Raw genomic sequence first — 901,499 nt, 5'->3', positions numbered from 1 at the left:
AGGAATCTGTAGAGATCAACCATGGATAGTCTAAGGGTAAATTGTTGGGGGTTAGGGGATGATGCTACGGAGTCTGGTAATGAGTTCCATGCTTCGACAACTTGATTACTAAGGTCATATTTTTTATAGTCAAGTTTGGAACAGTTAATATTAAGTTTGAATCTGTTGTGTTCTCTTGTGTTGTTGTGGTTGAAGCTGAAGTAGTTGTTGACAGGCAGGACATTGCAGCATATGATCTTGTGGGCAATACTTAGATCATGTTTAAGGTGTCGTAGTTCTAAGCTTTCTAGATCCAGAATTGTAAATCTAGTTTTGTAAGGTATTCTGTTTCGAGTGGAGGAGTGAAGGGCTCTTGTGGTGAAGTATCTTTGGACATTTTTGAGGGTGTTAATGTCCAAGATGGGTATGGGTTCCAAACAGATGAGCTGTATTCGAGGATGGGTCTGGTGAAAGTTTTGTAAGCAATCTCACACTCGATAAGTAGTGTGAGATTGCCAGAGCAGAAGCTATGTAGGATTAAGTTAACAACTCTTGAAGCCTTCTTGGCGATGTTGTTGCAATGGGCTTTGGCACTTCTGTCTTTTGTTATTAGTACTACAAGGTCCTTAACCGAGTGGGGGTTATCTGTGATAATTTGTTTATTCAGTTTGTTTTTGGAGTTCTGATTCTTTTTGCCGATGTGTAGGACAGAACATTTGCTGGTTGAGATTTGGAGTTGTCATGTGTTAGACCAATCAGAAACAGAGTATAGTAATACCCCGGTTATTGCGTCCCCGACCATTGCGAACAGGGTAATTTGCGATTTTTCAACCCGGAAGTCAAAACACCATCTGCGCATGTGTGCCCTTTTTTTCTATGGGCACGCATGCGTAGATGGCGCCCGGCAGATCAGCTGCTGGGCGGCTTCCCTGGGTCTTCCCCCTCTTGCTGGCGGGAGGGCGAGCAGCGGGCATCAGCAAGGAGTTTCCCCACCGCCCACGCAAACTCCTCGCTGCCGCCCGCCCTTCGCCCGCCCACGCCGTTCATTCTCGCCGCTTTCGAGCTGAGTCCTGAAGCGAATTCGCTCCAGGACTCAGCTCGAAAGCGGCGACAGCCAGCGCGGAGAAGCCGTTCGCTGGCGCTGGCTGTCGGCGCTTTTGAGCTGAGTCCCGGAGCGAATTAGCTCCGGGACTCAGCTCGAAAGCGCCGACAGCCAGCGCGGACAAGCCGTTCGCTGGCGCTGGCTGTCGGCGCTTTTGAGCTGAGTCCCGGAGCGAATTAGCTCCGGGACTCAGCTCGAAAGCGCCGACAGCCAGCGCGGCGCGGCTGTTTTAAAATGTCGCCGCCGGCATGGGGGGCTTGCCAGCACCCCCCGGACCCCCAACCCGGGTTTGGGGGGCTGCTAGGAAGCCCCCCATGCCAGCGGTGACATTTTAAAACAGCCGCGCCGCCCCCAATCTTCGGCTCCTCGCTAGCGCTGCGGGAGTAAAAACACCATCTGCACATGCGCAGATGGTGTTTTTACTTCCGCAGCGCTACTTCGCGAAAACCCGCTCGTTGCGGGGGGTCCTGGAATGGAACCCTCGCAACGAGCGGGGGATCACTGTATAGGTCTTTTTGGAAAGTAGTTGTGTTATCGGTGGTGTTGAACAGTTTTACATCATCTGCGAAGAGAACACAGTTGCTTGTGATGTGATCGCAAAGGTCATTGATATAGAGAATGAAGAACATTGTTCCCAGTACACTACCTTGGGAACACCGCTTTTAACAGGGACAGGGGTGGATATGGTACTTCCAGTTTTAACCACTTGTTGTCTGTTTGACAGGAATGCTGTGATCCAGCTGTGGAGGGATCCTGAGATGCCATAGGATTTGAGTTTTAGGAGTAGTTTGTCGTGGACCACTGAATCAAAGGCTTTGCAGAAGTCGATATAAATTGCATCTATAGATTTTCCTTGATCAGGATGAGTTGTCCATATGTTTTGCAGTGGAGGAGCTGCAGGGTGCAGGGTAGATTTTTTCTGAATCCAAATTGTTAGCAGATTATTAGTTTCTAGGTGGAGAGTAATCGATTGGCTTATAATTGATTCCATGACTTTGCACAGGACACAGCATAGTGATATTGGTCTGTAGTTATCAACGAGAGGGGTCTCCTTTTTTGAAGATGGGGATGACCATTGCTTTCAACCATAGCTTAGGAAGTGTGCTGGTTCTGAAGGATTTTTCAAAAATTATGCTTAGTGGTTCAGCTATAGCAGCTTTTATGTATATTTATGTATAAGAGAGCTTTTTATCTATATCTAGGCCTCCCATAAGTCTTCGGAGAGGGGTGGCATACAAGTCCAACTAATAAATAAATAAATAAATAAATAATTTGATGCAGCTATAGTCAGTCAAGCACTTATTTTGTGCCATTTATTAAAACAATTATCCTTTACTCTTTTTTTTTTTACTACTACAGGGTTGAATTTGCTTAGGTTCCCCATACTATACGATGTAACATGTTAAAAAGGGAAACTATAGCCATTTATTTAAAAACAGTTTTCAGAACAGGATTGCCTCTTCTGCCTTATCCCAATTCCTGGTGAAATTCCCAAGGGATCTTCCCATTTAAATCAGATGGTGGCAGCTTAAGTAACTGCCCCAGGCAATTCCTGGAGGAACAGTTATACCCAGCCACTCCAGAACTCAGGGCCAGAGGCTGTGAGTGTAGAAATCCCAGGACAGGATATAGCAGTCCTGTGGACAGTGTTCATTACCAGACATCCTGCTACAATTACTTGTAAAAATCATGTAAAGAAAAAGCCAGAGTTGTGGGAAGGACGTGGCAAAGCAGACCATGAAAGCTTCATGTTAATGCATACATACAGTATATTGCTAACATTAATAGGCCATCAACTGAGGTTATCGTTTCCTGAACAGCTTTGTTCCCTATGCTGCCCGTCTGATAAACTCGCAATATTCATTTCTCTCACCATACACATGTATATATCCAAACTAGACTATGTTGTTTCTCTCTGTCATATATGTGAGCATATACTTAATGTATTTATTTATTTTGTCATGTTTATGTGTTAGTGTATATTGAAGTTGGAGACCCTTTGAGAACTGCATGCAACAAAATTTATTTTTAATGTATGCCAATCAGTGTACATTTAAATCAACAATAAAGTTATTCTAACTCTTCCAACTAACTAGCATATTGTGGAAATAATCTGAGGTAGTGACACTTTTTTTAGTCTCTGTTGGTGTGCTGCATGTTATTGAGTATTTATCTCCGCATTACAGTGTTTCCTCGTCTCTTTGCAGTTCACCTTTCAGGAACTCAGTGCATCATGGTTTTTGCTGCAGTTTTCAGGCTGATTTAGTTGCTCCAGAGAAGAGGAGAAGCAACAGTATTAGCAGTACCTGGTCTGCGCGGGAGGAGAGGAAAGCCACCCTTGAAAAATAAAGGAGTGCCTAAGCCATCTTCCTACAGCCAACGCTTCATATCATCCAACCACTCTCACCTGGAGCAGATCTGGAGCGCCCACCCTGCTCTCTTCCCACCCCCATCAAGTCCGTGGATTGCAAGGTGGAAGCAGGATGCTGGGAGCTTTCCATGCTTTCCGTGCTGCCCTCAAATTCTTACGGGTCTCGACCGCCCTGCTGTAGCTACGGAAGAATCTCAGTGTTCCCTGTACGCTACTTCATGGATTTTCATTTATCACGGGTGGTCCTGGAACATAACACCCCCGATAAACGAGGGAACACTGTATTCATATTCAAAGTAGATGTTTTTGTTTAGGTAAGGAGATATTTCTGGAAAAAATGGCACAACAGATGACAAATTGTCTAGTCTATTCTAAAAGTTGTGACTGAATTGTAGTTTATGATGTGACAAATTAATTTGTGCAACATATAATTGTGTCTACTTTTATATGAAATGTTTGTTAATTATTTCACTTCTCAATGTGCTAGCCTTGAGGAATGCATGGGAGTTTCCATTTGTGTAAAATGCAGTAAGCAGCAGCTAATTTGTCCATAATACTAGGACTAACTTAAATTCAACTTGCAGGACCAGCATTGTTTGACAGCTGTTTCTCGTGCAGAATTTTAGATGTTTAAAAGCTTGGAGGTTGAGTATGTAAAGAATTGAATGACCCAATATGAACTTATCAGGATTTTAACTTACTTTTGGGGATCACTTTATTGTGCCACAAGAAAATGCTTTTGGTGTGATACTTTCAGTGGAATTACCTCAACTATTATTCTGCTTTAAGGGGAATTCATAACCAAATCTTACAGCAGCACCAGTAATGGTGCAGCAACTTACACCATACATTGCAGTAGCTGACTAGATTAGGAGAAGTAGAGGATGCCACATGGAACAAATGTCCCATTCTCTGAAACATCTGCTGTTTCCTGCTCCCATCATTTGCTTCCAAAGTTGGCCTCATACACTGACCAAGCTGGTTAGAAAACCTTTTTTAAAAAAACCATATCCAAACTATCCACAATCATGCATCAGTATAAAAAAAGCCCATTTAGGTTTATTCAGGACACTCAGTAGGAAAAAAAATGCAAACTACTCTGTCTCCATCTCTTGTTGAACCATGTTAAAAACTCCCTATGAATTGCTGTGTTTGGATTTTTGAAAGGGTCACTTACGGATCCACATTTCCTCTCCTATTAAAGACTTAATTGTTCCAAGAAATATGTAACTTTTAGTGAACTGTGAGAAGATACAGAGTTAATTTCAAGCCACCATTATTCCATTAAACAAGTTGAGGCCTTGTATTTTTCAGAAATGTAAAAATAAACTGCAGGAGTGATAATGATTTTGTTTTTGTCTATGAATGCTCATTAAAGATATGAAAGAGCTTTTTCTCAAGCAAAAAGAAAAATGAACATTTTATCAACACAGTCTTGCCTTGCTCCAAAAATCTTGCCCTCAAAATCTAACCGCAATCTATTTCTGGAATTCATAATTGTAGACCAGAACACAGAAAAACAAAATAAGCACACATACATACAATATATATAAATAAAAATCATAACAATAAAAGAAAAACCCTGTCTAAAAATGTTGAGAGTTTGTGTGAGGATCTGTGTAAGTCTTTCCTTTTTGACATTGCAATTTACTTCACAAAATTAAGCTACATTTGGGCAAAGTTTAAAATTTGGATGAAAAGTAAGATAGAAACAAGTGACATTTCAAAGTCACTCAAATAAAATAGTAAAACAGAAACAATGGGGGAACTGTTAATATCTTGAATGAAAGTCACGCCTGCACAGCATGCAACAGGGAGCAATTTATGCTATCAAGAAACCAGACATTTTATTAGTGTTCCATATCGCTGACTCTTACTTTAATTTCTGCTTTTGCATGATCTGGCTTTAAAGTCGAATGATCACATTGAAAAGCTATATAAGCCGAATGTAACCTCCATAAGGTATCACCTTGAAGATTGCTAGATATCATTCAATACTAAACAGGCAAGTTAGACTGAACTTTAATCAAATATTATTTGTAGCGACTAATATCCTGATTTTCAAATGGCAGCTGCCCAGTCTTAAGTATTAAAAAATATTTGGAATACATTTGAGAAATTGGACATTAGATATTACCATTTTATATTCAGTTATTTCCAGAATAGGAAGATTCGATTATAATGAAGACAGGTTCCAAACCGTAATTGAGCTTTATCTTTTGGGTAGTTACAACAAAATAGTGGTACTTGTATTTCCTTAGGCATTTTCAGATATAGCATATTTGGGGGTGGGAAGAATTTTAAGATGTCAAAAATCAACCAATCACAGATGTTTGAAATTTTGGGCCTATCGACCATGATGATTTTTAGATCTCTTCACAAAAATGAGTGTTATTTAGATTGTTGATCATTAATCTCCATCTCATTATCAGTGTTCCATTGTGCAGGAACATTTAATGCTCCTTAAACCAGTTTCTATTCTACAACAGATGGCAGCTTCATACAGCTTACTAAAAGTGTTCAAAAGGCTAAAAGGGCAATAGTTATTTTGGTCAATTTGGTTGCTTTTCATGAACACAGGGATGATAGTTACAATTACCCAGTCTCTTGGGTCTCGTATTGTACTATCTCGATAGGGAAATAAAGAGGGCAACCATCCTAAGATAGATTTTTAACATTCCAGTTGGATAAAAACCCTGATCCAGGGCCATGCCTCCGCTAAGTTGTAAAATAAACCTCTTTATCTTGTTAAATAATATTGACAACAATTGGATATTAGCATTCACTGGTTTTGGTTTTGTATTCACTTGCAGTATATGTAAGCACAATACAAGACCTACCCCCCCCCCCCCCATGATATGCTCCCCATGTCAACAAGTCAGTGAAGTAGGATGGATCAAATGTATTACTAGTCCAGTGTTATTCAGTGAGCTTCTATGTTTGACTACACTGGTATATAATATGTAAATAAATGTTTATCCCATTCTATTGGTATAATTAGCTTAGAAAGATGCTTATTTACACCAACAATAACAATTCACTAGAACATTTTTTTTTGCTTCCCACTATTTAGTCTTTTAGTTTCTGACAAAACAAAAACTGATCCTTGAATTGATTAAGATCGCTACAATTTATTTTCCTGTAGAGTGAGAATTGCCTTAGGAAATTTTTTATTTGGTTTCAGTCTTTATCAAGTCAAGGTTATAAAATTACAGTATAGATATTAGTTTTCCTAATTTTCATTCTTATCAAGTCATGCAGCTTGTGTAAAGATATGAGAAGAGCTAAATAATTAATGATAAAAGGTTAAATGCTTGAAGATTCATACAGAAATCTGAATATAGTAATTTCTTTATATTTTCCTCCATTGGAGGATACCAGTTGAATCATAAGAAATAGATGGCCACGTTTATATTAGAAAAGGATGTGACTTTGTTTTCCACTGAACCTAAAAACATCTAGTACAAAAACAAGAAAATTATATGTGTAGTACCACATCTATTTTGAAACCTGAAATTTGCTTTAAGAGGTCATGCGATATTGGTAGTCCTCAACTTACAACAGTTTGTTTGGTAACCATTCAAAGTTACAACATCAATGAAAAATGTGGTTAATGGATAAAGATTCCAGAGTCACCTTAGAGGTGAGGTAGGTGGTGTAAAAATAAAATAATAAAAATAATAAATAACAAAGTAAAGATGCATTGTTCTTTCAGCCATTTTTCATGTAATTTAGCTTCTTAAAACCATTTCATTTAGCAAGCCACCTTTTTTCAGTTCATTTGGGTTAACCGAACAACATGTGAGCAAATTCAAGAAGGTTTTAATATATTTATTTTGATTAATCTCATTTGATGCTATCAATAGCACTATAGTATATTTCTGAAATAATTACAGGTTACCAGAAGTGCCCTAATGTCTCTGTCAATCATTTCATTTGGTAAGCTGAAATACCAAATCAATAAATATAGAATTTTTTTTTCTGCCTTTGACCAGCATGGAGGCCAAATCTGATAAGGCAAGTCTGTGCAGAGGTTGAATTGTTTTATTCTTTTTCCAATGGGTTTTCTTTCCCCCCCTCACCAATTTAACTAGAATGATCTCTTTGTCATTCAACCCTCTAATATCATAATTCATACTTATTTTTCCAGTAATACTTTCATATGCAAAATAAAATTAATGTCAATTAAGCGCGTGTAAAATGAAGGTTCACCTGACAGAATAATTTTAATCTATTATTATTATTATTTTAAAAAATGAAGGTGGAAAATTGTGATAAGATTTAATATTCTCAGATGCACACATTCTTTTGAAATACTGTATATTGCTATTGATGAAAAATGCTACCTGGACAAATGAAAGTTGATTTTCAGTGACCTACTTAGAGACGATAAGCTTATTCAGCACTTATCTGTAAAGATAAATATATGACCCCAACTACTCTGTGGTTCACAAAATTGATGTTTTAGCAACTTTAAACAATTCACTTATTAATATAGATTAGATTTGATTATAATGAAATATGACTATTCATTGCATCTATTGCTCTTGTAGTTGATTATGGCTATTCACTGAAATGCTTACCAAAAACTTTTTATGTGTACATGAATCTGTTAATATATTTCTTGCCCGTTCCTTTTTTATATTAATTTTGTTGTTGTTTTTCTCTTTTAAATAACTTTCTATTACGCATATACACGCATGTGCACATACACACACACACTCAATAGATAGATGGATGGATAGATAGATAGATAGATAGATAGATAGATAGATAGATGAGGTGGGAGGGAGGGAGAGATGAAATGAGATGGCCAAGCAGACCCCAGGAGATAAAGAAGTTATGCATTCTAAGGTTATGGTACATGAGACTTTAGTAAGTTAAATAAGTATTGCAGAGGGAAGAGTTTAATTATATCCATGCCTAAGGCTAAAAAAAAGTCCTTCCCTAATTTACTGAGAATTATTTCAAGAGGGAATATAAGGTAAAAGAACCATGCTGTTTGCAGATAGAAACATAGAAACATAGAAGGCAGAAAAAGACCTCATGATCCATCTAGTCTGCCCTTACACTATTTTCTGTATTTTATCTTAGGATGGATATATGTTTATCCCAGGCATGTTTAAATTCAATTACTTTGGTTTTACTGACCACGTCTGCTGGAAGTTTGTTCCAAGGATCTACAGTACTACTCTTTCAGTAAAATAATATTTTCTCATGTTGCTTTTGATCTTTCCCCCAACTAACTTCAGATTGTGTCCCCTTGGCCTTGTGTTCACTTTCCTATTAAAAACACTTCCCTCCTGGACCTTATTTAACCCTTTAACATATTTAAATGTTTCGATCATGTCCCCCCTTTTCCTTCTGTCCTCCAGACTGTACAGATTGAGTTCATTAAGTCTTTCCTGATAATGGAATTTTATAGTTGTTTATGAAGAAGTCAGACCTCATCAATATTATTGATGCTTATATATTGTGGTCTATAAAGTTAATGTATTATTTTACAATTCAAATTATGGTTCAATACTTCCCCTTGGAAGTCCACATTCTACTGGAAAAACTAGGAATCATGAATGGAAAGAAAGTGTTTGGACAAAGGTTTGCTCTCAATCTAGTAAACCCTAGATCTTAATTCATAATTTTTATGTCTGAGCCAAACCATTACATTGCCACATCATTACACTGAGCCTAGAAAATTTCTAGAAGATTCCTATCAAGCCATACATTAATTTTTTTAGACTAATGACAACTTGACCAATAAGCCTTATTTGACTCTACATGAATATTTATTAAGATGTTCTCTTTGTAGATAAATGGAGCTGTGCCTATATAATGCTAGATCATGCATGCTATAAAGATAGAAATGTAAATTGGCTGCAATCTTACATTCAGCTAGCATCAATAGTATTGATGAGGTCTGACTTCTTCATAAACAACTATAAAATTCCATTATCAATAATAAAAGCAATTGTTTTATATCTCAGCAAGGATGATTCATGTTCTGGAATGACAGCGGTTTGGAAGTTTTGTAGGGATATTTTGCCAAACCATTGTTTCAGATTAGAATAATAAAGCAGTGTAAAATTTTGTATAAATATATAAAAGTAACAGCTCTGCTATGAAACATTATGAAAAAAAGATTATGCATTTATAGTCTTTTCTGAAAATAAAGTCTTTCTGAAAATAAAATCACATTTGAAATGAATGTTAAAAATCATTAAGTAGAACTCTCAGAATGTGACCAAGCATAATTTAAATTATTCAGTTAAGAAAGGGAATATCACATACATTGTAAAAATGTCATTTTCAACACCTCTACTGCTAAGCAACTTGTTTCATTGAAAATCTGTATTTTAGGTACAAGTTTTTGTTGGTGGTGGTGGTTTTTTTCCTATATTACTTCAGATTGGAATGGAGTTTGTCCAAATTAACATTTTTCTTAATATTTTAGGGCACATTTTTATTTCTGTATATATAAAGGGGCAGGGATGGACCACTTGATGATCTCCAGATGTTATGGATTGCAGCTTTCACAATTCATTGCCATTGGCCACGCAAGGTAGAATTGATGAGATATGATATCCAAAACATCTGGAGGATACCCATGAGTAAAGATAATTTAAAATGTTTTTTTCGATAGTTACTCTCTTCCCCCAAAAAAGTTTCAGTACAGGTAGTTTACTGATCCACATCTGTTTACATTCAACAATCATCATGGTTTAAAAGTCTGTGTTCCCTTATATCCATTTTTAGCATACAGTGGTACCTCGAGATACGAGTTTAATTCGTTCCGGACCTGGGCTCTTAAGTCGAGCAGCTCTTATCTCGAACGACTTTTCCCCATAGGAATTAATGTAAATAATTTTAATTGGTTCCAGCCCTCAAAAAACTCACAAAGTTAGTCTAAATTATGCAGAAAGACATGTTTTTAATGAAGAAATGTACATGTACATATAAATGAATAATGAAGTTTCTTTCACTTAACTTGTAAACTTTCTTAAACTTTTAAATTTACATATGTTCAACTTCTCTGCCACCCAATCCTGTAGGACAGAGGTCCCCAACCCTTTTTGCACCAGGGACCGGCTTTAAGCGATCAAGAGAGGAATGGGTGAATGAATGGACGGAGGGTGGGAAGGAAGGAAGGAAAGAGGGAAGGGACAGGAACAGAGGAAGGAAGCAAGGAAACTTATGAAAGGGGAGAGTAAGAGAGGAATGAGTGAAGGGAGGGAGGGAGGGAAGAAGGTGGGAAGGAGAAAGAAAAGAAGAAATAGAGGAAGGGAAGGTAAAAGAGAGAAAGAAAAAGAGCAAGAAAGAAAGCAAGAAAGAAAGAAAGAAAGAAAGAAAGAAAGAAAGAAAGAAAGGGGGAAGGGACAGGAACAGAGGAAGGAAGCAAGGAAACTTATGAAAGGGGAGAGTAAGAGAGGAATGAGTGAAGGGAGGGAGGGAGGGAAGAAGGTGGGAAGGAGAAAGAAAAGAAGAAATAGAGGAAGGGAAGGTAAAAGAGAGAAAGAAAAAGAGCAAGAAAGAAAGCTGCAAGCACCCCCCCGAGCCCCCCAGGCCGGCTGCAACCTTTTAAAACACGCGCGCCGCTTCGCAGCTGTCTCCTGAAGCCGAACGCGGAAGTTAGCGTTTGGCTTCAGGAGACAGCTCCTTGGCGCTTGTATCTCGAATTTGGGCTTGTAAGTAGAACAAAAATATCTCTCCCCTCCCAGCTCTTATCTCGAGTTGCTCTTAAGTAGAGCAGCTCTTATGTCGGGGTTCCACTGTATTTAATTATTTTCTTGACAACCTCAGCATATGTTTTCAAGATTATAGGCACAAACTCATATCTTATCATCTCTTTATTCAAAGGTAGGCTCAATGGTCAAAAGAAAGATTATCTCTCACCGAATCCCTGGGTTGGAATGGGAAAGCCGCCCTACAATTAACTAATAATAGCATGCTTTTCCATTCTCTCCTGGCGATTCTGAGTAGGTTAAAACTATATGTCATGATATACTTGTTCTGTAAAATAGCTTATAACCTAACATAATAACATAACAAAAACAACCCTTTTGGACTTCAGTCGGATCCTTTTTTTAATTGCTTGCAGAACCCCTTATTTTGTATTTGTATGCTTCTGAAATATTGCAGGTTCCTGTTTGTTCGCTGTCTGTTCCTTGCCACACTTTGTTTCCATCACCCACATACTTTCTTGAGTGTGTCGAAAAATTTCTTGGGTAGCTTTATGGGTATTGTTTGAAAGAAAAAAAGAATCTTAGGTAACACATTCATCTTTATCACTGCAATTTTACCTACAAATGAGAGTTGGAGTTTGGACCATTTGTCTAAGTTTATTTTTGTTGTCTGTAAAAGTTTTTCATAATTATCTTTGAATATGGTACTGCATTTGGCCGAAAACGTTATTCCTAAGTATTTTACTTTTGGGACTATATTGAATTCTAGTTTATTTTCTAATTCTAAATTTTGTTTTAAAGTCATATTCTTAGATATTATTTTAGTCTTGTTTTTGTTTATTTTTAATCCTGCAATAGCTCCAAAATCTTCTATTTCCTTTAACAAATATTTGCCTGATATTAGTGGGTCTTCCAAAATGAATACCATATCGTCGGCGTAGGCTTGAAGTTTAAATTCTTCATTTTTAGCTTTTAGTCCTGTTATATTTGGATTGTTTCTTATTTTAATTAGTAAGGTTTTTAGAGCCATTATGAAGATTAATGGTGCTAGTGGACATCCTTACCTTACGCCTTTTTTGATTTCTATCTCCTCTGTCATTTCTTTATTAATTATCACCTTTGCGTTGATTAGACCTATTAATTTGTCACCAAAGTTCATTTTTTGGAATTGTAGGATAAAGTATCTCCAATTCACTTTATCAAAGGCTTTTTCTGCATCTACAAATACTAGAGCTGCCTGTTTTCAAACCTGTACGTCATAATATTCAATTGTGTTTAATTGATCAATTGTGTTATTTTTGATCTGTCTATACGGTAAGAATCCACTTTGGTCTGGGTGAATAATTTGATTTAATATTAATTTTAATCTTTCTGCAATAACCGCCGCTAGTATTTTATAATCTGTGTTGAGGAGGGTAATTGGTCTATAATTTTGAATTAAATATTTTTCTGATTCATTTTTGGGGATTAGACTTATATATGCATGTTTCCAGGATTCTGGTAGTTTCCCTCCCGTCATAATATCGTTGAATAAATCTAGCATATATACTTCTAGTGTATCTTGTAGTGCCTTATATAGTTCAGATGGGATTCCATCAGGTCCCGGAGATTTATTGTTTTTCTGCCTGCCCAAGATTAGTCTTAATTCAGTTATTGTAATATTTGCGTTTAATTTTTTTTTTTTTTGCTCCTCTGTAATTTTTGGTAAGTCTATTTGTTCTAAATATTCATTAATTTTGCTTTCCTCCTCCTTTTCCTGATCATATAGACTGGAGTAAAATTGTTCTGCTATTTTTTTTTTCACTTGTTTGTCTTTCTCCTGATATGTCAATTAGCGCTTCAATATATCTTTCTGATTGTTGGTTTGCTAATTTCCAAGCTAGCCATCTTCCAGGCTTGTTTGCATTTTCAAAATTTTTTTGTTTTTGGCTCTTTATATTTTGTGCTAATTCCTCTTGGTTATATAAATTCACTTTATGTTTTGTCAAATTTAGTTCTTCCAATGTTGTTTTGTCTAATGGGTTTTCTTGTGAAATGATTGCTCAGTTTTGCTTCACGCTCAAATATAAATTATTTTCTAATATTTACTTTCTAACTGCAAAACAGTTGTATTAACAAATATTTCTAGGTAAGTCGTTATACTTTTACGGTATGAAATACAACTTGAATAACTTTATTTCAAGAAGGGATTGAGATATTGAGGCTGTAGTAAAGCTGCCAACTCAGTTTATTATGAAACACGTAAAACATAGCAATAGAATATAATGAAGATTTCCAAACCGGAAAGCTCCTTAGAAAAGTGGCCATAAGGAATATTCTAGTTGACTCTCAGTTACAGGATTCTGTCATGCCTTAAGGTTGTTTCGCTTTTTTTTTTGTCTGATTAGATTTCACAGCATGAATGTTTGCTGGTCTACCGTATGTTGAGTCTCTGTGCAAAATGTGCTAAAATTACAGTTTTGTTGCAATGAACTTTCATGGCTATCATATTCAGAAGAAGCTCAAATAGACATATCACTAATTTATTAATGGGTGTAATGAGTCTCTTTTATTATAAATCTTCTGCAAATGGACTTTGGACATAACACTTTTAAAAAAATATTTCCCATAAATATGTGTGTTCAAAATCTTTGAATTTCCAATTGAAAATATGAAGGAATGTATGAAATGGTTCTATAAAACATCAAGAAGCACATTTACCATCTGTTCTGAACAGAGGGTTTCTTTAAGAGGGGCATTATGGGAACACTACCAATAACACTGCTATCCCCCCAAAAGACCTTGACTTTGTGTCAGAATGGTCAAATATCTGGCAACTCCCCCAATCTCAACCAACAAATGCTCTGTCCTACATATTGGCAAAAAGAATCAGAATGCCAAATACAAGCTGAACAGACAAGAGCTTGCAGACAATCCTCACTCTGTAAAAGACCTTGGAATACTCATATCAAATGATCTAAGTGCCAAAGCTGACTGCAACATCATCACGAAAAAGGCTTCAAGAATTGTTAACCTAATCTTATATAGATTCTTCTCTGGTAATAACACACTACTAACCAGAGCATACAAAACTTTCACCAGACCAATCCTGGAATACAGCTCATCTGTCTGGAACTCACACCACATTTAGGACATAAATTCATTAGAGATACTTTTAAAGAAGAGCCCTCCACTCTTCTATTCGCAACAGAATATCTTACTCAACCAGACTTGAAATCCTAAGCTTAGAAAACTTAGAACTATGACGCCTTCGACATGATCTAAGCATAGCTCATAAAATCATCTGCTGCAATGTCCTTCCTGTCAATGATTACTTCAGCTTCAATCGTAACAACACACAAGCACGAAACAAATATAAACTTAAAGTAAACTGCTCCAAACTTGACTGTAGAAAATATGACTTCAGCAACCGAGTAGTTAATGCCTGGAACTCACAACCTGAATCCGTAGTTTCATCACCAAACCGCCAAAAACATTATCCTTAGACTATCCACTGTTGACATTGCCCGATAAGAGGTTAGTAAGGAGTGTGCATGTGTACTAGCATGCCTACTGTCCCTGTCCTAATGTTTCACTTTTAGGTACAAATCTATTTTTAACATTCTCAGACGTTTAGGAAGATATACAGTAACCATTACTCATAGGATCAGGTGGCGCCCAAAGGCAGGGTCAGATGCATCATCAGTTTGGAGTTGCTGCACCTCCACAAGAGTCCAGCCTCTGTTAGTTCTATTGACCCTTATCTAGTGCTAATTTGCCATGACCATTAATAGGTCAGAGGTAGCATGCAATAAGCCTCTTTTGAATTTAAGTCCTGTTCCTGGTTACTTGCATCTGACATTACTAAGGGAAAAAAGGGTTGAAACATTTTTTTTAAGAACAGAAAAAAATAATATTTAGAAGTGGCTTAGGCAGACACTTTTCTAGTTCACAATTGCGAAAAGGGGGAAAGTGTATAGTACAATATATGCTTATTAAGGTCAATCTCAATACAAGTAGTTTGAACCTTCCTGTGGTGTTGAATTCCTGGTCTGATCTACTTAATGGGGCTGAACATATGACCAGGGGCTGACTGGCTTAACAGATTGCAAACTGTTCATGTGCAGGTTCTAAATCAATGTAAAATAGATTATGATTTTAAGCATGCACCCACCATTTAAAATGAGAATACCAGGAATTTCAAGTTCTAAACTTTATAGAAAGAGAAGGAGAGGAACTACGGATTGAAATTGAAGCAGCTGTTAAAGATGAATGTATATTGTCAAGAAACAGAAGATCCATTACAAAAAAGAAAGCAACATGTGCTTATTGATTATTGAAAGGCCTTTGATTTAGTTAGCCATGTCATGCTGTCAAAATGTTCTTAGGAAAATGAGAACCCAGAACATCTCAGTGTAAAATCTATATACATCTTAATGCAAAATCTAGGTAGGACAGGAAATTACAGTCCAGAAAGAACATAGTGGGAAAGATCGGCAGCAACTCAGCAACTAGGTGAGAGAAAGCTCTTTACTGGCTCCAGATTTATTTATGCTGAATATTTGTTGAACAAAATTAGACTGAAAGAACATCGCTGGTGGTCTTCATCCTCCGGCGCTTTTGCATGAGGTACGGGGGACACGGCTACCAGCATAGCCGCCATCTTGGAGGAAGGCCGAGATCTCGCGAGACTTTGCGAGATCTCGGCCGAAGTCTCGGGTGGCTTGGCCACCCGATGACGAGTCCGGGGAGGAGCCAGCTAGCCCTATAAAAGGGCTGGCTGGCTCAAAATTCTCCCTTTTCGCCCCGGACTCGATGAAGCAAACACCCACCCGCCCTCCCTATCTTGCAGTGTGCCTCCGGGGTCGCCCTAGGGGGCCGAATAGGAATTTTTTGTGGTCTTGGCACTTGCCACGATCGTTTTTTCACCTATTCCACACTGGGGAGTTGGATAAGTGGTTAGGGGGTGCTTTGCCCCTGTTCAGGTTAATTGGCTTACCTTTGGTCATTTGGGTAGGCAGGTTAGGGGCGGAAAACTGGGTGGTGGTTTAGCAACTGCCTGTTCACTGTTGGGCATCTTTGTGGATGATTGACAGGTTCTCTCCAAAGGCTTGTGGTTTTGGCAACCTGAGCAATTGGGGGGAACCTGTCTTTGGGTCCCGCCCATTTAATTCCCCGTGCAGGGGTTAGCCAGTGGGACTTCCCACATGCAAGTGCATGGCAATGTCTCAGGTGAGGGAGGGGTCCCTCACCTGGATTAGCATGTAGCTACGCCCATAAGTTGCCCCGGAAGTTTATCTGACGTCATTTTCCGCCCCGGAAGCAATTGTTGACCCTGCGGGTCCATTTCAGGGTTATAGTTAATTATGCTAATTTATGCTAATTTATTTAAATAAATTGTGCAAATTTAATTAATAAAAATGACCCAGTTTTAAATCCAGCTCTTGTGTCCGTGTCTTTACTCCGCCTCTCTTGCAAAATGAGCATGGTTTTTTGGGAGGAGTTGGAGGAAGAAACATCATAACCTATGCTAAGCCTCTATTCTAAAAGCTGAAAATTCAAATGATCTGCAAGTATTAATAATGAAAGCCAAGAAGTATAAAAGAAACTATGATTAAATGTAAAATATACCTAACTAATGACAATTGACTTAGAAAACAGCCTTAAAATTAACAATGAAGAAACTGAAGTAGTGTATAGCTCCCATTTTTTGGGATGGCCTTTCAATAGTTAAAGAACCAGCAGTCAAGAAATACACTACAGAACAGCAATACGTGTAATTAAGGCCTTGAAAAAGATATATTTAACATATATAGAGATCAGAACTGTACAGGTTGCTTTTACTGTGACATTCTATGCAAGGCAGACAAATTCAATTATAGTATTGATGGGCTCACTATTGGAAAACCTGAAGAGCATATATAGAGGAAAGATTATCCTGGAACAGTGGTAACAGAGAATCAATACCAGCTTGATGGTATATAATTAATCAATAGTGCTTTGCATGTGTAATTCCAAAGACTTCCTTCAAATAGGAAGAAATAGTTTTATGCTATGGTTGGAAGATTGCAATAACTCTAAAGCTCAGAAGCAGATGAAATCTTGACAGTAGCATCCACACTTTCCTCTAATTTTGTACTCGGATGTTGTGTTTATTCTTTTGCTTTCTATTTTCCATTTCTAGAGTACCAGCCTATGAAATACTGAAACAATTTCACACAAACCATAATCTATTTTACTATACACAAGAAATAAAATGGGTTTTGCCCCTTTCAGCCTACCTTTTACTAGAAAACGTATTATTTTATGATCATTTGAAGCATGTGTTTGTTTAGTAGTTTTGGACTCATCTGTGTGTTTATTCTCAAATACTTTTTGAGATCTTTAATTGCCTTTAGTTTTATCCTTTTAAAGGACTGCTTCCTGTGCTATTCCTAATCAAAAATGATGTTGCCAATTACTGCGTGTTTGTATGTTGCAATTCCAGCAGCTTTTGTAAAGATATGAATGTTAGAAAAATAAATTAGCATTAGAATTTTAAAAAGCCGAAAACTCCTATCTATGCTTTTTAATTGAGAAGAAAATTTGAAAACATCACCATGCAGCTAATGCCATTTAAATATTTGCTTTAACATATAGAATGGGCTTTATTTTTCATGAAATTTAGAATTTTTTACTTTTAATGCTGAAGTTGGGGCTGGAATGTTCCAATATCAGGGGAGCCGGAGTGGCGCAGCAGATAGAGTGCTGTACAGCAAGCCACTGAAGCTGACTGTAGATCTGTAGGTCAGTGGTTCAAATCTCATCCTGGCTCAAGGTTGACGCAGCCTTCCATTCTTCTGAGGTGGGTAACATGAGGACCCAGATTGTGGGGGCAATATGCTGGCTCTGTTAAAAAGTGCTATTGCTAACATGTTGTAAGCCGCCCTGAGTCTAAGGAGAAGGGTGCCGTAAAAATTGAATGAATGAATGAATGAATGAATGAATGAATAAATAAATAAATAAATAAAATGGATAATGTATAAACAACGTGGCTGTGGAATGCTTCAGATTCAGTTAAAAGATGTTATTTTAGAGCAAGACAACTCATTAAAGCAGCTGTGTCAATTTCGAATATTGTTCCCCATAGCATTAACATGTTTAATGCAAACACACAGGTAGTCCTTGATTTAAAACAATTCATTTAGGGATCGTTCAAAGTTACAATGCCACTGAAAATTTAGGACCATTTTTCATACCTACAACCCAAGCGGGGGTTGCTACTTATTGCCGCTACTAGAACAATTTGTGTGCAGCTCTGTGTCGCTGGCATGCACACGCACCTACCCCAGTGAGATTTTGCTTCTGTGCATGCGAGATGACATGCGTGCATGTGAGATTTGGGTAATCTTTTTGCTTCCTTGCAGGCCGAAATCTCGTGTGTGCACGTCCTCTCACAGGATTTTGCAGAAGCAAAATCTCATGGGGCGTCCATGCACACACATTGTTGGCAACACAGAGCTGCAAGTGTTGCTCCATTTTCACTACCAATACGCAGTGTGGCCTGTGCCAGCTATCAACCGTTGCAGCATCCCCATGATCATGTGATGAAAATTCAGATGTTTGGCAACTGGTTCATATTTATGATGGCTGCAGTGTCCCAGGGTCGTATGATCACGTGCTCACAAGCAAAACCAATGGGAATTCCAGATTCACTTAACAATCATGCTACTTAACAAATGCAATGATTCACTTAACAACTGTGGCAAGAAAAGTCGTAAAATGGGGCAAACTCACTTAAGAAATGTTTCACTTAGCAACATAAATTTTGGGCTCAATTGTGGAAGTAATTCGAGGACTACATGTATATTGAAGCTTCAATGAGTTGCTTACTTAGGTACTGCTGCACCTAAGTTTCCACGCTCAGTAAATCACCTTTTTGGGAATTAAATCTAAAACACAGTACAATTTCCAATAAAAAAGAAAATCTGCAAAAGAAAGCGACATACCTGAAAGTTTTGCTGGATTTAGATAGGGAAAGGTTATGCCAGTCTTGCAAAAGAACTACAGATAAACTTACATTCAGTGACTGTTAAAAGTTACAATGGCACTGAAAAAAGTGAGTTATGACTGTTTTTCACAGTTACCTTTGCAGCCTCCCCATGATCATGAGATCAAAATTTAGATGCTGACTCCCATTTATGACCATTGCCGTGTCCCAAGGGTATGTGATCAACCTTGATGACCTTCTGACAGTGAAGGGCCACCAAACATTTTACTACCACACTGTGGACATGGCTTCTGCAGGACGCCCTGCATTTTCTTTCAACATCTTTCAGTGCAAATTGGATACTCTGGGGTGGAACTGCATTTTTGCTACCCCACTGCGTCATTCCCCCCCCCCCCCGATCTGGGCAGTAGCCCACTCCTGCCTTCTGATGAGCAAAGTCAATGGAGAAGCCAGATTCACTTCTTAATTTTTAAACTGCAATGACTTACTTAACTGAGGCAAGAAATGTTGTAAAATGGGGCAAAACTTAATTTAAAAAATGTCTCATTTAAACAACAGAAACCTTGGGCTCAATTGTGGCCATAAATCGAGGACTACCTATAATTTTAAATTATTTTAAGATTACATTAACATAAGTCTGAAAGTATATTTCTCCCTTGTTGCATTTGAAAAGCAATACAAAAACAATCTAACTTGTTTAATTTAGCTTAAAGAAATTTGCTTTGTCTTATGTTTTCGTATATGCTACAAAGAATGATTTGATTAGCTATTACTAATTATTTGATATTTTTTAAAAAATATATAAGAAACGAAGACACAATTTTAAATAATTGGTTTATTGTTCAAAATTAGTTTTAACCCTCTTCTGCTATAGTAAATAGAAACCAGATAATAAATTATCAAAGATAAATAGTACCAAATGCTACTATTCAGTATTTTAAAATACCAGATACAAATTTCAATTAAGGTGCAGCTCTGAAAGGCAAAAAATAAAATTCTGGATAGTTAAGATGGGCAGCATATAAATTTAATAAATAAATAAAAGATATATCTAGGGAACTGTTTCAACCAACCTGAAATATTTATTTTGAATATTTCTGCATCAATGTAAAAAAAAATATCTTGAATGACTTGTCTCTCTGCCTGTCTCTCGTGATTAGAGTTCCTTACTTTACTGTTTTTTATTTGAGACTTTACACTATGACCATGAAATAATCCAGTTGTTTATTATACTTAGCAAAATATCAGATACAATAATGAATATGTAGCTGCTGTAAAATGTTCTAAATAAACTTGTTACGAAAAAGCTAATAAAGTTCTCTTAATAATAGAGCAATAAATCCATTTTGAGATGTTAATCAATCAGCATTATTGGCTCTATTAAGGAAATGGGGCTATTTTTCTCAGTTATTGATGACACTTCCCTACTTCTTAACCTTGGACCTCTTCTCTATATAATTGCTTACACTATCATCTGTATGAGAATTTTTTCTCCATGCCAGTTTTGCATCTGGTAGACAGATGATATTCTTTGCTATCCAACTTCATAAGTCACTGAAGATGGTTATTGAACCATTTTCCCTCCTACAGTTTTGGTAAAATGCCAAACCCAGTTAGGAAAGAAGAAATATTTCAATTTGTTATCCAAGCTTTAAAAAATATATAGAAGTTTTAATACTTGCTAAATGTGTTAATCTTTCAAAAGTGTAATTTTTTAAAAAAGAACTTCCAAACACTATAATTTTTTCAATAAATAATATGGGAAGGAGGCATGGTAATTAACCTCAAAATATATTAAATGTAATTTAAAGGGCTGCATTATGATTCATTTCAAAGCCTGAATTGATTAAGGAAATATAGGGCAGATGTTTACTTTCAGGAAGCAAATGGGCAGTTCAAATTTGTTCCAATAAAAAAAAGGAATGTAAAGGGAGTTTTTTCTTTCAAAATGCTGTTCAAATGCACTGAAAAAAAATCATGCTGCAAGAGTTGCACCAGGATAAATTTAAATCAAATGTTTTGATGCTGCTTGCCTAAAATATTTTACTGGAAAAGAAGACTCAATGATCAACATGTCACAACAATATCAATATGAATTTTTGACATTAACTACTATCAGTAATGGGGTTAGCAAGAGAGAGTACTTTTTGGTTTTCTATAGGTTGTGAGTCTTATATAATATTTCAGAGTTCTCACATGTATTAGCAGATGATTGTCCCCATTTCTAGCCAGATATTTAGGAAATAATGAAAATAAGTTATAAAACATTAATGATATCTATCATCTTTCATACACTCTTCCCCACCCCCATCCCCACTTCTATAAGTATGGTCCCAATTATTCCCATTTGCTTCTCTTGCTTCTGGGATAGGTCACATTTCCAGACTAAACCATTGGTTGTCAATTATTTAAATTTTTCTATGAAAGCTTAAGGGGTCCAGCTAGGGCCTAGAATTAGGGCAAAAAAATATGATTCTGGGGACTGAAGCTGTCTTTTATGTCTTATTTTAGAAAACTGAAAGCATGTTTTTCAAAATGTAGTCAGGTGCAGCTAGAAATTAGTGAATGCCAAGAGACCAATTTTAAATGAGAAATATAATGGGAGAGAGACTGAGTCAACAATATTAGCCATAGATTTGTCATCTGTGGAAGGCTGGAAGCAACATAAAAAGTCAGAGGGGAAAAAAATAAAACACAAATAGATATCCAATTTACCAGTTTATGGCAAAATACAAATGCTTTGACAATGGTGCCCACACATGTCTACTCAACATATGGCAGAACATTTTGTGCCCATATAGGCCTTACCATCCACCTGTGGACACATTGTGTACAGCCAGGGGTGGGCCTGAACAAAGGGGAATGCGATTCCGGTGGTGGCAATGTAGCACGCAGCTTAGCTCTGGTGGCACCGCCAGGCATGCAAGTGTGTGCACAGGCATGTACGTGCCACTGGCGCTTCCCCAGACCTCCGCCTGATCTTCCCTCACCGCGAGCCCTTCCTTCCCCCACCGTTTGCCCCTTGCTCATCTCTCATGCCAGCTCCCTCCACCGCCTGCACTTGTGCTGGCTCCCCCCCAACACCCATGCTGCCAGCATTTGCCCCTCACTCGCTTCTCGCGCCGGCTCCCCACCACTACCTGGGCTCGTGCCAGCTCCCCCCAATGCCTGTGCTTGCGCTAGCTCCTTCTCACCGCCCATGCTGCTGCTGTTCGCCCCAAGAGCGAGAGGCGAGCAGGGTGAACAGAGGTGAATGACAGCAGCGCGGGCGGCCACTTACCTTATTTTTGCCTGTTTCTGGGGCTTTTTTTTTTTGGAAAACCAGGAATCTTGTGTGCAAGCATCCTTGTGTGAGATTTGCCTTCTGCACATGCACAGAAGCTGAACTCCACATGGGTACGCACATGCAGGGCACGCTTGCATGGTCCCGGCCCATTCTGGTAGGGCTGGGAATGGTGGCCCACCCCTGTGTACAGCCCACAACCATTAGATATCATGGTCCTCCTTGAACACGATGGACGAACATCGTTGTTATGGTAAATCTTCTTAAGCCTCAACTTCCATTTAATGTTAAGGGTTATGTATTAGTTGTTTGTGCCAACCCAGTTACAACAAATTGGGGTGGGAGGGAGGGGGAAATATTGCAATCCCCTTTGTTTATGTCCAAGACATTTAAAGTAAAGTTCAGATTCTGAATTAAAAATCTGTTTGGGAACCTGTTTCTAATCAAGGGCCACCAAATAATTCTAGGAAAATCTTGGATATTAAAATAAAATATTGGATATTATTCAAATCATTAAATCAAAAGCTAAATAAAGTCTTGTAATAAGAGCATACAATATTTTAAAATCATATGGGTCATGTCTCAACTGTTATATTAAAAATATTTTTATAAACAAGCAGTTCTATATGTACAATATCTATAAAGGAAGCACTAAAATGCAATATTACAATAGTTGCAATGAAAAATCAGTTCCTCATCTCACACTGAATAGGAATGCAATTACATTTTATATTCTTTGTTGATCTTCGGAAAATGTTATTAATATCACAATATAGTACTAAGGTTATGAAACTTGGAACTTTGAAATAATATCATGTGAACAGGTATTCTGGAATTGTAGCTGAAATAATATTTAATTACTTACTTCCTAACCTTTGTTTTTTTAAAACAAAAATTAATTTAAAAAAAATAAGAAATGCAGAAGTATTCAAAGACTTCATAAACATCCAGATTTTCCACAAAGATTGTCACTCTTCCACCCACAACAGCATGAAGCAATAGAGCGTGTGTCTCTGTGTAACTGAACAGGCAACAGCCATCACGATCACTGGAATGTTTAAAATTTATTTAAAACTACTAAAAGTACAGTACTACAATTCCTGGCATCAGACCGCTAATTTATATTCATGCACACTAGTTTTTAATTGTTTTGCCCTTTCTCCTATGTAGTAGCTTGCACAATTGCTACAATTTATACGGTAAATGAAGTTTCCTCCTTCAGTAAAGTTTCTTTTGGGCGAATTATTCTCTTCCTCATGTATGAATATTATTTTGAATTTTAATGATAGTTTGGAGATGAATAAAATTAATAGAGCTTGGTCTGTTTTATTTATTTAAATGAAGTTGAGCTTGCTTTATTATGGAATATGCAAATAATAATTTGAAACATTTGTGGAGCATACATTTGTTGTTTTGAATTGTATAATCTTTTATGCTGACTGATCAAAATAACCAAGTTTTAAATACAGTATATCACTTCTAATAAATATAGGACAAGGCAAAATTACATAGTTTAGCAAATAACATGTTTGATTATAATAACTAGATATTAAATATTATTTTAAACTGGTATCCTATTCATTATATGAAACAGAAATACAGTTCTATGTAGATTAAAATATTTGCCCCTTCTATTAGCCATTAATTTAAATATGAAGTTCAAATAAATAGTCATCTTTGCTATTAAAGGTTTGTTTCTAACCATAATAGCAACTATATTCATTTCCCCTTTTATTTAAAAGTTATAAACTTGATGCAATGTATAAATGGAATGCATACATTAGGGTTTATTGTATATAAGCATAAATATCCTGCAGTCATAATTTAAAAGTTGTCTTTGTGGTTTAAAAGACAGAAAATAAATAATGTGTTTACTTTAACAATTTTAAAGCTTTCTTCACTGGAAACTAATCTAGTAACTTTACAGAATTATTTTTTAAGAAACATATTTTTTGTCCATAAACAAATAAGGCTGCTTTGTGATTAAAGGTCATACTAGATTTATATTGCTTTTTAATTTTCAAAGGCCTTGGAGTTCCAAGAAGAATGATGTGTTGTATCCAGGAATCTTTATTCATTCTGTATTTCTTTGAAGAAGTTGGTCCAATAATTGCTGAAGGAAAACAAACATAAATGCAAACATAAAAGCTTGCAGCACTAAGCATTTTAAGGACAAAGGCATCTTAGAATCATAATACTGTATAAGCAATTAAATGTACAATGTAAAAATAATGATGCATAATACAATTACAGTGGAATAGAACAGAACAGAATAGAATAAAAGAGATGGAAAGGACCTTGGAGGTCTTCTAGTCCAGCCCCCTGCTTAGGTAGAAAACCCTACACCACCTCAGACAAAGAGTTATCCAACATCTTCTTTAAAAATTCCAGTGTTGAAGCATTCACAACTTCTGGAGATAAAATGTCCCACAGATTAATTGTTCTAACTGTCAGGAAATTTCTCCTTAGTTCTAAGTTCCTTATCTTCTTTCACCCATTGCTTCTTGACCTACCCCCAGGTGCTTTGGAGAATAGTTTGACTCCCTCTTTGTGGCAAACCCTAAGATATTGGAACACTGCTATCATGTCTCCTATAGTCTTTCTTATTATTTTCATTAAATTACACATATTCAGTTCCTGCAACCGTTCTTCGTATGTATTACTACTAATTAGCCAGGTACCACATATACTGTACGTGCGCATTTTGTTTTTCTTGTCTAAATGTAGATCTTTACTTTTTTCACCATTGAAATATAATAATATTTACAATAGAAACCATGTACAGTGGTACCTCTACTTAAGAATTTAATTTGTTCTGAGATCAGGTTCTTAAATAGAAAAGTTTGTAAGTACAGTAAAAGCAATTTTTCCCATAGGAATCAATGTAAAAGCAAATAATGCATGCAAACCCATTAGGAAAGAAACAAAAGCTTGGAATTTGGGTGGGAGCAGGAGGAGGAAGAAGAGGAGGAGGACAGTCGCTGCCGAAGGAAGAAGGTGAAGTGAAGGGAATAAAAAAATATCCAAAACTTTAAGGCTTAAAAAAAAAGAGGGACTCTGAGGCGGCAAGGAGGGGCACATGCCTCTCACACACCTGGCGTGAGGCTGCCTCCCATACACTGCACAAGAGAAACCCAGGTGGGTGAGAGGGGGGAACCTCCTGCTCCATTGACCAAAAGGCTGCTGCTGCTACCTGTTTTCTCTTCCTTCCCATGCTGAAGAGCTCGCCTCTCCTCTCGCTCGCTCGCTTTGTAGCCGACACCTTTCCTTCACTGTGGTGACTCCTCAGTTTGGCTGAAGCTGAGTTGATCTGGCCAGGCCAAAGCGCCCTCTTTTGCCTTTCCATGCCCAGACGCTCCGGGAGGCAACCTCGCGCCAAGTGTATGGGAGGCAGCGCGAGGGAATCATCACAGCAAAGTGGTTTATTTATTTATTTATTAAATTTGTATGCCGCCCCTCTTCAAACACTCGGAGTGGCTCACAACAGCAAAACAATACAAATCCAATAATTAAAACAATTTAAAACCCTTAATATAAAAAACAATCATACATCTCATATAAACCATACATAAAGCAGAAATGGTCCAGGGGAATCAATTTCCCCATGCCTGATGACAGAGGTGGGTTTTAAGGAGTTTGTGAAAGGCAAGGAGGGTGGGGGTAATCCTAATCTCTGGGGGGAGTTGATTCCAGAGGGTCGGGGCTGCCACAGAGAAGGCTCTTCCCCTTGGTCCCGCCAGACTACATTGTTTCATCAACAGAGAAGGCCAACTCTGTGGGACCTGACTGGTCGCTGGGATTCGTGCAGCAGAAGGCGGTCTTGGAGATATTGTGGTCCAATGCCATGAAGGGCGTTATAGGTCATAACCAACACTTTGAATTGTGACCGGAAATTGATCGGCAACCAATGGAGATGCGGAGTGGTGATGTAACATGGGCATACCTGGGGAAGCCCTTTTTATTCCCTTTTCAGGTGCCCAGAGAAAGGAAAACACTCCATTTGCTCTGTGCTGCTCAGAGTGAAGGAAGCGTTTTTCTCTGGGCACTGGGGGAGATTTATTCCCTCTCCAAGTGCCCACAAAGGAAAATGCTTCATTCGCTCTGGACTGCCAAAGTCTCCTTAAGCGCCACCAAAAGGCTTCTCTGGCAGCCCAGTAAGGCCCGAGATGGCCAGAATTAAAGGGGGAATGGCAGGAAACTGGCCGGACCCTTGTGCTGCTCTCAAATTTCCTGGGAAATTTTTCTGGACTTGGATTCTTAAGTAGAAAATGGTTCTTGAGAGGAGGCAAAAAAACCTTGAACACCCAATTCTTACCTAAAAAAATGATTAAGTAGAGGCGTTCTTAGGTAGAGGTACCACTATATTCTTATTACAAACATTTTTTCTTCACTGTGACAAGAACTTACTTTCTAAGAGATACAATTCCTCATAAATGAATTTATAAAGCTGGCCAATTGTCCAGCTCTACAAATCTCACAAGTGGATCTAACATAATTCTGTTACATATAATTATTTAGCCCATTATTACATTTGAGCATGTCCTTATGGACAATAAGATTTTACACTTATAGGAAAAATATCAGTATAATTTCATGATCTTATTTACACTCCCCATTGATGTTCAAAGCACAAATAGTGGAATGTAGGATATGAAATTTCTGCTTTTGTATACTAAAGCTGTAGGTCAGCTATGAGAAAAAAATAGAATGAGAATGTTGATCATTTAGCTTCCTGCTTTGCTGTATAATAAGTGGGGTGGGTTTGTATTTTAACAATTGGAAATCTTTTACCTTTTTAAATATTTCAACCCGCTTTTTATTGCTCTGTATGATTATCCGTTTCTGTTTCTCTTCTTGTTTCTTCTTCACTTCAGGAAGATTGTTATAAATTCTGCAACAATTAAACATAGTGTAGTTATTTTTAATCATTCTAGAATGCAGCTCTCAATAGGCTCTTGACACAATGCATTTCAAAATGTGCTTTAATTATTTTTTTAATATATCTAATATCCCGCATATTAAGACTAGCATGGCAGGTAAAAACTGTTCAAAACTATAACACAAATTAAGTAAACCTACAGTATTTTAAAAATATTTACATTATACCGGTATCATTTCAGTTACTTACTATATATTGTTCAACTAAAACAACAATGTCCTCTATTATAGTTTATGTTATGATATCTATTGTGAATATGTCAACATTTAGAATCAGCTCCTCTCAGAGATCCACACTGCCCCAACCCTCCTTGCCTTCTGCAAGAGTCTCAAGACTCACCTATGTCGCCAGGCCTAGGGCAATTAGATCTAGACCCCCTGACCAATAAATGTGATGCATGGTGTGATTGGATTGGTTGATTGATGAATATATTGGGTTTTTAGCTGTAGTTTTTTAATATATTAGATTTGTTTTATACGCTTTGTTTTTACACTGTATTCTATGAGCCACCCTGAGGTTTTGGAGAAGGGCGGCATACAAATCAAATCAAATCAAATCAGTCAATCAAACAATAAATAAATAAATTTACAAATGTAACTGTGAATTGTGCCTTTTTAATGATTTTTAGGGTGAACCATAGATAGATAGATAGATAGATAGATAGATAGATAGATAGATAGATAGATAGATAGATAGATAGAGTTATAGTTATAGTTGTATAGTAGCTGTAGTCATAGTTATAGTCATATATATATATATGTGTGTGTGTGTGTGTGTGTGTGTGTGTGTGTGTGTGTGTGTACCTTTCCTGGTTCAAAGCTGACGGGATTAGATACTGTAGCCTAGAGGTTAATTCTCTGCCTTACAAGGCAAAGGCTGCAAGTTCAAATCCCAATGAGAGAGTATGCCTAGCTGATGAGGCCAGAATAAGGCCAAAATAGATCTATCCTAGTCTTCCTTAACTTTTAAATTCAGCAAAAACATATCACACACATGCATGTACACACATACGCACAAACACACACACACACACACACACACACACACACACACACACACACACACAGAGAAAGGATCCAGCTCTTCTCATCTTATTTTTTGTAAAAGATAATTCTCACGCATGTCTCATCTAAGAAGAATCTCTTGTACACATCTATCCCACCTTGAGATACAAATGTAGAGAAACATACCTCCCAGAAACACACACCTGCCCATGAAAATATTTAGAAACTGGCTATTATTAAATAATATATTTGCTCTGGGTATGCTAGCTGCTGTTTGCACTTTGATAGAAGGTGCCTAAAGGAATCCTCTCAGCCAGTGGCTAACATGATCTCCCAATCAGTCTAAGAATGCACTCAAGAACATTCTGATTCCCATCAGTTGCTCAACAAAAGGCAAAATAACGTAGATGTGATACACATTCAAATAAAACTAAGAAAATACAAACTGTGTCCCTAGGAATTAATATTGTTTATTGCGCTGTCCCATGATTATATTCAATATGCTATACAATAAAAGGATGGATTTAATTTGCATCGAGCTATAAAGTAGATAAAATCAAACCTGGGGATTCATGATTGCTTATGAAGAAAGGAGAAGATGAAGGGAAAAGATCAAGTTCATGATGGAAAAATTTCAATATCCTTTAGGAGGCTCCTACCTTTTTGATCGCATATGCATTTCCTTTTCTGAAATGTACCGTTCCTTTGGTTTGAACAGGTTATCTAATAATTAGAAACACAAGTTACTTTGTACTAGTAACATTAGCAAACTTCAATGAGACAATTAGCTGTTTTGGTTTTTCTTTTAGAATACATCAAGAGCTTTCATGGTAATTTTTATTTCAGTGTCACACAAATTCTAGCTGCTTCCTTGAAGAGGGAAGTGGGTGGTTATAGACAATATAACCTTGCTTTGCTTCCCATTTTTCCTAATTCAAGTTAAGTTTTTCTAGGTAGACTGGTGTATTTAACCACTATTTTATATCAACATACATTTTACAATAACATTAGGCCTTGCAAAATTAGGATGATTAGGAATAGCAAGATGTTTTATTTTTATTTACCTATTTATATTGCCTTTATTATTTTTAGTAATAACTTGGGGCAATGAACATATCTAACACATTTTCTATTCTCCCCACAACTTGTGAAGTAAGTTGGGATGACAGTGAGTGATTGGCCCAAGGTCATCCAGTTGTCTTTCATGCCTAATGTGGGACTTGAACTCATTGTCTCTTGTGTTCTAACCTGGTGTCTTAACCCCTAGACCACGGGTAGGCAAAGTTAGCTCTTCTATGACTTGTGGTCTTCGACTCCCAGAATTCCTGAGCCAATCATGGTAGCTCAGGAATTCTGGGTGTTGAAGTCCACATGTCCTAAAAGTGCCAACTGTGCCTACCCCTGCCATAGACCAAGGGCAGGCAAAGTTGGCTTTTCTATGACTTGTGGACTTCAACTCCCAGAATTCCTGAGCCAATCATACTAGTTCAGGAATTACAACATCTTACAGGTGTTGTCTGAGAATTCTTTAAATATTTGAATGATATTATGGTGCTCTAGCAAAATGGCTACCATGCTGGGCATGAGAAGTTGTAAAGCATTGACATGCCAGAAGGCCAACTTGTAAGGATACTGTTCAACATGGTTTCAATTCCTCCTTACAAGTGTTTCCTACTGTCAATCCTCTTAACTATAGTAGACAATCAAGGAAGCAAAATTCATACAGATTAATTCTGTATGGAATTAATGAATTCTAATTCCAGGAGTTAGGTTTTAGAATACTTATTCTGGAGAACTGAAATAGTATAATCCTGTCCTCCTTGGTTAATATGTTCTGAATCACCTTTCTCTGAATGTTGCATGATAAAGTAAATATCTACTTATTTGATAATCTGATTGCACAACCTATCTGCTGATCATTTGTGTTTAGAGACAGACCTCCCTCTTTCTCCAAGGCAATCTTACATATAAATCACAGTTTACTTCCAAAGCACCAAGATACATCTACCTGGATGTTCATACACTGTACATATACATAGACAATCATAGGCATATCTAATTAACTCAACTATCCACTCTACACTGACAAATATGTTTAATTCTGCAAGAGCAAATTGTGGTCCCTCACAGTTCCTTCTTCATTTCTAGACTTGCACAGAATATTGGTTTGTATATCCATAAGAGGTCTGCCTAATAATTGAGGCAGCATCCGTTTCAGCTTTGTTTTGAGTGGTTGCGATCAACAATCACATTTGTAAAGGTAGGTAGGCAGGAGGAAGTGGTAAGCTCCCCATCTTAAGATATTCTTGCTGTACCCAGAGATATTGGACAATTGTTGCACAGTCTCCAAACTTCTCCTTTTTAGTGAAGATTGTTTTGCAATCAGAGTTCATCCCTTTTTCTATTCTGAAGACCCGTTTAGTTATATCAGTGGATGATCTTAGAATCTGGATGATCTTTTTTGGAAAAGTTTTAATCCCATTGATTGTATCCTATTTAGCAAATATCCTATTTAGCAAACCTTAGGAAATGGGAGGGGACCACTATTTTACAGTGACGCCATCGCTAGTTTGGTTGGTGCTCTTTTATAGGGTGCCAAAGGGTTGATTTTGGCAGGAAAAGCAGCTGGTGATTCCCCTGCTTTGGAAAAATATGATAAGCCAAGGCACAGAGATCCTACTTCTCTATAATAGTGTTATACCTCTGCAAATGCCTTCTACTGGAAATGGGATTATGCTTAACTTTAGCCACCTTTCAAGAGAAGTGAAAGATGAAGCTCTTCTTTTCAAAGAGCCATCCCAGTCTTTTCTGGATTGTTTTTCCTGGATTTTTTTTAAAAAATGTCCTGGCCTCTGCATGATGCACTTGCATTGTATTGAATTGTGAATTCTTAAATGTTTGTATTTAAGTGCACTGGCGTGCCTTTCTTCCCCTGTCCAATTGTCTCTCCTTTCTTTCACCTATCATATATATTCTCTCCTTTCATATATCCTCTCCTCTAAGTTCACTTTTACCCTTATATATATTACCACATGTCTATTTTTCTTCCTATGTATTTGTGTATTGGACAAATGAATTAAAAAAAAAAATCCTATGGAATGGGATGGGCTTCTTGCTTTTTATCATTAATCAAGCTAAAAAGTTTGGGGCTTTACAGAAATGACTCCAAGACTGTGAGATGAACTTTCCTGTTTGAGGTATCCAATTCTAGCACAACTTTCCCCTACATACTTGCCTACATTCTGTTCCATTGAATCTAGAGGAAAGAAATCTATACCACACACTAATATTAAAATACATTTATCTCAAGGTGTGACTCCTATCCCTGTCTCTGAAATTCTGTGCTGATTCTCAGGGATCCGGAGGAAATGCTCCAATGAATCTTTTGATCTCTTGATTACACAGGTACCATAGGACTGCAGCCTTAAAATCTAATGAAATCAATTTATTCCCAAGCTTTTTTTACTTATTCTGCCAGTTGCAGTCTAATCCGAAATACACTTTTGGCTCTGAAAAACAATGACATGAAGCAGAGACTCAATTTTTGATGCTCTTTCAAAACAAGAGCCAGGGAGATAACCTTTGGGACTTATTTACTATTACATGTAATTAGATTTGACTTGTAAATCTGTCACATGTTGCCTTCTTTTGATGCACCATACTGACTTGAAATATTGTATATTATAAGCAGCATATATCATAATTTGGCTAAGTATGATATAGGTACATGATAACCATTTCCCAGTCCTCTGGAACATTATTTTCCCCATTCACATTCTATTCTTATATTTAAAGGTGTGATGTGTATTTTATAGATATTTATGTAAGTGTCTTCAGGCAATTCATGGACCCAAGGTTTGTTTAAGAGGGAAAAATGTTTTTAGTTTTAAAGTGATACCATTTACTGGGTCAATCAGCAATTGTTCTTTATATTTTGATGCTCTGGGAGTGGGAAAAAGAAGAAATCCCAGTGGCTTTGACATGTGGAGCATTACATGGGAACCCCTCTGTCCCCTGCCTCTTAGTAGCTAATGTGACTGGGTGAAGTGATCTTTGTGGTACATTAATCATCAATACTGCACCCAGTTTTATATTGCCATCCCTGGCCTTTGGAAAGTTGCTACTGGTGACACATCCAACAGCTTGCAAGCTATCTAAATGGAAGAGAACAGATTAAATCTGAAACCTAATAGTAATAGAATTACTGTTTACATACTGGGATTATCTGTCAATGGCAGTGTTATCTCTATTGACAAGCATCACCCTTGAACAAGTAGGTTCATAATCCATGGCTCCTCCTGACTCTTAGCTTCCTTTAAAAAGCAAATAGAAGCCATAACCAGGTTATCCCAATTGGTGCACCAATTCTGACCCAGTCTGATGCAAAGGACACAACTACATCTGGACGACCAGATGCACGACCTCATCACCACTTTATTGTATTATCGCAACATGCTTACTGTGGAAACTGCCTTTGAAACCTACAACTAACCCAGGATGTTACTGCTTGCATATGTTGTATATTTTGACTCGTGAAATAAACAGCAACAAAAATGTGGCCCCTGCAGTATCTTACTGATAAATTTAAAATGCTGGGATTAATTTATAATGCTCTTCGCAGCTTTGCCCCTGAGAATTTACAGGACCACCTTTTCCCAGTTCTATGGGCCCAATCTCTCAGATTTTGCAGGGAACAGCTGCAAGTGAGAAGAAGTTCTGGATTTTAAGTGGAAGTTTTTGAAACCCAGGCAAGGGATTCAAAATTGATATCTGCATAAGGAAATGTTAGCAACTTGAGGAATAGACTTGAATGAGCGCCCAAGTGGATGAATCTGAAGTGCAACACAAGGAAAACATTCCCTTAGAAAAAAATGTCACAAAAACATTGCCCTTCAGCAATGAAAATATGTTACGATGAATTCGGATGCACAAATAGCAGCATGAATAGGACAATTTTTGGGGTGGAGGAAAGCTTTTTGCAATATAAATACTGAGCTCTATACTGAAGAATATTGGTATCATCGGGACAATTATTATATTTTGTGTAAATGGAGCATTCTTAATACAATATCAAAATATAACAACTCTAAGAAAAAAAGAGAATTCATAAGCCATAAAGCAAAACAGGAAACAATACCGCAGATGCAGTAGTGGGTCCTAAAACAATTTACTACCAGTTTGTGCGCATGTATGACACTTCTGTGCTTGAGCAGAAGGGTGGATGGTCGGGGCCTTCTACCATTGGCGCTATTGGTTCTAAGAACCAGGCCAGACTGGGAGTAACCTACCGCTGCACAGATGAAATAAATATCTAAAGTCGTTGTGCAAAACCCTTAATCCCAGATCCTGATGTTAGCATTTACAACCTTCCTAAAGCATTAAAAAATTGGAAAGAGATGGAAAATTCTTTTTGCTAAAAAGAATGCATTCGTAAGCTCTAAACAATTATTAGTCCACTGAAGGGTGTCTCTGAATGTCTTCCAAACCAGCACAGAAGTAATTACTTGAAAACACTAAGGGAGACTGTCAATTTTCTTATTTCTAAGTACTTCTGAAAATATGGATTTCAGAAGCCCTCTGTAACATAAATCTATAAAATGCCAACAGAAACAAACAAGTGTTAGATGCAGAGATGGACATCGGCTTTACAATTCTCTAAGCTGTGATTTTGGGGAAAAATTACTTTAGAAGGGAGAGGGAATTTACATTAATATATAAAATAACAAAGACATATCCTTTTGCACATTACAAAATCTCTCTCTCTCTCTTTCTCTTTCACACACACACACACACACACACATAACATTAAGGCCCCAGGATTGTTCATTATGTAAAACTATCTGGTATCCTTAAAATAACTACATCATAGTTTTTGAGATTTAAATTGTTATTTCAACGTCATTTTTATTCAGTTCATCACAGTGAGATCTCTAATTTATCCAGTACTGTCTATAGCAAGTGATCTGTCTTATATTAATTAGTTTCCTTGAAATGAAACATTAAAATTATACAACACAAGGGTTAATAAATGAGTTTCATATTGTTTGGCATAAAGGTGGTTTGATGATAGCTTCAGCTATATAACATTCCTTTCTAAAAAAAACCTTGGCTTCTGTTGCATATAATACAACTATAATTAATAAGCATCTCAGGGGTGAAATATGTAAATAGGAACTCCACCAATAATTAACGAAGGGTCTAATGCTCTTCTATTCTCAGTCAAGATCCTATTTCACATATATGGAATAATTTTCATTGTTCTTTGTTTTGGTATCATGGCAACTCTGGAATTATAGCTAAGACAGTATTATCATGAAAAATGTTCATCTGAATCCAGTTGTATTTATGCTTAGAAAAAGCAGTCATCACCTTTACTGCAGTATCAAGAACACTTCAGTATATCCTCACTTGCCAAGAGGTCTCCGAAGGCTGACTATGTGCATCAATTATAATGAGACAGTGGATGAGGATTAAAGCCAGGAAACATTAAATAAGTTAGTCAAAGTGATGGAAATCTAAGCCCATCTTGAATTTCTAGCTCCCTTTGGTTTCCGGAGAGCAATTAACATGGTTGACCAGGCCTTTGCATGGAGTCAGACTAGCAGCTGTGGAGGAGAAGGATTCTGTGGAGGGGGCTGCATATTGTTTGACCTGCACTCTCAGTTGACCTATAACTTCAGACTTGATCAAGTATGCTGTCTCTTCACCACTGCTGAAGAATAAAAGGGGACATTTCCCCCTTCACCTCAGGCAGTGCAATGTCTTAAGCTGTCAGTCCCGACAATTGAAGAACTCAACCAACCCAGAAGCAAAGAAGGGGATGTGTGAAAATTGTTTTGTCAAGGGGAACAGGTTGCAGTTGAATTGAGATGCACCATTTATCAATTTAACCGCTTCCAAGTTGCCACTGAACTGTCGTTTTTAATATGATAGAAGAGAAAATTATTAAATACATGAGGTGTGATCAAAGTAATTGTTTCATTAATGTAACCATAATTAGATTGAAACCCACATTAAATTAAATTTTTGCCCTGTCCCTTATGGTTTATAGAATATAGATAGTCCTCGGTTTACGAATACAAATGGGGCCAGAATTTCCATCGTTAACATTACATGATGTGACTATAAAGTATAACATCATGTGATTGTATTGCTTAGCAACAGGAATCCTGGCACTCCCCATTTCTGTTGCAATTCCAGATGCATGGATTGTTAAACTGGAAGTGGAAGGCATCGCAGGTAAGAAGTGTAATGGGTGTAGGGAGATGCTGCGATGCAAATTGGGGAGTGCTGCTGTGTGGCACAAGCTCAAGGAGTCAAGAAAAAAAACAGCGTGAGAACAGGCAAATTGTTTGAGATTCGCAGATACCTCACTTTCATGATGCTCCAGAAAACCTCAGAATCTTTCTAAAGATCTTCAGAAGCATCCCAAGTGTGAGTGTTCTATTTGCAGAATATCTATGGAGATTCTCAGTCATCCAGGTCTTGGCTGTTTCAAAGATGTTTTTTTCAAGAGGCAACTGGACTTTCTTTGTTTTTTCCTTGAAAACATTTCATTTCTCATCCAAGAAGCCTCTTCAACTCTTACCGGATTCCATTCTCCACCATTCAGTCAGCACTGAAGAAGCTTCTTGGATGAGAAGCGAAATGCCTTCAAACCAAACCAGAAAGCCCAGCTGCCTCTTGAAAAAAACTGCCTAGCATAGAGTCAAGCCAGGTGCACCTCACCAATAGCAGGAGGAAAGAGACACTGAAGATCACTGGCTTGGCAGGGCCTATGGTTTTGCCGGCAACTGAGTCAATTGGGGCTTTGTGCTGGGGTGGTTGGTTGTGATGTAGGGCTTGTGGAAACATTTGTCAGTGGCAGCGCAGAGGCTGAATTCGAAGCCTGGGAGCAGTTGTAGCTGGCTGAGAGCACTGGAGACTCCAGGTATTCAATCATAACCCTATCACTAAGGGATGCAGCTGGGCTGGGCAACCAAAAGCACATAAATTGGGAAGAAGATAGGTAGGTGGGGGCAGATGAAACACCCCCATGGTCATAAGCATGGGCAACTGCCAAGCACCCAAAATTTGATTGCATGACTACCAGGGTACTGCAATGGCTGTAACTTCAGGGACTAGTCATATTTCATTTTTTTCAATGCTGTCATAACTTTGAACCACAAATTGTTGTAAGTCAAGGATTAGCTATATAACATAACCTCACCAAAGGGTATAACTTTTGTGTAAGAAAGATTAGATTATTACAATGGAAGTTAAGAAGGAAATGAATTTTGTATTGTACTATACATAGTTAAGGAGCATAATGAAAAGATGGGACTAAAATAAAGAAGGTATATAGATATAAATGACAGTAGGTACAAGAACCAGTTTAGAATTGATAATGTAGTGCTGATGCTATAGATAATGTGTGCCTTTTAGAATTAACCATCAACAATAAAAGAACAAGTAGTCATGAAATCTGTTGCTTGGTAGACCAGCTATGAAGGCTTAAAAGATATTCAGATTTATTTGATTTCTATAGCCACCTATCTCAGCAATGACGCTGGATGGCTCACAGTTCAGGTGCTTTGTGTCTATACTTTTAAAGAATTGTAACAGTATTCTCAGGGACACATTATGGAAGGGAAAATTAGACTTTGAAGAAGCAAGATAAGAAGTAAACCATTGTCAGCCAAGAAAATAAATCAAAGAATCAATGAATCATTGAACAAAACCCCCCAGAATTCTGATTGAGGCATAGATTACAAAATCCAATTATCCTATGGACAGATTATGAAAATATCTAGCTTTCTAGAGAAATCTCTAATGCTGGGAATGGTGGAAAGAAAGAAGAGAAAAAGAATTTAATTAATTATAGGGAAGAATATTATAGGGAAAAACATGACATGACATGACATAACATAACATAAAATAGGAACATAACATGATAGGGAAGATATACCTAAGAATATTCCAAAAGAACATAACAAAAATTCCTAATTGTAAGAGCTTTTTGACCTTGAACCAATTATGTAAGGAGCTCCTGAGCTCTTCTTTTGTTGGATATTTTCAAGCAAACACTGCAATAACAACTTGGAATCAGAAATATGGATTTCTATATTAACTAAGGGGACTAGATTCAGTTTGTCTACAATGGCTTCTTCAAACTATTATTCTATTCATTTTATCATATATAAATTGATGTACATAGTGACAAAGATTCAATGCTGAAACTCTTATAGGTTTGTTTTCATTTTGTTAAACAAATGTTCAGTATATGCAATGTGCCAATTTCTATCACCATTATATCCTCTATGATTTTCTGTTTTTCACATTTAAATAAACATATAACTCACCGTAGATCAAGAAACTTGCAGACAAATCATTTTTTGGCCCTCTTATAGTTTTTCTAAGTTGTAATCAAAATTGATACAAGAAAAAGAATAGCTAGAGAATTCACATTATCTCTATTTCCTAAATGGTTAATCTCACCCATGATTGAATCTCAGTGTTTGAGTGCCTTCACCTTCATGATCCACATTTTTAAAACTAAAACTTTGCTACTAAAGTTTAAAATTTCTGCAACAGTATATTTGTTTCCAAGATAACTCTGATAGAAGAGGTGCTTTCAAGGTTATTTTTTTCCTGCTCAGCAGGCATAGAAGAAGTCAAATCATGAAACCATTGGTTCTTGTCTGCCAGCTGAGCATCTAAACTGAATATAAAAAAGAATAACCTAAAGGAGGCTTTGGGAAGAAAAAAATGACAAGGACAAATATGTGTATGTTTTTAAAATCAGTCAAAATCTCAGTTGTATTTAGTTCATAATTTGGCCTTTAAAAGTCAGGTTAGAAAATGGAAAAATGGAAGACATGATCATGAGATAAGAAGTTAAATTCATTAAGTTGCATCTGAAAGAGTTCAAATCATATCAACATGAGTCTCTTTACCTAGATGAGAAAATCTGATGCATAATATTCAGCTATAGTTTAATGTTACTTGCACAAGCAGAATTGTTTCTGAGTGAACTTCAAGCTTCCATGTTGGTTTCTTAGTCTCTCCAGGAATCAGTTTTACTCTGCCTACTTTTGACTTGTTGTTGCACTACACTGCAAGGAATCATATGAACTGTAACTGCTAAAAAAAGCCACCTAGAAAGCATGAGTTTTGAAGATTAGAAAAGCATTATAAAATCTGATTGTTTCTATACTCTCTAGAATATTTTAAATCCACACAAATAAGATGACAACCATTGAAGTATGGGCAAAAGTTAATGTAAAGGTATTTATAATTCAGGAGAGACGGTAGGCTATTGTTCTTTGGCTATTATTCTTTGACTGGTTAATAAAGGTATTCCGTGACAGAAATATTATCTTCAGTAATAGTGCAGGAAAATTAGCACTTTTAAAAAGACTTTAAAAAATGTGGATTTGCTGGCTTTGTGGTTAATCTAAGGACAATTCATTTTGTGACAATAATCAAACAACCGACTTGATGGGACCTGTATATCCTGGTGTCCACAGGTCTGCTGACAAAACAGTGCTTTCAGGTTCTTTCCAAAGGGTATCAAGACAAGAGTCAATCTTATCTCTGTAGAGATGATGTTCCACAGGGAGGGACACACTAGAAAAGACCCTTCTTCTTGGTCCCACTAGATGAACCTCCTTAAGAAAGGGGACCCATAACATATCCTGCCTTCTCATTCAGGGGTTCAGATAGATGCAACTGAGAAAGGAAGGCTCTTCAAGTAACCTGGGCCCAAGCCATATAAGGCTTTAAATGATGGGTTTTCATTGATAAAATGTAGTTGCTAAACATTGAACACAACTTGATGGCACATAATCAACCAACCAACCAACCAACCAACCAACCAACCAACCAACCGAGACTGAATCCTAGCATATGTGTAGACTTTATCTATAGAACCTTTAGGGACAAAGGCAAGGACAACACTTAAAATTCCTATGACAATATTTCCCCCGCTTAAGATCCAAGCCATTATTCCTCGCATCATTTTCTTTACACTCTGCTTACAATAGTAGCAGGATAAACAATAACATTTTTCCCAAATAAACTCTCCATATTTTGAGGATTAGCTGACTGCTGGAATAAAGGGGACAAAGAAGTGACTTGTATCTGCCTTTGCTTAATCAAAGAGTTAGCAATAGACTCTTTGAAACAGAAGGTGAATCATCTCTAGAATTCTGTCAATTTGTAACTATAGCAGGGGCACCTTGAAACTCTTTCCTGTAGGGATTTCTCCTGCCACATTCCATCAGCGGAGAAATAAAGATTCAGTGACTACTCCTCTCCTTTCTGCTGAATTACAAATGAACAAGGATTTACTGAAGTTACAAAGTCAAGCACAGCAAAATAGGTTTTCTTTCCTTTTAATGTAAGAACTATGGGGGTTTGCATTAAAAATATTTCAAAATTGTGTCATTTACTCTTCTTTCCTCAAATGTTTTTTCAATGACAGATTATTTATTTATTTATTTATTTATTATTTATTTATTTTGTCCAATAAATGAGGGTTTTAGTGGGTATATATCTATATACACATAGTAAAATACATGATGGTTATAGAGGAGATACTCATAGTAAAATATATCTAAGAAATAATAGAAAAGAAGGTATAGTAATAGAACATATCAATGAAAGAATAGAAGAAGAGATATAGGACTAGAAGAAAGGTATATGAGATATAGGAGAGCAATAGGACAGGGGACGGAAGGCACTCTTGTGCACTTGTACTCGCCCCTTACTGACCTCTTAGGAATCTGGATAGGTCAACCGTAGATAATCTAAGGGTAAAGTGTTGGGGGTTTGCAGATGACAGTATGGAATCCAGTAATGAGTTCCACGCTTCGACAACTCAGTTACTGAAGTCATATTATATTTATCCTTTCTGGAGAATGAGTAAAATTATAGCAAGCAGGTTGGAAATATCTTAAGGACTGTCACAGAAGAAGAAATAGACATATTCTCTGTTCTCCAGAAGACACAATCAGGCCAATGGATTAAAATTATCAGGAAGCAGGTAAATACTATAGATTAGTAGAATGTCTAGATAGGACTGACAAACTCCCGGCCCACAGGCCAAATGTGTCACACACTGACTACTACCATGCCTGTTTTAGCAAAGAGGGAAAGCACCCTGATATCTCACGTGATATTGATGTGACAACATGAGTTTGACACCCATAGTCTAGATTGTATGCACTGTCAGCCAGTGGAGCACACTACCATATTATTATCTTCATTAAAGATCTTCAAACAGAGTTTAGTCAGCTGACAAAGAAATGTTAATCATGCACTGAAAAGAGGTTTGAACTAGATGACCTCTATAGTCTCTTTCAACTCTATAATTCTGTGAAAATAGTCTGTACTTGTATTTAAACCTGAAGGCAGTACTGTGTCCAGGCCATAAAAAGCCACAATGGAACAGCTGAATTGGATTGGATAAGGGAGACCTCAATTTCCCCACTCCGGTATGAAACTACATGAACATTTTGATCCAGTCATGATTCTTCAGTCCAGCATGCCCCACATGGTTGGGTGCTCTGTCTTGCATTTCAATCAAGGCAGAATTGCAATAAACAAACTAAAGTTTAAATATGAATTCAGAAAAGGTCTTAGACTTGCTCACTGACCCCTCACGTCCTGAACATAAACTGTTTCAACTCCTACCCTCAAACGTTGCTACAGAGCACTGCACACCAAAATAACTAGATACAAGAACAGTTTTTTCCCGAACGCCATCACTCTACTAAACAAATAATTTCCTCAACACCATCAAACTTTTTACTAAGTCTGCACTTCTATTTCTACTAGTTTTTTCCTCATCATTTCTATCACCCATTTCCTTCTACTTAGGACTGTATGACTGTAACTTGTTGCTTGCATCCTAAGATTTTTATTAATATTGTTTTTTCATTGCTTATTTGACCCCTATGACAATCTTTGTTGTACCACATAATTCTTGACAAATCTATATTTTCTTTTATGTACACTGAGAGCATATGCACCAAGACCAATTCCTTGTGTGTCCAATCTCACTTGGCCAATTAAAGAATTCTATTCTATTATTAGGTCTTACAATTAATCAGTTAAGGTTTATATGTATACATATTATGTTCATAAAATAAATTTTATAAATGAAAATACATTTTACAACATTTTATTAAAACTTTTTATTAAAATATTTGATTTAAAATAAATATTTGATTAAGGGAATTGCATGCAGCAGTTATGAAGAGCCCATAAATTTTGGATATAAATAAATAATTTTATTGCGCATTTACTAGCTTTGAGTTGAGCTTGGATGTTTGGAAAACTAAACAATATCAAACTTTGTCAGTACATATATGGGAAATACAACAAATATTAGAGGCCTAAACTACAGTAAAAAAGAGACCCAATGGCAAGCCAATACCATGTTACTGCAAATAAACTATAAGGACATGTTCATGCAGTCATTGGAGTTATGTGCAAATAAATGGCCACTTTACTTCTTGATTCCTGATTCCTTATTCCTTATACAAATATCAGCTTGCTATCCATTTCAAGACCATTATTAATTGGATTTCCAAGGACCATAGTTGGCAAGTGGCTTTAAATTTAATAGAACAGTCCTTTCGGACAACTGCTCAGAATTTTTCCCCAAATAATTATACAAGCACACTCAACAAGAAGTGAAAATGTGGGGGCAAGGCTGTATGTGGAAGATGCTTCTAATATATTTATATTCGTTTTCTATGAAATGTGATAGAGATATCTGTGGCTCCAGAAACTGAAATATCTCACGGATTGTGGCACTGACTGAATTAAATTTTGGAGTATTCTATTACCGGCTAGCTGGGCATGATCATTGGTTGGATTATGTTGTTCCCTGAACATTCTGTGTTTTGCAGTCAGAAGAAGTGAAAATTAGATTTAAATTGCTTTATGAAGAACTGGTTGGTGAAAAAAACTATGTAATGTGGAAGTACATAGAAGTGAGCTGACCTCATTATGCTGAAACCAAATTCAACACCTATTTCCCTTAACTTCCCCCTCCCCCGGCCCATTTCAGCAGTCTAGTTTAATGGGAAAAGTTAAAACATTTCCCCTACTGCTAGAATGATCTTGTATTCAAGAGATCTTGAATCATCTTCTGTTAATTTCTTCCTTTAGACATCCTGTCTCCATGCATTCAAACAAATCTGTGTTTTAACCTCCACATGATACTGTGCAAACCCAGAAATTGCCACAAAGGTTTCTTTTGTTAGGTTTAGATGTGGGGTTATACTTTTTAATGGGTTTTATTTCTTACTTTGTATAAACGTTAGTTTCAGAAATCATGAGCACTGTAAACAGACTAAAAGGCACAAAGACAATCTAACGAAATATATAAATACAAAGATAATCTAACCAAACATACACCAATTCTTCATAAGGCAATTTGAATCTAACTAAATATATAAACCAGAAAATTTATTTTGTAAAAGACATTTCCGTTAATGCAAATACACATACAAGAGGGAGAGAGAAAGAGAGAGAGGGAAGGAGGGAGGGAATGAGAATTCTATGTTTGTCAAACTCACAGTGTCATGCTTCATAATGTTTCATAATGTGACGTATCGTGACTTTTTCCCCTTCACAAAATCGGCGGTGGGGTGGACAGCACATGATGTCAGAATACCTGCGGGACCACCTTCTTCCACATGAATCTCAATAACCGGTTAGTTCCCACAGAGTCGGCCTTCTCCAGGTCCTATCAACTAGATAATTTGGCGGGACCTAGGGGAAGAGTCTTCTCTGTGTGAGCCCCAACTCTCTGGAATCAGCTCCACCCCCCCGAGATTCATACTGACCCCACCCTCCTCACCTTCTGTAAAAGCTTAAAGACCTATCTGGGCCGTCAGGCTTAGGGCCATTAGACCCTTGCCCCCTGGCCGACAAATGTAGTATGTTTTGTGATGTGAGTGGGAATGAATGATTTTAAATGTTAGTAGAGTTTTAAAGTTTTTCTAGTAAAATTAATTGGATTTTTAGATTTGTACATTGTATATTGTTTGCTATGTTGAGAGCCACCCCACATCTTGAAGAGGGGCAGCATACAAATCGAATTAATATAATATAATATAATAATAATATAATAATAATATAATATAATATAATATAATATAATATAATATAATATAATATAATATAATATAATATAATATAATATAATATAATATAATATAATATAATATAATATAATATAATATAATATAATATAATATAATATAATATAATATAATATAATATAATATAATATAATATAATATAATATAATATAATATAATATAATATAATATAATATAATATAATATAATATAATATAATATAATATAATATAATATAATATAATATATGATGCATCTGGCCCATGGGCTGCGAGTTTGACACCCCTGTTATAGAGGAACAAATATCCTACTGAGTTTTTCTTCAAGTCTTAGGCTTTCATTCCATATTGGTTTGAAAATCACACATAGGACTCCCAATTTTTATAGAAATGTAGCATGATTTGTTAAATTACTATTATTTGAGTTACAGAAAGTCATCTTTTAGCCTACAACCAAAGTCCAAGTGCAAAGTACAACATATTTGGTTGTAGGCTAAAATATTACAAAAAATATTACACTGCTAACCAGAGTCTACAAAACATTTGTTAGACCAATTCTGGAATATAGCTCACTTGTCTGCATATTAGACATTAATATGTGACAATTGAGAGAGTCCAGAAATATTTCACAAGAAGAGTCCTTCACTCCTCCGCTCGCAACAAAATACCTTATTCCACCAGACTTGAAATACTGGGATTAGATAATTTACAAATATGTTGCATCTGATCTGATCTAAAGTTCATAAAATCATATACCAAAATGTCCTTCCTGTTAATGATTATTTTACCTTCAATCGCAACAATATACAAGCATGTAATAGATTCATACTAAATGTAAACCACTCCAAACTCGACTTCAGAATATAGGACTTCAGCAATAGAGTGATCAATGCCTAGAATGCACTAACCGACTCTGTAATTTCTTCCCAAACCCTAAAAACTTTAACCTTAGATTGTCTACAGTGGACCTCTCTGTTTCTAAGATATCTGTAAGGGGTATGCTTAAGCACACCGCTTTGCCTACCGACCCTGTCCTACTCTTCTATTGTCCTCTTTTATTGTTATTTTTTACTTATGTTATGTTTATACAAACTACTACTATCCTATACATGTTTGACAAATAAATAAAATAAAATAAATAAACATGAACCAAAAAAATGTGTTCTGTCTGATCTTATGCTTAAATCTAAATTACATGGCCTTGCTTCCATGCAGCTGAATCCCATACTGCATTTATGAATGGATTGGGAGGATCAGTCAACTGACATGATTGGTTTTTAAACTAATTAATCTGACAAGATTAATTTTACACAAATAAATCTGAGAGATTAATTCATATATTAATGTTGCCCTTTCCTGCCCGAACAGATTTCTTCTGACAGATATTATTAGTGAAGCAAAAAATAGTTTGTGATGCTATGTGGAAGATGGTACCATGATTTAAATATTTCCTTTATGATATAGTCTAGTGCTATGCAAAATCATTTTTAATTTAAAAGTGTTTGCTTGTCATCATAAATTATTTAAAACATGTTGCTACTTCCCAGTATTTTCAGGAACTTAATACTTAAGGGACAAACACTTGGATATCTAGTTTAGATATCTCTGCTACAACATTAGCACCATCAAAAACATTTGCAAATCAAACTAAAAATGTATGTTTAAAATTGTTATCATGAACATGAATTTTACTTAGCAAAACTGATGTACCTGAGACATGTAGCAGTTGAATGCAAACTTGCACATCCTGTACAGTATATCCTGTACAGTATATGTACAGAGAAAATCCTGAAGTTACCGAGAAAATCTTAATGAAAGTATTCACTTTGTTTATTATTCAGCGGTCTTCATACTTTTTGGTTATGTTTTAGGCTTCTTCCAAAACTGCTCATTTTCTTGTTTGAATTATCTTTTATCTGCCTGCAGGACATCATCACATACTTAAATCTAATTTGCATCACTACACTGTGACATTATATTGTGATATAATCATGACAACTGAGCGAGATCACCCATGTTATTCATCCATGAAGTAGTTTCCTATAATGTTGGGAAAACCACAACAGATCCAGCAATCCAGAAAAATAGGGCCAAGCAAGACTTTCTCTTTTTAAAGAACAATTTAAGTATTTGCTCATTTAATATTTTAGCCAAATACATTTCTATTTCTCTAAGAACAATAGCTCTTGTTATGGAATAAATGGCAGAGAATAACCAATCTACTCCTTAAATGTAAGGGGCATTTAAATATTACAGATTTCCTGAAGATGGTTTGTCTATCTCTAGAGGACACCCAGTAACGGTTTTCTGATATAAAAATAATGTCTCAATGATCCTCCTCTAGGAAACAGATTATCTGAATGTTCTGTTTAGATGAGAGATGAGCTTTTAGATGAGCCAATCTACTTGAAACTGGAAGAAAAATGCTGAAGCAAGATTCCTAGGGATTTTTTACTTTATTGCCAATTCCATTCCCCTATTCTTAAAAACAGTTTGAGAATAATTTTCTGAAAACAAGGAACAAAAAATAACTGCCTTGCTCTCAGTTGTTTCAGATCCTGCAACAATTAAATCCCCTCCCTAAGACATAGAAGAAGAAAGTCTCAAAAAGTCCATTTTGTTTAGTAAACATGCCTATCAGAATTAATATGTTCATTATTTTTATGAAATAGATCTACTGGATTTGATCCAGCTGGAATCTGCTCTGAAGGACCCACCATGTACTTCTCCTCTTTATTATCTAGTTTCTTTATTGTTACAAAACATTTTACAGAACTCGAAGATTTCCTGAGCTCATGAAATATTTTATTTGAATCTATACTGGGCCATATCCAATCAATCACATATACAATTCAAATAGGCCCACACCTGCCACATAACACCCCAGATTCAACAATTGATAAGAAAGACAAAAAAAATTGGATATCGGATGTTCTGCTGGAGACAGCAGAAGTCAAGAGAAAGAACTGGAGAAAAATCACAAAGATCTGCAAATATAATGGCTGTGGCAAAAGAAAGCGAACACAGTAGCAATAGTAATGAGCGCCTTGGGTGCAATCATAAAACGTCTGGTGCACCACTTGAACACCACTGGCATTGACAAAATCACCATCAGTCAATTGCAAAAGGCATCTTTAGTTGGAACAGCTTACATCCTGCAGCAATACCTTTAACATTATCAAACGACAACATCAGTCTCTCTTAGGTCCTTGGGAAAGACTTGATAGGTAGATAAAGGTACCAAACCCAGTCTTAGTCTCAATATCTGACTAATAGTGTGACCAACCATAACAATAGAAAAAGCCTTGATTTACATAAAACTGTTTCCCCGCAATAGAGAAAGAGAATACTGGCAATTTCTCATATGCTGGATTGGCTAAGACTGCTGAGGAGAAAATGGAATATTGACAAGTCAGCATGCACCTTGCAGGACAAGAGAAGCAGAATCAGGAACAGGAAGGAGCAATGAAATAAGAGTTTCTTCCTATGGGGAAGCAGCGTGCCCACTAAAACCACAAAGCTCCAGCATTTCCAGCTGAAAATCAGCCTTCAGAGTATTTCAACTTGAACAGCATCTAAGGCAGAAACATATTGGTTCAGCTGCTGAACAGAGACAAGATGTCCTTATAAGGTGATTTCTAGCTAATCCATCAACAGCTTGACCTGATATGGCTTCAACGTCCATTACCTCCAGCCAGCATGTGGTTTATTCTCAACTGAACAATCTATCCATTTAAATAACTTTCAAAACAAAAGCTTTCAGAAACAACAGTTACAATTTAAAGCAACAAGATAAATTTATCTAAAACTTCTCACAACTCACCAGATGAAACCATAAATATCAGAGCCTCTGGAAACAAATACTCAATATTCAAGCATTCTTGGCATCCTTTTATCCATGATTTTTGTCTTTTTTTACCAAGAAACAACAGAATTTCAGGAGTTACAACTACAAGTCACACCAGTGAATATTTACCCAGAATGAAATGAAAGGCTGTTCTTCTACTTTGCTTTAAAATAAGTACTTTCAAAACATCTTTCTAGCACTTTAATGAATGTACAAATTATAAGACAGCTTCCAGATAGCAATAATTAACAATCATGTCAACCAGTAAGGAGTTCCAAATCCCATTGCTAGGACTTCACATGCATCCTTGCATGCACATGCAATGTTTCTGCACATGTGCAGAAGCATCCAGGGCAGGTGGTCGGAGCTAGCAGTTTGAAGATCCGAGCCATATCCGTTAGCAACCCACCACTGATGTCAATACACAAGAGCAAGGTAGGTAAAAAATAGTTAATTTGTCTAAATATGCTAGGGACTATCAATTTTAATGGGCCATGCAGGTATCTGGAATTTTAGAAGAATGTTATAGACACTCTCACAAAATGGTTGCTCGAGGAATGAGGCTAATCACAGTATAATAATTGACCTGAAGGAGATTTACTTGATGTAATGTTATGTAGGAAGGATCTTAAGAGGCAAGAGGAAGGTCTGCAGCCTAGGTAATGGTCCAATAGCAGGTAGATCAGTCCCTATAGGAAGTGTTTTAGAAGAGACCATCCCTAGTATATCAGAGTATTTCTACTTGAAATGCATTTACAACAGACTAAAATGAGAGGAGGGGAGAAATATTTGTAAGATGGATGGTAGCTTTCAGGATAGTCCAGACAACAAGCAAAACTGGGAACCTTTTATTTTAAGGTTACATTAAACAGAATCTCGCAAGACTGAAAATATTTAGCTCTTTTTAGTTTCTAGAAAATCAGGAAGAGTGTCTTCCAGAACATTTCCCTATACTTTTTCCCAAGGACTGAACCGCCTCTTATCCAACCACTGGTAGGCTTCCTCCTATCTCCCAGGATTATCCCTGTATATTATCACATCTAATAAGAGTCCTTGTCAGTCTATTGAGCTCCTTCTCACTCTCACTATTTTAATTTATTTATTATTTATTTGTCAAGCATATATAAGATAACACAAAAGTACAAACATGATTATAAATACCATACATGAAAAGGATATGAACAAAAAAAGGGGTGATAGAACAGGGATGGTAGGCATATTGGTGCACTTATGCATGCCCTTACAGATCTCTGAGGAATCAGATGAGGTCAACAATTAAGGTTAGAATTTTGAATGTTAGGTGAAGAAACCACAGAGTCAGGTAGTGCATCCCAACCACTGAAGTCATATTTTCTGCAATCGAGTTTGGAGCGGTTTAGCTTAAGTTTGTATCTGTTGTTTGCTCATGTACTGTTGTGGTTGAAGCTGAAGTAGTCATTTACAGGTCGGACATTATAGCAGATAATTTTATGTACTACGCTTAGGTCAGACCTAAGACTTATGCACTATAGACTTGATTGCCCTGCTTGCCTTTGTCTGTTTCCCCCCAGGACCTATTCCTAAACATGTCTGGACTACAACAATCAATCATTTCCATTCAAGTAATGTTTATGGGACTTACAATATGTGTGTACAGCTGTATCCCAGCAATATTTTTGTCAATATAGATAATGCTACAGACTTGTGCTCTACTTCAATTTCCTCCTCTATTTAATCAGACAAATTCTAATTAAAATGGGTGTGGAGAAGGAAATATCCTTGAGCACCTGAAACCTAAAGGTACTATATTGCCTATAAACAAAATATACTGCAAGGGAAAATAGTTATTTATTTATTTATTGGATTTGTATGCCGCCCCGAGTCCACAGAGAGGGGCGGCATACAAATCCAATAAATAAATAAATAAATAAAATAGTGGGTGGGAAAAGGAGAGCAGAATCAATTTGTGGCAAAGAATTGGAGATTGTAGATTAATACATTAATACAAGCCAACAACTCCCTTGTTTTATTTTTTTTTAAACTGGTTTTTTTTTAACACTACATTTATTACATTGGAAGCTGCAACCGTTTAAATTTGCCAATACATAAAAGAGCAAATAACAAAATAAACATGAACATGATATTTAGCCATATCACCAATAGTGAAAGCAATGATGCAATTTCAAAAATGCGACAAAGAGTAGCATGTATGCATAAGTGAAAAAACAAATTTTGCAGCAGGCTGAATGGAGCTTACATAATTGAACTTACCACTCAGTGGATGAGGAACAGTGTATTGTTTCTTCTTGTTTGTAATGGAAATTGAGGAAATCTTGCAGGGTAGAGCAGTTCCTTGCTTTCCCCCCAAATCCTCACTCTGTTGTGCTTTCCTCAGTTGTACTATGTGTTCAAGTTTTTTTAATCGTTCTTGTGAGCGGGAAATAAAGTGAGGCTTATGAACTTCCAGTGCCTCCTGAAATAAGCAGAGATAAAAAGGACATCGTTCAGTCACCCTTAGTGATATTTTTCTATTCTTCGAGGAAAGGATGAGAAAGTTTTATTTTCAAATCAGTCATCTAAAACTCTAGATTTAATGGTTGTAATGTAGACTGTGCAACTTCATAGAAAAAATGGGTACTGGCCAGGGGCGAAATTCAAAATTTCCCCCTACCAGTTCTGTGGGCGTGGCTTGGTCGGCATGGCAGGGGAAAGATACTGCAAAATCTGCATTCCCACCCCACTCTGGGGCCAGACAGAGGAAGTATTTGCCAGTTCTCTAAACTATTCAAAATTTCAGTTTACCGATTCTCCAGAATTTGTCAGACCCTGCTGAATTCCACACCTGGTACTAGCTTTTACCACATGTATGAGAGAAGATAACAAGTACTGTGCATATATTTCTTAATCAAATTTATTCGTTTTGTTCTAGTAGGGTATTTTATTTATTTGTTTGTTTATTAATTTTGTATGCTTCCCATCTCATTATCCAAAGCAATTCCAGCTGGCTTACAATAAAATAAGAATGCAATAATAAAGAATTAAAGATCATGTGAAATGTCTTCAATTTTCTATATTCCAATATTACTTAAATTGGGAATTTGAATAGAAGCCTAGGTATAAACAACATGGTTTTCCTGAAGTAAATGCAAGTAAAAACTCATTGCAGAAATCAAAAAATGGTAGATTGGGTGAGAGCCCACTATATGTAAAGAAATAAGGAACAAGTGGGTATACAAGGCGTGATCCCTTTATTCAATCTTGCATATCTTATGCAAGTCTAATACTTAAATGAACCATATTTTGCATGTGCCATTTCAAACCAGGATGCACAGCTCAAATTCCCAGGACCATACATAAAATAATTCCCTGAGCCTGCTTCAGTCACTATTACTGGAAATAAGTTGGCTTTCTGCTATTTTAAGGGTTTAAAAATACCCAGGAATTATAATGTAAATACTAAAATATACTAAAATTCAAGTATATAATTCAAAAGCCAAAGAAACCCTCCGAGCCCAAACTCAGAGGGGGCATATTATGGCTGCAACCAGAGGTAGGCTCCTCCTGGTTTGGACCGGTTCACCCAAACCAGTAGCGGCCCAGTGGTGACATCACAATAATGTCAGTGCAGTCCATGGGCGCTGCCATCTTTTTTTCAATTGTTTTTTAGATTTTTTTTTTTAAAATTCCTTCTGAACATGCTCATAAGCCGAGTTCCCGCCCTGTGCATGCAGTCACTATACTTTTTTTTTGTTTTGGCGAGAGATTTTTTGTTATTGCATATGCATTATTAATTAGATTATTTATTTATTTGATTTCTATGCTGCCCTTCTTGAGGCACCCATGAGGCACACCCACGTGGCGCAGGAGGGAGTGAACTGGCAGCAAGCTAAGTTGGAACCCACCCCTGGCTGCAACCATATGTGCAGCCATCTTTTTTACATAATTGCTCTGTCTTTTGAAAAATATTCAGTATTCTGAATTTGAGGAAGAAAGATATTTTCCCAGAGCTAATTGTATAGAAACCCTAGGACAGTGATAGCGAACCTATGGCACGGGTGGCACAGGTGGCATGTGGAGCCATATCTGCTGGCATGTGAGCCGTTGCCAGCAGATATGGCTCTGCGTGCTACCTGTGCCACCCGTGCCATAGGTTCACCATTATTGTCCTAGGGTTTCTATACAATTCTATATGGCACACGAGCCGTTGCTTAAGCTCAGCTCCAACATGCATGGATGTGCCGGCCGGCTGATTTTTGTCTTGCACAGAGGCTCTGGGAGGGCATTTTTGGCTTCCAGAGAACCTCCCAGAGGAGTGGGGAGAGTGTTTTACCCTCCCCCGGCTGCCAAGCAGCCTTTGGAGCCTGGGGAGGGTGAAACACAAGCCTACTGGGCCCACCAGAAGTTGGAAAACAGGTTGTTTCCAGCCGCCAGAGGGCTTCTGGGTGGTGGGGGAAGCTGTTTTCAACCTCCCAATGCATTGAACTATGGGTGTGAGCACTCACGCATGCATGATAGCACGTGCACATGCTCTTTCAGCACCGAGGAAAAAAAGATTCACCATCACTGCCCTAGGATATGAATTCACCTAATCTTGTGCAGTTAAGGGGAATTATCATATTAGCAATAATATAGTATAGGGAGATAGTAAGAAAAGGTATACAATCTACACAAATATTAGCATGGGTAAACCAGGATACTAGATAAGTCACTTCCAAATTCAGCTCTCATTGTATCATGTAAGCAAATTGCTTCTCAGCAATAAGAGCACGTTCATAAAACTATTGTTTTGCTGGGGGTTTTTCTTAAATAGGAGCAATAAATGTCTTTTTACCCCTATTGGATTTCCAAAGGAATAACTATATCAATAACCATATGAAGAGTTAGTAGGGAATGTGGATATTTTACCCTGAGAGTCAGTGGGCTTGCAGGAATTTTCTCAGGCTCAAAGCAGACTTCTGAATGTTGGAAAGCTTCATATTTCTCACAAGGAACATCTGGTTCATGGGCTGCAGAGTTGGTTAACCTATTGACCATCTCTTTTTTCACATTTATCTTATGTTCTTTGGACTGGCTGGCTGACCCATATAATTTGTAATCACCTAAGAAAGACAGAAAGGCTTATTTATCGAGGGATGATAGCCAATTTGGTTTTTGATTCTTCTAGATATTTTCAAACCCAGGATGCATCTATAAAAGAAATATATACTTGAAGTTGTTGAATAAATGTAGAATTTTGTGCTTGTTTAACCCTGGAAGTCAAGCCATGCAAAGTTTCATAAATAAGCAAAAAGTATTACGAAAGTTTTCTTTCAGCTGGAGATCCACTAATTCTGGGTGTATACCAGGGCTATTGTATTTAACTAATTATGCACCAGGAGAAAATGAAAAGACAGAATCTATATATTGTATATTTCAAAATCCTTTCAGTTTATTTCTGAGTGGGGAAGGACAGGCAATAGAAGAAGTGCCAGTAGTTTTCCATCTGCTTGATGAGACTAACTTCTACTAGTCTCCCTTCAATGCATTCACTCAGACCTATTGACTTGTTTCCATCAAGCCATTATAAGAATTGTAATTTTCATTTGTCTTTTTTATTGTTTCCTTCCTCCCCAATACTTGGTTTTTGTACGCTGCATATTACCACTTTTAAATAGCAAGTCTAAAGGCAGCTGCTATCATGTTACTTTATTGATCTCTAAGCCTCTCCAGAATAGCTGTGGGAAGACCTCTTTAAACTGGATGAACAGTCACCCTGATGGCAGATGCTGTCCTGTTCAAGTAGGTCTAAAGTGAAACAGATTAGGGCAAAAAAACTCTAGCTTCTCAGACATCTGTAACTAACCAGGAAAAAAAATTGTGTGTTATGGTGACTAGCACCCTTGAGATGCCAATTCTATATGCAGCAGCTGTGAAAAAGGCAAACTGCATGCTATGGCTCATTAGGAAAGCGACTGAAAATAAAAATGCTAACACTGTAATGTCCTTATGATATGTTCATATATAAATTGCTGTATACAATTTGGGTCTCCAGATTAAAAAAAAACAAAGACACATTAAGTGCCTTCTCTACGCTACTGTCTAGCCTGAAAGAAAGATATCAGGTGGGAGTATGGTACATGATCAAGATGTATAAAACCATGCATCAACAGAGACAGCGAAGAGGGAGAAGTTCTCCTTTGTTCTTCAAAACATTTGGATTGAAGAATTATTGTCCAATGAACCTTTTTAGAAGGAGATACAGGGCAGGCAAAGAAAGCACTTCTTCAGGTAGCAAATAGTTAACTTGCAGAATTCAGGTATAAATTGCTGGAGGATAATAACATCAGAACAGTGATGGGCTCTTGCGGATACGGTCAGGTACGCAGAACCAGTAGAAAAATTTGGGTCAGGTGTGCAGAACCGGTAGAAAATTTTTGATCCCCTCTCCCTTCTGGGTTCTGAGTATGTTTTTCCTATCACAGTAAATGAGGTTTAATATGTATAATTTTAGAAGAGCTGGGCATGAGTGTGTGTGTGTGTGTGTGTGTGTGTGTGTACATACACATACAATTTATATAGTAGATAATGTATATTTTTGTGTACATGTGGTGTAATATGTATGTACACATATGGCATATATACATAGAATTAAATAGTATACTTTGGATATTCAGTAATAATAAATAAATAGAGAAATTGTATCTCTGGGGCGAGGAGAGGCCAGCCACCCTAACCCTAACCCAAATCCTTGATGTGAGTGACGTCAAGTTGGCTACCTTTAAGCCAGTCACATGACCTTTAAGTCACCCCCGGTCACATGATCATCAAGCCACTCCCACCTGGTCACATGGCTGGCAAACCATGCCCACAAAATAAGCCATAGCCACAGTGTGGTACTAAAAAATTTTCAGCCCTTCACTGCATCAGAGGTATATATGTTATATCTGCTCAGTTACAGCCGCAGATTAGAGCCGGGCAATAGGCGTCCCTATCCAGGGTGCTGATTGGCCGCCAGCCCGTAGTTACAATGTAAGCGGGAAGTTTCTCTCTGCGGGGATTGGGTGCTGCCTCAGGCAGCTTGTTATATATAAGCCTGTGTGTATGTTATTGCTTAAGTCTGTACCTGCCAGGCCTGGCATGAGATCTGTAATAAACTTCTGAGTTTACTGTGGCCTCTATTACATTGGCGACGAGGTAGCGAGCCTATGCGGAAGATTGCCAGTTTTGACAGTAAGTCAGGATGTCTGTACAATTAACATTCGCCCCCTTTGATCCTCAAGGGGAGACGTGGGACTCCTATGTCGCCCGTTTTGATTGTTTCCTGATCTCAAATGGATACCAGGACATTTTGGGGGATAGGAAGAGGTCCTATTTCTTGGGGTTTTGTGGCCCCGATATGTTTGAAACAGCTCATGCCCTGTTTGCCCCAGTGTCCATCCATGATGTGTCTTGGGAGGATTTCTTGAAAACGTTACAAGATCATTATGCCCCTGCCCCTTCGAGGTGTGCTCGTCGCTACACTTTTTATCAGTGAAATCAAGCCGAAGGGGAGTCTATTAATGACTTTCTGGCTGCTCTCCGTAGAGCGGTGTTATATTGTGAGTTTGGGGACCTAAATGACTACCTTTTGGATAGATTAGTTTTCGGGGTCAGAGACGGTCACCTCAAGCGGCGCCTCCTGGCAATCCGGGATTTAACCTTTCAAGCAGCGGTGGCGGAGGCTCGTGCTTTCGAGTTATCTACACAATCCTTGGCTTCTATGGACAGCTCGGTTAATGTCACACAAAAGGCAGCCACTGTTTTGGATAAACCCAAGCTGGCCCCGGAGGAGGAGGGCGATTTAGGGGGCGAAGATGAAGAGGTCTGCAGATTGGCTACGAATCGGGCTAGAGAAGCACCGACGGGACGTCTTCGTCCTCCTTTGTCGCCATGCCGTGGTTGTGGGGGGGGGGGGGTCATTTTCGCACAAATTTCCCATCCCGAGATGTGGCATGTTGGCGATGTGGTGCTAAAGGTCACCTCGCCAGAGTCTGCCGTTCTCGTAGATCCCCGGCTGCCCCATTCCGGGAGCAGCGTGAGTTTTCTGGCTTCAATTCTCGGCGACAAAGAAGATTTCCCCCCACTAGAAGAGATGACTGCAACGCGGTGTACAGCTACCCTCGTCCTGTTTCTTCTTATGTCAGGAAGACCGCCGGCTCGGCTGAGAAAATTTCTGTGGTAGTTCAATTGGGGGGTTCTCGGTGTAACATGCAGGTGGACACCGGCTCTGCTCATTCCTTAATTTCTTGGGCCACCCTCAAGCGTTGTTTCCCTGCTTGGAAGAAGAGTCGCCTGCTGCCCTGCGCTTTGAGCCTGAGGGATTACCAAGGAGCTGCAATCCCTATCATCGGAGAAGGCCGTTTTGCAGTCCGCTTTAAAACTTTCGCCAGCAGACTGCCTCTCGTAGTGGTGGATGGACCCTTTGCAAGCCTACTCGGACTGGACTGGTTCTCTTCTCTGGGACTCTCTTTGGAGGGGGTTAATGCAATTGTGGGGGAGTCGGGATTTGAACAGCTGGAACGGGAGTTCCCTGCCGTTTTTGACAGTAATTTGGGTCGTTATACTGGCACCCCCATCTCGTTCAATTTAGATCCTAAAGTCCCTGCAGTTCGCTTAAAGGCCCGCCGTGTCCCTATTCCCCTCCGTCCTAAGGTAGATGCAGAATTGGACAGATTAATTGCCCAGGGGGTTTTAGAGCCGGTAGATCAGGCTGCATGGGAGACCCCTGTGGTGATTGCTTTCAAGGGGGATGGGGGAATCAGATTGTGTGGGGATTATAAGTGCTCTGTGAACCGTGCATTGGCCCACCATTCATACCCCTTGCCAGTAGTGCAACAGCTGCTACACACTCTGGGGGAGGGTCGGGTGTTTGCCAAGCTCGACCTATCCCAAGCTTACCAGCAGCTCCCTGTAGACTCTTTGACAGCCGAGGCCCAGGCAATCATCACCCATAGGGGGGTATTTAAATGCCACAGGCTGCAGTTCGGGGTTTCCATCGCCCCAGGGATTTTCCAAGGTTTGATGGAGCGTCTGTTATATGGACTTGAAGGAACTGTGCCGTATTTCGATGATGTTCTAGTGTCGGGGAGTTCCACAGACGAATTAATGGCACGAGTGAGGAAGGTTTTGGTTAAATTCAGGGAGGCTGGGCTTAAACTGAAAGCCAAGAAATGCGTGTTCGGTGTGCCCCAGGTCGAGTTTCTAGGCTTCACGGTGGATGGACAGGGAATACATCCGACCCCTGAAAAGATTCGTGCCATCAGGGATGCCCCCAGGCCACAATCCAAGGGGGAGCTCCAAGCGTTCCTGGGTTTACTAAATTTTTATGCGGTCTTCATCCCGCATAAGGCATCGGTAGCTGAGCCTTTACACAGACTTCTCGACAAGCAGTCCCTTTGGCATTGGGGAAAGAGGGAGGAAGCCGCGTTCTTGGGGGTTAAGGAGCTACTTACTTCTAACAACATCCTGGCTCAATACTCACCTGGGTTGCCTCTGGTACTCACCTGCGACGCTTCTCAATATGGGGTGGGCGCAGTCTTAAGCCACAGACTGCCAAATGGTACAGAAGCTCCCCTGGCTTTCTTCTCCCGCACGTTGGCTAAAGCGGAACGTAATTACGGCCACATTGACAAGGAGGCGCTGGCTCTGATTGCGGGAGTCCGAAGATTCCACGAGTACCTTTATGGCCGTCACTTCGAACTGGTGACTGACCACCAGCCGTTATTGGGGTTATTGTCTGGTTCCCGTCAAAGCCCTGTAGTAATATCCCCCAGGATGTCACGTTGGATCATTTTCCTTGCCAACTATAATTACACCTTATTATACAAACCGGGGCGCCATATCTCTCATGCAGATGCCCTTAGCAGATGCCCCCTGGCCGAAGTTTTAGTGGACCCCGCACCTGCATGTTCAGTATTTACGTTGTCAGAAGGGGGTCTTATCTTATCTGCAGCCGAGGTAGCTTGGGAAACGGGGCGGGATTTCATCTTGTCCCAAGTAAGGCAATGGGTGTTAAGGGGGTGGCCTGTCTCAGCCCCTGCCGAGGAGTATGTGCCTTTCTTCAGGTGTCGAACCGAGTTCTCTGTGGAAAGAGGAATCCTGCTGAGAGGTTGCAGGGTGGTAATTCCGAGTAGACAGCGCAGCCAGGTATTAGCTCTTTTGCATGATGGCCATCCAGGCATTGTGCGCATGAAAAGCCTGGCGAGGGCTTACGTGTGGTGGCCAGGGCTGGATAAGGGGGTAGAGCAAAGAGTGGCAGAGTGTAGGACATGCCAAGAGCACCGGCCTTTCCCTCCCCGGGGGGAGCCATTGGCATGGGAGCCGCCTGCGGGCCCTTGGGCCCGGATACATATTGATTTGGCCGGCCCCTTCATGGGGCAATCCTTCCTGGTGATTGTGGACGCACACTCTAAGTGGGTGGAGGTGGTGCACCTAAAATCCACACAGTCACAAACGATTATAGAGGCATTGATGACAGTATTTGCCACACAGGGTTTCCCAGACCTCCTGGTTTCGGACAACGGCCCGCAATTCACAGCGGTGCTGTTCGAGTCGTTCTTGGCATCGGTGGGCATCCGCCACGCGCTGACCTCGCCTTGGCATCCGGCCAGTAATGGCGAGGCGGAACAGGCCGTTAGGTCAGTCAAGGAGTCCTTGAAGAAGATGACTGGGGGTTCATGGCAGAAGAGGTTGGCAGATTTGTTATTAGCACAGCACACTACCCCCTGCGTGGCCACTGGTAAGACCCCTGCAGAACTATTAATGGGTCGCAAACTTCGAATAGTTTTAGACAGGCTTCATCTGTGGTATTCACAGTCGGTGCCTTGGCCAGAAGCCCCGGTCAGGAAGGTGAAAGTGGGAGACAGGGTGTTTGCGCGCTCGTATTCAGGAGAGCAGAACTGGGCAGAAGGTAAAATAAGCAGGGAGCTGGGTCCCAGGTCATTTGAGGTCATGTTAAGGGATGGCTGAGTGTGGAGGAGACATTTGGACCAGATTCGGTTAGACAAGGGAATGAATACTGGTGAGGAAAGGGGTCACGGCCACCCCGGGAATGCCCTGGAGGAAAGCCTAAACCGTGGCGGAAACAATGTGGGAACTGACAGCTCGGAAGAAGCCTCGCCGTTTGTAAGCGAGGAAAGCAGAGAGGCGAGTCCGGAGACCAGGGAGGAACAAGTAATAGAGCCACGGAGATCTGGACGTCTGTGTAAGAGACCGGAATATTTGAAAGATTACGTGTGTGCTAACGAAAGGGATAGGAGTGTTATATCTGCTCAGTTACAGCCGCAGATTAGAGCCGGGCGATAGGCGTCCCTATCCAGGGTGCTGATTGGCCGCCAGCCCGTAGTTACAATGTAAGCGGGAAGTTTCTCTCTGCGGGGATTGGGTGCTGCCTCAGGCAGCTTGTTATATATAAGCCTGTGTGTATGTTATTGCTTAAGTCTGTACCTGCCAGGCCTGGCATGAGATCTGTAATAAACTTCTGAGTTTACTGTGGCCTCTATTACAATATACTTCTATCTTAGGTCCACTGCAGAGGCATCCTAACTACAATGATGGGACTTAACCCAGCAGGGACAATTTTAGATTCTTCTATCCTTATATTTTTGGATCCCTTGGGGCTGAAATCCTCTCACCAACCTAAGAAGGAAGAAGTAATAATGCAAGGTCCCCTCAGAAAATTCTTGGAGGAAAAGATGTGAATCAGCAAGTTCAGCCTGCAGTTCATATTCTTGGCAGCTCCTTTTAATCATTTCTAAATGAAAAATGTGAGAATTGCTAAAAATCCTATTTATTTTACTACCAATTTCACCTTAGTTGGGCGATATTCTAGACTAGCAGTTCTCATTTGTTTTGAACTGTAAATTGTCCTAATGTTTTATGTTTGCAAATACTTATAACTTAAAGACTTTGTATCCAACCTCTATTTTATGTAACAACTAATGAAAATTGCAACAACTTATTCTGATGCAGACAATTTTACTTTTAATCCTTTGACATACAGCATTTTAGCTAGCTTTTAAAATGTGAATTCCTCTGATGGAAGATCATTTAAAAAGCAATTGCATGCAACATTCACCAGCCAACTTTCAAAAACTGGACTTAATACTAATGTTCATCTACTACAAAGTCAGCGAGGTGGTCAGTAGGGTGCAGCATTCTCAAAGTCCTCAAAGAATTCAAATACTTCTATACCAATTACACATTTCTACTCATAACATCATATATGGAATGTTTTGATCTAACTTTAGTTGCTTCACTAATGATGGATAGAATATGTTTATATTCTGGACTATTCTTTCTCTGGCAATTATACCCCCTAAAGTGCTATTACTAATAGATGAGATAGTAATAAAATAAATATTAAAACATGATACCAATTCATTATAAATTAATCTAGTCAGATTTTTAAATTGTTTTCATTATTTATTATCCTGATTAACTGTTCTTTTATGAATATTTTTTTTCAATTTATTAATTCAGAGGGGAAGTTATATCTGAAATTCAAATAGCCATTAACAAAATGCCGTTGTCAACCTCTCACTAAAAATGCAGGTTTAATTAGAGTAACAAATAAAGCATCATTGATGTCCCTTTCTTTGCCATGCTGACAATAAACCTGGCTTCATTGTTTCAAAGAGTCAGTTGCAGCAAAGAAATTATTTTGTACATGCTTTTTCAGAGCAGCAAATAAGCAAACTATGTGTCCTGTACCTTGTTTGTAACAATACCAAATACTTTATTGATTATTGCTTGGAGTATTTTGTGGTCCTACTAGTTATTGCTTGCAGGAAAATTGTATTTCTTGCAGTTGTTCCAGTGCACCATTTATTACTTCATCATGCCACTGTTTGTAATTAGTCTGTTCACTCTTCTTGCAGTAGCTAACTATATGGTCAACTGTTTCTTCAGCTTCTTTGCAGAGGCTGCGTTTATTGTCTGCTGTGGCCTTCTTAATTCTGGGATGCATTTTTTGTATGCTTTTGTTCTTAAGGCTTGGTTTATATAGGCAGAATTAGTCCTCAGGCTCTTTCTTAAACTTTCATGCCCTTACCCATTGCCAGACCTTATTTGCTTTGTCTGCTATTTGTTTTTAATATACTGGCCTTGTAATGTTTTGTTTGCCATATCTATTTTCCATTCTTCACTTCGTCTTTATTCTAGGCCAGTTTGGTCTCTCCAGTACTCAATCAACCTTCATGATACACTAGCTTCAATACAGCTTCTTCACAAGATATTCTTCCAATATCTTGCAAATATTTTATTTATTTATTCATTCATTCATTCATTCATTCATTCATTTATCCTTCAATTGCTAATGCACTTGTAACATTCCATGCTCACCTATTTTCCTTGATAAGTAAGAGTCTGCCAACATTGCTACAGGGATGAAAGGCATGGTTCATTGTAATTATTTTTTCTGGTCTTCCTATCCAGGGCTTTTAGTTCTGCTTGAGTCCAGTCCACAACTCCAGCTGTGTATCTAATGAATTGAATTGCCTAGGTGTTAATTGCTTGATAGTATTTCCTCCACTGAGTTTGGACTTTAATATCTTCTTTACTCTCATGATATATTCACTACTAACCTTCCCCACTTCAGTATCCTTGATGTTATCAGCCTGACGAAGGGTCAGTTATTTGTAGTTTCTTCATCCAGGCTGAGGATATTATTTTCATAACACATCTTGATTCCAGATTTCTGTGTTTACCTGGTTGATGGTAAGGATGACATATTTGTTCAATCCAAACTCCATTGCAATATTTTTGCATTTCATAAAACATTTGTTATTTCTACTGTTATTTTAGGTACTTGAGTATCCAGTCGTGTCACAGGGAGTCAAATGTTTGTTATAATTAGTCCAAGCTACATTTAAGTTGGTCTCATTCCTGTTGCAATTTTCCAGAATCATGTTATCAATTAGGAATTGATATTTTGTTCCTCTGCTCTTTGGGCAATTTCTATTCTGCTCAGGTGGAAAAACCTTATTTACAATTCAATGCCCAATCTCCCATGTTTGTGTGGTTCTTCTTTTTGATTTTTGATTTTGCATCTAAGTTATTCCATTATAACAGAAGCTGTGCTATACATTACTTGGGTTCTTCTTTGCAGTGAGCTAATTCTTATATTTGGTATTAAGGTATTGGCAACGTTTAATACTTGTGCTATTTCTTTGAAACAGACTTCAGTGCAGGCAACCTCATTCTGTCTGTTTGTGCTGCTCTAGATCAGAGATTCCCAAATTAAGCCATGGCTCACTATTGGTCCATGAGTTGTTCAGAACTAGGCCATCTGAAGTGGTGGGTGAGTGCATGCATGCACTCTCACTTGCACGAGTAGTGGGCAACTTTCAAATGCTCCATTTGTGCAGGCAATGCACATGCAAGCATGCCACTCATATAAACTTTCTGCTTGCCTGGTGCCATCCACTCTCCCTCCAATTCTATTTCAATGAATACTTTATTTTGTATAAATCAGTTTGATCCAATATCCTTCTTCTAATTTCTGATTCTGGATGTTGTTATTTTCAGAACTGGTACATTTTTTTGAGATATCCTCTTACTTAGGAGTGGGTTCCACCTACCTTCCTCATTGGTTCACATCACGATGTTTTGTGTGCTCACATTTGCTCCGCATGTGCTTCCCCTCATACAATTTGGTTTCCACGCATGCTCAATAGCAGAAATCAGCCTAAAACACAGCTGAGGAGGTGATCAGCTGTACTTCAGGCAAAGAAATAAAGTTCAGTATTAACCTGGAGGCAGGCAGGAAGGTCTTTTTTCAAGCAGCAAAAGAGGAGAACCATCCAAACATGGAAAAATTCACAAACAATTCAAACAAAAAGATGGTGGCGCACACAGGCCAGCACTGACAGTGATGTCACCAGTGGGTTGCTACCAGTTCGGGCAATCTGATCTAGACTGGGAGGAACCCACCTTTGCTCTGTTATAGTTGGCTTGTGATAAGATATGATTATTTCTTTGTTTACAACCTTTGTATATTTCTGTATTTGCAATAGGTAAACAATGTTTGTTTCAATAGTACTGCAGCTGCTGACCCTGGTTGCTCAGCCAATACTCCTGAGATTTGTAGACTATTTGTGACCAGATGAACATAGAATCCAACATCTAGCAAGGTCCTTGCTGACTTATGCAATGGCTGATTCAGTATGAGTTACTATAAATTTCCTTTCATCATATTGTTTATAAGATGTACATTCTTTGTATGGCTTCTCTGAAGGGACCTCTGATGAGACCTGTCCAGTATGGCTGAACTTCTCATGTCAAGGTAGTGGAAGGGACTTTGGAGGTTTTCTAGTCTAACCCGATAGTATTTTTGACAAATGGTTATCCAATTTCTTCTTAACAACCTCCATTGTTGGAGCACCCACAGTTTTTGGAGACAAATTTCTTAGTTCTAGGTTGGTTCTCTCCTTGATTAGTTTCCACCCATTGCTTTTTTTTCTGCCTTCAGATACTTTGAGAATAGGTTGACCCCCTTCTCTTCTTTGTATTAGTGCCTTAGACATTGGAACACTGTTATCCTATCACTCCTAGACCTTCTTTCCATTAGACTAGACATACCCAATTCCTTCTGCCATTCTTCATATATTTTCGCCTCCAATCCCTGAATCATCTTTGCTGCTTTTCTCTGCACTCTTCTAGAATCTTGATGTATTATATTACTGTATTATTATTATTATTATTATTGTTGTTGTTGTTGTTGTTGTTGTAGTAGTAGTAGTAGTTAAAATAGCATTTATTAATAAATGTTTCTGAATTGATGAACAAAGTGAAACTTTTTGAAGGGGTTGATGAAAGTTTGGGGACTTTTGTTAAAGACCATTGACAACATTTTGGTTTTATATAAATATATGGGAATCCATTGCATTCCAATGCAAACATTTCAAAGCAGATAGTTGCAGAGAAACCTCCTAGTAAAATACCATGCCATTTAACTATAATGTAAAATTTTACTGAAGCTATGCTTACCTTTGGAGCATGGAATCTTCTTGTTACAATCATTTTCATCCAATAATTTCATCCACTTTTGGTTCTGGAAAGCTTGAATTTTTCTGTCTTTGGACTCTGATGTAGCTTTGGGTAGATGTTTGTCTTTCAAAGAAATCCTACCGTCTATTATTAATTCTTCTTTAGATGATTGCTCCAGAAAGGAAGCAGATGCAAGTTCATGGTATTTGTCTCTCCTGCTTTGCTTTCTGTTGCTTCCCGAGAATCCATGTGCATCTATTAAAAATTAAGAAAAGCGAAATCAATTGCAAACCATGCATGATATACCATTTCACACTCCTTGTGTCATCTACAAAACAGCAATTTTTTTTAAATTGAAGGATCTAATTCATTAATATACTTTTACATTTCAAAGAAGTAGTGCTGTCTCACCATGACTAAAAAACTGTGTATGATCATTAGCCTCTTCACTTGCTTGCTCCCCAAACTGCTTTTAATCATGTTATTTTTTTTTTCTAACAAGACTACCTGTGATTAGAAATTAATGCCTTCCTAAGCAGCACAGACATTTCATTTCTATTTCCACAGTACAAGATTGTACATGCTACAACTTTAAGAAAGCCACTGGGGAAATAATTGTCAAGAATTAAGGTACGCTTCATAAAAGATACATTATTGGTGTAATTTATTTTATAAACATATTGCAGTGGCTCACTGTTTGATTCAGACATTTGACTCCAGGTAGGCTTTCTCTATTTTGGGGGCAGAAATTTATCGCAATTTATGTAGCTTTCTGTTAAGCTTCTTGGAGTGGAAATGTGAGAATATTGGTTAATGGTGTAATTGGTTCAGAACAAAAGACAAATTAGTAAATGGCCATTAGGCCAATTGACTGATTATTGAGATCCAAATGCAAAATGGATGAATAAACCTAGATCCTTGGAACTGAGACCCTTCTGTAGGGTTTACCCACAAAAAAAGCAACTGGCCTTCTTTGTCAAAAGGTAAGTATTTTGCCATAATTCCCAACCAATCCCAGAACTGGCTTCATGCTTCTTAGAAACACAAGGAGCTGAAGGTGATACTGGTGGCAATCTTAGACCATTTTAATATGTAATTTAATTATATCTTGCCAAAGTCATATATTTAAGTTTGAAAATATTTTTTTTAAAACTATTTAACCAATATTACTTACGAAGAAATATCAATCACCCAAAACTGTCTGGCTTGTGACTTCCCTTTTCTATCATAAACTTTGAAGTTCACTTGTATAGTACTTTTCTAAGTAAATTGGAATAATCAGATTTAATTTCCCTGCTCTAACCTTATGTTAGCACTTATGCATGTTTATTTTTGTCTACCTTTGAAAAGATATGGGAATCAAGGAATTATTTGATTATGCTGTTTTGGTGTGCTGAATTGCTAACCCAAAAGACCTGAAAATCCATCAACATGGTGTCTTTCCTATTGACCAAAGAAACCCAAAGGCATTTTGAAAAGAACCAAGGCACAGTGGTTAGAGTATAGCACTGCAGGTTACTTCAGCTGACTGTTAGCTGCAGCTCGGCAGTTCATATCTCACCGGTTCAAGGTTGACTCAACTTTCCATCCTCTGAGGTCGGTAAAATGAGGACCGAGATTGTTGTGGGGTAATATGCTGGCTCTGTAAACAGCTTAGAAAGGGCTGTAAAAGCACTATGAAGTGGTATGTAAGTCTAAATGCTTTACTATTGCTATTTTGCCAGACAAGCAGGTGTGGGTTACTGGCCGAACCGGGGCCCGGGGTAGCAAAAATGGAACTCCACCCCAGAGCACCCAATTTGCACTGAAAGATGTTGAAAGAAAATGCAGGGCATCCTGCATAAGCCACGCCCACAGTGTGGTAGTAAGTTTTGGTAGCCCTTCACTGCAGCCAAGTTATTTTAATATATTGTAGACAGAAAATGATCGCTCCTCCTTAATTTGATAATAAAAAATATACAAATTATAAGAATAACTTTCCAAAACTATAATATAGTGCTAATGGTGCTCATTTGGGTTTATAAGGATTGGAGCTCAAATAACATTTGCTATTATTAACTGTGATGAATGGACAGGAAAAAAAATTGGATCCACTGTTATAACATATTAACTTTCTCTCACACCAATAACATAACACTCAAGCTGCTAAAATGAAGGTGGATGAGAAAAAAAATAGCATGTGTTTTTATGTGTAAAGACATAAGCAGATATCTATTCTAGAATTCAAAATACATTCTTAGGCTGAACTCAAGTTCAGATATCTTCCTTTTCACAATTTCAATTGTCTATTTCCAGAATGATTAATTTGCACTTGTTTCTGGTAATGAATCTCAGGACTGTTGGAAAATAGATCCCACATCTCGATCTGCTCATTATGATATAAAATACTAAGATGATTGTATCTCAGTTGACACCAGGAAGGTGTCTTAAATTGCTACAACATTGCTCCTGTAATAGAGATTGGTTTCTTCCCTTTCACACATTTTCTCTTTTCCCTATCCCATCTCTCCTAATTTCTTAAACATACTTAATATATTGTTTCTTTCATACAGTCCCAGTGGGAGCTACAAGGAGACTCTAGCTAGTTCAATGACCTTTTTGGTAATGGAATTAGAGTCAGCTGCCCCTTAATTACAGAAGTGAAGCTAAAATAAAACAATTTTTTGCAAGGGAAAAAAGTGAAGACACTCATCCTATTTGGCTAGAAGATTTCTCTCCAGCTGTGATTTCTATTAAACTTTGATGGTTTCACTACAGACTCTTTCGACAATCCGAATGGGTTCAAGTTTTCTGGGCCCACTCAGCTGGAACCCTCATTCTAAATAATCATTCACTTTCCTGTCCCCTATGTAAGACAAGTTTAAAATTAAGACTGCATAATCCATATAGTTTGCAGAGCTATAAAAGATAATGTATTTTGGACACCAATGCATAGAGGCCTGGTAGAGAGGCTTTATCTGAGAAATAAACAGACAATAGAAGAAAACGGTATGCTGTAGGGAGGGGCAGAAAACAATGAACAGACACAAAATGCCATGGAAACAATAATATAACCTAATCAATAATGTAGTGCCAAATTGGAAAAATTCATTTGAAATGAGAGAGGTAGAGAGGGTGCTTTGAGAGAATGTCATGATCTGGCATTGTGTATTTCCCTGCATTCCACTCAGAACATTTCCACCCAAAGTGTTTGTGCCACTCCCATATCGGCTTCTCTTCTTACAATCCCCAAATGTTGCTTTGTTTGGGGGGGGGGGGGGGGGTTGGTTGCAGGTTTTTTTTTTTCCTGGTTTCTTCACTCCTGGTTAGCTGGTAAACCCTAGAACTCTGTGGAAGCTAGTCAGTGGAAACAGTGGAAACATGATTTCCTCACCCTTTCTCGTGAGTCCTGAATTTTAGCTGTACTGGCATGTCCTTTCAAGGCCTTAAGACCCAAATAAACACATCAAATTAAAAGTGACAAGATTCCTGCAAAATTTATCCTACTATGCAGCAGGGGACCTATCCCAAATTCCTTGGGTTTTTATTTTTCCCCTTTTGAGTAAAACCTTTTTGAGTAAAATCTTATCCTTTTGAGAAAGGACTTTTATTACTAGAGGACCTGTGTTACCTCAAGTATTTTAATATTTTGTGCTTGGTGCTGCAAAGTACTCTAATTCTGGGCCATTTGCACTCTCTTATTAAGGAACTGTGGGAGTAGAAATTATTATAGAATAGATGTACCATGAAATAGGAGGTAAATACTCTTATGTGAGCATTTATTAGCCTAACAAAATTTGCAGGTAGTTTACCATACTTAGATAATATTCTATGTTAACACAGCAATTTAAGTTACAATATATGAGGGTCACCCAGAAAGCATTGCACCACATTTTTTTTCTTAGCCTACAGTAATGGTATGAATTCGAAACTTTAGATATACATTATTTGAATTGTCAGGAGTGCATGTGTATATTTTGCGTTTCTTCAGACAGATAGTGTAGCTGCAGCAGTGTTTCAAAATGGCGTCTGTAAATGATGTATGTTACAAGCAGGGTGTCATCGTTGAATTTCTCACTGCTGAGAAAGAAACTGTTGGGAACATTCACAAACATTTGTTAAAGTTTATGGAGAATCTGCAGTCGACAGAAGTATGGTTAGTGCGGACGACATTTTGAGGATGATGAAGAGGTGATTCACACAGTGCAGAAATGGCTTCGTGATCAGAACAAGGAGTGATACCGACAGGGCATACACGCCCTTGTGTCTCACTGGAGGAAGGCCATAGAACGGGATGAAGATTATGTGGAAAAATAGGGAGTGTAGAAGAAACATCATTCTTTCTTGTGTGTAAGTTTCATTGTGTTCAATAAATAATTGTTGAAGAAAAAAATGTGGTGCATTACTTTCTGGACGACCCTCATATAAATCTCATGTGTGAGAATGATAGGGTTTCCGCAATCTGTAGTGCCATTCTGGCAGATACAAAGATTTAAAAAATGAAAAATAAAATTTAAAACATACCATAGAAACTATCTGGCTCTGTATCATGGAGGTGTTTTCTAGAGATTTTAGCTATTTTTCTTCACTCCTTTTTGAAAACAAACAAGCTCATAAGAAATGAACAAAATCAAGCTTAATTTTAAAAAACTCTAAAAGATATATTAAACTTGGTTTGAAAATATTGGTATATGCCATGTTCTCATAAGACCACAAGAAGTGGAATTCTAGGAGTGCATTCAAACTCAGAAACTCTTTAATCTCGGAAAGCTGTAGTACTACATTTAAAAAAAAAAAAACTAGTGAAGGGCGAACCGAACCCGCACAATTCGGGTCTGTACCGAATTTTGCAGTGTTCAGTATGCCGAACACGAACCTGAAATTTTTTGAAACTTCAGGCAAATTTCAGGGTTGCGTTCGGCGTTCAGAGCTTTGACGTCACCGGCAGGTTGCTAAGGACACCAAGGTGATCACTTCCTGGATTCCATAGAATCCAGGAAGTGATCACCTTGGCATTCTTAGCAACCTGCCAGTGACATCAAGGCTCCGCCCACGGAATCTCTTCCTGGGAGGGATTCCCCAGCTCCTTCAAAGGGAGGTCTTCATGTAAAAATAAACATTGTTATTTTTACGTGAAAGGACACCGCAGCGGTGCTGCAAGCAAAGGGCGGTCCTTTCACGTAAAAATAAACATGTTTATTTTTACGTGAAAGGACCGCCCTTTGCTTGCAGCGCTGCTGCAGTGTCCTTTCACATAAAAATAAACATTGATATTTTTACGAAAAAGGGCGCTGCAGCGGCGCTGCAAGAAAAGGGTGGTCCTTTCACATAAAAATCCAGGAAGTGATCACCTTGGCGTCCTTAGCAACCTGCCGGTATATGTGATGTCAAAGCTCCGCCCCCAGAATCTCTTGGTGGGATTCCCCGTTCAGGTTTGGGTTCGGGTTCAGTTTGGGTTCGGCCGAATTTTGCGTAAAGTTCATCCGAACTTGCCGAACCCGAACACTGTTGGATTCGCCCATCACTATTAATAACATTTTAGATAAGAATTCAAAATGACAAATAAGAATTAAGGATGCTTAGTTCCACCTGAGTCAAAATTCAGCTTTTTGATCTTTCTAAATTATAACTGTTTCTAAAAAAGCAGCCTCTAGCTTTTGATGACCTTGTCTGTTTCAATCTGTGGCTTCCTCCTCTTCTCACCCTCACTCCACTATCCATTTCCCATGAGTTTTGCCTGCTGCTTATTACAAACACTACAAAAGTGGAAATACTGATAGCCAAGAAACAACAATCTAAATAACTAACACAACCAAGTGGCTCCATGCAAATGCTGTACTTACCAGTCAGGTATATAATGATCATTCACCACTGTGGATAAAAACACTTAAATGTGGGGATTTTTAATACCATTTGATGCAGACTACCTCAAATCCTTTGAGTTTTGCTAGTTCTGATAGCAGTAAATTAGAGAAGTATAGAAAACCAATATTTCTGTACTGTACAGGTATATTTTTCTATCTCTTTTGTTGTTACTTTTATTCCATTGTACTATATTAAGTTTTGTTTCTTAATTTTATATATACTGCTCAAAAAAATAAAGGGAACACTCAAATAACACAACCTAGATCTAAATGAATGAAATAATCTCATTGAATACTTTGTTCTGGACAAAGTTGAATGTGCACAACAGCATGTAAAATTGATTGTCATCAGTGTTGCTTCCTAAGTGAACAGATTGATTTCACAGAAACTTAATTTACTTGAAGTTATATTGTGTTGTTTAAGTGTTCCCTTTATTTTTTTGAGCAGTGTATATTCCCTGTAAAAGCAAGGATGAAGCACAATATATATATATACAATATAAAGAGCATATTTGTAGCTCAGGGTGAAATGGTGGTGGTGATTGGGGCTTGTTGGTTCTCTGAGCTTGGTTTTTTTCTTGTAGATGTTTCATAACCCAAACCACTTGGACTAACACTGATGGTGTTATCTAGCTTGGGTAATGAAACATCTGCAAGAAAACAACTAAGCTCAGAGAGCACCTCACAATAAAAAGTACTAAATATGATTGTATCTAAATCAGATTGTGATATACAGTAGTACCTCTACCTACAAACATCTCTACTTACGAACTTTTCTAGATAAGAACCGGGTGTTCAAGATTTTTTTGCCTCTTCTCAAGAACCATTTTCCACTTATAAATCTGAGCCTCCGAAACTGTAACCTGAAAAGGCAGGAAGAAGCCTCCGTGGGGTCTCTCTAGGAATCTCCTGGGAAGAAACAGGGCCTCCACCCTCCCTGTGGTTTCCCCAATCGCACACATTATTTGCTTTTATATTGATTCCTATGGGAAAAAATTGCTTCTTCTTACAAACTTTTCTTCTTAGAACCTGGTCGAATTAAGTTCGTAAGCAGAGGTACCACTGTATTCTGGTTTTTCAAAAAATGACGTACTACTTATAAAGTTTAAATTACTAATCTTGGGGGGGGAGGGCATTAGACACAAAAGTAGACAAAGAAGGTGCATCATGGTGAGTTTGAGTGTGGATGCATTTTTAATCTTTCTGCTTTCTACAATGTTTTAAGAGAGAGAATAGGAGAGGTGATAGCCTTCCCTTTTTCTTTGAGTTTCTCACCATAAAGCTGTAAAAGCTCAGATTGCAGGTTGAAACCAATTTAGCACTATGCAGCACAGCAGGGGAAAGCTAATTTACAGATAAGTGGGGAGAAGAACAAAACTACGCTTTCCTTTTCCCATGAGATCTGAACAATATAGTCAAACCCCCCTCCCTCCTATTCTGACTGGTTGCTGTGGCCCTGAATAAAGTAATTGTTTTAAAGGAGTGAGGATCAGGGCCTAATGAGATGTTTGCCTCAGCTGTCGGTTGTGTGGGAGGAACAGCAGTAACTGAACCAGAGCTGTTCCTTTGCTTCAGGACAGAACTGTAGCTTCTACACAGCATGCTCTGCACGCCCTATGCTAACCTGCTGCCCTCATCTGAAATGAAGCACATTTTTCCACTCTGCAGTATTGAAGAAAATTTCATTTATCAATCTGGTCAGTTACTGACTATGGAAATAGGGAAAGTCTATTTTGTCTTACACTGCAAAAGTTCTTGGGCTGGCTCTGATGACGAGGCATTAGCAATATTCTAAGGGTATATTTGTATTTTGCGGAAGGTTACCCCAAAATGTTCCTTGCATTCTGTGTAAGGATAGGATTCTCTCACATATTATGAAATACTGCATCCAGAGCTAAATAAATGGATAATCCAGATTTCCTCAACATTAAATGCATAAGACAAATCTAGCTGTGCTGCTAATTGGAACTGACTTTAAAATATTTAAATCAAAATCAAAATTAAATTGAAGCAGTATCTTTTAAAAAAGTGGCCTAATGGTAAACACATATACTGTATTTTTCTGAGTATAAGGTTCACTGGAGTATAAGATGCACGTTAGTTTTGGGGGAGAAAATAGGGTAAAGAATCTGCTTACCAGATACTTATCTGGCTAGTGTCCTTAATCTGGTCAGATTTAGCACATTATTTTATCCACTGGATAGGGCTTTTTATAAAAGCCTTATTCAGGGAGAGTGACCATGAAAGAGCTTCTGCAAGCCAGTAAGAGCTAGGAAAATCATTAGCACCTGGTTAGGGCTGGAAAGAAACATTTGGAACAAGTAGAATGAAAATGAAAACAACCCTCCAAAGACTGGGATTGGAAAACATTCTTCACAGAGAGTAACAATGAAAGAGCTTGCAAGCAGGTAAGAGCTGGGAACATTGTTAGCACCTGGTTTGGGCTGGAAAGAAATATTTGGAGCAAGTTAGAGCTGCTGTGTTTGCTTAGAAACAGCCGGCCGGTTAGAGCCGTGCGATTGGCGTCCCTATCCAAGGTTCTGATAGGGCGCTTTCCATAGTTACTTTGTAAGCGGGAAAGCTACTGTGTATTTGATTGGTTCCTGCCCCAGCCAGGGCTTGCTATATAACACTGTGTGCGTTGTTTGTTTCTCTAAGCCTGTACCTGCCTGCCTGGCATGCATTCCGTATTAAAGCCATCTGTTAAATAAGGCCTCCTCTGTTTTACTGGCGACGAGGATTCTCGCCATTTCTTCAAGAATTCTATGCTTGGACTCTGTACGTAAGTGAAAATGTCAGTGCAGCTTACTTTCGCCCCTTTCAATCCCCAAGGGGAGACATGGGAGTCCTATGTTGCCCGTTTCGATTGCTTCTTAATCTCCAACGGGTACACGGAAATTTCCGGAGACAGGAAAAGATCTTATTTCCTGGGGTTTTGTGGCCCCGAGATGTTCGAAACTGCCCGAGCATTGTTTGCCCCTACTTCAATCCACGATGTATCTTGGGAAGACTTTTTAAAAACCTTGCAGGATCATTATGCCCCGGCTCCATCTCGGTGTGCGAGGCGCTATAAATTTTACCAGCGGAACCAAGCAGAGGGGGAGTCTATAAATGACTATGTGGCCGCCCTGCGCCGTGCGGCACTGTATTGCGAGTTTGCTGACCTGAATGACTACCTCCTAGACAGGCTTGTAATTGGGGTGAGAGACGGTCGGCTTAAGCGGCGTCTCCTGGCCATTCGGGATTTGACATTTCAAGCGGCGTTAGCGGAGGCTTGTGCATTTGAGCTGTCAACGCAGTCGCTGGCAGCCATGGACAGCACCGTTAATATCACCCGAAAGACTACAGTTTCCACTGATAGGGCCACCGTTCTTCCTGAGGAGGATGGCAGTCATGAAGCAGTGGAGGAGGAGGTGTGCAAATTGGCAGTGAATAGGAACCGAGACGCTCCTGTTACCCGTCCCAGGCCACCCCAGTCACCTTGTCAGGGCTGTGGGGGCAATCATCTGAGGTCCTCCTGCCCTTCCCGTGATGCCGTGTGTTGGCATTGTGGTGCCAAAGGGCACCTTTCCAGAGTTTGCCGTTCCCGCAGAGTTTCCACAGCCGCTGCCCGTGAGCAACGGGAGCCCCAGAGCTTCATTCCCCGATGGCAGAAGAAATTCCCTTCAAACCGGCGTGAGGATTGCAATGCTATCTATAGTCGGCCACGTTTGGCTACCACTTTTGTGAAAGAGATGTCTAGTTCAGCGGAAAAGATCTCGTTGGAGGTCCAGTTGGGCACTTCGAGGTGCCCTATGCAAGTGGACACGGGATCTGCCCATTCCTTAATTTCGTGGGCGACATTGAAGCGCTGTTTTCCAGCTATCAGCAGAGGTCGCCTGTCTCCGTGCGCTGTGCAACTGAAAGACTATCAAGGAACACCAATTCCTATTTTGGGGGAGGGTCGTTTCCCAGTCCGTTTCAAAACTTTTGCGGGCAATTTGCCTCTTATTGTAATTAATGGGCCCTTCTCTAATCTTTTAGGATTGGACTGGTTCAAGGCTTTGGGACTCTCAGTGACTGGGGTAAATACTGTCAGTGATATGGGAAGGTTTGAGGTCCTGGCGCGGGAGTTTCCAACAGTATTTGATGGTCAGTTGGGCTGTTATACGGGAACCCCGATTTCATTCGGTTTGAATCCGCAAGAACCAGCGGTTCGTTTAAAAGCCCGCCGGGTGCCCATTCCCCTCCGGGCGAAAGTGGATGAGGAACTGGACAGACTGATTGCCCAGGGGGTGCTAGAACCGGTGGATCAGGCAAAATGGGAAACCCCGGTGGTCATTGCTTTCAAGGGGGATGGGGGAATTAGGCTGTGTGGGGACTATAAATGTTCCATTAACAAAGCGTTGGCACACCACTCATATCCGTTGCCAGTGGTGCAACAGCTGCTGCACACCTTGGGAAAAGGTAGGGTGTTCGCGAAGCTTGACCTATCTCAGGCTTATCAGCAGCTTCCCGTTGACCCCCTAGCTACAGAAGCGCAGTCAATCATCACCCATCGGGGGGGTATTCAAGTGTCACCGCTTACAATTTGGGGTCTCCATTGCCCCAGGATTATTCCAGGGCCTGATGGAAAGGTTGCTATATGGGCTCGAAGGAACTGTGCCATATTTTGATGACGTCCTAGTGTCGGGGAGTTCCACAGACGAGTTGATGGCACGAGTAAGAAAGGTTTTGTCCAAGTTCAGGGACGCGGGGCTTAAACTAAAAGAAAAGAAGTGTGTTTTTGGTGTCCCGAGGATGGAATTCCTGGGCTTTATTGTAGATGGGGAGGGAATTCACCCCACCCCTGAAAAGACTCGGGTGATTAGGGATGCCCCCAGGCCACGTTCCAAAGCTGAGCTGCAAGCCTTTTTGGGACTCTTAAATTTTTACTCGGTTTTTATTCCGCATAAGGCATCGGTGGCCGAGCCTTTACACCGGCTTTTGGACAAGCACTCAAACTGGCACTGGGGAAGAAGGGAGGAATTGGCATTCAACGGGGTCAAGGAAATACTCTTGTCCAACAATGTGCTGGCCCAATACTCACCTGGTTTACCTTTAATTTTAACTTGTGACGCTTCACAACACGGGGTGGGCGCTGTCCTCAGTCACAGACTGCCAAGTGGAGCCGAAGCCCCTCTGGCATTTTTCTCTCGCACATTGGCTTCGGCGGAGAGAAATTATGGACATATCGACAAGGAGGCGCTGGCACTAATTGCGGGGGTCAAGCGGTTCCACGATTACTTATATGGGAGGCATTTCGAATTAGTTACAGACCACCAACCATTGCTGGGGCTTTTATCAGGCAGCCGTCAAAGTCCGGTAGTCCTTTCACCCAGGATGTCACGTTGGATCGTCTTCCTAGCGAACTACAATTATACGTTATCCTATAAGCCAGGACGCCACATAGCACACGCTGATGCCCTGAGCAGATGCCCGCTGCCAGATGTTCTCATCGACCCTGCTCCGGCGTGCTCCGTGTTTGCTCTATCTGAGAGCACTATTCCTATTTCTGCAACCGAAGTAGCGGGAGTAACTGGTCAGGATGCCATTCTGTCCCAAGTAAGGCAATGGGTGTTAAGAGGATGGCCAGTTACAGCCCCCGCAGATGTTTTTGTCCCATTTTTCAGGTGTCAATCAGAGTTCTCTGTAGAGAAGGGGGTGGTGCTGCGAGGAAGTAGGGTGGTTATTCCAGAAGCCTTGTGCAGCCCGGTGCTGGCATTATTACATAGGGGTCACCCTGGCATAGTGCGCATGAAGAGCTTAGCTAGGGACTATGTTTGGTGGCCGGGGTTGGACAAGGCGGTAGAGCTAAGAGTAGCTGGATGTGCAACGTGCCAGGAAAGTCGCCCTTTCCCTCCTCGAGCCGAGCCGCTGGTATGGGAGCCGCCAGCTGGACCTTGGGCTCGTATTCACATTGACTTAGCCAGTCCCTTTATGGGACAGACCTTCCTGATAGTCGTGGATGCCCATTCGAAATGGGTAGAGGTGGTCCTGCTCAGATCTACCTGCGCTCAGGCTATCATAGACGCCCTACTGACTTTATTTGCCACGCATGGGTTCCCCGACCTTCTCGTTTCGGACAACGGTCCCCAGTTCACAGCGGTGCAGTTTGAGTCATTCTTAGCATCTGCTGGCATCAGACATGCGTTAAGCTCGCCTTGGCATCCGGCCAGTAATGGCCAGGCGGAACGGGCAGTTAGGTCTGTAAAAGACGCCCTTAAGAGGATGCCACAAGGTTCTTGGCAGGAAAGGCTAGCAGATTTGTTGCTAGCGCAACATTCCACCCCCTGTGTGGCCACGGGTAAGACCCCAGCCGAACTTTTGATGGGTCGCAAGCTCCGCATCATTCTTGATAGACTGCACCCATGGTACTCTCAAACAGTGCAGTGGCCAGTAACCCCGACCCGGCAGGTAAAAATTGGAAACACTGTTTTTGTCAGGTCTTACTCAGGAGGACGGACTTGGGAAAGGGGAACAGTAAGCAGAGAGCTGGGGCCTCGATCTTTTGAAATCGAACTGGCAGACGGAAGGGTTTGGAAGAGGCATTTAGACCAGATCCGGATCGACAGGGCGAGCGATCTCCAAAGGGAAGGAGATGGTGAGCAGGCGGGATCGGCTCACAGTCAGTTTCAGCTGCCCGTAAGACTGTCAGGGGAAAACGCCTCCTCAGAGTCACTAAGGGGAGAGGAAGTTCGGGATTCAGAAGAGGGAGTGCAAGAATCAAATTCGGAGAGGATTTCCGAGCAGGCGGTCATGCCTCGGCGCTCCGAGAAAGTGCGCTACAAACCGGCATATTTAAAGGACTATGTATGTGTCAATCAAGGGGTTAGGAGTGCTGTGTTTGCTTAGAAACAGCCGGCCGGTTAGAGCCGTGCGATTGGCATCCCTATCCAAGGTTCTGATAGGGCGCTTTCCATAGTTACTTTGTAAGCGGGAAAGCTACTGTGTATTTGATTGGTTCCTGCCCCAGCCAGGGCTTGCTATATAACACTGTGTGCGTTGTTTGTTTCTCTAAGCCTGTACCTGCCTGCCTGGCATGCATTCCGTATTAAAGCCATCTGTTAAATAAGTCCTCCTCTGTTTTAAGAGCAATGAAAACAAAACCCCTGCAAAGATTTAAGGCTTAGAAAACATTCTTCACAAAGAGTAACAATGAAAGAACCAGCAAAGTAAGAGCTGGGAAGATTGTTAGCACGTAGTTAGGGCTGGGGGAAAAAAGCTTTGAAAAAAGCTACATTCATGGTACAAGACACACCTGAATTTTCAGCCTACTTTGGGGAGAAAAAAAGGTATGTCTTATACTCCAAAAAATACGGTATATGTTTTTCAATGAACAAAAAGAGAAGACTTTATTATATTAAATATATACAGGTAATCTTCAACATAAGACCACAACTGAGATCAGAATTTACATTGATAAGCAAGATGGTGGTTAAGGGAGTCTCATCCTATTTTACAACCTTTTTGCCACATTTGTTAATAAAAATTGAAATAAGCAAGAAACTGGTAAGAGAACACCTGGCTGATTTTGATGAATATAAGTCACTGGGACCTGATGGATTACATCCTAGAGTTCTGAAGATGCTGGCAGGTGTTATCTCAGTTAAAAATTATTGGAGCACTGGGGAACTAGCAGAGGATTAGAAAAGAGCTGATATGATTCCCATCTTCAAAAAAAAAAGAAGGGGGGAGGTGTAAACAGAAACTACAGACCAATCAGCCTAAAATTAATACCTGTGAAGCTAGAAAAATGTGGGATAGACAGCATCATCTATTCAATGAGTAAAGTCCTTAAGGGTACTGCATCTACATGGAGGGAAGTAAGCAATGGGGTACCACAAGGCTCCCTCTTAGGCCCAGCACTCTTCAATATCTTCATAATGACTTAGATGAGGGAACAGAGGAGGAACACATCAAATTTGCAGATAACACTAAACTGGCAGGAATAGTCAAACACCCCAGAAGACAAACCAAGGATCCAAAAATATCTTGACAGACTTGAAAAATGGGCCCAATCCAACAAAATGAAATTTAATGTGGAGAACAAGATTTTACTCCTGGACAAAAAAAATCAAAAGTACAAGTACAGATTAGGGGAACCCTGGCTCACATATAGTAACTTTGAGAGGCACCTTAGAGCCCTTGTGGACAATCTTAAATATGTGGTAGCAGTCAAAAATGCTAATATAATCCTTGGTTATAAAGAAGCATAGAATCAAAATCACATGAAGTATTAGTACCACTTTATAAAGCCTTAGAAAGATCACATCTGGAAAACTACATCCAATTTTGGTCACATTACAAAAAAGATGTTGAGACTTTGGAAAAAGTACAAAGAAGAGCAACTAAGATGATTAAAGGCTTGGAGACTAAAACATATAAAGAATGGCTGTAGGATTTGAGTTTGGCTAGCATAGAGAAAAGAAGAATTAGGGGGACATGATAGTAGCATTCCATTATTTGACAGGGTGCCACAAAGAGGAGGGTGGAATTTATTTTGCAAAGCACCAGAGGGCAGCACAAGAAACAATGGATGGAAAATAATCAAGGAGAGAACCAAGCTAGAATAGAAGAGAAACTTCCTAACCGTGAAGAAAATTAACCAGTGAAACAGTTTGCTTTTAGACATTGTGGGTGCTTCATCACTGAAGGTTTTAAATAAGAGACTGAACAGTCACTTGTCTGAAATGGCATAGAATCTCCTGCTTGAGTAGAATAGAAGACCTCCAAGATCCCTTCCAGCTCTGTTCTGATTCTGAAATCTGCCTTCCCCCTTCAACTTTGCTTGCCAAGAGGTCAACTGGGAAGGTTAAAAACGGCAATCACATAATCCTGGAATGCTGCGACAATTGTAAAAACATGCTGACTACCAATTTTGATCATGTGAAGGGAATGCTGCAACGGCTATGTGAGGACTGGTTGTAAGTCACTTTTGTAAAGTTGCTGTATGAGTAGTTGTATGTCAAGGATTACCTTTCCATAAAGAGAATTGCTAGCATATATTTGATTTATGTCTCACCCTCTCTAGCAACTTATTAAAACACAGGAATGCAACTTCCCAGATTTACAAGGCATAATTTCAGGTAGAACAAATATACAACTTTCACTCATGACTAGCAACAAAGCAGCATTTATATTCCTTGATTGCTTAGACACTGAGCAATAATAGAAAACTGGTGAATTACCTTTAAAAAAATCAATTGTAATGTGGATGTAGACACAACTGTAGCAATTTTAAGCATAACTTGGAAACAAAATCTAAAATCAGACCCTTGGCATGTGATGCCATTTAGTTGCCAAATATATGAAAGTATTAAATAATCTCTGGAATTGTATTTGGTAAACATTTTCTTTTAGCATTACACAATCAATCTTTCCAAAGGCTGCCTCATGTTTTTCTACAAGGAATCGTAGATGGGCCAAAATAAAATACAAACAGCTGTCAATTATTTCTTATGGGGTATGTAGAAGCAAGTACTGGACAAGAGACAAAACAAGAGAAAAGCACTTTAAAAGATGAGATAATGCAAGCCACTTTCATATTCTGGGAACATTTTCAGAGTATTGTTTGGAGATTCAGGCATGTATCTCTCATTAAAGATATCTAGAATAGTATTTCTAGCTTTCCAAACAACAAACTGAAAATATATGCAACCCACAGAGAACAGCTAGAATAGCAATTGGCTAGAAATAGTGTTTGGCTATTATCCTAGTTGAAAAAAAGACTTAAAAGCTAATGAAAAAAGACATGAAAATCTAATGCAGTAGGGAACACAAGAGAACAAATAGCTAAGAAAGAAAGAAAGCAAGATACTTCCATTAGTAACATTCACATAGACACTCCCTCTGTACGCTGTACAAATTATGATGAGTTGATAGAGTGAGTTAGTTTTCCAACTTAAACTTAACATTCATTCTGTTTAACTTTTCATTCAAATGTTACTTCCCCTTTTGATCAAGATAAACTAACCATACCTTGAACCATCTTTGTTGCCTTTCCCTAGATGGCTTTTTTGTTCATTCTGTGGAAAAGCAATCCCTTTTATAAAGCAACAGTATCAATCAGCTGGTGGATAGTCTGGATAGGTTTCTGTTAAATTTTTTGAAGGAAAATACTTGGTTAAGGACAAAGCATACACTGAGACAATCACTAATGAATCTAAATCCCCAAAGTTCCCGATCCTCAAGTTTAGATATGAACGCATATAAAAGTGTGCATAAAAAGGAGATGCTGTACTGTGGCAGTAGCAACACCCAGTCCCATTATATGTCTTGCATGTTGGGAGAACTCTACTCCCAATCCATAAGCTCTTTTCAGACCTTCCAGTATAGAGCTGTAAGTCGGGGTAGTACCTTTCCAATGTATGCAACTGTCCAAAAGAAAACCATAGAGCAGTGATGGCGAACCTGTGGCATGGGTGTCACATGGAGCCATATCTGCTGGCATGCAAGCCATTGCCCTAGCTCAGCTCCAACGTACATGTGTGTGCACGCCATCTGATTTTTGGCTCACACAGAGGGTCTGGGAGGGCATTTTTGGCTTCCAGAGAACCTCCAGAAGGATGGAAGAGGGTGTTTTACCCTCCCCTGGCTCCAGGGAAGCCTTTGGAGTCTGAGGAGGGCAAAGAATGAGCCTACTGGGCCCACTAGAAGTTGGGAAGCAGGCTGTTTCTGGCCTCCAGAGGGCCTCCAGGGAGTGGGGGGAAGTTGTTTTAACCCTCCCCAGGCATTGAATTATGCAGGGGTGGGCAGCAGGCAGGACAGGGTGGAACAGAGTTCCACTGGCGGAAATGAAGATGTGTGCGTAAGCTCCAGCTGAACGGTGGCTGTCACTTCCTGGATTACTGGCCTCTCCTTTTTTCCGCTGCTGCTCGTGCTGCATCTGCGCTCCTTGCTTTTTTCCTCTTTCCTCCTTCCTGGCCTCAGATGAGCTTCCCTCTCTCCTGCCTGGCTCCTCTTCAGCCTCATGTGGCCACCTCCCACCTGAGATGCAAGCAGAAGGCGTGGGTGGAAGCGGAGCTGGCAGCATTTCTGCTTCTGGCAGCACCCATTTGCCTAGCTACCCAGCCTGAGGTGTGGGGGAACCCAGGAAGGAGAGCGCAGGAAATACGAAGCAAATTGTCACCCCAGCAAGCAATACTGGTAAGGTTGTAAGTCAAGGACTTAACAGTTCTCTTGAATGATGATGATCATTCAAGCCACTCCCACTTGATCACATGACTGACAAGCCACTCCTACCCAGTCACATGACCATTAAGCCACACCCACAAAATAAGCCACACCCACAGCATGGCAGTAAAAAAATTGGCTTCTCATTACTGGAATTATGGGTGTGGGCACTCGCACATGCACGATAGTGCGCGCCCACGCTCTTTCGGCACCCAAGGAAAGAAAGGTTCGCCACCACTGCCATAGAGTAAGAGAATAATATTGCTGCATCATTTCATTTTCTTCTAAATCACCTGCACACTCAATGAAGCCAGGACTGCAAGAAAGTTAAATACCACAGCCAGCATGACAGTACTAATGCTGATCCTAAAGTAATATTTCATTTACAAATGCAGATGAGTTATGCATGCTGAAACAGCTGGAAAAATAAAACCGTCTGCTTTTATAATCTTATCTAAATTAATTCATCCTGAAACTGAATATCCTAAACTATTGTGAATTAAGTCAGAAATTAATAAAATATACTTTAGATGTTAGAACTGAAACAATAATTCTGTACCAGAAATGTTTCAATCACTATGATTGCATGCTATCCACTCAAGTGAACAGTTTTATACAACTTAAAATACCTAAGTACACCTTGCAGATATTATATATAGATTCTCCCTAGATGTCTTACCTTGGGGTAAAATTTTAAATTTTTTTTTTAGATTTAATATGGCTGATTTTGTGGCTAAGATGCCTACAGAGAAGAAGAAAATTTACTGCTTTTGTTTTATCATACAGGAAAAAACAAATCCATTTTCTCAAAATATTACTAAAACTGATATCCATGTATAAAAGAACATTAGCCTGAAACAGTGATACAATTCAACCTTACATTAGGCCTTGCATTGATGGCAGACCACAATAAAAGGATCTTCCTGCTGTGTTAAGAATCCCATATATTGATTGTGAGTGTAGCCACATTAGTAACAGAAGGCTGAAGCATTCAAGAACAACATTTGGAGAAGTAAAGCCAAAAAAAACCTAATGGGAAAAAATGTCTATGGAGATTCTCAGTCATACAGGTCGCAAAGGTGCTTTTTCGAAGGGCAACTGGCCTTTGTTTTTCCTTGGAGACTAAATCCCCATCTCATCTAAGAAGCAGCTAAAGAAACGTCTTGGATGAGAAGCAAAACATCTCTGAGGAAAATCGAAGTCCAGATGCATTTTGAAAAAGCACCTCTGGGTCTGGCATTTAAAATTGAAAATATCCTCCCACAGACCAAATATACACAGAAAGTTACATGACCAAATATACATAGCAAGTCACATGGCTAGGTGTCTTCATTTATCTTTAGTGCAAAGAGGACAAGCAGATTAAAGTATCTCAACGACTTGTTCAAATCTTGAACCTCAGTATTCCAGGCTGCATATTTTGTTTAGGGATATTCTTGTTTTTAAACTGCAATATCCAAGATAGGGTTTGGGGTGGGGTGGGTTTTTTGTTTTTTGTTTTGTAACTCCCATCTTTTACATTTCAAGGTGTCTTTCTAACAAATTATCTATTTAGTCTCTTGTAAACACCAGAATTTGCTTTGCATTTCTGTCACTCTTTCCATTCAATGAGCTGAGGTGGCACAGTGGGTAGAGTGCAGTACTGCTTGCCACTAAAGCTGACTGCTAGATCTGCAGGTCAGCGGTTCAAATCTCATCACTGGCTCAAGGTTGACTCAGCCTTCCATCCTTCTGAGCTGGGTAAAATGAGGACCCGGATTGTGGGGGCAATATGCTGGCTCTGTTAAAAAATGCTATTGCTAACATGTTGTAAGCCACCCTGAGTCTAAGGAGAAGGGCGGCATAAAAAATTGAATGGATGAACGAACGAACGAACAAACAAACAAATAAATACATTATATATCTGATATCTTTGGGTAGCAACGAATGAGAGACAATAAAGCAGTTAACCGCACCACATTTCAGACATAAACACTTTAGAAAATGTCTAGAAGAACCCTCCACTTCTCCACTACGCAACTAGACTTACAATCCTAGGTTTAGAAAGCTTAGAACTATGTCATCTTAAATATGACCTAAGCATAGCCCATAAAATCTTCTGCTCCACCGTTCCTATCATTGTCTAGTTTAGCTTCAACCACAACACATGAGCACACAACAGATACAAACTTAAAGTAAACTGCTCTAAACTCGACTGCAGAAAATATGACTTTAGTAACCAAGTAGTTGATGCATGGAACTCACTACCAGACTCTGTAGTATCATCACCTAACTCACAAAACTTTACCTTTAGATTATCCACTGTTGACCTCTCCTGATTCCTAAGAGGTCAGTAAAGGGCGTGCATAAGTGCACCAGAGTACCTTCCGTCCCCTGTCCTAATGTTTCTCTTTTACTAGTATCATGTATATAAATATCTTTGTATACCACCAATACATATGTGACAAAACAAATAAATAAAATACATAAATAACCAGATGCTATTCAGCAATAATATAGATGTTGCTGATATGAATAAGCTTCTTATTTATAGCAGATCTTAATTAAAAACAAGTTAGCTGCAACTATGTAATTCTATTTGCACCCTAAAAGGGAGAGATTAGATGGGGAGTATTAACAGGTATTATTTCATTTACTGTAGTCCTATTACACTGAAGGCTGATCTATTTATCCTGCCTCTATAAGCCAATGCATTTTACAAGAAACTTGTAGAAGAAATAGTTGAATCTCTTCGAAGGTACTATACTCTCTGTGTGACCTTTATTTGACATTTGTTGACATAGTCATATCTCATGGTGCAATTCCTTCTCAAATAAAGGAAGGTTGCACAAATATGGCAGCATAAGTAGGTTACTCTCTCTATATATGGCCAAGGCATTGGTTTGAAAAAGCTTGAATGTTCGGTTTATATTCACTTTTGCTACTGTTCCTTCTAAGGTATTTCTTAGGTTGATCCACTTTTCATGGATAGTTATGAAGACATCCAGGAACCAAAATCTTTTCATCCTCTGTCCTCATAACAAACCTATCAGACAATTTCAGCTAAGATGTAGCCGGGGTGGTGCAGCAGGTAGAATGCTGTACTGCAGGCCACTGAAGCTGACTGAAGATCTGTAGGTCAGCGTTTCAGATCTCATCACCGGCTCAAGGTTGACTCAGCCATCCATCCTTCTGAGGTGGGTAAAATGAGGACCTGGATTGTGGGGGCAATATGGCGGCTCTGTCAAAAAGTGCTATTCCAACATGTTGTAAGCCGCCCTGAGTCTAAGGAGAAGGGCGGCATAAAAATTGAATGAATGAATGAATGAATGAATGAATGAATGAATGAATAAATAAATAAATAAATAAATAAACAAACAAACAAATAAATAAATAAATAAATAAATAAATAAATTTGTTCCTAAATGGAGATGTCCAACCTTGGCAACTTTGACTCGAGAACTTCAAGTCCCAAAATTCCCTAGCCAACATAGCTAGTTGGGGGGATTCTGGGAACTGAAGTCCACAAGCCTTAAAGTTGTCAAAGTATATATATAATAATATTTATAATTTTTATTTATGTATATTTTGTCAAACAATTATAGGATGGTAGTTTGTATAAACATGAAATTAGAAAAAGTAATGATAAAAAGTAATGATAAAAGACAATAGGACAGGGACAGTAGGCAAAATGATGCACTTATGCATGGCCCTTACAGAACTCTTAGAAAGGGGGAGAGGTCAATTGTATATAATCTAAGGTTAAAGATTTTGGGGTTAGGAGTAGAAACCACAGAGTCAGGTAGTGCATTCCATTAAACAAATTTCTCACTTAGCAACATGCATGTTTGGCTCAATTTTGGTTGTAAGTCGAAGACTACCTGTACTTGAGATACCTGGGTTTTATTTCATTGTACAAATTAGGAAATTGTTTTTTTACGACAGCCTTATAAGATATCTCAGTGCGCATGTGTGGGTATTTTCTGCTTCAGATCTTCTGTGATGTATAATATTAATCTGGAATTCTGTCATGAGTCTCTTGGAATCTGGGTGATCATTACATTTGTAAATTTTCTTTTTTAACCATTTGAACAGCTATGTAATTGATTTTCATCATTTTCTTTTCTTTCTTTTAGATGACATTTCATTTTATTTAACTCTTTTCATATCGATCTGTCTCCCAAGCTGTGAAAGGAGGATTTGGGGAATAGAGGAAAAAACAACTGAATACTTTTATCCAGGAAATTGTGCTATAGAAATTTCCTTCCTTCCTTCCTTCCTTCCCTTCCCTTCCCTTCCCTTCCCTTCCCTTCCCTTCCCTCCTTTTCTCTTTTTTACTCTTTGGAATTTTAATCACCAGAAAGGCAGCATATGCCTCTAACATATCAGGATGACAAGGGGATAACAGATTAAGTGTAGAATGGAAGACTGCTGGTGACAAGGAGAATTACGAAGCCATTATCTCAATGCCAGAGGTCGGTTCTGAATGTGAAGATCTATAGGACTTCCAGGAAAGAGATTGTCAACCTTCCAAATGTGTAAAACTCAGTTTGAACCTCCTGTGAAATCTGCATATGTGACAAGCTTCTGTGTTTATGTTTTCTGTATTGTATTTCACGTGCTATAAAAGTAGTAAATGACATTTGTGCTGAGAAGAGCAAAATAAGTATCCCCAAAACATCTGCAAGCTCAGGCTCATCATGACCTTGGTTACTGGCCATGGTTGTGAAAAGAACCAGACCAATGTGGAGAACTAGGACTGGTTTATGAGTCCAAGTTCAAATTTTGATGATGAAGTAAGAATGGACTAATTTCAGTTTGAGTAGCACACACACAACTTTTTTTAGTCCAATGTCATGTCAAATACACATTTCAAATGTCCCCTCAAATGGATTAAGTTTGCTGTTAATCTTGTTTTTCTCTCCATACATAATGAAAAAGTTATTTAACAGCCCTATTAATTGTTTGCACACCTAATATAAATTTGTGTCAAGAGTGTGAGTCAACAGCTTTGTGTTAAACAGTGGATTAAATTATTAATTATAATTATTCTTGATTTGATCCATGCCTGTGTTCTAGATGTCCAGATTTCATTGTTAGGTAAAAGGAAATTACAAACACTGATTCAAATCTAAAGCATATTAAAATAATAGCCTGCTAATGTGAAATATCTAAATACATAATAAATGAGCTGTTAGGCAGATGGGGTAAAGATGAAGATGAAGAATGAAAAGGAAAGGAAAGGAGAGGGGAGAGTAGGGGAATGGAAGGGAGGGGAAGGAGGGAAGGGCAAGCAGGGAGGGAGGAAGGAAAAAAGGCAAAAAGGAAAGAAGGAAGGAAATTTCTATAGCACCATTTCCTGGATAAAAGTATTTATTTATTTATTATTAGAGTTAGAAGGGACCTTGCAGGTCATCTAGTCCAACCACCTGCTAGTGCAGGAGACTCTACATTACACTAATCCAGGGGTAGGCAAAGTTGGCTCTTCTATGATTTGTGGACTTGAACTCCCAGAATTCTGAGCCAATCATGCTAGCTGAGGAATTCCAGGAGTTGAAGTCCACATATCAAAGAAGACCCAACTTTACCTACCCTTGCACTAGTCCAACAGCAGTCCACTCTTTTCTTGAAAGTCACTAGTGTTGGAGTGTTCACCACCTCTGCAGGCAAGACTGGTTGATCCTTCTCACAGTCAGAAAGTTCCTCCTTATTTCAAGGTTGAATTTCTCCTTGGACAGCTTCCAACCATTGCTCCTTGTCTGTCTCTCTGGTGCTTTGGAAAATAATGTGTTCCCCTCCTCCCTGTGGCAGCCTCTCAAGTATTTGTAGACTACTATCATGTCCCCCCTGGACCTCCTTTTTGCTAGACCAAACCTGGGCAAGATGCGGCCTGAGGACCGGATGCGGCCTGCCCACTGTCTGTGACTGGCCCGCGGAGGTCGGTCCAACTTTTCTAGATAAGAACTGGATGGTCAAGATATAATATATAATATATAATTATATAATTATATAAAATATAATTATATAATATTATAATATATTAAAATATATTATAATATAATATAATAAATATAATATAATATAATAAATATAATATGATATGATATGATATGATATAATATAATATAATAAATAATAAATAATAAATATATAATTTATAATTATAATTTATAATTATAATATAATTAACTTAGTTCTACCCAATAATATACAGTATTGGGTAGAACTGAGTTAATTATATTAGTTCAGCCCTCTAAAACCATCCCAATTTTTCATGCGGCCCTATGGCAAAATTAATTGACCACCTCTGTGCTAGACTATCCATGCCCAATTCCTGCAACCTTTCCTCATATGTTTTAGTTTCTAGTCCCTTTATCATTTTGGTTGTTCTTTTCTGCACTTTTTCTAGAGTATCAATGTCTCTTTGGTAGTGTGGTGACCAAAACTGAATGCATCCAGTTGTTTCTTCCTCTATTCCCCAAATAAAAACCCCAGGTATCTCAAGTACAGGTAGTCTTTGATTTACAACCAAATTGAGCCAAAAATGTATATTGCTAAGTAAGAAATTTTGTTAAATGAGTTTTGCTCCATTTTATGACTTTTCTTGCCATGTTTGTTAAGTGAATCTCTGCAGTAGTTAAATTAATAACATAACTATTAAGCAAATCTGGCTTCCGCAATGACTTTGTTTATCAGAAGATCACAAAAGAGAATCACCTGACTGGGCTACTTCATCTTCTACTTCTGGGGAATCCATGGTGCTTCGAGACTGAAGGATGCCAATGCAAAAGGCAGATGACCCTATTTTTGAGTAGCCCAGTTGCAATTATAAGAACCATATTGCCAAGTTCATAGTCATGCAGTCCAGATTCACTTCACTTCATCTCCTGAACTAGAATCCCACTGGGAAATCCAATCCCACAAAAAAACTGGGATACAAGAATTTTCACTCAATTCAACTTTACGGTAGATTAGCATACATAATTTGGGGGCTCTCCAGAGTAAATTCATGTTAGAGAATTGCATGGTATTTTTTATTTGGTTTTGCATTGGGGAATATGTATTCAAGTATATGTATATTCAAATAAGTAGGAGCATATTACTATAGCTATACCCTACTTCAATTTGGTTGGCTATTGCAAGAACAGAATGTTGTACTACCCAGGCTGTTCACATAATTCAACAATTTTGTAAGTTGAAGGTAAGCTGAAGTTTGATTATAAATATATCTAGTCTTTTCGCAACAGATATTTCTAATAGTGTAGATTTTTAGTCTCAAACTACTAAGACCTTTTCCATAGTAGCTCAAAAGTTGTTCTCTCGTTTGGGGGATTATCTCCATTATTAATTTTTTACTATTTTAAAATATGAATGTTACAAACAGATTGTGTGCCTCTTAGATATTGACAAATAGCAGCAGAAAAATAAAGGCAAATGTTGAAGCAGAAAGCAAAGCGCAAAAAAGGGTTGAAGCCAAGAGTGGATGATTTAAGATCAACTCTGATATCTGGATTAATAAATATTCTGCCAGCATACCATAATCATGGATCAAATATCTATATTCTCTTCCGTTTCCATATTCTGAATTAATTGTAGCTCCAGTAATGATATTATGATAGCTCTAGACTGGGAAATCCCAGAATTTATTTGGTTTTGCCAAAGTGCTTGTTGTAAAATGTTTATATCTCTCAGAATATGTGAATCAGTCAGTATATAAATAACTATGGTAAGTAAATAAATAAATAAATTTCACAACAACCAATATTTTCTTTTATATGAATTCTATTTGCATCCCTTTATACTTCTTATGCCTGCCAACATTTTCATCACTGCTGGTATCTGCCAACCTTAATTAAAAGCAGATTGGTTCACATTCTTTAAAGGACAATATTTCTGTTTTCCTTGCCTGCTGAATTATGTTAATTCTGAGTTATCTACATTGCACTCATGGACCTTAGCCTAACTAGGGGCAACTCATTTGGTGTCTGCTGAGCCCCAAGCCTCTCTACAGTTTCAACATTTTTAATGATTATTTTAATATTAAACAAAATAGAATTAGCATACTGCAAAGGAGAGTGTTGACTACAGAATTGTATTATTTTATTGAATGTCATAAGCTAACACATACACTTTAAAAACATTGTAGGATATATGTTGCTGGGGAAAAACAGGTTTACCTGGAGTCTATTGTGCATGATATGGAACAGATTATCAAGTCAAATTTCTCATAATTTTATTACTTCTGTTTTATTGCTGGTCACACTTGATATTGCAGGAACTTTGTGAATGAGCAAATGGCTGTTATTTTCTCTAATTGCCCATGTCTAGAGATCAGTTTTGATAATTCTGTTCTTCTACCATTAAATGTTTGAACTAGAACAAAATAGCATCAAAAGCAAAATAAATATATATTTATGTCAAATAGAGCTTTCCAAGAAGGCTGCAATTATCTGCCCCAAATTTCCTTGAACTTAAAAATAACCCTAATGTTATGATAGATTCAGACAATTAGTTTGGTGATAGCGTAAGCTGAGTTCCCACATATGGCTTAAATAATAATTATATATATATTCTATTTGTAATATCCAAAATAATTTCTGAAAGGGAAACTGTTTCATAGGATTATTTTTATTACAGTTCTGAAACATATCTGTAATAAAACAGGCTTTAATATCCAATTATAACAAGATCTACCCCATCCTTATAAGACAAGAGTTAACCTCAAAAGTAATAAAGCTGCAAATGAAATATTCACAACCTTTTTGCAAATGCCAAATTAAATTATCTGTTATAAAGTCTTCAAAATTGTGTTTCAGTGAAAATAAATAAACCTTATTTTAAAGGCTCCAAGATTTTAAAACTTTAGCTATAGCTAGCAATTATATTTTTAGGGAAAAAAATATTTATTAGTTGATTAAAAGATACTTAAACAAAATATTATGACTTGCGATTCTATTGCTGAGATAGTATTTAATATAAATAAAGTATAATGCCTCAAGTAATCTACCATGATTTAAACAAAATTATTCTAAAAATATGAAGCAGGAAAGTTTTAGAGAAGATACAGCTTACCCAATATTTATAAGACATCTGATTAATATAATTACAGATGGCAAACATCACACTGCTAAATAAGGGTAGGTTAATGAAAGACACTGATACATTTTTAAAAACTGAGTATTACCCATTTGAAGCAAGATTATGGCATAAAGGATGATGATGTCAATATAGTATCCAGGAGAATATGGCTAAAAGAGTTTGTGATGTCACACACAAAATGCATCTTAATAATGAAAGACCAAAGTCCTGTAAGCATTTGGCAGAAATATTAGTCAAGTCAAAGTTCTTTACAATATTACTGTTATAGTCTTGAGATAATTAAAAAGGTCAACAAATTTTTATATATTTATATTGCATCACTTAGATATAAATATATTTTAGTAACTGAAAAATTGCCTTTTTGTATTACTCTAATCCTGAATACAAAGCAAAGGTGAAACTGATAAATGGTAGAAAACATATTTTTTTTCTACTAAACTGTGAGTAAACTGATTAGGATTAAATAAAAAGACTTCACTACAATATCTAGCATTAGTTAATAATTTTTCCAATGGGACTGAAAAAATTAAAATAATGAGATGGGAATGTACACTAGTTTTAAATGTAATCTCAAACTATTCTAAATTATGTTATTTAATAGTTATTTTTAAATTATGTAAAGTTTGTACAAAGTCACATTCACACTTTAAAATTAATCTTTCTCAGATAGCAGCATAACATTTAAAAAAAAATTAAAAATTGAGGAATTTTTCAAGGCCATTATAAATACATTTTAGGTAGCTATGTTGTCAAATATTCAAAGAAAAATATTAAAACTTAGTGTTTTTTAAACTGTTAATGTTTACTGTTTTCAATCTGGAGGCTGACTTTAATCTGAGCTCTCAATTTCATAAGAACATATAAGAACATAAGAGCCATGCTGAATCAGGCCCAAGCCCATCGAGTCCAGCATTCTGTGTCACACAGTGGCTCACCAATTGTACATGGGGATCTCGAGCAGAAAGAGAAGGCAAAACCCTCCTCCCTTTCCCTTGACCCCCAACAAATAGTACTCAAGAGAAGCCTGCCTACATCAACCAACATAGAGGCGGCACATGGACATCCATTTCAATAACCACCAATACACTTGGCATCCATGAATCTGTCTAATCCTGCCTTGAAGCTATCAAGGGCTGACAGCTGGCACAGATTTTAGGATTTAAAACACAATTAATATGCTTTGGTTTTTGATCCTATTTCCATCTGAAGGAGAACTACAGCTCTTTTAGATTATGAAATCTACATCTTCAATTTTAAAAAAGGTGTTGACCATTTTGAGACATCAGACTAATCCCTGTGAAGGGAAACAATTTTTTTGTGCTCGTGTGCAAATTCAATTCAAAAGTGACTACCATATAACAAAAGCACTGCATTTTCTAATAGAATTATATAGACCTCTGGAATCTCCCTCTAAAGTATGCTAGTGAAAAACATGGAAGACAATATCAAACCAGTGACCATGCTGCGTTTGAAATCTATTACTATAAGCAGTCTGGAATTGTGTACCCAAGAAGTGAAGGGCAGACAATATATTGCATTTTCTACTAGACTTTCTGCTCATTCTGGAATTTCCTCTAGTTCATTAGGAAATAACAAGACAGATACTATATCCTCTTTGGAGTCTATCATGTCTATACATGTCCTCGGAGTCCTTGGAGAAGGGCAGCATACAAATATATAAATAAAATAAATAAATACAGTAGAGGATAGCTAACCTGTGAAGCATCATACTGTATGATGGATGAGAATTAACAGAAGAAAAATAAACACTAAGAAATAGACAGTGAGTCTACCGATATCTTAATTCATAAAGCAAGTCCAAGAGACCTGGGAAATACATTAATCTTTCAGATCATTTGAAGAAACTTTGCCTTAACAGACTCACCAGTATAAATAGAAGTTGATAATTCTTCTTTGAACTAGTAATACAGTAATACCTCGTCTTACGAACCTAATTGGTTCCCAGGGGAGGTTCGTAAGACGAAAAGTTCGTAAGACGAAACATTGTTTCCCATAGGAAACAATGTAAAATCAATTAATCCATGCAATGAAAAAAAAATGCAAAAAACCGCCGCCGCCCGGCTGTCACCTTTTGAAACAGCCGGAAGGCTTTTCAGCATCCTCCCAAACCCGAACTTTTGCCGAACTTCCGGGTTTGGCATTCGGGAGGCCGCCGAGAAGCCCCCCGGCTGTTTCAAAAGGTGACAGCCGGGCGGCGGGGCTTCTCAGCGGCTTCCCGAATGCTGAACCGGAAGTTTGGCAAAAGTTTGGGTTCGGCAGGCCACTGAGAAGCCCCGCCGCCCAGCTGTCACCTTTTAAAATAGCCGGGGGGCTTCTCGGCGGCCTCCCGAACGCCAAACCCGGAAGTTCGGCAAAAGTTCGGGTTCGGGAGGCTGCTGAGAAGCCCTGCCGCCCAGCTGTCGTCTTTTGAAACAGCCGGGGGGCTTCTTGGCGGCCTCCTGAATGCCGAACCCGGAAGTTCGGGTTTGGCGTTCGGGTTCAGAAGGACGCTGAGAAGCCCCTCAGCTGTTTCAAAAAGCGACAGCCGAGCGGCGGGGCTTCTCGGCGGCGGCGGCGGCAGGTTCGTAAGAAGGAAAAAGTTCGTAAGAAGAGGCAAAAAATTTCTGAACCCCAGGTTCGTATCTTGGGTTGTTCGTAAGACGAGGGGTTTGTATCATGAGGTACCACTGTATAAAGATACCTTAGAAATGTCTGTGTAAATCTTGCTTCCTGATCTTGTCCAGCTACTGCTTATTGGGTAGCAGTTGATCCTAGCCATCAAGTTGATGACAAACATTCCAACATAATATTGTACTACAATAGTGGGCTTTAAATCCCATCGCTACCAGTTCGCGTGCATGCACAGAAGCTTCTGGAATGCGCAGAAGCATCATGGGCAGGTGGGTGGAATCTCCTGCTGCCACCGCTACCGGTTCGCTGAACCAGGCTGAACTGGGAGCAACTACTACTGTTGTTGTAGTAGTCAATCAAGGATCTGAGCAAACAGAAATACTGTAATCCATATGGCTTCTAGTGGAAGCTATATGGGTTTGAAACCATTCTTTATCAGTTCACATTATGGCCAAGTACTAATTTAATAGAAAAATCAGCAATCATCTTATTTATTTATTTTATTTATTAGATTTGTATGCCGCCCCTCTTCCCCAAGATTTGAGACAAATGGATGCGCTCTAGGAACGATCAGCTTCAAATAATCTTGAATCATGCACAATTTTAGCAGATGAAGGAATTACCTAGATTGTACATTTCATTAAATCAGATTACCAGAAAGTCCTTGATGTTTTTCTATGATAACTCAGGGGAAAAGGAATAGTTGCTTTGGAGAAAAAATATCTTGCATGATGCTGGGCTTATATTATATGGTAGTCTAAGGATAACTTGGATTTTTAAAATATATATATTGTATATTGTTTTGATATGTTGTGAGCCGCCTGAGTCCTTGGAGAGGGGCGGCATACAAATCCAAAAAATAAACAAACAAACAAACATCCTACATTTGAAATCTAATTAATATCCAAATATTTCATCCAAAGAGGCTGTTTGAAATACATTTTCCAATAAATGATAGATGTTAAAAGAGAGGCCTCTTCTCTGTAACTTTATGAAATTGCATCTCAGAAAAATGCACCTCCCAATGTTGCTTTAGACCAGGGATATCAAACTGGTGGCCCGCAGGCAGGATGTGGCACACATGGGCCACACCCACCCCAGCTCTGCAAAGGTAAAAAATGTCGAGAAACATCGCTTTAAAGCAATGTGATGCCATAAGTTTGACACCAATGCTCTAGACCAGGGGTCTTCAACCTTGGCATTTTTGGCAAAGTTTAGCATTTAACGTTTAGACTTAAATACCACTTCATAGTGCTTTTACTGCCGTCTCTGAGTGGTTTACAGAATCAGCATATTGCCCCAATAATCTGGGTCCTCATTTTACCTACCTCGGAAGGATGGAAGGTTGAGTCAACCTTGAGCCGGTGGTGAGATTTGAACTGCTGGACTACAGCTAGCAGCTAGCTGAAGTAGCCTGCAGTGCTGCACTCTAACCATTGTGCCACCCTGACTCTTTGAAGAAAAGCCAACTTTGCCTTATTCCTGCTCTAGACAATGTTGAAATTGTATCTTATACATCAATCCAAGGGTTAATAAAGACTTTGGTATGACACCAATGTTCCCTCTAATTTTTTTTCAGTGTGGGCGGAAAAGTATAGTGTCTGAGCGGCAGTTCCCTTGGGACTGGGCAGAATATAAATAAATAAATGAATGAATGAATGAACGAACGAACGAACGAACAAACAAACAAACAAACAAACAAACAAACAATAAATAAATAAATCCCTTCTTTTTTATTAAAAGAAATTAATAATTTAAAAAAACCAAAATCCATTACTATTAAAACTAAATCAACCAGCAAAACCAAAAACATAACTATTAATAAAAACAGGTGAGGGCTGGGGGTTTTTTCTCTGTTATTATTTAAGTGTTTTTACCATATGCTTTAAATCAAAAGTCACTTCTCTCTCTGTTTCTCTCTCTTTCCTGTCATTCTCTGCCTCAATCATTTTCTCATTTCTTTTTTCTCCCCTTTTTTCTATCATTTCTCTCTATCTCTTCCTTCCACTCTTCTCTCTCTCTCTTGCTTTCTCTGTCTCTCTCTCTCTTGCTTCCTTCCTCTCTCATCTCTCTCTCTCTTTCTTTCTTTCTTTCTCTTTCTCTCTCTCCCCCTCTTGCTCTCTCTCTTTCTCACTTTCTCTCTCTTGTTTTCTTTCTCTCTTGCTTTCTCTCTCTCTCATTCTTTCTCTCTTGTTCACTCTCTTGCTATCTCTTTCTCTCCCGCCTTTCTCTCTCTCTCTCTTTCTCACTTTCTCTCTATCTTGCTGTCTGTTGCTCTCACTCTCTCTCGTTATCTCTCTGTTCTTCTCATAGCAGAGGCTGGCGAAGGTGATATTCAATGTCGGGGGCGCGCGGATGGTTGCGCGCGCTCCCCATCCCCCTGCCAGCCTGCCCGGAACATTCAAAATAAGAAAACGCCCGCACACCTCCGACATTGAATGTCACCTTCGCCAGCCTCCACTGTGAGAATTCCTGCCCCATCTCTCCTGCAACCCCCTTGCTGAGAGCCTGGGACAAAAGTGCTCTTGGCAAAGGGACTGTGAGACGGGCAGGGCATGCGTTCCTGGTGCGGGAGGAGCCGCGCCCCAAGGCAGGAGGCGGCGGAGGAGCAGAGGGGGCGGATCGGGCGGGCGGGGGGCAGCGCCGAAAGGCCGAGGGGGCCGGAGGCACCGTGAGGAAGCAGCGGCGGCCGCGGCTCCCTTCCCTTCTACTGCCAGCGCCTTCCTGCCCCCCCCCCCTCAGGCTGGCAGGGGGATGGGGAGCGTGCGCCTGTGAAAAAGGGTGCGCGGGGAGTATTTTGGGGTGCGCGCATGCTCACGTGCACAGCTTACGGGGAACGCTGTATGACACTACAAGAAAAAGGAGCAGACTATCAAACATGTGATATTTTCTAGTAGCATCAAAACTCATGGTTGAAATATGGATAATCATTTTTTTAAAAATTAAGTGTTTCAAATTTCAAGCAATCTTTCAATCCTCAAAAGAAAATAAAAACCCTCTCAACTGAAAAATGCTTCCTTTCTAGCCCAAAAGAGTACACCAGTAATTTTAATTATCTGCTGGTAATGTAAATATATTCCTGCTTCAATTTAGTTATTTTCTGCAAAAACAGTTGCTCAGCTCTGGTGGACTGCAATCGGATAGCCCTTTCCCACCCCTTCCAACTTATGCAAGAACACAGATTTCCTTTTTGAGATCCAGTTGTGACAAGGTTAAGAAGGTGATTAAGCAGATTGGAAACACTGGGTAGAACATGAATTCAGTCAGGCTATTACAGCAGCCTGAAACAGTCTGGGGATTATCTGAAATCACTATCCCTGGGCCTTCTCCAGAACCTGTTTTCATGTTTTTCCTTCAGCTGTTTTCAAAGACAGATTTTACAGTCCTTTGAGGACCAAGAGACTTTGCCATGCACATCTAGGGAGGTTGAAATGCTAGAGTCCATTTTATTACCATGTAGGTTTTTATACTGATATCTAGTTAAGGTTTCTACAGGAAATAAAATCTCTGGTCACCCAGATGATATGCTGTGTGTATGTGTGTATTTGGCTGACAGAATCGTAAAGGTGAAATGGGGGCAAATTTTTGCTCTCCAGGATCTAGGACCTGTTGTTTTATGGTATTTCCCGTCGGGTCCATTTGTTTATTACAGTACAAGTGTATCACATGCAATTTAGTTTAAAGTTATGTCTTATGTATTCCTGAATTCTAAAACCATAATAAAGTACTGAGGAAATCTTTGATGGGAGACATTAAAGTTGGAATCCAAGGACATACAACTAAGACACAGAATTTAAAATAATTAACATTCTTTATGTATAAGTATGTTTGTTACATTACCTTTGTTTACTTGAAAGTAGGGCAGGGGTGGTCTACTGCCAGGATGTAGGGGGAATGTAGTGGGGTAGCAAAAATGAAGCTCCACCCCAGAACACCCAATTTGCACTGAATGATGTTGAAAGAAAATGCAGGGTGTCCTGCATAAGCCATGCCCACAGCATGGTAGTAGAAATTTTGGTAGCCCTTCACTGAACGAGGGCCACAGTTGGTTTAAAAACTGAGAGAAATGAAATAATATTCTTTCCAAATATTTGTAATATTTTCATCAATAGCATTGAAGAACATTGACCTACATACTACTGAAACTTTCAGTAACCTTTAATTGGATGAAAATTTATTTATTTATTTGTTTGTTTGTTTGATTTGTATGCCGCCCCTCTCCGTAGACTCGGGGCGGCTAACAACAGTAATAAAAACAACATGTAACAATCCAATACTAAAACAACTAAAAAACACTTATTGTAAAACCAAACATGCATACAAACATACCATGCATAAATTGTAAAGGACTAGGGGGAAAGAATATCTCAGTTCCCACATGCCTGACGGCAGAGGTGGGTTTTAAGGAGCTTATGAAAGGCGAGGAGGGTGGGGGCAATTCTAATCTCTGGGGGGAGTTGGTTCCAGAGGGCCGGGGCTGCCACAGAGGAGGCTCTTCCCCTGGGCCCCGCCAAACGACCCTAACCGGTCGCTGGGATTCATGCAGCAGAAGGCGGTCCCTGAGATAATCTGGTCCGGTGTCATGAAGGGCTTTATAGGTCATAACCAACACTTTGAACTGTGACCGGAAACTGATTGGCAACCAATGCAGACTGCGGAGTGTTGGTGTTACATGGGCATATTTGGGAAAGCCCATGATTGCTCTCGCAGCTGAAAATGTTCTAAACATTTTGAAACAAGGTACCTAAAATGAGCTAACTTACAGAATGTGTCCAAAATTAGGAATCCATGACTGTGCTATTGAAATTCAAACAAACAGTCTGCTCTTTACAAAGCAAATATAACCACTGAGGTACCTTAGCATTCCTGGTAAATGTAGCTCTGGAAGACATTAAAGACTTTGGTCACCATGGCTCAAGTTGAAGGGCCATTTCTGCCTCTGCAGAGCAGCAAATAAAGTGCTAAGGGTAGCCTGGAGCAAAATAAAGTGCACTAGTCAAAACGGACAAGACTGCTCGAGGCAACATAAGAGGGGGAAAGTACTTCAAAATTGCAACAAGAAAATGTGCTCAATTTTCAGAGAGGCATTTACAAAAGGGGAAGAAACTGAGTATAAAGTGATATCATTTACTCCTGCCTTTTAAAAGTGGTCTGGGAGGGGTGATAGAGCAGGGCAGAAAAGCCCTTAGAGACATGCTGTATATGATACACTATATTATATCTGCTGCATCTGGGCAAAGAGGTTCTCAATACCTCTTTGCTGCCATTAGTGGTCATTTGAAATTTTGCAGTACATTTATAGTCATTTATATAAATAAAAATCTAAATATTTGTTTATTCAACATTTTAAATCTCCAAAAGTTCTTCACCGATTGCTTTGAAATTTTGACACAACGTTGCATTTGAATATGCAAGTTTTTATATACCTATATTATATAGATGTCACACCTGTGATACGAAAAAACCATGCTTTTTTGGAAAACCCAGACTGAACCACATCAATGAGTGGCCGGGTACAGTTAGTCCTAAAGAAAATGAAAATGTTGTTGAAGATTAATCTGAGAGTCCAAATTGACTGGCCTTTAATAGTTTCAGAGTAACTTACTATTGTAGGCATCTAAATTGTTTTTGACTATTTTTCTTAATTTGACAGATATAGACTACTGCGGCCTTCTGGATATTGTAGAACTGTAACCCCTAATGTTGCTTTTTCCCATCACAAGCAATAAGGAACAATGTTGGGGATATTCATGTTTACCCACAGTTACATGCCCTCCAATATCTACTGCAGGTTTTCTTTAAACATTTTCCAAGACTAAAGCAATTTTATTTCAATATCTGATAATTTTTAATACTTAACCTTCTATGATTAAAAAATGAACTTCTTAATTTGAGAAAATAAAGAATTACTCATTCTGGGCGTTTATTTATGAAACATCCTTACAGTGTCATGATCAACAATTGACTCAGTTTCTAGAAATCTAATTGCTTTGGAGTTACCAGTTGGTGCAATATCTAGGGAATCTTGATTACTGTTATTATTACAGAAACAGCCAAGCCCTGAGGGATGCTGAAGTTTTAGATATTTAGTTGCTAACAAACTGGGATCTCCTGAATCAGCAACAAAAGTGCTGCAACAATATGTAGTGAAATTCAGTTCTTGCTGTGGCAATAGAAAGAGCTGCTAGCATAATGATATCTTAAAACGATTCTGTTAGCTCTCTTAAATGTTTTGCAGCTATCAAGTATGCTGCAGTTTGGGAAATGGCAAAATAAAGCCAAATTTATAGTTGGGGCAAGACAATGTCAGTGTTAAGGATACAGAGGGGGGAAAGTTAGATATCATGCTGTGAAAAAAAAAATTTAAAGAAGAAAAGCTGCCTGATTCTAGATTAAGTAGGTAGCTACTTATCCATATGAAGAATCATAAGCAGGTGAAAAGAAATTTGATTTATTGGTTCTCAAAGATAATTTCAGACAGTGATTATCAAGGACAGTGATACTGTAATATCTGCAGGGAAGACTGACATTTCAGTTTAATTCATTGTGTCTTAAAACATTGACAGTTTTGGTTTAAATGCTATATTTACAGCCTTATAACAAAATAACAATAAACATACACAGAAAGAAATAGTTGCATACTTATGGCATTGGTATCTCAAAAAGCAGATGTTGATCCTTACACACATAAAAAACTTCAGCTAAATAATTTCAAAAATAGTGTCAGATAGATCCATTCAAACAAAAGGGTAAACAATCCTATCAGTTTCCCAGCTTAGCCTACTGAAAGAAAAAGTCAGCAATTGAGAAAACACAAATGAAATGTCATGATGGCTATAATACACTGAAGTGATTTTAAAGGCATTAACAGCTGTTTGTTTGCAGATCAGAGGAATTCCACATCTTGGGCTAGAATATGAAAATTGGAAGAGACACTGACTTAAATGGATTTATTAAAATTTGCAGAAAATAGGTTTGTTTATGTAACAATGATTATAGACAGAATAAACAAGTTAGATCAGGACAGGCTTATAAGAGTATTCAGGACACAATGGTTAGTTAGCACACTAACAAAATCAATATGTTAATTTTTATTTTTACAGTGGAACCCCGACATACGAGCTGCTCCACTTGCGAGCAACTCGAGATAAGAGCTTGGGAGGGAGCGTCATTTCCGTTCGCCTCCCGAGCTCACATCCGGGATACGAGCCACGCCTCCCTGACTCTTTCGGCGAAGGAAGGAAGGCAAGGAAGCGCCCGGCTCCTCTCTGCTCGTAGTATCCCACTTGGTAAGCATTCGCTTGGCTTCTGCTTGGGGGTGGGGGGGGTCCTTGGCTTCTGCTTGGGGGTGGGGGGGGGCGTCCCCGCTTTAGGAGCAGCAAAGAAGCCACGCGCCGGTTTTGAAAGATCGGAGCCAGCATGGAAAGCTTCCCCATGCCGGCTCCGATGTTTTAAAACACACGCGCGGCTTCTTTGCTGACTCCTAAAGCGGGGAAGTTCGCCAGGAGTCAGCAAAGAAGCCGCGCGTGTGTTTTAAAACATCGGAGCCGGCATGGGGAGGCTTTCAATCAGCCCCCGAGCCCCCAACCCGGACTCGGGGGTTGATTGAAAGCCTCCCCATGCCGGCTCCGATCTTTTAAAACACACGCGCGGCTTCTTTGCTGACTCCTAAAGCGGGGAAGTTCGCCAGGAGTCAGCAAAGAAGCCGCGCGTGTGTTTTAAAAGATCGGAGCCGGCATGGGGAGGCTTTCAATCAGCCCCCGAGTCCGGGTTGGGGGCTCGGGGGCTGATTGAAAGCCTCCCCATGCCGGCTCCGATGTTTTAAAACACACGCGCGGCTTCTTTGCTGACTCCTAAAGCGGGGAAGTTCGCCAGGAGTCAGCAAAGAAGCCACGCATGTGTTTTAAAACATCGGAGCCGGCATGGGGAGGCTTTCAATCAGCCCCCGAGCCCCCAACCCGGACTCGGGGGTTGATTGAAAGCCTCCCCATGCCGGCTCTGATCTTTTAAAACACACGCGCGGCTTCTTCGCTGACTCCTAAAGCGGGGAAGTTCGCCAGGAGTCAGCAAAGAAGCCGCGCGTGTGTTTTAAAAGATCGGAGCCGGCATGGGGAGGCTTTCAATCAGCCCCCGAGTCCGGGTTGGGGGCTCGGGGGCTGATTGAAAGCCTCCCCATGCCAGCTCCGATGTTTTAAAACACACGCGTGGCTTCTTTGCTGACTCCTAAAGCGGGGAAGTTCGCCAGGAGTCAGCAAAGAAGCCGCACGTGTGTTTTAAAACATCGGAGCCGGCATGGGGAGGCTTTCAATCAGCCCCCGAGTCCGGGTTGGGGGCTCGGGGGCTGATTGAAAGCCTCCCCATGCCGGCTCCGATGTTTTAAAACACACGCGCGGCTTCTTTGCTGACTCCTAAAGCGGGGAAGTTCGCCAGGAGTCAGCAAAGAAGCCGCGCGTGTGTTTTAAAACATCGGAGCCGGCATGGGGAGGCTTTCAATCAACCCCCGAGTCCGGGTTGGGGGCTCGGGGGCTGATTGAAAGCCTCCCCATGCCGGCTCCGATGTTTTAAAACACACACGCGGCTTCTTTGCTGACTCCTGGCGAACTTCCCCGCTTCAGCCGACGTCTTTTCCCCTCAGCCCTCGGGCTTGCACGCATTAATCGCTTTTACATTGTTTCCTATGGGAAACAATGTTTCGACATACGAGCTTTTCGACGTGCGAGCCTCCTTCCGGAACCAATTAATTTCGTAAGTCGGGGTTCCACTGTATTTTGTCTGTAATCACTACAGTCTCTGCAAAGAATGTGATATAGAAATTAAAGAAATCTATGCATTACAGTAAGCAGCAAGATGGGTGGCATATAAATTTAATAAACAAACAAAGCATTACTCCACAAACCAGAAAACAATGCCTAATTAAATATCTTGCTCTATGTAATAGTAACATGCAAGATACTGTGTTTCTCTGAAAACAAGACCCAACTAGAAATTAGGGTCCATAATTAGATGTCCGTAATATGAGCCCTATCCCACAAAGTCTTTCACCTTTTTACTCCATCCTGAGAAAGAAAAAAGCATGAGAAAGAAACTCAAAACAAGCCTATCTTGATTCTGTTTGGTATCAGTGCAGAAAAAATGGGGCAGGCTTTATTCTATTCTATAACAATAAAAACATTCCTAGACTTGCCATGCCTATTTCTTAACATATGGCATGACTAATGTGTATTGCATAATTTACATTGTTTGCATGAGGGCAATATGATGTCTATGGATATCTCCTTATTTTGTCTGAAAAAGAAAAATGGTATTGGCATTGAGAAATGTTTTTTCTTTTTCTTTTGTTATTTTGAATTTGCAGAACTGACAAATTTGGAGACAAATACAGCCCCAGATTAACTATAGAGTTCAATTCTCTAAAAGACCATAACAGCTTCTTTTAATAAATTGTATTGTGAATAAAGCTTAGTAGAACTATCTTTTAATTCATTCCATTATGGAATTAGTTTTTTAAGCAGCAAACATTTCTTGAAGAATTAAAACTCCTGTCTTTAATTATTGTTTCATTACTGCTTGTTTTTAATGGCAACCTCCCAAATAAAGTAAGATTTTACAAAAGGAAAAGGAAAAAAAGGAAAAAGGAAAATCTTTTTAAAAACTTCTAAAACTGTGCTTACGGGTAAGAAATAGTTCTGCAGTCACAAGATTTCTTTTAGCAATGTTTAACATTTAGAGCCAAAGGGAACAACCACTGAGATATAAGTTCAGCAGTTATATGATGGGCTGAAGCAAGGATTTATAGTTACAACATTGTGTCAACATTGTTAAAACAAATAATAAACATATGGTTCTTTCAAACACAGCTACAAACAAAAGAATTACAGGGTAGACAAACTGATACTGATCACTGTAGGGAACCTATAAATAATATAGCTGACCAATCATCCTATTCAGACTGTTTCTAACTCAGGAAAGAAAGAACATGACTGGCCTTATGATTTCCCTTGCACATTTTTTTACTTCCTGTGAAAGTCAATGCTAAATTAATTCTGCATGTTGTATTTTTCTATCAAACTATTTTTATAGTTTTACTTTATACCTCATTTTTCAAAAGCTGGTTGAACTGTTGTAAGTAACACAAAGATAACCGAAAGTAGTGAGATAGCTACTCGATGTGATCCCTTTTGGTTTGTTTCATAGGCATGTTGTGGGTTAGTCCCTATGGACACATTTCCAAATGCCTGGTAAGCATTGTACTAAGAGCAATACTCTGACTTTCATTTTTAAACATAATAGACAAACAATGTTGGGTCATTATTTCAGAGAGACTTCCTTACCAGATTCCTCAATGTCTTGACCAATTGCAGAGCTCCTAAGTATATTTGGAAAGGTCTTAAAATTCAGGAAGATACTCAGCCCATGTTGAATTATATAGCATAGTCCAACATCAGGAGCTGATCACAGGATATGCTTTATGACATTTTGTATTATGTCATAAAGCATATGTCATTTTTTGCTGTCATAAAATGGTTTACAACATTTGCCAAATTTCAATCCATTGAAGATCTGAGACACAGATTTTGGATGGATTATGTAAATTAGTCTATTTGAGGTACCTTAATTTTGCCCTACAAGCACCATTTTGTATAGTTAAAGGTTACAGACACAAGTGTTTTAGTAGTACATAGACAGAAGTACCAGAGCCACAAGGAAAGTCAGGCAAATTTGGCTAATTTTGGCTTTCAGATGTGAAAATAGCTAAAGGGAGCATGAGCTGATGTAAAATTTCCTGCTTAAGCAGGGGCTTGGACTTGATGACCTGCAAGATCCCTTTCAACTCTAATTAATAAATAAATAAATAAGCAAGCAAGCAAGCAAGCAAGCAAGCAAGCAAGCAAGCAAGCAAGCAAGCAAGCAAGCAAGCAAGCAAGCAAGCAAGCAAGCAAGCAAGCAAGCAAGCAAGCAAGCAAGCAAGCATGTAAATACATAAAATAGTGCTTCAGCCTGGATCGTGATATTAACTAGAGTACCCAAAATATTGAAATCCCCATTTCCACACTAAATATGGCCCTCTAATGCTCTGTGACACATTTTGTTGAATGGTATTAAAAGTTCATTTATTTTTGTATACAATTATGCATCTCTGTTGAATTCCCCAACATTTTAGAGTCTATTTTGAGCAGGCAGGAACAATGCAAGGGGTTATTCTTCTGCCCAAGTGTAGTAGTATTTGGGAATGACCTTGGAAGGAAAAAACCCCATAGACTAGAAAACCATCGTGCAAGTGGTATCTCAGTCCGCAGAAGCAGATGGGGGTATGGGAAGTGTTTAAGAAGGAACCCTGTCTAGTTTTCTGCAGAGTGAAGGGTAAAAAAGGAGAAGAGTTGAAAGACTCTGTTAATTTATACTTACAATAAAAATAGAACTAATATTCATTGGTGTGTTTCTTTTCTGGACTATTTCAAAGAGCTAATATCAATTTTGCAAGCCTCTTTCATTTAAACTTACTCTCCAGAAAATGTTTCCCTCTGCTTCTGTGGATTGGGATAGCTTTTGCAAGATGGTTGGCTGATCTGAAGCTCTTCTTCCTGTCTCCCATGATCATTCCCACATACAATTATATAAAACATTTTCCAGGCATGGGAACATTCGCTATCTTTAAATTTTAAAGTGATTATTCCTTAATAGTTGCTGCTTTAGCAGCTGTGGCTACATAACAAAGTATTTGCATCAACAGACCTTGCATTAGGACTACTTATATTAAAATTTATATTTTAGTGGTTTGATTCTGGGAATCTACTTCCTTATACAGATAATCCCTGACTTACAACAATTTGTTGGGTGTCTGTTCAAAGTTATAGCAGCACTGAAAAAAGAAACTTCGCCTTTTCACAATTGCAATTATTGCAGCATCCACATGGTTATGTGATCAACATTTGGATGCTTGGATGTTTTGGATATTGATGATGGTTGCAGAGTCCGGGGGTCATGTGATCAGCTTTTGTGATCTTCTGACAAGCAAAGCCAATGGGGAAGCTAGAATATTATTATTCTATATTATTAACAACTGCAGTAATTCATAGATGTTAGGAAAGGTCATAAAATGGGACTCACTTAACAAATGTTTCACAGCAACAGAAATTTTGGGCTCAATTGTGGTTTCAAGTCGAGGATTACCTGTACAGTTGGACATCCCAGTATTTGCAGATAGAAAAGAAATTCTCAAATAAAGGTAATGTTGGAATACTAATGAATCAATAATAGCAAATGTAAGATTTCCTGAATGGGTCTCAGATTCATAATATCCAAGCAAATAAAACCAGTGGGCTGCATTAACAAAAAGCAATTGGTTCTTTGTACTCTGCATGTATTATACCCCATGTAGAGTAGTATTTCCAATTCTGGGCACTGCATTTTAAAAAGAACAATGGAAAGCTAGAGAGAGTTTGAAAGAGAGCTTCCAGGATGATAAGAAATCTAGATTCCAAAGGGGAATCAATTAAGTTGAAATTAAAAGAAAAGAGATTCAAGATGAACATTAGAAATAATTTCCAGATGCCTTTTCAAGTGCCTTGATCAATAATGAATTCTATTTTCCTGGAGGTTATCGGATAAGGGAGAACCATCTGTCATAGATGTTTATTTTTGCATGGAACATTAGGATGAACAAGATACAAAAAAAATCTTTGTACCTTTCATAACTCTGTAATGTTTATTTCCTTGTGAGAAACTGTAGGAAAAAAATTAGATTCTGCCAAAATAAACCCATAATAAATGAATGTTTAGACAGCCTTTGATATATCATATGTTATGTTAGGATCCCTTTAAGCTACTTACCTTCATAGTAAGTCCAATGAGGAACGTAGCCAGATAATATCATAGGATCATCACTTGAAGGTATATCGTTGTTCTTTATTTGTCTTAAATTATCAACTTCCTGAGGGCTGGTCAGAACTGACAGAGTTTCAGATGGAAGGGCCTTTTTCCAGAAATCTTCATTTCCCAAAGATTCAATTTCCAGTCTCTGTTTTTTATCCAAGTAGATATCTTGGAGTTCTGCATTCCAAATTGCTTTGAATGATGTCTTCTGATCCTCTGGGAACTTAAGTACTTTTGTGATTAACTTCCCATTAGCTAAACTATCCACTCCATCTGGTGTTGTATTTTGAGAACTGCAATTTATATGAAAAGACACTACTGACCGATACATTTTTTTAGTATTACTCTGAAGTTGATCAATAGGTACCAATAGAGACTTGATTACATAATATATTGTTTTTGGACACTGTTGGGAAATAGTGAGGTGAACAGTTGACGTGAAAGAAAGAGGTGCCTGCTTCTTATGGGTGTTATCTGAGGGTATCATTGGTGGGCTAGAAATCCAGTCAGATTGCTTCTTGCAGCTTTGTAGACAAGACTTAGAATCCATTATTTCACTGACACTTAGATTTTGGTCATTTGTTTGACAATGCAGAGATTTGGAGAGTTTATGTAAGCCAGTTACATCTGAAGTGGGAACTGTTGTTATTAGCCGCTTATTTTCCTGGCATTCCAAGCAAGAAGGGTCAAAAGTATTTGCCTGAATTTTTTTGTTTGAAGATGGAATAACTCGCTTAGCAGTGATTGTAATGGAAGAAAAACCTTTCTTCTGGTTATGCCATGGTTTCCCTTCTTTGCTATTAAATACATTGTCCTCTGAACTTTTCTGAAATCCTAATTTTCTTGGAAGAAATATGAATGCTGTATTAATATTGACTGAGTTATGATTAGTCAAAGATTGGTTCGTGTGATAAACATCTGATTGGGTGATTACAGACTGCATAGGGAAAGCAGACTTATTTTCTCTTGATCTATTTTCATCAATCGTCTGTGAAATGAGAATAGGTGAAATCATTTTTGCATTTTGTAATGGAAGGGAGCCCTGCAGAGAAAAAGATCCAAATAAGTAACATGCTGTAAACTGGAAACAGAGAGGCGAAAATGTACATAGAAAAAAAATATGATAAATTCTACATTAGTTTTACATTGAGCCTTCTTATATATTTCTTCCCCCAGTTCATTTTATATAATTTCTGAAACAGAAATGTGCAAAACGTACAAAAGTTTGTGAAAGGAAGAATGAAAATACAATTTTTGTGCAAATTACACATTTCAGAGAACTGTTATTTTGAATGATTAATTGATCTGTTTAGTTGGATATGCAGTCCTGTGTTTGTTTAACAATGTAAATGCCAATACTAACTGTCAATTGCAGATTATAATCTATACCACCCTGTGTTTTCATGCCAATGTACTGAAATATTAAAGCACTTTAAGCACTTACAGCTCCAAGTGCCTTGCAAAATGAATTACGTACGTAGGTGGGCTGCTGTTTTCTATGCAGCATTTTTGTGGAAGCTAGTTCAATGGAGTTGCATAAAAGCATCAAGAATGACTTGCAGAGGAAAAAAGAGATACAATTCTTCTATTGTGCTTGTAAAAATATATAGATCCTTCACTGTTTATCACATCTTGGTGACACAAATGATATATGCAGGTTGATATATGCCCCAAACCTTTTCAACATGATTTAAAATAAGTTTTCCAGCTATGACAACCATCATGCTTAATCTAAACGAAGCAAATTACTTTAAAATATTTTCTGTATTTTTCTATATTTTCATATCCTGCATACACTTGTCCTTTGATAGAAAATAAAGTTAACAGGCTACAACATAAAATTTCATCCAGCTAGGATTAATATTAACTCAAATTGAATCATTCTTTTTATGGAGCTTAAATTAAAACTTATAAAACAGCAATCCTCAAGGTACCTTTTTTGAGAGGCAACTGGACTTTCTGGTTTTTCTTTGAATACGTTTCACTTCTATTCCAAGAAGCTTCTTCAGCTGTTGGATGAGAAGTGAAATGTGTTCACAGAAAAACCAGAAAGTCCAGTTGCCTCTTGAAAAAGCACCTCTGGGATAACCATGACCTGGATGAATGAGAATCTCCATAGCATGTCAGCCCCTTGGCCACCAGCTGCGCTGGGCCTGCCATGTCAGTTTCCGGTCACAATTCAAAGTGTTGGTTATGACCTATAAAGCCCTACATGGCATCGGACCAGAATACCTTCGGGATCGCCTTCTGCTGCATAAATCCCAGCGACCAATTAGGTCCCACAGAGTTGGCCTTCACCGGGTTCTGTCGACAAAACAATGTCGTCTGGCGGAACCCAGGGGAAGAGTCTTCTCTGTGGAGGCCCCGACCCTCTGGAATCAACTCCTCCCGGAGATTAGGACTGCCCCTACCCTCCCTGCCTTTCATAAACTCCTGAAAACCCACCTAGGTCGCCAGGAATGGGGAAATTGATATACCCCTCGGTTGTTCCGCTTTATGTATGATTTGTTTGGATTGCATGATTGTTCTTAATAAGGGTTTTAAATATTGTTTTTAATATTGGATTTGTATATCGTATTGTTTGTTGTGAGCCGCTCCAAGTCCTCGGAGAGGGGCGGCATACAAATCTAATAAATAATAATAATAATAATTATTATTATTATTATTATTATTATTATTGTTGTTGTTGTTATTATTATTATTATTATTATTATTATTATTATTATTATTATTATTATTATTATTATGGAAGGAAATGAGAGCCAGCAGTTGGGATATGTATTCACGCCTGCCGAAGACCACATCCACCAAGCACCCGCTGACAGCCTACAAGCCAGATAGATGAGCTGTGCAGAAGGTGTCCCCCAGCCGAGCTTCAGGGAGGGCAGACACATCCCCGAACAGCATGATACATCTACAGAGCCAGAAGAAGGCCAGCTCGGCTACGGGCTTTTTAAACAGGTGATGCACAGCCGAACAGAAGGCCGGTAGAGCAGATGCAGGCGCAGGAAGCCTGGAATGCCAGAAACAAGCATGGCATGCTGGATTAAAAGCTCTGCAGCTGCAAGGATGCTGGCAAAGTGGGGGCACATGAGGAGTGGGAATCATATGGGGCAGGGCCCAGAGGATGGAACTGCAGGGGTGGGTAAAGGACATTTAAGGGGTGGAGGGTTAAACCAGAGTAGCACCGACTTTGTTTTCCTTATTGTTTGTTATTCTTTGCCAGGTTTCCAGATTGCCAGATAAAAAGTACTCAATTAACTTTCTTGTCTGCTAAATGCTGGAATGTGATATAGACATCTATAACAGGAACAGAGTCTATTATCAGAATATTAACCTTTATTTATATGTACAGTATATTGTTCAGGTTGTTATGCTTATTTGTGTCATGCCAATTTTCAATTTCTGTGGGTCAGTTAGCACTAACTATTTATATATCCCCCCATCCTATAACCAGCAGACTTTGGGCTAATCTAAGAACAAAGCAATAATTTTTTTTTAAATTGGGAAAATGAGTTTTTAGGAGCCGTTCACTGTTTTCTATGCAGATTTAAAATTCAGCAATGCTTTGTTTAAAATATCTGTGCGCCCTAGAATAAAATGTACGTGAAAACGTTTTTGGTTCTTTTAAAACTCTTTCAGATAAATGCTTCAGCTCCCATATAAGTTCAGAACTTCTCTTCTAATTTTTTTAATAATCTAATGTTTTTGAGTCATGAATCATAGAATCTGCCAATTAAAGATGAAATAACATGCTTAGTTAGAACAACTTTTGGAACAAACATTTGGATTGTTGGTAAGATGTGATTGCCTGTTTAATAGACTATCTAGTTCAATAGCTATAGGTAGTTAGAATGGCACTGGGGGGAAAAAAAGACATGATTGTTTTTCACACTTATTACCATTACATGACCATGTAATCAAAATTCAGATGATTGGCAACTGACTCATATTTATGATGGTGGCATCTCCTGGTGTCATGTGATCCCCTTTTGTGACCTTCTGATAAGCAAAGTGAATGGAGCAGTGTGATTCACTTAACAATTATGATATGAACAACTGTTTTGATTCACTTAACAACCATGGCAAGAATGTTGCAACATGGGGCAAAATTCACTTAACTGTCTTGCATAGCATCAGAAATTTTGAGTTCAGAAAATAATTTAGCTAACACATCAAGAGAGCACCACAGCACAACCATTAAAAATAAAAGTGTGAAAACCATAGAATTACATACAGTTATAAGAAAAAGGCCAAATCCAATGAAATATCACTATGTGACAAGTACAACTGATAAAAACCTGACTGAAATTTGCTGGAGAATAATCAACATCAAAATTGGTTGCAAAAAATGAATAAGAAATCTAAGATTGAGCTTCCAAAAATATTTCAAACTTCATCATATAGGCTCTCCAGGTCATTCTTTCTGAGTCGAAGAATTCAGGTGGCTGGACTACCGATGGAGTAGCCATGATAGCACACAGAGGGTCAGTCTCCTCGTCACCAATGTAATAACTCTCCAAGCAAGGTTGAATCAAGCAAGGTTTATTTCGCTAACAGGACAAGGAAGTCAATTCAGTCAAGAAGCAATGGAGTATTGAGAGCGCTATACGATGACAGCTCTCCTATTTATACAATCTAGCCCAGCAACAGGCAGTTTTACAAAGATACATTTTAAGCGCCAAAAAGAAGGCAACCAATCAACATGCAATAAACAAATCTGAACTTTTGACTTTTACCCTGTCTGGGTAGGTCACCCAGGCAAATATCTAACAGTAACAGTCAGATAAAGTGAGGAAAATATAACCCTCATGTTAAATTATACAGCTCCAATTTTCTCCCATATATTACAATCCAGTGAAAAAATGAGGTCACCCCAATTTCCTCTGTTAAGACTTGTTCTTGAGAATTCCTCAGTGGGTTATGCCCAGGGGCTATGGTCCCTAGAGAACTAAAGTGAGGAAAAACGTATTCAACAGGGGATTTATTTCTCCTTCATGAATATTACCATCTTTTCCTTAGCAAATTGTAGAGATTCTTCTAAACTTACCTGATCAAAGAAATCAGCATGCAACACAGCATTTAAAAGTGATGCAGTGCAATCAAGGAAAAAGACATATGGAAAAAGGCAGCAGCAAATCCTGCTGCGTATGCGTAGAAGTATACACCTGAATAAGAAGGCTCATTGATTATGAGTTCATTGTGATTTTTTTTTCTGTTACTCACTATGGACAAGAAATGTCATTATGGCATAGCAAACTTTTAAAAGTGAGAATACTGCTTTCCAAAGCAAGCAGGATTCCTATGGGGGAAAAAAATTAGAACTGTTAGAACCCTATACAGGTTTACTACAGGTTTGCTTGCAGAATAGCACAAGCTACCTCTGTAAAAAAAAATTAAGTTTTTCTGCAAAGTTAACCAATATGGAAGGTAGATTACTTAATCTGACTGTCCTGCAATAAAAGTGTAATAATTCAGTTGACAAATTATTTCCCATTTGTTCATCATTGGGTAAGCATTGTTAATCACCTGTCAGAAATGGGCTAATTTGAGCTTTGTCATTTGTGCTTCAGGTGGGAACTCTGGATTGGTTTGTTCAATGATCCATCAGTTTCCTTGCCTGTCCACTGTATTCTAAGAAATCTCCCCCAACATCAAAGTTCAAAGGAACCAATTCTCTTCCTAGTCTGCTTATTTACCTTAACTTGGACCTGGCACATGAGCAGCTTACTGATTTGTTTCACAGTCATCACTTACCCATGGCTTTGAATTTACTTACTTACTTACGCTTGTGGGACTCAGGGCAGCTTACAACAATAAATACAGTAGTGTTACAAAACGTCAAATATAAAAAACCCATTATACTAAAGATAAAAACCCCAGCAAACTATCCAATCAAACACACATACATACTTAGTCGATCATAATTCAGCCATGCCTAGATGGTAAGACTCACGGCCCCCAGACCTGCCGGCAGAGTCAGGTCTTCACGGCCTTTCGGAAGACCAATAGGGTAGGAGAAGTACAGACATTGGGGGGCAGTTGCTTCCTTAGGGCCAGGGCAGCTACAGAGAAGGCCCTTCCCTTTGGGCCTGCCAACCTGCATTGTTTAGTTGATGCGACCAGAAGAAGCCAATCCTACGTGATCTAATTGGTCTCTGGGAGATATGTGGCAGGATAGGGTGCTGTAGATAGTTAGTGACCGTGTGCAGAGCCTCCTGGTCCAAATATGAATAGAAACTATGGCATTTCAGAGACATCCCTCTGACTGACATTTGAATATATGCTCTAAAATAGCCTGTACAGCATTTTCTTATATACATACAATTTTTTTTATTATCACACATCATTCAGTAGGCTTCAACATCGACATTCTAAATAAGAATATCATCACAAAATGGTGAAAGGCTAATAGGGGATGCCTACCTCCCACATCAGAATTTAAATGCTATCACTGAGAATTCTCTAGATTCCATCAGTCAGATATTCATGAAAGCTAAAACAATAACAAAAAGGGTGTGCTCAAGCATTCTTCTGTTTTCCTAGACTATAATTCAGTTTCTCCATCTTCTTTTAACAATCATAGTTATTTTTTTTTTGTATATAGTCGTGATTTTTATATGCAGAGGAATTATTTTATATTCTATACCCAGAACATGTATGTGCCTCTGTACAGGTAGCTTCTAACATGTTCCCCATTTAAGAAAAGAAATATGGAGCCTCTTAAAAATAGAACCCTATATAGGTTTGCTTGCAGAATAGCACAATGTTGTCACAAAGGTACCTCTGTAAAAAAAAAACTTTAAAAAGCTGAATTTTGCATCACATTGGCCGGATACCTGCCTCTCAAGCTTAAAAATCAGAAAGGTTAAGCTGGGTGCTGCTGGGGCCTGAAGTAACAGGCTGTGTCCCACAAGTCTCAGTGTGGTTGAATGGCTGAGTGCGAAGTAGGCCCATAGCATGCCAGCTGCAGCAGCCTTGTGTGTGGTGGGTAGCTTTTGTAAATAGCTTGAGGCTGCAGAGTGGCTAGGTGGGAAGCAAATTCAAAGCCTATGGGATGGGGAGGGGATGAAGTAGGCCCAAGGCCTGTTGAGACCTCGAGGGATGGGAAACAGAGAATAGGGTGCCTCAGGTAAATTGACCAGATTTTAAGATTGGGAAAGAGGGATACCATTGAGCGGGGGCGGGGGGAGCTAAAAAAAGTTTTTTAAAAGTTAGCAAAAAAATCTCTATCTCTATCTCTTTTCCTCCCTCCCTTTCTCTCTCTTTCTCTCTCCCTACCTCTTTATCTCTCTCTCTCCATCCCTCTTCCTTCCTTCCTCCCTCTATCTGTCTTTCTCTCTCCCTCCTTCCCCCTCTCTCTCTTTCTCTCTCTCTCTTCCATTCTCTTTCTCTCTCACTCCCTTTCTTTCTCTCTCTTCCTCTCTTTTCTCTTTCTCTTCCTCTCTCTTCCCTGTCCCAATGGTGTCCCGGTGGAGGCAAAGACGGGAGAGGAGGCAGAGGGGTGAAGTGGGTCCAAAGGCTCAGCAGGTGCTTCCCTTTTTCCACGGAGTGTCTGCTCAGCAGACCCGGACAGCTCCCTGACGTGCCCTCCAGGTTCCTCTGCTGCTCTTTCACACACCACACCTGGCTCAAGACTGCCATAGAAGGCCAGCTGCGGGGGAGGGGGAAGGGAAGGATGACCCCCCTCCCAGTTCCGCTGCCCCATTACTCACTGACGCAGCTGGCCTTCCTCTTTGGAACGGAGAGCTGGGAAGGAAGAACAGCCAGCAGAGGCCTGGCCAGCCCTTAAGCTCCTCCTGGGTTGCGGCAAATCCTCCTGCCTGACGTTCTCTCTTCCGCAGGGTTGCAGCACCAGTATACAACTGGGCCCATCTGGGGGCAGGGCAGGGGAAACAGGCAAGCAAAGGCCCTGCACAGCTGACCTGAAGTTCATGCAGAGACCTCCAGCCAAGCTGGGTTAGGGGTGACAGCAGAGAGCCTGGAATCCCCTCCTTCCAGCTTCTTCCCAAGGGGGCTGGTTGGGAGGAAAAAAATGGGACATTTTTCAAAGGGTGCGGGACACGGGACAAATGATGAAAAAATGTAACTGTCCTGCTGAAAGCGGGATGTCTGCTCACTTTAGCCTAGGGGAGGACTTGGGAACCTAGGGGCAGGGGAGACTGGATCTATTCTTGATTTCCCAGGGTCTGCCCTACCCCTGAGAATAACCCAAGCTTTTCTTAATTATTAATGCAGTCACTTAATATCTGCATAGGGAGATTGGAGAATGGAGTCATTAAGTGAGATGACCACACAAATGCCCCACTTAATAACCACCATGTAGCCCTAAAGATAAGGCCCTCTAATGGTCATAACTTGAGGACTACCTTTATACAGCCCAACAATGCTAGATTTTAGGAAAGCAATTAAAAGTTTATTTTTTTCAAAATACCATGAAGGTAAGCATGTTATAATTTTCCCCCTTCTTCTAGTTTAGAATTTTACTTGAGTTTTTAAATTGTCACTGGGGGTGGGGAGAGGTGTAGGGTGATGTGTTTAGGTATTTTTAAAACTTAGTTATCAAATAAAATATGTAAATGGTCAGAAGCAGGAATAATTGAAATGGCATATAAGCCCAGAAAGCACATACAGAAATAATGCATTACTTACAAGAAGTTTCAATGATTAACCTGCATCACAAAATATTTTCATGCACCCATAGATTTACAATTCATTTCGAGATCTAATATTGGAGGTAAAGAATTCCCAACAGAGTAAAATAACCCAGAGTACCAGTGGCAAAAATTTGAATTGCCATGGGTTGTTCTTTTTGGGGGGGTTGATGTGCCATCTATGTGGCCCATAATAAGATATAGTATTTCCATGTACTGGGTCACGATGCAGGATGACAATAGACTTATAGACAAAGGTTACAAAATAGCAGTAAAAGATAATACAGTGGTATCTCTACTTATGAACTTAATTAGTTCTGTGACCAGGTTCTTAAGTAGAAAAGTTTGTAAGAAGAAGCAATTTTTCCCGTAGGAATCAATGTAAAAGCAAATAATGTGTGTGATTGGGGAAACCATAGGGAGGGTGGAGGCCCTGTTTCCTCCCAGAAGATTCCTAGAGAAGCGCCACAGAGGCTTCTCCATGCCTTTTGCGGCCCTGTTTCCTCCAAGGAGATTCCTAGAGCGTCCTCACAGAGGCTTCTCCACGTCTTTTCCGGCCCTGTTTCCTCCCAGGAGATTCCTAGAGAGGCTCATGGAGGCTTCTCCCTGCCTTTTCTGGCTACAGTTTCAGAGGCTCGGGTTTGTAAGTAGAAAATGGTTCTTGAGAAGAGGCAAAAAAATCTTGAACACCCGGTTCTTATCTAGAAAAGTTCGTAAGTAGAGGCGTTTGTAGGTAGAGGTACCATTGTAGTTTCAGTCTCTGTGCCATTCAGTTATTGAATCAACATCATGCAGAAACGACCCATCGCTATCATATTTTCTATCTTATTCAGAAAGCAATCTTATTAGCAATGACCTCAGCAAGTAACTAATTTCATCCTGGCTCAAAAACCAACGGGCTTTGTTAAAATATAAATAGGAATTCCAGGAACACAGGCTAGATTGAAAAGTATTTTTTATTATCTTTCTCTTCAATTCCTGGAAGAAGGCAATGGCAACCTATTTTGTACTTTTGCCAAGAAAATTGTGTGGGTGTTTTACTGTCTGCTCTGAGAAGGCCAGCAAATCACTGCTTCAAACTCACACACTCAGCACAAGGTGACAAAACAAGTAAATAAAACAAATTTTGCCATTCAGCTATGATTCTTAGAAATTATTACTTGAAGAACACAAGAGTAAAAAGCTGATGACTTGTCCCCACATGTTTAGTTACTTTATTTGGTCAAACTATTTATATTGCCTGCTGCCTGTCAGGGTTTTTACAATAAACAATAGTTGTTTTGGCCATTAGGTTAAGAGTGGGCCCATAAACATTCCCATCCTGGAAGGCTTTGAGACAAAAAAAGAGAACAGAATCATGATAGCATAATCCCTCACTACTTGGTAGCTTTTAAAAAAGTGTAGTAGTTGCCCTACTACAAATTATTTCATCGGAGTAGTGTTTTAAAGCCACTATTCCCAGTTTTTAGGGAATATGTTTGTGCCAGCAGCTTACATGCGAGCAGTAATAAGAGTAAGATGGTGGGGCAGAAAAAAAATCAAGTAAACTAGTGGTAATAGCACCTTTAATCTTCTTCCTCTCCTTATAAAAGTCTACAGAGATTCTCAGTCATCCAAGTCATGGTTGTCCTAAAGCTGGTCTTTCAGGAGGCAACTGGACTTTCTTGTTTATTCTTTTGAAGACGTTTCCTTTCTCATCCAAGAAGCTTCTTCAGATTAGGAGGGAATGGAAGGATTTTTATTTCTGGCAGACAGCTGGTAATCTGCATCCTTTTAAAGGGTTATTGAAGCACTCTCTATTATCTTGTCAGAGCTGAAGAAGCTTCTTGGACGAGAAGCAAAACGCTTTCAAAAAGCAAGAAAGCCCAGTTTGGAAGGAGAAAATCACACTTACACATGAAGACGCAATGTTGGTTGGTTGGTTCTGTTGTTTCATTGGTTCTGTTAGTTTAAGGTGACCAGATTTTAACATTAATAGAGTAGAACACCATTGATGGGGGGGGGGGGGATGTCTTGATTAAAAATTTGGTCTATGAAATAAATAAATGAATGAATGAATGAATGAATGAATAAATAAATAAATAAATAAATAACTTAAAAAGAGGGGCCTTTGTTCAGTGGTGAAATCCATTTTTTACTATCTGTTTTGTGGGCATGGCTTGGTGGGCATGGAGTGGCTTGGTGGACGTGGCAGGAGTAGGATACTTCAAAATCCTCATTCCCACCTCATTCTAGGGCCAGACAAAAGAGATATTCGGGCGCTCACCAAACTATTCAAAATTTCCACTAGCAGTTCTACAGAATCTGTCAGAACTTGTTAGATTTCACCCCTGCTTTTGTTCCTTTTTTGCTCTCCAGTGAGTTTAAATAAATGGCCATTTATTTCATCTGTCACGATCTCATAACCAAATAGGGTTAGGGTTAGTGGTTGATAAATAGAAGTTTTGGTACCTGTGCTGTAGTTACAATAACATCATTCCAATTGCGGCGGAGGCGGAGTAACACTTGGACACAGATAGTGGGTATAAAGGGTCACTTTATTGAAATTTGATTAATTAATTAATTAATTATTCATGACCTGCAGAGGTGAATACTATCAATGGGGCGGAATACATATCCCAAACATTTCTAAGCAACTATAGGGCGAAAGCTCCTTGCCTGGGTGAAGGGGAGTGGCTTTACTTACACCTGCCCCCTTCCCGGGATCACGCCGCCTGGTGGGTAGGACGGCTCGCTCCTAGTCTCTGGGAAGCCCTGGCTAGTGAGCCCCAAGGGTGGCCTCCCTCCTTAACCCAGGCTGGCCGACCCCTGTAGTTCAGGCGAGAGGTCGTTGAGCAAACCCGCCACAAACGCCACTGGTTGGGTAAGCCACCAACGGTCCCTTGTGTCCACTTCAACAATTATATAAGACATGATATTCTGCTCTTCATTGGGTGTATTTAAGCAAAGGCCAATTGTCTGGGATGCTTTAGGAATTTGGATTCCCAAACTAGTGGACTTCACTTCTTAAACCGTCTTGCTTGTAAGATTCTAAGTTTCCTACTTTGTCTTATTGAAAATCCAGCAATTGTTGGAAAAGTATATGAGTAACACTCTGACATCTTCCATCACCCATATCACCCATTTCCCAGATAAAGTTTTAAAACAAAACAGCATCTTATTTGTCTTTTGGCCCTATTCATGATGTGATTGTGCATTTCAATCTTCTACCCAGTGGGTTCCAAATAGGCTGAGATAAAATCCCGGTCACCACAATTCAGCTTTTTGAACAGTTTGTTATGATCCAACATAGTTATAAGGAATCTGACTGGGAAAAAACATGCAGAACTAAAATTAAGTCCCTACGCCTTTAAGAAACAGATGCAGCCTGACTTTCTCTATTACAGCTCATTGCAGAGCATTCTGGTAGCTGTAGTTTCTTGTCAACTCAAAACAATTAGTGCCTTAGGACATTCAAACTACAATTCCTAGAATGCTAGGCGCCCGAGGGGCACTGGCTCCTTGGAAGGCCACTCTCTCTGCAGGACAGCTAGTTCAAGTTGCCATAGCAGCAGTGGTGCCAAGAAAGCATCTTTGTAGTATCTGGACAAAAGAAACTTTGCAATGGGTAACAGTTATGCAGCCTGATTATGTGCATCAAAAGTAAAGGTGATTCTTTCCAAAAATTGGGAGTTTTTAAAAATGCAGCGGGAAGCGGGACAGATAGTCACCTTATGTTAGTTCCTATTACCTCCATGAGGAAAGGAGAGGCCTAATTCCACCAGGTGGATTTTATGCACTTTTTATTATACTATTATAGGAGTTTTATTACATTATATAGTATCATATAGGCCACTATAGTATATAATGAGAGTGTTTTATCCTGCATAATACAGGTTCTTGGCCATGGGATTTAGCTTTAAAATTACATCATAAAAAGCCTTGAGACATTAGTAACATTCTAAGGTCAAATAAAATATTTTACATTTATTAGGTGAACTACAGCAAATTCTATGAAATATGCTAAGTCCCATAGACTTATGTTTTCTGAAATGTAATCTACATTCTGAAAAAAACCTGTCAAATCTCCTGACATCTAACTTTGGACCAACTTTGAATTCAAGAAAGCATTTATCTTTAAAGATGCGTAAGACTTTTCTAAGTATATGAATTAACAAATAAGTTGCAAGCAATAATAATATCTTAGCCATCAATTTATATGAATATTATGCTAAGTGAATTTTGAATAAACACAAAGCAAAGAGTAGCATGCTAGACATATAAATATCCATTTTCAAAATATTCACTAATTAAAGATTGAATTGAAACAGCATTTTGTACCTGTATCAAAGTGGATTCTTTATTTGTAGCTTTATTAAATTGAATAGCTTTGCATTTTCTCCCATTTTTAGCTCCATAGCAATTTTCTCTTATTTCTAGAGAAAACGATAAAAGATAAAAGGTTACTTACAATCAGATGATCCTACAGTAAAGTTCATTTATATACATCAAAGAACTACTATTAAAGATATCAAGGCCTAAAACATTAAATATTATCTTTGTTTACATATACAATAATTAAAAATGAAAGCAAATGTGCTTTCTATCAAATTAATCTGCAATTTTGTATGATTTTCCTGAGACAAATGGGAGCAGTTTAACCTTGGGAAACTTTCAACTCACATTCCTATCCTTAAAACCCCAAAACACCCAGTCTCTAATAGCATTACCAATGGCCTCCTGCAGCCTTTTGTAAGGTTAGGATTATCAGTTGCTGGTTTCAAATTTTAAATTTTACCCATCCCATATATTAAAGTCAAAAGTATCAATCATCACACCATGTCAACAAGCATAATAAAGAGAAGGGAAGAATCTGTGCTTAAGCATTACAGAAAGGGTCAAAAATCACAAGAAAGCTATCCTTAGAAGAATAGTCTTTGGGCAGTGGGATCCATGTTGTTTAGCTGAGGTGGGTTATTCTCAGTTGTGTGCAGTTTTTCTTATTCAGCTGTCCTCAATAGCATCATCTATGTACTTATCAGTTATCCATTTGGTTTACAAGACTATTTTTCTGCATTTGTGTCAATAAAATTATTTGTTTTATTAAATAAATACAGTGATACCTCGTCTTACAAACCTTTTGAGATACAAACCCGGGGTTTAAGATTTTTTTGCCTCTTCTTCCAAACTATTTTCACCTTATAAACCCAAGCTGCCACCACTGGGATGCCCTGCCTTTGGACTTCTGTTGCCAGTGAAGGGCCCATTTTTGCGCTGCTGGGATTCCCCTGAGGCTCCCCTCCATGGGAAACACCACCTCTGGACTGCTGTGTTTTTGCGATGCTGCAGGGGAATCCTAGCAGCACAAAAATGGGTGCTTCACTGGCAATGGAAGTCCAGAGGTGGGGCTTCCCAGCGAGGGGAGGCTCAGCAAAATCGCAGCATCACAAAAACACGGAAGTCCAGAGGTAGGGTTTTGAGGACTTCCTTATTTTTGCAATGCTGCAATTCTGCTGAGGCTCCCCTTGCTGGGAAACCCCACCTCTGGACTTCCGTTGCCAGCGAAGCACCCATTTTTGTGCTGCTGGGATTCCCCTGCAGCATCACAAAAACACAGAAGTCCAGAGGTGGGTTTCCCATGGAGGGGAGCCTCAGGGGAAACCCAGCAGTGCAAAAACAGGCGCTTCGGCTAGCAAAAGGGGTGAGCTTTGGGCTTGCACACATTAATTGCTTTTCCATTGATTCCTATGGGAAACATTGTTTCGTCTTACAAACTTCACCTTACAAACCTCGTCCCGGAACCAATTAAGTTCGTAAGACGAGGTATCACTGTACTTTTAAAAATCTGAGATATAGATAAAATTTAAAAATAAATTAAATTAAAAGTATAAGAAAATTACTATGGGAAGTGATGCTATACATAATATTTATATACTTCTTATATTTTCTGCAAAGTACAAAAAGCTAAATAATTTACCTTATCAATTTACCTGTTTTTTATTGTCTGCCCAAACCATCTTATTTAATGTCGAAACTGCAAATATTTAAGGATAGTGACCAATACTCCAAGAGTATAACATTTATTTTCCAGATTGTGATGTAATTTTGAACAGCTTGGGTCAGCAACGAGGTTGCATGCATATGGGTAAGTTTCTAACTATATGCTCTGATCACTATTTTTTTACCTTAGCCTCCATGGACATAACTAGTTTATATGTCTTCTACATAAGAGAAACAAGAAAACAAAATAAGACAAAAAGTCTTACCATAAGCAAATGTCATGAATCAGATTTCATTAAGATTTAGGTGCCATACAAGATAAATCATTTGTGCTTTCAAAGAAAGCTGGGTTCACTGGTAAAAATCTTAATCTTTCTAAGCAGGCAAAACTGATTTTTACTCTTTTACTACAATGCCAGAAACTGTCATCAAAGCCTAACAGAAGATGGAATGTTTATATGTTACTATGACACTTGTGATACAGTTCTAATCTGAACAACAAGGGACAACTATTTTGTTCTGATTTATGTCAGGAAACTTTTAAAGCAGATGATCCTGCAAGTATGGAAATAAAACTGAAACAGAACCAATATCTGACCTATCTTTTCCTTCAGGACCAAAATATTTAGTAGTGTAATATATTAATTGAATTAATTAGTAGATTAAGGTTATCTCATAAATTAAAGTACTATGCTATATTTTATCCATATTTAGGATTAAATGCCATTATTTCCAAATAATTATATAAAGAATTGCAGGGCAAGGTAAGTCTAATGATATTGATCAGTGCTTTACTTTCAATTTAAACTCCATTAAGGTGTTTCCACCTAGACTTGCCTTTGAAAAGTATTCTAAAGCTTCAATTAATGAATACTACTACAGACTTGTAAAATTCTAGATAGCACAAAGTAGCATACTGATTATGTAAATAACCCCAGGAAAAGGTTTCAGTATTCATTAATGAAGATCATTTGCTAGTTGGCTAAGAAAATGAAGCCTATTTCTGCTATCCTTTGCTTTACAGTTCTGCAAAGGTCATAAACTTGAGGACTGATTGCAATTACTTTTTCATCACCAGCTTAGCTCTGAAGCTACTAAACAAGGCAATGATTAACAAAAACCTGAAAAGAGAATTTCTTGCCAAAGTTTTACCATCTAGAATTAGGGGTACAACTCTTTTTCAAAGTTGGGATTGGTATTTCCCTTTAATGCATTTTTTCTCTCTTACTATTTTTGTAGTAAGAAAGAAGCAATGAAATATGAGCTTTAAATACAGAAATGTCTGGCTCAACTTTAGAATAGAATAGAATAGAATTCTTTTATTGGCCAGGTGTGATTGGACACACAAGGAACCTGTCTTGATGCATATGCTCTCAGTGTACATAAAAGAAAAAGATACATTTGTCAAGAATCATGTGGTACAGCACTTAATGATTGTCATAGGGTCACATTGGGAAGAAGAATCTGAACTCCAAATACGAACTGAATAATCAAATTATCACAAATTATCACAAATTATACCAAGGTCTTTAACCCCTCGGTTAAAGACCTTGGTATACTAATAACAAAAGATTTAAGTGCCAAAGCCCACTGCAACAATATAGCCAAGAAGGTTTCAAGAGTTGTAAACCTAATCCTACGTAGCTTCTGCTCTGGCAATCTCACACTACTTACCAGAACTTACAAAACCTTTGCCAGACCCATCCTCGAATACAGCTCATCTGTTTGGAACCCATATAGCATCTCAGACATTAACACCCTTGAAAATGTCGAAAGATACTTCACCAGAAGAGCCCTTCACTCCACCACTCGAAATAGAATACCCTACGAGACTAGACTTTCAATCCTGGGCCTAGAAAGTTTAGAACTAAGACGCCTTAAACAAGATCTAAGTATTGCCCACAAGATCATATGCTGCAACGTCCTGCCTGTCGGCGACTACTTCAGCTTCAACCACAACAACACAAGAGCACACAACAGATTTAAACTTAATATTAACCGCTCCAAACTTGACTGTAAAAAATATGACTTCAGTAACCAAGTTGTCGAAGCGTGGAACTCATTACCGGACTCCATAGTGTCATCCCCAAACCCCCAACACTTTACCCTTAGATTATCTACGGTTGATCTATCCAGATTCCTAAGAGGTCAGTAAGGGGCGAGTTCAAGTGCACTAGAGTGCCTTCCGTCCCCTGTCGTATTGCTCTCCTATATCTCCTATACCTTTCTTCTATTCCTACATCTCTTCTTCTACTCTTTCATTGATATGTTCTATTACTATATCTTCTTTTCTATTATTTCTTACATATATTTTACTATGAGTATCTCCTCTCTAACCTTCATCATGTATTTTACTATGTGTATATAGATATATACCCACTAAAACCCTCATTGTGTATTGGACAAAATAAAAAATAAATAAATAAATAAATGAAGAAACAATCAATATTAATACAAGCAACAAATTACAGTCATACAGTCCTAAGTGGGAGGGAAAGGATGATAGGAATGATGAGAAAAAACTAGTAGAAATAGAAGTGCAGACTTAGTAAAAGGTTTGACAGTGTTGAGGGAATTATTTGTTTAGTAGAGTGATGGTGTTTGGGGAAAAAACTGTTCTTGTGTCTAGTTGTCTTGGTGTGCAATGCTGTAGTGACGTTTTGAGGGTTGGAGTTGAAACAATTTGGGTCCAGGATGTGAGGGGTCAGTAAATATTTTCACCCCCCTCTTTTTGACTGGTGCAGTATACAGGTTCTCAATGGAAGAAGGCAGATTAGCAGCAATTGTTTTTTCTGCCATTCTGATTATTCTCTGAAGTCTGTGTCGGTCTTGTTGGGTTGCAGAACCAAACCACAGTTATAGAAGTGCAGATGAGACTCAACGATTCCTCTGTATCAGCAGCTCCTTGAGCAGTTTGAGCTTCCTGAGTTGGCACAGAAAGAAGTTTTTGATGTTAGGTGACCACTTTAGGCCTTGAGATATGATAGAACCTAGAAATTTGAAGGTCTCTACTGTTGATACTGTGTTGTTTAGTATTGTGAGAGGTGGAAGGATGGAAGGGTTTCTCCTAATGTCTACCACCATTTCTACAGTTTTCAGTGTGTTCAGTTTTGATTGTTCCGGTTACACCACAAGGTTAGTTGTTCAACCTCCCATCTGTACGCAGATTCATCATTGTCTCAAATGAGTCCAATTACTGTTGTATCGTCTGCAAACTTCAGTAGTTTAACAGATGAATCATTTGAGATACAGTCATTGGTAGAGAGAAGAGAAGTGGTGAGAGTACACAGCCTTGGGGGGGGGCTGTGCTAATTGTACACGTGATTTTACCTAGCTTCACCTGCTGCTTCCAGTCTGTTAGGAAGCTTTTGATCCACTTACAAGTGTGTTCAGGTACCGCTAGCTGATTTAGTTTGGTTAAGAGAGTGTCCAGTGTGATGGTGTTGAATGCTGAACTGAAGTCTACAAAGAGGGCCCTAGCATAGGTCATTGGAGATTCAAGATGTTCTAGGATGTAGTGTAGAGCCATATTAACAGCATCATCTGTTGATCTATTTGGTCGGTATGCAAATTGCAGGGGGTCTAACAGTGGATTCGTGATGGTTTTCAAATGGAACCTTTCTAGCTTTTCCAAGATTTTCATAACTACAGATGTTAGAGCAACTGGTCTGTAGTCATTCAGTCCCTTGATGGAGGGCTTCATCAGCACTGGGATGATAGTAGAGTGTTTGAAGCAGGAAGGAACATAGTACAACACTAGTGATTTGTTGAAAATTTGGGTGAAGATGGGGGCTAATTGGTCAGCCCAGACTTTTAAACAAGAAGGAGTTATCTTGTCTGGGTCTGGTGCCTTTCCAGGCTTCTGTCTGTGAAATAGATCTTTCACTGCCTTTTCTGTGATCTCTAGGGGTTGTAAACCCAATGGGATGGGTTCAGTTGTAGAAGATTTGGCTGCTATTGGTGTGTCTGGGATGGAGGTTGTGCAGACAGGTGGTTGTGGTTTCTTTTCAAACCTGCAGTAGAACACATTTTGTTTCATTCTGGAACTCATTAGAATATGACAAACCTTTAGCACAGTTTGGCACATAAAGCAGTCCTCTTTATTTAATAAGATGAGTGCTTCTTCAGAAATACTATAATATTTATTTTAATAATTAGCAATTAATTATAATTTCTACAGTACCTAGAAAATTTATTTTTCATGGTTGTATTTGAAATCCGTAATGTTCTTAATGTTGCAACTACTCTTTTTTACTCATTCCTTAAATTAGTCAGAAAATAGTGTAATCTTGATGAGCCTAAAAATTAAATATAATTTGGAGCAAGTTAGATTTCAAGGAAGAAATGGGTTTCAAGGAAGAAACGGGTTAAGAGTCTTAGTGGTACAGTATTTAGAGTGCAGTACTGCAAACTACTTCTGCTGATCACCAGCTGCCAGCAGTTTGGCAGATCGAATCTCAGTAGGCTCACTAGACTCAGCCTTCCATCCTTCCAAGGTTGGTAAAAGGAGGACCCAGATTGTTGGAGGCAATATGCTTACTCTGTAAACTGCTTAGAGAGGGCTGTAAAGCACTAAGCGGTCTACATGCTACTTGTTCAGTAGCAAAATTTAGTAATTCTCTAGCTCATGAGAAATACCGTGTTTCCCCGATAGTAAGACCCCCCCGATTGTAAGACATATGGGGGGTTTCAGGGGGGTCGGCTAATATAAGCCATACCCCGAAAGTAAGACATATGTCTTACTTTCGGGGAAACACGGTACTAAAAGCGAGGGAGGCGTTGGAGCAGTTCGCAGCGCCCTGGCGGCCGTTCCCTCCGCTTTGACGGCGCTTGTCCGCTCGCTCGTCCCCGCAACCGACCCGTTTCCCCGACACGCGTCTGGAGGGGAGGAGCCGCTCTGCGCAGTTGGGCAGTCCTGCCTGCCAGAAAGGAGGCGGGCGAAGGAGGGCGCAGCTCCGGCCGCCCGCTCGGCTCGCTTCTACAACTTCGGACCAGTGCCGTCCTTCGCCTCGCATTTCCGGGTTGGCGAGCCTGGATTGTTTTTCCTGCGAGCGCTGGTCCTCGCTAAGCCTTCTGTGCCTGACTCGGCGAGGCGAGAGGGAAGAAGGAGAAGCACAAGTGGATGCGGAGCAAAGGACAGATAAATGCCTCCCGGGCGCTCCGCATCCACTTGCGCTTCTCCAACTGCGCAGAGCGGCTCCTCCCATCCAGACGCGTGTCGGGGAAACGGGTCGGTTGAGGGGACGAGCGAGCGGACCAGCGCCGTCAAAGCGGAGGGAACCACCACCAGGGCTGCTGCCGCGCTGCTGCTGGGCGGCCGAAGAAACCTTCCCTGGGTCTTCCCGACTTCACCCTGTCAATTTGGTGAGTGGAGGCGGGAAACGGCGGGGGGGGGTATGTAAGACATACCCCGAAAGTAAGACCTAGTGGGGCTTTTGGGGGTAAAAAGAAAGTAAGACACTGTCTTACTATCGGGGAAACACGGTAGGGATGAACTAGAAGTCAAATTACAAATTATAGGAAAAAAACCCTTTGTTTCCTTTTGCTTATTTCAAAAAAAGATAACAAAGAATACAAAGAACAATGGAAACAAGGATTAGTTATTTTCCTATTTCTGTCATTCTGCAAGCACCTTTTTAAAGAAGAAAATGTATGTGGGGGAAAAGATTTTAAGGTTGGATAAGTCTGTTTAGTTTACTATAAAATGCATTCTTTTCAGACAAAGGCTTATTCTTCCTATTTGCACATGAGTTTATAAATGTCTTTTTTAAAAGCCAACATAAAATTAATATTTGTTCAAGTATGCAGTTTCCCATAAATATTCTATACCATTTGGGGTGGGGGGAATCCTTCCATGAGATATGGTTTTGTGTGCACAGACATTTTCCTAACATACTTTTGCTATACGTTTTCTTATATAAAGCTCTGTGTTGCCAAATTCAGAGATACGTTAAAAAATAAAAAGTAATTATGTTCTGATTTAGCTACTAGGAAAATATGCCTTATATTACTTTGTAATAAAGGAAATGCAAATAAAGATTGTCTTCTGCACTGATTTATATCCATTTTATATTCCAAAAATATTTTTAAAGTAAAGGTGAACACAACTAATAAATAGTTTGGGCACAAAGATATGCAGAATAGGATACATTATGGCAATCTGTTATAGACCGCTATCCCACACAAGCATATTAAGAAAGTGAAGGTGAAGGTTTGTTTTCTGAGCTTGTGGGCTAGTTCCCGAATGTTTCTTTACCAGGCTAGGTAACATCTTTTTTATCCCCCAAAAGAGGGTAAAAACATGGGTGCATCTTATACCCCTAATGTAGCTCCACCCAGCCACCCCCACCCTTTGGTCTCTGTCTCCAAGCAATTTACCTCCTTGCAGCAAGCAGCCCAGAGACTGACAAGACACTGGATTATATGCCTCCCGACGCTCAACTGATTTTATCTATCTATCTATCTATCTATCTATCTATCTATCTATCTATCTATCTATCTATCTATCTATCTATCCATCCATCCATCCATCCATCCATCCATCCATCCATCCATCCATCTATCTATCTATCTATCTATCTATCTATCTATCTATCTATCTATCTATCTATCTATTGTTTATTTGATTTTTATTCCGCCCTTCTCCTTAGACTCAGGGCGGCTTACAATATGTTAGCAATAGCACTTTTTAACATTTTTAACATGATTGAAGCTGCAGGCAAGCCAACATGCTAAAATGAAAGTGAAACTAAAGCTGCATGGAGGCATATTGCTGGCAGAGAGAGGCAATGCAAAATTTTATTTTCTTGTGCTAATCAGACTGCTGAAACTGGCTGTTTGTTGTTTGCTGCAAGTAGGTAAGTCAATAATATAAATGCCTATAGAATGTTCAAATTATTAGACTTATTTTTTAAAGACTGGTTTATTATTACTCTTAATTGACAACTTAATAAAATGAAGAAGCTTTTTAAAATAAATTCTTGATCTGAAGAGACCCAGTGCTTTTGTATCTTCTTTAACATACAGTGGTACCTCAACCTACAAACTCCTCTACTTACACACTTTTATAGATAAGAAATGAGTGTTCAAGATTTTTTTGCCTCTTCTCAAGAACCATTTTCCACTTACAAACCTGAGCCTCCAAAACTATAACTGGAAAAGGCAGGGAGAAGCCTCTGAGGTCTCTCTAGGAATCTCCTGGGAGAAAACAGGGCTGGAAAAGGTGGGGAGAAGCCACAATGGGACCCCTGTAGGAATCTCCTTGAGGAAACAGGGCCTCCACCCTCCCTGTAGTTTCCCGAATCGCACGGATTTACTTCTTCTTACAAACTTTTCTATTTAAGAACCTGGTCATGGAACAAATTAAGTTCGTAAGTAGAGGTACCACTGTAGTAGAGAATAACTATACTTCCAGAAAGCCACATCAATTTTAACAGCATTTGTAAAAGTATAAACTGAAATCTAGCAATGGTCCTGTTTAATATTAAGATAAGGCAACCAAGTTAAACCCTGACTTAGTTATGTTTGGAGTAGATCTATTTAAATAGTTAGTGTGACTACATTTTAAAAAATTTGCTGGTCTTAATATTCTGCCATTAAGTACATTTCTCCAATTCTTTGCTATTTCCATAGGTCAGATACACATGCACAGAGATACACAGCAAACAGTATACAGTGATCCCTTGTTTTTCGTGGGGGATGCGTTCCATGACCATCCATTAAAAACGAATTTTCATGAAGTAGAGGAAAGATATTTTTTAATGTATTTAATGAGTTTTTGGACTTTTAAAACCCACCCTTTGCATTAAACAGTCATTATATAATGTTTCTCAGCTGGAACTACATGTGATATCCTACCAGTTTATTTAATAGAGTGCAGTAGTACTGTAGAAGAATTTTATGAATTTTTAATGGATTTAAAATTTTCAATGGATTTAAGCCCCCTTTGAAAACCCATGAAGTAGAGAATCTGCGAAAGATGAACCGTGAAGTAGCTGGTTGCTGGGAGGCAAATTGTTGGGAGACAGAGGTAGATTTGTTTTTTTCCTTGTTTTCCTCCCCCCAAACTAAGATGCGTCTTATACTGCGGTGCATCTAATATTCAGAAAAATACGGTATTCTTCACTGTTGCAAATATTAAGGCAGTACTGAATGCCTCCATGTAAAGGTAAAGACTTCCCAAATCAGTTCTGGCTCTAAAGGGTAGTGCTCATCTCCATTTCTTGGCTGAAGGAGCCGGTGTTGTCTCATAACATTTTCCATGGTTATGTGGCCAGCATCTCTATATTTCAAAGGCGCACAGAAATGATGTTACCTTCCCACTGAAGTGGTAACTATTAATCTGCTCACATTTGTATGCTTTCAAACTGGTTGGCAGGGGCTGGGGCAGGAATGGGCGTTCACTTTGTTCCACTGTGCTTAGGTCTCAAATCCAGATAAATGAATGGTGAATTATTTAATATCTAACATATAATTATTCACTTGACAGACGTGTCCAGCATTTGCAAGATACTTATTTGTATTTATTTATGCATTTTTACTGGCTTTTATAAGTTACTCAAGATGATGAACATACCTAATACTCCTTGCTCTTACTATGTTCCTTACAACCATCCTGTGAATTTTGCTTTCAACATGCAAAACACAATTGTAGATTGATTTTATAAGTATGGACAAACCACAGTTGTGTGGCAAGAAAATAAATAGTAAGCAGATGTTGTGTCTATTATTAATTTCAACAGAAGATGACTTGTAACTTTTTTATATAAATTGAATTTTACATTTAGATTTAAAGAGGGCAGAAAAACTTAGCCTTAAAGCTAAAATAATAAATTGTATTTTTATTCCCTTTTTATTCACTTTTCTATATGTATTTATATGTATACACATAGCACAATTCAGAGACAAGATTCATAAAATAATAATGGAAGCAGCAAATACAAAACCATACCTGGTTCATTATCTGCAAATATAATCAAAATAAATAAAAGTAGTGAAAATGTTTATGTATTCTATCTATGGACAGAGTAGGCTAGGCAGATACTCTACTTTATTCAAGAAGCCAGAAACCTGTTGCCTAGCAACAAAATAACCCTCACAATTGTGTATTCACTCTCATATGCAAGAGAAACACAGAGAGAGAGAGGGAGGGAGGGAGGGAGGGAGAAAAAGGGAAAAACTACCATCATATTAAGATACAGACTGTGTGTAATGGAATTAGCTTCTGTTCTACACAGAACCTAAGGAAGGAGTAGTAAAATTTGGGGAGCTAATAATACAGAAAGGACCAACCCAAGCTATAACCCCATTAACATATAGAACACAACTGAATCTAAATTAGATTGTATAGGGCAATTTATTTTCAATTTCACAGAAATTAATTCATAAATCTTTTTCATTGAGTTTTATCCCAATCTATTTTTTAAGAATGTCAAGTTGCATTTTTAAAATATTTTTTCATAATGTCCACCATAATACACTTGTACTAGAATGAGTATCACATAATTTGAAGCTGGGTGACCTTATATAAATATACTTTCAAGTGTGAACCCAGTTAATTCACTGTTGAATGCAGACCAACTCTTCAATCATCTTTAAATTATTGCAAATCTTCGTTGAGCACATTTTTGAAAATTTATTCTATCTTAATAAAGAGATTTGTTGGAGTCACTAGGGAAGGGAAAGGGAAAGCCAAGTCAAGCCGAGCTGAGCCGAGCCGAGACGAGACGAGACGAGACAAGACAAGACAAGAACAAATAACATTCAAATCATGGTTTAGAGCAGGGGTCACCAACCTTTTGGACCTCAGTGATCATTAAATTCATAATTTTAAACCCCACTGACTATTAATATGATCTGCTTAATGACCAGCTAGATGGGCATCATTAGGTGACTGGGTGGGCATGGCCAACTCAATATCACACATGTCAAAGGTGCTTCACCCGCCTCTACGCGCCCCTCCCTTCCCAGCCACTCCTCGCCTGCCCACGTTATTGGAGCTAAGTAGCCACCATGAGAAAGAATTGCAAAACAGTTGGGTCAGTTCAAATTGGATCTGACTGTTCTGCTGCAGCTATGGCCCACAAAGAATGCAGCACACACAAATTCTTTCCAAATTCTTTGTTTACTAAATTAAAAACTACTAATGAACTATTTAGAGTCGTCAAATAAAAATATAGTTTTCATTGAACCCTGGCTGTCCATTCAACTTCACTAACAGACAGCATGAGTCCATGAAACAGTAAATCAAGTCTGAGCAAACAGTCTGGGAGATATCAGGAAGCTTACAATGTTTGGCAAAATGCCTAAAGGTACTTTGTAAGAAGAATGCCAAGAACAAGAACATGAGCTGAACAGACATTTCAGAAGTCCAGACATCAAGCCATATAAACAAACATTGTTTCCTGCAAAGTGCTGCCTGCATCACCATCCCTAAATAGGCTAGGCTAGGGGAGTGGTCAATTATCCCCAAGCCTACTCTTCCTCCTGAGGAATCATTTCTTTTGGCAGCTCTGTATGCCAATACATTATGAATAGGCCCTGCTTGTCTTTGCAGCAGAGGCGGAGTAACGACACGGACACAAGAGCTGGATTTAAAATGGGTCATTTTATTTATTAAATTTGCATAATTTATTTAAATAAATTTGCATAAATAAACTATAACCCTAAACAAGCACCCGCAGGGTCAAACAATTGCTTCCGGGACGGAAAATGACGTCAGAAATACTTCCGGGGCAACATATGGGCGTAGCTCCATGCTGATCCAGGTGAGGGGCCACACCCTCACCTGAATCTCTGCCATGCACCTGCATGTGGGAGGTCCCGCCGTCTATCCCATACAAGGGGAAAGAAATGGGCGGGACCCAAAGACAGGTTCCCCCCAATTGCTCAGGTCGTTTCCACCACAAGCCTTTGGAGAGAACCTGTCAATCATCCCCAAAGATGCCCAACGAAGAACACGCAGTTGCTAAACCACCACCCAGTTTTCTGCCCCTAACCTGCCTACCCAAATGACCAAAGGTATGCTAATTAGCCTAAATAGGGGCGAAGCACCCCCTAACCGCCTATCCGTCACTGCAGTGTGGAATAGGCGAAAAAACACTCGCAGAAAAAATACCGCAACCTCCAAAAATTCCTATTTGGCCCCCTAGGGGCGACCCCCACTGGCACACTGAAAGATACGGAGGGCGGGTGGGTCTTCGCTTCTTCGTCATCCAGGGCGAAAAGGAGGCCCTGGAGCCTGTCCGGCCCTTTTATAGGGCTGCAGGCTCCGCCCCTGGATGACGTCACTGTGAAGGCCTAAGCCTCCCAGGAGCTGGCTGAGATCTCGCGAGATCTTGGCCGAAAACAAGATGGTGGCTGCGCCGAAGGCCGTGTCTCCCTGGCCCTGCAGCAAAACGGGCTGGGGATCAGTCACCGGCCAGGTATTCTCTTCAACCCTGGCTGAATCTCTGCCTCTAACACTTAGTCATCGCCAGCCTCCTTACTGTCTGACTTGGGTGTCAGCTGCACAGGCCACTGGTGCATCATCATATCAGCCTCTACCAGCTGCACGGGCTGCTGGTGGACCGTAACACTGACCGAGAAGGGGGCTTACCACCTCACTGAGGACTATGAGCCTAGGCTTTCCAAGCAGAGAGAATACTTGGGGGAGTACAAGGCTGGGTAATGGTGACTGGAGGTTCAATGGGCTGAGATGGTCAACCAGTTCCAGGCCAGGATGCAGTCCTGCTGGAACAAGGCCCTCCAGCTCTTCACCACTAGCAGCACTTCCCTCCAGCCTTCTCCTGAAGCCCCACACCAGGAGGCTGAAGCAGACCCCTAGTCAGAATTTATCTCCCCCTTTGACCCACATAAAAACACCAGGAGACTCTCTGCAGCAATGCAAATGTTTATTGCATGTATATGGCCCAGGGGCGGTAGCTTGAGGACCCCTTATTTAGTGCAGTATAAAAAATGCAAATAATTTTTCTGCGGACCACCAAAATTTTCTCACCGACCACCAGCTGGTGCCCGCTGGTTAAGGGGATCAGCTTTTTTCTGATCAAATGCAAGAGCAATAAACAGATGGAAAATAAAAGGTATTTATGAATGTTCAGGACTATATTTACATATCCTAAATATAGCAGTGGCACAGGTTTTTGAGGGTTTCTTGTGAAATATTACATAAAAAAACAAGTTAAAAGCCTAAATCTCTTTATCAGGTTTATTAAATTAAACTTTAAAAATTGACTATACGTACTTCTTACTCATTAGATCACTCTTTACTGCAAAAACACATTAACTCATTTGTATTAAAATGAAATAGAAAACATTTCCATCTATTGTTATTAGCGCATGGTGTTGTTATATTAGACAGGAGACCCCAATGCTTCTTGCAGAGTAGCAGTTTGGCTGCCACTTCAACAATTCTGTTGTAGGACACGCTTGGGCACTTCTCAAGGTGCAGCTCAGAAGGGTGAGCTGGCTTCTCACCAGAAAGAAAGATGAGCATCTTTTCCTGAAGCATCATCCTAGGCCTCCTCCCTTCCCAGGAGCAGCCTCATAAATGGGCACCACAACCAGGAAGGTTCAGAGCTGGCAGGAATCTGACTGCCTGCATGGAGCACCAAATCACCTTCCCACCGAAGTGGTACCTATTCATCTATTTGATTAGATTAGATTAGATTTATTGGATTTATATGTTTATGTTTATGTTTATTTAGATTTGTATGCCGCCCCTCTCCGCAGACTCGGGGCGGCTCACAACAAAGTGCAAAAGACAATTCACAACAAATCTAAATTTCTACTAAAAACATTTAAAAACCCCATTTCTAAACACACATACATACACACATACCATTCATAAATTGTATATGCCCGGGGGAGATGTCTCAGTTCCCCCATGCCTGGCGACACAGGTGGGTCTTAAGGAGCTTGCAAAAGGCAAGGAGAGTAGGGGCAGTTCTAATCTCCGGGGGGAGTTGGTTCCAAACTCGGGGCGGGTCACAACAATAATAAAGAACAGCACAGTACATTTGCATAGAACATGCTTGGGTTGACAGAAATTGAGGTGAGTGGTCTCACCTCAAGATATAGTGCTAGAACTTGAACCATTGGAGCTTCATTAAGCCACTGAGCTACTGCCGCTCTATTGTACTTTATGAGCCTAGATTGAGATTTTGTATTTGGCATATTTTTTCTATTATTTGTGTATGGATATTACTGTTTTTCTACTTATTAGCTACCTAGTCCACTAGATGTAACTATAAGATAAAGAATGTTATTTATTTCTAGGGAAGTCCTTTCTTTCTCTTTCCAGTATATGTTCCCAGTTTATCAGCATTCCTTAACCTTCTAAATGACCTTATGGTTGAGCTGACAATTTTAGTTTCTCTGGCAAAATATTTTTGTAATGATACTATTGTTGCACACTATGACATCTTACAGTCAGTGTTTTATTTCCCCTAGTAAGATATATTTGGGTTACAAGCTTTTAAGTTTGTCCTCAAAATTCACCTTCAAGATACAGAATGCAGATAATCAAACAATAAAAGAACCATTTGGCTTCTATTTTTTAGTGAAGTATCTACAGATTTATGGATTTGTTACTAACTTCTATATTTTAATTAAAATGACAGGCATTCTATCATGGAGTAGGACTAATTATACCTACATTTTTCAATGAAATATTAACTGAATTTCAATGTTTAGAATTAAAAACTTGATGCAAAGATGTCTGGCTATCTACCAGTAAATTAATATTCATAATACAGTAAGTGTATAGACGGTTGAATATCAGTTTTGACTAATATTCATAGGACTTTGTTTGACTTTATTCTTTCCTTTTAAATATTTTTATTGAAAATTTTCTCTAGAATAGTAAAAGGAAATACTGACTAAACTGAAGAGAGGGAAAAAGAGAGGGAAAAAAGTATAAAGCCCTTCATGGCATCGGACCAGAATATCTCCGGGACCGCCTTCTGCCGCACGAATCCCAGCGACTGATTAGGTCCCACAGAGTTGGTCTTCTAAACAATGTCGTCTGGCGGGTCCCAGGGGAAGAGCCTTTTCTGTGGCAGCCCCAACTCTCTGGAACCAGCTCCCCCTGGAGATTAGAACTGCCCCCACCCTCCTTGCCTTTTGTAAACTCCTTAAAACCCACCTCTGCCATCAGGCATGGGGGAATTGAACCCCCCACCCTCCCTGGCCTATACAATTTATGTATGGTATGTTTGTGTGTATGTCTACAGAGAGGGGCGGCATACAAATCAAATCAAATAAATGAATGAATGAATGAATAAATAAATAAATATTGGGAGAAAACAAAAAAGTTACAGAATTGATAAATTGATAAACTATGAAGTTCAGCATGTTAGTCTAAGGGAAAGGGAAAAAGTAGAACAGAAGAAAAAATTGTTAAGATCTTTCAGGTGTCTTACTATGTGTAGACTCTCTTAGTCTTTCATAAATCTCTGAACGACAGGGACAGATGGAGTATCATGATGTGTGGGACCCTACAGAATGGTCCAACCCAGAGCACAAAATGTAGAATCTCTTTTGTTATTCCGCATTTTATAGGCATGTTCCCCTCAAGTCTGATTTGAAGGCACACACGCATACACACAAAGTGAATTTTCAAGTTCTTAAAGTTTAAATGTTTTATTGGTTACTTTTTCCAAATATTTATTCAGTACTCCACAATTTCTAAGAAATGCTGGCTTAAAATTGTGGGAGAACCAGTTCATAACCATTTTCAAAATGGTGACCAACCACAATGTCTATCTCCATTAAGAGTACTGTACTGCAAATCACTCAAATAGTAGAGTCTTGTGGTGCATTAGCAGTTAACAAATTAATTATGCTATAAATGTTAGTGGGCTATAAACTACTTCATTTATTGCCCGTATTTAATTGTTGGGGTACCACTGAAGACATTTCAAGTTTTATGGACAGAAAATAACAAAACTAGCCCTTGAGAAATAATAGTGGGTTTGCAATGGGCAATTAATATTTCCCTGCAATGATTTTACAATAACTGATTTGATGATTGCAAGTAAGGACAATTATTCTAGTGTAATGGTTAAAAATTCCAGTGTTGAAACTAGGAGGCTCAAAAGGTCTACAACTACCTTAGATATGAAGACTGCTGGTGATTCTAACCAGTCATTTTTTCTTAGCCTTAAGAAAATAAAGTCAAACCACTTCTGAATATATTGCCAAGAAAAATAAATGCATGGACTGATTCAAAGATATGCACATAAAATAAAATTGAAGAGGAAAAATATGATTTTTAATTTAATAACAAGTCTCCTTATTGTATAGTCTTTGAGCACTGATAAATCTAGTAGAAGGAATGAATTGTCATGAATTACAGATCTATTGTACAAGCTAATATTTTCAAAATTTATTTATTTATTTATTTATTATTTGGATTTGTATGCCGCCCCTCTCTGCTAATGACTACCAGTATCCAATTAGAAATATTTTGATAATGTCTTTTGAGCTTCTAGTCATTTCTTTGCTTCTGTTTTTATTTTTTATTTTGCTAATGTAGATGGAACCTAACTTTATATAAATGTACTACTAAAAGGCAATTTTAAATATATTAAAAATATTAGTATCTCATTAATGCTTCCTAACCTTTCAAAATTCTAATCGTGGGAAGAATTCCAATACTTTATGACATAATTTAGATTGGAATGCATAACTATTTTTATTGCAGATGTTTCTTAGAATTACCAGGAATCATTACTTTTAGTTGTCTATATCTCATAAAATTTTCATTGTGTCAAATAGTAAGCAAGTACTATGACACTAACAGAATGGTTAGGAATTTTCCTTTGTTTACATTTTTTTTAAGCTGTGAATTTACATTTTTTACATATTCATTATTTCTTGTTGCTTAATATACTTCTGTCCTGGCATTTAGAAGAAATCTCACAACTTATATTTTTAATGAAATGGAAATGGCAAAATATTATCATTTCACATTTTCCAGGAAAGCTATAGTCATAATTAATTTATTCAATTTTATATGGCCAGAAGCCCAATAGTTGCTTACTTACTAGTCTAGAAAACTGGATTAGATAAAAGAAGGCAAAGAAACAAAGAGTGAAAAACAGAATTATTCTGTTTCATTTGAAAAACAAAAGTGACTAAGAGGAGTTTTTGGATTACACAACATTCATAGAAAGTATGGGGCCATCACTGAAAAATCTATAATCTGAATTGGGAGCTGATCTATAGTCTTGTTTAAAGTCAAATCTTGTTCTTCTTTAGGTATTAGTGCTATATTGGCCTTTTCTCAACTCTCTGGCTTCCCTCTAAAATAAAGTTCATTATATTTTATAAAGGTTATAAAAAATTCATCCTTAACAACATTTTTAATAGAAACCTGATAATCTGCCTTGTCCAGGCATTTTTCTGGTTTTAATTTTTTTTATAGCTTTCCTTATTGGTATAGGTCTATTTATAATCTATTTCTGTTCCTCTGTAATCCTTGGTAAGTTTTATTTTTGTAGGTATTCATCTATTTTCTCTGGAGAGATGTAACTTCCTTTATATATGTTGGAATAATGTTGATAAAATGCTTTTTGCATAGCCACACTGTCAACAGACTACCTGTCTCTTGTAATTTCAATATCATTTTATTTTATTTTCCTTTTCATAATATTATACGCCAACCACTTCTTTAGTTTGTTTGCAAATTCAAAGATTTTTACTTCACACAGTTCATTTTTGTTTCCTTTTTTTTACTCTTAACATAGATAACTGCTGCTGGAGAAGCTTAATTTGTTGAAAAATGCTTATTTTCTCTGAAAATGTCTTTATTTCTTGCCTTTTTATCTTATCCACAATAGCTTGTCTTTTTCTCCTGACTTCTTTTTTAAGTTCACTATTTTTTTGCATGAAATAACCTGTAATAAAAGCTTTACTTGTGTTCCAAACTATTCGTAAAGCAGTATCTTTATTTACATTATTTTCAAAAAAATATTGTAATTTCTTTTTACAATCATTCACTACTGATTCTTTTTACAGCAAATATTTCATTTATTCTCCATCTAAATGAACAGTATTTTCCTCTATAAGTGAAACTTACAAGATTACGATCCAAAAAAGTATTTGATGATAAAGTCTACTTTAGAAAACTTAGTACAGTAGTTAAATTCTATTCTTGAAAAGAATATGTCTGAGAAAAGTATGTGTAATCTCTTGAATTGCCTTTTTTTCTGCCTCCATTTATCAACAAGCCATAAATTGTCCATCAAATCAAAGAAAACTTTTCACATTGTAACATTTTTCTCATCAAATATTGCGGAAAATTACGGTTCAAGTGACAAAATACATAAATTGTAGCAAGTTCCAATATTTAAAAATATTAAAATATTTTTTCAGAAGATCCCTCCATTTCAATCCCCAAATACCAATGCTCCTATGAAAAAGCCATTATTCTCTCGATAAGTCCTTTATACTGTATATCAGTACTTTATCTTTATTTGAGGCATAAATTCCCAATATCAGAGTTTAAGTCTCATGCAAATTAACTTCCAGTCCAGCAAATCTATCAGTGTATAAAAGGCCGCAAGAGATCAAGGAGAACTAGGATGGATGCATGCCTTCATTCTTCAAAGATCATCAACAAGCACAACAAATGCAATTTTCAGTCTTGAACCCTGATTCCCAACAGTTCAAATAACCTACTTCCTCTAGAGCTCTCTGATTCATTTTCTCTATAGCCTTTCCTAAAAACAGATGGTGAGAGACAGTTCCAAAATTGTATAAGATTGTTGGATTCAGTGAAAGCTTCACTCAGCCAAATTCCATAGCAATCAGAGAGTGATCTGACAAGACCTGACAAAGGGTGAAATTCAATGCCCACTGCTTTTGGATGATGTTCCATCTGTTCCCAAACTGAAAGCAAATCTACTGCATCACTTTTCAATTGAGTTGGCCCCTCCAAAAATTGGAACATGTCCACGGTTGTCATGAGGGTCATTAATACCTTCTGCTCAAGTGAAAGCAGGATGAAGTCCCCCAAGTACATCATTCAGGGAAGGTCCACCACCAACCCAACAATCAGGTCTAAATGTATAAATAATATATCTTGATATTTAGAGGGTAGCATTTCTGAATGCCAGCAGATGATGAGATCTCCTGTCCCCTATCCAGGAAGCATAGCTGGAAATAAATTCAAAATCTAGTTGGGGAAATTTGCAAGAGGGGAATGCTATTCTCCCCACTCATTTTTGCCTCAGTAACACATGTCAGGTCTGCTCCTCCTACAACATTAAATCATGGATGAGGAAGAGGCATTTTGCAAAGGGGTGTTTTGGCAGGCTGTGGCTCAGCAGTTTTATTTGGAAAGATCTGAGTGCTAGATTTTATTAGTATGTGTTGGGAGTATATTCAGGGTGGGTGTATGACCTTTGTTTTGGGGTCCTGGGCTGTTCCTGGAGGTTGGGAAATGGTTGACACACCCTGTTGAGAGAAAACAACGCTAATGGGTCTCAATGTTGGAAAGCAGCTATGGAATAAAATGGTGCAATTTAAAATACAGTATGTTTTGACTCAAATTTATGGCTCAATCTTCATCATCTGTGATACCATATGGTTCATAGTAAGCATAGTTCCAGATACCAATTTTGCTACTTTGTAAATAATGTTTGGATTTACTGGAGTATTTTTAAAGACATAAAATGAATTAGATCTGTCTGGGAAGTTACTTAAAAGAAATGTTATTACTAGATGCTGGGCATCTTTACAGAAGGAACAAACTAATAAAATGTGCACTACTGACTCAACAGATCTTGAGAGACAAGCGTATAGCCCTTCTGAGTGGGTGATATTTACAAATCTTATCTTACATAATTGCAGAAAATATACTGCTGAAAAAAAAAACCCATTTAGACAACAGAATATAATTCCAAGTAAATCAAACTTCTGTGAAAACTGTCCACTTAGGAAGCAACACTGATTGAGAATCAATTTCATTTTGTTGTCAGCACATTCAACTTTGTACAGAACAAAGTATTCAATGAGAATGTTTCATTCATTTAGATCTAGGATGTATTATTTAAATATTCCCTTTATTTTTTGAGCCGTGTATAGTGTGCTTGGTTAGTAAAGTTACACTTTGGTACATAGGAGGGGAGTCTTTGAAAAGATAAGAAACTAGAGCAAAAATGTTGATGACTTTTGCACCACATAAAAATAGGCTATTTTGCTAAAATTGTTTTATTTATCAGTGACCCAAATATAATTTTATACCTTATTTGATCTTTAGTGTCACAGAAGACAATGAGAATCAATGTTCCATTAGTTTTGTTTCCAAAGAGTTTATCAACAAGGTTAAAGGCTCAAGCAAGAGCACTATAATAGATTTGATCTTTATTTCATCTTTTCAGGTTCTATGGAAATTAGACCAGATTCAGTACATAGAACAATATTTGAGAGACAACAAGAAGTCCCTCTCAGAAAACCGTCTCAAAATGATAGAAATCATTACAGGTACATATCTGCATGCCATATGAAAACTGTACAATTGTTTTTCCCTGAATATCTCAAGAGACCAAGGGTATAGTTTGGCTTTTCATTCAATAGAGCAGTGTTTCCCAACCTTTTTTGAGCCGCGGCACATTATTCACATTTACAAAATCCTGGGGAACATTGAGCGGGGGGGGGGGGGGCTAAAAAAGTTTGGACAAAAAAAACCCCTCTCTTCCTCCCTTTCACCCTATTTCTCTCTCCCTCCCTCTTTCTTTCCCTCTCTCTCTCCATCCCTCTTTCTTTCTTCCTTCCTTCCTCTCTTTTTTGCTCTTTCTCTCTCCCTCCTCCCCTTCCTCTTTGTCTCTTTCTTGCTTTCTCTCTCCCTTTCTCTCTCTCTCTTGCTATCTCTCTTTCATTTTCTCTCTTTCTCTCTCCCTTGCTTTCTCTCTCTCTTTCTCTCTTGCTTTCTTTCTCTCTCTCTCCCTCTTTCTTTCTCTATTTCTTGCTTTCTTTCTCTCTCTCACACACTCTCTCCCTTGCTTTCTCTCTCTCTCTTTCTTTCTTTCTCTCTTTCTTTCCTTCTCTCTTTCTCTCTTGCTTTCTTTCTCTCTCTCTCTTGCTTTCTTTCTTTCTCTCTCCCTTCCTCTCTTTCTTGCTTTCTCTCTCTCTCACACACACTTTCTCTCTCTCTCTCCCTTGCTTTCTCTCTCTCTCTCTTGATTTCTTTCTCTCTCTCTCTCTCTTTCTCTCTCGTGCACCATGCCGGCAACAGAGAGAGAGAGCGGAGAGAGAGTGGAGGGCGGTTTGCCGGTCCGCGGCGCCCTGGATCAGTGGCCCCACATGGCCCCAGCGCGGACTCCGACGTTGCCTTCGCCTCCGCCTAAGAGGCAGCGGCCACATTCACCCCTTTGCCCTCCCAGGCATCCATGGCGCTCAGCGCCCAGCCACGCACCGCCTCCACCTCCCGGTACCCCGCCCGACTTCTACCTAGAGGAACGGGTGGTGGGGCACCACGAAGGGCGGCGCTTGAAGGCCACCACGGCGCCATTGTCATCACGGCGCAAAGCCATGCAGTCCTGGATCGCTCGCTTCTCCAGCCAGCAAGCCGGCTGCCTGGGAAAGCAGCGCGATTTTTAAATGTGCACTTTTAAAACGCGGCGCTTTCCTGGGCAGCCGACTTGCTGGCCGGAGAAGCGAGTGATCCAGGACTGCGTGGCTTTGTGCCACTTCAAAAATTTCTGCGGGGGGTTTTGCTAATGGCTGTGCAGGCGCCCATCACTGCCAAGGAAGTTCCAGCCAGGCCGGGCTCGCGGCACACCTGACCATGTCCCGCGGCACACTAGTGTGCCACGGCACACTGGTTGGGAAACACTGCAATAGAGAAAGCTTAAAATGATAGATGATGACTTCTGGCCATTTTTTATAGCATGATCTGTGAGCTTATGTCCTGAAATTGTATGCTCATTTATTTGTATTGCCTCATTTGTTTCTCATTTAAACATTAATGTGTCCAATAATCTGCCACTTGAAATTAATATTTCTTTTGAGGAGACTTAACTTTGATGTTGTAGAGCTTATGGTAATTCTTTCTTCTCCTCGCAAGCCTTCAAATATTTCTTGATCCCACAGAAAAAAAGGAAAAATTCTAGCACCAGGGATGTAAAGAGAGCAATACATTGTCTATTGCCCCTAGTAGGGAGAATAAATCAAGAGTTTAAAGTTAGAACTTTAAAGTGTCTGAATTACACAATGTAAATAGAAGTTTAAAATTGACATTGAAGGTTAAGAATATTTTCCACATAACATGGAACTGAAAAAGACAGGTTAGGCTAGGTTAGGTTTAGAGATTGTCCTTAGTTCTGGAAGCAATTACTTGAGCTGTTCATCATATTTGACAAAGACGAAAGAACAGACAGAAATGAATATTTGTGGCTCAAGAATGAACTGTGGGGTCGCTGATACTCTCTAAGCTTGGGTGTTTTCTTGCAGATGTTTCATTACCAAACTAGGTAACATCATCTAGAGCCAGGGGTGGGCTGCTGCCCAGACCTGGGGGGAGGGGAACGCAGTGGGGTAGTGAAAAGGGAGCTCCATCCCAGAGCACCCAATTTACATTGAAAAATGTTGAAAGAAATTGCAGAGCATTTTCTTTGGGTGGCCTCTGCGTTCTTCCCAAAAGCGTTTAAAAAACCCCAAGCCAGCGATTCCGCTACAAACAAAAGTGTCTAGGATGTGGGTGAATTCGATGACCTGCTTGTTTTGAGTCCATTGATATGGGTATTGTTTTGAGGTTCTTGGAAAATCCTTGGTCAAGTCCCATTATTGTCAAGCCACTCCCATCTGGTCACATGGCTGGTAAGCCACACCCACAAAACAAGTCACACCTAGAGTGTGGTAGTAAAAATTTTGGTAGCCCTTCACTGTCTAGCACTTATGATGTTACCTAGCCTGGTAATGACATGTCTGCAAAAAAACAACCAAGCTCAGAGAGTTCCAAGGGCCATAAAGAGGAAAGAATATAATGTGATGCTGCACATACACTAAAATATACATTTAACTACATATAAAATTGCATTATGATTGGTTTGCAATGTAGATTGAATGTCAGAGATACATATCGGTGTTAATCAAAAATAGTTGTGGCCCAATACTTCTCTTTTGGTATATGACTGTGAACCATGGATGATAAGTAAATATTCCTTTCTATTACATTATGAATGATTGTAATGAACACTTAACAAAAGCTTAAAGCAAATGAAGGGTATGGAAAAATTGTAGCAATTACTAATAAATTACATTTATTACAGTTGATTACTTCATAAGCCTTAGAATTTAGCCCTGACATTCAAAAGGCTTATTACTGCTAAATAACTAAATAAATATGGGTAGGATAAGCCATCATTGCATTTTACCTCATGCTGCAGATTTTATAAAGTATATATCTAGTTTCATACATTGTATTCTTGATGAATTCTAGATGGCAGCATCCTCCAACTTCACAAAGGATTTGAATAAAATGGATAATATAAGTTAATATAAGGATAATATAAGACAGATTATTTGTGTCCCATTGGATTGCATGTTGTCTTAGCTGTGGTGAAATATATTCTTAGTTCTGTAACTGTTATGCAACAACAACAATAACATTGACAAGAACAACAACAATAACAGCAGCAACAGCAACAATTCTGCAACACTGATCTTTATTAATATGGACTTGCTTTAAAAAAACCTGGACATCAAGCTTTGGGTTCTACAGTGACAATATTTATTGCAAACTAGATTGCAAATTAAATTCCTACTAATTAATGCCATCTTAAGGAGATTAACCTAAAGTCCAGGCATTACTTGAATTTTAATTAAACATAAGGGCAAGTTCAAATAATGTGACTGTCCTACTGGAGTAAGAACAGGGAAGTCTTAGCACTTAACTGGCTATTTTTCAAGTGTTATCACAATCAACTATGACTGGTTCTGAGAATGCATAATTTCATACCAGAATAACATATTATTTGGCAAAAACTGTAATAAATAAACATAATAGGAAAATTGAACTTCAGCTGTAATAGCATTTGTCTATGGTTGAAGTTCCATCAATAACTTATTTGTTAATACGAGCAAGTTTAACAGGCAGAGATGGCTACCAAATGGCATAGCATTCATGCACTTTTACTCAGAGAATATCTTCACACAGGGCATTATTAAAGATCAAAACAGCAGCAAATTTTGATACTATTGGCCAAAATTTGCACTGATGTAAACAGCATGGTTAAGGGCTCCTTGACTTTCAAGGTTTTACCAAAAATATACATGTAGTCCTCAACTTACAACTACAACTGAGCCCAACATTTATGTTATTAAAGTTGATAATTGTTAAATGAGTTTTGCCCCATTTTATGACTTCTTGCCACAGTTCTTAAGTGAATACCCGCACCTATTAAATTAGTAACATGGTTGTTAATTGAATGTGACTTCCCCACTGACTTTGCTTATCAGAAGATTGCAAAAAGGGATCACATGATCCTGGGGCATGGCAACTGTCCTAAATATGAACCAGTTTCCAAGCATCTGAATTTTGATCACATGACCATGTAATTAATGAGAAAAACAACCATAATTCACTTTATTCAGTACTGTTGTAACTTTCAAAAATCACTAAATGAACTGCTGTAAGTTGAGGACTACCTGTAGCTGAAATACAAAGTCTGGATCTCTAATGGAATCTTGCTTCAATGAGATGCCTATAATTGCTCTCCACATGTGACCAGATCTCAGAACTGGACTCCATATCCGATAACTGGTGAGTATAATATATTGTTGTCTGTCTGTCTGTCTGTCTGTCTGTCTGTCTGTCTGTCTGTCTGTCTGTCTGTCTGTCTGTCTATCTATCTATTTATTTGTTTATTTATTTATTGGACTTATATACATTTATGTTATAGGCATTCAGGCAGAAAAAAATATTTGTTCCTTGATGGAGGTTTGCCTGCATGCAAATATCCTCCATTTGAATGTTTTCTGAAGGTTTGATAGCCATATGTGGTTCCATAGAAGAGAATATACTGTCTCTACTCAGGGCAGATGGGTGAAGTCCTTGTTGCTTTCTGACCTTGGATAGTGCAAATACTGTATTCTCTTCTTTTGGAATCACACAATACACTTCCCCTGTAGTAAGCAATTTCTTTTTTTAATTTTAAAAAGCTTTATAAATGAGTCATTAGTATTTCTTGAAATCACTGGATACAAAATTTGTGCAGTACATCCTTTCTTGTTTATCTGCAGTCCTGATTCAATCGTATATTGTGCAATGTTTTTGTTTATAAGGACCCACATGAATATATTGGTTTCAAACTGAATACAGCTTGATTATAGCAATCTCCATTATTTACATTAGACGAAATTGCCTACCAACTTAATACCAAAATATGATTATTATTCAAAACTATGTCTAGCAAACAATTTGCTTTCATAGATATTTAATTCTATCTTCTCCCAAGTACATAACATTTTTCAGTTCTTGGTCTAATGGCTGATAACAGTGCCAAAATTTAAGTAAACAAGGTAATTGCTTTCTTCTCTGTATGGCAAAATGTACTATAGTAATTGGGAAAAGAATGAAACATAATCTATACTCTAGTATTTGTAATAGACATATTGCAGAGTGACCCACATTTGTGTCCTGTACACTTAATAGCTGCCATTGAACTTTGATGTTCACCAAAGATTTTCAGTGTCAAAGTAATTTAGTTATTTTTTATGATTGGTTAGATAGGAAGTTTATTTAGAAAAGGAAATAACTAAGAAGAAAGGAAAAAGGAGAAACTGGAAATAGCATGGACAATCCAGATGACGAAACTAGATAAGGAGGCAGCATTAGATAAATGACATTTACCTTTAAATACAAGGTTAGGAAATAATAATATAATAATGGCTTGGAAAAATTAGAGATGTAAAAAAATAATCTGCCAGTCTGTAACAGAGTTATCTCACTTAGGGAAGGGATAAGGAAGAGGAAGTAAGAAGGGAAGAGGGAGAGAGATGGTGGAGAGGAGAGGTAGTGGAGAGGAGAGGGAAGGAAGGAAGGAGGAGAGAAGGTATAAGTAAGTAGATGGGAGAAGAGGTGAGAAGTAGGGTGTAAAGAGATAATGAAAAAACAGACTGGCAGACAATAATCGTCAGACCTTGAAGCCAAAGCACTGAATGTTTGTTTAGATGTTTTATTATGGTATATGTACTGTGTTGTAAATATAAGATATGTGAATAATTTTTTTAAAAAAGCAAAGTAATCTAATTAGTCTCTGCTATCCTGAAGAAGCTACATTGCTTTGAAGTTCTCAGAGATACTAAAAATGGAATCTGAGAAATTCTTTCTATTGTTTCTAACTCTGTTGCCAAATTTTCTACAGTATGCCGTTTGATGAGCATACAAGGAATTGGGGTAAAACAGATATTAATACAGAATAATAGTCTAAAAATAAAACTTTATTTTGAATAATCTGTACAGAGATGGTGTATTTATTTATTGATTTGATTTTTATGCCGCCCTTCTCCTAAGACTCAGGGAGGGCTTACAACGTGTAAGCAATAGCACTTTTTAACAGAGCCAGCATATTGCCCCCACAATCTGGGTCCTCATTTTATCCACCTCGGAAGAATGGAAGGCTGAGTCAATCTTGAGCCGATGATGAGATTTGAACTGCTGCCCTACAGATCTATAATCAGCTTCAGTGGCCTGCAGTACAGCACTCTACCTGCTGTGCCACCTCAACTCTGATTGAAATAGGAGAACTTGAGTTTTCCTGATATCCAAATAGCCAGACCTTAATTAGTGTGAATACTGAGTCATTTAGACACAGAGATGTTCTCATCTTTGTAACCAAAAGTCTTTGGAATATCTGAATGGACTGATAAATATTAGATCTAATTATTCAGAACTACAGATAAGGGCTATATCACATTGCTTAAACAAAACTTTTATTAATGCTACTCAAAATGTCAATAAACAATAGGATGGGTAGGCTAGCTAAACACAGTCCCTTCCAAACTCTGAACTATTCAGGGTTTTTTTTTAAAATATCTCACTTCTAAGTACAGTTATGGATAGAGAAAATGTTCTTGAACAATCCTGGATTGTAGTATATTCTAAACCACTTTAGGTATAACTGACCATCCATTTGGATAGCTGAATTTTACTTTATTTATACAATAACTCTGGAAACTAATTGTCTTGGGTTTTGGGTCATGCTGGAGAGTGTTCAACTTAAAGCAAAATAGCAATAGCATTTAGATTTATATACCACTTCACAGTGCTTTACAACCCTCTCTAAGCGGTTTACATAGAGTAAGCATATTGCCCCCAAAAATCTGGATGCTCATTTTACCGACCTTGTAAGGATGGATGACTTGAGCCTACTGAGATTCAATCTGCCAAACTGCTGGCAGCCAGTGATCAGCAGAAGCAGCTTGCAGTACTGAACTCTAACCACTGTGTCACTAAGGTCTGTGGAAAAATCACTACAGTGTAAAATCACAGATGTTGATAATTCTTATTATAAATCCCCAAAAGAGTGAATTTGATAGAGTAATTGATTATATTCTATCCTGTTTGACAGTGGATTAGATTCTCTTTGTTTGAAACTCTTTCAGCTTAATGTGGTAAAGGAATGTCATATTGACTGAATCAATGTCAGATAATAATGATAGTGACGATTATACAAATTTAAAGAGCCACCTGTCTAACAAAAGTACCTCTGGATTGTAAACAAAATAAAAAGCAATTAAGGTAAAAGCAATCATATAAAACAATAATTAAGGTAAAAGCAATCATATAAAACAGACCCCAAGAAAAATTGACATCTATGAATCAACCATCCTGTGACTGCTTTATCAACATCCTGGTCCCAGTGCCTAGGGGAAAACTGTATTCCTGAAGGGTCATGGCCTTTTGTATTTCTGGGGGGAGGCTGTTCCATCAGGCAGCCATAAAACACTGCCAAGGTAACACTCCACCAGGTAACACTGTTTTCACCAACAAGATATGAAGTAGGTTCATTCTGACCAATCTAGAAAAATGGGCAGAAATCATGTGGATTGGTGGTCCCTCAAGTAATCCACCCCAGGTCATGTAAGGATTTAAAGATGATAACAAGCACTTTCAATTGCACCCAGAAGCCTACTGGCAGCCAGCCCAGCCTATGTAGCAGTAGTGTTACATAGATATATCATGGTGCACCTATTACCGCCTGTGCCACCGTTACAATTTCCAAATGCTCTTCAGGGGCAGCCCATTGCAGTAATCCATTTGGGAGATGGCTAAGGGATGAGGGATGTGAGCAGAGACCGTATATCTAGGAAAAGGTACAACTGGTACACAGGATCTATGGACTCAGGATATATGGATATATAGGATATATGCACAAATGGGGGCTCCTGCTCTTTGAGTAGGAATGCAGAATCCAGGAAAACCTCCAGGCCATGCACCAGCTCTGATTGAGGGATGTCATCCCAGCTAGAGTTAAAGACGTCAAATCATGGTGGACAGGTCTTAAATCTGGACTGTCTGCTTTCTAGCTGACAAGCTCGGCATCTGTAACTACTGAGACATCATACTCTTTTGGATAAATGTGTGTATGTACATACACACACACACATTTACACACCTTGTACACACACACACACACACACACACACATACACAATTTATCCAAGTTTTGAGAAGATTACTATTTCCTATTTTGGCTCTAAAATGCTTGCAAAGTACATTATATTAAGATTTCTATGAAAAAAATAAATAAATGTATATACAGGATATCCATACGAGTTAACAAATATGGATGTAAATATAGCATCATACAAAACGCCATATATAGCACACTCTGACTGGCAGCACTTCCATAGCCCGCAAATATCACATATCAAGTCTGTTAACTCACTCACCTGCTTTCTGCAGTAACAATTCTCCCTGCCAAGACATTTTAAAGACAATATTTGTGTCATATAATTAACAAGACATCCTCTGTTCCAAGTGAAATGTTTCAAATTACTCCACAAACATAGCTGGAAACTAAGTTAAATGAGACACAGAGCAGTGCTTTTCACATTATTTCAAGAACATTTTAGCAGCAAGGCAAAGCATAAAACTGTTTCACCAATAAGGCGTAGCAAGAGACATCTAAAGTAATCTGTCTTTGTATTTGTTTTTTTCAGACTTTCAGGAGGATCAAAGCCACAACTGTACGTGCCACTTTATCTTTTTCCAAGATACTGATGTAAAAGGACTGCTAGCTCCTGCTGTTCCTCAGGAGTATAATCATGTACTCTGGTTTGTGAAAGTAAATTCTTAGCTCACTGAAAGTTTTTCCTACCATTACAGGGGAAATATTGCTTTCAAGCTCAGTACTTGCTGGCATGGCTTCCAAATATAGGAATATAGGGGATGAAAGAAATAAACACAGTGGGAAAAGAAATAGAGGCAGAAATGAAAAAGAAAATACAGAACACAATTCAAAAAGGCAACAGTGGAGTTATATTAGTAAAGGGCTAGACCCAACCATGGTTAAATGTAGACATGGCACATAGGAAGACATTTGGAGACTCCCAACATATATGTCTATGTCTTATGCTGAGTTCAAACTCTTCCAGAAGTAAAAAAAATAGAAGTCTACAGATGAAACTCAGAAAATTAGAATATGTTTGTGAGTGACATAGGGGAAAGTTTGGTAGGGAAGGTTTGCCTATTTGCTGATGACTCTAAAGTGTGCAATAGGGTTGATATTCCTGGAGGGGTCTGTAAATGATTTAGCTTTACTAGATAAATGGTCAAAGCAATGGAAACTGCAGTTTAATGTTTCCAAATGTAAAATAATGCACTTGGGGAAAAGGAATCCTCAATCGGAGTATTGCATTGGCAGTTCTGTGATAGCAAAAACTTCAGAAGAGAAGGATTTAGGGGTCACTGTTTCCTGAAAGCTGCGCACGTGCGCGCGCCCCCCAAAATACCCCCACACGCACCGTTTTTCATGGCCGCGCGCTCCCCATCCCCCTGCCAGCCCACGTGGGGGGGCGGGGGCAGGGAGACGCTGGCAGCAGAAGGGAAGGGAGTCGCGGCTGCTTGGAACAGTCCGCGGAACTCGCCCAGGAAAGCCTCCAGGAAGCGGCGGTAGGAGCGCTCCTCCGCTCGCTCACCCGACCCACCGCAGCCCCAGCCACCCAGCCAGCCCTGAGAGCGTGCCGCGCGCCCCCGCCCGGGATCCCCGCGCCCCGCCTCTGCCCCCTGTGCGCGCTCGAGAGGCAGGGAGGGTGGGTCAGGGAGGAGGGAGCAGGCGCGCGCCCCCGCTTTGCTTTCCACTGACACCGGGAGTTTCTTTTCCTTCTCTTTGCAAGCGGGGAGTGAGCATGCAATGCCCCTCTCCCTCCCTCTCTTCCCCCATTTTCTGCAAAAAGGGAGAGAGACAACCCCCCCTTTTAAGAAGGGGCGAAGGGGATGCAATCCCCCTCCTCTCTTCCCAGATTTTGGAAAAAGGAAAGAGACCCCCCATTCCTTTAACAAGGGGCAAGGGGGGGCGTGGGTGCAATCCCCCTCCCTTCCTGGATTCTGCAAAAAGGGAAAGACCCCTCCCCTCTCCTTTAACAAGGGCTAGGAGGCCTTGAATGCAATCCTTCTTCTCCCCCACCCCCCCGGATTCTGCAAAAAAAAAATGGGGAGGGGCGTGCAACCCCCCCTTCACTTCCCTCTGTCCTCCCGGACTCTGAAAATGGGAGATTCCCCCTGTTTCCCAGCCCGGGAAAGGGCGTGCAATCCTTCTCCTCCCTCCCGGGACTCCAAAGAGAGAGACTGCCGCCTATCCAAGCGTGGACAGGGGGGAGAGGCATGCAATCCCCCTCCCTCCCCATGGAGAGGGACCCCCCCTTTTTTCAAACAAGGCGGGGACGTTGAACTCCCCTCTTCTACTCTAGAAGCAAGCGGAGAAAGAGAGCTTAGAGCGCCCATGCATGCGCACACAGCCACACAATCGCACAAACCCCCGATGGGCAGATTGGGGGACTCTGATTCCCATCATCCGTGGGCCACAGCAACGTTTCCTTCTCATCCTTGGCAAGGGTGCCGGTTTGGAGAAACGGATGATGGCTTAAGTCTGGATGCCGGCGAAGGCTTTTCTTATTTTGAATATTCTGAGCAGGCTAGCAGGGGGATAGGGAGCGCGCGCAACCGCCCGTGCACCCCCGACATTGAATATCACCTTTGCCAGCCTCCGCTGAGAAGAAGAGAGAGAGAACGAGAGTAAGTGAGAGCAACAGACAGTAAGATAGAGAGAAAGTGAGAAAGAGAGAGAGAAAGGGGGGAGAGAAAGAGATAGCAAGAGAGAGAACAAGAGAAAGAAAGAGTGTGAGAAAGAAAACAAGAGAGAAAGAGAGAGAGAGAGAAAGCAAGAGAGAGAGAGAAAAAACAAGAGAGAGAAAGTGAGAAAAAGAGAGAGAAAGAGGGGGAGAGAGAGAGAAAGCAAGAGAGATGAGAGAGGAAGGAAGAGAGTGAGAGAGAGGAAGAAAGCAAGAGAGAGAGAGACAGAGAAAGCAAGAGAGAGAGAGAAGAGTGGAAGGGAGAGAGAGAGAAATGATAGAAAAAAGGGGAGAAAAGAGAAATGAGAAAATGATTGAGGTGGAGAATGACAGGAAAGAGAGAGAAACAGAGAGAGAAGTGACTCTTGATTTAAAGCATATGGTAAAAGCACTTAAATAATAACAGAGAAAAAACCCCCAGCCCTCACCTGTTTTTATTAATAGTTATGTTTTTGGTTTTGCTGGTTGATTTAGTTTTAATAGTAATGGATTTTGGTTTTTTTAAATTATTAATTTCTTTTAATAAAAAAGGGTTTTTTTCTTATTTATTAATTAATTTATTATTTATTTATTTATTTATTTATTCTTCTATGCCACCCAATCCCAAAGGGACTGTCGCTCAGACACTATACTTTTCCGCCCACACTGAAAAAAAATTAGAGGGTACATTGTTAGGGGTAGTGATTTCTGAACAGTCTCAAAATGGGTGAGCAGTGTGGTCAGGCAGTAGAAAAAGCAAGTAGGATGCTTGGCTGCATACCTAGAGGTATAACAAGCAGGAAGAGGGAGATTGTGATCCCCTTATATAGAGCGCTGGTGAGACCACATTTGGAATACTGTGTTCAGTTCTGGAGACCTCACCTATAAAAAGATATTGACAAAATTGAATGGGTCCAAAGACGGGCTACAAGAATGGTGGAAGGTCTTAAGCATAAAATGTATCAGGAAAGACTTAATGAACTCAATCTGTATAGTCTGGAGGACAGAAGGTAAAGGGGGGACATGATCGAAACATTTAAATATGTTAAAGGATTAAATAAGGTTCAGGAGGGAAGTGTTTTTAATAGGAAAGTGAACACAAGAACAAGGGGACACAATCTGAAGTTAGTTGGGGGAAAGATCAAAAGCAACGTGAGGAAATATTATTTCACTGAAAGAGTAGTAGATCCTTGGAACAAACTTCCAGCAGACGTGGTTGGTAAATCCACAGTAACTGAATTTAAACATGCCTGGGATAAACATATATCCATTGTAAGATAAAATACAGGAAATAGTATAAGGGCAGACTAGATGGACCATGAGGTATTTTTCTGCCGTCAGTCTTCTATGTTTATATGTTTCTATCATGCAAAAGTTGATTTATTTCAGTAATGCAACTTAAAAGGTGAAACTAATGTATGAGACAGAGTCATTATATGCAAAGCAAGAAATTTCAAGCCTTGATTTGTCCTAATTGTGATGATTATGGAGCACAGCTCACGAAAATCCCATATCCAATGTCAGAAAATTGAAATATTGCATGCAATCAATAAAACAAGGATTGTACATAGAACAATATCAGACCTCTGAAAATTATAAGCATGCATATGTGCTTCATATCATATTCTTCATTTTCCAGATTCTTGAAGAAGGCAAAGAGGGTGGGGGCAGTACGAATCTCTGGGAGAGCTGATTACAGAGCCCCCCCCCCCCCACAGAGAAGGCTCTTCCCTAGGCCCCGCCAAGTGACATTGTCTAGTTGACGGGACCTGGAGAAGTCTGACTCTGTGGGACCTAACCAGATGCTGGGATTCATGCAGCAGAAGGCGGTCCCGTAAGTAATATGGTCTGATGCCATGAAGACCTCCAAGGTCCCTTCCAACTTTATTATTATTACACTTGAAATGGCATTAGGTTGGACAAAACCATTCTGTAAAATATATTGGATCAATTGAAAATAAAATGAAGACATCTTGATTATTCTGGTGTTTTATATCTACATGTCTAATTTCTCATATATGTATTTATATATCTATATTTCTCTCTATACACTATGCATTTATAACTCAAGTATATACTTTTACAGATTACGCATGCATCACAAACATTTCTAGATGCACCTATGCGAGCTCTGATATGAAAAATTGAAAAAAGTGGAAAATCTCCCTCAAAACATCATAAATCTCTCTTGAAGATAAGCAGAGCCATAGAGCAATTACAGAAGTTCAAAGAGAATCTAAGATTTGCGGTTTTAAGGGAAGACGGATCTTCTTTTGCTATCACGAAGTGAGTACAATAAATCTTAATAAAATGGCTGAAGGGGCTGACCCTAGCCTTGGGAAAATTGAAACGAAACTGGATAAATTACTTCAGATTGTTGGCGGCTTTGAACAAAGATTCCAGCAAGTCGAAGGTGTATTGGAAAATCTTTCCCTAGATATTAAAATAGTTAAAAAGGGAGTAGATGAGTCAGCTGAAAAAATTCGGAACTTAGACCAACAAGTTAAAAGCCAAGCTGAGGTTTGTAAGCAATATAATTATAGGTTTGCCAATTTGGGGGATCATCAAAGGAGAAGAAATTTATATCTGTGTGTTTTTAGACCAGATTTTGCTCCAGGCTTGAAATTAGCTGAAGCACTTTTTGCTTGGATGAAAGCTCAGGGCGCTCAAGTTATTTAAGCTTGTTGACACTCATCCAGACCCCAACAGCCTCCAGGCACCGGCACATTACTTCCACTGCTTTGCTCACTGGACATGGGGTGGAGATGTATAACTGAGTATCATCAGCCTACCGATGATACCTCACCCCATGCCCTTGGATGATCTCATCCAGTGGTTTTATGTATATATTAAATAGCAGGAGGGAGTGGACTGACCCCTGAGGCACCCCACAAGGGAGAGGCCTAGAGGTCGACCTTTTACTCCCCCACTAACACTGACTGCAACCAACCGGAGAGATAGGAGAACCACTGAAGAACAGTGCCTCCCACTCCCAACCCCTCCAGCCACCGCAGAAGGATACCATGGTCGATGGTATCGGAAGCCGCTGAGAGGTCAAGAAGCACCAGGATGTGATGCACCATGCTACTGTTACTAAAAGGAAATTGGGAATTTTGAAATTATGTTTATAAAGCTTTTGATAAAGTTAACCATAGCCATTTATACAAATTATGTAAGGAATTAAATATGGGGGACAAATTTTGTGGAATTATAAAAGAGATTTATAAAGGGAATGAAGCGTATATAAGGGTGAATGGACAAAGAACACAGAGAATTAAAATACAAAATGGCACCAAGCAGGGATGCCCTTTATCTCCAATGTTATTTGTAATAGCAATAGCATTGGAAAGTGCTCAAGCAGTAATTGTATTGGGTTGGAAAGAAGCAGCAAAATGGACAATACAGAACTGGTATCGGTACATGGTGGATCACATTCACTTTGAAATTATGGAGGTAAGGATGAACATGTACAATGAAAATAAATTGAAGAAACTGATGGATCGATGGGACATGGTGAGAGGTTATATGACAAGTAGTATTTGTGATCTAGCCATAAAGAATAAATTAGAATCACTCTTTGATATGTAAATAAAATGCAGATCCAGGCTTAGAAGAATGTCAAAGATGTTTGTACAGACTTTCCAAATTTGTGGTGGGGTATGTACGTTGTTAGGTGGTGGGTGCACCTTCACAGGGCACTGTTTTATGTTGTGTGATGTGCAGTCTCTGTGTGTAACATTTAAAAAACCAATAAAAATATATTTTAAAAAAGAGAGAATTAAAATACAAAATGGCACCAAGCAGGGATGCCCTTTATCTCCAATGTTATTTGTAATAGCAATAGCAACATTAGCTAATAAGATAAGACAAGATAATACTTGGGTAGGATATAAAATAGGGGAATTATAAATGAAATTAAACCTATTTGCAGATGTTGTAATTATACTGACCCACACCCTGATGGAGATGATTAAAGGTATAAGAAATATTTTGCAAGAGTTTAAACAGAAATCAGGATTGTCGGTCAATATGGAAAAATCAGAGATTATGTGTTTAAATACAGGCCCGAGAGAGCAGATAGAAATTAGGAAAGAATCAGGGTTGAAGTTAGGATTAAATAAAATTAAATATTTGGTTATTTGGTTATTGAGAAACCCAGCGAAAATCGAGGAGGTGAATTATAGACAAATGTGCAGGAAAATGTTGAAACAGATGAGGAGCTGGAAAGAGAAAAAGCTAAGGAGAATGGCTAAAATAAGAGTATTAAAAATGATGATAGTTCCCAAAATGATGTACCTGTTTCAGGTATTGCCATGGGGGTTATCAGCATCAAAGTTTAGGGAGTGGGATAAAAAACTTAATTATTGGGTAGAAGAAGAAAAGAGACTGAGAATAAGGAAAAAGTGGTTAATAGCGAATGAAAAAGAGGGCGGAATTCCTTGTTTGGAGTTGTGTAGAGAAGCATTTCAAATTGAAAGATTAATAGAGTTGCAATTATTTGAAAATAAATGGGTGAAATTGGAAAAAGAGATAAATGGGATGAAGAATAGAGAATTAATTTTTATGAAGTGGAATAGGAGCGATTTAGATAAATTAATAGGTCCCATGAAATTTGGAAAAAATGGCAAGGGAAAATAGGATTATATAAATCAAAACTGTCATTGTTATATTAATAAATAGAGATAATGAAACAAATCTAAATAGGTTGTAGGAGAGTTGAAGGGAAGAGGGATAATTAAGTTAGAACAGTTATATGAGAAGGATGCTGCGATTTCACTGAGGCTTCCCTCGCTGGGAAACTCCACCTCTAGACTTCCGTTGCCAGCCAAAGCACCCATTTTTGCACTGGTGAGATTCCCCTGCTGGGATTCCCCTGCAGCATCGCAAAAATACGGAAGTCTGGAGGTGGGGTTTTCCATGGAGGGGAGCCTCATGGGAATCCCACCAGCAGGAAAACGGGCGCTTCAGCTGGCAAAAGGGGTGGATTTTGTGCTTGCACGCATTAATTGCTTTTCCATTGATTCCTATGGGAAACATTGTTTCGTCTTACGAACTTTTCACCTTATGAACCTCGTCCTGGAACTAATTAAGTTCGTAAGACAAGGTATCACTGTACTTTTACATTAAGTTGCATTAAAAGCTTGATTGCTGCTTTGAGAGAAGAATTCTATGATAATGAAACTGTGAAATGTCCAGAATAAGAGGAATTTTGAAGTCAATTAAAGATATTGTGGGTGTGAAATTGTAGGCAATTATTTTTGATTACTGTGTCAGACACTGGTGCTGAACTTATTCTAATTTTATAAAGAAAATATTCTGAAGTATTTTAAATCCCCAAGGCAAGGGCCCTGATTAAAGCAAATTGTGTCTATAATATGCAGGGTACAGAAAAGAAACCTAATGCAATGAAACTTGTACAATGTCAAACACCAGAGCAGCAAAATCTTTAAAGAAATTCTTTGAAATTCTTGCTTCTGCTAGGTTCAAGGTCCTCCAGCAGCCAATAGAAATAACAGAGACATAAAAACAAGAGGACAAAAATGAAAACCCAGAGAAGTATCTGAAATTAATTACAAGGAATAAACTATTTAGAAAAATACCCACAAAACTATTTACATACAGTGCTGATGAATTTAAACCATTTTCACCAAAGTTACATATTGTTCTTTTTAAATAAAATCTCCAATAAGTAGTCTGAGAAAGAAAAACACTACTTAACAGAAAAAAAGAGATGAGTAAGAGATAACCAGTAATCTTATATCATCATAATTACACAAGCAGCATTTTCAACTTTAGATGCAGCAATATTGTAATGTTTCAAGAATGCATATTTCAATTTTTACGACTCCCATCTCTTCTCATTGATTCTACCCATCTTATTGTCTCCTCAGCACAAACTGGCTGCCAAAAGACTAAATAATGCTCTAGATAGACTCAACTGTAATGAAAAACAAATAATTTGCCTGTCTATATTTGTCTCATCACAAAGTTCTTCTGAAAGCTTCCTTTTTGCACCGTCTCTACTACCAACTCTACATAATGAGCAAACAATTCAAATTAGGAAAGTGGTCAGGCTTATTATTCCAGCACCAAGCAGGGCCAATTCCAACCTTTCACAAGCTAAGCCTTGCTCATGCTGCCTGAAAAATCATATCTTATTTTTCTGAAAGGGATTGTGATATACTGTATTTTTATTTTCTACTTAATTCAGAAGCAGCATGAATAGATTTTTCCATACAATAAAGCCTTAAGGCCTCTGGGTCATACTTCTAGTTGAAATAGCAACAATGTACTAAATTCTAACAGTATTAGCTATTAGTTACATCACAGATCAGGAGAAGGCAATGTACAACATCCAAATATGCAACTCCTATCATCTATCATATAAGTTACATTTGTTAAGTTCCAGAATGCTGCACTTGTCCAAACAAACCACTTCAGGCAAAATATAGCAAAAAAAAACAAACCCCAAACAAAATAATAATTCTCCCTCCCCAAGTTTTAACAAATTGTGAAGGATTTGCAATTGATAAGTGAATCCATAAATCATTTGTATATTATTTATGTAGTGCTGCCTCCGAAAAGGGCTGCTAGAAATTGGGTCCTTCCATCCCTTTAACACCTTGGAAGGAATTATAGACTTTAATTAAAAATTCCTCATTAAGATAAAATCATATTAATCAACACAATAATATAAAACATTAAATCTGATGGTGAGCAATATTGCTCAACCCAAAAAATGTCTCAGACTGTCCTTTTTGGGCAAATGGCTTCTCACCAAACCTGTTGCCTCCTAAACACAGCCTCCGCAGGCCACGGGTAAGATCCTGTTTTCTTTGCTGCTGGTTTGTTCCTTTACCTACGGGTACACACTTTGTGCATATGCATGCATGCTCAGTCTCAAGAAAATCCTGAACTAGTGATAGACTTCGATTGCTTATACCGCTGAATAGTCTCTCTCCTGATCTTTCAACAATATTGATGTTTTTAATTGTGAAATGTTGTATGGATTGTTTTTATTGTATGCCACTCAGAGTCATGTTTTTCTATATAGATGTGATTAAATAAATAAATAAAAATTAGTTCAACTACTTGCTGTCTGTAGAAGAGTAAAAAGCTGACCTTCCAAAAGAATTCACAACCTTTAATGTGAACCTCAGCTAAGTTGTGATAAACAGGAGAAGGTGAAGAAATTACTCAAGCTTGTCCAGAGAAAAATGAGCTAAAGTCAGGCATTCAAGATTCTATGATTTAAAAAGTACCATTGTACAGTAGTTTCTAGTGGTGTCCTTTTCCTGACTAAGGTCTATTTTGAAGAGTTGGCATCTCTAATAAAACGGGGTCAGGGATATATCATGCAGTAATCATTTTCCATCTTATCTATGAGAAGTAATTTTCTCACATTTTCAATAACCATCCTATTCACTAATGATATATAAAATAATTTGAATTGTAAATGTTTCAAGCTCAAAATGTTAAACTGAAAACAGTTATTCCTGGGAGTGTTTCAAGATTTAAATAACCATCCAAAGTAATCAAAACAATCCAATGAAGCTCAAATTAATTGTTTGAAAAAGTGTTGCCAGATTTAAACATTTGAAACCGTTTGCACATTCTTCTTAGCCTATTTGTAATTGCTAATAATAAAACTTGTTTCCTGTGTTCCAGATATTGTCTGCCTTATGTTTTACTGTATACTTTTTCTCTGTTATCCTGGAGGAAGTAAACTAGGCACTTGACCAATAATAACTAAATATATTCAAATATTTCAGTTGTAGGACTCTATTAAGTATAATCTTTCCATATTATCCATGATGTATCACAAACATGTTCAAAATTTGTTCAATACATATAAACATAGACACCAATAACATGCAAGACATATATACAGTAATTTTGTTTATGATTGCTTTGTGTTCCCATTCCTTCATCCCTAAAGTGACCAGATTTTAACATTGCTAAAGAGGAACACCATTGACCGGGGTGGGGCGTGGGAGGGGGAGCCAGCAATCCAGATTAATCAGATCGCTTAAGTTTTGAGAAGACAAACTCACCACCGCTGAGTTGGTACTTATTTGCTGCTGCTTGCACAACACACACACACACAGAGTGAAAAATACCAACCTAAACTTCTCTGCACTCTTTCCTTCTGTCTGGAGCCATTCAGAGCCTGCCCACATGGCCGAGGGCCCTCCCCCTGATGTTAATTGCAAAGCCTGTGGGGTGTCAGCTGCCTGTTGTTAACACTTTCCTGCCCTTTTCATGGCAGGTCAAAGGGGAAAGCGAAAGAGACTGCCGGCCCCATCCTTCGGGAGCCACTTCCAAGCCACTGCCTTCCTCCTCGCTGGCCCTGCGCTTGGGTTCAACCCAGGGAAAAAAGGGAAGGGGCGGGGAGAGGCTGGAGAAGGGAGCCATCCACTTCTCTTTTCCCCTGACAGCGGTTTTGGGTGGGGCTGCCTCCAAGGCTCCCAAGTTCCAAAAGGGGGGAATGGGAGGAAGCTGCACCTGGGACATTTCAGATGGAGGGCGGGGAAGTACGCATGGACTTTGCCAAAGCATCGCCAAAAAGGAAGGATGGGCTCCCTTTGAGTTTGCTCTGCCTCGGGATTCACTTGCTCTCACTCTCACTTTCCCAGTTACACAGGTTTCATTTCCCGCTACGTTGTCTTCCTCCCATTCCCACCTCATGGAGCAGCAAGCCCATAATGCCTTTCTCCTGCTGTTCCCTAACTTGTAAAAATCAGGACTTTTAAAAAACGTTGCGGGATGCGGGATAAATTATTAAAAATCGGGGCTGTCCTGCCAAAAGCGGGACGTTGGCTCATCTTATTCACCCCCCAGAATCTAGTCAGAATTAGGAGAATTCCCATTCTCCAGGTACAGCCATCCATCTAAAACAAATGGTGTTTTCTTTACATGAATAAGTTTGTCATAGATCATAAAGACTGAGTGAAAATAAGCAAATTTTAAGCATGCTGCATGGTAAGGGTGTTATCACAAAAGATAATTAGGCCTGTTTCCATTTATCTTCTTATTTGGGAAGTTATTTATTTCAGTCTTTTCCTTTTAATGGGGTGAAATCTATTTTGCAAGTTGGCATGTGAGTTATACTAAATTAATGCAAAGCCATTATTTACATTTTGAGATCACTGTCTATGCTGTACCAAGGCATATGGAAAATGTTAACCATTTATCTAATGTTGACTAACAAGTCAAAACTTTCAGGATTTTTCCCCACTCTGACTAATGGAGATGGATGCTTAGTATTGCTCTTTCCTACTGTTTTGTGTCTCACAGCCCCAGCATCTGTCTTTTTTGCCACTGGAAAAACAAAATTCATGAATAACATTGTTTTCCAAAAAATGCATAGCAGATCCTGTGTCCTGCAGACAATTCTTCTAGAAAGCAATAATTGGACTGCATAAAAACATCATTACAAATACTGAAAAAAAATTGAATAACATTGAATTTCTACTTCTAGCATTTAATATAAATACATGTTAAGCTGCAAGTAGCATGAATATGTATAATACATACACATATCAACATACATCTATAAGAGAAAATAATCAAATCCATTTAAAATAATACAGTATATCTGAATTAATATGGTTTCTATGTGTACAAGATTTTGCTATATTTTGGTATGACATATATTTTCTGTTATTTGTATTTTTAATAGTACACCAATTTATACCATTTTATTTCAAAGAAGATGAGACTAAACTGAATTATTTTAAAAAAGACCAAAACAAAACTCATAAGATCCAAAAACCTACTCCCAAAATGTAAGCAGCTGCATTTGTGAGCTTTTGATATCAGGAGGAAAAATAATTTATAAATATGTTTTAATTCAAGCTACATTTAAGAAACAATGGTCGTTGCAATGACAAGAATGAATCTTATCTCTGCTTACTTGCTTATACCAAGTCTCATTGAATTAGTATAAGCTTACTTATAAGTTAAAATTTACATCGTTAGATAATCTAGGCATAGAAAGTAGCCATACCTTCCATTGGCCCACTGTCTTTTCAAACATTTTCCAACTATACAAACAGCACAAAATACCCACCCATGCATATCAACTACTGCTAGACAAAGTGTTGAAAAACGTCCATAACACTTACCAAGACAACATGGTGTCACCCATGAGGAATGGTTAATTTGAGATATACAGGCTGTTCTTTCTGGCTTCCATGCTACAGTAGGGGTCTCCATCTGGTTGTATGCCATGCATCTAAAGAACATTGCTTTCTTTTCCTGGGAAGGCATCTTTCTTTTTCTTTTCAGTTGCAAAATATTCCCTTGCTTTGCCCTTACTAGGCTGCCGGTCACTTGTTGCAGTAGTAACAGGGAAAGTCAGGAACTGCCTTCTTTTCAGCTGCCCGGCACAAATAATATTTCTCCCTACCTCCTTTCATTAGCATTCCATTCAAGCAGCACAAATGAATCCATTCATTTCCTTCTTTCTATTTTTTTTTTTTGTCCTCAGAAACTCACAGGATGAATGAGGGTTATCTAGGAAGATAAGGCCTGGGCCTGAGAATTTCATTTAGCCTGATTGCTTACAATCTGTGCCTCTAAATGCAGGGGCCTTCAATGCTGCATATCAATTTTGACTGCTTCCTTTTTCCTATTCCATCCCTTCTTCTCCTCTGCCAGCAGGAGATTGTACATTCAGCCATCAAGAATACCCATCAGGGTGAAAACTGTAAGACTCTTTCATGCCTGCATTTGAAATATTTAAGTAGAGGATCTTCTCTGCTATTAGGAGCTTTGTTAGGGCTCTATTAGAGAGAGAAAAAATTCTAGCCCCAAAATGTCTGTCATGCTTTGTAACGCTACAGCCTCTTGGCCAAAAAAGATTGATCTACACAGATGACACAGTCTCTCAGAAATTTCTGCATCATGTCAGGTTAATGAATAGGGGACTGCTCAAGGCAATATTGATGTTTCTGTAAAGGCACAGCGGATCTGCTGATGACTTCATGAAGTTGGCAAGATCAGAAGCAAAAAGCCTGAGACTAGACAGGGCCATTATCAAAGCATAAGACAAGCAGCAAGAAGGCTATTACCACATACAGCTGAGAGAAAGAAATGTACACTTTAAACCATGTATCAATAGAGGACTTGATTCCAGAGTAGCTGACTTTTGTAAAAGAGACAGCACAAGTAGTAAAAGTAATGTATTTATCAGAGATTTGTCCTTGATCTTGTTACCTCTCCAATGCTGGCTAAGTTTTTAGAATTTTTTTTTTGCCCTGGGTAAAGTTCTAACATATTTTAGAATATTTAGAACAGTTTAAGATGTTAGAACGGGGCCTAGGGGAAGAGCCTTCTCTGTCGGGCCCCCGGCTCTCTGGAATCAGCTCCCCCTGGAGATTCGCACCACACCACCCTCCTTACCTTTCGCAAGAATCTTAAGACTCGTTTATTCCTCCAGGTTTGAGGCAATTAGATTTCAGCCCTCATAGATCTCATAGATCGATAAATAGATTGATAGATAGATAGATAGATAGATAGATAGATAGATAGATAGATAGATAGATATTTGATTTCATTGCTATATTAGAAAAGGACAAGAACATTTGTTGAGAACTAGAAGAGTACCCAACCATCAATAGGTACACTTGGAGAATGAACACAAATTTGGAGATATTCATATATTATGATGGAATAACATCAGGGGAGAACTGAGTGGATCGACAGTGAAAGCTGTGCAGAATCCAGGAGATTAGGGTCAAATCCTAGCAAAATCTTGTTTTCACAGAGAATGACACAATTTTCTAGGCTGACTTTTTAAAAATAGCTGTGTCACAATGTTTGCATTTCAAGAAGATATATAGAGAAAAGGAAGTTTTAACAAGATTTTTAGTTTTATTAATATACCTATCATTCATTTATCATCATTTTAGCCATTGCCTATCACTGCAGGAGGAAGGCCTCTTCCCATTATTTCCAATCCATATGGTTCTGAGCTTTCTTTTGCCAATACTGCCCACAATGCTTGATGATGTCATCAATCTCTCTTGTTCAGTAGTGGGTTCTAAATCCCATTGCTACCTGTTCATTTGTATGCACGTGTAAATGCTTCTGCGCATGCACAGAAGTCTTCAAAAAGGGTGGGTGGAGCCTCCCCCACCTCCCCTACTGGTTCGCTGAACTGGGCCAAAACGGGACAACCACCACTGATCTTATTTTAGGTCACTGTTGTGGACACTTTGTCAAGTGAAATTCATTCTAAGACTTTGTTGGTCCACCTGCCGCCAGCTCTTCTTGCTATGTGACCAGTCCATTTCCATTTTTTTAAACTCATGATTGCATCATACACTTTCATTTGTTCTATAATCCATGTGCAGTTCTTTATATTTTGTCTTGTAATGCCAAGCATGTGTCTTTCCATAGCTCTTAGTGCCACTTGTTCAATTTCTTTATTGTATCACCTTCCATTGAGATTTATTGGCCAAGTGTGCTGTTGAGTGGTGTTGCTGGTTCCTTTAGTCTACAATTGTTTCCCTCTTTGTGCAGCTCTAGTATGTGTTTCTTCAGGATCTTATGAGAACAGAACATCATCTGCAATTATTAAGTGGTTTAAATAAGTACCATTGATTTTTATTCCATCTTTTGCCCAAACTAGTTTGCGAAATAGTTCTTCAAGACAGGCTGAGAAAAGAATAGGTGATATTGTATCACCTTGCCATACACCTCTTTCTTTGTTGATTTCCACCTTTCAAATACACACACACACACACACACACATACTTCTTTTCAAGGTTCCTAGTTATTAAGACTGCAAAAAAAATACATGAAATGTGATTTTGCCTACTGATATTGCCTACAGTAATAAAAGCCAAATATACAAGAAGAAGGAAAAATAATTCCATGACTCAGAAAATCAAGCTTTAGCACTTTAGTACTTTAGCTGATTGCAGAATTTGATACAAAATTCCCATCAAGCATGTGCATGCATGTGTTTTCTTAATATAAATATATTAATATAATACAGTGGTACCTCTTCTTACGAACGCCTCTTCATATGAACTTTTCGAGAAACGAACTGGGTGTTCAAGATTTTCTTGCCTCTTCTTACGAACCATTTTCGTCTTACGAACCCTCGCGTTTCTCTTGGCTGCTGCTGCTGCTGCAAGTAGCGGCCAAAACAAGCGATTTTAGGTTTGAAGGCTCTGAGGATTGCAAGGGAACTGCAGCCAGGCTTTGCTGTGCAGGGTCTCTAGCCCCCAGCCCTTCTGCTACCATCACCGCAAAGCACGAAGGCGGTGTCCAAGGAGCTCTCCGCAGCTGCCCCATTTCACTGCCAGTTTCCCCCTCTCGCCTGCCGATTCCTGTGCTCAAAGGTGAGTGGAGGAAGCGGCAGGCGAGAGGGGATTTCCCCCATCTCCCTGCAAAAATGTGTCAGTGGGAGCCCTGGCTATCCATCATCCACCTCCCCCTCCTGCCAGAAGTCCATGGGGGCCAAAGCCCTATGTGGGGAAGTGTGGAACCTTCGGCTCCTGGACAGGCAGGACAGCATGGAGCCACTGCCTTCCCGCCCAGCTACCTTGCCTGTTTCCCCCGCACACACCCTCGGCCAATGGCGCCTGCCCTGCCTGCTCCAAAAGACACACCGAGGCTGCCCGGGAGTCCCTGCTGCCAGGATGGTTGGGGGGGGCAAGCCGCTGCCAAGACGGGTTGGCAGGGGGGGGAGAGCTTTGCCTCAGCCGTTTCTTCTGAGGGTGGCCCACTGTCTTCTTTCCTGGGTGCGGAGATGACGCCCTCCCCTGCCTCCTCTCTGCTGGGCTCTACCAGCTTTCCTCCCATCCGCCCCTGTCTCCTTCAAAGAAGGCGAGGGGAGATTTGACGGGACGCCTGGCAGCTTTATTTCAATTCTTCCGTCCGGAAGATCCCAGGTGCCTCCTTCCCTGTGCGGGAGGGGCTTGAGCAGAGAGGGACACTGGTGGGGGAGTCATCTTCCTAAATGGAGGGGTGTGAGATTCGTGGCACTGAAACCTCAGGATCCACAGCGGGGAAGAGCCCATTGAAGTTTTGGCTGCTCCCCTTTCCTTTTTCTCTTCCACCTCCTCCCCATTCCTTTTTCTTCTCCCTCTCCCCCTTCCTTCTCCTCCTTCCCCTTTTTTATATCCTGCCTTTATCCCCTCTTCCTCCTCATTCCTCCTCCTACTCCTCCTCTCTTTCTTTCTCCTCGCCTTCCTCTTCCTCCCTTCCTTTCTTCCCCTCCCCTTCCCCCTCCTCTTCCTTTCCTTCCTCTTCCCCCTTCTTTCTATCCTGCCTTTCTATCCCCTTCCTTCCTTCCCTTCTTCCCCCTCCCCCTCCATGTGAGAATGCCCTCTCCCCCTCCCTCCCCACCAAGGGCTGAGCCAGGGTTGCCGGGCGATGCCTGGACCACACTCCCTCCTTGTAGCAAAAGGCTTACGGTAATGTGATTCCTGCTGAAAAGCTCTCTTCTATGAGAAAAAACTTTTCTCTTTCTCTCTCTCTCTCACACACAATTCCTGCCTGGGTATGAAAGGGTGCAGGAGGGGAGAAAGGGACCACAGAGCCCATCATCCCCTCCACACAGCTTCCACCCCAGCAGCAGAACCTCCCTCAGCCAGCACAGTCTACCTGTCTCTCACACACACTCCTACCTGGGTATCAAAGGAGTGGGGGGTCTTGTTGGAAAGGGTGCTTCTAGACTCTTCCTGGATTGAACCACCCCCCTTTGTAGACTTTCTGCACCCCCTCTCCACCTCAAAAAAAAGGAAGGGGGAGAGGGAGAGGGAGAAGGAAAGAGGAGAAAAAGAGAGGCAGAGGAAGGAGGAGGAGGAGAAAGAGGGAAGAGGAGACAAGAGGAGGGAAACAGACCCTCATGGGACCCTCCGTTCTTTTGCTGCAATGGCCACTGACTACAAGATACAAGGCGGCTCCATCCTTCACTTGGTCCTAGCCCTGCGTGCAGGTCTGCGATGATGACATCCCCTGACACACTTCCCCCCCTTTCCCAAAGCCCCCAGATGTGGGTGAGCCTCACCCTCCCCTTGAGGCATTGTGGTTAGCCCGTTAGGTTCAAACCCATCCCACCACTTTTCCCATTTGCCCAAACTGAAGCCTCGGTTCAAGCTCTTCGCCGGCCTCCTATCCAAATGAATCCCGCCCCCAAAAAAACCCTCACACCTTGGGTGGGTGGCATTGCAGCAAAAGAGCAGAGGTTCTGCTGCCAGGGTGGAAGCTGTGTGTGGGTGGGGTGGGTGCCATTGGCCACGGGTGTATGTGGGGGGGAGACGGGCAAGGCAGCTGGGTGAGAAGGCAGTGGTTCTGGGCTCTCCTGCCTGTCCAGGAGCTGAAAGGTCTCCCTTTCCCCACACAGGGTTTTGGCCCCTGTGGGCTTCTGGCAGGAAGGGGCGGCAGGTGATGGATGACCGGGGCTCCCACTGACACATTTTGGCAGGGTGATGGGGGAAATCCCGTCTCGCCCACTGCTTCCTCGGTTCGCCCCCTTTTTTTTAATGCGTTAAATGTTTGGATTTCCTAATGGGTTTGCACGCATTATTCGCTTTTACATTGATTTCTATGAAAACATTGTTTCTTCTTACTAACTTTTCTACTTACGAACCTGGTCACGAAATGAATTAAGTTCGTAAGAAAAGGTACCACTGTATTAATATATTAATATTAATAAATACTGAATTCTAATGAAAGGGGAAATGTGGATCATTGTGAATCTCTAAAAGATACAATTATCCTCCAGTCCAGACAGTGTTTCTGTCCAAGAGTAGAAAAGGTAACCCAAAAGACGCAAACTTCCCAAGTTTAGGTAGTCTATGTCAGGCACAAGTAACCAGGAACAGGAGTTTACTTCAAAGCACTTCAAGTTCATTACATGCTATCTATACACAAGAGCCTGATCTTCAAACGGTCAAGGAAAAATTGGTGCTAGATAATGTTCTGCTTGGGCCTAATCAGATCAGAATAAAGGACCACCCACTCGCAGAAAATTCAAACCAAACATATCTATATTTAAAAATGATTTGTACAAAACAAGGTCAGGCTTTTAGTCCATGTTGGCAGTGTTTTTGGGCAAATTGTCTAATAGATAAGAAGTGGGCTGTGGCCAGGAGCCAAATCCAATTTAGATATTCCTCAATGTTCCAATGTCCTTCAAACACACACACTCATGAATCTTCATGTTTCCCTCAGACTGCTGCGTCTCTGCACAATGAACTTAAAGGGATAACAGCAGTTTGCCAGCAAAGCATTTCTGGAACCCCTGATCTAGGACCTCCATCATTGCAAGTGTTGAATCTCCACGCCTCTTTTCCCATAAATCCTCACTGTCTGGGTGTGGTCAACTGTTTCCTAGAGATATTCACTCTCTATACTTTCTTCCATAGATTCACCTTCTAGAACTTTTCCCATAAAGATACTCCTACCTGCTTCATGACCTTCTGACCCTGGCATCTAATAGGGGCTCCTGGTCCCCAATGTCCCCCTCCTACCCTGAGTCAGACATTGCCATACAATCTCTGGTGGTTCCCCAGGTTTCTCAGGTTCCAATTCTCCCTCACTTTCACTCTGACTCAGCTGTCAAGATCATTGCCCTAGGGTATCAAGATGGACCCGGTTCATCCTTCTCAGTGACTAACTGAGTGACTATCTGTGACTAACTCAGTGACTATCTGTGACTAACTGAGCTGGTTGTGGACCACTCACAACAGATAAAAGTCAACAGAATTCACAGGAGGCTGGATTCTCTTGTGTGACCATAGTGACTCCAAACTGATGTGTTTGACCCAGGCTCTGCCTAGTTATGTCCTACAGTCTAATTTAAAAATCAATTAAATGTTAATGGTGAAGAAAACTGAAGGAAAGTGATTTGGAAGCTTTAAACTGGAGAGCAAAACACAGCACGAAAATAGTACAAATCATCAAAACATTATTTAGCTCTAATATCTATTTACATACACATCATGAGATATGCTAAAATAGCTTACCCAATGCTACTTTTCTTGGTTTATTTTTGTTTTTCAGTATAGTATTAGTATAAATGATGAGTGAGAAAACAAAATCAATATTAATATTTTGGGTTATATTGCTGAACACGAGAGCTCTTGCTGAGCAGTGTTCATGCCTGGGAAAGTTTTAAGATACAAACATTTGCAACCTGTTAAAAATCTTTCCCTAAATATAAATAATTAAGCAAGCTGCAATCTTCCAGAAGTCTAACAAGCTATTGGCCATATAGAATGTTTTTACAAAGAGATGCCTAACTAAAAATTAATGATTATGCTCTTAGACTGTTTGTACAAAAGAAGGTTATTTATGACTAAATTCACTTTAGTCTTATAGTCCTACATAATAAATGTGACCAAAAAAAAATAGTCAGCATTTATTGTCAGAAAAGATAATGGACCTAAAATAGTTATCATTTATTATGTTTTTTCCTCAAAGCTGCTGAATTGAAGATCAGATATTTAAGTGTCTAATAAACATTCTCTCTCTATTTTGGTCACAGAAATTTATCAAAAAAGATATGTCTCACATAAAAACTAAAATGAATGCTAGAATTCATTTATAGCATGGATATATTTAGGCATGAAAAGGATCACATTCTATTACATAACGAAATAAATCTTTTATAGATGACATATATTTAGACACCACAGCACTCAGAAAATCATTTTCATATGTTATAACAGAAAAATTCATGTACATAATTGCCAGTCATGACTCACTAGAGGTTATATGTATAAACGGCTAGGCTACTGTTCCAAATTTTATCCCTTGCTTCATAGGTACAATGCAAGCCAATATAGAATGTTTTTTTAATGATGTTATGTCTGATACACTTATTAAAATTGGATTCATATGGTGACCAGGAACAAAGTAAAAGGTTCCCAAGGAACACAAATATATATGAGGGAAGAAGTTCAAGAGTTGTCATATTCCATCACTACTCTTACTACCCCAAGTATTTTTTGTTAGAAGCAAAATGCCAGTTCAGTGAAGTGGTAGGCATGATGTGCTGGTGCCTGGAGGCTGTGAGGGTCTAGATGGGAGTTAACAGACTCAAACTCAACCCCGACAAGATCGAGTGACTGTGGGTAATGCCTCCAAAGGACTACACCAACTGTCCATCTTTGGTCCAGCAGGGATGGGACAATACCTCCTCTGATAGGGTGTGCAATCTAGCTGTCCTCCTAGATCCACAGCTGAGGCCAAATCATCATCTCTCGGCTGTGGCTAGGAGGACCCTTGCAGAGGTTCACCTTGTGCACCAGTTGCAGCCCTATCTGAACCAGGAGACCCTTCGCACAGTCACTCATGCCCTTATCACCTCTTGACTCAATTACTACAATGTACTCTACATGGAGCTACGCTTGAAAAGCATTTGGAGATTTCAACTGGTGCAAAATGCAGCCGCATGAGCAATTATGGGAGTACCAATCTGCTGGTTGGTCTCCGAACACAATTCAAGGTGTTATCACTTATAAAGCCCTACAACTATCTTTGGGACCACCTTATGCCACATACCTCCCAGCGACCAATAAGAACCCATAGGGATGGCCTTCTCCGGATCCCATCAGCCAAACAATGTCGGCTAGTGGCCCCTGTGTGAGAGCCTTCTCTGTGGCGGTTCCAATCCCATGGAACTAACAGCCTCCAAAAATTTGCATTCTCCCCACCTTACCAGCCTTGCACAAAGCTGTAAAGACCTGGTTGTTCCAGCAGGCCTGGGACTGTTGATGCTTGAATCATCCAGACATGAATGGGGAATATTAGCGCGAGTATGTGCCTTTTAAGGGGTTTTATTAATGAATGTTTTTTACTGGTTTAAAATTTGTTTTTATGTGTTAGAAGCCGCCCAGAATCTTTTGGGAGTTGGGCGGCATATAAGTATATTTAATTAATAAATAATAAATTAAAATGTATAGAAGGTTTAAGCACTTCCTCTCAGGTTGGTTCACGATTGTTCTAAAAATGACAGACATTTCAGCACTTTCTCAATTCTGGCAGCCAGTCAACTGATAAAGAATTCACAGTGAGGCAAACAAAGAAGATGGGAGTTCTTCCTAGAAACTATCTCTTTCTCTCCCTCCCTCTCTCAGTTTGTAGGTCTCTTTGTCTCTCTGTGTGGCAGAGTGTGGGGGTACAGAAACATAGAAACATAGAAGATTGATGGCAGAAAAAGACCTCATGCTCCATCTAGTCTGCCCTTACACTATTTCCTGTATTTTATCCTAGGATGGATATATTTAGGATGGATATTTATTTAGGATGGCTATATATTTATCTCAGGCATTTTTACATTATAGATTTATCAGAAGGAAGAAAGAAGATTCAAGTTAAAGGTGGAAGATAACAAGAAATGTGACAGTGAAGAAGAGGAGTATCTGAAATTTCAGGACAATAAGAAGAAGACAGGCGGTGATCTTGTGACAAAACAAAGCTGTAAAGAAGCAACAGTCAGTCCAAGAATGTCCAAGACACAGCAAAACAGAGCAGTGGAAAAGAACTGTTAGGGTAAATGGTAGGAGAATGAATAGGATACCTGAAGTGAATGCAGCAGGCCTAACAGCAGAATCTGTTACCAGTTTGGTCAAAGTAGTAGCTTAAGTGAATGGTGGCTGCATCTCCTGTCCACCTCAAAGAGAAATCTGAATAAGCAAGGGCCATTTGTAATTCAAAGCAGAAAACTGATAAGTGGGAATAAACCTAGAGACTGGGAAATAAAACAAGTTATTTATAACACAGGGAATACAGTGGTGCCTCTACCTACTAATGCCTCTATTTATGAACTTTTCTAGATAAGAACTGGGTGTTCAAGATTTTTTCTTTTTCTGCTGTCGGTCTTCTATGTTTCTATGCTTTTGCCTCTTCTCAAAAACCATTTTCCACTTACAAACCCGAGCCTCCAAAACTGTAATAAGAAAAGGCAGGGAAAAGCCTCCATGGGCCTCTCTAGGAATCTCCTGGGAGGAAACAGGGCCTCCACCTCCCTGTGGTTTCCCCAATCACATGCATTATTTGCTTTTACATTGATTCCTATGGGAAAAATTGCTTCTTCTTACAAACTTTTCTATTTAAGAACCTGGTCACAGAACTAATTAAGTTCGTAAGTAGAGGTACCACTGTATAATAAAATGTAAGCATAAAACGTATCAGGAAAGACTTAATGAACTCAATCTGCATAGTCTGGAGGACAGAAGGAAAAGGGGGGACATGATCGAAACATTTAAATATGTTAAAGGGTTAAATAAGGTTCAGGAGGGAAGTGGTTTTTTTATAGGAAAGTGAACACAAGAACAAGGGGACACAATCTGAAGTTAGTTGGGGGAAAGATCAAAAGCAACGTGAGAAAATATTATTTCACTGAAAGAGTAGTAGATCCTTGGAACAAACTTCCAGCAGACATGGTTGGTAAATCCACAGTAACTGAATTTAAACATGCCTGGGATAAACATATATCCATTGTAAGATAAAATACAGGAAATAGTATAAGGGCAGACTAGATGGACAAGGAGGTCTTTTTCTGCCGTCAGTCTTCTATGTTTCTGTTTCTATAATAGGTTTAGAATTTTATCATAGTAAAACTAAAACTTTATTTCTGTAACTATTAAGCAGAAAATAAGCTCCCTAAGGGTGAAATAGTACATTCCTCATCAGTCTGCTATTATTTGTATTATCCACAAATGAGCCTATGACTCATTTATTGTTAGTCTCATTCTGTCTCTTACACACAACCACATATTTAAAACAGATTATATTAAGATACAATCCAACAAGTTATTTTTAAAAAGTATGGTTACATGTTATTACCGTGCAAAATCCTGAGTGATGCTGGCAAAATAAGGAGATGCTTTATTAAATAGGATGATGTCATACTTTTTAATATAGAATTAAGAGAGTCTATTGTCTTAACCTCAAACACATGGATCTGGCCATCTGTTATCATTTTCAATTCAAAAATTTGCTGTAACTTAGAATAAATGCTTTGCATGCAGCAGGTCCTAAATCAAATCCTCAACATATCTATATTGGATTAGAGAAATCCTTGTCTCAAAACTTGAACTGAAGCCAGTTTTGTTGACCCAGTTGTGTTAGATGTACATAGTGTGACTCTAGATTTTGCCGTTTCCTATGTAAACAAGTAGTTTTGCAATTTGGCATGGCTGGTTAAAGCACCAGGCAAGAAGCCAGGAGACTGTGAGTTCGACTCCTGTTTTAGGCCCAAAGCTAGCTGGATGATCTTGGGCCAATTACTATCTTTTTTTGGGTGTGGGGGGGATATACATTTTTATTATTTTTCCACACCTTACAGAGATTCAAATTCACATACCTCAAATTAGAATACAATACAATATAATATCAAATGTCAAATTCTTAATCCAAATTTCCTAATTATTTATCCATTTTTTTCTGGTACATATCATTCATCCGGTGCTACCCCCTTTTCAAATCCTATCATCTGGATTTCAGATATTCTCCTTCACCCTGATTTGAATTCAAAATACCTTTAGCTATCTCAATTTCTCGTTGCTATTTGCTGTTTATCTAGCAAAACTGTGCCGTCGTGCTACAATCGATTTCTTATATTCTTAAACTCATTCTTACCTTTTAAAACCCTCATTTTATCGTAACTGCCCTTAATAAAAGTCATTTCCAAATTTACTTCTCTTTATATCCCAGGAAGGAAAGAAAAGATAACCATTCATATCAAATCTTAATCGAATTATAACAATATCAATATGCATAGGAAGAAGGGTTGTGTTTTAAAAATTTAAAAATGTATTTCCCATTCGTTCCATTGCTTTCATTTCTTTCATTATACCAGTATATCATTTCTACTTTAACAAGTCATAATCATTATATATCATATTATTGTATTATTTTTCCAGAAAAGTATTGAAAATCCCAAAAAAGAAAATAGTAATATTTTTCTCTAATCTATATATCTTCCACTGTTGATCTTAGTGTAATAATCTTCCCTAATCTATAAATTCCACTGCCAAGCGCCGGTGTAATTATCTTCCCTATTCTATGTGTCACTGTCATAGCAGTGCAATAATCTTCTCTATTCTAATTGCTTTCACTGCCAATTGCAGTGCGATAATCTTCCCTAATCTATATATTTCTCTAATCTATGTATTTTCCCTATTCTATATACCTTCCACTATCGAACTCAGTGTAATAATCTTCCCTAATCTATTTGATTCAGCTTTTCCTTACTCCATCCATTTTTTATTGTCATACCCAACATAATCAATACTAATTATTATCCCATATTAATCCTCCTTTAATAATCCTTTTTTCCTTTCCTCCTACTGTTTATCAGTGTCAATCACATAATAAATTTATAATTCAAATACTCAATAAATGATCAATTTATAATTCAAATAATCAATAAAACTATTAAAATGGCAATCGTCCAAAATAACCATAACCATGATCACAACCATTTTTTATTTTCTCATCCATAATAATCATAATCATAACCTTTTTCAATTTTCTTATTCATAACCATTTCAATTTCCTCTCCTTATTCCATCATTTCATTTTAACTTTTTATCTCTAATTTTCTTTTCAATAATGAACTCCAATAAAATTAAATAATTAATAATTTCAATTCATTTAGTTTCATAGTCAATTCCCTTTATAATTTATAGGAAAAAAACTCAGTCCCTTCCTCTTCTTTGAAGTGCTGCTATATTTTGCTGTTTTCTGGGTTTTCAATGTCAATGTTCTTAAAATGTCTCAAACCTCTTTTCAAATTGCATTATCCAATATGTTTTCAAACAATTCAGTCAGTTCCATCTTGAATAATTTCTTCCTTCCAGGCCACAGCTGTCAACCTCCTTTTTCATTAAAAAAACAAACAAATGTGAAGGCCACATTTATGTTATCCAAGCCATGTACACAGATTGGCTGCTATATTTCCTCCGACCATTAGATGGTGGTAAATAACAAGTTTGTTAAAATCTTCCAGTATTTATAGAATTCCTCTTCCTCTTTAATACATGTAAATGAGAGAAAAGAAAAAAAGAATAGCTTCCACAGCGAAAATTTATACAATAGGTCCCAATTTAAAAAGACAAATTTAAAAATAGTTAAGAATCTTAAAAGTCCAATCTTGGGCAATTGCTACTTTTAAAAGCCTTTACAATTTGCCTCATTGCAAGGACAGCTGCTTCCTGTCTCCATTTCCGGCTGTTTTTGCTCTGTTGAATCAAATCAAGCAGGAAAAAAAATCCAAAAATACCTTTCGTCCGCTTCAACTCACCAGCACCAACTATAAATCTCTCTTTCCTCTGTAAGTAACTCCTCCAGCTCTTTCCAGATGTTACCAATCATCTTTCCATCCCGACATTGCATTGTCTCCATGGCTGTGTCAGCTTAGGCATGGCTGCCTGGCTGGCTTCACACTACAGCTGGTGCGAAATGGCCAATCACTATCTTTCAGTCCTAGTAAGAAGCCAATGGCAACCACTTCTGATAACCCTTCCTAAGAAAATTGCAAGGACTTTATCTAGGCAATATTTGAGAATCAGACACAAAGGAATGTTTTGTATTTAAATACAGAATATTCATTTATTTTTCTCCCTAGTCATTACGCCAATAGAAACAGGTTATTTTATCTTGCTGAAAAAAATTATTATAAACAAAGTGGCTAAGCATGAAAGCAAAAAAAGATAATATAATTTAGTGCAAATCACACTTTGATTTCAGCAATACCTCCAATGCGTGAGTGTTAAATTAGGATATTTATTTCCATTTTGTGCAAATATCACTTTTATTTCAATCCTATGACTCGTACAGCTACTATATAAGAGTTAAATTAGAGTATTAATTTCCACTTATGATACCTGTGGCTCAACAAATAGGACAAAAATATGGCCCAAAGTGCTAATTTCTCATTTCTTTCATTTCTAACCTTAGTATTATTAATGAGGTGTCCACTGTGATTTAATTCAAAGACCTCCATGAATTATTTTGTTATTTACATGTATCTCAGAGATGTTATTTACATCTATTTCAGAATCAACTTCACATACATATATACATACATACATACATACATACATACATACATACATACATACATATATGCATACATACAGGGTGCATTCCAGAAGTAATGCAATTGTTTTTTTAAAAAGTAATTTATTGAACAGATTTGCACAAACACTTAAAATTCTTCAAAGTACTGTCCTTGGGCCTCTACACATTTTTTCAGTGACTCTGCCATAACCCGTGCGCGCCCTGGAAGGCATCTTTGGGGACCTCTCGCAAGATCTTCATCACGGCTGATTTGATCTCTTCTATGGATGAAAAACGTGTTCCTTTCAGGGCTGGGAACAAAAAGAAGTCTGCTGAGGCAATGTCAGAATTATATGGGAGTGGGGCAGTGCTGGCATCTGGTGTTTGGCCAGGAACTCGCGGACTCGTAGCACGTTGTGGCAAGATGTGTTTTTCATCCATAGAAGAGATCCAATCAGCCATGCCGAAGACCTTGCGAGAAGTCCCCAAAGACGCTTTCCAAGGCACGTACCTGTCATGGCAGAGTCGCTGGAAAAATGTGTAGAGACTCAAAGACAGTACTTTGAAGAATTTTAAGTGTTTGTGCAAATCTGTTCAATAAATTACTTTTTAAAAAAATAATTACAAAATAATTGCATTACTTTTGGAACGCACCCTGTACATACATACATACATTACATTAAGTTTCTGGAATTGTGCTCAGGCCATTAAGAGATAGCCCAGGTTTCTTTAGTCTGGTGTTACATTTTTAAACTTGAAATGTTATTCCAGTATTCATTAGAAATTGAATTGCTGCTGCAGGACAGAATCCACTACACTAATTAAGGTTCATCGGTGACCAAAACAAAATACTTGGATTTTGACACTCTGCTACCGGTAGCTTTTCTCAATCCATAATTCCCAGAAAACTCAAAGAAATCTCTTTAGAGAATCCCAGACTGAAGAAGGCTGTGATATACTTTGCACACTGGAAGGATTTTTAAAAAATGTGCGTATTAACAGAACTAATTGTCCCAAAGTCCTGAGAGCTACGAGTTTCACTATGATGATGATATTTTGTTTTCTCACATTGTTCAATAAAACCAATTTGCTTTTGATGGTTAGAGCATCCCCTACTTACTAAAATAACAGGTAAGATAAACAATTCAATTCCTGTCATTGATCCAAATACAGACTCATCAGTATAATTTAATATCTGTCCTGGATGCAAATCAGAAAATTATCAGGCAATTAAATCCACCTTTCTTATGACTCACAGTTAAATAATGATTTATGATTTATTAGACTTGTATGCCGCCCCTCTCCGGAGGTACAGATAAGTTTTTAATCTATTAAAAGTATTGCATAAAAAGATTTGCGTGGAAAAAAATATTTTTTTAAGAAACCAACACTGGATTTTATCTGTTAGAGGTGTAGGACCTCTAGGGGGACAAATAAAGGAAGTAGACATGCCTATGCAAAATGATGAATTATGTTTGGGTTTCAGTGCTCTTGACTATGTATTCCTTGCCAGTAACAAGCTATAGAACACATTAAGAGCTCTATAGCCTTTGCCTTTGGATAAATTATCAAAGTAGCATAAATAAAGATAGCATTTTGAAAATCATTCTCTCAATCTTCTAAAATGTTGACATTTAATTTTTCATATGCATTGGCGAGGGAAAATCAGTTTTATCAGTTTTATCTAGATTAGAAGTAAGTTCCTCTTAGTTCGGACTGGTTCACCCGAACTAGTAGCAAATTGCTGGTGATGTCATGACGATGTCACAGAACCTATTTGGTTGGTGACGGTCCGTGGGCACTGCCATGTTTTTTAAAAAAAATTAATTTAAAAAAACTGGGGTTTTTTTTCTTCTGCACATGCACAGAAGCCGAGTTTCCAGCACTTTGCATGCATTGCCATCTTGTTTTCAGCTTTTTTGGGGTGGGGGGTAATTTTGGGGGGCAGTGTTCATGTGTGCATGCGGACCCATTGCAAGAGTAAGCAAACCAGCAGTGAGGTAAGTTAGAACCCACTCCTAATGTAAATCTGAAACCACTGAAAAGCTAAGTGATCAAGCAGCCATTGAATACAAAGTTTCAATCAACACTTTTTGATAGCTTGAGTTAATTTCAAGTTGTCTTTTTCTGTGGTGACTAATGCAAAAAGAGCAGCCAGCATGTGTCTATCACATACTGTGCAAAAATATTTCATATGGAGATTCCCTCATAAAAACAAAATAAAACTAGGTTAAGCTTCTCAGATTCAGACAAGTATTTGGCAGTTGGAAAGTTTTGGGTTATGGCCTATGGAACTTATCCCCTTCTGACATCCCATTCTGTGGAGTGCAACTTACAGGCTACATAATATTTTTGAGGAAGAAAAGAGGCTACACTATTCAGTATGCCAGCTTAGTCCTATTTCCATTTTGACTGAAGACCTACTTCTTGACATTGTTACATTATATTCATAGAATTCTGAAAGGACTGTGGGCAGATCTCTGTTGGCATTAGATGCCTTGCAGTTTGACCTCTGAAACAGTTAACTGGGGGGGGAGGAGGGAAGAAAGTAAGAGAGATTACAAAGGCACAGCTGTTGCCATCAATGTTGCTAGGTAGAGAACAGGTTTCATTGGAGTTTGGATAGCTGGAAGGCATGTTCTAAAAAATTTTGAAATTAAAAAAATAAAGAAGTAGGTCAATTAGCCTGAGTGATAAGATTTTGTGCTGAGGAGTAGAAAAACAAAACAGCAGTTTAGAGGATAATACATGATTGTGATTACCACCACTACAGCTAGTTAATTTGAATTTCAACTCATTTTTCTTTCATAACAGTATGTACTCTAAAAATCAAGTACATATATGCCTTTATACAAGTTGCTGATGGTGTACAGAATAGCAGAAGGACAAAATCCTCCTTACTGATGTGCAGATAATAAAAACATTTTCTCCATTTTTTCTTTAAGGCTACATCTCTTATATGTCTATTATACTAAGTAATAGTATACAAGTAATAAGTAATACTAAGTATACTAATTTTTTGCATATTCATAACTCGTCATGTTGTCCCAAAGGTACTTTTTCAAGAGGCAACTAGACTTTCTTCGTTTTTACTTGAAGATGTTTTGTTTCTCATCCAAGAAACTTCTTTGGTTCTGCCATGGATAGAACCGAAAAAGCTTCTTGAATGAGAAGCAAAACGTCTTCAAGGGAAAAACAAAGGAAACTTAATTACTGAGACACCTGTCCCAATTGTGGTCACTGAAGAAGTACTATATGTATTGTTATTGGCACTAAGTTACATGCTCTGCGATTAACTACAAAAGCAAGACATAAGCTATGAGTATATATTGAGGTATATATGACAAAAATAAATTTATTATTTGCCAACACAAACAAAAAACACATATTAATGGTTTTATTAAAAGGAAGACAAGAGTAACAACCTTATTTTCCATATAGACAAAATTACTATTAGAATTTTGTCTCTGCCTCTGATTATCAAAAAATAATTTTTTTCTAAACTGGAGGAATAAACTGGTCTCAAATAAAATTTGTGAAAGTAGTGATGAGTCTTCAGAGTAATCTTTATACTCAGCAATGATAGGTCATAAAGCATGGACAGTGCAGTGGTTGTATTTTTCCACAATTTGTTATATTTTGTTTTGTTCAGGGGGTTATAAGTGCTTGTTTCTGCCTGAAGTAGCAGCAGCTGGAACATTTTGTTTGAAAATCATTTTTGGTTTTGTTTGTTTGTTGGATTTGATAGATTTATAACCCCATCCAACTCAAACAATGTTTATTCTGGCACACAGCAGCAACAAACCATAAACAAAAATTACTATTCATTTTTTAAAAAAAGAACTACCCTGTGCTTAAAATGCTGATCAAATAAGATAATTGGAGAAGCAAAGGAGAACTGGACCTAAACATCTGGAGGAAAAGCCAAGTCTTAAAAGCCAGAGATGGGAGGGTTACATATTGGAGTGGGCAGATCATTCCAGAGCACACGATCAGTCACTTAAAAGACACATGTCCCAGGGCAGTAATGGCTAACCTTTTTTTCCAGGGGTGCTGAAAGAGCATGAACACACGCTATTGTGCATGTGCAAGTGCCCACACCCTCATTCAATGCCTGGGTAGGGTAAAAACAGCTTCCCCCACCATTCTGGAGCTCTCTGGAGGTCAGAAATGGCCTGTTTCCCAACTTCTGGTGGGCCCAGTAGGCTCATGTTTTGCCCTCCTCAGGCTCCAAAGGCTTTATTGGAGCCGGGAGAGGGTAAAAACACCCTCCCCATCCCTCAGAGGCTCTCTGGAAGCCAGAAATATCCTCCCAGAGCCTCTGTGTTGAGCCAAAAATCAGCTGGCCCACATAAATATGAACGTTGGAGTTGAGCTATGGCAACGACTCATATACCAGCAGATAAGACTCTGCGTGCCACTTGTGGCATCTGTGCCATAGGTTCGCCATCACTGTCCTAAGGCCAATAAGGAAGGAACTGAAGTAAGCCTCCCCTATGGGAGTGTATAGGACAAGCAGATGTTTTTTGAGAAAAGGTGGTACTCCAAACACCCCAGTTTTATGCCATGGAGAGTTCTAAAGGTGCTAACCAACACTTTTAATTATATCCAGAAGCTTATTAGAAGTCAGTGAAGCTCATGGAGTAGCAGTTTCACATGGATGTAATATGTTGCTTCCATAACTACCCACACCTTATCTCACTTGGGAAGGTTAGAGACTAGATTAAAGTTATACAGATCACCCAAATTCAAGGAGTATTTGTATAAAATATGCATAAACATCTGTATAAAAGATCCTGCTTTGATATCCTTTGGGGTTTCAGCCCCATTAGGGTTAGGATCTTTTTACTAGAGTATTTCAATAAAAGTTTATTCCAATTGGCTATCCGTATTCAGACAACACAAGGTTAGATGTGGCCTAGGGCCCATAAAATGCTCATGTCCTATCTAACATTTTAAAATTATAAACTGCCAATTATAAAAGTATTCTGTGGTAAGATGGGTGACCAATAAATTGAATGAATGAATGATTGAATGAATGAATGAATGAATGAATGAATGAATGAATGAAATACAGATGGGTATATCCACAGGTTCGAGAATTCTGTCCACTGCTTTAGGACGGATAGGCCTTGACTCATCTTAGGCAGCACCATAAGACTATGCCTCAATCATATCAATAGATTGCAACTGGAGTCCAAAGCTGAACAAACACAAGCAATTTGTTCCCCCAGGTATCAAGAACCATCCTCCTAGCATCCCTTCAGATGATCCAATGATCCCTCCTGTCTTAGAAAGGGTGGGGTCATTTTAAAAGGGCCTACTCTTTGTTCTGCTGGCATGTTTCAACCACCTGTAATTACAGGGTAATTAGTCCAGGAAGACACACACCACATGATAAAAGGAAAACCCAAAAGTTTTTATAAACAGACAAACAGAAACAGCTCCCTTTTTAAATGTCAAAGGGATTTTCTGGTACACACAAGGCACAGGTTAAATGCAATCCAATTGCTCACCGAATAACTGGGAAATTGAGTCCAATTCTAAAGTCCAGAGAGTCCACGCACAATCTTGAACAGCACAAAAACCACGATCTTGACGAAACAATGAATCAGATAAACTGCCATGAGACTAAAACACCAAGCTACACTTTTATCTGTAGCACTAATTACAGCAGCCCCACCCAACCACAGGTGGCCTCATTTTCTCTTGTAATAATCCTTCAGTTGTTGTCTCCTATGCATTACTCTACACATGCGTGGATGTGTCATTAATTCTTGTTCAGAATCCAGGGATGATACAGATGATTGATCTCCTCCTGGGCTGTCTGCCAAACTCCCCTCTTCCCTGTCACTCACACTTCCTTGGGCAGAAGAGGCTTCATCGGCAGATTCCATCGGGAGCAAAACAGGCCTGTGGCATGTGAATGTTTCCCCCACATCCACCTGCACATTCCTTGGGGCAGGAGCTGGGCCAGAGCTAACCACAACACTCTTTAGCTCTTGAACCTTAATATACATAATAAAGATTTGAATTTTCACTGAAGCAGGGAGTCTCATTTTGAAAGGATTTTTAATTTTGGTTAAAGTACATAAAGGAAGTTGAACAGAGGAAAAGGTTACCATTTTATGCATTCTAATGTTATTTGAATGCCAGTGAGAATTTCTATGGGGAAAACTGGATAGTTGAAAATTTACAAAATAACATCTTTCTGGGAGTGTGTGATGTCCAGTAGGAATTGTGGGGGAAGGATACTTGCTCATAGGAGTGAGAAGGCCAACCCACTATAATCCATACATGTATGCATTCATCTCTTTAATTATCTTATTTCACCTAATTTTAGTTAGATTTTGGGATGTTAATGAGTAGTTTACATGTGGATAATGTCCTAACAAATTAAGTAGTTTCTAATGTTTTTCCATGCATAATTCCCATACTGGAAATTGTTTCTTTAGCTCTAAATGAATGAGATTTATTTTATGTGCACCAGAGGTGGGTTCTGACCAGTTCGCCCCAACCGGTAGCAAACTGCTGGTGACGTCATGATGATGTCACAGAACCAGTTTGCTCAGTGCCAGTCACTGGGCGCTATCACCTTTTTTTAAAAAAATGGATTTTAAAATATTTTTTCCCCAAACCTTTTCCTGAATTTTTTCCCCCAATGCTTTTATTTATTTATTTATTTTATTTATTTATTCATTGAATTTGTATGCCACCCCTTTCCATAGACTCGGGGCGGCTAACAACAGTAGTACAAAACAGCATGTAAATCCAATACTAAAACTAATACTAAAACAATTTTAAAACCCTTATTTGTAAAACCAAACATACATAAAAACAAACATACCATGCATAAATTGTAAAGGCCTAGGGGGAAAGAATATCTCAGTTCCCCCATGCCTGATGGCAGAGGTGGGTTTTAAGGAGCTTACGAAAGGCAAGGAGGGTGGGGGCAATTCTAATCTCCGGGGGGAGTTGGTTCCAGAGGGCCGGGGCCGCCACAGAGAAGGCTCTTCCCCTGGGGCTCGCCAAACGACATTGTTTTGTTGATGGGACCTGGAGAAAGACCACTCTGTGGGACCTAACCGGTCGCTGGGATTCGTGTGGCAGAAGGCGGTCTCGTGGATACCCTGGTCCGGTGTCATGAAGGGCTTTATAGGTGATGACCAACACTTTGAATTGTGACCGGAAATTGATCAGCAACTAATGCAGACTGCGGAGTGTTGGTGTTACATGGGCATTTTTGGGAAAGCCCATGATTGGTCTCGTAGCTGCATTCTGCACAATCTGAAGTTTCCAAACACTTTTCAAAGGTAGCACCATGTAGAGAGCATTACAGTAGTCGAGCTTTTTCCATGCATGCTCAGAAGTCGAGTTTCTGGCACTGTGCGTGCATCATAATCATCTGATTTTGGCCTTTTTTCTTGAATTTTTTCCATATTTTTTTGCACTGCACATGTGCAGATGCACTTTGTGTGCATGTGCTCGTGAGGCACATCCATACGGCATGGAAGGAAACCAACCGGCAGCGAGGTAACTTAGAACTCATGTCTGATATGCACCAATGTGAGATAAGCTTTTCTCCAGGCTCAAGCTAGGGCTATAGTGAGCTGTTTTTCAAATCATTTTATAATACCTTTCAATACTTTTCTGCTTTCAGAAGGTGAGGCTCCTGTCATCATGCTGCTGCTACTAGGTGATTGAGATGAGCATCTGGAAACCAAGATATTGTCCTAGTTTGGGAAGTTAGCCTCCCTAGACCGGCAGAACAGAGACATCTGATAAACCAAATATGAGCAAAAACAGGACCAGACTGTAGAAGATCTAGAAGAGTCAGAATATCAGCTTGATTTGGAAATTCCATTATCCTCTGGATGATTTTAGTACTTCAAAATCACAGTAAATCTGGGGTTTTTGGGTTCCTTGTAGGTCTATGGAAGATTGAAATGAGTTTGGCTTCATCATTAGCAAGGAAGTTGTCAATTTCACCCTTGACTGTGTACTTTTCATCCCCATTCATACATTTTTAAACACTACTTTTATATGATCACTCATTTAAACATCCTTTTGATTTCTGAAGAAGTGATTACTGTTTAAACATAGATTCACATCACCTTTCAACCAGTTATTTAATTAAGTGCTTCCTTTTGGTGTTCTGTTTCAGTTAGAACTGGCACATCAGACCGTGAGTTTGAAGAGAGCAATCATAAATGCAAAGATGTGTTTATTCAGCTGTGTCATTTCTAAGCTGAAGAAGTTATAAGTTATATGTCAAAAATGAGTGAAAATTAATTACTTTGCTACATCTTCTAACATTCAGAAATGTTACAAAGCAGTGAAATCTTATCTCTGTAATCAGCTCTCTTTTCAATCTCCAAACCAATAATAGTTTAATTATAATTTATATTGAGAATTAACTCATTATGATGCTTATAATTTACATTTAGATTTGGTTAACACGGTGTACAAAGTCATCACATGGTTTGCTTGTTCCTAATTTAGTGTGATACCTAAATCCAAAAAATTATTGCTCTACCATTTCAGATTTAGCATACATATGTACTGCCAAAGTGAGCAGAATAGAATAGAATAGAATAGAATTTTATTGGTCAAGTGTGATTGGACACACAAGGAATTTGTCTTGGTGCATATGCTCTCAACGTACATAAAAGAAAAAGATACATTTTTCAAGAATCATGCGGTAAAACACTTAATGATTGTCATAGGGGTTAAATAAGCAATGAAGAAACAATCAATATTAATAAAAATCTTAGGATACAAGCAACAAGTTACAGTCATACAGTCCTAAGTGGGAGGAAAAGGATGATAGCAATGATGAGAAAAACTAATAGAAATAGAAGTGCAGATTTAGTAAAAAGTCTGACAGTGTTGAGGGAATTATTTGTTTAGTAGAATGATGGGGTTCGGGAAAAACTGTTCTTGTGTCTACTTGTCTTGGTGTGCAGTGCTCTGTAGCGATGTTTTGAGGGTAGGAGTTGGCACAGATTGTGTCCAGGATGTGAGGGGTCAGTAAATATTTTCTCCACCCTCTTTTTGACTCATGCAGTACACAGGTCCTCAATGAAAGGCAGGTTGGCAGCAATTGTTTTTCTGCAGTTCTGATTATCCTCTGAAGTCTTTGTCGGTCCTGTTGGGATGCAGCACCAAACCAGACAGTTATATAGGTGCAGATGAGAGTCAAACCAAGGTTGATATAGTTGTGTTTTACAATAATGTATGAACCAAACATGCTTCTCTCCTTCCACTTTCTTGAATACACAATTTACCATGTAGTCTTCAACTCTTGTTAAAAAAATAAAACTAAAATCAGCATTATGCTTTAAGCAAAAGCAACATGCAATCATTCTTTTATACTTCTATGCTTTTTAATATAAGAACATGTAAATTTAAGTTTTGAATATACTTCTTAAATCATGCATTGTATATGTAAAAATAGAAAAAAACACAGCTTTAACAAAGATAACAAGTAGATGTTCCTTGCAGCTTTCATATGCAGATGGCATAAATTATTACCCATTACTTTTTGTACTTTTCATGCCAGTGCATGACATCCAAAGATATTATGACATTTTGTAAAGGTTATCAACAGTCTGTTTCTTTTGAACTGGTTAACTATTTATATTGCTTTACTGTCTATCTTCTAAATGTTGAAGGCAGGGGGCTACACAGCAGTCTTTCTCTACTTCTGTTTAAGTACTATCTAATCATACTTTAGTTAGCAGAAATTTATCTATCTATACAATTAAAAAAAAAACACCTCTCCAGTGAAGGCAAGAGATTAGAAGCTCTGCCCTTTTTGAAGGCAATGCCAAATTATGCATCTATTGTTTCTGTGGTTTTTTTAAACTTGCTGTTGACTGGTGATATGGTCCAGTCACATGATCAAGATGTGTTGAGACAACTGAATAGTGAAATCTTGCCATCCTGTATTTTGTACCTTTTCTGATTTTGATGCAAAATAGGGCTTGGAGATTGTGGCAGGTAGTTATCAAAAGTGAGAGAGATGGTAATCAAGCAGAACTGATTTTCTGAAAACCTACAGCAGGAATTACCACCTTTTGTGAGGGTCACCTCTCCTGCTTTATCAAGCAGTTCCTGATCAGCCATCTAAATGATTATTGTGACACTACAAAACACAGGCTCAAAATAAGCATGCAAAAAACCTGACTTTCCCCAGCTGCAGGTCACTATCCAGAGACTATGTTGTAAGTACAGAAATACTTCTTCTTCTTCTGAAGCATTTAAATAAGTTGCCAACAGAAGAAGAAGAAGAAGAAGAAGAAGAAGAAGAAGAAGAAGAAGAAGAAGAAGAAGAAGAAGAAGAAGAGGAGGAGGAGGAGGAGGAGGAGGAGAGGAAGAGGAAAAGGAAGAGGAGGAGGAAGAGGAGGAGGAGGAGAAGAAGAACAAGAAGAACAACAAGAAGAAGAACAACAAGAAGAACAACAAGAAGAAATGACAGATTATCTAGAGCAGGGAGGTCAAACTCACAATGACATGTTCTCATCATGTCACATATTGCAATTTTTTCCCTTTGCTAAACTAGGGTTGGGTATGGGCAGTGCATGATGCATCCAGTCCATGGGTCATGAGTTTGATCTAGAGATATTACCCCTGATCTAGAGATATCACCAGGTATCTCAGCTCCATGACCGTTTCGACACCTGACGCTTGCGGTGACTCTGCATATTGCGCAACGGACTCGGACTTATCCAGCGTTGGCCCTCGTGGATTCGGGGGCGACGACGAATTTCTTGGATGAAGCCTTTGCCCAACGCCATTCCTTGCCCCTTTGTCCTGTCATCCCGCCGTTAACTGTGGAGACCATCGATGGGCTGGTATTGGTGGCTGGTCCCATCCGTTTCCAGACCCTGCCGGTGCGCTCCGTCCCAATGTTCCCGTGTTTCCTGCCCCGTGTGTTCGTGACCACCTCCCTGAAGCTATGGTACATGACATTTTGGATTCCCGTTGGGTGGACGGTTGCTTCCAGTACAAGGTGCAATGGGTGGAGGGGGACCCTGATGATTGCTCCTGGGTGGAAGCGGTGTTGTTGGACGCTCCCGACCTTATTCGGGATTTTCACGCCCAGTTCCCTCAGAAACCACGTCCTCTCCGCTGGCAGATGGGGAGGGGCCTTCCGCGGGGGGATGGTGTTGTGATTCCGTCTGAGGCCCCTCAGGGAACGGCTGATCCTCTGCCGGCTTTCTGCTCAGAGGGGGAGGATGAGGAACAGGAGGTTCAGGCAGACGGGGAGGAGGAATCTCAGGCTGAGGGAGAGGGAGGACAGCCAGAGTCCCCCGAGAGGGAGCTCTCCCCAGCAAGCAGCCTGGATTCCTTAGATGAAAATGCACAAGCAATCATCGATCTCCGGCAGAGAAGAGCAACACAACGAAGGGGACAATTAGCCAGGTACTTTCAGCACTAAAGAGGCAACAGCTGGGTTTGGGTGTGGTGCTCTCTGGAAAGGCTGAAAAGGCAGACCCACCCTTCCTGGCTTGTGGAGTATTATCTTTGGGAGTCCTGGGACCTGGCTGTGATCTTTGGCGTCTTGGAATTCTGGTTTGTGACTTTGAATACTGAAACCTTGGGGGAAAAAGGTGTGGGTCTTATTCTCTACAGTGGTGGGTGTGTCAGCAAGAAGTCTGCTGTATTGTCTGGCCATCAGGACTCTGCTGTGAAGTCTCATAGCCTGCCTGTTGGGAAGAACAGGTTTTTCTCTGTGTTTATTTTTCAAACTATAAAGTGCTTTTGCTTTTACCAGCATGTCTGGCTGCTTTTTCCAGTTGGTGTTGAAGTCTGGGGGCACCCAGACAGAACAGATGGAAGCTGGAAAAGGTGTGTTGTCTTTTCACTTAACAACACTAATTATTGAACAGATTGATTTCAACCACAAAGTAGCTGTAATTGCTCTCTTAAAATTGGGATACTTTGCATAGCAAGTACAGTTTGAGTTTTACTTCAGATTTTATGGTTTGAGATAATAAATTCCAAATAATATGAGTTATGTTACAGAATAAAAAGCTAGGCTGGTTGAAGTCCTGGTCATTTTCCATAGATTCAAATTAAGGCATTTGTTTTCTGGCTCCCACTGAGGTTTCTGAAGATTTGAATGCTTGGTACACAATTATAGGCAGATTAGGAAAACTGCTAATAAGGGATTTTGTTTCTTAAATTGTTAATATTAATTAAAATGAACCTGTCCACTTCATTTTCCAAAAGCTTAAACAAATTATTAAAAAGGATAATTTAACTTCACATAGTTTATGTATAAGATATATAAATATATACTGTGTTTCCCCCAAAATAAGCCCATGTGTTATAAGGTTTTGAACCCTGAAATAAGCACTTGTCCTCATTGCCATGCACTCAAAAGCTCAGTTGGGTTTATTATTAGGGGATGTCTTATTTGGGGGAAAACAGGGTGTATGTGTGTTTGTGCAATGGATTTTAACAAACACATTATGTGTAAGATCTTGCCTCTCCTTCCTGTTCAAGAAAATAGAACTCTCGAAAAACAGCATATTTCAAAAGGATTCTTTTATTGAGTAGAAAGTGATAGCAGAACAAAGGCAAATCCCCTAAAATCCCCTTAGAAATAAGGCATTAGAAAACCCTACTTCCAGTCATGTGGATTTCAACCAATCCACAGGTGTGAAGGTTATCCTCTGAAGTCTGTGTCATTCTTCTACAACTCAACAAGACCGACACAGACTTCAGAGGATAATCAGAACTGCAGAAAAAACAATTGCTGCCAACCTGCCTTCCATCGCGGACCTGTATACTGCAAAAAGAGGGCGGTGAAAATATTTACTGACCCCTCGCATCCTGGACATAAACTGTTTCAACTCCTACCCTCAAAACGTTGCTACAGAGCACTGCACACCAAGACAATTAGACATTAGAAAAGTTTTTCCCTGAATGCCATCACTCTACTAAACAAATAATTCCCTCAACACTGACAAACATTTTACTAAGTCTGCACATCTATTTCTACTAGTTTTTCTCATCTTTCCTATCATCCTTTTCCTCCCACTTAGGACTTTATGACTGTAACTTGTTGTTTGTATCCAATGATTTTTATTAATATTGATTGTTTCTTCATTGCTTATTTGACCCTATGACAATCATTAAGTGTTGTACCACATGATTCTTGACAAATGTATCCTTTTCTTTTATGTACATAGAGCGTGTATGCACCATGACAAATTCCTTGTGTGTCCAATCACACTTGGCCAATAAAGAATTCTATTCTATGTTGTAACAGCCTTCCTGAGAAATAGATAAGGCAATGTTCCCAGGATCATCTTCTGCTGGCTTTCAGAGTGAAATATGTCCCTCCCTGCTTAATACATTCCATAAAAGGTGAGAGAAACCCAAGGGGCTCAGGTGCCAGGATAAAGGTAATAAAATAGCAGTTGTCAAAGGAAATAGGAAGAGGATATATTCAGGGGTCTCCCTCCAACACCCCAATTGTATGGCAGTATCACTTTAGGGATCAGACATTATGCTTTAATCCGAGCCCACATAGAATAGTGGGAAGTTTTAGAGGACCAGTCAGTGTTCGATAGAAAACAACAACAACAAAATAAGTTTTATTACTATGTAGAATTATTGTATTTACATGAAACGTCTTGAAATAAAGTTTATTTCACTGAGATTATCATTCCTGAATTCAATTTCACCTTCAGTTTATCTGTGAACAAAAAGTTAAATCAAGATAATCAGCAACTCCTAACTATAGGGATAACCCAGTGGTGAAATCTATGTTTTTTTACTATTGGTTTTGTGGGTGTGGCTTGGTGAGTGTGGTGTGTCCTGGTGGGCATGGCTTGATGGGTGTGGCAGGGGAAGAATACTGCACAATCTCCATTCCCATCCCACTCCTGGGGGGGGGGGGTGTTATTGCAAAATCTCCATATCCACCCCACTGTGGGGTCAGCCAGAAATGTGTTTGTTGGCTGTCTGAACTACTCAAAATTTTCACTACTGGTTCTCCAGAACCTGCTGGATTTTCACCCCTGGGGTAACCCTTCAAGAGAAGAGCTCCAGAATTCTACTTAACACAAATTATCTCAAAACAAGCAGTATCTATATGCCTTCATGTTATCCACCTCATAGAAACTAGAGTCCTTCCCTAGGTGAACAGTTCAGGAAGGATGATACTGGGTGGCAAAAGCATTCTAGAGATACTTTAGTGCAAAGGCATATAGGATGGTGGAGAATTCCATTGCCATACATCCATTCCCTACCACATAGTCAGAGCTGAAAATGCTTCTTGGATGAGAAGGGAAACATCTTCAAAGAAAAACCAGAAAGTACAGTTGCCTCTTGAAAAAGCACCTTTGGGACAACCATGACCTGGATGACTGAGAATCTCCATAGACATTTAAGCCATATAGGAGTTCCTACATAATAAGCAGCCCTCTGATGTAGAAATATATTTATTCTCTCTTATCAGTCAAGTATAGATTTAAATGCTTTATCAGATTTGAGGTTTAGCATTTCCTAGCTGTTGTTTGGCCACAGTTCGTAACATGGTTCTTGACTTCATTAAAAACTCTTGTGATACACTGCATTCTTGTCAAAAATGTTGGCAACTTGTTTGTAAAAGAAAGAGGAACATTTCAGGACCATAACAATATCCCAAGTAGTGCTTGGGATGATTATCAACAAGAACTGGAAAACTGGTCTTGGATTCAATGAAAATTGACCTGAATAGGACTATCATTTGCTATTTTACCGCAGACAACAAAATATCAAGGAGCTAGAACAGTTGTATAAGAGACGCAGATCTTTCTTCCTTCTCGCTAAACAATATATTGCTTTTATTCTGACTCATCACAGCTTTTCAGTTATATCCCCTAAGGAGGTATGTAACATTCATAAATTCTTTTAAACATGTATCTGTGGCTTTTTCAATAAAAACCAAATTTTGGACTGAATTGTATAAACATGTTCATACTTGATTAAAAATATAGATTTTGCCTTCTGGCAGATAAAAATTATAACTACACACACACAAACACACATACATACAGAGGGAGGGAGAGAGAGAGATATATTCTGAAACAAATAAAATCCATAGCATATGATATTTTCCTATCTGGTAATCCCATGTACAATCATTTGGAATCAAAATTACATTCTTTGATGTGTTGTAGACAATATTTTATGCTTTAGGTCTGGCAGCATATTTCTAATATTATAATTCCATTCAAATCCTAAGAGAAACTTCAGAAAGAGGGTCCAAGTAGAAGTTGCATGCAGTTCTCAAGAAATATGTCTTTTGCTCATAAATTGAAAGCATAAAACCCCACACACTCAAAATGATATAGGCCATGCAAAACAATTTAATGTGCTTTTGAAAAAAGTTGTGCATTACTTCAGATTCAAAGGAAAAAAGTGCTTTGGAGCACAGCGGGTCACAGATATAATCCTTTTTTAACATGGCTGAAACTTTTCTTTTTTATATTCTGAAACACTGCAGGGACCTATTTCATATATATTGTCTGAATAATGTTACAATAACTTAACGTTATAAAATAAAGCCATGGTAGTGAAGTGGTAAAAATGCAGCATTGCAGGCTAACTCTGCCCACTGCCAGAGGTTCGATCCTCATCAGGCTCAAGGTTGATTCAGCCTCCCATCTTTCCGAGGTTGATAAAATGAGGACCCAGATTGTTGGGGGCATTATGCTGACTCTATGAACAGCTTAGAGAGGACTGTAAAATACCGTGAAGTGGTATATAAGTTTAAGTGCTATTGCTAAAATAAATAATTGTTTTATACTAACAAATTGAGACACAAACTTATCTTTACCCACAGAACAGGTCTGTGGCAGAGAAACCAAGCATAGTAGAATTGCTGTGCTTTTCAGATCAACATAATATAAAGTACCACATTTTTCAGATTATAAAATAACATCCCCCCCAAAAAAGAGGGTGAACATCTGGGTGCATCTTATACTCTGAATGTAGCCCCTCCCAGCCTCTCAAACGTGTTGTGATTCAGCCTGAGGCTCCTCAGGGAACGGCTGGAACTCTGCCGGATCCATGCTCAGAGGGGGAGGACGATGAACAGGAGGGGAGGATCAGGCAGAAGAGGAAGAGGAGGAGGGAGAGCAGCCTTAGACCCCCGGGGGGGGCTCTCCCCAGCGAGTAGCCTGTATTCATTAGATGAAGATGCCCAGGCTATCATAGATATGAGGCAGAGACGGGCAGCCCAAAGAAGGGGCCAATTAGCAAGGTATTTCCATCCCTGAATTGCTAACAGCTGGGTTTGGGTGTGGTTCTCCTCAGCAGGGTTGAAAAGGCAGGCCCGCCCTTACTGTATTGTGGAGAGTTATCTTTTGGGAGTCCTGTGACCTTGCTTCGATTCTTGGCGTCTCTGATCCTGGCTCGTGGCTTCGAAGGCTGAAGACTTGGGGGTGGCGTGGGTTTTATTACCTCCAGTGTTGTTTTTTGCCAGCAAGAATCCTGTTTTATTGCCTGGCCGTCATGAAACCTCTGTGAAGCTTCATAACGTTCCTGTCTGTAAGAACAGTTTTTGTTACCTGTGTTTGCTTTCAAATATATAAACTGCCTTTGCTTTTTACCAGTGTGTCTGGATACTCTTTTTAGTTGGTGTTGGCATCTGGGGGGACCCAGACAGAACAAAATGGAGGTTTCAAAGACTGAAAAAAGCCACAGAAATGGAGCTTCCAAAAAGAAGCCTCAGAAATGGAGCTTCAGAAAAAAAGCCTGTGAAACAGAGGCTTCAGAGGCAGAAGAAAATGCAAGGCTGAGCTCACAACCAATAAACATTTTGCTAATATTCACTTCTGCAAACAGATGATGGGGTATTCTGGGAGGCCAATTCACCCGCCAATCAGGTTTTTTTGTTATTTTCCTCCCCAAAATCTAAGATGCGTCTTATATTCTGGTACATCTTATAGTCTAAAAAATACGGTACTAGTGTTTCCTGAGCAATATGTCTTCTTCAGATAGCTGTGCAAGTATTACTATTTTAAAAAAAATACATTCTCCTATAATGCACATGCACATCAATGAATTATAAAACACATTTAAGTCTAAAATATTATTCTTACCTTCTTATACAGCTACTGACATATAAGCATTAAAATCCCCTTTTTAGACAAATACGCTACTTCTTTGTATCGAGGTCAATTCTGCTACATGGAGCCTCCCTTTATTATGAGAATAATTAAAATTGGATTCGTGGAGAATTGCATTCTGGAAGGTAAATGACAGAAAGCTAATATACAAAGTACAACACTGCATAAAGATAGCCTTCCAGGGGCTGATTGTCATAAATAAAATATGCTGATTCATATTCTAAATTAACTGCATGAGATTCAAGGTATCTAGAAGAACTTGGAGTTATGAGTTTATTTATTGTAATTATTATGAAAAAAGCTATTTCAAAAGGGAAGATTTTGGGAAATCTCTAAGCAACTGGCTATTTCTACCCTCACTTTTCGGCTCTGTGCACAATGTCCTTGAACTTTAGCCTTACTGATATGCATCTTGAAATGCCATGGCAACATCCTAGCTCTGGATAAAAGATCACCTGTCTATCTCTATGAAAAGAAATTCCATATGCAGCCATTTAAAAGAGAGTCAGGGAAAGCTCAATAATGCCAATTTGAAAGAAGAAAAAGGAGTGAGATTGAGATTATAAAAACGCTGAGGAAATTAAAAGTTATTTGCACTTTGGTTGATTTCAAATAAGGATAATAAGGACAAAGCATTAAGTCATATATGAGAAAGATTGCTTGAGAGAAACCAACTTGGCTCTTGCAAAGATCAGTCTTGGTTTTATTAAGAAAATTAGCAGGTCTGACAGAAAGGGCAATTAAGCTTTATTTCAGATTCCAGAATTGGGGAAAATATAAGGCAGGCCTCTCTCTCTCCCTTTACCTTGCTACATTTCTCTACTTTTGTACATTATTTAAGATTATGCAAAGGAGAAGAAAACATAGAAATAATGGTGTAGAGACCATCTTCACGAGCCTAAGTAGTTATTGAGCTGAGCTTTAAATACACAAACATTTTGAAAGGGGGTAAACAGAAAGAATTAAGCAATGTTGTTTGTGGCCAGTCTTAGCTAAGCATCATCAGAGAGTCTTCATTTCCTCAGTGATGGGAGAAAGATCTAGTAATAGATGCAATGGAAGAACAGTAGAAAAGCAAGGAGGGAGTTTCAAAGGCAGAGGAAGGAAAAGAGAGAACATATGAAAATAGAGAGGTACTATTTTCTAAAATCCATGAAAAAAGCAAGGGAATATAATTAGAGGCTTACTTCCCCCTACCTAAAGCCATGGTAGCACAAATAAAATTCAGTAAAGTGCAACAAAATTTAACACATTAAAGGATATAAAAAATTGACAATTTATTAACCTTTGAGGTACATTAATAGTGCATTCTCCATCATCTGGAAGGAGCACTGAGTACGTCATGGTGTTTTCTGTCTGCTCACAGTATGATGCGATTAGCAGGAATGATTGTTGTAGGCTGTCAATTTCCATGAGATGGATAAATTTGAAAAAACAAACAAACAGGTAAATAAATAAATAAATAAATAAATAAATAGGAAGTTTGGGCAATTTAAAATGAATATAAACATTTATTGTAAGCTCATGCTCTCGACAAGAATCTGAACTACTAAAAAGGCAAACTGGAGGTAGATAAGAGTCAATGAAATTCAAGGCTGGACTTAGATGTCTTGTGGGCATGACGGTTCTTGAGACTGATGATCCATTTGACTCCTCTTTAGGGGTCAGGCTCTCATCTCCTACAATAAATGAAGAAAGGATCTGAATTGGGATTTGTTTTCAAAATGCTATAAAACGTTTTGGGAAAGAAAAAGGCGATATGAAAGTGCCCCGAATCTTTCACTTACAATTCTTGAGCAGACTTAACCACTCATGAGGTTAAAGAAGAAGACTTCTTTTTAATTAACATATGTTCAAATACTAAAAAGCAAAGACTAGAAATGATTGGGCAGTTTTGGCAACTAAAATTATGCAAATAGAAAGTCACTGAGCATCATTATTGGAACAAGCTTTTTACTTTGGACAGAAATGAACTGAAGTTAGAGATAAGCCAGGTCTCTTGACATAAGTAAATTAAATAATAAGGTACAGCCAAGTCCTGAAAAATCATTCTAGAAGGACTGTGCATTGCCCCAGGAAGAGATGAATTTGATGTAAGAAGATGCTTGCAGGTAGTATGTACATACATATGTATAGTTCAAACCACCTTCCCCTCTTCAAATGTGGGTTGCGACATAGTCCTACATAAATCAGGAAGAATTGGCATTAAAATTCAAATGTGATTACAATATAAGTGCATATGTACATGTACATTGGGGCAAAAATTCCTAATTCCAAATATAAATTGCTAAAAGGCTGGTAAATTAGCTTCATTCTGGGTCCAATTCCAGTTTCTCAGATCACCTACCATGCCAAGCAATATTATGGGATACAGTTAACAACCTCCTCCTTTCCCAAAGATGAACAATATCATCCTCTAAATAAAATCTGCATTTCCCAAATCTGGTAAGCTGCAGTTTCAAGGAAGAGCATTAGTTCAAAGTGTTGTATCCTTGTAAATAGTTTGTTCCTTTTGAAAACGCTGTCTGAGCTGGAAACAGGAAGTCGCTCCTGATTGGCTCAGATGCGGGCTGCTCTCTTTTGGCGGGAGCCGCAAATGTATAAAAAGAGCGGTTTCTCCCCAGGTAGAGCAGACGTGTTCCGCTGATTGTCACTTCCCCTTTTAAGAGCTGAATAAAGGAACCGTCTTTACTTAGCCTGTCTCTGGACTCTTCACTGGCGACGACGGACGGAAGAACCACGCGTGCAAAATGAACAACCTTCAAATCGGCCGGGCTCCTGAGTTCTTCGATCCGGAGAAATCCTCCTGGGACGCCTACATAGCCAAGTTCGAGATCTTCCTCGAAGCCGCGGGAATAAGGGACGCCGACGCCGAACAAAAGCGGGCAATCTTCCTGAACTACTGCGGCCCAGAAATATTCAATCTCGCCCAGACTCTCACCGATCCGCTCCCAGCCAAATCCGTCGCTTGGGACGTCCTGCAAATCAAGCTCGCGAGACATTTCAAGCCTATGAAACCAGCCGTCGTTTTCCGGCACCAGTTTTCAAGAATGGCCCAGCTCGAATCCGAATCCATTAATCAGTTCGCTACGCGTCTTCGAACGGTGCTTTCAAAATGCAAGTTTGATAGCCCGGAAGCTCGCCTCACTGATGCCTTAATTTTCGGCATGAGAAATGCCATGGTCTGGAACAAACTCCTCACCGAAGACGAGCCATCTCTCCAGGCAGTAATCAAGCTGGCACAAACTGCAGAGGTCGCCGACGCTGCTGCCAAAGAGCTAAAGGAGCATGACAAGCGAGAAGTCATCGCCAAGGTCGACTCCATGTTTTCCCGCGCTGAGGCACCAGACGACCTCAGCCCACCAGCCCTCAACGAGGACAGCTGTTTCCTGCTGCAACAGGACCAACCGAGACAACCCAGATACCCTCGCCCCATCGCCCCCTGTGCCGGCTGCCGAGGAAACCATCCGCGCCAACGCTGCCCCTTCCGGGACGCCATTTGCCGCCGCTGCAACCGACGTGGCCATATCGCCGAAGCCTGCAGAGCACCTTTACCCGAGGAATCTTTCTCCACTCCTCGTCCTCCTCGTTTCCAGACTCAAACACCTCAACCGCGCGAAAACCGGTTTCCCCGGTTTTCCGGCCGCAAGAACTACTCAACCGCTAACCGCGACTACTCAAGAGGTAACAATCAATTTTCCGTGAATAGCACGGCAACAAAAATGGGGGCAAGATTGTAATATCACTGCTCCTAAACAACAAGCCATGCTCTATGGAACTTGATACGGGGTCTAAATACACCATTATGCCGTGGGAAAAGCTTATAATGCACATGCCTAGCCTCTCAAAGTCTGACCTTTTACAAACCTCATTGGTAATTAGAGATTTTCAAGGGGGAATAATACCTGTTCTAGGCCAAGTGAATGTACCTATTATGTTTAAGACTGTTAAATGTACCCTTCCTATGATTGTTGTTACAGGGGCTAGACACTCTCTCCTGGGTTTGGCTTGGATGGAACCATTGAGAATTGAAATTTCTGGTATATGTACTGTTAACTCTGATAGCATGCCTAACTTCTTACAGGAATTCCCAGAAGTGTTTAGCCCCACCTTGGGATCGTATAAAGGGCCCCCTATCTCCTTTTCTATTGACCCCAAGGTCCCTCCTGTCCGGCTCAAACCTCGCAGGGTACCCCTCCCGCTCCTTCCCAAGCTTGACCTACAGCTCGACAAGCTCATAAGCCAGGGCATTTTAGTTCCTGTAGAGCAGGGGCCATGGGAAACACCCATAGTTACGCCTCTTAAACTGGATGACTCTTTGAGGGTTTGCGCTGACTATAAGTCTACGCTCAACAAAGCCCTCCAACATCACCCTTACCCCATTCCAGTGGTACAACAGCTCCTTCACTCCCTGGGGGAAGGGAAAGTGTTCGCAAAAATCGATTTAGCCCAAGCTTACCAGCAACTCCCTGTCGATGAACCCACAGCACTCGCACAGACAATTGTCACCCACAGGCATGCATTTAAATGTACCAGATTACAATTTGGGGTAAGCATAGCTCCCGGGATTTTTCAAAGCATAATGGAACGTTTGTTGTCAGGAATTAAAGGGACCATTCCCTATTTTGATGACATTTTAATTTCAGGAGAAAACCAATCTCAACTCAACAGAAGAATAAGAGAAGTATTATATAGACTACAAGATAAAGGGTTAAGAATCAAACCTGACAAATGTGTGTGGGGAACCAACAGTGTAGAATTCTTAGGATATAGAATCGATGGGGAAGGCATACACCCCACTACTGAAAAATTAAAAGCCATCAGGGAAGCCCCAGAGCCACAGAATAAAACAGAATTGCAGGCATTTTTAGGCCTCCTAAACTTTTACTCTGTCTTTTTAAAACAGAAGGCAACAGCAGCAGAGCCTCTACACCGACTACTTCAGAAAGGAACCCTTTGGACATGGGGGAGAACTGAGCACGAAGCCTTTTTACAAATAAAGCAGTTGTTAACTTCCGCAAGTGTAGTAGTCCAGTATAGCACTTTATTACCCGTCAGGCTTACGTGCGATGCATCCCCATATGGCATGGGAGGGGTCTTGGCACATGTGTTGCCTAATAATACAGAGGCCCCAATTGCCTTCTTTTCAAGGACAATGACCAATACGGAGAGAAATTACAGCCAACTAGATAAGGAGGCTCTAGCGTTAGTGGCTGGGGTGAAGAAATTTCATAATTATCTCTTTGGCAGGAGTTTTGAATTGGTTACTGACCACAAGCCTTTATTAGGCCTCTTAGCCCCCAACAAACCAATTCCCCCATTTATGTCTCCAAGATTAATCAGGTGGGCCTTGTTCCTCTCAGGATACCAGTACGAGCTCATTCACAAAGGGGGTAAAACCATCAACCACGCAGATGGTCTCAGTAGGTGCCCAATGGCAGAGTTAGTAGAGGACCCTGCCCCATCTGCTGATGTTTTAATGATAGAGCTCGAAGATAACCCACTAACAACAGCAAGGGAGGTGGCTGCGCACACGCAGCAAGATCCAATTTTGAAAAAGGTGGTAAACTGTGTACTTAAGGGGTGGCAGAATGACTCTGTAGAATCTGACTTAAGTGATTTTAAAACCAAAAGATTGGAATTGTCATATGTTAAAGGTTGCCTGTTGTGGGGTGATCGAGTAATCATTCCTGAGAGTCTAAAGACCAAAGTACTCACAATGTTACATGTGGGCCATCCTGGTATTGTCAGGATGAAGGGCCTAGCTAGGGGGCACTTATGGTGGCCAGGTCTGGATACTGATATTGAAAAGTGGGTAGCCAAGTGTGATCCATGCCAAGAGTCTCGGCCTAACCCCACCCCCCAAAACAACTCCAGCAGAGTGGGAACAACCTGCAGGGACTTGGTCCAGGGTCCATATTGATTTTGCAGGGCCAGTGGGGTCACAATATTTCTTAATAGTGGTAGATGCATTTTCCAAGTGGGTGGAAATCATTGCAATGAATAATATAACCACGAGTGCCACAATTAAGGTTCTGCACCATTTGTTTGCCACCCGCGGCTGTCCTGACATCTTAGTGTCAGACAATGGACCCCAATTGACAGCCAGGCAATTTGAATTATTTTTAGATAACTTGGGGGTCAGACATGCTCTCATCTCGCCTTACTCGCCCTGGGCTAATGGTTTGGCAGAACGATACGTTCGGGTGGCAAAAGAGGCATTGTGCAGGTCAGGCCCTGGAGATGTACAACAGCATCTGGACCAATTTTTGTTAACACAACATATTACACCAAATTCCCACACACACATAAGCCCTGCTGAAATACTAATGGGAAGGAAACTTAGGTCCCCACTGGATAGGTTACACCCAAGGTTTTGTACTCATAATCCTATGTATGTGAACCCTGAAAGACAATTGTATTTGGGTCAAAGTGTTTTTGCAAAGAATTTTGATGGGGGTTTGAATTGGATGAAGGGAATAATTGTACAACAAACTGCTCCTAAAACATACATTGTAAAATTGGATGATGGTCGAATGTGGAAGTGGCACATTGACCATGTACAAAAGCGCATTGAAACCTCCCCTGAACAAACCGCTAAAACAGACTCTCCCACTCTAATAGACTGTAATGCGCAACCCGCATTAATGGACATTCAAATGGACTTATCCAGTCAGGAAGGGTCCTCCAGCGACGCCGAGCCGTCTTCATCCTCAGAGGTCGGTGTTGTGCCTGCCCAATCGACTCAGCGGGCCGGAGCCCAAACTAGGCCCCAGCCGCACTGGGGAAGTACAGGCGAACCGACCTCCACCGTTGGAAGCGAGGACTCAAATGAACTGCGCAGGTCGGAGTGAGCCCTGCGAAGACCGAGCAGATTGGAGGACTTCGTCACATGGCTTTCTTGAGTGATGTATTCTGACTAAGGAGGGAGGGGTGTTGTATCCTTGTAAATAGTTTGTTCCTTTTGAAAACACTGTCTGAGCTGGAAACAGGAAGTCGCTCCTGATTGGCTCAGACGCGGGCTGCTCTCTTTTGGCGGGAGCCGCAAATGTATAAAAAAAGCGGTTTCTCCCCAGGTAGAGAAGATGTGTTCCGCTGATTGTCACTTCCCCTTTTAAGAGCTGAATAAAGGAACCGTCTTTACTTAGCCTGTCTTTGGACTCTTCACAAAGCACCAGACAGGGCAAGATTTCTCCATTCCCTACCATAAATCATTCGCTTAAATCACAATATCTAAATTCATCCAATTTGTTAAATTAAAACCAAACCAACCTCATTATCATTTAGCATAATGTGTAAAGTCAACCCTTCATGCAGCACCAGAGTTAAACAATAAAGTCTGCTTAAAGTAATTACAAGAAATGATACAGAAGATAAGATAGCGAGCATCTACTATCCTGGGTACTACACCTACAAAAAAGTTATTTCTATGCTGAGAACAGATTCCAGAACAGTCTGGGAGCTTACTGTCATAATTCAATGTACTGTATTGTTTTCCCTCTCTCTTTCTGTTTAGCTCAATCTTCTATTTGATCCATTAAAATGTAGGCAATGAGAGTAGAGTAGAATGGAATGGAATGGAATAGAATACTTCATTGGCCAAGAGTAATAAATAAAAAATACACAGAAAAAGCCATTTCAGATAGATCTGTTTATTTGTTTGTGTCCTGCCTTTATTATTTTTACAAATAACTCAAGGCAGCGAACCTATCCAGCACACTTTCCTCCTCCTACTTTTTCCCACAACAACCCTGTAAGGTGAGTTGGTCTGAATGAGATTGACTGTCCCAAGGTCACCAGCTGCTTTCATGGCTAAGGCATGATTAAGAATTAGAACTCATGGTCCCCCACTTTCTAGCTTGGTGACATTGGCAAAAATATGTTGAACAGCAGATTTTTCAATACATAAATATATGCTTATGGATATGTGGTCTATTAATACAGTTGATGCTTTTAACACTAGTCTTAATTACATATGTTCTTGTAGAATTTGGATAGTTCAAGCCATGATTTGCCATAAATGTGATGATTACGCAATTAATGAATACAGCTCATGAAAACCCCAAATCCACAATCTCAGAAAATTAAAATATTGCATGCACTCAATAAAACAAGGATTGCACATAGAATACTATCAAATCTCTGAAAAGTATAAATATGCATATGTACTCAGTAATTGGTTTGGGCCCCTTTGCAGCAATTATTGCCTCAATGCAACGTGGCATGGAAGCTATCAGCCTGCAGCACTGCTGAGGTGCTATGGAAAACTAGGGTGCTTCAATGGCGTCCTTCATCTCTTCTGCATTGTTAGTCTCATGTCCCTCATCTTACTCTTGGCAGTGCCCAATAGATTTTCTATGGAGTTCAAATCAGGTGAGTTTGCTGCCCAATCAAGCACAATCCCACAGTAATTGAACCAGATTTTGGTGCTTTTGGCCATTTGGGCAGGTGCCAAGTCCTGCTGGAAAATAAAGTCAGCATCCCTATAAAGCTCTGCAGAAAGGAGCATGAAGTGCTCCAAAATCCCCTGGTAGAGGGCTGCATTGACCCTGGACTTAAAGAAGCACAGTGGACCAACACCAGCAGAAGACATGGCTCCCCAAATCTTCACAGATTGTAGAAACTTCACACTGGATTTCAAGCATTTGCACTATGTGCCTCTCCATTCTTCCTGCATACTCTGGGTTCTTGATTTCCAAATTAGATGCAAAGTTGCTCTCATCAGAAAAGAAGACTTTGGACCAATGAGCAACAGACCAGGTCTATTTTTCTTTAGCCCAGGTAAGAGGTTTCTTACGTTGTTTGTTGTTCAGGAGTGGCTTGACAAGATGAATACAACATTTGAAGCCCATGCCCAGGGTCCATCTGTGTGTGGTGGCTCTTGATGCATTGACTCCAGCCTCAGTCCACTCCTAATGAAAATCCTGACAATTTTCTACAGGCTGTGGTCATCCCTGCTGCTTCTGCACCTTTTTCTTCTACACTTTTCCCTTCCTCATAACTTTCTCTTAATGTGCTTTGGTATAACATTTTGGGAACATCCAACTTTGTTTTCAATTATCTTTTGAGGCTTTCCCTCTTTATGGAGGGTGTCAATGGTGGTTTTCTGCACAACTGTCCGGTCAGCAGTTTTTCCCATGATTCCTACTGAACCAGATTGAGAGACCATTTAAATGCTCGGGAACATTTTGCAATGTTATGGCTTAATTAGCTGATTAGAGTGGGACACTTTGAGCCTGGAATATGGCACCTTTTCACAATATTCTAATTTTCTTTTTCTTTTTTTGAATTTTTAAAATTTTTCCTCAACGTTGCAAGAATATACATGACAACACATACACATTTGATACCAATCCATCAATTATATAATCTCTTATAATAAACTAATAATATAGCCTAAATCACATTTCAAATTCCCAGTAGGTCAGTCTGTCCAAAAATGTATTTAGAATAGTTAATTTTAATTATATAGAAAGCTTTTCTCATTTTTCTTTTCTTGTGATCACAATCTTAAGTATTTATTTCTATTTTCATTCTATTCTAATTGAACTTTCAGTATATGTGTTCTGTCTGGGTCACTCCGGAAGCTAGGACCAACCCAAAAAGATAAGCCAGACACACCGGTTGAATCCAAACACAGTTTTATAATGGTAAAGAGAAAAGAAGCCAACAGAAAATGTCCTTACAGATCAGGAAAACACTGGAACTCCAAATAGATACACGAAGGCAATTGTTCATACAGAAACACAGGATCCTTAATGCAGATGAGGCTGTTGAGCTAACAGACACACCCCTCCCACCAGTCTTCAAGGCTGCTGGGCCACGAGCCAGGAACAAAAACGCTGAGAGAAAATGCAGATAACACCAACTCCCCTTTGATAACACTCCACGCTGCCGGAATGGTTCTCATGCCTTATAAACCCTTCCCTGCTAATGAGGACCACACCCAACCCCCTGGTGTTTCTCATTCAATGCTGATAATATCTACGCAGTTGATTCCTCCTTTGAACTATGCGTCTCTGCCGCATACTAATGATAACTTGTGTGTCATCATCCAGGGACTCCAGGGAATCAAAGCTACTTGCTGGAGAGAGCCCTTCCCCAGGGCTCCCAGGCCTTGCATCACCTTCACTTTCGTGACTGCTGTGTGCACTATTGGACTGCCAAGAACTCTCCTCTCTGCTCTCAGCCTCCCCCGGGCATGGAGCCAGCAGAGACACAGCTGGTCTTTGATCTGGCTCAGGCTGAACCACAACACCATGTTACTTATTTATCTAATGCTGCCTCCTTATCTATTTTTGTCATCCGGGTTATAACAATCAGATTTTCATTTTCTTTTCTCCCATTTATATTAAATTAATATTAAAAACTTTATCTATATTCTTTTTCAAACCATTCATAAAATTTCACCCAAACTTTGAAAAACTGCGAGTCCTCCTTGTATTTAATTTTCATTGTCAATCTATTCCTCTCCGCACAGACCATTGAGTACTTCTCTCTCGGTCAGTATTCTTTTCAATTTCCAGTTTTGTGCAAATGTTATTCTGGTGGCTGTTACTATGTGTACAATTAGATGTGTTTCTTCTTTATTGAATGTCTCTGGCAATATGCCTATCTCCGGTTTAAGTTCAACACTTTGTTTCAAAATCTTGCATGTTTGAATCTCTATCCGGTATTTTTTAGCTTCCATGTATGTCCACCAAATATGATAAAACAGCCAGCCAATGTACCTGATTACATTTCCAACACTTCATTGCTTTATACGTAAACATTTTTGCTATTCTCTCTGGGGACATATGCCATCTATAAAACATCTTGTACATAATTCTTTAAATGCTGTTGCCATTGTCATTTTATAATTACGTCCCCATATTTATTGCCACTTATTTAATTCTATTGTGTATCCGATGTGTATCATCCATTTTATCATCATCTCTTTCACTTGTTCAAATTCTAATTATGTGGAAAGCAAATAGTTATAAAATTTCTTTATCAGCTTTTCAACTTTCCTGTCAGTATTTCATCTAACTCTATCATTTCCAAATTAATTCCTTCTATTTTACAGTCTTTTTCATATCTTGCTTGTAATTGCATCCTCATATACCAGTCCATTTTTATATCCTGTTTCTCAAATTCTGATGCAGACTTTAATTTGCCTTATTTTGTCAAGACATCACTATATCGCACTATATTGTCCCAATTCATTCTACTTGGGTGTGTCAGTGCCTCCATTATGGATATCCAACCAGGTATTTTTAAATAATGTTTAGCTTTTATTTTTTTCCCAAACTAAGAATAACAAGTTTCTTATACTATGTCCCTGGAAATAGCTATGTATTTTACTTCCTCCATACCAAATGAATGCATGCCATCCAACCTGTAAGTCATGTCCTTCTAATATTAAAAGTCTCTTGTTTCTGAGCAAAATCCATCCTTTATCCATGTCATTTCTGTTGCCTGATAATACAGCTCCCAGTTAGGGAAACCAAAGCCGCCTCCGGTTCTTGCATCTTGTAACATCTTCAAGCTTATCTTCAGTCTTTTCCCAATATTCTAATTTTCTAAGATTGTGGATTTGGAGTTTTTATGAGCTGTATCCCATAATCATCACAATTATGACAAATCATGGCTTGAACTATCTTGATTTGCATGTAATGAGTCTCCCTCATATATTAGTTTTACCTTTCAAGTTGCGTTACTGAAATAAATGAACTTTTGCACAATATTCTAATTTTTCGTGTTTCACCTGTATCCTATCACTGGTAGCCTGTAAGATCTGAATAGGTAGATCTGAATATGACCTTTCAAACAGCCTGAAAGAAAATGATTTTGTTGTAGCTTTTTGCTGGCAGTTTTTGCAATGAGACTGATTGGGCCTCTCCAACTGACCTAAGTGTTTGGATTTTCACAATTTTAATGCGATTGACAGGCTATGGCAGAGATAAGACATATTCCCCTCCATTCAAAAGCATTTCAAAACATTTAGACTTCAGAATATATTTTTTTCCTTTATATTTCTATACACAAAAAAACTCTAACTGTATAGTCAATGGAGAAACAGCCTCTGTACCTCCATTCTTCCTTCTAGCAGAAAAGAATACCTCTTCAGGAGAAAGTAAACTAATTATATTTTCTCTCCCACCTCATCCCCCTCCCATTTTTTTCTGTTTATTCCTTTCATCAATCATTGCAATTGTGCCAGTCAACCCCTTCTTATTGTGCTACTGCTTTCGTTTTTTAGTACACCTTTACCTTTCAAGTTTCCTGACCCTCTGTCAGATAGCACCTGTGCGCAGCATGACCTCATTTCACTGCTGCACTGACACAAGATCACCTAATATAGCCTGATGTTGTTGAAACAACCACTGCAAGGAATGAGCCTTTTGTCTTTTTCGCTTGGCTGTCAAACCCATCCTAATCTATGGCGCTTCTTGTATACTTCTTAAATGCACCGAACATAGCTCCATCTCAAATTTATGATTAAAAAGCAAGCTTGGAGTTTTGCAAAAGGGCATAGTTTGTGCTTAGAAATTATGATATTTAAGATTTACCTGTCCAGTCATGCCTGAATCTAGGGCCCAGTGCTCATGTCGTTTCTTGGCCAAGGGAGTCAGCATTGTCCGAAGACAATTTTTGTGCTCATGTGGACAGCATGGCTATGTACCAAGAGTGCATGGAACATTGTTACCTTCCCAGTAAAGGGGAACCTATTAATATACTTGCATTTGCATGCTTTCAAACTGCTAGGTTGGCAGGAACTGGAGCAAGTGATGAGCATTCATCCATTGCAAGGAACTTGGATGTCAAATCTGGGCTATAGCTCTCCAGCTAACAAGCTTGGCATCTTTACCTGCTGAGCCATCACTCTTACAATGTTATCTAAAATCTATGGCCTAGCATTTTAACAATTTTAGAAATCTAAGGTTGCCAACTTCTGCTAAAACCCATCCCAAAGACCCCCCCCCCAAAAAAAATACAGTACATGCTAGTAATACATCGGTAGATAGGTTTATATATAGGAATGTGTTTATATATACCCACCATCCAAAAGTTACATTCCAAAAAAAGAGCATGGAAGGAATAATTCCCTTACATAAAGAAGCACTTTTTGTACTCTTTTCTTCCTTCTAACATGAAAGAGAAAGATCTGTATTCAATTGCAAATATCTATGAAGCTGATAATGATGTAAATCATTTAAATATCCAGGAGGCTTCTTAACAAACAAACAAAACAAAATCAGGATCTGATTCTCTGTTTAGATTATTCTTTAGTTCTTTCAATCAAATGACTGCAGTTTACATTCTACACAAGACTTACCTACTGTTGTGATTCCGTCTGAGGCCCCTCAGGGAATGGCTGATCCTCTGCCGGCTTCCTGCTCAGAGGGGGAGGATGAGGAACAGGAGGTTCAGGCAGATGGGGAGGAGGAATCTCAGGCTGAGGGAGAGGGAGGACAGCCAGAGTCCCCCGAGGGGGAGCTCTCCCCAGCAAGCAGCCTGGATTCCTTAGATGAAAATGCACAAGCAATCATCGATCTCCGGCAGAGAAGAGCAACACAACGAAGGGGACAATTAGCCAGGTACTTTCAGCACTAAAGAGGCAACAGCTGGGTTTGGGTGTGGTGCTCTCTGGAAAGGCTGAAAAGGCAGACCCACCCTTCCTGGCTTGTGGAGTATTATCTTTGGGAGTCCTGGGACCTGGCTGTGATCTTTGGCGTCTTGGAATTCTGGTTTGTGACTTTGAATACTGAAACCTTGGGGGGGAAAGGTGTGGGTCTTATTCTCTACAGTGGTGGGTGTGCCAGCAAGAAGTCTGCTGTATTGTCTGGCCGTCAGGACTCTGCTGTGAAGTCTCATAGCCTGCCTGTTGGGAAGAACAGGTTTTTCTTTGTGTTTATTTTTCAAACTATAAAGTGCCTTTGTTTTTACCAGCGTGTCTGGCTGTTTTTTCCAGTTGGTGTTGAAGTCTGGGGGCACCCAGACAGAACACCTACTGTCATGCATAAGACACAGTATGTAGGACATCTTTCAAAATCATAATTTATGATTAAAATATAGGACCGGAAACCCCTTTCACTTTTCCTCAGTAACCCTGGCTTGGCATGAGTGAGACATGTGGCCTGCCAGAGAAGAAGTGGGCTGATGGGGTGGGAGAGAAGATCTCTGGGAGGTGGGAGAGCTTACAGTCATAACCAGAAGAGCCCTTCACTCCTCCACTCGAAACAGAATACCCTATGACACTAGACTTTCAATCCTGGGCCTAGAAAGTTTAGAACTAAGACGCCTTAAACAAGATCTAAGTATTGCCCACAAAGTCATATGCTGCAATGTCCTGCCTGTCGGCAACTACTTCAGCTTCAACCACAACAACACAAGAGCACACAACAGATTTAAACTTAATATTAACCACTCCAAACTTGACTGTAAAAAATATGACTTCAGTAACCGAGTTGTCGAAGCGTGGAACTCATTACCGGACTCCATAGTGTCATCCCCAAACCCCCAACACTTTACCCTTAGATTATCCACGGTTGACCTATCCAGATTCCTAAGAGGTCAGTAAGGGGCGAGTACAAGTGCACTAGAGTGCCTTCCGTCCCCTGTCCTATTGCTCTCCTATATCTCCTATACCTTTCTTCTATTCCTATATCTCTTCTTCTATTCTTTCATTGATATGTTCTATTACTATACCTTCTTTTCTATTATTTCTTAGATATATTTTACTATGAGTATCTCCTCTATAACCTTCATCATGTATTTTACTATGTGTATATAGATATATACCCACTAAAACCCTCACTGTGTATTGGACAAAATAAATAAATAAATATAAATAAAACTCGGAGAAGTAGACATGGTGGGAACTGAGGGGTAAGGCAGCTCATGAAGAACTAGGATTCACTGTTTCAAAGTGATTATATGTTCCAGCCCCTCTGGGTCAGCTCGTACACCTAGTGACTTGGGATGTCAGGACCCTGGGCTCAAGCTGCTGCTGTTTAATTCCAGGTCCATTGTCAGAAAAGCTCTCCTCATTTGAGACTTAATCTTGGAGGAGGGAGCTGACCTAGCATGTATAACTGAGACGTGGCTGTGCCAGGAAGGGGATGTCCCCCTCTCAGAGATGTGTCCAGACAGGTTTCAAGTATGGCATCAGCCACAACCCCAGGGAAGGGATGGAGGAATGGCAATTATATCATGCAAAAAGTCTTCTTCCTCGCAGGATCCCTGCCCTAGAGATTGTTGGGGGGGGTGTCTCTCCTCCTGAAGTTGGACTCAGGGATTCAGTTGGGTCTTTTGCTGATGTACCTGCCTCCTAGCTGCATTACAATGGCCCTGCTGGCACTGCTGGAGTTCCCCAGGCTCATGGTGCTAGGGGACTTTAACTTGCTATTGCTCGGTGAATCCTCTTATGCAGCTCAGGAGTTCATGGCTTCCATGACAAACATGGACCTGACCCAAGTAGTTCAGGGCCTGACTCATAAGGGGGGGGGGGGGGTCACAGACTTGACCTAGCATTTCTCTCAGGGCAGTGGAGAGATGATCTGAGAGTAAGGGGCATAGTCGTTTCTCCTTTGTCATGGCTATTTCCTGCTGAAGTTAGACTTTAAGGCACCACTCCTCCATTGCAGGGAGGCAGAACCAATTAAGTAGTTCCACCCCAAACACCTAATGAACCTGGAAGGATTCCAGAAGGAGCTTGGGATCCAGAAAAGCTCCCTGGTTTACTGAGGAGCTCTGGGAAATGAAACACCAAAAGAGACATCTAGAGTGATGCTGGAGATCCAGTAATTCTGAATCTGACTATTTAGTGGCAAAATGGGTGGCAAAATGTTCTCATTTTTCCGCACTTTTTGCATCTGCTGATTTGCGCCCAGACATCCTTTTTAGGGTGACTCATTCTCTCCTTCAAGTAGAAGGAAGGGGGGGGTCTCTTGCAGGGCAGAGGTATACCCCTAGACCCCTTGTTTGCAGAATGCCTTAGGGCTCAGTCCTCTCTCCCCTACTATTTAACATCTACATGAAACTACTGGGTGAGATCAACCAATGACATTAGGTGAGGTTTCAGCAATATGCTGATGACACCCAGCTATATATCTCTACCCCATGTCAGTTCAGTAAAGCAGTGGATGTGATGTGCCGGTGCGTGGATGAGGTGAGGGTCTGGATGTGAGTCAACAGACTCAAACTTAACCTTGACAAGACCAAGTGGCTGTAGATACTGCTTCTGAAGGACTATGTTAATTGTCCTTCCTTGGTTGTGGGGGAGAGAAATTAACCCCCTCAGAATGGGTTCGCAATTTGGGTCTCCTCTTAGACTTACAGCAAAGATTAGATGACATCTCTAGCTAGGCGGACCTTTGCACAGATTTGACTAGTGCACCAATTGCTATTCTACTTGGATCAAGAGGCTCTTCTCAGAATCATTCATGCCCTCATCACCTTATGGCTAGATTATTGCAATTGGCTCTACATGGGGCTACCCCTCAAGATTGTTCGGAGACTACAGTTGGTCCAGAATGCAACTGCATAAGCTGTTGTGGGTGCACCCAGATACACTCACACTAAATCAATTCTTTGCGAGCTGTACTAGCTTCCTATCAATCTCTGGTCACAATTCAAGTTGTTGGTTATTACGTTTAAAGCCCTACATGGCTCAGAGCCAGAGTATCTTCAAGACCGCCTTCTACTATATATCTCTCAGCAACTGGTAAGATCCCACAGGGCTGGTCTTCTTCGGGTCTGGTCAGCTAAACAGTGTCAGTGGCGGGTCCACGGGAGAGAGCCTTCTCTGTGGTTGCCCCGACTCTCTGGAATCAGCAACCTCCTATGATCCGCACTTATTGGCCTTGTAGAAAGCCACAAATACCTGGTTTTTCCAACAGGCTTGGGGATCTCGGGGCAATGACTAGTGAGGTCAGCCCATGAATGTATGGATGGCTGCAATTATCTTAAATTGAAATGTTTTTATACCAATCCATGTTCATTTTTGTTGTGAGCCACCTGGGGAGATGAGTGGCATAGAAAGAAAGAAAGAAAGAAAGAAAGAAAGAAAGAAAGAAAGAAAGAAAGAAAGAAAGAAAGAAAGAAAGAAAAAGAAAGGTAGGTTGGCAGGCAGGCAGGCAGACAAATAAACATGCCTTAGGTATGGCAAGTGAATGGGAAACAAATATGGAGAAAATTATAATATCCCAAGGCAAAAGTCCAAGATGAATATTAAAATCTAATATGAAGCAAGGAAAGATACCAAGATCTAGATGCAAAATCTGGAAAGGTTGTCAACTGTTGAATTTAGGGAAGTGTAGCTTCTGGCTAATAAAACTGCAGACAAAACTGTGATGGGACAATAGAATAGAATAGAATAGAATAGAATAGAATAGAATGGAATGGAATGGAATGGAATGGAATAGAATAGAATTTTATTAGCCAAGTGTGATTGGACACACAAGGAATTTGTCTTGGTGCATATGCTCTTAGCATACATAAAAGAAAAAGATACATTTGTCAAGAATCATGTGGTACAACACTTAATGATTGTCATAGGGGTCAAATAAGCAATGAAGAAACAATCAATATTAATAAAAATCTTAGGGTACAAGCAACATGTTACAGTCATACAGTTCTAAGTGGGAGGAAAAGGATGATAGGAATGATGAGAAAATTAGTAGAATAGAAGTGCAGATTTAGTAAAAAGTCTGACAGTGTTGAGGGAATTATTTGTTTAGTAGAGTGGTGGCATTCGGGGGGAAAACTTCTTGTGTCTAGTTGTCTTAGTGTGCAGTGCTCTGTAGCGATGTTTTGAAGGTAGGAATTGAAACAGTTTATTTCCCTGCCCTCTTTTTGACTCATGCAGTATACAGGTCCTCAATGGAAGGCAGATTTGCAGCAATTGTTTTTTCTGCAGTTCTGATGTTATCCTCTGAAGTCTGTGTCGGTCCTGTTGGGTTGCAGCACCAAACCAGACAGTTATAGAGGTGCAGATGACAGACTCAATGATTCCTCTGTAGAACTGTATTAGCAGCTCCTTCGACAGTTTGAGCTTTTTGGGTTGGAGCAGAAAAAACATTCTTTGTTGTGCTTTTTTGATGACATTTTTAATGTTAGGTGTTCATTTAGATCTTGTTAGATGGTAGAACCTAGAAATCTGAAGGTCTCTACTGTTGATACTGTGTTGTCTAATATTTAAGAGGTGGAAGTATGGATGGGTTTCTCCTAAAGTCTTACCACCATTTCTACAGTTTTGAATTTATTCAGTTCCAGATTGTTCTGGTCCCAACACATGGTTAGTTGTTCAACCTTCCATCTGTATGCAGATTCACGATTGTCTCAAATGATGCCAATCACTGTTGTGTATTGAACTTCAGTAGTTTAATGGATGGATCTTTAGAGATGCAGTCATTGGTATAGAGAGAGAAATGGAGAGAGTCCACAGCCTTGAGGAAGCCCTGTGCTAATTGTACTGGTATCTGATGTGATTCTGCTTAGCTTTACCTGCTGCTTCCTGTTTGCTAGAAAGCTTATGATCCACTTAAAAGTGTGTTCAAGTACCACTAGCTGATTTAATTTAGTTGATGGTATTGAATATTGAATAAAGTCTACAAAGAGGACCTTGTGTAGGTCTTTGGAGATTCAAGATGTTGTAGGATGTAATGCAAAGCCATATTAAAAGCATCATCTATTGATCTGTTTGCTCAGTATATAAATTGCAGGATCCGTGGATGGTTTTCAAGTGGGACAGCATTAGCCTTTCATAACTACAGATGTTAGAGCAACTGTATTTGTTCAGTTCCTTGATGGTGTGCTTTTTCAGCACTGGGATGATAGTAGAGTGTTTGAAGCAAGAAGGAACATAGCACTTCTATTGTGATTTATTGAAGATTCGTGTGAAGATTTGGGCTAAACGGTCAGCACAGACTTTTAAGCACCTTGTCTGGGCCTAGAACTTTTCCTGGTTCTTGTCTGTGAAATAGCTCTTGCACTTCCTTTTTTGTGATCACTAGGGGTTGTGAACCCAGTGGTACAAGGTCAGTTGTAGAAGGCTTGGTTATTGTTGGTGTGTCTGAGATGGGGGATGTGGAGATAGGTGGTTGTAGTTTCCTTTCAAACCTCTAGTAAAACACATTCAGGTCATCTGCCGATTGTTGATTTCCTTAAGCCTGGGAAGATGGTTTGTCATAACCAGTGATATTTTTAAGAGTTCTCCACATGTTTGCTGCTTTATTTCTTGAAACTGATTCCTTAGCTTTTCACAGTAGCTTCTTTTTGCTGCTCTGATCTTTCTTGTTAAGTACAGTTGTGAAGAGTCTTGAGACACAGCTACGAGACGGTTCTTTATTAAGCTCTTTTTGCAAGTGACAATCAGCTGGAACGCGTCTCAGCTGGGCAATGGAAAACCGGCTGTATTTATACTATTTTTTCTCCCGCCCAAAACAAGCTGTCAGCGCCTTAACCAATCAGGCGCTGGCTATTAGCATAACTTCCCTAGTAACAGTTACCTCAGGCATAAACAGAGTATTTAACACCCCTCCCTTTTCAGATAAAAAAAACATACAATTACACAGAGAGCCATGTGACATAGTCAGCCAATCGCTGCGGTCTTTGTATTGTCCTGGCTGACCTGCGCAGTTCATTTGGATCTCCGCTGTTGGCGAGGAAGGATGTCGGATCGTTGGTTCCTTCTGGGACCTCCAGTGGGCCTAGCTGAGCTACGGTGTCTGGAACAGAACAAGTGGGCACCACATCGGTCTCGGCTGTCGTAGGGAAGGTCGATGGGCTGGGCGAGCCGCAACGAAGTGGTGAGTCCATTTTTAATTCGATTTCGGCTGGTGTTGCGTTGTTTCCTGTTGAAATTTCTGCAGTCCTATCCAGTTCGGATTCAAGGCATTTACGTAGATGGTCGATGTGCCTAGGCCATACTCGGCCATCGAGTAACAATATTTCAAAAGTTTTAGGAGCTTTTTGTTGCAGTACAGTCCCTTTGAGCCAATTAAGGCCTTTGTCAAAATTCTTAGCAAATACACACTGCCCAATAAACAAGTGTCTCTCAGAATCAACAGGCATAACATTAGTTGTACAGTACATGGGGTGCAATCTATCTAAAGTAGACCTGAGTTTCCTGCCCATAAGAATTTCAGCAGGGCTTCTTCGGCTTGTGGCATTTGGGGTTATATGTTGGGCCAATAGGAATTCATCTAAGTGCTCTTGCACTTCCCCTGGGCCAGCCCTTCTTAAAGCCTCCTTGGCAACACGCACATACCTCTCAGCCAATCCATTAGCCCACGGGGAAAAAGGAGATATGAGCGCATGCCTGATTCCTAATTGGTCCAGGAACATTTCAAATTGCCTGGAAGTCAGCTGGGGCCCATTGTCAGAAACTAATACATCTGGGCAACCATGTGTGGCAAACAAATGGCGTAAAGCTCTTATGGTAGCACATGTTGTAATGTTTGGCAGGACAATAATCTCAACCCATTTAGACAATGCATCAACCACTACTAGGAAATACTTAGTTTGAATGGGGCCAGCAAAATCTATGTGAATACGGGACCAAGGCCCTTTTGGTTGGTCCCAATCCATTGGAGTGGTTTTAGGGAGTTTTGGCCTAGACTCCTGACAGGGGTCACACCTTGCCACCCATCTCTCAATTTCAGAATCAAGTCCTGGCCACCAAAAATGGCCCCTTGCCAAGCCCTTCATCCTTATAATACCAGGATGTCCGACATGCAGCATTTTTAACACTTTTTGTCTCAATGTTTTGGGAATGATGACCCGGTCACCCCATAATAAACAACCTTTAACAATTGATAATTCCAACCTTTTGTTTTTGAAATCCACAATATCTGGCCCATTACAATCAGCATCCCACCCCCGTAGCACACAATTTATTACTCTCATAAGAATAGGGTCCTGTTTGGTATGTTCTGCCACTTCCGTGGCAGTAGTCAGGGGTTTATCCTCTAACTCAATGAGTAATACGTCTGCAGAGGGGGCAGGGTCTTGTACTAACTCAGAAATAGGACATCTGCTAAGGCCATCCGCATGGTTAATACTAGTCCCTCCCCTGTGAGTTAAGGTATAATCATAGGCAGATTAAAAAATGGCCCATCTTATCAATCGTGGGGACATGAAGGGTGGAGTTGGCTTGTCTGGGGCTAGGAGTCCTAATAACGGCTTATGATCTGTAATCAATTCAAAATGTCTACCAAAAATATAATGATGGAATTTTTTAACCCCTGCGACCAATGCCAGAGCTTCCCTGTCAAGTTGACTATAATTCCTCTCTGCGCTTGACAGAGTTTTAGAGAAAAACGCTATAGGGGCCTCAGTGCCGTTAGGCAGCACATGAGCCAAAACACTACCCACTCCATAAGGTGAAGCATCACAGGTGAGGCGTAAGGGAAGTGAAGTACTGTATTGTACCACTACACTTTTGGATGTTAAAAGGTTTTTTATTTGAGAAAAGGCTTTACTTTCACTGTTCCCCCAACTCCATGGGACTTCTTTCTGCAATAGACGGTGTAGTGGTTCTGCCGCTGTGGCCTTCTGTTTTAAAAAAACAGAGTAGAAGTTAAGGAGGCCTAAGAAAGCCTGCAGTTCTGTCTTATTTTTAGGCTCTGGGGCCTCTTGTATTGCCTTGACTTTATCGCATGTAGGATGGATTCCTTCGCCATCTATATTATATCCCAAAAATTGGATACACTTTGTACCCCAAACACATTTACCAGGTTTAACCTTAAGCCCCTTGTCTCTTAGCCTAGTTAACACCTCCCGTATTCTTGAGTTTAGCTGGGCCTGATCCTTTCCTGAAATAAGAATATCATCAAAATAAGGCAAGGTTCCCTTAATTCCTATTAATAAGCGCTCCATAAAACTCTGAAAAATTCCTGGTGCCACACTGACCCCGAACTGTAAGCGGGTGCATCTGAAAGCTCCCCTATGGGTAACAATAGTCTGGGCTAAAGAGGTAGGCTCGTCTACGGGGAGCTGCTGGTAAGCTTGCGCGAGGTCAATCTTTGCAAACAGGGTACCCTCCCCAAGGGAATGAAGTAAATGTTGCACTACAGGTATTGGGTAGGGATGATGTTTTAAAGCCTTATTTAGAGTGGACTTATAGTCTGCACAGACTCGCAGGGAGCCATCCTGCTTAAGAGGAGTCACAATTGGGGTTTCCCATGGAGCTTGGTCTACAGGGGCCAAAATACCTTGATGAATGAGCTTATCAAGTTCTGCGTCAAGTTTAGGAAGCAAAGGCAAGGGAACCCTACGTGGTTTTAGTCGGATAGGAGGAACACTAGGATCAATAGAGAATGAAATAGGGGGCCCTTTATAAGACCCTAAAGCTGGACTAAAAACGTCAGGAAATTCCTTGACGAAATCTGGAACCATAGTATTAGATATTCTGTGAACGCCAGATATCTCTATTCCCAGGGGAGACATCCAGTCTAATCCCAAAAGTGAGTGGGTGGGTCCAGACACTACTAGTAAAGGTAGGGTAGCTGCAAATTTTTTGTTTACAATTGGGACAGTTAACAGGCCTAAAACAGGTATAATTTTCCCTTGAAAATCCTTAATAAGTACATCAGAATACAATAAATCACTTTTGTTAACATGAGGCATATACAATTTGACCTTAGACCATGGCATAATGCTATAACTAGAGCCAGTGTCTAGTTCCATCTGGCAAGGTTGAGAATTTAAAAGTAAAGAAATGTTAATTTTAGATCTGTTAGCAGTTACAGTGTTATTAATGGAAATTCCCCTGTTACCTCCTAAGTAGTCGCGGTTAGAGTTGGAGTAATTGTAGCGACTAGAAGATTTGAATGCCTTGTTTTCGCGCAGTTGATTTTGGAAACGTGGAGCCCGTGGAGTTGAGAAAGCTTCCTCCGGTAGGGAGGCTCGGCAAGCCTCAGCGATATGCCCTCGGCGACCACAACGGTGGCAATTTGAATCTCGGAATGGGCAACGGTGACGGGAATGGTTGCCACGGCAGCCAGAACAAGGAAGAGATTGTTGTGATTGCTTGAAGGGTCGAGGAAAAGCTTGCCGGATAAAACAGCAGTCGTTTTCAGAGCTGGTAGATGGTTTGATTGCATTTGCAGAGTCGGTCTGTGGATTAGGAGAGGAGATGTGGGCTACGACTTCCTGCTTGTCGTTCTGTTTCAGCTCTTTTGCCGCAGAGTCAGCCACCTCGGCTGTTTGAGCGAGTTTGATGACTTGTTGCAGGGAAGGTTCTTCCTCAGTAAGGAGTTTGTTTCTAACGGTTGCATTCCGCATGCCGAAGATAAGAGCATCTATTAGGCGTGCTTCCGGGTTCTCGAAGCGGCATTTTGACAGCACGGTTCTTAGGCGCGTAGCAAATTGGTTGATGCTCTCGGATTCCATCTGGCCCATTCTGGAGAATTGGTGCCTGTAGACGATCGCCGGCTTTGTTGGCTTGAAGTGAGCCGAAAGCTTCGTTTTCAAAGCATCCCAGGAAACCGAATTCGCTGGCGCTGGGTCGGTGAGTGTCTGTGCGAGGTCGAACATCTCCGCTCCACAGTAATTCAGGAAAATCGCTCTTTTCTGATCGTCGATAGCGTCTCTCATGCCGGCAGCCTCGAGGAAAACGTCGAATTTAGCGAGGTAGGCATCCCAAGTAGACTTCTCCGGGTCGAAGTATTCCGGCGCTCTCCCGACGGCCAGGGATTCCATTTCAGCAGGCGTAGGTTCGTTCTTCTCTCGTCGCCAGGTGAAGAGTCTTGAGACACAGCTACAAGACGGTTCTTTATTAAGCTCTTTTTGCAAGTGACAATCAGCTGGAACGCGTCTCAGCTGGGCAATGGAAAACCGGCTGTATTTATACTATTTTTTCTCCCGCCCAAAACAAGCTGTCAGCGCCTTAACCAATCAGGCGCTGGCTATTAGCATAACTTCCCTAGTAACAGTTACCTCAGGCATAAACAGAGTATTTAACAAGTTGCTCCTTGAAAAAAGACCTTTGGGACTTGGAGATTTTATATTCTTAAAAAATATGGAACACTGCTGCTAAGAAACAGTCTTTCAAGTTGATAACAGTTCTGCAATAAAATAGTATGAAGATTTAAATTGAAGAATACTTAAGTGTGACATGTGATCTAAGCCAAAAGGCCAGGGTTTGTATCACATCTGGGCTAATTTATTAGATTAATACCAGCAGAACAAAATGGAAATTGCGAAATTAAATCACCTATTTTGAGTTTTGTTCTGCTCTGGAGACAGCATGCTATCTTATTCTCAAATGCTGCCAAAATGTGAGTGGGGGTGGGTGGACTGAAGTTTAGAGGGCAAACTTCCTTTTAGTTATCGAATTGCTTCTAATGCAAGTGTTTAAACTGATCTAGTATTACAGTAGCTGCTTATTTTTAGGGCCCTTTATGGGATTAGAGCAGAGTTTACTCATCCTTGATATCTGCATGTCAAAGCACCTCGGCATTTTATCACGCAATGTCAACCTAGCTTTATATCTTCTTTACTTATGTGAGGATTATTCTAGCTTTGATATTCCAATTCAAATGGATTAAGCGGAAGAAAGGTTGGTTGATTCTTGAACCACTGGGCTGAACCGTTAAGGGAACAAACTGATGGCTGAAAGCAAAAAAAAAAAAAGATTCACCAAAATCAATAAACATATTATTTGAAGCTATGCAACAGCTGCGTACGAGCAATTAAAGAAACTGGTCGGCTCTACATCGCTTTGAGCAGAAATCCTGTTCTGGTAATGGCTTATTGCAGGGGAAATATACGAGTGCCTTTAGACACTTCTTAAAACTTGCCTTCTGCGAGTACATACATTAAACGGTTAAAATGGTAGCAATGTTTACTCAGTATTCGTAACATGTTTCAAAGCAAACAGCATTTTTCAAGTTGTGATTTCAGATTCTATTTTCATGGGGGGAGGTAAGTCTTCCTACAGTTTCCACAAGTGCAGAGAGGAATATTGGATTAAAACGGGTGATATAAATGATCACATAGAACTTACCTGAAGATGAAAGGCAGTATATGCAGCAAATAAGGTGGTTTAACATTGCTGTTAAAAAGATTGGATACATGATACATTTAACAGAAAATATTTATTTGAAATAATTATTCATAACTAGTGTTGGGCGAACCGAACTTGCACAGTTCGGGTTCGTACCGAACTTCGCAGTGTTTGGAATGCCGAACCCGAACCCGAATTTTTTTAAAAATGCAGGCTGTCATCTGCTGAGAAGAGGAGAAAGAGCCGGGCACCAGTGGCGGCAGAGGTGAACGCTGGGGAGCTGTCGGCCAGTCAGGAGGCTGGGAGGGAGGCACAAAAGGAGGCGGGGAATCCCACAATGGGATTCTGGGGGTGGAGCTTTGATGTCATGGAGACTCCTTCCTGGCCGGCCGAAACAGGGAGTTGAGGAGGAAATAAAGCCACGCACTAGGAAGGAGTCTCCATGACATCAAAGCCCCACCCCCGAAATCCCATCGTGGGATTCCCCACCTTCTTTTCTGTAAAAATAAAAATAAAAATTTAAATAAAAATAAAAATAAAAAATATTTTTATATTAAAATGTCCGAGGAGCTCTCCACAGTTGTCCCATCTCACTGCCAATTTCCCTTCTCACCTGCCTATTCCTCTGCTTGAAGGTGAGCGGAGGAAGCGGCAGGCGAGAGGGGATTTCCCCCATCTCTCTGCCAAAATGTGTTGGTGGGAGCCCCGGCCATCCATCGCCTGCCGCCCCCCTCCTGCCAGAAGCCCACGGGGACCAAAGCCCTGTGTGGGGAAGGGCAGAACTTTCAGCTCCTGGACAGGCAGGAGAGCCCAGAGTTGCTGCCCTCCCACCTGGCTGCCTTGCCCATCTTCCCCCGCACACATGCCAAGGCCGCCCGGGAGCCCCCGCTGCCAGAATTGTGGGGTGGGGTGGGGGATTAAGTTGCTGCCAAGATGGGTTATTGAGGTGGGGGGGCGGCCTCCAGGTGCCTTCCCTGTGCAGCCCGGGTCTGCCAGTGAGAGCTTCGCCTCGGCCGTTTCTTCTGAGGGTGGCCCGCTGTCTTCTTTCCTAGGTGCAGAGATGATTCCCCCGCCATGGCTCCAGGCTCTCCTGCCTGTCCAGAAGCCGAAGTTCCACCCTTCCCCACACAGGGCTTTGGTCCCCGTGGGCTTCTGGCAGGAGAAGGCAGAGGGCGATGGATGGCCGGGGCTCCCACTGACACATTTTGGCAGGGAGATGGGGGAAATCCCCTCTCGCCCACCACTTCCTCCGCTCACCTTCAAGCGGAGGAATCGGCAGGTGAGAGGGGAAACTGGCAGCGAGATGGGGCAACTGTGGAGAGCTCCTCGAGTCTACAGAGAGGGGTGGCATACAAATCCAATAAATATATTTTAATATAAAAATATTCTTTATTTTTTATTTAAATTTAAATTTTTATTTTTACAGAAAAGGAGGTGGGGAATCCCACGATGAGATTCCGGGGATGGGGCTTTGACATCACAGAGACTTCTTCCTGGCGTGTGGCTTTATTTCCAGAAGTGTTCAGGTTCGGGTTTGGGTTTGGGTTTGGCGAACTTACCCAAACTCCGCCACCAAGTTTTTTCAAAAGAAAATAAGACCTGGTCATATTTTCGAGGGAACATGGTGTGTGCGTGCATGTGTGAAAGAGAGAGGGGAGGGAGAGGGGGAGGAAAAGAGAGAATGAAACATTTTGTAATTTCTCATTTTGATTTATAATTCTTACTTGGCTACTGTTGTTAAAGAAATAATCGAAACCAAATAGGAATAGGAATTCGTAGAAAAAATGCAGAAATTATTCTGCCTAGAAAATTATTTTTCCTTTATGGCAGGGGTGTCAAACTGGTGGCCCGCATGCCAGATGTGTCATGCACAGGCTATGCCCATCCCAGTTCCGCAAAGGGGAAAAACATTGTGAAACATCACATGACCACAACGTGATGTGCTGAGTTTGATACCTATGCTTTGGGGTGTATGAGTATTTATTTTGTATGCCAAACAGCTTGTTTTTCCATGCAACAGTGTCAATATTTATGCTATATAAACATATACTAAAAGAAGGGGAAAGCTCTAAGTTGGAATGAATGTAGTATCACTGTTCAGTAGAAATTTTCATTAGTCTAAGAACGCAATTCCTTTTCCCCAGCTCTCATCATTTTCCCTGGGGGAAAAAAAAATCTAAAGAGTTTGGGAGCTTCTGGAGCAAAATTGTTGGACTGAAGGAAGGGAGAGAAGGAAAAGGTCTGTTTTTTTTAACAAAAAGCTCATTTGTGAAACATTTCATGTAGGTAGAACTATTTTTCAGAAGCAACAGTTTTTTAGTCCAGTGGCTTGTGTTATAAGAAACTGATAGGATGATGCTTGTTTTAGAATAATCACTCATGAAATGAGCATTTTGCCATGCTAGTGCCTAAAAAACACAACATCAGCTCATCAGCATCTCTTTTCAAGCAGCTCAATATTATTAACATGTCATTAAAACAAGCAATCAAACTCTGAATAATGGGAGATTTTAATGACTTGGGTAGAATAATTCCCTTCTCAAAAATATTTCTAGGAATAAATCAGTCATTTCCGATAATCGCCTTGAATTAGATTTTTCAAACCTCGAGGCCAGGCCTCTACATGTACTTTTAAGCACATCTTACCATAAACCATTAAGCCCAAAAGGATTTAGAATATTTTACATAAAGTTTAAAAGATCAGTTATATATCCTGGTAATGGATGTCTTACACTGAGCCCAAAATACCTACACCCTTTAAATTAGACACTATAATATTCTGGAGAAATTGGGATGTTAGTATCTGCAAAAGAGTAAAAATAGACTCCAAAAATTAAGGCTTTAATTTTAAAGTGAATTAGACAACTCATGATCCATTATTTCAGAGATATTTCCTTAACAGATTTCTCAATGCCTTCAACAATGGCAGAGCTTCTAGTGTCGGGGTGAGGGTGGGGCGATCTTTAAAATTCAAGGAGAATCCAGAGGTTATTCTGCTGTAGAATAATCAACTATCAGGAGCTGATCACAGGAAATATTTTATGACATTTAGGTTATAAAATGTTTTGTGACAATTTTTATGTCATAAATTGTTTTATAAAATTTGCCAAATTTCAATTCCACTGGCGTCATGTAGCCTGGATTTTGGACTCATTCTGAGGTACCCTAGTTCAAAAAATGTTGCCTTATGATGCAGTGTTTCACCCAATTAAAGACTGTGGGAATAAGAGTTTAGTAATACAGTATACAGATTCTTCATTGGCAACTATTAAGTTTTATTAATGATCATCATGGGACACTGGTTAGCAAGCTACTTATGCTGACTGTCGGCTGCCTGCAATTTGGCAGTTCGAATTTCACCAAGCTCAAGGTCCATCCTTCTGAGGTTGGTAAAATGAGCACCCAGATTGTTGGGGGAAATATGCCAACTGTGTAAACAGCTTAAAGAGGCTGTAAAGCACTGTGAAGCATATATAAGTCTAAGTGCTATTGCTATCATACTGTCTTTCAAGTTAGCCTTCTGAGGCAAACAAAGCCAAGGAACAGGCAATGCAAAAGCTACTGCAATTCTACTGCAATTCTATCATTATAAGTCACTCATGTTCTGGTCATCTCTTGGTTGGATTACTGCAATATATTCTACATGGGTTTACCCGTGAAGATTATTTGAAAGTTACAAGTATGGAACGCAGTGATATGGAAAGTTCTGGAGCATCCTAGGGCATGTATCACTGTTGTGTGAGTTGCATTGGTTGCCAATTTCCTTCCTGGTCCAACTCACGCAGAGGTGGGTTCCTCCCAGTTTGGATCAGTAATAACTTGGCAGCCTGGGTCGCTAGAACCGGCAGTGACGCAGGCCTGCCATGCCCCCAAACTGGCTCTCTTGGCAGCGTCATAGGTGCTGCCATCTTGTTTTTTGCTTCTGCAAATGCCATCTTGTTTTTAAGCATTGAGCATGCACCCATGTGCACATCAAGGAGCAAACCAGCAGCGAGGTAATCCAGAACCCATCCCTGAACTCAAGGTGTTTGGTTGCAGAAGCTCACTTCAGATCCCATCTGCCAAAGAATTTCAACCGGCGGGAACCAGGAGAAGAGTCTTTTCTGCTACCGTCCCCAACTTTAGAATATTTTCTTGCTGGAAGTGAAATCAGCTCCTATATTCATGGCCATCTGGAAGAGTCTTAAAATCTGGCTCTGTTGGCTGGCTTGGGCCCCTGATAGGAACACTCTAAGCCAGGGGTCCTCAAACTTGGCAACTTTAAGACTTGTGGACTTTAACTCCTAGAATTCTCCAGCCAGCATAGCTGGCTGGAGAATTCTGGGAGTTGAAGTCCACAAGTCTTAAAGTTGCCAAGTTTGAAGACCTCTGCTCTAAGCTGAGGGTAGCTGATAGAGTAGAAAGAAGATCCTCACCTCCATTTTGCTTGTCTTCTTGGTTTTCAGTCTTGTATTTAATCTTCTTAATTTTGATTATTTTGATTATTCTTTAAACCTTTTTATCATTTTGTAAGATGCCCAGAGTCACTGCAATAGTGAAATGGGCATCACATATTCTAAATGCTTGATTCAATTTTTGAAGACTAGATTGTAGGCATGAGCTATGGAAGGATGGACGAATTATTCCAAGTAGTCTGTACCTTGTTCTTCATCTCATGAAGCTTCTTCTATTTTTGTGATGGAAGTTTGGTACAGGGTTTTTCTTCCCTGTTGATAGACAGGGAAGAAACATTTATCTCTGAAACTTTTGTTTTAGTGCTTTTGCTTTTATTGGTATAGCCTATATCTCTTCTCCTCAGCAAAAAAATCCATAACAGTTCATAATATTTCTTGAGTTCATCCTTGATGTTTTCATTAGCTTTCTCTTAATGGGTGTGCACAGACTCCTCCTAGATATCCACATGCACTTTGTCATAATTGCAAAACATTAATACAGTAATCTTATCCCAGAATCCACTCACATAATAAATGGTTCGAGTAGCATACTGATAATACGTGTTAAACCATTTACAGTGTTAGTAATCCTTTTTTTCCATTATGCCAAAACAGTCTATTAAAAATGATAATACAGATTGGCCAGAAGTCAGATTAGAAGTCTAATGCCAGAAACCGCAAGTATAATTCGAATACCTAGACATTTTCTTTAAATATCTAACTAACTATGTCATTCTATACTTTGGGGTAAAAGATATTAATATATTGTAACTTTTCCTCAAATAGGGAAAAGTTATTTGATCTTGTTAATTTATGTAACTCTGCAAAAGTTCTCTAACACAATTATTATCTTAGTATTTAAAAGTTTGTGTTCCCCCATTATGACTGTATGGTCACATCAATTTCTCTGGAGATGAGTATAGTAGGAGAAGTCATTGGATGGAGCCTCTTCCACTTTAGCAATTGTAACAAAAGAACATCCAGATATTATTCTGAATTTGTACTAGAATGACATATCCTTTTATTGGCAAACTATGTACAAGGTTTTGCTTACATGCTGGATGAATGCCAAAAATATGTTCCGATTTACTATTTAAGGAAACACTCAGGGACTCAAACAAGCTTTGCTGCGCCCTGGAAAAGAAAGTACTAATTATGTTCACCAAATGTCTTAATATGGGACAAAATTAATTCCTGGTGTCAAATGAGATAAGTCATTGCTGTTGACTGGTTAAATAGGAATTATGTAAATAATTCCCACTACTGTTTTCAAAAATAAATGGTAAACCTGATAATCTGGGAAGTTGCCAGCTATTAAATCTGATTAAATATTAAATATGATGTTATTAAATATTAAAACAGCTATTAAAGAGAGCTATTATAGTAGATTATTAAAGTTGGATTAGGAGCAGGGAGATTCTCTATTGTCAGTCATAGGATAAACTCATTAGATGACATTGAGCTAGTCATACACTTATAGGGCATCCAAAGCAAAGACTTGTTATTAGGTGGAACAACAAGAGAGGAGAGCATTATGTATGCCATTTACAGCTTCTGAATTAAAGGGAAAGTATAACTATAGAACACAAATAAGTACATAAATATAACTGCTGTTGGGTTTCAATAGATTTAAGGAACTTTAAGGAATACAGACTATAAAATATGTGATGGTATCTGGAAAAGACCTTGAGATGGGGGACAAGGGATGCTCCTTAGGCAGGGATGGGCCACTGCCCGGACGGGGGTGGGGGAGATAACGCAGTGGGGTAGCAAATTGGCTGTCCCCAACCCAATTTGCACTGAAAGATGTTGAAAGAAAATGCAGGGTGTCCTGCATAAGCCATGCCCACAGTGTGGTAGTAAAAATTTTGGTAGCCCTTCATTGTCCTTAGGGAATGATCAGAAAAGGGACAGCTGCAAGAGGTTTAGAAGAAACTCTTAGTTTCTCAGGCTGTAAAGGTGACAGTGGGATAATAGCACTTACAGACTTATTTTTACAATAAAGTAGAATTAATTTATTTGGTCATGTTTGGTCATGTTTCAGGCTGAAAATTGCCCATACAGGCTGTTGGGACCTAGTACCTATTTAATGGTTACTTTGTTTTCTGAATATGTAAATAATACAGATGGAACTAACTTAATAACTGCTCTGTTTAGTGACTGTTTTAAGTTACAATGATGTGAAAAGAATAATTTTATAAGCAGTCCTTGAATTTATAAACATTGCAGTGATCCTATGGTCATGTGATTGATAGTTTTGGAACTGGTAGGCATTTACAACCATCATAATGTCCTGCAGTTACATAATTACAATTTGAAGACTTCACAACATGCCCTGCCAATGTATTATTTTCTGCCAGTGATATTGCTATCACATCCCTGGTCCATGAATGAGACAGTTTTAAATCAACCTTAATTGTACTGGGGCTAAAATACTGTATTTTCCTTACTGGTGTTTATCTAATCCCCCCCCCCCCAACAGTATCCAAGCAGAGTTATAGCCTGCATGCACTATTGTGGGAATTAGACGTCTGCATCACTGCATATCAGAGAAAGTATGTACGTATCATTCGGAGACGGTTGCATAGCATTGCATTCATACTTCTGTGAATGTTAATACTCTGGAGGGGGAATGGGACATGTTAAAACACTGAAGCACAGAAAACTTCCCAACAGAAAGTCAGATCCACCAATTAGCATGCAGGACACACATCTCCGCACAACATGTAATTCAGATTTTGGAGGTGTGCACATCAGCCCACCTGTAATCATCTGCCAATTTATGCTTACCCATCTATTCCTTCACAGTGTCAGTGTATATTCACACCTATGTTATGCTATGGATTCACAGCAGTGCATACTGGTTGCTTCAGACTAATGAAGGCATCTGCCCTCCTGTCCAGTTTCAGATAAGCCTCTTTTGCCTCAATTTATATAAACACCATGATACAACAATGCTGTGCCATGCTGTGTCATGCCATATTAGTGGTCTTTCAGAATTATGCAATAGCATTATGCTCGTCAGTCTGCAGGACTTTAAACTCTACAGCACTTAACCAATAAGCAAAAGGCTGAAATAACAGGGAACTATCAGGGCCAATCATTCCTTGCCATTAATGCCTCCTGTGTAGATTATAGAGAAATCTGCAATGTCGATGGGATGGGATGGGATGGGAAGGGAATGTATGAGGTTGTAACATTAATAACATCACATGATTCATTTAATGACAGCAACTGAAAGTGCTGGAACTACCAGCATTAAGCAGTGCCATCCAGGTTTAGATGGTGCCATCCTGGTTTAGATGGAATAGGTGATCTGGTAGCAGTCATTGATGGGTTACAGAGGCCAGCCAGGTCGCACGCACATTTGACATGTGTGAGTGCACCTCTGAGTGAGATTTTGCTTCTGCGCACAAGAATTTTGCTTTTGCCCATGTGAGGAAGCAAAAAAAGGACAAAAATTGCCAAAATCTCAGCTGTATGAGCTTCCTTACATGAGATATCACTTCGGGCGCATGCGCAGAAGCAAAATCTTACATGGGGGTGCACGCACACATGTCGGGCATGCATGCGTGCGAGCCTCAGGATCCCATACCAGTAGAGAAAAGTAAGCGGAGCCCTTCACTGGTGCCATAATGTGACTGCATTGTCTAACCACATCGCTTAGCAATAGAAATTCCTATCCCAACTGCCATCCTTAAATTGGAACTTCTTCTCCTTTGTAATGCAACCCCTTAGGTCAGGGGTAGGCAAAGTTGGCTCTTCTATGATATGTGGACTTCAACTCCCAGAATTCCTGAGCTAACATGATTGGCTCAGTAATTTTGGGAGTTGAAGTCCAGAAGTCATAGAAGAACCAACTTTGTCTACCCCTGCCCTAGGGGGATAACACTCTGGAGAATAGTGTGAGACATATTACATATTTTTATTTATTTGTCTGTCTGTCTGTCTGTCTGTCTGTCTGTCTATCTATCTATCTATCTATCTATCTATCTATCTATCTATCTATCTATTTTGTCCAATGTATAATAATACACAATGAAGGTTATAGAGGTTATACTCAAGTAAAATATATTAGAGAAAGAATAAAAGTGAAAATTTAGGAATAGAATATATCAAGTCGAGAATAGAAGGATATTATGAGAGTAGTAGTAGAAGAATAAGAACAGTAGTATAAGAAGAATAGAATAGAAGAATAGTAGATATGATACATCTACTAGAAGAATAGTAGATATGATATATGAGATATATGAGAGATATATTACATTACTCTCATCTGAATGAAGTTAATGTTCAGATAGGTGCCTTGCTAGCATAGTATTAGGAGAGTGTTTTTCAGAGAATGTGTCTCATTATTAATAGTGTATAAGAAGAGAGATAAAAAATGTTAAGATTCCTTCCCCATCGCCAAGATTAAAAATGATTACTTTACCTGGATTAGAAAGTCTTTCTTCTTCTCTCCAGAGAAAATGATCTTCTGATAATGAAAAAAAACTATTACAAATCTGTAAACAAAACAAAATGACATGGGGTTTTTTTATTTAGCAGTAGCTTAGTTATCAAATCTGTTCACATTCGGGGGGGGGGGAGTATGTAACACCAGTCCCAAAACACATTACTGTTTGGAAGCTTTTAAGCATTAAACACAACAGGATGAGACCCAAAAAAGCATGTGGCTGAGAAATAAAATGAGAGAAGTATTCCTTCCCCCCCCCCCCAAAGCCAATTTTGTCAGAAAAGAAAATTTGGATAGTGATGACTTCAAAGGAAATGTAAAGACTAAATAACATACTGCTAAATAACATCAAGCAATAAGTTTAAACACCCTGAAATGGAAACGTTTCCACTGTAATAAAGGCAAAATCTTTTAAATAAGGAAGTATAATGAAGTTTGTAACTACATGTGGATGCAGCTCATACTGTAACAGTGGGAATATCAATATGGCACATTAATTTATTCCCATTTCTCACTCGATACAATGAACATAAAATTTGCTATGCTAACCAAGTACTGTATCTCCCTCAGTAATATGTACTGAGAGAGATACTAAGTTACTAAATTAACATGGATCACGGTTTAGGTAAATTTTAAATTGAAGATAATCAAAGCCTTTGGACTATACAGATAGAAAACATTGCTTTCGCTGTAAGAATCTGTAAAGTAATTGCTATTCAGAAAAAAAAATCAGACAGTATTGAGCTACATGGACTTGCTATCTGACTTGACCAAGTCATATCTTTATTGTGAAATGCTAAATTTAATATTATTGAACTGGAATGCACAAGCAACCCCAAACCACCTGGTTATATTTATCAGCAAGGCAGGAAATATTATTTTATCTGCTTATGTATTGTAATATTTATATTCTGTGAGCAAGTATTGAGTACGAATAAAATCAAATAAAATATAAGGATGCTTTTGTTAAAATTTATTAGCACAATGCTAACATGGCAGTCATACTGTTGCCATGACAATGAACCTTCAAACTGACTTTAAAAAAAACTGAATAGGTTTATTGTTGATTGTAGAATGACTAATGTTGGTTGCTGAGGGAGCAAAATACAGAATGCAGTAAGGGTTTCAGTTCAAGAAAACACTGATAGAAGATCTAAAGATCAGGGCCTGTGGTGAAGAAAAGAGAACTGCTGGTAGTGTGGCAGCTTCAAGCAGGCATCAGAAAGCTTCAATCAATGTCTGCCCGTATTAAGTATCCCTGAAGCTATAAAATAATCCATCTAGAGAAAAAAGTTATTGAGAGTTATTTAGCCGGGAAATTGTTGAAAGAGATCTATATTAGTTTATGGTGGCAAAAAAAAATACAAAACAGAAGTCAGGTAGTGCTTTTTCGAATCAAGACATTTTATTAAAAGGCATAAGCTTCTGTGAGTTGCACCTTACTTCATAAAACAGATAAAATAGCTAGGCTGATGTACAGTAGGATTTAAATTGGGGGAGAGGGGATTGGAAAGAGAAGGGAAGATAGGCTGGTTATTTAGATTCAGGTTACATATTGAAGCAAATATAATACCAGCTCATTTTTTATTAGCTGGAAAGACTTTCCCACATATTGAAATAGAACAACTTTATTGCAGTCATTAACAAGAACAAGAAAATAGGTAGGCAAATATCCAAAACTGAATTGGCAATATTAGCGTAATTAAGAAAAATACATGCAACAAAATGTGGGTAAAAATAACATTGAAAGCAAAAAATGCTAAGATAATTGATTAGACTACATACAATAGGTAGCATAAACTTCAAAATGGTAACCTAAAAAGCTCACCTATAAACTTCAAATGGTCACCTATAAAGACTACATGGCTAGGACCAGATTACTTATGGGACCGTCTACTGCCTCCTGTATTCATTGACAGGCCACCATTTCTGATGCTACCGGAACAGGCTGAGAGCATGTGCACATGTACGTGTGCGTGAGCGGCATAGGATTCAGCTTCTGTGCATGTGCAGAAGCTAAATCTTGCACGAGGACACGCAAGAGAGAGATTTCCAGCTTTTTTGCTTCTGCGCATGTGCAGGAGCAAAAAAGCCCCCAAATCAGTGAAAATAAGGTAATTGATTGCCGCGCTGCCTCTCGCCGTGCACCTCGTGGCAGCTCTGCTGGGAGCAGCCCACTTTGTCACCCGCCCGCCGCCTGCTCCGCTGCCTGCCATGAGTGGCGACTGCACTGCAAGCAGCCCATTTGCTTGCCTGCTGGCCACTCCGCCGCTCTGCAGTCTGCCCACCACCTGCTGTGCCACTAGCGGTGGCTCCGCTGAAAGTGGGCCATTTGCCTGCCTTCCACCTGCTCCACTGTCCATCTCCGACTGCTACGTCATGAGCGGTGGATCCGCCGCGAGAGGCCCAACCTTACCTTAAATTTGGGATCTTGCTTCAGTGCTTGCGCAACGGCTTCTCCCTCACTGCGGCATGTCATGTGGCATGGGGCACAGGCCTGGCGGTCTCAAGCTTTAGCTGTGCGGCCTGTTCTCTGCTCTTTCCCTCATGCTGGTTGCATGTGCACAGTGCGTGCATGGCCAGCCGTAATGGAGTGCGTGCACAGCTCCATTTCCATTACTGGAATAGCATTCCTCCCTGCATGTATCCCAGCAGCTGATTAGAGCCCCAGAGTTGGCCTTCTCCAGGTCCCATTAGCCAAGCAATGTCGCCTGGTGGGGCCTATGAGAAGGGCCTTCTCTGTGGCAGGTCTGGTGCTTTAGAATCAACTCCCTCCAGAGATTTGCACTGCCCCAACCTTCTTGGCCTTTCGTAAGGCTCTAAAAACACACCTTTGCTGGCAGGCCTGCTGGGGCCATTGAGTGTTGTCACCTGCTCTGGCTGACAGGATAAGTGAACGAGTGTGATTGGATTTTAGTTGAATGGTTTGGGGCTTTAGACTAGGTTTTATATTGTGTATCTTACATTTTGTACTTTTGTATTGATTTTATTATGTAAGCCTCCCTGAGTCCACTGGAGAAGGGCGGCCTAGAAATCCAATTAAATATATGAAATAAAATAAAAAAACAAAACACAAAAAACCTCGGCTTCTAGTTGCAATTCAAGATGCTGCTTTTCATCTATAAAACCACCTGGCACAGATCCAGGCTTTTTCCAGGATCGCATGTCAGCATGGTCTGCTCATCATAAAAAATCTTGCAGAGAAAGTGTCAGATTGGGAAAGACAAGTAGAAATTCTACTAAGTACGGTAGTTTTACTTTATTGCTCCTCACCTATAGAAGAATTCTTGCCGAACTAAAGCAGTCTGCTTGCACCATTAAACAAATATACTGAGAACTCTTAAGGATGAACTTCCTCCCACATGAACTATCTAAACTTTGCTGTCTTTTGCTCCTCTGGAATGTACACCATCCCTCCTGAAAATCCATATGATGTTCTACCACATTGGCATACTCCAGGTACTTTTTTTATTAAGCATTGCCATCCTGTTGGAACAAGGAATTGTGCCTTCTCTGTCATAGTGGCTACCCTTCAAATCGTATCCCTTCACTCTGAAGCTTGACACCTTTTAAGGTGTGCATCTCTCAATATTCCCCAGCCACCACCCCATTCCACATATCATAAAGTTTCAAAAAAACATTGCATTTGCCTTTCTCAAGGAACTGAAGACTTGGTGTGTCTCCAGGTTATGGGGGGTCTGGAGATTCATCATGTTCTGCATGTTAGGGTGGTTTTTGTTTATTAACCCCAAATGTATAATTTGGATTGTTGGATTTAATTGTTGTTTGCTTACAAAAATAAAATGTTAAAACAATCCAGATAATAAATATATGTTCTCCTCCGCTTTGACTAGGCTAGGGAGATCCCAGACGCTCTGCCACCCACTGGAAAGGGTGAAATTGGCAGGGTCAGGGAGAACCAGTGGAGAAAAGGCTGTGGGAAGTTTTGGGGAGGGGGTTGCATCTTTTCCCTGGATTCTCTGAGCTTCGTTCTCCAATTCAGATTGAGCAGCCCCATGACAGCTCAGCATGCTTCTTATAATAATTATAATTATAATTTATTAGATTTGTAAGCCGCCCCTCTCCAAGGACTCTGCCCCCCTCCACATTCTGAGGAAGAGAAATGGGAGGGAGAGAAGAAGTGTGATATATCCAGGCACCAGCTCTGCTGCTGCTACTACTGAGTAGGAAAAGCCGGGGGAACACAGGGGAGGCATCCAGCCATGGCAATCCATCTTGCTTTCTGAGTCCAGTCCTCTTACCCAATGCAAAGGCAGACGGATAGAGAGAAAGGGAGAAGGGAGGGAGGGCAGCCGATGCCTCAAGCAACAAGAGGACCTTAGCAGGACCAGAAAACAATGTATCCTACCTAGCTGTGCACTCCCCATGCTGGCGAGCACAGACTTTTGCCTTCTTCCTGAGGCAGGCAGGTGAGCCTTCTCCGCTCCCGGCTGCCCCCAAACTCCCTGATGTCTCATCTTGCTTAAAGGCAGTGGCAGTGGGCAACTCTGCCAGCACCGGTCCCATTTACCTTGGCTGGCCAGATCCTGCCAAAGGATTCTTATTGCACACACACACACAGTCACACACACACCAGCTTAGACAATTCTTCCAAACCGCATGTTCTGGGCAACTGGCAAGTGGCTGCGCCGGCTCTCAACAAAGCCCTTGCGACTCTTCTGCCTCAGGGGGAAACGTGTGGCAGGAGTTATCTCCATTTCTTACCTCTTCAGCAGGGGGAACAGGCATCTTACTGGAGTTTAACAGCTCTATGTGTCTGTTAGCTGTTATCTTTAGGAGAGAAAAGTTTGCAAACTACAGCAACTCTTCTCATGAGGGCACTTCTCGCAGTGAGAAGAGTTTGCAAGCTTTTCTTCCTGGAGAGCGAAACAGCCTTTCGGAAGGCCGAAAATCAGCTGGCAGTGCACGCATGCGCGCTGGAGCTGACATAGGGCAATGCCTCGTGTGTCCTGCCATAGGTTCGCCATCACGGCTCTTAGCACTATCTATGAAGTATCTTTTAGAATGAGCTCCTTGCCTGTCCTATGGTCATTAGTAGCAATCGTATCTATCTTCAAAAAAGGTGACCCTGGCCATGTTGAGAATTATAGACCAATCTTCTTTTCTGCATCACTTGTAAAGTTATGGTAGCCATCATAAACCAATCCATCACCCTCCACTTAGTGACAAATACCCTCTAATAAGCAATTAGGTTTCAAGGAAAATTTGTCATTTAATCTGCAACTCATACATTGCAAAAACATTTGGACCTCTCAACTTGACCAGGGTAAAGCAATAGATGCAATCTACATAGACTTCTGGATCCTTGCACAAATGGATAGCTGCATTCCTATCAAGCAAGCAACAAATAATTAACACTGGAAACACTATATCAAACCTAGCACCAGTAAATAATGGGGTTCCCCAAGGCAGTATTCTAGGACCAACGGTCTTTCTGCTATATATAAACAACCTTCGTGATCATATTATAAGCAGTTGCATCCTCTTTGCTGGTGATGTAAAACTATTTAACGCCACAGACAATTCTACTAACCTACAAAATTACCTAGATTACTGTATGTATCTGAATGATCAAACAATTGGCATCACCAAATATCTGCTAACAAATGCTCAGTCTTGCACATTGGCAATAAATATCAGAATTTCAATTACAAGCTGGACAGAAACAATCTAAAAGATGACCCACATTCTGTCAAGGATCTTGGTGTACTCATTTCAAAAGATCTAAGCCCCAGAGCTCACTGTAACAACATTGCTAAAAAGGCATTAAGAGTTGTCAACCTTATTTTTCAAAGTTTTCTCTCTGGTAACATTAAACTTCTAATTAGGGAATACAAAATCTTTGCCCGGCCTATCCTTGAAAACTGCTCATCTGCCTGGAATCCACAGTGTATTTCAGACTTTAATACATTAGAGAAGGTCCAGAGATATTTTACAAGAAGAATACTCAACTCTTCTGCTCATAATAAAATTCCTTATTCCAGTAGACTTGAAATTTTAGGCCTGTATAACTTTGAACTATGCCATCTAGTTCTGACCTAAGTTTAGTACACAAAATCATCTACCTTAACGTCCTACCTGTTACCAACTACTTTAATTTCAACTGCAATAATACTAGGGCTATCAATAGATACAAACTAAATGTTATCTGCTCTAACATCGATCTGCAATAGAGTAGTAAATGTCTGGAACACTTTACCTGATTCTTTTGTTAGTTTCTCTAAGTCCCATACCTCTTACATTAAACTGTCTACCATGTACCTTACACGTTTCTTAAAAGGTCCCTGAGGGGGAATGCATAAGTGCCCCAGCATGTCTTCTGTCCCTATCCTACTGTACCCATTTGTATGTACTTATTTTGTGTATTTATGTTTTGCTTCTTTATATCCTAAAGTGACCAGATTATTACCTCAGTAAAGCAGGACACCATCCCCGGGGGGGGGGGGAGAGAACACAGACGGACAGATGGCAGTGTAAGCCCAAACTCATGCAGGCTTCAATCGGGGCATGAAACCAGTTTGCAAAAAGAACCGATGCTTAGGTGAAACACTCGCTGGGAGAGAGGGGAAAAAAACAACTTGGAGGTCGGATCGGTTGTTCCCTGAATTGAGAGATTGGCAATCATTTAGTGGACCTTCCCCTGCTTTCCCGAGATCGGTGCCGGCGGAGGAGGCAGGAATCAGAGCCGCCAGCCCACACAACTCCATCTGTGGCACTGGGAAGAGTTGCTCGGCATCAGTCCTTTTTACGGTCCAGCCCCCCTCGCTCGGGGAGCATGCTCAGAGCCCGGAGCTGCCTCCTCGCAGCCAGACCTCTGGTCATCAGACGTCAGAGATGGTGCTCCTCCCAGCCAACGTCTCCAAGCCTGAGACCGTCACGGATTGGCCCAACCCTTCCTTTCAGTTAAGGTGACCAGATGTCCCGTTTTATAAAAAATTGGGACTTTTTGAAAACACTGCAAGACGTGGGACAAATTGCACAAAAGTGGGACTGTCCTGCCAAAAGCGGGATGCCTGGTCACCTTATTATATGCATTTATTTGTGCCATTTTTTCATGTGTCCCATTCCCTTGTACTTGTTGACAAATAAAATAAATAAATAAATAAATATTAATTGTTTAGAATTAATTGGGATGTTTTAAAACATTTTAATTTACTTAAAGTATTTTTTATTCATCTAAAGAACTCCCACTAAGCTAGATCACCTGATCTGGCTTGCAAAATGGCAGCAAAGTAATACAGAAAACAATGGCTATTTGCTGCCATCTACTAGTTGTGCATATTTTTGCAGTGTAACTCTTGTAGTTCTACTACTGTACTGTAGGCTCTGAAATTAACCCAACTCCAGAGTACATAGAGGAGGATTAGGACTACCCTTCAATGCTTTGCTTTGTTTAGTTAGCAATAGGCTGAAATAAATTATGGAAATGATTGCAGCTTAATTTTGTGTTGTGCAAATGGTACAGAATACACTTGGAGGCTTTTAAACCCCTCTTTTATGAAATAATCCTTTAACCATAAGCAACAATTCCCTGCATTAAAAAAAGATCTCAACTTGTATATGTGTCTAAACAAAACTAACATAAAGATTATGCATTTTAAAATTCAGATAGATCTATTATTTTATATAATGCAAGGAAAATGTATTTCTCTTCTTTTAAAATAATAAGTGTGCCTTATCACCAACTGATGCGTATTAAAAGAAATTGAAAAAAGAATTATATTCATCAACATTAATTTTATAAGATACCTCATTCTTGCTCTAGAATTTGGGATGGGAAAGTGATCTAGTGATGTTTTCCTTCTTTCTTAGCAATAATTAAACAATATGCAAAGTCACCCTTTAGGCATCAAATATAAAGCCAGTATGCATGAAATTAATTATTCTCATTAAGTGCTTAGAGCTCTAGCATATGCTCCATAGGGGGCAGATCTACAAGCACAATGAAATGTATATGAGGAGCATGCTACTTCTGTTAGGTAGCTTTGGAATACAGAGGTCCACAGAATAATAAGTAACTGCTTAGTTAAGAGAAAACTTTATTTTATAATTTCTAAAGAGACATAAATATAGTTAGAGTGCAACTGCATTTCTGAAATAGTTAAAAGATGAGAAGAGCACCTTTGATACATAAGCATGCACCTTTACTGCATAAGCATGTTTAACGTTTAAATTACAGAATCATAGGGCTTGAAAGTTTGCAGATAAAGACCTTGGAGGTTTGCAGATAAAAGTTTGCAGATAAAGACAGTTGAATAAGATTTTTAATTACTTGAATAATTATTTTCATTCCTGCTAAAAATAATCATTTTTAAAAATAGATTATCTTCTTTCAAACATTATTATACACAATACTTATTGATGGCTGTAGAGGAAGAAGTAGTTATATTCCTAAAGATTCGGACTGGATTAATAGCTCAGAGAATTTTCACAATTTCATAAAGTAATTTAGCAAATAATTTCAGATAGCTGTTAGAAGTGATAAGAAGGATACATCTGTAAAGACAATTAAGATGGAAGCAAACAGAATAACAAGGAAAGTCTTCTAAAACAGAGGTCTGCAACCCCAGGTGTGTGGACCGACACTGGCCCATGGCAAGCCAGAAACCAGGCTGCACAAACAAGTGAAGTCCCCTCTGCTGGATGCAGGCAGCATTAAAACCATGCCCTCACCCCTGATCCACTGAAAAACCTCTCTCCACAGATCTGGTCCCTGGTGGCCAAAAGTTTGGGGTGCGCTGTTCTAAAAGATATCTGACTTCAAAGAGAAGTGCTAATCTCAATTTGATTTGCTAAAGGATTCTAATTGACAAATGGTGAGTGATTCCAAGAAGATAAATGAAGATGAATGCTTTATAGTAAAGATTACAATAAAGAAACTGAAGAAGTAGATAGCTTTTGCCTTCAGTAGTAAAGGAATCAGCAGCCAAGAAATATGCTGCTGACTAGCACTTGTTAGAGTGGTAATGAAGGGTTAGAAAAGATATTCCAATGCCAGGATGTCGCTCTATCTGTAAAAATCAGAATCACGCAGGCAATAAACTTTCCCTGAGACACGCTATGGAAGTAAAAGTTGGATTATGAAGAAGCAGAAGAGAAATATTGTTGATGCTTTGAATTTTGATGTTGGAGAAGATTACTGAGAATATCATCAATAACTGAGGGGGAAAAAGCTCATCAGTCTAATAATAATAATAATAATTGTTGTTGTTGTTATTATTATTATTATTATTATTATTATTATTATTATTATTAATTAGATTTGTATGCTGCCCCTCTCCGGAGACTCGGGGCAACTCTAACAACCTATACAATATTTCCTATTTGAAGTACAAATCTCCAGGCTGAAATGATCATACTTCAAACAAATATGCAAACACCTAACACTTTGGAGAAATCTATAATGCTGGAGAAGAAGAAGATGACCAGCAATGGATGAACTCAATTACTGATGGGATTGGTGCAGGGGTGGGCTACTGCCCGGACGGGTGGGGAACACAGTGGGGTAGCGAAAATGGAGCTCCACCCCAGAGTACCCAATTTGCACTGAGAGATGTTGAAAGAAAATGCAGGGCATCCTGCATAAGCCACGCCCACAGTGTGGTAGTAAAAATTTTGGTAGCCCTTCACTGGATTGGTGTATTGTTGAAAGAACTGAAGATTCAGACTGGGACATTTATATGGTTGCTAAAAAGTCAACATTGACTTAATGACACATCACCATCAGTCAATCAATCAGTCAATCAATCAATCACTAAATTCCAAGTAGAGTATGCTCCCTATTGTTTCCTGTTGTCACTATCACAAAGAGATAAAAGACTTAGTACTTTTACCTCCTGCATGACTGCTGTAGCTAAGTTATTTATGAGGACCAATGTAAGGATGGCACAATCCAAGTAAGTTGCATAGGTATGATTGGGATAGTCAAATTATGCATAGACCACCTTCCTCAAAGAAATTCTGTTATGCTGATGTAAATTTCATGGTAAATTTCAGAGGTCTTCAGCTAGGTTTCCAACTAATAGTGTCTGTTACAAGAAGCCACAAAGCTTCTGGACTTGGATCAGATTTGTCTCCCATTCCCCCACCCCCGCCAAGGTGAATATTAAAATCCACATTTATGGCAGATTAAGGGGGAAAGAGATTGTACTTTAATATGTTAAACATTGAAAGGAAATTACAGTGGTACCTCAAGATACGAACCCCTCGTCTTACGAACAACTCGTGATACAAACCCGGGGTTCAGAAAAATTTTGCCTCTTCTTACGAACTTTTTTCGAGTTATGAACTGGCATTTGGAGACTGCTGGGAAGCCGCGCGGCTGTTTTAAAAGGTGACAGCCGGGCGGTGGGGCTTCCCAGAAGCCTCCCAAACGCCGGTTCGTAACTCGAACAAAGTTCGTAAGAAGAGGCAAAATTTTTCTGAACCCCGGGTTCGGGGTTCGGGGGTGCTGGGAAGCCCCCCAGGCCAGCTGCGACCTTTTAAAACAGCCGCGCCGCTTCCCAGCTGTCTCCTGAAGCCGAACGCGGAAGTTCAGCTTTAGCGTTTGGCTTCAGGAGACAGCTGCGAAGCGGCGCGGCTGTTTTAAAAGGTTGCAGCCAGCCTGGGGGGCTTGCCAGCACGCCCCGAACCCCGAACCCAGGTTCGGAGGGGTGCTGGGAAGCCCCCCAGGCCGGCTGTCACCTTTTAAAACAGCCGTGCGGCTTCCCAGCAGTCGCCGAAAGCCGTTTTTTTGCGGGGGGGGGGGTTTTGGTTGCACGGATTAATTGACTTTACATTGTTTCCTATGGGAAACAATGTTTCGTCTTACGAACCTTTCGTCTTACGAACCTCCTCCTTGCACCAATTAAGTTTGTATCATGAGGTATTACTGTATAAGCATGTGCTTAAAACGCTTAAGCAAATAAGAGCGTAAAAAAGGGTGATGTAAATAAGGATCATCTTCAACAAAGAGTACAAAGCAGTGATAGGCTACCAACATTTTTACTACCACACTTTGGGTGTGGCTTATGCATTTTGTTTCAAAATCTTTCAGTGTAAATTGAGTGTTCTGGGGTGAAGCTCCATTTTTGCTACCCTACTGTATTTCCCCCCCCCATCTGGGCAGTATCCCACCTCTGATTATCTAAAGTGTATGTACACGCACACACGCACAGCTCTTCTAAAATTATACACATTCAACCTCATTTACTGCCATAGGAAAAACATACCCAGAGCCCAGAAGGGGAAAAAAAATCAAAATTTTACTACCGGTACTGCGTACATGACCGTGCCAGTAGGAGCCCATCAGTGTTACAAAGCTACCATATTTTTCAGAGTATAAGATACGCCTCTCCCTCCAAAAAAGTGGGTGTAAATTTTGGTGTGTCTTATACACTAAATATAGGCCTGTTTTTGGCCTTCCGAACTCTCTGTGCATCATGTTTCAACCTTCACAGCTCCCAAAAGCACTCTGAGGGCCAAGAACAGGCATGTTTTTGGCAAAAATGGGACATGGGGAGCATTGTAGAGTGCTTCTGGGGGCCGGAAAGGGCAAGAATATGACCCGCAGAGCAGTAAAGGACTGCTGTCTTTGATGCTAGCAGTGTGCCCTCTGAGGCCATTGCTTCTGCGCATGCACAGCAAATGAACTCTCACACGAGGACACATGGGCAAATGAGATTTCGGTGATTTTCGCTGATATTTTTGCTTCCGCACATGAGTCAAAGCAAAAAATCAGCAAAAATTGCTTAAATCGCGTGAGAAATTGGGATGGTTTTCGAGGGCCGGACTAATATAATTAACTCAGTTCTACCCAATAAATAAATACCCAGACCCTGGCCTGACCTAAACACCCAGACCCACTCTACAGACCCCTAATTGTTTTATCTTATAGTCTGGTGCATTTCATAATCCAAAAAATACAGTATTTGATTGCTGTTTTAAAGCGTTCTGGCTCAACTCCACATTTTTAAGATGACAAGCAAGCTCTGCCATGGATAATCAGCTATAGTCCTTAGTTAAGGGCAATAACCCTTAACAACAGCAAGAAAAAAAAACCACCCCAGAATCTTACACTACAGACAGAAGGGAGCATTTCAGCCCTGTCCTTTGATCAATATTACAAACAAGGAAGTTGGCCCCAGGCACCAACTAAAATCATCTGGGAGGCAAAAGTGCCAGCTGGGGTTCCTGTACTTGCATAGTGTGCTGTGTTTTTCAGGGATCAGAATATAAGCTGTCATCCGCAGTGATTTATCTCTCAGGACACAAGATGCGAACTTATCTGTCAGTTGTACTAAGTTGCAACTCCATCTACATTCATTTAACCTTCCGTAAGAGTCTTAAGATTCACCTATGTCGCCAGGCTTGGGGCAATTAGGTCTCAGCCCCCTGGCCTATGTTGTGTGATTGAACTGATTGATTGTTTTTAAATATTGGATTTTTAGATTGTAATTTTAAACTTAATTAGATTTGCCATTGTACTGTATTGTTATATTATATGCTGTTAGCCACCCCGAGTCCTCGGAGAAGGGCGGCATACAAATCTAATAAATAAGTAAATAAATAAAGGAGTCCCTGTGGATTTTTATTCTGCTGGTTGTTGATGAATATGTGTGTATGTGTGTGAGAGGTGCTCTTCTCTGTTTTAAAGCCATTGAGCCAGCACTGTGCGAAGACATCTCTGCAGTCTTATGGCCAACATGATGCCATGGAGGCCTGTTATCTTCCCACCAAAGCATTACCTATTTATCTATTCTCATTTGCATGCCTTCAAACTGCTAGCTTGGCAGGAACTGGAGCAAGGACAGGCTACTCACCCCATCACATGACACTTGGGTCTCTAACCTGGGCTGCCAGCTTTCCAGCTGAAAAGTCCAGCATTTTAACTACTGAGCCACCACACTGCCCAGTTGAATATAACTGTACATTTTTCATAATTCTTGGCGCTAAGAATTATTTAGAATAAATATATGAAAAATACAAATGGTGTGTTGCTAAATTAAAATTCCTTAATAAATCAGGTGGCTTATAATAGAATTTGGCTTTTATATTTGGCTTCTCCACTTCCTATTCTAAAATATTCATTTTATAAGACCAGCTCTATATCTGTGGGATAGAAAATTAATTTAATAAGAGCAAGGTGTTCCCCACCCTCTAACTATATAAGCAAGCTGATAAATACATTCTTAGTTCCATTTTCTCATGAGAAGATACAATCTGATGTGTTTTGTTCCTTTTGCACAATGAACACCTCTGTCATCCCTGAATATATCTCACATGTCCTACATAATCAACATCCTACAAACAAAAGTAGAGGATATTAAGTTAATTATATAATATCCTGAAATATTGTCAGTGGTATGTAATACATTTATAATGCCATGGCATAGTGATAATATTTTGCTTGGTGCCCTATATTTGTGAGATTGGATATACAAGTAAAATTCAAAAAATTAGAATATCGTGCAAAAGTGATTTATTTCAGTAATACAACTTAAAAGGTGAAGTGTAATATATGAGGGAGACTCGTTACATGCAAAGCAAGATAGTTCAAGCCATGATTTGTCATGGTTTGAAGCACAGTGGATCAACACCAGTAGATGACATGGCTCCCTAAAATCAACACAGACTGTGGAAATTTCACACTGGACTTCAATCATCTTGCAGTGTGTGCCTCTCCCTTCTTCCTCCATACTCTGGGACCTTGGTTTCCAAGTGAGATGCGAAAGTTTCCAAAACCTAATGTGCATCTTATACTCTGGTGCGTCTTATAGTTTGAAAAATGTTGTAGATTTGTCTGAGCCATGTTTAAACATTTGAGCCCTTATTATTGCATTATTTCAGTACATTATTGTTATAACTAAATGAATGCTAAATATTATAACATTAGTCAGTGTTACATAATTCCTGTCCTGTTTCTAAACTTTTAGACTTCCCCCCAAACCCTGAAAGAAGTGTTCTTGATTGCCTCTTAAATTCTACAGCCAGAGTGTCAACTGGCTGTTATGTGTTTCAAAAAATGCCAGCATTCTGCAAGTAGCATTGACCAGGAAAAAATGGAGAATGGCTAAATAAGAACCTTATCCAATGTCTTGAATAATTTACTGCCTGTGTCATGACAAACTGTTCAAATTTCACGAGAATTTACTTTATAAAAGACTACTGCCTCCCTGTTTGAGTGACCTGCAGATTACAAATACAGTACAGTTCAGAATAATGTGTTTATCTACTTGACATTTTAATCTTTAAATCTCCTTTTCTTCTAACCTTTACAAAGCAGATTGGATTTGGAAGATAATAACTTCATTTGAACATGAGGTGAAATGTAGTACTTAAGAGTATTGTGTATATTAAACACACTTTACATAAGATTAAAACTTCCACATAAATTCTAGTACCATTAGGACAACAGCAAAAGAAAGCATGGCAATTCCAGATTCTTAGGCATTAGGCTTCATATATTTATTACATTTCTGATGCCTCAGAATGTTCCTTTCTGGTCTTATACATCTAGACTTATAATTTTGATCAGTTAATTTAATCAGTAAGCCGGAATAGATATTTCTCCTGATTTTAAATGGCTTAAAGCATCAATAGATATTGAACAGTGGTATTCACTTTTAATTTCTCACAGGTAGATGTGACTCATAAAGAACTCTACTAAATGGTAAAAGTACTGTGGGTGGAGGTGGGGCTAGGAAGTTACAGAATTGGGGTTAAAGAGGGTTAGGAAGGTCATTGCTTCCCTAAAGCAACGCAACATTTTTCACAGGGAATATTGTCACTGTTAAAGAATGCCATGTGTTTCTCCCATAAGCTCACATACTATAAAAAGAACTAGTATAGTGTAGTGATTTAGGTGCTCAACTAGCATTCAGGAGACCAGGTTGAAGTTCAGCAGAAGCTCCCTGGGTGACCCTGGGTCAGTCCTTTTTTCTTAGCCGCGCTTATCTTTAAAGTTGCTTTAAAACTGGGGAAAATGCCAAGTAGGAGTATGAATGTATGCTGCCTTGCACTTCTGAATGTAAAGAGAGAGATAAATCTAACAAGCTGATAAAGAGGAGAAACCTGAAACAGTTCTGCTTTGCAGAGAGTAAAGAAAGGTTCAGAAAGAATAGCCCTTTTCTCCCCTTAAGCATATTGGATCCATATTATTTAGAGCATTATGATCAGTGCCAGTAAGCTGAGTTGTGCCTGGAAGCTGACTGATAAAAGATTCATTGGGTGAGTGGTGACATTTGTTCCCTGTGTCTAGTACTTGAATATTGTTCCCATTCTTACAGCTATATAGCTTTGGGAAGTTTTAAAGCATTCTATTATGATCTAATAGAGCACCTAGTATTTAAAATAAGAGATAAGCTCCTTGTTTTGCAAGATATCATATGAAACCAGACAGACAGAAATGATGGAAGAGGAGGAGCAGGAGGAGGGGGAGAAGGAGGAGGAGAAAAGGAAGGAGGAAGAGGAGGAGGAGGAGGAGGGGGAGGAGGGGGAGGATTATTCCTGGGTATAACAAGACTTATCTATCAGGAAATAAAGTTGCACTCAATATTTATTTATTCAACTTCTATGCCACCCAATCCCGTAGGACTCAGGGCGGCACAACCACAATATAAATAGATACAAAACGATAGAAAGAAATCGAACATTATCTAAGACTAAAACATTATCTAAAACTAAAACCCCATGAAAAAAATTGTTATAAAAAGGACAGTAACAATCATATACATTCTTCATATTCAAATATTCTAAACAAGGCAAGCACACTTATGCAGAATCAGCTGATTCTTAATATGTATTCATAGATTGTTAGCAGCCCATAGTCTTGAACCTGTGATATAGGACTGCATAACTTTAGCCATTGTAAGCAGTGACATTTTAAATCTTTTAGTTATAGAAAAAAAACTATATTAATATTTAAATGAGTTTGGGGGCACCCAAGTTATTACTATTTCAAGGATTGGGAACTCAAAACAACAACAACAAAAAGAGTCATTTCAGATTTATTCTGAGAAACACTGGCCTCTTTACCATTCCTAATCCTGTGTCTTGTATTAGGACAATCCAATAGCGGTTATTGGGTAATCCTAGAACCAATCTCACTCATTCTGCTGCCTGAAATTCTTATTTTTTGGTTTTGAAACCATTTTACCTGTCAACTTCAGGCCCAGTTTGGGGAAAACTATAAGATGACCAGGTTCATCTCTCTCTCCCACCAGAAATTTTCCACCAACTGAACACTATTCCTAAAAGCAGACCTTACAGCCAAATGCTGATGTGGTACTTACCCGATATTGCCTATTTAGGTGCTTTTCCTTCTCCCCTTTGCAAATTAAGATGAAGCATCGCTGGGCTATGTTTTGTGTGGGAAGCCAGTTCCTTCCCACGATATCCTTTATTATCACATGCTCTCTAGTTCCAGCACAGAAGTTCTTTATCTGACAGTTTTTGACCGTATGTCGTGCAAGGTATTTCTTGCCATTGGCATTGTTTCCTGGATAGCGCATAGCACTATGGATCTTGTTATTAAAAGGGCAGCTGTTTGAACAGACGCTTCTTTGTTCTCACTTTGGGGGCTGAAAGCTATTTAAAAAGCTGCTGCTGTTCAAACTTTCATCTCTCACGAAAAATGTCAGACTGTGATGTCCTTTGCTCTGTTAAATCCAAAAACTATATGAAAGTGAATATTCAATACAAAAAGTCTCAGCGGCAACATTATTAAGGTATTCTACGAAGTCCTTCGGAACAGGATATGTTCTCATTTAATATGATCCTTTTCAGTCAAGTCTCATTGTTGCCAGGCTATCAAGTAACTGGAAATTTAATCTCTGATTTCAAAGTGCTTCAGAACCGAATAAAAAGGCAGTGCTGATTTCAAGTCCTTTGAAATCAGCACTCTGAACAATTGGATTCAAATCATTTTAAAAGACATTTATAACTGAATTCTGAATTTTTCATGAGCAAGTAGAACAAAAGGGAGTGGGTGAAAGTCACTTATACATTACTTTGTAGGATGACCATAATAAAATATTCCAGGATAAGTACCGGTAATTCCTGATAATAGAGGCCTGCAGAATTGTACACATGGTATACAGGTCTGGCATGGTCAGCTATCTGCAGGGGTGGGCAGCAGACAGGACGGGGTGGAACACAGTTCCACTGGCGGAAATGAAGCTGTGTGCCCAGCTCCAGCTGACTATCCCCCCTTCTATCCTCTTCCTCCTTCTCCATGGAAAGCTGCAGGGAGACCAGCACCGGCAGGAGTTGCAGTGGGCCCATTTCCTCCCCCCTCTTTTCCCAACAGCTGATCAGCACCCATTCGCCTAGCTATCCAGCCTGAGGCAGGGGGCGACCCAGGAAGGAGAGAGCAGGAAACATGAAGCAAATTATCACCCTAGAGAGCTACACTGGTAAGGTTGTAAGTCAAGGACTTAACAGTTCACTTGAACCATGATGATTGTTCAAGCCACTCCTACCTGGTCACATGGCCAGCAAACCACTCCCACCCAGTCACATGAGCATCAAGCTACACCCACAAAATAAGCCACACCCACAGTATGGCAGTAAAAAATTTGGCTGCCCATTACTGGCTATCTGGGAGCTACATCTGCCAAGGGCATGAGTGACAGGATTCTCCCTCCATGTGCTTCCTGGCTGGAACTTGGAAGTGGAGTCAATAAAGTAGATCTGGCTTTCAAAAAGGAGGACAATTTCATTCATTGCCAGGTCAAGGTCAGTGATGTTTTGCCTTCATCGCAGTCTAGAATCTTCTCTCAGATTTTCTACAATGTGAAAGAAAATTATACTTCAAAGGACTGAGAACTCTTTCAGCCCAATCCACTTCACAGGGTTGCTATTGTCAAGAAAACTGGAAAGAGTATTAGGTACGTTAAAACTATTTCACACTCATTATTCAAGTGAATATGATTGCTTTTCCATATAACTTTGTGAACTTGAAAAAAGAAAAGTGTTGGGTATAGTAATAGCTATTTCCTATCTTACCAATTAGACGCCCGGTTTCTGAACTCATGTTTGCATCTTCCTAACAAAATAACTTTTTCTGCCATGTATTCATATCATTTTCATTTCTTCCTCAGGCCATAGCTGAGAAAGCTTAAAGTCATCTTTTAACAGTTTCACTTTTAAACCAGTTTTCTTCTCTCATCATGTTGTCGTTGTTTTGACCATGAATACAATTTAGCTTCCTTCACTGATTAAATTGTTATTGTTTCAATCAGAAATTGAGATATTCCTGACTATTACTGGCAAGTTTAGGCTTGCTTAAACTTGGGCATTCTCTTTTCTGTCCTATTACTGAGAAATGTTCTCCATGGCCATTTTATTTGAGGTTGCAATACCTGGTTTTTGAAGAAGCAATTGTCCAACATAATGCTTCCAACAGTCAGTGTTCTCTCTAAATTTTTTTGGGGGTGGGCGGAAAAGTATAGTGTCTGAGCGACAGTCCCTTCAGGACTGGGCGACACAGAAATAATAATAAAATTTCCCTCTCGGCTTCTGGGCAGGTTTGGAAAACTCTGAGTTGATGATGATTTTTAAGTGAGCGATTGCTCACTGCTCAGCTTAGAGGGAACAGTATTTGTTAGAGTCTTAAACTTCTTGTAAACAAAGTATGACACTCTTTTAAGAACTAGATTAACTTTTTTTCCTGATGGCACTCATTCTGAACTAAACAAAAGATCAACTTAAATTAGGAAAGATATCCAAGTTCTATGATCTGTCGACATTAGTTGCTTTAATTTACCTTGTCTCTACTAACATGAGTTTTGTGTGGCTAAACATTTGACTCTCCAGACAGTCCTTTGAATCAATAGACTTGCTTATCATGTTGGATGTGAAATCCAAAGGTAAATTTCATCCAGTACATTCAAGTACATTAAATGAGATAGAAACATAGGAAGGTATTAAAGATCTAATTGTAACTTATTCCTGTTGTCCTTTTTTGTGACTTTGGAGCATTGAGCAGCAACTGTTGAGCCAGATATTAGATTGTTCTAACATGATCACACAAACCACATATTATGCATCACAATTTTATTATGAAATCACTGTCTCCGACTTCAGCCATTTTTCAACAAGAATTGAGAGATGCATGGAAATGATAAGATAATATTAATTGAATACTATTGAGTATGAATACAATACAATGAATATGTTATGAATGAATGAATATGCTGATATGAATATGTTGATAATAAAATAAAATTGATCCCAGAAACATTTATATAAGAGTAAGTTACATTGATCCCAGAGTTTTAAAACATGCATACTCCAACTTGTAGCCGGAAATCTTTCATTTTTTGGCATTAGTTTCATTGGGATCATAAGAAAACTGCCTGCATTTCTTATCCATGGCCAGTCAATTTGTGAAATGAATCATCTTCAGAAAAAATATTGTGAGAAAAATCTGGAAGGGCAGTTCTAGGACATATAAGCAGGGAGAACGCAGAGAAAACATTGGCATATTATTACTTCTGCCTGGCTGAGTTCTAAATTTCCTAGGAACTGGAGGTTGAATGCTATCATAAAACAATTGTATTGTTAGTAATTGTAGCTGTTAGGTAGATAATTAACATAAATGAGCTCCAATCACTCTCTTTTAATGTCCAAGGAATTGATTTTTCTGGTGCACAATGCATTTAGATATGCTGTTGATGATATGCAGTTATGTGTTTATGAACTCTCAAAAGAAAAGGAACCAGGGGTACAAGATGCTTGTATTTCATGTGTGTTAATTCTTAATATGCTTTATAATGAGATTAATATTTACAGCTATGAAAGATGTTCCATTGTAGGTTACACAGTGTTTTTGAATTTATCTTCAGAGGGCTGCACAGATCCAATAAAGCATTCAGTAGCAATAAAATAGATTACAATGAATTCATGAACCTATTTTCCCTTGAGAGATGATATATTGTTTTCTTTTTCTTATGGGTTCTGCTTTTTAAGTATGTATCAAATGTGAATCTTTAGCTCCCTGTACCCAAGGATCCAAAATTGCCCTTTTTAAAAGCAGCAGTAGAAGAATTGATGTGCTGAGTTTCTTTGTGCCTTATAGTTTTGTTAAGCCAAAAGAGAATTTGAGGATTGAGAGCTCCTTGTAGATTTAAAACAATCACAATGCAGATTTCAAAGATTAACATTTCTTCATCTCCCCCTTCTCTCTCTTCTCTCTCTCTCTCTCTCTCTCTGTGTGTGTGTCTATTGGAATAATGATTCAGGGAATGGATCACTGGTCCATTTCAATTACCTTTATTGTGTTTTTAGATGCTTGATTAAATCAGGGTAGGGTTGACTTTAAGCCTATAAGGGTGTACTTTATTTTTTATTGTGATCCTGAGATGAATTAATTACAGCCAGATATAAAATTAAAACTGGGGCTGGCACTGGCCCGCTGGCTGGCCAGGGACGGAGGTGCCAGCCCCACACCCATGCCCAGTGCAGCGCCAGCATGTATGGCATCCAGCAACACGTCCAGCTGCCACCATCGGTGCCTCTGCCCTGGAGCTCCCGCTTGCAGCCGACTGCCCTGCCGCCACCCCATGGCTACTGCCCAATGCTGCTGTTGCCGGCGTGGTGTACGAGAGAAAGAGACAGAGAAAGAGTGAGATAGCATGAGAGAGAGAGAGAAGGAGAGCAGGAGAGAGGGGGGAGGAGAGAGAAAGAGAGAGAAAAAGAAAGAGAAAGGAAGCAAGAGAGAGGGAGAAAGAGTGAGAAAGAAAGCAAGAGAGAGAGAGAGAGAAAGGGAGAGAAAGAAAGAGAGAGAGAGAAAGGGAGAGAGAAAGAGAGAGAAAAAGAGAGAGAAATGTTTTTTTAAATGACCCTACACCAAATAAATGTCTACAAGGCCAGCTCTTTGATATTGGATTTTCTCAATATTTTTAACAAGTCTGTCAAGGTTTTGTGACTAGTATCCTAGCGTGGTGATAAGCCCATCTAATGTGTTTAGCAGAATAAATCTAGCTTTTTTATGATTAGGTCTGTCCCTAGTAAAAATATCTATTATCCGGAATATAATCTTGAATGAAAATATTGATTGGGCATCTGATGCAGTTGGATTGCAGATGAAAGAACTCTTTGGATGAATAGGATTGAACAGAGAGTGGGTCTTTTTTTTTAAAGCCAATCTAAAATCTGTTAGTGGCTCTACAAGCAGTAAAGAGAGTTTAATTTCCTGTTGCACTGTGAGTAGACAGTGCTAGCAATGCTTTTTAGTAGTGTACAATATGTCTCCCCCTCCCCCATAAAGATATTTGTGCAATGGAACAGTCAAGGCTAGGTGCAGTGTTCATTATTCTGACCAATAACAGATTCGATTAGATTCACTTCAGTTTGGACGTCAAGATTGGGGCAGGTCATAGAAAGTAACATGGCAATTGTTTGAGGGGGTTCATATGGATTCTTTTCAGTGAGGGTTACAGTATATACATTTATGTAACTAGGGCTAGTTGCCAGCAACAGCTCTTCTCTCCATTAGATGTTGTTCTTTTAAAACATGGTGTCAGCGAACCAAATAGCAATTGAGAAATAAATTACATTCCACTCCTGTGTTCTCACACAAGATTGGATTTATTAACATGGCCAGTTTGGATTCGTGGCATGTTTATTCCAACACTGTATTACCCTTCAGTTCCCATCCAGGTCAAAGTTCATTTTATATCCCCACACCCACAAATGGAATCATGTGGACCAATCCGGTGCAGGGATCACTGTCTCCCTTATTCTTAGAGAGGATGTTCTTGAAGAGGAGTTCTTGGAGAGGGGTGGCATACAAATCTAATTTTATTATTATTATTATTATTATTATTATTATTATTATTATTATTATTATTATTTATTCAGTTGACCTCAGACTCTGCATAAAGGAATGTGTGTGTGCATCAATCTCTCTCTCTCTCTCTCTCTCACTCCCTCCCTCACGTTTTCCTTATCGCTGCTAATTGTGTCAGGCCAAAAACCTCTAACTTGGGTATTGGACAAAATAAATACATAAATAACTGTTGTGGTTAGCTCTGGCCCAGCTCCTGCCCCAAGGACTGTGGATGTGGGGCAGACATCCACATGCTGCAGGCCTGTTTTGCCCCCGGTGGAATCTGCTTATGAAGGCTCCTCTGACCAAGAAGACATGAGTGACGGAGGAGAAGAGTGGGGCAGACAGCTCAGAAGGAGATCAATTATCCAGCTCCTCCTTGGATTCAGAACAAGAGTTAATGATACAGTAACACATGTGGAGAGCGATGCATAGGCAACAACAACTGAGAGATTATTATCAAAGAAAATGAGGCCACCTGTGGTTGGGTGGGGCTTTGGTAATTAGTGAGGCTGCTATAAATAGCAGCCTGTGGGTTTGGCCATTGTGGAGGATTATCTGATCGTTGTGTTTCGTGCCTGCTTTGCTGACTTTGACCTTTTGTGTGCTGATTTTTCCCCACTTTGAAACTAAACCAGAGCAAAGTGTGTTTCACTTTGTGAAAGAAGAAGGACTGTGAATTGCCTCACAGCTGCAAGCTAAATATCACAGAACTGATAAGGGACTTGTACAAATTACCAGTTTGTTTGGAGACAAGTGCTCTTTGCTCTACAAAAAGAGTGCTTCGTTTATTTGCATTTTCATTATAAAGAACATAGTTTTGAATTTTCAAATGTGTGTGTGTCTGAAATTTGTACCTGTGAATTTTCGGGAGGAGTCTACCAGAGAGCCCGACATAACAATAACTAACTAAATAAATAAATAACTTCACATAATACTTTGGGTCTGACACATGGTCTTAATGGGTACTGAAGACAAGAGGTTAAGCCTAGGTACAAACAGTGCTTAATTAGTTTGTTAGCCAATGATATTTAAGTATTGGGCTGTCTGACTTATTTGTTTTTACCTGTTTTTTGTTTTTCTAGTTTGTGTACACCTCCCAGAATCCATCCACTTCACTGAGTGGCTAGTACATTCAAATAAATAAAACAAATAAATATGTCAAAATTCATCCCAAACTCATTCCCATTCCACATTAAGAAAAGGATTGATGGATGCTTTCCTAACAACTGGTGATGTTTGGTGAGAAAGAAGTGGCAAAAACTGGGACAATGATTTCCTTAATATGTTTTGGACACCTACATTTAGATCCATTTTGTAATTTGTATCATATTATGGCAGAATAGTGATTGCCATAATATGAGGTCAGCCATTATTGTCATAGTTTTCTGCCAGTTCAGAGACTATTATATTTTTGTACTTTGCCTTAGACATGAAAAAGAACCCAAAATGTAGCATACATAGTAATGGATTGTATTCAGTCTTTACTATCAAAGAGATAAATTATTGAAATGGTTTAACATGAAGAGTAGTAAGCACTGGGCACAAGTAGCATTAATTTATTTCACACAAGACAATAATGATTAAGGATACCTTTTTCAAGTATACAAGTGATTTATACTATGTGGCTTCAGTTACCCGTGTTATTATTTCAGAAGCAGTCCCACTGATTTTAAGAAGATTACTTCAGAATATAATGTCTGAGAAGTATGTTATAAGGGCTTGTTCATATGCTTCCACTTGTGGTAATAAGAAGATATTTCTGAAGCTGTGGATTCATCCCCTGATCTTCTTTGCAAAGCTGGAATCAGTGAAATCGCTCATCTGTAAAAAGATTACAGAACAGAAATGATAGATTACAGTTTGTGAAACAACTCCAGTAAGTAATTTAACAAGTGTTAAACATATGTAGATAGTATGAAACCTTTCAAACATACCTTTATAATTATTTGACATACATATCTGTATAATTATTTCAGATTTATAGAAGTTCTGCATAGGCCTTATACTATCAGAGAAAATACATGGAAGAGGAGGCTACCTAGCAAAATTTCTTGAATAAGTAGACTGTATTATGCTCTAGAATGAGTCTACTACTATGAATCCTATGAGGATTGCCATAGTGGCATCTGCAAATATTTTTCTTGGTTCGATTCTGTTCTGTTTGTTCTGTTATATACTATCCTACCCTATCATACTGTACCCTATTTATTTTATTTCAATGTAAGTAAAATTAAATAAAAATATATTGTGCTACTGAAGAAAACATAAAGTATAAACTTTATTTTAAAGGGTGTTTCTGGATCTCACATTTACCCAATGAGCACTCTTAGAAAATTACTGTGACAGTAGTCAGCAGCTTAGAGCTGTCTGTAGTGAGTCTATGTGCCCAGAAAGAAACTGGAGAAAGGTAAATGGTAGAGAACATCCTGAGAGATTAGAAAGGATAGTGAGAAACAGCATCAATTCATCTTTAAACAACATATAATGGCTGTTATATGATGTGTCATGCCTAGAACAGAAGCTATGTTATGAAAATGTCCATGATATGCTCTCGGAATTCTAAAAGTGTTCATCAGCTTTAAAATATTGATTTGAAACTTTATACTAAAATAGATTTTCTTAAACCATGACTTTCAGGTGCATTGGGATAATTACTCCAGAAATATCAAATACCATAGCCCATAGGCAATATGGCCACACATTGTTTTATTTTATTTTTTACTGGTATGAAATCTCTCAAAGAAGCCACAGATTATAATAATGCTTCACATTATAATTATTATAATGTGAACTATAATGGTAAAGAAAAACAGGGAGAAAGGGAAAAGGGATATAATAAAGCTATGATTATTAAAGGAGAATTAATATGGGAAAATAAATAGTACTGATTATGATTAATATATATATATATATATATTGGGAAGTATCTGGGACTTCAACTGAACATATTAGGGAAGATTGTTATTTTCAGAAATATGGTGAAAACAAATAGTTGAAAGATTATTACACTGAGATGTTTAGTGAAAATCAGATTAGGGATTAGGGTTTATTATTATATTGGGCATGATAGTGAAAGATATATAGAGTAGGGAAAAGTATTACATTGAGAATGACAGTGAAATTAAATAGATTAGGGAAGATTATCACACTGAGTTTGATAGTGGAAGATATATAGACTAGGGAAGATACATAGATTAGGTAAGATTATCACACTGTGAATGGCAGTGAAACCAAATAGATTAAGGAAGATTATTACACTGGGAATGACAGTGATATACAGACTAGGGAAGATTATTACACTGGATTTGACAGTGGAAGTTATAGATTAGGGAAGATTATTACACTGGGAATTACAGTGGAAAACATATAGATTAGGGGAAATTATTATTGTACTGGGATTGATAATGGAAGATACTTTCAGTGAAAAATAAATAGAAAAATATGTTACATTATAATTATGATTTGCTAAATTAGAAATGATATATTTGTAAAATGAAAGGAATTATATAATGTTTAAGCATAGAAAGAAGATAATATAATTTAAACTCTTAATAATAACCTCCCCCCCCCGTATTGCTATTGTTATAATTAGATTTAAGGTATGATATGAACCAATATTTTTTTCCTTGTTGTATGAGGAGAGGTAAATTTGGAACTTTCCTTGTAAAGGGAAATTATATTAAAATGAGGGATTAAAAAACATGAATGAGATAAGTAAGAATATAAGAAATGGACTGAAGCACTATGGCATAGTTTTAGTAGAAAAAAGCAAATAGCCAAGGGAAATTCTTGATAGCTTATAGCAGTGACGGTGAGTCTTTTTTCCCTTGGATGCCAAAACAGTGCATGCGTGAGTGCCCACACCCAATATTCAATGCCTGAGGAGGGCAAAAACAGTTTCCCCCGCACCCCTCCCCAGAGGCCCTCTGGAGGCCAGAAATTGCCTGTTTCCCAACTTCTGGTGGACCCAGTAGGCTCGTGTTTCACCCTCCCCAGGCTCCAAAGACTTCCCTGGAGCCGGTTGAGGGTAAAAATGCCCTCCCTCATCCCCCTGGAGGCTCTCTGAAAGCCAAAAATTCCCTCCCAGAGCCTCTGTGTGAGCCAAAAATCAGCTGGCTTGCACACACATACATGTTGGAGTTAAGCTAGGCAACAGCTTGCGTGCCAGCAGATATGGCTCCGCATGCCACTTGCGGCACCCATGCCATAGGTTCACAATCACTGGCTTATAGCATTTTGAACCCAAATGAGAATAGAAAACATTGAAATCCGGATGACAAAATTTGAAAAGGAGGTAGCACAAGATCAATGATGTATACCAAACAAAATAGATAAAAAATTAAGAATTTTGATTTTGATACTATATTGTATTGTATTCTAATTTGAAGATATGTGAATTTGTATTTCTGTAAGGTGTGGAGGGAAAAATAAATTTAAAAAATCTAACACACACACCCAAAAAGAATCCAGAATGCTTGATACAGTCTTTGCTGCAAATTCTTTTTGCTTACTGTTGACCACCCAGAACATCTACACATACCACTATCTTAGAACAGTAACTCAAAATGAGATAATACAGTAATTAACAATGAAAGTCCAACAAAGTTTTGCAGTGCATCTGAAGCCAGCAAAATATTAGTGCTAATCTTGACTGCCTACCTGAACACAAGAACAAGGGGACATAATCTGAAGTTAGTTGGGGGAAAGATCAAAAGCAACATGAGAAAATATTATTTTACTGAAAGAGTAGTAGATCCTTGGAACAAACTTCCAGCAGATGTGGTTGGTAAATCCACAGTTACTGAATTTAAACATGCATGGGATAAACATAGATCCATCTTAAGATAAAATACAAAAATAGTATAAGGGCAGACTAGATGGATCATGAGGTCTTTTTCTGCTGTCAGTCTTCTATGTTTCTATGCTTCTTGGCTTCATGCTGTCCGCTGCCAACATTTTTAGACACAGTAAACATACCAGTCTTTCCTCGTTTCCCACCATAGTCACAGTGAAGCTAAGCTCTCCAGACACTTCGTCATATTTCCTCATCTTAGCCTTTGGGAGACTTATGTTTGTCTCATTAACTCTGTCTCTCTCCTCTTTGTTTTCATCTCTGTTAAATATTTTTCAATGGTGTCTCTTAAGGGTTTGTTATCTGCATTTCATATCCCCCTACTCCCTGCGGCAAAAAGAGCATATTCTCTGGGATCATATGCCCCCTTTGGCATTGCTTCGTACCCCATCCCCAGTGGGCCTGCCCCACTATTTGAGAAACAGTGCATTGTTGTAAGTAAGCCATTGCTTTAATGGTGCATTTATAATCTAGTGCATTATTAACCTTTAAGAGAAGCCAGTGAAAATATAACTACAATGGAGACTGGCTATCAGATACCATTTTATAAATTATTATTTTTTTAATTGGTAAGACGGTTTATGTCATGTCATACTTTTCACTCTACAGTATTCTGCTGCTATTTTGTACATCACTGGTGTCAAACTCACTGCGTCACATTGCCATCACATGACTTTTTTCCCTTCACGGAATGTGTAGCCTGTGTATGACTCATCCAAACCACGAGCCACCAGTTTGATGTCCCTGTTGTATATAAAGGGATTAAAGCGGGATTGTAAGGATTGCAAACTTAACTGGAAATTATCTACAGTAATTTTTCAACAGTAATGGATCGACTGACTTGTTTAATTTAATCAAAGCATCCATGTTTCCTCCATATTGACCTATCAGTAGTATATTTATGGCAAAGAAAATCTTCCATCATAGATAGAAAATAATGGAGTAGCAACAGTCTCCATCTTTATTCTCAGGAGTATTTTTATTTTCCAGATATCTTTGTTGCCAGAGAAATTGGTTTCCCTCATGAGTGGCCAGACTCAATAATAAGCTGGAAAGAAGAGACTTAGAAAATCAGTGTATGTACACTCAGCTGTAATAACACTACAAAATTCAAAATGATGCCTAAAATTAAGTTAAAATGTGGAATGTCTTAGATCTTCAAACATATTTTTCTTTCAAATACAAATGTGGGGATTTTATGATTCTCAATTAAAATTAAATAGGCTGCTAAGGACCACCTAAAATTGCTTCTTGTCTCAGAATACATCACTTCAATCAATTGTATGAAATATCATGTTAAACATCAGATTTACAGATACAGGATAACCCCATGTCACATGGATAATGAATCAGAAATGAAGGATTTCTTTTTTTAAAAAAAGCCACACTTTTCTATAACATTCATGGGTATCTCACAATTACACAGCAGTTAAATGTACTGGTCCATTTACTGGATAAATAAAATATGCTTTACTATCCTCATTGATGCAATCTTTGTCAAATCAAGACTTGATAAGTTCTGACTTTGGCAGTCAGCGAAGTTTGTCGTTAGACTTAATTAGTGTTGCTCCATTATTATTATTGTTGTTGTTGTTGTTGTTGTTATTGTTATTGTTGTTGTTGTTGTTATTTATACAAACATAACAATGAGAAAACAATGAGAAAAAACCATAAAACATAAATTTGGGAAATTTACATTCTCTGCTCTTTCAGAAATTCAATCTGAGAATTTTCAATTTTTTCCTTATTTTTTGTTAACGCACTGCTTTGCATTTTCACATATTTATATACTTATCTTTGAATTTTATTTATTAATTTCTTGGATTATTTTTCTATGTAATTCCTTTTTTTTTTTTGTCCTTTCTTTCCAGGCAATTATAAAAATTTTCCCATATCTTAGAATATTCTGAGTCTTCTTTCCCTTCTAGCTTCTTTGACACTGTAAAATACTAGATTACAACGTTCTAATGAATCTCTGTTTATTTGCAATAGGAAATAACAGGCGGCTGTAACACTTTCTCTCAGCCGCTTTCACTGACAAGAAGACGCGTAAGACAGGGAGCCGAGCTATTTATATAGCTCGCCCAGCAACAGCGGCGGCTGACAGCCCCTTAATATTGGCGCCTAAAGTCAACAGCCAATCAGCAAACGGTAAGCTTTTAACAGTACTTCTGCTTAACAACAAAAAGCATACTTTACCTAGAAACAATCCCTAATACATATATTTCTAATACATAACACCCCTCCCCTTTTTAGTTAGTTTATTATACCATAATTTATTCAGACAAGTATGTGATATAATCATTTAACCGCGCAGGTCTTCTGGGTGTCCTGTCAGATCGACGCTGCTCCTGGAAGACCTGGGAATCAACGGAAGAGGAAGGTTCTTCCTGTCCAGAGGAATATGAATCTCCACGGCTGGCATGCTGTATGGAAGGTGCAGCGCTGGAGGGGGCAGTCTGTCCAGGTAAGTCCCAATCAATTTGTTCGGTTTCTGCCCGATTCCTGCTCAGCCTGTTATAACTCCCTGCAGGGAGTGAACGAGTAGAGATGCCAGTATTATTATTATTATTATTACCCATTTGTGTTCTTCCCGGTGTCTCTTGCCTGCTTCTAATGTGGTCTATATGCCTTTGCCAAAGGCGACCATCTAATAAGGTGATTTTGTAAGTTTTTGGTCCAGTTTTATCAGTTATTATGCCACGTTCCCATTGCTTCCCCCTGTCAAAATTTTTGACAAATACATGCTGACCAATAAATACTTCTCTTTCTGGGATAGAGATATTAAGATTCTTATGTTGCACAAAAGAGGGGTGCAGTCTGTCCAGAGGAGACCTCAACCTCCTCCCCATCAATAGCTCAGCTGGACTCTTGTTTGTGGATACACTTGGTGTAATGTGTTGAGCGAGGAGGAAAGTGTCCAGTCTCTCTTGTATCTCCCCTGGGGAAGACCTCTTAATGGCCTCTTTGGCCACTCGGACATATCTTTCAGCCATTCCGTTAGCCCACGCTGCGTGGACTGATGTCAATGCGTGTCTGATTCCTAAGTGTGCTAGGAAGCTCCTGAATTGAGAGGATGTGAATTGGGGGCCATTGTCCGATACCAGGACGTCTGGGCACCCATGAATAGCAAACAGTTTCCTTAAAGCCATTATAATAGTAGTTGATGTAGTGGACCCCAATACCAAAACTTCCAACCATTTAGAGTACGCATCTATTACAATGAGGAACATATTATTTCCCACTGGCCCTGCTAGATCTATATGTACTCTGGACCAAGGGCTCTTGGGCAAGTCCCACTCTGCAGGGGAGGTTTTGGGAGGATTTGGCCGAGATTCTTGGCACTGTGGGCACGTGGCCACCCAATCTTCAATAGCTTTATCCATACCAGGCCACCATACATATCCTCTGGCCAGGGCCTTCATCCTGACCACACCTGGATGACCTTTGTGTAATAATTTTATTACCTGTAACCTGAGGGTGGGGGGAATGACTACCCTGTCTCCCCATAGAACACAATCATGCATGACAGAGAGTTCCAAGCGTTTGGTCTTATACTCTTGCACACTATGGTCCTCTCCATTTGGTGGCCAACCTTTTAAAATAAATTGCAAGACAGAATGTAATAAGGGGTCTTTCTTGGTTTCTATGGCCACTTCATGGGCAGTAACTAAAGGGTCATTTTGCAAATCAATAAGTAAGACATCAGATGCCGGGGCGGGGTCTTCCACCTTGAGTCCTAAAGGGCAACGGCTAAGCCCATCAGCATGGTTGATCAACGACCCCCCTCTATGAATAAGTACATAATCATAGCCTGCAAGGAAGATTGCCCACCTGGACATTCTAGGGGACATGAATGGGGGGGTAGGGCGCCCAGTGGCTATTAGACCCAATAGAGGCTTGTGGTCTGTAATTAATTGGAAGGGGCGGCCTAATAAATAATGGTGAAATTTTTTCACCCCAGCCACCAGAGATAGAGCCTCTCTATCTATTTGGGCATAGTTCCTTTCAGCTGATGATAAAGTTCTTGAAAAATAAGCCACAGGGGCTTCTTGCCCATTAGGTAATATGTGGGCTAAAACACTTCCCACGCCGTAGGGTGAAGCATCGCAGGTGAGCCTAAGTGGAAGGGTTGAGCTGTATTGGATGACAACACTGTTGGAAGACAGGAGATTTTTTATAGTTTGGAATGCTTGTTGTTCCCTATCTCCCCATGTCCACACTGCCCCCTTGTGGAGAAGGCGATGAAGCGGCTCAGCTGCAGAAGCCTTTTGACGTAAAAATACGGAATAAAAATTTAAAAGTCCCAAAAAGGCTTGTAACTCAGCCTTACAAGTGGGTGCAGGTGCCTCCTTGATGGCCCTGACTTTATCCTCTGTGGGGTGAATACCCTGGGCATCTATCCGGAATCCTAAAAACTCAATCGAAGATGTTTCCCATACACATTTCTCAGGTTTTAAACGTAAACCCTTATCTTCCAAACGTGAGAGCACTTGCCTAATGCGGCTATACAGTTGGCTAGGGTTGTCCCCACAAATTAAAATGTCGTCAAAATACGGGACCACCCCCGTGAGGCCCATGAGAAGACGTTCCATCAAACGCTGAAAAATACCTGGGGCCACACTAACCCCAAACTGCAGACGAGTACACTTGAATGCCCCTCGATGGGTTACAATAGTCTGGGCCAAGGCTGTGGCATCATCTACGGTGAGTTGCTGATATGCCTGCGCCAAATCCAAGCGGGCAAATAGAGACCCCGATCCTAAGGTGTGTAGCAGCTGTTGCACCACAGGTATGGGGTAGGAATTATGCTGCAGCGCTTTGTTTAAAGTGGATTTATAGTCTGCACACACTCTGAGTGTGCCATCTGGTTTCAAAGGTGTCACTATAGGAGTCTCCCAGGGTGCTTGTTCAACGGGCACTAGAATGCCTTGATGCTGCAGCTTTTGTAATTGTTCATCTAATTTCTCAAGTAATGGAAGTGGCACTCGTCGAGGTTTAAGTCTAAGGGGGGGGACGTTAGGATCCAACGAAAACGAGATAGGGGGACCTTTGTATGTGCCCAAACCCTCTTTAAACACCTCAGGAAATTCATGGACAAAATCAGGCACTCCATTTTTCCCTAGTGCAGTAATCTTGTGGAGGCCAGTGACAGCTAATCCTAACGGAGCCATCCACTCTAAACCTAACAATGAATGGTTTGCCCCTTCCACAACAAGTAATGGCAGAATAAGATGTACATTCTTAAAAGTGACTGGCACATTAACTCTACCCAATACCCTAATAGGGTGTCCTTGGAAGTCATTTATAGAAATGTCCAGCGGTTGCAAGGTGTCCCGAGAGAGAGATGGCACATAAAGGTGCAACTTGTGCCACGGCATTAAAGTATATTTGGAGCCAGTGTCAAGCTCCATGGGACATGGCTGGTGATTGAGTAGGATGGGGACAATAATTTTATTCACTGGGGGGGAAAAAGGAGATTTAAGTTTGGGCCAACAAGAGTTACCTCGGGGGATCCACGGACGTCGATTCCCTCTGTTAAACTGCCCTGGGGAGCGAGGAAAACGCTGGGCAGGAAAAGGAGGCAGGAGATGAGGAGAAGCAGAGAAGTCATCTGAAATGATGGCCCGGCAGGCAGGGGCGATGTGTCCTCGCTTGTCACAGCGTCGGCAGATGGAGTCTTTGAACGGGCAGCGGGATCGTGGATGTTGTCCTCGGCATCCGGCACAGGGCTGGTAAGCTGGACGGAGCTGTCTCGATGTTTGTCCCCTAATTTGGCAGCAGTAGTCATCAAACTGATCTTGCTCTTGCAGTTGGTAATCGTAGGGCCGAGTCATTAGGGAACGGTGGCCGTCCGAGATTTTAGACACAGTGGGAAGCTTGTCATTAGACTTAAGATCGGCTGCTGCGGCTTCAGCCACCTCAGCCGTTTGTGCTGCCTTAATAACGTCTTGAAGGGTTGACTCTTCAGCAGCTAGTAACTTATTTCGAATGGTGACATTTCGCATGCCAAAAATAATGGCATCAGTCAACCTTGCCTCAGGATTTTCGAACTGACATTTTGCTAAAATAGTTCTGAGGCGAGTCGCAAATTGGTTAATAGACTCGCCTTCAGCCTGAGCTGTGCGCGAGAATTGATGCCGATACACTCTAGCAGGCTTCGTTGGTTTGAAATGTGAAGCCAGTTTCTCCTTTAAAGTGTCCCACGGAACCGAGTTGGCGGGCTCCGGATCAGTCAAGGTGCCGGCTAATTCAAAAATTTGGGACCCACAATAATTCAAAAAGAGAGCCCTCTTTCTGCTGTCTTCAGCATCATGCATGCCTGCAGCTTCCAAAAAAATGTCAAATTTCGCCATATACGCTGTCCAAGTAGACCTCTCAGGGTCAAATAGTTCAGGAGGCTGGATAATCGAAGGGGTCGACATTCTGGATTTTTATAAATTTTTGTGATAAAAATAAATGTCCTCTAGACCCTCGTCGCCAATGTAAAATACTAGATTACAACGTTCTAATGAATCTCTGTTTATTTGCAATAGGAAATAACAGGCGGCTGTAACACTTTCTCTCAGCCGCTTTCACTGACAAGAAGACGCGTAAGACAGGGAGCCGAGCTATTTATATAGCTCGCCCAGCAACAGCGGCGGCTGACAGCCCCTTAATATTGGCGCCTAAAGTCAACAGCCAATCAGCAAACGGTAAGCTTTTAACAGTACTTCTGCTTAACAACAAAAAGCATACTTTACCTAGAAACAATCCCTAATACATATATTTCTAATACATAACAGACACCATATCCATCTCTGCACAATCCATCACATTTGTTTGTTTGTTTGTTTGTTTGTTTACTTACTTACTTACTTACTTACTTACTTACTTACTTACTTACTTACTTACTTACTTACTTACTTACTTACTTACTTACTTACATATTTACTTACTTACTTGATTTCTATGCTGCCCCTCTCCCTTCTTCTGGTATTCTATCGGATTTTCACTGTTGAGCATATATTATCCTTGCAGCTGTTAAAATGTGAATAATCAAATATCGAACTTCTTTCTTTAATTTCTTTTAAAAATATCCAGTAAATATAATTCTGGGTTTTTTTCCACTTCTTTGTTTGTTATTTCTTTTATCCATTCCCCCACCTTGTTCCAATAATTTTTGACTGCTGGACAGGTCCCCCATTGATGATAAAATGTTCCTTTTTCTTTTTTATACTTCCAACACAATGGAGAAACATTTGGGAACATTTTAGATAATCTTTCTGGTGGCAAGTGCCAACAATAGAACATCTTGTACTGGTTTTCCTTGAATGCATTAGATCTGGTTGTCTGCCAATTAAAAGTCCAAAGTCTTTCCCATTTTTCTAATTTTCTAATTCAATTGAATACCCAACCCCCCCCCCCCCCAACTTATGTAGTGTTGCTTCTAATGTGAATTGGGCTGGCACACTGCATAGGAATTGAGAGGATTCTCCATTCAGTCTTCCTGCTGCAATCTCTCACACTCTTTGGGATCAGAATGGGCCGATTCTTCTTGCCCTACTCACTACAGGCAACTTGACACAGGACAACTCACTGCAAGATGATTAAAAGTTGAATAAATTTCAATGGAACTATGGTGAATAATAATAAAATAAAGTCAATCCAAAAATACAAGTGCTGCAATAATTTGACGAAAACGTGGTGATCAAAGCAACTGAATGAAATCATTAATATAGCATTGAATTGTCCTGCAGTGAGTTGTCCTATGGCAAGTTGGCCATGATGAATTGTCCGTGATGAGTTGTTCCATGATGAGTTGGTCATGGCAAGTTTGCCATGGTGAGTTGTCCATAGCGAGTTGTCCATAGCGAGTTGTGCTAAACCCTTTTGGGAAAGCCCTTTTGGTATGCTACCATAGTTCAATCTATTCAGTCTCTCCCAGTGATGGCGAACCCATGGCATGGGTGCCACAGGTGGCACACAGAGCCATATCTGCTGGCACACGAGCCGTTGTCTTAGCTCAGCTTCAGCATGCATATGTGTGCCAGCCAGCTGATTTTTGGCAAGCACACATGTGTTTTTGGCTTCCAGAGAGCGTCTTGGCAGATGGGGAGGGTGTTTTAACCTCTCCCAGCTCCAGGAAAGCATTTGGAGCCTGGGGAGGGGAAAACACAAGCCTACTGGGCCCACCAGTAGTTGAGAAACAGGCCATTTACAGCCTCCATAGGGCCTCCAGGGGGAGTGGGGGAGGCTGTTTTTGCACTTTCCAGCAATGAATTATGGGTGTGGGCACTTGCGTGCATGCAATAGCATGTGCGCACACTCTTTCAGCACCCAAGGAAAAAAAGGTTCGTCCTTACTGGTCTATCCCATTCCTCTTTTCACAGGTTTAATGTGTCAGTGCCAACACTGAAGTGTATTGAAGTCCTTTCAGAATGCATGGGCTTAATATAATATATATTGCAGTTAATATAACACACACACACCTATACACACATACAACAAAAACACCCCCACCAAGAGGCAAGGTCCTGGGTTTTGATTTATCACATACATCGTAGCAGAATATTTACAGTATGTAAATTCCATAAAGCTCAATATTTTTTTAAAAAAGAAAGCTGCATAAAAAGAATTGAAAACTTAAGAGCTGTTTTTAGATGCCAACTTACCCAGAGGGAAATCAAGTGAAAGTTTACAGAGGTAATATAGGTGATTGATGGTGACAAGGAAGTGAGAAAAGCAAAAACACCTCACTCACTGCTTGCACAGCAGGAGAACAACTGCTGGAAGCAAGGCAGCAACTTGTCAATCTCTTCAGGCCTGAAGATCCTCAGCTGAGAAGATAAGGCTCTGCACACTGGTAGGACAGCCTGAGAAGCTGCTGCATTTCTAGCCCTCCACTGAGGCATTATAATAAGCTGGATTTTAGACCCCTGATCTGGATTGACAGGTCCAGATTCAACAGACAGTTCAGAGTTATATTTCCCCTAACTCTTCCATATCTGCTGTGGTTGGCTTCAGACCAGCTCCTTTGGCTGCTGATTTTGATGCAGAGGAGTGGGAGCAACCCTTGCTTTATTTTTACAAGCCTACGTGTGTGTGTTTGATTAATTACTTCGTTCCTGGGTGGCCCGCGGCCAGGCAGAACACATATCTGAGTCGGGTGGGATGAGAAATCATTTTTTTTATTTGTTTGTTTGTTTGTTTGTTTGTTTATTTATTAGATTTGTATGCTGCCCCTCTCCGCAGACTCGGGGCGGCTAACAACAATAAAAAGACAACGTAAACAAATCTAATATTTAAAAAATATAAAAAACCCAATTTAAGAGATCAGTCATACATACAGTCATACCATACATAAATTTTATAAGCCTAGGGGAAGGGAATATTTCAATTCCCCCATGCCTGACGACAGAGGTGGGTTTTTAAGAGCTTACGAAAGGCAAGGAGGGTGGGGGCAACTCTGATATCTGGGGAGAGTTGGTTCCATAGGGTCAGGGCCGCCACAGACAAGGCTCTTCCCCTGGGTCCTGCCAAATGACATTGTTTAGTCAATGGGACCCGGAGAAGGCCAATTCTGTGGGACCTAACTGGTCACTGGGATTCGTGCGGCAGAAAGCGGTCCCAGAGATATTCTGGTCCAATGCCATGAAGGACTTTATAGGTCATAACCAATACTTTGAATTGTGACCGGAAACCGATCGGCAACCAATGCAGATTGCGGAGTGTTGGTGTTACAGGGGCATACTTAGGAAAGCCCATGATTGCCCTCGCAGCTGCATTCTGCACGACCTGGAGTTTCCGAACACTTTTCAAAGGTAGCCCCATGTAGAAAGCGTTTTGTTCCGTACAAGGCTCTTTGAATCTGGGTTCCTCGCAGATGACCGACCTTCTACTTCTAAAATTTCCTAAATAGCCATGCACAATGGACAGCAGATGGCCTCAGGTGTGCAAGGATGTCATCGTGCAAATGACATGAGACACATACTGTACGTTACATAATTTGCATCATTTGAAGCCCTGTTGCCATGATGTACCTGACCTCATCATGGCTTCTATCAGATATCTATGCAACCCAGTGCAACTATTGCTGAGAATTCTGGGTGTTGGGGAAGGTTGTCCTAGTACAGTGATGGCGAACCTATGCCACGGGTGCCACAGGTGGCACATGGAGCCGTATCTGCTAGCACGCGAGCCATTGCACTAGCTCAGCTTCAGTGTGCATGTGTGTGCCAGCCAGCTGATTTTTGGCTCACACAGAGGCTCTGGGAGGGTGTTTTTAGCTTCCAGAGAGCCTCCATGGGGGTGGGGAGGGCATTTTTACCCTCCCCCAGATCCAGGGAAGCCTTTGGAGCCTGGGGAGGGTGAAACACAAGCCTACTGGGCCCACCGGAAGTTGAGAAACAGGCCCTTTCTGGCCTCCAGAGGGCCTCCAGGGGGTGGGGGGGTAAGCTGTTTTCCCCAGGCATTGAATTATGGGTACGGGCACTTGGGCATATGTGATAGTGCGCACGCATGCTCTTTTGGCACCCGAGGAAAAAAAGGTTCGCTATCACTGTCCTACTAGAATAAATATGTTAGCTAGCTGGTAAGGGGAAAGGATGCCTGAACTTTTAAGAATTTGGCAGAAGAACCCATTTTTTAAAAGTGCATTTTGTTACAAGTCAAACCATATCTGCTAAGTTGATCTTTCTGCCCAGTTATGACAGAAGCCCTGTCAATTTTTATAAAATGCACTAAAGAATGCACAAATATATTACAGTGGTGTTTTTCTTTAATACAGCTTTTCTTGAATAAAACAACTTTATACATGTTTTAATAGAGTAGCATGGTAGCCTAGTGCTCACCTTCCATTCAGAAGGTTGAGTTCAGTCCTTAGATAGAGGCAGATGTTTATCTTTTAGGGCTCAGAAGAAGAAAAAATCTGCTGCAAACTCCACATGGCATCAGGAAGGGCATCTAGCCAGTAAATGCTCAATTCCATCCAGTTCCCTAACTCTACACAGATGTCAACTCTGAAGCTAACATGGCTGGGGCCATTTTGGAGGCTTTAGAGCTGCCACAATGCGAAGAATGTATAGGGAAGGGGAACATAATTAGATGGGGGTTTGTAGCTTTCTGTAGGAACCAAGGACATTCTGACAGATGGCTGGAGAAGGAGGGGTGAAGTAACTAGGCAACCAACCAGCCCCTTGATTGGAAAATGCAAATTATTGTTTGGAGGAAGGGAGAATTTACAGTTTTTTAATCAGGTGAAAACCATGGGAACCTTCAGAGTTAGTTTTCACCAGATTGTGACAATATGATATCTCCAATAAAACTGTTCTTTGGGGAATCTATCAGCCTCTGAGTTCTGTTTTCTATGGGGCTATTACTTAGAACCCTGAGACCTGAATTAAAAGATTATTGGGTCGTAAAATGGGAGGGTATTTTATAACTTTTTAAAATAATTTTTGGTTGCATCTAAAATTTTGAGGATAACAATGATTCCTCGTTGACTTAGTTTATGACAAGATAATGAATACAGCTTGTTCCTTTGATTGGTTAAGAGGTAAGACTGAGTATGCACTTCTTATTGGTGCATATTTTGAAGTAGGTACTCTAAGGAGTCTGAAATTCTTCCAAACATTTAAAACTGGTCACTTAGTGATAGAACAGAGATGGATGCCAAGGAATATACCTATCCAAGTAGTGGGAACAGTAGCTTACTAAGCAGAAAGTCCTCAGTTCAGAGAAAGTTTAGGATGAACTTTTAATCAAATACTGGCTCTGCATCATGAAAAAGATCTTGAAATTCTATCCCAGTTTTAGCATTTTCTACCTAATACCATCTCTAAGACTTTCATATATTTATTTTATCTTTCCTGATTGGGATTCTACTATACAGATAAAAGGTCAAGACATGCTAAATATTTTATACTATAAAACCAAATATGCAGTCTTTTCATGTCACCTTTGGAAAAAAAAGTGTTATTATGGATGAAAGAAACTATATAAATTAATAAAGGTTAGTATCAGAGAGTTATCTCTTTAAAGGCTTCAATAATACATTATTTCTGTAGATGTACAGAAAACTCAGATTTTTCTATAAAGGAAAATTGAATCACATCCAGTAATACAATCCATAAAAGAATTGTAACAGATTCGTTTCATTTTGACTGATTGTTTCTTTTAATTGCCATTGAAAAGAAATTTGAAAGGGAACAATAGCTGAACAATATTGCCAAAAAAAATTAAAGAATCAAAATTTAAGCTCTCTGGAACCATAGCTTACAGGGTATGTTCCAAAAGTAATGCAACTGAATTTCCTGCGCTGCTCTTATTGGTTGGAGTGGGACTGAAGCACTTGGAGTAGGTGGGAGGGATGCTAAGCTCTGCCATGAAACCGGTCTCAGTGCTTTCCAAGCTGTGAAAGCGGCAGGATGTCAGTTATTGTAAGCCTCTGCAAACCAACCGTGCCACAAAAAAAATTGAATCGACGATCTAGCAACATTATATGGTTAAGTTTTGTGCTAAACTGAAATTGAACCTGATTATTTGGACAACGTCATCACTGGTGATGAAACCTGGATTTTTGAATACGACCCAGAAACAAAACACCAAAGCTCTGAGTGGCACACCAACCAGTCCCCCAAGCCCAAAAAGTCAAGAGTGAGCAAATCAAAAGTGAAAACAATGCTCATTGTCTTTTTTGACAGTAAGGGAGTGGTCCATAAGGAGTTTGTTCCTCAAGGACAGATAGTTAATGCTGCCTACTACGTGGATGTGCTGGAAAGACTCCGAAAAAGGGTCATCAGGATGAGAAAAGACATCTCCGATACCTGGTAACTCCATCATGACAATGCACCTTGCCACAACGCAATATGAGTCTGCAAGTTCCTGGCCAAACACCAGGTGCCAACGCTGCCCCCCTATAGTCCTAATGTCGCCCCAGCAGAATTCTTTTTGTTCCCTCGGATTAAGGCAGCCCTGAAAGGAACCCGTTTTTCGTCCATAGAAGAGATCCAATCAGCCGTGACGAAGACCTTGCGAGAGGTCCCCGAAGACGCCTTCCAGGCCGCGTACCAGTCATGGCAGAGTTGCTGGAAAAAATATGTAGAGGCCCAAGGACAGCACTTTGAAGAATTTTAAGTGTTTGTGCAAATCTGTTCAATAAATTACTTTTTTAAAATAATTGCATTACTTTTGGAACGCACCCTGTATGTGTATGCTGCTAATTTTTCATAGGAGAAAAAAAGACGAAACAAGTATTTACTTGTATTCTAGTGACGTGACACAAAACATGCTAAAGAGAACCAGTTTGTCTAGTGGTTAAGACACCAGGATAGTAACCAGGAAACAGTGAGATTTAGACCCACACTTGTCTGTAATGAAATTAAGAGTGATAAATGTCCCCCTCTTTTCAATCTTTCTCCAGGCACCTGCTTTGGTTTCCTTATCCCTGCATATATGCCCATTTTTCCTCATTGCTCCTCTCCATCTTATAGATAAAATACACTGTTCAAAAAAAAATAAAGGGAACACTTAAACAACACAATATAACTCCAAGTAAATCAAACTTCTGTGAAATCAAACTGTCCACTTAGGAAGCAACATTGATTGACAATCAAATTCACATGCTGTTGTGCACATTCAACTTTGTACAGAACAAAGTATTCAATGAGAATATTTCATTCATTCAGATCTAGGATGTGTTATTTGAGTGCTCCCTTTATTATTTTGAGCAGTATATTATTTTTTTATCAAATTATTTTTAATAGGAAGTTCTGAAAATTCTCTCAAATGTAACCATGAGCCTCAATCAACACACTTGGGAATCTAATAGTTCTATATTTCCAAGTTGCAATATTGAATTACACTCCTCTTATCTGAAATTAGAAAAATGCAGCTTCATTACTGTGTCAGGCCTGATATTTCAGTTGGTTGCAGGAATATCAGAACAAAACAAAGAAAATCCAACTCCAACTTTGAAAGTTACTAAATTCTTTATAACTAGTTGCTAGTATACTACTGTAATTGTGCCAATAAACTTCTTAAAACATGTTTTTTTGTATCACAAATCACTTTATATCCTGCTTTTAATTACATTCATTATTCCTTTGAAAATATTCTTCCTATTTTTATAGGTCACATTGACCTATATATCATCTTCCTCATTTTCTCCTTTTTCAAGGAATGAATTCGTAAAGGAATCTAAGTCTTGTTATATTAATTTGGCCTCTCATTAGTGTCAGAAATTCTTCCACATGTACACATTTATTTCTAAAAAAATATTTTCTTCTTTTTCCTCCACATTTCTGTATAGACGTTTTGAGAAGAAAGCAGCTGTTTTAAACTTTCGCAGTTTACATGCAGTGATCCTGATTTTCATTCTGATTTAGAATGAGCAAAACCAGCCTTAAACTGTTGTAGCAATAACAGTTTCACTGGAAGATTGGCATGGTGTTGTATACCTTTCACTAAGGTTGCATGGCACATAAAATCTTCTAGTCTGGTGTAATATACACCAGACTAGATGGTTAAATAGATTGCACAGACATAAGCAAGCATTTATTTTAATTACCAAAATGGTTATACTTCATTGTGGCTATTCTTGAATTGAGGTAATTGTGTAAACTTTCTCATCTTCAGTTTAAAGCAGTGATGGCAAACCTTTTTTCCCTCAGGTGCCAAAAGAGTGTGGGCATGGGCTATTGTGGATGCACAAGTGCCCACACTCACAATTCAATGCCTGGGATGGCGATAACAGCTTCCCCCATCCACCGGAGGCCCTCTGGAGGCAGGAAACCACCTGTTTCCCAACTTCTGGTGGGCCCAGTAGGGTCGTATTTTGCCCTTCCTAGGCTCCATAGGCTTCCCTGGAGCCAGGAGAGGAAAAAAACACCCTCCCCTATTCTCCTGGAGGCTCTCTGGAAGCCAATAACCTCCTCCCAGAGCCTCTGTGCAAGTCAAAAATCAGTTGACTGGCACATACATGCACATTAGAGCTGAGCTAGGGCAACAACTCATGTGCAAGCAGATAATGCTCCGCGTGCCACCTCTGGCACCCATGCCATAGGTTTGCCATCACTGGTCTAAAACCTTTAAGATGACTTCATCCTCTTTTGATATAAAGAAACTCTCTTTGATTTTGGGAAAAATAGACAAAGTGAATAGAGCAAGAAAAACTTACTGTATTTTCTTTCTGCTTGGCAAAGTCCAGTGGAGTGAGGCCATGGAAAATAAGTGATTAATTATAATTTGGATCCTATGTATAGTTTCATGGCTGTCTTTTGTTATTATGGCAATATCCTGCCTTAGATAAAGCCTTAAATACTCAATTTGCTGTGGTCATTACTTCTGAATTCAAACATGCCTTAATCTGTGGCATGTGTTCACTAAAAGACAACAAAACAAAAAACAAATCAATAAAGCATTATAAATCCTTAGCATCATTATTATGAATTAAGGCAGGCTTTCCTCAAATAATAATCCTAATTATTCCCATTTTGGCTAGAGTTGATTGAAATTGTAACCTAATGGTTTTGGAAGGTACAGGGAACCAATTTACCCAAAATTTTGTCCTGCAATGTGATATCTGACTTGGAAGGAACATGGTATATAATCCCCAATCATTCCTCTGATTCTATTTCCCTTCAATATTTGAGGTTTCCCCAATAATCTTTATTACATTCATTTTGAGTAACTATGCCTTCTGTGCACTTCTACAAAGAGCACTTCAGTACTGAGGCACTACAGTATAATTTTCCAACTGGTGGAAGTTAGAACTTCAAAGTATGGCTGCATAGAAGCTCAATGGAGCTGCCTATCTGCCCTCTCCCTGTGCAGAAGTAGTTTGAAACTTGTGGCAGTTTCATCTTCTTTGAGTGCCAAAAAGGAGCAGGACATTATAAGGAGTGAAAGAAAATATGAAACAATGATTTACTGGGCTTGGAATGTTCATAACCTCAGAATCAATCGTTTTGATAATACATTGTCTAGTTCAGCACATTAAAATTCATTAAAAGCCATAAACAGTGAGGAAATGTTATTAAATTCATAAGAGTCTGTTTAAGATTATATACCATTTTCAGTCTTAAAGATGCATGACATATATATAGGTTTAGATATTTATGTCATTGAGCTCAGCAGAATCAAACTACTCTAGATCTTAAAGCTGTATAATCCTGTATATATTTTAGAGCAAATATATTACCTGTATAATGTTCAACATTATTTTTCTGTCTTCACAAGTTATGAGTGCTCTTCCACATCCCATGCTGGGCTTTAAGTCCTTTAATCTACATGGAAACTGGTATGATTCCACTGGAGCCAAGAGCCCATGTTGCCTAAGTCACTTTCTGTCTTCAACTTTTGTTTTTTAAAAGGTCATTGGACCCATTAATTTATCTTTAAGGGCATTTCATCAAAATGGAATGAATGAATGTAGATAACCTGTGTTGCTGGACCTGTGTTTCTGTATCTACCATAGTTTTTCCTGCTCTTAGTTTTAATGACAGGTAAGCCTGAAATCCATCAAAAACTTTGATATCACACAGCAGAGAAATAGGGGCACTCTAGACCACCTTCATGATGGGTTTCAACTGAAAATCTTTTAGAACCACAAGTTACTTATTTAACTAATTATGGTACTTATTGCAGAGGCTTTTCTTTAGCTTTTTCCAATGTCTCACCCTCTACACTATTAAGTGGCAGGTCCAGTAAGATTCCATTCACCAAGAGATGCTGTCCTTGTGATCAGATTTAACCTGAGATCCTTTAACTTATATTTCCCACTGCTCTTTCTGTGCCAATTTACATGCAAGCATATTCTTACCACTTAACAAACACCCAATCTATAATGAAGCCGATTTATTACTTTTGGGACAGAACCCTACAATTTTCAATAGAATTGTTAAGTTAATATCTACCAAAAGTTCACTAAGAACACGTAAAATATCCTAACTTCAGAGTTATAACCTTATAAAGGCATTTTCTTCCTGTTTCATTTTAATGTAATCTAAGTTCAATATATTTCTTGTTTTTCTTATGCTTGACTGTATATTGCTTGACTACTTTATTCAATGTTCTTTGTTCTCAGGTTTTTAAATCTTAATTTGTTAGGTTTTTAATATAACTGTTATATTTTCTTCCTTGCTTTTGAGTTTAAAATAAAACTTGCTGGAGTTTGATCATAATTAAACAAACTTGTAAGCAAACTATATTCAACTGCTGGTGTCTACAATAATGATAGTGCCAATACAAATATATATAAATATATATTACAAATGTAAATTCATTAAGCTTCATCAAGAATAGAAATATTTAACAGGTTTCTAAGAAGCATATTTGTATTACTTATGACAAATCCTTATTATCTCTTTTTACCCTGGGATGAATCACAACCCAAGCATACAATTGTCAATCAGCCTCATAAAAGAAGGTTTAAAAAAAACCCAAGAATCTAATTCATAAATTTATTCAATCTGAATATACCTACAAGACATGTGTTAAATAACTTTTTATATAGCATCATAAGTGTGTAGGATAAAAAGTATTAGAAAGGAACAGGTTAAACAAGGAATGTATGATAAAATTGTATAATTTTTTGGCCAAGGAACCTTGGTATGATAAATTTGTTTCATATACATACAGTAGTGTTGGTTAAGTGAAGTGTAGTAACCAGGGAAATCTAACCTCAAGTCCTTTCTCAGCCATAGGTTAATTTACTGAGTCAATTGGTCTCATACATTGTATCTGCCTGACCTATGTAATTGGACTGTTGTGAGGCAAAATGAAAAGCTGTAGTGAGTCACTACTAGTGACTTCTAAAACTGCTATGAGCTCCTGAAGGAATGTCAGGATAGAAATGCAAATAAATTTGTGTTTTGAGGTAGACCAAACTTCTACATTACTCAGGCTTAAAATTATCATGATTCTCTACTCAGGCATAATTGTTATGTAAATATCTTTATTATGTATCTCCTTCTTATGGCCATCAAGGAATCAACAAAATATCCAGTATCTCAGAAAGATACTGGAAGGAAAATGTCCCTGGTAACTGCCTAGCCTAGGGATGTGAAATTCGCAGCCCCTGGGCAAGATTCATCATATTAGATCCTTGCCCCCTGGCCAATGAATGTGTTGAGAGAATGTTGAGTGAATTGAATGTTTGTTTCTTATGCCTTTGGAGGTGATTAGATTCTTAATTAATTAATTGGATTCAAGGGCTGGCATAGAAATCCAATTAATAAATAATAAATTAATAATATGCTGGCCATGTCCACCTCCGTATCAGCAAAAAGGGCAAATTTTATTTTATTTTATTTTTATTTTTATTTTTATTTTTATTTTTATTTTTATTTTTATTTTTATTTTTATTTTTATTTTTATTTTTATTTTTATTTTTATTTTTATTTTTATTTTTATTTTTATTTTTATTTTTATTTTTATTTTTATTTTTATTTTTATTTTTATTTTTATTTTATTTTTTTATTTTTTTTTATTTTATTTTATTTTATTTTTTTTTATTTTATTTTATTTTATTTTATTTTATTTTATTTTATTTTATTTTATTTTATTTCATTTTATTTCATTTTATTTCATTTTATTTTATTTTATTTTATTTTATTTTATTTTATTTCATTTCATTTCATTTTATTTTATTTTATTTTATTTTATTTTATTTTATTTTATTTTACAGTATTTTATTTTATTTTATTATTGTTTGTTCATTTGCTTGTCAAACAAATATAGAATTATAGTTTGTATTTGTTGTGGTTAGCTCTGGCCCAGCTACTGCCCCAAGGACTGTGGATGTGGGGGGAGACATCCAGATGCCGTAGGCCTGTTTTGCTCCCGGTGGAATCTGCTGATGAACGCTCCTCTGACTAAGAAGACATGAGTGACAGGGAGGAGGAGAGTTTGGCAGACAGTTCAAAAGGAGATCAATTATCTATCTCCTCCATGGATTCGGAACAAGAGTTAATGATACAGCCACGCATGCGGAGAGCAATGCATAGGAAGCAACAACTGAGAGATTATTATCAAAGAAAATGAGGCCACCTGTGGTTGGGTGGGGCTGTTGTAATGAGTGAGGCTGCTATAAATAGCAGTGTGTGGTTTTGGCCATTGTGGAGGATTATCTGATCATTGTGTTTCGTGCCTGTCTTGCTGACTTTGACCTTTGTGTGTTGATTTTTCCCCGCTTTGAAACTAAAGCAGAGCAAAGTGTGTTTCACTTTGTGAAAGAAGAAGGACTGAATTGACTCACAGCTGCAAGCTAAGTATCTAAGAACTGATAAGGGACTTGTACAAATTACCAGGTTGTTTGGAGATGAGTGCTCTTTACTATACAAAAAGAGTGCTTAGTTTATTTGAATTTCCGTTATAAAGAACATTGTTTTGAATTTTCAAACGTGTGTGTGTCTGAAATTTGTACCTTTGAATTTTCGGGAGGATTCTACCAGAGAGCCTGACAGAACAGTATTAACATAACATAAGTAGAAAGTAGTGATAGATAGGATAAAAAGACAGTAGGACAAGGATGGGTGCTTATGCACGCCCCTTACAGACCTCTTAGAAAAGGGGATAGGTCTACTGTAGATAACTTAAGGTTGAAGATTTTGGAGTTAGGGGAAGAAACGACAGAGTCGGATAGTGAATTCCAGGCATTGACCATTCTATTGCAGAAGTCGTATTTTCGGCAGTCTAGTTTGGAGTGATTTACATTTAGTTTGTATCTCTTACATGCTCTTGTGTTGTTGTTGTTGAAGGTGAAGTAGTCAATAACAGGAAGGACATTATAGTGCAGCAGTCCCCAAACTACGGCCCGGGGGCCGGATGCGGCCCACTGAAGCCATTTATCTGGCCCGCGGATGACTTCCAGCGCCATTAACCATCTGTTGCTGGGGGGCGGGGACCACGGCGGTCGGGAGATTGCTGTCGGGGCAGTAGGGGCCCGCTGACATCAAGCCCTGCGCCTGCCAGCAAAGCTGCCCACCTAGGGAAGCAGCGCGCTTTTCAAACACCCTGCTTCCCCAGGCAGCAAGCTTTGCTCAGCGCTGCCGGGCTTGACATCAGTGGGCCCCTGCTGCCACAACAGCAACCCCCTAACCGCCGCTCACCTTGTGCCACGGGGGGGGGGGGCGCCGCTTGCAAGCCCGGGGACGGTGACACACGGTGTTGGGGCTGCTTCTTGGCTGGTCCCTCCGGTTAATTGAAACAAAACAAGCCAGCAGGGGGATGGGACGGATGCCGGGGAAGCTTTTCCTCCACTCCCCCTTCATGCCTTTTTGGCTGGAAAGCGAGAGAAGCAGAGACGGGCAAAAGTTGGATGCGCATGCTCAGTTCCCTTTGGAAGCTAATGTGCTTCCAGGGCAGTGCCGCCTGCGGAGGGAGCCCCCTGGTGGTCAGCCATGGTCACAGCAGCCCCCTTGTGAGCCGGAGGCAAGAGAGACGCGCCTTTTCCCCTTCCTGACGAGAGGGAAAGTGAACGGCTCTGCTGTGTCGAGAAAGGGAGGGAGGGAGGAAATGAGAGAGAAAGAGAGGGGGGGAGAAAGAGGGAGAGAGAAAGGGAGGGAAGGAAGGAAGGGAAAGAGAGAGAGAGAGAAGTGACTCTTGATTTAAGCATATGGTAAAAAGCACCCAAGTAATAACAGAAAAAAAAAACCAGCCCTCACCTGGTTTTGTAAATGGTTCAAGAGTTCAGACACACACAGAGACACACACACGCACACACACACACAGGGAAGGAGACAGGGGTGGAAAAGAAAAGAAAAGTGAGAGGGAAGGAATGAAAGAAAAAGGGAGGAAGAGGGAGAAATGAGAAACAAATGAGAGAGAAAAGGGGGAGAGACAGGAGAGGTACCCAGAAATGAGAACATTGCTAGAAATTTGAGGAGGGATGATTGATTATTAAATATGGATTGACTATGGAATACAGTGGTACCTCGAGATACGAGTTTAATTCGTTCCGGACCTGGACTCTTAAGTCGAGCAGCTCTTATCTCGAACGACTTTTCCCCATAGGAATTAATGTAAATAATTTTAATTGGTTCCAGCCCTCAAAAAACTCACAAAGTTAGTCTAAATTATGCAGAAAGACATGTTTTTAATGAAGAAATGTACATGTACATATAAATGAATAATGAAGTTTCTTTCACTTAACTTGTAAACTTTCTTAAACTTTTAAATTTACATATGTTCAACTTCTCTGCCACCCAATCCTGTAGGACAGAGGTCCCCAACCCTTTTTGCACCAGGGACCGGCTTTAAGCGATCAAGAGAGGAATGGGTGAATGAATGGACGGAGGGTGGGAAGGAAGGAAGGAAAGAGGGAAGGGACAGGAACAGAGGAAGGAAGCAAGGAAACTTATGAAAGGGGAGAGTAAGAGAGGAATGAGTGAAGGGAGGGAGGGAGGGAAGAAGGTGGGAAGGAGAAAGAAAAGAAGAAATAGAGGAAGGGAAGGTAAAAGAGAGAAAGAAAAAGAGCAAGAAAGAAAGAAAGAAAGAAAGAAAGAAAGAAAGAAAGAAAGAAAGAAAGAAAGAAAGAAAGGGGGAAGGGACAGGAACAGAGGAAGGAAGAAAGGAAACTTATGAAAGGGGAGAGTAAGAGAGGAATGAGTGAAGGGAGGGAGGGAGGGAAGAAGGTGGGAAGGAGAAAGAAAAGAAGAAATACAGGAAGGGAAGGTAAAAGAGAGAAAGAAAAAGAGCAAGAAAGAAAGCTGCAAGCACCCCCCCGAGCCCCCCAGGCCGGCTGCAACCTTTTAAAACACGCGCGCCGCTTCGCAGCTGTCTCCTGAAGCCGAACGCGGAAGTTAGCGTTTGGCTTCAGGAGACAGCTCCTTGGCGCTTGTATCTCGAATTTGGGCTTGTAAGTAGAACAAAAATATCTCTCCCCTCCCAGCTCTTATCTCGAGTTGCTCTTAAGTAGAGCAGCTCTTATGTCGGGGTTCCACTGTATTGGTAAAAGATATATTTAAGTGTTATTTAATATTAGGATGTATTAATTCGTAAAATTGGATTAGAATTTTAGAACTATAGAATTACATAGGTAAAATTAAGGGAAGATACATATGATAAACAAGGGGTTTATAATATGTACTGTATGATTTTATGAGTTTGCATTATGCATTTAAAATATACTTGGAAATGTAGAAGATTGATGAAAGTTAATAATAGTAAATGCTAAGTGTCTGAAAATTAATTGAGCTTGGAAATATTGAATGAAATTATAGAAAAGTATAATTTATGGAAATATATTAATTGATGCATTATTTTTCTATTGGCATTTTACTTTTTCATAGGTTTTTTTTAATAGTCTGGCCCTCCAACAATCTGATGGACAGTGAACTGGCCCCCTGTGTAAAAAGTTTGGGGATCCCTGTTATAGTGTATGATTTTATGAACAACAGTTAAATCAGTTCGGAGGCGACATAGTTGTAAATTGTCTAATCGTAATATTTGAAGTCTGTAGGAGTAAGGTAATTTATTGGGATTAAAAAAAAGTTGTGATACTTCACATGACAATAACATGTCATCATGAGTTTGTCTAACCAATATAACTCAATAGGGTTGGCATACTTAATTGAGTCCTTTATTAAATAGTTTCATCTCTCTATGTCTTAGAGTGGTGTCTGATAAGACTGATGTGTTGTACAAAGAGTTAATAGTACTTTTCCCCCATAGGATTTAATATTAATTAATTGTTGTTTCTTTTTGTAAGAAGCTCATGCAGTAATTCAGCTTTGAACAATGGGTTGAGCTGTTCCAATATGCGACGTTTCGGTGAAATCACATTCACCATCATCAGGCTGAAGTTCCAAGCTTCGTGTTGTTGTAAAATGGAATGTTTGCAACTGTCATTTCTTCCTAGTATATAGTGTGGGGGTGGAGTTTTGGTTTGAATGTAGCAAATAGATTGGGTGATTATGTTTTAGTGATCTGATTGGTTGGTGTAATCATAATTATTAGAAGGATTGACATGGTGATTTTTATGAAGTGTTTTTTGTTTAAGGCTGGTTTTCAAATTTCAAAATTCCAAAATCATAATTATTAGAAGGATTGACATGGTGATTTTTATGAAGTGTTTTTTTTGTTTAAGGCTGGTTTCCAAATTTCTGGTAGGCGGGACGTGTCATCTCTTTTATTTATGCAAAGGGGGCTCCTCTCAATTTCTATGGCTTCCAGAGCAATTTATATTCCCAGTGGGTATGGTTAGCTGATGAGGCCAAAATAAGGCCGAAATAGATCTATCCTAGTCTCCCTTAATTTTCAAATTCAGCTTAAACATGTGACACATACAGATAGAATTGTCGGCTATCAATAAAATTAACTGCCTTGGAAATGGCCCTGGGTTGGGCCGAGAGGCAAAAAAAGGAGCTGTGATGTTCCTTCAATATACCAGGGTGATTCGACACAAAATGTAACCCTTCCCTGGTACAGAGCTGAAGGGATTGGATACTGTAGCCTAGAGGATAATTCTCTGCCTTACAAGGCAAAGGTTGCAGGTTCAATTCCCAGTGGGTATGGCTAACTGATGAGGCCAAAATAAGGCCGAAATAGATCTATCCTAGTCTCCCTTAATTTTCAAATTCAGCTTAAACATGTGACACATACAGATAGAATTGTCGGCTATCAATAAAATTAACTGCCTTGGAAATGGCCCTGGGTTGGGCCGAGAGGCAAAAAAAGGAGCTGTGATGTTCCTTCAATATACCAGGGTGATTCGACACAAAATGTAACCCTTCCCTGGTACAGAGCTGAAGGGATTGGATACTGTAGCCTAGAGGATAATTCTCTGCCTTACAAGGCAAAGGTTGCAGGTTCAATTCCCAGTGGGTATGGCTAGCTGATGAGGCCAAAATAAGGCCGAAATAGATCTATCCTAGTCTCCCTTAATTTTCAAATTCAGCTTAAACATGTGACATATATATATATATATATATATATATATATATATATATATATATATATATTTGTTTTCGTAAATTTTCACGGGTATATGTATGTAGATTGTTCTGAGTTCGGGTTTTGCCCTGTGTAATGTTTTGCATGTCTATGCGACGTTTCGGTAAAATCACATTTACCATCATCAGGCTGGAGTTCCAATCTCTGTGTTTTTGCAAAAACACAGAGATTGGAACTCCAGCCTGATGATGGTAAATGTGATTTTACCGAAACGTCGCATAGACATGCAAAACATTACACAGGGCAAAACCCGAACTCAGAACAATCTACATATATATATATATATATATATACACACACACACACACACACATATTTAATTTGCTGTCAAATAAAAGAGTCACCATGTGTGTGTTGGGTGGTGAAGGAAGGAAGGAAGGAAGGAAGATCATAGGTCCACGGAATAATATTGTAAGTGCATGTTTTAAAGTTAGATACCAAGAAATAAGACATCAGAAAAGAATCTAATTGAAAACTGTTTCTATGAACAGAAGAAAGGAAAGCAAATTTACGTTGGGGAGTGTAGTTCAGGAAAATAGCGCACTTCCTGTCATCGGATGCATCTTGGAGGTTGCTTGCTTGGAGAAATATTCTGAATTTGGACATGTAAGCTGTCCAAATATCTTGATCGGGGTTGAAAAAGGCCGGTGCCTGTGCCATGGAGGAGGCCATCGGGAACGCGGAGGTTGGGCACCCTCGTCGTCACTGTTAAATCAGAGGCTGGAGACCATGAGTTGATAACAGCTCTTTTTATTGCAGAGAACGATCAGGAGTGTTCAGCTCTGTTAACAGTCTCCAACTGAGAACAACGGCAAAGGCCGCATCTATTTATACCTTTTAAAAGTGCGGGAAAACCTTTTGACAGTTATTTGTTTTTGGCGGCAAGTCTATTTGACTTGCCGCATCTTAACCAATCAGCGATCAGCTTTTAAACAACATAGCAAGACATAACAGGGAGGATTAATATACCACTACAGCAAATTAAGTTCATAAATTAAACATTAATTCAAAAATGTAATCTTGCAAAAAATTAAACATCAGGATATATACTGTGAGAACAACTAGGTTGTTCTAGCTATAAAAGGATCCAAGATTGGATTTAGAGCCTCTACTATTGTATGGTTCACTGATTAATGTACAACTGCTGCAAGTAATTATGTATTTGTTCTGAGCAATATAATAAGGATCACCCAATCCTGACAAACAATTTTTAAAATCAGCTGTCTCCATCTGTTTTCTTCTCCAATAATTATCACAGAAAATACGTTAATCAAAGTTGTAACATTCTTGCACATTTAAAATGCTAAAATTAAATATTGACTCTGTGCCTCCCATTCCGGGGTACCCAAACATTGACAAAAGATGGTAATCCCAATTCATATTCATAAAATAATAATGGTGAGTAATATTGTTAATATACTGTAGGTAGTCTTCATTTACTGACCACTTTTCAATCAAAATTGTGATGGGATAGAGCAAGTATTACTTATGTACTGGTCCTTAAAGTTCCAGCTATTGTAGCACTGTTACAATTTTGGCACTTAACAGCCAGCTCACACTTACAATTGTAACAATATTCTGTGATCATATGATCGCCACTTGGATTTCCTCCCTAACAACCTACACATTTTAGGATTATGATGGCAACTAGGACTACCCTTCCTAAGCAAGGCAGTCGCATGGTATTGTGTTTTATGATCAGATTACTTACCAATGATAATTGTTGATAAGGAACTACTAAAACATACAAGTTAATAATTAACACAGCCTAATCAAGGAAACCATCAAGGACACTACCACCAACATTGATAGGGCAAGCCAGTAGAGCAGCGGTCCCCAAACTACGGCCCGCGGGCCACATGCGGTCCACTGAAGTCATTTATCCGCCCCGCCAGTGAGTGACAAGAACACAGGGAAAAGAGAGAGAGAAAGAAAGAAAAGGGAAAGAGAGGGAGGGAAGGAGAAGTGGAGAGGAATGAAGGAGGGAAGGAAGGAAGGAGAAATGAAGGGAACAAGGAAGAAAGGAAGGAAGGGAGGAAGGAAGGAAGGAAGAATGAAATGAATGGAGGGACAAAGGAATGAAGGACTGTTTTGGGGGGGGTTTACATTTTTCTCTCAACATACATTCAAACAACACAGTGTACCATCTAATTTTCCATGAATAAAATGCAGTATTTTGTTAGTAACTAATATCAATCATCAAAAAGTTGCAAAAGTTTTTTTTCTAATTTTGTCATCCAGTTACATTCATTTTCTTTTAATTAAATTCCCTCCTTAATGTTCCTTCAAAAAGTGCAACACCAATTATATTTCTAACTTATTAACCATTATGCCAAAGTGCTTCCTTCTTTCTTTATACATTTTTCATAAGCCAAGAAAACCTTATATAGCCAATCAGATGTCAACAAAAGAAAATTAAAAACAAAACATAAACATATATGAATTTCAGACCTTCTCTCCCCTCTAAATAGTACATTCCCATTTTGTTTTTTACTTTAAAACAAGGTATGTCCAGTGTGCATAGGAATTTGTTCATAGTTTTTTTTTATAGTCCAGCCCTCCAACAGTCCGAGGGACAGTGAACTGGCCCCCTGTGTAAAAAGTTTGGGGACCCCTGCAGTAGAGGAACAGAGAGGTAATGCCATCTGCCAAGAAAACAACCAAGCATGCACAAGGAACCTCACAGCTCAACCTTCTACAAATATTATCTTATAAATATACCCATAAACTTCTCAAAGTCTCCCAACTAACATACTCTATTCTAAGTCATCTCCAATCTGGTACTTATAACATTAGCACTGTCTTTAATAACTTCTGCATTCTTTCCCATTTCCAAAGCAATGGCCATTTTGTTTTAAAGAATTTATGTAGAAAATTTGGCAGCTATGTGGAGTATGAACTCATTCCCTGAGTGAACAGGGAAAACTAACTGGAGTTTGTTGATAAAACGAGTTTAAGGGAATATCTTAATAAATCTTCCAGACTACACAGTGGCTAAGAGTTTACAAAGGGTACAAGAAGAATTTTTTTTCTACCTATAATGCCTTAAAAAACAAAAATTAAGCTTAAGTAGGTGCTGCCTGTGTAATGCTACCTACTAGGGGTCTAATATTTCTCTTGGTTTTTGGAAACCCTAAGCATGCAGCTGTTTCTTTCCTTTCTTTTGGCCCATTAGACATAGCTGGCGGACTGCACTTTGCTGAAATGAATGAATTATATGCATCCTGGATAATTTAGCTTATATGATATATTATGCTGAACATATTTTAGCACTTAAAAAAGAGCATTTCATGTAATGGCTTCATCTTCACAGTGTAGGAGTATGAAGAACTATAATTTCATTTTCTTTTTGCAGGATATTAAATCTGATGCACTAATGGGAACATAGCTGCATAAAATTATGCACTATCTTTATCTTCATTTCTGTCTGCTCATTGATATTATGACATGGGGATTCTTAATGATTTTAAAACAGTGATCTTTCTTTTAATTGCCCATTGAGTCTTCTTCCTTATCTTAGTGAAGGCAATATTAGTAAATCCACATACTATGTATGTGTTTTACTATCCCCATTAGCTGGTATTACTTTATTTTAAATTATTTAATCTGATTAATTAGTGGTTTATAGAGTTACATTTATCTGTTACAAATAAAAAGGGGAGTCTTATATTTTATTTTTTCATTGATGCCTTTGTTAATATTATAAAGAAGCTAGTAACACACTTTTAATTTTATATGTAAAAATCAATGAACACTAATTTAACAGGAAATATAAAGGTGCTTTGCTTTTATACATCTAATTCAAATTGTTCTGCAATGAAGGGAAAGAAATATTATCTATAAATTTTAAAAATGATGTTATTGAAGTGGTATTGTGACTAACATGTTCCGCTAGAACAGTGATGGCGAACCTTGTTTTGCTCAGGTGCCAAAAGGGTCTGTGCATGGCTAATAGTGTGTGCATGTGTGTCCACACCCATAATGCAATGCCCTTTCACCACACATGCATGCACAACCCCCCTGGGTTGCTTTCCCTCCCAGTGCATGAGTTCAAGCCTCACTGAAGTCTCCAGACTTCCGGTAGGCCCATTGGGTGGAAGTTTTAGTTGGCCTGTTGGACCATTTTTCACCATCCACCGGCTCCAGAGGCTTTCCTGATAAATAAATAAATAAATACCTAAATTATCTGAGCCAAGAGGACCATGTATATGTAATGGAAGAGAACCGGCTGGTGCTTTTCACTGGGCTGAGTCATCGTCCTTCCCTTTCTTTCTTTTGTTCATTCTTTTGTTTCCCTCTTTTCCATCTCTCATTATCTCTCTCCATCATTTTCTCATTTCTCATCATTTCCCCTTTATCTCTCTCGTCTCTCTCTCCCTCTTTCCCCCTTCTCACTTTCTTTCTTTATCTCCCTTCCTTCCTCTCTCTTTTCTCTTTTTCTTCCTTCCTCTCTCTTTCTCTTTCTCTCTCTCCCTCCTTCCCTCGCTCTCTCTCTTTCTTTCTTTCTTTCTTTCTTTCTCTCTCTTTCCCCTCCCTCTCTCCATTTCTCTTTCTTTCTTTCTTTTTCTTTCTTGTCCTTCCTTCCACTCTCTTTTCTCTCTTTCTCTTCCTCCCTCCCTCTCTTTCTCTTTCTTTCTCTCTCACCCTTGTTCCCTCTCTCTTGCTCGCTCTCTCTTTTTTCCTCACTACCTCAATTTCTCTCTATTTCTCTCTCCCCCCTCTTTCTTTCTTTCTTTCTTTCTTTCCTTTCTTTCCTTTCTTTCCTTTCTTTCTCTCTCTCTCATCCTTCCTTCCTCTCTCTTTTTTTCTTTCTCTCTCTCTCCCTCCTTGCCTCCGTCTTGTTCTTTTTCTTTCTCTTTCTGAAAGGGCAAGAGTTGCCCTGGTCATCACCAGGCTACTTTCTCCTGCCAGGGTGCCCGGCTTTGCCTATAGATTCTTCCAATCACAGGCCAGTTCCAAACCTGAACTAGACAGGCAATCAGGCACCACATGGCCTTCCTTCCTTCCTTCCTTCCTTCCTTCCTTCCTTCCTTCCTTCTTTTCTTCCTTCCTTTTCTCCTTTCTTCTGTCCTCTCTCCCTCCCTCCCATCTCCTTCTCTCCTTCTTTCTGTCCTCCCTCCCATCTCCTTCCTTCCTTTCTTGCTTTCTTCCTTCATTCCCTCCTTTTTTCCATCCTCCCTCCCTCCCATCTCCTTCCTTCATCCCCCCCTCCCTCCCTCATCTGCTTTGCAGATCCAGCAAAGGCCGAGCTCCTGGCCTGCAGATCCTTATTCCTGGGGCACGCGCTGAAGTCCTGGCCGGACCCTCACTGAGGGCTCCTCTCAGGCTGTCCCTGCTTGCCCTTCCCACTGCCCTTTTTCTCAGTCTCCGGTCAGGGGAGTTCAGGGGTGGAGGGGTGCGTGCTGAGCCTGGCTGAGGGAGGGGGAGGGGGCCCTCTGCACTCGAGCAAGGAGGCATGTGGCTGAGCCTAAGCCGGCAGTTGGAATGTAAATGTGAGAAAGTCAGACAGGCGAAGGAAGAGAGGAGAAAGGGCTCCAGGCAGCTGCACTCACTCTCAGCTGTCTAAAGCCAGTTGGAGCACAACAGCCAGCCGAGTACCTGGATTGTGCAGCCTTCCGATGGGGGAAATGGCACCAGGCTCCACTGCAGTTCGTTGCTGGGTGTGCAGGGGTGAAGTGAAGAGAAGGGGAGGGCGGAGAGAAGGCCAGGGGCTAGCCACATGGCCGCCGAAAACAAATCAGGACTTTTTAAAAATTCTATGGGACATGGGACAAATTATTTAAAAATTGGACATCTGGTCACCTTATGGTTGACACACTAGTCATGAAAGCCTTTAGCAGTACTGAATAAAAATGATTTATTTGTTTACATCTTCTCAATCCTTCCCAACACAGTCATCTTTTTAAAAATAATTTTCAGCTCTCATTTTTCCTGAAGTAGCTTTGAGGTAATGCTGTTCACTGTTGTTTCTATCTTTCTGTTCATGTGACAAAAAGAATCTGCATCTGTTCATTCTCTGTTTAAAATATGAACTGAGGTGAACTGGATTGTATAACTTTAACACATAGAGCATTAACTTGGATGCATCTAACATTTGAACCTTCTGAGTTCCTAGCTTTCTATGAAAGTATCAGTCTTTGAATTGCAGGAAGAATTAATAGAGTCAGTAGGAATATTTATCAGACTGAACAGAGAAGCCAGAAGAGAGGTTAGTTTAGTGGTGAAGGCACCAGACCAGAAACCAGGAAACTGAGTTCTAATCCTACCTTAGTCATGAAAGCCAGCTAGGTGACTTTGGATCAGTTACATAATGATCAAATGACAAGCCAATTGATCAATTACTGTCATAACCAATGCACAAACACTTGATGAATTTGAAAACAAAAAAACAAACACCAGACCATGTACTTGTGAGGAAAATGCTAGAAAAGGAAAAAAATTGAACAGATCCATATCCCCTATATTATTTTCCTATAATGAGAGATCAGCATGTTCAACTTTAAATTTCAACCAAGCACTAATACAATTTGCTGCTAATATTTCCTAAGAACCTAGATATAACATACACAAAAATGATTTATGTAATTATAAATGCAAAATTGAGCAAGACATATAGCAAATTCTCTCTCCAATTGTCTTTCCGTTCGTGCTCAACATATGAGCATTACAAAACAAGATTAATCAGATATAAAAATGAGAGAAGTAGAGCAAAAGTATTTTGTCTATTCTCCCTATATCCAGTTGTCCTGTATGTAAGTTTATTGTTTCCTGTCCAGAGTTGCCTTGTAATCAGTTGCCTTGGAGTAAGGCAGAATGAAATCAACCAACCAACCAAGCAATATTAACCTTTCACTTATGTACTACTGTCCTGAAAAGAATCCTCTTCTATATCTATTATTTGCTTTGAAGAGTGCATTTCCTCTCAATTCAAAGGGCATCACTGGAAATGAAGTTTTCTCCAGAGCTATAGGAATAAAGAAAATGTTACATTTCACCCTCTAATTATTTCCACGTGGAAACATATATCAACCAGATGCTGTATATATTTTTTTTAAAAATCTGCATGTTAATTGCAAAGTGGCTCTACAGTATATAAAGCCTGAGTGAATTGCTTTGAGAAAGAGAAAGATAATCCGAAACATTCAAAGTTATTATTCATCACCTTGAATAGAAAGTAGAATAAGTAAAAATTAATTAACCTTATGATGTTCCCTGCTGGGTCTAATGATGTGTTATACCCATTAGCAACCTGGAAGGTTAAGCAATCCTGCTGCAACTGAAAGCCTCAAAGATGGCCTGATTAAAGATTTTTCCCCATTGACTCTTTCCCATGGACAGAATCCTCCAATTACAGTATGCCTACTGCATATGAATCAAGCATATATTTGCTTTTTCTGCCAGATGCTGGAAGATGATATATATGCTTCATCTATTTCTCACAAAAATTACAATGTTGAAATATTCTGTTGCACATTGTTATAGGATAGAGTTTTCAGGCCCAACTTTGTATGTGGGAATTAAAGGACATTGGGGCAGAAAATAGTAAGCCCCAAATTATATTTGGCTTAATAGAATGCTTAGTTTCATTCTTGAATTCCTAAACACTCTGAAATTATATATAGTTGTACTTATAGCTGTTGTGGTTCAGCCTGAGCCAGATCAAAGACCAGCTGCGTCTCTGCTGGCTCCATGCCCGGGGGAGTCTGAGAGCGGAGGGGAGGGTTCTTTGCAGCCGGACAGTGGAGACAGCAGTCAAGAAAGTGAAGATGAAGCAAGGCCTGGGAGCCCTGGGGAAGGGCTATCTCAAGCCAGTAGCTTGGATTCCCTGGAGTCCCTGGATGACGAAGCACAAGCTATCATTAGTATGCGGCAGAGACGCATAGCTCAAAGGAGAACTCAACTGCGTAGATATTATCAGCGCTGAAGGAGAAGCACCTGGGGGTTGGGTGTGGTCCTCATTAGCAGGTAAGGGTTTATAAGGCATGAGAACCAGTTCGGAAGCGTGGAGTGTTATCAAAGAGGAGTTAGTGTTATCTGCATGTTCTCTCAGTGTTTTTGTTCCTGGCTCGTGGCCCAGCAGTCTTGCAGACCGGTGGGAGGTTTGTGTCTGTTAGCTCAACAGCCTCGTTATAAAACTGTGTTTGGATTCAACCGGTGTGTCTGGCTTATCTTTTTGGGTTGGTCCTAGTTTCTGGCGTGACCAAGACAGAACAATAACCAGGGGTGGGCTACTGCCTGGATGGGGGGGACGCAGTGGGGTAGCAAAAATGGAGTTCCATCCCAGAGCACTCAATTTGCGCTAAAAGATGTTGAAAGAAAATGCAGGATGTCCTGCATAAGCCACGCCCACAGTGTGGTAGTAAAAATTTTGCAGCCCTTCACTGCTTATAACCCTCCTGCATCAGGCCAAGCATTTCTTTCAATGATCAAGATGATGATCCTAGTCCAAATTTTACTAGGATTTGTTGATTATGTGTGAAGAAATTAGTATAAGCTCTTAGTGACATTGATATATTTTTTTTCCACTTGGTCTTTCAGGTCTTCCAATAGTGTCCAAGGTTGCTGGGTTGTTGTTTTTTCTAAGATAGCAAAGATGGATTCCATTTGGAATCTAACTTGGACATTCATTACGTTTTGTTATTATTCATGTTTATTGTTTCATTTTGAAGTTATTTTCATTTTAACATACTGTGATGAGTATTTTAATTTTGGGAAATATTTTTGACTGCTCTTGGTTGACTTTGGAAATTAGGTTTACATTAAAAAAAACCAGGAAAGTTACATAGAAAGTGATTACATAAATGAAAAATATGCAAAAATAAATTTGGTAGTTTTTCTATCAATATTTTGAGGGAAATTTGATACAGAGCAAAGTTAGAATTATTTATGTGCGTTCCTGTAGTAAGTAAGAAGGGGAACTGATGACTTTCAAAATTAGAGTGCTATTTTTACAAAGCATGTTATTCATGATGAATGAGAAGACAGCAGTATCACACCAATAAATAAGAAACCCAAAGATGAAGGTGAAACTACCGACATCAACTGCTTGACCATTGGTTTTTTTATGTTGTTATTTTAAAAACATTTAGTGGATTTTTTTTCTCATGCATTGTCCAGAATCATTGAAAGTTGGACAGTGCAAAAATTTAATTAATTAAATAAATAAATAAATAATGGGCAATTTGTGCCCCCTTTCTGTATCATACATTTAATGAATGCAAAACCAGGTTTTGTGAAGAGAACTAATTATGAACCAGTTTGGCATAATATTTCAAACTACAGAATAATGGAAAATTCTAGGAGTACAAAAAATGACAGTAGTTGTATGCATCTTGCTTAATAATTATCAGGCATTCCATTCATAAGTGTCCCTTATGTGCCATATTCGCTTTCCCTTAGAAATCAACCATTCTAAAAGATCGTGAAAAGAGGTCACAACTTTATGTTTGCTGAAGCACACAGTCATGAGTGCAAACACACATTTGCAGAAGAATTCTTTTTTCATTCTTTAATATGTGAGAGCCATAATGTTTTTAGATACCCAGCTTGCAAATATATAAATATTAGATCTCCAGTACTCACATTACATAAGTCTTTTCTTATGCCAGCTGTGAAATCTAGTGCAGGTGGCCTATTTTAATTTTATTCCATCACATCTAGCTTATATCTGATTTCCATTTTCCATTACCTCATATATGCAATATGTGAAAACATCATTATACACAAGTGATAGCAATAACTAAACTGGGCAGAAAATACTTTTGGTAAATGAGGCTCCCTGGGGACAATAAGGTTGTCTCATGAAGACCACTTGAAACTGCATCTGTCTTTATAGTGAATTGCACAAATGTTCTAATTACCATATGAATCAACCACTATGTTTTCTTCAATGCAGAAAATAGCAGTTGTATGCATGCAGTGTTTAATCTGAAAAATACACAGGAAAGCATGTTCATGTTATACTTCAGATTTTATATTGCAGCTGTTCGCTTTAAAAAAACAATAACACATGGCTAATTCTGAACACTATACTATCTAGCTCAATTCAGGCATTACATGAAATATAAAAACTTATCATGTGAGAGACCCCTCCCCTATAAAGTCATCTTGGTTGCAGAGGTACGAGTGACATGGATGCCTTTGCAGATTAGATGTTCACAGCATGATTTTGTAATGAGTGGATAATTCCAAATATTTGCATCATGATTTCCTTCCTTCCTTCCTTCCCTCCCTCCTTCCTTCCTTCCTTCCTTCCCTCTGTCCTCCATCATGATTTTCTTCCTTCCTCCCTCCTTCCCTCCCCCCCTCTGTCCCACCTAACAGATTTTTGTCATTCTGAATTTGATTCTATGATGCATACAAAAATAAGAACTGACATATTTACAAAAATTCTATTCTATTCTATTCACACACATATAATGCCTGAAAGAAATCTTGTCATTGTTCATTCCATGATCAATGTCAGCTCAATATGTGAACTGTCATTTTGCAAAATTTAACTAATGTCACCAAGAGGCTAGATTTTCAGACAATATGATAAGCTGCCATCATCCATAACCAATTCTGATTAATATGTTCTCCAGCAAAAGACAGTACATACAATATCCAATTAATCTACTGTATTTTTCCCATCTTGGTGTTCCAAAAATACATTTGTCTAAGGTATCAACTATATTTAGACCATTTGTCCATTAACCATAATGTCTAGGATTTAAGAAAGTGATAAATTAACATATCTGAAGAAAATCAGATCTAGGAAAAAATAATCTTATGCATCCAATAATTTTTTAATAATTTTGAGACTAGATTGGTAGCGCTGGAATATCATCTCCCCTTCTGACCCCTCTGCTAGAAATCAGGCCAGATTTAATTAGCCATTCTAATACATTCAGCATAAGATTCTGGTGACCTCTGGTGGTATGTAATTCTTCATTCAACTCATTTTAAGAAAAAGGCTGCTTGCCCAACTTGGTGCTCTCCTTATTTATGGACTGCCACTCCATGTAATCCAATGCACCTGAATGTGCTAAATAAATAAAATACCTCTAAAAGCACCAGGCTGAGAACACTGAATTAATTATACATTTTACAATAAATTACAGAGGGTTTTTTAGGTTTATACGGTAATTTGCTTTGGAAACCAATAGATGACACAGAACATTTATTTCTCTAATCAGCATTCTGCAAAAGTACAATGGTACCTCTACTTACGAACTTAATTCATTCCGTGACGGGGTTCTTAAGTAGAAAACTTTGTAAGAGGAAGCAATTTTTCCCATAGGAATCAATGTAAAAGCAAATAATGTGTGTGCTTGGGGAAACCACAGGGAGAGTAGAGGCCCTGTTTCCTCCCAGGAGATTCCTAGAGAGGCCCCACAGAGGCTTCTTGCTGCCTTTTCCGGTTACAGTTTCGGAGGCTCGGGTGTATAAGTGGAAAATGGTTCTTGAGAAGAGGCAAAAAAAATCTTGAACACCCAGTTCTTATCTAGAAAAGTTCGTAAGTAGAGTCTTTTGTAGGTACAAGTGCTACTTTATTATCCTTGTTTTGCCTATAATTCTGTGACAACCTTCATTGTAGTGGCTGCTAATCTTTTGGGCACCAGGGATCAGTTCAGTGGAGATAACTTTTTCTGTGGACCAGAGTGGCTTGGTACTGCCCACCGATGGGTTTTGCTTGTTTGCACGGCCCAGTTTCTGGCATGCCACAGACTGAGGGCTATGAATCTCTGCTTCATTGTATGCCCACATGACTTTCCTTGATTGCATTAGGAAAATTATATACAAGGCCATACAACAGGACATCTGATCTATCTTGTTATCCCAACAATTTGAATAGAGTCATTAGATATATTATCTACCGTAGGTCTAGAATATTTTTTTAAAACTGTCCTTGGTGTTAGTAGTGATGGCCTGGATTTTTGCAAACTAGTTGATAATTCTGCTCAGTTCTGGATTAGGGAGGAGTTACAGAAGCAGAATAGAATTCAATATAAAATCAAGCAGACTCACATTTCAATTAGCCTCAGAAATAACAGTGAACCTGGACATGCACGTGGATTCATACTATTCAAGTTTCATGCTGTGGTGTAATCTTAAGAAAGTCTGAGGGACATATTAGTAAAAAAATATTTTACTATAAAGAGTGTTTGACATGCAGTCAATTTGAACATTGCCCCAAATAATATGAAAAAATAAGCATTCAATGATACATTTGAAAACGAAATGCAGTTATGATATCAACCGTGTCTTTCTTATTAAAAAATGATTCCTAAGAAGTGAAAAATCTATCCTAATAGACACCTACTCCAGTTGGGTTGAAATAGATATCCTTAGGTCCACCACTTCTGAGTGTATTATCAATACCTTGTCTAAGTATTTTGCAACCCATGGGCCCTCCGACACATTGGTGAGCAACAACCATTCACAATTCACATCATCTCAATTTCAATTATTTTTGGCATCAAATGGCATCAGGCAAATATTAAAAGTCCCTTCGCACCCCAGCAGCAATGGCTGGGGGGAAAGGGCAGTAAAGTCAGCCAAAGAGGCCCTAGGCCGATTGAAGGAAGAGTAAAGTCAATCTTTACCTGCTCGCCCAACACTCAACTCCCCGTCCAAGTACAAACAAAAGCCCCGCAGAGACTCTTATGGGCCAATGCATCTGCACAAAGTTAGACAATATCCATCCCTCGTATGCTCCTAGTCATGAAGCAGACAGTTATAATCCCATGCGAGGTTTCACTCAGAGAGATCTAGTTTATGCCCGAAATTATCAGGTTGGAGACCTGCCTTGGGAACCAGGTTGGATCTCTGAGATAACTGGACCTTGTTCTTACAGTGTCCAGTTAAGCGATAGGTGGACCTGGTGCTAGCACATGGACCAATTGACCACAGGATAGTTTGCACTTCCATACCAACATTAAATATACCATTCATTCCAGGTTCCAGACATTTCGGCACCAGACATCGTTGACTCTAGGCTATTTCCGCAATCTTCACACAATGAGCCGGAAACATCTGGAAAAAGAGTTCCTTCCACGGAACCACTTTTGGAGGACTGTCATCTTCCATCCTCCAATGAGACTCCAATTTCATTACAAACACCCCCATCACCACCAGAACCTGAACCATGCCTTTCCACCCGGATGCACAAGTGTCCATCATATTTGGGAGACTATGTGTGTTCAAATCTGGTGTGGGGGGTATTATGTCTCAGCAGCAGTATTATGTCCCAGTGTCCTGGCCGGTCAAGGATTTGTTGTCAGTGCAGGCAATCCTTATCGCCAGTGTTACATCCTTACAATAAAGAGACGGGCCAGGCAGGGAACTAAGAAGAACCTTTATCGTAGAACAGCAACAACCAACCAATTAGAATTAACTGTAACTGAACAACTCATAGCGACGCCTAGCAGCTATATATATATATTCCCCATTGCTGGGCTCAGCTAGCCAATAGCCACTCAGGAATTTTCCGCCAAGGAGTGGGAACGCCCAGAAACCCCAGTTGCTGCTGGGACATTGTCTGACAATGGTTCTTTGTAAAGATGTATGTTCAGCTGTATGCATTCCAGAATCTATGTAAGAAAATGATTATGTTCTTACAGAGTAATAATTAACTGATTAAGCTGGGATTAAATATTATTTCTGCAACTACATTTAGACTTATTTGAGTCTTTTACAACATAGAAATGCCACACAAGACTAGTAAATAGCTGCATCTCACATGCAAAGCACAGAATAGTACTAGAGATGGTTGACAACTCAGTAGATAATGCTGTATGCTGAGCTGTCAGTGATAAAAGGCAATCATATGCTTGACACAAATGAGGTAAGGCACTGAAAAGCAATTTCTAAATGCACATGAATCTCCATATTGACAACAGCAGTTAGTTGTTACAAACACGCTGTAAAGATAAGGCTTCTCATTTCATAGTATAACTGTGGCACTATCAGTCTTACCAGGTAGATTAGATAGCAAACAAAGCCAGGTAAGTTAATTCTACCTTATGGTAAAGCTATGTTAACAGAATCTTGCAAGTCTGAAAATATAATTCTCCTACCACTTCCTTTACATCCTGAGAAAGTAGGGAGGTTCACCTATGAACCTCTTGATCTACCCAATATCCAGCTGTAGGCTAGGCTATCTCTTCTCTGGCCATTTCCTGTGTGGTATTTCTTCTCCCTGTGTCCCAAGATCTTTCCAATTTACCGTTTTACAGATTCAGGAAACCCTAACCCTAACCCTAAACTCTCTATAATGTTTATCAAAGCTAAGTTGGACATTAACTCTAAAAACTGTTACCAATTTGAGCAGTGTTCACGTTTTCTGGAATAATTTGCAAGATTACAGTGATATACAATGGAATTGTATTCTGGGGCAATCATAGTGAAACTGAAATATGCTTTTCAGTGAAAATATTAATACTTCAATTGTTGCTATTTTTTTTAAAAAAATCATATCTTCTGCTTATCATGATGATGCATAATTCAGTCTTATTCTAAAAGCTTCATAAATAACCAAGAAAAAAATCTACAAAGATCCATGCCGTGAATTTTAAATAAAATGTTATATCATAATATCTATGGAACCCCCCCCCCCGGTGTCTGTACTGTTCCCACCCTACTGGCCTTCCACAAGGCCACGAAGACCTGGCTTTTTCAGCAGCCCTGTGGGCCATGAATTAATATCTAAATTGTGTGAATGGCATGCATGTATTTTGATTGGATAGTCAAACTGTGGGTTTTTAACTGGGGTTTTATAGTTTTTAGACTTTTATATTTGACTTCTTTTTTTATTGTATTTATATTTTTTATGTTATTGTAAGCCACCCTGAATCCTTCGGGATTGGGTGGCATAGAAGTCTAAACAAACAAACAAACAAACAAACAAACAAACAAACAAACAATAAATAAATAAATAAATAAATAAATAAATAAATAAAATACTGTACTGTACTGTTTTCTAATATTTGACAAGGATGGGGTCATAAAATCATAAAGTTGACCATGAATTCTGGGAGCTGAACTCCACATACCTTAAAGATGCCAAGTTTGAGAAATACTAGCATTCTGAATACTGTTAACATTTACTGGTAGTTAGAATCTGCCTTTCTCTAACTAAAGAACAATATAACAAGTTCTAACTATAGATAGTTGAAAATTACTGTCATATTTTCTCCCAGGCTTTTCTTAAGACTAACATGCCTTGTTTTCTCAATCTTTCCTTCTAGGATAAGTCTAACCTGTATTATACTTGCCAGCAACTCTTTTGAGTACTCCAAAGGACCTCTAAAGTATATGGGACTATGTTTTGGGCTTTTTATTATATTTTTTACATCCAATCTATCAGCTTTTATATAGCAAAATGAGTGCTTCAAGCTCTGCAGTGTCAAAGATCCTGACCCCACCTTTCTATCCACTTTTGGAATGTAGTATTTGATTTGCTATGCAAATCTGATACAACAAGAACAGCAATTATTGTAGGATTTAATTTCCCATATCCATTTTCTTACTTTCTATTGCATTTGTCTCAGATGATGTTTCTTAAAGATACACATGATCAAATCTTTTTTTAATCCTAGAAAATTTAAATTCCTCTCTTTCCTATGATGAATTATCAAAACTATTTCCACTTTCTTAGTGAGAACAGTGCATTAATTCTACTAATAAGAATCGGAACTCTTGTTTACCATCTTGAGAAGAATTAGTACACTATGTTAGCATTAGAGACATAGATTTGTAATATTCTTTCACACGGTTTCTGGTAGTTGGATTATACTTTTCATGTTTTACTAACTGTTATGTCTGTCAAATACATTTTTTGAATAATTAAATCATCAGGAAAGCCTATGGATTCTTTGTCAGACCAAAATATGTATAAAGGAAACTATAATCAATAATAATAAAAAATAGTCACTTATTTTCACAGTATGATCATGTATCAGGGATATTTTGTCACTGTTGTAACTTGTACATAGTTGGAATAGTTTATATTTCCTATCACTTATAGACAATTTGGACTTTCCTGAATCTACTGTAGACAGTATGTTGTCTAACTTTATTATATACATGGACTTACACTGGACAGCTATTGAACCACTTAGCTGGTGAATTAAGTCTCCAGAGAGCCAAAGGCTGTAAATAATAATAATTCCTTGTCCATAAATAGAACTATAAGTTAAAAACATTTTCCTGAACATTCATCTGTACATATTAGATTATCTATTCTACAATCAAATTAATGAGGTTTGTAATAACAATTTTTTCCTGCCTCACCTCACCCAATGCATATTCAGTTCTAGATTTTTGACTTCTGAAAATCACTATGGCTTAAAATTATTCCCATAATGCAAGAGGGAAAGAGACTTTACAAATACTATATTGGGCTTATAATGGATCTTATGTCAATTCTTAAATTGAACAAGATTACTACTATAAATATGATAGAAAGATTAGCTTCTGAAATAAATACAAGGAGTAAATAACTCTCTTGGTGAATTAGCAAGAAATGCAAGGTATGTGTTTTTCCTGAATGATGGTTCCCTAAAGTGCAATCTTAGAAACTTTGAAGAACAATATTACTTATGAAAGAAGATCCAAATTAGGTTATCTGCAATTTCAAATGGTTTCTAGCAAGTTTCCCATTATTGTAGACCTGGGACCAATAACAGGCTCCTAATATATAAGCCAGCATATTTAAATATTGATTTACAATTGAAAGCATTAAATAATTCATGAGGTTTTCCAATTAAAAAACTGCTTGTTTTCAACCTGGTCTCTTTTGGCTCACTTTAATCTCTGAGTCACCTCTTGAATATGTAAAGAAGATAGTGGCTGGAGCTATTCTGGAATTATTACCTCCAGGTCTCACCTTATACAATGAGATACCAGGGGAAAGACATCAGTGAATAATGGGAAGAGTCACATATAGCTGAATGTCTTCTGAGAATGAAAATCTCAGCTTGTGCTGGTTTATTACTAACACAATTTATTAATAATTCCTCTACTACCTAGCTATCTATAAATTAATTGGGCAAGAAAAAAGACTAAATGTACCTAAGAGGGGCAAATTTGATAACACTCTTCATATATCTTAAAAGATTGCACACAGAATAAGGTTAAGACCTCAATTGTTTCAGAGGAGAGGATTCAAAATAATGGATTTAAGTTGCAGGGAGGCACATTCCAATGAGTGCTGAGAAAAAAACAACTAATGATAATAAAACTCAATGGTGGAACCAATTAACTAGATAAAGGTGGTAGGCTCACATTCACTAACTGTGTTCATGCAGACATTAGACAGCAATCTGTCAGGGATGTTTTAATCTGGATTCCTGTACTAAGAAGGGCATTAGATGCCATAGCCAAAATGCCACTTCTAACCTTGTTCTATGCAATACTTCTCTTTTCTTATGTGCTATTACAAATACTTTATCCCAATATATTATAAATAGTCCTCAACTTATGACCGGTCACTTAGCAACCATCTGAAGTTCTGAAGAACCTTCCCAAGGGTATTTATGTCTTCCAAAGTTTGAATGGCTGCTCCTTTTCAGTCATGTGACTGTACAATGGGCGTTCAGCAACCAACTTACTTTTACAACATTTTACAGCATCCTACTGTCATGTGATCATGTTTTAAGACTTCTTACCAAAGCCCAGCATTTTCTTCTGATTTTTGGCAAAAACAGCTTTACAACTGTAACATGTGCTTTACAGACGCAGTGTTTGTTTGGCAAACATGGTGTTCGCTTTATGACCATGACCATCGCAAGAAAGGTTGTAAAAATGGAAGCTGTCACACTTTTGGGGCAGGTTCCATTATGGTTGTAAACCAAGGACTACTGTAGTAGAAGGGGAGAGCTGATAATAACATCAGAGCTATCCATGTATGTTAAACATTCATGAGTCTCATTATCAAAACTTAATCTACAGTATGCCCTGGAACTTCTTAAAGATTTCTCACTGCACACACGAGGAAATAGAACACCTTTTCTGCTCTATGTTGTTCCATGCATTTGCCATGATTGCAAAGAAAATAGACAATATTGGGTAAACGATATTCCATTATATTTTCATTCCCCTTGCAAGTGCTAGCTGTAGTTGCAGGGAATGAAGGAGGAGAATTTTCTTCTCTTTTTCTCTTCCTTTTCTTTTTATTTTTTTCTGCATCCTTTTTAAAACAATCTACAAACTCTCTCACACACACACACACACACTCACTCACACACACATTTTAATGTCTCCTTTTGTTCCATAGTTGCAAAAAAATTTACTTGCATAACATTTAATAAAATTATTGAAAAAAGGTATACCTTGGGAGACTACCATTTGTCTTTCATACCAATTGCTGTTGAAAGGGATGTTAAGTGAATCACTGCACCTGTCAAGTTAGTAACATGGTTGTTAAATGAATCTGACTTCCGTTGCTTGTCAAAGGGTCACAAAAGAGGATTACATGGCCCCATGATTTGATTTGATTGGATTGGATTGGATTGGATTGGATTTGAATGCTGCCCTTCTCCGAGGACTTGAGGTGGCTCACAGCATATAATATAACAATACAGTACAACAGCAAATCTAATTAAATTTGAAATTACAATCTAAAAATCCAATATTTAAAAATCATTTCAATCATACAACATACAGTATATCTCATTTTGTTGGCCTGGGGGCTAAGACCAAATTGGCCCAAGCCTGGCGACATAATTGAGTCTTAAGACTCTTACGGAAGGCAAGGAGGGTGAGGGCAGTACAAATCTCCAAGAGGAGCTGATTCCAGAGGGATGGGCCCCCTACAGAGAAGGCTCTTCCCCTAGGCCCCATCAAGCAACATTGTCTGGCTGATGGGACCTGGAGAAGGCCAACTCTGTGGGACCTAATCAGTCACAGGGACTCATATGGCAGAAAGTGGTCCCACAAGTAATCTGGCCTGATGTCATATTGCGACTATCATAAATCAGAGTCAGCTGCCAAGCATCCAAATTTTGATCATGTGACCATGGGCATGCTGATAGGTCATAAGTGTAAGAAACAGTCATAAGCCCCTTTTTTCAGTGCCACTGTAACTTTGAATGGTCACTAAATGAACTGGTGCAAGTCGAGGGCTACCTGTACATGTAAAACATCATTAATGTGCTTCTAATAGAAAAACACAGCATTGAATCAGATTTTCATTCTTCTGATTTCGATTTACCTGGACTTTATTGTTTTTTGAGATACTTCCAGCTCTTAATTGGGAGCAAAAGTCATCTTTGCTCTCTTCTCTTGGAGCCAGCACACTGAAGAACAGACCATATATTTGCCACAAAATTATCATTTAATTATCATTCTTCCTTAAGGCTACACATAATAAAAACAAAGAGATGTGTCCTAACTCTCCTTTTTCTCTGCAAAACATTTTACCATGCCTTATTTTTTAGGGTTACCTTGAGGTCGGCAGCAGGGAAACTTTTCTGCTCATGAAGATTTTCTTAATTCAAAACTTTTTCAGACTGATGTCTTCATAGATCGGCTGTTTTTAGAATAAAATCTATGGATTTGCTCAATTATGTTAATTAACAAAAGGTAGAAAACAGCAAAATAATTTTGACTTTTGTTTCCTGAAATTCCTATTGTGTTCAATATTAGGAAGCCTACACTTTCAAAATAAAGTTTTATGTATCTACAGTATATTGTAGCTGTTTTTTTAAAAAAGCCTTTTTGCTACATATGTTACATAAGGATACATACATATAACTGCCTTTGTTCTCAAAGAATATGAAGGTGTGATAAAAGAAGGAAGAGCTTTAAATGTTTCTTCAAAATGAAAGGATGAAGTAAATGCAACAACTGCGCACAATCTTTAGAAGCTATCTAGGTGGTTTCCTCAAGATATAACCCACTGTGTTGGTCTGAGCAAATATCAAAGCAAAAAACAAGTTATTGTTATTTTAAGATGAAAAGCAAAATATCATATTTTCCTAGTGGGCTGCTCGTGGCTTTTCGAAATGAACAATGAGCCATGGAAAAATTACATCTATTGCTGTCATGCATATTCATGAAGCCATGCCAAAGATATTAGTATAAAAAAGATTTAATTAAAAAAATCAATTCGTGAAAAGAGTGTTTTATTTTCCTGCAGCAGTTGGAAAAGAGAATGACCTACTAAAAAGACTGTTTTGCTTTTTTGAAAAAAAACCCTTCAATTTCTGCTAGAGAATAAAGATCTGCCAGAGAAAATAGAGAGAAAATATGCCTATCAAACTCCATTTCCCAAAGCAGAGTTCAACAGAAATCCAGATTACTTCATTTGACCATACTACTTATCCAGGGAAGAAGTACTGAAACTTCCAATAAACATACTTGAGGCATCAACATTCAGTCAGTTGCCATTTCAGTGAAACAAGAGACTTTCTTGTTAAAATCTAGTGATCTCTCTTAGAGATGAGGGGAAACCTATTCAGAAATGTGGAACATAGGCCATTTCTAATAGAGCTTGTGGTCTATTCTGAGTTTACAACAGAGTACTCTTTCTACTGTGAGAGTTCCTTCCTTCCTTCCTGCCTGCCTGCCTCCGGGAAGGGGTGGCAGGGTAGGCAATTTTCACCCTCCCCAGGCACTGGATTATGGGTATGGGCACTCGTGCAGGCGTGATAGTGTGCGTGCACACACTTTTGGCACCTGAGGGAAAAAAATTCACCATCACTGTGCTAGGAGGTACTGTCTCTCAATAATATAATTATTTTGGCTGACTACAGCTCTAATATTTGCGGCTAACAGCAGAATTTCTCATTTTTTACAGCTTCTTTATTAAAAATAGTTTGATTGGCCTATGTGTTTTATTTTTGTTTTTCCTATTAGGGCATTATGTCAACAGAAACTTAGGAGATAGTTGCATCTTCCAAAGTAGAGTTCCTGCCCAAATATCTTTACAAATTAAATTCAGTGACAAGAGATAGATCAGTTAAAAAAAATAGGGAAAATGTATTGCAGCAGTTTCAAAAGGGTGCTCACCTCAATTTTAGCTGGAATGTTTTCTGTATTGTGAAGTCTAGAGGAGAATCAGGAACCATTGTGCTCAGCTAGCTAAGCAAGATCAGTATTTGCAGAGAGAGGAATATTTTCTCTTAAGATATTAATAGACCATGCATAATTTTTTTTCATAGCTAAACATATCAATAGACATTAGTTATTTATCTGAACAAATGTCCACAATTATAATTAATTGTTGTTACATAACTGACAAAAATAAAATTATTTACCAATCTAAAATGATGTCTGGCTTGACCCAAAGGTGCTTTCTCAAGAGGCAACTGGATTTTCCATAAAGTCTAGTTGCCTCTTGAAAAAGCATCTTTGGGACAAACCAGTGACTTAGGACTTAGATTTTGAGTTTGAAACTGACTCTGAAGAAGCAGCTCCAATTGAATGTGTGATATGTCAACCTTAGCAGGAAACACAAGAGGATGATCAAACATAGGAGAAACACCAGAGCAATTGGAAGAGTCAGAGGATGACATCCTAAAACCTCCCAGCCCACACAAATGACAAGTAGAAAGGATAGCCCCGAGTCTTTGGAGAGAGGCGGCATACAAATCTAATAAATACAAATAGCAAAATAAAGAGGATCTATTAAACTCCTCACCAAGCAAAAAAATAAACCTTTTGGAAAATGTCAGCTGGCTGCGGAATCTGTTCTACCTTTTTTCTTTGCTGGAAACACCTGATAGCCAGCTTGTGTGTGGCATTCATGTGTGAATTCTGCTTCTTGGAGCTGTTGGCTGACAACCTTGACTCTGCTCTGAAACATTGGACTGACTCTGAAGAATTCAGTGTGCACTCATTCTCAAACACAGGGGTGGGCAGCGGGCAGGAAGGGGTGGAACATAGTTCCACCAGCAGAAATGAAGCTGCATGCCCAGCTCCAGCTGACCGGAAGCAGTCACTTCTGGGATTACCAGTCTTTGCAAGGCTCTCCTTTTTTCTCCTCTGCTGCTGCGTCTGTGCTCCTTGCTTTTTTCTTCTTTCCTCCTTCCTGGCCTTGGATGAGCTTCCCTATCTCCTGCCCGGCTCTCCACTAGCCTTACGTGACCACCTCCTGAGGCCAGGAAAGAGAAAAGAGGAAAAAATGAGGAGCACGCAGAAGCAGCAGCAGCAGGGGAAAAAAGGAGAGCTGAGCTGAGCCGAGACATGCAGAAGCGGTCTGGGCTGTGATCTTTTTCCCCTTGCAATGCCCTCACTCCGCCCGCAGCTGAGATGAAAGGCATTGTGCGGCAATAATAATCTTGTAACTGTCCCTCAGCTTTCCAATATTTTTAAATTCTTCCTCCTATCCTCATCCTCCTTGGGAAGTGACAGGGAGATCAGCACTGGCAGGAGTTGCAGGGGGCCATTTTCCTCCCCCCTCTTTTCTCAACAGCTGATCGGCATCTGTTTGCCTAGCTAGCCAGCCTGAGGCAGGGGGCAACCCAGGAAGGAGAGTGCAGGAAACACAAAGCAAATGGTCACCCCAGCGGGCGACACTGGTGAGGTTGTAAGTTGAGGACTTAACAGTTCACTTGAATGATGATGATCGTTCAAGCCACTCTCACCTGGTCACATGGCCAAGAAGCCACTCCTACCCAGTCAAATGACCATCTAGCCACACCCACAAAATAAGCCACACCCACAGTGTGGCAGTAAAAATTTTGGCTGCCCAAACCCAACTTTGCAGGCAAGCCTTAGCTTTGTTTACATTCCTGTGCTTCATTAACATTCCTTTGTTTCACTATAAATTCGTTGGCTTCGTAGTAAAAATGAAAATAATCTGATAAACTCTATATGCATATATGTGGCTGAAGACTGCAGTGGGACAAGTGCCTCCATAGTTTATTTTTGCATACTATTTTTTAACAGAGTGGATAGTGCACATTTAATTTTTCGCAATGAATTTTTAATAGGCTGCGCTGTTGTTGACTTAAAAATGTTTTCAGCAATCATACAAGACTGCAAATATCTCTACAGAGGGCAGTTTATCAGAAAGGTGAAAGATAAGTAACCACTGCAGTGAGAATAATAGATCCTAATCAACACAAAGCAATATATAAATGGCAAAAATATCTTAGAAGAATTTTAAAAAGCTTGATTACATATGCTGCATTTATCAGCAACAAAATTTGCTGTTAATAAGAAGAATCACACTGCAATACAAATTGTGTTGCCTTGAGCACCTGAATGAAAGTCAAATATGAATGTGACAAAATTTGCTTCTAGCACAATATTTCTATTTCTACATAACTATATTGGTGTGTATGTGTGTTACACATGTCCTCACAGGTTCATGATATCTGTGAGACTCATGAGGTTTCACTGGCCATGCCTCAATGTCAGTAACAATCATCAGTCAAGAAATCAATATTTGGACAGATATACAGTGATCCCCCGCTCGTTGCGAGGGTTCCGTTCCAGGACCCCCCGCAACGAGCGGGTTTTCGCGAAGTAGCGCTGCGGAAGTAAAAACACCATCTGCGCATGTGCAGATGGTGTTTTTAACTTCCGCAGCGCTAGCGAGGAGCCGAAGATTGGGGGCGGCGCGGCTGTTTTAAAACGTCGCCGCCGGCATGGGGGGCTTCCTAGCAGCCCCCCAAACACGGGTTGGGGGTCCGGGGGGTGCTGGCAAGCCCCCCATGCCGGCGGCAACGTTTTAAAACAGCCGCGCCGCCCCCAATCTTCGGCTCCTCGCTAGCGGGCTTTCGAGATGAGTCCTGAAGCGAATTTGCTTCAGGACTCAGCTCGAAAGCGGCGAGAGCTAGCGCCCAGCCCCGTGACATTCGCTTTCCTGCCGCCGGCAGCCGAGTGATCCTGGGCTCCTTCGCAACCTCGGAGAGCTTCCTGGGCATGAAAGCTCACGAAAACCATGAAGCTCTCTGAGGTTGCGAAGGAGCCCACGATCACTCGGCTGCAGGCGGGAGGAAGGCGAATCCCACGGGGCTGGGCTCGGTTATCCCCTCGGCTCCCCTCCTACCAGCCCCGCCGCGGAAGGCTCCATTCTGTTCCCTGAATGGAGACCGCCGGCCGCTCAATCGGGCCGGCAGGGAACAGAATGGAGCGTTCCGCGGCGGGGCTGCTAAGGGGGGGGAGACGAGCCCAGCCCCGTGACATTCGCTTTCCTGCCGCCGGCAGCCGAGTGATCCTGGGCTCCTTCGCAACCTCGGAGAGCTTCCTGGGCATGAAAGCTCACGAAAACCAGGAAGCTCTCTGAGGTTGCGAAGGAGCCCACGATCACTCGGCTGCAAGCGGGAGGAAGGCGAATCCCACGGGGCTGGGCTCGGTTATCCCCTCGGCTCCCCTCCTACCAGCCCCGCCGCGGAAGGCTCCATTCTGTTCCCTGAATGGAGACCGCCGGCCGCTCAATCGGGCCGGCAGGGAACAGAATGGAGCGTTCCGCGGCGGGGTTGCTAAGGGGGGGGAGACGAGCCCAGCCCCGTGACATTCGTTTTCCTGCCGCCGGCAGCCGAGTGATCCTGGGCTCCTTCGCAACCTCGGAGAGCTTCCTGGGCATGAAAGCTCACGAAAACCAGGAAGCTCTCTGAGGTTGCGAAGGAGCCCACGATCACTCGGCTGCAAGCGGGAGGAAGGCGAATCCCACGGGGCTGGGCTCGGTTATCCCCTCGGCTCCCCTCCTACCAGCCCCGCCGCGGAAGGCTCCATTCTGTTCCCTGAATGGAGACCGCCGGCCGCTCAATCGGGCCGGCAGGGAACAGAATGGAGCGTTCCGCGGCGGGGTTGCTAAGGGGGGGGAGACGAGCCCAGCCCCGTGACATTCGTTTTCCTGCCGCCGGCAGCCGAGTGATCCTGGGCTCCTTCGCAACCTCGGAGAGCTTCCTGGGCATGAAAGCTCACGAAAACCAGGAAGCTCTCTGAGGTTGCGAAGGAGCCCACGATCACTCGGCTGCAAGTGGGAGGAAGGCGAATCCCACGGGGCTGGGCTCAGTTATCCCCTCGGCTCCCCTCCTACCAGCCCCGCCGCGGAAGGCTCCATTCTGTTCCCTGAATCACTTTGAATCCAGCAGCTTCTGCTGGATACGGGCGGTGGGTGGGACGAGCGGTGAGGAAGCCAGGGGCTGTGGCAGCTCGCCCCCCCATCGCCCGTATCCAACAGAAGCGGCGGGATTCAAAGTGCTGGGGTGGGGGGGGTGTCCCGACAGCCCCCCACCCCAGCACTTTGAATCCAGCAGCTTCTGCTGGATACGGGCGGTGGGTGGGACGAGCGGTGCGGAAGCCAGGGGTGTGGCAGCTCGCCCCCCCCATCGCCCGTATCCAGCAGAAGCGGCGGGATTCAAAGGGATTCAAGGCTAACTTCTGCGCTTGGCTTGAGGACTCAGCTGGGAAGCGGCACGGGTGTTTTAAAAGGTCTCCGCCGGCATGGGGGGCTTCCTACCCCCCCCGAACCCCCAACCCGGGTTTGGGGGGGTGCTAAGAAGCCCCCCATGCCGGCGGAGACCTTTTAAAACACCCGTGCCGCTTCCCAACTGAGTCCTGAAGCCAAACGAACCCGGGTGGCCGGGCGAGCAGCGAGCAAATGGCGGGTGGCCGGGCGAAGGGCGGGCGAACGGAGGGCGAGCGGGTGCTGGGGGGGCTTCTCGCCCTCCCGCCAGCAAGAGGGGAAAGACCCAGGGAAGCCGCCCAGCAGCTGATCTGCCCGGCGGGGAATACCATCTACGCATGTGTGGCCATAGGAAAAAAGGGCGCACATGCGCAGATGGTGTTTTTACTTCCGGGTTGAAAAATCGCGATGTAGCCCATTCGCAATGGTCGGGGACGCAATAACCGGGGGATCACTGTATGTAAGCACATCTCTAATATACAATAAGAATTTGGGCCTAATCTATTTAAAAGAGATTAGATTGGATACAGACAGTTACTATCCATTATTTAAATCACGTAAGCTAACTTCAAGGAAGTCTAGGAACTGTAATTGTATTAGGAAGTTGCAAACTTTACACACAGATATAACAAAAACAGCTTTCTCACATGAGTGAAATTAGAAACTACTGCATAATAAATGTAAAATGTGAAGCTATTCATAGTAATTGTTCTCATTTCAACATGTTAATATGACTTGATTCTTCTAGATTTAGTGAAAATGTTATCATCCGGTATCTCCTTCCTACTGATAATGAGCCTCAAGATAAATAGAATTAAATACAAAACAATGGGTCAAAATGAAAAGGCCATATCAAATCATTGGAGTTAGGCTTGTTCATAACTGCTATGTCAAAAACAAATTTTGCACCAATGTCTGGAATTTGGAATTTGTATATTTTAAAAATAAGAAAAATTAAGAAATTGAGAGTAAAATGTGCGTGTGTATATATGTGTGTGCCTGTGTGTGTGTGTGTGTATATGCATACATACATACACACTTTACAGACTCAGTACCAATTAACATACATAGCCTGGTCAAGATGCAAAAAAAAAAAGTACTGTATTTCGGGAAGAAGTTAATGGTCTAGCTAAAATGTCAGACCACTGACACTTTTATATTTGAGAAACCTTACAATATTGCTAAAATGCTAGATGGTGGGAAAATAGCAAATATTATCTCTATTTCCTGAAAGAAGAGAAAGGAAAATTATAGATCTAAAGACCAGTGAATCCGACAGTAATAGGATGGGAGATTATAAAGCTTATTCTAAAAGATTGATCCCTTAAAACCCTTTCTAAAATAACCTTAAAAACAATGAAGTAATTATCATAAATCAGCATGGATTTTCCAAAAACAGGCCTAGGTAAACTAATGTTACTTCATGTTTTGATCTGGTAATTTCTTTTAGCAAACTAATTAAAATGGGGACAGAATGGCATCATAGTTAAATAGTGTAAGTACTAGCTGAAAAGATTTACAGGTAGTTCTTCGTTTACAACAGCAATTGGGACTGGGATAGTCATGGCTAAATAATGTGACCATAAAGTGAGACATTGTGTGATGTTTTGTGACCACATTGCTTAATGATGACAATCTGAGCTCTGCCAGTTATAACCCTAAGACGGGTGAGTCTTTAAGTCAGAAAAGATGGGAGTCTTCCTGGTAGGTGCAAGTGTCATATAAGTGCAAGAAGGCAGGGGATGGAGGCTACAGCAGGGTATGAGTGCAAGAAAGATAAGGAAATGATGATGAGGACAGTGCAATGACTGCAAGGCAGGGGGATGGAGATGTATGGTGCAGCATGGCCTGCATACAGGAAGGCTAAGGGAGCTTCCCCCAGCTTCCCCATTGACTTTGACTATGCAAGTGCGAATTGGATTCCATATGTCCAAATTTGATCTTGGGGATTCTGCAACAGTAAAAACATCAAGGACTAGTCATAGGTAACTATCTGAACTGTGCTGAACAACTGGCTGACGAGAACCATCTGTGAGGCTATTTAGCTGTCAAATTAGAAATAGTGAGTAAAGGAGTACAATAGCAAAGCAGATTAATACATGTAGTAGGGGAAACATAGGACCATGCCAGGGATGGGTTCTAACTTGCCTCGCTGCTGGTTCGCTTCCTCCTGCACTGCGTGGGCATGCACAATGCCAATTTTTTAAAAAAATCCAAAAAAACCAAACCAAAAACAAGATGGCTTCTGCATATGCATAGAAAGGGGGAAGGGGGAACGCAGAAAAAAATTCAACCCCGCCCCTCCAAAAAAAATATCCAAAAAAAGATGGTGGTGTCCAGGGACTGGCACCAACAGAACTGGTTCTGTGACATCATTGTGATATCACCAATTGGTTGTTAATGGTTTGAGTGAATTAGTCCGAACCAGGTGGAACCTACCTTTGGGCCATGCTTTAGGCCAGCATTTCCCAAGTTGGTATTTTCAACATGATCTGGACTAGTCATTTTCCATAACAGATGCCCTAACTGGAAAATCAGATTTACAATTGACTGGCAGCATTCTCCTCCTCTTCCTCTAATAAAATCACTCTTCTCTTTTAATTTTGTAAGAGAATCTGGACTAACCCAATTACAAACTTTAAAAAGACTATGAATCCAGGCAGTTCAAGAGTTCAGTTTAGTTCTTAAACAGAATTCTTTAATAAGTATGTATATGTTTTTCATCAGGCACAGGTTGGTTAATAACAATATAGTACAGATAGTCATCAACTTACAAGCACAATTGAGCCAAAAAAAATTGTTGTTAAATGAGACATTTGTTAAATTAATTTTGCCCATTTTATGATATTTCTTGCCACAGTTAACTGAGTTGATACAGCTTGAAGTTAGTAACACTGCTATTAAGTGAATCTGTCTTTTCCATTGACTTTGATTGCCAGAAAGTTGCAAAAATTGATCACATGACCTCAGGACATTGCAACAATCATCATTGTGAATCAGTTCCCAAGTGTCTTAATTTGGATCATGTGACAATGGGGATGCCGCAATGATCACAAGTATGAAAAAGTGTTGTTGTAGCTATGAATAGTCATTAAATGAATGGTTATAACAGGGGTCCCCAAACTTTTTACACAGGGGGCCAGTTCACTGTCCGTCAGACTGTTGGAGAGCCAGACTATAAAAAAACCCCTATGAAACAGTAAAATACCAATAGAAAAATAATGCATCAATTAATATATTTCCATAAATTATACTTTTCTATAATTTCATTCAATATTTCCAAGTTCAATTAATTTTCAGGCACTTAGCATTTACTATTATTAACTTCCATCAATCTTCTACATTTCCAAGTATATTTTAAATGCATAATGCAAACTCATAAAATCATACAGTACATATCAAAAAACCCTTGTTTATCATATGAATCTTCCATTAATTTTACCTATGTAATTCTATAGTTCTAAAATTCTAATCCAATTTTACGAATTAATACATCCTAATATTAAACAACACTTAAATATATCTTTTACCAATATTCCATAGTCAATCCATATTTAATAATCAATCATCCTTCCTCAAATTTCGACCACTGTTCTCATTTCTGGGTACCTCTCCTGTCTCTCCCCCTTTTCTCTCTCATTTGTTTCTCATTTCTCCCTCTTCCTCCTTTTTTCTCTCATTCCTTCCCTCTCTCACTTCTCCTTTCTTTTTCCATCCCTGTCTCCTTCCCCATGTGAGTGTGTGTGTGTGTGTGTGTGTGTGTGTGTGTGTGTGAACTCTTGAACCATTTACAAAAACAGGTGAGGGCTGGGTTTTTTTTCCTGTTATTACTTGGTGCTTTTTACCATATGCTTAAATCAAGAGCCACTTCTCTCTCTCTCTCTTTCCCTTCCTTCCTTCCCTCCCTCCCTCCCTTTCTTTCTCCCTCTTTCTTCCCCCTCTCTTTCTCTCCAATTTCCTCCCTCCCTCCCTTTCTCGACACAGCAGAGCCGTTCGCTTTCCCTCTTGGCAGGAAGGGGAACAGGCGCGTCTCTCTTGCCTCCGGCTCGCAAGGGGGCTGCTGTGGCCATGGCTGACCACCAGGGGGCTCCCTTCGCAGGTGGCGCTGCCCTGGCAGCTCATTAGCTTTCAAAGGGAACTGAGCATGCACGTCCAACTTTTGCCCATCTCCGCTTCTCTCGCTCCCCAGCCGAAAAGGCATAAAGGGGGGCTTCCCCAGTGTCCGTCCCCTTCCCCTGCCGGCTTGTTTTGTTTTAATTAACTGGAGGGACCAGCCTAGAAGCAGCCCCAACACCGCGTGTCACCCTCCCTGGGCTTGCAAACGGCGCCCCCCCCCGCCCCTGTGGCACAAGGTGAACACGGTGGTAAGGGGGTTGCTGTCATGGCAGCAGGGGCTCACTGATGTCAAGCCCGGTGGCACCGAGCAAAGCTGGCTGCCCGGGGAAGCAGCGTGTTTGGAAAGCGCGCTGCTTTCCAGGGTGGGCGGCTTTGCTGGCAAGTGCAGGGCTTGATGTCAGCGGGCCCCTGCTGCTCCGACAGCAATCTCCCGACTGCCGTGGTCCCCGCCCCCCAGCAACAGATGGTTAATGGCACTGGAAGTCATCCGCGGGCCGGATAAATGGCCTCAGTGGGCCGCATCCGGCCCCCGGGCCGTAGCTTGGGGACCGCTGGGTTATAAGTTAAAGACTACCTGTAGATCATGCAAACAAAATATTTTCTCTGACTCAGGAAACGCTATATTAAGGGACGAACAATTATATCAAGGACTTTCAAATTTAATCCCAGTTCATTTCCCAAGCAAGATTCCATGTGACATTGTGTGAAAAACTATATTCGTTTATACATTTGACTGGCAGACCATTTATTCCATTGGCTAATCATATAATTCAGTTTAAAAAGCAATTAATTTTGTCCGGCATGATTTCTTTATAAGTCTACATAGAATTATTACTTTTCAAATTAGCACTTTTGAAATCTGTCACAGTTTGCTGTTGCTGTCTCTAAAGTGACCTTATATAGTAAATAGCTATATTTACTCAGAGACAGAATGACTTTTTAGATTATTTGAAATAGCTTTCTTTCACAGGGGAAAATGGCACTTCAACCATCTCCAAAGGAAATTTGCATTACAGCTTGTTTCACCCACAGTAACTTGGGAAGGCCTTTTTTTCTTCCATATGTGAGGAAACCTAAAATCAGGATCTCTGTTCGAATAGTCACAAGCAACAGATAAAAATCTTGATTGACTGGTGCGTTAAGTAACAGGGAGGCATGGTGTTCCATCAACTTTGCAGCTGTGATGCAGCCTAAATATATGGATGTAGAACCAATCTTCCTTGTTTCTAATGTACTTTTCAGATTGTAATTTCTTCTTCAGTTGAAGAGAGTCTTTTTTCAGATACAGATAAATGTGTCTTTTTGGTGACTTCAGCAAGTTGTTTGAAGTTATAAGAAAGGCAAGATGATATCCACAAATCAAGCCTCAGGGACTTGTTTTATAAATGGTTGATAGTAGAGTTAGAAATTAGTAGGAAAAGTATTACTATATATGTTGTGATTCAGCCTGAGGCTCCTCAGGGAACGGCTGGAACTCTGCCGGATCCATGCTCAGAGGGGGAGGACGATGAACAGGAGGGGGAGGATCAGGCAGAAGATGAAGAGGAGGAGGGAGAGCAGTCTGAGACCCCCGGGGGGGCTCTCCCCAGCGAGTAGCCTGGATTCATTAGATGAAGACGCCCAGGCTATCATACCCTGTTTCCCCGATAGTAAGACACCCCCAATTGTAAGACGTATCGGAGGTTTCAGGGGGGTCGGCTAATATAAGCCGTACCCCGAAAGTAAGACATATGTCTTGCTTTCGGGGAAACACGGGGGTATTGCCGCCTCCCTCTCATCTAGCTGCGCGCCGCCTCCTGCCCACGTCCGCACCGTCCCCCTCTCCATACGTCGCCACGTCTGCCACCTCCCTCTGATCTTAATGAGCGCCGCCTCCTGCCCACTTCCGCGCCGCCCCCCCTCCATACATCACCACGTCTAAATGTTAATTTTATGGTTAAAACAAAAAATTCAACAATTTTTTTCCAATATAAGACATACCCCGAAAGTAAGACATAGTGGGGCTTTTGGGGATAAAAAGAAAGTAAGACACTGTCTTACTTTCGGGGAAACACGGTAGATATGAGGCAGAGACGGGCAGCCCAAAGAAGGGGCCAATTAGCAAGGTATTTCCATACCTGAACTGGTAACAGCTGGGTTTGGGTGTGGTTCTCCTCAGCAGGGTTGAAAAGGCAGGCCCGCCCTTACTGTATTGTGGAGAGTTATCAATTGGGAGTCCTGTGACCTTGCTTCGATTCTTGGCATCTCTGATCCTGGCTTGTGGCTTCGAAGGCTGAAGACTTGGGGGAGGCGTGGGTTTTATTACCTCCAGTGTTGTTTTTGCCAGCAAGAATCCTGTTTTATTGCCTGGCCATCGTGAAACCTCTGTGAAGCTTCATAACGTTCCTGTCTGTAAGAACAGTTTTTGTTACCTGTGTTTGCTTTCAAATATATAAACTGCCTTTGCTTTTTACCAGTGTGTTTGGATACTCTTTTTAGTTGGTGTTGGCATCTGGGGGGACCCAGACAGAACAATATATAAATAAATTGACCCAGACATTACATTTTTCACTAAGCACTTATGTATGTAATGTAAAAATAGATAAATAAACTGTTTTTAAAAATTAAGCCTCAAGGACATAATCTAAATTATTCCCCCTTTTAATTATTTATTGTTTAATGTATTTATTAAATTTATTTGCCCCCCTACCTTGCCACAAGGTGACTCTGAATGGTTTACATATTAAAAAATGATGTGTTTTATATGGTTGTGATTATTGTCTTTTTACCTTTTTGCTGATACCACATTGAGTTGCTATAAACAGCAAGCATTACTTGGTTTCATTTCATTTGCCTTGTTAAGAATGGAAGTGTGGTTTTTCAAATTACTCATATCAAAAGAGAAGCTGATATGAAACCTGGTAACACTTACTGTAATGTACTGTGATGGAGCTAGTGCTATAGGCAATTCAATTAAACAAGCATTTAAGATTAGAAAGTTTTCCATTTTAAAAAATAAGTTAGCATTATTTTTAAACAAAAATGTTTTTATGCCATGCTACTGGGTATATATCCTCTGACTACTAGAAAGAAGAACTAGGGGTGACATGATAGCAATGTCACAGTATCTGGGGTAGAATAGGAAGTTAAGTTATTCTCCAAAGCACCTGAAGGCAGGACAAGAAGCAATGAATAGAAAATAATTGAGGATCTAGAACCAAGGAGAAATTTCCCGACAGTTAGAACAATTAATCAGTAGAATGACTGGCCTCCAGAAGTTGTGAACGCTTCAACACCGGAACTTTTTAAGACGAAATTGGACAACCATTTGTATGAAATGGTGTAGGGTTTTCTGCCTGAATAGGGGATTGAACTAAAAGACCTCTAAGTGCCCAAATTTGAACTTCCAACTTTGTTATTTCGTTCTGTTATTCTCGAACGGAGAATAGCTTAATTCAGAGTTACTCCACAAGCACTGCTTACCTACAATCAGCATTTATTTCACGGAGGCCCAGTAGACTGAACAGCAGCTGTTTGGGTTGATTGCATTCTGTGGCTCCAATCCATTTTTACAAAATAGCAGAAAACTGCTACGCATACTTCCTCATCCAGCAGCAAACATCCCATTCAGATCACTTATCATCTATTTGAGGACAGAGAAATTGAAGATAATTAATCCAATCCCTCTCTTTTTCTGCTACTCATAAACAGAACTAAATAAAGTTCCTTCTCCAGAAAGTGTAATGGATTTTTTTCCTTATTGAATGAAAAATTCATGTGCATTACAAACTAATAAAATACAGTTGTGCAAGACAAACAGCAATCTATTAAAATACCATAAACTTTTATGTTCTAATATTTCCACCAGCAATAATTTAAGCATCTGCCGGACAATATTATTTGGAGAAATTAGCATCAAATTTAAAACCACGCACACACCTCTAAGAGGAATGCTACACCCCCCCTCCAAAATCAGAATATTCAAATTAAACAGAAGCTGTCAGCTTTGATACATGATTGAGGTGATACAATATATTAAAATGTGTCTATCCCAGGATTTTTCTATGACTCGGTAATAGCCTCACATTAGCAGAAAGCCGATTTCATTTCAATAGGTTTAAATATTTTCAAGTTAATGATTCTATTTCCTAAGCAGTGTTGTCCCGTTTGTATATTGGGCTATGTAACAAAGAATGGAAGAAGACAGCCAGCAAGTTTTTCCATGATTGACATCTTTTATGTAGGACACTGTCAGTTCTATATATTTGTGCACTGGAGAAATAAATATATCCTGGTGAGGCCCTAAAACTGGTGATGGAGACCTATTACATAGAGTCAAAATAAGATGACTGAAGTTGTAAAGTTCCCAAGGGACAGCAGAGTTTACTGGAGAAGTATATTCTCCCAAGGCTGATTGTCAGTGTTGCCCTAGGATTATACACCTGCAAATTAAAGGTGGCAGGCCAAGTGACAGATATTTTGTGCTAATCTAGGCACTGTTTTAGTTTAATTTTGTTTTAAAATGTTCAGCTGCTGAAATTAGTTTTAGAGGGCTGGATCTTTCTTGTTCTGGCACTTTTTATTCCCATATTGTCCTTATTACAGAAAATTTGGAGCTCTCCATTCATTAAGTCCTCGAAGAGAGGCGCCATACAAATCTAATAAATTATTATTAAATTATTATTCTTAAGATCCCTGAGTTTCATGGAATCAGATTCACCATTATAGGAATCATGTAGCTCAGTTCTTTCTAATAAAACTGGCAGGTTATCTGTATTTTGTGGTTCTAGCAGTTCCAAGATTGAAAACGTTGATAAGGTCATTAAGTCAAAGAAACCACAGTGAAATTGTTCTCCAAAAAGGAAGTAGATTTTTTTTTGCTTTACTAAAAACTGTAACTAGAAACTAAAAGAAAAATTGTGAGAAATATTGCTCCCTCCCGCCTTTTTTAGAAAATGAACAAATGTGCCCTAAACATGCATTGATGGATTTTTAACTGCTGAATAATTTGTGATTTCTAGGAAGATAAGTAATTTCATGTAAATATATAAAGGCTGATACTGGATTTATAAAAGCAGCTCTGTGATCATCCCTCAAGAAAGAGGAAAAAACCCTGTCTAGGCTTGTGGTAATGTCCTGACCTCTTGAACATCCTGCTCAGCATGGGAAGATGTTAGTTGTGAGATGATGACACAATGTTCTTTGACTCTTGTGTATAAAACGGAGCCTTAATCAAGCATGTCAACAAATGAATTTTGCACGGAGCCTAAGAATATATAATTTATTTATTTTTTGCCCAGAATCTAAGAATAAGCAATGGAGTTGTTTACTGCAGAATCCAAATTGGCTTTATGTATGCAATTTGCATGCATACATGTAAGTAACCTATTCTCTTGGATAACAATGAAAGTACAAAGATATAAGGATTAATTTGCTTTTTCTTTGCTGCATTTTCAAATATAATTTCAAATATTGTAAAAAAAAGAAATTACAGAAGCATATGCATTCCTTGCCCTTAATGGCTTAATAATTTCTGTTAAAAACTTTAAAATTATGATTCACAAATACTGCATGTCACCACCAGGACTTCTTTTTCTTAAATGGATGTGAGTTGACACAGCAACAATTTCAATTCTACGGCATGTAAGGTTTTTTCCCCCCAGGCCCAATTTTACTTTTAAAAGTCTTTTGTCTTATAATGCAAATGAACAAAACCAATATAGAGAAAGAGCAGAAATCTTGGCACCTCAAACACTCTAGATAATATTTACTTATAATTCAAAGGAACACTTTTCTACAATCAAGAGACAAAAAGCCACAGCATGAAGAAAAAATTAATACCACCTTTTTGACTATTGCCTTCCAGCGAACTTCTTATTCCAGAAAAAATACAGTTTCTCAAAGGACTCCGTAGGTTAGTTATTCTAAAATATATAACATGTTTGTGTGAGTGCATTTAGAAAGGGAGAGAGAAGGGCACACAAACAATTTTGAAGATTTTTTTTTCTGAATAGGACTTTGAATCACACATTATTGTATGACTATAATTTCCATAGCAACAGATACAAAAGGGGCAGGTGAGAGGATGCTAAATAAAGGGACAATTTATGCCATAAAATGCTGATTTAGTTTGATGGATCAGGCAGCATCTGTTTCATTGTAATAAGTATGTATTGAATATTATCAGTATAATACATCCTTCTGAATAAACATACATAAAAATAGGCTGTAAAGAAAGGCATTATCTATTTGTGTATGTATAAATCCCATTATATTAGTTTGGGTCACAGTAAAATATAACTGTTCCCAAGGTCTCTGTAAGTAGTAGCCATTTTCTAGAAGCTTATAAAATTGGTACTATTCAACCATGCTGCATGCTTGTATCTGTCAAGCAATTTTTTTCATTTAGTTAAGCATCCTGATCAGATTGTATGTTTCAATTAATCCTCAAGGAAACACATGGTGCAACAAACTCATGTACAATATTAAACATGGTATTTTTCTGCAAACCTGAATGCATAGTAGCAGATACAATTGTCAAAATTATAAAACAGTTATGGTAAGTAAAGAAGTTTGGACACTACTCAGGTTGATCCAGTTAATTCATTTTTATTTTTATTTTTACTGTAAAGAAATTAAGTATACCCAAAAGGAAATTAGGCCTATAATTAACAAGGTCAAGACAATTTCAGAAGGGAACAAATACTTTAACTTTTCAGACTATGGTTATTATTCTGTTTACCTTCAGTTACCAAGAATTTCTTTAAGCAGCTGTCAAATATTTAAATTAAATTAAATTGATTTATAAGTCACTCATCTCCTGACGGACTGTAGACAAAAATGCATATAGATGACTATTTGCATTGTGAAATAAATACATTATTTTAAAAAAAGAAGGAAATACTAAATTGGCATTTAAACCTTAATGGATGGAAGGATTAAATGTTTCTTAATTGGATGGAAGAATATGTCAGAGTAACAAATCCACCAAAAGCAGAATTCCGAGGCAGGTAGATTCTTCAAAGAACATATTTATTGAACACATCATTTTGGCACAGCTGATGAAAACCAATTCTAAAAGTCCTAATTAAAAGAGCAAAATTTTCCCCTCCCAGTTTTCACTGGTCACAATGTCCAATGGAAGTAGCTGGCAGGCTGCTTGGTCACTCCTCTCCTCTTTTCACAGCCACCTGTTAAAATGATTAAGACGATCTTGCTTTCTACAGGAATTTTTTTTGTTCTGATGGTTAGACCTCTATCTACTTTCCCCATCACTTCCTCCTTTCATGGTTCATGGCAACTAAGGGGCAGCAAAAGTTGGCTTCAGCCATCTTTTTGCTTGAGTTGACCGAATGGCTAACCAAATTGTGGAAGTACATTTAAACAAATAACTTCACTTTTAAAAAGTTAATCTAATATAGAACTCAATTCTTTTTGTAAACCATTTTTAGACCATAATTTTATATACATAATTTTTCTACACCCAAAACGTGGGCTTTAACATTTACTGTATATTCTAACTTGACATATAATCTCCATAGAATTTACAATGTTGTCTTAATGTATTATTCAACAAATAACAGAGTTTGAAGGCACCTTGGAGGTTTTCTAAATCCGACTATCCACTCAGGCAGGAAACTCATATCATTTCAGACAAATGGTTGTTCAATCTTTTCAGACAAAAAGTTATTGGTTTATCAGTTATAGATATTTTTCCTCTCTCTCTTAATGACTTCAGCTATGTTAACCAAATATCTTTAAAGGACTATTTGGCCACATCCACAAAGACATATATATATACAGCACAGAAACTGCTTTGGTCGTGTTGATCGTTCTCTGAAGGACCCGGGACAGGGGTTTATCCTCTGTCCTGATGCTTCTTGACCTCTCAGCGGCTTTCGATACCATCGACAATGGTATCTTTCTGTGCCGACTGGAGGGGTTAGGAGTGGGGGACACTGTCATTCAGTGCTTCTCCTCCTACCTCTCCGGTCGGTTGCAGTTGGTGTTAGTGGGGGGGTCAGAGTTCAACCTCTAGGTCTCTCCCTTGTGGGGTACCTCAGGGGTTGGTCCTCTCACCCCTGCCATTTAATATCTACATGAAACCGCTGGGCAAGATCATCTGGGGGCATGGGGTGAGGTATCATCAGTATGCTGATTATACCCAGTTGTACATCTCCACCCCATGTCCAGTCAATAAATCAGTGGAAGTGATGTGCCAGTGCATGGAGGCTGTTGGGGTCTGGATGGGTGTCAACAGGCTCAAACTTAACCTTGACAAGATGGAGTGGCTATGGGTTTTGCCTCCCAAAGACAATGCCATCTGTCCATCCATTACCCTGGGGTGGGAAATTACTGACCACCTCAGAAAGGGTCCGCAACTTGGGCGTCCTCCTCGATCCACAGCTAACATTAGAGAACCATCTTTCAGCTGTGGCAAGGGGGGAGTTTGCCCAGGTTTGCCTGGTGCATCAGTTGTGGCCCTACTTGGACCAGGAGTTACTGCTCATAGTCATTCATGCCCTCATCACCTCGAGGTTTCGACTACTGTAACACTCTCTACTTGGGGCTAACTTTGAAGAGTGTTCGGAAACTTCAGATCATGCAGAATGCAGCTGCAGAGCAATCATGGGCTTTCCCAGATATGCCCATGTCATACCAACACTCCGCAGTCTGCATTGGTTGCCGATCAGTTTCTGGTCACAATTCAAAGTGTTGGTTATGACCTATAAAGCCCTTCATGACATCGGACCAGAATATCTCTGAGATCGCCTTCTGCTGCACGAATCCCAGTGACCGATTAGGTCCCACAGAGTTGGCCTTCTCCAGGTCCCGTCAACGAAACGATGTCATCTGGTGGGACCCAGGGGAATAGCAGCCCCGGCCCTCTGGAATCAACTCCCCTTAGAGATTAGGACTGCCCACACCTTCCATGCCTTTCACAAACTCCTAAAAACCCACCTCTTCCCCCAGACATGGGGAAATTGATTCCCCTTGGCTATCTTGTTTTATGTATGGTTTGTTTGGGATGTATGACTGTTTTTATATCAAGGGTTTTAATTGTTTTGTTTTTAATCATTGGATTTGTATTGTGTACTGTTGTTGTGGGCCGCTCCGAGTCTTTGGAGAGGGGTGGCATACAAATCTAAATAATAATAATAATAATAATAATAATAATAATAATAATAATAATAGGTATAGTTGTTTCTCCCTTGTCTTGTTTAGATCATTTCCTGCTGAGGTTAGACTTTAAGGCACCACTCCCAAACCACAGGGAGGTGGAGCCGATTAAGTGGCTCTGCCTCAGATACCTAATAGACCCTGAAGGGTTCCAGAAGGAGCTTGTGGGAGAGAACTGACTCCCTTGCCAACTAGCCGGCTGGGTCCCTAATGGCTGCCTGGAATAGGGTGGCATCTGGGGCATTGGACCTGACTGCACCTTTGCAACCTCTCCATAGTGGTGGATCCAGGAGAGCTCTCTGGTTTACCAAGGAGCTCCAGGAAATGACATGCCAGAAGAATTGTCTATGGCAACACTGGTGGACCAGTAACTCCAAATCTGACCTAACACTTCTGAGAGCCTTTATTAGGACTTGTTTAATGGTGATACACATGGCAAAATGTCTTGAGGCTGTGAAGATCTGGATGTGGAGTCAACAGGCTCAGACTTAACCCAGACAAGACCAAGTGGCTATGGATATTGCATCTTAAAGATTACGTCAACTGTCCATCCTTGGCTCTTGGGGGGAGAAATTGTCCCCCTAAGAACGGGTTCGTAATTTGGGTGTCCTTCTAGACTTGTAGCTAAAACAAGATCAACATTTGACAGCTGTTGCTGAAGGGATGTTTGCACCCTACCTGGATCAAGAAACACTCCTCACAGTCAACCATGCCCTTGTCACATCATGATTACAATATTGCAATACACTCTACATGGGGCTACCCTCGAAGAGTGCTTGGAGACTACAACTGGTCCAGAATGCAGCTGCGCAATCTGTTGTAGGTGCACCTATGTATACCCACATTACACCATTCCTCCATGAGCAGCACTGACTCCCTATTGGTCTCTAGGCACAATTCAAGGTTCAAAGGTCATTACCTTTAAAGCCCAACATGGTTTAGGGTCAGGTTATCTTTGAGACTACTTTCTGCCACACAATTCCTAGTAATTCCCAGTGACTGGTGAGATTCCACAGAGTCAGTCTCCTCCAGGTCCTGTCAGCTAAACAGTGTTGGCTGGCGGGACCTTGGGGGGAGGGCCTTCTCTGTGGCTGCCCCGGATTTCTTGAACCAATTACCTCCAGTGTTCAGGACTGTCCCCATCCTATTGGCCTTCCAAAAAACTGTTAAGACCTGGCTTTTCTGCCAGGCCTGGGACCATTGAGTTTGTGGTTATAATCGGTGAGATCCGGCCATGGAATGATATGTATGGGTTTTAATTGTTCTAATGTTTAAAATGTTTTAAATATTTTATTCTATTGTTAAGCCACTCGGAATCCTTTGGGAGTTGGGCAACATATAAATTTAATAAATTTAATAAATTTAATAAATTTAATAAATTTAATAAATTTAATAAATTTAATAAATTTAATAAATTTAATAAATTTAATAAATTTAATAAAATAAATAAAATAAATAAAATAAATAAAATAAATAAAATAAATAAAATAAATAAAATAAATAAAATAAATAAAATAAATAAAATAAATAAAATAAATAAAATAAATAAAATAAATAAAATAAATAAAATAAGTAAACAAGTAAGTAAGTAATTAAGTAAATAAAAAGTTAATAAATAAATAAATAAATAAATAAATAAATAAATAATGGGTTGCACGCGCATGCTTGCAAACCCATAATTTATGCCATTACTGACATATTCTGTTCATTAAACCATCCTAGTGGCAAAATGCATTAAATGTGGTAGAGTCTTTCTGATCTGATGAAATTGTCAAATGAAAAGGAATTGGGGTTGGGAAGATTTTATCATAGAAAAGGAAATATACTTTTCTATATCAGATCTATTATCAGAATCCTACTTGTAAATATGCTTTTGGCAGAGAATGAATGAAAGCAATTTGTAAAGAAATTTCTCTGAGTCTTCAAAGAGTTAGGAGGTCCTCTGGAACAACGTCAGAAGTAGTTTGGAGATATAGTACCGGTAAGAAGAAAATGGAGAAATAATCTTATTTCTAGAGCAGAAGTTTCTACATGATCAATTTCCCATAAATAGCACAAACATTTTAAGACCTTAAAAGAACAACAAACAATTTCTTTAAGAAATTGTTAAAAATTCTGAATCCTTCCTTTTCCAATCTAAACTTTTGCATCCAAATCTGATTTGAATTCCTTCCTCATGCATCGGATTCAAAGTAAAAACTAGGAACAATTATTTGATCAAACTCAGATAAAATAAAATTCTATATTGCATATTTCATGTTTTAAAATAACATTTTCATTGAGATGATGAATTTTCTGTGTTTTAATACAAAATATCTTTCATCCAGATAGCTGTGTTTTACTTTATCTAGCTACAGATATATTTCCAACAACTAGGGGATTTTTAAATACTAATTGTAGCTAATACATTTTTGTAATTTTAATATTAAACATTTCCCTCATTAATACATTGATTGTAATTGCTAAAAAAATCATGCAAAGATGATATTATCAAGTAGCTGGCTTTTTAGTAATTTCTGAAATTTGCATGATGAGAATTTATTTAATTTTATTCTAATGGTTAGGCTGATGAAAGGTACATGTCAGGGGGATTACAATTAATCATCAGATATTGATGATTTATAATTGCTAGGCTAAAACCCACATGTGTTACAATAAAATAGTGGCACCTTCTGCATATAATAAGAAAATGTTTGTTGGTTAATTTAGAAGCTTGAATGTGAATTTCTATACATATGGATCTAGACAGACAGGCGCAATGGGCCCAAACAAACAAAATGGGGTTCAATGCAGAGAAAAGTAGGATCCTACACCTAGGTAAGAAAAACCCAAAACAAAACTGGGTGAAAACATTCTCAACAGCAGTGAATGTGAGAGAGATATTGGAGTCTTAGTGGACAACAAACTAAACATGAGCCAACAATGTGCAGTGGTGGCTAAAAAAGCCAACACAATCTTAAACTGCATAAACAGAGGAATATACTCTAAGACAAGGGAGGTGCTAATACCACTCTATAATGCCCTAGTTAAACCACACCTAGAGTACTGCATTCAGTTCAGTACACTACAAAAGAGTCTAGAAAAAATGCAGAAGAGACCAACCAGAATAATAAAGGGACTAGAAACTAAAACAACTAAAGGTTGCAGGAATTGGGCATGGAAGTCTAGTCAAGAGGAGGTCCAGGGGGGACATGATAGCACTCTACAAATACTTGAGAGGCTGCCACAGGGAGGAGGGGAACACATTCTTTTCCAAAACATGAGAGAGCCAAACAAGGAGCAATGGTTAGAAGCTGTTAAAGGAGAGATTCAACCTGGAAATAAGGATGAACTTTCTGACTGTGAGAGCGATCAAACAGTGAAATGTCTTGCCTGCAGAGGTGGTGAACACTCCAACACTAGTGACCTTCAAGAAAATATTGGACTACTATTGGACAAGTGTGATGTAGGGTCTCCTGCACCAGAAGGGGGTTGGACTAGATGATCTGCAAGGTTCCTTCCAACAACAATAATAACAACAACAGCAGCAGCAATATATATACAGTGATCCCTCGAGTTTCGCGATCTCGATCTTCGCGAAATGCTATATCGCGATTTTAAAAAAAATATTAATTAAAAAAAACCACTTCCGCGTTTGGCTTCGGAGTCAGCTGGGAAGTGGCACGGCTGTTTTAAAAGGTCGCAGCCGGCCTGGGGGGCTTCCCAGCAACCCCCCGAACCCCCAACCCGGGTCTTCCCGGCCGCCCACGCAAAGGGGAAACCCCGGCTCCTCGCTGATGCCCGCCGCTCGCCCGCCCGCCAGCAAGAGGGGGAAGACCCAGGGAAGGTTCCTTCGGCCGCCCAGCAGCTGATCTGCTCGGTAGCGCAGCAGCAGCGAGGAGCCGAATCGGGGTTTCCCCTTTGCGTGGGCGGCGGGGAACGCAAACTCCACCATCTACGCATGCGCGGCCATAGAAAAAAAAGGGCACGCATGCGCAGATGGTGTTTTTACTTCCGCAACCCTACATTGCGAAAAATCGATTATCGCGAGGGGTCTTGGAACGGAACCCTCGCGATAATAGAGGGATCACTGTATACAATGATACCTCGTCTTATGAACTTAATTTGTTCCATGACCAGGTTCATAAGATGAAAAGTTCGTAAGAGGAAGCAATTTTCCCAATAGGAATCAATGTAAAAGCAGATAATGCATGCAACCCCATCAGAAAGTCACCCCCCTTTGCCTTGCGCCGCTGGGAATCCCTGCCTCCGGACTTCCGTTGTCAGCTGAAGCGCGGGGATTCCCCTGAAGTTCCCCTCGCTGGGAAACCCCACCTCTGGACTTATGTTGTCAGCTGAAGCGCGGGGATTCCCCTGAGGCTCCCCTTGCTGTGATTCAAAGCAGCGCCGGCAAAAATGAAGCTCAAAGTCTACCAAGCAGTAGTGGATGTATGCCAGTGAGACTTGGACTGTATACAGTAGGCATCCTAGGCAATTGAACCACTTCCATATGACATGCCTTCATAGAATTCTGAGGATCTGGTGGCAAGATAAGATGTCAGACACAGAAGTCTTCTCCAGAGCAGGCCTGCCATCAGTTCACACCCTGCTGATGAAAGCCCAAACACACTGGGCAGGCCATGTTGCAGATCATCGCATCCCCAAAGAGATCATCGCCAGATCATCGCATCCCCAAAGAGATCCTCTATGGTGAGCTGCCTCAAAGAAAGCAATCACAATGGCAACAAAAAAATTGATACGAATACACATTGAAAGCCTCCTTCAAGTCCCTGAATATTGACACCACCTCCACGGAAACCCTGGCACATGCTGATCCACCAAGATTGCTAGATATTTGAGGACAGGAGAACAATCATAGCACAAGAAAAAGCAAGCACTCCACAAAGCCAGAGTTGCAAATGCTGCAACAATGGTGCTCTCATGTCTGCTCAACATGTGGCAGAATATTTTGTGCCATAGAGGCCTTACCAGCCACCTGCAGACACATACTGGATAGGCCACAACCTGTTAGATGTGAAGGTCCTCTTCGATATAGGTATAGGTAATGTATATGTATACATATATACATACATTCAGCAAAAAATTCAGCGAAAACATGTGATACATACAGAATATAGTTTGTTGTCTATGAATAAATTAACTGCCTTGAAATGGGTTGGGCCTAGAGGCAAAAAAGTACTGTGACATTCCTTCAATATACCAGGGTGATCCAACAGAGAAAAACATATAGCCCCTCTCTGGTACAAAGCTGAAGGGCCGCCTTGTGGTGAGCTGCCCCGAGTCTTCGGAGAGGGGAGGCATACAAATCTAATAAATAATAATAATAATAATAATAATAATAATAATAATAATTATTATTATTATTATTATTATTATTATTAATTATCAGATCCTGTGGCCTAGAGGTTAATTCTCTGCCTTACAAGGCAGAAGCTACAGAATCAAATCCCAGTAGGGGTATGACTAGCTGATGAGGCCAGAACAAGGCCGAAATAGTGCTATCCTAGTCTCCCTTAATTTTAAAAATTCAGCAAAAACATGTGATACATATACATACATACATACATACATACATACATACATACATACATACATACATACATACAGTGTGTGTGTGTGTGTGTGTGTGTGAGAGAGAGAGAGAGAGAGAGAGAGAGAGTTAAAAAATCTTGCAAGACTGTCTAAATTATAAAAAAAATCTCTTAGAATCAACAGATGTTTCTCAACATAAATTTATTTTATTTATTTATTAGATTTGTATGCCGCCCCTCTCCAATGTTAGCTTGAACCATAGGAAACTGCAGAATAAGGAATGTAGACAATTTAAACCAACAAATACTGCATAAATACATCATTTAGCATTGGAGGCCTATGTAGTACTCAATTGCTAACTCAATCTAATCTTTCTTTTTTACTATTTTTGCTCCTTGATAATCTAATCTTCCAGTTGAAGGACTAGGTACATTTTAGTGATCATAGTGAGTAAAGTAATAGACCTATAATTTGATGGATCATCTCTGTTGCCTTTCTCGTAGATGAAACAATAATGGAGATTATGCTGTTCTATTTACAAACAATGAGCCCAGAATTGCTTATTTGTCTTAAATATCTCTTTGAGTGATAATTCTCTAATATCTTCTCTACTCCCAAATACTCTATAATCTGGATTTCACTAGCCGAAAGTGAGGAAGAGCACTGATGGATCTGAAACAGTTATAGGTCTTGTTTTTAATAAGAGCAAATTAATTTTAATTTTAATTCAGTGGAGAAGTGTATTTCTCTTGTTTCTGAGTTGTTAAATATTCTGGGTCAAGACACTGCATCTGAAAGCCTTAGGGTGTTGAAAATAAGTCCTGCAAAGGTGGCCTCATTTCACCACTTTAATCTTGATAGAATGCAGTCAGGCTCCTCTAATGAGGTTGTAGGTGGCCAGATTGGTCTATAAATGAAGGGTGTAGAAAGGTTTGCTAAAGAAACAAAATGCCAAACTGGGCAGTTTAATGATGGAAAAATTAGATTTGGAAGAAGATTCCCACTATATTCATATATTTCTGAAACTATTTACTGACCTCTTGGAGCCTGGACATAAACTGTTTTCAACTCCTACCCTCAAAAGATAGCTTCAGTGCACCATTTGAAAGATGAAGGCAGAGACATACCATTCCCTTCAGATATGGAAGCATCCATCATCACCTAATGGATCCAAGTAAATACCACCTCCTGGTAAATGGGGTAGCTGTGGCCAAGAGATCCATTGTCCCAATTGGTCCCTTACCTGACCATGACTCTCACAGACTTTCAAGCATTCATCACTTCATGTTTGAACTATTACATTGCATTCTATATGGGACTACTGCCCTTAAAAAAAATCAGACTTAGCTGCATAACCACGCCCTTGGTGCAAGCTGCATTGGTTGCTGGTATGCTTCTGAATGCTAGTCAAAGTGCTGGTGGTAACCTGTGAAGTTCTTCATCATGGCATGGGTCATGATTACTTGAATGTGCACCTTTCTTCCATCACGTCTTCCCGTTTTGTAAAATCTAGCAGGTTCATGTCCCACACTGAAATAATGACATCTAATGTTAGTGTCATTTAGCCTGCATCTGGAATGATATCCCTTCAGAATGTCTATGGAGATTCTCAGTCATCCAGGTCATGATTGACCCAAAGGTGCTTTTTCAAAAAGCAACTATACTTTCTGGTTTTTCTTTGAAGACATTACATTTCTCATCCAAAAAGCTGATGAAGCTTCTTGTATTGTGTTGGTCTCAAACAGACCATACAGTAAACTTGACAAGATGAACTAATTCTACTTTTGTCAGCTATTCTAGCTAAATCAGACAGGAGACATGACTAGAGGAACTAATTCTACTTTATTCTAGGGCTACATTAAAAAAACACGAAAGTCTGAAACGTCCTACCACAATTTGTAACTGATCCATTAGGATGTATCCTTCCTAAGTTTGTCAGACTGTTAAATCATTAGGGTTCCTTTTTCTTTCCTAGGCATCTCTTTCTCAAAGTACAGTATCTTAATTGTAAGGCTACATTAACAGAATCTTGAAAGTCTGTAAGTACATCTTTTTACTACTTGATAAACTAAGTTTCTCTGCCTATTATACAAACGCAGGCTCTCTTCTCACTTATACCTTAGGCAGCATCTCTCTCATCCTCATTCTAGATTCAGGGTGATTGAGCTCCAGCCTTGCCTGTAACGATTAATTTAATTTCCGAAATGGTTCATCCCAGATGCTCCTTTTTGCCAGGTGCTATTGAGAAAATGACTTGGGAGAATTGGTGTGAGGTTCACAGTTCATCTTTCACACTGATTACCAGTAAAGCCACCAAAAATCGTTGGATACGAGATGGGTGGATAATAAATTTTCTTTGATATTCCTTATTGTGCTTTTAGGATTGAAATAATCAAAATACAGTAGTTGATGATTGATAAACAATAATTCAATGCAACAATAATTCAATATATCATTGATTTTTTAAACTGAAATTAACATGCATTAATTTATAAAGATTGGTTATCTGTTATATTGTTATTTTACTGGCACTTCAGTGATGCTTTATTAAATTGTTTATGTTGACATAAACAATTTAATAGAAAGCCTGCATGTACATAAATCACATTATTATAGTACATATTTGTTCTACAGTGAACATATTAAGGCTATTTGTTATGACAACTCATGTTTCAAAACAGATTTTAGTCTAATATTAACAAAAACAAATTCAAATACTAAATACTAAAAATTAAATGTGGTGCTTGTATTCTCACAAGGTTAATCTTTACCCAACAATCCATATATAGATGGCAAGGTTTAATTTGTTCTCTGGGAGGCTATTTTACTATCTTCAGCTAAATAAGAATCTGTCTGTCCAACTCGTAGTAAGTGAAAGAAAATCAAGGGAGTGATTCCATACTATGCAACCTGTTCTTCTTGTCAGTGTCCCAAGATGCTTTTCCTAAAGACTTTCTCTTGGTAAGAAAGTCCAGTTGCTTTTGGGAAAAGCACTTTTGGAACAACCATGACATGAATGATGGAGATGGAGTTACATTTTGGCCAGTGTGTTTTTAAGTTTAATTGAAAGTCTAAATAGTAACCAGTTAATCTGATTGATTTTTTACTTTCATTCGGGCAATCTGATCATGCTTTGAAGTTGCCAAAGCTCTACTTAAATATTCCTTCCTGACAATAGTTCGGTTGTTCTGGGGCTGACAATAACCCCATGCCTGTTAAACTTATTATGGAGATAACAGTAGGTAAGACATGCTCTTAAAATATGTATTTATCCTCAATGGATTGTTTTCTAAATATTTTATTTAACTACTGGATATAAATGGTTTTAAATTATTATTAATTTTAATATTTGCATTAAATTGAGTACTTTAACCTTACTATTGTATTTGCACTTTTCTTTTTGAATTTACTGTTACTCATGTTTTATTAATAATAGTTTTCTGTCAGTCAGATGACCCATAAGAATTTAAAGATACGTACATAAAATATTATTTAACATACTTCACCAGATTACTGCTTTTTAATTTTTTCATGCTTCTTCTCTGATAGTCGTAGGAAGAACTGAAACAAGTTCATCATCATATCTTTTATAGCTTCTGTAAGTGATTTGATTTTGCAATTAACTTTATTCCAAAACACTAGGGAAACTTACCAGATCAAATTGTTGATGTTGATGTGTCTGTGTAGGAAAACCTTTAGAATATGTCTGAAATGTGGAATTTTCATTAGTTTGTTCCTCCTCTTAAAGAGAATATAACTTTTATGTATTTATTGGGCTTTTACCCTATTAAGTTGTACATTCTAGATTTCAGATTCTGAAGGTCAGCTATATTATCTGTCAGAGCCAAAAAGAATAAAGCTGAAGCTATTGGAAAATTGAGTGTTAAAACCATCACCCAATAATAATATTAATGACAATAATTATAAATTAGTGAAATTTATTTACATTTAAATGTATTTCAGAAACTTATGGAATATTGTCATTTCATAACAATTTTATTGTGAAAAAGGAAATTATAGTGCTCATGATTGAATATCCAAACTATAATTAAGTTCAGCATTATTTATTTAAAATTTAGGTTTTAATGCCCCACAGTTCAACACTGACTCTCATCAGTATACCAATTAAAAACAGATGTAATGCAAAAAAATAAAATATAACTATAAACAAAAAGGGAAGGTGAAATACAGGTAGTCCTTGATTTATGAGAAGGTGAAATACAGGTAATCCTTGATTTATGAGAATTCATTCAGTGAATTCAGTGTTTGAAATTACAATGGTGCTGAAATAATGAACTTACAACCTGTGCCTGAAGTTATATGATCTGGTACTTGGCAGACACTTACATTCGTGACTGCAGGGACTCTGCAACTCTCCCCGCCTAACTTTCCCTCCCAATTTGTCGTTAGCCACTCCACACAAGAGCACATTTTGGTGGCAGCAGCGCAGGATCTGGAGCTGAAGTAGTCTCTTGAGCCATCTCAGCCAGCTGACACCACCCCCAGATCTCTATTTGGGGTTTGGAAAAATGAGGCTTTCAATAGATTGCAAGAGTGAGGTGACAGTTTGGAAATTGGCCCAAAATGTCCTTGATAAGGCACTTGGCACAGCCAGCAGCTGCCTCATGTAGGCTGGATGCAACTGTCAGCATCTGGAGAAAAAGGCAAGTGTGTTCCAAAAGATCTTATGGAACATAGAGAAGTGGCACAAATGGGGCTTTATGGAATGTTGCTAGCATGGAGGGTCATAGTGTGGTGGCTGACATTTCAATAATGGCAGTGGCAAGTCAATGGATGAAGTAGAAGCCTGGGAGTGGTGGCAATTGACTGAAACACATGTGAACGTATTCCCAATCCAGGAAAATTAGTGATGAACCTGAGCAAAGTCTTTGAGTAACAGCTGTAAACTCAGGAAGACCAAAATTGCAGAGTGATGTATGGGAAAATGTCACTCCATTCAAAATCAAGCACTAGAACATCCATGCACCAGTAGACACAGTATATCCCCGTGCGCTATTCAATCCAATTTTATTAAACTTTAATCAAATACAAAGAACATTTCCACCCAGGAGCATTCTGACTTTAGTTTAAATGAAACAGATAAAGAATTCAAAGAATGGGTTGTGTCTCTATGTAAATGTATTGTCCAGAATAGAAATGATGCACGGTGTTCCAAATGCACCCCCACTCTATTTTGTACATCTCTATTGAAACTACGTTGAACACATTGTTTGAATGCAACACATTAGTTTATATTTATTAGATTTATATAGTGTATAAAGGACACTAACATAATAAAACATACAATAACAAGTTTCAATAAACACATTTATGATTTAGCATACTTTATAAATCTAGGAAATTCACATATTATGCTAAAAGTTGAATCGAATAGAATTCTTTTTTCCAATATTTTTAAATTAATTTTCTTAAAATAACACACAGACTTACAAACATTCAACATAAAATGTGGGGATGTATCTTCCCCGCTTCTCTCAAAAGTATAAATGCAGATACAGAAAAAGGAATACATAGTTAAACGCATAGTTCAATACTACTCATACAAAATATCTAATAAGGAAAAAGTGATATTATAAAAAAGAAAGATAGTTATAACTAATATAAAACCAAACAATCTTATCAATTCTATGTATATAAACTAATTCTAATATTATTCTTAATAAAAGAAAAAGATTTAAACCAAAACATCTATACTTATTATTAATCTTCTGTTGTTGTTTTTTTCTTATCTATCCATACATAAACATTGTTCCATGTTTCATAAAATTTCATTTCTTCTTGATCATTTAAGCGTCTTGTCATCATATCCATCTCCGCGCAATCTAATATTTTTGTGATAACTTCCTCTTCTTTGGGGATATTTTCCCCTTTCCAATTTTGCGCGTAAATAATCCTTGCCGCTGTAAAAATATGTATGATTAAGTACAAAATTTCTTTTTTGTAATTTTGGTTAGTAATTCCTAGTAAACAGAACTCCGGGGTAATTTCTATGTTTTGCTTTGTAATCTCTTTTGTCATTTTCTCTATCATTCTCCAGTACATTTTAGCTTTATTACATGTCCACCATTGGTGGTAGTAGGATCCTATTTCTTTCTTACATTTGAATCGAATAGAATTCTTTATTGGCCAAGTGTGATTGGACACACAAGGAATTTGTCTTGGTGCATATGCTATCAGTGTACATAAAAGAAAATATAGATTTGTCAAAAATCATGAGGTACAACACTTAATGATTGTCATAGGGATCAAATAAGCAATGAAGAAACAATCAATAAAAATCTTAGGATACAAGCAACAAGTTACAGTCCTACAGTACCAACTAGTAGAAATAGAAGTGCAGACTTAGTAAAAAGTTTATTTGTTTAGTAAAGTGATGGCGTTCGGGAAAAAACTGTTCTTGTGTCTAGTTATCTTGGTGTGCAGTGCTCTGTAGCGACATTTTGAGGGTAGGAATTGAAACAGCTTGTGCCCAGGAAGTGAGGGGTAAATATGGCAAAGACTGTATTTTTTCATTAAAATCTCAAAGTAAGTTTGTTTTTCATTTTTTATTTGCTTTCCACATGTATTATTGTGGTCACAGATGTGTGGAAGTTTCCTGGTTGCCATAGAACACGTGTGGGAGTGGCATTCATGCATTTTGGGCAAGGTTTGGTTTAAATCTTGCAGCAACTGAAAATAACAACTTTTATCCCTAGGAGACAAAGAGAATGGAAAAGAAATCCAAACTGTTCTAAGAAGATACAGGTCATGTGAGAAAAGATAATTCAATTAAATAGCATTATTTTCTACAAAATTGATTTAGAAGATAGCATGGAGTCATACCAAAGCATGGAGTCATACCAAAGACAGGTTTCTGTTCCTTTATGACAATTGACATTTTCTACCAAGGATAATTTTTAGGCAAAAAAAAAGTTATAAATTTGTACCAAAAGTTTGGAAATATACCAAGCCTCGCTGCCAAAATTGCATGCTTTGCTGTCAATCTTTCTGCCCTCACTCCTATATTTACCATTACCTGTGTGGTTTTAGTATTGTAAAATATCCTGTTTCCTACTTACTTCCATAGCTGAAACAGTTAGATAGTCCTTGACATATGACCACAATTAGGACTAGACATTCTGCAGCTAAGCAAGGCTGTTAACTGAGTCACACCCAACCATTTTGCCAGTTGTTAAAACAAATCACTCTAAAGCGAATCTGGCTTGGCTTGTTAGAAACTGTTGTACATACTCCTGGTCAGTTGGAGGATGATGAAGAACTTGAGGACTTGAATACAGATAGTGTTTATGAATTAGTGATGGGCCCGGGGTTACAGTTAGTAGAACAGGTGGGAAGCCAGCAACAGGATGTTGCTATGAGTCCAGAATCTAGCGAGGAAGAATCAGACGTTCTCTGGGTCAATCCTAAATTCAGAAGGGTCCAAAAACGTAAGGAACAGGTGTTTGGAGGAAGATATTAAGGGGAGGAATGGGTTAAATACTGGAGTGATGTATTTGGTACGTCAAGGGGTCAGTGGGGAAGAAGGGTGGAGTTCAATGTTGTAGGGCTAAAATGAAAGGTGTTTCTGTTCAGCTCCCAAACAAGCAAATGCATTATGTATTATTTTACAGTAATTTCTGCTGTTTTTGAATCATGCTGTGAGTACATAAATCTTGTTAAATGGAGGAGGCTGGGAGGAATGCATGAGGAACACAATTAAGAAAGATAATGGGAGGAAGAGGAATGTGCTAGTATGAATATGGAAGGGAAGAGAATAAAGATGGAGTTTCTTTGTTTATGAAATACTGCATTTAGTAAGAGTTATTTGTAATAGCTAAAGTTCTACCAGAAACCAGAACAGAAGCCAGAAGCCAGCTGGTAATCACATGTCTTTAGGACCCTGCAACCATTGTAAATACATGCTGGTTGTCAAGTGCCTGAATTTTGATTATGTGGCTGTGGTGATGCTGCAAGGGTCATAATTGCCAGGGCTGGTGTGGTTGTAAGAGAGCTTTTTCAGTCTGTTGGAGCTTTTGATAAACAAATAGTTCTAAGTCAACAACTAATTGTGCAACTATTACAGTCAAAACTCCCTTACTCAAAATGAAAAGGATCAGGAGTCAGGACCTAAACACCAGAAACTAATTTGGACATCCTATATCAGTGATGGTAAACCATTTTTGGCTCAAGTGCCAAAAGGGTGTGTGCCCATGCACTAGCATGAATGTGCCCACCCCAGGCCCTCCCCTCGCAAATGCGCACAATCCCTGCACTGCCCCCTGCGCATGCAAACAGGCTTCAATGAAGCCTTGGACTCCTGAAGTCTGGGGACAGAGAGAAATGGCCCAACAGAAATTCAAATGTCCGGTTGGGGGCTTCTCTGAACCCTGATGATGGCAAAAAATGGTCCAATTGGCCAACTGGAAGTTCCTTTCTGTTGGATCATTTTTTGCCATCTTCAGGCTTCAGGAGGCTTCTTTGAAGCCTGGAGAGAGCAAAAATGGCCGGAAAGACTGGAAATCAGCAGAAGCTGACATAGGGCAACGCCTCAAGATGCCCTCAGATAGGCTCCGCATGCCACCTGCGGCACACATGCCATAGGTTCACCATCACTGTCCTATATCATGCAGATGTTGGTGAAATATCCTCAGCATTAGAACGAATGAACCTACTGAATATACTATAATGAAGAGTGCTAATAAAATTGGTTCCTTTGTCTGCCATAGAATTGTAATTTATTAGAAATCCAGATGAAGGAAATGCTTTTCCTTTTCATAAAACCAAAGACAAGAGGACCTGTTTCAACAATGTGCTTAAGAATAATGCTGTGAAAAAATAAGTACACTTGAAGGTATTCTACAGAGGAATCATTGAGTCTGCCATCTGCACCTCTGTCTGGTTTCATTCTGCAACCCAAAAAGACATACACAGATTTCAGAGGATAATCAGAACTGCAGAAAAAACAATTGCTGCTAATCTGCCTCCCATTGAGGACTGGTATACTGCAGGAGTCAAGAAGAAGGCTATGAAAATATTTACTGATCCTTCGCATCCTGGACATAAACTGTTTCAACTCCTACCCTCAAAACGTTGCTACAGAACACCAAAACAACTAGACACAAGAACAGTTTTTCCCCCCTGAAAGCCATCACTATGCTAAACAAATAATTCCTTCAACATTGTCAAACTTTTTACTAAGTCTGCACTACTATTTGTACTAGTTTTTTCTCATCATTCCTATCACCCATTTCCTCCCACTTAGGACTGTAACTTGTTGCTTGTATCCTAAGATTTTTTATTAACATTGATTGTTTCTTCTTAATGACAATCATTAAGTGTTGTACCTCATGATTTTTGACAAATCTATATTTTCTTTTATGTACACTGATAGCATACGCACCAAGACAAATTCCTTGTGTGTCCAATCACACTTGGCCAATAAAGAATTCTATTCTATTCATTTGTCTGAAAAAAAAAATCACCACCACATCCATCAACACCCTTTTTCTACTGGCTCAGTCTCTTGCATTACATGAACTCTCCCCATGCCGGGTTTTGTGGGAGCAACGGAACCCTCTCTATTACTGGCTACAGAATTCCTTTTCCATGTAACCATTTCCGAGGTTCTCGGGACCTTCCCGGTCCCCTTACTTAGATGAATCCCTTGGGAGAGGGTAGCGCGGCTACTTGTGGCTAAAGGCGCGGAAAAGTGAAGCAACGCGGGGCGGCTTCAGAACCGGGAAGCGTCGTTCTCAGGAAGGGAAGCGACTTTTCAAGAGGAGGGGAAGCGGGCCCCGCCAGCCCGAGGAAGGATGCTTAACGGCGGTGACGGCGCCGCCGAGGGAGCCTCCTTCCCGTCCGCAGCCACCGCCTGGGTTTCCTATCCAGGCAGGGCCTCCCAATCCCTGGCTCCGCCTGCACCACATGACCGCCCCGTTTGCCTGCAAACTTTCTTCTTCTCCTTGTCCCGGGGCGGCCGCGACCGAGCCTGGAAAATGGCGGCTTAGAGCAGCGTCGCCGGCGCCGCCGCCGCGTCAGTCCCCGCCTCTCCTCCTCCCCGGCTTTCCCCGACGGCTGGCGGGCTCGGGATCCCCTCAGCTATGACGCGTTGGATACCCACCAAGCGCGAGGAGAAATACGGCGTGGGTGAGCGCTTTGGTTTCCCCTTTCCCCTCCTTCCTGCCCCCGTCGCGGGGATCCGTCGCTCGTGGTGCGGCTCCCGCTGAACTTCCTTAGAAGTTGAAGTTGCGCGGCTGAGAAAGCGGCTCTCGCAGCCGAAGCAAAAACCTCCCCGCCCCTGACGAGCGAATGACTCGTCCTTTAGCCCTTTCCCTACCCGACGCTTCATTGGGGCGCTTTTGGGGAAGGGTCGAGGCTGGCCAGAGGAATCGGCTTCATCCCTTCTCAAAAGGCCCGCGCTGACGAAGGCTTGGGGAAGGGGGAGTAAATTGGGGGGGGGCTCTTGTTTCCTTTTACTTCACATTTCCTCGGCCGAGAGAAGCTTCTGCTTCCTAACCTCCTTTCTTTCCGAGTCTTTGTAGCGTCGTTATCTCTTCCTTGGTATCTTGGTCCTTTCATTATTTTCGCCTTTTTGTTGCTTTTAATTTACACGCCCCCAGGTCTTTCACGATTTCGTTTAGGGAAACAAGGTTGAACTGAGCTGCACTTTTCTAACATAACTCAAGTTTCTCCCAAACACCCTCTTTCTCCATTACCTGCAGAAATCTATCAAAAGAAAGGAAGTGGAAATTTTGTATCCACTGTTTTTAAATCTTCCTTCCTCAGGCTTTGATATGGAATACACAAGTAGGAATGAATCCTGTTGGAGAGTCTGCTTTTCTGGAAATCTGGCTAGTGATTGGTGCCATAAGCTGAATATGGAGTCAGAATTTTTAAAAATAATATTTTTCTCTGCAGATTTCTTGAGGAGCGGTGGGATTATAATTGAGTCCCATTGCAAGACACACTAGTACCTTGTACTGTAGGAACTCAGTCTGTCTTGTTAATGTTCATGAGCCTGCAATTATATTGTCTTGACGGTATGCAGAAATAAACATTCATTAGTATTGAGATTCTTACTAGGTTTGTGAAATCTTAGTTGATTTGTGTCATGATGTAAGTAATGGAAATAAAATAATAAATCAGAATGAAATGCACTTATTTTACTAAACTGGTGGTTACATCAGAAATTATCTCAGAAGTACCACTCTTGGCTATGTGTGAAAAAAGAAGAAACATTTCATCTAAGAAATGACTTGCCAGATGCAGAGTTTTAAATTGGGCAGCACAAGAATACATTATTATTCCCAGAAGTGTGTGCAGAGATCATACTAAGCCATAGTTTGTTGAATAATACAGGTTTACACCCCTGATTTATTTCATGTTTCAAAATGCTATTGTTTGTAGTCTGAATAACAAACTAGTGAGCAATAATTAGGTTGACACGTATTTCCAATTTGTGCGGTTAATAAATGTGTTGCAGCCAGAATATTGGATAATTTAAGTTCACAAAGAACAACTATGCCTTGAGAGCATAGTTTGTGGTTATTTAGATATGAGTGTGTGACCTTTTTAAAGTATTTTTTCACTATTGCCATACTTATTTGAGGAAATGCACAATTGTGCCCACCCCTCTAACTATCCAATAAAGAATCTACTGTATTCTTAGAAAAAATAACAGCAGTAGGATGTTGGGGATGAGGAAACAGAAGTGCAAAATTCTTTATTCTTCTACTCTCATTAAACATTTGCACTTACTCAGGCTCTTTTTCTTCTCCCCTCCTTCTCTGTCTGCCATATGTCTTGCCTTATTTTTGTGGATTTTGAATGAACCCATGGTAGGAAAGAAACTTAGCTGTTGTATTCTATTTATAGCCTCAAAATCTGATGTTTAGTGCTTGTTTTAATTATATGCATTATCTGTATAGTATCTAATTTCACTCATATTAGGACTGTGGGAAAGAATTGAAATAATGAACATGAAATTATGCAATAGTATTCAGTATTTATCTTAGTAAAAATAACATTTAATGCTAAATAAACTTTCATAGTGCATCACTTGTGGTTTTGTTTCATTTAATACCTGTCTTATGCAAGGAAAAAACCCTCTTTTTATCTGATGGTTACTTTTCTACTAACCCAGTTCACCAAGTTAAGCTATTATTAGTGCTGTGAGATCTGAACTGCAAACTAATAGAGAACTAATAGAGAGCAAAACAAAAACAAAAAACACAAAAACAAACAAACAAACCCCAAACCAAAACACGCCTCCCCCCCCAAATGCTAAGTCTGTCTAATGCAGTGGTTCCCAACCTTTTTTTTTGCCATGCCCCACTTAAGCATTTCTAAAATGCTGATGCCCCCCCACCTCCACATATAATTCTTACTATTTAAAAAGTGAACTCCTACTCAGGAAGAAGCCTAAAAGGCTACTAATTTGGGAACCACTGGTCTTATGGTTTTAGGCACAGATCTGATAATCCTAATAATAATTGTGGTAATATGGTAGTAATTGATTTAAACTATTGTGCATGCTTTAGTATTATTTATACAATCACATATTTTGTAAATCATCTATAGTTTAATACATTATCATTAAGAGCAAATGGGCCCACATGCTATGATAACCCACATTATGTGGAATAAGACACACTTGGAAAATGCATTTTTGTTAAGTTTAGATGAAACTAATTACATTATAATACTTTATGATTGGTGAAACTACATTGAATGGCTCATATGCACCAGGAATCATACTTTAATTGTCCAACTGCAAGGGCAGGGGCCTGTTGGTATTAAAGTGCAAATGCTGCCTTTTAAGTACTTTCATAGCTTATCACCCATATTTCAACCTACTTTTTTCCTTGAACCCATTTGTCCATGTGAGTAGTCTGTAGCTCATTCTATTGTGTGAACCCAAAATATTGAGTTGATTAAATAAACCACAAATTACTTTCAGTTCTTCATTATTTGATCAGAAGTAATGAATCATAAATACAGGTAATCCTTGATTTAGGATTATCCATTCAATGACTATTTGAATGTATAGTAGCATTGAACAAAGAGTCTAGTCCACAGAGGCCATCATAGCCACCATGATCAAAATTCACCTCAGGAGCTTGAACTCTACCACCTACCTATCTCCCCATCCATGCCCTATTGTCCCCTGCCATACTAGCTCTACTTTGCCAACACTCCGCAGTCTGCATTGGTTGCCGATCAGTTTCTGGTCACAATTCAAAGTGTTGGTTATGACCTATAAAGCCCTTCATGGCATCGGACCAGAATATCTATGGGACCGCCTTCTGCCGCACGAATCCCAGCGACCAGTTAGGTCCCACAGAGTTGGCCTTCTCCGTGTCCCATCAACTAAACAATGTAATCTGGCGGGCCCCAGGGGAAGAGCCTTCTCTGTGGCGGCCCCGACCCTCTGGAACCAGCTCCCCCCAGATATTAGAATTGCCCCCACCCTCCTTGCCTTTCGTAAACTTCTTAAAACCCACCTCTGCCATCAGACATGGGGGAACTGAGATATCTTCCCCAGGCCTATATAGTTTATGTATGGTATGTTGTGTGCATGTTTTTTAAATTATGGGTTTTTAACTTTGTAATCTTAGATTTGTATTGTACATTGTTTTCTGTTGCTTCTGTGAGCCGCCCCGAGTCTGCGGAGAGGGGCGGCATACAATTTAAATAATAATAATAATAATAATAATAATAATAATAATAATAATAATATTGTTGCTCCTGCTGCTGATCAAACATGCCAGCCCTTGCTCATGCAGATACTGGCCACACACTTTCTTCCCCAGGTCATGCATGTAGTTTCCTCATGAGGGAAGTGAGTCTCTTGTGGCCAGAATCTGCTTTGTAAAGGCTGGGCACACCTCAGTCAATAGTAGGAGCAACAAGTTGGAGAAAGTCAGATGGAATGCAAGGTGTAGAGAAGGGCTGGGCTGGCTGTGGTTTCGGTTGCACTCTTGGGACTGGGTTTCATGCCGCAAAGGGCTTCATGCTAAGTTGTGGCTCAAGGGCTTCTTGCAGCCTCAGAGCCAGGGGTGGCATTCAAAATTTTACCCTATCAGTTCTCTGGGCATGGCTTTGTGGGTGTGGCTTGGTGGTGGGTCATGTGACGTGAGTGGGTGTGGGCAACTTGACATCACTCATGGCAAGGTGGAGCAGCACCACTCCACCAAGCCACACCCGCAAAACTGGCAAAAACTTACTAGTTCTCCGAACTGCACATAATTGACGCCACTAGTTCTATAGAACTGTCCGAACCTACTGAATTTCACCTCTGCTCAGAGTTATGGTATACCGAGATCCCCTTTACTTCACACTGTTGGGCTGGTCTAAGACCGAATTTTGTGCTGCAGCTTAGGAGCTTTTTGCAGCCCTAGAGCATCAGTGTGGCAAACAGACCTATGCCACAATGTGGCAAGCACACTCAGAGCTGTGTGCTCTGGAGCTGATTGCTGTTCCCCAAGGCAGGATGTAGGATGGCCAAACGGGCAGAGATGTAGGGAATAGATCAGGGCACGGGGGGGGGGGGGATTGAAGAGAAGGCAGTCCCTTACCTTACTGAGTGTCATGGCTGGGACAGACAGAGCCCCAAATGGCTTGGTTTGAAGTGGGTCACAGCTAATGATTGGTGGAATTTAGTTATTGCCAGTGCCGGAATTGCTGTTACTAAGGAATGCAGTCATGTGATGGCTTGCTTTAACAATCCCATTACTGTATTTAGAGATGGTAATTCAAGTGCTTTGTGATAAGTCGAAGACTACCTGTAGTTCAAGTGACATTCATCTGTTTGTAATGTAGTACTGTTATAAGGCAATAAGATACCCTAGTGATCTGTGCACAGGGACTGGTTCTCTAAATAATGTCATTACTGTTTCTGATTTATCTTGGGAGATTCCCCCTATTATCTTCTTGGTTAAGAATGATTAAGCGATACTGGTATCATAGGCTGCATTTCATACGCTCTAACTGCTGATAATTGCTAGATCTGAACCTTGATTATCCAATTCAAATTCAGTATATCTGAGGTTCAGATATCTGTTACTGCTTTCACTTGATTAAATAATTAATGATACACTGACATTGTTTTCTGATTATTGACAGAAAATGTTACTTACATCTACATATACTACCATGTTTGTTTTTTGTGGCATTTATTACTTGCATCATATCTACCCAGAATTTATTTTGAAACAGTACATTTAGAAAAATATTCTGCTAGCTTTAGAGTATTTGAGAATTCTTCATCAGGCCAAACTAGGGATCCCACATTTTTGTGAACCAATAGATCCACCAGAGAGCACATTGATTACTCTGGTAACTCTAGTAAATTATCAGTTTACTTTTATCATTTTTCCTGGGAATATAAGTATACTTCCAGACAAGATTTTGATTGTAACTATCTTTCAGGTTTTTTAAAAAATTGCAGTTGAAATTGTATTGTGATTGGTATTTTGAGTTAGACATGAGCTGTCACCTTATTGAGTTTATGGATGATGCTAAACTACTCAGTACAGTATTGCAAAAATAGTTATGAAGAGTTGTAGAAATACCTTTTTAAGCTGTGAGAATGATCAAAAGACAAATGGGGTTCAGTTTAAATAAAAGCAACATTATGCATATTGGGTCATTAAAAACACTGATGGGGCTTGAGCTGTTTAACAAATCAGTAAAAAGATCTTGGGGAACAGTGGATAGTGAAGATATAAACTAGGGGCCTGTGGCAATTGTGAAAAAGGCTAATTTTAATTTAGAGGTTATTAGGAAAATGATTGATATAAAATGTCATCTTTGTAATATAAAAATAGTTCTTGCTCCTACATTTGAAAAATATAAATAGACTTGGAAATAACACAGAACAAGGCAGTAAAAATAATCAGAACACTCAGCCTTTCTTCTTCCATAAGAAAATAACATTTGAGATTCTTGCTTGGAAAAAATAGGTGATTTGAGGGGATATATGACTGAGGTGCATAAAATCGTTTGTGTTGTGGAGAAAAAAATTGGGTGAAATTTTCTATCATTCCTTAAAACACTAGGACCTGAAGATGGAAGGAAATTTAGAATAAATTAAAAAGGCACTTTGTTATAAAGAACATAATTAACCTGTGGAGTTCATTACAAGATGTTGTGATAATCACTAATTAGGGGGATTAGATAACTTTATGATACAATAGGATTATTGGTCTTGAATATCTATTATAGTTTCTGGATTTAGGGCAGCATGTCTCCAAATACCAATTACAAGTGAAATGTTGATGTCTTCATCTATTTGTGAGTATCTCAGTGGTATTGGATTGGCCACTGCAAGAAACAAAGAGAGAGGCTGAGATGGGCCTTAGCTTGATCCAACAGCCCTATATAAAAGTTTAGTCAGAAAGATAACTGCAGGTATTTCTAATTTTTTAATGGAAATAATTTTTCAAAAATAAAATTCAGGTAGGATGGGAAGCTTGGCTAGCATCTGGAGAAGTCACTACAGATGGTGCTTGCCGAAGGATGGTAATTGGGATTGGAATTTCCATCACTAAGCAAGGTAGACTTAAAGTATGACATTATATGACTGCCCTAATTAGCAACAGAAGACCTGGAAATCCGTAGTTACTGTTATAAAGTGAAAACTGCATGGATCATTAAGTGAAGACCACATGATCACAATTTCCGATTCCCTGCCAACTTCCCCTTTGACTTTGCTTGACTGAAGCTAGGAGAGAACATTGACAAACTGGCAGGGAATGCTGCAAATCATAATTGTGTGATCGAGGAATACTGTTGTAGTTAGAAATCTGATGTAAGGGATGGTGGCTATGGAGGGGGAGGTGATGTGATGGACTGTGGTGAAGTGGCAGCTTTTCAGGAAGGAAGCACATTCCAAGGAGGAGGGGATGATAAAAGGCAACACAGTCTTTTATCATGCCAAGAGCTGGATTGGATACAGAGGAAGAGAGTCAGGGTATCCACTCCCTAGAATCTCCCAGGCAGAGGTGGGTTCCTCCTGGTTTGGACCGGTTCATCCAAACTGGTAATGACCTACTGGTGATATCACAACGATATCATGATGATGTCAAAGAACCAGTTCAGTTGGTGCTAGTGTGTGGGCACTTCCATCTTTTTTTAAAAAAAAATTGATTTTTTTATTTTTATTTTTTAAATTTATTTTTTCTTCTAAGCATGTGTAGAAGCTGAATTTCCAGCACTGCGCATGCATCATGATCTTGTTTTCAGCTTTTTTTAAATGGATTTTTTGGCACTGCACATGCGCATGTGTAGTGCACACCTGGCTACACAGTGTGGGAGGAAGCAAATTGGCAGCAAGGTAAGTTAGAACCCACCCCTGCTTCCAGGATATATCCTTTAGGGTGAGAGTAGTATTGGTTTAGTCTGGCAAGATTCTGTCTACTGGTGTAAACAAATAAAGAATTCAACTTTGGCTGAATTGTTCTATGTCATACTTGGGTTGCGCTAGCCCAAAAACAATTACCACTTTTTTGGCACTGTTCCAGGTTTGAACGATCGCTGAACAAATGGTTATTAAATGAGCACCCCTTGTACACTGGGATCCAAGAAACAAGATGGTTTGAGAGTGAAACAGTGCACAGTGCAAATCCACACATACAAATTCAATTAAATAAATACAGGAGTCTACACGTATCACCTGTCTATAATCCATTAAAACGGTTGTATTTTTCCCAGAGTGCACAGCATCTGGAGAAAACTGCATAATTCTAATGCAAAATTATCTTAAATTAGACTTGATTTCAATGATGACAGAGATACATGTGTAGTTGATACAGATTATATTTTGAAATATATTGAATATTTTAACAGCCTTTCATGTTTTTGTCTTGGCTATTCAATAATGTTCACTGCTTCCATATTAAAATTTAATTAGTGTTTGATAGAAAAAGTGAAAGATTTATGAAATTTGTATTCTGCAATCATACTGTTTTTGAAGAAATAGTTTTCACTTAATTTAATATACCTGAATCAGTTTATATTAATTTGCATTAATATAATCTAGTTAATTAGAATATATCAGAATATATTTTAATTAACTAGTATGTAAATGAGAAAGAAAATATATTTGTAGAATGAAATCTTAGTAAGACAGTGCACTATATTGGGCATTACTCCTTTAACATTATTACTTGTTTTATTTATTTATTTATTTATTACTTAGATTTGTATGCCGCCCCTCTCCGAAGACTCGGGGCGGCTCACAACATGTAAAAAACAAATCATAAGCAATCAGACAAATTTAAAATATTTAAATATTTAAAAAACCCCATATGCTAACAGTCACACACACAGACATACCATGCATAAATTAAACGTGCCCAGGGGGAGATGTTTCAGTTCCCCCATGCCTGACGGCAAAGGTGGGTTTTAAGGAGTTTACGGAAGGCAGGAAGAGTAGGGGCAGTTCTAATCTCCGGGGGGAGTTGGTTCCAGAGAGTCGGTGCCGCCACAGAGAAGGCTCTTCCCCTGGGGCCCGCCAACCGACATTGTTTAGTTGACGGGACCCGGAGAAGGCCCACTCTGTGGGACCTAATCGGTCGCTGGGATTCGTGCGGCAGGAGGCGGTCTCGGAGATATTCTGGTCCGATGCCATGAAGGGCTTTAAAGGTCATAACCAACACTTTGAATTGTGACCGGAAATTGATCGGCAACCAATGCAGACTGCGGAGTGATGGTGAAACATGGGCATACCTAGGTAGGCCCATGACTGCTCTCGCAGCTGCATTTTGCACGATCTGAAGTTTCCGAACACTCTTCAAAGGTAGCCCCATGTAGAGAGCATTGCTATTGTTGTGATTGGTTTGCTTGTTTTTGACTTAGTATGATATTTGTGCTTGGCAATATGATTTAGAAATCCTGAATTATAGCATCATTTATGAATGCCACTAACTGAGTTTTTTCTAAAAAAAAGTGATATTGTTTAGTGTGATAGGAAAATTTAGAAATCAAATTGGGTGAGAGAGAGGGAGGGTTTTTTTAGTGCTTTATAACCTCAACCTGATGGGTTAAGACAATGTGTTAAATCCAAAACAAATGATAGTGTGATATCTGAAACCAATCCAACTTCCAAACTGTATAGATATGCAGTTTTTGGAAGACAGGACCATGTTTTATACTTGAGCTATAATATGGTTTGTTTGATTTTGACTTAGCATATTATGCAAAAGTAGATAATTGTGATTTATTCAATACACTTGATTAAAGAAACCATGGCTTAGCACAGTAAGAATTAGACCAATGTGTTTTGGCAGATGCACAATTTATATATATGAAATTATAATATGGAATTCATGGATGTTTATTGATTGCTTCTTATTGTAAGGGATATTACCATAGCTGTTCTTATGGCAGTCATTGTAATTTCAGTTGGGATTTTCTTCCTAGTCATGAACATGTGAGGCTCTCATCTCATATGAAACAAACAACTTTCTATTCAAGATAATTTACAAGCGCTGTCTGTTCTACTTTACAAGAGGTATTTTGCATGATTTGTTCATGTCAGAATTGTAAATGGAGCATTTTGCCCTATGGTGTGTATACATAATTTCTGTTCTATAAATCATTTACATTTCACAGAGAGATTCTTGATTTAAAATAACACTTTGCTGTTATACTTGGCATGATTCTTGGACATGGGAGAATTGCTGTATCATTAGTATCTTTTATGGTAAAATATGACTATGAGTTAGCTAGGTGTTTAATGTGGAATTGCAGATTATTAGTATAAAATCATTTCAGTCAATCCAGATAAACAAGTCACTGTACCATCTGCAAGAATGAAAAAAAGAATCCATTTTTTTGGCCTGTATTTGAATGAAATGCATTAAAGAGGTGCAGACAAGGAACCCATAGTAAACCACTATTTTATATGCAGAGTGGGCAGCATCTCACAAAGAGTCAGGCTTTAAATCAGGAGGAGGCGGGAGACCAATATTCAGAACCATACTCAAAGCATTAGGCCAAAGGCAGTAAACCTTACAGCAGGAAGGAAGTAGTAAGAAGGAAGGAATGCTCACAAATACCTCAGGAGATGCAAAAGGCAAGCCTAAGAAGGGTGACACTAAAGAACTCAGTTCTTTTACATTACTGCTCAGAGTAGGGGGAACCAGCAGAAAGAGTTCCAGGTTGTGGCAAAAGGTGGCAAATCAAATATTGCTAAAATCAGGTGAACTGGAATTCATGGTTGGAATGAATGGGGATTTTTTCCCCCAAAAAGAAACTGAACAGAATGTAATCTGTTAAGTATAGTACATTTCAAAAGAGCTGACTTCAGTAAGGTAATTGGATAGTAGGAAGGATTCAGTACCTTGAAATCCTGAAGGGAAAAATAGTGTGCGTGTGGGAACATCCTGAAAAATGAGATAATTAAGTTCCAAACATAAATACCAAAGAGGAAAGGAAAGAAAGGCATTTAATGAGACTGGTATGGTTGCATAATGATCCCTCTAAGAAAAGAAATGGTCTATTTTAAAACAAATGAAAAGAATACAACAAAAAAAATATTAAGAAGTAGCACTAATCCCATGATAGTGAATCTACAGCAAAGGTGGTACACGGAGCAATATCTGAGGCCCAATGGGCCAACTGGAAGTTGGTTTTTGAATTTCTGGTTGGCCTGTTGGGCCATTTTTCACCATCCCCAGACTTTAGGAAGTTTTGCTGGGGACAGCAAAAACCGCTGAAAAGAAAGCCGAAAATCAGCTGGCCAGTGTGGGCCTATGATATGACTCTGTGTTAAAGGTTCACCATTACAGTTCTACTGGATGTGATCTCAGAATTACTAAGTATAATATTTTGAAAACTTTTTCTCGGTACTGCAGAAAATGGATACATCTATTTTGGATGGGAGGTATATGTTTTAGATGGGTGGTATGTATACTGGAGTAGAATAATTAGCTTTCAGTTTTTTAAAAAGGGGGAAAAGCCAGGAAATTTATTTATTTATTTGTTTGTTTGTTTGTTGATTGATTGATTGATTGATTGATTGATTGGATTTATATGCCGCCCCTCTCCGAAAACTCGGGGCGGTTAACATAAACAGTGTACAATAATAATCCAATACTACAAGCGAATTAAGAACCCCTTAATATAAAAAACCAAACATACATACAAACATACCATGCATACAATTGTAAAGGCCTAGGGGGAAAAGGAATCTTAATTCCCCCATGCCTGGCGACAGAGGTGGGTTTTAAGTAGCTTACGAAAGGCAAGGAGGGTAGGGGCAATTCTAATCTTTGGGGGGAGTTGGTTCCAGAGGGCCGGGGCCGCCACAGAGAAGTCTCTTCCCCTGGGTCCCGCCAAGCGGCATTGTTTAGTTGACGGGACCCGGAGAAGACCCACTCTGTGGAACCTAACTGGTCGCAGGGATTCGTGCCGCAGAAGGCGGTCCCTGAGGTAATCTGGTCCGGTGCCATGAAGGGCTTTATAGGTCATAACCAACACTTTGAATTGTGACCGGAAACTGATCGGCAACCAATGCAGACTGCGGAGTGTTGGTGTAACATGGGCATATTTGGGAAAGCCCATGATTGCTCTCGCAGCTGCATTGCAAATCAGTCAGCCTGATGTTGGTACCTGGAAAAATACTAGAAAATATAATAAAACAGTAGGTTTGCAAGAGAGAAACAAGAGAAAAACAAACTAGAAGCTGGCATGAGTTTCTTATGAATAGGTTGTGCCAGACTAATCTTACTGTTTTTTGTGAAACATTTTTTATCAAAGTGAATTCATTAATTGACAAAGTGAATATATTAATAGACAAGAGAATGCTGTGGATATTGAATGCTTGGACTTCAATAAAACATTTGATAAAGCTGACTTCAGTTGATGCCTTGATACAATGGAGCAATTTTTGATGGACCGACTATCCTTTTCAGTAGGTTGAATAACTGACCCAGTCAGAGGTCCTTAGTAAATTTTATGGCTATATGAAGGCATGCAGTTGGGTATTTCAGTGTTTTATCCTGGGCTCATTGTTCTTTAATGTTTTTATGAATGATTAGATTGATCATCAGTAACTAAGTTTAAAGTTGTGTGATAGATACATGTCCATCACCCAACAAAAAAACAAAAATAATTAAAAATATTAAATTTAAAAAGTCCAAACATCTCGAAGGGGAGACTCGATGGATCACTAGGTCTTTTTCTGTCGCAAGTTTTCTATGTATCTAGATTGGATGATAGTAGGGATAAAGCCTAATGCTGGGAACGATTGAGGGCAAAAAAGAAGGGGATGACAGAGAATGAGGTGGCTGGATGGAAGCAATGAAGCAGTTGGTGTGAGCTTAAATGGACCCTGGGGGATGGTAGAGAACAGGAAGGCCTGGAGGAGCATTGTCCATGTGGTTGCGATGGGTGGGACATGACTTCATGACTAAACAACAAGGGATAAACAGCACATTTGCAAACACTGTAGAGCTGAAGGGACCTAATAACATCTCAGAAGAGAGACTCAAGGTTCAAAAGAAACTTAATAGACTTGAACATTCGGCTTTTCCACAAAAATGCAGTTCAGTGGCAAGAGAGTACACTCAAGAAGAATTACGTAGATGTAAAATGTAAGTGGTACTTGTTTCAGCAGTAATTCCTGTGAGAAGGATCTGGGTGACTTGTTAGACAACAGATTAAGCATGTTAGACAACAGATTCTGCATCTGTGTGGTGCAGAAATGAAAAGAATCAGTGCAATATTGGGCTACATCAATATAGGTATGATACTGTATACAGATACTGTATACAATACAAGAACGATGCTGGGGAAAAGGGAGAATGCAGAGAAGAGCAACAAAGATGGTAAGGGGCTTTGTCAATCCTGTGACAAAAGCCAGTTCAGGAAACAAATTCCACAAGACATACATGAATAGACTTCTGCTTTATTGATATAAGCTACAGCAAGAATCCACAAACTTTTTCTGTAAAGAGTCAGATTTTTTGTTAACTTTTCTGCTTCTCTGGGTATGGTTAGCAGGTCTGCAGGCCAAAGATGGTAGTTGTAGGCTGTAGCCATCACCCAAAATTCCCACCACTGCACTGTGCCCTGATAGCTGAGGTCTAGTAATCTGTTGCCTACTTGAAGACTGCACAGGTAATCCTCAATTTACCATCACAATTGAGCCCAACATTTATGTTGCTAAGTGAGAAATTTGTTAAGTGAATTTTGCCCCATTTTATTACTTTTCTTGCTACATTTGTTAAGTGAATCACTGCAGTTCTTAAATTAGTAACGCAGTTGTTAAATGAATCTGATTTCCCCATTGACTTGATCGTCAGACAATCACAAAAGGAGATTACTGTACAAGACTCTGGGACACTGCAATCATAAATGTGAGTCAGATGTCAAGTGTCCAAATATAAATAATTCTGAACTGCAACGTTCAGAAGTATGAAAAATAAGTCATAAGTCACTAAATGAACTGTTGTAAGTCAAAAACTACCTGTACAAAAAGTTTTTGGTTTAGGATTGAGGTTTGCCAATCGCTGGGCTAGAGTAACAGAATTATAAAAACCTCACAGCATTTCTCTTTCCTTATATGGAAGAAAGTCAAAATGGGGTCTCTTTGTCCCCACTTCTTCCATGTCTTCTTTCTTTCATTGACTTAATTCACATTTTGTTAACCGCTGCCACTACTTTGTATCTCCAAGGTTATATCTGTGGTTCTCTGAAAGCTTGGAGGCTGAAACCTGTGAAGAATCGTTAAAGGAACTACCTTGTTTCCCCAAAAATAAGTCATCCCAGAAAGTAAGACAAGGGAGAGGTTTCGTAAAATTGCCTAATATAAGGCATCCCCCGAAAGTAAGACGTAGGACAGGTTTTGTTTCGCAGCATTCCCAAACAGAACATATATAACACTGCTGTCCATAAATTGCATCCCAAAACACTGCATCAATCAGATTTAAAACACATCCAACACGCAATTGTTGTAGATGGAAACAGTGGTACGGTAGTAGTAAGAAATTCCTGATAGGATTCACAGTTTGTCTGGTTATGCTGGTTTGTGAGGACAACTACTGTACAGTATACAGTGATCCCTCGATTTTCGCGATCTCGTGCTTCGCGAAACGCTATATCGCGATTTTTCCCACCCGATGACGTCACTCTCTTCCTTCATTTCTCATCTTTCCTTCTCTCTCTCTTTCTCTATCTTGCTTCTTCCTCTCTCACACTCTCTTCCTCCCTCTGTCATCTCTTTCTTTCCTTCTCTCTCTTTCTCTATCTCTCCCCCTCTTGCTGGCGGGCGGCGGGCGGGCGGCGGGTAGGCGGGCGGGCGAGCGGGGGCATCAGCGAGGAAGACCCAGGGAAGGTTCCTTCGGCCGCCCAGCAGCTGATCTGCTCGGCAGCGCAGCGAGGAGCCAAATCGGGGTTTCCCCTTTGCGTGGGCGGCGGGAAAACCCCAATCTTCGTCTGCTCACTGCTGCTGCGCTGCCGAGCAGATCAGCTGCTGGGCGGCCTCAGCAGCAGCGAGCAGACAAAGATCGGGGTTTCCCCGCCGCCCACGCAAAGGGGAAACCCCGATTCGGCTCCTCGCTGCGCTGCCGAGCAGATCAGCTGCTGGGCAGCCACAGCAGCAGCGAGCAGACGAAGATCGGGGTTTCCCCGCTGCCCACGCAAAGGGGAAACCCCAATTCGGCTCCTCGCTGCGCTGCCGAGCAGATCAGCTGCTGGGCGGCCGCAGGAACCTTCCATGGGTCTTCCCCGCCGCCCACGCAAACTCCACCATCTGCGCATGCGCGGCCATGAAAAAAAGGGCGCGCATGCGCAGATGGTGTTTTTACTTCCGCAACCCTACATTGCGAAAAATCGATTATCGCGAGGGGTCTTGGAACGGAACCCTCGCGATAATCGAGGGATCACTGTATATTAAATGTTCATTTTTTTTGTTCAGCAATAAATGTGAATTCTTCTTCATTGAAAAAAATAAGACTCCCCTGAAAATAAGACATTGCACATCTTTGAGAGCAAAAATTAATATAACACGCTGTCTTATTTTCGGGGAAACAGGGTAGCTATGTTTAGCTAAAGAAGAAAAGGCTAAGAGGAGACATAGTAGCAATCTTCCATACTTAAATGACTGTCACAGAGAAGAGGATGTAGATTTGTTCTCTGTACTGCTCAAGGGTAGAACCAGTGGGTGGCAACTTTACAGAAAGAGCTCCAAACTCTAAATAAGGAATAATTTCCTGACAGCAAGAACTATTAAGCAGTGGAACAGCCTGTCTCCTTGAATTGTTGATACTCTGTAACTGGAAGATTTCAAAGAAAAGTTGTTGGAAAGTCATTTGGGATTCCAGCCCTGGGTAGGGTATTGGGCCAAGAGTCTTCCAAGATCTTTTCCCAATTCTATGATTCTATAATGTTGCATTAAAATATTTGGACAATTTTATTGTTTTATCCAATTGGGTCCTGAGTTGAAGTACATTTTTAAATTGTACATTTTTTAAATTGAATGTATGTGGGGAATAGACATGGGACAGAAGGACAGAAATATTAAAGCCGGGCATAAAATAATATCAGAATTTCAGTAGCATCATTTTTATTGGTTTTATAGATTGGGTGATATATACTGTGCTTTAGAATAATATCAGGGTTTCAGTAGGATCATATTTTTGGATATGAATTGAGACATGCTTTTAAAAAAGAAAGAAAATCTAGCTGAAAATTGAATAATTTGTCATTAAAACTAAGTACAGTTGGGTTGTTTCACTTAAAAAATGATGTTAAGTTTGCAGCAGAATAGTTCAGTGTTTATTCCTTTATTATAATGGAAATTTTGTCTATTGTCCAGTGATCTTGAAAAAACTAGCACTCATTATAATAGTGTTTTTTTAACAATAGCTGAGAATGATGATCATGTCCAACAATGTGGCATGCCTTTAATGAATTTCAAGGGTGTGGGAGTTGAAAATAAATGTTTTGCTGCTAACAGAAGGGAGAAGAGTGAAGTAAATATAGACATTATCATTTTCTTGCAAACGATGGGTTTGAAATCTGGTTCTTTGTTTTCTGCCTCACTGTTGTTTTTTTAAGAAATATTTACTTCTGTGTGGAGGTATGTAGGGTTGTGCTGGCAATGCATCTACTCAAATGGTGCATCATAGGGCAATCACTATTGACCCAAGTACCTCAAATAGACAAACATACAGAATGCCAGGATTCATTATTCCCATGGGAATGAAATTTATTATGGCTGCTTTCAGTGCTACTGTGTTGCTGCAGTCATGTGATCTGTAGCTATGTGATCTGCATTTCTAGTTTTCTCTGAAAGTTTCCTGCAAGTTAGTAGAGAAGCCAGTAGGGAATGTTACAAGTTGATCAGGTAAGCCTCTTTCACTTACACAACCTCTGCTGCCCCTCTGTGCTCATGCCTTGCCAACCATTTGTGTACCCTTATGCTCCCATGCTGACCTGTGTGACATCTCTTCTGAAATCCATACATTCTTTTTAACTGTGGCAACCCTTGCACTTACCTGACTTGTGTGGCACCTCTTGTACACCCTTCCAGACTTGCATTATATCCTTCTGCACCCTCCTTAATCTGTGCAGCACTTCTTGTATACACCCTCATTCTCCTGCTTGGTAGCAGCTACTTACCGTATTTTTCAGAGTATAAGATACAACTTTTTGCTCCCAAAAAAGAGGATCAAAAACTGGGTTCATCTTATATTCCAAATGTAGCACCACCCACCCACCAGCCCCCACCCTTTGAAGGTTTTCGGGCTTCCACACATCGCATTTTGGGGCGGTTCCACGCAGTAGGGATCCTTACTTTCACTTGCGGCCAGGGGAAGGTAGGGACTCAGTTGGTGAAGTGGGTGCTGCGCAAGAGGCATTTTCATTGCATTTCAGATGGCAGGCAAACTTCCCTCCTTGATTCCAAAAATGAGGTGTGCAACCAGAGCTGCCTACCATCCAAAATGCAATGCTCTGTTTTGGTCTCCGCATGCTCCGTTTTTGGAATCGGGGAGGGGATCGTGCTACTTCTACCTGAAAACACTTTCCTCCCCGATACCAAAAACAGACTGTGCGGAGATCAAAAAAAGAGCATTGCGTTTTGGATGGCAGGCAGCCTTGTTTTTGGAATGGGGAGAAAAGTGTCTTTGGGCTGCAGGCCAAATGGAATCCCCCATCACCTGAAATGCGATGCTCTTTTTTTGCCTCCTCATGCCCCTTTTTTGGAATGGGGTGGCTCCGGCCGGCGCTGCAGCCTGAAAATACTTTTCTCCCCATTCCCAAAAATGGGGTGTGCAGCCTAAAATGTCTAGCTTTGTTGCGAATAAGAAGCCACCACTTTGCAAAATGACATTTTAGAGAAATCAAAAATGTAGGGAAATGTTGGTTTCAGGAGCTCAGGATGACTTATGAAAAGAAGGTGGTTTTTTATTAGGTCCTGTTTGAAATTCCCATCAGCTGGATTTAGCCACAGAGCTGAAAAGATGAAAAAATTGGCAACGGATCTCTTTCCATTAGCTAAGAGTCCTCACAGGAAACATTTTCCCAGCTGGCTTCTCTCCTGGTTGGACTCCTGATGGACCAAAGCAGCTACTCAAAACATTTTATTTCCAAGCTTAGCAGTAGGATGCTAATAGGCCCCCTCTGGAAATGATAGGTAGGTAGGTAGATAGATAGATAGGTAGGTAGATAGGTAGATAGGTAGATAGATAGATAGATAGATAGATAGATAGATAGATATGATAGATGATAGGTAGATACTGGTAGGTATGTTGCTTCCAACACCATAATTTTTGTGGAAGTTTAAATGTTTGGCTTTTGAGGCTGAATTTGTTGGACTAAAATTGGCTGGCATAATGCCACTTGGGAGTTGCTCTCTGCAAAGTTTAGGGAGCTTGTTCAGAAGCCCGGCAATGCGTTTATGAGATGGCGGTGTCCAGAAGGACTGAAATGCTGCCTCTCTATCAAGTCTTGCTTCAAGGAAGCATGCTTTCAATGGCTAGGATTATGGGAAGGAAGATGTTGGAGGGGGGCTCTCGGGATTGGAGCTTTCAGTGCCAAATCCCTCTTCTGCCCCCATAAAAATCATTTCCCAACCCGTCCCCACCCGCTGCAGTTAAATGCCCAGAATTGTTTTTTCCTTGTTTTACTCCTTCAATATTAAGGTGCGTCCTATACTCCGGTATGTCTTTTACTCAAAAAAATACGGTACTTGCCTTCTGGCCCTGCACTTGCAAGTTCCTGACTTTTTTTTCCCTGCAGGTTTCTCACTAACAAAGTAAGTGGGGAGATCCGTGGGAATTCTAGAGAGCAAAGAAGAAATGTAGGTAAAGAAAGGAATGTGGGAGTGAGGAAGGAAGGAAGGGGAAAGAAAAAAACGAAAAACAAAGTAAGGAAGTAGGGAGATACAAGGAAGGAAGAGGAACAAAGGAAGGAAGGAGGGAGGGAGGAAAGACTGAAGGGATGGGAAGGAAAAGGGTCAAAGGATGGAAGGAACAGGGAGGAAGGATAGAAGGGATGAAAGAAGGGAAACAAGGAAAAGAAATGGAGGGAGAGAAAAGAGGGAAGAAAAGGGAAAGGGAAGGTGGGAAGGAAGAAAAGGAAGAAAGGAAGGAAGGAAGGGAAGGAAGATTTTCTGATGCTGCTTGTTATTTTTCTACAAAGAAACTCAGTGGGGAAGCTGGCAGGAAATCAAGTCAGTCCTACTGTCACTACTTTTTTGTCTGGCATGGTCATTCTGTTTCTCTCAACCTTCAGTAGTTGTCTAGTGTTTTAGATGGGTGGTATGTTGTTTAATAGACAACAAGTGGCTAGGTATTGTTACTGAAGACTGAAGCATAAATTTGGATGTACTCAGAAGTACTATATATAGTCCTCACTTAACAACTTCAACTGGGACCCACATTTCCATTGATAAGCAAAGTGATGATTAGGCGAAATATCAGGTAATCGCACTACTTAGTGACAGAAGTCTGGAGCCCTGGTTGGGGTCATTAAACCATACTTCTGCCCTGCACCTCACCTGTCTTGACACACCCATCTTCTCCTCCATTTCTGCCCTTTTGGCTATCTTGCATTCTGCCACCATTGCTGTTCTGTACTTTCCCCAGGACCCACACTCCAGTCTTCTGCCCTTGCCTCTCCCAGCTGACATATTGGTTATATTCTGGAGCTCTTGACAATACATATTAACTTATTGATCTTAAGCTTATTAACTAATTTAGACATTAGAGAAAGTCATCTATTCATTGAAAGATTCCAATGATGGCCATCTGGCTTCCATTGAACCACATGCCATATATGAAAATGACAGTATAAAATAATATTCATTCACAGCTGCTCATATGACTAAATCTGGGCAGCTCAGCATATTTCTAGAGTAACTGACCGGCACTCTCCTTTGACTGGGATAAGAGCCTACCAGATTTTTTGGGGACATTTATCATAGATATGTATGTATGTATGTATGTATGTATGTATGTATGTATGTATGTATGTATGTATGTATACTGTATATACTCTCTCTGTGTGTATTCTATCATCTACCTACCTACCTACATCTATCTACGGTATCTATCTATCTATCTATCTATCTATCTATCTATCTATCTATCTATCTATCTATCTATCTATCTATCTATCTCCTTGCTATTTTGCACCTTTTGGCAAACATATAAGTACTAGATAGCTCATGTATTATCATTTTATGTGAAAGGCTTTGCTGAGATCCAAAGAAAAGGTCTATAGCAGTGATGGCAAACCTTTTTTTCTTCGGGTGCTGAAAGAGCGTGCACGAGTGCTATGGCGCAGTGCGAGTGCCCATACCCATAATTCAATGCCTGGGGAAGGCGAAAAGAACTTCCCCCTCCACCCAGAGGCCCTCTGGAGGCTGGAAACAGCCTGTTTCCCAACTTCTGGTGGGCCCAGTAGGCTTTGTTTGCCTTCTCCAGGCTCCAAAGGCTTCCCTGGAGCTGGGTGAGGGTAAAAATGTCCTCCCCATCTCCCAGAGTCTCTGTGCAAGGCAAAAATCAGCTGGCCAGCACACACATGCACGTTGGAGCTGAGTTAGGGCAAAAACTTGTGTTCCAGCAGATATGGTTCCTTGTGCCACCTGTGGCACCCGTGCCATAGGTTCACTATCACTGGTCTATAGTATTCTTTCAATTTGCAATGCTAGTAATCTATGAAAGTGTATCCATGTTACCACATTGAAGAAATTAGTGTGAATTAATATATCAGTAATTGACAGTGAATCACTACTGCAGTCATAGCCATAATCTTGTTTTATAGATAAAAGACTGCTTCTAAATTTTTTATATTTTCTTATGTTACTTAGCTATCTGTAAGAATAATCCATACTTTTCTGTTAGTGTGATATCATAGATCAACTTGTCAATTAGTCAAGTACTGATTTTATATCTCGACATAATAGATTGTACTTACTTTAATTCACTCAGAAAGCTATGACTTAAAATCAGTTCATTTGCAATCTTAATCTTTTAAATGTATATCTAACTTTAAGTAGGAGAATGATTTTGTAGCAGAACTTCTGTACATAAATCTTTGAATATATTAATAGTTTTTAAAAATTTATACGGCAATTTTAAGAGTTGAGCGAAAGAAGAGTCTTTTGAGCTTTACATTCCTATGCAAGACTGTTTTTCTAATCTCTCTAGTTCAAAAGAGTTACTGCTTGTGATATGTATCTCAATAACTTATTTTCCATATCTGTAACGCTTTGTTGTCAGTGTGACACTGCATAGTGTATAAATGTTCCTGAAAAGCTGTTTCCCTTCTGTGAAACCAATCTTTAGGGTTAGAGTTATAAATCATCCTGAATATTCATTGTAGATATAAAAGAAAATTACTGCCTTGGAACAAAAGGCATTGTAATTCATTTTATAAATATTATCGCAAAATGCAGTTGTAAGGGTGACTCAGTTTCATATCCTGGAGTATTTCATGCAGGAATATAGATGAGCCAAAAATTGTTTTAATGTGGGAAATGCATTGTTTCTTAACAGGATGAGTCAAAGACTCCAAAAACAACACAACCATACTAATGTGATAAAATCCTTATTAAAGCCAAGTAAATATGCCCCAATATTCTGTTTGTTGAGACATTTTTGTCTCTTTCTAAAACATAATTCGACTTACCTGTATATATGACAATTACAGAAATGCAGTAATTGTGAAAGCACTCGTTTGTTGTTATTTCCTTCTTCAAGCTTAATATTATAATAGTAGTAATAAGTAGTAAAAGTAACTGCATGCAGTATTTTTAAATTGCTGTGTTTGTTTTGTTGACACTTGGATTTGAAAGCACTCAATTCTTTTTTAGAATACTATAGTCTTTGCCACACTTCAGGATGCTGTATGATTAGCTCTTGGGATGGTTTTCTGGATGTCTTATATTTTATATAAATCTAAGGATTACAGTACACGATTACTTAAGAGAAACAAGTACTGTATCTGCATAAGTGAAGCATGGACTTGAAAGATTTATATTTATAACTATTACATTTATAAATATCTTATTCTGATCTCGAGAAAGATTTTTGAAGAAAGACAAAGAGAAACTGGAAAATGGGAAAACATAAAAAGAAATTGTGAACTCTTCCTTCACAAGTTGACATCCTTCCAAGATGAGTATATATTGGATAGGCTATATTTATATTTTGGAGAAGAAACAATGTAAAAATATTACTTTTGGATTTAAACACTGAAAGTTTATTTCAGAATGCTAAGAAAGTATATTTATTTTCTAGTTGATCTCTGCATAACTGCTTTTTTATTTTAAAAAAAAAATCATTTATGAAGTGAGCCATTTTGTCAATTCTAGAGTTGCAATAACTGATAAAGTTTTAAATATGGAGAATATGCATTTCTTGAGCATTGAAAAAATTGAAAAATAGCCTGGTAGACAATTAGGAAGAGTTGAAAAAGTGAGATCCAGTTTCATTTCTCAATTTAGCAACACAAGCTGCTCTGGATACTCAAATAGTTTTTTTGAGGTGTACAGGTAGTCCTTTAACAATAGGTTATGAAGCCTTGGAAAAGGTGACTTATGATCTTGTGATCACAATTTATTCACTTCTTACATTTAAAATGGTTGCAGCATCTTGCAATCACATGTTCCTAATTTGGAATATTGCCAGCTGGTTTCTGACAAGCAAAGTCACTTAACAACTGCATGATGCATTTAACGACCGCATGATTTCCTTAATGACCATGGTAGAAATGGTTGTAAAACAGATGAATCCAAACAGATGATGATTTGCTTAATAACTGCACTGCTTATCAAGTAAAAGTCCAATTGCAATTTTGTTCAGAAGACAAGGGCTATCTATATATAGAGTTGAAATCTTTCTTTCTTTATAGCTATGTCATGTTTAATTAAACATTTCAAATATGTATGAGATTTACAGTGCGGTTCTTGGTTTCTTTGTGTGTCATGCTTCTGGAAGCTGCCCCCAAAAGCCTGAGCTGTCCTAGCAGTGCAGCACAAAGCTCAGCTGACTCAACTAACTCAGCTCAGTTACTCCTGTCACCTTGTACTTCTCAGTCCCTGCTTGTTCTGGACCTGGACTGGGATCTGACTGGCTGCCCCAAGAATACGAGCTTTAGGCTTGTAATTTTCAAAGCAACATTTCTTTTATTTTTCCTTCCACATTGGATTTCGTCATTTACAGCTCTGGCATGCAGAATGCATTCCAATCTCACAGACTAAACTTCAAAGTTATAATTCTTCCTAAAATAACAGACTGTCTACTTCAAAACATCTTCTTATCTCTGAGTCAGGTTCACGCTATTAAAAAACAGTTTATCATGCAATATAAAAACTCACTTCTTCAGAGAAACAGCCTCCACATTGTTTCTGGCACTTTGAAGAAAAACATTTATCTCTTCTGGTCAATTCTGGATGTGATGTAATTAATTAATTTACACACTCTGAATAGCATATTAAAACCTCTTCACCCCAAGTTTGTCTTTTCTTTTCTCTAATCTTCGGAATTATGCACTTAACCAAGGACAATCAATATCCCCACTATCTGAAGAATTATTACTTTCCATACTTTCGTCAGATGGATGTTCTATCAATTCCTCATCACTGCTAGCCTCCTCCTCTGCATCTCTTAAATCAGGGTAATTTACAGCTTCTACATCGTCTTCGTCTTCTGAATCTGACAGTTCCAAAGGCTGACAGGGAACACACACAACACTGTTGTCCCATGCTTCACTGTCCTGGCTGATCTTTGCTGTCTTCTTTCTTCCATTGCTGTGAGGATGTGTCTGCCTTGGCCCTTTAGAAGGCAGCTGCTGGCTGTGAGGCCACAGGTCACTCAAGGAAACCAGGTTGCTTGGTCTTGGGAAGAAAGCCTCATGAAATCAGCAGCAGCCTTGAAAAGGACCAAGGTAGGCATGCTGGGTCAGCAGCAAAGATAAGTAGGATGACAAAGCCATGGAGTGCATGATAGGAGAAGATAGGTGGGTGGAGAAATTGAAGTGCCCTGCAGTTGTAAGTGCTGGCTGGTTGCCAAGTACCTGAATTTTGATCATGTGACCCAGGGGTGTTGCAATGGCTGTATTTTTGGGGATTGGTGGTATGTCCATTCATTCACTCTGTAATAATTGCTGAATGAATAGTTGTGAGTCAAGGTCTACATACACATGTTTCTATATTTCACTATTCCTGATGATTAAAAAAATTATAATGCACTAAGTTTCTGGGTCAAGCACACTCTAGTTCCGAGATGGCGAGCTTATGGCATACGTGCCAGAGGTGGCATGCAGAGCCCTCTCTATGGGTACATGTGCCGTCACCAGCTGCTCTTCCATGTTCTGTTGCATGCATGTGTGTCGGAAAGCTGTACTTTTCCGGGTTCCAACACTCTGGTGCACGCACACTCCAGTTTCAGTACTTGGTGCTGATACTGTAAAAAAATATTTTACAGGAGCCGAAATAGGTGTCGAAAAGATTAACCATCACTAAGGCCTAGTTTAAGAATAACCCATAGTTAGTAATGAAACCTTTTGTAGCAAATTTCAAGTCAAATACACAACAGTTCATTTCACAATATTTGATTTGATTTGATTTGATTTGTATGCCGCCCCACTCCGTAGACTCGGGGCGGCTAACAACAACAATAAAACAGTGTATGACAAATCTAATATTTAAAATAGCTAAAACCCCTTATTAAAAACCAAACATACACACAAACATACCATGCATAAATTGTATAGGCCTGGGGAGAAGGAATATCACAATTCCCCCATGCCTGATGACAGAGTTGGGTTTTAAGGAGTTTACGAAAGGCAAGGAGGGTGGGGGCAATTCTGATCTCTGGGGGGAGTTGGTTCCAGAAGGTTGGGGCCGCCACAGAGAAGGCTCTTCCCCTGGGTCCCGCCAGACGACATTGTTTCATCAATGGGACCCGGAGAAGGCCAACTCTGTGGGACCTAACCGTCGCTGGGATTCGTGCGGCAGAAGGCGGTCCCGGAGATATTCTGGCCCAATGCCATGAAGGGCTTTATAGATCATAACCAACACTTTGAATTGTGACCGTAAACTGATCGGCAACCAGTGCAGACTGCGGAGTGTTGCTGTAACATGTGCATACTTAGGGAAGCCCATGATTGCTCTCGCAGCTGCATTCTGCACGATCTGAAATTTCCGAACACTTTTCAAAGGTAGCCCCATTTAGAGAGCGCTACAGTAGTCGAGCCTTGAGGTGATGAGAGCATGAGTGAATATGAGCAGTGACTCCTGGTCCAAATAGGGCCACAACTGGTACACCAGGTGAACCTGGGCAAACGGCCTCCTCGCCACAGCTGAAAGATGTTTCCCTAATGTGAGCTGTGGATCGAGGAGGATGGCCAAGTTGCAGACCCTCTCTGAGGGGGTCAATGTTATCCCCCAAAGGGTGATGGACGGACAGATGGAATTGTCCCTGGGAGGCAAAACCCACAGCCACTCCGTCTTTTCAGGGTTGAGTTTGAGTCTGTTGACACCCATCCAGACCCCAAAAGCCTCCAGGCACCGGCACATCACATCCACTGCTTCATTGACTGGACATGAGGTGGAGTATCAACTGGGTATCATCCGTGTACTGATGATTCCTCACCCGATGCCCTTGGATGATCTCACCCAGCGGTTTCATGTAGATATTAAATAGCAGGGGGAAGAGGACCGGCCTCTGAGGCACCCCACATGGGAGAAGCTTAGAGGTCAACCTCTGACCCCCCACTAACACCAACTGCGACCGACCGGAGAGGTAGCAGGAGAACCACTGGAGGACAGTGCCTCCCACTCCCAACCCCTCCAGCTGGCGCAGAAAGATACCATGATCGATAGTATCGAAAGCCGCTGAGAGGTCGAGAAGCACTAGGACAGAGGATAAACCCCCTGTCCCGGATCCGCCAGAGATCATCCATCAATGTGACCAAAGCAGTTTCCGTGCTGTAGCCGGGCCTGAATCCTGAGTGCTGCAGGCCTAGATAATCGGCTTCTTCCAAGGACCGCTGGAGCTGGAGCTCCACCACCTTCTCAACAACCTTCCCCATAAAGGGAAGGTTGGAGACTGGCCGATAGTTGTTAAGAATGGCAGGGTCCAGGGAAGGATTCTTGAGGAGGGGGCGCACAAGTTCCTCCTTGTAGGGATCCGGAAAGGACCCCCTTCTCAAAGAAGCGCTGACAATCTCCTGGACCCAGCTCCGTGTCACCTCCCTGCTGGCTGAAACCAGCCAGGAGGGACATGGATCCAGTAAACAGGTGGCGGAACTCACAGCTCCAATGGCCTTGTCCACTTCATCAGGTGTCACCAGATCAAACTCTTCCCAGACAGATGGACAGATCTTCCCAGTCACCTCAACTGACTCACTGTCAGTCAACGCTGTTATACAATTGGAGTCGAGGTCTGCCCGGATCCGAGCGACTTTATCAGCAAAAAATGTGTTAAAATTCTCGGCACTACTCTGTAAGGGCTCCCCAATTCCCCCCTGGTTAAGGAGGGAGCGGGTCACCCTAAACAGAGCGGCCGGCCGGGATTCCACTGATGCAATCAAGGCGGCATGATAGGTGCATCTTGCCACCTTGAGCGCCACTTTGTAAGTCTTTGAACATATTCAAACATTATGATGCCAAAAAGTCAAGTGTTTCCATTTTTCTGTCCATCCCGTAGAATGTAAGCATGCTAATGCTGAGTCATAGGGTGTGAACTGCAATCTGAATGGGCCAGGGCATTATAAGATGCAAATCAACTTCACTATGATTTTTCTGTCTGCTGTTGTTGCTGTGGATTGTTAGTGGTTGTTAGTTGGCTGGCTGGAGCAGTTTGAGCATGAGTTAAATATTTAGTAGAGTAGTAGCAGTGATACGAAGAAACCTGGATTGGTTACTTATAAGTAAGCTGAATATAGCTAATATAAAGTTCCTGTATATAGAAGACTGAAGCAGAAGATATTTTGCACTGAAGAGTAAATTATTGTGTTCTACAAATGTGTCTTCGTCATTTATCTGGTTCCTTAATTCCTACTTTATATTATGGTATCTTATCTAGTCCTCCTGCGTTACTTTGCATATATCCTGTCTGTCCGTCCGTCCGTCCGTCCGTCCGTCCGTCCGTCCGTCCATCCATCCATCCATCCATCCATCCATCCATCCATCCATCCATCCATCCATCCATCCATCCATCCATCTATCTATCTATCTATCTATCTATCTATCTATCTATCACAACAATAAGGATTCATAATAAACTGTGATTAATTATAGCAGAATAGAAACAAGTAAATCAAATATTCATTTTCATACAATATTCTTTGGTAATTACAGAGGATTTCATTTCTGGCCTTTTTGGGTCCATTGATTTGCATGAGTTACCTGTATGTTTCAAATTAATAAATAACCATTTTATTATGTACATATAACTTCTGATTATAGTAATTGCAGTATTTTACAATCTTGCTTCAGTTTAAAAAAGAAAGGAATAATTTAAGTCAAGAGAATTGGTGGATTCTTAAATTACATAGTTCATTGCGTTGTGATGGGAATGATAAAGAAATACATTTTTCATAAACCTTCAAGGTGATAGCCTATGACTGATCTCTGCACAAGCTGTTAATTATTATTATTCAACATTTCATTCAGGTCACAAATTCCTCATGTTTCTCAGCATTATCCAGAACTCTTAGAAAGGATTAAATTGACTGGTTTAAAATGGATTAAAAGGACATTTTTAAATCTCTGTCCATTTATCTTAGTCTGCACAATAATGGTTCCTTAACAATTGAATTCTTCTTTTATATGCATATGTGCACCTATGTCTTTTTAAATAATGCACAAATTTAATTTAAGAGCAGCTGGTATTCAGATAATAGACAGCTGCCTTGAATTAAAATTCTAAATTCTGAAGAATATATGGATTATAATACGACAGGATCTCTTCAGTAAATTATTGACTCCATTATACCGTAGTCCATCTTGAAGAATTTCATAATAAACTGGAGGGGGGTGGGACGTAATCAGAAAGAATCAGGTTATATTATTCATTGATTAGAAGTAAAAAAATTAAAACATGGATCTATCTGTGGTATAATCAAGGGGTTATTTCATAAATTAAATGGTGTTTTTTTTTTAAAGTAAAGGTTTCCCCTGTCCAGTTGTATCAAACTTTAGGGATGGCATTGATCTGTATTTCCTAGCTGAGGGACCCAGCATCCCTGGTTGTGTTCTTTTAGCTTACATATAGTTGCTCAGAACGCTTAAACTCTAATACAGTATAGGTTATATGAGTTGTCCTGTACATACATATTATTACAATACACATTAACAAAGTGTCTTCAATTTAACTTGGTTATTTAACTTGGTTTTGCTGGTCACAACCACCCCCATTCCCATAAAAAGTATCCTAAAATCACAATACTAGGGAAGGCTTTTTCAATTGCATTTGTTCCTCAAGAATCTGTCTTGCTTAGGTTTTCGCCTCCCTCAATCTATATTGAGCATGTTAACACTGTGGTTTCCATGGTTTAGCTATAATAAAGCTAATAAATAGGAGCTCTGCTGCTACAGAGAGGTACATGGCTAGTCTGTTTGCAATCTTAACAGGTTTTTCTGTAAGGAGAGAGCAATGATTAAATTAGATTTCTTGAAATGTTTGCCAAAAAATATAAAAGGAGTAAAATACTGGAAGTCTACTCACAAGAGCAAAGGTCCTAACTCCCTGTTACAGAAGCATTTTTATAAACCACTCTGCTGTGGCAATTTTGTAGCAGGAAGAAGAGCATATATTTCTTAGCAGCTGTATTTGAAATAACTTTCGTTAATCGGAGCACTTGGGTGGGAAGAAGACTTGACCTTGATTTTTTTTGTTGAGCATCAGTCTTTCTCATTGATCAGCTGAGGCTGTTTGTTTTTGTACTCCAGGTATTAAGGTATTCAAGGGTATTAAGGGTATTAAGAATATGCTTGATTAATGTTTATTAGGATGATTAGAGTGATAATTAATTTGTACTTGTTTTATCATTATTGATAAGACCATTTTGTTTTTGCTTGGAAAAACTTAAAAGTCACAATGATTGAAATATTGTAAATGTTCAAATAAATGAAAGAAATAACTTGTCTCACAACGGAATTTAAAACAGGAAATATGTTAAAGTGCTGGCCCAGATGGACATAGCTGATTTTGTTGTTAGAATGCTTGAAACTTGAAAAAATAAATAGATGGTGACCATATATGGAATTTGGTAGCTATTAAATATGTGCAAGATAGGGAAATGAAGACTGGATTGGTTAGTCATTTGAAAAAGAAAGGATAGATATAACTCTCACCAGTGAATTTTCTTCCCCTGCTTTCCTAATTAAAGTTTTAAAACTGATTACAGTTATAATTGGAGCTGTTAATCTATCCTGCAGGGTGCACTTATGTGAATAGCCCTATATTCTGTCTTCTGATATTAAGCAATGGCCCTTCCCTATATACAGTTTACCCTTCACCATATCTGTCTAATTCCTTTCCATTTCCATTTGTAATGCCAACTGCAAAACACCCAACAATTTTTACACAAGATTATTAATATTTATGTAAAGAAGTCTTTAATGTTGCAGTCCAGCAGGTCTCGTTGAAGTTATTGGAATTTTTTTTGGCCTACTTTGAAGCCAGAGAGATTTCACATTTGAAAACCTAGGCCTAGTTTCTGTCTTCAGTAAAATCTGAATGTGGAATCCTTTGATGATAAAAGAGACCACTTAATTCAGCCAGTGATAGAAACTGAGTTTATGATTTTGTTCAGTAAGAAAACAGTTACCATATTTTTCAAAGTATAATGCGCACCCCCAAAAGGAGGAGAAAATGTTGGTGTGTCTTATACACCAAATATAGCCATTTTGGTCCCACCCACCCCTTTTTTGTGTGTGCAAAAAATGGGTCTATTTTTTAAAAAAACAGGATGGACAAAAATCTGGGAAGCATGCAGAGAGCTCCTGGGGACAGGCATTTTTGCCTTCTCCCAGCACCTAGGACCTCTCTGCAGGCTTCACAGACCCTTTGTTCATTCCAGTTTTTTTTACAAAAAACAGGTGAAAAACAGGGCCACATTAAAAAAAACAACGGAGCATAGAGAGGGTTTAGAAGGCTGGGAAGGACAAAAACTTCTTTTCTTACGTCTCTGAAATTTTGGTGCATCTTATACACTGGGGCATCTTATAGTCTGAAAAAATTTGGTAAGTAATTACTCAAGGATATCATAGGACAGTGATGGCGAATCTATGGTGCGTGTGTCACAGGTAGCACGTGGAGCCATATCTGCTGGCACGCGAGCCGTTGCCCTAGCTCAGCTCTAACGTGCATGTGGGTGCCAGCTAGCTTATTTTTGGCTTGCACAGAGGCTGTGGGAGAAAGTTTTTGGCTTCCAGAGAGCCTTTGGGGGGGATGGGGAGGGTATTTTACCCTTCCCCAGCTCCAGGGAAGCCTCCAGAGGGCCTCTAGGGAAGCTGTTTTCATTCTCCCCAGGCACTGAATTATGGGTGTGGGCACTCACGCATGTGCGATAGCATATGCGTACACTCTTTTGGCACCTGAGGGAAAAAAGTTTCGCCATCACTGTCATAGGAGAAGGACTTAAGAAAAACTGTTTCCATTTTTCTTCTTGTCGATTCTTAGGGAAGCTAAGATTCCTTGTGAATATTCATTTATAATTGTAATAGAATGTTCTGCAGTAATTTATAAAACAAATTAGAAAAAATCACCTATGTACTTCCTTCTTTTTTAAATGTCATGAAATGGTATATTTACACAAATACACACATAGTTAATATGTATTGTACACAGTTGATATTATTCAGTTAATTTATACATTTTAAAAACCCCGTGGCTCTGCCTGTCTAAAATCAAGGAATTAATTAATAATTTAAATGTTTTTTGTTTTCTTTCAGCTTGTAGTTACGCGTTTCTGTATAGTTATAAAAATACATTTCTTTGCAAATCACAAAGTATTTTTATTCAAGAATAAAAAAAGCTCACTGTCTTTATTTTTGCTCATTCTGTACTATTTGCTGAGGTGGGAGCAATTAAACTACAGTATTGGTAGAGTTTTATTTATGTGCCCATTCTGATTGTCTTATATGTCATGTATTTCTCAGCAAACCTGTAATGTTCTTGTTAATTACTGATAATTCCCCTTGAGAACTGCCATATTTTATATACTATCAGTCATAAACCATTGGTTAAGATACTTAAGCAAAATGCTTTGGCAAGATTTTGTGCTAATCAAAGTGATTCAGCATGGCATTGAAGCAGTTGAAAAATCCTGTGATATTGCTTCTTATGTGCCATGTAGTGTACTGAAAAAAGCTGCAGTCATTCCATCAGTTATATTGATGTTTCTATTACTGTGAGTAGAATGCTAATGAATGTAACCCTGATAGTTTTTGTCTGCTTGTGCAGTTTGTGTTTGAGTTAGCTATTTACTGAGTTAGCTGTGCTACTAGAGCTACAAAGCGGCAGTGGCGTCCAGCTGGTTAAAGTTTGTTTTATGTATAACTTTAAGGACACATTCCGCCACTGCTTCTTCGCTTTATAAAAACATAAGCAATTATATTGTCTGCCCTCTTATTTTCCAGCTGGTGATGTAGTTTATTCATATTTTTGTAGCAATTTTCAGAGCTGTTACTTGGGAGGACAAGATGGTTTGAAAGTTTTCAAGAAAATCTCCCTGTTGTAACATTGTATTGATGTGTCTGTAAATTTCAAGTGATCGATTCTGCGACCTTTTCTAGAGAGCGGTTCGTTTTTCCCATTCATTGGCAGCAACATCATAATCTATTTTTCTCTATATAACTGCATGAAGTTTGATACAGCTGTGTTAAGAATTGTACAGTGGTTTGATAACCATGTCTCTATAACAGCGATGGCGAACCTCTGGCACGGGTGCCACAGGTGGCACATGGAGCCATATCTGCTGGCACATGAGCTGTTGCCCTAGCACAACTCCAATGTGCATGTGTGTGCTGGCCATCACTGCCCTATAATTACCCTGTGGTTTAATTAAGACACATAGGTAACTGAGGTAATAAGAACAAAACTATCCATTGAGTATATTATTTCTAAAATTTCCAAAATCACATACTATGTAGTAGTAGGTTACCAAAAAAAATATGTTTTCTTGATAAAGTGATACAATCAATTCACAAAATTAATTCACAAAATAACTTAGTAATTTATCCTGTACAGGCTACTTTGGTTGCACTTATCCTGATTTAATGCTGCTTTGAATAGAACATGTTAAAGCATAGGAAAGGGAAGTTGGAGAAAAAAACTCCCCCCAAAAGACATTATTTGTGTCTTTTCAACCATCAAGGGGCACCAGAATGACTCCATCAACTGTAGGCCAATGCATAATTGAGACCTACAAAATTAATGTCCCAGGCAGATTACGGCTCACTCAACTAGGAGTACAGCCACAAAGGCAGCATGGCAATGCAGGCTTTCATCAAGAACATTTGTAGGGTAATGACATGGACTTCATCTTCGCCTTCTATTAGAGGCTACAAGTTGGATGCCTCGGCGTCAGCTGAAGCATTCTTCAGAAGGGTCTTACAAAAGGTGCATTTGACCAAGTTGACTCCAGACCAAATGGCTACCTACCCTTAAAACAGTCAGCTTTGGTAGATTCCATTCTTGGACTCTCTCGCAACTATACTGGAGAAGTGGTATTGGTCTTACCTGATACTTCTCTGTGAGTTGCAAGAGAGTCCAAGCCTGCCCTGGTCCAGAGTGCAGGAGCAACTAATGGCAAGGAAAGAGTTTATGTTTCACGGCTATGCCTTCATGAAAAACTGGAGCCAAAAGGAGAGGCAACATGGCTAGGCTGAAATTAGATGATTCAGTCTCTGGGCAGAAAAGGACTGTTAATCCATTCTTGGACACTCCCACAACTCATAGAGAAGGAGCATATCAGGTAAGACCAACATCCCTTTTGACGTATGACTTTACATATTCTTGTAAATAATAAAACAAATTGAGACCTTTGGGAGTTGGGTGGCATATAAATCCAAACAAACAAACAAACAAACAAACAAACAAACAAACAAACATACATACAAATAAAAATGGCATGGATGTAATTATTGGTAACTGTTAGATGTTCAAAACCTTTATTTATTTATTATTTTATTTTATTTTATTTTATTTATTTGTTTTGTCAAGTACGTATTGGTTGTATATAAAGATATAACAATATTTATATTTAGGCACACTGGTACACTTATGCATGACCCTTACTGACCTCTTAGGAATCAGGAGAGGTCAACAGTGGATAGTCCAAGGGTTAGGTGATGATACTACAGAGTCTGGCAGTGAGTTCCATGAATCAACTATTTGGTTACTGAAGTCATATTTCCTGCAGTTGAATTTAGAGCGGTTTAGGTTTCGATTTCAGTGTTCTCTCAAGCATACTGTTTACATCAATTGGTGTCACAAATGTCTTTAATGTCATTATCAGTCACTCAGCCTGTTTGAAGGGAAAAAAGTATCTTACTCAGGCATTTTCTGTCATTGTATGCAGTACAGTGAACATAGATAAGAGAAGGATCAGCAGAGAATTGTCTGAGGAGGAAAGGAAGAAGGCAATTTGCAAGCATGGTAACAGCAAAGGCTACAAAACCATCTCCCTAAAGCTTCATGTTCCTGTGACCATAGTTGCTAATGTTATTGAAAAGGCCATAGCCAGTCTCCCTGAATGTGGCCCCAAAAGGAAAACTAACCTCAGACAGACCAGGAAGAAAATTTGAATGGTGGAAAAATAAAATAAAAAACAAAATCCTGGCTGACCTCCAAAATCAAGGTACAACAATATCAAGTTGTACCATACATCAATGTCTTATTAAAAATGGCTTCCACAGAAAAAGATCCCACTTCTGAAATACAGACACAAAAAACTCAGAGTTTGCTAGAATATATATTGGAAGCAGCAGTCCTACCTGGACAGATGAAACAAAATTAGAACTTGTTGGTAAGTCACACTTGCTCTATGTTCACAGAATATAAAAAATAAAAGTTTAAAGAAAACCCTTCCAACACGGAAAAGGATCTATAACGTAACACCATTTCTTTGCTGCCTCCAGAATCGGATGCCTCGAATCCATATGGGCACTATAAAATCAGAAGACTATCAAGGTTTTCTAAAGTGAAACATCATGCCCCATAATGCCTCAGTTGCAGAGCAAGGGCCTTCCATCAGGATAATAATACAAAAAATATATCTAAGGGAACCAAAACAGTGAAAAGTAAACTGTCAGGTATCCAAGTAACGACCCCCCCTCCCCAAAAAAATCCAAGGCATCCACCTTCTTTTCAAAGTCTGTTTATTGGGTACTGATTATATTATGCGGAGAGGGGCGGCATACAAATCTAATAAATAATAATAATAATAATAATAATAGTAATAATAATAATAATAATAATAATAATAATAATAATAATAATAATAATAATAATGGCAAGGTATTGGTGTAATTCTGGCTCTGGACAGGATCTGGAATTACAGCCGATAAAAGCAAAAGTATGAACACCCATCCCCCAGGACTCACAATTTCCAATCAATCCTCAGTCCAACAGTCAGGTGACTCCAAACACCACCTTCATCCAGCTGTAGGCAACTCCTCTGTTCCCATGGGAAATGAATGCCACCTAGACATAACATTCTCCCTTTACCTTTATATCTCCTGTCAACAGTTAAAAAGTGATGAGTCTGAAGTATTATTACATTCATTTATATACAAACCTAAAGGCTAATTTAAAAGAACCCAATACAAAGGTTGCAATAAAATATGACCACATTTATGCCATCTCCAGGGTGGACATAACCATTGAACTACAGTGGTCCCCCGAGTTTCGCGATCTCGATCATTGCGAAACGCTATATCGCGATTTTTCAACCCGGAAGTAAAAACACCATCTGCGCATGCACGCCCTTTTTTCTATGGCCACGCATGCGTAGATGGCGCCGGGCAAATCAGCTGCTGGGCGGCTTCCCTGGGTCTTCCCCCTCTTGCTGGCGGGAGGGCGAGCGGCGGGCATCAGTGAGGAGTTTGCGTGGGCGGCGGGGAAACCCCAGCGCCGCTTCCCAGCTGAGTCCTGAAGCCAAACGCGGAAGTTCGCTTCAGGACTCAGCTGGGAAGCGGCGCGAGCGAACGGCGTGGGCGGGCGAAGGGCGGGCGCGCGGGCAGGCAGGCGGCGGACAAGCGGCGGGCGGACAAGCGGCGGGCACGGCAGCAGCGAGGAGTTTGCGTGGGCGGCGGGGAAACCCCAGTCTTCGGCTCCTCGCTGCTGCGGCGGAAGTAAAAACACCATCTGCGCATGCGCAGATGGTGTTTTTACTTCCGCACCACTACTTCACGAAAAATCGATCATCACGAGGGGTCCTGGAACGGAACCCTCGCGATAATCGGGGGACCACTGTATTCTGAAACAGCCTGCCATGAATCCTGATGTAAGTATAACAGAACATCCATGGAAAGACGTGAAAGAGGTGGAAAAAGAAGCCCATTAAACTTGTTAACAGACAAATTAACAGAGTTGGAAGGGACCTTGGAGGTCATCTACTCCAACCCCCTGTCCAGGCAGGAGACCCTATATCTGCCTCTACCTAGGATTGAACTCACAACCTCCTGATTGTGAGGCAAGAGCTTTGTTTCTAAGCCACAGCAGTTGGGTTAACTTGAGATAGCTGGAGCAATTTGCACAAGAAATCTGGGGCACATTGCAAGTTGAGAAATGGAGAAGTCTTATTCAGAGCTATAGAAAGTGCTTGAAAGTCATTTGAAAATGGCCTGACACTTAAAACAATATTACAAAGACATTTTAAAACATTTGTGAATTCTAGTCATTACATTTTAATTGTCTACTATCATTGCAAGTATAGCATAGTAGCCCAAAGCTTTCAGACTTGCTAAATAACTAGTTTTATTCGTGCACACACAGTTCCCCCCACGCCGAGATTTGGCTATATGATGTAAAACTGGAGGCAGTTGGGAATGAAAAGGGTGAGGGACCCTTATGTTAAGTGGTAATTTAGCTTTTCATTAAAATAAAAATGTTGAGATTTGAAGAGTTGAGTTAATTTCTTTTTTTAAGGCGCAGAAGCTTGTGTTAGGGTAAGGTCTGTTTGCCACTGCCTTAGGGTCCTTAAACAATCTTGCTTTAAGAAAAAAGCCTAACAGAAGGTGAAGAATGAAAATAGTGCCTATTACCAAATTAGATGTCCGAAGATATCAGGCAGTTACAAGTGGATTTATACAGTATAGTATTAGACCAGTGATGGTGAATCTTTGCAGCCTGGCATTTCAAAAAACCACAAGATGCCTTCTTTGACTCTGCTGGTATGTCACTCTGAACCCCAAGAGAAACAGTGCCCTATCTTGTCCCTATGTAGGCGACCCTGAATAGCAACACTCAATAGCAGTGCCAAAGCTGGACTTGAAATAAAGACCTGGTCCTTGACCTGAGACCTATCGCCACTCATTTCAAGCATAGATGACTCATGAAGTAACAGCTGGAATGAAATTTTGAAAAGTAAATTCCAAATTTTCATTTTTTTCACCAGAGAAAACCAGAAATATTGTACATAAGCAACTACATGAGTTATTTGCAGCAGGTATCCCCAACCCCGTGGTCTGGAACTGGGTCTGCAACCTACTAGGAACTGGACACAGGCGAATGGAGGCCACTCTGTACCATACAAAATTCAGGCAGTGCACAAAGTCTTGTCCCCAGACCCATGGAAAAGGGCTCTCTCAAGAACTGGTCCTTAGTGCCCAAAAGATTATCCCCTTACTGCTGAGATAACAGGTTATGTAGACTCAAATAAAGTACCTTTTCAAATTGTAGTATTCCCAAGATTTAATGCATTATCAAGGACCCTTGGGAAACCTATTTCCCAGTCTTTTGATACAAAAGGCATCAGATTGGTTTCCACATGAATGAGAATTTTCTAATGCAGGATCTGACTCATTCAAAAGTTAGAACTTGTTCAGAATATGCACAATTACTGTACCTGCATGAACTGACATCCTTTGAGTGTTAAATGGGCTATTTTCCTCGTGTTGAATGCTTGAGAATAATAATGCCAAAATGAGACGTGCTGAATTTGATAAAAGGCTTCATGCTCACCAAATTATTTTCCTGTCTGCAAAATTCTGGAATTGGTGTATTCTTTTAGCCACACAGAATGGGATATTTCTCATCCATATATCATGTAGTGCACATTTAAAAGTCTATCATATCAAGCTGAATTCCTGATAAATTCATGGCCTCATACTTTTTTTAGTCATAATATAAAATGCTTTCTTGACATACATTATAGCAATAGTGTGACTCTTCCCCAGATTTAGGTTTTGACTGGGCCCAGTCTACCTTAGCTCAGTAAGATCAGCCATTTTCATTTATATATATAAACATGCCAGAACATTTCGATATCTTTTCCAAAGCCTTCATTGCTATCATACAAAGTGCTAGTGTCAACCTTGCAGAGCATATTGAGATGAACTAATCCTACTTTATTGTAAGACTAATAGCTGAATACCCATACTTCACTATGAAACTGAACTCCTTAGTATGGAGTAGGATGTCTAAACTCTCAGCCTGCAAGCTGGATGAAGAGGGTGCTGGCCATACCCACTGGAAGTTGGAACAGAGTTCTTTTTAGGTGGGGAAATGGAGTAGAGCGTCTAACTCTTTAGCATCAGACTGTGTTAATATAATAAATAACTAATGATCTGATGGTCATTTAGAAAAAAATCATTTCTTAGCAGGCACCTAGAAGCCTAGAGGCACACAAGGGCAAAAGTCGCTCCCACAAGAGCTATCATTCAGGGCCTGCGGTCATAGCTGACATTTCCTCCAAAAGGGGACACTTCCCCCACCCTCATTCATCAGCTTCTGCTGGGCTGGACAAGGTTTCCAGGGCCACCCAATGGGAGGAAAGTCACAGGGCCAAAGTGCTGGGCAAGGCTTGTATCAGGTTTGCTTGAGATGGGCCACTCTAGTCGGAGCGACTCAGAGTGGCCCATCTTAACAACCAGGAATGACCTGGAGGGTGCCTAGGCTGAGGTTGCATCTCTTCATCCATCAGAATCCATGTCCTTGGCAATGTAAATCTCAGCATCACTGACAAGGACATTTAGAGGTTCCATCCTGCCCTGAGATTTCGGGGGCTTTGACTTCCTAGTCTTCTGCAACATTTACTCCAATGGGCGCTGGGCTTCTTGCTCCTCTGACAATAGCAAGACATGACCCAAATGTGCAGGCTCTTATAGTGGCTGCGATCAAGCAAGGCATTGAGGCAGGTCTTCAACAGAGCTGCAGATTGGCAGTTTCAGCTGCTCAGACAATTGGCCCTCCTGCCCATACTTCTGCCTTGGAGTGTGCTGACTACGCAGACTGGTCTTATGACAATTACTCCCTGGACCTCTCTCTGGGGTTTTGCCCTGATTTAGAGGAGGGCAAAATTGACCTCGATCTTTCCAATGACAAGGGCCTCACCCCCAGACCCTCCTGCTTGTTTGGGTCGGGTCTTTTTCACCCTGGCCTTTTCAAGTTCCTTTTATTTAAATTGAAGAATGCTGCCAACTTTGGGTTGGCTGTCTTGGGGGCTTCAGAGGGTTCATCTGCTAAGGACTCTCTGTTTGTCCCTCCTTGTTTTGTTGACACTTTCATGCAGAAGTGACAAACTCCTGCATCAGGGTCCACGCCCAATCGTGCTCAAAGTTAGTCTGGTCTGGACTTCGGGACATTGAATTGTTTTCTTCTACTTTGTTGGACCTTGGGAGCTGCATGCTGAGTCTGACCATAGTCCTTCGTCAAAGAGGGAGAATGAAGCAGGAGGACGAGGATATTAATTTGTCAGACTCAGTCCCCTTTGGCTGAAGGGACAATCGTCCCATTCTTGGAGGTTAGCTCCACCCTATGAAAAGAGGCATATCAGATAACACCAATGCCTCTTTGTGGGCTAAGCTGCGTCTTATTGGACCATTCCCCTGGCTGTGGTTCATCCTTCTTTTCCAGAGGTCATCCTCACATACCAGTACAACCAGCATATGGCATATTACTTTACTTCTTATTTCCTTACTGTTGCTAATTCTAAATGGCAAAAGCTTTCTTCCACTTTAGCATTTTCATATGATTTACATACTCCCATTATTAGTAGCAATAGGAGAAGCACTTAGACTTATATACCACTTCACAATGTTTTACAGCCTTCTCTAAGTGGTTCATAGAGTCGGTGGTTCATAGAGCCTTCTCTAAGTGGTTCATAGAGTCATATTGCCCCAACAATCTGGTGGCTTATTTTACCAACCTTGGAAGATGGAAGGCTCAGTCAACCTTGAGCCGGTCAGGGCCAATTTGCTGGAAGTCAACAGCGGGCAATACTACATTCTAAACACTGAATCAATATGTCTCTTAATAGTAACTTATTGGTACAGTTGATGGATACAAGATGGGCGGCAAATAAACTAACTAACTAACTAACTAACTAACTAACTAACTAACTAACTAACTAACTAACTAACTAACTAACTGCTAGCTAACTTGTTCATTTCTTGTGGTTGCTCTTCCTGATTTGAATGTCATGGCTGTTATGGTCCTAGGCCTGTTAGATGAAGACAGGAATTGGAAGTATTTAAATTGAAGTACTGTACTATAAATTGAGCTTAGCAGCATCAGATAAGGAAAATATCTGTAAAATGTTTTATTGCTGGGACAAGTAGCAGGTTGCTACCAGTCTGGTTGAGGATGGTGCACCAGTAGCGAAAATTGCGCTGTTCGTGCAGCTTCTCTTCCCCTGCATCCACATGCATGTGATCCAGCATATGTTTGCTTTTGCGCATGCGCAGGAAGCAAAATCTCATGAGTGGACGTGTGTGTGTGTATGCACGTGATTTTGGTGCGGGTTTTTTTGCTTCTGCATATGCACAGAACAAAAAAAAATCTTCGGGGACGCAGACGTGTGTGAGATTTGGGTGATTTTTTGCTTCTGCGCATGTGCGGAAACAAACAATTGCCGAAATATCTCTCGTGCACATATCCCCTAGTGACATTTTGCTTCCTGCGCATGTGCAGAAGCAAAAACACCCTGGGATGTACATGCATGCACATAGGAGAAGTGAAGTTGCATGCACAGCGCACCAATAGCAGCAGTAATGGGAATCCTCCCCTGACTGGCACCTATACCCGGTACGATTGGCAAAGATGTATCATACAGTGTTTTGGAAATGCTGGAAATGAAAGATGGAACAAGGGACCTTTTATTTATTTATGTATTTATTCATTTATGTATTCATTCATTCATTTATTTTTTGGACTTATATATTTGTCCTTCTTCGAAGACTCAGGGCGGCTTATATAAAAGAGCAATAAAAAACATCCTAAATCCAAATTTAAAATTAATCTAATTAATCTAAAACTCCAAATCCTTAAAAACCACTCTTATTCCGACAGTGAGACATACTGTACATTCCATTCATCAGCTTGGGGCTAATTTTAATGGCCCCAGGCCAGTCGGCACAGGTGGATCTTTAGGCTCTTGCGGAAGGCGGGAAGGGTGGGGGCAGTATGAATTTCTGGGGGAGCAAGTTCCTGAGGGCCAGGCCCCCACAGAGAAAGCTCTTCCCTTAGGTTCCGCCAGGTGACTGATGGGACCTGGAGAAGGCCAACTCTGTGGGACCTGACCGGTTGCTGGGATTCATGCGGTAGAAGGCAGTCCAGTAAGAAATCTGGTCTGATGCCATGTAAGGCTGCAGTATGTCAATCTCTGCTGAACATATCCTAAAACTAAAGCATTCTGGAACAAAATAAGGAGCTGGCTGGAAGAAATTATACAACAGACGATTGATTTAAAGCCAGAAAGGTTCTTGTTGGGCAGTTTTTGAGGAAAGTTTAAAAAGGAAGAACGTTATTTAACATTGCATATAACTACAGTGGCTAGGATACACACAGAGTTGGAAAACTGATACTATTCCTACATCCTCTATCATAGTTAGAAAAATATTAGAATGTTCCGAGATGTTCAAACTAACTATGGAAATACACAAAAAAGAAGATTCTGAATTTTATGAAACATGGAACAATGGCATTTGTGTTAAAATGCAATAAAAGAACAAGGGTGGCACAGTGGTTAGAGTGCAGCACTGCAGGCTGCTTCAACTAACTGCTATCTGTAGTTCAGCAGTTCAAACCTCACCACTGACTTAAGGTTGACTCAGCTTTTCATCTTTTCCAGGTAGGTAAAATGAGGACCTAGATTGTTGGGGGCAATATGTTGACTTTGTAAACAGCTTAAAGAGGGCTGTAAAAGCACGATGAAGTGGTATATAAGTCTAAATGCTATTGTGACTGCTATTGCTATAAAAACCTTCAAATTTGGTTATAAAATGAGGTATGTCCATGAGGAAACAGTAAATGTTCATACTCTTTTTTTCCTATGATAAACAAGTGATTTTATATGTGGTGATTTCCTATGATAAACAAGTGACTTTCCTATGATAAAAAAGTGGAAGAAATCAATGTGGAAAATATATTATGAGACTCAAGTTTTTAAAGATAGATTTAGATAAATATTAATAAATGTTAAAATAAAAACAAGAATACTGTAATTTGGAAATAGATTTTGAAATACTTCGAAATAGCTGTAAACGTGATTAGTTATTTCTGTGTTTTTGTTTTGTATGCCTTTTATATATTTTTAACAAAAAAAGATAATAAAGATTATTTTGTTTAAAAAAAAGATTTTCCTTTGATAGTTTGTTGACATATAGCTATTGAATGATGTATACAGTACTTGATAGAGAAAGGAAAACCCAATGAATTTGCAGTATTGACAGATTGTAACTCTCTGGATTTGTTCCATATCTCTTGTGAATTTGAATACAAAGCAATAGTTTTCACTGCAGAAATCTATAGAGGATATATGGAAAAGTATATGGTGCTGAAGGGTTTGCTTGAAAGCATAAGGCATAATGTCTGAAACTAACAATATAATATTGAATGTAATATCCGAGATAAAATGTTGTTTCAAAAAAATGTATTCTGTTACATCATAACTTAAGGATGTGCATTGCAAATTTTAGCCAGTAGGTCCACATTCCTGACAGATTCAGCATTTTCAGGATTTATGTGTGTGTTCAGATTTCTTAGTTTGAAATGAATAGTCTCTTGAAGTCTCCAAGAATAGTCTCTTGGAGACATTAATTTTGGCTGGATGTGTATTTGATTTATGGAGAGTAAGATCATGAAAGATGCATTCAGTCTGCCTGACTTGAATTATATTTTGCTTGTCAGTGGTGCCTAAAACAGGAATTGTATGAAGGGCAAAATTAGAGGACACTGCATGGGAAAGAAAAATGGATTGTCATAGAGCAAAGATGTAGTAGCTCCTTGTTAGACGTGTTTACTAAAACTGATACTTTCCTATCGAGGAAGAAAATATATTTTTGGTTTCGAGTAAACACCTTTCCTGTTCCACCTCCTTCATCAACAATAGTTTTTTAAAAAAAGATTTAATGACAATGCCACTTGTTTAAATTGTCTGATTACATTTCTGAGGGTTAAATGCTGTTGGGCAGGAAAGCAACACAAGTTCTTATTCTTCAACTGCTTGAGAAAACATTAGTGGCACAAACTACAGCTGTTAGCAGAAAGTTTCTCTCCAACAGTTGGCTTAAGTTGAAAGGAGAGCCAGAGGGATTGCTAGGGCAGATTTCTTTATTTGTACTAATTGTTACAGGCTTTGTGATTTTGAGCATCTAAAAAGATAGATACAGTAGCTACCGTATTCTATTTTTAGTTTTCCCTCCACAAAATAAGTCCATTGTTCCTTTAGCCACAGTTCCAATATAGTATTGAATATTTTACTAATTGCTGTATTAATAAACTTTTTTGGATATGATTAAAAATATGGCTTAGTTCATTGAGTTTGTGAACAAAATACTTGAAATTATGGTTAATGAAAGATATACTTGTTAAATAATTTTTAAAATGGTTGTATTATAGGAATTAATAAATGCTTGGAGCAGTTAGAAGGTCACTGCTATCTTTTCCTACTAATAATTCATGTTGTTCTAGTACAATGGTCTTTTCTGGGATTTGTGTGTGTGTCTGTGTGTAGCTATATATAAGCTAACAGTTATGTTCAGCTATAAGGGGAATAGGTTTGAAAATTGGAAGTATATGAATAATAAAGCAGCAATGACAGCCAGGCACTGGGTACATAATGGAGCTTGTAAATTCCATATTTTCCCTGTTTAATTCTAGCATCTATAAAATGTCACTTTATATTAATTAGCATTGGGAAGAACTGTTGGAACTGTCATGCATCTGGAGTAGTTGAGATAGAAATCCAATGAAGTAAATTCGGTTGCATTAATAATTGGAGAGAAGAGCTTATAAAATGTAATTTGTGATCAGGGTACCATGTTTATATTGTTATCTCCTCTCTCTTAGTTAGTAGAGAAGAGCCGTTGTACTCACCTGAACGGTCTTCTCAATGCGCTGCGTGGAGAGTCCAACATGGGTTATACTCTAGTCTTATTGGTAGGGACTGAGTTTAAGATTTAAATATTTAAATTGGCTACACCCCCCAACCGACCCCTAGGGTCCAGTTTTAAACGAAGGCGTAGACAGGTGTAGTATAAATATATATAAAACTTTATTAACATAAAAACAATAACTGCGACCCTGAGCCGATAGGCCGGGTGGGTTTGGACTCTCCACGCAGCGCATTGAGAAGACCGTTCAGGTGAGTACAACGGCTCTTCTCCAATGCGCTGCTTAGGAGAGTCCAACATGGGATATACCCAAGCTACTGAGACAGGGAGGGAACAGGTCCGGCCAGGGGAGCAGTGGAGTTGTCAACACTCTGGAGGACCCGCCTGCCAAAGTCTGCTTCTGCCGCTGCAAAGAGGTCCAGCCGGTAGTGTCTAATAAACGTTGTTGGGGATGCCCACGTAGCTGCTCTGCAGATGTCCTCGACCGACGCTTGAGTGTTCCAAGCGGCGGAAGTAGCCGCGCTCCTTGTGGAGTGGGCTGTAATCCCCTGTGGCACTTGCAGGGATTGGGACTTATATGCTTCAGTTATGCAGGAGCGTATCCAACGTCCGATGGTTTGGGAAGACACCTTCTGACCCAAGGAAGCCGGCAGGAAGGAGATAAACATCGCCTCGGATTTCCTAAGATGTTGGGTCCTGTGAATGTATATTTCGAGGGCTCGTCTGACATCTAAATTGTGCCAACGGCGCTCGTTGGGGTCAGTGGCTTCCGCATAGAAATCCGGCAGAATGACTTCCTGAGCCCGGTGAAAAGGTGTGTTCACCTTTGGTAAAAATGCTGGATCTAACCTCAGCACCACCCTGTTTTGGTGGAACACACATAGGTCCTGTCTCACCGATAGGGCCGACAATTCCGATACCCTTCTGGCTGACGTCACTGCGATCAAGAAGGCTGTCTTTATTGAAAGATAGCGCAGTGGAACTGATTTTATTGGCTCGAATGGAGGGCCTGTTAGTGCCTGTAGCACTAGCGTGAGGTCCCAGGTAGGGTATCTGTGTACCACTTGAGGTCTCAGGTTCCCTGCACCACGGAGGAAGTCCCGGATGCAAGGGTGGTGGTTCAGAGATCTCCACTTGTCCAAGTGGATTACCGTGGAGAGGGCCGCTACGTGCCGACGGAGGGTATTAGGTGCAAGTCCTTTATCCAGTCCTGCCTGAAGAAAGGATAAAATCTGTTCCAACGATTCCTTAAGCGGATCCAAGTTCTTCGATTTACAGAAATTGAAATATGTTGTCCATGTTGCACCGTAAATTCTGGTGGTTGAGGCTCGACGGGCTGCCTGTATTGTCGAGATTACATCTTCAGGTAGCGAGAGAGATCTTAGTCGACACCCCTCAAGCGCCAAGCGGTGAGATGCCACCACTGAGGATCCGGGTGGTGGACCGACCCTTGGGAGAGTGCTATCCGATTGTCCGGGATCCTCCATGGTCTGGAGACCGACAGATTCTGCAGGTCGGAGAACCAGGGGCGCCGCGGCCAGTGTGGTGCTATTAATATTAACTCCGCTCTCTCCTCCAGGAGCTTGGAGACAACTTTTGGAATGAGAGGGGTTGGTGGGAAGGCATAGAGGAGGCCCCTCGGCCAGGGGGATCTCAGGGCGTTGATTCCCTCTGCGTCCATGGACGGGAAGCGTGAAAAGAATCGAGGGAGCTGTGTATTGTCCCTGGTGGCAAAGAGGTCGACCTGTGGTGTTCCGAACCGGAGGCAGATGTCGAGGAAAATGCTCGGATCCAAACGCCATTCTGCCGGGTCCAGTGTTGCCCGGCTCAGCCAGTCCGCCTGTGTATTCGAGGTTCCTGCTATGTGTTCCGCCCTTAAAGACTGCAGGTGTCTTTCCGCCCAGGATATCAGTGATTCTGCTTCCTTCATGAGGCAACTGGATTTGGTGCCTCCCTGATGGTTTATGTGCGCTCGTGTGGCCACGTTGTCCGTGAGGATGAGTACCGGACGGCCCGCAATTCGGGGAAGGAATTGTTGGAGTGCCAGTGAAACTGCCCTCAGCTCTAGGAAATTGATGCTGTTGTTGCTGAGGTCTTCTGGTGTCCAGCAGCCCTGGGCTATTTGTTGGGCAGTGTGTGCGCCCCAGCCGGAGAGGCTCGCATCTGTTGTTACTGTGATGCCCATCTGCTCCTTGAAACAGGTGCCCTGTTGTATGGCTGATGTTGTCCACCACCGAAGGGATCGACGAACCTTGGAGGGAAGTAATACCAGTCTGTTGGAATGACTGGTTCTTTCCTTCTGAAAGGGCAGAAGGAACCACTGCAGCTGACGGGCGTGGAGTCTTGCCCATGGTACTACATCGATACAGGACACAAATATCCCCAGGAGTCGGGATAGTAGGGATAGCTGTACCTTGTGGTTGTGTCGTATTGATTCCACCATCTCCAGCAGAGAGGACTGGCGGTCCGGAGATAGGAAGACCTTGCAGCTGGTCGTATCTATGATGGTGCCCAGGTGTTGGAGGGATCTCGTGGGTATTAGATGGCTCTTGGGGACATTTATTGAAAACCCATGAGCCTGCAAGGATTGAATGGTGTGCCTGAGGTCTACCTCTGCTTGGCTGGGGGACCTGGAGAGGATGATGATGTCGTCTAGATATGCCTGTAGTCTTATCGACTGGAGGCGTAACTTTGCCATTACGACATCTAACAGCTTGGTGAAGGCCCTTGGTGCGGAAGATAGTCCGAAGGGCATGGCTCGATATTGGTAATGCCGCCCCTCCAGGTAGAAACGTAGGTACCTCCTGTGAGCTGGATGTATGGGTACATGCAGGTAAGCCTCCTGTAGATCTATGGAGGTCAGGAGATCGTGTTGCCGGATGCAGGCTAGGATGGACTTGAGCGACTGCATCTTGAACCTGCGGTATCTTATGTACACATTTAGCTGTTTGAGGTTCAGTATTAGCCTGTGACCCCCTGAGGCCTTGGGAACTAGGAAGATAAGTGAATAGAACCCTTGACCTTCCTGGTCTAGGGGCACCGGTTCGATGGCTGCAATGTCCAACAGATGTTGCACTTCTTGTCTCAGAAGGTTTTGTTCCGTTTTTCTGGTGGGAGTCGGGCATCTGAAGAACCGGTTTGGTGGAAAGGCAGTAAATTCTAGATTTAGTCCTGAACGAATGGTCTTTAGAGCCCAGCGGTCGGAGGATGTTAACTCCCATTGTGTGAGAAAACGTTGTAGTCTGCCTCCGACGGGAATGTCTGCTGGGTAGTCACTTGGACTTCCTGAAGTTCCTGTATGACTGGCCTCGAAAGGGGCGTTTAGGCTGGGTATACTGGCGGTATCCTCCCGTGCTTCTGTCAGCAAAGGGCTGTCTGTCCTGCTGGTAGGATCCCTGGCCGTAGGGTCTCTGGGTTTGTGGAAAGGTAGATACTGCGGCAGAGTCCTGGCGAAAGGTTTGTCTACGAAAATAAGGGGCCGACCTTCTGTCGGCTCGCCTATAAGTCTTTGGTAAGACTTTTCGCTTATCCTTGTCTTCGACCAACACTGCATCCAAGGAATCGCCAAACAACTTTGACCCACTGAAGGGGGCTGCTGCCAGGCGCCACTTAGAGCGGGAGTCTGCTTGCCAGCTTTTGAGCCAGAGAAGACGGCGTGATGCCATAGTGGCTGCCATTGATCGAGACGCAAATTTAGCAGAGTTTAGGGTTGCGTCTGCCGAAAATTCGGCTGCGGCAAGGAGTTTTGTTAGATCTTGCCGAAGTCTGGCATCCTCTGGGCCCAACCTGGATTGCATCTCCTTGAGCCAGATGATTGACGTGCGGTTAAAGAAGGAAGCCGCATGCGCAGCCCGCAAGGCCCAGGCAGCTGACTGGTGTGATTTGCGGATGAGAGCCTCTGCTTTGCGGTCATCAGGCTTAAGTCCTTCCATATCTGCGGGGACTATGGCATTGGACACTAGGCTGGCGACCGGCTGGTCCACAGGTGGAAACAGTAGTAGTTCCTCAATATCCGGCCCGAAGCCGTAAAACTTCTTTTCGGTAGAAGAAGGGCCTGGGGCAGCCGTCGGGTGTTCCCACGGGCGCTTGATATTGTCTATGAAGATGGAAGACGAGGGAATGAAGTCAAGTTCCCTTTCTGGTTCCGAAAACAGACCGGCTGTTGGATCCAAGCCCACTGAAGCCTCTGCGGGTTTTGTGGTGGATCCCAGTTTGACTGTCATTTTAGCCTTGTGCAACAGTGTTTTGAACAGGGCCGGTTTGAAAAGGCCTGTGAACACTGGATGGTCTGTGGATGTCTCTTCATCCTCTGAAAATTCATCCTCCAGCTCACTACCTTCCTCATGCGATGGGGCCTGAGCTCCCAGAGAGTCCTGGTAAGGGTAGTGGATGTTGGCTGTGGACCAAGCCTCTGGGGGTTGGTTCGTAGTCTGCGTGGGAGGACGTTGTTGGATGCCAGTGGCAATGCCTTGTGAGTAGGCATTGGCTATCATGTCCTGCACCGATGGAGAAAGATGGTGCCAAGTGTCTGGGCCAGACCGCAGACCTGCTGCTGTGGGTGAGAAGGAAGCTGATGTTCCTGGCCTTGGCATTAGATGAGGTGAGGCCTGGAGACCACCTTCCCGTTCTGGGATAGCTGGGGGAAGAGGGGGGACCGGCGTGGACCCCAACTCACCCCGCTCTGGAGACCAGTCCTTGTTGGTGGTGGCTCCTGGAGGTTCTGGCATGTCTGAAGCAGAGGCCAGGAAATGGGCCGGTGCAGGCAGTTGAGGGGTTGTGGAGCCCCAAGGTTGCTGGGTTTGTGCACAGGATGAAGCCCAAGTTTGCTTCTGTGCCTGTTCCATCATTTTCTCCAGCGCTTTAATCCTTTTTTCAGCCTCCTTTAAGGAGCTTGAAGGCTGGGATGATTTGGACTTTGGCTTAGAAGAGGCAGCCTTGTCCTTTGGTCTAACAACCGCTGGGGGGGCTGAGAGTTCCTCCGCCCCCTGCTGGTGATCTTTGCCTTCAGCCATCCTGATAGGCAGCAAGTGGCAGGCAAGTCTGTCAGGTTAGCAATAGCCTGACCAAGGCACAAACGCCAGCCGATGTCTCCAGCCGCTCTTTGAATTTCGCGCCGCTCAGTAGCAAATGGCAAAAAAACGCCGAGAGTTGCTTTTTAAAGTGGCTGCTGTCCGCGCCTGCGCTCCCGAAGGCTTTCGCGCCAAAGGAGCTCGGCAATTTCCGACTTCCTGGTTGTCGGCTTTCGCGCGTGCGCGCTTGCGACTCCGAGCTAGCTGGGCAGAAGATGATGGCCACCGGAGTGCTCCTTCCTCTGTTCGCAATGGCGACAGGACAGCGAGCTCAGCCTTGCGAGTTTTCCCCCTGGCCAACTGAAGGGGCCGATATCCCGAGCTTTTCAACGGCGGAGAGAAGACCCTCGCAACCGTAATGTTTGTAGCTCGTAGTTTGGCAATGCCCGCCGGGGGCAAGAGCCTGGAGGGGGGGGGACGCTCCTCGGTTCCTGAAACTTTGCCCCGGGGGGTTAGGCTTCATTCAAAGGGAGGAATGGGAGCGTCCTGGGTAGTATCCGCTGGGGAAAGGGACCCATTGCTTATCCTTGGCGGTTCTTGCCGGCGGACCGGTTAACCAGCCGATAGAAGAGTGGAGATTCACTTACCTCAATGTAGTTCGTGAAGGAGAGTCCAACATGTAGAATTCCAATCAGTCGGAGAGAAAATTATTACGTCCCTACTCTACGACTGAGTTTAAAAAACTGGACCCTAGGGGTCGGTTGGGGGGTGTAGCCAATTTAAATATTTAAATCTTAAACTCAGTCCCTACCAATAAGACTAGAGTATAACCCATGTTGGACTCTCCTAAGCAGCGCATTGGAGAATTATGAGTAGTTTCTTTCCTCTTAAAATCATATTTTTTCTTAGCATTTCTTATACTTACCTGTGACAATGGGTGACAAGAACATGAATTTCTTATTCAATTTAGTAGTCAATACATTCTGAATTTATCAGGAGCAACAATATCTGTTCTGATTCTTCATTGATATTTTAAATTCTCTGATGTCACAAATGATGGCCTGTCAATTTTACAACTGTATTTTATTGTGCAACTGCAATTCATAACAAAAAGCTTGATATTGGCATATCCATTTATATTTTTTCTTCCAAATATATAATAGTATATTGAATTAAACATTTCTAAATGCATGGGTATAATTTCAGTAGATATCTCAATAGATAACTCAATATCTAAATCTCCAATTAAGTTTTTAGATCAAGGTTAATGTTATCAAAATGAATAACACATTGAATTCATGTATATTCTAAGAGGAATTTCAATGTTACTTTTTAATTGGATATTTTACAAATTATAAAGATATTTGATTTTGTGGGAATTGTAAATTGGTACCAGGTTGTGTTTAATGCCAACCAACATTCAGTTAATGTAAGGCTAGCAAGTGTGCACTTGAGGATAGCACCCATGCAGGTACCACTGGAGTTTTAAATACTGATAACTTTTATGTGTGCAAAACGGAGAAAAAGAAGAGTCGATCAGAAGAAAACAGTAATATGCAGGAGAAAGAATTCACTGCCAAGGAATTTGAAGATATTGTTTGAGCTATAGAAGGCATGAAACACATAAAAAAATTATGGATGCTGACCCTAACTTCAGTTGAAACGTGTATATTTGCCAGGATGCAAATAAAACATTCTGCTTCTACCAACATACTTATGAAGATTTAATGAAAAAGAAAGCAGTTCAATTTAAACTTCTAACTTACGAACGCCTCTACGTACAAACTTTTCGAGATACGAACTGGGTTTTCACTTTTTTTTACCTCTTCTCACGAACCATTTTCAACTTACGAACCCTCGCTTCTCTCTTGGCTGCTGCTGCTGTGAGCAGCGGCCAAAAAAAGCGCTTTTAAGTTTTTAGGGTCTGATTATCGCAAGGGAACTGGAGCCAGGTTTTGCCTTGCAGGGTCTTCACCCTTTCCGCTACCATCATGGCAAAGCGCGGAGGCATTGGAGAAGAGAGAGAATGGGCAGAGAAGGTAGCAGCGGGTGAGGGGCATTTTGAAGAGTGATCGGGCACAGAATGTAGCAGCAAGCAAGGGGCATTTTGAAGAGAAATCGGGCACAGAATGTAGCAGAAGGCATTTTGAAGACACATTGAGCTCATAAAGAAGAGAAATCTGTTTGGAAAAGATCACTTTGGGGTGAGGGAAAAGGAAGGCAAGGACACATTGAGCTCATAAAGTAAACAAGAGCACCTCAGACTATCTTCAAAATGCCCCTTGCCTGCTGCTACATTCTCTGCCCGATCTCACTACCAAAATAACCTCTCGCCCGCTGCTTCCTCCAGTCGATGCTTTTTTTTTTTAAGCCTTAAAGTTTTGGATTTTCCTAATAATGCATGCATTATTCACTTTTACATTGATTCCTATGGGAAAAATTGCCTCTTCTTATGAACTTTTCTACTTACTGTTCTGTCTGGGTGCCCCCAGACTTCAACACCAACTGGAAAAAGCAGCCAGACACGCTGGTAAAAGCAAAAGCACTTTATAGTTTGAAAAATAAACACAGAGAAAAACCTGTTCTTCCCAACAGGCAGGCTATGAGACTTCACAGCAGAGTCCTGATGGCCAGACAATACAGCAGACTTCTTGCTGGCACACCCACCACTGTAGAGAATAAGACCCACACCTTTCCCCCCCAAGGTTTCAGTATTCAAAGTCACAAACCAGAATTCCAAGACGCCAAAGATCACAGCCAGGTCCCAGGACTCCCAAAGATAATACTCCACAAGCCAGGAAGGGTGGGTCTGCCTTTTCAGCCTTTCCAGAGAGCACCACACCCAAACCCAGCTGTTGCCTCTTTAGTGCTGAAAGTACCTGGCTAATTGTCCCCTTCGTTGTGTTGCTCTTCTCTGCCGGAGATCGATTATTGCTTGTGCATTTTCATCTAAGGAATCCAGGCTGCTTGCTGGGGAGAGCTCCCTCTCGGGGGACTCTGGCTATCCTCCCTCTCCCTCAGCCTGAGATTCCTCCTCCCCGTCTGCCTGAACCTCCTGTTCCTCATCCTCCCCCTCTGAGCAGGAAGCCGGCAGAGGATCAGCCGTTCCCTGAGGGGCCTCAGATGGAATCACAACACTTACGAACCTGGTCCCCGAATGAATTAAGTTCATAAGTAGAGGTACCAATGTACTTTGCAAGACAATAAACTGAATAACAGTTGGTAGGGTCCTTGAAGGTCTCTTGAGAAACAGTTTTCAAGAGTACTTCCTTACCTAACTTACAGATATAGATTTTAGTGGGCTCCCATATAAGTATAACTATGCTTAAATTGTGCTTAAATATTTGAGAACAGTTGAAGAAGGCTAGGTACTTCTGCCTATCTGGGCCTATCTCATTTTGTCCTGATTTTTTTGAAGTTTCAAATGAAGGCACATGTAAATTTCTCAGTATATTGTAGTTGATGCTAGGCTTTGGTGAAGAATCCAAGTGAGTCTCAGTAAATTATTACCTTGTATGACGTAATTTACAGCATGGCTTTTAAAAGTCATGTGTCAGAGATCAAGATGTTGTGTGTGAAAGAAAAAAATGTAGTGAGGGATTTATGCTTCAAATGAAAAAATACTTCAAATGAAAAAATACTTCAAATGAAAAGGATTTAGGGGTAGTGATTTCTGACAGTCTCAAAATGGGTGAACAGTGCAGTCAGGCGGTAGGGAAAGCAAGTAGGATGCTTGGCTACATAGCTAGAGGTATAACAAGCAGGAAGAGGGAGATTATGATCCCACTATATAGAATGCTGGTGAGACCACATTTGGAATACTGTGTTCAGTTCTGGAGACCTCACCTACAAAAAGATATTGACAAAATTGAACGGGTCCAAAGACGGGCTACAAGAATGGTGGAAGGTCTTAAGCATAAAACGTATCAGGAAAGACTTAATGAACTCAATCTGTATAGTCTGGAGGACAGAAGGAAAAGGGGGGACATGATCGAAACATTTAAATATATTAAAGGGTTAAATAAGGTCCAGGAGGGAAGTGTTTTTAATAGGAAAGTGAACACAAGAACAAGGGGACACAATCTGAAGTTAGTTGGGGGAAAGATCAAAAGCAACATGAGAAAATATTATTTTACTGAAAGAGTAGTAGATCCTTGGAACAAACTTCCAGCAGATGTGGTAGATAAATCCACAGTAAGTGAATTTAAACATGCCTGGGATAAACATATATCCATCCTAAGATAAAATACAGAAAATAGTATAAGGGCAGACTAGATGGACCAAGAGGTCTTTTTCTGCCGTCAGACTTCTATGTTTCTATGTTTCTATGCATGTTATGACTGATGTTGGTGCAAAAGGCACTGTTCAGAATTCCACTTAGTGCTTCTCCACCAACATTCTTCTTAATATTCAGAATGTGTTATTTCTTTCTCTTTCTCAGTTAGTCTCTTTCTATACTAACAGGGTGGAATCAGGTATGACTTTCAAGGGTAGAAAAATACAAAAAGTTATAAAAAACAGTGTAGCTGTAAACTGGGCTTATTTAAATTTCATTTTAACTTCTGACATTAATTTCTTTGCTCACTACATTTCATTCTTTTCCTGTTCCTATAATTTTGTTTAGCTTAGCATGATGGACACATACACACACACAAACAAACACAAACAGTTGTTATAGTATTCATTTTTTTTGTTCCCAAAAGGAATTGGATTTTAACATTGTTGTCTCTTTGGGGAATGTTTAAAGAAAGCTGGTTTAAAAAAAGAAATTTAATTAAAATCCTATCACAAAGTACTGTGGATCAATGCTTCTAATTCATCAGAGGTCAGTGTGGAATGTGAATGACAGCTCCTATCAGATGCCTATTTAGCTTATTGTATTAAAGGAGTAGATTGTTGTATAGACACTGTGTTACAATGAGTATCAATGTCAAATTGTCATAGACTAATTAGCAGTTTTCTCATAGGCTTCCTGAACCAGAATTGAGAGCTGTTGCATGGTCTTGGAAGTAGAAGAACTTCTGTTACAAGAATGCTTTGCTATTCTATATGCTAAGGAAACACTGTCCCTAACATGGTATTTTCCAAAGTTAACATTATTACAGCTTCTGTAATTTCCAGCCAGCCTTTCAGTGAAATGCATTGTGTTAGAAATGGAACATTTCTGCCAATTTGCAAATACTATGGTCAGTATAGTGTACAGTATTTCTTATGTATTATAATTTAGGAAAGTATAGAATGCTTGGACACAAATGAAAATCGCGACATTCTGCAGTACAGTGATCCCTCGCCACTTCACGGTTCACCTTTCACGGCTTCAGTGCATTGTGGGTTGCTGAAAGACCCAGAAGTGATCACAGGTGGTGGTGGTTTTGCCCAAGTCGGACCTTCTCCCCTAACCTAAGCAGTAATGAATGGACAATAGGCTGCTTTAAAGGCTTGCAGCTGAGTTAGCTGGTCCTGGTGGCAGGGGGGGGGGGCTGGGGCTAACTCAGTGGCGGGCCTGCCTTGTCCTTGCCAAAGCGACACTTTGTTGTTGGGTGCGGAGCGGAGCGGAGCCTCCAGGAGCCCTTTGCGAGGATTTCCCGAGAGAGAGAGACAGAGACAGAGGCAGAGAGATGAGAGGTAAAGGGGGAGGAGTGTGTGAGGGACAATATGTGTGTGGCGGGGGGGGGGGAGAGAGAAAATCCTACTTCACGGATTTTCATTTATTGCAGGTGGCCCTGGAACGTAACCCCCGTGATAAATGAGGGATCACTGTACTTCAATATATTGCAGAAGAGACGGAGTAACGACTCGGACACCAGAGCTGGATTTAAACTTGGGTCATTTTTATTATAATAAATTTGCATAATTTATTAATTAAATTAGCATGAATTAGCATAAATTTGCATAAATCAACATACTCAACTATGACCCGGAAACAGTGGACCTGCAGGGTCAAACAAACACTTCCGGGGCGGAAATGACATAAAAGGTCAACATTCCTGGGCAACTAAGGGCGTAGTCGATGCTGGTCCAGGTGAGGGACCTCTCCCTCACCTGAGACCCTGCCATGCACTCGCATGAGGGGGGTCCCGCCGGCTCACCCCTACCCTGGGACTTCAATAGCGGGACCCAAAGACAGGTTCCCCCCAAGTGCGCAGGTAGCACCCACCATGGGCTTGGAGAGAACCTGTCAATCATCCCCAAAGATGCCCAAGGGAGAACGCGCAGTTGCTGAACCACCACCCAGATTTCCGCCCCTAACCTGCCACGGAGCGGGGGTCAGATCTCTATCTTGGCCCCCCGACTCCCCCCTCTATCTGCGCCAGCTCACGCAGAGACCGCTGCAGGTCCTGTAAGAAAATGGCGTTCCCCTGTTCTGACAGGTGAACGCCATCGGCCCGGTAAAGCCACGGCCGATCTACGGTGATGAGGGGGTGGGCCACTACAACCCCACCTAATTCCCTGACTGTTTTTCCCATGGCCTTATTCACCCTACGCCTAACCCGGTGGATGGCCCTAAGGGAAATGGCGTCCCTCCAAACGATCCTTGGAAGGATCTCTGACCACACCACTTGCGTGGTGGGCCATACCGTGCGAAGCCACCGCAGGTCTTCGCGCGCTTGGATGATCAGTGGGAGACCACCAAGCAGGCACAGGTCATTGCCACCGAGGTGCAAGACCAGCCATCTGGGTGCGGCTATGGGTTGCCGACCACCCAGTCCCATCTGGGCGCGACCCTGGGTAGCCGCCCGCCCAGCAGCGCCGGGTACCGCCCGAGAAGGCTGAGTACCCAGCAACGACGGTAGGAGCCCCTCCCACCGCATACCCCTCCGGCCCATCCAAACAACATTGACCCACCGTCCCAATGACAGCTGGGTCCCAATGGCGCTTCTGGCTGCTGAGCGGCCGGCCCAGAAGACCATGCTGTGGCCACACAGCAGCGCCGTCGGTTTCTGCCTGGACTGGGAACCTGGAAGAGGACACACACAGAGAGGTTACCTAGCCTAAACCCTGCCCAGAATCCTCAGCGGGCCTAACATAACCCAAATATGCCGCTGACCACCAGCGGCCGATCTCCTGAATCCGTTGGGCCGGGAAACCAGAAAGTGCCACGCTAGTGGCGGCGCCGATACGGAACGAATGCGTTCCGTAGCCGGTGGGATCCATGCCTACCTGAGACATAGCCTTAGACACTATCGCCCAGAATTGATACCGGGTCAGGGGGCTGCCATCCTGGTGTACAAAAAGGTACCCACGCCCTGACCCACGCAAGCCGCAAAAACGCTGTAAAGCAGCCACCGGGCAAACAGACTGATCGGTGGCTGCGCTAAGTTCAAGTCTAACCCCTCTGTGTAACTGATCTGTCTTGGAGTGTCTCACCAAAAGGGAGACACCCCCCTGTCTAAAGGTCAGATCAGCGAGCTGGAAAGCGCGGAGCGACAAGTCAGACTGCGAGGAGGCCATTGCCTCGCTGACCCTAAGGGCCCCAAAAAACATAACACAAGTCGCTGCCCTAAAAAGACGGGCCTCGTACTGAGAGGCACACAGACTGTCAAATGTGTGATTAATCAAAGACAGCTGCTGAACCGTCAGGGCCTGACGAGCGTCAGGAGGGAACCCCTGTCGCTCCCGCACCCAGCCTTCCAGCATCCTCCAGATGCGAAAATCACCTGAAACATCACTAAACCCCCCCGCCTTGGACAGAAAGGCGAGGCCGGCTAACCTAGACCTGATAGTCCTGACTGAAAGGCCACGCCCCTTCAGCAGGACACAGAATTCAGCTAGGTGCGCAACCGGGACAGGCCAGCTATGGGGGTAACCCCTACCCTGCCTGAAATCCCCAAACTCCTTACCTGCACGCTGGTAAGCTCGCAGGGTGCCAGGAGCTACAGATAAGGCGATCGCCCGGGAGGCCTCGTCCCTCCAGCTCTCGGGAGCCCGCCCAGGCTCCACAGGTGGGCTGGAAACACCTCTGGCGACTCTCGGGCCCACGGGGCCAGGGTCCGAAACCTGGACAACTGACCACGGGACAAGGCGTCAGCCACCCCGTTATCTAGCCCCGGGACGTGCCTAGCCAAAAACAAGGCGTTTAGAGACAAGGACCTGTGCACAAAATGGCGGACAAGCCGCATTACCCTGTCACTCCTTGAGGACAGGGCATTCACAACATGGACAACCGCTAGATTGTCACACCAAAAATGCACAGTCTTGTCCCTAAACTGCTCTCCCCAGAGCTCTAAGGCCACTACCAAGGGGAAAAGCTCCAAAAAGGTCAAGTCCTTAACCAAGGAACAGGCACTCCATTCCGGAGGCCATGCCGACCAGCACCACTGGTCACCTAACACTACCCCGAAACCGCAAGTCCCTGCGGCGTCGGAACACAGCTGCAGCTCCGCTTCCAAAAGAAGCTCCTGCCGCCAAAAAGACAACCCGTTAAAATGTTCCAAAAACTCCCGCCACACGCAGAGGTCAGCCCTGACCCCGGCGCATAAGCGGGTACGATGGTGGGGCAAACGTAGCCCCTTCATCGCATCATACAACCGGCGAGAAAAAGCCCTACCAGGCACCACTACCCGACAGGCGAAATTAAGGATCCCGGCCAACTCCTGGAGCTGCCGAAGAGTAACCTTCCTGCAGCCCAAGACCGCCTCAATCTTGGTCCTAATTTTTATCAACTTGTCCAGGGGCAATCTGGAAGATTGCTCCTCTGAGTCCAATTCAATACCGAGGAAGGTAATCCTGGTGGCAGGGCCTTCGGTCTTCTCGGGGGCCAAAGGCACCCCCAATTGAGCACAAAGGGCTTCGAAGTCCCGCATCAAAGCAAAGCATTGCTCCGATTGCGCAGGCCCGGCCATCAAGAAATCATCAAGGTAATGAACGACCGAACCCAGGCCACTACGCCTCCTGAGCACCCACTCCAAGAAGGTACTAAAGCTCTCAAAAAGGGAGCAGGAAACAGAACAGCCCATAGGCAATGCCCTGTCCACATAAAACCCACCTTCGAAATGGAAGCCCAGAAGCCCGAAGTCGCCTGGGTGAATGGGGAGGAGCCGGAATGCCGACTTAATGTCGCATTTACCCATAAGGGCTCCTACCCCACACTCCCTAACCATGGCCACGGCCGCATCAAAGGATGCGTACCGGACTGAACAAAGCTCGTCGGGAATGAAGTCATTCACCGACTCCCCTTTTGGAAAAGACAAATGGTGAATCAACCGAAATTCACCACTCGCCTTTTTGGGGACCACCCCCAGGGGGGACACTCTAAGATTCGAAAAGGGCGGCTCCGGGAAAGGCCCAAGGACCCTGCCCTCGGCAACCTCCTTTCGAATCTTAGCCCGAACAATGTCTTCATGTCCGACAACCGACCTGAGGTTGTCCGACATGAAAGCCTTCCTAACACCCACATAAGGGATCCTGAATCCCTCGGAGAAGCCCCTCAAGAGCAGCTCGGCTCTCGGGCGAGGGTGGTAGTCGACCAACCAACCCTCGAGCATAGACACATTAATTGGGCTGGGCCCCTTTTCCCCCAGCTGGTGGGGGAGGTTTTCCTGGACCCCCGCCCTTCTTCTCCGCCCCTTTCTTGGGGCGGGGACAGACTGAAGCTGCATGGGACCCCCCACAATTCCCGCAGGCATGCTTGTACTTACAAAAGGGACGAAAACACGCCCCTTTTGCAGCAAACTCATGACAAGCGGGCGAGGCCCCCTTGCCAGCCACACCAGGAGTCGCCTTGGCTGGTGAAGCCGCGCCAGGCTCCTCCTCCATGAAGTGCCCACTATCCGTACGCTCACACCCCTCCTTTCCAGACATATGCGTGGCCCGGAACCACAGGTCCGGAACCACCATATCCCATGGCAAGTTAGGCTCTACCGCCATCCTCATACGGAAACCCTTATCATAATGGCGCCATATGGTGCCCTTATATTCGAAGTGGGCCCTAGCAATCAAATCTATATACTTAAACATGGCAGAGGCCATAGCCGGCTGCCTCTGAATCACCACAGACCCATAAGTAAGAAAAGCATACAGCCAGGAGCTGAAGCATTTCGTTATTTTGGTCTTCTTTGTTTTCTCCCCTGGGACAATCTCTTTCTCCTGCTTAGGAACCTCTCGGTTCAAAAGCGAAAAAAGATCCACGTATTCCCCCCGCCATATAGCCTCCTTCACCGAAGGGTGAAGGTGGCACCCTAAAGGGGTGGACGGCAACCCGCATGAGATAGCCCCTGCTTTAATGCAAGCGAACGGGTCCCATACCGAGTTGGCCGCCACACCAAAAACTCCCGCACCGTGGGGGTAGGGCAAGACGGGGAGCGGGGGCGTGACAGCAGGGGCCGGGGGAACCCACCCCCCTGCCCCAGGCACCGCAGGTATCCCCGTAGGACCTGTCCTGGGCAGCGGAGCAGGGCCGGCCGCTGGCGGCCCCGACGGAGGAACCGGCTGTGCCCAGACCTGCCCGCAGGTGCCCGTGGAGGACCCCAAAAAACTGGACCCGCTCCCAACCCCCGCCGGGGGAAAACCCGGGGTGGGGGAAGGAAGAAAGGACAGTGGTGTAGTGTGTGGTGCAGCCTCACCTGCCCCGTACGGGGTTGATGTCATCCACGGGGGGCCCATTGTTGCAGGGCCCGGGAAAGCCGCCATCGGCCCCGCCGGGGCCTGTCGTCCAACCGGAGCCATCTGCCCAGCCTGGGCCGCCGCAGGATCTCTCCCCAACGCCGCAGGAACTTGATCAAGGGACCCTCCGGAGCCCGCACCGCTTCTCCACTGCTCGAGCTCGTCGAACCTCTCCAACACCTTGGCCCAAGACATGGCAGGAGAAAGAACAGGTTGAGGGGCAGGAGGTAACGAAACCACCCCCCTTGCTCAGGGACCACCCCCGTAGGCCTCTCCCTACTGGCCCGAGCCCGGGCAGAAGGCCTAAGGGCCCTCCTGGGACGCGCAGCCGGTGGAGCCGTAGGGGCAGTGGCAGGCCTCTTTTTTGGGGCCATCCCAACTTCTAATCCTAGTATGCAGGGAGCAACCTACACTACTACCTGGGATTGAACTCCCCACTGACTGAGTGGCAAGCAAAGGTCCCCCACCACTGGGCCCCACTTAGCCAATTACTGGAAGGGGAGAAGCCCTTGACAACCCTTAGGCCCCTTCCCTTAGGCGCCACAGAGAAATCCTCCACAGGTAGTCCTGAAAGGCCTGAAATCCGGCCTCCACCAAACTGCCCCCCACCGCGCCCTCCTCCCGGCCGGGAGGAGGTTACCAGTCCCCCTCGGGCCCGAGGGGGATCCTCTGGAAGGAAGCTCCACAAGTCCTGAGGCTTGGAGCCTCAATCAGCAGGTTCGGCGAAGAGACAAAGAAAACTCTTTTCGCTCCTTCGGGCGGCCACAAAATGGCGGCCGCGACACGAGGGCAACCTAAAATGGCGTCGGAGCAGCACTCAGCCGAGTGTCTGCTCTTCAGCTAGGTCCGGGCGAAAAGGCTTTCTTCCCGGCCTGCTGCCCTTAAATAGGGCCAGCAGGCCCCGCCCGGACCCACGTCATGCCCGGCCACGTGGGCTGAGCATTCTCGGCCGAAATCTCGCCTCGCGAGATTTCGGCCGAAAACAAGATGGCGGCCGCCATCTGAAGGGTCCGAGTCTGCCCGGCCCTTCAGCAACAGCGCCGTGGGGCCGGTAAGTCAGCCGGCGATAATCCTTATGGTTAGAGAGCAGATAGGTTTTTTGCCAACAATACATTATGGAATAATGTACATCCTTAAAAATTGTGCATTATTATAGAATTACTGAATAAAATGGTGTATCTTCCTGATATTTCCTGTTAGCTGAATTAGCTTTATGAAGTCTAGCGCCTTCTAAATGTGCTGGACTTCATCTTCCATATTATCTAAGCAGATGAACTTGTCAGGATAATTGAGGGTTGCAGGACATGATTCAACCAACAGAAAAAGGGAAAAGGTAGGCTGGGCTGTTCCCTGTATTATATTTTTGTTTGTTTCACCATATTTAACTGCATAGTAGGTCTTTGGTTTTTCTGATGGATTTTAAATATACTGTATTTTGAAAAAATCTTTAGTAAGATTGTGTTATGAGCAGAATATTTTTTTATTATTATAGCAAGAAAGGCATTAATGTCATGCTTTCATGGAAGCTTGCTGATATATTAATGTGAAATCTTGTATATGCCTTATCAAAAGTTGCCCCCAAGGACTTTAATAGGACATATTTTGAGATAAACTTGCATTTGGAATACAGTAACTACTTTTAATTCAGAGTACTCTGAAGCAAGTAATGGCTTGCTCCAGAGAAGGCATGTATAGAATGAAATTCTATTAAGACTGTTCTGTTACAATGTGCATGTAATGAGGAAGTGACTCAGTTGAAAATACATCTGTAGCAATTTTGTGCTTCTCTAAAAATGATCTAAGAAGAGAGAATTTTTGTTTTATTTTTAAAGGGAGAAAGTACCATTTCAAATGTTAATTTAAAGCTGCGTTGGCAGGCCACACTTTTCATGATTTTATGAGAAGATAACAGAGAGGAATTGAAGAGAATGACTGCAGAAAATGCTGATGTAGCTTTTTTTAAAACCCATTAAGAAAATGAAGATGAATGCTGTCAAAAAACATCCATAGAAGGTTTTTATCTTCTGAATATTTTGTATTCATTGCATATACCTTTGAAGTTGTTTTTCCAAGAAGCAGGCTTTTGTGCTTTGTTTATTCTCATTTTTCTTAGATAACCTGTTTATTTAAAAACACTCAAATGTGTTTATATTAGAGAGAATTAAATCTTGATAATGGGTCTTTGATAAGTGTCATTTCAGAAGCCAATTGATTGGTATACATGATTACTACTGGATATAGAAGTAGCTTTCAATACAAAAATTTCTTCCAAACAAGAGAGAAAGAGAAGGGTGGAGCCATATGGCCCTATCTAGGAAATTGAACCAGTACTGGTTAATTACTGGAATGTTAGTGAACATTTTAGAAGTTCTTTGATAACCATGTAAGACACATGATCATCAACCATGAAACCTGCAAATATAAGCACAGTTAGCATAGAATGTCAGCATACACATTGGATTTTAAATATTTGCCAAAAATATGGGATAGAAAGCTTTGTCTTTGACCAGTTTAGAGAAGGACTTGCTGATGTGCTTGGCAATTAATTTGGTGAAACAAGTCAGCCTAGATAATTAGGAAGAGCATTCCAGTGTTGCCTAATTATATGGTTAGGGGAATCTATCTTTGGGGATTGGTCATACATTTCTTCACTCAACACTACTGTAATCTTGAACAACCCATGAACAAGTTGTGGTAAGTTGGAAACTACCTGTACCGACTACCTTGTTTAGGTATAAATGATAGTAATGATAGTATTTATCTCATCTAGCTTGACACAATTTGCAGGGATGGGGGTTGGACTTTGATAGTCATACTTGCTTGGTCTGGAGTTGAAATAAATACAGTAATACCTCATGATACGAACTTAATTGGTGCCAGGAGGAGGTTCGTAAGGTGAAAAGTTCGTAAGACGAAACAAAGTTTTCCATAGGAATCAATGGAAAAGCGATTAATGCGTGCAAGCCCAAAATTCACCCCTTTTGCCTCATTTCCTCCGGCATTCGGATTTTGTTCGGGTGTGGGTGGAGGGGGGAAGGGGAGGGAGACAGCGCAGGCTGCCCGGAGGGAGCCTCGTGGGTGGATTAACGGAAAAGTCAACAGTTACAGTCCGGCTTGCAATGACTGGAAGGGAAGGGAGGGAGGGAAACGCACGGGCGGTTTGTATGTGCGTCTTCTCTGATTTCCTCCCTCCCTCCTTCCCCCTCTCCCTCATGGCCTCCCTCCTCCTCCTCCTCCTGTATTCCACCTCCCTCCCAGCCTCCGGGCCACCTTCTCCGCGCCGCCGGCCGGCTGTCATCTTCTAAAGAAGCAAGAAGAGGAATAGGAGCTGGGCACCTTCCTCCACCACCACCGGCGCCCAGCTCCTCCTCCTCTTCTTGCTTCTTTAGAAGATGACAGCCAACAGGCGGCGTGGAGGCTGGGGATGGTGTGCGTGTGTGGAAAGGGTCAGCGGGAGAACTGGCGGGAGCCGTGGCCACTGCCCCGTGGAAGGGACCCGGCTGGGAAGCTCCCGAAGGTGTGGGCTGGGGTCTTTCCGTGAGAGCAAGCAGCAGGCGTGGGCTGGGGTCCCCCCAGTTCTCCCGCGGACCTCTTCCACACATCCCGACACCTGCAGCCTCCGCGTTTTTCTTTCGGCTTCGGGCTGGACAGGAGGAGCTAAGCCAGCCCAGCGGCTTTTTACATTGGGGAGATGTTACCAGCCCAGTGGCATTGATTCCTCTGGCCGCTTAGCTCCTCCCATCCATCCATAAGCCGAAAGTTCTGACCTTTGTTCACCAGCCTCCACGTTTTTCTTTCGGCTTCAGGCTGGACAGGAGGAGCTAAACCAGTCCAGCGGCTTTTTACATTGGGGAGATGTTACCAGCCCAGCGGCATTGATTCCTCCAACCACTTAGCTCCTCCCATCCACCCAGAAGCTGAACGTTCTGGCCTTTGTTCACCAGCCTCCACATTTTTCAGGTCTGCATCCTGGGCGGGCGGGTGGCGGGCGAGGAGGCGTGACCGAGCGGGCCGGGAACATCAGCTTGGGAGGCAGAAGAGGACCAGGCAATCAGAGCAGCGTCGCCGCTGCTCCCGGCTTGGCTTCCCTCACCGCCGCAGGCAACGCGCACTGCGATCTTCCGGGCCGGCGAGGCTCAGTGACGGAAGGCAGCTGCCGGGCCGGGCTTGATCCGCTGAGCCTGGCCGGCCTGGAAGATCGCAGCGCGCGTTGCCTGCAGCGGCGAGGGAAGCCAAGCCGGGAGCAACGTCGCCACCGCTCCTGGCTCGGTTTCCCTCGCCACCGCAGGCAACGCGTGCTGTGATCTTCCGGGCCTGCCAGGCTCAGTGACGGAAAGCAGCCGGGTCCCTTCCTCAGGGCAGTGGCCACGGCTCCCGCCAGTTCTCCCGCTGACCCTTTCCACACACGCACACCATCCCCAGCCTCCGCGCCGCCTGTTGGCTGTCATCTTCTAAAGAAGCAAGAAGAGGAGGAGGAGCTGGGCGCCGGTGGTGGTGGAGGAAGGCGCCCAGCTGCGATCTTCCGGGCCAGGGTCAGTGACGGAAAGCAGCCACCTGGCCCGGGAGGCTCGGCCGAAAGGGGCTGGCTTGATCCACTGAGCCTGGCCGGCCCGGAATATCGCAGCGCGCATTGCCTGCGCCGGCTAGGGAAGCCAAGCTGGGAGCAACGTCGCCGCCGCTCCTGGCTCGGTTTCCCTCGCCACCGCAGGCAACGCGCGCTGCGATCTTCTGGGCCGGCGAGGCTCAGTGACGGAAAGCAGCTGCCTGGTCCGGGAGGCTCGGCCGAAAGGAGCCGGGCTTGATCCGCTGAGCCTGGCCGGCCCGGAAGATCGCAGCGCGCGTTGCCTGCACCGGCGAGGGAAGCCAAGCCAGGAGCAATGTCGCCGCCACTCCTGGCTTGGTTTCCCTCGCCGCCACAGGCAACGCGTGCTGCGATCTTCCGGGCCGGCAACGCTCAGTAATGGAAGGCAGTCGCCTGGCCTGGGAGGCTCGGCCGAAAGGGGCCGGGCTTGATCCGCTGAGCCTCGCCGGCCCAGAAGATCGCAGCACGCATTGCCTGCGGCGGCGAGGGAAACCGAGCCAGGAGCAGCGGCGACGTTGCTCCCCGGCTTGGCTTCCCTTGCCGGCGCAGGCAACGCGCGCTGCGATCTTCCGGGCCGGCGAGGCTCAGCAGATCAAGCCCCGGCCCCTTTCGGCCAAGCCTCCCAGGCCAGGCGGCTGCCTTCCGTCACTGAGCCTGGCCGGCCCGGAAGATCGCAGCGCGCGTTGCCTGTGGCGGCCAGGGAAGCCAAGCCGGGAGCGGCAGCGACGCTGCTCCGGTTGCCTGGTCCTCTCCTGCCTCCCACGCTGATGTTCCCCGCTGCGTCGGGCGCCGCCAGCCCCGAGTCGGACGCACCCTTGCCGCAGCGCCCAGCCGCTGCCCGCCCCGTCCTAGCCGGAGCCTGAGCCGGGCCCGCTCGGTTGCGCCTCCTCGCCCGCCGCCCGCCCAGGATGCAGACCTGCTGCATCTCCCCGCGCCCGCCTGGGCCCGATCCTGCGCCACCTGCTCCCCCCCAGCCAAAAATATAAAGGCGCTCTGCCGCCGCCCGCGGAGCAATGGGAAGCTGAAGCCGCTGGCGGTTTCAGGCTCCCTTTGCTCCACGCTGCTCCGCCCTGCCTGTCATGCAGCGGCAGACCGTCTTTGTGTTTTTCGCTGAGTGGGGGAGCAGGAGGACCTTCCTGACTCCCTCCCCCAGCGCCGGACCTCCTGCCCTCCCTCCCAGCCAAAAACCCAAAGCGGCCCCCCGAACGTTTTCCGTCTTACCAACCTGCCGCCGCCGCCACCGCGGCGAAGCCCCGCCGCCCGGCTGTCACCTTTAAAACAGCCGGGTGGCTTCCCAGCAGCCTCCCGAAGCCGAACGCCAAACCCGAACTTCCAGGTTCGGCTTCGGGAGGCTGCTGGGAAGCCCCCCAGCTGTTTTAAAAGGTGACAGCTTGGCTGCGGGGCTTCCCAGCAGCCTCCGGTATGCCGAATCCGGAAGTTCGGGTTTGGCGTTCGTAAGACGAAAAAAGTTCGTAAGAAGAGGCAAAAATTTTCTCAACCCCGGGTTCGTATCTCAGGTTGTTCGTAAGACGAGGGGTTCGTATCTTGAGGTACCTTAATTGGTTATCAGCATATTGATGATTCTGAACCACATGCTGTTGGATGGTGTCACTCAACAGTTTCGTTTAGATGTTGAACTGAGAGGAGAGTGAGTGAGTGAGAGCCCTATGACAGTCCACAAAGTGGGTCTAGGGAGCAAGCTCTACCCTCAAACCTACGCTGACTGAAACAGGTCCCAAAGAAAGAAACTTAATCAAGCGATTGTGATCATCTCTAGTTATAGTCGTCTCTAGTAAACGATGTTCCCTATAGTGTACATTCTGTAGTTCTTTCATAATCAAACCTGGCATCCAGAAGTAGAGAATAGAGAATAACAGAGTTGGGAAGGGCCTTGTAGGTTATTTAGTCCAACATCATGCTGAAGCAGGAGGCCCTATACCATTTCTGACAAGTTGCTGTCCAGTCTCTTCTTGACTGCGTCCATTGATGAAGCACCTACAACTTATCAAAGAATGCTGTTCCATTGGTTGATTCTTCTCTCTGACAGAAAATTTCTTCTTATTCCTAGGTTGAATCTCTCCATGAGCAGTTTCCATCCATTGTTCCTTGTCTGGCCTTTATGTATTAGAAAATAGATAGTGCCCCCCCCCCCACTCTATGGCAGCCCATCAAATATTGGAACATTGCTATCATGTCACCTCTGGTCATTTTCTTCACTAGAATAGTCATGCCCAGTTCCTGCAACCATTCTTCATATGCATGTACAATATCTGCCAATCTTTATTGACCTTACAGTCAAAAAAGGATTTCCATGATAGGCTCCTATGAAAAATACACTACTTTGTTATTTTTCCTTATGTCCAATTGGGCAATTATTGATAGCATTATTTGTGGGGTGCAGATTAATCACTTGCAATTTTGACAGCATCATTGGGGTATGAACTGTGAGTCACTCAGGTAGTCTGTGAGTCACATTGCTTTTGGGGGGGTTTTCTGAAGAGAAAACCCCCCCAAAAGCAATGTACAATCAAAAGTTTAAAAAATTATATGTGTGGTTATGATTGGGTAGTATTGACTGTTTTTAAATGATAGTGGGTTTTTAGCTATAATTTTAAATATTAGATTTGTACTGCATTGTTTATTGTTGTTGTGAGCCGCCCTGAGTCTTCGGAGAGGGGCGGCATGCAAATCTAATAAATTATCATTATCATTATCATTATATGCATACAAGCTAAATCAATTGTAAGAGGCACCTTAAAAAAAACCATTTACCCCTCCCCTCCAAGTTTCCAGTTATACATATTTGTTTTGAGTTCAAAATATTGATATGATACTGTTCTGTTCTCACGCCAAGCCCACCAATAAATATGCCCACACAAACTGATTTAAACACTAATTATTTATTCCTAATATTTACGTAGCAATTGGGTCTTTTTTAAAAGTTCAAGAAATCATAAAGAAGGCTGTTTGGGGAAATAGCTGTTAATTAATGTCTTAACCACTGGCAGGCACATTGTTAGCTTGTTTATATATTGCAAACCCAATTGTTTTATACATAGTATTAACAACACCACACCCTCTCCAACCACCTGACTTGGGTGCCAGGTGCACGGGACTATGGTACAGTGTCACAACCGTTTCTCGATCCTTGGGATCCATGACCAGCTGTGCGGGACACAGACGGTCCTCAATAGATAATTTCAACCTTAAAATATTATAGATTTTGATGTTTTTAACATAGTTGCTGTGTACAAAAAGCAGAACCATTAAGCATTCAATAGAAGAGTACAGAAATACACTGCATAGAGATACTCTAGAATCTCAGTCAAATGTGTCTGTTTATATTGACTCATTTATGAAACTAATATTTTATGTTGGAGGACAAGTCATGTTCAAACAGTGTACTGCCAGTATTTGTTATGGATATGTGATCAGATAATAAGAGTGATTTATTTATATTGTATCAGTTTATATACCTTTCAGCTTTTTCTTAGCACTTCTATTTTTTTTTAAAGTCCTACAATCATAGAGAATTGCTGTTGTAGTAATTATTCTTGCTTCTACAATTTAGCTTTGAATCATTCAGTTATAAACTAGGTGACTTGATTATTTACCTAGGGCAGTGATGGCGAGCCTATGGCATGGGTGCCACAGGTGGCACGTGGAGCCATATCTGCTGGCACATGAGCTGTTGCCCTAGCTCAGCTCCAACGTACATATGTGTGCTGGCCAGCTGATTTTTGGCTCACCCAGAGGTTCTGGAGGGCATTTTTGGCTTCCAGAGAGCTTCCAGGAGGATGGGAAATGGCATTTTTACTCTCCCCCAGTTCCAGGGAAGCCTTTGATCCTGGGGAGGGCAAAACACGAGGCTACTGGGCCCACCAGAAGTTAGGAAATAATAATGTATAAATTCAATGAATAAATGTTTGAGGGACTTGGATTTGGTTAACGTGCTTTCAACCATGTCAACACAATAATGGCTATAATTTTTGTGTGTATGTGTGTGTTTGTGTGTGTGTGTGTTGTGTAAAATTTATGCTCATTTGATGTTTTTTTCCCTGGCATTTTTAAAAATGCTAAAATAATGACCTTTTTTCTCCTTTTCCCTTTTAGCATTCTATAATTATGATGCCCGGGGTCCAGATGAGCTGTCACTACAAATAGGAGACACCATGCACATATTGGAAACACATGAAGGCAAGTGGAATAAATGTTTCTTTCCTATTCATTATTCTCACAATCATTATTATTAGCATTTGACTTTCGTGTGTCTTGCTTATTTTGGAAAACAAGTTCTATTTTGAGACCTAATGAAATATTGAAACATTTAAATGGGCACCAAAATTAACAGTCACTACACCTTAAACAGGCCTGTTGTAATTGATGAATAACCTTTGTAAAATGCAAATGTCTTTTTTTCTTTTTCTGACAACCCCCCCCCCCCCCCCCCCCGATTAATGTTTGTGTACCTTAATTTGTATGGATCTCGGGTGGTATCTGTTAAGGAGTTAGAAAGGTGATAGATGTTCTTGGTACCCTTGCAGATAATAAATAAAATCCATCTTTTAAAAGAGGTTAATCTTAAATGTTGAAAATATAAAAGATACCTATCTTCTAAATTACTTATACTCCTTTGTAAAAAAAACCAAAACCCTAGCAATGCTTTTACATGGTGATCAGCTATTTCAGAAATAATCTTTTATAGGCATTTTCTTCATCATGAATTAAAGCAGCAGGAATGTTTACTATTGTGAGATGTTTAATGAAATGTATACAGAGGCCTCTCCATTTTGTTTTCTTAGCAGCTCTCTGAAATCAGTTAAGGTGAAAGTGATTTGCCAAGTTAAAATCTCCATTCTTGAATAGGGATTTGTACCCAGGAATTTTCAGTACAGTAAGATAGGAGACGATCTCTTCATTCTTTTTCTTGCATCCAGCTGTGCTTGCCTACCTTTGAATGCATTATGTTTTCAGCCTTCTTGTATCTGCAAATAAAATGCTGCACTCCTTTAACAATGTTATCAATTCTCCCTTACTACCCCTATTACCCCTCCCCAGTAAGCTCTTGCTAGAATTATTTTCCTTCTCATCAATATATACATTTGCTTGCTCTTCCTTTATTCCTTTTCCTCTAACTTTTATACATAAATGGAAGATGTTTCCGCTGATACAGTACTGTGTAAGCTAGGAAAGATTGCTTGCTTATAATATACATAGCAATGTGTCTTTTGGGTGGTAAATGATATGTATTCCTACTTTCATTTCTATATGAGTTTTTTTTTAAAAAGTCAAGCTTCATTGTTTTGTTGCTGGATAATGATGATAGCTGTATGCATAGATTCTGAATGATGTTTTACACTAATATCATTCTAATGATCTTATAGCAATAGCATTTAGACTTATATACCACTTCATAGGGCTTTTACAGCCCTCTCTAAGTGGTTTACAGAACCAGCATTTTGCCCCCAACAATCTGGGTCCTCATTTTACACATCTCAGAAGAATGAAAGCTGAATCCAACCTTGAGCTGGTGGTGAGATTTGAACTGCTGAACTAGGGCTAGCAGTTAGCTGAAGTAGCCTGCAGTGCTGCACTCTAACTACTGCGCCATCCCGGCTCTTAGATCTTAATCTGATCTAAGTGTCTGATAAATAATAATAATAATAATAATAATAATAATAATAATAATAATAATTATTATTATTATTATTATTATTATTATTTATTAGATTTGTATGATGCCCCTCTCCAAAGACTGTCCGAAGACTGATGCTTAAATATTAATTGTCATGGGGATTGATAGTTGATATAATATGATATAATAATTTTATAGTAATGGATCTACTACTAAAATATTTGTAAATTAACTTTACTATGTCATATTTAATCAAGATGATAAACTTATTCACAATAATATTTTCCTATCTAGAAAGGACAATGCATGCATGTAGGGTTTTTTTTCATGGCAGCTATAGTATCAACTGATAAGGAATGTCTTTATAAATATTTTTGGTATGGTTTTGCTTCCTGCATAACTAAATACTAACTGGTAGAAATATTTAAATATGCTTAAAGCAGGAAAATTATGGCCATTAATTTTAGTTAGATCTTAGCACTTGAGAAAATGCTTATGCTAAAGGTTTATCCCAGTTGAATACATTACGAATTATTTTAAATGATATTTAGTGAAATTATGAATTATATGGTTCTATGAAGCCTATACATATTTTAATGTTGAAGAATGAATTATTTTAGTAATTTAGCTTGATGAGATTTAACTGGTTGCATGTCAGTTTTTTAGATATGACTTTAACTTAATAAAATGGAATCCTAATCCTGGTATGGAAGTTACATCACAAGACTGTGGTTAAATCATGTCGTATGCAAAATTGAAATTGATATTGGTTTGTAATATGTAGTTAATAAATTATTTATCCTTTAATAAAGGCAAGTAATTTAGTTACTTGTTTCAGTCAGTGGTGGTATATAGTTAATTCATATATACAGTTTCCATTTTGATTTATAATGCACATCTGAACTTTTGGAACTGATTAATTTATATAGCTACATGTAAGAGTCTATGGCTTAAGTTTTTAGCGTGATACTGATTTGAACTTAATTCTGTATTCAGCTTTTTTCTTCCACCTGTAGGTTGCAACAGTAAAATAAGAGGAAGGCAGTTTCCGGCTGTGAAAAAATATATTCTTCCTCAGCTGTACTTTGTTAATTCTGATAACCATAATGTTAACATTTAGTAAGACTGAGAACTATCTTACTTCTGTGAGGAAAAGGGTATTTTTATAAGATTAAGGATTAAGATAATATTCTGGCAATATCATAATAGTTCCTTAGCATATGCTGAGATGTATAACATTAAGCCATTATTTATTTAAGTCCACATATAATTGTTCTATGTATCCAAGCAAAGTATCACCAATTACTTTGATTGTACTGAATATAGTACATTTTTATTAGCAAATATAGTTTTCTAATATAAAATGTGTTATATCTGATTTATATTAGCAATTTTGACCTCCTTCCTTAATATTCCTTAATATTTCAGCAAGTGAATAATATATTTTCAAGAGGAAAGCTTGTTCATTCTATTTTAATAGCAACCCTGTATTCCAAAATAAATCAGTTGATGTGTTGATATTTAAGATAACCCTTAGATTACAGAACAAAGTTGCCTTCCACCTGCAGTAGTACTGCAGCCAGGTTTAGTGAGTGGCAATAAAAGGATGAAGAGTGTCTTGCTTCTGTTTTCAATTGCCCACTCAAACACAATTGATATGATGGTTCACAGTTTACTTAAGGTCATGTCAATCTCCAAAGAAACCAGGAGTATCTAGACAGTTCAAATAGGTATAAAGATTTATTGCAAGATTAAACTCCCTACAAGAATCTGAACTACTAACAGTTAAAGCAATTTGTTAGTAAATAAGGAATTCAAGGTGAACTGGATTTAGACCTCTTGCGGGCATGAAGGGACTCATGACTGATGATATGTTGCACCTCTTCCTCAGGCTCAACCTGATAATCTCCTACAGGTCAAGAGGTAGCAAAACAAAAGCATGCATAGGATTTCTGACAGTAGCTTGCTTAAAAATTGCTTTTAATGGGAATTCATGGGAGAATAGTCCAGACGAAGTCCAAGGTTCTGAGATCTAACTCATTGTTTGTCAGCCAATACAAAGGTCAGAATTATATGAAGAAAATTTACAAATATGTCACACAAGAGCGAAAGATCAGATTATTTTCAGAAATTGAACATATGTCAGGCATTCTTCTTAAAATGGGCTGAGCAAACTCAGAACGTTACTCCCTTGCTTGACAAATAGCCTCATGGAAAGTCTTTTCTTTCCTCTCTACTTGCTTGCTGGGAGGAAGGCTGGAAGGCAATACATATATGAATCTCACCTGACTGCTCAAGTTGTCCGGATGGTGCCTGTCCAATCAGCCGTATGTGATTATTGGCTTGGTGTCTCTTGAGACTGACATTCTACCAGTTTAGCTTGAGTAACATTTTCAGATTCAGAATCTGAGTCCTGAGCCTGGCAGAGAAAACTAAAAACAAGATATTAAATATATTAAATGTGGAATTCCTATCAAGAAACAACCAACAAGCCAACAAGCCGCCCCGAGTCTTCGGAGAAGGGCGGCATACAAGTCTAATAAGTAAGTAAGTAAGTAAGTAAGTAAGTAAGTAAGTAAGTAAGTAAGTAAGTAAGTAAGTAAGTAATAAATGAATAAAGGAAACAGAAGAGAATGAAAAGATAGAAATATAGGGCGGAAAAAGATAAAAGGATAAAATCAGAGATAGAGGGAGAATATGGAAATGAAACAGCAAGCAAATTTAAAAAAAACCTATAGCAATGATTACAGAATGGGCCCCAAGTACAGTAAACCCTCATTTGTTTTAACTCCCTGAGCCTTAGCCTGGCATATATAACAGTTTGCAGTGCAAAGTTTCCTGCCAAATCTGTGCCGAATGGATATATTTTGTGTGAAAGATCTCCCAATTTGTCTGACATAGCACCATGATTCTGAATGTTTATTGTTTGTGAGATTTTATTTTAATTAAAAACTCATCCTAAACCAGAATGGGTTTGTTAGCAATAAAAACACATGATGCTGATCACTTGCAGATGTGTTGCAGATTGGGACATAGCAAATGAGACATTACCACTTTATTTCTAGAGTATGGCATGTTGTTTCCCCAAATGTGAAAAAAAGTTTTAATACACTGAAATTATATTACAATATATAGTCAGTGAAGGCAATCTGAAAAATATCTCAGGTACCACTGTATAAAATTGGGAGAGAGAAAGGCCTTATTCATGCAGAAAGATATGAGGAAAGTAGAAGTGGAATCCAGATTGGGTAACGAATTTATTTTGAGCAAAATATTTCAGTATACAGCTTGTATAGTTTTTAAATAATTGGCTATAAACCAGGGGTCTACAGCCCCCAATCCATGTCCCAGTACCAATTCATGGCTCATTGGGAACCAGGCTGTGCAACTGTGCAAATCGGCATTTGCACAAGCAGCCCACATACAAAAGCTCCCTCCATCCCTGCCAGTCTGCAGAGCGGGAGGTTGGGGACCACTGATATAAACAAACAGGAGAATGGAGTAGTCTCAATTATTTTATGCTTTGTTATAATGGAAATGGAACTGCCTACCTAAAGATAAATTAGTAGACCTTTTCTATAGATGTTGTTACTCAAGATGTGGAAGTTTACTGAAGCACTGTAAAAACAAACCGTATAATAATCTGAATAGATAGTAATCACAGTGATCCAGTTCTTTTTTTCTTATTGAGAATGCATTTATGTAAAAAAAAAAAAAAAAAAGGAGGACAATCATTCTAATCTGCCTTTCTTCCTGTTGGAGATAAAAGGACATGTAGCCTTCATTTAGATTGGAAAAGGACATGTAGCCTTCATTTAGATTGGAAAAAATTGCTGTGGAACCTGCAGTCTAAGATACAATGAGAATGTTATTGTTTCAAGGAATATAAGGCTTAGTGCCGGGGTGACTTTGCCTGGGCCACATGTAGTGAAGAGGAATTGTGTTGAGCTGCATATAAAATATATAATATAATTAATGTATATAAATTATATAATGTTAAAAGAATTAACATTATATGATCTCGTGACGCTGATAATTAATTGCCCATGGGTGTATATCTTAGGATGGATATGTTTATCCCAGGCATGTTTAAATTCAGTTATTGTGGATTTACCAACCATGTCTGCTGGAAGTTTGTTCCAAGCATCTACTCCTTTTAGAGACATGTCACATGATATATTAATGTATACTGCCATCTTTAGTTTTCTACTAGGTTGTAGTCAAATGCTGGACAATGGAGATTATTGTCCTTGAAGATGTGAACTTTAATCTTTCTATGTTTATATTGAATATAATTATGTTGAATAATTTAACTTGTAATAAAGGAATTTTCTCAGATACGGTCAATCTATACTTTTTTCAGTAAGGAACCAGAAACCAGGAAATTGGCAACTATTAATAAAATGCTCTTATATTACAAGGATACATCACATGAATGATAATATATATGGCATTTTTATTTTCCAATTATGAAAGTTATTAAGACATTTTATTTTTTTTAGGTTGGTACAGAGGTTATACTTTGAGGAAAAAATCAAAAAAAGTAAGTATTTTGTTTCTATATTAATGACATCACGTTTTTTTAAAAAAAGTCATAGGCCTTTATAGTAACCTCCAAAGTGTTTTATTATAATCTGAAACATTTAGATTAAAGCAGAAATGTTGATGAAATTGTTGGCCAATTCTATTTTAACATTACTTTTCCCCCCAAACAAATAAATAACCTGAATTTGTTGTTTTACTTCTTGAAAAGTAATAGATAGATCCATTATATTTTTCATCTCTCTTCAAAAACAAATAATGTTGATTACTAGCCTTTATTTGCACCTACTTTTTGCTTTAAAAATAATTTGAAGTTCTGGGTTTTATTGTAAATGAACATGTTTAATTGAAATTGCTTCCTTCTTAAATAATTTTAAAAATATATTAGAAGATAACTTACAGTTTATAAGGATAAGGAGGGAGAGTTTATGGAATGAAGGCTTGTCAATGTGATATAAGCTTTTATTCAGTATTACAGTGCATCGGTTCAACAGTAGGTAACCTAAAGTGGAACTAAAAATTTCAAGCTCTTTTAGTATACAGTAGTATAGTAGAATAGAATAGAATAGAATAGAATAGAATGGAATGGCCTTATTTGAGATTCTCCCGATATTTCAGATTATATTTCTTATTATTTGGGCCAATTGTTCTGGTAGTATTTATATTGTAAAATGCATCACTAGAAAATTATTATAATTAAAAACTCTACCAGGCATATTGTAAATAAATAGTAATACATTTATTTTTCTTATTTAAAAGGGCATCTTTCCTTCTTCCTATATTCAACTTAAAGAAGCAATAGTTGAAGGAAAAGGGTAAGTTTTGGAACTTTTCTCCACTATGTTTTATTATAAAATATTAAGATACTTTAGTTGAGTAAACCATCAGTGTGAAAGTTTAATTTCCCTAGTTGACATTCCCTGAAAACCTATCGTGTTTCCCCAAAAAGAAGATCTGCACCCAAAATACCATTTCCTCGGGTTAAGGTTAGGGAGATAGAGCTGGAAATCAGTAAGATGGCAAGAGTCTTGCTCCACATGGGCCAAAAATAAGGCCAAACGCTTATTTGGTGGTTCAAAAAAAAAAGAAAAAAGACAGGGTCTTATTTTGGGGAAAACATGATATGTACAAGGCATGCCAATGTTTATGAGATTGGTCTGCCTATTTATACTGGCAGTATTGGGATAGAATTACTTGATAGTAATTGACCTACTGATTGGTAATTTGTAGAGAATCTTAATCTTATTTAATAATTCTAGCTATAAGCGGGTTGATTCCACAGAGAAGAATTCTGGACATAAAAGACCAAATAAATAGAGTGGCTGTTCCCAGTGAAGGATAGCCTGCTAGTGATGACCCTAAAATTTAATCCCAGCAGGTGCAAACAGTCACCAGTGGGAACATCCTTGCCTCACAGAGCAGAGCTATACAGACATCCTTGTCTTATTTATTTATTTAATTGGATTTGTATGCCGCCCCTCTCCAAGGACTTGTCCTTCACTCAGCAGTACCTACTGTAGAATTGGGAGAAGGCCTTGAATCAAACCCTTCATCTTCTACTGGTTCTGGTTGCTCCACAGGCTCTGAGCCTAATCAGCTCCAAGTGTTCCCTGAGGCCGGTTGCTATTGCACCATTTGTACATGATACACCATTTCAAAGTCTGGTTATGTGAAAGCCGGACATCAACATCTACCCTCAAATAGCAATGATCACTTATAAAACCATGTCTTTCTCACATGGTAATTTTCTGTATTGAAGCACTATTTTTCATGTTCAGATGGTATTTTATGTTTTTTTAAATCAAATTGATATTAATTTATAGTTAAATGACTTTGATGAAGAACTGTAGTGGCTGGCTAACAGTGTGTGTAATGAAGTTAGGAAGATGATTTGATAAAAGAGGTAATCTGATTTATTTTTATAGTCTTTATACATCCAATTTATAAAAATGCAAATCATTTACTTACTGAATAATGGTGCCTTTCTTGACTGATTGCAAAACATATTTAATTAATATTATATTTCTCATATATGTATAATATAGTAATTATATACAGCTCTAATGATACATTATTTGAGTGAAAATTTGCAAAGACAAAATGATAGAATTTTGCAAAACAAGTTCCTCTATCTTTAAAACTACAAAGGATTTTGTTCAGCACTTGGGACTGAGCCAAGTCTTTTACAACACTAAAGAAATTCAGAAGAAATATGCAGATTGTTCTAAGTTCAAAACATTTCAAGATTGAAACGCCTGGAATGGAGTAGGTATTGCGTTCAAAATATTGGTATTCAAAGACTTTTCTTCTTACCTTGAAATAAAACCCACTGTTTTGATTTTGGGATTAACCATTTTTAACTCAACTTTCACATTCTGTTTTGTTCTTTGTTTCTTACATAGTCTTTGTTTTCCATTCCCCCCTATCTTGCTACAACAGAGATAGGTCCTATCTGCTACTGTTGGATAAGACTAATTGAATGCAGAAGGGAATGACAGCAATAGCAGCAATTATTTAAGCATTTGTTCAGAAAGAGATAAGTTGATTTTGGGTTCCATTTGTTAATATGTCTGGGCCAGTTCATCAGTGTCTTGCTTACAATTAGAGACAATACTGGACAAATGATCCTAAACCTGGAAACTGATAAAAAGTGGTCTCACTTGTCTTTTGTCTCGTAGTTTTACAGATTGTAAGGTGTTACTTTAATTTGTTAAATGCTATCAAATTAAGAAGAGTACATTGTACTTATTGCATTAGGAAGAGAATGTTTGTGTTGTTGTTCGTAGGCTGTGGAAAAGGTGAATCCACAAAATATCATTCTTTATGGGAATTCAGTGGTGATTTATATGAGAACAGTAGAAATAACACACTTGGAATTATATTTTCATTATTTTATCAGTATTTTTTAAAATTGTCTTTTGTTAAAAAAAAAAACCCAAACACAACATGGGATAGTTTTTCTGTAGGTTAAACCATACAGAATCCTTAGAGTAGTATACCACCAAACTAATGGAATGGTTTTGGAGAAGAATGTGGTAGCAAAAAGGTTTGTTTCAGTTCTTATTTAGTTCTGTGGACAACAATTTTGAGATGTTTATTCCATATGGAATTCAAAACAACACAGAAAACTTTATTCTTTGGGAATTTGGCTTACTACAATGCTAATGTTTTAAAACAAAAAAGCCTTATTTCATACAGTTTAATATTTACATTATAATAAATAACAGCAAATAAAATCTCTTACTTATTAAGATTTTAAACATTAGAAATGTATTTTGCAATGCATGTTTATGAATTGTTAAATAAAAATAGAATACCGGTGCATTTAATATATTGATAATTAATTGTCTTATGTTTTCTGTCCCCATACTCCCACCCTTCTTGGTGTTCCCATATTCTTAGACAACATGAAACTGTTATACCAAGTGAATTGCCACTTATTCAGGAGGTTACCAGTACACTACGGGAATGGTCCACAATATGGCGACATCTTTATATTGTAAGTATTTTAGGTTTATTTAGAATTCCTCTTTGTAGGATAACCAAGGAGCTTAATCTATAAACCAGCCAAGCTAAAGAAACCAATTAAGTACATGCCAGTGATTTGAAATAATTGCTGAAGAAAAGGAATATGCTTTGCATATTAACTTTTCCAAGTAGAAACTCTTTTATTCCCTATTAAAACGACAATCCGTACTTTAGGCATGTAAATCACAACTATTCAAAACTAACTACTGTCCTACAATTGTACCAGGTAGAAAGATCTGTGGATTGTATCTAAATAAGGAAGTTTAATTTGCTTGAAAAATGGAGCTAATGGACAGAGTAGGAAAATCCACCATCTGCTGGGCCATCCTGATTCATTATTGAACTGCACTTGCCATTAACAATGTTTTCTTCATGCTAAGCCTATTCCAAGATTTTTGTCATTCCTCGTTTTTTTCTTCCTGCAGAATATAGAGAAATAGAAAGGGCATTATTATAGTAGATTAAAAAGACCTGATGTTAATTTGTGAATTCTGTAACTTGTGTTAATGTCAAAAGTACCCAGAGGATAAAGGCATCCAGATATAGCCAAAGGCAGTCTTCATTTTTGGATTTCCATATAGATCACACCTTGTATGTGCAATTTTTATTGCTGGATCTTGCAGATTTTTGTACCAAACATTATTTTCCCTTTCCAGTTGAAGTGAAGAGAATGAATCTGTTAACTTACTTTCTTCTTTTCTTACTGCTGCTTAGTTTTATGCTGTGATGTGTATCATCTATATATGACTTGGAAGGCATTCCACTATTAATAATTAATTATATAACCTAGATTTGCTTAGACTGACAGTCAACGAATATTAGGTCTTACATCAGACAGCCCAGCTAATTGTAACAGAATTCCAACTGTCAGTGAGTGCTTGTTCTGTCTGATTCTATTGTAAGGAATGGGTGTCCTCAGTAAGCACTAGTCCCTTTGGAGCAAATAATACACCACTGTCAGATAACTATATTTTATATGCTATTTAAATCCATACTGCTTTTTTTAATGCAGTTAATTCTGCACCTTTATATGCATGTAAATTAGCTGGTCCAGCTGAGGATCTTTTGATCATGACTAAGATAATAATTTTGTCATTTTTAACTTCAAGAAGATTATGGCAAACCTATATGTCAAATATCTTGTTAAAATATCATTCTTTGCAGAAGGAAAAACAAGTTAAAGGTTTATAAAAATAAATGAGGAATGTAGAATAAAAACTCACAGCTTTTTAAGTAGCCCACTTAAAATTCCTTCTCATGATAGAATGCAGTACTTGAACCTAACGTCTTCTGAAGATTTAATTCAAAACTTTCATTTATAGTTTTCTAGAAAATGAATAGTTTTAATTTGTATTGGACTACTGATTCTTGGATGAGTTACTTGTGGTTGATTTCACATGTAATATTTCCCTATATGAGGAAATACAAATGATTTGGGATAAGAAGTGATGACCTACAGGATCAAGTGAATTTCACACCGAAGTTATAGAAACCTGCTTCCATACTTACCTTTTACTTCTGTTTTATATTGTTTATATTTTTATATTTCTATGTAAATAAGGGAGTATAATCAATGAGAGAACTAACATGTTTTCTTATCACACAGCAAGACAACAGAGAAATGTTTCGTAATGTAAGACATATGATATATGATCTTATTGAATGGCGATCACAAATACTGTCTGGAACACTTCCCCAAGATGAACTCAAAGAGCTAAAGAAGAAAGTCACAGCAAAGATTGATTATGGAAACAGGTTGGTGATTGCTAGCTTAAAACAGGCATATATTTCCTTGTTTTAATTTTTGTTTTTCACTTTGATGATTTTCTATACTTCTGTTTATGCATCATATATTATATATCCATTAAAAAGATGGATATGGCAATATAAATATTATTTACAGAATCAGTAACCTCTCTATTGATTGCTTAAAGAAAATGTTTTAAGATACAATTTTCCAAATGTATTTTTTTCCATGCAGAACTCAGTAAAAATAATGTGTAAATAATTTTTATTTGTTACTTGTGTATCCAAAATTGTGGTCAATTCAAAACTACAGCAATGCAATAATTTTTGATCTAAGTAATATGTGCTAAGATAATATGCATATAACCAATTAATTAGCTCAGATCCCCAGCTTCAGTAATAAACTATAATTGGCATTTAGATAAGATAAGGCTAAATAGATTTCATAAATGTTTAAAAAGTAATAACATCTATTAACTTTAACTGACCAATTTGCAAAAAACTTTTTAACCACTTTCAGGACAAGTTTTAAAAGATCATGATACAAATTCTACAATAAACTTAATCACCTGCTTGGCAGTCATTTGTTCTAACATTTATAAATGATTGGTACATCTGACTATGCTAAACAGTGTGTCACAATCAGAAGACAAAAATTCTCAACATGTGTGTACAAATGTATGCACGTACACACACACACACATATACACACCAATGACCAGTATAATATATGGCACTCTTATGGCTGCTTAGGAGAAAAGTAAATTGTTTCACATAGACAAATTTGGAAACTTTGGAAATAGCAGTGGTTATCAGAATGTGCTAGCCTGTGGAAGTTTCTAGTGATATGATAATTATCATTGACCATGTTTCCTTCAAAAGCAGCCCCTTTCCTGTCTTGACCCCTAGATTTTCCATAGTTGCCCTCAAATAAATGAGATTTTGAGACACATTTGAGATGACAGTTTGAATTTATCAAGGCAGCATTAAGATTCAGCAGGACAATACCTTTCATGAACTACATTTTTGCATGCTTTTAGAAGTCTTTAACTGTGTTTTCTGTGAGGCTTGGAAAAGTTTTTATTGTGAGAGGAAAAAATGGAGAAAGACTTACCTTAAAGCAAATAAATGGAAGGAGAATTTAGGTATTTTAAAAATTTTGCTTTATAATGAGCACATGAAAAGTAGTGGAGAGTATGAGAAGCTGCTTTATTTGTATTTGTTTATTTATTTATTTATTTCGTTTTCTGTAGAATAGTGGAAATTGTTGCCTTTCTCTTTTCCATCACAGAAATATATAAAAAATTCTGCTAACAAGAACATTTACAGTCAACATTCAATGTTCTCCTTTTCATACAATTTATCAGAAGTTGTCAGCATTATTTGTTGGCTATATTATTTAGCCATCTGGATAAGGAACTAGCTATTCAATCTCCAGATGCTAAATGTTAAAACATTACATGTATCCTTTTTTTTCCCATTATTGTTTTGATGGAATAATTAAATGATTGCTATTATCCTTTAGAATTGAGACAACTGAGTTTGAATTTCTGTCCATATTACATACCGTAAAATGTCATTTTTGTTTACTGCAAATAAGCATTAATGCTTTCCCATAATGAATCCAACATGAGAATTTCAGTTTGGCTATTTCTAGACATTAAAAATGTATAATGTCGTTAATAAATGTTATGTGAAAAATACAGATCAGTCTTTCCTTTTCTCATTCTTTTTCAGAAATATTGTAAGGCAATTTAAAAAAAATTGACTTACAGCAGTTCATTTAATTACTGTTCAAAGTTACAATGGCACTGAAAAAAGTGATATGACAGTTTTTTATACTTATGACCATTGCAACATCCCCATAGTCAGGTGATCAAAATTCAGAAGCTTGACAACTGATCGATATTTATGATGGTTGCAGTGTTTTGGGGTCATGTCCCTTTGTACTCTTCTGACAAGCAAAATCAATGGGGGAACCTGATTTACTTAACAATCATGTCACTAACATAACAATTGCAGTGATTCATTAACAACTGTGGCAATAAAGGTTGTAAAAGGGGGCAAAATTCACTTAAGAAATGTCTCACTTACCAACTTAAATTTTGGGCTCATTTGTGGTCCTATATCGAAGGACTGTCTGTATTGTTTTTGGTGGTTTATATATATTATACCAAAAAGCACATAATAAATTTGTTCAGCCTGAATTTCAAAATGTATTGTTTTAATTTGTCTGAGAGAAGAGTATTAAAAAGGACCTTTGATCACTTTTTCTCCTACTCCAAATTGAATATTATATTTTATAACTATTTGGATTCCAGCAAAAGGACTTGATGGCAGAGTTTTTGAGCAGATTTTATGTTAACCATCGTGTTGTTTTGACTGTTTTCTGTCCCATACAGAATTCTCGATTTGGATTTAGTGGTAAGGGATGAAGATGGTAACATATTAGATCCAGATCAAACCAGCACAATTAGCCTTTTCAGAGCTCACGAAACAACCTCCAAACAAGTAGAAGAAAGACTGCTGGAAGAAAAAGTGAGATACAAAATTATTTCTCTTTGTAATTCTTCTTCTCCTTTCCTTTCTTAATGTTTTTAGGTCACTGCTCCTTGACCCTACATTTTTCTTAACTGCCCAGAATAAAACATCCCTTGTACCCCAGTCTGTCTGTATTCTATCATGTTATATCTTATGATGTCTCTCTGTTCTCGTTGTTCCAAGTCCCCCTCCCCTTTTCTCTATGTCTTGCCTTCTTTCAGTCACTTACAGTCTTGACATTTTCTCTTCTTATTCCATGCATGGAACCTAAACACCCGAAACAGGCACAATTTGGTTAGGTCTTAGATCAGGAGTCCCTAATCTCTGGGCCATGGACAGGTACCTGGACATGGCCTATTGGGAACCAGGTTGCATAAGCAGTGCGAGAGAGAGCAAAACTTGATCTAGTATGTTGCGTGTGATAGCATCCCTCCTCCACCTCTGGTGCCAGAAAGATTGGGGACCACTACCTTAAATAATTTGAAACCAATTTTGCTTTGTGAAAGGTAGCTCATGCACTGAATCTTTTGTCCATCTTACAAAAAGGTTTGGCCATAATGCTCAGGCAAACATTTATATTTTCAAAAATACATTATTTGCTTTATCTGGCTTTAGTAATATTACACTTTTTTCTAGACTTTTGGGGAATATTGTAGGCAGAATCTGAAATTTGCATTCATAAATGATAAATTTTATGCTTTGCCAGGATTTGTGTGGATTTGCAAATATGTAATTAGTCTGTTTATTCAGGCACATAGAAGTAATGAATTGTCCTTTCGCTTACTTTGAAGGTAGTACTGCAAAATTTATTTGGGTTCTTTCACTTTTTACCTTTTCACATTTCTTAGAACAGTTCTACATTTAACAGAGCAGACATAAATGGAATGAAGGTGACTAGGGATTAGTTAATTATACAATTATACCCAATCCATATACACTTACAAAAGTAGATTTATGTACAGTGGTACCTCAAGATACGAACCCCTCGTCTTACGAACAACTCGAGATACGAACCCGGGGTTCAGAAAAAAATTGCCTCTTACGAACTTTTTTCGTGTTACGAACGCCAAACCCAAAGTTCCGGGTTCGGCGTTCGGGAGGCTGCTGGGAAGCCCCCCGGCTGTTTTAAAAGGTGACAGCTGGGCAGCGGGGCTTCCCAGCAGCCTCTGAACGCCGAACCCCGAAGTTCGGGTTTGGCGTTCGGCTTCGGGAGGCTGCTGGGAAGCCGCCCGGCTGTTTTAAAAGGTGACAGCCGGGCTGGGGGGCTTCCCAGCAGCCTCCCGAACCCCGAACTTTTGCCGAACTTCCGGGTTCGGGGTTCGGGAGGCTGCTGGGAAGCGCCCCAGCCTGGCTGTCACCTTTTAAAACAGCCGGGCGGCTTCCCAGCAGCCTCCCGAAGCCGAACGCCAAACCCGAACTTCCGCGTTCGGCATTCAGAGGCTGCTGGGAAGCCCTGCCGCCCGGCTGTCACCTTTTAAAACAGCCTGGGGGCTTCTTGGTGGCCTCCCAAACGCCGAACCCGGAAGTTCGGGTTTGGCGTTTGGCGTTCGGGAGGTTGCTGAGAAGCCCCCAGGCTGTTTTAAAAGGTGACAGCCGGGCGGCAGCGTTTTTTTGCGGGTTTTTTTTTTGGTTGCACGGATTAATTAACTTTACATTGTTTCCTATGGGAAACAATGTTTCGTCTTACAAACCTTTCGTCTTACGAACCTCCCCTGGAATCAATTAGGTTTGTAAGACGAGGTATGACTGTAATTGATTGTATTACTATATAACGATGGTAACTGCAGAATATTGTATAATTTTTTTCTGTTGGTCTCTCTTAGTCTCAAAAGCAGAATCTTGACATTAGTAGAGAAGCAAAATTTGCTGCAACACCTTCATTTGCATTATTTGTAAATCTGAAAAATGTTGTTTGCAAAATTGGAGAAGATGCTGAAGTCCTTATGTCTTTATATGATCCTTTGGAATCCAAATTTATAAGGTCAGTGCTTTAACTGCTCTCATGCTTGCTTTAGAACTTCAAAATATCAAAGGAATAAAACAGATTTTATCTAATACGTATTAACATGGGAAGGACAAAGAGGCTATCTGAGAAATACTGTTGTTAGCCATCGTATGTCTATGAAAGGTTATAGTGTTAATTACTATTTATATAGTTTATATAGTTTGTGGCATTATTGGGACCTTCTGGTGCTGTTGTGCTATTACCTTTTACAACAAGAAGAAAAAGACAAATAATTTTTCCTGTGGACTTTCCAGTTTACAATATGAAACATTAAAAATGCAGTACTAAAAGGTTAAGAAATTTTATAATGGATATTCAGTATCCTATAGCTTCATACAAAAGAAAAAAATCCATTAAAAATAATCTATGGATTCTTTTTCTGAAAGAGATGAATGTTTTCTTGTCCTAGAACAGAATGAGAATGATAATAGTCAACATCACAGGTCTGCTTTGAAATCAGATAGGATGAAAGCTATGAAACATATGATACATTACAAGTATAAATGATTTTTAAAATAGGTATAATGCTTTTTGTTTACAATCTATATTTTACAAAGTCACATACTAAGCTGACACGTCACTAGAAAATGAATTTGAGAAGGCTGTTTTGAATTTATTTTGCTTTAGACATAGCAAAATGAACTCTTCCTTGCATTCCAAGATCATTTTTATTTGGTAACAATTAAAAGAAAAAATGTATTTTGTCCTTAGTTCCATTTTTTTAGATCTGAGATATTTATATATTTTTCTTTTTTTAATCTATCTGTCTGTCTGTCTGTCTGTCTATCTATCTAATTAGTGGTCACCAATTGGTGGTCCATGAGAAAATTTTGGTGTTCTCAGAAAAATTATTTGCATTTTTTATACTGTACTAAACCAGGGTCCTCAAACTATGAATGTTTGTGTTGCTGCAGAGACTCTCTTCCTTCGGGGTGTTTTTGTCTGGGTCAGAAATTCTGACTTGGAGTCTGCTTCAACTCCTGGTGTGGGGCTTTGGGCGAAGATTGGAGGGAAGTGCCATTGATGGTAAAGAGCTGGAAGGCCTTGTTCCAGTGGGACTGCATCACGACCTGGAACTGGCTGACCATCCCAGTCTAGTGAGCCTCCAAGGGCCATTATCTGACCTTGTACTCCCATAGGTCTTTCCTTTGCTTGGAAAGCCTATGCTCCTAATTCTTATCCTGCTTCTCGGTCAGATCCAATTGGAACTGAGCCAGCTGTTTTGCCAACTGTTTCTCATGGCAGTTGTCTAAGGAGCCCGGGAGGGGAGGGGAGGATTGGCTGGCAAGGGAGAAGCAAGTAGAGGCCGGCGAGGTGGCCCTAGGTGTGAGTGACAGCAAGATGGCCATGCCCACCCAGTCACTTGGCCACCTAGCCATGCCCATCCGGTCATTAGGCAGATCGTATTAGTGATCTGTGGGATTTAAAATTATGAATTTATATATTTAATTTTCAAATTCAGCAAAAAACATGTGACATATATATATATGTCACATGTTTTTTTTGCTGAATTTGAAAATTAAGGGAGACTAGGATAGATCTATTTTGGCCTTATTTTGGCCTCATCAGCTAGACATACCCACTGGGACTTGAACCTGAAACCTTTGCCTTGTAAGGCAGAGAATTATCCTCTAAGCTACAGTATCCAATCCCTTCAGCTCTGCACCAGGGAAGGGTTACATATTTTTGTGTCGAATCACCCTGGTGTACTAAAGGAACATCACATCTCCTTATTTGCCTCTCGGCCCAACCTAGGGCTATTTCCAAGGCAGTTAATTTTATTGATAGCCAACAATTCTATCTGTATGTGTCACATATTTTTTTTTGCTGAATTTGAAAATTAAGGGAGACTAGGGTAGATCTATTTCGGCCTTATTTTGGCCTCATCAGCTAGCCATACCCACTGCGACTTGAACCTGCAAATTTCTGAATCCTACATGGGAAGAAACCCGAATATGCCAAGACCGTCATATATACATACATACATACATACATACATACATACATACATACATACATATAGAGAGAGAGAGAGAGAAAGAGAGTTAAAGATTTTTATACATTTTTACTTTATTAATTGTAAACTACCTAGAGTCATTAGGCAAACTATAAATTGTGCAAATAAATAAATCTAGTTTGCATCAAACTCTGAATAACCCTCAGTGTGTTTGTTTAAATATAATGTTAACATATTTTAATGTAAAACTGCTTTTGCTTTCATAATGAATAAGAGAGTAAAATTTTATTTTTATTTACATAGTGAGAATTATCTGGTGAGATGGTCAAGTTCTGGTCTACCAAAAGACATAGATAAATTGCATAATCTTCGAGCAGTCTTTACGGTGAATATTCTTTTTATATTTGTGATACTTACATTATCCTGTTGTTTCAGTATTTTTAATGTTGTACTAGAATATATATACAAAGAGCCTTAAGTTAATTTTGGTAGCTTTAGAAATGGGAAAGAGTCATTTAAATATTATGAAGCTGAGTCTTCCATTCTGGCAGTCTAGCATAAATTAGAAGAAAGCCAACAGTAGAAAATTTCAATGGCTGTGATAGCTAGGAATTTTGTACAATCATTGGTCCTGGATGGAGATCTGCTTTCTTTTTCAGAGCTGGGAATGTATTTGGAGATGGCTGTCTTAGGCAGATGTGCCTCATAAGTTTTGTTTACTCTTTGTTAATGCATTTAAAATCTACATGGATTTCCCTATGGTGTTATTAAAATAACATTTCCTCGTCCTATCTCCAAAATAAACAAATTTGAATCCTTTTCACAGTTAGAGGGAAAATAGCCTTTTAATCTAGCAAAATTATTCAAGATTCTATATAACAGCTTTTAAGAGATAAATATATCCCTTAACTATCAGTATGAACATTTAGCTGTGTTAAAAAGGATTGTAAAAATGAAGACGAGCTAATATTAAAACTTCAGTATGTAAAATAACTGTGTGAGAGAATTTTTTAAGGAAAAAATTCACATTTCTAGGACCTTGGCAGCAGTAAAGACCGGAAGAGAGAGAAGATCAGTTTTGTGTGTCAGATTGTACGAGTTGGTAGAATGGAACAAAGAGAGAACAACACAAGGAAACTAACTTCTGGGTTACGGCGACCTTTTGGTGTAGCAGGTAATCAATTCTTCTCTACAGTACATTGTCCAAATGCTTTGCCAATAATAGCAGCTGCTAAGGATTGAAGCTGTTAGATCTACTGTAGTTTTGTTCAAACTTTTTGCAACATATTTTTTGCATGTAGGAAGTCCTAGACTTATGGTAGTAATTGGGACTGAAATTTCTATCACTAAGCGATGCGGTTGTAAAACATGACTGCCTTGCTTAGTGATGTCAATTCCTGCGGTTCCAGTTGCCATGATTAACTGAATCCCACAGTTGTTAGGCAAGCTCCCGAACCTGACCAAAGTCAGTGGAGAAGCTGGAAAGAAGTTGCAAGTTCCAGATCTGCAAGTAGTAAAGGGTTGCGAGGATGGGGGATGGATGGAGGATGTATATGAGAATGTCTGCATGGATTGGAGAGGGGATGTGAGGAATTGTGAGATGCTGCATGAGTCAGGAAGGTTTGAAGATATATGTGAGAAGTGCTTCACAGAGGGTCCACATGTATCCTAAGGAGCGCAAGAGTGACCAGCACAGTGTGACTTGCTATCCAACCAGAACCTACAGTAAAGGACAATGGGGAGATGAGTTGGCTCAATTCCCAGAAAGAATGAAAGCTTTGAGGTAGGCTTCAAGGGAACAAAACGGTGGCATTTGCCATTGGACAGAAGACTGTGGCCAAACACTCTGTTTCTCTCTGTGGAGTGGCATGATAATAGGGTTCATTCTGGCTCAACCTATTGTTCTTTTGTTTGAAGGATAATAGAAAAGAGGTAAAAACATTTCAAGAGATCTTGGGCAAGGTGTCTGCTTATTTCTTTCTGGCTTTGGCTGATTTCTATCAATTTTAATGCTTTAAGTTTTAAACATAATTTTATATCAATTTAGGCAGCTATAGATATGGATATAGATGTTGATATAGATACAGATATAGTCATTGGTTAATGCCAATAAATAACCAATATTACCTCCAGAAGATTCTACCTTGTTTTACTGATATGAGTGAAGCAGTTTGTCTTTCAACAGAATAACACTTCTTAATAGAAAATAATTCCAAGCAGTCCATTATCATCACTGTTTGCCACTCTTTTTCCATTATAACTTAATCCTTACTGATGCTTGTTTCTCTTTGAATTCAGTGATGGATATAACTGACATAATTAATGGGAAAGTAGATGATGAAGACAAGCAGCACTTCATTCCCTTTCAACCGTAAGTGCAAATTAATATAGAAAAGTAATCAGGACTGATATCAGGGATAGATGGGTTATGATTCTTTGTTTAAAATAAATTCTCACAGTTTGTTAGCCGCCCCGAGTCTACGGAGAGGGGCGGCATACAAATCTAATAAATAAAATAAATAAAAAGCTAAATGGACAGGATAGTTTTGGAAGAAAAACTGATTTGTTTTGGAATTAACCTATGTGATTAAACAATCTCTTCCCAAAAAATTTAAGCTCTGAATTATTATTTTTTTTGTAAAGCTAAGATAATTTTAGTGTTTGTAAAGGCACAACCTGCCTGCAGACAAAATTCTCTGTGTTGTGAAAACATTTTCTATTTAACTTTGTAGTTCAAAATCTTGAGTTGCTAATACCATTCTTGGAAGAATCAGAGATGTAGGTATTGGAATATTAATAGTTTCAAATATGTACATTTTAGAACTAACTGTTTTCTTTTGTTTCAATGTAATAAGATATGTGTGCATAAAATATTTGGACTAAGTTGAAAGCTTGAGTACAATTTAAAATACAGTATTTTAAATTTAAAGAAAAACATGATACATGAATATGAATTGTTTAGATCTTTTGGTAGAAGTAAGAGCAATTATCCTCAGGGTATAATTAAATTTATTTTTCAAATTTATTTATCAAATTTCTAAAACCAGAGTATACACTGCTCTATTATTAATGGCTAATGATAGTGATTGAGTAGAAGAACATCATTTTTTCCAATAAACTTAATGTTGAATGTGTTTGCATGTTTTGACTAATGTGCATATGTGCAAACATAAATGCATTTAAAAAGTTATATAATAAACACAAATGAACATTACTTGGATGCATCCATAATAGCTTTTAAATAAAAAGAAGAAAATTAATTGGCATAAATGAGTATAAATCATGGCAAATTTAAGACTTATGAACTTTAACTCCCAGAATTTCCTAGCCAGCTCTGGGAACTGAAGTCCACAAGTCTAAAATTTGCCAAGGCTGGACACTCCTAGTATAACATAAAAACCTCAATGAGAGAATAAAATTGGGCTTGTGATAAATGAAACAAAGCTCCACGTGCTTAATTAATACTGGTAGTTTCTTGGTAATATTTCTCAAAAGATCCCAATAGTATTATTTTGTATTATATTATGAATTGTTTGTTCTTCTAAAAGCATTTTGGTTAAAAATAAATTGAGATATTCATAGATCTGAAATTTTTTTGAAATAAAAATATTTTTCATTCATGTTTTATACCTTTCTTTTTTATATTATGCTTAATTAAATTATTCTTTAGAAAAAGTTTTTATTAAGAATAAATTACATACAATTTATGAAGACTTTCCTGTTCTTTATTTATTTTGTATTGCATCTTTCTAGTGTTACTTGGTAAATGTAAAAGCTGTCATTAAACATGGGGCCAAATTGCTGCGCAGTGGCGGATGATATTTTTCTAAATATTACATTTCATTTGTTACTTCAATATTTTCATCCTTTCCATCGTAGCAAAATCGTTTCATGGATTTTCTTGATTGTTTTCCAACCCCACTAAGCTGGTTTTATTCGTAGTAGCTTTCTGCTTTTTGTTATTTGTTATTAGAATTGTAGTCAATTCATTTCATCCCTGAAATTGGGCTTCACTGGTCCACGGGGGTGGTATGTTTACATTTTGGTGTTGTTATATGTAATTTTTTCAGGCTTTCCATCTCTATTCTCATGCTTCTATGATAAATCTGGATTATGTTTTTTTTTCTGAAATCATAAATTCATTTCTCCTTATTAGTTTCCTGATTGATTATCTTTCTGTGTCTTCCTTTTTTTCCCTTTTGTCTTGTGCCAACTAACAAATACTCTTTGTCACCTGTGTGATACTCTCTGTTATGTCTTTGTTCTACGACTTCTGGTTTTCTGCCCCTTCCATCTTTGTTACCTTTTGGTGTTGGTCGTCATGTGCATTCTCCAGGCTAGCATTGGATAACACCATTCGACACAAGCAGTTGAACATATCATCCCGTTTTTCACCCAGGGTGGCAGGGGAGAATGATTTTCTTCAGACTGTAATAAACAAAGTGATTGCTGCTAAAGAAGTTAATCATAAGGGTCAAGGTAGGTATTTTCCTTTCCTTAGGTTGTTAGCATTAGCAATGATTAGGAAAGTAATCAATTTTGCATTAAAACTATTGAGTTGTTCTTAGCATGGAAAAGGTTTCTTGTTTCGGATTTGTTCCTCTTTTGCTTCATGAAGAATGACAATCATTCTGAAGTCATGTTTTAAAATACACATTTATCATTTTTGCATCTTTTACTGATATCTAACCATTCATCATCTTATTAATGTACTTTACAATTTTTTACTGGAAAAAAAAATTAATTTGAGATCATGATTAGTAGGCTGTTTCAAAAATAATAAATCAATCTGAGCTTTCAGTACATATATTTAAAGATGCTACATTCTTTTTGTTATTCAGTTTATTATTTAATTCTCTTGCCACCATAATAGAAACTGGATATAGCTGTAGAAACCTTTTTCAAGATATTTTAGATAGAAATATAGATAGAAATAGCTGGGTGCTTCTTGCAAAATTTATTTAAAAGAAAAGGCTTATACAGTGATACCTCGTCTTACGAACTTAATTGGTTCTGGAATGAGGTTTATAAGGTGAAAAGTTTATAAGACGAAACAATGTTTCCCATAGGAATCAATGGAAAAGCTATTAATGCGTGCAAGCCCAAAACTCACCCCTTTTGCCAGCCAAAGTGCCCATTTTTCCGCTGCTGAGATTCTCCTGAGGCTCCCCTCCATGGGAAACCCCACCTCTGGACTTCCGTATTTTTGTGATGCTGCAGGGGAATCCCAGCAGGGGAATCCCAGCAGCGCAAAAACGGGTGCTTCGCTGGCAACAGAAGTCCGGAGGCGAGGCATCCCAGTGGCGGCGGCTTGGGTTTGTAAGGTAGAAATAGTTTGGAAGAAGAGGCAAAAAAAATCTTAATTCCAGGGTTTGTATCTCGAAAAGTTTGTATGACGAGGGGTTTGTAAGATGAGGTATCACTGTATTAATTTTTCTGTATATCACTGCTGCAATTTATTTATGTGAAATATAAATTAATATGGATTTTTAAAAAAAAAGAAATAAAATAATCTTATAAAATCATTTCCCATTTGGAAAGTTATGAGTTTAGTGCTAGGTAGCAGCAGATGTACAGAAAATATCTGCTACAAATTCCACGCGATGTCAGGAAGGGCAGCCAGCCAATAAATGTTCAGCTGCATCTAGTCATCCAGATTCTACTCCAAATTAAGGGATTACAGAATCATAAAAGGGGAAGGGGAATTTGAGTAGGGACATTTGATCAATATTTTTAGCACCACTGTTATCTAAGAAATGCTGCTTTTTAGTTTAGAATTTCAGCTTGAATTGTCCATAAATATTTTAAAATACTTGTTTAAATAATGTTTAAAAAGCTATACTTAAGTAATTACTACAATTTTACTCATTCATTGGCCCCATACATTCTTATGGTAAGGTTTATTTATATTGCATAGTCTGTGTTCAGTTATTTTGGTTCACTTTACTCTGCATAGTAATTACATTTTTCAAAGATGGTATTGCTTTCTTCTTTCTATATTAATATGGATGATGAAAAATACAGGAGGAGGCACTTCATATAAATACATGCATACACAGACATATATATGTATGTTTGTGTGTATGTTTACACCCACATTCACCCACCATTCAAATGGTCACTAAATGATTGGATATGAATCGAAGACTACCTGTATTTATTTCAAGTAATCAAATAATATCATTCTATATTTTACTACTATTTCTTACTGACTAAACCAGAGATACAGTTCTGTTGAATAAAAACATGGTATTTTGGGACGTATGATATTTTATGTGTTTTTATTCAGGAGAACTATATCTCTGGTTTACTTAGTAAGAAATAGCAGTCATATATGGAATGATATTATTTGACTACTGAAAATAAACCCAGGTTGTCCTTAATTCACATCCATTCATTTAGTGACCATGTGAATGACATTGAAAAAAAGGTTTTTCTGGCTGTTTTTCACACTTAGATTATTGTAGCCTCCCCATAGTAATGTAATAAATTCAAGAACTTGGCAACTGGCATGTATTTATGACAGTTCCACTGTCTTAGAGTCATGTGATTACTATTTGTAATCTTCTGAACCAGCTGCCAACAAGCCAAGTCAATGGGGAAGCCAGATTTGCTTAATGTCTGCAGTGATTTGCTTAACAACTGTGTAGAGAAAGGTCATAAAATGGGACACAAGTAACAACTATCTTGCTTAGAAATGGAAATTTTGGGCTTCATCATGGTTATCAGTTGAGAATTACCTGTAGTTTCTTCTTTCTCTGAATTATGTTTTTAATCTTATAGTTTTCCATCATATTACAATTAAAACACCGCAATGTGTTAGACTGTATGTGAAACTCCCAGTTTATGAAATAATATTTTTTACTCAATTCTACAGGTCTGTGGGTCACACTGAAACTTCTTCCAGGAGACATACATCAGATACGGAAAGAATTCCCTCACTTAGTTGATAGAACCACAGCTGTGGCCAGGAAAATGGGCTTTCCAGAAATTATTATGCCTGGTAAGGCTATACAGGAATAAATTTAAATGTTGTATTAAGTAGTATTTGGAGGAATTAAAAGTTGCTTGTTGTCAAAAATATGAAGTCTGAATGTATTTCAACATTGTTTTGCATAAAAAAGACCTAGTTAAATTCTGTTTATTTTTTCTTTGAGGTAAAAGACATACTTGTTTATGAATGTGCTGTTCATTTGTCATGCATAACAGACCATGCAGATAATTCTTTAGAAAAGTCATGGTGATGCAGTGGTTAGAATGCTGTATTGCAGACTAATTCTGCTGACTGCCAGCAGTTCGATCCTCACTGGTTCAAGATTGACCCAGACTTCTATCCTTCCTAGATGTTAAAATGAAGATACAGATCGTTCCGTGTAATATGCTGACTCTGTAAACGGCTTAAATAGGGCTGTAAAGCACTATGAAGCAGTATATAAGTCTAAGTGCTATTGCTATTCTTGTTATATGTGAACTGTGAATTATGAGTTATTCTTGAAGTGTTATTTGGGGTAGATGATTGCCTTGAAAATTTCTGTACATTCAACACTCTAAAGCACAGGCTCAGAGAAAATTAGCTAACTGCTGCTATTCTTGCATGCATTATTTGTAAATGTAGTATTGAAATTATTATAGCGTAGAGGAAAGTGTAAGAAAAAATAGATAAGCAAATCATAAGCCACCATAATTCTTAAAAATTTCTTTCTGTTTTTGTAGGATACTGGTTAATCATAATATATTAAATCAGTTAATTATTCGTCTCTTTTGTTTTTAGGTGATGTCCGTAATGATATTTATGTGACATTAGTTCAAGGAGATTTTGACAAAGGCAACAAAACTACAGCAAAGAATGTAGAAGTTACAGTATCTGTTTATGATGAAGATGGGAAAAAATTAGAGGTATTTTTGTGGAAAGTTGATATCTCATTTTGGGTTGGTTCAAAATGATGTTGATTTGAAGTATAAGTCAAGTACTTATTAAGTCATGGTTAAATATTTTTAAAGCTTGAAACACACCCCCCCCCCCTTTGTCTCCTGAACATTTACTGGATAATTTAATGCTACACTTTTCTCATGCTGCCATGGATTTCAAGAATAATAATTTTACAACTTGATTCCAGACACACAGAATCATCTGAAATTACATTATTTGGTTTCCTACTGTGTAATTATAATTGTGTTTATCATCAGTGGTATTCTCCATTCTTTATCATCTTTAAAGATAACAGTAGATGACTGCAAAGATGCTTCACAAATGTATTTTATTTTCTCCAAGTGCTCCAGTATTGGAACACAAACTTCCTTCATTCTTTTCCTTATTCATTAATTGTATAGTAGTTAAAGATGAATACTGTTTTTGAATTCTTGGTGTATTTTTCAGTATAAGCCCACAATCAAAAAACCCCCTTGCGTATTAATTCCACTGAAAGCATTTGAATGTGCAAGAAAGTGCTACATGTAGTCCTTGACTTACAATCACAACTGACATCAGAATTTCCATTGCTAAGTAAAGAGATTGTTAAATGAGTCATGCCTTGACAATGCTTTTCTTGGATGGTGCTTAAGCAAATCATGGCAATTGTTAACTGAATTGTTAAGTGAGTCTGGCTTCCCTCATTGAGTACTCATCAGAAGCCAGCTGTTGAAGCGCTGATCACATGACTCCAGGACATTACAACTGTTGTAAATGCATGTCAGTTGCCAACTGCAACGACCAATCATAGGTCACTTTTTCAGTGCTGTTGTAACTGAACCGTTGCTAAAGAAATGGTTGTACATCAAGGACTACCTGTATCTAAATATCCATATTAATAAAGAAGAATATTTGTAGCTTATAGTTGAAATGAGGGGTCCTTGATACTCTCTGAGCTTGTTTGTTTTCTTGCAAATGTTTCATTACCCTAACTGTGCTGTTTGCTATCAGTTTATTATTATTATTATTATTATTATTATTATTATTATTATTATTATTATTATTATTATTATTATTATTTATTGGATTTGTGTGCCGCCCCTCTCCGGAGACTCTGGTGACTTGCCAATCTGTGTGGTGGGGGCAGTCTTAGAGATTCTTTGGTTAGGCTGTTTGCTGTTGGCTTCTTTGGCAGTTTCTTGATTGAGGTATTACTTGCTTGATCCTTAGTCTGAAGTTAACCCTAGAGTTAATCTATACTGACCTGGGTGGTAATTGCTGGTGGGAAAGTGATGGAAACATAGATGTTGTAAGTGTCTGTGTGTTTATTGATGGCTGATTTGTCAGAGTCCAATTTGTCTAGAAGCTTGGCACTTGGACAAATCAGTCTTCAATAGACAGACATTCACAACATCTATAGACTATGCAAAAGACACCATCAACCATCCCAAAAGAGAACAAAAAGATTCCAGTATCTCCCCACCAGTCATCACCAAATCAGCAGATTAACTCCAGGGTTAACGTCAGACCAACATTCAAATAAGCAATACCCCAATCAAGAAACTGCCAAAGAAGCCAACAGCAAAAGCCCAACAAAACAGTATCTAAGATCGTCCCCACCCACATATACTGGAAAGACATCAGAATATAAATTTACAGCAAACAGCACTCCTTACTAGCACTGATGTTATCCAGTTAGGGTAATGAAATGTCTTCAAGAAAACAAGCAAGCTCAGAGAATCCCAAGGACCCTTCAAATATTCATAATGTTGTTACATATTTTTAAGATTTCACTTGCATGTATTACAAAATATTATTTCTCTGCTATTATATTTGAATTTAAAAGTTAATTTTTATTATGAGCATAAGAAGAGCCATGCTAAATCAGGCCAAAGCCCATCAAGTCCAGCATTCTGTGTCACACAGTGGCCCACAAATTGTACATGGGGATCTTGAGAAGAAAGAGATGGCAAAGTCCTCCCTTTCCCTTGACCCCCAACAAATGGTACCCAAGGGAATCCTGCCTGCCTCAACCAACATAGAGGCAGCACTTGGACATCTGTTTCAATAATCACCGATACACTTCACATCCATCTAATCCTGCCTTGAAGCTATCCCGGCTGACAGCTGTCACTACCTCTTCTGGAAGTGAATTCCATAAATCAATGACCCTCTGGGTAAAGAAATATTTCCCTTTATTTGTCCTCACTTTTTTACCTATGAGCTTTGGGGCGTGCCCCCTCGTCATAGTATTGTGTGATAGAGAAAAGAATTTTTCTCTATCCACCTTTTCTATCCCATGCATGATTTTATACACTTCGATCAATGCCGTCTTTCAAGGCTGAAGAGACCAAGGCATTGCAACCTGGTTTCATAAGGGAGGTGCTCCATTTCCTTAATCATTCTTTTTGCCCTTTTTTGTACCTTTTCCAGTTCTATTATATCTTTCTTGAGGTACAGTGACCAGAACTGTACACAGTACTCCAAGTGTGGTCTCACCATCGATTTGTACAGAGGCAATACAACACTTGCCGACCTATTTTTGATTCCCTTCCTAATCATGCCAAGCATGGAATTTGCTTTTTTTACTGCTGCTGTGCACTGGGTTGACATCTTCATTGAGCTGTCCACCAAAACCCCAAGATCCCTTTCTTGTGTTGTATCAGAAAGCTTGGTCCCCATCATTTGGTAGGTATAATTGGGGTTCTTTGCTCCAATATGCATAACTTTGCACTTGTTTATGTTAAAATGATTATGATTATCACTTAAATATGGTGATAACATTTGCTTATACCTGCAACCGCAACATTGATTTTTGTTTTGTTTCCTTGTTTTAAGAATGTGATTTTTCCTGGGGCCGGAGACGAAGCTCTTTCAGAATATAAATCTGTTATATATTACCAAGTAAAGCAGCCCCGCTGGTTTGAAACTATAAAGGTATGCTTGGCATTAAACTTTTTTTTTAAAAAAATGGCTAAAAGAGGTATAGAACCCTTGGTATCCATGCCAGAATAACCTTTCTGGGTTGCTAAGGTCTAGTTTAGCTGAAGTCCTTTACTGATCATATTTCCTCTGTCTCCTTCTCTTTTTATCTTCCAGTCAAGGCAACTTGGATATCTTTGCTCTGAATTTTGATCATATGACCATGGGGATACTGCAATGGTCATAAGTGTGAAAAACAGTCATACAGGCACTTTTTTTCAGTGCTATTGTAACTTTGAACAGTCACTAAATAAACTGTTATAAGTAAAAGACTACCTGTATTTTAGCCATAAAATTTCCATATACGTTACAGATAGTCCTTGTGTAACAATAGTTCATTTAGTGGCCATTCAAAATTATAACAGCATTGAAAAAAGTGATTTATGACCGTTGTTTGCACTTACATCTGTTGCAGCATACCTGTGGTCATGTGATCAAAATTTAGACACTCAGCATTTGATCCATATTTATGAGAGTTGTATGTGATCCCCTTAATCAATGGGGAATTTTAGATTCACTTAACAACGAGTTACTAACTTAACAACTTCAGCAATTCACTTAAATGAGGCAAAACTCATTTAACAAATGTCTCACTTAGCATCATACATTTTGGGCTCAGTTGTAGTCATAATTCAAGGATGACCTGTGTAGCCTTATGGTAGTGAATCATTTTTAAATGATCAGTGACCAGTTGCAACCTGATCCAGAAAGAGAGATAGATGTCATTTTTGGAATGTCACTGTGACCGATATGGAAGACACTTTGATCACATCCACCACAACTTAGTTTTCAAAATTAGTTCAATATATGTAAGTGTAGATGTGCCGAGCATTGTCTGATTCAATTATGTTTGATGAGTTTCAGTTGCTGAAATTAAAGTATCTTGAGAAGATGCTTGGTCTGCCTTGGCCAAATATTTTCATCTTTGACTCTTTATATTTTTAGTTTGCTATATTTAACACAGAGAGACCTAATCTGAATCTAAAGACAAAACAACTGTTGCAGCTTTTGTTGCTAAGAAGTCCAAAAATATTTGGATACAACTGATCCATCTAGTATTGTCTTCTTTGGACTCTTGCAGGGAACAAGGGATGCCTTTGAAATTTGTTCAAAAACTTCAAATAGAAAAGAACAGGGTGATTAGGCAACTGACTGAATGGTTGATATGAGTATATTATGTCAGTATTTTGCTGTTTTCTGGTATAAGTCAGTTCTAGATGCAATTTGGAAAGAATAGTGCTTAAGGCCAGGCTGTCTGAAAGAGGCATCACCTGCCATATTTACTATTGGGATGATAGGATATGCACTTGGTAGTGCTTCTCTAGATACTCCTGCTGAATGAGAGATTATGAGTAGCTTTCAGAAAAAGGCCTTTTCTGGTAGCCAGGTCCCAGCTATGCAGTACTTTCTCTTTAGAGAGAACACAGTTGTGGTATTTTCTGCATCTTAATAAAGAAATTTTTATTTTGCCAAATTGAGGAATTAATTTGATGATCTACGGTACGGTATTTTGTACATCAGTATTGCGACACCTATGTACAGTGGTACCTCTACTTAAGAACAGCTCTACTTAAGAACTTTTCTAGATAAGAACTGGGTGCTCAAGATTTTTTTGCCTCTTCTTAAGAACCATTTTCTGCTTAAGAACCAAAGCCCGGAAAAATTTCCCAGTAATTTTGAGAGTGGCATGAAGGCCCGGCCAGTTTCCTGCCATTTCCCCTTTAATCCTGGCCACCTCGGACTTTTCTGGGCTGCCAGAGGAGCCTTTCAGTGGCGCTTAAGGAGGCTTTGGCAGTCCGGAGCGAACAAAGCATTTTCCTTTCTCTGGATGCTTGGAGAGGGAATAAACCTCTGCCAGCGCCCAGAGAAAAGAAACGCTCCCTTTGCTCTGGGCAGCGACTGACCTCTTCCTCTTCTTCCTCCATCTCCTCCCACCCAAATTCCGAGCTTTTATTTCTTTCCTAATTGGTTTACACACATTATATGCTTTTACATTGATTCCTATGGGAAAAATTGCTTCTACTTACAAACGTTTTTACTTAAGAACCTGATCATGGAACAAATTAAGTTCTTAAGTAGAGGTACCACTGTACTTGTCTATTTATTGGTTAATCAAATACTGTCCATTTCACTCTCAGAGCAACTCTGAGTGATAAACAATTAAAAAATAAAAACATGTCAAATATTATATCTCATTAAAATGTTGGATGTCCATAACTTTATCTTTTGTTTTATTAAGGTTGCAATCCCCATTGAAGACGTAAACCGCAGTCATCTAAGGTTTACATTCCGGCACAGATCATCACAGGATTGTGAGTAATTCATACCCACTGCTATTTTTTTAAAAGCCATTTTAAAGAAGAGGTTCTAATTTGAACCCCTGTCCCTTTGGCATCTTGATGCCTTCTTCTACTCTATATTTTTCTACTCTACACTTCTTTGGGTAAAGCCAATTAATAAGAATGGGCATATGCTTCTTAGAGGCTGGTATTTGGGTATTTACAATGTTTTTATAGAGAAAGTAAACTAACTTGCTTATATTGTTAATGGGCTGCTGTGATTTTCATTAGTCATGAAGTCTATGGGAAAGCTTGTTAGCATTTTACTTACAAGCCAAGTATTGACTTCACTTGTTAATGTTGCTGTTTAAAGTTTCTATGTTTCAGTAAGATAAACTGGCATTTAGCTTGTTCCATGTTTATTATTAATGCAGTTAATAATGCCTTACTTGTCTGTAATAAGATTACAGCTGATCTAACTAATGTTACTGAATCCATTAAAAACTTACCTTCAATTTTTCTTATAATATTGGCAGAAAAATCAATGTTTTAATCGTGTAATCTTTACTGCTTATATTCAGAACTTGTAAGATTTGACATCTTCATAATGTTTAGCGCTTATGTAATTAAAGAGCTACTGCTGTAGTTGTAAAATTAATCATTGAATAAAAGCAATAATTATAACAGAAAATTTAACAGTTTCACTATTGAAAAGAAAACACAGTAATTTACTGATATATTTATGACCATTAACTACAAATCGTGTCAGTAGGAAGCATTTGCATTAAATTGCAGCAGATAGGGGGTGGCCACAGTGATTAGACTTTAGATTATTATAAGCCTTATGCTGTAAGGTTTAGGACTGCTGCTATAGTGCTTTCTCATGCATCTTTTAAATTGCCTTAAATTGCAGCGTTGATCCAGATTGTCCTTCAAATTCTCCTTCCCATTTTTGTTTGTACTGCAATTTGCTGCCTTTTAGAAAAAGCTGAAGAGCTTTTCTGGACTATTTTTCCCTGCTCGGGCACCATGTGTTTTAATTTTTTAATGTTTTTATTTTGTTATTGTATAATCTTATTTAATGAACCACCAAGAGTCCTGCAGTTATGGTGGGATGTTAGTTTGATCAATTAATAAGGTATTAATCCTACTTTACATAAACATTAAAATAGTCTGATAATGGGAATCAAGCTTCATATTAGAAGTTGATCTTTTGTTTTTTTCTGCTAAAGTAAAATTACAGGTCCTATTCAGTGTACCGAAGGCCATTGGAGCTATGAGTTCCGCCACCTGTTTGCTGGACCTGTGTCCCTCCTGGCTGGTTTCGGCCAGCAGGGAGGTGACACGGAGCTGAGTCCATGAGATTGTCAATGCTTCTCTAAGGGGGGGGGGGGGGTTTCCAGCTCCCTACAAGGAGGCACTAGAACTAGAACTCTAGGTCTCTCCTTTGTGGAATTCTTCAGGTGACGGTCCTCTCCCCCCTGCTATTTAATATCTACATGAAACTGTTGTATGAGATCATCCAAGGACATGGGGTGAGGTGCCATCAGTACGCTGATGACACCCAGTTGTACATCTCCACCCTGTCTCCACTCGGCGAAGCAGTGGAAGTGATGTGCCGATGCCTGGTGGCTGTTGGAGTCTGGATGGGCTCAAACTCAACCCTGACAAGACGGAGTGGCTATGGGTTTTGCCTCCCAAGGACAATTCCATCTGTCCATCCATTACCCTGGGGGGGAATCACTGACCCTCTCAGAGAGGATCCGCAACTTGGGAATCCTCCTCGATCCACATCTGACATTAGAACACCATCTTTCGGCTGTGGTGAGGGGGGCGTTTTCCCAGGTTTGCCTGGTGCTCACAGTCATTCATGCCCTTGTCACCTCGAATTTCGACTACTGCAACACTCTCTACACGGGGCTACCTTTGAAGAGTGTTTGGAAACTACAAATCGTGCAGAATGAGGCCGTGTGAGCCGTCATGGGTCTCCCCAGATACACCCATTTTTCTTCCACACTCCGCGGCCTACATTGGCTGTCGATTGGTTTCTGGACTCAATTCAAAGTGTTGGTGATGACCTATAAAGCCCTACATGGCATCGGACCAGATTACTTACGATACCGCCTTCTGCCACACAAATCCCAATGGTTAATCAGGTCTCACAGAGTTGGCCTTCTCCAGATCCCGTCAACCAAACAATGTCGTCTGGCAGGACCTAGAGGAAGAGCCTTCTCTGTGGCGGCTCTGGCCTTCTGGAATCAGCTCCCTCCGGAGATTCGTACTGCCCCCACCCTCCTCGCCTTCTGCAAGACACTTAAGACCCATCTATGTCGCCAGGCATGGGGCAGCTAGATCATGTTGCCTTCTTCTCTGACCATTAAATGTTATGTATGGATGTGGTTGAGTAGACTGACTGTTTTTTATATAATGGGATTTTAGTTACTACTGTTTTTTTAACTATTAGATTTGTATACATATTGTTTGTATTGCGTGTTGTGAGCCACTCCGGGTCCTCAGAGAAGGGCGGCATACAAGTCTAATAAATTGAATTGAATTGAATTATGCACCCTCCCACTCTGGCAGCAGCCCTCCCAGCCCAGCTGTGCTGTTGCTGCATGGTTGCTGTCACGTGGACAATCTAGCAGGCTTCTTGTGATCTGAATTGTGACTTCCTGTTGGTTTCCCTGTTTATATTGCTTCTAGGAATCTAGCAGGAAATTAGGAAGAGGTTCTTAGTTAATGTCTGGCTTAATGACTTGCTTAACAATGGCAATGGACAATGTTAAAGATTGTAATCACTAAGCAGTAGAATCACATGATGTCATACTTTATGACTAGAAAACTCAATAATGGAAATTCCAGCCGTAATTGCTATTGATAACAGAGGACTTATCTGAATGCATGTAACTGTAGTAGATAAGTTTGAAAAAAAAACTTTCAGTCCTTTAGAGAGAAAGAAACTTGGGGTTTAATCCTACACGTGTGTGTGCGCACGCACGCACACACACACACACTATATGATTTCCTGTGAGTATGCTGTGTTCTAAAGAGAATTATTGCAAGCCTCTGAAAGCTCCCTTGACAAGACTGAAGAGGTTTGGAAATAATGGAGTGGAGAAGCAACTGCAGAAAGGTTTAGGCTTCTGTAAAATAGCTTGGCACTCCTGATTTGCATGCAAATAATAACAGTTTACTGTTTATTATCATTATGATTTGCATGCTCTTTAATTAACAAGGTTGTGACAGGGCAGTTTTATCAGGGTTATTTATTGCTTGATAAATAACTGTGATTTATTACCGTACAATTCTGTTATTTTAATATGAACATGAATAGTTCCTTAAGGTAAAAGGATCAGTATTTTGAAATGATTATTTCTGGTGGAATTATCAGGAAATTATACAGGATGTCAACTTTTTTGTTCATGCATGCACTCTGAAAGGATTTTTTTCATGAGGAAATAAAAGTCCCTGGCTAATAATGTTATGGTTTATTATTTATCAAACTGTGATGCTAGAATAATTAATAGCAAGAGATTAGCATCTAAAAGGTACGTGAAATGCCATGCTCTTACCATATTTTGGAATGGGAATTACTAACAATGAGTAAAGACTTCAGCTCATAGTCCCTTGCCAATAAGACCAGTGGAGCCTGAATACTTCTTCCTTTTTTTTCCCATCCATCTTCTCTTTTTCTTATTGTCATTAACAAGGTTTTTGACTTAAGTCACTGCTCTGGCTAAAGCTTGTAAAGTGATCTCATGAGTAGCTTTTGTGACTGTGCCTGAAGCGAGATACCTTTGAGGCAAAAATAAATTAATATCTGTTTCTCAGTTTTCTGGGTAATCATGCATGAGGATGACTGTGGAATGGGCTTTGCACGTTTGCAGCCTCTTAGAATTATAATCGGGGCCTGTTAAGATATACAGTGGTACCTCATCTTACGAATGCCTCTTCTAACGATATTTTCAAAATACAAACCCGGTGTTTAAGATTTTTTTGCCTCTTCTTCCGAACTATTTTCACCTTACGAACCCAAGCAGCTGCTGCTGGGATGAAGGGGTTTCTTTCCCCCTTTTTTGAAGAAAGAAAAGGGAGGGGCGGCTTGGAGGAGGAAAGATTTTGCAGAGAACAACATGCTTGCAAAGGCACTGAAAGGGTGTCTTTTGAAGAAAGAAAAGGGAGGGGCGCTCCCCTTGCCTTTCTTCCTTCCCACTCACCCTTTAGCCTAGCCTTGCTTCTTCTACCCGCCCCCTTTAGCTGCTCCTCCCTGCCCTCTGTTCGCCTCCCTTCTAAAGTTTGGGATTTTCCTGAAGGATTTGCACGCATTATTTGCTTTTACATTGATTCCTATGGGAAACATTGTTTCATCTTACAAACTTTTCACCTTACGAACCTCCTCCTGGAACCAATTAAGTTCGTATGATGAGGTACCACTGTACAAGGTTTTAGTATAGGCACTTTAGTGGAAGGTGGATTTTGTATATTCTTCAATGTGTGCAAATAAGCAGTAGAATTTTGACCAATGTTTGGATTTTGAAGCACAATATGTGGTCAAAAGTGAATCCTGTTGACTTTAATAGCATTTATTTAATGTTTTCACACATATGAATATATGTATTATTTTAATAGTATTCAGCATCCAGATAAATATATGGATGTTATATCATTTTGGTTTCGGCACTATCCAGTCTTAGCCTTGATAGCCTTCATCCCTTCACCTGGGATGAATTTAGGCCTATAATTGGGGTCCAGCTCGTGCAAACTGATAAAGCCGGATATTGCCATCTTCTCTATAGTAGAATTTTCTCCTCTACATGAATTATTCCTAGATCTTTTTAAAGCATTTTATATATTCCACACATAAGACTTTTCTCCCTAGTCTGATTGGGACCCATTAGTGTGATGGTGAGAAGAGATATCACGTCTTTTATTAAAAGCATACTTATGTATGTTCTAATATGGAGATTGAATATATATCACAGGTATTGTTAAAATGCCCAGTATACATTCGATGGGGAACAGATATTTTACTGCCAGAAAATGTTCACAATCTTTTTTTACATGACCAGTGCCACAAACCCTCCAAAGTGTTTGCAAAATTTCTATCAATAGCTTTGGTTTGTAGAAATTGGTGATCTTTTGTATTACTAACTATATATATGATAGATAGATAGATAAGTAGGTAGGTAGGTAGGTAGGTAGGTAGGTACACAGGTGGATAAATGGATAGATTGATTAGGTACCAAGTTAGTGTCAACCTTACTGACCACATAGTTCAATTTTTTCAATGATGAAATGTCCCTAACCTGATCCTTTAGGTCTTCCAATTACATATTCATTGTCATTGTAACTGTCTATTCAATTTATGCTTGGTCATCTTCTTTTTCATTCCACCTTAGTACTTTCTCCACTCTTACATTTTCACCTGATGTGTCTGAAGTAGGATAAATTGAACCTGGTCATTTGTACCTCAAGTGAAAATTGTGGGTTGGTTTATTTGTTTCTTTCCTTGGCTGTGCATGGTATTTTCAAGAATCTTCTCAAACAGTAAAATTCAAAAATATCAATACTTTTCTGTCCTATTTTTTCAAAATTCAACTTTTATAGAGTGTCACAGAGCAAATCATTGCCTACATGATTCTGATCTTTATGAATGCAAAAATATCCTGGAATCTGAATATCTTTTGCAAGGTTTCCATTACCACTAAAACAAGAATGCAGTTTGGATAAAGGAGATAGAGCAGAATAAAAAAGAAGCTGAAATGGACACCTCACCTACAAATGTTCTGGAGACCTCACCTACAAAAAGATATTGATAAAATTGAACGGGGCCAAAGATGGGCTACAAAAATGGTGGAAGGTCTTAAGCATAAAACTTAACAGGAAAGACTTAATGAACTCAATCTGTATAGTCTGGAGGACAGAAGGGAAAGGGGAGACATGATCGAAACATTTAAATATGTTAAAGAGTTAAATAAGGTTCAGGAGGAAAGTGTTTTTAATAGGAAAGTGAACACAAGAACAAAGGGGCACAATCGGAGGTTAGTTGGGGGAAAGATCAGAAGCAACATCAGAAAATATTTTACTGAAAGAGTAGTAGATGCTTTGAACAAACTTCCAGCAGATGTGGTTGGTAAATTCACAGTAACTGAATTTAAACACGCCTGGGATAAACATATATCCATTCTAAGATAAAATACAGGAAATAGTATAAGAGCAGACTAGATGGACCACGAGGTCTTTTTCTGCTGTCAATCTTCTATGTTTCTATGTTTCTAAATGAATCAAACCTATAATAACAGCAAAAATGATGAGGAATAAAAGGCAAGGAAAAGCAAGAATTGGTCAGTATTAAGTGAAGATGAATTCATGGTTTTTGGTTACAACATCTAACTTTTAGCATGGATTGATTATCAAGTCATTTGATTCCCTGCCACATGAATGAAGTGCCTAGAAATAACAGGAGTTAGTAGAAATAGCAGAAACTTGTGCAAAGATCAATGGTACAATGTAAGACTTTGTTGCTGATGAATGGTGATAGACTAGGAGAGGTTAATATCAAGTGAGAAATCTTTTAGGGATACACATTTTGACCACTGCTGTTTGTTGATTCCTCTGTCAACAATACCGAACAAGTCCGGCTATGGCTTTCAAACATCAAACCCACCTGCCAGAATATTCCACCTCCTTAATTTGCATATTCAAAGCTAAAGTGGGGGGAAAAGTATTTATTAAGGCACCAATTGTGCAAGTTCTACCACTTAAAAAGATGAAAGAGGCCTGAAATTGACATCATAGGTCAGCGATGGCAAACCTATGGCACGGGTGCCACAGGTGGTACATGGAGCTATATCTGCTGGCACACAAGCCATTGCCCTAGCTGAGCTCCAACATGCCTCCAACATGTCATGCCAACATGACTTTTATACTGATAACAAGTTCAAACAGTTGCCATTACTACAGGTAATGACTGGAGGATAGAGGAGCCTCTTAAAGAAGAAGTTACAGGTCAATGAGACCCAGAAATCTTGCTTGTTTGAAGGTGACCAAATACTGTACTTACTTTCCACCATAATTTGCAAATATTGTCTCTCATAGTTGAGGTGTACCTAGGATGTCAATTGCAGGCTTCTCTCATCTTTTTAAGTGGGAGAACTTGCATAATTGGTGTCTGACTACATACTACCCCTCTCCCCCACTCCCCCAATTCCAATTCAGCACCATCTGAATTGGAATTGCTGCTCAAAATTGGAAATGGGCAAATGTGCCACCTTACCATCAACTGGAAAAAATAATGCAAACTAAAGGACTAATGATGCCCTATGGAAATAGAATCAAGAGTCTGAATAAATATGATTATTATAAATACCAGTCTATCTTTCAGGCTGAAAACATCAAACACAACTGAATTCAAGGAGGTTAGAAGCAAATATATCATGAGAGTGAAGAAGATTTTAAAGTCTAAATTTAGTTGAGGAAATACCGTCAAGGCAATTAACTCTGGACAGTTCCAATCTCTACTTACCAAGGAACATAGGTGGACTGGAATGTTGTAAGTACATCAGACAGTTGAAGAAGAGAAATGGCATAGAAATAATATCTGACGGACAGCAAAGAAGATGCACTGAAGCTAGAACATCATGAAGGCCTACTTAGCTTTATACATGGCAGAGGAAGGTATAATATGCCCAGTATTAGAGCCAGCAGGCAAAGCAGATAACAAGACCTGGCAATGGCTAAGAGCAGGAAATCTGAAGAAAGAGACTAAGAAGGTAATTCTGGCTACACAGTAATCAAGCATTAAGGAGTTTATATAAAGCCAGAATTGAGAAGTCAGTAACAAATATCCAACTCTGCAAGGAAGCTGAAGAAACAATGGACTACTTAGTTAGCTGTCCAGAAAGGATTGCACAGACCACAAACAATGACATAACAAAGTAGCACCAATGATGCATGGGAATATGTGCAAGAAACATCATTTGCCTGCAAGCAAGAATTGATAGCACCTCAAAGTAGAAAAAGTAATGGAATATGAAGAAGCTAAAGGGTTCTGGGACATTTGAATTGAAACAAAATAGTACCTGCCACATAATACTCACACTTAACAAGACACAAAGACACAAAAGTATGTATAGTAGACATGGCAGTAGCTGGAGACATCAAAATAGAAGAGAAAGGGGCTGGAGAAAAACACGAAATACAATGACTTGAAATAGAAGTAGAATGACTGTGACAAAAGAAAGCAAAAAGAGCATCAGTAGTAATAAGCACCTTTGGTGCAATCCCAAAACATTTGGTGCATCAGTTAACTACTGTCGGCCTTGACAAAATCACCATCAGTCAATTGCAAAAGGCAGCTTTTTTCTCTTTTTTCAGCCTTAGGAAGAAGGACCTGGCAACTCACTTTTGAAAAAATGCTGCTAGGAAAAGTGCAGGAAACAATATAATTTTAAAGCATAACTTTTCAAGTATGTATGTGCCCTACTATTATATTTTCTAATTTCTATGCTTTAGACAATAAACATGTAAAAAAAAAATTCATGTTGCCTTTACATATACTTGTGGCACCCAAATTTGTACTTGATTTGAGAAAAGCTGCCCCAACATTTTCTTTCTGCATATGGCACATTAGAAATTAGAGGGAACATGGCAATCAGAACCCCTTCCCCAAAGGCTTTACAATTTGAATAGTCTAGATTGAACAAATAGTTTGAAGATCTAAAAGATTTCCAGGAAGAAACCTACTCTTGCTAATCAATTGCATTGCTCTAGTCTGTCTGACATGTGTTATGGAAGTTTGTTTGACAAATTTCTGTTTTCGTTTTTCTGTAGGTCTAGAGGTCTCAAAGAATGGATAGATGGGCTACAATAACACAAGTCAGCTATGATTTTTACTTTTCATCTTGAGAAGAAGAAAATAGAAAATAGAATGAAAGAGTAGGCAAACATTGGTTCTCACTTCCAGTGGGATCATTTTGTTTCCATGTGAATTAGAATATTTGGTCGATAACATGGAATCTGGAAAAGTGCTTGCAAAAGATGGATTGATCCAAGGACTGGTCCGAGGTTTTCAGATAACTGTAGGTGCAGCTTTATTGGCCAGACAACATATGGGATGTAGATTTTGTTTTCAGCCAGTTAATAGCAGCAGGTATTCCTCTACTTCCCCTAGAGTGAAAAAAGACCAAGATTATCTTGGCATCATTATTAGCTTTGGCAAAGAGGATTCTAGATCGTTCCTGCCAAATTACAGAGACTCGAAAAAATTACTCCCAAGATATTTAAAAGTAGAAATTGTTCTATTTTATGAGCTTCTATTTGTCATTGGAATTTATGGCAGCTGGGTCTTCCCATAATTTTAGTTTGGAGTAATTAATACTAAGACTTTCCTTCTTGCAGAATTCTGCAACCAGTGTGAGAGAATTGCTGCATTGTTGGCATACAAAGCATTGCCAAGTTTCTCTCTTCCTGTTCCATTTCCTTGAGTGGTACAGACCTTAAATTCTTTTTCTAAAAGCTGTAACTGAATTTATACAGCACAGGAGCTAAATTGCACCCCTGTTTCACACCATCGCAAATTGGAATGTCCACAGTAAGATAGCTAGCTTTGTTATATCTAACTTGTGCTATATTTCATCATACAGGTTGAGTAAGAAAGGAGATATATTTTGCTGAGACAGTCACTGCCTCCCTCGCCCCCTCTTTTGTGCACCATATTGTATCCATACAGGTTTCATGACCTGAATAAAGATTTTGCATGAGGGCAAGAGTTTCTGAGATTCTCATTTTTCTAAGCACATTCCACAGTTTGACATGATCAGTATAATAATGGCCTTTCTATGTCTACGAAGCACATTCTGATTTCCTTTTGGTATTCTTTTGCTTTCTCAATTACCCAGCATGCAACTGAAATAATATCTTGTTTTCCTTGGTCTTTTCTAAAGCCTGCTTGAATATCTGGTATTTTTTCCAGGTGAACTCTAATCTGCGTTGGATGATCCTATACCATATTTTGCGAGCATATGACATTAAGGATATTATATGATAATTTGCTCACTTTTCTCCTTTTTTTAGATATTAGAATGTAGACTAAAGTCATTCAGTCTATTATCCACTGTGTCATTCTTTAGTTTCACTGGCATAGCTTGGCTAGAACATTTACTGATTCTTCTTTGGATGTTGAAATCTTTGCTATACAGAACTACAGTATATTCTTTCCATCTTTGATCTTTGAATTAGTTACTATCTTTATATATTATACATATAGTTGTAATACTGCTTTTTATTTTTTCTAACAGATCTTTGAAATCTTTTGTTAAATTCCTTCTTGAGATATTTTTCTTTTTTGTCTTCAGCTTCTCTTGGCAATTTTCAGTTTGTTCTGACATCAAGTTTGATTTCTTCTTTTAAAAAATATTTTTTATTTGAAACCTTCTTTAAAAGAAATAATAAAAGTTAATATAAACTTAAGTTGGTAAAAGAACAAGAAAGAATAAAAAGTACAAGAACAGAAAATAAGAAAAAAATAAGAAAAAATGAAAATGAATATTTAAAGGAGTAACTTCTGATCTTCATCACAAGTACAAATGTGATTCATGAGATTACATGAAAATATCTATTCTTTTTATAACACATTCCTTATCCATACACAAACCTATAAATCATAACATTTAGTTCTGATCTTGGCAAAAATTTCATAAAAAGTAACCAAAAGTTTATCGAAACATGTTTCATGTTAACCAAAGTCATGCAAGCCAACTTGTTTTTTGTGGCTAATAATCTTGATCCTTATTTCATTCAATTGTTAGCAGAGGACTTGCTTTCTCTTCAGTCCTGCCCCCTCCCTCCTGGTCACAAAAGCAACTTTAATGCTTTAGCAAATCATTTTTATAAATGCTGTAAGGAATCATTGTCCAGGTCATTGCATTGGCTTATCACTAAAACTGAATTTATGCTTTAAATGTCATCTCTTAAAATCTACATTTTTTTTTTAAAAAAAATCAATATTTCAACAATTTATTTTCTAATGCATCAGGCTTTTTTTCAACTTTTAATCCTGTAGATCTTCCAGGCTATTTTTTAAAAAATCTGTCATTTCCTCTTTGACGTCTTTTGGAAATAATCTATCCATAGAAACAGATCTCATTGCTGACTTGTTAGCTGCTGATTTCTGTCCTCATTCTTCAAATAACTCCTGGAGTATTTAAAATGTCATGTTATCCCAATGCTGACAAAGAGCAAGCCTTCCCCACCTCTTTACTTCCTGGTACTTTTCATTTGGCTCAATTGGCTCATTTGGGGACTTTGTAACTCACCATTTCTCACTTGGAAGTTTCAAAGGAACTTCTTTGTTTCTTCATCTATGGCAGCCTCTTTTCATAACCATTCTTAACATATTATTTACTCTGTTTGCACAGTTCCTCTGGTTTTGGTTCTCAATGGTTTGCAGACTTTTAAGCAAATTTATATTCCCTTTGAAAAAAAAGTAAATGTATGCTGAGTATCATATGAAAAAAAGTAAATATATGCCGAGTATCATATCGTAGACATTGGTTGGCTTTCATCTTTTTCTTTAGCTTAATATGAAATTTGCACTTGAACAATATAGCTGAGCTCTTTCATCTCTTTTTAACAATAGTGAAATCAATTTGATTTTTATGTATTCCATCCAATTATATCTATGTTTTATGCATTCCATCCAATGATATCCATCTTTGAATAAAGTGTTAGCTTTGATTATTGCTACTGAGCATGTGTGGAAGCAGAATTGTATGAGGGAATGTGCACACACAAGTGGAGCAAGCACACACAAAACATAACGATGAGAACTGGTGGTGAAGGTAAATGGAACCAACCCCTGGCCAGAATGATGAATCGAGGTGAATGAAAAACACATAGGTCTTTGCAGATAGAGAGAACCAAAAGCTCGGAAATCCGCCAGCCTGATGTTATCACTAGCAAAAAGGTCAACTTGTATGACAATAACCTGAAGCCGCCTGCTCAGAAGTTCATAAGGTGGCCCAGTCAACGATTGTAATACTGTAGGTCCCAGGTCAGGTACCGGTGGACCACCGGTGGGCATAGATTTGTCGCCCCTTTCAGAGAATGGTGAACAGTTGTAAATTGCACCAAGCAATCAAAGCAATCACAGGATAGGACTGACAACAAGATCTCCACCTGATGACGAAGGGTGTTGGGAGAAAGGCCCATGGCTAGGCCTTGTTGGCAGAACTTCAGAATCTTGGGTATTGGCACCTGTAGCAGAGATCTGCCCTCTGAACCACACCAATCACAGAATGATTTCTATGTCACGGAATAGATGTGATCAGTGGAAGACTCCTGGATGCTTGGATGGTGATGATGATGTCAGCGTCGTAGTTCATGTAATTTAGAGAGCCCCACTCAATCGCCAGAAATCATCTGGTACCACCGAGGGCCCAGATATGCCAGTGCCCTCTAGCTGAAGGAGTTTGGTGTCAGAGGAATTCTCCAAGGCAGTGATATTGACAATGATTTCATATTGGCAAACCATGCCCACTGAGGCCAATGTTGAGCCAAAAGAACCAACTCCGCACGTTCTTCCAACATCTTCTCTATGACCTTGGGTAGAATAAGCAGAGGGGGCAAAACATACAGAAATCCACACGACCAGGGACTGTGAAGGGCAATGATCCTCTCTGCCTCTTGGGATGTGCAGCAAGAATAAAACCTTACTGGGCATTCTCCGGAGGTAGCGAACAGGTCAACTAGCGGGTGGCTGAAAAGGCTCATTAGATCTTAAGTTATGGCAGGATGTAGACACCACTCTGCCTAATCAGAGTGGTTGAGCCAATCTGCTTGTCTGTTGTGGACCCCAAAAATGTGGTCCACCGTGAGAAACAGAAGATGTTGCTCCATCCAAAGTCCCAGTTTTAATGCCTCTGTCATCAAGACATGTGATCGAGTCTCCCCCTTGCTGGATCACGTGGGCCTTGGTTGCTTCATATCTAATATTGGCATCCAACACCCCAAATCCAGTTCCTTGTTGGTCCAAAGGCACCTGCTGAATGACTCTGATCTCCAGCAGGTATAGCACTACTGCTTCCATAAGCAGTATCTTGAAGGGCACTCTGGAAACTGGACATTTAATAAATGAGTGCAGCTACCAGGCCATCAACAGATGGAACATCTAGAAGAGATGACAATTCAGAAGCTACATTAAAGTATTTCTTATCCATGGAGGAAGACCATTGATGTTGCACGTTGTCAAGAAACAATTGGAATGTAGGAATGACATCCATGTCAGGTGTGCATTCCACAGATAAGGGATACTGCATAGTTGACAACTGTTCTGCCGAGGCAGTTAGCAGGGTTTTCAAGTCCAGATGCATTGTGAGCTTTGAAAAGCAACAATTTAAATAGGGCTGGAGGAAAAAGCCCAGATGAAATTGGTTTTTCTGGAGAAATGCCCTCGTCTTCTGAGAGCTTGAAGTCTCCATGCTCATCAACATCCAGAAGAAGGTCCAAGGCACTCTAATCAGACTAATCTGAATAACAGTCAGGACTGCGAGTCCTGTGGTAAGCAATTTCCCGGTCACCCTGGTACAAGCCACGAGCAAGGTTCTCGTGGGAGAAATGTGGCTGTCTGTTCCTATGCCAGAGATTCACAAGGCTCTGTTGCACTGCTGCCATGATGATCATTTGTAGTTGGGCTGGGTCAAATGGACCTGGGGCAAGCCCACGGAACCCCTGGAATTATGGTCACCAGTGAACCTTCAGCAGACAGGGGGCTTCAGCAGACATGGGGAGTGCCCTGGCCATTGAGGGAGTAGGATTGGAAAACCTAATGGACTCACAGATGTTAGGCTTTATAACTTCCAGGCTGGGGTTATCAAGGGCCAGCTTGTCCCCCTGGGCCCCCATGGGGCAGCCTGTGCTCCCCTGTGAAGAAGAAGGGCCAGTGGCTTGCTTGTCAGCATGAGCATAGATTTTCTGAATCACTTTGTTCCTCAGTTTGTCCCTTTCCATTGCCTTGGATGTTTTTGTCTGGGACTCCCTGGGGTGGAAAGGAGCACAATGCCTATTGTCTCTGGTTTTGGTTCTGGCAGATTTCCTCTGCTTATTGCCTGAGGCATTTTGGCTAGAGGAATAATCCCTGGCATCCGCCATCTTGACATTGGTCTGCCTGGTAACTAATCAAATAAAATAACCACCACAGGCTGAGGGATAATTGGTGGGAAATAACAGTCATTGATGCTGACCTAGGGCAATCCCTTTAGTGGTCCAGGCAGCATAAAAAGAAACCTCTTTCTTCATTTGCCTTCTGAGTCCCTGGCTGCAGCCGAAGTTGATGAGGGAGGGGATGCATCGATTGTAAGCAAGCTTGAGAGTCTGTAATCAAGGTCCCCCTCCCCAGCAGCCAGTGGACAAGTGGGAATGATACCTCCACCTTGCAGTTCACTAGTTTGCTGACAAAATTAAAGCAGCAAATCAAAGCCTTATAGCTGGGACACACAGGTGCAAGGTACACACAGCTAGCGGAAGGCTAAATATCTCAGGCAACCCCATCCGTCTCCTGTCTGCAGTCTGATATAAGTACAAAAAACAATCACTCTGACTACTAGCACTACTAGCCCGAGATCCTGGGTCTCAGCCCCAGCAAAAACAGTGGATAAACCTTGAAGGGGAATGTGAAAAGGGTCCCCATGGCATATCAGGCCACAAGCGCCTTAGTGATCTAAATGCCACACGAGGTGGGGCAGCTGCTGTGGCAAGAGTCAAAGCTCACAACTGATGCTCTCTTCTATGCTCAGATGGTATTGGAAGTAGAAGGCATGCACTCAGTGAGTGGAAAAGCAATTCAGTCGATAGTCTTGTCAATAAAAAAGATTAGCTGACAATTCAGAATGGACAAACTTCTGCCATGTCTGTCCTCTCTGAAGCTGGGCCAAGATGGTGGGCAGAGCTTTAAAGTTGATTGACAGACTCAGTCATCATTCTAATCTGAAAAAGACAACCCATTGTGAATGCTAGCTCACCCACCATGGAGAAAACTGAATTTTCAGAATTTGATAAGCTTACCTTCTTCATTTTAATTCCTAAATCATCTAATCCCAAAACATTTTCTTCTTTAAATTTCAAATGTTGGCAACCCAGTGTTTGACAAGACATCGAGCATATTCTATCAATTTCAAATTGAATTTGCTTATCAGATCTATAAGGTTCATTTTTTTCCTGGATCAATGTTTTGTCTTAGATAATTGTTACATTGAACAGTTGTCCACAAAGTCTATTTGATATTGTTCAGTCATTGATTGTACTGTATTCAGGTATTATTTTTACTGCATAACTATAAAAGAATCCTTTTCTTTCTTAGTCATGTCTTGAATAGCATGCAGTGTTTCATCTTTGACCAAAAGGATCCAATTATGGTCCAACAAATTCGTTGATACTGAAGATATCAGTGTATAGCTGATTCTTTCATCTTTCACACTGCTCAGCTTTTCTGTGTTCATATTTCTTACATTCCAAATTCCCACTGTAATTCTATCTGCAGGTTTGGATTTTCCGAAAGGCTTTAATGTAGCTATCTCATAAATGTCATTAGCATTCTAAAAGATCCTTAGTTCTTCTTCAGTAGCAAGTTGACTGTAATTCAACCTGTTTTGTTCTGTTGGTAAAAATACAGAAATGGTTTACTATTGCCTTTTCTCACTCATTACAAATTGATGTTTTTGCTCATTTCCCTAAACTGACAATCCAGTTCTAGTATGTTACCATATTGCTGCTGTCCAATATAAGTGCCTGTGTATTTTACTGGGCAGATGGGATAACCTAAGTCAGTGTTTTTCAACCAGTGTGCCGTGGCACACTAGTGTGCCGCGAGACATGGTCAGGTGTGCCGCGAAGCTCAGAGAGAAAGAAAGCAAGAGAGAGAGAAAGCAAGAGAAAGAGAAAGCAAGAGAAAGAGAAAGAAAGCGAGAGAGAAAGAGAGAGAGAGAGAGAAGAACAAGAGAGAGAGAAAGAAAGAGAGAGAGAGAGAGAAAACAAGAGAAAGAAAGAGAGAGAAAGAGAGAGAGAGCAAGAGAGAGAAAGAAAGCAAGAGAGAGAGAGAAAGAGAGGGAGGGAAGGAGAGAGAGAGAAAGACATAGAGGGAGGTAGGGAGGGAGAAAGAAAGAGAGAAAAAAGAGAGGAAGAAAGGAAGAGAAAGAAAGAAAGGGATGGAGAGAGAGAGAAAGAAAGAGGAAGGAAGGGAGAGAAAGAGGGAGGGAGAAAGAAATATAGTGAAGGGGAGGAAGAGAGAGAGAGAATTTTTTTGTCCAAACTTTTTTTAGCCGCCCCCACCCCACTCAATGTGCCCCAGGCTTTCGCAAATGTAAAAAATGTGCCGCGGCTCAAAAAAGGTTGAAAATCACTGACCTAAGTGACTCAAATGGGAATAATTATTCCTAGAACCCATGTGCCATGTTCTTTGTTTATTCCTCCTGGGAATACTTCCTTACACAGCAGGACTGGAACATTGTTGTTAGCTTTGGGATATGTTCCTCAATAAATAAATAAACAATATTTTGACTCATTTGCTTAAATCAGTTCTCTTTATCTAGTTTTATGATTTGTATAGAGAACAGAGAATGTTTTAGATCATTTTATGAAGAAAGATTGAATATTCAAAAGTTTTCAAAGTTTTTTTCTCTCTCTCTCTTCCTCCCCCCTCTCCCCCATGTGTTTGTATGCAAACACAAACACACAAAATACAGAGAATGTTTGATGTATCTTTATGATCGACTTGTACCATAAATTGAATCGCACAATCTTTGTTTTCTTTTTCTCTTTCATTTCAGCCTACATTTCAAATTTCTTTTTTGATGCAAAGCACCTAATAATTTCTAAATCTTCATTAACATATACATCTTGTTTTTTACTATTGCTATACAGTATTTGTCTTTATTAGTTGTTTTACAGTATACTCATTTGTTTTCTTTTGAACAGCCAAAGATAAATCTGAGAAAATATTTGCTCTGGCATTTGTTAAATTAATGCGATATGATGGAACAACTCTTCGAGATGGAGAACATGATCTTATAGTATACAAGGTATTATATTAAGTATATGATATAATATTTAGAGGAGTCAACAATTTAAGGATTTTTTTGTTCAAGTAATATCGAAGAATAATTTTGCATGTGATCAAATTTTATTATCTCATCAGATCTAGGCACAAGAGTATGTACTAGAAGGAACAGCAAAAGTTGTTTTTCATATAGGCATTTCAGTAAAAATCAGACACCTCATTAAATAATTCAAGTTTTTATGATTTAAAGATTTTGGAATGTTTAAACTACATACTGTTCAGTAATTGAAGTACTGTATTTCTCTTCCTTGTTCCCTCCAGACTTAGTATGTTTTATGTTGGTGATTTGCCACTGGAGTTGAAACAGTGTTAATATTGCTCTGTGACATTTTGATCTACTTTTCAAGGCGGTGAAGGCAGTGAAGAAGACATGCAACCAATTATGACACTGTTAAAAATGAAATAAACACTTAAAGGTGTTTAAGTACAGCAGGATATGAGTACTGTAAAAATTAATACATATCTTGTTCTGGAATTGCAGGCAGAAGCAAAGAAGCTGGAAGATTTTTCAACATATTTAAGCTTGCCCTCTACTAAACTAGAATTGGAAGAAAAAGGTCACTCCACAGCTGGCAAAGGCATGCAAAACCTTGGAAGCTGTACCATCAGTAAAGATTCATTCCAGATATCTACTCTTGTCTGCTCAACAAAACTAACTCAAAATGGTAGGGATGATAATTTAGTTTGTGTGTTGTAAGGATTAATGCTGACAATTTCAGTTCTGAGTCAGCCTTTTATTTTGGGGCCTGGAAGGTATTCAGAAATAAAATACAAAGTGTTGCATATTTTATGCAACCTAGTCAACCTTTTGGAATGCTTTTTGACATGACCTTATTTGAAGCATCCAAAAAAAGTATGACCCTTCTAATAATTTTGGATTTGCATCATACCTGATCACTGGTCATATTGGTAGGATTGATGAAGAGCTGCACAGTTAACACAAATACCAGTGAACAGAAGAAGGAAATGATGGAGATTAGATGCTACCTGTAGCTTCACAAATAAAACGAATACATTGTGTTAGAGATGCCAGAGTTTAGCTTTCTTGATATCTATAAGAAAAATAGAAAAAAATGACTGCTCTATAAAACACATGCGAGTTTTCTTGTTTTGAAGATCACAAATTATTTATCAGTAATTTCCCATAAAATTATGAAGCCATTAATTGTAAAAATTAATGTCTTAGAATTTGAGTTCTCTTGCTTTTATCTAGTTTTAGAAAATTTATATTGTTTCTGTGGCTAAATCTATTTTTTCAGATTTTAGGTTAAATTGACTGGAAGTATGGTTTGTTGTCAGGAAGCAGCACGGATGGGAAATTTCTAGTTCACAGTAGAGATGCAGCTCATGGCATTTCCTCTCTAGACTGCCAGTTTCACACTCTTTCCACAGGCCTTGCACTGTCTTCCCAGCTGGGGAATAACTCTCAGTAAGAGCTCAAGCAGCAGCTGTTTGCACAAAAAGAGTTTCTACCCCCTCTCTTTTCTATAAAAACAGAGGGGACACAGAGTGGTGTCTACAGTTTATGTTAGCTTTCAGCTCTTTCTAAAACTGGTCATCTAAGATTGTCCATTGAGGCAACTCAGCCTTTGGAACACATTAACATTCCGAATTAAGATTTAATCCTAATGTCTCCATCGAACCAATTGGAAATTATTAGATAAAATATTAAGTTTTCTACTCCTATTTGGCATTTGCCTCTCGAGGAGTGATATAGTTCAATAAAGATGAAAGGATAATGGAGAAATGTTATACAGGTGAAATGTCCCAATTATTACAGTGCATTTTCTTCAGCCCCATATTAGTGTCACTGTTGATGATTTCTTTCTTGGTGATAGTTCGCCCACAAAATTATTTTTTGAATATTATTCATTATTTTATTTTCTCCTGGCTTGTTGAGTTCATTATAGAAAACAAATCTGAAGAAATAATTTTGCTTAAGAAATAATGAATAAAGAAGGTGGAATAAAATAAATCTTGTTGCGTTTCTTATTTGAAATGACATCATATAAATATCAAAATCTGGGGGAAAATCCATTAAAATTATTTTAATAAATTAGGGAATGTTTTTAAGTTGTTCAATATAACATGTATTTAGAAATGTATTTACAGTGGTACCTCTACCTAAGAACACCTCTACTTACAAACTTTTCTAGATAAGAACCAGGTGTTCAAGATTTTTTTGCCTCTTCTCAAGAACCATTTTCCACTTGCAATCCCAAGCCTCTGAAACTGTAACCAGAAAAGGCAGGGAGAAGCCTCTGTGGGGCCTCTAGGAATCTCCTGGAAGGAAACAGGGCCTCCACCCTCCCTGTGGTTTCCCCAATCACACTCATTATCTGCTTTTACATTTATTCCTATAGGAAAAATTGCTTCTTCTTACAAACTTTTCTATTTAAGAACTTGGTCACGAAACAAATTAAGTTCGTAAGTAGAGGTACCACTGTATAATGTTATTACCTGGACAAATTGAATACTTGAGTAATGGAAGGTGGAAGGAATTTCATATTGGAACATCTTCTTTGGAACTGATCTTAGTATCTGCTATCTATATCTACATTTAATTTAATTTTTATTTCATCTCCAGAATAATTTGTAGGAAATGCAAATTATTATTATTATTAATTGGACTTTTATGCTGCCCCTCTCCGTATAATTAAATTATAACTTTATAATTTCCCTCAGCATACTAAAGCTGATAATAACTCCGTTGTGATATTGCTTTTATATGTAGGCAAAATCATATTGATTTTAAAGAAGTATTTCTTTATTTTTGATGTTTTATACTGTGTGCTAAAATTGTTTTTAAGATTGTCTTTAGTTTGTCTGGAACAAAGTAAAGGAAGTAAATCATATATTATGAATTGTCTTTATTTAAATGTATCTCATTTATTTATTTGATTACCATGTCATTGGATGCAAAAATTCAAAATCAACACGTGAAATGGCCTACTTTCTCCTGTTCCAGAAGCAATGGATGATATAGATGATTTCTGTATTCATATACAGTATGTGTATATACATGTAAAATCTGATAACTAGACTTATTAGTCCTTGGGCTACATCTGATTCTTTACAAGAAATCTTTTGGACCAAAATTACTTATCCTTACCAATGATAACATGCTGAAAATGTATTTTGGAGAGTTCCCTTAACATTCTGCAACAAATTTATGGGATGGCATGGGAAAATATTGTACCCCTTTCTGTAAGATTAGATTTTGATTAACATATGTAAAATTGCATCTGATAGAAATTGTTCCAGTCTTTTTCTGCGGTTATATTTTATGCATGATAGGATAATCCAACTTTTCTCCCTCCTTTTTAGTGGACTTACTGGGACTTTTGAAGTGGCGATCTAACACAAATATATTGCAACAGAATTTAAGGCAACTGATGAAAGTTGATGGAGGGGAAGTTGTTAAAGTAAGAAATATTTTTGCTTGGTGGGGGCGATCGACAAAGATTATTGATATGGAACTTCAACTGCAACCAGTTGAAGTTTATGATGCTCATATCAGTCCCTCATACCCATCCTCCCCGACCTGTGCCACAGCTCTTGTGCACCCCCTCATACCTTCTCTGAATTGTGTTGCCTTCTCACACTTGCAAACCCTGCTATTGTGATGTAAGTTATTGAATCCTTGGTGGAATGTTGCCAATACCACATTTGATATTATAAAAATTCCTCAAATAAAGATACTTGAGGAACATAAGATACTATTAGGAATATAATATAACAAATCATACATATTAGATATGAATGCCTGTTGCTATGTCATTAATCCAGAATACTTTTTATCTTTAAAAATGAAATCTGAACAGATATCAAGTACGCAGAATGCAGTATTGACTGATTGATTGTATTTCTATGCCGCCTAAATCCCAAAGGATTTTACATATACTCATTTGCAGCATATATGGTCTACATTCCATCCCAGTGATAGACATTGTTATAAAGAATTTCAAAATCTACACTGTCAGGACTTGGTTTCCTCAAAAACAGCCAAAAGTCCGATATTCAAGAAAACTACAATGTCCTAGAAACACCTTGGAGGCCGATGATATATGGCCTGAGTTAATCACTAATTTCAATTTCCTTTGACTATGATTTTGTTTAGTTACATTTCTCTACAAATGAACATAAAATGTATCCACATACTGTATTTTTCAGACTATAAGACAGACCTTTTCCCCTCTAAAAGAGGGTGAAAATTTGAGTGCATCTTATATACCAAATGTAACCCCGCCCAGCCTCTCAAACAGAACTTTCAGCGGCTGAAAATATCCTCTGAAATGGCTGGGTAAAAATTTTCTGGGCTGGGTAAAAATCTTCTGAAACGGAGGTTTCAGAAGCTGAAAAAAAAATCCTCTGAAGAAGTTTCAAAAGCTGAGGAAAAATCCTGTGAAACAGAGGTTTTAGGGGCTGAAAAAAACCTCTGAAGGAGATTTCAGAGGTTTGAAAAGCAAGGCGCAGAACTCACAACCAAACAAACTCACAACCAACAAACTCTGGGAACAGCTGTTTGGGGGTATTCCAGGAGGCTGATTTATCCACCAATCAGCTTTTTTCTTATTTTTCTCCCCAAAAGCTAAGGTGCATCTTATACTCCGGTGTATTTTATAGTCCAAAAAATATGGTACATACTTTCTTGGGATTGTGAATAAAGCATTTTTTGTTTTATTTTCCACTGTAAAAAATAATATAGCCACCACGGTTGAGCCAGTAGCTTTTTAGATAAAGTTCACTTTTTGAATATCGGTTGTAATATTGACCATACTATTTTTTTTCAGTTCCTTCAAGATACACTGGATGCATTGTTTAACATTATGATGGAGAATTCAGAAAGTGAAACATTTGACACATTGGTGTTTGATGCTTTGGTAATATATATATATATATATTATACATCATGTATATAGATACAAACATACAGACATATATTGCTTTATAGTGATTTATTTCATTTAATATTTGTCTTATGTAAGCAGTGAAACCTCTATGAATCTCAAGTTTTCTCCGCCAGTGCAGTCATACTATTTTCCAAGGACTTTTTGAACATGAATTGACAACATGAAATATTGTTTTGGACTTTATACCATATAAGTAATCTTAAACACACAAGTTTTGTAAAAACTTTCACCTAAATAAAATAAATAGTAACAGGCTGACAAATCCATAAACATTGACTCTTTAGTGTATGCTACTTAAGGTCCCTGACATACTGCCTTTGGGCACTTACGTGAATTATCATTACTTGGGGAAAGAACAGCAAGTTTCAGCAAGACCGAAAAGCCTCTGGTACATTTATAGCTATATTAAAAATATAGTTTTAAAATCACAACTTTTACTGTGATTATTTCATTTCGATTCCTTGATGGAAGGATTGATAACAGCATGGCAAGCCATCATATGTCTGGCTTGGGTTTAGATGGTATGCAAAACCAACTACTTTGAATGTTAAATTATGGATTATGGCATAGTTTTATCGCACAAGGACTTACTCAACAAACTATGAATTAGATAGAACTATGAACCCAACCAGTATTGCCTATAGAGGAAAGGCTTGTTATAGAATAGAATAGAATAGAATAGAATAGAATAGAATAGAATAGAATTTTATTGGCCAAGTGTGATTGGACACACAAGGAATTTGTCTTGGTGCATATGCTCTCAACGTACATAAAATAAAATATACATTTGTCAAGAATCATGTGGCACAACACTTAATGATTGTCATAGGGGTCAAATAAGCAATGAAGAAGCAATATTAATAAAAATCTTAGGATATACGCAACAAGTTACAGTCATACAGTCAACATGGGAGGAAATGGGTGATAGGAATGATGAGAAAAACTAGTAGAATAGAAGTGCAGATTTAGTAGAAAGTCTGACAGTGTTGAGGGAATTATTTGTTTAGTAGAGTGATGGCGTTCGGGAAAAAACTGTTCTTGTGTCTAGTTGTCTTGGTGTGCAGTGCTCTGTAGCGACGTTTTGAGGGTAGGAGTTGAAACAATGGCTCCAGCATTTCAATCCTGTTTTAGAAACCTACATTATGGCTTCCAAAACAGTAGATCATTACCCAAAATATCAATATAATAAATTTGTCAAGTTATTCCTGTGCACTAATCCATTCCAGGTCCTAAAACAAAAGTAAGCTTAGTGAGGGAAAAAAATGTCCAAATAGATAAATTTCCTTAGATATCAAGAGACAGACTAAGTCAAATGCCATGGATTTTCAAATAACAATAATTCTGTTGTGTTGGCAATTACAGATGACCTTCATAGGTCAATGTTTCAGCAACCTATTCTGTATTTGAAGACAACTGGTAAAGCCTCATTGTTACTCTTAGCTTTTATGTATTCAAAATTGTACCTTAATCTCTACCCCTTAAATTTAATATATGGAAGTGAAATCCTATCAACAAATTATGTTTTTTACATGGAACTCTCTTCTCATTTTCTCACTAAAAATGTAAATATTTGAAACATTGTACTTTAAGATAATGAATACCCTTTCCGATTGAACAGGTTTTTATCATTGGACTAATTGCTGACCGGAAGTTCCAGCATTTCAATCCTGTTTTAGAAACCTACATTAAGAAACATTTCAGTGCTACTTTGGCTTATACGTAAGTAGTTAAATAACTATGTCATGGCTGAAAATTAGTTATTTACATAGGAGGTAGAAAAAGTCATAATCATACATACTTATATTGTTTTGTAGGTTGACTAGGCCAGTTTGTTGTTGAACTTACTATTCTGAATGCCTCTTAGACTACAGTCTTACTTTCTGGATCATTTAAGTGATCTGAGAAATAAAATCTTTTCAAAAAATTTATTCTGGGCTTCTTATCTGAAAGATACTTTTGAGTTCATAGCTAAGAAATTCATATAGGTAGGTATGATAGATTGCAGGTATGATCAAATGAAAGGCTTTCCATGAATTACTAGAATTACTACTGTATTACATGCCGCTGAACCTCCTCTGATCTTAGCAATCAACCACATGTTGAGGGTGAAAGTGGTTTGTGATGAATCCTGTATTTGAATTGTCTAGGCTTTTGCATATTATAAGAATAATCTTGAATTGCACTTACCAGCTGTTCCTGGTTACGGTTACACATAGTTGCTGTGGAACTCAAGAGATTTACCTTCTTACCTCTAAACAAGCTATTTATTCCCTTGCTTGGCAAGAAGCCTCATTGAATATCTTTGCTTTGCTTGCTTGGCATGGGTGCTGGGAGACCTGCTGTCATCATCACCCGATTCCTCCTGTTGTTCAAGTGATACCTGCATTTGATCAGCCTGTGGTGATTGTTGGCTTTGTGTCTCCTGAGATTCTGTAAGATTTCCTTGACCAGTTCTTCAAATTAAAGTTCAGAGTCAGCACATGAATTTTGGCCTATGACAACTGTAGAGAACTGTAAAGATATATTTCAAGAAAGTATGTGAAGATCAGTAGCAAACTATATCCCTAGTCTAGGAAAATGAGATACAGATAGTTCTCACTTACCAACTGCAATAGAGATTGGCAGCCTATTGCTAAATGGTGAGGTCATAATCTTCTTCCTATGAAGCTATTTGTGCCATTTTATTTTTAAACAAACTCGGTATGAGTATGGACTGATACAGAAATATACTTCATTTGATTACACATAAATATTTGTTGCATTATTCTAAAGCTGTGATGGCGAACCTATGGCACGGATGCTAGAGGTGGCACATGAAGTCCTCTCTGTGGGTACAGGCCCTGTTGCCAGCTGGTTTTCCGTTTGCATGCTGATCTTCCCAAATGCCAGAGCACCGAAAGCAGCTTGAAAACAACCCAAAAATAGTGCAAAAAGGGCCCCAAAACAGCCTGAAAACAGCCCAAAATGCCCCCAGAACAGCATGTGCTCCCTGGGCAGCTGGTCTTTGGGTTTCTGGTGCTACGGCATGCGCACATGCACATGCATTCGTTTTGGGCACTTGGTGCTGAAAGGTTCGCCATCACTGTTCTAAAGCCTTTGTGTAGAAAACCTGAATAAAGAAGAATATTTTAAAACAATTTGTATTATATCTAGAAATGTCTTCACAGAAAACAGAAAACGATGAAAACAGGTCTTTATACTACATTTACTGACTTGTCAAAATGTAAAAAAAATACAGTATGTGTCATGGAGAAATTTAACTTACAAGTGCTTAGACATTTGTGTGCAAAATAGATGCAGCTTTGTGCAATTTTCTTTAGCGTTGATCCACAAAATGAAGGCATCTCTAGACTTTTGATTCTCCATTGAACATTTTCCTTTTTACATTTTCTTTCAGTTTCTCTTTTTAAAAAGATTTTTTTATACTGCCTGTATTATTTTAGCATAACTTGAGTTCTCTTTTTCTTCTTTATTTTATTTTATTCTCTGTGAAAGTTCTCTGAGCACAAATCATTATTATGCTGTATGCTAGTACATCTCATTGTATGTGAGATTTATATTTTTCTTTTTCTCAGAAAACTGACAAAAGTTTTAAGGACTTATGTGGACAATGCTGGTATCACTGATCAACTATTCAAAGCTATGAGATCTTTAGAATATATTTTTAAATTTATTGTGCGATCAAGAATTTTGTTCAACCAGTAAGTATTATAACATCTTTGTCTATAATGCATCCTTCAAAATACTTCAGTTTTTATAGTGATGGTTTTATATTAAATAATTTAAGTATTATTTTGAGATGGACAGTAATCATTGCCAGTTTCATTAGTTGTAGATGAAAAGAACACTGAATGTTTAGCATTGGATGTTGGTCAATTATTTTCTTGCTGACTAATTGTTAACTGTTAAGCTGTGAAAACTGCATTGCGTCTAGCATTTATAGATTTACCTGACACTGTATGGCATATTCTAAATAAATAATTGTTAACTCAATATGTTGTACTGCTTGTTTAGCAAGACTGTGTGCATCTTGTTTGAATTACTAGACAAAATTTTCAAAAATTAAGCATTCTAGCCAGCAATGTACCAATACAGTATTGTTGCAATTTAATTTTACTTAATGCACCAATCTGGAATGAAGGAAACTATGAGTTCTAGTTTTGCCTTAGGCATAAAAAATGGTTTGGTAACTTTGGGCAGTTACTTTCTCTCAGCCCAATTAATCTCACAGGGTTTTTGAGAGAAAATAGGACAAAACAGGTTAATTAAATACGTTTGTTACCTTGAGTCATTAATAAAAATAATGGAAGTGGAATTTTAAAAAATGTAAAAAAAAATAGTTATGCTACCCTGGTTTTGGTAATTATTATCTGATATTTTTAATTATTATATAATAATAATAATTTGTATAACAATACCACTTACTAAAGAGGAACAATACTAATAAGACAGATGTGATTTTTTAAAAGCAGATTTACAGATGAGATATATAAAGATTTATCGGTAAATATATTTTCTTGTCAAAACATATCTATTCAAAAATTTCAGAATCGGCAGCGGGATTTTCGTTCTGATTCATATCTAAATTAGCCTTCATTTGGCTGTTTATTTCAGTTCTCTAAGTTCATGTTTTTTTGTGGGGGTAAAGGGAGATATTTCAGTTTCAGGTCTCTAATGTTTATCATTACCATGTTTCTATTAAAAATAATAGGCTGATTTTTGACAATTTTTGGACCATTTAAACCAGTGGTTCTCTACCTTTCTAATGCCCCGATCCCTTAATACAGTTCCTCTTGTTGTGGTGACCCCCAATCATAAATCTAGCACCAATGCTCCCAACAGCTTAAAGCTGATTGGCAGGAAGGTCAGAGGGACACCCGCACTGTAAACACCTGATTGGTCGGATTGTAAAAATATGTTCCAAGGCGCCAAAATAGAGCCTTTAGTTCCTAACACCATAGGAAATTTGTCTTTTCCCATGGCCTTAGGCCAGTGTTTCCCAACCTTTTTTGAGCCGCGGCACATTATTCATGTTTTCAAAATTCTGGGGAACACTGAAGGGGGGGGCGGGGGGGCTAAAGAAAAGTTTGGACAAAAAAAAAATCTCTTCCTCCATTTCACTCTATTTCTCCCTCCCTCTTTCTCTCTCTTCCTTCCTTCCCTTCTTTCTCTCCATCCCTCTTTCTTTCTTCCTCTCTTTTTTGCTCTCTTTCTCTCTCCCTCCTTCCCTCCCTCTATGTCTTTCCCTCTCCCTCCTTCCCCCCTTTCTTTCTCTCTCTCTCTTGCTTTCTTTCCCTCTCTTTCTCTTGCTTTCTTTCTCTCATTCTCTCTCCCCTTCTTTTTCTCTCTCTCTCTTTCTCTCTCTTTCACCACGCCAGCAACAGAGAGAAAAAGAAAGAGCGAGAGAGAGCCGGAGAGAGAGTGGAGTGCGCAGCAGCCATCAGCCTCCTCGCCCTCCCAGACGTCCCCAGCGCCCGGCCTCACACCGCCTCCCGTTAGCCCGGCCGAAAGCCACACAGTCCCGGACTCCCGGATCGCTTGCTTCTCCGGCCAGCGCGGCGCTTTCCTGGCCAGATGGTTTTGCTGACCGGAGAAGCAAGCGATCCGGGAGTCCGGGACTGTGTGGCTTTGCGCCATGAAGAGAAAACGGCAGCAGGGAAAAGCCGGCCGTTTTCTCTTCATGGCGCAAAGCCACACAGTCCCGGACTCCCGGATCGCTCGCTTCTCCGGTCAGCAAAGCCATCTGCCCAGGAAAGCGCCGCGCTGGCCGGAGAAGCGAGCGATCCGGGAGTCCGGGACTGTGTGGCTTTGCGCCATGAAGAGAAAACGGCCGACTTTTCCCTGCTGCCGTTTTCTCTTCATGGCGCAAAGCCACATAGTCCCGGACTCCCGGATCGCTCGCTTCTCCGGCCAGCGCGGCGCTTTCCTGGGCAGATGGCTTTGCTGACCGGAGAAGCGAGCGATCCGGGAGTCTGGGACTGTGTGGCTTTGCGCCATGAAGAGAAAACGGCAGCAGGGAAAAGTCGGCCGTTTTCTCTTCATGGCGCAAAGCCACACAGTCCCGGACTCCCGGATTGCTCGCCCCAAGGCAGGAGGCGGCGGCGGAGGAGAGTGGGCGGATCCGGCGGGCAATGGGGCAGGGCGGAGAAGCCAGGGGCGCGTTTGGCCGGAGGCACCGTGGGGAGGCAGGGGCAGGGAGGTGCGGCAGTAGGTGCCTCCGGCCAAACGCGCCCCTGGCTTCTCCGCCCTGCCCCATTGCCCGCCCGATCCGCCCACTCTCCTCCGCCGCCTCTCGCCGCGGCACACCTGACGATGTCTCGCGGCACACTAGTGTGCCGCGGCACACCGGTTGGGAAACGCTGCCTTAGGCGACCCCTATGGAACAGTCGTTTGACCTCCAAAGGGGTCCCGACTCCCAGATTGAGAACCACTGATTTAAACCTGTTTCATGGTAGTTTATATGATATACTGGATGAGATCTAGAAGTTATTTGGAATGGATGAGAATGATTTGTTAAGTAACAATAATTCCCATACTCTATAACAGAGTATGGAACAGAGTAGTTCATACTACTTTATGTCCAACACTTTAAAAAGTAATTATGAACAAAAAAAGCTAATAGCTGCATCCAGTACAATTTTGGACTAGATGTTAATACAAACAGTAGATAATTATTATATGTTTTAAAGGGGAGTATACATAAAAACTGTGTCCTGATTTTCTCTTTGGCAATGTGTGATGCTCTTTAAAAATGAAGTGTTGTGACGTTACATATAAAATTTATTCAGAAGACAAGTAATGCTTGTAAAAGATGTATGGGGAGCTCCACTGACTCCTCAAGCCAAGATCCTTAAGCCTTTTCTCAAACACATCACTGTTGTAGCTTCCATACAATAGTTGTAGGGGAACCATGTGACATCCTAGAGAAAGGTTTATATGTCAGTGTAATTCACTGTAGTCAGAATTAAGGATGGTAAAGGAGGGCTCTAAGAGAAAGGAGGAGTACTTGTTAATTTATTTTAATTGTACTCTTTTTAAATAGTTTGGTTTTATTTGTTTTCTCAGATTGTATGAGAATAAAGGGGAAGCTGACTTTAGGGAATCCTTGCTTCAACTCTTTAAATCTATTAATGAAATGATGAACAGTGCCTCCGATCAAACTGTTACAGTAAAGGTATGTTTTGGAAATAAAAGAGCCTTTTTATTTTATCTATTAAAAATATTCAGTTTACAGGAAATTTTATATTTTACTTTATTTGAACAATTAAGTTCAAAATGTGTCCAGAGAATTTTCAGTAGCCTGAAATTTGTAATGAAACTTTTTCTGCTGATGTATTTGTTGCTGAAATTTATGCTCTAGTATGCAAGTAGGAAATTTGTCTATGTGAATTAATGTTTCTTTCTGAATTGACAATATTGCTGTGGCACAGTTATGCTATTGCTTTGTATGAACTCAAGTGAGTTAATTATACCTTCTTAAGCCCTGTATTGTCTACACAAAGAAAACATCAAAACAAAATCATATAGAAACTGAAGGCAAAGCAAATGGATACCGGCTGAGACTATACTTAATAATTTTGAAAAGAGTGGGGTTATGGGAATTGGATGATAGTATAAAATAGCAAAGCGAGCCGAGAACAGGATTTTTTCTATTTGCGTTTATTGTTCCTTCACACACACACACACACATATATCTCACATGTTTTTGCTGAATTTTTAAAATTAAAGGAGACTAGGATGGCACCATTTCGGTCTTGTTCTGGCCTCATCAGCAGCTCTGGCCTCATCCGGCAGCTTCTGCCTTGTAAGGCAGAGAATTAACCTCTAGGCCACCAGATCTGATCCTTTCAGCTCTGTACCAGGGAGGGGCTATATGTTTTTTTTATGTTGGATCCCCCTGGTATATTGAAGGAACGTCACAGCTCCTTTTTGCCTCTAGGCCCAACCCAGGGCCATTTCAAGGCAGTTAATTTATTCATAGCTGACAACTATCTACAAGTTATGTAGTGTGTGTGTATACACACACACAGACACATACATATTACAGTATATACAATTACAATTCTATTAATTCATATCAGTCTAGAAAATAGTCCTTTCATATTCTGCAATATAGTATTTAATTTATAAATATTAAATGTATTAAATCTAGATAGAATACCCTACCCTCATATTACGTAAGCATGTGAGGGAGAAGATATATAATGAAAAAGTAAAATTTATTTATTTATTTATTTACTTCTGTTAAGTAATGGCTATATATTTGCTATATATTTTTTTCTATGGTATGACAGGAGATTCAGCCACCATAAAGTTAATTATCCCTTAATGAAAATGACACAGTTCAGAAGCAGTGTTATTATAAGAAACACATTTCTCATTTATTTCAGTGACTATTTAGTTGCATCCGCTCCGAGTCTGCGGAGAGGGGCGGCATACAAATCTAATAAGTTATGTTTTGTGAGGAAGGTCAGATGGCTCTGTTGACAGTACCAAACTAACAGTGGGTCAATTACAGACACTAAGAGGCAGTTAGAACATCCAAGTTCATATTCCTGTTTAGATGAAATCACAAGACAGTAGTAATTGTAGTATGGGAGACTGATATCTAACAAGTGTGAACAGTTCATGTAGAATAGAAATTTGGTAATTTTTAATATGCTACCTAAGTGTAATGAAGGATTAGCTTTTTGTTCTGTATTGGTATGAGATTATGAAAATGTGTATTGTCATTAGGCTGATTAAATTATGTTGTTCTTGCTGGGATGGGAACAGGGATATGAACCTTGGCTCAGTGATGTGCAAGTATGTTAATTGATAATTTTAATCCATAATGTTAATTTAAGAAGTTAACAAACTGTTTAATTGTTGGTAATCGTTCCTGATACTCCATTGATATCTCATAACTATTGCCTGAAATTAATATTCTCTCTTTTTATGTATATTAGCATCTGGGAATCGCTAACATAGCAATGAGGCCACTAATCATTCAGGATCTCATTTCGGCTATAGCTTGCAAATAGAGTAGAGGTCGCATTTGCTATTTGGCTTTCATAAGACTTAGCTTTGACCTTGTATAAGGTTAATCAGCTTTATAATTTAAATTATTCTAGAGTCTCTCTATTCCTTTTACTTTTTAAACTAAGCCATAATTCAGATAATTAAATATTTTAATTATAATTTGAGACATTAGTCATCTGTCTGTATTGTCATCATTAATTTATTTTATAAAAGTGAGTGCTATTTATTTCAAATCCACTGAAGACATGCTGTAGTAGAACTTTATAAAAACACACCAACATAATTAGCATAAATGCTAATTATTAACAAATATACTAATCATTAATTTATCAAAACTAAACTGAAAGGCAAATTACTTTATAACACTGATAGGAATCAGTTTCAGAATAGAATATTAGAATATGCAGGTTACATTAAAACAACAATTTTATATTGTTAGAGAAATACTGTATCTATCCAAAGCTCAGGTGCCTTTTTAAAAATACACAGTGTCATTTTTCCCCCTAATAAAATTATAGGAATTCTCAAAGGGAAAAAGAAACCTTTTTTTTTTTGCTAGTTCACATAATTTTGAAACATTTATTTCAAATTAAGAGGCGTTTGTTTTATCTCAGAACTTTACAATTATTCTTAGAGTATTCATGTTTTCAAAATTCAAAATGAATTTTGCAGGAACATTTATCTCTAAGCTATCACTAATATTAATGAATATAATGTCCAACAGCAAGATAATACAGTATTGATAAAGTAGCTTCCAGAATTTGTAAATTAGAAAAAGCTTTCTAATTGGAAAGAATTTCATGGATATTGTTTAGGTTTTTCTCTTTTTATTTCCCTTTCTCCCACTTTTTGTTTATATATGAAAAATGGATCATTTAAAATGCTACTCACATACATCACCCCAGCCTCCATTTTGTCTTCAGATACCTGCCAGGCCAGGGCAATGCATGCAAGTGACAGCAAGTGGCCGCAGAAGGAGGTGGGGCAGGTGTGTGAGGCCTGGTAAGCAGGGCGGCTCTACCACCCCCATCCTCACCCTAGCTCATATTTTAGCTGAACCCTGGGGTGGGCAGGGTCTTAATTAGGGGTAATTTTATGGGTGGGTCTTAATTTGATTGACGTGCTTGAAAACATGATAGGGCTTCTTTTCGCGCTGAATCGTCTTTTTGGAGAAACATGGTAATTCTAGATGTGTTTAATTGTGCAGAACATATTTAGGTGTCAGTAGAGGGGCTGTGCATAAGTGTACTAATGTGCCTGTCATTGTATTTTTATTCTTTTATTCTTATTCTCGTTTTTGTTTGAGAAATTCCAATAAGTAAGTAAGTTATGGAATTAGTTCCATTCTATTCTGAGAAAGAATGGCTATGTTTATGGTTGTTTGAATTTTTACTTCATACTTTGCTAACTGAAATCAGTGTGATAGGCATCATCTCAAGAAATATGTAAATTAAAAATTACTTCATGCATTATTCAAAAAAGCTTATTTTGTATCATTGATAGCTCTTATCTTATGTAAAGATATGCTAATGGTTTAATTAAAATAATTACACTGAATAATGTACCCTGAACTTTACCCCAAAGTACTTCATATTAATCATCAGACATAACTATATTTTAGTCACAAAGACAGTTATAAATTTGATGGATAATAGATAACAAACTTGGGGCCTGATTAACTTATTCTCAAGCTGCAAATAGAACTTGCCTTGGTTCTGAGTTAAAATCTGGTTTTATTCATATTCTCATGTGAACAAAATCCTTAAAGCAAAGGGTCAAGGAAGAAAAATTGAGCGCAATGTACTTATATTATTAAAACTGTAGGTAAATTAAAATAATGCAGGCAGTGGCAAACAGAAAAAAGTTGAGCTCCTCAGAGTTTTGGGTACCTCATGTAATGTTACAGGAAGAAATAAAATTTGTTTGACTGAATCTATATCTTGAAAAATAATATGATATAAAATTATTTCCTTTATTTTTAAAAGATATTTTAATTGTAAGATTTTATTGATGTTATTAGACTTTGTCCTTCTCTTTCCTTCAAACGGTTGCATCATGAAGGTCATGTTTGTTATAAATTAAATATAAATATAAATTAAATAGATAAATTAAATAAATAAGTCTTTATAAAATGAAGAATATGACATCTTAGAAAATTATAAATTTTTATCCAGAATAGATAAGTCATCTATTTCTTCATGGTAGCATGTTTAAAAAATAATAGTGAATTATTTCATTGTGTAAAATTCTGCCTTGTGCACTTGGTACAAAATAACAGAATTACATAATTGTAATTCTGATAGGAAAATTGTACAAAAGCTGCTAACATTTATTGGAAGACAATTGTGTCTAAGCATTACATAAAATATATTGAAACTCTACAATATTACCTATGCTTTTTTAAAAAAAATCTTCTGATAGAAATAAATAAATAAATAAATAAATAAATAAATAAAGATAGAAATAAATGCATAGGAACTAAATATATAATCAACTATTAAAGTGGAAGAAAACAAAGCTCTATCCTAAAATTGCTATGGTGAAGGTTTTATTTGATAAATTGAAAGGGGATAACTGCAGAACGGTGGTTCACAATTGGAGATAAAGTAGGAATAAAGAACATCAGTAGTGGAAATTGAAACAAATAGAAAAGGCTAAAATGACAATGGAGGAATGTGAAAGAGGATTGTGAATCAGGAAGTTTTCCACATGGTAGCCTCATTCTTTAAAGTCCAGAGAGTAACATATGAAGTAGCAAAGAAAGCAATTGCCCAAAGCTGTTGGAAAGCTAAATAACATTACAGTGATCCCCCGATCATTGCGAGGGTTCCGTTCCAGGACCCCCCGCAATGATCGGTTTTTCACGAAGTAGCGCTGCGGAAGTAAAAACACCATCTGCGCATGCGCAGATGGTGTTTTTACTTCTGCAGCGCTAGCGAGGAGCCGAAGATTGGGGTTCCTGGGAAGGGGACTCAGCTGGGAAGCGGCGCGAGCGAGGGGCGTGAGCGAACGGCTTCTCCGCCGCCTGCCTGCCCGCACGCCCGCCGCTTCGCTTCAGGACTCAGCTGGGAAGCGGCGAGAATGAACGGCGTGGGCGGGCGAAGGGTGGGCGAGCGGCGGGCGCGCGGGCAGGCAGGCGGCGGAGAAGCCGTTCGCTCGCGCCCCTCGCTCGCAACGCTTCCCAGCTGAGTCCTGAAGCCAATTCGCTTCAGGACTCAGCTGGGAAGCGGCGAGAATGAACGGCGTGGGCGGGCGAAGGGCGGGCGAGCGGCAGCGAGGAGTTTGCATGGGCGGTGGGGAAACTCCTCGCTGATGCCCGCTGCTCGCCCTCCCGCCAACAAGAGGGGGAAGACCCAGGGAAGCCGCCCAGCAGCTGATCTGCCCGGCGCCATCTACGCATGCGTGCCCATAGGAAAAAGGGCGCGCATGCGCAGATGGTGTTTTTACTTCCGGGTTCAAAAATCGCCATATAGCCGTTTCGCAATGATCGGGAACGCAATACCCGGGGGATCACTGTATTGGAAAGGGTATCAGAGAAGCAGTGGCAAGGAGTGCTTTAAGGAATTCAACTGTATGATTTAATTATTCTTTATATAAATTATTCTGCTTATTTTTAGGGAGCTGCTCTAAAATACTTGCCAACAATTGTGAATGATGTAAAGCTTGTTTTTGATCCCAAAGAACTTAGGTACGTATATGACATCTATATTAAGTATATGCTAAGATTACTTTTTTCCTACTTAATAATAATTCTCTTTGAGTTGGTGCTTTATTTAAGTTTAGGATTGTGTTGAAAACATTTGCTAGGCTGTAATTTTATTAATGGCATTTCATACCCATGTTCCCATATTTTGCAATTGCCTTCTGGAGTTTAAAGGATTAAGCCTATTTCTTACCCCTTAAGTGAAAATTTGTTATTATCTTTTTGGACTTTCTCTTTTGATGACATAATTCTTTATTTTTGCTTTGTTTTTATAATTATTTTGTAGATCGGCATGGCAGGGTCTGTACATTTCACAGCTAAATAGATAGTTGAGAGGGGGGTTTAGTGAACTCAGTGAGTCTTCCTCAAAGTAAATATGTGAATGTGCATGCAGTTACATAATGATATATATTTATGAACCAGCTTTCTTAGATACCTTTATGTTTCGCTGTAGCAGCTTCCCTCCTCTGGACTGCTTGCTTTCCAAAACATATAACACTCCCATTGTTTTGGTCCTCCAAAAGCAATTAAAGCAACCCTTTTCTGGAGCATTAATTTTGTACAGCAGTGATATTTTTCTGTAATTCAGTATTTCTAGCCTTTTATTGCCAGTCATTATTTTAATCAATTTTATTCTAATTTTGTAGTCTGAGTTTATTGCATAAATTCTGTAAGGTGCTTAGAATCCGGTGGTTTCAAGTGGTCAGATAAATAAATGATTAAATAAAAATGTGAATTTGAAATATCTGCATTCTTCTGTTCCCAATGCACTTGGACACTTCAAAGAGCAAAAATAATTATCTGACTGCTACCTTCTACAGACAACCTTTGCATTAAACTATAGAGGAGGCATGTATTAATTACATAGCAGAGTTTCAATTCAATTATCTGTTGATGATTAGTTGCAGATAGTTAATTCCTGAAGGAGTGAATTGAATACTTGTAAAGGTTATACAGAACATATTTCTCGGATTATTTTTAACACACACAGGCATGAAAAAAGCACAAACATTTCATGAAAAAGGTAGTTAGGGGAAAAACCAAGATATTTATTTTTCAGATTAAATTAATGCTCAGAAGTAAGAAATAAATTTGATGGTTTTACATACGTCTTAAAAATGTATAAGGAGTTAATACAGCTAAATCAGAATTCTTTATTCTTTATTTATTTATTGGATTTGTATGCCGCCCCTCTCCGAGGACTTATTACCTTTTCAAATATATTGGATTTTTAAACTTATGTTCCAATATTTCTAAATAAAAATAAATAAATGTCTTATTCTTTCTTGTTTGGCTAGCAAACTGTTTACAGATTTTATACTAAATGTTCCAATGGGTCGTCTCACAATTCAGAAGTTGTACTGTTTGATTGAAATAGTTCACAGTGATCTTTTCACACAACATGGTAAGACAAAAAAAAATCTTTAAATATGTTTTAAAAGGACTTAAATTGCTATACGATTTATTATTTGTCAATCTCTCTCATGATTTGATGTGCCATACTATGTACAATAGTTGAAAGAGATCACTTCCTCACCTGTACAATTGGGTAAACCTATAGATAGATAGAAGCTAATAGTTAAACATCAACAAACAGTAAATTAGATTAAAACATAATGTCCTTTCTTTTTTACCCAATCTGGGAATTTTTGAAGAAATAGAACTTTTTAACAGGAGCTAGAGATTCCCAAATACAAGAGACATCTGATATCTTCTTTTTTCTTCTATTCAAAATAGTTTATGCTACTTCTAGCTGATATGCACAACAGGCAACAGAGAGGAAGAGCTTGTCTTTTCTTCCACTGGTGCCTAGAACGTTTTTTTTAAAAGAACAATGAAAATCTTGACAGGTTTTTTTTCAAAATTTGTTCAGAAAAATATGGAGGATAGAATGGGCACTCCAATCAAAATCAAACAGTGTTATAGACAGATACAGGAATTATCTTCTCGAATATAATGGAATTATTATCTCCGACAAGAACAAACAAACATTCCTTTCGTTGATTCACCTATTGCAACCCTCACATCTTTCATATCCAGCAAAACACAAAAAATAGTCCTTCACAAGCAATTCAAAGCTTCAGTTGCCTGCTATTCAACACAGCAGCTACCAATGCCTTATTAGAGCAACCTTTGTATGAGTAATGGAAATGGCAGACATAGATAATATCATTAAACTGATGGAAGAAGTACAAGAACATTTATTGAACTGCTCTTCTGGCAGATTCTTTGCTTTTAAGCCCTACTGTTAAGGCAACAAACCTTGGAGCTAGAAGAAATGTCTAGCATACAGTTAGCACCAGGATATAGGCACACAAACTTGTTTTGAATCAGTTCCTCTTTGTAGAGATAAAGCTTTTTGGGAAATATTCCAAATGTTTTCTTGGTTGAAGCATATAACAAAATAAAGGGAAACAAAAAAATAGGTCTTTTCAGACCAACCGATGTATAGTGACACATTTCAAGAACATTTCAGATCCAAATGATCTGGAACATCAAGAATTTCAAGCAAGATTCATTCGCTTTAATGAATGTTGTTTGGTATTCCAAAGTTGACAAACAAAACAAATGTGCTTGTTTAATGTGATGCCAACACCACTGAAGGTTATTGGACTTCGTAGGAGGCAATAGCCAAAGGCTCTGTTTAGGAATTTGCTTAGATGCCAAGAAAAAATTTGCGGCATCATGTTGTTCAAGACAGATGTCAGTTTTCTGGAGCTTAATGCAATTTTTGTTTGGCATTAAAGAATTGATGGGAAATAATATACTGATGAAAATAAATAATGTTTACAGTATGTAAAAGCTTATATGAGTAAGCAAGAAAAGACACATTCCAAGGTTCTCAACAGAGTGGAATAAAACTTGCAGTTAATAAATGTGGGATATCTATAGGAATATCTAGTAATGTAGTGGCTTGGCTCAGCAAGGCCTCTATGAAATGATTGAAATTGAATCTCAATAAGCCAGTTCTCCATCTGCTAATGTTTTAGCTTGGCTTTCTGAATGTAAACTTGTTTGTAATGAGGTTTATAATACTTAAGACTCAAAATGTTTTCTCAAAGGTTTTGTGTCCAGACATAACTCAATAATCTGTTTCCCAGTGTACAAAAAGGCTACATTTTTTTTATTTATTATTTAGATTTGTATGCCGCCCCTCTCCGCAGACTCTTTATGCCCATTATTTCTCAGACATATAAGCCCAATAATTCAAAATATAGATCACATAGGTGATAATGATGACTATGGAAATCACTCCCAAATGATCTAGTTCAGGAGTAGGCCAAGTTGGCTCTTCTATGACTTATGGACTTCAACTCCCAGAATTCCTGAACCAATCATGCTAGCTCAGGAATTCTGGGAGATGAAGTCCATATGTCATAGAAGAGCCAACTTTGCGTACTCCTGATCTAGTTCATTTTATGAAGAATACAAATCCTTTTAGAATATGCAAACTCCATTATCTGGATATCCATTTTAAATGATCCAATGAAGTGGTTAGAATGCAGTATTGCAGGCTGCTTCTGCTGCTTTCCGGCTGCCTGCAGTTTGGCAGTTCAAATCTCACCAAGCTCAAGGTTGGCACAGCCTTCCATCCTTCTGTAGTTGGTAAAATGAGGACCCAAATGGTTGGGATCAATATTGACTCTGTAAACCACTTAGAGAGAGCTAAGAGAGAAAACACTGTGAAGCGGTATATAAGTCTAAGTTCCATTGTTACTGCTACTATATCAAGATGTTATTTTAGCATTTTAATAATAATAATAATAATAATATTATATCTTAGTTCAAATGTTATAGTAGACAATAGGGTGTCATTACCATATTGATTCTAATGGGCTAATATGTGTTGAGAACAGTGCCCCCTTTAATAGCATGGCTCCAGATTATCTGGGGTGGGGCATTTCTTCTTGGTTACATTAGCCCACCCCATTAGAGCTAGCAAAGAATGTTTGTTGCGGGTGCTGTCTGCTAATGATCTCTGTCTAGTGCCCTGGTTCCCAACGTGGGGCCCACGCTCCACGGGGGGGGGGGGGGATTTGATTTTTAATAGGAGCAATTACAACCTTGTTTAAACCATATTAATGGCCTTTTTAGGCTTCTTCCACATTAGTAGGAGTTCACTTTTTGAATAGTAAGACTTACATGTCATGAAGATTTTAGAGATGCTTAGGTGCGGCATCGACAAAAAAAGATTGGGAACCACTGGTCTAGTGGGTTCCAGTAAATATGTTTTCTTTATTGTGGTGTCTAGCTTATAGAACATCCTTATCTATTTTATTTTGGCTGTTTAATTTATTGTTGTATGTTGTATGTCTTATTTGGGAGAAATTGGCAGCTATAGTAATTAGATTAACAAATTATTAGTCCAGTAGTCCAGTCTTCTAGAGTAAGTTGCCATAAATTAATAATAATAATAATAATAATAACAACAACAACAATAATAATAATAATAATAATAATAATAATATACTTAGATATAATATTTGATGTGATTTGTTCAACAAGTCTCAAAAATATCTATATCTTCTGGGTTGAGTAATGAGGTACATAAAGTGCTAAATACAGTTTTACATGTTCTTTTAGATCAGTGGTTCTCAACCTTTCTAATGCCTACTACAATTCCTCAAGTTGTGGTGATCCCCAACCATAAGTCTAGTACCAATACTCCCAACAGAGCTTTAAACTGATTGGCAGGAAGGTCAGAGGGACACCCCCACTGTAAATGCCTGATTGGTCAGATTGTAAATATATCTTCCAAAGTGCCAGAATAGAAGCTTTAGTTCCTAACACCATGGGAAATTTGTCCCATTGTCTTAGATGACCCCTGTGAAATGATCGTTCGATCCCCAAAGGGGTCCCGATCTCCAGGTTGAGAATTTGTTTTAGATGAAAATAAGAAGCTACGTGGACATATTTGGAGATAAGAAACTCTGTAGCAGATATATTCATAAAACCAAATTGCTACTTTTAAAAGTGTAACATTGAACGTGTAATTTTCTGGGTTTTTTAAAGAGATAATTTGAGATAATTACCTTTACTTTGAAGTTTTGTTATAAATAAAGCAATTTCATAAATACCATTTGATTCTATTTCCTTTCCCATCTATCCCACCCCCAAAAATACCTCCCCAAACTTCACTGATATATAGACTGTAGGGAGATTCTGATGCCAATGATGACGGATCAACTGAAGTATCATTTGGAAAGACAAGAAGACCTGGATGCCTGTTGCCGATTGCTCAGTAATATTCTTGAAGTTCTCTATAGGAAAGATGTGGTTAGTAACCATTGTATATATTTAACTCTGACATTATGGATATTTAAAAATGTTATGAATAAAATTGAAGTTTAAAAAATTAAGCATTTGTTTTTGTAAAATGAAAAGGTGAAAAGCTGGCATTATGGTATGCATTTGGTATGTTATATTTGATTCTTATTTCATCCGATATATAATTTGTTTAGGCACTAAAAGATCCAGAACTCCTGGAATGCAAGCATTTTACTTCTATTTGCAGTTGTAATAGCTTGATGGAGAATTTTAGACACTCTCTTAGAAGCTGCAGTTAAACATTACACTTCAGGATGGTCTATGATGTACTATTCAGTAAAGATGCTGTGATAAAAGTGTAATCTCTGTTTTATAGTTCAACAGGATTGAGCTCTGGTACTTTTACCAATAGACCAGATTTGTATAGATGACCACTTGTTTTTTTATTCAGTTTAAGGGCTGTTTGTTGCTGCCTTCATTTTGCAATTCCTGACATACTTAAATTTCTAAAAGAAATAACAAGAAAAACCATAGGGAAGTTGTTTAGTAAGCCCAGAGGCACCCAGAGTAGCTTAGGTGAATGGGCTGCCATCCCAAAAACCTCTTTTATTTTACTGTCTGGTAATTATTTTCATTCCCAGATATAATAAGTCCCAAACAATGATAACAAGTCTGACAACAGTCTTTTGGGGGAAAGGGAGATAAGCAAACGAACCTTGATCTTCCTTGACAAGCTGCCAAAGACTAATTAGCAAGAAACTTGGCAAGGCGAAACAGAAAACACAAGAATCCAAGCTAGAACGACATGAGTTGAATGAAGTTGCTTCCTGTGATGAGTCCTCCCTTGGGCTCCACTTACCGTATTTTTTGGTGGATAAGACGCACCAGTGTATAAGACGCAGCTAGATTTTAGAGGACGAAAACAAGGAAAAAAGTATTCTGAACCAAATGGTGTTGTATTATATTATTTAATAAAATACCAGTGTACAGAATACTTTTTACTACCATGTATACTTTTTAAAACCATATACACTTTTTACAAACTTCAAACTTGACAGCTTCAAGGACTTCAAGCTTGTGGACTTCAAGTCCCAGAATTCCTCCACCAGTCATGCTACCTTAGGAGTGGGAGCTGAAGTCCACAAGCCTTAATCTTGCCAGGTTTGAAGACCCTTGCACTTCTAACCCTGAATCAGGGGACTTTAAACTTGAAAGTTTTAAGACTAGTGGACTTCAACTCCCAGAATTCACTCCACACACTTACCCCCTACCTACCCACCCGGATTTCTTTCTTGATTTGCTAAAACTTGGAAGGCCAGTTTGCGTTTCTGCGGAGGTAAGGGGGATGAGACAGCAAAGGGGGAGATCTACCCAAAGACCTCTCCCTCCCTCCCTCTCTGTCTTTCTCTCCCTCCTCTATTGCTCTCCAATGCAATCGGTTTGAACCCGCCCATTTCTCTGAAGCTGCCGTTGCACGCACCTACCTCACCTGCGACCTCCCAAAGGCACTCCTGAAGGCAGAAGATTGGGGTGGGGGCTGATGGAGCCGAGCCCCCTCGTGCCAATCAAGGCTGCCCTGCAGGCTTTCTTCAGTGTCTGGATACACAGAGCATCGAGGGACGCCCTTCCGCTTTCCCTCAGCTGCCGCCGAACGCCCCATATCACTTATCCAGCAGCGGGAATTTCTAGCAGGCACCACCCCCATTTTGGCATCCACCCCCATTTCGGCATCCACTCACCCAAGCTGCTTTTCAGTGTTTCGGAGGAGAGGGAGCCAGCTTCAGAATTCACGAACTTCCCTCCCCGCAAAGCCGAAAAAGGTGGCGGTCAGCAGCAGCGGCCTCTCCCGGCCCTTGCCACAGCTTGCTCGCCCAAGCCACTTTTCAGCGTTTCATAGGAGAGGGTGCCAGCTTCGGAATTTGTGAGCTTCCCTCCCTGCGAAGTTGAAAAACAGCCTTTCTCATCTGAAAATCCCAGGCTACACCGAATGTTGCATTGGGTGGGGGGACTTGGGTGTTGGTCAGGAGCGGTGGCAGTCAGCAGCGAGCCTCCAGCCGAAAAAGGCTGTCGCCGCTGCTGCTGATTGCCACCCAAATCCCCCCAATTAATTAAAAAACTCAGAAACTGGCCTGCAAAGAGATCCACACGATAATAAAGTCAAAGGGAAAGGGGATTTGATAGAACATAAAATAAACTTGATTGAACAAGAACAAATAGCTGAAAAAATTAAAAGGGCAAAACAGGAGTATTTTGAATATGCAAATAAACTGGGGCACTAGATAGTCTATAAGTTGAGGGGAAAAAAGAATCTAAAATGATAAATAAACTAGAAGATAGTAATGGTGTACTAAGATATAGAACAGATGAAAAGAAGCAGTGGAATTTTATAAAAATTTATATCAACAGGAAGAAATAAAAGAAGAAGAAATCTCTAAATTTTTAGATTCTACAAATTTACCACCTTTATTAGAGGAACAACAACAGAGGCTTAATACACCATTTACCATGGCAGAATTACAACAAATACTTAAAAATCAAAAAAATAACAAAGCCACTGGCCCAGATGCAATACCCACAGAATTTTACAAACTGGATGGTAACATACTTACCTTGAACATGTTAGAGATTTTTAATAAAATAGATGGCAAAATTCCAAGATCATGGTCTGAGGCTTTAATTATGTTAATACAGAGAAAGAAAAAATACAAAGTTATAGGCCAATATCCCTGTTAAATGTAGATTATAAAATATTTATTTCTATTTATGCATTTAGACTTAAAATATTTTTAATGAAATAATACACAAGAATCAGAACGGATTTCTGCCAGGCAGACAAATCAAAAATAACCTTAGGACAATTATCAATACATTGGAGTTTTACGAATACCATCCCGAAAAACAAATGGCCTTGGTTTTTTTGGATGCAAAGAAAGCTTTTGATAATGTGAACTGGACATTCATGAAATTGCAACTCACTGAAATGAAATTTGGCACTAAATTTATTAATTTGATAGATGCTCGAATTGAAAGCTCGTGAATTCCAAAGCTGGCACCCTCTCCTCTGAACGCCTGGTGCCCCACCCATCCCCGGGGCCGAGCCACCAGCCTCCAGCCGAGAAAGGCTGCCACCGCTGCTGCTGCTGCCTCCCCCCACCCCATGCAATATTCAGTGTATAAAACGCACCATTTTTGACATACTTTTTTGCATCAAAAAGGTGCGTCTTATACACTGAAAAATACGGTATATAGCCTATGGGTGGGGCCAATTATCTCCAAGCCTTATTCACGAGTAGTCCTTCTACTCTGTAACTGTTTGTGGCTTCTGGCAGCTCTGCGTATGTGCACATTGAGAACAGGCTTCCTCTGTTCCTCTGCCTTGCTTGTGTCATCCTCTGGAGGCTCTGGAATCGGAACAGACCTCCCAAATGGCCCGGACTGGATCCCTGTTTCTGGCACCAAGCATTCTCAAGACTCCAGGCCTGGCCCATGTTCCTCTCTAGCCTCCTCGCTGCACGACTCTGCCTCCAGCTACGCAGGCCACTGGCGGATCACAACAACTGACGTAGTGTTCACCAGTAGTGCTATTGTATAAAAATATTATGAGAGAAAAGCTATTTGGGAAATAAGATATGGATTCTATCTATCCAGCCTCTCAGCATGGGGTTTATTATGTAGATACATTTTAAGGCACTATTATATTCTACAAAAAAGTGTGAATTCGACACCCCCGGCATGGCAATTCTTTTGTATGGCTGTCGGTAACTGAATTTATTGCTGCATTATATTTCCATTGTTCCTAAATCTCATCAGCACAATAAGGCTCTTTTGCTTATTTGGACCAAGTTTCTTTTATACACGGAAAGGCCTTGGTATTCATTAAAGATTAAACAAGCAATCTCTCCTGAAACCTGCTTTTTAGCATGCAAGATATATAACAATGGCCTATGTTTTAAACCTCCTGTGCTCTTTGTGAAATGTGATTTTGATTTCACAATCCAGTGGTGCAGTGCTTAATATTTACAAAAAAAAAAGTTAGTCGCTGTGCACCTTGGGGCATAAGCAATTATCTTCTGGTTTCTTTACCTGCTGAGATTAACAAAGTTGAAGACTTTTTGCTTAGGAAGGTGCCAGCAGACCTGCTGAGAAGGCAGACTAGGTAAAAGATGAATAGGCTGAACTGAGAGAACTCATTTTTGAATGGTGACATAAGACCAGGAAATGGAAGTTAATATTTATTGGTGGCAAATTTAATTATGAGAATCAGGGAGCAAAAAAAAGAAAAGCACTGGTGATCAAGATGAGGAAACCAATTCATTATTTCTTAAATACAAAAACAAATACATGCACAATATTGAAGCTTTTCTGTTTGTAATTTTCATTTAAAAAATAATTTATTAGCAAACGGTAAAATAATCATTTGAAAAACATCTTCATAAATAATGTGCAAAATACTGCAACAGTCACCATAAGACAATATTAACAAAATTCAATTGCAAGTTTTAAAAAGCATCAGTAAAAAGGGGAATTCTATGTGTGTGTGTGTTTTGTTGCCAGTTTTTCTAAATAAGCATTTAATAAGGAATAGCAATATTAATCTAATAACTCCATTTAAGTTTTAGGTTCACTATTATTATTCTATTTAATTTTATTCTATTCTATTATTGAAAATTGGTTACATTTGTTAATTTCCAAGCTCTCAACAACAACCGGTTTATTTTACTATTTATTTATTAAATTTCTATGCCACCCATCTCCCCTACAAGGTGACTGTGGGTGCCTGGTTGGAATTATTTTGTTGCAATTTCAATTATTGAAATGTCTTTAGAACCTTCTCTATATAAAGTAAATTGTAGTAGTACCATTTGGAAATAAGCACTGTGTGGGCCAGTTGGGTATACACCTTTTACTAATTAGAGTGATTAAATTCTCTTCCTGCTTTGCATTCTCAAGCAGAAAATGTAATATAGGGTTTGAACAGTAGATCTATTGCAGAGAATTAGGAGTTCATCTACATCAGATCTGGGCAAGGGGCGGCCTGTGGGCTGCATTCGCTCCACCTGCTATCTATGACTGGTTTCCTGGAAGAGGAAGCCATGGAGTGATGGAGGGGGAACAAGCGCTTCAAATGAACAGGACAAAAAAGCACCCACCAACAAGGCTCTCTTAGAGCCCCACCATCGCGGGACAAATCGGGGTCGCCCTTTTTAGTCCTGTTTTGTCGCAGGAAAGCAACAATCCCTCCTTACTCACGGCTCTCTCCTCTCTGCGGTGCCGGACAAAAGGCAGCGGGTTGGGAGAGAGGGCAGTTGCTGAGGCTCAGGGCGGCAGCAGCAGCAGCCCAACCGCAGCGGGAACAGGCTGGGCAGCTGAGACGGGGGGAGGGGGAGAAACAACAGCCCAGAGAATAGGATACAAGGGTGGAGGGCTGCTGGGGGAGGCGGTGGCAGGCTGACACTGAGGGAAGGAAGGCGGGTGGGCGGCTTCATGCCAAATTGGGTGTTATTGTGCCATAAGTGAGTGTTAATGTGATAATGTGGGGGCGGGGCCAGCTGGGAGTGGGGGTGTGGGCTGCTGGGGAGGGGCAGCACAAGTGAGGAGGGGAAGGGAGGAGGGGAAGGAGAGAAGAGGGGAAAATAAATAAATAAGGAACAGGGGGGAGGTTTGCGCTCTTTGTGTGTGTGTGTGTGTGTGTGTGTGTATGGGGGGGGGGGGTGGTAATTTGGGAGAAAGAAAACAAGGAAGAGGGTAGAACTGAGTTAATTATATTAGTCTGGCCCTCTAAAACCATCCCAATTTCTCATGCATAATTTCCCATGGAAAAATTAATTGCCCACTCCTGATCTACATAGAGAAGTGTGTCACTTAAGAGCATCTTGGAACCTTGACCTCCATATATGTTAGTCCCCAAGTTTAATAACTGGGAGTTTTACTGTCACCTTTTTGAATCGGTATATGTACAGGTGTGCACTTTCACTCTTGAGAGTTGCTGCCATCTGTCCCTTTTTAATAATGGTTTTCACTAATGTGAGAGTCAGAATTCTCTTTTAGCAGCTACAACTGCATGAGAGAGTGAGGCCAGTCCTCAATTTTTCAAGTAGAGCTTCACTTGCTGCTTGTTTGAAATACTCTACTTAACATTATTTAGAGATGGCCATTGAACTGAATAATTTTAATAGAATTCCCATATTTGAATGTTGCTTTAGACAATCAGTACATTTGAGCATTGATTCATAGTGAAACTGAAACAAGGATTCAAAATTGTTTGATATATACATAAAGCTATTTATTCTCCTTGGCTTTCTTTTTGTGTTTTATTTTTAGGGACCAACACAACGACATGTGCAAATAATTATGGAAAAACTATTGAGGACAGTAAACAGAACAGTCATATCAATGGGACGTGACTCAGAACTCATAGTAAGTAATTTTTGATAAATATACAAAATTAGTTTTATAATATAGGAAAATGCATAATCCACTAGAGTTTCCTATTATAGGACCCAATCTGTTTACAATATTTTGGAAAAATCCTAATTGTCCGTTTAATTTCATTGGGATTTATACTAAGCAATTTCACATTTCAGATGCTCTCTTTGTTCATTCCAATAAATAAGTAACACTTTTACATTTATGCTTTTTTGCTTTAAAATGCATAAATGCATTATTCCTGAATTAGGAACTATTGATACAATAATAAAGGCCATGATACAGTATATATTATTATTTGCATTGAATTTATATATTTTACTGTTGTTAGCCGCCCCAAGTCTGCGGAGAGGGGCGGCATACAAATCCAATAAGTAAATAAATAAATAAATATTTTTAATTACATTATTTTTATCTGTATTAAAAATATTTTTCATTAGGATTTCTTTCATCCATTTCACTTGTATCTATCTTCAGAGTTATTTTTATTCTGGGTTCCTTCTGTGAGCTGATGGAGAATGACTACTGAATTAAGATTGAAGGGTTAGTTTATAGAGAGTGACTGATGAATTAAAAAGAAAATAACTATAAAATTTCAAATAGACAAACTGGTAACAAGTCATAGAAAATGAGTGAAAAGATAGTATTAAATGATCCATACATTTTACAATAATAAAAGCATAATAAATATTACAATATAACTAATGTAATAATCAGCTAGTGAACAGTGTAAAATGACTAATTAGATGAAGTTGCAATGTAAATGATTAAAAACCGTAGCCTTTACATGATAAATAAAAAATTACAGCATAATCAATGACAAAATTATATAAATTCTGATTTAAAAAGTATATTAAATTCTAATTCTTGCATGTCCTTTTGCATTGTAAGCACCCTTTAACAAAAATATTTAGGTATAAGGGAAAGTATGACATATGCTCCTCTGTGGAGGCTCTGAATGTTCAATTTTAAACAAATCTTTTCTGAACAGGACATGTCTTCAGTGAAGCTTTATATGAAGCAACCATTCAAAACACTTCCAGTAGTATATCTTTTAGTATTACATATTACCTGTTTAGAACAGATTTTTTAAATTAGGACCCATTCTTCTATTGCACTCATAGAATACAAGAATACAAGACTGACTTTACTGACATGACATGATTCTTGTTTCTTCTGTTATTTATATTAGTCTCAATTAAATGAGACTTTGAAATCAACTGCCCCCAGAGATTCATACTATCTCCACTCTACCGATCTTCTGGAAAGCCGTTAAGATCTGACTTTTCCGGCAGGCCGGGAATTAGGAATGACTGTGTGTATGTAGGTATGGTTGTTTTTTAAAAAGGTTTTTATGTATTTTATATTATTGTTGTTTTATTACTGTTATATATATTTCTTATTGTTTTAGTACTTGCGATTATTGTTAGTCGCCCTGAATCTTGTTGGAGTGGGCGGCATATAAATATAAACGATAGATAAATAGATACAGAGAGAGAGAGAGAGAGAGAGAGAGAGAGAGATAACACCATATAATCCTTAATATGGAAATATTATCATATAATTAGTCCATTAACTAAACTTTACTGAAATTAGAAAAATTAAAACTGAGTTTTAAAAGAAATCTTGGGGAATGAAACCGTCCCTTCCCTTTTATTGTTTGTATTTTAATGTTTGAGTCTTCATGGGTGCTAAAACTATTCAAAATTTTAATTGTCAGATGGTTATTTTGTTTTACTGTTGTTGTTTTAAACTCCTAAACCAGAAAAGGGAATAGTCCTTGGGCATATAAGCACTAATTCTTAAGTAAGAAAGAAAATAAACAAATAAAATGTTTGGCCCTAAGTTAAAACTATCAAAGGAGAAAGAATGTTTTCATTCTCTTTCAATTTTGTATAATAGTTTTCTGATTCTATCCAAATTATAGCCATCTTAGTGTTAATTTGTTATCTTTGCCTGGTTTAGCAGTACTTGAAATTGTCTAGATGCTTTAATTTTTGTTTCCTTGGAGATATTGGCACTTTTTAATGTTGAATCCTTGTCTAGTAATATTTGTTTATACAGTTTTGTCTTGTTGCTTAGAAGTTTTTTCCATGCTTTTTGGAAGGAAATAACGTGTGATCTTTCTATTATTTTAAGCAGCAGACTGGTAACTTTAAATCCCTGTTAGCAGGAGGAAAAAGAGCTCATTTAGAGCTGTATTTAAATGATTCTCTTTGGATGGAAAGAAGGGGGAAAAGCCATATGCCAGCAAGTTTAAATGATTTTGAGATGAAATAATCCTTTATGTAATTCCTTTTGGATAAAGTTTGAAGTTAATGACTTATAAATTATCACTGTCTGGAAATTGAAAGTTCATTTCATAGATATTTTATGCTATAAAAGTAACACTTTTTAAGACTGTCTTGTATGTTGATTAGGTTTAAAGTTCAAAAAGTTTAATTACAAATGCTGTTAGCTGCGCTCAAGATGTAAATCATTGGTAATACATGATCATTGTCATATATTTGAAAAATAAAACCAATTGCATAATGCGCTGGAAAAGTAAAGTACTGTATGTATTTTCTAGTAGAGGTTGAATTTATTCCACCGAAGCAAGTTCACAATTTGTGATCTTCTATAACTCTTGCTTTCATTCAGAAGAATAAGAAAGCAGCAAACATAAAATTAGGTTCACAAACTGTGCTAAACTATAATCTCTGTTTTATATTTACAAGTTATTGTATTGTGCTAACACAGATATTGTGGCTTGCAAACCATTGTTTATGTCTCAGTACAGTGAGACTAGCCAATGATAAATTTTGAAGCAAACCATGAATTGTATACATGAGTCTGCTCTCTAAACTTAATTTATTTGGGGTTATTTTTAATAGCAGAAGAGATTTGCCATGTCTAAGGACTAATGGGCGGGTGGGGCGCAACCAGTTCTCAGGTTAGACAGAATTATCAAGTAGCTAATACTTAATCTCAAGGATTTCACTGATTTGGAAAAGTCAGCAGAGGTCTAATTTTTGAACCTGTACACGCACATGTGCACGCACATCACAGTTATTTAGGGTTTTTTGTGTTATCAAAAAATCAGTTAACTGCCATCAATACCGTTTCAGAAATATTGTAATTGAACACTTCAACTGTTAACCTGAGCATGGCATATGGGAAGAGCATTTGAGATTTGAACTCTTTGTGGCACAGAATTTCTATCAAATTCATTTCAACCAATCATAAAAAAAGAACAATAAGGTCATCCATGGATGCCATTGCATTCCAGTAAAATTAACTTGATGAAATGATAAACCAAGTAGGATTGTAAACATTTTACATCTTCCTCCTTTTTTACTTTTTTACTTGTGCATTGCTGAGAAGCTAATTAGTTATTTGTAATCATTATTTCATATTTTAATATTGTGCCATGTAATTTATTTTCCTTTGTGATTTATAGCTTTATAAACCAATATATATTTAAGATTTGATTTGATAGATTTTGCATAGGCTTGTCTTCTGTTGCCTAAAATCTAGTAAATTCTATTTGAAATATTAGCTTTCAGTAGTCATTTATCACCAAGTACCCTTATTAAATATGTGTATTTGAAAAATGAACAATAACTGAGTAAGCAGTGCAGTTGAACAGACCATAAGTATTTAATGAATGAATGAATGCTGACAGTATCAAGAAATTTAGAGGAGCACTTACCTTTTATGATTCAATGCATTTCTGAATGGAATTCATTCTGGCAAAATCAGTGATGATTCACTTTTATACAAGCAATTATGCAATAACAGTTTTTCATTGCAAATATACTTTACCATGTATCTTCTGACCTTCCATGGATTCATGTCAAATTAATTATTATGCTTTTTATTCCTTCTGAAACTGATAAGAATATGGATTTGACGCTGAATCAACAGGCGGCAACACTTGACTGATCTTCTCTGAGCTTAGAAAATAAGCAGGCTAGATCTGGTTAGTAATGGATGGGAGACATCCAGGAGATGCAAGAGCTTTAGACTAAACTGGCAAACTAAAAAACTATCTCAGAAGAAAGCAACAGCAAACCATTCCTGTACTGTTGACACTAAAACTACTATATGTAGTTCACTCCTTAAATCATCAGGATTTGAGATTGATATGAAGGTACTCCAGTACTACATGATAATAAAAATGGTTATAAAAAGTAACTCTTAATTCTTAATAGCCAAGGATAGACCTTTTTGCCACCCGTGCACATTTGATTGGCTTAGAATAGTCTTGTGAAAATTAAAATGAATAAGAAAAGAGAAGCATTCTCAAAATTGATACCTTTATCTAGATCTTTCAAAGATCTTAATTCCCAATTCTACAAGAATTTCTCCCAGAAAAATAAGCTTAGTGTTAAAACCTTAGCATTATGATGCGGCAAGTATATACTTATGAGTAGTTCTTACATAAATGTGAGCTACTGTAAGCCTGTCTTTGTTCATAATGCTAGTTATTTTTTCAAAGAGAATACAGCTGAAAAGATTTAGGTGATATTCATGTTTAGAATAATAAATTATGTAAAATTGCTGATTCTCCATTTTTGTGTTCATCAAATTGGATTATAATCATCTCAAAGACAGGAGTTGCTTTTCCCAGTGTTTGACCTAAGTTTATGTCTAGTTCGATACTTCTAGGTCAGTAATGGTGAACATATGGCAGGGGTGGCACCTGGAGCCATATCTGCTGGCCTAGCTGCAGTATGCAGCTGATTTTTGTCTCACATGGAGGCTCTGGGAGGGCATTTTCAGCTTCCGGAAGGCCTCCAGGGGAATGGGGAAGGGAGTTTTTGCTCTCCCCAGGTTTGTGAGTGACACAGGGGAAGGTTTAGTAGGGACGTTTTGCCTATTTGCCGATGACTCTAAAGTGTGAAAGAGGGTTCACTTATTATCCCCAAAACTCAGTCACTCCCAATCCACCCTGACTCTTTCCACATTCACAGGTATACCCCCCCCCCCAAAAAAATAAAGAAGGATAATTAAGACAAGATGATAAAATTCATATTATAATTGCAAATCTAGGGGGCTTGAGAGGGTAGTCTATAAGGAAGTGAATTATCAGAAAGACAACAACACCCTGATATGGACTATCGTTAGGACCTATAAGTGAAACATATGCTTTCCAACAGGGTCTGCAGAATACTGAACTAGTTTCTTCCAATGGAGGGAAAATCTATAAAGCCAAGTACTTGTGACTCCAGTGTTGTCTTCTCAGCAAGAGAGGAGGGAGGGCTCCCTTCCCCAGCCTGCGAAAAAGCAAAGACGCCGGTATAGGCAGCAGCGACAGAGAGCTTTCTCCCAGGCAAGCCCAGACGGGGGGAAAAAACAGACTCCACAATAGGCAAATAGTTCGCTCTGTGTTTCTTCTTCTTTAATTCTTCTACAAGCTTCCTTATGGGTTTCTTGGAATCCACCAAAATCCCCAAACTGCCCCTGGGCTACTCCGAAGTTACTCATGGAGGGAGGGGTCGTGGAGATGCCACTGATAACGCAAGGGAGAAAACCTCTCCACTCATCCATTGCTTCATGCTGGATCCCGGCTTGTAAGGAAGCCAGGTTTAGATGGTGCCAGCAGACAGTTTCGTCCCAGTTCTAAAACAAGTTATAAAGCCATGTTCTTGTGACTCTGGTGTTGTCTTCCCAGCAGGAGAAGGAGGAGGGCTCTTTGAAACATGTCCTTTCCAATAGGGTCTGCAGAATACTGAACTAGTTTCCTCCAATGGAGGGAGAACGTATAAAGCCAAGTTCTTGTGACACCAACATTGTCTTCCCAGCAAGAGAAAGGGGAGGACTCTTTCTTTCCAGCTTGTAAAACAAACAAGATGCTGTTTTAGGTGGTAGCAATAGAGAGCTTCCTCCCAGGCAGGCTCAGATGGGGCAAACAAACTTATAGTTTAAATCAGTTATTTCTTGAAATTCTAGTTCTCTTCCAATCATATTAAATTCCAAGACTAATTGAGTGCTGATAGGGCAAGAAGATAACACCAATAGACAAAACAAGGACATAGGAGCAAATCTTCAGTCATTATGCTAACAGCGTAAAAAGTTGAAAAACCAGAAGATACAGTATTTCTTTGCTGCTACCTCAGGATAGGAAATGAAATAGTTTTCTCAAAATACAATGCAGATTTCAGTCATGTAATTTTCCCCTGGATACAGAAATTTAAATGATCATAGATTGCAATGGTGGTGCTGCATACAGCGTTTACTGATCCAAGAAGACATATATAATTCAGAGGATTGGTTAAGAAATCTTAAATTATTAATTGTTGCACTCTATTGCTGTTCAAATCGAGGGCTGTTCATAAAGGAAGACTGAAATAGTGTGACTCAAGATTTAGTGATGAATATTTTCCTCAAAAGTAAATCAGAAATCTCCTAATCACATACAGTACTTTTGTTCACGCACTTATCATTTCAAAGTCATAGACAATAAATTAGGCATTGAAAAGTTCTAAATATAATCCCCAAGGCTGAGGCCTTTTTGAGGGTCATACACCATACAGATTTGTCCCAGTTTTGTCCCATGTGTCTGTCACTGATGCTATTGAACTTTTCTTGCTAGTGCACTGATACAGTAATATTTCCAGTTTTCAACACTGCTACTAAACATTTATGTAGAATATGTTAGGAATACATCTTTGTTTGTCTTTGGAAAATTAAGCTTTTCTGGTCCTTTATTTCGACACCTCCCTCTCCAAACTTAATCACATGTTGAAATCAACAGAGTTGTCTTTACTTCATTTTTACTTCAGATTTTCCCACTTACCGTATTTTCCGGCATATAAGATGACTTTTAAACCCCTGAAAATCTTTTCCAAAGTGGGGGGTCGTCTTGTACGCTGGATACTGATTCCACAGTATAGAAAATTCGCCGGATACTGATCACACAGGCTGTAGAATGTGTGATCAGTATCCCATTACTACCGGTACCTCACTGCAGATTCCGTGATTCGGTTCCGTGAAGGGCCGCGCTCTCTCACTGCCAAGAAAGCCCCCCACCCAGTGAAATGGTGCGCTCCCCGGCTGCCGATAAGCTCTGCCCCTTTCATGTATCTGGCCCTCCTATTGGTTCCTTCCCCTCTGCCTTACAGACCTCAGCACACGCTCCGGCTGCCGATAAACCCCGTCCCTTTCATGTATCTGGCCCTCCTATTGGTTCCTTCCCCTCTGCCTTACAGACCTCAGCACACGCTCCGGCTGCCGATAAGCTCCGCCCCTTTCATGTATCTGGCCCTCCTATTGGTTCCTTCCCCTCTGCCTTACAGACCTCAGCACATGCTCCGGCTGCCGATAAACCCCGTCCCTTTGATGTGTCTGACTCTCCTATTATAGTAATTGCTTCCCTGCCTCCCACATGTTGAAATCAAATCTGATGGGTTTTTTTTTCATTTTTATTTGGTGTGCGTCAGAAGAGGGGTAGTCTTATACGGCGAGTATATCTCAAATTCTATATTTTAACTGGAAAAGTTAGGGGGTCGTCTTATACACCCAGTCGTCTTATACGCCGGAAAATACAGTACTTGCTGTTATTTCAGCAGAGGGTCTTGCATATTTGAGCATATCTGATTAAATCCCTCCACAGTACACTTTAAAATGGAGAGTTTTTTCACATTTAGAATACAAGTACAGTACTACTGTTAGTAAAATTATTCTTTGGAATATCACTGATGGTTTCTGCCAAACATCCTTTGTATCTTAAACTTGCATAAACACATGTATACACTTTGTATTTTCTTTGTATTAACAATATTTTAAAAGAAACACCTTTTTTATTATGCATTGTATTTGTATTGTATTAATTCCATGCAACTGTATTTTGCCTATCCTGAAGATATTTTTAGGCAAAGCACCTTTCTCCTGAGAATTACTTTTTCTTTTAACCTGAGATGTTATACTTGCTGAGTTGATTATACCAAGTTGATCCACTACAATAGAAGCAATGTAGCTTTTACACTGTTAACCATTGGATATAATAGCCATTTAAATTTTCCTGAGGTGCAGTGTATACAGTCAAGGTAGCCTCAAAATTGCCTGCCAAAAATACAGTGTCATCTCTTTAAATGTAATTTATGTTAACTTTAGGAAGTAGAAATCAAGTTTCTACATCTATCCATTTCTTATAATGAATTTCAACAATACCTGGAAGCTGACTCTATTCGGGTTACAGCAGTTATTGAAGACAATCAATATTATGTGATAGTATACCGCTGAGCTCTGCCGGTTTTCATTTAGATACTGAACATGGTGTTTATGCATGTGTTTGAGGGATATATATTGGAATTATAGAAATTATACTGAAGTTGATTAAAAGTTCATGTATTCAACTTATCTATATGTGAGTAAAATAACTTAATAATTTTTAATTGTTGAACTCTAAGAAATAAGGATAAGATTCAGATTAGAATGGTCACCTAGCTAAATGTTAGAAATGAACATCCATGTAGTTTAGGATTGAACTGTGAAATCCTTGGTGCTCTCCAAGGTTGGTTGTATATTTGCAGATATTTCATTACCCAAATAGATAACATCATCAGTGCTAATGAGTATGGCGCTTGCTTCCTGTTTATATGCAATAGCTTGCCCTGCCAATATTTGTGGAGATGTAGTTTTCCACTTGTTAGTACCTTGGCTTGGATATTTCTTTCTATTTGATTGTTTATTTGGTATTAATCTCTGTTTGTCTATTGTTGATTGCTGTATTTTTGTGTTCGGATTTGTTTTTGTTTCCTTAGCTTGGATGTAAGTGTGCTTTGACTCTAGGTGTCTAATTTTTCTAAGCTTTATTTCAGATAAAATAAATACAAATTTAGGCATTAAAATATGGCTCTCACAGGTTCGTTTTTGTGGGGAAACTGGAAGGAGGAAGAAATATTAAATATGTTCATTGCCTTGAATTATTTTTTAAAAATTAATAAACATAGTGGTAAATAAAATAAATAGTAATAATATCTTCACCAACTAGTTTGTTCAGCAGAGATTTTGCTTTATAGAATAGGGAAAATAATTATCTAGAAAATTACTTACTTTTCTATGGATCAGTTAATAGTTTTTAACCATAGTTAAAAAGCATTTTAAAATATTAAATTAAATTAAATAAACTACTAATACTACTTTTGAATCAACAGTGCCTTTGATTTCTATAATATAGTTGATATATAGCCATTGTGAAGATTCTCATTCCTAAATCTTCTGTAGGAAAACTTGAGAACTATTCATAATTTATTAAGGCACAATTTTAAAGCATAATCTCCATATGTTCTATAATTTCAATGTGGTCTCATTTTGAATGTCATGGAGTCATTCAAAAGAACTAGTATCAGATTTCCTCCATCATGTCTTTCTATCTCTTCTTAGGTTTAGGCTGAAGTGCCCAAAGTTGAAATTTCCTCCTAATCCATAATAGCCAACAGGAGAGGGTCTTTGGCAGATGAAGTTAACCTTTTTGTCTATTGCAATTTGATAAAATTTAACATACAGCCAGTACTGAGAATCACAGCTCCCATGAAATTGTTTGGTGTATTTTTCTCACAAGTTTTTGTTGAACAGTATGAGTATCAAACTGGTCTTATCATGTTGCCCCCATGTGATGTTTCATGTTTTTTCCATTTGTGGAGCTGTGGTGGGCATGGGGCACTCCTCAATCTTCTTCCAGGATTGCCTATGCATCTGCTGATTGAATTCCCATATTCTGGGAATGTTAACAATTGACATTAACCATGGATTAGGTCCTAATGAATGTAATCTCAGTTTTAACCATCAGGAAGTCCTCAGCATAAGAACATCCAATTTACATATAATTTATAATTAGCTGGATACTACTAAAACTAGTGAATGGCATTTTCCCTTCCTTGAGCTGAACTGCTGAAGCCGCAATGTTTTCATGAATTGCTGAAGTTGCATGTTTTTAATATGCAGCAAGTTAGACTTAGAAACACATTTTGTTCATAACCTGGGGACTGCCTATGTATCTCCTTTTGTTACATATTAAGGCAGCCTATTCTGTTACTGAATTGCTCTTAGTTAGTATTTTTCTCCTGCTATCTGAATAAAGTATACTTTCTTATAAAGCCTTTATGTCTTATTCTAACTTCTGAAATAATTCTGAACAGCTTCTGCAAGGCAGCCTTCCAAATATATGGAAACATATACTGTATTGTTTCCCCTAATTTCTCTTTCCCTGGCTAAACATATCCAGTAACTTCAACCATTCCTCAGACTTTTTTTTTCTTTCCCAAGTCTTCTGTAATCTTAATGGTTCTCTTCTGAATACACTCATTTGATATTTTCCTTCCTAAAGTGCATTGCCCAGAATTGGATGCAGTATTTTAAGTGCAGCCGTTTTGATATAGTGAAGAATGATTCAGTTATTCAGCATAGAAACGGGATGTAGCTTTTTATTTATTTGTATTTATTTATATCCCACGTATGTTATTGTTATAAGTCAAGGCCGCAAACACCTAATTCTCCTTCTTCCCCATATTTACCTTTTTCTGTGTATAAATAATTTTTAAATATATGATTGCTTCACCATTGTTATTGGCTCTTCTGTTGAACCTTCCTGCCTTGCTTCCTCCCTGAACAAATTAGTCCTGGATTGCTAGGACAAAAGGGAGGTTCCAGCCGAGAACAGTTGAATTTCCTGGAATATCTCACAGCTGATGTATATGGGGTCAAACATCTGTCATTCTAATAGTATATAATCACTAGTAATAGATAATTCACAACACAGTGAGCCATTGAGCTCTTTTGTTCTTTCTAGATTTAAAACTACTTTATACTTTATCAGCTACACATTAACCAGAACTGGTACTGTTAAATCTCCATCATTGGTACTTTAACACAGAAAATCTTTTTTTTTACTCTTCATGTACTCCTTGTAGCAACAATCTGGATAAAACCCTTGTTCTAGTTCTAGCATCTATAGTCTATTGAAGGGGTAGCATTCTTCTCACAAAGCAAATGCTTTGGATGGAAAAATCCATGTTTTATTGTAAGGAATATTGTGAGACTCTTCAAGCAGCCCAATTTTATATTTTGGGTCTATCATAGGCTTGTATTTACTGGGATCTTGTATATCAGTTTTTTCATCTGATGCTTAGCTACCATGCAAGAATCACACCACGGCAAGTAGGCCTTGAAATTTGTTTCAACTCCATTGATTTGTGCAAGGAAAAAAAAGGCTTGCTTTTGTTCCGCAAATCAACAAAAGTAGAATCAAGAGCCAAGAAATACAAATAGCTTAGTAGAAGGCAAATAATTGCTTTCTCAACCAGCAGTTCCTCATTTGTTGTTTCTTTTTAAACTATGATAGCTGATCCTTGCTTCTTCCTTCATAAGCTCTTTCTTGGCTAATATTTCCGATTACCATAGAAAGATAACATAGATCTGATCATTCTAGTTGAATTGAGTTTATATCGTACCCTCCTGTTGAAAAGCTCATCATCTTGACCCCTTCAAATGATAAAGCACCAGGTATTTATCTACAGCTTCCTCTTTTGAATCCTGGCTTTTGAGAACGTTGTCTTCTCTATTCCAAAATATTTTAACGTTTTAATACCATCTCAAATATGAATTTCCATGTTTTTTTAAATTAATTTTTATGGAGATTTTCAAAGATTCTTGCTAATTGTTTTTTGATTAGATTAACCAGGAAGTCAAATACATAATACAAGTGGTCCTCAACTTACAACAGTTCATTCAATGACTTTTCAGTTATTGTCCTGAAAAAACTGTCCATTTTTCACAAGTATGACCATTGCAGCATCCCCATAATCACGTGATTTACATTTGGATGCTTGACAGTTGGTTCATATTTATGATGGTTGCAATATCCCTGTGGTTATGTGACAAAGATAAGGAGGAAGCCAGATTCATTTAACAACCATGTTACTAATTAACAACTTCAGTGATTCACTTAACAAATGTCCCAAGAAAAGTCATAAATGGGGCAAAACTCCCTTAACAAATTTCTCACTTAACAACACTAATTTGGGGCTCAATTGTGGTCACAATTTGAGGACTACCTATAATAAATTAAATAATAAATTTCTACATGCTGTAATTGCAATAAATTCATTTTCATTATTTTTATTTTCAATTTTCCTTTTAAGGTGAGATAGTATAAGTAAATGGATACTTTGAGTATCCTATATTTAAATTATATGTACTCATTTTATTGATAGGGAAATATTGCTGAGAGATGTTGGAAATCCAATTTCATTGCAGTGAAATATGGGATCTCTTAATAGCAATACTCAGCAAGTTTACATATATTGTATTGTCAACTCATTGCTATTAGACAGATGTTGCTGAACTAGTGCTATGTAAACTCTAATTTCATTTTAAAACATTCATTAAAAAAATCCCATCACTTGTGTTTCAAAACTTGGTGGTACATCATTAAATGTTGAAGAAAAAGTAGAGACACTCAGCCAGTATTTGTTGTACAAAAGTGTTTTCAGAGGCAAAAATAATCAAAATAATGTAAGCAAAGCAAACAATTCATATACTCGGCATTTTTAACATTAATATTTTCAATTTTATCTTGACTACATAAAGTATATTACAGTGGTCTGTTTCTTTAAGAAAAAAAAGTGATATATACATGTATTGTTTCCCATTAATTTCAAAACAAGTATGTCATTGCTGCTTTATGGGAATTATGCAAACTTAGAAAATACTGTCCTTATAGTATGAAAATAGCAAGTAATATAAAATTACTGCAGCATTTATTATTTAGAAATGGAATTAAAGCATGACATGGAAGTGTGTTTGAGTAAACGAGTGGTTGAAACCACATGATATTGCTAATGAATTCAGCAGCAAATTAAGGAATACACAAATTGGAATAATGATACACATTTTGGATTTCCTACCTGTTTTTTTAAAAACAATAAATATTATATTTTACTACAGATTTTAACCTTCTTTCCACAGAATACTAAATTTTGCCTGAGTGATCCTAACTGTAATACAATGATACGTTTTACACACTTGTAAAAAAATTATTACAAGTTACATAGTATGGTACGATAACACAATATGTAGCTTTCAGCAAGAATATGTTTTATCTTTTGAAAGAGAAAATGTAAAAATTAAAATTTGCAAGCTGATTAGGAAAACACTCTGTTCATGTATTAAGAATACTGAATCAATTTGTTTCTTAACTCCTTTTATTCCTATATAATGGAATGTGTGTTACTTGGCAACCAGCAAATATATTTTAGGAAATTTTGTAGGTTGATGGAAGCCCAAGAGAATATGGGTTATTTTTGAAATACACAGGTCATATGCTAAGAATCTTAGAGCAGCATATTTATAATATGCATACTTGATGTGTATGTTTGATTTAGCCTAGATTTAAAGAAAATGAAAAAAAAGCAGGATAGTCTGTAAACCTGCAGGCATGCACCCTATAATTTGCACAGGTTTCTGGTGCATTTCTTTACAATTATTTCCAAGCTATCAAGTCATGAGTGAAGTTGCAGCTGGGTTGTGTGATTAGGAGAGTAATTAAAGTTTGTTAGAAGAAAATCAGGAAAACCCATGTATGCATGTGCAGCTTTTAACATGCAGGTTAACAACTTGTGAGGCAGGGATATTCACTGTTACATGAAACAGCACATGTTTATAGCTGTTTCCGATCTGTGTCATTGTCATGGCTTTTTAATTTACTTTTGGACTTGGGAGAATTTAACAAGTTACTATAAATCTGAATATAGAATTTACTATCAGCATTGCTCTTGTTAAGAATAATTGTCATGATACGTACTACCAGTATGATCATGAATAAATGGTTAGGTAACCATAATAGCTAGGTTGCTTATTAGGACTACGTGTAATGATCCAGATTCAAAGGGTGAAATGTGATTTAGAAAACATAAGGTGTTGTACAGAATCTGCCAGAAATTCTTTAACCAAGTATATTTTCCTGCGATCACATGTCAATTGCAGAGGGCAGCTGTGTCAAACCAAGAAAAAGATGTAACTGACTTAAAATCTTCCTGACATGTAGAAAATGCAAGCCCAAACATATTCCATTGCAGGTTGACTCTACTGTATATATATGCGATGTTATCAGTAGTATCACAATCAACTTCTCAGCTTTTCTATGTATATATTTTTTGGAAATGTGTTTTGAGATTATTAGTAAGAACAATACCATATAATTATCTAAGATATTTGGGATTAGGTTCTATCGTATGTTGGGATCAATTAAAGTTATGAACTTTAATTTAAAAGATTGTAAAATTTATGTTTAATTCTATTCCTTTCCAATATAAATATTCACACTTTTCCAGCAGCATCAAAATGACTTTCTGAGCCTTGTACTTTCTTAAAAAAATAATAATAAAAATTAAAAATAATATTAAAAATAAAACTCAGAAATACTTCCTTACAATAGTCATTGGTAGCCCTCTTGGAATAGTAGTAGAAAATGACTTATAGAATAGGAAAAATGTGAAGTTTATCATGATTCATGTATGAATTGTATTTTCGTATGCACATCTCAGGTATCTTTCCATAAAACAACCAAATTATATTTTTAATAAAGCTCAATATAAATTATATAACATAAAAGTGGTTTAAATATCGAAGTAAGTGATTTTAGCACATCGGCATTCATTATTTTTTCACTGGAAAATTTAACCTCTATTTCTTACTTTATTCTGTTTTCTTAATGAAAAAGAACCTGTATAATTTGAGATCAATTATGTATCTACAACATCCCAAATACCTTACTTAAATTGGAAGTATTAAAAAAAAAAAATCTCCAAAGAAATCCTACAGAATTATTTTTGAGAGATATTGTTTAAGTACAGGAAACAGTGGACAGTTAATTATGTGCTTGATCCCTTGCCATTGAAACTGATGGAATTAAAAGTGTCTAATAATAACTTGGAGAGTTTTTGTTCAATAATTATTCTTAAACTCTTAATTGCACATTTCATTCAATGTTCTCATTTGCTAATACTATTTTAGTAGAAGGTTTAGGATGGTTCAGTATCTTCCTTTAATGTGCAAAACTGCCAGGCTCTTGTGAACTCTTAAAAAGCAAAACACAATATATTATAAAATTTCTGGCACAGTGTGTCAAGAGAGTATAGTGTTTTCTTGAGACTAAATTACAAAAGTGTATTAAATTGTGGCAGCTGCCAATGATCTGTTACTTATTATTATGCATCTCTTCCCTTCCCTCTTTCCCTCATTCTATATATGGTGCCAGAACATATAGTTTTAGCTGTTGGGTACCAACAGATTAAAAATAATATCTAAGAGAGCTTAGTGTCCTTAGCTTTAACCCTGTCAACTGCCAGTAATTAAAGGCATGCCCTGACTTTAGGTGGCTTTTGACTGCTCACCATTTAAAGTGAGCAGTAGGTTATGTGATGAAAATGACAGTAAATTAAAGGTGCCAGCATTTCACTGAGGTGCAATCACTTGGCATAATGCTACAGCACATAAAGGCAAGTATACACATAATCACATTTTAAAGATTATTCATGGTCTCAGACCATTGAAAATATTGTGCTTTCCTCAGGATATCTATGTGCTGAAAATGGTTCTACCCACTCCAGCATTAAATGTGAAAAATTAAATATACAGTGAACGACTTCAGGGGGAAAACATTCTGCCCTTTCTTTTACAAGAAAGAAACCAAAAAATCAAAACAAAATATAGATTTTGAAAAATAATATTAACATGTTATTTTTAACAAAAGAATGGTGGGCAAGTAATTATATATTTTTCTTTTGCTAACATGAATTTCTATCCTGGCTTTAAAAATTCTTTAACATCCCACATTGGTGAAATTCAAATAAAAAGTTGACAAAGTATGCAATTTGAATGCCTTACTCCTGAAAGTTCATTCATAGGTACAAAGGCCTTTTTTGGTACATATGGTGAGAAAGAATATTGTCAGAGTAACACTTGCTGACAGTCACCTGTTCAAATTACTATGATCCTTTTTTAAAAAACTCCACAAGTTCATGTGGATGTAGGTTTTTTTTTTAAATGAAGGCGACCTTAAATTCCATATACGGTAATACGGATTTAGTTAAAGAAACCAGAGTTTCCATCTTCCATGCTTTTTTGATTCAGTTTTGGATTTTTGCTTGGGAGTTGAGGAGTAACTCTCCTGAGAATAAGGCAAAGGTGCAACCTGAGTTTCCTCAATAGGGTGAAGTTTTCTCAGAACTGGCTGAAGTTTGTCTTCTTGCTGCTTAAAATCTAATTCCACACTAAATAGTGGAAAGAAAGAAAAAGAAAACCACAATCAGTTGCCAAGACAGTTTCTGTTAAATTAACATTGAAAATGAATTTGGTATGTGAAAAAGACCCAAATTCTGCATTCCTCTAACACAACATACTGACAAGAAATATAGTACTGCAAAACAAGGAACATCTGAAATGTAAAACAATATTTAAATATATGAATTGTACCATGGAACTGTAATCCCACTAAAATGATAAAAAACTTTCTTAAACTAAGTCATTTCCTTAGTAATTGTCTACCATGAATGGCAGCAGATTTTCTGGATTTATCCTGTGAATTTCCTGGTCTGGACAGATCTATTCTGCCACTAAGTTAAATTATAGTATTTCCTAGGACATTACTGAAAAGGTTGCTTGCAGTGGAAATGTGATGCTGGATTTTGATTGAAGTCTTGGCTTCCTTTTCATCCAAATGGGATAAATATCTTGGTGGCTGGAAAGTTAACATTTTCTGTGAGCTAAAGAAGTTTTACTTTGTAAGGTTATTTTCAATATAATGTTTATATTTTATATTAGTTCATCATTACAAATTGGTTATTCAACAGTAAAATATTAAGAGGGATCAAGATGAGAATATAAAAGTCCCACCAGAATAGGAGATACAGTAGTCCCTCACCTATCACTGGTGTTACGTTCCAGACCCGGCTGCGATAGGTGAAATCCACGATGGGGAATTTATCGACTGATAGTACTTATTTAAGTATTTATATTGTAATTGTTTGGTAAGTTTTCATTGTTTTAAATGTTTATAAACCCTTCCCACACTCTTACAAAAGTTTAGATATTTTTTTTAAAAAAAACCTGCCGATCGAGTTCCGTGGGCTGTTTAAATCTGCCGATCGACTTCCTTCGCGAACCAGCGAAGATCCGCGAATAATTTTTCTCATTAATATTTTTTGAAAACCCGTGATGAAGTGAAGCCGCAGTAGGTGAAGCGCGATATAGTGAGGGACTACTGTAATAAAGGCATACAATATTTACTCCTATACTTAGAGCCTCTGTGTACATCTGGAACATGAAAAATTAGTTTTATCTGGATATAACTGCAATCATTCCTCCCATAACATTGCAGTTATCCCTTGGCTGTTATTCAGTTATTTTTTTATACAGTGTTTAAGAAGTAAGCTTGATAGTAGATAAATAAAATAATTCCAATAACCAGGGGCTGTTGATTCACCCATAATTAATGTGTAAACAAGCCCATTCTGAATTCTATACATGAGTGGTTTCAAGACTGTAAAATTTTTGTTGCAGTCTTTTCCCTGCATTCACATAATATAATCTTGATTTTGGTATATTTTATGCACTTCATAAAGTTCTTGAAATAATGACCTCTTCTATTTCTGTTATCTCTATAAGATTAGATCCTTGCTGTATGTAAACCTGACCTCACCTAATTATAAAGTTAGAGCTATTAAAACAGTTGTAGAACATCATGCCACTAAAAATAATCTCAAAACATGGACTGCAAGGGAAAGAAACAAACTAGCTCTCTTACTCATTTGAAGATCAAAATTTGTATGTAAAAGTAAAGTTACACTCATAAAATATTTATCCCAAATTGTAAGTGTATTTCAAACAGAAGAGTATACCCTAATGACTGCTCTGCAATTAAGGGGGGGGGAGAGGGAAGGATCCAGTAGAAATTATAGCTCAGAGATACCATTCATAAAATGTTTCAGGTTTAATTTATAAAAACAAAGAGACCTGATTTCAAGCTGTAGCTGGAAGGTAATTAGTAATTGTAATGCACAGTGATTTAGAAAAAGATAATTGTAAAACAAATTGCTTTGAAAATATTTTTTTTAATCTTAAAGTGAAATGTAGGGGTTATGAAGCATGTTTCCTCACCTGAGTGTAGATCTAGGAAGGCAAGAAGAAAGGCAGGAGGCAAAGAAATAAACGATATGGTTCAAAACTGAGGGAAATTTTTTACTGTGGTTTAACGTTTTCTTACTCTACAAATAAACCTACTAGTATTCATAGAAATAATGCTTCCCCGCTTTCCCTTTCCTGAACATCCTTTTCAAAAAGTAAAAATAAAGACTAGAATGATTTTGGAGGCTGATGGAGATAACAGTGTAAAGTTGAATTTGCTTTCTAAGATAAGAATTCAATTCAATTCAATTCAATTTATTAGATTTGTATGCCGCCCCTCTCCGAAGACTCGGGGCGGCTCACAACAATAATAAAAACAATATAACAGTAAGAAACTCTAGGAAAGTTTAATTTTTCTTTCAGCTTTCTGTAACTACCTGCACTACATCTCACACAATTCTGGAATGTCTTCCTATTTCCAGGACGTACAGATTTATTTGTAAATGTCTTTAAATTAATATCAGCAAATATAAATCTAGTTTATTTTAAGGTTTTTTTTACTGCCATATATCAGTGTATCTTCAAAATATACATTTCGGGCTTCTCTCCCTCAAGAGGAAGACAGGGAAGGGACACAGCTTCTTCCCTTCGCCCCCCCCCCCTCCCCAAGCAGCAAGAGAAGCTCCAAAGGTGCAGTGAGGATCTCAGGAATCTTCATACGTTTCGGGCTTCTCTTCCTCAAGAGGAAGATAGGGAAGGGACACAGCTTCTGCCCTCTCTTCCTCATGAGCGCGAGAAGCCCTGAAACGTATGAGGATCCCTGAGATTCTTGCTGCACTTTTGGAGCATCTCTTGCTGCTGAGGGGGGAGAGAATGAAGGACAGAAGCTGTCTTCGTTCTCTAGGATGCTAAGAGGGGGAGAGGGGAGAAACGGATATAGCTCCTGCCATCCGTTGGGCAATTTTTTTGCCTCGAGGCTTTAGGGAAGCTTCCCTGAAGCTGTGGCAGGAATGAAACGGCCTTTCCCAAGGGCGAAAATCAGCTGGCCAGCATGCACATGCACGCTGGAGCTGACATAGGCCAATGCCTCGTGTACCCTCCGATATGGCTCCATGTGCCACCTGTGGCATGCGTGCCATAGGTTCGCCATCACGGTCCTATAGTATCTTCTACATTTCAACTCTTGTGTACAATTATTTCCATTCTGACTGAATAGAAATAATTTTGTTTTCCCTCATAATATATTACTAAAGGATAGGTCTCTATTTCCTCTAGTTCATAAGACAGAATTATACATAACCTGATGAACCATTTTGGGTCAGAAGGTCCATTTAAGCTACTTGTTGAGTGAAAAACTAGTTGCAGTTTACTAACTGTAAACAACACCCACACTTTTCATTACAAAATTAATTAATTAATTAGATAAAATAAATTAATTAAACACATTGTTTCAGGACTTACTGTGCTTATCTAGAGGAGAGTTTTAAATGAAGATCCTCTCATTTTGTGACCAAACACATATCTATTCACACCTAAATTGATGCTGAATTTATATCAGATTTCATCTGTGATTACAATGATTACATTTTACAAGTTATAGTTTATTTTCAACTGATCTCAGAATTGGGTATTAGGAGAACCATAATATTTAGGATGAAATTAAAATAAGTAATATGTAAGAAAGAAAAACAAACAAATGATATGTTCATTTGGCTTTTGCTAGCATTATTCCAGATCTTCAATTTTATAGTGTGTTTTAATCGATTTTTCACTGCAAAAATTAATCATGGTAGATTTGAGATATTTTTTGCACTGAACCTGAAATAACGTTGAATTAGCTTACAGAGCGTTCAAGTTTCCTAAATAAATTGAAAACTCTTATGATAGCTTTCTATGTTTATGTCATTTAAATCATTTCATGGTAACAGCTCATGAATCAATGTACAAAATATTAAACAAAAAACTGTTTTTAAGGAAGAATGTAAAGGGCAAGTCTCTTAGGAGACTATCAAATTACTTAGAAGATGGGATTAATATAACTTCTGCACACATGCAGTTGGCTCTGAATGATAAGTTAAAGCAGAAATGTATGTGTACTTAAGAGTACCTTAATAATACTAACAATCTAATATTTTTATATGTTAATTTATTCAATGATAAATTTTCTTTGGTTTTATAAAATATATGGCTGATTATGAATGGAAGATATATATGATATGATTTTTCATTCTAAGACGATCTATTTGGTCTGACTGAACAATGCACACAAAATAATCCATGTAATAATCAAAATTATGGGACCTCTACTTTTTCTTCCCTTATTAATACATTAAAATGAATTGATACCCAGAATTTTAAAAGATATTGACTTAAATTATCTTCAGTAACTTTCATATACAGTGGTAGCTCTACTTGAGAACTTAATTCGTTCCGTGACCAGGTTCTTAAGTCGACACCTTCTTAAGAAGAAGCAATTTTTCCCATAGGAATCGATGTAAAAGCAAATAATGCGTGCAAACCCATTAGGAAAGAAAGAAAAGCTCAGAATTTGGGTGGGAGGAGAAGGAGGAAGAATAGGAGGAGAGTCGCTGTCAAAGAAAGGAGGTGAGGGGACTGAAAAAAATCCAAAACTTTAAGGCTTAAAAACAACAACAACCAGGGACTCTGAGGTGGTGAGGAGGACCACGCACCTCCAATACACCCGGCACGAGGCTGCCTCCCATACAGAAATTGAGAATATTTTCAAGAAATTCTCCCGCTGCCTTTTGTCCTTAGAAACATTATCATATGAGATCATATGAATCCCTATGATTTTTTTATTCACAATAATGCGATTAAACACAGGCCAGGTACAGCCAATCAGCTAGCATGAGAAATAGGCTGCAAGCAATCTGTTACTACCAAATACCAAGCGAAATAAACTCAGAATTGAAGCCTTGGGCTTCTCTCCCTCTCTTGCTATTCCATGGCCTATGCAAGTTGCTACTCACTGCAAGTAGAACAGCTTGTATTTTCAGTCTCTGATTACCTATGAGAGTGGTAAATTTGTAAAGAAAGACTTGTTACGAAGAACTACAGCCAATACCTGACAAGAAATAAAAATGCAACAAACCAGGCAAGTTAACAGGAAAATAAATTACTTTGTCAGAGAAAGATTAACTGAAGAGCAAAGTGTTGATATCAATGTATACCGTTACTTAGTACAAGCCCAACTTCCTTGGTCTCTTGTGGGTAGATCCTATTCAGAAGTTGAAAACTTGAGACCCTCAAATATTGCTGAACTATAAATCTATTATCACTTGATATTGTCATTCAGCCATCATTTAACCATCAGTGGTAATTTAACTTGAACTGTTGAAAATCCCAGATATTTAGTTTTAATTACTTCATTGTACAGTACTATATTTTTTATACCTTAGAAGCTTCTAAACACTGAATTCCAGCAATATACACCCTACCAAAACCACAATTTTGACAATTTAGCACTTTATGACACATATCTATGCTTTTCTTAACGTGTGCACATACATATATGTAAAGAAGAGTGAGGATAAAAAGGAGAAAAGTAACTGCTTTGGGTGGGGGACTCCCCACCCCCATAGTCCATCTTTCTCTTTAATCCTTTCCTAAAGAGCCGGGGTGGCGCAGCAGGTAGAGTGCAGTACTGCATGCCACTGAAGCTGACTGTAGATCTGCAGGTCAGCGGTTCAGATCTCATCACCTGCTCAAGGTTGACTCAGCCTTCCATCCTTCCGAGGTGGGTAAAATGAGGACTCAGATTGTGGGGGCAATAGGCTGGGTCTGTTAAAAAGTGCTATTGCTAACATGTTGTAAGCCGCCCTGAGTCTAAGGAGAAGGGCGGCATAAAAATCTAATAAATAAATCAATCAATCAATCAATCTAATAAATAAATAAATATTACAATGCCAATGGAAACCTAGTTTTTTTTAAGAAGTTGTGTAATGATGATTCTAAAGGAGACATGACAATGTATTCCTAGGAAAAGCATGGATAAGGTGATGCAAGGATATAAAAAACGGCTTGCTCTGGCAGCCATGAATGCTAATTATTGTCATCTATTAAAATATGTTTAAAAACAAGCATTTGGGATAAAGTGAATAGCATATTTTTAAATATTTTGTATGAAAAAGCATGCAGAAGAATATGTTTGATGCTAATGTGGAACAACTTTAGATGTGTTTACATATTCCTAGCCAGGCAAGATGCCGTCTAAATGAACAAATTAGGGAAAATAGACATGAGAGATGGCTTAAAACTTAATTCATTTCCCTTTGCATGTGTGTGGGGGCTGCTAATGTGGAACTGTGACGTGTGCTCGCTCCCGTGGTTCTGAGTGCTAGCGGAGTCCAGCGCAATTCTGCTGCTGCACCTGTGCAGGTAGCAGAATCACGCGCGGAGACACAGGCACGCCAGTGTTTTGGCACTGTTTTCTGCTTCTGTGTGTGCCTGTGTCTCTGCGTACAAATCTGCTACCTGCACAGTTGCAGTATCAGAATTGTGCTGGACTCTGCTAGCATTCAGAGCCATGGGAGCAAGCAGGCTTTCCACCTTAACAGCCCACCTCTCTGTGTGTATAACATGTAATCTATGTCTATATCTATAGGGTGAAATAGATTCTTCCAGTAGGATAAAGTTTGAACCACGAAGTTTTTAACTTCCACTGCTTGATATGACCCCCAACTGATATTTACTACTACTACCGTGTTTCCCCGAAAGTAAGACACTGTCTTACTTTCTTTTTATCCCCAAAAGCCCCACTATGTCTTACTTTCGGGGTATGTCTTATATTGTCCCGGGCACCGGGGCCGGCTCGTTTTCGGCCCGACCCCCCGCCGCCATTCCCGCTCCCCGATCTCGCTGACCGCTCCGGAGATTGCCATCCAATCCGCAAAATGGAGAAGAGTCCTCCACTGCACAGGAAATGTGAGGGAGAAGGATTTATTTCCCTCCATTCTAGTTTTTCTCTGTGGTTCTTCTGCAGATCTTAAACGTCACCTCCGATTGGTTCCTCCCCTCCCACCTCCTAAAGGCCCTGGAGCCAATCGCGGCCTCCTCTGGCCCGAATTCTCCGCCCCTCCCTTTTTCCCCAACCAGTACTGAGTTGCAGTCCTGAGGCGAAAGAGGGCTCAGCTCGCTCGCTCGCTCCCTCCTTCGGATCGTAAAAGAAGCCGCGGCGGGAAGAGCGCGAGGCACCCGTAAGGTTAACGCGACGTCGCGAGCTGTAAACCGTCCTCTCCCAGCCCTTAAAGGACTCCTCTACCCACAGTCCCGTTGCTTTTCAACCCGCCACAGAGGCAGCCCTGACTCCCTCTTCCGAGCGCCTCTCAGTCTGCCTTGCCGCAGTCGGAGCTCCCGCTCATGCCGCAGCCAGAACCGCGCCGCTTCGGCAGGGCCGCCGCCTCGCCCGCCGGGTGGCCCAAGCTCTGGGCGCAGCGCGCCACCGCCATCTGGCACCAGGCTGCGTAAGGGAGACTCTCCTGGGCGGCGGCTTGCAGCGAAGGCGCTTGTCCCAGCAACCTCGGAGCCGGTCGGCCTCGCTGGCCGTTTGCAGCCGAGCCTCGGCAGGACTCAGTTGCTGGGACGAGCACCTTCGCTGCAAGCCGCCGCCCGTTGGCCGCTTGCAGCCGAGCCTCGGCAGGACTCGGTTGCTGGGACGAGCGCCTTCGCTGCAAGCCGCCGCCCACTCGGCTCGCTTCGGACCAGGGCCGTCAAAGCGAAGGACGGCGCTGGTCCGAAGCGAGCTGAGCGGGTGGCGGCTTGCAGCGAAGACGCTCGTCCCAGCAACCTCGGAGCCGGTCGGCCTCGCTGGCCGCTTGCAGCCGAGCCTCAGCAGGACTCGGTTGCTGGGACGAGCGCCTTCGCTGCAAGCCGCCGCCTGCTCGGCTCGCTTCGGACCAGCGCCGTCAAAGCGAAGGACGGATAAATGCCTCCCGGGCGGATAAATGCCTCCCGGGCGCTCCGCATCCACTTGCACTTCTCCTTCTTCCCTCTCGCCTCGCCGAGTCAGGTGCAGAAGGCTTAGCGGGGGTCCCCGGGCGGCGGGACGACTCCCTTTCCCTGCCCCCGCCGTCCCGAGGCCATGTCCACGGGCTCGCTGAGCGATGCTGAAGACCTCCCCGAGGCGGAGATCCTGGGCAGCCTGAAAATGGACCGCTGCCACTCGCCGGCCGCTCCACGCCACAGCCCCGTGCAAGGCTCGGCCGGTGAGCGGGGCTCCCCGGGCAAAGGCCGGGGCGTGGCGGCGGGCAAGGCGCGTAAGAAAACCCTGGGCAAGAAGAGCCCTCCGGGAACGGCTCCCCCCCCGGCAATACCCCCGTGTTTCCCCGAAAGTAAGACATATGTCTTACTTTCGGGGTACGGCTTATATTAGCCGACCCCCCTGAAACCCCCGATACGTCTTACAATCGGGGGTGTCTTACTATCGGGGAAACACGGTAGAAAAAGAAAATAGGTTCGTTAAGGAAATATTTGAATTCCCAACTTAATTAGGATATGGTTACATTTACTTGCATACCATGAATTCCCAATATGGTTGAGTCAGCTAATTATGTGTGCCAATCATTCTGCCCTATGTTTAATTTATAATTAGTATTTCAATATACAAAAATAATGCACCAAGAATTTTATATATTTTAAAAACAATTACCTGAATAAATAAACCTAAGAGCTTGCTTGGATTGGGTGTTTTTCTGAATTTATTTACAGTATAGTTTATGTAAGTCACCTTTAGGCTGGGAATGGATAAAATCAGTAAAGGAAATATATTGCAACAGTTCCTTAGTATACATTGGTGGATCAAATGATATAACAAAGAGAGCTTTTTCCAGAGGTAAAGAAATGCATATAATGAATTTATGGGCTGTCCTTCATTCAATAAGTGAAGAACATTCTTCATCACTTTAGAAGTAAGAGATCACAAGCAGCCATTCAAATGAAAAGTTTATTTTTGGCATTCACACAAGAACATGTAGCAACAAAGAAAACTGCTTGATTAGTGTATTCTATCCCCTAGCAAATGGATCAGTACATCATTTCTGATGATGGCATCTGCCAAGAAAATGCTATGGAAATGGAAGTCTGCTATAAGTCAGAAAATACTTAAGAGAGACCTAGTGTATAAATCATTATAGTTGCTATTCCAGAGTAAAGGAAAAAATATGTTATTATTAAAGTAACATAGGATTTCACTGATTTGTAGGGCATAGCTAAATAAAACTGGAGAGATTGGAAATCACATCAGCTTCCTCACTTTCCAAAGGTCCTCCAGAAAATATGAAACATTATTGAAAAAGAGTTGATTTTTCCAATCTAGTTTTGTGGACCTTTTAGGACAAAAATGGAAACACGAAGTCTCTCGAAGGCAAACTGCATCGATTTTATTCTTAAATTCTTCCCAACAAATGTCAGTACTATCTGAGAGTAAAAGAGAATGAGAATAATTTCCTTCTCTAGATCTATTCCCAGTTCCATCTTTAAAATATACCAAAATGGGGAACTTAATGGCAGATGGGGGCATATTCCACGAAAACAATAGGAGAAAAAATAACTCAGAGCTGACTTTTCTGTTTCTATATTTAAAACACACCCATAGCCCCACACTGACAGTAACTACAGTATATCACTAAACTTTAGGCATTTATTATCTTAGGCTTCTAAAAGATAGAAATAAGGCTCATGGAATGGTCGTTCTTTAAAAGGTAGTTCTTTCTTCCTGACCATCAGTTACTGACCATTACTGCAACTATTTGAACTGTTTGAGTGATATCTTAAGACTGGTTCACGAAGTTCTGGCTGTCACAGGGCCCTTGCAGTCATTTTATCTTGATTTAGGTTATTGGCAACTGGTCACGTTAATAGTTGCAGAATCCTGAAGGATTGTCAACCAAATCCTTCCTCGCTGGCTTCCCAAAAGGAAAGTCAAAATCATTATGGTAAGTCCTCTTGCTTTATTGCGCTTACACCAAGCCCTACATGCCCCATCCTTCTTGTGCTCATGCCCTGCTGTGCCATCCACTTCCAGAATTTATGGACTTGTGTCCCACTATGCCATTCACTCTCTTGGCTTTCCTGTACTCAGATAGCATATAATAGTGATGGCAAACCCATGGCACGGTTGCCACAAGTGGCACACGGAGCCATATCTGCTAGCATTACTGTAACCCAGCTCCAATGTGAATGTGCGTGCCGGCTAGATTTTCACCTCACTCAGAGGCTCTGAGAGGGCATTTTCAGTTTCTGGAGTCTCTGGGAGAATAATGGAGGACATTTTTTGCCCTCCCCAGGCTCCAGAGGGCCTACCGGGCCCAGCAGAGTTTGGGAAATGGGCTGTTTCAGGCCTTTAGAGGGCCTCCAAGTGGGTGGGGAAGACCATTTTTGCCATCCGCAGGCATTGAGTTATGGGTGTGGGCACTTGTGCATGCGCAATAGTATATTCCCCCCCGGCTTTCAGCACCCACGAGAAAAAAGCTTTGCCATCACTGGCCTATAACAATTTGCCATCACTGGCCTATAACACTGGCCTATAACAATTTTCCCCACTCCCTGTAGCCACCCATTCCCCCTGAGCTCATTATTTGGGACTTCCACCACTTCCTGCATAAGGACCTACACATCTTGGTTTTAGCAACCAGAACTGTTATTGCTAAACAATGTAGACCCATGATGTATTTTATAACTGTATCACTTAGCAATGACACATCTAGTCCCAACTGCGTGCATAAGTGCATCAGCATGCCTACCGTCCTTGTCCAATTGCTCCCTCTTATAAGTATCCATCTTACGTATATAAACGATGTTATATCTATGAATATTACAAAATGCACTTGACAAATAAATAAAATAAAATAAAATTGTAACACGAAGATTACCTGTACTGCTTTCCATACACAATATTTCAGGATTCTTACAATCAGTAATTAGTATTTAGTTAGCATCAGTTAAAAAACCTTTATGCAACACTTAATTGCTAAAGTACAGTTGTATAGTCCAAAACATTAGTCGCTTATACACAATTAAAAAATATGAAGTAAAATTCACCTAAAGCCAATTTACTTCCTAAGAACATTTGAAGTGAAACACTTCATCTCATTAATAGGATGCATTACACAGGAGAATGAATAGGATGGCATTAGACTCTGCAGCTCAATCGATACTGCACCAATTTATGCTTGATGGATTATGCAAACAGATAGCACAAGATGTGGCACAAAACTTAGAAATGTAGTCCTTGTATCCTAAAATATCCTACATTATTTCTGACAACAACTACTTCATAGATTATCCAATTAATATAATACATTTTAGTCACTAATTATTGCAGAAAACTGTTTAAGAAATATAATGTGCAACATTCTCATCACTTATAAAGCTGATAAAATATAACAATATATATCGCTACAAGGTAATTTAAATGGTACTTAGGAAATATATGTGTACATATGTATGTACATTTATCAACTTATTCTAATTTTGTGAAAAATAATTAAAATCTATGCTTTAACAAGCTTGCTACTTTTCCGATTTCTGGAGGTAGGTATTATTTACAAAGGCATGTTGATAAATATTTATTATAGGTAATCTTCAGCTAACTATGTTAATTAGGATCAGAATTTGTTGCTAAACAACACAGTTTTGAAGCAGAATGTCACAGTGCTGCTTAGTGATAACTGTTATGCCGCTTCTGGATGCTGTCCTGCAAGGTTATTAAGCATGACCAACTTTTGCGAGGTGATCAATGTCAATGGGAGAAGCTTCTGCCAGCTTCTTCTATTGACTTTGTTTGTCAGAAACTAGCAATGAAAATCCCAAATGGCAATTGAGTGATCATGGTGAATATGCTTCTGGAACTTTGTTGATCAGTTCTGCATACATTCATTTAAGACATTCCATTTTAGACTATATACATTGCAAATATATGCTTAGTACTTTTAAAAAAAGATAATGTTCAGAGTACCCATAATTTCCACTGTTACTTGTTTTCAAATTTATTATTGTAGACATCAATAAGTTATTTAAATGAAAAAAAATATTTTGACAAAGTACTTGCTACAAATTTCTATTCTATTATTGTACAAGTTAATGCACACCACTATCCTCATCTCATTTCTCTTCTTTCTAGTATTTAAATACCTTATAAATTGGCTTTATAGTACAGTAAACATTAATTTCCTGTTCTTAAGAGCATTCATGCTGAAATACCAATTTAAAAGAGTGGCTTGCATGCAGGTTCTATTACTGAATAATATCATTTTTATCCAATTTGAAAAGTGGAAACATGAGAAGTTACTTACCTATAGATTATACACGCACTGTTCCTACATGTATCACAATTGGATGTGTCTTGACCAGTTCGATATGAAAGCCTGAAAATATAAAAACATTGTACAGTTAAAATAATTACTTTTTCATTGTTTTACGTGGACGGAAGGATGAAACGTAATTTTAGCTTCTCACTGGACTGATTGTCAGGTTTTTTATCTGCATTTAGGCACAAGAATACTTACACATTTTTGCTACTCAGGAAACATAGTTCATTAATATATTGACAATTGACATCAAATTGACCAAACATGATTTACATATTGTGGATGGTACATGCCTGTCACAATGTTTTTATTAGATTTTTTTCTGTTCAAATGATACATATTGTCCATAAGGGAATGCTTGAGTCACAGGCAATAAGCAAGAGGAATGATATAATTGCTAATTTTTTGAAATCATCCAATAAACATATTTTATTGTCAAAGAAGACACACAGATTGCTTTTGCAACTTGCATTCACAGCCTTTGTGCTTCCAGCATTATTTCTTGAATTATTACACATATAACCTAGATGCCGAGTCCAGCTTACCTTAAGGCAATAAACTGGTCATTTTGAAATGAACATTAATATAGAGCGTTGATATAGTTTACAAGTTTGATAAAAACTTAGGTCAAAAGCATTATATTTTTTCATAATGATTCAAAGCTACATATCACAAAGTATGTGATCATCAGTTCATTTGAAAGGGGAATTAGAGTCAGATATTTCAAATATGTCTGATTGAGCTCCATATCTAGTTTCAGATCATATTTATGCAGAAATTCTGAAAATTTAAAAGGATTCACAAACTTTAAAGTTTAGTGTAAGATGTAATATGATCTATAATTAGTCTATTGCCCACATATAACTATCTTACAAATGTTCTGTGTGCCTAATTTCTATTTAAATTTATTACAATATGAATAGAAAAATCATTTGTTATTTTAACGATGTAAAAACCATACAGCAGGAGATTCTAATAATCTGAAATTAAATATTTGTGTTGGTCTTTGATTACAAGTATTTATATCTGAATATCAGAATACAAACAAAGCTTAGCAACATCTATCTTTCTCAACAATTTTGCAATAATTTGCTGACAATCTCTTCCCACTTTAGGCTTGCATTGAAAACTGCATAAGAATACTATACCAATTATATTAGGTGAAACAAAGAAACCTCTGTGCATGACCAATCGGCATGGCCAGTGAAGTGTCCAAGTCCCTTACCAGAACGATTGCTTCACTGCCCCCAAAGCAAAGAGAAATATAGGCTATTTGGTTGAGGTATGAGGGTCACTGCATAGGAGTCATTGGAGTCATGAATTGTGACATCGGAACTGATGAACCCCTCAGTGATCTCTATGGGGTGGTGGCCAGCTGCATACAGACTAGCAGTACTGCTGCTACTAGAGAAAAAGTGGGTATAGGAGACCACTTTGCAGGAGAGGAACAGTAGGCATAGCAGACAGATCCCTCATCACTTTCCAGTTGTGATACTAAAGCTGCTCTGATTGAAACAAAACAATATACCATATTTTTGGGAGTATCAGATGCACCAGCATATAAGACGCACCTTAGTTTTTGGGAAGGAAAATAGGGAAAAGAATCTGCTTACCGGGTATTCATCTGGCTAGCATCCTTAGTCTGGTCAGCTTCAGCACATTATTTTATCCCCTAGTTAAGGGCTTAATTTTATTTTTTTAATTCTGAGAGAGTAACAATGAAAGAGCTTGCAAGCCAGTAAGTGCTGAGAACATCATTAGCGCCTGGTTAGGGCTGGAAAGAAACTTACTCAGAGCAAGTTAGAGTAATGAAAAAAACCCTGCAAAGCCTTAGGGCTTGGAAAATATTATTTGAAGAGAGAAACAATGAAAGAGCCTGCAAAGTGAGAGCTGGGAAGATCCTAAGCAGCTAGTTAGGGCTGAACCCCCCTACATTCAGAGTAGAAGACGCATCCAAATTATCAGCCTCTTTTGGGGAGGAAAAAGGTGCGTCTTATACAGTGAAAATACGGTACTTACTGGATGTCCAAGGTAGAAAATGAAATTTCGGCCTTACCATATTTTTCAGAGTATAAGATACACCTGCCCCTGAAAAGAGGTTGAAAACCTCCGGAGAAGGTTTTTTCCAACCCCAAATCTTTGCAGGCTTTTTTTGCTACTGCCTTGGAAGAATGTTTTTTTCAGCCTTAACAATCTTCCCGGTTTGCAGATTTTTTCATTGCTACTTCCTCTGAATAAGATTTTTTTAAGCCCTAACCAAGAGCTAAAGTAATGTGCTGAAGTCAACCAGACTTAGGACACTAGCCAGATGAACACCTAGTAGGCAGATTTCCCCCCCCCCCCCAATTTTCCTCCTCCAAAACTAAAGTGCATCCTATACTCTGGTGCGTCTTATAGTCCGAAAAATACAGTATTTATGGCAAATTGAATATCATAAATTTCATCCATGGAGTTTGTCAAAAATGTGCCTCTTCCCCTCTATAAAATCTCATCACCCAGTATCAGTATGTCATATTTGTTTCAAATGAACATTATATTGGTCATTTCCTTAACTATTAAACTTTCAACTATGCAAATTTCTCTTAGCTGCACAAATATTTATGTGAAAGAAATGGCAGTAGTTCTAATTATGGCAACACAAATAAAATATAATTTTGCAGGCTAGAAATATGATGTCCAGGCATTATTGGTATCTGTAAACTGATAAGGGGTTCTTAACAGCTCTTCCCCAATAATGGGCTGCCATTTGTTTATATCCCTGCTTTCATTATTTCATATCATTTTTCAGACATGGATTGTAAACAAAATATAACCCAGCCACCCCCAAAATCCCACCCTTGTTAAATTAATCAGTCTGTAATCCTTAATTTAAACCTTACTTCAGAGTAACAAAGGCAAAATACTTATGTGCATTAATTATATTATTTGGCTTTGAAATATGAAAGACTCTGAAACAAAGAAGCCATGCTTAATATTCTTGCTGTCTCAATAATTTCATGCATATTTTTATATTGTCTTGACTCTTGAGTATGTTAGAGGTTGCATTATTTTAAATCCAGTTAAGAATCCAAAGAAGTTTAAATGTTGTACCAGGAACAAAAATGACCTTTAAATTTGCTTTCCTCAAATTTTCTAATATATGTAACCATAAATTATCCTTTTATTTGAACAGAGCTGTCAGATATACAATTGCAGGGAAAATGAAACAGTTCCCTGCCCCTAAAGCTCTTTTTTATTTTTATTCAAGGGAAAAAGGGGGAATGCATATACACTCAATTGTTGCAGGTATCCCCCTTTCTTTTTTTGTGAAAGCAGATAATGTTTCAGTAGGGTATTAGCTGTGGAATAGAAAATTAGAAAACTAACTTTACAACTTGAATCATTTGCCTTTCTGGCTTACAATACACAGTAAACAGCAATAGTGGTTGTCCCAAGTTCAGATACATTCATTACCTTATTATGACCACATACTAGTTCAATCAGAGAAATATTTTCTAATTCTAACTGAAGATGCAAAATGCTGTACCAAAAATCTCATGATTGCATGGCTTAAGGCCAAAATGTTTATATGACTGGTATAACCTCAAAATAACAGGCTTTAGAAATTCCCACGAATAGCTCACAATATCGAATATCATGCTATACATTTTCTTAAATCCTTTGAATTTTCTAGTTGACAGAATAGTTTAGCAAACTTCATTTCAGAAATAAGGGGAAACATTTTTGTCCCGGCACCCCATGCACCTCAATGTGCTTTAGTCAAATTAATCTGGACAATTCATCTCAATTTTTATCATAAAATCACAACTGACAATTGTAAGAACTGAAACCATTTGCATAATTATAAAAGTGATATAACATTGATGGCCTATGATATAAATTATTATTTAATCAATATGAGACTTAATGGATAGCTATTCCCAATTAACACGAGGATTTTATATGTTATTTTAATGTTTTGAAAGAGGTACACAAGAGTTAATGAAAAGGTAGTGTTAGTTCTTTAAAAGGAAACAGCTTCCTTAGGGCCAGAAATACAAGCCTTTCCTTTTTTATATAATTGTACAGCTAGTTGAAAAAGAAAAAGAACTGAGTCTGAATTGTAGGAAAATAGTCTTAGTGTAACAATTTATATTGTGTGAAGAACTAGGCGCAGGATAGGATTATTTCCTTCAGAAGCTGGACCCAGTGACAAGGCTTTCTGAGTCAAATTGAAATGTTATTTTCAATGAACAGTTAGTTGCTTGTCACAAAAAAAACCTGCCTCTGATGAAATCCCTATTTTGATCCAGTATAAACTTTCATATTCAGAATTGATTCTGAAGAAGCTTAGCACTCTTTTTGCTTTTCCTGGACACCTGAACTTAAGAACATTTACAGTACCCTTCCTGTGAATTATAAAATATTTAATATAGGAAAGTTTCTAATAACTTTGTCTCCGGCTAATAAATTTTTAGAACAATATTTTCTCAGACTTTATCAGTAATTAGCCAGAAACTGAACTATGTCATTATAATCACTCAGGTTTTACCCAAGAAGAAATTGTTGTGCAACATATCCTATTGAATCCTAGCCAAAGGTTAGGTAGAGTGATAATATTAATGGTATAACTTATACAGCAGTTTTAGATCAGTTTCAACCTAACCCTAATCCTAACCTTCAGAAATACATTATCAGTAAGAATTCCCAGTTGAATTAGTTCTTAGCTGTTCCAATATTTTATTTCATAAACTGTGACTGAAAGTTCCTATCCAAATGCAGAAATTAATAACATCCTAATTTCATAAATGAAATCTTTTTTGTACAATCAGATTCTAGAGAATATCATAACACAGCCCACTCTGGGGTCAATAATACTAATTTATAAATTATGATTTTTTTAGTTGTAATTACAATTTGCGGCTTATAACAATAATAAAAATACAATATAAATAATACAATATAAATAATAAAGATACAAAGCAACAAAAAGAAGTCGAACATTATCTAAAACTAAAACCTCATTAAAAAGTTATGAAAAAAGGTAGTTACAATCATACACATGCACACCATTCATAGAGTTGGCCATCAAGGATGTAAATTTATGGCGCCAGGTCTGCTGACAAAGCCAGGTTTTCGTGGCCTTATGAAAGGCCAGCAGAGTGGGAGCAGTACAGACATCAGGCAGTAGTTTATTCCATAGAGCCGGGGCAGCCACAGAGAAGGCCCTCCCGGGTGGTCCTGCCAACCCGACGGGACCCAGAGGAGGCCAACTCCGTGAGCTCTTATTGGTCTCTCTGTGGTATGCGGCAAGAGATGGTCCCATAGATAGTCTGGCCCTGAGCCATATAGGGCTTTATAGGTAATAACCAACACCTTGAATTGTGCCCGGAGACTAATAGGAAGCCAGTGCAGCTCGTGGAGCAAAGGTGTTATATGGGTGTATCGAGGTACACCCATGATAGCTCTCACAGCTGCATTCTGGACTATTTGCAGTCTCTGAACACTTTTCAAGGGTAGCTCCATGTAGAGCGCATTGCAATAATAAAGACGGGATGTGATGAGGGCCTGAGTGACTGTGTGGAGAGCCTCCTGGTCCAAATAGGCCGCAGCTGGTAAACCAGGCGAACCTGGGCAAAGGTTCCCCTGGCCACAGCCGAAAGGTGGTGGTCAAAACTCAGCTTTGGGTCCAGGAGGACACCCAAGTTGCGGACCCTATCTGAGGGGAACAATGTTTCCCCCCCCCAGAACAATGGATGGACAGATCGAGGAGTCCTTAGGAGGAAAAACCCACAGCCACTTGATCTTGTCTGGGTTGCGCCTGAACCTGTTGGCCCCCAGCCAGAACCTTACAGCTTCCAAGCACTGACACATCATATCCATCGCTTCACTGAATTGGCATGGGGTTGAGATGTATAACTGGGTATCATCACCATGCCGTCAGATGAACTCGCCCAGCGGCTTCATGTAGATATTGAACAGCAGGGGGGAGAGGACAGACCCCTACAGCACCCCACAAAGGAGAGGCCGAGGGGGGGGCAGAGGACAGACCCCTCTGCCTCCCCACTAATACTGACTACAAACGACCGGAGAGATAGAACCACCGTAAAACGGTGCTTCCACTCCCGATCCCTCCAGTCGTCGCAGAAGGTTGCTGAGAGGTCGAGGAGCACCAGGATAGAGGAATGTCCCCTATCCCGGGCTCACCAGATATTATCCATCAGCGTGACCAAAGCAGTTTCCATGCTGTGACCGGCCCTGAAACCAGGCTGAAAGGAATCTATCTAATCAGCTTTTTCCAAGGACCATCGGAGCTGGTGTGCTACCACCTTCTCAACAATCTTACCCAAAAAGGGCAGGTTGGAGACTGGTCTATAGATCTTCCATTCGACTGGACACAGAGATGGTTTCTTGAGGAGGGGTTGCACCATTGCCTCCTTCAGAGGCTGCGGGAATGACCCCTCACTCAGGGAAGCGTTAATTAATGCCTGGATCCAGCCGCGTGTCACCTCCCGACTGGCCAAGACCAGCCGGGAGGGGCATGAATCCAGTAAGCAGATGGAGGGACTCACAGCTCCCATAGCCTTGTCTACTTCCTCAGGAGTTACCAGGTCAAATTCTTCCCAAATGTTGGAACTAAGACCTGACCCTGTCACCTCAGTCTGTATTGCCCAATTGGAGTCCAGATCATTCTGAATCTGAGCAACTTTATCTGCAAGAAACTGAACAAGGGCTCACCGCTGCCTCCTTATTCAGGATTATGTTGAAATTATTCAATTTACGTTGCCGTACTCCCACATGACTGCAATCCGGCACTTGTCAACCTTCTCACACTTATAACAGGTTGCCAAATGCCTTTTGCGACCTTCCCTACCCGTTTTCCTAGAAAGTCAACTGGAAAAGCAGCAGGTAGGCGGTCAGACTGTTATCTGGTTCGTGGCCGAAAGTCTGTCTTGAAATCCTGAGTAATGTACCAATAAGCAATCATTTGTTACTCTGAACAAGACAGTATTTTTGTCAGAGAGCAGCATTTCATTGCACAGCATTAGCAAAGTTTTTAAACATATCTTCCATTTAGTTCAACAGAATTTCATTTTACCAGGCTAGAAACCAGAAGACTTGTGACTGCTATTCCTGTTTCAGGCCAATCACGCTCCCTCAGCCCAAACCATCTCAAACGGTTGTTATTGTGGGGAAAATAGGAAGAGGGAGAAGTATTACGTATTCCTGCTATGACTTACTTATATAAATAATAAAAGTGGGATTAAAAAAATATGAAAAACAACTTTGGGGAATTACATAGTTAACAGTCTCTCTCTGTACTAGAGTAGGCAGAATGGTTACCACTGCTACATAATACAATTTAAAAAAAAAGATTTTAGAATGTGAAATTACATTCCCAATAGGAATATCTACTTTGGCTATAAATTCTTCTAATTGGTATTCCGATATATTTATAGATTTCAGTTTGTATACATATAAACATTAAGAAGATAGATCAGAACAACATAAGCTGAAAGCAACCATAAATGTTTGCTCTTTCATAGATCGATGAATATTTTGTCCTGAAAAGTGTATGCAAAGTAAATGCATTTATAAAATCCACATTATTCAAAATGAATTAGAGTAATAATAAAATACTCCATCAACAAAAGAAGGAAGGAAAGATATCAAAAATCTTTCTAAAATGCTAGATTTAGTATACTTGACTACTGTATTGCTTTGTAAATCAGTCATGAATGATACATCAGCAGCTATGGAATAAATCTGAATACATTTTAGAAAACATTACTTATATGCAACTTCTTTTCAGTTTATTCGATTTAGAGAGAAACTACATAATTTTGTATACTATACCTACAATGTCACACATCCACTCTAATGAAATAGGTATCAATTTTGTAGAGTGTAAGTTTGAAAATCCACATAGTTGTTTTAAATTTCAGTTTACTTTTCATCATATTTAATTACCATATTGGGGTATTGTGATTATATGAATGTCTCATGAATGTTGTGTGGAATTCTATAATATATCAGCAGATGTTGATATTGTCCATAGGACAAGGGCAATAGCATACCCTATGTAACTCCTTGTTGCAGCAGGACTCTAAGAGAAAGGGGGACCAAATACTCCAATGCAAGCGAATCTCCAGCTAAACCCAACATGTTATTCAGCATCTTCATGAAATTACTAGGAATGGGATGAGATATCAGCAAGATGATGATGAATGTACAATACAACATCAGTCAGCTGTCGGCAAACTATGGAAATATTGACTCAGCATTTGGAGGCTGTGGAGGGTTGGATGGGACAAAACGAGTTCATATTAAAAGTTTGCAAGACAAAGTTGAATAAAAGAGATGAATAATAGGTGCATATCTCAAATCTCCCAGAATGTATATCCTTCTCTTAAGAGGAGTGCAGTCCTGTCTAGAGCTAATTTTGGAAATGGTATAAAGTTGTAGATAAAGGTTCCAACTTGAATAGTGCCAAAATTGGCTGCAGATAGGGTTACAATCCTCTGAGGAAGCAAGTATGCAAACAGGGGGCCTTAGACATGGATTATTATTCTTCAGGTATAAAGTGGAAACCTGATCATGAGGGTTTTACTCAATCTCACCAAGCTCTCTAGCTTACAACCCTTTAGTTGGAATGGGTTCAAATTACAGTGACCTGATTGCTAGCAACATGTAGTAGATTTAACAAAGTTACACCTTTGTTGAGGTCACTGCATTGATTATTATATAGGCCATAGGGAATAGCATTGAAGGCAGGAAGAAGAGCTTCTACAAACACAATGGTTAGATAAGCAGGATTTGAGGGCTGGGCCAGGAAACTAATTTGAGAAACCATCCCAGAAGAGCTCCTCCCTAGTTCACATAAAGTGAGAAAGGAGGTCATCTTCTATGTAGCATGGCTTTCAATAATGCGTTATTCAAAGTTCTGGTTTTTAATCTTTAAAGCCCTCCATGGCTTGGTACTACAAGTGCTTGAATCATCTTTCCTATTAGGATCAGCTTTACTTGGGTGCCCATCCTAAAAATTGTTGCTGAACATTTTATGGGTGACTATAAATACTGTATACAAAATAAATGTTCTAAAGTATCTTACCATATTTTATATTAAATCAATCAATCAACCAACCAATGCATGTTATAAGATACCATGAGGCAAAGGGCAACCCATTTTGCCTGGTTTTTGAAATACTATTCAGAATACCTTTTTTCAACAGATGGTGGTTTTAATTTGGTTAAACTTCCCAATCGTTTAAGGTAGGGCAGGATAGAAATGGGCTATAAACAAATATTTATTGTATTTTCATTACTAAATTAGCATAGTACTATTTTGTTTGTTAATTCTGAGGTTGGGCCTTATGACAACTTTTAGACCAGTGGTTCTCAACCTGGGGGTCGGGACCCCTTTCGAACAACTGTTTCACAGGGGTTGCCTAAGACCATGGTGTTAGGAGCTAAAGCTTCTATTCTGGTGTCTTGGAACATATTTTTACAATCTGACCAATCAGGTCAGTGGGGGTGTCCCTCTGACCTTTCTGCCAATCGGCTTAAAGCTCTGTTGGGAGAATTGGCGCTAGATTTATAGTTGGGGGGTCACCACAACATGAGGAACTGTATTAAGGGGTCGCGGCATTAGAAAGGCTGAGAACCAATATTTTAGACGAACTTGTCTTTACATGTCTTGTTAATATAAACATTTTATCTGATACCATTGCTTGTATTTTTTATAAGAGACAATCAAGTTATTATTTCCATATTGATTTGGGAATACCTTTTTTAATTACTATTTCTGAAATGGGAAGAGTTTGCATTTTTGGCATGGTTACAAAAATTAATTCCCTGGAAATGCAAAAATTATTATCTTCCTAAAGGAAGGAGGGAAATAGCTAAGTTTTCATAACGAAAACTAAACAAAGATTTATATTATCCTCTTCAAATATATAAGGCTTACTTCATAACCCCAATTTTTAATAGAAGCTAACTACTCATTTCCACAACACAAGCATTAATTACTGTCTTCTGGAGGTTGCCTATAGCATGACTGATTTTGTTATTGAATTTGTCAAGAATCAGGAATAGGTACAATAATCCATTTAGTAAAGTATTTGCAGTATATAATAATAGCTCAGCTGGATCAGGCCAAAGCCTGCCATATTTCACAATTTTATTTTTCACAATGACCATTCTGATGTTTCTCAAATATCCTCAAGCATAAAGTGAAGAGCTACCCCTCTGGCATTTGGAGGCATCCCCAATATGGAGTAAGCCCTGAATCTCAAAACCAAATTCTCTTGTAATACATAGGCTCTATGAATTTATGCATCCAAGTTAGTGTCCTTAGATAATAACTTCCACTATGTAATGTTTGTTTTGAAATTGTTTTAATCAATTTCAATGGCTGGTGTTTGGTTCCAACATCTGAAGGATAAATGAAATTGTAAGGGAATGAATGTGGATTATTGCTTTTTAAAAAATGGGGGGGGGTTGTTAGATTAGATTTTGATTAGTTATAACGTTGGATTTCTTACATGTGCCTTTTTGTATTTATTCCTGTTTCATAAGTCACCCTGAGTCTATGGTGAAGGGTAGCCTAGAAACTCAAACAATAAATAAATAAATACAATTTTTCTCTGTTCAAAAGAATAAATATGTTTCTCTGTTCACTTTTTCCATAGAATGAATGATTTAAGATTCTCTCTTCATCATATCCTTCCTCCTATGCAAGGATAAACATTTGCCCTTCATTTAGCTATTAGGATTTTCCCCTTTGCTGGTTATAAACATTTCAAAACCACAACTGGAAACATAAAATTAAGAACTTTTGCTTCCATGTGCCCAATTTACTTTACTTAAGGCACTCTAAGGCACTTTTTGAACTGAGTGAATGGTTAACCGTTTGGTTAACCATTCACTCAGTTCAAACAGTGCCTCAGAGAGCTCTTTACAATTATACATTTAACCACCCAAAATAAAGTAGCTTATTATTTGCAAATTTGGCCAGCAAAAGAAGCTTATACCCAATTCAAGATCATTTAAGAATAAATGAAAAGTACCATCATTGATTCTTGAGGGACACTTATTCTTTCTTGGCATTCAAGATAATTTTCTTCTTCTTTCAGTTTTAATCGATCAATCCATAAAACAGGTCCTCTTGTTTCAAGACCGCTAAGTTTACTTAAGAACCTTTGATGAGGGGTAAGGCAAAGTTATACTTGCTGTCTCTGTCTATCTCTTTGGTAATGAAGTGTTCTGTGTACAATTTATTCACTTTCTCTCGTGCTATCCATCTTGAACATTTTTAAAAATTCTTTTGTTGACTAAATGTCTAACTACTTCTCTGCCAGGTTTTCTGGTTAAGATACATTTAAAGATGTCCTGATAACTTTTGTCTCACCCCCCCACCCCCCAAAAATATTTCACTAAATTTATTTTGATATTTGTGAAGGTGGGAATTTAGTTTGAGTGATTCAGCTATCAGAGCTATTCCTTAGGGTGAAGCTATTCTGGAGCAAGTCCAGTTTCAAAAATACAGATAGTCCTTGATTTCAAATCACAATTGAGCCCAAAATTTCTGTTGCTAACAGAGACAGTTATTAAGTGGGCTTTGCCCAATTTTATGATCTTTCTTGCTGCAGTTATTAAATGTTAAATGAGTAACATTTGGTTGTAAAGTGGCTTCTTGATTTTTCTCATCCAAAGGTCACAATAGGTGAATACATGACCCCAAAACACTGGACCCATAATAAATATGAATCGGTTGCCAAGCATCTGAATTTTGATTGTACGTCCATAGAGATGCTGCAATGGTTGTGTGAAACCTGTCATAAGTCACTTGTTTCATTTCTGTTCTAACTTTGAATGGTCACTAAATGAATGGGTGTAAGCCAAGAACTATCTGTAAGTTTCAATAATTTTAGATACAAATATTTGTCCTATATGATAGTAATTTTTACATTGATGGTCATCTCTGACCAAGCTCTTCTCAGCATTAATTACACAGTGGTTTCTATTCTTATTTTGGCTCAGTGATTATTTCTTCCATTACAAAATGAAACAAAAGGCAATAGAAGACCTTTACTTTTGCCTAAGTGTATTCTCTAAACATTTTATTTACATATCCCAATAATTAATCAGTGATCCAAATGATTAAGAACAAAACCCACAATAGTTTTGCAGTGTCCCATTTAAGAGAAGTTCAATGAATTCTCATTGCAGTAATAATTTCCTTGGTTTATGCTCATTTTCGCCATCTAGTGGCCGACGTGACTTTCAGTCTGAAATTAAAAGATACCAGGTATGTTCAGATATTTATGGTATACTGTATCTCTACTCTGATATCAGAATTCCCAGTGGCAACATAGCCATAAGATACTGTATATAAACTAAAAATCAAGATTTCCCCCACCATGGTTTAAGCACACTTATATAACTCTGGGCAGTGCGGGGGTGGGGGGTGGGGTCTGCTCTGGATTCAAAGTAACATGTTGCCAATGGTTATTTCACTAGTCAAATTTCTCTAAATTTTGGAAATTACATTTTTTTTCCTTGAGAAATTCTGGGGAAAGACTTACTGGGATTATACTTGCAAAGTATAAAGAACAAACATACATTCATTTCAATTACAAGTTAAAATTTCAAATTCCTAACTATTAGATTAAATTTACAGAAAAACATCAAATGATATAAAATAGGTATATACATCTTCAGTTGTGACATAAAATGTTAAATGTGAGTTATGCCATGGTGTAACTTGGACAATTGAAAAATGGGAGGGGAATATTTAAAAACCAGATGGGGTGAAAATAATGATATATTAATCCTTAGATTACACATTTTTATAGTGAATCCTCAGCTTCTCACATGTCAGTTAAAATATTGTTCTTTAAAAAGTTAAGGGAACACAAAAACCTCTGTTTTAATACTGTTTTCTTGGGCTCATGAGTAAAGATGAACTTTCTGTGGGAGAATTAAGAGGAAATTAGTTCTAGGGTGGAGGTCTTAAACAAGAGTATAAAGAATAAAGATCAAAATATTTAAGTTTTTCTAATAGCTATGAAATCTGGACATTGAGAAAGAACTAGAGCAGTGTTTCCCAACCTTGGTAACTTGAAAATATTTGGACTTCAACTCACAGAATTCCCCAGCCAGTGAATGCTGGCTGGGGACTTCTGGGAGTTGAAGTCCAGATATCTTCAAGTTGCCAAGGTTGGGAAACACTGAACTAGAGAAACAAAGTAGGAATTCTCAAACTAATGAATTTTGAAGATGAGTACAAAGAAGACCATGGGCCATAAAAATTAATTAATCAGATCTGGAAATGTATAAACAGAGTTTTCATTTGAAACAATAATAAGTCAATATAGGACAGGATGGCAATCTTATGGAACCTGACTTGTATCTCCTAACTACTTCATTAGTTTCATGGAACAATTTTCTATCTTGCTTTCCTCTGCTAGCAATACTTGTTCTCAGATCTATTCATAAGTATATGGCATATTTACTACACTTGTATCCTGTCAAGAAGTCAATTTCGGTCTCACAGTAAACATATAATGATGTAGATTTGGTTTGAACAAATATGAATACCAAGGGAACCAAGATGTTTTAGGGCATGCGTGTGTTCATGTATCAGCATTTAATTAAAATATTTGCACATTTAACTACAACGACATGGCTGCAGTTCTTAGGAAAAGATAGTGGGGGGTGTAAGGAGTTGTTGATAAGTGTCCATCCATGTTATGAACCATTTTTTGTCCTTCTGCATATTGTATAGTAATTAGTGTGTAATTGAACTAATGTGACAGAAACAATGGTCTTTAAAGTTCTCTTCAAAAAATGTTCAGTTGACCCAAGCTACTTATTGCCTGATAGTTATTTTTGTTCAAAATGCTCTTGGCAGACGAAACATTATGCTTTCTGCAAAACTTTTTTTCCAGATAGTCCTAGCTACTGTAATTAACAAGGTACTGGACAATTATTTAAAACCATGGTTTCATAAAATGAAAGAGATTGTTCCTTACTTTAAGACACTATATTATTTAAATACTTCATTTGGCTATGTGTAATTAGATATAATTTATCACCAGTATAGAAGTTTTCAGTGTACATACAAAACAATTGAGTATTAATAATCATAATAATGATACCAATAAGAAGTAGTAGAAAAGGATAATAATAATACTACAGCCGTTGCCTACAAGTAAATATACTTAAACATAAGAGAGTACTGTGGGAATTAGGTGCAGAGCAATGGTGCAATGGGGAAAAAAACAAGAACTAAAACCCATAATTAAAATAATGGAATTCCAAAATAGTTTGGTCTAAGTTAGGCAAGCTGATACTCAGATTTTCAGACTGATACACAGAATTAAATGATTTCTTTGTTTAAATATAAAGGGACAAAACAATTCTGAGACGTGTGCTAGTTTTAACTAGTTCATTAAAGCCCCTAAAACTTTCAATAATCTTTTTAACAGTATAAGGATAATAAGTGTTTTCTGGGAAGATCTGTGCTTAACATTTTTGTTTTGAAACAATAGCATTTTTTAAAGTTCTGCCTTTTTCCCATGAGAAATAAATTCCTAGGACAAAGGTTCATGATAAAAATAAAAGGGATAGCATAACTGAAGGAACAGTCAAACAAGCGGCCATTGCAGGCAAAAGTCAAAAGAAAATTGACTTGTGTGTAGTTATATCTTGACAACAATATGTCAAAATATATTTGCAGTATTTACTGTCTAGAATGGCGAATTGTTGCAAGCTCTAAGAAACTTTAAAACATTCATGAAAAAAATCTATTAAAAACACATCTACAGAAGTACAGCCAGGCTACTTTATGGAAAAGAAATCTCGACTTTTTAGTATGTTAAAAAGTATGTTCTTTATATGTATCTTTATCTAATTAAATGTAAAAATGGGTGAAAGCAAAGGAAAGAGAAAAACATTAAAACAATGTAACCTAAATTCGCTACTTCTTATTGAAGTATAATAAATATTCATTAAACATATGTCAGCTTATAGCTTTCATCTCCCAGTTTCTATTTTTTGAAGAAGCATTTTTTTCTTTTGGAATCTGGAATCCAATATTTATTACATGCCTTTCAGGAAATAATTCCCCTTCTCTTTATCTGAATTACCGGAATGGATAGACAAACAATATTATAGAATAGATTTTGGCTAAAAACAAGGAACAATTTACTGAGATTTGATGAGCTACCTATATTCCTGAATCTAGCTGCCACAATCAACCGAAAATATGGAGCAGTACAATCAGTCCATGCTGTATGATATATCCAGGAGTACACTATTGTTTCTCCGCATGTCATATCTTAATATCCAAATTGGGTTCTTTCTGGTTCAGTAAAGTTGCGCAAAAAGTAACAAGTGTATAATTTAGCAATATTACTATGTCATTTTCCAGTGAATTATAACTAGAGCATTCTGTATTATATTGAATTTTGTGCAAAATCCAGCAATTCTTTTACTTTCTCTGATTTTCTAACACTAGTTGTATTCAGTTTTATATTTTCCCTTAGTTGTTTAAGACAATCTTATATTACTAGTTCTGTAATACATAATGGACTTTTCTTATTATTTCTAAAATGTGAACTAGGATGAAATAATTTATTATTTATAACAGTCCAATAGCACTGATAGTAGAAGACTTACTTTAATGGGTCAAGTCTCAACAAATGAGAAGAAGCTTTCATTACATAGTCAAGATCCGATTTCGACATAAAGTTTTTCCCCTTGGAACAATATCTGTGAAAAAATACATGTGAAAAAATTATGTAGGATTAGGATTCAAAATCCAGATGGATTTTGCAGGGGAAAATGGGACAGCAAAAAGCAGCAATCTGATTTTTGTAGACCTATGTAACGTTTTTCACAGATATTTTGCTGTACATAATTTAAGTAGAAGAGAAGTACTGATTGGGACAAAAGTGCTAAAAGCTGATCAGTTCATTGTTACAATTAATAGCTATTCTTTTAAGAAGCATAAAGTTTCAGATATATAATAGAAAATGCAAAATTAAGTGTACTTATAGTTGCAGTGTTGAGAACATTTTTCTCTGAGTTTAAGATGTAGAATTAGAGAATGATTTTAAATTATGTCACATGTGCACTCCCCAATTCAAAATAAAAATCAATGATTAAGTACATTACCCTGGAATAGAGATCAAGCATATGTAATATTTAATCCTAGCCGCCCCGAGTCTACAGAGAGGGGTGGCATATAAGTCCAATTAATAATAATAAATAAATAAATCAGATAAATAGGTGTAATAAGTATGGGAAGAATTTCAAAGTTTGAAAGATTTATTCAGTTTTACTTTCTGACAGAAGCCAACGGATACAATACATTTAGAATTAGGATTCATCTGAATTAAAGAGCACTTCACAAGATGTTTTTTTTTTTCTACATGAGAGCTTTCATATATGATAGGGTTTCTCCTAGTTAGGATAGCAAAACAATAGGGAGATTTTTTTTAAAAAAATGAGGCCTGGTTATTGTAAATAATGCATATGGATTAGCGCTTTTTAAAAAAGTATACAGTGGTACCTCTACTTAAGAACTTAATTCGTTCCATGACCAGGTTCTTAAGTAGAAAAGTTCTTAAGTAGAAGCAATTTTTCCCATAGGAATCAATGTAAAAGCAAATAATGCGTGCAAACCTATTAGGAAAGAAATAAAAGCTCAGAATTTGGGTGGGAGGAGGAGGAGGAAGAAGAGGAGGACAGTTGCTTCTGAAGGTAGAAGGTGAGGTGAGGGAAATTTTAAAAATCCAAAACTTTAAGGCTTTTTTTAAAAAAAGAGGGACTCTGAGGTGGCGCCCAGAGAAAGGAAAGGGCTCTGTTTGCTATGGGCTGCCAAAACCTCCTAAGCGCCACTGAAAGGCTGCTCTGGCAGCCCAGAACAGCCAGTTATGGCCAGGATTAAAGTGCAAATGGCAGAAAACTGGCCAGGCCTTCGTGCCCCTCTCAAATTTCCTAGGAAATTTTTCCGGGCACGGGTTCTTAAGTAGAAAATGGTTCTTAAGTGGAGGCAAAAAAATCTTGAACACACGGTTCTTATCTAGAAAAGTTATTAAGTAGAGGCATTCTTAAGTAGAGGTACCACTGTACTTTCCTTTCAATTTTATTCCTGCTGTTTAAAATAGATGAAATAAAATACATTAGCTTTCACAAAGCTTAGTTTATAAAAAAAATGAGGAAAAAATTGCATTTGATGATGTTTGATTTTTATTAACAGCATACACTTATATAATATATATTGCCCAAAGTATATATTACATACAGCCCAGAATCGGGGAGTTGTAGAACATATAAATTTAGTATATTATTATTATTATTATTTACTAAGCAATAGATTTACTATTACTTAAGAGAAAAAATATTTAAGAACTCTTTGAGCTTCCTTAAAATGGTGACTATATTATTAATATATAATATTTTACCGATATATATAAAATATATATTTTATAAATAATAATTATATATAAAATAAATTATAATTAAATCTTTGTACAGGTTCGCCTGGTACACCAATTGCAACCCTATTTGGATTACCAAGCTATTCTCACAGTTTCTCATGCCCTTGTCACCTCACAGTTAGACTATTGCAACGTACTCTACATGGGGCTACCCTTGGGGAGTGCTCAGAGACTACAGTTGGTCCAGAATGCAGCTGCACGAGCTATCATGGGAGCACCTAGGTACATCCACTAATCCTCTGCAAGCTACACTGGTTTCCTGTTAGTCTCCAGATGCATTTCAAGATGTTGGTTACTACATTTAAAGCCCTATATGGCTTTGGGCCAGGTTATCTTCGAGACTGCTTGCTACTACATAGATCCCAATGACTAGTAAGATCCCACAGTCAGGGAGGGCCTTCACTGTGACTGCCCCATCCCTCTGGAATTCATTGTCCCCCTGAGATCCAGTCTACCACTACCTATTTGCCCTCCCCAAAGAAGACCTGGCTCTTCTGGCAGGTCTGGGGACATTGATCTCACCATTATATCCTTATAAGATCCAGCCAGAAATGAATAATGTATATGTTTCTTCATTGTTTTTAATAGATGTTTTTGATAGATTCAATATTTATGATGTTTTCATCTTTGTTGTGAGCCGTCCAGAGTCCTCTGGGAGTTGGGCGGCATACAAGTTTAATTAATTACAAAATCCAGCATATAAATCTCATTTGCTATGTAAAATAATTGATAATAATAATAATAATAATAATAATAATAATAATAATAATAGATATATGAATAGCACCAGCATAAATATTATCCAAAGCCAGTAAAAGAACAAAAAGTGGTAAACTGACTGTATAACTGGTATTTAAAGAAGGCAAGTTTTCAAAGCCTTCAAGAACCAAGCTAACCTCACCAAGAGGTTCCATGATTACAACTTGTCTGCATCCCTGATCTCTCATGAATGTGTTGATTGTATTGAAAAAGACAAGCCTAAAAATAAAAAAACCCAAGCCATAGAGTCTTAATAAGGAAACTAAGATTTTTCATTTGTCTTGAAATTTTATTAGAATTTTAAAGTTATATAGCACATTACTCCTCTCTCCTTCCTTATCTACAAACATTTCAGCATATATTAATAGAGTCTCACAGATGCAAGCTGATTATCTACCCTTATTCTTTTGAAAAAGCACTGTCAGTGAAAACACCAAGTTACCAGCATTCTTTCTAAGGTCTGCAAAAATAAATATTTTAAATAAACAAATAGGCAGGCCTATAAGAAAAAAGCAAGTCAGAGTCCAGAATCAGTGATGACTATTTTATTTTGAGTGATCACTGAAAACCATACAAAGAGGAAGATACTAGACAAATTGGCATTTTGTTGTTCTTCATTGTCTATTTATAGTGGTACAGCACTGCCTATCTTTGGTATATAATACCATTTTTATAATAATATTATTAATTCCCTTCTAAATACCGAATTCACTTTTTAAATGGATTCTGTTGAATTTAGAATCCTGATTACATACCATACATTATCTAGAAGTGGTAATGCAAGCAAAGTAAAAAAGTTAGGATTTAAATACAATACATAAATTGCTGTTACTAAATAATCCTTTCACAAGCCTGTGCAGGCTTTGTTGTCATTGCGTTTAGCAGCAGGAATTATATTTTTCACCATTGCATTGCATTTCATATTTAAATCTTTTAGCTTCAAAGTTATCATTTTCTTCATTAGAAATAACTTATATATGTAACAAATCATATATTAATAAAAGTATTTGAAAAGAACAAACTTTCAAAGAGAGATCCTGTTCAATATTGTTCTCAGCCAATTTACTATTTTCCATGATTTGATTCTCCTAAAATTCTTATCCTTTGAAAAGTTTAGTTTTGATTTTTTTTAAAAAAAAATCACATTTTTCTAGTGTAAAAATGCTATAGTAATACAAAACATTGAAGGATTTTTTTTTTCATTTAAGGAAAAGAATGAAATGAATTAAGCCATTAGCTACCTGCTATTTCTTCTTCTAATGTTTTAGAGAAAGGAATATAAAATGTGTTGAAGAAGAAGCTGTGACTATATATTATAGTAAGGAAAAATACAAGATTTTATTAAAATCATTTTAGTGATTGGTCGTCTTGTACAGGCAAACCAATTCAATTTATAGATTTGAATAGAATCTTCTAGGCTAAAATATATATAGTTAAATTTATTTTAACTATATGGACACATTTACATCTGCATTATGTAATTCACCTATTGAGTTCAGAATATTTTAATTCATATCAGACATAGATGCTACTGAATACATAGATGTATTTGCCCATTCATACTGTAGTACTGTGATGGTGAACGTATGGCATGCGTGGCAGAGATGGCACATAGAGCCCTCTCTTTTGGTATGCGCACCATTGCCAATTGCTCTTCCGGGTTCTGTCAAGCACAGCTGGTCTGGAACACATGTGCTCTGGCCAACTGCTCTCTTTCGGATTCCGGCACAAGTATGTGAGCTGGCCAGCTGGTCTTTGCGTAAATCCAGAAGAGAACAGCTGGCTGGCCCACATGTGCCCAATGGAACTCGGAAGAGCAGTTGCCTGCCACACGCATGCACACCCTCCAGATGCTCTTTTTTGGGTTCCAGCACATGTTCCAGTTTTGGCACTGCTCTAGTGGTTCACAAGCATCTACTAGTGGTTTTTCAGCAACCTGAAAATAAGATGCTTCTCATCAGGAAGGTGAGTAATCAATGTGTCCTTGCTGAGATGGATGCATAATACTGTACTGCTCAAAAATAAAGGGAACACTTAAACAACACAATATAACTCCAAGTAAATCAAACTGTTCACTTAGGAAGCAACCCTGATTCACAATCAATTTCACATGCTGTTGTACACATTCAATCTTGTACAGAACAAAGTATTCAATGAGAATATTTCATTCATTCAGATCTAGGATGTGTTATTTGAGTGTTCCCTTTATTTTTTTGAGCAATGTATATATCAGATGGGACATTCATGTAACTTTTTAAATAAGTATAAAATGTATACAAGTGTAAAACAAATTTTATAAGCGCCTATATGTTTTAGTTTCCACAGTAATTTTAATATTTTTAATATTAATGTCAATTAAAACTGACATTTACACCAATTTGTTGTTATTGTTTTCTCTCTCTTGCTCTGTATAATATGTAAATTTGTTCATTTTACTTGCGATATAAGGAAATATATACAAAACTATGTGAGGGTCTGCATTCACTTTTAAGTCACTGCTTTTTAAATATCATTTAAGTTTAAACAAGGGAAGTAGGTCTTGTTCTTCTCTATGCTGCAAAGAAAAAAAAAGAACTCTAAACCTCTATTCATGAGCAGCCTAGTCATAGCTATGGTGAAAACATTTATGAACCTCTGACAGCACACAATGCTTCTTGGTTATGAATCACTGGTTTCTCTGTCCTAGTGTCCTTATGTTTCTATGTCCCTGGCCTGCATTCTGCATCTCAATGCCATTTCCCTTCAAATTTGTATGCTACCATGAGTTACAAATAAATATCAATTTCTCCCTTTTCCCCCAATGGGGCAAAGAATGCAGTTCCATTCTTCCCAGGAATATACTAAAACTTTCTTTTAAATAATGGTTTGCAATGGGTCTGATGCAAAAGGAATTGGTCTGTCTAGAAATAACAACAACAAATAAAGAAACATGTGAAATAGAAATATTGCTTCACTCACTACAAGCATCTTTAAGAAGAAATACAAATTGCTAATTAAAGTACTATCAGAGAATAAGTCTAGTTAGGTTACATTTTATATGTGAAATTGTGTATTCTGAATCCTGGTCCTTTTTACAGATTAGTTTTAAGACTTCACTGTTTATTTTCCATCAGGAAGAGAGAGGAAGGAATACTACAGGAAGTCCTAAATACTTATTTATATATGCCAACTGGGTTGTACTGCTGCCATCAGTAGTTTCCTAATTACTTCCTGAAAAAATTATAATAATCAGGAATAGATTTTCATGTGGTGGACCCCTCCCCGATTCTAAAAATGGTGTGTGTGACAGGCGCTGACACCTGAAAACACTTTCCTCCACAATCCTCATGTTTCAAATGGCGGATCACTTCCCTGATTCAAAAAATGGTGTGTGCAACAGGCGCTGCTACCTGAAAACGTTCATGGAATTGGGAAGATCATGGGGGTGCCACCTGAAAATGCTTTCCTTCCCGAATCTTGCATTGCAGACACCATTTTTTTTAAATCAGGGAGGGGATCGTGGAGCTGCCATCTGAAAACTCTTTTCCTCCCCAATCCTCATGTTTCATGCACCATTTTTGGAATTGGGGAGGGGATTGTGGCTCTGCTGCCCAAAAATGCTTTTCTCCCACATTCAAAAAACAGGGTGTGGGAGGCAAAAAAAAAAAAAGAGTATCATATTTTCAGGTGGTTCCAGGTGGTGGAGATTGCAGCTACAGTGTTTCCGATTGGCAGCTCCTTGCCTTACACATCCTACATAGTTCCCTGCTTCACCAACCGACCTCCGTGCATCCAAGGACCATTCCGTGAATCAGGTTATGACCAAGGCAGCAAAGAAGCAGAGGGCTTGCTGGGAAACCCAGCAGCATGTTTACATGATGGCAGCATCCAGGAGGACTGAAGTGCTGCTTCTCTATCGGGCTTTGCTGTGAGAAAGCCAGACTTTCAAGTCCTACAGCTATAGGTAGGAAGATAGGGGTGTCTTGAGAGTGGAGCCTTCAGTGCCAAGTCCCTCTTCTGCTCCCAGGAAAATAATCCCCCACCTCACCCCCTTCAGTTAAATGCACGTATAGTGATAGGATTTGTTTTAAATGGATACAAAGATCTGTGCTGCTAGTTATCAAAATCCCAGTGGAAGTGAGGGTCCCCCTACCAGGAATCGCCCCAAAATACAAGGCATAGAGACAACAGAGACAGAATTTTTTTTTCCTCTCCAGAATTTATGGTATGTTTTGTACTCTGGTGCATCTTATACTCCCAAAAATACAGTAGATATAGTTTAAATTTAAATGAGTGCTATAAATCATTTTGGCTAAACATTATTACACAGAACAATTACCATGTTTATAATTATTGCATCTTTAACACGCACTAATCAGTAGCTTTTTTGGTGGTGAAAGCAACTTCTAAAGTCACAAATTATAAAGGCACATATTAGTAAGTAAAGAGCAAACATTTACTGAAGGGGGGAGGGGACATGAGCTACACAAAACAGGAAGTTGGAGATAGAAAGTTGCATTTGTTAAAACACAATCACCGAATTAGCTAGGAAATACAAGGATTATATCTTTTAGAAGGGTAAGTGAGATGCCAAAGAATAGAAGTTGCAATTATCAAATAAATACATAATTATCCAAGTCTGAGTAAATAACTGTGCTTGTTAAGTATGTTGTGAGCAATGCTTTTAAAAAAATCATAGAACGCAGAACAATATATTCTGCACTGCATTTTTATGAACTAATACTTTTCTTTTGAGGAGTTTCCACATTCTAAACCATGTTTTCTGTTGCCTCCTAGTCTAGTCTGGTTTTAAATAATTAATAAAAGAGTTATTGGGTAATCATATAGCAGGTGTTATAAGCCTTAACACGGCCCTTTAATTTATGACAAATATATATACAGCAATATATTTTTATTTTAATATTCTTTGAAAGCAGCTCTGTTACAAGAAACATATTCCTTTTAGGAGAATCTTTGTACTAAAGCTCATATATTGTAATGAAATAAAAAGGTCATCTACAGCATTAATACACTACTTTCAAGTTAGATACTAAATTATAATTTTCCAGTACTGCAAGTCAGGAATAATTATTCATTAAAGTAATCCACATTAATAAAGAAAAGTAACACATATGTCGCACATGGTTTTTGAGCAATTCTAACAGCTTCTGAATAAATAGAAACATGTAAATTATTCAGCAGAATTAATGCAAGTGATCCCCTCCCCCACCCAATGAGATTCCTACACATATCAAAAAAGTAAACTAAAAATCAACTTACCCTTCTCTATGAGCTTCTCCTTTTTCCAGCTCCTGAATAACACCCAACAAGACTTTTATGGTTTCCTGACTGGAGCTGATCAGATTCTCCATCATCTGTAGCTGTGCTTTCAAATCTACTACTTCAGTGTGAGGCACAATTTGTTGATATCCTTCACTCACAGCAACTGCTGTCTGACAAGGCTGTTTTCCTTCCATAGGTGAAACATTTACCTGAAGGGTCTGTTCATTACATTGGGTAGATTGGCACTGTGCCTGGGTGGGACAGGCCTGAGCTGTACTTACAGCTTGTGACTGCAGACCATTTAGATGCAGAGTTCTTTTTCTGTCCTCCTCCTCAGCTGGACACAGGGACCAGTCATTCCCTGTTACTGCCAAATGTTGCTGGTCAGCCAGTGAGGTGTGTGAACCAGATGCAGGCAAGTAGACAGAAGCTACTTCTGTCTTGAACACTTTTCCTTGGCTGGCTGGATTAGCTTCCTCATACCTCAATGCCCCAGTGTGGTGTTTTGCCTTGTCATGCAGCTGGTAATCAGCCTCTTCTAAAACCGAGGCTGCTGAGTCCTGTAGAGAAGGAGGTTCTTTACTACAGCTGTGCAAATCAGTGCTTATACATGTCTCCAAACAGTTGTCCTTAGAAAGTGGCTCTATTGCGTTCATGCGTTCATTAGTATGTGAAATAAATTCAGCTGTCACAAATCCAGTGACTTTCTTGCTGCACTGAACAGACTCTCCTGAGATTTTGCTGTCTTTCTCTTTAACATCAATTAGGAATCCGTTGTTTTGACTTGGAAAAGTGTCAACTGAAGCTATGCTTTTGATTATATTTCCCTTTTTCCGGTCCAAAGGGAAGGTCTGGTAACACTTTTTAAGTTCAGGTGAAGTCTGAACTCCTGTACTTTTAGTAACATTAGGGATTGATCTTCGGGCAGGCACTGTCATGTACTTTCGGTAAGCTGCTCTGTAAGAGATGGGTTTTGCTTCCTTTTGGTCAGTCTGCTGTAACAAAGAGAGGTGTTTTTCCCTTTGCTCATTCTGTGCCTCGCAGATGTCTTTGAACCTCACCTGTAGGGCTTTGTTTCTCTTCTTGATTTGTCGGTTGGGATCCAATGCATATTTCATTTCTAAGGCAAGTGATGTTGCTGAATCAACTTCACTCTCAGAAACCACAAACAAGCATTTGCTGGGTTCCTCACTTCCTGTGGTACCTGAAATCAAAAAGCAATATTAGGAAGATTGTTACAACCCATACTAGGTATGGATATTTTTATTCAAATGCTGTGATTTTTTTGTAAATAAATAAATGAAGTTTAACACTTTTAGCTACCTAAAAATGAAGTCTTGCTTTTGTGACCAGGACACCATCTCGTGAAAAATAATGATTAATAGATTATAACTTTAAAAATAGGAATATGCATACATCACAGAAGCAAATAATGAAATCCAAAAGACGTAGTAGAAAAAAATGTGCAGATTTTCAAACAGGGTGTCAGACAGGGTGATTCAACAAATAGACTAGATTCTTTGATGTCTAAGATAGTTTAGACTCAGACTACATACTGAAATCATGAGAGAGAATTCCTGAATAGTTGTAGACATCAGATTACATCCTAACACAAACAAATAAGGGGCGAGTTCCTCATCCATTATTTCAGAAAATAGTCTTTTCTCTGCTTCTCGTTGGCAAAAATATATACAGATAGTCCTTCATTTATGACTATAGAATATCCATCATAAATCAATCCACAGACCGCATGCACAGACTGAACCTGATTTTATGAATTTTTTTTTTGCTGTATTAGTTAAACAAACACCATGGTCAAGTGAATATGGTAGTCATTAACAAGTCGTTGTTAAATACAAATCAATGTATCCATATGGGCATTTTTTAATTGAAAACCAGCCAAATAAAGCTGGAAACTGGCAAAAAAATGTCATAAATCATACTCACATGATCATGGAATGCTGCAACCATCCATAAAGGTGAGCTAGCTGCCAAGTACCTGAAATGTGATGTGTGCAGTCATCAGAACTTTGGAACGGTGTCATAAGTAGATTTTAGGTGGCCTGTTATAACTTTGAATGGTTACTATGCAACAGTCATTAAGCAAGGACTATCTGTGGTCTTAGATAGGGAAGCATATTCAAAATATGTCATGTACTTATCTTCAGAAAGATAAATACTGCTTTAAATTGTTTTATGCTGACATTATGACTTAGTGTAAAATCACTGCCCTCCAGATGTAAATGAGACAGCAAGACCTCAGACACACATTATGCATATAAAAGATTATGTTCACCATGATGTTTAAAGGTTCTGGCTTAAGCATATATCGTTAAGAGTATTCAAACCTGGCCAAAAAGACAACAACTATTGGCTACAGCTGAATGTGCTCTATATTTATGCAGGAATTATTATTTCCATAGTGAAATAATAGTGGGAGGGGAAAAAGCAGTTATTAAAAATGTTATATATTATTGATGTTTTAATGCTATACAGTAGATACTTTCATTCTGCAGAATGATTGTCACTGGATAATTTTGGTAACTAACATATCCTTCCTTATAATTTACCTTTTACTTGGAGGTTCTTCATTTCATTTGCTACATTTGTTTGATGACAGCATAATTAACTCTTGAAAAGATTATAGATAGAAACAACTTACTGTAAAGTTAAAAATCATAAATTTAGGCCATGAGATTAAATCTCGTCAGTGCAGAAGCCTCAATTAGGACAAACAGATCTACATTTATTACTAGTCATTTTGGAACTGGAACTGATTACAAATTGGATGATACTCGTTATTTTTAAGAATAATGTTTAAGGGAAATGTCAATGTGTATAAACAGCCATCTGTTTTAAAAGTGCTCCTACTTCTTTATAGGCCAAGTTAATACTCCTGAAAATGTGGCCTTTAACTGCTTTCTTGGCAATGGTACCACCTACATTTATTGGGTTTCAAATTGCCACAGAATCACATGTAGCAAATTTTAGAATAAAAACATTATCTTACTTTTATTATAATGCAATCAGTGGTTCAATTTTTTTTTACTACTAATTATGTGAGCGTGGCTTGGTGGGTGTGGCAGGGTAGGGATACTGAAAAATCTCCATTCCCATCCCACTGCAGGAAGTTACTGCAAAACCACCATTTCTTCCCAATCAGCTGGAACTTGGACAGCAGAGAATAGATGGGGCGGGGCCAGGCAGAGGTGGTATCTACAGTTCTCCGAAGTACTCAAAATTTTCACTAGTTTTCCAGGACTGGTGAGAAGCTACTGAATGCCACTTCTGTAACGCATCAAAGCTATCTTTTATACAATATCCACAAAGAAATGTTAATTTTAAATAGTAAAATATTAGAATTTGTGCTATCTATTTAACATCCTTACTGTATTCAATTGTTAAATATAACTACTGGTAAGCTGTTGCAGGTGGCAGTTTTCTTTCACTTAGGGAGAAGAATCACATTTTATTTATTATCTTATTTTACATCTGTTTTAAACATTTAGCCTAATTGCTAAGACAGAAAAATAAGTTATATTCTTAATAACAGTGCCAAATTGCATGAAGAGAGAATCACTGTGGGTAATAAAATATCAATTTTCACTATGCCTTTGGGTTGGACAGTGAAGAAAAGGTGTGAGGGAATTTTTTTTTTTAATTAAATCTGCTAACTTGTTATAAAATAACTTGAGTAAGTTTATAGAATAAACTGAAGAAACAAATTATAGAAAACACATTTAAAGTGGAATAACAAATATTATTTGTCCTCATATATACAATTTGGTATAATGGTGAAGGCATCTGGCTAGAAAGTAGGGGATCATGAATTGTAATACACCTTGGCCATGAAGCTAGTTGAGTGGCCTTGGGATAGTCACTTTTTCTCAACCATAGGAAGGAAGCAATGGCAAACCACTTATGAAACTGTAAGGACTGAAACTGTAAGGACTGTAAGGACTTGTTCAGGCAGTCTCAGAGAATCAGATATACAGTGGTACCTCTACTTATGAACTTAATTCGTTCCATGACCAGATTCTTAAGTAGAAAAGTTTGTAAGAAGAAGTAATTTTTCCCATAGGAATCAATGTAAAAGCAAATAATGTGTGCAATTGGGGAAACCACAGAGAGGGCGTGGACGCCCTGTTTCCCCCAGGAGATTCCTAGAGAGGCCCCATGGAGGCTTCTCCCTGCCTTTTCCGGTTACAATTTCAGAGGCTCGGTTTTGTAAGTGGAAAATGGCTCTTGAGAAGAAGCAAAAACATCTTGAACATCCGGTTCTTATCTAGAAAAGTTCGTAAGTGGAGGCGTTCTTAGGTAGCGGTACCACTGTAATTGAATAATAAAAAAGGGTCAATGTAAAAATGATGATATTTTATGTACCCCAAAACCAAGGATTTAAATAGCATTATAGCGAAGGAAATACAGTGATCCCCCGGTTATTGCGTCCCCGACCATTGCGAACAGGGTAATTCGCGATTTTTCAACCCGGAAGTCAAAACACCATCTGCGCATGCATGCCCTTTTTTTCTATGGGCACGCATGCGTAGATGGCACCCGGCAGATCAGCTGCTGGGCGGCTTCCCTGGGTCTTCCCCCTCTTGCTGGCGGGAGGGCGAGCAGCGGGCATCAGCAAGGAGTTTCCCCACCACCCACGCAAACTCCTCGCTGCCGCCCGCCCTTCGCCCGCCCACGCCGTTCATTCTCGCCGCTTTCGAGCTGAGTCCTGCAGTGAATTCGCTGCAGGACTCAGCTCGAAAGCGGCGAGACCGAGCGCGGACAAACCGTTCGCTGGTGCTCGGTCTCGCCGCTTTCAAGCTGAGTCCTGCAGCGAATTCGCTGCAGGACTCAGGTCGAAAGCGGCGAGACCGAGCGCGGACAAACCGTTCGCTGGCGCTCGGTCTCGCCGCTTTCGAGCTGAGTCCTGCAGCGAATTCGCTGCAGGACTCAGGTCAAAAGCGGCGAGACCGAGCGCGTACAAACCGTTCGCTGGCGCTCGGTCTCGCCGCTTTCGAGCTGAGTCCTGCAGCGAATTCGCTGCAGGACTCAGCTCGAAAGCGGCGAGACCGAGCGCGTACAAACCGTTCGCTGGCGCTCGGTCTCGCCGCTTTCGAGCTGAGTTCTGAAGCGAATTCGCTGCAGGACTCAGCTCGAAAGCGGCGAGACCGAGCGCGGATAAACCGTTCGCTGGCGCTCGGTCTCGCCGCTTTCGAGCTGAGTTCTGAAGCGAATTCGCTGCAGGACTCAGCTCGAAAGCGGCGAGACCGAGCGCCAGCGAACGGCTTGTCCGCCGCCTGCCTGCCCGCTAGCGAGGAGCCGAAGATTGGGGGCGGCGCGGCTGTTTTAAAACGTCGCCGCCTGCATGGGGGGGCTTGCCAGCACCCCCCCGGACCCCCAACCCGGGTTTGGGGGGCTGCTAGGAAGCCCCCCATGCCGGCGGCGACGTTTTAAAACAGCCGCGCCGCCCCCAATCTTCGGCTCCTCGCTAGCGCTGCGGCAGTAAAAACACCATCTGCACATGCGCAGATGGTGTTTTTACTTCCGCAGCGCTACTTCGCGAAAACCTGCTCGTTGCGGGGGGTCCTGGAACGGAACCCTCGCAACAAGCGGGGGATCACTGTACTACATTTGAATAAAACAGTAGTAATATATAAAATCATTTGGTGTCATGAGAAGAGGAAAGTAGCAATCACAAGATCAAGCCCACGAGCTTATAGCTTATAGTTTCTGAATACTAAAATAGCAACTTTATTACCTTGAAAATGAAGTGTGCATTCAATTTCACTTCATCAGCCAAGAAAATAAATTCATAATAGTTCACAAACATCATTCATTTTAGCTACTCTGAAAAAACTAAAGGTATACTGTTTAAAAGACAAATGCAAAAATCTGTCAATCCTTAATATTTCTGTAAATTTATTATTTAGGTGAAACTGTAAAGTAAAGTTGGTTAGTGAATAAGAATTTGGTACGCTTCAATACAAGTAAACACATGTATTATAAAACTGAACTAAATATACCTGGGATACAAAGGACTTTAGAACAGTAATTTGATGGATGAATTCTTCTTTGCTAAGACTCTTAAAGTGCATGAGTTGTTTGCTCTTTCTTTTTAGAAAATGAAATGGGCTCACCGATTTTAATTGATTAATTTCTATACCAGTTCACTCCAAAATCACTGGGATTCTTTCATTTGTCCTACCTAATAAGCATGTGGAACTAAAATTTAATTAAATATGGAACACAATAATTGTTTTCCTATCTCACAGGATGAGATAACATACAGCGCTATACATAGATATACAAGTAGGTACCAAATAAAACTACTAAATAAGGAATAGAGAACATATACTGCTCAAAAAAATAAAGGGAACACTCAAATAATACATCCTAGATCTGAATGAATGAAATATTCTCATTGAATACTTTGTTCTGTACAAAGTTGAATGTGCGCAATAGCATGTGAAATTGATTGTCAATCAGTGTTGCTTCCTAAGTGGACGATTTTATTTCAAAGAAATTTGATTTACTTGGAGTTATATTGTGTTGTTTAAGTGTTCCCTTTATTTTTTTTGAGCAGTGTATTTTAGCATTAAATTACTGATATCCCCATGTTGGTTTTTTGTTAATTTTATGGTTCAAAAACAGCCAGTGCGCTTACCTATTTGCTTAGACAATAATTTTGAAAATTAAATACTATGGGGAAGATACCTTCTAGAAAGAAATGTTAGATTAATAGTGGTAATGTTCAACCCTATTGGTGTTTTGTAAAGTCTTGAAAACCTGGATATTGGGTCCCATAGGTTGGATAAACTCATCTTTGCATCTTTTTCACATAACTGTGGCTGGATTGTGACTGCCTTTGGGTGCCAACTATAGATAAATACAGAAACAAAATACCCTAATCTTTACAAATACAGTAAATAGAAACTAATTCTCAAATAAATTTATCTAATGATTAGTTACTTGTTTAATCACTGAAGCTTGAATTATTTTTCTTCTCTGGTCAATATTTAATTTATATGAGATTTCTTAAACAAGTTATATAAATATTTTTATATAAACTACTTATGTCACACCGTATGTATAAACGTTTTATTAGATAAAACCAACAGAAATCCAGGGACATACCACTTACTTTCATCATTGAGGGATTGTGAGGCTGGAGATGAAAGATTCCTCATCTCATGATCAGTTCCTTTGGCCATCGTGTTACTTAGCCTAAAATATAACAAATACATTATTACTATTTGGCTGTACACGGTACTGGAAAATAACCCCCTTTTTCACTTCCATAAATCTTTGTATTTTTGGAAACACCAAAATAATTTTCTCTTCCATGCTTGAATACATAATTTTAGAAGTGTTGTCAAACTAACGGTAGTCAAACAGAAAAAATATCTAGCAGTTCAGAATATTAAGCACCAGTAAGAATTAGATATTTGTTTAATGAAAATCATATTCATATGATTTTCTTATTGCTATTAGACAGGCACTTCACTATCAACAGGTATCGTAGTTCTTGATCTAAGACCATTTGTTCAGTGATCATTACAATAGCTTGGAACTAATGGTGGCTAACAACAGTTTCTCAGAATTCTGGTCATCTCAACAGCCCATTGCCTTATCTCCATTTGCAACTTTCTATTGTTGGCTTCCTCAGAAAGGCAATATGGATACGGAAACCAGCAGGGAAGGTTGCATGTCTATTCCTGTTCCATGCACACCAGTCCCTCTGTGTGTGTGCCAGCACACTTCTCCAACTTGCACCTTCCAAACCTGTGGGATGTCTCTTGTACACCTTCCCCAACCTACTTGCACACTCGACCCACAACTCTCATGTACTTTCAGGTTCTCTTTTGCACTCATTTTACTGCACTTCTTGCATACCCACCTGTCCAACTTCACTCCCTCTCTCACCCAGTAGTAACCATTTATCTGCTTGCAGAATTGGGACTCTTAACTTCCAGCCTCTCCACGGACTTTGGTTATAGATAGCTTGAGGAGGATTGCCTCACTTAACAACTCTGATAATCAGTTATAATGGCAACTGAGACTTCAGGGATTGCAATCCCTGCGGTTCCAATTGCCGTTGTAAGTCAAAGAATACCTGTTTGTAGGTAGTTTTTATTTAAGGAATAAGACCCTATAATCACACTATATGGCAAACTAATTCCAAAAACACTGCCAAATGCCCAAGTGCATTCTGTAATGTATCAGTTTTTATTTCTACCTCTGTTGATTTTTTATTTTTGTCTTGTACTTCTTTAAAGAATTTGATTTTCCTATCCATCTTGCAACCTTTTCAAAAATGCAACTGTATCTTTAGGGTCTACAGCAGGGGTATCAAACTATTTCTTCGAGGGCCGGATTAATATCATAATTCTCCTCTGCAGGTCAGCTGGAAGGGAGTGGGGGAGATGGGATGGACACCTCCTGCATCACCCTGCCGGCCAAAACGGGGCTGATCTGGCCAGTATAGTGCTGCAGGAGACAGTCAGACAAAAACGGGGAGTGGAAGACCTCACATGCCCCCCCTGTACTTTGTTTTGGCTGCCAGAGACACCACGGGCCTTTGCTATTTCCAGGCCAGCCCTACAGGCAAGATTTAAGCATCCCGCGGGCTGGATCTGGTCTGTGGGCCTTGAGCTTGACACCCCTGCTCTACAATGTTCTTGCTAGAAAATAACGCTACATTACTGATGTGTTTTACAAATGTTTTAGAGAAGAGAAATTGACACTGTGATACATAATTAAACTTTAAGCAAAAGGGAGAGTTCAATGTGAGACAAAGCTACATGTTCGGCAGCTACAAAAAAGCAAGAATTAAATTGAAATTGCTGGAAAACCAAGAACCTTAAATCAAAATCGTGATAATTAAATATAGTAATCTAGAATCAAATAAAGGTATTTCTACTAATAATGAAAGTTTTCCAGGCAGTTACAATTCTGAATACGTATGAAAAAATATCCTTTACTTCAGTACCAAAACAGTTTATCCCATCTACTTTTTGTATATAGGTTGACCTTTAGTATGTTATTTTTTAATCGGCTCAAGGTATTTTGAGGGGACAGCAAAAATATAATTATTCAATACTGGAAAGATGGAGTTACTTCAAATTTACCATTTTGGACTTAAAAATTTGTTCACTTCCTTGTTATGAACAAGTATTCTAATTATGTAATGTAAAGACCCTTTAATATTGAGTAGTTTTATTGATTTATTTGATAATCATGCTGACTAATATTAATTTATATGTATTATATGAGGGTTTCATTTAAAATTGATTTCCCCCCTCCCCCCTCCATTTGAACTTTTCATTTATGAAGAAAATCAAATTGTTATACAGTGGTACCTCTACATACGAACTTAATTTGTTCTGTGCCCAGGTTCTTAAGTAGAAAAGTTTGTTAGAAGAAGCAATTTTTCCCATAGGAATCAATGTAAAAGCAAATAATGCGTGTGGATGGGGAAACCATAGGGAGGGTGGAGGCCCTGTTTCCTCCCAGGAGATTCCTAGAGAGGCCCCACAGAGACTTCTTCCCGTCTTTTCCAGCCCTGTTTCCTCCCAGGAGATTCCTAGAGAGGCCCCACAGAGACTTCTTCCCGTCTTTTCCAGCCCTGTTTCCTACCAGGAGATTCCTAGAGAGGCCCCACAGAGGCTTCTCCCTTCCTGTATATCAGGAGAAAATCCCTTGGATTGCAATCAATCTCTGTTGTGGAAAGTATTCTACTTTCACTGAAAACACCTCATCTTGAAAGACTTGTTTCAACTACCAATAATGAAGCAATTAATTAGAAATGTGTTTGCATAATTATGTTTGTTGCTGCAAAAAGGTTTGCACAAGTTTTAGTGACTGAAAAATATGGCAGCCAGACTTCTAATCAGCACATAATAGGGTTACATAGGTAGTCATCAGTTTAGAATAGAATAGAATTCTTTATTAGCCAAGTGTGATTGGAACACAAGGAATTTGTCTTTGGTGCATCTGCTCTCAGTGTACATAAAAGAAAAAGATACATTTGTCAATAATCATGAGGTACAATACTTAATGATTGTCATAGGAGTCAAATAAGCAATGAGGAAACAATCAATATTAACAAAAATCTCAATATAAGCAACAAGTTACAGTCATAAGTGGGAGGAAATGCGTGATAGGAATCACTTTCTGACTACAATTGAGCCCACAATTTATGTTAAATGAAACATTTGTTAAGTGAGTTTGCCCCATTTTACTACCTTTCTTGCCAGTTGTTAAGTGAATCACCATAGTTGTTAGTAACATAGCTGTTAAATGAATCTATCGTTACTTGTCAGAGGGTCACAAAAGGGGATCATATGAACCCAGGACATAGCAACTGTCATAAATATGGGAATTGCCAAGCATCTGAATTTTTATCACATGACTATGGGGATGCTGTGGTTATGTGAAAATTGATGTCACGTTTTTCAGTACTGTTGTAACTTTTCACGGTCACTAAATTAACTTTTATTAAGTCAAGGGCTACCTGTCTACGGAGAGGGGCGGCATACAAATCTAATTAATAATAATAATAATAATAATAATAATAATAATAATAATAATAGTAATAATAATAATAATAATAATAATAATATCCTTCTCACACCAATTCACAAGGAATTGTATTTGTGTGTATGTTGTAATCATAGGTTTATAAGCATGTGCCTTTGAATCAGTTTTTGACTTCTACTGATTGTCTGAACAAGTCAATGCAGTTTTGTTGGCAAGGTTTTTCAAAAGTGGTTTTACACTGAGGCTGAGAGAGGGATTGGTCTAAGATCAGCCAGCTGGCTTTGTGCCTAAGGTAGGACTAGAACTCACAGTCTGTGATTTGTAGTCAATGTCTTACCCACTATACCACGGTCAACAAATTGATTCTGCATTTAAGGACTTAAATTAGTGGTGGCTTCCTATTGGTTTGCCTCGGGACATAATCACGGATGTTCTACACATGCTCAGAAGGTTCTGGGCATGCACAAAAGTGGCACGCATGGGCTCCCATTCCCAAATCTGTAGCAAAGATAAGTGAAGCCCACCACTGACTTAATGATTGCAAAATGTGTGTGTGTGTGTACACACATACACACACACACTGCACCGATTTTAGAATGTACAGGAAAATCCATTTTAACTACTAGCAATATGAATAAAAATAACAAAAGTATAAAAGGAGATAATGATTGATTTGAAACTCTTTAAGGGGCTTTTTACTTTTTAGCAGATATAGAGTATAATTTTTTTAAAGGAAGAAAAAGGCCATTGAACCTGTAAAATAGCACAAGCCAAATCCATAATCTACCATAGTAAATGACTACATGCTTAATCTGCAAAGTATTCTGTGGGTCCCATATTCCATTTATTAAGAATGAGTTATCATTTCAGGTTATCCCATTATTTGGTAGTTGTATTTCAGAGTCAAAAAACCCCTATTAAAATAATTTGGACGGTGTGAATTTTCATTTATTTCTACATGATGCCAAATGTTGATTTGCCATAACAATCCGTTCAAAGAATCCACAGTAATGTGTGGGTGTTGGGGGGGGGGGGGATGATGCCATTAATTATTTAACTGAAGCCAGAAGATAGAATGCAGAAGTGATAACAGCATTGCTGATTATACATAAATGTTAAAACAGTTCAGTATTTTTCTTCTGTTGAACACATTTACTTGTGGTCAGGGAGCCATGTCAAAAAATTAGTGGCTGACCTTCCTCCCCCAAAATAAGCATACATAAATAATGCCAGCTTAATTTCAGGACTCAGAAAATACTTTCACATACTTCAATACTTCAGTGCCGATTGATTAAATTGCATCTAAAATGTGGCACTTACAAAAGGAGCCAAGCAAATAGGAATAAAAATATAAAATAATTTTAGTATACCACTGAGGAACAATCATACCACATTCAGTTAAAAAAAAGAAGGAAGATCTGAGTACTTTCTGATGATATTCAGGATAACACTCAAAGAATAAAATTCAAGAACTTAATAATAAGATTGCAATCACTGATTTACAAGGTAGAAGAAATAGAGGCGATATTCAAAAGTGTTTCAATTTTTTCTCCAATAACACCATAGTAAGCCTGAAGGGAAAATGTGCTGTTGTAGAAATCAGTAATAGCAACTAAACTAATTAAAAATTATGTGAAGATGTTTCAAGCATCTGATTGAATAAATACCATCTGCAGAAGAAAAACAATGTTTATACTGCAGAACTTTCAGAACTCTCACTACACAACAAAGATAAAAAGTGTTTTCTCAGTAGATGCAATAACTATCATACAAGCAGCCAAAGACAAATTACTGCAAAATTGTGCACTTTCACAAATGCATTGGCAATGTTATTTCACTTTAGGTATACCAATTGATTAGTTTATTTCACCATAGCTTCTGTTCTTCATGTAGTGAAAAAGGAGAAGTACAGTGATCCCCCCTCGTTGCGAGGGTTCCGTTCCAGGACCCCCTGCAACGAGCGGGTTTTCGCGAAGTAGCGCTGCGGAAGTAAAAACACCATCTGCGCATGTGCAGATGGTGTTTTTACTTCCGCAGCGCTAGCGAGGAGCCGAAGATTGGGGGCGGCGCGGGTGTTTTAAAACATCGCCGCCGACATGGGGGGCTCGCTAGCACCCCCCCAACCCGGGTTGGGGGTTCGGGGGGGTGCTAGCGAGCCCTTCATGTCGGCGGCGACGTTTTAAAACACCCGCGCGGCTTTCCAATGAGTCCCGAAGACAAACGCGGAAGTTTGACGTTTGTCTTCGGGACTCATTGGAAAGCGGCGCGGGTGTTTTAAAACATCCCCGCCGATATGGGGGGCTCGCTAGCACCCCCCAAACCCGGGTTGGGGGTTCGGGGGGGTGCTAGCGAGCCCCCCATGTCGGCGGGGACGTTTTAAAACACCCGCGCCGCTTTCCAATGAGTCCCGAAGACAAACGTCAAACTTCCGCGTTTGTCTTCGGGACTCATTGGAAAGCGGCGCGGGTGTTTTAAAACGTCCCCGCCGACATGGGGGGCTCGCTAGCACCCCTCCAAACCCGGGTTGGGGGTTTGGGGGGGTGCTAGCGAGCCCCCCATGTCGGCGGGGATGTTTTAAAACACCCGCGCGCCTTCCCAACTGAGCCCTCAAGCCAAGATGGCAGCGCGTGTTGCCTGCGCCAGTGAGGGAAGCCAAGCCGGCCAGGCTCAGCGGATCAAGCCCGGCTCCTCTCGGCCCAGCATCCCAGGCCAAGCGGCTGCCTTCCGTGACTGAGCCTGGCTCGCCCGGAAGATCGTAGCGCACGTTGGCTGCGCTGGTGAGGGAAGCCAAGCCGGCAGCAACGTCGCCGCTGCTGCAGCCAACGCGCGCTACGATCTTCCGGGCGAGCCAGGCTCAGTCACGGAAGGCAGCTGCTTGGCCCGGGATGCTGGGCCGAAAGGAGCCGGGCTTGAAGATCGCAGCGCGCGTTGGCTGCGGTGGCGAGGGCTTGCGATGGAGGGTGGAGGAAGCGGCCATGGGAGGGCGAGCTGCCTCAGGGAGGAGGATCGGGCAGGACCAGGTGGGGGCTGGAATTTCTCCAGGGCGAAGGGCAGGCGAGCGGGTGCTGGGGAGGGCTTCTCGCCCTCCCGCCAGCAAGAGGGGGAGCGAACGGCGTGGGCGGGCGAAGGGCAGGCGAGCGGCAGCGAGGAGTTTGCGTGGGCGGTGGGGAAACTCCTCGCTGATGCTAGCAAGAGGGGAAGACCCAGGGAAGCCGCCCAGCAGCTGATCTGCCGGGCGCCATCTACGCATGCGTGCCCATAGAAAAAAAAAGACACGCATGCGCAGATGGTGTTTTGACTTCCGGGTTGAAAAATCGCAAATTACCCTGTTCGCAATGGTCGGGAACGCAATAACCGGGGGATCACTGTATACCATTCTTTCTTTGATGCAACAATAGTTGCAAGTCAATTTGTCCAATATAAGCTTGATGATGTTGAACTCCATATCATTAATACATCTGTTCTTTTCATAACATGGACATGATTAAGAGTCTAAGACTAGTAGCAATTGGAACCTATAGACCAATTTCACGGTAGTAATAGAACCCAACACACAGGTCTGTATTGTTGTAAGAATCTGTTTCATCACTGCTCTTTCCCTGAACTGCATTATTGATATATAAAAAACTATTCAGCTATTCTGAAATCTGCTAGTTTCCAAAAGCTTTGCCCAGTGCAGTGGTTCTCAACCTTTCTAATGCCACAATCCCTTAATACAGTTCTTCATTTTGTGGTTACCCCCCACCCCCACCCCTCATAAGTCTTAGCACCAATTCTCCCAAACTAATTTAAGCTAATTGGCAGAACGGTCAGAGGGACACCCGCACTGTAAAAGCCTGATTGGTCGGATTGTACAAATATGTTCTAAAGCACCGGAATAGAAGCTTTAGTTCCTAACAACGTGGGAAATTTGTCTTTTTCCCATGGTCATTCAACTCCCCAAAAGAGTCCTGACCCCCAGGTTGCAAACCACTGGTCTAGTGTTTTGTGGTGTAATATCTGACAGATATTCAAACATTAGACATATACTCGATCTCATTTTTCTTGATGAATAAAAATAATAGTCATTGTTAATTTTTTTAACCACTATGGCCAAAGGCATTAGCAGTATGGCTAATGAACCAAAAGGAACTAACCTAGAACAGTGATTCTGATGTTAACTGTGCTAGCTTTCCTGTGGTATATTAATGATATAACAGATAGTTGTGGTTGATAATTGCTTTATAAGATAACACTTTAAAATATCATTAGTGACAGAATAGTGAAGAAAAGAAAGTATTCTTACTGAGAGTGCCCCAACATTTTAATAATCCCTGACATTTCTACCAATTAAATCTGATGGAAAAAAGTGCCAGTTCTCAAAAGTAAAGAAAGCAACAACATAGCGTTACCTATGACATAAAACATTTTATGAAAGTTATAAGTCTCATCATAAGGAAGCAAAAGTATGAGCAGGGTAATATCATCTCAGAAGTAATGATTACCGTTATTATTGAAACTAAAAACCAAAATGGAATATGACAAAACAGTAATACTATCAATGTATGGTTTCAGATGGTAAATGAATTGAAAGGTATCTCACAGCAATGAGAACAAATGGTTTGCATTCTTTATGGTAAACTATTTCCATTAATGGTAGCCACTGATTACAAGCTGATACTGTAGCCTAGAGGTTAATTCTCTCCCTTACAAGGCAAAAGGTTGCAGGTTCAAGTCCCAGTGAGGGTATGGCTAGCTGATGAGGCCAAAATAAGGCCGAAATACATCTATCCTAGTCTCCCTTAATTTTCAAATTCAGCAAAAAACATGAGACATACTGTATATATATATATATATATGTACTGTATGTATGTATATATGTATATATATATATATATATATATCATGTTTTTTGCTGAATTTGAAAATTAAGGGAAAATTATATGTAATTGTGTGTGTGTGTGTGTGTGTGTGTGTATGTCTGTTTGTAAATGAAAAGCCACTGAAGTGTTTTATTGAAGTACATAAATGTAGTAATAATGTATGGTACTGTATGAGCTGGTCTCTCATCTGAATTTATCATTGCACAAATATGATAAATAACTAGTCAATAGGAAAAGTGTGAGAAAATGTATATGAAGTCAATTAATATTGCTATGCAGTTCTATGAATGCTATGAAGAAATCATTACTATCATATATCTTACAAATACATTTCAGTGCTTCACTTGTTAATCAAATAAACAATTTTCTTTGCCAAAGGAATAGAAAACACAACATTGTATTATAAAATAGCCCAGATTGATTGTCAGATGCTATTCCAGCTTTTAAGGAGGATTATAATAGTAGATAATCTATCTATAAGCTAGCTATGATGGTCCTGGCAAATACTGTGTGGTTAGAACTGGAACCATCTTTGACAATTACATCAGAATACCCAGTTTATGTGTTGAAAGGATTTCTTTGTTTATCTTTCTTCTCTATCAACTGTAGCAACTCTAATACATACTTATGGAAAGCTCATACTTATATATTTCTTTATTCCTCTGTTAAAGGATGCATATAAAGGATGCATTATTCATCTGTTAAAAGAGGCATCTGGTTTGAGACTATCTAGAAATGCAATTTCAGTTGTTAAATACACAAATGTATAAACAATACCGACACTAATTTAAGAGGTTTAAGAAACAATATATAGATTTTAATATGTTCAGTGATAGACGGAAGCAAGGAAAATCTCAAACAATAAAAACATATAAAAAGGGGTTCCTACTTCAAAAATATTGTTTGCAGAAGTCTGTACTGCAGTAGGATAATGCTGTTTAGATCAAAACAAAAACAGGATTCATGTAATAGCAAAGTATGAACATAGAAGAGATAAAATCAGCATTGCATTTTAATCTTAGTTATAACTTGTTCATTGTACATGCCCTTCTGAGTTATGATGCTACTTCCCAGGTATTTGGCACAGAAAAAAGGATCTGAAGATTAGGGAAGGATATTTTGTTCAACTTGAACTCTGTCAAGACATTATCACTTCTTGGGAAATAGTAACTTAGCTATGTTGCAGAAACATATTGTAACTGCCATGTGTCTTCTGATAAAACTTTATATGCAATAGCAATTTTATATATTTTACTGTAGACATTTTGTTTGAAATAACTTATTGTGTATTAAATAACTCACTAAATGATCCAAATGTAGAATTAAATGTCAACGTTTTTCATATGTGATGGGTCCTCGGAGAGGGGCGGCATACAAATCTAATAAATAAATAAAATAAATAAAAAATGCAACTTATGCTGAAAGAAACATGTACCACCATGTATAGTATACATGTGGAATGTGAAAGTACATAAATAAATAAAATTATAAGCAGTTATATAACCACTTTAGTAACATTCCTGCATTTCCTAATATAAACATTTTGAGACAGGACATTTACTTAAAAGGAATATTATGGTCAGCCTTCCCTATCTGATGCCAAAAAAACCATCAAATATGTAAGTTGGGTGCAATGAAAACAGGCTAAGAAAAGCTGTGAAGGATCAGATGAAGGACAAATTTAATCTAGCATTCTGCTCCCTTTATGGCTATGAAAAGGTTGTGAAAAATTGACAAAAACACGCACACCTGGTTCTGAGAATTCATCCATACATATTAGCTATGATATCAGAGGCAAATGAATCATAAAAACTAGTAGTCTGACAGTGTTTATCCCCTATAAATGTATCGATTTAATTTATAGTGCATCTTTTGATTCAATCCTCTACTTAAAATTATCCATGTTGATGGTCATCACTGCATTTAATAGTTCCACTTGGCATAATCCTAAATCTTAGTCAGGACGTTTAACTGTGCAGAAATAGACATGTCCTTATCTCTTTACTTGCATAACTTCCTTGAGTATCTCTTTAGCTTTGCTGCATATGGGACAGTCTGAAAGGTAGGAAAGTAGGAGTGGAGAAGAGTAACAATGCTATTGTATAATTACACTAGGTCCTAGTTAAATGCTTTAATTGATATTACTATACAGTTTTGAGATAGTTTTTTCTCTTTCTGATTTTTTCAGCTGCTTACATATAATTTAAGGACCCTCTCTTCTTGTTTATATATATTTGCCTTCCTGCATTTTATAAATTCACTGTGCCAATAAGTTGGTTGGCCTACAGAACTAAAAGTAAATAGTACTTGAATGCCAGAGTTTATAAAACAATTTGAAAAATGATAAGCTGCAAAATGTTTGGGGGAAATCCAAGGACATACTATCATGAAACTAATACATCGATTCTTTGTACTTATTTAATAATGGTTCTTCTTTTTGTTGAAGATATAAAAATCTGGTTTGCATAGTCTTCTGGGTTTTCTGAATACCCAAGACTAGATGTAGGTTACTGTAGTCTTTGAATTTTTGTTATGCCCTTAGCCCCAGGTTCTGTGAATTAAATTATTCATGAATGTACACTGGAACATTAATCACTTGTAATGATTCATGAATGAGGTTATCTAAAAATGTTAAACCCTATGCTGTAATTATTCACGCTGACAGTGTCTTGACATAAATCTGTTTGAAACTTTACAGTTGAACTGTGAAGCTAATTTATATAGAATTCTCTTTGAGAATTGTGTACTAAAAACAATTGAGTTTACTGAGCTGTCCATTTTTTTCAGTGATACAGGCTTTTGATGAAGTCATCACATGAACTAGTCATATTAACCCAAGACAAACAAACAGAATCACTATGTTTTATATAACTATTTTTACATTTTAAAGGGGAAACATGCTACATGACTCATCATTTAATGCAGTGTCAACTGCATCATATGCTGGTATAAATCATTTGTTCCAACACTACATTCAAGTAATGTGGCAAAATTTCATTAATTTTATTAGTTATTAGTCCAAATCATTTGGGTATGTTCTACTTCACTGATGATATCACATGCAGTGATGTTAACTAAGTTAGATATTAACTGACTGCACTCTTAACTGATAGATCTGTACGTATGCAGAATATTCCCAGTTACATGTCTTAATCTCAGTGATATTATTAGAAGAGAGAATATTATGCACATAAAATGAATACGCCTATGAAATATTTGTATGTTACATTCAGTTCATAGCTTGTTTATAAAAACATTAAAATTTTTAAATGATATTAACTAGCAGTATGTTTTATACATAGTCTAGTCTGAAAACTCAAGTTGGAAATGTAGATATGCCTTAGGAAAAAGAGATCAGATAAATGGCAAAATATAATGTCAATAATGAGAAGACTGGCTATGTTATTATCAGTTCTAACAAAGTGAACCTTAAACTAGAGATTAGTCATTATGAGCAAGATCCATAGAGCCCTGTAGAAGCATCATTTATAAATGAAAACTAGAAAGAAATTTCAGAACTATAGAAAACATTTGTCAATGCAATTTGTCAGTCTAGCATATTGGTCAGGCAATGTCACTAATTTCTTTAAAGTGTCAAATCCTTTGAGTTGAAAAGTTTTATTGCATTCTGTAAAGTTTAGGGATAGTATCATAATTTAGAAACTACTATTTTGTATTTTTTCAGTTATATTATTTGCTAGATTTGAGAATACAGGTATTTTTTCTTATTTATCTACAGCAACTATCAGCAACTTTCATTTAGCAGTGAACTGCATACTTAGTTGCATTATGAAACTTAAGTTTCAAATTTATGATCACTCCTAAAGTATATGGGGAAAACTTTTTTTAAAGTTTTTGCAATATTTCATAAAGTTCTGTGTATGTGTGTTAATACTGAATCCTACCATTGTTTCTAAGAGAAAAAAACCCCTTTATTTTAGTTCCAATTTTCTTTAAACTGTTCCTGTGTTGACTAAATTTGAATATTAATCCCATCACCTCTGTACAGTATTATGTTAAAGATGGTTGGTTTTCTATTAGTGGTTATAGCTGTTGCTTTTGGTTCAGGACATATTTAAGAACTTTTTTGAATTCAATGGGATTTATTGTGAATACAGTACAATATTGCTTTGTTACGTTTGATACAAAAATAACAGTGCTATGTACTTTATTTCTCAGCCATAAATTTATTTGGATAGAATTGATTTAAAAAACAGTTCCACTTTCTTTTTCTATGCAGTATAAGTTACTTCACATTTCATGGTTGCTCACAAAATTCTATTGTTAATAGTTTACTATTGAATTATTTTGATTCATTCTTTTACAGTTTGATATCTACCCCTTTCAACAAAATTGCTCACTTGCAGCATGTGAAGGTGTTTCTGTAAGAGTTGTCTTTTAAACAATGAAGAACTAGTGTAATGAATGTTATGCACTTTAAATTTTTAATTTGATCAATGGTTTATTTCATTATCATTTTGTAATTAACTGATTACTCATTTATTTATTTGCAAGAAAACAATTTTCAAGTATTTAAACTGTTTCCGAAAATTTTAGATAACTTTGTATCATTCATTTGAAACTAGAATATTGATCTGACTTTAAAACCTATTTAAAATTCATGCTGTGATTAAACCAATTTGAAGTTAATATTGCACGCATGAATTCACATTAAAATTTTGCAGGTATTGCAGAAAAATGCTCTATTAACTAGTAATAGCTAAATTCAGCACATCTGCATTTTTGCTGATTATAAGATGAACATAAATATAACAAAAATATCAAAAATAGACACTCGTCTACCTGTATCATGGAAATATCATCTGTACACATACACCTACCTATGCAGCTATTAGTTTATCTTCCTAGTTTAACATCTCTATTAAAAACTTAAATAGTGAAATTATGAATAAATGGGTGATGATGGAATGGCCATATCATGTGATGTCTGCCTAGCAATTTTTCATCCATAATCTTAACTTAACCTACATACCTTCAGAACCACAGTTTAAAGAACATACAAAAGGTATGGACTTCAGAATGCGGAAAGGAACATATGACAATTCTTTGTATACCTCCTTTGGTTATTTTACTACAGAATACATTTGCTTTCCAGAATTGGGATGCAATGAATGATCTTTCTAATCTCTTTTCCAGCTACTAACGAGTTAAATAATCCCCAATGTGCCTGTCAGATCTCACCCATTTCAGCCAGCCAAGGTCGAAATTATACCACTTCACTGCCTGCTCTAGCTTTGCAGTGCCTAGGAGAGGCTGCTACTCCTTTGGGACAGGATCTTTGGAGACAACCATTCAGAGTAACACAGCATTTCGTTCCAGGGCTTCCCGGGCATGTAAAAAAAACAAAAAAGACGGTCTGAAGCTTACATTTGAACTCTCCAGCCTTTTCTATCCCCCACACCTTCTCTAGCTGCAATCTTTGCGCCCAGTTATTATTGGAGCTCGCTGTAGCGTTTTATGAAGTGGAGAAGCTGAGGTCACAAGAGAGGATTTTTATTCGAGTGCTAAAGACGCAAGGCGGACACCTCCCCCCCCCCCGCCCTATTCAGCATGAGGCAGCAGGACGCAAGGTCCCGGCGAGCTTGCCGCTGTGACTTTGGATCCCGATACGCGCTTTTTTAAGCTGCGCCTTTTAACCTGGCGTATCTCAATAGGATTTACCTGCTTAGCGGGCTTTAAAGGAGAGGGTGATTTTCCCGGAGAGCGGTTCTATTCACACAGTCACGGCTTCAAAGCCATAGATAATAAGCCTAGCAAGGTCCGCGGTTGTGTTGTCTTTCTGTGGGAAGTTCTGTACTGCACTTCAACTTAAGCGGCATGTTTATTCGACTTGGGATAAGTCTCCGCGTATCAGGCAGCCCCCCCACCAAAAAAAAAAAAAAAGCTACGAAGGGCGGACCTCATTTACAGTCTCATTTGCTGGACGAAAAAACGAGTAGTAGTAACGGCGGCGAAAAATCTTCAGAGCCAGCGGGAGACATTAGTTGCCAAATCTAACGCCCGGGGAAAAGGAGCAATCGCGTCCGCCTCAGCAATTGGTGTAAAATGAATAGCGAGCCACCCGATTTGTGGGCTTTTTTTTCCCCCTAGAGAAGAGCGCAATTCGTGGACATGTGGAGTAGTAGTGCCTTAGCTTCCTTCCCCCACCACCACTATCGCCCCCGCCGCCCTTATTTCCCGTGAAACTTGCAAGGTGCCGCCGTTGGTTGTGAATGGGGGCCACGTCCTATTGCATAACGAAAACCGCTTTCTCCCCCCCTTCGCCCTCCTCCTTGAAATGTTACGCGCCTCGTATATGCATGCTCATACTTCTCTCCCTGTGAAGTTTTAATTAGGCAGCCATGGTAACTCACTGTTCTCCCGAAGCCTCATTCCGGCATGATGCTGAGGCTTGTGTCAAGGCACTCTTGATCCTCGGGGAATCTGCGGGGGGGAGGGGGGGCACAGCGTCTGCAGTTTCCCCCAGAAATTTCGGCCGATCTGTAGCGCGGGGTTGCTTGCTTACCTTACACAGCTTTTCCTTAGAAATAAGTAAAGGTCAGTGCAGTTCCTTTGCGATGATGCATCTCTATCGGCTCACTTCTGCAAGCTTGCAGAGGAACGAGCCGCTCTCGTAAGAGCATCTGCTGCAAGGAAACACCAAGGAGATTTTTAAAAAAGAAAGAAAAGAAAGAAAAAGAAATCTTCCCGGAAAACCCCAACCACTATCGACGCCTGCTTTCTCTCTCTCTCTCTCTCCTTTTTTCTTTTTCTTCCTCGTTAGATTTCGCAGTCCAACATTAATTCATTCGTGAGTCGCGTAGGCAATTCGATGCCAGAGTAACAGCAGAAGCCACGCAGTCCGGGAAATGTCCTCATTTACTGAACTCCCTCCAATGGGATCTCAGATCTGATTAAAAAATAAATAAAACGAGGGCGGGAGGCTGTTGTAGGGAGAAAGGCGGAAAAAGGGAGGTGGGTGGGTGGCGGCGGCGGCGGCAGGGGGGCTTGCCGCTTTCGCCAGTCCCGGTTTCTAACCTTGGCTCCCAGAGCTGTTCACTTTGAAGCATTTTCCGCCGTTTCCTAACACCCCCCCCCCTCCACCCTCCCGCCCGGTTTTTGCAGACCGAGCGCTCGGGGAAAGCTGGCTTTGCTCCTACTTTAGGCAACGCGCGAGAGAGAAAGGAGAGCGCGTGCTGTCAGCCTGTTCGTTTAGGTGCCGAGCGGGAGTAGGAGCTGTGCGAATGCGCGCGCGCGCCGCCGCCGCCTCGCGCCGGAAAAAAAAAGGATGAGGGGGGGGACTGCCGCTGGTTCTCCACTAGGGAGATTTGGCGCCTTCTTCCGACGGCGGCAGACCGCGAGCCGGGACCTTTTGAGTGTTGTTGAGTTTTGGGGCCCAGCGAGGTCCTTCAAGCGAACTCTTCGGCAGCAGAGAGCCGTCGAAAACGGCCTTGTCACACCGGCGAAGGCACAAACGGCTCAAAACTGTTGACTCCCGCACCCAAAAAGAAACACGTGTAATTGTCCCAAAGGTGCTTTTTTTCAAGAGGCAATTGGACTTTGTGGTTTTTCTTTGACTAGAAAGAGCAGTTGTCCAGTTGCTCCTTGAGGGGGGGAGCACCTTTGGGACAACCATGACCTAGATGACTGAGAATCTCCATAGACAACCTGTGTCTATGTTTGTCGGTAATGTAGAATATAATCAAAGTAAGTTTCGTGGAAATGGGGACAAGGGTCATCTCGGGTTTTGACCAATAAGTATGCAAGGAAAGGAACAGCGGAACGAAAAGCAATGAAACTTCTCCACTTAATTCTACTAAAAGCTATACACCCAAGCTACGTTTAGTTTTGCATTGTGCCTCCTTCTTCCCTTGTTTATTTCTTGAAATTTATTTCTCTACCACTAGAAATCTCCATGCTGGTTGAACCAGTTCCATTTAATCTTTAGAAATTGCATTTGGTTTTAAATGAAATACTGAACTTGTGTGAATATAAGGATCATGTATTTTGAATAATTTGCAAGGATTACAATGCACTGCAGTGGCTAAACTCACCAGCAAGATCCAATGCTTATAAGATCTTAGGCGGCTTCCCTATTACACATGTTTTGATATGTTTTTTATACATGACTTATTCTGCTGATAATTTTTAGACGCAAGTGGATAAATCTCCTGTCCCAAGCCCCCTTTCATCTGTCTTCCTTAACCACATGCCTGTAGCAACTGAAGCCTGTCTTACTGCTAGCAAGTCAATTTGACCCATATGTATTAGAATTAGAATTTTCAGAAACTGCTTGGATCAGTCCCCTGCAAATTTCTTGGCAGGGTTTTTCATAACTAGTTTTCCATTGCCTCCTTCCTAGGACTGAGATAAAGTGACTGGTGAGTGGACCTGGCTTTGTGCCTATGGCAGGGCTTGAACTCATGGTAGCTTGATGTCTTAACCTGGGTGTCGGCAAGCCACAGCTGCGGAGCCACGTGCGCCTATTTCATCCCACAGCTGTGGCTCCCTGTCAGCTGAACCCACCACTTGCTGGCCCCGCCTTTTGCTCTCCCCTCCCAATCAGGACTCACCTGGGTTGAGAATATGAAGTTTGGGGATGGAGACTAACTCCATATTCCAGAGCAGGCGCAAAAGAGATTCTGTCTCCCCCATTGTGAAGTGGATTAAATGTGTCCCCTCTTCCTCCTGGATCCCTTTACAATGCAGAGCATCGGCCACAGCCGGCCAGGCCAGTGCCTCAGGGCAGACAGCAAGTTGTGCGTCTCCCCAAGAGCAAGGTGTGCATAGCACTAACAAGGGGAGAAAGAAGGAGTGACTGGGACGGGAAGGCAAGAGTGGGGCCAGACAACAGGGAGCTACAGCAGGGAAATGAAAGAGCTTCATTTATTGGGGAACCTGAAATGACTTGATTTAAATCATGTTAAAAAAACCCAAAAGAAGAATAAATAACAACATCAGCCAAAAAATCCACCCCAAACCTAGCCTGTTTTGGAAAGTGGTTCAAGAGGAATCACACACACACACACACACACACACACAAACAAACACACATAAAAGAGGAAGAAAGAGTGGGGGGGAGAAAGAGGGAGAAAGGGAGAAAGAGAAAGAGTACGGGAGAAAGATAAGAGAAGGAGGAAAGATGAGAGAGAGAGAGAAAGACAGGGAGAAAGAGATATATACCTGTTTCCCACAAAACACCAGGAGCTACAAAACTTGGGTAGGCTTGGCTGGGAGAGTCATGTGACTGGACGGAAGTGCGTTCCACGAGTTGGCCGTGCCCACCCAGGTTTTGTGGCTCCCAGTGTTTTCTTTTCTGTGGGAAAATTTCTCTTTAAGTGTTTAAGGTTGAAGACCCCTGTCTTAACCAATACAACAAACTTGCTATCATGTTTTCTTTACTCTTGTGCTAAAACTACTCAGACTTTTCACTGCATCAATCATAACCAGTAAACAGTTTCCTGCACCATTAAATAGGAAGCAGGAAAAATATGCCCTTTTTAAAGAATGGATGATCTGTGGAATAATTTTTTGGCCTGAACGATTAGTTGACTAATGTTTTCTAAGTGGTTAGTTTTCATGACTTTTATATGAGCACGACTCATAGTTTATGCTAGCTTTGATGCAACCTCCTCGTAATTTCTCTGATGATTGCTGTAGTATCATGCACTGATCAATTAAATTATGGATGAGTAGGATAACAGCTATCCTATTATGATCTGTTTATTAAATCTCTGCAAAGCATACATTGTGATTACTGCCTCATTCTAGCAATAAGACAAGATATAGCTATACAGTGGTACCTCAAGATACGAACCCCTCGTCTTATGAACAACTCGTGATACGAACCCGGGGTTCAGAAAATTTTTGCCTCTTCTTACGAACTTTTTTCGAGTTACGAACCGGCGTTCGGAGACTGCTGGGAAGCCGCGCGGCTGTTTTAAAAGGTCGCAGCCGGCCTGGGGGGCTTCCCAGCACCCCCCTGAACCCGGGTTCGGGGTTTGGGGGGGTGCTGGGAAGCCCCCCAAGCCGGCTGTCACCTTTTAAAACAGCCGCGCGGCTTCCCAGCAGTCGCCGAAAGCCGTTTTTTTGGGGGGGGGGGTTTGGTTGCACGGATTAATTGACTTTACATTGTTTCCTATGGGAAACAATGTTTCGTCTTACGAACCTTTCGTCTTATGAACCTCCTCCTTGCACCAATTAAGTTCGTATCATGAGGTATTACTGTATTTATTTTGCAAGGAACTAAATGCTGCAGTCATACAAGTAACTGATACCATTGTTCAAAGATACCATGTTAACCTTCAGTGTTTACCATGGGTGAACAATAAAAGGAAGCTTTTTACATTGTCAGTGCTTGAAAATGTTTTCCATTGCAATGATATCATGAATAATTAGTTATCTGTTGTCTTCATCTGCAATCAGATCTGAAAAGTTATGTTTAATTTAATTAAAACCTACATTCATCTGAAAAAGAGTTAGCAATGTGGTATGTTTGTCCAGAAGGCATTATGCAATTAATGATAGTTTTAATAGTTAAATGTTAGTATCATAAATCTAACAGTGCAGTGTCAGAATTCAATTTGTTTATAATCCATCTATACTGATCTATTCTTCATGCATTGCTATATTAGCAACCATCTTGCTTAAAGGTACAGGTTAATTTTGTTGAAGGAGCGCTCATTTCTGTAGTGGTAAACGTATGAAGTTACTTAGTTTTGTTTTACTGTCTCATAACTGGAGGCTCACTGTACATCTTGGATTAATGAGCAAAGATACCAAATCTCTCTTAATTTGGGTAACCAATCTCTATGTGCTTTACATTCCTTGTTCTACTAACCACTGTAGTTTTGTTCTTTCTGTGCATGTGACTGTGTCTTAGATTTGGAAATACAGTGGTACCTCTACTTCCGAATGCCTCTACTGATGAACTTTTCGAGATACGAACCCGGTGTTTAAGATTTGTTTGCCTCTACTTACAAACCATTTTCAATTTATGAACCTGAGCCCGGGTGCATGCGCTCTCTTACTGTGGGTACACTCTCTTACTGCCACAGGGATTCCCCTGCCTTGTGACTGCCACTGCCAGGATTTCCCATTTGCTTGCCACCTCCGCCGTGATTCCCCGCTTTTGGACTACCAACACTGACTTGCCAGCTGAAGCGCCTGGGATTTTCTTTCCAGTGGCTGGAAAGCAGTGGGGGGTATTTGAGGAGGGGGCTTGAGACACTAAGTGGGAAGGCAGACCTTCCTATTCCCAGTTGGGAACGATGGGTATCAGTATCCATCCATGCCAGCTCCTAACGTCCCTGAAATTTTTCTTTTTAAACTTAAACTTTTGGCAGCATCCCAGCAGCCCCTTCTGTTAAGGGTGGGCAAAAGACAGCCAGGGCCCCTTCGGCTCTCGCTCGCCTGCATTTCGGGAAGCTGCATCACACTTCTGCAGGTCCCTCCGAGTGGGCAGGGAGACCCCAGCTTGTGCGTAGCCGAGCGAGTAGCTTTCCAGGCGAAGTGCGCCACACCAACCTTGCTCATTCCAAGATCGCCACCTGCTTTCGGCCAAGGAGAATTGGGAAGTCAGTCATATGCCAGCTGGCGGAAGACGCCAAAGTGGGGATGGGAAGCTCCACTGGCCTGGCTGCCCCTGAGCAACTGGGCAAGATGCCCCCCTCCTCCTCCTCCTTCGGAACCCGTGGGAACAGCCATGTGCTTCCCTTTGTCTTCCTGGCCAAAAATGCGGCAGCCAGTTGAAGTTGCAGCCCGGAGTCCTAAGCCGGCCGCCACTTCACCTCCCTCCGCCTGATCCTCGGCAGCCCTGACGAGCCTGCGTGGCTCTTCCACCCAGAAGAAACCGCTCCAAGTCCCATTCCGTCCTCCTCACCCCTCCTGCCCATTGGCCAGTTGAACTGCAACCAAAACTGTTAGCAAGCAACTAATATATAAAATCAGAGCAAACCGCACTCCCTCCTAGCACTGATGGTATCACGTACTTTGGTAATGAAATGTCTCCAAGAAAGCAACCAAGTTCAGAGAGTGCAAAGCACTGGACATTAAATAAATAAATATTAAAATATAATTATAAAATGATAAAATGCAAACATAAAAGTAGATGTGGTGAAGGCCTATGTTTTTTGACAGAGAAATTAACTGTTCATGTTTGGGGAAAAAAGTAAAATGCAAAAGCTATACCAATAAAATATTTTATACTGTGAAATAAGATCTGGAAAGTTAATTTTTCATTTGTACTTGTTATTCTTAACAGTTTAAAGAGTAAATGCTGAAATTGTTAGTTTCTGTAGCAAGTAATAATTATTTACTGCAATAATAATTTTTATGTCAACTTTCTTCTGTTTACAAATTTTCTTCTTTATCATTTGTCAGATGGTTTATAATCAGTTACTCTATAATCATATCAGTATTATAATTATATCAAATGGTGATAAGAAAAATAACTATTCTCCATCGTGTGTAGAGTCAGCATTCAGGATGAATTATCCTCGTCCACTAAGAGAGATTTGAGTCAAGTCTTTTTTTGCCAGGTTTCACCCTGTTTAAACCCAGCTTCGACTCAGTCCTCAAGAGGAGAGAGATGGCCAGAGGTGGGCTGCTAAGGTGGAACAGTGATGTGTGCTCACCTCCATGGCCCTAAGTGCTAGCGGATTCCAGTACAATTCTGCTACTGCAGCTGTGCAGGTAGCAGAATCGTGCATGGAGACATAGGTATGCCCGTGTTTTGGCAGTTTTTTGCTTCCGCGCATGTTGACTCCTCATGTGAAAACTCCTTTGGACAGCGGATTTGGACAGTTGGAGTTTGTTGACCAGATCCTATGATTGTGGGATATTGCCTAAGTTTTACTATATCATGTCTAATCTTTGGATTCGTCAAAACTGGGTAGATTAGCAGGGCAGATCCTGGCAAAAAAAAAAAAAAAGACAGACTCTGTCCTCTTTCTGGGTGGATAAGGACAACCCTTCCTGAATGCTGGCTCCACCCTATGAGAAGAGGCGTATCACGTGAGACCAACTCCGAGTCTTCGGAGAGGGGTGGCATACAAATCTAAATAATAATAATAATAATAATAATAATAATAATAATAATAATAATAATAATAATAATCTCACATTATTTGTCATGCTTTAATTAATACCTTTACAATTTCTTCTTCCATTTTGTAATTTAATAAAAATTTATAGATTTTTGTTATTATTTCCCCCTCTGCCCCAATAAAATTTTATACAAAGCTTCCTTGTCCTGTAAAACTTTCAATTTGATTTTGTTTGTTTTCTTTTATTTTCTTTTATTATGTTTTCTTGAATGCTTTGTGCCCTAATTAATGTAGTAGTGCTTGTCTAAAACGGAATGTCAACACCAGTTCATTCTGGTATTAACATCTTTTTGGCAAAATATCTTATTAAACTTACCATTAGACTTATCACTATGTCCGCACAAGTTACTTTTTGTTGCAGCACTGCGGCTGTTGGTATGATCAGCTTCTGTGTGTCCTTACACTGTGTATCTCATAATGATCAAGTTATCATTCCAATAATGAATCGCTCTTGAACATATAGAGGTCTAATCAAAAGGCATTGATATCTATATTTCTGCTATAGTTTGATAAGAGTTTTTTGTTTATAATTTACTTTAAATTATCAAGCCATCAAAAATCAAAGGCTAACAATATATTTTTATTTCTGAATAAATGATGCGCATTTAAGTTTTATTTTGACCACTTAGTACTTTACATCTCTTATAATTTTTAATAGCTTTCACACTTTGGGATGTAATTACAGGCATACAAATATTATCAAGATTGCTCCAGTTTCACTAGGACCATTTTGATTCTATGTCAAGGTTTTTGGCTTTGTTAAATTGGAAGAAGAGAATTTCTTTCAGATATTAACTGTGTTTTGCTGTTCGTTTCTGTAATCATCTGGGATCAGCAACTTTATTAGATGTTTTGTTGAAAATAATTATTTTCATATTACTGAATTGCTGCTGTTAAATAAACTGTTGGTTTGTCTGCTGTGCAAATGTAGTTGCAGTTTCTTGTTTTATATTATTGCAGTCTCCCTGCCTTAGAATTGAGAATAACATGTTATTCTGGATACTTTTCTCAACTGGAGATAGATAGCTGTGATCTAATTCATTCACAGTTAATTATATTGCCTTTCAATAAATTGTCAGTAATCTGATTGGTTGATTTCTAACTAGTGTATTAAATACACAGTCAGCATTTGGAATTTTTACTAATTATCAGATATTGTCAGCTTCGGAAGAGACTGAATATCTAAAAATCTAATTAAAAATTCTAGCAATAAGACACAATAGCAATTACAGATAGTTCTTGCTTAGCAATTGCCTTGGATAGCAATAGCTCACAGTTACAATGGTGTTAAAAATAATTGTGACCAATGTCTGCATTTATAATTTTCATGGTTTCTCTGTCAGTCATGTGTTTTCGATTACATTTAGTCAGTATGGATTGTCCTGTTTAAAATCATTAGCACAGTTGCTCTTAAGCAAACTCTTTATTTAATTACCAGGTTGCCTGTCCCAAAGCTAGTTGCTAAAGGAGGAATATTTAATTTTTTATGAAGAAGAAGAAGAATAGTGTTCGTTCATCTATAGTGCTATTGTAAAGATAGTAGTTAATTTACTTAATGGGAAATACATTGGGACATAAGAAATTTCTCAATATTCTAAAACAGATCATTGGTCTATCTAGCACAGTATTTTCAGAAATATCAAGAATTGGGTAAAAACTGAACCTAGAACCTTTTTCAAGCAAAATAAAGGTCTATAATGGAATTAGATTTATAGAATATAGTATTTCTTGAAAGCATTAAAGTTTAATTACACTTTTATAAAATCAGGGCCAGCCATTTAAGTGAATAAATGGCTGACAAATGTTTTAAGTGTACAATATTACTATATTTACATTTTGGATTTAAAATAATGTTTCAAGTTTTTAAAGCACAGTAGTTCTCATCAAAAAGGCATATCAAATGGTTAATATTACAACTAAAACATGCCAATTTTAAAACCTTTATGTTACACGGGTGACATTGCTCCCTTGAAAAGGAAATACCAGTTTGTTGTCAAAATATATGTTATGCTGGTTATCACCACTTCCAAAACTCAATGTCATTTTTTCTTTTGGGTTATTAAGAAAGGCTCCACACAGCCTTTGATTAGAAGGTTCTACATTTCTATTTTTATGCCTGTTTAAATTTTATAGTTGCAGATGTCAGAGTCTGATATAGAAGCTGGAAAAAAGTGTGGTCATTAAAGAATGCAACCAACAGAGGCCCCTCTCAAACTGGTGCAGGACAGTAGACAGCAGTAGGTTTAAGTGCTGAATAGTGATTAAAGTAAACTGCTGTCTCTCTCTAGTTCTTGGGCTTTGGATTTGTTTAAAAATAAAACCCAGTTTCATTTTTAACTTTTTGGTAATTTATATAATAATGGGCATGTCTATTTATTATTTTATTTATTTGTGTTTATTTGAAAGGCTGGAACAAGATAGTAAAAGGAGAGAAACAGTATTTGAAGCATTTTGTTATTTTGAATGTTTTTGATTTAAAAAATGACAGATGTAAAAGCCTTTGTTCTCTACAAAAGTAGAGCATATTTAAAAGGTTAAAGAAAACATATGAAAAATTTTCAGGACAGAAGCAAAATGCCACCCATTCTCAATTATTATGTGGTCTGTATAGGTCAAAATTATTAAAAGATTTATAGAATTTAGAACTATAATAATACAATATATAAGATTTGTGTTGGATATTAGAAGAAACATGTAGTTTGCCACCATTATAATGATATCTTCATTTATAGTTAATTGCTCTAGTTTTCATGACTTTTATATGTGCACGACTCATAGTTTATGCTAGCTTTGATACAACCTCGTAATTTCTCTGATGATTGCTGTAATATCATGCACTGATCAATTAAATTATGGATGAGTAGGATAACAGCTATCCTATTATAATCTTGCAAAATAAATCTCTGCAAAACATACATTGTCATTATTGTCTCTAGCAATAAAACAAGATAGAGCTATATTTATTTTGCAAGGAACTAAATGGTGCAGTCATACAGGTAACTGATACCATGGTTCAAAGATATCATGTTAGAATTAGATAAAATTAATTGAATAATGGACTACAGGAAATAAAGTGGTAGTGGTTAAAAAAACAGAAATGTGTGAAATTAATAACTAACAATGGCTCAGGTTCAAGCCTATCCACAGAATAAGAATAGTGAAGTGCTAGTTCACCTTAGTGTTTCTTGCACACAGTGTAGAATAAACATGTCATACGACATTACTCTTTTTGTTTTGGCAGCTATGACGTGGGGTGCCATAACTATTCAGGTATATCTTCCACTATAGGTTCTCCATGCATGTGCCCTCATTTGCATTAGGCATGCTAATAATCCACATGTTGGATTCTAGTGGGACATGCACTTCTTTCATCTGTGGGCATTCACTTTGTCACTTTGGAAACCAAATATGAACCTTGTGATATTAATTTTTATCATTTTGAGGGCTTGTTGGACAAGTGCATTTGATAACTAATGGATGTAGCAAGGGAATCCAGGTAGAAATTTTTAGAGAGAATGTTATTGTTGTTTCTGTTGTATTCTTTGAAGATGCTCAGGGACCTTTCTTTCAGCTAGATCACAATGTGATACAAAGTTTCCTTTGCTTCACGATTCCCCAGGCTAGTGACCTCCCAAGCTTTGCCATTATCAGTGTTTGAATGCTTAATGTGTAGTACTATAACAGTTACTTCTCAGCCTCAATCTGATTCAAGGAGATAGCATTTTAAATAAGCCCCTGCTACTGTAAACTTACAAACTTAAAACTTGGCACGTATGTTCCTCTGGTTTCTAGGTGCTTGCTAAGAAAAAGATTTTTGAAATGACCATCAGATCATTAGTATTTCTTATACAGTATTACATTAACACACTCTGAAAAGAACTATTTTCCAACTGCCAGTTGCCTTATATTAACATGTTCTGGTGCTAGCAAGTTACATATTCCTCAGAAATTTTCAAGCTTTAAGTGTAAATGTATCAAGCCAGATGTAACTACAGTACTTTTTAATTTTCAAGCTTTAACTGTCAATTTATCAAGCACAATCACATAGTTTCATAGTTTTCACCAATTAATACATTATAGAAGACTCTACTTTTCATGGCCCGGCTTCAGCAAAAGGACCAAATATCCATGAAACTCCTGTTTTCTCCAACAAGATACATTGCAGTGAATTGGATTATGTAAAAGAGTTGCAAAGGGCGCACTTGGTTGAAGGTTTGGTAGGCATGGGGAAGTGAGTGAGAACTTCAAGGAGACCACTGGAGCTAATGGTTGGAGTGGTGCAATTGCAATGAGACTTATGGAAACAACGGGAGATGGGCATATCAAGGACACATTGCTTGACTGGAAAGCCGTAGCACAGTTTAAAGTAGAGGCACGAGGAGAGTACAGGTGTAGAAAAACAGAAACAGAGTTGAGAAAGTAAAATGAAGAGTGTTCATGTACACAATTACTACTGGCTGAGGAGGTGATGCAAAGCCAAGTTGAACAGTCCATAATCTGGAAACACACAGTGATATGAGCAAAGACATAGGCCTGGTAAGGAATATGCTAGGGTCAAGCTCATAGTCAGGAGCAAAAAAGCATGAAGATGTAGAGCTAGATGTCAAAGTTGCTTCCAAAAACAGGGCAATCCCTGCACAGTTGAAATCCTCTACCTGCTGAGTTCACACAGCTGAAGCTTTCCTTGCTCAGTGATTGCCGATAATGAGGCACTTGGCTTGTGTGAGGAATCTATGGGATGCCACTTATGTGCAAAGTTCTAATTTTGATGGTGCATTGGGCAATCCCCTTGCTTTCTAGTACTTGAGTTGCTGAGGGAGACTTTGGTGCTGGTTGAAGGGCTTGAAAGAACTTTCATGATAGTGTAGCTTTCATGATGGCATTCCTTGATGAATCGGTGGGCATAGCACTTGCCCTGAATCACCCAGGGGATTATATCTAGTGAAAAAATTGATATCACTTCCAACTTAATTTCTAAAATTATATTGTATTTATTTTATTGTTATTGTTTTTGTTTTTATATGTAGAATTCTCCAAAGCTTTGGTTTTTTAATCAATTGTTTTATTGCCTTTTCTCTTTCTGTGATAATTTATTCTGTGGATTTTAAGATCTGGTATTGTTTGTTATCTTGGACTTTTTCTGTCAATATTTGTAAAGCAAGAATAAATAATAAGAATAAATAATAAGTAGAACAATCTTGTGTGATCCCTTGCTGATTTGAAATTCTGCTGTTACATTGATTCCTATCGGAAAAGTTGCTTTTACTTAAGAACGTTACTACTTAAGAACCTGGTCATGGAACGAATTAAGTTCTTAAGTAGAGGTACCACTGTATATTTGATTTGTTTCCTTAAGTATATTGTTAACCTGATTGCATTCCCCCCCCCAAATCTGGACAGTAGCCCACCCTTGATTATAGTCTTAAATTTAATATCATGCAGATGGTTCTTAAACTTTCCAACTGAAGTATTTACAGCATTGACTACTTTTTAATCTAGTTATTTCTTCTTGCAGCATCTTGTCCATCCTAAATTTTGTCTTTGGTACAGATAATATCTGTTAGCAACCATTAACAATGTCTTCTCTAATCTCAAATTACTATATTAAAAGGAATAATTTTAGTAGAGTTTGGGGATATTCAGTGAATTCTGTAGAATGTGTTTTTAAAAGGGACTATTCTACATATAAATAATACATACCAAAATATGTGTCTGCATCTCTGATGCTTTTATTCAAAGGAAACTATATAAATGGTATTTTCCCCTTTAAAATATCTTTAAATGTCAGTGGTAATTAAGGTAATTGCATATTTTACTTTAGATTATAGATTTTGTAACTCCATTCCAGGAATATTCAAAGGATTCGGAGGAATGTCACACCTAATCTTGCAAAGTAATAGAATAGTTTAGTTAGAAATGATAATGGCCTAAATATATATTTATATATGAGTGCAGTTAGATAATATAGCTGTATATGTAGAGACATGTAAATACCCAGATGAACACATATTGAATAAATTACAGTCTCAATATAGATAGATACTATAGTCTCATTTGTTTTCGTTAGATGTTTTCGTTATAGTCTCATTATAGATATAGATCTAGATACTATGCCAGTTAACCTGCTCATATTAAATATAGCAGTTGTAAGAAATAGCCTGTATGAAATTTGCATATTTGCATGCAGTCTTACATAGTATATATGGAAAAGCACATAGCCTTTAGTGTAGAATTAAATGCATGTAAATCTGTTTCCAATTTTATACCATCCACTGAGTCACTTTAAGAGTAAATTACAATACATTCCAAAACTATGATGATCTGAATTTCCCTTTCCTATATTTTTATTATAACAACGCACGCAATCATTACATATATGATGAGGCCAGAACAAGGCCGAAATGGGACCATCCTAGTCTCCCTTAATTTTAAAATTCCAGCTAAAAACATTTGACGCACACACACACACACACACACACACACACACACACACACACACATATATATAGAAAGCTTACTGAGGTCTCTCTGTAAGTATGAGTGAAAGATTTTAAGAACAATCCTTGCAAAATTCTTGGTTGACAAAAACTTCGGTTAAGTCCCAGATGATGTGTCATCCATATAACTGTGATGCTTTAATAAATATTTTGAAATCCAGTACTAGTGCTAATGCAGAACTTTTTGTTCTTCCAGCTTATACTGCATATAAGCAGGCAACTCTTACATGTTTGATCCCATTTGGATGATTTCATTGCATCTTGGTAAATGTTATATTACAGCTTCTTCACAGTACTGACATTTTGAATTATATTCTGCATTATTTTCTGTAGGACTCCTTTAGGATTGGCTATCAGCACTGATTTATACAATGACTTTACTTTGAAGTTGTGCTTGCACACTATATTTATTTAAGACTGTAAGTTGAAGTAGCAGTTCTAATGGTTTTATGTGGAATCTTAAGATAGAGAGGCTAGAGAACATAAACACTGGCCTAAGGTTATAAGAGAAATGCTCTTTTTTAGGCTTAGAATGTAAAGGTTGTAGGCTTAATGCTATCTATGCCGATGGATATTTTGGGGTTACCCGTTGTATCTATGGTGTTAGATTTGAGTTTACATGTATTTCTCTGTGTATTTGTAAATTAGAGCATAAGATTTCTGTTTCTGTTAATAAAATGAAACCTTGGAGTCATGCTAGAAGCAGCTGGTTTAAGAGTAGGACATTATTTGTGTAACTGCAGGAATGCATGTAAATGTATATCAGCACATTTATTTTACTACTACTGCATTCTCAAGTAGATGTACATCCAGCAGAACTGTTCACATTTTTTCAGATATATTATTCTTAGATGTTGGAAATCTTATAATGAAGCCATTGGAGGTTTGCAACATGTTTATTTAAAGGCGGAAATCATTATTTTAAGGCTGAAATCATTTTGAACTAAATGTGCTCTGAGGTCCTTTGCAACTGTACAATTCTATGATATTTATTTTAATCTTGGTGCTGTTATTGCTATATTTCTGGGGAAATTGTGTAGGTCATTGTTAGGTTTAGTTGTGTAGGATGAATTTACTTGTCTCTAATTTAAGATCTGGATTGGTGTTAAAGAAGCTAGCCTATAACATTACTTTTTGCTAGATTCCAAGGAACAATTGCAAGGAACAAATAAAAATTTGCTTCCTAAAGATAATTCTTAATGAATTATTGAAATCCAATATGGTCCACAACACATCACCATATTGATTTATGTAGCATAATAATGCATGTGCATTATTAAACAGACTCAGTCCTCATTGACTGAAGGATGAGGTCAAACCATCATGGATGATAGCTCCACAACTATGAGAAGGAACGTATCATGTAAGATCAATGCCCCTTTCAGATTTATTTAATTTTTGCATATTTTAAACTTCTAAATGTTATCAGTGACAAAGTGTAACATTAGGATTTTGCTTTCTTTATTTGAAAAATAATATGCCAGTGTGAAAAAGTGATAATTTTCTAAGATTCAATAACTAGTTTATCTGCCTTAACAGCAACCAGCTTTCCTATTGTTGATCAGCCTTTCATATACAGTGATCCCCCGAGTTTCGCGATCCCGATCATTGCGAAACGCTATATCGCGATTTTTCCACCCGATGACGTCACTCCCTTCCTTTCTCATCTTTCTTTCTCTCTCTCTTTCTCTATCTTGCTTCTTCCTCTCTCACACTCTCTTCCTCCCTCTCTCATCTCTTTCTTTCCTTCTCTCTCTTTCTCTATCTCTCCCCCTCTTGCTCTCGAGCGGCGGGCGGCACCCAGGGAAGGTTCCTTCGGCCGCCCACCAGCTGATATGCTCGGCAGCGCGGCAGCAGCGAGGAGCCGAAGATGGGGTTTCCCCGTTGCCTGGGCAACGGGGAAACCCCATCTTCGGCTCCTTGCTGCTGCCGCGCTGCAAGCGAGCGGCAAGCGAGCAGCCGGGCGGGCAGGCGAACGGGCAAGCGGCAAGCGATCTTGGGGTTTCCCCTTTGCCTGGGCAGCGGGAAGACCCAGGGAAGGTTCCTTCGGCCGCCCAACAGCTGATCTGCTCCGCAGCGCGGCAGCAGCGAGGAGCCGAAGATGGGGTTTCCCCGTTGCCTGGGCAACGGGGAAACCCCATCTTCGGCTCCTCGCTGCTGCCGCGCTGTGGAGCAGATCAGCTGTTGGGCGGCCGAAGGAACCTTCCCTGGGTCTTCCCCGGGTCTTCCCCGCCGCCCACATGCAAACTCCACCATCTGCACATGTGCGGCCATGGAAAAAGGGGCGCGCATGTGCAGATGGTGTTTTTACTTCCGCACCACTACATCCCGAAATATCGATTATCGCGAGGGGTCTTGGAATGGAACCCTCGCGATAATCGGGGGATCACTGTAGTTGTGTAGAAAATGTGTTCTATTCTTTTACGGCAAATGTTTTAAATCAAAAACATTGGGGCAAGGGGTTTCTAGCACGAAGTGATTGCTTTCATTCCTGTTGCAGTAATTATGAGGTGCTTAGGTCTGGACTTTGATTTGACCATTCCAGAATTTGGTTTTTCATTTATTGTCTTATAGATTTGCTTGTATGCTTGAAATTGTCATCATGCTGCACAACCCACTTCTACTTCAGCAGATATTTTTGGGTAGAATTCTCTGGTCCAATGTACAATGCATATTGGAAAGTTGTCTGGACCTTGAGGAACACAGCACCCCTAATCCATGGCATTATTACTCCTTGGTTCTTACCTCAATATAATATTCTAGTGTTTGGTTCACACTAGATACAATATCCATGTGACCTAAAAAGTTCTGTTTTTGACTCAACTGTCCGTACAACATTCCTTCAGAAGACTGGAGTATTATCTAGGTAATATTTTGCAAAGTTGAAATGAGAAATAGCTTCTAAAAGGATTCAGACCCGTGAAACCCATTTTAATCTGGTTAGTTCTTTTCTGTTGATGAAATCATGAATACTGACTTTAACCAAAACAAAAGAGAGTTATTGATCCAGGGATTTTTGTGACTTCCAGGCTGATTTTATATTTGGGGTGATTTTAATGATATAGCCAGTCTTGCAAAGATTCACCATTGTCTAAAATTGGCTTGATGGAGCCTAACAACTTTAGAAATGTTTTATATTCTTTCCTGATTGATATGCATAAATTATATCTTCATTTTTTTTATCCAACATTTATTTTGAGCAGGCAGAATGTGTATAGAAAGCAAGAGTCAGTGAATTTAAGTCCCATGTTAGATATGAAAGCCATCTGGGTGGCTTTGGGCCAATCACTCTCTCTCAGTCACCTTACCTTGCAGGATGGTTGTTGTGGAGAAAATAGAAGAGGAAGTTGTATTGAATCTGTTCACCATCTTGAGTTATTTGTAAAAATAATAAATGATACAAGTAAACAAATAAGTAGTGAGAATTTACTGAAATAGTGTCATAGTTTTTAGGTATCGATAGGTCAGGGTTGACCCAAATCAGCTTTGGCTTTTTAATTAATTATTCACACAACTGGTTATAGTTATCATTTTATTTAAATTTACTGAAATTATTGAAACAATGGCACATCATATATTGGATGTTTTTGTTTATGAAATAAATGAAATACACATCAATGTCACTATAAATTATTCATTCATGCTTCCTTTTTGTACCAATTATTTATGTAGTTCACATTCTGTAGCATAGATACCCAAACATAAAAGGATATGAAAACTTTTTCAGGACCTATATGTATTTATCTAAAATGTCACACAACAAATAATGACGCAAAGATTTAAAAAATGAGTAGACTACATTTGCAATGTCTTTGTTTATTTAAAATTCTCGAATGGTGCATATTCCTGCAGGTGCATGCATCTGAGCATTACTACTATCCATTAGTATCTGAATTAGCATTCCTTTGAATCTAAGTGTTTCATGGCTAATCTGACAGTACATTTCTCCTTTAAAAATATATTTTGGGATGTGGTAATTCACTGTAATTTATACTGCCATATTTTCTTCTGGAAGAGACTGTGAACAGGGCCTCCTGATCCAGAAAATGTCACAATTGTCATATAAGATTTAGCTGTAAAAAGTGTTCATAGCCATAGCTTTCTCCTCAGGCAGGAGTTACTGGAAGTCCCAAATTGCTAACAAACTCTAAATAGAGGATTATACCCTTGCTCAGCCTTGAGATTGAATATCCCTGAAATCATCAGGCTCAAAACCCAGTGGATTAACACTTCTACTATTCAATGACTGTCGTGGTGCAGTGTTTAAAGGGAAGTATTGCAGGGAAACCTTTACCACAGTTTGGAGTGATCACGATGTGGCTCAAGGTTGACTCAGCCTTTCACCTTCCAAGGTTGGTGAAATGAGGAGCCAGATTGTTTAAAGGGGGGAATAGGCAATTAATGCTTACATTGTAAACTGTCCAGAGAATGCTGTAAAGCATTATGGAATGGTACACAAGTGCTATTACTATATCACCTGAGGACAAGATATTTATCAATAACATAATTATACTGAACCCTGAATCAGCAGGTGATATCCCCCAGCATCTTCATACAAATGTTAAAAAGGAGAGAAGATAGAAACTCCAGCAGTGTATAAAACAGAGATCACCAGAAATATTTGTCCTCATTATTTCTATCAAATGGAACCAATATTTTAGGAAGTAAGCAGTGGTGGGCTCCTATGGGTACCAATGTTCCCTCTAATTTTTTTTCGGTGTGGGCGGAAAAGTATAGTGTCTGAGCGACAGTCCCTTTGGGACTGGGCGGCATAGAAGTATAAATAAATAAATAAATAAATAAATAAATAAATAAATAAATAAATAAATAAATAAATAAATAAATAAATAAATAAATAAATAAATAAGAAAAAATTCCCTTTTTTTATTAAAAGAAATTAATAATAAAACAAAACCAAAATCTATTACTATTATTACTATCTTCTCTCTTTCCATCCCTGTCTCCTCCCCCCTTGTGTGTGTGTGTGTGCGTGTGAACTTTTGAACCATTTACAATAACAGGTGAGCTATTGGAAATGGTTCAAGAGTTCACACACAGACACACACAAACGGCTGGGGTTTTTTTTCTCTTATTATTTGGGTGCTTTTTACCATATGCTTTAAATCAAGAGTCATTTCTCTCTCTTTCTCTCTCTCCCTCTTGCTCTCTCTCTCTCTTTTTCTCACTTTCTCTCTCCCTCTCTTTCTCTCTTGTTTTCTTTCTCTTTCTATTGCTTTCTTTCTTTCTTTCTCTTTCTTTCTATCTCTCTTTCTTTCTTTCTCTTCTCTCTCTTGCTATCTCTCTCCCCTTTCTCTCTCTCTCTCTTTCTCACTTACTTTCTCTCTCTCCCTCTCTCTCTCTGTCAGCAAGGGGGCTGCAAGAGCGCTTTCTCCGAGCGCTTCGGGAACACCTGCCCTGCCTCTACTGCAGCCCCCTTTCTGGAAGTCTGGGACGAAAGCGCTCCCAGCCAGGGGGCTGCAAGAGGGGTGGGGCGGGCATTCCCGAAACGGATGGAGAAAGCCCTCTCTCGCAGTGAAAGCGCTCCCAGCCAGGCGGCTGCGAGAGGGGCAGGGCGGGCATTCCTGAAACGGACGGAGAAAGCCCTCTCTCGCAGCAAAAGTGCTCCCAGCCAGGGGGCTGTGAGAGAGGGCTTTCTTTGTCCGTTTTGGGAAAGCTCGTCCCGAGAAGCCGCAGCCGCTGGGAGAGAAGTCACGCCCCAAGGCAGGAGGCGGCGGAGGAGGAGAGGGGGCGGATCGGGCGGGTGGGGGGCAGGGCTGAGAGGCCAGGAGCGCGAGGGGGCCGGAGGCACCATGGAGAGGCAGGGGCGGCCATGGCTCCCTTCTACTGCCCGTGTCTCCCCGCCTGCCCCCTGCGCGCGCCCGAGGAAAAGGCTGTGCGGGGGGGTTTATTGGAGCGCATACACACATGCGCAGCTTACGGGGAACAGTGATGGGTACAGTCAGGTACGCAGTACCGGTAGCAAAATTTTTGTCAGGTACGCAGTACCAGTAGTAAAATTTTGATATTTTTTTTCCTATTTTTTTTCCTTCTGGGCTCTGGGTATGTTTTTCCTATCACAATAAATGAGGTTGAATGTGTATAATTTTAGAAGAGCTGTGTGTGCATGTGTGTACATACACTTTATATAGTAGATAATCAGGAGTGAGCTACTGCCCGGACAGGGTGGACACAGTGGGGTAGTGGAAATGGAGCTCCACCCGAGAACATCCAATTTGCAATGAAAGATATTGAAACTAAATGCATAAGCCACGCCCACAGTGTGCTGGTGAAAATTTTGGTAGCCCATCACTAGAAGTAAGTGGGAAATTTCTGGAGATCAAGAAGGAGCTGGAAGGCTGTTGTCCTAAGATCTCAGTCTCTCCAAAGATCATCCATAAATGGAGTTGCTGGGTTGTAAGTAGCCTGATACCTGATGTCCAAGGCTCCAAATACTCTCCTTCCTCTACGATCTATTGCAGTCATTTACATGACCAATGCTCAGAACAGATACAATGCAGTTTCACGGCTGCTACTTTCTTTACAACCTTTTCATGAAGGAGAGAGAGAGAGAAGGCTCTGAGTTGGGGCCACATCATCGCTTCTTTAGAAATAACAAAAGCCCACCTCATTCATTGCTTGGTTCCAAGTATCTGCTATCTCCTAGAACAGTGTTTTTCAACCAGTGTGCCGTGGCACACTAGTGTGCCGCGAGACATGGTCAGGTGTGCCGCGAAGCTAGAGAGATAAAAAGCAAGAGAGAGAAAAAAAGAGAAAGAAAGCAAGAGAGAGACAGAAAGCAAGAGAGAGAGAAAGAGAACAAGAGAAAAAAAGCAAGAGAGAGAGAAAAAGACATAGAGGGAGGTAAGGAGGGAGAGAAAGAGAGCAAAAAAGAGAGGAAGGAAGAGAAAGAGGGATGGAGAGAGAAAAAGAAAGAGGGAGAGAGAATTTTTTCTCCAAACTTTTTTTAGCCCCCCCGCCCTCGCCCCGCTCAATGTGCCCCAGGGTTTCATAAATGTAAAAAATGTGCCGCGGCTCAAAAAAGGTTGAAAATCACTGTCCTAGAAGACCTTAAACAACTTTCCTAATTGTATGTTTGTTTTCTAAATTAGCAGTGGTGATTTCTGTTTCCCCACCTCCTAATTAATGCCATCTGCCACAAAAATGACATTTATTATACCCAAATCCCTTCAACCCAAGGGAAAAACATCCCTCCAGGATCGTCATGCAGTTTCAGATTGCCTGCTCATTACTCCCCCCACCTACATTTTCTTTCATGCTCATGTACCATGCAATATATATCACATTAGCCCTTCATTTTATATATCTGATTTCCAGGGATATAGGGCCAGTGAAGTTATAAAGGGATGTTGATAAGGAAAGACTTCTCATGGTTTCATGCAGTTCTAGACTTGTATAAAATCTCATTTTTTTTACATTAAAAATTGTTGTGCATTATTGGCAACTCTACAAATACTGCTGCTTCACAGTTTGCTTGAGGGGCTTGTATAGTTGGTTAACTGTTTAGAGAAATGCCTAATGGTATTGTTAAAAAGAAGCTTGAAAAAGTGTTTTAAAAGTGAGACAGAAAATAGTTTTTTTAACAGAATATTAATTCGTTTTACATAAATTATTTTATCAGAATAAAAATTATTTATTTTAATTTATTTTATTGAATTTATTGATCATCCATGTTACCACAGGGTAACTCTGTAGGACTTACAATATTAAAAGGATAAAATTATAGAAAACCTAAACACATACAAACAAAATACTATGAAAATATAAATATTATTAATACTAATATGTCAGAGAATAGCTAAGTTGTAAAAGAAATCTAATATAAGTTTATGACTCAGAGAACATTCAGAATAATAAAATTTAATGTGGTTACAGACTTTCTTAAATTAAAACTTGATTATAATTTTAGTTGTATAAACACAAGCTTAAATGTATTGTGTATTCAATATTTATTGGAGCTAAGTCAATGAATCCCAACTTAAGGAATCACTTAACCAATCTTAACCTCCCATTTTGTTTTTGTTTTTTTTAACATACATTCATGTCTTTCTTCATATATTATCTTTGCAGTTCTCGTTTATTCTATGTCACTGTATGTTACTACTTCTTTGAATACTCATTTGTTGTACAACTGCTGTGTTGGAATATAGTGCCATTGCAATTTGATGTTCACTCTAATATTGTCTCAGAAGAGATTACTGGCATTTCTCAGTCATTTTCAAAGTATGGTCTAGTGCAGGGGTCCCCAACCCCCAGTCTCTGGACCAGCAACCATCCATAGGATGCCAACAGTCGGTCTGTGTAAAGAAGCAAAGCCCCATCCACAGGATGTGGACAGCATGCAAAACCATGCCCCTTCTGGTCTTCAGAAATACCTTTTTCCATGGAACTGGTCCCTGGTGCCTAAATGATTGGGGGCCACTGGTCCAGAGGTGAAATTCAATTTTTACCTGTGGCTAGCAGCGAAACCGTGCACGTCTATGGGCGCACCTGCATGCCTGTGTGCGATTTTGCTACCTGCCCAGGTGCAGTAGCATAATTGGGCTAGACTCCACTAGCACTCAGAGCCACGGGGGCAAGCACACGTTACCATTCCACCTTAGCAGCCAACCTCTGGCTTTTTGACAAGATGAGTGGCCAATACATTTTATAAATAAATAAATGCAAATAAAAATAACAAAGGATATAAGTAAATAAATGAGATAAATGAAGTGTATCACAGTAACTCAGAAGATTACCAGAGTAAGAACCAGTATAATCAGATCATCTCAATTTAAAAAAAAACCATAACAATCTGCAGATCATCAAATACATTTTATTAATTACAGGTATTACTTGACTTAGAACTGTAATGGAGCTTTCCCATCACAGTTGTAAGTTGTAATGATTCTAAAATGGGTCACCACGTGACAGACCTGATTTTATGAGTTTTGCTGCAGTCATTAAGCAAATGCTGCTGTTGTAAAACTACCACCATGGTTCTGCCAAAATACAATGACTGCAGCATGGTGCAAACAGCCATAAATGCAAGCTGCTTGGTGAGTGCCTGATATGTAGTCACATGGCCACAGTTGATATGGGCATCAGAACTAAAGAACTGGGTCATTCATACCCATGTGGAGGTCCATCATAACTTTCGCTAAGTGTATACTAACTGTATTGTCTCGGCTTTTGAAGATATTTGCAGCACATTCCTCTAGGTTTGCAGTAACTCCTGCCTTCGAGCTCCTAGATTCCCTTCTCCCAGTAGGTGAGAATGCAGGGTAGCAGAATAGCATTCTCTCCCCCCCACCCCCATTACCCATCTCTATTCTGTGTGAATAGAATTTCCTTACACATTACTCAATTGAAATGAAGTAGGATGAAGACAAGGCCATTGGAGTTGTGAGTTCCACCACCTGTTTACTGGATCTGTGTCCCTCCTGGCTGGTTTCGGCCAACAGGGAGGTGACACGGAGCTGGGTCCAGGAGATTGTCAATGCTTCTTTGGGGAGGGGGTCCTTCCCGGCTCCCTACAAGGAGGCACTTGTTGCCCCCTCCTCAAGAAGCCTTCCCTGGACCCAGCAATTCTTAACAACTATCATCCAGTCTCCAACCTTACCTTTATGGGGAATGTTGTTGAGAAGGTGGTGGCGCTCCAGCTCCAGCAGTCCTTGGAAGAAGCTGATTATCTAGGCCCTCAACAGTCAGGATTCAGGCCTGGCTATAGCACGGAAATTGCTTTGGTCGCGTTGATGGATGATCTCTGGTGGGCCCGGGACAGGGGTTTATCCTCTGTCCTGATGCTTCTCAACCTCTCAGTGGCTTTTGAAACCATCGACCATGGTATCCTTCTGCGCCGGCTGGAGGGGTTGGGAGTGGGAGGCACTGTCCTTCAGTGGTTAGTGGGGAGTCAGAGGTCAACCTGTAGGCTTCTCCCTTGTGGGGTGCCTCAGGGGTCGGTCCTTTCCCCCCTGCTATTTAATATCTACATGAAACCGCTGGGTGAGATCATCCAAGGGCATGGGGTAAGGTATAATCAGTACGCTGATGATACCCAGTTGTACATCTCCACCTCATGTTCAGTCAACGAAGCAGTGGAAGTGATGTGCCGGTGCCTGGAGGCTGTTGGGGTCTGGATGGGTGTCAACAGAATCAAACTCAACCCTGATAAGACGGAGTGGCTGTGGGTTTTGCCTCCCAAGGACAATTCCATCTGTCCGTCCATCACCCTGGGGGGGGGGATTATTGACCCCCTCAGAGAGAGTTCGCAACTTGGACGTCCTCCTTGATCCACAGCTAACATTAGAAAACCATCTTTCAGCTGTGGTGAGAGGGGCATTTGCCCAGGTTCACCTGGTGCACCAGTTGCGACCCTATCTGGACCAGGACTCACTACTCACAGTCACTCATGCCCTCATCACCTCGAGGTTCGTCTACTGTAATGCTCTCTACATGGAGCTACCTTGGAAAAGTGTTTCGGAAACTTCAGATCGTGCAGAATGCAGCTGCGAGAGCAATCATGGGCTTCCCTAGGTATGCCCATGTTACACCAACACTCCGCAGTCTGCATTGGTTGCCGATCGTTTTCCAGTCACAATTCAAAGTGTTGGTTAAATAAATAAATAAATAAATAAGTCATAAGCCGCTCTGAATCCTTCAGGATTGGGTGGCATAGAAGTCAAATGAATGAAGGAATGAAGGAATAAATGAGCGAACAAACAAACAAACAAACAAATAAATTGGTTGGACCCCTGAGTTTTCCCATCTAAATAATCATTCCTTCTTTTCTAGAAGTAAGAATGAGACGGAAACAAAACATAAGAAGGATGAACCTGCTGTGAAATGCTTCAATTTCAGATCAAATTAATCTTTATTCATGGTGATATATACCAGTATGTTCTATAATTTTAAGACCTGAAATTAGCTAGTGCAACCCTTATCTACTTAACACTACAGTAGTTAGACCTACTAAATGTAAGCTAACCAAATATTAAGCAACAGGAAGTAATTGATTTTTATAAAATGTTTTGAAAAATGCTGGGTTAGCTTTTAGTGTGTAATCAGTTGCATGTTTTACTGTTTCATCTCTGCATCCCTAATATAGCGTAATGTTCCATGCAGAAAAAGAGAAATGTGATTTTTGAAAAATCAATTTCAATTTTATACCAAGAGTAATTGTAAAGCTACATTTATATAACTACAGCAAAGTCAGCAAATTGATTTGTGTTCCCTTTATGATTATTCATCTATCTTTTAAAATCTATAAATAAAAATAGGAGTCATTTAGAAATATTGTTAATCACACATGTTTAACATACATGCAATAAAAAAGACAGTAACAAGTGAGCCAGTAAATGAACCTCCATATTATAATACATAGTTAATGTACACCATATGCAATTCATCCTATAGTTAACAATGTGCCCTGCATCTTTAATGATAAAGAAGCTGATGAAGCAGCTAAATAACTTTCATCCCAACTGAGATAACTGAAATCTCAAGATTACCTCAATTGTATTCTGTGATGTACTGGGCTTTCAACCAGATCTTAATAGAGGCAGGAGCAATTCAGTCTTAATAAGTTTTCTGTGGTGGCAAAAGATCAATATCTCAGACTATTCTCTCTCTCTTTTATGTTGACTTCTGTCCATAAAAGATTCTATTATAACCTGGATTCTTCCATTTATTTGAAATGGATTTTTTGATAGAATGTAATTCAAATATATAAATTATAAAAACTTCTCTCTTCACATTGCTTCCTTTGTAAGCCTTTAAAGAAGTACCATAACAATTAAACTAGATAAGCTTCATAGATCATTACTATTACATAAAGAGTACTTTCTGCTTTGCAAACTAATCTTCAGTCATAGACTGCGCTCATAATTTCTGTATTGACAGAGATTTGAACTTTTAAGCAAAATATGTCTATAAATTAGACTCAGTTGCACTGTACTTAGACTCACTATCTTTGGTTCTATTTGGAATTTAGTATTAGAGTTAAAATCAATTTTTACAGAAATAAAATTAAATACAAGATAAATAGCAAATAATATATAAATAATTAATATTGATCAATTAAAAGTTATTTTTAGGAGAAAATTTCAAATTAGATTTTTATTTTGGATTATAAAATGTATTATGGTAAGTGCTTTTTCTGATTTTATATTTTAATAATATATCATGCAAGCAATATATATCTGTATTCTTTGGAAGGAAATGGTTTTTAAAAGACCAATACAGGGACAAAGACATTGTTAAAAAAAAGATCCACATGTTTTGTTTTTGCATAATCATTTTGAAAACCTGAGTTGTGAATATTTGACAAATATATGATTCATATTAAGGTTTCCTGTTTGTTATTATCAGTCAATTGCACTGAAGAAGAAATTTATATAGTTTTATTTTGTACTTCAATGTTAGAGCCTTATGAGGTAGACCAAAAGAAATGACCAGATAAACTAACTCTATATTATTATAAAGCTACATCAATAGAATCTTCCAAATCTGAAATTATAATTCACCCCTATCTTGCCTGTCAAAATCGTACTCTAGGCTGCAATTCTCCAAAGGTCATTCCTCTTTGCCATTATACTATAGAATTGGCATTCACCAAATTACACAAAATACCAAAACATTTGAAATTATAAAGATCTTTGAAGAATGGGCCCAGAAATTAGTGACAGCAATACCAACAATATTCATAAGAATGTCTGCTTCTGTAGGTAGATTATATCTAAAATATGTTAATAAAGGAATGAGAGATGTGAAACAAAAGATGCTTGATGAAGAAATAGAATCAGAAATAATGAATAAATATATGGATTACAAAATACATAAGGCATTCAAATTAGAAATAATAATGATAGGAAAAATTTAGGATTACAAGATAGAGAAGAATCAAGAGAACTACTGTGATAAGTACTTACTAGATACACAAAGATTTTGAAAATCAAAGGGGACGTATAAAAGACAAACCAACACTGTATAAAGACTTACACTGGATTTACAAAAGAGCTCTTTCAGAATAGAATAACTAGACTAGAACAGAACAGAATAGAATTATTTATTGGCCAAGTGTGATTGGACACACAAAAAAATTGTCTTTGGTGCTTATGTCTCAGTGTACATAAAAATACAAGATATATTCGACAAGAATCATAAGGTACAACACTTAATGATTGTCATAAGATACTAATAAGCAATCAGGAAACAATCAATAAATCGTAAGGACAACAAGTTAAAGTCCTCCAGTAATGTGGGAGGAGATGGGTGATAGGAATGACGAGAAGACTAATAGTAATAGTAATGCAACCTTAGTAAATTTGACAGTAGTGAGGGAATTATTTGTTTAGCAGTGTGATGGCATTTGGGGAAAAACTGTTTTTATATCTAGTTTTCTTTGTGTGCAGTGCTCTATAGTGTCGTTTTAAGGGTAGAAATTGAAACAATTTATACCCAGGATGCGAGGGGTCAGTAAATATTTTCATGGCCCTCTTTTTGACTTGTGCTCAATGGAAATGACTTGTGCTCAGCGGAAAGTAGGTTGTCAGTAATTGTTTTTTCTGCAGTTTTAAAGCTCTTGAGCAGGTCTCTGAGTGGGAATAACGCAGCATCTGAACAAATTAAATCTAAAGATTGTTAGACATAAAAGAAAGAAAGTTCATATTTGATCAAGGTTAAAACAAGACACACACACATCTGGTAATTCTTTACAGAGTCCCTTCTCAAAATATTTTTCTTTTTCTTTCCTCTACTGCTTTCATTTTTTTTTATTTTTCCTTTTCTGTGTAGTTTTTCTTTTTTCTTTATAAGTTTTTCCTTTTGAATTTAATCTGTATTTGCTGTTACTATTGTTTTTAAAATATTTACTAAAACATAAAATTCAGAATTTGTTTTCTACATATGAAGTATACATTCCTTAATGTGTAAACCTATTTTTTTAAAAAACAAATGTTTGAGTGAATATCCCTTTCCATTATTCTTCACTGAGCTTTATGTAGAAATTAGAGTGAAATATATTATTTTCTGCATGCTGTGCATCGATCATTGGAAATGTAGTAGAGTTTTTTTTAAAATGTTAACATTTTGGTAAGATCAAGCATCATAGTGTATGTACATTTATTTCTTGATTTATAAGGATATGGTGATAAGAAAATATAATTAAATATAAAATTAATCATTTTTTTTAATGTAACTACTTAATCCATTTCATCCATCAATAACAGAATACAGTAATAACTATTTTAAAATGTATCCTGCCAATTGCAAAAATGTTGATCAATCTATCCATCAACCATGGTTTACATATCTTAGTGGCTTGGTTCATAAAGCATGCTAAGTCAAAGCAAAGACATATGATAGTTAAATGAAATGTATGAACCAAATCAGTAAAGAAAAAATAAACCATAATTTATGTTATTGATATTACTGATTGTTAATTTAAAGGTTGTAGGCATCAGTTGTAACTAGCATGATATCTAGCATGAAAATCTTTGGGAACCATCCAAGGTCAAAACAGAAATGTCTCTGATTTTTCTTCACTGTGACTGATACACTTTATTTCTGGAACTTATCTATGGCAAAATCAATATATTTACAGTAATTTTTCCCTCTAATATTTCTGATAATTTTGAGGCTGCAAGATGGAGAATTATGGTCAAAAGATACAAATATACAACAAAAAAAGTAGAAAAACTTATTATTTCTTTAAAAAAAATTCTTTTTTCTTTTGGTTGTATATTTGTGTCTGAACAACCTGACATATTGCCCGTATTATATCAACATTAAATGATAGCAAAAACTCAACAGTATTCAGAGCATAAATTGTTAACAACTGACACAACCAGTAAGCAAAGACTGATTCTATGGTTGCTATGCCATTCCATTAGAAATCAACTAACAGATTTATTTATTGATTATATTTATTTGCCCTTCCACCTCGTAAACAACCATACTGCTTACAGCATTAAAACCACTAAAACCATAAAAGATAAATACTTTCAAAGTAATTGGAAATTAGAATCAAACTAGAACCATAGTTAAAAGTTACAGCCCTCTCTAAGCAGTGTATAAAGTCAGCATATTGCCCCCAACAATGTGGGTCCTCATTTTACCAATCTCAGAATAATAGAAGGTTGAGTCAACCTTCAGCTGCTGAAACTCGAACTGCCAAACTGCTGGCGGGCATCAGTCAGCAGAATTTGCCTGTAATACTGCACTTTAACCACTGCACCAACATGGCTCTTAAAAAATAATATCTTGAGAAAACGTCAAATAGTACATTATAATGAGATTACAACATAAAAGAAGAATGTTTTAGAGGATGTTGCAGGTGCTAGTAAATGTTTATCTGATTTTGAAAATTTGTCCTTTACAATATCTAATTTCAAAGTAAATGGTCTTGTCTCCCTCCAAGTTTTCATTATTTTGTGTAGATAATGATTGTTGTAAAAGAAGAAATAAAGGCCTTTCAGTTCCTTATTTTGCCTGTAGTTTAGTCAGAACTTAGTAATAATGGTTCTGTTATTTATGCATTTTTATGAACATCTGTATAAACGTATGCAAAATAACATCTGCAAAGAACTATGCAAAATAATATTTTTATTAAGGATGTTCAGTGCTTTAGAAGAGGGTGCAGCTGTTTTAAGCTACATTCATATTCCACACATGCTGAAGCACTAAAGGAGTGCTACATAGTCCTAATATTTACATAAGGTAGAGTTCAGTGCCATTTTTCAGTTAGTTGTTGTAGTGGCAGTTAAAAGAAAATTTAAAATATTATACAATACAGTATTTAATGCAACAGAGATCAAGTATTATCTGATAGTTAAGGCATAAGGCTGAAAACCTGAACACCTTAGACATGAAGCTAAACGAGCTGCCATTTCCTGCCCAGCTCCTGGCCACCTAGCAGTTTGAGAGCATGCACTTGTAAGTAGATATATAGGTACAACTTCAGTGGAAAGTTAACAGCATTCTGTGTACCTCTGCATGTATAGTCCTTCTGGTACATGACCATGAAAATGTCTTCAGACCATGTTGGCTAAGAAACAGAATTGAGCTCTTCCCTCTGGAGTTGGACATGACTGAACAGGGGAAACCTTTCTCTTTATCTTGTAGATAAATGAAGCAAAATATAATTTGCATTGATTCCAAATGGATAGGTGTGTGTGTGTGCGTGTGTGCAGGATTTTTTGAATTTAGAATTCAATATCTTCAGGGCACAATAAACAGATTCCTATTTTCTGATTCCAATCCACTCATTAAAAAATTATGGTACAGTAACTCATATAATTAATTGAGTCTACGGAGAGGGGCGGCATACAAATCTAATGAATGAATGAATGAATGAATGAATGAATGAATGAATGAATGAATGAATGAATTGGATTTTATAGAAAAGTATAGAAAATGCATTTGAACAATTATTAAAACATAGTAAGAGGTAAGAGTTTTACAAAGCATATGCATGGAACAATATAGTGCTCAGAAAATGATAGGGACTTGAGTAACAGCAATAAGTTTATATTTTTATTATTTTTAAATATATATATATATAATTTGTGATTTGCCTGGAATTGCTGATAAATCTGCATATTGTGTGACATCTTTGTTTATTTTGCTTTGTTTTCAGGGAAATTTTGTTGCAAGCATGACAGCTATTTTAAGACAAATGGAAGATTATCATTATGCTCATTTAATCAAGACTTTGGGAAAGATGAGAACTGACGTTGTTGTAAGTTTAACTCGAAACATTGTCCCATTTTTACAGTACTGTATTTCTTTTTAAATGTATATATGTGTGTGTGTGTGTGCATATAGTATGATAAACATTATAAAGCAAAAAAAATACCAAGAAACTTAGCATCAGACATAAAAATCAGTGATATATCCATTATTGTTTGCCTTCCATGTAAAGAACAAAAACAATGTGTCATTATACTTATATTAAATGATGATTCTTAAAGCAAATCAAAATATGGAAGTACATTGAATCAGGTTTTCAGGCTGGGATCAAATATATAACATTTCATTTTGTGTTATTAATAAGTTATATACTTGAATTCGACCCATAAATGAATCGTTTATGATATATGGTATTGTACTAGAATTTTATTTTATTCCACTAAAAGGTTTATGGTATGTATGTTCTATCTTGACATATATATTAGGTTTCTAAAATCATTTAATTTGTTCAAGCAACTCTTAGATTATTGATGTAGTAGCCACCCTAATCAGTATTATTAAACATGCATAGATTTAAAGATAGAGTTGATTATTAATAGGCACAATATATCAAGCTCTTCAAGATTCTTTCTAATCTATATTTCTGTTTATGTAGCACTACTTAATTAGAGTATGATAGAATGGAATTAATAGTCAAGGGTGGATACCGCTAATGACCTGGCACTATTGTAGCCCTCTGGCAAATGCATTTTGCAAAGGGAAACCCACATGTATTAACTGAGATCTATTAATTAGCAGATAACATGATGTCCATACTATGGTGCTAAATATAGCTTTTGTTGTTAGAGAAGTTAGATTCTGTGGTACAGCATTTCAGACAGTATGAGGGGGGAAATATGACTGTAGATAGAAGCAAAAGAGAGAAAACAGATTTCTCAATTTAGTGACTCCAATTAGAAATATGCTTGGAAATACGTAAGTGGTTGGCTCATTTAATGACATTTATCTCAGTTTGGCAATAGTGAGAAGGAAAGAAGGAAGGAAGGAAGGAAGGAAGGAGCTTAATTTTTGCCAATTTTGTCATTTCTTAGTTCAGTAATTTAACTACAGCAGGTGAGAACTATTTTAGTATCATATGATTCAAAAGGTACATATGATTCAAAACATTACTATACCTATTACACAAATAATCACTTCATATTTAACCCATAAAAATTAAAAAAACACAGTGAAAGACATAAAAATGGGAAAAATTCATTGAATCTGATTACAAATAAATTGTGAAGTTTATGAAACTGATTTGCTGCATCTTTTTCCTTTGCCTCCTAATATCAATGTTAGGATCTGAGCCACAAAAATACAGACAATAATAAAGCATCAAAGTATGGTTTATCTATATCAATTTTCTGCCTTTAATTCAGCATTTACTGAGCTTGAAAATTAATGCATTTATTGTAAATGTATCAGTCAAGCTTTTTGCAAGGTGGAGCTTCAGAGCAAAGAACTAAAACCAGTTATTTTTCCGCACACCTGATGCAATTTTTAATTTGTTTTAATGTTAAGGTTTAAAATGTGTGAAACTTGCAGGCGCCATGAAGCAAATGTTTACTACTGCCTGCCAAGTACAGTTTTATCTGAAAAAAGGAATATGTTGTCTTAGTTTATCATAACAACAATGTAAATACATCAAATCTTTTAAATTGTGGCACTGAGAATGCTTATAGAAGCTAATTATATTTCACCAATGCATAAGGCACGTAAAAAGTAGGTTGTAACGTATTAGTGTCAGTTTGGAACCTAGTTCTCCGAAGCACTATATTCACTCGTGCATCTACCCAAGTTTCACGGGTCAGATATATCATCACCATCCATATCTTAAAATTCCACTTACCTTCATCACTGGTTTGCATTGCATCCCCTCGTGCAATTCTGTTTCCGCACATGCTCAGTTGCTACAATCAGCCCAAAACACAGCTGAGGAACTGATCAGCTGTGCTTTGGACAAAGGAATAAAGGTAAGTATAAACCTGGGGGTGAGCAGGAGGACCCCTTTTCAAGCAGCAGCAGAGGAAATAACTTCCAAACAGTAAATATTTCTGAGAAATTTTTTTTTTAAGATGGTGGCACCCACAGACCAGCACCTGGATCTGTGACGCCATCATGACATCACCTGTGGATCACTACCAGTTCAGGCAATCCAGTTGGAACTGGGAGGAACTCACTCCTGGTACAGCTGTTTCAGTGGAAATTATTTATGGGACAAGAAGATAAGTAAAATATCAAATCTGTGTGTTTCAGTTTTCAGCTGCTAAGTACGCTGCCAATTTACCTGAGGATGACTAAAACTGGTTAGTAAAAAAAAAATCAAATTTAAGTAATTGTTATCATCTTTTAAAGAGGCAGCGCTCTGAGAGAGAAAATTGTTGTTTGCTTATAACTTGCTGCAATTGTCAGGAGAAAAGCAGTGGATAAAATTATATCTCAGGAAATGCAGGAACGATCTAAACAGAACACTGGAACTTGATGGTGGGAGGAAATGTATTTCTTCCTAATGTTTGCCTGTTTCCATTTCTTCCCTCATATAATCTAGATTTCTATCATGATACTTTTTTTTTTGAGAAAGCCAATCACAGCTTTTATAGGATAGGTAGCATACTTAATAATGTACATAATACATGTTTAACTCTTAGTGTTTAAGATGTAAAAACCTGATCAAGCTGATAGTCAAAGTCCAGTGCCAGGGTTACAAGTAACACCCCCAATGAAAGAATACTCCAAGGCTTGACAATTTTATTAGAGATGTCATATTGACACATCTGTGAAAACCCTAATCTGAGAATTCCAGGTTTTCTCCACCCAAAAGAAAGCCAAAGGTCCATCCCCTGCACCCACAAGTCCATCACATGATCCAATCAATTCACCATCCAACTGGAGATAATCTCACTCCAATCCAGGTGCAGGTCAAATGTCCTTTACTACCAGAGAAAGGAATGTTGTTATGGCTAATTCACTCCATGCAGTCCCCCCTCCCATTTTCTCGGGCACTAAATGTGGCAGCTCTGAAGCTCCAATGGTAAAGATGGTTTCCAGGGCTGACATCCAGATAATTACTTGTATGCTTAAACCTTGTCCCTTTTCCTTCAAATGTCTAGAGCAGGGGTGTCAAATTCAAGGCCTGGGGGCCAGATCCAGCCCACAGATTACTTAGAGTGAGGCTGCCCTGGAAACAGCAAATCAGTGGCTCACCCTGCCTCTGCCAGCAAAAACAGAGCTCCATTTTCACTGGCAGAAGGTTGCAGGAGGCTGTCAGAGCCAAAAATGGAGCTTGGGAGCGCGTTTTCTCTGGCAGAGAGCTTGGGATCCCACAGTCATCCCTGACATGAGCGACGTTGACTGGCCACACCCATCCTGGGCATGCCCATCCCAGCTCCCTGAAGTCAAACACAACCTTGATGCAGTCGTCAATGAAATCGAGTTTAACACCCCTGGTCTAGAAGAAATGAAGATTAGTCTCTTCTAAGAGATGGTAAATACTTTCAAAAAAGCTTTAAAGTTTGTGTCAATCCTATCAGGTAGACCATGCTAAGAAATAGACATGGGTCAGACAAGTGAATCTACATATATTGCATCAACTATATTAGCAAATATTTGCATGCGTGAATGCAAATTTTTATATTCATGAGAATTGGGAAGAGAGAAGGAGTTGCTTCTGAGCCTTTTTACAAATTATTTTCTTGGCCTAGGCTCAGGTTTCAATTATCTGATGTGTTGCTTTAGAGGTGGGTCTTCCTTCTATCCTTCAAATCCAGCTCCTTTGTTCACTATCATTTGTGACATAATAATTTAATGCCTATCCAATAAAGGCTTTAATATATAAATGTAGTAAATAAATAAATAGTAAATATAAATAAATAAATAAATATAATAATTACACCTCTGCCAGCGAGCTTGGGGGCCATGAGCAATGAGATTGTATCTGGCCAATATTATGAATGATTTAATCTTATGATTGTGTATATTTGTATATGGGGTTTTAACACTTTTAGCAATCTACATTAGTCTTTTAAAGTAAATTAGATTTCTTTTATGTATTGTTGTATTTTAATGTTGTACGCCACCCTGAGTCGCTGTGAGAAGGGCGGCATAGAAATCGTAACAATCAAACAAACAAATAAATAAATAAATAAACAAACAAATAAATATTTTATAATAAATATAATAAAATTGTATACAGTATAGTAGAAACCAATACACACTGTGTCAATCTTTTTATAGTCTTGCTCTTTTACACTGACTGCTTATTATACTTTTCTGGAAAAAGCATAGTTAATTGGATGCCTTATTAAATTGCTCTATTATTTTTAAACACTGTATATATAGTAAAAATTTTATTTTATTTTATTTAAATAATTAAATTGTAACTGATAATACTTTACAGAAGTCCTGTAACTTACACTGTCTGTAATTTTGTTTCTTCTTTTCGAAGTCCTATTTTATCTTTCAAGGAAAGATTTTTAATCCAATACCTTGTTTTTAACACATTTTATCAGTTGTGTCTTGGTTTGGATTAATTAATTTAAAAGATTTATATGCTGACTACCTTAAGACTTAAAGTAGTCTTTAAGCATTTTTAATCCCATAATGATGAAGCTGAAATAATCTGGTCCCTTGTGCCACCAGAATAATTGTTCCCTTTATCAAAAGCTTGAAAAGATTTTACCTGCTAATCTTAAGAGGTTAGTCAGGCTGAAGAAGGTGACAGTAGTTTTTAAAATTTGTTTCCAAAGATAAGGCAAAGGTGTGAAATCTTAGGCTATTGCTGGAATTGCAATGGCCCTAAGTGTTCGGAGAAGGGTGGCATATAAATCCAATAAATAAACTTGTCTACATTCTAGCAGTAGTTACATGTCATGCCAAATTGGAAAGTGGTTAACTATATTTTATAGCATAATTGTGTGCCATGTGAACCCAGGAAATATTAAGGAAATCACGGTTAAGTAAATCATGGGAAATAAACTATTGAGAAGAATGATGTACAGACTTGTCACTTGCTACTACCAAAACACGAATGTTTCCCAAATGGTTTGCACTTACAACAGCTGCAGCATCCTTCAGTCACATGATCAACATTTGCTTAGAGAGGACTGTAAAGCACTGTCTAAACTATATAAGTCTAAATGCTATTGCTATTGCTAAGGAATGCGGCAGGAAAAGTTACAAGTCACTCTCGTAGGTTCTCCGGCCTTTCTTAGTTCACACTCCCTTGTACTGTCTATCCTTTGGTTTTCCTGAGCTCATGCCCTGCCGTGCTATCCTTGCCTTGGTTTTTCTGCACTTACACCTCACTGGCATATCCATGACCCAACTATCCACAGCTCACACCCAACCACACCCTGCATCCTCTGGCGTTCCTGTAGAATTTGCCTTTGTAAAATAAATCAACAAATAATATCACTAGGAAAGTGTTCTGCTCGGGCCTAAGCAGATTGGAACAAAGGAAGAATCCATGTGCTGAGATTTCGAATCAAACAGTTTATATGAAAAGCTGGATTTTATACAAGCAAATTCAAGCCTTTCAGTCCATTTTGGCAGGTTTCCGTATCAAATTGGCTAAGAGATAAAAAATCTGGGCAGATGCCAAGAGTCAAAGCTAATTAGCACGTACGTTTGTGAGATCATGGTTCCTCAGTCACACATACACTCATGATTCTCCAGGTTTTGCTCACACAGCTGCAGCTCTGTCCAATGAAGTTAGAAGAATAATAGCAGGTTGCCAGCGAGGCATTTCTGGAACCCCGAATCTAGGACTGCCACCATTTTGAACGTTGGAACACCATACCCCTTTACCCAGAAATCCTCCTTTATATCTGTCTGGCTATGGTAAGCTAGAGATATAACTGTCTAGACCAGTGGTTTCCAACCTTTTTTTAGCCATGCCCCACCTAAGTATCTCTAAAATCCTGAGGCCTCCCCCAGATGGCATATAATTCTTATTATTCAAAAAGTGAATTATTCACATGGAAGAAGCCTAAAAGGCCATTAACTAGATTTAAACAAGGTTCCAATTGCCCCCATTAAAAATGAAATTGCCCCCCAGTGGGGAGTGGGCCCCATGTTGAGAACCAGGGGTCTAGACTTTCTTTCATAGACTCACTTTCTAAACTTTTTCCCATAAAGGTATTCCTGTCTGCTTTGTGACCTTCTGATCTGGGCCTTCTTCTCAGGTTTCTCTCCCTCACTCACTATCTGACTCAGTTGTCAGGAATACTGGACTAGGGTACCAAGATGGACCCGTTTCATCCTCCTCAGAATCTGTTGCTAACTGACCCAGCCGTGGACCACTCACAACAGAAAGAAGATCCCATGTTCTATGTAGCTTACTTTCTCTGACTACTGGAGAAAAGACTGGAAGCATTCAGTGAGGAACATTCCAGGCTTTCTTTTTCCCCCTTGATACTGTACAGTCTTTCTCTTGAAAGAAAACTGGCAAGAATGAATACATAAGATGTCCTTAATTTAACTACTTAAGTCTTATTTTCTTTATCCGGCTACTTATTGCAAGCTGTTAGGGGAGAAAGGAGAAAAAGTAGTGATGGTAAGAGGTCAGAGAAGAGTATTCATATATCCCATGGTAGTGTGCCAGAAACCACTTAGCTACTCTTTCTTTGAAGGCACTCTAATTACTCTTCATCTGAAAAAAAAAAGCCATCTCTGAACAGCCTTCATAAGACTGATAAGCTACTATACGCTTACAGGCCATAACAACATGGAGGAGAAAAAAAAATTGTTTAGGCAATTAAGTAGGAGCTCTTATAGCCATTAATCTTAATTAAAATAGTCCAGAAACAGAGTAGCAAAATGGACTTGATGCTAATAGAGTAACTCTTCTTTTTCAATAATTTTCTCTGCTGAATTGCCAGAGTCATTAGTGTTTCTGCTTCTAATATTAGAGTGTAAAGTACATTGCTGAAATATATGTAAGTGTGATGGTAAATGATTGTCTGTGGTATTCTTTCTCTGCAATTAATAACGGGTTTTTAAAAATAAATAAATAAAGGCACCCTTTTCAAAGCATGTGAAAATTCTCTTCAAATTTAGGAAATATATATATTTCTAGATAGCTAGAGGTATAACAAGCAGGAAGAGGGAGATTGTGATCCCGCTATATAGAGCGCTGGTGAGACCACATTTGGAATACTGTGTTCAGTTCTGGAGACCTCACCTACAAAAAGATATTGACAAAATTGAACGGGTCCAAAGACGGGCTACAAGAATGGTAGAAGGTCTTAAGCATAAAACGCATCAGGAAAGACTTAATGAACTCAATCTGTGTAGTCTGGAGGACAGAAGGAAAAGGGGGGACATGATCGAAACATTTAAATATGTCAAAGGGTTAAATAAGGTTCGGGAGGGAAGTGTTTTTAATAGGAAAGTGAATACAAAAACAAGGGGACACAATCTGAAGTTAGTTGGGGGAAAAATCAAAAGCAACATGAGAAAATATTATTTTAGTGAAAGAGCAGTAGATCCTTGGAACAAACTTCCAGCAGACGTGGTTCGTAAATCCACAGTAACTGAATTTAAAAATGCCTGGGATAAACATATATCCACCCTAAGATAAAATAGAAAAAATAGTATAAGGGCAGACTAACTGGATCATGAGGTCTTTTTCTGCCACCAGTCTTCTATGTTTCTTTATCAATCCAATAGCTGAGAGAAACAGGACCTTTAATAAAGTATGCACTGGAAAAATAAAATATTCAAGGACAAATTCCACAAGTTCAATTTAGCCCTTATGTATTTGAGTATAAATCCTGTTAAGATTATGGTTGTACAATTATTAAATATTAAAACAAGAAAATCAAGCATTTCATTAAAAAGCAAAGCATTCATCTGATTGAAAAAAGTAGTAATATGATAATGAAGTAAAAAAAATAATTGGATTGCTCTGGAAAAACCAAGCTTCACCATGATGCAGAAAACAATAAACTAATATTTTCATTCAAATAGGAAAATACCAAAAATGTTACATGTGTGCCACAAAATATTTAAATGTTTAAAATGAAATATTTACTTTTTGTAATGTTAGCAATATATGTTAATAACAGCCACTTAACAATTTTAAAATATGGAAGCTATACTGTTGATGTAAATATACTAATTTTCATTGATACTTGCTAAGAATATTGTAGCAGCATATTTAAGCTCTCTCTGAATTTGGAAATCTTTATTCAATCAATACTTAATTGTATTTTTCTGAATGTAGAAGGTTTTGGATAGCTATCATGCTGTGCCAATGAAACCCTATGCCAAATTAAATATATCAATTTATAATATGATGAAACATTCTTGATTGCACATGCTCACCAGATGTTTTGAACTGAATCTTTTAATTCCCAATCATTGACTATGCTAGTTGTGCTTACTATAATGTATCTATTTGTGTCTGTCTGTCTGTCTGTCTTCTATCTACCCACCCATCATCTATCTATCTTCTTTCTACCTGCCTACCTACCCATCCATCCATCTATCCATCCATCCATCATTAATCTGGGTGATTGACAATATAGGAAAACCCAATACAAAAACAACTTAATCTTAGTTGATATAAAACCCAATCTACAGTTTTAAAAAATATTTCTCTATAGTGAGAAATTTGGAAGTTTAGAAGTACAGTCTAAGGCAGTGTATTTCGGCAGTATTAGTTTTGTTATAAATCAGCTTTGCTTGGAGCTGGCATTACTAATAAAAATGTATTATGATATGATTCTTGGGGATATTGCTGCATGATACAATGTTGTTTAGAGGAGATCAGATACATTTATTTGTTCAACAAGATATAGTTTCTTCAATTTAATTGAAAAATTGAGTCTTTTCTTCATTAGTCCTATTATTCTTGCAAATGAAGGTAATTTTATTCTTTATGTAAAATAGTCATATGTTTTGCTTTTTATTTTTAGGACTTCCTTATGGAAACATTCATCATGTTCAAGAATCTTATTGGGAAGAATGTCTATCCTTCTGACTGGGTTATAATGAATATGATGCAGAATAAGTATGTACAAAAAAATAAATACATTTTCTTAGATATTATTATTTTGTCACATGCATTGTTAAACCTTTGTCTTTACCCAATTTCATAATCAACATTGTTTCTTGTGCAGAGGAAAGATTTTTGTTGTTGTTGTTGACTACACTAAATATTTTGCTAAACAGAGTCCCGTCAACTAAACAATGCCGTTTGGCGGGACCCAGGGGAAGAGCCTTCTCTGTGGTGGCCTCGACCCTTTGGAACCAACTCCCCCCAGATATCAGAGTTGCCCCCACCCTCCTTGCCTTTCGTAAAGCTCTTAAGACCCATCTTTGTCGTCAGGCATGGGGGAACTGACACATCTCTCCCGGCCCTATACAGTTTATACATGGGATGTTTGTGTGTGTGTTTGCTTTTAATAATGGGGTTTTTAGTGTTTTTTTAAATTATTAGATTTGTTTTTTACATTGTTCTTGTTATTGTTGTGAGCCGCCCCGAGTCTACGGAGAGGGGCGGCATACAAATCTAATAAATAATAATAAATAATAATAATAATAATAAAAGAGAATTTAAATAATAACTAATAAATCATTGAGACATGGCAATACAGTATCACTGATTTTGCTTCTTGTCTCTGTGTTCCCATCAAATAATCAGCACATTTAATCCAACTATTCTTTTGCAGGTAGAGTACTAAAAGTAGCTTCTTTAAAAGCACTCATTAAGCTCCTGCATGTATCTGAGCAATGGAAATAATCATACTGGTCTGACTGTGCATGTAGAATGATCTTCTTTAAGTCATTCCTTGCACAGAGGTCTAAGCAGCTTGTCATTTTCATTTTTTTCATTTAATCTGTAACTCCCAATCATTTCTGCAATAGAGAAGCTTCAGTAAAGAGCTTTTTTAAAAAAACACTCCAATATTCAGCTATACTTGTGTCAAGATCTGACCTGGCAGAAAACATCTTTTGATATAAAATTTTCTTTAAGATGAATTTTTGTGTCTATGGATTGCAATTATGCAATGGGTCTTTAAATTGTACATTCAGTTGCTATTGACAAACATTTTAAAAATGTTTTTTGGGGAACTTAGTTCATATGATTTACAACAAACAATCAGCTTGAAATCTGTGCATGATAATTTATTTTAAAGTAGCTTCTTTGCATCATCTGATCCTCCAATCCTATTAAAATTGTTGACATTTAATTGCATGTGATGTACTGTTTGCAATTGGATTTGGGTTAGGCATAAGAGAATCTTATTTTGCTCGTATCCTTGCCAAGTTAAAAATGCAAACAACTAGGAAAGGTTTTCATACTCTTGGTCATCCTACCGCTTTATAAAGAAAGTAACAATATATATTATTCATTATTTCTTGGGTATTTTTGAGGGGTGTTGTTGCAATATATGTTTTTGAAAAAGAGATGATTATGTTCCCAAGAAGGAGATGCGTGCGCATATTGCCTGGTACAAAATTGTGCATTGCAGTTTCTGTTCTCAATTATGTTTCCATGGTTCTTTGAAAAAGAGTGTGATTGTCCAGAATTTATTTTGTTTTTAATAATAATGAGTAGCAGTTCTGGAACTGGACAGGAGATCTTTTCAATTCTTTGTCAGCTCAAATAGAATGACTAATATAATATACTTTTTCCCCAAATGCTGCTAACAATGCCTCTTCATTGTATATTATTTACTAATTAGTCCCCAGAAATAGAAATAATGATAGGTTTCCTTGAAAAAGAATTTGATATTTTGAATATTCTCTCATTTGTTCTCTGATGTGTCTATGAAATGATATATCCTAAAAGTTTCCATCCATCCATTCATTCATATTTGTGAATGTGTGTGTGTGTAACATATTTTTGCTGATAATGAAAATGAAGGGAAACTAGTATAGATCTATTTCAAGCTATTTTGCTCTCATCATCTAGCTATACACTTATTGGGATTTGAACTTGGGAAGTCTGTAAGGCAGTAGCTTTAACCTCTAGGCCACAAATTCTCCTGTCTCAGCTTATACTAGGGAAGAGTTATATGTTTCTTTCAGTGTTGGGCAGCAGCTGGTGTGCTCAGGTGCTGTCTTTTTTTTTTTTTAGTTTTAAGTTTGGTCTAGTAGTCTGATCTTCCCTAGTTTCCAAACTTAGATAAGATCAGCTAGAAGCTGCCACCTGCTGAGACATAAAGAGCCAGGGTGGCGCAGCAGGTAGAGTGCTGTACTGCAGGCCACTGAAGCTGACTGTAGATTTGTAGATCAGCAGTTCAAATCACTGGCTCAAGGTTGACTCAGCCTTCCATCCTTCCGAGGTGGGTAAAATGAGGATCCAGATTGTGGAGGCAATATGCTGGCTCTGTTAAAAAGTGCTATTGCTAACATGTTGTAAGCCGCCCTAAGTCCAAGGAGAAGGGCAGCATAAAAATCAAATAAATAAATAATTTTAAATTTTTTTTCCAGTGAAGTAGTTTTATTAATACATGGAGCATATATAAAATGTAGATTCTGCTTTCTCTCTACATGAATTTGATAAATACAGTGCTTGCAAATATAATTAGCATCATCTGGTTTAACAATTGTATTCATGTGAGATATAAGTTCTAGGATGTAAATGAGTTTCTATGCATTTTTTTCATTGGTTGAATGTAGTTGCTGTAGTACAAAATGTTGATTTGGTGACGGGTTCCCAAGAAAAAAATCACACCGCATATTGTAATTGAAAGGAGCAATCTCTGCCTGTATACTGTTAGGTAAAATCCTCTGCATAATTATTTTGAATATTTTGTCCTAAGAGGTTTATACTTCAAGATTCTTTTCTACATTTTAATTTTCTAAACTTAATTCTCAGTCTAGCTTCTTCTGGTGTTTGGGGAAATCTACTGAAGATTTTTGCAAATCCAATTAAACTTTATTCTCATGGCCCCTATTAGATTATATTCCCCCCCCCTCCCCGAAAAAAGTTGTGTTCTTATGCTTGAAATCTGTCATATTTATTCTTTGGGAGAGTGCAAAATCACTGCCTTTGGCAACCTTCAAAATATGTTAAGAGAACTAATGTTTTGTAAATATGCAATGAATGCTGAATTTTCAGAAATCTTGAATTTAAAAGTATTTTGATATAAGTTTTTCCCTCATGTATTACAACTATACTGTCTTTCTAGAGTGGGTTTCTCCTTTCATGATATATGAAATGAATAGTTATTTTAGTATAGCAGTTTGAGGGCCACATGACTTCGATCGCGTCACCTGTAACAGCTATTCCTGTTTTCAATGGTTGCCAATTGTCATCATGCTCTGATAATCACTTACCTGGATCACAGTAATACTTTATATAACTTGTTGTTTTGTTTTGCTTTGCTTTATTTACAGAATATATGTTCTATATCACTTTTTTGAGGGATTACCATCAAAGATCAGTTTGAAGCTTCAGTTAGTACAAAATGTGGTTACTCTGGAATAATGCAAAACAAACCTTACAATGCAGATCTTTGAAATTCCAGAACTTCCCCGATGCCCCCATTACTTATTGTATGTACCAACTAATGTAATCTCCTCATCCTGCCCAATGCTGTAGACCAGGGATGTCAAACTGGTGGCCTATGCAGGCCATTCCCACTCCAGTAAAGGGGAAAAAACAGGGTGAAATGTGATGTGATGACACCTGTGCTATAGACAGTCTGGTTGATAGATTCCTTTTTGCAGTTACCAGCATATACAAAAAACAGAGGAGGGAGGACATTTATTAATTGCCACCTTGCATGAGTTATTATTGTGTTGAACTTTTTTTTTTCTTAGAAGGACATTCTAAAATTAAAGATTTTAACCTTTAATCTTTCAATCTCAGCAATTCTGTGGACCAGCTCTCCAGGATTTTGTGATTTGGAATTTCAGCAATGTTTTCTTTTACACACAAACTTGCTTGTTTTTCACCTTTACTGTCCAAGGAATGCACAGGAGCCTTCTCTAACACCACAGCTTGACATTCCTCCTGTCTAGTTTCTTCATGGTCCAAGTTTTACAACCATAGGTAGCTATGGGAAACACAATAGTGTGGATTAATTTAGTTTTAGTTGCCAAACTTTGCTTTTTCATACTCTATTCTTAATGTTCATCGTTGCTGTGCAACCAGTGCATGTTGATGTCAAGGTTCTGAAAGATGCTTTATGTTTAGACTTCATTCACCACTTTGATCAATATGCAATTTTAGGAAAGCGAATTCTTACATATTCAATCTGTTTACTGTCAATTAATATTTTGACATTTACATTCCTTGTGGTGGTCATGAGTTTAGTCTTTTTGATGTTCACAAAGAGACCAAATTTCTCACTTCCTTTTTTAATTATTTTGATCAGATGTTTTATACTTACGTTGATTTCTGAGAGGACAGTTGTGTCATCAGCATATCAAAGACTACATTACCCCAATTTTTTATTCTTCAAGTTCCATCTTCAACTTTACAGGTTGAATAAGAAGGGTGGAAAAAAATCAATCTTGCCACACTTCTTTGTCTATCTTGATGATATCAACATATGGAGCCTTATTATTTGGCAGTTATGACCTTTCCAAAGGATGACTGTTCTATTTCTGTTTCTGTTCCCTGATCCTGAGGAGGCTAGACTTCATTATTGCTGGCATGCAACTCTTCTATATATTCTCACCATCTGTTCTATACACTTTGTTGGTTGGACAGGTCTTTTTCTTGTTTTCTTTTTGATGATCCATTTATGAGCAGTAAATTGTATTTGAATCCTTTTGACTTGCTGATCAAGTATGATATGGCTCTCCATGCAGTATTCTTCTAGCTGTTTGCAAGACTGATTTTTAGTACTTCTAAAAGTACTAGCTAGATATAATGATGACTATCCAAATTTAGTCAGGAAATGATTTAAAATGTTGTTAACCCAATGAACTGAAAAGGAAAATTGGAAAGATTAAATTAGCCTGTTTCTAGGTTTGCCTAAAATGAAAGTGATTTGATGGTTTACAAGAAGGGGCTATTTCCTTGATAAATTGTCCATACCAATAGTCAACTATTAATGAAACATGTACTTTTATGTATCTTTTAAGTACTTGCTTTATAGATACACAGTGGTGCAATTCACTTAGGAATACAGAGTTTATGGATGCTAATTTTCTAGCATTTAGGAATTTATTATTTCTTTATAATAGAAAAAAAATCTGTATAGAACTGAACAGATGGATTAACAGTTTAGATCACTGGTCTGTGATATTTCTTAAGCCTTATAACATTTTTTTCTTACAAGTTTAATATTAATCAAAGATACACATTAAAAACACTTCTGAAATTTTGTTTAATATCATTATATTAATAGTGACAATGTTGTAATGTTACTAATCCTAATAAATTAGATAGATTTATTTTATTTTGTATGGCATTTCCTCCTTAGGGTGTTAAGTCTATATTGAGTTGCTTTATTTTACAATAATGTAATTTAGGAAAAGCTTCAGCCATGTGTAGAAATAATATTACAATCTGTCTAGGGCTGAAAATAAGCTAAGCATTCATCATAGTTTATGCTGCAATACTTGTTTAGATTTCTGTCCTCTAGTGTATAATTTCTATTGATGAATGAGTCAAAGCCAAATTACAATGCTTTTAACATGATTAAATATTTGTTTATTTTTTCAGTGTTGTGTGCATACCCTTCTTTGTGAATGAAAAGAATTTTTTGGAAATTAATGATGCTCTTTTTTAATGATTAGGGCCAATTTCAGCAAACTGTCTTTCCTCGATTAAATCTCCCCCTTATTTTTCCTTTTTTTCCCTTCTCCTTGAATTAGACAGTTGAGAACCGTCCTGATTGAGGGTTGCTATAGCAATACTAATCAATAAAGAAAAAGTTAATTTACAGTGAATTTTAACAATTCACATTTATTTGGTATACTTCTATAGACAATTAAAATTATTCTTCTAGATGCTTCATTAACAAACTAGGTAACTTCATCATTGCACTTTTTTTTTCAATAATTATTAAGCCTGGAGTGTTATGCGGAAGGTGCCTGTTTGAATTCTAAAGTACTTTAGCTTTGTCCTCTTCTATGTCTTTTTCTGTTTTATGGTCTCACCTGTTCTTACTTGCAGGTAAATGGTATCTCTTGCAGATCTTCCAAAAGCTCCACTGTTGCTATTTTGTTATGCCATCTTTTTGCAGCAGCTAACCAGGTGGTTCATTTATTATTATTATTAATTATTATTATTATTTCTTTTATTCATTAAACATGAAACTCAATCAACTGAACATTTAAAGATGTCTTCATAAATATCACTGACTGGCGCCAATGGTTGATTTGGGTTGCTGCCAACGTTCTAGGTATCAACCAATTATCTTCTTAAAATGTATGATGTTCTGAGTGGCACAGTTTTTTGCATTTCCACTGGTGTTATTGTAATAAGCTGCAATTTTTTGATGTGTTTTGTGAAATTTTTGGACATGGTACCAAGTGCCCCGATGACAATGGGTATCACTGATACATGTTTCATCCATAGCCATAGTTTCAATGGACAGGTCATGATATTTCATGGTTTTCCAGTTCTTTTTCTTCAACTCTGGCATTTTCTTGTACAGCGATATCAATAAATTCTTCAGCCCTTGACAATGATATTTGGCATGTTGTGTTCCAAATTACAATCTGTATTCAAAAGTCCTACAACATCTTCGCCATCTCATTTTCTGTAACTTTTTCCACTTTGTGCTCCCATGACATTTTGGATACTGATACGTCATATTTTTTACATAATGACCAGTACACTATTTAACGATTTGATCATGTCTAACTTTGTGATCAGTTTGCACGATTTTGCTGAACTCACAGATTAGGTGTGAAATAGTTTCAACTTTCTTGTTCCAAAGTCGGCAGTTTGGATTGTCAGTGGATTTTTGTATCATTGCTTTCATAGCATTAGTTTGTAGTGCTTGTTCTGGAGCAGCAACTATTAAACCTTCTGTTTTTTGCTTGATGGTTCCCTACAGTTTGATGGATTTGCAACAGCCCTCTGCCTACTATTTTTCTTGGCTGGTACAACTTGTTGATGTCACTTTGTAGATGTAAAGCATGGTACATATCCAAAAGTGTTCGTGTTTTCCAGTCCAGGTTTTCCAGTTCAGCCAAAGTCCAGTTGATGATTCCAGCTGAGTAGCGTATCACTGGAACTGTTCATGTATTAATAGCTTTAATTTTGTTTCCAGCATTCAGCTGTGATTTTAATATTTTGCAGACCCTCCTGATGTATTTCCTTTGTGTTGACTCTTACTTTTCCATTCAATGTGTTATCTGCTTCCAATTTGGCAATTTGTAACTGCCATACTTTGTTAATGCTTTCAGTATAATTCTATTTCCTAGTTTTATTCCTTCTATTATTTCATTTTTTTCCTTACTGCATGGATAATATAGCACATTTTTCAAATCCATAGTTCATTTTGATGACGTTGCTGAACAGTTGAAGTGTGTTGAGTATTGATTTAATTTCAGTGGAGCTTTTTGCATACATTTTTAAGTCATCCATGTATAGTAGATGGTTAATCTTGCCATGTTTGGTTGAGATTTGGTATCCCACTTTTGTAGGATTATTATCAGTTGAATTATTATTGCTTTTGTTATTGTTGTTAATCTGTAGAGTCTGTGGATCATATCCTGCTATTTCACAACTTTATTTATTTATTTATTTATTTATTTATTTAATTAATATTTATGTGCTGCCCAACTCCCAAGGGACTCTTTTATAAAGACTTCTATAAAAACTTATAAAAATCTCAAAAATTCCTTGCTAGAACTCTCATTTAGCTCCTAATTTGAGTTAATTTTATTTTTAATATCTCTTGCTAGATAAAAACAGAATTTCTTCTGCGACAGAATTCACGCTACAGAAATTATATCCATTTTATTAGTTTTCACAATCTCTAATCAACTGGTATCCAAACCAGAATCAATATGCATTATATACCTGAAGGAAAGCCTATAGATTTATTTGGATGGCCAGGAGTGGTTTCTTCCCTTTCATTCTTCCCTAAAATGCTCTGGGTCATCCTGGGCAGCACTACTGGCTTTGCAATATAAAAGAAGCTCCTCTGTTTTTTATGACCACCCTGGAGACACAAATTGGCTCATGCCAATTCTCAGTCAGTTCCCACTTACTTACAATACAGCCACTTGAAGCACCTTTTTCTTTGCATTGTCTTCCATATTTGGTGTTCCAGGAAGCCCTAAAATGACAGGGAAGAGGCTTTGCAGAAGCAAGTTCATCAAGTGGTATTTGCTTTCCAAAGATGCACAAAGCATAATATTCTGCCAAATCATCTGGAAAATCCTCAAATACCTCTGAAAGCAGAAAGTGATCTTACCAAAGTAAAGGATAATTGTCAATGCCTACGATATTTAGATCACATCTTATCTATTTAAAAAAAACCCAACCAATCAAGGAGAATTGGATTCTCCTGGTGTATCACCACTATTTTTTCTACGGCTGTCCAACTGAGTGTGACATTTACTGCTGATTTGTCACCTTCCAGTAGTAATTTGCTTTTATCCTCTATGTACAAATCAGCTTTTTCTAGTTCTATGGGTATCTAAAGATTTGGTGGCTCAAGTTCTGGACCCAATCAACTGCCATTTCTATTTTCACTTTCCTTCCAAAAATGACCTTTTTCCTTATTCTACTTCTTACTGACCTGCCTTCTTGCACAGCCAATCATATGCCCTCATAACATCACGTAGCTTTCTACTTCCTTGTGAAACTCACATATTCTTTTTTCACATGTTTCCCTTTCTCATCCCAGTTATTCCACAAAAGTCTCCCTTCCAAAACATACAGAAAACAAAATGATCTTTAGCTATTTAAGTGCCGTGAAAAAAATTCCAGCTGCCACATTGCTTCTGAAGGTAATAGCTAGTTCTATTGCAGTCAGGATATTATGTCGCTGTCTTTGTTTTCTTCTTCAGTGAATATGTCATCATTGCATTCATTAAATGTTCAATTAGTTTTGTCTTTTTATGTTTGTAGGACACACTGATTAGAAAAACACCTCAGTTACTGGAGTGCTATGAGTGTCAAAAAGAAAGGTCACCAGCTCTTCACAGAAAATTTTAGATTCTATAATTACAAAACTCTCTTACCAAAGACATATAGGCCTATTCCATAAGAACAATAGCCAGATTGTTCTTTTCTCCTTTTTGGGGGGCCCACTTTTATGGTCTATAAACTCTCTATAGTTGTAGCTATAGGTATTATGACTTCATCTCAGTCTTTGATTTTTAGTAAGTACTTCCAAATCAAATTGATGCTCCCCCAGTCCATGAGTCTGGCTTGCAAGTCATCCAAAAGTACAATGTGACCACAATATCTAACTTTAAAAACAATAAAACAAAAACCAATCAAAATCTCTTAGCATAAATCAAAATAAAATTATATACAACAGAAATTCGGACCAAAATCAATACAATTTCAGTCTGAGTTCAATCCACTTGATAATTACTAATAACTTACTAATACCATAACTCATAAATACTTCCTACTCACAAAAATAACAAACAAAGTCAAACTAAGTCGTTATAACGCATATTCCTGCTAGTTTGCAGGTACTACCCCCTCTTTTTCTCTCTCTTTTCTTTCTTTCTGTTTCTTCCCTTTCCTCCTTCTTTTCTTTTCTTTTCTATCCCACTTCCAACTACCTTTCCTTTCCACGTCACCTCTGAACTACTAAATACTACAGTTATAAAACTATGCAAATAAGAATATTAAATACAAAATAGGTACTTATAGACAAATGTTTGGAATGTATATACAACAATATATATAAGCTACTGTATAAAAATATCTTTTACCCCATCCCCCTCCTAGTTCTCTTTTTGTACTCCCATCCCCTTTTCCCCTTTTTAAAAATAATCCTAATAAAGTATATTTTAAAAATAAAAAATAAAAAAAATAAAAAACATGTTACTTGCCTATATGCTTACCGAGGTTCTTTGAGCAGTCACTTGAATATTCATTTTCCTCTGAGAGATTCTGTATTTTCTTTTTAAGCATTGCTGGGAGTACTGAAGAAACTATGTAGGTGTTTTCTTCTATAAAGTTACTCTGCTCTTGAACTTTCTGCAGATGACTGTAGGAGAAAAGTCCATATTTGTGAGACATATACAGTATGATGAAAAAAACCACAATTACATCTAAGTACTCTGTCTCTGCTGAAGGACAAGAAGACAGCTCCTTGTTCTTCTAGGCCAGTGGTTCTCAACCTGTGGGTCGGGACCCCTTTGTGGGTCGAATGACCATTTTGCAGGGGTCGCCTAAGACCATGAGAAAAGACAAGTTTCCCATGGTGTTAGGAACTTCTATTCTATTAGCTTCTATTCTGGCGCTTCTTTGTCCAGCCCTCAGGTGCTTTGACGAATTAAGTTTCGTATGTCCTACTTAGATATTTCCCCCCAAAAATGAATATGACAATGATAAGAAAGAAATAAACAAGCTATTTTCCACAGACTGTGGATTATGCTTTCTGTAATAACAACTTGAATATTTCAGCCTTGAGTGAGGCTTTATAAGAGTTTCTTCTTTACTTATTTAAAACAAATCACTGAACTGGTGTTAGTCACATTTGAAGTGTTGCTATGTTTCACTCTCTTTTAACAAGTGTCAGGAGCAAGAACATGTAGATATGTTTGTTACTTAGAAAAGCTTTGGTGTGAACTGAGTAATTAAGTAGAAGTAGAAGTGTTAAATTAAAATAGTACTTCACAAAGTTTGTCATAAGTCATTATCATTTAACAGCTATTTTTGAAAAGAGTATGTAATACTTTCCTTATTTTTCCAGTCCCAATTTCATCTGTGTGAATATTGGAATTTTATTGTTTATTCAAAAATGTATTTGCAAAATAATGTAGTGATTGTGGCATTGGAGATGTAAGTAACTTTTGACATTTAGATTGTCAACTGTTAAAGTTTGTTTTTAAAATAAGAATAAGCCTATAGAAATCAGCCACACATTATTTCTACTGTTTATTAGTACAGGTAGGCCTCAACTTACAATAGTTTATTTAGTGACCATTTAAAGTTAAAACTGTAACTTGTAACATATGTTACATATGACCGTTTTTTATACTTACAAATGTTGCAACATCCCCACAGACATCTGATAAAAATTCTTGGCAACTGACCCATCTTTTTGATGGTTGTAGTATTATGGATTCATGTGATCTTCTTTTGTGACCTCCTGACAAGGAAAGTCAATGGGGAAGCCAGATTCACTTAACAACTGTATTATTAACTTAATAACTGCAGTGATTCACTTAACAACTATGACAAGAAAGGTCATAAAATGGAAGCAAAACTCACTTAACAAATATCTCACATAGCATTATTTTTGGCTCAATTGTGGTCAAAGGTTAAGGACTACCTATAATTATTATTTTACATTGATAAGAAAATTAAAGAAATATATCCATCTGAATTAGAGTGTGGGATTTATGTAGAATAGGAGGCCAAAGTGCATGTTCATTTAATAAGCTAAGATCTGTAAGCTTGTATCGTAGGTGACAGAGGCTAAAGAGGCAAGTTATGAAAAGTCTGTTATGATACCAAAAAATTTCTTTACATATTTGCATGCAAACTTATGATGCAAGTATGAAAGGGTGGAACAAATTATTACAAGCCAGCAAAATCTATTAAAACCCTAGGCCTCAGCATTTTTTTTTACAAAAACAAACATACAATATAGTGATACCTCGTCTTACAAACCGCTCGTCATACAAACTTTTCGAGATACAAACCTGGGGTTTAAGATTTTTTCCCCTCTTCTTCCAAACTATTTTCACCTTACAAACCCAACGCCACTGGGATGCCTACCTCCAAACTTCTGTTGCCAGCAAAGCGCCTGTTTTTCACTGCTGGGATTCCTCTGAGGCTCCCCTCCATGGGAAACACAACCTCCAGACTTCCGTGTTTTTGCCATGCTGAATGGGAATCCCAGCAGCACAAAAACAGATGCTTCGCTAGCAACGGAAGTCCAGAAGTGGGGTTTCCCAGTGAGGGGAGCCTCAGCGAAATCGCAGCATCACAAAAACACGGAAGTCCAGAGGTGGGGTTTCGAAGACTTCTGTGTTTTTGCAATGCTGGGATTTTGCTGAGGTTCCCCTCGCTGGGAAACCCCAACTCCGGACTTCCGTTGCTAGCGAAGCACCCGTTTTTGCACTGCTGGGATTCCCCTCTTGGGATTCCCCTGCAGCATCACAAAAACACGGAAGTCCAGAGGTGGGGTTTCCCGTGGAGGGGAGCCTCAGGAGAATCCTAGCAGCACAAAAATGGGCGCTTTGGCTGGCAAAAGGGGTGAGTTTTGGGCTTGCATGCATTAATTTTTTTAAAGTAATTTAAATATTGGATTTGTCTTACGTTGTATTGCTATTGCTGTGAGCCGCCCCGAGTCTGCGGAGAGGGGCGGCATACAAATCTGATTAAACTTGAAACTTGAAACTTGAAACTAATTGCTTTTCCATTGATTCCTATGGGAAACATTGTTTCATCTTACAAACTTTTCACCTTACAAACCTCGTCCCGGAACCAATTAAGTTCATAAGACGTGGTATCACTGTATAGGGATAATTCCCCAACTCTGCAATCTTTTGTTTCTGCTTACTGCTTTTTTTTTAGGGTCGGTTCAGTTGGTCAGTTTATTACACATCTCATTTCATTTCAGCTGAAACTGTTTTGTTGAGAAAAATGAAGTATGACATTACAGTATTGAGTGAATCTGGCAAAGAAACAGCTTGCTTAAGAAGGACACGAAAAAGACTTCCAATAACATTTTGATGGTTAATAATAGAAGGAATTTGGAATGTGAGTGAATCATTATTTTCCAAATATAAAAAATGTGTATTCAGTATAAGAAGGTTCTGTTTATAAATCTATTTACTGAAGGTTTTTATTTTTTGCTATAAACCAACTGACTGCTAATATCACATAAAAAGATACGATCAATATTTCGGAGCATTTGAGAGTCTAAATCAATAGAAGAGGTGATACGCGTTTCACACAATCGGCCCATTCTAACTAGCATTTTAAGTGTTTGTTGTGACAAGTTTTTTCCTGTCACCGTTTATAGTACCTCCATTTTAATGTTGTTTCTAAAGTCTGGATGGAATTTGAAAGTTAGAATCAGCCTCTTAATGAAGCATGGAAAGTTGCAGTTTAAATATGAGGTATAAATATCAGACTGCAGGTATTCAGAGGATGCTTCCTGATATTTATCTGGTTTTGAGCAATAATTTGATTCTGTTCCTATCAGCTTAAGATGTTAAATCAGCTGAAAATATGATGATCCACATGATATTTCATTCATTCCATACTCGTACATAAAATACATGACTAAAGCTTATTCATTCAGAGAGGTGGTACCTAGGTTTCTTCTCTAATACAGTAATACCTCATGATACGAACATAATTGGTTCCAGGACGAAGTTCGTAAGGTGAAAAGTTCGTAAGATGAAACAATGTATCCCATAGTAATCAATGGGAAAGCGAATAATTCGTGCAAGCATTATGCGTGGGGAGAGGGAGAAGTTTTCGCTGACGGCAAAGGAGAATCCCGGCGCTTCAGCTTCAGACAAGGCTCCCTTGACTAGATGCCCCCTTCCTTAGCGTCCTCTGGAGCCCGTGGGGACAGTCACATGCTCCCCCTTTTCTCCCCAGACAAGGAAGTGGCACCCAATTGAAGTAACGATCCGGAGTCCTAATCCGGCTGCTGCTTCTCCTCCCTCTAATCCTGAGCAGCCCCATCTAGGAGAAACCGTTCTGAGTCCTCTTCGCCCTTGGGGGGGAGGACGGGACTTTAACCTAGGCAGCTTCCGCTATCATTGCAAAGGAGAGGCAGCCCAGCTGCCGAAGATCAAACTGTTTCTATTCCGTTCTAAGGCAAGGCTCAGGATTCCTTAAAGGGGCAGCGCTGGCAACTTTTCTTTTTAGCACTGGGGAGAAGCAGAAGGACCCTTGCCTCCCTCCCCAGTGCTTTGCTTAGGGAGACAGAAACGGCGAAGGGGGGGGGGAGAGACAACAGGAGGCTCACGATTCCTTAAAGGAGCAGCGCTGGCAACTTTTCTTTTTAGCATTGGGGAGAAGCAGAAGGACCCTTGCCTCCCTCCCCAGTGCTTTGCTCAGGGAGACAGAAACGGCGAAGGGGGGGGGAGAGACAACAGGAGGCTCACGATTCCTTAAAGGAGCAGCGCTGGCAACTTTTCTTTTTAGCATTGGGGAGAAGCAGAAGGACCCTTGCCTCCCTCCCCAGCGCTTTGCTTAGGGAGACAGAAACGGCGAAGGGGGGGGGAGAGACAACAGGAGGCTCACGATTCCTTAAAGGAGCAGCGCTGGCAACTTTTCTTTTTAGCATTGGGGAGAAGCAGAAGGACCCTTGCCTCCCTCCCCAGCGCTTTGCTTAGGGAGACAGAAACGGCGAAGGGGGGGGGAGAGACAACAGGAGGCTCACGATTCCTTAAAGGGGCAGCGCTGGCAACTTTTCTTTTTAGCATTGGGGAGAAGCAGAAGGACCCTTGCCTCCCTCCCCAGCGCTTTGCTCAGGGAGACAGAAACGGCGAAGGGGCGGGGGGGAGAGACAACGGGAGGCTCACGATTCCTTAAAGGAGCAGCGCTGGCAACTTTTCTTTTTAGCATTGGGGAGAAGCAGAAGGACCCTTGCCTCCCTCCCCAGCGCTTTGCTCAGGGAGACAGAAACAGCGAAGGGGCGGGGGGGGGAGAGACAACGGGAGGCTCACGATTCCTTAAAGGAGCAGCGCTGGCAACTTTTCTTTTTAGCATTGGGGAGAAGCAGAAGGACCCTTGCCTTCCTCCCCAGTGCTTTGCTTAGGGAGACAGAAACGGCGAAGGGGCGGGGGGGGGGAGAGACAACAGGAGGCTCACGATTCCTTAAAGGGGCAGTGCTGGCAACTTTTCTTTTTAGCATTGGGGAGAAGCAGAAGGACCCTTGCCTCCCTCCCCAGCGCTTTGCTCAGGGAGACAGAAACGGCGAAGGGGCGGGTGGGAGAGAGAGAACGGGAGGCTCACGATTACTTAAAGCGGCAGCGCTGGCAATTTTTCTTTTTAGCGCTGGGGAGAAGCAGAAGGACCCTTGCCTCCCTCCCCAGTGCTTTGCTCAGGGAGACAGGGACGGCAAAGGGGTGGGGGTGGGGGCGGAGTGCCATTTTGCGATCTCCGGTGGGTTCGTAAGGTGAAAAAAGTTCGTAAAAAGAGGCAAATTTTTTCTGAACCTTGGGTTCGTATCTCGAAGTGTTCGTATCATGAGGGGTTCGTATCATAAGGTACTACTGTACTAATGCATTTTAATGTGGGATACACAGAAGTATTTTCAAGTCTGCATGTAAAACTTTAATCAGCAAAACCTTGTAGGAGGATCAATTTATAAAACACTACTTGCAGGAGTTATACCACTATATATTTTGAACAATAATACTGTAGGATTCTGTTGTGCTTGACTTCAGGAGTGAGTGAAACTAAATAATTAACAAGCCTGATTTGTTTACGTTGTGACAAAAAAATTTACTTGTGCATTTATGTGATAAGACTTGTTTAGAACAAAAGTGTCAGACACCATGTCACACAATGCTAGACTAAGGAGACTTTTGAGTTGCTACATTTCTCAGCAATGAACCCTTTTGTATTTTCCACTTATATAGCCTCTGGGAAGGGCCAATTATCTCCAAGTCTTACTCCCATGTAGTCCTGCTCCTCTGTAATTGTTCTTACCTTCTGGCAGCTCTATGCATGCACACATTGAGATCAGGCTTCCCCTGTTCCTCTGCCTCGCTCATTTCAAACTCTGGAGGTTCTGGAGTTGGGACAGAGCTCTCAAATGACTCTGGCTGGATCCTTGCCTCTGGCACTGAGTCTTTTTCAGACTACAGGCCTGGCCCAGGTTCCTCCCCAATCTCCTCACTGTCTAACTCTGCTGCTGGCTCCACAGGCCACTGGCAGACCACAGAACTATTTTAAAGGAGCCATTGTTCTAGAAGTCAGGACAGCCTGTGGAGAGGAGGCTGTCCTGACTCAAGCAGAGGAGTGCTTGAGTGGCTGCAAGACTGGTATACAATGTCATTAGCTCTGGATAGAGAAATCCACCCATGCTGCAAACTCCCTGCTGAGAGACCCCAAGGAGGATCTTGGCAAGGCATCCTCTAACTAACAGCCTTCATCCATGACTCTAAATGAATGGATGGAACAGAGGTGGGTTCCTCTCAGTCAGAACGGTAGCAACCTGCTGGTGACATCATGATGACATAGAAACATAGAAGACTGATGGCAGAAAAAGACCTCATGGTCCATCTAGTCTGCCCTTATACTATTTCCTGTATTTTATCTTAGGATGGATATATGTTTATCCCAGGCATGTTTAAATTCAGTTACTGTGGATTTACCAACCACATCTGCTGGAAGTTTGTTCCAAGGATCTACTACTCTTTCAGTGAAATAATATTTTCTCACGTTGCTTTTGATCTTTCCCCCAACTAACTTCAGATTGTGTCCCCTTGTTCGGTCAGTGCCAATCTGTGAGCGCCACCATAATTCTTTTGGGGGATGGGAAAATTTAGGGAGGAGGATTTTTTGGGGGGGAGGGGGTTCTAAACATGCTGCTCCCCCAAAGCTGATTGTGATGCAGGATGAGATTCATTATGAAATGAAGAAGATTTTGGACTCCAGATTGCAGAGAGGACGTTTGCAATATTTTGTGCATTGGAAGGGATACCCTCATTTAAAGCTACTTGGATGAAAAGTTGAGATATTCATACAGATGCCTTAGTCAAACAGTTTCATGATAAATTCATTGATAATCCTACGGGTCCTCCTGGGGTGGAGGTGGTTAATGTGATACTTGTATTAACCCCTGGCTTTTATTTCATTCCAGGATTTGTTGCTTTCCTGAGGAGGGGGGGAGGGGGAGCCTGTCATTTTTGGAAGGCATAATTTCTATTTGTTCAACTGCCACATATTTTAGCCTGGGAAATTGGGATGGTTTTGTGGGGTTTTTGGTTGCAGTGGTAGAAATTTAGTCATAACAAAATTCTTTACTCAAGGCAAATGCTGACACCTGCATCCAGTTGAATGTGAAGATTTGATTGGACTATGCAATGAGCTTTTGGGTGTGGGGCAGGGTTGTGAACTTTCAACTGGCTGGGAAACTCTGGAAGCTTTCAGATTTGGGTTTTCCCAGGTGTGCCAACATGACCTCTCTAATAAATTGGAACTTTGAGGAACTTCTAGCCTCAGAGTTTATTTCATTGGGGGTGTTTTCTGGAACCCTGACAGATACGCATTGGCTTATTTTCTGGTTAGGTCTTATTTATCCAGAAATACATGACTCAAATGTATCCGCCTGGCTAACAATCTTAACCGGGGCTTATTTTAGGAATAGGGTTTATATTAGAAACATCCTGAAAAATCATGCTAGGTGCCGTGGTGGCGAACATATGGCCCGTGTGTCACAGGTGACACATGGAGCGCGATTGGAGGGCATATGAGAATTTATTTATTTATTTTATTTATTCATTCAATTTTTATGCCGCCCTTCTCCTTAGACTCAGGGCGGCTTATAATATGTTAGCAATAGCAACTTTTTTTAACAGAGCTAGGCTATTGCCCCCACAATCCAGGTCCTCATTTTACCCACCTCGTAAGGATGGAAGGCTGAGTCAACCTTGAGCCGGTGATGAGATTTGAACCGCTGACCTTCAGATCTACAGTCAGCTTCAGTGGCCTGCAGTACAGCACTCTACCTGCTGTGCCACCCCGGCTCATTCTAATTTGCCCTCTGTCAGCTCCACTGTGCAAGCACATGCTGGCTAGCTGATTTCCAGCCTTGGGAAAAGCTGATTCATACTCCAGACACTTCAGAAAAGCTTCCCTGACGGAAGTGGGGGGAAAAATCACCCAATGGAATTCCGGTTTGCCATTGTGCTGGTTTTTACACTCCAGAGGGTTCAGGGAAGCTTCCTGAAGCCCCAGAGTGCAAAAAATAGCACAATGCAAAACAGAAGTGTGTTTTCCCAAACTTCCTGTTTTCCCATTTGGGCATTTTTGTTTCACATACCATTGCAGCGACCGTCCTCCTCCTCTTCTTCTTCCTCCTCTTCCTCCCACCCAAATTCTGAGCTTTTATTTGCTTTTACATGGATTCCTATCGGAAAAATTGCTTCTACTTAAGAACATTTCTACTTAAGAACCTGGTCACGGAACGAATTAAGTTCTTAAGTAGAGGTACCACTGTATAAGCTTTGCCACCCTGGCTTTGCCTTCTAAACTCAATTCACCATTTTCACACTAATATGGGAGTTCTCAGCAGTCCCTTTTAAGTGTCTAATGCTCTCCTTTACACTGCCAGTAAAGAGTGCAAGATATAGCAGGAAACTAGTGTCTAATCCCAAACAAAAATGTCAAATTGATCATTGTATGAGAGTCTTATCCACTGCCTAATAAATGCCACTTAATTCCGTAGAAATGTTCCTTCATATTCACAGTATCTGGAATTTCCAAACCTTTCTCTGAACTTTAATTTCTTTCCATCTTTCTTTTACAGTTTTCAAGTGAAAAAACTACGTACTACTTCTCTGAAAGTAACTCTCATGAGTTTCAAGTAACTTACTGTATTTCTGAGTAGGCATTAGGCAGAGATAGATTGTGTGTAGCATTTTGAAGTATTCCATTGTAATTATTGTGTAGATTCAGGAAAAAAATACAAAATATTGCTTCAAGCAGCTATTATTCCCAGTACTCTTTTCTCATAGCTTTTACTGTCCTGTCACATTATTTTTCTAGTTAACTTAAAATAAATCTGTAGTCATTATTGTAAATTCCCATAAGATTTGCTACATGTAGTCTTCTGTCCAGGCCTAAAGACAAGACAGTGAAATCCAATTGAGTTAAATCCTTTATTTGCTTATATCTAATAGATCTTTGCCCAAACAAAAGTCCCAGCTGGGTGGGATTAGAGATGGAGAAGTGGACAGGCACTACAGCATCCCTGTTCTCAGTTGTAAGCGCAAATGATCATGCAGGTGCTGGTGGCGACTTCAAATAAGCTCATATAGCCATTGAGAAATCTGTTATGGCTGTTAAATGACAGTTTATATCTTGAGAACTATCTATATTCAGCGTCTTTTATCAATTCCACCTTGTAACTCTCTGGATTCAGGCTCTTGCTATTCAATGCCAGATCATCCTGTATAAAACACTATTTTCCATGGATGAGAGGGATAAACCTATGTATATTATTGAGACCTGGAGGACATGGAGGGAAATGCCTACCTAGATATTATGACATCAACTATAACCCTGGGTCAGAAGCAGAAGCAGGGAAGGTCATCTAGGTCCTGAGACATTTTGGAAGGGACACTACTCCACAATTAGCTAGACTATATTATTTATAAAGTTGGAGGATAGATGGGATTACCACTTTGCTTTTAGCTTTCCTGTTGCATAGCAGCTTCTACTTCACAACTGCTCAAGGCTGGCTTGATGTTGGAATTTCCCTGATTCATGCTCCTGGGAGATTGTAATCTGAGTACAGAGATGGAAGCAGCTTGGGAATTCATGACTAACTAGTCTCCATGAGTCTGCCATATGTCATGGGGAACCTGATTCACAAGAAAGGCTCCACGTGTTAGATCTTGTTTTCTTGGCTCCTGCCTAGATTAAAGGAAATGAATAAATGCTGAGCATAGTAGTCCTCTCTTAGCAGTCATTCATTTAACAATCATTCAAAGTTAAGAGAGCACTGAAAAAAGTGAACACCTGAAGAAGCTTCTTGGATGAGAAGTGAAACATCTTCAAAGAAAAACCAGACAGTCCAACTGCTTCTTGAAAAAGCACCTTTGGGACAACCATGACCTGGATGACTGAGAATCTCCATGGTAACTTAGTATTGTCACAGTGTCCCTGTGGCCAAATGATTGCGATCTGGGTGCTTGGCAGTTAGCTTACACTTATGACATCCTACACTCACGGGGTTGCCATTTGTGAGCTGGTCAGGCAGCTTCCAACAAACCTAGTTCTTAGGGAAGCCAGGAGGAGGTCTCAAGTGAAATTCACATGGTGTCTCACCTAATGACCACAGCGGGAAAAAAAGTAATAAAAATTAGTGATGGTCATTTGTCGCCCCACTTAACAACTATAACATTTAATAACCATAACACTTAACAATGAATTTTCCAGTCTCACTTATGGTCGTAAAGACCTATAAATCATTCTGGTTTTCTTCTAACTTGAAGTGAATTTGTTGTTGTTGATTATTATTATTATTATTATTATTATTATTATTATTATTATTATTAATTAGATTTGTATGCCGCCCTCTCTGAAGACTTGGATGCAAAACTAGTTTTCTTTTTGTTTATGTGATGATCATTTGATAATTTATTAAACTATTTTATATAATAATTAAACTATTTTGTAAATGTTTCCGCAGCAAAGCAATTTGTTGCAGGCAGTATATAGAAATTGCTACTATAAAAGTGTTTCCTAAATTGCTTTGCTTGTAGCTACAAAAGCTATCATAAAGAGTGATTCTACACACTGGGCTTCAAAAACACAGGAACAGCCACAGAGCAAAGAGAGTCAACTGACTTTATGATTTAAGAGTATGCTGAACCCACTTGTGAAATGAAATTATAACCTTCAATAAACATGCAAAATATAATGCTACAATCTCTTAATGACCCGAGCAAGTTGGCAGATTTATCACTTGTTAAAGGGGAAGAAAAAGATAGAAAAGGAATAAAATTTACAGATGATTATAGTATCTTCATTTTTAAAGAATCTAATTAGATCTTCATAGTTTATATTTTTGTTGCAGTTATAATTGAAGTATTATTTATATATATATCAAATAATATGACAGTTTTACAAAGATTAGAGACAATAATCAATTCCTGGCAGTTGGAATTCTGTGATGTGATTGCTGAGCATATTTAAGAACTGGAACACATAAAAATAGCATTCACTTTGTCATGATAAGTGTCAGACTGTATTTATTTTCTTTGCCTAATATGATATAAAAGGAACACTTGGTCTCACAAGTGGCAACAAACAATTTAATATTTCCATATTGTTTAAAAACAATTGTATTTTTTTTATCCAAGAAACATATTTTGTTGAAAACTAAGAACAATCTTCTTTAAAATCTTATGTATGTATTAAACTCAAATTAATTATAAGACTTCTGTGGACTAATAAGATAGAATCAACATATTTTGAAAATTTTGATTTGAATAAAAATCTGAAAACCTACCTAATCAACATATTTGGGGTGTCTATGGCTTGGTTCTCTCTCCCCTACTATTTAACATGAAACATTTCTACATTTAACAATTTAACATTTCTACATGAAACCACTGGGTGAGATCATCCGAAGAAATGGGGTGAGGTTTCAGCAGTATGCTGATGACAGCCAACTATATATCTCCACCCCAGGTCAATTCAGTGAAGCAGTGGGTGTGATGTGCCAATGCCTGGATGAGGTGAGAGTTAGGATGCGAGTCAACAGGCTCAAAACTAACCCTGACAAGAACAGGTGGCTGTGGATATTGCCTCCGAAGGACTCTCTCGACTGTCCTTCCTTGACTCTGGGGGCAGAGACATTAACCCTCTCAGAACAGGTTTGCAATTTGGATGTCCTCCTAGACTCACAGCTAAGATTGGATCAACACCTGACAGCTGTAGCTATGGGGACTTTTGCACAGGTTCGACGAGTGCATCAATCGCAGTCACTCATGCACATGATCACCTCTGGCTGGATTATTACAAAGTGCTCTACATGGGGCTATCATTGAATAGTGTTCAGAGACCACAGTTGGTACAGAATGCTGCATGAGCTTGGTGGGTGTGCTCAGATGCACCCACACTTCACCAATTCTTGGTGAGTTGCACTGGCCTCCCGTCACAATTCAAGGTGTTGGTTATTAACTTTAGAGCCTACATGGCTCAGGGTCAGACCACCTTCTACCACATACCTCACAGTGACCAGTTAGATTTAACAGGATTGGTTTTCTTTGGGTCCCATCAGCTAAACAGTGTCGGCTGATGGGTCCGTGGGGGAAAGCCTTTTTTTTTGGTTGCCCTGACCCTCTGGAACAGCTGCCTCCTGAGATCCACATTGCCCCCACCTTATTATCCGTCTGGAAAGCTGTAAAGACCTGGTTTTTCCAACAGGCCTGGGACCATTGACCTCAGAGGGGCTACTAGCAAGGTTGGCTCATGAATGTTTGGATGGCTGCAATTATTTTAAATTGTACTGTTTTATATTGATCCATGTTTGTTTTGTTGTAAGCCAACCTGAGTCCCTGGGAAGTTGGGCAGCATAAAAATAGAAACAAACAAACAAATAAATAAATAAACACTACAAAATTCCCATTCCCCCTCATTCCCGGACAAAGCCTATTGCAAAATCTCCATTCCCACCCCACTCTGGGGCCAGCCAGTGGTGCTATTTGCTGGTTCTCCAAATAACTCAAAATTTTCACTCCTGTTTTCCAGGACTTGTTAGAACCTGCTGGATTTCACCCCTGGTACGCATTTTAAATTAGAAGATTTATAAATTTTATTGATTTTTTTTTCTCTTGAAGAGTGACAACATATTGATCCAAATTAAATTTCAGTTTTTTAGCAATCAGAAATGCTACTGATCTGAACTAAGGTATCTAGATTACTGATGTTTCTTCCTCCAATTTTAAAACCACTGTCATATTCTTCCAATCCAGCATCCCTTGATATGCATTTAGCTTGTTGGTTGAATCAAGACAGTATGTAACCTTATTCTTTTGCCAACCTAGAGTAGTATATTCTTTCTAGACTGTGACTTCCTGTCCAGTGTATAAACTTTTCATGACAATATTTAAATGCTTTTGGATTCTTATTTTTATAAGAACATCCCACATATTCACAGAGTTGACCTAGCAGAAAGCTTTGCTATAATCCTTAGGTCTTAAACAATGTTTAATCAACTATATCAAATCTGTCCAAAAGTTCTGGGGATAAGTAATCCCTCAAAAACTTAGGGATTATATTATTTATATAGGTAATAACTAGCATTTTGAATTGTACCATGGGGCTTACTGATAGGGATGTAGTTAGAAACATAGAAACATAGAAGACTGATGGCAGAAAAAGTCCTCGTGGTCCATCTAGTCTGCCCTTATACTATTTCCTGTATTTTATTTTACAATGGATATATGTTTATCCCAGGCATAAACAAATTCAGTTACTGTGGATTTACCAACTACGTTTGCTGGAAGTTTGTTAAAAGAAGCAAAGGTATTAAATTATTCTGTATTCTGGATCAGCTGCAGTGGGCAAGTACTTTCAAGGGCTCTGCCATGTAAAGAGCAAAGGCAAATGTAAGGAACCAACAGAAAACATCAGTAGAGATTCTCCGTCATCCTGGTCATGGTTGTTCCAAAGGTGCTTCTTCAGGAAGTAACTGGACTTTTTTCTTCCAAGTCCAAATCTGCAAAAGCAAGATCTTACAGCATTACCTGATCAGCCTGAGGCCAAGATATATAGTACATCTGGATCTCCTCTGATGATATTGGATACTAAATTGATGGATGATCTCCCTCAGCAGCTTTGGGAGGATTTTAAGTAAGAGGGCTGAGAGTGTCAAGCTTTGAAATACCTTACGTAGGATAGAATTTCTCACTTGGTCTGTTATCCCTATCAAATTTCCCAATCATAGAGAAAAAAGTGCTATGGAACATTCCCTCATTACTGAATCTCCTAGGTGGTCCAAAACATAACCATGATCAATAATATTGGGAAAGATAGGCAGAGCCAGAATGATTGGCCTCAACAGTGCTGCCTCGTTATTATTCCCTAGTCGGAAACTAGTCTGAACAGTGTAGATCAGCAGTCCCCCAATTTTGCAGCTTGGCAATCCATTGGGGTGAGAGGGAACTGGGTCATGAGAATGGTGGGCCAGTGCACACACGCAGACCTTGCATGAGCAGTGGTCTGGCCTGCATACACAGGGCCTCCACCACTTGCACAAATTGAGCTTTGCATGCACATGTTCTGGCCAGCCACTCATGCAGCCCAATTCCAAATAGGCCATAGTCTGGTAGTGGGCCACAGTCTGGGGGTTGGGAACCCTGGTCTAGATAATCTCTAACTTCCAGCACCCCTGCTGTAATACTTCCCAGAATCTAGAAAGAAAGAGTTGGAAAATAGATGAAACAATTGGACTATTACAAGTTTCTTTCCCTAAAAAAGCAGATACTGATGGTGGACCCAACTCCCCAGTAGCTGCTTATTAAAGATGATTAAAGTTGGAAGGGACCTTGTAAGTCATCTAGTCCAATCCCCCACTCTAGCAGGAATCCTTACACTAAGGTGACCAGATGTCCCGCTTTTGGCGGGGGGGGGGGAAGAGGGGGGAGGGAGGGAGGGAGAGAGAGAGAGAGACCGAGCGCGCATTGGGGAAAAAGAGTAGGGAAACCACTTTCTTTGAGGTGAAGCCACACCCTAACACTTACTGTTTTTGTGCTTTTCAAGAGTGCCTGTAAGAGTGTGGTGTACAAAAAGTTGGGGGGAAAAGCATAGAAAATATTTAATTTTCAGAAAAAGATACAAAAAGGTGGGAGGTGGGAAAGAAGGCTTTAAATACTCTTGTTGTCAATTGTTCCTTAACCAATTTCATTTTCTGAATCTGATATAATGGTACAGTGCTATCAGTAATTTCAACTACTTCTGGGTGTATTTTTTTAAATCACTTATTATTTTCATAAGGAAAATAATATTTTCTGTTATTTAATGTATTTCTGGATTTGATATTCTGTCATTCTTAATTCCAACTAGTTCTTTCACAGTTTTTATGTATCTTTATAGAATAAAAATGGGAAAGTATTTCATTTTTAAAAAAACAGAATTCCTTCTTCACCATGCTTTGAAAAAAGGAAAACAACATATTATCTATGTTAGTTTAATTACACACAAACACAGAAGGACCCATACACACACTTTTTTTTACATGAAATACAGCTATAGAAATACCCTACCACCACCACTACCACCCAATCAATGGTGTCCTTTACCAATGTTAAAATCTGGTCACCTTACCCTACACCACTTTGGACAAATGGCAGCCCAATCTCTCTTTGAAAGTCTCAAGTGTTGGAGCTCTCACAATCTTCACAGGCAAGCTGTTCCACTGGTTGATCACTCTCACCATCAGAAAGTTTCTCCTTATTTCCAGGTTCTAGTTACATCTGTTATTCCTTGTCTGGTCTTCTGGTGCCTTAGAAAATAGCCTGACCCCTTCCTCTCTGTGGCAGCCCCACAAATATTGTAACACTGCTATCATGTTTCCCCTGGTTCTTCTCTTTGCTAGACTGGCCATGCACAGTTCCTGCAACTGCTCTTCGTGGGTTAGAGTTTCCAGTCCCCTAATCATCCTGGTTGCTCTCCTCTGCACTTCTCTAGAGCCTCAATCTCTTTTTTGTAGTGTGGTGACCAAAATTTGATGCAGTACTCAAGGTGTGGTCTAACTATGGCTTTATAAAGTGGTATTAGTATCTCCCTAGTCCGAGATTGTATACCTCTATTAATGCAATATAGGATTGCATTGGCTTTTTTGGCTGCCGCTGCACATTTCTGGCTCATATTTAGTTGGTTGTCCACCAAGACTCCAAGATCCCTCTCACAATCACTGCTATTGACTGTGGTTTCACCCAATTCATATGTATATCTTTGGTTTTTCTTACCTAGGCGTAGGAATTATTTTTCATTTTGTTAGATTGGGCCCAATGTTCAAGTCTGTCAAGATCCATATTGAACTTCAGCCTGTCTGGGGTATTAACTACTCCTGCCAACTTGGTATCATTTGCAAATTTGGTTAGTTCCACTTCTATTGCATCATCTAGGTCAGTGGTTCTCAACCTTTCTAATGCCGCGACCCCTTAATACAGTTCCTCATGTTGTGGTGACCACCAATCACAAGCCTAGCGTCAGTTCTCCCAACAGAGCTTTAAGCTGATTGGCAGGAAGGTTCAGAGGGATACCCCCACTGTAAACACCTGGTGGGTCGGATTTTCCAAGGCGACAGAATAGAAGCATTTGTTCCTAACACCATGGAAATTTTGTCTTTTCCCTTGGTCTTAGGCGACCCTTGTGAAATGGTCCTTCGACCCCCAAAGGGGTCCCGACCCCCAGTTTGAGAACCACTGATCTAGGTCATTTATGAAGATGTTGAAGAATACTGGGCTTAGGACGGAACCTTGTGGTTCCCACTATTGACTTCTCTCCATGTGGACTTAGACCCATTTAGGACTACTTGTTGTGTATTGTTAGTCAGCCAGTTGTTAATCCATCTGGTTGTGTAACTGTCTATCTCACTTTTTTCTAGTTTGTGAAGAAATAGGTTGTGGTCTACTTTGTCAAATGCTTTGCTGAAGTATATAATGTCCACTGTATTTCACTAGTCTACTAATTTGGTCACAGAGTTGAAGAATGAAATGAGATTAGCTTGACATGATTTGTTCTTGACAAATCTATGTTAGTTGCTGGTTATTACTCTTCTTTTTTCCAGTATTTTCCCAGGTATTGATGTTAGGCTGATTGGTCTATAGTTACCTGGGCCTGTTTTTCCCCACTTTTTGAAGTTGGGACCATGTCAGCTCTTTTTCAGTCCTCATGTAGTTCTCCTGTGTGCCGTAATTTTTGGAAGATGTGGTGTGGTGGTTCTAAAATGATATCTGCTAGCTCCTTTAGAACTTTGGGGTGTAATCCATCTGGTCCTGGCAATTTGTATTCATCAAGTTCAGATAAGTGATCTTACTGTAATTTTGCTTATGTTAAATTTTGTTTCAAATCTGTTTTTTACAGTCGTGTTACTGGTTAGTTGAGCTGCTGTTTCTTTTTTTGGGTGAAACTGATGCAAATAATATAGAATACTTTCTCTCCAGAATTACTTTATCATATCCTTTATTGTTTCTAAAAAACTACTCTATGTTCTCCCTTCTGTTAAAATATGAAACTATGTCAGCTTTTGTGTGACTCAGTCAGAAGATTATCTAAAGCTTCAGAATATTTCTTTTTCTTTTTCCAGGAAATAGTGATCCATTTTCAGCAGTGTCTGCCATACAAGTATTCTCAGACTAATGTAGCAGAAAAGATTCTACACCTGTATTATAATTCTGATTATAATGCTAGAGTAGAAACTTCAAGTTCTTTTTTTTTCTCTTCACTTTCAATCATTTCTCCTCCAGGCAATGAGTTTTGTTTATATTTTGGGGCTTAATCAAGAACAAAAATGGCAGAAACAGGATGAAAATCAAAACTTCATTGTGTGGTATGTGTCTATGTGTCTATGTGCCTTGGAGAGATTGTCTATCAGATATTGATGTATCATAATTAATTTTAGCTTTTCATCTTACATTTACCATCATAATCGGGGCCAGAAATTTGGTTATTTGATTGTAAGTCAAGGCATCCATGTGACTGGACCCATTTTTCTATCATCTTTTAGGGTGATTGTAAAGTGATCCCATTATTTTGAATGAGTGGTGTTTTTATGGTTTCTAGCAGGAGGGAAGGAGAATAATCACGGATTTACATGGTCACATGGCCATAAGAATCTGTAACTGGTCATAAATGCAAGCATTTGCTAAATGCCTGAAATGCCTTCACATGATTGTAGGGATATGTGTGACATTTCACGATAGCCGGAAGTACTTTATGGGCCGTAAAGCACCCATTCTGAGGCTGTTGTATATTTATTTATTTTTATTTATTTAGTTATTTTGTCCAATACACAATAATACACAATGAAGGTTATAGAGGATATAGTAGAGAAGAAATACAAGATATAGGAGAGACTACAGCACAGGTGACGGAAGGCACTCTAGTGCGCTTATGTACGCCCCTTACTGACCTCTTAGGAATCTGGAGAGGTCAACCGTGGATAGTCTAAGGGTAAAATGTTGGGGGTTAGGGGATGATACTAAAGAGTCCGGTAATGAGTTCCATGCTTCGACAACCCGATTACTAAAGTCATATTTTTTACAGTCAAGTTTGGAGCGGTTAATATTAAGCTTGAATCTGTTGTGTGCTCTTGTGTTGTTGTGGTTGAAGCTGAAGTAGTCTTTGACAGGCAGGACATTGCAGCATATGATCTTGTGGGCAATACTTAGATCATGTTTAAGTCATTGTAGTTCTAATCTTTCAAGACCCAGGATTGTAAGTCTAGTTTCGTAGGGTACTCTATTTCAAGTGGAGGAATGAAGGGCTCTTCTTGTGAAGTATCTTTGAACATTTTCAAGGGTGTTAATGTCTGAGATGCGATATGGGTTCCAAACAGATGAGCTGTATTCGAGGATGGGTCTGGCGAAAGTTTTGTAAGCTCTGGTAAGTAGTGTGAGATTTCCAGAGCAGAAGCTACATAGGATTAGATTAACAACTCTTGAGGCCTTCTTAGTGATGTTGTTGCAGTGGGCTTTGACACTTAGATCTTTAGTTATTAGTATTCCGAGGTCCTTGACCGAGTGGGGATTATCTGTGATAATTTGTTTATTAAATTTGTATTTGAAGTTCTGATTCTTTTTGCCATTGTGTAGGACAGAGCATTTGCTGGTTGAGATTTGGAGTTGCCATGTGTTGGACTAGTCAGAAACTGAGTCTAGGTCTTTTTGTAGAGTAGTTGTGTTATCAGTGGTGTTGAAGAGTTTTACATCATCTGCAAAAAGAACACAGTTGCTTGTGGTGAGCTCACAAACGTCATTGACGTAGAGAATGAAGAGCTAGGTCCCAGTACGCTACCTTGGGGGACACCACTTTTAACAGGAATGGGTGTGGATATGGAGCTTCCTATTTTGACCACTTGTTGCCTGTTAGACAGGAATGCAGTAATCCAGCTGTGGTGGGATGCTGAGATGCCATAGGATTTGAGGTTTAGGAGTAGTTTGTCATGGACCACTGAATCAAAGGCTTTGCAGAAGTCAATATAAATTGCATCTATAGATTTTCCTTGATCAAGATGAGTTGTCCATGTGTTTTTGCAGTGAAGGAGCTATAGATTTCAGGATAGTTTTTTTCTGAATCCAAATTGTTTGTTAGAGAGCAGATTATTGATTTCTAGGTAGAGAGTAATTGATTGGTTTATAATTGATTCTATAACTTTACATGGGATGCAGCATAGTGATATTGGTCTGTAGTTATCGACAAGAGACGGGTCTCCTTTTTTGAAAACGGGGATGACCATTGCTTTCGACCATATCTTAGGAAGTGTGCTTGTACTGAAGAATTTTTCAAAAATTATGCTTAGTGGTCCAGCTATAGTAGAAGAGAGTTTGTTTAGGAAGTATGCACATAGACCATCTGTTCTGACTGATAGGTAGGGTTTAGTATCACGTAATGCTTTTTGAACTCAGTCTTCAGTGAAGTCTATTTGGGTTAGGTCATTGAGAGAGTTTGAGGTGCGAGTGATGAATTTGGAGGATGAGCCGTTGCTGTTGACAAAGACCGAACCAAAAAATGAATTGAGAAGGTTAGCTTTGGATGAATCATCGTGGTATTATTTGTTGTTGGGTCCTTTGAGAGGTGGGAGTCCTTGAGTTTGTTGTTGACAAAGTTGTAGAAAGCACGATTGGATTTGGTGCGTAGAAGATTTTCCTCTTGTATGCTGTGGTAGTTGAGACATTCTGCTTTTATTTGTTTGCATATGCTTTTATAATGGCTTTTGAAGTTTATTGCTTGTCCTTTTTTGTTTTTACGCCAGAGAGATTTTTTTTCATTGTAATTTTCTTATTGAGATGGGGAGGTTATTTTTCTTGATTGAAGTAGATGCAAATGGTATGTAAAGTCTGATGATTATTTTCATCTCAAGCAAGAATGTGTTGTAGAGGTCATCGATAGAGTTGCAGTTAGAGAATAAAGTTTGCCAGTTTAATATTGAAAGATGGGCATCAATGAGTTTGTAGTTCGCTTTTTTGAAGTTGAATTTCGGAGTCGCGTTATTTGGGTGGATCTTAGTGTGGCTTAGGTTGAGAGTGAAGTTTATCATGCTGTGGTCACTGTTGGAAAAAGGTTATTTTATTTGTAAGCCATATATTGCTGTTGCAGAAGATGAGATCCAGACAGTTATCTAATCTAGTATTGTCACTTACTAGTTGGTCAAGTCCCAGACTGGTGACTGTTTTATATATAGTAGAGTGGATAGGTTCCGTGCTACATTCATTTAATGTCCAGTTAATGTGTGGTAGGTTGAGGTCACCAAGGAAGATGATGGGGTGTGGACAGTGGGTAGCCCACATTAGTAGTGCTGATAATTTGTTTGCATGTGCGATGTCATAGTCAGGAGCTCTGTAGCAGAGTAAGAAGCGAATTGTGGTATTTAGGGATAAATCACAGACAATAGTTTCAGGGAGTAATAGATCCTGCGCAACTTTGATGTTTTTAATGCATATAGATTTTTTGTAAAATATAGCTACCCCGCCTCCTCTGCGGGATTCACAGTCATAATGAGAGCCAAGATAGTTCCTTGTTGTAATAATGGAGTCTGGGTAGGATGCATTAAACCATGTTTCACAGACAAAGATAATATCAAAGACTGAGGAGTCAAGAAGAAGGAGGAATTCTGACATCTTATTGACTATACTTCTAGCATTTAATAATTTGCATTTGAGATTGATATAAAATGACTGGCATAAGTTCAGGACTAATTGTATCTGATTATGAATTAGATATCATGCCTGCTGTTCTTCTCTAAAGTCAGCTGTCTACTAAATAGGAATATGTGAATAAACTAAATAAAATATTGGGAATATCATATGTGATTGTATTTAAAGGATTAGTTTTACAGCAGTTTCCATCTGATCCTTTCAAATATTCAGCTATATTTTAGGTAAATTTCTTCTTTCTATGCCATCCTTATGACAAAAAATAATATACCAACATGAAGGGACTATGCTATACTACTTCATACTATTATGTTGTGGTTGGCTCTGGCCCAGCTCCTGCCCCAAGAAATGTGGAGGTGGATGTGGGGGAAACATCCACATGCCACAGGCCTGTTTTTCTCCCGATAGAATCTTCCGATGAAGGCTCCTCTGATGAAGAAAGCGTGAGTAGCAGGGAAGATGGGAGTTTGACAGACAGCCCAGGAGGAGATCAATCATCCTTACCATCCCTGGATTCTGAACAAAAATGTATGATGGACCCACGCATGCGTAGAGTGATGCATAGGAGAGAACAACTGAAGGATTATTACAGGAGATAAGTGAGGCCACCTGTGGTTGGGTGGAGCTGCTGCAATTAGGGCTACAGATAAAAAGAGCAGTGTGCTGGTTTAGCCTTGTGGAAGTTTATCTGATTCATAGTTTCGTCAAGATCGTAGTTTTGCTGTTTCCCTGTTCAAGACTGTGTGTGGCCTTTCTGGATTTTGGAATTGGACTCAATTTCCCAGTTACTGGGTGAGAAATTGGATTGCATTTAACCTGTGCCTTGTATGTACCAGAAAATCCCTTTGACATTTAAAAAGGGAGTTTTTTCTGCTTTTCTGTTGATACAGACTTTTGGTTTTCCTTCTATCGTGTGATGTGTGTCTTTTTGAACTAATTATCCTGTAATTACGGGCGGTTGGGACACGCCGGCAGAACACTATTATGTACCACTACTTTATACTATACATCATGGTATTTTTTGGTCATGGCTTAGTATGTTATATGGACTAAGAAGTTGTCATTTATAAACCCTGATTTATTATGCAACATATTGTACGTACAAATCCTGGCTTGCTTTTACTTAAGAGTGATGTCTGAATTCAGGAATTGTCCAACTCAGTATGGCTGCTTTGCATCTTAATAATTTTTTATTAGTAGAATAATTTTTTTTGAACAGTGATATACTGTATATGTATAATTATGCTTCTTTCAAAAATAATTAATTAGATGAAAAGGAAGTGTTTTTTTTAATTACCTAGTTTTTAATTTAGTAGGTTTCTCTAGTGTTATGTTGGGCTTCACGTTACAAGCCCCCCAATTAAGTCCAAAGGAAAAATTCAAACACACACGTTTGTAAAGTAAACAAAGTTGGTTTCTGAAAAGGAAAATACTATCCAAAATGCACTTTTAATCAGCCAAAGTGCTCTCCCACATACAACAAGCCTTGAATGCTGTGAAAAACATAAAACAAGAGCAAAGCAGATAAAAAGCAGCTGTGAAGACATCACAGCCACCCCCCTTTCAAGAGTCCTCATGCTTAAACTTAATTGTGAATTTTGTTCCACAAAGTCCTTGTAAATTCTGAAGTCGTTCACAAAAGTCTTTGTAAATTTCTGAAGCAAACCACAAGTCTCTTTCTCTCAAAACAAATAAACTCCCATGCCAAGAGGCAACAACACTGGCAATTTATCAGCAGTCCCACTAGCCTAATTGCCCCAGCCACAGGTGTTCTCCCTTATTTCCTATAATACTTGCACAGTTGTTCCTTCCTTGACATCAACCTGCATCTGCAAACATCTATGAATGGCTTCTCTTCTGAACCTAACAATGATAATGATGGTTCACTAATGGGGTAATTAGCTAATGGGCTGCCTGTAATTACCTCCTCCATTGATCCTACTTCACTAGAATCTTCCCCTGACACAGACGCTTCGCTGTTGGAAGCTGTTGGCAGTAAAACTGGTCTCTGATAATGTGAGGATTCTCCCACATCAACCCCCACAGTCCTTGGAGCAGGAGTTGGCCCAGAGCCAAACACAACATCTAGTAATTTAACAGATTAAGAAATAACTTTCTGAGGACATTTTTTAAAAAGTAAAGTCCCTGACTAAGGATCCTCTTCAAAATATTAAAAGGAAAGAATCAAAATGAGTCTGCCCTTTATGATTTATGATGGATCGTTTTCGATGCAGTCATTGGTATAGAGAGAGAAGTGGTGAGAGTACACAGCCTCAGCCGCGGGGGGGGGGGGGGCTTGTGCTAATTGTATAAATATCTGATGTGATTAAATAAAAAATACAAAAGGATGGACAAAATGAAATGTGAATGACAAAAAATAAAATATTTTTAATTTATTTTAAATAATTAAATTGAATGGTTCAATTGTCCCATGGCAAGTTGTCCTGCAGTGAGTTGGCCATGGCAGGTTGGCTGTGATGAGTTGGCTGTGGCTAGTTCTCCCATTCCACCTCAGGTGAACTCAGACCTGCCATAATAGTAGTGAGAAAGAGGTTGAAATGTGATCTATCCTTGCTACTATTCCCTTCACTTGTTGCAGCCTTGCTTTGGGCTTAGGACTTCAGTTTTCTTATCATGGTGGTGAAGATCTGAAAGCTTCGATTTGAGGGCCAGGGAGTTTCACTTGAAACATTATGTTACTAAATAGTAACATTTGTTCTTGCTCAAAGCAAATATTTTTCTGGAAGGTTTTTATCCAATTACACTCTTTTTGATGATAAACTATGCATAAAATATACAGAAAGGTAAAAGCTTTTGACAAGTAGAATTTTCAAAGCACTGTTCATCAGCTATTGATTTTTAACAATGAAAACTTGTGGCTTTGTGGAGCAAATATTTTTTTGCTTCATACATACGTAGAATTGTTGATCTTTTCTTGATCTTATGGTAAAGAGAAATGAATTCATCCAAAAGCTTCCAGTTGTTTATCAGATTCTACATATGCTAATTTCCTTGATTGATTCTGAAATATCTGCATATAATTCTATATACTTAATAGTGGTAAAATTGCACATATTTTGAAATTATTGCTATAGCATCTATTTTCCTGGCACTTTTAGATTTATAACTAATTGGAATGCCACATTTACAAAGGTACTAAAGTCTTAAATGTGTAATTATGTAATTTTCTTCTGATCTTTCAGAGTCTTTTTGCGAGCAATTAATCAGTATGCAGATATGCTGAACAAAAAATTCCTTGATCAAACCAGCTTTGAGCTACAGGTAAATCATACACCAAATATTGTCTTCCTTATTTCTAAAAGTCCTTCTCGATATACTGTATATTTCTGTGGTCCTCTTTTTTTAAGATTCTCATTGAATGTGCTATCTATATATGTATAGCATAAGATATATGTATGTAATTATTTATGATAGACTGAATTTGTATATTATAGGTATATAGAGTTTATACAAATTTTGGACATAATGACAATCTGTATGTTCCTTGTCTATGTTATTTAAAATTGTTATTAAATAATTTAAAAAACCTTATTTTTATAATAATGTTAATAAAAGTTTTGATTACAATAATAAAAGATAATATAGGCTAAAAGAGAAAGAAGATGCAAAAAAGCAAGGGGGAAAATTAGAAAAAATATCCCCCTTAAAAAGCAATCTCGACTTTTTTCATGACAAATATAAAAAATTTCACTATCCCTTCACCTCATCTTCATCCCATACCTCATCTCTCACTTATGGTTACTAATAAGTAACATTTTCTTCAATCCAGCTATTAGCAAAGAATTGGACTCTTTGCTGATAATTAGAATAAGATGTATTCAACTCAATATTCCATATTTTAACTCTTAACTGTAGACAAATCAACATTTAAAAAGTGGTTTCACTTTTTAAGATCACAGATATCCTTCACTGTAAATGGAAGTACAATTAAATATAAAGTCAATTTAAAAGATATCAGATTAGAATACATAAAATAAATGTTGTGAGATGTCAATTAAATCAAAAGAGAATCACCCCAAACATGTCCTATTCAAATAATTTTCCATCTCTCAATTTTAATTAGATTAAAAACCACATTTAAGAAACATAAAGAAATTCCAGGATACTAAGATAAAAATCTAAAATTTAACATGACAAAGGGGGATACTTTCTCCTTTAAAGAAAACAACCTCACAAAAATTCCTTACTTCAAATGAAAAGACATTTAAGTACAAAACTAGTTCAAATACCGTGTTTCCCTGAAAATAAGACACTGTCTTATATTAATTTTTGCTCCAAAAGTTGTGCTATGTCTTATTTTCGGGGAGGGGGGGGCCCTTATATTCTGATCCTTCCCCTTTAATTCTTGGAGTGTTGGTACGCTCCACTTGAAGAGCCTTACTGCCCCCGCTGCTGCCAATTTTGCTGCCACCGATTTCACCGCTGCTGGGCCCCTCAGCTGTTTGGCGGCCCACAGGTCTTCTGTTGGCCGCCACGGGGGCAGGAGGTGCAATCTGGTGCAGCAGCGGCCAAGGTTCAGCCCCCTCACTGGACCCGTCTTTTTTTGGCACCGGTGCCGCTTGGGGAGGAGCGCTTGGTGGCCATGGGCATGCCTCCGGATCTGGAGGCAGAAGACAGCCCGATGGATGGGCGGCTACCTGCCTGCAGCAGCAAAGGGGGCCGACGGTTTGGGATGGTCAGCGTCGGGAGCTGCTCCTCCGATGCCACTGCCAATTTCGCTGCCGCTGGACCTCTCAGCTGTCTGGTAGCCCACGTGTCTTCTGTCAGTGAAATCGGCAGTGGCATCGGAGGAGCAGCTCCCGACGCTGACCAGCCCAAACCGTCGCCACCCTTTGCTGCTGCAGGCAGGTAGCCACCCATCCATCGGGCTGTCTTCTGCCTCCGGATCCGGAGGAATGCCCATGGCCACCGAGGGCTCCGCCCCAAGCGGCGCCGGCGTCAAAAAAAGGCGGGTCTGGCGAGGGGGCTGAGCCTTGGCCGCTGCTGCCTAGATTGCACCTCCTGATCCCGCGGCGGCCAACAGAAGACACAGTGGTAAGATCTGTTGCGGCAGAGGTCCTGTGAGCCACCAAGTAGCTCAATTTTGGGGTTAAGTAAAACCAGGCATGGGGGAGGGAGGGGGAGGAAGAAAGGAAGCATATTACGGTACCGTATGTTTTTCCACCACTACGCCTTATTTTCGGGGGGGGGGGTGCCTTATATTAACAAATTCTGCAAAACCTCTAACATGCCTTACTTTCGGGGTACATCTTATTTTCGGGGAAACACAGTACTACTAGAATAGTATACACAAAGCTCCATTTGTGGCTGGAGCAAACAGTTGTAAGTTGAGGCCTAACGGTCCTAATAAACAGTAGAAATAATGTGTGGCTGATTTCTATAGGCTTATTCTCATTTTGAAAAAAAAACTTTAACAGTTGACAATCTAAATGTCAGACATTACTTACAGAGAGCAAGCAGGGAGCCATCAAGTAGCTTAATGTTTTCTTAATATACACAATATAAATTACATCTTTGCTAACTTACCCGCATATTTCATAATTAAAATGTTGATGATTTTTGTCTTTTTTATTATTTTCAGCTTTGGAATAATTATTTTCATCTTGCTGTTGCTTTTCTTACCCAAGAGTCATTACAACTGGAGAATTTTTCAAGTACTAAAAGATGCAAAATACTTAACAAGTAAGTTATATGTCAGATAAAAATCATGAATAGGAAGGTGAAAGTTTATTAGCATAATATTACTTGAGATGCTCAGAAAACTCAAGACAGGTTGACAAGTAATCATAGCATGATGAAAGGTTAGATTTGAAACTATGATTCAAGTATTTATCATATTTTAGCATGAAGTTAGAATCCAAAATTAAAGTATAAAGCAAACGTTCACCTTACATCATTTAAATGGAGTCAAAGTGCTTCAAAATTACCATTGGAAAACACAATTTTAATCATCTAGTTTTTCTGTTCATTTTAATCTCATTTTAACAGTAGTTTTTATATTATAAAATATAAATCCAAACAATAAATAAATAAATAAATAAATAAATAAATAAATAAATAAATAAATAAATAAATAAATAAATAAATAAATTGATAAATAAATAATATTTCTATAAGATATTGTAATGTGGAGATGATGGAAATTTTCTATTATGAATACATTAAACTCTTTGATTAGATGTCTATATTTATCACTGAGTGAAAACCCCTTATGATTGTTTTGCAGAAAAGAGAAAATGAAGTATTTATTATTTGTTGGTTTGATGATCAGAAAAAAACCCCTTTCTTTTGTAATCATAAAGCAAGAGATAATTGTGTAATTGTACTTATATTTGTTGCTAATATATTTACTATTTTTATTAATTTGTGTTAGATTTTATGTTTTATGTAAACTTCCTACAAAAAATACATAATAAAATTTCTTGTAGCTAATTTTGAGATTGATTTAAATGTGAATTCCATAAATAAATCTCAGACATTTCAGATTTCTGATGGTGACATGGGGGATGACAGCTGTGGAAGGACAATACTTGTCCTTTAAGGCTATTTTTTCTTCAATTCTCAGAGACCCTTCAAGGCACAGACAGTTAGGAGGACTGTGTGGTTGAGGAGGGCTAACCCGGGTAACAGCAATGTGAAGGCATTTGCCTGCTGGAGTGATAGGCACCCTCACTATCTGAGGACGAAAGGGCCCGCTTCTGCTCTTTGAAGTATGGCAGGCCCAAAGCCACAGCGCACCACACAAGGATAAGGAAGAGGAGATTATAACAGATCATACCCAAAACTTCGAAACTGGTCTTTCACAGAATCAAGGAACAGACAAGAGAGAGATCTAGACAGAATTATGAAAAAAAGCAAGGGGTTCAGGGAGAAAGAAAACATCTTGAAACAGGTTCCAAGCAGAGTAAGGGAACTTAGGCGAGACTACAAACTACAGATCTTTAGCAACCATACTAACATCTCCGTGGCGATGGATCCAGAGGTGCTCCTTGATTCATCAAGGAATTCCAGGAGATGAAGCACCATAAAAGACATCTGGAGAAATGCTGGAGAACTAGTAATTCTGAATCTGACTGAACACTGTTAAGAGCCTTTATTAGGACTTATCTAGCTGTGATACAGGTGAAAAAATGTTTGCATTTTTTGCACTTATTGCATCCATGGATTCATTCCCAGCCACCCTTTGTGGGAAAGGTTGCAGAGAAAGTGGTGGTGTTCCAGCTCCTATGGTCATTGGATGAAATTGATTATCTAGACCCTTTCAATCTGGCTTCAGGCCTGGCTACAGTACAGAAACTGCTTTGATCACACTGATGGATGACCTCTGGTAAGCTCGAGATAAAGGTCATTGCTCTATCTTGGTGCTTTTTGACCTCTCTAGTGGCTTTCGATACTGTTGACCATAGTATCCTGCAATGACTAGGGGAGTTGAGAGTGAGGGGCATCATATTATGGTGATTCTCCTGATATCTCTCCGGCCGGTTTCAGTCGGTGTTGATGGAAGGACAGAGATCGACCCATAGACCCCTCCTTTGTGGGGTTCCACAGAGTTCTGCTATTTAATTCATCTGGGTGAGATCACCTAACGGCACGGGGTGAGGTACCAGCAATATGCTGGTGATGTGCCAATGCCTGGAGGCAGAGAGGGTCTGGTTGGGAGTTAACAGGCTCAGGCTTAACCCTGAAAAGACCAAGTGGCTGTGGGTATTGCCTCCAAAGGTCTATACCGTCTGTCCATTCTTTTTTCTGGAGCAGGTTCTCCTGGTGTACAAGTTTCAACCCTATTTGGATCAGAAAGCTTGTATCACAATCACCCATGCCCTAATCACCTCGCAATTGGACTATTGCAACATGTTCTGCATGGGGCAATCCCTGAAAAGCATTCGGAGACTACAATTAGTCAAGGCCACAGAACGGGGGCCCACCTCACCTCTAGGAGGAGAATGTCCACAGAGACAATACATCTTTCCATGGCCAATAGGATTTTGTGAATGCAAATATTTTGATATTCATACTGTGTTGCATATTATTTCCCTTGTTTCCCTTCCCTGTCTGTCCCTCTTCTCTTCATAGATTTTTAGAGTGGCTGTAAATAATAGAATTATATTCCCCTTATTTTTACTTTTAAAAGTGAACAACATGGAACTTTATCCATGTTTAATTCATTCTTTCAGTCCAGTTCTCACAATCCTACATCCTCTCAAAATTGTTGAAAAAATAGGAGGCGATATATGCTTCACTGAATTATTCAAAATAAAATTGAAAGGACAGACAGTCACACTGACTGACTAACTGACTGGTTTTTGGATCCAAACAAAAATTCTGTCACTAATAGAGCACCAAAAATGTTAAATAAAGAGATGTTTATGAATTAGCAGATAGCAACCAGCTTGTAGCCTATAAGCATATGCTTGTAACAGTAACCGTTTTTATAGTAGTGATGCCAATTTGCCAGCATAAGAGATCTGAACATACTGTAGAAATACATGTTTGCATAATGTCTTGTTCATAATTCATTACAAACTTCCATATTGACTTATTGATGCAGTTTGTTACAGCTTTAGAAATGTAAAAATCTAACCCAATGAGATATTAATAATTGGAACTGAATTAGTGTTTTATGTGATGGAGGCAGTCATCCCCTAGCTTAGAACAATGGGGTTATTAGGGTAAATGGAATGATATAGCAAAGGCCTTTGTAACGCCACAAGCACTATTTGTTTTTGTTTAGCCAAAAACTGAGACTGTGTAAAAACAAATTCAGGCTTACGACTTCTGTTGGTCACTTTCTGCATTAAAAGCTTCACTTATTCACACATTTATGAAGCTCAGATTTTGACGAACCAGTACAGTGATACCTTGTCTTACAAACTTAATTGGTTCTGGGACAAGGTTCTTAAGGTGAAAAGTTTGTAAGACGAAACAATGTTTCCCATAGGAATCAATGGAAAAGTGATTAATGCATGCAAGCCCAAAATTCACCCCTTTTGCCTGCCAAAGTGCCCATTTTTGCACTGCTGGGATTCCCCTGAAGTTCACCTCCATAGGAAACCCCACCTCTGGACTTCTGTGTTTTTGCGATGCTGCAGGGGAATCCCACCAGGGAATCCCAGCATCGCAAAAACAAGTGCTTCGCTGTCAACGGAAGTCCGGAGGTGGGGTTTCCCATGGAGAGGAGCCTCAGGGGAATCCCAGCAGTGCAAAAATGGGTGCTTCGCTGGCAACGGAAGTCCAGAGGCGGGTCATCCCAGCCACGGCAGTGGGTTTGTAAGGTGAAAATAGCTTGTAAGAAGAGGGAAAAAATCTTAAACCTCGGGTTTGTATCTCGAAAAGTTTGTATGACGAGGTGTTTGTAAGATGAGGTATCACTGTATTTCAGTTCCAGAAAATTTGAAGCAGGACAGGAAGCCCACTGTGTAAAGTACCTCATTTGGTTTTATAGCTCCTAAATTCAAGTTCCCATTCACTGTTATACTTTCTAACAAGCCTTGGCAAGCCCCAGTTTGGTCTGGTAACTTTTCGTGGCATGTTTTTATTTGACTGCCATTACCTCAAGCAATTCCCATGGGAACAATCTTTTTTGAGAGAGAATAAATTGACTCTTTTCAGAGGTTTCAATTTTGCTATGTTTTCATATTCCATATAAGCAAAAGTCTTTGAGAACAATCCCCTTATGGGTCTCCTATGTTCTACCATTCATGGTTGTATACAATTTGCACAAAATAGATATTCAGAAAGATGAATGGACAGTCACACATCAAGAAAGTAACTACTTTTGGTGTTCCCCACTCTGTTGCTAATTTTTGAAGATTGGATCAAGAAAAAACAAGCATATATTGTATGTCTAAATGGCCTATAGAATGTGAGAATATAGTTCTATTGTTTTTGCTTAGAATTTTGTTTGAAAAAAGATAAATATATAATTTTTAAAATAATATACTATTTTAAAATTAACAAGTCTTATGATTAGCGCACTTAAATAGATTACAATACTCTTCTGAATAAGAAGGTTACAAATAAACCTTCTTGATTGCACATCAGTTTCTACCCAAACCTAGAATATAGCAGGACATTCAAAGTACTTAACCTCACATCCAGTACCTGTTTTTTTAGAGAACTCTCCTAAGCTCTCAATCACAGATGACAACCTTCATTTCCTGCCAGTTGTTAAGATGACAGCTTCAGGGAGTTGATGCTCAGCTGTCAGGATGCTGTTTTCCTTCCTTATTTCTTTTCTAAACATAGGAGGTTTCCTCAGTATATTGTATCACATAGCTTTAATCAATAAATAAAAATTGAGTGGGAAGTTTTAATTTTACTAAATAACAAGTAGGTAAAGTAAACACACAGAAGCTAAATATCATTTTCGGTTCCGAATGCAAGATGCATTTGATTCCTAATAATTTGTAAGAACACCATATACAGTACTATAAATTTGAAATTTGCCACTTTGAATATTAAAAGTGGCAAATTCTAGTTGATTTGCTTATTGAAGTAGAAATCAAGTTGAACATGGGAAATATAGGGAAGTGCTGTTTAGGAGAACTCTAATCATGGTGGCAGTTGATAGTAAAATCCCTTTAAATTTCTGACATATAAACGTAATAAATGCATAAATAAATAAATAGAGTCAAGACCTTTTATCTTCTCAGGAAACCAGAATCCTTTTTTTCTGGTTTCTGCCCTCTGAGTACAGGTGCACTAGAGTGCCTTCCGTCCCCTGTGCTATTGCTCTCCTATATCTCCTATACCTTTCTTCTGTTCCTATATCGCTTCTTCTATTCTTTCATTGATATGTTCTATTCCTATAACTTATCTTCTATTCTTTCTTAGATATATTTTACTATGAGTATATCCTCTATAACCTTCATCATGTATTTTACTATGTGTATACCCACTAAAACCCTCACTGTGTATTGGACAAAATCAATCAATAAATAAATAAATAAAATAAACACATAAATACCAATGCTTAAGTTGACATATTCAGCCACTTTATAATCATAGGTTAATATACATTGCTATAACTGTTTTTTACTAGTAGACTATTAATCACCATATTTTCTTCCTGTTATTATATTTTTTAAATTTAGGACTTATTCTTCTAACAAGATCTAAGCGTCCATTAAAAAATAACAATCCCTGAAGTAATGTTCTTAATATAATATAAATATGTCAGTTATAACAGCTGACCTTACATGATTAGTATTATAGCAAAACTAGTCTCTCTGTATCAAGGCTCTCAAAGTACCCCACCTGGTTGCTTCCAATTCCTTTCTCTGCCTAGAGACTTACAATAAGGAAATCTGTGTTTCATCATTGTGCCACGGAGTCCAACTAATCTGACTCTTGAGTGTACTTCCAGTCCTCTCGGTTGCTATGCTTTGTCCTCTCTGTTGCCATGTCTAGATTTCTTATGATGAATTTTTCAAACACAATGATTCCCACTGCCCTGACTTTCCCAGCCAATTGAGAACAGTTGGCAGGTGTGTTTATGTGTGCATAAAAATAAAAGCAGGTCCATAAATTACTGTAAAGAGTCTACAGCAAAGAGAATATTGTAGCTGAGAAAGTATGGCTAGATTCAGTTTGAAAATTAAAATGCTTTTCTCGTTCTGGTTTAGTTCTGATTGCGTTTTCTTCCTATGCTTCTGGTTCATGACCCCTGATGATGGATCAGGGTCATGATCCATGTATTTGACCTGAATTAGTTTAATTCAAGCTTATGCCATAAAATGTAAATTATCTAGATTGCAGTTTTGTCTTCTAAAATCAAACAGAACAAATTATTTGGTTTAATTTGAATTGTTTATAGTATCCTAATTAACTTCTTTAAATTATTGCATTGGATTATATAAACTTCCACATAGAATTATTTTTTTAAAATAAACATACAATACATAAATTTCTAGTACAATATAGGAATTGGAGAAGACCGAGGTAATAATATGGCACGCAATAACTAAATAAATAAAAAAGTGGTTATTTGTTTGAAAGTGATAAATGATTATTTGATAAATAATTGGGTATTTGCAAGTGATTATACTTGCAACTAAGTATAAAACAGTATTAAAAGCAGATATCTGTAAGCAATGAATTAAGAAAGTTAATTGTAAGGAAATCAATAAAAGCATGTGGTTAAAGCAAAATTTATATACGTTTATGGGGAAAATAACTACACTACATCAATGTGATTTAAATCATAACTATATTCAATATCAAATGCTCTTATTGTGTTAAAGTTAAAATTAAAAGTTTTATTTGGGTTTTTTTCTTCACACTCTGGGAGTATACAACCTGGATATGGTCCCGTTTGAACCTTGAACTTAAGTAAAATGGTTACTAACTCATTCTCAGTTTAAGTGTGAGATTAAAAAAAAGAGATCCTAGAGCTTTCCAGCAAGGGGATAGTGTCAATCTTTGGTACAATCACAGAGGATGTTTGTCAAAGCAAAGTGAATCCCGATATAACACAACGCTAGGGCTTTCAAGGTGATAACCAACACTTTGAATTACACCCAGAACTTAACTATCAGTGCAGCAACCCATCCGTTATACCTTAAATGTCTGGTTTGACAAATCGAAGCTACCATGCCTTTTTTAAAAACAAAACACAATTAAAGTAAAATAGGTATGCGATTAGGACTAGAATATAATTTGTTTTATTTTCCATTAATTCAGTATAGATATCTTGCTTAGTCATTATTATCAGTAACTATGTCTTCCTACTGGTTGAGTTACCCCCCAAAAAAGAGGTGTGATATATACTTCATATAATACATGGGTATAGAGCAGTGATGGCGAACCTATGGCATGGGTGCCACAGGTGGCACGCGAAGCCATATCTGCTGGCACACGAGCTGTTGTTCTAGCTCAGCTCTAACGTGCATGTGTGTGCCCGCCAGCTGGTATTTGGCTCACATGGAGGCTCTGGGAGGGTTTTTTGGCTTCCAGAGAGCCTTCGGGGGTGGAGGGCATTTTTACGCTCCTCCAGCTCCAGGGAACCCTTTGGAGCCTGGGGAAGGCAAAACATAAGCCTACTGGGCCCACCAGAATTTGGGAAACAGGCCGTTTCTGACCTCCAGAGGGACTTAGGAGGTGGGGGAAATTATTTTCACCCTCCTCAGGCATTGAATTATGGGTATAAGCACTCACACATTCGTGATAGCGTGCATGCACGCTCTTTCGGCACCTGAGGAAAAAAAGGTTCGTTATCACTGGTATAGATAATACATAAGCTCTAATGTACAGACCATCTGCTATAGATAACAATACACTGAGTGATCTTATTCAGACCTTTCATGTAAATGCTGAATACCCAAGGGTTTCTAGAATGTATAAATACCATGATATCCGATGATAGATTATTTTCATTCTGAATTTTGAGCCCAGGAAATAAATTAAATGTCCCTAAATTAATGGGAAAATGCACTTTTGACAATTTTATAATTTACCTGTTGTTTTTCAGTTTTCTTTTCATCAGTATTTTTATACTAATAATCTCACTACCATATTTACAATCTTATTTCTCAGGAGTAGTGATGGGTGAACCCAATGGTGTTCGGGTTCGGCAAGTTCGGATGAACTTTATGCAAAGTTCGGCTAAACCGTAACTGAACCCGAACGGGGAATCCCTCCCATGAAGAGATTCTGGGGGCGGAGCTTTGACGTCACCGGCAGGTTGCTAAGGATGCCAAGGTGATCACTTCCTGAATTCCATGGAATCCAGGAAGGGATCACCTTGGCGTCCTTAGCAACCTGCCAGTGACATCAAAGTTCCGAACACCGAACACGACCCCGAACTTTGCCCAAAGTTTGAAAAAATTTCGTGTTCAGCATGCCAAACACCACAAAATTCGGTACGGACCCGAATTGTGCGGGTTCGGTTCTCCCATCACTACTCAGGAGCAGAGATATCTTCTAGAAGACATTATCAACTTTTCATTTTCTAGTGATTCCCAAGTCATTTTAAAAACCATTGTGAAATTTTTCAGCATCGCTCGTTACTGTTACTCATCTGTAATTTTAAATCTATATTAATCTATATTAATCTATATTTTGAAACTGTGTGTCCCAAATTATTTTTTCCATATTCGAATGTCATTTCTCCAACAAACAAGATTTGATTGTTTTACACCAGTGTTTTGGCAGCAGCAGGTGTCATGGTTGCTTTAAAAAAGAACTTTATAATTAAAATGATTGTATCAGTGGCGGGTGCTAAATTATATTGCTACTGATTTGTGTACATGCTCTCACACACACTTATTCAACGCTTCTGCGCATACACAGAAGTGTCCCGAGTGGGTGGGCAGAGCCTCCCATTGTTGTCACCGCTATGGGTTTCTAAGAACTGATCCAAACTGGAAGCAACCCATTGCTGGATTGGATATTCTTGATTGCTGCTATTTATCATTTGCCATTTTCTACATTCCATATATGCTAAAATAAGCTAAACATAAAATATTTCCTAAGGGTAATGAATTTGTTTTATTCAGATATCAGATATCAGAGACTGGGAAATGAAAAATACTTTCATTAATCTATGCTGTCACCTTAGATTCACAAGGGACAGTTATGCAATATGCCACTGAAAATCCCACAGGTGAAATGTTTACAGAAAAAATGATACCCACTGGAATTCTTTTTTCCTTTAAGAAAAGTTGTGAAACACAGATGTTAAAGTAGGAGCTAGGATGCATCTTTAGTATTGTTTTTTATTTTTTATTTAATCATTTTCTTTTGTATTGTTTATGAATGTCAATATATTGTTGGCTTACATTTTTCCTGTTGATAACAGTGGAAATATTACTTAACAAATTGAAAAAGCTGCCATTATTTAGTTATAACAAAGTTAGTTCTAAATGCTCCTTGTTTTGATAGGGACAGCCCCTATCAAAACTATTAAAAGTATTAAAGAATTTCAATTAAAAATATGAAAAAAAATTAATAAAAATTTGCACTTTCTCTAGGTATGGTGATATGAGAAGACAAATTGGTTTTGAGATTCGGGATATGTGGTATAATCTGGGTAAGAATCCCAATATTTGATCTTTAGATATTTTGCTTATGTGAATTTATGCTTGGTTTGTAAATTTTGTGGACATATGGTTGTATATTTATTTCTGTAATGTTGTAGTTGATATATAGAAAATATACATACAATAGGCTTTTTATTGTTATGGCTTGTGCAAGAAAACAATTGACAGTGATTTTTCATATGACAGATTTCATATGACAGATCCATACAGTAACTAATTGCAGGAATTACCTTTCCTGAAATGTATTCATTAGTATATAGTTTGAACAGTTCTTTGAAAGTAGGAGATTGCAGTCTAATATAAATTTTGGCTTTGTTTTTAAGTATTTTAAATATGTAAGTGTTTATTTACCTTTGTTTATTCATTAGTATCCTTAAGTCTTGTGCAGGGGTATCCAACTGGATTTCTTTGAATGCCAGATCAGCATTGTACTTGTCTTCTGCAACTCATGCAGCAAAACTGCCTGCCAAAATGGTGTGCGTGGTGGCCATGTGCAGCCACTTCTGCCTCATTTTCAGCCTGAACAGCTTCTTGCAACATTTTATTGTCCCAAAAGTGGTACAAGGGGGCCATGCACGGCTCCCACGTGCCTCGTTTTTGCCCTCCATGCCCTCCTGCAGCACTCTGCCAGCCAAAAACGGGCCTGTGCAGCAATGTGAGAAGATCAGGTTCACAGTAAGATATAAACAATAAGAAATGCACAAAATATAGATATGGCTGAGGTTTGCTAATGTTCGGAAATGTGGAAAAGTACAGTACCTTGGGAAGAAGAAAGTGTGGGCTTGTTCTGAAGCAGAAGAATGGACATGAAACAGATTGTTCAATGATATGTTCTGTCACTCTTATAAGATATTCTTAAAAAACTGACAATTGGTAGCTGCTTATTTTTCTTCTTCTTTCTGAAGAGTGGGGTACAACTTGGGGTTTTTGTTTTTTGGGTTTTTTTGGTTAGGTGTTAGGTATACTTACTCTGCATGATTTCAAAATAAAATATTATAGCTAACTTTAACTTATTATATAACAGAGTGGTTATATAATTAATTAAATTTATGACACAAACTTGAGAACAGTTTGCTTAAAGCTCTCAGCTAGAAATCAGGAGACCATGCGATCTTATCCTGCATTAGACATGAAGTCAACTGGGTAATTTTGGGCTAATCACTCTGCTCAAACCTAAGTGAAAGGCAAATGCCCACTAATTCTCACAATCCTGCTTAAAAAAAATCTGCAGGGAATAGTCCAAACAGTCACCAGGCGTCCAGACTAAGTATCTCTTGGGAACTTCCCAAAGAGTTCAGAAATGGGAACAGGAACAGGCAAAAAGAAAAAGGAAATACAGTTGAGATTAGGCATGGTTGGTTGGATGGATGGATGGATGGATGGATGGATGGATGGATGGATGGATGGGTGGGTGGGTGGGTGGGTGGGTGGGTGGGTGGGTGGGTGGATGGATGGGGGAGGAATGGGGGAGGGAGGAAGGAAGGAAGGAAGGAAGGATTAAAACACAACTTCCTGATGGTGCAACTTATTAATTTATGGAATAACAAGCTTTGAGTTCTCATTTGCCAGAATTTTTAAAAAGTCTAGTTGGTAAGATGTCAGGATTTTCCTGATTTGGACTGGATGAATTTATATTTGAGGTTTCATCCAATTATAAGCTTTTAGTTATTTAAAATGCTGAACCTTTCTAAGCTGCACTGGAGGAGTCTAAGCAGGAGTTCTGTAATTGCTCTATGATTTACTTGGAGTATAGAATACAGCAGGATTTTAATGTCATTCATTCCTTTTTAATTATATTATGTCAGTTAATACTGAATTTGGGATATCTGGGGTTTCAGATGGCGTATGTTCTGTATAATAATTTCTCTTCGGTTTTGTTCAGGAACTTTCTTCTGGCAGAACAGCACAGGATTTTGTAAACGTCCTTCTGCTCACTTTAGCTTGGCATTTTTCAAAGGCAATCTCTCTAATTCATTGTAAGACTATTGCCCTTCACAAAGTTTATCCTCAGCATTACTTTTTATGAAGAACATGTCTTGTATGAGTGCTGAAAGGTTAAATGAGCTCAGCTGCTGTTGATATTTTAAATTGAATCAGATTATTTTTTTGTGATTTTGAACAATTGATATTTGGATTCTTATTATTTTGGTTTTAATTCTTGTATACCATCCAGAATCATTGTTATAAGACAAACAGTAAACGAAATTGCATATACTGTACAAACACGCACATACATGGCATAGTTTGTAGATATTTTTACTTTTCATCAAAAGTTTTTGCAAACATTAGCAGTTTCATTTATCACTAATTTCAACAAGAAGACTATATGAATTTATCTTTCACGTTTTTTCTTTTTTTAGGGAGAGTATGATGTTATTTCTGCACCTAATCAAATGTCTAGTAACATCATCCGTAGGTCTATTATGCCCTCATGGGCTTCTATCTTAATTTTGTACTTAGATTATTAGTTTTCTTCAACCAGAACTTCAGTTTCCAAAGTGTTGACCTAATAGATTTGACATAATATCAAGTTGATGATATTATATAAATCTATTTTTCAGACAGAGACAGTATCTCTAATTTTAATAGATGATGGAAAGACAGTTGAATAATCCTAATAAAGTAATCAATGAGAGAGTGCCTTGAACTAATTATTGACATTTGATCTACAACTTCTCTGCCTTAATACTGTCAAACTTATAATTAGTAAGTTGGAAAAAGACATCCTGGAAGAAATTTAAAATTCACAGCCACTATAAGTAATTGGATATTACTGCTGGTTGCAGAAGATTGAGTGTTAAATTTGCTGCTGTGCCTGTCACTTTTTTTTTAAGTGTGTAGGAGGAATGTGAATATAAAATTAGTGTTTTAGGCTGTGCCTGGCTTCTGGGAATAGAGGAATAGTCTAGCATTGACTGTATATAATTCTTAGTGCAAATTATTGAATGGTGGTATCTATGTAGCCTGGAAGCCTAACAGTATATGTCATCTGAACATGTCCAAGATTAATAAGTACAGTGTTATGAACTGACACTAAAGTAGTGTAAAAGACAAGGATGAGTTTATCTTACTGTCACAATTGAATGACTGTGCCTAAGGACTATATGTCTACTCAACATGATTTTTTTCAAGTCTTTTGGATTTTCTAGTCTCCCATAACTAAGGCCAAGAGGCATATTTACAATGTGTGTAGGTGTGTGGGGTGTGTGATTTATTTATTTATTTATCCATACTGTTCTTAATCAGAATTTTTTTCTTCACAAGCAAAATACTATCTTTAAATGCAATAATACAATAAAATAAAAGCAATGAAATAATTGACTAAAAACTTAAAATATATTCAAAATTATATTTTGGAAAATTATATTATTGGTAATCGGGGCACACACTATATGTGTTGGTAATCAGGAACCACACACATTTAATAACCAAATAAAAATAATTCTTACCAATTCTAAAACATTGCACAACAGGATCAGACCAGATGACAATGAAGTTTTTGTTTATCCCAAAACTAAACAAAAAGATAATATCTCTTAAGTCAGCACATGACCAGTCTCCAGCACTTCCACTAGATAAACAGGTACTTATGGAGAAAATGTACCATCTAATGCTTAAACCAAGCAGGATCAGAGGTGGGTTGCTCCTGATTCAGACTGGTTTTATAGAACCTATAGTGGGAATTTTCCCTGCTCGCTGAAATGGGAGCAATCTCCATTTGGCCACACCCCCGAACTGGCTCTAATGGCAGTACCACAGGCACCGCTGTAATGTATTTGCCTAGATATAGCTGCTGTCTTGTAATTGGTTGTTCTGGGTGGCGGGAGGAATACTGGTTAGTCATTGGTTAAGTAATATTTGTGCCGGGTATAAATACCCTGTCAGCTGTCAAAGCCCTGTTCTTGTTATGTGTTATTTCCGACTAATAAAGACTGTTGATGTTCGCTCCGCTCCGGTCTCGACTTATTAGTGGCGACGAGGATTGTGTCATCTCGAATTTTGCTTAGTTTTTCCTTTTCCAGCATGTCTACGCAACTGACATTCGCACCGTTCGACCCACGGGTGGAAACTTGGGACTCCTACGTCGCAAGGTTCGAATGTTTCCTCATCTCTAACGGGTTTACCGAAATTTCGGGGGACAGAAAAAGGGCGTACTTCCTGAGTTTTTGCGGTGCCGAAATGTTCGAGACCGCCAGGGCTATCTTTGCTCCGACTCTAATTCACGACGTGCCTTGGGAGCAATTTCTATCCACCCTCCAGGATCATTATGCCCCTGCCCCATCCCGCTGTGCTCGGCGCTATGTTTTCTTTCATCGTAATCAACAAGAGGGCGAGTCGGTCAACGATTACGTAGCTGCTCTCAGGAGAGCTGCCCTGTACTGTGAATTTGCCGACTTGGAAGATTATCTGCTGGATCGTTTGGTGTTTGGGGTAAAGGACGGGCGCTTGAAGCGCCGCCTTCTAGCTATCCAGGGGCTATCGTTTAAAGTTGCTCTCGCGGAGGCGAGAGCTTTCGAGATGTCCAGCCAATCCCTGGCCGCTATGGACGTTTCTGTCAACGCTACTTCGCTAGCCCCAGTCAAGCAGCTTTCGAAATTACCTCAGGATGTGGACAATGCCGTAGCGTCTGAGGAGGAGGTTTGTCGCCTGGCTGTTTCCAGGCCGCGGGAGGCCCCGCCTGCCACCCGACCCCGCCCTCCTCCTCCTTCTCCATGCAGAGGCTGTGGCGGCGATCACTTCCGGGCTGTTTGTCCCTTTAAGGACGTGACGTGCCGCCGCTGTGGGGGTCGGGGACATATCGCCCGGGTTTGTAATTTCCGCCGCCCTTATTCTACTCCTACTGCAGGCTACAAAGATCCGGTGGCTGGTGGTTCCCGTGATCCGCCAAGGGATTCAACGTACCGGCGGTCTCAGTGTAACGCCATTTATTCTTCAGTTTTTTCTTCTAGCTGCCGCCTCCGCTCTCAAACCACCGTCAGGATCGCCGCTACGGGCCCGGCAACTGAGAAAATCTGCATCTCTGTCAATCTAGGGAAAAAGCCTTGCTCGATGCTGATTGACACAGGGTCTGCCCATTCCTTGGTACCATGGTCAACGATCAAGAGTTGTTTTCCACATGTGACTAAGAGGTCTCTTTCTGCTTGTCCTCTGAATCTTCGGGACTATCAGGGGTCCCTGATTCCAGTTATGGGTCAGGGCCGTTTTCTGGTCCAATTCAAGAAATTTTCAGGACATTTACCTCTTATTGTTGTTGATGGGCCCTTCGCGAATTTATTGGGCCTTAATTGGTTCGAATCCCTAGGTCTTTCCGTTTCAGGGGTTAATTTAGTGTCTGGGGGGAAAGCTTTTTCTGAACTGGAGTCACAATTCCCAGATGTGTTTGATAGCAATCTGGGGTGCTATAAGGGTTCCCCTATCTCGTTTGGATTAGACCCCCTGGTTCCGCCGGTAAGGATTAAACCACGCAGGGTACCTTTAGCCTTGCGTCCCAAAGTTGATGCGGAATTGGATCACCTTGTGGCTCAAGGTGTTTTGGAACCTATTGATCAATCCACGTGGGAGACCCCGATTGTAGTAGCTGTTAAGGCGGGAGGTGGAATAAGAATTTGTGGTGATTATAAGTGTACTATTAATAGGGCCCTTGCACACCATTCATACCCTGTTCCGGTGGTGCAACATCTATTACACTCGTTGGGGGAGGGTAAGGTATTTGCGAAACTTGACCTATCCCAGGCGTATCAACAACTGCCCGTGGACTCTCAGGCGGCCGACGCACAGGCTATTTCAACTCACAGAGGGGTGTTTAGGTGCAAACGTTTACAGTTTGGAGTGTCCACGGCCCCTGGAATTTTCCAAGCGCTTATGGAGCGATTATTGTATGGGATTCCTGGCACCGTTCCATACTTCGATGATGTTTTGGTCTCCGCCCAGTCTGAGGCGGATCTTCTGGATAGGGTCAAACTAGTGCTGTCCAAATTTAAGGAAGCGGGTCTGAAACTCAAGGCCCATAAATGCGTTTTCGGAGTGTCACAGGTGGAATTTTTAGGGTTTACCATTGACAAGCAAGGAATCCACCCCACCCCTGAAAAGACCAAGGCCATTTGGGAGGCCCCCACTCCGACTTCTAAGGCTGAGCTTCAAGCCTTCCTGGGGTTATTGAATTTCTACGCTGTTTTCATCCCCCATAAAGCTACATTAGCCGAGCCCCTACATAGGCTTCTTGATAGGAATAGGAAGTGGGCTTGGGGGCCCAAAGAGGCAGCTGCTTTTGGGGCCGTTAAAGAGGTTCTCACATCTAACGCTGTTCTGGCACAGTATTCCCCATACTTACCTTTGATTTTAACCTGTGATGCATCCCCGTATGGGGTGGGCGCTGTACTGAGCCACAAACTTCCGAATGGTAATGAAGTTCCACTGGCCTTCTTTTCAAGGACACTGGCCAAGGCCGAAAGGAATTTTGGCCATATTGATAGGGAGGCTCTGGCTATCATAGCCGGGGTTAAACGATTTCATGATTACTTGTATGGCCGTTTTTTTGATATTGTAACAGATCACCAGCCCCTACTGGGCCTGTTGTCTGGTGATCGCCAGAGCCCTCTTATTTTGTCGCCAAGGATGTCCAGGTGGATAGTCTTTTTGGCCAATTACTCTTACCACCTACGCTACCGGCCGGGCAGAAATATTGCTCATGCGGATGCACTGAGCCGTTGTCCCTCGCCTCGGGAACTTCTGGACCCAGCTCCAGCGTCCGCTGTATTAGCCATTACGGACCAGTTCTTAGCACTATCTGCATCCGTTGTAGCTGAGGAGACCAAACGGGATCTGTGTTTGTCCACTGTCTTACAATGGGTTTTAAGAGGGTGGCCCAGGGTCTCCCCTTCTGAAGATTATAGTCCATTTTTTCGCTGCAAGGACGAGCTGTCAGTCATACAAGGTTGTCTTCTAAGGGGTTGTCGAGTTTGTATTCCCCCACATCTACGAGAAAAGGTTCTCTCTCTCCTGCATAAAGGGCATCCAGGGGTGGTGAGAATGAAAGCTTTAGCAAGGGGGTATGTGTGGTGGCCAGGCCTCGATAAAGACGTGGAGCATAAGGTATCCCAATGTTGGCCCTGCCAAGAGCAGAGACCGTCACCACCGCAGGGGGTCCCGTTAGCCTGGGAACCGCCAGCAGGTCCTTGGACCAGAGTACATGTGGACTTGGCAGGACCCTTTATGGGTCAAATGTTTCTTGTAACAGTTGATGCATTCTCAAAATGGTTAGAAGTTAACATGTTACACTCAACCACCTCTATGTCGGTTATTCAGGTACTAAATTCCCTTTTTGCAACCCACGGTTACCCGGATTTGATAGTATCCGACAATGGGCCGCAATTTACGTCCTCTCAATTTGAGGAATTCTTAGCGGGTGCGGGTATCCGGCACGGCCTTATAGCCCCCTGGCATCCCGCGTCTAACGGGCAGGCGGAACGTATGGTCCGAACCACCAAGGATGCGCTAAAGAAAATGTCCAGGGGCACTTGGCAGGAAAAGCTTGCAGATTTTCTGTTCTCTCAGCATTCTACTCCGACAACTCCGACAAGCAAGTCCCCGGCCGAGCTTCTTATGGGTCGGAAACTGCAAATTACGTTGGATAGGCTAAACCCGAATTATGCTCATAGTCCTACTTGGCCGGACCCTGACCGCTCTTTTAGTGTTGATGCACCTGTATTTGCCCGATCGTATGATGGAGGCCCTCCCTGGGTGACAGCAAAGGTCACTGGTATTAAAGGTCCAAAGTCTTATGTAGTGGAGCTTAGTGATGGGAGAACATGGCACCGCCATGTAGATCAACTTAGACGTCGCAGTTGCCCCGATCCTCCTAGTAGCCAGGAGGAGAACGCAAGTCTTAGGGGGCAAAACATTGCTCTTCCTCTGCTTCCCCGGGAAGTGCCCCCCCCCAGTGGGTTGGATCCTGGGGAAACTAGTTTTTCTAGCCTCAACGACCGGGAAATTATCCCCGACAATCAACATCAGGCGGGTGGTGAACCCCCTCTGCGGAGATCCGAACGAGAGAGGCGTCCTCCAGTTTATTTAAGGGATTATGTACTTTCCCAAGTAAGGGGGAAGGAGTGTAATGTATTTGCCTAGATATAGCTGCTGTCTTGTAATTGGTTGTTCTGGGTGGCGGGAGGAATACTGGTTAGTCATTGGTTAAGTAATATTTGTGCCGGGTATAAATACCCTGTCAGCTGTCAAAGCCCTGTTCTTGTTATGTGTTATTTCCGACTAATAAAGACTGTTGATGTTCGCTCCGCTCCGGTCTCGACTTATTAACCGCCATCTTGTTTTTGGCTTCTGCGCATGCGCAAATGCTTTTTCTTCTTCTGCGTATAAACCTGGTTTTCTGCACTCCCTCTTGTCAGGAGCAGGAGGGAGAGAACCAGCGGTGAGGTAAATTGAAATCCAACCCTGAGCAGGATGTTTTTTCATCATTATGCCTTCCCAAGTAGGAAACTGGTAGTAAAGGTATTCCAACATACTTGGGGAATAACACTAAAAAATGCTGACAATTCATTTTTATTTACATCATTTACATCATTAAGCCAGCCCTCACATTTTGTAGCTCTGGCTGATATACAATAATAAAAATAAAAATAAAATAAAGATTCAAAATAGGAAAAACGAAAACAGGTACCATAGCACATCAATACAAGACTATTTCTTTATCTACTTATTCATTTATTGCTGTTATATACCATTTTTGCTGAGGAAAAGAATCAATCCTTGAATTGCACCCAGAAGCTCACTGGGAGCCAGTGTAGCTGCAAAATAGTGATGTTACCTGGGTGCTCTGAAGCATATCCTGGACCAGCTGCAATTTTTAGATGGTCTTCAAGAGCAACCCCATGTAGAATGTATTGCAAAATTCCAACCAGGAGATGACTAAGGCATGAGTAACTATAAACAGATATTACCAACACAGAAACAGATGCAATTGATCCAGAAAAAAAATCATAAATGTTTTATAAATGTCTTTCTAGCCACAACTATTTGTTTTTCAACAGGAGGTTCTGAGAGGGCGTTTTTGGCTTCCAGAGAGGCTCCAGGGGGATGTGGGAAGGTGTTTTTAACCTCTCCCGGCTCCAGGAAAAGCCTGGAGAACCTACTGGGCCCACCATAATAATAATAATAATAATAATAATAATAATAATAATAATAATAATAATAATAATAATAATAATAATTTATTAGATTTGTATGCCGCCCCTCTCCGAAGACTCGGGGCGGCTCACAACAATAATAAAAAACAATTTTACAGTGAAACAAATCTAATATTAAAAAGAAGCATATAAAACCCTATCATATTTAAAACCAAACAACACATACATACCAAACATAAAATATAAAAAGCGTGGGGGAAGGTGTCTCAACTCCCCGAAGCCTGGCGATATAGGTGGGCCTTGAGTAGTTTACGAAAGACAAGGAGGGTGGGGGCAGTTCTAATCTCCAGGGGGAGTTGATTCCAGAGGGCCGGGGCCGCCACAGAGAAGGCTCTTCCCCTAGGGCCCACCAAACGACATTGTTTAGTCGATGAGACCTGGGGAAGGCCAACTCTGTGGGACCTTATCGGTCACTGGGATTCGTGCGGTAGAAGGCGGTTCAGGAGGTACTCTGGTCCAATGCCATGTAGGGATTTAAAGGTCATAACCAACACTTTGAATTGTGACCAGAAACTGATTGGCAGCCAATGCAGCCCACGGAGTGTTGTAGAAATGTGGGCGAATCTGGGAAGCCCCACAATGGCTCTCGCGGCCGCGTTCTGCACGATCTGAAGTTTCCGAACACTTTTCAAAGGTAGCCCCATGTAGAGAGCGTTACAGTAGTCGAGCCTCAAGGTGATGAGGGGTGATGAGCCTCGAGGTGATGAGTGACTGTGAGCAATGACTCCCTGTCCAAATAGGGCCGCAACTGGTGCACCAGGCGAACCTGGGCAAACGCCCTCCTCGCCACAGCCAAAATATGATGTTGGGAAACAGGCAGTTTCTGGGGCCTACAGAGGGTGGAGGAAGTTGTTTTCGCCCTCCCCAGCTATTGAATTATGGGTGTGGGCACTCGTGCATGTGCAATGGCACATGCCCACGCTTTTTCGGCACCTGGGGTACAAAAGGTTTGCCATCACTGTGTTATACAGTTCAACATGAATATATATTAACTGGCTTATAAATCCATTAAATAAATAAATAAATGAGCTAATTTCAACATGGGAAGATAATAGTATGAAGGGATATAAAAACAGCAAATAAAGCTTCAAAACATTAGGGAACTAAATGCATAAATACAAAATAATTTTAATGAAAGCTTTTTCTGGAATTAATATAATTACTGTAATTACTATACATATTAAAATAAAGGTTCCTAGCAAATTCAAAATACAATTTGAGCTCACCTCAAGCTCCTATTTACAATGCAATCCTTTACATGTCTACTCAGAAATAAGTACCATTGACTTCAATGGTACTTACTCACAGGAAAATGTTGTAGCTTTTGTCTACTTAAGTTAGTGAGATCCTTGTGCTTGATGCCTGCTGCAGAGATTTTATATTAGGCTCCAATTTAATTAGCTTCATCCTCAAGTCTCCTCGCTCAGTGATATCCAGTCAATTTCCTCAGTAGCAAATCATTTATAGCACTAAAGCCACATTTAGCTAAATATGAAGAGGGGAACGGTAACAACAGTTTTCTTGCAAAGAAGTTTTAAATTTTGGTATTTAGTTTGTGTCTCATCATAAAGCCATGCCATCGCTCCTTTTATATCATTTTGCAATTCCGAGAGTTCTTCTTGGCACTGCATTGAAACATCAGATAGATCCACCAGCACTGGCTGCACTATTATGTTGTAAAATCAATTTGTTTAAATCAGAAAATCTTTTAAATCAGAGGCCAGTGTTTTCAAATGATTCACAATGACAATTATAGCAGCATCAGTCACATCACATTTTTTAAAGCCAATGAAACATGTCAAATTTTTGTCAGAAATATGTTTTTGACATAACTCTAAAAATGTAATGAAGCCAAATATCTTCGTATTTGCATCAGCAAGGATTTTATTTGTTCATTGAAGTTGTTTATTCAACATATTCAGTTTTTCAAAAATATCTGCTAAATAACTCATAAGTGCTTTACCATCAATGTTTAGTAGGCTTGTCATTTAAAAAGTCACTAAGAACATCAAATAGTTCCATGAATCTTTTCAAACAATTTCCCTTTGAAATACAATTCTTACAGGGTCTGCATTTTTATCTTAACAAAATTGCTTGAAGAGCACCATCTGCTGCACAAGATGTTATGTTTTCCATTGATATATTATTGACATCCAAGTAATTGTTTAGTTTATTCTATATATCAGTAGCGGTTGTGGTGGTCTCTAATGATTTTCAGAATAACATTTCTTCAGCAAATTCACCTTTATCAATACATCTTGCATATGTTAGCAATACGAACTCATTGTCTCTTTGAGTTGATTCATCCATTTATACTTAGAATTTTATTGATTTCAGCTTTTCAACAAGTTGTGTTATAATATCTTCACTCATTTCATCTATTCTTCTCTAAAAGTATTGTTTCTGAATTGCATGGCTTTCACACATTTGTCATCTTTTTCCAGAACTGTTTTAAGAAATGCTGATATTTATGGTTTAATTAAATCCTCCTTTATGGTATGATTTTTTTCCCAGATTTAGCAATGAGTAAAGAAACTTTATTAAAAGAAGATAGAGCAGAAAAGGGGCAACTTGAAAAACATTCTTAACTTGTGAATAAGAAGGTTGTCATGAATAAAAGGGGGGTTGTAATCTATGATTCCTCCTACTCGCCCATTCGGTTTGAACCTGCAGCTTAGTGGGAAAATGCTTTGTAGTTCGATAGGTGGAGGTGAATGACATAGCAGCAAAGCCCACAAAAAATAGAGAGCAAGAGACTCTGCTAGTCCCAAGATCCTTAGTGGAAACATATCTGATAGGCTGGCAGTTGCTCCCTCCTACCCCTGAGAGATCCTTTTCAGACTCCCTCCTACCCCTGAGAGATCCTTTTCAGACTAGGCCCAGGGAAATGCATTTTAACAAAGAAAACAATAGGTAAATGAAACACAGCTATTTCATCACAAACATATAAGAACAATTAGTGGGTTTTCAAAAATTCAGTTAATAGCTCATTTTTTAATTGCCCCCATTTAAATATCAAATTGCCCCCCTGTAGGGGCAATTTGGGAACTACTGGCTTAGAGCATTCCCAAAGAGACCTATAAGTTTACTTGGACCTAAACACATTTTGAATGTAATCATTATTTTTATTCTCTGTACATATATCGATTGCAAACATACACCTCTTGATGCACCAACTCTTTGTGAATTTGGCTTGTCCACTTTTTTCCCCTCACTTTGCCTCTTTAATGAAAATAGAGTATTTCAGTTGTGGATTTTTCTTCTTAATTGAAATGAATAAGAAATAGTTTTAGATTAAATGCCTAAAGAGTGAACAAGAGTAATATGTGGCTTAAATGAATCATCACAGGAACATATTTCTTTAGCAGATTTACTTCAAACCGGTCAATTGTCTGTTCTCTTTGGAATTCAAATATAATCTTTTTAAATCTTTGCAAAATAAGAGTAATTTCTTGGCAGGGAGAGTGGCCCTAACAAATAATGTGGTGGCCTCATAACGTGTTTTTTTATCAGATTTCTTAAGCAGGGTGCAGAAGAATTGGTTATAACAATGAGGTTTTAGAAATAAATCCTCACCATTCTTTCATATTTTTAAAACCACTTCCTAATTTACTTGAAGGCTCCTCACTGATTATGCTGAGATTGCAAGCTAGGATGTTCAGTAAAGTAAACATGAGAGTTCTTTGAAGTGCCATTAGTAATTCAGAGGTAAACTTTTCTGTATACAGTGTTTGTAGAAAGTGTGCCACATTTAAAGCATTAAAGCAAAGCGTGCCAAGGTTAAAAGCAATCTACCGTGTTTCCCCGATAGTAAGACCATGTCTTACTTTCTTTTTACCCCCAAAAGCCCCACTATGTCTTACTTTCGGGGTATGTCTTACATTACCATCCCCGGAAGCGAGCCAGTTTATGCCCTGGAAACCAGCTACTCTTCCAGCCAAGGCACCTTTTGAGCGGCGTTGCAAAAAAAAAAACACACATCTTACGTCTCCCCTTCCCCCAACCCCGGCCTCTTTCACACAACCCGACCTCTTTCTTTCTCCTTCTCCGGCAGATCGAGCGCGCGAAGAGGCACCTCTCACCTTCCGCCGCTGCTGGCCGCCCGCCCTCTTTCGCCCAGTGCCGCTTGAAAGGACACCCCCCCTTGGCTTCTGCGATATGCCGGAGAGCCAGAGAAGGGGGCGTCCGGACCCCCCCACCCCCAGCAGAAGCCAAGGGAGGGGGGTCCTTTCAAGCGTCGCTGGGCGAAAGAGGGCGGGCGGCCAGCAGCAGAAGGCGAGAGGTGCCCCCTTCTCCGGCTCTCTGGCATATCGAAGAGTCACCTCTCACCTTCCGCCGCTGCTGGCCGCCCTATTTCGCCCAGCGTCGCTTCGGAAGCCGCCGAACGCCGTCAGGGAGGTGCTTGGCGAGCGGAGAGGCGGTCACCAAGCGCCCCCCTGATGGCATTCGGCGGCTTCCGAAGCGACGCTGGGCGAAAGAGGGCGGCCAGCAGCGGCGGAAGGTGAGAGGTGCCTCTTCGCGCGCTCGATCTGCCGGAGAGCCGGAGAAGGAGGCACCTCTCGCCTTCTGCTGCTGGCCGCCCGCCCTTTCGCCCAACGCCGCTTGAAAGGAACCCCCCCCCTTGGCTTCTGAGATATGCAGGAGAGCCGGAGAAGGGGGCGTCCGGACCTCCCCACCCTCAGCAGAAGCCAAGGGGGGGGGTCCTTTCAAGCGGCGCTGGGCGAAAGAGGGTGGGTGGCCAGCAGCAGAAGGCGAGAGGTGCCCCCTTCTCCGGCTCTCCGGCATATCGAAGAGGCACCTCTCATCTTCCGCCGCTGCTGGCCGCCCTCTTTCGCCCAGCGTCGCTTCGGAAGCCGCCGAACGCCGTCAGGGGGGTGCTTGGCGAGCGGCACTTGGCGAACGGAGAGGCGGTCACCAAGCGCCCCCCTGACGGCGTTTGGTGGCTTCCGAAGCGACGCTAGGCGAAAGAGGGCGGCCAGCAGCGGCGGAAGGTGAGAGGTGCCTCTTCGCGCGCTCGATCTGACGGAGAGCCGGAGAAGGAGGCACCTCTCGCCTTCTGCTGCTGGCTGCCCGCCCTCTTTCGCCCAATGCCGCTTGAAAGGAACCCCCCCTTGGCTTCTGCTGGGGGTGGGGGGGGTCCGGACGCCCCCTTCTCCGGCTCTCCGGCATATCGTACCGTGTTTCCCCGAAAGTAAGACATATGTCTTACTTTCGGGGTATGGCTTATTTTAGCCGACCCCCCTGAAACCCCCCATATGTCTTACAATCGGGGGGGTCTTACTATCGGGGAAACACGGTATGTATGATAGTAGTACAGTGCTGAGGCAAGAAAATTCTCTATTGTTGTGAACTGAAATAGTAATAGCAATAGCACTTGGATTTATATCCAGCTTCACAGTGCTTCGCAGCTCTCTCTAAGCAGTTTACAGAGTGAGCATATTGCCCAACAACCTGGCTCATCATTTTACAGACCTGGAAAGGATGGAAGGCTGAGTGCAGGGCCACCATCAGGAATTTTGGGGCCCCATACAGCCTAAGTGTCTGCCCCCCCCCTGGCCATTTTAAAACTACTGCCCCCCAAATCCGGTGCCATGCCCACCATGGCCACACTCCCTGGGCAAGCCCTCCCCCGGCCCTCTGAGGTCAAACACAGCCCTGATGTGGCCCTCAATGAAATTGAGTTTGACACCCCTGGCCTAGAGGCTAAATCCTATGAACAAGGGCTTAGAGAATGAGTATGTTTAACTCAATAAATAGAAAACTGAGGGGGAATATAATAGTAGTTTCCCAATCCTTAAAGGGCTGCCACAGAGCAGATGGCATCTATTTATTCTCCATGCCACCTGAAGGTAGTACAAGAAGCAATGGGCGGAACCTCACCAAGAAGAAATGCAATCTGGAAATAAGGAAAAACTTGGGACTGGGCGGCATAGAAATTAAAAAAAATAAAATAATAAATAAATAAATAAATAAATCAATCAATCAATCCCTTCTTTTTTATTAAAAGAAATTAATAGAAACATAGAAACATAGAAGACTGATGGCAGAAAAAGACCTCATGGTCCATCTAGTCTGCCCTTATACTATTTCCTGTATTTTATCTTAGGATGTGTTCTGTCTGGGTGCCCCCAGACTTCAACACCAACTGAAAAAAACAGCCAGATACGCTGGTACAAACAAAGGCACTTTATAGTTTGAAAAATAAACACAGAGAAAAACCTGTTCTTCCCAACAGGCAGGCTATGAGACTTCCCAGCAGAATCCTGATGGCCAGACAATACAGCAGACTTCTTGCTGGCACACCCACCACTGTAGAGAATAAGACCCACACCTTTCCCCCCCAAGGTTTCAGTATTCAAAGTCACAAACCAGAATTCCAAGACGCCAAAGATCACAGCCAGGTCCCAGGACTCCCAAAGATAATACTCCACAAGCCAGGAAGGGTGGGTCTGCCTTTTCAGCCTTTCCAGAGAGCACCACACCCAAACCCAGCTGTTGCCTCTTTAGTGCTGAAAGTACCTGGCTAATTGTCCCCTTCGTTGTGTTGCTCTTCTCTGCTGGAGATCGATGATTGCTTGTGCATTTTCATCTACGGAATCCAGGCTGCTTGCTGGGGAGAGCTCCCTCTCGGGGGACTCTGGCTATCCTCCCTCTCCCTCAGCCTGAGATTCCTCCTCCCCGTCTGCCTGAACCTCCTGTTCCTCATCCTCCCCCTCTGAGCAGGAAGCCGGCAGAGGATCAGCCGTTCCCTGAGGGGCCTCAGACGGAATCACAACAGGATGGATATATGTTTATCCCAGGCATGTTTAAATTCAGATACTGTGGATTTACCAACCACGTCTGCTGGAAGTTTGTTCCAAGCATCTACTACTCTTTCAGTGAAATAATGTTTTCTCAGGTTGCTTTTGATCTTTCCCCCAACTAACTTCAGATTGTGTCCCCTTGTCCTTGTGTTCACTTTCCTATTAAAAACACTTCTCTCCTGGACCTTATTTAACCCTTTAACATATTTAAATGTTTCGATCATGTCCCCCCCTTTTCCTTCTGTCCTCCAGACTATATAGATTGAGTTCATGAAGTCTTTCCTGATACGTTTTATGCTTAAGACCTTCCACCATTCTTGTAGCCCGTCTTTGGACCCGTTCAATTTTGTCAATAATAATTTTAAAAAACCAAAATCCATTACTATTAAAACTAAAACAACCAGCAAAACTATTAATAAAAACAGGTGAGGGCTGGGTTTTTTTCTCTGTTATTATTTAAGTGCTTTTACCATATGCTTTAAATCAAGAATCACTTCTCTCTCTGTTTCTCTCTCTTTTCTGTCATTCTCTGCCTCAATCATTTTCTCATTTCTCTTTTTTTCTCCCCTTTTTTCTATCATTTCTCTCTCTCTTCCTTCCACTCTTCTCTCTCTCTCTTTATTCCTCTCTTTCACTCTCTTCCTTCCTCTCTCATCTCTTTCTTTCTCTCTCTTTCTCTTGCTTTCTTTCTCTCTCACTCCCTTCCTCTCTCATCTCTTTCTTTCTTTCTTTCTTTCTCTATCTTGCTTTCTTACTCTCTACCTTCCTCTCTCATCTCTTTCTTTCTTTCTTTTTTTATTTCCTTCTCTCTCTCTCTTTCTCTCTCTTGCTTTCTTCCTCTTTCTCACTCTCTTCCTTCCTCTCTCATTTCTCTCTCTCTCTCTTTCTCTATCTTGCTTTCTTCCCCTCTCTGTCTTTCTTTCTCTCTCTCTCTTTCTCTATCTTGCTTTCTTTCTCTTTCTCTCACTCCCTTCCTCTCTCATCTCTTTCTTTCTTTCTCTATCTTGCTTTCTTCCTCTCTTCCTCTCTTCCTTCCTCTCTCATCTCTTTCTTTCCTTCTCTCTCTCTCTTTCTCTCTCTTGCTTTCTTCCTCTCTCTCTCTTCCTTCCTCTCTCATCTCTTACTTTCTTTCTCTCTCTCTTTCTCTATCTTGCTTTCTTCCTCTCTCTCACTCTTCCTTCCTCTGATCTCTCTCTCTTTTCTTTCTCTCTCTTTCTCTATCTCTCTTTTTCTCACTTTCCCTCTCTTGTTTTCTTTCTCTCTCTCTCTTGCTTTCTCTCTCACACTCTTTCTCTCTCTCGTTCTCTTTCTCTTGCTATCTCTTTCTCTCCCCCTATTTCTCTCTCTCTCTCTCCCTCTCACTTTCTCTCTATCTTGTTCTGTCATCACTCTCACTCTCTCTCGTTCTCCGGAGGCTGGCGAAAGTAATTTTCAATTACTTTCAATTGTAATTTTCAATTACAATCAACCTATCTCTCCTTCCTTCCTTTCCCCCCTCCCTCTTTTCCTTTCCTTCCTTCCCTTCCCCTTTCTCCTTCTTTCCCTTCTTCCTTCATTCCAACCAACCTATCTCTTCTTCCTGTTTCCTTCTCCTCCCTCTTCCCCTTCCTTCCCCTCCGTCTTTCCCTTCCTTCCCTCCCTATTTTTCCTTCCTTCCTTCCCTTCTGTGTCCTCCTGGCCCTCTCTTCCCCTCCCCTCCCTTTCCCCGATGAGGGCAGCCCGTAGAGTCACACCCATCCCGGGCCGAGTTACAAGAGCCGCAGCCGGGCGGGGAGCGCCCCACTCGCTTCGTTCCTGTAGCAGGGTTCGGTCGGGAGCCCGCTGGTCAGGGCTCGGTCGCCGCCACCCCTCCGCTCCCTTTCCCCGACGAGGGCAGCCCGTAGAGTCACACCCATACCGGGCCGAGTTACAAGAGCTGCAGCCGGGCGGGGAGCGCCCCACTCACTTCGTTCCTGCCGCAGGGCTCGGCCGGGAGCCCGCTGGTCAGGGCTCGGTCGGGAGCCCGCTGGTCAGGGCTCGGTCGCCGCCACCAGGAATCCAGGAAACCGGGGTCAGGGGACGGCGCCTGGAATGTCGGGCGCATGGGCTGACGCGCGCTCTCTCCACCCTCCTGCTGCCAGCCCAACCCGGAAAATTCAAAGTAAGAAAAACCTTCGCTCTTACTTTGAATGCTACGGGCGGGCTAGCAGGGAGATGGAGAGAGCGCGGTGGCCCCCGCTGTGAGAATCTGCAGGGAAGAGAGGCAGAGCGGACGGGCGGGCGAGGGCAGCGACGAGTAGCCACGGGGGCACGAGGAGGCTAGAGGCGCGGGGGCGGGGGCGGCTTCGTGTGCGCCCTTGGAAAAGGGTGTGCGGGGGGGATTTTGGGGGACGCTGGCGCACGCGTGCGAAGCCTACAACTTGCGCTTGTGTTAAATTTTGTTTCTTTCCTAAGCAGCCTTCTGTGTAAAAAAATCCATTTGGGAACGACTCGTTCCCAAATGGATTTTTTTACACAGAAGGCTGCTTAGGAAAGAAACAAAATTTAACACAAGCGCAAGTTGCAACCGCCACCCCGAAGGGGCTCCTACCTTTGCCGCAAGCTTTACTCTGGGACTGGAGGACCGCGCTGCCAAAGGCTCTGTCGGGGCTTCTTCGAGTCCTGCCTCGTGAGGGCCAGAGGGCCCGCCTTTTTCGTTGGTGAGGCAGGCAGCCAGCAAGAGAGGGCCGGTACTGCGCATGTGTGACGGCGGGCAAAACCGGGCCCCCCTCATGGCCGGGCCTGGTACACCACTCCCAGTAGTACCGCCCTATCGGCGGCCCTGGCTGAGTGAACCATGAGTTGGTCAGAATCAAACTCTTGGGACTGAGTAGTTAGCCTGCAATACTGCATTCCAACCACCGTGCCACCACGAAAGATAGAAATGATCGATATATAGATGTAAGAATGCATCAAAGTTCAACAATGTACCCAATTCTTACCTCCAATAGCAACAGTGTTGCTCTCCTTGTACAGAATTATTTTTTATTAATGCAGAATTCATGGAAAGATTATGTTTGAAATAATACATACCCTTTTTTTCCTCTTTATGATAGATCATGTATGAAAGAGGAACAAAAACTATACTTCTGATGTATTCTCTCATTTTGTTCTGTGATCAAGAAATGCATCTTCTAAGGGAAGAAAATATTTTTAGCTATAAAAGAATGGCCTAATATAATTGAGATTCATCCTTTTGCATGAAAGTCCTGCTTCTTATAATCACGGGTTGTACTTTTCATACATAACAAATGCAGTCTCTACATAGACTACAATTAGTTTTTTCCCCTTACATTGAGTTTTTTTCTCCCAACAGGTCAGCATAAAATCAAGTTCATTCCTGAGATGGTGGGGCCGATGTTAGAAATGACTTTGATTCCCGAAACTGAGCTGAGAAAAGCTACAATTCCCATATTCTTTGATATGATGCAGTGTGAGTTTCATTCCACCAGAAGTTTTCAGATGGTAAGAGCTGTTTTCTTAACAAAATGTGTTCGCTTTCATCAAGGTGAATGTGAAAAACTTGTTTAATATCAAGTTTTAAAATAGGCCTGCACTACTTGTAAATCCACAATTGTGTCTAGCAAATTCAATTTTGCAATATTTTTTTATTCCAGAGTTGTTTTTTGGGGAGGAGACATATAATATCATTGCCTTCCTACCCATGAATGTCATGGGACTCAAAAGGGATTGTCACCTCTGGGCTGGTCTGCTTTGACTGAGTACTTTCAGACTCAGCTTTGTGCTTCTTCTGTTTTCCCAACTAGGAAAACAGGACTTGGAACACCTGAAACAATGGTTTATTCAATTTCTGTATTTGGTGTGTGTGTTTGTATTTGGTATGTGTAGGAATTAATAGTCACTTTGAACAGGGGTAGGTTCCAACTTATTTGCGCTGGTTCTTTCCCTCCTGTGCCATGTGGCAAGCCTTGCATGCACGGCCATGGACAGTAAAGAAAAATAAAAAATAAAAATAAAAAAGCTGAAAAAATATGGTGACTGCATGTACAGTGTTGGAACTTGGCTTCTGCACATGCTCAGAAAAAAAAATTCAAAAAATTCAGAAATTAAATTCAAAAAATTCAAAAAAAGATGATGGCACCCACAAACTGGCACTGACTGATCCGATTTAGTGATGTCATGATGACATCACCAGTGGATCGCTACCGGTCTGGGTGGATGCCACCCCTGACTTTGAAGTAAATCATTTGAAATGAGTTTCTGAAAAGAACAGAAGGTAAGCTAGCTCTCTAAGGCCCTGAGGTTAGGGAAATGTGTTTGATTGGATTCAATCTTCATGTTGGAGACTTTTCCATATTTGGTGTATCTCTACCATAATTTTGCTAAAGTGCCAATAGAAAAACTTGGATGTTATTAATTTCCTACCATCTGTTTGCTTTGGCAAATCTTCCACTCTATGTTGACATCATTTTTATGACATTGGGTATTTTAGGCAGAAGTAGAGCCTTTGGGCTATGTTGGCATTCATATAAATGTGAATCCTGTTTTATCTCCGCTTTAGCTCATTTGGAAACTATCATGACTTTCCTACTTTAACATTTTCATTCAATGCAAGTATATTTCTCCAGTCATGTAAGTGGGGAGACATATCAACTGAAATGTTTATAAGCTGAATGTTTTGGACAAAAAAAAGGTCTCATATAGAACGAATTGAAATTTGTATTCTCGGTTTCATTTTGAGAATAGAAAAACCCTTAATTGTATAGAATAGCAATAGAGTAGTATACTATACACAGCACTTAGAGTAGTACAATAGACTTATAGTGCATTTAGAATTTATTCAGACCTGCTTCATTTTTTTCAATTTTGTTATGCTGCAGGCTGATTTTATAGTTGTTAAAATTATTATTATTATTATTATTATTATTATTATTATTATTATTATTATTATTTAAATAAAGTTTATTAAATATCAAATGGTAAAGTGGGGAAGGGGGAGGGGGTACGTAAAGTCAAGAGGATATGGGAAAATAAAAATATTGTTACATAGTAGTGGGTAATGATACTGCATGTCTTAAGCTGTACAAAAGGTTGTCTTTGCCATTGAAATAAGTATCTTATTGTTCAATTTACATTTCATAATATATGCATTAACGTATAAATACATACTAGCTGATAATAGGTAAGTAAAATTGATTTATGAGGAAGAAAGGAAACACGAAGAAGTTTAAAGATAGGAGGAGTAATTGAAGGAAGGGGAAATATAAATAGAAAAGGGTTGGGTAAGTGGGGGATGGGAAAGGGAAACCTGTGATCGCAGACGTTTTCAGGAGATACGACAAAGTAAAGTAATAGAATAGTGGGTGTATATGTAGAATGTGTATATATATACATATGACGGTCTTGGTATATTCGGGTTTCTTCCCGTGTAGGATTTTGACATTTTTGGCGACGTTTTGATGAGGTCTCACTCGTCATCTTCAGGCTGGTGTTTCTGTCCTTGTTCTAAGGCAAACACTGCGAGACCTGAGCTGCCTTCCTTCTATAAATACTGGTGGCTGGGTGTGGTTTGATGGCTCAGCAATTGCCTGCTGTGTAGAAACTTCCTGGTGAGTCAGTGGGGTAACATCTGGGGTCATTGATGTAGCTGAGGTATGCTGATTAGTTAATGGTTGTAGATTAGGCGTGATATCCTGAGTAGTTGGAACTTGCAGGCTACTTGATTGTTTTACAATGTGTGTTCTGAGTCTGGTTTCTATGGCTGGGATACGTTTGAGGGCTGGTTTCCAGATGTCTGGTAAGCGGGAGGTATCATCCCGCTTGTTCATATTTTGGGGATGTTTTTCTATCTCGATGTTTTTCTATCTTGAAGCCACCCAGCCAGCCACCAGTATTTATAGAAGGAAGGCAGCTCAGGTCTCGCAGCGTTCGCCTTAGAACAAGGACAGAAACACCAGCCTGAAGATGACGAGTGAGACCTCGTCGAAACGTCGCCAAAAATTTCAAAATCCTACACGGGAAGAAACCCGAATATACCAAGACCGTCATACCTGTACCTGTGAAAATCTACGAATATATATATATATATATATATATATATATATATATATATATATATATATATATATATATATAATGTTTTTAGCTACATACAGAATATAGTTGTCGGCTATAAATAAATTAACTGCCTTGAAATGGTCCTGGGTTGGGCCTAGAGGCAAAAAGGAGCTGTGACGTTCCTTCAATATACCAGGGTGATCCGACATAAAAAAACATACATATACATATATATATATATATATATATATATATATATATATATATAATGTCACATGTTTTTTTGCTGAATTTGAAAAATTATATAATAATATATAAAAGGATATAGAAGTTTAGTGTAAGGTTGAATGAGTAGTTATATTAGAATGTTATGGTAGGAATAATTATTTCCAATAAGTTTAAAGACGAATAAAGAGAAATATGTTACCAGAATCATTTTTGAATCAAGTTTTATTGTAGTCGGTATTGGAATTGTTTTATCAATACATATTGTTTTCACTTAAAATGGTCAAAAATGAAATGAGTTTATTACTTTTAGGAAATGAAGGATAGATATTTTTTTGCAGTAATACATTTATACAAGTTGCCCCATATTTTATAATAATCTGACTCCTTTTTGTTTTTAATCTCCATTGTAATTTTGGACATCTCCGCACATTCCATAATTTTAGTAATGATTGTTAACATTGAGGGAGTTTTTTCTTGTTTCCAACGTTGGGCATATGAAATTCTTGTAGCCCCTAAGATCTGTAAGATGAGATATTTTTCTGGTTTAGTAAGTTTCTGCCTAAATATACCTAACAAGTATGCTTCGGGTTTAAGTAGTAAATTAATCGACATAACTTGGTCTATTAAACTTTTAATGTTTTTCCAATTTTTTTTGGCATAGGTGCAAGTCCACCATAGGTGGTAGTATGTTCCTGATTTTATTTACATTTCCAGCAGTTAGGGGACAAATTTGGAAACATTCTGGATAATCTTGCTACAGGGAGGTGCCATCGGTAGAACATTTTCAATTGATTTTCTTTATAAGACATTGCTATAGTCATCTTATAATTTGTGGTCCATGTTTTTTCCCCATTCTATTAAATTAATCGTATAGCCGAAATTCTGGGCCCAGGTGATCATACATCCTTTAACTTGCTCTTCGAAATTGTCATACATTAGTAAATAAGTATATAATCTATACATCTGATTGGCTAGACAAGGTTTTCTTGTTTTATAGAAAAATGTATATAGAAAGAAGAAAGCAATTTGGCATAATGGTTAATAAGTTAGAAATATAATTGGTGTTGTACTTTTTGAAGGAACATTAAGGAGGGAATTTAATTAAAAGAAAATTATGTACCTGGGTGACAAAATTAGAAAAAAAAACTTTTGCAACTTTTTTGATGATTGATATTAGTTACTAACAAAATACTGCATTTTATTCATGGAAAATTAGATGGTGCACTATATTGTTTGAATGTATGTTGAGAGAAAATTTTTAAAAAATTTACATACACCCCTCCCCCAAAAAAGTGCTTCCTTCCTCCATCCCTCCATTCATTTCATTCTTCCTTCCTTATTCCGTCCATTTCTTCTTCCTTCCTTCCTTCCTTCCTTCCTTCCTTCCTTCCTTCCTTCCTTCTTTCCTTCTTTCCTTCCTTCCCTCCCTCCCCTCTTCCCTCTCCTTTTTTCCTTCTCTCCCCTTCTCTATCATTTGTTTTTTTCCTCTCCCTCGTTCCTTCCCTCCATCATTTTCTCATTTTTCTCTCCCTCCCTCTCTTTCTTTCTCTCTCTATCTTTCCCTCTCTTTCTATCTCTCCCCTTTCTTTCCCTCTCTCTCACCCCTCTCTCTTCTTTCTCTCTCCCTTTCTTCCTCTCTCTTTCTATCTATCTCACTCTTTATTTATTCTCTCTCTCTTTCTCTCCCTCTCTCTCTTTCTATCTCTCCCCTTTCTTTCTCTCTCTCTCCCTCTCTTTCTCTCTCTATCTCTCCCCTTCCCCCCTCTTCTTTCTCTCCATCTCTTTCTCTCTTTCTATGTCTCCCGCTTTCTTTCACTCTCTTTCTCTCTCCTTTTTCTTCTATTTTCTCTCCCTCCCTCCTTCCTTCTCTTTCTTTCCTTTATTTCTCCTGTGGATCTGCCCCACCATGGATGGACATTGGGCTGGTGATGGGCCGGTGGATCTGCCCTCCCTCCCATGGACGGCAATCGGCGGCACCGCCTCCGCACCTTTCCCTTGGCTCTGCCCCCATGGCAGCTACCATTGGTGTGGCTACAGCAGCGACTCCCCCAAGACCAGGCCTCACCAGCTGGTGCCTCTTTCCATGCAACTCCAGCCTTCTCCCGCCTCACCGCTGACACAGGCGGCGGGGACCACCCTTTCCCCCTACAGGGCCTCTTTGACAGCCCTTCCTGGCAGAGGCGCCACGTCTGCCTCCCCGCTGGCTCCCGCCGCTGCTGCACAGCTCTCCTCAGCCAAAGCCCTGCATTGACTCTTGAGAGGGGGCACCAGCTCTCGGTATCAGCAGCCACCATGGCACTGTTGTTGTTGTCGCGGCAGCTGCCATTCCGGGAATGGAGGAGTGGCATCTCCTCAGCTATCTTGGAGCAAGGGTGACTGTTCCTTCCCCCTCCTCCTGTTTCTCCACCCTCCACCCGCTGTCAGTGGCTTTCTATGGAGGAACAAGCTCGCCGGGAAAATTTGGAAGGCGTGAGGAAGGAAGCTCAGCTTCCGGTCTCGAAACTTTTTGCTCTTCACGCCCTCAGCAAAAAGTTGTGAGAAAAAGTTGAGCTTCCTTCTTCGCACCTTCCAATTTTTTACGCCCACCGGGGGGACGGAGACAAGGGGGGAAGAGGTTTGAGACCTCGGTGCCAGAATTTAAAATTCGTGCGCCAAGCTCTCAAATCTCCTGTGCTATAGCGCATAGCACAGATTAAAGGGAACAGTGACAACAAGTCTTAAAGTTGCCAAGTTTGAAGACCTCTGGCATAAGTATTTAGACCCTTTGCAATAACATGTAAAATAACATGTAAAATTTAGCTCTAATGCTTTCCATTTCTCTTAATAATTGTTGACATGTTTTTATACCTTGAATGGAGTAGACCTGTGGTAAATTAGATTGATTGGATATGATTTGGAAAGGCACACATCTCTCTATAGAAGGTATCACAGCTGACAATGCATACTATAGCAGAACATAAGCCACGAAGTCAGAGAAACTGTCTGCAGTGAACATAAGAAGAGACATGCTGAATCAGGCCAAAGTCCATCGAGTCCAGCATTCTGTGTCACACAGTGGCCCACCAATTGTACATGGGGATCTTGAGCAGAAAGAGAAGGCAAAACCCTCCCTTTCCCCTGACCCCCAACAAATGGTACCCAAGGGAATCCTGCATGCCTCAACCAACATAGAGGTGGTACTTGGACATCCGTTTCAATAACCACCGATACACTTGGCATCCATGAATCTGTTTAATCCTGCCTTGAAGCTATCCACGCTGACAGCTGTATTAAGAGTGCTAAGAAACAGGATTGTTGCAAGACAGGAAGGCTACAATAAAATTTTCTGCAGCACTGAAGTTTCCTAAGAGCACAGTGGCCTCCATAATTCTCAAATGGAACAATTTTGGCACAACCAGGATTCTTCCAAGAGCTGGTCACCTGATCAAACTGAGCAATTGGGGGGAAAGGGCCTTAGACAATGAATTGACCAAGAACCTGATGGTCTCTCTGATTGAGTTCCAGAGATCCTATATGGAGATGGGACAGAAGGACAACCATCATTGCAGCCCTCCACCAATCTGGGCTTTATGGAAGAGTGGCTAGATAGAAGCCTCTCCTCAGTGCAAAACACATGAAAGCCCACTTATAGTTTGTTCTTCACAGTCTGTGAGTCCTTCAGCTGCTTTTTTGCAAACTCCAAGTGGCCGTTCATGTTTTGCATTGAGGAGAAGCTTCCATCTAGCTATTCTTGCTAATCTGTTTAATAATATTATCTAATATGCAATATATACTTGAACTTAAACATCAAAATAAGATGTGTCTTATTTGTAAATGCCTATAATATAAGAGAGAAACATCACAAATACTGTAACTGCAAAATAAACAAATGGATAATACATGTGATTGCTAATGCAAAACTACTGATGCAAATAAAGAACCTCCGGCTTAAGTTCTATTATACAAAGCAGGTAATTGAATTGAAGCTGCCAGTGAGAACAGAGGATATTTCCATTCATTTTTTTAAGGTTGACATTAAATTATAATATCAACAAGGCAGCATTTTCTGACATAGTTGTCAGTTGTCTTCTATTTTTACCAAAATTTGAAAATTAATAATTTTCACTTGTGCTGTATAAAACAGAATGCTGGGGGGTGGGGGGGAAGCATTTAGAAGCCTTAAAGAAATATGGTAGAGGCTTGGGCAACCAATTTAGAGATAAATGATTGCCAAGCTCATAAATGGAAAGGCGACAGGACATCAAATCTAAATTTCTCTCAGTGATCCATAAAGATATTACATTATCCCAAAGGATCAATGCCCAGATAATTCTCAAAGTAATCTAGTATTTTGGAGGCAAAGCAAGTGTGAACCTCTTTTGAAATCTTGCCAAATTCCAGTTGTAATGAACTGTTAGCTGCATAGCAGGGCATAGATAGAAAAGACACAGCAATTTCTTGAGGAGCCACTTTACAACATTTGGAGGCTTAAACACTCAGGGGTGGGTAACTTATCTCGCTGCTGGTTCATTTCCTCCTGTGCTGCGTGGGCGCGCTCGTGCACATGTTCAGTGGCAAAAAATAAAAAATTAAAATGGAAAAAAATTCTGAGGCACTGTTTCTGGCTCATTAAAATAGAATAGAATAGAATAGAATTTTTTATTGGCCAAGTGTGATTGGACACACAAGGAATTTGTCTTGGTGCATATACTCTCAATGTACATAAAAGAAAAAGATACATTTGCCAAGAATCATGTGGTACAACACTTAATGATTGTCATAGGAATCAAATAAGCAATGAAGAAGCAATATTAATAAAAATCTTAGGATATAAGCAACAAGTTACAGTCATACAGTCAACATGGGAGGAAATGGATGAAAGGAATGATGAGAAAAACTAGTAGAATAGAAGTGCAGATTTAGTAGAAAGTGTGACAGTGTTGAGGGAATTATTTGTTTAGTGGAGTGATGGCGTTCGGAAAAAAACTGTTCTTGTGTCTAGTTATCTTGGTGTGCAGTGCTCTGTAGCAACGTTTTGAGGGTAGGAGTTGAAACAATTTGTGTCCAGGATGTGAGGGGTCAGTAAATATTTTCCCCGCCCTCTTTTTGACTTGTGCAGTATACAGGTCCTCAATGGAAGGCAGGTTGGCAGCAATATAGGTGAAATGGCTGAGTCATCTGCATACAATAAAATGGTTCTACCAATCAAAATGTAGAGGAAAAATCTGAGAGGTCTTACACCAATTTCACAGTTGATGTACAATTTTTTTTTTAAAAAAAGTTCCAAAAATACAGCACTACTTCACTCCTTTCTGAACACATAGTGAAAGGAAAGCTGTAGAATACCCTTGAAAGCCATATCAAACTTGCACTATATTGTCTCATGGAATTAAGTAATTAAATGGGGACACATCTGTTGATGGAGTTAGAGACCAGGCATTGCAGGATGCTAAGATGTCTGACTGCTTTCACAGTGGTTTATTGCTTTCTGTATAGTTTTCCAAGCAGCAAAAGGTAGAAGAAAATAACAGCATTTTTATTGGCAAATTCTCCCTGCCAATCCATAAGAACATCCTGTTGATACAACGTAGATGAAATCAAGTACCAGTCAGGGATAATGTTCTAAATCATTCTGGCTATGTGAACTAGGTGAGATCATGTAGGCATGAGAGACCCATTAGAGGTAGGCAGTTTGCAGCACACAACCTTCACATGGCCTTATCTCTACAATCTGTCAGTGAAGAAGGCAATTAATTTCCTCCAGGACTTGTTTCTGTAGACTGCTTTAGAAGCTGCCTTTAAATTTGTCAAGTCAACATATAATTTTCCTCAGGTGGAGGAGCATAGTTTATGACTAGATTCAGAAGAACAGCAATGAACTAAAGTTGGCCTACCTTTCCTAAAGCTGGCTAATCTTCTGTTAAAATTTTATCCCATGACATTCCCTTCAACCGTATTCCATAAGGCATTTGTCATACAACTTTATGTACTCACCAGACTGATTGAGCAGTAGCGTGAGATAGAATGCTTTTGTCTCCTTTTTTTAATGCAACAGGACAGTGATAAATTTATTCCAGTCTGCTGGCATCTGGAATGAACATAAATATGCATAAATAGATTAGCCAGGATGAGTGCCTGCTAGTTAATGTTTGCCTTAAATAATTCTATCAGAAGTAGGTCACCTCTACAGTTTTGCCTTGTTTTAACTGAGAAACAAGTTTAGCAGCATTAGAAACAGGCACAAGAGGTCCAGCTGAGAATATTGTAAGACAAATATCTAGTATAGGTATGGAACTAGCATTATTGCTAAATAGAACATGACAGTGCTAATCATGCTGATCTTCCTCTGAGGAGTGATCTAAATGAACCAGTAATATCTTTCGGGAAGGCAGGTAAGACAAAGTACCAAAATAAAGTTTTCCAGTTATCGTTCTGATCTTTCTCTCCCTTTTCAACAGGGATTTATTATATACGTTTTTCTTCTTTAATATATGTGAATGTAATTAAAATTAGTAGCTGTAAGAGCCTTGACTTTTTTCCAATTAATTTTGCCCTAGCTCTGGTACATGTACTATTGAATAAAAACATAATGTAATACTTGGGCTTGAGGCATTGTAGATGGTAGTACTAGTAGATGGTAGATAGCATTAGATAGTAGATAGTCCGTTATACATGGAGTGTCTGAGATGTGTTGCTTTATTTGAACCAAATACTGGAGTTTCTATTTTCATATCCTTTACCAAATGAGAATTTACTTAACCTTGAGAGTTGTGGTGAACAGAAGAGTTCATTGATCTTCTAGTTTAGTGGCTAGAGGCAGATAGGCTCCTTTTAATCTACTGTATAAGGAGTTAATGTTCAAAGATAGAATTGAAGAAACCATTAAAAAGTCAATAGAACCATCTCCACTTTGAGAAGTAGAGTAGCCTACTCAAACAGGTAGGCTACTCATCATATTCCCCTCAGCTGATCTGTTTAGGATAAAAAAGATAGTATTGGATTGCTATTTGGAAAACAATGAGAATCAATTATTCCATGGTTTTTATACTGTATTTCCCCTATATTAAAATAATAATAAGCCCTACAGGGTTTTTCAGGACATGTGTTGAAATAAGCCCCCTTCCTGAGCTACGGACGCGCTTCCCCTGCCCCATCTGCCATCTCTAAATTGTGCCCAAACAACTTACCAGAGCCTGGCAGCTCACCACTTCTCTTTCTCAGCAAGTCTTTGCAGTTCCTTGAAATGTAAAGAAAAGAAAATGTAAAGAAAAACTTCGTGTGAGTGCGAGAAAGAAGAGAAACTCGCAATAAGTTTTTCTTTACATTTTTGTCTTATTTTTGAGGAAACAGCAATTCAACACTGGACTCAAGTCTGGTGCTTAAGCTCCTGACCATTAAGATAATCACATCAGGGAACAATAGAGATTTGTTTTAAATGCATTCCTCAATGAGGTCCCATACATCATTATATATATTGAATGTCTATTGACAGATTCAAAATGAGATTGGGGGCAGGGACTAAGCATACATTTTTGAGCCAATTAAATATGACTTATCTAAATGTATTGTACTAAGGTCTTCAGTGGTACCCTTTCTTGGTACTTGTAGGTGCCCACCATCACACTTTCAAGCTTCAGTGGCTCACATTTCTATTTCTCTTGGGAAAAAATAATATCGAGTAAATGGTAGTAGACTTGACATGACTTTCGGTGTCTTCACACATTTGAGCCTGGACATCATACTGATCTAATAAAAGACTTGATTTAATATAAGAGTTTTTCAAAATTAAGATATGACATTGTAAACATAGCGGATGCACCAGGATAAGAGTTAATAACATTTCCTCTTTATGTCAGCTGAATATTTTCTTCATGCAAATGGTATCATCCTTACTCTTTCCTTTTGGAGTGGTTGCTTGAAAGAAAGGCAAATGAATTTGAGAAAAGTTTGCACTTGGCAAAGGGGATGCCATCCAGACAATTAAGGGATCAGCACGAGCTTTTTCCAGTAGACATTAGATAGATAACCCATATATATATGCTGTAATCCAGAGTGAAGCGTATTTCATTTTACAAGGTGTTATATAGATGATAGCTAAACTTTTCAATTGATTAATTTTTTTGAGAATTTTCACCTGCTTCTTGATGTTTTAAATAGTTAAATTATATTCTTTTTTTAATTATAATTTTTATTTACATATAAAAGTACACAATAACAATACAAAAAACAATACAGTACAATATAGTACAAATACATAAAATTAAAAACATAATGGGAAATTATGTTGGATAAATGATATCCTTGATAGTTGTTAAAGAGGGTGCCAATTTATTCTAAGTTTCAAGCCTGCTTTATTAGACCTTAAACTCACTTTTTATTCCTGTACACCTGGAAGGTTTGGCTCCAGGCAAACTTTTCACATTCCATATCAGTGATCTAATCTACAAAGACATAATATGAATACACTTGGAACAGAGTGAAAAGCATCCTCATTTTACGGTGATTTAAAGAGATAATTGTGTTGCTAAGTTTTAGCAAAATTCTATAATCATTGCTGTTTTTGGGTAGCCACATAGCTCCTCCTATATGTATTTGGTACATTTGACAGCACAATGGTTCACCCAAAGACTGCAATAGATATTTTCTTGCTTTTATTATTACTTTTAATGAGGAACAATGAACAAATAGTAAAACACAAGATCCGAAAGTTCTTTAATAACAACTTTGAATACTGCCTTCTAATTTATATCCAGATTTTAAAGAAAGGAATAAGCTCTTTCTGCTTACTTTAAATTTAACCTAGCAAGATGGATCAAGGAGTATGGAGCTTGTCTAATGTATCTGTGATTGCAGACAGCTCTTGAAAAATCATAGCTTTGTTTTCAGAGTTGATATATACTGTTTGACCAATCAGGTTGTCAGAATTGAACACTGCCCAGGGTGATTTAAAGGCTGAATCCAATATTGACAATTCTTCATTTTGCTGTAACTGTGCCTCTGTGCCACATTGCAATAAGAGAGGTGAGACAAAGATATCATACTGTCTGTGTAGCCTTGGCTGGTTTAACTCCTTATATTTATTACTTAATAGAAGAGACTCATTTCCACTTATGTTTGTGGCTCCTTTTTCTGATAAAAGCTCATGTAGCTTGGATTATTGAAGGCTCTTTGCAGGCTTTGCTAGCCAGAACCAAACCCAAGGCAATTCTTCTTTACATCTGCAGGCAAGAGAATGCATATCTAAAAGATATTGTTTAGCAAAACAGCTCCCTGTACAACCATGGAAACTTTAATCACTTAGGCAGAGAATGTAAGAGATAAAGCTAACAAAATTAAGACTCAATAAAACAAAAGAGCTTCCCATAAAAACCACAGCCATTGCAAAAAAAGAAGTAAAACAAACAACTCTATCCCACCCTGCAAAAGAAAGAAAAATACTTACTCTCACAGGAATGTGTACTGTATGCAGGTAGTCAATTTAAGCATATTACCCCATCTGGGTCCTAGATTTTTACCAACCTTGGAAAGATGGAAGGCTTGAATCAGTGAGACTCAAACTGCTGGCGGTGGGTAGTCAGCAGAATTAGCCTGCAATACTGCATTTGGACTACTGCACCACCATGGCTCTATGGCTCCATATAATCACATGTTAAATAGCCTCATGTGACCAGCAGGTCTTCACCAAAGGTCAAGGCAGGTATGCCTTGATGGCAGCAGAAGCAACAAGACAATGAAGTTCAACTGGAGTGGAAGAGGGCAGGAGGGCAGAGACCTTGGGATGCTTCTAGCCCCACATTATACAAGAACTCTCACAACCTTCATCCAAATTGAGCTATACAATACATGCATTTTGATTGTTGACTCTGTCAAGGATGGAAACAAGCCTCCTTTCCCTGATAAGCTGAATAAGCTGACATAAAGTCACAGAATGATACCTGGTGCTGTTTTGTGTCTCCCAAGAAACATTTGCGGTCTGAATATTGTTTGTTTATACATGGGATATGAGGGAGATATTTAAATTTTTTATGAGCTTAGATGTAATAGGCTCCACTGAGAATTTTTGATCAATTGAGCATATTGCTGGTGCAATTGCTTGCAGAAATATCCTTAAGCAGCCTGCAGGGAATATCAGCAGAGAGATGAATTCAGTGCTGTCAGGACTCAGATAGTGCAAACTTGGCTTTTTCAGCAGCCTGTTGTCCCAGCTTCTTTTCTCAGAGGGATAACTAGATGGAAGGGGCCCTATTGTCTTCTCTTTGAGCAGTTCATGGCATTCATATGGTATGTCTGAGGGAGTGCATTTTGCTCCAAACCAGACATCGGGGTTCACAGTGTTAAGCATTTGCATTATGCAATCATCTAATATTAAAATATCAAATCTGGCTCCAAAATCATTAGATGCCAGAAAAGAGATCTAGGAAATAAGTAACTCATCTCTGTTATCTTGTGCTTCTGGATTTTTGCAGCTCAGTTTTGGTGTCTGAACTTCTAGGTATGCTGGAATATGACTGGTGGTTGCAAAATCATTTTTCACTAGCTTACCTAAGAATACATACAACATTATTGTGAACTTCCTCAGTATTTCCAGCTTGCAGACCCTATTCTTTTTTTCCTAATCTGTCAGAATGAGGGCATACTGAAAGTATACGCCATACAAAATTATATTTTAAAAGAATTGTCAACATGTGGATTTTGGAAAAGATTATTCCAGATGACAATGTTATTGAGAGAAAGTATAATGTCTAAAAAGAAACAATTTCTGGTATTCTTTTAAAAATTACACCGCAGTTAAGTAATTTTTTGTAAATGAAATGAGAATGAATTATTTCAGTTAAGCGGATTCCTCTGGATTAGATATATGTTTGCATTGTGCTAAAGGCACATTTATGACATGCATTTATGTGCTTGTGTTTTTCTCTCCTGCAGTGTCCAATATATCACAACTTTGAAACCTGTTGATGTTGAAAGAGTTTTAAGGGTACACATACAGGCAAATTCATTCTGTCCTATAATTAGGAACTAAGAATTGGTGTACTTACAATACAATTTCATTGCTAAAACCTATTGTCCCTTTGCATTTATCCGTAATTCATGGTACAGTATTACCATCTTTGGTGCTATGTTTTTAAAATGAGCTACTATCTGTTCGGTTTTGGTTATCTGCTCAAGTAAAGGTGATTTTGCATTGTTAAGGTACTATAATGCAGGATTACTTTATGTCATTCATACTTCTAATGCAAAAACTGTCTCGGTGATATGTGTACCCCAAACCTCTAATCATTTCTGGTTAAATACATTATCAGTGATGAGTAAATATTTTTGCTACTGGTTCGCATGTGCGCATGATGCTTCTGTGCAGAAGCATCCCAGGTGGGTGGACGGAACCTACTGGCACTGGCGATATCAGTTCTAATGACCAGTCCAAACTGTGAACAACCCTCCGCTGTACATAATGCGCGGCCCGTGACTCACCCCCCGGCCCGGATTTGCTGCAGGGCCAGGGAGACACGGCCCTCGGCGCAGCCGCCATTTTGGATGCCGGGATCTCGTGAGATTTTGTGAGATCCTGGCCATTTTGGGAGCATCGGCCGAGGCCGATGATGTCATCGGGGGGGGGGGGCGGAGCCTGCCAGCCCTATAAAAGGGGCTGTGCAGGCTTTGGGCCTCCTTTTCGCCCCGACGATGACAAGTAGCGAACACCCGGCTGGGGTTCGCTTTCCAGCTTGGCCATTTTGAATCAGCCTCATGGCGTCGGCCATCTTAGGAGGCTGCAACTTTCTGGAGGCCTGGTTTGGAGTCGCGGGGGGATGGACAGCTTTGTTGAGACCTCCCCCCTTGGGTTCAAAGGGGGATTCTTCCTAAGCAGGGGCCTTTCCCTTCTGGGGGCTTTTCCCCTCTTTTTTCGGCCTAGTTGGCCTGACGCGGGGGGGGGGGGGTGCGGCTTTGTAGGCCGGGTCGGGGCCTGCTGCATTCAGGCCCAGGGCACGGAGGTGAGCTTCTGTTTATAGTAGGCCATTTTGGCCTTATTAAGCTGATTCTCCAGGAGTAATTCCCTTTGAGCAATTCCCATAGAAGGGTTTTTTTTTATTTGATTTCATTTGTTTATTGATCCTAACTCAATGGCTCCCAAACGGCAGAAGCCTCTACCACCACCCATGGAGACGGGGGCTCGGCCCAGGAGGGCCTTGAGACCTTCAGTTAGGGCCCAGTTGATACAAGAAGACACCCAACCCGGGGTCAGGAGGGGGGGCATATACAATTTGCATAATTTCTTATTTTACAAATACTTGATATTTTATTACAGTATGAAGATGAAACTTGCTTTGTCAGTGGCAGGCATATCAAAAGCAGAAATGAGAATTAGAAGCAAGAAAAATTCAGTAATTCAGATGGCCATAGCAATAGCACTTAGACTTATATACTGCTTCATAGTGCTTTACAGCCCTCTCTAAGAAGTTTACAGAATCAGCATATTGTCCCCAACAATCTGAGTCCTCGTTTTACCAACCTTGGAAGGATGGAAGGCTGAGTCAACCTTGAGCTGGTCAGAACTGAACTGCTGACAATTGGCACAATTAGCCTCCAATACTGCACTCTTATCACAGAGTCGACACAGTAAGCCATCCTAGTCATTTAGATCTATTCCTCATGGCTTATAGAAGATCTTTAAAGACATCTTTATATCCAGGATTTCCAACCTGAGCTAAGTTTATTGGCATCCATCCCACAAGAGGGTTGCTTTATTACTATTGAATTATTGTACTGTTGGGTTTTTTTATATAATACTGATCTGTTTTATCGCTATGTTGCACCCATTCAGTTGTTTTGAGTTGGCCTGTAAAACCCTGTAAAATAAATAAATAATTCTAGGTTTTGTACCTTAAATTCTTGTGCTTCTGTTTATTGACTCTTTCTGCATCTCTTTCCACAACTATCTACAAAATACACCACACTACCATTTTATGGCCATTCAATTGTTTTGACACTCTAGTGACATTTTCCAAATGAAGGTACATATAATTGATTGCTTTAGGAAGCCCTTGCATACTTCTTAGACTATAGGTAGCTCACAGCCGTTTTGCACTACTAATAGTCAGGAAGGAAGGTGGGAGGGAACACAGAAGAGGGAAGAAATTAAGAAAATGGTTTGTGCCTGCAGAAAAGCCTTTTCTGTTTATGGCATTACACATAAAAACTGTATAAGTCTGGAAAAAGATTTGGCTGTTTGTTTGATTTTACGAGAGATGTTTCATATACATTGATGTTCATTGCAATGCAATAACAATAACAACAACAATAACAGTAATCATCTTTATCTGCTGGAAAAAGATACTGACAATCTGTTGAACTGATTGTTTAAGTTCTTTTTTTAAATTACAATCATGTTAAAGCTTTATTTTTAACCTCATTACTAGCTGTTTTCTGCCTCCCCTCCCTCCCCTAATGCAATGACTTTGAAGTTCCTTGTTTGATATATTTGAGGTGAGCCAAGTTCTGTAGTCTTCTAAATAAATGTGAATGTATTTCATCTAACCAAATGATGCAATTGGCAGTGCAGCCTAATATATCATCCATAATAATGCTTTCAATTTGCTTGCATTTGTGGCCATTATAATTATTGTGAAGGATAGAGTGTGCCTGCCTTGAATATGTTTTCTTGTCTCTTATTACTGTAATTAACCATCTTATTTAGATTTGCTTTAAAAGAAATCACCTAAGCTCCATTTAACAATATGGCCAAACATTTCCCAAATGCTCATATGGCAACAGATCATTATATAAAAGCTGGAGGTAGTACTGAAGATGTCAAACTATTAAAATTCAATCAAATATTGTATTTATTGTGAAGCCAGACAACTTTATAACCTGAGCATTGCTATGATGACATATTTGGAGTGTTAATTATTTATGCTTGTTCTGTTTAATTACAGTTTGAAAATGAAATAATCACAAAACTGGATCATGAAGTGGAAGGTGGAAGAGGAGATGAACAATATAAAGTGTTATTTGACAAAATGTAAGTGTTCATAACAGCTGGGTTTATGACGATTAATTAACATTTGTTGATACAAAATATTTCAAACTAGTCTTTCATGAAAGAGATGTTTCCAAGTTTGATTAATAAGATTTTTTTTTTACTATCACCTTTTCAGTCTTTTAGAACACTGCAGAAAACATATGTACCTTGCCAAAAATGGTGAAACTTTTGTTAAACTTGTGGTACGGCTGATGGAGAGACTTCTAGATTACAGAACTATTATGCATGATGAAAACAAGGAAAACCGCATGAGCTGTACAGTCAATGTTCTGGTAAGAAATGAGATGGTTATATGTGGGATAGAGAAGAATTCTATACAGTCTCTTGTTTTTTTAGGCTGCCTAATCTAATGACTACAATTAAGTGGATAAGATTCTGTCTGCTGGATATTTCACACACAAAAATGAAACTTGAGAACTTCTTTTTCTTTAAAACTGGGGTTTACTTTAGAAATCAGAATTAAACAAATCAAGTCTAAATTAAATATATGATTCTGTTTACACCATCATAATTCATCTAAGTAAGCTATCAATGAAGGGGGAAATGTAGTATGATAAACTCCAATTTTGGCAAAAAAAAGCTTGATTGGTTAATAATGTGGTATCTTAAAAGCACATTAGCCTTTGTAGTAAATTTTTTTAGGTGTATATAGGGGACAGTTCTGAAAAGTTGATGAGAATGTATATCATTAATGCCTTGGTTTATTACAATTTTCTAGAAAATAAAAGATAAATGAAAAACATAACTTCAGACCAGAAGAAAGCTGACAATTATAACTTTAAAAAAAAATCAAATAGCATGGTAACCAGCATACTGTTAATTTAATTAAAGTATCACCTCTGCATTTAACTGTCAAGTCGAAAATCTTTTTCCTTGGTGTCTCGTCTGCCATAATACAGGAAAATGATCCATAAATATACCTATACAGAATAAAACAGAAACCTCAATACCTTTATAAATGCACACTAAAGCAGGCATGAAGTTTTTAAGATAGTCTGTTGGTTCTTGTTGACATTGATTATCTGCTGGGATCATTTATTATGGTCTTCCAGGAATTATGCTACTAAATCCCTGCAAACAGTCATAAACCCATGGGGCCAGAACAGCTTCCAGAACTCTTTACCTGTCATCCCTCTTGTGGGTTATGCATCAGTTGGGAGAAAAAAGAGACCATAAAGCTAATTTAAACAAGAAAAATAGAGGGGGAAAACATCCTTTGGATTTGGTATTATTCTTTTTTCAAGAAAGAACTCTAAACAAAAGTTAGGCCAGAGGTAGGTTCCTCTTGGTTTGGTTTGCCCAAACCGGTAGCGACCTGCTGATGATGTCACAATAACATCACATAACTGGTTAGATGGCTGCTGTTCTATGGGTGCTGCCATCTTTAAAAAAATAATTAATATTTTTTGGAATTTGCAGAAATTGAGTTCCCATTACTGTGCATGCATCACCATCTTGTTTTTGGCTTTAAAAAAAAATCTGATTTTTTGGTATTGCATAGAACACTCCCTTCCTCCTCCCCCCACCCCATTCATTTAAGGTAAAGATTTTTCTGTAGAAAGAGTTGCTGCCTGGATGACAAGGGGGAAGAGGCAGCCCCTCTGCTAGCGAAGACTTGGGGGTCACAGACAGAAACACACACACCCCATCTGAAGGGAAAAAAGGAAAACCCTCAGCTGAATCAGGAACAGGCAGAGAGGATCTTCCAGGATCCCTCCTAATCCAGAAGATTCTACTTTTCCCCAGCCCTCTCCCCCACCTCCCAATAACTCCTGTCTGGCAGCTTTTGTTGCTGCTGCAGCTGTTTTCTTTCACCTTGCCTAGCTATGCTTTTTTTTCTCTGCCTCTAACCCCCCCTACTTCATCTCATATTTATATAGGAATTATAGAGGGGGGATGGACAGAAGCAGCCCATTCCTTCAGCTGATCCTCCTCTAGATTTCCAAAGACCAGGAGCCATGCTGACTCTCTGGAGTGGAGATCTATGTGCAACACACAGTCCGACCAAAGTTAATTCAGGGATCAACTAGATTATGCTCGCACCCAACTGGGCGATTGAATAGCCATTCCTACAGGATCTGTCATTGGAGGTTGGGGATCCACCTCCCTCCCAACCTGGCAGTCTTCAATCCCGGAGGTGGAAATGACATTCACAGGGTTTGGGGAGCTGATGCTTGCCCCCACCCCTTTTTTGAAAAAGAAAGAAAAAGAAAATATGGAAATGATAAGTTTGAAGAGTGATTTCTCTGGCACAAAAAGACAATTGCGAAGCATCAGGGTGGATCTGGCACAGAATGGAATAATTCTAATTGACTGTGTAAGAAAAGAAACAATGTCCACAAAGGGACATCCCCATTAATAAAGGACCTCTAAGAGACAGAAACCGAGACACAGAGAGAGTATTCTCCCTAAAATCCTGACAGGGATTTATAAAATATGTAACACAACAATCTATGTCTTGCTATTTATTCTTCATTCGGCATTTTACATTAGAATACTTTCTCCCAAACTCCATGATGCTTTCTGCAAAGGGTAAAATACAGCTCCTATGACTTTTAATGACTATGACTGGAGATGATAGTTGCTACGTGAGCAATGAGTGACTTTAAGATGAAAGAAAGAGAGGAGAGAGAGAGGGAGATAGAGAGAGAAAGAGAGAGAGAGAAAGAAATAGGTGAGAGATGGAGGAAGGAGTGGGAGCAAGAGAGAGGGAGGATAAAAGAGAGGGAGAAAGAGATTGGGAGAGGGAAGGAGAGAGAAAGAGAGATGAGGGAGAGGGAGGGAGAAAGAGTTGAGAGAGGGAAAGAGGGAGAAAGAGAGCGAAAGAGACATGGGGGAAAAGGCGAAAGAGATATACCTGTTTGCCATAGAAAACACTGAGAGAGAGAGAGATTGTAGCTCCTTTTTGTGTTATGTGTTTTGTTTTGTATTTTTATGTATGTGTGTTGTGTTTGGTTTTGAAAACAATAAAAATAATGTAAAAAAAGAAAACACTGAGAGTCACAAAACCTGAGTAGGCGTGGATTGGGGGGATGTCATGTGACTCAGTAGGAGTGAGTGACATCGTTGACAATGCCTACCCAGTCACATGACCATAGAACTGGTAGCAAAAAAAATTAGAACCCACCCCTGAGTTAGGCATATATATTATTAAATGACTTTTACAACTGTTATAGTTCCAGACATTCCAGACACATGGTGTAACAACATTGTCATCATCATTATTATTCCTAAATCAAGTCTCTTTGGTGAAGGTTATGGACAGTAATCTGCCACACTGTTTCCATAGAGAACATTTTTTTAACTTCTTACTCTTGAACAAAGAGATAAGGACTGGACAAAAATCTGAATGTTTTCACCTCTAGTCTAGAATGCTAACCACTATTACAGCTTAAACCTCTCATAAAAACAATAACATAGGCAGTCCAATTAAAATACTCTTAACAAAAAGCCAAGAAACAAACAGGGGCCATTAAACAATGACAAAGATAAATCCCAGGTCTGTGACCAGAGCCATGTTTTCAAAGCTTCCTTGAAGTTCAGGAGGGCTCCACCTTATCTCTGGAGGGATGCTCTTGTAGAGGGTGGGGTTGCACCTGAGCAGACATACTTCCTAGGTCCCACAAGCTGGCAATATTTAATGGAAGAGAGCTGAAATGTGCCCCACTCTGATAGAAGCACTAGATGGGCAGAAGATATTGGTGTCTCCAATATCAAGGCCCTATGCCCATGATGTCGAACCTATGGCACACAGGCCACAGATGGCACTTGGAAGCATATTGGGGGCACACAAGATGCTGCCCTATGTCAGCTCCAACACATATGTGCTTGCTAATCAGCTGGTTTTCTGCCTTGAGGAAGGCCATTTTGCCCTTCGGAGGCTTTTAGGGAAACTTCCAACAGGCAAACCAGATGTTCAGAAAACACACCTCCGTTTTGCCCATTGTGCTGTTTTTTGCACTCCGGGGTATCAGAAAGGTTCCCTGAAGCCTCTGAAGGGCAAAAAACCAGCACAATGGGCAACCAGAAGTGCGTTTTCCAGTTCTATTTTTTCACCATCCCATGCTTCAGTGAGGCTTGTGCACATGCGCGGAGATGTGGGGAAATTGTGCACATGTGCAGGGGCAGCTAGGGATGGTGCGCATGCATGAGGGGGAGTGGGAAGAGATGTGGGCATGTGCATGCATACTAGCACACACAAACACACACACACAAACACACTTTTGGCATGCGAACCAAAAAATATTTGTCAATATAAACCACTTTTAAAAGATTTTAATTTAATTTATTTTGCATTTTTAATTAAAATTATATTCTATTTATTATTTATTTTATTTACTTATTAAATTTGTATGCCGCCCCTCTCCGAAGACTCAGAGTAGGAAGAGAACCTGGGTCTCATATAAATTTGCAATTCTCAAACATCAGAAGCAGCTAATGCATTTATTTTGGTTGCTCAGTTCCTATTTTGCATTGAATTCAGAAATTCTCAGAACTCCCTTTATCCTTCAGACATCTGCAGTCCAACATTTGTATAAACCTTTCTATTTGTAGAATAGGTCTCTCTCTCTCTCTCTCTCTCTCTCTCACACACACACACACTAAACAAACAAACAAATAAATAATTTGCTTTTTCAACTTCTGGACTCATTGCTTGAAGCATTTTATTGACAGATTCAGTCTATCATTAAAGAGAGTTTATTTCTTTGATTATAAACAAAAGAGTCTGCGGAGAGGGGCAGCATACAAATCTAATAAATAAATAAACAAGTATTTGATATTGTTTTTCTTTTGTTTATCTTCCTATTTTGCTACTTTACTTCGTAAAAAATATCTAATTCCTAATTTTTATTAGTCCTTTACTCCACCTATCTGGATTGCTTCTCCAAAAGTTACTTAATTTCACCTCTACCCTACAAATTGACCCATTGTGGAGATCAGAATCCAGCCTGGAAAATAAAAGGAGAATTATTTTAACTGGGTTCTTTAAAAGCTACTGGAACCCTTTGTTTTTCATTAGAAAATATGGACTATGGATTACTCTTTTTTTACTCTTTTTTTTGTAATTGTGATAGACATGCTCTGAACATCAGCAAACTCACATGTGCAATGTATGTGCTTTCATAGAAGTACATTATGTATGCAGTAGATTAATGCACTATTTCTCTAATTTGTGGAATAACTATTTTTAACTCACAAGAAAATTTATTTGAGCACATTTAGAAACCCTGGGGAATCATCAGCTTAATAGGCACTCACATTTAAAACTTATAAAAAAGACAGGTGTTGAAGGATGAAATGATTGAAAATTTATTTTATAAGCCTCAAGAAGTTTTTCATTCTATAGGAAAAAAATGGCTGGATTTGTGTAATTACCTGTATGAATAAAGGAGGACATCATGTTTATAAAATATTTAATGGTAGGAGGCTAAGATTGAGCAGATTTGATTATAGGCCAGGTGTCGGCAATCCGTGGCTTCGGAGCCACATGTGGCTCTTTTATCTGTCTCCTGCAGCTCTCTGCCGACCTGGTCACACAACCTGCTCTCTGCCCTGAGACATTGGCCCAATCCAGTCACACAACCTGCTGCCCCCCCCAAGAGGTTGCGAGCCTGTCCGCAGAGCCACGCAGCTCCCCTATTGTTTTCCCCACACTGTCCACTACCAGCTGCTTTTTGCAATTCCGCATCCTTCATGGACAGCTCAGCACCAGCCAGAGTTCCCTTCATGTCTGCTCAGGAAGGAGGGAAACGGGGAGGAGCAACCGCTGCCAGATGAATGGAGGGAAGAGCTCTGCGTAGTGTGGCTGGCTATACACCTGAGTGCACAGTAGTGGCAGTGGGAGGAGAAATTGCCACTGCCGTTCTGATCCCAGTCCAGGAGGGCATCCATCTTGTGCACATGCACATGCAAATGTGAATGAGAGAGAGATGAGAGAGAGAAAAGGGGAGAAAAACAAAGAAAGAGAGTGAGAGATAAGAAAATGATAGACAGATAGAATTAGAGAGGAAAGAGAAGGGGGAGAGAGAGGGAGAGAAAAATGAGAGAGAGCTGGAGGGAGAGAATGAGAGATGGAAAAGAGGACAAACAGTGAGAGAGGAGAGAGAGAGGGGGAGGAAGGAAGGAAGGAAAGAAAGAAAGAAAGAGGAGAGAGGGAAAAGAGAAGGAAACAAATGAGAAAGAATGGGAGAGGGAGAGAGAGAGAGACCCATTTCTCACAGAAAACATTAGCAACCACAAAACCTGGGTAAGTGTGGCTGGAAGGGGGTCATGTGACTGGGTAGGAGTGATGTTGAGTTTGCCATGCCCACCCAGGTTTTGTGGCTCCCGGTGTTTTCTGTGGGAAAAGAGTCCAAATGAGGTTGCAGACCCCTATTATAGACCATTTTCTAAAGTTAAAGTTTATGACTTTTTTTCAAGTTGCTGAAAAAAATTACTTTCAAGAGGCAAGTCTTGGGTCAAGAAGGTATTACAAGAATGAGCAATTATAAAATATTCACACTATTTTTGAAGGCGAGATAAAGGGATTTGTAGGGTGAAAAATATTTTGATTAAATTAAAATTTGTAAAGTGGTAACTCCAAGTGGTTTGCAATAGAAAGAACAAAATTAATAGCAAAAACAAAGAGAGAATTATGGAGAAGGTTTAAGAAACAACACTCTCAACATGCAGCATTTTCCAGCCAACCAGCCAACTCAAAGTCTGAAGCCAGTTTTCAAGGGTGTATTTAAATGGGATGAGCCTAAGTGCATATCAAACTCAAGCAGGATATTACAATGGCATGTGCCACAACAAAAAGGTGGGACTATTTCATTGATGGGACCCAAAGCATGCCAAGTCTACAAGACTTAATGGGTAGATGCTACAGGAGATAGATGGTCCCTCAGTTATCCAGGCTCATGGCCATGAAAGTCTGTGAAGATGATAACCAGCACTTTGAAATGCACCTAAAACGTACTAGTAACTAGTGTAGCTCACAAAAGAAGCAATGTTACACAGTCAGACTGAGGCATGGTCATCATTTCTTATTCCACTGCATTATGCACAAGCTGCAGTTATAAATGGTCCTCAAGGGCAGCCCCCTGTAGAGCGCATTGCAATTGTCCTTGTACAAGATGATAGTTTATTAGATTTGTATGCCGCCCCTCTCATGAAAGCATGAATAATTGTTTGGAGTGCCTTTAGATCTAAAATTGGATGCAGATGATACATATCATTAATCTTTGGCTACTACCAGTACTACAAGAGCTAGGGGCCTAGGATAACTCCAAAATTGTGCATCAGTCTCAAATAGGGAAGTGAGATTTCAGTTACAAATGGTGCAAGCATTCAAAGTCATTTGGTTGACCTTCTTATCCAGCCACCTGCCAGCCTGTATGAAAATTGCCCAAAATTATTGGATCTATCAACAGCTTCTTAATTTAAGGGGGGGGGGACCACACATTCTTCAATGACTCTATTGGATGGCAACATCTGTGCTACTTGATTTTGCAAAATGCTCGAATCTACAAAACTGGGGCTGAACAGTTATATATGGTCCACACATTGACCACATACTCTAGAAATCTCATGATTAAAAAAAAGTTACATTGGACACAATGCAGAATAATATTTGTCCAGAAAGAGCACATATTTTTATAGTAATCAGTCTTTCCTAACACTGAGATAATAGGCTCACACCATTATGTTCCTATTGGTAATTCACATGTGGTGGTGTTCTGTGTCTGTTAATAGAAAGTATATATTCCTATCTTGAGAGAAAATTACTCAATTATGCAGTCCATTCAGGCCTCTGATCATCAGCCTTCTTGCCTGTATTTGACATAAGTTGATTCACCCTCATCAAGTGAGCTATTGATTTTTTTAAAAAAACAACTCATGGAGAAAAGTTAGGTATCATTCCTGGATTTGATAAAATAGAAATAAAACTGAGTGTCATCAACAAATTTATTGCACTGCATTATTAAATCCAGAGCAACTCATCAATTCATTATGCTAAGCAGGAAAATGGAAATAAGCAGAGCTACTACAAAATGATGCTACTGACCAAAACCAACACCACCCCACTATTAGTGGTACCAAATCAGTGGTATCAAAGCACTAATCCAGCAAAACTAAACTAAAACATATTATGCTTTCACTTATGGCTAAAAACTACATGATTTGAATCTTGATAACCCATCCATTGGAAACACTGTCAACTTAGAATTTGTGCTCAAAGCTTGTACACAATTGTACATAACACACAGCAGGGGTAAAATCCTCCTGGTTTGGCATTTCCGCCGGTCATCAGAGAGCCAGTAGCGATCGCAGCGCAGAGGATAAAAGAACCCAAATGGCGGCGTCCAAGCCGGTGGGTGAAGCCTCACACTACGATCACTACCGGCTCTCTGATGGCCGGTGGGAGCATTTCACCCCTACACACAGGGGGTTTCTTAGACAAGATTCCTGCCTAGAAATATTTTCTCAATAGACTGATCATTTATATTAATAGTATTCTTTATGATTTAGCTCTAAGAGGATGCTTTTTTTAAAAAATCAAGGAATAGACAAATTGAACCTAACCTCAAATGTGTTCTCCAGCTAAAGTGAAGTTTTCTAACAAATAACAAATAATACCAGTGCTGTGGGTGTGATAATTATGGGAATTATAGCAGGCATAAAGGGGAAAATGTAGTCTTTCTGTATTTTTAATGAAAAAACATATTACAGAGGAGGAGTTTTATTTAGTTCTGCATCAGAAGGGAGGAATATATTATTCCAGTAATCTATTCCAGTTATCAGCACTCATCCTCCTTCCTACCTGAAGCTAGTTATGTTTTTAGCATGCTCTTTAATTTATTAGATTTCAAGAACAGATGATTTAACGCTAATTTTTGTTTAAAGTTTTAAATTGTTTTTCAGTACATTACCATGACTAGTACATTGCAAAAGTAAGAAGAGCTAATGATGTAGGATTTGAAAGTGCCCTATTGGGGGCATATGGAGTTCTTGTAATAAAATGTTTTTAAAAAGCAATGCTTTCATGTTTCATAGATAAAAAATGAGTTCCAGAAGATGCAAGCATCACCTTATAATATTATAGAGTTATAAATCCCTAATACAGTGTGTGTAAAATCCTTGCACAATTCATTACTAGTGGCTGATACTTCTTTTTTTTCTTTCTTAGAATTTCTACAAAGAGATTGAAAGAGAAGAAATGTACATAAGGTTTGTAAATATGAACTTTATTAGGCATTATTTAAGAATAAATACATGATTTTACATATACAAGGGTGGGTTCCAAATTTTATTTACTACCATTCTATGGGCAGGGCTTATTTTGTGGGCATGGCTTGATGGTCATGTGATTGGGTAGGAGTGATTTGTCAGTTATATTATTGGGGGAGTGGCTTTGTGGTCATGTGACTGGGGTTTTTCCTGGATTTGTCATGTGACTGGGTGGTCATGTGACTGGATGGGCATGGCCAACTTGATGTCACTAGAATTAGGATGCCTGGCCTCTCCTCACCTCAAAGGCCTCAATGAGATACAATTTTCCTGTCTATTTACTATTACTGAAGATCCAAAATATACTTTTTAATCCTATGTATATAGGCTCAAAAGTGCCCTCCCAGAGCCTCTGTGTGAGCCAAAAATCAACTGGCTGGCACACACATGCATGTTGGAACTGAGCTAGGGCAACGGCTTGTGTGCCAGCAGATAGAGCTCCATGTGCCACCTGTGGCACCTGTGCCATAGGTTCACCATCACTGGTATAGGCTCTTCTGCTCTTCTGGGGCTGGACTAGAAGATCTGCAAGGTCCCTTCAGCTCGAATGAGATTCTGATTCAGACTCCGATTTAAAATTAGCAACACTATCAAACTTATGAATAACAATGACACGAACTAGGGCAACAATAGTAATGCTATCAGCATAAATACTGTACAGTAATAGCACTTATATACCATAGTACTATGCTAGTGATTCACAAAAGGCAGCACATTGCTCCCAAAAATATGGGTCCTCATTTTAATGACCTCAGAAAGATAGCAGGCTGAGTCAACCTTAAGCCAGTCAGGATTGAACTGCTGGCAGATGGCAGAATTAGCCTGCAATACTGCTTTCTAACCATTGCACCACGGCTTCTAAATACAATAAAGATATTCCATAGATATAATTGCTATTTTCATAAAAATCATATTTTTATTATGTTGTGGTAGATTCTTATTTTTTTCAAAGGTAGCAAAGAAGTTCTTCTTGTTTCTTTGGAATTACTTTTCAAGGAACTAAAGTTAGGTTGAAAAATAGGGTTTTTTCAGTTATATACTTACTAAAATGATATTTTAAACTTTTTCAGAAAATCAGTGTGTTTTTTTAAAATAAATCTTTTAACCATGGAAAATATAACTTTATGAAATGCATTATTCATATAATTGCTGACTTCTTTTGAATACCAGGTACTAAGTATTATTTGATTTGAATATGATATTAAAAACATATTGATTTTATTTCATATTTCAGTATTTAGAATTCATGGGATCTTGAACCATAATTACTCTGTAATATTGTTGAAAATTATATTTTATTACTTTAGGTATTTGTACAAACTTTGCGACCTGCACAAAGAATGTGATAACTACACTGAAGCCGCCTACACATTACTTCTCCATGCAAAGCTTCTTAAGGTATATACAGTACTTCAAATACTTTTAATCTTGAAGGTTTAAAATTTAAGATGCAAAATTTCTTCAGAAATAAATAATACCTGCATACAAAATGCACTGAATATTTTATAAGAATGAAACAAAAAGCTAGAGTATAGAATTGTTACTGGATGTTTGCCTGAATTTCCCCCCCCTGTCTCATATTTATTTATTTATTTTATTTATATTTGTCAAACAAGTATAGTATTATAGTACATATTAACATAACATAACATAAGTAGAACGTAGTAATAGAAAAGATAATAAGACAGTAGGACAGGGACATTAGGCACATAAGTGCACTTATGCACGCCCCTTACAGACCTCTTAGAAAAGGGGAGAGGTCAATTGTAGATAATGTAAGGTTGAAGATTTTGGGGTTGGGGGAAGCAACAACAGAGTCAGGTAATGAATTCCAGGTGGTGACCACTCTATTGCTGAAATCGTATTTTCTGCAGTCAAGTTTGGAGCGATTTACATTCAGTTTGTATCTATTACGTGCTCTTGTGTTGTTGTTAAAGGTGAAGTAGTCACTCACAGGGAATATATTATGATGTATGATTTTATAAACAACAGTTAAATCAGTTCGGAGACGAGGTAGTTGTAAATTTTCTAGGTTTAGTATTTGAAGTCTGGAGGAGTAGGGTAATTTGTTACGTGAGGAGGAGTGAAGGACTCTTCTTGTGAAGTATTTCTGGACTCCTTCGATTGTATTAATATCTGATATGCAGTGTGGATTCCACACAGGTGAGCTATATTCTAGAATAGGTCTGATGAATGTTTTGTATGCTCTGGTTAATAAATCAGTGTTTCTAGATAAGAAGCTATGTAAGATTATTAATGCTTTTTTGGCAATGCTGTTACAATGGGCTCTAGCACCTAGGTCATTGGAAATGAGTACTCCAAGGTGTTTGACTGAGTGAGAGTCTGCTCTTAGTTCAGTTTTACCAAGTACGTATTTAGTATTCGGATTCTTTTTACCAATGTGTAGGATGGAGCATTTGTTGGTAGAGATTTGAAGTTGCCAGTTGTTAGACCATTCATGGTCAAGGTACTTTTGAAGGGTAGAAGTATTGTTAGTGGTATTAAATAGTTTAACATCATCAGCAAAGAGAACACAATTGCTTGTCATGTTGTCACAGTGATCGTTTATGTAGAGCATAAAGAGAGTAGGTCCTAAAACACTGCCTTGTGGGACACCACTGTTAACTGGAGCAGATATGGCATTACCTATTTTGACCACTTGTTGTCTGTTGGACAGGAACACTGAAATCCAATCATGCAGAGATCCAAAGATGCCATAGGATTTTAGTTTCAGAAGAAGTTTGTCATAAACTACTGAGTTAAAAGGCTTTGCAAAAGTCTATATAGATTTCATCTATTGATCTACCCTGATCAAGTTGGGTAGTCCATATGTTTTTACAGTGTAAGAGTTGTAGATTGCAGAATGATTTTTTTCCTGAAACTGAATTGTTTGTTGGAAAGTAGGTTATTAGTTTCAAGATGAAGTGTAATGAATTGGTTTATAATGGATTCCATGACTTTGCAAGTGATACAAGTAAGGGAGATTGGTCTGTAGTTTTCAACGTTGCCTGGATCACCTTTTTTGAAGATAGGGATGACTGTGGCTAGAGACCAGAGTTTAGGTAGGGAGCTAGTTGTAGAAGATATTTTGAAAATTATGCTTAGGGGTTCAGCCAGGGTTGAGGAGAGCTTTTTAAAGAAGTATGAGCATAATCCGTCTGGTCCGATAGAAAGGGAAGGTTTTAGGTTGTGTAATGATTTTTTAACATTATCCTCTGTAAATTCAATTTGTGTTAGATCATTGAAGTTAGTTGAGTTGCGACTAGGAAACACTGGACATGAGCCGTTGCTGTTAACAAAGACAGAGCTGAAGAAGATGTTAAAGAGGTTGGCTTTAATTGTTTCATTGTTATACTCTTTACCATTAGGTCCTTTAGGGCAGTGTTTCCCAACCTTTTTTGAGCCGCGGCACATTATTCACATTTTCAAAATCCTGGGGTACACTGAACACGGGGGGGGGAGGAGGGGTGGCTAAAGAAAAGTTTTGACAAAAAAAAATCTTCCTCCATTTCGCTCTATTTCTCCTTCACTCTTTCTCTCTCTTCCTTCCTTCCCTTCTTTCTCTCTCTCCATCCCTCTTTCTTTCTTCCTCTCTTTTTTGCTCTATTTCTCTCTCCCTCCTTCCCTCCCTATATGTCTTTCTCTCTCCCTTGCTCTCTCTGCCTCTCTTGCTATCTCTCTTTCATTCTCTCTCTTTCTCTGTCTCTCTTGCTATCTCTTTCTCTCTCTCTCTCTCTTTCTCTGTCTCTCTTTCTCTTGCTAGCTCTTTCTTTCTCTCTCTTTCTCTGTCTCTCTTTCTCTCTCTCTTGCTAGCTCTCTTTCTCTCTCTCTCTCTGTATCTCTTTCTCTCTCTCTTGCTAGCTCTTCCCTCTCTCCCCCCCCTCTCTCTCACTTTCTCTCTATCTTGCTCTGTCTGTTGCTCTCTCTCTCTCTCTCTCTCTCTCTCTCTCTTCCTTTCTTCTCTGCAGAGGCCGGCGAAGGTTTTTCTTATTTTAAATGTTCCGGGTGGCAGGGGAATGCGGAGCCCGCATGCACACACACCCGACATTCCAAATCCTGCCTCAGCTGTGAGAAGAACGCCTGCTGACAGCCTGGGACAAAAACGCTCAGTGAAAGGACTGCAAGAGGGGCCGGGCGGGTGTTAGCAGCCGGATGAGGAGGATGAGAAGCTGCTGCAGCCACCCCCAATCCCCCCCCTTCCCTGGGTTCCTTCCAAAGCAACAAGGCGCGAGGAAAAGCAGGCAGCTTGGCGGAAGGGAAGCGCTGAGGGGCTCTCCTCCTTTCCCACCCCCGCGCTTCTCTCCCGCCCAGGACGACACTCAGGCAGGGGCGCCGGGACACAGGCGATGGGACTGCTCAGACAAGGAGCACAGCAGGACGGCGGCCGGAGGAGGAGAAGGAATAGGAGAAGTCGCAGGCTCCGCCGCAGCTGCAGCCACCTCCGCGGTAGGAGCCAAGCCGGGCTCCAATGTTTGTAAAAGTTTCCGTGCCTCCTCTGTGGCCTTGATGCTTGGCAGGGAAGGAGGCCATGTTTTGCCGCCTTCTGAGGTCGCAGGGGAGGTAGGCGCACGCGACTGCAGCCTACTAGAGCCGGAGAAGCCGGGGTTTTCTCCCCCGCCCACAGCTTGGGAGGGGCAGATCAGCTGTTGGGCGGGGAAGGCGGGCTACTGTGTGCTAGCTTGAAAAAGGGTGCGCCATGCTTGGAATTTGCCCATGCCCCAGTTCACTGTGCAGCTTACAGTGATCTATGCCGGCAGCGCCCCGCCCAGCTGGAGCTTCCCTAGGAGCTTGCGGCACACCTGGCCATGTCTCGCGGCACACTAGTGTGCCACGGCACACCGGTTGGGAAACGCTGCTTTAGGGGGTGGAATGGATCTAGAGTCTTTGAGTTTATTGTTTACAAAGTTATAGAAGGCACGAGTTGATTGTGTACATAGGAGGTTTTCTTCTTGATTAATGTGATAGTTGGAACATTCAGTCTTTATTTTATGACATAAATTTTTATAGCTGTTTTTAAAAATTTGCAACCATTTTATTTTTACAGCAGAGTAATCCTTTTTTGGATTGTAGCTTTCTTATTTTTATGGGTAATTTATTTTTCTTGGTTTTGGTGAATATTAGAGGTACATATAATTTTATGACTCTTTGGATCTCAAGCAAAAATATATTGTAATAGTCATCTTCAGTGATACAGCTGGAGAATATTGTGGTCCAGTCAAGAGATGAAAGATAAGATTCTATGTTTTCATAGTTGGCCTTTTAAAAGTTGAAATTGGTTGTCTTGTTCTTGGGGTTGTTTATTTGAAGAAGTACATTGAGCAAAAGTCGATTGTGCTGTGGTCGCTATTGGAAAAGGGTTCTCTTACTTTGAGTCCATAAATTGAGTGTAAACTGCTGCAGAAGATGAGGTCTAAGCAGTTGTTGAGTCTGGTGTTGTCTGTAACTAGTTGCACTAGTCCTAGACTAGTGATAGCATTGGAGAAGGTTGAGTGGATGGGTTCAGTTGGGGACCAGTTAATATGTGGTAGGTTTAAATCTCCAAGAAATATAAGAGGATGTTGGTAGGAGGTCGCCCACGTTAGCAGCGTGGTTAGCTTGTTCGCATGTGAGGTGTCGTAGTCAGGGGCTCTGTAACATTTAATTTAAAAATTTAATTTAAACTGATTAAAACCATGGTGCGATTTATCATCTCTCCTGGATTCAGCATGGGGCATATTTCACCATCTTTATTAGTATGGCCTTAAAGATGCCTTAATTTTTCCAGGGTTTGCATGATAGCTATGCAGAAAATACGTGTTTGAATTAAGGAAATGTAACATGATGCAACCATATCTCACTGCTCTGTTTACTCTTCCTTAATGCCTTCTTAACACATGTTTTTCTGAATCAAGTGGCTACCATGTGAGCCCAGGAAAAGTCAAGACTTCTTTAAAGATATGCTGACAAGTACAACAAACAGCCATGCTAGATCTGAAACATCTTTCCCACTTTGGATCTAAATATTGCAAGTAAGATATTGAAACTTATAAACAATATTCCCAGTGTATCTTTGTAGATTGCTACCTGCTTTGTTTTTAATTGTTTTTTTCTTTAGGTAGAAGACTTTTTATCACTGCAGGGTGACTCATTAAAACTTTGTACCCTTCTCTAAATATGATACTTCAAAATACTAGAAATTGTTCACAACATGAACATCTCTTGATATTTGTCTTGAAGTATCTTTAAATATAACTTGGTATAAAAAGAAATCATAATAGTTTTTCCTGTTTTTATAATAATCAAGGGGGTGGGAGATGATTTGGACAAGTCTTTGTAGTTATAGTTGTTTTCTTGCAATTTAACCTTCCACCTATTTATAATTACATTACAATACTATTAAGTCAACTGAATGTTTCTGAGAATATTTATATGTATAGATAGAAAACCCATTCTTTAATATTTGTACTTTGTAGAGTTTGTGTGTGTGTGTGTGTGTGTGTATTGCAAAATAGATGACAGATAGATGATGGATGGATAGATGATACATGAATACAGTAATAAAAATTATATCATTATCTTTTTAATTGATCAGATGGGTCATCTGAATGAAGATTTTCAGAAGTGTTTTTGACCAATGATATACTAATGTGCTAACTAATCCTTTGGGTAAATTAGTAGTAAACAAATTACTTTTGAAAAGCTAAAGAAAACAAAGTTGTGAGGTTCATTTTATTTTGCTGAAAACATGTCTATTCTCTTCCATATGTATTGTGTATTGGACAAATGAATAAATAAAAATAAAAAATAATAATAAGTGTTCCTTTCTGATTGAAGGCATCCATAAATGTAAAAGGAAGACTAGAATATGTGAATTCTCATTTCCTTCTGTTCCTTCTGCACACAGAAAACTGCAGATGAGGGACTAAGAGTCATGGTATAACTGCATACTTCAGTCACCTTTCATTGTGCATCTATCACAAAAGGGGTCATTCTTGTATAAAGCGGAATTATCCCTATAATATTGTTTGCATGAATATGTAGGCCAGATTATGTGCTTGTATATCATAATATTTTCAGTTTCATCTGCCTTAAAATACTTGACTGATTCCTCTTGGATGGCATCATTTCTATTTCTTTCAGATCTTATTTATTTTATTTTTATTTATTTATTTTGTCCAATACACAATGAGGGTTTTAGTGGGTATATAGCTATGTACACATAGTAAAATACATGAAGAAGGTTATAGCGGAGATACTCATAGTAAAATATATCTAAGAAAGAATCTAAAAGAAGATATAGTAATAGAACATATCAATGAAAGAATAGAAGAGATATAGGAATAGAAGAAAGGAATAGGAGATATAGGAGAGCAATAGGACAGGGGACGGAAGGCATTCTAGTGCACTTGTACTCGCCCCTTACTGACCTCTTAGGAATCTGGATAGGTCAACTGTAGATAATCTAAGGGTAAAGTGTTGGGGGTTTGGGGATGACACTATGGAGTCCGGTAATGAGTTCCACGCTTCAACAACTCGATTACTAAAGTCATATTTTTTACAGTCAATTTTGGAGCGGTTAATATTAAGGTTAAATCTGTTGTGTGTTCTTGTGTTGTTGTGGTTGAAGTAGTCGCCGACAGGCAGGACCTTGCAGCATATGATCTTGTGGGCAATACAGTGGTACCTCAAGATACGAACCCCTCGTCTTACGAACAACTCGTGATACGAACCCGGGGTTCAGAAAAATTTTGCCTCTTCTTACGAACTTTTTTCGAGTTACGAACCGGCATTCGGGAGGCTGCTGGGAAGCCCCCCGGCTGTTTTAAAAGGTGACAGCCGGGCGGCGAGGCTTCCCAGCAGCCTCCCGAATGCCGGTTTGTAACTCAAAAAAAGTTCGTAAGAAGAGGCAAAATTTTTCTGAACCCCGGGTTCGGTTCGGGAGGCTGCTGGGAAGCCCCCCAGCCCGGCTGCGACCTTTTAAAACAGCCGCGCGGCTTCCCAGCAGTCTCCGAACGCCAAACGCGGAAGTTCGGGTTTGGCGTTCGGCTTCGGGAAGCTGCTGGGAAGCCGCACGGCTGTTTTAAAAGGTCACAGCCAGGCTGGGAAGCCCCCCAGCCCGGCTGTGACCTTTTAAAACAGCCGCGCGGCTTCCCAGCAGTCTCCGAACGCCGAATGCCGAAGTTCGGGTTTGGCGTTCGGCTTCGGGAAGCTGCTGGGAAGCCACGCGGCTGTTTTAAAAGGTCACAGCCGGGCTGGGGGGCTTCCCAGCAACCTCCCGAACCCCGAACCTGGAAGTTCGGCAACAGTTCGGGGTTCGGGAGGTTGCTGGGAAGCCCCCCAGCCCGGCTGTGACCTTTTAAAACAGCCGCGCGGCTTCCCAGCAGCTTCCCGAAGCTGAACGCCAAACCCGAACTTCCGCGTTCGGTGTTCGGAGACTGCTGGGAAGCCCCACCGCCTGGCTGTCACCTTTTAAAACAGCCTGGGGGCTTCTCGGCGGCCTCCCAAACACCAAACCCGGAAGTTCGGGTTTGGCTTCCGCATTCGGGAGGTTGCTGAGAAGCCCCCAAGCTGTTTTAAAAGGTGACAGCTGGGCAGCAGCGGTTTTTTTGCGGGGGGTTTTTTTGGTTGCACGGATTAATTGACTTTACATTGTTTCCTATGGGAAACAATGTTTCGTCTTACGAACCTTTCGTCTTACGAACCTCCCCGTGGAACCAATTAGGTTCGTAAGACGAGGTATGACTGTACTTAGATCTTGTTTAATGCATCTTAGTTCTAAGCTTTCTAGGCCCAGGATTGAAAGTCTAGTCTCGTAGGGTATTCTATTTTGAGTGGAAGAGTGAAGGGCTCTTCTGGTGAAGTATCTTTGGACATTTTCAAGGATGTTAATGTCTGAGATGCGATATGGGTTCCAAACAGATGAGCTGTATTCGAAGATGGGTCTGGCAAAAGTTTTGTAAGCTCTGGTAAGTAGTGTGAGGTTGCCAGAGCAGAAGCTACGTAGGGTTAGGTTTACAACTCTTGAAGCCTTCTTGGCTATGTTGTTGCAGTGGGCTTTGGCGCTTAAATCTTTTGTTATTAGTATACCAAGGTCTTTAACCAAGTGGGGATTATCTGTGATAATTTGATTATTCAGTTCGTATTTGGAGTTCATATTCTTCTTCCCAATGTGTAGGACAGAGCATTTGCTAGTTGAGATTTGGAGTTGCCATGTGCTAGACCACTCTGAAACAGTGTCAAGGTCTTTTTGGAGAGTAGTTGTGTTATCAGTGGTGTTGAAGTGTTTTACATTGTCGGCGAAGAGGACACAGTTGCTTGTGATGTAATTGCAAAGGTCATTGATGTAGAGAATGAAGAGCGTTGGTCCCAGTATGCTACCTTAGGGAACACCGCTTTTAACTGGGACGGGGGTTGATATGGTGCTTCCTATTTTGACCACTTGTTGTCTGTTTGACAGGAATGCTGTAATCCAGCTGTGGAGGGATCCTGAGATGCCATAGAATTTGAGTTTTAGGAGTAGTTTGTCGTGGACCACTGAATCAAAGGCTTTGCAGAAGTCAATATAAATTGCATCTATAGATTTCCCTAGATGAATTGTCCATATATTTTTGCAGTGGAGGAGCTGCAGGTGGCAGGATAGTTTTTTTCTGAAACCAAATTGTTTGTTAGAGAGCAAATTATTAGTTTCTAGATGGAGAGTAATTGATTTGTTTATAATTGATTCCATGACTTTGCATGGGACTCAGCATAGTGAAATTAGTCTGTAGTTATCGACAAGAGAGGGGTCTCCTTTTTTGAAGATGGAGATGGCCATTGCTTTCGACCATAGCTTAGGAAGTGTGTTGGTTCTGAAGGATTTTTTGAAAATTATGCTTAGTGGTTCAGCTATGGCAGAAGAGAGCTTTTTTAGGAAGTAAGCACATAGACCATCTGATAGAGAAGGTTTAAGGTCACGTAATGCTTTTTCAACTCGGTCTTCAGTGAAGTCTACTTGGGTTAAGTCGTTGAAGGAGTTTGAGGTGTGATTGATGAAATTGGGGGATGAGCCATTGCTGTTAAAAAAGACAGAGCCAAAGAAAGAGTTGAGGAGGTTGGCTTTGGATGAATCATCGTGGTATTCTTTGTTGTTGGGTCCTTTGAGAGGTGGGATATGTCTAGAATCTTTGAGTTTATTGTTGACAAAGTTGTAGAAAGCTCTATTAGATTTGATGCGTAGGAGGTTTTCCTCATGTTTGCTGTAGTAGTTAAGGCATTCTGCTTTTATTTGATTGCAAATGCTTTTATATCGGCTTTTGAAGTTGGAAACTTGTCCTTTTTTGTTTTTCCTCCAGAGAGATTTTTTTCTTGTTTGTAATTTTCTTATTGAGATGGGGAGGTTATTTTTTTTTGTTTATGGTAAAATGTTAGAGGTACATGAAGTCTGATGATAATTTTCATTTCGAGTAGGAATGTGTTGTAGAGGTCATTAGTAGTGTAGCATTCAGAGAATAGAGTTTTCCAGTTTAATGTTGAGAGATGGGTTTCAATGAGTTCGTAGTTCACTTTTTTAAAATTGAATTTTGATGTTGTATTATTTTGATGGATCATAGTGTGGCTTAGGTTGAGACTGAAGTTTATCATGCTGTGGTTGCTGTTGGAAAATGGTTCTGTTATTTGTAAGCCATATATTGCACTTTTGCTGTTGCAGAAGATGAGATCCAGACAGTTATCAAGTCTGGTATTGTTAGTTACTAGTTGGTCGAGTCCCAGATAGGTGACGGTATTATATATAGTAGAATGGATGGGTTCTGTGCTGCATTCATTTAAGGACCAGTTAATGTGTGGTAGGTTAGGGCTCCAAGGAAGATAATGGGTTATGGGCAGTTGGTTGCCCACGTTAGTAATGTGGATAATTTGTTAGCATGTTCGATGTCGTAGTCCGGGGCTCTGTAGCAGAGTAAGAAATGAACTGTGGTATTTAGGCATAAATCACAGACAATAGTTTCAGGTATCGATAAATCCTGTGCAACTTTGAGGATTTTTAGGTTCAGCGATTTTTTGTAGAATATAGCTACTCCGCCTCCTCTGCGGGATTGACGGTCTGAGCGGAAAACTTGGTAGTTTTTTTATGTGATAATGGAGTCTGGGTAGGAAGCATTTAGCCATGTTTCGCATATAAAAATTATATCAAAATTGGAGGTGTCAAGTAGAAGGAGGAATTCAGACATCTTGTTGACTAAACTTCTAGCATTTAATAGTTTACATTTGAGTTTGGTCTTGTGTTGGGGATTGGTTTTGGGATGGTTAGAGGAAGTAAGGGGCATGCTTTCCTATTCTTTGTTTCTACAAAGAATAGATCCCTGCTGAATCACAAGAGTCTGACGGGGAATTTAATTCTACATTTACATAAGTAAAGCACAGAACCCCTCTTGTGACTCTGGATTCATGCTGCATAGTTGGGAGCATGGTTCCCTCTAAGCTGAGCAGTGAGCAATTGCTCACTTAAAAATCATCATCAACTCAGAGTTTTCCAAACCTGCCCAGAAGCCGAGAGGGAAAGAGTGAGAGGGAAGGAGAGAGAGAGGAAGAGAGGAAGAGAGAGAAACAGATAGAAAAAAGAGAGGAAGGAAAAGAGAAAGAAAAAGAATGGGAGTAAGGAAGAGAGAAAGAAAATCAAAATCTAGTTTGAAACTAGCTCAACTATTTAAGTGGCATTTTGATATTGATAGAGTTGCCCTATTATGAGCTCACTGTTATAGACACACAGTACAGTATTTTATTTTGAAATTCTCTGAGGCAAAACAGGGTGGGTTTTTTAGTTTGTTTGTTTGTTTGTTTATTTATTTATTTATTTATTTATGTATTTATTTATTTATTATTTCTGTGCCGCCCAGTCCCGAAGGGACTGCCGCTCAGACACTATACTTTTCCACCACCACCCCAAAAAAATTAGAGGGAACACTGGTTGGGAGTTCTGTGCAAATGGAGGTGTTACTCACCTTTCCTCCATTTCAAGTTCTCAAATATCCCAGCAACTGGCTGCCTGTGGGATTTGTGCATTTCCCTGAGGCAGAAAGACCATTTCTTTATATCACCATTTCAATGTAATATTTGTTTCCTGGGCCATATTCTAAGTGTTGAATATCCTAATGTTTGTAAGCCATGTTAAAAATGTAGAAATACCATATAGTATTTGGGGGAAAATCCACATGTAACATCATGTTACTGATATTAATTATGAAAATGATTTTCTGATGGATTTATGGTTCATTTTAAAATCATTGATATGAACCATGCGAGTCTGTGATCTGTTTTTATATTATATAAGAAAGATGTTTCAGAAAAAATTGAGACAAAAATAGGTTATTGGATATTGAAAGAGCACCTTTATTTATTAATTGGATTTGTATGCTGCCCTTCTCCGAGGACTCTGAGGATTTTAAATAAGAAGAAAATGAAAAAACAGGTGAATTATATTAAATGTAAGAAAATATCAGTGTGAAAACTGAAAAGGTTTACAGTAGATTTGTAAGAGCAGTGCAGAGACATTTTTCAATTGATGTACCAATCGTCTCTAAAATTTCTTGTGATTTTATTATAAAAAAGAAAATGTCAATGACATTAAGTTCAGGCTTAAAGGATAAAGCTGTCTCCAAAGAGCTTTTATTAAAACTGTAAGTTTTCTAATTGTTAATAAGAAATAGATTATTTAAGAAAAGAAAATACAATAATGTGCAGGTAATCAGGTAATAATGTGCAGGTAATCGGAGACAAAAAGTTCCCTTTCTACATACTTCATTTCACATTTCCTGAGAATTGTGGTCCATCTGTTTCCAGAAATTTAGGACTGCCACCTAGCCTAAGTTTCTGGTAAAGCTATAAACTTTAGACTAACAAAAAGTGAGATAGTGCGTTTATACCTTTTAGTAGCATTCAAACACAAACCTGAACTGTCAACTAAATATGATAAAGCAGCTCATTTTGGCAGTTTAAGTGGTTGCTATTGCAAGGTCAGTCATCTTGCCTTCTGATTAGCTATACCATGGAGATCTGCTCAGGCAAACTTTGAAAGCCAAATTGGGGAGGCCTGACCAGTCTGTCTAACTGAGAGGATGAAAACTAGTCCTTCTACATTAGCTTCTGACATTCACTCAGATGGCTTTCTCTTCTTCTTTTGCTGCCATTTCCCAAACAAATATTGAAAAGTGCTTCCAAAGTAAATAGCATCTCTTCTTTCCTCCCAAAAACCAGGACATAGCCCCATCTTATTTGTATCCTTCCCAGTGTCAATTGCCTCTTTTCAAGAATGCAGCTGTACCCATAGTCTGTTTGGATCTATGGTTCAAAGTTCTTCCAATAAGAAGGACTTAGTGAGGGGAAGGTATTGATACAAGATGGGAGGAAAAAAATGACAGTAATGAATGAATGCAATGTTGGAGCAATAGTTACAGTGGCAGCAGCTAGTACCTGTGCAAGCAAGATAACAAGACTGATTGAATTCTAAAGGTTTTAGCTGTTTGGAAAAACCTCAGTTGGCAGCAATGATGCTATGTGGAACTGGATTTGGAATTTGACAGTAACCATGCCTTCCATTATGAAGGTAGCCAACAAAGAGGGAAAAGACCCAGTAATAAGCAAGATCATGAGCAAAAAAGTGTGGTATTTATTTATTTATTTATTGGATTTATATGCCGCCCCCTCCTAGAACTTGGGATGCCATATAAATCCTTAAAAATATTAAATATTAACAATCAATTATACCCATTCAAACAACAACCATGCATAACATTCGTCGGCCAGGGGTCTAAGGTCTAATCGCCCCAAGTCTCGCAGTGATTAGACCCAATGTTCCCTCTAATTTTTTGTTGGTGTAAGCGGAAAAGTATAGTGTCTGAGTGGCAGTCCCTTCGGGACTGGGCGGCATAGATAGATAGATAGATAAACGTGCTTTGCCTCGTCTTCTGCCACCGTGCTGGGGGCTGCCTGCTGCGGCGGCGGCGGAAGAAGGGGCAACAGGGGGGAGAGACATCAGCTCAAAGCCCCACAGAGCTGCTGCTGCCGCCTCCCCCCTTCCATCCCAACGGAGGCCTCACCTCAATTACACAAGGACATCCTGCCACCTCAAGTGGACCTGGGCCTACCTCCTTAGACCTGGCCTCAACCTCAAGGCATTCAAAAATCCCGTACACCATCAGCCACGTTTAGCCCTACAGCAGCTGGCCTACATGTACCCCAAGAGGCCTGGCAAACTATGTCTCCATCCATTCAGGAGATGATTGCTACAGCCTGTTCACATGGAATTGCTGCTGTGGTGCAACAGTATGCCATACCCACTCCAACAGCCCCTCCTCCTCCATAGTCACTTCAGGACTCTTTCAATGAGGACACTGGGCTGCAGGAAATGGGGAGCAAACCTGAGGATGCCCTCTCGGAGGATGAGGCCACCACCACCGAACAGCCAGCCTTCACTGGCCTTTTTAAGCCTAATCTGTCCCGGATCCTTTTACACAAGGCCAAGCAGACACCACCCAGCCAGCGCATTCTTCAGTGGGCATCCAGCCAGCAACAGGACTCCTCACAGAGCCTCAAAAGGAGTCAGACAATTTCCCTGCATCTCCCATCTTTGTGGACAATGCCAAATGTCCCTGGGAACATCCAGCAGAGGCACTGGGCCCAACAACCTCTGAGGAAAAAAAAAAATACTCTTTTGATCCTGAAATGGAGGCACTACTCTAGTTCCCAGCTGTGGATTCCCCTGTGGCAAGCCTGGTTTCCACTGCCTTGGTGCCATCTGACATGGCAGGTGGCCTGAAATCCGATGACTAGAAGGAGGAAACCCTGATTAAAAAGGTCCCATCAGACCTCTGCCTGGGTCCTCAGAACAGCATCAGCAGCTTCCTTCTTCAATAGAGCAGTTGTTCCTTCCTTGTCATAAACCTGCGTCTGCGAGCATCTATCAGTACCTCCTCTTCCGAATCTAATGATGATGATGATGGTTCACTAATCAGGTAATTAGCTAATGGGCTGCCTCTAATTACCTCCTCATCCGATCCTGCTTCACTCCCAGAATCTTCCCCTGACACAGAAGCTTCACTGTCTGAAGCTGTTGGCAGTAAAACCGGCCTCTGATAATGTGAGGATTCTCCCACACCAACCCCCACAGTCCTCGAATCACGAATCAGGAACTGACCCAGAGTCAACCACAACAGGAGGTGAACTTTGAACTTCCAGTACTGATGTCATATTCTGCATCCTGAAAAAATTCTTCACAAATTAATTCTGTATTTTTTAGTATAGTGGTACCTCACTACTGATAATTAATTGGTTCCAGGAAGCATGACAAGTTGGTATCCTCCTGGATCCACAGCTGAACCTAGAACATCATCTTTCGGCAGTGGCCAGGAGGACCTTTGCCCAGGGTTGCCTGGTGTACCAGCTGCAGCCCTATTGAGACTCGGAGGCTCTATGCACAGTCGCTCAGGCCCTCATCAGTTCCCATCTTGATTATTACAATGCGCTCTACATGGGGCTACCCTTTAAAAGTGTTCGGAGACTCCAAATGGTCCAGAATGCAGCCGCGCAAGTTGTCATGGGTGTACCTCGGTATATGCATATAACACCCATACTCCACGAGCTGCACTGGCTTCTTATTAGTCTCTGGGCATAATTCAAGGCATTGGTTATCAACTATAAGGCCCTATAGGCCTCAGGGCCAGATTATTTACAGGACTGTCTCCAGCCACATATCTCCAGAGATCAATTAGAGCACTTCAGGTTCCGTCAGCAAAACAATGCAGGTTGGCGGGACCGCAGGGGAGGGCCTTCTCTGTTGCTGCTCTGACTTTATGAAATTAATTCCCCCCCCGAAGTCCATGCATGCAGCCCCCACACTGCTGGCTTTTTGTAAGGCTATGAAGATCTGGCTTTGCTGGCAGACCTAGGGGCCCTAAATCAATCACTAGCTTGTCCATGTATATGAATTGTTCTGAATGATTAGCATGTGTGTTGTTGAACTGTTTTTTAAAATTTAATTAGTATTTTAGAAATTGCTTGTTTTTTCCCCATTGATTTATTTTTATTGTTTATTGTTATTGTAATTTTATATTGTTGTGAGCCGCCCTGAGTCCTTCAGGACTGGGCGACATAGAAGTATAAATGAAGGAAGGAAGGAAGGAAGGAAGGAAGGAGTGACGAGTAGTAAAATAATAAATGGCAGACAACTACATGACTAGTATGTTATGTTTTGTTTTGACTGGAAAGGGTAGTGAGTCACAAGGCAGCTGATACCGACAACTTCTAGCTTGTGCACTGAGTACCAAACAAATGATTAGTACAGGGGGAGAAATTGCCATCAAAATGCGTTGAGTAGCGCAAGCAAGTAATATATATAAGATGCTAGTGCAGTCAGATGGGTATGTGACCCAAGGATTGACTAAATGATGGCAGAGTGAAATACAAGTAGATGTGCAGGAGATTAAAAATATAGTGGAGAATATAAAGAAAATTAAGAATACAAGGGTTAGGGAAATGAGAAGAAAAATATTACATAAGTGGTATTACACACCCGTTCCACTTGTGCATTTCCAGCAGAATGTTAAAAATACTTGTTGGTATGGGTGTCAAGTTAAAGGAGTGTTTATGCACATGCTTTGGGAGTGCAGAACTTTTGGCAAAAAGTGCCAGAGGATATTAATAGGATGTTAAATACACAATAGATAATTACCAAGGAAATGGCAATATTCGTTAAAAGCAATGCGATGGGAGAATTTAAAGAAATAAAACAAGCAGCGATAGAAAGCGCTCAGGCAGTAATAGTCTTGGGTTGGAAGGATGCGACAAAATGGGCAATGCAAAATTGGTACCGGTACATGGTGGATCATATTCAATTTGAGATTATGGGCAAAAGGATGAATTCAGTTAATGAAACTGATTTGCAACAACTGATGGGGTGATGGGACAAGGTAAGACGATATATGGTTAGTAGAATGCGAGACCAAGCTACAAGGAATAAATTGGAATCACTTTATAATATGTAAATAGATATTTTGCTCTTGAGTTAAAATGGTATATATACCACCAATTTGGTGGTGGGGTGTGAATGTTTGTCTGGTGGTGGGCACCAATCACAGAGTACTTGTACATTGTGTGCGTGTTTTTAATTCTATTTTAAAATCAATTAAAAAAATTTAAAAAAATGTATTGAGTAGCAAATTTGTCAAATTTCAGAGCAGTCAGAGTATCAAGTCACCCCTATATTTACCATTAGTTGATTTTTAAAATGTTTTAATTAATATTTGTGGGGTTCGGTTATGGTCTTACCTGTTTGTTGCACGACACGTATGCTGCCCAGAATCACCTTTGGTGAGATGGCAGGTATATAAACTTGATTGGTTGATAAATAAATTAATAAATAAATTCCTTGTTTTGTTTAAAGGATAAAGCTATGCACATAAATCATTATTAATGTTTCACTTCTTCGTGGCTTTCATTTGATATAGTGGTCTGAAGAACCATGTGCAGCACATCTTACTCAGCGAGATGGCTACCAGGCTGCAACACAAGGACAACTCAAAGATCAGCTCTATCAAGAAATTATCCATTATTTTGACAAGGGCAAGGTAATAAGGGGAAAAAATGACAATTACATTACTTTGACCAAAAGTTGCAAACTCTGTATGAGAATAATAGTATGTTCCAATAATTATGAATAGTATTCTAGACATGAGGAAGAATAAAGTGGCATTTCCAATTAGCCAGGAATAGTTACAGTTATTACACATTTATAGGAATAACCTCTGCAGGCTGATAAGATTTCTCAGAAAACTAAGTTTCACTCTAAAGAAAATATTTTGCTTTTATGAGACTCTATGTGGGCTTACTACAAAAGTGAACCTTCTGAATTATTGTTACTAATTCTGAACCTAAAGAGCTGGAGTGATAAGATATCCAACCTTGAGTTAGTTTGTTTGTTTATTTGTTTGTTTGTTTGTTTATTTATTTATTTACTTACTTACTTACTTACTTACTTACTTACTTACTGACTGATTGATTGATTGATTGATTGATTGATTGATTGGATTTATATGCCGCCCCGCTCCGTAGACTCGGGGCGGCTAACAACAGTGTTAAAAACAACATGTGAGTTGCTTTTCTTTGCTGAAAATATATTAAAAAATGATGCAAAAGTGATATTGCTCATTTTGGATTTTGAGAACATGAAAGACTTTCTTCTCTGTCTTAAACAGACACTAAAAACAGAATCAGATATTATATGAGAATCACATATATGTGTATACACACACAAACACACACACACACACACATACATGCATATATACATATGTGAGCAGTGGACTAAATATTTCCAGTTCTCATGAGTAAATTCCTCCTCCTTTCCCCATTCTATCCCAGTTCAGTATTAGATTACCCAGAGTGAAAAAAAAATAATATATGTTGTACAACTTTTTTCAAGAATTGTTAAGTGACAATTAACAAGAAAAAAGCTCCCTGAGGATGGGTTCCAGGACAACAATGAAAGCTCAGAAGACGAAACCTCTGGTCCTGGTGACCGACCCAGATTGGCTCCTGCAGCATTATCCTGCGACCCATATATTTAGAAACATAGAACACAGAAGACTGACGGCAGAAAAAGACCTCATGATTCATCTAGTCTGCCCTTATACTATTTTCTGTATTTTATCTTAGGATGGATATATGTTTGTTTGTTTGTTTGTTTGTTTGTTTGTTTGTTTGTTTGTTTATTTGTCCAATAAACAGATACATAGGAAGAAAAATAGACATGTGATAATATAAAAGAGGGTGAAAGTGAACTAAGAGGAGAGGATGAATGAAAGGAAGAGAATATATAAGATAGGTGAAAGAAGAGACAATTGGACAGGGGACGAAAGGCACACCAGTGCACTTATGTACGCCGCTTACTGGCCTCTTAGGAATCTGGAGAGATCAATCGTAGAGAGTCTAAGGGAGAAGTATTGGGGGTAAGGGGTTGACACAATTGAGTCTGGTAGTGAGTTCCATGCTTCGATAACTCGATCGTTGAAATCATATTTTTTACAGTCAAGTTTGGCGCAGTTCGTATTAAGTTTGAATCTGTTGCGTGCTCTTGTGTTATTGCGGTTGAAGCTGAAGTAGTCATTGACTGGTAGGACATTACAGCATATGATCTTGTGGGCAATACTCAAATCGTGTTTTAGGCGCCGTAGTTCTAGGCTTTCTAGGCCCAGGATTGTTAGTCTATTTTCATAGGATATTCTGTTTCGAGTGGAGGAGTGAAGGGCTCTTCTAGTGAAATATCTTTGGACATTTTCAAGGGTATTGATGTCTGAGATGTGGTATGGGTTCCAGACAGATGAGCAATAATCAAGGATGGGTCTGGCAAAAGTTTTGTAGGCTCTTGTGAGTAGAGTGAGATTGCCTGAGCAGAAGCTGCATAGGATCAGGTTAAAAACTGTAGGGGCTTTTTTGGCTATATTGTTGCAGTGGGCTTTAGCACTTAGGTCATTCGATATTAGTATTCCAAGGTCCTTTACAGAATGTGGGTTAGCATGTTTAAATTCAGTTACTATTATTTGCTTTCATTCATAAAATATATTTAATTCTAGGCACATACAAGCATTTCTTAACTTATGACCACAAGTGGAGTAGAATTTCTGTTGATAAGCAAGGCAGCTGTTAAGAGAATTGCATGGTAATAGGACTAAACAGGTACCTGTTTATTTATTTATTTGATTTTTTTAAATGCAGCCCTTCTCCTTAGATTCCGGGCGGCTTACAACATGTTAGCAATAGCACTTTTTAACAGAGCCAACATATTGCCCCCACAATCCGGGTCCTCATTTTACCCAATCTTGGAAGGATGGAAGGCTGAGTCAACCTTGAGCTGGTGATGAGATTTGAACCACTGACAGTCAGCTTCAGTGGCCTGCAATGCAGCACTCTACCTGATGTGCCAGAGGTTGGCTCTGGATTTGCAGTGAATAGTGTCTGGGCACAGTAACAACAAAGACAGAACGAAAGCTTAACTCCCCCAGAAGTCCTTTAGGGGAAATATGGAAGAATAAAATGGAGTTAAGTCTTCATTCTGGCTTTTTTTTTCCATGTCCAGCCCCAGGTTATCACATGCATGCTGAAGATTACCTAGATTTATTCTTCTGACTTTTCCAGAGATGATTTATATCCTCAGGCTAGTGACAACAACCCCTGGAATAGAGAAAATCCAAAATCTGTTTTGTCTTTTCGGGGTGAGAAGCTGATTTGAATGCTTTGCCCCCTGAAGCTGTTACTGTGCAGTTACCTTGGAAGTAGATTTCTTTCTGCTAGCTCATCATTAAGTCACCCACTGGTGACAACAACAGGAAGGATAGCGGCTGTTGCTCAGGCAAGGAAAGGCTTAAGCATCTCAAAATTGCAGTGCTTCCGGGCAGCGTAGCAAAACAATTTTGGATGTTGAGCCATTTTGTGTATCTGAATATAAAAATATAACATTCAGCCTGAAATTACATAATTGGACTAGCAAGTATTATTGAGTTATTATTATTGAGACAAATTATTATTGAGACAAGTGCAAGTTGTCTGCATGATTATTTTGACAAAAATATAATAATGGAGATTTTATTTATTGGATTTGTATTGGATTTGTATGCCGCCCCTCTCCGTGGACTCGGGCAGGGGCGGCATACAAATCCAATACAAATCCAATAAATAAAATCTCCATTATTATATTTTTATTATTATCAGTATCAGTATCAGTTGTTTAAACCTAAAGATGGACCAGATGTTATTGAACACTTCAGGTTTTAGAATTCATTTTTAACCTCCTCTTCTCAGTAGAGAAAATATATATATTTTCAGTGAGTTGCTTTGTGTTAACAGTAAGAAATGTAATTCATCACATTCATATGTTGTCTTTCCTGTAAGTCTGAAAAGAAAAATAATGTACAAATGTGATAAATAATAATTAATGATAGGCTTGGGGGTTAGCAAAACGTATCCAATCTGTTCTATGTAGCTATCTCTAAAAGGAAATAACAGGGATAGCTTTTAAAGATGAATTTTCGGATAGTGAAATAAACTGAATTAGAAAGCTGGATTGATATTAATGAACTCTTTATGAACACCAAAAAAAGTATCTGTTTATAATATCTTAACCTTTACAAAATGAGGAATTCACAGTTTGCAAGAACATTGTTTTCTCAAACAACTTCATTTTTTATTTGGACCCTAATTGTGTATAGTAGTGTAGTCATAAATAGAAAAATGAGCCACCCAAAGTCCACGAAGAGGGGCGGTATACAAATCCAATCAATCAATCAATCAATAATAAAAAGGAGTAGAAGGCAGCTTAGTCTGTGCGCTGCTAGGTATTTACTTTTCTTCCTTCCTTTTGCATTTTAAAAGATCAGCAATTTTATTTATTTATTTGTTAGCATTTATGTAACAAATGTTATTAGTATTTCATTGTCTTTGAATGTTCTATCTGAAACTTTGAACTTGCTTTATGTGGCTCTTCGCATTGAGAAAATGTGAGAAGTTTGAATACACATAGCCATTTTTATAATGAAAACTGTATTGATTGGCAATGGAAGCCCTGAAACACGGTTTGTGCAAAGGAGAAGGATATTGTCAGAGTCTCAGACATGACTTTAGAAGAAATCTCACACATTCAGTTTGTCATGGCTTGGTTAGGCTCAAGGCTTGAAATCAGCTTCTGGGTTTCACAACCCTGTCTGAAGTGATAATAATCTTTACTGGATACTGGGAAGAAGCTACTAAAATGTAGATTGCCCTCTGTCAACCTGAATGTACAGTTCTTTTTAAACAAGGATACATATAATAAGTGGAAAAATGATTGGTCACCAAGGAAGAATTCTTCTATATACTGCAAAGATTGTTTAAGAAACGTTAAGGCTCGGAATGAGCTGAAGTTGGGGGGAAAAGAACAACAAAAAAGGAGCTTCTTCAAGTGTGTTTTTTAAAAAGGAAGAAGAAAGGAATCTCTATACCAGCTGCTCACAAAGAAAAGGAAAGGAAAGGAAAGACAAAACTACTCAATTTCCATCTTACATTCAGTCTCAGGAGAGTAATTTTTCCACAAATAATAATAAAGAGCAGAATGAAGGAGGATGACAGAAATGTGGTCAAGTAATGTCTGTTTACCTTGAATTGGTAGACCATATGATTCCATTCTAGAATTCTGAAGGAAATAACAGATACTTTGGTTAAATCTTTATTTAATGTCTGTGTTAAATATAGTGAGAGGGTGAAGTACCAAACAATTGAAGAAGGGGGTGCAATGATATTCATACCTTCTGGAAGGAAAAAATAAAGGCCTTGGACCATTCAGTGTGACATTAATTATTGGAAAGATTCTGTAACATATCATAAAGAGATATATCTGTAATCATCTTGAAAACAATGTGATAGCTACTAGAAGTCAGTATGAATTTTCCAAGAAAAGCTTTGCCAGAGTAACCTAATCTCATTTTTGATTGGGTAATTTACTTAATAGAATGTGCAAATGCAGTAGATGTATCTTGATTTTAACAAAGCCTTTTGTATCCATGGCACCATGATGATTATGTTGAGCTGATTTTTTTATACAGTAAGATAAATGCTTACTCCAATTATTCTTAAATCCCCATATATTACAGAAGTATAACAGCCCAAACCTCCAATACTATAGCCAATAATTAGTAATCTAAGATCAGCATCTGGTCTACAATATATCATATGGGATAGATTTTAATCCTTCATGGGTTGTCTTCATACTTCCATATGTGTTACTCAGCAAAATGGAATCAGCACATGATTCACAAAGGACATGATAAACCAGGGGGAAGGTGGTCAGCCTATGATGCACTCAGCCTGCAGACCGTGAGTTTAACACACAATTTAGTGAAGGGAAGCATGTAGTGGAGTACTTCAAGGTTCTATTCTAGGTTCACTGTTCTTCAACATTTTCATTAATGATCTACATGAGGGGGTAGAATGAGAATTCATCAAATTTGCAAACAACACCAAGCTAGGAATAATAGCTAGCATTTTGGAAGACCAACTCAAGATTCAGAAGGTTCTTGACAGATTTGATCACTTGGCCCTACCAATCAAAATTCAGTTCAGTGATAAGAAAAGGAAAGCCTAACACTTAGGCAAGGGGGGAAGCACATGTATAAAATAGTGGTACCTGACTCAACAGAGAGATCCAGGTGTCTTAGTAGACCATCACTTTATGAACCATCACTGTGCTGCATCTGCCAAAAAAAGTCCTAGGCTGAATCAACAGAAATAGATATTCTAGACCAGTGTTTCCCAACCTTGACAACTTGAAGATATCTGGACTTCAACTCCCAGAATTCCCCAGCCAGCATTTGCTGGCTGGGGAATTCGGGGAGTTGAAGTCCAGATATCTTCAAGTTGCCAAGGTTGGGAAACACTGTTCTAGACTTATGAAGAGAAGTAGAGATGATATAGTAGCAATATTCCAGTATTTGAGGAGCTCTGAAAGAAAAGAGAAACATATTCTCCAAAGAACTTCAGGGAAGGATGTAACAGGTGGAAGAGCATTAAAGAGAGAGCCAAGACTTCCTAGCGAGGATAATTAATCATTATCCAATATTAATGAAATGACATTTCTCCAGAAATTGTGGGTGCTCCATTACTGGAGGTTTGTAGAAGATATTGAACAACCATTTGTCTGGAATAGTATAGGTTTCCTGCTCAAGTAGGAGGTTGGACTAGAAGACTGCCAAATTCCCTTCCAATCATGTTATTCTCCATATTTTCATAGCATGTGACCTTTGTTAATTTTAACATTAGTTGGTTGTTATGTATGTTTGTGTGTCTTCCTCTGATCTGCAAGCCTGATCCTTTGGGTTAACTTGTGAGTCGATATAAATCAGGAAATGGATTAATTCAGTAACCAGATTACATATGACATTTGACTGTACATGTGTTTAATGAAATTAAGTTTCAGATAACATTATTTCTTGAGTGCTTCACATTTTCTCAAGGATCCTTATCTAGCTTTCAAACGATAATTTATTATTATTTATTATTTATTATTTATTAGATTTGTATGCCGCTCCTCTCCGTAGACTTGGGGCGGCTCACAACAATAATAAAACAATGTATAACAAATCTAATAATTAAAAGTCACTAAAAAGCAAAACATACACATAAACATACTATGCATAAACTGTATAATTACATATATTAGGGCTGTATATACTGCACATATGTAGGAAATACGCAAAAGAGATAAATCCAAGAAAGACAGGAGGATATTATTAGTGATGTAAAGATTTTTTTATATCTACTTGATAAAAACAGTTCATAATAAAATTCAAATTGGCAATGGTAGTTTCAGAGTTTTGAAAACATTTCTTTTGAAGCATTTCAAATGCATTTTTCCCACAGTTCATGCACGTAAAGCTAAAGAAAATTTCATGTAAGTTTGTGTGAAGATCTAAATGATACCCCACGGAGCATTTATGTCCATTTATAAGAAATAAGTGAAGGAAACTTCTGAAGATCTTTTCAGTAGAGGACAGAAATAAATAAGATGAGAAAATATCTCAGCTTCTCAGTTGGGAATGAAAAAATGAAAATACAGCACTTGTTTCCTAAAGTTGTCATCAGTACATTGATCAAGGAAATTCAACTACTGAAATATACACCTTTGGGTAGCACCTTTGGGAATCTTCCATCTAAATACTGATAATAAGAGAAAGATAAAATAGACCTATATTTAGAAAACTGATGCCCTGAGAGTGCTCATCATTCCATATTTCACTCCTGTTGATTAGGAAGCCACTGAGATATTCTCTAATTATCAACTGAAGTACATCTTGTACTTTACTGATGATTACAAGTACTGTATACTGTAGAAGAGCAATTTGTCTATCCATTTTAACGTTATTACTTCTAATGACTAGATAAACAATTTTGGAATAAAATGCTAGTTATTTATTTTTATTTATGCCTATGAAACTTATTTTTATGAAACATAAGCTAAAATGGCTACTTTTCAAAGTGGGACTGCTGCAAATAAGACAAAGGAGAGTAAAAAAATTAATACAGGAGAAAGGGAAATAGAAAAAAAGGGGGGGCAACAGACTAAGGAAGTTATGAAGAAAAGTAAAATAAAAATAAAATATTCTTGAGAATCCATTTAATGTTAGTTGTACACCACTGTTATTTACATTAATATATGAGAGAGAAAAGCAATTTCTTTAACCCAAGTGCAGAGGACTTCACCAATACAACTCATGGTTTTAAAAAAGTAATTTTCATGTAGGTCTCAGCAGGAAACTACCTGAAATACTGAATTAGCCACTCTTCCTACAGTAGGATCTGCATGTAATTTTAAAGGAAACCATGGAGGTATCAACTTGCATTTGAATTTGATAAAAGTAAACTATAAACCAAAGAAATAATATAGCTGAACGAATAGATCTTTTTAATATATTCTTCTGATTTCCTGCCATTAAAAAAAAATAATTTTATTGATGTCTGATCTTTTCAGAATAAATTATATAGCTCTTTTACTTTAATTAGAGTAAGTAACCCAATGTTTTGCCAGTCAAATGTGCAAATTGTAATAGTTTCTTCACAAGTTTTACTAATGCTTCCCTTATTTCAGGTATTTTTCAAGTTTTTAGTTTCTACCATTTCATTTTTTTTTTTCATTAATACAGTTGCTCTTTCTCACTGGTTTCCCTTCATACTGACTCAAATGAACCTTTCCAAATATTCCTTTTAAGTTTTCCTTTTCTGTTTAATTTCTCTGCTTTGACTACAGGGGCTATTAATTAACAAAATGATATTTGCTTATTGGTTTTATTGACTTATAGTGAAAGGCAAAATAGAAATCCTGAAAGCATAATTAAACTGACATGAGCTTTATTTTTTATTGGTTTATATCCCAACTTTATTTTTATAAATAACTCAAGGTGGTGAACTGGCCCAAAGCCTTCATGTCTAAGAGAAGACTATTCAGTCTTCTGATTTGTAACCTGGTTATTCTCACATATTAAACACAGTACTAGTTCATACTTAACTATGGTAGGAGTTTTCCCATGGATGGATCATATTTCCCCTATGATAACTACCTACTGTAACGCAGTTTGTTGTGACATATAGATGTATTACCCCCTACCCTGGATATTCAGTACTGTTGGGTGAAATGTCAATACTGATGCAAAGTTCATATATTCTTTTTATGGATAAAGACACAATCATGCCTTCATGCATTATAGACCATGCATTATAGACACCATGTTACGCGCAAAGACAGCTGGGTGACTTTAGTGCAGACAATTCTTCTCAGCCTAGAAAGGAGACAATTGCAATCTACTTTTTAAAAAATTTGCAAAGATAATTACAATGACATGGCCAGAAAGTCACTAGGAGGGAAGATTGACTTAAAGACAAAAACTAAAGAAAACAAAAAATGCATATAGCTGCTTCAATTGAATTTTAAATGTATAATAATGATGATGATGATAATAATAATAATAATAATAATTTCGCAGAGTGAAAGAGACTGCCAGCCTTAAAAAACATAAGCAAGAAATGACTTGTCCCACTAATGGAAGATATTAACTCTGCACTTGCAACTGTCAATGTAACTTCAATTGAAGAATTGAATCAGCTTGCCTACAGTACAGCTGTGATAGTAACTGAAGAACTAGAATTACTGCAACAGAAACCAATCGGAAAACCAACTGGAAAACCAAAATGGAAAATCCGACTAGAACTGAAAATCAAAAGCTTGAGATCAGATGCAAGTAACTTGAAGAACATTAAAGAGCAGAACTGAACAATCAGAAGATCAAAGACTATTTGACAAAAAAGTACTGGCTTAGTACAAGAAAGATCGAGGAAGCTCTGGAAATTGTAAAGCAGCAGATAACAGCGACAGTCAGGAAAATTGAGCGATGTGAACCTAGGATCACCCAGTACAGGCAGAATCAAACATTTCAATCCAACCAGAGGCAGTTCTACCAAAACCTGCATCAGAAAACAGATAAGAAAATTGAAAAGCCAGAGGTGAAAATAACAACAAAGTTCTGGAAAGATCTCTGGGAGGTCAGAAAGGACTATAGCAAAACTGCTGGGTGGATAAAGGAGTTTGAGAAAAAATTCTCAAAGCGCAATATGCAGCAGCTGGAAATAACACCTGAAATGATCGCAAAAACAGTGAAGAAAGTAAATAACTGGACATCCCCTGGCACTGATCAGGTGCATGGTTTTCGGCTGAAATACCTGACCAGCCTGCATGGAAAAATGGCCGAATTGTTCAATAAAATGCTGCAGACAGGAAATATCAGTGAATGGCTTACAACTGGCAGAACATATTTAATAAAAAAAGATGCAGTGAAAGGAGCCATACCAGGAAATTACAGGCCAATAACATGTTTGCCGACCATGCTCAAACTGCTGACAGGTATCAAAGCTGACAGAATTCACAACTACCTAGAAGAAACTGACATTATGCCAGTGGAGCAAAAGGGCAATAAAAGACAAAGCAGAGGTACGAAAGACCAGCTCCTAATTGATAAAATGATTTCGGAGAACTGTAAGAACAGGAAAACAAGCCTATACATGACCTGGATTGACTATTTTCTCCTATTTTGGCAACTTGTTATTTCCATGCCCATAAATCTGATATTCTTGTTTCTTCTGTCAATAGCCTTCAATAATTCTTGTTGCTTTGTAGGAATACATTTTTGCTAATCTCTGCAACACTAGGTTATAACAGCACTTTGTAAGATTTATACACTCGGTTATATGTAGTCATAGCTTTTTGTAAAAAGGTCACCTTCTATACTTCTTCCATACTGTGAAAGGTAGTGTAGGATAACTGAGTTCCATACTTCTACTTTTATGAAATTAATCAGAATTATTGTTGGGCAAACCCAACGAAGTTCGGGTTTGGCGGACTCACCCGAACTTTGCCGTGAAGTTCGGGTGAGTTTGCAGAACCTGAAACCGAACAGCAGCAGTGCCGCTACAGCGTTCTTTTCCATAAAAATAAACAAGGAGGTGGGGAATTCCCCTTTTGCTTCCTTTTATTTTTACGGAAAAGGATGCCGCAGTGGCGCTGCAAGCAAAATGAGGTAGGGAATCCCATGATGGGATTCCGGGGGCAGGGCTTCCTTCCCGTTTCGGCCAGCCAGGAAGGAGTCTCTCTGATGTCAAAGCCCCGCCCCCGGAATCCCATCGTAGGATTCCCCACCTCTTTTTGCTTGCAGCGCTGCAAGCAAAAGGAGGTGGGGAATCCCACAATGGGATTCCCCACTCTCCTCCCGGGCGGCGGTGCTTTGTGGTGTTTGAGCGAACGCCAAACGCCAAACCTGAACTTTTAAAAGAGTTTGGGTTCAGGTTCGGCATGCCAAACTTTGCAAGTTCAGTTCGCCCAACACTAATCAGAATATTTCTCTCTAGTCAGGGCAGTTTCATCTGAATTGGTTAATACTTTCATTATTTAAGTGTCTTTATATAACTTTTTATGTTTATCTTTCTGATTAGTCACCTTGAATGACTAACTAGAATCTGTCAGTAAGCAGAGATAATATTGAAATTGTTATTGCTGTTGTTGAAAAAATATTAACTGGGTTTTGGTTTTAAACAGTGAAAATTTAAAAAGATGTTTTAATTTAATGTAATTAAATTGTAATTATATTTTTCACAGATGTGGGAAGAAGCCATTGTCTTGGGCAAAGAGCTTGCAGAACAATATGAAAATGAAATGTTTGATTATGAACAACTTAGTGACGTACTGGTAGGTTTGTCTTTAACTCACTGTAAATGACTCTTGTCACAATACTTAACATAAGTATCTCAGTATTAATTACAAAGCAAATTCACATAGGGCTATGGTGATATCTGAACACAGCATATTTCACAACATATTAAAAAGTAATTCCAAAAAAGTAATTGGAATTAGAAATATGACTTTTAACAAAGCGTATTTACTACCAGTTTTAGAGTTTAGGTAGTCATTGCACAATAATCAGGATCGTAATTTTTGTTACTAAGCAGAAATAATAAAACTCAGTATTGTATGATCAAATCATCTAGCAATAACAATTCTAAACAATTCTGGTTGCTGTTGTTAAGCAAGAATCTTTTGTGTTATTAAGTGAGGATGACTTCAGTAGTGGTCTCTGCGTGTTTTAAGAACAGAGTTTACCACATAGTTATACTGAAATGTTTATTACTAAACAATTAGCTTGTGAAACTTTGTACACAGAAAGGTTTAGCAAATTTCTTTGCATATATTTTCAGATGGGTATGTAATTATGGTCTCTCTTGTTCTTTGCGTATACTAAATTGTGATATACCTTCAAGTACCTCCTATTGCTGGAGAGACGGAGTAACGACACGGACACAAGAGCTGGATTTAAATTGGGTCATTTTTATTAACATAAATTTGCATAATTTATTCAATACTTTGCATAAATTAGCATAATCAACTATGACCCGGAAATGGACCTGCAGGGTCAAACAAATACTTCCGGGGTGGAAATGACGTTATGCCAAAAACATTCCTGGGCAACTCATGGGCGTATCTCGATGCAAGTCCAGGTGAGGGCCAGGCCGTCACCTGCGACCCTGCCATGCTGTGCATGAGGGGGGTCCCACCGGCTAACCCGAATCCGGGAATTAAAGGTGCAGGACCCAAAGACAGGTTCCCCCCAGCTGCTCAGGCAGAAACTCCCTCCATGAGCTTGCGGAGAACCTGTCAATCATCCCCAAAGATGCCCAAGGGAGAACGCGCGGTTGCTAAACCACCCCAGTTTTCCGCCCCTAACCTGCTTACCCAAATGACCAAAGGTAAGCCAATTAACCTAATAAAATGCAAGCACCCCCTAACCGCACATCCATCACCTCAGTGTGGAATGGGCGAAAAAACAGCTCGGCTAAGAGGCAGAACTGCAAAAAATTCCCATTCGGCCCCCTAAGGGCGACCCCTAAGCACACTGCAAAATAGTGGAGGGCGGGCGGGTGTCTGCTCGAGGCTCTGCAGTCCGGGCGAAAAGGGAGAGCCCCGGGCCTGCTCGCCCTTATATAGGGCCAGCAGGCCCCGCCCGGACCAATCAGGAGCCTGGCCAATCAGGCCTGACCTCCCGAGCGAAGTCTCGCGTCGCGAGACTTCGCCCGGGATCCAAGATGGCGGCCGCCATGAGGGACCGTGTCTCCCGGTCCCTCCAGCAAAGCCTGCCGCCGGGTAAGTCCGGCGCTGTCATTGCTGGAGAGACGGAGTAACGACACGGACACAAGAGCTGGATTTAAATTGGGTCATTTTTATTAACATAAATTTGCATAATTTATTCAATACTTTGCATAAATTAGCATAATCAACTATGACCCGGAAATGGACCTGCAGGGTCAAACAAATACTTCCGGGGCGGAAATGACGTTATGCCAAAAACATTCCTGGGCAACTCATGGGCGTATCTCGATGCAAGTCCAGGTGAGGGCCAGGCCGTCACCTGCGACCCTGCCATGCTGTGCATGAGGGGGGTCCCACCGGCTAACCCGAATCCGGGAATTAAAGGTGCAGGGCCCAAAGACAGGTTCCCCCCAGCTGCTCAGGCAGAAACTCCCTCCATGAGCTTGCGGAGAACCTGTCAATCATCCCCAAAGATGCCCAAGGGAGAACGCGCGGTTGCTAAACCACCCCAGTTTTCCGCCCCTAACCTGCCACAGGAGTGGGGATCAGATCTCTATCTTGGCCCCCCGACTCCCCCCTCTAGCTGCACCAGCTCACGCAGAGACCGCTGCAGGTCCTGTAAGAAAATGGCGTTCCCCTGCTCAGACAGGTGAACGCCATCGGCCCGGTAAAGCCATGGCCGGTCTATTGTGATAAGGGGATGGGGCACTACAACCCCACCTAGTTCCCTAATTGTTTTACCCATAGCCCTATTCACCCGTCGCCTAGCCCGGTGAATGGCCCTAAGGGAAGAGGAGTCCCTCCACACAAGCCTAGGTAATATTTCTGACCACACCACTTGCGTGGTGGGCCATACCTCACGAAGCCTTCGAAGGTCTTCGCGTGCCTGAATGATCAGCGCCAGGCCTCCCAGTATGCACAGGTCATTGCCACCTAAATGCAATACCAGCCACCTGGGTGCGGCCACAGGACGCTGCCCACCCAAACCCACTTGGGCACGACTCCAGGAGCCGCCCCCCATACTGCCGGGTGCAGCCACAGAATGCTGACCGCCCAGCAACGCCGGTAGGAGACCCTCCCACCGCATACCTCTCCGGCCCATCCAGGCAACCCTGACCCACTGCCCCAGGGACAGCTGGGTCCCGATGGCGCTCCTGGCTGCCGAGCAGCCGGCCCAAAAAATCATGCTGTGGCCACACAGCAGCGCCGTCGGTTTCATGTTAGCCTGGGGACCTGCAAGAGGACACACACACACACAGAGGTTACCTAGCCTAAGCCCTGCCTAGGATCCTCAGCGGGCCTAACATAACCCAAATATGCCGCTGACCGCCAGCGGCCGATCTCCCGAATCCGATGGGCCGGGAAACCAGAAAGTGCCGCGCTAGTGGCGGCGCCGATACGGAACGAATGCGTTCCGTAACCGGAGGGATCCATGCCCACCTGGGCCATTGCCCTGGATACTAGCACCCAAAATTGGAAACGGGTCAGAGGGGTCCCATCCCCATGTCTAAACAGGTACCCCGGACCTGACCCCCGCATACCACAATAAAGCTGTAGGGCGGCCACCGGACACACCGACTGGTCGGTGGCCGCACTAAGTTGGATAGTAACCCCTCTGTGCAGCTGATCTGTCTTAGACCGCCTTACTACAAGGGACACCCCCCCCTTGTCTAAAGGCCAGATCAGCATACTGGAAGGCTCGGAGCGAAATGTCAGCCTGAGATGAAGCCATGGCCTCGCTGACCCTAAGGGCCCCAAAAAACATGACGCAAGTCGCTGCCCTAAAAAGACGGGCCTCATACAATGAGGAACACAGACTGCCAAAAACCACGTTGATTAAAGACAGCTGCTCCACCATCAGAGCCTGACGAGTGTCACCAGGGGCCCCCGCTTGCTCCCTAAGCCAGCCTTCCAGCATCTTCCGGATGCGAAAGTCACCCGAAAGATCAGCAAACCCCCCCGCCTCGGACAGAAAGGCGAGGCCGGCTAACCGTGACCGGATCGTCCTAACTGACAGGCCACGCTGCCTAAGCTGGACGCAAAACTCGGCCAAGTGCTCTACAGGGACAGGCCAACTAAGCTGGTAACCCCTGCCCTTCCTGAACTCCCCAAACTCCTTACCTGCACGCTGGTATGCCCTGAGGGTGCCGGGCGCTACAGACAAGGAGATTGCCCGGGATGCCTCGTCTCTCCACCACTCTGGATCCCCCCCAGACTCCAGAGGTGGCTGGGGAACGCTTCTGGCAACTCTCGGGCCCACGGGGCCAGGGTCCGAAACCTGGACAACTGACCACGGGACAAGGCATCAGCGACCCCGTTCTCCAACCCGGGGACATGCTTAGCCAAAAACAATGCGTTTAGAGACAAGGACCTGTGCACAAAATGGCGGACAAGCCGCATGACCCTGTCGCTCTTTGAGGACAGGGCATTCACCACATGGACAACCGCTAGGTTGTCACACCAAAAGTGCACGGTCTTGTCCCTAAACTGCTCCCCCCAAAGCTCTAAGGCCACTATTAAGGGGAAGAGCTCCAAGAACGTCAGGTCCTTAACCAACGAAGAGGCACTCCATTCCGGAGGCCATGCCGACCAGCACCACTGGTCACCTAACACTACCCCGAAACCACAAGTCCCCGCAGCATCAGAGCAGAGCTGCAACTCAGCTTCCAAAAGAAGCTCGTGCCGCCAGAAAGACAGACCATTAAACCTGACCAAGAAATCTCGCCACACACCGAGGTCAGCCCTGAACCCCAGCGCAGAGGCGGGTACGATGATGGGGCAAACGGAGCCCCTTCATCGCATCATACAACCTCCTGGAAAAAGCCCTACCAGGAACAACTACCCGACAGGCAAAATTAAGAATGCCTGCCAATTCCTGAAGCTGCCGTAGGGTAACCTTCCGGCAGCCCAGTACCTCATCAAGCTTCCGTTTAATCTTGACCAACTTCTCTAGGGGCAATCTGGAAGATTGCTCCTCTGAGTCCAATTCAATACCCAGAAAGGTAATCCTGGTAGCGGGGCCTTCGGTCTTCTCAGAGGCTAAAGGCACCCCCAATTGAGCACAAAGGGCTTCGAAGCCCCGCATCAGAGCAAAACATTGCTCCGAATGCGCAGGCCCCGCCAACAGGAAATCATCAAGGTAGTGAACGACAGTACCCAGACCACTTTGCCTCCTGAGCGCCCACTCCAAAAAGGTGCTAAAACTCTCGAAAAGAGAGCACGAGACAGAGCAACCCATGGGCAAGGCTCTGTCCACGTAATAACCCCCTTCGAAATGGAAGCCCAACAGCTCAAAGTCGTCTGGGTGTATGGGGAGGAGCCGGAATGCCGACTTAATGTCGCATTTACCCATAAGGGCTCCCACCCCACACTCCCTAACCATAGTCACGGCTGCATCAAAGGATGCATACCGGACTGAACACAGCTCGTCAGGAATGAAATCATTCACTGACTCCCCTTTTGGAAAAGACAAATGGTGAATCAACCTAAATTCACCACTCGCCTTTTTGGGGACCACACCTAAGGGAGACACACGAAGATTCGGGAAGGGCAGTTCCGGGAAGGGCCCGAGGACCCTGCCCTCGGCCACCTCCTTCCGAATCTTCTCCCTAACAATGTCTTCATGACCAACAACCGACCTAAGGTTGTCAGACAGGAAGGCCTTCCTAACGCCCATGTAAGGGATCCGAAACCCCTCTGAGAAGCCTAGCCAGAGAGCGTCCGCTCTCAGGCGAGGGTGGTAGTCACCCAACCAACCCTCAAGCACTCGCAACTTAATTGGGCTGGGCCCCTTTTCCCCCAACAGGTGGGGGAGGCTTTGGGGGACCCCCGCCCTTCTTTTCAGCCCCCTTCTTGGGGCGGGGGCACACGACTGCGGAATGGTTCCCCCCACAACTCCCGCAGGCGTGACGAAACCTGCAAATGGGACGAAAACACGCCCCCTTTGCAGCGAACTCGTGGCACACCAAAGAGGCCCCTCTCCCAACGACGCCCGCCACGGCCTTGGCCGGCGCGGGCGTCGCGGGCTCCTCTTCCATAAAGTGACCGCTATCAGTCCTATCGCAGCCCTCCTTCCCCGACATATGCGTGGCCTGGAACCAAAGGTTCGGAACCACCATATCTCAGGGCAAGTAGGGGTCATGGGCAATACGCATCCTGAACCCCTTATCGTAATGCCTCCATATTGTTCCCCCATATTCAAAGTGGGCCCTCGCAATGAGGTCGATATATTTCAGCAAGGCAGCGGCCCTACCCGGCTGCCTCTGAATTACTACCGACGCAAAGGTCAGAAAAGCGTACAGCCAAAAACTGAAACACTTTGTTACCTTTGTTTTCTTAACCTTCTCCCCAGGGACCACCTCCTTGTCCTGTTTAGGGACCTCCCTGTTTAAAATGGAGAAAAGGTCGACATACTCCCCCCGCCATATTGCCTCCTTCACCGACGGGTGAAGATGGTAACCTAAAGGCGTCGCAGGCAACCCACAAGGGATGGCCCCTGGCTTGATGCTGGCGAACGGGTCCCACACCGTGGTGGCCCCCGATCCCAGCACACCAAGCCCAGATGGATACACAAAAGGGGGCGGTGGCATAATGGCCGACTGAGGAGGGATCCAACCCCCCACCCCCGCCCCAGGTGGGAAAGATACCCCCGGGGCCCCTACTGGCGGAGCCGGCGGGGACCAGACCTGTCCACAGGTGCCCGCAGCAGCCCCCATGAAGCTGGTGCCACTCCCCAATGCGGGCGGGATGAACCCGGGACCCTGCACGGGAAGGAGCGGTGAAGTGCCTACGTGTGGTGCGACCTCACCTGCCCCATAAGGGGTAGAAGCCATCCACGGGGGACCCATCCTTGTTGGTCCCTGCAACGATGACCACTGCCCCGACTGGGCCACCTGCCCCGCCGGGGCCATCTGCACGGTGTGTGCCAGCTGCGTGGTGTGGGCCGTCTGCATGTTGTGGGCCACTTGCCCCTCTGGGGATGACTCCTCTTCGGGGTCGGCACCCCAGGCTGCGGCAGCGGTCATGGGAAGCCCCTCCGGGCCAGCACCCGACCGCCACCGCTCCAGGTCATCGAGCCGCTCCAGGACCCTGGCCCAAGAAAGAGAAGGGGAAACCTCGGGTTGAGGGACCGTGGGCATAAAACCCCCCCCCCACCACCGGGACCACCACCGGGGGCCCATCTGCCGCAGCCCGAGCCCGGGCAGACGGCCTGGCAGCCCTCCTAGGCCGCACCACTGGTTGGGCCGGGAGGGCCTGAGCTGGCCGCTTTTTTGGGGCCATTAACCCTGACTTCACTGTTGTTTAACAAGGAAGGGGAAAGGGTGTGAACAACCCCCCCCAAAGGACCGTGCACTCACAAGGCAAGGCCTACTAAAAAGGAGGCCTCCGAAGTGCAACCCCCCAGGAGGCAAACCACGACCCCTCCATACGGTGGCAGGAAGGCCCCACCACCAGGCCTTTTATATACAAGGCCTCAATCCACCCAGGCAACCCCCGCGAACGCGCAAGGCCACCAAAAGGCAGCACCACCACCACCCCCAATGGGCACAATGGGGCTCCAAACCGGAGCGGAGCCCAGCCGATGCTGGCTCCGCTGTGAAAGAAGGCTTTTCGCAATGTAGCAGGCCACAAAATGGCGCCTCGCACGAGGCTGTCCACAAAATGGCGGCCGCGAGCAGACTACCAAATGTCTGCTCGAGGCTCTGCAGTCCGGGCGAAAAGGGAGAGCCCCGGGCCTGCTCGCCCTTATATAGGGCCAGCAGGCCCCGCCCGGACCAATCAGGAGCCTGGCCAATCAGGCCTGACCTCCCGAGCGAAGTCTCGCGTCGCGAGACTTCGCCCGGGATCCAAGATGGCGGCCGCCATGAGGGACCGTGTCTCCCGGTCCCTCCAGCAAAGCCTGCCGCCGGGTAAGTCCGGCGCTGTCATTCTCTTATAGTATTTCTATATAGTGTTAAGTAAAAGTTGGTGTAAAAGAATATTACGATACTGTATCTGAATTGTACTAAGCAGCAAACTAGAACCAGAAATGTATTCCTAACATAATTATAGTCTAAAAATGCAAAACATCTTAGCTACCTCAAAGTTATGTCTGATAAAAAGTAAAGATACATTTTTATTCAAATTATAAAGCCCCCAAATCCTATATCATTAAACATGTTGGGCTTGAATAGTAAGGACACACACACACACACTGCACCTATACCCTTACACTGCTCTCTTCCCACCAAAAGGAGGAGGAGGAGGAGAGGGGATATAAATTTGATGAAGTAAGTTTAAATTAAAGTTTCCAATTCATCCCATTGTTTATACAATGACAGTTGCCCATACAAATGCATGTGTATAAAATACTCTCTAGAATCCCTTGGGATCAAGGCAGTCAACATCTTATGGCAGAATGAACTATTGAAAAGCAACCTATGAAGTGGTAAAACAGTATCAGATGCTGGATTAAGTGTACTATAAATAAGAAATGTATAAACATAATGCTTTGGGGCCTCTTGATGCAGAACTTTCCAATCAATTCTTGTAGCGTCAGTGTTACCACAGAGGAAACAGACATGTTTCACATCTAAGAATTGAGTATAAGGGAAGAATATTCTTGAACATAGTACTGGATATTAGAAAAGATACATTAGAAAAGAAAAGCAGCATTATGACTAAGGGGCACTACCAGTAATTGGATTTGTTATTATGTATTGTTTTCACCTTGTTGTGAGCCGCCCCGAGTTTGCGGAGAGGGGCGGCATATAAATCTAATGAATCTAATCTAATCTCCTAAGGGAATGGTCAAGAATGCAGTTCCGGTAGCAAAATTTGGAGCTCCACCCCAGAGCACCCAATTTGCACTGAAAGATGTTGAAACAAAATGCATAAGCCACGCCTACAGTGTGGTAGTAAAAATTTTGGTAGCCCATCACTGAGCTCTACTCTTAGTAGTAGTGCCAAGAGTAGAGTATTAGATTATTAAGAGTTGAGCATTTGGTTACTCTTTCTTGGTGCATTCAAAAGCATACAGTAGTATAATGAGGTAGAAGAAGTACTTCCAATAGTAGTTTAATTTATCTTCTCATTAAAAGTCTGCCCTGTTTGGCAAGATACTATTATATATTTGTTCCACCTGATTCAGCTATAAAAACTGCAATTTTTTCAGATTTTTTTCCTTTTAACTACAAACGCAAACATTTGCAAAAAAAACCTTTCACCACAATCCATAAATAAAACAAATTAAGAGAAATTGATCTTCTCTTTTCCATTTATTGATTATATTTTGCACACAAAATAACTTACCTTGCTAATGTAGCATCCTATAGACCTAGGGTGAAATGCATTAAATGTTACTTATTTGTAGGTAGCTATGTTTGGGAAAGTTTATAAAGAAAAAGAAAATACAATCTCTAGAAAAATAATGTTCTAAAAGTTATATTTTTTTTAACACAGAAAAAACAAGCACAGTTCTATGAAAATATTGTGAAAGTAATAAGACCTAAGCCAGATTACTTTGCAGTTGGTTATTATGGACAAGGATTTCCAACATTTTTACGGGTAAGTTAAAAAAAAAAACCTTCTCTACTTTGATTTTGCTGCAGGCCAGAAAAATACATTATGTATTCTATACACTTTGAATGAAAGACAGTATTCCAAATGTTCATAAATCCATTTTATTGAGAATAAAATAGAGTGGAAGATACAGTGGGTGGTCATGGTAGAATAATGAATACTCATTTTGGTTTTCTTCTTGAATTTTGGCTAATCTTTTGATGCATTTTCAGATATTTTCTGATGCTCTAGAATTTAACTCTGTGCTTCCATCCCAGTTTATATAAGCTGAGTAAGTCATTCGCCAATGTTTTATTTCCCATGATTGAACTCTGGATGAAAATCCAAATGAATCATGAAGTCTACCTGTGTTTTACTAAAAAATATTGCTAGAAAATGATTCATATTTCCTTGCTGGCTTCACAGAGATAGATAAATGCTAATAATGTTGAATAACTAAATGCAGCTTGGGAGGTAGCAAAGCTATCCAAAATATTTGAATTTGAGTAAGGAGTAGAATGTAAAATAACAGTGCTATCCTAAGAAATGAGTCTTAGTAAGTAAATAAGTGCGTTATTTCTTTCTTTTAAGGTAGAAATATAATACAAATTGCATATGTGCTAAATGGAAATACAAATAAACTTAATTTATTAAGTTTATTAAACTCATTTAATAAAAAAGTATCAGAATTTTAAAAAGGTGAATGTTAAGTAAATATGTAGAAGTAGAAGCATATTCTTTTTTCAAGATCATTAAAAAGCTATTGATTTGTGTAGAATTTTCTTTTCTTTTGGTTTCTAGAAATGTTTACTTTTACAATGCAGAAGCAATCAAAGATATTCTCAATCATAAATTGTGTGCATTTGTATATTTAAGTGGAACTGTCAAAAACTTGAAATATATTATATCTATTTATAGAGCAAAGCTTTTATTTATCGAGGAAAAGAATATGAACGCCGTGAGGATTTTGAAGCAAGATTATTAACACAGTTTCCTAATGCAGAAAAAATGAAGACTACATCACCTCCTGGTGAAGATATTAAAAATTCTCCTGGCCAATGTATCCTTTAAAAGTTTTTATGGCTTTGATGTAATAAGAATGTTGACAACTTATGGTGTTCTTACCTTACCTACCTTCTCTTGAATAATGTGAGGTTTAGTCAAACTTGGGTGATCATGAAGTAAGCTAAAGAACTTTGGGTTTGGATCATACTTGAGTGATGCATCAAAAAGAAATCCCAGAAGTATAGATTAGAATGGAAATTGGATAAAAAACCAATGACCCACTGACTATTTCCTTTCCATATAGTGGTCAAGGAATCCTAAAGAGTTGAGCACAACTTGAGTGAATTATTTTTTTACCTTTACTCAGTTTGTGTGTGTGTGTGTGTGTGTGTGTGTGTGTGTGATAAATTAGGTATCCTAGCTGCATAATTTTAATTGGACATCACTGTAATTCTTAACATGTAACACAGCTATCCAGTGTTTTACAGTAAAGCCAAAACTCGACTTACCATCAAAATTTCACAAGCCTGTATCGGAGCAAATTTTAAGGTACAGACATTCGAAATGAGCAATTACTCTGAATAGCTTTCGTAGACTGCACTTGGTTAAATGTATTACCTGCTAAATGGCCTGAAGAATTGCATCTAAATTCATCAACATAAAAAGAAAGACAGTTTAAGGTGCAGCAAGAGATTATCCTTTTTCCATTTATCTCGGGGAAAAAATAATACTTTTGATTTCATGCTGCTCTGTCCCTCATTCTCTATTTTCATTTATTTTTTCAATATTGATAAAAAGTAATTTGTGCCTGGCTTTTTGTTAGTGCAATTTCTTCTACATTCATATACAAGGCCATATCCCTGATAAATCAGTACTTTCATTCAGTTGTTTTCGTATTTCTTAACCAAAATAAGGGATTTTTGCAACTCAAAATGACTTATGCTTCCTTTTAATTCCTTCTAGACAGTTTCCCATAAAATAATGAATGTGGTATACCACTAGTAACCAAAATGAAACATTTCCTGAGAAGTTATCATGGAGTATTTATATAAGGCACAGCTGTCAAACTCCTGGTTCGTGGGCCAGATGCGTCACCCACTGGCCACGCTCACACTCAGCTTAGCAAAGGGGGGGAAAGTCCTGATACGTCATGTGACACTACCCTGATGACGTGAGTTTGACACCCCTGATCTAAAGCCTTGGTATACCATTAAAAGAACATATCTTAATATTCTGAAAACTATGTTTAAAGCATTGTTATTTATTTGAAAAACTAATATGGCCGTATGCATTCTCAAAAGGATCAAAGGGGTGAAGTCATGTCATGTGTCACAATGTCATCACTAAGTTGATTTAAATTTCATATAGGCCACAGATGTCATGGTACAATTTGCCAAATAATTTGTAGTGAATACTGATAGTGTCAATGGCATTAAACTCTTGACAGCCTAGTCCACTCACACAAAAAAAGACTCTTGAAAAAGCTTTTCTAACCAGATTTATTAAAAGAGAAAAAGGATTTGATTACAGAAATCTCAACAACTGAATGCTTTTAGAACCCAATTTATAGGGAGTTCATTTTCATTCTCTTGTGGGGGGAACCTTTTTAAGGATGAACATATGAGCTACTTCTCAGTTTCCAGATAATAGAATAATGAATATATGTTTTTCAGTCTGCCATATTCTTTCCCATACTCTGAAAATAAGAATCCTCTCTCTCAGGTCTCAGTTGAGAGAGTCCTAATGCAGAATTTCCATTCAACCGTTACCTGACATAGTGGCCCTAGACTGATCACTATCTCGTAATATAGCTTTAGGAGAGAAAAATGACTCCAAGTTTTGCTTTTTAATTTTCCTGCATAAGCCTGCAGTACTGGGTAGTTGTGATACTGCAGAGCCAGAAAACTTTGCTATACATAGATTAAAATTTAATTATGAAAAATAAGCAACATATTTATTTCTTATCAGAACCTGGCACTCAAACTTTTGGCGGAACTTTGGGATGCCTAGTGGTGGATTTCAATTTTTTTTACTACCTGTTTTGTGGGTATGGCTTGATGGGTGTGGTAGGGCAAGGATACTGTAAAAACTTCATTACCACCCTACTCCAGGGGAAGGTTACTGCAAAATCTCCATTACCTCCCAATCAGCTGGGACTTGGGAGGCAGAGAATAGAAGGGGGCAGGGCCAGTCAGAGATGATATTTAACGGTTCTCAAAATTTCTGCTACTGGTTCTCCAGAACTAATCAGAAACTGCTGAAACCCACCTCTGGGGACGACCCAATTCTGTTTAGGATTGTGATATTGCAGTTTGAAAATCCAAATTTTAGGCTACTAGGATACATATATACTCCCCTATAAAACTTAATTCTTAGGTATTGTGACCATATGAGAATATAAATGCAATTATATGTTTTTCTCTTTCTAGTTTCTATAGGGTAAATGAGGTACAGCGGTTTGAGTATTCAAGACCCATTCGAAAAGGAGAGAAAAATCCAGACAATGAATTTGCGGTAATTTTAACATGTTATACACTTTCCTTAATGTCTTTTAAATATGCTTGTATAATATGTAAGAGAAAGCATAATAGGCTTTCTGTAAATCTTTACACTTTGTATGAATATGTGACACTTAGTTTCTTGTGTTAGATGAACAAAAATATGAAACATTTAGTGTTTTGTTTTTTAAAAAGTGGTTGCAGTAATGTTAAGATTCTAGTCATGAAAAATTAATTCCTGCATGAATGATTTTCATTAATACCAGTTTTCCCCCCGTTTCATTTAACTAATTTATGCTTTAAAATACTTAACTCAAAAACTAAAATGGCTCCATTGAGTTAGGCTCCCTATATGCATCACATTATTGCCAAACAAAGATCACAAACACTTTATTGAAGCTAAATTACAAATAATATTAAAAGCTTCTTTGCACATAATATATACAGCTTGTATCGACTGGATGGGAGAGAGAAATAATTAAAGGAGTCAGAATAGGAAATTAAACTCTTTCCCTCCATCTTTTGAAACTGATATTTGTACCAGTTGGGGATTTTATCATGTTCCTTTTCTAAGAAACAGCTCTCTACAATTTTATCCTAAATAAATAGCTGTCTACAGAATACTAGAGGATGAAATAATTGTTTGCAGTATAGACTGTCTATGTTCCTATTGAAATGAAGGGAGAGATAATTCATGTGTTTTCTATATGAATACAAAAGCTCATGACAAAACATTAAGAACATTAATTAAACTGGATACACAACCAGGATGGTTTGCTACCAGTGCAGTAGGCGACTGCGCACAGGTAGCAGCTGCCAAATTGTGCAATTTGCATGCAACTGCTCCGGTGCCAGTCCTTCTGGCACTACCATCTTTTTTCTTTAATTCTTAGTATTTTTTGCTTCCTGCATATGCACAGAAGCAAAAAATCACCAAAATCACATGTGCACGTGTCCCCTTGGAAGATTTCAATGCAATTTTGCTTCCTGCGCATGAGCAGAAGCAAAATCACTCTGGGGATGTGCATGCGTGCAGAAGCATAGTGCACACATGCATACCAGATGACTCAAGCTACGCGCACAATGCACCAGTAGCAGCAAGTAAGAGCAATCTGCCCTGATGCACAAGTGTTTTTTTACTAATTTGGGGTGGTTGTGTTGCCTCTGTGGTGTTAGCTACATTTGCTACTAGTCTTTTGTACAAATTTTGGGTTAGGATAAGTCTACTAGTTTATAAGCATTTTCCTTCAAAACCTTTCTCTTAAATTACAGAATATGTGGATTGAGAGAACTATTTATAAGACAGCGTATAAACTGCCTGGTATTTTAAGATGGTTTGAAGTCAAATCAGTATCTATGGTAAGTTTGAGTCAGAAGATGTTTAATAAGGTCACTTTATTAGATGGGCGTTACTTTTAAACAAATCAAAGTGTATATAAATTGCTGATGATTATATTTTGAATGTTTGCAGAAATGTTCCATGCATTTATATTTGCATCAGACCTTCTAGGGCAGGGATGTGAGATTTGATTTCATTGAGGGCCACATCAGGGTTGTATTTGACATCAAAGGGCTAAGGGTATGTATGGGGTGCAGAGGGATCATAGTGGGCATGGCCAGAATGGGCATGGCCATGGTGGGTGTTTGACACAGACTCAAGATGCATTTTTCTCCCTTCTTTCTTTCCATAGTTCTTTACTATAACCATTTTCCTATCTCTTCTACCAGATATTACTGGCAAACATTTATTACTTTTTCTTCATACTCCACTAAACTTTTTATTTCTAAATTTATACCCCATTTTTTAATAGTAAATTGCTTTCCAGGCAGAACAACTATTTATACTATTGTATTTTCAACTAATAATAAAAATACAATAGCATAAATAACACTACAATACAAGATATAACAGCAGAGATAGATTTCCAGGATAGTAATAGAAATGGCTGTCGATTATAGATTGTTGATTGTAGATTAAATGGAACAATATTATATGAAATCTCGCATTAAATGGTAGTATTAACATAGAATGTTGCTTGCTTTCTATTCACATCAGACACTTACCTGAGGTGGCATGATTGTAATCCAGTCCAATCTAGTCTTCCTGCAATACCCTGCTGGCTGAAAATGGGCAATGATGAGGCCCCGCGTGGCTCATTTTCAGCCAGCAGAATGCTGCTGAAGGCAATAGAGGCCAAAACATGCTGCAGGCGGGGGGCTGCACGGCCCATTTTGGCTTCAGAGGCCACACAGGCCGGTCCTTTGAAATTTCTAGGCCAGCCCCGCAGACCAGATTTAAGCATTCCATGGGCCAGTTGAGTTTGACACCACTGCTCTAGGGAGACCATTCAGGCCAATATTTACTTTTATTATAAATTCTTGCAAGTTTAAATATGCTTCCCCTCTCCTTCTATCTTCATGACAACTAGAACATTACACTTTAAATATTTTGGGAAATGCCTTGCTTTTTAGAAGGCAACAAGTGCTTCATTGTGAAATACTTCATCTGCTTGTCATTCCCATTGTTCCATCTGGGCACCATTTTGACAAAGATCCATTTATAGAATTTAAAAAATGGTGGACAGCAGAGCTTCACTTTGCTATGAAGTGTTTTTTGGGACATCTGAAATGATTAAAAATAGTCTTGTGTGCTATGAGTATGAAATTAAAGATTCTGAAATGTTATCATGAATTTATTTATTTATTTATTTATTTGCTTGTTTGTTTGTTTGTTTGTTTATTTATTAGATTTGTATGCCGTCCCTCTCTGTAGACTCGGGGCGGCTCACAGCAATAATAAACAATATATAACAAATAATTTAAAAGAAACACTAAAACCCCATTATTAAAAGCAAACATACACACAAGCATATCATACATAAACTGTATAGGCCCGGGGGAGATGTTTCAATTCCCCCATGCCTGACGGCAAAGGTGGGTTTTAAGGAGTTTGCAAAAGGATGAACTATGGATTCCAAAAAATCATTTTATATTAGGGTGAAACACAATTTCTACCTACATCAGGTTTGAAAATAAATTACAAGTCTTTCATTGCAATCGGTTTGCATTTTTGTATAAGGGATTTCTGTTAGAGCAGAATGGTTTTGGATTTAAGACTCATGTAATTTACATAACATCTATCCAAATTGAATTTGCCCATCCTACAAAATTATTTTGGGAGGAGATGCTTCAGTTTTCTTTTCCACAAGAAATTAAGATGCTAGGGACTTAGAGATAGAACATTCCTATTGTAACTCCATTTCTGAACAATTTGCCTTATGGATTTGGGTTGGATACTTCCTTGCTAGGGTTTAGGAGGATGGTGAAAATAACTTGTTTCAACATAATTTGACTGACATTTCACCTTCCAGATTTGGATTGAGAATACAGTACGTCTATTTCTTTTTGTATATACATTTGTTTTATACTCTTTTAATTGTTTTATGGAATTTACCATTTATTTTTTATCATGATATTGTATTTTCTAAATAAACTACCTAGAGATTTATGATGGGAAGCATAGAAATTTAATGGTAATATAATTTTAAAATGTTTTTTTTTTCAAAATCAAATTAAATATGTTTTAAAATGAACTTTACCGCATTGTTAAATTCATCACTGAAAACTAAATGAGCAAACATGGAAACACAAAGGATGCATTGCATTAATTTTACATTGATATTGATGGAATATAGTTTATTTGATGACTTAAGTTATATGTTATCTGATTAAAATCCCTCTTATAAAATCAGCTTTCTTTAGATAGGCCATGACAATATGAAACAGATCAATTTTACACATATCACATAAGTATGCATAATTGTTTCTAATTTTTATAAACTGTTTGTAAATAAAAATTATAATGATACACAATTGAAATCAATACATCACCTCAACCAATATTAATATTTCAAAATAGAGCATTTAACTTTTTAATATAGCTACACCAATGTCATAGCACCTGTTCAGACTATCATATAAGAATAGAAAGCTACTAACGCAATTGTGTACTCCATAATTCTATTATTCAAAAATGTTTAATACTTGGCATAAACATGATGTCCAAAGTAGAAAATAACATGAAATAAATTATATGCATTGTAAGCTATTGGAAACAGAAATAATATTTAGCAAACAGCTGTTTTGCTAGTATTTTATGTCTAAATAGATATTCTGCTAATTTCTGTCTAAAGTCAGTCTCTTCTTAGTATTAGTATTTGTGATAGAATGAATAGAAAATTTTATTATGCTATGAACATTATGCTCTCCAGATTAATTTTATTAGTTATCTATTTGCAAATAATAATAGAAGAAGCTATGCAAAGAAATACTGATTCTGGAGTTTATAATTATCACAAAATAAAACAATCAGAAGTGGAAATGTATTATCCAGATTGACAGAAATGGATTAGTTTTTAGAAGCAACACATTAATCTTCCTGACTATTTATGTTTATAATTATGACCTGAACATATAGTAAATTCAAACATTCAAGCACATTGTTCATGCATATCCACCTATCTTCTGAATCTCTGGATCAGTGGTTGGTTCCTTCTGGTTCGCATCGGTTCAATAGAACCAGTAGCAAACTGCTGGTGACATCATGGAGCTAGTTCTGTTGGTGCCAGTCCATGAATGCTACCATCCTTTTTTTTTTTTTGAAAAAAAAATGGGGGGGGGATTTTTGCTGATTTTTTTCTTCTGCACATGCGCAGAAGCCGAGTTTCCGGTACTGCACATGCACCACCATCTTGTTTTTAGCTTTTGGAGGGAAGGGGGTTTGCAAATTTTCAGCACTGCATATGCACACCTGTGCAGAGTGGCCACATGGTGTGAGAAGTGGGGAGATAAGTTAGAACCCACCCCTGCTCTAGAGGATCATCTGGAGATCTAAGATATGTCTGTAGTCACATATGTATCACATTCACACAACTGTGAACCAGGCCCTAACAACCTAAGTTTCCATACCAAGCAAAGAGTGTAGATTCATTCAAAGAAATACAACTTTCTTTCAGATCTCCAGATATATACATGATGGTCAGAGAATATAAGGAGCACATCAACATGTACAGGGCTGTTTTTTACATAGCTTGATATCACAATATACTCAGCAGATTCCCAGAGCCTCGGTGGTGCAGTGGTTAGAGTGCAGTACTGCAAGCTACTTCTGCTGATCACCAGCTGCCAGCAGTTTGGCATATCAAATCTCAGTAGGCTCAAGATTGACTCGGCTTCCATCCTTCCAAGATCGGTAAAATGAGGACCCAGATTTGGGGGGCAATATGCTTACTCTCTATAAATCACTTAGAGAGGGCTGTAAAACACTGTGAAGTGGTATATAAGTCTAAATGCTAAACTGGGTTTCTTTCTTCTGAGTAGGAGTTAATCTTATCACTAAATTTGTAATTAGGGTATTCGTAAACATAAATTCATGATTGTTTCTGAAATGTATTCCTTAATAAACACATTACTTCAAATTTAGTTCTGTCCTTTGAGTTATAGATTAAACAGTAACATTTAATTAACAGAAATTATTCCAACAAAGTCAAATAAATTCCATTAAAATTGAATGTAATTTCTATGTATTTCTATCTCTGTTTCCCTCTCTGTTCATTTTCTCCATATCTGTTGGTGACTATACACAGGTATCACAAATTCGTGCTTTATTGTAGTACAGTAATTTATTTTTACTCTGACAAAAATAGTTTATTCTCAAAAGTCTCAATCATGAATTGTAGGATTGGAAGTTCTGATAAAACTCTTTTCCCTTTGACCTAGGGAAATATTGGAGTAAGCAGTGATAACTCAAGTGAAACATGCACATATATTTACAATGAGGAAAGAAGACAGATCATAAGGCACTGAGATTAGAGGATTTATATATTCACTGAATATATGAAATAACAGTATGATCATAGCTATGTTGATAGGCTGTAAAACAATAGAAAAGTAGAGTAAAGGATATTTATGGAGGAAAAAATACAGAATATCTGTAATATAAGATTATAGATGAAATATTCTATACTGCTCAAAAAAATAAAGGGAACACTTAAACAAAACAATATTACTCCAAGTAAATCAAACTTCTGTGAAATCAAACTGTCCACGTAAGAAGCAACACTGATTGACAATAAATTTCATTTTGTTGTCAGCGCATTCAACTTTGTACAGAATAAAGTATTCAATGAGAATATTTCATTCATTCAGATCTAGGATCCGTTATTTGAGTGTTCCCTTTATTTATTTTTTTAGCAGTGTACTTTAAAAAAAAATATTAAAAATTGAAAAATATCTGCTAAATATCTGTATAGTTTTCTATTGTCTAAACCAGTGTTTCCCAACCTTTTTTGAGCCGCGGCACATTATTCATATTTTCAAAATCCTGGGGAACATTGAAAGGGGGGGGGCGGGCTAAAGAAAAGTTTGGACAAAAAAACCCTCTCTCTTCCTCCCTTTCGCTCTATTTCTCCCTCTTTCTCTCTTTTCCTTCCTTCCCTTCTTTCTCTCTCTCTCTCCATCCGTCTTTCTTTCTTCCTCTCTTTTTTGCTCTCTTTCTCTCTCCCTCCTTCCCTTCCTCTGTCTTTCTCTCTCCCTTGCTCTGTCTCTCTGTCTCTCTTGCTATCTCTTTCTTGCTTTTTTCTCTCTCTCTTTCACTGTCTTGCTATATGTCTCTTTCTTTCTCTTTGCCTCTCTTGCTATCTCTCTTTCCTTCTCTTTCTCTCTCTCTCTGCCTCTCTTGCTAAGTCTCTCTTTTTCTCTTGCTATGTCTCTCTTTCTTTTTCTCTCTCTCTGCCTCTCTTGCTATGTCTCTCTTTCTCTCTCTCTTTCTCTGCCTCTCTTGCTGTCTCTCTTTCTTGCTCTGTCTCTCTGCCTCTCCTGCTATGTCTCTCTTTCTCTCTCTCTCTGCCTCTCTTATATGTCTCTCTTTCTTTCTCTTTCTCTCTCTCTCTGCCTCTCTTGCTAAGTCTCTCTTTTTCTCTTGCTATGTCTCTCTTTCTTTTTCTCTCTCTCTGCCTCTCTTGCTATGTCTCTCTTTCTCTCTCTCTTTCTCTGCCTCTCTTGCTGTCTCTCTTTCTTGCTCTGTCTCTCTGCCTCTCCTGCTATGTCTCTCTTTCTCTCTCTCTCTCTGCCTCTCTTATATGTCTCTCTTTCTTTCTCTTTCTCTCTCTCTCTGCCTCTCTTGCTAAGTCTCTCTTTTTCTCTTGCTATGTCTCTCTTTCTTTTTCTCTCTCTCTCTGCCTCTCTTGCTATGTCTCTTTCTCTCTCTTTCTCTGCCCCTCTTGCTGTCTCTCTTTCTTGCTCTGTCTCTCTTTCTCTGCCTCTCTTGCTATGTCTCTCTTTCTCTCTCTCTCTGCCTCTCTTATATGTCTCTCTTCCTCTTTCTCTCTCTCTCTGCCTCTCTTGCTAAGTCTCTCTTTTTCTCTTGCTATGTCTCTCTTTCTTTTTCTCTCTCTCTGCCTCTCTTGCTATGTCTTTCTTTCTCTGCCTCTCTTGCTGTCTCTCTTTCTCTGCCTCTCTTGCTATGTCCCTCTTTCTCTCTCTCTCTCTTGCTATGTCTCTCTTTCTCTCTCTCTCTGTCTCTCTTGCTATGTCTCTCTTTCTTTCTCTTTCTCTTTCTCTCTCTGCCTCTCTTGCTAAGTCTCTCTTTTTCTCTTGCTATGTCTCTCTTTCTTTTTCTCTCTCTCTGCCTCTCTTGCTATGTCTCTCTTTTTCTCTCTCTCTGCCTCTCTTGCTATGTCTCTCTTTCTCTCTCTCTTTCTCTGCCTCTCTTGCTGTCTCTCTTTCTTGCTATGTCTCTCTTTCTCTCTCTCTCTGTCTCTCTTGCTATGTCTCTCTTTCTTTCTCTTTCTCTTTCTCTCTCTGCCTCTCTTGCTAAGTCTCTCTTTTTCTCTTGCTATGTCTCTCTTTCTTTTTCTCTCTCTCTGCCTCTCTTGCTATGTCTCTCTTTTTCTCTCTCTCTGCCTCTCTTGCTATGTCTCTCTTTCTCTCTCTCTTTCTCTGCCTCTCTTGCTGTCTCTCTTTCTTGCTATGTCTCTCTTTCTCTCTCTCTCTGCCTCTCTTATATGTCTCTCTTTCTTTCTTTCTTTCTCTCTCTCTCTCAATTGACCGCCACGTCAGGGCTCCCGCTTGCAGTCAGCTGAGAGAGAGAGAGAGCGCTCCCTCTCGCCGCCGCCTGGAGCTCCCTCTCGCCGCAGCCATCTCCCTGCGACTGCCTGCGGCCGCTGCAGCCCCCCCCCCCACCGGGCCACAAAGGACATTTGCCGCCGACGCCAGTGAAGCTTCAGCTGGGCGGGGCGCTGCCGGTACTTCCCTCCTGGGGCTCCCGCTCGCAGCTGTCCCCCGGCTTCTGCTCGATGCCGCGGTTTTTGGCGCTGTCCTGTGCCCCAAAGAAGGAAGGCGGGAAAAAGGCGAGAAGAATGGAGCTCTCCTCCTTCCTGCCTTCCGTCTTTGGGGCCCAGCAGGACAGCGCCGAAAACCGTGGCATCGAGCAGGAGCCAGGGGACAGCTGCGAGCGGGAGCTCAGTGCAAGGAGCCGCTGACTGCGGGTCCCAATTTGCCCGGGGCCCGGTAGCGCGCTCCCTGTAGTACCCGTCTATCAGCGGCCCTGGCTTTGCGCCATGAAGAGAAAACGGCAGCAGGGAAAAGTCGGCCGTTTTCTCTTCATGGCGCAAAGCCACACAGTCCCGGACTCTCGGATTCCTCGCCCCAAGGCAGGAGGCGGTGGCGGAGAAGAGTGGGCGGATCGGGCAGGCAATGGGGCAGGACGGAGAAGCCAGGGGCGCGTTTGGCCGGAGGCACCGTGGGGAGCAGGGGCAGGGTGGTGCGGCAGTAGGAGTAAAGGGAGCCGCGGCTGCCCCTGCCTCCCCACGGTGCCTCCGGCCAAACGCACCCCTGGCTTCTCCGCCCTGCCCCATTGCCCGCCCGATCCACCCACTCTCCTCCGCCGCCTCTCGCCGCGGCACACCTGACAGTGTCTCGCGGCACACCACTGTGCCGCGGCACACCGGTTGGGAAACGCTGGTCTAAACCAGTGTTTCCCAACCTTTTTTGAGCCGCGGCACATTATTCACATTTTCAAAATCCTGGGGAACATTGAGGGGGGGGGCAAAAAAAGTTTGGACAAAAAATTCTCTCTTTCTCCCTTTCGCTCTATTTCTCTCTCCCTCCCTCTTTCTCTCCCTCCCTCTTTCTCTCCCTCCCTCTTTCTCTCTCTCTCCATCCCTTTCTTTCTCCCTTCCTTCCTCTCTCTTTTGCTCTTTCTCTCTCCCTCCTTCCCCCCTCTTGCTGTCTCTTTCTTTCTTTCTTTCTCTTTCTCTTTCTCTCTCTCTCATTCTGTCTCTCTTGCTATCTCTCTCTTTCTCTCTTCCTTCCTCTCTCTTTTGCTCTTTCTCTCCCTCCTTCCCCCCTCTTACTGTCTCTTTCTTTCTTTCTCTTTCTCTTTCTCTCTCTCTCATTCTGTCTCTCTTGCTATCTCTTTCTTTCTCTCTTCCTTCCTTCCTCTCTCTTTGGCTCTCTTTCTCTCTCCCTCCTTCCCCCCTTGCTGTCTCTTTCTTTCTTTCTTTCTCTTTCTCTCTCTCTCTCATTCTGTCTCTCTTGCTATCTCTTTCTTTCTCTCTTCCTTCCTTCCTTCCTCTCTTTTGCTCTTTCTCTCTCTCCCTTCTCCCCCCTCTTGCTGTCTCTTTCTTTCTTTCTCTCTCTCTCATTCTGTCTCTCTTGATATCTCTTTCTCTCTCCCTTCCTTCCTCTCTCTTTGGCTCTCTTTCTCTCTCCCTCCTTCCCCCCTCTTGCTGTCTCTTTCTTTCTTTCTTTCTTTCTTTCTTTCTCTTTCTCTCTCTCTCATTCTGTCTCTCTGGCTATCTCTTTCTCTCTCTTCCTTTCTTTCTCTCTCTTGTTCTCTCTCTTCCTTCTCTGCGGAGGCCGGCAAAGCTTTTCCGGGTAGGCTGGCTGGGGGATAGGGCGCGCGCACGCATGCACCCCCGACGTTCCAAAGAACCTTCTCCAACCTCCGCTGTGAGAAGGTTTTCTCCGAGCGCTTGCCGGAGGAGCTGGAAAAGGGGGCAGATCGGGCGGGCGGGCAGATCGGGCGGGAGGGCGGGCGTCAGCGGCGAGAAGCCAGGGGCGCGAGGGGAATGGAGGCACTGGGGGGTGGGGGCAGCCGCGGCGCCGGCCTCCGCACTTTCATTGCTCCCCACCCCAAACTCCAACGCCCATCTCCTTGCGCGGCACTGGAAAAGGGTGCTGCATTGCCGGCTTCTACCTGGTGCTGCCAGGGAATCTCCAGCTGGGCAGGGCTCTCCTTAAGCTCTCCTTTTTCCTGCCTTCCTTCTTTGGGGCCCAGCAGGTTTGCGCCAGAAGCAGCGGCATGGGCCAGAGCCGGGGGACAGCTGCGAGTGGGAGCTCCAGGTCGAGGCACTGGCAGCACCCCACCCAGCTGGAGTTCCCTAGGAGCTTGGCGGCACACCTGGCTGTGTCTCGCGGCACACTAGTGTGCCGCGGCACACCGGTTGGGAAACGCTGGTCTAAACTATATCAGAACAGGTTAAATCAGCAGTGAAAATTTCCTACTGGTTTGGAAATGCATGCTCTTATCTTACGCACACTTTTTCACCTTCTGAACATGTGCAGAACACTTTGCACATGCGCAGAGGGTTAAAAACAAGAATATGTCAATGTCCGGAAGGTATATACTCCAAACCACCAGCGACTTCCTCTATTGGTAAACCCGGTCCTGACCGGACCAGTAGCATTTCAGCCCTGGGTCAGATAGTCTAACATTAGAACTATAGCAGTGGAATTTGAAATTTTAAGCAATTAGATGCAAATCCGTGCTCTGCACAAAAATCCAAATTAAAACATGCCAAATTAGCTGCCTTCAGATCTGATTTTTAGAAGGTTTGTCTAATATTTAAATGAAATCTGGCTTTAGTATGTTAAATCCATCTTATCATGTCCTAGAGTTGTGACATAATAGAGAATAGATCTTGTCCATTTTCTTTATGATGCTTTTAGAAGAAATATATTTTCTGTCATTCTTCTCTTCTCAAACTTCCTTCAATTTCTCTTTGTAAGATTTGGTTTCTAGTCTCTTCATTGTCTTCCTATATATTAACATAAATATGTGTCTTAATATTAGGATTAGTAAGAGTGACCTGACTAGAAGCCAGAACAGAGGTAGAAATAAGATTTAGGGGGAATATTAGTAGTTACAATGTTTATATAAATTGAAAATATTTGTTTGTTTGTTTGTTTATTGGATTTGTATGCCATCCCTCTCCGTGGACTAGGGGCGGCTCACAACAAACATAGAATACATAGTAAAACAATTTGATACAATTAATTATGATTAAAAGACTTTAAAAGATCCTAAAAACCTAAAAACATTCAGTTTATCATTCACTCAATAGGTCACTTTAAACACATTAGTTGGTCAAGGGGAGATATATAGTGGCCCCAGGCCTGGTGGCAAAGATGAATTTTCAAGCTTTTTCGGAAAGCAAGAAGGGTGGGGGCAGTGCGAATCTCTGGGGGGAGCTGGTTCCAGAGAGCTGGGGCCCACACAAAGAAGGCTCTTCCCCTAGGCCCCGCCAGCTGGCATTGTCTGGCTGACGGGACCCTGAGAAGACCCACTCTGTGACACCTCACCGGACGCTGGGATTCATGCAGCAGAAGGCAGTCCCGGAGATAATCTGGTCCTGTGCCATTTAGGACTTTATAGGTCAAAACCAACACTTTGAATTGTGTCAGGAAACCAATCTGCAGCCAATGCAGTCCATGGAGTGATGTTGAGATATGGGCATGCCTCAGGAGGCCCAATACTGCTTGCGCCACTGCATTTTGGATGATTTGAAGTTTTCAAACACTCTTCAAAGGTAGCCCCATGTAGAGAGCATAGTCGAACCTCGAGGTGATGCGGGCATGAGTAACTATGAGCAGAGATTACCTGCCCACATAGGGCAGCAACTGGTGCACCAGGCGGACCTGGGCAAACTCGCTCCTTGCCACAGCCGAAAGATGGTGCTCTAATATTAGCTGTGTATCGAGAAAGACATCCAAGTTGCAGACCCTCTCTGAGGGCGTCAATAATCCCCCTCCCCAGGGAAATGGATGGACAGATGGAATTGTCCTAGGGAGGCAAAACCCACAACCACTCCATCTTGTCAGGGTTGGGCTTGAGCCTGTTGGCACCCATCCAGACCCTGACAGCCTCCAAACACTGGCACATCACTTCCACTGCTTCACTGAGTGGACACGTGGTGGAGATGTACAGCTGAGTATCATAAACGTACTAATGGTAACTCACCCCGTGCCCTTGGATGATCTCACCCAGCGGCTTCATGTAGATATTAAACAGCAGAGTGGAGAGGACTGACCCCTGAGGAACCTCACAAGGGAGAGACCTAGGAGTCGACCTCTGACCTCCCCACTAACACTGACTGCAACCGACCAGAGAGGTAGGAGGAGAACCACCATAAAACGGTGCCTCCCACTCCCAGCCTCTCCAGTCGGAGCAGAAGGATACCATGATCGATGGTATTGAAAACCGCTGAGATGTCAAGAAGCACCAGGACAGAGGATAAACCTCTGTCCTGGGCCCGCTAGATGGAAATTAGATGGAAAGATGAGAGGTTGAAAGATGGTATTACTATCATTGACATTATACTGGACCATTGAAATAATTAAATAACTACTTTAAAATAATAAAGCCAAGCCTTCTACAATCTACCCTGTCTCAGTACCCTGTCTCATTGGATCAACCACCTCTGGTGATTACATAGAATGAGGTGCAAAGCCTATTTCATAGATAAAAGCCAGAAAAAGCACCAGGTCCACACAAGATAACTCCTTCTTGCTTAAAAACTTGTGCTGACCAACTGGCCCCCATCTTTACCTGCATCTTTAATAAATCACTACAGAAGCGCTATGTTCCTTTTTGCTTCAAATGCTCTACTATCATCAGCCGAAGAAACCTTTTGTCAAGGAACTGAATGACTTCAGACTGGTTGCTCTAACATCTGTAATTATGAAGTGAAGAAGAGCTTTAAAAGACTAGTGCCCTGAGAACCATCATGGGTTCGTTGCTCGGCCACCTGAGAACCATCATGGATCCCTTGCAGTTTGCCTACACAGTTGTAAATGGATCATAAGCAGACAGACAGGAAGCAGCTGGTGAAACTAGGCAAAATCACATCAGATACCTACACAATTAGCACAGGAGCCCCTAGGGCTGTGTGCTCTCTCCACTACTCTTCTCTCTGTACGCCAATGACTGCATCTCAAACGATCTCTCTGTTAAAATACTGAAGTTTGCAGATAATACAACAGTGATTGACCTCATTCAAGACAATGATGAATCTGCATACAGACAGGAGATTGAACAAGTAGCCTTGTGGTACATCCAGAAAATTATTGAACTAAATATAACTCTTACAATACTAGTCAACATAGTATCAATAGTAAAGTCCTTCACGTTTCTAAGTTTTATCATATCTTGACTCCTAACATCAAAAACATAATAAAAAACTCAACAAAGAATGCTCTTTATATAACTATATTGACTGATGTGTAAAAAACATAATGTATGAATGTAAATACCATGTTAAAAAAGAGATACTGTATGTAATTGATTACTTTTCTTTTACTTATAAATCAATGCAGATTTACTGAAAGTACAGTATATCTAAGACATTGTTTGTTTAAAATATTATTTTAAAAACCAATACTTTTAAAAAAAAAAAAAAGAATGTTCTTTCTGCGCCAACTCAGAAAGGTCAAACTGTCCAAAGAGTTGCTGATTCAGTTCTACAAAGGAATTATTGAGTCTGTCATCAGCACCTCCATAACTGTTTGGTTTGAGTCTACAACCAAACAAGACAAACACAGACTTCAATGGATAATTAAAACTGCAGAAAAAACAATTGCTACCGATCTGCCTTCCACTGAGGATCTGTATACTGCACGAGTCAAAAAGAAGGTTGTGAAAATATCGATAGACACACTGGACATAAATTGTTTGAGGCTATAGGGCACTGCATATCCAAACAACTAGGCATACAGATAGTTTTTTTCCTGAATGGCATCACTCTGTTTAACAATTCCCACAACACTGTCAAATAATTTACTAAGACTGTATTACTATTACTCTTCCTTAGTAGTATCTATCTCTTCCCACTTATTACTATAACCATGCTGCTTGTATCTTTCAATTTATATTGTTTTTATTTGTTTTCTCATACAAATTGATAACTTATTAGTAACATTGACTATCACTAAGTGTTGTATCTTATTCTTGATGAATGTATTTTATTCTTCTTATGTACACTGAGACAATATACACCAAAGACAAATTCCTTGTGTGTCACACTTGGGCAATAAAGAATTATGTTCTGTTCTGTTCCGCTCCGCTCCGCTCAATTCCATTCCATTCTATTCTATTCACCATACCTAGAGGCCACACTGTTCGTGTATTGATGATATATGTTTTAAAATAAAACCCAATAAATCTTTGTGTGTGTGTGTGTGTGTGTGTGTGTGTGTGTGTGTGTGAAAGATGCAAAATTGTCCTTCAGCTGGTATGTTGAAAATACCCAAATAGAGGTGGATAGTAAATGAGACAGAGGAAAATTTTGCCCTCACCAAATACTGAGTTTTTAAAAAGAAGAAACAAGGAGTTAAATCAAAGCAAGGAATTGATGCCAATTTCAGATATCAAAGCAATCTTTTGTGCAAAGATGGGCAATATCAAGAATAAAAAAGATAAACATTTCCTATACAAAACAATTAAAAATGGTATAAATAAATGTAAGAAGTGTCCCCCGCAATCTACAAGTTGATGATACCTATGAAGGACTAAAAAAAACCATTGCTAACAACAAAACTGCAGAAATGAAATACCAATCGAACTGTTTAAAGCGTTGCACGATAATTACTAATTTGCAGTTAGTAAACAGATGTGGCAAATACAGCAAGATTAAGGAAGTGGAAAAAATCAATTTAAATTCAGCATCAGAAAAACTTCAGTGCTAAAAATTGTTGAAGCTACCAAACAATTGCAGATACCTGATAATGAGAAAATGGTCAAGGTTTTGCATTCCATGCTTCAACAGTCCATGGAACAAACACTGTCAGATGTACAAGTTAGATTCAAATGAGGCAGCTCACATTGTTAATAACTTCTGGATAATGGAGAAAGCTAGAGTCTCCCTAAAGACATTTTTATTGATTATTCTAAGACTTCTTACTCTATTTATATAATAAATTGCCCACAGCCCTTAGAAAAATGGGTGTATCAGGTCACCATATCTTTCTACTGGAAAAAAAAACTACAATGAGCAAAAAGCGACAGGATACAATATGAAGCAACCAAATGGTTCTAATCTAAGAAATTAGTGTACCAAGACAGTACCAAACTGTCTCCTTATTTAGTTATATGCAGGACAAATCCTGGATTACAGGAAATAAAAACTGGAACTAAAATGCTGGGAGAAACAACAACAACTTGAAGAACATGTCTATGATACACTTTTGATGGCTGTAAGCAAGGAGAACATAAAATAAACCTCTTATTGAAGGTGAAGGAAGATAAACTTCTTCATAGGCCACTATACTGCTTCTAATTAACAAACTAAGATTATGTCAATGGTGCTCCATTGCAAATAGAAATGAAGTAATAACAGACTATGTTAAAAAATTCACAAGAATGGTGATTGTAGTCATGAAATAAAGAGACGTCTGTGAGAAAGACTACGGCAGGTATCATATATATATACATATTCCAAAGGCCCTTCTATATCCAATTCTGATGTATCCATTGAAAATTAATTTTAGCGGGGGGATTTTCCAAACCCCAGTCCACTGCATGTCAGAAACTGGGCCATACAAGCCAGTAAAGTACCACCCATGGGATGCAGGGAATATGTGAAACTATGCCCCCTATGATCCATGTAAAAATTTCTCTCCAAGGAATTGATCCCTCGTGCGCAAAAGGTTGAGAGGCACTAGTGTAGAATATTGGTATAAATACTTTCAACCAAAAGACTCATTCAGTACTAGAAGAATTAAAAGCATATAACTTGCTGGAAGTATTAATAACAAAGTTAAAATTTAAATATTTTGGAAGCGTAATTAATTATGACAGTTAATTAACACAGGTTGGAAGTAATCAATGTGTGTATGTAAGTGACAGTTATAAAGACTTGATTAAGTGCCTTTCAGAAATATCTTAAACTCCTGGTGTTTTTCTACAAGTTTATGAAAATTATAGCAAACAGATATAAAATTCCATTTTGGCATACCTCAAATATATGTCGTTATTATATAAAAGGATATGTCATTGTTGGGTTGGAGAAGAAAAAGATTTCTCTTTAAATTATTAAAATAAAATTAACATTATTAAAACTGCAACCACATGCATCGTCAGGAGCAGCTTCTGAATCAACTGCATTTGATAGGAAATGGAAAGAACTGTATTACTGGTTCAAACAGAAATACTGTCTTTGTGCTTAATAATCCTACTATTTTGTGTGCTTAATGAAAAATCTTTGTAACATGAAATACACACTAGAGATTAAGCATTTTTATTATCTTTCAGTCCTCTTCATCTGGCAGGTTTTTCATTTTAAAAAGAATCCACCCTGTGATACAATGCATGAAAGTAAAAGGTGACAATAGTTTGTCCATCAAACGTACAAAGAGCTGCCATGCAGCTTTTGATGTGTTCAGTTTTTGTTTTACTCTACATCAGTGATGAGCTAAACAAATACATTTTTCTTTGTTGTATTTATTGGTCCAAATTTTCGAGCATGAGCATCACTATTCAATATTGTGTTTTAAAACTACATTAATTTTTTTCAGGAACAAAAATCTCTTGTTTTCAGTTAATATTTGAATTCAAACTATTGCAGCTCTTGTAATCATTTTTTGTTAAACCTTTGTTTTCTCAGATTGAAATCAGTCCACTTGAAAATGCAATTGAAACGATGCAGTTAGCAAACGATAAAATTAACAATATGGTTCAGCAACATTTGAACGATCCAAATCTACCTATTAATCCTCTGTCTATGCTGCTAAATGGCATTGTGGACCCTGCAGTCATGGGAGGCTTCACAAATTATGAAAAGGTTTGGTTGGTTTTTGTTCTTTCACTACCTGGCATCACTCTTTATTTTCATCTCTATGGTATCACTACCACTAATATGGTACTATGGTAGTGATGCCATAGAGATGAAAAATAAAGAGCTTAATGGCAATGACACAACTGAAAAGTTACTAATAAACTGATTAGTATCCATTATTAGTAGATAATATTACATATTAAAAACGGGTAATCATTTGCTAATATAAGTACTTTTAAAACATTTTTTGCAGTAGTTAGTTCAGGTAAGTCAAAGAGTCACTGAAATCGGAAACTAGGGGGAGCCATTTCTTGCTTGATGAACAAGTAATGAGGATTGTTAGACAGGAGAGAAAATCAAGTAATAATTTGTGTGGTCTTGTTTCTTTCTCTTTATCAGACAACCCAAAGAATTAAATCTTATTTGAAAGCCATATTTAATCTACCACTGGGCCCCTTGGCACCAAGGATAAGGCTTTGAGGAGAGCCCTTCAGCCATATTTTTACAATGGCTTAAGCCAGATGTCATATGAATCTATTAACAGTCAATAGTGAGCCAGGGGACCAGCAATTTAACCCCAAATTGTGACTCAGTTGGCAGGTTTACAATTGTCCGTTTGTAGTTGTGATTTAAATTGTCCACCTGTGTTGTGGATATCTCAAAATCATGCATCTATGTGATAGTATAAAATTCTGTAAAAGAACAACAGGCAGTACACTTCTGTTTCAGAGCCTCATTATATTAAGCAGGACTGAATAAATTAGATATAGATTCTTCATTATTACAGTGACTTTGTGCTGCTAGATACAAGTATAGAATGCTGTGAATGGCTGATAAGGTAAGCCAATAAAAGCACCTTTTCTGACCCAGGTGTGTTTGTCCTGAAGGGAGACCAAGGAGCCTTAGGTGGCTGTTATTGGATTCAACAACTATATGCAAAGTTTTGTTACCTGTAAAGGGGGCAGAGAATGAATCAGCTTGCTAGACTGAAAGCTGGTTTATATTCCCTGAATAATGTATTGATATTGAAAAGGCTTAAATTAACCTCAAATTCGGCAGCAATAATGATTAATTATTGATAAGTAGACAAAAGTATGCTATTTTTACTGTTTTATTTAATTATGCTTTCTCAAATAGCCTGTAGTAATATGTGCTGGTTTAATTCAGTGACTATCTAACATACACATTACATCATTTAGTGCTTCAGAATCATAGCATTTGGCACCATTCTAGCAAAGATCTCACCAGTAAATATAACCCAAGATGAAGCATAAGTGCATAAATACAACATGAAATAATTTAAGGGGCTTTTAAATGATTGTTGTCATTTATATATTTATTTTCACTCATAAAAATACTCTCATCATTAACAAAGCATGATTCCAGTTTTCATTCTCTATTATTGTCGTGAGGATAATTCTTAATAACAATAATATTGAATATTATGCCTGTTAGAGATTGAACCTCCTTTTGAAATGTTAAAATTCCACGCAAAATTCCACGCAAAAATTCCCATTACTTGCTCCAGCTCCTGCCCATGTAGCAATTCAAAAGCATACAAATGCAAATAGATTACAGTAATAGGTATCACTTCCATCATACGATAATAGCCATGCTGGCCACATCACTATGAAAATTGTCTGGCTCCCTCAGCCAAGAAACAGAGTTGAGCATTGTGCTCTAGAGTCAGACATGACTGATAGGAAACTTTTAACTTTACCAATATTTATTTATTTAAAAATATTACTAATAAAACAGAAATATTGTTTCCCAAAAGGCAATTGTTAACAGAAGAACATTGGAGGAGGAAGCGGGCTGAGATAAAACAATTTCTGATATAGCCAGCATTAGCCTTCCTTCCTTCCAAGTCCCCCATGACTCAGTTGGTGGCAATGGCCCTTAAGCTCCCATGGCTCAGTTGGTGGCAATGGCCCTTAAGGAAATGAGGAGAAGAGCACAAGTGAAATAGGCATCTGCTAGGTGTCTACTTTCCTCCTTCTCACAAAGATTTTCCTCAGAATCAATGTTAATGTTAAATATTATATTTACCTATTATTATGTGCTGTATAAATGCTACTGTACTAAATAACAGCTGGATTTTCCCCCATTAGGCTTTCTTTAATGAAAAATACATATATGAACATCCAGAAGATCATGAAAAGATGGAAAAGCTAAAGGATCTAATTGCATGGCAGGTAAATCCGATTGACATCCGAATCAAACGTCTTTTTTCAAATAGTTTATTGTCACTTTGGACAAAAATGAGGCATGAAAGAATTCATTCTAGTGCATATGTTTATTACCTGGACTAATTTATTCCATTAATGATGAAAAGAATATAGAGATATAAATTAGACTTCCAAATGTAAATTATCATGTAGGGATAGCAGAAACATTAATTACATATATTTCATGACCAAGTTGTACTAGATCCAGGTTAAAGTACAGAATATGGAAGATATAATTAATAAATAAAAGAGCAGCTTTTCCCCAAGTGCTGCCCTTGTAATGAGTTGTATTTTAATTTCTAAAATCTCACAATAAGTTTGGAATTTATATGTTTTTTTATTTTAAGAGAACTAATCCAATATATCTTCTGGGCATCAAGTTAGGGAACCAAAAAAGGTAAAATATTAAAAATAAGAAATTAGAATTAGCAGATAGATAGATAGATTTTTTATTGGCCAAGTGTGATTGGACACACAAGGAATTTGTCTTGGTGCATATGCTCTCAGCGTACATAAAATAAAATATACATTTGTCAAGAATCATGTGGTACAACACTTAATGATTGTCATAGGGGTCAAATAAGCAATGAAGAAGCAATATTAATAAAAATCTTAGGATATAAGCAACAAGTTACAGTCATACAGTCAATATGGGAGGAAATGGGTGATAGGAATGATGAGAAAAACTAGTAGAATAGAAGTGCAGATTTAGTAGAAAGTCTGACAGTGTTGAGGGAATTATTTGTTTAGTAGAGTGATGGCGTTCGGGAAAAAACTGTTGTAGCATTGTCCAAAGTAACTAAAAGTAAGAAAACAGGTTTATATTTCAGGTTTTATCATTGCTTTCTGCATCATAAAACAGTCTGCCTGAGGCTTCAGAAAATATTGAATATGTTTAAACTTTATTGAGCTTTTTAAATGATTTTTCTTAACCAGATTTAGTAACTTTCTGGAGATTATGAAATTATATGGTTCTCCTATATAATCTTGTATTTAAAAGTGAGTTTTGACTAAAAATTACTTAATTAGAAAATTAATTACAAATACTGCTGAAAACAGGTTAGTATAAATAAAAACAGAATAAGAAAAGGGAAGAAGTCCACTGAAAGGGAAAAGTAATATGAAGTTGATGTTGCAGAAAGATGGAGGGGGAAAAAGTAAAACCTTCTAATGACTAAATCATTAGAGGATATTTGTAATTCAAAAATATCTATTAAATATAAATGTATGTCATTATAGTGATTTATGTGATGTGCAAATGATGCCCAATTTCATTATGCAAATGATGAAAATGATGTAAGTTGCCACACAAATTTGCTCCATTGCATAAAAAATCCATTACATTGAAGTCCACTAAATGGAAGTTTCACTGTAGTTATTTTTTGTTTATTTATTTCTTATTCAAGGGATTTAAATAAGGATTTGGGTTTATTAACAATGCTATTTTATGTGAGGCTACTCAGTTGTTTTCATATGTTAATATGTTTAAAATATAAAACTCCCATTCCTTCTCCTAAAAAGGCTCCTTCCAGATACACACGCAGGCAGAGTGGAAGGGAATGAAAAGGAACGAATCCTCTGATCGGCTGGCAGCAAAATGTCCCCTGCGTCCAAAAGGCCAGGGTGAAAGTGCTTTTTGAGCCCGTTTTGCGAAAGGACCAGGGAGAAAAGGCAGCGCCAAATAGCTGGGGTGCGTGGGTGGCGGAAGGCTTGGGATGAAACAGATGCAGTGAAGTGGAGGAGGCAAATAGTCCTAGACTCTATCCATTGTCATTGGGGCACTTGGTACCATGCCCAAGAATTTTATAACACACATGAACAAATTGCACCTTCCTGCAATAACACTAGCGGAACTGCGAAAAAACTGTGCTACTTGGAATATTAAACATCGAAAGAAAGTACTTGGTTTATACCTAGGATGCTGGCAGCAATCTGTATCAACCATTAGCACCAGCCATGGTATTTGTGATGCATTTTTGAATGTTCAACTGACTGAGTTTCATGTTTAATGAATAAAAGAGATAACAACAACAACAATAATAAATGTGTCTTAAAAACAAAGAGAAGAGGGGTCCTTGGTGTTCTCTGAGCTTGCTTGTTTTCTTGCAGGAGTTTCATTAACCTAACTAGGTAACATAATCAGTGCTGGTTCAGAGAGCACCAAGGACTCTGAATTTGAACCCTGAGCTACCAATTTTCTCCTTTATTGGTACAAAGAGAAGAGCTACAGTATAGGATGTGGCAACTCATTACTATAATAAATTAAAACAATTCTATAGCAACTGTGCCTATCAGCTTGTGAAGTATCTATCTGCAAGATTATGTCAGAATAATTTTAAAAGTCCATTGATTATTTTCTGTTGGTGATACATGTAAGAAAAGGGATACTGCAATGAATTACAACTATATCACAATAGACTTTGAAACCTCAAGAATGAGTTTAAACTAAAGACCTTGAAGATTTAGGTGTTATTCTTCTCCAGTCCAGTGTTTTTAATTTTTTCTATAATAATAGACAACTACTTAACATTTAACAATGCAAACACCATCCAGTTAAACAAACTCTCCCTACATTTTTGTCTTTAACATGAATTATTCATTTTTAAGTGAATAAAACCAAAATTAGGATTATTTTAAAGATTTTTAAGCTAAAATTTTACTATTTTTATCAAAGGTTATTTCATTTACCGTTTAAGTGTGTATGTATCCCATGCCATAATAATACTAACTCTTAACACAAACCTACTGGTCAAGGTTTCCTGATATCAGGAGACAAACTGTGCCAGGCAGGAAATCCTTTAGACAATTTTCTCAAGAGGATCAGATATTTTTGACATGATACTAATCAACATGAAAGGTTTAGCTGAGGAATTACAAGTAGCAAGGAAATTAGTAGAAAGTGATTATGTAATGCTGGAGTCTCCATTTTAAGGGAAACTAAAATAATGTAAAGATAAAGGTTTTTCCTGTCCAATCCAGTCTGACTCTAGGGCTCATCTCCATTTCTTAGCCCAGGGAGCCAGCATTGTCCAAAAACATTCCCATGATTGTGTGGTCAATATATCTTATCTGCCAAGGTGCATGGAATGGCTGTCACCTTCCCATCGAAGTGGTACCTATTTATCTACTCGCATTTGCATGTTTTTGTACTGTTAAGTTGGCAGGAGCTGAAGCAGGTAAAGGGAACTCACCTCATTGTGCAGTGCTTGGGACTCAAACCTGAGCTGTCAGTTTTTCAGTTGACAATCTCAGTGTCATTAACCACTGAGTCATAACCTTAAAATAATGTAGTGAAAGATATATTGTGTATTTCATAAAACTGAGTTTTAATAGCTTCAAAACAATGATTAGTAAGTCCCAGTAAAGGGGAAAGGAACTCAAGAAAGAGGGGAGTTCTTAAATGAGGAAGACATATGTGTCACGCTGAGATTGCCAGCCAACAGAGACTCTCCTTAGTTAAAGTGTTGCTGTGTGTTTTCACAGTTTGTTTTCACTATGGTTCCTGCCTGCTGAAGTCCTGCTTTAAAATCCATCCCCAACAATATGAAGCACAAATGCAAATAATTCTATTGAGGAAAAAAATTGACAGCAAAAGAATCTAATACTCTCTTTCTTTCTCTCTCTCTCTTTCTCACACACACACATCTTAGGGAAGACCTGCAAACTAAAAAGGAACACATGCAGAAAAGAAGAGTTAAATCACAAAGGAAGAGTACGGACAGGCGGCCACAAACAGAGAAACTGATATCAGTAAATTTAAAATAGAGAGCTGAAGTTAGTGAAGGATGCTAAAAATAACCAAAAAGACTTTTTCTAGTTGTATGAAAGGAAATAAAGATGAGAAAGGTGAATACCAGATGCTCAAGACAAACTGCTAATAGGTAGCATTAAAAAGCAAAGTTAATCCTCCTAGTATACTATATGTCAGTTCACTCTACTTCAAAAACAGACTATATGTTCCACCAAGAAATTATGACATAGCAGGCAAAGCTTAAGATTGATAGAAACATGATCATACAATAACACTTTTCTTCAAATGTGTTAAGTCTCCAAGACTATATTTATGGCAGTCTAGGAACTAACAGTTGACCTCAATAAATTACATTTGAAAAATTCCTAGAATACTGAAATTCCAGCTGATTTGCAAATATTCTATCTTCAAAAATTGGAGAAAGGAACATCCAGGAAATCTTTATAGTCAGCCTTACATTTATCCCTAAGTAGATTCTAGAGAAAATCATGAACAAGTCTCTTCATAAGTACATCAAAAAGAATGTAATAATTTTTAGACATTACCATGGATTTGTAACTAATCTTAACAGATCAGTTTTCTCTCACAATTCGATTGAGTAATAGCCTTAATAGATTATGGATAATCTATCAAGCATGTAACTCGATTCCAACATTTTTGATATTCTGATGCTATAGTTTGGATGTACAGTGTTCCCTCGATTTTCGTGGTGGATGTGTTCCGAGACCGCCCGCGAAAGTTGAATTTCCGCGTAGTAAATACACCATTTTTGACTATGGACAGTATCACAAGCCATCCCTTAACACTTTAAACCCCTAAATTATCATTTCCCATTCCCTTAACAATAATTTACCCACCATTATTACTGGTACTCACCATTGAATAAGACACTTAGTGATCCTGATATTTATAATCATAATTATTTATTAACTAATTATTTTTTTTGTTATTGATTTGCAAAAATTATTAGTTTGGCGATGACGTATGACATCATCAGGCAGGAAAAACCGTGGTTTAGAAAAAACCCCACGAAGTATTTTTTTTAATTAATATTTTTTTAAAAACCGTGGTATAGGCTATTCGAACCCGCGAAAATCGAGGGAACACTGTAATTGTTATTAATTATTGATTCATCATTGAAGTACCTGGTCTGGGGTCCACAACTCTTCTATATTTTCATTAATGACCAAAATGAAAAGGTAGAGTGATTGTTTATGATATTTGCAGATTATATATAATTGAGTGCCTAATTTTCTAGAAAACCAACATAATGTTCAAAAATATGTTGCAGAAAAGTTCAGGAAGTCAGTATAAATTATTATCTATGTAAATATAATTATGTATTATGTAAATAGCCCAATAGAGAAGAAGAACTTGAAATATTCTCTTTGAGGTAGTTTCAATTTTTAAAGGGGATGGAACATTCGTAGCATTTGAAACATCCTATTAGTTCTTCAGATTAATTTGGAGCAATTCTTAGGGAAACAGCTATTCATTGAGTATATGTATTTACAGCATTGGAAGACTGTTTTCATACCCTATTTCTGTATCCTATTTTGAATTGTGTTTTTAAATTAAAACACAATTACTTTTAACTTAAAAACACAATTCAAAATAGAATATAAAAGCAGATTTCAATATCATAAATTCTGTTAGGGTTGGTGATAGAGCTATGATGAAATGGATATCCCTTCCCAAGCTAATACCATGCAGTATTCCTTTCAACCGTTTCTTTCCAGTTTTCTAAAAGCAGTGGATTTCTGACTTTTTACCACTGTATGCAGGGAATCACTTGCCACACCCAGTGGCCGTTCCACCCCATGATTTATAGCTTTTTATAGTCATCCAGCCATTGCTGTGGCAATACATCAATAATGAAGACAAGCTTTATATCATAACTGCAAGGCTAGCTGATGCTATAAAATGCTATAAATTACAAGAATGGGAGAAAAAGGAGTAGAAAAGATGGTAATGTATTGACTATCACCTTCACAGGGTGAAGGTCCATAGCAAGAAACTGCATTTATGCATCAAGAAGCACACCCCTGACAGTAACTTCACTACTATATTTTGTGAAAAGGAGTCTCTCTTGGTTAAAACTATCTCATTCCTGCTCCCCATCCCCGTCATGAAGCACGGCCCACATAGAGCATATTTTTTACATTTTGTAAACAGCCAATCCTTTGTGTTGCTCCAGGAGTAAACGGATTTGAGAACTTTTATTTTGTAAGGCTCGCAGAGAAAAAAGGGGGAACCCAAACATTCCCTCTACAGGCAATAATTGATGTGCAACCACAATTAAGCCCCAAATTTCTGTTGTTAACTGAAATATCTGTTAAATGTGTTTTGCTCCATTTTACGACCTTCTTTGCCACAGTTGCTGCAGTGAATCACTGCAGTTGATAAGTTAGTAACCTGGTTGTTCAGTGAATCTGCCTTCCGCATTGACTTTGCTTATGAGAAGATTGCAAAAGGGAATCTTCATGACCTTGAGATACAGTAGCAGTCATAAATATGAACCAAATGTCAAGAATCTAGAATATAATATAATAGAATTTTATTGGCCAAGTGTGATTGGACACACAAGGAATTTGTCTTGGTGCATATGCTCTCAATGTACATAAAAGAAAAAGATACATTTGTCAAAAATCATGTGGTACAACACTTTATGATTGTCATAGCGATCAAATAAGCAATGAAGAAACAATCAATATTAATAAAAATCTTAGGATACAAGCAACAAGTTACAGTCATACAGTCCTAAGTGGGAGGAGATGGGTGATAGGAATGATGAGAAAAACTAGTAGAATAGAAGTGCAGATTTAGTAAAAAGTCTGACAGTATTGAGGGAATTATTTGTTTAGCAGAGTGATGGCGCTTGGGAAAAAACTATTCTTGTGTCTAGCTGTCTTGGTGTGCAGTGCTCTGTAGCAACGTTTTGACGATAGGAGTTTGTGTCCAGGATGCGAGGGGTCAGTAAATATTTTCCCCGCCCTCTTTTTGACTCGTGCAATATACAGCTCCTCAATGGAAGCCAGGTTGGCAACAATTGTTTTTTCTGCAGTTCTATATTTTGATCACATGATTATGGGAATGCTACAAAAGTCTTGTCTGAGGAAAAACTGTCATAAGTTACATTTTTCAGTGCCGTTATAACTTCAGTCACTAAATAAACTGTTGTAGGTTGAGGAATGAGATAGTTTTAACCAAGAGAGATTCCTTTTCACAAAATATAGTACTGAAGTTACTGTCAGGGGTGTGCTTCTTGATGCATAAATAAACTGTTGTAGGTTGAGGACTACCTGTAATGAAAAAAGCAAACCATTAAGTACTAGAAATTTGCAAAGGGATTCAATAGGTCCAAATGGTAGGAAGAAATCATAGATTAATTATAAAATAAGGAAAGAAATCTATTGTATTTTCTCCTGGACCTTACTTAGCAGAAATGGTGTTATTTAGTCTAGAAAGTTGGATCTGTGATTCCAAAAATATGGTAATTAGAATATATGGTGATTTGTGAAGTGACATAACTAAAAAGCTAAGGAGTAACAATGTTTTCTTTTTAATATACAGGATTATTTCTATCGTATTTTACTACAATAGTTAAAAACCATCAGCAAACATATTTTTGAAGACTTTCTTTTTTTTCTGCTTGTTTTTTCCCTTGTTATTTATTTATTGAAAAATAAAACATTTTATTCCTTAGCTGCCTAATAAAATGGGAGAAGGAGCAAGAGAGTAATTATAATTATGGTACCTTATATTTAAATTCCATAGCATGGCAAAATAGATTATAATTAATGTTTGATTATAAGGAAGTAGTTCTAATTGAAGTAGCAGAAGAGTGACTTTTTTTTAAAAAATGATACCAGATACTGTAATATGTAAATATTATACTTCTCAAGTCTTTTTCGTTCGAAGTCAAATGAACTGGCAATTGCATTCCACTTCAAATCAGATTCTAGATTGCATTCTATAAGATTTCTTGAATACATTATAAGTGCAGTTTGCTTGTTTTCTTCTTTTCCTTAATAATAAAATCTGCTAATTTAGGTGGATATTTAGGGATGATAGGAAAAATTGTTTTAATCAGTATTAGGGTTTAATTATGAATGATTAAGAAAAAGCCTCTTAGCTTGATTACTATGAAGAATACTAAACACTGAAAACATGTATCTCATTTTATTACCACCCCATTAAGTTTGAAAAAGAGGGAGGAAGAGAGGAAACAACAAACAGGAAGGTTTGTAGCTGTGGAATAAAGTGTTTTTCTTAAAATATTTTAAAGGTCAGCCCTATCTTCATACTGTGAGGTAATTATCTTAACATGGATATTTTATGACAGCAGCCTTGGGCATCGTTATTTTCAGTCATAAAATAGAATTAATGTTTCTGTTTTTAATAAATATTTAAACCATTGTTTAGATATGTATATTTAGCAGTAAGCAAATTGATTTATATACATTTAAGTACACAAAGATGTGTACAAATTCATATAAAATATTTTAATGGTCATAGTTCTCTCTAGCCAAAAGCGTGTGGTTTTTTAATATTTTTGTTTCTTGAAATATTGTGGTTTGGAATGTCATAATGTAACACGAGACTCATCATTATCATTCTAAGTATATGCCTTCTTAAAAACATGTATTTATCTTGGTGAAATTATATACATAAAAACATGGATAATAGAAAAAGTGCACATGAGATATACATTATATAAATATGAGCTTTATGTAATAACAGTAATGGTAATTATTGTAATCTTCCTTTTGTTATAATGAACAGTGATATTTTGCACAGATTCTTACTGGCATTTTTATGCTGGTAACTCTTATGTATGCAGTTGAGGTGAAATAATAACCACAGTTTCTATTTCATTTGAAAGAAGATCAGAAAATGAAATAAAATGTAATTGTCCATTACAGATCCCTTTCCTGACAGAAGGTATCCGAATTCATGGGAATAAAGTCACAGAAGCACTAAGGCCATTTCATGAGAGAATGGAAGCCTGTTTTAAACAACTGAAAGAAAAAGTTGAAAAACAATATGGAATCAGAACTCTTGTGAGTAGCTCTTTAAATATGCTATTTTAAAATACTCTTCAACCTGAAAGCGAAGTGAGGAAGAATGATGATGGTGGTGATGATGATGATACTTGCTTGATACCTAGAATGTTGGCAGCAACCTGTATTAACCATCAGTGCCAGTCAATGATATTTCTGATACATTTTTAAATGTTCCATTGACTGAGTTTCATGTTTAATGAATAAAAGAGATAATAATCACAATATAGATAAAAATAAAATGATGTTGATTTTTGTGTTCACTAGTGGATTTCACTTTTATAGAGGCAGTTTATGTTATGAAAATGAACTCCCTAAATATCCATGGAACATATGTGGACAGTACGAAACAGCCTTATTTAAGGCCTTTCGTACACCACTGTGGCCAGATAAAGTAGGGTTTTTCCCTATAAAACAGGGGTGACATGTCAAGCACAGGCCATCTCTACCCCAGCTCCATAAAGGCAAAAAGTCATGCTATATCATGTGACAACGGTGGCAAGTTTGACCCCTTTGTTATAAAAGTTGCTAGCAGCTTTCTTTCTTTCTTTCTTTCTTTCTTTCTTTCTTTCTTTCTTTCTTTCTTTCTTTTCTGCCTGCCTGTAAGGAGAGGTAGAAGCAAGGAAGAAGACCATTTATCTTTTCTGCAGACAAACTATCTTCTTGTTCCCACCAAGCATAAGCATGGTTCCATCACTGCGTCACTTATAACGATCCCTATCCTGATACATGTGAGTCTAGAGGGCACCACTATCACACTCACTGAGATAAGACCAGGGATCTCCCAGATAGGAATGATGATGTAATTAAATCCCTTTCACAAAATCAGTATTCCTACCAGAGCAAAATAAATACCATAAAATAAAATAAAATAAAATAAAAATAAAAACCATGGATGATGCTTTAGTATCTCTGGCAGTCAAAGGAAATTCCCTCCCCAATAAATGCAATACTGTCAGAATAGAATAGAGTAGAATAGAATAGAACAGAATAGAATAGAATAGAATAGAATTCTTTATTCTTTATTGGCCAAGTGTTATTGGATATACAAGGAATTTGTGCATAAGCTTTAAGTATATGTACAAGCAACAAATTATAAATCATGATCATAATAATAAAATATAATCTTCATAAATCATAAGATGCAACACTCAGTGATAGTCATAGTATACTAAATAATCAATCAACATAAATTATAATAGGATACTAAACAAAAGCAGTCGACATAAATCATGAGCCACAAACTTCAAAGTTATAGTTGTAAGAAGCTAAGGAAATAGGGGATGGGAAAGATGAGATTAATAGTAATACAGCCCTGCTAGGCAAGAGTGGTCTTACAGTAGACTAATTGGAGCCCACAAGGTACCAATTTCTATTCTGCCTTTTTTCATATGGATGATAAGATGATAGGAACTAAGCAGAGGTGGGTTGTTTAGGATAGGCCCATTTTTCGCCCTCCCCAAGCCTCCGCACATGCCTTGCACTTACCTGCATCCAAAAGAGGCTGTGTGGGGACTCCTGGGAGGGAAAGAGCATGGTGGCGGGGTCAGCTAGGGGTGGGATTTGGGGTTCTCCAAACTACATACAATGTTAGCTAGAGGTTCTGCCAAACCCCTATGAATCCCCAGCAGCTCACCCCTGCTCCTAAGGTACCTACTTAAATTTTAATCGTTACTTGTTTCTAAGAGTTACATTTAGAAATTGTACATACTTTTGGAAACCAGAAACTGAACTTCTGCATGAGTACCTATTTAATTTAAGGTACCTACTTAAATTTTAATCGTTACTTGTTTCTAAGAGTTACATTTAGAAATTGTACATACTTTTGAAAACCAGAAACTGAACTTCCGCATGAGTCTATGAGTAATTAAAATATGCTGACATACCACTTTCAGGGAATTGTTCTTGGTGAACAATCTTCATATACTCCTAAGATTATTGATTTTGCCATGTTAATTATGTCGAATATATATTATCTTTGATAAGCACAGAAGTTTGTAAAGGATATGAGCCTAAGATTCGCATAATACTATAAAACTTTCATAATTGAATGTGGAAGAGTAAACTCTACAAGTGTTTGAAGACCAATATAACTTATAGAAAAATAAAAGATTGATTTAGTCATGCTTTATGTCATATTATTTGTGTCTGATTTTTTTTAAAGAAGTAAAACTTTTGGAAACCAGAAACTGAACTTCCGCATGAGTCTATGTGTAATTAAAATATGCTGACATACCACTTTCAGGGAATTGTTCTTGGTGAACAATCTTCATATACTCCTAAGATTATTGATTTTGCCATGTTAATTATGTTGTATATATATACAGTATTATCTTTGATAAGCACAGAAGTTTGTAAAGGATATGAGCATAAGATTCACATAATACTATAAAACTTTCATAATTGAATGTGGAAGAGTAAACTCTACAACTGTTTGAAGACTAATATAACTTATGGAAAAATAAAAGATTGATTTAGTCATGCTTTATGTCATATTATTTGTGTCTGATTTTTTTAAAAGAAGTAAAACATAAACTATTAATATTTTCCTCCTTTATTATAGTGGTTTTCACCTATAGTTCTTATCATGTATGAGTATTATAGTTGATCTTTGGTACAAACTTCAATTTTCACTTTGTTTTCTATGCAATAATGATAAAATTGGAGTAGTTGATTAGGAGTAGTCGATTCCTTAAAAAGAAGATAAATCAGGCTTGAGTTGTGATAATGAAAAGAGTTGTAGACTAAGAAAATGCTTAATGCTTTCTCATTTCAGTGTTATTTAAATTCTATGATTCATTACCATTACTAAAAAATAATAGCAACAAAATTGATAAATTGCATAAAGTGTATAAACTGCAGAATTATTGTACTACCCAGTGGAGTTCAAGGCAGCTATTTCATAAAGTTCACTGGAGTCAGATGAATTGCATTAGCAATTGTCAGTTGGACATACCCAGCCTAAATATTTTCCACATGAAAAGAAATATAGGGACATAAATTCTACTTCTACATCACTGATTAACATTGAGATAAAATTAATGACTTTATGTATGCCCAGATGCTATCCTATCACTGTTATGTTAATGACAGTAAAGATCTTGCTAAAATAGATAATGTTATATCTGTTTTATCAGTACTTGTGCAGAACGATTTCCTTTGAGCCATTTGTCAGTGATCAGAGAGCACAGGAGTTTTATTTTTGTCAGAAAAGCACTAATATTTTGTGTGTATATCATTTATCAATAGCTATCAAATCTTTAGTATTCAGTTCTGTAAAATTTAACGTTAAAAGTATTTTATTGGTATTTTTGTTTCTGTAACATTTTGGTCCATTTAAGTAATAGTATTTAATGGACTGTTAGAGCACTACCAAATAAAATCTTATTCACACAGAAAATCATGAGATCTCTTCTAGATCTAGGAAATTGCCAATCTGCAGATGAGGAGAGGTGAGCTGAAGCAGATACAAGTATCTTCTCTCCAAGTAGAGTGTGAGGACAAATAACATACCATTTTCCTGCTCCTTGTCAAGAAATTCCTTACATTTCAAACAATAGAATCTCTCCATGGGATGAGATTCCCGATTCTGTCTTTTGCACCAGCTTCTTGGGGCCTTTGCTGAAGAAGAGCAATGAGTCGCCATACTTCTTTTCATTTTCATTTTTTTTATTATGTCTTTGTAACAGAAGAAGTTCTATTTTATTTTCATTTTTGTTTTGTTTTGTAGCCTTCATCAGTAGAAGACCGGCAAGGTAGTCGGCCAAGGTCTATGGTTCGATCGTTCACAATGCCGTCCTCCTCACGACCACTATCTGTTGCTTCAATTTCTTCCATCTCTTCTGACAGTGCTCCTTCTAGACCTGGCTCAGATGGGTAAATGCACCATAATGTGTTCTATAGTTCTGCTCTGCACCCTTTCATTTGTCATTTTGAATATCAAATCTAAGCTGTAAGAGGTATCATGATGTGTAACATATAGGAGGTCTATTTTGCTAATTCATTCTGGGTCCATTTGCTTTTATTTCATGAAACTATACAGGCAAATTGAAAATCACTCCTATATCTAGACAGTGAAAAAAGATATTTAGCTCAAAGATTCTTGTCAGCCACTTTTTATCTAAAATATTAAATTTTAATATTTAATGTTGTTGTTGTTATTATTATTATTATTATTATTATTATTATTATTATTATTATTATTTACATTTGTATGCCGCTCCTCTCCGGAGACTCGGAACAGCGCACAACAATAATAAACAGTGTACAAATCCAATATTAAAAACAATTTAAAAACCTTTATAATTAAAATAATCATACAACTCAATCAAAACATACATAAACCGGGGGGTATATCAACATCCCCATGCCTGGCAACATAGGTGGGTTTTCAACAGCTTGCGACAGGCAAGGAGGGTGGGGGCAGTTCCGGATGGAGATAATTCCAGAGGGCCGGTGCCACCACAGAGAAGGCTCTTCCCCTGGGTCCCGCCAGACAGCATTGCTTAGTTGACAGGACCTGATCTACCCATGGGATTCGTGCAGCAGAAGATGGTCCCGAAGGTATTCTGGTCCACTGCCATGTAGGGCTTTATAGGTCATGACCAACACTTTGAATTGTGACTGGAAACTGATCAGCAGCCAGTGTAGGCTGCGGAGTGTTGATGAGACATGAGCATATCTAGGAAGCCCATGATTGCCATCGCGTCCGCATTCTGGATGATCTGAAGTTTCCAAACACTCTTCAAAGATATCCCCATGTACTGTAGAGAGCGTTGCAGTAGTCGAACCTCGAGGTGATGTGGGCATGGTGCACCAGGTGGACCTGGGCAAACCCCCTCCTTGCCACAGCCGAAAGATGGTGCTCTAATATTAGCTGTGGATCGAGGAGGACACCCAAGTTGCGGACCCTCTCTGAGGGGGTCAATAATTCCCCCCCGGGTAATGGATGGACAGATGGAATTGTTCTTGGGAGGCAAAACCCACAGTCACTCCGTCTTTTCAGGGTTGAGTTTGAGCCTGTTGACACCCATCCAGACCCTAACAGCCTCCAGGCACTGGCACATCACTTCCACTGCTTTGCCAACTGGATATGGGGTGGAGATGTACAGCTGGGTATCTTCAGCATACTGATGATACCTCACCCCATGCCCTTGGATGATCTCACCCAGGGGTTTCATGCAGATATTGAATAGCAGGGAGGAGAGGACTGACCCCTGAAGCACCCCACAAGGGAGAGACCTAGATGATGCTTTAACTCCCCACTAGCCCCGACTGTGACCGGCTTGAAGAGGTAGAAGGAGAACCACTGTAGAACAGTGCCTCTCACTCCCAGCCCCTCCAGCCAGCACAGAAGGATACCATGGTCGATAGTATCGAAAGCTGCTGAGAGGCCAAGAAGCACCAGGACAGAGGATAAACCCCTGTCCCAGGCCCGCCAGAGATCATCCATCAGCGTGACCAAAGCAGTTTCCAGGCTGTAGCCAGGCCTGAATCCTGACTGCTGAGAGCCTAGATAATTGGCTTCTTCCAAGGATCCCTGGAGCTGGAGCAACACCACCTTCTTGACAACCTTCCCCATAAAGGGAAGGTTGGAGACTGAACGATATGGCTGGGTCCAGGGAAGGCTTCTTGAGGAGGGGGTGCACAAGTGCCTCCTTGTAGGGAGCTGGGAAGGACCCCCCCTCAAAGAAGCATTGAGAATCTCCTGGACCCAGCTCCATGTCACCTCTCTGCTGGCCGAAACCAACCAAGAGGGACACGGATCCAGTAAACAGGTGGCGGAACTCACAGCTCCAATGGCCTTGTCCACTTCATCAGGTGTCACCAGGTCAAACTCCTCCCAGACAGATGGACAAGGACGGACCCCAAATTAAAATATATAAAATTTACCTAACTGTTTTATCTTTAATTATTAAATGCTTACATGAATTTCTCTGTTTTGTTTTCTCACTAGTTTGATGTTGATTCACCATGATCTCTAGCCCATTGCACAGATAAAGTGGGAGTAATTTCCTATATATTTGTGGAATGAATTTTTTTTACCCAGACTAACTTGCTATTATTTACATAATAAAAATAGGCATTTAGCAACAGTATTTACTTTAGCTTTTTAAATAACATGTTCTTTATCTTGGCATGTAAAAGTACACAGAATAAAATAAAATGGAACTGGTTATGATACTTGTGTATTTGCCAAAGTATGTTTAAACTGGCTATTCTTTGAGGCAAACATGCCTATTTTCATTTTAGTGCAAACAGAAGATAAATAACTTTTGGCAGAAAATTACAATTACTACAGTGTGATTGGTTTCCTTTAAAAAGCAGACAATGTGAATATATACTATGATATTATCAACTATCACCTACAGTTCCATATACATGTTAATAACATGTGATTGATGTCATCAGCTGCATTTTTACTAAGGGGACCTTTCAATGTTCCTTGATTTACAAAATACAATACAGTGGTACTTCTACTTAACAACTTAATTCATTCCGTGACCAGGTCCTTAAGTAGAAAAGTTCTTAAGTAGAAGCAATTTTTTCCATAAGAAACAATATAAAAGCAAACAATGCGTGCAAACCCATTAGGAAAGAAATCAAAGCTTGGAATTTGGGTGGGAGAAGGAGGAAGAAGAGGAGGAGGAGGACAGTCACTGCCGAAGGAAGAAGGTGAGGTGAGGGGATTAAAAAAAAAATCCAAAACCTTAAGGTTTTTTTTTAAAAAAAGAGGGACTCTGAGATGGCGAGGAGGAGCACACGCCTCCCATACACTGCGCCAGAGAGAGAAACCCAGGGGGAATGGCAGGAAACTGGTTGGACCTTTGGCCGCTCTCAAATTTCCTGGGAAATTTTTACGGGCTCGAGTTCTCAAGTAGAAAATGGTTCTTAAGAAGAGGCAAAAAAATCTTGAACACCCGGTTCTTATCTAGAAAAGTTCTTATGTAGAGGCATTCTTAAGTAGAGATACCACTGTATTGAATTGTAAACTATTTCAAAAAATAATTATAGAGAATTAAAATCTCCAAATGTATGTTTGCACATAGTACATATCTGTAAACAAACACATTTATGCACTTTTCCATTTTTTATTGAATATGTTGAAAGAGCTGTGCATTCGTTGTACTAACTGCATTTTTTTAAAAAAATTGTTTAGATTTGTGCTTGAGCCCCTTCTGCCAAAGAAGATGCATTCTCGATCACAAGATAAATTGGATAAAGATGACTCAGATAAAGATAAGAAAGAAAAGAAGAAAGAAAAGAGAAACAGCAAGCACCAAGAAATATTCGAGAAAGAATTGAAATCCACTGATATTTCTCTGCAGCAGTCTGAAGCAGTGATACTTTCAGAAACTGTAATTATAATTTACTCATACTTTATTTAAAAAAAAATAACTTGTGCATATCAGAATTCAATCTGTCAAAATGCTGGAAGGGGGTGTTATAATCTTAGGATCTGGCATCACTAAGGAGTTTATATCATTTAGGACTGATTTGAATATCTACAAACTTAAAAACTTAAAAATCCTTGTGAATATAACACAAGGCTGTTGGGGCCTGGATGGGTGTCAACAAACTCAAACTCAACCCAGACAAGACGGAGTGGCTGTGGGTCTTGCCTCCCAAGGACAATCCCATCTGTCCATCCATCACCCTGGGGGGGGGAATTATTGACTCAGAGAGGGTCCGCAACTTGGGCGTCCTCCTCGATCCACAGCTCACATTAGAAAAACATCTGTCAGCTGTGGCGAGGGGGGCGTTTGCCCAGGTTCGTCTGGTGCACCAGTTGCGGCCCTATCTGGACCGGGACTCATTACTCACAGTCACTCATGCCCTCATCACCTCGAGGTTCGACTACTGTAATGCTCTCTACATGGGGCTACCTTTGAAAAGTGTTCGGAAACTTCAGATCATGCAGAACGCAGCCGCGAGAGCCATCGTGGGGCTTCCAAGATTCGCCCATGTTTCTTCAACACTCTGTGGCTTGCATTGGCTGCCGATCAGTTTCCGGTCACAATTCAAAGTGTTGGTCATGACCTTTAAAGCCCTACATGGCAATGGACCAGATTACCTCCGGAACCGCCTGCTACCGCACGAATCCCAGTGACCGATAAGGTCCCACAGAGTTGGGCTTCTCCGGGTCCCGTCGACTAAACAATGTCGTTTGGCGGGCCCCAGGGGAAGAGCCTTCTCTGTGGCGGCCCTGGCCCTCTGGAACCAACTCTCCCCGGAGATTAGAACTGCCCCCACCCTCCCTGTCTTTTGTAAACTACTCAAGACTCATTTATACTGCCAGGCATGGGGGAGTTGAGATAGCTCTTCCCCCTAGGCCATTACAAGTTATGCATGGTATGTTTGTGTGTATGTTTGGTTTTATAATAGGGTTTTTTAGTTGTTTTTTATTATTGGATTGTACATGTTGTGTTTATTATTGTTGTTAGCTGCCCCGAGTCTACGGAGAGGGGCGGCATACAAATCCAATAAATAATAATAATAATAATAATAATAATTATTATTATTATTATTATTATTATTATTATTATTATTATTATTATTATTATTATAGAGAGGAAGCAGAATAATTAATATATTCACTTAAAGAAGCCTCTTCTCCAGATCATTTAGCCAAGTTATCTAATAGTGCATCCCATGTGCTGACATTTGGAAAATTATGCAGTTTTATCCCATATGTATTTTTAATCTTATACTGTGCCACCTTAAAGAGAGTTCAGGGAGTGGAGATTAATCAGTATCCAATAGGTTTTTCTACACCTACCATAAACTCTACAATGATCATAAATTACATTCTGTCTTTGAAGGAAGTATTCTAAACACAGTCAAAAGAATCTGCAATTATCTCTATCCATATAGGGATATGAGAGAATAAAAAGAAATTACTGTTACATCTAATTATTGTAAACAATTACTTTACAGTAATACGGTTTTGTCTACTGTTTGTCTGCTGTTGTATACTACTACTTGTCTAGTGTTCAGAGAAGCCAGCACAGAATCTTTAAAAAGACCGATCTGGATAACTGCTATGCTTTTTTATGGCACAGTAGATATATTTTACATTAATCTGGGTTTACCAAATTTATTATAAGATTTGGGAGTTAAATAGCAAAGGACAACAGAATAACAGAGTTAGAAGGGATCTTAAAGCCTTTACTGTATCTCCCTAATCCATGTTCTTAGGCCAGTTGTGTCAAATCTGGACTGGATAGCAGCGAGTGAGAAAACTCCATTTGTGATGTTTCCCAAACTATTTTATTAGTGGTATCCATGCTCTGCCTAGAGGTCTTTTGTACTGAAGAAGTAGAAAAAATAATAAATAGCAAGAAGCCCCATACCATTGCATTTAGGGTTATTTTTACAAATGCCTTATTGTTTCCAAATAGTTAACTGCTGTATTATCTAATTTACTTTAGTTTTCTATGTAGAAAAGAGGGGTGGGGGATAAATATTTGTTCCTGTCTATAATTTTATGTGCCCCTCTTCATTGTCTTATTTTAAAATCATGCAAAGGAATTATTGTGGGTGTATGAATAATATAATTTTTTTTATCAGAAATATTATATTCTTATAAACATGACAAATTGTAAATCAGTTTATCCTCTTTTTAAAGCTACAGATGTGTGGAAATTATTCATTACCCTTATGTAGTTGTTGCATTCACACCGAATCTACAGAGAGGGGTGGCATACAAATCTGATAAATTATTATTATTAAATTAATTATTATTAAAGTGATGATATATTTTTCAATGGAGAGTCATTTCCCACAATGTTGCAGCAACTGTATTGTAAATGATTCTTTGTTAAATTTAGAAATAGTGTTACATAGTGGCTCTATGTTGAAAACTGTACTTAGTACTGGATTAGCACAATTCCAGAATAGTTTCATTAGCGTCTTCCTAAAAATCTAATTCCTTCATCTCTCTGTGTGTGTGTGTTGGTGCTGGCAATAGTTAAAAATTGTTACATTCAATAAATTAATAAAGAAGCTAAAAGAAAAAATCACAGTAAAACCAGTCAAATGGCAGCCAAAATAATTATTTAAATTATATATTTTTATTTTATTTTAAAAGGCCTAATTTTTTTAACAAAGGCCATGGAGGAATCTGCCAGGCCAGTCTCTCCAAATAAGCCAGAATTTTCCTTTTCATTTTTCTACTGACTATGGCAGTCTCAGATTGATACAGAGGAAAGCTGCACAATGAAAACCTGGGACTCATGTAGAATAACAATGATGTAAGCATTCTGTTAAGTATTTTGAACCTATTTTAAAAAAACTTTAAATGTAACATCCAAGGCTTCGGACTGCACTCAGAAACTAATAGATAACTTAGTCAGGTTTTACAGGGCTAACATGATAGCCCCTTGCTATTTTTGCTCTTGCATTTGAAACTTACAACAAATTTAGCACTTTTGAAAGCTCCAAAGGCTAATACTCACAATATTTAGAAGTTTCAGTATAGATATTGGTCACAGAAGTTAAAACTATTTGACAAGGTTAGTATTCCTTGTCAAACATAGGTTGAGTTCCCATATTGCAATTGTGTAATTTACTTGTTCAGAGTTTAATATATGATATGCATCCAATAATTATGCACATGTAGTAAAAATTGTAATATTTTACTAAATAAACTATGACTTAATATGAGCTATGAATCAAGCTAATGATGAAAAGTTATAATAATCACATTGGTTAGGAAGTTACATTTCAAAAAGACCGAACATAAGCACCCACCCACTATAATTTAACTGGAAAATTGAAAATAATTCTGATCTTGAACAACTTCATAAAAATCTGCCTCTTCTGATTAATTTTTTTTGCAAGTGATGATGTTCTCTGGCTGGAACTTCACCTAATAAAAGAAACAGAAGAAGCAGTTCCCTATTTTTAGTAGCCTTTTTATACTATGCATTCTTCATATATTTTGCATATTTAAATCATCATCTGACTGCTTGAACTGTTCTGATGATCCCTGTATTTGATCAGCCTCAAGGGATTCCTGCCTTGATATCTCCTGAGGTTGACATCCTACTAGTTTAGCTGAAATAGCTTCTTCAGCTTCAGAATTATCTGAATCTCAGTTCATGACAATTCTGTATTAACTGGATACAATATACTAATTTTTAATACAGATAATACTATACTTTTTTAAACTGAGTCTTTCCTAAAAATATTAATCTTATGTGGATAAGATTTGTTAATTAAAATTATTATCTTGTCTGCCATTTTTGTATGCCTGACAATGCTTTTCTGTAGGAAACCTACAGAAAAGGCAATAGAATGCTGTACCAACATGGAAAACTTAAAAATATCACCGGTTACAGCAAACCTCCTTCCCAGACTGAACATAGTCAACAACTGGCGGATGACCTGAATGTGCTTTACTGCAGGTTTATTTCTTTCTTTATTTTATTTGTCAACAAGTGCAAGGAGATAGGACACATGAAAAATGGTACAAATAAATGGATGACAATCATTAAGTGTTGTACCACATGATTCTTGACAAATGTATATTTTATTTTATGTACGCTGAGAGCATATGCACCAAGACAAATTCCTTGTGTGTCCAATCACACTTGGCCAATAAAATTCTATTCTATTCTATTCAATATAAGGAAGCAAAATATAGCCATAAACACATAAAATGAGTACATACAAATGGCTACAGTAGGACAAGGACAGTAGGCACACTGTTGCACTTATGCATGCCCCCTTAGGGTAAGGTAACCAGACGTCCCGCTTTTGCCGGGACAGTCCCGTTTTAAAATAATTTGTCCCGCATCCCATGGAGTTTTTTAAAAGTCCTGATTTTCCTTTCTCTGGACTGCCCAGAAAAAATAAAGCGCTTCCTTTCTCTGGCCTCTGGGGGTTACTTTGCCATGCCCAACAGAGAGAAAGAGAGAGAGAGATTGGAGGGTTGGAGAAGAGACCGAGGTTGTACCTCTCCAGCTTTGGGGGGGGAAAGAGTGGAAGTTATTTTGTTCTCTCCCTTGTATTATAGTTTTTATGCTTTCAAAAACAGGAAAGATAATAATAGAAGTGCCGGACTGGGAAGCAACATACAAAAACAAACGTTGAGGCAAAAGTCTGTAGAGATTTTTCAGTTGTCGCCCCCCCCCCCAATGGTGTCCCACTTTACCAAAGTTATAATCTGGTCACCTTACCTTAGGGACCGCTTAAGAAGCATGTAAGGCCCATGGGAGATAGTTTAAGGTAAAAGGTATAGGGGTTAGAAGCTAACAGGATCAGATAAAGTGTTCCAAATATTTACTACTGTATTGCAAAAGTTGTATTTTCTGCAATCAAGATTAGATACATACATTTAGTTTGTATCTATTGATAGCCCTAGTGTTATTATTTATTTATTTGTTTGTTTGTTTGATTGATTTTTATGCCACCATTCTCCTTAGACTCAGGGTGGCTTACAACATGTTAGCAATAGCACTTTTTTAACAGAGCTAGGCTATTGCCCCCACAATCCGGGTCCTCATTTTACCCACCTCGGAGTTGCAGTTGAAATTAAAGTAATCGTTGAGAAGTAGGACAGTTTGCAGATCAATCTCTTCTATTAGAAAGCGGAGTTTTAAAAAAATAATAAGTGCTTAATTGTATTTAAGCATCTATTGAAATTATTTGGCTTGAGAAGGGTGAAAATAAATAAATCTACTTAGGTACCACTTTGGTAGATTGCATTTTTTCAGCTGAAAAAAGATTGAAGTTTTATGTATATAACTTATGGTACAAAAACAGGCCTATGCACCTATAGTAGCTTTCTATATTTTATTGAAAAATAATCACAAAAGGCCTATATAAGTATAGAGATTTAGGGATAGTAGATTTACAGAAATATATTCTGAAATGGGATTTGGAAGCAAGGGGAATAAATAACTTCCTGGAAGTAATAAGACTACATTCTAAGTGCTCCCATCTCAACATACTTTTGACTTTCAGTAATGGGGGGGGGGGGGGGGAATGCAGTATCACTGTTTTACGCTAAGAAACATGATAAATTATAAGTGCATTTCCATTGTATATCAGTCACTATCTGACTCTTATTAAAAGTTATATAGTTTCCCTAACACAAATGATTCAGTACAACTATTTGTACAATATGTTCCATCTAAAAATACCAGTCAAAATTATGTGGTTTAGTGGCCTAAATGAGAAAACTCAACATTAAGATGTTGATGATTGTTGCATAAAGATTAGAATCATTATAGAAATCCTCATCTATCTTTTAATCTGTTAGTTGTACGGAACATTTTATTATGCAAAAAACTAAGGAAAAATATATCATTGTACCCATATCGCATCTCAGACATCAACACCCTTGACAATGTCCAAAGATACTTCACCAGAAGAGCCCTTCACTTCTCCACTCGAAACAGAATACCCTACGACAGTGATTTTCAACCTTTTTTGAGCCGCGGCACATTTTTTACATTTACAAAACCATGGGGCACATTGAGTGTGTGTGTGTGGGGGGGGGTTAGGGTTAGGGTTTTTTTACATTTACAAAACCATGGGGCACATTGAGTGTGTGTGTGGGGGGGGGCTAAAAAAGTTTGGACAAAAAAATTCTCTCTCTCTCTTCCTCCGTTTCGCTCTATTTCTCTCTCCCTCCCTCTTTCTCTCCCTCCCTCTTTTTCTCTCTCTCTCCATCCCTCTTTCTTTCTCCCTTCTTTCCTCTTTTTTGCTCTTTCTCTCTCCCTCCCTACCTCCCTCTATGTCTTTCTCTCTCCCACCTTCCCTCCCTCTCTCTCTCTCTCTGTCTCTTGCTTTCTTTCTCTCTTGCTCTCTCTTGCTTTCTTTCTCTATTGTTCTCTTTCTCTCTCTCTTGCTTTCTTTCTCTCTCTCTTGCTTTCTTTCTCTCTATTTCTTTCTCTCTTGTTTTCTTTCTCTCTCTCTTGCTTGCTTTCTCTCTCTCTTGCTCTTTCTTTCTCTCTCTCTCTTTCTTTCCCTCTCTTGTTTTCTTTCTCTCTCTCTCTCTCTTGCTTGCTTTCTCTCTCTCTTGCTCTTTCTTTCTCTCTTTCTCTCTCTCGCTTTCTTTCCCTCTCTTGTTTTCTTTCTCTCTCTGAGGTTCACGGCACACCTGACCATGTCTCGCGGCACACTAGTGTGCCACGGCACACTGGTTGAAAAACACTGCCCTACGAGACTAGACTTTCAATCCTGGGCCTAGAAAGCCTAGAACTAAGACGCCTTAAACAAGATCTAAGTATTGCCCACAAGGTCATATGCTGCAACGTCCTGCCTGTTGGCAATTACTTCAGCTTCAACCACAACAACACAAGAGCACACAACAGATTTAAACTTAATATTAACTGCTCCAAACGTGACTGTAAAAAATATGACTTCAGTAACCGAGTTGTCGAAGCGTGGAACTCATTACCGGACTCCATAGTGTCATCCCCAAACCCCCAACAATTTACCCTTAGGTTATCTATGGTTGACCTATCCAGATTCCTAAGAGGTCAGTAAGGGGCGAGTCCAAGTGCACTAGAGTGCCTTCCGTCCCCTGTCCTATTGCTCTCCTATATCTCCTATACCTTTCTTCTATTCTTATATCTCTTCTTCTATTCTTTCATTGATATGTTCTATTACTATATCTTCTTTTCTATTCTTTCTTAGATATATTTTATGATGAGTATCTCCTCTATAACCTTCATCATGTATTTTACTATGTGTTGTATTGGAGAAAATAAATAAATAAAAATAATAAAATCTTTGGAAAAGGACACACCAAGGTCCTTTTATTAATGGTATTTTATTAATTTGGCTGAGTAATGCTGTCTTGAGAAAAAAAATTCTTATCACTATGACCTTATGGTGTACATATCGGAAAACACTAATCACAATGTTGACAGCTTATAAATTTATGTTTTCTATCTTATATCCAATAGCTACAATCTAAGATCAAATTGGTTTTTATTGTATTTCTTGGCAAATGTAGTATGTAATTTGACCTACTAGATATTGCTGAATTACAACTCTATTAGCCATCATGACCAGTAGTAAGTGATGCTAAGAACTATAGTTTAGCAGTATGTTGTGGACCACTGTTTTTAATTTTTAGTGTAAAATATATTTCAAATTTGTCTAACATTCTCTTTTTCTTCCCAATCAGATCAGCCCATTGAGACCACAAAGACCAAAGAGCCAAGTTATTAATGTTATGGGAAGTGAAAAACGGTTATCTGTTTCCCCATTGCCACCTCCTCAAATTATTCCTCCACCAATCACTCCAAGAACCAAGCTTTCTTTCACTTTACAGCCCAGTAAGTCTAAAAAACATTTTATGCCTAGATATATTATTTTAATAAATGAATGTTTAGAAATATGACCATCAGGGACACAGTCATATTGACCTTGGGTTGAAAATAAATAATTGTATCATGCCTCTGCTTTGAGAGATGCCACAATTGTCTCCCTGCTCCTATTTAATATCTACACAAAGCCTCCAGGAGTGGTCATCTATTTGCATCAGATTATGTATCATCCTGTTGTATATCTCTGCTCAGGCCATGCTGCCAAAGTTCTTTCCCACTACCTAGAGGCTGTGCAATTCTGGATGGGAAAGACGCTTCAGTTGAATCCTACCAAGACTGGGGGGCTATGAGATTTAGCACTCTAAATCTAGCAACCTGTTACTGTTAATTCTGCCTGGATAGCATTTCCATATTTAGCGTTGGTATGAAATTTGGGAGTCTTCCCACGCTCATGGCTAGGAAGCAAATGGCAACCGTAGCCAGGAGGTATTTTGCATAAATCCATCTTATGTGCCAGGTTTATCCATTCCTCGTTTGGGTGTTACCATTCACAGTCATTCGTGTTTTAAATACTTCACAGTTGTATTGTTGCAATGCACTCTACATAGGGCTAAAAAGCTTTTAGAACTTTACCTTCACCACTTTCAAAAATTCAGCAGGGCATGAAGTTGGGGTGCACCATATATATCCAGGTAAAAGTAAAGGTAAAGTTTTCCCCTTTAGATTTGTGTCCAACTCTAGGGGGTGGTGTTCATCTCTGTTTCTTAGCTGAAGGAGCCAGCATTTCCATGGTCATGTGACCAGCATGACTATATGCTAAGGCACATGGAATGCTGTTGTCTTTCCACTGAAGTGGTACCTACTTATCTACTCACATTTGTATGTTTTCAAATTTCAGTTTGTATTGCTAGATGGGCAAGTAATGGGAGCTCACCCCATTGTGTGGCACTTGGGTCTTGAACCTGGTCTGCCAGTTTTCCAGCTCATTGTCTTTACCCACTGAGTCATGGCACCCTCCACACCAGTGACAGGCCCCACCCAGTATGGATGGGATCAGTAATCTCTTAGCGGTTTTTGATGGGTTCTGGAGGCTGGCCCAGCCGCGTGTGTGTCTGACATGTATGTGCACAACTCTGTGTGAGATTTTGCTTTGTACATGTGCCCGAAGCGAAATCTCATGTGAGAATGCTTGCATGGGTGAGATTTCAACAATTTTGCCCTCTTTTTGCTTCTGCACATACAGAAGAAAGGGCAAAATTGCTGAGATCTCACCTGCCCGAATGTCGTCATGCAAGATTTCACTTTGGGTGCTGAGGTGCTGCAAAGTCTCTGAGGGGAACGATGTCTTCAGAGGAACTTAGAGCACCCACAGCCAGGCGGGTCACTCACGAATGCCAATCCTAGAAAGAAGACATTTCTCTCTGGGTGATGTGACACAGTATTGAGCTGTGCACCTCCTTTTATTGGGGGCATATGCAAATAGGAATGATTACATGTACGTGTCAAGTGATATACAAACATCCAATAACGTAAGTCTAAAACATGACACAACTTTCAAGTCCTTCTTATCTCCATATGGCACGTAACCAATTTCCACTGAGCAAATGTCTCTCATGGCCAGTTTCCTGGGACCCTTTGTTCTATAACACAGCTATCTCCTGTTTACCATAAGCAAGGTCTTTTATCACAGCCTTCATCCTGTTTACCCCAGGCAATGCAAATTGCATCCCTTGATCACACAGTTCTCATCCTGTTGATGCATTCTTGTTATCCGAGGAGAGTTGTTGAACCGTTTTATGGCCAGTCATTTCCTTAAGCAGATTTCACCAGAAGTACAGACTCAGCTATGTGATTTTACGTGTAGTCCTGTCCTGGCTAATTGGAATCAGAGTGTATAAGGCATATATGCTAGAAGTACAGATATATAAATCCTATCCTAACATTTATGCTACATCGGTCAGCTACAGGGTGCATGTGAAGAAGCGAAATCTCACACAGAGGCATGCACATATATGTTCACCACACGTGCGCCCGTACTGGCCTCAGGAACCATACCAGGAGCAAAAAGTAAGTGGAGCCCTTTTCTGCTCCAAACTCAAGAGAGCTTTTATTGTGTGGGCAATTCGAAGTGCTGGCCACACATGGCATGGTTACTCCCATCTACAGTAGCTTTATCTCATTCCACTATAACTGTCAGGGTGGGTATGCTCTGGCTCCCTTTTGTGAAACAATGTGGCTTGGTAAAACTTTCTGTCGGGACACTTTTCCTATGAAACAGCTTCAACTGGAGATAGGGATGTCCTTTAATTTTTCACCATTCTTCCAGGCACTGTGGTAGGGATGTTAGCGGAGATCTTTATGTATGTTTGGTTTTAATGCTTTACGGAATTTTTAAGGATGGCCTTGTCTATATTTTTGACTGTCCAAGTTTCTTGATTAACACATATTGCTGTATATACAGTATTTGCTTAATGTTGTTGTTAGTCGAAAAGTTGTGTCTGACCCATCATGACCCCATGACAACATTCTCCAGGCTTTCCTGTCCTCTACCGTCCTATTTAAGCTAAGTCTATTTAAGCTGATGCCTGCCGCTTAGAAACCAGTAAATAAATGTTTATTAGAGAGGAAGTAAGAATATATGGGAAACAGAATCTTTTTCAGGTTTATGATCTATTAACCGTTATCTTAAAAGGGACAGATAATTTGTAGCCTAAGAGTCTGATTTCAGGTAGCCTTATTTCATGCAAATGGAAGGAGCTTAAATAGAGAAATGGAAGGAAGGGGGAAAAGTCCTTTTCATGTGATCAGTTTTAATTTTTAACAAGGAAAAAAGTGAGAATAGCAAAAATAAGCACAGGAACTAAGGCAGGAAATCTTCAGTAGGTGATCACTTCTGACAAGAGCAATCTATTCTCTGGAAGTAGAATAGCTCAGTAGAGAAGATGGAGGGGGGGCAGGGAGGAGGAGAGGGAAGTGGGTCTGGGGAAAAGGAGGAGATTGTAGTAAAAGGTATAATAGAAGTAAGTTAGTAAAACAGATTTTGTCCACTTTTTCCTGGCATTAGCCATTACCAGGATTTGGGGCTTAAAATTACTGTGCAAAAATACAGATTTCCTATGTCTTCCGAGAAATTAGAGAAGATAATTTGACCACTGTAAAGCAGTAAAACAACTTCATGAAGAATTTAGTAATTAGTATATTACAATTTCTTAAAGAAGTTAGCATTTACTAAATAGATTGATAATTTTTTTAAATGCTTTACTTCATGTATAGTTTGTTTTTGTTCCTTTTCTGATATGGAGATTTAAGATTTTTTTTTTGTACCAAATAAAGGCTCTATTTTTTTTATTAATAAGCAAGAATGAAGGAGCCAAGTCATGGTACTCTCATTACTGAGCTATAGGAACATAAAAACAGACCCAGTTGCAAGGATTATTTTGAGTGTGTGAAAAGTTGCAATTTCCAAAAGAAAGAAAATTGAAGAATAAAATATATATCAGGAAGATTAGAAAGTTAGTTTTAAAATTGCCCCATTTGGGGGGAAATGATAGTGTTTGATAGCCTTGAGCCACCTGGAGATTGTGTGGCAACAGTATACGGAACTCAATTCCCAGTTGGTCTAAACTATAAAAGTTAGAATTGCAGAATAGACTACAATTTCCAGAATCCCCTGGTAGCACAGACTAAGCTGAGATAAATTGTTTGCTTATTGGATATGGAATCCACTTCCAGGTACCCTTGGAACCAGTTAAGTGTGCTTTCCTCATCTGAGGACTGAGATTTCATCTCTTTGGCAGGCTTTAATGGACTGTCTACTTCTCACAATCAGTTCCTGTCTTTTAATACTGCAGAAAGGCAGTTGTATGCAAGAATGAAGCTTTAAAAGGTTTGAGATGAATGTATTTCATGTGAACGAACCTAAAATCTGATAGACTGCTTCTCGATTGTGCAAGTTCCCAACACAAATTCAGGAAGTTTATTTTTATTACTTTTCTGAGGTAGAAAATAAAAATGAAATAGTAGACAGGTAAAATACATTTCTCCCTCTTTAACTACATATATCTGATCCCCTTTCCAAGAAGTTCATGGCTGTGTATGTGATTCTTTTCTATCCCTGTTTCTTCTTTCTAACTAGGCTAAAAGACTATTGTAATAGAATTTGAAGTTGGATTTTTAACATCTTTAGGGCCTCATTTACAAAAACCTGTATCGCACATTTCATATTGTATGTAACAGAATATTGCCTTATTTGGAATTAAGGATTTGAACAAACTTCTGGCAATTTTAACTAGAATATATCTGCAATAATATAGTAATCAATGACGGTGAATCATGACTGTTTTTCATGCTTGTATTTGTTGCAGCATACCCATGGTTATATGATCACAATTTAGCCACTGTCCCGGGTCATAATTCAATGGAGAAGTTGGATTCACTTAATAACAGTATTACTAACTTAACAACTTCAGTTTATTCACTTAACAACCGTGGCAAGAAAGGTGTTAAAATGGAGCAAAACTCACTTTTCAACTGTCTTGCTGAGAGCTCAATCTTGGTTGTGAATTGAGGCCTATTTGTAGCTATTTACTCATTTAACATTACAGTCATTTTCTAACATTTTAGTAAAATTATATAGTTACAAATTTAATTCTTTAAATTGTTTGTGGGAAGAGTCCTTTTAAATTGTGTTTAGGGTGAAAAAATTAAAATACTGAATCATTTGTTTACCAAGGAATAATGGGCAAAAAAGTGTAAGAAGTGGTTATTCCTTCCTTATAGATAGTAGTATTCATAATAATAATAATAATAATAATACATAAAAGCATGTATAGACCACTTCTCATACATTGATCAAGATTCAATCATTGATATTGTAAATGAATATCTAGAAACAGGGCCACCATCAGGAATTTTGGGGCCCCATACAGCCTAAGTGCCTGCCCCCCCCCCGCCATTTTAAAACTATTTTAAGTCGCCAAGCCACTCCATCCCCCGGGGATCATTTCCCTCTTCACGCCAAGCGAGGCGGTCCCATAGGCCAGTGTTTCCCAACCTTGGCAACTTGAAGATATCTGGACTTTAACTCCCAGAATTCCCCAGCCAGCGAATGCTGGCTGGGGAATTCTGGGAGTTGAAGTCCAGATATCTTCAAGTTGTCAAGGTTGGGAAGCACTGCCATAGGCTATTTCAGGAACTGGGTTAAGCCGATTGTGTGGACTCGTCCAGGAGAAAGAAAGAAGCGGGAGTGACAAAGGAAAGAAAGATCATCCTGGCATCGGTCAGGCGGAGTGAGGCTTATTTACGGCTCCTTGGCACTTCTCCCTTCTTGTTGACAAAACCATGTGCTTTCTAGCGAGGGGAGAGGGGAGGGGGATCCCATACCCAGCAGCCACCGGCGAGGAGCTGGAAAGTACGAGGGGAGAGAAAAAGCAGGGTACCAGCAGTCGGGCGGGTGTCTTGAGGGGGCACTCCCATCTGGAAGGAAGGGAAGAAAGGCGAGGGCGAGCTATGAAGGAAGGAGGGAGGGTGGAAGGAAGGAAGGAAGGAAGGAAGGAATGGTAAAAGGGGCGATCAAGAGAGGAATGGGTGAATGAATGGACGGAGGGTGGGAAGGAAGGAAGGAAAGAGGGAAGGGACAGGAACAGAGGAAGGGTGCAAAGAAAGCAAGGAAAGGTGTGAAAGGGGAGAGTAAGAGAGGAAGGAGTGAAAGAAGGGAGTGAGGGAGGAAAGAAGGGAGGAAGGAGAAGGAAAGCAAGAAATGGAGGGAGGGAGGGAAGGAAAGAAAGGAAGAAAGAAAGAAAGAAAGAAAGAAAGAAAGAAAGAAAGAAAGAAAGAAAGAAAGGGGGAAGGGACAGGAACAGAGTAAGGAAGGAAGGAAACTTATGAAAGGGGAGAGTAAGATAGGAAGGACTGAAGGAAGGGAGGGAAGAAGGTAGGAAGGAGAAAGAAAAGAAGAAATAGAGGAAGGGAAGGTAAAAGAGAGAAAGAAAAAGAGCAAGAAAGAGAAAGAAAGAGAATGAAAGAAATAAAAAGAGAGAGGGGGAATGAAAGAAATGGAAGGAGGGAAGGAAGGAGAGAAAGAAAGAGGAAGAAGGAAAGCAAGAGAAAGAAAAAAGAATGAAAGAGCAAGAGAGAAATAGAGAAAGAAAGAAAAAGAAATGAAAGAAAGAAAGAAGGAAAGAAAGAGGAAAGAAAGAGAATGAAAGAGAAATAAAAAGAGAGGGGGAATGAAAGAAATGGAAAGAGGGAAGGAAGGAGAGAAAGCAAGAGAAAGAAAGAAAGCAAGATAAAGAAAAAAGAATGAAAGAGCAAGAGAGAAATAGAGAAAGAAAGAAAAAGAAACGAAAGAAATTGTGATTTTGACTATGCCGGCTCCTTCCCTCCCCCACTCCCCACAAACCACCTACCCCTCTACCGCAAGAGGGAAGCGCCCGAGGCGCCGGGTTCTTCCCTTTGTCCCTCGCCCGCATCCTTGCCGCGGTGACTCACCAGGAGAAGGCTGGAGACCCACGCGGCTCCTCGGGGGGCCTTGCGGAAGGCGGCGGCGAAAGCCCCCATGGCCGGTGCTGGGTGCGAGGAAGGATGCTTTCTGCGCGGGCGAAGGCCATTATGAAGCCATGGAGGCTGAGAGCTGAGAAGGGTGCGCCTTGCCCACCCTCGCCGGAAGAGCTGCCCATCTAGCAGTCCCGCGGCCCCATTGCCCGGCAGGAGATGATGGGCAAGGGATGCCTCGGGGTAGGAGGGCAGGGTGGGAAGGGAAGGAGGGGGCTGGCGGGGGTTTAGGAAAGGGGAGCCCACGCGGGGCTCCGGGGCCAGCCTTGCAGCTCCTCGGCAGGAGGAGCCGAAAGCCACCGGGAGAGGACTGGGCTCAGCAGGAGAAGCGGCCGGCTTCCCATAGCGATGGAGAGCTTGGCTTCCGGAGGGCCGAGCTCCTTCCACGCCTGCCATCGGGGCTCCCTGCCTATCTGCCGGCCTTCCTGCCTTCTTTCCTTGCGGGGGTGGGAAGAAGGTGCGGGCCGTGGTCGGAGAAGCTCCGCAGAGGCAGAGTTCGTCGCAATTGGAGTTGGAGAGTTTTTGGCGGGCCCCAGGCCCCCCCATTATTCAATTTGGCCGGGCCCGTGACGCCACTCCCAGTAGTACCGGTCTATCGGCGGCCCTGTCTAGAAATTCCCATCTCAGATGATGCATTTTTGTTATCAAAGGATCATTTGCAATATAGATGCTCCTCATTTTTCCACCAGATGAGATACAAATGCTGTATTAACCAACTCTGTCAAAGAAGAAACAAAGGGACGCAATATTAACTTTGATTAAGAATGATTTTTTGGAGAGGGGGCAAAGATGAGTAATGGATAACTCTGCAGTATCAAACATCATTTATGGAAAGCTGATTAGTCCCCCATCTGTGTGATCATTCCACAGGAGTCTTGACATTTCTGGCTATTATGAATGTGGTAAAGCAACCATAACAAATATAGTTTCAAGTGCACTGTTTATTTCTGCTGAATGTAACCTTGAATTTATGTATGAAGTGGTCTTTCATTTTCGCATCTTTCTGGTCCCCACCAAATTATAATGCTTACACATTATAATACTTGTCACAATCAAGGACATATATTACAATTTCTAACATGTTCTGAGCAAAAAATAGAGATTAACTTGATTAGCAATTACATATTATGATAAAATGGCTCTTTCTTGATGCTATTGAATGTTTCTTGTTGCTACTCTTTCATTTTTCAAAGAAGAGGGGTTGGGAGGAATGTGTGAAAATAAAAAAAGTTTCTTCTTATTTCATAATATTATAGATTAGTTGTGAATGTGAATAATCTATTGAGTTACCTTATTGCAGCAGAGGCGGAATAACAATGCGGACACAGAGCTGGATTTAAAACTGGGTCATTTTTATTAATTAAATTATAATTAATTTAATTCAACCTAACATGGACCCGCAGAGGTCAACTGAAATACTTCCGGGGCGGAAATGACGTCATAAAAACTTCCGGGGCAACATTGGGCGTAGCTCCATGCTGATCCAGGTGAAGGGGCCGCGCCCTCACCTGGATCCCAGCCATGCCATGCATGTGGGAGGTCTCGCCATCCAATCCCTGAAAGGGAATTGAAATGGGAGAGACCCAAAGGCAGGTTCTCCCCAATTGCTCAGATCGATTTAAAGGCACCATGAACCCTTGGAGAGAGTCTGCCAATCATCCCCAAAGATGCCCAACGGAGAACACGCAGTTGCTAAACACCTCCCAATTTCTGCCCCTAACCTGCCACGGAGGGGGGGTCAGATCTCTATCTTGATGCTATTGAATGTTTCTTGTTTCTACTCTTTCATTTTTCAAAGAAGAGGTGTTGGGAGGAATGTGTGAAGATAAAAAGGTTTCTTCTTATTTCATAATATTATAGATTAGTTGTGAATGTGAATAATCTGTTGAGTTACCTTATTATTATAAGGTATATTATTATTATTTTCAGATTCAGAACTAAATGGCATGAATAATTTGGAAATGATGGACATTCCTCCACCATTACCTCTGAAAGGCGGCATGGCAGATTACGGAAATGTCATGGAGAGCCATGAATCTATTAGCCCTGCCACTTCCCCCCGTGTACCTCAAAGGGTAAGTACCGTTGCTAGAAGTAAGTCTACATAATATTTATTGGCTTGGTGAAATATTACTTTTATAGGGTAATACACAGAAACAAATTAAAGATCAATCTTAAAGCCAGCAATTTTGTCATATATTTTGTTTTTGAAACATGCAATTTTGTCAAAATAATTGAGTGAAAATATTGCTGTTTGTAATTAGAAGCTATTCATTATATTCTGACACATAGGCACAGTTAACATTTTTTCCATGTTAGACCAAAGCATGCAAACAAGCTGAATTGTCAGCCTCAAAATATTTTGATGGTAAAATTATTATATCTGACAGATAATAAAACATGATAAATATGAGTAATATCAGTATACTAATATAGTGGAGAACAGTGTATATGGGTGTTCCTTACATCCATTTGTCAACAAAATGGAGCTTGTAGAACTACGGTTATCCATCTTTCTTTCCTCCTGAAGCTTCCAGAGTGCCTGAAAATATGGTGAGATGATTTGTGACAATGTAAGGAAATGCCATCTGGAAACAATTGCAAGGAAAATTATTTCACAATACAAAATCCAGAGTGCCTCCATTAATTTAGCTGCTGGAAAGAGACTTGGCACCCAAAACATCCACTTTCCTTGTTTCTAGCAGGGGAAGGTAAAAGGGCTCCTGTCCTTCCAGTTCCATGAATCTATAGAGACTCGAGAGCTGACAACCAATGACCAAGTTCTCCTGATTCTTCTTTCCAGGGAGGGAAGTTGGTTTTTTTTTTTGTGCTGAGGTTTATTTCCCTTCAAAATTCTGCTGTTACTCAGCTCAGCAAAAGAAATGGGAGAAAGACGCAGTCACCTGTCCTTCCTATTCTGCCCTAGCTACAGACCAATAAGAACATAGCACACATGAAGTTTGTTCAAACCTATGTTTAATCAATTAATGACCACTAATAATCTTGCTTAAGAGTTGACATATACAAGTCCAAGTTAACACAGTCTTTTCTTGAAAAAACAGCTATTAATTAAACGGCATAAACAGCTAGCATAAAATGATAAAGTCATAAATTAAGTTTAAGCAATTAGTTCTATATATCTCAAGAAGCTTACAAGGATTGACAAAATGCCTAGAAGGAGGCACTTGAATGCACAAACATTGTTTCCTGCATAGATTTTACTGTCATCGTCATCCCATAAATAGGTTAGGGGAGTGGCCAATTAGCCCCAAGCCTTACACCCAAGGAGACCTCTTCCTGAGGAACCATTCCTGCCTTTTGGCAGCTCTTTGTGCCCATGCATTAAGAATAAGCTCCTTCTCATCTTCCTCATCACTTATATGAGGTGCTGGAGGTTGAAGGCTTTGGCTGAACATCTGCTGAACTTCTGCTTCTGGTACCAAGTCCTTGCCAGTCTCCTCATTGCCCAACTCGGGTGCCAGCTGCACAGGTTGCTGGCACTTCACCACATTGATCTCTTCTCAGGAGGGATCCGCTACCAGCTGCAGAGGCTGCTGGCGGGCCACAATACTTCCCTCTTGCCACTCTGAGCCCTTCCGAGCCTCAAAGCTCCACACATCACACCAACCCGCACTCAAGTCTCGCTGGGCAGCTCTGTCCCCACTGCAGTCGCACAGGAAAATTATCTGGTGCTGTGCAGTTCCAGGATGGTAGAGATGCCAGGCAAGAGCACAACCTACCCTTTGGAACCCAAGGCACAGCAGATATTCTTACCCTCACCAGTGTCAGCCTTACCTTCTGCTGCTGCTAATATAGGATTGAGTCTGAGAGCAGTGGCAGGTGGCCAAAGGTCCCGAGGAAACAGACCACACCAGGCCCAAAAGACAGGAAATGGCAATATGCACACCACATCTCTCACAGTCCTCTTCTAATGCGGACTCACATTCTATTGCATGTACAGTCCCAGGAGCATTTGACTCATGTTTTTTAGTATCCTTCCCCTTGAGTGGGATGGGAATGGAGATTTTACAATATCCTTCCCCTGCCATGGCCACCGAGCCATACCATGCCACACCCACAGAACCAGGAATAAAATTTGAATTCCATCACTGGATCACATGACTCTTGAATACTGCAACTATCATAATATGAATCAGTTGTCAAGAGGATAATGTAAATCATGTGATCATGGAGGTGCTGCAACAACCATAAGAGTGAAAAGTGGTCGTAAGTCACTTTTTTCAGTGTTGTTTTAACTTTGAACGGTTACTAAATGAACTGTTGTAAGCCGAGAGCTGATTTTTTTAAACTAACAAAGAAAGGAAAATTGTGTAATTCTACCCTCAGATCAAAGGGATAATTATGCAGCATGCAGCTAGTTTAAAAAAATAAATTGTTGTTTAGATCTGTCCCTCCTGTTTTCCCTCTTACACAAGTTTTTCTGTATACGTTTGGAATGCAGTAAGACAGTATTTAATTTACAGCCTTCTGTCTCCAATGTTTTAGTTAAATATTTTTTCTGCCAAAGTAAAGCTGCTGTTTTTGACAGTGTCCAAACTCTTGCCTGCATAGTTATTTATCCTCCTCCCCCTTTGTGATTCTATTATATATTCTGACCGATTCAAGGTTGACACAGCCTTCCATCCTTCTGAGTTTGGTAAGATGAGGACCCAGATTATTGGGGGCAATATGCTGACTGTAAACTGCTTCGAGAGGACTGTAAAGGATTGTGAAGCGGCATATATTGCTGTTGCTATCCTGTGCTATTTAACATCTATATAAACTTCCTGGAGAAGATCATTTGGAGCTTTAAAATGAGCACTTCATTGCGGCCTCTCCACAGCACTAGACCCCGTAGAGCTCCATGGTTCAACGAGGAGCTCCGGGAGTTGAAACGCCAGAAGAGACGTCTAGAGAAGCGATGGAGGAAGAGTAAGTCCGAATCCGATCAAACACTTGCGAGAGCTTATATTAAGACTTACAAAGTGGCGCTCAAGGCGGCAAGATGCGTGTATCATGCCTCCTTGATTGCATCAGCGGACTCCCGCCCAGCCGCTCTGTTTAGGGTGACCCGCTCCCTTCTTAACCCTGGGGAAGTTGGGGAGCCCTTACAGAGTAGTGCCGAGGATTTTAACACGTTTCTCACTGATAAAATCACTTGGATCCGGGCAGACCTCGACTCCAATTGGATAACAGAGTCGACTGACAACGAGTCAGTCAAGATGACTGGGGCCCGTACTTGTCCACCTATCTGGGAAGAGTTTGATCTGGTGATACTAGATGAAGTGGACAAGGCCATTGGAGCTGTGAGTTCCGCCACCTGCTTACTGGATCCGTGTCCCTCCTGGCTGCTCTCAGCCAGCAGGGAGGTCACACAAAGCTGGGTCCAGGAGATTGTCAATGCTTCTTTTAGGAGGGGGTCCTTTCCGGATCCCTACAAGGAGGCACTTGTGTGCTTCCTCCTCAAAAAGCCTTCCCTGGACCCAGCCATTCTTAACAACTATCAGCCAGTCTCCAACCTTCCCTTTATGGGGAAGGTTGTTGAGAAGGTGGTGGCACTCCACTCCAGTGGTCCTTTGAAGAAGCCGATTATCTAGGCCCTCAACAGTCAGGATTCAGGCCTGACTACAGCATGGAAACTGCTTTGGTCGCGTTGATGGATGATCTCTGGCGGGCCTGGGACAGGGGTTTATCCTCTGTCCTGGTGCTTTTTGACCTCTCAGCAGCTTTCGATACCATCGACCATGGTATCCTTCTGCGCTGGCTGGAGAGGTTGGGAGTGGTAGGCACTGTTCTTCAGTGGTTCTCCTCTTACCTCTATGGTCGGTCGCAGTGGGTGTTAGTGGGGGGTCAGAGGTCGACTTCAATGTTACTCCCTTGTGGGGTGCCTCAGAGGTCGGTCCTCTCCCCCCTGCTTTTCAATATCTACATGAAACTGCTGGGTGGGATCATCCAGGAGCATGGGGTGAGGTATCATCAGTATGCTGATGATACCCAGCTGTACATCTCCACCCCATGTCCAGTCAACGAAGCAGTGGAAGTGATGTGCCAGTGCCTGGAGGCTGTTATGGTCTGGTTGTGTGTCAACAGGCTCAAACTCAACCCGGATAAGATGGAATGGCTGTGGGTTCTGCCTCACAGGGACAATTCCATTTGTCCGTCCATAACCCGGGGAGGGGGAATTATTGACCCCCTCAGAGGGGTCCACAACTTGGGCATCCTCCTCGATCCACAGCTCACATTAGAGAACCATCTTTCAGCTGTGGCGAGGGGGACGTTTGCCCAGGTTTGCCTGGTGCACCAGTTGCGGCCCTATCTGGACTGGGATTCACTGCTCACAGTCACTCATGCCCTCATCACCTTGAGGTTCAATTACTGTAATTCTCTCTACATGGGGCTGCTTTTGAAAAGTATTCGGAAACTTCAGATCGTGCAGAATGCAGCTGCGAGAGCAATCATGGGCTTTCCTAGGTATGCCCATGTTACACCAACACTCCGTAGTCTGCATTGATTGCCGATCAGTTTCCAGTCACAATTCGAAGTGTTGGTTATGACATCGAACCAGAATATCTCCGGGACCGCCTTCTGCCGCACAAATCCCAGCGACCGGTTAGGTCCCACAGAGTTGGACTTCTCTAGGTCCTGTCGACTAAACAATGTCGTTTGGCGAGACCCAGGGGAAGAGCCTTCTCTTTGGCGGCCCCGACCCTCTGGAACCAGCTCCCCCCGGAGATTAGAACTGCCCCCACCCTCCTTGCCTGTTTGTTCAGTCAAATAATATTTTCTCCCGTGGCTTCTGATCTTTCCCTCAACTAACCTCAGATTGTCCTTGTGTTCACTTTCCTATTAAAGGACCCTTGCCCTTGTGTTCACTTTCCTATTAAAAACACTTCTCTCCTGAACCTTATTTAACCCTTTAACATATTTAAATGTTTCGATCCTGTCCCCCCTTTCCCTAAACTCCTTAATAACCACCTCTGCCATCAGGCATGGGGGAATTGAGACATCTCCCCCAGGCCTATACAGCTTATGCATGGTATGTTTGTGTGTATGTTTGCTTTTAATAATGGGGTTTTTACTGTTTTTTAAATTATTAGATTTGTTGTACATTGCTTTATTGTTGCTGTGAGCCACCCCAAGTCTATGGGGAGGGGCAGCACACAAATCTAATAAACAAACAAACAAATAAATAAATAAATAAATAAACAAACTTCAGTGTAATGCTGATATACGGATCCAAGACTATAAGGATATCAAATCCTGCCTTATAGCAATAATGGACCAGATGAGGAAGAACAAAGAACGAAGTAAAAATCACATCCAAGCCCCCAAAAGGGTGTGTTGATTAAACAGAATATAGGATTGAAGTGAAACCTGTTAAGGAGTGTGCAGAACCTTTGAGCTATCAAGGACATGCACAGAAGAAAATTTGGGATTCCAGCAGATTATCCAGGCGATATGAGTAATTATTCAGTCATACAAGATAGATACATTATATAAAATAGTGGTTTACTTTAGAAATAGCACAGTCAAATTAAACAGTCTAATCATACACATTCAAATCAGTCAATATCTCTCAATACAATAATAATGTTACAAGCCTGTCTTTGTCTTACATATCAGACATACATTACAGCTTACAAATACATCAAACTATCATCACACACACAGAGCTTACTACAGCAGTCACAGTGAATCAGCAGAAAGAGAGAATCATGCTTTCTGGCTCCCTCTTATGGCAATTTGCAACACTATCTCTTAAAGCTATAGTACTTCAATACATACAAACATTCATTATTGGCATGTTTATATATTGCAAACTCAACTGTCTTGTACATAATACGAACAAAACCTATTGTAAAGAAGGTTGCACTGCAACAGAAAGAGAAAGTTCTTAATTTATGTATGCTTTTTGGTTCCCAGCTGTTACTGGATTTGCAAATGGACACCTTGGCAAGGAATGTGTTTGCACACAATTATTATTGGTATGCCAGATACATTTCCTTTCTGAGCTGTTTAAATTGTGACAATTATTTTCCAGCCCAGTAGCCCATGACTTTTACATGGGCTACCTTGAAAACTGGCCAGAAATGATAATGAAAATGTAAGTGACCAGACCACTGATCAAAGCAAGAAACTGAACTCATATGATGCCTGTAGTAAAAGCCGCCTAGAGTCCTTAGGGAGATCGGCAGCATAGAAATTGAAGAAATAAATAAATAAATAAAAGGTCTGCATTAGGTACCACTTCCGTGCTGAAAATAATGTAAACTGTTAAATTAGTCCTTAAAGCCCTAAGCAGCTCATGACTTCTTTATGATATCTTTACATTATAACTGGAAGGACATCTTTAAAAACATGGGATAGACTTATAATAGGATATAAAAGATGAAGAAGTGTGATCCAGTGAGTTAGAACATTTCTTGCTACAAGTTGTGGAACAGCCCATGAATAATTCATGTAAAATATACAGATTAAACTCAGAAAATTAAAGAAAGAAGTTCTGCCAGTAAGATATCATTTGGAAACATGCAGCTATAATTTAAGTTCAATGAAAGGAATGGATTGACTAGGCTTACCTTGTGCAAGGTAAGGAGGTATGGATTATGATAAGAGATAGTGTGCAAGCAAGGACATATGAGAAATATTGCCAATATTTTTGAGTGGAAAAAGATCCACGAGGCTTTTAGAACAAGTTGTAATGATCACCATAGAAAGCTGGAAGATGAAAGCTCTGGTTAAGAAGAAGGATATGTGCTTTATAATGCCAAGCAAGATAGACTGGGAAAGATATTTCAGTTAAGATTTTCAACAAAGAAAGAATATAGATGATGATTGAAGATAAAGATGATGGTGATGGTTATGAAGAACATCATCATCATCATCTCAGACATTACCTTAATAATAGTGTTGCGCGAACCAAACCTGCAAAGTTCGGGTTCGTGCCGCACTTTGCAATGTTCAGCATGCCGAACCCAAATCCGAACTTTTTAAAAAGTTCAGGTAAAGTTGGGGTTCAGGTTCGACCGAACACCATGAAACGCCACCGCCTGGGAGGAGAGTGGAAAATCCCATTGTGGGATTTCCCACCTCCTTTTGCTTACGGTGCTGCAAGCAAAAGGAGGTCGGAAATCCCACGAAGGGATTCTGGGGGCGGGGCTTTGACATCACGGAGACTACTTCCTGGCCATCCGAAATGGGGAGGAAGGAGTCTCCGTGACATCAAAGCCCCGCCCCCGGAATCCCTTCATGGGATTTCCCACCTCCTTTTGCTTGCAGCACTGCTGCAGCATCCTTTTCTGTAAAAATAAAAGGAAGCAAAAGGAGGTCGGGAATTCCCCACCTCCTTGTTTATTTTTTCAGAAAAGGATGCTGCAGCAGCTTGCTGCAATCAAAGGTTTGGGTTTGGTTTCAGGTTCGGCGAAATCACCTGAACTTCATGTTGGGTTCGCCCAACACTACTTAATAGCTCTTAGGTTGTTGATTAGAACTTGAACTGTTAAGTTAACCAGTCCCAGACTGTGAATCGAATCAAAGTTTAAATCTTAAATAAGAATAGGTAGACAAAAATGCCAAACCCAGTTGAACATCTGGCTGACTAGGCAATGATTAGTAGTAGTAGTAGTAGTAGTAGTAGTAGTAGTAATGAGGAGGAGGAGGAGGAGGCAGATTTCAGAAAAGGCAAATGGATAAGATAGCTAACAAAAAGTAGGTAATGGAAAAAGAGAGTACAAGATGGAGATTTATCTTTGCTTTATTGAGTATAATAAGATCCTTGACATATTGTAGCCAAGATCATGTCAGAATGTGTGTCATACAATCACTAATAAATGTGTCAGAACACCTAATTATTTTTCTGCAGAATCCTTTCAGTTAAAAAAAAGCTGGTGCAAAAATTGAAACTAGGAAACAGAGAGGTTCATAATAAGGAAGGCAATCAGATAAAGATGGATATTGCCCCAACGTATTTGATTAGAGAAAAGGCATTATCTACATTTATTGCTGACTAGAATCTGCTTAAGGATTTTATGTGCAAAAATGAAAAAAAAATGAACTTATGACTTATTGTTTTGATGATTAAACAGGATAGGTTGTAGAAAAATGTAATAGAATACATCTTTAGAGAGAGGTCAAATTTGTTTGTACTTACGGTAGCTATGAAGAATATTTGAAGCTACTTTTTTGTTTCTTTTCTATTTCTTTTCTTTTTCCTTCTCGTGCATTTTTAAAATTACTTTCTTTTTTTCTTTTATACTTTCTATTCATTTATATTAACTTCTTATTGAAGCTAATATTGAAAGGTATTAACAAGAAATGTAAATATTTCTAATAGTCAAATATTATTAAAATTGAAAACTATGATAGATGGAATCAAAATGGAGGGAATAGCATCATTTTATCAATCAAAAGTAAATAAGATTAAAACTACATTAAAACTATCCAAAGTGAAAAATTCAGGTGAATGTTAAATGTGAAATAGACAAAGTTAACATCCAACTGCAAGCTTCCTACATTTACAGCTAATGGTGAAAAAAATGAAGTTAGGTTAATTTTCTTGATCTCTAGAATAAAGATGGCCAATATACTACAGAAGTTAAGAAATTAATCTTAGAGAGCAATGACAAACCTGGATAATTGTTTTTTCCCCATGTAAAAAGGTAAAGCTTTGAAAGATGGATACACAGAATGAGAGAAAGTAAATAGATGCCACTGAATTATGGGTTTAGAGACAGTAAAGAGTTCCGATCAATCTTGGACCAAATAGAGAGTGGCAGCTTCCTTGAGGCAATAAAGATCAAGCTACAACTCACATACTTCGGACATGTGATGAGAATGGATGATGAAGTAGAAAAAAAATATGGTTGGCAAGACTAAGAAGACTTGAAAAATAGAAGGACAATTTCATTGAGGGCCACATATGGCCTCAGGGAAGCAGGGGGCATGCCCAGGTTGGGGCATAAGTACGTGAAAACGTCTACGACGACTGGAGGGATTGGGAGTGAGAGGCACCATTTTATGGTTGTTCTCCTCCTATCGCTCCAGTTGTTTGCAGTCAGTGTTAGTGGGGGGGGCAGAGGTCCACCCCGCCCAGCCTCTCCTTTGTGGGGTGCCTCAGGGGTCTGTCCTCTCCCCCCACTATTTAATATCTACATGAAGCCGCTAGGCGAGATCATCCGATCTCCATGCCAATTCAGTGAAGTGGTGGGTGTGATGTGCCGGTGCCTGGAAGCTGTAAGGATCTGGATGGGGGCCAACAGGCTCAGGCTCAACCCAGACAAAACTGAGTGGCTGTGGGTATTTCCTCTTAAGGACTCCTCGATCTGTCTGTCCATTGTTCTGGGGGGGGGAGACATTGTCCCCCTCAGATAGGGTCCCCAGCTCCTGGACCCACAACTGAATCTTGACCATCATCTTTCAGCTGTGGCCGGGGGGACCTTTGCCCAGGTTCGCCTGGTTCACCAGTTGCGGCCCTATTTGGACCAGGAGGCTCTGCACACAGTCACTCAGGCCCTCATCACCCTCTGTCTCATTTATTGCAATGCGCTTTACAAGGGGCTACCCTTGAAAAGTGTTTGGAGACTGCAAATAGTCCAGAATGCAGCCGCGAGAGCTACAATGGGTATGCCTCAGTATACCCATATAACACCTATGCTCCGCAAGCTGCACTGGCTTCCTATTAGTCTCCTGGCACAATGCAAGGTGTTGGTTATTACCTATAAATCCCTATATTGTTCAGGGCCAGACTATCTACAGGACCACCTCTTTCCACACGCCTCCCAGAAACCAATAAGAACACACAGAGTTGGCCATCTCCAAGTGCCATTGACTAAGCAATGCAGGTTGGAGGGCCCTCTCTGTGGCTGCTCCAGCTCTATGGAACCAGCTAACACCCCCCCCTCCCCGACATCCGTACTGCTCCCATCCTACTGGCCTCCCATAAGGCCACGAAAACCTTTGCTCTGCCGGCAGGCCTAGGGGCCATGAATTGTATATCTTTCATGGCCAAGCTGTATGAATGGTGCATATGTATGTGATTATGTCTTTTTATAATAAATGGGGTTTATCATGGGGTTAGTTTTAGATATTATATTCTACTTCTCTTATTACTTTGTATCTTTTGTATTTGTATTATCATTTTGTAAGCTGCCCTGAGCCCTTCGGGATTGGGCAGCGTAGAAGTCGAATGAATGAATGAATGAATGAATGAATGAATGAATGAATGAATGAATGAATGAATGAATTTGTTTTTTTAAAGAAAACAGAGTTCGGTACCCTTTGGGCCGAATCTGGCCCCTGGGCCTTGAGTTTGATACCTCTGGGTTAGGAAGATAGAATTAAAGCTATTACTGAATATCCTTAGTAGAGCTATACGTTGTCACTGAAATCAGGTTGAGACATCACATGCTTGTCCATGAAGAAAACAGAGGTTGAACCTGACTCATTGATAACTAAATGACAGTATGGTGTCCCATATAGTTAACCAGTCTCAAACTGATTTTTTTTTAGGCTGCCTTATTTTTTTTTTAAAAACTCTTTAAAAAGACAAATTTTCAACAATTTTTTTAAAAAAGAAAAAACACAAAACAAACAAAACATTGAAAAAAGTGTATTAAAATATATATATACACATACAAAACTGCCTAGTTGAATACTGATTAATACATTACTACAATATCAGTAGCGGGTTGCTACCAGTATAGTATAGGATGCCACACCGGTAGCAATAGCTGTGCTGTGTGCGCAGTTTCAGTTATCTTGCTTGCACTCGCGCACACCCCAGCATGTTTTTGCTTCTGTGCATGCACAGGAAGCAAAATATTGTGCGGAGACACGGACATGAGAGAGATTTTGGTGATTTTTTTGCTTCTGCGCATGCTCAAAAGAAAAAAAAAGCCAAAATCGTGCATGCGTGCATGTCCCCTCATTTGATTTTGCTTGCTATGCATGCGCAGAAGAAAAATATGCTGGGATGCATATGCACGCATACAAGATAACCAAAGGTGCGCACACAGTAGCAGCGGTAATAGGAATCCGCCTCTGTATAGTATTGGTTTCCTGCAAAACAAGCTCGGAAAACATTTATTAAAATGTTTTAAACTACTAATTTTTGACTTGTCATCCATATTAATAACTATATTAATAATTATGTTAATGACAACACAGTTAATGGGAAGAACAATAATAATAAAAAGGGCAGTGTTAGAGTTTCAAAACCCTCTGTTAACAAATTCTTATTGTAATCAATTTGTAGAAAATTTACCATGGCATCTTACCTATCCCAAATCATTCCAAGAATAATTTGTCCTGGATCAAATATTTATGTTTGTGTCTTAATACCATCTCTTATCATTGCTGTCTAATTAAATATAATAAATTCAGTCTCCACAGTGGCTGTATCTTCCCAACAACGTCAAGAAGAAAGTGATTTCTGATTAAATGTGACAAATCCATTTCCCATTTCAGTTCTCCTAGGAAATACCAGTTTCTCGCTTCTCCATTCATACAGGCCTCTGCTAGTGTAAAAAGATGTAGGCTTGAACTTCAGAGAGAGGTATACAATCAACTCAGTTGGTTTTGCATCTGTACAGTCCATATCTCTTTCCAGACTTTCCAATGTGTCTGCAGCTTTCAAATCACAGTCCTTTTGTAAATCTGATTTATCCATATCTTTCATCAACTTTATAGACCTTTTAAAGAAGAAATATATTCCCCCCGGAAGCAGAGTAAAGACGCTGAGACATATTGTGGATTAAATAAGGATCATTTTATTAAATTAGCATAAATTTAAATAAATTTGAATATGTAAATTTAAATTCAAACTTAACTAAGGACCTGCAGAGGCCAAAACTAACGGGGCGGAAATTCCTACCAAAAACTTCCTTGGCAACATTGGGCAAAAACTCCTTGCTGAACCAGGTGAAGGTAGCCACCTTCACCTGGATCCAAGCCATGCCCCTTCGTCATGTGGGAGGAGTTCACCCTCCAATCCCCGTGGGAAATTGGATCCGGTGATTCCCATGGACATTCTCTCTCCAATCCCCGAAGTTGTTCCAACCTCTAGTTCCTGGAGAGAGGCAGTCCATCACCCTTTAAGGATGCCCAAAGGAGCATGCGCAGTTGCTTCTAATTGCCCATTTCTGACCCTAACCTGCCAAACCCCAATGACCAAAGGGAGGCCTATGCTAACAACTAAGTGCGCCACACCCCCTAACCAATCCAGTCCGTACCGTCAGTGTGGAATAGGCGAAAAAACGACCGCCTCTAAAGGGGAGGCTGCAAAAAATTCCTATTCGGCCCCGAGGCGACCTCCTTAGGACACACTGTTAATAGCGGAGGGTGGGCGGGTGTTCACTTTCGGGAGCCAGGAAAGCAAGGAGGAGGTCCTATTTGGATCGCCCTTAAATAGGGCGATCTAGGACCTCCTCCTGTGACCACTAGATGGCGCACCTCACTTGGCGCGCAGCCAGAAGCCGAATTTCCGGGTTCCAAGAAACCCGGAAATTCGAAGCTTAGTGAGCTGCCGGCAGCGCCCCCTTGCTCCGTGGGGAATTTTGACCAGCGTTTTAATCCACTGGTCGTGCATTAGTAGTAGAACTAATGAAGACAAAAACATTATATGGTAACTGTACCCCAGTTCTATTATTTTCATACTAAACATATAATATAATCATGTCCAGTAAGTTGAAAACTATACACATTCATACATCTTATCTGGTCATAGTATCTAGTATTATAGCTTATGTCTCTTTGTTTCTCTTTGTCTGGCTACTCACTGTTAGATTAGCTCTGCAATCTCTCTGTATTGTAGTTATGTATATCAGCTAAAATATAAGTTAAGGCTTGATATCTTTGGTTGCTGATTATGACAAAGACAACTGGTAAGAAAGATTCTGTACTTGGTAATATTTGGATTGTTATTCTGACATTATGTGTATGACTTTTAGACTGTTTATCTGAATATGTTAGTTCTCAAAGTAAATTTTAATTCAAGTTGGTGTATCTGTTTGCCGGAGTATGTATTCACAACTCCAGTATTTCAATATAAACTTTTCTGCATGTGTACAACCTTGGTAAACAAGGGTTTCTCTTCTCATATATTAACAAATACATTTTTATCAAAATAGGAAAGCATTTATGACTATTGTAAAAAAAGAGGAATGAAATACCTCCACAGTATATCAAATTTGTATATGGCAAATATCTTCATTAATCTGAAATTTGACATGTCTTGGGGCACAAATAGACCCTACAGGACAAACTAGATCAATGGGTATTTATAGGTATGGTAACATTAGAAAGTATTAAGTAAATTTTGAAGCTTAATGGTAGCTAAGCCACCATTATTTCTTATTTCATCTTTTTCTGTTATTTTAATTTGATTTGGAGAGTGGTAGTGATGTTTTATTATAGGAATTGTTTTTATGTTTTTTTCTGTGTATGTTTATAAAAAGTTCTGGTTATAAATAAATAATAACACCGGCAAAGGGAAGTTTCTTTAATTATGAACATAAATTAACAGAATTCAAATAAATAAAGGCAAAATGAAACAGAAAGGTTTAATTTACTGTTTGCATTCAGTTCTTCTATACTATCTTATGAATATTGTCTCAAATGTTTAATGTTCAATAGTGCTATGAGAATTACTGTTTACATTATCATACAGTGTAATCAACTGTGTGTGTATTCAAAATATTGTATAATTTATGAAAAAGAGAATTAGCCCTATATTAGGCCTGGAAAGGAAATTATAAAATAAGGTGCATGTGCATAAGGATAAACAAGTGTGTATCCTTTATGCCAGAAATAGAGGAAGAGAAAATTAAGGAACTACAATTTGTTTTTAAACAGTGATTTTAATTTCATGGCTATAATATTCCAATGCAAACCCCAGATTTTTTTTTTTAATTCATGAAGAAAAAAATCCCTTTCCTTTATATCTCACCCATTTCTGTCAAGGCAAATTCAAGAGAGACAAGGGCAGATTTTTTTTTAAAATAGAGAGAGGTGATTGGAGACAAAATGCTTCCATGTTCCAGATTTTAAATAAGACTTCTATTTTTCCCGAAGGTCACATGATGTGGTCTTAATTTCTGGTAGATCATATCATTAATTCAGTCACTCTCTTAAAAACCTACCATTGTTGAAACCTAACACAATCCTTATTTAATGAAAGTATAAAATATACATAGAGTCCCCGGCCGTCTTTATTTAGACTTGGAAATGAAATAAATCTGTGTTTTCCATTTCTACTAAATGGGATTAGTTCATAACATAACTATTGATAGCAATTTGCTGGTGTCATCTACAGTAGCTTGGAAGTTACATTTAAAAAAAAAATATTTTGATTGTCCTTTACAAGCAATTTAAAATTATGAAATTTAAATTGATCCAAAAAGGCCAAACTATTAATAGGAATATAGGAATATAAAATAGATACAGAAAAGAAAGCATTAAAAGGTTTTTCATTTACAGATAAAAATGTAATTGCTACCAATGATATTGCCTATGATTAACTTTCACTAGTACAGGTTTACAAGCCAGAAGCTGCTTATAAACACTACCCAGTCTGAGACTTTTGCTGAATAACAATAATGCACTTTCACCTATATAGAAACAAATTTTGAAATAGACCCAGGGACAAAGCAGGGTCAGACTCATTTAATATTTGGAAGGGAAGTTATTAAGAAATACCAGAATCTTAGATTAAACTTGGAAGTCGACAAAATATCTTGAAAGAAGACAGCAACCAACTTTCGTACTGTTGCCAAGACAACTACACGGATGTGTTAATTAAGTCACTAGGGGTAAGCTCAATTGGAAGGAACCTTTCAGTTTTCCAGAAGATTTGGATCTGTATTTCAAGAATATTGTGATTGGCAGTCAAACTTTTCTGCAGGAACTAATAGCTTTCATTATAAAGAGGTAGACAGAAACTAGAGGAACATTCCGCGTGTTTATAGAAGTAGAAAGAAGATGGGAAGAAGTTGCAACTACTATCGATCTAAGAGTTCAGTTTCAAAACAGCTTATATTCTACCACTCTGCCAGCAAAGCATTACTTGCAGTCCTATCTATTAAATTTTAATTTTAATACTATTAAATTAATAGTATTAAAATACAAACTTAGATATTTTAGTATCCTTTTTCTTGGAGGTCTGTAAGGGGTGTGCATAAGTGCACCTTTGAGCCTACCATCTCTGTCCTAATGTCTTTTTATCTTTTCTATCTCTACTTTATACTTATATTATGTTAAACATACTACACTACTATATTTATATGAGAAAGAAAGAAAGAAAGAAAGAAAACGTTTGATCTCCTCTAAAAAAGTGTATAGTCCTTTATAGGGTTAAAATGAATAGAATCTCAACAGATCATTAATATTTTAGACTGCTAAGATCACTCTTCAGATCTCATATTTTCACTACATGTAAGGTTGTAATTTTTTCGGTGTCATCATTGCAATCTATCTTTGAGATCAAGACAACACTTTAGCAGATTATTGTTAGGATCTATCAAGTCATGAGCGTAAGTCTAGGACTGCATTCTTGGCTTTTTTGATTATGGGGACAATCAAAATGATACAGTGTTGATATACCTGAAATCAAAACCCATTTTTAGTTCTGCTCTAGAAGAAGGTTCCAGTGCAACTTTCCAGTACTATTGATATTGTTATGAACTGACTCACTTAAAAAGTTAAATTACATTGGAGTGGGAAAAAGTAAAGGAGCCACCATAATACCCATTGACTGGACAATATAATGGATGACCACAACAGCTCTGAAGGAGGTGGTGCAAGTCAGATGGGCCTGGATAGTGCTGATTCATGGAATGGCTGACGGTCAGACATGACTGAGTGACCGACAGTGATGACTAATGTAATATTTTCCCATTGTTTAAATTCTCTAGAAAGCCTTGTCTTCCCTTAACTCTGAGGAGAAACACCACCACTTTTCACTGAAAAGACTTTGTTATCACAGGAATTTATTGGAATCTTGCTCCTCTATCTCAGTGATTGTGATCCTATGGCACACATACCACAGGTGACACACAGACACATATTGGAGGGTACACAAGGTATTGTCCTGTGTCAGCTCTAATGTGCGTGCGCGCCCTGTACACCTGATTTCCGGCGTTAGTGAAGGCCGTTTCACTCTTCAGAGGCTTCAGGGAAGCTTCCCTGAAGCCTCCCGAGTGCGAAAAACAGCAAAATGGGCAAACCAGAAGTCCGTTTTTCCAAACTTCTGGGTTTGCCCATTGGGCTTATTTTTTTACCATCCCAGGCTTTAATGAAGCCTTTGCGCATGCGCAGGGGCAGCACAGAGAGTGCATGCATGGGGGGGAAGTAATGGGTGTGGGCACAGACACACATGATGGCGCACAGCGCGCGCACACACACACATCCTTTTGGCATGCAAACCAAAAAAAGGTTTCCCATCACTGCTCTATCTATTCCTGTATCAATATTTTCTATTAAACTGAGATTTATATGATTCTGGTCCTTTACCTTCTTTTTGCCTTCTCCTTCCATGGTTGCTTTTAATATTTAAATGCTTTCCCTTTAATGTAAAATACGCCACTATCAGCTTACTACTCTAACTTCTTATCCCATAACCTAAATTGTTCCACCCAAGAAGATTTATAAGAAGCAGCAGCTGTATTCGATTCTTCAGAAACCCCTTTCTTTAAATTGGTTTCCTCCTCTAATATTATTTTTTGGGGGGTGTCTTAATTCCCCCATTCATCCATTGTCAAAAATGCATTTTATTATGTATATGCCCTTCACAATATAAAAATATTATGGTAAATCAGTCATCCCTATTTTCCTGACATTATGTTGACTATGTTACATAGCCACTCTAACTGCCCAGTTTGTGACTAAATAAAAAGGATTTTGTAGTAAGCAATAATGCAGAGAACAAATGGTCTATTTCATGACTAAAAGTAGTTTCTCTATAGAAAAATAATTACGTTCCCTAGGATGTAATTCTTACTGGGAAATGAAACAAAATACTTGTTCCATACTGATATTGAGACATAACTGACCTCAAATGAAAAGCTGAAAGATATGTCACCATGTAAATGGCTTTATTTCCTGACTTTTGCATGACTCTGAGTTTTGGCCAAATTTTGCTTCAGCCCATTCTTCCACTTCAATAAGCCAGCTATAGAAACAGTGAGAACACCTATTTATGAAACAAATCCACTATAAATGTATTTGATATATTATAAATTATTATTAAATTATATTCTAGTACAAACAATATAGACTTCTCAAAAAAAGGGGGGGAACACTTAAACAATACAATATAATGTTGTGAGCCGCCCCGAGTTTGCGGAGAGGGGCAGCATACAAATCTAATTAATAATAATAATAATAATAATAATAATAATAATAATAAAAACTCTAAGTAAATCAAGCTTCTGTGAAAACAAACTGTCCACTTAGGAAGCAACACTTATTAACAATCAATTTCACATGCTGTTGTGCACATTCAACTTTTTACAGAACAAAGTATTCAATGAGAATATTTCATTCATTCAGATTTGGGATATGTTATTTGAATGTTCCCTTTATTTTTTTGAGCAATATATAATAACTGTTGCACATGTCCTTTTGTAGAAGAGAGATTAATGAATTCTCTAACATTAATAATTGTATATGTTTGCTATTTCAAAATGGCAAGAAATCACTGCCTTTTTTCCAGCAATTTTGTTTGAAAGTGGATTGTGAAGCACAGAAAAGCTGTTTGCATTAATCCTGGAGCTCCAGGCTGCACTAGCTGCTAAAATAGAAAAGTCTTGAAAAATTTCATTATATATTAGGAAACCCAATGTTCACAGTTCATCTGAATGCAAGACATAGTGATTTGTATTAAATGTAGTGCATAGACGTGGCCAGCACTACTATTAAATGATATTTGATATTATTTTTGTGTAAGAAAAAAAGAAAAGAAAAACACAAGATGGTTATAAATGGAAAACAACTTCATTTGACTCTATTGTACAATGAAGCAAGGTATTTACATCAGAAATGTTTCTCTAGAAGCACTCTGTAAGAAATTTGACCTGACCATTACTTTCCTGGGAAATTACCCATCGCCCTTTGATCCACAAAGAATTGCCTACCACTAAAGAAAAAGTTATCCTGATCGAAGTTTTATCTTTAAACTATGCATCTGATGTATCTGAACGGATGTCAAGACATCAATGCAAATTCTTGGTTCGAAAAAATGTATGTTGAATTGATAACTAAAAAGCCAGATTCAAAGTTTAAGAGGATAAATAATGTTCCATTCCAAATCATCACATTTTTCTCGGATATAAAATTGATAGACACTGTAGTAATATTTTCAGCTTGTCGTTTGTACTTTCCCTATGGTAATAGTGTATGTGTGTGTGGGGGGGGGGGATTGACAATTATTCTATGTGTTTGTTTTCATTACTGAAGAGTACTAGAATTGCTAAAATTGTAATAACTTGTTTACTAACAGTCAGTAATGGGCAGCAAAAAATTTTACTGCCACACTGTGGGTGGGACTTGTTTTGTGGGTGTGGCTTGATAGTCATGTGACCGGGTAGGAGTGGCTTGAATGATCATCATCATTCAAGTGAATTGTTAAGTCCTCGATTTACAACCTCACCACTGTCGCTCTCTGGGGTGACAATTTGCTTCACGTTTCCCACACTCTCCTTCCTGGATCACCCCCTGCCTCAGGATGGGTTGCTAGGTGAACCTATGCCAATCAGCTGTTGAGAAAAGAGGGGAGAGGAAATGGACCCCCTGCAACTCCTGCTGGTGCTCTGTTGCTTTCCAAGAAGGAGGATGAGGGTGGGATGATAAGCTGGAGCTCACACAGCTTCATTTATGTTGTGAGCCACCCTGAGTCCTCAGAGAGGGGTGGCATACATATCCATTAAATAAATAAATAAACAAATTTCCGCCTGTGGAACTGCGTTCCACCCCATACTGCCTGCTGCCCACCCCTGGTAACAGTATGAATAGATTGGATTTACTTGAAGAGTAATAAAAAATGGGTGAAAGACAATGTGGGAAAACAAGTGGCAAAGCAAGTCTTAAGACGTTGTGAAATGAAAATGGAAAGTACTTCTGACAAAATAAAATTTACTGAACAATGATATTCCAATATTTGTGGGGCTGCTATAAAGAAGGGGGGTCAACCTATTTTCTAAAACCCCAAAAGACAACACAAGAAACAATGGATAGAAACTAGTCAAGGAAAGAAGTAACCTAGAACTAACTAAATGTCCTAACCGTGAGAACAATTAACTACAGTGATCCCTCGATTTTCGCGATCTCGATCTTCGCGAAACAGCTATACCACGATTTTTCAAAAAATAATAAATTAAAAATACGTCCGCGGTTTTTTTTCTACACCACGGTTTTTCCCGCCCGATGACGTCACGCGTCATCACCAAACTGACGTCTGCCATTGCTGGTTGGCCGAAATCTCGGCCAATCAGCTTTGCCATCGCAAAAAGTTTGCCCGGCAATGGTGATGCAGCAAAATTACAGCCAATCAGCATTGTCATTGCAAACATTTCACCCGACAATGCTGATGGACAGAAATCTCGGCCAATCAGTGTTGTTTGCTCAGCGTGCTTTGGAACTTTTGGAACTGTTGGAACTGTTGGAACTTGTTAAGACTTGTTGGAAGATGGCTCCTAAACGTTGCACGCGGAGTGGAGGCGGCAACGCTAAAAAGAGCAGGAAGATGCTGACAATTAAGGAGAAAATTGAACTTTTGGACATGCTGAAAGCGGGACGTTCTAATGTAGATGTTGGTCGGCATTATAGGATCAACGAATCGAGTGTGCGATACATTCGGAAAGACGAAAAGAAGATAAGGCAAACTTCTCTGATAATGTTCAACAAGGCTGCAAAAAGAATGGTGACGCCTAGAAACAAACGCCTTATGAAGATGGAAGCTGCTTTGTCCGTGTGGGTACAAGACTGCCGCAAAAAGAGCATTGCTTTGGATACCAACACTATACGAACCAAGGCGCAGCAACTGTACAACCGTCTTGCAAACACAGAAGGAGGCGATGCAGATGAGGGAAACGCAGGTGAGGGCTGGGTTTTTTTATTCTGTCATTATTTAAGTGCTTTTTAAGAAAGGAAGGGAGGAGGGAAGGAAGGAGGGAGGGAAGGAGGGAAGGAAGGAGGGAGGGAAGGAGGGAGGGAAGGAGGGAGGGAAGGAAGGAGGGAAGGAGGGAGGGAAGGAAGGAGGGAAGGAGGGAAGGTCATTATTTAAGTGCTTTTTAAGAAAGGAAGGAAGGAGGGAAGGAGGGAGGGAGGGAAGGAGGGAAGGAGGGAGGGAAGGAAGGAGGGAAGGTCATTATTTAAGTGCTTTTATCTGTCATTATTTAAGTGCTTTTATCTGTCATTATTTAAGTGCTTTTATCTGTCATTACTGTATTTAAGTGCTTTTATCTGTCATTACAATATTTAAGTGCTTTTATCTGTTATTCTCTGCAGATGGAGGTGCTGGTGAAGATGCTAGTGACTCTGAAGACCCCCAGCCATCAACATCTTCTGCTTCTTCAGCCCCAGCCACATTCACAGCAAGCAAAGGGTGGTTTGAGAAATTTCAACGGCGCTATGGCCTGAAGAGTGTGTCATTGCATGGAGAAGCTGCCTCAGCAGATACAGGTGCAGCCGAAAACTTCGTCCAAGGCACGTTTAAAGACCTAATTGCAGAAGGGGGCTACCTTCCAGAACAGGTGTTCAACATGGACGAAACAGGCCTGTTCTGGAAGAGGATGCCTTCACGGACTTTCTTGATGCAAGATGAAGCCAAAGCCCCTGGCTTTAAGGCCATGAAAGATCGGGTGACTTTGATCATGTGTGGGAATGCAGCAGGCTTTTTGATGAAGCCAGGGCTAATTTATAAGTCACAAAATCCAAGAGCCTTCAAGAACAGAAATAAGAATGCATTGCCAGTGTACTGGATGCATAATCCTAAAGCATGGATTACAAAACCCCTCACGCGGGACTGGTTTCATCAGTGCTTCATCCCACAGGTGCAGGTTTATTTGGCTGGCAAAGGACTCAATTTCAAAGTGCTTCTCCTAATGGACAATGCTGGAGGCCATGATGACCTGGCACATGAACATGATGGGGTGCAAGTAGAATTCTTGCCACCAAACACCACATCGCTTATCCAGCCGATGGATCAAGGTGTTATCCGTGCATTTAAGGCACTGTACATGCACAATTCTCTTGGAAGCATCGTGGAAGCAATGGATGCTGATGAAAACTTCACATTGAAGGCCTACTGGCGTCAGTACACGATTGCATCTTGTCTGAAGAACATTCAGAATGCCTTAATGGATATGAAGTCACAGACAATGAATGCCTGCTGGAAGAAATTGTGACCAGAAGTGGTGCATGATTACAAGGGATTTGCTCCCGAAGAAATTCAAGATGCTGCAGTCCAGAACTCTGTGAAGCTGGCACAGGCACTGGGTGGAGAAGGCTTCGTTGACATGACACCAGATGAAGTCAATGGTTTGCTTGATGAGCATGGCCTACCGCTGACAGACAAAGATCTGGAGGAGCTGACCAGGTCAGCGAGTGAAGAAGAGGAGGAGGAAGCGGAAGCTGAACAAGCTGAGGAAGAAGAAGATGTTGGCCTAACGCTTGAGCGGCTTGCAGAACTGAACAGAACTGCTGCACATCTCCAACACATGGTGGAACTTTGGGATCCCAACATGACTCGCTCTATACACTTTAAGGCCTCCCTTGACAACACCATTGCACCATACAGAGCCATGTTAGCCCAGAAAAAGAAACTGCGCCAACAACTGCCCATAACTATGTTTGTCACGAAAACCAAGAGGTCTGTCACACCATCACCTGCAGCGTCCATTGTAGAAATGGTGATAGAAGAAGATCCCGAGTTATCCTAGTTATGCTAACACCCCCCCCCCAAAAAATGTAAAAATGTAAATAAATATTGTTATCATTTCTATCAGGATGACTAAGTGTGTTATTCAATGTGTACAGTACAGGTACAGGTAGAGGTACAGTACAGTAGTTAAGGGGATGGGAAATGGTAATTTGTGGGTTGAAAGTGTTGGGACTGAGTGGCATACAGAAGAATGAATGAATGACTGAGTGAATGAAATTCAAACACAGGTGAGGGCTGGGGTTTTTTATTCTGTCATTGTTTAAGTGCTTTTTACGAAAGGAAGGAAGGAGGGAAGGAAGGAGGGAGGGAAGGAAGGAAGGAAGGTGGGAGGGAAGGAAGGAGGGAGGGAGGGAAGGAGGGAAGGAAGGAGGGAAGGAGGGAGGGAGGGAAGGAAGGAGGGAGGGAAGGAAGGAGGGAGGGAAGGAGGGAGGGAGGGAGGGAAGGAAGGAAGGAGGCGGGCATTCTAAAAGCCGAGAAGCCGTTGCCGCAAGCGCTGCTGAAGGAGGACTCGTGCCCCAAGAAAGCCGGTGAGAGGGGCGAATTGGGCGGGGGGGGGGTAGCGGCGAGGAGCCCGGAGGCGCTGGGGGGGGTGGCCGGCATGAAAAACAACCATTGCCAGCCTCCGAACTTTCGTCGCTCCACCATCTGCGCATGCGTGGCCATGGAAAAAGGGCGCCCATGCGCAGATGGTGTTTTTACTTCCGCACCACTATATCGTGAAAAATCGATTATCGCAAGGGGTCTTGGAATGTAACCCTCGCGATACTCGAGGGATCACTGTAGTGGAACCTCTTGCCTTCAGAAACTGTGAATACTCCATCATGGGGGACTTTTAAGAAGAGACTGGACAACCACTTTGCTTGGAATGGTATATGTGCAGGGGATTCCTTTCAATTCTGTTATTCTGTTATAACTGCTGGATGGAGCATTGCAAAATGACTTCATTGTTCTGTCATGAAGGTTTAAATGATTGTATTCTTAGTGAAACTATGATAAATCAGCTTAATAGTACCATGTACACATATGTGAAATAGCTGCACATTACCCTTATAACAAGAATTTTTATTATTGGCCACGTAGCTTGATCTTTATTGGTGCATACAGATACAATTAGCACTTCTACTCATGATTAATTTTATTAATTAAAATTCTAAAACTCAAGACAGTACTCAGCAACATAATATAGTGGCATTAAGCCTTCGTAAATATATGCTGGCAAATGAAAAGTTGTTCATAAGTTAGCAATATACACATTTCATTCAGCATGGCCTTTCTAAAATGAGAATTGGCATCCAGTTATTTTAAAAGGGTAGAGGAATATATTCCAGATTATATCTCACCTTGGTATTATTTAGTGATAAAATAGTTAGCAAATATAATGCCAAATAATTATACAGTAGTCCCTCACCTATCGCTGGTGTTACGTTCCAGACCCGGCCGCAACAGGTGAAATCCGCGATGGGGAATTTATCGACTGATAGTACTTATTTAAGTATTTATATTGTAATTGTTTGGTAAGTTTTCATTGTTTTAAGTGTTTATAAACCCTTCCCACACAGTATTTATTTTAGATACAGTATTTAAATACAGTATTTACAATTTTAGATATATTTTTTTTAAAAAACCTGCCGATCGAATTCGGCGGGCTGTTTAAATCTTCCGATCGACTTCCTCAGAAACCCGCGAACCAGCGAAGATCCGCAAATAATTTTTCTCATTAATATTTCTTGAAAACCCGCGATGAAGTGAAGCCGCAGTAGGTGAAACGCAGTATAGCAAGGGACTACTGTACTTATTTATGTAATAGATTTCAGTTTATGTCCTTACTGATTACTCAATTTAGTTACAGTCATTACTAAAGCCCTGTTCATGAGACTCAGGTGGTAGTGGAATTAAGTAGGTATAGTTTTTAAACTGCTATCACAATAGCAGCATTATATGAAATTATATTTGAATTATTACAGTTAATTCTGTAGTAAGATATTTTATCCAAATTTTTTTCTAGCAGCTGCCACCTCCTTTACCAAGTAAAACACCACCACCGCCACCTCCAAAGACCACTCGGAAACAAGCCTCTGTCGATTCCGGGATCGTCCAGTGAGAAAGAAGAGATACCATGAGAGATTAAGTTGTACAATTTCTGTGTTTTCAATATGTTTAAAATGTTTGCAATATTACATCAACCCAAATCAACAATATGAAACCTTGGTTGCCACGATTATCACATTCCAACAGTTATCAATAGCTCTAAGTATGGTTACAAAATTACTCAACTGAATGCATTCCAAAGCAACCAGGAGCTTGAACTATGGTTCTGAGTGAGTTCTGGAACAATTGAAGTATCATTAAAGCATTATATTTTTGTCTTTATCTTTGCATTTGCATATGTAAGTCTTATGAAAATAATTGTCCTAATGCCTGCAATGTAGTTTAGTATTATAGCTGTATAATCCTTTACATTAAAACATTAGGAAAACCACTTATTATGCTCTAGGCTTACATTACAGTTGGTCCCTCATGCATTGATCTGTATTCAATAAATGTCAGCTAGTTTATGCTTATATATTAATGCAGAATATACTTTAGGTTTCTAGACCAGCATTAATTTATAGGAATAGTATCTGCAAATGTAGAAGTCTAAAAATATATAGGGATAAAAATGATGCTTTTGGAACCAACAAAATCAATCTTTTTGTATTTGATTCACAATTGTGTCACTATGTACAGACGTTATGTATATATTATGGTCTTACAGTGTCCTTTCAGTGTCTTTAGATTCACTCATTCCTTATTTTTAAGTAATAAGCATAGAGTTTATCTTCAAATGTGTTGTGGTATTTTAATTATTGATAATTTTTAAAATACGTTTCAAGTCTAACAGAGTGCCATAATTAAGTTCTGAAATATTATGAAGAATCAGAAAAGAAACCTTTTAAAAAATGTCTCTATAATTTTTTTAAATCATCTACAAATTTTATAATCTTAACAATTGTTTTTAACATTTCTCTACCAAATAAAGAAATCCTTTTAAAGTATTTCCTTTTTGTAAGAAAATAAAAATGCTGATTACTTTAGAATCTGTGTTTATTAGTTTATAATCATTAATATGAATTTTCTTAAGCATATTCTCAATACATCTACAGGCAGTAGTATAAATTCACCAAATACTTAACAAAGAAATCCTGAACAGAGGGTCTTGCCAAACAATTGTTGGGGAAAGAAATGAAGAAACATTAAAGAACTATACATACTACCGTGTTTCCCCGATAGTAAGACACCCCCGATTGTAAGACGTATCGGGGATTTCAGGGGGGTCGGCTAATATAAGCCGTACCCCGAAAGTAAGACATATGTCTTACTTTCGGGGAAACATGGGGGTATTGCGGGGGGGAGCCCGATGATGTCGCTTCCAAGCTCCCCGTGCGCCCCCTCGCCTTCGCCTCGGCGTGGCGCCACCGCCTCTTCCCCTGCCGAGGCTCGGCTGCAAGTGGCCAGCGAGGCCGACCGGCCCCGAGGCGAGCGGCCGGAGCTGCGCCCTCCTTCGCCCGCTGGGACTTTGACAGCTCGGGGCGATCCTCCGGGAAAGAGTCCAGCAGGCGCTTGAAGAGGCGGCCCAAGTCCGAGTAGCTGCGGTGCCCCGCACGTACATGTTCACCAGCGAGGTGCCCTCAAACACAGAATGCCTGAGGTGCCTGTGGCCACCCTACGTGGAGCTTGAAGGCAGCACCTTCTTACGCCGACGCCCCGCTCCGACCATGGTGGCTCCGCCGGGTGGCTTTTATTAAGCGAAGGACGGGAGGGAGTTCCGCCGTCTCCCCCCCATCCCCCATCCTTCTTCGCCACCGGGGCTGCTATGCGGGATGGCCTCGGCTGTGTTTGAGGGCACCTCGCTGGTGAAGATGTACGTGCGGGGCTGCTGGGTGAACGGCATCCGGAGGCTGATTGTCAACCGGCGCGGGGATGAGGAGGAGTTCTTTGAGATCCGTACTGAGTGGTCGGACCGCAACATCCTTTACTTGCACCGCAGCTACTCGGACTTGGGCCGCCTCTTCAAGCGCCTGCTGGACTCTTTCCCGGAGGATCGCCCCGAGCTGTCACAGTCCCCCTTCCTCCAAGGTTTGATGGACGTGCCTCGTTTTCTGACTTTCAACCCCCCCTCCACCTCCCCTACTCTGTCCATCCTCTGCCCACGTCACTACAAGGCGAGAAGAAGTTCCCTGAGAAGGAGCGGCGCTTCCTTCGCGCCACAGTTGAAGGATCGGGATGTGTGTGTGTGTGTGTGTGAGGGGAAACTTTTCGCTTCCTTTTTAAACCTGTTTGCTGCCGAAGCTTTAAATAGACCCAACGTTTTCTCTGAATCCTTCCTTGTAAAGTAGAGGGAAGCGAACCTTCGCCCGCCTCCTTTCCGGCAGCTCCCCGCGCGCCCCTGCCTCCAATGTAATACATACCCCGAAAGTAAGAGGTAGTGGGGCTTTTGGGGGTAAAAAGAAAGTAAGACACTGTCTTACTTTCGGGAAAACACGGTATATGAGTTTCCTATATTTACATGAGGAAAATGACCAACGGAAACACAATAAGCATATATCTTGCATATTAGCACATGGAAATAGAAGGTTAATTTTCCAAAGGAAGATGATGCTAGATTATTCTGTCCTGTATTTACACTCAACTGCAATAGACCAGGGGTATCAAACTTGCATCGTCACGTGAGATATTGAGACTTTTTTCCCGTTCACTAAATTGGGTGTGGGCGTGGATAGTACATGAAGCATCTGGCCTGCAGGCCACACATTTGAGAGCCCTACTATAGACAATCAGAGCATAATTAGAGGATGATTAGAAAATGCCATCTAATAAAGTTACGAATACTCTTTAAATGGTCATTGCTGAGCAAAAAGGAGCATTTCATGGCAAAAAATTTGAACCAAGGTATCTCAAATGAACCAACTTACGAAATACATCCAAATCAGAGTGGGTTCCTCCTTGTTCGCACTGGTTCAATAGAACCAGCAGTAATTGCTGGTGACATCACAGAGTCAGTTCTGTTGGTGCTGGTCCACCATCTTTTGGGGGGGAATTGTTTTGAGGGAAGGGGGAACTTTCCCCCCCTTTTTGGCACTGCACATGCACTGCTATCTTGTTTTTGATTTTTTTGCATGCACAGAAGTCATGTTTTTGGCACTGCACATGGCCATGCGGCACACAATGTGCAGACAGCCACATAGCATGGGAGGAAGAGAACCGGTGGTGAGGTAAGTTAGAACCCACCCGTCATCCAAATGGCCCATGACTTCTGAAGAAATGAAATTTGGGGAAGTTGTGACTGCTTCAATGCTATTGAGTGCTTGTGGTCATTCTACTTTATTCAGGTAAGATAATAAAATGATATCTAGTAGCATTATAAGGTTGCTGATAAGACTGATTCCTTGGTCTGAACAATTTAAGAGTTAGTGCACAGATTTGGCTATTGATTGAGGATAGCTGCATATATACTGCTCAAAAAAATAAAGAGAACACTCAAATAACACATCCTAGATCTGAATGATTGAAATATTCTCATTGAATACTTTGTTCTGTACAAAGTTAAACGTGCATAACAGCATGTGAAATTGATTATCAATCAGTGTTCCTTCCTAAATGGACAGTTTGATTTTACAGAAGTTTGATTTAATTGGAGTTATATTGTGTTGTTTATAATATATCCTTTATTTTTTTTGAGCAGTGTACTTGACAAGGCCAAGTTCATGTTTTATTAATTATCTAGCAAGTATTATGTTCTGATGGGTTTTGTTCAACTGAGTAGACCAATTATTTCACTACTGTAATTACAAATCTCTCTTTGTTATAACCCAGATAGATTGCATAATATTCTTCTCCATTCCAATTATCTTCACGGGGAGAAATGTTCCATTGGCATCAATGGATCCTTTTTTTTCAAGGCTAATTGAGACATATTTGGCTGTGGTCAGAAATGGTGGTGGTCAGGGAGATTTTAATTAGTCTCTCTCTGCTGATAACACAAAGGAGAAATTGTCCATATTTACCTGCTGCTGGCAATTGTCCCACAATTGTCCTTAATGAGGGAAAAATTCCAAACCATTATTATTATTAGTGGTTTTATTTATAATGCTACTACTATAGACTCTGGTTTGGATTGGGGGGTTAAACAAGCTCTTCTGGTAGATTGGTTTTATTTCTGCCTTTTTGTGTGTGCTGTAATTAGGACATTTTTTTTTGGTCTCAAAATTTTGTTATACAACTAATTCATTCAGTTTTACTGTTTTGGTTTTAACTCTTTGTATGCTGCCAGATCCATTGCTATGAAATGGGCAACCATATATATTTATATTAGTAAAGAGCCTCGGTGGTGCAGTGGTTAGAATATAATACTGCAAGCTACTTCTGCTGATTACCAGCTGCCAGCAGTTTGGCAGATTGAATCTCAGGCTCAGGGTTGACTCAGCCTTCTATCCTTCCAAGGTCGGTAAAACGAGGACCCAGATTGTTGAAAGAAGAAAATACTTTATTTGGTCAAGTGTAATTAGACATACAAGGAATTTGTTTCCAAATTCTTATATTGCACTACATATTCTATACTATTATCCTGCTATATCTACTAGACACATGAGTCAATGCAATGAGGAATGAAGAATAGATCTTTTTCATTTGCAGAAAAGCAAATGAATTTAACTACTCTTCTAAATAAAGGCATCACATTCACCACCACCATGAAGTTCTGATCTGCCTAGTCCTCAATATTACAATAATAAGAAAAGACCAGTCCCTATATAAATGTTCCAACACCTAATTGCATCTTCAGCTATGCTTTCTCAGTATTCTTTATGCAATATACAGACACAAAATAACATGTTTTAGTCCTTGACAGTCAGATCTTCCATACTAAGAAAGAATAATTATCTCTCAAAATGCCCTCTCTTTTTTGCACAAAAAATCTTCAAAATTCTGAAATTTGTTCTATATATTTCTCTATACGACTCCCAATAGTAGTATGTTCTATTCCCCCCCCCAAAAAAACTTCTATGAAATTAAGCATGCCACGTCTCATAATGGTTGAACATTTCTCTCTATTTTTTCCCACATTCTGATGAAAAGCATAAACATTACAATGAACTTAGGGTATCCTTTCCATTGTTTCCATTTATTAAGGTTCCAACCTCAAAGTGGAAAACAGGTTTGAACTTCTATGAAGAAAATCATCCAGATCATGGAGGTGCTCAATCAATAATACAAACATTTTCCCAAAGGTGCTTTTCAAGAGACAACTAGATTGTCTTGTTTTTCTTTGAAAACTAGATTCTCTTGTTTTTCTTTAAGACTCTTCACTTGTCATCTAAGCAGCTTCTTTAACTCTGATTGGCTGATGGAGAATAGAATACAAACAGAACACAAATCCTTCCATTCCCCACCATCCAGTCAGAGCTAAAGAAGCTTCACATGACCCTAGGACACTGCAACCGTCATAGATATGAGCCAGTTGCCAAATATCTGAATTTCGATCGCATCACCAGGGAGATGCTACAATAGTCATGATTGTGGGAAAATAATGGTCATAATTTTTTTTTTTTTTGCAGTGCAGTCATAATTTTGAACAGCCACTAAATGAACTGTTGTAAATCAGGGGATACCTGTATTTTCTGTCGACTTAAATAAAATATTCTTATGATTAAGATAACTGAATAAATTCTATTAGAGGAGAAACTGAGGTTGCAGAGAAGCTGAGCTGTGTTTTTTTAAACTACTTTTATGTATTCAGAACAAAGGTTACTGTGACCAATACATTTCTGTGCCTCACTGAACTCTTGCAATAAGAAAGGCGAAGAAGGGAAGCGTGCACCCAGCCTATGAATAAGATAGACATCACAAAATTGGAAGTAAATTGGTAGCTAGCTTGGGAGATCGACTAATAAGGACAGCAAAAATACCAAAAGCATTTGGTCGCAGCAGGTGCTGAGGGTCAAAACAGCCTTTCTGTAAATATGTAGCTGTATATCTTCTTTGCCCTGGCTTCTTACAGTCACACAAAAGGAAGGAAAAGACTGAGCCTTATCCAAATACTGTTCACGAGAAAGGAAGCCATACAACTTTATAGTCAGCGAGATGGGAACCAAAATTTTGCTGTGAAACTAGAAGGGAGGGAAAAAACATAGAATTCCCACAGGGGACTTTGTATATATATTCTTCCCTCTAGCAGAGAAGAGATTTAGACTTCAGTCATACTTAGGAGCAATTAGAAGCCTCTTCTGCTGCTGGCAATACAGGTAATCCTCAACTTTCGACCACAATGAAACTCAACATTTATCTTGTTAAATGGGACATTTGTTAAGTGAATTTTGCCCCATCTGATGACGTTTCTTTCCACAGCTGTTACTCAATCCCTGCAGGTCTTATATTAGTAGCACAGTTAAATGAATCTGATTTTTCATTGACTTTGCTTGTTAGAAGGTTGCAAAAGGGGATCATATGACCTTGGGACACTGCAACCATCCTAAATGTGGGTCATATGCCGAGCACCTGTATTTTGATTTATTTTATTATTTGTTTGTTTGTTTGTTTGTTTGTTTGTTTGTTTGTTTGTTTGTTTATTTGATTTGATTTGATTTGATTTGATTTGATTTGATTTGATTTGATTTGATTTGATTTGATTTGATTTGATTTGATTTGATTTGATTTGATTTGATTTGATTTGTATGCCGCCCCTCTCTGAAGACCCGGGGTGGCTAACAACAATGAAAAGACAATGAAAACAAATCTAATATTAAAAATAATCTTTAAAAACCCAATTTAAAGAACCACTCATACATACAAGCATACCATGTATAAATTGTATAAGCCTAGGGGGAAGTGAAATTTCAATTCCCTCATGCCTGATGACAGAGGTGGGTTTTAAGAAGTTTGCGAAAGGCAAGGAGGGTGGGGGCAACTCTGATATCTGGGGGGAGCTGGTTGCAGAGGGTCAGGGCCACCACAGAGAAGGCTCTTCTCCTGGATCCCACCAAACGACATTGCTTAGTCGATGGGACCCGGAGAAGGCCAACTCTGTAGGACCTAACCGGTCGCTGGGATTCGTGCGGCAGAAGGCGGTCCCGGAGATATTCTGGTCCGATGCCATGAAGGGCTTTATAGGTCATAACCAACACTTTGAATTGTGACCGGAAATTGATCGGCAACCAATGCAGACTGCGGAGTGTTGGTGTAACATGGGCATATCTTGGGAAGCCCATGATTGCTCTTGCAGCTGCATTCTGTACGATCTGAAGTTTCCGATCATATGACCATAGGGATGCTACAGTGGTCTTAAGTGTGAAAAAAAGTCCTAAATCACATTTTTCAGTACCTTTGTAACACAACAGAATAGAATAGAATAGAATTTTTATTGGCTAAGTGTGATTGGACAAACAAGGAATTTGTTTTGGTGCATATGCTCTCAGCGTACATAAAAGAAAACAGCTTCAAACTCAACTGTAGGAAATACGACTTTAGCAATCAAGTAGTTTATGCATGGAATTCACTTCCTGACTCTGTAGTATCATCACCAAACCCCCAAAACTTTACCCTTAGACTATGCACTGTTGATCTCACCCAATTCCTAAGAGGTCAGTAAGGGACGTGCATGAATACACCACATGTCTATTGTCCTTGTCCTAATGTTTCTCTATTATTAGTACCAATATCATGTTGTTATATCTTTGTATACTACCCTCCCCCAAGATGTTTCACCAGTCACATTCTTCAAGGAAGCAATTTTGTGGGTTGTATAAGTCCCTCCCTCCAGCCACTGTGGAACTTTGTGGAGATGGTCTTGACATTTTCTGGCTGGAATGTGCTTTGTTTTGACCGAGGCTGTGAAGCTGAAGTTGCCCCACTGCAGCTGCGAGACTCGATTCTACATCCCGCTGTTTATGGCAACTTGAGTGCAGGTCAGGAATGCTTCGTGGGTTGGCATACATTATACTCAATGGGTGGTTCTCCCCAGAAACTGGAAACAAAAATGGGTTTCCAGGGGGGGGGAAATTGTATATCATGGTGATGTGAAAGAAAACAATACAGACAGTCATAAATGTGAGCCATCTGTCAAGAACCAAAATGTAATCAAATGACTGAAGATGAAACAGTTGTGAGCTCTTTAAAATTGGATCATAGTAGGTCTGTTATAACTTCAAATGATTGCTAATGGTGACAAATGCAACCTGTTGAGAACACCTGGTTGTGAAGATGTTTGTTTGTTTGTTTGTCTGTCTGCCTGTCTGTTTATTTCTTTGTTTATTTGACTTGTATGCTGCCCCTCTCTGAGGACTCGAGGCAGCTCACAACATATTAAAAAACAATATACAATGAAACACCTGAAATCCAATTAATATAAATAACTAATCTAAAAACCATTCTAAAAACCTTAAAACATTAAAAATCATTCATTCAGATTGAGACAACATACAAACAACATACATGTTGGCCAGAGACTAGGGTCTAGTGACTCCAAGCCTGACGGCATAAATAGGTTTTCAAATTCTTGCAGAAGGGGAGGAGGGTGTGGGCAGTACAAATTTCCAGGGGAAGCTGATTCCAGAGGGCCGCCCCCCAGAGAAGGCTTTTCCCCTTGGCCTTGCCAAGATACATTGTCTAGTTGACGGGACCTAGGGAAGGCCGACTATATGGGACCTATAGTTGCTAGGATTCACATGGCAGGAGATAGTCCTGCAAGTAATCTGGTCCAATAACATGTAGGGCTTTATAGGTCATAACCACTTTGAATTGTGTCCGGAAACCAATTGGCAGCCAATGCAGTCCATAGAGTGCTGAAGAAACATGGACATACCTTGGGAGGCCCATGACTGCTCACGTGGCTGCATTGTGCATAATTTATAGTTTCCAAACGCTCTTCAAAGGTAGCCCCATATAGAGTAGTCAAACCTCGAGGTGATAAGGGCATATATTTTATTTCTGGATCTAGTTGCTGGAAATCAGAATACAAAATTATTGTTTCCTGTACATTTTTGCTTTGAGTATTAAGTGTCTAATTAAGACTATTGTAAAATTTCTTGAGCATCTTAGATATACTAGAAACTTAATAAAACACCTAGCATTGCTTTAATTAAAGGCTTGGGGAAGATCAAGCTTACAAGAAATACAGGTTTGTCCTCCACATACAACAATTCATTTAATGACCATTCAAAGTTAATAAGTTCCTGTCACTTATTTCCTCCCACTTATGACTGTATGACTATAACTTGCTGCTTGTATCCTTAAGATTTTTTATTAATATTGATTGTTTCCTCATTGCTTATTTGACCCCATGACAATCATTAAGTGTTGTACATCATGGTTCTTAACAAATGAGTTTGTAGCTGAGTTTGTAGCTGTTGTGTGCCCGTGTATTGTTGTAGTTGTTGTAGTTGAAGCTTAAATAGTCATTGACAGGAAGGACATTGTGGCAGATGATTTTATGGACAATGCTTATGTCGTATTTAAGGCAATGTATTTTTAAGCTTTTTAAGCCTACCATGTTTTCCCGAAAATAAGACACGGTCTTATATTAATTTTTGCTCCAAAAGTTGTGCTACATCTTATTTTCGGGGGTGCCTTATATTTCTCAAATAAGACAAATTCACAGGCAGAAAAGTTGACACCCCCAAAGAAAGTGTACCGTATGGTACACTGATTACGGTATGGTACCTGTCAGTATGGCACACACACACACAAACGCCGGCACTTATATGGTACAACAGTATACTCCCGCTATTGCAGCTTCCGGCCACCAGAGGAACTACAGTCTACGCACTGTAGTGGAGACTGTAATGGTGGTGAGACAGCAGCAGACTGTGTCTGCTGTACTGGACGGTACAAAGCGATGGAAGGGGCTAGCAGGGGATGCTACATTATTACGCTACAGCTATGAACAGCTTTGAATGGTAATGTATGTTTTTCCACCGTACCATATGTAAACTTGACTATGCCTTATTTTTTGGGGGTGCCTTATATTAGCAAATTCTGCAAAACCTCTGTCATGCCTTACTTTCGGGGTACATCTTATTTTTGGGGAAACAGGGTAGGATTTCAAATCTGGTTGCATAGGGTATTTTGTTGCGTGTGGAGGAGTGGGGGGCTCTTTTTGTGAAGTATTTCTGGTTGTTTTCTAATGTATTTATATCCAAACTGCAGAGTAGGTTTCAGACAGATAAGCTTTATTCGAGGATTGGTCTGGCGAAAGTTTTGTATGCTCTGGTTAGTAGTATGATATTACCGGAGAAGAGATGAAACAATTTCTTTTAATTTTCTTTTAATTAAATTTTAATTAAATTTTTAAATTTCTCCCTAGCTTTGTCCAAATTTGTAAATGCTAAGACCAGTTCAATTCTAGCATTGTGTAAGTTGGTCCAATATGTTATTGAATTATTTTATGGGGTCTTATTTTCAGCTCTAAATAGACTGTTTTCTTATTCTTTGCGAGTCCCAATTATTTTGTGGGAAGCAATAGATATTACTTTGATATATGCTTCTGTCATTGACTGGGGTGACATAAATCTATCAGATGTGCTCATTTTAGTTGGAAATACATACATAGATATGACATTGGGGAAAGCCAATGTAGAATTAGAGAACAATGCATTTTTCATTTTCTGCTTAGTTTAAGGTCAAGTCTCCTACACATTGAGTTCAGCTCCACTTACCTATATATAGTTTTCTGGGCAGCAAAAGGCAAGTAGATTGCCAATGCTTTCTTTCAAAATGCCTTTTCAACTGCCGCCATCTAGCCTGTCTCCTATTCCCTGCTGGTGTCCCATTTAAGAATTGACCAAGCCTAATTCTGCTTAGCTTCCAAGCCTGGACAAGGTCAGACTATAAATTGTGTCACATTTAAGAGATGCACAAAAGAGAGACATTTTTTGCTACATTGTGTACAACCCCCCCACACACACACACCTCCAGTTTATTGAAGTTGTTTTCTTTTCCCGTTTATCCACTACTATCAGCATTAATTCATTTCATTTTATCTCTAAGGTCTAGTTGCCCTGACATTTCAATTTTCTTTCATTCCATTTTTTATGGTAGATTTAAAATAAATTTGGGTCTTGCAATTGCCATTTTTTGGGGTGATATCGGGTAGCTTTTGAGGATAAATAGCATTTTCACAATAATACAGCAGCCATTCTATTTGTGATAGCATTGATGGTGAGTTTTAACTTTTCTCACTCTTACAAAATGTTTCTTAAAGCCAAAAAATAAATAAAAATAAAAGCTCAATAGGCAGGCTCAAATAATTATAGTAAATGAGGTTTAGCCATGAAGAAATAAAGATTTTTTTAACTGAACTTTGAAAATACAACATAGCTTCTGTTTTTTGCTGAACATGTTTTCCTTAATGTTCAGCATATAGTTTGCAAATGGAAGATAATAAGAGTTTAGACCAGGGATCCTCAAGCTTAGCAACTTTAAGACTTGTGTATTCCAACTCCCAGAATTCTCCATCCAGCATAGTATATTCTCTGGCTGTAACACTGTTGATGACCATTATAGCATCTTCTTGCTACATGTACCACCATGATCAAGGAAAATAAACCACCTATATCAATAAGGAAACTTTAATTTTTAAAAAAAATCTCTCTGGTGGAAAAACAAAGCTGGCTATGTAGCAAATTTTAAAAACTGCTACAAAATATATGCCATCAAATAAAGTCTGAATGCTCCAACTATCACAGCAAACAAAACAAAACCTTTTGTGGACAAAATGCAACCACGCCTTCTACAGTTTATTAAACAACAAACTCAAGGACTCAAGACCCCTCCTACCACAAAAAGGACCCAACAGCAAAGAATGCAATGATAAAACAGTTGAAGCTAACCTCTTCAACACATTCTTTGGCTCAGTCTTTGTATGCAGCAATGACTCATGCCCAAAATTCCTAGTCATACCACAAATAATCATGATTATTTAACACAAATAGATTTCACAGAAGATAACATTGAAAAATCACCATGCAGTCTAAAACCATCTCTGTTAATCAGACCTGATGGACTATGTGCATACTAAAAAGGCTCTCCATCACTATGGCTGAACCACTTAGCATAATCTTTGAAAAGTCCTTCAGGACCAGTTCCCTACTAAATCTATTAGCCATGGTCATCCCCATCTTCAAAAAGGGAGATCCCAGCCTAGTTGAAAATTACAGACCAATCTCTTTATACTGTGTCACCTGCAAAGTCATGGAATCAATCATATTAACTATTAACCTCCATTTAATAACTAACAACCTACTCTCAAGCAAGCAATTCAGTTTTAGGAAAAAAATTATCCTTCAACCTACAACTACTACACAGAAAAAACATATGAACCTCAAAATGTGACCAGGGCAAAACAATAGGTGCAATTTACACAAATTTCGGTAAAGTCTTGGACTCAGTAGTACACAACAAACTATTTCTGAAATTATAATCCTATGGCATGTCTGGATCCCTACATAACTAGCTAGCTGAATATTTGTCAAACAGACAAGAAGTGGTCAAAATAGGGAGTGCCCTATCTAATCCCATACCTGTTAAAAGTGGTGTACCCCAAGGCAGCATACTAGGAACAACTCTCTTTATACTTTATATAAATGATCTTTGCGATCACATTCTATGCAACTGCGTTCTCTGTGTTAATGACTTAAAACTTTTTAACACCACTGACAACACCACTACCCTTCAAAAATACCTCAATTTTGTGTCATAATAGTCGAACATCTAGCAACTCCAAATCTCAACCAACAAATGCTCTGTCCTACACATTGGCAAAAAGAATCAGAACACCAAATACAAGCTGAATAATATGACCTTGCAGATGGATATAACCTTGCAGATGACCCTCACTCTCTCAAAGACCTTGGAATACTTATATCAAATGATCTAAGTGCCAAAGCACACTGCAACAACATCATCATAAAGGCATCAAGAATTGTTAACCTAATCTTACATAGCTTCTTCTCTGGCAGTATTACACTACTAACCAGAGCATACAAAACATTTGCCAGACCAATCTTTGAACACAGCTCATCTGTATGGAACCCATACTGCATATCAGAAATAAATACAAAAGAGCATGTCCACAGATACTTTACGAGAAGAGTCCTTCACTCTTCTACTCGCAACAGAATAGCTTATGCAACCAGTCTTAAAATTCTGGGCTTAGAAGGTTTAGAACTACATCGTATTTGGCATGACCTAAGCATAGTTCATAAAATTATCCATTAAAACATTCTTCCTGTTAATGACTACTTCATCTTCAACCACAATACATGAGAACACAACAGATACAAACTCAAAATGAATTGCTCCAAACACAACTGCAGAATATACAACTTCAGCAACAGAGTGGTTAATGCCTGGAACTCACTACCTGACTCTATGGTTTTCTCCCCAAAACTTTACTGTTGGCCTCACCCTGTTCCTAAGCGGTCAGTAAGGGGCATGCATAAGTGCACCCAGCATGCCTACTGTCCTTGTCCAAATGTTCCCTTTTACTTATACCCTTCTTATGCATATAAATGATGTTGTATCTATGCATATTACCAAACACGTACTTGACAAAATAAATAAATAAATAAACTTGAGCAAAAGATTTGAAAAATTTGCATGATAACTGATCAAAGCATTAAAGCAATTCTCTCCTTTGCAAAAACTTCCCAGGCGCATCTACAGAAGTATTTTGCTTTGCTGATGGTCCCAGCAGAAATGTTGTCTATGCATGCAGACCATCTATGAGATATAAAGAAGCCTCCTTCAACACTTGAAAGAGAAGGCCTGACTCAGATTAGCATGCAGGAGAAACATCAGTTTCAAATGCATTGCACAGTCCTATTGCCGATATTATAATTGAAAGTTAACAACTGAGACAAGAGCACTGTTTTGATATTGTTAGATGTAGACCTTCGTTTTTCCTAGAAACTTCTTGGAAAGGATTTTGCCCTAAAATGCAGGTTAGAAATGTTTAAAATAAGGAAACTATATGGGGGAAAAAATAGAGCCATGCACTAGTTCTACTCAGAGTACCAGAAGGTTGTTTTAGTCGCAAAGAGAGCACAAGACCAAGATAAATTTGGTTTTACCTGATTGGTCTTTTGTTATTTCACGTCAAAGAGATGAAAAATTTAATAACTAGTATGTATAAATAATCTATCTGTAATGTGTTTGATGGATGTCTTTTAAAAAAAAAATTCATACTTTGTCCATCCAGTTAAAATCCTATTATCTCTGTATACTATATTTCACTCTAAGTTCAAGAATACAGTTTGGTAAATATCTGCTTTGCTTCCTGGTTTGTGTTTTGCAAATCTTAACATTTTGACAGTGGCTTTGCTATAAACAAGATCTTGTGTGATGTTCTTGTCATTATTATTACAGGTCTACTGCTGGAAGGATCAGAGTGAATATCTTCCAACTTGATAACCAACAAGTTTTCCCTCCTTCCCTGATACCTTGACACAGAATGAGGTTTCATTCAAAGGAATGAAACATGCAGAAGCCTCATGGGTCTCATCCAAATGTTGCTCTGCATATAACCATTCTTTCTCTCCACTTTTCTCCTTTGATCAAAACATGCATGATGGTCTCGTTGCTTCATAGTAGCAGCCACCAGAGACAGTTACCTCTTCAATATGTAATTTGATAAGCCTTTCAGCAATGGTAAGAAGGTTATTATGTTCACACCTACCAATAGCTATAAGTCTCATTAAAAAACCCCATAGTTTACATGTCAGCCTTTCTCAATCTGGTATCCTCCAAATGTATTGCACTTTGATTTTAAATTTTGACAGGCAGCAAGACCAATGTCATTACTTCTAGACAGCAGGAGGTTAGAAACAGAAACATAGAAGACTGACGGCAGAAAAAGACCTCATGATCCATCTAGTCTGCCCTTGTACTATTTTTTGTATTTTATCTTAGGATGGATCTATGATTATCCCAGGCATGTTTAAATTCAGTTACTGTGGATTTACCAACCACGTCTGCTGGAAGTTTGTTCCAAGGTTCCACTACTCTTTCAGTAAAATAATATTTTCTCATGTTGCTTTTGATCTTTCCCCCAACTAAAAACTAAAAGTGGAGAGAAAAGGCTGCCTTACATCATAGACTGCTTACTGAAGAATAAGGCAGCGTAGAATTAAAGGAAAAAAAGAAAAAGTAAACACAAAATGTTGGCCGTACAGAGATCAAACTGCAAACACATCTGGGAAGGAAGAGTGAATGGGTTGAAAAGAAGGGGTGGACTAAGAAAATTGCCCCCGGAGGCGGAGTAAAGACGCTGAGACATGGATTGTGGATTAATTAAGATTCCCATGGACATCCTCTCTCCAATCCCCGACGTTGCTCAAACCTCTGGTTCCTGGAGAGAGGCGGTCCATCACCCTTTAATGATGCCCTGAAAGGAGCATGCGCAGTTGCATCTAATTGCCCATTTCCGCCCCAAACCTGCCAACCCCAATGACCAAAGGGAGGCTTATTTATTATCTAAATGCACCATGCCCCCTAACCAATCCAATCCGCACCCGTCAGTGTGGAATAGGCGAAAAAACGGCCGCCTCTAAAGGGGAGGCCGCAAAAAATTCCTATTCGGCCCCAAGGCGACCTCTGGAGGACACACTGGTGATAGCGGAGGGTGGGCGGGTGTTTGCAAAAGGACAAACAGTGCGGGCACTTTTGCAGATCGCCCTTTAAATAGGGCGATCTGTGGGCCCGCCTTAGCCAGCTGGCAGCGCGCTCTCATTGGCGCGCTGCCAAAACCTGAACTTCCGGTTTCCGAAGAACCCGGAAGTTCACAGCTCGAAAGAGCTGATTCATCGTCGCCCCCGCCCCTGAGGCAACTCCGGCCAACGGTTAAACCGTTGGCCGGGTATTTGCCCCCGGAGGCGGCGTAAAGACGCTGAGACATGGATTGTGGATTAATTAAGAGTCATTTATTAATTAACATATTTAAATAACTTTAAATAACTTTAAATAAATTTGAATAAATTTGACTAAATAAATTTGAATATTTAATTCAAAACAAACTAAGGACCTGCAGAGCAAAACTAACGGGGCGGAAATTCCTACCATAACATTCTTTGGCAACATTGGGCAATAACTCCTTGCTGATCCAGGTGAAGGTACCACCTTCACCTGGATCCTAGCCATGCCTCTGCGTCTGGGAGGAGATCACCCTCCAATCCCCGTGGGACATTGGATCCGGTGATTCCCATGGACATCCTCTCTCCAATCCCCGACGTTGCTCAAACCTCTGGTTCCTGGAGAGAGGCGGTCCATCACCCTTTAATGATGCCCTGAAAGGAGCATGCGCAGTTGCATCTAATTGCCCATTTCCGCCCCAAACCTGCCACGGAGGGGGGGTCAGATCTCAATCTTGGCCCCCCCGACCCCCACCCAGCCTCCTACACCAATTCCTGGAGGCACCTCTGCAGGTACGACAGGAAAATGGCGTTCCCCTCCTCTGAGAGGTGAACGCCGTCGGCTCGGTAGAGCCAGGGGGTTCCAAATTTTATATGGGGATGCTTCACTACACCCCCCCCTAACTCTCTAACCACCTTCCCAATGGCCTGGTTGACCCTCACCTTGGCCTTGTTAACGGCTTTGGGTGAAACAGCATCCCGCCAGACAAGTCTGGGAAGGATCTCAGACCACACAAGACGTGTGCCTGGATACGCGGCTGCGATGGCCCGAAGGTCTTTGCGAGCCTGGATGCTCACCGACAAGCCACTCAAAACACCGAGATCATTGCCCCCGAGGTGGATCACCAACAACTCGGGGGCACCCTCGGATCGACACCGTCCAAAAAACAGGGGCAAAGCCCCTCCCAGCGCATTCCCCTGCGGCCCATCCATACAACATCCATCTTCGAGCCCAGGGAAAGCTGCAATCCGACAGGAGACTGTGAAGCAAAACACGAAACTGTGGCCCATGAGCCAAACTGCGGGCCGGGAACCAGCAACAGCTGAAACAACAAACAGAAAATTAAAACGGCCAAAATGGGTCCCTATCGGGGGGGCCTGACATATGTACGAAAGGCTGCAGACCTCCAACGGCCTATGGCCATAATGTGGCAATCCGCCAAACCAGCAGTGGCGGCTGTGGTAGCCGCGCCTATACGAAACGAGTGTGTGCCGAACCTGGAGGGGTCCACGCCCACTTGTTCAAGGGCCCGCTTAGTAACCGCCCAGAATTGGTACTTAGTCAAGGGGGCCCCATTACAGTGACAAAATAAAAATCCCGGGGTTTCCCCACGACTAGCGCAAAAAGCGGTTAGAGCCGACACCGGGCAAATGGCACCATCAGTCGTTGGTGCTAAAGCAATCTCCACACCGCGACCATGCTGGTCCGTCTTGGACTGTCGCAGGCGTATGGAGACCCCACTAGTTCGTAGCTGCACGTCGCTCCGCTGGAGCGCGGGCATGCTATTGTCCCGAACAGAACTGGCTAAAACTTCGCTCACCTGAAAAGCCCCGAAAAAGAGCGTAGTCGCTGCCGCATGGAAAAGGCAGGCTTCATAGTGTGAAGTGCACAGCCTGATCCACGTGTGGCTTAAGGCCGACAGCTGTAATATGGATAAGGGCTGCCGGGCATCAGCCGCTGGTGTCGGCCGTTCCCGGGACCACCCTTCTAACATTCTCCTAACCCGAAAGTTACTACACGTGTCAGGGAACCCTTGAGCCTTGGCGATGAATGCCAGGCCTGCCAACTTGCCCCTAATGGTTTTCACGGTCAGACCACGTTGGTGTAGCAGCACGCAGTGCTCTAACAACTGGTCGACCGGTGCGGGCCACATCTGCCTATAGCCCTTACTAACCCTGAGCTCCATAAACTCCTTACCTGACCGGAGGTGCGCAGCCCAGGTGCTTGGGGCTATAGACAGCCCAATGGCCCGATTTGCCTCTTGCCTCCATGGTTCTGCAGCCCCGCCAGGCTCCATAAGTGTCCTGGCATCTGTTCTGGTGTGCGTTGTGCCCAGGGCGCCAATGCCCGGAACCTGGCAAGCTGTCCACGGGATAAAGCGTCAGCTACGCCGTTCTCCAACCCCGGCACATGGCGTGCCAAGAACAGTGCGTTCAGAGCCAAGGCTTTACTGACGAAAAATCGGACCAGGTGCATTACCCTCTCATTCTTTGAAGACAAAGAATTTACCACGTGGACAACCGCCAGGTTGTCACACCAGAAATGAACCACCTGATTGGCGAGCTGACTGCCCCACAGTTCAACCGCCACCACTAAGGGAAAAAATTCTAAGAATGTGAGATCCCTACCTATACCGGCCGCAGCCCATTCGGCCGGCCATGTGGAGTGGCACCACTTCCCTCCTAGCATCACCCCGAAGCCAAGGGAACCCGAGGCGTCGGAGTGCAATTGCAAGTCTGCTTGGAGAAGCAAATCTTGCCGCCAGAAGGATATCCCATTAAAATGGGCCAGGAAAGTCTGCCATACCCGCAAGTCTTCTCTGGCCCCCACACTGAGCCGCACATGGTGATGGGGCAAGCTCAGACCCTGCATGGCGGAATACAGTCTGCGTAAAAATGCCCTACTGGGAGCAATTACCCGGCAGGCGAAGTTAAGCAGCCCTGTAAGCTCCTGGAGTTGCTTGAGGGTCACCTTCTTCAGGCTGGCAACCTCCTCCAGTTTGAGCCTCATCTTCAACAGCTTGTCCTCCGGCAGTCTGCAAGACTGCGTGGAGGAGTCTAGCTCTATACCTAAGAAGGACATCCTAGAGGATGGCCCTTCTGTTTTCTCTGGCGCTAGGGGCACCCCTAAATAAGCACATAGCCCCTCAAATGCCGCCATTAGGGCTTGGCATTGAGGTGTGCCCACCGGGCCCGCCACCAGGAAGTCATCTAAATAGTGGATGACCGACCTGGACCCAGTTCGACTCCTGAGCGCCCACTCGAGGAAAGTGCTAAAGCTCTCAAAGAGAGCGCATGAAATCGAACACCCCATGGGGAGAGTTCGATCCATGTAAAAACCTCCCTCAAAGCAGAAACCCAGGAGATCGAAATCGTCGGGGTGTATGGGCAGGAGCCTAAAAGCGGACTTAATGTCGCTCTTGCCCATTAGTGCCCCGACCCCGCAAGCCCGGACCATAGCTACTGCCGCGTCGAACGAGGCGTAGCGGACTGAACACAGCTCCTCCGGAATGAAGTCATTCACCGACTCCCCCCGGGGGAAAGAAAGATGGTGAATCAACCGGTACTCACCTTGGGCTTTCTTGGGTACCACCCCAAGGGGGGATACCCTTAAATTCGGGATGGGAGGGGAGGGAAAGGGGCCCAGGACCCTCCCTTCGTCTACCTCCTTCTTAATCTTTATCCTAACCAACTCCTCATTACCTTGAAGTGACCTCAAATTCTTTGCCATAAAGGCCCTACGGGGACCCTGATACGGAATTCTGAAGCCTTCACTAAAGCCCTGCAGGATAGCAGCCGCCCTCTCGGGCGGGCAATATCCCCGCAAGAGTTCAGTCAAGCGCTCAAGCCTGACCGGACTGGGGCCCTTGAGTCGCAGGAACGGCGGGCCTGTTCTTGTCCCTGCCGTTCCTGTTTTTCCCGGGACGCGGGCACATGTGCGTGGCATGGGAACCTCTGCACTTCCCGCAGGCATGTCGGAACTTACAGGAGGAGCGAGCGCAAGAGCCCTTGGCGCCGTACTCAAAACAAAGCGGGGTGGTTCGAACACCCTGCCCCGCAACCGTGCGTGGCGCAGCTGGCTCCTCCTCCATTAAATGACCACTATCGGTCCTTTGACCCGACCCGCTCTTGCGGGTCGCCTGAAACCATAGATCGGGCACCTCCCGATCCCAGGGCAGAGAAGGGTCAAACGCCACCCTCATCCGGAACGCCTCATCGTAGTTCTGCCAGGCATCCCCTTTGACCTCGAAGTGCGCCATGGCAATGAGGTCAATGTACTTAAGGAGCGCCGTGGCCCTGCCCGGCTCCTTCTGTATGATAACGGTTGCATAGGTCAGGAAGGCGTAAAGCCAAGACCTGAAAGACCTAGGTACCTTGACCTTCTTGGCCCAATCGGTACGGGCCTCCTCATCCCTTTCCTTTTTGGGAACTTCCCTATTTAATAGGGTATAGAGATCAATATATTCCCCCCTCCAAATCTTATCTCTAATTGAGGGGTGCAAATGATACCCTAAAGGAGTCGAGGGAAGGCCCACAGGTACCGCCCCCATGGCAGCCGCCATGGGGTCGGTCGAGGTGGCCACGCTGTTATTGGCCAACCCCGCAGAAGACATGGCCGCCGTAAGGCTGGCTAATCCAGGCAAAACCACAGAACCACCCACCCCCGGGGGGGCTACATGGACCCCTGCCACCCCAGTCGTGCTAAGCAAAGACCCCGTGTTCACCACTGGCGCCCCGGCTGGAACCAAAGCCAGTGGTGCGGTCGCCCCCCAAACCTGGGAGCAGACCATGGGCGTGCTGGACCCCAAAGGAGGGCCCAAGCCGGCTGGTCCTGCCGGGGGGGTTAAGGTGGGTAACCCCTGAACAACCGGTGCGGGTGCGATGGAAAGATACTCACCCCTGCCATCCAATGGGGCCCTGAGGGCCCCGGACGCAGAACTGGCATCCCGTGCCACAGGGTCGCTCTGGTCCGGAGCTTCTTGTGCATGCCCAGCGACAGGAGGGGCTCCCAACGCCGCTGAGGGCCCGGATCCACTGCGTGCCCCGAAGGCGGCTTCCCAGCGGGCGTCCATGTGGTCCAGGCGATCTAAGAGAGCAGAGAACGATTGAGCAGATACCACAGGTTCCTGGCCTCGAGGGGCCTGGGCGGCAGGAGGGGGTGGCACCTGGGGGGTAGGAACTACAACCCCTGCCTCCCTAGCCCGTAAAGATGGGACCCTGGCCCTCCGAGAGCGAGGGCCCTGCGGAGCCTGATTGGCTATGCGCTTCCTGGGGCCCATATTAAACAGGCCACCCAATCACAAACCGAATACAAAAATAAACCCCAAAATTGGGCCTATTCCCCCTCAGCCACCCGGATGGGAGGTACTGAGGTCCTAAAACCCTGGGCAAACCCCACCCAAGGGAAGCCCAAGCCTACCAAGGCGTGGCCTCTTAATGGGAGCCCCTGGGACCGTAGGGAACCACTAGGTCACCCTACCTAATCCCACCCCCCCCAAAACAAGGCCCACTGGCCTCACAAAACCCAAAAACCCCTATGCCCCCTAACTAAAAAAGGGAGGGGGTTGTCCACCCCTTCGGAGGGTTCTAGGCTGGGGTGGGTGGGCTAGCTTTCCACCCCCGGGGGAAGGGGCCTACCCCTTTACCCCGGGCACCAACCTTTCCCAAAACCAAAACAGAAGTAACCAGCAAAAAAAAACAAAATTCCTGAACCAAGACTCAGAGGCAAAAGCCTCTGAATCAGCGACTGCCTACCAGGTGAGGCCTTCGGGCCCTGCCGCGACCTACCCCCACCCCCCTGGAGAGTAGGCTACCCTACTCTCCGCTGTAAAAACAAAGAAATAAACGAGTCAGGGCCCCGCAAACCCCGGACCCTGTAACCTGCCAAGGCCTCGATAGGCCCCGTCCTCCCACAGAAGCGATCCGCTGCCGCCGCCGCCGCCGATCGCCGTCCGACACAGCCGGCACCGAAAGCAGGCTGTTTGCAAAGCTGTTTGCCTTGTTTGCAAAAGGACAAACAATGCGGGCACTTTTGCAGATCACCCTTTAAATAGGGCGATCTGTGGGCCCGTCTTAGCCAGCCGGCAGCGCGCTCTCATTGGCACGCTGCCAAAACCCGAACTTCCGGTTTCCGAAGAACCCGGAAGTTCGCAGCTCGAAAGAGCTGATTCATCGGCGCCCCCCGCCCCTGAGGCAACTCCGGCCGACAGTTAAACCGTTGGCCGGGTATTTGTGGCTGGATGATGAAATCCTAAGAAAAAAGAAGTGAAAAGTTGTTGAAATAGAATCAGGAGACCAAAATCCAGCGTCCTTTATGAAATCCTACTTACGGTCACCAATTTAAGCAGATCTCACACACTTTCAGTGCAACCTAGCCCATATGAATGTGGTTGTTGGGGGAAAATTAGAGGAAAAGATGCTGTATAAGGTTAAACTTGTGGGGATTATAAATACATTTAAATAATTAAAAAACATAACTATGGCTATGATAGGAGCAAAGATGGTTTGAAAGGCAGCAAGGTATGAAGCAACAGAGTGGATGGGGTGGATGGAATACTTACTATTTTAAAGATTTATATTTCAGGAGAGCAAATTTAGGATAGTACTTAAGGGAGGCTATGAACTTTAGTTTTTCCTTAGCATGGAAGCTACTGCAGAAATTTTGAGCCAGTCTCTCTCTCTCTCTCTCTCAGCTGTTGTCACCTCAGAGGATTATTGGTATTGTGTCAAAAATAGAAGAAAGTATTATGTATGCTCAGGGGTGGGCAGCAGGCAGGACGGGATAGAATATAGTTCCACCAGTGGAAATGAAGATGTGTGCTCAGAAGTTCCAGCTGATCGGTGGCTGTCACTTCCTGGATTACTGGTCTTGCCTTGGCTCTCCTTTTTTTTCCCTGCTGCTGCTGCGTCTGCACTCCTTGCTTTTTTTCTCTTCCTTCCTTCCTGGCCTCGGACGAGCTTCCCTCTCTCCTGCCTGGCTCCCCTCCAGCCTCACATGAACACCTCCCACCTGAGATGCAAGAAGTCGTGGTTGGAAGCAGCACTGGCAGCATTTATGCCTCTGGCAGCACTCATTTGCCTAGCTACCCAACCTGAGGTGGGGAGACGACCCAGGAAAGAGAGCACGGGAAACGTGAGGCAAATTTTCAGCCCAGCGAGCGACACTGGTAAGATTGTAAGTTGAGGACTTAACAGTTCACTTGAATGATGATGATCATTCAAGCCACTCTCACCTGGTCACATGGTCGGCAAGCCACTCCTACCCAGTAACATGACCATTAAGCCATGCCCACAAAATAAGCCACACCCACATCGGCAGTAAAAATTTTGGCTGCCCATTACTGTGTATGCTGCTATGTATTGAATTTATATAATTGTGTAAAGTCCTGCTAAAATGAAATTAACCTTTAGATGACCCTAATTGTTAACTTTACCCTGCTAAAGTGAAACTGACCTTTAGATGACTCTAACTGAAACATCTCCATGCAGTACTCCAACAGGCCAAAAGTGCCAGATCGGTGTGGAATCCACAGAATTCCTGGGTTTCCACATAGCGCTGCCGGAATCCACCCATCTGAAGAAAGTTAAGGGCAAACCAGCAAGCCCCCCCCCCAAATCTAAGGGGGAGCTTAAAGCATTCTTGGGCTGGCTCAATTTTTACCACTACTTCTTACCACATAAGGCTGCCCTGGCAGAACTGCTGCATGCTGCTATTTAAAGATAGGTCATATTGCACGTATAAGACTGGTTTATAGTCAGTTTCAAATACTTTGAAAAATCAATAGACATCTTTACAAGGTTCTAATATAAGAGTTATTTTTCCCCTCACCTGTCTATACTCCAATTGAAATGTTCGGAAGGATGAAAATTGCTGCTGATCCTGGATTTAAAAAGCTTCTGATCATTTCTGAAACTCAGAGCTTCTGAAAGTGCAGACAGTATGAAAAAGGCTAAGCAATGGTTCAGCCTACTCAGAATTCTCATCATGACTGACAGACATGATAGAATCGAGAAAAATAGTGCCATGGAAAAGGGGACATGTTGTAACCACAATTTAGTAGCACAATCTCGGAGTGCTTTGTGGATCGCAAAAGATATTGGGAGGAGGCATGCAATCCATGGATATGAACCCCAGGTTTAAATCATGTATTAGTAATGAAAATAAAGTACCAAAGTATCCAAGTACACATTAAAAAAACCACCTAAGTTGTAGTTCTATGCCAGGTACATCTACAATTTCCCATGCAGATGAAATATTAGTCTTTTCCTTTCCCTGATTTATTTGTCCTTGGCCATAAGGGCAATTCTTCAGTGTTTTGCAATAGAAAATATCTAAATAAATAGGCAGAAGAAAAGAAGATAAAAATCTGATGAAGCATTATTATTATTATTATTTATTAGATTTATATGCCGCCCCTCTCCGGAAACTCCAGCATGCTAGTATGGCCAAAACCTTTAAAGCTGCATATTAATTTAGGGTTATAATTTTTAGTGTTTACCACATTTCTACATTTTTGTTCACAATAAATAGAAGAAAATATTCTGTGCTAAAATTTTATCCTGTTTATTGGCCTAAAACTCAACATAGAAACAGGGATAATTATTACGTTTGATAGACATTGTTATCTACTTCAGCATGCTTTTCCTCAGAAAATCTTATATCAGTTAAACAAATTGAGTTCACTATATATAATTTTAATAAGGCGCATCTGTGGTATCATGATCCTGCAATTCAAGCCCTACCTTATTTTTTGTCATGTTAAGTAAAAAAAAAATTTTTTTATTACAATCATAGACCAGCATAGGGATATCAAAATGGTGTCCTCCTTACTCACTCAATCACTCACTCACTTAATCAACCAATCAGAATAGATCTGGAAGGGACTTTAGAGCTCTTCTGGTCCAACCCCTTGATCAAGCAGGAGACCCTATACAATTTGACTCAAGTGGCTGTTCAGTCTTTTCTTAAAAACCTCCAGTGATGAAGCACACACAACTTCTGAAGGCAGGCTGTTCCCCTGGTTAATTGTTCTCACTGTTAGGAAGTTTCTCCTTAATTCCAGACCCATCAAAATGTCTCTTCCTTTTCCTTCTGGTTAAAAACAGGTGCAGCACTTTTTTTTAAAAAAATCACTGTGTCTAAAACAGTGAGGTGTCTCAATGTCACCAAACCACTGGTTCCTTATTTGAGGGATGGGGTGGGATTTCCTATTGCCGAATGCTCACCCAAAAAAACCCCATAGTTAAACATAGAAATAAGTGGTTAGTTAAAATTTGAGGAGAAACAGTGATTCCATCAAATTCAGGAACATGGTCTCAGGAAAAGCCCCTGAATGGACAGAAGATATTCATCCTTGGTTTGTAGCAAAGGTCGGTTGTTCCCAGGAGCGGGCCACCATTCCCGTCTCTACTGGAATGAGTCGGGAGCCTGCACGTGCGCATCCTGCATGCATCCCACACAGAGTTCCACTTTTGCGCATGCGCAGAAGCCGAATCTCACGCGAGGATGCATGAATGCAAGATTTTGGGAAGAAGCGGAAAAACCCAGAAACAGACAAAAATAAGGTAAGTGGCTGCCCGCGCTGCTGCCATTTGCCTTTCACTCTTGGGGTGAATGGCGGTAGCATGGGCGTTGGGGGGGGGAGCCAGCACAAGTGCAGGCAGAGCCGGTGTGAGTGCGCATGGCAGGGTCGAACAGTGGTAGTCCAGGTGGTGGTGGTGGGGAGCCAGCATAAGCATGGTCAGTGGCAGAAGCTGGCAAGAGCATGCATGGCAGGGTCAAACGGTAGCAGCGCGGGTAGTGATGGGGAGCTGGCACGAGCGCAGGTGGCAGGGTGAATGGTGATAGCGCGGGTGGTGGTGGTGAGCTGGCAAAAAAGGCGAGTGAGGGGTGAGGGATTTGCAGTGGGGGAAGACAGAGCTCGCAGCAGGGCAGGCCAGGCGGAGCCCAGGGAAGTGCCGGTTGGCATGCACGCCTGGCAGCATTACCAGAGCTAGTCTACACGGTACCTTACCACCACCGGAACCGCGTTCCCTTCATTCCGGGTCCGGCCCACCCCTTGTTGTTTCCATTTCGGACCAGTTACTATGGAACTGATAGTAACTTGGCATCTGGACCCAGGCCTTCCATGTCTCGAACCACTTCTCTTGGCAGCGCCATGGATGCTGCCAACTTGCTTTTTTGCTTCTGTGCATGCTCATGTGCAGGCACAGATACTGATTTTTACAACTGTGCATGCATGCGTGTGCCTGCACAGAGTGTCAAGGAGCAAACCAGCAATGAAGAAGACCAGAAGCCAGCTCTGGTTTGTAGGCTTTCCTGTGGAATTAGTCTCTGCACAAATGATGGCTTACTTTCAGGTCAGGAAAGGGATGTCTCCACAACTACTGTAATTTCAAAGTAACAGGTAATTTATAAGAGAGCACTGATTTTTAATAGGAATAAGCCAGCATTGCCAGTGTTCCTCTGGGATTTAGATAGGACTAGCGAGTGCATAATTACTTTAACTTCAGTAAGAAGTTTTCCTTTACTTCAGGCCATTACTGTACCAGAAACAATTTCACCGGTTAGAACTTGCTTTATTTCTTACTTTTGCTTCCCTCTGGTGCTCTTTGTTTCTAGCTGACAACAGGCCTTAGCTGATGGAATAATATAATTGGAAGTGAGCGGAGACCACACATACCAATGTGTGCATGTACACGTGTGCACGTAAAAACACAAAATAAGGAAAATATGTGGATGGAAGCGTGTTTTTCCTTCTTTCTCAAATCATATTTATGAGGCACTTGCTTCTTTGTTTCTATAATCCACCTCCAACAGATTGCAGATTACACAGTGGGATTCATAACTACTGTTGGAATAACAGTGCAGGATCAATAAATTGATTTAGATTATGAGAGTGGAGCACTGCAAACTAATTTAAGGATGCTGATAATCTCCTTTCCTGGATAATTTGAGATCCAGGTAATGGTTCTGAGTAAATAATGACAACATACTAATAATTGGGGTTTTTTTAAAAAAAGAAAAGAATAGGCACTGGTTTTCACCATCTTCCACATGACATTAGTAATTGTTTCCCCCCCCCCCCCATTCTGTTAATTGCCAGACTGAGAGTTTCAAACCCAACAGGATCTTTTTCATTCATGAAGATATTTGCAGGGAGAAAATGGGGAAAGTCTGAGATACTTTTCTAATGTTTTAACAGTGCTATTGCTTAAGAATTGGTTGAAGAATGTTCACAAAAAGTTGTCTATTTTCTGAAATGCTTTATTTTCTTAACATTATACCTGAAAGGTATTAAAACAAGTATTTTTATACGGAAAAGAATAATAAGAAAGTATTATACTTCTGAAGCAGTGAAGTGCTGCGTGTCCCCAGTACTACCAGTGTGTTTCCAGAGGCTGGCCCAGGCGCATACGGGGGTGGTGGGCAGGTGGGCACGTGTCAGCACAAGATTTGGCTTCTGCACATGTGCCAGAAGCAAAATCTCACGTGAGGACACTTGCACAAGTGAGATTTTGGTGATTTTCGCTGGCAATTTTGCTTCCACGCACCTGCAGAAACAAAGAATCACTGAAAAATCACCAAAATCGCACTCATGCGAGCTTCCACATGTGAAATTTTACTTCCGGCACATATGCAGAAGCTAAATCTCAGACAGAAGCATGTGTGCATGCATCGGGTATGCAAGGCTGCATGCACATCCTGATTTTTCCAACCGGGACTGTGCACCGGTCCGTCCATGGAACAGCTCACTACTGTTCTGAAGAGTGACTCACAATGCAACTGGAAAGAGAGATGCCATTTTGGCAAGATGAGGAAGAAAATGGGCTACCTGAAGGATAAAGTCAAAAAAGTCAAGATGACAACCACAACAATATAATTAAACTATAGTCCTGTAGCAGAGAATGGCTGGAGGCAAAGTTGGAGGGTTATGTTGACACAAGTATATGGAACAATTGTTGATTTCCTAACTCACAGTAAGAGAAGAAAAGTCGATAGATGGTTTCACTGGAGAAAAAGAAGCAAAGTCCCAAAGAAACATTATCTTGAACCAAGACTGGAAAGTGGGAAACCACTGCTTATAGATACAGATAGAGTCAGAGTTTTTGGAGAAACTCTAGTCTCTGTAGAAAGATTAGGAGATGCTGATGAAGATCGACTGAACGGATTCAAATAAAATTGATGAAAAACACTTAGAGTGATACCTTGTCTTACAAACTTAATTGGTTCCGGGACGAGGTTCTTAAGATGAAAAGTTTGTAAGACGAAACAATGTTTCCCATAGGAATCAATGGAAAAGCGATTAATGCGTGCAAGCCCAAAATTCACCCCTTTTGCCAGCCAAAGCGCCCGTTTTTGCGCTGCTGGGATTCCCCTGAGGTTCCCCTCCATAGGAAACCCCACCTCCGGACTTCTGTGTTTTTGCGGTGCTGCAGGGGAATCCCAGCAGGGGAATCCCAGCATCACAAAAACAAGTGCTTCGCTGGCAACGGAAGTCCAGAGGTGGGGTTTCCATGGACGGGAGCCTCAGAAGAATCCCAGCAGTGCAGAAATGGGTGCTTCGCTGGCAACGGAAGTCCGGAGGTGGGGCATCCCAGCCGCGGCGGTGGGTTTGTAAGGTGAAAATAGTTTGTAAGAAGAGGCAAAAAAATCTTAAAGCCCAGGTTTGTATCTCGAAAAGTTTGTATCTCGAAAAGTTTGTATGATGAGGCGTTTGTAAGATGAGGTATCACTGTATTTGTAAATCCAGTATATTCCTTCCTTTTATTCTCCCTTGGTAATTCCAGAAATAGGAGATAGACATAGTGAACAGGGAGAAAAGTAAGCATTTAAGAGGAGAGTCAGGGAGGAATAGTCTTTGGGAGAGAGATTTAAGAAGACAACCAATGCTCACTTAAAGCCTGCATCTTATTGAAAATCTATTGTAAATGTAACTAATAAAGAAGTGTAAAATATTCTTCTGTCTGGTTTCTCTGTGCCAAATTCCATTCTTGTAATCACATATATATATATACAGTTTATTCAGTCATGCGGTGACCCATATCGACTACAAACAGCATGTTTCTTTTTGTACATGGAATTTCAAACCAAGAATCACATGGGCAAAAGCCACCCTAAATGTGCTGTTTCATGTTCAATTGTGCATATGCCTATGATAATATATTTTAAATCCCTGAGAGTGGAAGAAGTTAAAAGTTGTCCTCTATTATTTTGAAGTGGAGAGCAGAATACCTACCCTGCTGTTCTGTTTGGGTCTGTGAGACCCGAAAGCAAAGTTTGAGACCCTGTAAAAAATTTTCCCTGCATATCTGAAATTTGAAATTTCATGACGTTGCATCATTTCAGGGGTTCTCTCTATGATAATTTTTTGGGGGTGGGGGGCTTCTTTCTTGCTGAAAAAAAGTCCCTAAAGTTCTGTTCCCAGGTCACCCTGACCCGGACCAAGAATTCTTCATTTGAAGTGCTTATGTTGGGTCAATTTGAAAACCTTTTTCAGTTGGAAAGTAGTCTGAACATTTCTGATATGAAAATTGAACTGAAAAAATAATGCTTATTGGTTTATTTTGATCATAAAAGGCAGCCCCCTTTTTTTGTGAACTGTTTTTTCAATTTATAGATAGTTTAGCCTGCAAAATGCATTCAATTTTACTAAAGTTGGTGTGGGGTTGGTAGTTCCCCCCCCCAGCTACTTGCAACCATTTTCACTTTAAATTTCTTTTAGGCTCCAAATCCGAAATATTTTTAATATCTTAGGCATTGATTTACTCAATTTAATATTGCTGATAATCATAAAAATATTTTTTGGGGGTTGGGGCTAACTTTTTTCTAGGCAAAAAAACTCACGTTGAGTCTGTTTCGGGTGGCATATGGCCTGGACCAAAAAGATTTTTTTTAGGTACTTAAATTTGGTCTTTTTGAAAACATTTTTCACTGGGAAACTAGTTTGAACATTTTTGAACATAATGATATGAAAATTGAACTGAAATAAATGATGCTTATACTTTTATTTTGATCAAAAAGGCCCCCCCCCCATTTTTTGAGCATTTTGTGTCAGTTTATATATTTTTGGGCTACAAATCTCTAAGGAATTTCCCTCCAAAATTTTTGATATACTAAATTGAACATACCTGATCATAAAAGAAATAGAAATGAACTGAAAAAAATGATGCTTATTTGTTTATTTTGGTTACAAAATGGCCACCCCCCTTGGCCTTGCTGTGTGCTATTATTTTCACTTTTTATATATATTTGGCTAGAAATATTTGGAATATCCTTTTGAAAAGCAAGCACATGATAGCCAGACAACTAATTTTATGAAAGAAATCCATTTTACTAAAAACAAGTATGTAATTTTGAAATTAACAGCATAATTTTTATATAAATTGAAATAATTGAAAACAATGGGGAGGGAAGACTTTTATGTGCAAAATAAACAAATAAGCATCATTTTTTTTTCAGTTCAATTTTCATATCATTATGTTCAGAAATGTTGAGGCTACCAATCCCACACCAACTTTAGTAAAATAGAATGCAATTTGCAAGCAAACTATCTATAAATTGAAAAACATTTCACAAAAATGGGGAGGCGCATTTTATCAGCAAAATAAACCAATAAGTATTATTTTTTCCATTTCAATTTTCCTTTCAATGTGTGCAGAAATGTTCAAACCTGTTTCCAAGTGAAAAAAGCTTTCAAAAAGACCAAATATAAGTACCTAAAATGAACAATTTGCGGTCTGGGTCAAATAGACCCGGGAACAGAACATTAGGGTGTGTTTTTGAGCAGAACACCAGGGTTAAATTATTGGAGGAAGGAGGGAAGCCTCTACCTGAATGTTAGGGAAAAAATTCTAAAAGGAAAAAGCATCTAAAATGGGATTATTACCTATAATACTCCTCTTCAAGTGTGGTGTTCAATCAGAAACTGGTTTGTCAAGGGAAAAAAGTACTAAAATGATTTTTGTTTGTATTTGTTTGTGAGTCAGTTGGTTTACATCTTTGCTAGGAGTAGAACTGGAAAAGGTGCAAAAAAGGGCAACAAGTATGATCAAGGAAATGAAGCACCTCCCTTATGAAACCAGGTTGCAACACCTTGGTCTCTTCAGCCTTGAAAGACGGCGTTTAAGGGGTGATTTGATCTAAGTGTATAAAATCATGCATGGGATAGAAAAAGTGGATAGAGAAAAATTCTTTTCTCTATCACACAATACTAGAATGAGGGGGCACTCCCTAAAGCTCATAGGAGAAATAAAGGGAAATATTTCTTCACCCAGAGGGTCGTTGGTTTATGGAATTCACTTCCAGAAGAGGTCATGACAGCTGTCAGCCTTGATAGCTTCAAGGCAGGATTAGACAGATTCATGGATGCCAAGTGTATTGGTGGTTATTGAAATGGATGTCCATGTGCAGTCTCTATGTTGGTTGAGGCAGGCAGGATTCTCTTGAGTACCATTTGTTGAGGGTCAAGGGAAAGGGATGGCTCTTCTTATGAGTAGATGTATTTGATGGATAAGTATCCTTTTGATCGTTTTTTCAAAAATATTCTTGATATGCTTATTATAAAGAATAGTACCAATGCACTCCTGCCCCCAAAAATAATCTAGCCATGTTTCAAGAAAGCACAGAAAGCCCTTTTATTACCTATACTTGAAAAAGATTCCTAATCCATTCTCAGCTTTTTATTTCAAAATCTATTAAAACCTAGACTACTTAAATTGTTCGCAAGGTGGAGTTCATTAAGTGATTTTTTTAAATAGCTAAAGATATGGCTTCAGCTAGTGTCTATATTGTAGAAGCAATTACTCAATATGCTTGTAGTATTTTATTTCTGTGATAAAACAATTGAGTAGTAAAAAAGTGTACCTCGCTATAATGTGATAATTTACCTGTAATGGACTAACTCTGTATTCATCTTCCTTTCATTTTAAGAGAAAATGATGGAATGGAAGAAAAGGATCTTCAGGCAAGAACGGAGGTGGCTAAAAAGAGAATAAAGCATATATTAGCAATGTGCTTTTAGTGAAATAATGTGGTATATCTTGAGTCTAGTAATAAACAGAGAGCTTTGCTTCAGAAACAAAGAATACTTGACTAAGAAACCATCAACATGAGCTCCCATATTGTTACCCAAGGGAAAGGCAAATTGCAAAACTTTCTTTTTTGATGTCCTCATATAATTTGAATCATTTTCAGGTAAATTTCCTTTCTAAGCGTTAAGTGAAAATAAGTTAATAAAATCTTGAGTCAAATTAATATCCTCATTTACAAAGATTATATTTAATGTGTGTATACGTGCATGTGTGTGTGTGCTTACCTTTGTTTTCAACTATTATTGCCCAAAGTAAGCATTAAAAATCCTGAATTTAGTACCAAAATGAGTGTTCTATTATTTGAAGTAAGTCCTGTAAAAGATTCAACAGCATCTCCATTAATCTTAGTGTATGTGTCTTGTAACTGTTACCAAATGCAGGTTCTTTCTAAAATCTTTCCTCCTTCAACTATAAAAATGCTTTTTAAAAGTTTGGATATAAACCCTAATTCACATTCCCTCATCTAGAACTTTTCCAATCTGTTTGGACTGCTTTTCCCAGAATTCCCAAATAACATGGGACATTTTTGAGAATGTAGAATAAATTGAAAAGGGTGGGTAGGGTAATTTTTCTACTGGTTCTGCGTACCTGACTGTACCTGTAGGAGCCCTTCACCACTGCCCCAAGTTCTTTGTCAAGTTGTACAGCACTAATATTCAAATGTTCCCAAACCAGTTCAATCTTGACATGGTTCTCACTGTTTCAATGACTGCAGCATCCCCATAATCATACAATTAAAATTCAGACTCTTAGCAACAGTTGTAACATCTCAAAATCAGATGATCTACATTTGCGGTCTTCCTAGCTGGCTTCTGAAAAGCATGGTCAATGGGGAAAGCTGACCATGTGATTCACCTAGTAATCTCAGGGGGGTTATAAAATTGTCCAAAAGGCATACCCATATTTCACCATCACTCCGCGGACTGCATTGGCTGCTGATTAGTTTCCAGGCACAATTCAAAGTGTTGGTCATGCCCTACAAAGCCCTACATGGCATCAGACCAGATTACCTCCGAGGCTGCCGTCTGCCACATGAATCCCATTGTCCTGTCAGGTCCCGCCAGAGTTGGCCTCCTCAGGGTCCCATCAACCAGACAATGTTGGTTGGCGGGACCTATGGGAAGATCCTTCTCTGTGTGGATCCCAGCCCTCTGGAATCAGCTCCCCATGGAGATTCACATTGCTCCCATCCTCCTTGCCTTCCAAAAAAGTTTATTCTTCCTAGATCATCCTGTGAACTCAAACTCTGGACAAGGCACCTTTCCAAAGGGAAGAAGGGGAGGCAGGGTGGAAAGTGTGTAGGTTGTGTGTGTGTGGGGGGGGGGGGGAAGTGACTTGCAAATGTCAAAGAGTTGTATTTATTTTAACCAAAAGTGAGGGGGAAAAAGAGAAGAGAGGAATGAGGGGCATTCAGGAACCTGAGTTCTTCTTGTGCTTCGTTCAATTGGGACAGCACGTATTTCCCCCAGATCTTTTGCAAAAAGGAAAAAAACAAAGAAAACTGGAAAACCTAGTCTTAATATAAAGATCGGCCAGCCTGCCTCACTTCTTTTGGAGGGTACTTAAGCCAAGAGAGCAGCTCCTTAAATTAGATCCTTGAGACATAAATAAGAACTAAACATTGTTGAAGGCTGGTACCCAAAGTCTTGCCTTTCTATAGACCGGCCACCTGCTTTTGTCGATCCAGTTGACAAAGACAAAAAGATCCAGTCAATCCAAAGACAAAAAGATCCAGTCAAACAGAGAATAAACAAGCAAACAGTAAAGAAACAAACAACACATGTCCAAAAACTTTCTCCAATAAGATGGGGGTGGGGGTGGGCACTGAGGTGGAGAAATCATCCTTTCCACAAAATGCAGGGCTGAATTGTCACTGATCCCATATTGATCCATCCCAAAGGCGAGCTCCAGAATGGTTCCGCTGGCAGTAGCAGGACTGGTGGCAGAAGGGGAGGGCAATGGCGTCAGGGAATGGGCCATTGGCCCAGCAAGCTTCGCACCCATGTGGGTGCAAAGCTTGCTGGGCTACCTCCCTCCCCACCAGCTGCTTGGAAAAGCTTGGCAAGTTGCTCCCCCATCTTGCTGTGGTTGTGATGCCAACAGTTTTGGGATGCACTGGCCAGTGTGGAGGGTAAATAGGTTAGCAAAGATGCTTATCTCTTTTTAAGCAGGAGTCAGTTGGATTCATGTGGTGAAGGTGAGACAAAGTGCAAGTCTCAGTAGGGGACTGGTTTGGGGGCATTGCCAGCCAGCCGTTGCTACCAGTTCTATGACCGTAGCCAAAGTACCACTGCCAGTTTCACCAAACCACTATGAACTGGTAGCAACCCACCACTGGTTTAATGCCTGTCCTTCAGCCTGTCTGCAGAGTTATATTCAGCAGATATATTTTCATTGTGCCCAGAGAGAGAAATATCTGCCCCTTCCTAGGATCGAATTCACAGCCCCCTGATTGTGGGATGAAAGCTCCACCTCTAGGCCACCGTGCCATTCTTGTCCTGTTGTTTAATTTACACTTGAGATCGTATATGCTTCTTGGGAGAGTTATCACGGTGAACTTTGTAGGTAACCATTCCTTGTAATCTAGCCAGTGACATGGTGAGTTTCCAAAATTGAAACTGTCTGTGGATGGTTAGCTGTGCTGGGTTAAACTTGGTGGAATAGAAAATAGTTCATTTACTTCACTGCTGTTGCATATTGCCTCTCTCATATGACTCTAGACCAGTGATAATGAATCTTTTCCCCCTTGGGTGCTGAAAGAGCATTTGCACATGCGATAGTGTCCACACCCATAATTCAATGCCTGGGGAGGGTTAAAACAGCTCCCCCACTCCCCGGAGGCCCTCTGGAGGCCAGAAATGGCCTTTTTCCCAACTTCTGGTGGGCCCAGTAGGCTCATGTTTTGCCCTCCCCAGGCTCCAAAGGCTTTCCTGGAGCCAGGGGAGGGTAAAAAAAGTCCTTGGCCATCTCCCTGGAGGCTCTCTGGAAGCCAAAAATGTCCTCCCAGTGCCTCTGTGTGAGCCAAAAACCAGCTGGCTGGCATACACATGCACATTGGAGCTGAGCTAGGGTAATGGCTCACGTGTCAGCCGATATGGCTCTGCATGCCACCTGTGGTACCCATGCCATAGGTTCACCATCCCTGCTCTAGACAGTGCTTTTAATATATGGTAGCAAAGGATGTATATTGTTGTGTTAGAATTTATTTTGTAATTTAAAGAGCTTTTTGTTTCTGCATTGGTGTGAGATTAGTAGGACCTGATTGGAATATAATAAAATTGGGGGTGGGGGTGGGGAAGTCTCTGCAAAAGGGAATCACATTCTCTGCGAATAGTTGGGCATTATTTCATAGTTCCTCAAGTCATACCTGTAGCCCAGGGTTTTTCAACCTTGTTGATTTTAAGATGTATGGACTTCAACTCCCAAAATTCCTTAGCCAGCATATGCTGAGGAAGTTGCCAAGTTGAGAAATGCTACTTTAAGCTATTGTTTTGGTCCAGAAATGTGATCAATAACCATTTTAGATTAATATGGTTCTAGCTGTGCGTCATAAGCAATAATATATTGAATATACTGAAGATAACTATTAAAAGTAAGTTTTGAGATCTGTTATACTGCTTCTAAACCAGAAACTTCCTACTATAAATATTTTGCTGAATGGTATTTAGCAGGAGTTATATCCCATCACTGGAAGTGAAGCTTCTGACATCCCTTTGAAGCCCAATCCAAATCTTTGCAGTTTATCAGGAGACATTTATGGTGGGAATAAACCTGGAAGGATTTTAGTCCATAAAAATACTTTGAGAATCATTAACATGCCACACTGCTATAAGACTCTTTTCCCCCAATAGTATCCTATTTATGAATCTGTGAATTTTCTAAAACAATTGGTTATTTGTTTGGGTCTCCTTTGTGATCTGGAAATATCACCACAAATTATTCCATAGCTATTAGCTGCAATATATAACATGTCATCTGCTGTCATAGAAGCATTTAGCATACCTGGAAGGTTCAGTTTGCTTATGGTCAGTTTTGAGTAGTTCATTTAAAGCATGGAGGATCCTTGCTGGTTATGGCACAAATATTCCTAGGTATTGTAATTCTCATTTTTTTAAAAAAAATTAACTCATCTATAGACTACAGTATGACCTATTCATTCCAATAATTTATTTCTTCTTCTTTACATATGGGTTTACATTTTTGTAATGTTCAAGCTGTTTCAGTCATTTTAAGTAGGATGAACATTTATTTTCATTCAGTTTTAAACATGTAGTCTATTATGGTTGCTAGGGTTTTAGACAATTTCTGACTGTCCATACATAGTAAGGCTATAAAGCAAGTCATCCATGACTGCAAATTGTTCTCCGATTGTTGTATCATTGCATTCATCTCTTTTCAGAACATTAGAAGGTAGATTTAAGGGGGAAAGGTCTACCGGCAAAATGTAATTTGGCGTAATCCAGCTCTAACTAGATTTGCCGCAATCCAGTAGCAACATCAGGCAGTTAGAGTTCTACCATGCAAATCATGGAACAATGTCATTTAGATAGGGAGGATGTATTTTAAATTATTCAGTTGTTTTATGGATAGTTTTCTTAGCCGCTTGAATTATTCGTGTAAATCAATCTATTGAGTCAGTGGTCATTTCATCATTTCACATTCTATGTGGTTTAAACGGAATTTTGTTTAGCTAACTCCCTTAGCTAACTCCTTCTTGCCCCCTCCCCTTACATGAGTATTGTATTGGCAGTTCTGTGCTAGCAAAAACTTCAGAAGAGAAGGATTTAGGGGTGAAAATGGGTGCAGTCAGGTGGTAAGGAAAGCAAGTATTTATTTATTTATTTATTTTTATTTATTAGATTTGTATGCCACCACTCTCCACAGACTCGGGGTGGCTCACAACAATAATAAAAAACAATGTATCACAAATCTAATATTAAAAATTCTCTAAAAGCCCCTTATTTAAAAAACAAGACACACACATAAACATACCATGCATAAATTATTTAGGCCCGGGGGGAGATGTCTCAATTCCCCCATGCCTGACGGCAGAGCTGGGTTTTAAGAAGTTTGTGAAAGGCAAGGAGGGTGGGGGCAATCCTAATCTCTGGGGTGAGCTGGTTCCAGAGGGTCGGGGCCACCACAGAGAAGGCTCTTCCCCTGGGTCCTGCCAGATGACATTGTTTAGTCGACGGGACCCAGAGAACGTCAACTCGGTGGGATCTAATCGGTCACTGGGATTCGTGCGACAGAAGGCGTTCCCGGAGATATTCTGGTCCGATACCATGCAGGGCTTTATAGGTCATAACCAACACTTTGAATTGTGACTGGAAACTGATCGGCAACCAATGCAGACTGCGGAGTGTTGGTGTGAAATGGGCATACCTAGGGAAGCCCATGATTGGTTTCGCAGCTGTATTCTGCACGATCTGAAGTTTCCGAACACTTTTCAAAGGTAGCCCCATGTAGAGAGTGTTACAGTAGTCAAACTTCGAGGTGATGAGGGCATGAGTGACTGTAAGCAGTGACTCCCGGTCCAGATAGGGCCGCAACTGGTGCACCAGGCGAACCTGGGCAAACGCCCCCCTCGCCACAGCTGAAAAGATGTTTCTCTAATGTAAAGTGTGGATCGAGGAGAATGCCCAAGTTGCAGACCCTCTCTGAGAGGGTCAGTAATCCCCCCCAGAGTAATGGACGGACAGATGGAATTGTCCTTGGGAGGCAAAACTCACAGCCACTCCATCTTATCAGGGTTGAGTTTCAGTCTGTTGACACCCATCCAGATCCTAACAGCCTCCAGGCACTGGCACACCACTTCCACTGCTTCGTTGACTGGACATGGGGTGGAGATGTACAACTGGGTATCATCAGCGTACTGATGATACCTCACCCCATGCCATTGGATGATCTCACCCAGCGGTTTCATGTAGATATTAAATAGTAGGGGGGAGGACTGATCCCTGAGGCACCCCACAAGGGAGATACCTAGAGGTCGACCTCTGACCCCCCACTAACACTGACTGTGACTGACCAGAGAGGTAGGAGGAGAACCACTGCAAGACAGTGCCTCCCACCCCCAACCCCTCCAGCTGGCGCAGAAGGATACCATGGTCGATGGTATCAAAAGCCACTGAGAGGTCAAGAAGCACCAGGACAAAGGATAAACCCCTGTCCCGGGCCCACCAGAGATCATCAATCAACGCGACCAAAGCAGTTTCCGTGCTGTAACTGGGCCTAGATAATCGGCTTCTTCCAAGGACTGCTGGAGCTGGAGCACCACCACCTTCTCAACAACCTTCCCCATAAAGGGAAGGTTGGAGACTGGACGATAGTTATTAAGAATGGCTGGGTCCAGGGAAGGTTTCTTGTGGAGGGGACGCACAAGTTCCTCCTTATAAGGAGCCGGAAAGGACCCCCTCCCCAAGGAAATGTTGACAATCTCCTGGACCCAATTCCGTATCACCTCCCTGCTGGTCGAGACCAGCCAGGAGGGACACGGATCCAATAAACATATGGCAGAACTCATAGCTCCAATGGCCTTGTCCACTTCCTCAGGTGTCACCAGATCAAACCCTTCCCAGACAGATAGAAAAGTACGGGCCCCAGTCACCTCGACTGACTCATTGTCAGCCAACTCTGTTATCCAATCGGAGTCAAGGTCTGCCCGGATCCGAGTGAGGTAGAATGCTTGGGTGCATAGCTAGATGTATAACAAGCAGGAAGAGGGAGCCTGCAAGATGCTGCAAGTATGATAAATGGATAGCTAGTCTCGAAGAGCCTGAATGATGATCACCTGAATATCATGATGATGTAACAATTGTAACTTTAAAGATGGGTTGTAAATAACTATGTGGCCATCATAACTTTGAGGCATCAATAGAGGAATGATCATAAGTCAAGGATTGCTTGTATTTCTTCTTGTTATATAGATTCTTAGTATCTCGCCTCTTATACAGTACTTCCTACAGCACAGGTGTCAAACTCGATTGTGTCACGTGATGTATCATGACATTTTGTGATCTTTTTTGCAGAGCTGGGGTGGGCGTGGCCTCTGTGTGACCTATGGGGCACTAGTTTAACAGGCCTGAAACTGATTCCATATTTTGAGTTAGGCCTCAGAATAAAGATTTGGATGTTAGGAACCAACATTTGTTGATTTATGGTCCAAGACTAATAGGACCTTTAAAATACTTTTACCATTAAACATTGATTTTAGAATCCATGGTAATTGCTTAGTTTTAACTCAAAGTAAAAAAAAAAATTAGAGCAATCCAGAGTCAAGAGAAAGATGAGGGATTATTTCAAGAAAACCTATCACTGCCAGCCAGTAGATAATAAATGTTAATTTGAAGTTCAAAGTATTCATGAAAAGGAGGAACATAAACTAATTAAGGGAAGGCTATTGAAAATTTGATTTTCATTCACATTATACATTTTCCTGGATCATAACTACCAGAGGAATTGAAGCAATTAATTAATAACTAAAAATTGTATTTATTTCCTATCAAGCATCTTGAAGCAATGGAGTCCAGTGTTCAATAGAACGACAGCTGAACTCCTTAAAAATTGATTGCAAAATATGCAAAAAATCTCATGACATTGCCAAGTGTACTTGACATCTCCAACTTGGATTTAAAAGTTTCTAACAATTATGATACAAATCTCAACATCATGGTTTGTGGGTTTATGCATGACAGCAAACACAAAACAACTAATAGTAGTATAGTTTGTGAAATTTAGTTTGGGGTTGAAATATAAACTCTAATCACAATGCTATTTTTTCTGTAGTGCAATATTTGGTTGACATGAGTAACACTTGTTTGGGTAACAATGTTTGAAGGCATTGAGAACTGCACTGGGCTGTAGATGAATCAGAATGGATCTGATCATTTCACATCAAGGGTGGGTTCTTCCTGGTTCGGACCGGTTCGCCCAAACTGGTAGCAACCAGCTGGTGATATTATGATGACATCACCATACCGGATCAGTCAGTGCTGGTCCTTGGGCGCCGCCATCTTTTGTTTTATTTTCTTTTTCTTCTGAACATGTGCAGAAGCTGAGTGTCCAGCACTATGCATGCAGTCACATGGGTTTTTTGGCTTTTTGGGGAGGATTTTTTATTAGTGCACAAGTGCACGTGCAAAGTGTGTGCACACCCACACTCTCATATGATGCACCCACCTGGCACGCCCATATGGAGCCCTCATGTAGTGCACCCACATGGTGCACCTGTGTGGCGTGGGAAGGAGCGAATGGGCAGCGAGCTAAGTTGGAACCTATCACTGCTTTACATATGTCATTGGCGGCAAGTTGAAATAGAAATTTTAGTATAGGTAGTTCCCAAATTCATGAACACAATTGAACCCCAAATTTCTGTTACTAAATGAGTCAGTTAAGTGGCTTTTGCACTTACTACCTTTCTTTCCAGAATTGTTAAATGAATCACTGAAGTAGTCAAGTTAGTAACATTGTTGTTAAGTGAATCTGGCTTCTCCATTGATTTGCTTGTCAGAAAGCCATAAAAAATGATCATTCATTCATTCATTCATTCATTCATCCATTCATTCATTCATTCATTCTGTTAATAGATTCTTATGCACCATGACTTTTTAGAAAAGAATATGTCTATACTGTATGTCTATATTCCAAAATATGTGTCTGATTGAGCCTGGGTAACAATGTAAGAATCTATTTAGTACTCTGATCTTTGTGTTTATGTGATATAATTCTTTAGGGCAACTACTGTGAATTTCTGCCATGAAAGTTTTATGAGTTGACTGTCATTTACAATTTATTAATCTAAAGCCATAGGGAATAACAAAATCGGTCTTATGATAAAAAAACATTGATATGTATCTAAGGTAATATCTTAGTAACTACTTTCTTCAGTAAATCCAAACAGTATATTATGTACTGATAACATTAAATATTATATGAAATTATCTCTGCTGCAGAGCAGTGAAATTGATTGTCAATAATTACTTCTAATTTGCTGGACAGTTACTGTGACCAATGATTATCTATAAATAACTAATTTTATTTTGTATTTATGGTAATTAAAAGTATTATTGAAATCCATAAGGTTCTTTGAAATATCTGATTCTTGATTCCTTATACATGAGACAATGCTCTGTCTTTCCAGCTGTTTCCTTTTTGTTATCATTAAGCTCAACTGATGGTGTTATCTGATATCAGGGATTCATAAATGCTCCTTAATGCGGGGAAAGAAAACAAGTTTTAAGGTTGACATGGAAAGTATATTTAATATCTTAATGAAATGTTTTTCTGTAGACTGTGCCATTAATTAATTTATTTTGTCTACAACAATGTTCAAATTCTGCACTGAGAGCTATTATTATGTAGCCTTATCCACTTATCCAAATCTAGCCTATATATTGAACTATTTCAACTGTATACTTAATGCAGAGAAACTGATACAATTCACTTTATAATTATAACCACAAAATAGGTAGATGAGAGATGTTAAAAAATGGTGTAGTGGCTCAGTGTTTAGAATGCAGTATTGCAGGCTAATTCTTCCGACTGCCAGCAATTCAATTCTGACTGGCTCAAGGCTGACTCAGCATTCCATCCCTTTGAGGTCAGTAAAATGAGGACCCAGATTATGGAGACAATATGCTGGCTCTGTAAATCACTTAGATAGGGCTGTAAAGCACTACGCAGCTGTATACAAGCCTATTGCTATTCTGAATTAGACAAAAGGCTTATCTAGCATGTCTTCTTTCCCATTTAATATTAAAACCACCACTAATAGAAAGTTTTCTCCAAAATATGTAAAAATCAATTCATAAAATGGCAACTTAGTTTATGCTTTTGGCTTGTTTAATAGCAATAGCAATAATACATAGACCTATATATCACTTCACAGTGCTTTATAGCCCTCTCTAAGTGGTTTACAGAGCCCCCACAATCTGGGTCCTTATTTTATTGATCTTGGAAGGCTGGAAGGTTGAGTCAATCTTGACCCTGGTGAGATTTGAACTGCCAAATAGCAGTCAGATGGCAGTCAGCAGAAGTAGCCTCAAATATTGCACTCTAACCACTGCGCCACCATGGCTTAATATCTAGAAACATCCATAGGGAATTGTTCACAAAAACACTTCTCTTATAGTTTTTATGCCCATTTTAATATTATTGTCAGGCAGATTATTATTTTTTTACAACTGGTGCAGCAATCTATGAAATAGGCTGCTGGACCATATCTGATAAATATCTTATATACTGAAGGCAAACTTTTGCAAAAAATTTTTTTTTAAAAAAAGTATCTACCACTACAATCTAAGTTCCTTACCCCCTTGTTTTTCATCCCAAAGCCACTTAGCTATGATAAGTAGGTGGCAATCCATGCTAATTACCGCCTAGCCAAGTTGAAGAAAAAGAATGCAAACACAAACACAACTTCCCAACTAATATTAACTAATAGAAAAAGAACTCTCTGTTCTATATTGATATACAAGATCTAACACAGAGAACAGAACAAACCTGGCACTCTCTTCTCTTTCAGTTAGCAGTTAATCATGATTGTCCATCTTAAATGCCCCAGCAATTACTGCGGGATAGATTATAGATAGGTTAATTTATCCACCCAGTCAGGGGTCAGAGCCAGGTGGCTTTGCACATCAGGTGAGCTAAAAAACATTGGACTTAATTGTATCTTAATACATGATGAATCATATTCTCTTCATCCACTTTGGAAAGTAATTAAATATGATGTAAGGAATTCACAGGAAAGTAATATAAAATCATGATGGAAAAAAGCAGAGATGTGAGGAGGGGAGAGGGATGTAAGCACCTATTAAAGGCAGGAAGGCAAGGAAGATTGGCAGCGGTGGGTTGTTCCTGGTTTGGACCGGTTCTTAGAACTCGTAGCGCTGGTGGCAAGAGGCTCTGCCCACCCACCTTTTGCTCATGCGCAGAAGCATTGCGAATGTGTATAACAACCAATTTTAGAACCCACTACTGGTGGGTTGGGGGGGTGGGGGGTTGGTTCTTTCACATTCGGCAAGTCATGTTCTCTCATTCTGGAAGAAACTGAGAGAAAATCTTCATGCATAATGCTTCAGCAGGAGCGCAGTGCTCATTTAGTTTAAAATTCAGAACCCAACGTGGATCAATTTTGCCATTTTTCTAGTAACTTTAGACTTGTCAGTCCCCATTATTCTCAATATAATCTGACATTTCTAGGTTAAAAAGATATCAATTACCTTTTGAAATTATCTTCCTCTGCTATAGGATTAGATGAATTTCTGCTGACATTGTAAATTCATTGTGCATAGCAGATTTATGAGGAGAAGGGGGGAAAATCAGCACAGCATTATCTAATGAACAGATTCCGCTGTGGTTATGAGACTTGTCTTCATGGTTAATCTTATTCATTAGCACCATTCAATGATTGTTACAAATGCCTTCTCTTTTTGAGATTGTTAAATTAATCCAACATTTATGTATTAATTGTATAGAAAAAAGAAATATGAAATATGACTATTGCACAATGCTTGGGGAGGCTTTCAAACCCTTTCTTTACTGATGATTTTAAAAATATAGAAAATTGTTCCCTTCCATTTTAATGTAAAAATTAGTTGTTTTAATACCTCATGGCCTTTGTTCTTTCTATTTTAGAATTAACTGTGTGGGATCTTAAGGAACCCATTATAGATGACAGAAGATATTACAATGGAGCTTCTGCTTTAAATATGGGAATAAACACAATATCCCATCTGAGTTGCAAAACTCCAGTCAATCGTTGGAAAATAATGCATTATTTTTTCAATGAATCTTTGATGTCCACTGATGGCTATCCAGAATTTTGCGAGCCAGATCTGATAGTCCCAGGAACAATCGTTCCATATTCTCAGGGATTAGATTCTCCCACTTTTTGTAATCCTTAATAATTACAGTGTCTCAGAGAAAGATGGAAAGGAATCAAATTTCAATTCAATCCTCTGTTACAGGGGTGTCAAACCTGATTTCATTGAGAGCTGCATCAGGGTTGTGTTTTCCCTTTGCGGTGGGTGAGGGGGTGGCGGCAGCTCAACACCACTCATGTCAAGGGTACCTGTGGTGGCCCAAGCTCCCTTTTTACTAGCAGAAGGCTGCAGGAGGCTATCCCAGCTGAAATTGGAGCTTGGGATGGTCCTTCCCTGTTTCTACGGCAGCCCCACAGGCCAGATCTAAGCACCCCGCAGGCCAGATCTGACCCACAGACCTTGAGTTTGACACTTTTGCTCTATTGAATACATTTCTGCTTTTTTAGCTGTCAACCCAAAAGAAAACCTCCTTAATGCCTAAAGCAATTGTCATCTGAACTTTTAGGTGAGGTCAAACAGAAGGCATAATGAACATTATTTTTATGTTTTGATTGTATTGATTGTCTTTAAACAATTCTTGTAGCAAGTAAACTTATTTTGAGGCTCTAAATGATTCTTTTTTTATTGTTTATAAATTACTTTGTAGACACGTTTTAACACAACTTAATCACAGAGGCGTCTTCCATATTGCCTATATTGTTGAGAAGTATCAAGAGTAGCCTCTAATCCTTCAGAGATGCATTTTAATTTCTACTTATGAGAAATAGCATTGTGGTAAAGCTGCATTATGCTTATGAAGCAGGCTTGGTTATCTGAATAGGGCTCTTTTCTTCTGCCTCATTTTTCCATCTGTTGCCGCAGCTGTATAACTACAAATGCCTATTATGATTATTTCCAATGAAATGTTTGTAAATAGGGCCAGCATGCATCAATGGGATAATACCATATTTATAACCTGGACCTGTTGGCATATGAAAGAAAAATGCCAATGTTCATTGGGAACAGCAAATTAGGCTAACCTAAACTACTATGGTAGAAAGATTTATGCCTTAAATAAGAATAGATTGTGGTAAACTGATTTAGTTTGGCTTACCACAACAAATTATGTTAAACTAAATTATATCCAAGAGCTTTCTAAAGCTGGAACCTCTTTGTACAATGACTATGTATATTGATGTATTCCTGTACATCAGTATACATTTTGTTCCATATATGGAACAAAATGTGTTCCATATAAAACCTCTGGTGGGTCAGGAAGTAGCTAAAATAGCACAGAAATGTATGCTGTATTTCCTCTCCACTCCAGCTGAGGTGATGGAGAGGAATTATGGAACTTCTAGTCTGAGGGTATGACATATTACAACTAATCTCTCTCCCCTGAGAAACTAAAATAAGGAAAGTGTAGATTGATGGTTGCTTAGATGGTGTTAACTAACACAGGGCCAGATACCTAGACAGTATTTTGACCAACCTTGTTGGAAAAATACCACTGCAAATGGAACTTTAGGAAGATCCTACTGAAATAATTTAAATGATGGTGAATTGGGATTGTAGAGCAAACTCTCAGCAGCTTTTGTTCAAATGAGGGGCAGCCTGGGTTCTCATTTCCACCTGGATCACAAATATACACTTGCCAAGGTTTTGTTCTGAGTGTTATGCTTTCTGGCTGCTTAATGTTGGAGAGATCATTATGAATGAGCTGTACTCTCTGAATCATTTGACCTTGTTATTTCTGCATGGTTCATGAGTTTATCAACCAAGAGAGACTACAGTATTGTGTCTCAAATGATTCTCATGCCTTCACAATATATTGTGTCAGAGGGGAAAAAACAGGATACCTTTAAATTCCAATTATTACTGCTGGAGCAGATTTTATTATTCTTCCTTGCTTGAGACCAGGACTTAAATTGTGCTCATTAAGTACTTTGCAAACAGTCTATGCTCAGTAACAAGCATTTGTATTTGAAAATGCAGTATACATAATAAAATATTACTTTTTAATTCCATAAAAACAATTGAGCCTATTCTATGTTTCTTATAACAAGCAAGTATTTGTTCTATTTGAAAATATACAAATATTGCTTTTTAGCTCATAAAAGGAATTAATAGCCTCAATAATATTGCTTTCACATTGACCTTAGGTTTAATACCTCTATAATGTTGCCATTATCAACTACTGTAAAGCAGATCTGCCATGTCAAAAGATTAAAAATTGATGGGACCAGGGAGACTTGATAGATGCTTTTCATTTTTCTGATGCAAAGGGGAGGGCATTAATAGAGGCAGCAGAAACAGATTCTTTCAGTAGTTCCCAAAAGGAGAACTTTCAACCATGAAGGTCTGGCAGCCAGGACAAAAGTTCTGGAGAGAAATTTATAGTATCCAATTTTCTATGTCAATTAATTTCAGATATCACTATCTGTGAGCTTCCAGTCAGGTTTCAAGCAAGCACAAGTCCCAAAATTCTTCACAGCCATGGTTTTTCTTTAGATTACAGGCTGCCCATTTGGAATAAAATAACAGGGTTGGAAGGGACCTTTGAAGTCTTCTAGTCCAACCTTTTGCTTAGGCAGGAAACCCTACACTGCTTCAGACAAATGGTTATTCAACATTACCAAGGGTTGGTTACTGAAACTGCCTTAGCTCTTACTTTACTGCATCCAGGATTTGTGAGTCCAAATTGAAGTTAGCAGTACTATCCAGGCTTTTTAGTATTTTTAAAATTATACACAATGAGCCTTGGGACTCCTACTCATGAGACTATCACTGCAACATATCCTCCTTTTACTTGGCAGCTAGGCAGCATCATTTGTGAGTTACAATCAGGATTTGGATTTTGGATATCTCTCTTCTGCTACTTCTTCAGTGAGGGAACTGTCCGAGGGGGATGCCCCTCTACCATGTAATTGGTTGTGAGGTATGACTGCTTGAGCCTTAGTGTCACAGACCAAAAAAAAAAAGCAAGCAGCTTTTGAGTGGAGGTAGGAAAGTGGATAACCTCCGTCTAATTCTGAATGGTGTTTCTGTGTGTGTGCTTGGGTATGGAGCTGCTTCTAAAATACAGGCAATACAGACACTCTGGACCAATGTTCCCTCTAATTTTTTTTTGGTGTGGGCGGAAAATTATAGTGTCTGAGCGGCACATTTTCATGCCTGAGCACCTGAACTTTTTTCACAGATGTCACCCAAGACAACAACAAAATCAGTGCTACTTAAAACCCAAAGTTATGTTTATTCAATGTACCCACATAATTAAAAATGCTATATATCAGTATCACTTATAATACTGCAAGTCTGCATCTGCAATATTAAAATGCTGTATGGTATTTGGTGGCACAATTGAAGAGCTCCTGCAACTGGCTACAAATGGCTATGCAAAGCTCAGCTGAAGTGAGTCATCAAGACTGTGCGGCACTTGAAAGTCCTGTGCTAAAGTTTGATTTCCTGTGAGCGGCAGCACAGCTGCTCACCTTAGAGGGAACAGTGCTCTGGACAAAGTTCCCTTCCGCCAGACACAAATCTAAGTTATTTAGAACTTGCTGTGGCAATCACTCTCTAATACAACCCCTCAGAATCCATTGAATACAACATAAATGAGGCAAGAAAGAAAACTTAATTTCCACCCTCCCCCATAGTCTTTCCAGCTGTCTTCTAGGGGTTGAAAAGAGTCTTTTAGTCTTTACTTCTACATGTCAGGACCCTTTCTTTCATATCTGCTAGGTGGCATTAGGTTTGGCCTAGTGGTAAGGGTGGTCAGTCAGGCTTGGGAAGGTCTGTTCCACTCTGGTTGCTGTGATGGCTTTCAGTGGATGACTGGACCCACACCCAATTTCTGGATCAAATGGATGATTGTTTCTCAACTTAAAATTGTAATTGGATTGGTGGGCATTGGATTTGTCACTATGTACTGTTTTTTACTATTGTTGTGAGCCGCCCCGAGTCTGCGGAGAGGGGCGGCATATAAATCCAATAAATCTGTGCAGAGAATCAAAACTGAAACTAGAAGGCTGGGTGTGGGTCAGTCCAATTTGTACTCTTGTCCACTCTGAATTGAAAATTTGTCTGCTTCTGGAAATGAAACTGCTTGTAACTGTTGCTATGTTAAAGAAATAATCTACTTCTGGTATTGTATATATATTATGATTATGTTTATAAAGAAGTTAATGAATCCAGCTGAATCAGTTATCTTCTAGTTTTGATTTATGCAACAAACTCTAATAAAACAGATAGACCAGGTATAACAAAATGGGGACATCACAGATGAGCGGGGGTGGGGGGAGGCTTCAGAAAAAGGGTGGACAGATGAAATCACAGTAAATGCAAGAATGAATTTTTTCTTGTAAATGAATTTAAAATGTTTCGTGTATTTTGTCTCCACCTCTTTTGTTGGGCCTGGTTCGATCAGAACAAAGATACAGACACTCGGGGATTGCAAACTAAGAAAATACATTGATATTAAAAAATCCAGTACAATACAGATTACAGTTTTATCTCCCATGCTGCCAACTTTTCTGGCCTCGAGCGAGGCCCCAGGCTGGAAGCCAAGTCCAATTTAGGAATTCATTTGAACTCTTTTCTGGCAATTCAAACATAGAGTTACAATTTCTCTGTGGCTTTTCAGGTGATGGCATGATTGTTACGAAGCTTACATGAGCAGGAACAGTCTGCCAGTAAAGTATCTCTGGAACTCCAGATCTGAGACCTACACCATTACGAACGTTGAAACTCCACACCTATTACCCATAATTTCTCACTTATATACTGTCTGGGTGTGGTCAACTGTTTCCTAGAGATATAACTGTCTAGACTTTCTTTCATAGACATATCACCTTCTAGAACTTTTCCCATAAAGATATTCCTGCCTGGTTCGTAACCTCCTGACCCTGGCATCTAATAGGGGCTCCTGATCCACAATGTCTCCCTCAATCATTGGGGTCTCTACAGTCTCTGGTAGTTCCTCAGGTTTTGCAGGTTCCAATTCTCCCTCACTCTCACTCTCTGACTCAGAGGTCAAGAACACTGGCCTAAGGTACCAAGACAAACCTGGTTCATCCTCCTCAGAAGCTGTTTGTGGGCCACACACAACACAGCCAATCCCCAAATATTAATGCCTCAAGATTTGAGTATGGCCTTGGGTTGCATCTCTCTTGCTACATTCTTCTCCAACTTCCGTAAGCCAATTATGCCAATTTCCTCTTTTTCAATGGCATCACTAAAAGCTAAGACCTGTTTTCATCACAGCTCTATATTTTATTATTGTGTTTTTCTCTTTATTTCCATTGCCAACCCACATAATCCTTCAAGATCTTTCTTGTACTTTATTTTAAAATTCTATTTCAATATTTTATTTGAATATATTTATTTTATTTATGCTTGAAGTGTTTCTTTAATATCTGCCAAGACCAGGTTTCCCATGTATTAGTGTCAATTATTCAACTCACTAATGAACCCCAAACTTCTTGAATCACACTTAAGAGATACTTCATCCTTACCATTCCTCTGATGTGCACCTATGACAATACATTCACTGAGGGCTTGCCACAGATAAATAACATCTGTTTTATGTTATGATCCAGCTCTTTCTCCGTTTTCTGGTTTCCAATGCTGCATTCCAAAAGCTGACATCTTTTGCAAGATTAGCTTGGAAGGAACAGTCTATCAATGTCTCTCTGCAAATCAAAACTAAGCAATTATGTATGCTTTGTTGTTATCGCAGCCTTAAATTTTCTTAAGAAATTGAAGGCATTAACTAGTTTTTCTGTGCCAATCAGGTCCTTCTAGAGTTTTTAATATACATGAATTATTTTTCACTTTGCTTTCCTGATAGTGTTTGCATTGTTTTGAATATTTCAGTTTAGCAAGCTGTTGAGGCCTGTAAATTTCCAGCATAATTTAGCACACAATTTTGAGCACAGTAAACATGCATCTGTAATCTCTCATTTATATACTGACAGTATACCACCTGCAGAGTTCTGCAGTATCATTCTGCAGCATGAAAGAAATCTATCAAGGTTCTGCTGGCTGATATGAAGTAGAGCAATACCTTATCTCAGTCTTTCCTAGAACAAGGCAGATGAATCCTTGCAGGACTTTGTGAACATTTTGCATAACTTTAAAATAGTATGATACAACTTTATATAGGTGCGAAACATTTCTGAATATTATCAGAGGAAATATCATAATGCACAGAACATGTCCTGAACTACTTACAGTATATGTTTGGAGTTAAATTGATTTCATTTTAAGTAGTACACTGTGTTTGTTATATCTCAGAATTCAGGGTGACGTATACGCAGGGTTATTGAGTTTTTCACCCTTTCTGGTTACACACACACACACACACACACACATTCTGTCCAGCCTGGTTAATTAGAAGTAATGAAGTCCCAATAGACTCCCCTGTCCTATAGTCTCTCCTATATCTCGTGTTTCTTCTCTACTATAACCTTTATAACCTTCATTGTGTATTATTGTGTATTGGACAAAATAGATAAATAAAAAAATATAGTTGTCTGACATTCCTCTGATTTCATTGCTGTCAATGAAATCAGAGGAATGTCAGTTCGCCTGCCAAGAATCCAGCATTATCGGAACAGCTGATAACAAGCGCCTAAAAGAAAGTCATAAATTCAAGTCATTAATTCTTGGCGTGGAATGCCTTCCAAAAGCTAAGACAATCCAAAACTATCAAACCATCTATTAACTGCAATGGAACTTCCTATCATCCTCCCCTTTTCTACTATCTGTGATGACAAGCTATGCATAGAAGTATTCAATATCTAGATCTATGTTGCTGGAAATACTCTTGTCTCCCTTGCATTCTTCTGACTCTAGCATCTAATATGGGGCCCACAATATCTTCCTCCTCATCTGATATTACCACAGCTAGGGGATCTGCAGCCTCTGGAGGGTCCCCAGGCTCTAGATCTCCCTCATTCACTATTTCTGATTCCTCTGATAAACACACTGCCTTATGATACCCAGAGGGACCCGGTTCATTCTCCGCAAAGTCTGTGACCAAAGGAGCTGGATGTGAGGCAATCACAACAACACACACCTCCTTCCTTCATCTGAAGACAATTTTACATTCAGTTTCAGATTCTGAATCTAACTGAATGAATGACAGATTCTGTCATTTTTACAATCTACAGTTCATCAGATGATGGAAGTAAATGCAGTTGGTTTCTTCCGCATTCCAGGGTCTATCTCTAAGCACTTTTGCTTCTTTCATAACAGGGAATTGGGCTGAGACAAATCACATCAAGGCGCCAGAAGATCATCTTCTCTGTAGATATAGCTGGTCTTCCTCTGACCTCTCTTCTCACTCATTCTTTTTTTGTCATGGGTTCTTGAAAAGAAAGAGAGAGAAAAAAAGGCTAACCTGAAATATAAGAGCAGAAAATTTGTCCTCATGCAAAATATAGTATTTTCTCAGAAGTCAATGACTAGATGTTAAATAAGTTTAAAAATGTCAAGTATGCAGGCATTGACTGAGTAAGCTGTTCATGAAGTAAATGTATGAGAGAAAAGCAGATAGTTCACCATTTAACGAGACTTGTTAAAGTTTGTCATTAAATGGGGCAAGAAAAATTAGGAAAAGAGCATTCTACTACAGGAATGCCAGAGAAACTGCATAATATGGGAGATGAATACACTGATAGCCTTTAATTAGATGGATACACTGAACTCCTTTAATTAGTCTACTCTCTTTTAAAATAATCTAAATTGTAAGCCAATGGTCATCAATATATTGGATGTCAGAAAATCTCAGGGTTTAACCATACATTGTTCAAAGAACATTTTCTTTATATAGATCTTGATTCTCCCATGTTTCATTTTAATGGAAGTTCTAAGCTTGGGAAAGGGATAGAGAAAAACTGTTTGCATTCATAGTAAAAACAATTTATAACGCTGAACTTTTACACACTTCGTTGTAACAGTAAAATTTTAATGACAATCTAAAATAAAGGTATATTGGTAATAAAGGCATAAAATAAAAACTAAATACCAGTTTGATTCACTGTTTAAGGCAGAGGTCTCCAACCTTGGCAACTTTAAGACTTATAGACCTCCACTCTCAGAGTCCATCCCTGGTTTAAAGGCACAGAGATAGAAAACAAGGGGTTCTGTGTTCAAATCCCACCTCTGCAATGAAAGCCAGTTGGGTGAATTGAACCAGTCTCTCTCCCCTCACAGCAGGGGACTCCAACCTTGGCAACTTTAAGACTTGTGGACTTCAACTCCCAGAATTCCTCAACAAGCAAAGCTGAGAGTTGAAGTCCACAAGTCTTAAAAGTTGCCAAGATTGGAGACCCCTGGCTCACATAGTTGTTGTGGGAAACTAGGAAGAAGATGTGTTGGATATGTTTGCTGCCTTATTTGTACAGCTAATAAAGATGGAACATAAATAAAATAAACATTGCATTAAAGTAAGAATTTGGACTATGAACTTGTTCCTTTAGGTACTAATCTAAAGCCTTCACAATCCTTGACTTTTGGAACAACAGGATACAATTAACATAACATTATGTTGTCATGAAGACTTTGACTTGACTTTTAAGTAAAAGTATGCTGTTTTAAGGGCTTTGGCCAATATACTTTCCCTTATAGTTTCTCATACATAAAATATACATTTATTAAAAATCGGAAAACAATTAATGGAAAGTATTGGTGTTATTTTAGTCAAAGCAAACTCTTGAAGATTTTGAATGGGAGAAAGTATGGGGAGACACCAGGAGCAAACAGACCAGTTGTTTTGAATAAAATGTGGTTCCTTTAATTTAAGTTCCAAAAAATGCAACTATATTTTTCATTTTCTCTACAACAGAACAGAACTTTTCTCTTTGACAATGTAAACAGCCAAATTTTGGAATCTTCCAAAAATTTTACCATTACTTTTCTTGCCCTGAACTCCAATTCATCTCAGAACAAAACAAAACATGACTATTCTATTTGATATAAAATCCTCTTTTTTCTTTGATGCTCAATAGTAAAAATATCCAAAAATAATAAAGTATCATTTGGGTTACATTTGCTAATTGCAATTGTACTTTATTATTTTGGGATATTTCTACTATTTATTTCTGAAACATAACGTCTTGCTTTAGCCTTCAAGAGCTATACTGGTAAACTTTAATTGGTATTGCATTTTACAGATAAAGTGTCCACTTAAATTATGATAACATAAAATATTATTTAGTTCACTTTCTTTAAAAAGTCACTGGAGTTAACATGCAATTATGTCTCTTTAAACATTAATAAACACTTTCAAATGAAGAACAATCCTTTTAATTTGTTGGCCTGACCCATTAATTTGTTGAAGTCCCATTTATATCTTCCTGATTTAAATTCAAGCTTTTTAAAATTCTGCCATAATTGTTTTACATCTGCTGTGCTGGATCATATTTACCAGAACCTCTTGTATTATAGCTCTTTCTTTGCAATTTCTTCATTATTAGCCAGAACAAGATCCTAGCATTAACTACTTCCATTATCACTTCTGAAATATGATAATTAAATATGCAGCTGTCATTTCCACCATCATTACAACCCACATCTTCAGATTTCCCGCAATTATGTTATAAAGGTTTCTGTGCCAAATTATAATTTCTGTCTTGCCAGTTTTCACTTGTCTCCCATCATAGATGAAGAAGAGCCTCTGATATATTCAAAATATTCCTCTATACATAAGCAAGACAAAGCCTCTGATCACTAATCAGAGGTACAACCTGCCTACTTTTTTAAATCTTCAAACAAATCCTTTTAATTAAGCCAAGATAATACAAAGTATTTTGAAGATTAGAAATGGTGCCAGAAAGTGATCTCTAGGTTAGCTGGTGTTTGGGATTGGATGTGGCCAGCTCTTTACCAGAAAGAATATCCCATCTCCTTGGTAGCAATTAAGAGTGCTCTCTAACCAATGTATCTATAAGTGGTGGGTTGTAAATGATTTTGCTACCAGTTTGCATGCACAGTAGGATCTCAGGCAGTTGGGCTGAGCCTCCTGCTGCTGGTGTTACCGGTTCTAAGAACCGGTCCAAACCAGGAGCAACCCACCACTGTATAATATCCAGATTTAAAATGACAAACACAAGGCATTTATTTTATCAAAACAAAGTGTTTTATAGCACTTTGCAATAAAATTAGATTGAAAATAATTTAAGATTCAATTGCTAGGCAAAGAGAAGAGCTGCTACTTATCTTATCTTTACTTCCTTACAGATTCAGTGGTCTAAGGATGAGGTCAAAACAGTCAGTCTGCTCCAGTAGTGGGATTCAAAATTTTCCAGTACTGTTTCTGTGGGCATGGCTTGGTGGGCATGGCTTGGTGGGCATGGCTTGGTGGTGGGGTCATGTGACTGAGAGGATGTGGCCAACTCAACATCACTCCCAGCAAGGTGGGATGGCCCAACCTTACCAAGCCACGCTCACCAAGCTGCACCCACAGAATCGACAGTTTTCTAGTGTTCAACCTGGTTACTTCTCGACTCCTTCGCATGTTTGCTCTATGTGTATGAGGCTGAGAAGGAGGAGAGAAGCAGCCATGTTGATGCTGTCGCAGAGAGAAGCCAAACTTTTCTGCCTCCCTTCTCAGAGGAGCTGCTTGAAAGACAGCCGCCACAGTCGGTCCCTTTATGGTCCCCCCACATTGAAGTATCTTAAAGACTATGGTGACTGCCTTCTGAGCAGCTCCACTGCAACATCATCCTCAAAGGGCAGCAGGCCGTACCCCTGACTGAGTCCAGCTGTGAGAGTCACCGACAGGCAAAAGGTGTGTGTGCGCGGCTGGCATGAACAGGGAAGAGTTGGAGCTGATGGTCACCTCACCATCCTGCTTGTGCTAGCTGCACACATGCACCCCATTGCCTGTCGGTGCGACTTATAGCCAGACCCAGCTTGGAGAATGGCCTCTACCCTCCATATACGGTGTCTGATCAGAAGGCAGCCAAAAATGACTGGCAATAATGACAGTCTCTAAGCGGTTTACAGAGTAAGCATATTACCCCTAACAATCTGGGTCCTCATTTAACCAACAGAAGGATGGAAGGCTGAGTCAACCTTGAGCCTGCTGAGATTTGATCTGCCAAACTGCTGGCAGCCAGTGATCAGCAGAAGTAGCTTGCAATGCTGCACTCTAACCACTGCACCATCAAGGCCCTGGCAGCTGGAGGCTTACCACAAAAGGCAGCTGAAGCTTGCCCTGAACCCCCCACCAAGGTGAATGGAAAAGTAGGTGAGCAAGGTGGAGAGTGAGTGGGTGGTGAGTGGGCAGTGGCTCCACGGCTAGAGCCAAGGAATGGCATGTCCTCTGTTCTGTCTGGGTGCCCCCAGACTTCAACACCAACTGAAAAAAGCAGCCAGACATGCTGGTAAAAGCAAAGGCACTTGATAGTTGGAAAAACAAACACAGAGAAAAACCTGTTCTTCCCAACAGACAGGCTATGAGGCTTCCAGCAGAGTCATGACGGCCAGACAATACAGCAGACTTCTTGCTGGCACACACACCACTGTAGAGAATAAGACCCACGTCTTTCCCCCCAAGGTTTCAGCCTTCAGGGCCACAAGCCAGAGTCAGAAACGCCAAAGATCACAGCCAGGTCCCAGGACTCCCAAAGATAATACTCCACAATACAGGAAGGGTGGGTCTGCCTTTTCAGCCTTTCTGGGGAGAACCACACCCAAACCCAGCTGTTGCCTATTTAGGGCTGGAAATACCTGGCTAATTGTCCCCTTCGTTGTTCTGCTCTTCTCTGCCTGAGATCGATGATGGCTTGTGCATTTTCATCCAAGGACTCCAGGCTGCTTGCTGGGGAGAGCTCCACCCCGGGGGACTCAGGCTGTTCTCCCTCTCCCTCGGCCTGATATTCCTCCTCCCCGTCTGCCTGGGCCTCCTCCTCCTCCTCCTCCTGTTCCTCCTCCTCCCCCTCTGAGCATGGAGCCGGCAGAGGTTCAGCCATTCCCTGAGGAGCCTCAGACGGAATCACAACATCCTCCAACCTGGCTGAGGTGGGCAGTGAGCGGGCAGAGGCTCCAGGGCCTCAGAGAATAGCATACCCCTGTGCTCCAACCCAAGGCTAAGGTTGAGCAGGCAGAAAGGTTACCTTTGATAAGCTGAGCACAGAAGTGACTGGTGCAGTGATTAGCTGGGCCGTGTGACAAAGACAACATATATAGAGCAGGGATGGACAGTGAGAGCAGCAAGTGAGCAGGTGGAGTAAATGGGCAGTCAGGATGACTGGTAAGCAGTGAGCAGGTGGGAGGGGTGAGTGGCGAGCGGGTGGGCGGGTAGGCGGTGGGAGTGTCAAGTGAGCAGGTGGGGTGAGCAGCGAGTGAATGAGAGGGTGGAGAGATGAGTGACCAGGCGACCAGGCAGGTGAGGGTGGGGCTACCTAGGGGTGGTATTTACCAGTTTAGTGAACAAGTCCAAATTTTTGCTACTGGTTCACTTGAACCGGTCCGAACTGGCTGAATACCACCTCTGATCTGCCCACAAAATGGCATCCTCACTATTTCTCATGCCACATTTCTTTGCATAGGTACATACACTAACAAGCAGTTGAAATAAATCTACAATTCACCTCTATTTGCGGCTATCTGCTGACATTAAAACTCACTGCACTACACTTGCAAGTATCAAGCTCAGGAAGAATATTGTGAGCCAATTTGTATTTACTCTCTGTCTCACCAGTTGAGATATAGGAGTGTGCAAAATATTTCATTTAATTAATGTCCCACAGTCTGAGCTACCACAGTTGTAGATTAATGAAGGTAAAAATGCTAGCACAGCAACCTACTTCCTCCTCCCCTCTCCAAGATACTGTGTGGCAACCCTTTTGTAAACATAAAGAAGAGCCAAGGGAAGAACTCAAATTAGAAGGTTGTGTTTGTCATTGATTTACTTATCAACAACTGAAAAAAAGGTTTAAATTGGATGAAAAACGTTATGAATTTGAATTTGTAAAAAATGAACTAGAAATTTTATTATGTAGCAATGATGAACATATTATTGCTAAGATCTATAAAATGTTATTGAAACTGAATTTGGAAAATGAACATGTAAAACATTGTAGATTCAGTGGTCAAGGAACTTTGTATATAATGTGATGTTTGAACAATAGGAAAATATGTGGACGAATGGTTTAAAATTCACATTAAATTACAATCTAAAAGAAAATGTTTATAAGATGATGTATTTGGTATTTAACACCAGATAAGCTATCCAAAGGTATGTCAAATGAATTATGGAAATATGAAAGTAAAGAGGGGACTTTTTATCATTTATGGTGTACATGTGATAAAAGGAATTGGTGTATGATTCATATTTTAATATTTTTTTAAACAAATGTAGATAAAAATGAAACCAGAACTTTTCCTTTTGGGCTTAATGAAAAAGAATTAGAGAAAAAAATGGAACTTTGTTATTATAAATGTTGACAGCAGCGAAACTATTATAATGCCAAATATGGAAAGACGCTTTGATTCCTACTATGGATGAATGGCTGCAGAAGTTGATGGAATTATCTGAAATGGCAAAACTGACCACTTTGATTAAAGAAAAGAACATAACTACTTTTCTTGCCACACAGAGACGCTTCAGAATTTGGTGCTTGGGATGGAGAAGAATGAAACTCTGACTTTGGGTGTTACTGATTGGACTAATAGATCTTTATAGAAATGGCTTTATATTATTATGACAAAGCAAAATGTTGTGATTTGATGTTAATGCCTTATTTTACTGTAACAGAGAGAGTCGGAAATCAATGCTTCTTTTTCTTTTATTTTGAACTTTCCTCCCCTCTCTTCCCCTCTCCCCCATGGCTTTTCTATTTACTTTGTATTTTGTACCTGTATTTTAAAATACTTCCTAACTCAGTAAAAATGTTATTGGGGGAAAAAAAGCATAAAGAATAGAAATGGGGAAGACAAGGAAGATCTTTGAAAAAAAGATTAACACAATGAAAATCCCTCAAAGCGTCCTGTTCACTGTAGTATTAACTAAAAAGTTTTTGTAATGTCTAACAATGGTACAATGGCACAGTATTTTTCAACTATACTAAACAGCTATCGTCATAATTTAAACCTGGATTAGAGCAGAGAACCGTGAAGAAGATAAGATCTAAGGAGTAATTTACACAAAGAGAACACTGGAATTTTTGGAAGACATGGAAATACGATCCATTCAACGGTTGCTATTGTAATAGCTGATTTGAACCTCGAAAGTGTGGGTGAAATGAAACAAGAATTCACACCAGTGGAAAAATGGATTGTCTATAAAGGTGGGTTCCTGGAACTTCATGATTTATAGATTATCTCAAAACTAACTGTTGGGTCCTGATACTGAAGAGACAGGAGACTGGTCCGATACTGAAGAGACGGGAGACTGATTTCAGCTCTTTATTAGGTTACAGGGAGTGACTTTCAGCACCAGTATACAAAAGGCAGGGGGATTAGAGAGGGACCCAATCCATCAGGGAACCAATAAGAATTTTCCTACTTTACTTCCCTGCTGGACTGGAATGAAAGCTTCTGAACTTCTTCAAGACATAACACTAATTTTTCTGTAAAAAGACTCAACTCTCCAAAATAGATGGTGCTAAAGCTAGTTTGCAGATGATCCTGAACTATCTTAAAATATTCATTGGAAGTCCTCACAGTGAGAATATAAATGTTATGGGATTATCAGAGAAATAAAAGCTGCACTCTCATATCTGTTGCTAGGTTAAACACCTTGAAATTCCATTCAAAATTTAGCAGTATGCTATCAATAATTGTAACTGAAAATGCTTTAAACCATGATTGAAAAGACTTAACCCTTTCTTTCAGACCTAACTAATTTGAATAATTTAAACAAAAATCTGTACAGTAAAATGGACAAGGTTCTGAGGTGCCACTTTGCACTGCTGAAGTATTTTGAAGCTTCGATTCCTTTGAGGAAAAAATAGGTTAGACTATTTGCAAAGTTAGCTAGCAGTAGTGGCTTGGTGGGCATGGTGTGGATTGGTGAGGGTGGCCTGGTGGGCATGGCAGGGGAAGGATATTGCAAAATCCTGATTCCCTCCTTACTCTGCGGCCAATCAGAGGTAGTATGTTCTGTTTCTCTGAACTACTCAAAATTTCCGCTCCAGAATCTGTCAGAACCTGCTGGATTTCACCTCTGTCAACAAGGCTTGGGGAAATAGTTGCTAGATATTGCCTCTGTCACTTCTGTATTGCTACTTTGAGCCCAGCCCACATAAAACAGACCTGCTTTTGTTGTCATTTCAGGAATTATACTTGTTGCTGTTGAGAAGCGGTACTGAAGTCTCAGGACCAGAACTGACAACTCTAAGAGGTTTTTTTTCTTGAGGACAAGGTTATCTGAATTTCTGTCCCTTCTCCCCAACCCTTTCAGGAACATGAGAATCTAGGTGAAAGGGTTTAAGGATAATAGTCTCAGCTGACAAGTGTGGTGTTTAATTAGAACTTAACATTTAGTCAGGGACAAATTAAAGAAAGGGCAGCGCCGGACTTACCCGGCAGGCAGGCTTTGCTGGAGGGACCGGGAGACACGGTCCCTCATGGCGGGATCCTCATTTTGGATCCCGGGCGAAGTCTCGCGATGCGAGACTTCGCTCGGGAGATCAGGGCCTGATTAGCCAGGCTCCTGATTGGTCCGGGCGGGGCCTGCTTGCCCTATATAAGGGCGAGCAGGCCCGGGGCTCTCCCTTTTCGCCCGGACTGCAGAGTGAGCAGACACTTAGTTGTCTGCTCGCGGCGGCCATTTTAAGGGCGGCCTCGTGTGCGGCTGCCATTTTGAGTGGCTGGAGTCGGGCGGGAAGGCTTCTTTGTCGGCGTTTTGGCGGCAGGAGAGGCCCAGTGGTCAGCGGAGCCAGCATAGGCTGGTCTCCGCTCTGGTTTGGAGCCTTAGTCAACCCGGTGGTTGGGGGTCTAGGGGGCTTTTCCTCGGGCGGCAGGGGTATCTGGGAGGGTGCGGCCCTGCCTATAAAGGGCCGAGGTGGTAAGCGGTGAGCAGTGAGGCCTTGCTGCCACCGCTGTTGGGGGAGGAGGTTCGTCCTCGTGAGGTTGGCGTTGGTGAGACCTGCTGCTTAGGGCAGGCCTTGCCTCGTGGGTACAGGCCTTTTGGGGTTGTTCCCTCCTCCTATTTCTTTCTGTGTAAAAAATAGAATACACTAATTTAGGTACATGGCCCCTAAAAAGCGGCAAGCTCAGGCCCTCCCGGCCCAACCAGTGGTTCGGCTTAGGGGGGCTGCCAGGCCGTCTGCCCGGGCTCGGGCTGCGGCAGAGGGGCCCCCGGGGGTGGTCCCGGTGGTGGTGGGGTTTTATGCCCACGGTCCCTCAACCTGAGGTCTCCCCTTCTCTTTCTTGGGCCAGGGTCCTGGAGCGGCTCGACGAACTGGAGCGGTGGCGGTCTGGTGCTGGCCCGGAGGGGCTTCACATGACTGCTGCCGCAGCCTGGGGTGCCGACCCCAAAGAGGAGCCGGCCCAGGTAGGGCAGGTTGCCCACACCACGCAGCTGGCACCCACCGTGCAGATGGCCCCGGCGGGGCAGATGGCCCAGTCGGGGCAATGGTCAGCGTTGCAGGGACCATCACGGATGGGCCCCCCGTGGATGGCTTCTACCCCTTACGGGGCAGGTGAGGTCGCACCACACGTAGGCACTTCACCGCTCCTTCCCGTGCAGGGTCCCGGGTTCATCCCGCCGGCAGTGGGGAGTGGCACCAGCTTCATGGGGGCTGCTGCGGGCACCTGTGGACAGGTCTGGTCCCCGCCGGCCCCGCCAGTAGGGGCCCCGGGGGTATCTTTCCCACCTGGGGCGGGGGCAGGGGGTTGGATCCCTCCTCAGTCGGCCATTATGCCACCGCCCCCTTTTGTGTATCCATCGGGGCTTGGTGTGCTGGGATCGGGGGCCACCACGGTGTGGGACCCGTTCACCAGCATCAAGCCTGGGGCCATCCCTTGTGGGTTGCCCGCGACGCCTTTAGGCTACCATCTTCACCTGTCAGTGAAGGAGGCAATATGGCGGGGGGAGTATGTCGATCTTTTCTCCATTTTAAACAGGGAGGTCCCTAAACAGGACAAGGAGGTGGTCCCTGGGGAGAAGGTTAAGAAAACAAAGGTCACAAAGTGCTTCAGCTCTTGGCTGTACGCCTTTCTGACCTTTGCGTCGGTGGTAATTCAGAGGCAGCCGGGTAGGGCCGCTGCCTTGCTGAAATATATCGACCTCATTGCGAGGGCCCACTTTGAATATGGGGGTACAATATGGAGGCATTACGACAAGGGGTTCAGGATGCGTATTGCCCATGACCCCTACTTGCCCTGGGATATGGTGGTTCCGGACCTGTGGTTCCAGGCCACGCATATGTCAGGGAAGGAGGGCTGTGATAGGACCGATAGCGGTCACTTTATGGAGGAGGAGCCCGTGACACCCGCGCCGGCCAAAGCCGTGGCAAGTGCCGTCGGGAAAGTGGCCTCTTTGGTGTGTCACGAGTTCGCTGCAAAGGGGGCGTGTTTTCGTCCCATTTGCAGGTTTCGGCACGCCTGCGGGAGTTGTGGGGGGAACCATTCCGCAGCCGTGTGCCCCCGCCCCAAGAAGGGGGCTGAAAAGAAGGGCAGGGGTCCCCCAAAGCCTCCCCCACCTGTTGGGGGAAAAGGGGCCCAGCCCAATTGATTTGCGAGTGCTTGAGGGTTGGTTGGGTGACTACCACCCTCGCCAGAGAGCGGACGCTCTCTGACGAGGCTTCTCTGAGGGGTTTCGGATCCCTTACACGGGTGTTAGGAAGGCCTTCATGTCTGACAACCTTAGGTCGGTTGTTGGTCATGAAGACATTGTTAGGGCGAAGATTCGGAAGGAGGTGGCCGAGGGCAGGGTCCTCGGGCCCTTCCCGGAACCGCCCTTCCCGAATCTTCGTGTGTCTCCCTTAGGTGTGGTCCCCAAAAAGGCGAGTGGTGAATTTAGGTTGATTTACCATTTGTCTTTTCCAAAAGGGGAGTCAGTGAATGACTTCATTCCTGACGAGCTGTGTTCAGTCCGGTATGCATCCTTTGATGCAGCCGTGACTATGGTTAGGAAGTGTGGGGTGGGAGCCCTTATGGGTAAATGCGACATTAAGTCGGCATTCCGGCTCCTCCCCATACACCCAGACGACTTTGAGCTGTTGGGCTTCCATTTCGAGGGGGGTTATTACGTGGACAGAGCCTTGCCCATGGGTTGCTCTGTCTCGTGCTCTCTTTTTGAGAGTTTTAGCACCTTTTTGGAGTGGGCGCTCAGGAGGCAAAGTGGTCTGGGTACGGTCATTCACTACCTTGATGATTTCCTGTTGGCGGGGCCTGCGCATTCGGAGCAATGTTTTGCCCTAATGCGGGACTTCGAAGCCCTTTGTGCTCAATTGGGCACCCCCAATTTAGCCTCTGAGAAGACCGAAGGCCCCGCCACCAGGATTACCTTTCTGGGTATTGAATTGGACTCAGAGGAGCAATCTTCCAGATTGCCCCTAGAGAAGTTGGTCAAGATTAAACGGAAGCTTGATGAGGTACTGGGCTGCCGGAAGGTTACCCTACGGCAGCTTCAGGAATTGGCAGGCATTCTTAATTTTGCCTGTCGGGTAGTTGTTCCTGGTAGGGCTTTTTCCAGGAGGTTGTATGACGCGATGAAGGGGCTCCGTTTGCCCCATCATCGTACCCGCCTCTGCGCTGGGGTCAGGGCTGACCTCGGTGTGTGGCGGGATTTCTTGGTCAGGTTCAATGGTCTGTCTTTCTGGCGGCACGAGCTTCTTTTGGAAGCTGAGTTGCAGCTCTGCTCTGATGCTGCGGGGACTTGTGGTTTCGGGGTAGTGTTAGGCGACCAGTGGTGCTGGTTGGCATGGCCTCCGGAATGGAGTGCCTCTTCGTTGGTTAAGGACCTGACGTTCTTGGAGCTCTTCCCCTTAATAGTGGCCTTAGAGCTTTGGGGGGAGCAGTTTAGGGACAAGACCGTACACTTTTGGTGTGACAACCTAGCGGTTGTCCATGTGGTGAATGCCCTGTCCTCAAAGAGCGACAGGGTCATGCGGCTTGTCCGCCATTTTGTGCACAGGTCCTTGTCTCTAAACGCATTGTTTTTGGCTAAGCATGTCCCCGGGTTGGATAACGGGGTCGCTGACGCCTTGTCCCGTGGTCAGTTGTCCAAGTTTTGGACCCTGGCCCCGTGGGCCCGAGAGTTGCCAGAGGAGTTTCCCGGCCACCTCTGGAGTCTGGGAGGGATCCAGAGTGGTGGAGAGACGAGGCATCCCGGGCAATCCCCTTGTCTGTAGCCCCCGGCACCCTTGGGGCATACCAGCGTGCGGGTAAGGAGTTTGGGGATTTCAGGCAGGGCGGGGGTTACCAGCTTAGCTGGCCCGTCCCTGTATAGCGCCTGGCCGGGTTCTGCGTCCAGCTTGGGCAGCGTGGCCTGTCAGTTAGGACGATCCGGTCCTGGTTAGCCGGCCTCGCCTTTCTGTCCAAGGCGGGGGGGTTTGCAGATTTTTCGGGTGACTTTGCATCCGGAAGGTGCTGGAAGGCTGTATGAGGGAGCGAGCGGGGGCCCCTGGTGACACTCGTCAGGCTCTGACGGTGGAGCAGCTGTCTTTAATCAACGTGGTTTTCGGCAGTCTGTGTTCCTCATTGTAAGAGGCCCGTCTTTTTGGGGGCAGCGACTTGTGTCATGTTTTTTGGGGCCCTTGGGGTCAGCGAGGCCTGGCCTCATCTCAGGCTGACAATTCGCTCCGTGCCTTCCGGTACGCTGATCTGGCCTTTAGGCAAGGGGGGGTGTCCCTTGTGGTAAGGCGGTCTAAGTCAGATCAGCTACGCAGAGGGGTTACCATCTAACTTAGTGCGGCCGCCGACCAATCGGTGTGTACGGTGGCCACCCTACAGCTTTGTTGTTTCTGCGGGGGTCAGGTCCGGGGTACCCGTCTAGGCATTGGGACGGTACCCCTTCTGACCCATTTACAATTTTGTGTGTAGTATCCAGGGCAATGGCCCAGGGGGGCACGGATCCCGCCGGTTATGGAACGCGTTCGTTCCGTATCGGCGCCGCCACTGGCACGGCACTTTCTGGTTTCCCGGCCCACTGGATTCGGGAGATCGGCCGCTGGCGGTCAGCGGCATATTTGGGTTATGTTAGGCCCGCTGAGGATCCTAGGCAGGGCTTAGGCTAGGTAACCTCTCTCTGTGTGTGTCCTCTTGCAGGTCCCCAGGCTGACATGATCCGACGGTGCTGCTGTGTGGCCACAGCATGATTTGCTGGGCCGGCCGCTTGGCGACCAGGAGCGCCATCGGGACCCAGCTGTCCCTGGGGCGGTGGGTCAGGGTTGCCTGGATGGGCCGGAGAGGTATGCGGTGGGAGGGTCTCCTACCGGCGTTGCTGGGCGGTCAGCATTCTGTGGCTGCGCCCGGCAGTATGGGGGGAGGCTCCTGGAGTCGTGCCCAAGTGGGTTTGGGTGGGCAGCGTCCTGTGGCCGCACCCAGGTGGCTGGTATTGCACTTAGGTGGCAATGACCTGTGCATACTGGGAGGCCTGGCGCTGATCATCCAGGCACGCGAAGACCTGCGAAGGCTTCGTGAGGTATGGCCCACCACGCAAGTGGTGTGGTCAGAAATTTTACCTAGGCTTGTGTGGAGGGACGCCTCTTCCCTTAGGGCCATTCACTGGGCTAGGCGACGGGTGAATAGGGCTATGGGTAAAACAGTTAGGGAATTAGGTGGAGTGGTAGTGCCCCATCCCCTTATCACAATAGACCGGCCATGGCTTTAGCGGGCCGATGGCGTTCACCTGTCTGAGCGGGGGAACGCCATCTTCTTACAGGACCTGCAGCGGTCTCTGCGTGAGCTGGCGCAGCTAGAGGGGGGAGTCGGGGGGCCAAGATAGAGATCTGACCCCCACTCCTGTGGCAGGTTAGGGGCGGAAAACTGGGGTGGTTTAGCAACCGCGCGTTCTCCCTTGGGCATCTTTGGGGATGATTGACAGGTTCTCCGCAAGCTCATGGAGGGAGTTTCTGCCTGAGCAGCTGGGGGGAACCTGTCTTTGGGTCCTGCACCTTTAATTCCCGGATTCCGGTTAGCCGGTGGGACCCCCCTCATGCACAGCATGGCAGGGTCGCAGGTGACGGCCTGGCCCTCACCTGGACTTGCATCGAGATACGCCCATGAGTTGCCCAGGAATGTTTTTTGGCATAACGTCATTTCCGCCCCGGAAGTAGTTGTTTGACCCTGCAGGTCCAGTTCCGGGTCATAGTTGATTATGCTAATTTATGCAAAGTATTGAATAAATTATGCAAATTTATGTTAATAAAAATGACCCAATTTAAATCCAGCTCTGGTGTCCGTGTCGTTACTCCGTCTCTCCAGCAAGGGCAGTGCCGGACTTACCCGGCAGGCAGGCTTTGCTGGAGGGACCGGGAGACACGGTCCCTCATGGCGGCCGCCATTTTGGATCCTGGGCGAAGTCTCGCGATGCGAGACTTCGCTCGGGAGATCAGGGCCTGATTGGCCAGGCTCCTGATTGGTCCGGGCGGGGCCTGCTTGCCCTATATAAGGGCGAGCAGGCCCGGGGCTCTCCCTTTTCGCCCGGACTGCAGAGTGAGCAGACACCCGCCCGCCCTCCACTATTTCGCAGTGTGCTTAGGGGTCGCCCTTAGGGGGCCGAATGGGAATTTTTTGCAGTTCTGCCTCTTAGCAGAGCTGTTTTTTCGCCCATTCCACACTGAGGTGATGGATGTGTGGTTAGGGGGTGCTTGCATTCATTAGGTTAATTGGCTTACCTTTGGTCATTTGGGTAGGCAGGTTAGGGGCGGAAAACTGGGGTGGTTTAGCAACCGCGCGTTCTCCCTTGGGCATCTTTGGGGATGATTGACAGGTTCTCCGCAAGCTCATGGAGGGAGTTTCTGCCTGAGCAGCTGGGGGGAACCTGTCTTTGGGTCCTGCACCTTTAATTCCCGGATTCCGGTTAGCCGGTGGGACCCCCCTCATGCACAGCATGGCAGGGTCGCAGGTGACGGCCTGGCCCTCACCTGGACTTGCATCGAGATACGCCCATGAGTTGCCCAGGAATGTTTTTTGGCATAACGTCATTTCCGCCCCGGAAGTAGTTGTTTGACCCTGCAGGTCCAGTTCCGGGTCATAGTTGATTATGCTAATTTATGCAAAGTATTGAATAAATTATGCAAATTTATGTTAATAAAAATGACCCAATTTAAATCCAGCTCTGGTGTCCGTGTCGTTACTCCGTCTCTCCAGCAAAGAGTTGACCAAGACAAGGATCACTTTGCTGGATCAGATTAATATTCCATCCAGATCAGAACTACTGTCATTTTAGAGAGTTGATGTGTAGAAATAGATATGCACATACAATAAATCTCCATGGAGACAATATAAATATGGATGAAAGAAATTAGTTATACCCTGCATGTAAAATACACACACCCTTTTTCAAATTTTGTGCAATCATAACAGTAAGAAAGCTGTGAGGTTTTACTGAATATTTTTTTTCTGTAAAAATTAAAATGCCTATATGCAAGTAAATCATGATATTTTCTGTACAAAATATTTCATTGAGGAAAGATCAAGTATTGACATAAATATTTTACATATATTTTTGCTGCACTATATAGTGTACTAGGAATACAAAATGCAGTGAACAAGATACCCGGGCATTGTTTTACCTAATTAGAATCATAAACATCATTGCCTTGTCTTTGATTAAAGCATTGTATTAAATACTTTGACTATTATGTGTGTGATCCAAAGAACTGGAAAAAAAGCAAGAAATGTTTAAGCCATTCCAATATATAATTTGGAAAATTAAGTTCTCACCACTATAATGCTTTTTAAATGAACAAAACTCTCCCTTTAAAAGTACTCCATTGCTGTGTCCTTCATAAATGCAAATGAACAAAGTAAGCCTGGCCATTTCAGACATTTATCTTCTTTTTTATTGCACCATTTTTAATGCAACTGCAGGTTTTTGGCACATTCGAGCACTGTTCTTCAAGATCCTTATAAATACACCTGTTCGTAAAATAACTTGAGTTCCAAGTAAAATTAAGTTGAACTCAGTTTTTCTCATCGTTATTTGGAGTTGTTGATTGTCCATCTCAATCATCTAGAACACCCCTTTTTATATATTGTATTTTCAATCTTCTATACACAGAAATACTATTCAGCTATTACAGTTGATTCCAACAAGCTTAATACTGTGGAATAGAGTAATGCACTTATTTTGCTTTAATTCTTTTTTTTAATTTTAATATAAAAAATAAATCATTTGTTCTCTCTGGAATCCTTAAACCATTGTATTGCATTGCTACCTGAAATAATAATGCTTTTATTTCTATCTAGTTGATATTCTAAGCCCTTCACTGAATCCCTGCATTAAATTTCCAATTAAATCATGGCATGTTGAAAGAGCTAGAGATGAAATATTTAAAACTGGATCAATATACCGCAGATAATTTTTTTTTAGTTTAAATCTCAGTTCCCCCATAGATGATTGCACATAAATAATAATAGCATTGTTATGACGAGTGACTTGGGAGCAAAGTTAATATAGCAAAGTTTATTTATCATGGTTCTAATTTGTCTCTTTATGATTTGCGACAAATATGTTTTCCTGTAGACCACACACCATGTCTATTTACATCTTGGTTAACTTTCCTTCACATACTTGAGCTGAATGACTCAGAACTGGAGAGTCCCTACACTGAAATGTTGGGACACCCTGCCTTTCTTATAGAATCATATTACAAAGATAATGTTAATTGTCTCCCTAAGAGAAGGGGTGATTCCAGTGGTGGGCTCCAGCCTCAATGGTGGGGAACGCATCCATGTAGCGCGCAGCATCCATGTAGCACATAGACTAGCACCGGTGGTGATGCCGGGCATGCCCACACGTGCCTGTGCGTGCACGCACCATCTATGCTTCCCCAGACCTATGCCTGCCCTGCCCCGCCATGAGCGTTGCCTTTCCTGCCATATGACTCTTGCTCACCTCTCGCACTGGCTTCCCCCACTGCCCGTGATGCTGCTATTCACCCTGAGAGTGAGAGGCGAGCGTGGCAAGCAGGCGGTGGGGGAGCAAACAGCGGTGGGAAGTGGTGAGTGGGCACTTACTTGTTTGCCCATTTCTGGGGTTTTTTGCAGAAGCGATAAAACCCGGAAATCATGCTAGTGTGCATGCATGCACACAAGGGGGGGAAGCGAGGGCCTGTTCCCGGCCCATTCTGGTAGGCCCGGGAATGATAGCCCACTCCTGGGTGGTTTCCTATCTTTTTAGAAGATTATGATTTGCCTATTCCTCAAAAAGCTATCCCTAGGTCTGACAGTTTGGGATAAAACTGTATTCAAGCATCCTTTTTTAAGAAAAACAGATTGGTCACATGACTGTGGATGGAGCAGCATGGAGATAATACATAATTCCATATTGTCCTTGAACTCTTAGCAGTTTCTGACAAGAATTCAGAATGTTATGTAGGTTCTTTTCCCCCCTGCTGGGGTTAGTATGTGTGTATCTGTGCCTTCTCTTTTGTGCTTCGGGGCTCAACTCTCACCCCCCCACCCCAGAATTAACATTTATATGAAGTCACTGACTGAAGTCATTCAATGGGACAGGATGAAGTTCATCAGTAGACTGATAATAGTCTGCTTTATATTTCTACTCTGAGCCTTGGCTATGGAGATTCTCAATCATCCAGACCATGACCTAAAGGTGCTTTTTTCAAGAGGCAACTGGTCTTTCTGTTTTTTCTTTGAAGACATTTTGCTTCTCACCCAAGAAGCTTCATCCAAGAAGTTTCTTCAGCTCTGAATGGATTATGGGGAATGGAAGGAATTATGGTCCTTACAGATAGCTGGTCATTTGCATTCTTTTAGAGCAGGGATGTCAAATTCCCAGTATCACATTGTCGTCATGTGATGCATTGTGACTTTTCCCCCTTCTCTAAAATGAAGGTGGACATGGCCAGTGCATGACACATCTGGCCCTAGGGCTACAAGCTTGACACCCCTGTTGAGGTGTCATTGAGGTCACCTGGAGGTTTATCTGTGTCCCCAGAATCACCCGAGTTGTGGAGCCTTCTTGAAACCATTGATGTCATGACTGCAAAAAATACAACTTCAGCAATAGAGTAATCAATGCCTGGAATGCACTACCCAACTCTGTGGTTTCTTCCTCAAATCCCCAAAACTTTAACCTTAGACTGTCTACAGTTGACCTCTCCTCTTTTCTAGGAGGTCTGTAAGGAGCGTGCATAAGCTCACCATTGTGCCTACCGTTCCTGTCCCACTGTCCTATTGTCTTTTTTATCATTACTTTCTATGTCTGTCCACCTGCCCAGTAGAAAGCAAGGGAAAGAAGGCAATGGAGTGTATAGTAAGATGATGTTGTATAACTGATCACAATTATCATTTTGTGATAGTGTCTATAACATGTTTCCAAAATTCCTAATGTGTATAAAGGATTTACCAAACTATAGGCTTAATCTGCATTAGAGATTCCTGATCTAAACCAAATACTGTTATATAAGATATTTTTCAAGTAATCTATCCTATATGTTGAAATTTCTGAATCTTTGTGTTTGTTGCCTTCAGTCCTTTGTGCCCTCAGCATGGTCCCACAACATTATTTCCTTTGCTCCATTTTTATTTCCAATGAATTTTTAAATCATCATTTTTACAATTGCCTTACTGATCATAGAGCACATGAGGATGCCTTTTCGTTTTATTTTTTGTAATTTAATATTATAGCTTTATGTATTCTTTCATTGTTATCCCATATTTTTCATAAAAATGTGACATCCACTTTATCCCTTCATTTTCCCTATGCATAACTGAAATTGTGAGAGTTGGTCACATTCTGCATTGTGTTTGCAGTCCTTCCTCAGTTTAATATATTCCAACTCTATTACATTTTCATATCTTTCTTTGCAGAGTCAGAGAGATGACCTTGAGGGAAAGAGACTAGAATCATTCTATAAGCAAAAAAGGCTGAAACATTCCTTAAATCCTGGAAACAATAGTGTCTGGAAGAGACCAAGACAGGCTCTTCCCTGATTCAGTGGGCTCTAAGAGGGGAAGTAAAGCACAATCAGGCTGTCACAATTCCTTTATAACCTATGTCAATAAAGTATGGGTTTATGCTTGAATATATCTAGCATTTTTTTAAAAAAGAAGGACTTTCAATAAAAAAGCAGTGTTCCAATATCTAAAGGGCTGTAACAAAGAAGGGAGTCAACTTATTCTCCAAAGCACCAGAAGGCAGGACAAAAAGCAATGGATGGAAATTAATTAAGGGGAGAACTAATCTAGAACCAAGGAGAAATTTTCAAGGACTACCTCTATCTATTCCACAGAATTGCACAGCCGGCCAACTTACCTGTCTGCCGAAAGCTACACCAGGGCCAGGAGAACATAGCCCCGGTGCATGCACCATTCTGGGTTGGTGGTCTCACGTGGCATCGTGAGATTGCCATTGTTGGCCCCATGCCAGCACACACGGCCTCGTGGAAGCCGGGGGCAGTCCCAGGTGAACCCTATAAATAGGGCTGCATCCTGGGCCTTCCTCCTTTTCATCCCCAGCTACAGAAGAGTGAACACCTGTCCGCCCTCCACTATCTTACAGTGTGCTTTAATGGGGTCGCCCTAGGGGGCCAAATAGGAATTTTTTGCAGTCTCTCCATTTAGATTGCAGCCAATTGTTTTGCCTATTCCACCCTGGAGGTTGAGGATAGACTGGTTAGGGGGTGCAGCACAATTTAGTGCAGCACAATTTAGTTAAAATTTGGGGTGCAGCACAATTTAGTTACAATTTGGGGTGCAGCACAATTTAGTTACAATTTGGGGTGCAGCACAATTTAGTTACAATTTGGGGTGCAGCACAATTTAGTTACAATTTGGTTGATTTGGCTATCCCTTTGGTCACTGGGGTTGGCAGGTTAGGGACCAAAATGGGCAGCAGTTCACCTTTCGAGCATCTTTTGAAAGATGATGGGCTACCTCTCGCCAGGATCTATAGGTACTGCACAACCTGGGTGATTGGAGAGGGTGTGCCCTTGGGATTCACCTAACCCAATAACCTGAGGGGAATTGGATGGTGAGCTCCTCCCACATGCTTTAAAGGTGTGGCCAGGAACCAGGTGAAGATAGAGTACCTATCACCTTGCTCAGCAAGGAGCTGAATGCCCATAGTTGCCCAGGAAGGTTTATTTTTATAATTTCCACCCCATTTTGATTTAGTGGCCTCTGCAGGTCTTGGTTATTTGCTGATAATCAGTTAAAGTTGTTTTAACTTCAGTAAAGTGATACATTTAATCTCAGCCCTTGGTGTCTACATTCTTATTCCGCATCCGGCACAAATAGGTCCTTTCTTGAAATAAAACTTGGGACAATTCCTGAGGCTTGAATATGCTTTTGGTTTTGTTAGCTTCTAAATAGTATCCACCATAGCAATCATATTGACTCTATTGTCAATAACCCTGAGCCCCACTGCTGGTTCCGCGGGTCTATTTTGGACACCAGTGAAACTATGAGTCTGCTAGCTTCTAAATCAGACCTCAGGAATGGTACAGTTGATCCACTCTTGAACAAAGTAAGTGCTGCCCATTGTCACTATTGATTAGGGAAAGGGTTAACTGAAATTACACATTATTTTCCTATGTTTCTGCTGGCATTTTTTTTTTTAGCCCCTTCTGCCAAGTTTGGATTTTATATCATTTTCCCTCCAGCCGCTTTAAAAAATATTTCTCAAGAACATTTAAATTTACCTGTAACATTTTGAATAATAGGTCACTGTGTCTATAGTAATCCTGATCCTGATAGAGTAGTAATCCTGATCTCTAATAATCTTGATTCTGTTAGCATATTTCCATACCAGATTATATGAACTTTATGGCCAGGAAAAGGGAAATATTTGATGCAGTAACCCCAGACTGGTTTGAAAACTTCTCAGGTACCAGATTAAATTAGTTTTTAAAAGAAAGGAATAAAATATACGGGTTAGTTTTGGATGGACAGAAAGTTATTTAACTGTGGGCACTATGTCATTTAATATACCAAAATTAGCATCTTTATTAAACCCTATAGTCTCCCTTTGTCACATGTCTCCTACTAACTGTTATCTACGCCATCAGCTTCCAGCATGACTGCTTAGCTCATTGCAATGAGGTGATAAAGCAGCTCTCTCATTTAGATGAGAAAACAAAGGACAAATCCCACTGTTAGTGAATCTAGGTTACAAAACTTGGTATCCCACAGGTTTCCCATAGCCCATCCAATACACCTAAGGAGCTTGAAGGAAGTTGAGGCTCTGGAACAATGATTTGCTTGAAATATCGAAATGAGCTCCTGGCTGAGGAGAAATTTGAATTCCCCATCTCCTTGGCTTAAGTACAGCACTCTGGGCGCATAGTTCCCTCTAAGCTGAGCAGTGAGCAATCGCTCACTTAAAAATCATCATCAACTCAGAGTTTTTCAAACCTGCCCAGAAGCCGAGAGGGAAAGAGTGAGAGGGAAGGAGAGAGAGGAAGAGAGAGAAACAGATAGAAAAAAGAGAGGAAGGAAAAGAGAAAGAAAAAGAATGGGAGAAAGGAAGAGAGAAAGAAAATCAAAATCTAGTTTGAAACTAGCTCAACTATTTAAGTGGCATTTTGATATTGATAGAGTTGCCCTATTATGAGCTCACTGTTATAGACACACAGTACAGTATTTTATTTTGAAATTCTCTGAGGCAAAACAGGGTGGGTTTTTTATTTATTTATTTGTTTGTTTGTTTGTTTGTTTATTAATTTATTTAATTTATTAATTAATTTATTTGTTTATTTGTTTGTTTATTTATTTAATATTTCTGTGTCGCCCAGTCCCAAAGGGACTGCCACTCAGACACTATACTTTTCCGCCCACCCCCCAAAAAATTAGAGGGAACACTGCTCTGGGCCTCTGTCTTTTCTCATTGTCACAGTGCAAAATACATCTGTAATAACAAATGGGAATGTGGCAGCAAGCTTGGAACGAATAGAATTTCATTTAGCGAAACATATTAATTAATCTTATGCAAAAATGCCTGATATTTTTTGAAGCATGCAGATAACATATTTATTGATACATATTATCCTGCATCACACTCTATTTTCTAGTTTGTGATGTGCCAGGAAGTTAAAGGGCTTATGCAAATCGTATAAAATTGACTAAAAGCACCTCAAACAGGCAAACAAATTACCTATTAAATGTCACAGTTTCAAGCACCTTATTCTCCATTTTTCATCTGGGCTAACAGCGTGATCTCAGTAATTCCTGTCAAATTTCCGTTGAGAAGGTTTCACAAAGGGGGGGAAGGAATGGTCTAGAGAAATACTCCTGACTGCTGCCAATCAAGGCTGAAGCAATATGCTCTTCTTTGTCCTGCAGCTAAGCTGCCTTCAAGGCTTGAAGTAAGTCTAATAGATTCTTAAGTGATCTGGAGGAACAGAGAGCCTTCATTTTACATTCTTATTCCTATTGTTCTCCTTTTCACAATTACAATAAGCCATTTTCTATCCTGCCATGCTTCCCCTACCTCTCCCCTCTTCATTATTTTAGTACCATATAAAGTTATTGTAATCTTTTTCTATGCTTACTGAATATCTCCACACAAAAGCAACATTCAGACGTAACATTCTAAAGATGGACCATAATCTTCTTTTTCCTAGCCCAATGATGGCAAATCTTTTTTCCCTTGGGAGCCAAAAGAGTGAGAAAGTGTGTGGTTGTGCATGCACGAGTGCCCACATCCATAATTCAATGTCTGGCGAGGGTGAAAACAGCTTCCCTTCCCCTGGAGGCCCTCTGTAGGGCAGAAACGGCCTGTTTCCCAACTTCTGGTGGGCCCACTAGGCTCATGTTTGGCCTCCCCAGGCTCTAAAGACTTCCCTGGAGCCCAGGGAGGGTAAATGCGCCCTCCCCAGGGGTTCTCTGGAAGCCAAAAACACCCTCCCAGAGCCTCTTTGTAACCCTAAAATCAACTGGCCGGCACATACATGCATGCTGGAGCTGAGCAAGGGCAATGGCTCACATGCCAGCAGAAATGGTTCCGCGTGTCACCTGTGGCATCCATGCCATAGCTTCGCCATCACCGTCCTAGTGAATTCCCAGAAGTGCAGAATCCACTTTTTGGATCATTGAGCGCCACTTTGCATGGTCAGCTGCCTCTCTCCAGGGTGCAGGCCCACAGCTTGCATATCTTTGTTGATGGTCTCTTGCCATCTCTATTTTGGATGCCTGCAAACTCTTGAGCATTGCCTTCTAGTTGATAGGCAGTCGTCAACGGTGGAAGGTCCTGCTCTCAGGGCAAGTCCACAGGTAGAGAAAGCTTTAATATATGACTTGTTTTCTTCTTTCTTCTCTCTTCCTCTTCACCCTTCTTCTTCACCACTGAAGAATAAAAGAAGAATCATCTTTATATTGCAAGGAATCCACTTATGCATTCTGAAAATATTTTGTAGTCCATATTCTTTTAATTTTGTTTAAATACAATTCTTGGCTTGCCAAAATATGTATTTGACAAACTATTGCTTGCTTTTTAAGGCTCTCCTCCTTTTTTAAAATTTCCCTGCTCATTACGCATATGGTTCAAGACTCACAACTGATTCCCCCCCACCCCCATTCAGTAGCAATTATATAAGTCGTATTGCAGGCCTGCTAGAATGGCCAATGAATAGTAAATGTAGAAATTGGCACGAGTGGCTGAAATAAAATTTTGTTTTCCATTATGCTTCCTTTCATTCCTTGTCATCCAAATTATGTATCCAGTGCTCAACTATTCCTTGTCCAGATTTTGTTAAAAGGATCTTACTGCAGTTCAGGAAATGCCAACTGGCTGCTCATACTACAATACCATTTATCAGCATAACAAGCTGGAATATTCATAGTGTACAAACAATTTTAGGAACAATGAATAATAATGTAATAGAGCAGTAGGATTTATCCATTTATTTTTGTAATAATAATGCTCAATCCATCCTCAGACAGAATTAATTCCCAAAGTAAAAAGCAGTAAAAAGTAAAAAGTGAAAAGAAGCTAGTAAGTAGGATGATATAGGATGTCATATCATTTTAGTAAATGTAGACTTATTAATAGCTAGTTCTGCACAAGCTTTTGATTTTCTGTTATGTTCATGTGGATCTAGTGAGTTGAGGATATCAGATATTTTTGCATTCTACACTTATGGATTAATTTCTCTCTCATTAGCTTTAGAGTCCATGTCAGCATGGATCTTTCAGTGGTAATCAACCAGATGCAATAGTCCTGATGGATCTTTGTTGCATTTGGGATATTACTGTCAATCAATAAGCCTCAAACCCCTTGAGGTAAAAACTTGTTGGGGAAAATAACTTGTTGAACCTCAATTCCCTTGAGGAACCCCCCCCCCCCAAAGATATTGAACTGAATTTATTTATTTGTTTGTTTGTTTGTTTGTTTGTTTGTTTGTTAGATTTGTATGCCACCCCTCTCCGTAGACTCGGGGCGGCTCACAGCATACAATAAGACAATTCACAACAAATCTAATAAATTTAAAAAACATTTTAAAAACCCATTATTAAACCAGTCATACACACAGTCACACCATACATAAATTATATAGGCCCGGGGGAGGGAGGGGGAATGCCTCAATTCCCCCATGCCTGACGGCAGAAGTGAGTTTTAAGGAGTTTATGGAAGGCAAGGAGGGTGTGGGCAGTTCTAATCTCTGGGTGAGCTGGTTCCAGAGGGTCAGGACCGCCACAGAGAAGGCTCTTCCCCTGGGACCCGCCAGACGACATCGTTTAGTTGATGGGACCCGGAGAAGGCCAACTCTGTGGGACCTAATCGATCGCTGGGATTCGTGCGGCAGAAGGCGGTCCCGGAGATATTCTGGTCCGATGCCATGAAGGGCTTTATAGGTCAGAACCAACCCAAATGATGGTTCACTTCTTACTTTACCTATCAATTGATATGCAGTATTTGTCAGCAAGCACAGAGAGCTTCCTAAAAAATATTTTCAATAAATTGAGCACTTGCTCATTAGCCACGTCCACTGGAAAAAAAATAAGCCATTGGAGTACCAGGTGGAGTTTGGTTGTTTCAATGTATCCTCTAGGAGCTCAAGGTGACATTCTTGACAGGTAAATTTCCCCCTCCCCATTTTGTCTTAATAACAGCAATAGGAGGTTTGTATCTGAGAACGCATAGCCCCAAATGACTCATGAACTCCATTGAAAGAATGTGGTTTTGATCCTAAAACTCTCTGGCTTTCAGCCAACCAATCGAGCATAATGGCACCAGATTTTACATTTTGGCTTCTGTCAGCCAGTGAATAGAGAGGCCATACTGTTGGCATCCCATGATAATACTTAAACCCTGACTGAGCTTTCATTGCAAAACAAACCATTGCTAGAACTGAAGGAAGCTTCCTTTTACTGAGGCTTTTTAGCTTTGTAAAGATTTTATGCTTCTCTCAGGAGCATCCACAAAGTATGGTGTTTAAAAAAAAGAAAAGAAAAGCTGAGATGGAGCCTGTGATGCTGCGATTGAAGCTCTGCCCTTTTTAAAAGTGTGCTGGAAGAAGATAAAGAACATGAAAACAGGCAGAACTTCAAATGCACCATCGTGATTTCATCTCAACTTCTTTGATCATACATTCTGGATGGGTCTCACTCATGTTTCTAAATTCTGACATAATTTTTAATGCATATAATTATACCATAAGCCACTGGGGTGTTTGAAAATGGATAACATATATATTTGAAACATAAAAAATATTATTATACTGAAAGAGTAGTAGATGCTTGGAACAAACTTACAGCAGGTTGCAAGGGTGGGCTGCTGCCCAGATGGGGGAGGGAACGCAATGGGGTAGCAAAAATGGAGCTCCACCCCAGAGCACCCAATTTGCACTGAAAGATGTTGAAAGAAAATTCAGAGTGTCTTGCATTAGCCACGCCCACAGTGTGGTAGTAAAAATCTTTGTAGCTCTTCACTGCGTGGTTGGTAAATCCACAGTAACTGAATTTAAACATGCCTTGGATAAACATATATCCATCCTAAGATAAAATACAGGACATAGTATAAGGGCAGACTAGATGGACCATGAGGTCTTTTTCTGCTGTCCATCTTCTATGTTTCTATGTTTCTATACCATGCACGACAACAAGGTCCCTGGTGCTTTGAGGAGTTTGCAAAAATTATGTTTCTTAACATGTGAAACATTTTGATTAGTTCAGATTAAAAAAAGCAAGGTGGCTAGATAGGACTTTGAACAGATCCACCTTATGTGCCAATTGCACCATTTCCTGGACTGGGAAGCCTTGTTCAAAATCAATGGAAGAATATCATACTCCTTTTGATGGTTTGCAAGAATAATTTTTTTTATCAATTAGCAAATATATATTAAAAGGAAAATATACAGTACAGTGGTACTTCTACTTACAACTTAATTCATTCCGTGGCCAGGTTCGTAAGTAGAAAAGTTTGTAAGAAGAAGCTATTTTTCCCATAGGAATCAATGTTTTAAAGCAAATAATGTGTGCGATTGGGGAAACCACAGGGAGGGTGGAGGCCCTGTTTCCTCCCAGGAGATTCCTAGAGAGGCCCCACAGAGGCTTCTCCCCACCTTTTCTAGCCCTGTTTCCTCCCAGCAGATTCCTAGAGAGGCCCCACAGAGGCTTTCCCCCACCTTTTCTGGCCCTATTTCCTCCAGGAGATTCATAGAGAGGCCCCATGGAGGCTTCTCCCTGCCTTTTCCAGTTACAGCTTTGGAGGCTTGTGTTTGTAAGTGAAAAATGGTTCTTGAGAAGAGGCAAAAAAATCTTGAACAGCCGGTTCTTATCTAGAAAAGTTTGTAAGTAGAGGCGTTTGTAGGTAGAGGTACCACTGTACATTGTGTCATTGTAAATTCCCAAAACCAGAAATAATTCATTTGGTCCCATGTAAAAATTAAACTTTACTATAGTTATCAAAAGATAGAAGTTGATGTCCATGCATGATGTGTCACCAGGATAGTAACCAATAGTAACTAAATGTGATAACAAATATTTCTATCATACATACATAGCCCTCTCCCTGATCAGTTTTGAAGGCCAAAATATAGTTCTGCATATGTAAGTTAGTTTTGCTGAGCTTCTTTGCTAGGCGAGATAAAATGTTCACAAACAGTTGTCTTCATCCGGCCTTAATTTATGAAACCATTTGTGGTACGTCTAATCTCTCCAAGCTTAAATAGGTGATTTACAAGTGATTTCATTCAAGATGTTTGCAGAAAAAATAAATAAATACAATTTGGAATGGATAAGTTAGAAAAAACTAATAAATTGTCAAGCAATACCTTTATCTTTGCTGACACAACACATTAGCATGTTCTTATCTAAATTTGTTTCTGAAATGGTTACGATATTTTATATTGGTGCTATCCCATTCATATTACCTGGCATAATAAATCTCACAACAATGTTCTCTTTTACAACAGTTAGAATCAAAGATTTGCCACCATAGCATAAAGGATGTAGCGTTATCAATTATTCACTAACAAATACGCCATAATGCTAAACTAACAATGTTTTTTACAGGTTGGGCTTCCAGGAAGATTGGTTGCAAGAAATATATAAATATGGAGGATAAGAAATGAACATATCATGAAAAATATCTGATAATTTTATTAATATTGCAACCACTTTCTAAAAGAAAGAAGTGAATACGGATGGTGAATACTAATTAGAAGATCAGCCTCTTTAAAAAATTAGCCTATGCAGTTGGTAGGTATATGGAAATAAAGAGATGGAAGATACTGGAAAACTGCCCACGTTCACTGGTCACAGAATATTGATTGACAAAGTGGAATAATCCTACTTGAGTTTCCTATCAGTTACAGTAAATGTCCATAGCATTGGGCCTCTTTCTGCCCATTCCTGCCTCTCCTAATTCTATTTAATTATCTGGATTTCTTACTGATTTGTTCTTTTTTGGGGCTGGTTGATTATCTATTCTGCATAGTCTATAGATGTTGTTAATATCTACATGTCCATTGATGGTTGATTTGTCAGAGTGCCTGGCTTATAGAAAATCCCTGGCATTTTGGGATTTGGCTTGGTCCAAGATGATCATATTTTCCCAATACCCCAATCAAGTAACTGCCAAAGAAGCCAATAGCAAACAGCCCAACCAAAGAATTCATATGACCGCTCCTAGCAATAGTGATATTGGGAATTGGCTATTGGGAAAATGTGACCCACCTAGACCAAGCCAAGTCCAATAACAACAGGGAATTTCTGACAAATTCTGACAAACCAGCCATTAATAGACACATACTTAAGTACATGGGTGAGATCATCCAATGGCAGGGGTGAGTTACCAACAGTACGTTGATGATACTCAGCTGTACATCTCCATCCCACGTCAATTCAGTGAATTGATGTGCCGGTATCTGGGGGTGGTGGTGAGTGGATGGGTGTTAACAAACTCAGGCTCAACCATGACAAGATGGAGTGGCTGTGCGTTTTGCCTCCCAGAAACAATCCTATCTGTCCATCCATTACCTGGGGGGGGATGTTTGACCCCCTCAGAGAGGGTCCTCAACTTGGCAGTCCTCCTTTATCCACAGTTGAGCTTGGAATAGATCATCTTTCAGCTGTGGCAAGGGGGGCATTTGCTGCACTATTTGGACAGGGAGTCTCTTCTCACTGTCATCTCAAGGTTCGATTACTGCAATGCCCTCTATATGGATCTACCTTTAAAGAATGTCCAGAGACTACAGTTAGTGCAAAATGCAGCTGTGTGAGCTGTTGTGGGCCTTCCAAGGCATGCACATATCTCACCATTATTCTGTGAGCTGCATTGGTTGCAGATTGGTCTCTGGATGCAATTTAAAGTGTTGGTTATGACCTATAAAGCCCTACATGGCTTAGGACTAGGTTACTTACTGAACCATCTTCTGCCTCACATATCCCAGCGGCCAGTCAGGTCCCACAGAGTCGGCCTTCTCCAAGTCCTGTCAGCTAAGCAATACCAGCTGTCGGAACCTAGGGGCAGAGCCTTCTCTGTGGCAGCCCCAGGCCTCTGGAATCAACTCCCTCCAGAGATTTGCACCACCTCCACCCTCCTGGCCTTTCTCAAGGTCCTAAAATTCATCTTTGCCAGCAAGCCCGGGGCCATTGAGTGCTGGTATCTCATTCTGGTTGATGATATGAATGTAAGATTGTGGTTAGGATGAATGTGAATGTCTGGTTTTAATAACTCTGGGGTTTTCATATTAGTTTTTATGTTTGTGTTTCCCTTTGCTATATTTTGTATTTTATTCCTATTTTTTTTAAGCCACCCTGAGTCAACATAGGGCGGCATAGAAATCCAAACCAACCAACAAATAAATTCACAACATCTATAGCAGTGGTTCTTAACCTTGTTTGAGATACTGAACCCACCAGTTTCATATGCACATTAACCGAACCCTTTGGGGCGTGTCATCACGAATTTACATAATGAGCCGGGTGTGTTTTGACCTTTGTGGCCGAGGCTCCGCCAAACCCCTGAGACCGACTCGCCGAATCCCTAGGGTTCGATAGAACCCCAGTTAAGAACCACTGATCTATAGACTATGCAGAAGGAACTATTACCCAGCCCAAAAAGGAACAAAAAGACCTAAGCACCTCTCCACCACACCCAGCACCCAGATCAGCACAGATTAACTCCAAGGTTAACATCAGACCAACAATCAAGTAAACAATATCCCAATCACGAAACTGCCAAAGAAGCCAACAAGAAACAACGCAACCAAAGACCACCCCCACCAACACTGATAGGCAGGCCACTAGATTATAAACTGACAACAAACATCAGTCCTCACTAGCACTGATGGTGTTACCTAGTTTGGGTAATGAAACATCTGTAAGAAGACAAGTAAGCTCAGAGGGCAGCAAGGACCTCTCATGTCAACCTGAGCTGCTACAAATATTCTCCTTTATTAATGAAGGATAATCTTTAGACAACCACTAAATTGGTAACATGGCTTTCTTTCCTCTTTATCCGACCCACCCTCAATTTCTGCAGCTGGGCAGAGATTGTCCTAAATTCTGAGATCATTGACAAGCCCACTGAAAGTTTTGCCTTGGAGGTCAAAAAAGGGCCACTTTTGCAAAAGTTGTTGTAATTTCATTAATTACCTGAGAAATAGATTTCTCTGCCTTTTATATCATTATTAAGCCAAAGAGAATTAACCAGAAGAAAATGTGAAAGAGAGGTCTTCATAAAGCAAGCCGTGTTAAAGTTTAGAGTTGGTCTTCTTTTTGAAATTATGTCTCTTTACAAAATGACAACATTCCATCACCCTAGGAAATGTGAAGGAGAAATTAAGTCTCCTCTATCCCTTCTGTATATGATATTCGTGGCTGAATCTTTTGATAGGAGAAGATCCATGGCATCTACTCAGACAAAAGGCATGTCAGGCTGGCCACTGAATTGTATGACAGCAACATTAGCTTCCTTCTTCGCAAGGACCTTTATACTGGCAGTGATAGTCATCAAATAATGATCTAGTACTGACATTTCCAAGGGCAGTAAAGCTCTAAGCTGTCACTCATCAATTGAACAAAGGGTAAAATCTGATAACTGATGAGCAGAAATGTGTAATTTTTTTGCTACATGCTTTTTACCCTCTCCTTTCTCAATCTCTGCTTTTCGGCTTTATGTTTCCAGCTTGAACACTGCATGGGGAGACCAGGGAAGGGTCTGATTTTTTTTAAAAGGATGCCTTCCTTCTGCTCACCATGAAACTTTCCTTCAGGTTAAAAGCCCATTTAAAATTCCTCAAAGCTTTTCTGCAGCTGTCACTGCAGGCATGAAGGTGGGGAGGCAGAAAAAAAATGTTATACCTGGGGAAGGATCACAATCAAACCTGGAATCCAAAATTCATAGAACATAAAGGACAGAATAAAATCAGATTAGAGAAAAATGTCAGTGAGAGGAAAAGGAAGTTAATAATGGGGGGGCAACAAAAATATCATTTCCTCTTCCTTCTTTCACAATAAGAATTGTGGCCAGAATGTCATGCTCAACATTTCCTTTTGCAATTATTATTATTATTATTATTATTATTATTATTATTATTGTTGTTGTTGTTGTTGTTGTTGTTGTTGTTGTTGTTGTCGTTGTCGTTGTCATTGTTATTATTATTTAGATTTGTATGCCGCCCTTCACCGGAGACTCGAGGTGGCTCACAAGAAGACTCCTTATTATTAAATACTCTTTGAAAGCCACAAGAATATGTAGCAGGAAGTGAATCATAACTGGATCTCCTAGATTATGATGCGCAGAATTCTCCTTAGCAAAGGAAAATACTTATTCTGTTCACATGAGTGTCAGCAGTGAAACTGACCCAGTACTGTGGATCCAAGGGTATCTAATAGCTGAAAATGTAACAATTTCAGAAAGAGATTTGAAAAGAAAATGTATGACCCCCTGTGTCATTTCAAAGACACTGGGTGATGTTTAAGAAACAGAGCTGTTCTTTTTGTCTCTCAGAACTCCAAACCAGCTGGCAGCTGCTATCTTTTCATGAAGAACAAGTGTCTGGAGCATTTATGGTTAATCTGAAGTCTTCACCACACCCCAAAGGCTCAATTTATAAAAGTAGCAAGCAACACTATTTTTAAACCTGAAATTCGACTCTAAAACTTATTCCATCATCCATTTTTTGCATTTGGGTGGGGAAAAAATGTCCTTCTGGGCACCTATGTCTCTGACAACATGAGGAGTTTTCTTCCCCGAGCACCCAAAAGTTTCAATTTTAAAAAACAGCAGCACCACTTTTTTCAGCATGGAATTCCAATCTGAATCTCTTCCCAGCATCCATTTTTGCACTGAAGTTGAAAAAAAAAAGACCTCCTGCCTGGCCTCTTGTATCCAGTATCAGAAATTTGCTTCCTCAGAAAAGGCTTGATTTTAAAAAGAGCAAACAGCATCATTTTTAAGTATTCCATCCCAAATCCCATGCCAGTATCAATTTTTGCATTCTGATTAAAAATAATTTTGGCCATGCCTGGCATCAGAAATTTTCTTCCCCGGGCACCCAAAGGGCTCGATTTTTGAAAACAGCAAGCAACACCATTTTTCAGAATGAAATTACACCCTGAATTTCATCCTGGAATCTGTTTTTGCATTCAGATTGAAAACAACTTTGGTCTCATGGGCACCAGCTTCTGAAAAGAGATAATTGAAAAGGAAATCTACTTGCTGTCTCTTCATTCCATTGTGATTATCATCTCTACCTTTCCTGGTGGAATGGGACAACACAGCGTAACCAGCTCAGTGGGGCCAGATTGCCACCAACAAATTACCTCTGCCAACTCACACCTACCAAGTTGTCACAGGACTAGTGAGGGGCTCATATGGGTATGGTCAGATATGCAGAACCAGTAGAAACATTTTGAATTTTTTTCTTTTTCTCCCTTCTGGGCTCTGGGTATGTTTTTTCCTATCACAGTAAATGAGGTTGAATGTGTGTAATTTTAGAAGAGCTTTGTGTGCTTGTGTGTACATACACTTTATATAGTAGATAATCTATATTTTTGGGTGCCTGCGTGTAATATGTATGTACACATATGGCATACATACATAGAATTAAATAGTATATTTTGGATGTTCAGTAATAGTAAGGGAAATTGTTTCTCTTTGAGGTAAGAAGAGGCCAGGCACCCTAACCCTAAGCCAAACTCTTGGTGTGAGTGACGTCAAGTTGGCCACCTTTAATCCAGTCACATGATTTTTAAGTCACCCCTGGTCACATGATCATCAAGCCATTCCCACTTGGTCACATGGCTGGCAAGCCACACCCACAAAATAAGCCACACCCACAGTGTGGTGGTAATTTTTTTTTTTGCAGCCCTTCACTGCACAGGACAACTTAACTGGCAATTCTCCATTGGGACAACTTACCACGGGCAACTGGAGAGAAAGAGATGGGTGGGTGACAGGTGCAGCGTGGCAGTGGCAGCGGGGGGCTTCCCATTTTTACACATCCTCCACTACCACCACTGCCACTGCAGGCCATTCAGTGGCAGTGGCAGTATTCAGGCAATGGAGCTTCTATTTGGCACAGTGGCAGTAACAGCAGCAGCAGGAGATGCAAAAATGAGATGTGCCCAGCCTCCATCATCTGCCCACCACTCACCTCACTGACTGCTGCCACCACCAAATGGTGGTGTAGAACAGCCTGCATTGACAGCAGAGGATGTGTGCATGAAAATGGGAAGTTCCTGGCCATTGCAACCACCACTCTACATTCTGCCCACCCACACACCTGCCTAGTTCTTGCACCAGTCACCCTATGATGACTTGATGACTATGAGTTGGCAAAGGAGACTTAGAGGTCTGACAATAGCTGACAATAAATAACTGTATTTTGGAATTTTATAAAACAAGCTTTGTTCAAATCACGTAGAAACTTTGCTAGGCCTCAGTTTGAATTTTGAAATTATTTGCAACATTCTCAAACCAGAATTTTTGGCTTTGTTATGCTTTCTTAGGAAATAAATTATCTGTCAGAGCAGTTAAACCAGCTAACTGGGTTTTTCTTCAGAAATATTTTAATGTGTTTGTTGGCTTGTTTATTTTTGTGAAACTGCAAGAGATGTGTCAGTGAATATTTGTGTTAGACATTCACATGTTAGTCATTTTGTTAATCCAACAATTAATTGGCAATTTCTGCTCAGAGATGGAAATGGAATTGACAGATATTGTCAGAATTATGCAAAGAAATATGCACTTTGTCTTCCCACACTCTCCCTGTATATTTGAATTATAATAGGATGGGGCAATAGAGGCAAAAAAGTATGTAGTCCCATATTAAGAACTACATTTTATAAATAGAAAATGATGGCTGTGACACAACAAGCAATATTTTTGCACCTGCTTAGACCAAATCCAAAAATATAACTGTAAAGATCATGTATCTTCTAATTCAGTCATTTTTAGAGCAGATGCTTTGGTTGAAACTATTGTGATGTGTGACAAAGAAGACAGGAAGGATCTTTCTGCATCTATTATATTGCCTTTTTTATAATATATTTGGGATTTATTATATTTCACGCTATTTTTAAAATAATGTAATGTCGACGCTGGAGTCAAGACCACTACAATGTTTCTTCTAGACTAGGACATTCCTAAACATAAGAAGATACCTCTGGTACAGGGGGAGAAGCGGAAACATAAATAAATGCCTAGATACAAGTGATAGAAACAGATATGGAGGGAGAATACAGAAGCAGAAAAAAGTTTAAGAGCAAGAATTATAAATTCTCTCTCTCTCTCTGTTTGCCAGATTGAAACCCAGAGAAGACATCAATCACCTTAATAAACCTGAAATGTGAAAGAGAATGTAGTCTTGGCTCAGGAGTCTCCATTATTTATACAAAAATATTTTATTATCAAATGCAGATTTTGATGGCCTGGTGCTTGCTGCCCTTTTTCTTCCTGTTGTGGAATTCATATATAACTTGTTAATAAAGAATTTAGGAATAAGGCATTGGTTTCTTATTTAGCATTCTTGGCTTCCTACATGTAATAGTGAGTTTGCTAAATATGAGCTTTAGCTTACTTTTTGAATTGCACAGTATTGCTCTGTTGTATTTGTATCTTGTATTTACCATGGTTAGCAAATCTAAATAACTTGTTTTTCTTCTATTAACAAATTCCAGAAAACGTGATTAATTTGATATTTCTTTCAATACAATAAAACAAAATACACAGTGATCCTTATATCAAAGTACTGAATTTTTTTCAATATGGGGAGACAAAACATTGTGTGTTTCTCACTTTAATTAACCGATGACAAAATTGTTTTGCTTTATTGATTTCTTGGTATGTGTGAGTGAAAAGAAAGGGATGTTATTTTGATGGTATTTATTGTTGCTACTCTTGTTGACCTATTAGTGATAGTACCAGCTTATGCTTCAGAAAGGAAAAAAAAACAAGCATAAAAATTATACATAAATTTCAGTTCCAAAACTATCTGGTTGGACATACTGTCAAGTGCATCGCAAAAGTATTACAATGCTGTTAAGAATAAAAGTGTTTTGTAGAGCAAATTGAAATGTACTTGAATATTATTTTGTTCATTTCTTTTGAGACACGCTCGCGCAATTCCCCGTTCTGTGCATACACAACACACACACACGCATACACACACACATGGGGGGGGGGAGAGAAACTCTGAATCCCAGGGCAAAATCTTAGCTGATTAAAGAATAGGGCAACTTTGAATCAGTACTGACAGAGCTTAACCTAAGAATATGCATAATAACCATCTCAACTCTTCCAACTCTATGCAATACTGATGTCATCCCATTGAAAAGCAAAGCAGAGCGGGTACAGGTGATAGGGAGAGGGTGAAAACAAGAAAGGAGGAGAGGAAGAAGCAGAAACAGAGAGATGCTAGATGGCCTCATCAGGTGTGTGGATTATTTCAAATAAAATTCAGATGAAGGGCAAGAAATTCCTCAATCTAAAAACTTTGCTCAGACATTAGAGCAATTCATACAGCTACTAATTAAATTCTTGATAGTTATTCAGTCAATAAACCATGTACAAAAAATTCTGTGAGTAAGGCAAATAAGAAAACTTTTTTTAAGATTACATGCACGGAAAAATAGAACATAGCCTCCACAGTCTTCTTTTCTCTTAGATAATGTTAGGAATTGTTTTGAACACTGCAATGGGTAAATGGAGAATATAATAATATATAGTTGAGGTAACTTGCTGTTAAGGCTTCTGTCTGCTCCTGGCTGTTGTACTTACAACAATACAGAGATGTTAATTTTCTGACCAGCAATTATAAGCAAATATCTTTGGAAGGCAATTAGTTTAAACTACTTCAGTGGAACCATGAATCCATGTATAAAATCTAATGAAACCAGCATAGTTTAAATGGATACACAGAATAAAAAAAGACTGTTTCACCATAAAGCCAAAAAATGAAGGAGACATTAAGAAAATACAACCATCTCCAATAGTACACAGTTTAATAGAGGATTTCCCAATCTGATGATTTTTAGATATGTCGGGAAATTGAGGATTATTAGATTTGAAATTAAAATATACATAGGACATAAGTCAGTTATGGCAAACCTATGGCACGGGTGCCACAGGCAGCATGTGGAGCCATATCTGCTGGCACATGAGCCGTGGCCCTAGCTCAGCTCCAACATGCATGTGTGCCCATCAGCTGATTTTTGGTTTGCACAGAGGCTGTGGGAGGGGTTTTTTGGTTTACAGAGAGCCTCTGGGGGGATGCAGGAGGGCATTTTTACCCTTCCTCTGCTCCAGGAAAGCCTTTGGAGCAGTGTTCCCTCTAATTTTTTGGGGGGGAGGGTGGAAAAGTATAGTGTCTGAGCGGCAGTCCCTTTGGGACTGGGATGCAAACAAATAAATAAATAAATAAATAAATAAATAAATAAATAAATAAATAATAAATAAATAAATAATTGACAGATAGATAGATAAATAAATAAATAAATAAACAAATAAATAACCCACCCTGTTTTGCCTCAGAGAATTTCAAAATAAAATACTGTACTGTGTGTCTATAACAGTGAGCTCATAATAGGGCAACTCTATCAATATCAAAATGCCACTTAAATAGTTGAGCTAGTTTCAAAATAGATTTTGATTTTCTTTCTCTCTTCTTTACTCCCATTCTTTTTCTTTCTCTTTTCCTTCCTCTCTTTTTTCTATCTCTTTCTCTCTCTTCCTCTCTCTCTCCTTCCCTCTCACTCTTTCCCTCTCGGCTTCTGGGCAGGTTTGGAAAACACTGAGTTGATGATGATTTTTAAGTGAGCGATTGCTCACTGCTCAGCTTAGAGGGAACTATGCTTTGGAGCCTGGGGAGTGCGAAACACGAGCCACCGGAAATTGGGAAACAGGCCATTTCTGGACTCCATAGGCCGTCTGGGGGTGGAAAAGCTGTTTTTGCCCTCCCCAGGCATTGAATTATGGACGTGGACACTCATGCATGCACAATAACGTGTGCACACAGTCTTTTGGCACCCGAAGGGAAAAAGGTTCGCCATCTCTGACATAGATAAATATGTCCTAGATACCCTTCTCCAAGATTATCCCTCCTTCCCTTCCCCTTAAAAATAGATGAAATTACAGTTTTCTAGTAAAACTATGGTTCACTTACAAGCATGCCTTCTAACTACACAATCTGAAATATAACACATCTTTTAACACCAACACATAAATTGCTAAATGCTAACCAAACACTGAGAGTAATATGTGCAATGCAGTTGGCCTGTTAAAGAAAGAGATGCTAGTGAAAGACAGTAAACTGGGTCATATAGTCACCTGCTTAATCAGACCTGAAAGCACAATTAAAGAAAGTGTATAACAAGCAGGAAAAAGCTGGGGAAATGGTCATGCCTGACTATCAAGAACCATTTTGACAGCAGAAAGCTTAGGAAAATGGTGCTGTCTCTTTCATAAATCTATAGTTCCTTACATAGGACTTTTGGAGGACAGAATTGTATGCATTAAAGAGTTCTAAACGCTTTACAAGTGGGGTCTTACCACTCTGCAAAGCTAAAATGCAGAATCATAAAGAAATGCAGAACTGTGACATTGCTTGTCATTGTTCCATCAACCCCTTGTTGGCTACGGCTGCCTTCTCCCTTACCATGAGAGGATTTGCATAAAAATGGAGCTCAGAAAATGCAGAGCCAATTAAAACTGAACCTCAACTTTATAAAAAAATCAGACGCAAACCGTTACAGCTTTCCATTGTACCAGAATCATCCAGTTAATCCACTTATCTCATAGGGATGAACTTAGTGTACCTGTTGCAGCTTCCAGTTCTATTCAAATGATGGGATTTTCTCACTCAATATGGCTTAAACTGCTTGAATATGTAAATAGACGGAAATCCCCCTGACAGCTTGTGTGGCTGAAGCTGCTTCTCAGGCTCTATTAGAACTAAGTTTGTTACATAGCATGAATGGAAAAGGTAGACAGAAATGGCTTCAAAACAACAGCTCTTTATTTGGCAACTATTTAAATCCAGCAAAGGCTCTGTCTAACAGCCAGCCTTTTATAGAGAGCTGCCAGATAATCTAGCCAATCACCAGTTAGTTTTTTCCCTCCGGAATGGAGGACTTGACTGAAGCCTATGTGCTTCCGTCTGATAATGTATCACCCTTCCCCTGTTAGTTGGACTAATCCAACATGTGATGCAATCTTGCAGATAGGCAGACTGCAGAATGCAGTCATTCAGACCTGCATAGCTCAGTCGAAGATGGGTGAGTGGTCAGGACAGATGAGCTTTTGGGAAGATCATGTGTGGAGAAAAATCTCCATAGCACCTTGATGACTGCCTCAACACTTGTAGTTCTGTCATGGTGGTGGTCATGAGGGCTATGTCTAACCACTTCAAATATGCGTCCATAGAGAGAGGGGTGGGGTCTAATGGCTGTGGCAGCAAGGAGCCTTTCTGCTGTCTTGGAAAGGCTGTGAATCCCCACCATCCAGGGGTTCTGGTCCTTTTGGACCAGACTGGATCCTCCCTGAAGGGGAGGTGATGCAAGGGACGCTACTGGGGTCTCGTGTGGGGCTGGAATGTCCCCTCCATATGAACCTGTCCAGTCTTGCACTGGCAGTGGTGTGAAGCTGGCCAGGCAGCCATACCTGAGCCGACATATACATGGAGACAACGCAACACCAGGATGAAAAGATGATCGGTAACATCTGGAAAGAGAAGAAGGAGTGCTTACAGAGAAAAAAAAATATTTAAATTTGGTGCTGGTGAGTGAAAATGGCCGAAATGGATTTTTGGACCTTTGTTTTTCACTTTGATTTGCAACGGAGCTAATAGTGCTGGAAAATTGAACCAGAAGTGGCTATTTTCCAATGGGGCGAATAGCAAAGGCTTCAGATATAGCAAACTGTCCAAGATTGTACTTCTAAGATATTCAATTGTCTATATATTCATTTTTTTTAAATTGGGAACTTTAAATTCTCGCTGTGGAGGCTATGTTTTTACCCTATATTTATTAAATGAAGAGGAATGCTATATACTGTACAGGAAGATTTGTAAATTTGTTATTTAGTGCCATCTTGTGGTTGGAGGAGATATTGCAACTAGTTGGCTTAAAGATGGCGGGGTTTTTTGTTATATGTTGACATTGCTGGAGCATATCTTATTTGTTTGGCCTTCAAACAAAGAGAGAAGAGGAGGCTATTAGCTATGGCATGGAAGGAAGAAAATATTTGAGATGGAACTGACTGAGTTGACTAAATAGCACATTGGATAACACATTGGATAATATTATTTCAAAAGAGGCTTGAGACACTTTAAGAACATATATATGAAAATACAGAAGACAGCAGTGCTGCAAAGAAGAGAAAGAGGACTGAGTTTTTCCACAAAGCTATAAATTATAAAAAGAAATGACTATGTAATTAAATGAATTGGAATTATTAATGATTTAACTCTATTGGAATTTATTATTGAAAAGGAAATAAGAGAAAAAATGTTAAAATGGAATGATATGAATAATGAAGAGAAAATTGGAATGGTTATGATCATTATGGATGAGAAATTTGAAAATGGTTATGATAATTATGATTATTATGGTTATTATGATTATTATGGATGAGAAAATTGAAAATGGTTATGATTATTTTTGGATGATTAATATTTTTAATATTTTTATTGACTATTTGAATTATAAATTTATTATGTGATTTATAGTTATAAATAAAATGGGAGGAAAGGGAAAAGGGATATTATTAAAGGAGGATTAATATGGAATAAGAACTAGTATTGACTGCAACAAAAAGTTAAATTAAATAATTTAGGGAAGATTATTACACTGAGTTTGATAGTATAGAATATATAGAATATAGAATAGGGAAAATATATAGATTAAGGAAGATTATCACGCTGCAATTGGCAGTGAAAACAATTAGAATAGGGAAGATTATTACACTGGGTATGACGGCGATGTATAGATTAGGGAAGATAATTGCACTGGGATTGGCAGTGAAATTTATAGATTAGGAAAGATTATTACACTAAGAACGATAGTGGAAAATATGTAGATTAGGGAAGATTATTATTTTATTGGGATTCTCAAGGGAAGATATCTTTTGTGAAAAGTAAATAGAAAAGCATATTACATAATGACTATGATTTGTTAAATTAGAAATGTTATATTGGTATAATAAAAGAAATGAAAGGAATGAAGCACAGTTAATATGAAGTATATTTTAAATCTTTAATAAAAACCATTTCCCCTATGTGTATTGATAATGTTTTAATCAGATTAAGGTATGATGTGAATGGCTACTTTTTCTTTCCTTCCTGTAGTATAAAGAGAAGCAAATTTGGAAATTTATTCTTTGTTAAGGGCAGCTACGATAAAATGTGGGTATAAAAAGCAGAAATGAGAATCTAAGAAATGGGCTGAAGCACGACGGCATAGTTTTGGTAAAAACAGCAAATAGACAATAGAAATTTGGATAGCTATAGCATTTTGAATTCAAATGAAAGCGAAAAATAATATCTGAAATCCGGATGATAGTATTTGAAAAGGAGGTAGCATAGGATGAATGATGTGTTCCAGAACAATTGGATAAATAATTAGGAAACTTTGATTAAGAATTTGACATTTGATATTATATTGTATTGTACTTTAATTTGTGGTATGTGAATTTGAATCACTGTAAGGTGTGGGGAAAAAATTATACCCCCCTAAAAGCATGTGTCCATGACTACGAGGAAAGTTTTCCCATGAAATCAATGTGTACTCTGGACAAGACTGTCTTCAGCTTTGTGTGTGGGCATCAGTGGAGGAGCTGGTCTGAATTCCTGATATGGATAGCAGGTCGCCATCGATTCAGTAATGTCCTGGTCCATGTTAGGCCACCATACATAGCTCCTACCAAGGCTTTCATCCAGACAGTCCCCAGATGGCCTATGGAAGCAATGCTTCCAATATTTGCAAAACATAGTTTCTGTGGAATAGTCACTCAGTCCCCTATAGAAGGAAACCCCACAATACAGATGGTTTATTTTGTTTAGTCATAAACATTTTAAATTCAGACGCATGGAACCTTTTGTTCACCACTTCAACACTCAGTGCAAAACTTCAGCAATTATTTTGTTCTTGGTAGAGTGGCATGTAATCTCTAGTGAAGTTATTGGGCCACAGTCCAAGCAGGTGTAGGGTCTTCCAATAACTCTATCAGGGGACAGTGGCTGAGGGTGATGGCATGCCCCAAAGACCTGTCCAGGCCAGCGTATTAGCCAGTAGCTATAGGCAGCCAGAAAAATAGCTCAATTAAATAGCAAGCCAGGCGTGGGATGGTGTCTTGCGATAATTCTCAGAAGCAGCTTGTGGTCAGTGATCAAGTCAAATTGGTGCCTATACATATAGTCATGCAAGCGCTTGATTCCAGTTACCGCAGCCAGCACTTCTCTGTCCAATTGACTTTAGTTGTGCTTTGTGGTGGACAGAGTCCTAGAATAAAAGGCAATGGGTGCCTCTTTATTTGGCAACTATTTACAATCCAGCAAACGCTCTATCTGACAGTCAGCCCTTTTATAGGGAGATGCCAGACAGTCTAGCCTATCAGCAGTCAGTATTTTCTCTTTAAAAACCTATTTGCTTCAGTCTGAGTATGTAACAAAGGTAATAAAAAGGAAAGTGGTTGTTTACTGCTCCAAATGCCATAGAAACAAAAAACATTTATTTACAAATCTTCTGCATGCTTGCTCAGATAGAGTGAAGATAAATTCCAGAGAAACAGAGATTTCAAACATTAACTTTTAAGGTAGTAGGCCTTCAGAAAGAGAGGGGAATGCAAAATGAACTGTTGGAAGAAAATTCCAGTCCAATTCCAAGCCAGGTGCTGGAAATAAAATGGAAGCTAATTGGGAAGAAGGACTCTGCTTATTGATGAGCAGACACAAACACAGCATGCAGTTCTGGGACAGCTGACAAATTAGCTTGATGAGTGCAAGGATTTTTATAGAGTTTACAGTGTTTTGTAAGTTTGGGGTTTGTTGTGTGTGCTTTTATTATTTGATTGGTGGTGCGTTGATCCTATCATGTCCTAAAAGTCATGCCCTCTCTTTCTTAATCCCATAACCTGGAGCTGAAGGCCTGGATTTCTTAATGGGCACAAAATCTCCATCTCTAAAGACTTCAGGCATCTGCTGGAGGCTGTTGGGGCCTGCTTTCTGCCTTTTCTCCATTTCTCCCTTGGGGAAATATATTCTTCTTCTATTAATATTTCCCCAAAATGTTTCCTTCTTTTTTGGGGGGGGGGAGCTTCCCGAAAAGCGAAATGAAAAAAAAAAGTAACATGAATTTAAAGATCTTTTAGGATAGAAAGAAGAAGGTCATGATAACTTTAGAGAGAGTTAAAGTATAATTGTACGCCACTTGTATCTTCTGTTTTTTTAAAAAAAAATCCTCCATTTTGCTTTCTTGCACTTTTTGCTCTTTCACCCCTCGTTTTATATAATTTTTATCTTCTTTTTTAAAAGATTCAATAAAAACATATTACAAAACAAAGAATGAAAGTAGGAAGCAGATAAATTCATGAACCAGGAACTGAACTATAGATGTCATGTCTAAAAGACTACATAATATATATTTCTGTTATTGTGAAGCATATTTATTTATGCTGTGGCCATTTAAAAAGCCATATTTTATTATAGTACATCAGTAGATGTATCTGATCTTGTGGAGATATGGCAAATCATTGCAAATGCATTCCATCCATTTATGTATTATGAAATTTATGACTTATGATTAGAAGAAATGATTATAAATTTATCCTATTACAAGGGATTGTTTTTGATAAACTCTTTGAAACTCTTCTGAGTTTGTGATTACTTATATCACATACGGAATGACAATAGGTAACAATCACCTGGCAGGCAAAAGTGTGTGATAGAACAGCCTTCAACACCTTTCCTGGCTTTTTAAAAACATCCCTCTTATTGTTCGCAGTGAGAGCCCCATTGTGTACGCGTTCAGGATGCAGCAGAAGATTCGGGGGGGTAGGGTGAACTCCATTTTGTACTCAGGCCTTTCTCAGCCAAGGTCACAGCGTTTCTATCACCCTGTAACTCAAAGGAAGAAACATCCAGCATAACCTTCTTGCTTATGTCTGAGAACATTTCCACATGACCTGATAAATTCAGTTTGAAAATGCCTGAGCAACCATTTTTGGACCACATAAATGGGTTTTGTTATAAAGTTTATTAAAAGGTTTTAAAAGAACATAAAAGTTAACACAAAATAGCACAGAATAAAAAGGACAAAGGGAGGGAGCAGGGAGAGAGAGAAAAAAGAAAAACAGTTGCAAAAAGAGGATAAAAAGAAAAATTCTGATTTCTTTTGTAGCAAATACATGTATGATTACAAAATTATCTCTTAGGTTATGATGACACTACAAAAACTTCATTTTTTCTATTATCCTTTTTTTAAATCATCAAAACCACAAGAGTTTCACATCTTTTTTCTGTTTCATGTAAAAAGTCTATAAGGATCTTACAATCAGCCAACAGTGCAAAATACTATTTTTCAAGCCAATACAAAATTCCATTATGGAAAGTAACCACCAAGTTGATGATATATTTTCTAACATAGACACCTGATTGTGCAAACACCTAGAGTTTGCACAATCTACTATTTCTAACTGTCTGCTTTGTGTTATGCAAAACCCAATCAGGCTAGTTAGGTGAAGGTCCAGTGTATTCTGTGAATCCAATCTATTGGGTTATTCCAGTAAACCACGATTCACATTTTGTATGAATGCTGTCCTAGTGTTTTATCTTAACGAATTTCCTTCTTGAATCCCTTTCATCCCACCACATATTGTAAATGTATTTGTTTGTTTGTTTTGGGGATTTATATGCCAGCCCTCTGAGTACTCGGGGCAGTTTATAACATAAAAATACAACAGAATGCAATAGCTAAATCCAATTAATTAAAACAAGCAAACAATCTAAAATCCCCAGTTAAGTTAAAAATCAATCTTACCCATTCGGACAACAGCCATACAAACACTTGTCGGCCAGGGAGCTAAGATCTAATCGCCCCAAACCTGGTGGCATAAATGAGTCTTAAGACTCTTGCAGAAGGCAAGGAGAGTGGGAGCAGTGCAAATCTCCAGGGAGAACTTATTCCAGAGGGCAGGGGCCTCCACGGAGAAGGCTCTTCTCCTAGGCCCTGCCAAGCGACATGGTTGATGGGACCTGGAGAAGGCTGACTGTGTGGGACCTAACCGGTTGCTGGGACTCATAGGGCAGAAGGCAGTCCCACAAGTAATCTGGCCCAAAGAATAGGTTTTTTTTCCTATCAAGTAAGCTGGAATTGTATAAAACAACATTGTTTGACAGATGGGACCCGGAGAAAGCCGATCCTCTGGGCCCTTATTGGTCACATTGAGGTATGAGGCAGGAGGCGTTTACATAAATAGTCTGGCCCTGAGCCATTTAGGGATTTTAAGCTCTAAATGGAATAACTTGGAATATTATTTTTCTTTCAGATGGTAGGTACAAGTAACTTAACATTTGCAGTAAATGCATACAAGTATTCAAGTTGTAAAGATTTGTAACAATTTGGATCATACAATGTTACTGGCCAGAGCTGAATGATTTTAAAGGCCTCTTCATATCAATGTTGTCACTTTAATCACTTGGTGGCTCCATGCTGGTCATGAAGTTGCGTCCTTGCCATCTTTCCACTTAGCAAGAATAAAAGCCAACCTGTGGCCAATTAGTTGCATATAAATGTGATTCTGTGACATTTTTGTTTCCAAAGTCTTAGTATAAAATGATAGTTGAGGCAATGACTAGCAATAAAGATAAGGAATGTGGCTGTGCAATTGTGAATTTTGTTTCCACCTGGAAGAATCATAAAAGAGAATTTTAAAAATCCATGCTCAGGTATATGTGCTAGATTTCCATCTTTGGGAAATTAGCATTCTACATGAATCACTTATTGCCTTCTGAAAAATAAATTAATATAATTCATGTTTTCTTACAGACTCTTCAGGCTATATGCTGTATTAATTATCTGGTTCTCAACAATGAATATTAACAGCTGCTATCCAACTATCACATCTATAGTAAGTAAGAACATTTCCATGCTTAGAGTTGCAGTGTGTTATTACTTTTAAAACCATCATGTCAAGCTACTTTAAATTCCAGTATTATCGAATGTTTAATCCTCTTTATGTAACTCGTAATACATCTTTACATGTACCTTGCTTTATTAAGCTTTTTTTTTGCATTGCTGTAAAAATTGCACTAATCTTGCATTTATTGATTTCCATCTATGTAAATTATAGTTACTTTATCTGAAGTATGCTGTTCTAATGACTAAAGCATGAAACTGGGAATTAAGATATGCAGTACTATATATACTTGCTTTCCTACTGTTTTTGGTACATCTACCGTAATTTTCGCTCCATAAGACGCAGGTTTTTTCCTCCCAAAGTAGGATGAAAAATCAGCCCCGTCTTATGGAGCGAAGATGCAGGCAGGGGGGGGAGGCTGCGAACTCCGAAGCGCCATCCCGCCGGCTGGCTGGCTAGCTGCTGCCTGGCCCCCTCCCTCCCGAAGGAGGGTCTCCCTCCGCACCACCAGCGGCGCTCCCCCACCAGCCAGCCAGCCAAGCCCCGCGCCCGCCGGAACCGGCTCCTCGCTCTCCCCCCGCCGCCCGCCGCATTTGCAGGAGGTGGGGAGGGTCGGGCGGCCCGCCAAGGCCAGGAGGGACGCCGCTGCCCCCCCTTCCCTCTCTCCGCCCGCCGCTGCGCCTCCTTGACGCCGAGAGGAAATGCCGGCAAAGGTTTTTCTCAGCGGAGGCCGGCGAAGGTGATATTCAATGTCGGGGGCGCACGGGTGGTTGCGCGCGCTCCCTATCTCCCTGCTAGCCCACTCGGAATATTCAAAATAAGAAAAGCCTTTGCCGGCGAAGGTTTTTCTTATTTTGAATATTCCGAGTGGGCTAGCAGGGAGATAGGGAGTGCGTGCAACCGCCCGTGCGCCCCCGACATTGAATATCACCTTTGCCGCCGGCCCCGCCTCTCCTACAACCTCCTTGCTGAGAGCCCAGGACGAAAGTGCTCTCGGCAAAGGTGAGGCAGGCAGGGCATGCGCACGTCACCGCTGAGAAGAACGGAGAGAGAACGAGAGTGAGTGAGAGCAACAGACAGCAAGATAGAGAGAAAGTGAGAAAGAGAGAGTGAGAGAAAGGGGGGAGAGAAAGAGATAGCAAGAGAGAGAACAATAGAAAGAAAGAGCGTGAGAAAGAAAACAAGAGAGAAAGAGTGAGAGAGAGAGAAAGCAAAAGAGACAGAAAGAAAACAAGAGAGAGAAAGTGAGAAGAAGAGAGAGAAAGAGGGGGAGAGAGAGAGAAAGAGAGAGGGGGAGAGAGAGAAAGAGAGGGAGAGGGAGAAAGAGAGTGGGAGAGGGGAGAGAGATAGCAAGAGAGGGAGAGAGAGAAAGAGAGAGGGAAAGGGGGAGAGGGGGGAGAGAAAGGGAGAGGGAGAGGGGGTAGAGATAGCAAGAGAGGGAGAGAGAGAAAGAGAGAGGGAAAGGGGGAGAGAGGGGGGAGAGAAAGAGAGAGGGAGGGAGAGAGAGGAGATAAAGGAAGAGGAGAGAGAGAAAGGAAGAGAAAGAAAGAAAGAGGGATAGATAGAAAGAGAGAGAGAGTGAGAGATGCTCAGTGAGCCTTTCTTTGAAGTTACCTGTCTTTCTTTCTTTCTTTCTTTCTCTCTTTCTTTCTTTTTCTCTCTTGCTCTCTTGCTCTTTCATTCTTTTTTCTTTCTCTTGCTTTCTTTCTTTCTCTTGCTTTCTCTCCTTCCTTCCCTCCTTCCATTTCTTTCATTCCCCCTCTCTATTTTTATTTCTCTTTCATTTTCTTTCTTTCTCTCTTTCTTGCTTTCTTTCTTGCTCTTTTTCTTTCTCTCTTTCTTGATTTCTTTCTTGCTCTTTTTTGTTCTCTCTTTTATCTTCCCTTCCTCTATTTCTTCTTTTCTTTCTCCTTCCTACCTTCTTCCCTCCCTCCCTTCAGTCCTTCCTCTCTTACTCTCCCCTTTCATAAGTTTCCTTGCTTCCTTCCTCTGTTCCTGTCCCTTCCCCCTTTCTTTCTTTCCTTCCTTCCTTCCTTTCCTCCCTCCATTTCTTGCTTTCCTTTTCCTTCCTCCCTTCTTTCCTCCCTCACTCCCTTCTTCACTCCTTCCTCTCTTCCCTTTTTGGCTCAAAATATTTTTTTTCTATTTTCCTCCTCTAAAATCTAGGTGCGTCTTATCAGCAGGTGCGTCTTATAGAGCGAAAAATATGGTAACTTTTGCAATCTTATTTAAATTTAAATCAATAGTCTTTCAACAAAGCTTCTTCCCATATATGATATGGTTTATTTAAAACCATAAAATCAAACTATATCATTTAAATATGCACATATATGATATGTGTATATTTAAAACTATAAAATCAAACTAAACTATTAAAATTAGGTTCCAATAAAAATGTTGAAATGTTCTAATTAATTGGGTGGCAGATCAAATTTTTGAAAAGAAGGAATGGTTATCTACAAATGTTGAATATATGATGAATTTTCAAAAATAAAATACTGTATGAAGTTATGTTGATGCCAATATAAATGATTAAATGATACTGAGAACACAGCACATCGTTGGGTATTATTTGGTAATCTTAAAAGTCTGCATTGGTGGATTTAAACTTAAAATGATAAGTAGTATAACATTTCTAGTAGTATAACATTTCTAGTTTTTCCCCAAATATAGTCAAATTATTATATACAGTTGCGACTTTCAGAAAATATAAAACATTACATTCACTTGCTTTCAATTGTTTAAAATTCATAGACTTATTCAGTAATCAAGCCTTCCTATTTGCTTCAGATTGACACCGATACAGTTGGTCTTATAACAGGTTTCGGCCACAGAGTGTCAATATTCAGTAGTATAATTAAATATAAATTATGTGCCAATTGTCAGAAAAAATACATGGGATGTTCCAATCATTACCTCTGAACCATGTCAAGTTTTTCTCACACTTCCTGCCAATTGTCAAAAAAAAAATATGTTTACAATTTTCATGATGCAGGCTTGTTTTCAGTGGTTGACACAAGTATATTTCCAGAGACAACCATGGGACAGATGCATTGATTTAAAAAATCAAGATGGTAGTTACAACTGTATGACAAAAACCCTTTTATACATGAGTTGTGCATGTTGACATGAGATATACTTAAGTGTGATTGTAATAGTTGTTATTTAGCAGAATTCAAATATGATAACATCTTTTCATCTATAAAGTAGATAACGAACAGAGCAACAGTGAAACCAAATTCCTAGAAATTTGCTTATTAGATCTAATCCTCATGCAGCAGATACAATTTATCTGAAACACAATATGTTTCTTTGGATACAGAGTGAAACAAAGAAATTATCCATGAATGAAAAGAAATAATCACTAAAAAGCATAAACATTATTCAGTATGGTTATAAATACTTTAGAACTTCCAATTAGAACATATTTTAATGATAATTAAGTTCTGCTTGTTTCTTCATTTCCCATTACTATAAAATTTAATCTAGAGTTCCTTGCTGTCTCCGGGCATGTATACTATTATAACAAAATAGTTTCTTTAGGGAGATTGATCACTCATTTTATACAGAATCTAATTAAACAAAAATTGAATTTTGCTTTGCTGTTTTCTACTAAATATTTTCATCCTTTGAGATGAAGTCATAGTTAGACATGGCATCACAGAAAAGAAGGCTTATAATTTAAAACGCTACAGAAATTTTTTCGTAAAGTCCCAGATTTAATCCCTGGAGATACAGGGAAAGGCTCCTTTATACGAAGGATAAAGCTAGAAATGATGTTGATTGCTATTTTCATACACATGTTGGAAAACTGTCAATGGCATATTGACATGTACATGAAAAAGAATCAGGATCAGAGCAAAGGATGTTCCTATAAAAATAAGGATGTTCCTTTAAAAATAAGCTTTAAGTGTCAAATATAAAACAATATATGTGGATACCTGCATAATGTTGTATTTTTATTTGTATATTTATTTGTATGTTTATATTTATATTAGAGGTGGAAACCTTTTGAAAGTTGTATGCTATGTAATTTCATGATAATGTATGCCAATTAGTGTACATTCAAAGAAGAGAATAGAATGCTTTATTGGCCAAGTGTGATTGGATATATAAGAAATTTGTCTGTGATGAGAGTAAAGTATTCTATTCTATTCTATTCTATTCCATTCCATTAATCCCAATGGCAACGGAATATAAGAGATATAAAAATAGATAGATAGATAGATAGGCAAAAAAAAACCCCACCCCTCAATATTATACAGTATTTCAGTTTCTCTAAATTGTGCTATTAAATAAATGTAAATGATCCATATATTGTGGGAGAGGGGGCAAAACAGCAAGCATTAGCCAATTGCTGCCATTTGGTGGCATTTTACTGCCCAGGGATGATAGCTGTGGGTCCAATCTAAACAATAAAAACATTATTTCATAAAGGAAGAAACAAGCAATTAGTTGGAGACAATTTCCTCTTGCAAAATCCTAGTTGACCAATAATAAAATAGAAAATAGTGTCTAGACACATGGAAATGACAGTGCTTAAACGTTACACTGCTGGAGCATTTAGCAACAACAGAAATATTTTTCTTGAGAGTTCAAAATGGGACATTTAGAAAACAAAATGAAGGGCAAACTACTGCTAAACCTCCAGTCTGTCTGTGTATTTATGCTGATTTTACGATGCTATCTTAAAATCTAATTACTAGGATGAAAGGCTGCAGGCTCCCAATTGAATTGGGTTTGTGATGGATTTCATCTTCCCAGGTGGGAACTCTTGCAAACTCACAATCAGAAATTTCTCATATCCAGAACGACAGAATTTCCTTTGGGCTAATCATAAGGAAATGGTTTTAAAATGGGGTCTTCCAAGAATTATTTGGACACATATCTTAACCTAATTTGTTGTACTTGAAAAGAAATTCATTTGTTTCATCTTATGGAAATTTATTTACTTATTGAATTCAATTTGGACTGCTCACAAATCTAGATGATTTGAAAACAAGCAGCAACAAATGAGCCACAAAGAGAACAGAAGATAAAGGGGAACAGAGCAAGAAAACTCAGCAAACATTTCACTACTTTGATAATTAGAATGAGCCTGGAATATTGCACCTTTTCACAATATTCTAATTTTCTAAGATGGTGGATTTGGGGTTATGACAAATCATGGCTTGAACTATCTTGCTTTGCATGTAATGAGTCTCTCTCATATATTAGTTTCACCTTTTAAAGTTACATTACTGAAATAAATGAACTTTCACATGATATTCTAATTTATGGAGTTTCACCTATATCTGTAGAGATTCACAATTATTTGCATTACTTATCTTCTGCCCATTCTACAGGTGAAACTCAAAATATTAGAATGGAGAGGTACACACTGCAAGATGCTTGAGATCCATTGTAAAGTTTCCATAGTCTGTATTGATTTGGGGAGCCATGTCATCTGCTGGTGTTGGTCCACTGTGCTTCATTAAGTCCAGGGTCAATGCAAGAGATTTTGGAGCACTCCATGTCACTATCCCTATATGGGGATAGTGACTTACATTTTCTAGCAGGACTTGGTACCTGCCCACACTGCCAAAAGCACCAAAACTTGCTCCATTGATTTTGGGATTACTGTCCTTGATTGGCCAGCAAACTTGCCTGACCTGAATCCAGTGATGGGCTCCTACAGGAACGGCCAGGAACGCAGTTCTGGTAGCAAAATTTGGAGATGTACCCCAGAGCACCCAATTTGCACTGAAAGATGTTGAAACAAAATGCATAAGCCACACCCACAGTGTGGTAGTAAAAAATTTTGGTAGCCCATCACTGCCTGAATCACATAGAGAATCTATGGGGCATTGGCAAGTGAAAGATGAGAGACATGAGACCGAACAATGCTGAAGGCATTATTATTGAAGCATCCTGGTCTACCATAACACTTCAGCAGTGCCATAGGCTGATAGCTTCCATACCACACCGTATTGAAGCAATAATTGCTGCAAAAGGGGCCCAAATGAATTACTGAGCACATATGTATGCTTATACTTTTCAGAGGTCCAATATTGTTCTATGTGCAATCCTTGTTTTATTGATTGCATGTAATATTATAATTTTATGAGATTGTGGATTTGGGGTTTTCATATACCCTATAATCCTCACAATTATGACAAATCACAGCTTGAACTATTTTGCCTTGCATGTTATGAATATCTCTCATACATTAAGTTTCACCTTTTTAGTTGCACTACTGGAATAAAGGAACATTTGCACAATATTCTAATTTTTCGAGTTTCACCTTTAAGCTGCCCAGAATTGCTTTTCAGTTATGGGCACATAAGTATGTATGTATGTATGTATGTATGTATGTATGTATGTATGTATGTATGTATGTAGGTATGTATGTATGCAGGTAAGTAAGTAAGTAAGTAAGTAAGTAAGTAAGTAAGTAAGTAAGTAAGTAAGTAAAACCGAATCTCTAAGCATGATGACTACAACTATCACAGTTGCTTCAGCATTAACATTGAAAGTGCTTGAATGGCCATGTGTCCTTTTTTACAAAGGATATTCCTTTATTTAATCTCCTTTCTGAGAAGTTGCCTGGTACAACATTTGTATTTCTTCTCATTATCAAGAATGATAATGAGAAGTAATATTGGACTTTGTCTTTCAGGAGGACTTGGGCAACAGGCTCAGATATACCTGATTGTGATCATCCTCATATTGCATTTCTCACTGTGTGATGGATGCCGAGTGGAAAAAAAAATGTGCATAAGAAGTTGTCATATACAACCACACGTTTCTCAGACTTCTGGTGACAAAAGCAATCCTGCATCATTATGATGCAAGCTCCATCCTTTTTATAAACATGTTGGGGTATCTTGTGCATCTAATAAAAGCAACAGAGCTTGCCTCATCACAATGCTGCAGTCTCACTTTTGTCCAAATTTTGACTAGTCTTGGCCGATTCTGTATGCAAAATATATCTTCTCTTTTATCCTCCCCCACCCCCACCCCATGGGGAGGGAAATGTGAATACTTCCATCTGTTCATACAATGCTCTATATGTTTCTGAGTTGCATTGGAAATACTCTGGCCAGTTCTTGGGCAACCCTTGAGTACAAACAATCTGTTTCCAAGAGCTCATTAAGCATTCTTTTTTCTTCCTTCTTGCTTGCACTGCAATCTCAGCAGAGTCCCCACTGCAACTATACACTCAATGTCCCAATGCCCTGCAGCTTTTGTCCTTAGGAAATTAAAAGGCTGGTGTAAGTCTGGAGCCATTTCAGTTGGGAACTTTGGCCTGGCACACTTTATGCTATTTTTAAAAATGTATTCTTAGCTGTGGAAATTTGGGAGTGGTAATTGCTTGAGGGATGCCTGCATGTAGCCGTAACAAATTCCTTACAGATTGTCAAAGTCATCATTTGTCTTTGCACTTCTACACCTGCACAGAAGGAGACGGGAGTTGCTGCCAAGTTGGCAGATAAAGATTAGGCGATGTGATGAACTTGTGGGTATGGCGACAAGGGCTTGAACTTTCAACTGGGTTGAGAAACCCCTGGGAATTCAAATTCAGGTTTCTCCCAGATATGCCAACATGGCTCTGCTAATAAATTGGAACAATGCTATGCTTTGGATTCCGATTTGATTTCCGATGCTATTTGGAGCCCTGACAGCTGATACAATCAACTTCCTGGTGTTGCTCATATGACTTCAAAGTCGGAAACAGAGAAATAAGAAATTGTAATTTGCCTGGGTCTCCCACCAAAATCAAGAGCCGTCCTTCCAGGAAGAATTACTTCTTATCTTAGAATCTCTTCGGGTTTTTTGCTTCCGAAGGAGAAGTCCAAATTTTGCGACTGGACATGAAGGCAATGGTTGGCTTTTCCTTCAAAATTCTTTGTCCTCAAATAAAATAATAAACTGTTGGACAGATATGTGTCTACGTGTATAAGAATGTGTATAAATTTCTAGTTTTGAATCACAAGAAATTGTATAGCATGTGCACAAATAATACACCTGTCCTGAACTTTCTGAAATCCCAAAGACAGAGTGGAAGGATCCACACAAAAAGTGCCTGTTCTGTATTCGCAAGTTGTAGTTATGTGAAGTTGATGTTCTTGGCAAGATTATTGCTGGATTATTATTCACATTTCCCACTCCTGTCCCACAACTGTTTTCAAGGACAGCCAAACAACAGCACCATTTGATTACAATATTATTGTATTATAATATAATAATTAGATTATTATATTATAAACTGTGCTAGCATCGCCAGATATTAAAACTCAACACTCAGTATCCCTGCTCAAGTGGTAATACAAATTCATCCATACCTTTTACAGCCTAAATAGATTTATCTATGCCTATGCGTGTGAGTATGGCTGTCCTACCCATATAAATTGGTAACTTATTTTCTCATCTATTTTTTAATCTTCAGAGGAATAATCCCCTTTATATGAATTGCCAGCTGCCCAGGAAATCTGATTGCCTCTTCCTGCTGTTTCTGAATGGCTGCGTAGCCAAGATGGATGGATCTGAAGAACTAGTTTTGTTCAGTTCCTTTCTGGAGAATTCTGATATTAAAAGATCTTTTTGAAATGGAGTTGGATCAGGAATTTAAAAAATATCCTTTCGAAGAGCCAAGTCATAAACAGCTGCCTAAAGAAATACTCACAAAGCAGAATCTATAAAGTTAAAATGGATGTGCTTAAAATTGTTTGTGGTGCATGAATGAATCCAATAAAACAAATGTATCAGTTTATTCATAATGAAAGCAGATGTTTACTTGAAATGGTGCAAGCCAAATGAAGCAAATGTGGTCATTCAAAACATTTCTAAGTTAGAATATTGTACAATTTTGCATTTATGTAAAAATGATTTTCAGCTTAATTTCGCCTGTTACAAATTTTATATTTACCCCTTCAGGATCTCAGGATGAGATAAACTTTATCTGATCCTTTAATTTCATTTCTACAACAGTCCTATGAAGTTGGTTGTGCTGAAAAATAGTATAGGGACTTACAGTGAAGGTTATAATTGCCAGGCTGAACATAGTTTTTCCCAATTCTGATCCCAGCATTAATGGATCTATACAGGATAGAAAATACAAAGTAAAGGAAGTGACTTTCCAAAAACTAAGTTTACTATAGCAATGTGGAATAAAATGGTTGTGGACCATTCAGTTAGAACACTGATACACGTAGTAGATGTGTCCTCAAAAGTATTTCATGGAATTTATGAATTTTAACAAATAAGTTTTGATTTTTATTTACAAACATTCTGTTGTAGAATTATATTTTTTTCTTTAGGGCAGTGTTTCTCAACCTTTCTAATGCCATGACCCCTTAATACAGTTCACAATGTTGTGGTGACCCCCAACTATACGTCTAGCACCAATTTTTCCAACAGATCTTTAAGCTTATTGGCAGGAAGATCAGAGGAATACACAAATTGTCTTTTCCCATAGTCTTAGGCGACCCCTGTGAAATGATCGTTCAACCCCCAAAGGGGTCCTAACCCACAGGTTAAGAACCACTGCTTTAGGATTTTTTTTATTTTTTGCAGTATAAACTTGGTTAGCTGTAAACATTCTAAACATTGTAGATTTTGTCATTATTAGTGTGACTTTTACGTTGTGGCAATTTCCTTAGAAAAATGATATAACAAACTCAGCATGCTTTTATAGAGATATTATAAAAGCATTTATTTGGTGTAGCAAACTTTGATATAAAATATGGAATAATTACAATATTTTAAATTTAAAAAAATGAAATGTTATTGGTAAAAATATGTGGATGCTGAAAAATAGCATTCATTTGTTTGGAATACAATACAATAATCAGTATAATTCATCAATACTGTATTTTATATGTATAAAGACAATGTACGTGTTTCATTTTTGTGTGGGGAGAGTTGTGGCAAAACAAAAGGGCCACAGTTTATATGTTTCTAGTGTACTTGAAGTCAGTATAGATAATTCAGTGTTCTGTATTTTGATTATTCAAATAGGTTTCAGATACTAGGGGTGGACAAAAAGATGTAAACAATTGACTTTTTGGCATCATAATGTTCAAATCAATCAAAACTTGACATATTTTAATGGTTTTTTTAGTTTTTATTTAAAATTCAGTTATTTGATATGTTTTTTAAAACTACCTTTTTTTTTTACAGAAATGTAAGGAAATTGGTTATACTTTCAAAGAGGCCAAATTGTTGGTGCTTGAATGGCAGGCACTAGTGTAACAGAAAGTGCCCGAATGTTTGGCATTTCAAGAGGTAATGTCTCAAAAGTAATGAC

At 39.5% G+C, this 901,499-nt stretch overlaps 5 protein-coding genes and 1 long non-coding RNA gene across 14 annotated transcripts; 4 read left to right on the top strand and 2 right to left on the bottom strand.

Moving 5' to 3' along the window:
- Nucleotides 1–24,412: 24,412 nt before the first annotated feature.
- Nucleotides 24,413–160,129, bottom strand: C5H10orf90 (chromosome 5 C10orf90 homolog). Its single transcript, XM_070753990.1, has 9 exons — nt 159,951–160,129; nt 117,886–117,980; nt 104,870–105,953; nt 63,294–63,548; nt 52,194–52,387; nt 49,560–49,761; nt 28,986–29,049; nt 27,175–27,274; nt 24,413–24,496 (listed from the first exon to the last, which is right to left on the bottom strand). The coding sequence occupies exons 1-9, from the start codon at nt 160,093–160,095 to the stop codon at nt 24,458–24,460; spliced, it is 2,178 nt and encodes a 725-aa protein (XP_070610091.1). The 5' UTR covers nt 160,096–160,129; the 3' UTR covers nt 24,413–24,457.
- A 93,556-nt stretch (nt 160,130–253,685) lies between these two features.
- LOC139168408 (uncharacterized) lies at nt 253,686–258,169 on the top strand. Its single transcript, XR_011559286.1, has 3 exons — nt 253,686–253,709; nt 253,876–254,025; nt 258,095–258,169. It is a non-coding gene; the product is annotated as an uncharacterized lncRNA (long non-coding RNA).
- Nucleotides 258,170–329,613: 71,444 nt separating this feature from the next.
- Nucleotides 329,614–796,561, top strand: DOCK1 (dedicator of cytokinesis 1). Of its 4 annotated transcripts, none has more exons than XM_070752482.1 (52): nt 329,614–329,790; nt 396,977–397,060; nt 403,001–403,041; nt 403,800–403,855; nt 406,443–406,539; nt 408,175–408,323; nt 410,717–410,852; nt 412,679–412,836; nt 415,121–415,202; nt 415,853–415,991; nt 417,116–417,188; nt 419,217–419,296; nt 421,695–421,820; nt 422,589–422,713; nt 425,565–425,663; nt 427,948–428,020; nt 444,956–445,059; nt 445,579–445,762; nt 448,425–448,522; nt 449,891–449,980; nt 451,629–451,729; nt 453,586–453,711; nt 457,076–457,184; nt 462,649–462,719; nt 464,033–464,139; nt 467,884–468,011; nt 474,324–474,419; nt 578,006–578,107; nt 587,019–587,113; nt 620,955–621,033; nt 623,354–623,454; nt 632,742–632,800; nt 652,148–652,296; nt 668,988–669,073; nt 669,210–669,366; nt 678,264–678,304; nt 679,672–679,762; nt 695,821–695,940; nt 707,037–707,126; nt 715,962–716,066; nt 716,979–717,120; nt 717,536–717,614; nt 719,495–719,579; nt 720,836–720,922; nt 736,504–736,680; nt 738,786–738,869; nt 747,579–747,716; nt 751,447–751,592; nt 754,876–755,074; nt 762,862–763,012; nt 771,485–771,630; nt 795,496–796,561. In XM_070752482.1, exons 1-52 carry the CDS (start codon nt 329,745–329,747, stop codon nt 795,586–795,588), a joined length of 5,580 nt encoding a protein of 1,859 aa, XP_070608583.1. In that variant the 5' UTR covers nt 329,614–329,744; the 3' UTR covers nt 795,589–796,561. The 4 variants fall into 4 exon arrangements, with proteins under 4 accessions (XP_070608583.1, XP_070608582.1, XP_070608581.1 ...); XM_070752481.1 differs by having other exon boundaries at nt 795,493–796,561; XM_070752480.1 differs by having other exon boundaries at nt 419,154–419,296.
- On the bottom strand, nt 486,881–548,472 carry INSYN2A (inhibitory synaptic factor 2A). 6 transcript variants are annotated; one of them, XM_070752485.1, is made up of 7 exons: nt 548,296–548,355; nt 542,659–542,703; nt 533,510–533,592; nt 526,369–527,575; nt 518,525–518,617; nt 502,847–502,918; nt 489,099–490,684 (listed from the first exon to the last, which is right to left on the bottom strand). In XM_070752485.1, exons 3-7 carry the CDS (start codon nt 533,577–533,579, stop codon nt 490,501–490,503), a joined length of 1,626 nt encoding a protein of 541 aa, XP_070608586.1. In that variant the 5' UTR covers nt 533,580–533,592; nt 542,659–542,703; nt 548,296–548,355; the 3' UTR covers nt 489,099–490,500. The 6 variants fall into 6 exon arrangements, with proteins under 6 accessions (XP_070608585.1, XP_070608586.1, XP_070608587.1 ...); XM_070752484.1 differs by lacking the exon at nt 542,659–542,703 and having other exon boundaries at nt 486,881–490,684; nt 548,296–548,472; XM_070752486.1 differs by lacking the exons at nt 542,659–542,703; nt 548,296–548,355 and adding an exon at nt 547,452–547,532.
- LOC139168407 (tigger transposable element-derived protein 1-like) lies at nt 791,225–792,954 on the top strand. Its single transcript, XM_070753989.1, has 2 exons — nt 791,225–791,640; nt 792,053–792,954. Exons 1-2 carry the CDS (start codon nt 791,232–791,234, stop codon nt 792,949–792,951), a joined length of 1,308 nt encoding a protein of 435 aa, XP_070610090.1. The 5' UTR covers nt 791,225–791,231; the 3' UTR covers nt 792,952–792,954.
- Nucleotides 796,562–820,649: 24,088 nt separating the features above from the next.
- Nucleotides 820,650–899,852, top strand: NPS (neuropeptide S). Its single transcript, XM_070754211.1, is given in 3 exon segments — nt 820,650–820,708; nt 891,121–891,202; nt 899,640–899,852. Coding segments are annotated over 3 exon segments (354 nt in total).
- The last annotated feature ends 1,647 nt before the right edge of the window (nt 899,853–901,499 follow it).

The sequence above is a fragment of the Erythrolamprus reginae genome, chromosome 5, assembly GCF_031021105.1.
Source record: "Erythrolamprus reginae isolate rEryReg1 chromosome 5, rEryReg1.hap1, whole genome shotgun sequence".
Taxonomy (NCBI): Eukaryota; Metazoa; Chordata; class Lepidosauria; order Squamata; family Dipsadidae; genus Erythrolamprus; species Erythrolamprus reginae.
Note: the sequence above shows the minus strand (reverse complement) of the source record. Positions and strands in the feature narration are given on the sequence as shown.

Excerpts from the sequence above, each read along its gene's own strand:
- DOCK1 (XM_070752479.1), top strand. The coding sequence starts at position 329,745 with ATGACGCGTTGGATACCCACCAAGCGCGAGGAGAAATACGGCGTGG. Across the intron at positions 408,324-410,716 it reads AAGATTGATTATGGAAACAG|AATTCTCGATTTGGATTTAG; the intron begins GTTGGTGATTGC and ends TGTCCCATACAG. Across the intron at positions 679,763-695,820 it reads TCCATGCAAAGCTTCTTAAG|TGGTCTGAAGAACCATGTGC; the intron begins GTATATACAGTA and ends CATTTGATATAG.
- LOC139168407 (XM_070753989.1), top strand. The coding sequence starts at position 791,232 with ATGGCTCCTAAACGTTGCACGCGGAGTGGAGGCGGCAACGCTAAAAAG. Across the intron at positions 791,641-792,052 it reads TGCAGATGAGGGAAACGCAG|ATGGAGGTGCTGGTGAAGAT; the intron begins GTGAGGGCTGGG and ends TATTCTCTGCAG.
- INSYN2A (XM_070752484.1), bottom strand. The coding sequence starts at position 533,579 with ATGGCCAAAGGAACTGATCATGAGATGAGGAATCTTTCATCTCCAGCC. Across the intron at positions 527,576-533,509 it reads ACAATCCCTCAATGATGAAA|GTACCACAGGAAGTGAGGAA; the intron begins GTAAGTGGTATG and ends TTTTGATTTCAG. Across the intron at positions 490,685-502,846 it reads AGTGCGTGTATAATCTATAG|TGTGGAATTAGATTTTAAGC; the intron begins GTAAGTAACTTC and ends TCCACTATTTAG.
- C5H10orf90 (XM_070753990.1), bottom strand. The coding sequence starts at position 160,095 with ATGCCTTCCCAGGAAAAGAAAGCAATGTTCTTTAGATGCATGGCATAC. Across the intron at positions 29,050-49,559 it reads TGTTCCTCATCCACTGAGTG|ATAACCTGTTCAAACCAAAG; the intron begins GTAAGTTCAATT and ends TCTAATTATTAG. Across the intron at positions 24,497-27,174 it reads GGGTTGAAATATTTAAAAAG|CAATTATTGGACCAACTTCT; the intron begins GTAAAAGATTTC and ends GTTTTCCTTCAG.